The sequence below is a fragment of the Scyliorhinus torazame genome, chromosome 5 (genome assembly GCF_047496885.1).
Source record: "Scyliorhinus torazame isolate Kashiwa2021f chromosome 5, sScyTor2.1, whole genome shotgun sequence".
NCBI classification, from domain to species: Eukaryota; Metazoa; Chordata; class Chondrichthyes; order Carcharhiniformes; family Scyliorhinidae; genus Scyliorhinus; species Scyliorhinus torazame.
The window spans coordinates 93,517,119-94,670,551 of NC_092711.1; the positions used below are offsets into that span (position 1 = coordinate 93,517,119).

Consider the following 1,153,433-nt stretch of genomic DNA (forward strand, 5'->3'; position numbering starts at 1 on the left):
CAACCCAAAGATGTGCAGAGTAGGTGGATTGGCCACGCTAAATTGTTCCTTAATTGGAAAAACTGAATTGGGTACTCTAAATTTTTTATTTTTTTAACAATGAAAATGACAATTTATAAACTAAATGTGATTACACATACATACTTACAGCTTCCGACATTACAACAGTGAATATGTTTCAAAAGTACTCCCATTGGCTTTAAAACACCTTAGGAGGTCCAGTGGTAGTGAGAGGTTTTATAGAAATGTACATTTGTTCTAATTGTCCTCAAATGAGGATATATTACACTTGGTGTCCTTGCCAATTTATTGATAAAGGTTGAGTCTTAATTTTGTGTAACAACCACGTCATTGACACCATTTTGAATACTCTGTGAAATTCCAGACACACCATAGGGGCTGGTTTAACACACTGGGCTAAATCGCTGGCTTTATAAGCAGACCAAGGCAGGCCAGCAGCACGGTTCAATTCCCGTACCAGTCTCCCCAAACAGGCGCCGGAATGTGGCGACTAGGGGCTTTTCACAGTAACTTCATTTGAAGCCTACTTATGACAATAAGCGGTTTTCATGTACAATTATTTGTTTTAAAACACAGCGAGTTGTTGTGATTTGGAATGCACTGTCCATAAATGGTGCCAGAATCTCATTGGACTGTAACTTCCAAAAGGGAATTTGGTACATTCTGAAAAAGAAAACAAAATAGTCGAACTATGGGATTAAATTGGTCGCTGTACAAAGAGCTGGCACGGGAAAAATGGGCCAAATAGACTCCTCTGTGCTCTAGCAGCCTTGTGTACGTGTAAAGGGAGTGGTAACAACCTGGAACCTACTGCTTATGAGGGTAGGAGATGCAGAGATAACGGAGGGATTTCAATAGGAAATTGGACAGACACTGAGAGAAATAAACCCAGAAGGATTCGGGGAAAGAACGGGGCAATGGACAGACTGGCTTCCTCCACAGGGAGCCGACACGGTCTCAAAGGGCTGAATGGCCCCATTCCCCACCCTCCAGATGCTGTGATCTCAGGAGAGAAATTCAGCTGCTCCAGTCACTCCAACTAACTGGAGTCCCTCATCTCTGATCCCATTCTTGTAAATGTCCTCTACACCCTCTCTAAGAACTTCACATCTTTCCTAAAGTGTGGGACCCATATATAGGGTTCCATTCTAGAGGGATAGAATTGAAAAGTACGGAAGAAATGTTCAACTTGTTTAAAACGATGGTTCGACTACACTAGGAACTCTGTCAACATTGATGATCTCCATTTAGAAAAAGGAAATAGAGGCACTAGATAATGTGCAACAAAATTTCATAATATACTAAGTTGCTAGAAGGTATTCTGAGAGACAGGATCTACAAGCATTTAGAGAGGCAAGGACTGATTCGGGGCAGTCAGCATGGCTTTGTGCGTGGAAAATCATGTCTCACAAATTTGATTGAGTTTTTTGAGGGAGTGACCAAGAAGGTAGATGAGGGTAGTGCAGTAGACGTTGTCTACATGGACTTTAGCAAAGCCTTTGACAAGGTACCGCATGGTAGGTTGTTGCAGAAGGTTAAAGCTCACGGGATCCAGGGTGAGGTTGCCAATTGGATTCAAAATTGGCTGGACGACAGAAGGCAGAGGGTGGTGGTAGAGGGTTGTTTTTCAAACTGGAGGCCTGTGACCAGTGGTGTGCCTCAGGGATCGGTGCTGGGTCCACTGTTATTTGTGATTTATATTAATGATTTGGATGAGAATTTAGGAGGCATGGTTAGTAAGTTTGCAGATGACACCAAGATTGGTGGCATAGTGGATAGTGAAGAAGGTTATCTAGGATTGCAACGGGATCTTGATCAATTAGGCCAGTGGGCCGACGAATGGCAGATGGAGTTTAATTTAGATAAATGTGAGGTGATGCATTTTGGCAGATCGAATCAGGCCAGGACCTACTCAGTTAATGGTATGGCGTTGGGGAGAGTTATAGAACAAAGAGATCTAGGAGTACAGGTTCATAGCTCCTTGAAGGTGGAGTCGCAGGTGGACAGGGTGGTGAAGAAGGCATTCGGCATGCTTGGTTTCATTGGTCAGAACATTGAATATAGGAGTTGGGACGTCTTGTTGAAGTTGTACAAGACATTGGTACGGCCACACTTGGAATACTGTGTGCAGTTCTGGTCACCCTATTATAGAAAGGATATTATTAAACTAGAAAGAGTGCAGAAAAGATTTACTAGGATGTTGCCGGGACTTGATGGTTTGAGTTATAAGGAGAGGCTGGATAGACTGGGACTTTTTTCCCTGGAGCGTAGGAGGCTTAGGGGTGATCTTATAGAGGTCTATAAAATAATGAGGGGCATAGATAAGGTAGATAGTCAACATCTTTTCCCAAAGGTAGGGGAGTCTAAAACTAGAGGGCATAGGTTTAAGGTGAGAGGGGAGAGATTCAGAAGGGCCCAGAGGGGCAATTTCTTCACTCAGAGGGTAGTGAGTGTCTGGAATGGGCTGCCAGAGGTAGTAGTAGAAGCGGGTACAATTGTGTCTTTTAAAAAGCATTTAGATGGTTACATGGGTAAGATGGGTATAGAGGGTTATGGGCCAAGTGCGGGCAATTGGGACTAGCTTAATGGTAAAAAACTGGGCGGCATGGACTGGTTGGGCCGAAGGGCCTGTTTCCATGCTGTAAACTTCTATGATTCTATGATTCTATACAGAACTGAGAGCATTTAACACTCAGGAAAGGCTGGGGCTGCTTTTTTCTGGAAAAGAGCAGACTGATGGGTGACCTGATGGAAGTCTTTCAGATTCTGAAGGAATTCAATAATCCAATTGGAATTTCAATAGAAACCTCTTTACCCAGCGAGTGGCGAGAATGTGGAACTCGTTACTACAGCGAGTGGTTGGGATGAACAGCATGAATCCATTGAACGTAAAGCTAGATACATACATGAATGAAATGAGGGAAAAAGGAATAGGAGATGCTGATGGGCGGTGGGGGGGGAAGAGATATAGAGGGGTGGGTGGAGGCTCATGTAGAGCAGAAATACTGACACGGACCATGGCTAACCTCAGCCGGTATGGGAATTTAACCTGTACTGTTGGTGTCACTCAGCACGAACCAGCCATCCAGTCAACTGAGCTAACCGATTCTCATGTAAATCTGTAATAATTCCATAAATATTGGTGATTGCCTGTCTCCCACCATACTATTCAATGTAGTTTCCCAGTGCGCCTCAGACAACTTGCCACTCATACCCTAATAAATTTCTTCTGTGAGAAGCACCAAGATAAATTAAACAAAAGAACCATGGAACCACCATAGCCCATCTTCATGGCAATGTGGCATGATTTTGGGGGTTTCCAAACAGAAATGGTAATAAAACATCATCTAACCTTCTAACACCCTTTCACTCTTTGATCCTTGTGAAATGTGAAACCAGATACTGGCAAGAAGGCTCAGAGAGAATCAGACCATTGGAGACGAAGCCATGAGACCGGCCAGTCCAGCAGAAAGAAACCCTCTGACCATCCCCATTGACCAACAGAATGAACAAAATGCAGTCCTGGATGTAATTGAGAACAGAAACAATAACAGCAAAATCCAATCCCTGTAATCAGTTGTGAACTTGTTGGTGTCTCAGGAAGTGCGATGAATTACAAAATCCCTTCGCACATTGAGAGCAGGTGAACGGCCTCTCCCCAGTATGAACTCCCTGGTGTGACTGCAGACGGCATAACCGAGTTAATCGCACAAATAGAGATAAACATCTTTTGAGTTATGGAGGTGACACCCATGCAGACACTTGGAGAACATGTCTCCACACGGACAGTGACCTGGGGCAGGATTGAACACTGATCTTCAGCTCCATGAGACTGCAGTGCTAACCACTGCATCACCTAACTATTTAGATGAGGGAACTAAATGCAATATCTCCAAATTTGCAGATGACACAAGTTGCTTGGGAGGGTGAGCTGTGAGGAGGTTGCAGAGATCCTTCAGTGTGATTTGGACAAGTTGAGTGAGTGGGCAAATGAATGGCAGATACATTATAATTTGGACAAATGCAAGGTTATCCAGTTTGGTACCAAACAAGAAGGCAGACTATTATCTGAATTGTCATAAATTAGGAGAGGGCAATGTGCAACGAGACCTGGGTATCCTTGTACACCAGTCACTGAAGGTAAGCATGCAGATACAGCAGGCGGTAAAGAAGGCAAATGATATGCTAGCCTTCATTGCGAGCGGATTCGACGACAGGAGCAGGAATATCTTGCTGTCATTATACAGGGCCTTGGAAATGCCATACCTGGAATATTGTGTGCAGTTTTGGTCTCCTTACCTGAGGAAGGATGTTCTTGCTCTCGAGGGAGTGCAGCGAAGGTTTACCAGACTGTTTCCTGGGATGGTGGGACTGACGTATGAGAGATTGAATCAGTTAGGATTGTATTCGCTGGAGTTCAGAAAGGGTTTCTGCTGAAATTTCTGTTGTATTATTGAATCCTTTCTCATAGGGGGAATCTCATAGAAACCTATAATATTCTAACAGGACTTGACAGGGGAGATGCAGGAAAGATTTTCCCGATGGTGGGAGTGTACAGAACCAGAGGTTGCAGTCTAAGTTAATGGGGTAGACCATTTAGGACAGAGATGAGGAGTAATTTCTTCAACCAGAGAGTGGTGAGCCTGTGGAATTTGTAATCCCTTCCCACACTAAGAGCAGGTGAATGGCCTATCCCCAGTGTGAACCCGCTGGTGTGTCTGCAGACTGGATAACTGTGTGAATCCATTGCCACAGAGGGAGCAGGTGAATGGCTTCTCTCCAGTGTGAACTCGCTGATGTTTCCGCAGGACAGATGAATCAATAAATCCCTTCCCACATTGAGAGCAGGTGAATGGCTTCTCCCCAATGTGAACTCGCTGGTGTGACTGCAGGCTGAATAAATCACTGAATTTCTCCCCACACTGAGAGCAGGGGAATAACGTCTCCTCAATGTGAACTCGCTGATGGCTCCTCAGGCTGCATAATTTTGTGAATCCACTCCCACAGACGGAGCAAGTGAATGGCCTCTCCCCAGTGTGAACTCGCTGATGACTCCGCAGGTTGGATAAAGCACGGAATCTCTGCCCACACTGAGAGCAGGTGAACGGCCTCTCTCCAGTGTGAACTCGCTGGTGTGTCTGCAGACTGGATAACTGAGTGAATCCCTTCCCACAGAGGGAGCAGGTGAATGGTCTCTCCCCAGTGTGAACTCGCTGGTGTGTCTTCAGGATGGATAACCAAGGGAATCCTTTCCCACACTGAGAGCAAGTGAATGGCATCTCCCCAGTGTGAACTCGCTGGTGTGTCAGCAGGGCGGATGATTCAATGAATCCCTTCCCACACTGAGAGCAGATGAATGGCTTCTCTCCAGTGTGAATTTGCTGATGTTTTAGCAGGGCGGATGATTCAATGAATCCCGCCCCACACTGAGAGCAGGTGAATGGCCTCTCCCCAGTGTGAACTCGCTGATGTTTCCGCAGGGCGGATGATTCAATAAATCCCTTCCCACATTTAGAGCAGGTGAACGGTCTCTCCCCAGTGTGACTGCGTCGATGAATCTCCAGCTTAGATGGGAATCTGAATCCCTTCCCACAGTCCCCACATTCCCACGGTTTCTCCATGTTTTGGGTCTCCTCATGTGTCTCCAGATTGGATAATCAGTGGAAGCCTTGTCTACACACCGAACAAGTGCACTGTCTCTCCTCACTGTGAATGGTGTGATGTTTTTTCAGGCTGTGTATCTGGTTGAAGCTCTTTCCACAGTCAGTTCACTGGAACTCTCTCACTCGGGTGTGTGTTGTGTGGGCCACACTCACGTTTAAAATCTTTTGAAGCCAACAGATCAGACAAACATTTCTCCTTTTCGCTGATGATATTCAGGTCAGAAGGAATCGAGTGAGTTTGTCACATTGAGATGTGACGTTTGAGATTTCTGTCTATAATTCCTCCTCTTCCAATATCCTTTAAAAACAATTTACAAAATCCATCAGTTAGTACAGGATAGAAATTCAGAACAGACAATTCTTGTTCCTTTGAACATTATTTCCTCTATTGTTCTCCAAAAGATGTAAATCTCCATCCCACAAATCTCCCTCCATTCTCACTCTGCTGTATCTAATATTCACCTTCCCAATTCTCGTGAAGATGCTGATTCATCTTGATTGACAGATCAAACCTCAGCTCACTGCTTCCTGACCAGGACACAGAGATTAGAATAGGAGCAAGAATAGGCCATTCGGCCCACCGAGTTTGCTCAACTATTCAACCTTGGCTGGTCTACCTCAGCACCATTTCCCACACAATCCCCATATCCCTCGATATCTTCAATATCGAGAAACCTGTCAATATTTGTCTTGAACATACCTGATGACATAGGCTCCACATTCCTCTGGGGTAGAGAATTCCAAAGCTTCACCACATCCTCGAGTGAAGAGATCCCTCCTCATCCCAGCTTTCACTCTATTTTCCTACCTGTTCCCCATAACCCTCAATTCCATTGTCAGTAAAATATCTGTCAAACTTGTGCTTCAATATATTCAATGACCCACCAGATACAACTGGTCCCTGTGGAAGAGAAATCCAAAGACTAACAACCCTCTGAGGGAAGAGATGACTGGAAATCTATAATGTAGCTACAGTCTTATATTACAAGACGGGAAATAATAATAATAAATTTACTCTATTACAAACTGTAAATAATATATCTGATCTGTACCATGTAACAACACTGGACATATCTCTGTTCATTATTAATTTAATTGCCCTGAAATGTCAGCCATCTCCTGGGGAACCCACCCCTTTAATTGTGAACATTAGGAAAGAGACCATCCTTTTTCAAAATAAATTTAGAATAACAAAGAACAAAGAAAAGTACAGCACAGGAACAGGCCCTTCGTCCCTCCAAGCCGGAGCCGACCATGCTGCCCGTCGAAACTAAAATCTTCCACACTTCTGGGGTCCGTATCCCTCTATTCCCATCCTATTCATGTATTTGTCAAGATGCCCGTCAACGTCAATTTTTTTTTTCCAATTCAGGGGCAATTTGGCGTGGCCAATCCACCTAGACATGGAGAGAATGTGCAGAGATGTGCAAACTCCCCACGGATAGTGACCCGGGGCTGGGATCGAACCCGGTCCTCGGCGCCATGAGATAGCAGTGGTAACTGCTGCTCCACCGTGCCACCAGTGACCATCCTTTCAGTCAAGACAAATAAATGCATCAACCTGTTAAGGAGATAAAACATACAGTGCAAAAGGAGGCCATTCGGCCCATCAAGTCTGCACCGACCCACTTAAGCACTGAGATGGGTGGGAGGAGTTGGAAACACTTTGTGGAGCCTCAAATCTGCATGAATGTTATCCCCCCCAATTATAATATAATAATCTTTATTGTCACAAGTACTCTTACATTAACACTGCAATCAAGTTACTGTGAAAATCCCCTAGTCGCCACATTCCTGCCCCTGTTCAGGTACACTGAGAGAGATTTCAAAATGTCCAATTCACAACAGAAAGTCATCCCAAGGAGGAGGAAACATGCTAAAGGGGAGACAAGGCATCCATGATTGACGAGGGAAGTCAAGGACAGCAAAAGAAACAGCATACAATTTGGCGAAAATTAGTGGGAAGCCAGAGGATTGGGAAGCCTTTAAAAGTGATCAGAGGACAACTATAAAAGCAATAAAGGAAGATGAAATAGGAGTGCAAGCTAGCTAGTAATAAGTGAAGATATGAAGAGTTTTTTTCAATATATAAAAGGTAAGAGAGAGGCAAAAATAGACATTGGACCCCTGGAAAATGTGGCTGGAGAAGTAATAATAGGAAACAAAGAAATGGCAGAGCAACTGAACAGTTACTTTTCATCAGTCTTCATGGTGAAAGACACCAGTGGGATGCCAGAGATCCATGAGAATCAGGGGGCCGAGGTGAGTGCAGTGGCCATCACTAAGGAGAAGGTTCTGGGGAAAGGTCTGTAGGTGGATAAACCACCTGGACCGGATGGAATACACCCAAGGGTCCTAAAAGAGATGGCTGAGGAAATTGTGGAGGCATTGGTGGTGAGCTTTCAGAAATCACTGGAAGCAGGAAGGGTCCCAGAGGACTGGAAAGTGGCTAATGTAACACTGCTGTTTAAGAAGGGAGGGAGGCAGAAGATGGGAACTTCGAGGCCAGTTAGCCTGACTTTGGTCATTGCTAAGATTTTGGAGTCCGTTATTAAAGATGAGATCGCGGAGTATTGGGAAGTATATGGTAAAATAGGACTGAGTCAGCACAACTTTGTCAAAGGGAGGTCATGTCTGACAAATCTGTTAAGAGTTCTCTGAGGAGGTAACAAGGAAGTTAGTCAAAAGGAGAACCAGTGGACGTGATTTATTTTGATTTCCAGAAGGTCTTTGACAAGGTGCCGCACAGTAGACTTAAATATGTTAAGAGCCCATGGTGTTAAGGGTAAGATCCTGGCATAGATGGAGGATTGGCTGACCGGCAGAAGGCAGAGAGTGGGGATAAAAGGGTATTTTTCAGGATGGCAGCCGGTGACCAGTGGTGTGCCTCAGGGGTCTGTGCTGGGATCACAACTTTGTACAATATACATTAATGATTTGGAAGAAGGAAGTGAAGGCACTGTTGCTAAGTTTGCACATGATACAAAGATCTGTAGAGGGACAGGTAGTACTGAGGAAGCATGAGGGCCGCAGAAGGACTTGGACAAGCTAGGCGAGTGGGCAATGAAATGGCAAATGAAATACAATGTGGAAAAGTGTAGGTTATGCACTTTGGAAGGAGGAATTTAGGCATAGACTATTTTCTAAATGGGGAAATGTTTCGGAAATCAGAAGCACAAAGGGACTTGGGAGTCCTTGTTCATGAATCTCTTAAGGTTCAGTCGGCAGTTAAGAAGGCAAATGCAATGTTAGCATTCATGTCAAGAATACAAGACCAGGGATGTGCTTCTGAGGCTGTATAAAGCTCTGGTCAGACATCATTTGGAGTATTGTGAGCAGTTTTGGGCCCCGTATCTAAGGAAGGATGTGTTGGTCTTGGAAAGAGTCCAGTGGAGGTTCACAAGAATGATCCCGAGTGGCCTCATTCTGCTCCTATGTCTTATGGTATAATCCCCAGTAAAAGGAGTTTCCAAAATCCATCGCAGTCAGTCATCCTCCCGCTCCCTGGTCCAGGATGACCCCCGCTGCACACTGACCCTCGTTGTCATCAGCAGCCCCTTGATTTGAGGGCAATGTCTACTCAAGTGTTGTGAGCTTCTGCCTAGGGTCTTCATGTGACTCATAGAATCATAGAATCATCGAATTTACAGTGCAGAAAGAGGCCATTTGGCCCATCAAGTCTGCACCGGCTCTTGGAAAGAGCATCCTACCCAAGCCCACACCACCCACTATCCCCATAACCCAGTAACCCCACTCAACCAACGGCAATTTTGGACACTAAGGGCAATTTAGCATGGCCAATTCACCTAACCTGCACATCTTTGGACTGTGGGAGGAAACTGGAGCACCCGGAGGAAACCCACGCACACACGGGAGAATGTGCAGACTCCGCACAGACAGTGACCCAGTCAGGAATCGAACCTGGGACCCTGGAGCTGTGAAGCAATTGTGCTAACCACTATGCTACTGTGCTGCTCAACAGAGCCACAGTGCTTTGGACACATGGAACAGGATATCTAATAAGACAGTGAAATCTGGAAGACAGGATTGGCTTCCTTTCCTTTCCATCTCGGCCACCGCTTTGCATTATCAATAAGACATTGGGACTCAAAGACTAATCCAGGTTGATGGACAAGTTGTCTCCATTCTGAACAATGGGGAACAAGCTCCTCCCACTCATTGAAACATCGCCCCTGACAAAGATGACAAACGCGCATGCGCCCTGATCCACAATAAAGATGGCGGCCGTTAAACCGAACCGAACATGAGGAGCTGCATCTCCGGTCGGTACAAATTGGGTCCCGTAAACTTTTGCGAGGTTTGCGATTGCAACAGCTTTACACAAAGTTTCCGCCCACCCCTGCGATCTCTCGCTCCCTCCATATTGTTAAAACGCTTCTTACCAATTTCCAATCTGAAGAAAATGCGCTTCTACATCGCCATTACCCACATTGCGCATGCTTCAATCACGGCGGGCCCCGCCCCTCATTCACTCCGATTGGTTGGAGGAGCAGCCGCTTTCGGTCGGTCCTCCCGACCCGCCCCTTCGCTTCCTATTGGTCAGGAGCTGCCGTCAATCACCCGGGCATTCAGATGGTGAGAGCGGCCACAGGCTCAGGCTGACTCGCTGATTGTCCAATAATACCAGTGAGAGTCTCAGTGGGACAATCAGACAATAGTGGGGATGGGGCCCAGAGGAGAAACAGCAAAGGATTCACTCACTTTGAGAGTAACAAGCAGTGTCTGTTCCAACAATAAATCAGGCTGCAGTGTGTGTGAGTGAACACATCTGTGTCTGTATAGATTTCCTGCGCTGCTCTTGTTTTCTCCCACAGTCCAAAGATGTGCAGGTGAGGTGGACTGGTTATGCTAAATTGGCCCTGGGAGGGGTTAGGAGGATTGGGTGGGAGATTGGCCCAGGTCGGGTGATCTATCAGAGGGGCGGTGCAGACTCGATGGGCCGAATGGCCTCCTTCTGCACTGTCGCAATTCTATGATCATTGAATCCAATGTCCCGCTCTATCCTCATAACACCTCCCAGGGACAATTTAGCATAGCCAATCCACCTAACCTGCACATCTTTGTACTGTGTGGGAAGAAACAAGAGCACTAACAGGAAATCTGTGCAGACACAGCAAGAATGTACAAACTCCACACAGTGACCCAAGGTCAGAATTGAACCCAGGCGCTGTAAGGTAACAGTGCTAACCACTGTGCCACCCCTGTTACTTTGTCACAGTTATTAGACAATAACCTGCCTGTTATCCCAATTCTGGTGTGTGTTACTCTGTCACTGTTATTACTGGACAATAACCTCTCTGTTATTCCAATTCTGGTGTATTACTCTGTCACAATTATGATGAGACAATAACCTGTCTGTTATTCCAGTTCTGGTGTGTGTTACTCTATCCCCTGTGGTTGTCCCCCTCTCGAACAGATATACCCCTTTGGATACTGTCGGGGGGGATAGCCTATCAGGGGAAAACAGCAGTAGCCAGAGCACTGGCACCACGGCTGGCTCTGATGTTCAGAAGGGAGGGTCAAAGTGCAGAAGAGTAATAGTAATATGGGACTCTATAGTCAGGGGCACAGATAGGCGCTTCTGGTGAAAGAGACTCCAGGATGGTATGTTGCCTCCCTGGTGCCAGGGTCCAGGATGTCTCCGAACGGGTAGAGGGCATCCTGAAGGGGGAGGGCAAACAGGCAGAGGTCGTTGTACATATTGGTACTAACGACATAGGCAGGAAGGGGCATGAGGTCCTGCAGCAGGGGTTCAGGGAGCTAGGCAGAAAGTTAAAAGACAGGACCTCGAGGGTTGTAATCTCGGGATTACTCCCTGTGCCACGTGCCAGTAAGGCTAGAAATAGGAAGATAGAGCAGCTAAACACGTGGCTAAACAGCTGGTGTATGAGGGAGGGTTTCCATTATCTGGACCACTGGGAGCTCTTCCGGGGCAGGTGTGACCTGTATAAGGATGGGTTGCATCTAAACCGGAGAGGCATAAATATCCTGGCCGCGAGGTTTGCTAGTGTCACACGGGAGGGTTTAAACTAGTATGGCAGGGGGGTGGGCAAGGGAGCAATAGGTCAGAAGGTGAGAGCATTGAGGGAGAACTAGGGAATAGGGACAGTGTGGCTCTGAGGCAGAGCAGACAGGGAGAAGTTGCTGAACACAGCGGGTCTGGTGGCCTGAAGTGCATATGTTTTAATGCAAGAAGTATTACGGGTAAGGCAGATGAACTTAGAGCTTGGATTAGTACTTGGAACTATGATGTTGTTGCCATTACAGAGACCTGGTTGAGGGAAGGGCAGGATTGGCAGCTAAACGTTCCAGGATTTAGATGTTTCAGGCGGGATAGAGGGGGATGTAAAAGGGGAGGCGGAGTTGCGCTACTGGTTCGGGAGAATATCACAGCTGTACTGCGAGAGGACACCTCAGAGGGCAGTGAGGCTATATGGGTAGAGATCAGGAATAAGAAAGATGCAGTCACAATGTTGGGGTTATACTACAGGCCTCCCAACAGCCAGCGGGAGATAGAGGAGCAGATAGGTAGACAGATTTTGGAAAAGAGTAAAAACAACAGGGTTGTGGTGATGGGAGACTTCAACTTCCCCAATATTGACTGGGACTCACTTAGTGCCAGGGGCTTAGACGGGGCGGAGTTTGTAAGGAGCATCCAGGAGGGCTTCTTAAAACAATATGTAAACAGTCCAGCTAGGGAAGGGGCGGTACTGGACCTGGTATTGGGGAATGAGCCCGGCCAGGTGGTAGATGTTTCAGTAGGGGAGCATTTCAGTAACAGTGACCACAATTCAGTAAGTTTTAAAGTACTGGTGGACAAGGATAGGAGTGGTCCTAGGATGAATGTGCTAAATTGGGGGAAGGCTAATTATAACAATATTAGGCGGGAACTGAAGAACATAGATTGGGGCGGATGTTTGAGGGCAAATCAACATCTGACATGTGGGAGGCTTTCAAGTGGCAGTTGAAAGGAATACAGGACCAGCATGTTCCTGTGAGGAAGAAGGATAAATACGGCAATTTTCGAGAACCTTGGATGACGAGGGATATTGTAGGCCTCGTCAAAAAGAAAAAGGAGGCATTTGTCAGGGCTAAAAGGCTGGGAACAGACGAAGCCTGCGTGGAATATAAGGAAAGTAGGAAGGAACTTAAACAAGGAGTCAGGAGGGCTAGAAGGGGTCATGAAAAGTCATTGGCAAATTGGGTTAAGGAAAATCCCAAGGCTTTTTACACGTACATAAAAAGCAAGAGGGTAGCCAGGGAAAGGGTTGGCCCACTGAAGGATAGGCAAGGGAATCTATGTGTGGAGCCAGAGGAAATGGGCGAGGTACTAAATGAATACTTTGCATCGATATTCACCAAAGAGAAGGAATTGGTAGATGTTGAGTCTGGAGAAGGGGTGTAGATAGCCTGGGTCACATTGTGATCCAAAAAGACGAGGTGTTGGGTGTCTTAAAAAATATTAAGGTAGATAAGTCCCCAGGGCCTGATGGGATCTACCCCAGAATACTGACGGAGGCTGGAGAGGAAATTGCTGAGGCCTTGACAGAAATCTTTGGATCCTCGCTGTCTTCAGGGGATGTCCCGGAGGACTGGAGAATAGCCAATGTTGTTCCTCTGTTTAAGAAGGGTAGCAAGGATAATCCCGGGAACTACAGGCCGGTGAGCCTTACTTCAGTGGTAGGGAAATTACTGGAGAGAATTCTTCGAGACAGGATCTACTCCCATTTGGAAGCAAATGGACGTATTAGTGAGAAGCAGCACGGTTTTGTGAAGGGGAGGTCGTGTCTCACTAACTTGATAGAGTTTTTTGAGGAGGTCACTAAGATGATTGATGCAGGCAGGGCAGTGGATGTTGTCTATATGGACTTCAGTAAGGCCTTTGACAAGGTCCCTCATGGTAGACTAGTACAAAAGGTGAAGTCACGCGGGATCAGGGGTGAGCTGGCAAGGTGGATACAGAACTGGCTAGGCCATAGAAGGCAGAGAGTAGCAATGGAAGGATGCTTTTCTCATTGGAGGGCTGTGACCAGTGGTGTTCCACAGGGATCAGTGCTGGGACCTTTGCTCTTTGTAGTATATATAAATGATTTGGAGGAAAATGTAACTGGTCTGATTAGTAAGTTTGCAGACGACACAAAGGTTGGTGGAATTGCGGATAGCGATGAGGACTGTCGGAGGATACAGCAGGATTTAGATTGTCTGGAGACTTGGGCGGAGAGATGGCAGATGGAGTTTAATCCGGACAAATGTGAGGTAATGCATTTTGGAAGGACTAACGCAGGTAGGGAATATACAGTGAATGGTAGAACCCTCAAGAGTATTGAAAGTCAAAGAGATCTAGGAGTACAGGTGCAACACAGGTGGAGAAGGTAGTCAAGAAGGCATACGGCATGTTTGCCTTCATTGGCCGGGGCATTGAGTATAAGAATTGGCAAGTCATGTTGCAGCTATATAGAACCTTAGTTAGGCCACACTTGGAGTATAGTGTTCAATTCTGGTCGCCACACTACCAGAAGGATGTGGAGGCTTTAGAGAGGGTGCAGAAGAGATTTACCAGAATGTTGCCTGGTATGGAGGGCATTAGCTATGAGGAGCGGTTGAATAAACTCGGTTTGTTCTCACTGGAACGATGGAGGTTGAGGGGAGACCTGATAGAGGTATACAAAATTATGAGGGGCATAGACAGAGTGGATAGTCAGAGGCTTTTCTCCAGGGTAGAGGGGTCAATTACTAGGGGGCATAGGTTTAAGGTGAGAGGGGCAAGGTTTAGAGTAGATGTACGAGGCAAGTTTTTTACGCAGAGGGTAGTGGGTGCCTGGAACTCGCTACCGGAGGAGGTGGTGGAAGCAGGGACGATAGTGACATTTAAGGGGCATCTTGACAAATACATGAATAGGATGGGAATAGAAGGATACGGACCCAGGAAGTGTAGAAGATTGTAGTTTAGTTGGGCAGCATGGTCGGCGCGGGCTTGGAGGGCCGAAGGGCCTGTTCCTGTGCTGTACATTTCTTTGTTCTTTGTTTTATTAGACAATAAAAGGTGGAAAGGAGTAAAGATGTTGGGTTGTGCAGTCACTGGGAGGTGTGTGATAAAATAGGAATGGAAACATCATGACAGAGACACGTGTGACTGACTCTACCTGACTGGGAGCTGTTATACTCAAGAGGAGAGTAATGAGGACTTGTGGAATTCCAGAGATTTATGATATCTGAGGTCACAGAATCCCGACAGTGCAGAAAGAGGCTATTCGGCCCATCGAGACTTCAGTGACCCTCTGAAAGTGCGTGCCACCCAAACCCACTTCCCTGGCCTATCCCTGTAGCCCCTTAACCTGACCTACACACCACTGTGTAGGGACAATTTTGCATGGCCAATCCGCTTAACCTTCACACCTTTGAACTGTGGGAAGAAACCGGAGCCACCAGAGGAAACCCAAACAGAGGCAGGGAGAAAGTGAAAACTCCACACAGTCACGCGAGTCTGGAATTGAACCCGGGTCCCTTGTGCTATGAGGCAGCAGTGCTAACCACTGTGCACCGCCCACTGCCTGATAAGATTATCACTCTCAAAAGCCCATTCATAAACATTATTTCTGGGGCCTTACATCAATCACTTATTCAACTGTCCATTAGTCAGGAACAGATATTCAAGTGAAACCTCCTATTTCCATTGGACGTCCATGAAGTCAGGTTGTGGCTCATCACTTGTTTGGACGTCCTGTTTAATCTTTACACAGACAGCTGGTTTACATGTCAGACTTGAGACCACAAAAACACCAAGATTGTCTTGTTTCAGGTTCTGTGGAAGACACATGTCCTTGACAGAGACAACAGGTAACCACTGTGCTGTATTTGTCAATCCTGGAAACGTTCCCGATAAGAGAGGAAAAGAGACTGAAATAGTCGTATAATAGTCAACACATTGCTGAAGATTTTATTGTGTTATTAGACAGTAATTTTTTGCAGATCTCCCCAACCCGAGAGAGAATATCCTTATTAACTTCTCACAACTAATTTCTGGCTAGCCTCGCAATTTTAAGCTATTTCATAGAATTTACAGTGCAGAAGGAGGCCATTCAGCCCATCAAGTCTGCACCGGCTCTTGGAAAGAGCACCCTACCCAAGGTCAACACCGCCACCCTATCCCCATAACCCAGTAACCCCACCCAACACTAAGGGCAATTTTGGACACTAAGGGCAATTTATCATGGCCAATCCACCTAACCTGCACATCTTTGGACTGTGGGAGGAAACCGGAGCACCCGGAGTAAACCCATGCACACACGGGGAGGATGTGCAGACTCCGCACAGACAGTGACCCAAGCGGGAATCGAACCTGGGACCCTGGAGCTGTGAAGCAAATGTGCTATCCACAAAGCTACCGTGCTGCCCAAAGCATATTTCTAAGCATGTTTTCTTGATTTCATACCATAGATAACTTCGTAATGCTACTAGAATGATCAGAATCAGCAATACAATTGCTTCAGCTGCGACCAATAATAAATGTAAAACCTTTTGATAGGAAATTGTGATAAGTATCAACTTAGATTCATCCTCCCCACCTGCAGATCATCTCGCACAATTCCAAATTACTGGCATGTTGTAAATATGTCTGGTTCAAACAAACTTCATGCACAGACTTTAAAGATTCTCCAGCTCTCTGATCGGGCAGCATGGCGGCACAGTGGTTAGCACTGCTGCCTCATAGCGCCAGGGGTCCAGATTTGATTCCGACCTCGGGAAACTGTCTGTCTGGATTTTGGATAATTGGGGCATATTCTGGGGTAGGTGGGACCTCTACAAACCGGATGGTCTACACCTGGACCAGAGGGGTACCAATATCCTGGGGGGGAAATTTGCTAATGCTCTTCGGGAGGGTTTAAACGAGTTCAGCAGGGGATTGGGAACCTGAATTGTAGCTCCAGTATACAGGAGGTTGAGAGTAGTGAGGTCATGAGTAAGGTTTCAAAGTTGCAGGAGTGTACCGGCAGGCAGGAATGTGGTTTAAAGTGTGTCGACTTCAATGCCAGGAGCATCCAGAATAAGGTGGGTGAACTTGCGGCATGGGTTGGTACCTGGGACTTCGATGTTGCGGCCATTTCGGAGACATGGATAAAGCAGGGACAGGAATGGTTGTTGCAGGTGCCGGGGTTTAGATATTTCAGTAAGCTCAGGGAAGGTGGTAAAAGAGGGGGAGGGGTGGCATTGTTAGTCAAGGACAGTATTACGGTGGCAGAAAGGAAGTTTGATGAGGACTCGTCTACTGAGGTAGTACGGGCTGAGGTTAGAAACAGGAAAGGAGAGGTCACCCTGTTAGGGGTTTTCTATAGGTCTCCGAAAAGTTCCAGAGATGTAGCGGAAAGGATTGCAAAGATGATTCTGGATATGAGCGAAAGTAACAGGGTAGTTGTTATGGGGGACTTTAACTTTCCAAATATTGACTGGAAACGCTATAGTTCGAGTACTTCAGATGGGTCCGTTTTTGTCCAATGTTTGCAGGATGGTTTCCTGACACAGTATGTAGATAGGCCAACGAGAGGCAAAGCCATATTGGATTTGGTACTGGGTAATGAACCAGGACAGGTGTTAGATTTGGAGGTAGGTGCGCACTTTGGTGATAGTGACCACAATTCGATTACGTTTACTTTAGTGATGGAAAGGGATAGGTATATACCGCAGGGCAAGAGTTATATCTGGGGAAAGGTAATTATGATTCGATGAGGCAAGACTTGGGATGCATCGGATGGAGAAGAAAACTGCAGGGGATGGGCACAATGGAAATGTGGAGCTTGTTCAAGGAACAGCTACTGCGTGTCCTTGATAAGTATGTGCCTGTCAGGCAGGGAGGAAGTGGTCGAGCAAGAGAGCCGTGGTTTACTATAGCAGTTGAAACACTTGTCAAGAGGAAGAAGGAGACTTATGTAAAGATGAGACATGAAGGTTCAGTTAGGGCGCTCGAGAGTTACAAGTTAGCTAGGAAGGACCTAAAGAGAGAGCTAAGAAGAGCCAGGAGGGGACATGAGAAGTCTTTGGCAGGTAGGATCAAGGATAACCCTAAAGCTTTGTATAGATATGTCAGGAATAAAAGAATGACTAGGGTAAGAGTAGGGCCAGTCAAGGACAGTATTGGGAAGTTGTGCGTGGAATCCGAGGAGATAGGAGAGGTGCTAACTGAATATTTTTTGTCAGTTTTCACACAGGAAAAAGTCAATGTTGTCGAGGAGAATACTGAGATACAGGCTACTAGACTAGAAGGGCTTGAGGTTCATAAGGAGGAGGTGTTAGAAATTCTGGAAAGTGAAAATAGATAAGTCCCCTGGGCTGGATGGGATTTATGCTAGGATTCTCTGTGAAGCTAGGGAGGAGATTGCTGAGCCTTTGGCTTTGATCTTTAAGTCATCTTTGTCGACAGGAATAGTACCAGAAGACTGGAGGATAGCAAATGTTGTCCACTTGTTCAAGAAGGGGAGTAGAGACAACCCCGGTAACTATAGACCAGTGAACCTTACTTCTGTTGTGGGCAAAGTCTTGGAAAGGTTTATAAGAGATAGGATGTATAATCATCTGGAAAGGAATAATTTGATTAGAGATAGTCAACACGGTTTTGTGAAGGGTGTCGTGCCTCACAAACCTTATAGCATTCTTTGAGAAGGTGACCTAGCAGGTGGATGAGGGTAAAGCAGTTGATGTGGTGTATATGGATTTCAGTAAAGCGTTTGATAAGGTTCCCCACGGTAGGCTATTGCAGAAATTACGGAGGCATGGGATTCAGGGTGATTTAGCAGTTTGGATCAGGAATTGGCTAGCTGGAAGAAAACAAAGGGTGGTGGTTGATGGGAAATGTTCAGCCTGGAGTCCAGTTACTAGTGATATACCACAAGGATCTGTTTTGGGGCCATGCTGTTTGTCATTTTTATAAATGACCTGGAGGAGGGCGTAGAAGGATGTGTGAGTAAATTTGCAGATGACACTAAAGTCGGTGGAGTTGTGGACAGTGCGGAAGGATGTTACAAGTTACAGAGCTGGGCTGAGAGGTGGCAAATGGAGTTTGATACAGAAAAGTGTGAGGTGATTCATTTTGGAAGGAATAACAGGAAGACAGAGTACTGGGCTAATGGTAAGATTCTTGGAAGTGTGGATGAGCAGAGAGATCTCGGTGTCCATGTACATAGATCCCTGAAAGTTGCCACCCGGTTGAGAGGGTTCTTAAGAAGGCATACGGTGTGTTAACTTTTATTGGTAGAGGGATTGAGTTTTGGAGCCATGAGGTCATGTTGCAGCTGTAAAAAACTCTGGTGCGGCCGCATTTGGAGTATTGCGTGCAATTCTGGTCGCTGCATTATAGGAAGGATGTGGAAGCATTGGAAAGGGTGCAGAGGAGATTTCCTGGTATGGAGGGAAGATCTTATGAGGGAAGGCCGAGGGACTTGAGGCTGTTTTCGTTAGAGAGAAGAAGGTTAAAAGGTGAATTAATTGAGGCATACAAGATGATCAGAGCATTAGATAGGGTGGACAGTGAGAGCCTTTTTCCTCGGATGGTGATATCTAGCACGAGGGGACATAGCTTTAAAATGAGGGGAGATAGATATAGGACAGATGTCAGAGGTAGGTTCTTTACTCAGAGTGGTAAGGGCGTGGAATGCCCTGCCTGCAACAGTTGTGGACTCGCCAACACTAAGGGCATTCAAATGGTCATTGGATAGACATATGGACGATAAGGGAATAGTGTAGATGGGCTTTAGACTAGTCGGCACAACATCGAGGGCCGAAAAGCCTGTACTGCGCTGTAATTGGATTGGATTGGATTTGTTTATTGTCACGTGTACCGAGGTACAGTGAAAAGTATTTTTCTGTGAGCAGCTCAACAGATCATTAAGTACACAAGAAGAAAAGGGAATAAAAGAAAATACATAATAGGGCAACACAACATATACAATGTAACTACACAAGCACTGGCATCGGATGAAGCATACAGGGTGTAGTGTTAATGAAGTCAGTCCATAAGAGGGTCATTTAGGAGTCTGGTGACAGTGGGGAAGAAGATGTTTTTGAGTCTGTTCGTCCGTGTTCTCAGACTTCTGTATCTCCTGCCCGATGGAAGAAGTTGGAAGAGTGAGTAAGCCGGGTGGGAGGGATCTTTGATTATACTGCCCGCTTTCCCCAGGCAGCGGGGGGTGCAGATGGAGTCAATGGATGGCAGGCAGGTTTGTGTGATGGACTGGGCCGTGCTCACGCCTCTCTGTAGTTTCTTACTGTCCTGGGCCGAGCAGTTGCCATACCAGGCTGTGATGCAGCCCGATAGGATGCTTTCTTTTTTTTAAAATATATTTTATTCAACTTTTTCGGTCATACAAAACAAATCAAAGGTTTTCCCCCTTTTTACAACAGCAAAACAATATAAATAACCGTGACCGTATTTTAACAAATAAATAAATAATATATAAACTAAATGGCAACTGCCATAACAAAAATAATAGCCCTCCCAAATAATAAAATCAGCACTTCAATTCAATATACATAACCAAGTACCAATATCTTTACAAAAACACCCCTGAGGACCCACCTGGGCCCTCCCCCCGCCCTTCTCCCCTGGGTTGCTGCTGCTACCTTCTCGTTTCCTTTATCGTTCTGCGAGGTAGTTAATGAACGGTTGCCACCGCCTGGTGAACCCCTGAGCTGAACCCCTTAGTGCAAACTTTATCCGTTCTAGTTTTATAAACCCTGCCATGTCGTTTATCCAGGTCTCCACGCCCGGAGGCTTGGCTTCCTTCCACATAAGCAGTATCCTTCGCCGGGATACTAGGGACGCAAAGGCCAAAACGTCAGCCTCTCTCGCCTCCTGCACTCCCGGCTCTTCTGCAACCCCGAATATAGCCAGCCCCCAGCCTGGCTCGACCCGGACCCCCACCACCTTTGAAAGCACCTTCACCACCCCCACCCAGAACCCCTGCAGTGCCGGGCATGACCAAAACATGTGGGTGTGGTTTGCTGGGCTTCTCGAGCATCTCCCACACCTATCCTCTACCCCGAAAAATTTACTGAGCCTTGCTCTGGTCATATGTGCCCTGTGCAAGACCTTAAATTGTATCAGGCTAAGCCTGGCGCACGAGGACGAAGAGTTTACCCTACGAAGGGCATCTGCCCACAGCCCCTCTTCGATCTCTTCCCCCAGCTCTTCCTCCCATTTTCCTTTCAGCTCATCCACCATGTTCTCCCCCTCGTCTCTCATTTCCCTGTATATATCTGACACCCTACCATTCCCCACCCATGTCCCTGAGATCACTCTATCCTGAATCTCCTGCGTCGGGAGCTGCGGAAACTCCCTCACCTGTTGCCTCGCAAAAGCCCTCAGTTGCATGTATCGAAATTCATTCCCTTGGGGCAACCCATATTTTTCCGTCAGCGCTCCCAGACTCGCAAACGTCCCATCCAAGAACAGATCCCTCAGTTGCACAATCCCTGCTCTCTGCCATGCTCCAAATCCCCCATCTATTCTCCCCGGGACAAACCTTTGATTATTTCTTATCGGGGACCGCACCGAGGTTCCCGTCGTTCCCCTATGCCGTCTCCACTGCCCCCAAATTTTCAGTGTTGCGACCACCATGGACTTGTGGTGTATTTCTTCGGGGAGAACGGCAGCGGTGCCGTCACCAGTGCTTGTAGGCTGGTTCCTTTGCAGGACGCCATCTCCAATCTCTTCCACGCCGCTCCCTCCCCTTCTCCCATCCACTTACACAACATTGAAATTTTGGCGGCCCAATAGTATTCACTTAAGCTCGGTAGTGCCAGTCCCCCCCGATCCCTGCTATGCTGCAAAAAAAACCTCCTCACTCTCGGGACCTTCCCAGCCCACACAAAACTCATAACGCTTTTCTCGATCTTCTTGAAAAAAGCCTTTGTGACCATCACCGGGAGGCACTGAAACACAAAAAGGAATCTCGGGAGGAATACCATTTTGACCGCCTGCACCCTCCCCACCAGTGACAGGGGCACCATGTCCCATCTCTTAAAATCCTCCTCCATCTGTTCCACCAATCGTGTTAAATTAAGCCTATGTAAAGTTCCCCAACTCCTGGCTATCTGGATCCCCAAGTACCAGAAATCCCTTGTTACCCTCCTCAGCGGTAAATCCTCTATTCCCCTGCTCTGCTCCCCCGAATGTACTACAAACAACTCACTCTTCCCCATGTTCAGTTTGTACCCCGAGAATTCCCCAAACTCCCCCAGCGTCTGCATTATCTCAGGCATCCCCTCCATCGGGTCCGCAACATAGAGCAGTAAATCATCTGCATACAATGATACCCGGTGTTCTTCTCCTCCCCTGAGTACTCCCCTCCACTTCCTGGAGCCCCTCAGTGCTATGGCCAGGGGCTCAATTACCAATGCAAACAGTAACGGAGACAGGGGACACCGCTGCCTCGTCCCTCTATAAAGACGGAAGTAGTCAGACCTCTGCCTGTTCGTGATCACACTTGCCACTGGGGCCCTATATAGCAGCTGTACCCATCCAATGAACCCTTCACCGAAACCAAATCTCCTCAACACTTCCCACAGGTAGTCCCACTCGACCCTGTCAAATGCTTTCTCGGCATCCATCGCCACCACTATCTCCGCCTCCCCTTCTGGTGGGGGCATCATCATCACCCCTAACAGCCTCCGTATGTTCGTGTTCAGCTGTCTCCCCTTAACGAACCCAGTTTGATCCTCATGGACCACCCCCGGGACACAATCCTCTATCCTCGTCGCCATCACCTTGGCCAGGAGCTTAGCATCCACGTTCGAAAGGGAAATGGGTCTGTAGGACCCACACTGCAGCGGGTCTTTTTCCTTCTTCAAAAGTAACGATACGTCGCCTCCGACATAGTCGGGGGCAACTTCCCCCTTTCCCTGGCCTCATTAAAGGTTCTCGTCAAAAGCGGGGCCAGTAGGTCCATATATTTCCTATAAAATTCCACCGGGAACCCATCCGGTCCCGGGGCCTTCCCCGCCTGCATGCTCCCAATCCCCTTTACCACCTCCTCCACCTCAATCTGTGCTCCCAGTCCCGCCCTCTCCTGCTCCTCCACCTTCGGGAATTCCAGCTGATCCAGGAAATGCATCATTCCCTCTTTCCCTTCCGGGGCTGAGCCTTATACAACCTCTCATAGAATGCCTTGAGCACCCCGTTCACTCTCTCCGCTCCCCGTTCCATCTCTCCCTCCTCATCTCTCACCCCACCTATCTCCCTCGCCGCTCCCCTCTTCCTCAATTGTTGGGCCAGTAGCCGACTCGCCTTCTCTCCATACTCATACTGTACACCCTGTGCCCTCCTCCACTGTGCCTCTGCCTTACCCGTGGTCAGCAGGTCAAATTCCACATGTAACCTTTGTCTTTCCCTGTACAGTCCCTCCTCCGGTGCCTCTGCATATTGCCTGTCCACCCTCAGACGTTCTCTCAACAATCGCTCCCTTTCTTTACCCTCTTGCTTCCCTTTATGTGCCCTTATGGATATCAGTTCCCCTCTGACCACCGCCTTCAACGCCTCCCAGACCACTCCCACCTGAACCTCTCCATTGTCATTAAGCTCCACGTACCTTTCGATACACCCCCTCACCCTTAGACATACCCCCTCATCCGCCAATAAGCCCATATCCATTCTCCAGAGTGGGTGCTGTTCTTTTTCCTCTCCTACCTCCAGATCTACCCAATGTGGAGCGTGGTCCGAGATGGCTATGGCCGTATACTCCATCCCTGTCACCTTCGGAATCAGTGCCCTTCCCAGGATAAAAAAAGTCTATCCGTGAATATACCTTGTGAACATGGGAGAAAAATGAGAACTCCTTACTCCTAGGACTAATAAATCTCCAGGGGTCTACTCCTCCCATCTGCTCCATGAAGTCCTTAAGCACCTTGGCCGCTGCCGGCCTCCTCCCGGTCCTGGACCTCGACCGGTCCAGCCCTGGATCAAGCACCGTATTGAAGTCTCCCCCCATTACCAACTTTCCCGCCTCCAGGTCCGGGATACGCCCCAACATACGCCTCATGAAGTTTGCATCATCCCAGTTCGGGGCGTATACGTTCACCAGAACCACCGCCTCCCCTTGCAATCTGCCACTCACCATCACGTATCTACCCCCACTGTCCGCCACTATGGTCTTTGCCTCAAACAGTACCCGTTTCCCCACTAAAATAGCCACCCCCCTATGCTTCGCATCTAAACCCGAATGAAACACCTGCCCCACCCATCCTTTACGTAGTCTGACCTGGTCAGTCAGTTTCAGGTGCATCTCCTGCAACATAGACACATCTGCTTTTAATTTCTTTAGGTGTGCGAATACCCGTGCCCTTTTAATCGGCCCATTCAGCCCTCTCACGTTCCACGTGATCAGCCGGGTTGGGGGGCTCTTTACCCCCCCCCCCATTGTTGACTAGCCATCCCCTTTTTTAACCCAGCTCCTCACCCGGTTCCCACGTACCCGTATATCCCACCGACGGTGCCCTCCCGTCTCGACCACCCCGCTCCAGAACAGCTCCCCCTTCCCCTTAGCAGCAGCAACCCAGTTGACCCCCCCCACCCCGCTAGATCCCCCTCTAGCGTAGTTACACCCCCCATGTTGCTCCCAGAAGTCAGCGAACTCTGGCTGACCTTGGCTTCCCCGTTTGCCCTCGGCCCCTCAGTGTGCGAGGTCCCCTCCTTCCTGCGCCCCTGTTCCCGCCATAATTACCATAGCGCGGGAGCAAAGCCCGCGTTGCCCACTCGGCCCCGCCCCTAATGGCGCAGTTCCCTTCTCCTTCCCCTTTCCTTCCCACCGGCGCCCACAGTTCCTCATCCTCCCCCCCCTCCCCCAACGAGGGGAAGAGAGAAAAGTTACAGAATTGAAAAACTAACAAATTGAAAAATCATTCCCCCCTTCCCCTTCCTCGCCCTTCCCCTTCCTCGCCCCACATAATCACCCCACCACTTTATCCCAGAAGCTCTTTCTCTCGCCAGACTATTCCAGCTTCTCGTCCACAATGAATGCCCACGCCTCTTCTGCCATCTCAAAGTATTGGTGCTTCCCTTAGTGTGTGACCCACAGTCTCGCCAGTTACAACATTCCAAATTTAACCTTCTTTTTGTGAAGCACCGCCTTAGCCCGATTGAAACTTGCCCTCCTTCTCGCCAGCTCCGCACTCCAATCCTGGTATACGCGGATCACCGTGTTCTCCCACCTACAGTTCCGAGTTTTCTTCGCCCATCCTAGGACCATCTCTGTCATTGTAGCGGTGAAACCTCACCACGATGGCTCGAGGTATTTCTCCAGCCTTTGGTCTTCGCGCCAGAACTCGATAAGCTCCCTCCACCTCCAAAGGCCTCCGATCCCATTAGCGAGTGAAGTATCGTGCTCACATATGCCCCGACGTCCGCCCCCTCTGCGCCTTCGGGAAGACCCGGGACTCTTAAATTCTTCCTCCTCGAATTATTCTCCAGGGCTTCCAACCTCTCCACACACCTTTTGTGCTGTGCCTCGTGCGTCTCTGTCTTCACCACCAGGCCCTGTATTTCATCTTCATTTTCAGCAGCCTTTGCCTTCACGACCCGAAGCTCCAGCTCCTGGGTCCTCTGTGCCTCCTTTAGCCCTTCAATCGCCTGTAGCATCGGGGCCAACACCTCCTTCTTCAGCTCTTCCACACAGCGCCGCAGGAACTCTTGTTGCTCCGGGCCCCATACCAAACGGCCACCTTCCGACGCCATCTTGCTTCGAGCTTCCCTTCCTTGCCCCTGCTCCAAAGGATCCACTGCAATCCGGCCGCTATCCTCTCCTTTTTCCATATATATCCGGGGGGGATTCCCTTCTATTTCACCGCACAGTGATTTTGGCTGTTAAAAATTGCCGTTGGGCTCCTATCAAGAGCCCAAAAGTCCGTTCCAACGGGAGCTGCCGAAACGTGCGACTTAGCTGGTCATCGCCGCACCCGGAAGCGTATCATTTGTACTGACCACCTTGATGTTGTTTGCCCTGAGACAATCCCCATTGAAGGTCTGCTTGGGGATTTTATAGTCATCCATGTGAGAGATATGGCCTGGCCGCTCAGTTGAATGTTCTGGAGGATGGTCTCCATGCTGTTGAGCCCAGCACGATGGGGAACCAGGTTGTTTTGAGATTTTTGTCCTGCTATTGAATTTTCATGATGGTCCTCAGAAGTCTTTGCTGGAAGAGTTCCAGAGCTGTAGCTCCTATAGCATCCCCAGGATTCTGCTCCACACAGCAGGGTGGGAAGGACAATGGCCTAGGAGATTTTGATTATAGTCCTCAGTTTAACGTCATGCTGCTTCCTGACACAAACAGAAATAACACAGTGAATTCAGAGCTCGATTACACAGGATATACAGCACAGCAACAGACCATTCAGCCCAACCAGTCCCTGCTGGAGTTTCTGTTCCACGCAAGCTCCTCCCATCTTTCCACATCTAAATCTTTCATTGTAATCCTCTAGTCCCTTCTCCCTCGTATGTTTGTCTAGTTTCCCCTTCAACACATCTGTACTATTCACTTCACCCACTCCATAAGACCAGAAGACCATAAGACATAGGAGTGGAAGTAAGGCCATTCGGCCCATCGAGTCCACTCCGCCATTCAATCATGGCTGATTTCAACTCCATTTACCCTGTGGTCGTGAGCTGATTCTCACCATTAGTAGAATGAATCCTGAGAGATAGGATTAACTGTCACATAGAAAGGCATCGACTAGTCAAGGATAGTCAGCATGGATTTGTTAACGGAATTTCTTGCCTCGCAAATTTGGTTGAATTCTTTGAGGAAGTGACAAGAAGTGTTGATAAAGGTAGTGCAGTAGATGTTGAGCACATAGATTTTAGAGAGGCGTTTGACAAAGTCCCACGTGGCAAAGGTGAAAGCCCGTAGGATACAGTGCAATGTGGCAAACTGGATAAAACATTGGCTCAGTAACAGGAAACAAAGGGTCATTGGCTGCCCTTGCAATTGGAAAAGTTGTTTCAAGTGCTGTGTCACAGGGCTCGGTGTTGGGACCATTACTGTGTGGGCTATATAATAATTTGGACGTGAACGTAGGGAGCAGGATTATGAAATTTGCAGATGACACAAAGATTGGCCGAATTCTGGACATTGTAGAGGATAGCTATCATTTCCAAAACAATGTAGGTGGATTGGTGGAGTGGGCAATAAAGTGGCAATAGGGAATTTAACACAGAAACGTGGGAGGTTATGCATTGAGAGATGTCAACCAGTTCTGGGGGGGTGCACAATAAATTAGATCCAGATCAAAACTGGGCATTCATGAGGTGCTGTGAGCCACCAGCAGCACAATACTTAAACACAATCTGTAAGCTCATAGGCCAGCATATCCCTCACTCTACCATTACCATCAAGCCAAGGGACCAACCCTGGTTCAACATGGAGTGGGGGAGAACATGTCAAGAGCAGCACCAGGTTTCCCTGAAACAGATTCCAATCTGGTGACCCTATAACAGGAGACTATAAACGTGTTAAACAGCAGAAGCAGCATGCTCTCGGCAGGGTTAAGCGATCTCACACACAGCGGTTCAGATCAAAGCTGCAGTCCTGCTACATCTCCATGGTGGTGAATAATTAAACAAATCACAGGAGGAGGCGGCTCCACAAACATCACTGTCCTCAGTGATTGGGGAGACAAGCACATCAGTACAAATTGAAACAAACTGAACTAATTTCAGTGCTGCCTCCACACGGCTGGTCGATTGCCGTCTTTTCCCAGAGATTTGATATGATTTAGGTGGTCCGCAGTGCAGAAGTTTGTAAGGATCCTTTCTTTGGATGTCCTTGTATCATTTGTACTGACCACCTTCATGTGACTCATCCCAGTGTGAGTGCGTTCATGTTCAATGAGATTCTGTGATCGTTTAAACAGCTTCCCACAGTGAGAACAACTTAACTGCCCCTCAGTGCGAACAACCTGGTGCTTGACCAGATCCCCAGTACAAATGACTGGGTTTTGTGTTTAGTGATCCTGGGTTTGTTACCAATACCTCCCCTGGATGCCAAAGCTCACTCAGACACACTGGAAGTGATGGGGAGCTGGGCCTTGGCTGTGAGAGTAACTGAAGGTGTGAGAACTGAAATAATCCCGAGTTAGAAAGGAGGAAAGGTCACAAAAATGCAGCAGCCAGTAACAGGACACCAATTAATCTCTTCTTATCCTGGCGAAATGAAGGTTTCAATAGTGTGTCTGAAACAATATTAGTTCACTTGACATATATTCAGAAGATTAAACTCCAGTCCAGTTATAGGGATTATTAACATCAGCAAAAACAAACTCCAACAGTCAGAATGAACATGGTTCAGTGCTGGATGTGATTAACAGCAGCAAGAACAGCAGAATCCAAGCCCTGCAGACATTTATCAACCTGTTGCTGCGTCAGATGAGCTGTCCGAGTAAATCCCTTCTCATACTCAGAGAAGGTGAACGGTCTCTCCCCGGTGTGCGTGTGCTGATGTGTCAGCAGGTGGGATGAGCGCGTGAATCCCTTCCCACAGTCAGAGCAGGTGAACGGCCTCTCCCCAGTGTGAACTCACTGATGTCTCAGCAGAACACTTGTGGTTTTAAAGCTCTTCTCACATTCAGAACATTTGAAAGGTTTCTTATCCGAGTGAACAAGTTGGTGTGATCGGAGGCTGGTTAAATAAATGAATCCCTTTCCACATAAGGAGCAGGTGAATGACCTCTCCCCAGTGTGAACTCGCTGGTGTTTCTCGAGGCCAGATAACTGAGTAAATCCCTTCCCACACACTGTACATCTGAACGGCCTCACCTCGTTGTGAACCCGCTGGTGTATCAGCAGATCACTTGTGGTTTTATAACTCTTCTCGCATTCAGTACATTTGAAAGGTCTGTTATCACTGTGAACCAGTCTGTGAGTAGCGAGGTGGGATGATCGTGTGAATCCTTTCCCACACACAGAGCAGGTGAATGGTCTCTCCCCAGTGTGAGTGCGTTCGTGTTCAATGAGATTCTGTGATCGTTTGAATAGCTTCCCACAGTGAGAGCAGCTGAACTGTCTCTCAGTGCGAACAACCTGGTGCTTGACCATGTCCTCGGAGCTTTTAGAGTTATCACAGTCTGACTGGTTAAACAGCCTCTCATCAATGTGAACTTGCTGATGTGTCAGCAGGTGGGATGACTGAATGACTCCCTTACCACACACCGAGCAGGTGAATGGCCTCTCTCCAGTGTGACTGCGTCGATGCATTTCCAGCAGGGATGGGTAATTGAATCCCTTCCCACAATCCCCACATTTCCACAGTTTCTCCATTGTGTACGAGTCCTGGTGTCTCTCCAGACTGGATGATCAATTGAAGCCTCGTCCACACACAGAACACGTGTACAGTTTCTCCCCGTTATGAATGATGTGCTGTTTTTTCAGGCTGTGTAACTGGTTAAAGTCTTTCCACATTCAGTTCACTGGAACACTCTCACTCGGGTGTGTGTTGTGTGGGTCTCGGTGCTTTTCCAGTCACACTGATGTTTGAAATTTTTTCCCACTGACAGAACCAAAAAAAATTTCTCCTTCCACATTCAAGGACCGATGATATTCAGGTCCTGATGAATTAAGTGACTCTGTCAGATCTTGATGTGATGTTTGGTCTGAGTTCCCCATCTGCAAATCAACGTCCTCTTGTACCTTGTAAAAGACATTGACAGTGTCAGTGTTACCATTAGTACAGGATAGAAAATCAGAACAGCCAATTCCAGTTTCTATGGGGTTTTTCTCTTGTTTCCCCAAACTTGTGGTCCAATCAAACCTCCTTCTCAACTACACCAGAATGTCGTTCCCAGTGTCTATGGGACATTCTGCACCCTGAGGTGGCCACCAGTGTGGAAGGTCTCAAGTGTTCCGGTAGACACCGCACCCTCCCTCTCCAGGACTACCGGGGATTGACAAGACCACAGAAGAGGGGCCAACAGCTGGAGTTACCCCTTGCCGATCTACAGGCTGCTGCTTTAACCAGGCCCAAGAGCAGGTCCAGGAGCCGATCCTCTGACTTACCCAGCCCCCTCCACACTGGGCAGTGATTGGGAGCGTGGAGTTGTAGTGCAAACCAAATGGCGAAGCAATTCCTTCAGGTAACGAGACGGAGACTGCGACCTCTCACTGAATATAAATATATGGTCCAAAGACTCCTCTGGGCGGCGAGTAACAGGCGCAGCCCGAGAGCGGGGCATTGATTTTGTGTTGTCCCGGTCTGGGGGAAATAAAGACCCGGAGCTGGAATCGCAGGACTTGCAGAGTCTGATTCTGGATTTGAGGCCCTCACCAGGTGTTTAGAAACCCTCCCTCTCCAGATCCGGCTCCATCGTTCCGTCAGAGTTTCCGCATCCTTCCCGCTGCAGAGGCGACAAATGAGCGACTCTCCTCGTCGCCATTACTCGCACTGCGCATGCTCCCATACTGGTCACTACTGCGCCTGCGCAGCATATTCCTCTGATGTGGATGGGGGACATTCACTACCGCGGGAATGCTGGGTAAATACAGCCCCATCGAAAATCCTAATTAGTGACTCGTGATCTTTTTTGCTGTGATGTGGATATTGGGGGGGAATGTGCACAGACCATTCATTATCCATCAGAAAGATGGAGTAGGAATTGGTGGAGAATTTCAAATGCCCTAAAGTTTTCCAACACGACAGCAGAATCCAATAGCTCCAGTCAAATGTAAACTCAAAATGTGGGATGGCTGAGTGAAGTACTTCGGTGGCACAGCACCAGAGGCTCAAGTTCAATTCCGGCCTTGGGAGACTGTTTACACTTTCTCCCCATGTCTGCGTGCGTTTCCTCTAGGTGCTCTGGTTTGCTCCCACAATCCAAAGATGTGCAGGTTAAGTGGATCGGCTATACTAAATTGCCACTTCGTGTCCACAGATGTGGGGTGGCACAGTGGGCTAGAGACACGAGTTCAACTCCACCTTATCATCATATCATAGAAGTTACAGTGCAGGAGGCCATTCGGCCCATTGAGTCTGCACCGGCCCTTGGAAAGAACACCCTACTTAAGCTCATGCCTCCACCCTATTCCTGTAACCCCACCGAACTGTTTTTGATTCTGCAGTTATTGCTGCTGTTAATCACATCCATGCCGGACCCATGTTTATTCCAATATTTATTTCTGATGTAAATCAGCCCTAGTTGGATGCAGTTTGTGCCCTATAGCATTATAGCATCTCATTTATGTATGAATAGACCATCATGTCTGAAAAGCTTGTTTTAAATCACTCCTAAACTGTATTAACTGAAGATGAGCAATAAACAAATCACAGTCCAATCCTGCAGCTCTATATTGACAGGAGAAAGTATGTTCTGTAACTCGAGGATGAGGCTACATCCAGGATTTTGACCCAGCGACAGTGAAGGAACATTAATATATTTCCAAGTCAGGAGTAACTTGGAAGGGAACCTCCAGGTGGTGGTGTGTCGATGTATCTGCTGCTCTTGTCCTTCTGGATGGTAGAGGTTGAGTTTGGAAGGTGCTGCCTAAATGAACCTGGGTGAGTTATCGTGCATCTTGTAGCTGGTACACACTGCTGCTACTGTTCGCCGGTGTAGTGAGATTGAATGTTTGTGGATGGGGTGCCAATCAAATGGGCTTGTTTTTTCTGGATGTTGTCAAGCTTCTTGAATGTTGTTGGAGCTGCACTCATCCAGGCAAGTGGGGAATATTCCATCATGCTCCTGACCTGTGCCTTGCAAATGGTGGACTGGCTTTGGTGAGTTACGTGCCGCAGGATTCCTGGCCTCCGACCTGCTCTGGTAGCCACAATATTTATATGGCTAGTCCAGTTCATTTTCTGGTCAGTGCTAACCCCCAGGATGTTGATTGTGGGAGGTTCAGCGATGGTAATGCCATTGAATGTTAAGGGTCAATCATTAGATCCTCTCTCGTTAGAGACGGTCATTGCCTGGCACTTGTGTGGCGTGAAGGTAACTTGCCACGTTCAGCTCAAGCCTGGATATTGCCCAGGTCTTGCTGCATTTGGACATGGATTGTGTTATAACCCCAATGGAGGGCCCGGGACAGGACCATACAATTTCCCATGACCTCCCCAGAATAGGAACTGCCCCTTTAAGGGAGGGGGGCTTCCCCTTAGCAGGGAGAGCCCCATCTCACATAAAATCCTCGTCTGGGGACAATCAAGGAAGGAGATTCTTTGGGGAGTGAAGGAGTTTGGATTTGTATCGTAATAAACCTTATTCATTACTTTCTACCTATCATCTCTGTGTCCTGCTGTCTGCAAATTCGACAGATTGCGTCAGTGTCTGAGGAGCCGTGAATGGTGCTGAACATTATTTAGTCACATGCAAACATCCCCAATTCTTTAAAAAAATTTTTTTAGAGTACCCAATTAATTTTTTCCAATTAATGGGCCATTTTGTGTGGCCAATCCACCTAGCCTGCACATCTTTTGGGTTGTGGGGGCGAAACCCACGGAAAATTTGGGGAGAATGTGCAAACTCCACACGAACAGTGACCCAGGGCCAGGATCGAACCTGGGACCTTGGCACCGTGAGAAGCAGTGTTAACATCCCCAATTCTGAAGTTATGAGGGAAGGCAGGTCATTGATAAAGATTTTGGGCCTAGGACTCTGCCATGAGAAACTCCTGCAGTGATGTCCTGGAACTGAGATAATTGACATTCAACAAACACGACCATCTTTTTTTGTGCAAGTTATGACCAGCGGAGTTTCCCCCGATTCCCATTGACACCAGTTTTGCTCGGATTCCCTGATGCAATACTTGGTTAAATGCTGGCTTGGTTTAAATAACAGTCACTCTCAGATTACCTTTGGAGTTCAGCTCTTTTGACCATGTTTGAACCAAGGCTGTAATGAGATCAGGAGCTAAGTGACCCTGCCAGAACCCAAACTGGCATCAATGATAATAATCTAATAATAATCTTTATTAGTGTCACAATTAGGCTTACAGTAACACTGCAGTGAAATTATTTTGAAAAGTCCCGAGTCTCCATACTCCGGCGCCTGTTCGGGTACACTGCGGGAGAATTCAGAATGTCCAATTCACCTACCAAGCACGTCTTTCGGGACTTCTGGGAGGAAACCGGAGACTCAATGTGCAGACTCCGCACAGACATGACCCAAGAGCAGGTTATTGCTGGGCAAGTGCCACTTGATAGCACTGTTGATGGCCTCTCCATCACCTTACTGATGATTGAGAGAAGACTGATGAGGCAGTGTTGGGCTGGGTTTGATTTGTCCTGCTCTTTGTGTACAGGACATACCTGGGTAATTTTCCACACTGCTGGGTAGTCAGTAATTTACAAAGATTCCCGATAGCTTCCTTGCATTTGCACTCCATGTCTACATTAATAAACTGAGGACCCCATTAGCTTTTTTTTTAAAACAGCTTGATCAACAGTTTAATCACCCAATTGTCGACATTTACCACCCTTCACCCCCACCACCGCTGGGATATTTGATTCTACACTGTTTAAAATTGCACCGTTGACGGAGAGGTTTAGAGAGGGAATTTCACAGTTTCCGGCCTTGGCCCTACACTGATGGTGGAATAATTAAAATGGGGAATGCTAAATAGGCCAGAGTGAGCAGAGTGCAGATATCTCAGAGGGTTGTAAAACTGGAGATTACAGAGATAGGGAGGGATGAGGCCATGAAGGGATTTGCAAACAAGGATGAGGATGTGAATTTTAAAATCAAGACTGTCCTACATAAGGAGCCAGTGTAGGTCAGTGAGCACAGGGGTGATGGGTGAACAGGACTACTTGGTGTGAGAAAGCCCACAGTCAGCAGAGTTTGGGATGATCTCACGTTTCCATGGGGGTGAATGTGAGAGGCTGGTCAGTACTGTATTGGAATCATCAAGTCTAAAGATAACAGGGGCATGGATGAGGGTTTCAGCATCAGATGAGCTGGGGTGGGGATGGACACAGGTGACATTATGGAGATTGAAATATCTGGTATTAGTGATGGTGTGGAGATGGGGTCAGAAACTCATCTTGGGGTCAAATCTGACACAGAGATTGTGCAGAGTGTGGTTCAGCCTCAGACAGTTCCCAGGGAGAGGGATGGACTCGGTGGTTAGGGAATGGAATTTCTAATGGTGACTGAAGACAATGGCTTTGATATTCCCAAATTTTTAATTGGAGGAAATTTCTGCCCATCCAGCACTGGATGTGGGATAAGCAGTTTGATAATTTAGTAACAGTGGAGGAATGGAGAGGGATGGTGGTGAGGTCGAGCTGGGTGATGTCAGTGTACATGTGAAATATAACATGGTGCTTTGGGATGATGTCACCGAGTGGCAGCGTGTAGATGAGAAATAGGAGGGGCTGAGGATAGATCCTTGGGGGACACCGAGTACAGGGACTTGGAGAGAAAAGGGAGAATGGAGATGGAACGGTAGGTTGCCAGGATGATGGGGGTCAAAGGTTTTTTTCCCCGGTTGAATGAGAGTGAATTTAATGGTGGGAGGGACAGAACCAGAAGAGACAGAGCCATTAACAATATCAGATAATGTGGGGAGTTGAGTGATCAGTAATTTAGTGGGAAAATGGTAAAGGGAGAATCCGGAAGGTCTCATGGACAGGATGATCAATGAGAAGGTTTGACAGGAGAGAAACTGGAGAAAGATGTGAGTTCAGATCATGGACAAGGGGGACTTTAGAGACAGTTTGGTCCAGTGGGCTAGTGGGAGGGAGGGAAGCAGCAGATTGGATTGTCTCAATCTTAATGATAAATAAGCTCCATGAGTTCCTCACTTGTTGTCAGAGGTGAAAATGGAGACGACATGGGGAGGGGAGAACCCTTCAAAAGGAGAACACTTCAGATATTAAAAATACACGATACAGCATGTTTAACACATAGATGGCATATTTGATTTTTGTCCAGGATATTTGTCTCTATGACTGGTCTGAAATGTATTAACATCAGCAGAAACAGATTACAATGAAAGGGCTCAGTTCTCAATGTGAGTAACAACAAAATCCAATCACTGTAGTTACCAGTGAACTCGCTGGTGTCTCAGCAGGGCGGATGACGAGAAAATCACTTCCAACACGAGGAACAGGTAAACTGTCTCTCCCCGGTGTGAACTTGTTGGTGTGTCAGCAGGTTGGATGACTGAATGAATCTCTTCCCACAATCAGAGCAGATGAACAGCCTCTCCCCAGTGTGAACTCGCTGGTGTCTTAGCAGAGCGGATGACTGAGTGAATCTCTTTCCACACTTGTAGCAGATGAATGGCCTCTCCCCAGTGTGAGTGCGCTGGTGTACAGTGAGATGAGACGATCGTCTGAACCCAGTCCCGCAGTGAGAGCACCTGAACGGTTTCTCATCAGTGTGAACCTGTTGATGGGAGACCAGTTCCTGCGAGGTTTTAAAACACTTCCTGCAGTCCAGACATTTAAAAGGTCTCTCGTCAGTATGAACTCTTTGGTGTACCATCAGGTGTGATGAATTAATGAATCCCTTCCCACACTCGAAGCAGATGAACGGTCTCTGTCTAGTGTGAACCTGCTGGTGTGTCAGCAGGGTGGATTGGTGAGAGAATCTCTTCCCACACTCAGAGCAGGTAAATGGCTTCTCCCTGGTGTGTATTCGCTGGTGTGTCAGCAGGGTGGATGACTGACTGAATCCCATCCCACACACAGAACAGGTGAATGGTTTCTCCCCAGTGTGTATTCGCTGATGTTTCTGCAGGGTGGATGACTGAGTAAATCTCTTCCCACAGTCAGAGCAGGTGAATGGCTTCTCCCCACTGTGTGTGCGCTGGTGTGTCAGCAGGATGGATGACTTAGTAAATCCCCTCCCACAGTCCGAGCAGGTGAATGGCCTCTCCCCGGTGTGACCACGCTGATGAATTTCCAGCTCTGATGGGTAATTGAATCCTTTCCCACAGTCCTCACATTTCCACGGCTTCTCCCCATCATGCCTACATTTATGTTTTGAAAGGCCAGATGATCGATTGAACCCTCGTCCACACACAGAACACGTGTACGGTTTCTCCTCACTGTGAATGGTGCTTTTTTCTTCCATCTTCAAAACACGATGATATTCAGGTTGCAATAGATTGGGCGCGTCCATGAGATCCTGCTATGATCTTTAGTTTCAGTTTCCTGACTGCAAATCCTCCCCTTTCTAATATCCTGTGATACAGATTTCAAAAAGAAAAAAGGAAGTGAGAGAGAGCCCACAGAAACACAAAGGCAAGTTGTAAAATTCTGCTGAATGAATCTGGTAATTTGTGAGGTCGGCACGAGGAAAGTGACTGTGAAAATTGCCTCATTGTCATAAAAATCAGGCTGGTTTACTAATGTTGTTCACGGAATGGATCCCACCACTCAATCTTGGATCACACATAATCTAGCATTGACAGAAGGGGGTGAGAGGAAGAGACAGGGAGTGGGAGGGGTGCAAGAAACAGAGGGTGAAAGAGAGGGATTTTCTACATCTACAGCTTCACCAAAACTCTGACAGAATCTTCTAATCCATCAACCTCCACTGCCTGGATGCACCCGGGTAGGAGGTGCAAGTGAAGATCATCAGCTCCTAGTTCATCTCCAACTCACACACACTGTGCTGGCTTGTCTGACATCAAGTGCTGCAGGAGCAGAAATTTCCAGCCTTTAAACATTGGAAAAGCTGAAGCCATGCTCTCCAGTCACCATCACAAATTTCCCTCTCTAACCCCTAACTCCATCCCTCTACTTGTTAACTGTCTGAGGCTGAAGGACATATTTTGACCACATATCCACATCATCACCAAGACCACCTATTTCCACCTCAGTTACATTGCCCGGCTCCACTTTAGTGTCAGTTTATCTGCTGGAGAAACCATCATCTTTTCCTTTTGGTTTTATAGACAGATTTATTCTGTTAAAGACACAATATGAATACAAATGATTGTCATTGACCTCATATCATTGTTCGGCGTTATCGATAACAAATTGGAGGCGAAAGAGTGAAGCAGTTTAATGAACAATTTGTTCACGCTCTGTTACTGGGTAAATTTGAAAAATATTGCCCCTAACAAAGATGGCGGGTGCGCTTGCGCCCTCGCTGTCAGTATCTTCAATAAAGATGGGAATCGCGCCGCCCTGCTACCAGTGCCCCCGACAAAGATGGCGTTTGGAACTGAGGCCTTGCTCTGTGCAAAGGGCGGGGGGGGGCCATCCCGGATATCAGTAGGTTATTTTTCATGAGTTTGCGGTTCATATAACATGTTTACAAAGCTTCTCCACACACACCCCGCCCGCTTGATCCATAGCTCCCCCCGGTTCCGCCGTACCCACCTCTGCGGATTATCGTACCGAGAAAGAACGGTCTGTGCGCCGCCATTAATCACGCTGCGCATGCCTCTAATCACTGCGCATGCCTCACACGCCCGAGCCCAGCCCGGCCCTCGCTCACTCGGATTGGTTGGAGGACCAGTCACTCCCGCTCAGTCCTCCAGTCCCGCCTCCTCTTTCCCTATTGGCCCGGATATGCCGTCAATCATTCCCTGGATATTGTGAGGTTCCAGGTTCGTGACTATCCGCCGCTTCCTCTTCTCTCCACAAACAACCTCACAGAGACCAGGGGGGAGATACTGACCCAGTGACAATGTCACTGCATTAGTCACCCAGAGAGACAGGAGAATGTTCTGGGGACATGGGCTCCAATCCATTCAATTAATAACATCTGGAATTTAAAGTTAGACTCAGTGATGTTGACTGAGACTCCACTGAGAAAATCTTAACACAGTCAGTTCTGGACACAAAGTTAACGTCTGTTATTGTGTCTGCTCAATTAGGGTGATTCATAGGTTTCATAGAATTTACAGTGCAGAAGGAGGCCATTCGGCCCATCGAGTCTGCACCGGTTCTTGGAAAGAGCACCCTACCCAACCTCCACACTTTCCCCATAACCCAGTAACCCCACCCAACACTAAGGGCAATTTTGGCCACTAAGGGCAATTTATCATGGCCAATCCACCTAACCTGCACATCTTTGCACATTCAGATTCATATTTTGTCACAAATCATGAGTGAATTTATCTCCAGATCGTTAAAAGGATCCGGAAATAATTTGCCAAAACATTTTTGGATTTCAGCCCAATGAAGAGGGAGTGTGTGTGGGACGGGGATTTACAGTTCTGGGGGAACGAGAGGAAAGAAATGTTCCACAGAAACTGGAATTAATGTTCAAAATTTCTATCCTGGACTGACACTGGGTACTCTTGTAAACTCCTTTAGCAGGATATTTATGGGGAAGGATTTGCAGATGAGAAACTCAAACCAAACATCAGATCAAGATCTGACACAGGCACTCGATTAATCAGGATCTGAATATCATGGACCTTTGAATCTAGAAAAATACATTTATTGCCTTGCTGTCTGTGGGAAAAGCTTTAATGTTAGGCTGGCTAATTGAGTAAACCCCTTCCCACACACTGAGCAAGTGAACGGCTTCTCCTCAGTGTGAATGCGTCAATAGTTTCTCAGTGCACCAGTGACAGTGTGGAGAAATATTAAATGTGTTTGGTATATGGTCATTGCTTTAACTGTCCCCGGCTCTATGGAGAAACTGTGGAAATGTGAGGACTGTGGTAAAGGATTCAATTATCCATCCCATCTGGAAATCCATTGACGCAGCCACACTGAGCCCAGCACCATAGAGAAACCTTGGAAATGTGAGGATTGTGGGAAAGGATTCTATAACCTATCCCTGCTGAGAAACCATCAACGCATTCACACTGGTGAGAAGCCATTCACATGCTCAGTGTTTGGGAAGGGGTGTACTCAATTAGCAGGCCTTGCAATACACCAGCGAGATCACACCAGGAAGAGGCCATTCATCTGCTTAGAGTTTGGGAAGAGATTCACCTGCTAACACACCGGCTTATTCACACTGAGGAGAAGCCATTCAACTGTACTCCCTGTGGAAAGAAGTTCAGGTCTTCAGCCAACCTCACCGCACACCAGCGAGTTCACACTGGGGAGAAGCCGTACACCTGCTCCCTGTGTGGGGAGGCATTTTCTTGGATATCCAGCCTCTAGTACCACCAGGGAGTTCACATCCCAGAGAGGCCGTTCAGCTGCACATCCTCTGGAAAGAATTTCAGGTCTTCATCCAACCTCATTGAACACCAGCGAGGTCACACCAGAGAGAGGCCGTTTATCTGCTCCGTGTGTGGGAAGGGATTCACAAAGTCCAACTTGGTGATACACCAGCGAATTCACACTGGGGAGAGGCCGTTCACCTGCTCTGTGTGGGGAAAGGAAGAGATTCACTGAGGCACCTAAAGAGCGGTGACATCAGTGAGTTCACAAGTGACATCAGGGATTGGATTCTGTTACTTTTACTACTGTTAATCACACCCAGGATTGATTGACAATATCCGGTTTGATTCTGCTGATATTAACAATCCCTGGGATTTAATATTCTGAAGACGTTGCTGATTTTCGGGGCTGCTGTGTCTCCTTTTAAAAGAACCACCTGTGATCTTTCTCCCTAATTCAAGAACTCTCAACAGGAATTTTTTACAATAAAATTATTAACTTTGACTTAAATCCTGAACTGAATTTAGGTGCAAATCTACAATTGAGTGTTTAAAAGGTTCCACTGATTAATATCTCCAATCAGAAAGTGTTGATTAATCCTTGTTCACAATTCTCACTGACTTGTACATTCTTGACAGTGACATCTCCATTATGAACTTACATTGTGAAGGAACGTGAAATGAAACATAACTATTTTGCAGGAACATCAGGAAAAGCTTAAAGCAAAATCTACCCCATGCACAAGATAAACCCAACAGCTGGAACACTGCATCACACCAAGAGAGCTGTGTAAAATACAGGGAGATGGTGTGTAAATAAACACTGGAGCAGCCTACATCGGGAAATCCAAACTGCCTGTGACAATGAATATGTGCCTGCTGTGTATGTGGGATCAAGAGGCTGCTTGATTCTCCCATCAACAAAGATATTGACAAATGGTGAGCTTCTCACCGACAGAAGTAACCAGATGTCCCGCTGGGTTGAACACGTCTGTGAGCTGTACTCCTATGAGATGGACATCTCCCAGTCTCTGACTCTCCTGCAGCTTCCTGTCATGGTTGAGTTAGACAAGGAATCTTCACCACGCATTCGAAAAAGCCATTGATCGCTGAGCAAGCAGAGGCAACCGGCAAGGATGGAATTCCAGCTGAACTGTGCAAACGTGGAAAGTCCCATCGACTGTCACACCTTCATGATGTCTTGCTGTTTAGGGATGTAAGACTGGTTCACAGAACATGTGTGATGCAATAACCATAACAATCTGCAAACACAAAGGTGACAGAGAAAATGACAACTACAGGGAACATCTCACTCCTTAAAGTCACTGGGAAGCACTACACTCGGGTCATGTTTAAAAATCTTCACTGTCCTGCAGACTGAGTGTATCCAGAAGCACAGTGCGGTTTCTGTGCTGACAGATCTACAGTGAACATGATCTTCTCCACACACCAGCGACAAGAGAAGTGAAGAATTGGAATTTAATCTAAAATGCTACCAGTTCCTGTGCTGGGAAAAGTGAAATGTTTTAATTACTGAGTGAAAGTAAACCTTTCAGTGTGAATCACAATTTACTGGTACAATTGGAAAAGGCACCAAAATGTTTGATTCCCTGAAAATAAAAGTCAGCCTTGAAGTTATGTTTCACAGCTCACAAGCTGTGGGAAGCTCCACTCACTTTTGCATTTTTTGGTCTAAGAAGGTTGAAGTTTCCCTTGAAAGCTAATTTTCATTTCCCTTCAGTTTATTTGGAAAGGTGCCTGAAGCAGAATGAAAAGAAAAACAATTGGGCAAAACTGAAAAAACAAAAACCCGAAAGAACTGGCGATAAAAGTTGAAAATGGTTCACCTTTGATCTGAAAAGTCATTCAAAGTTGACAATGTTTGCTTGTCCCGTTTGGAAACAGAAGTTAACCCTTTCCACTGACGGCATGGGGATAATTTGAACTAAGACTTTTGTCTTCTAAAGATTTGACTTCATCCTATTTGTTATCTTTCAAGACAAAGTGTTTGAGAACGGGCGATATGGGAGTTATCTCCAAACTGATCGCAAATACTTCTGTTTCTGATGTAAAAACAACAGATTATGTGAATATTGATGGATAATCTGCAGGTGGGGAGGATGAATCTGAGTCGATGGTTATCACATTTTACTGGAAATGTTTTACTTTTATTTGTGATGACAGCTCAAGGGTTTGTGTCACTGATTGTGATCATTCTGCTGGCTTTAGTTTGTTATCTACAGTTTGTAATCAAGAAATTAGGAAAACAAGCTCACAGCTTTGAAATAGCTGGGTTGTCAGAAATCAGTTGTGTGAAGTCAATAAGGATATTCCCTTTCTCCAGGTTGGGAGATCTGTCAGACGTCCTTGTCCAAGAACCTTATAAAATCTTAAATGTATTGCCTCTGTTTGGAATAGCTCCCTCTCTCTCTTGTGAAGAAAGCTTCCTGGGTTGACAAAAACAGGACAGTGTTGGCCTGTTTTCTCTGACAAGGACTTGTCTCGAGCACAGAAACTGAAACAAGATAAACGTGAGAGGGTGGGGAGGATCTGAGGACCCATATGTAAACCTGCAGCTGAGTAAAGGTTGAACACAGATCCTAGCAAGCAATGGGCCACAAAATGACCATAAGATATAGGAGCAGAATTAGTCCATTCCAGTCTGCTCTGCCATTCAGTCATGGCTTATATTTTTCTCATCCCCGTTCTCCTGCCTTCTCTCCATAATCCCTGATCCCCTTATTAACAGGAACCTATCTACCTCTGTCTTAAAGACACTACGTGATTTGGCCTCCACAGCCTTCTGCGTCAGAGTACCACATAACCATAATCTTCATTAGTGTCACAAGTAGGCTTACATTAACACTGCAGTAAAGTTACTGTGAAAATCCCCGAGTCGCCACATTCCGGCGCCTGTTCGGGTACACGGAGGGAGAATTCAGAATGTCCAATTCACCTAACAAGCACGTCTTTCGGGACTTGGGGAAGGAAATCGGAGCACCCGGAGGAAACCCACGCAGACACGGGGAGAACATGCAGACTCCACAGACAGTGACCCAAGCCGGGAATCGATCCCGGGTCCCTGTGAAACAACAGTGCTAACTATTGTGCTACTGTGAGAGAGTGAGAAAGAGAGAGTGAGAATATTCACCACACTCTGGCTGAAGAAATTCCTCCTCGTCTCAGTTTGAAAGGTTCGTCCCTTCAGTCGGAGGCTGTGCCCTCGGGTTCTAGTTTCTCCTACTGGTGGAAACATCCTCTCCACATCCACTCTATCTGGGCCTCTCAGTATTCTGTAAGTTTCAGTGAGAATGGCAGAGTGGTTAGCACTGCTGCCTCAAAGCGCCACAGGTTCAATTCTGGTTTTGGGTGGCTGACTGTGACGTTTGCACTTTGTCCCAGTGTCTGCGTGGGTTTCCTCCGGGTGCCCCAATGTCCTCCCATAGTCCAAAGATGTGCAGGTTAGGTGGATTGGCAATGCTAAACTGCCCTTTATTTAGGTTAAGTGGGGTTTCAGGGATAGCGTGGGGGCATGGGCCTAGATAGGGTGCTCTTTGAGGGTCCATGAAGACTCAATGGGCTAAATGGCCTCCTTCTTACTGTTAAGATTCTATCCCCCTCTCATCCTTCTAAACTCCATCGAGCACAGATCCAGAGTCCTCACCTGCTCCTCATACAAGTTCTTCATTCCATAACTTCATGGTTTATGATGGAAATAGGAAGCATTACCTTGAATATCTGTTCATTTCTAATAAATCGTTAAATAAATCCCGGTTCTGGGGCACTGTTCATATGAAGTTTGCACATTCTCCCAGTCTCTGCGTGGGTTTCACCCCCACAACTTAAAAGATGTGCAGGTTAGGTGGATTGGTCAGGCTAAATAGCCCCTTTATTTGAAATAAAAATAATTGGGTACTCTAAATTTATATTAAAAAAATAAAAAATTAATAGATAAATAAATGATAAGAACCTCCAACCATAGAGATCTGCAGCCTCCTGATCCGGGATCAGTAAATTATTCTGAGGAGATATCACCTCCAGCCCCGGAGATCACCACCCTCCTGATCTAGGATCAGTAATCCATTCCGAAGAAACTGTCACCTCCAGCCCTGGTTATCACCATCCTCCTGATCTGGGATCAGTAATCCATTCCGAGGAGACTGTCACCTCCAGCACCGGAGATCACCATCCTCCTGATTTAGGATCAGTAATCCATTCCGAAGAAACTGTCACCTCCAGCCCCGGATATCACCATCCTCCTGATCTGGGATCAGTAATCCATTCCGAGGAGACTGTCACCTCCAGCCATGGACATCAGTATTCAAACCAGCAGGAACTAGTGTTCTCTCCAGTAAGTTCGGAATTCTGCTGCTCAACTTAAAGGCACCTGTCCATTAATCCTACTTGATTTAAAGATACCTGTCCATTAATCCTGCTTGATTTAAATATACATGTCCATTAATCCTGCTTGATTTAAATATACATGTCCATTAATCCTGCTTGATTTAAATATACATGTCCATTAATCCTGCTTGATTTAAATATACATGTCCATTAATCCTGCTTGATGTAAAGATACCTGTCCGTTAATCCTACTTGATTTAAAGATCCCTGTCCATTAATCCTGCTTGTCGTAAAGATACCTGTCCATTAACCCTGCTTGACATAAAGATACCTGTCCATTAATCCTGCTTGATTTAAAGATACATGTCCATTAATCCTGCTTGTCGTAAAGATACCTGTCCATTAATCCTACTTGATTTAAAGATACCTGTCCATTAATCCTGCTTGATTTAAAGATACCTGTCCATTAATCCTGCTTGTCGTAAAGATACCTGTCCATTAACCCTGCTTGACGTAAAGATACCTGTCCATTAATCCTGCTTGATTTAAAGATACATGTCCATTAATCCTGCTTGATTTAAAGATACATGTCCATTAGTCCTACTTGATTTAAAGATACCTGTCCATTAACCCTGCTTGACGTAAAGATACCTGTCCATTAATCCTGCTTGATTTAAAGATACATGTCCATTAATCCTGCTTGATTTAAAGATACATGTCCATTAATCCTGCTTGATTTAAAGATACATGTCCATTAATCCTGCTTGATTTAAAGATACCTGTCCATTAGTCCTACTTGATTTAAAGATACATGTCCATTAATCCTGCTTGATGTAAAGATACAAGTCCATTAATCCTACTTGATTTAAAGATACCTGTCCATTAATCCTGCTTGATGTAAAGATACATGTCCATTAATCCTGCTTGATGTAAAGATACCTGTCCATTAATCCTGCTTGATTTAAAGATACATGTCCATTAATCCTGCTTGATTTAAAGATACATGTCCATTAGTCCTGCTTGACATAAAGATACCTGTCCATTAATCCTGCTTGATGTAAAGATACCTGTCCATTAATCCTGCTTGATGTAAAGATACATGTCCATTAATCCTGCTTGATTTAAAGATACCTGTCCATTAATCCTGCTTGATGTAAAGATACAAGTCCATTAATCCTACTTGATTTAAAGATACCTGTCCATTAATCCTGCTTGATGTAAAGATACATGTCCATTAATCCTGCTTGATGTAAAGATACCTGTCCATTAATCCTACTTGATTTAAAGATACCTGTCCATTAGTCCTACTTGATGTAAAGATACATGTCCATTAATCCTGCTTGATGTAAAGATACCTGTCCATTAATCCTACTTGATTTAAAGATACATGTCCATTAGTCCTACTTGATTTAAAGATACATGTCCATTAATCCTGCTTGATGTAAAGATACAAGTCCATTAATCCTACTTGATTTAAAGATACCTGTCCATTAATCCTGCTTGATGTAAAGATACATGTCCATTAATCCTGCTTGATGTAAAGATACATGTCCATTAATCCTGCTTGATTTAAAGATACCTGTCCATTAATCCTGCTTGATGTAAAGATACAAGTCCATTAATCCTACTTGATTTAAAGATACCTGTCCATTAATCCTGCTTGATGTAAAGATACATGTCCATTAATCCTGCTTGATGTAAAGATACCTGTCCATTAATCCTGCTTGATGTAAAGATACCAGTCCATTAATCCTGCTTGACGTAAAGATACCTGTCCATTAATCCTGCTTGACGTCAAGATACATGTCCATTAATCCTGCTTGATGTAAAGATACCTGTCCATTAATCCTGCTTGATGTAAAGATACATGTCCATTAACCCTGCTTGATTTAAAGATACCTGTCCATTAATCCTGCTTGTCGTAAAGATACTTGTCCATTAATCCTGCTTGATGTAAAGATACATGTCCATTAATCCTGCTTGATTTAAAGATACCTGTCCATTAATCCAAATTGATTTAAAGATACCTGTCCATTAATCCTGCTTGACGTAAAGATACCTGTCCATTAATCCTGCTTGATGTAAAGATACATGTCCATTAATCCTGCTTGACGTAAAGACACCTGTCCATTAATCCTGCTTGATTTAAATATACATGTCCATTAACCCTGCCTGATTTAAAGATACATGTCCATTAATCCTGCTTGATTTAAAGATACCTGTCCATTAATCCTGCTTGATGTAAAGATGCATGTCCATTAATCCTGCTTGATTTAAAGATACATGTCCATTAATCCTGCTTGATGTAAAGATGCATGTCCATTAATCCTGCTTGATGTAAAGATACGTGTCCATTAGTCCTGCTTGATGTAAAGATGCATGTCCATTAATCCTGCTTGATTTAAAGATACATGTCCATTAATCCTGCTTGATGTAAAGATACATGTCCATTAATCCTGCTTGATGTAAAGATACCTGTCCATTAATCCTGCTTGATGTAAAGATACCTGTCCATTAATCCTGCTTGATGTAAAGATGCATGTCCATTAATCCTGCTTGATTTAAAGATACATGTCCATTAATCCTGCTTGACGTAAAGATACCTGTCCATTAATCCTGCTTGATTTAAAGATACCTGTCCATTAATCCTGCTTGATTTAAAGATACATGTCCATTAATCCTGCTTGATGTAAAGATAGATGTCCATTAATCCTGCTTGATTTAAAGATACCTGTCCATTACAAAGAACAAAGAACAAAGAAATGTACAGCACAGGAACAGGCCCTTCGGCCCTCCAAGCCCGCGCCGACCATACTGCCCGACTAAACTACAATCTTCTACACTTCCTGGGTCCGTATCCTTCTATTCCCATCCTATTCATATATTTGTCAAGATGCCCCTTAAATGTCCCTATCGTCCATGCTTCCACTACCTCCTCCGGTAGCGAGTTCCAGGTACCCACTACCCTCTGCGTAAAAAACTTGCCTCGTACATCTACTCTAAACCTTGCCCCTCTCACCTTAAACCTATGCCCCCTAGTAATTGACCCCTCTACCCTGGGGAAAAGCCTCTGACTATCCACTCTGTCTATGCCCCTCATAATTTTGTAGACCTCTATCAGGTCTCCCCTCAACCTCCTTCGTTCCAGTGAGAACAAACCGAGTTTATTCAATCGCTCCTCATAGCTTATGCCCTCCATACCAGGCAACATTCTGGTAAATCTCTTCTGCACCCTCTCTAAAGCCTCCACATCCTTCTGGTAGTGTGGCGACCAGAATTGAACACTATACTCCAAGTGTGGCCTAACTAAGGTTCTATACAGCTGCAACATGACTTGCCAATTCTTATACTCAATGCCCCGGCCAATGAAGGCAAGCATGCCGTATGCCTTCTTGACTACCTTCTCCACCTGTGTTGCCCCTTTCAGTGACCTGTGGACCTGTACTCCTAGATCTCTTTGACTTTCAATACTCTTGAGGGTTCTACCATTCACTGTATATTCCCTACCTGCATTAGACCTTCCAAAATGCATTACCTCACATTTGTCCGGATTAAACTCCATCTGCCATCTCTCCGCCCAAGTCTCCAGACAATCTAAATCCTTCTGTATCCTCAGACAGTCCTCATCGCTATCCGCAATTCCACCAACCTTTGTGTCGTCTGCAAACTTACTAATCAGACCAGTTACATTTTCCTCCAAATCATTTATATATACTACAAAGAGCCAAGGTCCCAGCACTGATCCCTGTGGAACACCACTGGTCACAGCCCTCCAATTAGAAAAGCATCCCTCCATTGCTACCCTCTGCCTTCTATGGCCTAGCCAGTTCTGTATCCACCTTGCCAGTTCACCCCTGATCCCGTGTGACTTCACCTTTTGTACTAGTCTACCATGAGGGACCTTGTCAAAGGCCTTACTGAAGTCCATATAGACAACATCTACTGCCCTACCTGCATCAATCATCTTAGTGACCTCCTCGAAAAACTCTATCAAGTTAGTGAGACACGACCTCCCCTTCACAAAACCGTGCTGCCTCTCACTAATACGTCCATTTGTTTCCAAATGGGAGTAGATCCTGTCTCTAAGAATTCTCTCCAGTAATTTTAATACCACTGAAGTAAGGCTCACCGGCCTGTAGTTCCCGGGATTATCCTTGCTACCCTTCTTAAACAGAGGAACAACATTGGCTATTCTCCAGTCCTCCGGGACATCCCCTGAAGACAGCGAGGATCCAAAGATTTCTGTCAAGGCCTCAGCAATTTCCTCTCCAGCCTCCTTAAGTATTCTGGGGTAGATCCCATCAGGCCCTGGGGACTTATCTACCTTAATATTTTTTAAGACACCCAACACCTCATCTTTTTGGATCACAATGTGACCCAGGCTATCTACACCCCCTTCTCCAGACTCAACATCTACCAATTCCTTCTCTTTGGTGAATACTGATGCAAAGTATTCATTTAGTACCTCACCCATTTCCTCTGGCTCCACACATAGATTCCCTTGCCTATCCTTCAGTGGGCCAACCCTTTCCCTGGCTACCCTCTTGCTTTTTATGTACGTGTAAAAAGCCTTGGGATTTTCCTTAACCCTATTTGCCAATGACAAATTAATCCTGCTTGATTTAAAGATACCTGTCCATTAATCCTGCTTGACGTAAAGATACATGTCCATTAATCCTGCTTGACGTAAAGATACATGTCCATTAATCCTGCTTGATTTAAAGATACATGTCATCTCTGGATCTGTAAAGATTTAATCACCTGCTAATGGTCGCATTGCAAGCATTGTTTGGCATCTTTAAATTTGTCTATATATATGTTTCTGGAACATACCTCTTCTTTCACCGGAGGAAGGAGCAGCGCTCCGAAAGCTAGTGACATCGAAACAAACCTGTTGGACTTTAACCTGGTGTTGTAAGACTTCGTACTGTGCTCATTTTAGGAAGGATGTGGAAGCTTTGGAAAAGGTGCAAAGGAGATTTACCAGGATGTTGCCTGGAATGGAGAGTAGGTCTTACGAGGAAAGGTTGAGGGTGCTAGGCCTTTTCTCATTAGAACGGAGAAGGATGAGGGGTGACTTGATAGAGGTTTATAAGATGATCAGGGGAATAGATAGAGTAGACAGTCAGAGACTTTTTCCCCGGGTGGAACAAACCATTACAAGGGGACATCAATTTAAGGTGAAAGGTGGAAGATATAGGAGGGATATCAGAGGTAGGCTCTTTACCCAGAGAGTAGTGGGGGCATGGAATGCACTGACTGTGGAAGTAGTTGAGTCGGAAACATTAGGGACCTTCAAGCAGCTGTTGGATAGGTACGTGGATTACGGTAAAATGATATAGTGTAGGTTTATTTGTTCTTAAGGGCAGCACAGTAGCATTGTGGATCGCACAATTGCTTCACAGCTCCAGGGTCCCAGGTTCGATTCCGGCTTGGATCACTGTCTGTGCGGAGTCTACACATCCTCCCCGTGTCTGCGTGGGTTTCCTCCGGGTGCTCCGGTTTCCTCCCACAGTCCAAAGATGTGCAGGTTAGGTGGATTGGCCATGATAAATTGCCCTTAGTGTCCAAAATTGCCCTTGATGTTGGGTGGAGGTGTTGAGTTTGGGTAGGGTGCTCTTTCCAAGAGACGGTGCAGACTCAAAGGGCCGAATGGCCTCCTTCTGCACTGTAAATTCAGTGCTAATCTATGATTAATCTAGGACAAAGGTTCGGCACAACATCGTGGGCCGAACGGCCTGTTCTGTGCTTTATTTTCTATGTTCTATGTCCATTAATCCTGCTTGACGTAAAGATACCTGTCCATTAATCCTGCTTGACGTAAAGATACCTGTCCATTAATCCTGCTTGACGTAAAGATACATGTCCATTAATCCTGCTTGACATAAAGATACATGTCCATTAATCCTGCTTGACGTAAAGATACCTGTCCATTAATCCTACTTGACGTGAAGATACATGTCCATTAGTCCTGCTTGACGTGAAGATACCTGTCCATTAATCCTACTTGACGTAAAGATACCTGTCCATTAATCCTGCTTGATTTAAAGATACCTGTCCATTAATCCTGCTTGACGTAAAGATACCTGTCCATTAGTCCTACTTGACGTAAAGATACATGTCCATTCACCCTGCTTGACGTAAAGATACATGTCCAATAATCCTGCATGATTTAAAGAGACCTGTCCATTAACCATGTTTCACATAAAGATACATGTCCATTAACCCTGCTTCACATAAAGATACTTGTCCATTAATCCTGCTTGATTTAAAGATACATGTCCATTAATCCTGCTTGACATAAGGATACCTGTCCATTTATCCTACTTGATTTAAAGATACATGTCCATTAATCCTGCTTGACGTAAAGATACCTGTACATTAAACCAACTTGATTTAAAGATACCTGTCCATTAACCCTGCTTGATGTAAAGATACATGTCCATTAATCCTGCTTGATTTAAAGATACCTGTCCATTAATCCTGCTTGAATTAAAGATACATGTCCATTAATCCTGCTTGATTTAAAGATACATGTCCATTAATCCTACTTGACTTAAAGATACCTGTCCATTAATCCTACTTGATTTGAAGATACCTGTCCATTAATCCTGCTTGACGTAAAGATACCTGTCCATTAATCCTGCTTGACGTAAAGATACCTGTCCATTAATCCTGCTTGACGTAAAGATACCTGTCCATTAATCCTGCTTGACGTCAAGATACCTGTCCATTAATCCTGCTTGACGTAAAGATACCTGTCCATTAATCCTGCTTGACGTAAAGATACATGTCCATTAGACCTACTTGACGTAAAGATACATGTCCATTAATCCTGCTTGATTTAAAGATGCCTGTCCATTAACCCTGCTTGATTTAAAGATACCTGTCCATTAACCCTGCTTGACGTAAACATACCTGTCCATTAATCCTGCTTGACGTAAAAATACCTGTACATTAATCCAACTTGATTTAAAGATACCTGTCCATTAATCCTGCTTGATTTAAAGATACATGTCCATTAATCCTACTTGATTTAAAGATACCTGTCCATTAATCCTGCTTGATTTAAAGATACATGTCCATTAATCCTGCTTGATTTAAAGATACCTGTCCATTAATCCTACTTGATTTAAAGATACATGTCCATTAATCCTACTTGACGTAAAGATACCTGTCCATTAATCCTGCTTGATTTAAAGATACAAGTCCATTAATCCTACTTGATTTAAAGATACATGTCCATTAATCCTGCTTGATTTAAAGATACCTGTCCATTAATCCTACTCGATTTAAATATACCTGTCCTTTCTCGTGCATGACGTAAAGATACATGTCCATTAACCCTGCGTCACATAAAGATACACGTCCATTAATCCTGCTTGACGTAAAGATACATGTCCATTAATCCTGCTTGACGTAAAGATACCTGTCCATTAATCCTGTTTGACGTAAAGATGCATGTCCATTAATCCTGCTTGACGTAAAGATACCTGTCCATTAATCCAACTTGACATAAAGACACCTGTCCATTAATCCTGCTTGATTTAAAGATACCTGTCCATTAATCCTGCTTGATTTAAAGATACATGTCCATTAATCCTGCTTGATTTAAAGATACCTGTCCATTAATCCTGTTTGACGTAAAGATGCATGTCCATTAATCCTGCTTGACGTAAAGATACCTGTCCATTAATCCTACTTGACATAAAGACACCTGTCCATTAATCCTGCTTGATTTAAAGATACCTGTCCATTAATCCTGCTTGATTTAAAGATACATGTCCATTAATCCTGCTTGATGTAAAGATACCTGTCCATTAATCCTGCTTGACGTAAAGATGCATGTCCATTAATCCTGCTTGATTTAAAGATACATGTCCATTAATCCTGCTTGATTTAAAGATACCTGTCCATTAATCCTGCTTGATTTAAAGATACATGTCCATTAATCCTACTTGACGTAAAGATACCTGTCCATTAATCCTACTTGACGTAAAGATACCTGTCCATTAATCCTACTTGACATAAAGATACCTGTCCATTAATCCTGCTTGATTTAAATATACATGTCCATTAATCCTGCTTGATGTAAAGATACCTGTCCATTAATCCTGCTTGACGTAAAGATGCATGTCCATTAATCCTGCTTGATTTAAAGATACATGTCCATTAATCCTACTTGACGTAAAGATACCTGTCCATTAATCCTACTTGACGTAAAGATACCTGTCCATTAATCCTGCTTGACGTAAAGATACCTGTCCATTAATCCTGCTTGATTTAAAGATACATGTCCATTAATCCTGCTTGACGTAAAGATACCTGTCCATTAATCCTGCTTGATTTAAATATACATGACCATTAATCCTACTTGACATAAAGATACATGTCCATTAATCCTGCTTGATTTAAAGATACATGTTCATTAATCCTGCTTGATGTAAAGACACCTGTCCATTAATCCTGCTTGACGTAAAGATACCTGTCCATTAATTCTACTTGACATAAAGATACCTGTCCATTAATCCTGCTTGATTTAAAGATACATGTTCATTAATCCTGCTTGATGTAAAGACACCTGTCCATTAATCCTGCTTGACGTAAAGATACCTGTCCATTAACCCTGCTTGACGTAAAGATACATGTCCATCAATCCTGCTTGATTTAAAGATACATGTCCATTAATCCTGCTTGATTTAAAGATACATGTCCATTAATCCTGATTGATTTAAAGATACAAGTCCATTAATCCTACTTGATTTAAAGATACATGTCCATTAATCCTACTTGATTTAAAGATACCTGTCCATTAATCCTACTCGAGTTAAATATACCTGTCCTTTCTCGTGCTTGACGTAAAGATGCCTGTCCATTAATCCTGCTTGACGTAAAGATACATGTCCATTAACCCTGCTTCACATAAAGATACATGTCCATTAATCCTGCTTGATTTAAAGATACATGTCCATTAACCCTGCGTCACATAAAGATACATGTCCATTAATCCTGCTTGACGTAAAGATACATGTCCATTAATCCTGCTTGACGTAAAGATACATGTCCATTAATCCTGCTTGACGTAAAGATACCTGTCCATTAATCCTGCTTGACGTAAAGATGCATGTCCATTAATCCTGCTTGACGTAAATATACCTGTCCATTAGTCCTGCTTGACGTAAAGATACCTGTCCATTAATCCTACTTGACATAAAGATACCTGTCCATTAATCCTGCTTGATTTAAAGATACATGTCCATTAGTCCTGCTTGACGTAAACATACCTGTCCATTAATCCTACTTGACATAAAGATACCTGTCCATTAATCCTGCTTGATTTAAAGATACCTGTCCATTAATCCTGCTTGATGTAAAGATGCATGTCCATTAATCCTGCTTGATTTAAAGATACATGTCCATTAATCCTGCTTGATTTAAAGATACATGTCCATTAATCCTGCTTGACATAAAGATACCTGTCCATTAATCCTACTTGATTTAAAGATACATGTCCATTAATCCTGCTTGATTTAAAGATACATGTTCATTAATCCTGCTTGATTTAAATATACATGACCATTAATCCTACTTGACATAAAGATACATGTCCATTAATCCTGCTTGACGTAAAGATACCTGTCCATTAATCCTACTTGACGTAAAGATACCTGTCCATTAATCCTGCTTGACGTAAAGATACATGTCCATTAATCCTGCTTGATGTAAAGATACATGTCCATTAATCCTGCTTGATTTAAAGATACCTGTCCATTAATCCAGCTTGACATAAAGATACCTGTCCATTAACCCTGCTTGACGTAAAGATACCTGTCCATTAATCCTGCTTGACGTAAAGATACATGTCCATTAATCCTGCTTGATTTAAAGATACATGTCCATTAATCCTGCTTGACATAAAGATACCTGTCCATTAATCCTACTTGATTTAAAGATACATGTCCATTAATCCTGCTTGACGTAAAGATACCTGTCCATTAGTCCTGCTTGACGTAAAGATGCATGTCCATTAATCCTGCTTGACGTAAACATACCTGTCCATTAGTCCTGCTTGACGTAAAGATGCATGTCCATTAATCCTGCTTGACGTAAAGATACCTGTCCATTAATCCTGCTTGATTTAAATATACATGACCATTAACCCTGCTTGATTTAAAGATACATGTCCATTAATCCTGCTTGATGTAAAGATACCTGTCCATTAACCCTGCTTGACGTAAAGATACCTGTCCATTAATCCTGCTTGACGTAAAGATACATGTCCATTAATCCTGCTTGATTTAAAGATACATGTCCATTAATCCTACTTGACGTAAAGATGCCTGTCCATTAATCCTGCTTGATTTAAATATACATGTCCATTAATCCTGCTTGACGTAAAGATACGTGTCCATTAGTCCTGCTTGACGTAAAGATACCTGTCCATTAATTCTGCTTGATTTAAATATACATGACCATTAATCCTACTTGACATAAAGATACATGTCCATTAATCCTGCTTGATTTAAAGATACATGTTCATTAATCCTGCTTGACGTAAAAATACCTGTCCATTAATCCTACTTGACGTAAAGATACCTGTCCATTAATCCTGCTTGACGTAAAGATACATGTCCATTAATCCTGCTTGATGTAAAGATACATGTCCATTAATCCTGCTTGATTTAAAGATACCTGTCCATTAATCCAGCTTGACATAAAGATACCTGTCCATTAACCCTGCTTGACGTAAAGATACCTGTCCATTAATCCTGCTTGACGTAAAGATACATGTCCATTAATCCTGCTTGATTTAAAGATACATGTCCATTAATCCTGCTTGACATAGATACCTGTCCATTAATCCTACTTGATTTAAAGATACCTGTCCATTAATCCAGCTTGACATAAAGATACCTGTCCATTAACCCTGCTTGACGTAAAGATACCTGTCCATTAATCCTGCTTGACGTAAACATACATGTCCATTAATCCTGCTTGATTTAAAGATACATGTTCATTAATCCTGCTTGACGTAAAGATACCTGTCCATTAATCCTACTTGACGTAAAGATACCTGTCCATTAATCCTGCTTGACGTAAAGATACATGTCCATTAATCCTGCTTGATGTAAAGATACATGTCCATTAATCCTGCTTGACGTAAAGATACATGTCCATTAATCCTGCTTGATTTAAAGATACCTGTCCATTAATCCAGCTTGACATAAAGATACCTGTCCATTAACCCTGCTTGACGTAAAGATACCTGTCCATTAATCCTGCTTGACGTAAAGATACATGTCCATTAATCCTGCTTGATTTAAAGATACATGTCCATTAATCCTGCTTGACATAAAGATACCTGTCCATTAATCCTACTTGATTTAAAGATACATGTCCATTAATCCTGCTTGATTTAAATATACATGTCCATTAATCCTACATGATTTAAAGATACCTGTCCATTAATCCTACTTGACATAAAGATACCTGTCCATTAATCCAGCTTGACATAAAGATACCTGTCCATTAACCCTGCTTGACGTAAAGATACCTGTCCATTAATCCTGCTTGACGTAAAGATACATGTCCATTAATCCTGCTTGATTTAAAGATACATGTCCATTAATCCTGCTTGACATAAAGATACCTGTCCATTAATCCTACTTGATTTAAAGATACATGTCCATTAATCCTACTTGATTTAAAGATACCTGTCCATTAATCCTGCTTGATTTAAATATACATGTCCATTAATCCTACATGATTTAAAGATACATGTATCTTTAAATAATGGACATGTATCTTTAAATCAAGTAGGATTAATGGACATGTCCATTAATCCTGCTTGATTTAAAGATACCTGTCCATTAATCCTACTTGATTTAAAGACAAATCCATTAATCACCCATGGATCAAAAATAATAACGACAAGATAAAAGATAGTGAAAATAAGGGAATAAACAGAAAGGAGCCCTACAACTGTTGTGGGTCACATGTATTTTCTGCCGATTTAGCTGCGGTACTGCATCTAAACTGTTGTTTTTCATAAACTCTTAAAAATTACCAATGACATGGACCCCCCTTTTTGGGTAAATTGTGTCTCCCGGAGAAAAAATGTTACAGTTTCCAGCATTCATCATGTTGACTCTAAACACAGTTGTAAAGGAGCCTTCTGTCTGTATCTGGGAGCTCTGAACCATGGAAGAGAGCGACTGGGGCGCGTTTCTTACACACCTCTGGATTAACCCACACATTCACTCCTGGATCTGATTGACAGCAGCAAAAACAGCTGAACCCAATCCCCGCAGACACTCATGAAGTCGCTGGTGTTTCAGCATAAGTTGTAAGTCAGTGAATCCATTCCCACACTCGGGGCAGGTGAACGATTTCTCTCCAGAGTTAACTTGCTGGTGCATCATCAGCCCATTGCTGCTTCTAAAGCTCTGCTCACAGGCAAAACATTTAAAAGGTTTTATATCAGAGTGAATTTGTTGGTGTTTCAGTAGGTGATAAGACTGAAGGAATCCCTTCCCACACACAGAGCAGGTAAACGGTCTCCCCCCAGTGTGAAGAATTTGTTGATGTACAGTAAGTTCAGATGATCGCCTGAAGCCAGTCCCGCAGTGAGAGCATCTGAATGGTCTCTCGTCAGTGTGTGTGAACACGTTGATGATAGGTCCCTTCCCCGGAAGTTTTAAAGCACTTCCCACAGTCTGGACATTTAAAAGGTCTTTTATCAGTGTGAACTCGCTGGTGTTTCTGCAGGTTAGATGGAGCAGTGAATCCCTTTCCACACAAGGAGCAGATGAATGGCTTCTCCTCACTGTGAATGCGTTGGTGTCTCAACAGATACTTTTTGCTTTTAAATTTCTTCTCACAGTCAGAACATTTGAAAGATGTCTGATCAGTGTGAACATACTGGTGTGTCAGCAGGCTGGTGACTGAGTGAATCCCTTCCCACAGGTGGAGCAGGTGAATGGCCTCTCCGCAGTGTGACTGCGTCGATGCATTTCCAGTTCAGAAGGGTAACTGAATCCCTTCCAACAGTCCCCACATTTCCACGGTTTCTTTGCTGGTGTCCTTGTGTCTCTCCAGGTTCAATGGCAAGTTGAACTCTCGTCCACACACAGAACACATGTACGGTTTCTCCCCACTGTGAATGGTGTGGTGGTTTTTCTGTCTATGTAACTGGTTAAATCTCTTTCCACAGTCAGTTCACTGGAACACTCACTGTGTATGTGCGTCTCGGTGCTTTTCCAGTCACACTGATGTTTAAAATTTTTTCCCCAAACTGAACAGACAAACTTTACTCCTTCCACATTCAAAGACCGATGATATTCAGGTTCTAAAGAATTGAGTTACTCTGTCTGATCTTGATGTTTGGTTTGAGTTTTCTGTCGGCCAATCTTCCGCTTCTAACCCCCTGTAAAAGGAGTTTACAAAAGCCATCACTGTCAGTCTAGGATAGAAATTCTGAACAAACAATTCCAGTTTCTCTGGAACATTCTTTCCTCTCTTGTTCCCCCAAAGCTGTAAATCCCCGTCCCACACACTCTCCTTGGGCTGAAATCCAAACCCATCTCACCAACTGCACCATTTCTTTCCTCCACTCCCAGTTTTCTCCCTCCCTCTCCTCTGCCTGGGTTCAGTTCTGCAGACTGACAATCAAATCAATGGGTCTTTTAGGGGGGGGGGGGGCGCCTGAGTCCAGCTTCATACCTGCACTGCGCATGCTCCAGTTCACAATGGCTGGGGAGTGATTGACGGCGTGTCACGGCCAATAGGAAGAAGGTAATCCGGGTCTGGATTTCCCCTGCAACCGGCCGCCATCTTGGGAAAGGAAATAGGGTCTTTTGTTCTTGGAATGGAGCGCTGGGGCGGCCATCTTAGAATGGGGAGAGGCCTGTACACCCTACCCAGTTACAGGAACGGGGAAACCGGCAACCGCCGCCATATTGGGAATGGAAGTCGAGTATTTTGTTCTTGGAGCGGAACGCTGGGGCGGCCATCTTAGTATGGGAAGAGGGAGAAGGCGAGGTTTCCGCCTCTGTCACAGGCCCCTGTCATCCTTGCCATCCGGGCAACTGGCGGCCGCCGCCATCTTGTGGCGGGATTTTATATCCGGGTCTTTAGTGAAGGACCATGAGCTGGAGTTGTGGTTGAAAAGGTGTTCAGAGGAAAGTCTGAAATCAGATTTACAGCCAGATATTTGTAAGAACCACAATGTTCACATTCAGTATGTTTGTCAAATAAAATCACAATGCTGCAAAAACTCAGTTCTGAAGAAGAATCAGATTGCATTGGAAATATTAACTCTCTCTCTCCACAGAAGCTGCCAAACCTGCTGAGGATTTCCACAACTTTCTGTTTTCACTTCACATTTTCAGCTTCTGCAGTGTTTTACTCAAATTATTATTATGTTTTTGAAATTGTGTTACATTATCAGTTCAGAGTAAAATAATTGTCACCATTTAAATGTCCAAATTAATAATTATTTGTTTAACTGAGACTGGGCTGTTCAGGAGCAATGTCAGAAATCACTTCACAAAACATAGTGAAATCTGGAATTCTGTTCAGATTCAGTCAACAGAAACTATAAAAACTGAGATTGATAGAAGTTTGTGAGATGAGAGTATTAATGGTTATAGAATCAAGGGAGATGGATGGATTGAACAAACAGATCAGGCATCTGCAAACTGGAGCTTAATGTCTGAGGTTGAACTGATTCTGGTTTTGTTTTGAAGGTGGTGTTCGTTTCCTGTCCTGTCGATTATCTCCACACCCATGGGTAATTTGCTGGAGGTGAGATAATAATCTTTATTAGTGTCATAAGTAGGCATACATTAAGTAGCCTTGCAGGTTTTAAGGGCCAAAATGCCTCCTCCTGCTCCTATCTTCTATGTAACACTGCAAAGAAGTTACTGTGAAAATCCCTGAGTTGCCACACTCCGGCACCTGTTTGGGTAAATTGAGGGAAATTTCAGAATGTCCAATTCACCTAACAATTCGCCTCATGTCGTTCGGAACTTGTGGGAGACACGGGGAGAATGTGCAGACTCCGCACAGTGACCCAAGTGGGAATCGAACCCAGGTGCATGGTGCTGTGAAGCAACAGTGCTAACCACTGTGCTACTGTGAAGGGGAAGAGGGTTGGTACAGTGACACAACCTTGGCTGGTCCCAGTCTTCACTGAGATAGCGCCTGGGTATTTCCATTGATGAGGATCATGGCTTGTGTGTCATCGTGGTGTAGACGGAGGATGGTGGCCAAGTTCTGAGGACAGCCAAATTTGAAGAACATACTGAATAAAACATCATTTTGACGGTGTAAAGTGTTTTTGTGAGGTCAGAAAAGACCTGTGATTGGTGCTGTTCCTTGTATTTTCCTTGGGTTTGTCAAGTAGTGTCGATCATGTCTTTGGTGCCTCGTGATGGGAGAAAACCTAACTGACTCTGGAAGGAGCTCTTTGGCCACAAAAAGGAGGTCATTGAGGAGGGTCCTGTCAGTGATCTTCTCTGTGGCAGACAGCAGGGAGTCGCCTCTGCAGTTACCACAATCAGACTTCTCTCTCTTCTTGAATATAGTCACAGTGTCTCTGAGATCCCCGGCATGCATCCTTCTTCCCAGGTGAGGAAAATGAGATTATAGAATCAAGGGAGATGGATGGATTTAACAAACAGATCAGACATCTGCAAACTGGAGTTTAATGTCTTGAGGTTGAACTGATTCTAATTTTGTTTTGAAGGTCGTGTTGATTTCTTGCCTTGTTGATTATCTCCACACCCGTGGGTAATTTGCCGGAGGTGAGACAATAATAATGTTTGTTAGTGTCACAAGTAGACTTACATTAAGTAGCCTTGCAGGCTCGAAGGGCCAAAAGGCCTCCCCCTGCTGCTATCTTCTATGTATCTTCTATGTAGCAATGCAATAAAGTTACTATGAAAATCGCTGAGTTGCCACACTCCGGCGCCTCTAAATTGAGTGTTTTTGTGAGGTCAGAAAAGACATGTGAGGGGCGGCATGTGACCCAGTGGTTTGCACTGGCACTGAGGACCCGGGTTCGAATCCCGGCCCTGGGTCACTGTCCGTGTGGAGTTTCCACATTCTCCCCATGTCTGCGTGGGTTTCGCCCCACAACCCAAAGATGTGCAGGTTAGGGGGATTGGCCACGCTAAATTGCCCCTTAATTGGAAAAAAAATAATTGGGTACTCTAAATTTATTTAAAAAAAAGAAAAGACCTGTGATTGGTGCAGCTCCTTGCATTTTGCTTGGGTTTGTCATGTAGTGTAGAATGTCTTCGGTGCCTCGCAAAGGGAGAAAACCTAACTGTGACTCTTTGCCACTAAGAGGAGATCATTGAGGAGGATCCTGGCAATGATCTTCTCTGTGGCAGACAGCAGCGAGTACCCTGTGTAACTACCACAATCAGACTCGTCTCTCTTGAATATAGTCATAGTGTCTCTGGGATCCCCGGCAGGCATCCTTCTTCCCAGGTGAGCAATATGAGATTGTGTAGCTATGCCAGGAGTGTAACCTCGCCATGCTTCAGAATTTCAGCAGGGATTCATTCTCCTCCAGAGGCCGTGTTGTTTTCCAGCTGTTGAATGGCTTTTTCTCAGTGGGATGGGCCATTGAGTGCTTAGGTCATCAATTGTATTGGCAGCGCTGGTGAAACTGTGCATTCCATTGCTTTCCATGAGCTGTGGGCTATCCCTCACTCGTTCTCTCTAAAGACTTCAGAAACTTGAAAAACCAAGAGGAGGCACCTCAAAAGCACTGGAGCAGTACTTCTAGCAGTGCCTTCACAAGATGCTCCAAATCCAGAGGCAAGGAGGGCGATCTAACAGAGGAGAGGGAAAGAGAAAACTGGGAGTGGAGGAAAGAAAGTCGGGGCAGAGGTGAGTGTAGTGGCATCACTAAGGAGAAGGTACTGGGGAAGCTGAAGGGTCTGAAGGTGGATAAATCACCCAGACTGGATGGACTACATGGCAGGGTACCGAAGGAGATAACTGCGGAGGCTGTGGAGCCATTGGTGGTGATCTTTCAGGATTCACTGGAGTCAAGGGGCTCACAGAGGACAGGGAAATGACTAATGTAACCCCCCAGTTTAAGAAGGGAAGGAGGTAGAAGAGGGGCAATTATTGACCGGTGAGTCTGACTTTGGTTTTTGATAAGATTTTAGAGTCCATTATTAAAGATGAGATTACGGAGTTCTTGGAAGTGCATGGTAAAATAGGACTGAGTCAGCACGGCTTCATCAAGGGGAGGTCATGCCTGACAAATCTGTTAGAATTCTTTGAGGAGGTAAAAAGGAAGTTAGACAAAGGAGAGCCAGTGGATGTGAACCATTTGGGTTTCCAGAAGGCCTTTGACAAGGTGCCGCACAGGAGACTGTTAAATAAATTAAGAGCCCATGCTGTTAAGTGTAAGATCCTGGCATGGATAGAGGATTGGCTGACTGGCAGAAGGCAGAGAGTAACGATAAAGGGGTCTTCTTCAGGATGGCAGCTGGTGACTAGTGGTGTGCATCAGGGGTTCGGTGCTGGGACCTGTATTCTTGTGCTCAACTTTCGTTACGAATAAAGATATTAATCCTTTCTGAATTACTATATCCTAGAACTTCTTAACTAGTTGGCCACTCTAAGGTCTTCTATCCCTTAGACTCCCTTGCTGATACCAGATGGGAACTAATCTATTTCAAACTATTTTTCAAGTTATAGGATGCCAAATCCACAAGGAAGAATTTTAACTCACTTACCACTCAATGTCCCTTAAGTGTGTGGAGTTGTTGAGAATGTGTAGGTGAGTCTTTTGGGTAAACCGCTATTTCAGGTTCCGATTTAAAACAAACCACTGTTTCAGGTTTAGATTTGAAATAAACCACTATTTCCGGTTTAGAGTTAAAATAGAACTTGTTTTTATTTGCCTTTACAAAATCCTAACAATTCCTTCGTATTTAAAGATCTCTTTTAGTTGATCAGACCTCAAGAGCTCTCTTTAACGATTCTTCTTCTGCCCTGATAGCTGGTGGCTGTTCTTATTCTTCGGTCTTCCAGCTCCTTCCCATGGACCGATGAGCTGACTCGAATCGGATCTAAGAATAAACTCGAACCGAATGCTCTAAGGTTGTCAGTTCTCGGAGTTCTGATTTTGCCACTGGCGATTCGAGGCTTTAAATTTGCCTCTCCAGCACATTTCAGCCACAAAGCATTGTCTCATAATTTCCCTTATGGATATGTCACATTTCAAAAAACCTCGCTGTCCTGCACCTGGCGCAAGGCTGCGATACATTTTAAAACCACTCGTCTCCTTTTTCCCAAAATATACACATCCTGTTCAAGATTGCCACATTGGCAAAACACCATGGGCGTCATTCTCCGACCCCCCGCCGGGTCGGAGAATGGCCGTTGGCCGCCGTGAATCCCGCCCCCGCCGAAGTCTCCGCTCCCGGAGATTGGGCAGGGGCGGGAATCCAGCCGCGCCGGTTGGCGGGACCCCCCGCTGGATTCTCCGGCCCGGATGGGCCGAAGTCCCGCCCAGGAATTGCCTGTCCCGCCGACGTAAATCAAACCTGGTATTTACCGGCGGGACCAGGCGGCGTGGGCGGGCTCCGGGGTCCTGGGGGGGGCGCGGGGCGATCTGACCCCGGGGGGTGCCCCACGGTGGCCTGGCCCGCGATCGGGGCCCACCGATCCGCGGGCGGGCCTGTGCCGTGGGGGCACTCTTTCCCTTCCGCCTCCGCTACGGCCTCCACCATGGCGGAGGCGGAAGAGACTCCCCCCACTGCGCATGCGCGGGAAGCTTTCAGCGGCCGCTGACGCTCCCGCGCATGCGCGGGGAAACTGACAGCGGCTGCTGACTCTCCCGCGCATGCGCCGCATTTCCGCGCCAGCTGGCGGGGCAACAAACGCCATTTCCGCCAGCTGGCGGGGCGGAAATCCCTCCGGCGTCGGCCTAGCCCCTCAATGTTGGGGCTAGGCCGCCAAAGATGCGGAGACTTCCGCACCTTTGGGCCGGCGCGATGCCAGTCTGATTGGCGCCGGCTTTGGCGCCAGTCGGCGGGCATCCCGCCGTTGGGGGAGAATTTCGCCCCATTTGTTCCCTTTTTCTCAGAAACTAATTTACAGCTAATCCTGTCCACTTAGAATACCAGCAGTTTTCTTTTTAATAACTGTTTTAGTGAGGTAATTTAACAGCAACAAAATCAACAATATGCATAACAAGGAAAATATAAACATAGTGCAAATTCCACCTCCCTCTCCCACCGGTCTTGCTATTACTTATCCCCCTCACCTATGCTAACCTAACCCCCCCCCCCCCGCCTTTTCTGCTGGCTATTAGTTCTCTGCGAGGATGTCGACGAATGGTTGCCACCTCCAGGCGAATCACAACAGAGACCCTCTGAAGGCAAACTTAATTTTCTCCAACAGAGGAAGCTCGCCATGTCCGATAGCCAGGTCTCCGATTTCGGGGGATTTGAGTCCCTTCATGCCAGCAATATACGCCTCCGGACTACCCGGGAAGCAAAGGCCAGAACGTCTGCCTCTTTCTCCTCCTGGTTTCCCGGGTCCTACGATACCCCCAAAATCGCCACCTCTGGACTCATTGCCACCCTCCCATTTAATACTGTGGACATGGCGTCAGCAAACACCTGCCAAAATCCCCTCAGCGTTGGACATGCCCAGAACATATGGACATGATTCGCTGGCCCCCCACACACTTCGCACGCCAATCCTCCACCCCAAAGAATCTGCTCATCCGGGCCACTGTCATGTGAGCCCGGTGAACAACCTTAAATTGGATCAGGCTGAGCCTGGCACGTGTTGCAGTAGCATTGACCCTTCCTAATGCGTCCGCCCAGAGGCCCTCCTCCCACTTTTGCTTCAGCTCCTTGGTCTGCATCTCCTCCGAACCCATAAGCTCTTTATATATGTCCGAGACGCTCCTCCTATCCATTTTGCTATTATTCCGACCAAAATGGATAACCTCACATTTGTCAACATTGCATTCCATCTGCCATCAAGGGACTTATGGTTAGGTTTTAGGGTGTGGATAGGTGATGTAAAGGTTGTTGTTGTAATTTAGGGTTAGTGTCTGAATAAGTGTACCCCTCAAGGGACTTAGGGCTAGGTTTTAGGGTGTGGATAGGTGATGTCAAGGTGGTTGTTGTAATTTAGGGTGTTGGATAGGTGATGTATAAGTTGTTGTTGTATTGGGGTTAGGGTTTGCGTATGTCATATAACATACATATGAACATATATTCTGGTGTTATGAAAAGATCATAATTTATCTTGTTTTTGTTCCCCGTCTCCTACCTGGGGCTACACTTTCAAGCGACCAGGTTTTTTTTTTGGGGGGTGTGGTTTAGGGATAGATTTGTGTTTACTATACCCTAGTTAGGGTTAAGATTAGGGACAGAGTTCGGGTTAAGATAAGGGTGAGGCCCAAAAGTCCAAGGTGTTAGGGTGGGGATCAAGGACAGGGTCCCGGGTCAGGGTTTAAGGTTAAGGTCTAGACTCGAGGTCATGGTATGATGAAAGACTGAATAAGTGTTGTTATCAAGGGAATATGTATTCATGTTTGAAAATTCTGTTCATTTTTCATTTAGACCTTTTGGGGACTTTGTTCTAAGATTTAGAATCCAATGTCTTTCATGTCTTTTTCTTTGTGGAGTTGACCATTTGCCATTTGCTTCGAAGCCTATAATTTGTAATGCATCAAGGCCATGCTCTATAAAATGTATGTTAATTAATTTATGTCTTTTCTGAGTACAGATCTCACTGCAATGTCCCGTCAGTCTGGTTTGTAAGGTGTTACCTGTTTCGCCGATGTGCAAAATGTCACACCTTTTAAATCGTATAGCATAGACCAAATTTTTATGTTGGCATGTTATTTTTTGTTTTATTGAGGTACTTTTCCTACTCTGGGATTGTGAATTATAGATGTGATTTTTAAATATTTACAGCTTGTGCAGTTGGTACGTCCACAATTGTAGGTCTTTTCCAAGGGTAGTTTGCTCTTGACCTAAAGGTCTTTTAGGTTCTTGCTTCTCTTGTCGGCAGAGACTATATCCCAATGGGCTAATGGAACAATGTCCTGTTTAAATTTCTCAAAATGTTTTTTGATGAGTTTATTTATTTGTGTTGTTTATTACAAAAGGTATTTTTGAGGACAAAGTTTTATTGCTGGAGGGGTTATGTAATTCTGCTAGAAAGTTTGACTTAATATATCTAAGAAATCTTTTTGTGTATCCTCTATGTTGTAAAGCTGTAAATAAAGTATGTACTGCAGTCTCAAAATCTGAGTTTTCTGAGCAAATGCAGTGGAACCTTGTCAATTGCGATTTAATGGGGACCCTAAAAACTTGTTTCAAGTGATGGTGGTTAGTGTGCAGAAGTGCATGACTGTCCGTTTAAAGAAAACTTTAATTTGTATTCACCATTTGCCTTTCTGACTTTATATACAATGGTGTCCAAAAAATCTATTGGGCGCAATTCTCTTCCCTCCCCCCCCCCCCCCCCCCCCCCCCAATGCCGGGTGGGAGAATCGTCGGGGCGCCGTGCGAATCGCGCTGCGCCTCCCCGACCCCCGCGTGCAATTCTCCCCCCCCCCCCCCCAAAACCAGCTCCGCGCGAATCGCGCCGGGCCGCTCGGAGAATCCCCGCAAACGGCGAGCGGCGATTCTCTGGCCCGGATGAGCGACATGACAGGTTCCCGCCGGCGCCATCCACCCCTGGTCGCTGCCGGCGGGGGCTCTGCGTGAACGCTGGGGGGGCGGCCTGTGTGGGGGGGGGGGGGGAGGGGGCTACCTCACCGGGGGGGGGGGGGGGGCCTCCAATGGGGTCTGGCCTGCGATCGCGGCTCACCGATCGGTGGGTCGGCCTCCCCCCCCCCCCCCCGGGGCGTACCTCCTTCCGCGCACGGCCCCAGAATGCCGGCACCATGTTGGCGAGGGGCCGGCGCACGTAACAAGTTGCCCGCGCATGCGCAGGATGGCGCGGTAAGGAGGCTGGAGCGGCGTGAACCGCACCAGTGACGTGCTGGCCCCCACATAGGTTGTGCCCGGGCCCTGTTCGTGCCGTCGTGAAATACTTAGTCCCGGGAGCGGAGAATCCCGCCCATTGTGTGTTCATGTGTAATGACTTTAATTTTAATAGATGGTTGATGTTTGTTAATGATATGTACAATTTGGTCAAACTCAATTGTGTGTGTGTCCAAACACCCCATATATCATCTAGATATCCGTAGTGGCATAATGGTGTCTTGGGGCACTTTTTGAAGACAGTTTCTTCCCATTCGGCCATGTAGATATTGGCATCGGCCGGTGCAAATTTTTTGCCCATTGCTGTACCCTTAATCTGTAGATAATGTTCATTATTAAATTGAAAGTCATTTCTCGTCAGTCCTAAGTGTAATAGTTGAACAAGGATTGCATCCGGTCCATCAGGTTGCCAATATTTCTTGAAAATATTTCTCACCGCCTCAATTCCTCTATCCGTCTCAATGTTGGTGTAGAGGTTATCGACATCCATGGTGAATAGCATATTGTTAGAAGTGATTGTTAGGGATCGTAGGGATCTAGCAATTTCAATTAAATGATATGTGTCTTTAATGTAACTCGGATGTTTTGGGGCTAAGGGGTTTAAAAATGAGTCAAATGAATTCTGCGGTCCTATAGGACTCGCTCCCACAGTCTGAAACTATGGGTCTACCTGGGGGAATTTTATGTGGTGTAGTCCATGTTTCCGGATTTTTATGTATTTTTGGGAGGAGGTCAAATATTTGTGGTAAAGGTTGAAATTGTTTAAAATAGTCCATTTGTTTCTCAGTAATACAGTGTAAATTGTATAATTGTACTAACAGGTCTGTGATCTGCTCGTATGTTTGGTGGTTTATTGGTGCTGGTAATTTAGTATAATGTTCAGTGTTGTTGAGTTGCCGATAAGCTTCAAAAAGGTATTGTTGCCGATCCATAATAACAATATTATTCCCTTTGTCTGCTAGTTTTATAATGATATCTGAATTAGATTTAAGCTGCATGATTGCTTGCCTCTCTATTCTTGTTAAGTTTTGTTTATCTTTTACTTGTTTGATCTTTGTAATGTCTGAGTTAATTTTTTTGATAAAACTTTGCATTTTGGGGTCTATTTTCTGTTCTGGTGGGTTCCAATCCGATTGGGGTAGGAAGGGTTGTTCATCTTCTGATGTTGAGTATTCAAAGAAACTCAGAATTTTAATTCTTCTGTAAAATCTTTCAAGGTCTATTTGAATTTGTGTATTGTCTGGCTTTTGTACTGGGACGAAGATTAACTCTTCATTTAAAATCTTTTCTTGTATGGTGGTGAGTTTGAATGTGTTTGATATGTTAACTATTGTATTGTCGAGATTAAGTGGTTTTTTTTGCAGGCTTGTTTTGGAATTGTGTAAATAGAACAAAGAATAAAGAAAAGTACAGCACAGGAACAGGCCCTTCGGCCCTCCAAGCCCGTGCCGACCATGCTACCTGACTAAACTACAATCTTCTACCCTTCCTGGGTCTGTATCCCTCTATTCCCATCATATTCATGTATTTGTCAAGATGCCCCTTAAATGTCACTATCGTCCCTGCTTCCACCACCTCCTCCGGCAGCGAGTTCCAGGCACCCACTACCCTCTGTGTAAAAATACTTGCCTCGTACATCTCCTCTAAACCTTGCCCCTCACACCTTAAACCTATGTCCCCCTAGTAATTGACCCCTCTATCCTGGGGAAAAGCCTCTGACTATCCACTCTGTCTCTGCCGCTCATAATTTTGTATACCTCTATCAGGTCTCCCCTCAACCTCTGTCGTTCCTGTGAGAACAAACCGAGTTTATTCAACCGCTCCTCATAGCTAATGCCCTCCATACCAGGCAACATCCTGGTAAATCTCTTCTGCACCCTCGCTAAAGCCTCCACATCCTTCCGATAGTGTGGCGACCAGAATTGAACGCTATACTCCAAGTGTGGCCTAACTCAGGTTCTATACAGCTGCAACATGACTTGCCAATTCTTATACTCAATGCCCCGGCCAATGAAGGCAAGTATGCTGTACGCCTTCTTGACTACCTTCTCCACCTGTGTTGCCCCTTTCAGTGACCTGTGGACCTGTATACCTAGATCTCTCTGACTTTCAATACTCTTGAGGGTTCTGCCATTCACTGTATATTCCCTACCTGCATTAGACCTTCCAAAATGCAATACCTCATCCAAATGAGTCATCCAGTTATTTAGCACAGCAGTGGCTGTTTCATCCGTCCAATAGATGTTGTCTGATTGTACTTGGAAGGATTTGTTTGAAATTGCTGGGATGAACAATGTTGGTTAATGTATTGATTTAAGGCCATGATTGTTTTTATCTGTTTTTGTGGGAGACTCTTACTGTAATTGAGTTCAATAATAAAGATTTCAGCTTTGGGGAATTTTTGTTTTGTTGTATTTAATAAAATTTCGAGTTTAATCGCGATGGAATGTTTTTGTGTGCGATTATTAATGCCAATTGATAATATTACTTTTTGTATTTCCGAATGGGGTTGTAATTTATTTAAAATGGTCGTAATATGAGAAAATTTTGCTCCAGGAAAACAAGTCGAATTGAATACTTGGATCTGGGCAATGTTTAATTTTCGTAATGTTAGAATCTCCTATAATTAATACAGATTTTTGTGGCAAAAATGACCAATCTTTATTCTTGTCATTTGTGTGAGGATGTTATGTCATTGCAATTGTAGTTATATTTTGTATCATGGTGAGTGTTGTGTCAGGCGAAGACGAGTGCACCTGTAATGACTGGGACGACCTCTATCTACTTCTGGGCTCCCAGCTATGTAGGACCAGGTAAGTGCTTGGATTGGGGCTTTTAAAAGACCCAAATGGCTAGAACAAGTCGGTGTAGGTGATGGGGGTGAAATTATGTGATCGGTAGTTAAATTCTTAGGAGTGCTTGGCACCGGCACTGTGTGTATTGGTATTTTCTGCTTTATCTGTAATGTTGTCAGTGTATCATTACATGTCGTGTATTTTGAGATGTCTGTATGTTTGGAAAGTGGTCCATCAATTTGTCGATTGTCATGTTGCTGTGTTGCGGAAGAAGTTTTTGTTTTTAATTCTTCCAATGTTAAGTCTTTTTGTAAATTAAAGATGTACTCTTTTGTTTTTTGGATTGTTTTAGTTCTGAATTTATTCTGCAACTTCCTTTTGTGCCATTGCACAGCTTTTGAAAAGCTTCCTCGTATCTATTTGTATTAATAATTTTTTGTAATTTATTAAATGTTTTTTGGTTTGTTTTATAGTGTTCAATTATTAAAACATTTACCCAATTGTTTGCATTGATTGTTAATCTGTTCGCTGTTGCGATAGTTAAACCTGCTGGTTTGATTGAGTCTATTCGTGACTTTGATAATTCTTCAATGTGTGTAGGGGTGTCCGACTCGAGAATAGATAACTGGTGCACCATTTGTAACATCTTTAAAATTAACTTCACTGTTGGGGTAAATGTATCTGTCTGGATAGAGAGGGGATTCGTTTTGCTGTTGTTCATTTTTAGTTTGTGATGTCAGCAACGTCAAGGTACCTTTAAAAATTGTCAATTGAAATATTTAAATCAGAAATACATATAATCAGGAATATTGAAATAAATGGCAGTTAAGGATTTTAGACAATTTTTAATATATTTCAGAAAAAGTAATTTGTTTTGTTAACATTTTCACTAAATTGTCAGTAAGAACTCATATTCATTTACAGGAACAAAATGTAATATAAATACATCTACATATTCTTGTTCCCCATTTTTTACCTCGGGCTACTATGTCAAGTAGCTAGGTTTTCTTCCATTGGGGGATGATTTCTATTTACTGTTACTTAATTAAGATTGCCATATAAAACGGTTGTTTTTACCAATGGTTACTGCAGTATATTCCTATACTTGTGTATAATATTGTTACTTTAAAGAACACTATGTCCCATGGAAAGTAGAAGGGGATTGGGGGTTAGTTTAAGGGTCAGATTAGGGTTAAAAAATAAATTATTTGTTTTTGAGTTGGTTTTTGGGTTGTATGTTAATTAATTTAAATATATTTTAACCAATTATTAAGGATAGCTGTGGCAGTGTCATCTGTCCAGGTTACCTTGTTATGTGACACATTAAAAACTTTGTTTGATGAGGTACCATCAATTCACTACAAGACGATGAGAACGAGTGAACATAGGCTTTATTATCCAAGAACTTGCCTGCCTGCGACTGCTGTAACAATGACTGCCGCCCACAGGTGGCAGGCCTATATACTGCCCTGTGGGGGGCGGAGCCCACCAGGGTTCCAGTACAATACATGGAAGGAGATCATATTACCATTCCCTGGCCATAGGCCACAATGCTATACAGACAACTTATATTATTGTGAATACATTCACCACATTGACCCCTTGTTAAAAATGAAGTCCAGCAGGGGTGAAGTGGGGTCATCGTACGTTCAGTCTGTCTGGAGGCGGGATTGTTCTTTTGGACCTCCTCAGCTCTGGCGGTGCGGCGGGTACGGGCGTTGTAGTTGTTGACTCCGAGAGCATGTTGTCTGGAGCTTTGGTCCGGCATGTCGGCGACGGTTGAGGGGTGGGGGTAGGCAGGGTGGTGGTGGATGGCGGCAATGTAGGCGCGGGACAGTACAGGAGCCCCAGAGGGGCGTTAGGGATTCGCGGTGGGGAGGGGGGGGGGTGTTGACATGGGAACCATCGAGCGCCAGGTCCCGGAGGGAGACCGTATCTTGCCGTCCGTCTTCGTGTGCGGCATAGACATATTGGGGGTTGGCGTGCAACAGCTGGACCCTCTCGATCAGGGGGTCGGTCTTATGGCTCGTCGTATGCTTCCGGAGAAGGACAGGTCCCAGAGTTGTCGGCCAGGATGGAAGTGAGACCCCGGAGATGGACTTCCTAGGGAAGACAAACAAACGGTCGTGAGGGGTCTCGTTCGTGGCTGTGCAGAGGAGCGATCTAATGGAGTGGAGCGCATCGGGGAGGACCTCCTGCCAGTGGGGAATCTGGAGACTTCTAGACCGAAGGGCAAGAAGAACAGCCTTCCATACTGTTGCGTTCTCCCTTTCCACCTGCCCGTTTCCCTGCGGGTTGTAGCTCGTAGTCCTGCTCGAGGGGATGCCCTTACTGAGCAGGTACTGACGCAGCTCATCACTCATGAAAGAGGTGCCCGGGTCACTGTGGACGTATGCAGGTAAACCGAACAAGGTGAAAATGCTGTGCAGTGCCTTTATAACAGCGGCCGAGGTCATGTTGGGACATGGGATAGCGAAGGGGAAGCGGGAGTACTCGTCAATGATGGTCAAGAAGTATATATTGCGGTTGGTGGAAGGGAGGGGCCCTTTGAAGTCGATACTGAGGCGCTCAAAGGGTTGGGAGGCCTTTACCAGGTGGGCCTGTCTGGCCGGTAGAAGTGCGTTTGCACTCTGCGCAGACTTGGCAATCCCTGGTCATGGCCCTGACCTCCTCGGAGGAGTAGGGCAGATTGCGGGACTTAATAAAGTGAATAAGCCGAGTGACCCCCGGGTGACAGAGGTCATTGTGGATAGCCTGAAGTCGGTCATCTTGCGCACTGGCGCATGTGCGGCGGGACAGGGCATCTGAGGGCTCGTTGAGCTCCCCAGGACGATACTTGATATCGTAAGTATAGGTGGAGAGTTCGATCCTCCACCTCAAGATTTTGTCGTTTTTAATTTTGCTCCGTTGTGCATTGTCGAACATAAAGGCTACCCACCGTTGGTCGGTGACGAGGGTGAACCTCCTACCGGCTAGGTACTGCCTCCAATGCCGCACAGCGTCCACAATGGCTTGCGCTTCCTTCTCGACAGAGGAGTGTCGAATCTCGGACGCATGGAGGGTTCTAGAAAAGAAGACTACTGGCCTGCCCGCCTGGTTGAGGGTGGCGGCCAGGGCGACGCCTGACGCACCGCTCCCTACCTGGAAGGGGACGGACTCGTGCATCGCGGCCTTAGTGATATCGGCCTTGATGCGGCTGAAGGCCGAGCGGGCTTCAGCCGTCAGGGGGAATATAGTGTCTTTGATAAGTGGGCGGGCTTTGTCCGCATAGTTGGGGACCCACTGTGCTTAATAGGAGAATAGCCCCAGGCAGCGTTTGAGGGCCTTGTGGCTGTGGGGAAGGGGAAGTTCCATGAGGGGGCACATGTGGTCAGGGTCGGGCCCTAGGACCCCGTTTTCCACGACATAGTCGAGGATGGCTAGCCTTGTTATATGTGAGGTTGAGGGATTGGGTGGTCTGGAGGAACCTCTGAAGGTTGGCGTCATTGGTCCTGCTGATCATGGCTGCAGATGGTAACATTGTCCAAGTACGGGTGTGCAGCCCACAGGCGTACTGGTCCACCATTCAGTCCATCGTTCTCTGGAAGACCGAGACCCCATTAGTGACGCCGAAAGAGACCCTGAGGAAGTGGAAGAGTCAGCCGGCTGCTTCAAAAGCAGTGTAGTGGCGATCTTCCGGGTGGATCGGGAGCGGGTGGTAGGCAGACTTCAGATCTACCATGGAGAACACCTGGTACTGTGCGATCTGGTTGACCATCTCCGCTATGTGGGGGAGGGGGGACGCATCAAGTTGCGTGAACCGGTTTATGGTCTGGCTGTAGTCCACAACCATCCGATTCTTTTCCCGGGTCCTGACAACTACCACTTGTGCTCTCCAGGGGCTGTTGCTGGCCTCGATGACCCCCTCCCTCGAGTCGCTGGACCTCCGACTTGATAAAAACCATGTCTTGTGCACTGTACCGCCTGCTCCTGGTGGCGACGGGCTTACAGTCGGGGCTGAGGTTCGCAAAGAGTGAAGCGGGGGTGACCTTAAGGGTCGCAAAGCTACATACAGTGAGAGGGGGTAGGAGTCCGCCGAACTTTAGGGTCAAGCTTCGGTGACTGCATTGGAAGCCGTGTCCAAGCAGTGGGGGGGGGGGGCTCAGAGGTGAGGGAGGACACACAGTTTAAAATGGGAGTACTCAGCGCCCGGTATCGTGAGGTTCACGACACAGTACCCCCGGATCTGTCCCGAACAGGATCCGGAGGCAAGGGAGATTGTCTGGGACGCGGGGTAGATGTGGAGGGAGCAGCGCCTTACTGTGTCGGGATGGACGAAGCTCTCTGTATTCTCGGAGTCGATAAGACAGGGGGGCTCGCGCCCATTGACCCAGATGGCCATCATCGAATTCTTCAGATGTTTTGGCCGTGACTTGGTTGAGGGTCACTGCGCCGAGCTGCAGGTAGTCTGCGTAGTCGGAGGTATCGGGGTCACAAGATGGCGGCCCCCACGAGTCGCACGTGTCGGGCTGAGTTAAAGATGGCGATCAAGATGGTCACCCCATCGGTCGCACGTGTCTGTTGGTGTTGAATATGGCCGCCCCCATGGGTCGCACGTGTCGGGCTGAGTTAAAGATGGCGCCCCCCACGAGCTGCACGAGGCGGATGACGCATCTGAAGGGGATGGTATCCGTAGTCACGCAGCCACTTTGTGGAGTCTGTGAGTCCGTGGATCGGGCCTGGTAAGCTTTTGACTTCGGGGCTTTGGATCGGGCCAGACAGACTCTAGCAAAATGTCCCTTTTTGCTGCATGTCGCGCTGCGGGCTGGGCAATGCTGCCGGGGGTGTTGGCCCTGAATGCAGAAGTAGCAAGACGGTCCCCCGGGCTGAACGGGCAGCCGCGCGGCAGAAACCTGGGATGTAGTCTGGTCTTGTGAAGGCCCTGTCTGTGGTGCCCACGAGGGGTTTTACCGTGTCCTGTAGATCAGTGGCCCCGTTTTCCAGCAGTTGCTGCCGAACGTAGTTAGACCGGACCCCAGCCGCGGAGGCGTCCCGGATCATCAGCTTCATGTGCCCATCGGCCTTCACATCCCTGTAGTTGCAGTTGCAGGCGAGTAGTGTCAGGTTCTCTAGATACTCATCCTGCGATTCCCCGGAGCGTTGATGGCGGGAAGTGAGGAGGAGCCGCGCGAACACTTCGCTCACGGGCTTCACAAACTGTCTCTTTAGAATCGCGACCGTTGCTTTGTAGGTTACTGCGTCCTCAATCATACCCGAGATTCGGTGGCTCACCCGGGCGTGGAGCAGGCGCAGCTTGAGGGCGTCGGAGGGAAGCGTTTCAGAGGAGTCGAGGTAGGCCTCAAAACAGCGGAGCCAGTGGGTGAAGATTTCCTTAGCTTCTGCTGCTCGTGCGCGAGTTCTAGTTTATCAGGCTTCAGAGCGGCTTCCATCATGATGTCTTTGGATAATAAATTGATGTACCATCAATTCACTACAAGATGATGAGAACGAGTGAACATAGGCTTTATTATCCAAGAACTTGCCTGCCTGTGACTGCTGTAACAATGAGTGCCGCCCACAGGCGGCAGGTCTATATACTGCCCCGGGGGGGGGGGGGGCGGAGCCCACCAGGGTTCCGGTACAATACATGGAAGGGGATCATATTACCATTCCCTAGCCATAGGCCACAGTACTATACAGAAAACTTATTATGGTGAATATTTTCACCACATTTGATATACGTGGGATAAAACATTTTTTTCTAATAAATTCACTTAGGGTGATAATTGTCTGTATTTGTTTTTTTGGAAGACTCTGGCTATAATTAATTTCCGTGATAAAGATTTTAGTTTCGGGGAATTTTTGTGTGGCTACTTTTGAAAGAATTTGTAATTGTTTGATTGCAGTGGTAGCTCTCTGCGTACGGTTAAAAATGCCAATTGAAAATATAATTGTGTTTACTATGGGATGGAATTTTAATTTATTTAGAATGGAAGTAATGTGGATGAATTTAGCTCGGGGAAAGCTGTCAAATTAAATGTTAGGGATTGGACAACTCTTATTTGTGGACAGATTGGAGTCTCCTATGATTAGAATGGATTTTTTGGGACTAAGCCATTTTTTATTTTTGTAATATGTATGGGGGTGTTGCGATGTGATATGTGTGGTTGTGTTATTTGTGGTAGTGGGCGTTTTGTTGTGCTCTTGACATAGCATAAGCAGCTTCCTTGATGTGCACTCTGACAAAGGAAGGTTCAGACTTGGAGATAGCTTTAACATGTTTATTAAACTATTGACAATTCTCCTACTTGGATTCGACTCTACTGTTAATCCTTCTATAGCTACTCAGACTGATGAACCAGTCTGCTACAATCCACATGGTGGGTGTGGTGTTCAATCAACCCTGTGTCTGTACTCACTGAGTGTCTCCACTGGAAAGAGGAAGATCATGTGTGCTGTGTCCTTTTATATGGATGGTGTAATGCCCCCCTGTGATAGTGTCACCTCTGTGTGTATCTTGAATGCCCATTGGTTGTGTCCTGTCTTACTGACCTATTGGTTGAATGTCTGTGTGTCACGTCTCTTGTGCTCCCTCTAGTGTCTATCTAGTCTACGTGTATTTACATTAACCCCGTGTGCATTTACAGTGATTCATATCACCACAGTGGGTAAGTTCTTTTTTGGTGTTTGTATAGCATTGGTTTTCTTTTCAATTGAGCTATCAATTGTGTCGATCCATGATTGTGCCTGGACCGGAGCTGTTAATGGGTTGAGATAATCGGGGTTGAGATATGCGGTACAAGTTGGAACTACTGGTGAGGGTGAAATCCTGTTGTTGTGACCAGGCATTGTATGTTGCAAATCTGAATCCATGTCCTGTGTCTTCGGTGTATCAATGATGTCAGTATCCTTGGGTGATAGGTTTATGTTTGAGTTGAAAATGAAGTTTTGGGTTTTTTTGAATTATATCGAAATTAGCATTTTCCTTGAAGTTTTTTTTTACCATCTTTTTGCTGTGCAGAATGCTTCTTGTGATCTATCCTTATTATCAATTTTTTCTAATTTATTAAGTAGTATTTTTAAATTTGTTATATCATGGTCCATTAGAATTATTTGAGTATTTTGGGCCCAATTGTTTGCATTAGTAATCAATTTTGTACTTATTTCAGGGGTGACTCCTATGGGTCGGATTGAATTAATTAATGTTTTTGACAATTTTTTGATACTTTTGGGGATATCGCCTTCTATTAGAATCATAGAATCATAGAAGTTTACAGCATGGAAACAGGCCCTTCGGCCCAACCAGTCCATGCCGCCCAGTTTTTACCATTAAGCTAGTCCCAGTTGCCCGCACTTGGCCCATAACCCTCTATACCCATCTTACACATGTAACTATCTAAATGTTTTTTAAAAGACACAATTGTACCCCCTTCTACTACTACCTCTGGCAGCCCATTCCAGACACTCACTACCCTCTGAGTGAAGAAATTGCCCCTCTGGGCCCTTCTGAATCTCTCCCCTCTCACGTTAAACCTATGCCCTCTAGTTTTAGACTCCCCTACCTTTGGGAAAAGATGTTGACTATCTACTTTATCTATGCCCCTCATTATTTTATAGACCTCTATAAGATCACCCCTAAGCCTCCTACGCTCCAAGGAAAAAAGTCCCAGTCTATCCAGCCTCTCCTTATAACTCAAACCATCAAGTCCCGGCAACATCCTAGTAAATCTTTTCTGCACTCTTTGCAGTTTAATAATATCCTTCCTATAATAGGGTGACCAGAACTGCACACAGTATTCCAAGTGTGGCCGTACCAATGTCTTGTACAACTTCAACAAGACGTCCCAACTCCTGTATTCAATGTTCTGACCAATGAAACCAAGCATGCCGAATGCCTTCTTCACCACCCTGTCCATCTGCGACTCCACCTTCAAGGAGCTATGAACCTGTACTCCTAGATCTCTTTGTTCTATAACTCTCCCCAACGCCCTACCATTAACTGAGTAGGTCCTGGCCTGATTCGATCTGCCAAAATGCATCACCTCACATTTATCTAAATTAAACTCCATCTGCCATTCGTCGGCCCACTGGCCTAATTGATCAAGATAATTGTAAGATGATGCATAGATTGTAGCATTTTATATATAATTTTGGTTGTTGAACCAATATTTTCTTGAGTAGGAAGAATGGTGGTTTTCATCCTTAGAAGGAAACAGAAAAAATTAATTTCTCATAAAATGTTAAATGTTTTCTGTGAGTAATATTAATTTCCTATTAAAAAATTATGAAAAAAACGAGAATGAATGCAATCCAAACTCAACCATTATTAAAAAATATATATATCAATATTAATTCAATTATTATTACACTTTAAGCTATTTTAATGTGATAAAGATAGAGAGCCTGAGATCAATCAGATGTGAGACTAAAGGAACTTTAAGAAACAAATTAATAAATATAAGATAATCAAATAGGAGTTTTTCTCTAACAAATTGCGATGTACCTGGAAAGTGGTCCTGTTGAAATTTTGGATCAGATGGTAGTCTAATACTCGACTGTCTCGCGGAAGGAATCGGTTTTTGATTTTGACTTTATTTTTATTTTTAGTAAAAATATTTGAATTGAAAAATGCTACCTGAAGAGTTGTCCTGTTGAAATTTTGAATCGGAAGGTAGACTAACCCTCGATTGTTTAGCGATGGGAATCGTCCTTTGTAAATGTTCCAAGTTTTTTTTAACATTAAAAAACGACAGAATTTTAAAATGTGCTACCTGCATCAAAGTAGAGAGTACAGTTCTTTATGTGGGCTACTAAAACCTGTTTTTAGGCAAACTTTGGTCCCTACATGTTTCGCAGACAATACTGCTCCTCGGGACTGTTTTTCGTCCACCAAGAGCCTTCCTCTCACTAAGTGTGTAGCACCAATTTCCAAATTAAAAAAATCCTTAAAAAATCAAATTAGGTGGATAAATCTTACAACTATGAAAAAATATTCAATTATTGAAATGGATTTACCTCAAAAAAGTCAAAAATAGCTCAGCTGTTCTGAGAAATGCCTCAAATTGTGGAGAACTTGACAAAGCCAGTGGCCCTGGATTGTGTCTGGAACCTGCTGGCAAACTGCCAAACACCAGCTGCAGAAAACCGCTTGTTACAACTGTCTTTGCCAATGGTTACCGGAAAAACCTCCTATACTTGTGTGCCGTACTGCCACCCTGGAAAACTATGTATATCCCATGGAAAGTAAAAGGTTAAAAATTCAAAACAAAAAATTAAAATTTGAAAAAAAATTAGCATTAAGACATCTAAGCTGTAGACGTAGATTAAGTAAGGGGTTAAAATAAATTAGGATAAAGGTAGGAGTCATTGAGGTTTGGGATAAGGTCGGAACTACTAAAACCATCAGGGGACTGAGGGCTAGTCCCAGGGTTAAAAATAATTTAATTGTTGTTTGTTTTCGGGTTGTATGTTATTTTATCCAGTTGTTTAGGATTGCAATGGCAGTGTCACTTGTCCAATGTATGTTGTTAAGTGACACTTGAAAAGCTCATTCGGTATACTTGGGATGAACATTTTCCTCCTGATGAATTGATTTGGGCGACAATTGTCTCCATTTGTTTTTTGGGGCGACTCTGGCTGTAATTTAGTTCAGTGATGAAGAGTTTTGTTTTTGGGAATTTCTGTTTTGCTACTTTTAATAGTATTTGGAGTTGTTTAATCGCAGTAGTAGCTCTGTGTCCGGTTAAAAATACCATTTGAAAATATCCTGTGTATTTTGGGATAATGTTTTAGTTTATTTAAAATGGATATACTATGGATAAATGTGGCTCTAGGGAAACAGTCAAATTGGATGTTGGTGACTGGACAACTATTAATTTTGGAGAGATTGGAGTCACCTATGGCCAGTGTGGATTTTTTTTGAACTAATAACCATTTTTTATTTTCAATTGGGTGTCAGCTGTGTAGACCATGTTTGTGCCTGGGCCGGGGCTGCCAATCGGTTCATATCTGCGGTACAGATTGGTGCACCTGATGGTGGTGAAACTATGTGACTGTGACGAGTAATTGAATTCGAAGAATTAAATGAAGCCATCACATCCGGAATTAAATGTTTTGTTCGCCATTTTCAATGACGTTGATGAATTCTTAGGAATTATGTTTTTTGAGGTCTTATATTGAGGAATTGTGATGAAATCCTCAAAATCTGAACTACTCTGTTGGGTCACAGGAGAAGTCATGGAGTTGTGTTTGTCTCCTGAGGTGGTAGGTCCATTTTTGAATTGAAAATGTATGTTTTGTTTTTTTAAATTATTTTGGATTTGGAATTCTCTTCAAAGTTTATTTTATACCTTTTTTTGCTCTGGAGAATGCTTCTTGTAATTTGTCCCTATTGTCAATTTTTTCTAATTTATCGAGCAATATTTTTAAATTTGTTGTGTCGTGATCAATTAGAATCATTTTAGTGTTTTGGGCCCAATTGTTTGCATTAATAATTTTGTAATTATTTCAGTGGTCACCCCTATGGGTCGAATTGAATCAATTAATATCTTTGATAATTCTTTAATACTTTTAGGGGTTATCCACTTTGAGTGGTATTAGGTGATGCATGGCTTGTATCATTTTATAGATAATTTTGACTGTTGAGGAGAAAATGTTTTTTCGAGGAGAAAGTGGATTAATGCTGATATTCATCCTGAGGAGAAAACAGAAAAAATTTAATTCTTATATACGTTTAAAAGCTTTATATACGAGTTGTTTTATTTTTTAAAAAATATGAAGAAACAAGGAATGAATACCACATAAAAATCGAAGAATTATTAAATTTAAGAGAAAATAAAGTTTTTTCATAAAAAATTAACCCACTTACTGTTAAAATTTGAACTATTTCAATCAGACAAAGATAGAGAGGCCGAGATCAATCAGATATGAGACTGTAAAGGAACTGTTGAGTTACCTGCATGGTCGATAACACGTGTTACTCAATCCTTGGTTGATGGTGAGGTCCTCTGAATCTTGTTGAACAAGACTCAAACTCGTCCAGTAACAACAAAGATTTATTGAGTAACTATAACAATAAGTGCATGAGTTCTTTACCTTAACTTGGAAACTAGGGATAAGGTGAATAAGATTTAACAACAATAACGTAACTCCACTATCTAAACTATTCTGATATTACTCTGTTCACAGTACACTCAAGACAGAGAGAGCGAGAGACCCGGTGTTGCTGCGTTTTATACCCCTGTTGGTCCGGCCCTCTAGTGATCATGTGATGCTGCTATTTACCCATTAACCCCTTGTGTACATGCACCTACAGAGATCACTACATCCCCCTCTTTTTCGTGTGTTACAGATTTTCAGTATGGTGTATAGAAAATTGAACAGTCAACTGGGGACAGACAATACAAATAACACTGTGTACAGTATGTGATGGTCAATCAATCTTTAAAAAGTCCAATCTTAACGAAAAAAATGTGAGAGTCCAGACTGTATGAATTTGATCAGGTGGGTTGATTTCTTCTGTCGTTGAGGTGGCAGTGTTGATGTTGTCAATTCGTTGTGAACACCGTCAGTGTTTATGTGTGTATGTGAGCACATCACGAGATATCGGAATGGTCGAAGTAGTTTGTTGTCAGTACCAGACTTTCTTTTGTGCTTGCGGTATTGACTCCGTATGTCATCTTTTTTGCAAACTGGGTTGGTTGATTGCTGCGGCGCAGATACAAAATCACAAGATCTGTTGTCATGGAATGTAAAGTTTGTAGTCTTACTCCTGTTTTGAACAGTACTGGAACATTGTCACTTATGTGTGGAGTTGTGATATGATGTACAGGTCATTGTTTCATTGGTGTGGTTTGTGTGATTTCTGTCTCTGTTGATACCGCTGTTGGTATTGTTGTTGCGGTTTTGCTCACTGACTGTACCATTGAGAATTCGCGATCTTTTTGCCCTCGGTCTGGTTCAGTAAATATACTGAGTCGGAATTGCAGGTAAAATCAGTTACTTTATTTGCGCGGCTCGCCGGCGGACATCTGTCGAATCCACCAAAGTAAGTAAAAAAACGAACATGCTTCCACATATACATTGTTATCTTCTCAGTAAATTGAATGAGGTTTCATACATGCCCAAATAAGGTAACTTGGCAACTATAGGGTTCCCATAGGTTCTTCTTAACTTCCTTTTGTCTAACGGTCTTTTGCCAGTATCTGTCTTCAACAGAGCAACTCAGTGTCTACCCACCCTGCGTCATACATTCTCAGAATTCCACAGCTGCAGAACTGCACTTCTTTGCAAGCACTAGGCAGGAATCTTTGCAAAGTCCGACAACCTAGCTCCTCACTCCCCTCCAGCAAGAATCACTCCTGACTTGGCCTAATTACCCATCAAGCATTCGTGCCATGCCTGTCTGTTCATTTCCTCACCATGTTTATTATTTGAGTCATACTTAAAGGTGTTCGTGTCAGTAGCCAATTTTTCGATGAGCGTATCTGTACATGCGAGCTGAGCTCTGTCAGTCTCGCTGTAATCTTGCATACCTTGTCTGCCTAGTGTGATCACTTTGTCACTGTTTTTATCGACAGTGGGTAGACATTTAATGTCTTCTCGGTGGTGACATGAACTGGGTAGACTTTCATAGTCCGCTGCTGGCTGCTCATATAAGGCAGATAGACCGTCATAGTCTTCCTCGTTCACGGCTGTCGCTCCGCAGTCTTTGATTGCGTCCATTCTGGAGTCTGTCAATGAGCTCGCTATGGAGGCTGGTATCACTCCCTCAGTGGAGTCGACCTGTGCTCTCTGCGTGACGTCGCCTTCTTCTAGGATATTTGGCATGTGGCTGTCACCCACTGTATCGACGAGCTGCCATGTCGTCATGGTACTGGATTCCTCCACCATGAGATTCGTATTGAACTTGGCACCCATGTTGCTGTTGCAATGACCATTAGATCCAGAGAACTGATCCATGGCTGAGTGGCATTCGTCAGCGAGCAAATCATCGCTTCTTGTCGACGATGTGTCATGGTGCTCTATTCGTCCAATGAGGAACTCATCTCCTGAGTAATCATCGTCAATGAACAAATCTTTTGCTATGGATTTGTCATTGTGCTCTCTTTGGGTCTTGCAAACTGCATGTTCCAGGGTGTTGCGACAGTGAGCTTTAACTGTGAGTGGAGGCTCGGGCTTCATTCTGTCGTTGGGGAAAATATAAAATATATATATATTTTTTTTAAACTTTAAAACCCTTGTCGTTTACTCTCGGGCATTTCGGATGAGGTGTGGTGACGTAAGGTTCTTCAGTTGCTGCAACCATGTCAACAGCGTATGAGTCATCATAGGCTAGGTCATCATGTTCTGACAGGTAATCACTATATATTGGTTTGCGTTCCATAGATGCCACGTTCCTAACATCGCCGGGCCTTAGTTTTTGTACCGTGGAAGTCATCTATAGCACAGCTCGACATTTGAATGCATTGTGATTGTATCTTCCACACCTGAATTGAATTGAATTTGATTTATTGTCACGTGTACCGAGGTACAGTGAAAAGTATTTTTCTGCATACAGTCCAGACAGATAGGTCCATACACGGAGAAACATAGGACATACATACGACTGTTTGCCGAAAGCTGGACATTGCCCTTTTAAGTGGGCGCTTCCGCAGTTAGGACACGTCATGACGGTGTCCCGCCACGTTCGCGCAGCGTTGATATTGTGCTTCAGTGTTTTCGTGAGCAGAGCATTTTTGTATGGCCATTTCCAGAGTAAGGTTTTTGTGCTTCAGGAGAGATTTTCTGAGTCCATCATCAGAGATGCCACTGACAAGTTGGTCCCTGATGAGGGAGTCATGGAGGTTCTCATAATTACAGGATCGGGCCAACAGCTTTAAGCCAGTGACAAAACTGTTGAACGATTTTCCTGGTCTTTGTATACGCCTGGTGAATTTAAAGCGTTCAAATATCTCATTAACCTCCGATTTGCAGTGGATGTCGAATTTTCTTATAATTATGTCCCACTTATCCTTGTCCTTCCGCGTAGGTAAATGAATTATATATCTCCATGGCTGGTTTCCCTGCCGCAGCTAAGAGGTATGCTATTTTTTTGGAATCTGGCGCAGCGATCATGTCCTTAATTTCCAGAAACAGATTAAATTGTTGTAGGAAAATTTTCCAATTATACTAGAGATTACCAGAGGTTCTGAGGTGTTCTGGAGCTGGAAGTGACTCGATTTTTCCAGTTTGTGCCCGAGAGATCCGAGTGTAGCAATGCTTTCCTCGGCCGAATATCTTATCCAAATTTTTTTTTTCTCATCTCTTTTTTAATTGTCGAACCTAATCTAGCTAGTTTCTGTTTTTGTCGTTAAGGCCAACACTCCTTGGTACCATGTGGTGTTACCTGAGTGGTCGATAACATGTGTTACTCAATCCTTGGTTGATGGTGAGGTCCTCTGAATCTAGTTGAAGAAGACTCAAACTTGTCCAGTAACAACAAAGATTTATTGAGTAACTCTAACAATAAGTGCATGAGTTCTTTATCTTAACTTGGAAACTAGGGATAAGGTGAACAAGATTTAACAACAATAACTAAACTTAACTCCACTAACTATCTAAACTTTTCTGATATTACCCTGTCCACAGTACACCTGAGAGAGAGAGCAAGACACCCAGTGTGGCTGCTTTTTATACCCCTGTTGGTCCGATCCTCCAGTGATCATGTGGTGCTGCTAGTTACACATAAACCCCTTGTGTACATACACCTACAGAGATCACTGCATAGACTACTCCTATCAGTGACTTTTTCGCCTTACTATTCCTGATTTCCAGCCAAATGGATTCAACCTGATCCTCCATAACACCGATGTCATCCCTTACTGTTGCCTGGATGTCATCCTTAAATAACAGAGCTACACCACCTCCCTTACCATCCACTCTGTCCTTCCGAATAGTTTGATACCCTCGGATATTTAACTCCCAGTCGTGACCATCCTTTAACCATGTTTCAGTAATGGCCACTAAACCATAGTCATTCACGATGATTTGCGCCATCAACTCATTTACCTTATTCCGAACAGTATGAGCATTCAGGTTAAGTACACTACTGTTGGCTTTTTTACCTCTGTTTTGAATCTTAACACCTTGATCAGTAACCTCTCCTAAGTTATTTTTCCTCTTAACTTTTCTCCTAATTTTCCTTGTCGTTGAACCCATATCTTCATGTAACAATCTGCCGCATTGCTTTCCATTTATGTTTTTACTTCCTGTTTTATTGCTTTTAGTATTAAGGGCCTATTCACTGAGCTCCCCATAGTCACTGTACCTTGTACTGTCGCCCTTTTTGATTTTTGACGATGGCTTCTCTGCCTTACACTTTCCCCCTTACTGCCTTTTGTTTCTGTCCCTGTTTTACTACTTTCCGACGTCCTGCACCGGTTCCCATCCCCGCCCACGTTAGTTTAAGCACTCCCCAACCGCTCTAGCAAATAGCCCCCCCAAGGACATCAGTTCCAGTCCTGCCCAGGTGTAACCCTCCAGTTTGTACCACCTCCCCCAGAACCGGTCCCAATACCCAGGAATCTGAAACCCTCCCCCTGACACCATCCCTTCAGCCATGTATTCATCCTATATATCCTGTCATTTCTACTCTAACCAGCACATAGCACCGGTAGTAATCCTGAGATCACTACCTTCGAGGTCTGATTTCTTAACTTCCTTCCTACCTCCCTGTATTCTGCTTTTAGGACCTCATCCCTTTTTTAACCTTTTTTAACCTATGTCATTTGTACCAATGTGTACCACGACCACTGGCTGTTCACCCTTCCCCTCCAGAATGTCCTGGATCCACTCTGAGACATCCTTGACCCCAGCACCAGGGAGGCAACATACCATCCTGGAGTCTCATTTGCGGCCACAGAAACGCCCGTCTGTTCCCCATACAATCAAATCCCCTATAACTATTGCACTGTCACACTTATCACCCCTCCCCTCTGCAGCAGAACCAACTGTGGTGCCACGTGTTTGGCTGTTGTTTTCCCGAGAGGCCATTCCCCTCAACAGTATCCAAAGCAGTTCTGCAGGGAATGGCCACAGGAGATTTCTGCACTACCTGCCTCGATCTCTTGCTCTGTCTGGTGGTCACCCATTCCCTTCCTGCCTGGAGAGTCTGAGCCTGCGGTGTGACCACCTCTCTATACGTGCTATCCACGATGCTCTCCGACTCGCGGATGCTCCACAGTATCTCCAGCTGCCGCTCCAGCTCTGAAACTCGAGCTTCCAGGAGCTGTACCTGGAGACACTTCCTGCACACATGTTGACCCTGGGGACTGGAACTGTCCCCAGTCTGCCACATGGAGCAAGAGGAGCAGACCGTGCCTTGGAGCTGTCCTGCCATGATTTAGTCCTTTCAATTAAACTTTTGAAATTAAATTTTAGAAAGATGTTTTTGTGTCGGATGATATCCAATCTCCTTTTACTATTTGGATGTGGTCCAAATTCTAACAGCATTGGTTCAGTCTTTCGGAGGGTAAAAGAATCTCCCCCTGCTGCAAAAGCGTTAATCTTTCCTGTATTTAGGGGAAATAAATCAGCATAGTCTTGAGTAACACAGGTAAGTTCAGCGCCAGTATCAAAAAGAAAATCAATATTATATCCTCCCACTCTTAGTGAAAGATATAATCCATCCTTTTTCTGTTCAAGCAGTGCATGCAATGAAATACGAAAAGAATCACCAAGAGTGGGGTCCATTAGTTTTTTGAAGCTTCAAGCAGAGCACGTCTTTGTATTGCGGCTAAGCTGTTGAACATGTCAGTCATTTCATTGTCGTCATTGCGTGCATCCCTACGTGGGAACGGCTGGAGGGGCCTAGGTTCCCTGTACGTCTTGTTGGTACGCAACCCTGGGCGTGTCCTGTCTGTACGCATGACATGGCCGGCCACGGGGCAGAAACATATTGTATGAGTTATTGGACATTTCATAGGCGGATTGATACCAGAACTATTATTTCTTTAGTCGTCTTGTTTGTAACACGGTAGCATAATGGTTAGCACAATTGCTTCACAGTTCCAGGGTCCGAGGTTCGATTCCCGGCTTGGGTCACTGCCTGTGCGGAGTCTGCACGTTCTTCCCCTGTGTGCGTGGGTTTTCTCCGGGTGCTCCGGTTTCCTCCCACAGTCCAAAGATGTGCAGGTTAGGTGGATTGGACATGGTAAATTGCCCTTAGTGTCCAAAATTGGGGTTGCTGGGTTATGGGGATAGGGTGGAGGTGTGGGCTTGGGTAGGGTGCTCTTTCCAAGGGCCGGTGCAGACTCGATGGGCCAAATGGCCTCCTTCTGCACTGTAAATTCTGTGAAATCTAAAAAAATTCTATGTAACAACATGATTTCATCCAATATCCTGTTTTACCACAATAAAGACATTGTGAAGGTTTTCTGTATTCTTTTAATGGGGCAAGGGAACATGTGGAAGCCGATTCTTCTGGAGAGGTTGTATTTACGGCTGATAACCCTGCAGCAGCCACCACTGGAGCGGCAGCTGCCACAGGCTGAATTTGGCCAGCTGGAGGGGTATTGTTTGTCTGACTATGCATGCCGCAATCGATCGGAATATATCGGTCAACTGCTTCTCGACTGAAGCTCAATTACGTAGGATCAGATTTAAAGCGTTAGATATTTCGGCTTTTAAACCAGCTTTTAAAACATATGACCCAATTGGTGGGAAGACAGTGAATTAAAAGCCATTAGCAGAATTGGTGGACAGATGAGAAAGTTAAAATGTCATGTTTGGAACTTTCCTTCATAAAAATCCGGTCGTAATCAAAATAAAGTAATTAAAGTAAATGCAGTAGCAACATCAGGAATGTATCAGGGTAAGGTTTCGACCAGATTGGATCACTGAGTGAGCAAATGAGGAGGAGTTTGAGATTCTTTGAATCTCACTCAGGGGTGCAATGATAGAAGGAGGAGGCTTAACAGGCTTTAATTGTATGATGTACATCAATGGTAAGGAAAATAAACCAGTTCAAAAAGAAAAAGGAAAGAAATGGTGGCAAAAGAAATCCGGAAGTCCTGGAGAGGGCACTTCTGGAGTATCCAAACGAAGATAGAAAGTACAAATTAAAGAATAGGGCCCTCTCCACCCTTGACCTGTTCATTTGATTTTTCAGATGGAAAAAATAAATAACAGACAAACCAGTTCACAAGAAGGAAGAGAACTACAATCCAGAAAAGAATGTTTCAACAGTATTGGGGGGAAACTAATCATACAATTGGCTACATATTTGGGAGAATTAAATGACAGAGCCTGGAGGAAAACTTTATGGGTTAGAAACAAATCAAAATATCAAATTATTACTGAGCATTGAAACCTCCGGTCAGACATCTCTAACTGGACATCAGCTGATGGATGATCTGCGGTCTCCACGGGGTATGTACCATGCGGTGGATTTACTAAGGGTCTTGGCAGACAGCAGCGACTGACGAGGAACCCTAACATGAGAATTTTTGTAGCTTGATGCCACGGTGTGAAAATTATTACCAATGCAGCAAACAATATTGCATTGGAGAGCTGTAATAGTTATTAAGGAAGAAATGTCATGTAAACTGTTAGGGACTGTTATGTATGTATGATAATGGGGTATGTGTGCCGTTCAAGAACTTGATCAGCATTTCTAAACTGTGAATGTTTTAATAGAGGGGGAATAGTGGTAGTTTAGTGTGTTTTCTTGATTTACCTGCATAGAACATCACGAATAATATTGATGTTGTTAACACACCATATTTTATATGTAATGACTATTGGTCCCAAAGTGACAAAGTGATGTATTGATATTGTACTTTATTTTTAGTGCTGAAATTGTGATAACATTTGCAAATATGTAAAGTTGTGACACACTGTCTATTTGTGTGGTTAGGTAATGAGTAATGTATTAAGATAAGACTTAATTTTTATTTTTACTGTGTATTTAACAATAGGGAGAATTTATTTGGAAAAAGGAAAGTGATAGTTCGATGTGGTTTTGCGAATACTGTTGGCATATTGTGTTGCAAATGTTGTAATGGAAAAGATACACTTTCATGTTGTAAGGGAAATGATAACAGACAAAAGGGATTTGAAGGAAATTTGTCAGAAAGATATTCTCTCATGTACACCAGGGGCTGGCAGACATACATGGTTCAGGACAATGTTAGACATTAATGTGGAGAAGTCAGGGATAGAAGCAGGATCGATTGAACCTTTTAAATTAATGAAGCAAGGGAATCAGTGGGTGGTACATGATACCATAATTTACCATTCCAATAAGAAACGGAGAGCAATTTGGATGACAGAAAAATGGGACACTAGACAGCCAGTGATGGATAAAAGACCTTTTTGGTTACTGATGGACTGGGTTGTGTGCTGTTTCTAAGGGACATGAGGAAGCCTCTACGGTGCTGCTACCCCAAGGAAGTAAAATGCTTTGGAGGTAGTGGAACACACGGATATAGCCATTGGGTTACCTTCCTGAGCAGCTACAGCTATGGTTCACGGTAATTGGACTTGAGGAACGGAAAAAAAAGACTGTTTATCGACTCTGGTCTGTGATATGGATACATTTACGAATTGATTTCGGTGCACAATTTAAAATCACAACACATACACACAAATGACAAAGATCGGGGATAAATGTTAGTCAGCATAATTGGATGGGGGGTGTAATTGACCAAATGATATAGTTATGTTTCAAATGTCAAGACGGGATGTAATTGAAAATATGGAAAGATGTGTCATTTGAAACATGGAAGTCTGGCAATATCTGGTCTGAGAGAAACATGAGAGAACATAAGAACTAGAAGCAGGAGTAGGCCATCTGGCCCCTCGAGCCTGTTCCACCATTCAATGAGATTATGGCTGATCTTTTGTGGACTCAGCTCCACTTTCCGGCCCGAACACCATAACCCTTAATCCCTTTATTCTTCAAAAAACTATCTATCTTTATCTGAAAAACATTTAATGAAGGAGCCTCTACTGCTTCACTGGGCAAGGAATTCCATTGATTCACAACCCTTTGGGTGAAGAAGTTCCTCCTAAACTCAGTCCTAAATCTACTTCCCCTTATTTTGAGGCTATGCCCCCTAGTTCTGCTTTCACCCGCCAGTGGAAACAACCTGCCCGCATCTATCCTATCTATTCCTTTCATAATTTTATATGTTTCTATTAGATCCCCCCCTCATCCTTCTAAATTCCAACGAGTACAGTCCCAGTCTACTCAACCTCTCCTCGTAATCCAACCCCTTCAGCTCTGGGGGGGGAAAGATCCCATGAAGGGTTAACAGCAGCTGCAAAGAGCAGGATTATAAAATGCAGATTCCTTCTCCCAAACAGGCGGAGCAAACAAACAGGATTTTTGTATGAAGCTAAAAACAATGTCTCACACTTTCATTGAAATTAACCATCTTAGTAAGCATCTGGAAAAGCATGGATGAGGGTTTCAGTCGAGTTAGGTGATAAATGTAAACCTTTCAAGTTATATCCAAGTGGATTTTTAGCATTACGCTAAAAGCAATGATTCACACCTTCATTGAAGTAAAATCAGCAGATAGAAAAGAATGACTCTGGGGGGGGTGGGGGGCAAATGTATAGATGTGAAGCTCTGCTGACATCAGGTAAATTAAAAGAAAATTGGAGACTATCAGTCTACGAGAAACATAATTTAAAGCCAAAATCAAAGTCAAAATTATGAGCTGGGGACACAATTGGAAAATAAAACTATAGAAATGACAGGGATCAAAATTCACACCCCTGTGAAATCAAAGCATTTTGAACATCACAAAGGAAACAATATAATCAGAGATCTATAAGCTGAGGTCATGTCAAAATGAATACTTCGTCGTGTTAGAAAAATTTAGGTTAAAGGTACCTTTTACAATCCAAGTGAAATAAAAGTTACTTTACAATAAAGTCATAAAAACTTAATAACTATTAGAAAAATATATAAACCCTGAGAAAGGGGCAGAGAAGGAACAAGAGAAGCAAGCAGAGTCAGCTTACAGTCAGCTCGGTCATGGGACAGAGAAAAGCAGCCGAGCTAAAACAGCTAATACACCTAAGGAAAACCAGAATTTAAAGAGGAGGCATTATCAGCTCAGTGACAGCCAGCAGAGCTGGCTCTCACAGCTCAGTACATGGGAAAGATTGAGCATAGCAACCGAGCAGAACAGTGAATATATCTAAAGAAGACCAGATTTTAAAAAGAGGATTGATTGTCAAGTTGGGCCTGAAGGTCTCTTCAACCAACCAGGAGGGTCCAGAAGCAAGATCTTTTTACCTTTCTGTAAAGACAGTGATTGCAGCTTTTAAAAGAAAAAATATAATAATAAAATAGCTTAAAAGTTTTAACCTGAAACAGTGGTTATTAGCCTACTTTACTTACTTAGCAACGCGGGTCCCAGGATCGATGCTACTAAGTGGTAAGTAGATGAAATCTTCTGTGAAGGTATGGGTTATACCGGGGGATAACTTGAAAATATAGTTTGACCTGAATAGCACCCACCGAAGCCTGCACAGGAGTCAGGGAGTGAGAATCCCTGTTCACCATTGAGAATGTCGGCACTTTTTGGTATAGGGGGACTTCTAAGAATAGTGGTGAGTTTTCAACTTCACAGTTCAAAGCGAAAGTGCAGAAAGTAGCTTCAGAAATTAAGTAAGGTGATTCCGGAATGAATTGTTCAAAATCGGCAGTACTTTTTAATGTTATGGCTATCACCAATGTCTGTCCCCTTTCTGGCTGTGATTGGGTTAAAGTAATTATAGTATTATTTAATTCGATTGAGAGTCCTGTCCATCAAATTTAGGTATGGGGTGATTGAAATATGTCTTTCTTATGAACTTTATCAGTTGTCATGAAAACAGTTTCTGGGAATATAGCCCAGAAACTTTAAATTAACAAAATGTGTCCTTGGTCTGTCTGGCTTCTTTATCTTGATGTTTCTCATGCGATTCAGCAATTTTACTGTCCTGTTTGCAATTTGGGTTTTTTAGCAAACCATTTTAAGAAGCCATTTTAAATCTTGGGCCATTTATTCCTTTACACTTGTCATAGACTAAAAAGGTAGATGTAGACTAAAAAGGTAGATTCTATCACTCACTCATCGAGGTGAACACTGTACTTAATGCAATTCATGCCCATTCTATTAATCCCTTTAACTGGGCAGGGGTCTAATGGAAATAAATCAGAACTATCAGAATGAACATGATTCAGTCCTGGGTCTAATATCCAATCCCTGTAATCACATGTGAACTCTCTGGTGTGCCAGACGATTGGATGGATCAGTGAATCCTCCGCCACACACGGGGCAGATGAACGGCTTCTCCCCGGAATGGATTCGCTGGTGTTTCGTCAAATCCCTTCTGCTTTTAAAGCTCTTCTCACAGTCAGAACATTGAAATGGTCTCTCATTAGTGTGAACAAGTTTATGTGACCGAAGCTGGAATTTCAAAGCAAATCCCTTCCCACACTCAGCGCAGGTAAAGGGTTTCTCCCCAGTGTGAACTCGTTGGTGATTCTGAAGACTACATGCATGAGTGAAACTCTTCCCACACTCAGTGCAGGTGAATGTTTTCTCTTCAGTGTGAACTTGCTGGTGATCCCGAAGATTAGATGGACGAGTGAAACTCTTCCCACAGTCTCATCAGTCTGCAGACTCCTGTTAAATACAGAGCAGTACAGGAGCACACTGACAGTGTAACAGTGTCTCATCAGTCTGCAGACTCCTGTTAAATACAGAGCAGTACAGGAGCACACTGACAGTGTAACACAGTCTCATCAGCCTGCAGACTCCTGTTAAATACAGAGCAGTACAGGAGCACACTGACAGTGTAACAGTGTCTCATCAGCCTGCAGACTCCTGTTAAATACAGAGCAGTACAGGAGCACACTGACAGTGTAACAGTGTCTCATCAGTCTGCAGACTCCTGTTAAATACAGAGCAGTACAGGAGCACACTGACAGTGTAACACAGTCTCATCAATCTGCAGACTCCTGTTAAATACAGAGCAGTACAGGAGCACATTGACAGTGTAACAAAGAACAAAGAAATGTACAGCACAGGAACAGGCCCTTCGGCCCTCCAAGCCCGTGCCGACCATGCTGCCCGACTAAACTACAATCTTCTACACTTCCTGGGTCCGTATGCCTCTATTCCCATCCTATTCATATATTTGTCAAGATGCCCCTTAAATGTCACTATCGTCCCTGCTTCCACCACCTCCTCTGGTAGCGAGTTACAGGCACCCACTACCCTCTGCGTAAAAAACTTGCCTCGTACATCTATTCTAAACCTTGCCCCTCTCACCTTAAACCTATGCCTCCTAGTAATTGACCCAGTCTCATCAGTCTGCAGACTCCTGTTAAATACAGAGCAGTACAGGAGCACACTGACAGTGTAACAGTGTCTCATCAGTCTGCAGACTCCTGTTAAATACAGAGCGGGACAGGAGCACACTGACCGTGTAACACAGTCTCATCAGTCTGCAGGCTCCTGTTAAATACAGAGCAGTACAGGAGCACACTGACAGTGTAACAGTGTCTCATCAGTCTGCAGACTCCTGTTAAATACAGAGCAGTACAGGAGCACACTGACAGTGTAACACGGTCTCATTAGTCTGCAGACTCCTGTTAAATCAGAGCAGTCCAGGAGCACACTGACAGTGTAACACAGTCTCATCAGTCTGCAGACTCCTGTTAAATGCAGAGCAGTACAGGAGTACGCTGACAGTGTGATACAGTCTCATCAGTCTGCAGACTCCTGTTAAATACAGAGCAGTACAGGAGCTCACTGACAGTGTAACACAGTCTCATCAGTCTGCAGACTCCTGTTAAATACAGAGCAGTACAGGAGCACATTGACAGTGTAACACAGTCTCATTAGTCTGCAGACTCCTGTTGAATATAGAGCAGTACAGGAGCACACTGACAGTGTAACACAGTCTCATTAGTCTGCAGACTCGTTTGGAGACTTGGGCGGAGAGATGGCAGATGGAGTTCAATCCGGACAAATGTGAGGTGATGCATTTTGGAAGGTCTAATACAGGTAGGGAAAATACAGTGAATGGCAGCACCCACAAGAGTATTGACAGTCAGAGAGATCTAGGTGTACAGGACCACAGGTCACTGAAAGGGGCAACACATGTGGAGAAGGAAGTCAAGGCATTCGGCATGCTTGCGTTCACTGGCCAGGGCATTGAGTATAAAAATTGGCAAGTCATGTTGCAGCTGTATAGAACCTTAGTTAGGCCACACTTTGAGTATAGTGTTCAAGTTTTTAACACAGAGGGTAGTGGGTGCCTGGAACTCGCTGCCGGAGGAGTTGGTGGAAGCAGAGACGATAGTGACATTTAAGGGGCATTTGACAAATATATGAATAGGATGGGAATAGAGGGATATGGACCCCGGAAGTGTTGAAGATTTTCGTTTAGACGGGCAGCATGGTCGACGCAGGCTTGGAGGGCCGAAGGGCCTGTTCCTGTGCTGTACTTTTCTTTGTTCTTTGTTCTCTTTGACTCCTGTTAAATACAGAGCAGTACAGGGGCACACTGACAGTGGATTTCTTTATTGTCACGTGTACCGAGGTACAGTGAAAAGTATTTTTTGCAAGCAACTCAACAGATCATTAAGTACATGAAAAGAAAAGGAAATAAAAGAAAATACATCATAGGGCAACACAAGGTACACAATGTAGCTACATAAACACCGGCATCGGGTGAAGCATTCAGGGGTGTAGTGTTAATCAGGTCAGTACATAAGAGGGTCATTTAGGAGTCTGGTAACAGCGGGGAAGAAGCTGTTTTTGAGTCTGTTTATGCGTATCCTCAGACTTTTTTATCTCCTGCCCGATGGAAGACTAACACAATCTCATCAGTCTGCAGACTCCTGTTAAATACAGAGCAGTACAGGAGCACACTGACAGTGCAACACAGTCTCATCAGTCTGAAGGCTCCTGTTAAATACAGAGCAGTACAGGAGCACACTGACAGTGCAACACAGTCTCATCAGCTTGCAGACTCCTGTTAAATACAGAGCAGTACAGGAGCACACTGACAGTGTAACACAGTCTCATTAGTCTGCAGACTCCTGTTAAATACAGAGGAGTACAGGAGTACGCTGACAGTGTAACACAGTCTCATGGGCGGCATGGTAGCACAGTGGTTAGCACTACTACTTCATAGTGCCAGTGTCCCAGGTTTGATTCCTGGCTTTTGATCCCTGTCTGTGCAGAGTCTGTACATTCTCCCTGTGTCTGCGTGGGTTTCCTCCGGGTGCTCCGGTTTCCTCCCATATATCCCGGAAGACATGCTGTTAGGTGAATTGGACATGCTGAATTTGCTCTGTGTTCCCGAACAGGCGCCAGAATGTGGCGACTAGGGGCTTTTCACGGAAACTTCATTGCAGTGTTAATGTAAGCCTACTTGTGACAATAATAAAGATTATGATTTTCATCAGTCTGCAAGATATGGAGAGCTGGGAATTGTCCACGAGAGTGACCGAAACTGTGAGATTTGAAATAATCTAGGATTAGAAAAGAGAAAAGGCCCCAAAAATGAAGCAGTCGGCAACAGGACATCAATTAATCTCCTCGTACATTGGAGAAAAATGGAACATAACACAGTGGATTTGCTCAACAACTAACCAAGCTCACATTCATGTAGAATGGGAAAAAAAATAGATTTAAAGTACCCAATTCTTTTTTTTCCAATTAAGGGGCAATTTAGCGCTCCCAATCCACCTACCCTGCACATCTTTGGTTGTGGGGGTGAGCCCCTCGCAGACACGGGGAGAACGTCTTCATTTAAAATTTCAATAACCTCCAAGATGGGGCTGGAGTTTACTATCAGCAGAAACAAACAGTGAAAGTGATGAACAGCAGAGTCCCACCCCTGCAATCACATGTAAACTCACTGCTCTCACAATAGGTGCTGTGACTGAGTGAACCCTTTTCACACACACAGGTGACCAGCCTCTCCCCAATGTGAGTGCGTTGGTGTGTCTGCACCTCACTTGTACTTCTCATATTCATAACAAGAGGTCATTTATCAATGTGAACAAGTTGATGTGCAGCGAGGGTGCTTAACCGAGTCAATCCCTTCCCACACACAGAGCAGGTGAATGGCCTCTCCCCAGTGTGAACCCGCTGGTGCCTCAGCAGGGTGGATGACTGAATGAATCTCCTGTCTCACACAGAGCAGGTGAATGGCCTTTTTCCAGTGTGAGTCTGCTGGTGCCTGATCAGGGTGGATGACTGAGTGAATCCTTTCCCACACATGGAGCAGGTGAGCGGCCTCTCTCCAGTGTGAGTGTGTTGGTGTTGCATCAGGTTCTTTCTGCTTTTAAAGCTCTTCCCAGTCAGAACATTCTCAAGGTCTCTTATTGGAGTGAGCACGCTGGTGTGACTGCAGGTGTTGTGACTGAATGAAATGTTTTCCACACAAAGAGCAGGTGAACGGCCCCTCCCCTGTGTGACTGGGTCGATGAGTTTCGAGATGGGATGGGTAATTGAATCCCTTCCCACAGTCCCCACATTTCCACGGTTTCTCCATGGTGCCGGTGTCCTTTTGTCTCTCCAGGTTCGATGATCAGTTGAAGCCTTGTCCACACACAGACCACGTGTATGGTTTCTCCTCACTGTGAATGGTGTGATTTTTGTTCCAGCTGTGTAACTGGTTAAAGCTCTTTCCACAGTCAGTTCACTGGATCACTCTCACCCGGGTGTGTGTGTCTCAGTGCTCTTCCAGTCACATTGATGTTTGAAATCTTTTCCCAGACAGAAGTCAAACATTTCTCCTTCCACATGCAAAGACCAATGAGATTCAGGTCCTGATAATCAAGTGACTTTGTTGAATCTTGATGTGATGCTTAGTTTGAATTTCCTGTCTGTAAATCACCCCTTCGAATATCCTGTAAATGGTGATTACCAAAGTCAAAGCTGTAAATCCCTGTCCCGCACACTCTCCCTCCTCCCTGGGCAGAAATCCAAACCCATCTCACCATCTGCACCATTTCTTTCCTCCACTCCCAGTTTTCTCCCTCCCTCTCCTCTGCCTGGGTTCAGTTCTCCAGCTCCTGTCTGCAGACTGACAATAAAATCAATTGGTCTTATGGTGGGGGGCACGGTTTGGGGTCTCCTCTTACCCACGTGAGTCCACATCAAGAACCCGCACTGCGCGTGTTCCAGCTCACAATGCCCGAGTTGCGATTGACGGCATCTCTCGACCTATAGGAGGCAGCAGTGACGCTGGAGGACCGAGCAGGAGCAGCTGGTCTTCCAACCAATCAGAGTGAATGAGGGGCGGGGCTAAGCCCAGATCTCCCTCTTTGGCTGAAACTCTGCATCATTTTTTTTTTTTTAATAAATATTTTATTGAAAATTTTTGGTCAACCAACACAGTACATTGTGCATCCTTTACACAACATTATAACAATACAGATAACAATGACCTATTTTATATGAACAAAAAACCAAAAAATAAATAAATATTAAATAACAAAAATGAAAACTAGCCCTAATTGGCAACTGCCTTGTCACAGGCTACACCCCCCCCACCCCCCCCCCCCCCATCCCTCCCCCTCCCCCCAAATCCTGGGCTGCTGCTGCTGCCTTCTTTTTTCCCCCATCTATCTTTCCGCAAGATATTCGACGAACGGTTGCCACCGCCTGGTGAACCCTTGAGCCGACCCCCTTAGGACGAACTTAATCCGCTCTAGCTTTATGAACCCCGCCATGTCATTTATCCAGATCTCCACCCCCGGGGGCTTGGCTTCTTTCCACATTAACAATATCCTGCGCCGGGCTACTAGGGACGCAAAGGCCAAAACATCGGCCTCTCTCGCCTCCTGCACTCCCGGCTCTTGTGCAACCCCAAATATAGCCAACCCCCAGCTTGGTTCGACCCGGACTCCTACTACTTTTGAAAGCGCCTTTGTCACCCCCACCCAAAACCCCTGTAGTGCCGGGCATGACCAAAACATATGGGTATGGTTCGCTGGGCTTCTCGAGCACCTCGCACACCTATCCTCCACCCCAAAAAATTTACTGAGCCGTGTTCCAGTCATATGTGCCCTGTGTAATACCTTAAACTGAATCAGGCTTAGCCTGGCACACGAGGACGACGAGTTTACCCTGCTTAGGGCATCTGCCCACAGCCCCTCCTCGATCTCCTCCCCTAGCTCTTCTTCCCATTTCCCTTTTAGTTCATCCACCATAGTCTCCCCTTCGTCCCTCATTTCCCTATATATATCCGACACCTTACCATCCCCCACCCATTTCTTTGAGATCACTCTGTCCTGCACCTCTTGTGTCGGGAGCTGCGGGAATTCCCTCACCTGTTGCCTCGCAAAAGCCCTCAATTGCATGTACCTGAATGCATTCCCTTGGGGCAACCCTTATTTCTCGGTCAGCGCTCCCAGACTTGCGAACTTCCCATCCACAAATAGATCTTTCAGTTGCGTTATTCCTGCTCTTTGCCACATTCCATATCCCCCATCCATTCCCCCCGGGGCAAACCTATGGTTGTTTCTTATCGGGGACCCCCCCAATGCTCCGATCTTTCCCCTATGTCGTCTCCACTGTCCCCAAATCTTCAGTGCAGCTACCACCACCGGGCTCGTGGTGTAGTTCCTCGGTGAGAACGGCAATGGGGCTGTCACCATAGCCTGCAGGCTGGTCCCCCTACAGGACGCCCTCTCTAATCTCTTCCACGCCGCTCCCTCCTCCTCTCCCATCCACTTACTCACCATTGAAATATTAGCGGCCCAATAGTACTCACTTAGGCTCGGTAGTGCCAGCCCCCCCCCTATCCCTACTACGCTGTAAGAATCCCTTCCTCACTCTCGGAGTCTTCCCGGCCCAAACAAAACCCATGATGCTCTTTTCTATCTTTTTAAAAAGAGCCTTCGTGATCACCACCGGGAGGCACTGAAACACAAAGAGGAATCTCGGGAGGACCACCATCTTAACCGCCTGCACCCTCCCTGCCATTGACAGTGCTACCATATCCCATCTCTTGAAATCTTCCTCCATCTGTTCCACCAACCGCGTTAAATTTAGCCTGTGCAATGTGCCCCAATTCTTAGCTATCTGGATCCCCAGGTAACGAAAGTCTCTTGTTACCTTCCTCAACGGTAGGTCCTCTATTTCTCTACTCTGCTCCCCTGGATGCACCACAAACAGCTCACTCTTCCCCATGTTCAATTTATACCCTGAAAAATCCACAAACTCCCCAAGTATCCGCATTATTTCTGGCATCCCCTCCGCCGGATCCGCCACATATAGTAGCAAATCATCCGCATATAAAGACACCTGGTGTTCTTCTCCTCCCCTAAGTACTCCCCTCCATCTCTTGGAACCCCTCAGCGCTATCGCCAGGGGCTCAATCGCCAGTGCAAACAGTAATGGGGACAGAGGACATCCCTGCCTTGTCCCCCTATGGAGCCGAAAATATGCCGATCCCCGTCCATTCGTGACCACACTCGCCACTGGGGCCCTATACAATAGCTGCACCCATCTAACATACCCCTCTCCAAAACCAAATCTCCTCAACACCTCCCACAAATAATCCCATTCCACTCTATCAAATGCTTTCTCGGCATCCATCGCCACTACTATCTCCGTTTCACCCTCTGGTGGGGCCATCGTCATTATCCCTAACAGCCTCCATATATTCGTGTTCAGCTGTCTCCCCTTCACAAACCCAGTTTGGTCCTCGTGAACCACCCCCGGGACACATTCCTCTATTCTCATTGCCATTACCTTGGCCAGGACCTTGGCATCCACATTTAAGAGGGAAATTGGTCTGTAGGACCCGCATTGTAGCGGGTCCTTTTCCTTCTTTAAGAGAAGCGATATCGTTGCTTCAGACATAGTCGGGGGCAGTTGTCCCCTTTCCTTTGCCTCGTTAAAGGTCCTCGTCAGTACCGGGGCGAGCAAGTCCAAATATTTTCTGTAAAATTCAACTGGGAATCCGTCCGGTCCCGGGGCCTTTCCCGTCTGCATGTTCCTAATTCCTTTAACCACTTCTTCTACCTTGATCTGTGCTCCCAGTCCCACCCTTTCCTGCTCTTTCACCTTGGGAATTTCCAGCTGATCCAAAAAGTCCATCATTCTCTCCCTCCCATCCGGGGGTTGAGCTTCATACAATTTTTTATAAAATGTCTTGAACACTTCATTCACTCTCTCCGCTCCCCGCTCCATCTCTCCTTCCTCGTCCCTCACTCCCCCTATTTCCCTCGCTGCTCCCCTTTTCCTCAATTGGTGTGCCAGCAATCTGCTCGCCTTCTCCCCATATTCATACTGTACACCCTGCGCCTTCCTCCATTGTGCCTCTGCAGTGCCTGTAGTCAGCAAGTCAAATTCCACATGCAGTCTTTGCCTTTCCCTGTACAATCCCTCCTCCGGTGCTTCCGCATATTGTCTGTCCACCCTCAAAAGTTCTTGCAGCAACCGCTCCCGTTCCTTACTCTCCTGCTTCCCTTTATGTGCCCTTATTGATATCAGCTCCCCCCTAACCACCGCCTTCAACGCCTCCCGGACCACTCCCACCTGAACCTCCCCATTATCATTGAGTTCCAAGTACTTTTCAATACATCCCCTCACCCTTAGGCACACCCCCTCATCCGCCATTAGTCCCATGTCCATTCTCCAGGGTGGACGCCCTCCTGTTTCCTCCCCTATCTCCAAGTCCACCCAGTGTGGGGCATGATCCGAAATGGCTATAGCCGTATATTCCGTTCCCCTCACCTTCGGGATCAATGCCCTACCCAACACAAAGAAGTCTATGCGCGAATAGACTTTATGGACATAGGAGAAAAACGAGAACTCCTTACTCCTAGGTCTACTGAATCTCCACGGGTCCACACCTCCCATCTGCTCCATAAAATCTTTAAGCACCTTGGCTGCTGCCAGCCTCCTACCAGTCCTGGACTTCGACCTATCCAGCCCTGGTTCCAACACCGTGTTAAAGTCTCCCCCCATTATCAGCTTTCCCGTCTCTAGGTCCGGGATGCGTCGTAGCATTCGCCTCATAAAGTTGGCATCATCCCAGTTCGGGGCATACACGTTTACCAAAACCACCATCTCTCCCTGTAGTTTGCCACTCACCATCACGTATCTGCCCCCGTTATCCGCCACTATAGTCTTTGCCTCGAACATTACCCGCTTCCCCACTAATATGGCCACCCCCCTGTTTTTCGCATCCAGCCCCGAATGGAACACCTGCCCCACCCATCCTTTGCGCAGCCTAACCTGGTCTATCAGTTTCAGGTGCGTTTCCTGTAACATAACCACATCTGCTTTAAGTTTCTTAAGGTGTGCGAGTACTCGTGCCCTCTATCGGCCCGTTGAGCCCTCTCACGTTCCACGTGATCAGCCGAGTTGGGGGGCTTCCCACCACCCCCCCCTTGCCGGTTAGCCATCATCTTTTTCCAGCTTCTCACCCAGTTCCCACGCAGCTGTATCTCCCCCCGGCGGTGCCCCCCCGTCCATCCTCTCCCGTACCCACTCACCCCTTTCCCCAGCAGCAGCAACCCAGTAATTCCCCCCTCCCACCCCCCCCCGCTAGACCCCCCGCTAGCGTAATTACTCCCCCCATGTTGCTCCCAGAAGTCAGCAAACTCTGGCTGACCTCGGCTTCCCCCCGTGACCACGGCTCGCACCGTGCGACGCCCCCTCCTTCCTGCTTCTCTATTCCCGCCATAATTATCATAGCGCGGGAACCAAGCCCGCGCTTCTCCCTCGGCCCCGCCTCCCATGGCCAACGCCCCATCTCCTCTCCCTCCCCACCTCCCCCCATCACCACCTGTGGGAGAAAGAAAAGTTACCATACCGCAGGATTAGAACATAAAACCCCTCTTCGCCCCCCACATTCGCCCCCCCACTTTGTCCAAACGTTCTTTTTAATAATCCACTCATTCCAGTTTTTCTTCTACAATAAAAGTCCACGCTTCATCCGCCGTCTCAAAGTAGTGGTGCCTCCCTTGATATGTGACCCACAGTCTTGCCGGTTGCAGCATTCCAAATTTTATCTTCTTTTTATGAAGCACCGCCTTGGCCCGATTAAAGCTCGCCCTCCTTCTCGCCACCTCCGCACTCCAGTCTTGATAAACGCGGATCACCGCGTTCTCCCATTTACTGCACCGAGTTTTCTTCGCCCATCTAAGGACCATTTCTCTATCCTTAAAACGGAGGAATCTCACCACTATGGCTCTGGGAGTTTCTCCTGCTCTCGATCCTCGCACCATAACTCGGTACGCTCCCTCCACCTCCAACGGACCCGTCGGGGCCTCCGCTCCCATTAACGAGTGCAGCATCGTGCTCACATATGCCCCGACGTCCGCCCCCTCCACACCTTCAGGAAGGCCAAGAATCCTCAGGTTGTTCCTCCTTGCGTTGTTTTCCAGTGCCTCCAGCCTCTCCACACATCGTTTCTGATGTGCCTCCTGTATCTCCGTCTTCACCACCAGGCCCTGTATATCGTTCTCATTCTCGGCTGCTTTCGCCTTCACGACCCGAAGCTCCTGCTCCTGGGTCTTTTGTTCCTCCTTTAGCCCTTCGATCGCCTGTAGTATCGGGGCCAACAACTCTTTCTTCATTTCCTTTTTTATCTCCTCCACGCAGCATTTCAAGAACTCTTGTTGTTCAGGGCCCCATATGAAACTGCCACCTTCCGACGCCATCTTGGTTTTTGCTTGCCTTCCTTGCCGCTGTTCCAAAGGATCCGCTGCAATCCGGCCACCTTCCTCTCCTTGTTCCATCCGTGTCCAGGGGGAATACCCTTCTGGTTTACCGCACGGTGTTTTTCGCCGTTAAAATTGCCATTGGGGCTCCTATCAAGAGCCCAAAAGTCCGTTCCACCGGGAGCTGCCGAAACGTGCGACTTAGCTGGTCATCGCCGCACCCGGAAGTCAACTCTGCATCATTTTGAAAACTGATTTGTCTCAAACTCCAGGAGAAAAATGAACCTTTCTGTCTGTGTTGGGAGACATCACTCACTCCCTCCAGCCTGCTCCACCATCGAATAAGAACCTGGATGATCTGACTGTAACACCCACTACACATGCAGTGAGCGGGACTGCCCTGGAGCTCAATTATACTCAAATTCTGATCATGTTCAGGTTCTGATGAACAGAGTGACAATGTTAGAACTTGATGTGATCTCTGATTTGAGTTTTCTGTGTAAATCCAGCCTCCCAACCCCCTGTAAAAGGAGTTTGCAGAATCCATCCCTGTCAGTCCAGGAGAGAAATTCACAACATTCTCTCCTCCTGCTGACAGGGAGCACCGCGCATGCGCCCTTAACCCGGGCCTCTCACTCCAGACGCGGTCCCGCCGCGTCCGCCGCACAGATACAAACCCGGCACCGGCAGCTTCTTATTCCGGTGTCAGAGCCACATCGGGGATCAAGGAGCCTCCCCGTCCACCGCTGGGCTCCGCCTCTCCCTCCATTCCGCCATTTCCCTCACCGCCTGTGGATCTAACAAACCAGCATCTGTCCCTGGACACCGCCTGCACTGCGCATGCTCAACGTCACAATGCCCGGGGAGTGATTGACGGCAGGGCCAGACCAATAGGAAGAAGGGGCGGGGCCGGAGGACCGAGCAGCAGTGGCTGGTCCTCCCACCAATCGGAGTGAAAGAAGGGGGGCTGGGGGCTCAGCACTGACTGAAGCATGCGCCGTACGAGCCCCAGAGCTGGAAAAGGCGGTCCAGTTGAGGTCATGATGTGGAGATGCCGGCGTTGGACTGGGTGGGCACAGTAAGAAGCCTTACACCAGGTTAAAGTCCAACATGTTTGTATTGAGGTCACAAAGAGTGAGAAGTGAATCCGGGCGGGGCGGGGATTGTGACCAAAGCGGGAGGTTGGGAGCCAGGGATGAGATGGTGGTGGAGTGGGAATGTGCCTGGGCGGATATTACTGAGTCCCGAGGGTAATGGTCTGAGGAGCTATTGGAATATTTCAGGTTACCAAACAACTACATTCAATTCATAAAACAGTGAAAACTAGTATCAGTAATGGTGACCATGCAGCTATCACTGGTTGTGTTTAAACTGATCTGGTTCACTAATGGCCTTTAAGAAATCTGCCAACCCTACCTGGTCTGGCCTACATGTGACTCCAGAGCCACAGCAGTAAATCTGCCCTCTGAAATAGACCAGCAAGCCATTCAGTTCAAGAGCAATTCGGGATCGGCAACAAATAAGGGGGCAGCACGGCAGCATTGTGGATAGCACAATTACTGCACAGCTCCAGGGTCCCAGTTTTGATTCCGGCTTGGGTCACTGTCTGTGTGGAGTCTGCACATCCTCCCCATGTCTGTGTGGGTTTCCTCCGGGTGCTCCGGTTTCCTCCCACAGTCCAAAGATGTGCAGGTTAGGTGGATTGGCCATGCTAAAATTGTCCTTAGTGCCAAAAATTGCCCTTAGTGTTGGGTGGGTTTACTGGGTTATGGGGATAGGGTGGACCTTGGGTAGGGTGCTCTTTCCAAGAGCTGGTGCAGACTCGATGGGCCGAATGGCCTCCATCTGCACTGTAAATTCTATGAAAGATAGTGGATTCACCAGGGATTGCCACAGGAATTGTCATTTATGGGAGAGAATTCCAAATGTGTCCCAGATATTGTGTCAACAAGTATTTCCTCATTTCACACTGAGTTCTGTGACCTGGCTACAATTTTTAGGCAATGTCCCAAGTCCTTACTCCCCAGTCAGCAGAAATCACTCCTCTCTGTCTTTGATTAAATCATGCTGTAATTTACTAAACACCAGGTCGTGGAGGTGCCGGCGTTGCACTGGGGTGGGCACAGTGAGAAGTCTTACAACACCAGGTTAAAGTCCAACAGATTTGTTTCGAATCACGAGCATTCAGAGCAGAGCTCCTTCCTCAGCTGTGGTCCAAAAGCTAGTGATTCTAAATAAACCTGTTGGACTTTAATCTGGTGTTGTAAGACTGCTTACTGTGCCCACCCCAGTGCAACGCCGGCATCTCCACATTTCATAGAATTTACAGTGCAGAAAGAGGCCATTCGGCCCATCGAGTCTGCACCGGCTCTTGGAAAGAGCACCCTACCCAAGGTCCACACCTCCACCCTATCCTCATAATCCAGTAACCCCACCCAACATCATGGCCTGAAGATGAGACAAACAAGCGTCAGTCCCTGGGCATGAGCCGCACTGCGCATGCTCCACATCACAATGCCCGGCGAGTGATTGACGGTAGCTTTGCACCAATAGGAAGAGGAGGCGGGACTGCAGGACCGAACGACAGCAGCTGGTCCTCCACCCAATTGGAGTGAATGAGGGGCGTGGCTGCTCTCAGATCTCCCTCATTGGCTGAGACTGCATCATTTTGAGTTCTTCCCATTAGCCACGTGCGCACGGGTTCCACGACCTCATTTCCTGTCTGAGAGGGGATGACCAACGGGAAGATTGGGAGGACGGGATGGATTCTGGTCCTTCAGCCAATCAGACTGTGGGCTTTGTGTGAATGAAACTGGAGCTTCACACAGAGTGAAACTTGTTCCTGTGTCAAACCACTTCAATGGACAAAAACGTCTTATTTCGACTTCAATGGACTTCTTTAGAATCCATTGATCCTTCTACAGAACTGTTACAAGGAACAACAAACATTAACTCTGTTTCTCTCATCACAGATGTGGCACAGTGGTTAGCACTGCTGCCTCACAGCGCCAGTGACCAGGGTTCAATTCCGGCCTTGGATGACTGTGTGGAGTTTGCACATTCTTCCCGTGTCTGTGTGGTTCCCTCTGGGTGCTCCAGATTTCTCCCACGAGAATGTGTAGGCTTGGTGGATTGGCTATGCTAAATTGCTCCTTCGTGTCCAAAGATGAAGTGGGGTTATGGGGAGAGGGTGGGGGAAGTGCACCTGGGTGGGACGCTCTTTTGTAGGGTTGGTGCATACACGATGGATCGAATGGCCTCCTTCCGCACTTTAAGGATTCAATGATACTACCAGACCTGTTGAGTTAATCTCGCATTTTCTGTTTTACTATATATTACACACCTTTTTAATCCATTGATTATATTTATTGAACCACTGTACCATCAACCACCAGGAGCAGTGTGTTGATGTTTCAGCAATTTCAGCCTTGAGTGACTGGGTAAAGTTTGCACATTTTCCCCGTGTCTGTGTGCGTTCCCTCCGGGTGCTCCAGTTTTCTCCCACCGTCCAAAGAGTTAAGGTCGATTGGCTCCTTCGTGTCCAAATAAAGGTTAGGTGAGTTACTGGGATGGGCTTAAGTAGGGTATTCTTTCTGAGGGCCGGTGCAGGCTAAATGGGCCAAATGGCCTCTTTCTGCACTGTAAATTCTATGATTCTGTTGGATTTTCTCTCCCACAGTCTTGACCCGGTGGGTCTGTCTGGTGGTATTTCCCTGGTACTGTCCATGTGTTTGGATGTTTGGGTATTTTAGGGAGCAGGTAGAACCTGTTGTCCCCTGTTGTTTTTGGTTAATGTGTCTGGAGTCTTTTGCGTTCTTCCAGTCCGTCTCCAATTCTCCTTCCTGTCTCGGGTATATTTGTCTAGGTAGCTGTGTGTTGTGATTCGTGTTGTTTAGTTGTCTGTCTGTCTCCAGAAGGTATTGTTGTCTCTCGATAATGACAGTGCTGCTACCCTTGTCTTCTGGTCTTATGAACATATCCGTGTTGGATCCAAGCTCCCGGGTTGTCTGTTTTTCTCTCCGGGTAAGATTCTGTTTGTCTCTTGTATTTCACTGTGACAGGGCAGAGACCTGATTGAAGGAATCAAACATGGAAGTTCTGGGAAAGATGGGCAAGGATTTGGGAGGGACAACATGTTCAAAGAGTTTGGGAGGAGAGGGAGGTTGAAGATGGGGCAGTAATTTGTAAGGATGGCAGGGTCAAGGGTTTGTTTTATTGAGGGGGTGATGATGGCAGATTTGAGGGACAGTACCTGAAGAGAGAGAAATGTTGACAATATCCATGGATACAGGGTAGTTGGCTGATCAGTAGCTCAGTGGGAATAGGGTTGATGGCGCAGGAGCTGGGTCTCATGGACAAGATACAGCACAGAACAGGCCCTTCGGCCCACGATGTTGTGCCGAACCTTTGTCCTAGCAAACAAAGTCTGCACTGTAGGGGATCACTTTTATACTGTGAATCTAGCCTCGGAAAACTGGTCTAATCCAATTAACTAATTAACAAGCTCCAGCTGCAAGTGCCTACAAGTAGAAGCTTGTTTAAAGCTGATTGAAAATTCACCTTCTTGACTTCCGGTTGCGGCAGGGATGAGCTAGCCGCACGTTTCGGCGGCTCCAGTTCCGACGGAACATCGGGCTCTTTTAAGAGCCCCAACGGGGACTTGGACGGCCGTAAAACCCGGTGCGAGGCGCGAGGGAAGGGAGTTCCCCCCGAAAGACGGAGGGAAAAACCGGCGGTGGCGGCTGCAGCCCGAAGAATCTGCAGCCAGAAGGTCAGAGGGAGTGGAACAAAATGGCGGCAGAGAAACCACAGGTGACATGGGGGCCTGAGCAGGACGAGGTGGTGAGACGGTGCGTGGACCTGCTGAAGAAGGAGGTAATGACCCCGTTGTTAGAGGCAATTGAGGGGCTTAAGGAGACTTTAAAGACCCAGGAGACTGAACTTCGCGTGGTGGAGCAGAAGGTATCAGGTATTGAGGACGAGGTCCTGGGCCTGGCGGTCAAGACTCAGACGCACGAGGCACTTCATAAAAAGTGTGCTGATAGGATTGAGACCCTTGAAAATGGAGCGTGAAGGAAGAACCTTAGGATACTAGGTCTCCCGGAGGGTGTGGAAGGAGTGGACTGTGGAGCGTATGCAAGTAAGGTGCTGAGCTCACTGATGGGCCCCATGGAGGTGGAGTGGGCAAATCGGATCCCGGCGAGAAGACCAAAAGCGGGAGAATCACCGAGGGCGATAATCGTGCGATTCTACCGCCTTAAGGACAGAGAAGAGGTCCTGAGATGGGCTAAAAAGGTGCGGAGTAGCAGATGGGAGAATGCGGTGGTAAGGATCTACCAGGATTGGAGTGCGGAGGTGGCGAGAAGGAGGGCGAGCTTCAACCGAGCCAAAGAGGTTTTGCACAAAAGGAAGGTGAAGTTTGGGATGCTGCAGCCGGCAAGACTATGGGTCACGTATCAGGAGAGACACTATTATTTTGAGACGGCGGAGGAAGCATGGTCCTTCATCAATGAAGAGAAACTGGACCGGAACTGAGGGACTGATGCTGCAGGGAACTGTTATTGTTGTTATTATTGTTTTTGTTAATGGGATGGTGAAAGTTAATCGAGAAGTAAACAGGGAAGGGGGGGGGACACTGGGGAAATGTGGGCGCCGGTGAGGGGGGAGACGCGGGACCTAGTCAGAGAATGGGGAGGGGGAGGGGAAAGGGAGCTGCGCCATAAGAGGCGGGTCAGGTAAAGGGATGTTCCCGCGCCAGAAAGAATAAGGCGGGAAAACAGGCGCAAGGCGGATGGGAGTTCCCTCACACCGGGGGGGCCGAGGAGCGAGCAGGAGTAGCCGGGGTCAGTTGAAGTCAGCTGACTTACGGAAGTGATATGGGGGGAGCAATCAAGCTAGATAGGGATCTAGCGGGGGGGGGGGGGGGGGGGAGGGGACAACTGGGTTGCTGCTGCGGAAATCCAAAAGAAAATGGCGAAAGAGAGGGTGGTCGGGGGCGGAATGAGACGCTGGGGGAGCGAGCGGGAGCACGGAGGCGGGATATGGGACTGGCCTAGAGAAGGTAATGGCTAGTCGACACGGGAGGGGGGCAGGTAGCCCCCCCAGTGAGGCTGATCACGTGGAACGTGAGAGGCCTGAATGGACCGATAAAAAGGGCCCGAGCGCTCGCGCATTTGAAAGGACTAAGGGCCGACGTGGTTATGCTCCAAGAGACGCACCTAAAGGTGGCGGACCAAGTTAGGCTAAGGAAAGGATGGGTGGGACAGGTGTTCCACTCAGGACTGGACGCAAAGAACAGAGGGGTGGCCATTTTGGTGGGGAAACGGGTAGCATTTGAAGCAAAGAACATCGTAGCAGATAGTGGAGGTAGATATGTAATGGTGAGTGGTAGGCTGGAGGGAATGGAGGTCGTGTTGGTTAATGTGTATGCCCCAAATTGGGACGATGCGGGGTTCATGAGACGGATGCTGGGGCGTATTCCGGACCTGGAGGCAGGAAATCTGATTTTAGGAGGGGACTTCAATAAGGTGCTGGACCTGGGGCTAGATAGATCCAGCTCAAGGACTGGAAGAAGGCCGGCAGCGGCCAAGGTACTTAAGGGGTTTATGGACCAAATGGGGGGAGTGGATCCATGGCGATTTCTTAGACCCAGGGCTAGGGAGTATTCCTTCTTCTCCCACGTCCATAAAGTGTACTCCCGGATAGATTTTTTTGTTTTAGGAAGGTCGTTGATCTCTAGGGTGGAAGAAGCTGAATACTCAGCCATAGCGGTTTCGGATCATGCCCCACATTGGGTGGACCTGGAAGTAGGAGAGGGCAGGGAGCAGAGAACACTCTGGCGATTAGATGTGGGACTGATGGCGGATGAGGGAGTGTGTGCAAGAGTGAGGGGGTGTATCGAGAGATACCTGGAGGTCATTGACGACGGCGAGGTCCCTGTGGGAGTGGTCTGGGAAGCACTAAAAGCGGTGGTCAGAGGAGAGCTGATTTCTATTGGGGCCCACAAAAGGAAAACAGAGGCCAAGGAAAGGGATAGATTACTGGGGGAGATTTTAAGGGTGGACAGGGAATTTGCAGAGACCCCGGAGGAGGAGCTGTACAGGGAGAGGAGACGACTCCAGACCGAGTTTGACCTTCTGACCACCAGAAAGGCGGAGGTACTGTGGAGGAAGGCACAGGGGAGGAGGTATGAATATGGGGAAAAGGCTAGTCGCCTGTTGGCGCACCAACTGCGAAAGAGGGCAGCAGCGAGCGAGATAGGAGGAATTAGGGATGAAAGGGGAGACACTGTGCGAAGGGCAGGAAAGATAAATGAGGTGTTTAAGACCTTTTATGAAGAACTGTATAGGTCTCAGCCCCCAGAGGGAGAGGAGGGGATGTGGCAGTTCCTGGACCAGTTGAGGTTCCCGAAAGTGGAGGAGCAGGCGGTGGCAGGCCTGGGGGCGCCGATTGAGGTCGACGAGATTATTAAGGGACTGGGAAGCATGCAAGCAGGGAAGGCCCCGGGGCCAGACGGGTTCCTGGTGGAATTCTACAGAAAATATGTGGACTTGTTGGCCCCGTTGTTGGCGAGGACGTTCAATGAGGCCAGGGAAGGGGGGACACTACCCCCGACAATGTCGGAGGCGACGATATCGCTAATTTTGAAGAGGGACAAAGATCCGATGAAGTGTGGGTCTTATAGACCTATTTCACTATTGAACGTGGACGCCAAACTGCTAGCAAAGGTGCTGGCATCGAGGATAGAGGACTGTGTCCCAGGGGTGGTGCACGAAGACCAGACAGGGTTCGTAAAAGGGAGACAATTGAATGTTCACGTGCGACGGCTATTAGGGGTGATAATGATGCCCTCAGTGGAGGGGGAGGCAGAGATAGTGGCGGCAATGGACGCAGAGAAGGCATTTGATAGGGTGGAGTGGGAGTATTTATGGGAAGTGTTAAGGAGGTTTGGGTTTGGGAACGGATTTATTCGCTGGGTTAGACTACTTTATGGGGCACCGACGGCAAGCGTAGTTACAGGTCGACATAGATCGGAGTATTTCCGATTATATAGGGGAACAAGACAGGGATGCCCGCTGTCTCCATTGTTGTTTGCGCTGGCAATTGAACCTCTGGCCATGGCGCTGAGAGACTCCAGGAAATGGAGAGGGGTGACTAGAGGGGGAGAAGAACACCGAGTCTCATTATACGCGGATGACCTATTGCTATACGTGTCGGACCCAGCGAGGGGGATGATAGAGGTTATGCGAATCTTGAGGAGGTTCGGGGAATTTTCGGGGTATAGGTTAAACATGGGGAAGAGTGAATTATATGTGATACATCCAGGGGACCAGAGTAGAGAGATAGAAGGCTTACCGCTAAGGAAAGTGGAAAGAAACTTCTGATACTTGGGGATTCAGATCGCTAGGAGCTGTGGAACCTTGCACAGACTTAATCTGACACGGCTGGTAGAACAAATGGAGGAGGACTTTAAGAGGTGGAACATGCAGCCTTTATCGCTGGCGGGCAGGGTGCAAGCAATTAAGATGATGGTCCTCCCGAGGTTCTTATTTGTATTTCAATGTCTCCCTATTTTAATCACCAGGACCTTTTTTAATAAAATAGATAGGAGCATTACGAGCTTTGTGTGGGCAGGGAAAGTTCCGAGAGTAAGGAGGGGGTTCCTTCAGCGCAGTAGGGACAGAGGAGGACTGGCACTACCGAACATGGGAGATTATTATTGGGCCGCCAATGTGGCAATGATACGTAGATGGATGATGGAGGGTGAGGGAGTGGCGTGGAAAAGGCTGGAGAGAAGGTCCGGTAAAGGGACGAGTCTAGAGGCGCTGGTGACGGCGCCGCTACCGTTCTCACCGAAAAAGTACACCACGAACCCGGTGGTGGCGGCAACACTGAACATATGGGGACAGTGGAGGCGACAGAGAGGGGTGCGGGGAGCCCTGGTGGGGTCCCCTATCAGGAACAACCATAGGTTCGCCCCAGGAAGAATGGATGGAGGATTTCAAAGCTGGGAATTCACCAGTTGGGAATTAGGAAGGTGGGAGATTTATTCATCGATGGGACTTTTGCGAGCTTGGGAGCACTGGAGGAAAAGTATAAGTTACCCCGGGGGAATTTCTTGAGATATATGCAGGTGAGGGCGTTTACTAGACAACAGGTGAGGGAATTTCCGCGGCTCCCGACACAGGGGATACAGGACAGGGTGCTTTCAGGGGTGTGGGTCGGAGAGGGCAAAGTGTCAGAGATTTATAGTGAGATGAGGGAAGAGGGGGAGGAGTCGGTCGGCGAACTAAAAAGAAAGTGGGAAGAAGAATTAGGGGAGGAGATAGAGGAGGGTATGTGGGCTGATGCCCTAAGCAGGGTAAATTCCTCTTCCTCATGCGCCAGGCTTAGCCTGATTCAATTTAAGGTGCTACATAGAGCACACATAACGGGGGCAAGATTGAGCAGGTTCTTTGGAGTGGAGGACAAATGTGGGAGGTGTGGCGGGAGCCCGGCAAACCACGCACATAGGTTTTGGGCATGCCCGGCACTGGAAGGGTATTGGAAGTGAGTGACTGGAGTGATTTCGCAGGTGGTGAAGGCCCGGGTCAAACCAGGCTGGGGGTTAGCTCTATTTGGAGTTGCGGAAGAGCCGGGAGTGCAGGAGGCGAAAGAGGCCGATGTCGTGGCCTTTGCGTCCCTCGTAGCCCGGCGCAGGATCCTACTCATGTGGAAGGAGGTGAAACCCCCCGGACTGGAGGCCTGGGTAAACGATATGGCGGGGTTTATTAAACTGGAGCAGATGAAGTTTGCGCTGAGAGAATCGACTCAAGGGTTCACCAGGCGGTGGCAGCCATTTCTCGACTACCTAGGGGAACGTTAGAGGGAAGGCGGATGACCAGCAGCAGCAACCCAGGGGGGAGAAGGCTCAGTTGAGTATAGGTCAATAGAGTACGAGGTTTTGTTACTTGTATATTATTATTATTATTGTTAAAAAGTTTAAAAATTACTGTTTTGTTACTGTTATCGTTTCGCTTGTTTTGTAAGCGGGAAAAATGTTGCTCAGGGAAAAAAAAATTCAATTAAATATATTTTAAAAAAAAAAGAAAATTCACCTTCTTCTAAACCAAACAGCAACTTTTAAGTTAATTAGCTAAATAAAAGAAAGACTAAACTTTAGATAAAAATGAAGCCTTATACTCCCTCGGTCACCAAACTCTTACTATAGCACTCAAAATGCACCAAATTCAGCACTCAGTGCAAACCCTATGTTCTATGTTTAAGATGAGCCCTGAGAGGGCATGAGGGGAGATGGGAGAGAAACGAGAGAAAGATGTGGGTTCAGGGCTCGGGAAAGGATGACATTTAGAGACAGTTTGGTCCGGTGGGCTCGTGGAAGGGAGGGAAGCAGCAGAGGCAGCTGATCGGATTTTCTCAATCTCAGTCACAAAGAAGCTCCTCACACTTCTTGTTGGAGGTGAGGATGGAAGAGACGGGAGAGCGAGATTACTTCAAAAGGAACTAACTTGTGTCAGAGTAATTAAAAAGTTTCAGCACACTGCATATTTCACACAAATCTAATTTATTTGACTTTTAGCCAGAATATTACCCCTGTAAATGGGCTGGAGTTTATCAGCAGAAAGAGACCCAAATGAACATGGTTCAGTCCTGAATGTGAGGAACAGCAAAATCCAATCACTGTCGTTATTTGTGGCCTCGTTGGTGTTTCAGCAGGAGGGATGAAGTGGCGAATCCCTTCCTACACTTGGAACAGGTGAACGGTCTCTCCCCAGTGTGAACTCGCTGGTGCTTCTGCAAGGCAGATGACTGAGTGAATCCCTTCCCACACCAGGAGCAGGCGAATGGCCTCTCCCCAGTGTGAATTCGCTGATGTGCAGTGAGGTGAGACGATTGTCTGAACCCAGTCCCACAATGAGAGCACCTAAACGGTCTCTTGTCAGTGTGAACACGTTGATGGCGCATCAGTTCCCCAGAACGTTTATAACAATTCCCGCAGTCTGGACAATGAAATGGTCTCTCCCCAGTGTGAATTCGCTGGTGATTCAGAAGTTCGGATGACTGAGTGAATCCCTTCCCACACTTGGTGCAGACGAATGGCCTCTCCACTGTGTGAGTTCGCTGATGTACAGTGAGGTTAGATGATCGTCTGAACCCAGTCCCACACTGAGAGCACCTGAATGGTCTCTCGTCAGTGTGAACACGTTGATGGCACATCAGATCCCCAGTTCTTTTATAGCACCTCCCGCAGTCTGGACATTGAAACGGTTTCTCATCAGTGTGAACTAGCTGGTGACTCAGCAAGTGGGCTGAAATAGTAAAGCCTTTCCCACATGTGGAGCAGGTGAATGGTCTCTCCCTGGAGTGAAGTCGCTGGTGTGTGGACAGAGCGGATGGCTGAGTGAATCCCTTCCCACACGTGGAGCAGATGAACGGTCTCTCCCCAGTGTGACTGCGTCGATGAGTTTCCAGCTTGGATGGATGAGTGAATCCTTTCCCACAGTCCGCACATTTCCACGGTTTCTCCTCAGTGTGACTGCATTTGTGTCTCGTGAGGCCTGATGATTGACTGAATCCTCGTCCACACACACAACACGAGTACGGTTTCTCCCAACTGTGAACAATGCTTTTTCCTTCCATGTTCAAAATCTCATGATATTCAGCAATGATAAATTGAGGACTCTGTCAGACCCTGATGTGATGCTTGGTTTGTGTTTCCGGATCTTGAAGTCTCACCTTCGAACACCCTGTGAAACTGATTGAAAACAGAAAATAGGGAGTGAGAGAGAACCCACAAAAACACAAAGGCAGGTTGTGAAATTGAGCTGAATGAATCTGGTCATTTGTGGGGCCGGCACTGGGAAAAGGGACCATGAAAACTGCTGGATTGTTGTAAAAAACAAACTGGCCTCTTTGGGAGGAGAGAGGAAGAGGTGAAGAGGGATTTTGTATATCTACAAGACATATTAAGAGAGTAGTTGGCAAAGCAAATTCGACCTTGAGCTTCATAACTGACACAGAAACTATGCTTCTGGTGGCAGTGATTGGCACTGCTGCCTCACAGTGCCAAGGACTCGGGTTCAATTCTGGCCTTGATGATTGTCTGTGTGGAGTTTGCACTTTCTCCCAGTGTTTGCGTGCGTTTCCACCCGGTGCTCAGGATTCCTCCAACAGACAAAAAAATAATGATAATAATAATCACTTATTGTCACAAGTAGGTTTCAATGAAGTTACTGTGAAAAGCCCCTAGTCGCCACATTCCGGCGCCTGTTCGAGGAGGCCGGTACGGGACTTGAACCCGCGCTGCTGGTCTTGTTCTGCATTACAAGCCAGCTGTCTTAGCCCACTGTGTTATACCAGCCCCAAAGCCCCTAATCGCCACATTCCGGCGCCTGTTTGGGGAGGCTGATAGGGGAGCAAGTTAGATGGATTGGCCTTGATAAATTGCCCCTTAGTGTCCAGGGATGTGCAGGTTTGGTGGGGCTATGGGGTTACAGGGACAGGGTAGGGGTGTGGGCCTAGGCAGGGTGCCCTTTCAGTGAATCAGTGCACACTTGATGGGCCGAATGGCCTCCTTCTGCACTGCAGGAATTCTATGGTTCTAATTCTATTCTATGAATCTTTATAAAGCTCTGGTCACCACTCTTCAGGAAGGATGTGAAGGTTCTTGGAGAAGGTGCAGACGGGATTTACCAGAATGGTTCCAGCAAAGGAGGTTGAGGGGAGATTTGATTCAGGGACACAAGATTATGCCAGATTTCCATCGGGTGGACAAAGAAACACTGTTTCCATTCACTGATCGTACAAGCAGTCGGGACACAGATTCAAAGTTTTGGGTAAAACCTGGATTGAACGATATAAGATGCTGAGGGGTCTTGACAGGGTGGATGTGGAGAGGATGTTTCCTCTTGTGGGAGAATCTGGAACAAGGTGGTCACTGTTGGAAAGTGAGGGGTCACCCATTTCAGATGGGGATGAGGATTTTTTTTCGCTCGAGGGTTGTAAAAGAGGGGGTGGCACAGTGGTTAGCGCTGCTGCATTACAGCACCAGGGACCCAGGTTCACGCCTGACCCTGGATGACTGTGCAGTTTGCACGTTCTCCCTGTGTCTGTGTGGGTTTCTTCCGGGTGCTCCGGTTTCCTCCCACAGTCCAAAGATGTGCAGGTTAGGTGCTAAATTGCCTCTTCATCTCCAAGGATGTACACGTTGGGTGGGATGGGAGGATGGGGCAGGCTGGGGGTTTCGGAGGGTTGGTGCTGACTTGGGCTCCTTCTGCACTGTGGGGATTCTATGACTTAGATCTTGCGTCCTTAAAACGCAGTGGAAGTCGAGTCCTTGAATATTTTTAAGGCAGAGATGGATAGATTCTCGATAAGCAAGGGGGTGAAAGGTTATCGGGGTCGGCAGGAACATGGAGTTGAGGTTAAAATTATTGTATGATGGAGCAGGCTCGAGGAGCCGACTCCCAGTTTGTGTGTAAGGAGCAGGCTCGAGGGGCCGACTCCTAGTTTGTGTGTAAGGAGCAGGCTCGAGGGGCCGAGTGGCCTGCTCCTAGTTTGTGTGGAAGCATGCAGGTACAGCATGCGGTAAAGAAGGCAAGTGGTTTTTTGGCCTTCATAGCAAGAGGATTCGAGTCGAGGAGCAGGGATGTCTTGCTGCAATTATACAGGGCCTTGGTGAGGCCACACCTGGAATATTGTGTGCAGTATTAGTCTCCGTATCTGAGGAAAGATGATCTCACTAAAGAGAAAGAGCAGCAAAGTTTTGCCAGGCTGATTCCTGGGATGGTGGGACTGATGTATGAGAGATTGAATCAGTTAGGATTGTATTCGCTGGAGTTCAGAAGAATGAGGAGGAATCACATAGAAACCTATAGAATGTGGGCTGCACGATGGCGCAGTGGTTAGCACTGTTGCCTCACGTCACCAAGGACCTAGGTTCGATCCCGGCCCTGGGTCACTGTCCGTGTAGAGTTTGCGCATTCTCCCTGTGTCTGTGTGGGTCCCACCCCCACAACACAAAGATGTGCAGGGTAGGTAGATTGGCCATGCTAAAATTACCCCTTAATTGGGAAAAAAAAGAATTGGGCACTCTAAATTTATATTAAAAAAAAACCTATAACATTCTAACAGGGCGAGACAGATTAGATTCGGGAAGGATGTTCCCGATGGTGGGTGTGTCCAGAACCCGGGGTCACAATCTGAGGATACGGGATAGCATGGGCAGCACAAGTGGCTAGCACTGTGGCTTCACAGCGCCAGGGTCCCAGGTTCGATTCCCTGCTGAGTTACTGTCTGTGCGGAGTCTGCACGTTCTCCCCGTGTCTGCGTGGGTTTCCTCCGGATGCTCCGCCTTCCTCCCACAGTCCAAAGATGTGCAGGTTAGGTGGATTGGCCACGCTAAATTGTCCTTAGTGTCCAAAAAGGTTAGGAGGGGTTATTGGGTTACGGGGATTGGGTGGAAGTGAGGATTTAAGTGGGTCGGTGCAGACTCGATGGGTGAATGGCCTCCTTCTGCACTCTATGTTCTATGTTCTATGACAGACCATTTAGGACAGAGGTGAGGAGAAATGTCTTCAACCAGAGAGTGGTGAGCCTGTGGAATTCATCACCACAGGAAGAATTGAGACCAAAACATTTCATGTTTTCAAGAAGCAGTTAGATACAGCACTGAGGGTGAAAGGGATCAAAAGATATGGGGGGAAAGCGGGATTAGGCTATTGAGCTTAATCAGCTCTGATCGTAATGGATGGTGGAGCAGGTTCAAAGGGCCAAATGGTCTCCTCCTGCTCCTATTTTCTACGTTGCTCCGTATCTATGCATGTAAATGGTCCAGGAGGTATGAGGAAGAATGTTTTTACACAGCCAGTGGCAATTACCTGAACCTTGCTGCCTATGACGGAGTTTAGAAATAGACACCAATGAATGATTTTTTTAAAAATTGGATAGAAACCTGAGAGAAATAAAGCTGTTAGGATACAGGGATAAAGCAGGAGAATGAGACTGACTGGATTGTTCCAGATAATAACAGTAATCTTTATTAGTCTCACAGGTATGAATGTTTGAGGTGAGGGACGCCGTCAGTGTCCCTGCTGATTTCACCTGTGGGAAGCGCACCCATCTCCAGCTCCTCAGAAACCGCGTTAAGGAACTGGAGCTGGATGAACTTCGGATCATTCGGGAGGCAGAGGTGGTCATAGAAAGTAGCTTCAGGAATGTAGTTACTCCGAAGAATCAAGACGGTGACGGTGAGAGGGGCTGGGAGGAAGCAGTCAGTGCAGGGATCCTCTGTGGTCGTTCCCCTCAGTAACAAGTATACCCTTTTGGATACTGTTGAGGGGGACGACCTACCAGGGGTAAGCCACGGTGAACAGATCTCCAGCACTGAGTCCGTCCCTGTAGCTCAGAAGGGAAGGAGGGAGAGCAGGAGAGCAATAGTTATTGGGGACTCGATAGTTAGAGGGACAGATAGACGGTTCTGTGGCAGCGAAAGAGACTCACGGATGGTATGTTGTCTCCCGGGTGCCAGGGTCCATGACGCCTCGGGCCGTGTTTTCAGAATCCTTAAAGGGGAGGGGGAGCAGTCACAAGTCGTGGTACACATCAGTACCAACGACATAGGTAAGAGAAGGGACGGGGATTTAAACCAGGAACTAAGGGGGCTAGGGAGGAAGCTGAGAGCCAGGACAAACCATGTTGTCATCTCTGGTTTGTTGCCGGTGCCACGTGCTCGTGAGGTGAGGAACAGGGAGAGAGTGCAGATAAACACGTGGCTGCAGGGATGGTGTAAGAGGGAGGGTTTTAGGTACGTGGATAATTGGAAAACATTCTGGGGAAGGTGGGACCTGTACAGACAGGGCGGTTTGCACCTGAACCAGAGGGGCACCAATATCCTGGGAGGGAAATTTGCTACGGCTCTTCGGGGGGGGTTTAAACTAATTTGTCAGGGGGCTGGGAAAACGAGCTGTAGTCCAGAAGCCAGTGTTGAGAGTAGTGAGGTACTGAGGAGGGTATCAAGGTCGCAGGAGTGTACCAGCAGACAGAAAGATGGGTTGAGGTGTGTCTGCTTCAATGCAAGGAGCATCTGGAATAAGGTAGGTGAACTTGGAGCATAGGTTGGTACTTGGGACTACGATGTTGTGGCCATTTCGGAGACATGGTTAGAACACGGACAGGAATGGTTGTTGGAAGTTCCGGGGTATAGATGTTTCAGTAAGAGTAGGGAAGGTGATAAAAGAGGTGGAGGAGTAGCATTGTTAATCAAGGATAGTTTAACGGCTGCAGAAAGGCAGTTTGAAGGGGATCTGCCTACTGAGGTAATATGGGTTGAAGTTAGAAATAGGAAAGGAGCGGTCACATTGTTGGGAGTTTTCTATAGGCCCCCAAATAGTAATAGAGATGTGGAGGAAGAAATTGCAAAACAGATTATGGATAGGTGTGGAGGTCTCAGGGTAGTTGTCATGGGTGACTTTAACTTTCAAAATATTGATTGGAACCTCTATAAGTCGAACAGTTCGGATGGGGCAGTTTTTGTACAGTGTGGATAGGCCGACAAGAGGGGGGGTCACATTGGATTTGATACTGGGTAATGAACAGGGCCAAGTGTTAGATTTGTTTGTGGGAGAGCACTTTGGAGATAGTGACCACAATTCGGTGTCTTTCATTATTGCAATGGAGAGGGACGATAGGGCAAGGTTTATAATTGGGGGAGAGGTAATTATGATGCGATTAGGCAAGAATTAGGGAGCATAAGATGGGAACAGAAACTGTCAGGGAAAGGCACAAATGAAAAGTGGAGCTTGTTCAAGGAACAAATACTGCGTGTCCTTGATAGGCATGTCCCTGTCAGGCAGGGTGAAAATGGCCGTGTGAGGGAACCATGGTTCACAAAAGAGGTTGAATGTCTTGTCAAGAGGAAAAAGGAAGTATGTCAGGATGAGAAAACAAGGTTTAGTAGGGTCGCTTGAGAGTTATAAGATAGCAAGGAATGAGCTGAAAAAAGGGCTTAAGAGAGCTAGGAGGGGGCATGAGAAGTCCTTGGCGGGTTGGATCAAGGAAAACCCCAAGGCATTTTACTCTTATGTGAGAAATAAAAGAATGACCAGGGTGACGGTAGGGCCTGTCAAGGACAGTAGTGGGAACTTGTGCATGGAGCCAGAAGAGATAGGAGGGGCGTTGAATTAATACTTTTCTTCAGTGTTCACAAAGGAGAGGGACCATGTTTTTGGGGATGAGTGTGTGATACAGGCAGGTAGGCTGGAGGAGGTAGATGTTCTGAGGAAGAATGTATTTGCAATTTTGAAAAACCTGACGGTCGACAAGTCCCCTGGTCCAGATGGGATATATCCAAGGATTCTTTGGGAGGCAAGGGATGAGATTGCAGAGCCTTTGGCTTTGACCTTTGGGTCCTCACTGTCCACGGGGATGGTGCCAGAGAGTGTTGAATGTTGGTCCTCTGTTCAAGAAAGGGAATAGGAATGACCCTGGTAATTGTAGGCCAGTTAGTCTTACTTCGGTGGTCGGTAAGATAATGGAAAAGGTCCTGAAGGATAGGATTTTTAACCATTTGGAAAGATGCAGCTTAATCCGGGATAGTCAACACGGATTCATGAAGGGTAGGTCTTGCCTCACAAATTTGATTGAATTCTTTGAGGAGGTAACGAAGTGTGTAGATGAAGGTAGAGCAGTTGATGTTGTATACATGGATTTTAGTAAGGCGTTGATAAGGTTCCCCATGGTCGGCTCATGAAGAAAGTAAGGAGGTGTCGGATAGAGGGAAATTTGGCCAATTGGATAAGTAACTCGCTATCACATAGAAGACAGAGGGTGGTGGTGGATGGAAAATTTTCAGACTGGAGACCAGTTACCAGCGGTGTACCACAGGGATCAGTGCTGGGTCCTCTGCTATTTGTGATTTTTATCAATGACTTGGAGGAGGGGGCTGAAGGGTGGGTCAGTAAATTTGCTGATGACACCAAGATTGGTGGAGTAGTGGATGAGGTGGAGGGCTGTTGTCGGCTGCAAAGAGACATTAATAGGATGCAGAGCTGGGCCGAAAAATGGCAGATGGAGTTTAACCCTGATAAGTGCGAGGTGATTCATTTTGGTAGAAAAAATTTGAATGCGGATTACAGGGTCAATGGCAGGGTTCTGAGGAATGTGGAGGAACAGAGAGATCTTGGGGTTCATGTCCACAGATCTCTGAACGTTGCCACTCAAATGGATAGAGCAGTAAAGAAGGCTTATAGTGTGTTAACGTTTATTAAAGGGGGCTTGAGTTTAAGAGCCGCGGGGTTATGCTACAACTATACATGATTGTGTGAGACCACATTTGGAGTATTGTGTGCAGTTCTGGTCACCTCATTATAGGAAGGATGTGGAAGCATTGGAAGGGGTGCAAAGGAGATTTACCAGAATGCTGCCTGGTTTGCAGAATAGGTCTTATGAGGAAAGGTTGAGGGAGCTAGGGCTTTTCTCTTTGGAGTGGAGGAGGCTGAGAGGTGACTTAATGGAGGTTTATAAGATGATCAGGGGGACAGGTAGAGTGGACGTTCAGAGACTATTTCCTCGGGTGGAGGTAGCTGTTACAACGGGTATAACTATAAGATTCAGGGTTGGAGATATAGGAGGATTTCCGAGGTAGGTTCTTTACTCAGAGTGGTTCGGGGGTGGAATGGACTGCCTGCTGTGATAGTGGAGTCGGACACTTTAGGAACTTTCAAGCGGTTATTGGATAGGCACATGGAGCACACCAGAATGACAGGGAGTGGGATAGCTTGATCTTGGTTTTGGACAATGCTCGGCACAACATCGAGGGCTGAAAGGCCTGTTCTGTGCTGTACTGTTCTATGTTCTATTGTTACATTAACACTGCAATGAAGTTCCTGTGAAAAGCCCCATGTCGCCACATTCCGGCACCTTTTGGGTAGACAGAGGGAGAATTCAGAATGTCCAATTCACCTAGCAAGCACATCTTCCGGGACTTGTGGGAGGAAACCGGAGCACCCGGAGGAAACCCACGCAGACACGGGGAGAACGTGCAGACTCCACCCATTCAGTGACCCAAGCCGGGAAAGAAACCGGGTTCCCTGGCGCTGTGAAGCAATGGTGCTACCATGTCGATTAGAGAGCTGGCATGGACCGAATGCTTTTCTCTGTCCCACAATTACAGATTTTTTTGTGCAATCTAGTTTTGTAATTTAACCCAGGGGGGTTCAGATAAATCTGTGCTGCACTCCGAGGCCATTCTACCTTCCTCAGGTTTGTTGTCCAGAACTGAACACAGTTCTCCAGGTTTGTGAATCTCGGGGCTTTTCTAATCACAGTGAGACCTGAAATCTTCCCTCACAGACAGAACAGACAAACCTTTTACCTTCCACACCCAGATGCTGCTGATATGCAGGTTCTGATGAACCGAGTGACTCTGTCAGATTGCAATGTGACGTTTGGTTTGCGTTTCCCGTCTGTTAAACCTCCAATTCCAGTATCCTGTAAATTTACAGAAACCTCACTGTCAGTTTAGGATAGAAATTCACAACATTCTCTCCTCGCCAACTTTGATTAAATGTATTTCTGGAGGTTTGATCACATGACCTGCCCCCATCCTCCAGCCATTAATCGGTCAACGCATCCATCCTTGTGACACACTGCCTTCCTCGGCCAATTGGGAAGCAAAAGGACTAATTACCTCACAGGACAGTGTTTGGCTGTCAGCCAATCAACCTTTATCCCATTTTCAATCATTTATATCCGCTTAAGAGAAATGTTCAAAAAAATATTTTTTACTATCCTAATCATTTTCCAAAGATCCAAAAATATTTTCCACTGTCCTAATGATTTCCTAAGTATGAATCTCACCGAGACAGAAGGTAAAATTTGAATTCATTGCAAGTCTACTGATGACCATGAAACCATTGTCAATTGTTGTAAAGACACATCTGTTCACTCATGTCCTTCAGTGAAGGAAATAATCTATCCTTACCTGGTCTGGCCAACACGATTCCAAACCACAGCAATGTGGTTGACTGTTTAAATGCCCTCCGAGATGGCCGAGCAAGCCACTCGGTTTGAGGGAAATTAGGGATGGGCAATAAATGTTGACCCAGCCAGTGACTTCCACAAATGATCAAAATAAAATTTGGGGGCAGCACAGTGGGCTATCCCTGATGGCTCACGGCGCTGAGGACCCTCGGTTCGATCCCTGCTCTAGGTCACTGTCCTTGTGGAGTTTGCACATTCTCCCCGTGTTTATGTGGGTTTTGCCCCCACAACCCAAAGATGTGCAGGGTAGGTGGATTGGCCAGACAAAATTGCCCCTTAATTGGAAAAAATGAATTGGATACTCTAAATTTATGAAAAAAAAATCAAAAAAATAAAATTTTGGAGACTCCAGTCAGTGAATCCGGGAGAGTTGGCATCTGGCTCGCAGCGCATGCGCCCTGCGGCACCTTGTCCATTGTAAAGATGGCGGCCGGTAACCCAGGCCTGTTACCGCTCAGCCCTCAGTCTATAGAGAAAGTGCCAAAGCCCCAACATTCACCAGCTCTAAGGACACACCTTAGCTCCCTTTCCAATCTGAAAGCAGCCTGAGCTGGATTTACATTCCCCTTAATTGATCATTGCTGGGTGATAATCCTGTACTTCCTGACCTCACACCACTGTGACAGCACCTTCACCACACAGACTGCAGCAACTGACCAAACATCACCTTCCCAGTTATTCCTGAAGGCACCGCCTTCCCAACCTGGCCCCTTGCCTGAGGTGTGGTGAACCTCAGGTCACATCACCGCCGGTCAGCTCTCTCTCCCGGGACCAGGCCCTGGTTCACAGCCGCCATCTTGGGGAAACAGAGCGCATGCGCTGGCGTCTTGTTGACGCAACAGGACCCCGAAGGCCCTGGGCGGGCCCTGAAGGTTTCTGTTCCCAGCCGGGTCCTAGTGCCCATTGAAGCTGGGCAACTTGAACCAATCATCATATTGAGATCTGAAGGTGTCACTCAATTCATTACGACCTAAAAAGCACAAACTTTCAATGTGTTTGTTCTGTCTGTGGGCAAAGATTTCAAATATCAGTGTGACTGGAAAAGCACCGACACACACACAGCACATGCCCGAGCGAGAAAGTTCCAGTGAACTAACTGTGGAAGGAGATTTAACCAGTTTCACAGCCTGAAAGAACATCACACCATTGACAGCAATGAAAGACTGTACACGTGTTCTGTGTGTGGACGAGGATTCAACTGATCATTGGATTGGATTGGATTGGATTTGTTTATTGTCATGTGTACCGAGATACAATGAAAAGTATTTCTCTGCGAGCAGCTCAACAGATCATTAAGTACATGAAAAGAAATGGGAATAAAAGAAAATACATAATAGGGCAACACAAGGTACACAATGTAACTATGTAAGCAGCGGCATCGGGTGAAGCATACGGAGGTGTAGTGTCAATGAGGTCAGTCCATAAGAGGGTTGTTTAGGAGTCTGGTAACAGCGGGAAGAAGAGGACTTCTGGTGGCGGCTATCAAGGAATAAGTCACACATTTGCTGGCTCCCACTCGAGTCAGCATTTTGGACCTTTACCCCCAATTTTCTACCGGACTTGAATTGTAAAACTGATGACAGAAGCAATTGTGTACTGAATTCCCACATTGGTGCATGGAGAGAAGGACTAGACGTGCTCGTCAAGGCAGAAACAGAAAGACAGAGAAGGCTTGGGGTCTGAAGGAGCGGACGCTGGGGCATACATCGCGGACATGTTTGAGAAGCTGCTGGGGGATGGGACATTCCCCCGACTCTTGGAGGATTAGCACACTGGGCTAAATCGCTGGCTTTTACAGCAGACCAAGGCAGGCCAGCAGCATGGTTCAATTCCCATACCAGCCTCCCCGAACAGGCGCCGGAATGTGGCGACGAGGGGATTTTCACAGTAACTTCATTTGAAGCCTACTTGTGACAATAAGCAATTTTCATTTTCATTTTCAGGTGGACAGGGCTCACAGAGCGCTCGCGAGGAAGTCATGAATGGGAGACCCCCAGAGGGCAATGGTGGTGAGATACCACAGGTGCTTGGATAAGGAGCGCATTCTACAGTGAGCCAAGCAGACACAGAGCTGTAAGCGGGACAACAGTATCCTGCGGATCTATCAGGACCTGAGTGTGGAAGTGGCCAGGAGAGGAGCAGGCTTCAACCAGATCAGGTCGATCCTTTTTAAGAAAAAGGTGAAATTCAAACTGTTGTATCCGGCCCGACTTCGGGTCACGAGGAGCAGCACTTTTATTTTGAGTTGCCTGAGGACGCGCTGGACTTCGCGAAAAGGAAAGGACTGGTGGTGGACCGAGAACTTTTGAACTTTGCTGCAATGTTCATGTTTTTTTCAGTTTTTCTGTTCTTCTTTTAAAAAAAAGTTTCTTGTTTCTCGTTTTCTGGAAGCTGTTTGTAATGCATTTTGCATTGATTTGGGACCAGCGGTAGAGCTGAGTGAGTTAAGATTTTAATTTGCACTGTTGGGGATGGAGGTATGCTTGTTTAGATTTTGGTGTTTTCTGTCGGGCAATTGTGTGGGGATTGTATGACGTTGGAGTTTGTTTGTATGAGCAAGGGGAGGGTGGGGAGGGAACTCTAGGTGGGAGACTATCCAGCGCCAGGGATGGGGCCAGCAAGCGAGCTGGGCAGGCTTGCTCACGAAAGCGCAGTGGTGGGTGTGCATATGTTCGGTTTATTAAAGGGATTGGGTTACAGAGTGTGGTTACTAGGGGGAGGGAGGGGGTGAATGTTCTGCTGACGAAGGAGGGATTTGGGCTAAGGGACAGAGAGGAGGTTGGGGGTGGAGGCTGTCTGGGGGCGGGCTGGTGGAGGTGCAGAGCATGGGCTGCAGGTGGGCCCAAAAAAGGGGATGGCTGATCGGTGAAAGGGGGAGGCAATGAGCCCCCCAACTAGGTTGATCACCTGGAATGTTCGAGGGTTAAATGGGCCGGTCAAGAGGGCATGTGTGTCGCGCATCTTAGGGGACTGAAGGTGGATGTGGTAATGTTGCAGGAGATGCACCTTAGAGTAACTGATCAGATTAGATTGAGGAAAGGCTGGGTCAGTCAGGTCTTTCACTCGGGACTAGACTCAGAGACTGGAGGGGTCGTGATCCTGATCAATAAGCGGTTGGTGTTTGAGGCGGGTAGAATAGTCTCAGATGTGGGAGGTCGGTACATTATGGTCCGTGGGAAACTGGAGGGGGTGCAGGTGGTATTAGTAAATATGTACGTGCCAAATTGGGATGATGTGAAGTTTATAAAGAGGCCGCTGAGGAAGATACCGGACCTGGACTCGCAAAGTTGGTCATGGGAGGAGACTTCAACACAGTTATTGACCCTGGCTTGGACCGGTCAAGCTTGAAAACGGGCAGGGTGCCAGCAATGGCAAAGGAACTAAAAGGGTTCATGGAGCAGATGGGGGGGGGGGGGGGATCCATGGAGATTTGGGCAGCCGAGGGTGAAGGAGTTCTCCTTCTACTCACACGTGCACAGAGTGTACTCCCGGATTGATTTCTTTGTTTTTGAGTAGGTGAGTAGGGCCTTATTGACAGGGGTGGTGGACACAGGGTACTCGGTGATCACAATCTCAGGCCATGCTCCACACTGGGTTGACCTGCAGGTTAGTAAAGACAGTAACCAGCGCCCGCACTGGAGGTTGGATGTGGGACTTTTGGCCGACGAAGGGGTATGCGAGCGGCTGAGGAAATGTATTCAGAATTACCTGCAGGTCAATGACATGGGGGAAATTTAAGCAGCAATGGTCTAGGAAGCAATGAAGGCAGTGGTCAGAGGGGAGCTGATCTCCTTACGGGCCCAGAGGGAGAAGGTGGACAGGGCAGAGATGGGCCGACTGGTAAAGGAGATACTACAAATTGATAGGAGGTATGTGGAGACCCCAGAGGCAGGGCTTTTAAGGGAATGGCGGAGGCTACATCGGAGTTCGGCTTGTTAACCACAGGGAGGGCGATGGAGCAGCTGAGAAAGGGGAGGGGGGCGATCTGTGGGTATGGAGAGAAGGCCAGCAGAATGCGTGCACAGCAGCTTAGAAAGAGGGAGGCAGCCAGGGAGATAGGGAAAGTAAATGACGGAGATGGGAACCTGGTTGGAGATTCAGCAGGGGTGAATAAGGCGATCAGGGATTTCTACAGTAGGCTGTATAGATCGGAACCCCCCAGCTGGGACGGAGGGGATGAGGCACTTCTTGGAGGGACTGAATTTCCCAAAGGTGGACGGGGAGCTGGTAGAAAGGCTGGGGGCCCCAATTGGGTTGGAAGAGATAGCGGAGGGCCTGAAGGCCCTGCGGTCGGGTAAAGCCCTGGGGCCGGACGGGTACCCAGTGGAGGTTTATAAAAGATTCTCTGGGATATTGGGGCCGGTGCTGTTGAGCATGTTCAATGAGACAAAGGAAAGAGGGGTGCTGCCCCCGACGTTGTCACAGGCCACGATTTCGCTGATCCTTAAGCGGGTCAAGAACCCGGAGCTGTGTGGATCCTCTTGGCCGATCTCCTTGTTGAATGTAGATGCCAAATTGCTGGCCAAAATTTTGTCATCCAGGATTGAGGATTGAGTTCCTGACGTTATTGGGGAGGACCAGACGAGGTTTGTTAAGGGTAGGCAGTTGGTGGCCAATGTAAGAAGGTTGTTAAACGTGATCATGATTCCCCCGGAAGGTAGGGAGTTGGAGGTAGTGATCGCAATGGATGCAGAAAAGGCCTTTGATTGGGTAGAATGGGATTATCTGTGGGGGGTACTGGGACGGTTCGGATTTGGGCGGGGTTTGATTGACTGGGTCAGGTTGCTGTATCAGGCTCTTGTGGCAAGTGGGCCGATGAATAGGACAACATCGGACTATTTTAGACTGCACAGAGGGGCGAGACAGAGATGTCCCCTTTCCCCACTGTTGTTTGCGCTGGCTATAAAGCCACTGGCGATTGCTCTGAGAGCCTCAAGGGGCTGGAAGGGGCTGGTCCGGGGAGTGGGGGGGGGGGGGGGGGGGAGCACAGAGTCGCGCTCTATGCAGACGCTCTGCTTCTGTATGTATCGGACCCAATGGAGGGGATGGAAGAAATTATGAGGATTCATGGGGAATTTGGCCAGTTTTCGGGGTATAAGCTAAATATGGGTAAAAGTGAGGTGTTTGTGGTCCAGACGAGGGGACAGGAAAGGCGATTGGGGGAGCTGCAGTTTAGATTAGTAGGGGGAAGCTTTAGGTCCATAACCATTGAAGTGGCGCGGGAATGGGACCGGCTGCATAAATTAAATTTGGCCCGGCGAGTAGACCAAATGAAGGATGATTTCCGAAGGTGGGATGCACTTCCGTTGTCACTGGCTGGGAGGGTGCAGATGGTGAAGATGACGGTCCTCCCAAGATTCGTGTTCATGTTTCCATGTCTCCCCATCTTTATTCCGTGGTCCTTTTTTAAACGGGTCAACAAAGTGATGTTTGGGCGAGTAAGGAAGGTAATGCTTGAGTGGAGCCGGGGAGAGGGCGGGCTGGCGCTGCCAAATTTTAGTAACTATTACTGGGCGGTGAATATAGCCATGCTCAGGAAGTGGGTGGTGGGGAGGGATCAGCATGGGAGCGAATGGAGATGGCTTCATGCAAGGGCACCAGTCTGGGGGCATTGGTAACTGCGCCTCTGTCATTCCCGTCGGCACGATACTCCACTAGCCCCATGGTGGTGGCGGCCCTGAGAGTCCGAGGGCAATGGAGGAGACATGTGGGAGCAGAGGGAGCATCGGTCTGGTCCCCAATCAGTAATAATCACCGGTTTGCCCCGGGATGTATGGATGGGGGGTTCCGGATATGGCGGAGAGCAGGGATTGAGAGGATGGGGGATATGTTTATAGAGGAGAGCTTTCCGAGTATGAGGGCACTGGAGGAGAAGTTTGGGTTGGCAAGGGGATACGAATTCAGGTATCTGCAGGTGCGGGACTTCCTACGTAAAGAGGTGTCAACCTTCCTGCTCCTACCGCTAAGGGCAATTCAGGACAGGGTAGTTTCCAGAGGATGGGTAGGTGAAGGGAGCTTTTCTGACATTTACAAGGAACTTATGGGGTCAGAGGAGATGCAGACCGAGGAGCTGAAGCGCAAGTGGGAGAAGGAGCTGGGAGGAAAGATACAGGATGGTCTATGGGCAGACACGTTGAGTAGAGTCAACGCGTCCACAACATGTGTCAGGCTCAGCCTGATACAATTCAAGTTCGTTCAGTCGGGCTTACATGACTGGCCCGGATGAGCAGATTCTTTGGGGTGGGAGACAGGTGCGCAAAATGTGCGGGAGGACCAGCGAACCATGTCCACATGTTCTGGACATGTCTGAAGCTGAGGGTATTTTGGCAGGGGTTTGCAGATGTCATGTCCACGGTGTTAAAAACAAGGGTGGCATTGAGTCCAGAGGTGGCGATTTTCGGAATGTCAGAAGACCCAGGAATCCAGGAGGAGAAAGAGGCAGACGTTCTGGCCTTTGCTTCCCTGGTTGCCCGGAGACGGATATTATTAGCTTGGAGGGACTCAAAGCCCCCGAAGTCAGAGACCTGGCTATCGGACATGGCTAGCTTCCTCTGTTTGGAGAAAATCAAGTTCGCCTTGAGAGGGTCAATGTTAGGGTTCACCCGGAGGTGGCAACCGTTCTTCGACTTCTTCATGGAAAATTGATCATCAGCAGAAGGTGGGGGGGGGGGCGGTTAGTTTAGCTTAAAGTAGGGGGTTATTAAAGGTGGGACCTGTAAGGGCGGGTGACGGCTTTTGCACTATGTATATAGTTTCATGTACATTGTTTATTTTGTTGTTACAACACCAGAAAATACCTCAATAAAATGTTTATTTTTTAAAAACAGCGGGAAGGAGCTGTTTTTGAGTCTCTCCGTGCGTGTTCTCAGCCTTCTGTATCTCCTGCCCGATGGAAGATGTTGGAAGAGTGAGTAAGCCGGGTGGGAGGGGTCTTTGATTATGCTGCCCACTTTCCCCAGGCCATGAGAGGTGTAGATGGAATCAATGGATGGGAGGCAGGTTTGTGTGATGGACTGAGCTATGTTCACGACTCTCTGAAGTTTCTTGCGATCTTGGGCCGAGCAGTCGCCATACCAGGCTGTGATGCAGCCTGATAGGATGCTTTCTATGGTGCATCTGCAAAGGTTGGCAAGACTAAATGTGGACATGCTGAATTTCCTTAGTTTCCTGAGGAATTTTAGGCACTGTTGTGCTTTCTTGGTGGCAGCGTCAACATGGGTGGACCAGGACAGATTTTTTGAGATGTGCACCCATAGGAATTTGAAACTGCTAACCATCTTAACCTCGGCCCCGTTGATGCTGACAGGGGTGTGTGTACAGTACTTTGCTTCCTACAGTCAATGACCAGCTCGCTAGTTTTGCTGGCATTGAGGGATAGACTGTTGGTTTTGGAGCTTTGATATGAGCTTGGCTGGGATTATGGCGTTGAAGGCGGATATGTAGTAAATAAATAGGAGTCTGATGTCGGAGTCCTTGCTGTCGAGATGCTCTAGGGATGAGTGTAGGGCCAGAGAAATGGCATCTGCTGTGGACCGGTTGTGGCGGTATGCGAATTGCAGTGGATCAAGGCGTTCTGGGAGTATGGAGGTGATGTGCTTCATGACCAACCTATCGAAGTACTTCATTATCACTGAAGTCAGGGCCACCGGTTCTTCTTTGGCACCGGTGTATGATGGTGGTCTTCTTGAAGCCAATCTGGACAGACACAAGGACACTGGCACCATGGAGAAACCATGGAAATGTGGGGATTGTGGAAAGAGATTCAGATCCCTGTCTGTGCTGGAAATTCATCAGTGGAGTCACACCGGGGGAGGCCATTCATCTGCTCAGAATGTGGTCAAGGATTCACTCAGCTGTCCAACTTACAGAAACAGCACAGAACTCACACCAGCGAGAAACTGTTCATCTCTCTTTGTGGGAAGGGATTGCCAACTAACTGACCTCAGTTCAAACCGACTTCTTCACTCTGACTTGAGGCGGTTTAAATGCTCCAGCTGGGAAAGAGCTTTAAAAGTAACAAGCTTTTGCTGACTCACCAGCGAATTCACAGTGGGGAGAGGCTATTCACCTGCTCCGTGTGCGGGAAGTGATTCACTCATCCAGCCTACTGAAACACCACCGAATTCACACCGGGGAGAGACCATTCACCTGCTCCGTGTGAGGGAAGTGATTCACTCATTCAGCCTACTGAAACACCACCGAATTCACACCGGGGAGAGACCATTCACCTGCTCCGTGTCTGGGAAGGGATTCACTCAATCATTCAGCCTGCTGAAACACCAGATTACACCGGGAAGAGACCATTCACTGCTCTGTGTGTGGGGAGAGATTCACTCAGTCATCCACCCTGCTGAATCACCAGTGGGTTCACACTGGGGAGAGACCATTCATTTGCTTCATGTGTGAGAAGCGATTCACTCAGTTATCCCAGTTTCAGAGGCGGTGTATGGGGGAGATGATGGCGTAGTGGTCTTGTCGCTGGACTAATGATCCAGATACCCAGGATAATGACCTGTGGACCTGGGTTCAAAGATGATTGGGCCTAGGACACTACCCTGAGGAACTCCTGCAGTGATGTCCTGGAGCTGAGATGATTGACCTCCAAACACCACGACCATTTTCCTTTGTGCCAGATATGACTCCAGTAAGTGGAGCGTTTTTCCCCTGATTCCCATTGACTCCAGTTTACCTAGGGCTCCTTGATGCCATACTCTATCAAATACTGCCTTGATGTCAAGGGCAGTTATTATCACCTCTCGCATTCAGCTCTTGTGTCCATGTTTGAACCAAGATTGTAATGAGTTTAGGAGCAGATTGACCCTGGCGGAACCCAAACCGAGCATCCAAGAGAAGGGTATTGCTGAGTAAGTGCCACTTGATCGCACTACTGATGACTCCTTCCATCACTTTGCTGATCATGGAGAGTAGATTGACAGTGTGATAATTGGCTGGATTGCATTTGTCATGTTGTATACAGGACACACCTGGGCAATTTTCGACAGTGTAGATGCTAGTGTTCTAGCTGTGCTGGGACAGCTTGGCTAGGGGTGCGGCAAGTTCAGGAGCACAAGTCATCAGTGCTATTGTCCCTATATTGTCAGAGCCCATAGCCTTTTCAGTATCCAGGGCCTTCAGCCGTTTCTTCATATCACGTGGAGTGAATTTATCGGCTGAAGACTGACATCTGTGATGCTGGGGACCTCCGAAGGAGACCGAGATGGATCATCCACTCGGTACTTCTGGCTGATGATTGTTGCAAATGCCTCAGCCTTGCCTTTTGCACATATGTGCTTGGCTCCTCCATCATTGAGGATGGGGATATTTGTGGAGCCTCCTCCTCCAGTGAATTGTTTAATTGTCCACAACCATACGTGACTGGATATGGCAGAACTGCAGAGTTTGGATCTGATGTGTTCGTTATGGAACCGTTTAGCTCTGTCTATTACTTGCTGCTTATGCTGTTTGGCACACAAGAAGTCCTGTGTTGTAGCTTCACCAGGTTGACACCTCATTTTTTGGTATGTCTAATGTTGTTCCTGGCATGTTCTCCTGCACTCTTCATAGAATCAGTGTTGATCCCCTGGCTTGGTGGTAATGGTAGAGTGGTGGCCATGAGGGTGGCAGGTTGTGGTTGAATACAATTCTGCTGCTGCTGATGGCCCACATAGCCTCATAGATGCCCAGTTTTGAGTTTCAAGATCTGTTCGAAGTCTATCCCATTTAGCACAGTGGGGTAATGCCACACAACACGATGGAGATAATATCCTCAATGTGAAGACGGGACTTTGTCACCACAAGGACTGTGCGGTGGTCACTTCTACTGATACTGTCATGGACAGATGCATCTGCAGCAGGCAGATTGGTGAGGATGAGGTCAAGTATGCTCTTCCCTCTTGTTGGTCCCCTCACCACCTGCTGCAGTCCCAGTCTAGCGGCTAAATCCTTTAGGGCCCGGCCAGCTCGGTCTGTGGTGGTACTACCAAGACACTCTTAGTGATGGACATTGAAGTACCCCTCCCAGAGCATAATCTGCTCCCTTGCCACCCTCAGTGCTTCCTCAAAGTGGTGTTCAACATGGAGGCGTACATCATTCATCAGCGGATGGTGGCCGGTACATTGTAATCAGCGGATGGTGGCCGGTACATTGTAATCAGCGGATGGTGGCCCGTACATTGCCCATATTTAACCTGAAGCCGTGGGACTTCATGTTGACTTCATGTTCTCAACAGAGTCCATGTTGAAGACCCCCAGGGCATCTCCTTCCTGAATGTATACCACTGTGCCGCTGCCTCTGCTGGATCTCTCCTACCGGTGAGACAGGACATACCCAGGAATGGTAACAGTGCTGTCTGGGACATTGTCTGTGAGGTATGATTCTGTGAGTATGACTATGTCAGGTTGTTGCTTAACTAGTCTGTGAGGCAGCTCTGCCAAGTTAAATATAGTCTTAAACTCAAAGTCAAAACGTATCTTGGCAAATATATTCCCAGAGGTTTGGGAAAGTTTTCAGAAAAAAACAATAGATGAGCAAAAACAGGGAGGACATATACCATGAGGATAAACTAGGAAGTAATATAGAAATGGACTGCAAGAGTTTCCTTAAATTCTTAAAAATGAAGAGAGGCACTGAAGTGGACGTCGGTTCCTGAGAGAATGAGACTGCGGAAATAATGATAGGGAGTCAGGAAATGGCAGAGGAGTTAAATAAATACTGTGAGTCAGTCTTCACGGTAGGAGACAGTAATAGCATTCCACAAATACTAAATAATCAAAGGCAAAAGGGAAGGGAATAATCACAATAACTACACCAGAGAAAAAGTATTCGGAAACGAATGGAGCAAAAGTCTGCTATGTTCCTGGCCTGATGGGTTGCATCCCAGGATAGTAAAGGAAGTAGCTGCAGAGATAGTGGATGCCCTGGTCAAATTATTGAAAAGTCCCGAAGGATTGGAAAACTGCTAATGCAACATCTTTATTTAATAAAGGAGGGAGAAAAGAAACAAGTAACGATAGGCCAATAAACTTAACATCTGTCATTGGGAAAATGTTAAGAGTCCATTTTAAAGGATGTAATAGCAGAACATTTTGAAAAGCATAATATAATCAAACAGAGTCAGCATGGCTTCATGAAGGGGAAATCATGTTTGAAACATTTGGTAGAAATTTTTGAGGTGGTAACAAGCAGGATAGATGATGGGGAGCCAGTAGATCTAAAATACTTGGATTTCCAAAAAGTGTTTGATAAGGTACCACACAACCAGCTACATAATAAGATAAGAGCTCATAGTGTTGGGGAACTGACCATGATAATGCATGTTCTCCCCGTGTCTCCGTTGGTTTCGTCCAGGTGCTCCGGTTTCCTCCCACAAGTCCCGAAGACATGGTTGTTAGGTGAATTGGACATTCTGAATTCTCCCTCAGTGTACCCGAACAGGCATCGGTGTGTGGCGACTAGGGGGTTTTCACAGCAACTTCATTGCAATGTCAATGGAAGCCTACTTGTGACAATAATAATAATTATTATAAAAGACAGAAAATTGGGATAAGGGGGCATTTTCAGAATGGCAACGTAACTAGCGGAGTGCCGCTGGGATCCATACTGGGGCCACAGTTATTTACCATATATATTAATGACTTGGACAAGGGAAGCGAATGCACTTTTGCAAACTTTGTGGATGACACAAAAATAGGTGGGAAGTCTACACACGGCTATAAACAGGTTAGTTGAGTGGGCAAAAACTTGAGAAATGGAATATAATGTAGGAAACCGAAAATGTATGCACTTTGATGGGAAGAATAAAGGAGCTGAATATTATTTAAAGTGAGAAAGACTACAGAAAACTGCAGCACAGAGGGACCTGGGGGTCCTCGGGCATAAATCACAAAAGCTAGCGTGCAGGTTCAGCAGGGCATTTGGGAAGGTAAATGGAAGGTTGGCCTTTATTTCAAAGGGAATGCAGCATAAAAATAGAGAAGTCCAGCTGAAATTATACAAGGCAATAGTTAGACCACACTTGGAATACTGTGAACAACATTAGTCCCCTTTCCTGAGGAAAGATATGCGGGCATTGGAGACAGTCCAGAGAAGGTTCACTAGGTTAGAACATAGAACATAGAAAAATACAGCACAGAACAGGCCCTTCGGCCCGCGATATTGTGCCGAACCTTTGTCCTAGATTAATCATAGATTATCATAGAATTTACAGTGCAGACGGAGGCCACTCGGCCCATCGTGTCTGCACCGGCTCTTGGAAAGAGCACCCTACCCAAGTTCAACACCTCCACCCTATCGCCATAACCCAGTAACCCACCCAACACTAAGGGCAATTTTGGACACTAAGGGCAATTTATCATGGCCAATCTACCTAACCGGCACATCTTTGGACTGTGGGAGGAAACCGGAGCACCCGGAGGAAACCCACGCACACACTGGGAGGAGGTGCAGACTCCGCACAGACAGTGACCCAAGCCGTAATCGAACCTGGGACCCTGGAGCTGTGAAGCTATTGTGCTATCCACAATGCTTCCGTGCTGCCCTTAAGAACAAATTAACCTACACTATATCATTCCACCATGATCCATGTACCTGTCCAATAGCCGCTTGAAGGTTCCTAATGTTTCCGACTCAACTACTTCCACAGGCAGTGCATTCCATGCCCCCACTACTCTCTGGGTAAAGAACCTACTTCTGACATCCCCCCTATGTCTTCCACCATTCGCCTTAAATTTATGTCCCCTTGTAATGGTTTGTTCCACCCGGGGAAAAAGTCTCTGACTGACTACTCTATCTATTCCCCTGATCATCTTATAAACCTCTATCAAGTCGCCCCTCATCCTTCTCCATTCTAATGAGTAAAGGCCTAGCACCCTCAACCTTTCCTCGTAAGACATACTCTCCATTCCAGGCAACATCCTGGTAAATCTCCTTTGCACCTTTTCCAAAGCTTCCACGTCCTTCCTAAAATGAGGTGACCAGAACTGTACACAGTACTCCAAATTTGGCCTTACCAAAGTTTTGTACAGCTGCATCATCACCGCACGGCTCTTAAATTCAATCCCTCTGTTAATGAATGCTAGCACACCATAGGCCTTCTTGACAGCTCTATCCACTTGAGTGGCAACTTTCAAAGATGTATGAACATAGACCCCAAGATCTCTGCTCCCCTACATTGCCAAGAACCCTACCATTAACCCTGTATTCCGCATTCATATTTGTCCTTCCAAAATGGGCAACCTCACACTTTTCAGGGTTAAACTACATCTGCCATTTCTCAGCCCAGCTCTGCATCCTATCTATGTCAATTTGCAGCCGACAACAGCCCTCCTCACGATGGACAACTCCACCAATCTTCATATCGTCTGCAAATTTACTGACCCACCCTTCAACTCCCTCATCCAAGTCATTAATGAAAATCACAAACAGCAGAGGACCCAGAACTGATCCCTGCGGTACGCCACTGGCAACTGGGATCCAGGCTGAATATTTGCCATCCACCACCACTCTCTGACTTCCAGCGGTTAGCCAGTTCGTTATGCAACTGGCCAAATTTCCCGCTATCCCATGCCTCCTTACTTTCTGCATAAGCCTACCATGGGGAACCTTATCAAATGCCTTACTAAAATCCATGTACACTACATCCACTGCTTTACCTTCATCCACATGCTTGGTCACCTCCTCAAAGAATTCAATAAGACTTGTAAGGCAAGACCTACCCCTCACAACTCCGTGCTGACTATCCCTAATCAAGCAGTGTCTTTCCAGATGCTCAGAAATCCTATCCCTCAATACACCTTCCATTACTTTGCCTACCACCGAAGTAAGACTAACTGGCCTGTAATTGCCAGGGTTATCCCTATTCCCGTTTTTGAACAGGGGCACGGCATTCACCACTCTCCAATCCCCTGGTACCACCCCTGTTGACAGTGAGGACGAAAAGATCATTGCCAATGGCTCTGCAATTTAATCTCTTGCTTCCCATAGAATCCTTGGATATATCCCGTCAGGCCCGGGGGACTTGTTTATCCTCAAGTTTTTCAAAATGCCCAACACATCTTCCTTCCTAACAAGTATTTCCTCGAGCTTACCAGTCTGTTTCACACTGTCCTATCCAACAATATGGCCCCTCTCATTTGTAAATACTGAAAAAAAGTACTCGTTCAAGATCTCTCCTATCTCTTCAGACTCAATACACAATCTCCCGCTACTATCCTTGATCGGACCTACCCTCGCTCTAGTCATTCTCATATTTCTCACATATGTGTAAAAGATCTTGTGGTTTTCCTTGATCCTACCCGCCAAAGATTGTTCGTGCCCTCTCTTAGTTCTCCTAATCCCTTTCTTCAGTTCCCTCTTGGCTATCTTGTATCCCTCCAGCGCCCTGTCTGAACCTTGTTTCCTCAGCCTTACATAAATCTCCTTCTTCCTCTTCACAAGACATTCAACCTCTCTTGTCAACCATGGTTTCCTCACTCGACCATCTCTTCCCTGCCTGACAGGGACACGTAGTACCTTTTCCTTGAACAAGTTCCACATTTCACTTCTGTCCTTCCCTGACAGCCTATGTTCCCAACTTATGCACTTCAGTTCTTGTCTGACAACATCGTATTTACCCTTCCCCCAATTGTAAACCTTGCCCTGTTGCACGCACCTATCCCTCTCCATTACTACAGTGAAAGTCACAGAATTGTGGTCGCTATCTCCAAAATGCTCCCCCACTAATAAATCTGTCACTTGCCCTGGTTCATTACCAAGTACCAAATCCAATATGGCCTCCCCTCTGGTCGGACAATCTACGTACTGTGTTAGAAAAGCTTCCTGGACACACTGCACAAACACCACCCCATCCAAACTATTTGATCTAAAGAGTTTCCACTCAATGTTTGGGAAGTTGAAGTCACCCATGACTATTACCCTGTGACTTCTGCACCTTTCCAAAATCCGTTTTCCAATCTGTTCCTCCACATCTCTGCTACTATTGGGGGGCCTATAGAAAACTCCCAACAAGGTGACTGCTCCTTTCCTATTTCTGACTTCAACCCATACTGCCTCAGTAGGTAGATACCCCTCGAACTGCCTTTCTGCAGCTGTTATACTATCTCTAATTAACAATGCCACCCCCCACCTCTTTTACCACCCTCCCGCATCTTATTGAAACATCTATAACCAGGGACCTCCAACAACCATTTCTGCCCCTCTTCTATCCAAGTTTCCGTGATGGCCACCACATCGTAGTCCCAAGGACCGATCCATGCCTTAAGTTCACCCACCTTATTCCTGATGCTTCTTGCGTTGAAGTATACACACTTCAACACATCTCCGTGCCTGCAAGTACTCTCCTTTGTCAGTGTTCCCTTCCCCACTGCCTCACTACACGCTTTGGCGTCCTGAATATCGGCTAACTTAGTTGCTGGACTACAAATCCGGTTCCCATTCCCCTGCCAAATTAGTTTAAACCCTCCCGAAGAGTACTAGAAAACCTCCCTCCCAGGATATTGGTGCCCCTCTGGTTCAGATGCAACCCGTCCTGCTTGTACAGGTCCCACCTTCCCCAGAATGCGCTCCAATTATCCAAATACCTGAAGCCCTCCCTCTTAGGCCATTCCTGCAGCCACGTGTTCAACTGCACTCTCTCCCTATTCCGAGCCTCGCTATCACGTGGTGCCAGCAACAAACCAGAGATGACAACTCTCTCTGGCCTGGCTTTTAACTTCCAGCCTAACACCCTAAACTTGTTTATTACCTCCACACCCCTTTTCCTACCTACGTCGTTGGTACCAATGTGCACCACGACTTCTGGCTGCTCCCCCTCCCCCTTAAGGATCCTGAAGACACGATCCGAGACATCCCTGGCCCTGGCAACCAGGAGGCAACCAGGAGGCAACATACCTTCCGGGAGTCTCGCTCGCGACCACAGAATCTCCTATCTATTCCCCTCACCATTGAATCTCCTATTACTATTACTTTTACATTTTCCCCCCTTCCCTTCTGTGCCCCAGAGTCAGACTCAGTGCCAGAGACCTGGCCGCTAGGGCCTTCCCCCGGTAGGTCATCCCCCCCCCCCCCAACAGCATCCAAAATGGTATACTTGTTTTGAAGGGGAACGGCCACGAGGGATCCCTGCACTGTCTGCCTGTTTGTTTTCTTTCCCCTGACTGTAACCCAGCTACTCTTGTCCTATACCTTGGGCGTGGTTACCTCCCTGTAACTCTTCTCTATAACCCCCTCTGCCTCCCGGATGATCCGAAAGTTCATCCAGCTCCAGTTCCCTAACACGGTCTCTAAGGAGCTGGAGTTGGGTGCACTTCCCGCAGGTATAGTCAGCGGGGATACTGGTGGTATCCCTCACCACCCACATCCTACAGGAGGAGCATGCAACTGGCCTAGCCTCCATCCCCTCTTACCTTACAGAATATAGCTGCCTTGTGGACCAACTGGACCTCCGCCCTCCGACTCTGCTCCCAGTCAGTTGCACTCTCTGTAAACACCTGGCTCTTTTCTCGCTCTTTGAGGAAATGTAGGAAACAAAATGAAAGGAGCACCTTACTCCCTCCTCACCCAACTCCCTCAGTCACCAAACTCTCACTATAGCACTCAAATGCACCAAATTCAGCACTCAGTGCAAACAAAGTCTGCACTGTCGGTGGATCACTTTTATACTGTGAATCTAGCCTCTGAAAACTGGCCTAATCCAATGAACTAAAGGTTAGTCCCGGATATGGAGAGATTTTCTGATTAGAAGAGGTTGAGTTGTTTGGGCCTGTACTCATTGGAGTTGAGACGAATGAGAGGTGACCTTTTTGAGACATAAGCATTCTCAGGGGGGTTGACACGGTAGATGCTGAGAGGATGTTTCCTCTTGTGGGAGAGTCCAGGACCAGAGGGCATAATCTCAAAGTAACGGGTCTCAAATTTAAGACAGACATGAGGCAACATTTCTTCTCTCAGAGCGCAGTGAATCTGTGGAATTCTTTAGCTGTGCAATCATCCTGTCGCTGGAGTTTAACCATAAAAAGGCAAAGGTGAAGGTGTGTTTACCCGGATGGGCCGCTTGGTGGCGCAGTGGCTCTTTCACTGAGGGGCCTTGAGTTCAGACACATCCCAGACAGGACTGGGAAAGGGGAGAAAACTGGATAATCGGGGAAATGGAGCGGTGCCGATGGGCCTGAGAGAAAGGATTCAGGCAAGACTTATTTTCTTCATTTTTCATTCAATATTTATTAAAATTTCAGAGAAAATATTACACAAAAGTTTATTTTGAAGTTGACGAAAGGAAACATAACGATTGAGGGTCACAGTGAGAACAGAACACATGCCCTCTGAGCTGCCAAATGTATGTACAACTGTAACAGACACCAGAAAGAGAGAACAGGAGCTCAATGTAAAGGGAAGGCCAAAGTTATGAGTAAGGAACGAGATAAGTTACTTTATTTAGACATGATATTGAGGGAAATTATTAGCTACAGTTACATTACAGCCAAAATTATCTCGTACATTTCAAACTGGGAAACAGAAATACTGTCCATGATTGTCTCAGTTACAGATGCAGAATAATAAACTGAGAAGATTTTGCTGTTAGAGTCACCAAGAGGAGATATTGTATTTGTGTCACACAGAGATCATAATAAACAGCTGAGGAAAATCTACAGCGTCCAAAAGTCAACCGATCACTTGATCTGTAAAAGAGAGAGAAAACGATGAAGCAGATGTTTATAATCTGGGACATTGATGTTAGAGTTTTGAATCAATCAAACATTTAGAGATTTTTGAAACGGCTTCTGTCAGTTTGAAGTGTGAGTGGATTGAATCTTCTCACCTTCACCAGAGTGACTGCAGCGCTGTAGGAAATGCTCAGGAAGAACAGGGTGATGAATGTGGAAGCGGTTGTCCAGATGTTCCCGTTATCATCCTCATCGTCTTCAGTCCAGGTGTGGTCTGTGGTATCTACGAGGATAGAGCCGAATAAATATAATCAGATTGTTTATTAATCCACGATTTATTTTTAATATTCTCGGTTCATTTTCTCCCGCTGCTAATTCATTCTTTAATATATTTGTCATTGCATATCTACTGTTGCGTTCATGACTCTCAGAAATTGATGTCTTTCACTTTTTTTTTCTAATTAAGGGGCAATTTAGCATGACCAATCCGCCAACCCTGCACATCTTTGGGTTGTCGGGGTGAGACCCACGGGTCATGGGGAGAATGTGAAAACTCCACTGGGGCAGGGACCCAGGAGCGGGATCAACCCCAGGTCCATGGTGGCGTGAGGCAGCAGCGCTAACCTCTATGCCACCGTGCCGCCATTGCCTGCCGTTTGTGTTTGTTCCTTAGATTTTGTGTCTGTGTCGATGCGAAATTCCGTGTTTTGATTTACTCCTCTGTTGTGTGTCCAGATGTCTGTGTAGGTTCACTGTGTGTTCATTGTGTCAATGAGTATTGGTCTGTGTATTTGTGTGTCAGTGCCTGTGTGTGAACTTTGTTTGTCTTCTGTCAATGTGTATATATGAGTGTTATATTGTATGTGTATGTGTTGAAATCTATGTTTATATATTATTGCCTGTGTTAATAAGTGTTTATATTTTCCTGTCTAGTAATATATGTGTTAATGTGTCTTTTTGCGTTCATCATGCATGCCAGTGTCTTAATGTTTGTGCCTGGATAAATGCGTGTGTGTGTGTGTGTGTGTCAATGCGTGTATTTCATCATAGAATCATCATCATATAATCCCTACAGTGGAGAACGAGGCCATTCGGCCTATTGAGTCTGCACCGACCCTCCGAAAGAACACCCTACCGACGTGCACGGTGCACGCCCTGCCCTATCCCCAGAACCTCGTAACACCACCTAACGTTTTGGGCGCGAAGGGGTGATATAGCGTGGCTAATCCACCTAACCTGCACATCTTTGGACTGTGGGAGGAAACTGGAGCACGCGGAGGAAACACGGACACGGGAGAATGTGGAAACTCAACACGGACAATCATCCGAGGCTGGAATTGAACCCGGGTTTATGGCGCTGTGAGGCAGCAGTGCTATTTATGCGTTGATGTTTGTTTATAACTATCTATTGCTGTGTATTGACGCCTCCATGTGTATTCATGTGTGTTTGTATGAGCGTGTGTACGAATCTGTTAATATGTGACTACGTGTGCCCATTAGTGTGTTAATGTGGATTATTGTCTCTGTTTTAATGGAAATATTTCTGTCATTGTGAAATTGTGCGATTGTGGGCGGCACGGTAGCACAGTGGTTAGCACTGTTGCTTCACAGCGCCAGAGTCACAGGTTCGATTCCTGACTTGTGCTGAGTTTGCATGTTCTCCCTGTGTCCGTGTGGGTTTCGTCCGGGTGCTCCGGTTTCTTCCCACAAGTCCCGAAAGATGTGCTTGTGAGGTAATTTGGACATTCTGAATTCTCCGTCTGTGTACCCGAACAGGCGCCAAGAGTGTGGCGACTAGGGTTTTTTCACAGTAACTTCTTGCAGTGTTAATATAAGCCAACTTGTGACAATAAACATTATTTTTACTATTATGTATATGTTATTGCTTACAGTTGTGTTTCATATTCTTGGGTCAGTCTGCGTGTATGGTTTTATATGTTTGTGTTTGCATATTTGTGTATCTATGTGGACATGTGGATGTATGTGCATGTTTGTGCATGCCGGCCTGTGTGTGTGGATTTGTGTGTGTGTGTACACGAGTGTCTCTGTGTACATAAACGTGTGCTTGTTTGTGTTTATGTGCATGTTTGTAAATTTTTGTTCGTTTATGTGTATATGTATGCATGTGTTTCTATGTGTACATATATGTGTGTGTTTGTGTCTATGTGTGCTCATGTATATGGTTGTGGGTGTGTGTACGTGTGCCTGTATGTTTAGTGTTTGTGTCTTTATCTGTCTGTGTATTTGTATCAGCTGCCTGTAGCTTTGCCAGTTGTGGGTATTATTGATACCGATGTAGAATATGTTGAACTTTCTGCTTATAAATGTGTTTTCTGTGAGTTGCAAGCTGACATCATTGACCGAATGCAAAAATGCAAGGAGGTGCCTCAGGAGAGAACACTGAAAACCCAGGGAGAATTCAATCACCATCCGGATTTGGATTTTGGGAAATCAGTTGTTGCATATGGATAAGAGGAACAAGGGTGCTAAAAAAAAAATGTTGCGTGAATAGATAGTTTAAGAACATCTTTAGCATGATGGGCTTTTAAAATCTTCAACCAGTAAGCTACAAGCCGTCTTGTAATGTCAGTAACTGAGTCCTTAGTGTAGAGACACATCCACTCCCAAATTCCCTGCTTGGGGAGTAGGTGGATAGTGATTTAATAGTCTCTCCCTCTCTGGCCAGCTGAACAAATTCTCTTTGGGTTCCCCCTGCTGAGGAGGTGGAGATACAGTGAGTTCACTCATCACCTTCCTCCTCTTTTCGTCGGGAAAGTGGAGGTAAAATGGATTTATATTGCCCATCCTTCTCTGTTGGGGAAGTGGGCGGACAGTGCATTTATTTAGGCCCTCCCCCTTTCTTTGTTGGAAGAGGCTGTACAGTGAATCAACTAATGCCCCAGCTCCTTGGTGGGAAAGTGGGGGTACAGGGTTAATTAATGCTCCTCCCCCACTATTTGTTGGGGCGTGGTGATACACTGGATTAACTACTGCCCCCCATGCTTTGGTGTGGGAGTGAGGGGTATAGTGGGTTCACTAAGTCCCTTCCTCTTTGTTAGGGAGTTGGGGTGCAGGGCATTAGCTAACGTCCATTCCCCACTCTCTGTTGGAGAAGTGGGGATGCAGTGGATTAACTATAACCCCTCCCCCTCTTTGTTTTGGGAAGTGTGGTTGCAGTGGATTAATTTATGCCCCTTCTTCTCTCTTTTGAGGAAGTGGCAGTAGAGTGCATTAACTAATGCCCCTCCTCCTGTCTCTGTGGGGGAGGTGGGGGGACAGTGGATTACCTAGGGGCTCCTACTGATTTTGTAGGAGAGGTGGAGATATAATGGATTAAACATTTCCCTTTCCCCTCTCCGTGATGGGCGATTGTTGGTCCTTGTTTCTGTTTGATTCTCAATTCAGTTCCCAGTGGGTGTGATGCAGCAATTTTAAGCTGGCATCAATTTTAAAGGGATGGGCAATGGGAGAAGCAGGAACACCGAGATCTAAATGTGATGTGTTTGTCTGTCTGAAATGGGAAAGTGTCCGATTTCTCCTCAGCGGGAAGAAAGTCAATGAATATATTTTGTGAATCCTGCAATTAACGAATTTTACTCTGTCTCCAACCCAGGGTGTATCTGAGCTGGGAGCTCTGGTTGGACCAGACCTGGGGCTGAGACCTGTAGAAATCCGGGTCTCATTGAACAGATCTAATATCAGCAAAGTGGAAGCTCCATTAATTAAGCGGCTGTACATTTAAATCACAATTGGAGGAAAAAAACCTTTTTAATTTTTTTATTTAGTTCGAAATGCAACTGATAGATTCTCATTGACATGAATTAACGGTGTCCATCAGAGCGAGGGAAATGTTCACAAAACTGGGTTTACCGCTGGATTTATCAACCGTTCTGTTGATGATCTTCAAGGGGATGGCTTCATGTCCCACCACACAGGAGTAAGAAGCGCCGCTGGCCCACTCCTCCGCTGCAATGGATAACAGGCTGTACATGAAGAAGGAGCTATTGCCGTTCTCCGCCATCACCTCGGTGTTCTTGTAGTTCCCGGGATTCACCGGCTTGTCATTGACGGTCCACTTGACGAAGATCTCTCGGGGGGAGAAACCTCTCACTAAGCAGCTGAGGGAGACGAATCTCTGAGCGGAGACGTCTTCAGCCGAGGGCAGGAGGACAGAGACGGACGGTTCCCGCGGGTTGGGATCTGCAGAAAATGTACAATAAATGTAAATAAAATGGGGAATTCTGGAGACAATGGAACCGCGGGTTAGATGTGAGAGAAATGTGTTTTGTGTTGGATTTTAAAGGTTTCCATTTTCCACTTTGGGATCTGTCCGGTTTCCGAGCTCGGAGCAGAGGTGGACACAAGCCTTTTCCCTGAGAATTTACATATTGGATTCGAAAGTTTCAGAATGTGGATAGCAGGGGAACGGACCATTCGGCCCAGCTGTTCTGTGCTGGTGTATAAACTCCACACCAGGCTCCTCCCACCTTACCCCAAGAGGATTGGGAAACTGCCAATGTAACACCCTTATTGAAAAGGGAGGGAGTCAAAAACAGGTAACTATAGGCCAGTGACCTTAACATCTGTCAGTGGGAAACGGTTCGAGTCCATTATAACGGATCCAATCGCTCAGCATTTAGAAATACTCAATATAATCAACAGAGTCAGCGCGGCCTCGTGAAGGGTAAATCATGCCTGACAAATTTATTGCCCTTATTTGAGGTGATAACGAGAAGGCGAGAGAGAGGGGGGCCAGTAGATGTAATATACATGAATTTCAAAACTGTGTTTAATAAATGAATGTTCTATTCCCACGTTTGCAGATGACAAAAAATAGGTAGAAAGGCAAGTGGTGAGGATTACAGAAAATACACAGAGGGACCGAGAATGTGAGGTTAGACACTTTGGTAGGAGGAAGTACATAACTGAATATTATTCAGATGGAGAAAGACTGGAGAAAGCTGAAGTAACGGGGGAATTGGGGGTCCTCGTGCAAAAATCACACAAAGCAAGTTCTGCAGGTAATATGGAGACAAATTGAATGTTGACATTCATTTCAAAGGGAATAGAATATAAACATGGGGAAGTCTGGCTAAAACTATACAAGGCATTGGTTAGACTGCACCTGGTATACTTTGAACAGTCTCGGCGCCCTTATCTAAGGAAGACAGATTGGTTTTGAAGGCAGTCCAGAGAAGGTTCACGAGGTTGATCCCGAGTATGGAGGGATTTCCTTATGAGCTGAGGTTAAGTAGGCTGGGCTGTACTTATTGGAGTTTAGAGGAATGAAGGCCACCTAATTGAGACATGAAAGATTCTCAGGGAGCTCCTTAGGATAGATGCTGAGGGGTTGTTTTCCCGTGTGGGAGCGTCTAGGACCAGCGTGCATGATCACAAAGTGAGGGTTCGCCCATTTCAGACAGAGATGAGGTGGAATTTCCTCTCTCAGAGAGTAGGGAAGCTGTGGAATTATTTAACCCGAGGGGCTGTAGATTCTGGGTTGTTCAGTATGTTCAAGGTTGAGGGAGACATACTTTAAATCTGTGAATGCGTCAAGAGATATAGGGATAAGTCGGGAAAGACGAGTTTAAGATTATCACATCAGATCAGTCATCACCTCACTGCAGGCTGGACCGGTGTTGATGGGCCCAATGGCCAACGTCTGTTCCTCAGTCTTGTGGTCTATGGTCTCGCTCCATCTAAACCCAATATCACTGTTGGGTTTCATTGTTCATTCATCTGCATATCAATTTCCCCCTTAAACTCTAAACGCCCAGAGTATTTAGTTAGTGGAATTACCAATCAGAATGGACCATAAATACACTGAATGCTAAATACTGACCGCTGCACTGACACTAGAAATAGACACGATGGCTCACTTATTGCTTCAGTCTCACCGCTCACCAATTTTTTTGTGGATTGAAATTCTTAAAGGAGTTGGCAGGTCCTGATGGCTCGCCACACAGTCAAACACAGCCCCACTCAGCCAGGCTTGTGTCGAGATGTTTAATTTGCTGACCACGCTCTCAGTATCTGCTCCAGGCTGGTCGGCAATCTCTGATTTCAGCGGCTTCTTCGCTTCACTCCAGGACACGTTGACTCCATAAGGAGCATTCGAAATGACGCAGGTTAAGGTTACAGTCGCCTCCAGTAAGACCTGTTCTATTGGTGGTGGCAGTATTGTTACTGAGGCATCAGTGCAAAGGGAAGGATCTGCGAATGAAAAAAGTGGAAATCAACCCAAGTTTGATCTTCAGAATCAGGACAACAGGATTCAGCCTGAACTCTAAATGGGAATGAATCAACTTCGAAACATCAACCTCTAAAGACCGCCTTTAATCCTCTATACGCAATGGAAAATCAGTTTGGTTTGTGAAAACTATTCTCATTGTGAAATACAGTCAGCCCCGATATCGTTCGAACGAATCAGTATTTCAGCATTCCCAATACAAATATTCCATTCCTGATCTCAGGAACGAAGTACTGGAGGCTGATCCATAAATAGGTTGGATGAACTTTCCAACGCTTTCCCCCGGAGCTGTTATCAGTTAAGTGTTTGAGACACCCACTGACTCTCAAATATAATCAGCCGTCTCAGGATAAAGCTGGTATCAAGTCCACCAGGGGCTGGTTTAGCACGGGGCTAAATCGCTGGCTTTTAAAGCAGACCAAGGCAGGCCACCAGCGCGGGTCCAATTCCCATACCAGCCTCCCCGAACAGGCGCCGGAATGTGGCGACCAAGGGCCTTTCACAGTAACTTCATTTGAAGCCTACTTGTGACAATAAGCGATTTTCAATTCATTCATCCACCTCACTCACTAAATTACTTCAAATTATAGGGATAAATTTATTTCTATATTCATAAAATCGTGAATGATAAGCAACCCTCATGCAGCTCTTACATCAGAATGAAACACAAACTACATGGCAGTAAATTAGAAGTTGTTCTGTGCTTTGTACTAACTCCAGTAAATTCCTGATTTGGATTAACATCAGAGTGCAGGATGATTTATTGTTTCCTCTGTTTGTGTCTCTTACCAGACGCAGTGATATTTTGACTTTGTGTGACCTCTTGATGAGTGACCTGGCAGGTATAGACCGCTTTGCTGAACCATTCCCCAGCGGAGACTGTCAGCCGACTGCTCGCCGAGAAGTTCCCGTTCACTTCACAGGGGGGCGAGGTGACAAATCCTGAACCCATGGGTTGTCCATTCTTCAGCCACTTCACCGTCATTGACTTTGGATGGAAATCGTTGATTGAACAGACCATGGTTGCAAATTTCTGTCTTGAGATTTCTTCATTGGAACTCACGGTGAGGAGAACATTTGGAGTGTTGACAGGTGGAGGGCCTTCAAGAAACACAAGTTAGACATTTCTTGAGGAAGATGTTGTAACGAATAAAATGACGAATTATATTTTAACAGTTTCTCTGTGGTCACTATTTCGCGCAGGAATCAGAACTATGCAGAGAACCATAAATGTGTAATCACCAAAGATGTAAATAAAGTAATCAAAGCGTCTGTTTCTCACAGTTTCCACAACACTTACATTTCATTCCAATGCGCTTGTCTGAGCCGCTGTGTCGAACCTCACAGCTGATTTCGCTGCATCCCCCCTCTGACTCGGTGATGGTTAACTGACTGCTCAGGGTGTAGGTTCCCTTCTTGTTTCTCACTGACGGGTATTTCTTAACTCCAGTGGTGATCAGCTGCCCATCTTTCTTCCAGGTAAGGCTGGTGATTTCTGGGGAGTAGTCCATCGCCAAACAGCCGAAGGTCACGGAGCCGTCGCTGTTGTGTTGCTGACAGGAGGAGACCAGGCTGTAGAGAGTGGGCGGAGACGGTGTCGCTGGGGGAGAATGGTCCATTCAACAAGTTAGACTCTGTTATTTGTGATTTATAAGTTAACAAGCACTTCAAAATGTGACCATGCGTTTATCCGAATATTTTCTCATTAAACGTTACATCCACATTTCAGCGTCTATCATTTGGGGATCACCATCTCTATGGCCCCTCAATAGAAACTCACATCTCTCTCTCCATCTCTATCACATGACAAAAAATAGCATTTTGATGCCACCTGAATGATGTAACTTTCATTGAATTGAATGAGAGGAGCAGAGGGTTTTCCCCATTATTTCAGCCATCATGTAAAATAAAATGTAAATGGCGCCATAATCACAGAGACTGCTCTCCTTTTCAGAGCTGACTTGTGGTGATTTGACCTGAGGGTCAGCACATCTCAGATGAGGGGCAAGTTTGAGAATGGTGGTCTTCATGAGAACCTCAGCCGATACAGCAATTGAACTCGCGCTGTTGGGGTCGCTTTCCATCACGAACCAGCCGCCCAGCTAACTGAGCTGTGTACGTCACAATCCAGCTAACTGAGCTGTGTCCGTCACAATCCAGCTAACTGAGCTGTGTACGTCACAATCCAGCTAACTGAGCTGTGTACGTCACAATCCACCTAACTGAGCTGTGTACCTCACAATTCAGCTAACTGAGCTGTGTACGTCACAATCCAGCTCACTGAGCTGTGTATGTCACAATCCAGCTAACTGAGCTGTGTACCTCACAATTCAGCTAACTGAGCTGTGTGCGTCACAATCCAGCTAACTGAGCTGTGTACGTCACAATCCACCTAACTGAGCTGTGTACCTCACAATTCAGCTAACTGAGCTGTGTACGTCACAATCCAGCTCACTGAGCTGTGTATGTCACAATCCAGCTAACTGAGCTGTGTACCTCACAATTCAGCTAACTGAGCTGTGTGCGTCACAATCCAGCTCACTGAGCTGTGTACATCACAATCCAGCTAACTGAGCTGTGTACGTCACAATCCAGCTAACTGAGCTGAGTACCTCACAATTCAGCGAACTGAGCTGTGTACATCACAATCCAGCTAACTGAGCTGTGTACATCACAATCCAGCTAACTGAGCTGTGTACGTCACAATCCAGCTAACTGAGCTGTGTACACCACAATCCAGCTAGCTGAGCCGTGTACGTCACAATTCAGCGAACTGAGCTGTGTACGTCACAATCCAGCTAACTGATCTGCGTACCTCACAATCCAGCTAACTGAGCTGCGTACGTCACAATCCAGCTAACTGAGCTGTGTACGTCACAATCCAGCTAACTGAGCTGTGTACGTCACAATCCAGCTAACTGAGCTGTGTACGCCACAATCCAGCTAACTGAGCTGTGTACGTCACAATCCAGCTAACTGAGCTGTGTACGTCACAATCCAGCTAACTGAGCTGTGTACGTCACAATTCAGCGAACTGAGCTGTGTACGTCACAATCCAGCTAACTGATCTGTGTACCTCACAATTCAGCGAACTGAGCTGTGTACGTCACAATCTAGCTCACTGAGCGGTGTACATCACAATCTAGCTCACTGAGCGGTGTACGTCACAATCCAGCTAACTGGGCTGTGGACATCACAATCCAGCTAACTGAGCTGTGTACGTCACAATCCAGCTAACTGGGCTGTGGACATCACAATCCAGCTAACTGAGCTGTGTACGTCACAATCCAGCTAACTGAGCTGTGTACGTCACAATCCAGCTATCTGAGCTGTGTACGTCACAATCCAGCTAGCTGAGCTGTGTACGTCACAATCCAGCTAACTGAGCTGTGTACGTCACAATCCAGCTAACTGAGCTGTGTACGTCACAATCCAGCTAACTGAGCTGTGTACGTCACAATCCAGCTAGCTGAGCTGTGTCCGTCACAATCTAGCTCACTGAGCGGTGTACGTCACAATCCAGCTAACTGAGCTGTGTACGTCACAATCCAGCTAACTCAGCTGTGTACGTCACAATCCAGCTAACTGAGCTGTGTACGTCACAATCCAGCTAACTGAGCTGTGTACGCCACAGTCCAGCTAACTGAGCTGTGTACGTCACACTCCAGCTAACTGAGCTGTGTACGTCACAATCCAGCTAACTGAGCTGTGTACGGCACAATCCAGCTAACTGAGCTGTGTACATGACAATCCAGCTAACTGAGCTGTGTGTGTCACAATCCAGCGAACTGAGCTGTGTACATGACAATCCAGCTAACTGAGCTGTGTACGTCACAATCCAGCTAACTGAGCTGTGTACGTCACAATCCAGCTAACTGAGCTGTATACGTCACAATCCAGCTAACTGAGCTGTGTACGTCACAATCCAGCTATCTGAGCTGTGTACCTCACAATCCAGCTAACTGAGCTGTGTACGTCACAATCCAGCTAACTGAGCTGTGTACGTCACAATCCAGCTAACTGAGCTGTCGATGTCACAATCCAGCTCACTGAGCTGTGTACGTCACAATCCAGCTATCTGAGCTGTGTACGTCACAATCCAGCTCACTGAGCTGTGTACGTCACAGTCCAGCTAACTGAGCTGTGTACGTCACAATCCAGCTAACTGAGCTGTATACGTCACAATCCAACTAACTGAGCCGTGTACCTCACAATACAGCGAACTGAGCTGTGTAGGTCACAATCCAGCTAACTGAGCTGTGTACGTCACAATCCAGCGAACTGAGCTGTGTACGTCACAATCCAGCTCACTGAGCTGTGTATGTCACAATCCAGCTAACTGAGCTGTGTACGTCACAATCCAGCTAACTGAGCTGTGTACGTCACAATCCAGCTAACTGAGCTGTGTACGTTACAGTCCAGTGAGGGTGTGTGAGTGAGGGTGTCTGAGTGAGGGTGTGTGAGTGAGGGTGTGTGAGTGAGGGTGTGTGTGTGTGTGAGGGTGAGTGAGTGAGGGTGTGTGAGTGACTGTGTGTTGTGAGGATGTGTGAGTGAGCTGTGTGAGTGAGAGTGTGTGAGTGAGGGTATGTGAGTGAGGGTGTGTGAGTGAGTCTGTGTGAGTGAGTGTGTGTGAGTGAGGGTGAGTGAGTGACGGTGTGTGAGTGAGGGTGTGTGAGTGAGGGTGTGTGAGTGAGGTTGTGTGAGTGAGGGTGTGTGAGTGAGGGTGTGTGAGTGACGGTGTGTGAGTGAGGGTGTGTGAGTGAGGGTGTGTGAGTGAGGGTGTGTGAGTGAGGGTGTGTGAGTGAGGTTGTGTGAGTGAGGGTGTGTGAGTGAGGGTGTGTGTGAGGGTGTGTGAGTGAGGGTGTGTGTGTGAGGGTGTGTGAGTGAGGGTGTGTGAGTGAGGGTGTGTGAGTGAGGGTGTGTGAGTGAGGGTATGTGAGTGAGGGTGTGTGAGTGAGGGTGTGTGTGTGAGGGTGTGTGAATGAGGGTGTGTGAGTGAGTGTGTGAGTGAAGGTGTGTGAGTGAGGGAGGGTGTGTGAGTGAGGGTGTGTGAGGGAGGGTGTGTGTGTGAGGGTGTGTGAGTGAGGGTGTGCGAGTGAGGGTGTGTGAGTGAGAGTGTGTGAGAGTGTGTGTGTGAGAGTGTGTGAGTGAGGGTGTGTGAGTGAGGGTGTGTGAGTGAGGGTGTGTGAGTGATGGTGTGTGAGTGAGGGTGTGTGAGTGAGGGTGAGTGAGTGAGGGTGTGTGAGTGAGGGTGTGTGAGTGAGGGTGTGTCAGTGAGAGTGTGTGAGTGAGGGTGAGTGAGTGAGGGTGTGTGAGTGAGGGTGTGTGAGTGAGGGTGTGTGAGTGAGGGTGTGTGAGTGAGGGCGTGTGAGTGAGGGCGTGTGAGTGAGGGTGTGTGAGTGTGGGTGTGTGAGTGAGGGTGTGTGAGGGAGGGTGTGTGAGTGAGGGTGTGTGAGGGAGGGTGTGTGAGTGAGGGTGTGTGTGTGAGGGTGTGTGAGTGAGGGTGTGTGAGTGAGGCTGTGTGAATGAGGGTGTGTGAGTGATGGTGTGTGAGTGAGGGTGTGTGAGTGATGGTGTGTGAGTGATGGTGTGTGAGTGAGGGTGTGTGAGTGAGGGTGTGTGAGTGAGGGTGTGTGAGTGAGGGTGAGTGAGTGAGGGTGTGTGAGTGAGGGCGTGTGAGTGAGGGTGTGTGAATGAGGGTGTGTGAGGGAGGGTGTGTGAGTGATGGTGTGTGAGTGAGGGTGTGTGAGTGAGGGTGTGTAAGTGAGGGTGTGTGAGTGATGGTGTGTGAGTGAGGGTGTGTGAGTGAGGGTGTGTGAGTGAGGGTGTGTGAGTGAGGGTGTGCGAGTGAGGTTGTGTGAGTGAGGGCGTGTGAGTGAGGGTGTGAAACGGTGTGTGTGTGTGAATGTGTGTGTGAGAGGGTGGGTTAGTGAGGGTGTATGAGGGTGTGTGTCACTGAGGGGGTATGAGAGAGGGTGTGTGTGAGGGTGTGTGAGTGAGGGCGAATGAATGTGGGTGGGTGAGTGAGAGCTGTGAGTGTGTGTGTGTGAGAGGGTGTGTGAGAGGGTGTGTGAGTGAGGGTGTGTGAGTGATGGTGTGTGAGTGAGGGTGTGTGAGTGAGGGTGTGAAACGGTGTGTGTGTGAATGTGTGTGTGAGAGGGTGGGTTAGTGAGGGTGTATGAGGGTGTGTGTGACTGAGGGGGTATGAGTGAGGGTGTGTGAGTTTGTGTGTGTGAGTGACGGTGTGTGTGAGTGAGCTGTGTGAGTGAGGGTGTGTGAGTGAGGGTGTGTGAGTGAGGGTGAGTGAGTGAGGGTGTGTGAGTCAGGGTGTGTGAGTCAGGGTGTGTGAGGGTGTGTGAGTGAGGGTGTGTGTTTGAGGGTGTGTGAGTGAGGGTGGGTGAGTGAGGGTATGTGAGTGAGGGTGTGTGAATAAGGTTGTGTGTGAGTGAGGGTGTGTGAGTGAGTGAGGGTGTGTGAGTGAGTGAGGGTGTGTGAGTGAGTGAGGGTGTGTGAGTGAGTGAGGGTGTGTGAGTGAGGGTGTGTGAATGAGGGTGTGTGTGTGAGGGTGTGTGAGTGAGGTTGTGTGAGTGAGGGTGAGTGAGTGAAGGTGTGTGAGTGAGGGTGTGTGAGTGAGGGTGTGTGAGTGAGGGTGTGTGAATGAGGGTGTGTGAATGAGGGTGTGTGAGTGAGGTTGTGTGAGTGAGGGTGAGTGAGTGAAGGTGTGTGAGTGAGGGTGTGTGAGTGAGGGTGTATGAGTGAGGGCGAATGAATGTGGGTGGGTGAGTGAGGGCGAATGAATGTGGGTGCGTGAGTGAGAGCTGTGAGTGTGTGTGTGTGAGAGGGTGTGTGAGTGAGGGTGTGTGAGTGAGGGTGTGTGAGTGAGGGTGTGTGAGTGAGGGTGTGTGAGTGAGGGTGTGTGAGTGAGTTTGTGTGTGTGAGTGAGGGTGTGTGAGTGAGGGTGTGTGAGTGAGGGCGTGTGTGTGAGGGTATGTGTGTGAGTCAGGTTGTGTGAGTGAGGTTGTGTGAGTGAGGGTGTGTGAGTGAGGGTGTGTGAGTGAGGGTGTGTGAATGAGGGTGTGTGTGTGAGGGTGTGTGAGTGAGGGTGTGTGAGTGAGGGTGTGTGAGTGAGGGTGTGTGAGTGAGGGTGTGTGAGTGAGGGTGTGAGAGTGAGGGTGTGTGAGTGAGGGTGTGTGTGTGAGGGTGTGTGAGTGAGGGTGTGTGAGTGATGGTGTGTGAGTGAGGGTGTGTGAGTGAGGGTGTGTGAGTGTGAGGTTGTGTGAGAGGGTGTGTGAGTGTAGTGTGAGACGGTGTGTGTGTGAATGTGTGTGTGAGAGGGTGGGTTAGTGAGGGTGTATGAGGGTGTGTGACTGAGGGTGTGTGTGATTGAGGGTGTATGAGTGAGGGTGTGTGTGTGAGGGTGTGTGAGTGAGGGTGTGTGAGTGAGGGTGTGAGAGTGAGGGTGTGTGAGTGAGGGTGTGTGAGTGAGGGCGTGTGAGTGAGGGCGTGTGAGTGAGGGCGTGTGAGTGAGGGCGTGTGAGTGAGGGTGTGAGTGAGGGTGTATGAGGGTGTGTGTGAGAGGGTGTATGAGTGAGGGTGTGAGTGAGGGCGTGTGAGAGAGGGTGTGTTAGTGAGGGTGTGTGAGTGAGGGTGTGTGAGAGTGAGGTTGTGTGAGAGGGTGTGTGAGTGTAGTGTGAGACGGTGTGTGTGTGAATGTGTGTGTGAGAGGGTGGGTTAGTGAGGGTGTATGAGGGTGTGTGACTGAGGGTGTGTGTGACTGAGGGTGTATGAGTGAGGGTGTGTGTGTGAGGGTGTGTGAGTGAGGGTGTGTGAGTGAGGGTGTGAGAGTGAGGGTGTGTGAGTGAGGGCGTGTGAGTGAGGGCGTGTGAGTGAGGGCGTGTGAGTGAGGGCGTGTGAGTGAGGGTGTGAGTGAGGGTGTATGAGGGTGTGTGTGAGAGGGTGTATGAGTGAGGGTCTGAGTGAGGGCGTGTGAGAGAGGTTGTGTGAGTCTGTGTGTGAGAGCGTGTGTGACAGGGTGTGTGAGTGAGGTTGTGTGAGAGGGTATGTGAGCGAGGGTGTGTGAGTGGGGGAGTGAGACGGTGTGTGTGAATGTGTGTGTGAAAGTGCGGGTTAGTGAGGGTGTATGAGGACGTGTGTGACTGCAGGTGTATGAGTGAGGGTGTGTGTGAGGCTGTGTGTGTGAGGGTGTGTGTGTGAGGGTGTGTGAATGAGGGTGTGTGAGTGAGTGAGATCTATGAGAGTCAGTGTGTGAGGGTGTGTGAGTGAGGGTGTGTGAGTGAGGGTGTGTGAGTGAGGGTATGAGAGTGAGGGTGTGTGAGTGACGGTGTGTGTGAGAGGGTGTGCGAGTGAGGGTGTGTGAGTGAGGGTGTGTGAGTGAGTGTATGTCAGTGTGGGTGTATGAGGGTGTGTGAGTGAGGGTGTGTGTGTGAGGGTGTGTGAGTGAATGTGTGTGAATGAGGGTGTGTGAGTGAGGTTGTGTGAGTGAGGGCATGTGTTTGAGGGGCGTGTGTTTGAGGGGCGTGTGTTTGAGGGTGTGTGAGTGAGGGTGGGTGAGTGAGGGTATGTGAGTGAGGGTGTGTGAATGAGGGTGTGTGTGTGAGGGTGTGTGAGTGAGGTTGTTTGAGTGAGGGTGTGTGAGTGAAGGTGTGTGAGTGAAGGTGTGTGAGTGAGGGTGTGTGCGCGAGGGTGTGTGAGTGAGGGCGTGTGAATGAGGGTGTAAGTTTGGCGTGTGAGTGAGGATGAGAGAGTGAGGGTTGTGTGAGTGAGGGTATGAGAGTGAGGGTATGAGAGTGACGGTGTGTGAGTGACGGTGTGTGTGAGAGGGTGTGTGAGTGAGTGTGTGTGATTGAGGGTGTGTGAGTGAGGGTGTGTGAGTGAGGGTGTGTGAGTGAGGGTATGTGAGTGTGGGTGTATGAGGGTGTGTGAGTGAGGGTGTGTGAGTGAGGGTGTGTGAGTGAGGGCGAATGAATGTGGGTGGGTGAGTGAGGGTGTGTGTGGGTGGGAGAGTGGGAGCTGTGAGTGTGTGTGCGTGTGAGAGGGTGTGTAAGAGGGTGTGTGAGAGGGTGTGTGAGAGGGTGTGTAAGAGGGTGTGTGAGTTTGTGTGTGTGAGTGAGGGTGTGTGAGTGAGGGTGTGTGAGTGAGGGTGTGTGAGAGGATGTGTAAGTGAGGGTGTGTGAGAGGGTGTGTGAGTGAGGGTATGAGAGTGAGGGTGTGTGAGTGACGGGGTGTGTGAGTGAGGGTGTGTGAGTGAGGGTGTGTGAGTGAGGGTGTGTGAGAGAGGGTGTGCGAGAGAGGGTGTGTGAGTGAGGGTATGTGAGTGTGGGTGTATGAGGGTGTGTGAGTGAGGGTGTGTGAGCGAGGGTTTGTGAGTGAGGGTGTGTGTGTGAGGTTGTGTGAGGGTGTGTGTGTGAGTGAGGTTGTGTGAGTGAGGTTGTGTGAGTGAGGTTGTGTGAGTGAGGTTGTGTGAGTGAGGGTGTGTGAGTGAGGGCGTGTGAATGAGGGTGTAAGTGAGGGCGTGCGAGTGAGGTTGTGTGAGTCTGTGTGTGAGAGGGTGTGTGAGTGAGGTTGTGTGAGAGGGTGTGTGAGTGAGGGTGTGAGACGGTGTGTGTGTGAATGTGTGTGTGAGAGGGTGGGTTAGTGAGGGTGTGTGTGACTGCGGGTGTATGAGTGAGGGTGTGTGAGTGAGGGTGTGTGAGTGAGGGTGTGTGAGAGTGAGGGTATGAGAGTGAGTGATGGTGTGTGTGAGAGAGGATGTGTGAGAGGGTGTGCGAGTGAGTGTGTGTGAATGAGGGTGTGTGAATGAGGGTGTGTGAGTGAGGGTGTGTGAGTGAGGGTGTGTGAGTGTGAGGGTGTGTGTGTGTGAGGGTGTGTGTGTGTGAGGGTGTGTGTGTGAGGGTGTATGATTGAGGGTGTGTGAGTGAGGGTGTGTGTGTGAGGGTGTGTGAGTGAGGTTGTGTGAGTGAGGGTGTGAGAGTGAGGGTGTGTGAGTGAGGGTGTGTGAGTGAGGGTGTGTGAGTGAGGGTGTGAGAGTGAGGGTGTGAGTGAGGGTGTGTTTGTGAGGGTGTGTGAGTGAGGGTGTGTGAGTGAGGGTGTGTGAGTGAGGGTGTATATGCAAGGGTGTGTGAGTGAGGGCGTGTGAGTGAGGGTGTGTGAATGAGGGTGTAAGTGAGGGCGTGTGAGTAAGGTTGTGTGTGAGAGGGTGTGTGAGTGAGGGTGTGAGTGAGTGAGGGTGTGTGAGTGAGGGTGTGTGAATGAGGGTGTGTGTGTGAAAGGGTGAGTGAGCGTGTGTGAGTGAGGGTGTGTGTGAGAGGGTGTGTGAGTGAGGGTGTGAGTGAGTGAGGGTGTGTGAGTGAGGGTGTGTGTGTGAAAGGGTGAGTGAGCGTGTGTGAGTGAGGGTTGATGTGTTAGAGTGGGTGAGTGCGTGGTGCTGAAAAAAGTTGAGTGAGAAAAGAATTTAGAACTGGGACAATGAACATTCCTGCGACTTAACGGATTTTCATTTTGCAAATGGGATTTTTGTGCCCGTAAAAGTCTTGTCACATTGTGTCAGAGAGAGTGTGTTGTGTTTATTCATTCTTGTGATGTAGGCTCGGCCTGCATTTATCTTCCATCCCTCATTGACTTTGAGAAGATGCTGAGCTTCCTTCTTTAACCATTGCAGTCCATGTGGTGTTTCCCCGAGTCCGATACATGATGTTGAACCAGCGGCAGTGCAGGAACGGAGATATATTACATAGTCATGATGGTGAATGGTGAGGAGGGGACCTTCCAGTTGGTGATGTTCCCATGTGTCTATTGTCCTTGTCCAAATGGCCGCTGTCATCGGTTTGGAAAATGCTGCCTACGGAGACACGATGAGCTTCAGCAGCGGATGTTTAGATAGTAGACAGGCTTTGGGGAGTCAGAAGATGGGTTTTCACCTTTGATCTGTTCTTCTGGCCTCAAAATTTCTATGACTCGCCCAGATCACTTTCTGGTCCATGTTGATCACCAGGAGGTTGTTAGTGGTTTTCAATGATGGTAATGCCAGTCAATGTCAAGGGGCGGTGGTTAGATCTGTTCTTACTGGAGGTGAGCATTGCCTTCAATTGGGTGACTTGACTGTTACTTACCACTTGTCAGCCAGAACCGGATGGAGCCTCCATGTTGCTTTATTTACAGGTTTATTTAGTGACTGCACAGTTGCAAATTGTGCTGAGCATGGTGCAATCATCTGCCAACAACCCCTGTTCAGACCTGATGATGGAAAGAAGGCCATTGATGAACAAGCTGAAGATGGTTGGACCTGGGACACTGCCCTGAAGAAGTCTCGCAGTGATGTCCTAGAACTGAGCTGATTGGCCTCCAGCAATGGAATCCATCCACCTTGGTGCTGGTGGTGACTCCAACCAGCGGAGATTCTTCCCCTCATTCCCATCCATTCATTCTTTGTTTGGGCTGCTTGAGGTCTCACGTTTCAATGCTGCCTTGATTTGGCGGCACGGCAGCACAGTGGTTAACCCTGTTGCTTCACAGCACCAGGGACCCGGGTTCGATTCCCACTTGGGTCATTGCCTGTGCGGAGTCTGCACGTTCTCCCCGGAGTCTGGGTGGGTTTTCTCCGAGTGATCCGGTTTCCTCCCACAAGTCCCGAAAATCGACCTGTTAGGTGGTTTGGATATTCCGAATTCTCCCTCTGTGTATCCGAACAGGCGCCAGAGTATGGTGACTGGGGGCTCTTCATAGTAACTTCATTGCAGTGTTAATGTAAGCCTACTTGTGACAATAATAATGATTATTATTATTGATGTTAGTTCAGTCGCTCTCACCTGTGTATCTGAAAGTGTGTGCGTGTCTGAGTGTGTGTGTGAGGGAGAATTTGGGTATGTGAGAGCCCGTGACTGTGTGTATGCATGTGTCTGCATGCATGCGTGTGATTGTTTCTGAGAGAGATGGATCAAGAGAGTGGGAGAGAGAGAGTACACGTGTGAGTGTGTGTGTGCAAGAGAGTATCTGTGTGTGAGAGAATATCTGTGTGTGAGAGCGCGATTGTGTGTATTTCTGCGAGCGACAGGATATCTGTGTGTGTGAGGGAGCAAAATAGTGTGCACAGGAGAGAGACTGCATGTGCAAAATTGTGTGTGTGAGACAGCATGTGAGTGAAAGAGTGCTTTCACAAGAGAGCATGTGTGTGAGAGAGCATGTATGCACCAAAGCATGTGAGTGAGACAGCATGTATGTGAGAGCATGTGTGCGAGAGATCATGTGTGTGAGAACACGTGTGTGTGAGTGTGTAACAGACCATATGTGTGAGAGAGCATGTGTGCAAGAGAGCATATGTGTGAGAGAGCATGTGTGTGAGAGAACGTGTGCATGAGACAGCATGTGTGCAAAAGAACATGTGTGTGAGAGAGCATGACTGCGAGACAGCATGTGTGAGAGAGCATGTGTGCGAGAAATCATGAGTACGAGAGAGACCATGAGGTGTGTCAGAGTGCGTGTGTGCAAGAGAGAATGAGAGAGAGTGTGTGGGTGTGAGCGTGTGTGTCAGAGTGTGTGTGTGTGAGAGCATGAGTGTCGAGAGTGAGTGTATGAGAGAGTGTGTATGTGAGAGCATGTGAGTGAGAGGGCATGTGTGTCAGGGAGCGTGTGTGCAAGAGAGCGTGAGTGTGAGAGATATGTGATTGAGAGAGTGTGTGTGAGAAAGCATGTGTGGGAGAGTACATGGGTGTGAGAGCATGTGTGCAACAGAGCAAGTGTGTGAGAAAGCATATGTGTGAGAGAGCATGTGTGTAAACGAGCATGAGTGTGAGTGAGCAAGTGAGTGAATGTGCGAGAGAGTGTGAGTATCAGAGCGCATGTGTATGAGAGAGCATGTATGCAAGAGAGGATATATGTGTGAGAGAGCAGGAGTACAAGAGAGCATGTGTGAGCGAGAGGCTGTGTGTGTGAGAGAGCGTGTGTGTGAGAGCATGTGCGTGAGAGAGCATGCCTGCAAGAGACCATGCATGTCAGAGAGAGTGTATGTGTGAGAGAGTGTATGTGTGAGAGAGTGTATGTGTGAGAGAGTGTATGTGTGAGAGAGTGTATGTGTGAGAGAGTGTATGTGTGAGAGAGCCTGTATGTGAGAGAGCGTTTTTGTGTTGGAGAGATGTGTGTGACAGGGCATGTGTGTGAACGAGCGTGTGTGTAAGAGATAATGTGTGCGAGAGTGCATGTGTGCGAGAGTGTGTGTCTGTGAATGATTGTGTATGTGAGTGAGATTGGTAAAACGTGTAAGAGAGAGTGTGTGTGAGAGAGGGAGATTGTCTGAAAGAGAGAGAGGGATAATGTGCCTGTGTCTGTGAGAGAGCGAGTGACAGTCTGTTGGTGTGTGAGGGAGAGTTGGAGAGAGAGAAAGTTGGAGACAGAGAGTATGTAAGAGAATGAGTGTGTGAGGCAATGCGTGTGTGACCGAGTATGTGTGTGAGAGAGACTGTGTGTTTTTGAAGAGCTATCGTGTATGTGAGAGTGTCTGTGAGAGAGAGTGTCTGTGTGTTTGAGGAATAGTCCGGGTTTCTGGGAGAGAGGGAGTGTGTGAGGGAGAAACAGTGTGCGGATGAGAGTGTACCTAGTGTGTCAAATTTCACTCTGAAACACAGGGGATCGAATCATTCAAACTGCTTGATTCTAATTGATAAATGGTCAACTTACGACAAATGAAATTAATAACCACTGTGAAAATAAACTGATAAAAATTTCAAACTCCCTTCGCCTTTCAGCTATTTCTCCTGTCTGAACTGGGCAGAATGTATTTTCACTGAGAATGAACACATTAAATAGAACAGATTGAGGGGAGTTTAATGTCTGTGACAGAGTTCCAGTGTTTGATAAGAAATAAACAAACCAGGAAACATTCACATTGGAAACTGATTACCCGATTTGATCCAATGTCTTAATTAAATACAATCAACAAAACAATGGAGGCGGGCCACCTCATCAACCGGAGCAAATAAATGTATTGTTTTCTAAATTATTTTCAGGGCAATTAAACATTCTCCAATATTTTGATATAACACGCCAGTATGCTACCCAATTGTAGCAGTTAATTTATGTTGAATTAGTTAGTACTAAAGTCGCATTGCAAGTTATTGCCAATTGTCAATTAGTTGACCTGTCAGCTGATTTGTACTCATAATATAAATAATAAAACATGGTTCTCTGTAATTCAAAACCTGCTCCTGCCTGAAATTTGATAAATATTTGGATTTAATTAAATATTAAACTTCAAATTATCGGATGGAATAATTCAGACATGTGTAATATCTAGAAAATGATGGAGAAATGTTTTTGTTCAATTTACGAGTTAAGAAGAAATAAGCTTGAGGCTCAGATATAATCTATTCTTCGATTGTATAATTTGTTTTATTTCAATAATGTTATATTGTGTACAGCACAGCTCTGCGAGACAGGATGTTATTATTTTTTGCAAAGCTAATATTCTCTTTTTGTAATTAAATTAATCTCTTTGAATTTCAAGCTTTTACTTGTCAAGCTCCAGCACTGTGCAGTCTGGACATTCCTACAATTCAGATAAAATCATAAGAACAATTCCTGCACTGTCAGCGACTTCCACCTCCGAGAAAACTCTTTATGATTAGGTCAGAGACAACTACAAATGACGTTGAAGAGATAATTAATATTCTTGCTGCTGCACATAAATAATACTATAACCGGATACATAAATTGCCAAACTGCAATATAACACTCCTATTTAAGTAACTGCAAACGTAATCAGAGAAATAAAAATTAATTCAAATATATCTTGTGTAATTGAACAGTGCTGTAGAATCAGTATGTTATTATTAAAACAGTTTCATAAATAATCACAAAATATTCCCAGCCTACAAACTTTTCCGGTCATGCTGATGGTGTGCAAAGCACAGCAGAATTGTGGAAGGAGATTGATGATTAATGATATTAATATGGAAACATATTTGGATAATATGGTGATAATACCGCATTATAATTGTTTAAGTTATATTAATTTTACTCACGAATTTGAAAACGTTTTAATTAAATAGTTTCAGACTGCAGTAACGAATTGCGTTCTTAATGACGCCATGGTTTAGTTTAATCAGTAATCAGTAGGTAAAATTTAAAAATGTCAATCAAATCTTTAATTCCTTTCTTTATTTTCGAAACCGGCCACGTTTACTCCCCACAATTGTGTTTCAAGGAGATTCAAACGCGCAAACCTTTTTACATTTAACCAGAAAACGTGTAACTGCTCAATGTCACCCAGTTTGAACAATGCAGAAACAACGTAGAAACAGAAAACCGCTTCACAAATTGTACTTATTCAAAGTCACCCAGACACACCATCTCCTCAGCAGCAAAACACCAAAACTCATCGTGAGGACTGAACCCGTTTCATTGAGAAGCAGCTCAATTCTACATTCAACAGAATCAAACGTAACATTTCAAAAACATCTGAATATCGAATCCAGCAAATCAGTTCGGCACCAAATGTATGAATTATCAAACTAAATAGAAATACAGAACAACAGTAATATCACTGTGAGCAGGTGGGGTATGTCCAAAATATTTTTGAAACTTTACCATATTTTATTCATGTTGGACCATATTTCAAACGCATTTCAACAGTTGACAGGAGAGATAAAAGCTGCATCCATCAATCCCACCAAGATGGAACATTGAAGAAAAGCCAGGCTGTGATTGCAGGAACAAATTATGTTCGGAAAGAGCATTTAAAACTGTGGCTTAGTTTAATCTGCAATCATCACTTTTAAAAAACTCTAAAATCCTGACCGTTGTCCACCCACAATCGTGTGCCAAGCAGTTTCAAACACGTGTCTTATTTTCATTCAATTACAAAACATGGAAACGCTCAATATCACCGAGTTTAAAGAATATAGAAACGCCAGAATTGTTTCACAAATTTTACTCATTCAAAATCACCCAAACACAATCTCCTCAGCAGAAAAACACTAAATTACATCACCGAGGGGCTGAAATTCGTCTCATGGAGAACCAGCTCAATTCTACAAACAGCATTTCAAGAAAATTTATATCTAGAACCCACCAAATCCGCCTTTCAGCAAGTGAATTAACAATTAAAACAAACAGAAATATGGAAGAATATCATCAGCATTGTCAATAAGCGGGAAGTGTTCAATAAATTGACACAGATACTGCAGCATATTTTGTGAATATTGGGTAGATTTCTAACACTTGTGCAGGAGGTGGTAAAATCTGCAGCCACCAGATTTCACCGAGATTAAACATTGCAGAAATACCAAACTGTTTAACAGGCGTTAGGTATTTAAAGTAACCCAGCCACACAGTGTCCTCAGCAAATAAACATCAAATCATAACAACCAGGGACTGAATCCCTCAGCAGAACCTTTTATCAACAGGCAGAATAATTCCTTTTTCAGCAGAATCACATAAAACATGACAACAAAATCTCAATACAGAATCCAGCAAACCCGCAATTCAGTGAACGAATGCATTGTTAAAATAAATAAATAAATAAAACAAAGACTCAAGTAAAACAGTTCATAAATAATTGAATGATTCTTACCTGCAGTCACCGTCACCATGGTGCCTTGTCCCCAGTAGTCGAAGTAGTCACAGTGTCACATTCCCTGGGCAGCTCCGTACAATAACCGGACCTGCACAAAATAGACAGAAATCCACCATTATTTTAAATATTCACAAACCAGAGACAAGGTAAAATCACGGTAAATTTTCATTAAACTAGAATTGTACTTGTGGAGATCGCTTGCTGTTCAGAAACGACCCTAATGTTTTATATTTCAGAGTAACATCTGATCATGTTCTTGAAATCACCAACTAACGAGTGAATAATTGTCACAGATTTCCATATTAATTATTGCCATTTTGTCAGTGCTGGATATGAATAATACTTCACTGTAAATAAAGTTGGATTGTAAAAGCGAGCACTGAGCCAGCCTCAGTTAATTGGTGCTGAGGGGTTTTTTGTATTGACAGTAACTGCTGTGCCCCAGTTATCACAGTGAGACACAGCGTGTCAAATACTGCGGCAGACTGTTAACTGTAAAATACAGAGATTTAATTTCACCGTTCACTCAAAAAACTAACTGTCTCTTCCAAGAGCGAATCTGTGAGTTATTTCAGCTTGTCCTGGTCATTACATTTATAAAGAGGATCGGAACACTTTTAAACCCTCTGGGCACATTTAGCGTGTCGTTCCACGGAGATAAAGTGGAAGATTGTTCTACCTTTTCACAAACTAATATTTTGTTTTATTTAAGCCTCATTTAAGTTGACAATCCTGCTGTGGCCCTGATCACCAATTTGGACAAACTCTTTCTCTGAGGTTTTTGTATGAGGATGTCGCTGTGCACAGCACTGTGACCCACTGCTGTAGTCACAGTGACAGACACCCGCACAAAAACTGCACTCACTCTCTGTTCAGTCCTGCCGCTCAATATTCACTTCAAATAGACGATTACGTCTGATCTAATTTACAATTTAGGCAGAAGTTTATCAAACCCAATGCACATACACTTTCTCCAAGTATCAGAAATAATAAAACGAGGATTATATCCAAGTCTGTATTTGCTGAAACTGTTAACAGTAAACATCAACAGACGAAAGCTCCTCCTTTTAGATCGATTGATTTGTTCGGTTTTACTGTTTAATTTTCTCTGTGTCAGTTATGTAAGAAGGAGCTTGTGTTTTGACTCTGATCACTGACATAAATAATTACATTTGAATCAAGTACTGACCTTCAGGTTAAGGTGCAAGTTGCTGAATTCGCTCTCGAGCTGTTCTTGTGCGGGTCCAGCCCTGGTTCCTCTCGCTGTGGTCTCTTGCACAGTAATAGATGGCGGTGTCTTCGGTCTTCAGGTTCGTCATGGCCAAAGAGAAGATGTTGTTTGAAGTGTCTTTGGAAGCAGTGAATCGATCTTTAATGGCTGGGGCGTAGCCGTTGCTGGATGAATCATAGTAGCTAACGAGCCACTCCAGCCCCTGTCCGGGAACCTGGCGGATCCAACCCATCCAGTAGCTGCCAAGATCGAAGCCGCTGGTTTTACAGGTCAGCCTCAGGGAGCCACCGGGACGCCCGCTCTCTGCCTCCGGCTGAGTCAACACAACCTCCGACTGGACACCTGTAAAAATATATCAAAAAGCCCGAGGATTAATGCTGGTGAAATGATGGGTGACTCTGGAACATTCCAGAGAGAGACTAACACTGAGACAGTAACAGTGAGAGACTTGGACAATAAAAACTACTCACGGGATAAGAAAGTCAGCAACAAACTGAGAGAAATGGCCCACCTCATCCTTCTGGTCATTTGGGGGAAATGGTTGTGTCTGGAACTCAGTGAACAAACCAGCTCCCGGACTGTTGGATTCGGGTCCCAGTGAGCGGCATTTAAATACCCGGCAGAAGGGGGCGGGTTTCCCTGGTGGAGGCGGCGACTGGATCCACGTCCCACCTTCCACACCCCCAACAGAATGGACCCAGAGATTTACTATAGGTTATTATTAAAATGGACATTTATCTGTATCGGGATAGTGGTTTGTCTGAATGGATTCATTGTAATGTCTCTCCTCATCCTAATCTAAATTATATTTTCGCACCTGTTAATAAAAGTGAATTCGATTGTAAACTCAGTCCTTTTCTTTCTACTCTTCAACATAATGGGATGAACACAAACAGGTTAAATTATATTAACAGGGAATAACATGTCTCTCTGTCTGATTTGTAACAACTCCGGTTCTTTATCCCATTAAAACAATAACTTATAACTTAAGTCGGCAGCACGGTAGCACAGTGGCTAGCACTGTGGCTTCACAGCGCCAGTGTCCCAGGTTCGATTGCCGGCTGGGTCACTGTCTGTGCGGAGTCTGCACATTCTTCCCGTGTCTGCGTGGGGTTCCTCCGGGTGCTCCGGTTTCCTTCCACAGTCCAAAGATGTACGGGTTAGGTGGATTGGCCATGCTAAATTGCCCTTAGTGTCCAAAACGGTTCGGAAGGGTTGTTGGGTTCCGGGGATAGGGTGGAAGTGAGGGCTTAAGTGGGTCGGTGCAGACTCGATGAGCCGAATGGCCTCCTTCTGCACTGTATGTTCTATCAGGAGAATTGTTCTCGATTTCTGTAACTAAATACGGGCAATGAATAAAGTGATTTACTTAAAGTGTGGAAGACTCTCATTAAACAATGTCGGTCTGGGGACAAGAAGAAACTCTCACATTAGACAATGTTTCTCCTGGTATTTCTGGAACTGTCCCTGAGCCTCAGACAGTCCTGTGAACATTAGCGGTAAAAGAAGCCCACTTGTCTGATAAGTAAGCAGCGAGTTGACAGAGAAACAGAAAATTCACATCAGCTTTTGACAGAGAAGTTAATGAATCGGAATAGACACGGCGATCAGTAAAGTTATCCTTCAGCATCCAAATCATTGCCGCTAATTTTACTGACCACCGGCTGTCGAACATTCCCGGGTGTTGGGAACACAGGATATCAGGACTTTGTGGCCTATTAAGCACTATCACAAGAATAAATGTTTTCTCTTCCACTGAAGCAGGTCATGAACTGGTCATTCCTCCACTCATTGGCAGCAATGAGTGTGACTGTTAAACAATGGAAATCAGCACAAATTAAACTGTACAGAACACGGTGCTAATCGGGTTCAAGAGACGCCCCCGTTTAAATGAAGTCAACAACTCCGAAAATATTCCAGGAATCCCGGCGGGTTCAAGGCAGAATTATGATTTTCTTTTAATTTAACTTATTTTTTTTGCAATTCCACTCATCTTATTGGGCTTGTGGACTTGGTCCGTCAACACCACTCACTCTCACTCCATTAGGTTCTTAACAAACGGACTTTAATAACTACAGTGACCTTTACTCGGAATCAATGTAAATTAAATAGCAGTTAGTCCGTTTACTATTTTCCGATGGCGTTTAATCTCAAAGTGAACAGAACATTCACTGAATATGTTGGTTTGATGGATCACCATTTAAAAAGTTTAGTTCATGTGAGACTGAAACATTTATTGTTTAAATGGATAAATCCCATTTTATCCATTCATATTCAGGCTAATCTGCCCCACACAGTATTTGGCAGCAATCCAGCCCCCTGCAGTCAGGCAGGCTCGAAAGTTCAATGTTGTTTACAGGAAACATCTGGATTTTTTTTTTCAAAGATCTGTTTCTTCAGTACTGACCGCTTGGCTGCAAGCCAACTTCAAACTCTTAACATTGTCAATGAGGACTATTTATAAATACATCTACCCAGCAACAGTACTGGAGATCATTTTATGTTTTAAAATTGTGAACCTATTTGAACTGCTCCCCTCTCTAAGGAAAGGATAATTATCCAGCTTCTCTGACCCCTCTGAGCAGCAATATCCCGCTGGAGGATCTCTCCCACATATCATAGCATTGTGATAACTGATAGAAATACAAGCAGACTATCAGACAGAGGGTACATTTTGTAATAGATAAACATGTATATTTATGTATTTTTCCCTGTATTCGTCCATGGAACGTGGGACTCACTGTCAAGATCACCGTGTGATCCCTGTCCTTAATTGCTGGTGAACTGAGTGGTTTGCTGGGCCAGCTCAGAAGGAGCTGAAGGGTCAGACATGTTGCTGTCCGATTGGAGCCACATGTAGGTGAGACCAGGGAGGGATGTCAGATTTCCTTCATTGGTGAAGCAGAGGGGATTTCATGGTCACAGTTAGTATGCATTTCCGATTTATTAATTGAACTCAAATCCCCCCACCGGCTATGGTAGGATTTGTACCCAAGTCCCCGCAGAATTAGCCTGGGCCTTTGGATTACTGGTTCAATGTCATTAATACTCCCCCACCATCCACCCAAAAGATAAAGGGATTACTGATTTGATGTACGGGCCGGGTGTTGGTTGGATGCCTGAATATGTTGATTGACGAATCAGTGAATGAGGTTGATGGATGGATGGATAGTTGGCCCTGAAAGATACTGTTCTACATTCTCAGTTTTGCGTTGATGACTTCACAAATTAAAGCTGGTCCATTATAATTTGTGTCAGTGTAATGCATTCGGTAGCTGAAGCTGTTCGGGGTGAATTCCACCCCCAGACTATCGGGAACTGACGAGATGGACGTCACGAAGAGGAAACTGGAGACATTCCTGCAGTGCTGGTGATTCTTCTCCGCTGATGGTGAATCTTCATCTCAAACACAGAAAGCGGGAACATGATTACATTGAGGAGGGACGGCTGTAATTTTTGGCACATGTCATTTCATGTACAATAAGTCACTCAAGATGTTCTCCCCCAAATCAGTGAAGACACCAGACTTGGGACAGAAATAATGTGGAACTCAGTGGACAGCTGCAGACGTTGAATTACTTTCCAAAACAGTGTAATAACATACTGGGATTCAAAGATTTATTAACGTCACATTAGGTACAGGAGGTTTCATTTCTACCGACACTTTAAAAATCATCTCACACTCCAGTCTGGAGATTCTGTGACGACGAGGTGATTACTGACCAATACAGCGCAGAGGCTGCTGGGTAGCTGCACATTATCCTTGGTGTGGTTTAATTCCAGTTCACATTGAATTCCGGTGAAGATGTGACTTCTTGGTGGCAGAATGGTCAGTGCTATCTCAATTAAATTTAATCTCAATAGATTATGTTAAACATACGAATCTAGGAATGAGGAGCGGAAGTCGGCAATTCAGGCCCTCGAGCCTCCTCCGCCATTCAGTCATCATGGCTGATCTCTTCCTGGTCTCAAATCCACCTCCCTTAAAGGAATTGCATTTACATTTTGTAAAACTAAGTGCGGATCATAATTGGCGAATATAACTTTTTATGTTGTGAGTTGATGATAATTGATTAATATCATTATTTAACTTTGTGAATTGTGACAAGTGGTAATATGCGCCACGGAATTGCTGAACAATGAGCATTTACAGGAAAATAGAATCCAACCATCGCCCACTTGATATTGACTGATATTGCCATCGCTGAATCCCCCACGATCAATACACTGGGGTTACCATTGACCAGAAGCTGTACTGGACTGACCATATAAATGCTGAAGCTACAAGATCCGGTCAGCGTCGAGGAAACCTGCGGCGAGCAACTCACCTCCTGACTCCCAAAGCCTGTTCACCATCTGCAAGGCACAAGTCAGGACTGTAATTGAATATTCTGACACCATGCAGGCCAAAGCAGCCCGCTTGATTGCCACCCTATGCGCAAACACTCATTCCACCCACCACCGAAGAACAATGACGATAATGTACCATCCACAAGATACGCTGCAGCAACGCAGCAAGTCCCCTTTGAAACACCTTCTAACCCAGGACTTCTTCCAGAAGGAAAAGGCAGCTGACACATGGGAAGATGACCACCTGGAAATTCCCCTCCAAATCTTATAGTCTCTGCTCTGCTGACGATGTCGAATGTTTATTGAGATTGATGAAAGTAAGGTGACGAGGTCTACCTCCAAATCACTCACTATCCTGATTTGGAAATATATCACCAAATCTTCGCTGTCGCTGGTTCAAAAACCGACAACTGCCTCCCTAACAGCATCGTCTGTGTACCTACACCAGAGTGACTGCAGAGGTTCAAACGGGCAGTTCACCGCCTCTTTGTGAAAGGCAATTAGCGATGGACAATAAGTCATGGCCTAACCCTCTACGGCCACACCGTACAACTTAATTTAAAACTGCACTTTGTGGAACGAGGGCAATTTGTGAATCTAACTATTTATATTCATAAATGAATGAAAATTGGTAAATAGAATTGCTATGTTTTGGAACATTTATGACCTGCGCCTTCTCTGCTGGAAGATATAAGACATCCCACAGGAGATGCATGATGCAAAGTCATAACCAATATCGGAAAACAAAGTGGACGGAGGAAACTGCAGCAACTATTGGCATATCCTGGAGTATTGTGTTCAGTTTTGGTCTCCTTACTTGAGAAAGGGCGTACTGGCACTGGAGGGTGTGCAGAGGACATTCACTAGGTTAATCCCAGAGCTGAAGGGGTTGGATTACGAGGAGAGGTTGAGTAGACTGGGACTGTACTCATTGGAATTTAGAAGGATGAGGCGGGATCTTATAGAAACATACAAAATTATGAAGGATATAGATAGGATAGATAGGTTGTTTCCACTGGCGGGTGAAAGCAGGACTAGGGGGCATCGCCTCAAAATAAGGGGAAGTAGATTTAGGACTGAGTTTAGGAGGAACTTCTTCACCCAAAGGGTTGTGAATCTATGGAATTCCTTGCCCAGTGAAGCAGTAGAGGCTCCTTCATTAAATGTTTTTAAGATAAAGATAGATAGTTTTTTGAAGAATAGAGGGATTAAGGGTTATGGTGTTCGGGCCGGAAAGTGGAGTTGAGTCCACAAAAGATCAGCCATGATCTCACTGAATGGTGGAGCAGGCTAGAGGGGCCAGATGGCCTACTCCTGCTCCTAGTTCTTATCTTCTTATCTCACTCATAGCAGCACTGGGAAGGCCTTTGCTAGCTTCACACTTTAAACACTTCATCTGCTTGTAGGCCGAATGTTGCTGGAAGAAAGGCGCTGTGTTTGCGTCGCAAGATTTACTCTGGACATGATCTGCTCCCTCTGCCACATGTCTACCTCTTCACCTTACTTTCGTCAATCTCAATAAACATTCAACACTGTCAGCGGAGTAGGGACTATATGATTTGGGGAAAATTGGCTGTCTGCTAAAGCTCCCCTGTCTCATTCACTCCTTCCGTGGCAAAATGCACTGCACTGTACAGATTGATGATTCCACATCCGAATGATTCTAAGTGAATAATTGAGTGAAAGATGACCATGTCCCACACCCAACTCTATTCGGCAGCTTCCTCTCCATGCTGCTCATCTTCGCCGTGCCTGAAGATATGGATGAAATCCAGGAGCACACTCGGTCAGGCTGCAACCTCTGCAACCTCAGTCATCAAACGGAGACATAATCAGAATACATCCTCATCAGAGAATTCCTCTACTCTGAAAATCCGATCATCCAGACAAAACATCATCTGTAGAGACTTGTGGACTGTGACCCTGGTGCCCGTATCTTGTTCTTCGTTACCATACGCATGAGGAAAACCGTGGTCGTGGGTCAAGGTGTTGCACTTTCGCCATGGTCACACTAAATGAGAGCAGGCGAGCAAATTCTGCTGCCGAGTTTTCATGGCGAGAGACTGCCTTGAAGTAGAATGTAATGCTGTCATGGGGAAAGCAGACACGACCGTTGTTTTACTCATTAAATGCCCATGGAATAACAGCAAGCTGACCCTTTGGAACAAGCTGATGGTTTATATGGCGTCAACGCCCAGAAACTTGTTGTATGGCTGTGCAACAAGGAACACTTACAGCTGTCAAGAAAAAAAGCTCCGCCAATTCCATCTTTGTTGTCTGCAATGCATTATGGATATTTACTGCCCGGACAAAATCAGAAATGCGGCACTTCTCTCAAAGACAGAGTTTGCAAGTCTCTTTGAGACAATTAAAAAGAGGTGGCTTGCACATTTCCAGTATGGTCGCTAAATGGGACATGGTCACACGACCAAGGAATTTCCACGTTGCGAAGTAGCCGGAGCCACGCACCCAGTGGGAAGCCCGATATTCCGCTTCAATGATTCTTCCAAGTGTGACATAATGTCCCTGAACCTAAACATTGATCATCACACTTGGGTGTCACCAGCTGCAAACTGAAAATATTGGCGACACCTCCGGCGGGCTGGTGTGAACCACCAGGACCAGTGGATTTAGCAGCTTTGAAATAGACACAAACCGAGAAAATGACAACCCAGAAGACAATTGGGAGCTTCAGGTGCAACATTTGTGGAAATATTTGCTGTGTATTTATTGGAAATAGAAGGATGCCGTGGCCTTTGTGAAATTTAGTTGTGCGCAACATGTGTTTCACACAAACACACACACACACACAGTCTCTCACACACGCATTCTCTCTGTCTTACACGCACACCCACATTTCACCTTTAAAATTAAAATCCCATGTTAACTTCCTGGGAAGGTTCGGAGACAATGGCCCCAACCATTTTCCAGGTGGTATAATGAATCAATAAACTCTCCCCAACACTATGTTTGTTAGATGAATGTTACATTTCCCATAGACTCCATCCAGCGCCCAGGTAAACATTTCTCCATTTCACAAAGATGAACATAAATGCATGACCAGGAATTGAGCCGCTTTGCTCTGGTGCTGATCTCAATGTGGGAGAATCAGCCAGCGACACCTGCAATTAGTTACACTTTAAATGTTGGCACCTCCCGCAGAAGGCGATGTGATATTACATTTGTGGAAATGGATTATGGATACATCAACATCATAGATTATATCTGACAGCGACATTTTCACAGTAACTGCAATTGCAAATTTTGGCCAGCAGATGGAATTTAAATCGAGATGCCTTGCATTACATGAAGCAGACATTGCCTCAATAATTACTGCTGTCTCTGCTAATTTTAAATTGGACTTCATCTGTATTTTTGTCAGACTAGACTCTGTCTTTGTTTATAATACACAACAGTCTGTCTAAATTAATACTGCACCAGTACTTGTCAATGTTTATATCACACAATCAATGTGATCCTATTTTCAATATACAGGATCTATCTCTGCAGTTTTGCCACATCCAGTCCTGAATATTAATGAATAAATAAACAAAAAGCCAGCATAGGAGCCTCAATAAAATCCCCCTCTTCAATGATGGGGGACCCCAGCACGTCAGAGCAAAAAACAAGACTGAAAGTTTCTGCCAGAGGTGCCGAGAGGATGATCCATCTCGGCCTCCTCCGGTGGTCTGCATCATCATGGGTGTCAGTCTTCAGGAAATTTGATTCACTCCACACGATATCAAGAAAAGGCCGATGGTGCTGCAAATGCATTATCCCTGGCAGCAATATTGAAGGTTTGTGCTCCAGAACTGGCTGCGCCCCAGACAAGTTCCTCCAGTACAGGTACAGCACTGGCATGTACCCAACAATGTGTAACATTGCCAAACATGACCCGTCCACAAAAGGCAGGATAAATCCAACCCGGCTAATTATTTCCCTGTCAGTCCGCATTCGATCATCAGCAACTTCATGAGAAGTGTCAAGGATCACCCTGTCACATATCATCTCCATAGCATAATGTCCCCGGCCCTAGCTTCTCAATTCATCATAAGGTCAGAAGTGGGATGTTCGCTGATGATTACTAAATGTTCTGCACCATATTCGACTCCTCTAATACTGAAGCAGTCTGTCTTCTATACAGCAAGACTTGGACAACATTCAGGCTTGGGCTGACAAGTGTCAGGCAATCACCATCCCAAAAAGGGAGATTCTAACCATCTCCCCTGGATTTTAAAAGACACTACCGTGATTGAATCCCCCACTGTCAACATCCTCTGGATTATCATTGATTAATAACTGAATTGGAAGAATCTTTTAAATAATATGGCTACAAGAGCAGCTCAGTGGCTGGAAATTCTGCGGTGAATATTTAACCTCCTGACTTCCGAACCCACATCCATCATCGTAAGGCAGAAGTCGGGAGTTTAACTGAATGTTCTCCATTTGTCTCACATGTGCCCCTCAAGCAACACGAGAGAATCGCGACGCCATCCAGGACAAAGCAGCCGTCTCGACAACTCCCCATCGACCAGCTTAAACATTCACTCCCTGAATCACGGGTGTACAATTCTAGCAGCGTGAACGATATTCAAGAATCTATTGCAGCAACTGCCTCCTTCTATAGCACCTTCCAAACCCACAAACTCAGCCATTTAAAAGAACCAGGCCCGACCGATGCATTGCAACAGTAGGCCTTGCAAGTTCCCCGCCAAGCCACACACCATCTTGATGGGAACTATGTTTCTGTTCCTTCACTATCACTGGTCAAAATCCTGGAATCCCTTCCTATCAGCACTGTGGCTGCACTTGCTCAGGGTGGGATGCAATGGTTCAATAAGAGGGCTCAACACCACATTCTCAAGGGCAATTAGGAATTGGCATCAAATGTTGACGCTACTGGTGACGCCAAGATCCTATTAAATCATTTTAAACATATCTCTCAGCTTACATTCACCTAGCCCCCGCCTCGGTTTAAAGTACACTCGGCGGTGTCTCTATCACATTGCAACAGGCTCTCTCTCAGTTTTCCTGCACTCGGCTGAATATCAGTTGTTAATATACCAGCCCACACCCTGTTTATATTACAAATCATTAATTATGACGGCACTGACCCATGTCTCGGTTAATCTGGCAAGAAATGCGTCACAATCGTTACTGCATCAGAACGTTCATCTGTGCATCGTAAACTGGAACAACATTCTGTTTGCATCACATGTGGTTCTGTCTCAATTATTACTCTACTAGATAGTTAGATTCTAATAAAGTAAATCCTGCCTTAGTTAATGCTACACCTGCCCATGTCCCTGTTTATATAACACTAGGCCCTGCCTGTTATTCTTGTATTGTACAATATCCTTCTTGTTGCTGCATTGTTTATGTCTCAATTTGTATCAGTCGACACTCCGCTAGACCAGAACTCAGTTTAGATTGCACTAGACCCAGTCTCTGCTTATGTTACCGGCGGGACGGTGGCACAGTGGTTAGCACTGCTGCCTCAAGCTCCAGGGTTCAATTCTTGACTATCGTGCCAAGTTTGCACTTTCTCCCTGTGTCTGAGTGGCTTTCCTCCGGGTGCTCCGGTTTCCTCCCATAGTCCAAAGATGCGTCGGTTAAGTTTATTGGCCATTCTAAATTGCGCAGGTCATGGTGCAAGGGCGGGGGATGGGGGAGGGTGATCTTTCATAGGTAGGTGCAGATGCTATGGGCCGAGTGACCTTCTGCCCTATAGGGATTCTATATTTGATCCTAAATCTGCCTATTTTTTCGAGACCTGCTCACTTTTATTAATGCACCAGATGATACCTCTGTTTTTAACTGTGGGCGCATTATTCCACATGTCTTTGAGATGGAAATATAATATATTAAATACATATTTTGGACAAGAAATCAGTATATGGCAACAGCCTGAAACGGGATGTATAGTGTCTCCAGTGTGTGCGATGCAACATTTGATATTAATTTTCAGTGCAGTTAGCGGAATTAGATTTCAGTTGGCATTTCTTCTTTGCCAATGCCCAAGGCCAATTTCTGCCCCAGAGAGCTGTATGTGTAGGAGGATGCAGAGTATTGTGTTCCCATGTGCTTGCTGCCCTTGTGATTCTCGGAGGTCTCGGGTATGGAAGGTGCTGTTGAAGAATTCTTGGTGAGTTGTTGCAGTGCATCCCGTCGATGTTACACACTGCAGCTACTGTGTGGCCGTTGTGAAGAGAATGAATGTTGCTGTAACATTAAGTACTCAGTTATTTATCTAATGGTCCTTTGCTTATGTTGCACAATTACAACTGGTCCATTCCCTTAGTTTATTGCACTAGGCCCAGGCAATAGAAGTTAAGTTGCACAATTTGAAATGGCTGCAAGAAGATCAGGGAGATTTGCGGTTGTATGTCCACAAAGCTAGGGTGCTGACAAGACAGATGGCGACGTTTATCTGGGCATAGATCAGCATTGCTCGCTGAAGAATTTTACATTATTACTGTTACCTCAGTTTTTCTTTATCTTCACAATTTCCACCCCAGCCACTTTCGACATTATTGTGCATGGTTTACCGCAGCAAATACTGAGGCCGGGTCCAATGTAATATGAACAGAGATATGGCCCAATGCAGAACTGAGGCTGTGTCTAATTTAATACAGAGACAGGTTTAAATTAATAGAAACAGAGTCAGGTTCTAGGTTAATGTAAACAGAGACAAACAGGTTCCATGTGTCCATAAGATATAGGAGCAGAATTAGGCCATTCGACCCATCGAGACTGCTCCGCCATTAAATCCTGGCCGATATGTTCCGAATCCCCATTCTCCTGCCTTCTTCCAATAACCCCTGAACTCCTTATTGATCAAGGCATGTCCTCTAATTGGTGGCCTAGTTTAATATGAACAATCAGAAACAGATCCTTATTGAGGAAACCCTTTGGATTTCGGCGGCAGCGGTGCGCAGGGGCCTTCTGGGAGGTGAGTAGTGAGTTTAAAAACCCTTACCTTTACAGGAGCAGCCCTTTGGATTTCGGCGGCAGCGGTGCGCAGGGGCCTTCTGGGAGGTGAGTAGTGAGTTTAAAAGCTCTTACCTTTACAGGAGCAGCCCTTTGGATTTCGGCGGCAGCGGTGCGCAGGGGCCTTCTGGGAGGTGAGTAGTGAGTTTAAAAGCTCTTACCTTTACAGGAGCAGGATATACCCCTTTGGATACTGTCGGGGGGGATAGCCTATCAGGGGAAAACAGCAGCAGACAGAGCAGTGGCACCACGGCTGGCTCTGATGTTCAGAAGGGAGGGTCAAAGCGCAGAAGAGTAATAGTAATAGGGGACTCTATAGTCAGGGGCACAGATAGGCGCTTCTGTGGACGTGAAAGAGACTCCAGGATGGTATGTTGCCTCCCTGGTGCCAGGGTCCAGGATGTCTCCGAACGGGTAGAGGGAATCCTGAAGGGGGAGGGCAAACAGGCAGAGGTCGTTGTACATATTGGTACCAACGACATAGGCAGGAAGGGGCATGAGGTCCTGCAGCAGGAGTTCAGGGAGCTAGGCAGAAAGTTAAAAGACAGGACCTCGAGGGTTGTAATCTCGGGATTACTCCCTGTGCCACGTGCCAGTGAGGCTAGAAATAGGAAGATAGAGCAGACAAACACGTGGCTAAACAGCTGGTGTAGGAGGGAGGGTTTCCGTTATCTGGACCACTGGGAGCTCTTCCGGGCAGGTGTGACCTGTATAAGATGGACGGGTTGCATCTAAACCGGAGAGGCATAAATATCCTGGACGCGAGGTTTGCTAGTGTCACACGGGAGGGTTTAAACTAGTATGGCAGGGAGGTGGGCACGGGAGCAATAGGTCAGAAGGTGAGAGCATTGAGGGAGAACTAGGGAATAGGGACAGTGTGGCTCTGAGGCAGAGCAGACGGGGAGAAGTTGCTGAACACAGCGGGTCTGGTGGCCTGAAGTGCATATGTTTTAATGCAAGGAGCATTACGGGTAAGGCAGATGAACTTAGAGCTTGGATTACTACTTGGAACTATGATGCTGTTGCCATTACAGAGACCTGGTTGAGGGAAGGGCAGGATTGGCAGCTAAACGTTCCAGGATTTAGATGTTTCAGGCGGGATAGAGGGGGATGTAAAAGGGGAGGCGGAGTTGCGCTACTTGTTCGGGAGAATATCACAGCTATACTGCGAGAGGACACCTCAGAGGGCAGTGAGGCTATATGGGTAGAGATCAGGAATAAGAAGGGTGCAGTCACAATGTTGGGGGTATACTACAGGCCTCCCAACAGCCAGCGGGAGATAGAGGAGCAGATAGGTAGACAGATTTTGGAAAAGAGTAAAAACAACAGGGTTGTGGTGATGGGAGACTGCAACTTCCCCAATATTGACTGGGACTCACTTAGTGCCAGGGGCTTAGACGGGGCGGAGTTTGTAAGGAGCATCCAGGAGGGCTTCTTCAAACAATATGTAAACAGTCCAACTAGGGAAGGGGCGGTACTGGACCTGGTATTGGGGAATGAGCCCGGCCAGGTGGTAGATGTTTCAGTAGGGGAGCATTTCGGTAACAGTGACCACAATTCAGTAAGTTTTAAAGTACTGGTGGACAAGGATAAGAGTGGTCCGAGGATGAATGTGCTAAATTGGGGGAAGGCTAATTATAACAATATTAGGCGGGAACTGAAGAACATAGATTGGGGGCGGATGTTTGAGGGCAAATCAACATCTGACATGTGGGAGGCTTTCAACTGTCAGTTGAAAGGAATACAGGACAGGCATGTTCCTGTGAGGAAGAAAGATAAATACGGCAATTTTCGGGAACCTTGGATGACGAGTGATATTGTAGGCCTCGTCAAAAAGAAAAAGGAGGCATTTGTCAGGGCTAAAAGGCTGGGAACAGACGAAGCCTGTGTGGCATATAAGGAAAGTAGGAAGGAACTTAAGCAAGGAGTCAGGAGGGCTAGAAGGGGTCATGAAAAGTCATTGGCAAATAGGGTTAAGGAAAATCCCAAGGCTTTTTACACGTACATAAAAAGCAAGAGGGTAGCCAGGGAAAGGGTTGGCCCACTGAAGGATAGGCAAGGGAATCTATGTGTGGAGCCAGAGGAAATGGGCGAGGTACTAAATGAATACTTTGCATCAGTATTCACCAAAGAGAAGGAATTGGTAGATGTTGAGTCTGGAGAAGGGGGTGTAGATAGCCTGGGTCACATTGTGATCCAAAAAGACGAGGTGTTGGGTGTCTTAAAAAATATTAAGGTAGGTAAGTCCCCAGGGCCTGATGGGACCTACCCCAGAATACTGAAGGAGGCTGGAGAGGAAATTGCAGAGGCCTTGACAGAAATCTTTGGATCCTCGCTGTCTTCAGGGGATGTCCCGGAGGACTGGAGAACAGCCAATGTTGTTCCTTTGTTTAAGAAGGGTAGCAAGGATAATCCCGGGAACTACAGGCCGGTGAGCCTTACTTCAGTGGTAGGGAAATTACTGGAGAGAATTCTTCGAGACAGGATCTACTCCCATTTGGAAGCAAATGGACGTATTAGTGAGAGGCAGCACGGTTTTGTGAAGGGGAGGTCGTGTCTCACTAACTTGATAGAGTTTTTCGAGGAGGTCACTAAGATGATTGATGCAGGTAGGGCAGTAGATGTTGTCTATATGGACTTCAGTAAGGCCTTTGACAAGGTCCCTCATGGTAGACTAGTACAAAAGGTGAAGTCACACGGGATCAGGGGTGAACTGGCAAGGTGGATACAGAACTGGCTAGGCCATAGAAGGCAGAGGGTAGCAATGGAGGGATGCTTTTCTAATTGGAGGGCTGTGACCAGTGGTGTTCCACAGGGATCAGTGCTGGGACCTTTGCTCTTTGTAGTATATATAAATGATTTGGAGGAAAATGTAACTGGTCTGATTAGTAAGTTTGCAGACGACACAAAGGTTGGTGGAATTGCGGATAGCGATGAGGACTGTCTGAGGATACAGCAGGATTTAGATTGTCTGGAGACTTGGGCGGAGAGATGGCAGATGGAGTTTAATCCGGACAAATGTGAGGTAATGCATTTTGGAAGGGCTAATGCAGGTAGGGAATATACAGTGAATGGCAGAACCCTCAAGAGTATTGAATGTCAAAGAGATCTAGGAGTACAGGTCCACAGGTCATTGAAAGGGGCAACACAGGTGGAGAAGGTAGTCAAGAAGGCATACGGCATGCTTGCCTTCATTGGCCGGGGCATTGAGTATAAGAATTGGCAAGTCATGTTGCAGCTGTATAGAACCTTATTTAGGCCACACTTGGAGTATAGTGTTCAATTCTGGTCGCCACACTACCAGAAGGATGTGGAGGCTTTAGAGAGGGTGCAGAAGAGATTTACCAGAATGTTGCCTGGTATGGAGGGCATAAGCTATGAGGAGCGATTGAATAAACTCGGTTTGTTCTCACTGGAACGAAGTAGGTTGAGGGGCGACCTGATAGAGGTATACAAAATTATGAGGGGCATAGACAGAGTGGATAGTCAGAGGCTTTTCCCCAGGGTAGAGGGGTCAATTACTAGGGGGCATAGGTTTAAGGTGAGAGGAGCAAAGTTTAGAGTAGATGTACGAGGCAAGTTTTTTACGCAGAGGGTAGTGGGTGCCTGGAACTCACTACCGGAGGAGGTAGTGGAAGCAGGGACGATAGGGACATTTAAGGGGCATCTTGACAAATACATGAATAGGATGGGAATAGAAGGATACGGACCCAGGAAGTGTAGAAGATTGTAGTTTAGTCGGGCAGTATGGTCGGCACGGGCTTGGAGGGCCGAAGGGCCTGTTCCTGTGCTGTACATTTCTTTGTTCTTTGTTCTTTGAATATAAACTGACACGGGTACGAGGTAGTATAACATAAACAGAGGTGGGTTCACGGCCTGGTACAATACAAAGGCAGGGCCTACTGTCCCTTCAAACACTCGCAGGACAGTTGCATCATTGCTTGGAGGCAAGGTGTCGCCCGGACTTCTTCAATCAACTGTCCCCATCAAACATTCCCAGAGCAGCTGCAGATTGCATGAGGGGCTGGTTTCGCACAGCGGGCTAAATAGCTGGGTTGCAATGCAGACCAAAGCCAGCAGCGCGGGTTCGATTACCCTACCGGCCTCTCTGAACAGGCGGTGGAATGTGGCGAGTTGAGGCTTTTCACAGTAACTTAATTGAAGCCTACTTGTGACAATAAGCGATTATTATTATATGGAATGAAATTATTACATGGAATAACTCGCTTAGACACATTAAAGGCCTGGAAATCAAGGGTTCTATACCAGGTAAAAGCTCTTCTGCCCTCTTCCTTCCGAGATCCCGAAGCCAGGTTGACAGTGAGGTTAGTTACTGCGTAAAGAAACCTCTGCATCTTTCCATCAAACTCACCCAGGTCAGGTCCAGCAGAGTTCAGATACGGAGTAGATCTCCCTGTGCACATTCATAACAAACACTCACAGGGCAGGTTTAGTGCAGGTTACATGCAAGTAAAGCTTGCTCCACCCTGGGCAAACAAATGCTCCAAGGTCACGGCAGCTTGGTGAAGTACAAGGAAAGATTCTCCGGCCCTGCCACATCAAATCCTCGCCACCAGGTGCAGCCCAGATCAGATATAGAGTAAAATTGTCCTACAGTTCTCATTAAACACTCCAAGATCATTGAATGCTCCAACCACATTTTAGAGTTAAACTCCCTCTACGTATTCCAATTCATTGGATTCAATCCATTTAGTTGGAAACCAATGGGGTGCGATTGGGCTGAGAGAATGTATTGGCCACATGTTGACTTCATGTTCTCGATTAAGCACAATGACCCATCGTGGAGAGTTATGAGAAAGGCAGAGAAAGAGATAGGATGCAGAAAAACTCTACGAACACATTTTGCAGGTCCTTATATTTAGAGATTAGAGGGAATCTTTCCTAATTCTGAACATGGATATCATCATGAAATTTTTCTCATATAACTGATGAATAAAAAATGTTTAAAAACAAGCATTACTGGAATCCGTTGATCTATTTGCATCCTTGCCTCTATTTCAGTGTTGTGTTGGTGGGGAAATATTTGTTTTGTTTTTCTCAGTCCACAATCTAAACTGGGACTTCTATTTCTGTGTACATAAACACCTCACGTATTGATTAGTTTCAACTCCAAATAGTGGTTTATTTTAAGAATATTGACAGTTGGTTAAAATGAATTGAAACTTCCATTGGAACAGATGTTACTTAATTGAAAGAAAAATAGATTTAAATTAAGTATTCATTCTGAAAGTTATGAAGCCTCAATTAATGAAGCATCTTTAACCAGCTACTTTTCCACTGAATGTTACTTTGATTGAAATATTAACCAGTTTAAAGTATTTAAATTAAAACGTAAGGCAGAGGAGTGATCTATTGTCACATTAATCTCAGATCATTCGACATGTTACAACTTGCATTTTAAAATGTAAACATTTGGAAAGAGCTTGCTTTTGTAAAATGCTTTACTCGACCTCAGGTCATCCCAACGCCCTTAAAACTCACTGATATATTTTTGCTGAATTTAGTCACTGCTGTAATGTTGGAAACAGAGCAGGGAATTTGTGCACAGCAAGCTCCCACAAACTGAGATGTGATAAGTGACCAGCTAATCTGTGATTTTAGTTGAAGAACGGACATTGGTCTAGCATACTGGGAAAAGCAACTCTGCTCTTTAGAATTATATCAATGAGGTAATCCACCTGAAATCTGAATCTGTTTCTCTCTCTGCTGATGATCACTGACCTGCTGAGCAGCCTTTCTTGTTGTTTTAGTTTTAGATTTCCAGAATCTGCAGCACTTTGAACAGTTTTGGATTCATTTCCGCCATATGGCCATCAGTGGCACAGTCAGCATTAACTGTCCATCCCGAGGAGCCGGATGGGAACCACCTTTTTGATAAGGTGCACTTCGGGCGGTTTAATTCACATTTGACTTTCTGTAGCATCGTCCCATCAACTGACTTGCTTGCTCGGCAATATCAGAGATAGTTAATAGTCAACCCATCACTGTTGAACTAGAGTTACATACAGGGCAGACAGATTAAGGAGGGAAGCTTTCTTCTCCTGAAGGACATTAGTGAATCTGCTGGACTTGGCGAAATTTCGATAGCTTCATGAGTATTATGAATGACACGATGATTTTTATTTCTGATTTATTAATTCATTCAATTGCTATTTCCCCCAGCTACCATAAAACTATAAGAGGGAGGAGCAGATGTTGGCCATTCAGCTGATGGAATATGATCTGCCATTCAATGAGATCGTGGCTGATCTGATAAAATCCACAACTGCTTCCGGTTGCGGCTATGCGGAGCTAAGCCGCACGATTCGGCAGCTCCCGCTACCACGGACATTCGGGCTCGCTAGAGGAGCCCCAACGGAACTTTTTTTGACGTCAACCCGTGGGGAAGGGAAGAGCGAGGTCCCCCTCCAACTTCTATGAAAGGGACCAGAAGTGTAACGGCCAAAAAAATCGGCACTGGAGCAGCGGGAGAAGCGAGGGAAAGAAAACAAAATGGCGGCGGCCAGAGACAAAGGGGAGCTGCAGGAGTTCATCAAGCGCTGCTTCGAGGAGCAGCGCGAGGAGATGCGCAAGGAGATGCTGGCGCCTATGCTTTTGGCAATTGAAGGACTCGGGATCAGCCAGAAGGCCCACGAGGTTAAGATCCAGGAGTTAGAGAAAAGAGTCAGTCAGAACGAGGACGAACTCTTGGGCCTGGCGGTGAGAGTGGAGCAGCATGAGGCGCGACACAAGAGGTGGGCGGGAAGACTCGAAGACCTGGAGAACAGGTCGAGGAGAAATAATCTTCGGATCCTCCGTCTCCCTGAAGGATTGGAGGGAGCCGATCCCGGGGCATACGCGAGCACGATGCTCGGGGCGATGATGGGCAAGGAGGCCCCTTCGAGGCTGCTGGAGTTGGATGGGGCACACCGGGTGCTGGCGAGGAAGCCCCAGGCAAATGAGCCACCAGGGCGATGGTGGTGAGGTTTCACCTGTTCACGGACAGAGAGTGGGTCCTGAAATGGGCCAAGAAGGAGCGAAGCAGTAAGTGGGACAATGCAGAGATCCGAATATACCCGGACTGGAGCACGGAGGTTGCAAAGCGGAGAGCGGGTTTCAACTGGGCCAAAGCGGTGCTGCACCGAAAAGGAGTGAAATTCGGAATGCTGCAGGCAGCGCGACTGTGGGTCACATACAAGGGCCAACACTATTACTTCGAAACGCCTGAAGAGGCGTGGACCTTTATTCAAACCGAAAAGTTGGACTGTTACTGAGGGTTTGTGAGGGTGGGGGGGATGTTTGAGGTTTGATGTGTGATGGTTGGTGTACATAAGGGGTCAACCACGTGCAGGAATGTTACATGGTCTGGGGGAGAGAGACAAGGCCGCGACAGGAGCTGCGCCAGAGGGGGCGGAGTGGGCTGTGGAAAGCGCGAGGTTTTTCCCGCGCGCGGGAAGAAAGGCGGGAAGGGGAACGAAGGAACGCAGATAGATTGGGGGACTCCCACACGGGGAGGTCAATGGGACAGCGGGGAAAGCCGGGGTCAGCAGGTGTCAGCTGACTTACGGGAGTGACATGGGAGAGCAAAAAAGCTAGACAGGGGTCTAACGGGGGGGAGGGGAGGTGGGAAGGGGGGGAAGGGTTGCTGCTGCACTGACCGAAAGGGAATGGGACACAGAAGAGGTGGTCGGGGCGGGGGTCCCCCGTCTGGGGGACTGGAAGGTGAGGGAGGCGTGGACACGGGACTGGACCGGAAAAGGAGATGGCTAGTCGGCGGGGTGGGGGGGGGGGGGGGGGAAGGTGCTGAGAGCCCCTCCAATCCGGCTGATAACGTGGAATGTGAGGGGCCTGAATGGGCCGGTGAAGAGGGCTCGAGTGTTCGTGCACTTAAAGGGACTGAAGGCGGACGTGGTCGTGCTCCAAGAGACACATCTGAAGGTGGCGTACCAGTTCAGGCTAAGAAAGGGATGGGTAGGACAGGTATTCCACTCGGGACTGGACGCGAAGAATAGAGGGGTGGCAATATTGGTGGGAAAGCGGGTGTCATTTGAGGCCAAGGCTATTGTAGTGGACAATGGAGGGCGATATGTAATGGTGAGCAGTAGGCTGCAAGGGATGTGGGTGGTGTTGGTCAGCGTATACGCCCCGAACTGGGATGATGCAGGATTCATGAAGCGCATGTTGGGGCGCATTCCGGACCTGGAGATAGGAGGCCTGATAATGGGAGGGGACTTCAATACAGTGTTGGATCCAGCACTGGACCACTCCAAATCAAGGACTGGAAAGAGGCCGGCGGCGGCCAAGGTACTTATGGATCAGATGGGGGGAGTGGACCCATGGTGGTTTGCAAGGCCGCAGGCCAGGGAATTTTCTTTCTTCTCCCATGTACACAAAGCCTACTCCTGGATAGATTTTTTTGTTCTGGGCAGGGCGCTCATCACGAGGGTGGAGGGGACGGAGTATTCGGCCATAGCCGTTTCGGACCATGCCCCGCACTGGGTGGAACTGGAGCTGGGAGAGGAGAGGGACCAACGCCCGTTGTGGCGGCTGGATGTGGGACTGCTGGCGGACAAGGTGGTGTGTGGGAAGGTGAGGGGGTGTATCGAAAGGTACTTGGAGGCCAACGACAATGGGGAGGTGCGGGTGGGGGTGGTATGGGAGGCGTTGAAGGCTGTGATCAGGGGAGAGCTCATTTCCATTAGGGCCCATAGGGAGAAGACAGAGGGCATGGAAAGGGAGAGGTTAGTGGGGGAGATTTTGAGAGTGGACAGGAGATACGCAGAGGCCCCAGAGGAAAGATTACTTGGGGAAAGACGACGGCTCCAGACGGAGTTTGACCTGTTGACCACAGCGAAGGCTGAGGCACAGTGGAGGAAAGCGCAGGGGGCGACCTACGAGTATGGGGAAAAGGCTAGTCGGATGCTGGCACACCAGCTCCGTAAGAGGATGGCAGCGAGGGAAATAGGGGGAGTCAGAGATGGAAGGGGAGCCACGGTTCGGAGTGCGACGAAAATAAACGAGGTATTTAAGGCCTTCTATGAAGAGCTGTACAGATCCCAGCCCCCAGCGGGGGAAGAGGGGACGAGACGATTCCTAGACCGGCTGAGATTCCCGAGTGTGGAGGAGCAAGAGGTGGCTGGTTTGGGGGCACCTATTGGGTTGGAGGAGCTGAGCAAAGGTTTGGGGAGGCCGATTTGGGTTGGAGGAGCTGAGCAGGCGGGGAAGGCCCCGGGACCGGACGGGTTCCCGGTGGAGTTCTACAGGAAGTACGTAGACCTGTTGGCCCCGCTATTAGTGAGGACCTTTAATGAGGCAAGAGAGGAGGGGACACTGCCTCCGACAATGTCGGAAGCGACAATTTCTTTGATCCTAAAGTGGGACAAGGACCCACAGCAATGTGGGTCATACAGGCCGATCTCGCTCCTTAATGTGGAGGCAAAGTTGCTGGCAAAAGTGCTGGCCACGAGGGTCGAAGACTGTGTCCCGGGGGTGATCCATGAAGACCAGGAGGGATTCGTAAAGGGCAGGCAATTAAACAGTAACGTGCGGCGGCTCTTAAACGTGATGATGATGCCATCGGTGGAGGGAGAGGCGGAGATAGTGGTAGTTATGGACGCAGAGAAGGCCTTTGACCGAGTAGAGTGGGAGTACCTCTGGGAGGTGCTGCATAGGTTTGGGTTTGGGGGAGGGTTTATCAGTTGGGTTAAGCTCCTTTACAGAGCTCCGGTGGCGAGTGTAGTGACGAACCGGCGGAGGTCGGAGTACTTACGACTGTACGAGGGACGAGGCAGGGGTGCCCCCTGTCCCCCCTGTTGTTCGCATTGGCGATCAAACCATTGGCCATGTTATTGAGGGAGTCTAATAAATGGAGGGGGGTGGTCCGAGGAGGAGAAGAGCATCGGGTGTCGCTGTATGCGGATGACCTGTTGCTGTAGGTGGCGGATCCAATGGAGGGGATGGTGGCGGTCATGCAGACTCTAAGGGAGTTTGAGGACTTTTTGGGCTGTAAGCTCAATGTAGGGAAGAGTGAGCTCTTTGTATTACAGGCGGGGGACCAAGAAAGAGGGATAGGGGACCTACCGCTGAGGAGAGCGGAGGGGAGTTTTCGGTATCTGGGGATCCAGATAGCCAGGAGTTGGGGGGCCCTACCTAAACTGAATCTGACGAGGCTGGTGGAGCAAATGGAGGAAGATTTCAAAAGATGGGACATTTTACCGCTTTCGCTGGCGGGTAGGGTGCAGTCGGTCAAAATGGTGGTCCTTCCGAAGTTTCTGTTTGTGTTTCAGTTCCTTCCCATCGTGATCACTGAGGCCTTTTTAAAGAGAGTAGGTAGGAGTATTATGGGGTTTGTGTGGTCGAACAAGACCCCAAGGGTAAGGAGAGGGTTCCTGGAATGCAGTAGGGACCGAGGAGGGTTGGCGCTGCCAAACCTGGGTAGCAACTACTGGGCAGCAAATGTGGCGATGATCCGCAAGTGGGTTATGGACGGAGAGGGGGCGGCATGGAAGAGGTGGAGATGGCGTCCTGTAAAGGAACGAGCCTGGGGGCATTGGTGACGGCACCGCTGCTGCTCTCACCGTCAAAATATACCACGAGCCCGGTGGTGGCGGCAACACTAAGGATCTGGGGCCAGTGGAGACGGCTCAGGGGTGCAATGGGAGCATCGATGTGGTCCCCGATCAGGTGTAACCACCGGTTTGTCCCGGGGAAGATGGACGGGGGGGGGGTGTTCCAGAGCTGGCATCAGGTGGCGATTAGAAGAATGGGGGACCTGTTCATTGACGGGACGTTTGCGAGTCTAGGGGCACTGGAGGAGAAGTTCGAGTTACCCCCGGGAAACGCCTTTAGATATATGCAGGTGAGGGCTTTTGTGAGGCGACAGTTGAGGGAGTTCCCGTTGCTCCCGGCACAAGAAATTCAAGATAGGGTGATCTCGGGTGTATGGGTCGGGGAGGGCAAGGTGTCGGCAAGACACCAGGAGATGAAAGAAAAGGGGGAAGCGCTGGTAGAAGAGTTGAAGGGTAAATGGGAGGAGGAGTTGGGGGAAGAGATCTAGGAAGGTTTGTGGGCTGATGCCCTAGGTAGGGTTAATTCCTCCTCCTTGTGTGCCAGGCTCAGCCTGATACAATTTAAGGTGGTTCACAGAGCTCACATGACGGGGGCGAGGTTGAGCAGGTTCTTTGGGGTAGAGGACAGATGTGGAAGGTGCTCGGGGAGCCTGGCGAACCATGTCCATATGTTTTGGTCATGTCCGGCACTAGATTGGTTCTGGAGAGGAGTGGTGGGAGCAATATCTCAGGTGGCGAAAGTCCGGGTCAAGCCAAGCTGGGGGCTAGCACTATTTGGAGTAGTGGATGAGACGGGAGTGCAGGAGGCGAAAGAGGCCGGCATTCTGGCCTTTGCATCCCTAGTAGCCCGGTGAAGGACCTTGCTAATGTGGAAGGAGGCGAAGCCCCCCAGCGTGGAGGCCTGGATAAATGATATGGGTGGGTTCATAAAGTTGGAGAGAATTAAGTTCGCCTTGAGAGGGTCTGCGCAGGGGTTCTACAGGCCACCGGTGGCAACCATTCCTAGACTATCTCGTGGAGCGTTAGAGGAAGGTCGGTCAGCAGCAGCAACCTGGGGGGGGGGGGGGGGGATGCCCTGGGAGGGGGGGGGGGGGGAAGGGGGGGCTGCCTGGGAGGGTGGACGAGCAAGAGTTAACATGAAGGGTTGGGGAAACTGGCACGTACGGGAGAGAGCCAGTGTACAAAGCTATGTAAATATATCATCTTGTCATGTATATCTTGCTCCGCGCGATTTCTTGCTCTTTTGTTACCGGGGTACGGTGCCGGTCATTTCAGACGAGGATGAGGAGGAATTTCTTCTCTCAGAGGGTAGTGATTCTATGGAATGCATATTGTTATTGTTTGTAAGGGAGAAAAAGTGTGATAAAAAACTTTAATAAATATATATTTTAAAAAATATCCACAACTCCACTTTGCCGCCTCATCCCCATAACCCTTGATTGCCTTACTGATGAAAAATCTGCCTGTCTCAGCCTTGAACATATTTATTGATCAGGCCAACTCTCTACGGCAAAGCATTCCACAGAATCGCTACCCTCTGAGAGAAGAAATTCCTCCTCATCCTCGTCTGAAATGAGCGACACCTTACTCTGAGATTGTGGCCTATGGCCCTAGACTCACCCACAAGCCGAAACAACCCCTATAGTCTCCACTGTCAAACCCCTTAAGAACACTATATATCTCAGAAAGTTCACCACTCATTCTTCTAAACTCCAATGCGTGTCGGCCTAACCGGCTTAAACTCTGCCCATGTCAGTCTCTGAAGTGCAATTGGTCAGCGTGTTTGGCTGTTTAACGAAAGGCCTGTGATTGAAGGCCAGATTCTTCTTTTTCTGCTGACAGGTAGAGTAACGATGGGCCGAAAGGTCTCTTTCTGTGCTGTGAAATGCTACCTAGCTTTGAAAATCCCTCCATACTCGGGCTTAACCTGAAGAACCTTCTCTGGACTGCCTCCAAAATATCTATCCTTATATAAGGAGACCAAAACTGTTCACAACATTACAATATGCCCTGGTGGAATTTGTACTCCTGTGTCTGGAGTATTAGTTCAGACCTCCAGATTACCAGTTTTGTAATAATATTGCGAGACTATCACAAAGACTGTAATATCATCACATCTAAAAGGTGGAACAATTGAACATTAAACACTCCTGCATTGGATCACAGGTCTGGATCATGTGCTCAGCTATCTGTTGTGTGAGGTGATATTGATTCTACTGAGACAAGACTGTTAACCTATCATGGTTTGCTTTTTGACATTCTGAAATATTGCTCGGGGAATCTAAAGTTCAAACTCAGGGTCCAGTCTTACATGGGTCAATTTAATTTTCAGAGGCTGGTCTTTTATTAGTCTTGGGTCTTATGCTGACACGATGCTAGTGGTGAATCGGATTCCATTGGCTCCATACAAAATATCAGTTATTCCAAAAATAGAGCAAGGCAGAAACATAAGTACAATTTGATCTTCCCACTGCATGAGCTGCACGATCAGAGCGGTTGGAAGCTGGGATTGTTTTCCTTTAACCGAGCAGGTTATGGCAAGGCCTGGTAAAAATGTTCAAAATTAAGAATTGTTTTGTTTGATTAATTAGGAAGAAACTTGATTCACTGGCAGGAGGGTCAGAAAAAGAGGACACTGATTAATTAGATATTAATTAATTCCCCCCCCCCCCTCTAATTCTAAACCGATCAAATTGCAACATGACTAGACAGGGCGGATACAGAAAGGATGGTCCCGATGGTGGGGGAAGCTAGAACGAGGGGTCACCATCTAATAATACGAGGTAAACCATTTAGGATTGTGATGAGGAACAATATCTTCACCCTGGGAGCCGTGAATCTGTGGAATTCTCTACCACAGAACGAAGTTGAGTCGAAAGTATTGCATGTTTTAAAGAAACAGTTAGACATAGCTCTTGGGGATCAAAGCTCTAAAGGGACCAAATGAAACGGGGAAAAGCGGAGCAGGCTCGAAGGGCAGAATGGTTTACTCCTGCTCTATTTTTTATGTCACTGTATTACATCAAATCCGTTCTCAAGCCGAATGAGACCCTGTCTTTATTTAAATTAAAGTAAACCCTGTCCCTGTCTATACTACACTGTTCTGTTTCTGTTACACGCATTTAATACTACATTAGACCATGCATAGGATTATATTACATTAAGTTCCGCCTCTTTTATGTTCCACAGGAATTTGTCTCTTTACATCACACTAGGGCCTAACTCTATTGATATTTTACCGGACCATGTTCCTGTTGCCTGTCTCGATATAACGAATGATTGTATATTTTTGCTTGTTTGTACGAGTACAATCATTGTTGATTTGGAGATTATATTCATTTTTGTTAATACCTATAAGTAGTTCAATGAAATTTGTATTTGCTCTGCTATCATGTGGGTAATATTGAGTTCAATATTTTACCAACGTCCCAGTAATGAACTGGGCTTGAGGGACAGGTCTACATATGATCACCGGTGCACAGCACTTTCCAAAAGTTAATGGAAATCTCTGTTTTGTTCAAAATGATGAATTTACTCTTGTGTTACACTCTATCCATTGGAAAGTTGTTTTATGGCGAGGATTATTTTCCTGCCTCGTTTTATATTCACCAATCATCTGATACACTGGCAATGTTAGACAGATCAGTGCTCGCACAGAATCCCCAGATTGGCACCCACAGGTCCACCCAAGCATAGAACTCTCATCTGGCTAAGAAGAGCAAGTGAATTCTCTGCAAAAAGGTATTGACCGTTCGTGTAGGTGTTTATATAAAATATTGTTCTTAAGTTTTGCAACTGTAATTGATCAAGACGTAATGTTATCTTCAGAATTAATTGTTTCACTTTGCGATGTCTTCATGCATCTCGGCCCTAATCTCTGGTATGCAATCCGTACTCCTCTTTCCCTCAATTCCCTGAATAAAATCATCCCATATACCCTGCCTCGTCGACCAAGTTTTTAATCATCTGACCTAATACGTCTTTACACATATATTAACCCAGATCCTGCAGCAGGAATGACTGCAATAGACCCTACCTCAGTTGAAAATATTCCAGACACTGAATCAATAATCACTGCTCTACATCCTATATCATTTAAGGGTAATCAACCTTTGTATCAGTGATTTCTGCACCAGAACCTGTCTCGGTTTATGTTAGTCTAGACCTTGCATCAGTAATCACTGCACGAGATCCAATCGCAGTCGCACTGTTGCTTCACAGCGCCAGAGTCCGAACTGTGCACGTTCTCCCCGTGTCTGCGTGGGATTCCATCGGGTGCCCCGGTTTCCCCCCACAAGTCCCGAAAGATGTGCTGTTCGGTAATTTGGACATTCTGAATTCTCCGTCTGTGTACCCAAACAGGTGCCGGAATGTGGCGACTAGGATTTCTTCACAGTAACTTCATTGCAGTGCTAATGTCACCTTACTTGTGACAAAATATTATTGGATTAGTTTAGGTTAATCTCCATCCTATATGAGTGATAATCCTTTTAGACCTTGTCATAGAGTCATGGAGAATTGGTGGTTTACAATACAGAAGGATGCCCTTCACCCACCATATCTGCGATGGCAATCAAGCACCTTTCTATTCTAAGATCATCCATAGATGGTCTTCCTACCATAAAACCATAAGACACAGGAGAAGAATTCGACGATTAGACCACTTGAGTGTGCTCCGCATTTAATCACGACTGTTATGTTTCTCATAGCCTATCTACTGCCTTCTCGCCATAACCCCTGATCCCCTTATTACTCAAAAAACTATCTATCTCTGTCAGACTGGTTAGATAAAGGGAAAGATCCTTCGGCACTGCCACATCAAATGCTCACCACTCTGTGCAGCTCAGGTTAGATGCAGGGTAATTTTTTCTCTACAGTTCTCATTAAACACTACAAGGTAATTGAATACTCCAACCACATTTTAGAGTAAAACTCCCTCTATATATTCCAATTAATTGGATTCGATCCATTTAGTTGGAAGCCAATGGGGTGAGATTGGGCTGAGAGAATATATTGGGCACATGTTGACTTCAAGTTGTCGATTAAAGGCAATGGCCCATCATGGGGAGACATGAGACAGAAGCAGTTCGGAGAAAGACACAGATATCAGATACAGGAAAACTCTACGAACACATTTCGCATGTCATTATATTTCGAGATTAGAGGGACACTTTCCTAATTGTGAACATGGATATCATCATGATTTTTTTCTCAAAAACCGATAAAGAAACAAATGTCCAAAAACAATCACTACTGGAATCCGTTGATCCATTTACATCTTTGCCTCTATTTCTGTGCTGTGTCGGTGGGGAAATAGTTGTTATGTTGTTGTCAGTCTATAATCTAATCTGGGACTTCTATTTCTGTGTTTATTTACATAAACACCTCACTGGTCACAATGAAATGTTCATGTCAGCAAAACGAGATAAACACAGTCACATTGATTAGTTTCAACTCAAAATAGCGGTGTATTTTAAGAATATTGACAGTTGGTTAAAATGTATAGAAACATCCATTAGAACAGATGTTACTTAATTGAAATAAAAAATACGTTTAAATTAAGTATTCATTCTGAAAGTTCTGATGCCTCAATTAATGAAGCATCTTTAACCAGGCTGTTATTCCACTGAATATTAATTTGATTGAAATAGTAACCGATTTAAACTAGATAAATTAAAACATCAGGCAGAGGAGTGACCGATAGTCACAGTAATCTCAGATCTTTCAACATATTACAACTTGCATTTTAAAATGTTAACATTTGGAAAGAGCTTGCTTTTGGAAAACCCTTTACCCGACCTCAGGACATCCCAACGCCCTTAAAACCCACTGATATATTTTGCTGAATTTAGTCACTGCTGTAATGTTGTAAACGGAGCAGGGAATGTGTGCACAGCAAGCTCCCACATACTGAGATGTGATAAGTGACCAGCTAATCTGTGATTTATGTTCAAGAACGGACATTGGTCGAGGATACTGGGAAAATCAGCTCTGCTCTTTAGAATTATGTCAATGAGGTGGTCCACCTGAAATGTGAATCTGTTTCTCTCTCTGCTGATGCTCACTGACCTGCTGAGCAGCCTTTTTTGTTGTTTTTGTTTGAGATTTCCGGAATCTGCAGCACTTTGCACAGTTTTTAACATTCATTCTCGGCCTATGACCCTCACTGGCAAAGTCAGCATTAACTGTCCATCCTGAGAAGCCGGATGTGAACCACCTTTTAGATAAGGGGCACATTGGACGGTTGAATTCACATTTGACTTTATGTAGCAGCTTCTCTTCGGCTGACTTGCTTGTTCGGCAATACCAGAGGTAGATAAGCGTCAACCACATCACTGCTGAACTAGTCAGATATAGGCCAGACAGGGTAAGGAGGGAAGATTTCTTCTCCTGAAGGATGTTGGTGAACCAGCTGAGCTTTGGGAAATTTCGATAACTTCATGAGCATTATGAATGACACGACGATTTTTATTTCTGATTTATTAATTCATTTAATTGAAAGTTCCCCCAGGTGCCATAAAATCATAAGAGGGAGGAGCAGCAGTAAGGACATCACGGTAGCACACGTGGATAGCATTGTAGCTTCACAGCGCAAGGGTCCCAGGTCTGATTCCCCTCCGGGTCACTGTCTGTGCGGAGTTTGCACGTTCTCCCCGTGTCTGCGTGGGTTTACTCCGGGTGCTCCGGTTTCCTCCTACAGTCCAAAGACGTGCAGGTTAGGTGGATTGGCCATGCTAAATTGTCCGTAGTGTCCAAAAAATGGTTAGGAGGGGTTATTGGGTTACGGGGATAGGGTGGAAGTGAGGGCTTAATATGGGTCGGTACAGACTCGATGGGCCGAATGGTCTCCTTCTGCACTGTATGTTATATGTTCAGTTCGCCTTTCGGCCCATGGAATCTGATCTGGCATTCAATGAGATCGTGGCTGATCTGATAAAATCCTCAACTCCACGTTTCCACCTTATCCGCATAACCCTTGATTACCTTACTGATGAAAAATCTGACTGTCTCAGCCTTGAACATATTTATTGACCCGGCCTCTCCAATTCTCTGTGGAAAGAATTCCATAGAATCACTCCCCTCTGAGAGAATAAATTCCTCTTCATCCTCGTCTGAAATGAGTGACACCTTACTCTGAGACTGTGCCCAATGGCCCTAGACTCTCCCACAAGCAGAAACAACCTCTAGCATCCACGCTGTCAAGTGCCCTGAGAATACCAAATATCTCAGTAAGTTCGCCTCTCATTCTTCTAAACTCCAATGCGTGTCGGCCTTACCTACTGAACCTCTCCTCATGCAAATCTCTTTGGTGCAATTGGTCAACGTGTTTGGCTGTAAACCGAAAGGTCTGCTTCAAAACCATCTCGGGCCGGATTCTTCTCTGTTTGATGACAGGCGCAGTAACGATGGGCCGAAGGACCACTTTCTGTGCTGTGAAATTCCAGCTGCCTATGAAAATCCATCCGTATTCGAAATTAACCAAACGAACCTTCTCTGCACTGCCTCCAAAATATCTATCCTTAGGTAAGGAGTCCAAAACTGCTCAAATCATTGCAGTATACCCTGGTGGAGTTTGTACTCCTGCCTCTGGAGCAATAGCTCAGGTCTCCAGATTACCAGTCTAGTAATAATATTGCGAAGCACCCCTAAGATTGTAATATCATCACATCCAAAAGATGGAGCAACTGAACATAAAACGCTCCTTCTGCTTTGGATCACAGGTCTGGATCATGGGCTCAAGAAACTGTTGCGAGAGGTGATATCGATTCTACTAAAAGAACACTGTTAACCTATCATGGTTTGCATTTTGACATTACATTCTGAAATATTGCTTAGTGTATCTAAAGTTCAAACTCTTTAATTTAATTTTCAGAGGCTGGTCTTTTATTAGTCTTGTTCTGACACGATGGTAATGGTGAATGGGAATTCCACTGGCTCCATATAAAATGCCAATAATTCCAAAAATAGCATCTAAAAACAAGCAAGGCAGAAAAATATATACAACTTGATCTTCCCACTGCATCAGCTGCACGGTCAGAGCGGTTGGAAGCTGGGATTGTTTTCTTAAGAACCTAGCAGTTTATGGGCAGGCGTGGTAAAGGCGTACTAAATTCTGAAGGATTTTGTTTGATTAATTAGGAAGAAGCGTCGTTCACTGGCAGGAGGGTCAGAAATCAGCAGGTACTATTTCCTGAAATATTAATTTCCCCCTCTGATTATAAAGTTATCAAATTGTAACAGGATTAGACAGGGCGGATGCAGAAAGGATGTTCCCGATGGGGAGGGGGGGGGGGGCGGGGAAGCTAGAGCCAGGGGTCATAGCCTCAGGATACGGGGTAAACCATTTAGGACTGAGATGAGGAGCAATATCTTCACCCTGGGAGTCGTGAATCTATGGTATCCTCTACCAGAGAACGAAGTTATGTCCAAAGTATTGTATGTTTTCAAGAGGGAGTTCGATAAAGCTCTTGGGGATCAAAATTCTGGAGGGACCAAATGATATGGGGGAAAGTGGGAACAGGTTACTGAGGTGGATGATCAGCCCTGATCAGAATGAATAGCAGAGCAGGCTCGAAGGGCAGAATGGTCCACTCCTGCTCTATTTTCTATGCACTGTATTACATCAAATCTGTTTATTCTCGTGTTGAATGAGACCCTGTCTTTATTTATATTTAAGTAAACCCTGCCCTTGTCTATGCTACACTGTTCTGTTTGTGCTACACTCAATTAATACAACGCTAAAACCATACATTGGATGATATTACATTAAGTTCGGCCTCTTTTATATTCCACAGGAATTTGTCTCTTTCCATCACAGCAGCACCTGTCTCTGTTCATATTACACCAGACCATGTTCCTGTTGCCTGTCTCGATATTAAAATTATTGTATATATTTGCTTGTTTGTACAATAGAATCATTGTTGATTTGGAGATTATGTTAATTCTTGTTAATTAGTTGTATGACATTGGTGTTTGCTCTGCTATCATGTGGGCAATATTGAGTTGAATATTTTACCAACGTCCCAGTAATGAACTGGGCTTGAGGGGCATGTCTACATGGGAACACCGGTGCACGGAAATTTCCAAACATTAACCGTGTGCAGCACGGTAGCATTGTGGATAGTACAATTACTTCACAGTTCCAGGGTCCCAGGTTCGATTCCGGCCTGGGTCACTGTCTGCGTGGAGTCTGCACATCCTCCCCGTGTCTGCGTGGGTTTCCTCCGGGTGCTCAGGTTTCCTCCCACAGTCCAAAGATGTGCAGGTTAGGTGGATTTGCCATGATAAATTGCCCTTGGTGTCCAAAATTGCCCTTAGTGTTGGGTGGGGATACTGGGTTATGGGGATAGGGTGGAGGTGTTGACCTTGGGTCGGGTGCTCTTTCCAAGAGCTGGTGCAGACTCGATGGGCCGGATGGCCTACTTCTGCACTGTAAATTCTATGATATTAATGGAAATCTCTGTTTTGTTCAGAATTACGTATTTCCTCTTGTGTTCAGGTGAGGAAGGAGCAGCACTCCGAAAGCTAGTGACATCGAAACAAACCTGTTGGACTTTAACCTGGTGTTGTAAAACTTCTTACTATCCTTCCTTAGATACGGGGACCAAAACTGCTCACAATATTCCAAATGGGATGTGTCCCGAGCCTTATACATCAGAAGTGCATCCCTGCCCTTGTTTTCTAGCCCACTCAACATGAACGCCAACATGCATTTTCCTTTAAAACTGCCAATTGAACCTCCATGTTAACCGTAAGAATTTAAAAGTAAATTACTGCGGAGGCTGGAATCTGAAACAAAAGAGGAAATGCTGGAAAATCTCAGCAGGTCTGGCAGCATCTGTAGGGAGAGAAAACAGCTAAGGTTTCGAGTCCAATTACTCTTTGGCAAACCAGAGAGAATCCTGACCTAGAACTCCTAAGTCCCTTTGTGCTTCTGATTTGCTGAGCCTTTTCCCAATTGAAAAATAGTCTATGCCCCTATTTTTCCAACCAAAGTGCACAATCTCAATCCCACACTTTTCTACATTGCATTCCATCTGCCAGTTCTTTGCCCACTTTCTTAGCGCGTCCAGGTCCTTCTGCAGCCTCCCTGCTTCCTCAACACAACCTGTCCCTCTACATACCTTTGTATCATCTGAAAACGTAGCAACAGTGCCCTCAGTTTAATAAAAATAAAAATCTTTATTAATGTCACAAGTAGGCTCACATTAACACATGAAGTTATGGTGAAAATCTTCGAATCGCCATAGTACAGCACCTGTTCAGGGACACTGAGGGATAATTCAGAATATCCAATTCAACTAACAGGACATCTTTCGGAACGTGCGAGAGGAAACCGGAGCACCCGGAGGAAACCCAGCAGACATGCGGGGAACATACAGACTCCGCACAGACAGTGACCCAAGGCGGGAATTGAAACCGGTTCCCTGGCGCTGTGAAGCAACAGTGCTAACCACTGTGCTACCATGTCGCCCTGTTCATTTATCCAGATCATTAATGCATACTATGAATAGCTGTGGTTCTAACACTGACCCTCCTTGAAAAAGACCCCTGTATCCACACTCTCTACCTTCTGTCGTCATCCAATCCCCTCTCCATGCCAGTATCTTTCCCATAACACCATGGGTTCTTATCTTATTTAACAGCCTCCTGTATCATATTGTCAAAGACCCTTTGGAAATCCCAATTGATCACGTCCACTGGTTCTCCTTTGTCGAACTTCCTTTTTACCTCCTCAAAGAATTCTAATTGATTTGTGAGGCACGAGCTCCCATTGAAGAATCCATGCTGACTCAATCCTATTTTATCATGGATTTCTCAATATTCCGAAATCTCATCCCTAATTTTTAAAAATAATTAATTTAGAGTATCAATTCTTTCTTTCCAATTGAGCGGCAATTTAGCTTGGCCAATTTACCTACCCTGCACATCTCTTTGGTTTATTGGGGTGAGACCCATACAGAAATGGGGAGAATGTGCAAACTCCACATGGACTGTAACCCGGGGCCAGGATCGAACACTGGTCCTTGGTGCCGTGAGACAGCAGTGCTAACCACTGCGCCACAGTGGTTCCCTCACTCTCATCCTTAATAATAGACTCTAAAATCTTACCAACAACCGAACTCAAGCTAACCAGCCTATAATATCATGTCTCCTGCCTCCCTCCCTTCTTAAACAGGGGTGTTACATTAACCATTTTCCAATCCTCTGGGAACGTCCCTGCCGCCAGTTAATCCTGAAAGTTTACCACCAATGCCTCCACGATGTCCTCAGCGATCTATTTTAGAACCCTGGGCAGTAGTCCATCCGGTGGGTGTGAATTATCCACTTTCAGACCTTTCAGTTTCCCCAGCACCTTCTCCTTACCCCAGCACCTTCTCCTTAGTGATGGCCCCTTCATTCACCCCTGTCCCCTGACTGCTGAAGATCTGGTATCCCACTGGTGTTTTCCACTGTAAAGAAAAATGCAAAGTACCTATTCAGTTCCCCTGCCATTTCTTTGTTCCCTATTACTACACCTGCAGCCTCAGTGGTCCATTCTGGCCTCGCTTCTACCTTTTATGTATCGGAAACAATCTCTCAGCAATATTATTATATATTATTAGCCAGCTTACACTCATATTTAATCTCCCCCCCCCCTTATTGATTTTTAGTTGTCCTCTGCTTGCTTTGAAAAGCTTCCCAATCCTCTGGCTTCCCAATAATCTTCGCCACATTGCATGCATTTTCCTTTGCTTTCATGCTGTCATTGACGTCCCTCGTCAGCCATGTTTCCTCCGCTTTAGGATTAATTTATGTTGTCCTTGCTAATAATCCCCCCAAACTCCTCTCATTGCTGTTCAACTGTCTTCCCTGCTTGGCTCATTTTCCAATCAACTCTGGTCAGCTTCTCCCTCATAACTTCGTAGTTACCTTTAATCATCTGATTCCAACTTTTCCCTCTCAAACCGGAGGGTAGATTCTTTCATATTGTGGGCACTGTCCCGAAAGGTTCCTTCACCTTAAGTTCCCTAATAAAATCCGCCTCATTACATAATACCAAATCCAGAATTCCTTGTTCCCTAGTAGGCTCTGTCTCAAGCTACTCCAAAAAAACCATCTATTTCGCATTCCAAAAATTCCTTTCCTTGGGATCTGCTGCCAACCCGATTTTCCCCAATCTAACTGCATATTGAAGTCCCCCATGATTATTGTAATATTGCCTTTCTTACGTGCATTTTCTGTCTCCTGATTTATTTTCTGCCCCACATTCTGATTACTGCTCGGGGACCTGTACATAACACCCAACAGGGTATTTTTTCCTTTGCGATTCCTCAACGCCACCCACAGAGATTCTATACTTTCTGACCCTATATTGTTTCTTGCTATTGAGTTAATTTCATTCCATACTAACAATGTAACCTGCTCCTTCTGTCCCTCTCCCTATCCTTTCGTTTGGACACCTATCCTTGTATATTTAGATCCCAGCTCTGATCCCCTTGGAGCCACGTCTCTGTGATGTCCACAACACCGTACCAGCTCATTTTAATGTGCGCAATGAGTTAATTTACCTTGTTTCATATGATGCACACATTTAGGTACAACACCCTCTGTCCTGCGTTGATCACCCCCTTCTCACCTTGTCCTCTTTTCTGCTGTGCCCAAAGTTGGATACCTGCCACTTTTGTACATATTCTTCCACTGCCCATTTAATCGCATGAACATCAATTTTGCGCACTTTTCAAATATGACACGGGCATTAAGGCAATGGTCCCAGACTTCTCCATTTCCTGCGCCCATCAAAATTCCAAGGGCAGATTTAGTAACGCTCTTCTTGTCTAAAATATCGCGTCAAATTCTCGCAAGACAGGTACAGCACGCGGTTGTATACAGAGCAAAGCCTCCTGCACACCGAACCAGCAAACACTCTCAGGCCAAACACATCACAGGATTCGATAAAAAATAACGCTTCCTGAAACCTGTCCCATTATACACTCCCAGGGCACCAACAGTAAAGATTTAGTTACCGAGCAAACTGCCCTTGTCAATCTCCCCTCAAACACGCGGACAGGTACAGTACAGAGGAAAGCACTCTTCGCAACATGCGCTATCTAACATGTGAAGGACAGGTAAAGCACATGTAAGGAACAGAGTAAAGCTTCCTCTTTGCCGCACCATCAGATACTTGCAGGGCAGGAAAAACGCGGGGTTATGTAGAGAGTAAATTTCCCCATACTCCGTCCCATTAATTGGTGTATAAACAAAGGAATTATTTGTGTGTTTGTACAGGAGTTTGGTGTGAAAATGTCCACACACACACAAACACACATAAAAAGACGGACATGTGTCTTCATGTATATAATCTCAACCCTGTAAGGGTGAACACAACACTCAGCCCTATATTGATTAACATTAATCTTGGGCCGACCCTTCAATCGACCATGTCTCGTTTTGTGCGCATCTATACCGGGAATCAGTAATCACTGCATTAGACCTCATCTCGGTTTTCGTTAATCTTGATCCTGTAGCAGTAATTACCACATAGAATATGACTCACTTTGTATTAATCTCGACCCTGCATTAGCAATTAGTGCATTAGACCCCTGTCTAAATTTACATTAATCTAGACCCCCCGCGCCCCGCCCCCCCCCCCCACCCCCGCCATCAGCAATCACTGAAACCGGTCCAGACTCAGTTTGTATTAATCTAGACCCTGTATCAGCAATTAGTGCATTATACCCCTGTCTGAATCTACCTTAATGTAGACCCCTTCCCCCACCAGTAATCAATGACCTCGGCCCTGTCTCAGTTTAAATTAGTGGAGACCCTGTATGAGGATTTACTGCACTAGTCCCTGTTTCAGTTTAGATATATTTTAGGATTTGTGGCATAACATAGAAACATAGAAGCATAATCTATAGGTGCGGGAGTAGGCCATTCGGCCCCCTCTTCTATTCATTATGATCACATGGCTGATCACCCAATTAAACCTACTGTTCTCGCTTTCCCTCCATATCCCATGATCCATATAGCTACAAGAGCTATACATAATTCCTTCTTGTCACCATACAATGTTTTGGCCTCAACTGCTTTCTGTGGTCGAGAATTTCTCCCCACCTCAGTCCTAAATGGTCTGCCCGATATCCTTAGACTGTGCCCCTTATTCTGGACTTCCGTCCATTAATCATTGCTGCACACCCTGTCTCAGTTATTATGAATATACACCCTGCAATCGTAACCACTGCATTAGAACACTTTCCCAACAAAGAACAAAGAAATGTACAGCAGAGGAACAGGCCCTTCGGCCCTCCAAGCCCGTGCTGATCATGCTGCCCGACTAAACTACATTCTTCTACACTTCCTGGGTCCGTATCCCTCTATTCCCATCCTATTCATGTATTTGTCAAGATGCCCCTTAAATGTCACTATCGTCCCTGCTTCCACCACCTCCTCCGGTAGTGAGTTCCAGGCACCCACTACCCTCTGCGTAATAAACCTGCCTCGTACATCTACTCTAAACCTTGCCCCTCTCATCTTAAACATATGCCCCCTAGTAATTGACCCCTCTACCCCGGGGAAAAGCCTCTGACTATCGACTCTGTCTATGCCCCTCATAATTTTGTAGACCTCTATCAGGTCGCCCCTCAACCTCCTTCGTTCCAGTGAGAACAAACCGAGTTTATTCAACCGCTCCTCATAGCTAATGCCCTCCATACCAGGCAACATTCTGGTAAATCTCTTCTGCTCACTCTCTAATGTCTCCACATCCTTCTGGTAATGTGGCGACCAGAATTGAACACTATACTCCAAGTGTGGCCTAACTAAGGTTCTATACAGCTGCAACATGACTTGCCAATTCTTATACTCAATGCCCCGGCCAATGAAGGCAAGCATGCCGTATGCCTTCTTGATAACCTTCGCCACCTGTGTTGCCCCTTTCAGTGACCTGTGGACCTGTACTCCTAGATCTCTTTCACTTTCAATACTCTTGAGGGTTCTACCATTCACTGTATATTCCCTACCTGCATTAGACCTTCCAAAATGCATTACCTCACATTTGTCTGGATTAAACTCCATCTGCCATCTCTCCGCCCAAGTCTCCAAACAATCTAAATCCTGCTGTGTCCTCTGACAGTCCTCATCGCTATCCGCAATTCCACCAACCTTTGTGTCGTGTGCAAACTTACTAATTAGACCAGTTACATTTTCCTACAAATCATTTATATATACTACAAACAGCAAAGGTCCCAGCACTGATCCCTGTGGAACACCACCGGTCACAGCCCTCCAATTAGAAAAGCATCCTTCCATTGCTACTCTTCTATGACCTAGCCAGTTCTGTATCCACCTTGCCAGCTCACCCCTGATCCCGTGTGACTTCACCTTTTGTACTAGTCTACCATGAGGGACCTTGTCAAAGGCCTTACTAAAGTCCATATAGACAACATCCACTGCCCTACCTGCATCAATCATCTTAGTGACCACCTCGAAAAACTCTATCAAGTTAGTGAGACACGACCTCCCCTTCACAAAACCATGCTGCCTCTCACTAATACGTCCATTTGCTTCCAAATGGGAGTAGATCCTGTCTCGAAGAATTCTCTCCAGAAATTTCCCTACCACTGAATTAAGGCTCACCAGCCTGTAGTTCCCTGGATTATCCTTGCTACCCTTCTTAAACAGAGAAACAACATTGGCTATTCTCCAGTCCTCCGGGACATCACCTGAAGACAGTGAGGATCCAAAGATTTCTGTCAAGGCCTCAGCAATTTCCTCTCCAGCCTCCTTCAGTATTCTGGGGTAGATCCCATCAGGCCCTGGGGACTTATCTACCTTAATATTTTTTAAGACACCCAACACCTCGTCTTTTTGGACCTCAACGTGACCCAAGCTATCTACACACCCTTCTCCAGACTCAACATCTACCAATTACTTCTCTTTGGTGAATACTGATGCAAAGTATTCATTTAGTACCTCGCCCATCTCCTCTGGCTCCACCATAGATTCCCTTGCCTATCCTTCAGTGGGCCAACCCTTTCCCTGGCTACCCTCTTGCTTTTTATGTACGTGTAAAACGCCTTGGGATTTTCCATAACCCTATTTGCCAATGACTTTTCGTGACCCCTTCGAGCCCTCCTGACTCCTTGCTTAAGTTCCTTCCTACTTTCCTTATATTCCACACAGGCTTCGTCTGTTCCCAGCCTTTTAGCCCTGACCAATGCCTCCTTTTTCTTTTTGACGAGGCCTACAATATCTCTCGTTATCCAAGGTTCCCGAAAATTGCCGTATTTATCCTTCTTCCTCACAGGAACATGCCGGTCCTGAATTCCTTTCAACTGACACTTGAAAGTCTCCCACATGTCAGATGTTGATTTGCCCTCAAACATCCGCCCCCAATCTATGTTCTTCAGTTCCCGCCTAATATTGTTATAATTAGCCGTCCCCCAATTTAGCATATTCATCCTAGGACCACTCTTAATCTTGTCCACCAGCACTTTAAAACTTACTGAATTGTGGTCACTGTTCCCGAAATGCTCCCCTACTGAAACATCTACCACCTGGCCGGTCTCATTCCCCAATACCAGGTCCAGTACCGCCCCTTCCCTAGTTGGACTGTCTACATATTGTTTTAAGAAGCCCTCCTGGATGCTCCTTACAAACTCCGCCCCGCCTAAGCCCGGTCTCTGTAATGGCAACAACATCATAGTTCCAAGTACTAATCCAAGCTCTAAGTTCATCTCCCTTACCCATAATACTTCTTGCATTAAAACATATGCACTTCAGGCCACCAGACCCGCTGTGTTCATCAACTTCACCCTGTCTGCTCTGCCTCAGAGTCCCACTGTCCCTATTCCCTAGTTCTCCCTCAATGCTCTCACCTTCTGATCTATTGCTCCTGTGCCCACCCCCCTGCCATACTAGTTTAAACCCTCGTGTGTGACACTAGCAAACCTCGTGGCCAGGATATTTATGCCTCTCCAGTTTAGATGCAACCCGTCCTTCTTATATAGGTCACACCTGCCCCGGAAGAACTCCCAGTGGTCCAGATAACGGAAACCCTCCCTCCTACACCAGCTGTTTAGCCACGTGTTTAGCTGCTCTATCTTCCTATTTCTAGCCTCACTGGCACGTGGCAGTTATAATGCATCCCGGTTTGTCGGTATACACTGCACTACACTGTCTCCACTTGTATTAATCAACCCCCAATTTTAGTAATTCCTGTACACCTCCGGCTCTGTTTATTTAATGCCAGTTCTGTGCCTGTAAATGTTGCGCTACAGATTGTTTTAGTTATTACTGTGCGAGACAAGGCCATTATTAAGAGTACGAAGTCTTACAACACCAGGTTAAAGTCCAACAGGTTTGTTTTGATGTCACTAGCTTTCGGAGCGCTGCTCCTTCCTCAGGTGAATGAAGAGGTATGTTCCAGAAACAAATAGAGAGACAAATTCAAAGCTGCCAGACAATGCTTGGAATGCGAGCATTAGCAGGTGATTAAATCTTTACAGATCCAGAGATGGGGTAACCTCAGGTTAAAGAGGTGTGAATTGTATCAAGCCAGGACAGTTGGTAGGATTTCACAGGCCAGGTGGTGGGGGATGAATGTAATGTGACATGAATCCCAGGTCCCGGTTGAGGCCGCACTCATGTGTGCGGAACTTGGCTATAAGTTTCTGCTCGGCGATTCTGTGTTGTCGTGCGTCCTTTGGACGCGCGACAACGCAGTCCAACGCGCCGCCTTGGAGAACGCTTTCCCGGAGATCAGAGGCTGAATGCCCTTGATTGCTGAAGTGTTCCCCGACTGGAAGGGAACATTCCTGCCTGGTGATTGTCGCGCGATGTCCGTTCATTCGTTGTCGCAGCGTCTGCATGGTCTCGCCAATGTACCACGCTTCGGGACATCCTTTCCTGCAGCGTATGAGGTAGACAACATTGGCTGAGTCGCACGAGTATGTACCGCGTACCTGGTGGGTGGTGTTCTCACGTGTAATGGTGGTATCCATGTCGATGATCTGGCACGTCTTGCAGAGATTGCCATGGCAGGGTTGTGTGGTGTCGTGGTCACTGTTCTGAAGACTGGGTAGTTTGCTGCAAACAATGGTTTGTTTGAGGTTACGCGGTTGTTTGAAGGCAAGTAGTGGGGGTGTGGGGATGACCTTGGCAAGATGTTCATCTTCATCAATGACGTGTTGAAGGCTGTTAAGAAGATGTCGTAGTTTCTCCGCTCCGGGGAAGTACTGGACGACGAAGGGTATTCTGTCGGTTGTGTCCCATGTTGGTCTTCTGAGGAGGTCGGTGCGGTTTTTCGCTGTGGCGCATTGGAACTGTCGATCGATGAGTCGAGTGCCATATCCAGTTCGTATGAGGGCATCTTTCAACGTCTGTAGATGCCTGTTACGCTCCTCCTCGTCTGAGCAGATCCTGTGTATACGGAGAGCTTGCCCATGGGGGGTGGCTTCTTTGATGTGTTTAGGGTGGAAGCTGGAGAAGTGGAGCATCGTGAGGTTATCCGTGGGTTTGCAGTAAACCGAAGTGCTGAGGTGACCGTCCTTGATGGAGACAAGTGTGTCCAAGAATGCAACTGATTTTGGAGAGTAGTCCATGGTGAGTCTGATGGTTGGATGGAACTTATTAATGTCATCGTGTAGTCGTTTCAGTGATTCATCGCCGTGGGTCCAAAGAAAAAAAATGTCATCGATGTATCTGGTGTATAACATCGGTTGAAGGTCCTGTGCAGTGAGTAGGTCCTGTTCAAACTTGTGCATGAAGATGTTGGAGTATTGGGGTGCGAATTTGGTCCCCATGGCTGTTCCGTGCATCTGGATGAAGAACGTGTTGTCGAAGGTGAAGACGTTGTGATCCAGAATGAAGCGGATGAGTTGCAGAATTGCGTCTGGAGATTGGCAGTTGTTGGTGTTGAGTACTGAATGCTCACATTCCAAGCATTGTCTGGCAGCTTTGAATTTGTCTATATATGTGTTTCTGGAACAGACCTCTTCATTCACCTGAGGAAGAAGCAGCGCTCCGAGAGCTAGTGACATCGAAACAAACCTGTTGGACTTTAACCTGGTGTTGTAAGACTTCGTACTGTGCTCACCCCAGTCCAACGCCGGCATCTCCACATCATTATTAAGAGTGCAATGGGTTGCATTTCATTTATTACCGCACTCCCCCATATCTCGGTTTGAAATAAAATAGGTCCTTTCTCACTTCTCTCTAAATTATACCCTCTCAGAGTTTATATCTTTTGATATTATAACAGTTATTAATACACTAGATCATTCATCTGTGCCCCCTTTAATTTACTCTATTTGAATTTTTACTGTAATTAGACTACATCTTTATTTATATTTTATGATACATTGTGTTCCGCAGTATTACACTGAGCCCTGCTTCAATTATCATTGTACTTAACCGTGTCACATATTTTATTACCCTAGGTCTTGTCTTTGTAATGATTGTACTGGCCATGTTTCGTTTTACCTTTGTATCTGTGTGTGTAATGCTATCTGCAGTTGAACCTTTGAATAAGGAGGACCATGTTTCTATACAAACTACAATTCATCCTGTCTCAGTTATGACTGCAAGAGATTGTGTTTACTACTTTTTAAAATAAATTTAGTGTATCCAATTATTATTATTTTTTTCAATTATGGGGCAAGTTAGTGTGGCCAATCCACATACCCTGCACATCTTTGGATTGTGGGGATGAAACCCACTCAGACATGGGGAGAATGTGCAAATTCCACATGGACAGTGACCCAGCGCCGGGATTCGAACCCGAGTCCACTGTGCCGTAGGCAGCAGTGCGAACCACTGTGCCACATGCCGCCTGTGTTTTCTACTTTAACCAATAGGTGCAGTCACGTTCGGAAATGCACTGAGCGACTTCCAGTTGTGGCTATGCCGAGGTAGGTCGCACGTTCAGCAGCTCCCGCCAGGAACGGACTTTCGGGCTCTTTAGAGGGGCCCCAACGGCAATTGTTCGACGTCTCCCAGTGTGGGAAGGTGACAGCAAGGTTCCCCCGGCACTGTATGGATTGGACCAGGAGTGGAGCGGTTAAGAAAGTGATTTTGGTGCAGCAGAAAGTGCGAGGGAGGAGAAACAAGATGGCGGCGGGTGGAGACCAAGCAGCGTGGGCACAGTGGTCGCAGGAGCAGCAGGAGTTCCTCAAACGCTGCTTTACGGAGCTGAAGGCAGAAATGCTGGCGCCAATGAAGGCATCGATTGAGAAGCTGGTGGAGACCCACAACGCCCAAGGGGCGGCGATACGGGAGGTGCGGCAAAAAGCCTCGGAGAACGAGGACGAGATCTTGGGCCTGGCAGTGAAGGTGGAGGCGCACGAGGCGCTGCACAAGAGGTGGCAGGAAAAATTTGAGGATCTGGACAATAGGTCGAGGAGGAAGAATCTTCGGATTCTGGGTTTCCCTGAAGGAGTGGAGGGGTCGGATGCTGGGGCATATGTGGTCATGATGCTCAATTTGCTTATGGGCGTGGGAGCTTTGCCGAGGCCCCTGGAACTGGATGGGGCTCATCGGGTCCTGGCAAGGAGACCCAAAGCCAACGAGTCGCCAAGGGCTGTAGTGGTGAGGTTCCAACGCTTTATGGACAGAGAGTGCATCCTGAGATGGGCCAAAAAAGCATGGAGCAGCAGGTGGGAGAACATGGAGATCCGAATCTACCAGGACTGGAGTGCGGAGGTGGCTACGAAGAGGGCTGGTTTCAACCGGGCTAAGGCAGTTCTCCATTGGAAAGGGGTGAAGTTCGGGATGCTGCAGCCAGCGCGATTGTGGCTCACGTTCCAAGATCGGCACCACTATTTTGAGACACCTGATTAGGCATGGAACAATTTCCAGTCTGAAAAGTTGGACTCGAACTGAGGGTTTGTCGGGCAGGGGGGTGGGGGAGGGGGGTGTTTACGGTGTTTACTGCGTTCTGGGAATTTTGGTGCTTTTTGTTTTGGTGCTGGGTGGGGATGGGTGAATGGATTTTATGTGGGGGCGGTGTGAGAGTGTGGGCATCAATGTTGGAGGGGCACGACCCCACGGAGGAAGAGGGGTAGTGGAGGCCCGGGGATGGGGAGTTGGGGTAAGGCCGCAAAAAGGAGCCGCGCCAGAGGGGGTGGGGTCAGCTCAGATGGAAAGCGCGGGCTTTTTCCGTGCTAGGGAAGGAAGGGGGCGGGGCCTGGGGCGAAGGGCGGTGCTGGAGAGGAGCACACACTGATTGCCAAGGGGAGGTGGGGGGATTCTCACACTGGGGGTTTGATGGATTGGCGGGAGAGGCCGGGGTCAGCAGGAGTCAGCTGACTTACGGGAGTGTCATGGGGGGAGCAAAATGGCTATATGAGGATCTAGCGGGGGGGGGGGGGTTGTAGGCAAGGGAGTGGGGTGGGGGGTAACTGGGTTGCTGCTGCATTGGCCAAAGGGGAGCTGGAGGGAGGAGAGGCAGTCGGGGTGGGGGTCCGCCGGCTGGGGGACTGGAGGGTGCGGGAGGCGTGGGCAACTGGCTGTCATAAAAAAGGAGATGGCTAGTCGGCAGGGGGGGGGGCGAGTAGACCCCTGATCCGGCTGATAACTTGGAATGTGAGGGGCCTGAAAGGGCCGGTCAAGAGGGTCCGGGTGTTCGCGCACTTAAAGGGACTGAAGGCAGATGTGTTTATGGTCCAGGAGACACATCTGAAGGTGGCCAATCAGGTTAGTCTGAGAAAGGGATGGGGAGGGCAGGTCTTTCATTCAGGGCTGGATGCGAAGAACAGAGGGGTTGCAATACTGGTGGGGAAGCGGGTGTTGTTCGAGGCACTGAATTTTGTGGCGGATAATGGAGGTCAATATGTGATGGTGAGTGGAAGGTTGCAGGGGGTGCGAGTGGTACTGGTGAACATATATGCCCCGAATTGGGATGATGCCAGATTTATGAAACGCATGCTGGGTCGGATTCCGGATCTGGAGGTAGGAAGCTTTATAATGGGGGGACGGGGGGGGGAGGGACGGGACTTCAGCCCGGTGCTGGACACAGCACTGGACCGTTATAGGTCCAGGACGGGTAAGAGGCTGGCTGCTGCCAAGGTGCTCAGGGGGTTAATGGACCAGATGGGGGGAGTGGATCCATGGACGTTTGCCAGGTCGATGGCCAGGGAAATTTCCTTTTTTTCCCACGTCCATAAAGCCTACTCCCGGATAGAATTCTTCATCTTGAGTAGGGCGCTAATCCCGAAAGTGGACGGAACGGAATATTCGGCCATAGCCATCCTGGATCACACCCCACATTGGGTGGAACTGGAGTTGTGAGAGGAGAGGGACCAGTGCACGTTGTGGCGCCTCGATGTGGGAATGTTGGCGGATGAGAAGGTGTGTGGGCGGGTTCGGGGGTGTATTGCAAGATACTTGGAGGCCAACGACAACGGGGAGGTGCAGGTGGGGGTAGTCTGGGAGGCGTTGAAGGTGGTGGTCAGGGGAGAGCTAATCTCCATTAGGGCCCACAGGGAGAAGAGAGAGAGGAGTGAGAGGGAGAGGTTGGTGGGGGAGATTTTAAGGGGGGACAGGAGCTATGCAGAGGCCCCCGAGGAGGGGCTACTTAGGGAATGACGAAACCTCCAGACGGAATTCGACCTGATGACTATGGGGAAAGCAGAGGCACAGTGGAGGATAGTGCAAGGGGCGGCGTATGAGTATGGGGAGAAGGCGAGTCGGATGCTGGCACATCAGCTTCGTAAGAGGGAGGCAGCGAGGGAGATTGGTGGAGTTAGGGATAGAGGGGGGAATACGGTGCGGAGTGCGGTGAGATTAAACAAGGTATTTAGGGACTTCTATGTGGATCTGTACAGATCTGAGCCCCCGGCGGGTGAGGAGGGGATTCGATGGTTCCTTGATCAGCTGAGGTTCCCGAGGGTGGAGAAGGAGCAGGTGGTCAGGCTGGGGGCGCCGATTGGGCTGGAGGAGCTGGTTAAAGGATTGGGAAGCCTGCAGGCGGGGAAGGCCCCGGGGCCGGATGGGTTCCCGGTTGCATTCTACAGGAAATACGTGGACCTGCTGGGCCCGTTGCTAGTGAGAACTTTTAATGAGGTGAGGGAGGAGGGGATCTTGCCCCCGACAATGTCCAGGGCGCTAATTTCTTTGATTTTGTTGCGGGACAAGGATCCATTGTAATGTGGGTCGTATAGACCGATCTCGCTCATCAATGTTGACGCTAAGTTGCTGGCGAAGGTTCTGGCTACGAGAATTGAGGACTGTGTCCCGGGGGTAATTCATGAGGACCAGACGGGATTTGTGAAGGGTAGGTAGCTGAATACTAATATGCGGAGGCTCCTCAATGTGATTATGATGCCCTCGGTGGAGGGAGAAGTGGAGGTAGTGGCAGCTATGGACGCGGAGAAGGCCTTTGATTGGATGGAGTGGGAGTATCTTTGGGAAGTGTTGCGGAGGTTTGAGTTCGGGGAGGAGTTCATAAGTTGGGTCAGGCTACTATATAGAGCCCCTGTGGCGAGTGTGGCTAAGAACCGGCGGAGGTCGGATGACTTTCGGCTGTGCCGGGGGACGCGGCAGGGGTGTCCCATATCCCCCTTGTTGTTTGCACTGGCAATTGAGCCACTGGACATGGCACTGAGAGAGTCCAGGAAATGGAGGGGATTGGTTCGGGGGGAGAGGAACACTGAGTGTTGTTGTATGCTGATGACCTGTTGTTGTATGTTGCGGATCCAGTGGAGGGGATGGCGGAGGTCACGTGGATCCTTAGGGAGTTTGGGGCTTTTCGGGGTATGAACTCAACGTAGGGAAGAAAGAGCTCTTTGTGGTGCATCCAGGGGACCAGGGAAGGGGGATAGGTGAGCTACTGCTGAAGAGGGCGGAAAGGAGCTTTTGCTACCTGGGGATCCAGGTAGCTAAGAGTTGGGGGGCCCTGCACAATCTCAATTGGTTGGTGGAGCAGATGGAGGAGGATTTTAAAAGATGGGATATGCTGCCACTCTCACTAGCGGGTAGGGTGCAGTCGATCAAAATGACGGTCCTTCTGAGGTTTCTCTTTGTGTTCCAGTGCCTTCCCATTTTGCTCCCCAAGGCCTTTTTCAAACGGGTAAGCAGGAGCTTCATGGGATTTGTGCGGGCGAATAAGACCCCGAGGGTGAAGAGAGTGTTTCTGGAGCGTAGCAGGGACAGCGGGGTGGGGGGGGGGGGGGCTGCTGGCGCTGCCGAATCTATGTGGCTATTAATGGGCAGCCAATGTGGTGATTATCCGTAAGTGGGTAATGGAGGGAGAGGGAGCAGCGTGGAAGAGGTTAGCGACGGCGTCCTGTGTGGGCACGAGCCTGAGGGCGCTGATGATGGCACCGCTGCCACTCCCGCCGACAAGGTACACCACGAGTCTGGTGGTGGCGGCGACGCTGAACATCTGGGGGCAGTGGAGGCGACACGGGGGCGAGGTGGGAGCATCGTTTTGGTCCCCGATTTGGGAGAATCATTGATTCATCCCGGGAAGGATGGATGGGGGTTTCGGAGCTGGCATCGGGCAGGGATTCAAAGAATGGGGGGCCTGTTCATCGATGGCACGTTTGCGAGCCTAAGGGCGCTGGAGGAGAAATTTGGGCTACCCCAGGGAATGCTTTCAGGTAAATGCAAGTGAGGGCATTCGTGAGGCGGCAGGTGAGGGAATTCCCGCTGCTTCCAGCACGTAGGATTCAGGACAGGGTGATTTCGGGTGTATGGGCAGGAGAAGGCAAGGTGTTGGCGATTTACCAGGAGCTGCAGGAGGAGTTAAAGGGTAAGTGGGAGGAGGAGCTTCGGGAGGAGATAGATGAGGGTCTGTGGGCTGATGCTCTGAGTGGGTTAATTCTTCCTCCACTTAAGCCAGGCTCAGCCTAATACAGCTTAAAGTTGTTCACAGAGCGCAAATGGCAGGGGCGAGGTTGAGTAGGTTCTTTGGGGTGGAGGACAGATGTGTGAGGTGCTCTGGGAGCCCAGCAAATCACGCCCATATGTTCTGGTCGTGCCCGGCGCTGTATGGGTTTTGGAGGGGTTTTGCGAGGACTATGTCCAAGCTGGTGAACGGCCGGGTCAAGCCGAGCTGGGGGTTAGCAGTATTTGGGGTACTGAACAAGCCGGGAGTGCAGGAGGCGAAAGAGGCCAGTATTCTGGCCTTTGCATCCCTGATAGCCCGGTGGAGGATTTTGTTACTGTGGAAAGATGCAAAGTGTCCTAGTGTGGAAGCTTGGATCAATGACATGGCAGTTTTCATCAAGCAGGAGAGGATAAAATTTGCCTTGCGAGGATCTGTGCAAGGGTTTTTCAGACGATGGCAACCGTTCCTAAACTATCTCGCGGAGCGTTAGGAGGAGGTCAGCAGCAGCAGCAACCGGAAGGGGGGGTGCGGGATGGAGGGGGGGGGGGTTCTTTTGGGGTGGCGTTTGGCTTAAAGTGGGGTGTTTCCCTATTTGTGGTTTCTACTGTTATATGGGGGTAATTGTATTTGGGGGAAATCCTATGTCTAATTTCTGCTTGTTGTGTTTTCGTTTCTTTTTCTTGATGGGGGTGGGGTTGTTGAAAATTTGTTGAAAAACTTGAATAAATATATTTTTTTTCAAAGAAATGCACTGAGCCAGACTTCTCCATATACTGCAATTGACTCTTCTTTCATGGTTATTGCATTAGACCTCGTAACTGTTAACATTACATTATATGCAGATTCAGTTATTAATGCATGAATCCTTGCTGCTTACATGCTCGAAGTTCCATGGATAGGGTGGGGATAGAGGGATATGGGCCAAATGCGGCCAAGTGGGACTAGCTTAGTGACAGAAACTGGGCGGCATTAACAAGCTGGGCCAAAGGACCTGATTACATGCTGTTAACATCTATGCCTCTGTGACTCTAAGTGTACATTTCGGATCTGTTGTTCGACTGCAGCAAATCTCCATTTGCATCACGTTAAGTCCACTCTCTGAAATTATTGTCAGAAGTCTTACATAGAACATAGAACATAGAACAATACAGCGCAGTACAGGCCCTTCGGCCCACGATGTTGCACCGAAACAAAAGCCATCTAACCCACACTATGCCATTATCATCCATATGTTTATCCAATAAACTTTTAAATGCCCTCAATGTTGGCGAGTTCACTACTGTAGCAGGTAGGGCATTCCACGGCCTCACTACTCTTTGCGTAAAGAACCTACCTCTGACCTCTGTCCTATATCTATTACCCCTCAGTTTAAAGTTATGTCCCCTCGTGCCAGCCATTTCCATCCGCGGGAGAAGGCTCTCACTGTCCACCCTATCCAACCCCCTGATCATTTTGTATGCCTCTATTAAGTCTCCTCTTAACCTTCTTCTCTCCAACGAAAACAACCTCAAGTCCACCAGCCTTTCCTCATAAGATTTTCCCTCCATACCAGGCAACATCCTGGTAAATCTCCTCTGCACCCGCTCCAAAGCCTCCACGTCCTTCCTATAATGCGGTGACCAGAACTGTACGCAATTCTCCAAATGCGGCCGTACCAGAGTTCTGTACAGCTGCAACATGACCTCCCGACTCCGGAACTCAATCCCTCTACCAATAAAGGCCAACACTCCATAGGCCTTCTTCACAACCCTATCAACCTGGGTGGTAACTTTCAGGGATCTATGTACATGGACACCTAGATCCCTCTGCTCATCCACACTTTCAAGAACTTTACCATCAGCCAGATATTCCGCATTCCTGTTATTCCTTCCAAAGTGAATCACCTCACACTTCTCTACATTAAACTCCATTTGCCACCTCTCAGCCCAGCTCTGCAGCTTATCTATATCCCTCTGTAACCTGCTACATCCTTCCACACTATCGACAACACCACCGACTTTAGTATCGTCTGCAAATTTACTCACCCACCCTTCTGCGCCTTCATCTAGGTCATTGATAAAAATGACAAACAGCAACGGCCCCAGAAAAGATCCTTGTGGTACTCCACTTGTGACTGTACTCCATTCTGAACATTTCCCATCAACCACCACCCTCTGTCTTCTTTCAGCTAGCCAATTTCTGATCCACATCTTTATTCCTGACATACCTATAGAAAGCTTTTGGGTTTTCCTTGATCCTTCCTGCCAAATACTTCTCATGTCCCCTCCTTGCTCGTCTTAGCTCTCTCTTTAGATCCTTCCTCGCTACCTTGTAACTATCCATCGCCCCAACCGAAACTTCACACTTCATCTTCACATAGGCCTCCTTCTTCCTCTTAACAAGAGATTCCACTTCCTTGGTAAACCACGGTTCCCTCGCTCGACGCCTTCCTCCCTGTCTGACCGGTACATACTTGTCAAGAACACGCAGTAGCTGATCCTTGAACAAGCCCCACTTATCCAGTGTGCCCAACACTTGCAGCCTACATCTCCACCTTATCCCCCCCAAGTCACGTCTAATGGCATCATAATTGCCCTTCCCCCAGCTATAACTCTTGCCCTGAGGTGTATTCTTATCCCTTTCCATCATTAACGTAAACGTCACCGAATTGTGGTCACTGTCCCCAAAGTGCTCTCCTACCTCCAAATCCAACACCTGGCCTGGTTCATTACCCAAAACCAAATCCAACGTGGCCTCGCCTCTTGTTGGCCTGTCAACATATTGTTTCAGGAAACCCTCCTGCACACACTGTACAAAAAACGACCCATCTATTTACTCGAACTATATCTTTTCCAGTCAATATTTGGAAAGTTAAAGTCTCCCATAATAACTACCCTGTTACTTTCGCTCATATCCAGAATCATCTTCGCCATCCTTTCCTCTACATCCCTAGAACTATTAGGAGGCCTATAAAAAACTCCCAACAGGGTGACCTCTCCTTTCCTGTTTCTAACTTCAGCCCATACTACCTCGGAAGAAGAGTCCCCATCTAGCATCCTCTCCGCCACCGTAATACTGCTCTTGACTAGCAGCGCCACACCTCCCCCTCTTTTGCCTCCTTCTCTGAGCTTACTAAAACACCTAAACCCCGGAACCTGCAACATCCATTCCTGTCCCTGCTCTATCCATGTCTCCGGAATGGCCACAACATCGAAGTCCCAGGTACCAACCCATGCTGCCAGTTCCCCTACCTTGTTTTGTATACTCCTGGCATTGAAGTAGACACACTTCAAACCACCTACCTGAACACTGGCCCACTCCTGCGATGTCAAATCTGTGCTCCTGACCTCTATACTCTCATTCTCCCTTACCCGAAAACTACAATCCAGGTTCCCATGCCCCTGCTGCATTAGTTTAAACACCCCCAAAGAGCACTAACAAATCTCCCCCCCCCAGGATATTTGTGCCTCTCAGGTTCAGATGTAGACCATCCTGTCTGTAGAGGTCCCACCTTCCCCAGAAAGAGCCCCAGTTATCCAGAAATCTGAATCCCTCCCGCCGGCACCATCCCTGTAGCCACGTGTTTAATTGCTCTCTCTCCCTATTCCTCATCTCACTATCACGTGGCACGGGCAACAACCCAGAGATAACAACTCTGTTTGTTCTAGTTCTGAGCTTCCATCCTTGCTCCCTGAAAGCCTGCCTGACATCCTTGTCCCCTTTCCTACCTATGTCGTTCGTGCCAATGTGGACCACGACTTGGGGCTGCTCCCCCTCCCCCCGAAGGACCCGGAAAACACGATCCGAGACATCACGTACCCTTGCACCTGGGAGGCAACATACCAAACGTGAGTCTCTCACGCTCCCACAAAATCTCCTATCTGTGCCCCTGACTATAGAGTCCCCAATTACTAATGCTCTGCTCCTCTCCCCCCTTCCCTTCTGAGCAACAGGGACAGACTCCGTGCCAGAGGCCCGTACCCCATGTCTTACCCCTGGTAAGTCCCCCCCCCCCACAAGTATCCAAAGCGGTATACTTGTTTCTCAGGGGAACGACCGCTGCTTTTTCCCAGTCCCTCTTACAGTTACCCACCTATCTCCAATCTTTGGTGTAACTAATTCCCTGAAGCTGCTATCTATGACCCCTTCTGCCTCCCGAATGATCCAAAGTTCTTCCAACTCCAGCTCCAGTTCCCTAACTCGGTCATGGAGGAGCTGGAGATGGCAGCACTTCCTGCAGGTAAAATCAGCAGGGACACGAACTGCATCCCTCACCTCAAACATCCTGCAGGAGGAATATTGCACTACCTTCCCTGCCATTCCTCTAACTTTCTACCAAGATCTGGCTAACAACTAAATTAAATTTTTTATAAAAAATAATAATAATATAATAAAATATGGTACTGACCTCAGACCAATGGGTTTTATTATTAGGTTAGAGGAGGAGGGCGGGTGGGAGACACTACACGTGTAGTGTCTCGGGTTTCCTCTCCACCAGAATTTATTGGTGAGGGTCTTCCCAGACGTCCGCGGGTCGACTTCCTGTTCCCGCCTAAAACACTAATTAAAAAAAAAAATTCTCAGCTCCTGCAAAGACAAGTGCTTTTAAAGGTTGACTTACCTCCCAGCAGCCACTTCCGCAATGCTCCCGCTGAAACTGACTCACCAGCTGTTCTCACGCCGAAATCGACTGGCCTGCCCCTGCAAAGACAAGTGCTTTTAAAGGACAGACTTACCTCCCAGCAACCACTTCCTCAATGCTCCCGCTGAAACTGACTCACCAGCTCCACTCCCGCCGAAATCGACTGGCCTGCCCCTGCAAAGATAAGTGCTTTTAAAGGTTGACTTACCTCCCAGCAGCCACTTCCGCAATGCTCCCGCTGAAACTGACTCACCAGCTGTTCTCACGCCGAAATCGACTGGCCTGCCCCTGCAAAGACAAGTGCTTTTAAAGGTTGGCTTACCTCCCAGCATCCACTTCCGCAATGCTCCCGCTGAAACTGACTCACCAGCTGTTCTCACGCCGAAATCGACTGGCCTGCCCCTGCAAAGACAAGTGCTTTTAAAGGACAGACTTACCTCCCAGCAACCACTTCCTCAATGCTCCCGCTGAAACTGACTCACCAGCTCCACTCCCGCCGAAATCGACTGGCCTGCCCCTGCAAAGATAAGTGCTTTTAAAGGTTGACTTACCTCCCAGCAGCCACTTCCGCAATGCTCCCGCTGAAACTGACTCACCAGCTGTTCTCACGCCGAAATCGACTGGCCTGCCCCTGCAAAGACAAGTGCTTTTAAAGGTTGGCTTACCTCCCAGCAGCCACTTCCGCAATGCTCCCGCTGAAACTGACTCACCAGCTGTTCTCACGCCGAAATCGACTAGCCTGCCCCTGCAAAGACAAGTGCTTTTAAAGGTTGACTTACCTCCCAGCAGCCACTTCCGCAATGCTCCTGCTGAAAATGACTCACCAGCTGTTCTCACGCCGAAATCGACTGGCCTGCCCCTGCAAAGACAAGTGCTTTAAAAGGTTGACTTACCTCCCAGCAGCCACTTCCGCAATGCTCCCACTGAAACTGACTCACCAGCTGTTTTCACGCCGAAACCGACTGGCCTGCCCCTGCAAAGACAAGTGCTTTTAAAGGTTGACTTACCTCCCAGCAGCCACTTCCGCAATGCTCCCGCTGAAACTGACTCACCAGCTGATTCTCCCGCCGAAATCGACTGGCCTGCCCCTGCAAAGACAAGTGCTTCTAAAGGACAGACTTACCTCCCAGCAACCATTTCCTCAATGCTCCCGCTGAAACTGACTCACCAGCTCCACTCCCGCCGAAATCGACTGGCCTGCCCCTGCAAAGACAAGTGCTTTTAAAGGTTGACTTACCTCCCAGCAGCCACTTCCGCAATGCTCCCGCTGAAAGTGACTCACTAGCTGTTCTCACGCCGAAATCGACTGGCCTGCCCCTGCAAAGACAAGTGCTTTTAAAGGTTGACTTACCTCCCAGCAGCCACTTCCGTAATGCTCCCGCTGAAACTGACTCACCAGCTGTTCTCACGCCGAAGTCGACTAGCCTGCCCCTGCAAAGACAAGTGCTTTTAAAGGTTGACTTACCTCCCAGCAGCCACTTCCGCAATGCTCCCGCTGAAACTGACTCACCAGCTGTTCTCACGCCGAAATCGACTGGCCTGCCCCAGCAAAGACAAGTGCTTTTAAAGGTTGACTTACCTCCCAGCAGCCACTTCCGCAATGCTCCCGCTGAAACTGACTCACCAGCTGATTCTCCCACCGAAATCGACTGGCCTGCCCCTGCAAAGACAAGTGCTTCTAAAGGACAGACTTACCTCCCAGCAACCATTTCCTCAATGCTCCCGCTGAAACTGACTCACCAGCTCCACTCCCGCCGAAATCGACTGGCCTGCCCCTCCAAAGACAAGTGCTTTTAAAGGTTGACTTACCTCCCAGCAGCCACTTCCGCAATGCTCCCGCTGAAACTGACTCACCAGCTGATTCTCACGCCGAAACGACTGGCCTGCCCCTGCAAAGACAAGTGCTTTTAAAGGAAAGACTTACCTCCCAGCAACCACTTCCTCAATGCTCCCGCTGAAACTGACTCACCAGCTCCACTCCCGCCGAAGTCGACTGGCCTGCCCCTGCAACGACAAGTGCTTTTAAAGGTTGACTTACCTCCCAGCAGCCACTTCCGCAATGCTCCCGCTGAAACTGACTCACCAGCTGTTCTCACGCCGAAATCGACTGGCCTGCCCCTGCAAAGACACGTGCTTTTAAAGGACAGACTTACCTCCCAGCAACCCCTTCCGCAATGCTCCCGCTGAAACTGACGCACCAGCTGTTCTCACGCCGAAATCGACTGGCCTGCCCCTGCAAAGACAAGTGCTTTTAAAGGTTGACTTACCTCCCAGCAGCCACTTGCGCAATGCTCCCGCTGAAACTGACTCACCAGCTGTTCTCACGCCGAAATCGATTGGCCTGCCCCTGCAAAGACAAGTGCTTTTAAAGGTTGACTTACCTCCCAGCAGCCACTTCCGCAATGCTCCCGCTGAAACTGACTCACCAGCTGATTCTCCCGCCGAAATCGACTGGCCTGCCCCTGCAAAGACAAGTGCTTCGAAAGGACAGACTTACCTCCCAGCAACCATTTCCTCAATGCTCCCGCTGAAACTGACTCACCAGCTCCACTCCCGCCGAAATCGACTGGCCTGCCCCTGCAACGACAAGTGCTTTTAAAGGTTGACTTACCTCCCAGCAGCCACTTCCGCAATGCTCCCGCTGAAAGTGACTCACCAGCTGTTCGCACGCCGAAATCGACTGGCCTGCCCCTGCAAAGACAAGTGCTTTTAAAGGTTGACTTACCTCCCAGCAGCCACTTCCGCAATGCTCCTGCTGAAACTGACTCACCAGCTGTTCTCACGCCGAAATCGACTGGCCTGCCCCTGCAAAGACACGTGCTTTTAAAGGACAGATTTACCTCCCAGCAACCCCTTCCGCAATGCTCCCGCTGAAACTGACTCACCAGCTGTTCTCCCGCCGAAATCGACTGGCCTGCCCCTGCAAAGACAAGTGCTTTTAAAGGTTGACTTACCTCCCAGCAGCCACTTCCGCAATGCTCCCGCTGAAACTGACTCACCAGCTGTTCTCACGCCGAAATCGACTGGCCTGCCCCTGCAAAGACAAGTGCTTTTAAAGGTTGACTTACCTCCCAGCAGCCACTTGCGCAATGCTCCCGCTGAAACTGACTCACCAGCTGTTCTCACGCCGAAATCGACTGGCCTGCCCCTGCAAAGACAAGTGCTTTTAAAGGTCGACTTACCTCCCAGCAGCCACTTCCGCAATGCTCCCGCTGAAACTGACTCACCAGCTGTTCTCACGCCGAAATCGACTGGCCTGCCCCTGCAAAGACAAGTGCTTTTAAAGGTCGACTTACCTCCCAGCAGCCACTTCCGCAATGCTCCCGCTGAAATTGACTCACCAGCTGATTCTCCCGCCGAAATCGACTGGCCTGCCCCTGCAAAGACAAGTGCTTTTAAAGGTTGACTTACCTCCCAGCCGCCACTTCCGCAATGCTCCCGCTGAAACTGACTCACCAGCTGTTCTCACGCCGAAATCGACTAGCCTGCCCCTGCAAAGACAAGTGCTTTTAAAGGTTGACTTACCTCCCAGCAGCCACTTCCGCAATGCTCCCGCTGAAACTGACTCACCAGCTGTTCTCACACCGAAATCGACTGTCCTGCCCCTGCAAGGACAAGTGCTTTTAAAGGTTGACTTACCTCCCAGCAGCCACTTCAGCAATGCTACCGCTGAAACTGACTCACCAGCTGTTCTCACGCCGAAATCGACTGGCCTGCCCCTGCAAAGACAAGTGCTTTTAAAGGTTGACTTACCTCCCAGCAGCCACTTCCGCAATGGTCCCGCTGAAACTGACTCACCAGCTGATTCTCCCGCCGAAATCGACTGGCCTGCCCCTGCAAAGACAAGTGCTTCTAAAGGACAGACTTACCTCCCAGCAACCACTTCCTCAATGCTCCCGCTGAAACTGACTCACCAGCTCCACTCCCGCCGAAATCGACTGGCCTGCCCCTGCAAAGACAAGTGCTTTTAAAGGTTGACTTACCTCCCAGCAGCCACTTCCGCAATGCTCCCACTGAAACTGACTCACCAGCTGTTCTCACGCCGAAATCGACTGGCCTGCCCCTGCAAAGACAAGTGCTTTTAAAGGTTGACTTACCTCCCAGCAGCCATTTCCGCAATGCTCCCGCTGAAACTGACTCACCAGCTGATTCTCCCGCCGCAATCGACTGGCCTGCCCCTGCAAAGACAAGTGCTTTTAAAGGTTGACTGACCTCCCAGCAGCCACTTCCGCAATGCTCCCGCTGAAACTGACTCACCAGCTGTTCTCACGCCGAAATCGATTGGCCTGCCCCTGCAAAGACAAGTGCTTTAAAAGGTTGACTTACCTCCCAGCAGCCACTTCCGCAATGCTCCCGCTGAAACTGACTCACCAGTTGTTCTCACGCCGAAATCGACTGGCCTGCCCCTGCAAAGACAAGTGCTATTAAAGGTTGACTTACCTCCCAGCAGCCACTTCCGCAATGCTCCCGCTGAAACTGACTCACCAGCTGTTTTCACGCCGAAATCGACTGGCCTGCCCCTGCAAAGACAAGTGCTTTTAAAGGTTGACTTACCTCCCAGCAGCCACTTCCGCAATGCTCCCACTGAAACTGACTCACCAGCTGATTCTCCCGCCGAAATCCACTGGCCTGCCCCTGCAAACACAAGTGCTTTTAAAGGTTGACTTACCTCCCAGCAACCACTTCCGCACTGCCCCGCTGAAACTTACTCACCAGCTGTTCTTACGCTGAAATCGACTGGCCTGCCCCTGCAAAGACAAGTGCTTTTAAAGGTTGACTTACCTCCCAGCAGCCACTTCCGCAATGCTCCCGCTGAAACTGACTCACCAGCTGTTCTCACGCCGAAATCGACTGGCCTGCCCCTGCAAAGACAAGTGCTTTTAAAGGCTGACTTACCTCCCAGCAGCCACTTCCGCAATGCTCCCGCTGATACTGACTCGCCAGCTGTTCTCACGCCGAAATCGACTGGCCTGCCCCTGCAAAGACAAGTGCTTTTAAAGGTTGACTTACCTCCCAGCAGCCACTTCCGCAATGCTCCCGCTGAAACTGACTCACCAGCTGATTCTCCCGCCGAAATCGACTGGCCTGCCCCTGCAAAGACAAGTGCTTTTAAAGGACAGACTTACCTCCCAGCAACCACTTCCTCAATGGGGGATGAATGTAATGTGACATGAATCCCAGGTCCCGGTTATAGATAGATAATCATCCCCCACCATCTGGCCTGCTAAATCCTACCAACTGTCCTGGCTTGACACAATTCACACCTCTTTAACCTGGGGTTACCCAATGTCTGGATCTGTAAAGATTTAATCACCTGCTAATGCTCGTATTCCAAGCATTGTCTGGCATCTTTGAATCTGTCTATATATATGTTTCTGGAACATACCTCTTCATTCACCTGAGGAAGGAGCAGCGCTCCGAAAGCTAGTGACATCGAAATAAACCTGTTGGACTTTAACCTGGTGTTGAAAGACTGTGCTCACCTCAGTCCAACGCTGGCATCTCCACATCATGATATTATTGTGTCAGATTCTGTTTCATTCACGGCTGAAGTCTTCTGTGTCTTATTTTATATTACAAACGGTCCTACCCCACAGCATAATGTACCTGATGTTTTTTCACTGGTTACCGCACAATCAAAATCCTGGGAGTTATCATTTGTTTTTTTAAATTTAGAGTACCCAATTCATTTTTTCCAATTAAGGGGCAATTTATTGAGGCCAATCCACCTAGCCTGGACATCTTTGGGTTGTGGGGGTGAAACCCACGCAGACACGAGGAGAATGTGCAAACTCCACACCGACAGTGACCCAGAGCCGGGATCGAACCTGAGAGCTCGGCGCCGTGAGGCAGCAGGGCTAACCCACTGCGCCACCGTGCTGCCCTCTGGTAGTTATCATTGACCGGAAACTGGACGAGCCAGATGAATAACGTGGTTGCCAGAGCAGTCCAACGTTTAGGAATCCTGGAGCGAGCAACTGACTTCCTGATTGCCCAAAGCCTGTCCATCGTCTGCAAAGCAAAATTCAGGAGTGTAATGGAATATTCTCCACTTGTCTAGAGTGCAGCTTCAACAAACCTCAAGAAGCTTTACACCATCCAGGACAAAGCAGTTCGCTTGACTGGTGCCATCCACAGAATTTACTGTAGGAACAAATCAAGGTTCCATAGTCAGCACCTACCATACCCCACGGTAACAAGCATCAACAAGGACAAGAGCAGCAGATACCTTGGAACACCTGGAGGTTCCTCTCCAAGTCATTCACCATCTTGACTTGGAAATATATCGTCATTCCTTCACTGTGGTTAGGTAAAAATACTGAAATTCTCTCGCTAATAGCTGTACGGGTGTAACTGCATGTCAGGGACTGCAGTGATTCAAGAAGGCAGCTCACCACCACCTTCTGAATGGCAACTAGGAATGGGCCATAATTCCTGACCCAACCAGCGATGCCATATCGCGCAAATGAATGAAAGAAATAACGGGTGTCTAATAGATAGATCGATAGAAAGATAGATAGATAGATAGATAGATAGATAGATAGATAGATAGATAGAAAGAAAGATAGATAGATAGATTTTTTTTTATAAAAAATTTTATTAAACGTTTTCATAAAATATCAATAACAAAATGAGAAAAAAAAGAACCCAACGGGGTTAAGTACAAAACACAGTCCAGAGAAGCAACCCTCCATACCCCCCTCCCCCCTGTACATAAATAATAAATTAACATTAAACCCCGACTTACAAAACTGGCATATACAACCCCTCAGACCCTTCGGTGTAAATAACAAAAACAGTAATCAAGTAAACCGCCCCCCCCCTCCCCCCTCCGAGCTGCTGCTGCTATTGACCAATGTCTATCGTTCTGCCAGAAAGTCTACGAATGGTTGCCACCGCCTAAAGAACCCTTGTAGCGACCCTCTGAAGGCGAATTTCTCCTTCTCCAATTTAATAAACCCCGCCATATCGCTGATCCAGGATTCCACGCGTGGGGGCCTCACATCCTTCCACTGAAGAAGAATCCTTCGCCGGGCTACCAGGGATGCAAAGGACAAAATACCGGCCTCTTTCACCTCCTGCACTCCTGGCTCCTCTGTCACCCCAAATATTGCGAGCCCCCAGCCCGGTTTGACCCTGGATCCTACTACCTCGACACCATCCTCGCTACGCCCTTCCAAAATTCCTCCAGTGCTGGGCAGGCCCAGAACATATGGGTGTGATTTGCTGGGCTCCCTGAGCACCTAACATACCTGTCCTCGCCCCCAAAAAACCGGCTCATCCTTGTCCCGGTCATGTGTGCCCTGTGCAGCACCTTAAACTGTATGAGGCTGAGCCTCGTGCACGATGAGGAAGAGTTTACCCTCCCCAGGGCATCTGCCCACGTCCTTTCCTCAATCTCCTCTCCCAACTCCTCCTCCCACTGACCTTTTACCTCCACCACCGACGCCTCCTCCTCCTCCTGCATCACCTGATAAGTTTCCGAGATCTTCCCCACTCCCCCCTCCCCCCCCCCCCCCCCCGAGAGCACCCTGTCCTGCACTGTGTGTGGCAGTAGCCGCGGGACTTCCACCATCTGCTGCTTGGCAAACGCCCTTGCCTGTAAGTACCTGAAGCTGTTCTCAGGGGCGAGCCCGTACTTCTCCTCCAGCTCACCCAGATTCGCGAACTTCCCGTCCACAAACAGGTCCCCCAACTTACGTGTCACTGTCCTGTGCCACGCCAAAAACTCTCCACGTGTTCTTCCTGGGGCGAACCGGTGGTTCCCCCGTATTGGGGTCATTGCCGATGCCCCAACATCCCCCCTGTGCCGTCTCCACTGACCCAAATTTTGAGGGCAGCCGCCACCACCGGGCTCGTGGTATACCTCCTTGGAGGGAGCGGTAGCGGCGCCGTTGCCAGCGCCCCCAGACTCGTACCCACACAAGACGCCGTCTCCAGCCCCTTCAATGCAGCCCCCTCCCCTTCCATCACCCACTTGCGCACCATCACCGCATTGGCGGCCCAGTAGTACCCGCAGAGATTGGGCAGCGCCAGTCCTGCCCTATCTCTCCTCCGCTCCAGGAACACCCTTCTCACCCTCAGAGTCCCTCGCGCGCACACAAACCCCATTATACTCCTATTAACCCGTCTGAAAAAAGCCTTCGGGATAAACACGGGGAGGCACTGGAACAGGAACAAAAACCTTGGGAGCACCGTCATTTTGATTGACTGAACCCTACCCGCCAAGGACAGCGGCAACGCGTCCCGCCTCTTGAACTCCTCCTCCATTTGCTCCACCGGCCTTGTAAAATTAAGCCTATGCAGGGCCCCCCAGCTCCTGGCCACCTGTACCCCCAAATACCTGAAGCTCCTCTCCGCCCTTTTCAGTGGGAGCTCGCCAATCCCCCTCTCCTGTCCCCTGGATGAACTACGAACAGCTCGCTCTTCCCCATGTGGAGCTTGTACCCTGACAAGTCCCCGAACTCCCTAATAATCCTCATTACCTCCGGCATTCCTCCCACCGGGTCCGCCACATACAGCAGCAGGTCGTCCGCATAAAGCGACACCCGATGCTCCTCCCCACCCCGCACCAACCCCCTCCAGTTCCTTGACTCCCTCAGTGTCATACCCAGGGGTTCAATCGCCAGTGCAAAGTGCAGGGGGGACAGGGGACACCCCTGTCTCGTCCTCGGTGCAACCAAAAGTACTCGGACCTCCTGCTGTTTGTGGCCACACTCGCCATCGGGACCTCATACAACAGCCTAACCCACCTGACAAACCCCTCCCCAAACCCGAACCTCTTCAGCACCTCCCACAGCTACCCCCACTCTACCCTATCGAAGGCTTTCTCAGCGTCCATCGCCACCACTATCTCCGCCTCCCCCTACCTCGCCAGCATCATAATAACGTTCAAAAGCCTCCGCACATTCGCGTTCAACTGCCTCCCCTTCACAAACCCCGTCTGGTCTTCATGGATCATCTGTGGCACACAATCCTCAATCCTCGTGGCTAAGACCTTCGCCAGCACCTTGGCTTCTACATTTAGCAAGGAAATCGGTCTGTAAGACCCACATTGCAGGGTATCCTTGTCCCGCTTCAAGATCAAGGAGATCAGTGCCTGGGACATCGTCGGGGGCAAAGCCCCCCCCCCCCTCTTGCCTCATTGAAGGTCCTGACTAACAGCGGGTCCAACAGACCCATATATTTTTTTAGAACTCGACCGGGAAACTGTCCGTCCCCGGTGCCTTCCCCGCCTGCATGCTTCCTATCCCTTTGATCAGCTCCTCCAGCCCAATCGGGGCCCCCAATCCCACCACCAGTCCCTTTTCCACCTTTGGAAACTCAATTGTCCAGGAAGTGGCCCATCCCTCCCTCCTCCTGTGGGGGCTCAGATCGGTACAATTCCTCGTAAAAGTCCCTGAAGAACCCATTGATGCCAAACCCTACTCCGCACCACACTCCCTCCCTTGTCCTCAACTCCCCTGAGCTCCCTAGCTGCATCCCGCTTCCGAAGCTGATGCGTCAGCATCCGGCTTGCCTTTTCCCCATACTCGTAAATCGCCCCCTGTGCCTTCATCCACTGCACCTCCGCCTTCCTGGTGGTCACCAGGTCTAATTCGGCCTGGAGGCTACGCCTCTTCCTCTACAATCCTTCCTCGGGCTCCTCCGCATACCTCCTATCTACCCTCACCATCTCCCCCACCAGCCTCTCCCTCTCCCCCCTCTCCCTCCGCTCCTTGTGGGCCCTACTGGAGATCAGCTCTCCCCCCACCACCGCCTTCAGCCCCTTCCATATCATCCCCACTCAGACATCCCCGTTGTCGTTGGTCTCCAAGTACCTCTCTATACTTTCTCGAACCCGGTCGCTCACCTCCTCGTCCGCCAACAGCCCCACCTCCAAGCGCCACAGCGGGCGCTGGTCCCTCTCCTCCCCCATCTCCAAGTCCACTCAATGCGGTGCGTGGTCCGAAATGGCTATTGCCGAATACTCAGTATCCTCTACTCTCGCTATCAGCGCCCTACTCAAAATGAAAAAGTCGATTCGGGAATAAGCCTTATGGACATGTGAGAAGAATGAAAATTCCCTAGCCCCCGGCCTTGCAAATCTCCAAGGGTCCACCCCTCCATCTGGTCCATAAACCCCCGCAGCACTCTGGCCACCGCCAGCTTCCTACCCATCCTAGACCTGGAGCGATCCAGTGCCGGATCCAGCACCCGGGTGGGAGCCCGGGTCCCCAGAGCTTGACTCTGTGTCTCTGGGTTATTAGTCCGGCGACACTACCACTGCGCCACTGCCTTGGGGGCGTGAAAAGGGGCACTCACTTCTGTTTTTAAGAATACATTTCGTCGTGTCAATAACTATTAGGGGTTGTGGACGTTCCTTTCAAAAGCAAATACAACTTTCAAATTACTGCCGATCTGTTCTCATCTCTTCGTTTCAGACTGCACGTAGATTAATTAAGCTCCCTTTTCTCTCTCAGATTTAATTCACTTACAAAAGCATAATGAATAACTATTTACATAAAACATACAGCGCAGAAAGAGGCTATTCGGCCCATCGAATCTGCCCCGACCCATATAAGCCCTCACTTTCACTCTATCCCCATAACCCAATAACCTCTCCTAACCTTTTTTTCGGACACTAAGGGCAATTTAGCATGGCCAATCCACCTAACCTGCACGTCTTTGGACTGTGGGAGGAAACCGGAGCATCCGGAGGGAACCCACACAGATACGGCATAGACAGTGACCCAGCGGGGAATCGAACCTTGGGCCCTGGCGGTGTGAAGCCACAGTGCTAGTCACGTGTGCTACCGTGCTGCCCTACGGTGTTGGTGTGATTGCTCCGGTGATATGTGTGTAATATTTTGCTGAAAGTTTGGAGTGAGTCATGTGACATTCACTTCATCAACAGAGAGAAGAACAGGAATAAAGGAGCCATATTGAATTTCACATCACACAGCACAGTCACAAGCTCCATTGTGGTAGATATCACTAATTCATACTTGTGTTTATCTGTGACAATTACTCACTGTTTTTTTTAATGGTGCCAATTGTCTTTCACCCTTTTTGCTGAAGGGATTCTTTTTGCTTTTGCTGTGGCCAATGATTGAGAGAGACAGAGTCTGAAAGTGTGTGTGTAAGTGTGTGTGTGTCTGTATGTCTATGGCGGTCCGTTGGTCTGGAACACATCATTTTTCATTTTTTACAAAATGGTGGTCCAAATAATTGAAATTATTTTCAGCACATGACGACATTGTGTTGAGATTACCTTCCAGATCCTATGCTGCAGTCAATATTTACTGTTTTTGAGTTATCGTGACAGTAATATCAAGCTGTTCATTCCCTTTCAAAGGCAAATATATGTTTCAAATTACTTACATATCAGCACACCTCGCTTTCTCTGTTGATCCCTCTTCTCTCTCTCAGACTTAACTCCCATACACAGGCACACAGCAGCCGGGTCTGGCACCTAACGTTTAAATCTTTTTTTGTTGAAGGCACTTTATGTCTTTAAAGATTAATCTCTCTCTCCCTCTCTATCGCTCTCTATCTCTCTCTTTGTCTGTCTCTCTCACTCTCAGTCTCTCACTCACAGCGACATCAACGTACTTCAAACGTTTTACTTTAGCATAACCTCTGTTAGCGAAATTGTTGTTTTAATTCCCCTTCTTCTCCCCCAGTGACAACCCTCTATCCATCTCCCCTTCGGTTAATGTGTTTTTACACAAGTACTCTCACCTTTTAAAGGGAATGGGAATGGAGGCGAATGTAATGCTGAGAGCGGCAGCAATCTGTGTGGTTGTTCTTGATGCTGTCAGAGTGAGTTCACCCCCACAGGCAGGAAGACTGTTCACGGTGATAACATGAAACTGACGCCTGCTGTTTCATTCTCAGGTAACACAACTTCCTGTTACTCTGCTGCCGGTTCCAAACCGCACATCTCACTTCTCAGCAGAATATAAATCCAGGGACCACAATCTGGCGAGAACATCTGTCAGTGCGGCCTCTATCTGCCCACAGAGTCAGGGCAGAGTCACACAGATCACATTGTGGTGACAATTACAAATGAGCCTGGTGTGATCTGTTTAGACCTTCCACTCCAGGGCATAATTGGATAGTCAGTGGATCAGTCACTCGGTTCTCTGAATCCAGGAAATGATATCTTGCTACCTTTCAATATTTTATCATTCTCCCTCTCTCTGTGTAATTCGGTTTTACTGTTTCTCAGCTTTTTTCTTTCAACCCACCGTCTCTCTTTCTCCTCTTCATATTTGTTTGCTCACTTTTACTCTGCCTCTCTCTCCCTGTATCTCTCTCCATCTCTCTGTGTTGTCTATTTAACCAAACTGCTAAAACCATGAAGATTTGAACAGAGTAATTAAAGAGAGACTATTACAACTGGCAGGAGGCTCTGTGACCAGAGGACACAGTTTATTGTATTGAACAGGAGGATTGTTTTTACACAGCGAGTTGTTATGAACTGGAAAACACAGCTGGAAAGAATGATAGAATCAGATTTAATAGTATCGTTGTAAAATGTACGATAAATATTTTAAGGCGTTAAGATATGCAGAATTATAGGCAATGGGGCCAGTCGGATGGCTCATTTCGAATCATTGTCCCAGTATCTCTTCTGTTTCGACCTCTGTCCTTCATTGACATCGAATTAAATGCAATCATTATATAGCTTTGCTCTTGTGCTAATCCCGTCATTTTGCAGAACCTGGGCGTGTGTAGATAATTGTCAGGAAACTTTCAGCGGCACGGTGTTTGGCACTGCTGCCTCACAGCGCCAGGGAACAGACGATTCTGACCTCGCGTGACTGTGTGTGTCGAGGTTGCACTTTCTCTCCGAGTCTGCGTGGGTTTCCTCCGGGTGCTCCGGTTTCCACCCACAGTCCAAAGATATGCAGGTTAGGTGGATTGGCCATGCTAAATTGCCCTTAGTGTCCAAAGGTTGGGCAGGGATACAGGACAAGATCGGCGATTGGACCCAGGTAGAGTGCTCTTTCGAAGGGTCTGCGCAGACTCGATGGCCATCTTCTGCACTATAGCGATTCTATGAGAAATTAGTTACTTTGAACAAAGAAACACTGGATAGAACTTGCTCGGAAAAAGTACAATTATCTTTAACATTTGTGGCACGAATTCTTCATGCGATAGGGTTTTGATGATTTAGTTTCCATAACCTGGCGGATGCGGCTTCTCTGTGTCTGTATAAATGGAGAAGTGTTGGTAAGAATGAGAAGAAACAGATGTTTTCGGTTCCCCTGAACGATACATCATTATCACCTCAGATATCAGAAGTCTCTCGAGTCCGCCATGATTGTCCTCCCATTGGGTATAAAAGATCCCAGGTGGAGTCAGTCACACGCTCCTCACTCAGAGATGGTTGCAATCACTTTTTAATGCAAGGAAGACTGGGCCAAGGCCCGAGGCATCATACCTGTCTCACAGTTTCACTTGCGAATAAAACTAAGCTCCCTGCCTCCCGTCATATATGGTATCAGCAGACGGCTCTGTGATTATTATTATACCAGACCCCAGTCTGACCCCGGGCCCGGCAGTCTCTGTTATTGATACACTGGAGCCGGTCTCTGTGATTATTATTATACCTGACCCCAGTCTGAGCCCGGGCCCGGCAGTCTCTGTTATTGATACACTGGAGCCGGTGTCTGTGATTATTATTATACCAGACCCCAGTCTGACCCCGGGCCCGGCAGTCTCTGTTACTGATGCACTGGAGCCGGTCTCTGTGATTATTATTATACCAGACCCCAGTCTGACCCCGGGCCCGGCAGTCTCTGTTATTGATACACTGGAGCCGGTCTCTGTGATTATTATTATACCTGACCCCAGTCTGACCCCGGGCCCGGCAGCTTCTGTTATTGATACACTGGAGCCGGTCTCTGGGATTATTATTGTACCTGACCCCAGTCTGACCCCGGGCGCGGCAGCCTCTATTATTGATGGTAGAGAACCTTGGTTTTCCGGATGTTTAGTCTGAGATCCATTCTCTCATTTGCCTCGGTCAACGATGATTTGCAGCTCAGCCTCTGAATGTGTGAATTTTGTTGCTGCAAAGATGATGGAGAAATGAGTTGGTGCGATGACGCAGCTCTGTTTGGCTCCAGTTTACACACGTATTGGATCTGAGTTGGTTCCTTTGATGAGGACCACGGCCTGCATGTCATCATGGATCTATGCTTCCTGTAATATCAGTAATCACGGTGTCACTGCCATCCACTGGCCAAACATTGCTATTGCAGTTGCTGATTTAAAATATATATTTTGTGGCCTGTGGGGCCCACTGGCAAGGTCAGCATTTGTTGACCACGTTTGACCCCATGAACTGATATGTTACTGCGCCATTTTGTCGGCTGTATTAGGATTTAAACACATGACCTTAGAGAATTAGCCTGCGCATCTCAATTTCAAGCCAGTGACGTTACAGCTAACCCACTGCCCTATCTTTAAACATAGTCAGAGCACATTATCAGTGCAGAAGAAGGCCATTTGGACCAACATGTATGTGCTGTCCGATTGAAGGAGAATGCACACTATCACTCTTTTCTCCGATGCATAGCACTGTGTTTTTTTCCCTTTGAGATAGTAATCCATCAATTGACCCTGCCACCACCATACTCTTCAACAGTCCAGTCCACATCCTAACCATTCACCTATGTCTCCATTAATATTTTTCGAATTAACTTCCATCTGTGCCCTCTGGTACTCGATCCTCTTATCAATGGGATTAGACTCCCAAATCTGCTCTGTCTAGAACCCTCATGATTTTCAATACCTCTGCCAGATCACTTCTCAGCATGTGTGTCAAGGAAAATAGTCGTAACTTCTCTAATCTATCTTCGTCACTGAAATTGCTCATCTCCGGAACCATTCTTGTGAATATCTTCTTCATTCACTCTCATCATTTCACACTGGTGATGCCAGTGCTTATGCAGTCACATTGTGTATCTTGTGTTGCCCTATTATGTACTTTCTTTTATTTCCTTTTATTTTCATGTACTAAATGATTTGTTGAGCTGCTGGCAGAAAAATACTTTTCACTGTACATCCGTACACGTGACAATAAACAAATCCAATACAATCCCTCGGCTAAGTGTGGTGCCCACAATGCTTCAGTTCATTCCGAACCAGAATTTACTACACGTTTAACATTACGTCTTTTCCTCTGTATTCTATATTCCCATCGATAATGCTCTTTATTAATTGCTTTATTGACCGTTTTCTCAACCTGTCCCACCACCATCAATAATTTATGCACATATGCACACACTGCTCCCTCTGCTCCTGTACAGCCTTTTGAATGATTCCCTTTATTTTCTTTTGCCTACAATCTTCTACACTTCCTGGGTCCGTATCCGTCTATTCCCATCCTATTCATGTATTTGTCAAGATGCCCCTTAAATGTCACTATCGTTCCTGCTTCCACCATCTCCTCCGGCAGCGAGTTCCAGGCACCCACTACCCGCTGTGTAAAAAACTTGCCTCGTACATCTACTCTAAACCTTGCCCCTCGCATCTTAAACCTCTGACCCTAGTAATTGACCCCTCTACCCTGGGAATAAGTCTCTGACTATCCAGTCTGTCTATGCCCCTCATAATTTTGTAGACCTCTATCAGGTCGCCCCTCAACCTCCGTCGTTCCAGTGAGATCAAACCGAGTTTATTCAACCTCTCCTCATAGCTAATGCCCTCCATACCAGGCAACATCCTGGTAAATCTCTTCTGCGCCCTCTCTAAAGCCTCCACATCCTTCTCGTAGTGTGGTGACTTGAATTGAATACTATACTCCAAGTGTGGTCTAACTAAGGTTCTATATAGCTGCAACATGACTTGCCAATTTTCATACTCAATGCCCCGGCCAATGAAGGCAAGCATGCCGTATGCCTTCTTGACTACCTTCTCCATCTTTCCGTGACCTGTGGACCTCTACACCAAGATCTCTCTGACTGTCAATCCTCTTGAGGGTTCTACCATTCACTGTATATTCCCTACCTGTATTAGGCCTTCCAAAATCCATGACCTCACATTTATCCAGATTAAACTCTGCCATCACGCCGCCCAAGTAGCCAGACGATCTAAATCCTGCTGTATCCTCTGACAGTCCTCTTCGCTCCCGCAATTCCACCAATCGTTGTGTCGTCTGCAAACTTGCTAATCAGACCAGCTACATTTTCCTCCAAATCATTTATATATCCTACGAACAGCAAAGGTCCCAGCACTGATCCCTGCGGAACACCACTAGTCACAGCCCTCCAATCCGAAAAGCACCGTCCCATTGCTACTCTCTGCCTTCTATGACCTAGCCAGTTCTCTATCCATCTTTCCAGCTCACCTCTGATCTCGTGTGACTTCACCTTTTGTACCAGTCTACCATGAGTGACCTTGTCCAACGCCTTACTGAAGTCCATATAGACAACATCCACTGCCCTACCTGCATCTATCATTTTAGTGACTTCCTCGAAAAACTCTATCAAGTTAGTGAGACACGACCTCCCCTTCACAAAACCGTGCTGCCTCTCCTAATGCGTCCACTTGCTTCCAAATGGGAGTAGATCCTGTCTCGAAGAATTCTCTCCAGTAATTTCCCTACCACTGACGTAAGGCTCACCAGCCTGTAGTTCCCTGGATTATCCTTGCTACCCTTCTTAAAGAAAGGAACAACATTGGCTCCTCTCCAGTCCTCCGGGACATCTCCTGAAGACAGTGAGGATCCAAAGATTTCTGTCAAGGCCTCAGCAATTTCCTCTCTTGCCTCCTTCAGTATTTTGGGGTAGATCCCATCAGGCCCTGTGGACTTATCTACCGTAATATTTTTCAAGACACCCAACGCCTCGTCTTTTTGGATCTCAATATGACCCAGGCTATCTACAAACCCTTCTCCAGACTCAACATCCACCAATTCCTTTTCTTTGCTGAATACTGATGCGAAATATTCATTTAGTACCTCGCCCATTTCCTCTGGCTCCACACATATATTCCCTCCTCTGTCTTTCAGTGGGCCAACCCTTTCCCTGGTTACCCTTTTGCTTTTTATGTACGTGTAAAAAGCCTTGGGATTTTCGTTAACCATATTTGCCAATGACTTTTCGTGGCCCCTTTTAGCCCTCCTGACTCCTTTCTTACGTTCCTTCTTACTTTCCTTATATTCCAAACAGGCTTCGTCATTCCTGCATCCAGCCTCTCCGGCCCAGTCAGAATTGCATACGCTTCAATGAGACCCCCTCTCTTTCTGCTAAACTCCAGTGAATGTAGGCCTGGTCGACCGAATCTCTCATCATACAAGAATCCTGCCATCCCAGGCATCAGTCTGATGGACAATCGTTGAACTCCCTCGAGGAAAAGCATTTCCATTCTGGGGTAAGGAGACGAAAACTGCTCACAATATTCCTTCTGTTTCCCCACCAATGCCTGTAGTAAGACAGACTTGCTCCTGTACTCAAGTCAACTTGCTATGAAGGACAACACACCACTTGCCATCCCAACTGTTGATGCACCTGCATGCTTGTTTTCAGTAATAGGAGTGTAAGGACTTCCAAGTCCCTTTGTAGATCAACATTCCCAATCTATTGCTATTCATATAATATTCGGCCACTCATTGGGTCAACTGGACAGTATTTAATCAACTATCAAGTGTGAGAAGGGGCAAGAGGCACAGAAAATCACCGAAAGGCAAAATGGAGGATAAAGTAACTGAAATACAATTGAGAAATTGTATTTATTGCTAAAAGAGAGACATGTTGCCGAAACTAGTCGTCTTGCACTCATCAGGACAAACTTCAGAATGACAATTTTCAGGCCATCTCAGCAATACACACAACAGGAGGAAAAGCTGCTAATTGTTTGGCAAGTCGACATTGATCGGCTGAAGATGTGCCTCAGAGAAATCAGTGGGGAACTATAGACCTCCCAAAGTCCAGGACAATTAAAAACGGTCTGCAAATTTTGTTTGCCGAACTGTTCATAAATAATGAGCGAACTTTCTGAACTAAGAAACTGTAAGGGAACGTTCATTGTTAAGTCTGAATTTTATCAGTTGTTACATTGAGACCCCGTCAGTCAGTATTGGTTCCTGCAACGTGACAGGCGGTGGGATGCGCCACATGGTGGTCGGTTTGAATGAATCTCCCTTCAAATGACGTCACAGACAGGGTAATGGTCCTAGTTGTCCTGGGCCTTTCTCTCTGTGTTGACCTGAGCACACAGCGCTGTCAGTGAGCTGCAGCCCATTCAATATGAAAATTGTGATATTCTTTGGCGTATTCAGAAGGAAAACGAATGTTAACCTAATTCGTTCCATCGAAACGTGTATGAAGTACGAAAGTGGGAGCCATGTTCTGGGTCTGACAATAAAAGTTGAACAGAAAAGTTCACATTTGGAGACTGAACAGATACAATATATGCTCAGCGACATTGAGCTTCTGTTAGTCGCTGCCCCACCCGATCTCCACAAATCACTCCTATTTATGGTTAACCGACAGAGCAGACTGAAAAATTAATAGAAAGTTAGCTCATAAGGTTGATGGTTGCGTCGATAGATTAGATGGTTATATCAATCGATAGCTCGATAGATAGATACGTAGATAGACAGATGGAATGAATACTAAAGCTGATAATATTTTCTCTTTTTTAAGAACCCGACAGACGGGTGGACTAATGGAGAGACTGGGTGAACCAACCCGAATGTAATACAACTTATAAAGTAATACAAAGGGTAGTCGCTTTTATAAATCGACCCTCACGGTTAATGGGAAATACATTCTCGGATGTTCATGCTGCTAAAATGTACAGTTTAATCGCAATGAGTATCCAACATGACATTACCACATTGACACAACCTCAGGGATTTCCACCTCAGAAAGCTCACCCTGAAAGTCCAAGGTATTTGAAAGTGTCTCTGACTGAATTTCTCCTTTGTGTTTCTATGGCTGTGTTAATCTGGTTGCTTATTTACTTTAATGGTTGTCTGTATGTCTTGTTGAGAGATCCGTTTGTGGGTCGATCACTGTGTTTACCTGTCGCTGTGTCTATGTTTGTGCTGATTCTGTGCTGCAAACGAGGCTGCTGGGAGGTGGACATATTCACTTACTTTCATCATTAGCAATTCAGACTAATATGTAATCAAAAATCATGTCAACGAATGTTAGAATTTATTGCAGTGCCTGTGCATGTCTGAATGGATGTTTACGTACATGTCGTTGCACGTGGCCGTGTGTTTCCAATAGGCGGTTGTGCTGTCCACAGGAGGGCGCTCTCTGATCACTTATCAAACATTACCGATCCGTTCCAGAGGAAGCAACTGCTTTAAGACGTGAAGGTGGGCGGAGCGAAGAAATCGGATTCGACCTCATAGCATCTCGCTAACTGTTTCATCTCCGCCAATTGCAGGGCTGGTCCAGTCATTGATAACTGTCTCTGTTTCTGGAGTTCAGATTCGAACCATGGGGCTGACTCTCTGTCTGTCTCTGGTTATTGTCCTGATGACAGGTTGGTTACATTGAACCTCTGCACTGAATCCTCCCATTACCAAATGTGTTCTTATTTCCATCTCCGGAACCCATCCTCCTCACGTTTCGCCTTCTGACCGGCTTTTTCTTTTCAGGGATGAGCAAGGGAGACTCAGTGTCTCAGGAAGAACAACGAGTCGACGCAGAAGAGGGTGAAGATTCAGCAATACCCTGCAGTTATTCGGTATCGATTTCAGCTACAGTATATTATCTGTTCTGGTATCGTCAGTATCCACACCGATCTCCTCAGTATCTGCTCAGAGCCGATAGTTCTGGGTTTAACCAGACAGTTCCCGGCTTTGAACACTTCAGCGGGAAACTCAACCCGACACAGAGCACTTTTCACTTGTCCATGAAAGATTTGAAGATGACAGACAGCGCCGGGTAGTACTGCGCGCTGAGACCCACAGTGAATGAGGGCCCGGCGGGGCTCACACACAAACTGGCGCAATTTGCTTATCAAGAAAGCACAAAGAGTTATATTGCGTTGCAAATGTACAGATAATAAACGGGACAACCCAGCTCCATCTGAATGGTTTTCCCTCAATGAGGTCAATGGTTGTCACTGTTGGGCTATTTGACTTTTGGTGGTCATATTACCCCAGGATCAAATTCCAACATTTCCCGATCCCATTTACAGAAACCTGCATATATCCCGGGTGAGTCATTTCATCAATCTGTATTTGTGAAACTTCTTGATCAGGCGGTAATCTACCATGCAGCACTTTCTAAAAGTGAACTAATATCAGAGTTATCACTGTTTAAATTTCCTGGGGTACAAATGATGACTGACTGAAATGAGTACTTTACCGGTACAAGAGTTCCCCCGGTGGAAGCGCTTCTTGGTGTAGAATTGGATGACTATTTATCCCGGGTACCCTTAAAACAGTAATTATTAATTATGTTCGTGCACTGAGTGGCCTCATTAACATCTGTGCGTGCGACTGATTTTAAAATGTTTATTTCATCTTTCACATTTATTAGGGAGAAATATCTACCTCAGGAAAGATGTGAACGTTGAAATGAAATGAAAATTGCTTATTGTCACAAGTCGGCTTCAAATGAAGTTACTGTGAAAAGACCCTAGTCGCCACATTCTGGCAGCTGTTCGAGGAAGCTGGTACGGGAATTGAACCCGCGCTGCTGGCATTGTTCTGCATTGCAAGCCAGTTATTTAGCCCACTGTGCTAAACCAGCCTCAATGAAATCGAAGGAAAGCGATTTCAACCGAGAAAGAGACAGAATGACGGCAATGTGAGAAAGAGAGTGAGAAAAACAAATACACAGCCAGGGATGGAATGTGACTGGAGAGGACCCGCCGTAATAAACCCTCCGCGAACAGTGATTGGTCCTCAGCTGACATCAGAGCTGAGAGACCAATCATTCGCAACACTGAGAAACGCCCCTCAGTTTCCCAAGAATTGATCTGCGTTTCACCTTTGCCTCTGATCAGAGTTTACTCTGTGATATCAGGGCAGCACGGTAGCATGGTGGTTAGCACAATCGCTTCACAGCTCCAGGGTCCCAGGTTCGATTCCCAGCTTGGGTCACTGTCTGTGCGGAGTCTGCACATCCTCCCCGTGTGTGCGTGGGTTTCCTCCGGGTGCTCCGGTTTCCTCCCACAGTCCAAAGATGTGCTGGTTAGGTGGATTGGCCATGCTAAATTGCCCTTAGTGTCCAAAATTGTCCTTAGTGTTACTGGGTTATGGGGATAGGATGGAGGTGTGGGCTTGGGTAGGGTGCTCTTTCAAAGAGCCGGTGCAGACTCGATGGGCCGAATGGCCTCCTTCTGCACTGTAAATTCTATGAAAACATTCTATATGAGACTAGAAGCAGCAACATATTTGAAACAGTGTCTCTGTTTACTGTCCAATCAGGAACTGTGTGCTTTACTGATAATAATGGTCCTGCTGCCCGGTGAGTCTGAGCTCAAATCCTAAGTCTGTTTCATGGGTTATATTTACTCCCAGATTTCTGACACATTCTATATCTTGTTACAGGAACCAGTGGCCAAGATTCAATTCCCCAGTAGCCACTTCAATTAACGGTTCAGGTAGGACAGACAGCAATATTGAACTGCAGTTACAAAACAAAATATACTGACCAGAATCTCTTCTGGTACATCCATTATCCAGGGGATGCTCCGAAATATCTACTGAAGAAATATAGTACGGGGAAGGGAGAAAGATCTTCAGATTTCCCTGACCGATTTTCTGCTGATTTAGACCAGGAAAATAAAACAGTTCCTTTAAATATCACCGGGGTCTGTGTCTCTGACTCTGCCGTGTATCTCTGTGCGCTGAGCCCCACACTGCTACAGAGGGATTCTCAACTCGTGCAAAAACCGGTAAAGCACTCTCACCACGGCTCACTGAATCAGAACTATTAATTGTGAACTATTAATGTAAACAAAGCAATATTATAAAGAGCAGCTAGCCCTAATTATTTCTTTTGCAGTGCTGAACGTGTAGCATTGTCTGCTAAATCCATTTTTATAGTTTCTGTGTTTTGCGAGCAGCTCTCCAAATGCCACCGTCATCACAACACTAAATAGCATCCATCTGTGCCCTGCCTCAAAGATACGCTCAGTAACAGGACCAACATTCGCTTTCATGCCCTCTCTGTGTTACAGAGAGCGACGGTTGTTCGTCGTTTAGTTGTTTCGAGACATATGTTGGATTTGGGCATATTCGGGGAAATAAGGGATATGAGGGTGGTGCAGGAAAGTAGATTTCAGGTCGAACAACTATGTTCTTGGACAATTGCAGAGCACCCCCAAGTGAAGGGGCAAATTGTCCACTGCAGCTCCTGCTCCTTATCCTCTGATGTTCTTGTGTCCAGTTCATTGTTCTGAAAACAGGTGCAAGTGGTTCCGTGCTCCTAGCTCTGACGTAACAAAGCAAGCGATCTAATTGGATGAACTGTAGGACAAAGGATCTTTGAGCTGATTGGGTGTCGCCTGCTGGCTCTGTCAGAAATGAACCAATCGGTAGTGAGGCCGGATATTACTCGACAACTTCTGAACTCTGGACTGCAACAATTCAGCTGTAACTCACTGAGTTCAAATCCACTACTATCTCTGTGAACATGTTGTGTATTACCTTTTACATTTTCATCACAGGTGCAACTCACTTAACTGGTAAGTTCCCAAGGCGCACAATTTCCAGACAGCTCGCGATACTGACATTGTCATCCACCCTTAAATGTAATATGTGCAATTCCGTGATTGCATGATTCCTAACAAAGTAATACAAAGTTTAAGCTCGGATTTCTATTTTTTGCAGGTGTTATCGGTGCAGATTCGGTTTCACAGGAACCGGTTACAGCGACAAAGTTTGAAGGAGAATCGATTACTATTGATTTCAGCTATTCCACCACAGCTGATACATATTCTTTGCAATTGTACCGCCAGGACCGGGACAAAGCTCCCATATTCTTGATCTACATTCCTAAATATGGAGATGTTTCCAGAGCAGTGGGTGTGGGGAGTCGATTTTCTGCACATTTGGACAGTTCGAGGAGTGAGGGGAATTTCACCATCCGGGATCTGCGGCTGTCTGACAGCGCGGTGTATTACTGCGGACTGAGAGACACAGTGACAGAAACCAGAGGGAGCCTCGTACAAAAACACTGCCGCAGTGTGACACGGTGAATGGAACTGGGTACATATTGGGAGATAAACCTGCAGATTGTCCTAATTTGAAAAATATTGAAATAAGTATGAAGCCGAAAGCCATAGTGCAGCATTGGGAAAGGTCTGTTCCATTCCATTCACATTGAATACATTCTAAACAGAATGAAAATAAGTGTTTGGAGTATTTATACCGTTTTGTAAATGAACGATGTTGCAAAACAAATGTTGAAATAATACTTAACGATGTGATGTAGCGGTTACAGGAAGTAACACAACCAGTAACTGCAGCCGCAGCAGCAGGTATATAAAGCTGATCAAAAACAGTTTCTTCACCGCTGTTACCAGACTTCTGAATGACCCTCTTATGGACTGAACTGACCTTGTGTGGCGGCAATGGGATTTTCACAGTAACTCCATTGCACTGTTAATGTAAGCCTACTTGTGACACTAATAAAGATTATTATTATACTACACTCCGTATGCTCACCCGATGTCTGTGCCTATATACTTACATTGTGTATCTATCGTATATCCTGTTTTTCATGAATGAAACGATCTGATTGGACTGTACTCAGAACAATGCATTCCATTCTACCTCGGCACATGTGACACCAAATCCAAATCCAAAGCTCAGAACATGTAGTGAAGAGAATGTTCTGGTTATTTTTCAATTTATTCGTTTTTCCGACCATCCGGTGACCATTCCGCTCCCGAAAACATACAACGCCTTACATCACCGTTTACTACACGCTTAATTATTGTTCATCGGCTTCTAATCATGTCCTGAAAATACCCCCTTTATAACTGTTCATATGACTGTTCATTCTTAGTTTTAATATTCCTAAGTGTCTTTAACATTGAGAAGAATTTTATCGGCCTATTATATTTAGTAGTCGTTTCCTCACCATGTTGGATTCGGTTTATACTATAGACTGATATCACAAAGCAAAAGGTCTTTGCTCCTACTCCATGAGTTGTTTCCTCATCAGAGGTACACGGGTGTAACTAGTTCCAGACCACCCACTCGCAGTTGTCGTGGCGAGTTCTCGGAGACTGCAAATAAACAGGAGCAAGTTCCTCCCTCTCACAGTTACTGCAATAATCAGACTGAATCAGTATTCAATGCGAACGATTTTAGGCGGTGCTACTATAGATTGTGGTGTCGTTTGTGCGCATGAGAATCTAGTCACTTGCCAGTATCTGACCTGTTGTTTAAAAAACCTTCAGCATACAGCAGCTGTGACCCAGAAACCTGCGGCAGTTTTTGTTCGAGACTTTCACTCGCTCCCATCACTGTGATTCTGAATGCACAGTAAGAGACCGCGGAGTCAGATAGCTCCGAGATGGTCAATCCGTACGACCTGTCTGATTGTTGGACTGTATCAAAAAATCGTTTCTGCCTTCATTGGATTACCGCCGTTCTTGTGCCTCCTGGCAGCAACTCCAGGCTGTCTGTCAGAGTACGGACGGTACCGGAATAAGTAAAATGCATCGTCGGTATAGGTGTAGGTTCAAGTGACATTTTCTTTCTCTGAATGTGTGAGTGAGGATTCCTGCTGAGTCACAGAATCCCCATCGCTCACACCTGGAACACATGGTTAAAGAAAGTATAAATCATCGATTAAATCTTCAACTGAACTGACAGTAAAAACTCGCAGACTGTGTTCTCTAAAATTAAATAAAATGTATACCCTTGAAAAGAGCATCTGGCTCACTACCTAGATGCTCACACGTCCTCCGAGTATCCAGTAACCAGCTTCAACACACTCGAGCATATCCTTCCAACCCCTCCTGCCTCCTTGTCCCCTTAAATGCATCAATTCCTTTGTCACTAATTGTGATGGACATTTCCATATTCTAACCTCTACTGGGTGAAGACATTTCTCTTACATTCCCCGTTCTTTTTGTGACTCCTATAATTATATTCCACAGTTTTGGAATGTTCGCCAAGTGGAAACATCTTCTCCATGTCTAGCCCATCGAACTCCTTCCTCACTATCGCGTTAACCCTCTGACTGATCTTGACTGGAGGACAGGCTCCCTCTTTGTATGTTGTTAACCGCCAAACCTGGAATCATCATTGCAATAACTCTCTGCATTGTGTCTTGCGCCTGCATATTACTCTTGTAGTGAAAATCACAGAACTGAACACAACGGCTCACGGGTGCTCTAGCCAAAGTCAGAAACATTTTTAACACGAATTCTCTATTTTTTGTTTCGGATTTGTTCCTCACGATAATAATCATGTTTTAAATGTTCAACTTCTTACCCGACAATGACTGTCACCCAGATCACAGCGAGAAAAGGGACTCGTATTGTTGCTATTTTGGGGTTGCAATTAGGTTTTGTATCTCATATACCCGTAGAATATCGAACAAAAAAATCTGATCACATTGGCTGGGACGAACCTGATCACATTTCCTGCGCAATATGTGATAGGAAGAGATGAGAGTGTTGGGTTTGCTGGTTTCGATGTCTTATTCCGTTTGATTTCTGATTGATATGAGATACAGTTTGATCTCTAATTAAATACATCATTTCGTCTTTGTCACGTGAAGGACATTTCCAGATTCTGAATATTCAACCTGAAGGACAGTTTGATCTCTAATTAATAAGAGAGACAGTCTGATCTCTATCAAAGATGCTGTTTAATCCACAATTGATCTGAGAGACAGTTTGAGCATGAACGAATGATATGATGGCCAGTTTCGTCGCTAATACTGAGACAATTTGACCTGTATAATAATCGTTATTATTGTCACACTTTAGCTTACATTAACACTACAATGAAGTTACTGTGAAAAGCCCCTTGTCGCCACATTCCGGCGTCTGTTCAGGTACACAGAGGGAGAATTCAGAATGTCCAGTTCACCTAACCTGCACATCTTTCGGGACTTGTGGGAGGAATCTGGAGCACCCGGCGGAAACCCACGCAGACACGGGGAGAACGTGCAGGCTCCGCACAGACAATGACCCAAGCGGGAATCGAACCTGGGACCGTGGCGCTGTGAAGCAACAGCGGTAACCACTATGCTACCGTGCTGACCGCTATGAAGGACAATTTTATCTCTAATTGACCTGAGGCACGTCTTCTCAAATAAAGAAAGAAAGTTGTTTCATGTAGATAATCATGATCCGTTTAGTTCACTACCTGATATAAATTAGAATAAATTGATAGGCTGAGATCGGTATTAAACCGAATTCTGCCGCATTAACACAGTGGGTAGATTGTTCCTTGTCACTCTGTTAGTGGTGTAACAAAGAGTGAAGGTAGATGGCGATAAATACAAGAAACTCCCTCTTCAATATGCAATAAAAGTGCAGATTGAATAACAAAGCCGCACGAGATATCCCCCCTCATTTACTCATTAAATAGCGAATAAACTCAGGAATATTATTCATCTGTTCAGATCTGATTGGAGCTGTGTTGTTCACATATTGCCAGACCTTTATTTTGGCATCAGCTGGCACTCTACATATCTTCCCACACATTTCGCTATTCTATGCAGCATGTCACAGTGCGGCAGTGTTTTTGTCCGAGGCTCCCTCTGGTTGCTGTCACTGTGTCACTTTTGAATTTGATTTCAATGTTCCTGCCTAATGTAAATGGCTAAAGGTCAACATTACTGCAACATGAAGAGAAACCACTAGGAGAATAACAGTCTTCAGTCCATCATATTCATTTGTTCCCTGTAGAAAGGATGGTCTCTGTGGACCTGCAGCTCGGAAAGGAGGGTACATATTGAGGGGAGCAGAGGCCGGTGTGGAGATTGTTCCCTCGCAATGTGAGAAATATCTGAATGGGACCGTCAGGTTTTGCATCTCAGAGTCTCACCGCCGTGTCTGATACGGCAGGGAGGCAAAGGGCAGCGGGCCGAATACTGTGGTTGCACGTTGTCAGAGTTCAATTGGAACTCAGTGTGGGGAGAAAAGATGGAAATCTATTGTGTTGTTGGGGCCTGATCACATCATTAACTTAGTGCTTATATTTCTCCTGGGCTTTACTAAAAAAAAAACAGAAAATAGATAAAAACCGCATTTTCTTCTTGAAAAGGATGCTTCGGTATTAATGGGTGGTCGGGATGTTGGTGGGGGGAGGGGGTGGCTTTGAGGTCTGCTATTGCAGGTATGGCATTGTTTAAATTGGATGTACATTATTGACCATTCTCCTCTACTCCAACAATTACCGACGAGGGCGGCACGGTGGCACAGTGGATAGCACTGCGGCCTCACAGCACCAAGGATCCGCGTTCAACTCCCACCTTAAGTGTCATTCTCCCAGTGTCTGCGTGGATTTTTGCCAGGTGCTCCCACAGTAAAATATGTGCAGGTTAGGTGGATTTGCCATGCTAAATTGCCCCTGAGTGCGCAAAGATGAGCAGGTTAGGAGGAATTACAGGGATAGGGTTAGGGAGTGGGCATAGGCAGTGTGTTCTTTCAGAGGGCGGTGCAGAGTCGAAGGGCGGACTGGCTACCTTCTTTACTGTAGGAACTCTATGGTTCTATCTAATCCTAAATAATCTCATGGAATGGAGTGCAGAAGCAACACTGGGAATGCATCGAAAAATTGAGATGTGTAACTGCACCACCTGGTGGCCAATTCGGCGAAAAGCTTGTTTTTTAATGTGTGAGAGTCAGAAGAGAAGCCGAGAATTCGGGAGGAAAATCGACTCGGCAACAATCGGGAAAACATAGTTGGAGCTGGAGGGAGATAAAGTGACGAAAGGCAGCGATGGAAAACCTGGGAGATGTAGGAGATAAACAGTGGGACAGGCGGTGAAGTACATCACAGTGGTAGAGGGATTACTATTAAAATACATTCACCTGAGGAAGGAGCAGCGCACCGAAAGCTACTGATATCGAAACAAACCTGTTGGACTTTAACCTGGTGTTGTAAGGCTTCTTACTGTATTAAAATAGAGTGAGAGAAACGTACAGGACTATGGAGACAGAGAGCCGGGGAAACTAAAATAAATAAATGAAAAGACATTGAGAGAAACAGCGGGGTATAGTGGGCGACACGTGGCACAGTGGTTAGCACTGCTGTGTCACAACGCCAGGGAGCCGGCTTAGATTCCGACGTCCTCGGGTGATTGTCTGGAGTTTGCGCATTCTCCCCGTGCCTGCATGTTAGGTGAATTGGCCGTGCTCAATTGCCGCTTAATGTCCAAATGTTAGGTGGGGTTACGTGGATCGTGTGGGGGATTGGGCCTAGCTACAGTGGCGTTTCGGAGGGTCGGTGCAGACTCGATGGATTTGGATTCAGGTCAGGAAACTATCCACGGGCGGCAGATTTGTAATAAAAACCAATCGAAGAGACGCAGGACAAAATCACACAATATGATTACAAATAACTCGAATAAACAGAAGAGTCAGTTTTCTGAAATAATCAATTAAGATTATCTCCTGCCGTCTGTGTGGCTCATTGTTCTTAGTAACTGTTTACTTGCAACGATTAATTCCGGAGGAAGTTAAAGGAGAATCACACTGCGGTAGTTCAAGAGAGAGGACGGGTAAGGACGCCAGATATTCTTCACTCCAGGACATTATTGAACAAGTTTGGAATTTATGCACATCTTCAGTGTCAGTGTCACCAGTTGCTTACTCCGACTTTAAGTTAAGATGTCTATTTCCTTAACTGAATTAAAATTCCTGTCTCGCCGTGACCAGAATCCAATTTAAGTTGTCTATTAACTCAACTGAATTAAAATTCCTGTCACGGCGTGACGAGAACCCAAATCATGCAGGCGGATTATTAATCCCGTTCACCTGGTTCACTGATCTGCAACATATCACTTTGTTATCGAATCCCACACTTCCTGCAGTGAAATATGTTTGGCTAACAGGGTTAAGGAAAATCCCAAAGCCTTTTATTCGTATATAAGGAGCAAGAGGGTAACTCGAGAAAGGATTGGCCCACTCTAAGACAAAAGAGGGAATTTATGCGTGGAGTCAGAGGAAATGGGTGAGATTCTTAATGAGTACTTTGCATCGGTATTCACCAAGGAGAGGGACATGACGGATGTTGAGGCTAAGGATGGATGTTTAAATACTCTAGGTCAAGTCGGCATAAGGAAGGGGGAGGTTTTGGGTATTCTAAAAGGCATTAAGGTGGACAAGTCCCCAGGTCCGGATGGGATCACCAGAGTTCAGGTCCATTGTACCCTGAAGGTGGCAACGCAGGTCGATAGAGTGGTCAAGAGGGCATACAGCATGCTTGCCTTCATCGGACGGGGTATTGAGTACAGGAGTCGGCAGGTCATGTTCCAGTTGTATAGGACTTTGGTTAAGCCACATTTGGAATACTGCGTGCAGTTCTGGTCGCCACATTGTCAAACGGATTAGGATGCTTTAGAGAGGGTGCAGAGGAGGTTCACCAGGATGTTGCCTGGTATGGAGGGTGCTAGCTATGAAGAAAGGTTGAGTAGATTAGAATTGTTTTCGTTGCAAAGACGGAGGTTGAGGGGGGACTTGATTGAGGTCTACAAAATTGTGAGAGGTATGGACAGGGTGGATAGCAACAAACTTTTTCCAAGAACGAGGGTGTCAATTACAAGGGGCCACGATTTCAAGGTGAGAGGGGGAAAGTTTAAGGGAGATGTGCGTGGAATTTATTTTACGCAGAGGGTGGTGGGTGCCTGGAACACTTTGCCAGCGGAGGTGGTAGAGGCGGTCATGATAGCATCATTCAAGATGCATCTCGACAGGTATATGAACGGGCGGGGAACAGAGGGAAGTAGATCCTTGGAAAATAGGTGACAGGTTTAGATAAAGGACCTGGATCGGCGCAGGCTGGGAGGGCCGAAGGGCCTGTTCCTGTGCTGTAATTCTCTTTGTTGTTTGTTCCTTGTTCACACACAACACGCTAAAGATGCTCCCTCTAATGGCGGTGTGAGCTAACTGCTATTTGCCTGGGAGATCACTGAATTCCCAAGTTAATGAAGGATCTTGTTGCAGGATTATGCTGATGTCCCTGACTTAACTGTTAAATTATGCTCATTTTACCCAATTCAAAACCACAGAAATACTGTTCAGATTCGGATTCTTAAATATCCACACAAAGAAAGGATATAAGCATGACTCCTGGCTTACACTTAACTGATATCCTGTGAGATTTCAATGCACCTGCGTCAATTTAAACCTTTCTCAGAGTTCCGTTTTGTATATTTTGTCTGATGCTACTGCTCCCTCCTTTATGGAGCACATTGTTTGGAGAAGTTGTCGACATGGCAGACTGGGAGAAAATGCATGTTCCACATTCTGCACTTTCCTTTGTTTAAATAAATTTACAGTCCTCAATTCATTTTGATTTCAATTCAGGGGCAATTTACCGTGGCCAATCCAACTACCTTCGGGATGTGGGGGTGAGGTCCACGCAGACAGGGGGAGACGTGCAATCTCCACATCGACAGTAACCCAGGGCCCGGAACAAACCAGGCTCCTCGGCACCGTGAGGTAGCAGTGCTAACTACTGCGCCGCCCCCATTCTGCGCTTTCCGGACACAGCATCGGGCAGAGAGGTTGGAAAAGTGTCCAGAGAGGGAATTCCGTGCGGCTAGACTGAAGCTATGAGGTAGAGAGCTTTTACGCCATGCATTGGTACAAACAGAAACCGGGCCAGGGACTGGAATGGATTATAAGGAAAACATCGACCAGCGACGGCCGAAGCGGTCGTTTTAAACTGAATCTTTACAGTGATGACAAACGCGGCGAATTGATCATTAAAAACACGGAGAATGCTGATGCCGCTGTTTATTATTGTGCGACTGAGCAGCACAATGAGACAAATCCCGGCATTCACTGCGCAAAAACCTCGCTGCGAGTCGCAGTTCCGGAACAGCTGCAGCAATCTCTCAAATAACAAAGGACAGGCCGGGAGGTTCAATAGAGAACAGCTAACGGAACCTGCGGGCAGGGTTACCGCGGAGAATGCTACTGCAGTGGTTCTCTTTGTAACTGCCATTAGATAGGCGCTTTGATCAGAGATACTGACGATCATAAAATACAGTATCAGAGTGAGGAACTAGGGAGTGCAGTGACTGCTTGCAAAAAGCTTAACTGTGATAATTATCCAAGTAACCGAGACGGTCCCTTTACTGAGAGTTGATTTTATGCCAATGTGTGATGATGCATATAATATTCCGCAGAAGTATACATAGATAAGAGAAGCAGCAAGAGACCATTCGGCCCTACGAGCCTGTTCCGCCATTCATAATGATCATGGCTGATCATCAGGTTCAATACCCTGATCCCGCCTTCCCCCAATAGCCTTGATCCCATTAGCCACAAGAGCTATATCTAATTCCTTCTTGGAATTACACAATATTTTGTCCTCAACTACTTTCTGTGGTACCGAATTCCACAGATTCACCAAGATTAGCCCTAAAGTGTTTGCCTCATATTCCAAAACTATGACAACTAGTTCTGGATTCCACCACTATCGGGAACGTTCTTTCTGAACCTACCCTGTCTAATCCTGTCAGAAATGTGTAACTTTCTATGAGATCTACTCACTCTTCTAAACTCAATGAATATAATCTTGACCGATTTCGTCTCTCTACAGATGACAGACCCGCCATCTCAGGAATCAGTCTGGTAAACCGTCGCGCCACTCCATACAAAGCAAGAGCATCCTTCCTCAGATAAGGAGACCAAAACTGTTCACAATACTCCAGATGTGGCCTTACAAATAGTTTCTTTTTAGAAGGTCATGCTGAACTGTCTTCTTGAACGGCTGCAGTCCCTGGGGTGTGTTTACCCCACACCTGGAATATTGTGTGTAAATGTGGTTTATTTTTCTGAAAAAGGATGTTCTTGCTCAAGGGAGTGCAGAGAAAGTGTACTAGACTGATTCATCGGATGATGTAGGAGGAAGGATTGAGTTTGCTGGGACTGTATTCTCAGGAAGTCAGAAGAATGAGGGGGAATCACAGAAACCTAGAAAACCCTAACAAGACTGGACAGGGTAGATGCAAGAAGGATGTTCCCGATGGTGTCCAGAACCAGGGGCCACAGTCTGCAGATACGGGATAGAACATTTAGGACAGAAATGATGAGATTTTTTTCACACAGGGCGCGGTCAGCCTGTGGAATTATTTACCATATAAAGGCGCTGAGGCCAAAACATATTTTCAAGAAGCAGTTAGATATGGTACTGGGGCGAAGGGGATCAAACGATATTGGGGGAGGCAGGAACAGGTTACTGATTTGGGCGGTGAGCCATGATCATAATGATTGGAGGAGCAGGGTGGAAGGTCAGAATGACCTCCTCCTGCCACTATTTTCGATGTTTCCATATCTTTATAATTCTTTGTCAGGAATTCCCATCCAGTTATAAATATCTATTGTCTTCTTAACTCCTGTAAATCAGATATTATTTTTTGTGAATTAAAATGGCTTATTTTTTATTCTTCATTTGGGAATTGATGGCAAGGACAGTTCTTTTCCAAGTTGCTTACGAAGACATTCTATCACAGGATGACCAAAGGTGATATTTGGCACAAAATGTCCGTCCATCACGTCCAAATGCAGGTAGTCTGCCCCGCAGTCCAGCATCCTATCCATCTCTAATTAGCCCTTTACCTGAATGCCTTGCTCGATTATTGCAGAGGAAAGCAGGGAGGCAACGAGATTTCTGCGGCTCTGGAGTCATATGTGCAACAATAATCAGGTGTGCCAGTTACTCGTTATAGGCTGTTCAGATTGAACCTCCCTGACTTGATATTCTGAGAAGAGAGAAACATCTTACATCACTACTTTACAGATTATCACGGAATGTTAAAAGATTATGAGTTTACAAATTGGAGAAAAGCGATGAGATGGAACAGACATGGAAAGTATACGGAAAGGCAGAATTTCATCTATGTTCCTAGAGGTGCGTTTGTAAAGTTTATGTTTTTCTAAGTGAGAGATATTAACTAAAGTTAATTTATGGAGTGTATCTCTTCTGATCTTGTTGAATATTGTGTTTCATCAGTTAAACAATAATCACTGTGAATCTCACAGCGGTGGGCGAATTACTGATTTTCTTTTATTAGTGTGGGAGTATCTATTTGTGCCACTTACTGGAACTCCTTCTGTCGTCTTTTGCCAAGGCCCTGCTATATCCCTGCCGCATCGATGGGCTCCATCGCACAGAGATAGGCACTGGCCTCTGAAATCGATATTTTGTTCATCATTTACTCGGTAGTTTAGAACATAGAACATAGAACATCACAGCGCAGTACAAGTAGTTTACTCGCATTACCGAACATGGGAAATAATCGCAATGTAAAGTCGGGGTTCCCGACTTTGATATATCTCAATAGAGATGAAACACATGCTGTGCACAATGTCCATAACCTGACTGTAGATGAACACGTAAGGACTGGAATCTGTTGTTTTCTTGGTGCAGCTGATGGTCACATTACTTTCCTCCTGAACCATCAATTGCGCTACAGGCTGCTTCACTGAATCTTAATGTATCCATCTGACATGCACACCCCTAATATTTACCGATACATCAACATGACAAGAATTTTGCTATCAATAATGTATGTTATACTAAGGAGTCTTACAACACCAGGTTAAAGTCCAACAGGTTATATCTGGAATCACTAGCTTTCAGAACCTGATGACGGAGCTACGCTCTTCAGAGGGTGCAAAGGATGTTTACCAAGATGGTGCCTGGTCTGGAGTGTGTTAGCTATGCGGAGAGGCTGAATAGACTCGGACTGTTTACATTAGAAAGACGGAGGTCGAGTGGTGACCTGATAGAGGTCTACAGGATGATGGGGGGCATGGATAGAGTGGTTGGGCAGGCACTCTTTCCCAGGGTGGAGGGGTCAGTCACCAGGGGGCATAGGTTTAAGGTCCGTGGGGCAAAGTTTAGAGGAGATGTGCGAGGCAGGATTTTTATGCAGCGGGTGGCGAGTGCCTGGAACGCGTTGCCAGGTGAGGTTGTGGAATCAGATAGATTAACGCCGTTCAAAAGTCATCTTGATAAATATATGGATAGGATGGGTATAGAGGGATACGGCACAAGGAAGTCCTGAGGGTTTTGGCCAATGTTGGTATCATGAGCGGCACAGGCTTGGAGGGACGAGGTGCCTGATCCTGTGCTGTATTTTTCTGTACTTTGTTGTGATTGAACTGGGGCGGGTGCAGAGGCGTTTCACCAGGATCTTTCCTGGGATGGAACATTTAAGTTAGGAAGAGAGGGTGAATAGGCTTGGGTTGTTTTCGCTGGAGCAGAGAAGGCTGATGGGTGGTCTTATCGAGGTGTACTAGATTATGGTGTGCACGGGGTAGGTGGAGAGGGAAAAGCTGTTCCCCTTAGTTGAAGGGTCGGTTCGAGGGGACACATGTTCAAGGTGAGGGGTGAGATGTTCAGGGGGCATTGAGGAAAACCCTTTTTACCAGAGGGTGGTGACGGTCTGGAACTCACTACCTGGGTTTGGGGGGTGGGGGGGGGGGGGGGGGTAGATGCGGGTTGACTCACATTCTTTAAAAGCTATCTGGATGAGCACTTGGCACGTTTTAGCATTCAGGGCTATAGGCCAAGTGCTGGCAAATGGGATTAGGATTGGCAGATCGGATGCCTTTCATGCGGCGGTGCAGACTCGATGGGCCGAAGCGTCTTTTCTGCACTCTATTTTTCTGCGATTCTCTGAACTCTGCCATCCAGGGAAATGCTCTCTCAGGTGAGAAATATAGATCGTCTCCCATTGAACTGCTGATCCAACCAATGCCATGCAGCGAAAACGGCAACAATCTCTCCAATAAAACAGGACAGGTGAGGCGGGTCAGAGCGAGAACAGCCTCGTTTAGGGAATCTGTTGTTTGAACTTGTCCAACTCTCCAGTCATTCGCTGAATAATTTGTTTTTATTTCCATGCATTTTTCAAGGGGAAGGATGTTTACTAGAAAGACAGATCAACTTACCGAAGGTGCAGAAATCTGGACCGATACAAAGAGATCCAGTCAAAGGTCCCGGAGAGTGGAATCTGCACACTGAAAGTCCCAGTCAGCCTATCCCGCGCTCAACGAAGAAAAAACTCTGCCTGTCAATAAAAGTCACAGCGATGTTTTCAACAAAATGCATCACTCAACAAGAAAAGGCCACGAACACTCCTGTAGCCTTTGGCCGCGGCCTGTTCACAGCTTTGATTGAAACGGAGAGTTATGCTGGGTCAGAGACAAGGTGCACAAACTAAGCAGAAGTAACAAGATAGTGACTGTGATCTTTGAAACAAACTCAAAGTAGTGTGTACCCAGTGACCATTGTGCTTCAGAATGCTTCCTTAGCGCTGGGGTGATTTCTGCTGTCATTAACAATCCAGTTTCCTGGTGATCATTTACAGACCAGGATTATCAGGAGACTGACTGTAGCGGCGCTCCGGCAGTTTTCTTTTCAATCATGGCCCAGATCGCTACCAACTGGCCTCACTGAGCCAGAGAGACACGGAGAGGAGAGGCGGGAGAATCCGGATGCGCGGCAGCATATGATTAAGGACAGGGTGAATTCCAATGTGATTGATGATCTGTCTGTCATCTTGAATTCTGCAGTTTCAGTTTTCAACCGCTGCTGGGAACAGTTTCATTGGCGGTTAGTTTGATTTCCTCTCGCTTAACCTTGTGGTTGCATCAGCCTAACAACCGCGTCAGAAAGGGGCTGCTATCTGCAGTTACAGATAGTTTTTGTACAGGGCAGAGCCTGTTTCCTATCACTGTGAGTCTGAGAGCGCAGTAATAAACGGCAGCGTCAGCCAGCTGCAGAGCCGAGATGGTTAAACTGGTGGATTTAGTCGCGATCTGGAGCTCGGCAGAGAAACGGCTTTTAGCAAAATCTGCTTTTTCTTCAGTACCCCCCGAATATTTCCACAATATAAACTCAGGTTCGGAGTCTGCATGCTGCCGGTACCAGTATAAAGAGTAATAGCTCGCTGTGGTATCATATCTGCAGGTAAGAGTCAACTCTTGTCCTTCTGTCTTAACATCTGAGGACAGCGACTGCGTGACAGAATCTCCATAACTCAGATCTGAAAAATAAAACAGGTTCAAATAGAAGAAAAGATCGGCCCAAGGACTGTTAAAAATCCATTTTAAGCCACATGTGAAAAATGAGATAAAATGTGAAATGTGTTTGGTCCACAATTACCTGTTAGAAGCGCTCCGCACACAACCCAGATGCTGAGTAGCCGCATTGTCGCTGTCAGCTGTGTAAAAAAGGAATTTGGATGTTTAAAGTCTTCTATCCAAAACCCCGCCCCCAACTATCTGCTGTCCTATCTCGGGCTGCCCTCACCTCACTTCCTGCTGTCCCCAATGGCAGAGTGAATCGGCGGGGTGGTGCTCTGCCTGCCAGTGATGACAGAAATCCAGTGCATTTCAGTGGGTATAAGTCCGCTTTACAGAATGGATGGTGAAAATTACACCAGTGTTTATTTTGATTCGTTCGTGGGATGTGGGCGTCGCGGGCTGCACCAGCATTTATTCCCCATCCCTGAGGGCATTTAAGAGTTAACCACATTGCAGTGGGTCTGGAGTCACATTTAGGCCAGTTCAGGTAAGGACGGCAGATTTCTTCCCTAAAGGACATTTGAAAATCAGGTGGGTCTGACAATTGACAATGGTTTCATGGTCACCCTAATCTGTCATGCCGGGATTCGAACTCGAGTCATCAAAGCATGACCCTGGATCCCTGGATTACTAGCCAGGCGACACGGGCCGTCATGGTGGCACAGCGGTTAGCACTGCTGCCTCATAGCGTCGGGGTTCCAGATTCGATCACCGGCTCGGGTCATTGTCTGTGTGCAGTTTGCACATTCTCCCCGTGTCTGCGTGGGTTTCCTCCGGGTGCTCCGGTTTCCTCCCAAAGTGCAAAGATGTGCAGGTTAGGTGGATTCGTTATGCTAAATTGCCCCTTAAGTGTCCAAAAGGTTAGGTGGAGTTATTGGGTTACAGGAGGGTGGGAGGTGTGGGCTTCAATAGCATGATCTATACAGTGAATGGTAGAACCGTCAAGAGTATTGAAAGTCAGAGAGATCTAGATGTACAGGTCCACAGGTCACTGAAAGGGGCAACACAGGTGGAGAAGGTAGTCAAGAAGGCATACGGCATGCTTGCCTTCATTGGCCGGGGCATTGAGTATAAGAATTGGCAAGTCATGTTGCAGCTGTATAGAACCTCAGTGAGGCCACACTTGGAGCATAGTGTTCAATTCTGGTCGCCACACTACCAGAAGGATGTGGAGGCTTTAGAGAGGGTGCAGAAGAGATTTACCAGAATGTTGCCTGGTATGGAGGACATTAGCTATGAGGAGAGGTTGAATAAACTCGGGTTGTTCTCACTGGAATGATGGAGGTTGAGGGGCGACCTGATAGAGGTCTACAAATTTATGAGGGGCATAGACAGAGTGGATAGTCAGAGGCTTTTCCCCAGGGTAGAGGGGTCAATTACTAGGGGGCATAGGTTTAAGGTGCGAGGGGCAAGGTTTAGAGTAGATGTACGAGGCAAGTTTTTTTACACAGCGCGTAGTGGGTGCCTGGAACTCGCTGCCGGAGGAGGTGGTGGAAGCAGGGACGATAGTGACATTTAAGGGGCATCTTGAAAAATACATGAATAGGATGGGAATAGAGGGATACGGACCCAGGAAGTGTAGGAGATTGTAGTTTAGTCGGGCAGCATGGTCGACACGGGCTTGGAGGGCCGAAGGGCCTGTTCCTGTGCTGTACTTTTCTTTGTTGTTTGTTCTTTCCGAGGGCCGGTGGAGACTCGAAGGGCCAAATGGCCTCTTTCTGCACTGTAAATTCTATGACTCTATGATAATACCACTGCGCCATTTCCATCCCTTTTCTGTTTACTGCACAGTCAAACACGGGGTTGTTCCTGAATTTGGTTAATTCGGAAACTCAGTTTCTGTCAGTTAGTTTAGTGTTGCCATCGGGGATTGGCAGCCGTGACGCCTGTGAGCTTTCTCTCATGAATCACTGAGCCAATTGTCTCACCATGATCACATATTTTGTCGGCTTTGCTGACGACCCGCTCGTCGGCCTTGTGACACAACAGCAGCGTCCCCAGAAACTACTTATTTATGTCCACCGCGAGGACCTGTTTGCTCCGGAAGGAAAGCTTACGATGCGGTTCAACGGCTTCATATTTGCTCTGGAATCCTTTGCTAATAATCCCGAAAGAAAAAATTGTTTGTGAGCATATGGCTAAAAAGAATAGATCTTTCACTTTAGAGCAACGGCGCGAACTATCACTGCACAAGCAACTGAACATTCTTAAAGAATAAACGTTTCCAACTAATGTAAGCAGGATTTCGTTCTGTTTAAAATGGTGTGGAGATGGCAGCGTTGGACTGGGGTGAGCTCAGTAAGAAGTCTTACACCAGGTTAAAGTCCAGCAGGTTTGTTTGCAACCATGAGCTTCCGGGGCGCTGCTCCTTCATCAGGCGAGGGAGCGACGTTCCTGATGAAGGAGCTGCGCCCCGAAAACTCGTGATTTCAAATAAACCTGTTGGATTTTAGCCTAGTGTTGTAAGGCTTCTTATTGTTTACATAGATACATAGAAGTTAGGAGCAGGAGGAGGCCTTTTGGCCCTTCGAGCCTGCTCCGCCATTGATCACTATCATGGCTGATCATCGAACTCAATAGCCTAATCCTGTTTTCTCCCCAAAGCCTTCAATCCCATTCTCCCCAAGTGCTATATCCAGCCGCCTCTTGAATATATTCAAAGCTTTAGCATCAACTTCTTCTGTGGTAATGAATTCCGCAGGTTCGCTACTCTTTGTGTAAAGAAATGTCTCCTTACCTCTGTCCGAAATGGTTTACCCTGAATCCTCAGACTGTGACCCCTGGTTCTGGACACACCCATCAAACGATGAACTTCAATCTGGTTCGTTGTCGTTTATTCACTGGGCCACGGCTCTCGGATTTTGGATATCTTTATGAGAGAAGGTCGTTAGCGCTTTTCAGAAATTCTGCATTATTCTGTTCAAAGCCCAGGAGCAAAGGTCAAAGAGCAGCGTCTGGGGGACGTGTAAAGAGAGTTCTCATTCATTAGAGTTTATATCAGCCGCCCAATAAAACTTTTCATGCCACGTCCACTCGGAGTAGAAATACACACGGTACCCAAATGGTTAGAGTGAAGTAATTCAGAAAACAGGTCAAAGGGAGTCTTTCAGTCTCATTCTCACATCCTTTCCCACATCAGACACGCCTTCCCTCCCTCTCTCTGTGCTCTGACCAATGTCAGGCGCAAAGCCTGCGATATGAGAATGTCTTCGTGATGATTATTGCCTGCATTAGCTTCTCCAAACCATTGAGGTAAGTTGAGTTCAACCATTAAACCTATGTTTATTTCAAAATGGACGAGGTCTTGCTCAACTCGCTACAGGTGCTGCGAACCCCACCAGCGATATTGTGAGCTGCCGGCCTCTCGCCCGCTCGTGGATATCGGATAGATGTTCTGATGCCGGCGGCCTGAAGAGGAGAGATTCTGTGGTTATTCATTGGCCTGGGCTGACTATTTTGATATTTGGAAAGCTGGACTTTTGCCGGACTGAAATAATATGCCGAGCAGAAAATTGAGTTTTAAATCATTAACCTAAATGTCAAAAGAAAGAAAGTAAAACGATTATGGGTGAAACGTGGGAACTGGCGACTCGATGGAGCAGTGTGGGGAAATAAATGTTAAGTCTCAGTTTTTTTTTGTTGCACTGAGTGCTGAATTTGGTGCATTTGAGTGCGATAGTGAGAGTTTGGTGACCGAGGGAGTATTAGGCTTCATTTTTATCTAAAGTTTAGTCTTTCTTTTATTTAGTTAATTAACTTAAAAGTTGCTGTTTGGTTTAGAAGAAGGTGAATTTTCAATCAGCTTTAAACAGGCTTCTACTTGTAGGCACTTGCAGCTGGAGCTTGTTAATTAGTTAATTGGATTAGGCCAGTTGTCAGAGGCTAGATTCATAGTACAAAAGTGATCCCCTACAGTGCAGACTTTGTTTGCACTGAGTGCTGAATTTGGTGCATTTGAGTGCGATAGTGAGAGTTTGGTGACCGAGGGAGTGCTGAATTTGGTGCATTTGAGTGCGATAGTGAGAGTTTGGTGACCGAGGGAGTTAGGTGAGGAGGGAGTAAGGTGCTCCTTTCATTTTGTTTCCGACATTTCCGCAAAGAGTGCGAAGAGAGCCAGGAGTTTACAGAAAGTGTAGCTGACTGGGAGCAGGGTCGGAGGGCGGAGATCTAGTTAGTCCACAGGGCAGCTATATTCTGTCAGGTAAGAGGGGATGGAGGCTAGGCCAGTTACATGCTCCTCCTGTAGGATGTGGGTGGTGAGGGATACCACCGGTGACCCACTGACTATACCTGCGGGAAGTGCACCTAACTTCAGCTCCTCAAAGACCGTGTTAGGGAACTGGAGCTGAAGCTGGATGAACTTCGGATCATCCGGGAGGCAGAGGGGGTGATTGAGAAGAGTTACAAGGAGGTAACCACACCCAAGGTACAGGACAAGAATAGCTGGGTTACAGTCAGGGGGAAAAAAACAAACAGGCAGATAGTGCAGGGATCCCTCGTCGCCGTTCCCCTTCAAAACAAGTATACCGTTTTGGATGCTGTTGTGGGGGGGATGACCTACCGGGGGAAGGCCCTAGCGGCCAGGTCTCTGGCACTGAGTCTAGCTCTGGGGCTCAGAAGGGAAGGGGGGAGAATAGAAAAGCAATAGTTGCAGGAGATTCAATGGTTAGGGGAAGAGATAGGAGATTCTGTGGACGCGAGCGAGACTCCCGGAAGGTATGTTGCCTCCCGGGTGCCAGGGCCAGGGATGTCTCGTGTCTTCAGGATCCTTAAGGGGGAGGGGGAGCAGCCAGAAGTCGTGGTGCACATTGGTACCAACGACATAGGTAGGAAAAGGGGTGTGGAGGTAATAAACAAGTTTAGGGAGTTAGGCTGGAAGTTAAAAGCCAGGACAGACAGAGTTGTCATCTCTGGTTTGTTGCCGGTGCCACGTGATAGCGAGGCTAGGAATAGGGAGAGAGTGCAGCTGAACACGTGGCTGCAGGAATGGTGTAGGAGGGAGGGCTTCAGGTATTTGGATAATTGGAGCGCCTTCTGGGGAAGGTGGGACCTGTACAAGCAGGACGGGTTGCATCTGAACCAGAGGGGCACCAATATCCTGGGAGGGAGGTTTTCTAGTACACTTCGGGAGGGTTTAAACTAATTTGGCAGGGGAATGGGAACCGGATTTGTAGTCCAGCAACTAAGGTAGCCGATATTCAGAACGCCAAAGCGTGTAGTGAGGCAGTGGGGAAGGGAACACTGACAAAGGAGAGTACTTGCAGGCACGGAGATGGGTTGAAGTGTGTATACTTCAACGCAAGAAGCATCAGGAATAAGGTGGGTGAACTTAAGGCATGGATCGGTACTTGGGACTACGATGTGGTGGCCATCACGGAAACTTGGATAGAAGAGGGGCAGAAATGGTTGTTGGAGGTCCCTGGTTATAGATGTTTCAATAAGATTAGGGAGGGTGGTAAAAGAGGTGGGGGTGTGGCATTATTAATTCAAGATAGTATAACAGCTGCAGAAAGGCAGTTCGAGGAGTATCACCCTATTGAGGTAGTATGGGTTGAAGTCAGAAATAGGAAAGGAGCAGTCACCTTGTTAGGAGTTTTCTATAGGCCCCCCAATAGTAGCAGAGATGTGGAGGAACAGATTGGGAAACAGATTTTGGAAAGGTGCAGAAGTCATAGGGTAGTAGTCATGGGCGACTTTAACTTCCCAAATATTGAGTGGAAACTCTTTAGATCAACTAATTTGGATGGGGTGGTGTTTGTGCAGTGTGTCCAGGAAGCTTTTCTAACACAGTATGTAGATTGTCCGACCAGAGGAGGGGCAATATTGGATTTAGTACTGGGTAATGAGCCAGGGCAAGTGATAGATTTGTTAGTGGGGGAGCATTTTGGAGATTGTGACCACAATTCTGTGACTTTCACTTTAGTAATGGAGAGGGAAAGGAACGTGCAACAGGGCAAGGTTTACAATTGGGGGAAGGGTAAATACGATGTTGTCAGACAATAATTGAAGTGCATAAGTTGGGAACATAGGCTGGCAGGGAAGGACACAAGTGAAATGTGGAACTTGTTCAAGGAACAGGTGCTACGTGTCCTTGATATGTATGCCCCTGTCAGGCAGGGAAGAGATGGTCGAGTGAGGGAACCATGGTTGACAAGAGAGGTTGAATGTCTTGTTAAGAGGAAAAAGGTGACTTATGTAAGGCTGAGGAAAGAAGGTTCAGACAGGGCATTGGAGGGATACAAGATAGCCAGGAGGGAACTGAAGAAAGGGATTAGGAGAGCTAAGAGAGGGCATGAACAATCTTTTGCGGGTAGGATCAAGGAAAACCCCAAGGCCTTTTACACATATGTGAGAAATATGAGAATGACTAGAGCGAGGGTAGGCCCGATCAAGGACAGTAGCGGGAGATTGTGTATTGAGTCTGAAGAGATAGGAGAGGTCTTGAACGAGTACTTTTCTTCTGTATTTACAAATGAGAGGGGCGATATTGTTGGAGAGGACAGTGTGAAACAGATTGGTAAGCTCGAGGAAATACTTGTTAGGAAGGAAGATGTGTTGGGCATTTTGAAAAACTTGAGGATAGACAAGTCCCCCGGGCCTGACGGGATATATCCAAGGATTTTATGGGAAGCAAGAGATGAAATTGCAGAGCCGTTGGCAATGATCTTTTCGTCCTCACTGTCAACAGGGGTGGTACCAGGGGATTGGAGAGTGGCGAATGTCGTGCCCCTGTTCAAAAAAGGGACTAGGGATAACCCTGGGAATTACAGGCCAGTTAGTCTTACTTCGGTGGTAGGCAAAGTAATGGAAAGGGTACTGAAGGATAGGATTTCTGAGCATCTGGAAAGACACTGCTTGATTAGGGATAGTCAGCACGGATTTGTGAGGGGTAGGTCTTGCCTTATAAATCTTATTGAATTCTTTGAGGAGGTGACCAAGCATGTGGATGAAGGTAAAGCAGTGGATGTAGTGTACATGGATTTTAGTAAGGCATTTGATAAAGTTCCCCATGGTAGGCTTATGCAGAAAGTAAGGAGGCATGGGATAGTGGGAAATTTGGCCAGTTGGATAACGAACTGGCTAACCGATAGAAGTCAGAGAGTGGTGGTGGATGGCAAATATTCAGCCTGGAGCCCAGTTACCAGTGGCGTATCGGAGGCAGCAGTTCTGGGTCCTCTGCTGTTTGTGATTTTCATTAATGACTTGTATGAGGGAGTTGAAGGGTGGGTCAGTAAATTTGCAGACGTTACGAAGATTGGTGGAGTTGTGGATAGTAAGGAGGGCTGTTGTCGGCTGCAAAGAGACATAGATAGGATGCAGAGCTGGGCTGAGAAGTGGCAGATGGAGTTTAACCCTGAAAAGTGTGAGATTGTCCATTTTGGAAGGACAAATATGAATGCGGAATACAGGGTTAACGGTAGAGTTCTTGGCAATGTGGAGGAGCAGAGAGATCTTGGGGTATATGTTCATACATCTTTGAAAGTTGCCACTCAAGTGGATAGAGCTGTGAAGAAGGCCTATGGTGTGCTCGCGTTCATTAACAGAGGGATTGAATTTAAGAGCCGTGAGGTGATGATGCAGCTGTACAAAACTTTGGTAAGGCCACATTTGGAGTACTGTGTACAGTTCTGGTCGCCTCATTTTAGGAAGGATGTGGAAGCTTTGGAAAAGGTGCAAAGAAGATTTACCAGGATGTTGCCTGGAATGGAGAGTAGGTCTTACGAGGAAAGGTTGAGGGTGCTAGGCCTTTTCTCATTAGAACGGAGAAGGATGAGGGGCGACTTGATAGAGGTTTATAAGATGATCAGGGGAATAGATAGAGTAGACAGTCAGAGACTTTTTCCCCGGGTGGAACAAACCATTACAAGGGGACATAAATTTAAGGTGAAAGGTGGAAGATATAGGAGGGATATCAGAGGTAGGTTCTTTACCCAGAGAGTAGTGGGGGCATGGAATGCACTGCCTGTGGAAGTAGTTGAGTCGGAAACATTAGGGACCTTCAAGCAGCTATTGGATAGGTACATGGATTACAGTAAAATGATAGTGTAGATTTATTTGTTCTCAAGGGCAGCACGGTAGCATTGTGGATAGCACAATTGCTTCACAGCTCCAGGGTCCCAGGTTCGATTCCGGCTTGGGTCACTGTCTGTGCGGAGTCTGCACGTCCTCCCCGTGTCTGCGTGGGTTTCCTCCGGGTGCTCCGGTTTCCTCCCACAGTCCAAAGATGTGCGGGTTAGGTGAATTGGCCATGATAAATTGCCCTTAATGTCCAAATTGCCCTTGGTGTTGGGTGGAAGTGTTGAGTTTGGGTAGGGTGCTCTTTCCAAGAGCCGGTGCAGACTCAAAGGGCCGAATGGCCTCCTTCTGCACTGTAAATTCAATGATAATCTATGATTAATCTAGGACAAAGGTTCGGCACAACATCGTGGGCCGAAGGGCCTGTTCTGTGCTGTATTTTTCTATGTTCTATGTTCTCAAGGACAACTAAGGCTGCACAGTTGCATTTGTGAAGATCATTTTTAATATATTGCGAATTGAAATCATCAAGTATTATAATTTTGCGAGTGGACCTCACCAGTGATTGCTGCGTTTTGTGTTTATTGCATTTTGAGATAGATTCCTCTGGCTTTCACCCCACAGGTTAAATTATTGCTCCTGTTTGCAAGCGCCCTCTGCTGCGTAGTAACTGGAATTGTCACTGTGTTTGACCTGCTTTCTCTCGATAGCAGCGTGGGGACTCATGGCACGGAAATACACGGCGGTGTCGGAGATCAGGGCTTTGATGACCGTCAGCTCGGTGATTTTGATAGTTTTGCTAAACGTGAAATAGAATCGATCAGTAATATCGATGTTCCAGGTTTTTCTCCCTCTGCAGAGATTATGCATGTACTCTGGAGGATGATAGCGCTGTTAATACGAACAGAACACTGAACATTCAGAAAAACTTGATTTAAGGTGTAGTTTGGGGTGATATTACTTTCCTTTCCAAGCCTCATTTCAGCAACCCACCGTCCCAATGTGTCTTATTGGCTCGGTCCTGATGTAGAAACAGAGAAAATAGGAACAGAAGGAGGCCATTCGGAACATCGAGCCTGCTCAGCCATTCATTATGAGTCATCTAACTCAAGAGCCTAATCCCACATTCCCCCAAATACTGTCATCCCCTTCGCCCGAAGTGCTGGATCTAACTGTTCTTGAAAACAGACAATATTTTGGCCTCAACTACTCCCTGTGGTAACGAATTCCACAGGCTGATCACTCACTGGGTGAAGAAATCTCTCCTCATGCCTGTCCAAAATAGTCGGCCACGCATCCTCAGACTGACCCCTGGTTCTGGACACGTCCACCATCGGGAACATCCCTCCTGCAAATACCCCGTTCAGTCCTGTTGTAAGTTTATAAGTTTATCTGAGGTCTCCCCTTATTTTTCTGAACTCCAGCGAATACAATTATTTTCTGAATCCTCCTATACTAACATAAATGGTAGTAATGATCATTATTTCATCAGCATCATCATCATCAGTATATCCATGATAACAACTAGATGGCAGGAGAAATGGACTGAATGGATTTTATCTGGGAAGAAAATATTGATTTAAAAATGAAATAATAACCAGTGAGATCGTCCCACGTGACGGTTCCATGGGTAGCTCTGCGGTCAAATCAATCACGATAGCCTCTGACAGAGCAAAACTATCGAGCCTCATTCCAGTGAACTGCTGATACAACAATGCCAAGCATAGGACAGCCGGAGCACCCTGTCCAGTAAGGGCAGGCAAGTCAGCAACATCTGCTGTAGTAAGGGCAACAGCAGATAAAATCTCACACAGAGACTCAACGTGTAACGATCTTAAATCAATAATAATCTTCCCACCGAACATTATATACCCCCCCCCCCCCCACTCTCTGTAACAGAGGCAATACTTGCACACCCGTTCCATTTGGAGGAAAGCAAAGTCAACAGATGCGTGTCAGGATTAGTGAATTGTTCAATATTGAATAAAATCCGTATTACCGACCTCCGAGAAAACTGAGGATGAATCTATGGGCAGCTGGGTTGGAATAGTTCTGAATTAATGTTCAAAGAACTATTAATGATCTGAAAAGTTTAATTGAAAGGTGGAAGAAGAAAATGTATTGACTTCTGGGGAACGGCTCGAAAAATCACAGAGGAAGGCATTAAGGGTGGGCGGGGGGAATGAAAGCAACATAGAGCGATTGGTAATGTTCACCTTTGCTAGTGTAAATGGCACAGTAATATTACTGCATTTACAGAGGAAAAAAATGCTGTAAAAACTCGGTAGGTCTGACAGCATCTGTGGAGAGAGAATGGAGCTAACGTTTCTGGATGACTGTCAACGCTGGAGCGAACTGCAAATTACGTCAGTTTATACTGTTGTGGGGGAGGGGCGTGGAGCGGATGGGGGGCTAGATAGTGGATCAGTGATAGGTGGAGATTAACAAAGATATGGACAGGTGCACAAATGGAATGTATATGCTGGTGATAATGGCTAAGAAGGATACTGTTATTGGCACATTAAGAGGTCAGAATGTGTCAATGGCAGTACAGGGGTAAGCAGTGTGTCAAAGGACTACCAAGGTACAGATGACCCCAGTGGCGGGGAGTGGGGGAGGGGAGACAATGGTCAAGAAAAAACGGATCGATGGAAGATATGAAAATAACTTGTTCGAAAAAAATGGAGTGAAGGTGGAGGAGAGAGTTCACAGTCCGAAATTGCTGAACTCAATGGTAAATCCGGACAGCTGTGAATGATATGACCTGGGATTCATGTCGCATTACATTCATCCCCCACCATCTGGCCTGCGAAATCCTACCAACTGTCCTGGCTTGAGACAATTCACACCTCTTTAACCTGGGGTTACCCCATCTCTGGATCTGTAAAGATTTAATCACCTGCTAATGGTCGCATTCCTAGCATTGTCTGGCAGCTTTGAATTTGTCTATATATGTGTTTCTGGAACATACCTCTTCATTCACCTGAGGAAGGAGCAGCGCCCCGAAAGCTAGTGACATCGAAACAAACCTGTTGGACTTTAACCTGGTGTTGTAAGACTTCGTACAATGATATGACTGGAAGTGGTTATTCTCTGTTCTTGTAGGGAGTTGCGTTTGTTGCTGTTTTACGATGGTCCCTGACTATGACACTCACTGTGCAGGCTGGATTATGAAATGAAAATCGCTTATTGTCACAAGTAGGCTTCAATGAAGTTACTGTGAAAAGCCCCTAGTCGCCACATTCCGGCGCCTGTTCGGGGAGGCTGTTACGTCTGATAATCGGTGTGTGTCACCCTCTGCTGAGCACTAACTGGAATTCTCACTGTGGGGTTTTTGTAAGGGGTCCATGAGATCGGTATCACTGTGGGCTGCAGGGCGCATAAATATACCGCACTGTCAGAGATCAGGGTGTTGGCAATCATTAGCTTGGTAACCTTCGCAGTTTTATCTAAAGTAGCTGAAAAGCGGTCACTGATGTCGCTGTGTCTGAATAGTTTCCCTCCCAGAATATGAAGCAGATAATATGGAGGGTGCCCGGCGCTTTGACTGTACCAGTACACATACGGATCAGAATCGCTTGTTTTCAAAGTGCAGGTTAGTGTGATATTACTTCCTTCTTCAATCGTCATTTTTGCAGCCGGTTGCTCCACTGTGTCTTGGTGGCTCCATTCTGATATCAAAATAGAGGGAAAACAACAACAGTATCAGTCCCATATTCATCTATTGACGCATCATAATCAGCATCGCTATTATTTTATTAATAATAACATCAGGGTTAGAACAATGAGGAGGAGACTGAGTGTTACTGGGACTTACTGAAAAATGATATAACGATGAAGATCGGAGTGAGACGGTTCCTCATGGTCCTTCCTGAGTCTGTAACTGTGCAGAGAGAGAAAACCTCTGTGAGAGACATAAATACAGTTCACCGTCCCCCTGCACGGCTGGTTCAACCAATGAACGGAGCAGCCAATAACCCAATCAGGGCAGAGCAGCAAACGGAAGCGGTGGGCGGGATGACGCAGACTGAATGTTGAGTGCAGTGTGCGCAGCTGCACTCAGAACTGACGGAGCGGAATTAGCAACGCTTGAGTCTCCAAACGTCTGAGACCATCTTGCAACTGCTCACTGTTCAAATGGCTGCAAATAAATAGACGGTAGAAGAATGAAGGAAGGCAAATATCAGGAAGTCCGAAAATGGCATGAGCCCTTTCGGCCTATCTAACCTGTGTCTTATGAGATAATTAACCAATTCGTCTTCCAGCCTAACCCCACCCGCATTTTTTCACATAGCCCGCCAATTCCCCTTTCCTAGATCATTCCCTTTTGAAAGTTACATTTAAATTTTTTTCCTGCCAGCCTTTTTAGGCAGTCAATTCTAGATTTGAACACATCTCATTTTAATGAAGGAATCTACCACCTCTCGGTCTTTTTCCTCTTAATTAGGGATGCTTGGGCTATCATTTTAGTGGAAACAGTTACGCCCACAGCGATTCCTAAGCAAGTCTTTCCTTTTACTGGTTTGATATAACAAGAACAATCTCAGTTTCTATGCACCGTTCTCCTTTGTGAAGTCTCCAGATCCTGGTACAATTCTAGCCTATATCCCCCACACCTTCGCCCACGTCTTCAGATTTTCTTTTCCGAAAAACTAGTTTTACCCATGTGAACACTTATTGAATAACATTTTTTGAAGCATAAACATCGCGAGAAATATCTCATCAGCTCCAATTTACATTTCCAGGAGGCAATATTTGACACTTCTAAAAAAATCTAAATCAGTTAACATTAAATCCACCCAATGGATCCAGCCATTCAAGTCCCGATGGAACAGAATCCGTCAGTAGGGGCAGTCAAACTGAAGCATGCTAATCCTAAAGTCCCGTGTGGCCACGTCAACGCCAATAGGGATGGTAACTTCATAGAATTTACAGTGCAGAAGGAGGCCATTCGGTCCATCGAGTCTGCACCGGCTCTTGGAAAGAGCACCCCACTTAAGCCCCACACCTCCACCCTCTGTCCCCGTAACCTCACCTAACCTTGTTGAACACGAAGGGCAATTTAGAATGTTCAATCTGCCTAACCCGCACATCTTTGGACTGTGGGAGGAAACCGGAGCACCCGGAGGAAACCAACGCACACACGGGGAGAACGTGCAGACTCTGCACAGACAGTGACCCAAGTCGGGAATCGAACCTGGGATCCTGGAGCTATGAAGCAACTGTGCTAAGCACTGTGCTACCCTGAGTTTGGTCACAATGGGTCTGGCCTCCTGCAGTGTGTGGGTGGAACAATGAGCTATAAAGAGGCCGGGTTCCCTTCCTCCTTCTCAATCCCTGACTTATTACATTCCCGTTCACTGAGAGAGATTGAGTCAGACATGTTTCTGATAATACTGACAGCGCTGTTGCATCGTAAGTCCCGGGTTAAGATCACCAGGATAATTTAGCAGATTGACGCAAGAGTTTTTGCTTGTATTTTATAGTTGACCAGAAGATCGATCTTGGCGGCCGGTTTAGTTCAGTTGGCTGGAAAGCTCATTAGTGATGCAAGCGCCGGTTCAATTTCCATACCGGCTGAGGGTATTAATGAAGAACCTGCCTTCTCAACTGTCCCTTGACGGAGGGGTGGGGATGCTCAGGTTAAATCGCCACCATTCAGCTCTCCCCCTCAAAGGGGAAAGTAACCTACGAAAATCTGGGACTGTGGCGACTTTATCTAAATATCTTACCATAGAATCATAGAATTTACAGTGCAGAAGGAGGGCATTCGGCCCATCGAGTCTGCACCGGCTCTTGGAAAGAGCACCCTACCCAAGGTCAACACCTCCACTCTATACCTATAACCCAGTAACCCCACTCAACACTAAGGGCAATTTTGGACACTAAGGGCAATTTATCATGGCCAATCCACCTAACCTGCACATCTTTGGACTGTGGGAGGAAACCGGAGCACCCGGAGGAAACCCACGTACACACGGGGAGGATGTGCAGACTCCGCACAGGCAGTGACCCAAGCCGGAATCGAACCTGGGGCCCTGGAGCTGTGAAGCAATTGTGCTAACCACTGTGTTACCGTGCAGCCTGGTAAATGGGAATTTACACACCCATACAGATAGACACAACTCTCGATCGATCCTCTTTAACACGATGCTCTTATGCTCATTCATCATTCACAGACGGATTGCGTGTAGTTCCCGTAACTCAATCTCCGGTGTCCTTAACTGTGTTAGAAGAAGGATCGGCGCAGTTAGACTGTGAATATGCAGACCAGCTGATATTCACCATGCAATGGTATCTACAAAAACAGACACAAGTTCCAAAATGGATAATTAGCAATGCGGTAACACTGAAAAAAGATGAAATCTCTGGACGATATCCGGCATAGGCCACGAGTCGACAAAGTCTGGTTACCTCAATATAAGCAGCCTCAGTGTGGAGGACGGAGCGGTCTATTACTGTGCAGTGAGGCAGCGCGTCAAATAAAAGACAAGAGCTGGTACAAAAACCTCAGCGAGTACTTACCTCTCGGATAATTAATTGCGATGCCTCGTTGCCCTTGTCCAATTCAAGAGAAATCCGGTCGCCGAATTCCTGGGACCTAGCTCTATGTCCGCAGTTACACATTTCAGTAAATATCACGGCGCTTACCCCGAATATCTATGTTCCAATGGAGGTCGAAATCAACCAACAGATATGGAATGAGTATAACTGTGCAGTGCGGGCTGTTCTTCCAAACAGGGAGATAAACAGTAGGAAAGACAATGGCAGATAATGAAAGAGAGACATGAAGGCAAACAGAGCGAGACAGAGAGAGAGAGAACGGAGAATTTAGATGAATAGACTGTGAGAGGGAAAATGCAGCAATACTGAGAAATGGGAACTAATAAATGAAGAAAAACAAATGACAGATTTACAGGGAGAGACTGTGATAGAAAGAGTGAGCTAAATAGAACGAAAACGTTCGAGATGTTGGGATGAGAACACGATGAAAGGGAATGGTAGAAATGAGGGAGATAACGAGTGATAAGTAGTGGGAGAGAATCAAAAAAATGAGGGAGAGATGAAGGCAGAAAGGGAAAGAGGTGAAGATATGGTGAAGATTTGTTGTTTCACATCAGAGCTGAAAAAGTCACAAGTGCAGCCGGTCGAGAACAAATACCGAGGCAGGAAGAAACGAACAGTGATTGGCTACAAAGTGAGAGAGATTATGTTGCAAGCGAAAATTTGGGAGGTATTGGGCGAGACTTTGGGGCAGCACGGTAGCATTGTGGCTAGCACAATTGCTTCACAGCTCCAGGGTCCCAGGTTCGATTCCGGCTTGGGCCACTGTCTGTGCGGAGTCTGCACGTCCTCCCCGTGTCTGCGTGGGTTTCCTCCGGGTGCTCCGGTTTTCTCCCACAGTCCAAAGATGTGTAGGTTAGGTGGATTGGCCATGATAAATTGCCCTTAGTGTCCAAAATTGCCCTTAGTGTTGGGTGGGGTTACTGGGTTATGGGGATAGGGTCTTTCCAAGAGCCGGTGCAGATTCGATGGGCCGAATGGCCTCTTTCTGCACTGTAAATTCTATGAAACAGTGAAGGGAACAGATGCAGGTGGGCTATGCGCAAATCCAGTAACTTAGTTGCCGGTGACAATAACAGTGTCAGAATAGGATTTGGTGAAGTTAGATTGCCAATATAAAGATCCCAACATGTACCAAATGCAATGGTTTCAGGAGAATCCGGTACAGCCATCGAGATGGATCATCACCAACACCTTAGTAACGATGAAAGATGAAGTTTCAGGACGATATCTGGCGGCTGCTGACGAATCGAAACTGAACGGTTAGCTCAGTATAAGCGCTCTCGGTGTGGAGGACAGGGAGGTCAATTACTGCGCAGTGTGGCACAGAGTTAGAGAAAATCTAAAGTGCCAAAGAGAAGCGTCGGTGAGTATTTACAGCTTCACTGAGGTTCCTTTTCGCGAATGAGGTGTTCCTGTGCTCACGGAAGCAGTAGAGTCTATTTACCGAACATTTTTCTGTCATGTAGATCAACCGAGGAAGAGTTTGAGCAATGTTGAGAGCTATCATGCCGCGAATTTTATTGTAACTTTAAAAACCGGAATATCTACCTAGCAGCAGAGGGAAGCAGTCAAATGATAGGCGAAAATCATGGCCTGCTCTTCAAGCTTAGTCCAAGGGCAAAGACTCCTCATTACCTGTTCCTGTAACGAAATGCAGAATGGATCAATATCTGCTGCGGTACTTTATATACACAGTGGTTAGCACTGCTGCCTCACAGCTCCTGAACCTGTGTTCGATTCCCGGCTTGAGTCACTGTCTGTGCGGAGTCTGCACGTTCTCCCCGTGTCTGCGTGGGTTTCCTCCGGGTGCACCGGTTTCCTCCCACAATTCCCGAAAAGACGTGCGGTTAGGTAATTTGGACATTCTGAATTCTCCCTCAGTGTACCCGAACAGGCGCTGGAAAGTAGCGACGTGGGGCTTTTCACAGTAATTTCATTGCAGTGTTAATGTAAGCCTACTTGTGACACTGATAAAGATTGTTATTACAATGTACGCTTAATATACAATAACCGCCGAGCAACACGAGAATTACTATCAGTTGGGACATGGGAAACACAAGATGCCCGGTTTGACTTTAATAGAAATCAATTTGTCGATCGAAAATACTTGAAGTTTCCATTGACACGACATGTCTGATGTTGGATTCCCACGCTGATCAGAGACATACTTCGCTCGATTGAGACAAAGGGGCACTAAGGGCCAATTAACATGGCCAATCCAGATTTCCTAGACATCTTTGAACTGTGGGAGGAAATCGCTTCTCGGCCTTTTGCTAAGGTGAGCGTGAGGTCAGGTGTAATGCCTGCATCTGGTATGTTTCTTTTGTGGGGACCGTGAATTGGATTGAATTTGAATTGGCTTTTGGAGCAGGCAAGGAGCTGCATTAGGGGTTTGCCCCTGTTCACACTCTGAGCTCTGGCTTTGTAACTCTTGTAAAGTAATGACAATGAAAAAGAAACTTAAACAGCCAAAGGAAACCCTCGCAGACACGGGGAGAAAGTGCAAACTGCGCACAGTCACTCACGGCCGGAAGTGAACTCGGGTCCCTGGCGCTACGAGGCAGCAGTGCTAACTACTGTGCCGCCCTTGTGTCACCGCGCAACCCCTGCTTGGAGGGACAATAGAGGCATAGATGATAAAAGCAGGGAGATCATGTTGGAATTGTACAGAACTGTCGTGAGACCACAGGTGAAGTGCTGTGTGCAGTTCTGGTCGCCACATTATAGGAAGGATGTGATAGCACTGGAGGGGGTGAAGAGGAGATTCACCAGGATGTTGCCTGGGATGGAACATTTAAATTATGAAGAGAGGTTGGATAAGCTTGGGTTCTTTTCGCTGGAGCAGAGAAGACTGAGGGGCGACCTGATCGAGGTGGACAAGATCATGAGGGGCAGTGTGGATAGGGAGCAGCTGTTCCCCTGAATTGAAGGGTCAGTTACGAGGGGACACAAGTTCAAGGTGAGGAGCAGGAGGTAATGGGGGATTTGAGGAACATCTTATTTACCTAGAGGGTGGTTACGGTCTGGAATAAACTACCTGGAAGGGTGGTAGAGGCAGTCTGCTTCACATCCTTTAAATAGTACCAGGATGAGCACATGGCACGTCATAACATTCAAGGCTATGGGCCAAGTGCTGGCAAATAGGGTTAGGTCGGTCGGTCCGGTGTTTTTCGCGTGTTGGTGCAGACACGAGGGGCCGAAGGGCCTCGTCTGAACTGTGTGGTTCTGTGTGTCTGCGATTCCGAGTGCTATAACATTCCTGTCATTAGGTTAATTCCACGAGTTACACACTTCCGGGTTTGCCACGTACACATTTATATCCAGATATTGGCTGCCCAATACTACTGGCCTTGCCTTTCACTGGAGTGTCGCTGGCAATCGGAGGAATGCATTTCTCTGCTGCAATGAAGCAAGATGTGATAATTTTCTGATAACAAGTACAGCGAACCGGCTGCGGCATAGGGTTCGCCACACCATTGAAGGATAATGGTGTGATAATACTGTATTCATAATAAGTTTTGTTTTAGAACTTTTTAAAGGGTTTTAAGGGCGGCACGGTAGCATTGTGGATAGCGCGGTTGCTTCGCAGCTCCAGGGTCCCAGGTTCGGTTCCGGCTTGGGTCGCTGTCTGTGCGGAGTCTGCACGTCCTCCCCCTGTGTGCGTGGGTTTCTTCCGGGTGCTCCGGTTTCCTCCCACAGTCCGGAAGATGTGCAGGTTTGCTGGATTGGCCATGATAAATTGCCCTTAGTGTCCAAAATTGCCCTTAGTGTTGGGTGGGGTTACTGGGTTATGGGGATAGGGTGGAGGTGTTGACCTTGGGTGGGGTGCTCTTTCCAAGAGCCGGTGCAGACTCGATGGGCCGAATGGCCTCCTTCTGCACTGTAAATTCTATGATTCTATGATAACAAACAGTCACTCAGGAAAATGCAGGGCCTTTTCATTGCCATATGAACATCCGACATAGTAGCAGGGAGTCGGTCAATCGGCCGCTCGAGTTTACTCCACAATTCAATGAGATCATGGCTAAGGTGACCATGGCCTCAGCTCCACATTCCGTGTAACCCAAGAACGCTGGCAAGAGGTATAATCAGTAAGTTTGCAGATTCCGAGAAAATTGTTGATGTGGTTAATAGTGAGGAGGAAAACCTTAGAATAGTGGCAAATGGACTCTGAAAAGTGCGAGGTGATACATTTTGGCAGGACTAAAAAGGCAAGGGAATATACAATGAATGGTAGACGCTAGGAATTACAGTAACCAGAGGCACCCCGGGTGCGTATCCATAGACCCCTAAAGGTAGAGGACAAGTGGTTAAGAAGGCTTATGAAATATTTAAGTTTATTTTCCATTGAATATAAGAGCAGGGAGGCTATGGTGGAGCTGTTAGGCCACAGCTGGAGTATTATGTGCAGTTCTGGTCACTACACTGTAGCAAGGATTTGATTGCAGTAAAGAGGGTGCAGTGGAGAGTCACCAGGATGATGCCGGGGATGGAGTGTTTCAGCTATGAAGAGAGGCTGGTTAAGTTGGGGTTGTTTTCCTTGGAGCAGAGAAGGCTGAAGGGGGACCTGATTGAGGTTTATTAAATCCACCTAATCCACCTGTTCTGCATATTTTTATCCACAGCATATTTTTGGATTGAGGGAGGAAACCAAATCAGACACGGGCACCTCATGCAAATGCCACAAACTCGCCCAAGGCCAGGTTTGAATCTGGGTCCCTGGCGCTGTGAAGTAGCAGTACTAGCTACTGTGCCACCCCAAATAACCAAACTCTTTGACCACGTTTTTGACCATACGACCTAAATATTCCTCTGAAACTCCTTGGGACATGTAATGATTTGAAAAGTTCGACATGTATATAAATTGCTGCATTTGTTGTCGTTTAGTGAGACCTGATAGTTTACTGAGTGAGCGAGTCTGTACACCAGGATATGAACATTAAGCAGGAGTTAAGGAATCACAGATCGATTCGTCAATATTATATCTGTTATGAATGCAAGTGGCAATCGTCAACTGGAATAACTGCAGGTGGACCTCACCTCTTGCTGTTTTTGAGTGTTCTTTTCTTACAGATTTTGTCACTCTGAGTATGGAAACTAAACTACCGATGAGGACGCGCCCCTGCTGAGCAGCAGCTGGAACTGCAAGTGTGGAGTTTTTGTACGGGATCCAGCATATCTCTGTAGCAGTGTGGGCTCCAGGGCACAGAAATACAGGGCGCTGTCGGAGATCATTGTGTTACTGATTGTTAGCTCCGTAGTCTTGTTCTGTTTATCAAACGTAGAAGAAAACCGATCATTGAGGTCGGTGTTCCTTTGCACATTCTGTCCAATAATACGAAACATGTATATTGGAGCTTTCCCGGGCTGCTGACTGTACCAGTACACATAAAGGCTAGGAGCACTTGTTTTCAATGTGCAGGTTAATGTAACTTCACTTTTCTCTTTAACCGTTGTTTCAGGTTCCGTTTGTTCCACGTTATCTTGCTCGCTCCATTCTAACAGAAATAACAGCAATAATGACAATCAGAGTCAGCCTCATATTTAGCAATAAAAGAATCTGCAAAATAATCACTGTAATTTTACCAACAATAACATCTGGCTTACAGCAGTCAGGAAGCGACTGGAGTGTTACTGGGAAGGAAATACTTACTGAGAAGTGAGAAAACAATGAGGAGCGAAGCGAGACGGTGCCTCATGATCCTTCTTGAGTTTGTAATTCTACAATGAGAGAAATCCTCTGTCAGAGACAGAAATACAGATCCCCGCCCCACTGCACTGCCGATCGGGCCAATGAGAGGAATGAACCACCAGCAGCAACCTCTCCAGTAACACAATTGGGCCAGAGCGAGAGCAGCAACCGGAAGCTGTGAGCGGGGATACCGCAGTCCCAATATTTAGTGAAGTGTGCGGTGACTCTCAGCTGCACTCGGAACTGATGGAGCGGAAATAGCGACGGTTGAATCTTCCCTACACCGTGACAACCCTGCACCTGCTCATCGTGCAAGTCACTGGGAAGAAATAGACTTTGAAGGACAAGACTGGACTAGAATCTAGAATCGTCTAGTCAGCGATGAGGTCACACGATATATATTGCCCGAGACACTTTGAAAGAGTTATATTCTTCTTCTTTGAAAAACTGCATTATTTACATATCCCGGTCATCCCCCTTACATTTGTGTACACGTTGCTTCTTAAAGTTATTGTTGAATCTTCTTCTGCCTTTATTTAGACCGCCCTCTATAGTTTAACAAATCGCAGTGTAGATAATAGATGGAATTTTCCTGGTCTTTATTTCTCATCAATCGTTGTATTATCCAAGGATCTGCTGGAGGAAACAGCCCCGTGTGATCTTCATTAACAACCCACTTACATTTCAGCAACTCAGTTCAGTCTCTCCCTCACTTTCTTTGACCTAAGGAGAGGCCGTGTGGCGCCATCGTCAGTTTCCGTGCCTCAGGCCCCTTAGTCGTCGCGTTTTACAGCAAAGTCGGGCCCTTTGGCCCATCGTGCTTGCCCCGGCCATCAAGTATCCATCTAGTCTAAAACAATTTCCTAGCACTTGGTCCGTAGCTTTGTATGAAATGGCGTTTCAAGTCCTCATCTAAACGTTTCATCAGTGTTGCGAGTGTTTCCACAGTGTGTTCCACGTTCTCACTCCGCTCAAATTCCCTCCAAATTCCTACTCCTTATCTTAAATCTATGCCCCCCGGTTGTTGACGCCTCTACTAAGGGGCAAAGTTTCTTCCTATCTATGTTCCTCAGAATTTAGAACACCTCGATTAGACCCTCCGCAGCATTCTCTGCTTTAAGGGCAATAATCCCAACCTATCCAGCCTCTCTTCACAATTGAAACATTCCTGCCCAGAAAACTTCCTGATTAATCTCCTCTGCACCCGCTCTGGTGCAATTACATTCTTCCCATAATGTGGTGACCAGATGTGCAGAACATACTCCAGCTGCGGTCTAACCAGCATTCTATACAGCTTCATAATAACCTCCCTACTCTTCAACTCAATGCCTGGGGACTGGGAGGGGAGTTCGATAGCAGATGGTATGTGTGGACACCTCACCTGGACATCAAGGGGTTGTGGTGCTAGGTGCCAGTAAGCTCTGAGGAGCAAGCACAAAGACCAGCACGTGCAAGGCGGCAGCCAGCCATGTGTTGGGGGGGGGGGGGGAGGGCGATGGATTTGAGGGGGGCAGGCGGACCTGATGCCAAGAGAGAGGTGGTAACTTACCCTTGCAGGTCACTGGGGGTCATTGGTCTTTTTCCTACATTGGACGGCGATCCCCCTTGCCATGCTCCCACACTGACAGTCGTTGTCACTGCCTCCCAGGTGGTATTGGTGCCTCTGCTGCCGGCCCTCTGACCCGCCTCCCCCCCCCCCCCCCCCCCGGGAGAACAGTATGTCCCTTCTCATGCATCCACAGCATCAAGGAACTTGGCCAGGTCGGCATCGCCAAAGCGAGGGGCAGCTCTAGATATTGCCATGCTTGTGTGTTGACTGCAGTGAATGGTGAGGGAGCATTTAAGAGCAGCACCCACCCCCCCTCCTCCTTAGATGAGGTGCGGATCCAGCGAATCTGACGGCGTGGCAGCCAGTAATGGTGAGAAGCTCATGGGGGCTACTTTCCAACACTAAGTGTCCTTAATTACGGGCTGCGATTTCGCCAATGCGGCCTTTGAGAAACATCCTGCCAATTGCGCCCAAAACGACACTTTTTTCCCATTAAATCACGCTATAGGTTGATATATTTTATCATGACACTGCTAAAATAACACTAATAGAAAGGAAAAAAACTATATTCATATATCATGACCTTTTCGCATCTCTCAGAATCACCTCCAAGCACTTAGTACATATCCAATGATTTTCTTAAATATACGTAGTCTCATTAATCTCCTCTGCACCCTCTCTGGTGCAATCGCATCCTTCGCATAATGTGGCGACTAGATGTGCACAAAATACTCCAACTGCGGGCTAACCAGCGTCCTATACAGCTCCATAATAACCTCCCTACTCTTATATTCCATGCCTGGGCTAAGAAAGGCAAGTACACCCTATGTCTCCTGAACCACCTATCTACCTTTCCTGTTGACTTCGGGGATCTACGGACATGAACCCCAAGGTTCCTCTTGCCTCTATACTTCTTGGCGTCCTGCCGTTCATTGTGTATTTTCTTGCATTGTTAGTCCTCCCAAAATGCATCATCTCACCCTTTTCAGGGTTAAATTCCATTTGCCGCTGTTCTGCCCATCTGGCCCGTCCGTCTATATCATGCTGCAATCTCAACCTTTCCTTCTCGCTATTTAGCACACCGCCCATTTTCATGTTGTCTGCGAACGACGGTTGGGGATGGTTCAGGGGACTGGAAAGCCAGAAAGCACTGGATTCCTGTTCCAGCTCTGGGATAGTTGGGACCGGACCTCCAGTGCAATATATTGGACCTGGACCAGAGAAAGAAATAATGAGCAGAATCCAGATTTAAATAGTCAATTCTCATTCCTGACATTGATGTTTTGACATACAAATCAATAATTACAGTGTTAATATAAGCCTACTTGTGACAATAAAGATTACTATATTATAAACCTTAAGTCCATTCAGTAACCCTCATTCTGAACCGGATTGAACATAATTCACCATCAGAGGGAGAAAAGCCCAAACATGATAATTAGAAAGTCACATGAAATAAACAACAGAAGTATCCTCAGTGATGTCACAATAGGCCTGCCCCCCTGCTGTGTCTCGGTGGAACAATGAGTTGGACAGAGCCCGGGTCGCTCTCTCCTTCTAAAACTCTGACTCATTTCATTCCCATAGATAAGTCCCCTGGGTTGGATGGCATTTATCCTAGGATTCTCTGGGAAGCTAGGGAGGAGTTTGCTGAGCTTTTGGCTTTGAACTTTATGTCATCATTGTCTACAGGAATAGTGCCAGAAGACGAGAAGATAGCAAATGTTGTCCCCTTGTTCAAGAAGGGGAGTAGAGACAACCCCGGTAACTATAGACCAGTGAGCCTTACTTCTGTTATGGGAAAAGTCTTGGAAATGTTTACAAGAGATAGGATGTATAATCATCTGGAAAGGAATAATTTGATTAGAGATAGTCAACATAGAAAACATAGAAAATACAGCACAGAACAGGCCCTTCGGCCCACGATGTTGTGCCGAACCTTTGTCCTAGATTAATCATAGATTATCATTGAATTTACAGTGCAGAACGTGGCCATTCGGCCCCTTGAGTCTGCACCAGCTCTTGGAAAGAGCACCCTACCCAAACTCAACACCTCCACCCAACACCAAGGGCAATTTGGACATTAAGGGCAATTTATCATTGGCCAATTCACCTAACCCGCACATCTTTAGATCAACACGGTTTTGTGAAGGGTAGGTCGTGCCTCACAAATCTTATTGAGTTTTTTGAGAAGGTGACCAAACAGGTGGACGTGGGTAAAGCAGTTGATGTGGTGTATATGGATTTTAGTTAAGCGTTTGATAAGGTTCCCCACGGTAGGCTATTGCAGAAAATACGGAGGCATGGGATTCAGGGTGATTTAGCATTTTGGATCAGAAATTGGCTAGCTGGAAGAAGACAAAGGGTGGTGGTTGATGGGAAATGTTCAGCCTGGAGTCCAGTTACTAGTGGTGTACCACAAGGATCTGTTTTGGGGCCACTGCTGATGGTCAGTTTTATAAATGACCTGGAGGAGGGAGTAGAAGGATGGGCGAGTACATTTGCAGATGACACTGAGGTTGGTGGAGTTGTGGACAGTGCGGAAGGATGTTACAAGTTACAGAGGGACATAGATAAGCTGCAGAGCTGGGCTGAGAGGTGGCAAATGGAGTTTAATGCAGAAAAGTGTGAGGTGATCCATTTTGGAAGGAATAACAGGAAGACACAGTACGGGCTAATGGTAAGATTCTTGGTAGTGTGGATGAGCAGAGAGATCTCTGTGTCCATGTACATAGATCCCTGAAAGTTGCCACCCAGGTTGAGCGGGTTGTTAAAAAGGCATACAGTGTGTTAGCTTTTATTGATAGAGGGATTGAGTTTCGGAGCCATGAAGTCATGTTGCAGCTGTACAGAACTCTGGTGCGGCCGCATTTGGAGTATTGCATGCAATTCTGGTCGCCGCATTATAGGAAGGACGTGGAAACATTGGAAAGCGTGCAGAGGAGATTTACCAGGATGTTGTCTGGTATGGAGGGAAGCCCGTATGAGGGAAGGCTGAGGGACTTGAGACTGTTTTCGGTAGAGAGAAGAAGGTTAAGAGGTGACTTAACTGAGGCATACAAGATAATCAGAGGATTAGATAGGGTGAACAGTGAGAGCCTTTTTCCTCGGATGGTGACGTCTAGCACGAAGGGACATAGCTTTAAATTGAGGGGAGATACATATAGGACAGATGTCAGAGGTAGATTCTTTACTTAGAGAGTAGTAGGGGCGTGGAATGCCCTGCCTGCAACAGTCGTAGACTCGCCAACACTAAGGGCATTCAAATGGTCATTGGATAGGCATATAGATGATAAGGGAATAGTGTAGATGGGCTTTAGAGAGGTTTCACAGGTCGGCGCAACATCGAGGGCCGAAGGGCCTGTACTGCGCTGTTATGTTCTATGTTCATTCACTGAGCGATTCAATCAGACACGTTTCTCGGCGGTGCTCTTGCACATTAAGTACTAGATTATACTCATCAGTACAGTTTAACAGATTGATGGGAATTTACACAGACTCATACAATTAATAGAGGTTTACCTCCATCAGCCGGGATAATTTCATCCAGGCCAATGGAGAACAAACATTGGCAGGTTTGTTTATCCTTCTGCTCTTTTGATGCTCGACATTGACAGGCAGACTATTTGCAGATCCAGTGACGCAGTGTCTCGTGTCAGAAGCCGTGTTTAAAGGGGCCTCGGTTGCTTTATGTCCCTCCCGCTCGATTTTTTTTCTCAGTGGCTGGAGCAGTGAGCAGGTGCAGGATGGTCACAGTCTTCTGCAGATTCACCCCTTCGTTTTTTCCGCTCCGAGCGCAGCTGAGAGTTACCACACACTCAATATTGAGACTGCGGTATCCCCGCCCACAGCTTTCGGTTGCTGCCCTCGCTCTGGCCCAATTGTGTCATTGGAGAAACTGCTGCCTCTGCCATTGGACGATCAGCAGTGCTGTGGGCCGGGGATCTGTATTTCTGTCTCTCACAGAGGATTCCTCTCACTGCAGAGTTCCAGACTCAGGAAGGATCATGGGGAACCAGCTCGCTCAGATGCTCATCATTATCTCACTTCTCAGTCAGTATTTCCTTCCCAGTAAAACTCCATTCTCCTCCTGGCTGCTGTAACCCCGATGTTATTGTTGGTAAAAATAATAGTGATGGTGAAGATTAAGTTGATCAATTTGGGTTTGATACTGATTGTTGTTCTTAATCTATTTTTTATGTCAGATTGGAGCCACCAGGATACAGTGGAGCAGCCGGATGCAGAAATAAAGATTGAAGAGGAAAGTAATGTCACACTAACCTGCAACTTGAAGACAAGCACTGCTAACCCGTATGTGTACTGGTACAGTCAGAGTCCTGGGAAGTCTCCACATTACATGCTTCGTGTTCTGGGAAAGAACCTTTACAGACACCCTGACATCGCCGATCGCGTTTCAGCAACCTTAAACAAAACTGCGAAACTTAGCGAGCTAATGATAGTCAACACGCTGATGTCTGATAGCGCACTGTATCTCTGTGCCTTGCAGCCCACACTGCTACAGATATAGCGGGTCCCGTACAAAAACCCAACAGTCAGAGTCCCAGTTAGTGCTCAGCAAAGAAACAATAATCCAGCCTCCACAGTGAGAGTTACAGTCGGGGACCATTAGAAACTGGCAACAAATCGCACCCTACTTCACAATATTCCAGATGTGATCCCACGCATACCCTCAATAATTGAAGCATAACCTCCATGTTTTTGTGATGAATTCATTCACCTCACAATAAATAACAATATCCTCATTATTTGCTGCACCTGGAAACTGACGTTTGTGATTCACGCACTCGGACACCCAGATCCCTCCGAATCTCAGTCCACTGCAATTCGTCAGATAATTAGCTTCTCTGTGTGTCTGCTTCGCAAAATTTACAATTTAATATTTTCCACATTATATTCTGTTTGCCAGACATGTGTCCATTCAATTACCCTGTCCATGCCCTTTTATAGGCCCCTAAGGTCCTCTTCAACATTTACTTTCCTACACCTCTCTCTGGTGAGCAGATTTAGCAACTATACCGTCCAAGTCATTTATCTAAATTGTAAACGTTCGAAGCCCAGCACTAACCACATCCTGACAAACTAAAAAAAAACAGTTTGATGTTCATTGTGGATTGCAGGAAAAGGTTACAGAATTACAGATCCCGGGATTCCTGCTGAGGCAATAACAAACTGGGAAAGACCTCCACGATCACAGGGCAGAAAATGTGTATCAGACTTTGAACAAGCTGTTATCGGGACGGCAGCTCGCAGCGTTACCGCCAGTTCTTTGTCGATATTTTATGTTAATAACAGGAAATAATTTGGGACCACCTCGCCCTCTGGCGCGTTTCCCAGTGGGAGGAATTTACATGGTCAGAACTGTGGAAAGGGTGTAGATTTACGTATGGAGCAATATCCAATAGCAGTTCTTCAAAAGCCGTTTTTCAAGCCATGACATGTCGAATTATCAAGGAAGATTGAATGATGTTAAAACAAAGGCCGTTTTACATTATGTCTGAGTCGCTTCATTTATGATTTTACCTGATCCTTCACTCGATGCATCACACCCGTTATTTCTCACTTGTTTTCATTTCTCTTTTCATTGTTTCAGAACGTGCGTATCTTTACGTATCTTTACGTATTCTTCTTTCACTCATTCCGGTTTGCATGTTAACGCTTCCCCTTCGACTGTATTTCCAATTCTCTTCATGTTTCACCCTCTTTAAATCTTCCCCTTCTCGCTACGTTTTGCTCTCATTCCCCCTTTCCATGGAATTCCACATCCCGCCTCATGAAACGCCGATATAGCAGACACAGCAAAGCGGCTTGGTAAGACGGTGCAGGTTTTTGTATGGGGTCTCCCTCTGTTAGTTACACTGTGGCTCACAGCGCAGAGATAGGTGGCAGAGTCTGTAACTCGCGCGGCTCTCACAGTCAGGATACTGAGCTTATTGTTTCCAGCGATTGAAGCTGTAATCCTCCCGTGTTGGTCGGTTCCTCTTGTGGCCATCACCAGATGCTGGGGTGACTGGTTCGGGTACTGTCTGTACCAGCTTACGAGGTTAAAAGCTATACTGCTGGTGCAGTTCATGGACACGTTACCCGCTTCACTAACAACCATCCACCCAGGGAGCTGCAGCATCGCAGCTTCTCCGCTCACCTCCGTGCAGATCAGAGTGAAACACAGCAAAATGCCAGTGTGAACCCGAAGCATTATCAGTTCACACGCAATACCGAGCTCGGCTCAGAACCAGGAGATGAATACTATATTCTGAAAAATTAACGGGGTGCCAAACACTTACTTCGGGTTCACTCAGTGACGTGTTTCTGTTAAACTAACTAAATGAGCTGAGCATTCCTTCAGGTTTAACCACCCATTCTGCACGTTTCACACTGACACCAGCTCGCACTGAGAGCACACACCTGACCTCCCAGGTTAAATACTTTCCATACATCACACTGCTCTCTGGCGGTGTATATCGGTATGTGCACGGTGCAATTATTCACTTGAACTGCCGACAAGTTGCATAGTAACGAATGAGAACATATATTCCCTCCTTCCTGTTATAGCTACTTTCTTGCGGGAGAGACTAAATCTCACCTTCATGTCTGCTGTCCAAGGATTGCGGTGCCTTTTGCTCACTCACTCTTCCTGCAGCGTTGTTGCACACTCCTCACTCACTCTTCCTGCAAATCTGACCACTCGGTTTGACAAGAAGAAGGTCCTGATGAAGGTCCTTATATCATGTTCTAATTTGAACCCGTCAAATGCGAACTCGTCTATCTATCGGACATTTGTAACAGTAATAGCAACAGTGAGAACACATGATAATAAATAACTTTTTTTAAATTTCAAGTTTCATATCAGTGTTAAAATAATGTTTCTGTTTACGCACTGGCTCCCTCCATCACATTTTCTTCACTATATATATTCACCCAGTCTCTCACTGCCCTCTGGTGGCAGCGACAATCATTACAATGTGCGCTTCAAAATACCTGTCCCATTTCTGGAACATAAGGCCATAAGACATTGGAGCAGAATGAGGCCATTTGGCCCATCAGGATTGCTCCGCCGGTCAATCACAGCTGATGTGTTTCTCATCCCCATTCTCCTGCCTTCTCCGTATAACCCTGATACCCTTATTAATCAAGAACCGATCTATCGCTCTCTGGTGTGGGGCAGCTGAGGCGCAGCGAGGTAAGAAGCACCTATTTCTTGAGGCACTAGCTGCCGGAAGGGAAGTGTTTAAAGGGACAATTAAAAAGGTAAGAGAGACAGACAAGGTGTTGGTATCGGACGGGGACGGGGACGGGGGGGGGGTACAATGGGGTTGGGGGCCGCGGTGATCGGGGGGGGGGGGTACAATGGGGTGGGGGGCCGCGGTGATCGAACAGCAAGCGAGGGGGTCTGCTCAGACCGGGCGTGTGTCGGATCACAAGGTGGGGTCGGGTCAAACCAGAGGGCCTCCGAAGGAACAAAGAAGAGGGTATGGGAGGCGCAGAAGGAGTGTCGGAGCGGAGGGAGGAGGGTCAGATTGGACTGGAGTTGGGGGGGGGGGGGGTGGGGGTGGGGGGGTGTCAGGCATTTGGCCCATCCAGTCTGCACCGACCCTCTGAAAGAGCACTCTACCTCGGCCCACTCCCCAGCCCTAAACCCTGCAACCCCACTTAACCTGCACATCCTTGGACATTAAGGGACAATTTTCGCATGGCTACTCCACTTATCCTGCACATCTATGTTGCTGACGGTGTAGCCTCTGGGATGGCCACGTCCCGATTACAAAATGGACACTTGCAAAGACTGCAGGGAAAATTGGACAATGTTAAGAAACAAGCAGGTGCAAGATCTGTCTGTTGATTAGAACCTTAAACTGTCAGACAGGACAGAAACTACCAAGCAATCTACATACTAATGAGCCATCTCCGGGGGCAAAATGGAAACATTTAGACACACTATGTTAAGGCAGGCTCCCCGGCGTCAGAAGAGGCTAAGACAAAGCAGACTAACAGTCACCAGGACACGCCCAGCGATCAGGGAACCACCCACCTATTGGAGGAAAATTGATACGACTGATTGAGAAAGACCCAATTAGTTGAGGTCAAGTTCAAGGCCCGCCCAGCGGACTTCCGGGTGCGGGCGGACTTCCGGGTGCGGCTATGCAGAGCTAGGTCGCATATTCGGTAGCTCCCGCTTGGAACGGACTTTTGGGCTCTTTTACAGGGCCCCCACGGCATTGGTTTGACATTTCCCGGTGTGGCAGGAAGACTGCAACATTCCCCTGACAGTGTCGCCCAGGAACTTTATGTCTTTTGGTTACCAGACCCGGCAGAAACAGTAAACGATTTGGCTGCAACAGGATAAACAGGGCCTCTTCCAGCATGCAGGCGGGGGAAGGGCAAGCTTAAAGCTGCAAACTGACCTGAGGGCCTTTATCAAAGTTGAATTCTAACAGCAGAGGGAACAACTGTGAAAAGATCTCACCAAGGCCGCTGAACATAGAACATAGAACATACAGCACAGAACAGGCCCTTCGGCCCACGATGTTGTGCTGAACCTTTGTCCTAGATTAATCATAGATTATCATTGAATTTACAGTGCAGAAGGAGGCCATTCGGCCCTTTGAGTCTGCACCGGCTCTTGGAAAGAGCACCCTACCCAAACTCAACACCTTCACCCAACACCAAGGGCAATTTGGACATTAAGGGCAATTTATCATTGGCCAATTCACCTAACCCGCACATCTTTGGATTGTGGGAGGAAACCGGAGCACCCGGAGGAAACCCACGCAGACACGGGGAGGGCGTGCAGACTCCGCACAGTCAGTGACCCAAGCCGGAATCGAACCTGGGACCCTGGAGCTGTGAAGCAATTGTGCTATCCACAATGCTACCGTGCTGCCCTTGAGAACAAATAAATCTACACTATATCATTTAACCGTAATCCATGTACCTATCCAATAGCTGCTTGAAGGTCCCTAATGTTTCCGACTCAACTACTTCCACACGCAGTGCATTCCATGCCCCCACTACTCTCTGGGTAAAGAACCTACCTCTGATATCCCTCCTATATCTTCCACCTTTCACCTTAAATTTATGTCCCCTTGTAATGGTTTGTTCCACCCGGGGAAAAAGTCTCTGACTGTCTACTCTATCTATTCCCCTGATCATCTTATAAACCTCTATCAAGTCGCCCCTCATCCTTCTCCGTTCTGATGAGAAAAGGCCTAGCACCCTCAACCTTTCCTCGTAAGACCTACTCTCCATTCCAGGCAACATCCTGGTAAATCTTCTTTGCACCTTTTCCAAAGCTTCCACATCCTTCCTAAAATGAGGCGACCAGAACTGTACACAGTACTCCAAATGTGGCCTTACCAAAGTTTTGTGCAGCTGCATCATCACCTCACAGCTCTTAAATTCAATCCCTCTGTTAATGAACGCGAGCACACCATAGGCCTTCTTCACAGCTCTATCCACTTGAGTGGCAACTTTCAAAGATGTATGAACATAGACCCCAAGATCTCTCTGCTTCTCCACATTGCCAAGAACTCTACCGTTAACCCTGTATTCCGCATTCATATTTGTCCTTCCAAAATGGACAACCTTTTGAAGAAGAAGGTTGGCCGAGGAGCTGAAGAAGCGGGGACGAGTCTTCCGGGGGCGGCCATGGAGGAGTAGGTCGCGCATTCGGCAGCTCCCGTCTGGAATGGGCACTTAGACCTTTTTCAGGAGTTTCCACAGACATTTTGGGGTAGATTGGTGAAGCGAATACTGCCAAAAGGATTCCCTCTCGAGACTTCCGGTTGCGGCTATGCGGAGCTAAGTCGCACATTCGGCGGCTCCCGCAAAAACGGACTTTTGGGCTCTTTTCTGGCCCCCAAGGGCACTTTTTCGACGTTTCCCGGTGTGGGAAGGAGTTAATAATAGCTCCCCGTCAGTATATGGCTTTAACTAGGAGCGGGATGACAGAAAAGGTGGTGGTGGACCCGAAGAAGGGAGGGAAGAAGGACAAAATGGCGGCGGGCGGAGGAGCAACAGGAGGGTATCCAGCGCTGCCTCAGAGAGATTAAAACGGACCTGCTAGTGCAGATGAAGGCTTCTATTGATAAGCTGCTGGAGCCACAGACGGCCCGGGGGGTGGCGATTCGAGAGGCACAACAAAAGGTCTCTGACAATGAGGACGAGATCTTAGTCCTGGCGGTAAAGGTGGAGGCGCACGAGGCGCTCCACAAGAAATGGCAGGAGCGGTTCGAGGAGATGGAGAATCGGTCGAGGCGGAAGAATCTGCGGATTCTGGGCCTCCCGGAGGGGCTGGAGGGGCCGGACATGGGGGCCTATGTGGTCACGATGTTAAACTCGCTGATGGGAGCGGGGTCCTTCCAGGGTCCCCTGGAGCCCATAGAGTGTTGGCAAGGAGGCCCAAGGCTAACGAGCCTCCGCGGGCAGTGCTGGTGCGGTTCGATCGGTTTGTCGATCGGTAGTGTGTGCTCAGGTGGGCCAAGAAGGAGAGGAGCAGCAGGTGGGAGAATGCAGAGGTTCGGATATATCAGGACTGGAGTGCGGAGGTGGCGAAGAGGAGGGCCGGGTACAATCGAGCGAAGGCGGTGCTGCACAGGATGGGGGTGAGGTTTGGCATGTTGCACCCGGCGCGACTGTGGGTTACCTACAAGGACAGGCACCATTATTTTGAGTCTCCGGAGGAGGCGTGGGCCTTTATTCAGGCCGAGAAGCTGGACACAGACTGAGGGTCGGGATGGGCGATTGGGGACTGTGGTGGATATGTTATGCCTATTTTTGGTTCGGGGGGGGGGTGGGGGCTCTGCATTGTTTTGGGTCTCTTTTTCTCTGTGTTTTTCTCTTTCGGGTTGGGGAGGGTGGATGGGGTGGGTTGGGCACTGTTTTGGTTGGTGGCGGGGCCTGGTAGGTGGAGAGCGTGGGATTTTTTTCCCGTGCTGAAGACTGGGGGGGGGGGGGGGAAGCGAGGATTGTCTCCCGCGCTTAGAACAGAGGGGGAGAGCCTGTGAATGAGGAGCGGGAGAGGAGGGTGTGCCACACAATGGGAGGAGTCGAAGGGGAGGTGGGAATGGCTGGGGTCAGCAGGAGTCAGCTGACTTGCGGAAGTACAATGGGGGGAGTAAACCAGCTAGCATGGGTCCTAGCCGGGGGGGGGGGGGGGGGGATCGAGTTGCTCCTGCTAAGATCAAGGAGGAGCTGGAGCGAGTGGGGTGGGTCGAGACGGGGGTATGCTGCTGTGGGGAACGGGCCGGGTGTGGGGTGCGGGTGCGGGTGCGTGGCTGGCCGAGGAGGGGTCACGGCTAGTCGGCGGGGGAGCGGGGCTGGTAGCCCCCTGATCCGGCTGCTAACCTGGAATGTAAGGGGACTGAATGGGCTGGTTAAGCGGGCCCGCGTGTTCACGCACCTGAAGGGGCTCAAGGCGGATGTGGTTATGCTCCAGGAGACACACCTGAAGGTGGCAGACCAGGTAAGACTGAGGAAAGGGTGGGTAGGTCAGGTGTTTCACTCGGGGCTTGATACCAAAAATCGAGGGGTGGCGATCTTGATGGGAAAGAAGGTGTTATTCGAGGCATCGAGCATTGTGACAGATAATGGCGGTAGGTACATAATGGTAAGTGGTAAGTTGCAGGGAGAGAGGGTGGTACTGGTCAATGTGTATGCTCCGAACTGGGACGATGCGGGTTTTATGCGGCGTATGTTGGGTCAGATCCCAGACTTGGAAGTGGGGGGCCTGATAATGGGGGGAGACTTTAACACGGTGTTGGATCCTGCACTGGATCGCTCCAGGTCTAGGACGGGTAGGAAGCCGGCGGCGGCTAGAGTGTTGAGAGGATTCATGGACCAAATGGGAGGGGTGGACCCTTGGAGATTTGCAAGGCCGGGGGCTAGGGAATTTTCATTCTTCTCACATGTCCATAAGGCTTATTCTCGAATCGACTTTTTCATTTTGAGTAGGGCGCTGATAGCGAGAGTAGAGGATACCGAGTATTCGGCAATAGCCATTTCGGACCACGCCCCGCATTGGGTGGACTTGGAGATGGGGGAGGAGAGGGACCAGCGCCCGCTGTGGCACTTGGAGGTGGGGCTGTTGGCGGACGAGGAGGTGAGCGAGCGGGTCCGAGGAAGTATAGAGAGGTACTTGGAGACCAACGACAATGGGGAGGTCCGAGTGGGGATGGTATGGGAGGCACTGAAGGCGGTGGTGAGGGGAGAGCTGATCTCCATCAGGGTCCACAAGGAGCGGAGGGAGCGGGGGGAGAGGGAGAGGCTGGTGGGGGAGATGGTGAGGGTAGACAGGAGGTATGTGGAAGAACCTGAGGAAGGATTGTTGAAGAAGAGGCGCAGCCTCCAGGCCGAATTCGACCTGGTGACCACCAGGAAGGCGGAGGTGCAGTGGAGGAAGGCCCAGGGGGTGGTCTACGAGTATGGGGAAAAGGCAAGCCGGATGCTAGCTTCAGAAGCGGGACGCAGCTAGGGAGATCGGGGGAGTTAAGGACAGGGGAGTGAGCATGGTGCGGAGTGGGGCTGGCATCAATGGGGTCTTCATGGACTTCTACGAGGAATTGTACGATCCGAGCCCCCACGGGAGGAGGGAGTGATGGGCCGTTTCCTGGACCAATTGAGGTTTCCAAAGGTGGAAGAGGGACTGGTGGCGGGACTGGGGGCCCCGATTGGGCTGGAGGAGCTGATCAAAGGGATAGGAAGCATGCAGGCGGGGAAGGCACCGGGGCCAGACGGTTCCCCGGTCGAGTTCTATAAATAATATATGGACCTGTTGGGCCCGCTGTTAGTTAGGACCTTCAATGAGGCAAGGGGGGGGGGGGGCTTTACCCCCGACGATGTCCCGGGCACTGATCTCCTTGATCCTGAAGCGGGACAAGGATCCCCTGCAATGTGGGTCTTACAGACCGATTTCCTTGCTAAATGTAGATGCCAAGGTGCTGGCGAAGGTCTTAGCCATGAGGATTGAGGATTGTGTGCCGCAGGTCATCCATGAAGACCAGGCGGGGTTTCTGAAGGGGAGACAGTTGAACGCGAATGTGCGGAGGCTTTTGAACGTTATCATGATGCCGGCGAGGGAGGGGGAGGCGGAGATAGTGGTGGCGATGGACGCTGAGAAAGCCTTCGATAGGGTAGAGTGGGGGTACCTGTGGGAGGTGCTGAAGAGTTTCGGGTTTGGGGAGGGGTTTGTCAGGTGGGTTAGGCTGTTGTATGAGGTCCCGATGGCGAGTGTGGCCACAAATAGGAGGAGGTCCGAGTACTTTCAGTTGCACCGAGGGATGAGACAGGGGTGTCCCCTGTCCCCCCTGTTCTTCGCACTGGCGATTGAACCCCTGGCTATGGCACTGAGAGAGTCGAGGAACTGGAGGGGGTTGGTGCGGGGTGGGGAGGAGCATAGGGTGTCGCTTTATGCGGACGACCTGCTGCTGTATGTGGCGGACCCGGTGGGAGGAATGCCAGAGGTAATGAGGATCCTTAGGGAATTCGGGGACTTTTTGGGGTACAAGCTCAATATGGGGAAGAGCGAGCAATTCGTAGTTCAGCTAGGGGACCAGGAGAGGGGGATTGGCGAGCTCCCACTAAAAAGGGCGGAGAGGAGCTTCAGGTATTTGGGGGTCCAGGTGGCCAGGGGCTGGGGGGCCCTACATATGCTTAACTTTACAAGGCTGGTGGAGCAAATGGAGGTGGAGTTCAAGAGGTGGGGCGCATTGCCGCTGTCCCTGGCGGGTAGGGTGCAGTCAATCAAAATGACGGTGCTCCCAAGTATTTTGTTCCTGGTTCAGTGCCTCCCCGTGTTTATCCCGAAGGCTTTTGTCAGGCGCGTTAACAGGAGTATAATGGGGTTTCTGTGGGCGCGAGGGACTCTGAGGGTGAGAAGGGTGTTCCTGGAGCAGAGTAGAGATAGGGGGGGCTGGCGCTGCCAAACCTCTGTGGGTACTACTGGGCCGCCAATGCGACAATGGTGCGCAAGTGGGTGATGGAGGGGGAGGGGGCTGCATGGAAGAGGCTGGAGACGGCGTCCCGTGTGGGTACGAGTCTGGGGGCGCTGGCAACGGCGCCGCTGCCGTTCCCTCCAAGGAGGTATACCACGAGCCCGATGCTGGTGGCGGCCCTCAAAATTTGGGGGCAGTGGAGGCAGCATAGGGGGGAAGTTAGGGCCTCGGCGTGGACCCCATTACGGGGGAACCACCGGTTCGCCCCAGGAAGAACAGGTGGAGGGTTTTCGGGGTGGCACAGAGCAGGGATACGAAGGTTGGGGGACCTGTTTGTGGACGGGAAGTTCGCAAGCTTGGGTGAGCTGGAGGAGAAGTACAGGCTCCTCCTTCCCCCCCCCCCCCCCCCGGGAACACCTTCAGGTACTTACAGGTAAGGGCGTTTGCCAGACGGCAGGTGGTGGAATTGCCATGGCTACTGCCACACACAGTACAGGACAGGGTGCTCTCGCGGGGGGGGGGGGGGGGGGGGAGTGGGGAAGATCTCGGAAACTTACCAGGTGATGCAGGAGGAGGAGGAGGCCTCGGTGGTGGAGTTGAAAGGTAAGTGGGAGGAGGAGTTGGGAGAGGAGACCGAAGAGGGGACGTGGGCAGATGCCCTAGGGAGGGTGAACTCTTCCTCTTTGTGTGCGAGGCTCAGCCTCATACAGTTTAAGGTGCTGCACAGGGCACACATGACCGGGACAAGGATGAGCAAGTTATTTGGGGGTGAGGACAGGTGTGTTAGGTGCTCAGGGAGCCCAGCAAATCACACCCATATGTTCTGGGCATGCCCAGCGCCGGAGGAATTTTGGAAGGACGTAGCGAGGACGGTGTCGAGGGTGGTCGGATCCAGGGTCAAACCGGGCTGGGGGCTCGCAATATTTGGGGTGGCAGAGGAGCCGGGAGTGCAGGAGGCAAAAGAGGCCGGAATTCTGTCCTTTGCATCCCTGGTAGCCGGGCGAAGAATTCTCCTTCAGTGGAAAGATACGAGGCCCCCAAGCGTGGAATCCTGGATCAGCGATATGGCAGAGTTCATTAAATTGGAGAGGGTGAATTTCGCCTTGAGAGGGTCGGTACAAGGGTTCTTTAGGCGGTGGCAACCGTTCTTAGACTTTCTGGCAGAACGATAGACATTGGCCAATGGCAGCAGCAGCTCGGGGGGTGGGTTTACTTTATTTTTGTTTATGTTATTTACACTGGAGGGTCTGAGGGGGTGTATACACCTGTTGTCTTAAGTCGGGGTGTTAATGTTAATTTATTATTTAGGTACGGGGGGTGGGGGGAGGAGTTTGGGGGGGTTGCTTTTTTAGATTGTGTTTTGTACTTAACCCTGTTGGGTTCTTTTTTCTTTCTCATTTTGTTGTTGATATTTTATGAAAACCTTTAATAAAAATTATTTTAAAAATAAAAGTTCAAGGCCCGCCCAAAAGCGCACGGAGCCCTTTTCAGTATAAAAGATATTCCCCAAGGGAGAATCTTCCTTCTTTGGCTTTGGCTCTCAGCGAAGAGAGAGACGAGCCTAGCAGCTGCACCAGACCAAGTAAGTCCCATGTCAATGCACGCTACGAGATAGACGCTCCTAGTGGCTACACTGTAAACAACTCAACCCATCAGCCTCAGAACCAAGCAACGGCCATTGTTCCTCTCACTGACTGGGCACCCGAAGCTAAGTATAGGCTTTAGTAATAGTGGTAGTTTAGTTTGTAGAGTTTATGCATGAGTAGATTTGACTGTGTGTAAATAAATGAGCATTGCTTTTGAACATACTAACTGGTGTATCGTGTCATTGATCAGTATTCGGTTCTGAACCTTGTGGCGGTGTCGAAAGATACCTGGCGACTCTTGAGCAAACATAATTAAACAAAGCCAAATTAAGAGCCAAACAAAGAGAGCAACAACGGCTCAGTATATCATCATATTCGCAAGGCCTAATGTTCATGCAAAATACAGAGTTCTCATCCAAACACCCATTGTTTACAACAATGCCCACCAAATTCATTAGAATTTCATTTGTTCCAGCTCTGGACGAAATAACTGCCCACCTCACATTATAAATAAGCCTATTCCTGTCAACCATGGAGATGAACAAATTCACTTTGTGGCTTTCGATCTGAGCTTTCAGGATGATTTGGAGTCCAATGAGCTGTGAGAAGATTTGTTGAATTGAAGAGAAAAGGAGCTTACAGGCAATTGGATGTGACTCGATGACGTTGTGAGCAATGTACCAATCAGCAGGCACTCGGATGTGACTCAACCTCTTCTCAACTCTTGACGAAAACAATTTCAGCCTTAACCAGTTCTGCTGAAAGCTGCCACGATCTCTCTGCAAACATGTCACCTGTTACTTTGTATTTATTCCTCACAGCGGTCTCGCTTTTAACCGGTAAGTTCACCGTTTACTCAACTCTTTATGTCACAGCTTTTCCGCACATGACATTCTGTCAGGCAGTGCGCTCAATACAAGGGGGTGGTGTGGGTGGTCGGACAAATAGATTGACCCCAACTTCGAAAGGTCATCCGAATTTCTCTGGTCCCAGCACGGAACACTGCTGGAAGTCGGCACATTTCCCGAGGGAATGAGAGCGGAAGAGTTAGGCTGAGATTGAAGGTCCACTGGTGCCAGTGAATGACATTGACAAACAGCAGACTGTCAAACACACAGACCGTTAGGACTTTGCGCTTCCAGTTGCAGTGACTGAAGGTGAGGACCGGATCTAGTTCGAAAGAACGGAATCTTTGTGTTAGAAGATTTATTTAATCCGTCCAAACATTTTCCCGTTGCAACCACTAAGCTGTGGAAAATATATTTCTATTGTCTTGTCTGATCATTCTCTGAGGTTATTATTCAGGATGATGGGACGAATCTGCGGTATAGACTCAGTGAATTCGCATTGTTTAATTTAAAATCACTCTTGGTTCTTACAGGACATTGTCGAGGAGATTCCGTTTCACAGATACCGGCTTCAGTCACAGTTAATGAAGGAGATGATGTTCAATTGTTCTGTAATTATACAGCTACAAGCACGAGCAATCCTGACCTATTCTGGTACCGTCAGTACCCTAGCGCATCCATGGAGTACCTGCTGCAGATTAGTAAATACACCGGGAACACCGAGAGATCCCCAGGGGACCGTATTTCAGCGGAGCTCAATGATACAATCCGCACCGTCCGGCTGAGAGTGACTAATACAGAGCTGACAGACTCCGCGGTGTATTACTGCGCGCTGAGACCCACAGAGACACAGAGCTGGGCTGAACGTGTACAAAAACTGTCACTACTCAGCATAACAGAGCGTTAGTCAAACACTGTGATCAGCGGCGAGTCTGAAATGGAGCCTGAAATCGAGGTGATATCTCAACTTTTCAATTCTAACATACACTTTTAGCACTAATAAATTTTTTGCCAAAATAAAGCAATGGAAGGGGGCAGTTTGGAGAATGAAATTAGAATATTTATAGAGCTTCAGGTTCCAAAGTGTTTCACCGTCACTGTTATAATAAAATGTAGAAAACCCAGCAGCCAATGGAACTCAGCATATCATCCCATACAGTAATATTTAACCGTCTCGCTGTTACAGTAATTGTGATTGGTGGATGGATATTGGACAGGGCGTCTCTCCTGCTCTTTTTTTGGAAATGGTGGCCATGCGATGTAAATACCTCCATTGGTATGTGTTTCTCTGTGTCTGCTTCGCACAGAGATACATTCCGGAGGAAGGCAGTGTCCTCAATTTAACATATCATCCAGAGGCCAGGAACTCTGAGAGTGCAGCATTCCCTGAGGAATGCACCGTCTCCTCGGTAAATTCCAGGATTGTTGTTCCTGACGGACTGCCCGTGTCCTGTTGAGGGGAAAGAACCTCTGAACAGGCTGGAGACAGAATCCTGGAAAATCCCAGGAGGTGGTGACCACTTATTTATCCAATCCGGGAAAAGGAGACTGGAATAAAGAATAGGAAATTAATAACAAATTAATGATCCCCATGGGAAAAGGAGGGGAATTAATTTAACCCCTGGAGTAAAACATGACTTGGCAAGCGAAAGTAAAACTTTTACTGATGTCGCCCCTGTTACCCACTCCGGATGGCCGAAAGCATTTTCAAACCTCAGGAAGTTCATTTCCACTGCAGTCGGTGTCGTGATGTCGGAGATATTATTAACACAGAGGGCTTTGGGAATGTTTAATTCTCCGACAGAAAGTGTTGTCATCCTAATGCTTGAGCAAAGGGATTTGAGAGTCTAGGCATTTCCCTGGTTACCTTGTCGCAAATAGTAACCAGAACATTCTGTAACGAATTGGTGGACATCCCTTTCTCTTTCTCTCTGATATATTGAGGAATCACATTGATTAGAACCTGCTAAATCTTAGTCAGACCACCCAGTGATATTGGAATACAACAATTTATTATGTTCACTGTCTAAGTCTCCACTGCCACCCTTCACACCCTCCAGGTACCACCATCGCTGGTTGACCACGGGCTTCCATTAGATTGACCCATGATTATGTTTGACTGCAGTGGTTTCAATTGCCTCCTGCAGTTTGGTTGACGAGAAAACTCTCCAGATCTTACGACCTGTCATTGGGCATAATGGAAGAGTTTACAAGCTGATCATCAGTCGGTTTAACCAGGCTACGAACCAGAATGTCCTGAAGTGGGACTGGATTTCAGAGCCTCAGGACCAGAAACGTGCTCTGTGCGAGAGCTTCTGTAAGTCATACATAGGTTCTTGCCCTAAATACATGAAATGGCACGAAGCACAGATATTTCCTGTGCTCCTCAGCTGTCAGTTGTAACGGCGGTGAACTGACGCCTCTGTAAGTTTTGAACACAGATAAAGTACTAGCGCGCCATCCAGTGGAGTGTTGTCTGTGAATCATCGATTCTAAATTTATCCTCGAATATGGCGGGATTTTTATTGCGACAGATTATCACGGGTTTTATCACTTTGATTATTTTATCACCGCATCTGATAGATTTTTCATTGCATTACCGGATCCGCTCTGTGTCTCACTGTCTCTGCTTCACACAGAGATACATTCCGGAGTCCTGGATCGCGCTGCCATCCATAGATATGGTATTGGACTTCTTTGTTCTGTTAAAGGACAGGGTGTAGCGTCCTTTGGTCTGATTCCCCTGGTAAATGGAGGCGATAAACGTGGGAGCTCCCTGTCAGTGTCTGTCTGTACCAGACTATGGAATAGCCATAACCAATGGAGAGCCGACAGTTCATTTCAGCCCGATCCCCTGCCCGAGACACCTCCTGCTCAGGGTGGGAGCTCTGATCCTCACACTGAACGGCTACGATAAAAAAAGAATCACGCATAAACCACACGGCATGAAGAGGTTGTTAAAACAATGCATCAGATAAGAAAATGAACTCACCCAACATCGGCAGCATCAGAGTTCCAGCTGGAAACAGCTCTTTCCTGGGGTTTCTGGTCATGATGATGATGGTGGACAAAAGGCGGATGAATCCGGGTCTGATTTCCAGACTGGGACTTGCTGCCGAGTCCGGGACTCAATGCTGTGCGGGTGAGGAGAGGAGAGCTTTACATTCTCCCCCTGAATGTGAGACTGATGGGCCATATTGTCACCGATTGGACTATTATGGGATGTCGTTATCTGCCGTTACTCACGGTGCCACTGTGCGATTTGTTGTTTCTCAATTCATGGACCACGCGAATCGTCACTGATTCCAACCCTCTCTGCTTCCTGTGTGTAAGAGCAGGTTAACATGATTCATATAGTCAGTGCTCTGTTGTCTTTATAACAGAACAGAACCGTTCGTTATCTTCGAATCATAGAGTTTGACAGTCCAAAAAGAGGACATTCGCTCAGTACATATGTATTGTCTCGCATAAAGAGTTATCCACTGATTAATCATGATTGTTTCCATACATTTCATCATTTTAAAATTTCTATTTACTGGTCAGATATTTCTTCCTTAAGCTGATTGATAGATTATGTTCCCGGCCCTGTTTCTCGTGCACTTGCTCCAGTTGCTGAAGTCTCTGCTCAGGATTATTGTCTCTTCACCTTTCCCAATCCCTCCCACACTGTCTGTGAAGTTAATACCAAACGAAAGAAGAGTCACAGAACCGATCCACGTGTTTGAACAGCATTTCCATCAGTGATCTGTACATATTTATGTGTGTCTGTATCTGTTCGAATATCTGCAACGCTGTTGATAAAACCGGGATCCTTTACCTCTTTAACGTCATCAGCAACGTGTCAAATTTCTGCATCGAACCCTGAATGCTTTCTCCTCTTTGACTCATTCAAATTATATTTACTTCTTAGTTCCTTCCTCGTTCTATCTACTTTATGTGTGTATATGATATAAACAGACACAACATTTATGGTTGTACTTTAGATCATCAGCTCTGTTGTTTGGTGGTTATTTAATGCAGGAAAAGATATGCTGGAGCAGACATATAGATTCCTGCACCATTGCACTGTTTACAGAACCAATGATAGGAAGAGGCCAGACGCAGCGATGTCTCCACCAGCACAATCGGTTCAGATCGAGAGCAGCAAACGGAAGTTGTGCGGTGGACACCGCAGTCTCTAAACTGAGCAAACTGTGCGGCGGTTACCAGCTGCCGTCACAAGTGCTGGAGCGGAAATAGCGACCACCCCGGAAGTCTGTGACCACCCTGCACCTGCTCGCTGCTCAAGTGACTGAGAACAAAGTGTGGGAGTGATATGAACGGCCCTGAACCATAGAGATTTAGGGAACGGAATGAGGGTTCAGTTTTCCTGTGTCTATTTGAAAACGCTGTCCCAATCGACTTTCACACCCCCACATTACCCATGCTGCTTTCCCTTCACAATTCTCTTTTGAAAGTTGCCGTTGAATCTTCTTCCTTCGTCATTTCATGCGTGGAATTACGGACGGTACCATATCGTAACGTAATAAATAAAATATCTGCTGCTTTTGGAAACAATTAGTTGTGTTCTATACTACCCAAAATACATAATTTTAGAACATCGTTTGAGTGTCGCTTCTACTTTCTTTGTTAAAAACAATGAAGGCAAGCATCTCTAGCCTTGTGCAAAGATGTGCCTCATGCCTCCTATTCTGATATACAACCCGCACTTTCTCCGACGCCTTAACAATAAAGAACAAAGAACAATACAGCACAAAAACGGGCCCTTCGGCCCTCCAAGCCTGTGCCGGTCATGATTCCACCTTTGTTCCTACTTTGTCCTGCACAGGTTTTGGACAGAGCCGGTCAGCAAATAATTCAACAGGTTTCGCGTCACATTTGGAATCATCTGACATAAACATCAACAGCACTATAAGCTGAGTGTAAGAAGCTCCAATTTGCGTTTCTGGGAAACATTCGTATCTTGTGTGTTTCCGTGCACGCGGAATTCATTCAATGGCCGCATTCTAACAGCAATGAGATAAATCCGGCAGCAGAGGGCGCCATGTTCAAGCAGGGGCGTGATGACGTCATGCGACGGAACTGTCAAAGCCGATAGGTTTGGGAGACGAGGCGATGTCATAATGGGTTTGGTAGCCTGGGTGATGTCGCAATGGGCCTGGTCCCCTGCAGTGTGTGGGTGGAACAATGAGCTGAACAGAGCCCGGGTTCCCTCTCTCCTCTCAATCTCTGCCTCATCCCATTCCCATTCACTCACAGAGATTCAGCCAGACATGTTTCGGCTAATACTGGCGGCGCTGTTGGGCGGTAAGTACTGGATAATGTTCACCATGCCTGGTTAGCTGATAATAGATTGTAATAATTAATGATCAGAAATGTCTATCTGGTGGGTAGAGTAGAGCTTCCACAAACTCACACATTTGCAAACAAATTTAGGTATCTTATGTTTAAACTCTTGATATTTAATTCCGCCACTATCGCAGGCTAACAATGCGCAGATCCAGTAACTCAGTCACCGATGACAAAACCCGGGGCAGAAGGGGATTCGGTGCAGTTGCATTGTCAATATTCAGAGCCGGACACTCGCTACGCCCAATGGTATCAGCAGCAAACGGCACAGCCATCAATCTGGATTATTCGCAATGTAATAACTCTGAAGAAAGATGCAGTTTCAGACGATATCTGGCACTGCTGACAAGTCTGAACAGAACGGTTACCTCAATATAAGCGCCCTCAGTATGGAGGACGGGGCGGTCTATTACTGTGCAATGAGGCACAGCGTTGTATATAATATAACACGCCGTAGAAAAACATTAGCGAGTATTTACTGGACAGCCAAGCTTTATTTAGTGTCATTGCTTGCGGGAATAATTTCACGAAAGCAGTCAGGTCTATCTATTGCAGTTATATTGCTGTCTCTGTTCTTGTACAAGTCAACACAGAGACAGTTTGGTAAATCATAAGGCTCATCTCCATGCGGCGATTTCTACAGTAAATTTAAACTTGGAAGACCCACGTACTAGCAGAGGTAGTGAAAACTATCTGATGTGGAGCTAATAATACCGACAATTATGGATAATATTTCCAAAACTTAAGGCAGCACGGTAGCCTTTTGGATAGCACAATTGCTTCACAGCTCCAGGGTCCCAGGTTCGATTCCAGCTTGGGTCACTGTCTGTGCGGAGTTTGCACATCCTCCCCGTGTGTGCGTGGGTTTCCTCCGGGTGCTCCGGTTTCCTCCCACAGTCCAAAGATGTGCGGGTTAGGTGGATTGGCCATGATAAATTGCCCTTAGTGTCCAAAATTGCCCTTAGTGTTGGGTGGGGTTACTGGGTTATGGGGATAGGGTGGCGGTGTTGACCTTGGGTAGGGTGCTCTTTCCAAGAGCCGGTGCAGACTCGATGGGCCGAATGGCCTCCTTCTGCACTGTAAATTCTATGAAATTCTATGAAATTAACTCAGGTGGACCAAACGCCACTGAGTCTCGGCCATCCCATCCTGTAATGAATCTAAAAATGTGATAAAGTCTGAAATGCGCAATAACCATTTCAATAGAGCATCACAAAGCAACACGATTATTATTATCGTGCAGGACCATGTGACGTTTTGGTGTATAGTTTAGCCTTCAACAAAAATATAAATTTTTTGGTCGATGTTGATCGATGTTGACCATTTCTGCCCAATGAAAAGGCGCCATCCAGGTTAGGGGCAGACTTCACCTGCTGAGAGACGGAGGGGCAGGTCCCAAGGTGAGTGCAACAACATCCCAGGGGCTATGTCGACTCCACCAGTTAAAAAAACCCTGAAGCGCCGCTGATGTGAATTTGTGCTGTCCCTACAGATCCTCACACTTGCTGCATTCACGCAGCTGTTGATCAATCTGCCCCGACAGCTCCTCCAAACACATCTTTTCATTCTTTGTTTCTTCCATTCCTCCAACAGAGAGCTGGCACAGACACGGCAGCCGGAATGGCCTCATTCTGTGGTGTAATCATTCTCTGATTCGATTCTAACCTCACCCTGTGGCCAGGAACACAAGGCCTTTTCTCATTTAATCTCTCCTGACTTGCGCATTATCAGAGCCCTTTCCTGTTGTTCTGTTTCCTCCCTCCGGGATTTCACTTGGTTAATACATCCTACATTTCTAACCTGTCCCAGTTTAAATGAAAGGTGATAGTGAAAGACGAGCTTTGTTGTCCTGTCGGCTAAGGCCGCCTGGCTCCCTGAGTTGTTCAAGTATTTTCCGCTTTCTCCGCAGATGTTAGATCGAATTTCGATGCCAATGACAGTCTGCTTAGGTTATTTTTGAGGGTCTCGTTGGTCTAGGACTGTGATTCTCGCTTCGGGTGTCTCGGTGTCGAAATTTGCGAGAAATCCCGCCTTCAAATCTCGGATGAGCCCTTTGATGCTGTTTTCTGTTGGTCACGCGACATGTTTTCTTCATTTCTTTGCGGCGCAGACGGCGGGATTCATTCACATGGGGTTAGCTTTGAGAAGCTGAGCTCACTCTGCAGGGAGCCAGTACGTTCCCGAGGAAATCGAGACATTTTCGAAAAGCTTGTCTATGTGTGGACATTCACTTACCTCTATTGACTAATTCCAGTGGATTCAGGCAGCTCTCTGTCAGTTTCATTTTATTCAGTTCAACAACATCAGACTGTGTAATCTCTCTTCCCCCTCCACCATCTGTTTCCATCAACATATTTTCATTCCTTCCATTGCTCCCCTCCCCCCGCCCATAAAATCCTGCTTGAGCAATCTGATCCCTGTTGCCAATTGTTCTCTGACACAGTGCTTACTTTGTTCTCCCATTAACACATTGTGACCTCTTAATGCGCCATCAGCACCTTTCTTAGCCTTGATTAGCCTCATTTACATTGCCTTTTTCTTTCTGTCCGAGACATTTTCGTCATTTTCCACCTATTGCTGACCACTCTATTGAGGCCCAATAGGGCACCCCCCCCCACCCAGCCCATCCACAATAGGCTGAATCTGACCCCATTTCCAGTTCTCCAGCTTTGACAAAGAGTCACCCAGACGCGGAACGACAGCTGCCATCTCGCTCCACAGAGGCTGTCAGACCTGCTGAGATTGTCCAGTATTTTCTGTTTTTGTTTCAGAATGAAGCATCCGCAGTAAGTTGCATTTGTCGTTCATTTAGACATGTTTGAGATGGTGAATAAGTATGTTCATCTGCATTTGTAAATGCATGAAATTATGTTGTGGGTGTACTAGCTCCGAATATCCAAAATAGGAAGATCCTTTTCTTCTCATTGCCTGTCGAAAATTCAGTACTTGTGACTTAATGTGGAATTTATTTGAGTGGCTCATGAGAGACTAAACCTCATAATCCTCGAACATACGAGATCGGGGAACAAAAGTACTTTGTGCAAACATTCCTCACACAACATGAGAAGCACTTGATGTTTCTACCCGGTATGGACCCGGGGACCTTTCGCATGTTAGGGGAATGTGCTAACCACTACACTACCGAAACCGCTGGCGGTGCAGTAATCAATGGACTTGTGAAATGTTCAACCTCACTGTGTTGCCGCCTCTTCTCATGGTTCGGCTGAGATGCCATGTCACTTATTACAAGAAGACAGCCGTTTCTTTAAAACCGATGTCTCAACTTATAAAACAATCAGGAATGGAACTTTACAGACCTGAAGATAAGTTATGTTTTGCTTGAAGTGGAAGTTAAATTGAGAAGGCAGGGCTTTCGTAAATAACCACAACCGATACGAGAATGGAAGATGTCCTGCTCACTTTGCTCTGCATCAAGAATCAGCTGTCCCACCCACTGAGTTAAAGCGCAGGCCAAAATTCAGAAGTCCGAGCCAGCCAGGAGTCGAACCTGGGATCTCCTGATTCGCAGTCAAGCGCGTTATCCATTGCGCCACTGGCCCATTCGAGTGCACGCATTTGGCTGTTTCTCGTTGATGAAGACCAGTTACGAGATAGTCTGCAGCAGACTAAACTGGGAGTACGAGATGTTTCTGCGCGGTTTCGAACCGGTGACTTTTCGCGTGCAAAGCGAATTTGATAACCACTACACTACAGAAACAGTTGGCAACTAACGGACGTGTACAATGTTCAACCTCACTGTGTTGCTGCAGATTCGCATGGCGAGGCTGAGAGGCCAGGCCAGGCCACTTGTTACAAGACGACAGCTGTTTATTTAAAAAAAACAGATGTTTCAACATATAAAACCATGAGATGCAGAAATGATATCGAACTGAACATAAGTTCTATTTTGCTTAGCTCGGTCTTAGATTTGTGCCCTGTGGTCTCGAGGTATGGTTCTCGTTTACGGATTTTTAATCAATGCGAGCGGTCGTGGGTTTGAATCCAGGACAAGCCCTTTACTCCAGGTCAGACATTATGAATTGTTTGCGACGCTGACGGCGGCGTTGGTTTGCATTGGCTCACTCTGAAAAAGGTTTCTCAGGACTCGGGATGTTTCCGTCGTTTCTCTCCCCACAGATGATGCTCGAGGGAGACAGTGTCTGAGCTGGAGTGCGTTTGGATAGAATTGATGCTCCAGATCTGCGTTAACTTCACAGGGACGTGACCCATCTAATCCACAGAGCCAAAGTGGAGAATTGACCTGACGTGGAGAGCTGCATCTTAACGCTGACCTCCCGGACCTCGGCCTCTTGAAATGTTCCAAAGAAGCTCAACAAACACTCGAAGAACAGCAGCGCATCTTTCCACTGGGCACTTTACAGCTTTCACACTCAGAGTGTGTGCAACAGTCTCACACTGTAAATGCTGCCCCCATTCTGTGTGTCCTTCCATCGCAGATTTGGGTTTGAATCTTGTTTCCACTTGTTCTTTGCATCCGGGCGGTAGTTGTTGTGAGCTGGCACAGACACAGCGGCTGGAATGGCCTCATACTGTGGTGTAATTATTCTCTCATTCGACGCTAACCTCACTCTGTGGCCAGGGAACCCTAGGCCTTTTCTCATTTAATGTCTCCTGACTTGCACCCTGTCACAGCCCTTTCCTGTTGTTCTGTTTGCTCCCTCCGGGATTTCACTTGGTTAAAACGTCCGACATTTCTAACCGGTCCCATTTTAATGAAAGGTGATGGTGAAAGACGAGCTTTGTTGTCCTGTCGACAAATCCCGCCTGACTCGCTGAGTTGTTCCAGTATTTTCCGCAGATGTTAGATCGACTTTCGATGGCAATAACAGCGTGCTTCTGTTACTTTCCCAGGGCTCGTTGGTCGAGGGGTATGATTCTCGCTTTGGGTGTCTCGGTTTCGAAAGTTGCGCGAGATCCCGGGTTTAAATCCCGGACGAGCCCTTTGATGAGATTTTCTGTTGGTCAAGCGATATGTTTTCTTCATTTCTTTGCGGCGCATTCGGCGGGATTCATTCACACTGGGTTTCGTTTGAGAAGCTCAGCTCACACAGCAGGGAACCAACACGTTCCCGAGACAATCGAGACGTTTTCTAAAAGCTTGTCTGTGATTAGACATTCACTTACCTCTATTGACTCATTCCAGTGGATTCAGGCAGCTCTCTGTCTGTTTCATTTTATTCAGTTCAACAACATCAGACTGTGTAATCTCTCTTCCCCCTTCACATCTGTTTCCATCACCTTATTTTCATTCCTTCAATTGATATGTTTTACCCTCAGCATTGCCCCCCTCCCCCAGCCCATACCATCCTATATGAGCAATCTGATCCCTGTCGCGAATTGTTCTCTGACATCCTGCTTACTTTGTTCTGCTATTAACACATTCTGATCTCTTGAGGCGCCACTATCAGCACCTTTGTTAGCCTTGATTAGCAACATTAACATTCCCTTTTTCTTTCTGCCCGAGACATTGTCGTCATTTTCCACCTATTGTTGACCACTCTATCGAGGCCCAATAGGGCACCCCAACCCCCGCCCATCCACAATAGGCTGAATCTGACCCAATTTCCAGTTCTCCAGCTTTGACAAAGAGTCACCCAGACCCGGAACGACAGCTGCCATCACGCTCCACAGAGCCTGTCAGACCTGCTGAGATTGTCCAGTATTTTCTGTTTTTGTTTCAGAATGAAGCATCCGCAGTAAGTTGCATTTGTCGTTCATTTAGACATGTTTGAGATGGTGAATAAGTATGTTCATCTGCATTTGTAAATGCATGAAATTCTGTTGTACTAGCTCCGAATATCCAAAATAGGAAGACCATTTTCTTCTCATTGCCTGTCGAAAATTCAGTACTTGTGACTTAATGTGGAATTTATATTAATGGCTCATGACAGACTAAATCTCATAATCCTCGAACATACGAGAACGGGGAACAAAAGTACTTTGTGCAAACATTCCTCCCACAACATGAGAAGCACTTAATGTTTCTGCCCGGTATGGACCCGGGACCTTTCGCATGTTAGGGGAATGTGCTAACCACTACACTACAGAAACCGCTGGCGGTGCAGTAATCAATGGACTTGTGCAATGTTCAACCTCACTGTGTTGCCGCCTCTTGTCATGGTTCGGCTGAGAGGTCATGTCACTTATTACATGAAGACAGCCGTTTCTTTAAAACCGATGTCTCAACTTATAAAACAATCAGGAATGGAACTTTACTGACCTGAAGATAAGTTATGTTTTGCTTGAAGTGGAAGTTAAATTGAGAAGGCAGGGTTTTCGCAAATAACCACAATCGATACGAGAATTGAAGATGTTCTGCTCACTTTGCTCTGCATCAATAATCAGCTGTCCCACACAGAGTTAAAGCGCAGGCCAAAATTCTTAAGACCGAGACATCCAGGAGTCGAACCTGGAATCGGCTGATTCGTTGTCAGACGCGTAAACGATTGCGCCACTGGCCCATACGGATGAATACATTTGGTTGTTTCTCGTTGATGAAGACCAGTTACGAGATTGAGGTAATATTCAGCAACAGACGAAACTAGAAGTACGAGATGTTGCTGCCTGGTTTCGAACCGGGGACTTTTCGCGTGTTAGGCGAATGTGATAACCACTACACCACAGAAACAGCTGGCGGCCAACGGACGTGTACACTGTCCAACCTCACTGTGTTGCTGCAGATTCGCATGGTGAGGCTGAGAGGCCACGTCACTTATTACAGGACGGCAGCTTTTTTTTTTTAAAACAGATGTTTCAACATATAAAACCATGAGATGTAGAAATTATATCGATCTTGACATAAGTTATATTTTGCTTAAGCTCCGTCTTCAATTTGTGCTCTTTGGTCTCAAGGTATGGGTCTCGTTTAGGATTTTCAATCAATGCCCCTGCGAGCGGTCGTGGGTTTAAATCCAGGACAAGCCCTTTACTCCAGGTCTGACATTATGAATTGTTTGCGATGCTGACGGCGGGGTTGATTTACATTGGCCCACTCTGAAAAAGATTCCTCAGGACTCGGGATGTTTACATCGTTTCTCTCCCCACAGATGATGCTCGAGGGAGAGAGTGTCTGAGGTGGAGTGCGTTTGGATAGAATCGATGCTCGAAAAGATGCACACGCATCTTTTGTTTCTTTGTTTGTTCCATTGCGCTAACAGAGAGCTGGCACGGACACAGCAACCCGAATGGCCTCATTCTGTGGTGTAATTATTCTCTGATTCGATGCTAACCTCACTCTGTGGCCTCGGGCCCAAAGCCTTTTCTCATTTAATCTCTCCTGACTTGCACCCGGTCAGAGCCCTTTCCTGTTGTTCTGTTTGCTCCCTCCGGGATTTCACTTGGTTCAAACGTCCTACATTTCTAACCGGTCCCGGTTTTAATGAAAGGTGATGGTGAAAGACGAGCTTTGTTGTCCTGTCGACAAATGCCGCCTGACTCCCTGAGTTGTTCCAGTATTTTCCGTTCTCCTCAGATGTTAGATGGACTTTCGATGGCAATGACAGTATGCTTCCATTGTTTGCGAGGGCTTAGTTGGTCTAGGAGTATGATTCTCGCTTTAGGCGTCTTGGTGTCAAAACCTGCGAGAGGTCGCGGGTTCAAATTCCGGACAAGCCCATTGGTGAGGTTTTTTTGTTGGTCAAGCGACATATTTTCTTCATTTGTTAGCGGCTCAGACGGCGGGATTCATTCACATTGGGTTTGCTTTGAGAAGCTGAGCTCACGCTGCAGGGAATCAATACGGTCCCGAGAAAATCGGGACATTTTCGAAAAGCTTGTCGTTGTGTGGACCGAATCCCTCAACAGGCCCAAAACCACCTTCGCGTACGGAAGGCCAAGCCTCGTGCAACTGACAGTATTGCACAGAGTGCATCTGACAAGAAGCACAATAAGGTGGTGGAGGACAAATGGTAACGGTGTCAGGGAGGCGCAGCCAACCACACCTGCATGTTCTGGATATGCCCCTTACTTGACGGATTTTGGGCAGCCTTCATTGAGGCAATGTCCAAGGTTGTGAGGGTGGACCCGTGCCCGCGGAATGGCAGTATTCGGGGTATCGAACCAGCCAAAGCTATTCATGGGGAAAGGGGTCGACCCCCTTGCCTTTGCTTCCCTAATCGCCCACCGAGGAATCCTGCTCAGCTGACGATCAGCAGCATGACTCACAACAGCAGACTGGCTGGCAGACGTGTCGCAATTTCTCCACCTGGAGTAAATAAAATTTGCCATTTGAGGGTCGGAGGAGGGCTTCCAAAACGCGAGGAGAGAATTCACCACGTGTTCCAACACCGTTCCGAAGCCAACAGCCAAAAGAGCGAGGGGAGGGTAAGTTTGTGTATGATCAAAGAACACAGAAAATTACAGCACAGGAACAGGCCCTTCGGCTTCTCACTCTGCGGTCTGTTTAGCACAGTGCTAAACCACTGGCTTTGAAAGCAGACACAAGGCAGCCAGCAGTATGGTTCTATTCCCGTACCAGCCTCCCCGAACAGGCGCCGGAATGTGGCGACTCGGGGCTTTTCACAGTAACTTCATTTGATGTCGTCTTATGACAATAAGCGATTTTCATTTCATTCATTATCTAAACCTTTCGCCTATTTTCCAAGGATCGACTTCCCTCTGTTCCCCGCCCATTCATATATCTGTCCAGATGCATCGTAAATGATGCTATCGTGCCCGCCTCTACCACCTCCAGGCACCCACCACCCTCTGCATTAAAACTTTTCCAGGCACATCTCCCTTAAACATTTCCCCTCTCACCTAGAAATCGTGACCGCTTGTAATTGACACCCCCACTCCTGGAAAAAGCTTGTTGCTATCCATCCTGTCCATACCCCTCATAATTTTGTAGACCTCAATCAGGTCCCCCCTCAACCTCCGTCTTTCCAACGAAAACAATCCTAATCTACCCAACGTTTCTTCATAGCTAGCACCCTCCATACCAGGCAACATCCTGGAGAACCTCCTCTGTACCCTCTCTAAAGCATCTACATCCTTCTGGTAATGTGGCGACCAGAACTGCACGCAGTATTCCAAATGTGGTCTAACCAAAGTCCTAAACAACTGTAACATGACCTGCTGACTCTTGTATTCAATACCCCGTCCGATGAAGGCAAGCATGCTGTCTGCCTCCTTGACCACTCTATCGATCTGCGTTGCCACCTTCAGGGTACAATGGACCTGAACTCCAAGATCAATTTTCCCCAGGACTCTTCTGTTGACCGCTCTTGAATTGAATCTTCCAAAATGCATCACTTCGCATTTGTCTGGATTGAACTCCATCTTCCATTTCTCTGCCCAACTCTCCAATCGATCTATATTTTGCTGTATTCTCTGACAGTCCCCCTCGCTATTTGCAACTCCACCAATCTTAGTATCATCTGCAAACTTGCTAATCAGACCACCTATACCTTCGTCCAGATCATTTATGTATATCACAAACAACAGTGGTCCGAGCACGGAATCCTGTGGAGCACCACTAGTCACCTTTCTCCATTTTGAGACACTCCCTTCCACCACTACTCTCTGTCTCCTGTTGCCCAGCCAGTTCTTTATCCATCTAGCTAGTACACCCTGAACCCCATTCGACTTCGCTTTTTCCATTAACCTGCCATGGGAAACTTTATCAAACGCCTTACTGAAGTCCATGTATATGACATCTACAACCCTTCCCTCATCAATTAACTTGGTCACTTCCTCAAATAATTTTATTAAGTTTGTAAGACATGGCCTTCCCTGCACAAAACCATGCTGCCGATCACTGATAAGTCTATTTTCTTCCAAATGTGAATAGATCCTATCCCTCAGTATCTTCTCCAACAGTTTGCCTACCACTGACGTCAAGCTCACAGGTCTATAATTCTCTGGATTATCCCTGCTACCCTTCTTAAACAAAGGGACAACATTAGCAATTCTCCAGTCCTCCGGGGCCTCACTCGTGCTCAAGGATTCTGCAAAGATAACTGTTAAGGCCCCAGCTATTTCGTCCCTCGCTTCCCTCAGTAACCTGGGATAGATCCCATCCAGACCTGGGGACTTGACCACCTTAATGCCTTTTAGAATACCCAAAACTTCCCCCTTCCATATGCCGACTTGACCTAGAGCATTTTAACATCCATCCCTAACCTCAACATCCGTCATGTCCCTCTCCTTGGTGAACACCGATGCAAAGTACTCATTAAGACTCTCACCCATTTCCTCTGACTACGCATAAATTCCCCCTTTTGTCTTTGAGTGGACCAATCCTTTCTCTAGTTACCCGCTTGTTCCTTATATACGAATAAAAGGCTTTGGGATTGGTCTGTGTGTGAGGGTGGGTGGAGGGGGGGGGGGCGGGGGTGACGGGACGGAACGAACGAGACAGCAGAGAACAGATAGGGAGGGGATGAGATTTGGAGGGAGGCTCGGGAGAGAGGAGGGGAGGCTGGAGCAACGCCAGAACGGATAATGGGGGCCGAGAGCAAGGCCACAAAGACCAGAACTCCTAAAGAAACACCGAAAACGAGACGAGGGGTGGGGGGCGGAGGGGGCGGGGGGGGGGGGGGGGGGTGATTGTAGGGGATCACGGCCAATCTACAAAGTGGGAGAAGAGAAGGCGAAGGGGAAAGAGCTGCATATATGTAAATAGATGACAATCGCCTATTGTATGATATCTGATCGAATAAAGTATCTTTAAACAACAAAAACGGGGGGCAGAGATGGTCAATGAGTGGGGGGGGCGGGGGTGGGTGTAAAGTTCTTGAATATTGTAATCGCTTCGCATACCCTTGTCTATTGTACAATGTATGAAATAAAAAACTGCAATAAAAACATTTTTAAAAAATTGTTACATCTGCCATTGAGCGTGCAGTAAATAAAAGTGGTTTGTTCGACCACTCTGCCTGCTATTTCGTATGTACCTCATGTTACTTCCGAATGCTGGAGTATACACTTTGTCTTGTAAATGGTTTATTTTGTTCAGGACCATGAACTATTGTGGCTGTAACATCTTTGTAAACAAGCATGATTGCAGATTCTGCCTAATTCTGGATATATTAATAGTCCTTAACTTGATCATGAAGCACTGTTCAACCTAAAGCAACTCGTGATAATGGCGAAGGGAAAAGTGAGCAACTTCTTCAGCTCATTTCGGAACTTGGTCTGGGCTACTGCATAGATGAAGGTGTTGTTGCAGGAACTGAGTAACTGAAGCATGTTGGTCGTTTCTAGAAAGATGAAGTGTGGGTCGTTGAAATCCAGACCGGTGAAGTAGGCCTCAGCTGTAACACGAACGTATAGGAAATGTCCAACATATGTGACCCAGAGGAGGAGGAAGCTGAGCGAGATGGCGAAGAGCAGGACAATCGACTACTTGCGATTGGCAATCGCTGGATCTCCGTCACTCGCGGAGCCCTTCAGCCTCCTGCGGGCTCTGCTGGCTTCTACAATGTGTCTTACAGTCAGGGCGTTGAGCAGCAGAATGAAGAAGAACGGGAGAAAGGGGGTTAATATGTGGTCGAGCCAGTCATAGGCTTGCCACGATGGTATAGTGTAATAGCTGGATTTAATATCACAGAACCAGGGCACCCCGTCCAATATGTACAGGGGCTGGTAGGTGAAGTAAAAGGGGACGTTCTTGACGTAGCTCAGGGTAATGGCCATTCCGATGACCAGCAGTGCGGTTTTCTCGGTGCAGTATCTGGTCTTCAGTTTCTGATAGCAGATGGAGACAAAACGGTCGAAGGTGAAGGCCATGGTCAGCCAGACTGAACCATTGCGGGTCGCATACAGGAGCACGGTGCTGACAGCGCATCCGGGGGTGATCGATAGGACACTGTATCTGAAGTAAATGCCACCAATCCGGCTCAAGATAACAGAGGTGACCATGACAAGGAGGTTAGTCACTGCTATCGCTACCAGGTAGTAGGTGATACACCGAGACAGTCCGCACCGTCCTCGGGATAGGATGATGATCGCCACCAAGTTGGCTGTAATAGAGAAAAGACAAGCGTCACTGAGCAGATTCCAAAAAACAGCTACTCCCTGGTCCATTCCGCTGCTGAATCCCTCCTGACCTGCCCATTTCGCACCTCCAGATTTCAATTAATCCAAAGGCATTACTACTTGATGCTAATCCAATGCTGGATTAAACGTTTGTCAATTCACAGAATATCGCAATCAGCCCCTGCAACAAACTCCGCTCTCCACTGGGTCCATTCCCGTGGCTGGCCCTCTTCTGAAGTTACAGACCATTTACAATATTCAATTCCTGCTTGACCGTGGGCTGAACTTCCAAACGCCCACATTCCCAAACCGACCAGAGGCCCGGACACTGCAAACTTCTACATTTCTCCACAGCCCATTGTATCGCCCGTCTGAAAGTCTGCCTTAGCTGAAGAGCTACTCAAACCCTTATTGACCACTTTCATATATCTACACTCCCGATCATTGTAATAGTTTTTGTGTGTCTCCTCGTGTCTGCGTGGGTCTCCTCCGGGTGCTCCGGTTTCTTCCTACAATCCAAAGATATGCAGGTTAGGTGGATTGGCCATGTTAAATTGCCCTTTAGTCTCCAGAAAGGTTGGGTGGGGCTACTTGGTTACGGGGATACGGTGGAGGTGTGGTCTTGGGTGGGGTGCTTTTTCAAATGCCGATGCGGACTCGATGGGCCGAATTCTGGCCTTGGGTCTCTGTCTGTGTGGAGTTTGTACTTTCTCCCTGTGTCTGTGTGGTTTCCTCTGGGTGCCTCCCACAGCCCAAAGATATGCAGGTTAGGTGGATTGGCTATTCTAAATTGCCCCTTCGTGTCTAAAACAGGTGTGTAGGTTAGGTCAGGCTCAGGGGTTATTGGGAAAGCGCAGGGGATGGAGCCTGGGCGCAGTACACATTTCAGAGGTTGGTGCAAGTTCGAATGGCCTCTATTTGCACTGATTCTATGATTGCCTAATAACGCCTCTATTTCAGCATTCTCCCGATTGTTTCAATTGCCTCATTGCCCTATTAGACTAGTCCCTCCCCATTCCTGTGCCACCCTGCAGCCCAATAACAATTTGTAGCAAATGGTTGCAATGCTTAACAATATAACGTCCGTGCAATGCTAACCATTATAATTCATATTTCTGCAGTCTAATAAACAGTTGTTCTATAAGTGTGACGGGTAATTTATTGACCATTTATTGTCCTGCTCTGTAATAAAAAATTAGTTGATGCACTCTAATATACCACAATGCAATAACGTTTCCAGCACGATCCTTAAAAGGAAGAGACAAGATTTCTGGAGATTCAGAAGAAAAACAAATATTATAGTTGAGATTCCTCTCTTACCTGGGACACCAATAATAGCGAGTGCTGGGTATTAAATGACATAAAATGGTCCATTCGCTGGTCCATGCATCGTCTTTCAGGAACCAATTGAATTATGCCAGGTGTACATACTCGCTCTGCAAGGCGTGCAAAGGGTCCCTCACTTATAACAATGAGAGTCTCCAGAGGGGCAATTAACTTCCAACATGCACTTTAGTTACAGATCGGTGAACAAACAAATTAAGAAACGAGTCCATGCCTTTCATTTGTTCCCTTAGGAAGGGGAGTGAATTCATTGCCAACGTGGCAGCACGGTAGCATTGTGGATAGCACAATTGCTTCACAGCTCCAGGGTCCCAGGTTCGATTCTGGCTTGGGTCACTGTCTGTGTGGAGTCTGCACATCCTTTCTGTGTGTGCGTGGGTTTCCTCCAGGTGCTCCGGTTTCCTCCCACAGTCCAAAGACGAGCAGGTTAGATGGATTGGCCATGATAAATTGCCCTTAGGGTCCAAAATTGCCCTTAGTGTTGGGTGGGGTTACTGGGTTATGGGGATAGGGTGGAGGTGTGGACCTTGGGTAGGGTGCTCTTTCCAAGAGCCGGTACAGACTCGATCGGTGGAATGGCTTCCTTCTGCACTGTATATTCTATGAAACTGCTGACTGCAGCTTCTGTGGTCCCTCCTAGCCCCAAGATAGTTCTCTGCATCTCCATCAATCAGAATTCCTCTTGTTAACTCTGAGCTGAAGTTTGGTCTCTGATAAAAATCTGCCTCTTTCAATCTCTGACATATTGTGCTTTTAGTTGATGGATACGTGGTTTGCGTATTTGTAAGTGTTCTGGTGTTTAGTGTTGCATTGATACACTAATATTGAAAGATATTTGCAACGAAGGAACTTGAAATAACTCATCGCTAACATGGGAGGGCGGATGAGGTCGAGCCGATCGCAGGCAAATGCTTTGTCCTAATAAACCGTACATACTGAAAGTGCCTTAAAATGGTTCAGTATGAATTTAAAGTTTTAGTGAAGGAACAATTGATACCTGGCTGGTGGAATATCAATTCCGATATCATTGGGGCAAGTAATTATCGAGACATGACTCAGAAGCAATAGCACCAAGTGCAGTGAAAATGGAGGCACGATCTATAAAATCTAGAAATGAACATTTTTCGGTCAGTGAGCTGTGGTGGCAAAATTACTGAATATATTTAAGAAGGAAATAGATTTCTGAACACTAAATGTGTCAAAGTGTATGGGGAATGTGCTGGGGTATAGTTTTAATAGAGAACTATTGAAATGAAATGAAAATCGCTTAGTGTCACAAGGAGGCTTCAATGAAGTTACTGTGAAAAGCACCTAGTCGCCACATTCCGGCGCCTGTTCGGGGAGGCTATTACAGGAATTGAACCGTGCTGCTGGCCTGCTTTGTCTGCTTTCAAAGCCAGCGATTTAGTCCTGTGCTAAACAGCCACATTGTGATCATGTTGGATGGAGGAACAGGCTCCAAGCGCCAAATGGCCTACTCCTACTACTATCTAAAATGTTTTGATATTTCGATGATGCACGGTTCTGTGTGGTATTACCTGAGATTGTACCTCGTAAACTACAGAGGCATTGTCTAGCTTAGTGCATCATTTCATTATAGTATAAAAGCAAATTACTGCGGATGCTGGAATCTGAAACAAAAGAGAAAATACTGGAAAATCTCACCAGGTTTGGCAGCACCTGTAGGGAGAGAAAAGAGCTAACGTTTCGAGTCCGATGACTCTTTGTCAAAGCTTTGACAGTCATTGGACTCGAAACGTTAGCTCTTTTCTCTCCATTCTGATGCTGTCAGACCTGCTGAGATTTTCCAGCATTTACTCTTTTATTTCATTATAGTAGGTGCAGTATCAGTTACTGCTGCACACACCATGCCATTGCTCATATCGCACTTGATTTGGCCACTGTTTATACTACACTGTGTTATGTTGTTATTAATACTCCACGTCGGAGGCATGTTGGTGACAAGATCTAATGCAATATAAATGTACATATGGTCTCGTGGACTTTATTTTTAATTTTTCCAATTAAGTGGTAATTTAGCATGGCCAATTCACCTTTCCTGCACATGTTTGGATTGTGGGGGTCAGATCCACCGTCCCTCTGAAAGAGCATCCTACTTGGCCCACTCCCCAGCCCTAAACCCTGCAACCCCACTTAACCTGCACATCCTTGGACATTAAGGGACAATTTTCGCATGGCTAATCCACTTATCCTGCACATCTATGTTGCTGATGGTGTAGCCACTGGGATGGCCACGTCCCGATTACAAAATGGACACTTGCAAAGAATGCAGGAAAAATTGGTCAATGCTAAGAAACAAGCAGGTGCAAGCTCTGTCTGTTGATTAGAAACTTAAACTCTCAGACAGGACAGAAACAACCAATGAATCTACATACTAATGAGCCATCTCCGGGGACAAAAGGGAAACATTTAGATACACAATGTTAAGGCAGGCTCCCCGGCGCCAGAAGAGGCTAAGACAAAGCAGACTGACAGTCACCAGGACACGCCCAGCGATCAGGGAACCACCCCTCTATTGGAGGAAAATCGATGCAACTGATTGAGAAAGACCCAATTAGTTGAGGTCAAGTTCAAGGTCCGCCCAAAAGCGCGCGGAGCCCTTTTCAGTATAAAAGATATTCCCCAAGGGAGAATCTTCCTCCTTTGGCTTTGGCTCTCACCGAGAGAGAGACGAGCCTAGCAGCTGCACCAGACCAACTAAGTTCCAAGTTAACGCACGCTACGAGATAGACGCTCCTAGTGGCTACACTGTAAACAGCTCAACCTATCAGCCTCAGAACCGAGCAACGGCCATTGTTCCTCTGACTGAGTGGGCACCCGAAAGTAAGTATAGGCTTTAGTAATAGTGGTAGTCTAGTTTGTAGAGTTTATGCATGAGTAGATTTGACTGTGTGTAAATAAATGAGCATTGCTTTTGAACATGCTAACTGGTGTATCGAGTCATTGATCAGTATTCGGTTCTGAACCTTGTGGCGGTGTCAAAAGATACCTGGCGACTCTTGAGTAAACATAATTAAACAAAGCCAAATTAAGAGCCAAACAAAGAGAGCAACAATGGCTCAGTATATCATCATATTCGCAAGGCCTAATGTTCATGCAAAATACAGAGTTCTCATCCAAACACCCATTGTTTACAACAATGCCCACCAAATTCATTAGCATTTCATTTGTTCCAGCTCTGGGCGAAAGAACTGCCCACCTCACATTATAAATAACCTGTTCCTGTCAACCAATTTAAAGATTGCTCCTGAGGAAGGAGCAGTGCTCCGAAAGCTAGTGATATCGAAACAAACCTGTTGGACTTTAACCTGGGGTTGTAAGACTTCTTACTATTTAAAGATTAGCATGGGGATGAACAAATTCACGTTGTCGCTTTCGATCTGCGCCAACAGGATGAACTGGAGATCCAATGCCCTGTGAGAACATTGATTCAATTGAAGAGAAAAGGAGCTTACAGGCAATTGGATGTGACTCGATGACGTTGTGAGCAATGTACCAATCAGCAGGCACTCGGATGTGACTCAACCTCTTCTCAACTCTTGGCGAAAACAATTTCAGCCTCAACCAGTTCTGCTGAAAGCTGCCACGATCTCTCTGCAAACATGTCACCTGTTACTTTGTATTTATTCCTCACAGCGGTCTCGCTTTTAACCGGTAAGTTCACCGTTTACTCAACTCTTTGTCACAACTTTTCTACACATGACATTCCGTCAGGCAGTTCGCTCAATACAAGGGGGTGGTGTGGGTGGTCGGACAAATAGATTGACCCCAACTTCGAAAGGTCATCCGAATTTCGCTGGTCCCAGCACGGAACACTGCTGGAAGTCGGCACATTTCCCGAGGGGATGAGAGCGGAAGAGTTGGGCTGAGATTGAAGCTCCTCTGGTGCCAGTGAATGACCTTGACAAACAGCAGACTGTCAAACACACAGACCGTTAGGACTTTGCGCTTCCAGTTACAGTGACTGAAGGTGAGGACCGGATCTCGTTAGAAAGAACGGAATCTTTGTGTTAGAAGATTTATTTAATCCGTCCAAACATTTTCCCGTTGCAACCACTGAGCTGTGGAAAATATATTTCTATTGTCTTGTCTGATCACTCTCTGAGGTTATTAGTCAGGATGACGGGACGAATCTGCGGTATAGACTTAGTGAATTCGCATTGTTTAATTTATAATCATTCTGGGTTCTTACAGGACATTGTCGAGGAGATTCCGTTTCACAGACACCGGCTGCAGTCACAGTGAGTGAAGGAGATGATGTTCAGTTGTTCTGTAATTATACAGCTACAAGCACGAACACTTATTACCTATTTTGGTACCGTAAGTATCCCAGCGGATCCATGGAGTACCTGCTGCAGATTAGTAAATACACCGGGAACACAGAGAGATCCCCAGGGGACCGTTTTTCAGCGGAGCTCAATGATACAATCCGCACCGTCCGGCTGAGCGTGACTAATACGGAGCTGACAGACTCCGCGGTGTATTACTGCGCGCGGAGACGCACAGAGACACAGAACTGGGCTGAACGTGTACAAAAACTGTCAGCACTCAGCATAACAGAGCGTTAGGCACACACTGTGATGAGCGGCGTGTCTGAAATGGAGCCTGAAATCGAGGTGAGATCTCAACTTTTCAATTCTAACATATACTTTTAGCACTAATAAATTTATTGCCAAAATAAAGCAATGGAATGGGGCAGTTTCGAGAATGAAAATTAGAATATTTATAGAGCTTCAGGTTCCAAAGTGTTTCACCATCCCTGTTACAACAAAATGTAGAAAACCCAGCAGATAATTGAACTCAGCATATCATCCCATACAGTAATGTTTAACCGTCTCGCTGTTACAGGAATTGTGATTGGTGGATGGATATTGGACAGGGCGTCTCTCCTGCTCTTTTTTTGGAAATGGTGGCCATGCGATGTAAATACCTCCATTGGTATGTGTTCCACTGTGTCTGCTTCGCACAGAGATACATTCTGGAGGAAGGCAGTGTCCTCAATTTAACATATCATCCAGAGGCCAGGAACTCTGAGAGTGCAGCATTCCCTGAGGAATGCACCGTCTCCTCGATAAATTCCAGGATTGTTGTTCCTGACGGACTGCCCGTGTCCTGTTGAGGGGGAAAAAAACTCTGAACAGGCTGGAGACAGAATCCTGGAAAATCCCAGGAGATGGTGACCACTTATTTATCCAATCCGGGAAAAGGAGACTGGAATAAAGAATAGGAAATTAATAACAAATTAATGATCCCCATGGGAAAAGGAGGAGAATTAATTTAACCCCTGGAGTAAAATATGACTTGGCAAGCGAAAGTAAGACTTTTACTGATGTCGCCCCTGTTACCCACTCCGGATGGCCGAAAACATTTTCAAACCTCAGGAAGTTCATTTCCACTGCAGTCGGTGTCGTGATGTTGGAGATATTATTAACACAGAGGGCTTTGGGAATGTTTAATTCTCCGACAGAAAGTGTTGTTATCCTAATGCTTGAGCAAAGGGATTTGAGAGTCTAGGCATTTCCCTGGTTACCTTGTCGCAAATAGTAACCAGAACATTCTGTAACGACTTGGTGGACATCCCTTTCTCTTTCTCTCTGATATATTGCGGAATCACATTGATTAGAAACCTGCTAAATCTTAGTCAGACCACCCAGTGATATTGGAATACAACTATTTATTATGTTCACTGTCTCAGTCTCCACTGCCACCCTTCACACCCTCCAGGTACCACCATCGCTGGTTGACCACGGGCTTCCATTAGATTGACCTATGATTATGTTTGAGTGCAGTGGTTTCAATTGCCTCCTGCAGTTTGGTTGACGAGAAAACTCTCCAGCTCTTACGACCTGTCATTGGGCATAATGGAAGAGTTTACAAGCTGATCATCAGTCGGTTTAACCAGGCTACGAACCAGAAAGTCCTGAAGTGGGACTGGATTTCAGAGCCTCAGGACCAGAAACGTGCTCTGTGCGAGAGCTTCTGTAAGTCATACATAGGTTTTTGCCCTAAATACATGAAATGGCACGAAGCACAGATATTTCCTGTGCTCCTCAGCTGTCAGTTGTAACGGCGGTGAACTGACGCCTCTGTAAGTTTTGAACACAGATAAAGTACTAGCGCGCCATCCAGTGGAGTGTTGTCTGTGAAACATCGATTCTAAATTTATCCTCGAATATGGCGGGATTTTTATTGTGACAGCTTATTACGGGTTTTATTACTTTGATTATTTTATCACCGCATCTGATAGATTTTTCATTGCATTACCGGATCCGCTCTGTGTCTCACTGTGTCTGCTTCACACAGAGATACATTCCGGAGTCCTGGATCGCGCTGCCATCCATAGATATGGTATTGGACTTCTTTGTTCTGTTAAAGGACAGGGTGTAGCGTCCTTTGGTCTGATTCCCCTGGTAAATGGAGGCGATAAATGTGGGAGCTCCCTGTCAGTGTCTGTCTGTACCAGACTATGGAATAGCCATAACCAATGGAGAGCCGACAGTTCATTTCAGCCCGATCCCCTGCCCGAGACAACTCCTACTCAGGGTGGGAGCTCTGATCCTCACACTGAACGGCTACGATAAAAAAGAATCACGCATAAACCACACGGCATGAAGAGATTGTTAAAACAATGCATCAGATAAGAAAATGAACTCACCCAACATCAGTAGCATCAGAGCTCCAGCTGGAAACAGCTCTTTCCTGGGGTTTCTGGTCACGATGATGATGGTGGACAAAAGGCGGATGAATCCGGGTCTGATTTCCAGACTTGGACTTGCTGCCGAGTCCGGGACTGAATGCTCTGCGGGTGAGGAGAGGGAGAGCTTTACATTCTCCCCCTGAATGTGAGACTGATGGGCCATATTGTCACCGATTGGACTATTATGGGATGTCGTTATCTGCCGTTACTCACGGTGCCACTGTGCGATTTGTTGTTTCTCAATTCATGGACCACGCGAATCGTCACTGATTCCAACCCTCTCTGCTTCCTGTGTGTAAGAGCAGGTTAACATGATTCATATAGTCAGTGCTCTGTTGTCTTTATAACAGAACAGAACCGTTCGTTATCTTCGAATCATAGAGTTTGACAGTCCAAAAAGAGGACATTCGCTCAGTACATATGTACTGTCTCGCATAAAGAGTTATCCACTGATTAATCATGATTGTTTCCATACATTTCATCATTTTAAAATTTCTATTTACTGGTCAGATATTTCTTCCTTAAGCTGATTGATAGATTCTGTTCCCGGCCCTGTTTCTCGTGCACTTGCTCCAGTTGCTGAAGTCTCTGCTCAGGATTATTGTCTCTTCACCTTTCCCAATCCCTCCCACACTGTCTGTGAAGTTAATACCAAACGAAAGAAGAGTCACAGAACCGATCCACGTGTTTGAACAGCATTTCCATCAGTGATCTGTACATATTTATGTGTGTCTGTATCTGTTCGAATATCTGCAACGCTGTTGATAAAACCGGGATCCTTTACCTCTTTAACGTCATCAGCAACGTGTCAAATTTCTGCATCGAACCCTGAATGCTTTCTCCTCTTTGACTCATTCAAATTATATTTACTTCTTAGTTCCTTCCTCGTTCTATCTACTTTATGTGTGTATATGATATAAACAGACACAACATTTATGGTTGTACTTTAGATCATCAGCTCTGTTGTTTGGTGGTTATTTAATGCAGGAAAAGATATGCTGGAGCAGACATACAGATTCCTGCACCATTGCATTGTTTACAGAACCAATGATAGGAAGAGGCCAGACGCAGTGATGTCTCCACCAGCACAATCGGTTCAGATCGAGAGCAGCAAACGGAAGTTGTGCGGTGGACACCGCAGTCTCTAAACTGAGCAAACTGTGCGGCGGTTACCAGCTGCCGTCACAAGTGCTGGAGCGGAAATAGCGACCACCCCGGAAGTCTGTGACCACCCTGCACCTGCTCGCTGCTCAAGTGACTGAGAACAAAGTGTGGGAGTGATATGAACGGCCCTGAACCATAGAGATTTAGGGAACGGAATGAGGGTTCAGTTTTCCTGTGTCTATTTGAAAACGCTGTCCCAATCGACTTTCACACCCCACATTACCCATGCTGCTTTCCCTTCACAATTCTCTTTTGAAAGTTGCCGTTGAATCTTCTTCCTTCGCCATTTCATGCGTGGAATTACGGACGGTACCATATCGTAACGTAATAAATAAAATATCTGCTGCTTTTGGAAACAATTAGTTGTGTTCTATACTACCCAAAATACATAATTTTAGAACATCGTTTGAGTGTCGCTTCTACTTTCTTTGTTAAAAACAATGAAGGCAAGCATCTCTAGCCTTGTGCAAAGATGTGCCTCATGCCTCCTATTCTGATATACAACCCGCACTTTCTCCGACGCCTTAACAATAAAGAACAAAGAACAATACAGCACAAAAACGGGCCCTTCGGCCCTCCAAGCCTGTGCCGGTCATGATACCAACCTTTGTTCCTACTTTGTCCTGCACAGGTTTTGGACAGAGCCGGTCAGCAAATAATTCAACAGGTTTCGCGTCACATTTAGAATCATCTGACATAAACATCAACAGCACTATAAGCTGAGTGTAAGAAGCTCCAATTTGCGTTTCTGGGAAACATTCGTATCTTGTGTGTTTCCGTGCACGCGGAATTCATTCAATGGCCGCATTCTAACAGCAATGAGATAAATCCGGCAGCAGAGGGCGCCATGTTCAAGCAGGGGCGTGATGACGTCATGCGACGGAACTGTCAAAGCCGATAGGTTTGGGAGACGAGGCGATGTCATAATGGGTTTGGTAGCCTGGGTGATGTCGCAATGGGCCTGGTCCCCTGCAGTGTGTGGGTGGAACAATGAGCTGAACAGAGCCCGGGTTCCCTCTCTCCTCTCAATCTCTGCCTCATCCCATTCCCATTCACTCACAGAGATTCAGCCAGACATGTTTCGGCTAATACTGGCGGCGCTGTTGGGCGGTAAGTACTGGATAATGTTCACCATGCCTGATTAGCCGATAATAGATTGTAATAATTAATGATCAGAAATGTCTATCTGATGGGTAGAGTAGAGCTTCCACAAACTCACACATTTGCAAACAAATTTAGGTATCTTATGTTTAAACTCTTGATATTTAATTCCGCCACTATCGCAGGCTAACAATACGCAGATCCAGTAACTCAGTCACCGATGACAAAACCCGGGGCAGAAGGGGATTCGGTGCAGTTGCATTGTCAATATTCAGAGCCGGACACTCGCTACGCCCAATGGTATCAGCAGCAAACGGCACAGCCATCAATCTGGATTATTCGCAATGTAATAACTCTGAAGAAAGATGCAGTTTCAGACGATATCTGGCACTGCTGACAAGTCTGAACAGAACGGTTACCTCAATATAAGCGCCCTCAGTATGGAGGACGGGGCGGTCTATTACTGTGCAATGAGGCACAGCGTTGTATATAACATAACACGCCGTAGAAAAACATTAGCGAGTATTTACTGGACAGCCAAGCTTTATTTAGTGTCATTGCTTGCGGGAATAATTTCACGAAAGCAGTCAGGTCTATCTATTGCAGTTATATTGCTGTCTCTGTTCTTGTACAAGTCAACACAGAGACAGTTTGGTAAATCATAAGGCTCATCTCCATGCGGCGATTTCTACAGTAAATTTAAACATGGAAGACCCACGTACTAGCAGAGGTAGTGAAAACTATCTGATGTGGAGCTAATAATACCGACAATTATGGATAATATTTCCAAAACTTAAGGCAGCACGGTAGCCTTGTGGATAGCACAATTGCTTCACAGCTCCAGGGTCCCAGGTTCGATTCCAGCTTGGGTCACTGTCTGTGCGGAGTCTGCACATCCTCCCCGTGTGTGCGTGGGTTTCCTCCGGGTGCTCCGGTTTCCTCCCACAGTCCAAAGATGTGCGGGTTAGGTGGATTGGCCATGATAAATTGCCCTTAGTGTCCAAAATTGCCCTTAGTGTTGGGTGGGATTACTGGGTTATGGGGATAGGGTGGCGGTGTTGACCTTGGGTAGGGTGCTCTTTCCAAGAGCCGGTGCAGACTCGATGGGCCGAATGGCCTCCTTCTGCACTGTAAATTCTATGAAATTCTATGAAATTAACTCAGGTGGACCAAACGCCACAAACGCCACTGAGTCTCGGCCATCCCATCCTGTAATGAATCTAAAAATGTGAGAAAGTCTGAAATGCGCAATAACCATTTCAATAGAGCATCACAAAGCAACACGATTATTATTATCGTGCAGGACCATGTGACGTTTTGGTGTATAGTTTAGCCTTCAACAAAAATATAAATTTTTTGGTCGATGTTGATCGATGTTGACCATTTCTGCCCAATGATAAGGCGCCATCCAGGTTAGGGGCAGACTTCACCTGCTGAGAGACGGAGGGGCAGGTCCCAAGGTGAGTGCAACAACATCCCAGGGGCTATGTCGACTCCACCAGTTAAAAAAACCCTGAAGCGCCGCTGATGTGAATTTGTGCTGTCCCTACAGATCCTCACACTTGCTGCATTCACGCAGCTGTTGATCAATCTGCCCCGACAGCTCCTCCAAACACATCTTTTCATTCTTTGTTTCTTCCATTGCTCCAACAGAGAGCTGGCACAGACACGGCAGCCGGAATGGCCTCATTCTGTGGTGTAATCATTCTCTGATTCGATTCTAACCTCACCCTGTGGCCAGGAACACAAGGCCTTTTCTCATTTAATCTCTCCTGACTTGCGCATTATCAGAGCCCTTTCCTGTTGTTCTGTTTCCTCCCTCCGGGATTTCACTTGGTTAATACATCCTACATTTCTAACCTGTCCCAGTTTAAATGAAAGGTGATGGTGAAAGACGAGCTTTGTTGTCCTGTCGACAAATGCCGCCTGGCTCCCTGAGTTGTTCAAGTATTTTCCGCTTTCTCCGCAGATGTTAGATCGAATTTCGATGCCAATGACAGTCTGCTTAGGTTATTTTTGAGGGTCTCGTTGGTCTAGGAGTGTGATTCTCGCTTCGGGTGTCTCGGTGTCGAAATTTGCGAGAAATCCCGCCTTCAAATCTCGGATGAGCCCTTTGATGCTGTTTTCTGTTGGTCACGCGACATGTTTTCTTCATTTCTTTGCGGCGCAGACGGCGGGATTCATTCACATGGGGTTCGCATTGAGAAGCTGAGCTCACACTGCAGGGAGCCAGTACGTTCCCGAGGAAATCGAGACATTTTCGAAAAGCTTGTCTATGTGTGGACATTCACTTATCTCTATTGACTAATTCCAGTGGATTCAGGCAGCTCTCTGTCAGTTTCATTTTATTCAGTTCAACAACATCAGACTGTGTAATCTCTCTTCCCACTCCACCATCTGTTTCCATCAACATATTTTCATTCCTTCCATTGCTCCCCTCCCCCCGCCCATAAAATCCTGCTTGAGCAATCTGATCCCTGTTGCCAATTGTTCTCTGACACAGTGCTTACTTTGTTCTCCCATTAACACATTGTGACTTCTTAATGCGCCATCAGCACCTTTCTTAGCCTTGATTAGCCTCATTTACATTGCCTTTTTCTTTCTGTCCGAGACATTTTCGTCATTTTCCACCGATTGCTGACCACTCTATTGAGTCCCAATAGGGCACCCCCCCCCCCCCCCCCCCGCCCATCCACAATAGGCTGAATCTGACCCCATTTCCAGTTCTCCAGCTTTGACAAAGAGTCACCCAGACGCGGAACGACAGCTGCCATCTCGCTCCACAGAGGCTGTCAGACTTGCTGAGATTGTCCAGTATTTTCTGTTTTTGTTTCAGAATGAAGCATCCGCAGTAAGTTGCATTTGTCGTTCATTTAGACATGTTTGAGATGGTGAATAAGTATGTTCATCTGCATTTGTAAATGCATGAAATTATGTTGTGGGTGTACTAGCTCCGAATATCCAAAATAGGAAGATCCTTTTCTTCTCATTGCCTGTCGAAAATTCAGTACTTGTGACTTAATGTGGAATTTATTTGAGTGGCTCATGAGAGACTAAACCTCATAATCCTCGAACATACGAGATCGGGGAACAAAAGTACTTTGTGCAAACATTCCTCACACAACATGAGAAGCACTTGATGTTTCTACCCGGTATGGACCCGGGGACCTTTCGCATGTTAGGGGAATGTGCTAACCACTGCACTACCGAAACCGCTGGCGGTGCAGTAATCAATGGACTTGTGCAATGTTCAACCTCACTGTGTTGCCGCCTCTTCTCATGGTTCGGCTGAGATGCCATGTCACTTATTACAAGAAGACAGCCGTTTCTCTAAAACCGATGTCTCAACTTATAAACAATCAGGAATGGAACTTTACAGACCTGAAGATAAGTTATGTTTTGCTTGAAGTGGAAGTTAAATTGAGAAGGCAGGGCTTTCGTAAATAACCACAACCGATACGAGAATGGAAGATGTCCTGCTCACTTTGCTCTGCATCAAGAATCAGCTGTCCCACCCACTGAGTTAAAGCGCAGGCCAAAATTCAGAAGTCCGAGCCAGCCAGGAGTCGAACCAGGAATCTCCTGATTCGTAGTCAGGCGCGTTATCCATTGCGCCACTGGCCCATTCGAGTGCATGCATTTGGCTGTTCCTCGTTGACGAAGACCAGTTACGAGATAGTCTGCAGACTAAACCGGAAGTATGAGATGTTTCTGCCCGGTTTCGAACCGGGGACTTTTCGCGTGTAAGGCGAATGTGATAACCGCTACACCACAGAAACAGCTGGCAATTAACGGACGTGTACAATGTTCAACCTCACTGTGTTGCTGCCGATTCGCATGGCGAGGCTGAGAGTCCAGGCCAGGCCACTTGTTACAAGACGACAGCTGTTTATTAAAAAAAACAGATGTTTCAACATATAAAACCATTGGATGTAGAAATTATATCGAACTGAACATAAGTTCTATTTTGCTTAGCTCGGTCTTAAATTTGTGCCCTGTGGTCTCGAGCTATGGTTCTCGTTTACGGATTTTTAATCAATGCGAGCGGTCGTGGGTTTAAATCCAGGACAAGCCCTTTACTCCAGGTCAGGCATTATGAATTGTTTGCGACGCTGACGGCGGCGTTGGTTTGCATTGGCCCACTCTGAAAAAGGTTTCTCGGGACTCGGGATGTTTACGTCGTTTCTCTCCCCACAGATGATGCTCGAGGGAGACAGTGTCTGAGCTGGAGTGCGTTTGGATAGAATTGATGCTCCAGATCTGCGTTAACTTCACAAGGACGTGACCCATCTAATCCACAGAGCCAAAGTGGAGAATTGAACTGACTGGAGAGCTGCATCTTAACGCTGACCTCCCGGACCTCGGCCTCCTGAAATGTTCCAAAGAAGCTCAACAAACACTCGAGGAACAGCTGCGCATCTTTCCACTGGGCTCAATACAGCTTTCACACTCAGAGTGTGTGCAACAGTCTCACACTGTAAATGCTGCCCCCATTCTGTGTGTACTTCCATCGCAGATTTGGGTTTGAATCTTGTTTCCACTTGTTCTTTGTATCCGGGCGGTAGTTGTTGAGAGCTGGCACAGACACAGCGGCTGGAATGGCCTCATACTGTGGTGTAATTATTCTCTCATTCGATGCTAACCTCACTCTGTGGCCAGGGAACCCTCGGGCTTTTCTCATTTAATCTCTCCTGACTTGCACCCTATCAGAGCCCTTTCCTGTTGTTCTGTTTGCTCCCTCCGGGATTCACTTGGTTAAAACGTCCGACATTTCTAACCGGTCCCGGCTTTAATGAAAGGTGACGGTGAAAGACGAGCTTTGTTCTCCTGTCGACAAATCCCGCCTGACTCGCTGAGTTGTTCCAGTATTTTCCGCAGATGTTAGATCGACTTTCGATGGCAATAACAGCGTGCTTCTGTTACTTTTCCAGGGCTCGTTGATCTAGGGGTATGATTCTCGCTTTGGGTGTCTCGGTTTCGAAAGTTGCGCGAGGTCACGGGTTTAAATCCCGGACGAGCCCTTTGATAAGGTTTTCTGTTGGTCAAGCGACATGTTTTCTTCATTTCTTTGCGGCGCATTCGGCGGGATTCATTAACATTGGGTTTCCTTTGAGAAGCTCAGCTCACACAGCAGGGAACCAACACGTTCCCGAGACAATCGAGACATTTTCTAAAAGCTTGTCTGTGATTAGACATTCACTTACCTCTATTGACTAATTCCAGTGGATTCAGGCAGCTCTCTGTCTGTTTCATTTTATTCAGTTCAACAACATCAGACTGTGTAATCTCTCTTCCCCCTCCACCATCTGTTTCCATCAACTTATTTTCATTCCTTCCATTGATATGTTTTACCCTCAGCATTGCCCCCCTCCCCCAGCCCATACCATCCTATATGAGCAATCTGATCCCTGTCGCGAATTGATCTCTGACACACTGCTTACTTTGTTCTGCTATTAACACATTCTGATCTCTTGAGGCGCCACTGTCAGCACCTTTGTTAGCCTTGATTAGCGTCATTGACATTCCATTTTTCATTCTGTCCGAGACATTGACGTCATTTTCCACCTATTGCTGACCACTCTATCGAGGCCCAATACGGGACCCCACCCCCGCCCATCCACAATAGTCTGAATCTGACCCCATTTCCAGTTCTCCAGCTTTGACAAAGAGTCACCCAGACCCGGAACGACAACTGCCACCTCGCTCCACGGAGGCTGTCAGACCTGCTGAGATTGTCCAGTATTTTCTGTTTTTGTTTCAGAATGAAGCATCCGCAGTAAGTTGCATTTGTCGTTCATTTAGACATGTTTGAGATGGTGAATAAGTATGTTCATCTGCATTTGTAAATGCATGAAATTCTGTTGTGGGTGTACTAGCTCCGAATATCCAAAATAGGAAGATCCTTTTCTTCTCATTGCCTGTCGAAAATTCAGTACTTGTGACTTAATGTGGAATTTATTTTAGTGGCTCATGACAGACTAAATCTCATAATCCTCGAACATACGAGAACGGGGAACAAAAGTACTTTGTGCAAACATTCCTCCCACAACATGAGAAGCACTTAATGTTTCTACCCGGTATGGACCCGGGACCTTTCGCATGTTAGGGGAATGTGCTAACCACGACATTACAGAAACCGTTGGCGGTGCAGTAATCAATGGACTTGTGCAATGTTCAACCTCACTGTGTTGCCGCCTCTTGTCATGGTTCGGCAGGGAGGTCATGTCACTTATTACATGAAGACAGCCGTTTCTTTAAAACCGATGTCTCAACTTATAAAACAATCAGGAATCAAACTTTACAGACCTAAAGATAAGTTATGTTTTGCTTGAAGTGGAAGTTAAATTGAGAAGGCAGGGCTTTCCTAAATAACCACAACCGATACGAGAATTGAAGATGTTCTGCTCACTTTGCTCTGCATCAAGAATCAGCTGTCCCACACACTGAGTTTCAGCGCACACCAAAATTCAGAAGTCCGAGACATCCAGGAGTCGAACCTGGAATCGGCTAACACGTAGTCAGACGCGTAAACCATTGTGCCACTGGCTCGTACGGATAAATGCATTTGGTTGTTCCTCGTTGATGAAGACCAGTTACGAGATTGAGGTAATATTCAGCAACAGACGAAACTAGAAGTACGAGATGTTTCTGCCTGGTTTCGAACCGGGGACTTTTCGCGTGTTAGGCGAATGTGATAACCACTACACTACAGAAACAGCTGGCGATCAACTGACGTGTACAATGTGCAACCTCACTGTGTTGCTGCAGATTCGCATGGTGAGGCTGAGGGGTCAGGTCACTTATTACAACACGACAGCTGTTTTTTTTAAAAAACAGATGTTTCAACATATAAAACCATGAGATGTAGAAATTATATCGACCTTGACATAAGTTATATTTTGCTTAAGCTCGGTTTTAAATTTGTGCTCTTTGGTCTCGAGGTATGGTTCTCGTTTAGGATTTTCAATCAATGCCCATGCGAGCGGTCGTGGGTTTAAATCTAGGACAAGCCCTTTACTCCAGGTCTGACATTATGAATTGTTTGCGATGCTGACGGCGGGGTTGGTTTGCATTGGCCCACTCTGAAAAAGATTCCTCAGGTCTCGGGATGTTTATGTCGTTTCTCTCCCCACAGATGATGCTCGAGGGAGAGAGTGTCTGAGCTGGAGTGCGTTTGGATAGAATTGATGCTCGAAAAGATGCACACACATCTTTTGTTTCTTTGTTTGTTCCATTGCGCTAACAGAGAGCTGGCACGGACACAGCAACCCGAATGGCCTCATTCTGCGGTGTAATTATTCTCTGATTCGATGCTAACCTCAGCCTGTGGCCTCGGGCCCAAAGCCTTTTCTCATTTAATCTCTCCTGACTTGCACCCGGTCAGAGCCCTTTCCTGTTGTTCTGTTTGCTCCCTCCGGGATTTCACTTGGTTACAACGTCCGACATTTCTAACCTGTCCCGGTTTTAATGAAAGTTGATGGTGAAAGAAGAGCTTTGTTGTCCTGTCGACAAATGCCGCCTGACTCCCTGAGTTGTTCCAGTATTTTCCGCTTTCTCCTCAGATGTTAGATGGACTTTCGATGGCAATGACAGTCTGATTCCGTTGCTTGCGAGGGCTTAGTTGGTCTAGGAGCATGATTCCCGCTTTGGGTGTCTTGGTGTCAAAACTTGCGAGAGGTCCCGGGTTCAAATTCCGGACAAACCCATTGGTGAGGTTTTTTGTTGGTCAAGCGACATGTTTTCTTCATTTGTTTGCGGCGCAGACGGCGGGATTCATTCACATTGGGTTTGCTTTGAGAAGCTGAGCTCACGCTGCAGGGAATCAATACGTTCCCGAGAAAACGGGACATTTTCGAAAAGCTTGTCGTTGTGTGGACCGAATCCCTCAACAGGCCCAAAACCACCTTCGAGTACGGAAGGCCAAGTGCAACTGACAGTATTGCACAGAGTGCATCTGACAAGAAGCACAATAAGGAGGTGGAGGACAAATGGTAACGGTGTCAGGGAGGCGCAGCCAACCACACCTGCATGTTCTGGATATGCCCCATACTTGACGGATTTTGGGCAGCCTTCATTGAGGCAATGTCCAAGGTTGTGAGGGTGGACCCGTGCCCGCGGAATGGCAGTATTCGGGGTATCGAACCAGCCAAAGCTATTCATGGGGAAAGGGGTCGACCCCCTTGCCTTTGCTTCCCTAATCGCCCACCGAGGAATCCTGTTCAGCTGACGATCAGCAGCATGACTCACGACAGCAGACTGGCTGGCAGACGTGTCGCAATTTCTCCACCTGGAGTAAATAAAATTTGCCATTTGAGGGTCGGAGGAGGGCTTGCAAAACGCGAGGAGAGAATTCACCACGCGTTCCAACACCGTTACGAAGCCAACAGCCAAAAGAGCGAGGGGAGGGTAAGTTTGTGTATGAACAAAGAACACAGAAAATTACAGCACAGGAACAGGCCCTTCGGCTTCTCACTCTGCAGTATGTTTAGCACAGTGCTAAACCACTGGCTTTGAAAGCAGACGCAAGACAGCCAGCAGCATGGTTCTATTCCCGTACCAGCCTCCCCGAACAGGCGCCGGAATGTGGCGACTTGGGGCTTTTCACAGTAACTTCATTTGATGCCGTCTTATGACAATAAGCGATTTTCATTTCATTCATTATCTAAACCTTTCGCCTATTTTCCAAGGATCGACTTCCCTCTGTTCTCCGCCCATTCATATATCTGTCCAGGTGCATCGTAAATGATGCTATCGTGCCCGCATCTACCACCTCCAGGCACCCACCACCCTCTGCATTAAAACTTTTCCAGGCACATCTCCCTTAAACATTTCCCCTCTCACCTAGAAATCGTGACCCCTTGTAATTGACACCCCCACTCTTGGAAAAAGCTTGTTGCTATCCATCCTGTCCATACCCCTCATAATTATGTAGACCTCAATCAGGTCCCCCCTCAACCTCCGTCTTTCCAACGAAAACAATCCTAATCTACCCAACGTTTCTTCATAGCTAGCACCCTCCATACCAGGCAACATCCTGGAGAACCTCCTCTATACCCTCTCTAAAGCATCTACATCCTTCTGGTAATGTGTCGACCAGAACTGCACGCAGTATTCCAAATGTGGTCTAACCAAAGTCCTAAACAACTGTAACATGACCTGCCGACTCTTGTACTCAATACCCCGTCCGATGAAGGCAAGCATGCTGTCTGCCTCCTTGACCACTCTATCGACCTGCGTTGCCACCTTCAGGGTACAATGGACCTGAACTCCAAGATCAATTTTCCCCAGGACTCTTCCGTTGACCGGTCTTGAATTGAATCTTCCAAAATGCATCACTTCGCATTTGTCTGGATTGAACTCCATCTTCCATTTCTCTGCCCAACTCTCCAATCGATCTATATTTTGCTGTATTCTCTGACAGTCCCCCTCGCTATCTGCAACTCCACCAATCTTAGTATCATCTGCAAACTTGCTAATCAGACCACCTATACCTTCGTCCAGATCATTTATGTATATCACAAACAACAGTGGTCCGAGCACGGATTCCTGTGGAGCACCACTAGTCACCTTTCTCCATTTTGAGACACTCCCTTCCACCACTACTCTCTGTCTCCTGTTGCCCAGCCAGTTCTTTATCCATCTAGCTAGTACACCCTGAACCCCATTCGACTTCGCTTTTTCCATTAACCTGCCATGGGAAACTTTATCAAACGCCTTACTGAAGTCCATGTATATGACATCTACAACCCTTCCCTCATCAATTAACTTGGTCACTTCCTCAAATAATTTTATTAAGGTTGTAAGACATGGCCTTCCCTGCACAAAACCATGCTGCCTATCACTGATAAGTCTATTTTCTTCCAAATGTGAATAGATCCTATCCCTCAGTATCTTCTCCAACAGTTTGCCTACCACTGACGTCAAGCTCACAGGTCTATAATTCCCTGGATTATCCCTGCTACCCTTCTTAAACAAAGGGACAACATTAGCAATTCTCCAGTCCTCCGGGACCTCACTCGTGCTCAAGGATTCTGCAAAGATAACTGTTAAGGCCCCAGTTATTTCGTCCCTCGCTTCCCTCAGTAACCTGGGATAGATCCCATCCGGACCTGGGGACTTGACCACCTTAATGCCTTTTAGAATACCCAAATCTTCCCCCTTCCATATGCCGACTTGACCTAGAGCATTTTAACATCCATCCCTAACCTCAACATCCGTCATGTCCCTCTCCTTGGTGAACACCGATGCAAAGTACTCATTAAGACTCTCACCCATTTCTCCTGACTACGCATAAATTCCCCCTTTTGTCTTTGAGTGGACCAATCCTTTCTCTAGTTACTCCCTTGCTCCTTATATACGAATAAAAGGCTTTGGGATTGGTCTGTGTGTGAGGGTGGGTGGAGGGGGGGGGGGGGGGGGTGACGGGACGGAACGAACGAGACAGCAGAGAACAGATAGGGAGGGGATGAGATTTGGAGGGAGGCTCGGGAGAGAGGAGGGGAGGCTGGAGCAACGCCAGAACGGATAATGGGGGCCGAGAGCAAGGCCACAAAGACCAGAACTCCTAAAGAAACACCGAAAACGAGACGAGGGGTGGGGGGCGGAGGGGGCGGGGGGGGGGGGGGGTGATTGTAGGGGATCACGGCCAATCTACAAAGTGGGAGAAGAGAAGGCGAAGGGGAAAGAGCTGCATATATGTAAATAGATGACAATCGCCTATTGTATGATATCTGATCGAATAAAGTATCTTTAAACAACAAAAACGGGGGGCAGAGATGGTCAATGAGTGGGTGGGGTGGGTGTAAAGTTCTTGAATATTGTAATCGCTTCGCATACCCTTGTCTATTGTACAATGTATGAAATAAAAAACTGCAATAAAAACATTTTTAAAAAATTGTTACATCTGCCATTGAGCGTGCAGTAAATAAAAGTGGTTTGTTCGACCACTCTGCCTGCTATTTCGTATGTACCTCATGTTACATCCGAATGCTGGAGTATACACTTTGTCTTGTAAATGGTTTATTTTGTTCAGGACCATGAACTATTGTGGCTGTAACATCTTTGTAAACAAGCATGATTGCAGATTCTGCCTAATTCTGGATATATTAATAGTCCTTAACTTGATCATGAAGCACTGTTCAACCTAAAGCAACTCGTGATAATGGCGAAGGGAAAAGTGAGCAACTTCTTCAGCTCATTTCGGAACTTGGTCTGGGCTACTGCATAGATGAAGGTGTTGTTGCAGGAACTGAGTAACTGAAGCATGTTGGTCGTTTCTAGAAAGATGAAGTGTGGGTCGTTGAAATCCAGACCGGTGAAGTAGGCCTCAGCTGTAACACGAACGTATAGGAAATGTCCAACATATGTGACCCAGAGGAGGAGGAAGCTGAGCGAGATGGCGAAGAGCAGGACAATCGACTACTTGCGATTGGCAATCGCTGGATCTCCGTCACTCGCGGAGCCCTTCAGCCTCCTGCGAGCTCTGCTGGCTTCTACAATGTGTCTTACAGTCAGGGCGTTGAGCAGCAGAATGAAGAAGAACGGGAGAAAGGGGGTTAATATGTGGTCGAGCCAGTCATAGGCTTGCCACGATGGTATAGTGTAATAGCTGGATTTAATATCACAGAACCAGGGCACCCCGTCCAATATGTACAGGGGCTGGTAGGTGAAGTAAAAGGGGACGTTCTTGACGTAGCTCAGGGTAATGGCCATTCCGATGACCAGCAGTGCGGTTTTCTCGGTGCAGTATCTGGTCTTCAGTTTCTGATAGCAGATGGAGACAAAACGGTCGAAGGTGAAGGCCATGGTCAGCCAGACTGAACCATTGCGGGTCGCATACAGGAGCACGGTGCTGACAGCGCATCCGGGGGTGATCGATAGGACACTGTATCTGAAGTAAATGCCACCAATCCGGCTCAAGATAACAGAGGTGACCATGACAAGGAGGTTAGTCACTGCTATCGCTACCAGGTAGTAGGTGATACACCGAGACAGTCCGCACCGTCCTCGGGATAGGATGATGATCGCCACCAAGTTGGCTGTAATAGAGAAAAGACAAGCGTCACTGAGCAGATTCCAAAAAACAGCTACTCCCTGGTCCATTCCGCTGCTGAATCCCTCCTGACCTGCCCATTTCGCACCTCCAGATTTCAATTAATCCAAAGGCATTACTACTTGATGCTAATCCAATGCTGGATTAAACGTTTGTCAATTCACAGAATATCGCAATCAGCCCCTGCAACAAACTCCGCTCTCCACTGGGTCTATTCCCGTGGCTGGCCCTCTTCTGAAGTTACAGACCATTTACAATATTCAATTCCTGCTTGACCGTGGGCTGAACTTCCAAACGCCCACATTCCCAAACCGACCAGAGGCCCGGACACTGCAAACTTCTACATTTCTCCACAGCCCATTGTATCGCCCGTCTGAAAGTCTGCCTTAGCTGAAGAGCTACTCAAACCCTTATTGACCACTTTCATATATCTACACTCCCGATCATTGTAATAGTTTTTGTGTGTCTCCTCGTGTCTGCGTGGGTCTCCTCCGGGTGCTCCGGTTTCTTCCTACAATCCAAAGATATGCAGGTTAGGTGGATTGGCCATGTTAAATTGCCCTTTAGTCTCCAGAAAGGTTGGGTGGGGCTACTTGGTTACGGGGATACGGTGGAGGTGTGGTCTTGGGTGGGGTGCTTTTTCAAATGCCGATGCGGACTCGATGGGCCGAATTCTGGCCTTGGGTCTCTGTCTGTGTGGAGTTTGTACTTTCTCCCTGTGTCTGTGTGGTTTCCTCTGGGTGCCTCCCACAGCCCAAAGATATGCAGGTTAGGTGGATTGGCTATTCTAAATTGCCCCTTCGTGTCTAAAACAGGTGTGTAGGTTAGGTCAGGCTCAGGGGTTATTGGGAAAGCGCAGGGGATGGAGCCTGGGCGCAGTACACATTTCAGAGGTTGGTGCAAGTTCGAATGGCCTCCATTTGCACTGATTCTATGATTGCCTAATAACGCCTCTATTTCAGCATTCTCCCGATTGTTTCAATTGCCTCATTGCCCTATTAGACTAGTCCCTCCCCATTCCTGTGCCACCCTGCAGCCCAATAACAATTTGTAGCAAATGGTTGCAATGCTTAACAATATAACGTCCGTGCAATGCTAACCATTATAATTCATATTTCTGCAGTCTAATAAACAGTTGTTCTATAAGTGTGACGGGTAATTTATTGACCATTTATTGTCCTGCTCTGTAATAAAAAATTAGTTGATGCACTCTAATATACCACAATGCAATAACGTTTCCAGCACGATCCTTAAAAGGAAGAGACAAGATTTCTGGAGATTCAGAAGAAAAACAAATATTATAGTTGAGATTCCTCTCTTACCTGGGACACCAATAATAGCGAGTGCTGGGTATTAAATGACATAAAATGGTCCATTCGCTGGTCCATGCATCGTCTTTCAGGAACCAATTGAATTATGCCAGGTGTACATACTCGCTCTGCAAGGCGTGCAAAGGGTCCCTCACTTATAACAATGAGAGTCTCCAGAGGGGCAATTAACTTCCAACATGCACTTTAGTTACAGATCGGTGAACAAACAAATTAAGAAACGAGTCCATGCCTTTCATTTGTTCCCTTAGGAAGGGGAGTGAATTCATTGCCAACGTGGCAGCACGGTAGCATTGTGGATAGCACAATTGCTTCACAGCTCCAGGGTCCCAGGTTCGATTCTGGCTTGGGTCACTGTCTGTGTGGAGTCTGCACATCCTTTCTGTGTGTGCGTGGGTTTCCTCCAGGTGCTCCGGTTTCCTCCCACAGTCCAAAGACGAGCAGGTTAGATGGATTGGCCATGATAAATTGCCCTTAGGGTCCAAAATTGCCCTTAGTGTTGGGTGGGGTTACTGGGTTATGGGGATAGGGTGGAGGTGTGGACCTTGGGTAGGGTGCTCTTTCCAAGAGCCGGTACAGACTCGATCGGTGGAATGGCTTCCTTCTGCACTGTATATTCTATGAAACTGCTGACTGCAGCTTCTGTGGTCCCTCCTAGCCCCAAGATAGTTCTCTGCATCTCCATCAATCAGAATTCCTCTTGTTAACTCTGAGCTGAAGTTTGGTCTCTGATAAAAATCTGCCTCTTTCAATCTCTGACATATTGTGCTTTTAGTTGATGGATACGTGGTTTGCGTATTTGTAAGTGTTCTGGTGTTTAGTGTTGCATTGATACACTAATATTGAAAGATATTTGCAACGAAGGAACTTGAAATAACTCATCGCTAACATGGGAGGGCGGATGAGGTCGAGCCGATCGCAGGCAAATGCTTTGTCCTAATAAACCGTACATACTGAAAGTGCCTTAAAATGGTTCAGTATGAATTTAAAGTTTTAGTGAAGGAACAATTGATACCTGGCTGGTGGAATATCAATTCCGATATCATTGGGGCAAGTAATTATCGAGACATGACTCAGAAGCAATAGCACCAAGTGCAGTGAAAATGGAGGCACGATCTATAAAATCTAGAAATGAACATTTTTCGGTCAGTGAGCTGTGGTGGCAAAATTACTGAATATATTTAAGAAGGAAATAGATTTCTGAACACTAAATGTGTCAAAGTGTATGGGGAATGTGCTGGGGTATAGTTTTAATAGAGAACTATTGAAATGAAATGAAAATCGCTTAGTGTCACAAGGAGGCTTCAATGAAGTTACTGTGAAAAGCACCTAGTCGCCACATTCCGGCGCCTGTTCGGGGAGGCTGTTACAGGAATTGAACCGTGCTGCTGGCCTGCTTTGAAAGCCAGCGATTTAGTCCTGTGCTAAACAGCCACATTGTGATCATGTTGGATGGAGGAACAGGCTCCAAGCGCCAAATGGCCTACTCCTACTACTATCTAAAATGTTTTGATATTTCGATGATGCACGGTTCTGTGTGGTATTACCTGAGATTGTACCTCGTAAACTACAGAGGCATTGTCTAGCTTAGTGCATCATTTCATTATAGTATAAAAGCAAATTACTGCGGATGCTGGAATCTGAAACAAAAGAGAAAATACTGGAAAATCTCACCAGGTTTGGCAGCACCTGTAGGGAGAGAAAAGAGCTAACGTTTCGAGTCCGATGACTCTTTGTCAAAGCTTTGACAGTCATTGGACTCGAAACGTTAGCTCTTTTCTCTCCATTCTGATGCTGTCAGACCTGCTGAGATTTTCCAGCATTTACTCTTTTATTTCATTATAGTAGGTGCAGTATCAGTTACTGCTGCACACACCATGCCATTGCTCATATCGCACTTGATTTGGCCACTGTTTATACTACACTGTGTTATGTTGTTATTAATACTCCACGTCGGAGGCATGTTGGTGACAAGATCTAATGCAATATAAATGTACATATGGTCTCGTGGACTTTATTTTTAATTTTTCCAATTAAGTGGTAATTTAGCATGGCCAATTCACCTTTCCTGCACATGTTTGGATTGTGGGGGTCAGATCCACGCAGACATGGGGAGAATGTGCAAACTCTATACGGGCAGTGGCCCCGGCGGTTCGAACCCAGGTCCTCGGCGCCGTGAGGTAGCAGTGCTAACCACTGCGCCAGCGTGCCACCCTCGTGGAGTATCAATAACAACTGTCCCACCACGACACCCAGGTCTCGTTGCACTTCCCATTTTCCTAAACTTACTCCATTCAGCGAATAATCTGCCTTCTTGTTTTTGCCACCAAGGAGGGTAACCTCACATGTACAGTCCTTGAAGGTTGGCATGCAGGTACAACAGGCGACGAGGAAAGCCAATGGTATGCTGGCCATCAGATAGAGAAGGTTTGAGCATAGGAGATTGCATGGCTTTCTACAGTTATACGGAGCCTTGGTGAGGCCACACCTTGAGTATTGTGTGTAGTTTTAGTCTTCTAGTTTGAGGAAGGACATTCTTGCTTTTGAGGGTGTCCAGCGAAAGTTCACCAGACTAATTCCCGGGATGGCAAGACTGACAAATGAAGAAAGACTGGATCGGCTGGGCTTGTGCTCACTGGAGTTTAGAAGGATGAGAGGCGATCTCATAGAAACATGTACAATCCTGATGGGACTGCACGGGCTAGATGCGGGACGAATGTTCCCGATGTTGGGACTAGGGGGTCACAGCCTAAGAATAAAGAATGAGTCATTCAGGACTGAGACGAGGACGAACTTCTTCTCTCAGAGAGTTGTCAACTTGTGGAATTGCCGTTGGGGCCAGTTCGTTGGATATATTCAAGAGGGAACTGCTCGTGGCCCTTGCGGCTGAAGGGAGCAAGGGAATGGAGAGAAAGTGGGAGTGTGAGACGGAATTTGCATTATCAGCCATGACCATTTGAATGGTGATGCAGGCTCGAAGAACCGAATGGCCTACTCCTGCACCGGTTTTCTACGTTTCTATGTTGATAAATATCAGGAACCGAACAAATGCAGATATGAAGTAGAAGAAATTTAAACACAGGGTTGTGAGAATATGGACCCTGTTGCCACACGGAGCTTGGAGGAGAGAGTATTGATACATTTATGGGAAGACTTGGAAATACTGGAAAGAGAACACAATAGACCGACACACGGACTGGATGGGAATGGTCAATTAGATGTCGCGCGGGAGGGGACAGTCTGGTCTGGAGCATATAGAACATAGAACAATACAGCGCAGTACAGGCCCTTCGGCCCACGATGTTGCACCGAAACAAAAGCAATCTAACCTACACTATACCATTATCATCCATATGTTTATCCAATAAACTTTTAAATGCCCTCAATGTTGGCGAGTTCACTACTGTAGCAGGTAGGGCACTCCACGGCCTCACTACTCTTTGCGTAAAGAACCTACCTCTGACCTCTGTCTTATATCTATTACCCCTCAGTTTAAGGCTATGTCCCCTCGTGCTAGCCATTTCCATCCGCGGGAGAAGGCTCTCACTGTCCACCCTATCTAACCCTCTGATCGCAAATATATGCGCAAATACAATTTAGTTGGGCCGAATGGTCTATTCCTCTTCCGCAATTTCTATACTGTGCAAACCGCAGATAATACTGCGCACAGAGAACCATGGAGAGAATCAGTCAATGGGCGGAATGAATTGTAATTGTCAGAGAGCCGGAAGGGGCAGTTCCCAGTGAGTAGCAGTGAAACCCACTGCGGAAACTGAGCAGACTGAACCCAACCGACAACTGTGAGATTGGACAAGTTCCCACGATGACGAGAAACACAAACAGCACAAAGTAAATTTAGAAACAAATCGAAACTAACAGTAAATACATAAATCTAAAGAGAAACGGAGAAAAAGAATTATTGATAGAAGAAAATTGTCAAATCGATGAAAAGTCAATCAGAAACTCCGGGAAATGTTAAACCGCAGTCAGGGATTGACCGCTGACCACCGGTGTTCAATATCAGTTGCGCCCCACAGTTCCTGTTGATTCGCAATAAATTATGTTGGATCTTGCTGTGCCTGGTGATAAAAACCGCTTGGGTTACTGTCCGCCCAGTTATTTTAGGAACAGATTGGCTCACGGATGAAAAAATGATCCCTTGGGTTTGTCTCTCAGCAAGGAAAAAAGGAACTGAGTAGTGATATCCATGGTAGAATCAAACAGAAATAAGGATGACATTCGCTACCTCGGGTGAATGTCTTTCCTTCATGAATGAAATACTATTCGACCATGATTTTCCCATAGCCCTGTTATTATCCTTTTCCCGTATTTGAACTTTACCCGTTTGTAAATCACTGTTCAATCAGCTCCCACCTCCCATTCTGACAGTGCATTCCAGATCGTTAGAGCTTGCTGGCTGGAATAAAATATCACCTCAGTCCCCAGTGGTTTGCATTGTAAGAATTGTATTGTAACAGTGAATACAATTCAAATGCAATTAAAGTGATAACATTGCCACACAAACTGAGCAATTCACACGATTGGCAAATACCCCAGGTTAATCAGTGGTTAAACCATTTTTCTTGATCCATGCTCACGTTTTTGTACAGCTCTCCCCGTGTTCTGTGTCACCGTGTGGGTAATCCTCACTATGTTCAGGTTTCTGTACAGCTCTCTCTGTGCTCTGTATCACTGTGTGTGTAATGCTCACCATGTTCAGGTTTCTGTACAGCTCTCCCCGTGTTCTGTATCACTGTGTGTGTAATCCTCACCATGATCAGGTTTCTGTACAGCTCTCTCCGTGCTCTGTATCACTGTGTGTGTAATCCTCACCATGTACAGGTTTCTGTCCAGCTCTCCCCGTGTTCTGTGTCACCGTGTGGGTAATCCTCACCATGTTCAGGTTTCTGTACAGCTCTCTCCGTGCTCTGTGTCACTGCGTGTGTAATCCTCACCATGTTCAGGTTTCTGTACAGCTCTCTCCGTGCTCTGTATCACTGTGTCTGTAATCCTCACCATGTTCAGGTTTCTGTGCAGCTCTCTCCGTGCTCTGTATCACTGTATGTGTAATCCTCAGCATGTTCAGGTTTCTGTACAGCTCTCTCCGTGCTCTGTATCACTGTGTGTGTAATCCTCACCATGTTCAGGTTTATGTACAGCTCTCCCCGTGTTCTGTGTCACCGTGTGGGTAATCATCACCATGTTCAGGTTTCTGTACAGCTCTCTCCGTGCTCTGTATCACTGTGTGTGTAATCCTCACCATGTTCAGGTTTCTGTGCAGCTCACTCCGTGCTCTGTGTCACTGTGTGTGTAATCCTCACCATGTTCAGGTTTCTGTACAGCTGTCTCCGTGCTCTGTGTCACTGTGTGTGTAATCCTCACTATGTTCAGGTTTCTGTACAGCTGTCTCCGTGCTCTGTGTCACTGTGTGTGTAATCCTCACCATTTTCAGGTTTCTGTACAGCTCTCTCCGTGCTCTGTATCACTGTGTGTGTAATCCTCACCATGTTCAGGTTTCTGTACAGCTCGCTCCGTGCTCTGTGTCACTGTGTGTGTAATCCTCACCATGTTCAGGTTTCTGTACAGCTCTCTCCGTGCTCTGTATCACTGTGTGTGTAATCCTCACCATGTTCAGGTTTCTGTGCAGCTCTCTCCGTGCTCTGTGTCACTGTGTGTGTAATCCTCACCATGTTCAGGTTTCTGTACAGCTGTTTCCGTGCTCTGTGTCACTGTGTGTGTAATCCTCACCATGTTCAGGTTTCTGTACAGCTCTCTCCGTGCTCTGTATCACTGTGTGTGTAATCCTCACCATGTTCAGGTTTCTGTACAGCTCGCTCCGTGCTCTGTGTCACTGTGTGTGTAATCCTCACCATGTTCAGGTTTCTGTACAGCTCACTCCGTGCTCTGTATCACTCTGTGTGTAATCCTCACCATGTTCAGGTTTCTGTACAGCTCTCTCCATGCTCCGTGTCACTGTGTGTGTAATCCTCACCATGTTCAGGTTTCTGTACAGCTCTCTCCGTGCTCTGTGTCACTGTGTGTGTAATCCTCACCATGTTCAGGTTTTTGTACAGCTCTTTCCGTGCCCTGAATCACTGTGTGTGTAATCCTCACCATGTTCAGGTTTTTGTACAACTCTTTCCGTGCTCTGAATCACTGTGCTGCGCGGCGGCTCAGCTCACAGCAATACACAGCAGAGTCGCTCTGTTGAAGTTTGGAGATCTTTAACCGGCTGATTCTCTTGGCAGTATCAATAGAAGCAGAAATTCTCCCACCGGCAGCGTTTTCTTTATTCTCCTGTCCTGAAGTGTGTCTCTGAAGCAGGTATTCCGGAGCCTGTCCTGAGGAGTGACGGTACCAGTGTACTGTGTACTGACAGAATCCTGAATATTCCCAGTTTAAAGTAACTGTGTCACCGGGAGCAGAAGTTTGGAGAGGCGGGTTCTTGGACACCAAGGGACAGGAATCTGGCGGATGAAAAAAACGACGTTTGTTTTATTCGGAGAGCCATTATTTGTCAATCACGCGAATAGCTCAGTTGTTTATAGCATTGTTTTTATTTTAATTCTGCTTGAACTGTATGAACTTTTATGTCAACACGAACCAGTGAGGGATGAGTGGTTATTATCTTTAACGCCACAAGCTCGAAAGTTCCGCCATGCACTGTCGGAATGAGTGGTGGGAGCTGATTCCACAAAGGTTTATAATCTGGCAATGGTCAATGACCGGGATAGGAAAATGCAGATTTATGGGAAAATTAAATGGTTCATGGGAAGAATTGTATTTCATTGTCAAAAGGGCAGCATCTGCCCGTGGTGCCTAATGCAATCCTTACTTCTGTATGGTTTTACCGTGGATGTGACATTTCTGCTCCTATTTTCCTTGCTGAGGGACAGACGCGAGGGAACATTGTCATATCAGTGAGACAATCTGTTTCCTGATATAATTGGCCGAGTGTAACCGAACTGCATTTATCACTTAGCGCAGCAAGATCCAACAGAAACTGATTGCGATTCATTGGCTTTGGATACAAACCGACGTTGGGCATCCGTAATTATATGTCAATCACTGACTGCAATTTATAATTTCCCGGAGTTTCTGATTGTCTTTTACTCTATTTGTCTATTTTCTTCAATCAATAATATTTTTCTCCGTTTCTCTTTAAATTGAATCATTTACTGTTAGTTTCATTTTATTTCTACATTTACTTTGCGCTGTCTTTGCTTTTCGTGATCATGGGAACTTGTCCCAAAGTCTCTCAGTTGTCGGCTGGGTTCAGTCTGTTCAGTTTCCGCAGTGGGTTTACTGTTACTCACTGGCAACTGCCTCTTCCGGCTCTCTGACAATTACAATTCTTTCTCTTTATTAACTGATTCTTTCCCGGGTTCTCTGAGCGGACTTTTCTGTAAGTTTTACATTGTGTATAATTTACTGGAGAGGAATGAACGATTTGGCCCAACTGATTTATGTCTGTGCATACTCCAGGTCAGCCTAACCCGCCCGAAATCGAGTTGGCCATTTCCATCCAGCACCTTGTTTCGCTCCATTCTGTTTCCCTTCCTTTATTTTCAATCCTACCCATTTCTGAATCAATAGTCTCTGCGCCAACCACTCAATGTGGCAGCGAATTGTATATCCTGATGTCTCTGAGTTGAAATATCTGTTTTCAATTTGTGTCTGTTTTCTGTTAATGACTATTACATGTTCACCGTCCCTTCCTCTGGAAGAACGCACAAATCGCCATTGAGATTTATGTTCATAATTTAATTTATGTATCAATCCTCCTCGTGATTCTTCATCCTTCGGTGAAAATGGACCCAACATGTTGAATCTTTCCAGAGAGATTTGCATTGTTGCTGATTTCCGTCCGCTGAACTGCAAGATTCAAAAGATAATTTCTAACGGGTAGAAGCAAAACCGACGAGACCTCCTTTCAAAGTTGACCCGCAATTCATTTATATCATCGCTGATCCCCTACCTCAACAACTAGTCCCCCATTGTCGCCATTACCTTTGATACTTTTGTATCTAATCATCTATTGAACACTTCTATGAATAAACTCACATCTGAGAATCCAGAACTCCCTGAGGAACAGAAATCAAAGATTCACAAGAATTGATTAACTGAAGAAATGTATCCTTTTCTTTACTCTACTGCCGAAACACATATTCTGAAACTGGGATCCCAAGTTATAACCTAAACAGCGTGGATACACTTACCCAGTATCTGCTCTGCCAAGCCCCTTGAACACATTGTATGTTCTGGCGAAGTTACATCTCCGAGCTCTACATTACATGGAATCTCGGTCTAAAGAACTTAATTTCAACTCACAGTAATGTATCTCAGGAATATTTGTTAAATTTCCTCCCAAGCATGGAGATCGTTTCTGAACTGAGGAGACTGGATCCTATGCAGCATTCCAGACCGTAGTCCATTTCAGTCCTTTCATCTCCAAACCCGATAATGCACCCGTGTATCTGGCTGTATTCAGAGATCATCCAATCTTTCTTTCCCCTCCATTAATTATATATTGCTGGTTCTAAATTAACATTCCCGCAGCTTATAATTGTCCTCTATGTTACCGTTCTCCTTTATTATTTTAAGACATGATCCTCATTCTCGCACTGCACTGTCACTGTTTCATTTAACAATAATCAGGGATATTGATAATTATCGCATTCCCACCTTTCAAACATCTGCATTCAAAATAGGAAGTGTCTGCATTCCCAAACTATCACATTTACATCTGATGGTGGAAAACAAGGAGCAAAGTGAATCTTATATGAAGGCAAATGAAATAAATGGCTGGTACAACGTAACTAATTTCAGTGACGTATTGCACATTAATAAAATTCCATCTGGAGCTGCAATAATCTTTTTCTGGAGTATGCTGTGTCACGCTCCTGCTGTCTAGGGGCAGGTATTGGACGAGCCGCTGCAGGTCTCTAACCTGGCTGTAGTCCTATTACACCATAAGACCATAAATATGAGAATGACTAGAGCGAGGGTAGGTCCGATCAAGGACAGTAGCGGGAGATTGTGTATTGAGTTTGAAGAGATAGGAGAGGTCTTGAACGAGTACTTTTCTTCTGTATTTACAAATGAGAGGGGCGATATTGTTGGAGAGGTCAGTGTGAAACAGACTGGTAAGCTCGAGGAAATACTTGTTAGGAAGGAAGATGTGTTGGGCATTTTGAAAAACTTGAGGATAGACAAGTCCCCCGGGCCTGACGGGATATACCCAAGGATTCTATGGGAAGCAAGAGATGAAATTGCAGAGCCGTTGGCAATGATCTTTTCGTCCTCACTGTCAACAGGGGTGGTACCAGGGGATTGGAGAGAGGCGAATGTCGTGCCCCTGTTCAAAAAAGGGACTAGGGATAACCCTGGGAATTACAGGCCAGTTAGTCTTACCTCGGTGGTAGGCAAAGTAATGGAAAGGGTACTGAAGGATAGGATTTCTGAGCATCTGGAAAGACACTGCTTGATTAGGGATAGTCAGCACGGATTTGTGAGCGGTAGGTCTTGCCTTACAAATCTTACTGAATTCTTTGAGGAGGTGACCAAGCATGTGGATGAAGGTAAAGCAGTGGATGTAGTGTACATGGATTTTAGTAAGGCATTTGATAAGGTTCCCCATGGTAGGCTTCTGCAGAAAGTAAGGAGGCATGGGATAGTGGGAAATTTGGCCAGTTGGATAACGAACTGGCTAATCGCTGGAAGTCAGAGAGTGGTGGTGGATGGCAAATATTCAGCCTGGATCCCAGTTACCAGTGGCGTACCGCAGGGATCAGTTCTGGGTCCTCTGCTGTTTGTGATTTTCATTAATGACTTGGATGAGGGAGTTGAAGGGTGGGTCAATAAATTTGCAGATGATACGAAGATTGGTGGAGTTGTGGCTAGTAAGGAGGGCTGTTGTCGGCTGCAAAGAGACATAGCTAGGATGCAGAGCTGGGCTGAGAAGTGGCAGATGGAGTTTAACCCTGAAAAGTGTGAGGTTGTCCATTTTGGAAGGACAAATATGAATGCGGAATACAGGGTTAACGGTAGAGTTCTTGGCAATGTGGAGGAGCAGAGAGATCGTGGGGTCTATGTTCATACATCTTTGAAAGTTGCCACTCAAGTGGATAGAGCTGTGAAGAAGGCCTACTGTGTGCTCGCGTTCATTAACAGAGGGATTGAATTTAAGAGCCGTGAGGTGATGATGCAGCTGTACAAAACTTTGGTAAGGCCACATTTGGAGTACTGTGTACAGTTCTGGTCACCTCATTTTAGGAAGGATGTGGAAGCTTTGGAAAAGGTGCAAAGAAGATTTACCAGGATGTTACCTGGAATGGAGAGTAGGTCTTACGAGGAAAGGTTGAGGGTGCTAGGCCTTTTCTCATTAGAACGGAGAAGGACGAGGGGCGACTTGACAGAGGTTTATTAGATGATCAGGGGAATAGATAGAGTAGACAGTCAGAGACTTTTTCCCCGGGTGGAACAAACCATTACAAGCGGACATAAATTTAAGGTGAAAGGTGGAAGATATAGGAGGGATATCAGAGGTAGGTTCTTTACCCAGAGAGTAGTGGGGGCATGGAATGCACTGCCTGTGGAAGCAGTTGAGTCGGAAACATTAGGGTCCCAGGTTCGATTCCGGCTTGGGTCACTGTCTGTGCGGAGTCTGCACGTCCTCCCCGTGTCTGCGTGGGTTTCCTCCGGGTGCTCCGGTTTCCTCCCACAGTCCAAAGATGTGCAGGGTAGGTGGATTGGCCATGATAAATTGCCCTTAGTGTCCAAAATTGCCCTTGGTGTTGGGTGGAGGTGTTGAGTTTGGGTAGGGTGTTCTTTCCAAGAGCCAGTGCAGACTCAGGGGGCCGAATGGCCTCCTTCTGCACTGTAAATTCAATGATAATCTATGATTAATCTAGGACAAAGGTTCGGCACAACATCGTGGGCCGAAGGGCCTGTTCTGTGCTGTATTTTCTATGTTCTATGTTCTATGTTAAGACAATAAGAAGTAGGAGCTGACGTTGGCCACTCGGTCCATCGAGCCTGTTCCTGCATTCAATGAGGTCATGGCTAATCTAATATAATCAAAAGAACAAAGAAAAGTAGAGCACAGGAACAGCCCCTTCGGCCCTCCAAGCCGACCATGCTGCCCGTCTAAACTAAAATCGTCTACACTTCTGGGGTCCGTATCTCTCTATTCCCGTTCTATTCATATATTTGTCAAGATGCCCCTTAAAGGTCACTATCCTTCCTGCTTTCACCACCTCCTCGGGCAACGAGTTCCAGGCACCCACTAACCTCTGTGTAAAAAACGTGCCTCGTAAATCTCCTCTAAACCGTCCCCCCCGTCACCCCCGTTGCCCGCCCCCCCCCCCCCCCCCCCGCGCACCTTAAACCTATGCCCGCTAGTAATTGACCCCTCTACCTGGAAAAAAAGTCTCTGGCTATCCACTCTGTCTCTGTCCCTCATAATTCTGTAGACCTCTATTACGTCCCCTCAAACTCCATCGTTCCAGTGAGAACAAACATAGTTTATTCAACCTATCTGAATAGCTAATGCCCTCCATACCAGGAAACATCCTAGTAAATCTCTTCTGCACCCTCTCGAAAGCCTCCACATCCTTCTGGTAGTGTGGCGACCAAAATTGAACACTATACTCCAAGTGTGGCCTAACAAAGGTTCTATATAGCTGCAACATGACGTGGCTATTTTTATACTCAATGCCCCGGCCAATGAAGGCAAGCATGCCGTATGCCTCTTGACTACCTTCTCTGCCTATGTTGCCACTTTTAGTGACCTGTGGACCTGTACCCAAGATCTCTCTGCCTGTCAATACTCTTTAGGGTTCTACCATTCACTGTATATTTTCTACCTGTATTAGACCTTCCAAAATGCAATACGTCACATTTGTCCGGATTAAACTCCATCTGCCATCTCTCAGCCCAAGTCTCCAAAGGAAATAAATCCTGCTGTATCCCCTGACAGTCTTAATCTCTATCCGCAATTCCACCAACCTTTGTGTCGTCCGCAAACTGACTAATCAGACGCGCTACATTTTCCTCCAAATCATTTGTATATACTACGAACAGCAAAGGTCCCAGCAATGATCCCTGCGAAACACCACTAGTCACAGCCCTCCAATCAGAAAAGCACCCTTCCATTGCTACTCTCTGCCTTCTATGACCTAGCAAGTTCTGTATCGATATAGACAACATACACTGCCCTACCTGCAGCAACCATCTTTGTGACCTCCTCGAAAAAGTCAAGTTAGCGAGACACAACATCCCCTTCACAAAACCGTGCTGTCTTTCGCTCATATGTCAACATGCTTCCAAATAGGAGTAGATCCTGTCTCGAAGAATTCTGTCCGGTAATTTCCCTACCAGTGACGTAAGGGTCACCGGCCTGTAGTCCCCCGGATTATCCTTGCTACCCTTCTTAAACAATGGAACAACATTGGCTATTATCCAGTCCTCCGGGACATCACCGGAAGACAGTGAGGGTCCAACGATTTCTGTCAAGACCTCAGCAGTTTTCTCTCTTGCCTCCTTCAGTATTCTGGGGCAGATCCCATCATGCCCTGGGGACTTATCCATCTTAATATTTTTCATGACGATAATCCTCAACTCTACTGTCCCACCTTATGCCCCTAGCGCTCGATCCCCTCATTGATTAAATATCTGCCTCTCTCAGCCTTGAACATGCTTAGCGCCAGTATTCCACAGATTCACGGCTCTCTGAGAGAACAGATTCCTCCTGATCTCTGTTTTACCTGGCGTGCTTTGACTCAGATATCATGCTCTCTGGTTCGAGACACAAGAGGAAATCCTCTCAGCATCCAGCCTGTCAAGCCCCCAGAGTATCCTATATGTCTCAATAAGGTTACGTCTCTTTCTTTGAAACTCCTTCATAGAAATTACCTCCAAAGACGGGATCAACCTCGTGATTTTTCTCCGGACTGTTTCAAATGTCGGTATATACATTTCCTGAAATGTTGAGTTTATTCACACGGTGCATCAATCACATTGCGCAGTTTGGAGAACGAACGGCTGCCGTGAAGAGAGCTCTAAGACCCGACGTGGTCAGCACGGGGGGCAGCATGGTAGCACAAGTGGGTAGAACTGTGGCTGCACAGCGCCAGGGTCCCAGGTTCGATTCCCTGCTGGGTCACTGCCTGTGCGGAGTCTGCACGTTCTCCCTGTGTCTCCGTGGGATTCCTCCGGGTGCTCCGGTTTCTTCCCACAGACCAAAGATGTGCTGGTTAGGTGGATTAGCCATGATAAATTGCCTTTAGTGACCAAAAAGGTTAGGAGGGGTTATTGGGTTACGGAATAGGGTGGAAATGTGGGCTTAAGTGGGTCGGTGCAGACTCGATGGGCCGAATGGCCTCCTTCTGCACTGTATGTTCTATGTTCTTGGTGCCCAAATGGACAGACAGAGACCCCCCTGACAGTCCAACTCCGACAGCGGAGTCCGCACGATCGACAATCTGCTTTCATTAAAAACAGTTAGGAATGAGAGAGCCTGTGATGTTGAGCATGTGCCATTAAACCGAGTAATGGTCCACAAACTGTCAACCGCCGCCAACACCACCCATCCACAATTACCACTACCCCTATCCCTCTAACCTCCTGCTCCATATACAGTTTCCACAGGAAAGACCTGGACCCAACTCCAGAATCATATTCTGCTCTGAAATCAGCATGGAAACAGGCCCTTCGGCCCAACCAGTCCATGCCGCCCAGTTTTTACCAATAAGCTAGTCCCAGTTGCCCGCACTTGGCCCATAACCCTCTATACCCATCTTACCCATGTAACTATCTAAATGCTTTTTAAAAGACACAATTGTACCCGCCTCTACTACTACCTCTGGCAGCCCATTCCAGACACTCACTACCCTCTGAGTGAATAAATTGCCCGTCTGGGCCCTTCTGAAACTCTCCCCTCTCACCTTAAACCTATGCCCTCTAGTTTTAGACTCCCCTAACTTTGGGAAAAGATGTTGACTATCTACCTTATCTATGCCCCTCATTATTTTATAGACCTCTATAAGATCACCCCTAAGCCTCCTACGCTCCAGGGAAAAAAGTCCCAGTCTATCCAGCCTCTCCTTATAACTCAAACCATCAAGTCACGGCAACATCCTAGTAAATCTTTTCTGCACTCTTTCTAGTTTAATAATATCCTTTCTATAATAGGGCGACCAGAACTGCACACAGTATTCCAAGTGTGGCCGTACCAATGTCTTGTACAACTTCAACAAGACGTCCCAACTCCTGTATTCAATGTTCTGACCAATGAAACCAAGCATGCCGAATGCCTACTTCACCACCCTGTCCACCTGCGACTCCACCTTCAAGGAGCTATGAACCTGTACTCCTAGATCTTTTTGTTCTATAGCTCTCCCCAACGCCATACCATTAACTGAGTAAGTAGGTCCTGGCCTGATTCGATCTGCCAAAATGCATCACCTCACATTTATCTAAATTAAACTCCATCTGCCATTCGTCGGCCCACTGGCCTAATTGATCAAGATCCCGTTGCAATCCTAGATAACCTTCTTCACTATCCACTGTGCCACCAATCTTGGTGTCCTCTGCAAACTTACTAACCATGCCTCCTAAATTCTCATCCAAATCATTAATATAAATCACAAATAACAGTGGACCCAGCACCGATCCACTGGTCACAGGCCTCCAGTTTGAAAAACAACCCTCTACAACCACGCTCTGTCTTCTGTCGTCCAGCCAATTTTGAATCCAATTGGCAACCTCACCCTGGATCCCGTGAGCTTTAACCTTCTGCAACAACCTACCATGCGGTACCTTGTCAAAAGCTTTGCTAAAGTCCATGTAGACAACGTCTACTGCAATGCCCTCATCTACCTTCTTGGTCACCCCCTCAAAAAACTCAATCAAATTTGTGAGACATGATTTTCCATGCACAAAGCTATGCTGACTGCCCCGAATCAGTCCTTGTCTCTCTAAATGCTTGTAGATCCTGTCTCTCAGAATATCTTCTAGCAACTTACCTACTACAGACGTTAGGCTCACCGGTCTGTAGTTCCCAGGCTTTTCCCTGCTGCCCTTCTTAAACAAGGGCACAACATTCGCCACTCTCCAATCTTCAGGCACCTCACCTGTGGCTGCCGATGATTCAAATATCTCTGTTAGGGGACCCGCAATTTCCTCCCTAGCCTCCCACAACATCCTGGGATACATTTCATCAGGTCCCGGGGATTTATCTACCTTGATGCGCTTTAAGACTTCTAGCACGTCCTCCTCTGTAATATGCACACTTCTCAAGACATCACTATTTATTTCCCTTAGTTTCCTAACATCCATGCCTTTCTCCACCGTGAATACCGATGAGAAATATTCATTCAGGATCTCACCCAACTCTTGTGGCTCTGCACATAGATGTCCTTGTTGATCCTTAAGAGGCCCTACTCTGTCCCTAGTTACTCTTTTCCCCTTTATGTATCTGTAGAATCTCTTTGGATTCTCCTTTGCATTATTTGCCAAAGCAATTTCATGTCCCTTTTTTGCCCTCCTGATTTCCCTCTTAACTCTATTTCGACAATCTTTATACTCTTCAAGGGATCCACTTGATCCCAGTTGTTTATGTACGTCATATGCCTTCTTCTTGTTTTTGACCAGAGTCTCAATATCTCGAGTCATCCAGGGTTCCCTACTTCTACCAGCCTTGCCCTTCACTCTAAAAGGAATGTGCTTACCCTGCACCCTGGTTAACACATTTTTAAAAGCCTCCCATTTACCAGCCGTCCCTTTGTCTGCCAACAGTCTCCCCAATCTACCTCTGAAAGTTCCTGTCTGATACCATCAAAATTTGCCTTGCCCCAATTAACAGAAGAACATAAGAACTAGGAGCAGGAGTAAGCCATCTGGCCCCTCGAGCCTGCTCCGCCATTCAATGAGATCATGGCTGATCTTTTGTGGACTCAGCTCCACTTTCCGGCCCGAACACCATAACCCTTAATCCCTTTATTCTTCAAAAAACTATCTATCTTTATCTTAAAAACATTTAATGAAGGAGCCTCTACTGCTTCACTGGGCAAAGAATTCCATAGATTCACAACCCTTTGGGTGAAGAAGTTCCTCCTAAACTCAGTCCTAAATCTACTTCCCCTTATTTTGAGGCTATGCCCCCTAGTTCTGCTTTCACCCGCCAGTGGAAACAACCTGCCCGCATCTATCCTATCGATTCCCTTCATAATCTTATATGTTTCTATAAGAACCCCCTCATCCTTCTAAATTCCAACGAGTACAGTCCCAGTCTACTCAACCTCTCCTCGTAATCCAGCCACTTCAGCTCTGGGATTAACCTAGTGAATCTCCTCTGCACACCCTCCAGTGCCAGTACGTCCTTTCTCAAGTAAGGAGACCAAAACTGAACACAATACTCCAGGTGTGGCCTCACTAACACCTTATACAATTGCAGCATAACCTCGCTAGTCTTAAACTCCATCCCTCTAGCAATGAAGGACAAAATTCCATTTGCCTTCTTAATCACCTGTTGCACCTGAAAACCAACTTTCTGCGACTCATGCACGAGCACACCCAGGTCTCTCTGCACAGCAGCATGTTTTAATATTTTATCATTTAAATAATAATCCCTTTTGCCGTTATTCTTACCAAAATGGATAACCTCACATTTGTCAACATTATATTCCATCTGCCAGACCCTAGCCCATTCACTTAGCCTGTCCAAATCCCTCTGCAGACTTCCAGTATCCTCTGCACTTTTTGCTTTACCACTTATCTTAGTGTCGTCTGCAAACTTGGACACATTGCCCTTGGTCCCCAACTCCAAATCATCTATGTAAATTGTGAACAGTTGTGGGCCCAACACTGATCCCTGAGGGACACCACTAGCTACTGATTGCCAACCAGAGAAACACCCATTAATCCCCACTCTTTGCTTTCTATTAATTAACCAATCCTCTATCCATGCTCCTACTTTCCCCTTAATGCCATGCATCTTTATCTTATGCAACAAACTTTTGTGTGGCACCTTGTCAAAGGCTTTCTGGAAATCCAGATATACCACATCCATTGGCTCCCCGTTATCTACCGCACTGTTAATGTCCTCAAAAAATTCCACTAAATTAGTTAGGCACGACCTGCCCTTTATGAACCCATGCTGCGTCTGTCCAATGGGACAATTTCCATCCAGATGCCTCGCTATTTCTTCCTTGATGATAGATTCCAGCATCTTCCCTACTACCGAAGTTAAGCTCACTGGCCTATAATTACCCACTTTCTGCCTACCTCCTTTTTTAAACAGTGGTGTCACGTTTGCTAATTTCCAATCCGCCGGGACCACCCCAGAGTCTAGTGAATTTTGGTAAATTATCACTAGTGCATTTGCAATTTCCCTAGCCATCTCTTTTAGCACTCTGGGATGCATTCCATCAGGGCCAGGAGACTTGTCTACCTTTAGCCCCACTAGCTTGCCCATCACTACCTCCTTGGTGATATCAATCCTCTCAAGGTCCTCACCTGTCATAGCCTCATTTCCATCAGTCACTGGCATGTTATTTGTGTCTTCTACTGTGAAGACCGACCCAAAAAACCTGTTCAGTTCCTCAGCCATTTCCTCATCTCCCATTATTAAATCTCCCTTCTCATCCTCTAAAGGAGCAATATTTACCTTAGCCACTCTTTTTTGTTTTATGTATTTGTAGGAACATTTACTATCTGTTTTTATATTCTGAGCAAGTTTACTCTCATAATCTATCTTACTCTTCTTTATAGCTTTTTTAGTAGCTTTCTGTTGCCCCCTCAAGATTTCCCAGTCCTCTAGTCTCCCACTGATCTTTGCTACTTTGTGTTTTTTCCTTCAATTTGATACTCTCCCTTATTTCCTTAGATATCCACGGTCGATTTTCCCTCTTTTTACCGTCCTTCCTTTTTGTTGGTATAAACCTTTGCTGGGCACTGTGAAAAATCACTTGGAAGGTTCTCCACTGTTCCTCAACTGTTTCACCATAAAGTCTTTGCTCCCAGTCTACCTTAGCTAGTTCTTCTCTCATCCCATTGTAATCGCCTTTTTTTAAGCACACAACACTAGTGCTTGATTTTACCTTCTCACCCTCCATCTGTATTTTAAATTCCACCATATTGTGATCGCTCCTTCCGAGAGGATCTCTAACTATGAGATCCTGAATCAATCCTGTCTCATTACACAGGACCAGATCTAGGACCGCTTGTTCCCTCATAGGTTCCATTACATACTGTTCGAGGAACCTATCGCGGATACATTCTATAAACTCCTCCTCAAGGCTGCCTTGACCGACCTGGTTAAACCAATCAACATGTAGATTAAAATCCCCCATGATAACTGCTGTACCATTTCTACATGCATCTGTTATTTCTTTGTTTATTGCCTGCCCCACCATAATGTTACTATTTGGTGGCCTATAGATTACTCCTATCAGTGACTTTTTCGCCTTACTATTCCTGATTTCCACCCAAATGGATTCAACCTTATCCTCCATAGCACCGATGTCATCCCTTACTGTTGCCCGGATGTCATCCTTAAACAACAGAGCTACACCACCTCCCTTACCATCCACTCTGTCTTTCCGAAAAATTTGATACCCTCGGATATTTAACTCCCAGCCGTGATCATCCTTTAACCATGTTTCAGTAATGGCCACTAAATCATAGTCATTCACGATGATTTGCGCCATCAACTCATTTACCTTATTCCGAATACTACGAGCATTCAGGTAAAGTACACTTATGTTGGCTTTTTTACCTCTGTTCTGAATCTTAACACCTCGATCAGTAACCTCTCCTAAGTTATAATTCCTCTTAACCTTTCTCCTAATTTTCCTTGTCGTCGAACCCACATCTTCCTGTAACAACCTGCCGCATCGCTTACCATTAATGTTTTCACTTCCCGTTTTATTTCTTTTGGTATTCCTGGTCCTATTCACTGAGCTCCCCTCAGTCACTGTACCTTGTACTGTCGCCCTTTTTGATTTTTGACTATGGCTTCTCTGCCTTACACTTTCCCCCTTACTGCCTTTTATTTCTGTCCCTGTTTTACTACCTTCCAACTTCCTGCACCGGTTCCCATCCCCCTGCCACATTAGTTTAAACTCTCCCCAACAGCTCTAGCAAACAACCCCCCTAGGACATCGGTTCCAGTTCTGCCCAGGTGCAGACCGTCCGGTTTGTACTGGTCCCACCTCCCCCAGAATCGGTTCCAATGTCCCAGGAGTTTGAATCCCTCCCTCTTGCACCATCTCTCGAGCCACGTATTCATCCTCTCTATCCTGACATTCCTACTCTGACTAGCTCGTGGCACTGGTAGCAATCCTGAGATTACTACCTTTGAGGTCCTACTTTTTAGTTTAACTCCTAGCTCCCTAAATTCAGCTTGTAGGACCTCGTCCCGTTTTTTACCTATATCGTTGGTGCCTACGTGCACCACGACAGCTGGCTGTTCACCCTCCCCCCCCCGCAGAATGTCCTGCAGCCGCTCCGAGACATCCTTGACCCTTGCACCAGGGAGGCAACATACCATCCTGGAGTCTCGATTTCGTCCGCAGAACCGCCTGTCTATTCCCCTTACAATTGAGTCCCCTATCACTATAGCCCTGCCATTCTTCTTCCTGCCCAGCTGCGCAGCAGAGCCAGCCACGGTGCCATGAACCTGGCTGCTGCCGCCTTCCCCTGGTGAGCCATCTCCCTCAACAGTATCCAAAGCGGTATATCTGTTTTGCAGGGAGATGACCGCAGAGGACACCTGCACTGCCTTCCTACTCTTGCTGACTTTTGGTCACCCATTTACTACCTCCCTCAGTACCTTTCACCTGCGGTGTGACCAACTCGCTAAACGTGCTATCCACGACGTCCTCAGCATCGCGGACGCTCCAAAGTGAGTCCATCCGCAGCTCCAGAGCCGTCAAGCGGTCTAACAGGAGCTGCAACTGGACACACTTCCTGCACTTGAAGGAGCCAGGGACAGTGGACGTGGAATTTTAACTCTTGGGCCAGACCTATCATTCTCCATAGCTATCTTAAAACTAATGGAGTTATGGTCACTTGTCCCAAAGTGATCCCTCACTAACACTTCTGTCACTTGCCCTTCCTTATTTCCCAAGACGAGGTCAAGTTTTGCCCCCTCTCTAGTCGGCCCATCCACATACTGAATGAGAAATTCCTCCTGAATACACTCAACAAATTTCCCTCGATCCAAGCCCCTAATGCTATGGCTGTCCCAGTCAATGTTGGGAAAGTTAAAGTCCCCTACTATTACCACCCTGTTTTTCTTGCAGCTATCTGTAATCTCCTTACATATTTGCTCCTCAATTTCCCGCTGACTATTTGGGGGCCTGTAGTACAGTCCTATCAAGGTGATCTCTCCCTTCTTATTTTTCAGTTCCACCCATATAGACTCAGTGGGCGAACCCTCGGATATATCCCCTCTCAGTACTGCCGTGATGTTCTCCCTAATCAAAAACGCCACTCCCCCTCCTCTCTTACCTCCTGTTCTATCCTTTCTATAGCATCTGTACCCCGGAACATTGAGCTGCCAGTCCTGTCCCTCCCTTAGCCATGTTTCAGTCATAGCTATAATATCCCAGTCCCATGTGCCCATCCATGCCCTGAGTTCATCCGCTTTGCCCGTCAGGCCCCTTGCATTGAAATAAATGCAGTTTAATGTAGACTTTCCTTGCTCTCTGCCCTGCTTTCTCTGGTCATGCTTTACACACTCTCCCTTCCTGCCTTTTATTTCCGTCCCCACTGACTTCCTACATCGGTTCCCATCCCCCTGCCACATTAGTCTAAACCCTCCCCAACTGCACTAGCAAACACACCCCCGAGAACATTGGTTCCGGTCCCACGCAGATGCAGACCGTCCGATTTGTACAGGTCCCACCTCCCCCAGAACCGGTCCCAATGTCCCAGGAATTTGAAACCCTCCCTCTTGCACCATCTCTCAAGCCACGTATTCATCCTAGCTATCCTGTCATTCCTACTCTGACTATCACGTGGCACTGGTAACAATTCTGAGATTACTACCTTTGAGGTCCTACTTTTTAGTTTAACTCCTAACTCCCTAAATTCAGCTTGTAGGACCTCATCCCATTTTTTTACCTATATCGTTGGTGCCTATATGCACCACGACAGCTGGCTGTTCACCCTCCCCCTCCAGAATGCCCTGCAGCCGCTCCGAGACATCCTTGACCCTTGCACCAGGGAGGCAACATACCAACCTGGATTCTCGTTTGCGTCAGCAGAAACGCTTGTCTATTCCCCTTACAATTGAATCCCCTATCACTATAGCTCTGCCACTCTTTTTCCCGCCCTTCTGTGCAGCAGAGCCAGCCATGGTGCCATGAACCTGGCTGCTGCCACCTTCCCCTGGTGAGCCATCTCCCCCAACAGTTTCCAAAACGGTAAATCTGCACGGCCTTCCTACTCTTCCTCTGTCTGTTGGTCACCCATTCCCTATTTGCCTCAGTAATTTTAATCTGCGGTGTGACCAACTCACTGGATGTGCTATCCACAACTTCCTCGGCATCGCGGATGCTCCAGGATTCCTCAGCATCGCGGATGATCTGCAGCCAATAATATTACTTATAACACAGATGAGCTCCAGTTTCAATCGGTTTTAAGAAATACAGATCATAATTATAAATTGAACATTCACCGACACACTCTGTAACACAGCGGGGTTTGGAGACACTTACCGGCTGTGACAGTCACCACCGTCCCAGATCCCTCTGCAGAAGCATCGTACCAGTTATCACACAGTGATACGGTTCTCAGACTCCCCGGTACAATAACCACTGACACCTCAACCCGCAGGAAAATGATCACCAGTCATTCGAAGCTGCCCAATTATTCGGAGGTTTGAAATACATAAACAACACCCAACGTTTCAAAGACTTTGTTGATTTAAACCGTTCTCTGTGAGGCCCTGAGCTATGACTAAATTGTACGAGGCAGGAAATATTCGCTTCATGTAAACCAAGAAAAATGGAAAAGAAAGATGAAAATGGTGGAAATTACAATGAAACGTAACCAGGTTACAGCCACAATAACATCAGCCCGAAAATTCGCTGCCAGGCCGGGCGAATTGTTATTTGCTTTGTACGGAGGAAATTGTCCAGATCTCCGTCACTGTGAATATCCCAAAGTAGCACCGTATGGCAAGTCAATATAAAAACCCCGGCTATATGGTGAACGTGGGGACATAACTTCAGCAGTGGGGACTGCGGTTCCCGGTTCCAGCTGTTGGAACAGGATCCGACTGGTCTGAGGGTCTGTCACTGGGATCAGTCATTCCCAATCTCCATTCACTGACACTAATTCCGGGAAAAGCATCAACATCCACACACACTCAGCGTTTATAAAACTCAAGATGTTAACGGGAATGATCCAGTCTCATTATAAACCAGAGCATGGAATAGACAGTGTGAGGCGGAACTGTGGAGGTTTCAGGGCAGATTAACTCCGCTTTTACATTTGTTTATGTGATAATCCGCAGTGAGGGATTTTGTATCGCGGGAAGCCGAGAACCATCACTGTGTGTTCCAGTATTCGTACTGAGCTTTACAGTAATATGTGACGCTGTCTTCAACTTTCACATCCCGAATTTCCAGCCAAAATGTCCTTGCTGCTTTATTCACCGACACAACAAACCTCCCTCCGCTGGAGACCCGCTCCCGCTGTGTGCCGGGCTGGGTTTGTCTGAAGAAATCCCCGCTCTTCAATTTAACAGTATAGCCTCCACTATCTAAAACACAGGTGATGGTGAGGGACTGACACTCCTCCCTGGTCACCGCTGCCGGGCTCTGTGTCACTGACTGACTCAAACATCCTGGAAATTAAACAGAGACAGTTTAATGGACCATCATAGCCAGAAACACACATCAGGGCTAAAACCCCAGACAGGGTCTGTAATTGGAATGGATTCGGGCAGCTTTATATTAAATCCACACAATGTGGGTTAGTTTGATTGGTACTCACCGGGTAAACAGACACACAGGGTGAAAACAAGGAGGCTTCCCATCGTTCTGCTGCCTGGAGCTGATAGTTTAGATGACGGGGATCTGGAGACTGCAGACCTGGACTGCTCTGGAGCACTGTTCCACCGAGCTGAATTGAAATTAAATTACGCCCTCATATCGGCAAATTAGGCCACGCCCACAGTCCACCTCACAACAGAACTTGAGTATTTAAGGGGGACAGTCGGTTGTGAACACTCAGTCGAAGATCCACAGCTCCTGCTACCAGGGAGCCTCCAGTTTCCTGTCGCTTCATTGGATTTGTGAGCTGCGGTTGAAACGGAGCTCAAACTGGGCGCCAAGGTAGCACAGTGGTTAGCACTGTTGCTTCACAGCGCCAGGGTCCAGGGGTCGATTTGTGACTTGGGTCACTGTCTGTGCGGAGTCTGCACGTTCTCCCCGTGTCTGTGTGGGTTTCCTCCGGGTGCTCCGGTTTCCTCCCACAAGTCCCGAAAGACATGCTGTTAGATGAATTGGACATTCTGAATTCTCCCTCTGTGTACCCGAACAGGCGACGGAATGTGGCGACTAGGGGATTTTCACAGTAACTTCATTGCAGTGTTAATGTAAGCCCACTTGCGACAATAATAAAGATTATTATGATTATTATAAAAATCCCCTCCCACCTCAGTCTATTGAACAGGGGGGTTGAGGACGTGTTGTTTTGTCACTGGAGGCTCCCGCCCCCTATCCCTTAGTGCAGTGAGTTGGGAGATTGGTCCATGTGATTTTGTTGGGTGGTCGTATTTCCACTATTATTGCAATGGTGCCGGTAATACCTTTAACAAACCCTGAACGGGTTCACGGTTAAGTGACTGATCAGAATGCCGGAGCCTCAGAACCAGCAGCTTCCTTCAATCCAGAAACTGATGATCAGGTTACAATATGATACAGACCACTGATAATATCCAGGTAGATATTTATAATATACATGATGATTACTGCACCATCGCCGTCTATGTTTTATAATACCAACAATGCTTCAATTTAGTAATGATTACTTTCCAGTTCTGTCATATTCAGAATGCTCATTTGTAGTGACAGAGAATGGACAAATATTCAGAAGGGCAGTGCACACTGTGGGATCGGTTTAGGGGCTTGGAAGAATGAGGACAGACAATATAAAGTGAATGCTGCAAGTTGTAAGGCACTGTGGAAAGAGCGAGAGAGATGATGTGACGGGAGGAAAGGTTGCGACTTCTGTTAAATGCATTTTAGGTTATTGGCTTGATCAACAGGAAGCTTGTATCGAAGGTGAAACTGTTGAAGGCAACTATGCATTTGTATACCGTTGATAATATCTCGGCTAGATTAATGTTCAAATCTGGTCTACACATCTGAGAATGATTTGAGGGTCTCAGAAAGGGTGCGGGTCAGAATCATTAAAATGGAACTAATGAAGAAATGCTTCCGCTTTGTGCAAAGATTGGGGAATGTGATCCTGTTCTCTGTAAAACAGGGAAGTCTGAGCGAATATTTGGTTGATATTAGACCACAAGACCATAAGACATAGGAGCAGAATTAGGCCACTCGGCCCATCGAGTCTGCTCTGCTGTCAACAATTCCGGTTGAATAAATAAGGAAATATTGCCTCTAGTGGCAGAAGGTTCAGTCACCAGAGGATTTTCATTTGAAGGATTGGCATCTGCCAAAGAACCAAAGACAAGTTGCGCATGTATTTCTTTTGCAATGTGAGTGTTTCTGACGTGTTCACTGACTAAAAGGCTGGTGGAAGCGGATTTAAAAGTAAAAAAAGGAATAGGATAACGTCCTGAAATTGAACCTTTAGCAAGGCAGCGGAACGGAGCAGTGGAGTGAGAGTAATTTAGTAGTTCTGCTCAGAGATCAGATAGGCACCTTGTGCTGAATGATCTGATTGTGGGAATGAATGATGCGGGAATGGAACAGGAAGTTCTTGATGATTCCAGTATCCAAATATTTACCTATTTCCTGTGCAGTTACTTTTCGAACGTTTGTGTTAATCTCATGCGATTGAGCAACATATGGCGTGAGTAACATATTTGGAGAAAGAAGGCATGACTTTACCGAGTTCATAGTCCAGAGACAACCACCAAGATCTGGCACTGTCCAAGGACGGAGGAGGCTGTGTTTTAATCAGATGAGTTCTGAAGGAGAAGCAGAGAAAGCAATTTTTTTTAACACACCGAGTACCTGATCGTTTGAGTGAAACATACAGATAAAGCAGAGAGTTGGGCGCACATTGCTTAAAGACCATAAGACCATTGGGGCTGGTTTACCACACGGGGGCTAAACAGCTGACTTGTAATACAGAACAAGGCCGGCAGCACGGGTTCAATTCCCGTACCGGGCTCCCAAACAGCCGCCGGAATGTGGCGACTAGGGGCTTTTCACAGTAACTTCATTGAAACCTATTTGTGACAATAAGCGGTTATTATCATCATCATCATAAGACATAGAAGCAGAATTAGGCCACTAGACCCATTAATCATGGCTGATATTTTTCTCATCACCATTTTCCTGCCTAGTCCCCATAACCCCTGATACCCTTTTTAATTAAGAACCTATCTATCTCTGTCTTAACGACACGCAGTGATTTGGCCTCTACAATTGTCTGCGACAAAGTATCCCATAGATTCACCACTCTCTGGCTGAAGAAATTCCTCCTCATCTCTGTTTTAAAGGATCGTCCCTTTAGTCGGAGATTGTGTCCACTGATTCTAGTTTTTCCTACAAGTGGAAACATCCTCTCCATGTCCACTCTATCCAGGCTTCGTAGTATCCTGTAAGTTTCAATAAGATCCTCCCCCCCCCCCCCCCCCCCCCCACTCATCCTTCTAAACTCCAACGAGTACAGACCAGGATTCTCAACCGTTTCTCATACGACAAGCTTTTCACTTCAGGAATCCTTCTTGTGAACCTCCTCTGGACCCTTTCCAAGGCCATCACACCTGTCTTTAGATACGGGGCCCAACACTGCCTAAAATACTCCAATTTGAGTCTGACCAGAGCCTTATACAGCCTCAGAAGTACATCCCTGGTCTTCGATTCTAACCCTCTTGGCACGAATGCAGTATTGTATTTGGCTTCCTAACTGCCGACTGAACCTGCACGTTGACCTTGATAGATTCGTGAACAAGGACATCCAAGTCCCTTTGTGTTTCTGGTTTCAGAAGCATTTCCCCATTTAGAAAATATTCTATGTCTAAATTCCTCCTTCCAAACTGCATAACCTCACACGTTTCCACATTGCATTTCATCTGCCACTTCATTGCCCATTCACCTAGCCGTTCCAAATCCATCTGCAGCCCACTTGCTTCCTCAATACTATCGTTGTATCATCTGCACACCTAGCAACAGTGCCTTCAGTTCCTTCTTCCAGATCATTAATGTATATTCTGAAAAGTTGTGATTCCAGCACGGACCCCTGATGCACACCACTAGTCACCGGCTCCCATTCTGAAAAAGACCCCTTTATCCCCACTCTCTGCCTTCTGCCAGTCAGCCAATCCTCTATCCATGCCAATGTCTTTATCTTAACACCATGGGCTCTTAACACTTTGAACAATCTCCCAGGCGGCACCTTGTTAAAGGCCTTCTGAAATCTAAATAAATCACGTCCACTGATTCTCCTTTGCCGCAGTTCCTTGTTACCTCCTCAAAGAGCTCCCACAGATTTGTCAGACATGACCACCCTTTGACAAAGCCGTGCTCATTCCTATTTTACCATGCACTTACAAGTACTCGGTGATCTCATCTTCAACAACAGACTCTAAAATCTTACCAACGACCAAAGTCAGGCTAACCGGCATATAATTTCCCGTCTTCTGCCTCCCATCCTTTTTAAAAACTTTTTAAAATTTAGAGTGCCAAATCCATTTTTTCCAATTGAGGGGCAATTTTAGCGTGTTCAGTCCACCTACCCTGAACATCTTTGTGTTTTGGGGATAACCCCACGTAAACACGGGGAGAATGTGCAAACACCACACGGACAGTGACCCAGAGCCTGCAGAAGAGAAGGTGGAATTGATCCTGTGCAGCACTTCGATCCGCATCTTCCCCCTATCTCCAAGCCTATTTCCTCCCCCCATTTATGCTGCGTTTTATCCAGTGGCATCCTGACCTCTTGTAAAGGTCGCCCATATATTTCACCACATGTGCGTCCTCCTAGTTTGACACGTTTTAGCATCCTGTCCAGTAGGGTGTGTCCGGGTAGCTGGGGTCTCTTTGTGGAGAAACACCCGCTGCTGCAGCTATCGAAGTTCCTTCCCTTTCGGGAGTTAGAACTTCTGGAAATTTCGCCAATCTATCTAATGTAAGTTATGAATTAGTAAGTTAAGAAAATAGAATTTTATTATCGTCAAGTCAAGTATGGGGTCTACTGCAATTTTCCATCACTTCCATAAGTCATCACATACTCGAGATATATATCAGAAACTTCCCGTGATGGTGAGATGAAGCCTTGCTAACAAAGCAGCGTATGGTTGATTGCTGCTCCTTATATTCGATCTGATTTATTTGCATTTTCACCTGGAAACCCAGGGATTGCAGGTTCAACTTTGTAATAGAATGACCACTGCGACGTTACGTTGTAACTAAGAAAATTAGGAGAATTGTTTATCAATGCATGATACCGCTCGTAAAAAGTCTATACCCTAATCATGTGCTTGAGTTCACCTTAAAATCTTAATTGAGAAACATTCAATTATTAGTACTCTTTCAGAATATTTGTAAAGATTTGAGGTGTATTGATGTTAGACTGTGCTGTAATCTGAATATTATTTGCACGTTTTCCCGTTTTCTGCGTGGATCTCCTACGAGTGCTCCTGTTTTTCGCACAGCCCAGAAATGTGCAGATTAACTGGATTAGCCATGATCAATACGCGAGGTTATGATTATAAGGTGGGCGAGTGGGCCGAGGACTCCAGTTCTTTCGCAGGGTGGGTACGAACTCGATGGACTGAATGGTCTCCTTCTGCATTGTCGGGATTCATTGGATATTGACAGCATCTTTGTGCTTGACCTGACATTGCTGACGATGACTTTAATGATCAGCATCATCGGCCTCTCTAGCAATACTACCGGCCATAGGGACATTTGTTTACCTTAACAGTGCTATACAGGACACGTTTTTCGCGTGGTAGCTAGGAGGATAAACAGTTTCATGCTATTTGTTGTTCGGCCTGCCAGGTTTGGGAAAATACATTCAAGAATACCATTCAAAATCTGAAAAAAATTGGATAAACATTTAATGTGCAAAGCTTATGTATGAAGTAAAACATTGTGTGTGTGTATTCGTTATTCCCGTGCACCAGATGAGGTTTCTGTCTTTGACTGGACATTCGTGCTCAGGGGCAACCCATACCGAACTGCTCTGAGGTCGATTAAACCGTCGACCCACTTTTTGTGGTGTTGGCCAGTTCATGTCTGCGTGACTTACAGTTAACAAACTGGTGTGAAGTCCCGAAATCCTCAAGTTTGTTTTTAAAATTATCTTCTCTCCTTTCCATGCCACTTTAGATTGTTGATCAGGCCTATTTCTATCTTTCCCGGATATTGGCAATGCAAGGCGCGTGTCTACTGCTAGAACACGATCCTCAGGCGATGGACTCAGGGAAGTTGTCAGGTCTAAGGCCTTTGGATCAAAGGTTGAACTGAAACCTCAACAGTCCATTTAGAGAGATGTTTGATCATTTTCGGCAGTCAGCTATGAAAGGAGCCAGACAGACACGAAACGTTGACTCTATTTATTTATTCGCAGATTCTATCTGGCCTGCTGAGATTAATTATACAGCATTTTTTGTTGTAAATACAATTGCAAGGTGAGATTCTGCCATATCCCACCCTCAAAACATGCCGCTTGCTAAACAGACAAAGGCGGACCGACAGATTATTACTGTGGGGCAATGAGGGAGGCAGGCATTATCAACAGAAACAACTGAAAATCCCTCACCAACCCGGTAGGCCACTGAACAACACACAAATAAGCTGACTTCACGTCAGACTTCCAGACTCGGCGGAACAACACGAGACCGCAGGTCCCTTTATAAGCCTGTCACTTATTCAAAGAACGCACACTCAGAGAGAAACAGGGCACCCTGTGACCCATCGGGGATACGCGTCACACCGTCATTTGCAAACCAGCACTACCCCCTAAAGTATTTCAGTCCAGCTCTGAGGCCCACTCTCCCAGAGCAGTCTCCATCTCCTCGTCATATATACCATCAGCTCCAAGCAGCAGAGCGATGGAAATCCTCCTTGTTTTCATCCTGTGTGTCGTCTTACCCCGTGAATACGATAAGACTGTCCCATGTTTTGTGAATTTAATCTAAAGCTGCCCGAGTCCATCCCAATTACAGACACTGTCTCGGATTTCATCCCCGTTGTGGTTGGGCTTTGATGGGCCATTAAACTGTCTCTGTTTAATTTCCAGGATGCCTGAGTCAGTCAGTGACACAGAGCCCGGTAGTGGTGACCAGGGAGGAGTGCCAGTCTCTCACCATAAACTGTGTTTTCAATGCTGGTTATCGGGCTTTTTTCAAATTGGGAATTTCTTTCGACAATCTCGGACCGGGACATGTTGGACGCCGATCTGGAGTGGAGGGAGATTTGTTGTCAGGACTCAAAAAGCAAAACAGTCATTTTCGCTGGAAGTTCTGGATGTGAGAGTTGAAGACAGCGCCACCTACTACTGCAACGCTCATCACTGGTACTGCACACATGTTGGATGGAACTGTCACCGTGGAAGGGCCCTGAGCAATTACCGCCACAATTGAAATATATTTTCAAGAGCACGGAGAGTGAATTATCCGGTTGGTCTTATTATTATTGTATTCCAGTGTGATTTTATTTATTTTCGCCATTCAGTTATCTTTCTGGAGGACAACACTCTTTTTTTATGTCAGTTCGGATTGTCCTCAGTTAATATGAAGATCACATCTCCGGGCAATGTTCTTGGGGCGATGTTATAAGGGCCCAAGGCCTCACACAGAATCCTTTGAACCGACAGGTAGCTTGAAACATTGATTATTGTTTATTTATCTAAAACTCCTGAATAATTTTGCAATTCAAACTGTCCAGTGATGATTTTCCGACAGGTTGACGCAAAGGCGGTTCTTGTACTGGTGAGACTGAGAGCCGTGTCACTGTGATACGTTTTGAAAGATGGTGATGCAGATGGATCCGGAACGGTTGTGACGGTCACTCCCGGTAAGTGACTCCAAACCAAACCGTATTACAGACGAGAAAGGTTGGATGTGGAGAACTAGTGATAATGTAATTGGACCAGTAATCCAGAAACCATGCCAATACTCCGGTAACATGGGTTCAGATTTCAGCACATCAACGTGTGGAATTTAAATTCAATAAATAAAACAAATAGAAGTAAAAGCTAGTCTTGGTATGGTGAGCGTGCAACCATTGTCGATTATTGCAAGCCATCTGGTTCAGTAACGCTCTTTATGGAAGGAAATATGTCGTTCTTGTCTGATCTACTCGGTATTGGACGGCAGACACAAAGCAATGTAGTTTACTCTTTAATGACCAATACAATAATGACCTCGCAAGCCATTTAGTTTTATCAAACCGTTGCAAAGTCTAAAGAGTGACATTTGAACAGACCACTCGGTACACCATCTTGCACCCGCTTTGGCATCGGAAATACTATGGCACTAGCAGCTGCATGGGCTTGTCATTGTGTTAACTCTGCTATAAATGCAAGTTGTCTCTTTGGTAACTATGAGGAAGATTTATGCATGAGCTGCTCGCCTTTGCAATATATACACCTCACTCGCCACCTCAGCTGATGAACCTATTGAACACAATTGAAAGAAGCATTGATTGTGGCAGTGACCGAAATGAATCCCAGTCTAGAATTCTATGTAAAGGATTTGGGCTCCTACTTGAGAAAGGATCGACATGCTTTGAAGGAAGTGAGGAAATAATCATCCATCTATTTCCAGAGATAAAAGGATTATCCTCCGAAAGAGAGTATGAAGCGAAAACAGACGTTTAGAGGAATGAGAGTTGATCTCTTTAGAAAATATAACATTTTTATGCGGCTTGTTGGGACAGATTCTGGGTTGCTTCTTCCTCAGGCTGCGAAGTATAACTCGGGGTCAGTTTGAGAATACAGGTTCAAATATTAAAACTGAAAAGAGGAGAATTTTCTTCAGTCAAATTCATTGTTGTGAATTTCTGAATTCCATATCTCAGAAGCGGTGAGTACTCCGTGGTTGACTATATTCAAGGCAGTGTTGGATAGAGTTATAGAACCTAAAGGAATCAAGGGACGTAGAGAAACTACGGGAAAACGTAGTTCAGGCTTGAGATCAGCGGGTTATTTCTGAAAGGCCGAGATGGGTTCAAAGTTAAATGGAAGCCCCTGCCGATTTGTTCGATTCTATGTTGCAATTTATTAAATTTCTGAGGAAAGAGATCAGCAGCAATATACATCTCACAGGAAAAGGTGAAGAAGTTGTGCCACCATTCTCTGCGGACAGAGATCCTTGAGGAGAATTGAGATAAATCTCCAATAATTTGAAGAGTATAATGAGATGGTGGTGGTGCAAATAATTTTCCTGACTGATCCAGGTAAATAGGGCATTATGCAGGGGGGTGGTTTAGCTAAACAGCCAACTGGCTCGTGATACAGAGCAAGGCCAACAGCGTAGTTTCAATTCTCGTACCGACTGATGTTTTGATGTTATTAATAAAGAAGCATTGATTGTGGCAGTGACCGAAATGACGTTTCCCTCGCCTGAGGTGCGGTGATCACGTTAAATCACCACCAGTCAGCTCTCCCCCTCAAAGGGGAAAACGGTCTTTGGTCATCTGGGATTATGGTCTGAGGTGAGGTGGCAAGATGGATACAGAACTGGTTCGGTCACAGAAGGCAAAGGGTAGCAAAGGGGGTTTCTGAATGGAAGGTTGTGACTAGTGGCGTTCCACAGTGCTGGGGCCTCTGTTGTTTGTGGTGTACATAAACAATTTGGAGGACTATGTAGCCAGTCTGATTCGTAAGTTCGCGGATGACACCAAGGTTGGTGGAGTGGCAGATAGTGTTGAGGATTGTCAGAAGATGCAGCAGGACACAGATAGTTTGGCGACTTGGGCAGAGAAATGGCAGGTGGAGTTTAATCCGGACAACTGTGAGGTAATGCATTTTGCTAGGTTGAACATAGAGGGGAAATATACAGTAAGTGGCAAAACTCTTCGGAATATAGAAAGTCAGAGAGATCTGGTCGTGCATGTCCACAGATCTTTGAAGGTGGCAACAGAAGTGGACAAGGTGGTCAAGAAAGCATACAGAATGCTTGCCTTCATTTGTCGGGGCATCGAGTATAACACCTGGCAAGTCATTCTACAGTTGTATAGAAACTTTGTAAGGCCGCACTTGGAATATTGCGCACAACTTTGGTCACCACACTACCAGCAGGATGTGGAGGCTTTGGAGAGGGTGCAGAGGACGTTTACCAGGATGTTGCCTTGTCTGGAAGGTGTTAGCTATGTGGAGAGGCTGAATAGACTTGGACTGTTTTCATTAGAAAGACGTAGGCCGTGGGGTGTCCTGATAGACGTCCACAAGATTATGAGGGGCATGTATAGAGTGGACGGGCAGGCACGCTTTCCCAGCGTGGAGGGGTCAGTCAGCAAGGGGCATAGGCTTATGGTCCGTGTGGTAACATTTAGAGGAGATGTGCGAGGCAGGTTTTTACACAGTGGGTGGTGAGTGCCTGGAACGCGTTGCCAGGGGAGGTTGTGGAAGCAGATACATTAATGACGTTCATAAGGCATCTTTGCAAACACATAGATAGGATGGATATAGAGGGATACGGCACAAGGAAGTGCTGAGGGTTTTAGCAAAGGTTGGTATCATGACTTGTACAGGCTTGGAGGGCCGAAGGGTCTGTTCCTGTTCTGTATTGTTCCTTGTTCTTTATTCTTTTTTCTTTGCCTGCAGAATACTCACAATATAAATCAGTTGGAGTGAATGGCCTCTTTATGCTCTGCCGATTTTGCATAATGTAAAAGTTAGGGAAAAAAAGACCCAGGAGAGAATCAGTTCATGACGGAAAGAATTGTTATTGTCAGAGAGCCCGAAGAGGCAGTTCCCAGTGAGTAACAGGAAAACCCACCGCGGAAACTGAACACACTGAATCCAACCGACACCTGAGAGATTTTGGGACACGTTTGCACCATTGCAAAAAAGGCAACAAGTACAAAGTAAATGTAGAAATAAAATGAAACTTATCGGAAATATTTCACATTGAAGTGATATACGGAAAAATGATGCTAATAGAAGAAAGCTGACAGACCGACAAATAGATGGAAAAGCAGATCGAAACGTCGGAGAGATGTTGAACTGCAATAAATTTGTGGTCATCAAAGTTTAACTTAGGTTAGACCCAATTGGTGCTGATGAATCGCAATAATTTCGCTGTACGGATTGACGCAATACAGTTGGCTTCGTATCAGACAACCGTTTTGGAAACAGATTGCCTGTGAAAGTAACATTTTCCCTCGGTTTGTCTCTCTCCAAGGAAACTGAAAACTAAAATGTAATATACATCATGGAATCGAGTGCGGCAGGATTAAAAGACAGGACCTCGAGGGTTGTAATCTCGGGATTACTCCCTGTGACACGTGCCAGTGAGGCTAGAAATAGGAAGATAGAGCAGATAAACACGTGGCTAAACAACTGGTGTAGGAGGGAGGGTTTCCGTTATCTGGACCACTGGGAGCTCTTCCGGGGCAGGTGTGACCTGTATAAGATGGACGGTTTGCATCTAAACCGGAGAGGCATAAATATCCTGGCCGCGAGGTTTGCTAGTGTCACACGGGAGGGTTTAAACTAGTATGGCAGGGGGGTGGGCACGGGAGCAATAGGTCAGAAGGTGAGAGCATTGAGGGAGAGCTAGGGAATAGGGACAGTGTGGCTCTGAGGCAGAGCAGACGGGGAGAAGTTGCTGAACACAGCGGGTCTGGTGGCCTGAAGTGCATATGTTTTAATGCAAGGAGCATTACAAAGAACAAAGAACAAAGAACAAAGAAATGTACAGCACAGGAACAGGCCCTTCGGCCCTCCAAGCCCGTGCCGACCATACTGCCCGACTAAACTACAATCTTCTACACTTCCTGGGTCCGTATCCTTCTATTCCCATCCTATTCATATATTTGTCAAGGTGCCCCTTAAATGTCCCTATCGTCCCTGCTTCCACTACCTCCTCCGGTAGCGAGTTCCAGGTACCCACTACCCTCTGCGTAAAAAACTTGCCTCGTACATCTACTCTAAACCTTGCCCCTCTCACCTTAAACCTATGCCCCCTAGTAATTGACCCCTCTACCCTGGGGAAAAGCCTCTGACTATCCACTCTGTCTATGCCCCTCATAATTTTGTATACCTCTATCAGGTCGCCCCTCAACCTCCTTCGTTCCAGTGAAAACAAACCGAGTTTATTCAATCGCTCCTCATAGCTTATGCCCTCCATACCAGGCAACATTCTGGTAAATCTCTTCTGCACCCTCTCTAAAGCCTCCACATCCTTCTGGTAGTGTGGCGACCAGAATTGAACACTATACTCCAAGTGTGGCCTAACTAAGGTTCTGTACAGCTGCAACATGACTTGCCAATTCTTATACTCAATGCCCCGGCCAATGAAGGCAAGCATGCCGTATGCCTTCTTGACTACCTTCTCCACCTGTGTAGCCCCTTTCAATGACCTGTGGACCTGTACTCCTAGATCTCTTTGACTTTCAATACTCTTGAGGGTTCTACCATTCACTGTATATTCCCTACCTGCATTAGCCCTTCCAAAATGCATTACCTCACATTTGTCCGGATTAAACTCCATCTGCCATCTCTCCGCCCAAGTCTCCAGACAATCTAAATCCTGCTGTATCCTCAGACAGCCCTCATCGCTATCCGCAATTCCACCAACCTTTGTGTCGTCTGCAAACTTACTAATCAGACCAGTTACATTTTCCTCCAAATCATTTATATATACTACAAACAGCAATGGTCCCAACACTGATCCCTGTGGAACACCACTGGTCACAGCCCTCCAATTAGAAAAGCATCCTTCCATTGCTACCCTCTGCCTTCTATGGCCTAGCCAGTTCTGTATCCACCTTGCCAGTTCACCCCTGATCCCGTGTGACTTCACCTTTTGTACTAGTCTACCATGAGGGACCTTGTCAAAGGCCTTACTGAAGTCCATATAGACAACATCTACTGCCCTACCTGCATCAATCATCTTAGTGACCTCCTCGAAAAACTCTATCAAGTTAGTGAGACACGACCTCCCCTTCACAAAACCGTGCTGCCTCTCACTAATACGTCCATTTGCTTCCAAATGGGAGTAGATCCTGTCTCGAAGAATTCTCTCCAGTAATTTCCCTACCACTGAAGTAAGGCTCACCGGCCTGTAGTTCCCGGGATTATCCTTGCTACCCTTCTTAAACAGAGGAACAACATTGGCTATTCTCCAGTCCTCCGGAACATCCCCTGAAGACAGCGAGGATCCAAAGATTTCTGTCAAGGCCTCAGCAATTTCCTCTCCAGCCTCCTTCAGTATTCTGGGGTAGATCCCATCAGGCCCTGGGGACTTATCTACCTTAATATTTTTTACGGGTAAGGCAGATGAACTTAGAGCTTGGATTACTACTTGGAACTATGATGTTGTTGCCATTACAGAGACCTGGTTGAGGGAAGGGCAGGATTGGCAGCTAAACGTTCCAGGATTTAGATGTTTCAGGCGGGATAGAGGGGGATGTAAAAGGGGAGGCAGAGTTGCGCTACTTGTTCGGGAGAATATCACAGCTATACTGCGAGAGGACACCTCAGAGGGCAGTGAGGCTATATGGGTAGAGATCAGGAATAAGAAGGGTGCAGTCACAATGTTGGGGGTATACTACAGGCCTCCCAACAGCCAGCGGGAGATAGAGGAGCAGATCGGTAGACAGATTTTGGAGAAGAGTAAAAACAACAGGGTTGTGGTGATGGGAGACTTCAACTTCCCCAATATTGACTGGGACTCACTTAGTGCCAGGGGCTTAGATGGGGCGGCGTTTGTAAGGAGCATCCAGGAGGGCTTCTTAAAACAATATGTAAACAGTCCAACTAGGGAAGGGGCGGTACTGGACCTGGTATTGGGGAATGAGCCCGGCCAGGTGGTAGATGTTTCAGTAGGGGAGCATTTCGGTAACAGTGACCACAATTCAGTAAGTTTTAAAGTACTGGTGGACAAGGATAAGAGTGGTCCGAGGATGAATGTGCTAAATTGGGGGAAGGCTAATTATAACAATATTAGGCGGGAACTGAAGAACATAGATTGGGGGCGGATGTTTGAGGGCAAATCAACATCTGACATGTGGGAGGCTTTCAAGTGTCAGTTGAAAGGAATACAGGACCGGCATGTTCCTGTGAGGAAGAAAGATAAATACGGCAATTTTCGGGAACCTTGGATGACGAGTGATATTGTAGGCCTCGTCAAAAAGAAAAAGGAGGCATTTGTCAGGGCTAAAAGGATGGGAACAGACGAAGCCTGTGTGGCATATAAGGAAAGTAGGAAGGAACTTAAGCAAGGAGTCAGGAGGGCTAGAAGGGGTCACGAAAAGTCATTGGCAAATAGGGTTAAGGAAAATCCCAAGGCTTTTTACACTTACATAAAAAGCAAGAGGGTAGCCAGGGAAAGGGTTGGCCCACTGAAGGATAGGCAAGGGAATCTATGTGTGGAGCCAGAGGAAATGGGCGAGATACTAAATGAATACTTTGCATCAGTATTCACCAAAGAGAAGGAATTGGTCGATGTTGAGTCTGGAGGAGGGGGTGTAGATAGCCTGGGTCTCATTGTGATCCAAAAAGACGAGGTGTTGGGTGTCTTAAAAAATATTAAGGTAGATAAGTCCCCAGGGCCTGATGGGATCTACCCCAGAATACTGAAGGAGGCTGGAGAGGAAATTGCTGAGGCCTTGACAGAAATCTTTGGATCCTCGCTGTCTTCAGGGGATGTCCCGGAGGACTGGAGAATAGCCAATGTTGTTCCTCTGTTTAAGAAGGGTAGCAAGGATAATCCCGGGAACTACAGGCCGGTGAGCCTTACTTCAGTGGTAGGGAAATTACTGGAGAGAATTCTTCGAGACAGGATCTACTCCCATTTGGAAGCAAATGGACGTATTAGTGAGAGGCAGCACGGTTTTGTGAAGGGGAGGTCGTGTCTCACTAACTTGATAGAGTTTTTCGAGGAGGTCACTAAGATGATTGATGCAGGTAGGGCAGTAGATGTTCTCTATATGGACTTCAGTAAGGCCTTTGACAAGGTCCCTCATGGTAGACTAGTACAAAAGGTGAAGTCACACGGGATCAGGGGTGAACTGGCAAGGTGGATACAGAACTGGCTAGGCCATAGAAGGCAGAGGGTAGCAATGGAGGGATGCTTTTCTAATTGGAGGGCTGTGACCAGTGGTGTTCCACAGGGATCAGTGCTGGGACCTTTGCTCTTTGTAGTATATATAAATGATTTGGAGGAAAATGTAACTGGTCTGATTAGTAAGTTTGCAGACGACACAAAGGTTGATGGAATTGCGGATAGCGATGAGGACTGTCTGAGGATACAGCAGGATTTAGATTGTCTGGAGACTTGGGCGGAGAGATGGCAGATGGAGTTTAATCCGGACAAATGTGAGGTAATACATTTTGGAAGGGCTAATGCAGGTAGGGAATATACAGTGAATGGTAGAACCCTCAAGAGTATTGAAAGTCAAAGAGATCTAGGAGTACAGGTCCACAGGTCATTGAAAGGGGCTACACAGGTGGAGAAGGTAGTCAAGAAGGCATACGGCATGCTTGCCTTCATTGGCCGGGGCATTGAGTATAAGAATTGGCAAGTCATGTTGCAGCTGTATAGAACCTTAGTTAGGCCACACTTGGAGTATAGTGTTCAATTCTGGTCGCCACACTACCAGAAGGATGTGTAGGCTTTAGAGAGGGTGCAGAAGAGATTTACCAGAATGTTGCCTGGTATGGAGGGCATAAGCTATGAGGAGCGATTGAATAAACTCGGTTTGTTCTCACTGGAACGAAGGAGGTTGAGGGGCGACCTGATAGAGGTATACAAAATTATGAGGGGCATAGACAGAGTGGATAGTCAGAGGCTTTTCCCCAGGGTAGAGGGGTCAATTACTCGGGGGCATAGGTTTAAGGTGAGAGGGGCAAGGTTTAGAGTAGATGTACGAGGCAAGTTTTTTACGCAGAGGTTAGTGGGTGCCTGGAACTCGCTACCGGAGGAGGTAGTGGAAGCAGGGACGATAGGGACATTTAAGGGGCATCTTGACAAATATATGAATAGGATGGGAATAGAAGGATACGGACCCAGGAAGTTTAGAAGATTGTAGTTTAGTCGGGCAGTATGGTCGGCACGGGCTTGGAGGGCCGAAGGGCCTGTTCCTGTGCTGTACATTTCTTTGTTCTTTGTTCTTTGATTACATTCGGCCCTTTGCGTAGATGCTTATCCTCTTTCAATGCAATCAAATTGCTCCAACTAATCCAAAATTTCAAGGTTGCTCTGCATTTTTTACAGGTCCAGCACAGGTTGATTTTCAGTTTGAAAGTTACTCCTAAATGTGATCCCGACACGCTGTCTGCCATTGCATTCCAGATCGGAAGAAATCGTGTGTAAAATAAAATATCACTTATTAACCATTTGAACATATTTTATATTTCGAAAAAGCATAAACTGTTCGAACCGGCTGCAAATTCAGACAAAGACACCAGTGGGATGCACTTCACAAACACCCGGGAACCAGCGGATATACGAACAAATAATGTTTATTTTTATCCTGCAGATTCCAATTCCCTGGGGTCCAAGACCACGCCTTTCCAAACCTCTGCTGCCGGTGACACAGTTACTTTAAACTGGGAATATTCAGGGTTCTGTCAGTACACAGCACACTGGTACCGCCAGTCCCCAGGACAGGCTCTGGAATACCTGCTTCAGAGACACACTTCAGGGGAGGAGAATAAAGAAACCGCTGCCGGGGGAAGAATTTCTGCTTCTGTCGATACTGCCAAGAAAATCAGCCGGTGAAACATCTCTGAGCTTCAACTGAGCGACTCCGCTGTGTATTACGCTGCATTGAGCCGGCACACAGCACAGTGATACAGAGCACGGAGAGAGCTAGCAAAAACCTGAACATGGTGAGGATTACACACAGTGACACAGAGCACGGAGAGAGCTGGACAGAAACCTGAACATGGTGTGGATTACACACACACAGTGATACAGAGCACGGAGAGAGCTGTACAGAAACCTAAACATGGTGAGGATTACACACACAGTGATACAGAGCACGGAGAGAGCTGTACAGAAACCCGAACATGGTGTGGATTACACACACAGTGATGCAGAGCACGGAGAGAACTTTAGAAAACCCTGAACATGGTGAGGATTACAGACACAGTGATACAGAGCACGGAGAGAACTTTAGAAAACCCGGAACATGGTGAGGATTACAGACACAGTGATACAGAGCACGGACAGAACTTTAGAAAACACTGAACATGGTGAGGATTACAGACACAGTGATACAGAGCACAGTGATAAGGGGCTGCTTTAGCACAAGGGGCTGCTTTAGCACAGGGCAAAATCGTTGGCTTTGAAAGCAGACCAAGGCAGGCCAACAGCACGATTCAATTCCCGTACCAGCCTCCCCGAACAGGCGCCGGAATGTGGCGTCTAGGGACTTTTCACAGTAACTTCATTTAAAGCCTACTTGTGACAATAAGATATTTTCATTTTCATTTTTCAAAGCATGGAGGGAGCCGCAGAAAGCCCGAATGTGAAAGGTTTACAGTAACATCTTGACAAATGTGAGGTTATCCATTTTGGTAGGAATAACAGCAATAGGGATAATTATTTAAATTATAAAATATTAAAACATGCTGCTGTGCAGAGGGACCTTGCTGTCCTGGTGCCTGTGTCGCAAAATGTTGGTTTACAGGTGATTAAGAAGACGAATGCAGTCTTGTCCTTCGTTGCTGGAGGGATGGAGTTTAAGACTGGGGATGTTATGCTGAACTGTATAAGGTGATAGTGAGGCCAGACCTGGAGTTTTGTGTTCAGTTCTGGTCTCCTTACCTGAGAAAGGACGTCCTGGCGCTAGAGGGTGTGCAGAGGAGATTCATTTGGTTAATCCTAGAGTTGAGGGGGTTGGATTACGAGGAGAGGGTGTGTAGACTGGGACTGTACTCGTTTGAATTTGGAAGGATGCGGGGGGGGCGGGGGGGGGTGGGGAATCGTATGGAAACATATAAAATTAAGAAGGAATAGGTGGGATAGATTCGGTGGGGGGGGGGGGGGGGGTGCTGTTCCCACTGGCGGGTGAAAGCAGAACGAGAGAGCATAGGCTCAAAATAAGAAGAAGTAGAACATAAAAGAACATAGAACATAAAAAAAGTACAGCACAGTACAGGCCCTTCAGCCCACGATGTTGTCCCGACCATTTACCCCAATCTAAGATCAACGTAACCTACTACCCCTTCAATTTACGGCTGTCCATGTGCCTGTCTAAGGGTCGCTTAAATGTCCCTCATGACTCTGACTCCACCAGCTCTGCTGGCAGTACATTCCACACACACCACTCTCTGTGTAAAGAACCTACCTCTGACATCTTCCCTATACTATCCTCCAATCACCTTAAAATTATGTCCCCTCATGACAGCCATTTCCACCCTGGGGAAAAGTCTCTGGCTATCCACTCTATCCATGCCTCTCATTACCTTGTACACCTCTATCAAGCCACCTCTCTTCCTTCTTCCCTCCAGTGAGTAAAGCCCTAGCTCCCTCAACTTTTCTTCATAAGACATGCCCTCCAGTCCAGGCAGCATCCTGGTAAATCTCCTCTGTATCCTCTCCAAAGCAGCCACATCATTCCTATAATGAGGCGACCAGAACTGGACACAATATTCCAAGTGTGATTTAACTCGAGTTTTATTAAGCTGCAGCAGAACTTCGCTGCTCTTAAACTCAATCCCCTTGTTAATGAAAACCAACACACCATACGCCTTCTTAACAACCCTATCAACCTGGGTGGCAACTTTGAGGGATCTGTGTACGAGGACCCAAAGATCCCTCTGTTCCTCCACACGTCCAAGAATCCTGCCTTTACCCTGTATTCAGCATTCAAATTCGACCTTCCAAAATGAATCACTTCACGTTTATCAAGGTTGAACTCCATCTGCCACTTCTCAGCCCAGCTCTGCATCCTGTCAATGTCCTATTGTAACCTGAAACAACCCTCAACATTATCTACAACTCCACTAACCTTGGTATCACCGGTAAACTTCTCACCCACCCGTCCACTTCCTCATCCAAGTTATTAATAAGAACTACAAAGAGCTGAGGCCCCAGAACAGATCCTTGCGTGACATTGGTCACCGATCTCCAGGCAGAATAATTTCCATCCACTAACACTCACTGGCTTCTTTCGGCCAGCCAATAATGTATCCAGACAGCCAAATTTCCCTGTATCCCATGCCCCCTAACTTTCTGAATGAGCTTACCATGGGGAACCTTATCAAATGCCTTTGTGAAATCCATATACACCACATCCAGTGCCCGACCTTCATCAATGTGTCTCGTCACATCCTCAAAGAATTCAATGAGGTTTGTGAGGCATGAGCTGCCCCTCACAAAGCCTTACTGACTATCTTTAATCAAACTGTTTTTTCTAAATAATCATAAATCCTATCTCTCAGAATCCTTTCCAATAATTTGCTCACCACAGACGTAAGACTGATGGGTCTGTAATTCCCAGGGATTTCCCTATTCCCTTTCTTGAATAGTGGAACAACATTTGCCTCTCTCCAGTCATCCGGTACTACTCCAGTGAAAAGTCAGGGCGCAAAGATTATCGCCAACGGCGCAGCAATCTCCTCCCTCGCTTCCCGTAGTAACCTTGGGTATATCCCGTCAGGCCCAGGGGACCTATCTATCCTGATGCTTTTCAAAATTTCCAACACATCCTTCTTCTTAATATCAACCTGTTAGAGTCTATTAACCTGCTTCACTTTGTTCACATGGGCAACAAGGTCCCTCTCTCTTGAATACTGAGGCAAAGTATTCATTTAGGCCGCCCCCATCTCTTCCGACTCTAGGCACAAGTTCCCTCCACTATCCGTGAACGGCCCTATTCTCACTCTGATCATCCTCTTATTTCTCACATAAGTGTCGAACGCCTTGGGGTTTTCCCTAATCGTTCCCACCAGGGCTTTTTCATGCCCCCTTCTATCTCTCCTCAGTCCATTTTTGCTTTCATGCCTGGCTACCTTCTAACCCTCTAGAGCCGAGTGAGATACTTGTTTCCTCAAACTTACATAAGCTTGCTCCTGACTAGAAACTCCACTTATCTTGTCATCCAAGGCCCCTTCACCTTACCATTCCTTCCTCGTCTCAGTGGGACAACACTACCCAGCACTCGCAGCTAGTGCTCCTTAAACAATCCCCACATTACTGTTGTGCATTTCCCCAAGAACAATTGTTCCCACTCTATGCTCCTCAGCTCTTGTCTAATAGAAGTATAATCTCCCCTCACCCAATTAAATACCTTCCCATACTGTGTGTTCCTATCCCTCTCCATGACTATGTTAAAGGTCAAGGAGTTGTGGTAACAGTCACCGAAATGCTCTCCCACCGAGACATCTGACACCTGGCCTGGTTCGTTGCCGAGCACAAAGTCCAATATGCCCTCCCCCTCGTCGGCCTATCTACATACTGAGTCAGGAATCCTTCCTGTACACACTTGATAAAATCTGCTCCATCCAAACCATTTGCACTAAGGAGGTTCCAGTCAATATTAGGGAAGTTGAAGTCACCCATGACAACAACTCTGTTACTTCTGCATTTTTCCAAGATCTGCCACCCAATCTGTCCCTCTATCTCTCTGCTGCTATTGGGTGAAAGTGGATTTAGGACGGAGGTTAGGAGGAACCTCTTCACTCAAAGGGCCATGAATCGATGGAATTCCCTGCCCAATTAAGCAGTTGAGGATCCATCATCAAATGTTTTTAAGATAAAGATAGTTTTTTGAAGAATAAAGGAGTAAAGGGTTATGGTGTTCGGGCGGGAAAGTGGAGCTGAGTTCACAAAAGGTCAGCCATGCTCTCATTGAATGGCGGAGCAGGCTCGAAAGGTCAGATGTCCTCCTCCTGCTCATACTTCTAATGTTCTTATGTTCTAATGTTTAACAGTGATACAGAGCACGGGGACAGTCTAAGGTCTTCGCCATTTCGGGGATTGGAGACAGGTGACAGGAACAGACAAGCACTCCCACACATAGACACAACGAAAATGCATTGAATCTTGACGAATGTATTTATAATTAACTTTGCATATTTAGAGCAGAAAACAAATTTGTTACACTCGTCAAGTTTTCACATTTCTTTTTGTTCATTGGAACTGTCAATATGCTTCTCTCTGTCCTCACAAAATAATTAAATCACTTAAAGTTTAAACTGCATGAAAGAACAAAGGGACCTGAACTATTTGGGCAAAATTCGTTGACTGTAGCTGTTCAAGTGATTATTAAAACATACGGTTTGGTGGGCTTCAGAACACATGTGCATGATATAAAAGAGAGGAATTGCTGGTGACCGTTGATAAACAACTGGTCTCCCTGAAATGGAAAATTGGGCGCGGTTCCGGAAATCGCACTTCAGGTTCTGTATTAACTCTTTAGAACGTGTACCCAGACGTTGGCGAGGAGTCTTCGAAACATATGTAGCGTAGACAAAATAGGAGCAGGGAGAGGTCATTCGACTCTTCAATCGCGCTCTGCCATTCATTATAATCATGGCTGATCATCCAACTCAATAGCCTAATCCCAGTTCCCCCCATATCTTTTGATCCCCTTCACCCTAAGTGCTATATCTAACTGCTTCTTGAAAACATACAATGTTTTGGACTCAACTACTGCCTATGGTAACGAATTCCACAGGCTCACCACTCTCTGTGTGAAGGCATTTCTCCTCGTCTCTGTCCTAAATTATCTACACCGTATCCTCAGACTGTGACCCCTGGTTCTGGACACACCCACCATCGAGAACATCCATATGCCCTGTCCTGTTAGAATTTTACAAGTTTCTATGAGATGCCAACGCATTCATCTGAACTCCAGCGAATACAAGTCTAACCAATTCAATCTATCCTCGTATGTCAGTCCTGCCATCCCAGGAATCAGTCTGGTAAACCTTCGCTGCACTCCCTCCATAGATAGAACACCCTTCCTCAGATAAGGAGACCAAAACTGCACACAATATTCCAGGTATGGCCTTGCCATAGCCCTGTATAATTGCAGCAAGTTATCCCTGCTCCTGTACTCGAATCCTTCGTCATGAAGGCCAGCAGAACATTTGGCTTCTTTACCACCTTCTGTACCTGCATGGTTACCTTCAGTGACCAGGTATTTTTGCATGTTCCCCTCTCCTAATTTATGTCCAACCAGACAATAGTCTGTCTTTTCTTTTCTCCCAAAGTGCATAATGTCGCATTTATTCATATTATACTGTCATTTCATTTGCCCACTCACTCAACTTGTCGAAATTACACTGAAAGATATCTGCATCTTCTTCACCCTCCCACCCAACTTGATGCCATCTGCAAATTTGGAGATTTAACATTTTGTTCCCTCATCTAAATCGTCAACATATATTGTGAATAGCTGGGGTCGTAGCACCGATCACAGGTACCCCACTGGTCACTGCCTGTCAATTTGAAACCACCCGTTAATTCCTTCTGTTTGTTTCCTATCTGCCAACCAGTTTTCTATCCATCTCGCTGCCCGCAATTTTTTGCTGTTTAGCTTTACACGCATTCAATTAATAGTCTTCTTGCCCATTTGGACGGGAGATGTCGGAGCTTACAAAATCACAGAAACATGGCCCACTATACGTCATAGAAATACGTCTGCCATTTTCCTTCAATGTTAGATAGCAATGTCCTGCCAGCTTGTGAGGTTCATGGTAACTGCCTGTGTCTCCCATTTATTCGGGGTCAGGAGATCACGGCGTATCTACAGACTGCGCTCAGCATTAGAACACCCAGTTTTCAAACCCTGTTAATCTTGATCCAGACCTTAAAGGAAGGGGTTAGGTCAGGACATTAGAAGAGGCCTGCATAACTCGAGCTGTTTATATTTAGAATTTGAGGGGAGCTAAGGTTGTTTGGAATACGATTGAGAAGAAAACGATATTGTAAATATATTTATTCGGGGTGATGACTGAATATCAAATGTTTATTTTCGCTAAATATAAATGATTTCATACAAATTATTTCATGTAAAGCGGAATCAGTGTTTTTCAAGGATTACATGTCATTACATGTTAATAAGACCATAAGACATAGGAGCGGAAGTAAGGCCATTCGGCCCATCGAGTCCACTCCACCATTCAATCATGGCTGATTTCAACTCCATTTACCCGCTCTCTCTCCATAGCCCTTAATTCCTCGAGAAACAACAATACAGATAATCTCGATTTTGATTATCCATGTATCGGTATAGACCAAAGCGTAAGGTTTAGGATGCAATTATAATCAGTAAATGGAGGAGCAATAATATAGACAGAGCCCGTTGTATTAATATCGGACCCAGGGTCCAAAAATCAATACTTAGCGCATTCAAACCTACAGAGATACAGTGTAATGCAATAATGTTGATCCAGAATGATAGAGTGCAATGCAATAATGTTGATCCGGCTATGCATTAACAGTGAAACAGCCAATTATAATAATGAAGCGGTCTAGGATACATACAAAAATATCCTTAGATTTTCTGAAGTGATTCAGTCTCAATTTAGTCTCCCACGTGAGACACATTGTGCTGTTTCATGGCGTCAAACTCATGGCGTTTCATGGTGTAAATTCAAGTTCTGATAAGAGTTTGTATGGTCAGTATAGTCGTTGGGGCGTGCCGGATAATTTATATTCTGTGTGTTTAATTTGGGTTACTTGGAAGCCGATATCTTGCATGTAAGTCTAACTTCCATTATGCGAGCACATTCGACAGCACGTGACTGTGACTGTCATTCTGATTGTTTCCTGCTCTAATGTCACTGAGCTAAGCTGGCTTCGGTCTCGTGGTTATAATATTTCTTTGTTGTCTGACAAAAATGACCATTCGACGTGAGTAAGCGGTCATATATTTGCCCAATTATTATCATTCAGGAATATACTGGGCTGCCCAACACACAAAGACTGGTTGTCATCTTCCTGGGGTCTCCCAAAATTCTAACTCCTCCAAATATGAAAATGAAAATAACTGCTGAAACTGTTTGTTCACGCAACTGTAAATAATTTTAGATACTAATTGCCTCCCTGTAGATTTCAGACTGTATAAAGGCGGACTTTTTGACTTTCTCATAAAGAATCTGTGTGACTGACTGCAGAATGCACGGCCAAATAACTGGTGTAGTTTATGCCATTTATTACCCAATTCTTGCTGCCATTGGAGTTCCGGGTAAGTCGCTGCACTAACTCATTGACTTGACGAATCACTGTTTTATGAAGTTACTTCAACCCATTGTAACTAACAGCATGATATAATCGTCCCCACGTGTTTTTAAACCTTATTTGAGAAAAGGAAGCTTAGATCATCCTTATTAAATTATGTCTTCATTGTTAAAAGCTCGACCTTAATCATTAATTTCTGACACATCAGTGGATCTGGGACTATTCCTTGCCATATCGAGGCTCGGCTGCCAATGTCAGTTGCCTGGATAAAATTAATAATATTTGGTCACCTTTTCGAAATCAATAGTACCTGATCTACAGGTATGTAACTTAAGAATGTAACCTTTAGGTAGATTTTGAATTCGTATTAAGTCTCAATCAAGCAGTAGCAAATTATTACCATGTAATACAATTGATGAATTGCGATAGCATTGCTTTGAGGTGAACTACATTTCTGGGGGGATGCGGAACGAGCTGCAGATTCACTGTCAGCTATTTCATCCTTTCGCTTAAAATGAAGATTCACCTGGTTAAAAAAGATGGGGGATTGAAATTGTTATTGCGTTGTAATGTTCACTGGCGTCCAGTTTTGCACTTGATCTGCTTTTCTGTCGCATTGATATCACAGGAGAAGAAAACCGGACCGAGCGTAAAACAAGCTAATTTATTCGCCATTTCCCTGAAACATTCGTCCAGCTACTGCATTACTAGACTAGTGACACAGCCACTTCATTCATCTTCCCTGTGCGGTTGCGAGTACTCTTACTGTGCTCTTCAATAACTGCTTTACAAACCCATTGTTGAGGTTGAGCAAAGGATATTACAGACGAATCATAGATATTTGGTGGGAATCATGTAATGTTCGGTGAAGGGGAGATTGCGGTCATGTTCCTGGATTAATTATCCAGAGATACGAGATCAAAACGCAGAATTTAATTTAAATTCAGATAATAAATAAATCTGGAATGAACTGATATTATCATTAATGATGGTTTTGAAACTATCAGTGACTGCAGAAAGTTCACCAGGTTCCATAACGTCCTTTATTGAAGAACATCAACACTGGCAGATACATAATTCCAGATTCACAGTGATATAATTGAACATTAACAATTCTCTGAAATGACTCATGAAACCACTCAGTCGGTATGTCGTGGCTCACGAATAGCCTTTCAATGGTTAGAATCGATGGACAATAAATACAATAAATGATGGTTCTTCTAAGACGTCAAATCAATTGAATGAACAACTTAAAATGATCTGCCGTTTTATAAAAAGGTCATTTTTAAAGGATGTGGCCGTCGCTAGCTAGGCCAGCAATTTTTTCCCATCCTTAATTGCTCTTGAGAATGTGGTGGTAGTGATCTGCCTTCTTGAGCACTGCAGTCCCTGTAGTGTAGACACACCTAATGTGCTGTTAGGGAGGATGTTCCACGATTTTTATCCAGCGACAGTGAAGGGACGGGAATATATTTCCAAGTCAGGATGGTGAGTGAATTGTAGGAGAACCTCACAGTGGTAGGTATCTGCTGTTTTTCTCCTTCTCGATGGTAGCAGTCGTGGGTTTCGAAGGTGTGTTGCTGAAGGAAAGTTACTGAGTTCCTGCAATGAATCTTCTAAATTGTACACACTGATGCTACGATGCATCCGTTGTGAATGGAATTAATGTCGGTGGAATGGGTGTCAATCAAGTGGACTGATTTGTCCTGGATGATATTGAGCTTACTGAGCATTATTGGAGCTGCACTATTCTAAGCAAGTATTCCATTCCGTTCCTGGCTTGTGCCTTGTAGATGGTGGGCAGGTTTGGCGCAGGGCGAATGGCGGGGGGTGGGGGGGGGGGGGGTGGCAAAGAGATTGCTGTCAAAGGGTGAGGTAATCACCGTAGGATTCCGAGCCTTTAACCTGCGCACGTCAACATAAGGCAGAGTGCAGCATGCAGCAGGTTGCGCCTGTTGTTCCATTCAATAAACTCGTGACTGATATTCATAGAACATAGAATATTACAGCGCAGTACAGGCCCTTCGGCCCTCGAAGTTGCGCCGACCTGTGAAACCACTCTAAAGCCCATCTACACTATTCCCTTATCGTCCATGTGTCTATCCAATTACCATTTGAATGCCCTTAGTGTTGGCGAGTCCACTACGGTTGCAGGCAGGGCATTCCACGCCCTTACTACTCTCTGAGTAAAGAACCTACCTCTGACATCTGTCCTATATCTATCTCCCCTCAATTTAAAGCTATGTCCCCTCGTGCTAGACATCACCATCTGAGGAAAAAGGCTCTCACTGTCCACCCTGTCCAATCCTCTGATCATCTTGGATGCCTCAATTAAGTCACCTCTTAACCTTCTTCTCTCTAACAAAAACATCCTCAAGTCCCTCAGCCTTCCCTCATAAGACCTTCCCTCCATATCAGGCAACATTCTGGTACATCTTCTTTGCACCCTTTCCAATGCTTCCACATTCTTCCTATAATGCGGCGACCAGAATTGCACGCAATTCTCCAAATGCGGCCGCACCAGAGTTTTGTACAGCTGCAACATGACCTCATGGCTCCGAATCTCAATCCCTCTACCAAGAAAAGCTAACAAACCTTACGCCTTCTTAACAACCCTCTCAACCTGGGTGGCAACTTTCAGGGATCTATGTACATGGACACCGAGATCTCTCTGCTCATCCACACTGCCAAGAATCTTATCATTAGCACAGTACTCTGTCGTCCTGTTATTCCTTCCAAAATGAATCACCTCACACCTTTCTGCATTAAACTCCATTTGCCACCTCTCAGCCCAGCGCTGCAGCTTATTTATGTGCCTCTGTAACTTGTAACATCCTTCCGCACTGCCCACAACTCCACCTTCAGTGTCATCTGCAAGTTTACTCACCCATCCTTCTACGCCCTCCTCCAGGTCAATTATAAAAATGACAAACAGCAGTAGCCCCAAAATAGATCCTTGTGGTACACCACTAGTAACGGGACTCCAGTCTGAACATTTCCCATCAACCACCACCCTTTGTCTTCTTCCAGCTAGCCAATTTCTGATCCAAACTGCTAAATAACCCTGAATCCCATGCCTCCGTATTTTCTGCAGTAGCCTACCGTGGGGAACCTTATCAAACGCTTTACTGAAATCCATATACACCACACCAACTGCTTTACCCTCATCCACCTGTTTGGTCACCTTCTCAAAGAACTCAATAAGGTTTGTGAGGCACGACCTACCCTTCACAAAACAGTGTTGACTATCTCTAATCAAATCATTACTTTCCAGATGATTATCCATCCTATCTCTTAAAAACCTTTCGAAGATATTGCACACAACAGAAGTAAGGCTCACTGGTCTATAGTTACCGGGATTGTATCTACTCCCCTTCTTGAACAAGGGGACAATATTTGCCATCCTCCAGTCTTCTGGCACTTTTCCTGCAGACAAAGATGACTTAAAGATCAAAGCCAAAGGCTCAGCAATCTCTTCCCTAGCTTCCCAGAGAATCCTAGGATAAAACCCATCCGCCCAGGGGACTTATCTATTTTCACACTTTCCAGAAATGCTAACACCTCCTCCTTATGAGCCACAAGCCTTTCTATTCTAGTAGCCCGAATCTCAGTATTCTCCTCGACAACATTGCCTTTTTCCTGTATGAATACTGACGAAAAACATTCCTTTAGTACCTCTCCTATGTCCTCGGACTCCAAGCACAACTTCCCACGACTGCCCTTGACTGGCCCTACTCTTACTCTAGTCGCTCGTTTATTCCTGACATGACTTTAGGGTTATCCTTGATCCTACCTGCCAAAGACTTCTCATGTCCCCTCCTGGCTCTTCTTAGCTCTCTCTTTAGGTCCTTTCTATCTAACTTGTAACTCTCGAGCGCCCTAACTGAACCTTCATGTCTCATCTTTACATAAGCCTCCTTCTTCCTCTTGACAAGTGTTTCGACTGCTTTAGTAAACCACGGCTCCCTTGCTCGACCACTTCCTCCCTGCCTGACAGGTACATACTTATCAAGGACACGCAGTAGCTGTTCCTTGAAGAAGCTCCACATTTCCATTGTGCCCATCCCCTGCAGTTTTCCTCTCCATCCGATGCATCCTAAGTCTTGCCTCATCGCATCATAATTGCCTTTGCCCCAGATATAACTCTTGCCCTGCGGTATATACCTATCCCTTTCCATCACTAAAGTAAGCGTAATCGAACTGTGGTCACTATCACCAAAGTGCTGACCTACCTCCAAATCTAACACCTGTCCTGGTTCATTATCCAGTACCAAATCGAATATGGCCTCGCCTCTCGTTGGCCTATCTACATACTGTATCAGGAAACCCTCCTGCACACATTGGACAAAAACGGACCCATCTAAAGTACTCGAACTATAGCTTTTCCAGTCAATATTTGGAAAGTTAAAGTCCCCCATAACAACTACCCTGTTGCTTTCGCTCCTACCCAGAATCATCTGTGCAATCCTTTCCTCTACATCTCTGGAACTTTTCGGAGGCCTATAGAAAATCCTAACAGGGTGACCTCTCCTTTCCTGTTTCTAACCTCAGCCCATACTACCTCAAAAGGCGAGTCCTCATCAAACGTCCTTTCTGCCACCGTAATACTGTCCTTGACTAACAATGCCACCCCCTCCCCCTCTTTTACCTCCTTTCCTCAGCTTACTGAAATATCTAAACCCCGGCACCTGCAACAACCATTCCTGTCCCTGCTCTATCCATGTCTCCAAAATGGCCATATCATCGAAGCCCCAGGTACCAACCCATGCCGCAAGTTCACCCACGTTCTTCTGGATGCTCCTGGCAGTGAAGAAGACACACTTTAAACCACCTTCCTGCCTGCCGGTACACTCCTGCAACATTGAAACCTTACTCCTGACCTCACTACTCTCAACCTCCTGTATACTGGAGCTACAATTCAGGTTCCCAAGCCCAATGGATTAAATTCCATTTTGCCCGCACCATATATGACTTGGTTCTCTCAGCCAGCAATACGTATATTTAACAATAAAGAGGTCCAGAGCCATCTTGGCAGAGAATTCTAAAACAACACATCCATTTTTGTGAATAGATTCGTGCTCGTCTCAGTCCGAAATAATCTTTCCTTTTTCTTAAAATAGTTCCCTATGAATCCAGAATTTGCGGCCATGACCTCTCTCTATAGATCCTGTGACGACCTTTGAGAATGTTATTTGTTTCAACGAGATTGCCTCTTCGACATTTGAGACAATAAACCGAATATCTTTCGCCTCCGTCGTAGAACAAAGAACATCATTTCTCATCAGAATGGAAACTAGCTTCCAAGCCAGCGGTTTTGGAGACGCGGACCATTCGATGTTTCTTCAGTTGTATTAAACTGACACATCCGATTTGTTTAGAATATTTCCTTATATACTTTTTTAAAACAGAATTTGCAGTGCATTTACTGCCATTTGGCTCATCAAGTCTGCATCTTCTCTTGGCAAGAGCAGCCTACTTAAGCCCAAGCCTTTACCCGATCCCCGTAACACAGTAACCCCACCTAACCTTTTTGGACAGTAAGGGGCAAATTAGGCAACAAGACCAATCCACCTAACCTGCACATGTTTGAACTGTGGGAGGAAACCGGAGCACCCAGAGGAAACCCACGCAGACACGGGGAGAACGTGTAAACTTCACAAGGGAGTCACCCGAGGCCGAAATTGAACCTGGGACACTGGAGCTGTGATGCAGCAGTGCTAAACATTGTGCTACCGTGCCTCCCTTGTGTTATCGTGCCGCCCTCATCTTATTTTACATTTTAAAAATACAAATGTAACTAATATGTCAGCTGTGTTAACAGGCTTTTCCCGTTTACCTGATACATGATCCAAAACTGGAATGCCAACGTGACCTTCAGATCTTTAATCGTTTGGTCCTTCGCTATGAAATGGCCGCCTTGAATCGCATTTACTCTCTTCCTCAATCAGCCTCTGCAATGCTTTTCTTAAACTTACCTGCTTGTCCAATTATCCGACATCTGACACAATACCCTCTCATGTAGTGAGGTGTCACATTTTGCTGTCTCAATCTTCTCTGAAACGGCTTGAGACACCATTAGCTTTAAAGATGTTGCATAAATTTAGGATGCCCTTGCAGCTGTTTTTGAAACAGAATTGACATTGAAAATCCAAGAATAACTGAATTAGGTGTCCTCCATAACGAAGATGAACTGGAAAAAGTCAGAATTATGCCGTGTGCATGGTTAGAATATGTTTAATAACTTTACAATTTTAATTTTCTTGTATCTCTCAGTTAACTTGGTGGCGATTGTGGTCCTCTCCAGGGGAAGGTGTGGTCTCTCCAAATGCATCACTCGGTATCTGGTGTCTATGGCAGTGACCGATCTCCTAGTCGTTGTCACCGCTGTCATATTCAATCGGATTATTGGCATTTATTTTCCAGTTAGCTTTATGTCATTGACTCCGTCATGCACTCTGAGTACCGTGATAATCTATGCGGCCACAGAGAGTTCTGTCTGGTTAACCGTAGCTTTCACCTTTGATCGTTATATAGCCATTTGTTCCCAGAAACTGAAGACAAACTATTGCACCGAGAAAACAGCAGCTGTGGTGATAGGAACCGTTTGTTTGTTGAGCTGTTTCAAAAGCGTTCCCTGGTACTTTATGTATGAACCACTCTATCTAATGAACAATGTGCCGTGGTTTTGTAACATAAAAGCAAGCTTCTACACCTCACTTGCATGGACAGCCTATGATTGGTTTGCACGTGTGTTAAATCCAGGTCTGCCCTTCCTCCTGATTTTGCTAATCAATGCTTTGACCGTCAGGCACATTCTGGGGGCCAATAGATCCCGCCGGAGACTCCGGGCTAACAGCAGTGGAGAGAATCAGAGTGATCCAGAGATGCTGAACAGGAGGAAGTCTATTGTCTTACTCTTCGCCATCTCCGGAAGCTTCGTTCTGTTATGGATGACGTATGTTGTCGATTTCCTGTACGTGAAAATTACAAATGAACCTTATTTCGGAGGATCCAATTTCAATGACCCCAGATTTATTCGCCAAGAAAGTGGAAACATGCTTCAGCTGCTGAGCTGTTGCACCAACACGTGCATTTATGCAGTGACGCAGAGAAAATTCAGAGAAGAGTTGAAGAATGCGGCAAAATATCTTGCGAATCTCATAGTAAACGTAGTCAAGTAGCAAAGCCAAAGGTGTTGGTTTAAATTATAAATCAAAATATATCTTGTAGTCCCAGAATTTGTGCTCTTGAATTATGGGGTGAAATTGGTCTTCGGCAGCCATTAGGAACCTGCCTCCAGTTTTCCCTTCTCTCCACTAACTTGCCAAGTTACGAAAATTGAACCAGATGTAGAGTAGACGGCTGGGTCCTAATTACCAGGTTTGTGTGGCCAGGCCTTTCAATTCTGTCTCAACCCTTCTTCAGAGATTTTCCCTTCGGAACATAAGAAATGTGAGATTCTGCTTTGCCATTTAGTGCGATCGGGACTGAACTTCCAGATGGAATCCACGATTCTGCTCTGTCCCTTTTTTCTTCAAGTCACACAGTGCCTCAAAATCCATCAATATCAACCTTGAATATGACGGATAACGGTACAACCAAAGCCAAATGACATTGGGAAATCCAAATTTTGTAACTGTGTGAATGCAGCGATTTTTCATAATTCTAGCCTCAATCCCTTCTCCAGAAAATCCAATCTTTACTTTAACACCATTTAGACGGAGAAACAGCTTCTCAATAAGAATGCTGTTAGGTTCCAAGAGATTTAATAACATTTCAATTAGAACGTTTCCCATGCTCTGAATCTAGAGCTATCGACCCATTCCAGGGAATCTTCAGCCGGTCTCTCGCCAGGCTTTCTCCTCCGGATACAAAAAGATAGTATTAGTGTCCTGGTAGATTTTCATACATTAGAGGTTGTAAGTGAAATATTAAAATAAAGAAGTAGAATATATTATTTGACGATTTACCCTTAATGAACCATTGAACAATTTAAGCAAAGATGCTGATACCTGTGAGAAATCATTTCGCACATCAATTAAATCCACAGGCCTGTATGCTTCAATGGATGCCTTTGTCTGTGTATTTGCATTGTGTACCTTGTGTTGCCTTGTTACGTATTTTCTTTTCATGTACTCAATGATTTGTTTGAGTTGCACGCAGAAAAATATTTTTCACAGTTCCTCTGTACACGTAGCAATAAACAAATCCAATCCAATGCCTACACGAAGAAACGGACCATGTCAAACCCCTCAGGATCTTCAACATTTAAGTCAACTCGCTTCTTACTCTTCTAAACACTCACACATTCTGTCCATAACGCACATCTGATTTGAGTTCACATTTCAATCACAAAATACTGGACAACCTCAGCAGGTCTGACAGCGTCTCTGTAGAGAGAAGGGAGCTAACGTTTCGAGTCTGGATGACTCTGTGTCAAAGCTTTGAGCAGCAACTTTAGCAGCATCGGAAAATTTGGAAATTTCAATCAATGCATAACATGGAATTTGTATAATACAAAACAGTAGTCCCAGTACTGAACTTTAGGAAACATTGTTTACCACCAATAACAAGGTTACCTTGACTTTTGTCCCTAAGACAAACGGGGGAGAAAGTGAAATTGTCCAAATTACTGGTGTGAACGGAAAATCAGAATAACTTGGAGAGAGACTGCAGACTACACGACCAAGGAAGAAGGTTATCTCGGATTGCAACGGAACCTTGATCAATTGGCTGGTGGGCCGATGAATGACAGATGGTGTTTAATTTAGTTGAATATGAGGTAGATCGAATCGAGGCAGGAGTTACTCACGCAGAGGTAGGGAGTTGGGGAGAGCTATAGAACGAATAAATCTAGGAGTACAGGTTCATAGCTCATTGAAAGTGGAGTCACGGAGGTCAGGGTGGTGAAGAAGGCATGATTAGCTTCATTGGTCAGAACACTGAATTCAGGAGTTGGGACATCTTGTTGAAATTTGCAGGATAATAGTAAGGCCACATTTGGATCATCGTGTACAGTATGGTCACTCTATTATAGACAGGATATTATTAACTGGTTTAGCACAGTGGGCTAAATAGCTGACTTGTAATGCAGAACAAGGCAGCAGCGCGGGTTCAAATCCCGTACCAGCCTCCCCGAACAGGCGCCGGAATGTGGCGACTAGGGGCTTTTCACAGTAACTTCATTGAAGCCTACTTGTGACAATAAGTGATTATTATTATTACCTAGAAAGTGCAGAAAAGATTTACTCGGATGCTACCGGGACTTTGATGGTTTGAGTTATAAGTAGAGGTTGGATAGAGTGGGTCTTTTTCTCCCTGGAGCGTAGGTGGCTTTTGGATGATCTTAAAGGGGTCTGTAAAATAATGAGGGGCATAGACAAGGTAGATAGGCAATATCTTTCCCCAAAAGTAGGGGAGTCTAAAACTAGAGGTCATAGGTTTAATGTGTGAGGGAAGAAATGCAAAAGCGTCCAGAGGGGCACTTTTTTCACACACAGCGTGGTGAATGTCTGGAACGAGATTCCACAGGCGGGTACACGTTGGTTTGGCAGAATGGTAGCACAGTGGTTAGCACTGTTGCTTCACAGCGCCAGGGACCCCGTTTCGATTCTCTCTTGGATGACTGTCTGTGCGGAATCTCCACATTATCCCTGTGACAGGGTTGATTTCCTCCGAATGCTCCGGTTACCTCCACATGTCCCGAAAGACGTGCTTGTTAGGTGAATTGGACATTCTGAAATCTCCCTCAGTGCAACTGAACGGGCGCTGGAGTTTGGCGACTGGGGTATTTTCAAAGTAACTTGATTCTGGTGTATCATGTGAGAGTACCTTTAAGGAATGGGTGTTTAGGAAATGTACCTTTAAGAAATGGGTGTTTATCAGTGATGTCAGAATGTGGGTGGAGCTGGGCTGTCTGTCAGCTTTTTACTTTCGTTTTAGGCTGTTTGCTGCAGGGTGTGTTTTAGTTTCGTTTTCAGAGCTGGATAGCTGCAGTCACAGCCAGAAGGTGTATGAGTCTCTCGCTCTGTAATGTAAAGACTGTAAATCGACCCTTTGGTGATTTAAAACTAATAACTGCTCTCAGTATTGACTTTAACCTGATGTGCTTCTGTTTAACGGTTTTTAAAAAAGTCTTATGGATGTTAAAAGGACAGCTGAAGGATTAACAAAGAACAAAGAACAAAGAAATGTACAGCACAGGAACAGGCCCTTCGGCCCTCCAAGCCCGTGCCGACCATACTGCCCGACTAAACTACAATCTTCTACACTTCCTGGGTCCGTATCCTTCTATTCCCATCCTATTCATATATTTGTCAAGATGCCCCTTAAATGTCCCTATCGTCCCTGCTTCCACTACCTCCTCCGGTAGTGAGTTCCAGGCACCCACTACCCTCTGCGTAAAAAACTTGCCTCGTACATCTACTCTAAACCTTGCCCCTCTCACCTTAAACCTATGCCCCCTAGTAATTGACCCCTCTACCCTGGGGAAAAGCCTCTGACTATCCACTCTGTCTATGCCCCTCATAATTTTGTATACCTCTATCAGGTCGCCCCTCAACCTCCTTCGTTCCAGTGAGAACAAACCGAGTTTATTCAATCGCTCCTCATAGCTTATGCCCTCCATACAAGGCAACATTCTGGTAAATCTCTTCTGCACCCTCTCTAAAGCCTCCACATCCTTCTGGTAGTGTGGCGACCAGAATTGAACACTATACTCCAAGTGTGGCCTAACTAAGGTTCTATACAGCTGCAACATGACTTGCCAATTCTTATACTCAATGCCCGGCCAATGAAGGCAAGCATGCCGTATGCCTTCTTGACTACCTTCTCCACCTGTGTTGCCCCTTTCAATGACCTGTGGACCTGTACTCCTAGATCTCTTTGACTTTCAATACTCTTGAGGGTTCTACCATTCACTGTATATTCCCTACCTGCATTAGCCCTTCCAAAATGCATTACCTCACATTTACTTAGTGTTGTATTATTTGGGGGTTATATTTGAATTGATGGTTGCAAAGATGTTCATTGTATGTTTTTAAAAGGTTAACTTGAGTTCATAAACATTGTTTATAGAATAAACATTGTTTTGCTTTTAAAAATGCTTTTCCATTTCTGCTGTACCACACCTGCAGAGTGGGCCGTGTGCTCCCCATACCACAATCAATTAAAAGTTGTGGGTCAGGTGAACTCCATGATACAGTTTGGGGTTCTCTAAATCCTGGCCCATAAGAAGTGTTAATATAAGCCTGCTTGTGACAACAATAAAAGATATTATTGGTAAGGTGGATATAACGGGACATGGGATGGGCCAAATGCAGGTAATTGGGAGCAGCTTAGTTGTAAAAACTGGGTAGCATGGACATGTTGGGCCGAATGGCCTGGTTCCATGCTGTAAACATCTATGACTCTGTCTACGTCCTGGACATGAATTATATGCTAGCATTACGTTATGTTGGCAAATAATCACCCCAGGGATCCTCTCGCCCTGCACTATCCCCTCTGATACCACCCCCCTGAACTCACTGCAAATCACTCCAGGGATCCTCTCTTGCTGCTCCATTCCCTCTGATACAATTCCCCTGAACTCACTGAGCATCACCCGAGAGACTCTCTCTCCTTGCTCCATGCCTCTGAAACCTCGAACCCACACAGTCAGCATCACCCCGGGGATTCCTTCTGTGACAATATGTATATGAAGATGTGAAATCGAGGTCGTCAGTGTTCGAAGCATATTTACAATATTATCAATAACGAAAAGAAAGAAAGACAATAGTTGAGTGTAATGACACGACTTTATTCACTCAGTATCCGAAACGTGGATTTCTGCTGTCCCGGTTGGTCAATCGTCCAATAAACAGTTATTAAAGCACGCAGGGTGAGGGAATGTCCCTGTTTAAACTATAAAACATATTGTCATTGTTAGCATTCTTCGAGAGTGTCCCATCATCCTCTCTTCACCCTCTCCTCTTATTTCAATGTCATTTCAAAGACCCAAGATGTGACTTGTCCTCATCTTTTGCCTGATCATTGCAATTGTGATCTCAATCATAAGGGAAAGGAAAAGGAATGGGAAAATGTCAGCAGAGCAATGACATGAGCTCAGCAAACCATAGACAGATCCCGCAAATGGACTATATCCTGCCAATCACCATTAATAATAATATGAGACAATAGTGTGAAACTAGAGCAACTTGAAATTGAGCACTGTACTATGTTATATGTTGCTTTCACTCGCCTTCGCCTTGGTTCCATTTGTCCACCATCAGACAACAGCATAAAAGATCAGAGCCATACGTTAACTTCATAGAATTCATAGAATTCATAGAATTTACAGTGCAGAAGGAGGCCATTCGGCCCATCGAGTCTGCACCGGCTCTTGGAACGAGCACCCTACCCAAGCCCACACCACTCTATCCCCATAACCCAGTAACCCCACCCAACACTAAGGGCAATTTTGAACACTAAGGGCAATTTATCATGGCCAATCCACCTAACCTGCACATCTTTGGACTGTGTAGTAAGTTACTTGTGTAGTAACTTGTGTAGTAAGTTACAATAATTTCCAGGTATACTTCCTCCACCACCACGCCAGGCGGCGTTGTCGGGGGCCAGATTAGTTCAGTTGGTTGGACGGCTGGTTCGTGATGCACAACTTTACGGGTCAGTTCCTGGACCCGCTCAGATTATTCATTATAATCGTCTTCACGGCCTTTCCCATCTGCCCCCCCCCCCCGCTGGGTTCTGCCCCCCCCCCCACCCCCGCCAATTTTATTCCCCTCCGCCAATTTTATTCCCCCCCCCCCGCCAATTTTATTCCCCCTCCTCAGTCCCCCCCCCGCCAATTTTATTTCCCCCCCCTCAAATTCGCCCCCCCTTCAAATTCGCCCCCCCGTCAAATTCGCCCCCCTTCAAATTCGCCCCCCTCACATTGCCCCCCTCACATTGCCCCCCTCACATTGCCCTCCTCACATTGCCCCCCTCACATTGCCCCCCTCACATTGCCCCCCTCACATTGCCCCCTTCACATTGCCCCCCTCACATTGCCCCCCCTCACATTGCCCCCCCTCACATTGCCCCCCCTCACATTGCCCCCCCTCACATTGTGGCGGTAATTGCTCAGGGCCCTTCCACGGTGACAGTTCCATCCAACATGTGTGCAGTACCAGTGATGAGCGTTGCAGTAGTCGGTGGCGCTGTCTTCAACTCTCACATCCAGAACTTCCAGCGAAAATGACTGTTTTGCTTTTTGAGTCCTGACAACAAATCTCCCTCCACTCCAGATCGGCGTCCAACATGTCCCGGTCCGAGATTGTCGAAAGAAATTCCTAGATTTGAAAAAAGCCCGATAACCAGCACTGAAAACACAGTTTATGGTGAGAGACTGGCACTCCTCCCTGGTCACCACTACCGGGCTCTGTGTCACTGACTGACTCAGGCATCCTGGAAATTAAACAGAGACAGTTTAATGGCCCATCAAAGCCCAACCACAACGGGGATGAAACCCGAGACAGTGTCTGTAATTGGGATGGACTCGGGCAGCTTTAGATTAAATCCACAAAACATGGGACAGTCTTATCGTATTCACGGGGTAAGACGACACACAGGATGAAAACAAGGAGGATTTCCATCGCTCTGCTGCTTGGAGCTGATGGTCTATATGACGAGGAGATGGAGACTGCTCTGGGAGAGTGGGCCTCAGAGCTGGACTGAAATACTTTAGGGGGTAGTGCTGGTTTGCAAATGACGGTGTGACGCGTATCCCCGATGGGTCACAGGGTGCCCTGTTTCTCTCTGAGTGTGCGTTCTTTGAATAAGTGACAGGCTTATAAAGGGACCTGCGGTCTCGTGTTGTTCCGCCGAGCCTGGAAGTCTGGCGTGAAGTCAGCTTATTTGTGTGTTGTTCAGTGGCCTACCAGGTTGGTGAGGGTTTTTCAGTTGTTTCTGTTGATAATGCCTGCCTCCCTCATTGCCCCACAGTAATAATCTGTCGGTCCGCCTTTGTCTGTTTAGCAAGCGGCATGTTTTGAGGGTGGGATATGGCAGAATCTCACCTTGCAATTGTATTTACAACAAAAAATGCTGGATAATTAATCTCAGCAGGCCAGATAGAATCTGCGAATAAATAAATAGAGTCAACGTTTCGTGTCTGTCTGGCTCCTTTCAGAGCTGACTTTGCCGGAAATGATTAAACATCTCTCTAAATGGGCTGTTGAGGATTCAGTTCAACCTTTGATCGAAAGGCCTTAGACCTGACAACTTCCCTGAGTCCAACGCCTGAGGATCGTGTTCTAGCAGTAGACACGCGCCTTGCATTGCCAATATCCGGGAAAGATAGAAATAGGCCTGATCAACAATCTAAAGTGGCATGGAAAGGAGAGAAGATAATTTTAAAAACAAACTTGAGGATTTCGGGACTTCACACCAGTTTGTTAACTGTAAGTCACGCAGACATGAACTGGCCAACACCACAAAAAGTGGGTCGACGGTTTAATCGACCTCAGAGCAGTTCGGTATGGGTTGCCCCTGAGCACGAATGTCCAGTCAAAGACAGAAACCTCATCTGGTGCACGGGAATAACGAATACACACACACAATGTTTTACTTCATACATAAGCTTTGCACATTAAATGTTTATCCAATTTTTTTCAGATTTTGAATGGTATTCTTGAATGTATTTTCGCAAACCTGGCAGGCCGAACAACAAATAGCATGAAACTGTTTATCCTCTTAGCTACCACGCGAAAAACGAGTCCTGTATAGCACTGTTAAGGTAAACAAATGTCCCTTTAGCCGGTAGTATTGCTAGAGAGGCCGATGATGTTGATCATTACAGTCATCGTCAGCAATGTCAGGTCAAGCACAAAGATGCTGTCAATATCCATAGAATCCCGACAATGCAGAAGGAGACCATTCAGTCCATCGAGTTCGTACCCACCCTGCGAAAGAACTGGAGTCCTCGGCCCACTCGCCCACCTTATAATCATAACCTCGCGTATTGATCATGGCTAATCCAGCTAATATGCACATTTCTGGGCTGTGCGAAAAACAGGAGCACCCGAGGAGACCCACGCAGAAACCGGGAAAACGTGAAAATAATATTCAGATTACAGCAGAGTCTAACATCAATACACCTCAAATCTTTACAAATATTCTGAAAGAGTAATAATAATTGAATGTTTCTCAATTAAGATTTTAAGGTGAACTCAAGCACATGATTAGGGTATAGACTTTTTACGAGCGGTATCATGCATTGATAAACAATTCTCCTAATTTTCTTAGTTACAACGTAACGTCGCAGTGGTCATTCTATTACAAAGTTGAACTTGCAATTCCTGGGTTTCCAGGTGAAAATGCAAATAAATCAGATCGAAAAAAGGGAGCAGCAATCAACCAGACGCTGCTTTGTTAGCAAGGCTTCATCTCACCATCACAGGAAGTTTCTAATATATATCTCGAGTATGTGATGACTTATGGAAGTGATGGAAAATTGCAGTAGACCCCATACTTGACTTGACGATAATAAAATTCTATTTTCTTAACTTACTATTTCATAACTTACATTAGATAGATTGCCGAAATTTCGGAGAAGTTCTAACTCCCGAAACGGAACGAACTTCGATAGCTGCAGCAGCGGGTGTTTCTCCATAAAGAGACCCCAGCTACCCGGACACACCCTACTGGACAGGATGCTAAAACTTGTCAAGCTAGGAGGAGGCACATGTGGTGAAAGATATGGACGACCTTTGCAAGAGGTCAGGATGCCACTGGATAAAACGCAGCATAAATGGGGGGAGGAAATAGTCATGGAGATAGGGGGAGGATGCGGATCGAAGTGCTGCACAGGATCAATTCCACCTTCTCTGCAGGCTCTGGGTCACTGTCCGTGTGGATTTTGCACATTCTCCCCGTGTTTGCGTGGGGTTATCCCCACAACACAAAGATGTTCAGGGTAAGTGGACTGAACACGCTAAAATTGCCCCTTAATTGGAAAAAATGAATTTGGCACTCTAAATTTATTTTAAAAACTTTTTAAAAAGGGAGGGAGGCAGAAGACGGGAAATTATATGCCGGTTAGCCTGACTTTAGTCGTTGGTAAGATTTTAGAGTTTGTTATTGAAGATGAGATCACCGAGTACTTGTAAGTGCATGGTAAAATAGGAATGAGTCAAAGGGTGGTCATGTCTGACAAATCTGTGGGAGATCTTTGAGGAGGTAACAAGGAACTGCAGCAAAGGAGAACCAGTGGACGTGATTTCTTTAGATTTCAGAAGGCCTTTAACAAGGTGCCGCATAGGAGATTGTTCAAAATGTTAAGAGTCCATGGTGTTAAGGTAAAGACATTGGCATGGATAGAGGATTGGCTGACTGGCAGAAGGCAGAGAGTGGGGATAAAGGGGTCTTTTTCAGAATGGCAGCTGGTGACTAGTGGTGTGCATCAGGGGTCTGTGCTGGAATCACAACTTTTCAGAATATACATTAATGATCTGGAAGAAGGAACTGAAGGCACTGTTGGTCGGTGTGCAGATGATACAACGATAGTATTGAGAAAGCAAGTGGGCTGCAGATGAATTTGGAACGGCTAGGAGAGAGGGCAATGAAGTGGCAGATGAAATGCAATGTGGAAACGTGTGAGGTTATGCAGTTTGGAAGGAGGAATTTAGACATAGAATATTTTCTAAATGGGGAAATGCTTCTGAAACCAGAAGCACAAAGGGACTTGGATGTCCTTGTTCATGATTCTCTCAAGGTCAACGTGCATGTTCAGTCGGCAGTTAGGAAGCCAAATACAATGCTGCATTCGTGCCAAGAGGGTTAGAATCGAAGACCAGGGATGTACTTCTGAGGCTGTATAAGGCTCTGGTCAGACTCAAATTGGAGTATTTTAGGCAGTGTTGGGCCCCGTACCTAAGGACAGGTGTGATGGCCTTGGAAAGGGTCCAGAGGAGGTTCACAAGAAGGATTCCTGAAGTGAAAAGCTTGTCGTATGAGAAACGGTTGAGAATCCTGGTCTGTACTCGTTGGAGTTTAGAAGGATGAGGGGGGAATCTTATTGAAACTTACAGGATACTATGAAGCCTGGATAGAGTGGACATGGAGAGGATGTTTCCACTTGTAGGAAAAACTAGAATCAGTGGACACAATCTCCGACTAAAGGGACGATCCTTTAAAACAGAGATGAGGAAGAATTTCGTCAGCCAGAGAGTGGTGAATCTATGGGATACTTTGTCGCAGACAGCTGTAGAGGCCAAATCACTGTGTGTCTTTAAGACAGAGATAGATAGGTTCTTGATTAAAAAGGGTATCAGGGGTTATGGGGACTAGGCAGGAGAATGATGATGAGAAAAATATCAGCCATGATTGAATGGGTCGAGTGGCCTAATTCTGCTTCTATGTCTTATGATGATAATAATAATCGCTTATTGTCACAAGTAGGTTTCAATGAAGTTCCTGTGAAAAGACCTTTGTCGCCACATTCCGGCGACTGTTTGGGAGCCCGGTACGGGAATTGAACCCGTGCTGCCGGCCTTGTTCTGTATTACAAGTCAGCTTTTTAGCCCCCGTGTGGTAAACCAGCCCCTATGGTCTTATGGTCTTTAAGCAATGTGCGCCCAACTCTCTGCTTTATCTGAATGTTTCACTCAAACGATCAGGTACTCGGTGTGTTAAAAAAAATTGCTTTCTCTGCTTCTCCTTCAGAACTCATCTGATTAAAACACAGCCTCCTCCGTCCTTGGACAGTGCCAGATCTTGGTGGTTGTCTCTGGAGTATGAACTCGGTAAAGTCATGCCTTCTTTCTCCAAATATGTTACTCACGCCATATGTTGCTCAATTGCATGAGATTAACACAAACCTTCGAAAAGTAACTGCACAGGAAATAGGTAAATATTTGGATACTGGAATCATCAAGAACTTCCTGTTCCATTCCCGCATCATTCATTCCTACAATCAGATCATTCAGCACAAGGTGCCTATCTGACCTCTGAGCAGAACTACTAAATTACTCTCACTCCACTGCTCCGTTCAGCTGCCTTGCTAAAGGTTCAATTTCAGGACGTTATCCTATTCCTTTTTTTACTTTTAAATCCGCTTCCACCAGCCTTTTAGTCAGTGAACACGTCAGAAACGCTCACATTCCAAAAGAAATACATGCGCAACTTGTCTTTGGTTCTTTGGCAGATGCCAATCCTTCAAATGAAAATCCTCTGGTGACTGAACCTTCTGCCACTAGAGGCAATATTTCCTTATTTATTCAACCGGAATTGTTGACAGCAGAGCAGACTCGATGGGCCGAGTGGCCTAATTCTGCTCCTATGTCTTATGGTCTAATATCAACCAGATATTCGCTCAGACTTCCCTGTTTTACAGAGAACAGGATCACATTCCCCAATCTTTGCACAAAGCGGAAGCATTTCTTCATTAGTTCCATTTGAATGATTCTGACCCGCACCCTTCCTGAACCCTCAAATCATTCTCAGATGTGTAGCCAGATTTGGACATTAATCTAGCCGAGATATTATCAACGGTATACAAATGCATAGTTACCTTCAACAGTTTCACCTTCGATACACGCTTCCTGTTGATCAAGCCAATAACCTAAAATGCATTTAACAGAAGTCTCAACCTTTCCTCCCGTCACATCACCTCTCTCGCTCTTTCCACAGTGCCTTACAACTTGCAGCATTCACTTTATATTGTCTGTCCTCATTCTTCCAAGCCCCTAAACCGATCCCACAGTGTGCACTGCCCTTCTGAATATTTGTCCATTCTCTGTCACTACAAATGAGCATTCTGAATATGACAGAACTGGAAAGTAATCGTTACTAAATTGAAGCATTGTTGGTATTATAAAACATAGACGGCGATGGTGCAGTAATCATCATGTATATTATAAATATCTACCTGGATATTGTCAGTGGTCTGTGTCATATTGTAACCTGATCATCAGTTTCTGGATTGAAGGAAGCTGCTGGTTCTGAGGCTCCGGCATTCTGATCAGTCACTTAACCGAGGCTCCGTGAACCCGTTCAGGGTTTGTTAAAGGTATTACCGGCACCATTGCAATAATAGTGGAAATACGACCACCCAACAAAATCACATGGACCGATCTCCCAACTCACTGCACTAAGGGATAGGGGCGGGAGCCTCCAGTGACAAAACAACACGTCCTCAACCCCCCTGTTCAATAGAAATAGACTGAGGTGGGGGGGGGGGGGTTTATAATAATCATAATAATCTTTATTATTGTCGCATGTAGGCTTACATTAACACTGCAATGAAGTTACTGTGAAAATCCCCTAGTCGCCACATTCCGTCGCCTGTTCGGGTACACAGAGGGAGAATTCAGAATGTCCAATTCATCTAACAGCACGTCTTTCGGGACTTGTGGGAGGAAACCGGAGCACCCGGAGGAAACCCACACAGACACGGGGAGAACGTGCAGACTCCGCACAGACAGTGACCCAAGTCACAAATCGACCCCTGGACCCTGGCGCTGTGAAGCAACCACTGTGCTACCTTGGCGCCCAGTTTGAGCTCCGTTTCAACCGCAGCTCACAAATCCAATGAAGCGACAGGAAACTGGAGGCTCCCTGGTAGCAGGAGCTGTGGATCTTCGGCTGAGTGTTCACAACAGGCTGTCCCCCTTAAATACTCAAGTTCTGTTGTGAGGTGGACTGTGGGCGTGGCCTAATTTGCCGATATGAGGGCGTAATTTAATTTTAATTCAGCTCTGAGGAACAGTGCTCCAGAGCAGTCCAGGTCTGCAGTCTCCAGATTCCCGTCATCTAAACTATCAGCTCCAGGCAGCAGAACGATGGGAAGCCTCCTTGTTTTCACCCTGTGTGTCTGTTTACCCGGTGAGTACCGATCAAACTAACCCACATTGTGTGGATTTAATATAAAGCTGCCCGAGTCCATTCTAATTACATACCCTGTCTGGGGTTTTAGCCCTGATGTGTGTTTCTGGCTATGATGGTCCATTAAACTGTCTCTGTTTAATTTCCAGGATGTTTGAGTCAGTCAGTGACACAGAGCCCGGCAGCGGTGACCAGGGAGGAGTGTCAGTCCCTCACCATCACCTGTGTTTTATATGGTGGATTATATACTGTTAAATTGAAGAGCGGGGATTTCTTCAGACAAACCCAGCCCGGCACACAGCGGGAGCGGGTCTCCAGCGGAGGGAGGTTTGTTGTGTCGGTGAATGAAGCAGCAAGGACATTTTGGCTGGAAATTCGGGATGTGAGAGTTGAAGACAGCGCCACCTATTACTGTAAAGCTCAGTATCAATACAGGAGCACACAGTGATGGTTCTCGGCTTCCCGCGATACAAAATCCCTCACTGCGGATTATCACATAAATAAACGTAAAAGCGGAGTTAATCTGCCCTGAAACCCCCACAGTTCCGCCTCACACTGTCTATCCCATGCTCTGGTTTATAATGAGACTGGATCATTACCGGTGACATCTTGAGTTTTATAAACGCTGAGTGTGTGCGGATGTTGATGCTTTTCCCGGAATTAGGGTCAGTGAATGGAGATTGGGAATAACTGATCTCAGTGACAGACCCTCAGACCAGACGGATCCTGTTCCAACAGCTGGAACTGGGACCGCAGTCCCCACTGCTGAAGTTATGTCCCCACGTTCACCATATAGCCGGGGTTTTTATATTGACTTGCCATACGGTGCTACTTTGGGATATTCACAGTGACAGAGATCTGGACAATTTCCTCCGTACAAAGCAAATAACAATTCGCCCGGCCTGGCAGCGAATTTTCGGGCTGATGTTATTGTGGCTGTAACCTGGTTACGTTTCATAGTAATTTCCACCATTTTCATCTTTCTTTTCCATTTTTCTTGGTTTATATGAAGCGAATATTTCCTGCCTCGTACAATTTAGTCATAGCTCAGGGCCTCACAGAGAACGGTTTAAATCAACAAAGTCTTTGAAACGTTGGGTGTTGTTTATGTATTTCAAACCTCCGAATAATTGGGCAGCTTCGAATGACTGGTGATCAGTTTCCTACGGGTTGAGGTGTCAGTGGTTATTGTACCGGGGAGTCTGAGAACCGCGTCACTGTGTAATATATGGTACGATGCTTCTGCAGAGGGATCTGGGACGGTGGTGACTGTCACAGCCGGTAAGTGTCTCCAAACCCCGCTGTGTTACAGAGTGTGTCGGTGAATGTTCAATTTATAATTATGATCTGTATTTCTTAAAACCGATTGAAACTGGAGCTCATCTGCGTTATAAGTAATATTATTGGCTGCAGATCATCCGCGATGCTGAGGAATCCTGGAGCATCCGCGATGCTGAGGAAGTTGTGGACAGCACATCCAGTGAGTTGGTCACACCGCAGATTAAAATTACTGAGGCAGATATGGAATGGGTGACCAACAGACAGAGGAAGAGTAGGAAGGCCGTGCAGATTTACCGTTTTGGAAACTGTTGGGGGAGATGGCTCACCAGGGGAAGGTGGCAGCAGCCAGGTTCATGGCACCGTGGCTGGCTCTGCTGCACAGAAGGGCGGGAAAAAGAGTGGCAGAGCTATAGTGATAGGGGATTCAATTGTAAGGGGAATAGACAGGCGTTTCTGTGGTCGCAAACGAGAATCCAGGTTGGTATGTTGCCTCCCTGGTGCAAGGGTCAAGGATGTCTCGGAGTGGCTGCAGGGCATTCTGGAGGGGGAGGGTGAACAGCCAGCTGTCGTGGTGCATATAGGCACCAACGATATAGGTAAAAAACGGGATGAGGTCCTACAAGCTGAATTTAGGGAGTTAGGAGTTAAACTAAAAAGTAGGACCTCAAAGGTAGTAATCTCAGGATTGCTACCAGTGCCACGTGATAGTCAGAGTAGGAATGACAGGATAACTAAGATGAATACGTGGCTTGAGAGATGGTGCAAGAGGGAGGGTTTCAAATTCCTGGGACATTGGGACCGGTTCTGGGGGAGGTGGGACCTGTACAAATCGGACGGTCTGCATCTGGTTGGGACCGGAACCAATGTTCTCGGGGGTGTGTTTGCTAGTGCAGTTGGGGAGGGTTTAAACTAATGTGGCAGGGGGATGGGAACCGATGTAGGAAGTCAGTGGGGACGGAAACAAAAGGCAGGAAGGGAGAATGTGTAAAGCATGACCAGAGAAAGCAGGGCAGAGAGCAAGGAAGGTCTACATTAAACTGCATTTATTTCAATGCAAGGGGCCTGACGGGCAAAGCGGATGAACTCAGGGCATGGATGGGCACATGGGACTGGGATATTATAGCTATGACTGAAACATGGCTAAGGGTGGGGCAGGACTGGCAGCTCAATGTTCCGGGGTACAGATGCTATAGAAAGGATAGAACAGGAGGTAAGAGAGGAGGGGGAGTGGCGTTTTTGATTAGGGAGAACATCACGGCAGTACTTAGAGGGGATATATCCGAGGGTTCGCCCACTGAGTCTATATGGGTGGAACTGAAAAATAAGAAGGGAGAGATCACCTTGATAGGACTGTTCTACAGGCCCCCAAATAGTCAGCGGGAAATTGAGGAGCAAATATGTAAGGAGATTACAGATAGCTGCAAGAAAAATAGGGTGGTAATAGTAGGGGACTTTAACTTTCCCAACATTGACTGGGACAGCCATAGCATTAGGGGCTTGGATCGAAGGAAATTTGTTGAGTGTATTCAGGAGGAATTTCTCATTCAGTATGTGGATGGACCGACTAGAGAGGGGGCAAAACTTGACCTCGTCATGGGAAATAAGGAAGGGCAAGTGACAGAAGTGTTAGTGAGGGATCACTTTGGGACAAGTGACCATAACTCCATTAGTTTTAAGATAGCTATGGAGAATGATAGGTCTGGCCCAAGAGTTAAAATTCCACGTCCACTGTCCCTGGCTCCTTCACGTGCAGGAAGTGTGTCCAGTTGCAGCTAGTGTTAGACCGCTTGATGGCTCTGGAGCTGCGGATGGACTCACTTTGGAGCGTCCGCGATGCTGAGGACGTCGTGAATAGCACATTTAGCGAGTTGGTCACACCGCAGGTGAAAGGTACTGAGGGAGGTAGTAAATGGGTGACCAAAAGACAGCAAGTGTAGGAAGGCAGTGCAGGTGTCCTCTGCGGTCATCTCCCTGCAAAACAGATATACCGCTTTGGATACTGTTGAGGGAGATGGCTCACCAGGGGAAGGCGGCAGCAGCCGGGTTCATGGCACCGTGGCTGGCTCTGCTGCGCAGCTGGGCAGGAAGAAGAATGGCACGGCTATACTGATAGGGGACTTAATTGTAAGGGGAATAGACAGGCGGTTCTGCGGACAAAATCGAGACTCCAGGATGGTATGTTGCCTCCCTGGTGCAAGGGTCAAGGATGTCTCGGAGCGGCTGCAGGACATTCTGGGGGGGAGCGTGAACAGCCAGCTGTCGTGGTGCACGTAGGCACCAACGATATAGGTAAAAAACGGGACGAGGTCCTACATGCTGAATTTAGGGAGCTAGGAGTTAAACTAAAAAGTAGGACCTCAAAGGTAGTAATCTCAGGATTACTACCAGTGCCACGAGCTAGTCAGAGTAGGAATGTCAGGATAGAGAGGATGAATACGTGGCTCGAGAGATGGTGCAAGAGGGGGGGATTCAAACTCCTGGGACATTGGAACCGATTCTGGGGGAGGTGGGACCAGTACAAACCGGACGGTCTGCACCTGGGCAGGACTGGAACCGATGTCCTAGGGGTGTGTTTGCTAGAGCTGTTGGGGAGAGTTTAAACTAATGTGGCAGGGGGATGGGAACCGATGCAGGAGGTTGGAAGGTAGGAAAACAGGGACAGAAATAAAAGGCAGTAAGGGGGAAAGTGTAAGGCAGAGAAGCCATAGTCAAAAATCAAAAAGGGCGACAGTCCAAGGTACAGTGACTGAGGGGAGCTCACTGAATAGGACCAGGAATACTAAAAGAAATAAAACGGGAAGTGAAAACATTAATGGTAAGCGATGCGGCAGGTTGTTACAGGAAGATGTGGGTTCGACGACAAGGAAAATTAGGAGAAAAGTTAAGAGGAAATATAACTTAGGAGAGGTTACTGATCGAGGTGTTAAGATTCAGAACAGAGGTAAAAAAGCCAACATAAGTGTACTTTACCTGAATGCTCGTAGTATTCGGAATAAGGTAAATGAGTTGATGGCGCAAATCATCGTGAATGACTATGATTTAGTGGCCATTACTGAAACATGGTTAAAGGATGGTCACGACTGGGAGTTAAATATCCGAGGGTATCAAACTTTTCGGAAAGACAGAGTGGATGGTAAGGGAGGTGGTGTAGCTCTGTTATTTAAGGATGACATCCGGGCAACAGTAAGGGATGACATCGGTGCTATGGAGGATAAGGTTGAATCCATTTGGGTGGAAATCAGGAATAGTAAGGCGAAAAAGTCACTGATAGGAGTAATCTATAGACCAAATAGTAACATTATGGTGGGGCAGGCAATAAACAAAGAAATAACAGATGCATGTAGAAATGGTACAGCAGTTATCATGGGGGATTTTAATCTACATGTTGATTGGTTTAACCAGGTCGGTCAAGGCAGCCTTGAGGAGGAGTTTATAGAATGTGTCCGCGATAGTTTCCTCGAACAGTATGTAATGGAACCTATGAGGGAACAAGCGGTTCTAGATCTGGTCCTGTGTAATGAGACAGGATTGATTCAGGATCTCATAGTTAGGGATCCTCTCGGAAGGAGCGATCACAATATGGTGGAATTTAAAATACAGATGGAGGGTGAGAAGGTAAAATCAAGCACTAGTGTTTTGTGCTTAAAAAAAGGAGATTCCAATGGGATGAGAGAAGAACTAGCTAAGGTAGACTGGGAGCAAAGACTTTATGGTGAAACAGTTGAGGAACAGTGGAGAACCTTCCAAGTGATTTTTCACAGTGCCCAGCAAAGGTTTATATCAACAAAAAGGAAGGACGGTAAAAAGAGGGACAATCGACCGTGGATATCTAAGGAAATAAGGGAGAGTATCAAATTGAAGGAAAAAACATACAAAGTAGCAAAGATCAGTGGGAGACTAGAGGACTGGGAAATCTTTAGGGGGCAACAGAAAGCTACTAAAAAAGCTATAAAGAAGAGTAAGATAGATTATGAGAGTAAACTTGCTCAGAATATAAAAACAGATAGTAAAAGTTTCTACAAATACATAAAACAAAAAAGAGTGGCTAAGGTAAAGATTGGTCCTTTAGAGGATGAGAAGGGAGATTTAATAATGGGAGATGAGGAAATGGCTGAGGAACTGAACAGGTTTTTTGGGTCGGTCTTCACAGTGGAAGACACAAATAACATGCCAGTGACTGATGGAAATGAGGCTATGACAGGTGAGGACCTTGAGAGGATTGATATCACCAAGGAGGTAGTGATGGGCAAGCTAATGGGGCTAAAGGTAGACAAGTCTCCTGGCCCTGATGGAATGCATCCCAGAGTGCTAAAAGAGATGGCTAGGGAAATTGCAAATGCACTAGTGATAATTTACCAAAATTCACTAGACTCTGGGGTGGTCCCGGCGGATTGGAAATTAGCAAACGTGACACCACTGTTTAAAAAAGGAGGTAGGCAGAAAGTGGGTAATTATAGGCCAGTGAGCTTAACTTCGGTAGTAGGGAAGATGCTGGAATCTATCATCAAGGAAGAAATAGCGAGGCATCTGGATGGAAATTGTCCCATTGGACAGACGCAGCATGGGTTCATAAAGGGCAGGTCGTGCCTATCTAATTTAGTGGAATTTTTTGAGGACATTAACAGTGCGGTAGATAACGGGGAGCCAATGGATGTGGTATATCTGGATTTCCAGAAAGCCTTTGACAAGGTGCCACACAAAAGGTTGTTGCATAAGATAAAGATGCATGGCATTAAGGCTAAAGTAGGAGCATGGATAGAGGATTGGTTAATTAATAGAAAGCAAAGAGTGGGGATTAATGGGTGTTTCTCTGGTTGGCAATCAGTAGCTAGTGGTGTCCCTCAGGGATCAGTGTTGGGCCCACAACTGTTCACAATTTACATAGATGATTTGGAGTTGGGGACCAAGGGCAATGTGTCCAAGTTTGCAGACGACACTAAGATAAGTGGTAAAGCAAAAAGTGCAGAGGATACTGGAAGTCTGCAGAGGGATTTGGACAGGCTAAGTGAATGGGCTAGGGTCTGGCAGATGGAATACAATGTTGACAAATGTGAGGTTATCCATTTTGGTAAGAATAACGGCAAAAGGGATTATTATTTAAATGATAAAATATTAAAACATGCTGCTGTGCAGAGAGACCTGGGTGTGCTCGTGCATGAGTCGCAGAAAGTTGGTTTTCAGGTGCAACAGGTGATTAAGAAGGCAAATGGAATTTTGTCCTTCATTGCTAGAGGGATGGAGTTTAAGACTAGGGAGGTTATGCTGCAATTGTATAAGGTGTTAGTGATGCCACACCTGGAGTATTGTGTTCAGTTTTGGTCTCCTTACTTGAGAAAGGACGTACTGGCACTGGAGGGTGTGCAGAGGAGATTCACTAGGTTAATCCCAGAGCTGAAGGGGCTGGATTACGAGGAGAGGTTGAGTAGACTGGGACTGTACTCGTTGGAATTTAGAAGGATGAGGGGGGATCTTATAGAAACATATAAGATTATGAAGGGAATAGATAGGATAGATGCGGGCAGGTTGTTTCCACTGGCGGGTGAAAGCAGAACTAGGGGACATGGCCTCAAAATAAGGGGAAGTAGATTTAGGACTGAGTTTAGGAGGAACTTCTTCACCCAAAGGGTTGTGAATCTATGGAATTCCTTGCCCAGTGAAGCAGTAGAGGCTCCTTCATTAAATGTTTTTAAGATAAAGATAGATAGTTTTTTGAAGAATAAAGGGATTAAGGGTTATGGTGTTTGGGCCGGAAAGTGGAGCTGAGTCCACAAAAGATCAGCCATGATCTCATTGAATGGCGGAGCAGGCTCGAGGGGCCAGATGGCCTACTCCTGCTCCTAGTTCTTATGTTAATTGGGGCAAGGCAAATTTTGATGGTATCAGACAGGAACTTTCAGAGGTAGATTGGGGGAGACTGTTGGCAGACAAAGGGACGGCTGGTTGGCAGACAAAGGGACGGCTGGTAAATGGGAGGCTTTTAAAAATGTGTTAACCAGGGTGCACATTCCTTTTAGAGTGCTGGGCAAGGCTGGTAGAAATAGGGAACCCTGGATGACTCGAGATATTGAGACTCTGGTCAAAAAAAGAAGGAGGCATATGACGTACATAAACAACTGGGATCAAGTGGATCCCTTGAAGAGTATAGAGATTGTCGAAATAGAGTTAAGAGGGAAATCAGGAGGGCAAAAAAGGGACATGAAATTGCTTTGGTAAATAATGCAAAGGAGAATCCAAAGAGATTCTACAGATACATAAAGGGGAAAAGAGTAACTAGGGACAGAGTAGGGCCTCTTAAGGATCAACAAGGACATCTATGTGCAGAGCCACAAGAGTTGGTTGATATCCTGAATGAATATTTCTCATCGGTATTCACGGTGGAGAAAGGCATGGATGTTAGGAAACTAAGGGAAATAAATAGTGATGTCTTGAGAAGTGTGCATATTACAGAGGATGACGTGCTAGAAGTCTTAAAGCGCATCAAGGTAGATAAATCCCCGGGACCTGATGAAATGTATCCCAGGATGTTGTGGGAGGCTAGGGAGGAAATTGCGGTCCCCTAACAGAGATATTTGCATCATCGGCAGCCACAGGTGAGGTGCCTGAAGATTGGAGAGTGGCGAATGTTGTGCCCTTGTTTAAGAAGGGCAGCAGGGAAAAGCCTGGGAACTACAGACCGGTGAGCCTAACGTCTGTAGTAGGTAAGTTGCTGGAAGATATTCTGAGAGACAGGATCTACAAGCATTTAGAGAGACAAGGACTGATTCGGGGCAGTCAGCATAGCTTTGTGCATGGAAAATCATGTCTCACAAATTTGATTGAGTTTTTTGAGGGGGTGACCAAGAAGGTAGATGAGGGCAGTGCAGTAGACGTTGTCTACATGGACTTTAGCAAAGCTTTTGACAAGGTACCGCATGGTAGGTTGTTGCAGAAGGTTAAAGCTCACGGGATCCAGGGTGAGGTTGCCAATTGGATTCAAAATTGGCTGGACGACAGAAGACAGAGCGTGGTTGTAGAGGGTTGTTTTTCAAACTGGAGGCCGGTGACCAGTGGATCGGTGCTGGGTCCACTGTTATTTGTGATTTATATTAATGATTTGGATGAGAATTTAGGAGGCATGGTTAGTAAGTTTGCAGATGACACCAAGATTGGTGGCACAGTGGATAGTGAAGAAGGTTATCTAGGATTGCAACGGGATCTTGATCAATTAGGCCAGTGGGCCGACGAATGGCAGATGGAGTTTAATTTAGATAAATGTGAGGTGATGCATTTTGGCAGATCGAATCAGGCCAGGACCTACTCAGTTAATGGTATGGCGTTGGGGAGAGCTGTAGAACAAAAAGATCTAGGAGTACAGGTTCATAGCTCCTTGAAGGTGGAGTCGCAGGTGGACAGGGTGGTGAAGAAGGCATTCGGCATGCTTGGTTTCATTGGTCAGAACATTGAATACAGGAGTTGGGACGTCTTGTTGAAGTTGTACAAGACATTGGTACGGCCACACTTGGAATACTGTGTGCAGTTCTGGTCGCCCTATTATAGAAAGGATATTATTAAACTAGAAAGAGTGCAGAAAAAATTTACTAGGATGTTGCCGGGACTTGATGGTTTGAGTTATAAGGAGAGGCTGGATAGACTGGGACTTTTTCCCCTGGAGCGTAGGAGGCTTAGGGGTGACCTTATAGAGGTCTATAAAATAATGAGGGGCATAGATAAGGTAGATAGTCAACATCTTTTCCCAAAGGTAGGGGAGTCTAAAACTAGAGGGCATAGGTTTAAGGTGAGAGGGGAGAGTTTCAGAAGGGCCCAGAGGGGCAATTTATTCACTCAGAGGGTAGTGAGTGTCTGGAATGGGCTGCCAGAGGTAGTAGTAGAGGCGGGTACAATTGTGTCTTTTAAAAAGCATTTCGATAATTACATGGGTAAGATGGGTATAGAGGGTTATGGGCCAAGTGCGGGCAACTGGGACTAGCTTATTGGTAAAAACTGGGCGGCATGGACTGGTTGGGCCGAAGGGCCTGTTTCCATGCTGAAAAAAAAAAGAAAAAAAAAAAGATTTTGATTTCAGAGCAGAATATGATTCTGGAGTTGGGTCCAGGTCTTTCCTGTGGAAACTGTATATGGAGCAGGAGGTTAGAGGGATAGGGGTAGTGGTAATTGTGGTTGGGTGGTGTTGGCGGCGGTTGACAGTATGTGGACTATTACTCGGTTTAATGGCACATCAGGTGCATGCTCAACATCACAGGCTCTCTCATTCCTAACTGTTTTTAATGAAAGCAGATTGTCGATCGTCGATAGTGCGGACTCCGCTGTCGGAGTTGGACTGTAAGGGGGGGTCTCTGTCTGTCCATTTGGGCACCAAGAACATAGAACATACAGTGCAGAAGGAGGCCATTCGGCCCATCGAGTCTGCACCGACCCACTTAAGCCCACATTTCCACCAAATTCCGTAACCCAATAACCCCTCCTAACCTTTTTGGTCACTAAAGGCAATTTAGCATGGCTAATCCACCTAACCAGCACGTCTTTGGTCTGTGGGAAGAAACCGGAGCACCCGGAGGAATCCCACGCAGACACGGGGAGAACGTGCAGACTCCGCACAGACAGTGACCCAGCAGGCAATCGAACCTGGGACCCTGGCGCTGTGCAGCCACAGTTCTACCCACTTGTGCTACCATGCTGCTCCCCGTGCTGACCACGTCGGGTCTTAGAGCTCTCTTCACGGCAGCCGTTCGTTCTCCAAACTGCGCAATGTGATTGATGCACCGTGTGAATAAACTCAACATTTCAGGAAATGTATATACCGACATTTGAAACAGTCCGGAGAAAAATCACGAGGTTGATCCCGTCTTTGGAGGTAATTTCTATGAAGGAGTTTCAAAGAAAGAGACGTAACCTTATTGAGACATATAGGATACTCTGGGGGCTTGACAGGCTGGATGCTGAGAGGATTTCCTCTTGTGTCTCGAGTGTCTCGAAACAGAGAGCATGATATCTGAGTCAAAGCACGCCAGGTAAAACAGAGATCAGGAGGAATCTGTTCTCTCAGAGAGCCGTGAATCTGTGGAATACTGGCGCTAAGCATGTTCAAGGCTGAGAGAGGCAGATATTTAATCAATGAGGGGATCGAGCGCTCGGGGTAGAAGGTGGGACAGTAGAGTTGAGGATTATCGTCATGAAAAATATTAAGGTGGATAAGTCCCCAGGGCATGATGGGATCTGCCCCAGAATACTGAAGGAGGCAAGAGAGAAAACTGCTGAGGTCTTGACAGAAATCGTTGGACCCTCACTGTCTTCCGGTGATGTCCCGGAGGACTGGATAATAGCCAATGTTGTTCCATTGTTTAAGAAGGGTAGCAAGGATAATCCGGGGGACTACAGGCCGGTGACCCTTACGTCACTGGTAGGGAAATTACCGGACAGAATTCTTCGAGACAGGATCTACTCCTATTTGAAAGCAAGTAGACATATGAGCGAAAGACAGCACGGTTTTGTGAAGGGGATGTCGTGTCTCGCTAACTTGACTTTTTTGAGGAGGTCACAAAGATGGTTGCTGCAGGTAGGGCAGTGTATGTTGTCGAAATGGATACAGAACTTGCTAGGTCATAGAAGGCAGAGAGTAGCAATGGAAGGGTGCTTTTCTGATTGGAGGGCTGTGACTAGTGGTGTTTCGCAGGGATCAGTGCTGGGACCTTTGCTGTTCGTAGTATATACAAATGATTTGGAGGAAAATGTAGCGCGTCTGATTAGTCAGTTTGCGGACGACACAAAAGTTGGTGGAATTGCGGATAGAGATTAGGACTGTCAGGGGATACAGCAGGATTTATTTCCTTTGGAGACTTGGGCTGAGAGATGGCAGATGGAGTTTAATCCGGACAAATGTGACGTAATGCATTTTGGAAGGTCTAATACAGGTAGAAAATATACAGTGAATGGTAGAACCCTAAAGAATAGTGACAGTCAGAGAGATCTTGGGTACAGGTCCACAGGTCACTAAAAGTGGCAACATAGGCAGAGAAGGTAGTCAAGAGGCATACGGCATTCTTGCCTTCATTGGCCGGGGCATTGAGTATAAAAATAGCCACGTCATGTTGCAGCTATATAGAACCTTTGTTAGGCCACACTTGGAGTATAGTGTTCAATTTTGGTCGCCACACTACCAGAAGGATGTGGAGGCTTTCGAGAGGGTGCAGAAGAGATTTCCCAGGATGTTTCCTGGTATGGAGGGCATTAGCTATTCAGATAGGTTGAATAAACTCCGTTTGTTCTCACTGGAACGATGGAGTTTGAGGGGACGTAATAGAGGTCTACAGAATTATGAGGGACAGAGGCAGAGTGGATAGCCAGAGACTTTTTTTCCAGGTAGAGGGGTCAATTACTAGCGGGCATAGGTTTAAGGTGCGCGGGGGGCGGGGGGGGGGCGGTGACGGGGGGGGGGGGGGGGACGGTTTAGAGGAGATGTACGAGGCACGTTTTTTACACAGAGGTTAGTGGGTGCCTGGAACTCGTTGCCCGAGGAGGTGGTGAAAACAGGAAGGATAGTGACCTTTAAGGGGCATCTTGACAAATATATGAATAGGATGGGAATAGAGAGATACGGACCCCAGAAGTGTAGACGATTTTAGTTTAGACGGGCAGCATGGTCGGCTTGGAGGGCCGAAGGGGCTGTTCCTGTGCTCTACTTTTCTTTGTTCTTTTGATTATATTAGATTAGCCATGACCTCATTGAATGCAGGAACAGGCTCGATGGACCGAGTGGCCAACTTCAGCTCCTAATTCTTATTGTCTTAACATAGAACATAGAAAATACAGCACAGAACAGGCCCTTCGGCCCACGATGTTGTGCCGAACCTTTGTCCTAGATTAATCATAGATTATCATTGAATTTACAGTGCAGAAGGAGGCCATTCGGCCCCCTGACTCTGCACTGGCTCTTGGAAAGAACACCCTACCCAAACTCAACACCTCCACCCAACACCAAGGGCAATTCTGGACACTAAGGGCAATTTATCATGGCCAATCCACCTACCCTGCACATCTTTGGACTGTGGGAGGAAACCGGAGCACCCGGAGGAAACCCACGCAGACACGGGGAGGACGTGCAGACTCCGCACAGACAGTGACCCAAGCCGGAATCGAACCTGGGACCCTGGAGCTGTGAAGCAATTGTGCTATCCACAATGCTACCGTGCTGCCCTTAAGAACAAATAAATCTACACTATATCATTTTACGGTAATCCATGTACCTATCCAATAGCTGCTTGAAGGTCCCTAATGTTTCCGACTCAACTGCTTCCACAGGCAGTGCATTCCATGCCCCCACTACTCTCTGGGTAAAGAACCTACCTCTGATATCCCTCCTATATCTTCCACCTTTCACCTTAAATTTATGTCCCCTTGTAATGGTTTGTTCCACCCGGGGAAAAAGTCTCTGACTGTCTACTCTATCTATTCCCCTGATCATTTAATAAACCTCTATCAAGTCGCCCCTCGTCCTTCTCCGTTCTAATGAGAAAAGGCCTAGCACCCTCAACCTTTCCTCGTAAGACCTACTCTCCATTCCAGGTAACATCCTGGTAAATCTTCTTTGCATCTTTTCCAAAGCTTCGACATCCTTCCTAAAATGAGGTGACCAGAACTGTACACAGTACTCCAAATGTGGCCTTACCAAAGTTTTGTACAGCTGCATCATCACCTCACAGCTCTTAAATTCAATCCCTCTGTTAATGAACGCGAGCACACAGTAGACCTTCTTCACAGCTCTATCCACTTGAGTGCAACTTTCAAAGATGTATGAACATAGACCCCAAGATCTCTCTGCTCCTCCACATTGCCAAGAACTCTACCGTTAACCCTGTATTCCGCATTCATATTTGTCCTACCAAAATGGACAACCTCACACTTTTCAGGGTTAAACTCCATCTGCCACTTCTCAGCCCAGCTCTGCATCCTAGCTATGTCTCTTTGCAGCCGACAACAGCCCTCCTTACTAGCCACAACTCCACCAATCTTCGTATCGTCTGCAAATTTACTGACACACCCTTCAACTCCCTCATCCAAGTCATTAATGAAAATCACAAACAGCAGAGGACCCAGAACTGATCCCTGCGGTACGCCACTGGTAACTGGGATCCAGGCTGAATATTTTCCATCCACCACCACTCTCTGACTTCCAGCGATTAGCCAGTTCGTTATCCAACTGGCCAAATTTCCCACTATCCCATGCCTCCTTACTTTCTGCAGAAGCCTACCATGGGGAACCTTATCAAATGCCTTACTAAAATCCATGTACACTACATCCACTGCTTTACCTTCATCCACATGCTTGGTCACCTCCTCAAAGAATTCAGTAAGATTTGTAAGGCAAGACCTACCGCTCACAAATCCGTGCTGACTATCCTTAATCAAGCAGTGTCTTTCCAGATGCTCAGAAATCCTATCCTTCAGTACCCTTTCCATTACTTTGCCTACCACCGAGGTAAGACTAACTGGCCTGTAATTCCCAGGGTTATCCCTAGTCCCTTTTTTGAACAGGGGCACGACATTCGCCTCTCTCCAATCCCCTGATACCACCCGTGTTGACAGTGAGGACGAAAAGATCATTGCCAACGGCTCTGCAATTTCATCTCTTGCTTCCCATAGAATCCTTGGGTATATCCCGTCAGGCCCGGGGGACTTGTCTATCCTCAAGTTTTTCAAAATGCCCAACACATCTTCCTTCCTAACAAGTATTTCCTCGAGCTTACCAGTCTGTTTCACACTGTCCTCTCCAACAATATCGCCCCTCTCATTTGTAAATACAGAAGAAAAGTACTCGTTCAAGACCTCTCCTATCTCTTCAGACTCAATACACAATCTCCCGCTACTGTCCTTGATCGGACCTACCCTCGCTCTAGTCATTCTCATATTTATGGTCTTATGGGGTAATAGGACTACAGCCAGGTTAGAGACCTGCAGCGGCTCGTCCAATACCTGCCCCTAGACAGCAGGAGCGTGACACAGCACACTTCAGAATAAGATTATTGCAGCTCCAGATGGAATTTTATTAATGTGCAATACGTCTCTGAAATTAGTTACGTTGTACCAGCCATTTATTTCATTTGCTTTCATATAAGATTCACTTTGCTCCTTGTTTTCCGCCATCAGATGTAAATGTGATAGTTTGGGAATGCAGACACTTCCTATTTTGAATGCAGATGCTTGAAAGGTGGGAATGCTGTAATTATCAATATTCCTGATTATTGTTAAATGAAACAGTGACAGTGCAGTGAGAGAATGAGGATCATGTCTTAAAATAATAAAGGAGAACGGTAACATAGAGGACAATTATAAGCTGGGGGAATGTTAATTTAGAACCAGCAATATATAATTAATGGAGGGGAAAGGAAGATTGGCTGATCTCTGAATACAGCCAGATACACGGGTGCATTATCGGGGTTGGAGATGAAAGGACTGAAATGGACTACGGTCTGGAATGCTGCATAGGATTCAGTCTCCTCAGTTCAGAAACGATCTCCATGCTTGGGAGGAAATTTAACAAATATTCCTGAGATACATTACTGTGAGTTGAAATTAAGTTCTTTAGACCGAGATTCCATGTAATGTAGAGCTCGGAGATGTAACTTCGCCAGAACATACAATGTGTTCAAGGGGCTTGGCAGAGCAGATACTGGGTAAGTGTATCCACGCTGTTTAGGTTATAACTTGGGATTCCAGTTTCAGAATATGTGTTTCGGCAGTAGAGTAAAGAAGAGGATACATTTCTTTAGTTAATCAATTCTTGTGAATCTTTGATTTCTGTTCCTCAGAGAGTTCTGGATTCTCAGATGTGAGTTTATTCATAGAAGTGTTCAATAGATGATTAGATACAAAAGTATCAAAGGTAATGGCGACAATGGGGGACTAGTTGTTGAGGTAGGGGATCAGCGATGATATAAATGAATTGCGGGTCAACTTTGAAAGGAGGTCTCGTCGGTTTTGCTTCTACCCGTTAGAAATTATCTTTTGAATCTTGCAGTTCAGCGGACGGAAATCAGCAACAATGCAAATCTCTCTGGAAAGATTCAACATGTTGGGTCCATTTTCACCGAAGGATGGAGAATCACGAGGAGGATTGATACATAAATTAAATTATGAACATAAATCTCAATGGCGGTTTGTGCGTTCTTCCAGAGGAAGGGACGGTGAATATGTAATAGTCATTAACAGAAAACAGACACAAATTGAAAACAGATATTTCAACTCAGAGACAGCAGGATATACAATTCGCTGCCACATTGAGTGGTTGGCGCAGAGACTATTGGTTCAGAAATGGGTAGGATTGAAAATAAAGGAAGGGAAACAGAATGGAGCGAAACAAGGCGCTGGATGGAAATGGCCAACTCGATTTCGGGCGGGTTAGGCTGACCTGGAGTATGCATAGACATAAATCAGTTGGGCCAAATCGTTCATTCCTCTCCAGTAAATTATACACAATGTAAAACTTACAGAAAAGTCCGCTCAGAGAACCCGGGAAAGAATCAGTTAATAAACAGAAAGAATTGTAATTGTCAGAGAGCCGGAAGAGGCAGTTGCCAGTGAGTAACAGTAAACCCACTGCGGAAACTGAACAGACTGAACCCAGCCGACAACTGAGAGACTTTGGGACAAGTTCCCACGATCACGAAAAGCAAAGACAGCGCAAAGTAAATGTAGAAATAAAATGAAACTAACAGTAAATGATTCAATTTAAAGAGAAACGGAGAAAAATATTATTGATTGAAGAAAATAGACAAATAGAGTAAAAGGCAATCAGAAACTCCGGGAAATTATAAATTGCAGTCAGTGATTGACATATAACTACGGATGTCCAACGTCGGTTTGTATCCATAGCCAATGAATCGCAATCAGTTTCTGTTGGACCTTGCTGCGCCTAGTGATAAATGAAGTTCGGTTACACTCGGCCAATTATATCAGGAAGCAGATTGTCTCACTGATATGAAAATGTTCCCTCGCGTCTGTCCCTCAGCAAGGAAAATAGGAGCAGAAATCTCACACCCACGGTAAAACCATTCAGAAGTAAGGAATGCAGTAGGCACCACGGGCAGATGCTGCCCTTTTGACAATGAAATACAATTCTTCCCATGAACCATTTAATTTTCCGATGAATCTGCATTTTCCTGTCCCGGTCATTGACCATTGCCAGATTATAAACCTTTGTGGAATCAGCTCCCACCACTCATTCCGACAGTGCATGGCGGAACTTTCGAGCTTGTGGCGGGAAAGATAATAACCACTCATCCCTCACTGGTTCGTGTTGACATAAAAGTTAATACAGTTCAAGCAGAATTAAAATAAAAACAATGCCATAAACAACTGAGCTATTCACGTGATTGACAAATAATGGCTCTCCGAATAAAACAAACGTCGTTTTTTTCATCCGCCAGATTCCTGTCCCTTGGTGTCCAAGAACCCGCCTCTCCAAACCTCTGCTCCCGGTGACACAGTTACTTTAAACTGGGAATATTCAGGATTCTGTCAGTACACAGTACACTGGTACCGTCAGTCCTCAGGACAGGCTCCGGAATACTTGCTTCAGAGACACACTTCAGGACAGGAGAGTAAAGAAAACGCTGCCGGTGGGAGAATTTCTGCTTCTATTGATACTGCCAAGAGAATCAGCCGGTTAAAGATCTCCAAACTTCAACAGAGCGACTCTGCTGTGTATTACTGTGAGCTGAGCCGCCGCGCAGCACAGTGATTCAGAGCACGGAAAGAGCTGTACAAAAACCTGAACATGGTGAGGATTGCACACACAGTGATGCAGAGCACGGAGAGAGCTGTACAGAAACCTGAACATGGTGAGGATTACACACACAGTGATGCAGAGCACGGAGAGAGCTGTACAGAAACCTAAACATGGTGAGGATTACACACACAGTGATACAGAGCACGGAGAGAGCCGTACAGAAACCTGAACATGGTGAGGATTACACACACAGTGATACAGAGCACGGAGAGAGCCGTACAGAAACCTGAACATGGTGAGGATTACACACACAGTGACACAGAGCACGGAGAGAGCTGTACAGAAACCTGAACATGGTGAGGATTACACACAGTGACACAGAGCACGGAGGGAGCTGTACAACAACCTGAACATGGTGAGGGTTACACCCTCAGTGACACAGAGCACGGAGAGAGCTGTACAGAAACCTGAACATGGTGAGGATTACACACACAGTGACACAGAGCACGGAGAGAGCTGCACAGAAACTTTTCTGTCCTTCCTTTTGCAAGGAATAACAGGAATGCGGAATATTTGGCTAATGGTAAAGTTCTTGAAAGTGTGGATGAGCAGAGGGATCTAGGTGTCCATGTACATAGATCCCTGAAAGTTGCCATCCAGGTTGATAGGGTTGTGAAGAAGGCCTATGGAGTGTTGGCCTTTATTGGTAGAGGGATTGAGTTCCGGAGTCGGGAGGTCATGTTGCAGCTGTACAGAACTCTGGTACGGCCGCATTTGGAGTATTGCGTACAGTTCTGGTCACCGCATTATAGGAAGGACGTGGAGGCTTTGGAGCGGGTGCAGAGGAGATTTACCAGGATGTTGCCTGGTACGGAGGGAAAATCTTATGAGGAAAGGCTGATGGACTTAAGGTTGTTTTCGTTGGAGAGAAGAAGGTTAAGAGGAGACTTAATAGAGGCATACAAAATGATCAGGGGGTTGGATAGGGTGGACAGTGAGAGCCTTCTCCCGCAGATGGATATGGCTGGCACGAGGGGACATAACTTTAAACTGAGGGGTAATAGATATAGGACAGAGGTCAGAGGTAGGTTCTTTACGCAAAGAGTAGTGAGGCCGTGGAATGCCCTACCTGCTACAGTAGTGAACTCGCCAACATTGAGGGCATTTAAAAGTTTATTGGATAAACATATGGATGATAATGGCATAGTGTAGGTGAGATGGCTTTTGTTTCGGTGCAACATCGTGGGCCGAAGGGCCTGTACTGCGCTGTATTGTTCTATGTTCTATGTAAACCTGAACATGGTGAGGATTACACACATAGTGATACAGAGCACGGAGGGAGCTGTACAGAAACCTGAACATGCTGAGGATTACACACACAGTGACACAGAGCACGGAAAGAGCTGTACAAAAACCAGAACAAGGTGAGGATTACACACACAGTGATACAGAGCACGGAGAGAGCTGTACAGAAACCTGAACATGGTAAGGATTACACACACAGTGACACAGAGCACGGAGAGGGCTGTACAGAAACCTGAACATGGTGAGGATTACACACACAGTGATACAGAGCACGGAGAGAGCTGTACAGAAACCTGAACATGGTGAGGATTACACACACAGTGATACAGAGCACGGAGAGAGCTGTACAGAAACCTGAACATGGTGAGGATTACACACACAGTGACAGAGAGCACGGAGAGAGCTGTACAGAAACCTGAACATGGTGTGGATTACACACAGTGATACAGAGCACGGAGAGAGCTGTACAGAAACCTGAACATGGTGAGGATTACACACAGTGATACAGAGCATGGAGAGAGCTGTACAAAAACCTGAACATGGTGACGATTACACACACAGTGATACAGAGCACGGAGAGAGCTGTACAAAAATCTGAACATGGTGAGGATTACACACAGTGATACAGAGCACAGAGAGAGCTGTACAGAAACCTGAACATGGTGAGGATTACACACACAGTGATACAGAGCACGGGGAGAGCTGTACAGACACGTGAACATGGTGAGGATTACACCCACAGTGACACAGAGCACGGAGGGAGCTGTACAAAAACCTGAACAAAGAACAAGAACAAAGAACAAAGAAACGTACAGCACAGGAACAGGCCCTTCGGCCCTCCAAGCCCGTGCCGACCATACTGCCCGACTAAACTACAATCTTCTACACTTCCTGGGTCCGTATCCTTCTATTCCCATCCTATTCATATATTTGTCAAGATGCCCCTTAAATGTCCCTATCGTCCCTGCTTCCACTACCTCCTCCGGTAGCGAGTTCCAGGTACCCACTACCCTCTGCGTAAAAAACTTGCCTCGTACATCTACTCTAAACCTTGCCCCTCTCACCTTAAACCTATGCCCCCTAGTAATTGACCCCTCTACCCTGGGGAAAAGCCTCTGACTATCCACTCTGTCTATGCCCCTCATAATTTTGTATACCTCTATCAGGTCGCCCCTCAACCTCCTTCGTTCCAGTGAAAACAAACCGAGTTTATTCAATCGCTCCTCATAGCTTATGCCCTCCATACCAGGCAACATTCTGGTAAATCTCTTCTGCACCCTCTCTAAAGCCTCCATATCCTTCTGGTAGTGTGGCGACCAGAATTGAACACTATACTCCAAGTGTGGCCTAACTAAGGTTCTGTACAGCTGCAACATGACTTGCCAATTCTTATACTCAATGCCCCGGCCAATGAAGGCAAGCATGCCGTATGCCTTCTTGACTACCTTCTCCACCTGTGTTGCCCCTTTCAATGACCTGTGGACCTGTACTCCTAGATCTCTTTGACTTTCAATACTCTTGAGGGTTCTACCATTCACTGTATATTCCCTACCTGCATTAGACCTTCCAAAATGCATTACCTCACATTTGTCCGGATTAAACTCCATCTGCCATCTCTCCGCCCAAGTCTCCAGACAATCTAAATCCTGCTGTATCCTCAGACAGTCCTCATCGCTATCCGCAATTCCACCAACCTTTGTGTCATCTGCAAACTTACTAATCAGACCAGTTACATTTTCCTCCAAATCATTTATATATACTACAAAGAGCAAAGGTCCCAGCACTGATCCCTGTGGAACACCACTGGTCACAGCCCTCCAATTAGAAAAGCATCCCTCCATTGCTACCCTCTGCCGTCTATGGCCTAGCCAGTTCTGTATCCACCTTGCCAGTTCACCCCTGATCCCGTGTGACTTCACCTTTTGTACTAGTCTACCATGAGGGACCTTGTCAAAGGCCTTACTGAAATCCATATAGACAACATCTACTGCCCTACCTGCATCAATCATCTTAGTGACCTCCTCGAAAAACTCTATCAAGTTAGTGAGACACGACCTCCCCTTCACAAAACCGTGCTGCCTCTCACTAATACGTCCATTTGCTTCCAGATGGGAGTAGATCCTGTCTCTAAGAATTCTCTCCAGTAATTTCCCTGCCACTGAAGTAAGGCTCACCGGCCTGTAGTTCCCGGGATTATCCTTGCTACCCTTCTTAAACAGAGGAACAACATTGGCTATTCTCCAGTCCTCCGGGACATCCCCTGAAGACAGCGAGGATCCAAAGATTTCTGTCAAGGCCTCAGCAATTTCCTCTCCAGCCTCCTTCAGTATTCTGGGGTAGATCCCATCAGGCCCTGCGGACTTATCTACCTTAATATTTTTTAAGACACCCAACACCTCGTCTTTTTGGATCACAATGTGACCCAGGCTATCTACACCCCCTTCTCCAGACTCAATATCTACCAATTCCTTCTCTTTGGTGAATACTGATGCAAAGTATTCATTTAGTACCTCGCCCATTTCCTCTTGCTCCACACATAGATTCCCTTGCCTATCCCTCAGTGGGCCAACCCTTTCCCTGGCTACCCTCTTGCTTTTTATGTACGTGTAAAAAGCCTTGGGATTTTCCTTAACCCTATTTGCTAATGACTTTTCGTGACCCTTTCTAGCCCTCCTGACTCCTTGCTTAAGATCCTTCCTACTTTCCTTATATGCCACACAGGCTTCGTCTGTTCCCAGCCTCTTAGCCCTGAGGTGAGGGTGCCACATGGTGAGGGTTACACCCACAGTGACACAGAGCACGGAGCGAGCTGTACAGAAACCTGAACATGGTGAGGATTACACCCACAGTGACACAGAGCACGGAGGGAGCTGTACAGAAACCTGAACATGGTGAGGATTACACACACAGTGACACAGAGCACGGCGAGAGCTGTACAGAAACCTGAACATGGTGAGGATTACACACACAGTGATACAGAGCACGGAGGGAGCTGTACAGAAACCTGAACATGGTGAGGATTACACACACAGTGATACAGAGCACGGAGAGAGCTGCACAGAAACCTGAACATGGTGAGGATTACACACACAGTGACACAGAGCACGGAGAGAGCTGTACAGAAACCTGAACATGGTGAGGATTACACACACAGTGATACAGAGCACGGCGAGAGCTGTACAGAAACCTGAACATGGTGAGGATTACACACACAGTGATACAGAGCACGGAGGGAGCTGTACAGAAACCTGAACATGGTGAGGATTACACACACAGTGATACAGAGCACGGAGAGAGCTGCACAGAAACCTGAACATGGTGAGGATTACACACACAGTGACACAGAGCACGGAGAGAGCTGTACAGAAACCTGAACATGGTGAGGATTACACACACAGTGATACAGAGCACGGAGGGAGCTGTACAGAAACCTGAACATGGTGAGGATTACACACACAGTGATACAGAGCACGGAGAGAGCTGCACAGAAACTTTTCTGTCCTTCCTTTTGGAAGGAATAACAGGAATGCGGAATATTTGGCTAATGGTAAAGTTCTTGAAAGTGTGGATGAGCAGAGGGATCTCGGTGTCCATGTACATAGATCCCTGAAAGTTGCCACCCAGGTTGATAGGGTTGTGAAGAAGGCCTATGGAGTGTTGGCCTTTATTGGTAGAGGGATTGAGTTCCGGAGTCGGGAGGTCATGTTGCAGCTGTACAGAACTCTGGTACAGCCGCATTTGGAGTATTGCGTACAGTTCTGGTCACCGCATTATAGGAAGGACGTGGAGGCTTTGGAGCGGGTGCAGAGGAGATTTACCAGGATGTTGCCTGGTATGGAGGGAAAATCTTATGAGGAAAGGCTGATGGACTTAAGGTTGTTTTCGTTGGAGAGAAGAAGGTTAAGAGGAGACTTAATAGAGGCATACAAAATGACCAGGGGGTTGGATAGGGTGGACAGTGAGAGCCTTCTCCCGCGGATGGATATGGCTGGCACGAGGGGACATAACTTTAAACTGAGGGGTAATAGATATAGGACAGAGGTCAGAGGTAGGTTCTTTACGCAAAGAGTAGTGAGGCCGTGGAATGCCCTACCTGCTACAGTAGTGAACTCGCCAACATTGAGGGCATTTAAAAGTTTATTGGATAAACATATGGATGATAATGGCATAGTGTAGGTGAGATGGCTTTTGTTTCGGTGCAACATCGTGGGCCGAAGGGCCTGTACTGCGCTGTATTGTTCTATGTTCTATGTAAACCTGAACATGGTGAGGATTACACACACAGTGATACAGAGCACGAAGGGAGCTGTACAGAAACCTGAACATGCTGAGGATTACACACACAGTGACACAGAGCACGGAGAGAGCTGTACAGAAACCAGAACATGGTAAGGATTACACACACAGTGACACAGAGCACGGAGAGAGCTGTACAGAAACCTGAACATGGTGAGGATTACACACACAGTGATACAGAGCACGGAGAGAGCTGTACAGAAACCTGAACATGGTGAGGATTACACACACAGTGATACAGAGCACGGAGAGAGCTGTACAGAAACCTGAACATGGTGAGGATTACACACACAGTGACACACAGCACGGAGAGAGCTGTACAGAAACCTGAACATGGTGTGGATTACACCCAGTGATACAGAGCACGGAGGGAGCTGTACAGAAACCTGAACATGGTGAGGATTACACACAGTGATACAGAGCATGGAGAGAGCTGTACAGAAACCTGAACATGGTGAGGATTACACACACAGTGATACAGAGCACGGAGAGAGCTGTACAAAAACCTGAACATGGTGAGGATTACACACAGTGATACAGAGCACAGAGAGAGCTGTACAGAAACCTGAACATGGTGAGGATTACACACACAGTGATACAGAGCACGGGGAGAGCTTTACAGACACGTGAGCATGGTGAGGATTACACACACAGTGATACAGAGCATGGAGAGAGCTGTACAAAAACCTGAACATAGTGAGGGTTACACCCACAGTGACACAGAGCACGGAGGGAGCTGTACAAAAACCTGAACATGGTGAGGGTTACACCCACAGTGACACAGAGCACGGAGGGAGCTGTACAGAAACCTGAACATGGTGAGGATTACACACACAGTGATACAGAGCACGGAGAGAGCTGTACAGATACCTAACCATGGTGAGGATTACACACACAGTGATACAGAGCACGGTGAGAGCTGTACAGAAACCTGAACATGGTGAGGATTACACACACAGTGATACAGAGCACGGAGAGAGCTGTACAGAAACCTGAACATGGTGAGGATTACACACATAGTGATACTGAGCACGGTGAGAGCTGTACAGAAACCTGAACATGGTGAGGATTACACACACAGTGACACAGAGCACGGAGAGAGCTGTACAGAAACCTGAACATGGTGTGGATTACACACAGTGATACAGAGCACGGAGAGAGCTGTACAGAAACCGGAACATGGTGAGGATTACACACAGTGATACAGAACATGGAGAGAGCTGTACAGAAACCTGAACATGGTGACGATTACACACACAGTGACACAGAGCACGGAGAGAGCTGTACAAAAATCTGAACATGGTGAGGATTACACACAGTGATACAGAGCACAGAGAGAGCTGTACAGAAACCTGAACATGGTGAGGATTACACACACAGTGATACAGAGCACGGGGAGAGCTGTACAGACACGTGAACATGGTGAGGATTACACCCACAGTGACACAGAGCACGGAGGGAGCTGCACAAAAACCTGAACAAAGAACAAGAACAAAGAACAAAGAAATGTACAGCACAGGAACAGGCCCTTCAGCCCTCCAAGCACGTGCCGACCATACTGCCCGACTAAACTACAATCTTCTACACTTCCTGGGTCCGTATCCTTCTATTCCCATCCTATTCATATATTTGTCAAGATGCCCCTTAAATGTCCCTATCGTCCCTGCTTCCACTACCTCCTCCGGTAGCGAGTTCCAGGTACCCACTACCCTCTGCGTAAAAAACTTGCCTCGTACATCTACTCTAAACCTTGCCCCTCTCACCTTAAACCTATGCCCCCTAGTAATTGACCCCTCTACCCTGGGGAAAAGCCTCTGACTATCCACTCTGTCTATGCCCCTCATAATTTTGTATACCTCTATCAGGTCGCCCCTCAACCTCCTTCGTTCCAGTGAAAACAAACCGAGTTTATTCAATCGCTCCTCATAGCTTATGCCCTCCATACCAGGCAACATTCTGGTAAATCTCTTCTGCACCCTCTCTAAAGCCTCCATATCCTTCTGGTAGTGTGGCGACCAGAATTGAACACTATACTCCAAGTGTGGCCTAACTAAGGTTCTGTACAGCTGCAACATGACTTGCCAATTCTTATACTCAATGCCCCGGCCAATGAACGCAAGCATGCCGTATGCCTTCTTGACTACCTTCTCCACCTGTGTTGCCCCTTTCAATGACCTGTGGACCTGTACTCCTAGATCTCTTTGACTTTCAATACTCTTGAGGGTTCTACCATTCACTGTATATTCCCTACCTGCATTAGACCTTCCAAAATGCATTACCTCACATTTGTCCGGATTAAACTCCATCTGCCATCTCTCCGCCCAAGTCTCCAGACAATCTAAATCCTGCTGTATCCTCAGACAGTCCTCATCGCTATCCGCAATTCCACCAACCTTTGTGTCATCTGCAAACTTACTAATCAGACCAGTTACATTTTCCTCCAAATCATTTATATATACTACAAAGAGCAAAGGTCCCAGCACTGATCCCTGTGGAACACCACTGGTCACAGCCCTCCAATTAGAAAAGCATCCCTCCATTGCTACCCTCTGCCTTCTATGGCCTAGCCAGTTCTGTATCCACCTTGCCAGTTCACCCCTGATCCCGTGTGACTTCACCTTTTGTACTAGTCTACCATGAGGGCCCTTGTCAAAGGCCTTACTGAAATCCATATAGACAACATCTACTGCCCTACCTGCATCAATCATCTTAGTGACCTCCTCGAAAAACTCTATCAAGTTAGTGAGACACGACCTCCCCTTCACAAAACCGTGCTGCCTCTCACTAATACGTCCATTTGCTTCCAAATGGGAGTAGATCCTGTCTCTAAGAATTTTCTCCAGTAATTTCCCTACCACTGAAGTAAGGCTCACCGGCCTGTAGTTCCCGGGATTATCCTTGCTACCCTTCTTAAACAGAGGAACAACATTGGCTATTCTCCAGTCCTCCGGGACATCCCCTGAAGACAGCGAGGATCCAAAGATTTCTGTCAAGGCCTCAGCAATTTCCTCTCCAGCCTCCTTCAGTATTCTGGGGTAGATCCCATCAGGCCCTGCGGACTTATCTACCTTAATATTTTTTAAGACACCCAACACCTCGTCTTTTTGGATCACAATGTGACCCAGGCTATCTACACCCCCTTCTCCAGACTCAATATCTACCAATTCCTTCTCTTTGGTGAATACTGATGCAAAGTATTCATTTAGTACCTCGCCCATTTCCTCTGGCTCCACACATAGATTCCCTTGCCTATCCTTCAGTGGGCCAACCCTTTCCCTGGCTACCCTCTTGCTTTTTATGTACGTGTAAAAAGCCTTGGGATTTTCCTTAACCCTATTTGCTAATGACATTTCGTGACCACTTCTAGCCCTCCTGACTCCTTGCTTAAGATCCTTCCTACTTTCCTGATATGCCACACAGGCTTCGTCTGTTCCCAGCCTCTTAGCCCTGAGCTGAGGGTGCCACATGGTGAGGGTGACACCCACAGTGACACAGAGCACGGAGCGAGCTGTACAGAAACCTGAACATGGTGAGGATTACACCCACAGTGACACAGAGCACGGAGGGAGCTGTACAGAAACCTGAACATGGTGAGGATTACACACACAGTGACACAGAGCACGGCGAGAGCTGTACAGAAACCTGAACATGGTGAGGATTACACACACAGTGATACAGAGCACGGAGGGAGGTGTACAGAAACCTGAACATGGTGAGGATTACACACACAGTGATACAGAGCACGGAGAGAGCTGCACAGAAACCTGAACATGGTGAGGATTACACACACAGTGACACAGAGCACGGAGAGAGCTGTACAGAAACCTGGACATGGTGAGGATTACACACACAGTGATACAGAGCACGGAGGGAGCTGTACAGAAACCTGAACATGGTGAGGATTACACACACAGTGATACAGAGCACGGCGAGAGCTGCACAGAAACTTTTCTGTCCTTCCTTTTGGAAGGAATAACAGGAATGCGGAATATTTGGCTAATGGTAAAGTTCTTGAAAGTGTGGATGAGCAGAGGGATCTAGGTGTCCATGTACATAGATCCCTGAAAGTTGCCACCCAGGTTGATAGGGTTGTGAAGAAGGCCTATGGAGTGTTGGCCTTTATTGGTAGAGGGATTGAGTTCCGGAGTCGGGAGGTCATGTTGCAGCTGTACAGAACTCTGGTACGGCCGCATTTGGAGTATTGCGTACAGTTCTGGTCACCGCATTATAGGAAGGACGTGGAGGCTTTGGAGCGGGTGCAGAGGAGATTTACCAGGATGTTGCCTGGTATGGAGGGAAAATCTTATGAGGAAAGGCTGATGGACTTAAGGTTGTTTTCGTTGGAGAGAAGAAGGTTAAGAGGAGACTTAATAGAGGCATACAAAATGATCAGGGGGTTGGATAGGGTGGACAGTGAGAGCCTTCTCCCGCGGATGGATATGGCTGGCACGAGGGGACATAACTTTAAACTGAGGGGTAATAGATATAGGACAGAGGTCAGAGGTAGGTTCTTTACGCAAAGAGTAGTGAGGCCGTGGAATGCCCTACCTGCTACAGTAGTGAACTCGCCAACATTGAGGGTATTTAAAAGTTTATTGGATAAACATATGGATGATAATGGCATAGTGTAGGTTAGATGGCTTTTGTTTCGGTGCAACATCGTGGGCCGAAGGGCCTGTACTGCGCTGTATTGTTCTATGTTCTATGTAAACCTGAACATGGTGAGGATTACACACACAGTGATACAGAGCACGGAGGGAGCTGTACAGAAACCTGAACATGCTGAGGATTACACACACAGTGACACAGAGCACGGAAAGAGCTGTACAAAAACCAGAACAAGGTGAGGATTACACACACAGTGATACAGAGCACGGAGAGAGCTGTACAGAAACCTGAACATGGTGAGGATTACACACACAGTGATACAGAGCACGGAGAGAGCTGTACAGAAACCTGAACATGGTGAGGATTACACACACAGTGACACAGCACGGAGAGAGCTGTACAGAAACCTGAACATGGTGTGGATTACACACAGTGATACAGAGCACGGAGGGAGCTGTACAGAAACCTGAACATGGTGAGGATTACACACAGTGATACAGAGCATGGAGAGAGCTGTACAGAAACCTGAACATGGTGAGGATTACACACACAGTGATACAGAGCACGGAGAGAGCTGTACAAAAACCTGAACATGGTGAGGATTACACACAGTGATACAGAGCACAGAGAGAGCTGTAGAGAAACCTGAACATGGTGAGGATTACACACACAGTGATACAGAGCACGGGGAGAGCTGTACAGACACGTGAGCATGGTGAGGATTACACACAGTGATACAGAGCACGGAGAGAGCTGTACAAAAACCTGAACATGGTGAGGGTTACACCCACAGTGACACAGAGCACGGAGGGAGCTGTACAAAAACCTGAACATGGTGAGGGTTACACCCACAGTGACACAGAGCACGGAGCGACCTGTACAGAAACCTGAACATGGTGAGGATTACACACACAGTGACACAGAGCACGGAGAGAGCTGTACAGAAACCTGAACATGGTGAGGATTACAGATGGTGAGGATTACACATACAGTGACACAGAGCACGGAGGGAGCTGTACAGAAATCTGAACATGGTGAGGATTACACATACAGTGACACAGAGCACGGAGAGAGCTGTACAGAAACCTGAACATGGTGAGGATTACACACACAGTGACACAGAGCACGGAGAGAGCTGTACAGAAACCTGAACATGGTGAGGATTACACACACAGTGATACAGAGCACGTGGAAAGCTGTACAGAAACCTAAACATGGTGAGGATTACACACACAGTGATACAGAGCACGGAGAGAGCTGTACAGAAACCTGAACATGGTGAGGATTACACACACAGTGACACAGAGCACGGAGGGAGCAGTACAGAAACCTGAATATGGTGAGGATTACACACACCGTGATACAGAGCACGGAGAGAGCCGTACAGAAACCTGAACATGGTGAGGATTACACACACAGTGATACAGAGCACGGAGAGAGCTGTACAGAAACCTGAACATGGTGAGGATTACACACACAGTGATACAGAGCACGGAGTGAGCTGTACAGAAACCTGAACATGGTGAGGGTTACACACACAGTGACACAGAGCACGGAGAGAGCTGTACAGAAACCTGGACATGGTGAGGGTTACACACACAGTGATACATAGCACGGAGGGTGCTGTACAGAAACCTGAACATGGTGAGGATTACACACACAGTGACACAGAGCACGGAGAGAGCTGTACAGAAACCTGAACATGGTGAGGATTACACACACAGTGATACTGAGCACGGAGAGAGCTGTACAGAAACCTGAACATGGTGAGGATTACACACACAGTGACACAGAGCACGGAGAGAGCTGTACAGAAACCTGAACATGTTGAGGATTACACACACAGTGATACTGAGCACGGAGAGAGCTGTACAGAAACCTGAACATGGTGAGGATTACACACACAGTGATACTGAGCACGGAGAGAGCTGTACAGAAACCTGACCATGGTGAAGATTACACCCACAGTGACACAGAGCACGGAGAGAGCTGTACAGAAACCTGAACATGGTGAGGATTACACACACAGTGATACAGAGCACGGAGAGAGCTGTACAGAAACCTGAACATGGGGAGGATTACACACAGTGATACAGAGCACGGAGAGAGCTGTACAGAAACCTGAACATTGTGAGGATTACACACACAGTGATACAGAGCACGGAGAGAGCTGTACAGAAACCTGAACATGGTGAGGATTACACACACAGTGATACAGAGCACGGAGAGAGTGGTACAGAAACCTGAACATGGTGAGGATTACACACACAGTGATACAGAGCACGGAGAGAGCTGGACAGAAACCTGAACATGGTGAGGATTACACACACAGTGACACAGAGCACGGAGAGAGCTGTACAGAAACCTGAACATGGTGAGGATTACAGACACAGTGACACAGAGCACGGAGGGAGCTGTACAGAAACGTGAACATGGTGAGGATTACACACACAGTGACACAGAGCACGGAGAGAGCTGTACAGAAACCTGAACATGGTGAGGATTACAGACACAGTGACACAGAGCACGGAGGGAGCTGTACAGAAACGTGAACATGGTGAGGATTACACACACAGTGATACAGAGCACGGAGAGAGCTGTACAGAAACCTGAACATGGTGAGGATTACACACACAGTGAAACAGAGCACAGATAGAGCTGGACAGAAACCTGAACATGGTGAGGATTACACACACAGTGACACAGAGCACGGAGAGAGCTGTACAGAAACCTGAACATGGTGAGGATTACAGACACAGTGACACAGAGCACGGAGGGAGCTGTACAGAAACGTGAACATGGTGAGGATTACACACACAGTGACACAGAGCACGGAGAGAGCTGTACAGAAACCTGAACATGGTGAGGATTACAGACACAGTGACACAGAGCACGGAGGGAGCTGTACAGAAACGTGAACATGGTGAGGATTACACACACAGTGATACAGAGCACGGAGAGAGCTGTACAGAAACCTGAACATGGTGAGGATTACACACACAGTGAAACAGAGCACAGATAGAGCTGGACAGAAACCTGAACATGGTGAGGATTACACACACAGTGATACAGAGCACGGAGAGAGCTGTACAGAAACCTGAACATGGTGAGGATTACACACACAGTGATACTGAGCACGGAGAGAGCTGTACAGAAACCTGAACATGGTGAGGATTACACACACAGTGATACAGAGCACGGAGAGAGCTGTACAGAAACCTGAACATGGTGAGGATTACACACACAGTGACACAGAGCACGGAGTGAGCTGTACAGAAACCTGAACATGGTGAGGGTTACACACACAGTGATACAGAGCACGGAGAGAGCTGTACAGAAACCTGAACATGGTGAGGATTACCCACACGGTGATACAGAGCACGTGGAAAGCTGTACAGAAACCTAAACATGGTGAGGATTACACACACAGTGATACAGAGCACGGAGAGAGCTGTACAGAAACCTGAACATGGTGAGGATTACACACACAGTGACACAGAGCACGGAGAGAGCTGTACAGAAACCTGGACATGGCGAGGGTTACACACACAGTGATACAGAGCACGGAGGGAGCTGTACAGAAACCTGAACATGGTGAGGATTACACACACAGTGATACAGAGCACGGAGAGAGCTGTACAGAAACCTGAACATGGTGAAGACTACACCCACAGTGACACAGAGCACGGAGAGAGCTGTACAGAAACCTGAACATGGTGAGGATTACACACACAGTGACACAGAGCACGGAGAGAGCTGTACAGAAACCTGAACATGGGGAGGATTACACACAGTGATACAGAGCACGGAGAGAGCTGTACAGAAACCTGAACATGGTGAGGATTACACACACAGTGATACAGAGCACGGAGAGAGCTGTACATAAACCTGAACATGGTGAGGATTACACTCACAGTGACACAGAGCACGGAGTGAGCTGTACAGAAACGTGAACATGGTGAGGATTACACACACAGTGGCACAGAGCACGGAGAGAGCTGTACAGAAACCTGAACATGGTGAGGATTACACACACAGTGATACTGAGCACGGAGAGAGCTGTACAGAAACCTGAACATGGTGAGGATTACACACACAGTGACACAGAGCACGGAGAGAGCTGTACAGAAACCTGAACATGGTGAGGATTACACACACAGTGACACAGAGCACGGAGGGAGCTGTACAGAAACCTGAACATGGTGAGGATTACACACACAGTGATACAGAGCACGGAGAGAGCTGTACAGAAACCTGAACATGGTGAGGATTACACACACAGTGATACAGAGCACGGAGAGAGCTGTACAGAAACCTGAACATGGTGAGGATTACACACACAGTGATACAGAGCACGGAGTGAGCTGTACAGAAATCTGAACATGGTGTGGGTTACACACACAGTGACACAGAGCACGGAGAGAGCTGTACAGAAACCTGAACATGGTGAGGATTACACACACAGTGACACAGAGCACGGAGAGAGCTGTACAGAAACCTGAACATGGTGAGGATTACACACACAGTGATACTGAGCACGGAGAGAGCTGTACAGAAACCTGAACATGGTGAGGATTACACACACAGTGACACAGAGCACGGAGAGTGCTGTACAGAAACCTGAACATGGTGAGGATTACACACACAGTGATACTGAGCACGGAGAGAGCTGTACAGAAACCTGAACATGGTGAGGATTACACACACAGTGATACTGAGCACGGAGAGAGCTGTACAGAAACCTGAACATGGTGAGGGTTACACACCCAGTGATACAGAGCACGTGGCAAGCTGTACAGAAACCTGAACATAGTGAGGATTACACACACAGTGATACAGAGCACGGAAACAGCTTTAGAAACATCTAAAAATGTTGAGGATGACAGACCCAATTTCGCACACTGCTCTCTCTGTGATGCATCTCTGTCTGTCTTTAATCCTTGCCATTTTCAGATTTTTTTTCCAGCTCTGCATATTTTTTATATCGCCCATCGCATGTGGACCTCGTAGGGTCGGCCAGCGTTTATTGCCCATCCCTGATAGCATTTAAGAGTCATTCACTGTGGGGGAAAAAGGAGTCAACCACTGTGGATCTGGCGTCATAAGTGGACCAGACCAGGTTGGAAGACATATTTCCTCCCTGAAAGGACATTCGTTTACCAGATGGGGCTTTACAATAATCCACAATGGTTTCATGGTCATCTTGAGACTTTTGATTCCAGATTTATTTATTTCACTGAATTCGAAGTTCGTCATTTGCTATTGCGAGATTCGAAACCCAGTTCCCAGCAAATGACTCTAGGTCCAGAGATGACTCGTCTAGGGACAATACCATTAGGCCACTGCCTTCCCTATCACTGCCTCGGTAATCACTGTGTCTGGGCCCGTTTAGCTTTGTTGGCTGGCAAGCTGGGTGGTGATGGCCAACATCACGTGGTCAATTTCCATATTGGCTAAGGTTATTTGTGAAGGCCCCGCCTTCGCAACCTTGTCTCTCGCCTGAGGTGTGGTGATCCTCAGGTTAAATCACCAGCAGACAGCTCACAGCGTCTGTAATCCACACCACGTTCAACCTGGATCATCAAGAAAAATGGTTTAGCCACTGATTAACCTGGGGTATTTGCCAATTGCGTGAATTGCTCAGTTTGAGTGGCAATTTTATCACGTTAATTGCATTTGAACTGTATTCACTGTCACAATACAATTCTTACAATATAAACCAGTGGGGAATGGATATTCTATTGCACCCAGTAAGCTCTACGATCTGGAATGCTCTATCAGAATGGGTGGTGGGAGCTGATTCAACAGTGATTTATAAACGGGTAAAGGTCAAATCCGCTAAAAGGATAATAACAGGGCGTGAGAAAATCATGGAGGAATAGTAGTTCATTTATTAAGGCACAGCATTTACACTAGGGACCGAATGTCGTCCTTATTTCTCTTTGTTTCTACCATGGATGTGACTTTCAGTTCCTATTTTCCTTGCTGAGAGACAAACCCGATGGAATTTTGTTTTATCCATGAGCCAATCAGTTCGAAAAATAATTGGCCAAGAGAAACCCAAACGGATTTTATCACTTCGCACAGCAAGATCCAACAGAATTTGATTGCGATTCATCAGCAGCAATGGGGCCCAACTTATGTTGAACACCGGTGGTCAGCGGTCGCTCACTGACTGCAGTTTAACATTTCCCGGAGTTTCTGATTGCCTTTTCATCGATTTGACTAAGTTCTTCCATCAATAACATTTTTTTCTCAGTTTCTCTTTAACTTTATGTATTTACAGTTAGTTTCGATTTTTGTCGAAATTTACTTTGTGCTGTTTGTGTTTCTCGTCATCGTGGGAACTTGTCCAATCTCACAGTTGTCGTTTGGGTTCAGTCTGCTCAGTTACTGCAGTGGGTTTCACTGCTACTCACTGGGAACTGCCTCTTCCGGCTCTCTGCCAATTACAATTCTTTCCGCCCATTGACTGATTCTCTCCATGGTTCTCTGTGCGCAGTATTATCTGCGGTTTGCATAGTATAGATATTGCGGAAGAGGAATAGACCATTCGGCCCAACTAAATTGTATTTGCGCATATGCTCCAGACCAGACTGTCCCCTCCCGCGCGACATCTAATTGACCATTCCCATCCAGTCCGTGTGTCGGTCTATTCTGTTCTCTTTCCAGTATTTCCAAGTCTTCCCATAAATGTATCAGTACTCTGCTCCAAGCTCCATGTGGAAACAGGTTCCATATTCTCACAACCCTGTGTTTAAATTTCTTCTACTTCATATCTGCATTTGTTCGGTTACTGATATATATCAACATAGAAACATAGAAAACCGGTGCAGGAGTAGGCCATTCGGTTCTTCGAGCCTGCACCACCATTCAAATCTTCATGGCTGATAATGCAAATTCAGACTCCCACTCCCACTTTCTCTCCATACCCCTTGATCCCTATAATAATAATAATCATAATAATAATAATGGCTTAAAGTCACAAGTCGGCTTCAATGAAGTTACTGTGAAAAGCCCCTTGTCGCCACATTCCGGCGCCTGTTCTGGGAGGATGGTGTGGGAATTGAACCCGAGCTTCTGGTATTAATCTGCATTACAAGCCAGATGTTGACCCCACTGTGCAAGAGCCACGTCCAGCTCGCTCTTGAATATATCCAACGAATTGGCCCCAACGGCTTTCTGTGGTAGAGAATTCCACAGGTTCACACCTCTCTGAGAGAAGAAGTTCTTCCTCATCTCAGTCCTGAATGGCCAACTCCTTATTCTTAGGCTGTGACCCCGAGTTCTGGACGTCCCCAACATTGGGAACATTTTTCCTGCATCTAGCCCATGCAGCCCTATCAGCCTTGTATATGTTTCTATGCAATCCCTCTCATCTTTCTCAACTCCAGTGAGTACAAGCCCAGCCGATCCAGTCTTTCTTCATATGTCACTCCTGCCTTCCCGGAAATTAGTCTGGTGAACCTTCGCTGGACACGCTCAATAGCAAGAATGTCCTTCCTCAAACTAGGAGACCAAAACTACACACAGCACTCAAGGTGTGGCCTCACCAAGACTCCGTATAACTGTAGAAAGCCATGCCATCTCCTATGCTCAACCCTCTCGATATGAAGGCCAGCATACCATTGGCTTTCCTCGTCGCCTGCCGTACCTGCATGCCAACCTTCAAGGACTGCACATGTGAGGTACCCTCCTTGGTGGCAAAAACAGGAAGGCAGATTATTCTCAGAATAGTGGCAGTTTAGGAAAACGGGAAGTGCAACGAGACTTGGGTGTCGTGGTGGGACAATTGTTGTTGATACTCCACGAGGGTGGCACGCTGGAGCAGTGGTTAGCACTGCTACTTCACGGCGCCGAGGACCTGGGTTCAAACCGCCGGGGTCACTGCCCGTGTAGAGTTTGCACATTCTCCCCGTGTCTGCGTGGGTCTCACCCCACAACCCAAAGATGTGCAGGTAGGTGAATTGGCCACGCTAGATTACCATTTAATTGGGAAAAAAATGTTTAAGTCCACGAGACCATATGCATTAGTCCTCTCACCACCACGCCTCCCTCGTGGAGTATTAATAACAACATAACACAGTGTTGTATAAACAGTGGCCAAATCAAGTGCGGTATGAACAGTGACATAGTGTGTTGCAGCAGGAACTGATACTGCACCTACTATAATGAAATGATTTAATAAGCTGGACAATGCCTCTGTATTTTACGAGGTGCAATCTCAGGTATTACCACACAGAACCGTGTATCATCGAAATATAAAAACGTTTTAGATATTAGTAGGAGTAGGCCATTCGGCCCTTCGAGTCTGTTCCTCCATCCAACATGATCACAATGGGTTCTCTATCAAAACAATATCCCAGCACATTCCCCATACACCTTGACACATTTAGTGTTCAGAAATCTATTTCCTTCTTAAATAGATTCAGCAATTTTGCCTCCACAGCCCACTGTCCGAAAAATGTTCATTTCTCGATTTTATGGATCGTGCCTCCATTTTCACTGCACTTGGTGCTATTGCTTCTGAGTCATGTCTCGGTAATTACTTGCCCAATGATATCGGAATTGATATTCCACCAGCCAGGTATCAATTGTTCCTTCACTAAAAACTTTAAATTCATACCGGACCATTTTAAGGCACTTTCGGTATGTATGGTTTATTAGGGCAAAGCATTTGCCTGCGACCGGCTGGACCTCATCCGCCCTCCCATGTTTTTAAAAATAAAATAATTTTTCTTCAAGTTTTCACAAAATATCAACAACAAAATGTAAAAGGAACCCAATAGAATTAAATACAAAACAAAACATTACAATCCAGTGCCCCCTCACCTATACATAAATAATAAATTAACACCCGCCGAAACAGATAGCAAACATAGCAAATATACACACACCCTCAGATCACCAGTATAGACAAACAAAAATAAAATAGAACCGCCCCCCCTCCCCCCCCCCCCCCCCCCCCAGGTTGCTGCTGCTGGTGACCATTCTCTACCGTTCTGCCAGGAAGTCTAAGAACGGTTGCTACCGCCTGAAAAACCCTTGCACCGATCCCCTTCAGGCAAATTTCACCCTCTCCAATTTAATAAGCCCCGCCATATCATTGATCCAGGATTCCACGCGTGGGGGCCTCGAATCTTTCCACTGAAGAAGAATCCTTCGCCAGGCTACCAGGGACACAAAGGCCAGAATGCCGGCCTCTTTCGCCTCCTGCACTCCCGGCTCCTCTGCAACCCCAAATGTTGCGAGCCCCCAGCCCGGTTTGGCCCTGGATCCTACCACCCTCGACACCGTCCTCGCTACGCCCTTCCAAAATTCCTCCAGCACTGGGCATGCCCAGAACATATGGGTGTGGTTTGATAGGCTCCCTGAGCACCTAACACACCTGTCCTGACCCCCCCAAAACCGGCTCATCATTGTTCCGGTCATGTGTGCCCTGTGCAGCACCTTAAACTGTATGAGGCTGAGCCTCTTGCACGAAGAGGAAGAGTTCACCCTCCCTAGGGCATCTGCCCACGTCCCCTCCTCGATATCCTCCCCAACTCCTCCTTCCACTTACCTTTCAGCTCCTCCACAGAGGCCTCCTCCTCCTCCTGCATCACCTGGTATGTTGCCAAAATCTTCCCTTCTCCAACGCACCCCCCCGAGAGCACCCTGTCCTGTACCGTGCATGGCAGCAGCCGCGGGAATTCCACCACTTGCCGCCTGGCATACGCCCTTACCTGTAGATACCTAAAGGTGTTCCCCGGGGGGGAGCCCATACTTCTCCAGCTCACCCAGGCTCGCAAACTTCCCATCCACAAACACGTCCCCCAACCTTCTTATACCTGCCCTGTGCCACCCCAAAAACCCTCCATCTATTCTCCCTGGGCCAAACCGGTGATTCTCCCGTATTGGGGTCCACACCGAGGCCCCCACTTCACCCCTGTGCCGCCTCCACTGCCCCCAAATTTTGAGGGTAGCCGCCACCACAGGGCTCGTGGTATACCTCATTGGAGGGAGCAGCTGCGGCGCCGTTGCCAGCGCCTCCAGACTCGTACCCACACAAGACGCCGCCTGCAGCCTCTTAAATGCCGCCCCTCCCCCTCCATCACCCACTTTCGCACCATCACCGCATTGGCGGCCCAGTAGTGCCTACAGAGGTTGGACAGTGCCAGGCCCCGCCATCCCTACTCCACTCCGGGCACACCCTTCTCACCCTCGGAGGCACTCGCGCCCACACAAACCTCGTCATGCTCCTGTTGACCCGCCGAAAGAAGGCCTTCGGGATAAGAATGGGGAGGCACTGGAAGAGGAACAAAAACCTTGGGAGCACCATCATCTTGACTGACTGCACCCTCCCTGCCAAGGACAGCGGCAACGCGTCCCACCTCTTAAACTCCTCCTCCTTTGCTCCACCAGCCTCGTGAAATTAAGTCTATGCAGGGCCCCCCAGCTGCTGGCCACCTGGACCCCCAAATACCTGAAGCTCCTTTCCGCCCTTTTTAGTGGGAGCTCGCCAATCCCCCTCTCCTGGTCCCCTGGGTGAACCACGAACATCTCGCTCTTCCCCATGTGAGCTTGTACCCTGAGAAATCGCCGAACTCCCTGAGGATCCTCATTACCTCCGGCATTCCCCCCCACCGGATCCGCCACATATAGCAGCAAGTCGTCCGCATAGAGCGACACCCTATGCTCCTCCCCACCCCGCACCAACCACCTCCAGTTTCTCAACTCCCTTAGTGCCATAGCCAGGGGTTCAATCGCCAGTGCGAAGAGCAGGGGGGACAGGGGGGACCCCTGCCTTGTCCCTCGATGCAACCGAAAGTATTCAGACCTCCTCTTGTTCGTGGCCACACTCGCCATCGGGACCTCGTACAACAGCCTAACCCACCGGACGAACCCCTCCCCAAACCCGAACCTCTTCAGCACCTCCCACAAGTACCCCCACTCTACCCTATTGAAGGCCTTCTCAACGTCCATCACCGCCACTATCTCCGCCTCCCCCTCCCTCGCCAGCATCATAATAACATTCAGAAGCCTCCGCACATTTGCGTTCAACTGCCTCCCCTTCACAAACCCTGTCTGGTCTTCATGGATGACCTGCGGGACCCAATCCTAAATTCTTGTGGCTAAGCCCTTCGCCAGCACCTTGGCATCTACATTTAACAACAAAACCGGTCTGTTTGACCCACACTGCAGGGGACCCCATTGATGCCAACCCGACTCCGCACCACACTCTCTCCCCTATCCTTAACTCCCCCGATCTCCCTAACTGCGTCCCGCTTCTGAAGCTGATGCACCAGCATCCGACTTGCCTTTTCCCCATATTCATAAATTGTCCCCTGGGCCTCCCTCCACTGCGCCTCCGCCTTCCTGTTGGTCAACAGGTCGAATTCGGCCAAGAGGCTACGCCTCTCCCTCAACAGTCCCTGCTCCGGCACCTCTGCGTACCTCCTGTCTACCCTCACCATCTCCACCACCAGCCTCTCCCTCTCCCTCTGCTCTCTCCTCTCCTTGTGGGCCCAAATGGAGATCAGCTCTCCCCTAACCACCGCCTTCAGCGCCTCCCAGACCACCCCCACTCGGACCTCCCCGTTATCGTTGGCCTCCAGGTGTCTCTCTATGCTTCCTCGGATCCGTTCGCTCACCTCCTCGTCTGCCAACAACCCCACCTCCAAGCGCCACAACGGGCGCTGGTCCCTCTCCTTCCCCAGCTCTAGGTCTACCCAATGCGGGGCTGGATCCAAAATGTCTATGGCCGAGTACTCAGTGTCCACTACTCTTGCAATCAGCGCCCTGCTCATAACAAAAAAGTCTATCTGGGAATAGGCCTTATGAACGTGCGAGAAGAATGAAAGTTCCCTAGCCCAAAGCCTTGCAAATCTCCAAGGATCCACACCTCCCATCTGGTCCATAAACCCCCTCAGCACTTTAGCCACCGCCGGCCTAGACCTGGAGTGATCCAGTGCCGGATCCAACACCATTTTAAAGCACCCCCTCCCCCCCCCCCCCCCCCCCATTTTCAGGTCCCCCACTTCTAAGTCCGGGATCCGACCCACCATGCGTCGCATAAAACCCACATCGTCCCAGTTTGAGGCGTACACGTTGATCAGCACCACTCTCTCCCCTTGTAGCTTACCATTCACCATTACGTACCTGCCGACATTGTCTGTCACAATGCTCAACGCCTCGAACGACACCCTCTTTCCCACCAAGATTGCCACCCCCCGATTTTTGGCATTCAGCCCCGAATGGAACACATGACCTACCCACCCCTTCCCCAATCATACCTGGTCTGCCACCTTCAGCTGTGTCTCCTGGAGCATGACCACATCCGCCTTCAGCCCCTTCACGTGCACGAACAGCCGGGCCCGCTTAACCGGCCCATTCAGTACCATTACATTCCAGGTTATCAGTTACCCGCCCCCCTCTCCCGCCGACTAGCCATAACCCCTCCTCGGCCAGCCGCGCGCCCGCGCCCCACGCCCGTCCCGTTCCCCACGGCAGCAGACCCCCGTCCCAACCCGCTCTACTCGCTCCAGCTCCCCCTTGAAAATACCAGCAGCAACCCGGTTCCCCCCCCCAACACCGCTCCCCCCACCCCCGCTTCCCCGCCCCCCAGCTAGGACCCCTCCAAGCTGCATTGCTCCCCCCATTGCCTCCCGCAAGTCAGCTGACTCCTGCTGACCCCGGCCGCCCCCGCCTCTCTTTCGACTCCTCCCAGTGTGGGACTTCCCCTCTCCCTCCATTACCCATCAACGGGCTCTCCGCCTCTCCCTTCCATCCCAAGCGTGGGAAAAAAAACGTGCTTTCCCGCCCCGGCCCCCTCCATCCTTCAGCGCAGGAAAACGCTCGTGCTTTCCACCTGCCCGGCCCCGGCTCCTCTGGCGCAGCTCCTTTGACAGGCCCAGTCCCCTCACTCCCGACTTGGGCCTCCCCCTCCCCCGTGGGGCCCCATCCCCCCCCTAGCGGACAACCATCCCCCACTCCGCTCACTTGCCCCCCCTCCAAGAGCCCACACGACAGACCCAACCAAAACAGTGCCCAACCCACCCTAACCACCCACACCAAACCAAAAATGAACAAGGACAAGGAACCTCCCCCTCAAAATGCAACACAACAACAACAATCCCCGACCATCCCCACGTCCTATCCCCCATCCTGACCCTCAGTTTGTGTCCAGCTTCTCGGCCTGAACAAACGCTCACGCCTCCTCCGGGGACTCAAAATAATGGTGCCGGTCCTTGTAGGTGACCTACAGTCGCGCTGGCTGCAGCATGCCAAACCTCACCCCCTTCCTGTGCAGCATCGCCTTCACCCGGTTGTACCCAGCCCTCTTCTTCGCCACCTCCACATTCTAGTCTTGATATATTCGAACCTCCGCGTTCTCCCACCTGCTGCTCCTCGCTTTCTTGGCCCACCTGAGTATGTACTCCCGATCAGGGAACCGATGAAACCGCACCAGCACCGCCCACGGCAGCCCGTTAGCCTTGGGCCTCACGCCAGCACTCTATGGGCCCCTTCCAGCTCCAGGGGCCCCTGGAAGGATCCCGCTCCCATCAGCTAGTTTAACATGGTGACCACATAGGCCCCCACATCCGACCTCTCCAGCCCCTCCGGGAGGCCCAGGATCCGCAGATTCTTCCGCCTCGACCGATTCTCCATCTCCTCGAACCGTTCCTACCATTTCTTGTGGAGCGCCTCGTGCGCCTCCACCTTTACCACTAGGCCCAAGATCGTCACCCCCTGGGTCGGGTGCTTATCCATAGCTTATCAATAGAAGCCTTCATCGGCTCCAGCAGGTCCGCTTTGAGCTCCCTGAATCAGCGCTGGATAACCTCCTGCTGCTCCTGCGCCCACTGCATCCACGCTGCCTGGTCCCCGCCCGCCGCCATCTTGCTCTTCTTCCCTCGCACTTTCTTTGGCATCACCACCACTTTTTTAGTCGCCCCGCTCCTGGTCCAAGCCGCACACTGTCGGGGGAATGTTGCAATCTTCTTCACACACCGGGAATGCCGAATAAATGCCGTTGGGGTCTCTGAAAAGAGCCCAAAAGTCCGTTCCAAGCGGGAGCTGCCGAACGCGCGACTCAGCTCTGCATAGCCGCAACCGGAAGCCCGCCCTCTCATGTTAGCGATGAGTTATTTCAAGTTCTTTCGTTGCAAATATCTTTCAATATTAGTGTATCAATGCAGCACTAAACACCAGAACACTTACAAATACGCAAAACATGTATCCGTTAACTAAAAGCACAATATGTCAGAGATTGAAAGGGACGGATTTTTATCAGAGATCAAACTTCAGCTCAGAGTTAACAAGAGGAATTCTGATTGATGGAGGCGCAGAGAATTATCTTGGAGCCAGGAGGGATCGTAGAAGTTGCAATCAGCAGTTCACCCAAGTTGGCAATGAATTCACTCCCCTCACTAAGGGAACAAATGAAAGGCATGGACTCGTCCCTTAATTTTGTGTCCTTAAAGGGCCCATTCACCTGAGGAAGGAGCAGCGCTCCGAAAGCTAGTGACATCGAAACAAACCTGTTGGACTTTAACCTGGTGTTGTAAGACTTCGTACTTAATTTGTTTGTTCACCGATCTGTAACTAAAGTGCATGTTGGAATTGAATTGCCCCTCTGGAGACTCTCACTGTTATAAATGAGGGACCCTTTGGACGTCTTGCAGAGCTAGTATGTACACCTTGCAGAATTCAATTGGTTCCTGAAAGACGATGCATGGACCAGCGAATGGAGCACTTTATGCCATATATTACCCCGCACTCGCTATTATTGGTGTCCCAGGTAAGAGCGGAATCTCAACTACAATGTTTATTTTTCTTCTGAATCTCCAGAATTCTTGTCTCTTCCCTTTAAGGATCGTGCTAAAAGGTTTATTGCATCATGATATATTAGTGTGCATCAACTAATTTTGTATTACAGAGCAGGGCATTATATGGTCAATAAATTACCCGTCACACTTATAGAACAACTGTTTATTAGACTGCAGACATATGAGTTATAATGGTTAGCATTGTACGGACGTTACATTGTTAAACGGTGCAATACATTGCTACAGTTGGTTATTGGGCTGCAGGATGGCACAAGAATTGGGCGGAACTAGTCTAATAAGGCTAACGAGGGAATTCAAACAATCGGATGCTGAAATAGAGGCGTTATTAGGCTATCAGAGAATCATGCAGATGGAGGCCATTCGAATCTGCACCAACCCTCTGAAAAGAGTACTCCGCCCAAGCTCAATCCCCTGCCCTATTCCAATAACCCTTTAACCTGGCCTAATTTACACATCTGTTTTGGACTCTAAGGGGCAATTTAGAATAGCCAATCCACCTAACCTGCTCATCTTTGGACTGTGGGAGGAAACCGGAGCACCCGGAGGAAACCCACGCAGACACGGGGAGAACGTGCAGGCTCCGCACAGACAGTGACCCAAGGCCAGAATTGAACCCGGGGCCCTGGCGCTGTAACCGAAGGCAGCACATTTATAATGGCTGAACGGGATCGGGTATGAGTTAATCATTGGGAACAACAGTTTCGGATCATTGAATCATAGCATTTACAGTGCAGAAGGAGGTCATTCGGCACATCGAGTCTGCATCGGCCCTTGGAAATACAATGGGAGATACAATGGGCTGTGGAGAAATGTAGAAGTTTGCAGTGTCGGTGTTTATGGTCGGATTGGGACTGTGGGCGTTGAACGTTCAGCCCACGGTCAAACAAGACTTCAATATTGTAAATGGTCGCTAACTTCAGAGGATGGCCAGCCACGGGAATGGACCCAGTGGCCAGAGAGCGGAGTTTGTTGCAGGGACTCGAGGCAATATTTTATGAATTGACAAATGTTTAATCCAGCATTGGATTAGTATCAAGAGGTAATGGCTTTGGAATAATTGAAACCTGGAGGTGAGAAATGGACAGGTCAGGAGGGTTTCGGTAGCGGAATGGATTAGGGAATCGCTGGTCTTTGGAGTCTGCTCGTTGATACGTCTCTCTTTTCTCTATTACAGCCAATGTGATAGCGATCATCATCCTATCCCGAGGACGTTGCGGACTCTCTCGGTGCATCACCTACTACCTGGTAGCGATAGCAGTGACTGACTTCCTTGTCATGGTCACCGCTGTTATCCTCAACCGGATTGGTGGCATTTACTTTAGGTACAGGGTCATATCGATCACCCCCGGATGCGCTGTCAGCACCGTGCTCGTGTATGCGGCCCGCGATGATTCAGTCTGGCTGACCGTGGCCTTCACCTTCGACCGTTTTGTATCCATCTGCTGTCAGAGGCTGAAGACCAAATACTGCACCGGGAAAACCTCACTGCTGGTCATAGGAATAGTCATTACCCTGAGCTACATCAAGAACGTCCCTTTTTATTTCACCTACCAGCCCCTGTACATATTGGACGGGGTGCCCTGATTCTGTGATATTAAATCCAGCTATCACACTATCCCATCGTGGCAAGCCTATGACTGGCTCGACCGCATATTAACCCCCTTTCTCCTGTTCTTCTTCATTCTGCTGCTCAACGCCCTGACTGTAAGACACATTGTAGAAGCCAGCAGAGCACGCAGGAGGCTCAAGGGCTCCGAGAGTGACGGAGATCCAGAAATTGCCAATCGCAAGAAGTCGATTGTCCTGCTCTTCGCCATCTCGCTCAGCTTCCTCCCCCTATGGGTCACATATGTTGGACATTTCCTATACGTTCGGGTTACAGGTGACGCCTACTTCACCGGTCTGGATTTCAATGACCCACACTTCATCTTTCAAGAAACGACCACCATGCTTCAGTTACTCAGTTCAAGCATCAACACCTTCATCTATGCAGTAGCCCAGACCAAGTTCCGAAATGAGCTGAAGAAGTTGCTCGTTTTTCCTTTCGCCATTTTCACCAGTTACTTTAGGTTAATCTCAAGTTAACTGCACAGTTAGTACTCACAGTTACTGTGCAGTACTGAGATGAACCGGTTAAACCGATGCTTCATGATCAAGTTAAGGACCATTACTATGTTTCAAAGTAGATAAAGTATAAAATCACACTTACTAAGATTATAAAGCCACAATAATTCACGGTCCTGAACAAAATAAACTTTATAATATAGAGACAGAAACATTAAACTGTTTACAACACAAATGTTGTATTCCAGCATTCAGAACTAACATGAAATAGCAGGGAAACAGTGGTCGACCAAACTACATTGCACGTTCAATGACAGATGTAAACGATTTTAAATATATATTTTTATTGCAGTTGTTACTTTTGATTTCATACACTATACAATAGACAAGGATATGTGAATCGGGTGCAGTATACACGAACTTTCCACCGTCCCCCATCCACTCCTTGACCACCCCCACGTTTTCGTTGTTTTTATATAATTTATTCGATCGCATATCTTACAGGTAGGTGAATGTCACCTATTTAAATATATGCAGCTCTTTCCCCTTCGCCCTCCCCTCCCTCACTTTGTCAATTACCCCGTTTCCATCGCCACCACACCCCTCTCCGTCCCGTTTTCGGTGTTTCTTTGGGGGTTCTGTCCTTTGTGGTCTTACTCTAGGCCCCCTATTATCCATGCTCCAGCCTCTCTCCCCGGCCTCCCCCAACACTCCTCCCTATCTGATCCCTGCTGTCTCGTTTGCTCTCCCCTCTTCCCCTCGCTCTTTTGGGTGTTGACCTCGTAACGGTCCTGGAATAGTTCTGGCTGGTCCCTTGGCCCGAAGACTTCCATTCCCCAGGCACTTGTCCACGCTCACCCCCATAACGTTGGACATTGCCTCGATGAAGGCTGTCCAAAACCCGTCAAGTCTGGGTCAGGCCCAGAACATGTGGGTGTGGTTGCCCGGGCCTCCCTGGCACCATTCACATTTGTCCTCCACCTCCAGGAAGAAACTATACTTTCTATTCCTTGTCAGGTGCACCCTGTGCACCACGTTCATTTGCACGAGTCTTAGCCTTGCGCAAGCGGAGGTGGAGTTGGCCCTGTTCAGGGGTTCGCTCCAGATTCCCCACCCTATTTCCATCCATAGTTCTTTGTCACATTTGTCCCGTGTTTCGTTCAGTGGGGAGTGTATCCTTTCTAATAGTTGTCGATACAGGTCCCCGGAGTTCCCCCTCTCAGGTTACACGCCTACAGTATTTCCTCTAACATTGTGCATCTCGAGGTCCGTGGTTATGTTGTAGCCTCCTTGCAGAGAAGGTTCTTAACCTCGAGGTGACAAATTTCGTCCCCGCTGGGCAGCTGCAGCCTCTGACTCTGGTCCTCTAAGGTCGCTAGCCTGTCCTCTGAGTAAATGTCCCCAACGGTCAGTGAGCAGATGTAAACAAGACAGATCCCATGGATTTTCTGTTAATTTCTGGAGATGGAATCGGAGGGAATTGAGCAGGCAGAGAGCATCCCTGGAATGGCGCCCAGTAAGTTCACAGATATAGTATTAGAGTGAGGGAGTCAACAGTTCAGTTGGCTGGCTGGCTGGTCGTGAAGCAGACGGCGTGAGTTTAATTCCTGCACCGGCTGATGTGTTAAATCAAAGCAACGCCTTCTCAACCTTGCCCCTCGGCTGAGGTGCAGTGACTCTCAGGTAAAATCACCACCGGTCAGCTCTCTCTCACAAAAGGGCAAAGCAGCCTATGATCCTCGGGGACTTTTATTTATTTCGATCTGAGGAAGTAGGGCAGCAAGATAGATTCCCTGGAATGAGTGCAGGGGGTTGGAATAAGATGGAATAGAGCAGGACGACAGGATCCCTGCGGTAATGCTCAGTGAGTTCATTGAGTTCACGGGTGGTATAAGAGGGAATGGTGCGGGGAGGGAGGATCCCTGGGGTGATGTTCAGTGAGTTCAGGCGGATGGTATCAGAGGGAATGGAGCAGGGAGAGAGGATCCCTGGGGTGATGTTCAGTGAGTTCAGGGGGATGGTGTCAGAGGGAATGGAGCAGGGAGAGAGGGTCCCTGGGGTGATGGTCAATGAGTTCAAGGGGGTGGTAGCAGAGTGAATGGAGCAGGGAGGGAGGTGGGAGAATGGGGATGAGAAAACATCAGCCATGATTGAATGGCGGAGGAAACTCGATGGGCCGAGTGGCCGAATTCTGTTCCTATGTCTTGTGGTCTTATGGTCTTATCCCTGGGTGATGGTCACTGTGTTCAGCGGGAGAGTATCAGGCAGACTGGCGCAGGGAGATGCCTGGCTGATACTCAATGAGTTCAGGGCGATGGTATCAGAGGGAATGGAGGTTATTATCGATCAATGCATCCTCTAAAATGGACACAGTGTCAGTTTTAAATGGGACAAAATGTAAAGCTTGAAGCAGTCAGTCATTTTGTTTTAACCAGAAAGTGCTGTTTGCGTATGTACGAGAACAGGGCGATAAAGTGTCTATTTGTATGCTTCAAAGGAAATTTCGAGCTTGAATATGGATCGGCTATATTCTCCGGTATCTATTCCCATGCCTTCTGCTTATCTGTTGTGTCTGACGAACTCTAGTATCTAGGAACTTCCACCGTTTCTGTTCTCTGGTGTATCTTGTAGGCGCCAAACTCAGGTAATATTTGGAAATTCGTGCTCGATTATATGTTGTGTACAATATACTTCCCAGCCTTTAGTGCTCTCCCAATGATTTACACCCTCTGTTCTGTCTGCGTTATATATAGCCTGTGGAATATCTGCCTTGGGATTATTTATTCGGCCAACATGGAGAGTGTTACCCTGTGCTGCAGCGACCCTGGAAGTGTTTTATGAGACAGTGTGAAGGAAACGTTTCTTCTCCCATTCACCACCTTGTGTCGCTCTCTTATGAAGCAGAGCCCCCGCTGTTCCGAATTACCTGACATGTGACTGTGACTGACCAGAGTATGACTGAAATCAACTCGATTCTCCTCGCTCTGCAATCATTCTGTCTCGGGGGTTCACCATAAAGAGGTAGGGTCGCTCGGTGACGCAGTGACTCTTTCACAACAGGGGAAATATTTGTCTGGGAAAGAGCGAAACACTGAAATAAGGGAAATGGTCAGTCGTCAGGGAACTTTGGAGAAAGGAGTTCAGAAAAGTCACATCTGGTTCATTTTTCATTCAGGATTTATTGAAAAATTCAAAGAAAAATTAACAGAAATGTTAATTTTCAAGTTAACAAGGGGCAATTTAACGATTGAGCGTGACATTGAGAAGAGAACACATCAGCTCTGAGCTGCCAAATGTATGTACAACAGACATCAGAAAGAGGGAACAGGAGCTCAAAATATAGGGAAGGCAATAATTGAGAATAAGAAATTAAAAACGTTACTTATTTACAAATGGAAATCAAGCTACAGGACAATTATAATCGAAAATTACAATACGTCCATATTATTTCGTATTTTTCAAACAGAAAAATCTTGTAACGTCACCAGGGGGCATTTCATGATTTTGTAACAGAGATGTTGATAAACAGCTGGCGAAAATCTACGACATCCAAATCAATAAATACGACATGCAAAATTCAGCCGATCACTTGATCTGTAAAAACAGAAAAAAAACAATGAAGCAGATGTTTGTGATCTGGGACATTAATATTTTATCAAAGAAAAGTTCAGTGACTTTTCAAACTGCTTCTGTCAGCTAAAGTGTGAGTGGATCGAATGCTCTCACCTTCACCAGAGTGACTGCAGCGCTGTAGGACATGCTCAGGAAGAACAGGGCGATGAATGTGGAAGCGGTTGTCCAGATGTTGCCATTATCATCCTGATCGTCTTCAATCCGGATGCTGTCTATAGAATCTAAGGGGATATAGCCGAGGAAAAATTATTAAATTGCATTTTCATTCAGGATATCTTTCAAAATATATATAAATATTATCCTTTATCTTTCTGAAGTAATTATAGTAATCTACTTTTCATTGCATATCTACTGTTAAATTCGTGATACTCAGAAACCGATCTCTGTATCAATCTCCACAGCTGTTCGTCCTTTACGTTGCTCAAACAGTCCGTGTCGCAAAACACGGCCGCTTTTGTTTAATTTCAGTTTGTTTTGGAACAATTTGGTATAATTGGAGATTATTATGACTGATACTGAGGGACGTTCATTCAGCTTCTTATTTCGAAACTGTGAATGTTGCCGCAACAACTCGGACGTGAGTCCCACCTTATTTGTTTATTTGTGATGGAAACATTTGTCACGTCGTTTACTGAAGCCAGTTTCTCAGTCAGAATTGATTCAGTGCGCTTGTGGGATCGTTATGTAATGGGGATATGTTTTGATTGGTATGCCCATTCAAACAGTTACATTAGAAATAAACTGTCATCTTGTCGTTTCTTTTTGTGCTTAAGTAACTCGTGATTTGCCTTTATCTGTTTGTCTCTCCCAATGTGTGTTTGAATATTAATGTGAGTGTTGATGTGCCAATGTGTTTTCATCTGTGATTGTCTGTATATTTTGTGATTCTGTCAATGTGTATATACGAATGAGTTATTTTTGGCTTACAGCCTTTGTTTATTTACTAATAGTTGTGTTAATGTGTGCTTATGTGTTCATGCCTGATAATATATGTAGTAATACGTTTCTTTGTGCGCCATCTATCTATCAATGTGTGAATGCACGTGTGTGTATGTGTATCTCTGTGAGTGCATTCATGGGTATATTAATGTGTTGATAGAGTTATATGCTTATGTTTTTAAATGTGTTTATGCCCCCTTGTATGCTACTATGCGTTTTAGAGTTCTTGAACATAGAACATAGAGTCCCTCCAATGCAGAAAGAGGCCATTCGGTCCTTTGAGTCTTCACCGACCCTCAGAAAGGGCACTCGACACTATGTGTTTGTGCGTCCACGTCGGCCGTTAATGTGCGTGTTTGTGTGTCTATATATTTGTGTTAATGTGTATGACAGTGGATGTCATTGTTTCTGCAAGAATGTATTCGACAACGTGTGCTAATGTATATTTTGATGGTTACATCTGTGTTTCAGGTCCTTTTGTGATTCTGCTTCTCTTGCAAATAATATATTTGCTTGTGAGTCTGTTTGTACGCGTGTGTGAATCTGCACGATGGTTATTACTGTGTGCGTGAGTGTGTGTTTGTCTGTGTACCTGTGCCTATTTTATGCGGGTCTGCGTATGCTAGCATACGACAAACGCAGTATGTTGGCATATGAGGGCATCACGGTAGCGCAGTGGTTCTTAGCACCAGGGTCGCAGGTTCGATTCCCGGCTTGGATCACTCTCTGTGCAGAGTCTGCACGTTCTCCCCGTGTCTGCATGAGTTTCCTCCGGGTGCTCGGGGTTCCTCCCACAAGTCCCAAAAGACGGGCTGTTAGGTGAATTGGACATTCTGAATTTTCTCTGTGTACCCGAACAGGGGCCGGAATGTGGCGACTAGGGGATTTTCACAGCAACTTCATTGCAGTGTTAATGTAAGCCTACTTGTGAGAATAAAGATTATTTTTTTTAAAACAGGAAAAGGAGCGTTACACGTTTGAAAAATTGTGTTGTTTAAAGGTATATTTTCACCATGGTTGTTCTGATGCAAGTTTAAAACGTATGACCAGTAAGTGAGTAACGACTTGCATTGTTGAAAGCTGAGTCCTTACATTAAAGACTCGTTCCCTTCCGAATTCTCCTCTCGGGGAGTGGGAGGAGAGAAATATCGAAACATAGAAAACAGGTGCATGAGGCGGCCATTCGACCCTTCGAGCCTGCACCACCATTCAATATGATCATGGCTGATGATGTAAATTCAGTATCCCACTCCCGCTTTCTCTCCATATCCCTTGTTAAGATAAAAATTGTACACGGAGAAGTTAAAAATAAGGGTTGTACATGGAGAAGTTAAAATTAAAGGTCTCTCTGTTTTAATTATGCTTGCAATCATGTAATTGGGATTCTGCAAAGATCTGGTGCAGCTTGTAATAATGTGTTTGGAAGATTCAGCAAAGTTCTGATACAAAAGTGCAGCAAACTAACCGTTTACTGTTGAGACACCTGCTATTCGTGTAACTGAAAACAATGAATTGTGGACCTCAGTTCTCGAATGTATTCAGAGGAATGTGATTGGAAGCTAATTGTTGCCAGGGGGACCTAATTGGTCATGTATGTAACCCCTTCAAGCGAATGAGGAACATGTATAAAAAAGGCTAACTGCCGCTGTGAAATTGAGAAGGTGACTGCGAGCACTGCAGAGTGCCGGCTCTCCTCCCCAAAGCTTTTGCCACTAAATGGACTTGACTCAACTCTTTGGTGTGGACAGGCTATTACCCACTTCACTCCTTAAATGGTAGCACAGTGGTTAGCACTGTTGCTTGACAGCGCCAGGGTCCCAGGTTCGATTCCCGCCTTGGGCCACTGTCTGTGCGAAGTCTGCACGTTCACCCCGTGTCTGCATGGGTTTCCTCCGGGGGCTCCAGTTTCCTCCCGCAAGTCCCGAAAGACGTGCTTGTTAGTTAATTTGGACATTCTGAATTCTCCCTCTGTGTATTCAAACAGGTGCCGGAATGTGGCGACTGGGGGCTTTTCACAGTAACTTCATTGTTAATGTAAGCCTACTTGTGACAATAAATGTTCACGGTGTGATCACACCAAGTCCTGTATAACTGCAGCAAGACATTCCAACTCCCATACACAAATCCTCTCGCTATGAAGGCTAGCTTGCCATTAACTTTCCTCACCACCTGCTGAACCCGCACACGAATCTTAGGCGACTGTTCCACCATGACACTCAATTCGTTGCAATTCCACTTTTCCTAAACTGCCACAATTCAGATAATAATCTGTCTTTGTGTTTTTGCCATCAAAGCGGACAGCCTCACATTCAGCCACATCATATTGCATTTGCCAAGTGTTTTCTCACTCAGTCAGCCTGTCCAAGTCACCCTGTAGCCTCTTTGCATCCTACTCACAGCATACTCTACCACCAAACTTAGTGTCATCTGCAATTCTGGAGATATTGCCTGCAATTCCTTCGTCAAAATCAGTAATGAATATTGGGCAGCACAGTAGCACAAGTGGATAGCACTGTGGCTTCACTGTGTTAGGGTCCCAGGTTCGATACCTCGTTGGGTCACTGTCTGTGTGGAGTCTGCATATTCTCCCCGTGTCTGTGTGGTTTTCCTCCGGGTGCTCCGGTTTACTCCCACAGTCCAAAGACGTGCAGGTTAGGTGGATTGGCCGTGATAAATTGCCCTCAGTGACTAAAAAGGTCAGGAGCGGTTATTGGGTTACGGGGATAGGGTGGAAGTGAGACCTTAAGTGGGTCGCTGCAGACTCATTGGGCCAAATGGCCTCCTTCTGCAATGTGTGTTCTATGTATTGTGTGAACAGCTGGGGTCTCAGCACAGAACCCTGCGGTCAGTAACCGGTGAGTTTTTTTTTGTCTCTCCCTGCTGGGCTAAGCAATTTCCCTTTCGGTTCGCGGCTTTGAGGAGATGGCCAATTCACTTTCGCCTCTCTTTCTTGGTGACGTGCAGCAAAATAGTTTCAGGATTTGCTCTTCAGTTTTCTCTGTTGGGGAAGTGATGAACAATGGATTAACTAATGCCCCTCCCCTCTCTCTGTTGGGGAAGTGAGGGTACAGTGGATTAATTTATGCCCTTCAACGCTCTTTGTTGGTGAAGTGGTCGTGTAGTAGATTAACAAATGACCTTCCCCATCTCGTTGGGGAGTGGATGTGTAGTAGGTTAATACATTTCCTCTCATTCGCTTGGTTGGGGAAGTATAGTGGATTAACTGCTGCCGCTCCCCCTCTCTTTGTCGGGGATGTGCGGGTACTATAGAGGAATTAATGGCCCTCCCCCTCTCTTTGTAGCGGATATGGCGGTACACTGGCTTCTCTAATGGCCCTCCCCCTCTCCATATTTGGGGAGTGCGGGTACAGTAGATTAACAAATGCCCTCCCCTTCGCTTTGTTGGGGAATAGGATTACAGTGAATTAACTAGTGCCCCTCCCTGAGCTTTGTTGGGGAAGTTGGGGTACAGTGATTTAAGTATTTACCCTCCAAGCTCTTTGTTGCGGAAGTGGAGATACAGTGCAAAGCTAATGGCCTTCACAGATATGGTTTTTGGAAATGGAATTATAGTGGGTTAACTAAAGCCCCTCATCCTCACTTTGTTGGGGTACAGTGGGGGTACAGTGGATTCACTAATACCCATCGCTTCTCTGTGATGGGAAAGTCGGGGCAGAGTTGCTTAACTAATGCCCCTCGTCCTCTCTTTGTTCGGCAAGTGGATCTACAGTGGATTAACTAATGCCGCTCCCCAACTCATTGCTGGTGAAGTGGGGAAGCAGTACATGAAATCATGCCCCTCCCACGCTCTTTGTTTGAGAAGTGGGGGTAAATAACATTTAAAAATGCCCCTCCCGCGCTGTTCTGGGGAAGTGGGCTACATTTTATTAAATAATCCCCTTCCCCTGTCTTTGTTGGGGAAGGGGGCACAGTGGATTATCTAGTTATCCTCCCCGTCTCTTTGTTGTGTTAATGGGGGATCAGTGGATTAACAAATGGCCCTCCCCAGCACTTTGTTGGGCAAGTGGGGGCACTGTCGATTAACTAATGCCCCACCGCTATCTTTCTTGGGGAAATGGGGTTATAGTGCATAAAGTACTACCCCTCCCCATCTCTTTGTTGGGGAAGCGCCGGTACAGTGGATTAGCTAAAGCCCCTCCCCCCTGTATCTATTGTGGATGTGGGGTTAGTGCATTAAATAATGCCCCTCCCCTTCTATTTGTTGGGCAAGCGGGGTTACTACGGATTAAGTAATGTCACTCCCCCTCTCTTTGTTGGGGAAGTGGGGTACAGTCGATTGACTAATGGCCCACCACTATCTTTCTTGGGAAGAGGGGGTGCAGTGGATAAACTACTGCCCTTCCCCCGCTCTTTGCTTGGGAAGTGGGGTGCAGTAGGTTGACTAATGGACCTTGCTCTCTCTTTGTTGGAAAAGTGGGATACAATGCATCAACAATTCCCCTCTCCCCTTTCTTTGACGGTGGATTGCTGGTCCATGTTTCTGTTTGATCCTCAATTCAGTGGGTGTGATGCAACAATTTAAAACTGCCATCAATTATAAGGAGATAGACAACGAGAGCAGTAGGTGCACGGAAATCTAAGTGTGATGTGTTTGACAGAAATGGGATTTTTAAAAAATAAATTTAGAACACCCAATTTTTTTCCCAATTAAGGGACAATTTGGCGTGGCAAATCCATCTACCTTGCATACCTTGGGGTTGGGGGGCGAAACCCTTGCAGACACGGAAAAAATGTGAAAACTCCACATGGACAGTGACGGGACTTGAACTCCGGTCTTTATCACTGCAGACAGCAGTGCTAACCACTGCACCACAACGCCACCGTGCCACTCGCGCCTAAAATGGGAACGTGTCCGATTTCTCATCAATAAAGATAATTTGCGGAATCCTGTTATTAATTAGTTTAACTCTGCCTGTACACCTGGCTGCTTCTGTTTTTTTTATGTACCCACTTGTTTTTGTTCCAATTCACCGACCTGCAGATCTTTGGGATGTGGGGATGAGAACCACACAGAGACGGGGAGAATGTGCAACTCGACACGGACAGTAACCCGAGGGTGGGATGGAACCAGGCTCCTCGGGATCGTGAGGCAGCAGTTCTAAACATTACGCCACTGTGCCACTCCCTGCACTGGACATGGATCCGAGATCTGCAGAAATCCGAGACTAATTAAAGATGTCTGACATCAGGAACGCGGATGCGCTATTAATAAAACGGTTGTGTCGTTCAAGCACATTTGGAGGGGATAAAAAACTTTATTATTTCTATTGTAGTTCGAAATGTCACCAATAGATTCTCATTGACATGAATTAACGGTGTCCAGCAGTGCCAAGGGAAACGCTTACAAAACTCGGTTTACCGCTTGATTTATTAACCGTTCTGTTGATGATCTTCAAGGGGATGGCTTCATGTCCCACTACACAGGAGTAAGAAGCGCCGCTGGCCCACTCCTCCGCTGCAATGGATAACAGGCTGTACATGAAGAAGGAGCTATTGCCGTTCTCCGCCATCACCTCGGTGTTCTTGTAGTTCCCGGCATTCACCGGCTTGTCATTGACGGTCCACTTGACGAAGATCTCTCGGGGGGAGAAATCTCTCACTAAGCAGCTGAGGGAGACGAATCTCTGAGCGGAGACGTCTTCAGCCGAGGGCAGGAGGACAGAGACGGACGGTTCCCGCGGATTGGGAGCTGCAGAAAATGTACAATAAATGTTAATAAAATGGGGGATTCCGGAGACATTGGAATCGCGGGTTCGATGTGAGAGAAATGTGTTTTGTGTTGGATTTTAAAGGTTTCCATTTTCCACATTGGGATCTGTCCGGTTTCCCAGCTCGGAGCTGAGGTGGACACAATCCTTTACCCTGAGAATTTATAGATATTGGATTCGAAAGTTTCAGAAAGTGTACAGCAGGGAAACAGGCCATTCGGCCCGCCTGTTCTGTGCTGGTGTATAAGCTACACACACCGGAACCCCCCGGCCACCACCACCACCACCTTACTCCCAGAGGATTGTAAAACTGCCAATGGAACACCCTGATTCGAAAAGGGAGTCAAGTGCATGTAACTGTAGGCAACTGACATTAACATCTGTCAGTGGGAATCCCTTAGTGTCTATTAGGACGGATGTAATAGCACAGCATTTAGAAATACATAATATAATGAAACAGAACGGCTTCGTGACACGAAATTGGCGGAGTTGCTGATAGTGCCAAGGGGCTGGTTTAGCACAGAGTGCTAAACTAGCTGGCTTGTAATGCCGATCAATGCCAGCAGCGCGGGTTCAATTCCCGTACCGGCCTCTCCGAACAGTCGCTGGAATGTGGCGACTAGGGGCTTTTCACAGTAACTTCATTGAAGCCTACTTGCCGTTATTACTATGAAGGGGAAATCATTCTCAACAAATTAATTACAATTAATTGAGGAACAGCTTAGCGAAAGCGGAACCAATAGATAGAATATGCATTAATTTCGAAACTGCGTTTGATAAGTTAATGTACTATTGCCACGTTTGCAGGGGATAGGTTTTGAGGACTGGAGATTATAGAGGAAGTATACGGATTGCCTAAGGGAAATGGGTTCACCTGCAGCTGCGGCGGTGGCGGGGAGTTCCGGAGTGAGGTGTCGTCCTTCCCAGAGCTGCCACCTCCGGGGTTGCAAGATAAGCTGCTGACGGAGGGAAATATTGGAGAGGGGAGTGTCTAACATGTATGAAGAGCGGATAGACATGTAGGGCGTTCTGGAGGAGAAGATCAAGTGCAAATGGTAGGAGGGGTTGGGTGTGGGGGTGCGGTCCGGGGCGTGGAAGGAACATTTGGGAGGGTGAACGCATCCTCGTCGTGTGCAGGTTAAACCTCATCCAATTTAAGGTGTCCCCCCCCCCCCCCCCCAATATGAGGGTCACGAGGATTATCCGTTTTTTTGCTGCGGTAGACGACGAATGAGAGGCCGATCTCTTGGCCTTTGCCTCCCTGATAGCCCGGAGACGGATTTTGCTCAGCTGGCGATTCTGAGGGCTGCCATAGATGGGGGTGTGGTTGAGCAAGCTGGCAGATTTCCTGTATTTGGAGAAGATAAAGTTCGCCTTACGTGAAGCGGAACAGGGGTGCGCCCGGTGTGGCAGGCATTTATTATATCTTCATGTTGAATTAAAGTTTCAGCCGGAGGAGGGTAAGGGGTTGTTCTCGTTGTGCAGGAGGGAGGGGGTAATAATTGAGGGGGTGGGTACAGTGGTGGAATGGGTGTTAGGGAATATCATAGGCCTAGAGTGTTTATTGTCCCTGGGGGAGGAGTTTTCCCGTCTTTTAATTTCTTACAATTTTTACAATTAAGTGTCAGTACAGCGCGGTAAATCCACCCACCCTGCAACCTTGGGGTTGTTCGGGTGAGACCCACGCAGACGCAGGGAGAATGCGCAAACTCCACACGGCCAGTGACCCTGGTCCAGGATCGAATCCGGATCCTCGACACCATGAGGCTGCAGTGCTAACCACTGCGCCACCGTGTCACCCTTGGAGTTGTTTTTCTGATAATGTTATTGCGATGTATTCTGTGATTTTTATGTTTGTGTGCAAAACGCCCTTTAATGGAAATATTTTTTTAAATAAGGAAAGCAAGTGGTGAGAATGAAACAGGTAATCTACACAGGGATATAGTCAGGTCAAGTGACTGGGATGAAACTTGCCAAAAAGAACATGATGTAGGAAAATGTGAGATTATGCCTCCTTTGGTAGGAGGAATAAAGGAGCTGAATATTATTTAGATGGAGAAAGGCAACAGAAAACTACTGTGACGAAGGATTTGCCATCATCCTGCAGACATCACAAAAAGCTAGCATGCAAGTTGTGCAGGTAACAGGGAAGGCACATTGAATGTTGACCTTTATTTTGAAGGGAATGCAATATAAAAATAGGGAAGTGTTGATAAAACTACACAGTGCAGCAGCTAGGTCACACCTGATGTTCTTTGAACAGTTTTGTGAAGGAAGACATATTGGTTTTGGAAGCAGTCCAGAGAATGTTCACGATGTTGAGCCCGGGTATGGATTTTCTTATGAAGAGTGGCTGAGTAGATTGGATCTATACTCACTGGAGTTTAGAAAAATGAAGGCGACCTAATTGCGACATAAATCATTCTCGGACGGTTTGACAGGGTAAATGCCGAAAGGTTCCTATCCCTTGTGGAAGAGTCTGGGACCTGAGGATTTAATCTCAAACTAAATGGTCGCCATTTAAGGCAGACATGAGGAGGAATTTCTTATCTCGAATCTGTGGAATTCAGTAGCGCGGAAAGATGTAGGAATTGCTTCATTCAGTGTGTTCAAGGCTGAGATAGATGGATTTTTAATCAGTACGGGAATCAAGGGATATGGGGTTAAGGCAGTAAAGTGGAACTGAGGATTGCCGGAGATCAGTCACGGTCTCGCAGAATGCCGGCCCGTCTCAATGGACCCAACGGCCTAGATCTGCTCTTACATCTTATAGTCGATGGTCTTGCTCCATCCAAACCCAACATCACCGCCTTCAATTCATTGTTCAGTCATCAGCATATCATTTTCCTCCTTAACGTCTACCACTCCAGATTATTCTGTTAGTGGAATTACCAATCAAAGTAGATCCAAAATACACTGAATACGAAATATTGACCGTTGAACTGACACTAGAAATAGACACAGTGGCTCACATATTGCTTTAATCTCAACGCTCACCTGTTATCTGATGGATCGAATTTCTCAAAGGAATTGGCAGTTCCGGATGGCTCGCAACGCAGAAAAACACAGCCCCACTCAGCCAGGCTTGTGTCGAGATGTTTAATTTGCTGACCACACTCTCAGCATCTGCTCCAGGCTGCTCGGCAATCTCTGATTTCAGCGGATTCTTCGCTTCACTCCAGGACACGTTGACTCCATAAGGAGCATTCGAAATGACGCAGGTTAAGGTTACAGTCGCCTCCAGTAAAATCTGTTCGATTGGTGGTGGCAGTATTGTGACTGAGGCAACAGTGCAAAGGGAAGGATCTGTGAATGGAAACATGAAAATCAACCCAAGCTTCATCTTCAGAATCAGGACAGCGGTGTCCAACCTTCACTCTCTAAATGGGAATGAATCAACTTCGAATTAGCAATCTCTAAAGATCTTCGATGAACAGAACTGGCTTTGTTATAGAAGACAGAGAGTAACGGTGGAAGGATTTTTTTCTGAGTGGAGAACTGTAACAAGTGGTGTTCAGCAGAGATCAGTACTGGGACCTTTGTTGTGTGTAGTATATATAAATGATCTGGAGACAAATGTGGGTGGTCTGATTAGTACGTTTGCGGATGACACGAAATTGGCGGAGTTTCTGATAGTGCCGAGGGTTGTCAGAGGGTATAAGTGGGTATAGATAGATTGGAGACTTGCGCACAGAAATAGCAGATGGAGTTTAATCCGGACAAATGCGGGGTTGTGCATTTTGGAGGGTCATATCTAGTTATGAATTATACCGTAAATGGCAGAACCCTTGGACCATTAACATACAGAGGGACGTTGGCATGCAGGTCCACAGTTCTCTAATAGTGGCAGCACAGGTGGCCAAGGTGATTAAGAAGGCAAATGGCATGCTTCCCTTCATCAGTCAGGGCATTGAGTACAGGAGTTGGGAAATCATGTTGCAGCTATATAAAAGCTTGGTTCTGCCGCAATTTGAGTATTGCATGCAGTTCTGGTCACGACATTATCAGAAGAACGTGGAAGCTTTAGAGAGAGTGCAAAGAAGGTTCACCAGGATGTTGCCTGCTCTTGAGGGTGTTGGCTATGAAGAGCATTTGAAAAAAACTAGGAATGCTTTTACTACCAAGACGGAGGCTGAGGGGAGATCGGATAGAGATCTATAGAATTATGAGAGGATTAGGCAGGGTTTACTGTCAGAGGCTTTTTCCAAGGATGGAGTGTCAATTACAAGGGAGCACAGGTTCAAGATGAGAGAGGGAAAGTTTAAGGGAAATGTGCGGGATAAGATTTTCGCGCAGAGAGTGGTGGATGCCTGGTACGCACTGCCAGAGGACGTGGTGGATCCCGGCACATTAGCAACATTTAAGAGGCATCTGGATGGATACATGAACAGGGAGTAAATAGATGGATACGGACCGAGTAAGGGCAGAAGGTTCTTTTTAGATAGGGCATATTGACCGGCGCAGGCGTGGAGGACCAAAGGGGCTATTCCTGTGCTGTACATTTCTTTGTTCTTTGTACATGGTAAACAGCGTGTTCTGTGAAACCTATTATGGAATCACTACCGTGCAGAAGGGCACCAATCGGCCCATCAAGTCTGCACCGACCCTCGAAAGAGCACCCTACCAAGGACCACTCCCCCGCCCTTCCTCCATAACCCAATGACCCCACATAACCGTTAGATTCTAAGGGGCAATTGTGCATGGCCAATCCACCTAACTTGCCCATCTTTGGACTGTGGGAGGAAACCGGAGTACCCGGAGGAAACCCAAGCAGACATGGGGAGAATGTAGAAACTCCTTACAGACAGTCAGCCAAGGCCAGAATCGAAGCCGGGATCATGGCGCTAAGATGTAGCAGTGCTAATCGCTATTCTCATTGTCAAAGTCGTTCAGCCCCGGAATCATTCTAATAACTGCATTGCAGTATTCCCAATACGAATACACTGTTCCTGATCTCTGGAATGAAGTAATGAAGGCTGATTTATAAATAGGTTGGATGAACTTTCCAACACTTTCCCCCGGAATTGTTATCAGTAAAGGGTTCCAGACACTCACTGCCTCTCAAATATAATCAGCTGTCTCAGAATAAAGCTGACATCAATTCCACCTCACTCACTTAATGTCTTCGAAGTAGAGGAAGCTTTCTTTGCTGTTCTGATAAAATCCTGAATGGTGAGCAATCCTAATGCAGTTCTTACATCAGAGTGAAACACAAACTACGTGGCAGTAAATTAGCCGTTGTTCTGAGCTTTGTATTAACTTCAATACATTCCTGCTATTGATTAACATCAGAGTGCAGGATGATCTATAGTTTCCTCTGTTTGTGTCTCTTACCAGACGAGGCGATGTTTTGACTTTGGGTGACCTCTCGATGAGTGACCTGGCAGGTATAGACCGCTTTGCTGAACCATTCCCCAGCGGAGACTGTGAGCCGACTGCTCGCCGAGAAGTTCCCGTTCACTTCACAGGCGGGAGAAGTGACAATTCCTGAACCCATGGGTTGTCCATTCTTCAACCACTTCACCGTCATTGACTTTGGACGGAAATCGATGATTGAACAGATGATGGTTGCAAATTTCTGCCTTATGATTTCTTCATTTGGACTCACGGTGAGGAGAACATGTGGAGGGATGTCATTTCTAGGAACTTCAAGTACCATAAGTTAGACATTATTGCAGAAGATATTGTAACAAATAAACTGACTTATTATTTTTTCCCAGTTACTCTGCGCTCAATATTTCTTTCTGGAATCCGAACTGCGCAGTGTTCCATAAATGTGTTATAACCAAAGTTGAAAATAAAGTAATCACAGCGCTTCTGTTTTCACATGTTCGACAACACTTACGTATTTCAATGCTCTTGTCTGAGCCGCTGTGTCGAACCTCACAGCTGATTTTGCTGCATCCCTCCTCTGACTCGGTGATGGTTAACTGGCTGCTCAGGGTGTAGGTTCCCTTCTTGATTCTCACTGACGGGTATTTCTTAACTCCAGTGATGATCGGCTGCCCATCTTTCTTCCAGGTAAGGCTGGTGATCTCTGGGGAGTAGTCCATCGCCAAACAGCCATAAGTCACGGAGCCGTCGGCGTTGTGTTGACAGGAGGAGACCAGGCTGTAGACAGTGGGCGGAGACGGTGTCGCTGGGAAAGAATGGCCCATTCAACAAATTAGACTTATATTTGAGTTTATTAAGTAACCAAACATTTCAAAATGTGCCTCAAGCTATGTGTTTATGCTAACATTTCCCCATTAAAAGTTACATCGACAATTTAAGCTTCCAATAATCTCTCATTTGAGATTCATAACCTCTTTGCCTAGTCACTCGAAACTCACATCTCTTCCTCCAGCTCTCTCACCTGATACTAAATGACACATTGGTGCCATATGAATGGTGTAACTTTGATTCAATTGAAAGAGAGAAGCAGGGGGTTTCCCCCTTATTTCAACAATGCAAATGGCGCCGTAGTCCCTGAGACTGCTCTCTTCTTTTGAGAGCTGATTGGTGGTGCTTTAACCTGAGGGTCACCATACCTGAGGTGAGTGGCAAGGTTGAGAATGGGGGCCTTTATGAATAACCTCAGCTGGTACATTGATTGAACTCATGTTGTTGGGATCGCTCCTCATCACGAACCAGCCGTCCTGTTAACTGAGCTGTGTACGTCACAATCCAGCTAACTAGGTTTTGTGTACGTCACAATCAGCTAACTTAGCGGTGTACGTCACAATCCAGCTAACTGAATTGTGTGTACGTCACAATCCAGCGAACTGAGCTGTGCCGTCACAATCCAGCTAACTGAGCTGTGGACGTCACAATCCAGCTAACTGAGCTGTGTACGTCACAATCCAGCTAACTGAGCTGTGTACGTCACAATCCAGCTAATAAGCTGTGTACGTCATAATCCAGCTAACTGAGCTGTGTATTTCACAATCAACCGCATTTTGTGATAAAGGATGGTGTGAGGGAGTGAGATAGCGTCCGTCTGTGAGTATGTGTCTCGGGGAGAGAGAGTAGGAGTGGATTTGAGTCTGTGTGTGTGTGTTTGCGTGGTCGGGAGGGTGTGCATGTGAGAGAGTGTTTAAGGGAATGTGTGTGTGGTAGGGAGTGTGTGAACGAGATACTGTTTATGTGATCGAGGGTGCGTGAGAGAGACGCTTTGTGTGAGAGTGTGTACGAGTAAGTGTGTGAGAGAGATAGAATGTGTGTGTGATAGAGTGTGGGGGAGAGCGCGCGGTTGAAAGACAGATAAGTTGTGTGCGTTTGTCCCTGAGAGTGTGCATGTGGGAGAGAGAGCATGTGAGAGGATGTATGTGATGTGCAGAGGGCGTGTGCCTAGCAGAGAGTCTGTGAAAGACGGGTAGTGTGTGAGAGAGTGAGAGAGAAAATGTGTCTGTGAATAGGTGAATTTCTGAGAGTGTGTCTGTTTGTAAGAGTGTGCGTGAGAGTGCTTTCTATGTCAGCGTGTGAGTGTATGGGAGAACGTGATTACGTGTTTGTGTTTTGAGCGAGAGAAGCACAGGTGCGTTTCATAGTCTATTTGTACGTGCGTGCGTGAGGGAGGCAATGTCTGAGAGTGAGAATGAAAATGAAAATCGCTTATTGTCACAAGTTGGCTTTAAATGAAGTTACTGTGAAAAGCCCCAAGTCGCCACATTCCGGCGCCTGTTCGGCGAGGCTGTTATGAGAATTGAACCGTGCTGCTGGCCTGCCTTGATCTGCTTTCAACGCCAGCGATTTAACCCTGTGCTAAACAGCCCCTATTGTTGTGACTGTGTGTGAGAGGATGAGTGAGTGTGTGTAAGAGAGAATATGTCAGTGTATGAGTGTGTGCTTGTGTGTTTGCGGGTGAGAGAGTATAATGTGTGTATGTGTCAGGATGGCTCACTCCCAGTTTCCATATTCTCATTCACCCGCACACACCACACACACTCGCATCCAGTCTCTCAGTGAGCATAATTCGGTTGCGGAACATGAGTTGGAGAATCATTTCGGTCTTTGGCAGAGGCGGCACGGTCGCGCTGTTGCTTCACAGCTCCAGGGTGCCAGGTTCGATTCCTGGATTGGCTCACTGTCTGTGCGGAGTCTGCACGTTCTTTCTGTGTCTGTCTGGGTTTCCTCCGGGTGTTCCGGTTTCCTCCCACAGTCCAAAGACGTGCTATTAGGCATTCTGAATTCTCCCTCAGTGTACCCGAACAGGCGCCGTATTTGGGCGACCAGTGGGTTTTCACTATAACTTTATTGCAGTTTTAATGTAAGCCTAGTTTGTGACAATAATAAAGATTATTATTATCAAAATGTCGTCCACTGACGTTCTGCTTTGTTTCGTGACCGTATCGAGAAATTTGATGTCGTCGCAGTTTATCTCTGACGGATTTTAGAACAAATAGATTTGAACAATGTAATATTTTCAGACATTAGTGTATTCTAATGAGTATTTGGAACGGGGGTCTCGTCAGTGTCCATTCAAGTTGTAAAAATAACTTGCTGTCTCCTGTCAGATCGAATAGGCACTGCTCTGTGGGGCGTTACTCTCACTTCCTGATCCTGTTTATTCACAAATTATGCTCAAATTCAGGGCACTCACATTTAATGATTCTCTGATACACAAAATGCTTCAACATAATTAATTCATTAAAATTGGTGTATTTTTCAGAAATATTGTTAAAATGCGCGTCATTTCACCGAGCAATGGAACAATTTATTTCCCGATGTATGATTGGATAACTCCAGCTCGTTAGTTCGATGTTCATTCCGCCTACTTGACCTCTGCGGGGAAAGGCTCTCACGTCAGGTACAGACCAAGTTAAGATATAGAGTAAAAATTCCACTCCTCCCCACAAAAGTTCCTGTCTCTAACTGCAAGAATGGAGACTCAACACGGGTTTGATACAAAATGCAACATGGTCTCCCCACAGAGCAGAAGGAGGCATTCGACCCATTGAGTCTGCACAGAACCTCTGACAGAACACCCGACCTAGACACAATTCCTCACCCTATCCCCGTAACTCCACCTAGGAACAATTTAGCATGACCAATCCATATAGCATGCACATCTTTAGATTGTAAGAGGAAACCGCAGCACCCGGAAGAAGCCCACACAAACACGGGAAGAATGTGCAATTTCCACACAGACACTCACCGAGGTCTGAATCGAACCGGTTCTCCAAAGTTGTGAGGCGGCAGCACTAACCACTGCCACTGCGCCTCCGATCTTCAACATATTCACCTAAAGGAACTTCACCACCTACAAGTCAGGTCTCTAATTGAAGAATTGCAACTTGCTGCACCGAGTGAAATTCTAAAAAAACTCAAGAAATTCAACACTGTCAAGGACAAAGCGTCGCGCCAAATTAGCCCCCATTCATCGTCTTAAACATTCACTCCCCCATCACGGACACACAGTGGCAGCTGTGTGTATGATGTACAAGATGAACTCTCCAAGGCTCCATCCAAAGCACCTTCCAAATTGAAACCTCTACCACCTGCCACCGAGGCAGCACGATAGCACAAGTGGATAGCAGTATGGCTTCACAGCGCCAGGTTCCCAGGTTCGAGTTCCCGCTGGGCCACTGTCTGTGCGGTGTCTGCACGTTCTTCCCGTGTCTGCGTGGGTTTCCTCCGGGTGCTCTGGTTTCCCTCCACAGTCCAAAGACGTGCAGGTTAGGTGGATTGGCCATGATAAATTGCCCTTAGTGACCAAAAAGGTTAGGAGGGGTCATTGGGTTACGGGGGTAGGGTGGAAGTGAGGACTTAAGTGGGTCGGTGCAGACTCGATGGGACGAATGGCTTCCTTCTGCACTGTATGTTCTATGTTGTAGAACGACAGGAGCACCAGATGCATGGGAACACCAGCAGTTGGTTGTTTCCTTCCAAGCCACACGCCATCCACCCTAACTGGAAACTAAACAGCCGTTCCTTCACTCTCGTTTGGTCAAAATCCTGGAACACTCTTCATCACAACACTGCGGGTGTACCTGCACCACATGGACTGCAGTTATTCAAGGATGCTTCACATCATCACTTTCTCAAGGAGCAATTAAGCAGAGACAACAAATGTTGGTCCAACCACAGGCTCTACAGTTCCTGAATAAGATGACAGTTAATATACAGACTAATTGCCCCTTTTCACTGCCCCAGTAAATAGGTCAAGGACTGCTACGGCACGGAATAAAAGGGAATAAAGCTCCATCTGCATTGCCTAGTCCAACATTCCAAAGCCAGATACATCAGTGGTTAAAGCGTACCCACATCTCCTCCAGGCTGTATTGCATTTCTGCTTCTATCAATTTAGAGTACCCAATTCTTGTTGTTTTCAGTAAGGGGCAATTTAGCGTGGCCAAACCAACTACTCTGAAAATCTTTGGGGTGTGGGGGTGAGACACACGCAGACATGGGGAGAATATGCAGAGTCCACACAGACAGTGACCCATGGCCGGGATTGAATGCGGGCCTGTGAGGCGGCAGTGTTAAACACTGCACTACCATGCCACCCTTGTCTGGTGTTGCTGAGTTGTTCATTATGACTGTCACAATCTGGGGAAAGGATCTCAGTTCTGAGGCGCCTTAACTAACATAAAGTCAATTTTTTCACATTCCTCACAGATACACGTTTTTGAAGAAATAAATCAAAGCACAGTCCCTGAAATACGAGACGATGGATTATTCACACTGCTTTATTCTTGATAAATGGTCAACTTTAGACAACAACAATAACCTCTTTGAAATTAAACTGATATTCATTAAAACTCTCTTCGCCTTGTAACTAATTCTGTCTGCCCAAACTGTGCAACATTTATAATGACTGAAAACAATCACATCAAATATTCTTTTCCAATTAAGGGGCACTTTAACGTGTCCAATTCCCCTATCCTGCACATGTTTGGGGCCATGGATCTCCACGTAGACACAGGGAGAATGTGCAAACTCTAAAGTGGAGGAACTCAGGGCGGAGATCGAATCCAGATTCGCGGTGCTGTGAGGCAGCAGTGCTGACCATTGCGCCACCTTACCACCCTGTTCGCATTGACGATAACAGATTGCATTCAGTTTAACGTCAGTGAAAAAGATTCGGAGATATGATACGAAACAAACAAAAGAGAAATTCGATTACCTGATTGATCTAATTTCTTAAGTAAATGTAATCAGGAAAATAATCCAGGCAAAACACATCATCGACTTGAGCAAAGACATGTATTGCTTTCTAAATTCATTTTAGATACAATAAAACTTTTTCTAAAAGATCAACTGTCGCATTTATGTTTGATTTGTTCGAACTGACATTGCATTGCACATTGTTGTTAATTGTTAGTGAGTCTTGTTAGATGATTTGCACTCTAGAATAAAAACATGAAAATGTTCTATAATTCAAAACGAAATCTTGCCTGGAACTTTGCTTATAAATTGCGTATAATTAAATGTCAGGCAATGCTAAACAATAAACCTCAAATAACCGGATGGAAACATTCAGACCAGGATAATATTTTTACTTTAATCTAATAACATTTTTATATTTTACTTTTTTGTAATAATCGTCCTGTTTTAACCCACAAAAATGTGAACTATGTATATTTCTGAACGCATTGATAAATCCTGAATTCCATCTATTCACAGAGTATAATTCACACGATAAATCTATAAGCGTCTCTCTCTATATATATACATAAATATATCTCACTTTCAGCTCGGATATATAAAATATGTATATATATTCTGACAATAATTTTGACAATTGAATTATTAAAACTACTGCTCAATGAAAGGAGATCCAAATCAATCAGTGTAAAACCCAGTTAAAGCTGTTCATTCAGATCCTCTCCAAAACTGAAACATAAGCAAATGGAGCAGAGATTTTGTTGTTCAAGTTAATATTCAATATAAATAACCTTGAGAATCAGATATAATCTGTTCTTTATTCTTTCATTTGTTTTGACTATAATTCTATAATGTGTACAGCATAGTTATGCCAGACTGGCTGTTATTAATTATTGTAAAGCGCATTTTCGCATTTTGTAATTAAATTAATCTTTTGAATTTCAAGCTGTTCCTTGTCAATCTCCAGCCCTGTGCAGCCTGAACATTCCTACAATTTAAATAAAATCATAAGAAAAATATCTTCACTGTCAGCGACTTCCAGATCGCAGAAAACGGGTTATGATTAGATTAGTGACATATCTCACTATCCAACTACAAATTACACTGAAGGAATCATGAATCACAGTGAACAATGCAGAATCTTATTGTTGCGGCTGCACAGAAAGAATATAATAACCGGGTACATAAATTGCCAAACTGCAAGATAAAATTCCTATTTAAGTAACTGCAAACGTAATCAGGGATCTAAAACATAATCCAAAATCTCTTGTGTAACTGAACACCTGTGTAGAATCAGTATGTTATTATTCAAACAGTTCCAGGCACAATCAGATTATATTTTCAGGCTCGAAAATTTTCCGGCCATGCAAATGGTGTGCAGAGTACAGCAGAATTGTGAAAGGCGATTGATGATTAGTTATATTAATAGGAAAACATCTTTGGATAATATGCGGTTAGATTACTGCATTAAATTGTTTACATTCTATTAATTTTACTCTCCAATTTGAACAATTGTTAATTAAGAAGTATGAGTTTGCAGTAATATGTTATGTTCTGAATGACGCCATCTTTTGGTTTAATCCGTAGTCATCAGTTAAAATAAAAAAACACAAACATATCTTTATTCCGTTCTGAATTTACAACAACTGCTTGTTTTCTACCTATAATCGTGTTTCAAGCAGATTTAAACACGTTGACTTTTTGCATTTAACAACACACCTGTAACCGCTCTAAGTCACCGAGCATAAACAATGCAGAAACAGGAAACCGCTTCACAAATTGTACTTATTCAGACACACAATCTTCTCAGCAAGAAAACACAAAACTCATCACTGAGCAGCTGAACCCCGTGTCATGGAGAAGCAGCTCAATTCTACATTCAACAGAATCAAACTTAACATTTCAAAAACATCTCAATATCGAATTCATCAAACCAGCTCGCCACCAAATGTATCAATTATCAAACTAAATAGAAATCTGTAATAACAGCAATGTAATTGTGAGGAGCTGGGATGTGTTCAAAATAAATATTGAAAATTTACCGCGGTTAATTCATAGTGGACGATATTTCAAACACACTTAATATTTGCAGCAGCTGTAACCATCAATCTCACCGAGACGAAACATTGCAGAAAGCACAGGCTGTGATTGCAGTAATAATTGATGTTCGGAAAGAAAACCTTGAACCCAGCCTTAGTTTAATGTCCAATAATCACTTTTTAAAAACTGCTCTAAAATCCTGCTTGTTTTCTGCCGACAATCATGCGGCAAGCAACTTCAAACATTCCATTGAAAACATGGAACCACTCAATGTCACCGAGTTTGAACAATGCAGAAACAATGCAGAAACGGCAAACCGTTTCAAACATCTTATTTATTCAAAGTCACCCAGATACAATCTATTCATCAGAAAACCACCAAATCACATCACCGAGGGGCCGGGACTCGTTTCATGGAGAAGCAGCTCAATTCAAAATCACTTCCAACAGAATCAAACATAACGTTTTAAGAAATTACCAATCTAGAAGCCACCAAATCCGCCTGCCATCAAATGAATGAATAATTAAACAGAAATTTAGAAGAATATCATAAGCGTTGTGAATACGCAGAACACGGCAGCACGGTAGCCTTGTGGATAGCACAATTGCTTCACAGCGCCAGGGTCCCAGGTTCGATTCTGGCTTGGGTCACTGTCTGTGCGGAGTCTGCACATCCTCCGCGTGGGTTTCCTCCGGGTCCTCTGGTTTCCTCCCACAGTCCAAAGATGTGCGGGTTAGGTGGATTGGCCATGATAAATTGCCCTTAGTGTCCAAAATTGCCCTTGGGGTTGCTGGGTTATGGGGATAGGGTGGCGGTGTTGACCTTGGGTAGGGTGCTCTTTCCAAGAGCCGGTGGAGACTCGATGGGCTGAATGGCCTCCTTCTGCACTGTAAATTCTATGATAATCTATGTTCAATAAAGTAACACATAAACCTCAACATATTTTGGTAATATCGGGTTCGATTTCTAACACTTGTGCAGGAGGTGGTAAAACTTGTAGCCACCAGATGTTATCGAGATTAAACATTGCAGAAACGCCAAACTGGGTAACATGCATTGGGTATTTAAGGTAATCCGGCCACACAGTACCCTCAGCAAATAAACACCAAATCACAGCAACCGGGGGAGGCACGGTGGTGCAGTGGGTTAAACCTGTTGCCTCACAGCGCCGAGGTCCCAAGTTCGATCTCGGCTGTGGGTCAGCGTCCGTGTGGAGCTTGTACATTCTCCCCGTGTTTGCGTGGGTTTCACCCCCGCAACCCAATGATAGGTGGATTGGTCATGCTAAATTGCCCCTTAATTGGAAAAAAATGAATTGGGTACTCTAAATGTATTTTTTTTAAATCACAACAACCATGGACTGAATCCCTCAGCAGCGCCTTTTGTCAAGGCGCAGAGTAATTCTATAACCCTTTTCAGCAGAATCACATGAAATATTACAACAAAATCCCAATACAGTATTGTAGTGTAATACAGTATACCCACGATTCAGTGAACGAATTAATTGTTTTTTAAAATTTAGAGTACCCAATTGTTTTTCCAATCAAGGAGCACTTTACTGTGGCCAATCCATCTAGCCTGCACATCTTTTGGCTGTGGTGGTGAGACCCACGCAGACACGGCGAGAATGTGTAAACTGTTGCGTGGGTATCGCCTCCACAACCCAACGATGTGCACACTAGGTGGATTGACCATGCTAAATTGCCCCTTAATTGGAAAAAATGTATTGGGTACTCTAAATTTATTTTTAAAAAGAGAATGTGTAAACTCCACATAGACAGTGACCCGGGGCCGGGATTCAATCCGTGTCCTCAGCGCCCTGACATATCAGCTAACCACTGCGCCAGCGTGCTGCCCTGAATAAATTGTGAATATACACAAAAGTATAAAAATACCACTGGAATAAAACAGTTGGAAATAATTGACTGGTTCTTACCTGCAGGCACCCTTACCATGGTCCCCTGTCCCCAGTAGTCCATCCCACCCACTATGTCCACTGTACAATAATAGATGGCGGTGTCTTCGGCCTTCAGGTTCGTCATGGCCAAAGAGAAGATATTGTTCGAAGTGTCTGTGAACGCAGTAAATCGATCTTGAATTCCTGCGGCGTAGCCATTGCTGGAAGAAGTGTCGTACCAAAGCAGCCACTCCAGCCCCTGTCCGGGAACCTGTCGGATCCAATGCATGGTGTCGCTGCCAAGACTGAAGCCGCTGGTTTTACAGGTCAGTCTCAGGGAGCCTCCGGGATGCCCGCTCTCTGCCTTTGGCTGAGTCAACACAACATCCGACTGGACACCTGTAAAAATATATCAAAAAGCCCGAGGATTAATCCTGGGGAAATGATTGGTGACTCTGGAACATTCCAGAGAGAGACTAACACTGAGACAGTAACAGTGAGAGATTTGGACAATAAAAACTACTCACGGGATAAGAAAGTCAGCAACAAACTGAGAGAAACGGCCCACCTCATCCTTCTGGCCATTTGGTGGAAATTATTGTGTCAGGAACTCAGTGAACAAACCAATTCCCGGACTGTTGGATTCGGATCCCAGTGAGCGGTATTTAAATAGCCGGCAGAAGGGGCGGGTTTCCAGGCGCCGCCTGTTGATTCCCTGGTGGAGGCGGCGACGTCCCACCTTCCACACCCCTAACAGAATGGACCCAGAGATTTACTACAGGTTATTGTTAAAAGATAGCATTTATCTGTATTGGGGCATTTGTTTGCCTGAATGGATTATTTGGAATGTCTCCATTGGTTCTAATTGTGAAATTACATTTGAGCATCTGTTAACATACTCAGGTTAATCTTTATTGTCACAAATAGGCTTACATTAACATTGCAATGAAGTTACTGTGAAAAAAATAATTCCATTTTAAGTTAAGTCCCTTTATTTCTACTCTTCTGGGGCTGTTTAGCACAGGGCTAAATCGCTGGCTTTGAAAGCAGACCAAGGCAGGCCAGCAGCACGGTTCGATTCCCGTACCAGCCTCCCCGAACAGGCGCCGGAATGTGGCGACTATGGGCTTTTCACAGTAACTTCATTTGAAGCCTACTTGTGACAATAAGCGATTTTCATTTCATTCATTTCAATATAAGGGGATGAATATAAATAAATATAGCTATATTAACAGTGAATAAGTCGCCTGTTCGTCTGATTTGAAACGGCGAGTTTTTAATCCCGTGACAGCAATAAAGTATAATTTATCAGTGGGATTTCTTTATCGATTTATGTAACCAAATGCGGGAGTTGAACAAAGTGATTCTCTTTACAGTGTAGGTGGCTATCCCTGTACAATGTGGGTCTGTAGAAACGTAAAAATGTCATATTATACAATACCACTCCTGGAATTTCTCAAACTCCCCCTGAGTCGAGGACACTGTCAACATTCGCGATAAAATAAGCCACCTTGCCTGATAATTAAGCAGTAAATTGACAGAGAAACATAAAATTCACATGAACTTTTGACAGAGAAAGGGCGGCGGTGGTTTGCCCAGCTGTCTCACGGCGCCGAGGGCCCGCGATTGACTCCGGTCCCGGGAAACCGTCCGTGTGTAGTTTGCACATTCTCCCCGTGTGTCTCGCCCTCACGACCTTAAGATGTGCAGCCCAGATGGAATGGCCACACTAAAGTGCCCCTTAATTTGAAAAATAAATTTAAAAAGCTTTTGACAGAGAAGTTAATGAATGAATCAGGACGGACAGGGCGATCAGCAAAGTTATCCTTCAGCATCCAAATCATTGCCGCTAATTTTACTGACCACCGGCTGCCTAACATTCACTGGTGTTGGGAACACAGGATAGCAGGACTTTGCGGCATATTACACAATATCATAAGAATAAATGTTTTATCTTCCACTGAAGCAGGTCATGAGCTGGTCATTTCCCCACTCATTAGCAGCAATGAGAGGGACTGTTAAACAATGGAAATCAGCACAAATTAACCTGTACAGAACACGGTGCTAATCAGGTATAAGAGTCGCCTGCGTTTAAATGGGGTCAACAACTCGGCTAATATTCCAGGAATTCCGGCGGATTCAAGGCAGATTTATGATTTTCTTTACATTTAATTAATTTTCTTTGTAATTCCAATCAAATGATTGGGCTTGTGGACTGGGTCCATCAACACCACTCACTCTCACTTCATTAGGTTCTTACCAAACGAACTTTAATAACTAGAGGGATCATTACTCTGAACTAATATAAATGAAATAGCATTTGGTTAGTTTACTATTTTCCGATCATGTTTAATCTCAGAGTGATCAGAACATTAACGGAAATATGCATTTCTATGCAACACCATTTAAAACATTTACTTCATCTGCGACTGAAGTATTTAATGTTTGAATTGCTTAATGCCATTTTATCCATTCATATTCAGGCTAATCTGCCCCACACAGTATTTGGCAGCAATCCAGCCGCCTGCAGTCAGGGAGGCTCGAATGTCCCATGTTGTTTACAGGAAGCATCTGGATTTGTTTTCAAAGATCTGTTTCCTTAGTGCTTACCGCTTGGCTGCAAACCACCTTCAAACTCTTAACATTGTCAATGAGGACAATTTATAAACAAATCTACCCAGCAACACTACTGGAGATAATTTTAGGTTTTAGATTGTGAGCCTATTTGAACTGTTCCCATCTCAAAGGAAAGGAGAGTTATCTAGCTTCTCTGACCCTTTTAGCACCAATCGCCGGCTGGAGGATCTCTCTAACGTCTCATAATATGGACATAGAACATACAGTGCAGAAGGAGGCGATTCGGACCATCGAGTCTGTACCGACCCACTCACTTCCACCCTATCCCCTAAACCCTCACTTCCACCCTATCCCCGTAACCCCTCCTAACTTTCTTTTGGGTCACTATGGACAATTGGCCATGGCCATTCCACGTAACCTGCACGTCTTTGGACTGTGGGAGGAAACCGGAGCACCCAGAGGAAACCCACGCATACACGGGGAGAACGTGCAGACTCCGCACAGACAGTGACCCAGCAGGGAATCGAACCAGGGACCATGGCGCTGTAAAGCCACAGTGCGATCCACTTGTGCTTTCATGATGTCCAACAACATTGTGATGACATCATAGAACATCTATATGTTCTATGGATGATAATGGCATAGTGTAGGTTAGATGGCTTTTGTTTCGGTGCAACATCGTGGGCCGAAGGGCCTGTACTGCGCTGTATTGTTCTATGTTCTATGACTATAGAAATACAGGCAGACTATCAGACAGAGGGTATGTTTTGTATTAGATAAATATATTAAAATACATGTTTCCCCTTAATTCTTCCATTAAATGTGGGACTCGCTGGCAAGATCACCATGTGATCCCTGTCCCTAATTGCTCTTGAACTGAGCGGTTTACTGGACCAGCTCAGAAGGAACTGAAGAGTCAGACATGTTGCTGTCCCTCTGGAGCCACATGTAGCTGAGACTAGGGAGGATGCCAGATTTCCTTCGTTGGTAAAGCAGAGAGGATTTCATGCTCACCAATAGTACGTATTCCAGATTTATTAATTAAATTCAAATTCCTCCACCAGTCCATGGTGGGATTTGCACCCGAGTCCCCGCAGAATTGACCTGGGCCTTTGGATCACTGGTTCAATTACATTATTCCTACATCACAATCTGCCCAAAAGATAAAGTAATTACTGCGTTGATGCTGCAACGAATGATAGTTAAATATTTTGACTAAAGAATTAGTGAATGAGATTGATGGACGGATCGATATATATGCCTGAAATATGCTGCTGAACATTCTCATTTTGTGCTCGACTGTATCCGAAATTGAAGCAGGTCCTTTATAATTTATGTCAGACTTATACCTTCGGTCCTTCAGCTTTTCCGTGTGACATCCATCCTCTTAATCTCTCGAGAAAAAAGCGAGACGTCACGATATTCCTCCGGTGCTGGTGATTCTTCTCTGCTGATGGCGAATCTTCATCTCGAAGACAGAGAGCTGGAACATGATTGCATTGAGGAGGGATAGTTGTAATATTTGGAACATGTAGTCATTTCATGTACAACAAGTCACTCAACATGACCTCACCCAAATAAGCGAAGACAACATGGTAAAAACATATTAACATGAAAAGCGAAATATTGTGAAACTCAGAGGGCATCTGCAAATGTTGAATTACTTTGCAAACAGTGTAACTTATAGCCCACGTAAAGATTATTAAATTTACATTAGGGTATAGGTAACTTTAAAAATCAGCGCAAAATCCAGTTACAGATCTGATGTTTCTGTGTGATGATGATGCGATTACTTGCCAATATAGTGCAGAGACTGCTGGGTAGCTGCTCATTGTCCTTGGTCTGGTTTAATTCCAATTCACATTGAATTATGGGACATATGTGATCCCTTGCTGGCAGAATGGTCAATGCTATCTCAATAAATTATATTAAATTAATTGCGATTACATTTTGCATGAAATAAAATGCAGTCTCCCTGTTCACGAATCGCAAGTCAGGTGTGTAACTGAATACTCTCTATTTGCCCGGCTGGGTGCAGCTTCAACAACTTCCGAGAAGCTTGGCATCATCCAGGCCAAAGCAGGCCGCTTGATTGTCACCCCACGTGCAAATATTCGATCCACCCATCACCAACGAACAATGGCTACACTGTATTAACCGCAAGATGCACTCCAGGAACGTAACAAGGCTGCTTTTGAAACACCTTCTACACAGAGGACAATTATATTGTAGAAGAAAAAGCTAGCTGACAGGTGGGAATCGGCACCTGGAAGATCCCCCCCCCCCCCCCCCCAAAAAAAAAAAAATCACTCAATAGCCCGACTTGGAAGCGTATCGCCATTTCTTTAATTTCGCTAGTTCAAAAGCCTAGAATCCCTTCCCTAACAGTACTGTCAGCATCTCTAAACCAGAGGGTCTGGAGAGGTTCATACAGGCAGCACACCACCACGTTCCCAGGGGCAATGGTGATGGACAATAAATGACGACCTCACCTGAGACGCCCACATCGTTTAACACAATTAACACATATAATTATTTATATTCGTGAATGGATGGGAATTAGTGTAGGCAATTAAAATATTTCTGAACATTTGTGGCCTGCTCCTTCTCTGCCAGAATAGATCCATTCCACAGGAGATACATGATGCAACAACATCACCACTATCTGTAAACACTTGCAGACATATCTCACTCATAGCATCAATGGGAAGGCTATTGCTAGGTTCACACTTTGAATACTTCATCTGCTTGCAGACCGAATGTAACCAAAAGCAAGATGTGGTGGTTCTGTCGGAAGAATTACTCTGGACATGATCTGCCTCCTCTGCCACAGGTGCACCTCTTCACCTTATTTTGATAAATCTCACTAATACATTCGATACTGTAAACAGAGCCGTGACTACAAGAATTTGGGGGAAATTACCTGTCCACCAAAGCTCCTCAGTCTCATTCAAGCCTTCCGTGACAACATGTGCTGCACTGTACAGATTGATGATTTTACTTCCGACATATTCTAAGTGAAGAATTGAGTGAAACAGGACCGTGTTCTAGACTAAACTCTATTTAACATCTTCTTCTCCATGCTACTGATCTTCACCGTCCCTGGCGATATAAATGGACTGCACAGGACCGCTAGGTCAGACCACAAGATGTACAATCTTTCAACAATGAATGTTGAGACATAAACACATCCTGATCAGATTAGGATTGAAAATCTGACTGGATTCATCCCCTCCGCGCTCCAGAGACGTAGGGCGAAGATGAGAAAATATCTCCTTGCAGCCGGCGAGGCCGCAGTGAAAGGCGTGATGGCCGCGATGAAGGAGGCAATGGACAATATGGAGCGGAGACTGGAGGCTCAGGAGACGACGACACGGGACTTCGAAAAGGCTGCCACGGACCAAGGGGACCGGATTGCGGCTTTCGAGGCCGAGGTCAGACCTAGAAGGAGTTGAAGGATAAAGTCGCCGACCAGGAGAACCGATCACATTGGCAAAACCTGAGAATCGTGGGGCTGCCGGAGGGAACGGAGGGGAGAAACCGGACAGAATATGCAGCAGGGATGCTCGGGAAGCTGGTCGGCGAGGAGGGCACACACATGTCGCATTGGCAACGTCCCAGGGCTGGAGAACCACTGTGGCCGATAATCGCGATGCTCCACAGGTACCAGGGTAAAGCGCCGATCCTGAAGTGGGTGAAGAGTGCGTGAGGGTGCAAGTGGGAACGACATTCTAGCCGCCTGCACCAGGACATTGGTGCTCACCTGGCCAAGTGCTGGGCAGAATTGAACTGTGTAAAGTCCACGCTGTACGAAATTGGGGAGCAGCTTGGTGTGCTCTACCCTGCCAAAATATGGGTGACATTCCAGGGTAAAGAACACCCGGGATGAAGCCAACATATTTACATTACAATGGCAACGTGCCTCAATGACTACCGTCCAGTGGCCCTGACTTCAGACGTAATGAAGTGCTTCGAGAGGTTGATCAAAGCGCATCACCTCCATACTCCCAGAACGCCTTGATCCACTGCAATTCGCATACCGCTGCAACCGGTCCACATCAGACGCTATTTCCCTGGCCCTACACTCATCCCTAGAGCAACTCGAAAACAAGGACTCCTGCATCAGACTCCTGTTTATTGACTACAGCTCCGCCTTCAACACCATAATCCCAGCCAAGCTCATATCAAAGCTCCAAAACCTAGGACGTGGCTCCCCACTCTGCAACTGGATCCTCGATTTTCTGACCAACAGACCACAATCAGTAAGATTGAACAACAACACCTCCTCCACAATAGTCCTCAACACCGGGGCCCCGCAAGGCTGCGTACCATAATGCGCCGGATCTCGAATAACGACGAGTCAGAATACATGCGGGAGATAGAGAACCTAGGGTAGTGGTGTAGCAACAACCATCTCTCCCTCAATACCAGAAAAACTAAAGAGCTGGTTACTGACTTCAGGAAGCAAAGTACTGCACACACCCCTGTCAGCATCAACGGGGCCGAGGTGGAGATGAGAGTTTGGCTGATGATCGATAAATGAGAGTTTGGCTGATGATCGATAAATGAGAGTTTGGCTCAAGATGGATTGGAACTTTATGGGAAAATCAAAATGTTAGGTAAAGCTTTGTGTGAAGAAATGTCAAGACAGACCCTTACAGGCTTCTGATGGCAAGCTGAGGAATGTCAAGATAGGCTGTCAAAGGCTTCTGATAACAAGGTTGTTTTGAACCAGACAAAAGTGCAATAACGGCCTTGGGAATGGGTGCACTAGGCTTGAAGATAATTATGATTGAGGGGGGCTGAATTATAATTAAGCTGAGAGCACAGATAGGAATGCGAGGGAGCTGTCCTCAGAAATGAACCAAAAATGTATAAATCCTGCTGTTAGATGTATTGACTTGGGCTTGCTATTGTGACTCTGGAGAGACACAGTGGTCCTAGCTCCGGCGCCGAGAAATAAACATGTTAAAGTAACAAGGTGTTCGACTGATCATTTCATCCGGACTGGCTGCAAGAGAATCCTCATTTGGTGTCAGAAGTGGGATTTCACAGGAGCCTTCCTGGAACCTGACGGCGCAACAGACTGATCGCATTCGGACGCTGAGGAGGGAATTGCGCACCAAACGTGAGTACCCTTGTTACCACTTTGGTTTCCCCCTCTGCTGTCCCGAGTGTGGCCACGCCCTGCTGTTTGGTTTCGGTGAAGACTCTGACGAAATCAAAGCAGTCCGGCGAACCTGTTACGAAGAAGGGTTGGTGTTAAAGTTCCCTGGAAAGGAATCAGGGAAGAGAAAAAGAGAATAAGAGAAGAGAATAAGAGAATAGAGTTCCCTGGAAAGGAAACAGGGAAAAGAAAAAGAGAATAAGAGAAGAGAATAAGAGAAGAGAATAAGAGAATAGAGTTCTCTGGAAAGGAATCAGGGAAGAGAAGAAGAGAATAAGAGAAGAGATAAGAGAATAAAGTTCCCTGGAAAGGAATCAGGGAAGAGAATAAGAGAATAAAGTTCCCTGGAAAGGAATCAGGGAAGAGAATAAGAGAATTAGAGAATTAGAGAATTAGAGAACATAGAACATAGACCATAGAACATAGAAAATACAGCACAGAACAGGCCCTTCGGCCCACGATGGTGTGCTGTACCTTTGTCCTAGATTAATCATAGATTATCATTGAATTTACAGTGCAGAAGGAGGCCATTCGGCCCCCTGAGTCTGCACCGGCTCTTGGAAAGAGCACCCCACCCAAACTCAACACCTCCACCCAACACCAAGGGCAATTTTGGACACTAACGGCAATTTATCATGGCCAATCCACCTACCCTGCACATCTTTGGACTGTGGGAGGAAACCGGAGCACCCGGAGGAAACCCACGCAGACATGGGGAGGACGTGCAGACTCCGCACAGACAGTGACCCAAGCCGGAATCAAACCTGGGGCCCTGGAGCTGTGAAGCAATTGTGCTATCCACAATGCTACCGTGCTGCCCTTAAGAACAAATAAATCTACACTATATCATTTTACCGAAATCCATGTACCTATCCAATAGCTGCTTGAAGGCCCCTAATGTTTCCGACTCAACTACTTCCACAGGCAGTGCATTCCATGCCCCCACTACTCTCTGGGTAAAGAACCTACCTCTGATATCCCTCCTATATCTTCCAATTAGAGAATTAGAGAATAAGAGAATCTTCCTAAACAGTCCGGGTTGGAGTCCCTGGAAGGTTAAAATCCTTCCTAAAGAACCGGGTTGGAAATCTTGGGGGGGGGTTAGAGTCCTTCCCCTAAATAGTCCGAATTGGAGTACCAGAGCTCCTTAAATCTCTGGGTAGGTAAATGAGTGATGATGATCCTTAGGGTTGCCTAATACCTTCGCGATAAAAGGTGATTTTCGATAAATAAGTTTATCAACCGGTGTCTAGACTTGTTCGACACTTCGGGTTGATCAGATTGAATATTACGGAGAACGGATAACTCTGTCCAAATTATATATTATAAAATTTAAATGAGGGTGCGGATAACACCTAAGGGAAACATAATTAAACAGGGCTTGACCGTTGCGTGTCCTGTCGGAACACTCGAACAATTTCTTAAATCTGTTAGTTCTGCCTTTAATTCTCTGAGTCTGTCTGTCTGTTAGTTCTGTCTTTGGTTCCCTGTCAGACTGTTTAAATCAGTCCCCTCTCTCTCTCTCTCTCTCTTTTCATGTTTCATTTCCAGACTTTGACCTTCTAAAAATCACTTTCGAACAGTTTGATTTAGCCTTTTGATTGGGCAATGGGGCAGGATAATCCCGTTTAAATTCTTGATTGAATAGGCAATTTAGGATCGCTACCAAAATTAAATAGGAAACCACAAGGATCATCCGAGGATAGGAGACAATGGGTAATACTTTAGATAGCACAGCTGATAGTGGAAGCGCGCTTCAAACTCTTTGTGAACAGTATCCGGAATATTCTGAACAATTGCGACAGCTGTCGGGAGAATTGCATAAAAACCTAGGGAAAGAACAGTGGCCTCTAGGAGGACCGAAAGATCTGCCTACTGTTCTAGGGGCACAGCAACTTATTTGGCAACATAATCGAAGTTCGATGGCAAAAAAGCTGATTGTCCTATGGCGTGAATATTGCCAAAAACTAAAAGATGCATCTCTATTAGCCAGCTGGCAGGCAAATGCTTTAAAATTGGGGATAGAATTAACCGAGGGCGGAATTGTTAAAACTGCGGAAGTCCTAAAAAAGGAGTGCGCCCATAAAAAACGGGCACGATCTCCTGGGTCCAAGCCGCCGCAATTGCAACCTAGTCCGTACGGACAAATGGCCGGCCTTGCCTTGACCGAGGGAGACGATGAGGATGACCCTGAAAATTGCCACTACGACCGCCTCCACCTTACATTCCCAGGGTTCTGATTGTAGTTTAAACTGTTCTAAAACAAATAATGTTTCAGAAAAAAAAAACTCTTTATTCCTCTGGTGTGACCATGTTAGAAATTACATTAAAGATGTGTACATTCAAGCCCTTTATCACCCGCTCCCCCGCCACTATCACCGCCTCCACCGTTGCAAGGAGGTCCGGCGACTCGCACTCATTCTAAAACCCATGCTAATCAATTCCCACAGATGAATCAAGAGTTAGTCCTGGGAAAAGAGGGGGTGGATTTCCCTGATTACCCAGACGATTATCAGCCGCAGTGTCAGTTTCCCGTCCGGCAAGTTTCCAATATAGCATACAACCCTGCCAACCCCTGGGGCCCAACAACCAGGCATTTCAAAATAATTATTATAATTAATAAATTAATCACATTTGATACTACTGATTCAGTATTAATAAATTATATAATATAAAACAGTCAAACAGTTGATTGATCAGTAACATTTCAATAATAGTATTTCAGCTCAAATTCATCGATTGGGGTACAGTTGGAAGATAAATTGGGGTGGATCAAGTTTTTGATTTCTTTTTGGATATGTAATGCCAAATCTTTAACTTCTTTAGAGTTATTGGGAAAGAAAGTACAACATTCTGCACTTTGACATCTTCTGGATTATACACAAAAGCTTGTTGAAAGGGTTAATTTTCTTGCAGAGACAAAAAGAGGCGTATAGCTTGGAATGATGCCATTCGCATCTCCAAACTTTTTAAAAAAATAATTAAATAAAAAAAATATTGGTCACTCAAATGGACTGGGAGTAAAAGTTGGATTGCTGCCAAATCCCGTTATCAGGTGTCCTTGAACGATCTGTTCCTTTTAATCTGAGTTGTTTTGTTTTTTGTAAAACCAGCTTCCATTGTTTGAAGTTTTAATTTCCAGGCTAATTCTAAACATTTATTTTAAAATATCAAACACAATAACTTATTAAACATATAGGTTTTCTGTAGATGAATTCGTCGATTCTATTAAAGAAGGCACTACTAGCAAGATATGTTGTTTTCTTAAAATTGATAAAGCAATATTCAGAATAATGACAGTTCTCTTAAGTTGACAGTTCTTGACTATCCCTGTAGAATTCACTAGAGGCACTTATACAGAATCTTATTCGGCAACAAGCTGACTCACCAATATCAAATGCTGATCTGAATCTATTCACCGATGGTAGTTCATCCATTGGTGAAAGGGGGGATAGATTATCAGGGTATGCAATTGTTAAATAGATTATCAGGGTATGCAATTGTTAACCAACAAGGAGAAACGCTTGAAGCAGCAGCATTCGAAATTCCCTTTTCCGCCCAACAGGCTGAACTTTTTGCACTTATTCGAGCCTGTGTATTAGGGAAAGATATCTACACTGATTCCCGATATGCCTTTGGGGGGTCACACACGATTTTGGCCAATTATGGAAAAACGGGGGATTTCTGACGTCAGCAGGTACTCAGATATCTCATAAACAATTAGTTACATAATTATTACAAGCTCTAATGCTTCCAAAACAGATTGCGGTTATAAAATGTGCAGCACATACAAATGGAAAAACTTTAGTGGATGTGGGCAATAGGCAGGCGGACCATCAGGCCAAAGAGGCTTCTCGCTTAAAAGGCATGGTGGTCCCCAAAATGATGAGCCAGACTAAAAGCTCTAAGGGTCAGTCTCCCTCTGAAAAGCCAATGCCGACCATCACTGATGTCATTCAATTACAGGAGGACGCTCCTGGCTGTGTAAAAAGACTATGGGAAGAATTGGGATGTTGTTATGATTCTGCCAACAAATTGTGGGTCACCCCGGCAGGGCAGACTTGTATACCCGATGCATTGGCAGCCTGGGTTACCGAATGTGTTCACTTTGCAACTCATTGTGGTGCGCGAGCTACGGGTGATGTATTGCTTAAAACATGGTGGCATCCAAGACTGCAAGATATAGCACAAAACATTAGCAGTCGTTGCCTAGTATGTCAGCAGTATAATCCTGGTAAAGCAATACCCTGTGAAATGGGTAAAACCCCGCTACCGGAAGGTCCCTTTGAGACACTCCAGATGGATTACATTGAGTTGGAAAGATGCCAATGTTAGAAACATGTATTAGTTATTGTTGATGTATTTAGTAAGTGGATAGAAGCTTACCCCACTGTAGATAACAAAGCTTCCACGGTAGTAAAAGTTTTGATGCGAGAAATTGTTCCTAGGTTTGGGATTCCATATCGATTAAGCTCTGATAATGGACCTCATTTTGTGGGACAGATTAACGAAGAATTCTGTGCTCAGCTGGGCATAAAACAACAGTTGCACTGTGCATATAGGCCACAAGCAGCAGGAATGGTAGAGCGCGCCAACCAGACATTGAAAACCAAACTAGCCAAATTACAGGCTGAGACAGGCGCTACCTGGCTCAAGCTATTACCCATTGCCCTTTTTCAAATTCGCGCTACACCCGCAGGAAAAACTCGATTAAGCCCTGCCGAGATATTGTACGGAAGGCCTTTTCATACTCCATGGGATCAGGACAAACCAAAAGATGTCAACTTTCACCACATGACCACGGAAATGGCCAATTACGTTATAGCTCTAACAAAGGCTATAAAGGGTCTCCACTCGCGGGTCCGAGCAGCCCGTGGGGAGATACCCCCCTTATCCAGTACTGTCACCATTCACCCAGGCGAGTACGTTATGATCCGGAACTGTGTTCGGAAAGGATTAGAACCCCGATGGGAAGGATCACACCAGGTCCTACTCACTACTCCCACTGCTGTAAAAGTAAAAGGCAGAAATGCCTGGATCCACATCCACCATTGTAAGGTTGTGAAAATGCAATAGAGAATAACCCTCTGTTTCGAGCCCTAGGTAATAACTTCAGCATCATTCACGGGATGAAGGACAGCCTTATTATCGTAACCCTGCTGGGACTTTTGGAAACGGGAGGAGAGGCCAAGCGAAGAACCTGTGGCCCCCAGGGAAGACGGACTCATCACCTCTGTCGAGGAGACACCTTACTGTGTACCAGTCAAGGCCCAGGAGAAGGACCTTGGAACGCGACCCCTGCGGACGGATGTTCGGCCTACGTACAACGATGCAATCGGACCATACTCATCAGTGGAGTGACGAAGGGCAACCTACCCTGTCATCAGGTCAACTGTAAATGGGGCTATAGCTGCAGAAACAAAAAAAAAAGACTTTACCCTTGGGATGCGTTGACCAAGGGAGGGTAAGGCAGCGGGGGAAAAGGGAATTACATGTTAACACTTATTTGTATATGTCATATGTGTACGCAAAGGATATGAATGTTTCTGGTTGCTGGGTATGTACACATATCCCGACCCATGCTAAGGGAGGGATCCCACTCAGGCCTGTTCCCCTTAACCTGTCAGAAACAGTAGAATGGTACATTTACCAGGATGGTACTCGTCAATCACCCAGGACTATAAGAATTGCCTCTATGGTAAGACACCCAGACGCGGGGCAGCTTCTAGTTTATCGTTTCTCCCCATATCCCCAAGACCTTGGAAAGAGGGGGGCTATCCAATGAACACGTTTGAGATGTGGTACCAACCAGGTTATAACAAATCCCACCAGCCTCCGTTTCTTACCCTCACTAATACCACCAACATGGGAAGACCACTGGGAATAATATGTTTGGTAAAGAATGTGGTTAAAGGGATATTTGTAGGTGCTAGTCAATGCGAGCACAGATTTGTGGTGGCCAACATATCCGAGGTCAATCCCGTATATACGTCTCCTCAGTTTTATGGGTGTACACTGGACATCCCATACGCAAATGGGACAGGTACCTTCAAGTACTCCATGATGGCCCAAGGGTTTGATGTGGACACACTCACTTCATACAATGGGACGTATTTTATTTGTGGCCACAAGGCTTACCCCTGGTTACCAGAGAATTGGACGGGATCCTGTTATTTGGGATACGTTGTTCCCTACGTGCACCATCTCACTAGTTTAAGGAATCACCCTCACCTGAAGCGGCAAATGAGGGAAATAACGGAAACGCAGCGATTCTTTGGGATCCTGCTTCCCCCTATCGGGGTAGCTCTTGCAATAAAGGAAATAAGGAAGATAGCAAAAATCCTGGAAGAGGTAGCAAACGACACCACTGAAGCATTGACTGAGATAAATAATGAAATGGTGGCAATAAGAACCGTAGCCCTACAAAACCGAATGGCCCTCGATTACCTCCTTGCAAACAAAGGTGGGACTTGTGCCATGATCGGTTCGGAATGTTGCACCTATATCTCCGATAGTTTGGAGAACATCACCCACCTCGTGGATCATATCCGCACAGAGGTTAAGAAGTTGCATGAAATATCAAGGGATGGGTGGTTAGATTGGTTGTTTGCCGGATCATGGGGGTCTTACCTAGTGCATGGATTGATAATCCTGGTAGTTGTAATACTTGTAATAATTATGCTTAGCTTCCTGATGAAATGCTTGTGTAAAAGTGTCAGTGCAGCAGTAATTTCTCAACAGTTAATGCAGCAACATGAAGTGCGCCTTGAAGAGTTAATGGATGTGAAAGAAAGTGCAGAGGAATATGAGGAAATGATCGAAATGCAAATAGAATGGGAGAGATTGAGACGATTGACTATGGATTAGAAGTTATCATGAAATGATAAAAGGGGGGAATGAGAGTTTGGCTGATGATCGATAAATGAGAGTTTGGCTGATGATCGATAAATGAGAGTTTGGCTCAAGATGGATTGGAACTTTATGGGAAAAACAAAATGTTAGGTAAAGCTTTGTGTGAAGAAATGTCAAGACAGACCCTTACAGGCTTCTGATGGCAAGCTGAGGAATGTCAAGATAGGCTGTCAAAGGCTTCTGATAACAAGGTTGTTTTGAACCAGACAAAAGTGCAATAACGGCCTTGGGAATGGGTGCACTAGGCTTGAAGATAATTATGATTGCGGGGATGTTAGATGTATTGACTTGGGCTTGCTATTGTGACTCTGGAGAGACACAGTGGTCCTAGCTCCAGCGCCGAGAAATAAACATGTTAAAGTAACAAGGTGTTCGACTGAACATTTCATCCGGACTGGCTGCAAGAGAATCCTCAGAGATGGTTAGCAGTTTCAAATTCCTTGGGGTGCATATCTCCAAATATCTGTCCTGGTCCACCCACGTCGACGCTACCACCAAGAAAACACAACAGCGCCTATACTTCCTCAGGAAACTAAGGAAACTCGGCATGTCCACATTAACCCTTACCAACTTGTACAGATGCACCATAGAAAGCATCCTATCAGGCTGCATCACAGCCTGGTATGGCAACTGCTCGGCCCAGGACCGCAAGAAACTTCAGATAGTCGTGAACACAGCCTAGTCCATCACACGAGCCTGCCTCCCATCCATTGACTCCATCTACACCTCCCGCTGCCTGGGGAAAGCAGGCAGCATAATCAAAGATCCCTCCCACCCGGCTTACTCACTCTTCCAACGTCTTCCATCGGGCAGGAGATACAGAAGTCTGAGAACACGCACGAACAGACTCAAAAACAGCTTCTTCCCCACTGTCACCAGACTCCTAAATGAGCCTTATGTGGACTGACCTCATTAACACTACACCCTTTATGCTTCATCCGATGCCAGTGCTTATGTAGTTACATTGTATATGTTGTGTTGCCCTATTATGTATTTTCTTTTATTCCCTTTTCTTCACATGTACTTAATGATCTGTTCAGCTGCTCGCAGAAAAATTCTTTTCTCTGTACCTCGGTACACGTGACAATAAACAAATCCAATCCAATCCAATCCAAATGGCCTGGACAACCAACGATAGAGGGCAATGGCCAGAACGCGGGTGGCAAGACGTCGAGAGAGGCAGGGGCGAACACAGGCAGAGGTGCGGAGAGAGGGCGGGGGGCGGGGGGGGGAGGGGCTGAAGGGGGATTGAATAGAGGAACCCAAGTCTTCGGGGAGCCGCTACACTGGCGAGCAAGCTGGAGTACTGACGTACAGGGAAGTAGGATGCCGTGGGGTGCCTCTGGCGACGGAGGGAGCTCCTGGCAGAGGGGGATAGAAAAACAGAACTTCGGGGAAACAAAGGGCAAAAGGGGAGTGGGTCGAGGAGGGGGTAAAGCCAAACAGGAGGGGACTTGGAGCGGATAACAAAAGGGTAGGCCGTACAGGGGTTAAAACAGCGGGGGTAGGGAGTGAGAGGGGGAAGAGGAGGTCGCTGGTTGCAGCTGACAACATGTGGAGGTGACGCAAATGAGGAAGTCATGGGCGGTCTTCTTGAATGGCCTGTGAGCAAGGGCAGGCCCGGACAAACAGGGCCAGGCCCACAGGATGAGTATGGCTGACCCGAGACTTCCGGTTGCGGCGATGCGGAGCTAAGCCGCACGATTCGGCAGCTCCCGCGATCACGGACTTTCGGGCTCTCTAGAGGAGCCCCAACGGGAATTTTGTGAAGACGCTCCGTGTGGGAAGGGAAGAGTGAGGTCCCCCTTCACCGTTTATGGACCGGACTAGAAGCGAAACGGCCAAAAAAGCGGCATTGGGACAGCGGGAGAAGCGAGGGAAGAAAAACAAATGGCGGCGGCCGGGGATAAAGTGGAATGCGGGCCGGAGCTGCAGGAGTTCATCAAGCGCTGTTTCGAGGAGCTGCGGAAAGAGATGCTGGCGCCTATGCTGTCGGCGATTGAAGGACTAGGGATGACCCAGAAGGCCCACGAGGTAAAGATCCAGGAGGTGCAGAAAAAAGTCAATGAGAACGAGGATGAGATCTTGGACCTGGCGGTGAGAGTGGAGGAGCACGAGGTGCTGCACAAGAGGTGGGTGGGAAGATTCAAAGACCTGGAGAACAGGTTGAGGAGAAAGAATCTTTGGAGCCTGGGTCTCCCTGCAGGAGTGGAGGGGGCCGATGCCGGGGCATATGCGAGCACGATGCTCGAGTCAATGATGGGCGCGGAGGGCCCTTTAAGGCCGTTGGAGCTGGATGGGGCACACCGGGTGCTGGCGAGGAGGCCCAAGGCTAACGAGCCGCCAAGGGCGATTGTGGTGAGGTTTCAACGTTTCACGGACAGAGAGAGGGTCTTGAAATGGGCCAAGAAAGAGCTGAGCAGCAGCTGAGAGAATGCGGAGATCCGAATATACCCTGACTGGAGCACGGAGGTTGCAAAGAGGAGAGCGGGTTTCAACCGGGCCAAGGCGGTGCTGCACCGGAAAGGAGTGAGATTCGGAATGCTGCAGCCAGCGCGGTTGTGGGTCACATATAAGGTGCAACACCACAATTTTGAAACGACTGAAGAGGCTTGGACCTTTATTCAAACTGAAAAGTTGGACTCAAACTGAGGGTTTGTGAGGGAGGGGGGGGATGTTTGATGTTTGGTGTACATAGGGTGTTAGTCACGTGCAGGAAATGTTCCACGGGCTGGGGGAGGGATGGGGATGGGGAAAGGGACCGGGTGAGAAGACCGTACGAGATGGTGGGCGCTGGTGCTGGAGGGAGAGGAGACTTGGGGATGGGGGAAATGAGACAAGGCCGCGACAGGAGCTGCGCCAGAGGGGGCGGGGCAGGCTTAGGAATGCGAAGGTTTTTTTCCCGCGCTAGGGAAGAAAGGAGGGGGGGGGGAATGGAGGAAGGCGCACTGATTGGGAGATTCCCACACGGGGGGGGGGGGGGGGCGGGGGGGGTCAATGGGGCGGCGGGGGAAGCCAGGGTCAACAGTTGTCAGCTGACTTACGGGAGTGTTATGGAGGGAGCAAAAAAGCTAGACACGGGTCTAGCGAGGGGGGGGGGGAGGTGGGGGGAAACGGGTTGCTGCTGCACTGGCCGAAGGGGAATGGGACACAGAAGAGATGGTCGGGGCGGGGGTCTCCCGTGTGGGGGACTGGAAGGAGAGGGCGGCACGGGCACAAGACTGGCCTAGAAAAGGCGATGGCTAGTCGGCGGGGGTGGGAGGCCCCCCAATCCGGCTGATAACGTGGAATGTGAGGGGCCTGAATGGGCCGGTAAAGAGGGCCCGAGTGTTCGTGCACTTAAAGGGACTGAAGGCAGACGTGGTCATGCTCCAGGAGACACATCTGAAGGTGGCGGATAAGGTAAGGTTAAGAAAGGGATGGATAGGACAGGTATTCCATTCGGGGCTGGACGCGAAGAACAGAGGGGTGGCAATATTGGTGGGCAAGCGGGTGTCGTTTGAGGCCAAGAATATCGTAGCGGACAATGGAGGTCGATATGTGATGGTGAGTGGTAAGTTGCAGGGGATGTGGGTGGTATTGGTAAATGTACACGCCCCAAAATGGGATGATGCCGGATTCATGAAGTGGATGCTGGGGCGCATTCCGGACCTGGAGGTAGGAAGCTTGATAATGGGTGGGGATTTCAATACAGTGTTGGACCCAGCACTGGATCACTCCAGATCTAGGACCGGTAAGAGGCCAGCGGCGGCCAAGGTGCTTAGGGGGTTTATGGATCAGATGGGGGGAGTGGACCCGTGGAGGTTTGCCAGGACGCAGGCCAGGGAATTTTCTTTTTTCTCCCACGTGCACAAAGCCTACTCCTAGATTTTTTTGTTCTGGGCAGGGCGCTGATCCTGAAAGTGGAGGGACCGGAGTATTCGGCCATAGCCATTTCAGACCACGCCCTGCACTGGGTGGAACTGGAGTTGGGAGAGGAGAGGGACCAACGCCCGTTGTGGCGGTTGGATGTGGGACTGCTGGCAGATGAGGCGGTGTGTGGGAGGGTGAGGGGGTGTATCGAAAGGTACTTGGAGGCCAACGACAATGGGGAGGTGCGGGTGGGGGTGGTATGGGAGTCGCTGAAGGCGGTGATCAGGGGTGAGCTAATCTCCATCAGGGCTCACAGGGAGAAGATAGAGGGCATGGAAAGGGAGAGGTTAGAGGGGGAGATTTTAAGAGAGGACAGGAGATACACAGAGGCCCCTGAAGAGGGATTACTTTGGGAAAGGCGACGTCTCCAGACGGAGTTTGACCTGTTGACCACAGGGAAGACAGAGGCACAGTGGAGGAAAGCGCAGGGGGCGACGTACGAGTATGGGGAGAAGGTGAGTCGGATGCTGGCACACCAGCTCCGTAAGAGGATGGCAGCAAGGGAAATAGGTGGAGTCAAGGATGGAAGGGGAGCTATGGTGCGGAGTGCGACGAAAGTAAATGAGGCATTTAAGGCCTTCTATGAGGAGCTGTACAGATCCCAGCCCCCAGCGGGGGAAGAGGGGATGAGACGATTCCTAGACCAACTGAGGGTCCCGAGGGTGTAGGAGCAGGAGGTGGCTGGTTTGGGGGCACCAATGGGTTGGAGGAGCTGAATAAAGTGTTGGGGAGTATGCAGGCAGGGAAGGCCCCGGGACCAGATGGGTTCCCGGTTCAGTTCTACAGGAAGTATGTAGACCTGTTGGCCCCGCTGCTGGTGAGGACTTTTAATGAGGCAAGGGAGGGAGGGACCCTGCCCCCGACAATGTCGGAGGCGACGATTTCTTTGACCCTGAAGCGGGACAAGGACCCACTGCAATGTGGGTCGTACAGGCCGATCTCACTCCTCAACGTGGATGCTAAGTTGCTGGCAAAAGTGCTGGCTACGAGGATCGAGGACTGTGTCCCGGGGGTGATTCATGAGGACCAGACGGGATCTGTAAAGGGCAAGCAGCTAAACACTAATGTACGGCGGCTCCTAAACGTGATGATGATGCCATCGGTGGAGGGAGAGGTGGAGATAGTGGCAGTTATGGACGCAGAGAAGGCCTTTGACCGAGTAGAGTGCTCTGGGAAGTGGTGCGTAGGTTTGGGTTCAGGGGAGGGTTTATTAGTTGGGTTAAGCTCCTTTACAGAGCCCCGGTGGCGAGTGTGGTTACGAATCGGCGGAGGTAGGAGTATTTCCGTCTGTACCATGGGACGAGGCAGGGGTGCCCCCTGTCCCCACTGTTGTTTGCATTGGCAATTGAACCCTTGGCCATGTCATTAAGGGAGTCTAGGAAATGGAGGGAGGTGGTCTGAGGGGGAGAGGAGCATCGAGTGTCGCTTTATGCAGATGACCTGTTGCTGTATGTGGCGGATCCAGTGGAGGGGATGGTGGAGGTCATGCAGACTCTAAGGGAGTTTGGGGATTTTTCGGGCTATAAGCTTAATGTAGGGAAGAGTGAGCTCTTTGTAGTACAGGCAGGAAACCATGAAAGGGGGATAGATGATCTACCACTGAGGAGGGCGGAAAGGAGCTTTCGGTACCTGAGGATCCAAATAGCTAGGAGTTGGGGGGGGGGGGGGCCTACATTAACTGAATCTGACGAGGCTGGTGGAGCAGATGGAGGAGGACTTCAAAAAGATGGGACATGTTGCCGCTCTCGCTAACGGGTAGAGTGCAGTCGGTTAAAATGGTGGTCCTCCCGAGGTTTCTCTTTGTGTTTCAGTGCCTTCCCATCGTGATCATCAAGGCCTTTTTTAAGAAGGTAGGCAGAAGCATTATGGGGTTTGTGTGGGCGAATAAGACCCCGAGGGTAAGGAGAGGGTTTTTGTAGCGCAGTAGGGACCGAGGAGGGTTGGCGCTGCCGAATCTGGGGAGCTACTACTGGGCAGCAAATGTGGCGATGATCCGTAAGTGGGTGATGGAGGGAGAGGGGGCGGCATGGAAGAGGCTGGAGATGGCGTCCTGCAAAGGAACGAGCCTGGGGTCGCTGGCGACGGCACCGCTGCCGCTCTCGCCGACAAGGTACACCACGAGCCCGGAGGTGGCAGCAACGCTAAAGATTTGGGGCCAGTGGAGACGGCACAGGGGGGCAATGGGAGCCTCGGTGTGGCCCCCGATCAGGGGCAACCATCGGTTTGTCCCGGGGAGGATGGACGGGGGGTTTCAGAGCTGGCATCGGGCGGGGATTAGAAGAATGGGGGACCTGCTCATTGATGGGACGTTTGCAAGCCTAGGGGCACTAGAGGAGAGGTTTGGGCTACCCCTGGGAAATGCTTTCAGATACATACAGGTGAGGGCGTTTGTGAGGCTGCAGGTGAGGGAATTCCCGTTGCTCCCGGCACAGGAAATTCAAGACAGGATGATCTCGGGCGTATGGGTTGGAGAGGGCAAGGTGTCAGCAATATACCAGGAGATGAAAGAAGAGGGGGAGGCGTTGGTAGAGGAGCTGAAGGGTAAATTGGAGGAGGAGCTGGGGGAGGATATTGAGGAGGGGCTATGGGCTGATGCCCTAGGTAGTGTTAATTCCTCTTCCTCGTGTGCCAGGCTTAGCCTGATACAATTTAAGGTGGTTCACAGAGCGCACATGACGGGGGCGATGCTGAGTAGGTTCTTCGGGGTAGAGGACAGATGTGGGAGGTGCTCAGGAAGTCTGGGGAACCATGTCCATATGTTTTGGTCATGCCCGGCACTGGAGGGGTTCTGGAGAGGAGTGGCGGGAGCAATATCTCAGGTGGTGAAAGTCCGGGTCAAGCCAAGCTGCGGGCTAGCAATATTTGGAGCAGTGGAAGAGCCGGGAGTGCAGGAGGCGAAAGAGGCCGGCATTCTGGCCTTTGCATCCCTAGTAGCCCGGCAAAGGACCTTGCTAATGTGGAAGGAGGCGAAGCCCCCCCCCCCCCCCCAGCGTGGAGGCCTGGACAAATGATATGGCTGGGTTTATCAAGCTAGAGAGGATAAAGTTTGCCTTGAGAGGGTCTGCGCAGGGGTTCTACAGGCAGTGGCAACCGTTCCTAGACTATCTCGCGGAGCATTAGATGAAGGTCGGTCAGCAGCAACAACCGGGGGGGGGGGGGGGAGTGATGTCTTGTGAAGGGCGGGGAGGGGGGGAGGGAGGGAGGGGGAAGGTGGGTCTGTCTGGTGGGTATTTGAGCAAGAAAATACATGAAGGATCTGGAAAACTGGCATGTACGGGAGGAATCCAATGTACAAAGTTCTGTACCATATCGTTTTACCATGTTTATGTCTTGCTGTGTGCGTTTTCTTTCTATCTGGTACGGGGGGGGCGGGGGGGGGTGTTTGTAAGGGTGAAAAATTGTGTTTAAAACTTTCATAAATATTTTTTTTTTTAAGAGTATGGTTGACCCCCACAGGAAGAGGAGGCCGCCCCAGACCATCCCCCAACCTGGATAGTAACATGGAATGTGAGGGCCCTCGACGGGCCGGTGGAGAGATACAGGGTCCTCGCCCATTGCAAGAGTTTAAGGGTGGACGTAGCCTTCCTATAGGAGACACACTTAAGACCGTGGGTAAGGAAGGGCTGGGTGGGACAGACGTTTCATTCATATATCGACACTCGGACAAGGGGGGGGGGGGGCATACTAATCAACAGGCCAGTTTCAGTTATGTCGTTGAGCACAGTGACGGAACCAGGGGGCCGAGAGGGTATGGGCAGCGGGACCATGGGCTCTGGTAGTCTTGGTAAACATATATGCCCCGAACTGGGACCATGTAGATTTCGGCAAGAAAGCTATGACCGAAATCCCGGACCTAGACACCCAGTGACTTATCACATAGGAAGACTTTAACTGTGTACAGGACCCGACAATGCACAGATCCAACCCTAGGACAGGAACCGTGTCCGGTATGGCACCAGAATTGAACACATTTATGGAGCTGATGGAGGAGAGGGGCGACCCCCGGAGGTACAATCACCCGAGAGGAAAATAATTAATCTTCTACTCCCATGAGCACAAGCTCTACTCACGTATGGACTTTTTTGTCGCAGGGGTAGAAAAGTGGAAATACTCCACGATTGTAATCTCCGACAACACGCCACATTACGTGGTCATGAGGCTCGAGAAGGGCCATGAATGTGGAGAAGGGCCGGGTCAACGCAGCCCGCTTTGCCGATCAGGAATTCTGTACAGCGATACCCAAGCTATCGACGGTTATCTAACCTGCAACCGGAACGGGGAGGTCTCACCTTCCACGTTCTGGGAGGAATCGAAGGCGATGGTTACAGGCGAAATCATAGCTCATAGGGCCCTCAGGGTCAGGAAATACACGGCAGCCAAGCAGCGGCTGATTGACCCCATGCTGGGTGTGGAGCGCCGCTGGATAACCGTGGAACTGCTGGTGGAGAGTAAAAGCTGCAGATGGAATTTGATCTGCTCTCCACCAGGAAGTCTCTCCACCAGCTCCGCCACACACATAGAGACAAGGCCAGCCGCCTGCTGGAGCACCAGCTGAGAAACAAGCAGCCGTAAAAGAGAAAGCGCAAGTTAGGAACAGAAATTGTAGGATGGTAGCAGACCCAATCGAGATTAAAGTGGTGTTTGGAAACTTTTACTGAGGGCTATACACATCCGATCCCTCGGAGAGGGACTTGGGGATTCTCGACAGCCTGGACATACCGATGGTGGGAGAGGCCAGGAAATAAGGGATGGAACCACAGTTGGAGCTGGGAGAAATCGTGGATTAATTAATTCCAGGCAGTCAGGGAAAAGTGCCAGGGCCAGATGGGTTCGCGGTAAACGTTTACAAAACATTTGAAACAGCACTGGCCCCGCACTTGCGGTAGACATTCAACGCCCCACCGTCAAAGTGGGCCTGCCGCCCACGCTGGCACAGGACTCGATCTCATTGATCCACAAAAATGACAAAGACCCGGCAGAGTGGATTATACAGATCATCTCTCTCTTAAACAGTGATGCAAGAGTCCTAATGAAATCACTGGCGAGGCGCCTGCAGAGCTGCCTGCCTGATCGTGATCGTGGAAAATCAGACAAAGTTTGTCAAGGCAGGCAACTAACAGCGAACATTTAACTTCTGCTGAATGTAACAATGATCCTATCCGGGAGACGTCCTCAGGGTTATTGCCTCCCTGCACGCTGATAACGCCTTCGATCGAGTAGAATGGAGGTAACACATGGAGGGACTTAAATGGTTTGTGTTTGGAACAGGGTTCACCGCATTGGTGAAGTTCCTGTGCAGCGCTCCTGTGGCGGTGGTATGAATGAACGTCACCAACACCGAATACTTTAGGCTGCGCACGGGAACTAGGCAGGGCTGCCCGTTACAACCCCTCCTGTTCGCGCTGGCAATCGTGCTGCTGGCTATTGCCCTCAGATCAGCGGACTGGTGGACAGGCATTCGGAGAATGGCCAAGGAGCACAGAGTCTCACTCTATGCTGATGACATGCTCATCTACGTATCGAACCTCGTAGCAAGCATGCGGAAGATAACAGGACTCCTTGGGGAATTCGGTGCCTTCCCAGGTTCCAAACTCAACCGGAGCACGAGCAAAATCTTCCCGGTGAACCCCCCAGAGGGAGGTGCGGAACTCGAAGTACTGCCGTTTAAAGTAACCCAATTTCAAGTACCTGGGGAACCAAGTTTCCAACACCTGGGCGAGGCTCCACAAATGGAACCTCTCCATCCTGGTGGAGGAGGTTAAGAAGGTCCTGCAAAGATGGGACTCACTGCCTCTTTCGCGAACGGGAAGGATACATACGGTCAAAATGAACATGCTGCCTAGGTTACTCTTCGTATTCAGATCACTCCCGATCTTTATTCCCTAATCCTTCTTCACCAGGGCCGACAAGCTAATCATGGCCTGTTTCTGGGGGGTGGGGTGGGGGGGGAGGATATTCCCTAGGTTACGTAAGACAATCTTGCCGCAAGGGCGACACATGGGAAGCAGGCCCTACCGAACCTATCGTTCTACGGAACGCTAGAGAACACGAGAGAGGGTGAGGGAGTGGCTGAGGGAACCGGAGACGGACTGTGTCCAAGTGAAGCCTCCTGCACGTGGGCGTCTCCCCGAGCGGGTGCTACCGCACCACTCCCTGCAATCCCTGCAATCAGGTGGAGACTCCTGCTCAGTTGGAAGCCGGTAGCGCCACACAGTCGGAGTGGCTCTCAGACCTGACCGAGTTCCTGAGGCTGGAGAAAATAAAATTGTCCATCAGAGGGTCCGGGGAGATTCCACGACACATAGAAGACGCTCACAAACCTCTTTGAGGATCCGTTCCAGCAAATAACTGGTGGGGGTGAGCTGATAGGAAGGGGATAGGAAAGGGAAGAAGGGCATGGAGTGGGTGGTGGCAGCGAGTACCGCTGGGATGAATGGGAGCTCGCGTACAGTAGATGAGAGATGGAGAGGAAGGCGGAGGGGACATAGACCGGTCTCACCCCCCAACACACACACGGAAAACCGAGGAGATGGACCACCCGAGCCTCCCTCGAAAACTCAGTGTGGGAACAGGACATCAACCCCCCCCCCCCCCCCCCGCCGCCGCCTCGCCGTTCAAAACGAGTGTAAATATAAATAAAGTTAAAAATTCTGGCCTTGATTGTAAATATAAATGTACAAAAGGGAATGTGAGCACAGAACCGGTTTACAGTGAAAGTGACGACCTGTTGTATAGATATTTATGAAGTTTCTTCTTTTGTGTTCTTGCTAATGGCTCCGTCTCATGTTGTGTGCAAACCTTGTTCCTATATGTCAAAAATCCCAATGAAAACATGTGTGAAAAAATAGTCAATCACATTGCTGTAGATCTGCAGTCTCCTGTCGAACTGTTTTTTTATATAATAACCAACCGGAGTGAATTTAAATTCCACCACCCGCTGTTGTGAGATTCAAACCGGGATTTCTGATTTACTTACCTAGTGATAATGCCACGAGGCGCCACCACCTCCCCACTGAGAGCCTCTAGTTCCAAAATAACAATTTTCACTTAAACATACGTTCCTTTTGCAGAGTCCACTGTCAACATCCCCGAAAATATTCTGCCCGATTGGCAGAACTAACTCAGAGGTGGCGGTAAAGTAGTTTCCTGTCGGGAATTTGTCGAGTGCTGCTGGGAAAGGATAAAATGGTTTGGCAGGAGGGTGGAAACTGATTGGTAAATTCAGACGTGGAATAATCAAAAATGGGTCTGGAAGGCGGAAAATCATTGGGTGAGTCTGGACAACAACGGAATCCATTGATAGAAAATAAATGGAGGATTTGGCGGTGGCAATTGGGATATAATTCAATATCGTGAGTAGAGCAAACAAAACAGGCACCGATAGGAGTATGAAAGAATAGTTACTACAGAAACAGATAAAGAATGATCGAATGGCAGCTCAAAAATCCTTCTGTCAGTGTTTTCAGGCAGAGATACACAGGGAGATAAAAAAGGGTGGGGTGGCTATACTCGTTAGATAATCAATTACAGACATGAGAAGGGATGATATGTTGGAAGAGGACCAATTGACGACATACCGATTGAGTGTAAGGCCAATAAAGGCCCTACATTCATACTACTGGGAGTGTATTACAGACCATCAAACAGTCAGAGGGAGATGAAGGGTAAATATTCAGGTAAATCTTTGAAAAGTGCGTAAGCAATGAGCAAAGAATCATTTCCGAGAGCCATTTGGCGACTTGGATTACGAGACTCGGAGCATAAACACCATGTTGTCTCTCCTATACCCAGTGCAGTGAACAGAAAAACATGGTGAGCGAGCTCCATCTGGTGGCGATCTGAGGTGTATGGCGCTTTCATGGAACATAGAACATACAGTGCAGAAGGAGGCCATTCGGCTCCTTATTTCGGCAATTATTTCATACTCCTATCCCATCGAGAATCCACCGACCCACTTAAGCCCTCACTTCCACCCTATCCCCGTAACCCAATGACCCCTCCGAACCTTATTGGTCACTAAGGGCAATTTATCATGGTCATTCCACCTAACCTGTACGTCTTTGGACTGTGGGAGGAAACCGGAGAACCCGGAGGAAACCCACTCAGACACGGGAAGAACGCACAGACTGTGACACAGCGGGGAATCGAAACTGGGACCGTGGCGTTGAGAAGCAACAGTGCTATTCACTTGTGCTACTGTGCTGCCCCAAACTTGCCCGGATAATTATCGAATTCTCAAATTACCGAAGGATGTTGTTGCATGATGATGTAACATTCTTTTTGGTTCATATTGTTAATACTGCTATTTATTTATTTCAATGATGATAAAGTTATACATAGAGCTAATTCCAACTTTATTTTAATTTCTGCCGTTGTTTAGAGGAATATCTCAGTCACATTGCTTAAGGAAGCTGGTTTTAAACAATATGAAATCACGGAGATCACGATGAGATTCTGACTCTAAAATACCAATACGTGGAAGAATGTTAATATGACCCCTAATTCACACAAATATCCTCTTTTATTTTGGGATCTAAATGTAAATGTTGCCATGTTTATCCTACTCCTGAGCTGTGGATATTATATTTTACCATTTATAGAGGGTCCTGTTAACTGAACACTTTGATGAACTCCTTGAAATGAGAAGGTTGGAGGAATTGGATTTTCTACAGACTGAACTTAAAGGAAAAGGGAAGAAAGAGGCAGAGGAAGTCTGAGAGAGAGGGTCAGAAACAGAGAAAGGGGAGACAGAGGCATAGAGACCGAGCGACAGAGCCGGACAGACCTTGAGACAAAGACAGAGCTGGAGGGACAGAGAAAGACAGGGAGAAAGAGGAAGTCAGAAGATATCATTAGTCCAGAACGAACACTGATTGGTGCCCAACTGTCACCAGTTTCGACAGACCAGCCAATCATGTCGCTGGAAAATTCCCCTCAGTCTCCCAGTCAGTGAAGCTTCCACTGATCTGAATTTCCGCTTTAATACCAGAACATATTTCAAATAGCATTTATTTCTGTCGAACTCTAATCCAGATACCATGTGTTCCCCATGTTGGTTACTGATAATAATGACCATACTTCCCGGTGAGTTGATGTTTAAATGTTCACCGTGTGTTCCGTGGGTTAGCTTCACTCCCAGATATTGATTACGTTTTGTGTTTTGTGACAGGAACAAATGGTGAAGACTCAGTGTCCCAGGATCGATCTGAGATAACGGTTCTGGAAGGACAGAGCATTAACCTGGACTGTAGATACTCGACAGCTGTTTTTAACACTCTGTTCTGGTACATTCAGTATCCCGGGGATTCTCCGAGGAATTTAATAAAAGTATATAGCATGGGCACTTCAGATAAGTCTCCAGATTTCCCAGCCAGGTTCTCGGCTGTTTTACACAAAGAAAACCAAACGGTTCCTTTTAATATCGCCGGAGCTGATCTCTCCGACAGTGCCGTGTATTTCTGCGCCGTGGAGCCCAAACTGCTGCAGAGTTATAGCGGGTCCCGTACAAAAACTCACATTGGGAGTTCCAGTTATTTCTCAGCAGAGGGCGCTCTCACACTGATAGACAGACACAACTACTCAGCCTGTGAGGATCACTGGCTCATTAATAAAACATCAAAAACAAACACAACACTCAATAAGAACAAGTGAGCAGGAACTGAATAATTATGTTTATAACTTGCATTTGTACCGAAATGAATTTCACAAATTAATTTATGGTTCGTTAACTCACATTTAGTCTATTTATGATCTTTCCATTTCTGTCTGAATTATTGTGCGAACCTTTCTCAATCTCCGTTCTCCCCTTCTAGGTCCCTTTGATCAAAGTCGGTACACAGAGTCTGTATGACTGGTGTATTTTATTCACAGGCAGTTTGTAGAAAATGAGCACATTTCACAAGGCAGTGATTGCACAGTTTATAACAAACCCCAAGGACAGAGTTCCCCCAAATGGTCATTCGCCTTTCGAGTGTCTGTTTAATGTTTTCTGGCACAATTCACAAACCTGTGTTTCCGTCCTACAATAACCAGACCAGCAAACCCTTTCCTACCCCCGCCCAGAACTATGCAGCGACTGTCCTTATAACAACAGTGACTGTATCCCAGCTCGGACTGTTTCCAATCTCTGACGGGCAGTTCTCCACCTACAGGTGTTAAAGCACCATTGGAGACGCAAGAAGGTGAAGTGAAAAAATCCTGAGAAAGACAACCAATTCTTGATGGTGCGGAATAGAAGGTGTTGCTGTGGTGGAAGGGAGGGAGTTCCAGGATTTCACCCGTGCTGTGTTACTCACATCTGCAGACAAGCCGTAAGGCAAAAAAAAACAAACAGCAAGAGCATCGCTCAGACAGCCAAACCTCTCTCTATCTCTTTTTAAAAAAATATATATTTTATTGAAATTTTTTTCCAAACAACAATTTTTCCCTCTTACAAAGCAAACGAAACAATAACTAAACAGGAATTTTTAGCAATACACAAGTAACAGAACCCCATTGTCTATTGACCTAAACTAAACTAAACCCCCCCCCCCTCCCCCCTCCCCTCCCCCCACCCTCCCCCTGGGCTGCTGCTGCTGGTCATCTATCTCCCCTCTAACGTTCCCCTAGGTAGTCGAGAAATGGCTGCCACCGCCTGGTGAACCCTTGAGCCGATCCTCTCAGGGCAAACTTTATCTGCTCCAGTTTAATGAACCCCGCCATATCATTCACCCAGGCCTCCAGTCCGGGGGGTTTCGCCACCTTCCACATGAGTAGGATCCTGCGCCGGGCTACTAGGGATGCAAAGGCCACGACATCGGCCTCTTTCGCCTCCTGCACTCCCGGCTCTTCCGCAACTCCAAATAGAGCTAACCCCCAGCCTGGTTTGACCCGGGCCTTCACCACCTGCGAAATCACTCCCGTCACTCCCTTCCAATACCCTTCCAGTGCCGGGCACGCCCAAAACATATGTGCGTGGTTTGCCGGGCTCCCGCCACACCTCCCACATTTGTCCTCCACTCCAAAGAACCTGCTCAATCTTGCCCCCGTTATGTGTGCTCTATGTAGCACCTTAAATTGAATCAGGCTAAGCCTGGCGCATGAGGAAGAGGAATTTACCCTGCTTAGGGCATCAGCCCTCATACCCTCCTCTATCTCCTCCCCTAATTCTTCTTCCCACTTTCCTTTTAGTTCGCCCACCGACTCCTCCCCCTCTTCCCTCATCTTTCTGTAAATCTCTGACACCTTGCCCTCTCCGACCCACACCCCTGAAATCACCCTGTCCTGTATCCCCTGTGTCGGGAGCAACGGAAATTCCCTCACCTGTTGTCTAGTAAACGCCCTCACCTGCCTATATCTCAAGAAATTTCCCCGGGGCAACTTATACTTTTCCTCCAATGCTCCCAAGCTCGCAAAAGTCCCATCTATAAATAAATCTCCCACCTTCCTAATTCCCAACTGGTACCAGCTTTGAAATCCTCCATCCATTCTTCCTGGGGCGAACCTATGGTTGTTCCTGATAGGGTACCCCACCAGGGCTCCCCGCACCCCTCTCTGTCGCCTCCACTGTCCCCAGATATTCAGTGTTGCTGCCACCACCGGGTTCGTGGTAAAATATTTAGGTGAGAACGGTAGCGGCGCCGTCACCAGCGCCTCTAAACTCGTCCCTTTACAGGACTTTCTCTCCAGTCTTTTCCACGCCGCTCCCTCACCCTCCATCATCCATCTACGTATCATTGCCACATTGGCGGCCCAATAGTAATCACCCAAGTTCGGTAGTGCCAGTCCTCCTCTGTCCCTACTACGCTGAAGGAACCCCCTCCTTACTCTCGGAACTTTCCCTGCCCACACGAAGCTCGTGATGCTCCTATCTATTTTATTAAACAAGGTCTTGGTGATTAGTATAGGGAGACATTGAAATACAAATAAGAACCTCGGGAGGACCATCATCTTAATTTCTTGCACCCTGCCCGCCAGCGATAGAGGCTGCATGTCCCACCTTTTGAAGTCCTCCTCCATTTGTTCTACCAGCCGTGTCAGATTAAGTCTGTGCAAGGTTCCCCAGCTCCTAGCGATCTGAATCCCCAGGTATCGGAAGTTTCTTTCCACTTTCCTTAGCGGTAAGCCTTCTATCTCTCTACTCTGGTCCCCTGGATGTATCACAAATAATTCACTCTTCCCCATGTTTAGCCTATACCCCGAGAATTCCCCGAACCCCCTCAAAATTCGCATAACCTCTATCACCCCCCCCCCCCCCCCCCCCGCTGGGTCCAACACGTATAACAATAGGTCATCTGCGTATAACGAGACTCGGTGTTCTTCTCCCCCTCTAATCACCCCTCTCCATATCCTGGAGTCTCTCAACGCCATGGCCAGAGGTTCAATTGCCGACGCGAACAACAATGGAGACAGCGGGCATCCCTGTCTTGTTCCCCTATATAATCGGAAATACTCCGATCTATGTCGACCTGTAACTACGCTTGCCGTTGGAGCCCCATAAAGAAGTCTAACCCAGCTAATAAACCCGTTCCCAAACCCAAACCTCCTTAACACTTCCCATAAATACTCCCACTCCACCCAATCAAATGCCTTCTCTGCGTCCATTGCCGCCACTATCTCTGCCTCCCCCTCCACTGGGGGCATCATTATCACCCCTAATAGTCATCGCACGTTAACATTCAGTTGTCTCCCTTTTACGAACCCTGTCTGGTCTTCGTGCACCACCCCTGGGACACAGTCCTCTATCCTCGATGCCAGTACCTTTGCCAGCAATTTGGCGTCCATGTTCAATAGTGAAATAGGTCTATAGGACCCGCACTGCAACGGATCTTTGTCCCTCTTCAAAATTAGCGATATCGTCACCTCCGACGTCGTCGGGGGTAGAGTCCCCCCTTCCCTGGCCTCATTCAACATCCTCGCCATCAACGGGGCCAACAAGTCCACATATTTTCTGTAACATTCCACCGGGAACCCGTCTGGCCCCGGGGCCTTCCCTGCTTGCATGCTTCCCAGTCCCTTAATAACCTCACCCACCTCAATCGGCGCCCCCAGGCCTGCCACCTCCTGCTCCTCCACTTTCGGGAACCTCAATTGGTCCAGGAACTGCCGCATCCTCTCCTCTCCCTCTGGGGGTTGAGACCTATACAGTTCCTCATAGAAGGTCTTGAACACCTCATTTATCTTTCCTGCCCTTCGCACCGTGTCTCCCCTTTCGTCTCTAATTCCTCCTATCTCCCTCGCTGCTGCCCTCTTTCGCAATTGATGCGCCAACAGGCGACTAGCCTTTTCCCTATATTCATACCTCCTCCCCTGTGCCTTCCTCCACAGTACCTCTGCCTTTCTGGTGGTCAGAAGGTCAAACTCCGTCTGGAGTCGTCTCCTCTCCCTGTACAATTCCTCCTCCGGGGTCTCTGCAAATTCCATGTCCACCCTTAAAATCTCCCCCAGTAATCTTTCCCTTTCCTTGGCCTCTGTTTTCCTTTTGTGGGCCCCATTAGAGATCAGCTCTCCTCTGACCACCGCTTTTAATGCTTCCCAGACCACTCCCACAGGGACCTCGCCATCGTCATTGACCTCCAGGTATCTCTCAATACACCCCCGCACTCTTGCACACACTCCCTCATCCGCCATCAGTCCCACATCTAATCGCCAGAGTGTTCTCTGCTCCCTGTCCTCTCCTACTTCCAGGTCCACCCAATGTGGGGCATGATCCGAAACCGCTATGGCTGAGTACTCAGCTTATTCCACCCTAGAGATCAACGATCTTCCCAAAACAAAAAAATCTATCCGGGAGTACACTTTATGGATATGGGAGAAGAAGGAATACTCCCTAGCCCTAGGTCTAAGAAATCGCCATGGATCCACTCCCCCCATTTGGTCCACATACCCCTTAAGTACCTTGGCCGCTGCCGGCCTTCTTCCGGTCCTTGAGCTGGATCTATCTAGCCCCGGGTCCAGCACCGTATTAAAGTCCCCTCCTAAAATCAAGTTTCCTGCCTCCAGGTCCGGTATACACCCCAGCATCCATCTCATGAATCCCGCATCATCCCAATTTGGGGCATACACATTAACCAACATGACCTCCATTCCCTCCAACCTACCACTCACCATTACATATCTACCTCCGCTATCTTCTACGATGTTCTTTGCTTCAAATGCTACCCGTTTCCCCACCAAAATGGCCACCCCTCTGTTCTTTGCGTCCAGTCCTGAGTGGAACACCTGTCCCACCCATCCTTTCGTTAGCCTAACTTGGTCCGCCACCTTTAGGTGCGACTCTTGGAGCATAACCACGTCTGCCCTTAGTCCCTTCAAATGCGCGAGCACTCGGGCCCTTTTTATCGGTCCGTTCAGGCCTCTGACGTTCCACGTGATCAGCCTCACTAGGGGGCTACCTGCCTCCCTCCCGTATCGACTAGCCATTACCTTCTCTAGGCCAGTCCCATAACCCGCCTCCGCGCTCCCGCTCGCTCCCCCAACGTCGCACACCATCCCCGCCCACCCACTCTTGAGCCATTTCCTTTTGGATTTCCGCAGCAGCAACCCAGTTGTCCCCCTCGCCCCTCCCCTCCCCCCCCTCTAGATCCCTATCTAGCACGATTGCTCCCCCCATATCACTTCCGTAAGTCAGCTGACTTCAAGTGACCCCGGCTACTCCTGCTCACTCCTCGACCCCCCCCCCCCATGTGGGGGAACTCCCATCCACCGTGCGCCTGTCTTCCCGCCTTATTCTTTCTGGCACGGGAACATCCCTTTCCCTGACCCGCCTCTTATGGCGCAGCTCCCTTTCCCCTCCCCCGCCCCATTCTCCGACTATGTCCCGACTTTCCCCCCTCACCGGCGCCCACATTTCCCCAATGTCTCTCCCCTTTCCTGTTTACTTCTCAATTAACTTCCACCATAACATTAACAAAAACAATAACAATAACATTTCCTGCAGCATCAGTCCCTCAGTTCCGGTCCAATTTCTCTTCTTTGATGAAGGACCATTCTTCCTCCGCTGTCTCGAAATAATAGTGTCTCTCCTGATACGTGACCCATAGTCTTGCCGGGTGCAGCATCCCAAACTTCACCTTCCTTTTATGCAACACCTCTTTGGCTCGGTTGAAACTCGCCCTCCTTCTCGCCACCTCCGCACTCCAATCCTGGTATATCCGTACCACAGCATTCTCCCATCTGCTACTCCGCACCTTTTTAGCCCATCTCAGGACCTCTTCTCTGACCTTAAGGCGTTAAAATCGCACGATTATCGCCCTCGGTGGTTCTCCCGCTTTTGGTCTTCTCGCCGGAATCCGATTTGCCCACTCCACCTCCATGGGGCCCGCAGGGGCCTCAGTACCCATCAGTGAGCTCAGCATCTTACTTGCGTACTCTCCACAGTCCACTCCTTCCACACCCTCAGGGAGACCTAGTATCCGAAGGTTCTTCCTTCGCGCTCCGTTTTCTAGGGCCTCGATCCTTTCAGTACACTTTTTATGAAGTGCCTCGTGCTTCTGAGTCTTAACTGCCAGGCCCAGGATCTCGTCCTCAATATCTGTCACCTTCTGCTCCACCACGCGGAGCTCAGTCTCCTGGGTCTTTAATGTCTCCTTGAGCCCCTCAATTGCCTGTAGCAACGGGGTCAGCACCTCCCTCTTCAGCAGCTCCACGCACCGTCTCACGATTTCATCTTGCTCAGGCCCCCATGTCGCCTGCGCTTTCTCCGCCGCCATCTTGTATTTCTCTCCCTCTGACCTTTTGGTCGATGATTCCTCGGGCTGCAGCCACCGCCGCCGGTTTTTTCCTCCTTCGTTCGGGGGGGGGGGGGGACTCCCTTCCCACACACCCCACACCGGGTCGCGTCGTCGAAAGATCCCCCGTTGGGGCTCTTAAAAGAGCCCGAAGGTCCATCGGAGCTGGAGCCGCCGAAACGTGCGGCTAGCTCGGCATCACCGCAACCGGAAGTCACCCAAACCTCTCTCTATCTCTAGGTGGATAAAGTGGCTCTGAAGAGTTGATCAGAAGCAGGACTCTTAGACTGAGTTTATGGTGGACAAGAGTCCCACTCCCGTACTTTCCATTGTTTCTTAGAGCTCCAGTCTGTATGAGTTTCGACAGAATCTCGGGCAGATGCAGCCACATTGAGCAGTGGCGATGTCAGCCACTCAAACCCACACCGGGTGAAAACCACGTTAACCTCGAATCAAACTGTCACCCACCTATATCCAGCAGCGGCAGTAAAAATAAACTGCAGAATCCGATCCGACCGCCAGATCCGTCATCAAACCAGTCTCCAGGGTAACCCGTCCTTGCTGTTTCTGATCAGCTGTTAATTCTCTGAATCTGAGGGCTGGATGTTCAGATCAGCTCCGGGAAAGATGTTTCTGACCCTTCAACCAGCCCCCTTGACGTCACTTAGTTTATAGACTTACGTCACTAAATCTGCAGGGAAACGTCACACGTGTTCTCAGTCTGACACCACAGAGGCGGTGCTCTGCCGCATGCGCATTCTCCTACCCACACCCCACCAATGCTGAAGCTCCCTCACAGCTTCACTTTGTGATCCCAAGTCCCAAAACACGGCTCGGGCGGGCACGGTGCAATTGGTGTTGGATTCAGTTTGATGTACAACAGCGCTACCATCGCAGCATTGTCTCTCGTCCTGAAAACTACCGAGCTACTTAACACAGATCGATAGGATCCAACATGAAGCTGAGCTTCACTTTAGTGATTATCTCCCTGAATTCCTTACTCTTCTCTCCGTGTGAGTGTGATCACTATATCTGGCAAGAATATTTCACACATCAGATATGTCATGTTGTAGTAACATACAGTTTACTTTATTGTATATCTTGTTATGTCATGTTGTATTTGATTGTGCTACAATATATTCTACTGTTGTATCTGATAATGAATTTATCATATTATTGTACATCTGCGTTCTTCTCAGATGCTGCTGGCAGTGACGAGGTATCACAGTCTCCTGAGTCAATGGTGGTTACCGAGGGAGACATTGCATCCTTGGCCTGTTCCACCACAGTAGCAGGACAGATCCTACAATGGTACAGACAGTACCCGGATGGAACCGTGCAGCACCTGGCAAGCGGTAGCAGCGATCAGGACAGGATCACAGCTCGGTTCATTTCAGCAGAGAAACACAGCTCTCTGAATGTTAGTGACGCTCGAGTGACAGACACCGCCACCTATCTCTGTGCAGTGGAGGCACAGTGAACTGAAAAGCATTGAGCTCCGTACAAAAACCTGACGGGGTGATTCCGAAAGTGTAGTTATCAGAGCTGGTCGTTTAACAACTTTCTTCCTTGGATATGACCCTCTGTCACCCAATCAGAGAGATCTGTTACTGATTTGGGTTTACGATTTAATATCAGAAGAGAAGGGCCAAAGTCCATTTAAATTCAATTATTTCCTGTAGAAGTCTCAAAGAGGCAGCATGTTGTGAGACAATAATCATCATGTTCTTCGGTGAGTCAAAATTCAAAAATCCTACAGTGCAGAAGGGTACCATTCGGTGCATCGAGTCTGCACTGACTCATGAAAGAGCACTTTACCTAGGCCCGCTCCCCCGCCCTATTACCTTAACCCCACCTAACCTTTGGACACTAAAGGGCAATTTATCATGGCAATCCACCTGACCTGCACATCTTTAGACTATGGAAGGAAACAGGAGCACCTAGATGAAACCCACACGGACACGAGGAGAACGTGCAAACTCCAAACAGTCTCCCAAAGCCGGTCCCTGGCGCTGTGAGGCAGCAGTGTTGACCACTGTGCCACCGTACCGCCCTAGATTCAGCAGGATGTTACCTGGATTGGAGTCTTTTAGCGATGAAAAGAGTTTGGTTAGGACTGGGGTTGTTGTCCTTACAGCAGAAAAGGCTGGTGGGGGGGGGGGGGCGGTTGGGGGTTCAATATTATGAGGGATATAGGTAGACTAGATAGGAATGAACGCTTTCCTTTTTAGAGTGGTCAATAACCAGGGGGCAGACATTTAAGGTAAGTGGCAGGTGATTTGGAGGAGATGATTGTGGTGGGAATCTGGAACTAATTACCTGTAAGTGTGGTAGAGGCGGGAAATCTCACAACATTTAGATGAGCAGTTGAAACATCAGGGCCGACAAACGTCATAGCCTACACGGCTACGGACCAGGTTCTGAAAAATAGGATTAGAAGAGAAAGGTGCTTCATGCCCGGGAAAGACAAGATGGGCGGAAGGGCCTCTTCTTGTGCTGTTCAATACTAAATCTAAGGAATCAGAGGCAGGGACAGCGCCTCTCCTTTTGGCAAAGAAGGCAAAGGAGAGACTTTACAAGGATCGAGGAGAAATAACACTCAGGAAAAGTCCATTTATTCCCACACTGCGATTTGTTAAACTATAGAAAGCGGAGACTAAATAATGCCGGAAGAAGATTCATCACCAATTCTAAGAAGGATACTGTACACAATTCTAAAGGGAAATGCCCGGCTGTGTCGAAAATGCCGTTTTTGAAAGACGAATAAGATAACTGTTTCAAAGTGCCTCGGAAATTACATCGTGTGGCCTCATTTTGGCTCTAAGATTATAGCCCGTCATGTCCGTTCCGATCAATTTCTTCTCAGTGCCTTGCACAGCGAGCAGGTGCAGGATGGTATCGCCAAAATTCAACCGTCACTATTTCCGCTCCATCAGTTCCGAGTGCAGCTGAAAGTCACCGCACACTTCATTCAATATTGAGACTGCGGTATCCCAGCTCACAGCTTCCGGTTGCTGCGCTCATTCTGACCCAATTGTGTTACTGGAGAGATTGCTGCTGGTGGTTCATTCCTCTCATTGGCCGGATCAGCAGTGCAGTGTGACGGGGATCTGTATTTCTGTCAATGACAGAAGGTTTCTCTCATTGTAGAGTTACAAACTCAAGAAGGATCATGAGGAACCATCTCGCTTCGCTCCTCATTGTTTTCTCATTTCTCGGTAAGTATTTCCTTCCCAGTAACACTCCATTCTCCTGCTGTGACTGCTGTAAGCCAGATGTTATTGGTGCTAAAATGACAGTGATTATTTTGCTGATTATTTTATTGCTTAATATGAGGCTGACTCTGATTGTCATTATTGCTGTTACTTCTGTTAGAATGGAGCCGTCAAGATACTGTGGAACAAAAGGAACCTGAAATAACGGTTACAGAGGAAAATAATGTTACATTAACCTGCATCTTGAAAACAAGCGATTCTAGCCTTTATGTGTACTGGTACAGTCAGCAGCCCGGGAAAGCTCCAATATTCATGATTTTTCTTATTGGACAGACTGTGCAAAGGAACACCGACCTCAATGATCGGGTTTCTTCTACGTTTGATAAAAGGAACAAGACTACCGAGCTGACGATCAGTAACACAATGATCTCCGACAGCGCCGTGTATTTCTGTGCCATGGAACCCACACTGCTGCAGAGATAGGGTGGATCCAGTACAAAAACCCCACACTGGCAGTTCCAGCTACTGCTCAGCAGAGGGCGCGCCCTCATCGATAGTTCAGTTTCCATAGTGAGAGTGACAAAAATTGTAGAAAAACAGGCAACACTCAAAAGCATCAATAGTGAGGCCCACTTGCACAGTTATACCAGTTTACGATTGCAACTCGCATTGATAACGATCTGCGATACTTTAACTCCTGCTTCTTGTTCATATCTTGATGTACAGATTCGCTTACTCAGCAAACTATACAGACTCGCTCACTCAGTAAACTATCAGGTCTCACTGAACGACAACAAATGCAGCAATTTATATTGAGGTCAAGCTTTTCACACAATAAAATGTCCCATGGTGTTTCACAGGAACTAGGGTCATATTAGGTCATATGATCAAAAGCTTGGTCAAATAGTTTGATTAAAATGAGTCTTAAAGGAACAATGACTGTTCTTCCAGAGTGTTCAAAATTATGAGGGGCACAGATAGAGTGGATAGGAAGAAACCTTTCCCCTGAGTAGACATGTCTATAACCGATGGGTATAGATTAAAGATAAGGAGTTGGTGATTTCGAGGCATTTGAGGAAAAACATTTTCACCCAGATGGTGGTGGGAATCTGGAACTAACTGCCTTCACCCCCGAGTTTAATCACTTTACCATCGCTGGCCGTGCCTTCATCTGCATGGACACAACGCTCTGGAATTTCCTCCCTACCCCTCTTCACTCTTTCACTTAGAGTTAGAGAGCCATATATAATTCCAGCTCAAAATGAGGCCATTCGCCCAACGTGCATGCGCTGGCCATCAATCACCTTTCTATTCTAATCAAATATTCCAGCAGTTGGCCCATAGCCGTATATTCTCTGTCGTTTGAAGTGTTCATCTGAATATTTCTTAAATGTTGTGAGGGTTCCTGCCTCTACCGCCCTTTCACGCAGTGAGTTCCAGATTCCCATCATCCTCCGAGTAAACATTGTTTCTTCAAATCGCCTCTAAATCCTGCCCCTTAACTTAAATCTATGGCCCCTGGCTGTTGACCCATCTAATAAGTGAAGAGGTTCCTTCCAATCTACCCTATCCATGGCCCTCATCGATTTCTGACATAAACATCAACAATAAGGAAGTCACTGTCTAAACAGCTGCAATTTAGCTTTCTGCTACGCATTTGTGGCTTGGAATGTATTTCAGTAAACCATTAATCAACTCAACATCCGAATTATCAGCTTTGACAAAGAGTCACCCAGATTCGAAACGTTAGCTCCCTTCTCTCTCCACAGATGCTGTCAGACCTGCTGAGGTTGTCCAGTGTTCAAATTCCAGCAATAATTTGTTTTTATTTACATTCTCAATGGACGCTCCGATTTTTATTTAAGCCTAAACCCGGCATCATGTGTTCCCCATGTTACGGACTGATAATGCTAGTCATGTTGTTAGGTAAGTCTCTGCTATTGTTCATTTCATGCGTTAAGTATCCAGGAATTGTTTTTTAAGTTCATCGCCAATCGCTCCTGAGGGGCAGTTTAGAGTCAACCCCAGAGCATTATTCTGGCTAACTGGATTGCTACTCCAGTGACAATGCCACTTTGCCACCGCCTCCCCCGATCCATTCTGCATTTCATTACTCACCGGGTGCCGCGGAGTCGGTGTCCCTGGGCTCATCTGAGTTAAGGCTTCTGGAAGAACAGTCCGTACTTTCGGCTACACTAACTCCACATCTGAGTTCTTCCCTCTGTTGGTAGGTGGATATTCCGGGGTTAAGGTTACTGTAAATATCTCAGCATGATAAGTCTCAACATTCTCCAAACTGCTCAGTTGTTGATCGGGACAAGGGTGGAAGCACCAAAAATACATGGCTGGTAAATATACCTGAGAGCGTTTGAAAATCGGGGATCAAATCCTTCGCGCAGAAGGAACCTTAGTGGAGCTGTAAATACTCGCTGAGGTTTTTGTACGGTGCTCTAGCTGCTATCTAACGCTGTGCGTCATTGCACAATAAGACCGCCCCGTCCTCCACACTGAGGGCGCTTAGATTGAGGTAACCGTTCTGTTTAGATTTGTCAGCAACCGCCAGATATCGTCCTGAAACTGCATCTTTCTTCAATGCTAGAGTGTTAGCGATGATCCATCTCGGTGGTTGTGCCGGTTTCTGCTGATACCATTGCATGAGATACATATTCTTGTCTGTATATTCACAATTCAACAGCACCGAATCCCCTGCTGATGCGGTTATTGTCACCGGTGACTGAGTTACTGGATCTACGCACAATCCGCCTGTGAAGGTAGAGGATTAAATATCAAGAGCTGATGTAAATTTGCCTATATCTGAGAGAGCTTGTGAAACCTCCCAACTGCACTTCATGTAGATATTTTGGATCGTAATTATATTACAATCGATGTGTATTAATATGCTAATCTGCCTCGATGTCTATTTTCTAGTGCTTACCGTGCCACAGCGCCGCCAGTATTATCAGAAACATGCCTCATTGAATCTCTCTCAGAGATTGTGAAGAAGGGAGGGAGACCGGGCTCTGCTCAACTCATTGAGGGGCGGAGGGGTTGGAGGGGAGGGGGAACATATTGTGACCTCACTGATCTCCCAGCCATACAGGAGAGAGGGAGACCGGAGTCTGCTCCGCTCATCGCGAGAGCGGAGGGGTTAAAGTGGAGGGGGAGTCTTTTGTGACCTCACTGGTCTCCCAGCCATACAGGAGAGAGGGAGCCCGGGCTCTGCTCCGCTCATTGCGAGGGCAGAGGGGTTAGAGTGGAGGGGGAGACTATTGTGACCTCACTGGTCTCCCAGCCAAACAGGCTTGAGAGAAAAAATCCCGTGCTTGAATTCCGCGCCCTCTGCTGACAAATTCTGTTAAATCGAATTTTACCGTTGAGTGGGTTCAGGGTTTGCTGCAAAATACACCAAGACTCGAATGCTAACCAGCAATCTAAATTGGAGCTGTTTAGACACTGTCTTTGTTACATTGATGATTATGCCAGAAACGTATGCTGAATCTGCGGAAATCACCGCTGGAATTTTTTGTCTAAATCCTGGGTGTGTCAAATATTAAAAAGACAAGATTATCCAGCTGACGATCATAACGGGCGTTCATGGCTTGTGGAGTTATCCGAGCGCCGGCAGTTTTATCGGCCTCACCGTGAGCCGCACCCCTCCGAAATAAGTCCCTTATCTGAGTGACTCCCTCGCAGCAGGTAAATGATGAGTTTTCGTTCGAAAAATCGATTTTCTACTGAAGCCAAAAGCAGACACCATGATCCTGCTTCCGTGATCCGTGAGTCCTTGTTGAAATTCTTACTGTGAATTCCGTGTGTTCAATACAACAGCAGAGTTTGACACATTCTCTGTTTTGTTACAGGAACGTACGGGGCAGACACAGCGGCCTTGGGCTCATCTGAGCTAACGGGTCTAGGAGAACAAACTGTAATTTCCGGCTACATTATCTCCACATCTGAGAACTGTTATTGCCTCTGCGGATACTCTGGCATTCCAAGTTTTACTTTAACATGTACATCGCGGCATGGAAATGAGTCGCGTGATTTCATAAAATTGCTTCTCTGTTCACCCGCAGAAGAACAGAGACGCCAAATGATAAATAGATAAATGATAAATAGACCTGACTGTGTTCGTGAATCCAGGGTCAAACAATTCCCGCAGACAGGGGCAGGAAAGCAGATTTAGTGGAGCTGTAAATACTCGCTGAGGTTTTTGTACGGTGCTCTATCTGCTATCGAACGCTGTGCCTCACTGCACAGTAATAGACCGCCCCGTCATCCACACTGAGGGCGCTTATATTGAGGTAACCGTTCTGTTCAGACTTGTCAGCAGCCGCCAGATATCGTCCTGAAACTTCATCTTTCTTCACAGCTACATATTTGCTAATAATCCAGATTGGTGGTTGTGCCGCTTTCTTGTGATACCATTGCATGGAATCCATACTGGGGTCTGTGTATTCACAATGCAGCCGCACTGAACCTCCTTCTAACACGGTTTTTGTCACCGGTGATTGAGTTACTGGATCTGCGCTTAGTCCGCCTGCGAAGGGAAGAGAAATGAAGCATCAATGGTTTAAAGCTAATTCATCTAAATGTATTTGTATATGTGTGAGTTTGTGGAAACTCAGCTCTACTCATCATGTGGATATTTCAGATCGTTAATTATTAAATGTTATTACAATCCATCACCTGCTAATCTGGTTTAATGAACAGTATCCATTGCTTACCGTCCAACAGTACCGCCAGTATTAACAGAAACATGTCTAACTGAATCTTTGTGAGTGAATAGGAATGTGATGAGGCAGAGATTGAGAGGAGAGAGTCAACCCGAGATCTGTTCAGCTCATTGTTGCAGCCACACGCTGCAGGGGCCAGGCCCATTGTGACATCACTCAGACCACGACGCCGATTGGTTTTGACGATGCCGTCACGGAACTTCATCATCCCCATGTTTGAAGCTGGCGCCCTCTGGTGCCGGAGTAGTTTCATTCCTGTTTGAATGCAGCCACTGAATCGATTCGCTGTGTATTGAAATACGCAAGGAGTCAGGAATGTTTCGCAGAAATCTAAACTGGATTTGCTAGGAAACAGTTGGTATTAATTTAATGTTTATGTCATACAGGGATACTAAATCGATTAAATATTTGCAGGCCATTTCTTTTCAAATCCTATGCACGTCAAATGAGAAGTAGTGTTAGGACTTTGGAGAAAGAACAAAAGAACAAAGAACAAAGAAAAGTACAGCACAGGAACAGGCCCTTCGGCCCTCCACGCCCGTGCTGCCCGACGAAACTAAAATCTTCTACACTTCCTGGGTCCGTATCCCTGTATTCCCATCATATTCATGTATTTGTCAAGATGCCCCTTAAATGTAACTATTGTCCCTGCTTCCACTACCCCCTCCGGCAGCGAGTTTCAGGCACCCTCTGTGTAAACAAACTTGCCTAGTACATCTCCTCCAAACCTTGCCCCTCGCATCTTGAACTTATGCCCCCTAGTAATTGACCCCTCTACCCTGGGGAAAAGCCTCTGACTATCCACTCTGTCTATGCCCCTCATAATTTTGTAGACCTCTATCAGGTCGCCCCACAACCTCCATCGTTCCACTGAGAACAAACCGAGTTCATTCAAACGCTCCTCATAGCTAATGCCCTCCACACCAGGCATCATCCTGGTAAATCTTTTCTGCACCCTCTCTAAAGCCTCCACATCCTTCTGGTAGTGTGGCGACCAGAATTGAACACTATACTCCAAGTGTGGCCAAACTAAGGTTCTATACAGTTGCAACGTGACTTGCCAATTCTTATACACAATGCCCCGGCCAATGAAGGCAAGCATGTCGTATGCCTTCTTGACTACCTTCTCCACCTGTGGTGACCCTTTCAGTGACCTGTGGACATGTACACCTAGATCTCTCTGACTTTCAATACTCTTGAGGGTTATGCCATTCACTGTATATTCCCTACCTGCATTAGACCTTCCAGAATGCATTACCTCACATTTGTCCGGAGTAAACTCCATCTGCCATCTCTCTGCTCAAGTCTCCAAACAATCTAAATCCTGCTGTATCCTCTGATAGTCCTCATCGCGATCTGCAATTCCACCAACCTTTGTGTCGTCTGCAAACTCATTAATCAGACCAGTTACATTTTCCTCCAAATCATTTATATATACTACGAACAGAAAAGGTCCCAGCACTGATCCCCGCGGAACAGTGCAGATGTGGTGTATTTAAATATTACCAGGGACGGGGGCCATTTATGCAAAAGGCCAGAGAACTTTGGCTTCATTTGCCTGTAACAAAGGAGGTTGAAGGAAGGCTCAGTCGTTTTGCTGAATAATATGCCTTTTAGAAAGTGTGGATCGTCTGCTATTGTTCCCATTAGGAGTAGCTTCAACAACAAAACATCCCGATTTTATGGGAAAATACGACAGAGAATGATGCATTTATTCATAACATTCCGATGTGTTAACATCTCGAACATGACGCGAAAATTATGACAGAAAAAGATTCAATGGCAAATTTCAAAAGGGGATTGCCATAATCTGAAACGGGAAAGTAATATGGAAAATGCGGGGTGCGAAAGTCGATTGGGACAGCATTTTCAAATAGGCACGTAAACCGAATGCTCATTGCGTTCCATAATTTTCTATAATTCTGGGCGATTCATGTCCGTCCCCTATTAATTGTTCTCTCTCACTTGAGCAGTGAGCAGGTGCAAAATGGCAACAGGCCTCTAGAGATTGAACCGTCGCTATTTCCGCTCCATCAATTGTACCTGCACCTGATTGCAGCCGCACAGTCTGACTAGTTTAAAGTCTGCGGTGTCCTGTGGAGCAGCTTCCGTTTGCTGCTCTATTTCTGAAGCGATTGTGCTGAAGGAGATATTGCTGCACATGGTCCATTCGTGCCATCGGATAGGTCACTAATGCAGTGGTCTGGGCATCTGTATTTCTGCTCCTGCTGATCACTTCCTTCACTGAAGAGGGACTAATTCAGGATCCTCCTGGTTCCATTCCTCAACATGATCTTACATCTCAGAAAATCTTTCCCTCACCTTAAAACTCCATTATGCCCTGACTGATCTTTTCTTCCAAATATCACCGAATTTACTTGTTTGTCCAACTATCCCATTTTTCTCAAAACCGTGGGGCACGCTCTATTTCATTTCTACTTTTGTAGTTTAACACGATTTCCTGTTCAGTTACCTCACGGGGCCACTGTCTGCCTATTACCCTTCATATTTAGGCTGTCGGCAGTTAGTTTGGCCAATGAGAAGCTCTTCTCCTCAGAAACTCCGGTATTAGCACCACAACAGCATAGGCTCTTTCACAACACTCCTTCCACTTGATAGACTGACCTCTAAAAGAGAATTGCCTTTAAAAAAACAATGAAGTCGATATTCCGCCTAAGAAACCTGAGACCATGATATTTTCCAAGGATCTCTCGGTTCTCTGTGCATCATATGAAATTAACTATTTGAGAAGTAGCATCGACCGTAGATCAGTTGACCCTTCGAACTTTCAGTAAGATCACAGTTGATCAGATTGAGGTCCAATTTCGGATCTGCCCTTCAGAAACGGCAACTCGCTTGAAAATCAGAAGTTTACTTGGAAATCAAAGGCAACCTCGGTGTTTTTTTTCCAACGGGGAAAAGTTGAAAATGTTCACCTTGAGAAAGTGTCCATGACGGGAAGTGAGAAAGGGCATTCCCTGAATTCAGTTTCTCGCGTAATCCTCAAGGATTATCCGACTGGTTTGGAACCATTTGCCAATCTTTCTGACAATCTGCTGGATCCAATTAAAGAATTATCTTCATTCAGTCACGCTTTATTAAAAACTGTGTCATTTACAATGAAATGTACATGGAAAGCTATCACTCGATTACAATAATGGTCAGTCTACCAATGTTTGTTTTGTTAGTGGATGTCTGTGTGTGTGGGTGAGTGCATGTGTTTCTGTTTGTGTGAGAGAGTGTATATGCCTGTTTGAGTATGTGTATGTATGCGTGCTGTATGTGCGTGCGTGCATGTGTGCTTTATTACCTTCCGTTAGGCGAATGATATCAATATCTGCGTGTGCGTTTGGAAGCCTTTATATGAGTGTCTCTACTTCTGTTTCCCGGCGTCTGCAGTTATGCTTATTTTGCCAAACTGCGACGCAAGAGGGCGCTGCTAGATAATTTGTGAAAGACTTTTTACCGCAAACAATTTTCAATGTCTGTAAATTACTTGCAATTTATCAAGGCGTTTTGTGTACTTTTGTTAATTCTGATAGTGTGTGTCATGTTTCTCACGTTAAGGTTGAAATTATTAATGGGCCACATCAAAACCAGGAATTGCCTCAGTTTCACCTCGTCAAAGTTCGCATGAGAGAGAGGAAAAGCGTGAGCAAGATGGAAAGTGACACTGGCAAAAATGGATCGTGCAGGGAAAGAGAGACAAGCACGTGGAAGCAGGGAACAGGGAGAGAATGAGAGATTGATCGCAAAACTCTAAGCAGAAGGTCAAAAAGGAGAAAGATACCAGAACAGGTTTAGCCACACGAGGTAGTGCACACATATATTGAAATGTAGGTCTGAGCCTCTGCTTGAGTGCCTGCATGAGTGTGTCTGGTGTGTGTCTTGTTGTGTAAGTGCGTAGATAGAGGGACAACCTCGAGCGGATTAGCACGGAAAGAACTTTGAGTGTTCATGCAGTAATCGGTCCCAAACATCATTGATTGGTTCGTGGTCCCTCCCATTCCTGATTGAGCAGCCAAACCTCTGACTAAGCAGCAGGAGCTCAGATTCATAATAAGCGAAGCATTCCTCGTTTTCTAGTCACTGTTTGATGTCAGTCTATAACATTCGGAATGTTTAAAACCTTCTGTTTTGTCACCTGAAATCTAAACCATCTACCAGGTTTCTCCTATGTCCTTTCCCGATAATCATGGTCGTACTGCCCAGTGAATGGATTGTCAAGTCATTTCTATGTTCCGTTGTTTACATTTGCTCTAACGTCTGACACATGTTGGTCTTTGTTTCAGCAATTACGGGAACGGATTCTTTAGATAGAGAATCTGGATCGGCGCAGGCTTGGCGGGCCGAAGGGCCCGCTTCTGTGCTGTAATTTTTATTTGTTCTTTGTTCTTGTCCCAGGGTCCACCCGAATTAATTATTAAAGAAGGTCAGACCGTAACACCGAACTGCGATTACTGTCCATCGGATAGCTATCCTTACCGCTTCTACTCCTTTCGCTGTGCTGTGGAAACTCCGAGTTACTTACTGATGATGCTCCAGAATTCCAAGACCAGTTTTCTGCTGGTTTCGAAAAGGACAAGAAAACAGTTCATTTATATATCGGTGGGCTAAAGCACAGTCAGTCCGTACAAAAACCGACAAGGCACTCTCATTGAATCGGATCACGAAGTGAAGCTCAGATTCATATCTCGGATCATATCAACTTGTAAAGTAGCTGTCAGCAGAACCCAAACTGCGTGGCGTTGCCAGAGAGGCAGCGCCCTTGAGCATCAAACTGAGCCCTACACCAATTCCACTGTAGAAGCCAGAAAGGTGTCTCTGGCATTGATGTTCCACCACAATCAGTAGAGTGCGCATGCGTCAGAGCATCCATCTTCGGAACGTCAGACAGCAGTCTCTGTGACATCAGTCTGAAGTCACTGTGACGTCAGTCTGTCGGTGCTTTGTAACGTCAGAGCGTCAGTTTCCTGCTCCGCGAAGCTGGTCTGAACATCAAACCAAGTTTTTAGAAGGAATAATCAAATGATAAGGAGCAGGAAAGAATAATTAACCGGTAGATTTATTGTGTGCTGCATCTGCCTGTCATGTTGAAGTCTCTAGTTTTTTTTCAGCCGCTTCTGGAACCCGTATCAAGACGATTTATTCAAAATTCGATTGCTTTCTTGGCAGTGTTTGGTTTGAGAGGTTGCCAGCGCTGCTCATGTTACGGCTGAATTTGCCCGAGATTCTATACAAACCTCAAACACACAAGAGCACTGGGCTGCTGACCAAAGGTAGACGCGCGGGGGTGAGAATGCTTTCCATTACATTTCCCCCAAGCAGAACGCAGTAATAGACGGCACAGTCAGTAAGCTGTCGTCCCTTGAAGTTCATATTGGTGAATTTAGTCGTGGTCTCGAATTCTACCAAGAAATGTGGTTTGCCAAAACTTGCATTTACCCACCCAGAATTACCGCAGTACAAACTCGCGCTGTGTATCTGGAAGCTCCTGGTGCCAGAATAAATAATGAAGCAGATATTGTAGATACAGATTAAAGTTTTCTCTTCTACAACTGTCTTAAGATCTAAGGGCAGCGACTGAGACACATAACCTCTATAACGTGTATCTCAAAACCATGTTGAAAAAAGGAATTATCAGACCGGCGGGAGGTAAATTTTCTGGTTCATTCCCTATTTTAAAAATTAGAGAAAATGCGGAAGGTGTTTATTCCACCATTACCTCTCAATAATGTCCCTGCAATATCCTGATGCTAAGTAACATTTTGCTCGCTACCGCTCTTTAAAAGAAGGGTTGAATATTTGAACACTGGTTCTGATCCCACCATCACTAATCTGCTGAAAAGTCTCAGCATTCTATCACCTCACTGCCATTTGCTCGCAGTGCGGTTGTGAAACGGATGAATGGCGAAGTGACTGCAAGTGAATAGAAACATACCGGGCTCGGGCCCGGCTCTTGTGCCGTGTACATTTTGGGGTCTGGGTCTGCTGGAGGAGATGGGTCAGAAGAAAAACTTCCTTTAGACACCAGACAGAAACTCCGGGCTATGAAAACTGGTGGAAAATATTATAGGTTTAAAAAGATACTCCAAAAGGCCATGAACATGAGTGAAAGTGATGCATGTGGCGTACTTTAACACTCGATGTTCCTAACTTGTAAAATTCAATCTTTTCACGAAATAAAATCCAGACAACTAAAACATGCTGTTCATGTGGACTCTGCGCAGAGTCGTGATCGAAAACATCGGTACATTAATGGGGAGATGGGGGAAAAGGTCCACAATAAATCAGGCAGACACAGAAATAACACCAAAAGAAAAAAATGAGTTGACACCAGAAATGAGTTTGTGACTCTCATTTTTATTATAGCTGTGAGCTGAAAACAACTACCTTAATTCCTTAGGTGGCCCTTGCCTGGTTTTGTTGGGTGCCCTATCTTGCTTTGAAATTATGAAAAGTCTCGTTGACTTACACTGTGGCCGTCGAATGTTTATTGGCGAGAGGACGTCCTCTGGTGGGCACTAACTGAAACTCTCAGTGTGGGGTTTTTGTACGGGATCTGCTATATCTCTGCAGCGGAGTCCATGGCACAGAAATACTCGGCGCAGTCGGAGAGAAGAGCCCCGGCGATAGTTAAAGGAACCGTTGTGTTTTCTTTCTGCAAAACCGCCAAGAATCTGGCTGGTAAATTTGGAGAATTACTTACATCCCCAGAGCTATATATTGCCATTAAATATTTTGGAGCTTCCCCGGGATACTGGATGTACCCGAACAGAGTTCGAAGAGCAGCTTTCGAGTATCTACAATCCAGTGTTACGTTCTGTCCTTCCAGAACCTTTAATTCAGATCGATCCTGGAAAACTGCATCGTCACAATTTGTTCCTGTAACAAGATACAGAATGTTTCAAACGTCTGGGACTGAACATAACATATGGAACATGTGCGTGTGTGATATTGAATATTATCGTAAATATTGACTCACTGGGTAGGATGATGAGAATCACCATAAAGCAATATGAGGAGAACATGGTGCCTGGTTTAAAGTTGGAAAGAAATAAGATCATGTTTGAAATACGTTGCAGTTCTAGGCTGATATTAAAGAGTAATCTCCAATCAGCTGCAGACTTCATTCAATGTGATTGTGAGGGGCGTTTCCCAAGGGTAGGATTGGCTGGTCCCTCAGAACACCTGAGAGTCGGGCTCGAATCGTTCTTGCTCCTGGGCTAATGAACTCCTTCAGCATTTACGCTGCCTTGGTGTCTCCAGCTTTCCCTCCGTGTCTCTCTCTCTCTGCCGATCGGTTCTCTATGTCGGTATCTCGTCTCTTTCTCTCTCAATTTCACTGTCTTGTTTTCGTTCCTTCGCGTGCCATTCAAATTCAGAGAGTGGAAAATCAAATTCGTCTCAAACTCCTGTTTTAACGAATTCACCAACCAAGGTACAGTGAGGGGACCCGGTGAAGTGATGTGGAGACAATAAAGTCGAGGAAACGAAGAGAGACAAAGGAACAGGTAATAACATAAACAGAGAGAGAAATAAAGGGATATGGTAAGAAAAAAACATATAGTAGACGCAGCAATTCAAAATGAGAAGAAAAACAATACATAAATAATATATTAAAATATAAATAAATGTGAAATAAGGTATAATCCATTGAATAAAACACAACACTTGCCAAAATAAGTCACTCCACTGCGATTTAAACAAAATTTGAAATTAATTTCTGTCTACCTGTTCAACTGTAGCAATAAAAAGGAACCCGTAACCGCACCCGTTGCAGTAAACAGGCAAATACGATGGGGGAGCTCTTTGATGGGAGGAACTATAGAATATACAAGATGATAACTACAGATCAGACGCCAGACTAAAATAGAAGCAGCTAACTTTGAATCCGGTGTAGGATATGTGCGGATCGGAAGTCCTATCTATCTACCTATCTGCAACCTATCTACGAATGTGTGTTTAAGATTCAGCGAATCGTTGGCAGGTCTGTGTTTACATCTTGATTAAAACAAACCTCATTTAACCGTATGAACAAAACAAACAAAGAAAGGTACAGCACAGGAGCCGGCCCTTCGGCCCTCCAGGTCTGTGCCAATCATGATGCCTGAACGCAAAAAAAACGTTCTACCCTTACTAGGTCCGTTTCCCTCTATTTCCTCCCTATTCATGTACCCATCCAGATACCTCTTAAATGTTGCGAATATGCCTGCTTCCACCACATCCTGTGGCAGCACGTACCAAGCACTCATCACTTTCTGCGTGAAAATTAAGTATTTCCTTCCCAGTGAAATCGATTCTCCTCCTGACTGCCATAACTGCTATTGTTGGTAAAACAATAGTGAAGGCGGAGTTGATTATTATAGAACATAGAACATAGAAAAATACAGCACAGAACAGGCCCTTCGGCCCACGATGTTGTGCCGAACCTTTGTCCTAGATTAATCATAGATTAACATTGAATTTACAGTGCAGAAGGAGGCCATTCGGCCCTTTGAGTCTGCACCGGCTCTTGGAAAGAGCACCCTACCCAAACTCAACACTTCCACCCAACACCAAGGGCAATTTGGACATTAAGGGCAATTTATCATTGGCCAATTCACCTAACCCGCACATCTTTGGACTGTGGGAGGATATTGCTTATATTGTTTATCATGAGGCTGACTCTGATTCTTATTATTACTTTTATGTTTGTTAGAATGGAGCTACCAAGACTAAATACATTAGCTAGATGCTGCAAAAATACGGTTAAGGAGAAAAATAATATCATATTCACCTGCATCTTGATAACAGTCGATTCTGCCACTTATGTACACGGGTACATTCAGCAGCCAGGGAAACCGCGCGCTACATGTTCCGTCTTATTGGGGTGACTGTGCAGAGGAAGAGTGATCTCAATGATCGATTTCCTTCTACGTTTGATCAGAAGAACACGATTACCGAAATAACATCTGGATTTCGGTGCCATGAAGCCCAAACTGCCGCAGAGATATAACGGATTCCATACAAAAACTCTCACTCACAATTAAATCTGTTCAGCAGATTCAGCACTCACACAAGCGGGTAATTTAGTTTCCACAATGAGAGTGACAGGGAGATTCTTAAAACGTCACCAAGCTGGTGTGGTCCAGTTGCCCCGTTGCACTAGTTTATAATGCAGCTTCGTTGATAATGGATTGGCCGGTCGATCAGCGATACCATTACTAGCCTTTTTAGTTTTCAACATCTTTCCCTGTCCTTTTCTTGGTGACTGCACGTGTCTTTATTCATTCCCCTCTCTAATATAAACATTTAAAGCGTTTCCTACTACCTTGTAAATTAATTCAGAACCAGTCGAACACAACTGTTCAGTTTTTTGTGGCTGGAAGCCTGCATCCAGTGATGAACAGCAGTGATCAGTGCTGAGTCACTTGCTGTCTGTAGTGCACATTAATGATCTAGATGTGAATGTGGTGGGTGTGCACAGCAAGTTCACAGGTGACAGGAAATCTGTTGGCGAGGTAAATAGCGAGAAGGCAAGTTTGAGATTACCGGACGATATAGACGGGCAGGTCAGATGGGTGAAATTGTGGAAATAGAATTCAACCCGTAAAGGTGTGAAATGATGCATTTTGAGATGACCAACAAGACAAGGGAATACACAATGAAAGGTAGTGTATCCTCACAATAGAGGACCAGATGGACCTTGTGATACATGTCCATAGACCCCCGAAGGCAGCAAAACAGGGAGATAACGTGGTTAAGAGGACATAAGGGTAACTTCTCTTCCTTAGCTGAGGCATAGAACATACGAGCAGGGAAGCTATGATGCAGCTGTATGAAACTGTCGTTAGGCCACAGCTAGAGTACTGTGTGCAGTTTTGGTCACCGCACCATAGGAAGGATGTGGTGGCTCGAGATAGGTTTCAGAGAGATTCACCAGGCTGTTGCCTGGAATGGAGCGTTTCCGCCATCAAGAGGCTGACCCGGCTGCGGTTGTGTTCCTTAGGGCACGGAAGGCTGGGAGGGGCGGGAGGGGGGCGTACCTGATTGAAGTTTACAACATTTTGAGGAATATAGATAGGGTAGATAGAAAGACACTGTTCCACTTATTAGAGGAGTGAATAACTAGGGGGAACGTTTAGGTTAATAGGCAGGGGAATCAGAAGGGATTTGAGGGAACCCATTTTCAGCCAGAGCTGGCGAGAATCTGGATGTCACTGTCTGAACGGCTATAGGTGGAAACTCTCACAACATTTAAGAATCTTTTAGGTGAGCACGTGAAACAACATGACATACAAGGCTATGGAGCAAGCGCTGGAAAATGGGATGAGAATAGATAGGTGCTTAATGCTCAGACACCATGGGCCGTAGGGTCACTTTCTGCGCTGTAAAACTCTGACTTTATTCGAACCTGGTTTCTATTCACTAAACAGATGAAGATTTCGTTAAGCATTGCATAATTTACTAACAGTGACACTCCTGATACGAGCCTGGTGGCCCGCAGTATGGGATGAAGATTAAGTTACCCGCCTCACAGTGAGACAATTAGATAATTTTTCTATTAAGTTACTTGCAGATAAATCCTACATATAACAATTCTGCCCTCAGCTTTCCTGTGATGTTCTTGTTCTGACGCGCCTTACCTGCCCTGTTTTATTGGAGAGATTGTTGTCGCCTTTCTCTGTTGGGCATTGACTCTATCAGCGGTCCAGTGGGGAGACTCATTTTGGTAATAGTTCTTATTGCTATATATGTTCCCAAGGAAATATATATTCTCTGCACCACCAACCCTGGCTGCGACCCAAATCATTGTTAATATCGAAATTATTGTGATGTTTACGTAATGTTAAATATTGTTATTATCTAAATCAGAATGGAGCCATTAAGATTCACTGGAGCAGCCGGTAGCTGAACAGACGGTTGAAGAGAAAATTAATATTGCCATTAACAACATTTTTCAAACAAGCTATCACAGACCTTATGTGTTCTGGTACAGTAAGAATACGGGAATTATCTACAGTGTTTTTTTTTTACCTTATGGAGCAATAACAAAGCAGAGCCCCGACTTTTACGAGAGATTAATTCCCATGCTTAGTAGATCTACTAAAATTGCCTCGCCTTGATAGCCACACGGCTGCATACTTCTCCACGACGGAGTCCCGCAATGCTGCAGAGGTACAGCGCATCCCTTAAATCCCACACTGACAGTTCCATTCGATGTCATTCCAGCTAGCTCCCGCACGAGTGAACAAAAGCAATAATTCACAACTACCGTGAGATTCACAGAGATTTAAGATAATTGCAAAGGAACACAGGACTCATTAAGAACGGACCAAGTCCTCTTGGAAAATTATATCAACATCTCGTGTGTATGATAAAAATATACTTTACAAATGCATCTATGGAATCTTAATTAACCTGCTGCTTTTCAATATATTTCCCCTGCCCGTACCCTCTCATCGTCAGTCTCTACCTTTTACTCATAATGCTTTCACTTTTCTTAACGCAGTTGGATGATATAAAATCGTTGTTTTTGCTCTTAGTATTGAGTCAGGAGCGCTAAACCTGGATATCGTGGTATTGTCAATTTCCACATTAGGTCAAAGATTGAAGACAGAATCGCAACCTGTCCAGCAGCGGCCGAACATCTCTCCCACTAGAGGGCGCGCGTGAGACCACAATACTCCGAAATGCAACGATGTGGAAATGGATGGTAAAGCAGTGCAAGCCGAAATAAAAATTCCGGTGTCTTATTTCCTTATTTTTCCCCCACGGTTTTTAAATCCTAGAAAAAAGTCTAAAAAATGTTATCCATGTCCTGTCGGTGTTGAATTATTGTTAATGAAAACCGTCCCTGCATCTTATCTTACATACTTTGAAGCCACTCCCTGCGCTCTGTTCCGACCACTTTCAACCCACGAGAGGCACATTCCAAGAAGAAAGTAGTGATGAGAATTCTCTCTCACCTTAAATCCAAAATCTGTACATTACAGATGTTTGGATTAATCATCGTGAACGTAAAGAAAGTCAGAGTTCTACAGAATAAATTAAAACCGATTTTAAAATTCATCCGCAGAAAAATACACTTTTAAAGTATAGCGACGATCTAGTCTTTATGTCTGCTCAGTTTTATGTGCAGCCCCAGCGGGTTAATATAATATGAACAACATCACATTTTAATATGACGGCCCGAAAAACCACTCTGACAAAATTTGAAATAATTGGTGTTCACAACTTAATTTTTGGCATCTCATGCAGTTAGTGTTACCATTGCCCTGATGGTAAGGCCACTGGAATTTGAAATGAAGAATTGAAGCCAGAATGAAGAAATCCCATTCAGAACCCCATGTTTCCGGCTACAAAATCTAGTTCCACGTGTCTAATTAGGAAACCATTTAGTCCTATCAGATCGCTAACTGAAGCCAGCTCGGAGCGTCTCTATTCACTCTCTGGTAGCTCACCAGCGACCAATCTCACAGCACCACTGGCGACACAATGAAATGAGGTGAGCACATCCTGAGACAGGGCAGCAGATTATTCAGGGCGGGATTGGGAACAGTTGTCTTCAAGTATCCAACTTGCCTTTTACAGAACGGAGATAAACAATGCGGCTACTCAGCTTGTGGGTTGTGTTGTGGGGAACATTCCTGACAAGTAATTGTGGATCCAACGTCTCTCATCTTTTGTTTTATGATACAAATATGTATTAAAACTGAATTTTAAGTAATCGTCGGTCTGATCTGTTTCCGCTTGAAATGTTTTTTTTTTCAGATCCGAGTCATGGAGATTCTGTCTCTCAGCCGCTGTCCTCAGATGTTAAGACGGAAGGAGAAGCAGTGACTTTAAACTGTACCTATGATGCTACAGCGAGCAACTACTACTTATACTGGTACCGGCAACATCCAGGTACACAGCCTGGGTTTGTATTGTGGAAAAACTCGATATTTGCTGAAGATGTAGCAGATTTTGCTAAAAGCCGTTTCACCGGAGAGCTTCAGACTGCCAGTAAATTGACCAGTTTGACTGTCTCGGGTCTGCAGCTGACTGACGCTGCTGTATATTAATGCGCTCTCGTTGGAACTCACAGTGATGGAAAGCAGTCTCGCCCCTGTACAAAAACTGTCTTTAACTGCAGATTGCAACTCTCCCGTGTTACGGGTTGCACAGCATCGCGGACAGACGCAGTCACAATGTTACTGTAGCCGCTCAAACTAAAACACCGAGAGAAAAAGCACATTACGCACGGATCAAGCTGTCACCCAAATGTTTACCGTATCTTGATATTTCAGTTATTTGTGTCTCTGTGAGTCTGTGAGTTCCGTCGATGGAGAAATGCCTGACATTGAATGGATCACTTCGAACTCGGTTGCTTTCAAAACAACAACAAAGAACAAAGAAATGTACAGCACAGGAACAGGCCCTTCGGCCCTCCAAGCCCGTGCCGACCATACTGCCCGACTAAACTACAATCTTCTACACTTCCTGGGTCCGTATCCTTCTATTCCCATCCTATTCATATATTTGTCAAGATGCCCCTTAAATGTCCCTATCGTCCCTGCCTCCACTACCTCCTCCGGTAGTGAGTTCCAGGCACCCACTACCCTCTGCGTAAAAAACTTGCCTCGTACATCTACTCTAAACTTTGCCCCTCTCACCTTAAACCTATGCCCCCTAGTAATTGACCCCTCTACCCTGGGGAAAAGCCTCTGACTATCCACTCTGTCTATGCCCCTCATAATTTTGTATACCAATACCTTTCAATACCTCTATCGGGAAATGGGTCACTTTCAAACACGCGAGGAATTTACATCCTGGTCTGTTAATTAACAGCAGCAAAACCAGGATTATCCATGGTGAAATGTAACATCCAGCATCAAGGAAACATTGTAAAATCCCACGGTCATCGGGGGAATTCTGTATTGAGGTTTATTTTATCTTCCTTATGAAATCTGTTTATTGTGTATAAACTGCCTATGCAGCAAAAACACTCTCGGGTCAAATACACTCAGTGAACAGACTGCGATAAAACAGCCAGGAAACTGTCAGGACAGATGGAGAAGACTTGCTCAACATTAGACAGACACGGCAACTGCATCAAACTAAAGGAAAGCGAATAACTAGATTTAAGAGGTCAGTTATAGTATAAATATGAGTTGAAATTAATTAATATTTTTCTGCAATTGTTCCTCTCCAATTGTTGAGTGCAGTGGATTTATGTTCTTGTAGAAAGGTCCCTGTGGCCCACACGGTATCGAATGAGTTATGTCGATTTCTGTGGAAGAGCACTCTTTGGGGGGAAACCAGCTGATACTGTTGGAATCAGAACGGAGTGTTTAAAAAAATCATTCATGGGATGTGGGCATCGCTGATTAGGCCAGCATTTCTTGTCCATCCCTAGTTCCCCTTCAGAAGGTGGTGGTGAGTTACCTTATTGAACCGCTGCAGTCCCTGATGTGTAGGTACTTCCACTGTGCTGTTAGGGAGGGAGTTCCAGGATGTTGCCCCAATGACAGTGAAGGCGCGGCGATATATTTACAAGTCAGCATGGTGAGTGACTTGGAGAGAACCTCCAGGTGGCGCGGTTCCCAGGTATTTACTGCACTTCTAGATGGCAGTGGTCGTGGGTTTGGAAGGTGCTATCGAAGGAACCTTGGCGAGTTGGGGCCCCGTAAGTTGTTGAGTGACGACATTACAGTATAACGCTCTGTTCTTCCTGAATTGTTAATTCTGACAGATTATGGGACACTGGTTCGTCGCTTCTGGTTGTTGTACATCAAGTGCAGAATGTTCCAAAAGTCAGAAGGTAAACGGGAGGTCTGGATAACACCCTGACTAAACATAGTCTCGTCAGGCAGCAAGATCATTATTATCTCCAAGGAATAGAGAGAACACATGGTAGCTTCTTAAAGTTCGACAGAAAATACAGAATATTCTAGATGTATTGATTCTTCTAGTCTGATATTGTCATTTCATTTCAGAATGTCGCTTTAAGAAATGTTTGGCTGCTCATATTACTGCAGAGATGTCAGAGTGTGGGTGGAGGTGGGCTGGCTGTCAGATTTTTACTTTCGTTTTAGGCTTTTTGCTGCAGGGAGTGTTTTAGTTTCGTATTCAGTGTGGGAGCTGAAGCCAGACAGAGCAGCTGTACTGTTGATCTCTCTGCCATGAAAAGACTATCTATTGATCATTTGGTGAATTCAGAATTATAAATGTTTTCAGTATTGACTTTAACCTGATGTGCTTCTGTTAAACGGTGTTTCGTTTGTAAGTGTTCTGGATGTTAAAAGGACAGCTTAAAAGGATTACTTAGTATTGTATTCTTTGGGGTTGTAATTGAATTAATGGTTGCTAAGATGTTCACTGTTTGTTTTAAAAAGGTTAACTTGAATTCATAGAATAAACATTGTTTTGCTTTGAAAAATACTTTTCCATTTTTGCTGTGCCACATCTGTAGAGTGGGTCACGTGCTCTCCATACCGCAATCTATTAAAAGTTGGGGGTCAGGTGAATCCATGACACATTGTGGTTCTCTAAACCCTCTAAACCATAACAATAGAGAACATAGAACATTACAGGGCAGTACAGGCCCTTCGGCCCTCGATGTTGCGCCGACCTGTGAAACCACTCTAAAGCCCATCTACACTATTCCCTTATCGTCCATATGTCTATCCAATGACCATTTGAATGTCCTTAGTGTTGGCGAGTCCACTACTGTTGCAGGCAGGGCATTCCACGCCCTTACTACTCTCTGAGTAAAGAACCTACGTCTGACATCTGTCTTCTTTCTATCTCAATATGAAGTGTAATCTAAAAAACCCATAAGGTGGGCGCAATCTCCAGTAGGTTGAACGCTTTGTCAAGGCTCCGCGGTCGGTTTTCCACAGCAATTAGAGCTGGCAGTTCGCTGCAAGAAATGCTATTGGATGCTAATGCAACTTCGAGATAATTCCTGGTGAAATGTCTCAGGTTCCCGATGAAACAGTTTGTCACCAAAGCTTGGGGCTTAGTTAATAGGTTAAAGGACAACCAAAATAATAGCAGTCCTCTCTAGCTTTGAGAAACTGTCACCCAGACCAGAAACGCCAGCTCCATTCGCTCTCACCAGATTGCCATAGACCTGCTGCGATTATCCAGCACTTTAAGTTTCTGTCTCAGGTTCCAACATCTGCAGAAATTTGCTTGGAGCGAGAAAAAGTTCCAATTCAAAGGAAGGCGAATCAGGCTGTATCAGGACTAATCGCTAGCTGTGCAGAGGGTAACACACCAATATGCGGATATGAAGAAACAGCTTAGGGAGAAGAATATAAGATTCGAAAACCTTACCTGCCGATGCTGCGAATCCATCTCGAGGATGGAAGCAGTCACGGTATTACTTTGATAAAAGCAAATTACTCCAGTGGCGATGTGAGATAAATTGCACTTAGGTTCTACAATTTAAAAAGACATCCAGCTATTTCTTGTGTGTATATACTGGTGTTATCAGTCTATGTAGATATATGCGTATGCCTGTGCATTTGTCTGTATGTGTCTGTGCAATCCTAATATTGCCGCCAATGCTTGTGCCGCCCAGCAGAGGGCCCTCGTGCTCGTTTATTATCGCTCAGAGTGTTTCTGAGAGAGATACAAATGGAGAAGAGATTCTCTTTGACATCCCGGCGCAGTTTTACAGATTTCCCCCCGGTGATCAAAGTTTCTGATTGCACAGTTCACACTGGAACCATGAAGGCGAAACTCTGTTAGGCGGTGGTAATTGTTCTGATCACCTCTCCAGAATGCTGGAACTTTCCGACACTATTTCCCTCTCCTCACATGATTTCTGAACACCATCTCTGGCTGCTCATTCTCTTTCTATTTCTTCGTCTAATGCGCTGTTTATTTCCGGAGGTAAGTAACGACGATTCACTGTCTCAGCCAGAGCAGGATATCGGAGCAGATGATTCTCCCGGAGTTTGCACAGAATATGAATGAAAACATAGAACCTGATCCAATCAGGTTCCTCCAGCTGAAATCGCTTTTGCCAATCTTAGGAAAATTGAAATTTCTCTCCCATTTTATGTGGGGGTGAAAATCAGGTACTCGCCTCCCAACTCCGCAGTTTTAAGTTTTAGACTGGCTTGTAAATCTCCAAATGAATAAAGAGCCCACTTCTACCATATGTGTCCTGGGTGTTTTGGAAATGCTTCAGGTCCTATTGCTAAAAGCCACCTCACCATTGCAGAGTCGTGCCCAATAGGCCAGCAGCATCCGCAGAGTGGCAATCTCCGTTGGATTGCCACTCTCGCCGGATTTACTTTCGTTGGGATTTCGAGGCCTTTGCCTCGCTCAACCTTCCTCATTCAGCCTGGGAATACAGGAGCAGCGAATCACGCCCCCGGCAACATCGCCGTTGAGTGACTGGAACATAGAGAGAACAGTCACTCCCCCTTTAAACGGCAGCAGTTGCCGTAAAGGGGAGGTTGGAAGGGACAATTTAAAGGGTGCAGGTCATTCGGAGGATATGGAGAGTCGACACGGAGAAGATGGAGGAGGGTGAAGAAATGGGGCGGGGACGGACTGGACAGGAGGGGTGAATCGCATCTGAGAAGGGGGTCAGACCAGAGAAGGGGGTCGGACTATTGGGCAACGTCGGAAGTGGGATGGCAGGCGGACCGCAGAATGGCGGTCAGATCAGAGAAGGGGTAAGGTCAGAGAAGGGGGTCAGATCAGAGAAGGGGGTCAGATCAGAGAAGGGGGTCAGATCAGAGAAGCATGCGGGAGGCGGGGGGGGGAGAGGGAGGCGAGGGGGTTGCGGTCCAGATGACGCGAGTTTGGTCCGCAAACGTGGGGTTGGACTGGAGGAGGAGGTGGGGTCGAACTGTCAGAACCGGAAAGGTGTGGGGCTGTGACCGAAGATTCATGGGGCTAGACAGTAGGACCGGCTAAAGATGGGCGAGGGGGGCGTTGAGAGCGGTGGGTTCGGGGCCGGGTCGGAGATGGAGGGGGCAGGGTCGGACCGGGTCGAAGATGGAGGGGGCAGGGTCGGACAGGGTCGGAGATGGAGGGGGCATGGTCTGACCTGGTCTAAAATGGAGGGGGCAGTGTCGGACAGGGTCGAAGATGGAGGGGGCAGGGTCGGACAGGGTCGGAGATGGAGGGGGCAGGGTCGGACTCGGTCGGAGATGGAGGGGGCAGGGTCTGACCAGCAAAGGTGGGGTGGGTGTGGAGGGTCTCCTGGGAAGGAAAGGGAGTGGGACTGTGTGTCCGGGCTGCTCTGTGTGAGGTTAGGTCTGGGTGTTTAAATTGTCAATCTGGAATTAGAGGTTTTTTCCCCTTCTACCTTTCAGAGTAACTATGTGGCTTAAAGTGGCAAAATACATCCGAAGTTAACGATATACATCTCTTTTTTGGATAGTTCCCAGCCCAGTGCAATTGTCAATTGTAATCCCGTATGTGGGAAGGTCCCAGAGGAATTCACCAGAGCATCTTCATGTGAATAAAGTTAAATTAAGTGATGAAAGTGGGGGGGGGGGGGGGGAACAGAGAGAGAGGGGGTATGGGACTGAGAGGGAGAGCGGGGCAGGAGAAACAGAACCTCATTCACAAGGTTAATGTTGGACGGGAGGCATCCATAACTGATTCACAACCATCTCTGGTTGGCGTACATCTGTTGTCAATCTGAGAAGTTAGTCAAGCCTGTCAAAGAGACACGCCCCTATTTTAGTAACAAGCAACATCTTCCCCTTCTCCGAATTCTGTCTTCAAAATCAGACCAAAAGAATCAACATATTTCCACATTTTTTGAATTTATCTCATCATCTAAATCAGCCACCATGTGCTCCCATATATCTTACTGGTGATGACAGCAGTGCTGTCCAGTGAGTCCGTATTTCAATAGTCCGTTTGCATTCCATTGGTTATAGGTATTCGCAGAATTCTGGCTCATTCCATGTTTTTGTTGCAGGAACAAGTGGCCAACAATCAGTGTCTCAGGATCCATATGGATTAATGATTCAATAGGACAAAGGTTGCAACGAAACTGCAATTACTCCACATCCAGCAACATACCGCTTCCCGGGAAACCTCCGAGATATCTACTGAAGAGATTCTGCAAGGATGGAGATAAGTCTCGAGATTTCCCAGACCGCCTCTCTGCTTATTCGGACAGAGACAAGTAAACGGTCACCGGTGCTCTTATCTCTGACCCTGCCACATATTAATGTTTGCTAAGCCCCACACTCCCAAAGGCGCCTCAGTCCGTCCAAAATATAGCAAAGGAAAGGCAGCACGGTAGCACAGTGGTTAGCACTGTGGCTTCACGGCGCCAGGGTCCCAGGTTCAATTCCCGTCTGGGTCACTGTCTGCGCGGAGTCTGCACATTCTCCCCGTTTCTGCGTGGGTTTCCTCCGAGTGCTCCGGTTTCCTCCCACAAGTCCCGAAAGACGTGCAGGTTAGGTGAATTGGACATTCTTATTCTCCCTGTGTACCCGAACAGGCGCCGGCATGTGGCGACTAGGGACTTTTCACAGTACCTTCATTGCAATGTAAGCCTATTTGTGACAATACAGATTATTATGGTCAGTAGGCATCTCTTTCAATAGGAACATCCGACATTGTTACTCGGACAACATTAACGATTTCCCCTTACTGCCACCAGCTCACACGCTGACTCCGCTCAAGGGATAACAATGTGGTGAATCCTCGTCTCGGTTCCCGCTGTGGGGGAAACAACTTCACTGATTCGCTGCTCCCTGTTCTGCTGTCATCAAATGGAGAACAAAGGGGCTGTAATCTGATTGGTAAATTGGAGAGCGGAAAACCGGGAGCTTATTGGGCGTCACCTCTTGACCTGTTCATGGACGAACCAATCGCTGGAGGGACCGGATGTATATGCATCTCTCCACAGCTTATCACTGAAACAATTACAGAGTCAAATCATTCTGTTTAAAACCGCGACAAGTTCGCGAGAAACATGCTGGCTCTCATTTTCAACTCATTTTTCACTATTTCAGCTATCATACCTGGTAAGTTTACAAGTTACGTCATCTCCTTTTTGCGGGCAACGTCGACATTAATTTTATTCCGCTCTTTTGCTCATTATAATGCGATCCGTCCCCTGAACGTCTGCGTTATAGGAAAATTATAATATATCTTACCGCTCGCTCTTTCTAAATGTGTTCAGGTGTCACTGCTGCAGACTCGATCTCACAGGAGCCGGCTGCAGCGATGAACTTTGAAGGAGACTCGGCGACAATTAGGTTCAGCTATTCAGCTGCTGGTGCATCTTACATTCAATTGTATCGTCAGGACCGGGAGAAAGCCCCTGCCTTCTTAATCTACATCTCTAATTACGGAATCGTTTTCAAAGGACATGGCGCGGGCATTCGATTTTCTGCATCTATCGACAAATCGACAAGTGAGGGGAATTTCAGCATCCGGGAGCTGCGGCTGTCTGACAGCGCGGTGTATTACTGCGGACTGAGAGACACAGTGACAGGAACCAGAGGGAGCCTCGTACAAAAACACTGCCGCAGTGTGACACTGTAAACGGAGCGTCGGACTGTGGGGTTGGGGTGGGTGGGGGGGGGGGGGCGTTATGTGGAATACCATTATTTACTTAAGGAGGCCCAATCGATAATTTCTCCACAAGCTCCGAATAGAAGAGTTTTTAGATTTTATTCACCCTATAATGAAGGACTGGCAGGACAAACTCCGTGCAGTTTATTGGAGAACCCGACCATATAAAATATATGGAATTGGAGGTTTCTTCTGTTCACTGCCCCTGTCTCTTCCTGTACTGCGTGGTATGTCACGAAGACAGAGTGACGAGCTCAAATCTTCCCCTTGTCTGTGTCCAGTAGTAGGTTACATGTAGCCAGTTCCTCTTAACAAGCTCAGCCTGATGAGTGACAGCAAGTAAAATAAACTGAGCATGTTCGCTTACATTCAACACCTGGGTTTCTAATATTGAGACGATTTATTCCAGGTCAATTAAAGAACAAGTTGTCTCTCAGGACAATTAAAGATCAAGCTGCATCTCAGGCCCATTAGAGATAAAGTTGTCTATTTTTAACTGGTCTTTCTCTCTGAGCAGCAAAATGCGATGTGAAAATGCAGTCCGGAAGCACACGGGTGGCGCAGCTGAATTGAAGGCGGATTTCGCTCAGGACCGGTTTTCTGATACAGTCCAGCAGTCAGACAAGTTGTACCGATTGACCATATCGGAGCTGCTGCTGTCTGACACCGCGGTCTGTTACTGTGCACAGAGTCTCACAGCGATGGGAACGAGGGAAAGTCTCGAACAAAAACTACCGCAGGTTTCTGGGTCACAGCTGCTGTCTGTTGAGGGATGTTTATAACTGCGGTTCAGGATCTGACACCTGAATACATTCCTGTGAGCACAGACCCGAGCCCTATACACACAAACACCTCTAAAATAGTTCAGATGTAGTCTGATTATTACATCCACTGTGTGAGGGAAGAATTTTCTGCTGTGTATTTGGAGATTACTGGGAACTCGGTACTAACATTCAGAATACAAAACACGGAGGGGGGCTGGAACTAGTTATGTTCCTGGTCTGATGTTTCAGAAAGAACACATGCAGAGGGAACAAATCAAATTTGGTTTGAAATATCAGTCAATGGTGTAAACTGAAGCCGGGTGGTTAATGAAACTCCTAATAATTACAGTACCCTGATTATAAAGCTCTCAATGTTAAATTCGCATACACATAATAAATTAAGAATCCTTAACATAAGCAAGTGCAAAGTGGTAACTTTCAGGACATGGTTTGAATCTGATGAACAATAATTAACAAATAAATCATCACTAAAGACAGGCTTGATGTGTTCCAGGCACCGGGACACTTGGTAAGAAGATGGAAGGGGTTGGGTGGGGTTGCTGGGTTCCGCAGAGTTCTGGGCTTAAATGCGGTGCTCTTTCCAAGGGCCGCTGCAGGCTCGATGGGCCGAATGGCCTCCTTCTGCACTGTAAATTCTATGTTCTATAAAGGGAGGGTGAGGAGACGGGGTAATGGGCCCAATTCAATGCTGGCCCAGCCAGCGACGTCCACATCCACATCCCATAAACTAATACACAAAATAAATAATACCACTGAAGACTGAAAAGATAATTGAAAAAAGAATCAGATAATTTGCCATAAGGACCAGAAACCCTTTTGGAAATCCAAACACGTCGGAAACGCCGTTATACACATACAGACTCTGTTCCTGTGTTCCGCCACTTTCCTCAGTGTTATCTACCAGCTGCTGCATTTACCTGTTGTGTTACCTCCTGTGACGGCTGGAGTACAATATCGCATAATCACAGAATCACAGAGTACTACAGTGCAGAAGAGGCCCTTCGGCCCACCAAGCCCACTTGCCAGCACTTAGCCCATAGCCTTGAATGCCATGGCATGCCAAGTACTCATTCAGGTACTTTTTAAAGAATGTGTGGTAACTCGCCTCAACAACCCCGCCCCCTTCCAGGCAATGTAATAGGTTTTTCCTCAAATCCCCCAAAACATCCTACACCTCACCTTGAACTCGTCTCCCCTCGTGACTGACCCCTCTTCAACCGAGGGGAACAGCTGCGCCCAATCCACCCTGTCTATGCCCCTCATAATCGTGTCCAACTCCATCAAGTCACCCCTCAGTCTTCTCTGCTCCAAACAAAACAACCAGAGCCTATCCGACCTCTCTTTATAACCTAAATATTCCATCACAGCCAACATCCTGTGAATCTCCCCTCTACCCCCTAAAGTGCAATCACATCATTCCTGTTTTAAAAATAAATTTAGAGTAGCCAAATCATCTTTCCAATTAAGGGGCAATTTAGCGTGGCCAATCCACCTAACCTGCACATCTTTGGGTTGTGGGGGCGAAACCCACGCAAACACGGGGAGAATGTGCAAACTCCACACGGACAGTGACCCAGAGCCGGGATCGAACCTGGGACCTCAGCGCCATGCGGCAGCTGTGCTAACCACTGTGCCACCGTGCTGCCTCAATCATATCATTCCTGTAATATAGAGACCACAATTGCACGCAGTTCTCTAGCTGTGGCCTCGCCAAGGTTCTGTACAGCTCGATCATGACCTCCCTGCTTTTGTAATCTATGCCCCGATTGATGAATGCGAGTGTCCTATATGTCTTTTTCAGCACCCTATTGTCTCTTTGTTCTTCGAAACTAGTCGGTATCAGACCTTTCATAGTATACTTCGTTGTCAAATTATTCCTTCCAAAGTGTATCGCCTCACTCTTTTCAGGGTTAAGTTCCATCCGACCATTTCACCATCCTGTCTATATCTTCCTGCAACTCAAGTCACTCAAGCTCACTGTTAACCACGCGGCCAACCTTTGTGTATTCCGCAAACTTACTGACCCTACCCTCCACATAGTCATCGATGTCACTTATATTAATAACAAACAATAGGGGTCCCAGCACAGATCCCTATGATATGCCACTGGTTACTGGCTTCCAGACGCTAAAACAACCATCTGTAATCACCCTCTGTCTCCTACCGCTAAGCCAATTATGAATCCACTTCATAAAATCACCCTGTATCCCATCTGCATTTGTTTTCTTAATACGTCTCTCATATGGAAACTTGTCAAAGGCTTTGCTGAAATCCATGTAAACTACATATCAATATCAAATCTTCAGCTCAGAACTTATATCGCAATACCTTTAATTTACAAACAGGTATAAATTCTCCAAACCCACCTTTACATGTTGTTCAGAATGTATTTGACGGTAAATGAACAGAGGAAACCTTTTCCCAAGCTGCACTTTTTGTTCTCATAGATTATCATAGAATTTACAGAGCAGAAGGAGGCCATTCGGCCCATCGAGTCTGCACCGGCTCTTGGAAAGAGCACCCTACCCAAGGTCAACACCGCCACCCTATCCCCATAACCCCACCCAACACTAAGGGCAATTTTGGACACTAAGGGCAATTTATCATGGCCAATCCACCTAACCTGCACATCTTTGTACTGTGGGAGGAAACCGGGGCACCCGGAGGAAACCCACGCACACACGGGGAGGATGTGCAGACTTTGCACAGACAGTGACCCAAGCCGGAATCGAACCTGTCACCCTGGAGCTGTGAAGCAATTGTGCTATCCACAAGGCTACCGTGCTGCCCCAAAGGTTTGTTAGTGATATAAATTTATTTTAATTTATTTGAAGTCAGACAATTTTCTGACATGTTTAGAAAATCCACGTCGCCCATACTTGCTCTCCCCTTTTTCACATTGCGGCAGTGTTTGTGTACGAGGCTCCTTCTGGTTCCTGTCACCGTGTCTCTCAGTCCACAGCAATACACCGCACTGTCAGACAGCCGCAGCTCCCTGATGGTGAAATTCCCCTCACTTTTTCAAGTGTCAAGAAATGAAAAAAATCGAGTACCCACGCCCTCTGCTCTGGAAACATCTCTGTAATTAGGAATATAGATCAAGAATGTGGGGACTTCGTCCCAGTCCTGGCAGTCTAGCTGCACATAATATGAATTAGCTGTGATCGAATAGCTGTAGTTAATCGTCACAGAGTCTCCTTCAAACTGTGTCACTGTAAACGGCTCCTGTGAGACTGAATCTGTACCTCTAACACCTTCAGAAATTTAGAAACAAAGAGCCTTAAAAAAAATATATCAGCCTGTTAAATCAATGTTATCAAGGTACCGGCATATATTGCAAATATGGAGAAATAACTGTAAAATGGAACATCAGTCTGTCAGTAGAAATGCAGGGGCAAGTTTTGTAACTTGGGCTCTTACCTGTTAAGAGAGCCGCAGCTGTGAGGAATGAGTAAAAAGTAACTGCCAACAAGCTCAGTTCCCGGTGGATTTGAATTTAATGAGTTTCCCTGAATTATTTTAAGTCAGAGTTCAGAAGCTCCGATCTTTCTGTCGATTGGCTGATTCCTGAAACTCAAGGTGACATCCAATCATATCACACTTCTTTTGTCCCGCAATTCATCCAATCAGCGTAAGGTTCCTTTGTTCTCCAACACATGACGTCATTGGAATGCGCATGGAGCCGATTGGAACTGTTCTCACAGCAGCGAATTGGACAGAAGAACAAAAGAGAATAAAATGTGGATTTCGAGGGGGCCATTCGGCCCTTCGAACCTAATCCGCCATTCAATAAAATCGGCATTAATTTACCTGATATCCACGTCACTGCGCTGTCCCCAAATTCCTCACTTACCTTCATATCTGCAAATCTATCGACATCCGTCTTGAAGCAACTCAGGGACTGATGAATAACTATTGTCTGATGTATCCAATTCGGAGAGCGGCTCGGCCACAATTAAACCGACGAAATAATGGCAGTTTACATAGAGCTGTATATATTCAGCAGCATTAAAAGGGATTGTTCGGGCAAGCTGATGTTTAGAATGCGATTTTGGTTATATTAACAGTTACAATTCAGGTTACAGATCTGATTCAGCGAGAGGAGGTGAGAATGCCTTGTTGGTTTTTGTACTGACTGGTTGCGCCTCTGTAACAGTATGGGTCTCAGAGCACAATGATACACGGCAGAGTCAGAGACACGGACCCCGGTGATATTTAACGGAACGGTTTCCTTGTGTTTGTCCAAATCAGCAGAAAACCGGCCTGGGACCTCTGGAGATTTATCCCACTGTCCCTTTCCGTAGATCCTCAGCAAATATCTCGGAGGTTCTGCGGGATATTGGACGTACCAGAAGAGGGTTGGCATAACACTTTTGGTTGTGTAACTATAGTTCAATTTAACCGTCTGTCCTTGCAGAACCATTAATTCAGGCGAATCCTGGGAAACGGAATCTTGGCCACTGGTCCCTGTAACAATATATAGAAGGTGTCAAAAATCTGTGAGTAAATATAACGCATGAAACACAGACTTAGGATTTGAGCTCAGACTCACCGGGCAGCAAGGCGATTATTATCAGTAAAGCACACAGGGAGCACATGGTTCCTGATTGGTCAGTAAACAGTGACACTGTTTCAAATACCTTGCTGTTTCGAGCTTTATGTTGAAAAGTAAACTCAGATCAGAAGCAAGTTTGAATTATTGGGAAAATAAGGGATGTTTCTCAGTCCCGCGATTGGTTTTTCTCTCATATATGACGTCAGCTGTGGACCAATCGCTGTCCGTTGTGTATTAAATATTGTTTGTTCCCACCAATCACATTCCACCCCCTGATGTGTTTTTCTGTCTTTCTCATTGCTTTATTCTGTCTCAAATTATCAATCAGTCTGCCTCTTTCTCGTTTTAACTCACTTTCCTTCGAATTCAATGTCTTTATTTTCCTTAAGGTAGATTTTTCACTCTAACTAAAGTGAAAAGTAATAAAATTCAAAATCAGTCCAGTGAACATGAATTAGTGAATTCCACCCAACGCGTGAACATAATGAATAATTAGTGTTTTAATTAATGATAACAATCTTTATTACTATCACGAGTGGGCTTACATTAACACCGCAATGAAGTTACTGTGAAAATCCCCAAGTCGCCACATTCCGGCGCCTGTTCGGGTACACTGAGGGAGAATTCAGAATGTCCAATTTACCTAACAGCACGTCTTTCGGGACTTGTGGGAGGAATCCAGAGCACCCGGAGGAAACCCACGCAGACACGGGGAGACACCGCACAGATAGTGACCCAAGCCGGGAATCGAACCTGGGATCCTGGCGCTCTGCTAACCATCGTGCGCCGTGTCGCCCAGTTGCACCGGGAATTATTATTCACCCAACTCCAAACACCGATGCTGTTCCACTGGGCTCACTGCTGTTCTTGCTACAAAAACAAACAGAGGATAACAAAGAGAGAAATAAGGAAAGAGAGGATCAATTATGAAGGTAGGCTAGCCAGTAACATTAGGAATGATAGTAAAAGTTTCTTTAAATATATTAAAAACAAAGGGCAGGCAAAAGTAGACATTGGGCCGCTCCAAAATGACGCTGGTAATCTAGTGATGGGAGACAAGGAAATAGCTGAGGAACTAAATAAGTACTTTGCGTCAGTCTTCACAGTAGAAGACATGAGTAATATCTCAACAATTCAGGAGAGTCAGGGGGCAGAGTTGAATATGGTAGCCATCACAAAGCAGAAAGTGCTAGAGAAACTAAGAGGTCTAAAAATTGATAAACCACCAGGCCCAGATGGGCTACATCCTAGAGTTCTAAAGGAGATAGCTGAAGAAATAGTGGAGGCGTTAGTTTTGATCTTTCAAAAGTCACTGGAGTCAGGGAAAGTCCCAGAGGATTGGAAAATCGCTGTTGGAACCCGCCTGTTCAAGAAGGGATCAAGGAAAAAGATAGAAAATTATAGGCCAATTAGCCTAACCTCGGTTGTTGGCAAGATTCTAGAATCCATTGTTAAGGATGAGATTTCTAAAGTCTTGGAAGTGCAGGGTCCGATCAGGACAAGTCAGCATGGATTTAGTAAGGGGAGGTCGTGCCTGACAAACCTGTTAGAGTTCTTTGAAGAGATAACAAGTAGGTTAGACCAAGGAGAGCCAATGGATGTTATCTATCTTGACTTCCAAAAGGCCTTTGATAAGGTGCCTCACGGGAGACTGCTGAGCAAAATAAGGGCCCATGGTATTCGAGGCAAGGTACCAACATGGAGTGACGATTGGCTGTCAGGCAGAAGGCAGAGAGTTGGAATAAAATGTTCTTTTTCGGAATGGCAACCGGTGACGAGTGGTGTCCCGCAGGGTTCAGTGTTGGGGCCACAGCTGTTCTCTTTATATATTAACGATCTAGATGACGGGACTGGGGGCATTTTGGCTAAGTTTGCGGATGATACAAAGATAGGTGGAGGGGCAGGTAGTATGGAGGAGGTGGGGAGGCTGCAGAAAGATTTAGACAGTTTAGGAGAGTGGTCCAAGAAATGGCTGTTGAAATTCAACGTGGGCAAATGCGAGGTCTTGCACTTTGGAAAAAAGAATAGAGGCATGGACTGATTTCTAAACGGTGACAACATTCATAATGCTGAAGTGCAAAGGGACTTGGGAGTCCTAGTCCAGGATTCTCTAAAGGTAAACTTGCAGGTTGAGTCCGTAATTAAGAAAGCAATTGCAATGTTGTCATTTATCTCAAGAGGCTTGGAATATAAAAGCAGTGATGTACTTCTGAAGCTTTATAAAGCATTAGTTAGGCCCCATTTAGAATACTGTGAGTAATTTTGGGCCCCACACCTCAGGAAGGACATACTGGCACTGGAGCGGGTCCAGCGGAGATTGACACGGATGATCCCAGGAATGGTAGGCCTAACATACGATGAATGTCTGAGGATCTTGGGATTATATTCATTGGAGTTTAGGAGGTTGAGGGGAGATCTAATAGAAACTTACAAGATAATGAATGGCTTAGATAGGGTGGACGTCGGGAAGTTGTTTCCATTAACAGGGGAGACTAGGACCCGGGGGCACAGCCTTAGAATAAAAGGGAGTCACTTTAGAACAGAGATGAGGAGAAATTTCTTCAGCCAGAGAGTGGTGGGTCTGTGGAATTCATTGCCACAGAGGGCGGTGGAGGCCAGGATGTTGAGTGTCTTTAAGACAGAAGTTGATAAATTCTTGATTTCTCGAGGAATTAAGGGCTATGGAGAGAGAGCGGGTAAATGGAGTTGAAATCAGCCATGATTGAATGGTGGAGTGGACTCGATGGGCCGAATGGCCTTACTTCCGCTCCTATGTCTTATGGTCTTATGGTCCTGCTGAAGTGCTGATTTCACTCAGTCACTAATTTACGCCATTAATAATTTAGGACAGAGATGAGGAGATGTTTTGCTATCAGGGGGTTGTGCGATTTTGGAACTCAGTCTCAGAAAGCGGTGGTGGCGCTGGGATCATTGAACATTTTCAAGGTGGAGTGAGACAGCTTTTTGTGGGGTAAGAGAATGAAACGTTATTGGGAGTAGATGCGAATGTGGAACTCGGAACAAAAACAGATCAGGCATGAACTTATTGATTGGCGGAAAGGGCACGACTGTCAGAATAGCCAACTTCTGCTTCTATTTCGTATGTACGTTATTCACCTGGGAGGTCTGTCGGTGTGTGCCTGATTGCGCCAGGAAACGATTCAATTTGATCCTGAATGAAAATGATCGCCAAATGTCCCATTTCTCAGCGCTGGCAATCATTGACCTCAAGGAGACAGAAACGTTCAGAACAGGCTGTATTGACTCGTTTATTCTTTCTACATTTTCTCTGGGATACAACCCCACGTGTTATCCTGATACTGAAACCTTGATTGTCGACCTGCGCCAGTTTGTGCATAAGCCCCGCGGGACCCTCATTCACTCTAGGTCTCAGCGCGCAGTAATACCCGGCGCTGTCTGTCATCTTCAAATCTGTCATGGACAAGTGAAAAGTGCTTTGTGTCGGGTTGAGTTTCCCGCTGAAGTGTTCAAAGCCGGGAGCCGTCTGGTTAAACCCAGAACTATCGGCTCTGAGCAGATACTGAGGAGCTCGGTGTGGATACTGGCGACACCAGATCAGGCCATAGTCTGTAGCTGAACTCGATACCGAGTAACTGCAAGGTATTGCTCAATCTTTCACACACTTCTTCTTCAATTCCTGGTTCTGACTGGGACACAGTCTCTGTTACTCATTCCTGAAAATAAACAACAGACATACCGCGGGTTAGAAGGAGTAACAGGCAGAGGATATGTATCCGGAGATGAAACTGGAAAAATATGGCAATTGGGGAATTTCGATAAAGGTTTAATATAATGTAGCTGTGATCAGGACAATAACCAGAGACAGACAGAGTTTCACCCTCATGGTTCCAGTCCGAATTTCAGAAAGAGACAGTGATCACTGAGTGCATCAGAGCTGCAATTGTACAGGTTCAAACAGTCAGAGGGAGGCTGTGAGGTCGAATGCGATCCCCTCTCCGCCCATGTTCACGACTTAAAACAGTCCCTTCCTCTCGAAGGGGATCGTGATCGTTCCTAAGTGATCAGAGAGCGCCCTCCCGTGGACAGCCCATCGCATATTGGAAACTGACACACGGTCACAAGGAAAGAACAACACGGATAGAGATATACAGTCGTACAGATATATGCCCAGAAACTAAAATAGCTTGCAACGTGCGTCCATATAAAGTTACAAGTGTTCTGGAGATTTTTGATGCATATTCGTCTGAGCTGCGAACGACGAAAATAAGTGACTATGTCCGCCTCTCGTGTTCAGTGGAAGCCTCGTATACCGCACAGAATCAACACAAACACAGACACAGTGACAAGTAAACACAGCGATAGATCCCGAAACTCATCTACTCACACAGACAAACACTGAAGTAGATAAACAAACGGATTATCACAGCCATGAGACACAGAAAAGAGCAATGCAGTCAGAGACGCTGCCAAAAACCTTCGACAGAGTGAGCTTTCCGAAATAGAATTCCCTGAGGTTGTGTCAGTGTGATCATGTCGTGTTAGATATTCATTGCTATTGAACTGTCCATTTCAGCAGTATTAACACCCGGAATGTATTTCGCATTAATCGTAATCATTGTTTTGTAAAAGCGACCAGACAGCAGACCCTTTTGCCGGCACAGTGGCACAGTGGTTAGCACTACTGCCTCACAGCGTCAGGGACTGGTCAATTCCGGCCTTGTGCGACTGTGGGGAGTTGCATATTCTCCTTTTGTCTGCGGGGATTTCTTCTGGATGTCCCCGTTTCCACTCACAGTCCAAAGATGCGCTGGTTGGGTGGGGTAATGGGGATAGGGCGGAGGGTAGACCTCGGTAGGGTGCTCTTTCAAAGAGTCGGTGCAGGCTCGAAGGGTCGAATTGCCTCCTTCTGCGCTGTAGTGAGTCTATGGGTCTACTAAGCTTTAATGGATGACTGTATGTTTTTCAGAAACGTACATTCTGAATGTTTCCGTGACATGAGTGGGGCCGGAGAGGATGAGACAGAATCTGCACCCATTTGAGGGCCTTGGATCAGAAGTCAGGGACAAATGCTTCAGTGGGGGGCGGGTGGGGGTGGTTCACCCAGATAGCGCCACAGGCAACTCATTGAAAGCTCACCGTTATTTTGATGCTGAAAGTTACGGAGATTCCTTGCTCCAAAGGAAATCCATCAAACTCTGCTCCCTCCATCCGAATGTTTCAACGGAGAGGAGGCACAGTATGAACCGCTTGTGTCCCAGTGTAGAGCAATGGGCCAAACTGGGTTTTGTTGCTTTTGCATTTCGGAATCTTATGACATGGTTATTTGGTTGTTTTATTTATTTCTGTACCTTTGTCTGTTTGTCCATTCCACTGTCGACACAAGTCTTATCCATTTACCAATCTACTGTTGTTGGCGCTTGATCGATTCTCTTCAACGATCCCACTCTATCTATATCACTATCTGTCTCAATCCTCCTGTCGAACTTTCAAAAATAGCTCCTATTCTGTCTCCTTCTGTATGTGTGGATATCCTCCGGGTGCAAGATGTGCAGGTTAGGTGGACAGGTCATGCTACATTGCCGCTTAGAGCCCAGGGAGGTACAGGTTAGGTTACTGGATTATGGGGAGTGGACCTAGGTAGCGTGCTCTTTCGGAGGGTCAGTGCAGATTCGACGCGCCGAATGGTTTCCTACTGCACTGTAAGGATTCCATGAAAAACGAGCATAATATTAGCAGCATTAATGTTCATTCTATCTGTCCATCAATACGTCTGTCCCTTGTGTTCTCAAAAATTAGCAAAATGTTATCAGCTTTAATATCCATTCCCTCTAATCAACCATCTCTTTCTACACAAACATCAAACAGATTAGCTGCTTTCGAATTAATTTTTCACTCTGCTCTTTGGGTTAATATAAACTGCGGGTGTGATTTCAGGAGATCCAGTCGGGCAGTAGCTAACAAAAGCTCAATCTCGCTGAGCATAAATTGTATCTATTCAATCTCCAATTTGAGTTTTCTGCCCAGCTTCTATCACCAGAAGCAGGAAATGGCTCCAGCTTTGGTATTTCATGCACATTGCGCCGCAAATAATGAAATTAACAGAAAGCAAATTATTGCGAATGCTGGAATCTGAAACAAAAACAGAAAATGCAGAATATTCTCTTCAGGCCTGACAGCCTCTGTGAAGATAAAACAGAGCTAACGTTTGGAGTCTGGATGACTCTTCATCATGAAGTTAACAATTGTTTTCCATTCATTATGGATACGCCAAATAATGTAAATATTTTCACTTTGAACGGGCTGCTGCTCACTGTCAGCGCTGTTTATTGTTGTGTGCTGAGGGCAACACACTGAGAAAGTCCCCGGAACAAGTCGATCCAATACCGTGTTCTGTGATCATGATGTTGAGTTGCCGGCGTTGGACTGGGGTGAGCACAGTAAGAAGTCTTACACCAGGTTAAAGTCCAACAGGTTTCTGTCCACTCACTAGCTTTGGTGAACCTGAGGAAGGAGCTGCGCTCCGAAAGCTAGTTCGAAACAAATTGTTGGAATTTAACCTGGGTTTCTGTGAGGTCATTTAATGGGAAATGCATGAAAGCCGACCAACAGGTGGCGCATCCCACCGCATATCACATTGCAGGAACCAGCACTGACTGATGCTTTCTCAATACAGCTTCTGGTAAAATTCAGTCTCACCAATGAACGTTCTCTTCCAGTTTCTGAATTCAAAAAGTTAGCGCACTGTTTATGGGCAGTTCTGCATACAAAAGATTGCAGAACTTTTCTAATTTACCTGGAATTTGGGGGCCTATATTATCCCATTGGTTTCTCTGAGGCAAACCCTCAGCCAATCAGCGTCGACTTGGTAACCAATCAAGCTTTTCCTCCTGCATTATATAGTTATGTGATGTTTTAAAATGTGTCATTCTGGGGTTTGTCCTGATGAGTGCAAGACGAAAAATGTCGGCAACATGTCTCTCTTTTTAGCAGCAAATACAACATCCCAATTGTATCTCAGTTATTTTGACTGCTATATTGTCTTTTGGTGGTTTTCTGTGCCTCTTGCCGCTTCTCACACATGACAATAGATTAAATACTGTCCAGTTGTCTCACTTCGTGGCCGGGTGTTATATAAACAGTGATAGATTGGGAAACAGTGACGTACAAAGGGACCTGGATGTCATTGCACTCCAATCATTGAAAACAAGCATGCAGATGCATTAGGCAAGTGGTCTGTTAGCCTTCTTTGCAAGAGGACTTGAGAACAACAGTAAGGCGCTTCTACTGCAGCTGCACAGGGCATAGGTAATACCACAACTGGAGTATTGTGTGAAGTTTTTATCTCCTTACCTAAGGATGGAAATGTTTGTCATCGGGCAGTGCAACAAAGGTTAATAAGATTAATTTCTGGGATGGCAGGGTTATTCGGAAAGATTGACTCGACCAGGCCTGCACTCAATGAAATTTAGAAGAATGAGGAGGTTCTCCTTGAAACGTGGAAAGCTCTTATAGGGTTGGACAGACTGGTAGGAGGGATGATGTTTCCTTTGGATAAGGAGTCTAGAACAAGGGATCACAGTCTCAGGGTAGACGATTTGGGACTGAGATAAAGAGAAACGTCTTCACGCAGAGGCTGCTGAACCATAAAATTCTCCAACACGGGTAGCTGTGGAGGCCAAATCACTGAATACATTTAAGATCACATCGATTATTTTCTCTACTCTGAATGGGACAAGGAGTGTGGGGAGAGAGTAATAGCAGGGTGCGGAGATAGAGGATCAGCCAAGATATTACTGAATGCGGAGCAGGCTCGAAGGGTCGAATGTCCCACTGCTGCTCCTATTGTCTATATTTCTACGTTTCTGTGTTTCTCATATTCCGATGGAGCACCGCACCTTTTATGTTATGTTAAGCCATTTTTCTATTATTTCTGCATCAGATCTTACCCAAGGACATTGGAAGATGTTGGGGAGTAAACGGTGAAGGTAACACATTGAGCAGGGGCAATATGGAATCAAGATTTGTGTGAAACACGCTGAAGTGGAGCAAGTGTTGAAATGCTTTTCAAGCGAGAGAAATCGGGATTTTAAGGTTGATCATCTTCACATCAGGTTTAGGTTGTTAGGTCCATTCATTTGCACAAATCATCACATTTCAAAGTACATCAGTGGAAATGGCTTCTTGATAAATTAAGCCAGCAAGGATTTGTTTACGGGAAGTCTTGTTTAATTAAGTTATTTGAGCTTTCTGATGCGCAGTACAGTGGTTGACGTCGGTATTACAGAATCCCAACTTTCGTAGAAACCCTACAGTGCAGAAGGAGGCAGGTTGGCCCATCCAGTCTGCACCGACCCTGCGAAGAGCACCGTACCCAGATCCACTATACCACCCTATGCCAGTAACCTGCATATACCTGGACAGTAAGGGACAATGTAGAACGGCCACCTAACCTGCACAGCTTTGGATTGTGGGAGGAAAGCGGAAGAAAACAGGGACACAATACAAACTCCGCACAGACAGACGCCCAAGGCCAGAATCGAAACTGGGTCATTGGCGCTGTAAGGTTGCAGTGTTAAACACTGTTCCACCATGCCGTTATGGTGCGGCTGAACTTCCAAAAGTCATGTCATACCATACTGCACCACTGCCTTGTGAGCAGCAATGGAGATCCGGGGGTAAAATGCACAGTTGCAATATGGATACAAAATTACTATGAAACAACTCGCAGCCTTGATCATTGTTTTTCGGAGTGAAAGTAGGTTAGAAGTGAAGTTTCCAGGGATCGGTATTGCGGACCTATGTATTACAAATGAATGACCTAGACCTTGGTTGTGAAGGAAGATTTTCGAAATCTGCGGATTTTACGAAAATTGGAGGTGTTGTGAACCAGTATTCGGATAATGTGCAACGTTGGTGGAATGGGCAAAAACATGGCAGATTGATTTAATGCGGAGAAGTATGAATTCATATGTGAGGCAGTATACAGAAAGGCTAAATGGAATAAATAAACGGAATGATTGTCAAGATGGTGCAGGAGCAGAGGGACCTATGCGTAGATAAATTATTGATGGTTAAAAGGACAGGTTGAGTGAACGGTTGATATAGCACCGAATGAAGGTAATTATCAATAGGGATATAGCATACAGAGGAAAGGACGTTACGTTAAACCTGTCTGAAACACTGGTTCGGACGGAACTGAGGAATTGAGGGTGTCACACTTAGGGGGAAATTCGGGTGGCTGCGGAAAATATCTACAGGAATGGGTCCAGAGATTAGGAACTTTATTTACAAAGATAGATTTGAGAAGTTGCGACTGTTTCCCTTGACGAGCAGGTTAAAAGATGACCTGAGAGAGGTATTGAAAATCACGAGGGTTCTAGACAGAGTAGATAGGAGGAATTGATCCCATTGGTGGGAGGGTCGAGTACCAGAGAGCACAGGTTGAAGGTAATTGGGAAAATAGTCATGGAGACATGAGGAGAAACATTTTCACCCAGTGAGTGGTTAGGATGTGGACTGAACTGTTTGAGGGTGTGTTAGAGGCCGGGTCAATTAATGCTTTCATAAGGGAATTGAATTGTTATCTTAAAAGGAAAACCAATGCTAGGTTACAGAGAAATGAGTAGTATTGCATAAACCGCCCCTTTCGTTGGTCAGCACATGCATGCTGGGTGGAAGAGCCTGCATTTGCATTGAAAACCCTCTCAGACTGTTTATAAAGGGACGGCGGTGGGTTTGCTGTGATGTCACTGGGCTAGTAATTAAAATGCCCAACCTAATTCTTTGAGGCCCTGTGTTCAAATCCTGCAACAGCTGAAAGTTGAATTTTAAAATGTAAACAAATGACCCAGTAAGCAATTCAGCTCATGGGTTTAGAGATGGTCAATAAATGTTGGCCTCGCCACTGAGGCGCACATCCCATGACTTCCTTTAGTTTAAATCTGAAACTGCAATAGTAGAGTTTGGCCAGTTGGTTGCCGTGTTGCAGCGAAAGATGGGTGGGCCTGGACCCAATCAGTGACACCGTGATTGCTGACATTACATGAAGCAGAGACTGTCTCAATTATTACGACAATGGACCCTGTCGGTGTTCAAATTAAACGAGACAACGTCTTTGATATTAGGTTAGCTCAGTTGGCTAGACAGCTGGTTTGTAGTCCAGAACCAGGCCAACAGCAGGGTTGAGTTCCCGGACCTGCTAAGATTATTCATGAACGACTTGCCTTCTCAACCTTATCCCTAGCTTCAGGTTAAATCACCACCAGCTAGCTCTCCCCCTTAAAAAGGAAAGCAAACTATGGTTATCTGGGACTATGGCGACTTTACCGATAAAGCTAGGTGATGTTTCTGATTTTTTGACTGCAGGTCTCAGTTGTTACCGTACTCGGCTCAATCCCAGCTGTTAACATGTTGAACCAACGCCCTCTTTATATTACGCTCAGCACTCAGTGAGTTACAACTGCACTGAATCATCTCTCGGATAATATGCGAACGGTTCGTGTCCCAATTGTTACTTCACTGATAGGAAACCAGAAAGTATTCATGTTTGTATTACATGAGGCTCTGTCTCAATTATTACTGTAATATAACCTGCCCCGTTCCGCAGGGTAGGGATCGAGGCCCAATCATCTTTAGCTGCATCATCAATGATCTTCTTTAACTCATAAAGTCAGAAATGAGGATGTTCTCTGATGATTGCACAATTTAAACCACTATTCGCGACCCCTCACATACTACGCAGCCTATTACTAAATGCAACAAGACCTGGACTATATTTAGATTTGACTGGCAATTCACAAGTACAGGCAATGACCATCTCCGTCAAGAGAGGATCGAACCATCGCCCCCTGACATTCAATGGATTCATCATCGCGGTATCCCCCAACATCAATACACTGGGGATGACCATTGACCGGAAACTGAAATGGAATAGCCCAAGAAATACGGTGTCTACCAGAGCAAGTCAAGTCGAGGATCACAGGACAAAGCGGTTTCTTTGAGTGTTATCGCTTCCACAAACATCCAATCCCTCAACCACCGACAAACAGTGGCAGATTATATAATATATACAAGATGCACTCTCGAAATTTACCACGGCGACTGAGGTAGCGTCTTCCAAACCCAGACCACTGCCATCTAGAAGGACAACGCTAGGATACGCGTGTATTTGTGTGATCATAATTGTAGAAATACTTTCCACAATGATAACCAGAATAGGTCAAAGATAACAATGCAGGAAACAGCCTCAAATTCCGAACTGACAGGAATACAGATTCCAGAAATCCTAATAGAGAATTAGAGCATTAAAACTTGAATGACAGATGAGCTATTGTACATACAACACCGAGGCAGCGTTTTTGCCACTCGTATTTTATAAGACGTAACCAAAATAGCGAAGACATTGCTGACTATGAACGTACAAAATACAGGGTTTGATGCAATTTTCGCAGTTGCAACCTGCAGTGTATTACTGAACACATCTCAGGATCGAGTCTGATGATGGCACAGTCAGTATGTACTGCAGCCAATCAAAGTTGTGTCTCAAATAACCGTGTCTGTGTGAGAGACAGTGCCTATTGAAACAATAGCAAATGGTTTTCCTCATGTTGAATTAGAACCATTGCAATGTGAATTGGATGAAGTTAGTGTCAGGCAGATAAAACCGAAATTGATGTAATTGTTCTGTCTGCCTGACAGAATCTGAGGAGAGAAACAGAGTTCACGTTTCATTGCCACAGAGAGCGGTGGAGGCCGGGACGTTGAGTGTCTTTAAGACAGAAGTTGATAAATTCTTGATTTCTCGAGGAATTAAGGGCTATGGAGAGAGAGCGGGTAAATGGAGTTGAAATCAGCCACGATTGAATGGTGGAGTGGACTCGATGAGCCGAATGGCCTTACTTCCGCTCCTATGTCTTATGGTCTTATGTCACTGACAGAACATAATAATAACCGTTTATTGTCACAAGTAGGCTTCATTGAAGTTACTGTGAAAAACCCCTAGTCGTCACATACTGGCGCCTGTTCGGGGAGGCCAGTACGGGAACTGAACCCGCGCCGTTAGTTAGCCCACTGTGCTAACCCAGCCCTTACATCAGTACCAGGTTAATCCACCTGAAACTAACTTATCTGAAAATGCGACCCACCAGAGCAGCACATTTGGTTGCGTTTCTGTTTCTGAGCTGTTTGACCTGGGTTCAAATACCAGGTTGACCATGGTGGGAGTGTTCGTGCAACAGAAACAGGTAATTAACCAGCCTCCAAAATCCTTTAACCTCTGCGCACCGTCCTGTGAGAGTGGAAATAATGTTAATGTACGGTAAACAAAGGGATTTCCCATCCGCTTTCTGACCCGTTGAGTCTTTCCAGCAGTTTATGTGTTATTTTTGATTTCTAGTGTATCTAGTCAGAGATCATAGAATTTACAGTGCAGAAGGAAGCCATTCGGCCCATTGAGTCTGCACCGGCTCCTGGAAAGATCACCCAGTTAAGTCCAATCCTCCACCCTATCCCTGTAATGCAGTAACCCCACCTAAACGTTTTGGACACTAAGGGCAATTTAGCATGGCCAATCCACCTAATCTGCACATCTTTGGACTGTGGGAGGAAACCGGAGCACTCGGAGGAAACCCACGCACACTCGGGGAGAACGTGCAGACTCCACACAGACAGAGACACAAGCCGGGAATCGAATCTGTGCGAACCACTGTGCTACCGTGCTGCCCTGTGTGATAATTTTGTAATGCTGCAAGCATCGTCGACAACCTCGACTGCATAATACCGGGCAATTCTCCCGCTGATTCTTTACATTGAAATCTTTATGTTTCCTTTATCGATTATTTTCAAAACCTCAGATGGAGGAGGTGACGACACAGCACCCTGGCCCATCTCTTCATTTAGTAAAGGACCGTTTCCTGGGAAATCATTCCTGCTTTGACGTTTGCGCCTCCTTCTGAAAAAAAAAAGACCACTTTCCCTCGATTTGCGAAGTGATTTACAATTGCCGGTTCACGGGGCAGAGTTGAGTCAGGGATAATAATAATCACAGACACGGGCTCTAGTGTATCACTAACAGAGACTGCCGGGCCCGGGGTCAGACTGGGGTCTGGTATAATAATAATCACAGAGACCGGCTCCAGTGTATCAACAACAGGGACTGCCGGGCCCGGTATCAGACTGGGGTCTGGTATAATAATAATCACAGAGACCGGCTCCAGTGTATCAATAACAGAGACTGCCGGGCCCGGGGTCAGACTGGAGTCTGGTATAATAATAATCAAAGAGACCGGCTCCAGTGTATCAATAACAGAGACTGCCGGGCCCGGGGCCAGACTGGGGTCTGGTATAATAATAATCACAGAGACCGGCTCCAGTGTATCAATAACAGAGACTGCCGGGCCCGGGGTCAGACTGGAGTCTGGTATAATAATAATCACAGAGACCGGCTCCAGTGTATCAATAACAGAGACTGCCGGGCCCGGGGCCAGACTGGGGTCTGGTATAATAATAATCACAGAGACCGGCTCCAGTGTATCAATAACAGAGACTGCCGGGCTCGGGGTCAGACTGGGGTCTGGTATAATAATAATCACAGAGACCAGCTCCAGTGTATCAATAACAGAGACTGCCGGGCCCGGGGTCAGACTGGGGTCAGGTATAATAATAATCACAGAGACCGGCTCCAGTGTATCAATAACAGAGACTGCCGGGCCCGGGGTCAGACTGGGGTCAGGTATAATAATAATCACAGAGACCGGCTCCAGTGTATCAATAACAGAGACTGCCGGGCCCGGGGTCAGACTGGGGTCAGGTATAATAATAATCACAGAGACCGGCTCCAGTGTATCAATAACAGAGACTGCCGGGCCTGGGCTCAGACTGGGGTCAGGTATAATAATAATCACAGTGACCGGCTCCAGTGTATCAATAACAGAGACTGCCGGGCCCGGGGTCAGACTGGGGTCAGGTATAATAATAATCACAGAGACCGGCTCCAGTGTATCAATAACAGAGACTGACGGGCCCGGGGTCAGACTGGGGTCAGGTATAATAATAATCACAGAGACCGGCTCCAGTGTATCAACAACAGGTACTGCCGGGCCCGGTATCAGACTGCGGTCTGGTATAATAATAATCACAGAGACCGGCTCCAGTGTATCAATAACAGAGACTGCCGGGCCCGGGGTCAGACTGGGGTCAGGTATAATAATAATCACAGTGACCGGCTCCAGTGTATCAATATCAGAGACTGCCGGGCTCGGGGTCAGACTGGGGTCTGGTATAATAATAATCACAGTGACCGGCTCCAGTGTATCAATAACAGAGACTGCCGGGCCCGGGGTCAGACTGGGGTCTGGTATAATAATAATCACAGAGACCGGCTCCAGTGTATCAATAATGAGACTGCCGGGCTCGGGGTCAGACAGGGGTCTGGTATAATAATAATCACAGAGACCGGCTCCAGTGTATCAATAACAGAAACTGCCGGGCCCGGGGTCAGACTGGGGTCAGGTATAATAATAATCACAGAGACCGGCTCCAGTGTATCAATAACAGAGACTGCCGGGCCCGGGGTCAGACTGGGGTCTGGTATAATAATAATCACATTGACCGGCTCCAGTGTATCAATAACAGAGACTGCCGGGCCCGGGGTCAGACTGGGGTCTGGTATAATAATAATCACAGAGACCGGCTCCAGTGTATCAATAACAGAGACTGTCGGGCTCGGGGTCAGACAGGGGTCTGGTATAATAATAATCACAGAGACCGGCTCCAGTGTATCAATAATGAGACTGCCGGGCCCGGGGCCAGACTGGGGTCTGGTATAATAATAATCACAGAGACCGGCTCCAGTGTATCAATAACAAAGGCTGCCGGGCCCGGGGTCAGACTGGGGTCTGGTATAATAATCATCACAGAGACCGGCTCCAGTGTATCAATAACAAAGGCTGCCGGGACCGGGGTCAGACTGGGGTCAGGTATAATAATAATAATCACAGAGACCGGCTCCAGTGTATCAATAACAGAGACTGCCGGGCCCGGGGTCAGACTGGGGTCTGGTATAATAATAATCACAGAGACCGGCACCAGTGCATCAATAACAGAGACTGCCGGGCCCGGGGTCAGACTGAGGTCTGGTATAATAATAATCACAGAGACCGGCTCCAGTGCATCAATAACAGAGACTACCGGGCCCGGGGTCAGACTGGGGTCTGGTATAATAATAATCACAGAGACCGGCTCCAGTGCATCAATAACAGAGACTACCGGGCCCGGGGTAAGACTGGGGTCTGGTATAATAATAATCACAGAGACCGGCTCCAGTGTATCAATAACAGAGACTGCCGGGCCCGGGGTCAGACTGGGGTCTGGTGTAATAATAATCACAGAGACCGGCTCCAGTGTATCAATAACAGAGACTGCCGGGCCCGGGGTCAGACTGGGGTCTGGTATAATAATCATCACAGAGACCGGCTCCAGTGTATCAATAACAAAGGCTGCCGGGCCCCGGGTCAGACTGGGGTCAGGTATAATAATAATAATCACAGAGACCGGCTCCAGTGTATCAATAACAGAGACTGCCGGGCCCGGTATCAAACTGGAGTCTGGTGTAATAATCATCACAGAGACCGGCTCCAGTGTATCAATAACAGAGACTGCCGGGCCCCGGGTCAGACTGGGGTCAGGTATAATAATAATCACAGAGACCGGCTCCAGTGTATCAATAACAGAGACTGCCGGGCCCGGGGTCAGACTGGGGTCTCGTATAATAATAATCACAGAGACCAGCAACAGTGTATCAATAACAGAGACTGCCGGGCCCGGGGTCAGACTGGGGTCAGGTATAATAATAATCACAGAGACCGGCTCCAGTGTATCAATAACAGAGACTGCCGGGCCCGGGATCAGACTGGGGTCAGGTATAATAATAATCACAGTGACCGGCTCCAGTGTATCAATAACAGAGACTGCCGGGCCCGGGGTCAGACTGGGGTCAGGTATAATAATAATCACAGAGACCGGCTCCACTGTATCAATAACAGAGACTGCCGGGCCCCGGGTCAGACTGGGGTCTGGTATAATAATCATCACAGAGACCGGCTCCAGTGTATCAATAACAAAGGCTGCCGGGCCCCGGGTCAGACTGGGGTCAGGTATAATAATAATAATCACAGAGACCGGCTCCAGTGTATCAATAACAGAGACTGCCGGGCCCGGGGTCAGACTGGGGTCAGGTATAATAATAATCATAGAGACCGGCTCCAGTGTATCAATAACAGAGACTGCCGGGCCCGGGGTCAGACTGGGGTCTGGTATAATAATAATCACAGAGACCGGCTCCAGTGTATCAATAACAGAGACTGCCGGGCCCGGGGTCAGACTGGGGTCTGGTATAATAATAATCACAGAGACCGGCTCCAGTGTATCAATAACAGAGACTGCCGGGCCCGGGGTCAGACTGGGGTCTGGTATAATAATAATCACAGAGACCGGCTCCAGTGTATCAATAACAGAGACTGCCGGGCCCGGGGTCAGACTGGGGTCTGGTATAATAATAATCACAGAGACCGGCTCCAGTGTATCAATAACAGAGAATGCCGGGCCCGGGGTCAGACTGGGGTCAGGTATAATAATAAACAAAGAGACCGGCTCCAGTGTATCAATAACAGAGACTGCCGGGCTCGGGGTCAGACTGGGGTCTGGTATAATAATAATCACAGAGACCGGCTCCAGTGTATCAATAACAGAGACTGCCGGGCCCGAGGTCAGACTGGGGTCAGGTATAATAATAATCACAGAGACCGGCTCCAGTGTATCAATAACAGAGACTGCCGGGCCTGGGGTCAGACTGGGGTCAGGTATAATAATAATCACAGTGACCGGCTCCAGTGTATCAATAACAGAGACTGCCGGGCCCGGGGTCAGACTGGGGTCAGGTATAATAATAATCACAGTGACCGGCTCCAGTGTATCAATAACAGATACTGCCGGGCCCGGGGTCAGACTGGGGTCTGGTATACTAATAATCACAGAGACCGGCTCCAGTGTATCAATAACAGAGACTGCCGGGCCCGGGGTCAGACTGGGGTCTGGTATAATAATAATCACAGAGACCCCGCTCCAGTGTATCAATAACAGAGACTGCCGGGCCCGGGGTCAGACTGGGGTCAGGTATAATAATAATCACAGAGACCGGCTCCAGTGTATCAATAACAGAGACTACCGGGCCCGGGGTCAGACTGGGGTCTGGTATAATAATAACCACAGAGACCGGCTCCAGTGTATCAATAACAGAGACTGCTGGGCCCGGGGTCAGACTGGGGTCAGGTATAATAATAATCACAGAGACCGGCTCCAGTGTATCAATAACAGAGACTACCGGGCCCGGGGTCAGACTGGGGTCTGGTATAATAATAATCACAGAGACCGGCTCCAGTGCATCAATAACAGAGACTGCGGGGCCCGGGGTCAGACTGGGGTCTGGTATAATAATAAACACAGAGGCCGGCTCCAGTGTATCAATAATAGAGAATGCCGGGCCCGGGGTCAGACTGGGGTCTGGTATACTAATAATCACAGAGACCGGATCCAGTGTATCAATAACAGAGACTGCCGCGCTCGGGGTCAGACTGGGGTCTGGTATAATAATAATCACAGAGACCGGCTCCAGTGTATCAATAACAGAGACTGCCGGGCCCGGGGTCAGACTGGGGTCTGGAATAATAATAATCACAGAGACCGGCTCCAGTGTATCAATAACAGAGACTGCCGGGCCCGGGGTCAGGCTGGGGTCAGGTATAATAATAATCACAGAGACCGGCTCCAGTGTATCAATAACAGAGACTGCCGGGCCCGGGGTCAGGCTGGGGTCAGGTATAATAATAATCACAGAGACTGGCTCCAGTGTATCAATAACAGAGACTGCCGGGCGCGGGGTCAGGCTGGGGTCAGGTATAATAATAATCACAGAGACTCGCTCCAGTGTATCAATAACAGAGACTGCCGGGCCCGGGGTCAGACTGGGGTCAGGAATAATAATAATCACAGAGACCGGCTCTAGTGTATCAATAACAGAGACTGCCGGGCCCGGGGTCAGACTGGGGTCAGGTATAATAATAATCACAGAGACCGGCTCCAGTGAGTCAATATCAGATATTGCCGGGCCCGGGGTCAGACTGGGGTCAGGTATAATAATAATCACAGAGACTGGCTCCAGTGTATCAGTAACAGAAACTGCCGGGCCCGGGGTCAGACTGGGGTCTGGTATAATAATAATCACAGAGACCGGCTCCAGTGTATCAATAACAGAGACTGCCGGGCCCGGGGTCAGACTGGGGTCTGGCATAATAATAATCACAGAGACCGGCCCCAGTGTATCAATAACAGAGACTGCCGGGCCCGGGGTCAGACTGGGGTCAGGTATAATAATAATCACAGAGACCGGCTCCAGTGTATCAATAACAGAGACTGCCGCGCCCGGGGTCAGACTGGGGTCTGGTATAATAATAATCACAGAGACCGGCTCCAGTGTATCAATAACAGAGACTGCCGGGCTCGGGGTCAGACTGGGGTCTGGTATAATAATGATCACAGAGACCGGCTCCAGTGTATCAATAACAGAGACTGCCGGGCCCGGGGTCAGACTGGGGTCAGGTATAATAATAATCACAGAGACCGGCTCCAGTGTATCAATAACAGAGACTGCCGGGCCCGGGGTCAGACTGGGGTCAGGTATAATAATAATCACAGAGACCGGCTCCAGTGTATCAATAACAGAGACTGCCGGGCCCGGGGTCAGACTGGGGTCAGGTATAATAATAATCACAGAGACCGGCTCCTGTGAGTCAATAACAGATATTGCCGGGCCCGGGGTCAGACTGGGGTCTGGTATAATAATAATCACAGTGACCGGCTCCAGTGTATCAATAACAGAGACTGCAGGGACCGGGGCCAGACTGGGGTCTGGTATAATAATAATCACAGAGACCTTCTCCAGTGTATCAATAACAGAGACTGCCGGGCCCGGGGTCAGACTGGGGTCAGGTATAATAATAATCACAGAGACCGGCTCCAGTGTATCAATAACAGAGACTGTCGGACACGGGGTCAGACTGGGGTCTGGTATAATAATAATCACAGAGGCCGGCTCCAGTGTATCAATAACAGAGACTGCCGGGCCCGGGGTCAGACTGTGGTCAGGTATAATAATAATCACAGAGACCGGCTCCAGTGTATCAATAACAGAGACTGCCGGGCCCGGGGTCAGACTGGGGTCTGGTATAATAATAATCACAGAGACCGGCTACAGTGTATCAATAACAGAGACTGGCGGGCCCGGGGTCAGATTGGGGTCTGGTATAATAAGAATCACAGAGACCGGCTCCAGTGTATCAATAACAGAGATTGCCGGGCCCGGGGTCAGACTGGGGTCAGGTATAATAATAATCACAGAGACCGGCTCCAGTGTATCAATAACAGAGACTGCCGGGCCCGGGGTCAGACTGGGGTCTGGTATAATAATAATCACAGAGACCGGCTCCAGTGTATCAATAACAGAGACTGCCGGGCCTGGGGTCAGACTGGGGTCTGGTATAATAATAATCACAGAGACCGGCTCCAGTGTATCAATAACAGAGACTGCCGGGCCCGGGCTCAGGCTGGGGTCTGGTATAATAATAATCTCAGAGACCGGCTCCAGTGTATCAATAACAGAAACTGCCGGGCCCGGGGTCAGACTGGGGTCTGGTATAATAATAATCACAGTGACCGGCTCCAGTGTATCAATAACAGAGACTGCCGGGCCCGGGGTCAGACTGGGGTCAGGTATAATAATAATCACATAGACCGGCTCCAGTGTATCAATAACAGAGACTGACGGGCTCGGGGTCAGACTGGGGTCTGGTATAATAATAATCACAGAGGCCGGCTCCAGTGTATCAATAACAGAGTCTGCCGGGCCCGGGGTCAGACTGGGGTCAGGTATAATAATAATCACAGAGACCGGCTCCAGTGTATCAATAACAGAGACTGCCGGGCCCGGGGTCAGACTGGGGTCAGGTATAATAATAATCACAGAGACCGGCTCCAGTGCATCAATAACAGAGACTGCCGGGCCCGGGGTCAGACTGGGGTCTGGTATAATAATAATCACAGAGACTGGTTCCAGTGTATCAATAACAGAGACTGCCGGGCCCGGGGTCAGACTGGGGTCTGGTATAATAATAATCACAGAGACCAGCTCCAGTGTATCAATAACAGAGACTGCCGGGCCCGGGGTCAGACTGGGGTCAGGTATAATAATAATCACAGAGACCGGCTCCAGTGTATCAATAACAGAGACTGCCGGGCCCGGGGTCAGACTGGGGTCTGGTATAATAATAATCACAGAGACTGGTTCCAGTGTATCAATAACAGAGACTGCCGGGCCCGGGCTCAGACTGGGGTCAGGTATAATAATAATCACAGAGACCGGCTCCAGTGCATCAATAACAGAGACTGCCGGGCCCGGGGTCAGACTGGGGTCAGGTATAATAATAATCACAGAGACCGGCTAGAGTGTATCAATAACAGAGACTGCCGGGCCCGGGGCCAGACTGGGGTCTGGTATGATAATAACCACAGAGACCGGCCCCAGTGTATCAATAACAGAGACTGCCGGGCCCGGGGTCAGACTGGGGTCAGGTATAATAATAATCACAGAGACCGGCTCCAGTGTATCAATAACAGAGACTGCCGGGCCCGGGGTCAGACTGGGGTCTGGTATAATAATAATCACGGAGACCGGCTCCAGTGTATCAATAACAGAGACTGCCGGGCCCGGGGTCAGACTGGGGTCAGGTATAATAATAATCACAGTGACAGTCTCCAGTGTATCAATAACAGAGACTGCCGGGCCCGGGGCCAGACTGGGGTCTGGTATAATAATAACCACAGAGACCGGCCCCAGTGTATCAAAAACAGATACTGCCGGGCCCGGGGTCAGACTGGGGTCTGGTATAATAATAATCACAGAGACCGGCTCCAGTGTATCAATAACAGAGACTGCCGGGCCCGGGTTCAGACTGGGGTCTGGTATAATAATAATCACATAGACCGGCTCCAGTGTATCAATAACAGAGACTGCCAGTCCCGGGGTCAGACTAGGGTCTGGTATAATAATAATGACAGAGACCGGCTCCAGTGTATCAATAACAGAGACTGCCAGTCCCGGGGTCAGACTAGGGTCTGGTATAATAATAATGACAGAGAGCGGCTCCAGTGTATCAATAACAGAGACTGCCGGGCCCGGGGTCAGACTGGGGTCTGGTATAATAATCATCACAGAGACCGGCTCCAGTGTATCAATAACAGAGACTGCCGGGCCCGGGGTCAGACTGGGGTCTGGTATAATAATAATCACAGAGACCGGCTCCAGTGCGTCAATAACAGAGACTGCCGGTCCCGGGGTCAGACTGGGGTCTGGTATAATAATAATCACAGAGACCGGCTCCAGTGTATCAATAACAGAGACTGCCGGACCCGGGGTCAGACTGGGGTCAGGTATAATAATAATCACAGAGACCGGCTCCAGTGCGTCAGTAACAGAGACTGCCGGTCCCGGGGTCAGACTGGGGTCTGGTATAATAATAATCACAGAGACCGGCTCCAGTGCGTCAATAACAGAGACTGCCGGTCCCGGGGTCAGACTGGGGTCTGGTATAATAATAATCACAGAGACCGGCTCCAGTGTATCAATAACAGAGACTGCCGGGCCCGGGGTCAGACTGGGGTCTGGTATAATAATAATCACAGAGACCGGCTCCAGTGCGTCAATAACAGAGACTGCCGGTCCCGGGGTCAGACTGGGGTCTGGTATAATAATAATCACAGAGACCGGCTCCAGTGTATCAATAACAGAGACTGCCGGGCCCGGGGTCAGACTGGGGTCTGGTATAATAATAATCACTGAGACCGGCTCCAGTGTATCAATAACAAAGGCTGCCGGGCCCGGGGTCAGACTGGGGTCTGGTATAATAATAATCACAGAGACCGGATCCAGTGTATCAATAACAGAGACTGCCGGGCTCGGGGTCAGACTGGGGTCTGGTATAATAATAATCACAGAGACTGGCTCCAGTGTATCAATAACAGAGACTGCCGGGCCCGGTATCAGACTGGGGTCTGGTATAATAATAATCACAGAGACCGGCTCCAGTGTATCAATAACAGAGATGCCGGGCCCGGGGTCAGACTGGGGTCTGGTATAATAATAATCACAGAGACTGGCTCCAGTGTATCAATAACAGAGAATGCCGGGCTCGGGGTCAGACAGGGGTCTGGTATAATAATAATCACAGAGACCGGCTCCAGTGTATCAATAACAGAGACTGCCGGGCCCGGTATCAAACTGGAGTCTGGTGTAATAATAATAACAGAGCCCGGCTCCAGTGTATCAATAACAGAGACTGCCGGGCCCGGGGTCAGACTGGGGTCAGGTATAATAATAATCATAGAGACCGGCTCCAGTGCATCAATAACAGAGACTGCCGGGCCCGGGGTCAGACTGGGGTCAGGTATAATAATAATCACAGAGACCGGCTCCAGTGTATCAATAACAGAGACTGCCGGGCCTGGGGTCAGACTGGGGTCAGGTATAATAATAATCACAGTGACCGGCTCCAGTGTATCAATAACAGAGACTGCCGGGCCCGGGGTCAGACTGGGGTCTGGTATACTAATAATCACAGAGACCGGCTCCAGTGTATCAATAACAGAGACTGCCGCGCCCGGGGTCAGACTGGGGTCTGGTATAATAATAATCACAGTGACCGGCTCCAGTGTATCAATAACAGAGACTGCCGGGCCCGGGGTCAGACTGGGGTCAGGTATAATAATAATCACAGAGACCGGCTCCACTGTATCAATAACAGAGACTGCCGGGCCCCGGGTCAGACTGGGGTCTGGTATAATAATAATCACAGAGACTGGCTCCAGTGTATCAATAACAGAGACTGGGGGCCCGGGGTCAGACTGGGGTCAGGTATAATAATAATCACAGAGACCGGCTCCAGTGTATCACTAACAGAGACTGCCGGGCCCGGTATCAGACTGGGGTCTGGTATAATAATAATCACAGAGACCGGCTCCAGTGTATCAATAACAGAGATGCCGGGCCCGGGGTCAGACTGGGGTCTGGTATAATAATAATCACAGAGACTGGCTCCAGTGTATCAATAACAGAGAATGCCGGGCTCGGGGTCAGACAGGGGTCTGGTATAATAATAATCACAGAGACCGGCTCCAGTGTATCAATAACAGAGACTGCCGGGCCCGGTATCAAACTGGAGTCTGGTGTAATAATAATAACAGAGCCCGGCTCCAGTGTATCAATAACAGAGACTGCCGGGCCCGGGGTCAGACTGGGGTCAGGTATAATAATAATCATAGAGACCGGCTCCAGTGCATCAATAACAGAGACTGCCGGGCCCGGGGTCAGACTGGGGTCAGGTATAATAATAATCACAGAGACCGGCTCCAGTGTATCAATAACAGAGACTGCCGGGCCTGGGGTCAGACTGGGGTCAGGTATAATAATAATCACAGTGACCGGCTCCAGTGTATCAATAACAGAGACTGCCGGGCCCGGGGTCAGACTGGGGTCTGGTATACTAATAATCACAGAGACCGGCTCCAGTGTATCAATAACAGAGACTGCCGCGCCCGGGGTCAGACTGGGGTCTGGTATAATAATAATCACAGATACCGGCTCCAGTGTATCAATAACAGAGACTGCCGGGCCCGGGGTCAGACTGGGGTCTGGTATAATAATAATCACAGAGACCGGCTCCAGTGTATCAATAACAGAGACTGCCGGGCCCGGGGTCAGACTGGGGTCTGGTATAATAATAATCACAGAGACCGGCTCCAGTGTATCAATAACAGAGACTACCGGGCCCGGGGTCAGACTGGGGTCTGGTATAATAATAATCACAGAGACCGGCTCCAGTGTATCAATAACAGAGAATGCCGGGCCCGGGGTCAGACTGGGGTCTGGTATACTAATAATCACAGAGACCGGATCCAGTGTATCAATAACAGAGACTGCCGCGCTCGGGGTCAGACTGGGGTCTGGTATAATAATAATCACAGAGACCGGCTCCAGTGTATCAATAACAGAGACTGCCGAGCCCGGGGTCAGACTGGGGTCTGGAATAATAATAATCACAGAGACCGGCTCCAGTGTATCAATAACAGAGACTGCCGGGCCCGGGGCCAGACTGGGGTCTGGTATAATAATAACCACAGAGACCGGCCCCAGTGTATCAAAAACAGATACTGCCGGGCCCGGGGTCAGACTGGGGTCTGGTATAATAATAATCACAGAGACCGGCTCCAGTGTATCAATAACAGAGACTGCCGGGCCCGGGTTCAGACTGGGGTCTGGTATAATAATAATCACATAGACCGGCTCCAGTGTATCAATAACAGAGACTGCCAGTCCCGGGGTCAGACTAGGGTCTGGTATAATAATAATGACAGAGACCGGCTCCAGTGTATCAATAACAGAGACTGCCAGTCCCGGGGTCAGACTAGGGTCTGGTATAATAATAATGACAGAGACCGGCTCCAGTGTATCAATAACAGAGACTGCCGGGCCCGGGGTCAGACTGGGGTCTGGTATAATAATCATCACAGAGACCGGCTCCAGTGTATCAATAACAGAGACTGCCGGGCCCGGGGTCAGACTGGGGTCTGGTATAATAATAATCACAGAGACCGGCTCCAGTGCGTCAATAACAGAGACTGCCGGTCCCGGGGTCAGACTGGGGTCTGGTATAATAATAATCACAGAGACCGGCTCCAGTGTATCAATAACAGAGACTGCCGGACCCGGGGTCAGACTGGGGTCAGGTATAATAATAATCACAGAGACCGGCTCCAGTGCGTCAGTAACAGAGACTGCCGGTCCCGGGGTCAGACTGGGGTCTGGTATAATAATAATCACAGAGACCGGCTCCAGTGCGTCAATAACAGAGACTGCCGGTCCCGGGGTCAGACTAGGGTCTGGTATAATAATAATCACAGAGACCGGCTCCAGTGTATCAATAACAGAGACTGCCGGGCCCGGGGTCAGACTGGGGTCTGGTATAATAATAATCACAGAGACCGGCTCCAGTGTATCAATAACAGAGACTGCCGGGCCCGGGGTCAGACTGGGGTCTGGTATAATAATAATCACAGAGACCGGCTCCAGTGTATCAGTAACAGAGACTGCCGGGCCCGGGGTCAGACTGGGGTCAGGTATAATAATAATCACAGAGACCGGCTCCAGTGTATCAATAACAGAGACTGCCGGGCCCGGGGTCAGACTGGGGTCTGGTATAATAATAATCACAGAGACCGGCTCCAGTGTATCAATAACAGAGACTGCCGGGCCCGGGGTCAGACTGGGGTCAGGTATAATAATAATCACAGTGACCGGCTCCAGTGTATCAATAACAGAGACTGCCGGGCCCGGGGTCAGACTGGGGTCTGGTATAATAATAATCACAGAGACCGGCTCCAGTGTATCAATAACAGAGTCTGCCGGGCCCGGGGTCAGACTGGGGTCAGGTATAATAATAATCACAGAGACCGGCTCCAGTGTATCAATAACAGAGACTGCCGGGCCCGGGGTCAGACTGGGGTCTGGTATAATAATAATCACAGAGACCGGCTCCAGTGTATCAATAACAGAGACTGGGGGCCCGGGGTCAGACTGGGGTCAGGTATAATAATAATCACAGTGACCGGCTCCAGTGTATCAATAACAGAGTCTGCCGGGCCCGGGGTCAGACTGGGGTCTGGTATAATAATAATCACAGAGACCGGCTCCAGTGTATCAATAACAGAGACTGCCGGGCCCGGGGTCAGACTGGGGTCTGGTATAATAATAATCACAGAGACCGGCTCCAGATTATCAATAACAGAGACTGCCGGGCCCGGGGTCAGACTGGGGTCAGGTATAATAATAATCACAGAGACCGGCTCCAGTGTATCAATAACAGAGACTGCCGGGCCCGGGGTCAGACTGGGGTCAGGTATAATAATAATCACAGTGACCGGCTCCAGTGTATCAATAACAGAGACTGCCGGGCCCGGGGTCAGACTGGGGTCTGGTATAATAATAATGACAGAGACCGGCTCCAGTGTATCAATAACAGAGACTGCCGGGCCCGGGGTCAGACTGGGGTCAGGTATAATAATAATCACAGAGACCGGCTCCAGTGTATCAATAACAGAGACTGTCGGGCCCGGGGTCAGACTGGGGTCAGGTATAATAATAATCACAGAGACCGGCTCCAGTGTATCAATAACAGAGACTGCCGGGCCCGGGGTCAGACTGGGGTCAGGTATAATAATAATCACAGAGACCGGCTCCAGTGTATCAATAACAGAGACTGCCGGGCCCGGAGTCAGACTGGGGTCAGGTATAATAATAATCACAGAGACCGGCTCCAGTGTATCAATAACAGAGACTGCCGGGCCCGGGGTCAGACTGGGGTCTGGTATAATAATAATCACAGAGACCGGCTCCAGTGTATCAATAACAGAGACTGCCGGGCCCGGAGTCAGACTGGGGTCAGGTATAATAATAATCACAGAGACCGGCTCCAGTGTATCAATAACAGAGACTGCCGGGCCCGGGGTCAGACTGGGGTCTGGTATACTAATAATCACAGAGACCGGCTCCAGTGTATCAATAACAGAGACTGCCGGGCCCGGGGTCAGACTGGGGTCTGGTATAATAATAATCACAGAGACCGGCTCCAGTGTATCAATAACAGAGACTGCCGGGCCCGGGGTCAGACTGGGGTCAGGTATAATAATAATCACAGAGACCGGCTCCAGTGTATCAATAACAGAGACTGCCGGGCCCGGGGTTAGACTGGGGTCTGGTATAATAATAATCACAGAGCCTGGCTCCAGTGTATCAATAACAGAGACTGCCGGGCCCGGGGTCAGACTGGGGTCTGGTATAATAATAATCACAGAGACCGGTTCCAGTGGATCAACTGCCGTCAGCTGGCAATATACATCATGGGAGGCAGGGAACTTAGTTGTATTCGCAAGTGAAACTGTGACACAGGTATGATGCCTCGGGCCTTGGCCCAATCTTCTTTTCATTAAAAAGGGATTGCAACCATCTCTGAGTGAGGAGCGTGTGACTGACTCCACCTGGGATCTTTTATACCCAATGGGAGGACGATCATTGCCGACTGGAGAGACTTCTGATATCTGAGGTGACAATGATGTATCTTTCAGGGGAACTGAAAACATCTGTTTCTTCTCATTCTTACCAACACTTCTCCATTTACACAGACACAGAGAAGCCGCATCCGCCAGGTTATGGAAACTAAATCATCAAAACCCAATCGCATGAAGAATTCGTGCCACAAATGCTAAAGATAATTGTACTTTTTCTGAGCAAGTTCGATCCAGTGTTTCTTTGTTCAAAGTAACGAATTTCTCAAAGAATCGCTATAGTGCAGAAGATGGCCTGGGTCCATTCGCCGATCTTGTCCTGTATCCCTGCCCAACCTTTGGACACTAAGGGCAATTTATCATGGCCAATCCACCTAACCTGCATATCTTTGGACTGTGGGTGGAAACCGGAGCACCCGGAGGAAACCCACGCAGACACGGGGAGAAAGTGCAACCTCGACACACACAGCCCCGCGAGGTCAGAATCGTCTGTCCCCTGGCGCTGTGAGGCAGCAGTGCCAAACACCGTGCCGCTGAAAGTTTCCTGACAATTATCTACACACGCCCAGGTTCTGCCAAATGACCGGATTGGCACAAGAGCAAAGCTATATAATGATTGCATTTAATTCGATGTCAATGAAGGACAGAGGTCGAAACAGAAGAGGTACTGGGACAATGATTAGAAATGAGCCATCCGACTGGCTCCATTGCCTATAATTCTGCATATCTTAACGCCTTAAAATATTTATCGTTCATTTTACAACGATACTATTAAATCTGATTCTATCATTCTTTCCAGCTGTGTTTTCCAGTTCATAACAACTCGCTGTGTAAAAACAATCCTCCTGTTCAATACAATAAACTGCGTCCTCTGGTTACAGAGCCTCCTGCCAGTTGTAATAGTCTCTCTTTAATTACTCTGTTCAAATCTTCATGGTTTTAGCAGTTTGGTTAAATAGACAACACAGAGAGATGGAGAGAGATACAGGGAGAGAGAGGCAGAGTAAAAGTGAGCAAACAAACATGAAGAGGAGAAAGAGAGACGGTGGGTTGAAAGAAAAAAGCTGAGAAACAGTAAAACCGAATTACACAGAGAGAGGGAGGATGACAAAATATTGAAAGGTAGCAAGATATCATTTCCTGGATTCAGAGAACCGAGTGACCATCCAATTATGCCCTGGAGTGGAAGGTCTAAACAGATCACACCAGGCTCATTTGTAAATGTCACCACAATGTGATCTGTGTGGCTCTGCCCTGACTCTGTGGGCAGATATAGAACCGCATTAGCAGATGTTCTCACCAGATTGTGGTCCCTGGATTTATTTCCTACTCAGAAGCGAGATGTGCGGGTTGGAACCGGCAGCAGAGAAACAGGAAGTTGTGTTACCTGAGAATGAAACAGCAGGCGTCAGTTTCATGTTATCACCGTGAACAGTCTTCCTGCCTGTGGGGGTGAACTCACTCTGACAGCATCAAGAACAACCACACAGATTGCTGCCGGTCTCAGCATTACATTCACCTCCATACCCATTCCCTTTAAAAGGTTAGAGTACTTGTGCAAAAGCACACTTACCGAAGGGGAGATGGATAGAGGGTTGTCACTTGGGGAGAAGAAGGGGAATTAAAACAACAATTTCGCTACCAGAGGTTATACTAAAGTAGAAAGTTTGAAGTACGTTGATGTCTCTGTGAGTGAGAGACTGAGAGAGAGAGACAGACAAAGAGAGAGATAGAGAGCGGTAGAAAGGGAGAGAGAGATTAATCTTTAAAGACATAAAGTGCCTTCAACAAAAAAAGATTTAAACGTTAGGTGCCAGAACCGGCTGCTGTGTGCCTGTGTATGGGAGTTAAGTCTGAGAGAGAGAAGCGGGATCAACAGAGAAAGCGAGGTGTGCTGATATGTAAGTAATTTGAAACATATATTTGCCTTTGCAAGGGAATGAACAGCTTGGTATTACTGTCACAATAACTCAAGAACAGTAAATATTGACTGTAGCATAGGATCTGGAAGGTAATCGCAACACAATGTCGTCATGTGCTGAAAAATAATTGCAATTATTTGTACCACCATTTTGCAAAAAATGAAAAATGATGTGTTCCAGACCAACGGACCACCATAGACATACAGACCCACACACAGTTACACACACACTTTCAGACTCTGTCTCTCTCAATCATTGGCCACAGGAAAAGCAAACGGAATCCCTTCAGCAAAAAGGGTGAAAGACAATTGGCACCATTAAAAAAAACAGTGAGTAATTGTCACAGATAAACACAAGTATGAATTAGTTAAATCTACCACAATGGAGTTTGTGACTGTGCTGTGTGATGTGAAATTCAATATGGCTCCTTTATTCCTCTTCTTCTCTCTGTTGATGAAGTGAATGTCACATGACTCACTCCAAACTTTCAGCAAAATATTACACACATATCACCGGAGCAATCGCACCAACACCATAGGGCAGCACGGTAGCACACGTGGCTAGAACTGTGGCTTCACACTGCCAGGGCTCAAGGTTCGATTCCCCACTGGGTCACTGTCTATGCCGTGTCTGCGTGGGTTCCCTCCGGATGCTCCGGTTTCCTCCCACAGTCCAAAGACGTGCGGGTTAGGTGGATTGGCCATGCTAAATTGCCCTTCGTGTCCGAAAAAAAGGTTAGGAGACGTTATTGGGTTATGGGGGTAGAGTGAAAGTGAGGGCTTAAGTGGGTCAGTGCAGATTCGATGGGCTGAATAGCCTCCTTCTGCACTGTATGTTTTATGTAAATAGTTATTCATTATGCTTTTGTAAGTGAATTAAATCTGAAAGAGAAAAGGGAGCTTAATTAATCTACGTGTAGTCTGAAGCAAAGAGATGAGAACAGATCGGCAGTAATTTGAAAGTTGTATTTGCTTTTGCAAGGAACGTCCACAACCCCTAATAGTTATTGACACGATGAAATGTATTCTTAAAAACAGAAGTGAGTGCCCCTTTTCACGCCCCCAAGGCAGTGGCGCAGTGGTAGTGTCGCCGGACTAATAACCCAGAGACACAGAGTCAAGCTCTGGGGACCTGGGCTCCCACCACGGCAGGTGGTGACAGTTAAATCAAGAAAAATCTGGAATTAAAAGCTGACCACGAAACCATTATCGATGGGAGTAAAAACGCATCTAGTTTATTGATATCCTTTAAGGAAGGACATCTGTCGCGTTTAACGATTCTGGCTATAGCTATATGGCTTCAACTATGTTGTCGCTGGACGAGTAATTCAGAGACCCAGAGTCAAATTGGCAGGTGGTGAAACTTGAATCCAGAAAATTCAGTAATTTAATATCTAATGCTGACAATCAAACCATTGTCGATTGTAGTAAAAACCCATCTGGTTCACTGATGTCCTTTAGGGAAGGAAACCTGTTGCCCTTAACTAGGCTGTCCTTCATATGACTCCACATCCACAGCAATGTGGTTGACTCTTAAATGCCCCCCGGGATGGGCAGTTGCTGCCGGCCCAACCACCGACTCACACATCGCATGAACGAATAAAACATATTTAGAGTTTGGAAAATGAAAATCCACCCATCTTTTTCTTTCTTTCTTTCTTTCATTCTTTCTTTCTTTCTTTCTTTCTTTCTTGCTTTCGTTTCATCCTTCCTTCTTTCTGTCCATCTACCTTTCTGTCTTGCTTGCTTTCTTTTTATCCATCTATCTATCTATCTATCTAGAGGACGTCCGGTTGCGGCTATGCGGAGCTAAGTCGCACATTCGGCAGCTCCCGCAAAAACGGACTTTTGGGCTCTTTTCAGGGCCCCCAACGGTACTTTTTTTACTTTTCCCGGCGTGGGAAGGAGTTAATAATAGTTCCCCGTCAGTATATGGCTCCTACTAGGAGCGGGGCAACAATAAAGGTGGTGGTGGACCCGAAGAAGGGAGGGAAGAAGGACAAAATGGCAGCGGGCGGAGACCAGGCAGCGTGGATGCAGTGGGTGCAGGAGCAGCAGGAGGGTATCCAGCGCTGCTCAGAGAGATTAAAGCGGACCTGCTAGAGCCGATAAAGGCTTCTATTGATAAGCTGCTGGAGAGACAGACGGCCAGGGGGTGGCGATCCGCGAGGCTCGACAAAAGATCTCTGACAATGAGGACGAGATCTTAGGCCTGGCGGTAAAGGTGGAGGCGCACGAGGTGCTCCACAAGAAATGGCAGGAGCGGTTCGAGGAGATGGAGAATCGGTCGAGGCGGAAGAATCTGCGGATTCTGGGCCTCCCGGAGGGGCTGGAGGGGCCGGACGTGGGGGCCTATGTGGTCACCATGTTAAACTCGCTGATGGGAGCGGGGTCCTTTCAGGGGCCCCTGGAGCTCGAAGGGGCCCATGGAGTGCTGGCGAGCGGTGCAAGGCTAACGAGCCTCCGCGGGCGGTGCTGGTGAGGTTCCATCGGTTTGTCGATCGGGAGTGTGTGCTCAGGTGGGCCAAGAAGGAGAGGAGCAGCAGGTGGGAGAATGTGGAGGTTTGAATATACCAGGACTGGAGTGCGGAGGTGGCGAAGAGGAGGGCCGGGTACAATCGAGCGAAGGCGGTGCTGCACAGGAAGGGGGTGAAGTTTGGCATGCTGCAGCCAGCGCGACTGTGGGTTACTTACAAGGACCGGCACCATTATTTTGAGTCTCCGGAGGAGGTGTGGGCCTTTATTCAGGCCGAGAAGTTGGACACAGATTGAGGGTCGGGATGGGCGATTGGGGACTGCGGTTGATATGTTATGTTGATTCTTTTTTCGAGGGGGGGGGGGGGCCTTTGCATTGCTCCGGGTTTCTTCTTTTTCTCAGTTTTTCTCTTTCGGGTCGGTGAGGGTGGTTGGGGCGGGTTGGGTACTGTTTTGCTCGGGTTGGTCGGGGGGCTCTTGGAGGGGGGTAGGTAAATGGAACAGGGGTGTTGGGCGGCGGTGAGATGGGGTGTGTCACACAATGGGAGGAGTAAAAGGAGAGGTGGGAGTGGCCGGGGTCAGCAGGAGTCAGCTGACTTGTGGAAGTGCAATGGGGGGAGTAAATCAGCTAAGATGGGTCCTAGCCGGGAGTGTGGAGCGGGGTGGGGGTGGGGGGATGGGGGGGGGGGGTGGGGGGTTGGGTGGGGGGGAATCGAGTTGCTGCTGCTATGGTCAAGGAGGAGCTGGAGCGAGTGGGTGGGGGCTCGAGACGGGGGTATGCCGCTGTGGGGAACGGGCCGGGTGTGGGGTGCGTGCGCGTGTTTGGCCGAGGAGGGGTCATGGCTATTCGGCGGGGGAGGGGGGGCGGGTAGCCCCCCGATCCGGCTGATAACTTGCAATGTAAGGGGACTGAATGGGCCGATTAAGCGGGCCCGCATGTTCGTGCACCTGAAGGGGCTCAAGGAGACTCAGCTGAAGGTGGGAGACCAGGTAAGATTGAGGAAAGGGTGGGTAGGTCAGGTGTTTCACTCGGGGCTGGATGCCAAAAATCGAGGGGTGGCGGTCTTGCTGGGAAAGAAGGTGTCATTCGAGGCGTCGAGCCTTGTGGAAGATAATGGCGGTAGCTACGTAATGGTAAGTGGTAAGTTGCAGGGAGAGAGGGTGGTACTGGTCAATGTGAGGAAGAGGCATAGCCTCCAGGCCGAATTCGACCTGGTGACCACCAGGAAGGCGGAGATGCAGTGGAGGAAGGCCCAGGGGGCGATTTACGAGTATGGGGAAAAGGCAGGCCGGATGCTGGTGCATCAGCTTCGGAAGCGGGACGCAGCTAGGGAGATAGGGGGAGTTAAGGACAGGGGAGGGAGCGTGGTGCGGAGTGGGGTCGGCATCAATGGGGTCTTCAGCGACTTTTACGAGGAATTGTACCAATCCGTGCCCCCACGAGAGGAGGGAGGGATGGGCCGCTTCCTGGACCAATTGAGGTTTCCAAAGGTGGAAGAGGGACTGGTGGTGGGATTGGGGGCCCCGATTGGCCTGGAGGAGCTGATCAAAGGGATAGGAAGCATGCAGGCGGGGAAGGCACCGGGGCCGGACGGTTTCCCGGTCGAATTCTATAAAAAATATATGGACCTGTTGGGCCCACTGTTAGCCAGGACCTTCAATGAGGCAAGGGAGCGGGGGGGGGGGGGGGGGGGCTTTGCCCCCGACGATGTCCAGGCACTGATCTCCTTGATCCTGAAGCGGGACAAGGATCCCCTGCAATGTGTGTCTTACAGACCGATTTCCTTGCTAAATGTAGATGCCAAGGTGCTGGCGAACTTCTTAGCCACGAGGATTGAGGATTCTGTGCCGCAGATCATCCATGAAGACCAGACGGGGTTTGTGAAGGGGAGGCAGTTGAACGCGAATGTGCGGAGGCTTTTGAGCGTTATCACGATGCCGGCAAGGGAGGGGGAAGCGAAGATAGTGGTGGCGATGGACGCTGAGAAAGCCTTCGATAGGGTAGAGTGGGGGTAGCTGTGGGAGGTGCTGAAGAGGTTCGGGTTTGGGGAGGGGTTTGTCAGCTGGGTTAGGCTGTTGTATGAGGTCCCGCTGGCGAGTGTGGCCATGAACACGAGGAGGTCTGAGTACTTTCGGTTGCACCGAGGGACGAGACAGGGGTCCCCCCTGTCCCCCCTGCTCTTTGCACTGGCGATTGAACCCCTGGCTATGGCACTGAGAGAGTTGAGGAACTGGAGGGGGTTGGTGCGGGGTGGGGAGGAGCATAGGGTGTCGCTTTATGCGGACGACCTGCTGCTGTATGTGGCGGACCCGGTGGGAGGAATGCCGGAGCTGATGAGGATTCTTAGGGAATTCGGGGACTTTTCGGGGTACAAGCTCAACATGGGGAAGAGCGAGCTGTTCGTAGTTCATCCAGGGGACAGGAGAGGGGGATTGGCGAACTCCCACTAAAAAGGGCGGAGAGGAGCTTCAGGTATTTGGGGGTCCAGGTGGCCAGGAGCTGGGGGGGGGCCTGCATAGGCTTAATTTTACAAGGCCGGTGGAGCAAATGGAGGAGGAGTTCAAGAGGTGGGATGCGCTGCCGCTGTCCCTGGCGGGTAGGGTTCAGTCAATCAAAATGACGGTGCTCCCAAGGATTTTGTTCCTGTTCCAGTGCCTCCCCGTGTTTATCCCGAAGGCTTTTTTCAGGCGGGTTAATAGGAGTATAATGGGGTTTGTGTGGGCGCGAGGGACTCCAAGGGTGAGAAGGGTGTTCCTGGAGCGGAGTAGAGATAGGGGGGGACTGGCGCTGCCCAACCTCTGTGGGTACTCCTGGGCCGCCAATGCGACGATGGTGCGCAAGTGGTTGATGGAAGGGGAGGGGGCTGCATGGAAGAGGCTGGAGACGGCGTCTTGTGGGGGTACGAGTCTGGGGGCGCTGGCAACAGCGCCGCTGCCGCTCCCTCCAAGGAGGTATACCACGAGCCCGGTGGTGGCGGCTGCCCTCAAAATCTGGGGCAGTGGAGACAGCACAGGGGGGAATTTGGGGCCTCGGCATGGACCCCAATATGGGGGAACCACCGGTTTGCCCCAGGAAGAACAGCTGGAGGGTTTTCAGGGTGGCACAGGGCAGGCATACGAAAGTTTAGGGACCTGTTTGTGGACGGGAAGTTCGCCAGCTTGGGTGAGCTGGAGGAGAAGTACGGGCTCCCCTCTGGGAACACCTTCAGGTACTTACAGGTAAGGCCGTTTGCCAGACGGCAGGTGGTGGAATTCCCATGGCTACTGCCACACACAGTCCAGCACAGGGTGCTCTCGGGGGGGGGGGGTGGGTTAGGAGTGGGGAAGATCTCGGAAGCTTGCCAGGTGATTCAGGAGGAGGAGGAGGCCTCGGTGGTGGAGTTGAAAGGTAAATGGGAGGAGGAGTTGGGAGAGGAGATCGAAGAGGGGACGTGGGCAGATGCCCTAGGGAGGGTGAACTCTTCCTCTTCATGCGTGAGGCTCAGCCTCATACAGTTCAAGGTGCTGCACAGGGCACACATGACCGGGACAAGGATGAGCAGGTTCTTTGGGGGTGAGGACAGGTGTGTTAGGTGCTCAGGGAGCCCAGCAAATCACACCCATATGTTCTGGCATGCCCAGCGCTGGAGGAATTTTGGAAGGGCGTAGCGAGGACGGTGTCGAGGGTGATAAGATCCAGGGTCAAACTGGGCTGGGGGCACGCAATATTTGGAGTGGCAGAGGAGCCGGGAGTGCAGGAGGCGAAACAGGCCGGAATTCTGGCCTTTACGTCCCTGGTAGCCCGGCGAAGGATTCTCCTTCAGTGGAAAGATACGAGGCCCCCAAGCGTGGAATCCTGGATCAGCGATATGGCAGGGTTCATTAAATTGGAGAGGGTGAAATTCGCCTTGAGAGGGTCGGTACAAGGGTTCTTTAGGCGGTGGCAACCGTTCTTAGACTTTCTGGCAGAACGATAGACATTGGTCAATGGCAGCAGCAGCTCGGGGGGTGGGGGGGGGGGTTACTTTATATTTGTTTATGTTATTTACACTGGAGGGTCTGAGGGGGTGTATACACCTGTTGTCTTAAGTCGGGGTGTTAATGTTAATTTATTATTTCGGTACAGGGGGGGAGGGATTTGGGGGGGTTGCTTTTTTAGATTGTGTTTTGTACTTAACCCTGTTGCGTTCTTTTTTCTTTCTCATTTTGTTCTTGATATTTTATGAAAACCTTAAATAAAAATTATTTTTATTAAAAAAAAGAGTATTTGAGGGGAGATTGTCAAGGGAAGTTTACTCAGTAACTAAATGTTTACTGTTGGGGCCCTGGGAGTATATAATGGGACAGGTTTTAGGATGGTTTATTCTTTATCGAAACCTGTGATGCATTTGTCCTGAGAGTGTTTGCTGGTTCAGAGAGCAGGAAGCTTTGCTCTGTATACAACCCCATGCTGTACCTGGCCTGCGAGAATTTGACGGAATAGTTTAGGCAAGCAGAGCGTTAGTAAACCTGCCCTTGGAATTCTGATGGGACACGGGGAATGGAAAGGTCTGGGGCAAATATCTTAATGTTTGTGTCAGATTTGAAAAGTGAGGAAAATTGATGCTCAGGTGATTAAAGGGGCAGTAGCAGAATGTGTACAATAGTGACTAAGGGACAGAATACAGTGTAGCTGTTAACAATTGTTTCAGATTAGGTGGCGTTCAGAGTGTTATTCTCACGTGGGTAATATTAGCAGCACTGCTTTTTCTGTTATATATTAATAGACAGGACTCGGAACTCGGGTTCACAGGATATCAATTGAAAAGTTGCATTTGTCTCCCAAATTGGCAATGTAGTAAACAGGGAAGAGGATTACAGACATAGATACATAGACGTTAGGAGCAGGAGGAGGCCTTTTGGCCCTTCGAGCCTGCTCCGCCATTACCACGATCATGGCTGATCATCCAACTCATTAGCTTAATCCTACTTTCTCCCCATAGCCTTTGATCACATTCTGCCCAAGTACTATATCCAGCCGCCTCTTGAATATATACAGTGTTTTAGGATCAACTATTTCCTGTGCTCATGAATTCCACAGGCTCACCACTTTTTGGGTGAAGAAACGGTAGCCTTTGGGGCAGCACGGTAGCCTTGTGGATAGCACAATTGCTCACAGCTCCAGGGTCCCAGGTTCGATTCCGGCTTGGGTCACTGTCTGTGCGGAGTCTGCACATCCTCCCCGTGTGTGCATGGGTTTCCTCCGGGTGCTCCGGCTTCCTCCCACAGTCCAAAGATGTGCAGGTTAGGTGGATTGGCCATGATAAATTGACCTTAGTGTCCAAAATTGTCCTTTGTGTTGGGTGGGGTTACTGGGTTATGGGGATAGGGTGGCGGTGTTGACCTTGGGTAAAGTGCTCTTTCCAAGAGCCGGTGCAGGCTTGATGGGCCGAATGGCCTCCTTCTGCACTGTAAATTCTATGATAATCTATGGTAAAATGTTTCCTCATCTCTGTCCGAAATGAATCCGGAATCCTCAGACTATGGCCCCTGGTTCTGGACATACCCATCATAGGTAACATCTTCTGTGCATCTACACTGTCTTGTCCTGTTAGAATTTTATAAGTCTCTATGAGATCCCCACTCATTCATCTGAACTCCAACGAGAACAATCCTAACGTAGTCAATCTCTCCTCATATGACAATCCCGCCGTCCCTGGTGTTGTAACAAGCATGCGTCCAGCCTCGCTGCAACATGTATACAGGCAGAGAGGTGGCAGATAAAATTCAATGCTGAGAAGTGATGCATTAAAACTAAATATGAGGGGGTGGGGGGGTGGGGGGGGGGGGGGTCGGTTGTATGAAAACTAAGAAAACCAAAGTTAAAACAGAAGGTGAGAGTGCAGGTTACTGATCAGGACATTAACCGAGTAAAACGGGCCGAGGGCTCAGGGAAGGTTAGTAAAGTTTCCCGAACACGTACTAGAGTAGGGAGTGTGGAAAGTAGCAGGTGTACAACTTCAGGCACAGCAGAAAAAGGGACAGCGTTGAGAAGGGGTGGTCAACGCAGAACTGAGGGTGTTGTTCTTAAGTGTGCGCAGTATACGCAACAAGATAAATGAACTCATTGCACACATTGAAATTGGCCGGTCCGATGTTGTGGACATCACAGAGACGTGGCTGCGAGGGGATCAGGGCTGGGATCTAAATATCCAAGGATATGTGTCCTATCGAAAGGGCAGGCAGATGGGAAAAGGGGGCGGGGTTGCGTTGTGAGTAAGGAATGAAATTAACTCGATAGCAAGAAGCAATTGAGGGTCAGAAGGCATAGAATCCCTGTGGGCAGAGTTGACGAATCGCAAAGGAAAAAAGACACTGATGAGAGTTAAGTACAGCTCCCTAGCCGTAGTCAAAATGTGGGGCAGAATATAAATCATCAGATAGAACAGGCGTATAAGAGAGGCAATATTACAATAATCATGGGGGACAATTTGCAGGAGGAAAGTCAGGTTGGTAGCAGATCCCAAGAAAAGGAATTTGTGAAATATCGACGAGAAGTTATTTTTGGAGCAGCTTGTGATAGAGCCCAGTCGGGAACAGGCAATTCTGCAGTTGGTGATGTGTAATGAGGTAGACTTGAACAGGGAACCTAAGGCGAAGGAACACTCACGGGGCAGTGACCACAATATGATATAATTAGGTTAACATACAGGATCAATTGGGAGCTAGGAAGGCCAATTCATGTTGCGAGGGCTAGATTACAAGAGCAGGGATGTAACTGTTGAGGCTCTATAAGGCTCTGGTCAGACCCCATTTGGAATATTGTGACAGGTTTTGGTCCCCTCTTCGAAGGAAGGATGTGCTGGCTTTGGAGAAGCTCCAGAGGAGATTCTCAAGACTGATCCTCGGAATGACGGACTTGTCATATAAGGAGCGTTGACGACTCTGGATGTGTACTGGAGAGAGTTTAGAAGGATGAGGTGCTGTGGGGGAGGGTTCGTGGGGGCGGTCTCCTTGAAACTTACAGAATAGCGAGAGGCCTAGGAGGTGAAACTGGAATTCGAGGGCACAACCTCAGATTTGTGAGACGATCCTTCATAACTGAGAAGAGGAGCAATTTACTCTATGCATGTTCTGGCGTATTAATAATTGAGTACAACAGTACAGCGTAGCATAGACAGGGACAGGGGTTACTTTAATAGAAATAAAGACAGGGTCTCATTCAATATGAGAAGAAACAGATTTGATGTAATTCAGTGACATAGAAAATAGAGCAGGAGTGGACCATTCTGCCCTTCGAGCCTGCTCTGCTATTCATTCTGATCATGGCTGATCATCCACCTCAGTAACCTGTTCCCATTTTCTCCTATATAATTTGGTCCCTTTAGACTTTTGATCCCCAAGTGCTTTATCTAACTCCTTCTTGAAAACATACAATACTTTGGACTTAACTTCATTCTGTGGTAGAGAATTCCACAGGCTCAGGATTCCCAGGGTGAAGATATTGCTCCTCATCTCAGTCCAAAATGGTTTACCCCGTATCCTTAGACTGTGACACCTGGTTCTAGCTTCCCCCGCCATCGGGAATATCCTTTCTGCATCCGCCCTGTCTAATCCTGTTACAATATTATAGGTTTATAATCAGAAGGCGAAATTAATATTTCATAAATTAGTGTCTTCTGATTTCTGATCCTCCTTCCAGTGAATGAAGTTTCTTCCTAATTAATCCAGCAAAACCTTCATAATTTTGAACATTGTTACCACGCCTCCCATAACCTGCTCAGTTCTTAGGAAAATAATCCCAGCTTTCAACCGCTCTGACCATGCAGCTCATGCAGTGGGAAGGCCCAATTGCATATATATTTCTGCCTTGCTTGTGTTCAGATGCTATTTTTGGAATTACTGACATTTTATATGGAGCCAGTGGAATTCCCATTCACCATTACCATCGTGTCAGAATAATACACAAGACTAATAAAGGACCAGCCTCTGAAAATTAAATTGACCCATGCCAGGCTGGACCCAGAGTTAGAACTTTAGATACACTAAAGAGCAATATTTCAGAATGTAATGTCAAAATGAAAACCACGATAGGTTCACAGTCTTGTTCCAGTAGAAACAATACCACCTCTCACAACAGATACCTGAGTCCATGATCCAGACCTGTGATCCAATGTAGGAGTATTTTATGTTCTGTTGCGCCATCTTTTAGATGTGATGATATACAGTCTTGGGGCTGCTTCGCAATATTATTACTGGACTGGTAATCCGGAGGCCTGAACTATTATTCCAGAGACTGGAGTACAAATTCCACCAGGGCATATTGCAATGATGTGAGCAGATTTGGTCTCCTTACTTAACCTTACCTAAGGATAGATATTTTGGAGGCAGTCCAGAGAAGGTTCATTAGGTTAATCTCGAATACGGATGGATTTTCATAGGTAGCTGGAATTTCACAGCACAGAAAGAGGTCATTCGGCCCATCGTTACTGCGCCTGTTATCAAACAGAGAAGAATCCGGCCCTAGATGGTCTTGAACCACAGACCTTTCGGTTTACAGCCAAACATGTTGACCAAGTGCACCACAGAGACTGACATGAAGAGAGGTTAAGTAGGTAAGGCCTACAACATTGGAGTTTAGAAGAATGAGAGACGAACTTACTGAGATAGAGAGTATTTTCAAGGAGCTTGACAGTGTGGATGCTAGAGGTTGTTTCTGCTTGTGGGAGAGTTTCGGACCGTAGGGCACAATCTCAGGGTAAGGTGTCACTCGTTTCAGACGAGGATGAAGAGGAATTTCTTCTCTCAGAGGGGAGTGATTCTATGGAATTCTTTCCACAGAGAATTGGAGAGGCCGGGTCAATAAATATGTTCAAGGCTGAGACAGACTGATTTTTCATCAGTAAGGGAATCAAGCGTAATGGGGATAAGGCGGAAAAGTGGAGTTGAGGATTTAATCAGATCATCCTGATCTCATTGAATGCCAGGTCAGATTCCATGGGCCGAATGGCAAACATCTGCTCCTGCATCTTATGGTTTTATGGCAGCTGGGGGACCTTCAATTGAATTAATTAATAAATCAGAAATAAAAATCGTCATTTCATTCATAATACTCATGAAGTTATCGAAATTTCGCAAAGCCCAACAGGTTCACCGATGTCCTTCAGGAAAATAAATCTTCCCTCCTTACTCTGTCTGGCCTATATGTGACTAGTTCAGCAGTGATGTGATTGACGCTTAACTACCTCTGGTATTGCCGAGCAAGCAAGTCAGCCGAAGAGAAGCTGCTACATAAAGTCAAATGTGAATTCAACCGTCCAATGTGCCCCTTATCTAAAAGGTGGTTCACATCCGGCTTCTCAGGATGGACAGTTAATGCTGACTTTGCCAGTGACAGTCATAGGCCGAGAATGAATGTTAAAAACTGGGCAAAGTGCAGCAGATGCCGGAAATCTAAAACTAAAACAACAAAAAAGGCTGCTCAGCAGGTCAGTGAGCATCAGCAGAGAGAGAAACAGATTCACATTTCAGGTGGATTCCCTCATTGACATAATTCTAAAGAGTAGAGCTGATTTTCCCGGTATCCTCGACCAATGTCCGTTCTTGACCATAAATCACAGATTAGCTGGTCACTTATCACATCTCAGTATGTGGGAGCTTGCTGTGCACTAATTCCCTGCTCTGCTTCCAACATTACAGCAGTGACTAAATTCAGCAAAAATATATCAGTGAGTTTTAAGGGCGTTGGGATGTCCTGAGGTCGGATAAAGGGTTTTACAAAAGCAAGCTCTTTCCAAATGTTAACATTTTAAAATGCAAGTTGTAATATGTTGAAAGATCTGTGATTAATGTGACTGTCGGTCACTCCTCTGCCTGATGTTTTAATTTATCTAGTTTAAATCGGTTACTATTTCAATCAAATTAACATTCAGTGGAATAACAGCCTGGTTAAAGATGCTTCATTAATTGAGGCGTCAGAACTTTCAGAATGAATACTTAATTTCAATGTATTTTTTATTTCAATTAAGTAACATCTGTTCTAATGGAAGTTTCTATATATTTTAACCAACGGTCAATATTCTTAAAATAAACCGCTATTTTGAGTTGAAACTAATCAATGTGACTGCGTTTATCTCGATTTGCTGACATGAACATTTCATTGTGACCGGTGAGGTGTTTATGTAAATAAACACAGAAATAGAAGTCCCAGATTAGATGATAGACTGACAAAAACACAACAACTATTTCCCCACCGAAACAGCACAGAAATAGAGGCAAAGATGTAAATGGATCAACGGATTCCAGTATTGATTATTTTTGGACATTAGTTTCTTTATCAGTTATATGTGAAAAAATTCATGATGACATCCATGTTTACAATTAGGAAAGTGTCCTTCTAATCTCGAAATATATTGACATGCGAAATGTGTTCGTAGAGTTTACCTGTCTCTGATATCTGTGTCTTTCTCCGAACTGGTTCTGTCTCATGTCTCTCCACGATGGGCCATTTCCTTTAATCGACAACTTGAAGTCAACATGCGCCCAATATAGTCTCTCAGCCCAATCTCACCCCATTGGCTTCCAACTAAATGGATCGAATCCAATTAATTGGAATATATGGAGGGAGTTTTACTCTAAAATGTGGTTGGAGTATCCAATTACCTTGTAGGGTTTAATGAGAACTGTAGAGAAAAAATTACCCTGTATCTAACCTGAGCTGCAGAGAGTGGTGAGCATTTGATGTGGCAGTGCCGAAGGATCTTTCCCTTTATCCTACCAGTCTGACAGAGATAGATAGTTTTTTTGATTAATAACAGGATCAGGGGTTATGGCGAGAAGGCAGTAGATAGGCTATGAGAAACATAACTGTCGTGATTAAATGCGGAGCACACACGAGTGGTCTAATCGTCGAATTCTGCTCTTGTGTCTTATGGTTTTATTGTAGGAAGACTATCTCTGGACGATCTTAGAATAGAAAGGTGCTTGATTGCCATCGAAGATATGGTGGGTGAAGGGCATCCTTCTGTATTGTAACCCGCTAGACATAACTTTAAACTGAGGGGTAATAGATATAGGACAGAGGTCAGAGGTAGGTTCTTTACGCAAAGAGTAGTGAGGCCGTGGAATGCCCTACCTGCTACAGTAGTGAACTCGCCAACATTGAGGGCATTTAAAAGTTTATTGGATAAACATATGGATGATAATGGCATAGTGTAGGTTAGATGGCTTTTGTTTCGGTGCAACATCGTGGGCCGAAGGGCCTGTACTGCGCTGTATTGTTCTATGTTCTATGTTCTATAACCTGCTCGGTTAAAGGAAAACAATCCCAGCTTCCAACCGCTCTGATCGTGCAGCTCATGCAGTGGGAAGATCAAATTGTACTTATGTTTCTGCCTTGCTCTATTTTTGGAATAACTGATATTTTGTATGGAGCCAATGGAATCCGATTCACCATTCGCATCATGTCAGCATAAGACCCAAGACTAATAAAAGACCAGCCTCTGAAAATTAAATTGACTCATGTAAGACTGGACCCTGAGTTTGAACTTTAGATTCCCCGAGCAATATTTCAGAATGTCAAAAAGCAAACCATGGTAGGTTAACAGTCTTGTCTCAGTAGAATCAATATCACCTCCCACAACAGATAGCTGAGCACATGATCCAGACCTGTGATCCAATGCAGGAGTGTTTCATGTTCAATTGTTCCACCTTTTAGATGTGATGATATTACAGTCTTTGGGATAGTCTCGCAATATTATTACAAAACTGGTAATCTGGAGGTCTGAACTAATACTCCAGACACAGGAGTACAAATTCCACCAGGGCATATTGTAATGTTGTGAACAGTTTTGGTCTCCTTATATAAGGGTAGATATTTTGGAGGCAGTCCAGAGAAGGTTCTTTAGGTTAAGCCCGAGTATGGAGGGATTTTCAAAGCTAGGTAGCATTTCACAGCACAGAAAGAGACCTTTCGGCCCATCGTTACTCTACCTGTCAGCAGAAAAAGAAGAATCTGGCTTTGAATCACAGGCCTTTCGGTAAACAGCCAAACACGCTGACCAATTGCACCTCAGAGACTGACATGGGCAGAGTTTAAGTCGGTTAGGCCGACACGCATTGGAGTTTAGAAGAATGAGTGGTGAAATTTCTGAGATATATAGTGTTCTTAAGGGGTTTGACAGTGGAGATGCTCGGGGTTGTTTCGGCTTGTGGGTGAGTCTAGGGCCATAGGCCACAATCTCAGAGTAAGGTGTCGCTCATTTCAGACGAGGATGAGGAGGAATTTCTTCTCTCAGAGGGTAGTGATTCTATGGAATGCTTTGCCGTAGAGAGTTGGCCTGATCAATAAATATGTTCAAGGCTGAGACAGGCAGATTTTTCATCAGTCAGGCAATCAAGGGTTATGGGGATGAGGCGGCAAAGTGGAGTTGTGGATTTAAAAAAATATATATATTTATTAAAGTTTTTTAACACACTTTTTCTCCCTTACAAACAATAACAATAAGCATTCCATAGAATCACTACCCTCTGAGAGAAGAAATTCCTCCTCATCCTCATCTGAAATGACCGGCACCTTACCCCGGTAACAAAAGAGCAAGAAATCGCGCGGAGCAAGATATACATGACAAGATGATATATTTACATAGCTTTGTACACTGGCTCTCTCCCGTATGTGCCAGTTTCCCCAACCCTTCATGTAAACTCTTGCTCATCCACCCTCCCAGGCAGTCCCCCCTCCCCCCCTCCCCCCCCCCCCTCCCAGGGCATCCCCCCCCCAGGTTGCTGCTGCTGACCGACCTTCCTCTAACGCTCCGCGAGATAGTCTAGGAACGGTTGCCACCGCCTGTAGAACCCCTGCCCCGACCCCCTCAAGGCGAACTTAATTCTATCCAACTTTATGAACCCAGCCATATCATTTATCCAGGCCCCTACGCTGGGGGGCTTCGCCTCCTTCCACATTAGCAAGATCCTTTGCCGGGCTAATGGGGATGCAAAGGCCAGAATGCCGGCCTCTTTCACCTCCTGCACTCCCGGCTCGTCCACTACTCCAAATAGTGCTAGCCCCAGCTTGGCTTGACCCGGACTTTCGCCACCTGAGATATTGCTCCCACCACTCCTCTCCAGAACCAATCCAGTGCCGGACATGACCAAAACATATGGACATGGTTCGCCAGGCTCCCCGAGCACCTTCCACATCTGTCCTCTACCCCAAAGAACCTGCTCAACCTCGCCCCCGTCATGTGAGCTCTGGGAACCACCTTAAATTGTATCAGGCTGAGCCTGGCACACAAGGAGGAGGAATTAACCCTACCTAGGGCATCAGCCCACAAACCTTCCTAGATCTCTTCCCCCAACTCCTCCTCCCATTTACCCTTCAAGTCTTCTACCAGCACTTCCCCCTCTTCTTTCATCTCCTGGTGTATTGCCGACACCTTGCCCTCCCCGACCCATACACCCGAGATCACGCTGTCTTGAATTTCTTGTGCCGGGAGCAACGGGAACTCCCTCACCTGTCGCCTCACAAAAGCCCTCATCTGCATATATCTAAAGGCGTTTTCCGGGGGTAACTCGAACTTCTCCTCCAGTGCCCCTAGACTCGCAAAGGTCCCGTCAATGAACAGGTCCCCCATTCTTCTAATCCCCACCTGATGCCAGCTCTGGAACCCCCCATCCATCTTCCCCGGGACAAACCGGAGGTTACCACTGATCGGGGACCACACCGATGCTCCCATTGCACCCCTGTGCCTTCTCCACTGGCCCCAGATCCTTAGCGTTGCCGCGACCACCGGGCTCGTGGTATACTTTGACGGTGAGAGCGGCAGCGGTGCCGTCACCAACGCCCCCAGGCTCATTCCTTTACAGGACGCCATCTCCATCCTCTTCCATGCCGCCCCCTCTCCCTCCAGAACCCACTTGCGGATCATCGCCACATTTGCTTCCCAGTAGTAGCTCCCCAGGTTTGGCAGCGTCAACCCTCCTTGGTCCCTACTGCGTTCCAGGAACCCTCTCCTTACCCTCGGGGTCTTGTTCGCCCACACAAACCCCATAATACTCCTACCTACTCTCTTAAAAAAGGCCTCAGTGATCATGATGGGAAGGCACTGAAACACAAACAGAAACCTCGGAAGGACCAACATTTTGACCAACTGCACTCTACCTGCCAGCGAAAGCGGTAAAATGTCCCATCTTTTGAAATCCTCCTCCATTTGCTCCACCAGCCTCGTCAGATTCAGTTTAGGTAGGGCCCCCCAACTCCTGGCTATCTGGATCCCCAGATACCGAAAACTCCCCTCCGCCCTCCTCAGCGGTAGGTCCCCTATGCCTCTTTCTTGGTCCCCCGCCTGTAATACAAAGAGCTCACTCTTCCCTACATTGAGCTTATAGCCCGAAAACTCCCCAAACTCCCTTAGAGTCTGCATGACCTCCACCATCCCCTCCATTGGATCCGCCACGTACAGCAACAGGTCATCCGCATATAGCGACACCCGATGCTCTTCTCCCCCTCGGACCACCCCCCTCCATTTATTAGACTCCCTCAATAACTTGGCCAATGGTTTGATCGCCAATGCAAACAACAGGGTGGACAGGGGGCACCCCTGCCTCGCCCCTCGGTACAGTCGAAAGTACTCCGACCTCCGCCGGTTCATCACTACACTCGCCACCGGGGCTCTGTAAAGGAGCTTAACCCAACTGATAAAACCTCCCCCAAACCCAAACCTACGCAGCCCAGAGGTACTCCCACTCTACTCGGTCAAAGGCCTTCTCCGCGTCCATAACTACCACTATCACCGCCTCTCCCTCCACCGATGGCGTCATCATCACGTTTAAGAGCCGCCGCATGTTACTGTTTAATTGCCTGCCCTTTACGAATCCCGGCTGGTCTTCATGGATCACCTCCGGTACACAGTCTTCGATCCTCGTGGCCAGCACTTTTGCCAGCAACTTTGCATCCACATTAAGGAGCGAGATCGGCCTGTTTGATCCACATTGCTGTGGGTCCTTGTCCCGCTTTAGGATCAAAGAAATTGTCGCTTCTGACATTGTCGGAGGCAGTGTTCCCTCCTCTCTTGCCTCATTAAAGGTCCTCACTAATAGCGGGGCCAACAGGTCTACGTACTTCCTGTAGAACTCCACCGGGAACCCGTCCGGTCCCGGGGCCTTCCCCGCCTGCTCAGCTCCTCCAACCCAAATCGGCCTCCCCAAACCCTTGCTCAGCTCCTCCAACCCAACTGGTGCCCCCAAACCAGCCACCTCTTGCTCCTCCACACTCGGGAATCTCAGCCGGTCTAGGAATCGTCTCGTCCCCTCTTCCCCCGCTGGGGGCTGGGATCTGTACAGCTCTTCATAGAAGGCCTTAAATACCTCGTTTATTTACGTCGCACTCCAAACCGTGGCACCCCTTCCATCTCTGACGCCCCCTATTTCCCTCGCTGCCATCCTCTTACGGAGCTGGTGTGCCAGCATCTGACTAGCCTTTTCCCCATACTCGTAGGTCGCCCCCTGCGCTTTCCTCCACTGTGCCTCCACCTTCCCTGTGGTCAACAGGTCAAAGTCCGTCTGGAGCCGTCGTCTTTCCCCAAGTAATCTTTCCTCCGGGGCCTCTGCGTACCTCCTGTCCACTCTCAAAATCTCCCCCGCTAACCTCTCCCTTTCCATGCCCTCTGTCTTCTCCCTATGGGCCCTAATGGAGATTAGCTCTCCCCTGATCACCACCTTCAACGCCTCCCATACCACCCCCACCCGCACCTCCCCATTGTCGTTGGCCTCCAAGTACCTTTCGATACACCCCCTCACCTTCCCACACACCACCTCGTCCGCCAGCAGTCCCACATCCAGCCGCCACAGTGGGCGTTGGTCCCTCTCCTCTCCCAGCTCCAGTTCCACCCAGTGCGGGGCATGGTCCGAAATGGCTATGGCCGAATACTCCGTCCCCTCCACCCTCGGGATGAGCACCCTACCCAGAACAAAGAAATCTATCCGGGAGTAGACTTTGTGTACATGGGAGAAGAAAGAAAATTCCCTGGCCTGCGGCCTTGCAAACCGCCATGGGTCCACTCCCCCCATCTGATCCATAAACCCCTTAAGTACCTTGGCCACCGCCAGCCTCTTTCCAGTCCTTGATTTGGAGCGGTCCAGTGCTGGATCCAACACTGTATTGAAGTCCTCTCCCATTATCAGGCCTCCTATCTCCAGGTCCGGAATGCGCCCGAACATGCGCTTCATGAATCCTGCATCATCCCAGTTCGGGGCGTATACGTTTACCAACACCACCCACGTCCCTTGCAGCCTACTGCTCACCATTACATATCGCCCTCCATTGTCCACTACAATAGTCTTGGCCTCAAATGACAACCGCTTTCCCACCAATATTGCCACCCCTCTATTCTTCGAGCCCAGTCCTGAGTGGAATACCTGTCCTACCCATCCCTTTCTTAGCCTGAACTGGTCCGCCACCTTCAGGTGTGTCTCTTGGAGCATGACCACGTCCTGGAGCATGACCACGTCCGCCTTCAGTCCCTTTAAGTGCGCGAACACTCGAGCGCTCTTCACCGGCCCATTCAGGCCCCTCACATTCCACGTTATCAGTTGGATTGGAAGGGCTCTCACCCACCCCCCCCCCCCTGCCGACTAGCCATCTCCTTTTCTGGGCCAGTCCCGTGTCCACACCTCCCTCACCCTCCAGTCCCCCAGATGGGGACCCCCGCCCCGACCACCTCTTCTGTGTCCCATTCCCTTTCGGCCAGTGCAGCAGCAACCCTTTCCCCCCACCCCCTTCCCCCTCTCCCCTCCCCCCCGCTAGACCCCTGTCTAGCTTTTTTGCTCCCCCCATGTCACTCCCGTAAGTCAGCTGACACCTGCTGACCCCGGCTTCCCACGGTGTCCCATTGACCTCCCCGTGTGGGAGTCCCCCAATCTATCTGCATTCCTTCGTTCCCCTTCCCGCCTTTCTTCCCAACACCGCACTTTCCACAGCCCACTCCGCCCCCTCTGGCGCAGCTCCTGTCGCGGCCTTGTCTCTCTCCCCCAGACCATGTAACATTCCTGCGCGTGGTTGACCCCCTATATACACCAACCATCACACATCAAACCTCAAACGTCCCCCCCCACCCTCACAAACCCTCAGTTAGAGTCCAACTTTTCGGTTTGAATAAAGGTCCACGCCTCTTCAGGCGTTTCGAAGTAATAGTGTTGGCCCTTGTATGTGACCCACAGTCGCGCTGGCTGCAGCATTCCGAATTTCACTCCTTTTCGGTACAACGCCGCTTTGGCCCGGTTGAAACCTGCTCTCCGCTTTGCAACCTCCGTGCTCCAGTCCGGGTATATTCGGATCTCTGCATTGTCCCACTTACTGCTTCGCTCCTTCATGGCCCATTTCAGGACCCACTCTCTGTCCGTGAACCGGTGGAACCTCACCACCATCGCCCTTGGCGGCTCATTTGCCTGGAGCTTCCTCGCCAGCACCCGGTGTGCCCCATCCAACTCCAGAGGCCTCGAAGGGGCCTCCTTGCCCATCATCGCCCCGAGCATCGTGCTCGCATATGCCCCAGCATCGGCCCCCTCCAATCCTTCAGGGAGACCCAGGATCCGCAGATTCTTTCTCCTCGACCTGTTCTCCAGGTCTTCGAGTCTTCCCGCCCACCTCTTGTGTAGCGCCTCATGCTGCTCCACTCTCACCGCCAGGCCCAAGAGCTCGTCCTCGTTCTGACTGACTCTTTTCTCTACCTCCTGGATCTTAACATCGTGGGCCTTCTGGGTGATCCCGAGTCCTTCAATTGCCGAAAGCATAGGCGCCAGCATCTCCTTGTGCATCTCCTTGCGCTGCTCCTCGAAGCAGCGCTTGATGAACTCCTGCAGCTACCCTTTGTCTCTGGCCGCCGCCATTTTGTTTTCTTTCCCTCGCTTCTCCCGCTGCTCCAGTGCCGCTTTTTTGGCCGTTACACTTCTGGTCCTTCATAGAAGTTGGAGGGGGACCTCTCTCTTCCCTTCCCCACGGGTTGACGTCAATAAAAGTTACGTTGGGGCTCCTCTAGCGAGCCCGAAAGTCCGTGGTAGCGGGAGCTGCCGAATCGTGCGGCTTAGCTCCGCATAGCCGCAACCGGAAGCAGTTGTGAATTTTATCAGATCAGCCACGATCTCATTGAATGGCAGATCATATTCCATCAGCTGAATGGCCAACATCTGCTCCTCCCTCTTATAGTTTTATGGTAGCTGGGGGAAATAGCAATTGAATTAATTAATAAATCAGAAATAAAAATCATTGTGTCATTCATAATACTCATGAAGCTATCGAAATTTCGCCAAGTCCAGCAGATTCACCAATGTCCTTCAGGAGGAGAAAGCTTCCCTCCTTAATCTCTCTGCCCTATATGTAACTCTAGTTCAACAATGATGGGTTGACTATTAACTATCTCCGATATTGCCGAGCAAGCAGGTCAGTTGATGGGACGATGCTACAGAAAGTCAAATGTGAATTAAACCGCCCGAAGTGCACCTTATCAAAAAGGTGGTTCACATCCGGCTCCTCAGGATGGACAGTTAATGCTGACTGTCACTGATGGCCATATGGCGGAAATGAATCCAAAACTGTTCAAAGTGCTGCAGATTCTGGAAATCTAAAACTAAAACAACAAAAAAGGCTGCTCAGCGGGTCAGTCGGCATCAGCAGAGAGAGGAACAGATTCACATTTCAGGTGGATTACCTCATTGACATAATTCTAAAGAGCAGAGCTGCTTTTCCCAGTATGCTAGACCAATGTCCGTTCTTCAACTAAAATCACAGATTAGCTGGTCACTTATCACATCTCAGTTTGTGGGAGCTTGCTGTGCACAAATTCCCTGCTCTGTTTCCAACATTACAGCAGTGACTAAATTCAGCAAAAATATATCAGTGAGTTGTAAGGGCGTTGGGATGACCTGAGATCGGGTAAAGCGTTTTACAAAAGCAAGCGCTTTCCAAATGTTCACATTTTAAACTGCAAGTTGTAACATGTCGAATGATCTGAGATTAATGTGACTATAGATCACTCCTCTGCCTTATGTTTTAATTTATCTACTTTAAATTGGTTAATATTTCAATCAAAGTAACATTCAGTGGAAAAGTAGCTGGTTAAGGGTGCTTTATTAATTGAGGCTTCATAACTTTCAGAATGAATATTTAATTTAAATCTATTTTTCTTTCAATTAAGTAACATCTGTTCTAATGGAAGTTTCTATTCACTTTAACCAACTGTCAATATTCTTAAAATAAACCACTATTTGGAGTTGAAACCAATCAATACGTGAATATGTTTATCTCGTTTTGCTGAAATGCACACTTAATTGTGACCAGTGAGGTGTTTAGGTAAATAAACACAGAAATAGAAGTCCCAGTTTAGATTGTGGACTGAGAAAAACAAAACAAATATTTCCCCACCAACACAACACTGAAATAGAGGCAAGGATGCAAATAGATCAACGGATTCCAGTAATGCTTGTTTTTCGACATTTTCTATTCATCAGTTATATGAGAAAAATTTCATGATGATATCCATGTTCAGAATTAGGAAAGATTCCCTCTAATCTCTAAATATAAGGACCTGCGAAATGTGTTCGTAGAGTTTTTCTGTATCCTATCTCTCTCTCTGCCTTTCTCATAACTCTCCACGATGGATCATTGTGCTTAATCGACAACATGAAGTCAACATGTGGCCAATACATTCTCTCAGCCCAATCGCACCCCATTGGTTTACAACTAAATGGATTGAATCCAATGAATTGGAATACGTAGAGGGAGTTTAACTCTAATATGTGGTTGGGGCATTCAATGATCTTGGAGTGTTTAATGAGAACTGTAGGAAAATTTTACCCTATCTGGGCTGGGCCTGGTGGCGAGGATTTGATGTGGCAGGGCCGGAGAATCTTTCCTTGTACTTCACCAAGCTGCCGTGACCTTGGAGCATTTGTTTGCCCAGGGTGGAGCAAGCTTTATTTGCATGTAACCTGCACTAAACCTGCCCTGTGAGTGTTTGTTATGGATGTGCACAGGGAGATTTACTCCGTATCTGAACTCTGCTGGACCTGACCTGGGTGAGTTTGATGGAAAAATGCAGAGGTTTCTTTACCCAGTAACTAAACCCACTGTCAACCTGGCTTGGGGATCTCGGAATGAAGAGTGCAGAAGAGCTTTCGCCTGGTATAGAACCCTTGATTTCCAGGCCTTTAATGTGTCTAAGCGAGTTATGTAGAGGGAATTTCGTTCCACATAATAATAATCGCTTATTGTCACAAGTAGGGTTCAATTAAGTTACTGTGAAAAGCCTCAAGTCGCCACATTCCACCGCCTGTTGAGAGAGGCCGGTATGGTAATCGAACCCGCACTGCTGGCATTGGTCTGCATTGCAAGCCAGCTTTTTAGCCCGCTGTGCTAAACCAGCCCCTCATGCAATCTGCAGCTGCTCTGGGAATGTTTGATGGGGACAGTATGATTGAAGAAGTCCTGGCAACATCTTGCCTGCAACCAATGATGCAACTGTCCTGCGAGTGTTTGAAGGGACAGTAGGCCCTGCCTCTGTATTGTACCAGGCCGTGAACCCACCTCTGTTTATGTTATACTACCTTGTACCCGTGTCAGTTTATATTCAATAAGGATCTGTTTCTGATTATAGAACATAGAACAATACAGCGCAGTACACGCCCTTCGGCCCACGATGTTGCACCGAAACAAAAGCCATCTAACCTACACTATACCATTATCATCCATATGTTTATCCAATAAACTTTTAAATGCCCTCAATGTTGGCGATTTCACTACTGTAGCAGGTAGGGCATTCCACGGCCTCATTACTCTTTGCGTAAAGAACCTACCTCTGACCTCTGTCCTATATCTATTACCCCTCAGTTTAAAGTTATGTCCCCTCGTGCCAGCCATTTCCATCCGTGGGAGAAGGCTCTCACTGTCCACCCTATCCAACCCCCTAATCATTTTGTATGCCTCTATTAAGTCTCCTCTTAACCTTCTTCTCTCCAACGAAAACAACCTCAAGTCCATCAGCCTTTCCTCATAAGATTTTCCCTCCATACCAGGCAACAGCCTGGTAAATCTCCTCTGCACCCGCTCCAAAGCCTCCACGTCCTTCCTATAATGCGGTGACCAGAACTGTACGCAATACTCCAAATGCGGCCGTACCAGAGTTCTGTACAGCTGTAACATGACCTCCTGACTCCGGAACTCAATCCCTCTACCAATAAAGGCCAACACTCCATAGGCCTTCTTCACCACCCTATCAACCTGGGTGGCAACTTTCAGGGATCTATGTACATGGACACCTAGATCCCTCTGCTCATCCACACTTTCAAGAACTTTTCCATTAGCCAAATATTCCACATTCCTGTTATTCCTTCCACTGATTGTTCATATTAAACTAGGCCACCAATTAGCGGACATGCCTTGATCAATAAGGAGTTCAGGGGTTATTGGAAGAAGGCAGGAGAATGGGGATTCGGAACATATCGGCCAGGATTTAATGGCGGAGCAGTCTCGATGGGTCGAATGGCCTAATTCTGCTCCTATATCTTATGGACACATGGAACCTGTTTGTCTCTGTTTACATTAACCTAGAACCTGACTCTGTTTCTATTAATGTAAACCTGTCTCTGTATTAAATTAGACACAGCCTCAGTTCTGCATTGGGCCATATCTCTGTTCATATTACATTGGGCCCGGCCTCAGTATTTGCTGCGGTACACCATGCACAATAATGTCGAAAGTGGCTGGGGTGGAAATTGTGAAGATAAAGAAAAACTGAGGTAACAGTAATAATGTAAAATTCTTCAGCGAACAATGCTGATCTATGCCCAGATAAACGTCGCCATCTGTCTTGTCAGCACCCTAGTTGTGTGTACATACAACCACAGATCTCCCTGACCTTCTTGCAGCCATTTCAAATTGTGCAACTTAACTTCTATTGCCTGGGCCTAGTGCAATAAACTAAGGGAATGGACCAGTTGTAATTGTGCAACATAAGCAAAGGACCATTAGATAAATAACTGAGTACTTAATGTTACAGCAACATTCATTCTCTTCACAACGGCCACACAGTAGCTGCAGTGTGTAACATCGACGGGATGCACTGCAACAACTCACCAAGAATTCTTCAACAGCACCTTCCATACCCGAGACCTCCGAGAATCACAAGGGCAGCAAGCACATGGGAACACAATACTCTGCATCCTCCTACACATACAACTCTCTGGGGCAGAAATTGGTCTTGGGCATTGGAAAAGAAGAAATGCCAACTGAAATCTAATTCCGCTAACTGCACTGAAAATGAATATCAAATGTTGCATCGCACACACTGTAGACACTATACATCCCGTTTCAGGCTGTTGCCATATACTGATTTCTTGTCCAAAATATGTATTTAATATATTATATTTCCATCTCAAAGACATGTGGTATAATGCTCCCACAGTTAAAAACAGAGGTATCATATGGTGCATTAATAAAAGTGAGCAGGTCTCGGAAAAAATAGGCAGATTCAGGATCAAATATAGAATCCCTATAGGACAGAAGGTCACTCGGCCCATAGCATCTGCACCTACCTATGAAAGATCACCCTCCCCCATCCCCCGCCCTTGCACCATGACCTGCGCAATTTAGAATGGCCAATAAACTTAACCGACGCATCTTTGGACTATGGGAGGAAACCGGAGCACCCGGAGGAAAGCCACTCAGACACAGGGAGAAAGTGCAATCTCGGCACGATAGTCAAGAATTGAACCCTGGAGCTATGAGGCAGCAGTGCTAACCACTGTGCCACCGTGCCGCCGGCACCATAAGCAGAGACTGGGTCTAGTGCAATCTAAACTGAGTTCTGGTCTAGCGGAGTGTCGACTGATACAAATTCAGACACAAACAATGCAGCAATAAGAAGGATATTGTACAATACAAGAATAACAGGCAGGGCCTAGTGTTGTATAAACAGGGACATGGGCAGGTGTAGCATTAACTAAGGCAGGATTGACTTTATTAGAATCTAAATATCTAGTAGAGTAATAATTGAGACAGAACCACATGTGATGCAAACAGAATGTTCCAGTTTGCGATGCACAGATAAAAGTTCTGATGCAGTAACGATTGTGACGCATTTCTTACCAGATTAACCCAGACATGGGTCAGTGCGTCATAATTAATGATTTGTAACATAAACAGGGTGTGGGCTGGTATATTAACAACTGATATTCAGCCGAGTGCAGGAAAACTGAGAGAGAGCCTGTTGCAATGTGATAGAGACACGGCCGAGTGTAATGTAATCCGAGGCGGGGGCTGGGTGAATGTAAGTTGAGCGATATGTTTAAAATGAATTAGTGGGATCTTGGCGTCACCAGTAACGTCAACATTCGATGCCAATTCCTAATTGCCCTTGAGAATGAGGTGCTGAGCCCTCTTATTGAACCATTGCATTCCATACTGACTAAGTACACCCACAGTGCTGATAGGAAGGGATTCCAGGATTTTGACCAGTGACAGTGAAGGAACAGAAACATAGTTCCCATCAAGATGGTGTGTGGCTTGGCGGAGAACTTGCAAGGCCTGCTGTTGTAATGCATCGGTCGGGCCTGGTCCTTTTAGATGGCTGAGTTTGTGGGTTTGGGAGGAGGCAGTTGCTGCAATAGATCCTTGAATATCGTTCACGCTGCTAGAATTGTACACCCGTGATTCAGGCAGTGAATGTTTAAGCTGGTGGATGGGGTGTTCGTCGAGTCGGCTGCTTTGTCGTGGATGGCGTTGCGATTCTCGAGTGTTGCTTGATGGGCACACTTCAGACAAATGGAGAACATTCAGTTAAACTCCTGACTTCTGCCTTATCGGTGATGGATCTGGGTTAGGAGGTCAGGAGGTGAGATGCTCACCGCAGAATTTCCAGCCACTGAGCTGCTGTTGTAGCCATAGTATTCAAAATATTCTTCCAATTCAGTTATTAATCAATGATAATACAGAGGATGTTGATAGTGAGTGATTCAATCACGGTGGTGTCATTTAAAATCCTGGCGAGATGGTTAGAATCTCCCTTTTTGGGATAGTCATTGCCTGACACTTGTCAGCCCAAGTCTGAATGTTGTCCAAGTCTTGCTGTATATGAAGACAGACTGCTTCAGTATTATAGGAGTCGAATATGGTGCAGAACACTGGGTAATCATCAGCGAACATCCCACTTCTGACGTTATGATGAATTGTGAAGCTGTGGCCGGGGACATTATGCTGTGGAGACTATATGTGACAGGGTGATCCTTGACACTTCTCATGAAGTTGCTGATAATCGAATGCGGACTGATAGGGAAATAATTAGCTGGGTTGGATTTATCCTGCCTTTTGTGGACGGGTCATGTTTGGCAATGATACACATTGTTGGGTACATGCCAGTTCTGTACCTGTACTGGAGGAACTTGTCTGGGGCGCAGCCAGTTCTGGAGCACAAACCTTCAACATTGTTGCTGGAATGTTGCCGAGGATAATGCATTTGCAGCGCCGTCTGCCATTTCTTGATATCGTGTGGAGTGAATCAAATTTCCTGAAGACTGACACCCATGATGATGCGGACCACCGGAGGAGGCCGAGATGGATCATCCTCTCGGCACCTCTGGCAGAAACTTTCAGTCTTGTTTTTTGCTCTGACCTGCTGGGCTCCCCCATCATTGAAGAGGGAAATTTTATTGATGCTCCTATTCCGGCTACTTGTTTATTTATTCATTAATATTCAGGACTGGATGTGGCAAAACTGCAGAGATAGATCCTGTATATTGAAAATAGGATCACATTGATTGTGTGATATAAACATTGACAAGTACTGGTGCAGTACTAATTGAAACAGAGAGTCGCGTATTATAAACAAAGACAAAGTCTAGTCTGACAAAAATGCAGATGGAGTCCAATTTAAAATGAGCAGAGACAGCAGTAATTATTGAGGCAATGTCTGCTTCATGTAATGCAAGGCATTTCGATTTAAATTCCATCTGCTGGCCAAACTTTGCAATTGCAGTTACTGTGAAAATGTCGCTGTCAGGTATAATCTATGATGTTGATGTATCCATAATCCATTCCCACAAATGTAAAATCACATCGCCTTCTGCGGGAGGTGCCAACATTTAAAGTGTAACTAATTGCAGGTGTCGCTGGCTGATTCTCCCACATTGAGATCAGCACCAGAGCAAAGCAGCTCAATTCCTGGTCAGGCATTTTTGTTCATCTTTGTTAAATGGAGGAATCTTTACCTGGGCGCTTAATGGAGTCCGTGGGAAATGTAACATTCATCTAACAAACATAGTGTTGGGGAGAGTTTATTGATTCATTATACCACCTGGGAAATGGTTGGGGCCATTGTCTCCGACGCTTCCCAGGAAGTTAACATGGGATTTTAATTTTAAAGGGGAAATGTGGGTGTGCGTGTAAGGCAGAGAGAATGCGTGTGTGAGAGACTGTGTGTGTGTTTGTGTGAAACACATGTTGCGTACAACTAAATTTCACAAAGGCCACGGCATCCTTCTTTTTCCAATAGATACACAGCAAATATTTCCACAAATGTTGCACCTGAAGCTCCCAATTGTCGTTCTGGGTTGTCATTTTCTCGGTTTGTGTCTATTTCAAAGCTGCTAAATCCACTGGTCCTGGTGGTTCACACCAGCCCGCCGGAGGTGTCGCCATTATTTTCAGTTTGCAGCTGGTGACACCCAAGTGTGATGATCAATGTTTAGGTTTAGGGACATTATGTCACACTTGGAAGAATCATTGAAGCGGAATATCGGGCTTCCCACTGGATGCGTGGCTCCGGCTACTTCGCAAAGTGGAAATTCCTTGGTCGTGTGACCATGTCACATTTAGGGACCATACTGGAAATGTGCAAACCACCTATTTTTAATTGTCTTGGAGAGACTTGGAAGCTCTGTCTTTGAGAGAACTGCCGCATTTCTGATTTTGTCCCGCCAGTAAATATCCATAATGCATTGCGGACAACAAAGATGAAATTGGCTGAGCTATTTTTCTTGACAGCTGTAAGTCGTTGTTTCACAGTCATACAACAAGGTTCTGAGAGCTCGGGCCTTATAAACCACCAGCTTGTTCCAAAGGGTCAGCTTGATATTATTCCATGGACATTCAATGAGTAAAACAAAGGTCGGATCTGCTTTCTCCATGACAGCATCACATTCTACTTCAAAGCAGCCTCTCAGCGCGGAAACTCGGCAGCAGAAATTGCTCGCCTGCTCTTATTTTGCGTGACCATTGGCGAAATTGCAACACCTTGTCCCACGACCACGGTTTTCCTCATACTACTCATTGGTAAGGAAGAACAAGTTACAGGCACCGGAGACATAGTTTCTGTAGATGATGTTTTGTTTGGATGATTCCGCGTAGAGGAATTCTCTGTGGAGGATGTATTGTGATTATGTCTCCGTTTTGATGACTGGAAGGTTGTAGAGGTTGCAGCCTGGCCTAGTGTGCAAGTGGACGTCATCCATATCTTCAGGGAAGGCGAAGATCAGCAGGATGCTGTCCAATAAAGTTGGGTGTGGGACACGGTCCTCTTTCATTCAATTATTCACTTAGAATCTGTCGGAAGTGGAATCATCAATCTGTACAGTGTTTTGCCATGGAAAGAGTGAATGAAACAGTGGAGCTTTAGCAGACAGCCAAATGTCTCCAAATCGTATAGTCCCTGCTCCGCTGACGGTGTCGAAAGTTTATTGAGATTGATGAAAGTAAGGTGAAGAGGTAGACGTGTGGCAGAGGGAGCAGATCATGTCCAGAGTAAATCTTGCGACATGAATACCGTGCCTTGCTTCCAGCTACATTCGGCCTGTAAGCAGATGAAGTGTTTAAAGTGTGAAACTAGCAAAAGGCCTTCCCAGTGCTGCTATGAGTGAGATATGTCAATAGTTGCTGCAGTTTCCTCTGTCCACTTTGCTTTCACATATTGGTTATGATTTTACATCATGAATCTCCTGTGGGATGGTTTATATTTTCCAGCAGAGAAGGAGAAGGCCACAAATGTTCAGAAACATAGTAATTATATTCACAGTTTTTCATTTATTTATGAACATAAATAATTAGATTCACCAACTACCATCGTTTCACAAAGATTACAACAGTTTTAAATTAAGTTATACGGTGTGGGCGTCGCAGGCTAGGCCATGATTTATTGTCCATCGCTAATTACCCTTCACAAAGTGGCGGTGAACTGCGTGTTTGAACCTCTGCCGTCACTCTGGTGCAGGCACACCGACGATGCTGTTAGGGAGGGAGTTCCAGTCATTTGAACCAGCGACAGCGAAGATTCGGCGATATATTTCCAAGTCAGGGTCGTCAGTGATTTGGAGCGGAATTTCCAGGTGGTGATGGTAGAAATGAAAATGCCTGTACCTAATGTAACGTTATTGCACCTTTAAATCCCGATTTGTTATTACACTGTTTTGGAAAGTAATTCAAAGTCTGCAGCTGTCCACTGAGTTTCACGGTATTTCTGTATTCACATTAATATGTTTTTAGTCTGGTGTCTTCATTAATTTGGGTGAGGACATCTTGAGTGACTTATTGTACATGAAATGACGACATGTTCCAAATATTACCGTCCCTCCTCAACCTAATCATGTTCCCGCTTTCTGTCATTGAGATGAAGATTCACCATCAGCAGAGAAGAACACCAGCACCACAGGAGTATCTCCAGTTTCCTCCTAGTAACGCCCAGCTGGTCTGTTCCCAATAGTCTGGGGATGGAATTCACACAGGAAATCTTCAGCCACCGATTGTATCATTCTGACGCAATTTATAAAGGACCAGCTTTAATTTGTGAAGTCATCAAGCACAAAACTGAGAATGTAGAACAGCATCTTTCAGACCATCTATCCATCCGTCCAACAACCCCATTCACTGATTCCTCAATCAACATATTTAGGCATCCAACCAACATCCATCCCTACATCAAAGCCGTAATCCTTTTATCTTTTGGTTGGGTGGTGGGGGAGTATTAATGCCATTGAACCAATAATGCAAAGGCTCAGGCTAATTCTGTGGGAACTCGCGAACAAATCCTACCATGGCCGATGGGGGAATTTGAGTTCAATTAATAAATCTGCAATATAGACTAACTGTGTCCATGGAATCCCCTCTACTTCATCAATGAAGGAAATGTGACATCCCTCCCTGGTCTCACCTACATGTGGCTCCAGTCAGACAGCAACATGTCTGACTCTTCAGTTCCTTCTGAGCTGCCCCAGCAAACCACTCAGTTCAACAGCAATTAGGGAAAGGGAACACATGGTGGTCTTGCCAGTGAGTCCCACATTCCATGGAAGCATGTAGGAAAAAAGACAGAATATACATGTTGATCTGTTACAAATGTCTGATAGTCTAATTGTATTTCTATCCATCATCACAATGTTATGAGATGTGGGAGAGATTTCCAGCCGGCTGTTGTTGCTAAGAGGGCCAAGAAAAGCTGGATAACTCTCCTTTCCTGAGATGGGAACAGTTCAGATAGGTTCGCAATTTAAAACGTAAAATGATCTCCAGTACTGTTGCTGGGTAGATTTGTTTATAAATAGTCCTCATTGAAAATGTTAAGAGTTTGAAGTTGGCTTGCAGCCAAACGGTCAGTACTGAGGAAACAGATCTCTGAAGAAAAATCCAGATGCTTCCTGTAAACAACTTTGAACATTCGAGCCTGCCTGCTGCAAGCGGTTGAATTGCTGCCAAATACTGTGTGGGGCAGATTAGCCTGAATATGAATGGACAAATTGGGATTTATCCATTCAAACAATAAATGTTTCAGTCGCACATGAAGTAAACGTTTTAAATGGTGTTCCATCTAAATAAATATATTCAGTGAATGCTGTGATCACGCTGAGGTTAGACGCGATCGGAACATTGTAAACTGACCAGATGCTATTTAATTTATATTAGTTCTGACTAAAGGTCACTGTAGTCATTGAAGTCCGTTTGTTAAGAACCTAATGAAGTGAGAGTGAGTGGTGTTGATGGACCCAATCCACAAGCCCAATAAGACGAGGTACTTAAATAAAATCATAAAACTGCCTTGAACCCGCCTGAATTCCTGGAATATTCTCCGATTTGTTGACTTCATTTAAACGGAGGCGTCTCTTATACCTGATTCGCACCGTGTTCTGTGCAGTTTAATTTGTGCTGATTTCCATTATTATTTAACAGTCCCTCTCATTTCTGCCAATGAGTGGAGAAATGACCAGTTCATGACCTGCTTCAGTGGAAGATAAAACATTTATTCTTGTGATATTGTGTAATATTCCGCAAAATCCTGATATCCTGTGTTCCCAACATAGCGAATGTTAGACAGCCGGTGGCCAGTGAAATTAGCGGCATTGATTTGAATGCTGAAGGATAACTTTGCTGATCGCCCTGTCCGTTCTGATTCATTCTGTCAAATGTTAATGTCAATTTTATGTTTGCAAGCGGGTTTCTTTTACCGCTAATGTTCACAGGACTGTCTGAGGCTCAGGGGCAGTTCCAGAAATGTAAGGAGAGTCATTGTGTAATGTTAGGAGCCTTGTCTGCAGACCCGCAATGCTCAGTGATAGCCATCCGCACTGCAAATGGAATCACCTTATTCATTCCCGCATTCCGACATAAATCGTCAACAATTCCTCTGATAAATGATACATGTTTACAAATGGAATAGGGACCCGGAGTGTTGCAAATCAGACTGACACACAACCTATTCCCTGACAAAATAATTAGTCTTTTTAAGATCATCTCAATATATTGGAGTAGAAATAAAGGGACTGAATTTGCAATGGAATCGTTATTTTCTTAACAGATGAGCAAACGTAATTTCGCAATGGGGACATTATAAAGAATCGATTCAGAGAAACAAATATCCCGCTACAGATAAATGTCTATTTAATAATAACCTATAGTAAATCTCTGGGTCCATTCTGTTGGGGGGGGGGGGGGGGCGCGTGGATCCAGTCGCCGCCTCCACCAGGGAATCAACAGGCGGCGCCTGGAAACCCGCCCCTTCTGCCGGGTATTTAAATGCCGCTCACTGGGACCTGAATCCAACAGTCCGGGAGCTGGTTTGTTCACTGAGTTCCTGACACAACCATTTCCCCCAAATGACCAGAAGGATGAGGTGGGCCATTTCTCTCAGTGTGTTGCTGACTTTCTTATCCCGTGAGTAGTTTTTATTGTCCAAGTCTCTCACTGTCACTGTCTCAGTGTTAGTCTGTCTCTGGAATGTTCCAGAGTCACCAATCATTTCACCAGCATTAATCCTCGGGCTTTTTGATATATTTTTACAGGTGTCCAGTCGGAGGTTGTGTTGACTCAGCCAGAGGCAGAGAGCGGGCGGCCCGGAGGCTCCCTGAGGCTGACCTGTAAAACCAGCGGCTTCGATCTTGGCAGCTACTACATGCACTGGGTCCGCCAGGTTCCCGGTCAGGAGCTGGAGTGGCTGGTTCGGTACTATAGTTCATCCAACAGCAACTACGCTCCAGCAATTAAAGATCGATTTACTGCGTCCAAAGACACTTCGAACAACATCTTCTCTTTGGCCATGACGAACCTGAAGACCGAAGACACCGCCATCTATTACTGTGCAAGAGACCACAGCGAGAGGAACCAGGGCTGGACCCGCACAAGAACAGCTCGAGAGGGAATTCAGCAACTTGCACCTTAACCTGAAGGTCAGTACTTGATTCAAATGTAATTATTTATGGCAGTGATCAGAGTCAAAACACAAGCTGCTTCTTACATAACTGACACAGGGAAAATTAAACAGTAAAACCGAACAAACCAATCGATCTGCAAGTATTAGCTTTTGTCTGTTGATGTTTACTGTTAACAGTTTCAGTAATTACAGACCTGGATAGACTCATCGTTGTATTATTTCTGATGCTTGGAGAAAGTATCTGTACATTGCGTTTTATGAACTGCTGTCTAAATTGTAAATTAGATCAGAAGTAATCGTCTATTTGAAGCGATATTTGAAGAATATTGAGCGGCAGGGCTGAACAGGGAGTGAGTGCAGTTTTTGTGCGGGTGTCTGTCACTGTGACTACAGCAGTGGGGTCACGGTGCTGTGCACAGCGACATCCTCATACAAAAACCTCAGTGAAAGAGTTTGTCCAAATTGGTGATCAGGGTCACAGCAGGATTGTCAACGTAAATGAGGCTTAAATAAAACACAATATTAGTTTGTGAAAAGGTAGAACAATCTTCCACTTTATCTCCGTGGAACGACACGCTAAATGTGCCCAGAGGGTTTAAAAGTGTTCCGATCCTCTTTATAAATGTATTGACCAGGACAAGCTGAAATAACTCAGATTCGCTCTTGGAAGAGACAGAGTTAGTTTTTTGAACGCGCAGTGCAATTAAATCTCTGTATTTTACAGTTAACAGTCTGCCGCAGTATTTGACACGCTGTGTCTCACTGTGATAACTGGGGCACAGCAGTTACTGTCAATACAAAAAGCCCCTCAGCACCAATTAACTGAGGCTGGCTCAGTGATCGCTTTTACAATCCAACTTTATTTACAGTGAAGTATTATTCATGTCCAGCACTGACAAAATGACAATAATTAATATGGAAATCTGTGACAATTATTCACTCGTTAGTTGGTGATTTCAAGAACATGATCATGTGTTACTCTGAAATATAAAACATTAGGGTCGTTTCTGAACAGCAAGCGATCTCCACAAGTACAATTCTAGTTTAATGAAAATGTACCGCGATTTTACCTTGTCTCTGGTTTGTGAATATTTAAAATAATGGTGGATTTCTGTCTATTTTGTGCAGGTCCGGTTATTGTACGGAGCTGCTCAGGGAATGTGACACTGTGACGCTATGGACTACTGGGGACAGGGCACCATGGTGACGGTGACTGCAGGTAAGAATCATTCAATTATTTATGAACTGTTTTACTTGAGTCTATGTTTTATTTATTTTTCTATTTTAACTATGCATTCGTTCACTGAATTGCGGGTTTGCTGGATTCTGTATTGAGATTTTGTTGTCATGTTTTATGTGATTCTGCTGGAAAAGGAATTATTCTGCCTCTTGACAAAAGGTTCTGCTGAGGGATTCAGTCCCTGGTTGTTGTGATTTGATGTTTATTTGCTGAGGACACTGTGTGGCTGGGTTACTTTAAATACCTAACGCCTGTTAAACAGTTTGGTATTTCTGCAATGTTTAATCTCGGTGACATCTGGTGGCTGCAGGTTTTACCGCCTCCTGCACAAGTGTTAGAAATCCACCCAATATTCACAAAATATGCTGAAGTATCTGTGTCAATTTATTGAACACTTCCCGCTTATTGGCAATGCTGATGATATTCTTCCATATTTCTGTTTGTTTTAATTGTTCATTCACTTGCTGAAAGGCGGATTTGGTGGGTTCTAGATATAAATTTTCTTGAAATGCTGTTTGATTCTATTGAAAGTGTTTGAAGAATTGAGCTGGTTCTCCATGAGACGAGTTTCAGCCCCTCGGTGATGTGATTTGGTGTTTTTCTGCTGAGGAGATTGTGTCTGGGTGATTTTGAATGAGTAAAGTTTGTGAAACGGTTCTGGCGTTTCTATACTCTTTAAACTCGGTGATGTTGAGCGTTTCCATGTTTTGTAATTGAATGAAAATAAGACACGTGTTTGAAACTGCTTGGCACACGATTGTGGGTGGACAACGGTCAGGATTTTAGAGTTTTTTAAAAGTGATGATTGCAGATTAAACTAAGCCACAGTTTTAAATGCTCTTTCCGAACATAATTTGTTCCTGCAATCACAGCCTGGCTTTTCTTCAATGTTCCATCTTGGTGGGATTGATGGATGCAGCTTTTATCTCTCCTGTCAACTGTTGAAATGCGTTTGAAATATGGTCCAACATGAATAAAATATGGTAAAGTTTCAAAAATATTTTGGACATACCCCACCTGCTCACAGTGATATTACTGTTGTTCTGTATTTCTATTTAGTTTGATAATTCATACATTTGGTGCCGAACTGATTTGCTGGATTCGATATTCAGATGTTTTTGAAATGTTACGTTTGATTCTGTTGAATGTAGAATTGAGCTGCTTCTCAATGAAACGGGTTCAGTCCTCACGATGAGTTTTGGTGTTTTGCTGCTGAGGAGATGGTGTGTCTGGGTGACTTTGAATAAGTGCAATTTGTGAAGCGGTTTTCTGTTTCTACGTTGTTTCTGCATTGTTCAAACTGGGTGACATTGAGCAGTTACACGTTTTCTGGTTAAATGTAAAAAGGTTTGCGCGTTTGAATCTCCTTGAAACACAATTGTGGGGAGTAAACGTGGCCGGTTTCGAAAATAAAGAAAGGAATTAAAGACTTGATTGACATTTTTAAATTTTACCTAATGATTACTGATTAAACTAAACCATGGCGTCATTAAGAACGCAATTCGTTACTGCAGTCTGAAACTATTTAATTAAAACGTTTTCAAATTCGTGAGTAAAATTAATATAACTTAAACAATTATAATGCGGTATTATCACCATATTATCCAAATATGTTTCCATATTAATATCATTAATCATCAATCTCCTTCCACAATTCTGCTGTGCTTTGCACACCATCAGCATGACCGGAAAAGTTTGTAGGCTGGGAATATTTTGTGATTATTTATGAAAGTGTTTTAATAATAACATACTGATTCTACAGCACTGTTCAATTACACAAGATATATTTGAATTAATTTTTATTTCTCTGATTACGTTTGCAGTTACTTAAATAGGAGTTTTATATTGCAGTTTGGCAATTTATGTATCCGGTTATAGTATTATTTATGTGCAGCAGCAAGAATATTAATTATCTCTTCAACGTCATTTGTAGTTGTCTCTAACCTAATCATAAAGAGTTTTCTCAGAGGTGGAAGTCGCTGACAGTGCAGGAATTGTTCTTATGATTTTGTCTGAATTGTAGGAATGTCCAGACTGCACAGTGCTGGAGCTTGACAAGTAAAAGCTTGAAATTCAAAGAGATTAATTTAATTACAAAAAGAGAATATTAGCTTTGCAAAAAATAATAACATCCTGTCTCGCAGAGCTGTGCTGTACACAATATAACATTATTGAAATAAAACAAATTATACAATCGAAGAATAGATTATATCTGAGCCTCAAGCTTATTTCTTCTTAACTCGTAAATTGAACAAAAACATTTCTCCATCATTTTCTAGATATTACACATGTCTGAATTAATCCATCCGATAATTTGAAGTTTAATATTTAATTAAATCCAAATATTTATCAAATTTCAGGCAGGAGCAGGTTTTGAATTACCGAGAACCATGTTTTATTATTTATATTATGAGTACAAATCAGCTGACAGGTCAACTAATTGACAATTGGCAATAACTTGCAATGCGACTTTAGTACTAACTAATTCAACATAAATTAACTGCTACAATTGAGTAGCATACTGGCGTGTGATATCAAAGCTATTGGAGAATGTTTAATTGCCCTGAAAATAATTTAGAAAACAATACATTTATTTGCTCCGGTTGATGAGGTGGCCCGCCTCCATTGTTTTGTTGATTGTATTTAATTAAGACATTGGAAACTGATTACCTGATTTTATCCAATGTGAATGTTTCCTGGTTTGTTTATTTCTTATCAAACACTGGATCTCTGTCACAGACATTAAACTCCCCTCAATCTGTTCTATTTAATGTGTTCATTCTCAGTGAAAATACATTCTGCCCAGTTCAGACAGGAGAAATAGCTGAAAGGCGAAGGGAGTTTGAAATTTATATCAGTTTAATTTCACAGTGGTTATTAATTTCATTTGTCGTAAGTTGACCATTTATCAATTAGAATCAAGCAGTTTGAATGATTCGATCCCCTGTGTTTCAGAGTGAAATTTGACACACTAGGTACACTCTCATCCGCACACTGTTTCTCCCTCACACACTCCCTCTCTCCCAGAAACCCGGACTATTCCTCAAACACACAGACACTCTCTCTCACAGACACTCTCACATACACGATAGCTCTTCAAAAACACACAGTCTCTCTCACACACATACTCGGTCACACACGCATCGCCTCACACACTCATTCTCTTACATACTCTCTGTCTCCAACTTTCTCTCTCTCCAACTCTCCCTCACACACCAACAGACTGTCACTCGCTCTCTCACAGACACAGGCACATTATCCCTCTCTCTCTTTCAGACAATCTCCTTCTCTCTCACTCTCACACACACTCTCTCTTACACGTTTTACCAATCTCACTCACATACACAATCATTCACAGACACACACTCTCGCACACATGCACTCTCGCACACATTATCTCTTGCACACACGCTCGTTCACACACATGCCCTGTCACACACATCTCTCCAACACAAAAACGCTCTCTCACATACAGGCTCTCTCACACATCCGTTCTCTCACGCATACACTCTCTCACACATACACTCTCTCTGACATGCATGGTCTCTTGCAGGCATGCTCTCTCACACACATGCTCTCACACACACGCTCTCTCACACACACACAGCCTCTCGCTCACACATGCTCTCTTGTACTCCTGCTCTCTCACACATATATCCTCTCTTGCATACATGCTCTCTCATACACATGCGCTCTGATACTCACACTCTCTCACACATTCACTCACTTGCTCACTCACACTCGTGCTCGTTTACACACATGCTCTCTCACACACATGCTTTCTCACACACTTGCTCTGTTGCACACATGCTCTCACACCCATGTACTCTCCCACACATGCTTTCTCACACACACTCTCTCAATCACATATCTCTCTCACTCACGCTCTCTTGCACACACGCTCCCTGACACACATGCCCTCTCACTCACATGCTCTCTCATACACTTGCTCTCTCACATACACACTCTCTCATACACTCACTCTCGACACTCATGCTCTCACACACACACACTCTGACACACACGCTCACACCCACACACTCTCTCTCATTCTCTCTTGCACACACGCACTCTGACACACCTCATGGTCTCTCTCGTACTCATGATTTCTCGCACACATGCTCTCTCACACATGCTGTCTCACAGTCATGCTCTCTCACACACATGTTCTTTTGCACACATGCTGTCTCATGCACACGTTCTCTCACACACATGCTCTCTCACACATATGCTCTCTTGCACACATGCTCTCTCACACATATGGTCTGTTACACACTCACACACATGTGTTCTCACACACATGATCTCTCGCACACATGCTCTCACATACATGCTGTCTCACTCACATGCTTTGGTGCATACATGCTCTCTCACACACATGCTCTCTTGTGAAAGCACTCTTTCACTCACATGCTGTCTCACACACACAATTTTGCACATGCAGTCTCTCTCCTGTGCACACTATTTTGCTCCCTCACACACACAGATATCCTGTCGCTCGCAGAAATACACACAATCGCGCTCTCACACACAGATATTCTCTCACACACAGATACTCTCTTGCAGACACACACTCACACGTGTACTCTCTCTCTCCCACTCTCTTGATCCATCTCTCGCAGAAACAATCACACGCATGCATGCAGACACATGCATACACACAGTCACGGGCTCTCACATACCCAAATTCTCCCTCACACACACACACACACACACACACACACACTCAGACACGCACACACTTTCAGATACACAGGTGAGAGCGACTGAACTAACATCAATAATAATAATCATTATTATTGTCACAAGTAGGCTTACATTAACACTGCAATGAAGTTACTGTGAAAAGCCCCCAGTCACCACACTCTGGCGCCTGTTCGGATACACAGAGGGAGAATTCGGAATATCCAAACCACCTAACAGGTCGATTTTCGGGACTTGTGGGAGGAAACCGGATCACTCGGAGAAAACCCACCCAGACTCCGGGGAGAACGTGCAGACTCCGCACAGGCAATGACCCAAGTGGGAATCGAACCCGGGTCCCTGGTGCTGTGAAGCAACAGGGTTAACCACTGTGCTGCCGTGCCGCCAAATCAAGGCAGCATTGAAACGTGTGACCTCAAGCAGCCCAAACAAAGAATGAATGGATGGGAATCAGGGGAAGAATCTCCGCTGGTTGGAGTCACAACCAGCACCAAGGTGGATGGATTCCATTGCTGGAGGCCAATCAGCTCAGTTCTAGGACATCACTGCGAGACTTCTTCAGGGCAGTGTCCGAGGTCCAACCATCTTCAGCTTGTTCATCAATGACCTTCTTTCCATCATCAGGTCTGAACAGGGGTTGATGGCAGATGATTGCATCATGCTCAGCACAATTTGCAACTGTGCAGTCACTAAATAAACCTGTAAATAAAGCAACATGGAGGCTCTATGCGGTTCTGGCTGACAAGTGGTAAGTAACAGTCAAGTCACCCAATTGAAGGCAATGCCCACCTCCAGTAAGAACAGATCTAACCACCGCCACTTGACATTGACTGGCATTACCATCATTGAAAACCACTAACAACCTCCTGGTGATCAACATGGACCAGAAAGTGATCTGGGCGAGTCATAGAAATTTTGAGGCCAGAAGAACAGATCAAAGGTGAAAACCCATCTTCTGACTCCCCAAAGCCTGTCTACTATCTAAACATCCGCTGCTGAAGCTCATCGTGTCTCCGTAGGCAGCATTTTCCAAACCGATGACAGCGGCCATTTGGACAAGGACAATAGACACATGGGAACATCACCAACTGGAAGGTCCCCTCCTCACCATTCACCATCATGACTATGTAATATATCTCCGTTCCTGCACTGCCGCTGGTTCAACATCATGTATCGGACTCGGGAAAACACCACATGGACTGCAATGGTTAAAGAAGGAAGCTCAGCATCTTCTCAAAGTCAATGAGGGATGGAAGATAAATGCAGGCCGAGCCTACATCACAACAATGAATAAACACAACACACTCTCTCTGACACAATATGACAAGACTTTTACGGGCACAAAAATCCCATTTGCAAAATGAAAATCCGTTAAGTCGCAGGAATGTTCATTGTCCCAGTTCTAAATTGTTTTCTCACTCAACTTTTTTCAGCACCACGCACTCACCCACTCTAACTCATCAACCCTAAATCACACATCCTCACTCACTCATCCTCTTTCAGCAAAGTGCATTCACCCACTCTAACACATCAACCTCACTCACACACGCTCACTCACCCTTTCACACACACACCCTCATTCACACACCCTCACTCACACACCCTCACTCACTCACACCCTCACACACACACCCTCTCACACACAACCTTACTCACACTCTCACTCTCACACCCTCACTCTCACACCCTTGCATATACACCCTCACTCACACACCCTCACTCACACACCCTCACTCACACACCCTCACAAACACACCCTCACTCACACCCTCACTCTCACACCCTCACTCTCACACCCTCACTCACACACCCTCACTCTCACACCCTCACTCACACACCCTCACTCACACACCCTCACTCACACACCCTCACTCACACACCCTCACTCACACACCCTCACTCACACACCCTCACACACACACCCTCACTCACACACCCTCATTCACACATCCTCATTCACACGCACTCACTCGCACACCCTCTCACACACCCTCTCTCACACACACCGTCACTCACTCTCATACCCTCACTCTCACACACCCTCACTCACACACCCTCACTCACACACCCTCACTCACACACCCTCACTCATACACCCGCAGTCACACACCCTCTCACACACAGACTCACACAACCTCACTCGCACGCCCTCACTTACACCCTCATTCACACGCCCTCACTCACACACCCTCACTCACACACCCTCACTCACACACCCTCACTCACACACCCTCACACACAACCTCACTCACACAACCTCACTCACACAACCTCACTCACACAACCTCACTCACACACACACCCTCACACAACCTCACACACACACCCTCACTCACAAACCCTCGCTCACACACCCTCACTCACACACACTCACACACCCTCACTCGCACACCCTCTCTCACACACCCTCTCTCACACACCCTCACTCACACACCCTCACTCACACACCCTCACTCACACACACCGTCACTCACACACCCTCACTCTCATACCCTCACTCACACACCCTCTCACACACCTTCACTTACACATCCACTCACACACCCTCACTCACACACCCTCACTCACACACCCTCACTCACACACCCTCTCACACACACAAACTCACACACCCTCTTACACACCCTCTTACACACCCTCTCACACACCCTCTCACACACCCTCTTACACACCCTCTCACACACACACACACTCACAGCTCCCACTCTCCCACCCACACACACCCTCACTCACCCACCCACATTCATTCGCCCTCACTCATACACCCTCACTCACACACCCTCACTCACACACCCTCATACACCCACACTCACATACCCTCACTCACACACCCTCACTCACACACCCTCACTCACACACACTCACTCACACACCCTCTCACACACACCGTCACTCACACACCGTCACTCTCATACCCTCACTCACACAACCCTCACTCTCTCATCCTCACTCACACGCCAAACTTACACCCTCATTCACACGCCCTCACTCACACACCCTCGCGCACACACCCTCACTCACACACCTTCACTCACACACCTTCACTCACACACCCTCACTCAAACAACCTCACTCACACACCCTCACACACACACCCTCATTCACACACCCTCACTCACACACAACCTCATTCACACACCCTCACTCACATACCCTCACTCACCCTCCCTCACTCACACACCCTCAAACACACGCCCTCAAACACACGCCCTCACTCACACACCCTCACTCACACAACCTCACTCACTCACCCTCATTCACACACCCTCATTCACACACATTCACTCACACACCCTCACACACACACCCTCACTCACACACCCTCATACACCCACACTGACATACACTCACTCACACACCCTCACTCACACACCCTCACTCGCACACCCTCTCACACACACCGTCACTCACACACCCTCACTCTCATACCCTCACTCACACACCCTCACTCACACCCTCTCATAGATCTCACTCACTCAACCACCCACATTCATTCACCCTCACTCAAAGTCTCACTCACACACCCTCACTCACAAACCCTCACTCACACACCCTCTCACACACACAGTCACTCACACACCATCACTCTCATACCCTCACTCACACAACCTCACTCACACGCCCTCACTTACACCCTCATTCACACGCCCTCACTCACACACCCTTACATATACACCCTCACTCAAACCCTCACTCACACACACTCACACACCCTCACAAACACACCCTCACTCACACCCTCACTCTCACACTCTCAATCACACACCCTCACTCCCACACCCTCACTCACACACCCTCACTCACACAACCTGACTCACACACCCTCACACACACACCCTCACTCACACACCCTCAATCATACACCCTCACTGACACACCCTCACACACACACCCTCACTGACACACCCTCACACACACACCCTCACTCACACACCCTCACTCACACACCCTCACTCACACACCCTCACTCACACACCCTCACTCACACACCCTCACTCACACACCCTCACTCACACACCCTCACACACACACCCTCACACACACACCCTCACACACACACCCTCACACACACCCTCACTCATACACCTGCAGTCACACACGTCCTCATACACCCTCACTAACCCGCACTTTCACACACACATTCACACACACCGTCTCACTCCCCCACTCACACACCCTCGCTCACATACCCTCTCACACAACCTCACTCACACACTCTCTCACACACGCTCTCACACACAGACTCACACAACCTCTCTCACACGCCCTCACTCACACCCTCACTCATACACCCTCTCACACACACCCTCATACACCCTCACTCACACCCTCACTCACACGCCCTCACTCACACGCCCTCACTCACACGCCCTCACTCACACGCCCTCACTCACACGCCCTCACTCACACGCCCTCACTCACACGCCCTCACTCACACACCCTCACTCACACACCCTCACTCTCTCACCCTCACTCACACACCCTCACTCACACACCCTCACACACACACCCTCACTCACACACCCTCACTCACACACCCTCACTCACACACCCTCACTCACACACCCTCACTCATACACCCTCAGTCACACACACCCTCAGTCACACACCCTCATACACCCTCACTAACCCACCCTCTCACACACACATTCACACACACACCGTCTCACACTACACTCACACACCCTCTCACACAACCTCACTCTCACACACCCTCACTCACACACCCTCACTCACACACCCTCACTCACACACCCTCACTCACACACCCTCGCACACACACCCTCACTCACACACGCTCACTCACACACCCTCACTCACACACCCTCACTCACACACCCTCACTCACACACCCTCACTCACACACCTTCACTCACTCACCCTCACTCACACAACCTCACTCACACACCCTCACACACACACCCTCATTCACACACCCTCACTCACACACCCTCACTCACACACCCTCACTCACACACAACCTTATTCACACACCCTCACTCACATACCCTCACTCACCCACCCTCACTCACACCCCCTCAAACACACACCCTCACTCACACACCCTCACTCACACACCCTCACTCACACACCCTCACTCACACACCCTCACTCACACACCCTCACTCAGACACCCTCACTCACACACCCTCACTCACACACCCTCACTCACACACCCTCACTCACACACCCTCACTCACACACCCTCACTCACACACCCTCACTCACACACCCTCACACACCCTGACTCACACACCCTCACTCACACACCCTCACTCACACACCCTCAAACACACACCCTGACTCACACACCCTCACACACCCTCACTCACACACCCTCACTCACACACCCTCACTCACACACCCTCACTCACACACCCTCACTCACACACCCTCACTCACACACCCTCACTCACACACCCTCACTCACACACACCGTCACTCACACACACAACTCACACACCCTCACTCACACCCCCTCAGTCACACACACCCTCATACACCCTCACTAACCCACCCGCTCACACACACATTCACACACACACCGTTTCACACCCTCACTCACACACCATCACTCACACACCCTCACTCACACACCCTCACTCACACACCCTCACTCACACACCCTCACTCACACACCCTCACTCACACACACCGTCACTCACACACACAACTCACACACCCTCACTCACACCCCCTCAGTCACACACACCCTCCTACACCCTCACTAACCCACCCGCTCACACACACATTCACACACACACCGTTTCACACCCTCACTCACACACCATCACTCACACACCCTCACTCACACACCCTCACTCACACACCATCACTCACACACCCTCACTCACACACCCTCTCACACACACACACTCACAGCTCTCACTCACCCACCCACATTCATTCGCCCTCACTCACACACCCACACTCACACACCCTCACTCACATGCCCTCACTCACACACCCTCACTCACACACCCTCACTCACACGCCCTCCCTCACACGCCCTCACTCACACGCCCTCACTCACACGCCCTCACTCACACGCCCTCACTCACACGCCCTCACTCACACGCCCTCACTCACACCCCTCACTCGCACGCCCTCACTCACACGCCCTCACTCACACGCCCTCACTCACACGCCCTCACTCACACGCCCTCACTCACACGCCCTCACTCACACGCCCTCACTCACACGCCCTCACTCACACGCCCTCACTCACACAACCTGACTCACACACCCTCACTGACACACCCTCAATCATACACCCTCACTGACACACCCTCACACACACACCCTCACTGACACACCCTCACACACACACCCTCACTCACACACCCTCACTCACACACCCTCACTCACACACCCTCACTCACACACCCTCACTCACACACCCTCACTCACACACCCTCACTCACACACCCTCACACACACACCCTCACACACACACCCTCACACACACCCTCACACACACCCTCACTCATACACCTGCAGTCACACACGTCCTCATACACCCTCACTAACCCGCACTTTCACACACACATTCACACACACCGTCTCACTCCCCCACTCACACACCCTCGCTCACATACCTTCTCATACACCCTCACTAACCCACCCGCTCACACACACATTCACACACACACCGTTTCACACCCTCACTCACACACCATCACTCACACACCCTCACTCACACACCCTCACTCACACACCATCACTCACACACCCTCACTCACACACCCTCTCACACACACACACTCACAGCTCTCACTCACCCACCCACATTCATTCGCCCTCACTCACACACCCTCACTCACACACCCTCACTCACACGCCCTCACTCACACACCCTCACTCACTCACACGCCCTCCCTCACACGCCCTCCCTCACACGCCCTCACTCACACGCCCTCACTCACACGCCCTCACTCACACGCCCTCACTCACACGCCCTCACTCACACGCCCTCACTCACACGCCCTCACTCACACGCCCTCACTCACACGCCCTCACTCACACGCCCTCACTCACACGCCCTCACTCACACGCCCTCACTCACACACCCTCACTCACACACCCTCACTCACACACCCTCACACACACACCCTCACACACACATCCTCACACACACCCTCACACACACCCTCACTCATACACCTGCAGTCACACACGTCCTCATACACCCTCACTAACCCGCACTTTCACACACACATTCACACACACCGTCTCACTCCCCCACTCACCAACCCTCGCTGACATACCCTCTCACACAACCTCACTCACACACTCTCTCACACACGCTCTCACACAACCTCTCTTACACGCCCTCACTCACACCCTCACTCATACACCCTCTCACACACACCCTCATACACCCTCACTCACACGCCCTCACTCACACGCCCTCACTCACACACCCTCACTCACACGCCCTCACTCACACGCCCTCACTCACAAACCCTCACTCACACACCCTCACTCTCTCACCCTCACTCACACACCCTCACTCACACACCCTCACACACACACCCTCACTCACACACCCTCACTCACACACCCTCACTCACACACCCTCACTCACACACCCTCACTCATACACCCTCAGTCACACACACCCTCAGTCACACACCCTCATACACACTCACTAACCCACCGTCTCACACACACATTCACACACACACCGTCTCACACTACACTCACACACCCTCTCACACAACCTCACTCTCACACACCCTCACTCACACACCCTCACTCACACACCCTCACTCACACACCCTCACTCACACACCCTCACTCACACACCCTCGCACACACACCCTCACTCACACACCCTCACTCACACACCCTCATTCACACACCCTCACTCACACACCCTCACTCACACACCCTCACTCACACACCTTCACTCACTCACCCTCACTCACACAACCTCACTCACACACCCTCACACACACACCCTCATTCACACACCCTCACTCACACACCCTCACTCACACACCCTCACTCACACACAACCTTATTCACACACCCTCACTCACATACCCTCACTCACCCACCCTCACTCACACCCCCTCAAACACACACCCTCACTCACACACCCTCACTCACACACCCTCACACACCCTGACTCACACACCCTGACTCACACACCCTCACTCACACACCCTCACTCACACACCCTCACTCACACACCCTCACTCACACACCCTCACTCACACACCCTCACTCACACACCCTCACTCACACACCCTCACTCACACACCCTCACTCACACACCCTCACTCACACACCCTCACTGACACACCCTCACTCACACACCCTCATTCACCCACCCTTACTCACCCACCCTCACTCACCCACCCTCACTCACACACCCTCACTCACACACCCTCACTCACACACCCTCACACACCCTGACTCACACACCCTGACTCACACACCCTCACTCACACACCCTCAAACACACACCCTGACTCACACACCCTCACACACCCTCACTCACACACCCTCACTCACACACCCTCACTCACACACCCTCACTCACACACCCTCACTCACACACCCTCACTCACACACCCTCACTCACATACCCTCACTCACACACCCTCACTCACACACCCTCACTCACACACACCGTCACTCACACACACAACTCACACACCCTCACTCACACCCCCTCAGTCACACACACCCTCATACACCCTCACTAACCCACCCGCTCACACACACATTCACACACACACCGTTTCACACCCTCACTCACACACCATCACTCACACACCCTCACTCACAAACCCTCACTCACACACCATCACTCACACACCCTCACTCACACACCCTCTCACACACACACACTCACAGCTCTCACTCACCCACCCACATTCGTTCGCCCTCACTCACACACCCTCACTCACACACCCTCACTCACACGCCCTCACTCACACACCCTCACTCACACGCCCTCACTCACACGCCCTCCCTCACACACCCTCACTCACACGCCCTCACTCACACACCCTCACTCACACGCCCTCACTCACACGCCCTCCCTCACACACCCTCCCTCACACACCCTCCCTCACACACCCTCACTCACACACCCTCACTCACACACCCTCACTCACACGCCCTCACTCACACGCCCTCACTCACACGCCCTCACTCACACGCCCTCACTCACACGCCCTCACTCACACGCCCTCACTCACACGCCCTCACTCACACGCCCACACTCACACGCCCTCACTCACACGCCCTCACTCACACGCCCTCACTCACACGCCCTCACTCACACGCCCTCACTCACACACCCTCACTCACACATCCTCTCACACACACAAACTCACACACCCTCTTACACACCCTCTTACACACCCTCTCACACACCCTCTCACACACCCTCTTACACACCCTCTCACACACACACACACTCACAGCTCCCACTCTCCCACCCACACACACCCTCACTCACCCACCCACATTCATTCGCCCTCACTCATACACCCTCACTCACACACCCTCACTCACACACCCTCATACACCCACACTCACATACCCTCACTCACACACCCTCACTCACACACCCTCACTCACACACACTCACTCACACACCCTCTCACACACACCGTCACTCACACACCGTCACTCTCATACCCTCACTCACACAACCCTCACTCTCTCATCCTCACTCACACGCCAAACTTACACCCTCATTCACACGCCCTCACTCACACACCCTCGCGCACACACCCTCACTCACACACCTTCACTCACACACCTTCACTCACACACCCTCACTCAAACAACCTCACTCACACACCCTCACACACACACCCTCATTCACACACCCTCACTCACACACAACCTCATTCACACACCCTCACTCACATACCCTCACTCACCCTCCCTCACTCACACACCCTCAAACACACGCCCTCAAACACACGCCCTCACTCACACACCCTCACTCACACAACCTCACTCACACACCCTCATTCACACACCCTCATTCACACACATTCACTCACACACCCTCACACACACACCCTCACTCACACACCCTCATACACCCACACTGACATACACTCACTCACACACCCTCACTCACACACCCTCACTCGCACACCCTCTCACACACACCGTCACTCACACACCCTCACTCTCATACCCTCACTCACACACCCTCACTCACACCCTCTCATAGATCTCACTCACTCAACCACCCACATTCATTCACCCTCACTCAAAGTCTCACTCACACACCCTCACTCACAAACCCTCACTCACACACCCTCTCACACACACAGTCACTCACACACCATCACTCTCATACCCTCACTCACACAACCTCACTCACACGCCCTCACTTACACCCTCATTCACACGCCCTCACTCACACACCCTTACATATACACCCTCACTCAAACCCTCACTCACACACACTCACACACCCTCACAAACACACCCTCACTCACACCCTCACTCTCACACTCTCAATCACACACCCTCACTCCCACACCCTCACTCACACACCCTCACTCACACAACCTGACTCACACACCCTCACACACACACCCTCACTCACACACCCTCAATCATACACCCTCACTGACACACCCTCACACACACACCCTCACTGACACACCCTCACACACACACCCTCACTCACACACCCTCACTCACACACCCTCACTCACACACCCTCACTCACACACCCTCACTCACACACCCTCACTCACACACCCTCACTCACACACCCTCACACACACACCCTCACACACACACCCTCACACACACACCCTCACACACACCCTCACTCATACACCTGCAGTCACACACGTCCTCATACACCCTCACTAACCCGCACTTTCACACACACATTCACACACACCGTCTCACTCCCCCACTCACACACCCTCGCTCACATACCCTCTCACACAACCTCACTCACACACTCTCTCACACACGCTCTCACACACAGACTCACACAACCTCTCTCACACGCCCTCACTCACACCCTCACTCATACACCCTCTCACACACACCCTCATACACCCTCACTCACACCCTCACTCACACGCCCTCACTCACACGCCCTCACTCACACGCCCTCACTCACACGCCCTCACTCACACGCCCTCACTCACACGCCCTCACTCACACGCCCTCACTCACACGCCCTCACTCACACACCCTCACTCACACACCCTCACTCTCTCAGCCTCACTCACACACCCTCACTCACACACCCTCACACACACACCCTCACTCACACACCCTCACTCACACACCCTCACTCACACACCCTCACTCACACACCCTCACTCATACACCCTCAGTCACACACACCCTCAGTCACACACCCTCATACACCCTCACTAACCCACCCTCTCACACACACATTCACACACACACCGTCTCACACTACACTCACACACCCTCTCACACAACCTCACTCTCACACACCCTCACTCACACACCCTCACTCACGCACCCTCACTCACACACCCTCACTCACACACCCTCGCACACACACCCTCACACACACACCCTCACTCACACACCCTCACTCACACACCCTCACTCACACACCCTCACTCACACACCTTCACTCACTCACCCTCACTCACACAACCTCACTCACACACCCTCACACACACACCCTCATTCACACACCCTCACTCACACACCCTCACTCACACACCCTCACTCACACACAACCTTATTCACACACCCTCACTCACATACCCTCACTCACCCACCCTCACTCACACCCCCTCAAACACACACCCTCACTCACACACCCTCACACACCCTGACTCACACACCCTCACTCACACACCCTCACTCACACACCCTCACTCACACACCCTCACTCAGACACCCTCACTCACACACCCTCACTCACACACCCTCACTCACACACCCTCACTCACACACCCTCACTCACACACCCTCACTCACACACCCTCACTCACACACCCTCACTCACACACCCTCACTCACACACCCTCACTCACACACCCTCACACACCCTGACTCACACACCCTCACTCACACACCCTCACTCACACACCCTCAAACACACACCCTGACTCACACACCCTCACACACCCTCACTCACACACCCTCACTCACACACCCTCACTCACACACCCTCACTCACACACCCTCACTCACACACCCTCACTCACACACCCTCACTCACACACCCTCACTCACACACACCGTCACTCACACACACAACTCACACACCCTCACTCACACCCCCTCAGTCACACACACCCTCATACACCCTCACTAACCCACCCGCTCACACACACATTCACACACACACCGTTTCACACCCTCACTCACACACCATCACTCACACACCCTCACTCACACACCCTCACTCACACACCCTCACTCACACACCCTCACTCACACACCCTCACTCACACACACCGTCACTCACACACACAACTCACACACCCTCACTCACACCCCCTCAGTCACACACACCCTCCTACACCCTCACTAACCCACCCGCTCACACACACATTCACACACACACCGTTTCACACCCTCACTCACACACCATCACTCACACACCCTCACTCACACACCCTCACTCACACACCATCACTCACACACCCTCACTCACACACCCTCTCACACACACACACTCACAGCTCTCACTCACCCACCCACATTCATTCGCCCTCACTCACACACCCACACTCACACACCCTCACTCACATGCCCTCACTCACACACCCTCACTCACACACCCTCACTCACACGCCCTCCCTCACACGCCCTCACTCACACGCCCTCACTCACACGCCCTCACTCACACGCCCTCACTCACACGCCCTCACTCACACGCCCTCACTCACACCCCTCACTCGCACGCCCTCACTCACACGCCCTCACTCACACGCCCTCACTCACACGCCCTCACTCACACGCCCTCACTCACACGCCCTCACTCACACGCCCTCACTCACACGCCCTCACTCACACGCCCTCACTCACACAACCTGACTCACACACCCTCACTGACACACCCTCAATCATACACCCTCACTGACACACCCTCACACACACACCCTCACTGACACACCCTCACACACACACCCTCACTCACACACCCTCACTCACACACCCTCACTCACACACCCTCACTCACACACCCTCACCCACACACCCTCACTCACACACCCTCACACACACACCCTCACACACACACCCTCACACACACCCTCACACACACCCTCACTCATACACCTGCAGTCACACACGTCCTCATACACCCTCACTAACCCGCACTTTCACACACACATTCACACACACCGTCTCACTCCCCCACTCACACACCCTCGCTCACATACCTTCTCATACACCCTCACTAACCCACCCGCTCACACACACATTCACACACACACCGTTTCACACCCTCACTCACACACCATCACTCACACACCCTCACTCACACACCCTCACTCACACACCATCACTCACACACCCTCACTCACACACCCTCTCACACACACACACTCACAGCTCTCACTCACCCACCCACATTCATTCGCCCTCACTCACACACCCTCACTCACACACCCTCACTCACACGCCCTCACTCACACACCCTCACTCACTCACACGCCCTCCCTCACACGCCCTCCCTCACACGCCCTCACTCACACGCCCTCACTCACACGCCCTCACTCACACGCCCTCACTCACACGCCCTCACTCACACGCCCTCACTCACACGCCCTCACTCACACGCCCTCACTCACACGCCCTCACTCACACGCCCTCACTCACACGCCCTCACTCACACGCCCTCACTCACACGCCCTCACTCACACGCCCTCACTCACACACCCTCACTCACACACCCTCACTCACACACCCTCACACACACACCCTCACACACACATCCTCACACACACCCTCACACACACCCTCACTCATACACCTGCAGTCACACACGTCCTCATACACCCTCACTAACCCGCACTTTCACACACACATTCACACACACCGTCTCACTCCCCCACTCACCAACCCTCGCTGACATACCCTCTCACACAACCTCACTCACACACTCTCTCACACACGCTCTCACACAACCTCTCTTACACGCCCTCACTCACACCCTCACTCATACACCCTCTCACACGCACCCTCATACACCCTCACTCACACGCCCTCACTCACACGCCCTCACTCACACACCCTCACTCACACGCCCTCACTCACACGCCCTCACTCACAAACCCTCACTCACACACCCTCACTCTCTCACCCTCACTCACACACCCTCACTCACACACCCTCACACACACACCCTCACTCACACACCCTCACTCACACACCCTCACTCACACACCCTCACTCACACACCCTCACTCATACACCCTCAGTCACACACACCCTCAGTCACACACCCTCATACACACTCACTAACCCACCGTCTCACACACACATTCACACACACACCGTCTCACACTACACTCACACACCCTCTCACACAACCTCACTCTCACACACCCTCACTCACACACCCTCACTCACACACCCTCACTCACACACCCTCACTCACACACCCTCACTCACACACCCTCGCACACACACCCTCACTCACACACCCTCACTCACACACCCTCATTCACACACCCTCACTCACACACCCTCACTCACACACCCTCACTCACACACCTTCACTCACTCACCCTCACTCACACAACCTCACTCACACACCCTCACACACACACCCTCATTCACACACCCTCACTCACACACCCTCACTCACACACCCTCACTTACACACAACCTTATTCACACACCCTCACTCACATACCCTCACTCACCCACCCTCACTCACACCCCCTCAAACACACACCCTCACTCACACACCCTCACTCACACACCCTCACACACCCTGACTCACACACCCTGACTCACACACCCTCACTCACACACCCTCACTCACACACCCTCACTCACACACCCTCACTCACACACCCTCACTCACACACCCTCACTCACACACCCTCACTCACACACCCTCACTCACACACCCTCACTCACACACCCTCACTCACACACCCTCACTGACACACCCTCACTCACACACCCTCATTCACCCACCCTTACTCACCCACCCTCACTCACCCACCCTCACTCACACACCCTCACTCACACACCCTCACTCACACACCCTCACACACCCTGACTCACACACCCTGACTCACACACCCTCACTCACACACCCTCAAACACACACCCTGACTCACACACCCTCACACACCCTCACTCACACACCCTCACTCACACACCCTCACTCACACACCCTCACTCACACACCCTCACTCACACACCCTCACTCACACACCCTCACTCACATACCCTCACTCACACACCCTCACTCACACACCCTCACTCACACACACCGTCACTCACACACACAACTCACACACCCTCACTCACACCCCCTCAGTCACACACACCCTCATACACCCTCACTAACCCACCCGCTCACACACACATTCACACACACACCGTTTCACACCCTCACTCACACACCATCACTCACACACCCTCACTCACAAACCCTCACTCACACACCATCACTCACACACCCTCACTCACACACCCTCTCACACACACACACTCACAGCTCTCACTCACCCACCCACATTCGTTCGCCCTCACTCACACACCCTCACTCACACACCCTCACTCACACGCCCTCACTCACACACCCTCACTCACACGCCCTCACTCACACGCCCTCCCTCACACACCCTCACTCACACGCCCTCACTCACACACCCTCACTCACACGCCCTCACTCACACGCCCTCCCTCACACACCCTCCCTCACACACCCTCCCTCACACACCCTCACTCACACACCCTCACTCACACACCCTCACTCACACGCCCTCACTCACACGCCCTCACTCACACGCCCTCACTCACACGCCCTCACTCACACGCCCTCACTCACACGCCCTCACTCACACGCCCTCACTCACACGCCCACACTCACACGCCCTCACTCACACGCCCTCACTCACACGCCCTCACTCACACGCCCTCACTCACACGCCCTCACTCACACACCCTCACTCACACATCCTCTCACACACACAAACTCACACACCCTCTTACACACCCTCTTACACACCCTCTCACACACCCTCTCACACACCCTCTTACACACCCTCTCACACACACACACACTCACAGCTCCCACTCTCCCACCCACACACACCCTCACTCACCCACCCACATTCATTCGCCCTCACTCATACACCCTCACTCACACACCCTCACTCACACACCCTCATACACCCACACTCACATACCCTCACTCACACACCCTCACTCACACACCCTCACTCACACACACTCACTCACACACCCTCTCACACACACCGTCACTCACACACCGTCACTCTCATACCCTCACTCACACAACCCTCACTCTCTCATCCTCACTCACACGCCAAACTTACACCCTCATTCACACGCCCTCACTCACACACCCTCGCGCACACACCCTCACTCACACACCTTCACTCACACACCTTCACTCACACACCCTCACTCAAACAACCTCACTCACACACCCTCACACACACACCCTCATTCACACACCCTCACTCACACACAACCTCATTCACACACCCTCACTCACATACCCTCACTCACCCTCCCTCACTCACACACCCTCAAACACACGCCCTCAAACACACGCCCTCACTCACACACCCTCACTCACACAACCTCACTCACACACCCTCATTCACACACCCTCATTCACACACATTCACTCACACACCCTCACACACACACCCTCACTCACACACCCTCATACACCCACACTGACATACACTCACTCACACACCCTCACTCACACACCCTCACTCGCACACCCTCTCACACACACCGTCACTCACACACCCTCACTCTCATACCCTCACTCACACACCCTCACTCACACCCTCTCATAGATCTCACTCACTCAACCACCCACATTCATTCACCCTCACTCAAAGTCTCACTCACACACCCTCACTCACAAACCCTCACTCACACACCCTCTCACACACACAGTCACTCACACACCATCACTCTCATACCCTCACTCACACAACCTCACTCACACGCCCTCACTTACACCCTCATTCACACGCCCTCACTCACACACCCTTACATATACACCCTCACTCAAACCCTCACTCACACACACTCACACACCCTCACAAACACACCCTCACTCACACCCTCACTCTCACACTCTCAATCACACACCCTCACTCCCACACCCTCACTCACACACCCTCACTCACACAACCTGACTCACACACCCTCACACACACACCCTCACTCACACACCCTCAATCATACACCCTCACTGACACACCCTCACACACACACCCTCACTGACACACCCTCACACACACACCCTCACTCACACACCCTCACTCACACACCCTCACTCACACACCCTCACTCACACACCCTCACTCACACACCCTCACTCACACACCCTCACTCACACACCCTCACACACACACCCTCACACACACACCCTCACACACACACCCTCACACACACCCTCACTCATACACCTGCAGTCACACACGTCCTCATACACCCTCACTAACCCGCACTTTCACACACACATTCACACACACCGTCTCACTCCCCCACTCACACACCCTCGCTCACATACCCTCTCACACAACCTCACTCACACACTCTCTCACACACGCTCTCACACACAGACTCACACAACCTCTCTCACACGCCCTCACTCACACCCTCACTCATACACCCTCTCACACACACCCTCATACACCCTCACTCACACCCTCACTCACACGCCCTCACTCACACGCCCTCACTCACACGCCCTCACTCACACGCCCTCACTCACACGCCCTCACTCACACGCCCTCACTCACACGCCCTCACTCACACGCCCTCACTCACACGCCCTCACTCACACACCCTCACTCTCTCAGCCTCACTCACACACCCTCACTCACACACCCTCACACACACACCCTCACTCACACACCCTCACTCACACACCCTCACTCACACACCCTCACTCACACACCCTCACTCATACACCCTCAGTCACACACACCCTCAGTCACACACCCTCATACACCCTCACTAACCCACCCTCTCACACACACATTCACACACACACCGTCTCACACTACACTCACACACCCTCTCACACAACCTCACTCTCACACACCCTCACTCACACACCCTCACTCACGCACCCTCACTCACACACCCTCACTCACACACCCTCGCACACACACCCTCACACACACACCCTCACTCACACACCCTCACTCACACACCCTCACTCACACACCCTCACTCACACACCTTCACTCACTCACCCTCACTCACACAACCTCACTCACACACCCTCACACACACACCCTCATTCACACACCCTCACTCACACACCCTCACTCACACACCCTCACTCACACACAACCTTATTCACACACCCTCACTCACATACCCTCACTCACCCACCCTCACTCACACCCCCTCAAACACACACCCTCACTCACACACCCTCACACACCCTGACTCACACACCCTCACTCACACACCCTCACTCACACACCCTCACTCACACACCCTCACTCAGACACCCTCACTCACACACCCTCACACACACACCCTCACTCACACACCCTCACTCACACACCCTCACTCACACACCCTCACTCACACACCCTCACTCACACACCCTCACTCACACACCCTCACTCACACACCCTCACACACCCTGACTCACACACCCTCACTCACACACCCTCACTCACAAACCCTCAAACACACACCCTGACTCACACACCCTCACACACCCTCACTCACACACCCTCACTCACACACCCTCACTCACACACCCTCACTCACACACCCTCACTCACACACCCTCACTCACACACCCTCACTCACACACCCTCACTCACACACACCGTCACTCACACACACAACTCACACACCCTCACTCACACCCCCTCAGTCACACACACCCTCATACACCCTCACTAACCCACCCGCTCACACACACATTCACACACACACCGTTTCACACCCTCACTCACACACCATCACTCACACACCCTCACTCACACACCCTCACTCACACACCCTCACTCACACACCCTCACTCACACACCCTCACTCACACACACCGTCACTCACACACACAACTCACACACCCTCACTCACACCCCCTCAGTCACACACACCCTCCTACACCCTCACTAACCCACCCGCTCACACACACATTCACACACACACTGTTTCACACCCTCACTCACACACCATCACTCACACACCCTCACTCACACACCCTCACTCACACACCATCACTCACACACCCTCACTCACACACCCTCTCACACACACACACTCACAGCTCTCACTCACCCACCCACATTCATTCGCCCTCACTCACACACCCACACTCACACACCCTCACTCACATGCCCTCACTCACACACCCTCACTCACACACCCTCACTCACACGCCCTCCCTCACACGCCCTCACTCACACGCCCTCACTCACACGCCCTCACTCACACGCCCTCACTCACACGCCCTCACTCACACGCCCTCACTCACACCCCTCACTCACACGCCCTCACTCACACGCCCTCACTCACACGCCCTCACTCACACGCCCTCACTCACACGCCCTCACTCACACGCCCTCACTCACACGCCCTCACTCACACGCCCTCACTCACACGCCCTCACTCACACAACCTGACTCACACACCCTCACTCACACACCCTCAATCATACACCCTCACTGACACACCCTCACACACACACCCTCACTGACACACCCTCACACACACACCCTCACTCACACACCCTCACTCACACACCCTCACTCACACACCCTCACTCACACACCCTCACTCACACACCCTCACACACACACCCTCACACACACACCCTCACACACACCCTCACACACACCCTCACTCATACACCTGCAGTCACACACGTCCTCATACACCCTCACTAACCCGCACTTTCACACACACATTCACACACACCGTCTCACTCCCCCACTCACACACCCTCGCTCACATACCTTCTCATACACCCTCACTAACCCACCCGCTCACACACACATTCACACACACACCGTTTCACACCCTCACTCACACACCATCACTCACACACCCTCACTCACACACCCTCACTCACACACCATCACTCACACACCCTCACTCACACACCCTCTCACACACACACACTCACAGCTCTCACTCACCCACCCACATTCATTCGCCCTCACTCACACACCCTCACTCACACACCCTCACTCACACGCCCTCACTCACACACCCTCACTCACTCACACGCCCTCCCTCACACGCCCTCACTCACACGCCCTCACTCACACGCCCTCACTCACACGCCCTCACTCACACGCCCTCACTCACACGCCCTCACTCACACGCCCTCACTCACACGCCCTCACTCACACGCCCTCACTCACACGCCCTCACTCACACGCCCTCACTCACACGCCCTCACTCACACGCCCTCACTCACACGCCCTCACTCACACGCCCTCACTCACACACCCTCACTCACACACCCTCACACACACACCCTCACACACACATCCTCACACACACCCTCACACACACCCTCACTCATACACCTGCAGTCACACACGTCCTCATACACCCTCACTAACCCGCACTTTCACACACACATTCACACACACCGTCTCACTCCCCCACTCACCAACCCTCGCTGACATACCCTCTCACACAACCTCACTCACACACTCTCTCACACACGCTCTCACACACAGACTCACACAACCTCTCTTACACGCCCTCACTCACACCCTCACTCATACACCCTCTCACACACACCCTCATACACCCTCACTCACACGCCCTCACTCACACGCCCTCACTCACACACCCTCACTCACACGCCCTCACTCACACGCCCTCACTCACACACCCTCACTCACACACCCTCACTCTCTCACCCTCACTCACACACCCTCACACACACACCCTCACACACACACCCTCACTCACACACCCTCACTCACACACCCTCACTCACACACCCTCACTCACACACCCTCACTCATACACCCTCAGTCACACACACCCTCAGTCACACACCCTCATACACACTCACTAACCCACCCTCTCACACACACATTCACACACACACCGTCTCATACTACACTCACACACCCTCTCACACAACCTCACTCTCACACACCCTCACTCACACACCCTCACTCACACACCCTCACTCACACACCCTCACTCACACACCCTCACTCACACACCCTCGCACACACACCCTCACTCACACACCCTCACTCACACACCCTCATTCACACACCCTCACTCACACACCCTCACTCACACACCCTCACTCACACACCTTCACTCACTCACCCTCACTCACACAACCTCACTCACACACCCTCACACACACACCCTCATTCACACACCCTCACTCACACACCCTCACTCACACACCCTCACTCACACACAACCTTATTCACACACCCTCACTCACATACCCTCACTCACCCACCCTCACTCACACCCCCTCAAACACACACCCTCACTCACACACCCTCACTCACACACCCTCACACACCCTGACTCACACACCCTGACTCACACACCCTGACTCACACACCCTCACTCACACACCCTCACTCACACACCCTCACTCACACACCCTCACTCACACACCCTCACTCACACACCCTCACTCACACACCCTCACTCACACACCCTCACTCACACACCCTCACTCACACACCCTCACTGACACACCCTCACTCACACACCCTCATTCACCCACCCTTACTCACCCACCCTCACTCACCCACCCTCACTCACACACCCTCACTCACACACCCTCCCTCACACACCCTGACTCACACACCCTGACTCACACACCCTCACTCACACACCCTCAAACACACACCCTGACTCACACACCCTCACACACCCTCACTCACACACCCTCACTCACACACCCTCACTCACACACCCTCACTCACACACCCTCACTCACACACCCTCACTCACACACCCTCACTCACACACCCTCACTCACACACCCTCACTCACATACCCTCACTCACACACCCTCACTCACACACCCTCACTCACACACACCGTCACTCACACACACAACTCACACACCCTCACTCACACCCCCTCAGTCACACACACCCTCATACACCCTCACTAACCCACCCGCTCACACACACATTCACACACACACCGTTTCACACCCTCACTCACACACCATCACTCACACACCCTCACTCACGCACCCTCTCACACACACACACTCACAGCTCTCACTCACCCACCCACATTCGTTCGCCCTCACTCACACACCCTCACTCACACACCCTCACTCACACGCCCTCACTCACACACCCTCACTCACACGCCCTCACTCACACGCCCTCACTCACACACTCTCACTCACACGCCCTCACTCACACGCCCTCCCTCACACACCCTCCCTCACACACCCTCCCTCACACACCCTCACTCACACACCCTCACTCACACACCCTCACTCACACGCCCTCACTCACACGCCCTCACTCACACGCCCTCACTCACACGCCCTCACTCACACGCCCTCACTCACACGCCCTCACTCACACACCCTCACTCACACGCCCTCACTCACACGCCCTCACTCACACGCCCTCACTCACACGCCCTCACTCACACGCCCTCACTCACACGCCCTCACTCACACGCCCTCACTCACACGCCCTCACTCACACGCCCTCACTCACACGCCCTCACTCACACGCCCTCACTCACACGCCCTCACTCACACGCCCTCACTCACACACCCTCACTCGCACGCCCTCACTCACACGCCCTCACTCGCACGCCCTCACTCGCACGCCCTCACTCACACGCCCTCACTCACACGCCCTCACTCACACGCCCTCACTCACACACCCTCACTCACACACCCTCACTCACACACCCTCACTCACACTGCTCACTCACATACCCTCACTCACACACCCTCACTCACACACCCTCACTCACACACCCTCACTCACACACTCACACTCACACACTCACACTCACACACTCACACTCACACACCCTCACTCACACACCCTCACTCACACACCCTCACTCACACACCCTCACTCACACACCCTCACTCACACACCCTCACTCTCACACCCTCACTCACACACTCACACTCACACACCCTCACTCACACACTCTCACTCACACACCCTCACTCACACACCCTCACTCACACACCCTCACTCACACACCCTCACTCACACACCCTCACTCACACACCCTCACTCACACACCCTCACTCACACACTCACACTCACACACCCTCACTCACACACTCTCACTCACACTCCCTCACTCACATATCCTCACTCACACACCCTCACTCACACAACCTCACTCACACACCCTCACTCACACACCCTCAATCATCCACCCTCACACACACACCCTCACACACACACCCTCACTCACACACCCTCACTCACACACCCTCACTCACACACACTCACTCACACACCCTCACTCACTCACACACCCTCACTCACTCACACACCCTCACTCACTCACACACCCTCACTCACACACCCTCACTCACACACCCTCACTCACTCAGCCTCACTCATACTCCCTCACTCACACCCCCTCACTCACACACCCTCACTCACACACCCTCACTCACACACCCTCACTCACACACTCTCACTCACACACTCTCACTCACACACCCTCACTCACACACCCTCACTCACACACTCTCACTCACACACTCTCACTCACACACCCTCACTCACACACCCTCACTCACACACCCTCACTCACACACCCTCACTCACACACCCTCACTCACACACACTCACTCACACACCCTCACTCACTCACACACCCTCACTCACTCACACACCCTCACTCACTCACACACCCTCACTCACACACCCTCACTCACACACCCTCACTCACTCAGCCTCACTCATACTCCCTCACTCACACCCCCTCACTCACACACCCTCACTCACACACCCTCACTCACACACCCTCACTCACACACCCTCACACACTCACCCTCACTCACCCACCTTCACTCACACACCCTCACTCACACACCCTCACTCACACACCATCACTCACACACCCTCACTCTCACACCCTCACTCACACACCCTCACTCACACACCCTCACTGGACTGTGACCTACACAGCTCAGTGAGCTGCATTGTGACGTACACAGCTCAGTGAGCTGGATTGTGACGTACACAGCTCAGTTAGCTGGATTGTGACGTACACAGCTCAGTGAGCTGGATTGTGACGTACACAGCTCAGTGAGCTGGATTGTGACGCACACTGCTCAGTTAGCTGGATTGTGACGTACACAGCTCAGTGAGCTGGATTGTGATGTACACAGCTCAGCTAGCTGGATTGTGACGTACACAGCTCAGTTAGCTGGATTGTGACGTACACAGCTCAGATAGCTGGATTGTGACGTACACAGCTCAGTGAGCTGGATTGTGACGTACACAGCTCAGCTAGCTGGATTGTGACGTACACAGCTCAGTTAGCTGGATTGTGACGTACACAGCTCAGATAGCTGGATTGTGACGTACACAGCTCAGTGAGCTGGATTGTGACGTACACAGCTCAGCTAGCTGGATTGTGACGTACACAGCTCAGTTAGCTGGATTGTGACGTACACAGCTCAGTGAGCTGGATTGTGACGTACACAGCTCAGTTAGCTGGATTGTGACGTACACAGCTCAGTGAGCTGGATTGTGACGTACACAGCTCAGATAGCTGGATTGTGACGCACACAGCTCAGTTAGCTGGATTGTGACGCACACTGCTCAGTTAGCTGGATTGTGACGTACACAGCTCAGATAGCTGGATTGTGACGTACGCAGCTCAGTTAGCTGGATTGTGACGTACACAGCTCAGTGAGCTGGATTGTGACGTACACAGCTCAGATAGCTGGATTGTGACGCACACTGCTCAGTTAGCTGGATTGTGACGTACACAGCTCAGTGAGCTGGATTGTGACGTACACAGCTCAGATAGCTGGATTGTGACGTACGCAGCTCAGTTAGCTGGATTGTGACGTACACAGCTCAGTTAGCTGGATTGTGACGTACACAGCTCAGATAGCTGGATTGTGACGCACACTGCTCAGTTAGCTGGATTGTGACGTACACAGCTCAGTTCGCTGAATTGTGAGGTACACAGCTCAGTTAGCTACATTGTGACGTACACAGCTCAGCTAGCTGGATTGTGACGTACACAGCTCAGTTAGCTGGATTGTGACGTACACAGCTCAGTTAGCTGGATTGCGACGTACACAGCTCAGTGAGCTGGATTGTGACGTACACAGCTCAGTTAGCTGGATTGTGACGTACACAGCTCAGTGAGCTGGATTGTGACGTACACAGCTCAGTGAGCTGGATTGTGACGTACACAGCTCAGTGAGCTGGATTGTGACGTACACAGCTCAGTTAGCTGGATTGTGACGTACACAGCTTAATTAGCTGGATTGTGACGTACACAGCTCAGTTAGCTGGATTGTGACGTACACAGCTTAATTAGCTGGATTGTGATGTACACAGCTCAGCTAGCTGGATTGTGACGTACACAGCTCAGTTAGCTGGATTGTGACGTACTCAGCTCAGTTAGCTGGATTGTGACGTACACAGCTCAGTAAGCTGGGCGGCTGGTTCGTGATGGAAAGCGACCCCAACAGCGCGAGTTCAATTGCTGTATCGGCTGAGGTTCTCATGAAGACCACCATTCTCAAACTTGCCCCTCATCTGAGATGTGCTGACCCTCAGGTCAAATCACCACAAGTCAGCTCTGAAAAGGAGAGCAGTCTCTGTGATTATGGCGCCATTTACATTTTATTTTACATGATGGCTGAAATAATGGGGAAAACCCTCTGCTCCTCTCATTCAATTCAATGAAAGTTACATCATTCAGGTGGCATCAAAATGCTATTTTTTGTCATGTGATAGAGATGGAGAGAGAGATGTGAGTTTCTATTGAGGGGCCATAGAGATGGTGATCCCCAAATGATAGACGCTGAAATGTGGATGTAACGTTTAATGAGAAAATATTCGGATAAACGCATGGTCACATTTTGAAGTGCTTGTTAACTTATAAATCACAAATAACAGAGTCTAACTTGTTGAATGGACCATTCTCCCCCAGCGACACCGTCTCCGCCCACTCTCTACAGCCTGGTCTCCTGTCAGCAACACAACAGCGACGGCTCCGTGACCTTCGGCTGTTTGGCGATGGACTACTCCCCAGAAATCACCAGCCTCACCTGGAAGAAAGATGGGCAGCTGATCACCACTGGAGTTAAGAAATACCCGTCAGTGAGAAACAAGAAGGGAACCTACACCCTGAGCAGTCAGTTAACCATCACCGAGTCAGAGGGGGGATGCAGCGAAATCAGCTGTGAGGTTCGACACAGCGGCTCAGACAAGAGCATTGGAATGGAATGTAAGTGTTGTGGAATCTGTGAGAAACAGACGCTTTGATTACTTTATTTACATCTTTGGTCATAACACATTTATGGTTCTCTGCATAGTTCTGATTCCTGCGAGAAATAGTGACCACAGAGAAACTGTTAAAATACAATTAGTAATTTTATTGATTACATCTTCAAGAAATGTCTAACTTGTGTTTCTTGAAGGTGGAGTCAACACTCCAAATGTTCTCCTCACCGTGAGTTCTAATGAAGAAATCTCAAGACAGAAATTTGCAACCATGGTCTGTTCAATCAACGATTTCCATCCAAAGTCAATGACGGTGAAGTGGCTGAAGAATGGACAAGCCATGGGTTCAGGATTTGTCACCTCGCCCCCCTGTGAAGTGAACGGGAACTTCTCGGCGAGCAGTCGGCTGACAGTCTCCGCTGGAGAATGGTTCAGCAAAGCGGTCTATACCTGCCAGGTCACTCATCAAGAGGTCACACAAAGTCAAAATATCACTGCGTCTGGTAAGAGACACAAACCGAGGAAACAATAAATCATCCTGCACTCTGATGTTAATCCAAATCAGGAATTTACTGAAGTTAGTGTAAAGCACAGAACAACTTCTAATTTACTGCCATGTAGTTTGTGTTTCATTCTGATGTAAGAGCTGCATGAGGGTTGCTTATCATTCACGATTTTATGAATATAGAAATAAATGTATCCCTATAATTTGAAGTAATTTAGTGAGTGAGGTGGATGAATGAAATGAAAATCGCTTATTGTCACAAGTAGGCTTCAAATGAAGTTACTGTGAAAAGCCCTTGGTCGCCACATTCCGGCGCCTGTTCGGGGAGGCTGGTATGGGAATTGGACCCGCGCTGGTGGCCTGCCTTGGTCTGCTTTAAAAGCCAGCGATTTAGCCCCGTGCTAAACCAGCCCCTGGTGGACTTGATACCAGCTTTATCCTGAGACGGCTGATTATATTTGAGAGTCAGTGGGTGTCTCAAACACTTAACTGATAACAGCTCCGGGGGAAAGTGTTGGAAAGTTCATCCAACCTATTTATGGATCAGCCTCCAGTACTTCGTTCCTGAGATCAGGAATGGAATATTTGTATTGGGAATGCTGAAATACTGATTCGTTCGAACGATATCGGGGCTGACTGTATTTCACAATGAGAATAGTTTTCACAAACCAAACTGATTTTCCATTGCGTATAGAAGATTAAAGGCGGTCTTTAGAGGTTGATGTTTCGAAGTTGATTCATTCCCATTTAGAGTTCAGGCTGAATCCTGTTGTCCTGATTCTGAAGATCAAACTTGGGTTGATTTCCACTTTTTTCATTCGCAGATCCTTCCCTTTGCACTGATGCCTCAGTAACAATACTGCCGCCACCAATAGAACAGGTCTTATTGGAGGCGACAGTAACCTTAACCTGCGTCATTTCGAATGCTCCTTATGGAGTCAACGTGTCCTGGAGTGAAGCGAAGAAGCCGCTGAAATCAGAGATTGCCGACCAGCCTGGGGCAGATACTGAGAGCGTGGTCAGCAAATTAAACATCTCGACACAAGCCTGGCTGAGTGGGGCTGTGTTTGACTGTGTGGCGAGCCATCAGGACCTGCCAACTCCTTTAAGAATTTCAATCCACAAAAAAATTGGTGAGCGGTGAGACTGAAGCAATAAGGGAGTCATTGTGTCTATTTCTAGTGTCAGTGCAGCATCAGTATTTAGCATTCAGTGTATTTATGGTCCATTCTGATTGGTAATTCCACTAACTAAATACTCTGGGCGTTTAGAGTTTAAGGGGGAAATTGATATGCAGATGAATGAACAATGAAACCCAACAGTGATATTGGGTTTAGATGGAGCGAGACCATAGACCACAAGACTGAGGAACAGACGTTGGCCATTGGGTCCATCAACACCGGTCCAGCCTGCAGTGAGGTCATGACTGATCTGATGTGATAATCTTAAACTCCTCTTTTCCGACTTATCCCCATATCTCTTGACGCATTCACAGGTTTAAAGTATGTCTCCCTCAACCTTGAACATACTGAACAACCCAGAATCTACAGCCCCCCGGGTTAAATAATTCCACAGCTTCCCTACTCTCTGAGAGAGGAAATTCCACCTCATCTTTGTCTGAAATGGGCGAACCCTCACTTTGTGATCATGCACGCTGGTCCTAGACGCTCCCACACGGGAAAACAACCCCTCAGCATCTATCCTAAGGAGCTCCCTGAGAATCTTTCATGTCTCAATTAGGTGGCCTTCATTCCTCTAAACTCCAATAAGTACAGCCCAGCCTACTTAACCTCAGCTCATAAGAAAATCCCTCCATACTCGGGATCAACCTCGGGATCCTTCTCTGGATTGCCTTCAAAACCAATCTGTCTTCCTTAGATAAGGGCGCCAAGACTGTTCAAAGTATACCAGGTGCAGTCTAACTAATGCCTTGTATAGTTTTAGCCAGACTTCCCCATGTTTATATTCTATTCCCTTTGAAATGAATGTCAACATTCAATTTGTCTCCATATTACCTGCAGAACTTGCTTTGTGTGGTTTTTGCACGAGGACCCCCAATTCCCCCGTTACTTCAGCTTTCTCCAGTCTTTCTCCATCTGAATAATATTCCGTTATGTACTTCCTCCTACCAAAGTGTCTAACCTCACATTCTCTGTCCCTCTGTGTATTTTCTGTGATCCTCACCACTTGCCTTTCTACCTATTTTTTGTCATCTGCAAACGTGGGAATAGAACATTCATTTATTAAACACTGTTTTGAAATTCATGTATATTACTCCTACTGGCTCCCCTCTCTCTCGCCTTCTCGTTATCACCTCAAATAAGGGCAATAAATTTGTCAGGCATGATTTATCCTTCACGAGGCCGCGCTGACTCTGTTGATTATATTGAGTATTTCTAAATGCTCAGCGATTGGATCCGTTATAATGGACTCGAATCGTTTCCCACTGACAGATGTTAAGGTCACTGGCCTATCGTTACCTGTTTTTGACACCCTCCCCTTTTGAATAAGGGTGTTTCAGTGGCAGTTTCCCCAATCCTCTTGGGGTAAGGTGGGAGGAGCCTGGTGTGGAGTTTATACACCAGCACAGAACAGGCGGGCCGAATGGCCTGTTTCCCTGCTGTTCACTTTCTGAAACTTTCGAATCCAACATCCATAAATTATCAGGGAAAAGGATTGTGTCCACCTCAGCTCCGAGCTCGGAAACCGGACAGATCCCAAAGAGGAAAATGGAAACCTTTAAAATCCAACACAAAACACATTTCTCTCACATCTAACCCGCGGTTCCATTGTCTCCAGAATTCCCCATTTTACTGACATTTATTGTACATTTTCTGCAGATCCCAATCCGCGGGAACCGTCCGTCTCTGTCCTCCTGCCCTCGGCTGAAGACGTCTCCGCTCAGAGATTCGTCTCCCTCAGCTGCTTAGTGAGAGGTTTCTCCCCCCGAGAGATCTTCGTCAAGTGGACCGTCAATGACAAGCCGGTGAATCCCGGGAACTACAAGAACACCGAGGTGATGGCGGAGAACGGCAATAGCTCCTTCTTCATGTACAGCCTGTTATCCATTGCAGCGGAGGAGTGGGCCAGCGGCGCTTCTTACTCCTGTGTGGTGGGACATGAAGCCATCCCCTTGAAGATCATCAACAGAACGGTTGATAAATCCAGCGGTAAACCCAGTTTTGTGAACATTTCCCTCGCTCTGATGGACACCGTTAATTCATGTCAATGAGAATCTATCAATTGCATTTCGAACTAAATAAAAAAATTAAAAAAAATTTTCCTCCAATTGTGATTTAAATGTACAGCCGCTTAATTAATGGAGCTTCCACTTTGCTGATATTAGATCTGTTCAATGAGACCCGGATTTCTACAGGTCTCAGCCCCAAGTCTCATACAACCAGAGCTCCCAGCTCAGATACACCCTGGGTTGGAGACAGAGTAAAATTCGTTAATTGCAGGATTCACAAAATATATTCATTGACTTTCTTCCCGCTGAGGAGAAATCGGACACTTTCCCATTTCAGACAGACAAACACATCACATTTAGATCTCGGTGTTCCTGCTTCTCCCATTGCCCATCCCTTTAAAATTGATGTCAGCTTAAAATTGCTGCATCACACCCACTGGGAACTGAATTGAGAATCAAACAGAAACAAGGACCAACAATCGCCCATCACGGAGAGGGGAAAGGGAAATGTTTAATCCATTATATCTCCACCTCTCCTACAAAATCTGTAGGAGCCCCTAGGTAATCCACTGTCCCCCCACCTCCCCCACAGAGACAAGAGGAGGGGCATTAGTTAATGCACTCTACTGCCACTTCCTCAAAAGAGAGAGGAAGGGGCATAAATTAATCCACTGCAACCACACTTCCCAAAACAAAGAGGGGGAGGGGTTATAGTTAATCCACTGCATCCCCAGTTCTCCAACAGAGAGTGGGGAATGGACGTTAGCTAATGCCCTGCACCCCAACTCCCTAACAAAGAGGAAGGGACTTAGTGAACCCACTATACCCCTCACTCCCACACCAAAGCATGGGGGGCAGTAGTTAATCCAGTGTATCACCACGCCCCAACAAATAGTGGGGGAGGAGCATTAATTAACCCTGTACCCCCACTTTCCCACCAAGGAGCTGGGGCATTAGTTGATTCACTGTACAGCCTCTTCCAACAAAGAAAGGGGGAGGGCCTAAATAAATGCACTGTCTGCCCACTTCCCCAACAGAGAGGGATGGGCAATATAAACCCATTTTACCTCCACTTTCCCGACGAAAAGAGGAGGAAGGTGATGAGTGAACTCACTGTATCTCCACCTCCTCAGCAGGGGGAACCCAAAGAGAATTTGTTCAGCTGGCCAGAGAGGGAGAGACTATTAAATCACTATCCACCTACTCCCCAAGCAGGGAATTTGGGAGTGGATGTGTCTCTACACTAAGGACTCAGTTACTGACATTACAAGACGGCTTGTAGCTTACTGGCTGAAGATTTTAAAAGCCCATCATGCTAAAGATGTTCTTAAACTATCTACTCACGCAACATTTTTTTTTTAGCACCCTTGTTCCTCTTATCCATATGCAACAACTGATTTCCCAAAATCCAAATCCGGATGGTGATTGAATTCTCCCTGGGTTTTCAGTGTTCTCTCCTGAGGCACCTCCTTGCATTTTTGCATTCGGTCAATGATGTCAGCTTGCAACTCACAGAAAACACATTTATAAGCAGAAAGTTCAACATATTCTACATCGGTATCAATAATACCCACAACTGGCAAAGCTACAGGCAGCTGATACAAATACACAGACAGATAAAGACACAAACACTAAACATACAGGCACACGTACACACACCCACAACCATATACATGAGCACACATAGACACAAACACACACATATATGTACACATAGAAACACATGCATACATATACACATAAACGAACAAAAATTTACAAACATGCACATAAACACAAACAAGCACACGTTTATGTACACAGAGACACTCGTGTACACACACACACAAATCCACACACACAGGCCGGCATGCACAAACATCCACATGTCCACATAGATACACAAATATGCAAACACAAACATATAAAACCATACACGCAGACTGACCCAAGAATATGAAACACAACTGTAAGCAATAACATATACATAATAGTAAAAATAATGTTTATTGTCACAAGTTGGCTTATATTAACACTGCAAGAAGTTACTGTGAAAAAACCCTAGTCGCCACACTCTTGGCGCCTGTTCGGGTACACAGAGGGAGAATTCAGAATGTCCAAATTACCTCACAAGCACATCTTTCGGGACTTGTGGGAAGAAACCGGAGCACACGGACGAAACCCACACGGACACAGGGAGAACATGCAAACTCAGCACAAGTCAGGAATCGAACCTGTGACTCTGGCGCTGTGAAGCAACAGTGCTAACCACTGTGCTACCGTGCCGCCCACAATCGCACAATTTCACAATGACAGAAATATTTCCATTAAAACAGAGACAATAATCCACATTAACACACTAATGGGCACACGTAGTCACATATTAACAGATTCGTACACACGCTCATACAAACACACATGAATACACATGGAGGCGTCAATACACAGCAATAGATAGTTATAAACAAACATCAACGCATAAATAGCACTGCTGCCTCACAGCGCCATAAACCCGGGTTCAATTCCAGCCTCGGATGATTGTCCGTGTTGAGTTTCCACATTCTCCCGTGTCCGTGTTTCCTCCGCGTGCTCCAGTTTCCTCCCACAGTCCAAAGATGTGCAGGTTAGGTGGATTAGCCATGCTATATCACCCCTTCGCGCCCAAAACGTTAGGTGGTGTTACGAGGTTCTGGGGATAGGGCAGGGCGTGCACCGTGCACGTCGGTAGGGTGTTCTTTCGGAGGGTCGGTGCAGACTCAATAGGCCGAATGGCCTCGTTCTCCACTGTAGGGATTATATGATGATGATTCTATGATGAAATACACGCATTGACACACACACACACACACGCATTTATCCAGGCACAAACATTAAGACACTGGCATGCATGATGAACGCAAAAAGACACATTAACACATATATTACTAGACAGGAAAATATAAACACTTATTAACACAGGCAATAATATATAAACATAGATTTCAACACATACACATACAATATAACACTCATATATACACATTGACAGAAGACAAACAAAGTTCACACACAGGCGCTGACACACAAATACACAGACCAATACTCATTGACACGATGAACACACAGTGAACCTACACAGACATCTGGACACACAACAGAGGAGTAAATCAAAACACGGAATTTCGCATCGACACAGACACAAAAGCGAAGGAACAAACACAAACGGCAGGCAATGGCGGCACGGTGGCATAGTGGTTAGCGCTGCTGCCTCACGCCATCATGGACCTGGGGTTGATCCCGCTCCTGGGTCCCTGCCCCAGTGGAGTTTTCACATTCTCCCCATGACCCGTGGGTCTCACCCCGACAACCCAAAGATGTGCAGGGTAGGTGGATTGGCCATGCTAAATTGCCCCTTAATTAGAAAAAAAAAGTTAAAGACATCAATTTCTGAGAGTCATGAACGCAACAGTAGATATGCAATGGAAATATATTAAAGAATGAATTAGCAGCGGGAGAAAATGAAACGAGAATATTAAAAATAAATCGTGGATTAATAAACAATCTGATTATATTTATTCGGCTCTATCCTCGTAGATACCACAGACCACACCTGGACTGAAGACGATGAGGATGATAACGGGAACATCTGGACAACCGCTTCCACATTCATCACCCTGTTCTTCCTGAGCATTTCCTACAGCGCTGCAGTCACTCTGGTGAAGGTGAGAAGATTCAATCCACTCACACTTCAAACTGACAGAAGCCGTTTCAAAAATCTCTAAATGTTTGATTGATTCAAAACTCTCACATCAATGTCCCCGATCATAAACATCTGCTTCATCATCATTTTCTCTCTCCTTTACAGATCAAGTGATCGGTTGACTTTTGGACGCTGTAGATTTTCCTCAGCTGTTTATTATGATCTGTGTGTGACACAAATACAATATCTCCTCTTGGTGACTCTAACAGCAAAATCTTCTCAGTTTATTATTCTGCATCTGTAACTGAGACAATCATGGACAGTATTTCTGTTTCCCAGTTTGAAATGTACGAGATAATTTTGGCTGTAATGTAACTGTAGCTAATAATTTCCCTCAATATCATGTCTAAATAAAGTAACTTATCTCGTTCCTTACTCATAACTTTGGCCTTCCCTTTACATTGAGCTCCTGTTCTCTCTTTCTGGTGTCTGTTACAGTTGTACATACATTTGGCAGCTCAGAGGGCATGTGTTCTGTTCTCACTGTGACCCTCAATCGTTATGTTTCCTTTCGTCAACTTCAAAATAAACTTTTGTGTAATATTTTCTCTGAAATTTTAATAAATATTGAATGAAAAATGAAGAAAATAAGTCTTGCCTGAATCCTTTCTCTCAGGCCCATCGGCACCGCTCCATTTCCCCGATTATCCAGTTTTCTCCCCTTTCCCAGACAGATATTTCTCACCAGTCCTGTCTGGGATGTGTCTGAACTCAAGGCCCCTCAGTGAAAGAGCCACTGCGCCACCAAGCGGCCCATCCGGGTAAACACACCTTCACCTTTGCCTTTTTATGGTTAAACTCCAGCGACAGGATGATTGCACAGCTAAAGAATTCCACAGATTCACTGCGCTCTGAGAGAAGAAATGTCGCCTCATGTCTGTCTTAAATTTGAGACCCCTTACTTTGAGATTATGCCCTCTGGTCCTGGACTCTCCCACAAGAGGAAACATCCTCTCAGCATCTACCCTGTCAACCCCCCTGAGAATGCTTATGTCTCAAAAAGGTCACCTCTCATTCGTCTCAACTCCAATGAGTACAGGCCCAAACAACTCAACCTCTTCTAATCAGAAAATCTCTCCATATCCGGGACTAACCTTTAGTTAATTGGATTAGGCCAGTTTTCAGAAGCTAGATTCACAGTATAAAAGTGATCCACCGACAGTGCAGACTTTGTTTGCACTGAGTGCTGAATTTGGTGCATTTGAGTGTTATAGTGAGAGTTTGGTGACTGAGGGAGCTGGGTGAGGAGGGAGTAAGGTGTTCCTTTCATTTTGTTTCCTACATTTCCGCAAAGAGCGAGAAGGGAGCCAGGAGTTTACAGAGAGTGCAACTGACTGGGAGCAGAGTCAGAGGGCGGAGATCCAGTTGGTCCACAGGGCAGCTATATTCTGTAAGGTAAGAGGGGATGGAGGCTAGGCCAGTTGCATGCTCCTCCTGTAGGATGTGGGTGGTGAGGGATACCACCAGTGTCCCCGCTGACTATACCTGCGGGAAGTGCACCCAACTCCAGCTCCTTAGAGACCGTGTTAGGGAACTGGAGCTGGATGAACTTCGGATCATCCGGGAGGCAGAGGGGGTTATAGAGATGAGTTAAAGAGAGGTAACCACGCCCAAGGTATAGGACAAGAGTAGCTGGGTTACAGTCAGGGGAAAGAAAACAAACAGGCAGACAGTGCAGGGATCCCTCGTGGCCGTTCCCCTTCAAAACAAGTATACCGTTTTGGATGCTGTTGGGGGGAGATGACCTACCGGGGGAAGGCCCTAGCGGCCAGGTCTCTGGCACTGAGTCTGACTCTGAGGCACAGAAGGGAAGGGGGGAGAATGGAAAAGCAATAGTAATAGGAGATTCAATGGTGAGGGGAATAGATAGGAGATTCTGTGGTCGCGAGCGAGACTCCCGGAAGGTATGTTGCCTCCTGGTTGCCAGGGCCAGGGATGTCTCGGATCATGTCTTCAGGATCCTTAAGGGGGAGGGGGAGCAGCCAAAAGTCGTGGTGCACATAGGTACCAACGACATAGGTAGGAAAAGGGGTGTGGAGGTAATAAACAAGTTTAGGGAGTTAGGCTGGAAGTTAAAAGCCAGGACAGACAGAGTTGTCATCTCTGGTTTGTTGCCGGTGCCACGTGATAGCGAGGCTAGGAATAGGGAGAGAGTGCAGCTGAACATGTGGCTGCAGGAATGGTATAAGAGGGAGGGCTCCAGGTATTTGGATAATTGGAGTGCATTCTGGGGAAGGTGGGACCTGTACAAGCAGGACGGCTTTCATCTGAACCAGAGGGGCACCAATATCCTGGGAGGGAGGTTTTCTAGTACTCTTCGGGAGGGTTGAAACAAAATTTGGCAGGGGAATGGGAACTGGATTTGTAGTCCAGCAACTAAGTTAGCCGATATTCAGGATGCCAAAGCGTGTAGTGAGGCAGTGGGGAAGGGAACACTGACAAAGGAGAGTACTTGCAGGCACAGAGATGGGTTGAAGTGTGTATACTTCAACGCAAGAAGCATCAGGAATAAGGTGGGTGAACGTCAGGCATGGATCGGTACTTGGGACTACGATGTGGTGGCCATCACGGAAACTTGGATAGAAGAGGGGCAGAAATGGTTGTTGGAGGTCCCTGGTTATAGATGTTTCAATAAGATTCGGGAGGGTGGTAAAAGAGGGGGGGTGTGGCATTGTTAATTAGAGATAGTATAACAGCTGCAGAAAGGCAGTTCGAGGAGTATCTACCTACTGAGGCAGTATGGGTTGAAGTCAGAAATAGGAAAGGAGCAGTCACCTTGTTGGGAGTTTTCTATAGGCCCCCCAATAGTAGCAGAGATGTGGAGGAACAGATTGGGAAACAGATTTTGGAAAGTTGCAGAAGTCACAGGGTAGTGGTCATGGGTGACTTCAACTTCCCAAACATTGAGTGGAAACTCTTTAGATCAAATAGTTTGGATGGGGTGGTGTTTGTGCAGTGTGTCCAGGAAGCTTTTCTAACACAGTATGTAGATTGTCCGACCAGAGGGGAGGCCATATTGGATTTGGTACTTGGTAATGAACCAGGGTAAGTGATAGATTTGTTAGTGGGGGAGCATTTTGGAGATAGTGACCACAATTCTGTGACTTTCACTGCAGTAATGGAGAGGGATAGGTGCGTGCAACAGGGCAAGTTTTACAATTGGGGGAACGGTAAATACGATGTTGTCAGACAAGAACTGAAGTGCATAAGTTGGGAACATAGGCTGTCAGGGAAGGACACAAGTGAAATGTAGAACTTGTTCAAGGAACAGGTACTACATGTCCTTGATAGGTATGTCCCTGTCAGGCAGGGAAGAGATGGTCGAGTGAGGGAACCATGGTTGACAAGAGAGGTTGAATGTCTTGTTAAGAGGATGAAGGAGACTTATGTAAGGCTGAGGAAACAAGATTCAGACAGGGCGCTGGAGGGATACAAGATAGCCAGGAGGGAACTGAAGAAAGGGATTAGGAGACCGAAGAGAGGGCATGAACAATCTTTGGCGGGTAGGATCAAGGAAAACCCCAAGGCCTTTTACACATATGTGAGAAATATGAGAATGACTAGAGCGAGGGTAGGTCCGATCAAGGATAGTAGCGGGAGATTGTGTATTGAGTCTGAAGAGATAGGAGAGGTCTTGAACGAGTACTTTTCTTCAGTATTTACAAATGAGAGGGGCCATATTGTTGGAGAGGACAGTGTGAAACATACTGGTAAGCTCGAGGAAATACTTGTTAGGAAGGAAGATGTGTTGGGCATTTTGAAAAACTTGAGGATAGACAAGTCCCTCGGGCCTGACGGGATATATCCAAGGATTCTATGGGAAGCAAGAGGTGAAATTGCAGAGCCATTGGCAATGATCTTTTCGTCCTCACTGTCAACAGGGGTGGTACCAGGGGATTGGGGAGTGGCGAATGTCGTGCCCCTGTTCAAGAAAGGGAATAGGGATAACCCTGGGAATTACAGGCCAGTTAGTCTTACTTCGGTGGTAGGCAAAGTAATGGAAAGGGTACTGAGGGATAGGATTTCTGAGCATCTGGAAAGACACTGCTTGATTAGGGATAGTCAGCACAGATTTGTGAGGGGTATGTCTTGCCTTACAAATCTTATTGAATTCGTTGAGGAGGTGACCAAGCATGTGGATGAAGGTAAAGCAGTGGATGTAGTGTACATGGATTTTAGTAAGGCATTTGATAAAGTTCCCCATGGTAGGCTTATGCAGAAAGTAAGGAGGCATGGGATAGCGGGAAATTTGGCCAGTTGGATAACGAACTGGCTAACCGATAGAAGTCAGAGAGTGGTGGTGGATGGTAAATATTCAGCCTGGATCCCAGTTACCAGTGGCGTACCGCAGGGATCAGTTCTGGGTCCTCTGCTGTTTGTGATTTTCATTAATGACTTGGATGAGGGAGTTGAAGGGTGGGTCAGTAAATTTGCAGACGATACGGAGATTGGTGGAGTTGTGGATAGTAAGGAGGGCTGTTGTCGGCTGCAAAGAGACATAGATAGGATGCAGAGCTGGGCTGAGAAATGGCAAATGTAGTTTAACCCTGAAAAGTGTGAGGTTGTCCATTATGGAAGGACAATTATGAATGCGGAATACAGGGTTAACAGTAGGGTTCTTGGCAATGTAGAGGTGCAGAGATCTTGGGGTCTATGTTCATACATCTTTGAAAGTTGCCACTCAAGTGGATAGAGCTGTGAAGAAGGCCTATGGTGTGCTAGCGTTCATTAACAGAGGGATTGAATTTAAGAGCCGTGAGGTGATGATGCAGCTGTACAAAACCTTGGTAAGGCCACATTTGGAGTACTGTGTACAGTTCTGGTCACTTCATTTTAGGAAGGATGTGGAAGCTTTGGAAAAGGTGCAAAGGAGATTTACCAGGATGTTGCCTGGAATGGAGAGTATGTCTTACGTGGAAAGGTTGAGGGTGCTAGGCTTTTACTCATTAGAACGGAGAAGGATGAGGGGCGACTTGATAGAGGTTTATAAGATGATCAGGGGAATAGATAGAGTAGTCAGTCAGAGACTTTTTCCCCGGGTGGAACAAACCATTACAAGGGGACATAAATTTAAGGTGAATGGTGGAAGATATAGGGGGGGTGTCAGAGGTAGGTTCTTTACCCAGAGAGTAGTGGGGGCATGGAATGCACTGCCTGTGGAAGTAGTTGAGTCGGAAACATTAGGAACCTTCAAGCGGCTATTGGATAGGTACATGGATCACAGTAGAATGATATAGTGTAGATTAATTTGTTCTTAAGGGCAGCACGGTAGCATTGTGGATAGCACAATTGCTTCACAGCTCCAGGGTCCCAGGTTCGATTACGGCTTGGGTCACTGTCTGTGCGGAGTCTGCACATCCTCCCCTTGTGTGCGTGGGTTTCCTCCGGGTGCTCCGGTTTCCTTCCACAGTCCAAAGATGTGCAGGTTAGGTGGATTGGCGATGATAAATTGCCCTTCGTGTCCAAAATTGCCCTTAGAGTTGTGTGGGGTTACTGGGTTATGGCGATAGGGTGGAGGTGTTGACCTTGGGTAGGGTGCTCTTTCCAAGAGCTGGTGCAGACTCAATGGACCGAATGGCCTCCGTCTGCACTGTAAATTCTATGATAATCTATGATTAATCCAGGACAAAGTTTCGGCACAATATCGTGGGCCTAAGGGCCTGTACTGTGCTGTATTTTTCTATGTTCTATGTTCTAACCTAGTGAACCTTCTCTGGACTGTCCCCAATGCCCGCATATCTTTCCTCAGGAAAGGGGACTAATGTTGTTCACAGTATTCCAAGTGTGGTCTAACTATTGCCTTGTATAATTTCAGCTGGACTTCTCTATTTTTATGCTGCATTCCCTTTGAAATAAAGGCCAACCTTCCATTTACCTTCCCAATGACCTGCTGAACCTGCACGCCAGCTTTTGTGATTTATGCCCGAGGACCCCCAGGCCCCTCTGTGCTGCAGTTTTCTGTAGTCTTTCTCACTTTGAATAATATTCAGCTCCTTTATTCTTCCCATCAAAGTGCATACATTTTCATTTTCCTACATTATATTCCATTTCTCAAGTTTTTGCCCACTCAACTAACCTGTTTATAGCCGTGTGTCGACTTCCCACCTATTTTTGTGTCATCCACAAAGTTTGCAAAAGTGCATTCGCTTCCCTTGTCCAAGTCATTAATATATATGGTAAATAACTGTGGCCCCAGTATGGATCCCAGTGGCACTCCGCTAGTTATGTTGCCATTCTGAAAATGCCCCCTTATCCCAATTTTCTGTCTTTTATAATAATAATAATTATTGTCACAAGTAGGCTTCCATTAACATTGCAATGAAGTTACTGTGAAAACCCCCTAGTCGCCACACACCAACGTGTGTTTGGGTACACTGAGGGAGAATTCAGAATGGCCAATTCACCTAACAACCACGTCTTCGGGACTTGTGGGAGGAAACCGGAGCACCTGGACGAAACCCACGGAGACACGGGGAGAAAGTGCATTATCATGGTCAGTTCCCCAACACTATGAGCTCTTATCTTATTATGTAGCCGGTTGTGTGGTACCTTATCAAACACTTTTTGGAAATCCAAGTATATTAGATCTACGGGCTCCCCGTCATCAGCTCACTTGGCTAAATCGCTGGCTTTTAAAACAGACCAAGGCAGGCCAGCAGCACGGTTCAATTCCCGTACCAGCCTCCCCGAACAGGCGCCGGAATGTGGCGACTAGGGGCTTTTCACAGTAACTTCATTGAAGCCTACTCGTGACAATAAGCGATTTTCATTTCATTTCATTTCATCTATCCTGCTTGTTACCACCTCAAAGATTTCTAACAAATGTTTCAAACATGATTTCCCCTTCATGAAACCATGCTGACTCTGTTTCATTATATTATGCTTTTCAAAATGTTCTGCTATTACATCCTTTAACATTTTCCCAAAGACAGATGTTAAGTTTATTGGCCTATCGTTACTTGTTTCTTTTCTCCCTCCTTTATTAAATAAAGATGTTGCATTAGCAGTTTTCCAATCCTTCGGGACTTTTCTGGAATTTGACCAGGGCATCCACTATCTCTGCAGCTACTTCCTTTACTATCCTGGGATGCAACCCATCAGGCCAGGAACATAGCAGACTTTTGCCCCATTTGTTTCCAGAATACTTTTTCTCCGGTGTAGTTATTGTGTTTATTCCCTTCCCCTTTTGCCTTTGATTATTTAGTATTTGTGGAATGCTATTACTGTCTCCTACCGTGAAGACTGACTCACAGTATTTATTTAACTCCTCTGCCATTTCCTGACTCCCCATCATTATTTCCGCAGTCTCATTCTCTCAGGAACCGACGTCCACTTCAGTGCCTCTCTTCATTTTTAAGAATTGAAGGAAACTCTTGCTGTCTATTTCTATATTACTTCCTAGTTTATCCTCATGGTATATGTCCTCCCTGTTTTTGCTCATCTATTGTTTTTTTTCTGAAAACTTTCCCAAACCTCTGGGAATATATTTGCCAAGATACGTTTTAACTTTGAGTTTAACACTATATTTAACTTGGCAGAGCTGCCTCACAGACTAGTTAAGCAACAACCTGACATAGTCATACTCACAGAATCATACCTCACAGACAATGTCCCAGACAGCACTGTTACCATTCCTGGGTATGTCCTGTCTCACCGGTAGGACAGATCCAGCAGAGACAGCGGCACAGTGGTATACATTCAGGAAGGAGATGCCCCGGGGGTCTTCAACATGGACTCTGTTGAGAACATGAAGACAACATGAAGTCCCATGGCTTCAGGTTAAATATGGGCAATGTACCGGCCACCATCCGCTGATTACAATGTACCGGCCACCATCCGCTGATGAATGATGTACGCCTCCATGTTGAACACCACTTGGAGGAAGCACTGAGGGTGGCAAGGGAGCAGATTATGCTCTGGGAGGGGTACTTCAATGTCCATCACTAAGAGTGTCTTGGTAGTACCACCACAGACCGAGCTGGCTGGGCCCTAAAGGACATAGCCGCTAGACTGGGACTGCAGCAGGTGGTGAGGGGACCAACAAGGGGGAAGAGCATACTTGACCTCATCCTCACCAATCTGCCTGCTGCAGCTGCATCTGTCCATGACAGTATCAGTAGAAGTGACCACCGGACAGTCCTTGTGGTGACAAAGTCCCGTCTTCACATTGAGGATATTATCTCCATCATGTTGTGTGGCACTACCACTGTGCTAAATGGTATAGACTTCGAACAGATCTTGAAACTCAAAACTGGGCGTCTATGAGGCCTATGTGGGCCATCAGCAGCAGCAGAATTGTATTCAACCACAACTTGCCACCCTCATGGCCACCACTCTACCATTACCACCAAGCCAGGGGATCAACACTGATTCTATGAAGAGTGCAGGAGAGCACACCAGGAACAACATTAGACATACCAAAAAATGAGGTGTCAACCTGGTGAAGCTACAACACAGGACTTCTTGTGTGCCAAACAGCATAAGCAGCAAGTAATAGACAGAGCTAAACGGTTCCAGAACGAACACATCAGATCCAAACTCTGCAGTTCTGCCACATCCAGTCACGTATGGTTGTGGACAATTAAACAATTCACTGGAGGAGGAGGCTCCACAAATATCCCCATCCTCAATGATGGAGGAGCCAAGCACATATGTGCAAAAGGCAAGGCTGAGGTATTTGCAACAATCATCAGCCAGAAGTACCGAGTGCATGATCCATCTCGGTCTCTTTCGGAGGTCCCCAGCATTACAGATATCAGTCTTCAGTCGAGAAATTCACTCCACGTGATATGAAGAAACGGCTGAAGGCACTGGATACTGCAAAGGCTTTGGGCTCTGACAATGTAGGGACAATAGTACTGATAACTTGTGCTCCTGAACTTGCCGCACCCCTAGCCAAGCTGTCACAGCACAGCTAGAACACTGGCATCTACACTGTCGAAAATTGCCCAGGTGTGTCCTGTACACAACATGACAAATGCAACCCAGCCAATTACCACACTGTCAATCTACTCTCCATGATCAGCAAAGTGATGGAAGGAGTCATCAGTAGTGCGATCAAGTGGCACTTACTCAGCAATACCCTTCTCTCGGATGCTCGGTTTGGGTTCCGCCAGGGTCAATCTGCTCCTAATCTCATTACAACCTTGGTTCAAACATGGACACAAGAGCTGAATGTGAGAGGTGAGAATGACTGCCCTTGACATCAAGGCAGCATTTGATAGAGTATGGCATCAAGGAGCCCTAGGTAAACTGGAGTCAATGGGAATCAGGGGAAAAACTCTCCACTTACTGGAGTCATATCTGGCACAAAGGAAAATGGTCGTGGTGTTTGGAGGTCAATCATCTCAGCTCCAGGACATCACTGCAGGAGTCCCTCAGGGTAGTGTCCTAGGCCCAATCATCTTCCCAGGTCCACAGGTCATTATCCTGGGTATCTGGATCATTAGTCCAGCGACAAGCCCACTACGCCACCATCTCCCCTATACACCACCTCTGAAACTGGGATAACTGAGTGAATCACTTCTCACACATGAAGCAAATGAATGGTCTCTCCCCAGTGTGAACCCACTGGTGATTCAGCAGGGTGAATGATTGAGTGAATCCCTTCCCAGACACGGAGCAGGTGAATGGTCTCTCCCCGGTGTGAATTCGGTGGTGTTTCAGTAGGCTGGATGAGTGAATCACTTCCCGCACACGGAGCAGGTGAATGGCCTCTCCCCACTTTGAATTCGCCGGTGAGTCAGCAAAAGCTTGTTACTTTTAAAGCTCTTTTCCCAGCTGCAGCATTTAAACGGCCTCAAGTCAGAGTGAAGAAGTCGGTTTGAAGTGAGGTCAGTTAGTTGACAATCCCTTCTCACAAATAGAGCAGATGAACAGTTTCTCGCCGGTGTGAGTTCTCTGGTGTTTATGTAAGTTGGATAGCTGAGTGAATCCTTGACCACATTCTGAGCAGATGAATGGCCTTCCCCGGTGTGACTCCATTGATGAGTTTCCAGCACAGACAGGGATCTGAATCTCTTCCCACAATCCCCACATTTCCATGGTTTCTCCATGGTGCCAGTGTCCTTGTGTCTGTCCAGATTGGCTTCAAGAAGACCATCATACCGGTGCCAAAGAAGAACCAGGCAGCGTGCCTCAATGACTACCAACCGGTGGCCCTGACTTCAGTCATAATGAAGTACTTCGATAGGTTGGTCATGAAGCGCATCACCTCCATACTCCCAGAACGCCTTGATCCACTGCAATTCGCATACCGCCACAACCGGTCCACAGCAGATGCCATTTCTCTGGCCCTACACTCATGCCTCGAGCATCTCGACAGCAAGGACTCCGACATCAGTCTCCTATTTATTGACTACATATCCGCCTTCAACACCATAATCCCAGCCAAGCTCATATCAAAGCTCCAAAACCAACAGTCTATCCCTCAATGCCAGCAAAACTAAAGAGCTGGTCATTGGCTGCAGGAAGCAAAGTACTGTACACACACCCCTGTCAGCATCAACGGGGCCGAGGTGGAGATGGTTAGCAGTTTCAAATTCCTATGGGTGCACATCTCAAAAAATCTGTCCTGGTCCACCCATGTTGACGCTACCACCAAGAAAGCACAACAGCGCCTAAACTTCCTCAGGAAACTAAGGAAATTCAGCATGTCCACATTTAGTCTTGCAAACCTTTGCAGATGCACCATAGAAAGCATCCTATCTGGCTGCATCACAGCCTGGTATGGCAACTGCTCGGCCCAAGATCGCAAGAAACTTCAGAGAGTCGTGAACATAGCTCAGTCCATCACACAAACCTGCCTCCCATCCATTGATTCCATCTGCACCTCTCATGGCCTTGGGAAAGCGGGCAGTATAATCAAAGACCCCTCCCACCCGGCTTACTCACTCTTCCAACTTCTTCCATCGGGCAGGAGATACAGAAGGCTGAGAACACGCACGGAGAGACTCAAAAACAGCTCCTTCCCGCTGTTTTTTAAAATTAAACATTTTATTGAGGTATTTTTTGGTGTTGTAACAACAAAATAAACAATGTACATGAAACTATATACATAGTGCAAAAGCCGTCACCCGCCCTTACAGGTCCCACCTTTAATAACCCCCTACTTTAAGCTAAACTAACTGTCACCTTCTGCTGATGATCAATTTTCCACGAAGAAGTCGACGAACGGTTGCCACCTCCGGGTGAACCCTAACATTGACCCTCTCAAGGCGAACTTGATTTTCTCCAAACAGAGAAAGCTAGCCATGTCCGCTAGCCAGGTCTCTGACTTCGGGGGCTTTGAGTCCCTCCAAGCTAATAATATCCGTCTCCGGGCAACCAGGGTAGCAAAGGCCAGAACGTCTGCCTCTTTCTCCTCCTGGATTCCTGGGTCTTCTGACATTCCGAAAATCGCCACCTCTGGACTCAATGCCACCCTCGTTTTAAACACCGTGGATATGACATCTGCAAACCCCTGCCAAAATACCCTAAGCTTCAGACATGTCCAGAACATGTGGACATGGTTCGCTGGTCCTCCCGCACATTTTGCACACCTGTCTCCCACCCCAAAAAATCTGCTCATCCGGGCCACTGTCATGTGAGCCCGACTGAACGAACTTGTATCAGGCTGAGCCTGGCACATGTTGTGGACGCGTTGACTCTACTCAACGTGTCTGCCCATAGACCATCCTCTATCTTTCCTCCCAGCTCCTTCTCCCACTTGCACTTCAGCTCCTTGGTCTGCATCTCCTCTGACCCCATAAGTTCCTTGTAAATGTCAGAGACGCTCCCTTCACCTACCCATCCTCTGGAAACTACCCTGTCCTGAATTCCCCTTAGCGGTAGGAGCAGGAAGGTTGACACCTCTTTACGTAGGAAGTCCCGCACCTGCAGATACCTGAATTCGTATCCCCTCGCCAACCCAAACTTCTCCTCCAGTGCCCTCGTACTCGGAAAGCTCCCCTCTATAAACATATCCCCCATCCTCTCAATCCCTGCTCTCCACCATATCCGAAACCCCCCATCCATACATCCCGGGGCAAACAGGTGATTATTACAGATTGGGGACCAGACCGATGCTCCCTCTGCTCCCACATGTCTCCTCTATTGCCACCAGACTCTCAGGGCCGCCACCACCACGGGGCTAGTGGAGTACCGTGCCGACGGGAATGACAGAGGCGCAGTTACCAATGCCCCCAGACTGGTGCCCTTGCATGAAGCCATCTCCATTCGCCCCCATGCCGATCCCTCCCCACCACCCACTTCCTGAGCATGGCTATATTCGCCACCCAGTAATAGTTACTAAAATTTGACAGCGCCAGCCTGCCCTCTCCCCGGCTCCGCTCAAGCATTACCTTCCTTACTCGTGGGCTCTTGCCCGCCCAAACAAAGCCAGTGATCACTTTGTTGAGCCATTTAAAAAAGGACCGCGGAATAAAGATGGGGAGGCATTGAAACACGAACACGAATCTTGGGAGGACTGTCATCTTCACCATCTGCACCCTCCCAGCCAGTGACAACGGAAGTGCATCCCACCTTCGGAAATAATCCTTCATTTGGTCTACTCGCCGGGCCAAATTTAATTTATGCAGCCGGTCCTATTCCCGCGCCACTTCAATGGTTAGGGACCTAAAGCTTCCCCCTATCAATCTAAACTGAGGCTCCCCCAATCGCCTCTCCTGACCTCTCGTCTGGGCCACAAACATCCCACTTTTCCCCATATTTAGCTTATACGCCGAAAACTGGCCAAATTCCCCATGAATCCTCATAATTTCTTCCATCCCCTCTATTGGGTCCGATACATACAGAAGCAGAGCATCTGCAAAGAGCGAGACTCTGTGCTCCCCCCCCCCACCCCCCCACCCCCACACCCCCGGACCAGCCCCTTGAGGCTCTCAGAGCAATCGCCAGCGCAAACAACAGTGGGGAAAGGGGACATCTCTGTCTCGTCCCTCTGTGCAGTCTAAAATAGTCCGATGTTGTCCTATTCATCGGTCCACTTGCCACAGGAGCCTTATACAGCAACCTGATCCAGTCAATAAAACCCTGCCCAAATCCAAACCATCCCAGTACCTCCCACAGATAATCCCATTCTACACGATCAAAGGCCTTTTCTGCATCCATTGCGATCACTACCTCCAACTCCCTACCTTCCGGGGGAATCATGATCACGTTTAACAACCTTCTTACATTGGCCACCAACTGCCTACCCTTAACAAACCTCGTCCGGTCCTCCCCAATAACATCAGGAACTCAATCCTCAATCCTGGAGGACAAAACTTTGGCCAGCAATTTGGCATCCACATTCAACAGGGAGATCGGCCTGTAGGATCCACACAGCTCCGGGTTCTTGTCCCGCTTAAGGATCAGCGAAATCGTGGCCTGTGACAACGTCGGGGGCAGCACCCCTCTTTCCTTTGTCTCATTGAACATCCTCAACAACACCGGCCCCAATATCCCAGAGAATCTTTTATAAACCTCCACTGGGTCCCCGTCTGGCCCCAGGGCTTTACCCGACTGCATGGCCTTCAGACCCTCCGCTATCTCTTCCAACCCAATCGGGGCCCCCAACCTTTCTACCAGCTCCCCGTGCACCTTTGGGAAATGCAGTCCCTCCAAGAAGTGCCTCATCCCCTCCGTCCCAGCTGGGGGTTCCGATCTATACAGCCTACTGTAGAAATCCCTGAACGCCTCATTCACCCCTGCTGAATCTCCAAACAGGTTCCCATCTCTGTCATTTACTTTCCCTATCTCCCTGGCTGCCTCCCTCTTTCTAAGCTGCTGTGCAAGCATTCTGCTGGCCTTCTCTCCATACTCATAGATCGCCCCCCTCGCCTTTCTCAGCTGCTCCACCGCCCTCTCTGTGGTTAACAAGCTGAACTCCGATGTAGCCTCCGCCATTCCCTTAAAGGCCCTGCCTCTGGGGTCTCCGCATACCTCCTATCAATCTGTAGTATCTCCTTTACCAGTCGGCCCATCTCTGCTCTGTCCACCTTCTCCCTCTGGGCCCGTAACGAGATCAGCTCCCCTCTGACCACTGCCTTCATTGCATCCTAGACCATTGCTGCTTAAATTTCCCCCATGTCATTGACCTGCAGGTAATTCTGAATACATTTCCTCAGCCGCTCACACACCCCTTCGTCGGCCAAAATTCCCACATCTAACCTCCAGTGCGGGCGCTGGTTACTGTCTTTACTAACCTGCAGGTCAACCCAGTGTGGAGCATGGTCTGAGATTGTGATCACCGAGTACCCTGTGTCCACCGCCCCTGTCAATAAGGACCTACTCACCTACTCAAAAACAAAGAAGTCAATCCGGGAGTACACTCTGTGCACGTGTGAGTAGAAGGAGAACTCCTTCACCCTCGGCTGCCCAAAATTTCCATGGATCCCCCCCCCCCCCCCCCTCCATCTGCTCCATGAACCCTTTAGTTCCTTTGCCATTGCTGGCACCCTGCCCGTTTTCGAGCTTGACTGGTCCAAGCCAGGGTCAATAACTATGTTGAAATCCCCTCCCATGACCAACTTTGCGAGTCCAGGTCCGGTATCTTCCCCAGCGGTCTCTTTATAAACTTCACATCATCCCAATTTGGCACATACATATTTACTAATACCACCTGCACCCCCTCCAGTTTCCCACAGACCATAATGTACCGACCTCCCACATCTGAGACTATTCTACCCGCCTCAAACACCAACCGCTTATTGATCAGGATCGCAACCCCTCCAGTCTCTGAGTCTAGTCCCGAGTGGAAGGCCTGGTTGACCCAGCCTTTCCTCAATCAAATCTGATCAGTTACTCTAAGGCGCATCTCCCGCAACATTACCACATCCACCTTCAGTCCCCTAAGATGTGCGACACACATGCCGTCTTGACCGGCCCACATAACCCTCAAACAGTCCAGGTGATCAGCCTAGTTGGGGGGCTCATTGCCTCCCCCTTTCACCGATCAGCCATCCCCTTTTTTGGGCCCACCTGCAGCCCATGCTCCACGCCTCCACCAGCCCGCCCCCAGACAGCCTCCATCCCCAACCTCCTCTCTGTCCCTTAGCCCAAATCCCTCCTTCGTCAGCAGAACATTCACCCCCTCCCTCCCCCAAGTAACCACACTCTGTAACCCAAATTCTTTAATAAACCGAACATATGCACACCCACCACTGCGCTTTCGTGAGCAAACCCGCCCAGCTCGCTTGGTGGCCCCATCCCTGGCGCTGGATAGTCTCCCACCTAGTGTTCCCTCCCCACCCTCCCCTTGCTCATACAAACAAACTCCAATGTCATACAATCCCCACACAATTGCCCGACAGAAAACACCAAAATCTAAACAAGCATACCTCCATCCCCAACAGTGCAAATGAAAACCTTAACTCACTCAGCTCTACCGCTGGTCCCAAATTAATGCAAAATGCATTACAAACAGCTTCCATAAAACGAGAAACAAGAAACTTTTTTTTAAAAGAAGAACAGAAAAGCCAAAAAAAAACATGAACATTGTAGCAAAGTTCAAAAGTTCTCAGTCCACCACCAGTCCTTTCCTTTTCGCGAAGTCCAGCGCGTCCTCGGGCCACTCAAAATAAAAGTGCTGCTCCTCATGCGTGACCCGAAGTTGGACCGGATACAACAGTTTGAATTTCACCTTTTTCTTAAAAAGGATCGACCTGATCTGGTTGAAGCCTGCTCTTCTCCTGGCCACCTCCACACTCAGGTCCTGATAGATCCGCAGGATACTGTTGTCCCACTTACAGCTCCGTGTCTGCTTGGCCCACTGTAGAATGCGCTCCTTATCCAAGCACCTGTGGTATCTCACCACCATTGCCCTCTGGGGGTCTCCCATTCATGACTTCCTCGCGAGCGCTCTGTGAGCCCTGTCCACCTGAAAATGAAAATTGCTTATTGCCACAAGTAGGCTTCAAATGAAGTTACTGTGAAAAGCCACTCGTCGCCACATTCCAGTGCCTGTTCGGGGAGGCTGGTATGGGAATTGAACCGTGCTGCTGGCCTGCCTTGGTCTGCTGTAAAAGCCAGCGATTTAGCCCAGTGTGCTAAACCTCCAAGGGTCGGGGAATGTCCCATCCCCCAGCAGCTTCTCAAACATGTCCGCGATGTATGCCCCAGCGTCCGCGATGTATGCCCCAGCAACCACTCCTTCAGACCCCTCCGGGAGCCCAACAATTCTCAATTTCTGCCGGCGAGACCTATTCTCTTGGTCCTCCACCTTCTCCAGGGGCTGCTTCTGCTGGTCTCTCAGCATCCCCACCTCCAACTCCACTGCAGTTTGATGTTCCTCCTGTTCAGCCAGTGCCTTCTCTACCTTCTGGATCGCCCAATCTTGGGCGTCCAATCTAAGCTCCAGCCGCTCAATTGACTCTTTTATCGGGTCCAAGCAGTCCATTTTCCGCTGAGCAAAGCCTTCCTGAATAACTTGCATCAGCTGCTCCAGAGACTGCTGGGTCGACAAACCAGAGGTCCGGTCCTCCGCCATGCTGTCTCCTGCTGCAGCTTCAGCCCAAGCCTTCTCTGTCTTTCTGTTTCTGCCTTGACGAGCACGTCTAGTCCTTCTCTCCATTCACCAATGTGGGAATTCAGTACACAATTGCCTCTGTCATCAGTTTTACAATTCAAGTCCGGTAGAAAATTGGGGGTAAAGGTCCAAAATGCTGACTCGAGTGGGAGCCAGCAAATGTGTGACTTACTCCTTCATAGCCGCCACCAGAAGTCCTCTTCTTCCCGCTGTTACCAGACTCCTAACCAACCCTCTTATGGACTGACCTCATTGACTTTACACCTCCGTATGCTTCACCCAATGCCGCTGCTTACACAGTTACATTGTGTACCTTGTGTTGCCCTATTATGTATTTTCTTTTATTCCCATTTCTTTTCATGTACTTAATGATCTGTTGAGCTGCTCGCAGAAAAATACTTTTCATTGTATCTCGGTACACATGACAATAAACAAATCCAATCCAATCCAATCCAATGATCAGTTGAATCCTCGTCCACACACAGAACACGTGTACAGTCTTTCCTTGCTGTCAATGGTGTGGTGTTCTTTCAGGCTGTGAAACTGGTTAAATCTCCTTCCACAGTTAGTTCACTGGAACTTTCTCGCTCGGGCATGTGCTGTGTGTGTCGGTGCTTTTCCAGTCACACTGATATTTGAAATCTTTGCCCACAGACAGAACAAACACATTGAAAGTTTGTGCTTTTTAGGTCGTAATGAATTGAGTGACACCGTCAGATCTCAATATGATGATTGGTTCGAGTTGCCCAGCTTCAATGGGCACTAGGACCCGGCTGGGAACAGAAACCTTCAGGGCCCACCCAGGGCCTTCAGGGTCCTGTTGCATCAACAAGACGCCAGCGCATGCGCTCTGTTTCCCCAAGATGGCGGCTGTGAACCAGGGCCTGGTCCCGGGAGAGAGAGCTGACCGGCGGTGATGTGACCTGAGGATCACCACACCTCAGGCAAGCGGCCAGGTTGGGAAGGCGGTGCCTTCAGGAATAACTGGGAAGGTGATGTTTGGTCAGTTGCTGCAGTCTGTGTAGTGAAGGTGCTGTCACAGTGGTGTGAGGTGAGGAAGTACAGGATTATCACCCAGCAATGATCAATTAAGGGGAATGTAAATCCAGCTCAGGCTGCTTTCAGATTGGAAAGGGAGCTAAGGTGTGTCCTTAGAGCTGGTGAATGTTGGGGCTTTGGCACTTTCTCTATAGACTGAGGGCTGAGCGGTAACAGGCCTGGGTTACCGGCCGCCATCTTTACAATGGACAAGGAGCCGCAGGGCGCATGCGCTGCGAGCTGGATGCCAACTCTCCCGGATTCACTGACTGGAGTCTCCAGGATTTTATTTTTTTGATTTTTTTTTTCATAAATTTAGAGTATCCAATTCATTTTTTCCAATTAAGGGGCAATTTTGTCTGGCCAATCCACCTACCCTGCAAATCTTTGGGTTGTGGGGGTAAAACCCATGCAAACATGGGGAGAATGTGCAAACTCCACAAGGACAGTGACCCAGAGCAGGGATCGAACCGAGGGTCCTCAGCGCCATGAGCCATCAGGGATAGCCCACTGTGCTGCCCCCAAATTTTATTTTGACAATTTGTGGAAGTCACTGGCTGGGTCAACATTTATTGCCCATCCCTAATTTCCCTTGAACTGAGTGGCTTGCTCGGCCATTTCGGAGGGCATTTAAAGAATCAACCACATTGCTGTGGTTTGGAATCGTGTCGGCCAGACCAGGTAAGGATAGATTATTTCCTTCACTGAAGGACATGAGTGAACAGATGTGTCTTTGCAACAATTGACAATGGTTTCATGGTCATCAGTAGACTTGCAATGAATTCAAATTTTACCTTCTGTCTCGGTGAGATTCATACTTAGGAAATCATTAGGACAGTGGAAAATATTTTTGGATCTTTGGAAAATGATTAGGATAGTAAAAAATATTTTTTTGAACATTTCTCTTCAGCGGATATAAATTATTGAAAATGGGATAAAGGTTGATTGGCTGACAGTCAAACACTGTCCTGTGAGGTAATGAGTCCTTTTGCTTCCCAATTGGCCGAGGAAGGCAGTGTGTCACAAGGATGGATGTGTTGACCGATTAATGGCTGGAGGATGGGGGCTGGGTCATGTGATCAAACCTCCAGGAATACATTTAATCAAAGTTGGCGAGGAGAGAATGTTGTGAATTTCTATCCTAAACTGACAGTGAGGTTTCTGTAAATTTACAGGATACTGGAAGTGGAGGTTTAACAGACGGGAAATGCAAACCAAACGTCACATTGCAATCTGACAGAGTCACTCGGTTCATCAGAAACTGAATATCAGCAGCATCTGGGTGTGGAAGGTAAAAGGTTTGTCTGTTCTGTCTGTGAGTGAAGATTTCAGGTCTCACTGTGATTAGAAAAGCCCCGAGATTCACAAACCTGGAGAACTGTGTTCAGTTCTGGACAACAAACCTGAGGAAGGATAGAATGGCCTCGGAGGGAGTGCAGCACAGATTTATCTGAACCCCCCGGGGTTAAATTACAAAACTAGATTGCACAAAAAAATCTGTAATTGTGGGACAGAGAAAAGCATTCGGTCCATGCCAGCTCTCTAATCGACATGGTAGCACCATTGCTTCACAGCACCAGGGAACCCGGTTTCTTTCCCGGCTTGGGTCACTGAATGGGTGGAGTCTGCACGTTCTCCCCGTGTCTGCGTGGGTTTCCTCCGGGTGCTCCGGTTTCCTCCCACAAGTCCCGGAAGATGTGCTTGCTAGGTGAATTGGACATTCTGAATTCTCCCTGTGTCTACCCAAAAGGTGCCGGAATGTGGCGACAAGGGGCTTTTCACAGGAACTTCATTGCAGTGTTAATGTAACAATAGAACATCGAACAGTACAGCACAGAACAGGCCTTTCAGCCCTCGATGTTGTGCCGAGCATTGTCCAAAACCAAGATCAAGCTATCCCACTCCCTGTCATTCTGGTGTGCTCCATGTGCCTATCCAATAACCGCTTGAAAGTTCCTAAAGTGTCCGACTCCACTATCACAGCAGGCAGTCCATTCCACCCCCGAACCACTCTCTGAGTAAAGAACCTACCTCGGAAATCCTCCTATATCTCCAACCCTGAATCTTATAGTTATACCCGTTGTAACAGCTACCTCCACCGAGGAAATAGTCTCTGAACGTCCACTCTACCTGTCCCCCTGATCATCTTATAAACCTCCATTAAGTCACCTCTCAGCCTCCTCCACTCCAAAGAGAAAAGCCCTAGCTCCCTCAACCTTTCCTCATAAGACCTATTCTGCAAACCAGGCAGCATTCTGGTAAATCTCCTTTGCACCCCTTCCAATGCTTCCACATCCTTCCTATAATGAGGTGACCAGAACTGCACACAATACTCCAAATGTGGTCTCACACAATCATGTATAGTTGCAGCATAACCCCGCGGCTCATAAACTCAAGCCCCCTTTAATAAACGTTAACACACTATAAGCCTTCTTTACTGCTCTATCCATTTGAGTGGCAACCTTCAGAGATCTGTGGACATGAACCCCAAGATCTCTCTGTTCCTCCACATTCCTCAGAACCCTGCCATTGACCCTGTAATCCGCATTCAAATTTTTTCTACCAAAATGAATCACCTCGCACTTATCAGGGTTAAACTCCATCTGCCATTTTTCGGCCCAGCTCTGCATCCTATTAATGTCTCTTTGCAGCCGACAACAGCCCTCCACCTCATCCACTACTCCACCAATCTTGGTGTCATCAGCAAATTTACTGACCCACCCTTCAGCCCCCTCCTCCAAGTCATTGATAAAAGTCACAAATAGCAGAGGACCCAGCACTGATCCCTGTGGTACACCGCTGGTAACTGGTCTCCAGTCTGAAAATTTTCCATCCACCACCACCCTCTGTCTTCTATGTGATAGCGAGTTACTTATCCAATTGGCCAAATTTCCCTCTATCCGACACCTCCTTACTTTCTTCATGAGCCGACCATGGGGAACCTTATCAACGCCTTACTAAAATCCATGTAGACAACATCAACTGCTCTACCTTCATCTACACACTTCGTTACCTCCTCAAAGAATTCAATCAAATTTGTGAGGCAAGACCTACCCTTCATGAATCCGTGTTGACTATCCCGGATTAAGCTGCATCTTTCCAAATGGTTAAAAATCCTATCCTTCAGGACCTTTTCCATTATCTTACCGACCACCGAAGTAAGACTAACTGGCCTACAATTACCAGGGTCATTCCTATTCCCTTTCTTGAACAGAGGACCAACATTCAACACTCTCTGGCACTATCCCCGTGGACAGTGAGGACTCAAAGGTCAAAGCCAAAGGCTCTGCAATCTCATCCCTTGCCTCCCAAAGAATCCTTGGATATATCCCATCTGGACCAGGGGACTTGTCGACCGTCAGGTTTTTCAAAATTGCAAATACATTCTTCCTCAGAACATCTACCTCCTCCAGCCTACCTGCCTGTATCACACACTCATCCCCAAAAACATGGTCCCTCTCCTTTGTGAACACTGAAGAAAAGTATTAATTCAACGCCCCTCCTATCTCTTCTGGCTCCATGCACAAGTTCCCACTACTGTCCTTGACAGGCCCTACCGTCACCCTGGTCATTCTTTTATTTCTCACATAAGAGTAAAATGCCTTGGGGTTTTCCTTGATCCAACCCGCCAAGGACTTCTCATGCCCCCTCCTAGCTCTCTTAAGCCCTTTTTTCAGCTCATTCCTTGCTACCTTATAACTCTCAAGCGACCCTACTAAACCTTGTTTTCTCATCCTGACATACTTCCTTTTTCCTCTTGACAAGACATTCAACCTCTTTTGTGAACCATGGTTCCCTCACACGGCCATTTTCACCCTGCCTGACAGGGACATGCCTATCAAGGCCACGCAGTATTTGTTCCTTGAACAAGCTCCACTTTTCATTTGTGCCTTTCCCTGACAGTTTCTGTTCCCATCTTATGCTCCCTAATTCTTGCCTAATCGCATCATAATGACCTCTCCCCCAATTATAAACCTTGCCCTATCGTCTGGCCCTATCCCTCTCCATTGCAATAATGAAAGACACCGAATTGTGGTCACTATCTCCAAAGTGCTCTCCCACAAACAAATCTAACACTTGGCCCTGTTCATTACCCAGTATCAAATCCAATGTGACCCCCCCTCTTGTCGGCCTATCCACACTGTACAAAAACTGCCCCATCCGAACTGTTCGACTTATAGAGGTTCCAATCAATATTTTGAAAGTTAAAGTCACCCATGACAACTACCCTGAGACCTCCACACCTATCCATAATCTGTTTTGCAATTTCTTCCTCCACATCTCTATTACTATTTGGGGGCCTATAGAAAACTCCCAACAATGTGACCGCTCCTTTCCTATTTCTAACTTCAACCCATATTACCTCAGTAGGCAGATCCCCTTCAAACTGCCTTTCTGCAGCCGTTAAACTATCCTTGATTAACAATGCTACTCCTCCACCTCTTTTATCACCTTCCCTACTCTTACTGAAACATCTATACCCCGGAACTTCCAACAACCATTCCTGTCCGTGTTCTAACCATGTCTCCGAAATGGCCACAACATCGTAGTCCCAAGTACCAACCTATGCTCCAAGTTCACCTACCTTATTCCGGATGCTCCTTGCATTGAAGCAGACACACCTCAACCCATCTTTCTGTCTGCTGGTACACTCCTGCGACCTTGATACCCTCCTCAGTACCTCACTACTCTCAACACTGGCTTCTGGACTACAGCTCGTTTTCCCAGCCCCCTGACAAATTAGTTTAAACCCCCCCGAAGAGCCGTAGCAAATTTCCCTCCCAGGATATTGGTGCCCCTCTGGTTGAGGTGCAAACCGTCCTGTCTGTACAGGCCCCACCTTCCCCAGAATGTTTTCCAATTATCCACGTACCTAAAACCCTCCCTCCTACACCATCCCTGCAGCCACGTGTTTATCTGCACTCTCTCCCTGTTCTTCACCTCACGAGCACGTGGCACCGGCAACAAACCAGAGATGACAACATGGTTTGTCCTGGCTCTCAGCTTCCTCCCTAGCTCCCTTAGTTCCTGGTTTAAATCCCCGTCCTTTCTCTTACCTATGTCGTTGGTACTGATCTGTACCACGACTTGTGACTGCTCCCCCTCCCCTTTAAGGATTCTGAAAACACGGTCCGAGGCGTCATGGACCCTGGCACCCGGGAGGCAACATACCATCCGTGAGTCTCTTTCGCTGCCACAGAACCGTCTATCTGTCCCTCTAACTATCGAGTCCCCAATAACTATTGCTCTCCCGCTCTCCCTCCTTCCCTTCTGAGCCACAGGGACGGACTCAGTGCTGGAGATCCGTTCACCGTGGCTTACCCCTGGTAGCTCGTCCCTCAACAGTATCCAAAACGGTATACTTGTTACTGAGGGGAACGACCACAGAGGGATCCTGCACTGACTGCTTCCTCCCAGCCCCTCTCACCGTCACCGTCTTGATTCTTCGGAGTAACTACATTCCTGAAGCTACTTTCTATGACCACCTCTGCCTCCCAAATGATCCGAAGTTCATCCAGCTCCAGTTCCTTAACGCGGTTTCTGAGGAGCTGGAGATGGGTGCGCTTCCCACAGGTGAAATCAGCAGGGACACTGACGGCGTCCCTCACCTCAAACATTCATACTTGTGAGACTAATAAAGATTACTGTTATTATCTGGAACAATCCAGTCAGTCTCATTCTCCTGCTTTATCCCTGTATCCTAACAGCTTTATTTCTCTCAGGTTTCTATCCAATTTTTTAAAAAATCATTCATTGGTGTCTATTTCTAAACTCGGTCATAAGCAGCAAGGTTCAGGTAATTGCCACTGGCTGTGTAAAAACATTCTTCCTCATACCTCCTGGACCATTTACATGCATAGATACGGAGCAACGGAGAAAATAGGAGCAGGAGGAGACCATTTGGCCCTTCGAACCTGCTCCACCATCCATTACGATCAGAGCTGATTAGGCTCAATTGCCTAATCCCGCTTTCCCCCCATATCCTTTGATCCCTTTCACCCTCAGTGCTGTATCTAACTGCTTCTTGAAAACATGAAATGTTTTGGTCTCAATTCTTCCTGTGGTGATGAATTCCACAGGCTCACCACTCTCTGGTTGAAGACATTTCTCCTCACCTCTGTCCTAAATGGTCTGTCATAGAACATAGAACATAGAGTGCAGAAGGAGGCCATTCACCCATCGAGTCTGCACCGACACACTTAAATCCTCACTTCCACCCAATCCCCGTAACCCAATAACCCCTCCTAACCTTTTTGGACACTAAGGACAATTTAGCGTGGCCAATCCACCTAACCTGCACATCTTTGGACTGTGGGAGGAAGGCGGAGCATCAGGAGGAAACCCACGCAGACACGGGGAGAACGTGCAGACTCCGCACAGACAGTAACTCAGCAGGGAATCGAACCTGGGACCCTGGCGCTGTGAAGCCACAGTGCTAGCCACTTGTGCTGCCCATGCTATCCCGTATCCTCAGATTGTGACCCCGGGTTCTGGACACACCCACCATCGGGAACATCCTTCCCGAATCTAATCTGTCTCGCCCTGTTAGAATGTTATAGGTTTTTTTTAAATATAAATTTAGAGTGCCCAATTCTTTTTTTTCCCAATTAAGGGGTAATTTTAGCATGGCCAATCTACCTACCCTGCACATCTTTGTGTTGTGGGGGTGGGACCCACACAGACACAGGGAGAATGCGCAAACTCTACACGGACAGTGACCCAGGGCCGGGATCGAACCTAGGTCCTTGGTGACGTGAGGCAACAGTGCTAACCACTGCGCCATCGTGCAGCCCACATTCTATAGGTTTCTATGAGATTCCTCCTCATTCTTCTGAACTCCAGCGAATACAATCCTAACTGATTCAATCTCTCATACATCAGTCCCACCATCCCAGGAATCAGCCTGGCAAAACTTTGCTGCTCTTTCTCTTTAGTGAGATCATCTTTCCTCAGATAAGGAGACTAATACTGCACACAATATTCCAGGTGTGGCCTCACCAAGGCCCTGTATAATTGCAGCAAGACATCTCTGCTCCTCGACTCGAATCCTCTTGCTATGAAGGCCAAAAAACCACTTGCCTTCTTTACCGCATGCTGTACCTGCATGCTTCCACACAAACTAGGAGCAGGCCACTCGGCCCCTCGAGCCTGCTCCTTACACACAAACTAGGAGTCGGCCCCTCGAGCCTGCTCCTTACACACAAACTGGGAGTCGGCTCCTCGAGCCTGCTCCATCATACAATAATTTTAACCTCAACTCCATGTTCCTGCCGACCCCGATAACCTTTCACCCCCTTGCTTATCGAGAATCTATCCATCTCTGCCTTAAAAATATTCAAGGACTCGACTTCCACTGCGTTTTAAGGACGCAAGATCTAAGTCATAGAATCCCCACAGTGCAGAAGGAGCCCAAGTCAGCACCAACCCTCCGAACCACCCCCCGCCCCCCCATCCCACCCTGCCCCATCCTCACATCCCACCCAACGTGCACATCCTTGGAGATGAAGAGGCAATTTAGCACCTAACCTGCAAATCTCTGAACTGTGTGAGGAAACCGGAGCACCCGGAAGAAACCCACACACACAAGGGGAGAATGTGCAAACTCCACACAGTCATCCAGGGTCAGGAGTGAACCTGGGTCCCTGGTGCTGTGATGCAGCAGCGCTAACCACTGTGCCACCCCTTCTTTTACAACCCTCGAGCGAAAAAAAAATCCTCATCCCCATCTGAAATGGGTGATCCCTCACTTTCCAACAGTGACCCCCTTGTTCCAGATTCTCCCACAAGAGGAAACATCCTCTCCACATCCACCCTGTCAAGACCCCTCAGCATCTTATATTGTTCAATCCAGGTTTTACCCAAAACTTTAAATCTGTGTCCCGACTGCTTGTACGATCAGTGAATGGAAACAGAGTTTCTCTGTCCACCCGATCGAAACCTGGCATAATCTTGTGTCCCTGAATCAAATCTCCCCTCAACCTCCTTTGCTGGAACCATTCTGGTAAATCCCCTCTGCACCTTCTCCAAGAACCTTCACATCCTCCCTGAAGAGTGGTGACCAGAGCTTTATAAAGATTCATAGAATAGAATTAGAACCATAGAATTCCTGCAGTGCAGAAGGAGGCCATTCGCCCCATCAAGTGTGCACTGATTCACTGAAAGGGCACCCTGCCTAGGCCCACACCGCTACCCTGTCCCTGTAACCCCATAGCCCCACCAAACCTGCACATCCCTGGACACTAAGGGGCAATTTATCAAGGCCAATCCATCTAACTTGCTCCCCTATCAGCCTCCCCAAACAGGCACCGGAATGTGGCGATTAGGGGCTTTGGGGCTGGTATAGCACATTGGGCTAAGACAGCTGGCTGGTAATGCAGAACAAGACCAGCAGCGCGGGTTCAAGTCCCGTACCGGCCTCCCCGAACAGGCGCCGGAATGTAGCGACTAGGGGCTTTTCACAGTAACTTCATTGAAGCCTACTTGTGACAATAAGCGATTATTATTATCATTATTTTTTGGTCTGTTGGAGGAATCCTGAGCACCGGGTGGAAACGCACGCAGACACGGGGAGAAAGTGCAAACTCCACACAGACAGTCATCAAGGCCAGAATTGAACCCGAGTCCTTGGCACTGTGAGGCAGCAGTGCCAATCACTGCCACCGGAAGCATAGTTTCTGTGTCAGTTATGAAGCTCAAGGTCGAATTTGCTTTGCCAACTACTCTCTTAATATGTCTTGTAGATATACAAATTCCCTCTTCACCTCTTCCTCTCGCCTCCCAAAGAGGCCATTTGGGTTTTTACAACAATCCAGCAGTTTTCATGGTCACTTTTTCCCAGTGCCGGCCCCACAAATGACCAGATTCATTCAGCTCAATTTCACAACCTGCCTTTGTGTTTCTGTGGGTTCTCTCTCACTCCCTATTTTCTGTTTTCAATCAGTTTCACAGGGTGTTCGAAGGTGAGACTTCAAGATCCGGAAACACAAACCAAGCATCACATCAGGGTCTGACAGAGTCCTCAATTTATCATATCCTGAATATCATGAGATTTTGAAGATGGAAGGAAAATGCATCGTTCACAGTGGGGAGAAACCATACACATGTTGTGTGTGTGGACGAGGATTCAGTCAATCATCAGGCCTCACAAGACACAAATGCAGTCACACTGAGGAGAAACCGTGGAAATGTGCAGACTGTGGGAAAGGATTCACTTATCCATCCAAGCTGGAAACTCATCGACGCAGTCACACTGGGGAGAGACCATTCATCTGCTCCAAGTGTGGGAAGGGATTCACTCAGCCATCCGCTCTGTCCACACACCAGCGACTTCACTCCAGGGAGAGACCATTCACCTGCTCCACATGTGGGAAAGGATTTACTATTTCAGCCCACTTGCTGAGTCACCAGCTAGTTCACACTGATGAGAAACCGTTTCAATGTCCAGACTGCGGGAGGTGCTATAAAAGATCTGGGGATCTGATGTGCCATCAACGTGTTCACACTGACGAGAGACCATTCAGGTGCTCTCAGTGTGGGACTGGGTTCAGACGATCATCTAACCTCACTGTACATCAGCGAACTCACACAGTGGAGAGGCCATTCGTCTGCACCAAGTGTGGGAAGAGATTCACTCAGTCATCCGACCTGCAGAAGCATCAGCGAATTCACACTGGGGAGAGACCGTTTCAATGTCCAGACTGCGAGAAGTGCTATAAACGTTTTGGGGAACTGTTACAACATCAACGTGTTCACACTGACGAGAGACCGTTTAGGTGCTCTCACTGCGGGACTGGGTTCAGACGATCATCTCATCTCACTGTACATCAGCGAACTCACACTGGGGAGAGGCCATTCGTTTGCTCCGAGTGTGGGAAGAGATTCATTCAGTCATCCGAACTTCTGAATCACCAGCGAATTCACACTGTTGAGAGACCATTTCATTGTCCAGACTGCGGGAATTGTTATAAATGTTCTGGGGAACTGATGCACCATCAACGTGTTCACACTGACAAGAGACCGTTTAGGTGCTCTCGTTGTGGGACTGGGTTCAGACAATCGTCTCACCTCACTGCACATCAGCGAATTCACACTGGGGAGAGGCCATTCGCCTGCTCCTGGTGTGGGAAGGGATTCACTCAGTCATCCGCCTTGCAGAAGCACCAGCGAGTTCACACTGGGGAGAGACCGTTCACCTGTTCCAAGTGTAGGGAGGGATTCGCCACTTCATCCCTCCTGCTGAAACACCAACGAGGCCGCAAATAACCACAGTGATTGGATTTTGCTGTTCCTCACATTCAGGACTGAACCATATTCATTTGGGTCTCTTTCTGCTGATAACAAACTTCAGCCCATTTACAGGGGCTAATATTCTGGCTAAAAGTCAAATAAATTAGATTTGTGTGACATACACAGTGTGCTGAAACTTTTTAATATCTCTGACACAAGTTAGTTCCTTTTGAAGTAATCTCGCTCTCCCGTCTCTTCCATCCTCACCTCCAACAAGAAGTGTGAGGAGCTTCTTTGTGACTGAGATTGAGTAAATCCGATCAGCTGCCTCTGCTGCTTCCCTCCCTTTCACGAGCCCACCGGACCAAACTGTCTCTAAATTTCATCCTTTCCCGAGCCCTGAACCCACATCTTTCTCTAGTTTCTCTCCCATCTCCCCTCATGCCCTCTCAGAGCTCATCTTGTCCATGAGACCCAGCTCCTGCTCCACCCACTGAGCTACTGATCAGCCAACTACCCTGTGTCCATGGATATTGTCAACATTTCTCTCTCTTCAGGTACTGTCCCTCTGTCCTTCAAATCTGCCATCATCACCCCCTCAATAAAACAAACCCTTGACCCTGCCATCCTTACAAATTACTGCCCCATCTTCAACCTCCCTCTCCTCCCAAACTCTTTGAACATGTTGTCCCTCCCTAATCCTTGCCCATCTTTCCCAGAACTTCCATGTTTGATTCCTTCAATCAGGTCTCTGCCCTGTCACAGTGAAATACAAGAGACAAACAGAATCTTCATAAGACTAGGGGAGCAGCACAGTCATTATCGAGAGACAACAATACCTGCTGGAGACAGACAGACAACTAAACAACACGAATCACAACACCAAGCTACCTAGACCCATATACCCGGGACAGGAAGGAGAATTGGAGACGGACTGGAAGAACTCAAAGACTCCAGACACATTAACCAAAGAAAACAGGTAGAACCAAGGAAGTTCTAGCTGCTCCCTAAAATACCCAAGCATCCAAACACATGGACAGTACCAGGGAAATACCACCAAACAGACCCACCGGGCCAAGACTGTGGGAGAGAAAATCCAATAGAATCACAGAATTTACAGTGCAGAAAGAGGCCATTTGGCCCATTTAGCCTGCACCGGCCCTCAGAAAGAATACCCTACTTAAGCCCATCCTAGTAACTCACCTAACCTTTATTTGGACACTAAGGGGCCAATCGACCTTAACTCTTTGGACGGTGGGAGAAACTGGAGCACCCGGAGGGAACGCACACAGACACGGGGAAAATGTGCAAACTTTACCCAGTCACTCAAGGCTGAAATTGCTGAAACATCAACACACTGCTCCTGGTGGTTGATGGTATAGTGGTTCAATAAATATAATCAGTGGATTAAAAAGGTGTGTAATATATAGTAAAACAGAAAATGCGAGATTAACTCAACAGGTCTGGTAGTATCATCGAATCCCTAAAGTGCAGAAGGAGGCCATTCGGTCCATTGCGTTTGCACCAACCCTACAAAAGAGCGTCCCACCCAGGTGCACTTCCCCCACCCTCTCCCCATAACCGCACTTCACCTTTGGACACTAAGGAGCAATTTAGCATAGCCAATCCACCAAGCCTAGACAATCTCATGGGAGAAAACTGGAGCACCCAGAGGGAACCACACAGACACGGGAAGAATGTGCAAACAGTCATCCAAGGCCGGAATTGAACCCTGGTCACTGGAGCTGTGAGGCAGCAGTGCTAACCATTGTGCCACATCTGTGATGAGAGAAACAGAGTTAATGTTTGTTGTTCCTTGTAACAGTTCTGTAGAAGGATCAATGGATTCTAAAAAAGTCCATTGAAGTCGAAATAAGACGTTTTTGTCCATTGAAGCGGTTTGACACAGGAACATGTTTCACTCTGTGTGCAGCTCCAGTTTCATTTACACAGCCTGCAGTCTGATTGGCTGAAGGACCAGAATCCATCCCGTCCTCCCAATCTTCCCGTTGGTCATCCCCTCTCAGACAGGAAATGAGGTGGCGGAACCCGTGCGCACGTGGCTAATGGGAAGAACTCAAAATGATGCAGTCTCAGCCAATGAGGGAGATCTGAGAGCAGCCACGCCCCTCATTCACTCCAATTAGGTGGAGGACCAGCTGCTGTAGTTCGGTCCTGCAGTCCCACCTCCTCTTCCTATTGGTCCAAAGCTACTGTCAATCACTCGCCGGGCATTGTGATGTGGAGCATGCGCAGTGCGGCTCATGCCCACGGACAGACGCTTGTTTGTCTCATCTTCAGGCCATGATGTTGGGTGGGGTTACTGGATTATGGGGATAGGGTGGAGGTGTGGACCTTGGGTAGGGTGCTCTTTCCAAGAGCCGGTGCAGACTCGATGGGCCGAATGGCCTCCTTCTGCACTGTAAATTCGAGGAAATGTGGAGATGTAGGCGTTGCACTGGGGTGGGCACAGTAAGCAGTCTTACAACACCAGATTAAAGTCCAACAGGTTTATTTAGAATCACTAGCTTTTGGAGCACAGCTGAGGAAGGGGCTATGCTCTGAATGCTCGTGATTCGAAACAAATCTGTTGGACTTTAACCTGGTGTTGTAAGACTTCTCACTGTGCCCACCCCAGTGCAATGCCGGCATCTCCACATCCTGGTGTTTAGTAAATTACAGCATGATTTAATCAAAGACAGAGAGGAGTGATTTCTGCTGACTGGGCAGTAAGGACTTGGGACATTGCCTAAAAATTGTAGCCAGGTCACAGAACTCAGTGTGAAATGAGGAAACACTTGACACAAAATCTGGGACACATTTGGAATTCTCTCCCATAAATGACAATTCCTGTGGCAATCCCTGGTGAATCCACTATCTTTCATAGAATTTACAGTGCAGATGGAGGCCATTCGGCCCATCGAGTCTGCACCAGCTCTTGGAAAGAGACCCTACCCAAGGTCCACATCTCCACCCTATCCCCATAACCCAGTAAACCCACCCAACACTAAGGGCAATTTTTGACACTAAAGACAATTTTAGCACGGCCAATCCACCTAACCTGCACATCTTTGGACTGTGGGAGGAAACCGGAGCACCCGGAGGAAACCCACGCTGACACGGGGAGGATGTGCAGACTCCACACAGACAGTGACCCAAGCCGGAATCAAAACTGGGACCCTGGAGCTGTGCAGTAATTGTGCTATCCACAATGCTGCCGTGCTGCCCCCTTATTTGTTGCCGATCCCGAATTGCTCTTGAACTGAATGGTTTGCTGGTCTATTTCAGAGGGCAGATTTACTGCTGTGGCTCTGGAGTCACATGTAGGCCAGACCAGGTAGGGTTGGCAGATTTCTTAAAGGCCATTAGTGAACCAGATCAGTTTCGACACAACCAGTGATAGCTGCATGGTCACCATTACTGATAATAGTTTTCACTGTTTTATGAATTGAATGTAGTTGTTTGGTAACCTGAAATATTCCAATAGCTCCTCAGACCATTACCCTCGGGGACTCAGTAATACCCGCCCAGGCACATTCCCACTCCACCACCATCTCATCCCTGGCTCCCAACCTCCCGCTTTGGTCACAATCCCCGCCCCGCCCGGATTCACTTCTCACTCTTTGTGACCTCAATACAAACATGTTGGACTTTAACCTGGTGTAAGACTTCTTACTGTGCCCACCCCAGTGCAATGCCGGCATCTCCACATCATGACCTCAACTGGACCGTCTTTTCCAGCTCTTGGGGCTCGTACGGCGCATGCTTCAGTCAGTGCTGAGCCCCCAGCCCCCCTTCTTTCACTCCGATTGGTGGGAGGACCAGCCGCTTCTGCTCGGTCCTCCGGCCTGGCCCCTTCCTATTGGTCTGGCCCTGCCGTCAATCACTCTCCGGGCATTGTGACGTTGAGCATGCGCAGTGCGGGCGGTGTCCAGGGACAGAAGCTTGTTTGTCAGATCCACAGGCGGGAGGGAAATGGCGGAAGGAGGGAGAGGCGGAGCCCAGCGGTGGACGGGGACGGGCCTTGAGTCCCCGATGTGGCTCTGACACCGGAATAAGAAGCGCCGGTGCCGGGTTTGTATCTGTGCGGCGGACGCGGCGGAACCGCGTCTGGAGTGAGAGGCCCGTGTTAAGGGCGCATGCGCGGTGCTCCCTGTCAGCAGGAGGAGAGAATGTTGTGAATTTCTCTCCTGGACTGACAGGGATGGATTCTGCAAACTCCTTTTACAGGGGGTTGGGAGGCTGGATTTACACAGAAAACTCAAATCAGAGATCATATCAAGATATAACAGAGTCACTCTGTTCATCAGAACCTGAACATTATCAGAATTTGAGTATAATTGAGCTCCAGGGCAGTCCCGCTCGCTGCATGTGTAGTGGGTGTTACAGTCAGATCAGCCAGGTTCTTATTCGATGGTGGAGCAGGCTGGAGGGAGTGAGTGATGTCTCCCAACACAGACAGAAAGGTCCACTTTTCTCCTGGAGTTTGAGACAAATCAGTTTTCAAAATGATGCAGAGTTTCAGCCAATGAGGGAGATCCGGGCTCAGCCCCGCCCCTCATTCACTCTGATTGGTTGGAGGACCAGCTGCTCCTGCTCGGTCCTCCAGCTCCACTGCTGCTTCTTATAGGTCTAGAGATGCCGTCAATCGCAACTCGGGCATTGTGAGCTGGAACACACGCAGTGCGGGTTCTTGCTCTGGACTCGGGTGGATAAGAGGAGACCCCAACCCCCCCCCCCCCCCCCCCCGCCCCATAAGACCAATTGATTTTATTGTCAGTCTGCAGACAGGAGCTGGAGAACTGAACCCAGGCAGAGGAGAGGGAGGGAGAAAACTGGGAGTGGAGGAAAGAAATGGTGCAGATGGGTTTGGATTTCAGCCCCGGGAGAAGGGACAGTGTGTGGGATGGGGATTTACGTCTTTGACTTTGGTAATCACCATTTACAGGATATTCGAAGGGGATGATTTACAGACGGGCAATTCAAACTAAGCATCGCATCAAGATTCAACAAAGTCACTCGATTATCAGGACCTGAATCTCATTTGGTTTTGCATGTGGAAGGAGAAATGTTTGACTTCTGTCTGGGAAAAGATTTCAAACATCAATGTGACTGAAAAAGCACCGAGACACACACACCCGGGTGAGAGTGATCCAGTGGACTGACTGTGGAAAAAGCTTTAACCAGTTACACAGCTTGAACATAAATCACACCATTCACAGGGAGGAGAAACCATACACGTGGTCTGTGTGTGGACAAGGCTTCAACTGATCATCGAACCTGGAGAGGCAAAAGGACACCGGCACCATGGAGAAACCGTGGAAATGTGGGGACTGTGGGAAGGGATTCAATTACTCATCCCATCTCGAAACTCATCGACCCAGTCACATGGGAGAGGCCGTTCACCTGCTCCGTGTCTGGCAAAGATTTCATTCAGTCACAACACCTGCAGTCACACCAGCGTGCTCACTCCAATAAGAGACCTTTAGAATGTTCTGACTGTGGGAAGAGCTTGAAAAGCAGAAAGAACCTGATGCAACACCAACACACTCACACTGGAGAGAGGCCGCTCACCTGCTCCAAGTGTGGGAAAGGATTCACTCAGTCATCCACCCTAATCAGGCACCAGCAGACTCACACTGGAAAAAGGCCATTCACCTGCTGTGTGTGTGGGAGGAGATTCATTCAGTCATCCACCCTGCTGAGGCACCAGCGGGTTCACACTGGGGAGAGGCCATTCACCTGCTCTGTGTGTGGGAAGGGATTGACTCGGTTAAGCACCCTCGCTGCACATCAACGTGTTCACATTGATAAATGACCTCTTGTTATGAATGTGAGAAGTGCAAGTGAGGTGCAGACACACCAACGCACTCGCGTTGGGGAGAGGCTAGTCACCTCTGTGTGTGAAAAGGGTTCACTCAGTCACAGCACCTATTGTGAGAGCAGTGAGTTTACATGTGGTTGCAGGGGTAGGATTCTGCTGTTCATCACTTTCACTGTTTGTTTCTGCTGATAGTAAACTCCAGCCCCATCTTGGAGGTTATTGAAATTTTAGATGAAGACATTCTCTCTGTGTCTGCGTGGGGCTCACCCCCACAACCAAAGATGTGCAGGGTAGGTGGACTGGCCACGCTAAATTACCCTTAATTGGAAAAAAATGAGTTGGGTACTTTAAATCTGTTTCTTTTTAATTCTAGATGAATGTCAGCTTGGTCAGCTGTTGAGCAAATACACAGTGTCACGTTCCATTTTTCTCCAATGTAAGAGGAGATTAATTGATGTCCTGTTGCGGACTGCTTCATTTTTGGGCACTTTTCTCTTTTCTAATCCTACATTATTTCAGATCTCACAGCTTCAGTCACTCTTGTGGACAATTCCCAGCTCTCCATATCTTGCAGACTGTTGATAATCATAATCTTTATTATTGTCACAAGTAGGCTTACATTAATACTGCAATGACGTTACTGTGAAAAGCCCTGAGTCGCCACATTCCGGCACCTGCTCAGGTACACTGAGCGAGAATTCAGAATGTCCAATTCACCGAACAGCATGTCTTTCGTGACTTGTGGGAGGAAGCAAGTGCACCCGGAGGAAGCCCACACAGACACGGGGAGAACATGCAGATTCCGCACAGACAGTGACCCAAGCCGGGAATCAAACCTGGGACACTGACGTTGTGCAGCAGCAGTGCTAACCACTGTGCTGCCATGCCGCTCATGAGACTGTGTTACACTGTCAGTGTGCTCCTGTACTGCTCTGTATTTAACAGGAGCCTGCAGACTGATGAGACTGTGTTACACTGTCAGTGTGCTCCTGTACTGCTCTGTATTTAACAGGAGTCTGCAGACTGATGAGACTGTGTTACACTGTCAGTGTGCTCCTGTACTGCTCTGTATTTAACAGGAGTCTGCAGACTGTTGAGACTGTGTTACACTGTCAGTGTGCTCCTGTACTGCTCTGTATTTAACAGGAGTCTGCAGACTGTTGAGACTGTGTTACACTGTCAGTGTGCTCCTGTACTGCTCTGTATTTAACAGGAGTCTGCAGACTGATGAGACTGTGTTACACTGTCAGTGTGCTCCTGTACTGCTCTGTATTTAACAGGAGTCTGCAGACTGATGAGACTGTGTTACACTGTCAGTGTGCTCCTGTACTGCTCTGTATTTAACAGGAGTCTGCAGACTGATGAGACTGTGTTACACTGTCAGTGTGCTCCTGTACTGCTCTGTATTTAACAGGAGTCTGCAGACTGATGAGACTGTGTTACACTGTCAGTGTGCTCCTGTACTGCTCTGTATTTAACAGGACTCTGCAGACTATTGAGACTGTGTTACAGTGTCAGTGTGCTCCTGTACTGCTCTGTATTTTGCCTGTAATAGAAAATGACTGAATTTCTGTTCCAGTGGAACCTTTGCTGTTCTGAAATGTGGGTGAATATTTTTGTGCCTCACATCCTTGCTCATATTGCTGCAGTTGGGTGGAAGGGGATGTGTAAAGAGCTGGTCTCTGTGTGGAAATGTGAACCAAGGAAATGGTATCTGTGTGTGTGACAGAAACACAGCCTTGTGCTCACACTCAGAACAAAGATATCCTTATGGTGAGGGTTTGAAAGGGTCAGATCACAAATGTAGTGAAAAAGTTAAATATAAGTATCACCAGTGTAGCTGCAGCTTGTTAGATCAGAGCTGAGAAATGGGAGCTCTGAATCTCTATTATCTCTGTTTCCCAGAACAAATAACTCTACTCTCTCTGTATTATTGCAGAACTGTTAATAAAGTCAGTAACAGACAATCTGTTGTTGGGAGTTTGAATCTCTGGTGTCTGAACCACAAGATTCAATGTTTAAAGTCAACAAGATGAACAAGGAAAGAGATCAGGGCCCAAAACTCCAGCTGGATATTCACAGGAGAAAGTCTGTTATCAAACACCTCGAATGGACAGAACAAAGAAAAATCCCAACTGTCAGAAATTCTCAAATCGTTTGTAAATTTCTTTCAAATGTTGACAGGTTCCTGCAGTCAGTTTCCATTCAATTGAAATTAATGAAAGATGAGAGACTGGGTTGGAAGCAGAGCTGGGCCCACTTGTACTGGGACCCCAAAGCCAGACATCACTTACTCTGACACAGCAAATCCAGGGACCACTCACACAGACACCAAATCCAGGGTCCATTTACACTGAGACACCAAATCCAAGGGCCACTTACACCGAGACACCAAATCCAAGGGCCACTTACACCGACACACCAAATCCAGGGACCACTTACGCTGAGACACCAAATCCAGGGACCACGTACGCCGAGACACCAAATCCAGGGACCACTTACGCCAAGACACCAAATCCAGGGACCACTTACACCGAGACACCAAATCCAGGTGCGGCTTACGCCGAGACACCAAATCCAGGTAACATTTACATTTTGAAGTTGACTTATGGGTACAGATTGTTTGCAATAAATCCCCAACTTTCAATTAAATCAGGTTATACAAGATTTAACTATCTGACAGAATGATCACTTTAAATGGTAAATTCAAAATATTTTTAAACCATTAAAAGGTAGAAAGGTAACACGTTGGGGGCAGCATGATGGCACAGTGGTTAGCACAATCCAAAAATCTGTGCAGGGTAGGTGAATTGGCCACAGTAAATTGCCCCTTAATTGGAAAAAAATAATTCCGTACTCTAAATTTTTTTTTAAAAAGGGTTACAAGTTGAAAGATAAAAAACAAAGTTGAAGGAACAGTAATTGACAGAGAAGTTTATCTTTAACAATTAAACAGACTTCTTACAACTTTCCTCAGTTGAGCAGACGAAAGACATGAAGTAATAATCCCAAAATGTGGTAACATGTTAGCAAAATGGTTCATCAAAACATTAGTTTTATCCCCTCAGCTCAATTTTTCTAATCTCGAATTAGCCAAAGTGTCAAACAATAATTGGTTAACTTAATAGACTGCTGATTTATATTTGGCCTGACATCTACTCGTGTACAAAATGGCATTTTAATCTTTCATGACAATGACTCTGAAGAGAATTAACCTGAAAATGGTTGGGTTACGTTAAAACCATTGATTTGAAAACTACCAACACAGCGGAGTGAAGTGATTCGAGTTCTGTGACCAGGCTGCCGGTACAGATGGCAATGGGCGGCCATGTAGAGTTGACAAGAGACTCTGTGAAATATCAATTTAGTATTGAACTGAAAGTTCATAATTTTGTGAATGAGTTCTTGGTGATTCTTAAGAAAAAATCATTCATGGGATGTGGGTGTCGCTGGCTCGGTCAGCATTTATTGTCCATCCCTAATTGCCCTTGAAAAGATGGAGGTGAGCAGCCTTCCTGAGCCGCTGCAGTCCAACCATGTTAGGAAGGGAATTCCAAGGTTTTGATCCAGCTGCAGTGAAGGAATGTCGATATAATTCCAAGTGGAGATGGTGAGTGACTTGGAGGTGAACTTCCAGGTGGTGGCATTCTTGAACCAAAGGAAAACATCACAGACGGTGCTTTCAAAAAGGGGCATCACAGCCCCAAAGATCAGTGACATGTCTGAAGGTATTTAAATGCCAGCCATTTATACGATTTGTTAACATCAGCAGGAGCAAACCAAATATTATCAGACTAACAATCCTGGATGTGATTAACAGCAGCGAAACTAATGAATCCAACCCCTGCAGTTACTTATGAATTCGCTGGTGTGTCAGCAGGTTAGATGGCTGAGTGAATCCCTTCCCACACACTGAGCAGGTAAACGGCCTTTCCCTACTGTGAGTGCGTTGGTGGATCACTAGGTTAAAGGACTTGGTGAATGCCTTCCCACAGTCGGAACAGGTGAATGGCCTCTCCCCTGTGTGAGTTCGCTGGTGTATCAGCAGGTTCGATGGGTGAGTGTATTCCTTACCACACACAGAGCAGGTGAATGGTTTCTTCCCAGAGTGAACCCGTTGACGTGCAATGAGATTGGGTGAAGACCTGAACCTCTTTCCACAAGTGGTGCAGCTGAACGGCCTCTCCTCGCTGTGTGTTTGCTGGTGTTCCAGCAGATGGGAGGACCGAGTGAATCCCTTCCCACATACAGAGCAGCTGAATGGTCTCTCCCCAGTGTGAACTCACTGGTGTGCAGTGAGGTTGGATGAAGACCTGAACCTCTTTCCACAGGAGGTGCAGTTGAACGGCCTCTCTTCGATGTGGGTTTGTTGGTGTGACTGGAAGCAGGATAACTGAGTAAATCCCTTTCCACACACAGAGCAAGTAAATGGTTTCTCTCCAGTGTGAATGCGTCGGTGGTTTTCCAGCAAGGATGGATAATTGAATCCTTTACAACAATCATCACATTTCCATGGTTTCTCCATGGTACTTGTGTCCGTGTATCTCTCCAGGTTGGAGATCAGTTGAAGCTTCGAAGACACACACAACACGTGTACAGTTTCTCCCCACTGTGAATGGTGATGTTTTTTCAGACTGCGTACCTGGTTAAAGCTCTTTCCACAGTCACTTCACAGGAACACTCACACCCGAGTGTTATGTGCGTCTCGCCGCTTTTCCAGTCACTGATGCTTGAAATCTTTTCCCAGAGACAGAACAGACAAACATTTCACCTTGCACGTTCAAATTTTGATGATGTTGAGGTTGTAATGGATTGAGTGATTCTGTGAGAGCTCGATGTGATGTTTGGTTTGAGTTTTCTGTCGGCCAATCCTCCACTTCCAATATCCTGTAAAAAGAGTTTACAAAGGTCATCACTGTCAGTCCAGGATATAAATTCTGAACAGACAATTCTAGTTTATCTGGAACATCTTTTCCTCTCTTGTTCCCCCAAAGCTGTAAATCCCCGTCCCACAAACACTCCCTGGGCTGAAATCCAAACCCATCTCACCATCTGCACCATTTCGTTCCTCCACTCCCAGTTTTCTCCCTCCCTCTCCTCTGCCTGGGTTCAGTTCTCCAGCTCCTGTCTGCAGACTGATAATAAAATCAATGGGTCTTATTGGGGGTTTGGGGCCTCCAGCGGGTGTTCGTGAATCCTCCCCGCCCACCTGACAGGGTTTCCTTCCTTGCCAGAGATCAGAGTCCTCATTGATTTGAGTGCAAAGTGTGAGCACATATTTCTTGTCCCCCTCCCCTATCCTGTGATGTGAACCATCCTCCAGTGTCTGAAGCAGGATGGTGCCCATTAACCTGGGCCTGTTCCCGGGAGGGAGGGAGAAGCCCCGTAGCTGCAAACCAGGGAGATGACAATGATTGTGAAGGGTTTGCGGATCCACAAAGTGTTTCCAAATCCTCCCACCCACCGCCTGACGCCGACTTCGCTTCTCCAGGACAAACAAGCGCCGAAATCCATGTCCAGCAGCCACACTGCGCATGCTCCGCATCACAATGCCCTGGGTGTGATTGACGGCAGCTGCAGACCAATAGGAAGAGGGGGCGGTGTTGGAGGACCTAGCGGGAGTGGCTGATCCTCCAACCAATCAGAGTGAATGAGGGGCGGGGCTGATCCCGATCTCCCTCATTGACTGAGACTCTGCATCATTTTGAGTTCTTCCCATTGGCCACGTAGGAGCGGGTTCCAAAACCTCATTTCCTGTCTGAGTGGTGTTAACCAATGGGAAGATTTGGTGGACCGGATGGACACTGGTCCTCCAGCCAATCAGACTGCAAACTTTGTGAATGTAGATTGAGCTTCACACAGATTAAAACTTCTTCCTGTGTCAAACCTCTAACACTTTCTTTCTACTTCTTTTCACTTCAATGGACTTTTTAAGATTCCATTGACTGTTCTACAGAACTGTTACAACAAGCAACAACAAACATTAACTTTGTTTCTCTCGCCACAGATGTGGCACAGTGGTTAGCACTGCTGCATCATAGCGCCAGCGACCTATAAGTCCATAAGACATAGGAGAATTAGGCCACTTGGCCCATCGAATCTGCTCCGCCATTCAATCATGGCTCATATTTTCTCATCCCCATTCTCCTGTCTTCTCCCCATAACCCCTGATCCCCTGACCTGGGTTCAATTCCAGCCTTAGGTGACTGTGTGGAGTTTGCACAGTCTGTGTGTTCCCACAGTCTGTGTGTTCCCTCTGGGTGCTCCAGTTTTCTCCACCGTCCAAAGATGTGCAGGTTAAGTGGATTGGCTATGCTAAATTGCCCCTCAGTGTCCAAAAAAAGGTTAGTTGGGTTACGGGGACAGGGTGGAGGCATAGACTGAAGTAGGGTGCTCTTTCCAAGGTGCAGGCTCGATGGCCCAAATGGCCTCCTTCTGCACTGTAAATTCTATGATTCTGTCGGATTTTCTCTCTCAGTTTGATCTGATGGGTTTGTCTGGTGCTATTTCCCTCGTACTGTCCATGTGTTTGGGTATTTTAGGGAGCAGGTAGAACTTCCTTAGTTCTACCTGTTGTTTTTGGTTAATGTGTCTGGAGTCTTTGAGTTCTTCCAGTCCGTCTCCAATTCTTCTTCCTGTCTCGGGTGTATGGGTCTAGGTAGCTGTGTGTTGTGATTTGTGTTGTTTAGTTGTCTGTCTGTCTCCAGAAGGTATTGTTGTCTCTCGATAATGACAGTGCTGCCACCCTTGTCTTCTGGTCGTATGAACATATTTCATTACTGTGACAGGGCAGAGACCTGTTTGAAAGATTCAAACATGGGAGTTCTGGGAAAGATGGGCAAGGGTTTGGGAGGTGACAACATGTTCAAAGAGTTTGGAGAGGCGAGGGAGGCTGAAGATGGGGCAGTAATTTGTAAGGATGGCAGGGTCAAGGGTTTGTTTTATTGAGGCGGGGGTGATGATGGCAGATTTGAAGGACAGAGGGACAGTACCTGAAGAGAGAGAAATGTTGACAATATCCATGGACACAGGGTAGTTGGCTGATCAGTAGCTCAGTGGGAATAGGGTCGATGGAGCAGGAGCTAGTCTCATGGACAAGATGAGCTCTGAGAGGGCATGAGGGGAGATGGGAGAGAAACTAGAGAAAGATGTGGGTTCAGTGCTCGGGAAAGGATGAAATTTAGAGACAGTTTGGTCCGGTGGGCTCGTGGAAGGGAGGGAAGCAGCAGAGGCAGCTGATCGGATTTACTCAATCTCAGTCACAAAGAAGCTCCACAAGCTCCTCACACGTCTTGTTGGAGGTGAGGATGGAAGAGACAGTGGAATAATGGAAGAGATAAGCTGCAGTGCTGGGCTGAGAGGTGGCAAATGGAGTTTAATGTAGAGAAGTGTGAGGTGATTCACTTTGGAAGGAATAACAGGAATGTGGAATATTTGGCTAATGGAAAAGTTCTTGAAAGTGTGGATGAGCAGAGGGATCTAGGTGTCCATGTACATAGATCCCTGAAAGTTGCCACCCAGGTTGATAGGGTTGTGAAGAAGGCCTATGGAGTGTTGGCCTTTATTGGTAGAGGGATTGAGTTCCGGAGTCGGGTGGTCATGTTGCAGCTGTACAGAACTCTGGTACGGCCGCATTTGGAGTATTGCGTACAGTTCTGGTCACCGCATTATAGGAAGGACGTGGAGGCTTTGGAACGGGTGCAGAGGAGATTTACCAGGATGTTGCCTGGTATGAGGGAAAATCTTATGAGGAAAGGCTGATGGACTTGAGGTTGTTTTCGTTAGAGAGAAGGTTAAGAGGAGACTTAATAGAGGCATACAAAATGATCAGAGGGTTAGATAGGGTGGACAGTGAGAGCCTTCTCCCGCGGATGGAAATGGCTAGCACGAGGGGACATAGCCTTAAACTGAGGGGTAATAGATATAGGACAGAGGTCAGAGGTAGGTTCTTTATGCAAAGAGTAGTGAGGCCGTGGAATGCCCTACCTGCTACAGTAGTGAACTCGCCAACATTGAGGGCATTTAAAAGTTTATTGGATAAACATATGGATGATAATGGTATAGTGTAGGTTAGATGGCTTTTGTTTCGGTGCAACATCGTGGGCCGAAGGGCCTGTACTGCGCTGTATTGTTCTATGTTCTAGACAGGGGAGAGCGAGAGTACTTCAAAAGGAACAAACTTGTGTCAGATATTAAAACGTTTCAGCACACTGCATATCTAACACAAATCTAATTTATTTGACTTTTACGCAGAATATTAGCTCCTGTAAATGGGCTGGAGTTTGTCATAAACAGAAAGAGACCCAAATGAACATGGTTCAGTCCTGAATGTGAGGAACAGCAAAATCCAATCACTGTGGTTACTTGTGGCCTCGCTGGTGTCTCAGCAGGTGGTATGAAGTGGTGAATCCCTTCCCACACTAAGAGCAGGTAAACGGTCTTTCCCCATTGTGAATTCGCTGATGGTTCTGAAGGGCAGATAACTGAGTGAATCCCTTCCTACACTTGAAACAGGCGAATGGCCTCTCCCCAGTGTGAATTCGCTGATGTACAGTGAGCTGAGATGAGTGTCTGAACCCCGTCCCGCAGTTAGAGCACCTAAACGGTCTCTCGTCAGTGTGAACACGTTGATGGCACATCAGTTCCCCAGAACGTTTATAGCACTTCTCGCAGTCTGGACACTGAAATGGTCTCTCATCAGTGTGAACTTGTTGGTGTCTCAGCAGGTTGGCTGAAATTGTAAATCCCTTCCCACACACTGAGCAGGTAAATGGTCTCTCCCTGGAGTGAACTCGTTGATGTGTGGACAGAGCAGATGACTGAGTGAATCCCTTCCCACACTCTGAGCAGGTGAATGGTTTCTCCCCAGTGTGAAGGCGCTGGTGTCTCAGCAGGTTCGATGAATGAGCAAATCCCTTCCCACACTTGGAGCAGGTGAATGGTCTTTCCCCAGTGTGACTGCGCCGATGAGTTTCCAGCTTGGATGGGGAAGTGAATCCTTTCCCACAGTCCCCACATTTCCACGGTTTCTCCTCAGTGTGACTACATTTGTGGCTTGTGAGGCCTGATGACCGACTGAATCCTCGTCCACACACACAACACGTGTACGGTTTCTCCCCACTGTGAATGATGCTTTTTCCTTCCATGTTCAAAATCCGCTTATATTCAGGATATGATAAATAGAGGACTCTGTCAGATCCTGATGTGATGCTTGGTTTGAGTTTCCGGACTTGGAAGCCTCACCTTCGAACACCCGGTGAAACTGATTGGAAACAGAAAATAGGGAGTGAGAGAGAACCCACAAAAACACAAAGGCAGGTTGTGAAATTGAGCTGAATGAATCTGGTCATTTGGGGGTCTGGCACTGGGAAAAAGTGACCATGAAAACTGCTGGGTTGTCATCAAAACCCAACTGGCCTCTTTGGGAGGAGAGAGAAAGAGGTGAAGAGGGATTTTGTATATCGACAAGACATAATAAGAGAGTAGTTGGCAAAACAAATTTGATCTTGAGCTTCATAAACAGTAATATTGATAAAGAAACTATGCTTCTGGTGGCACAGTGATTAGCACTGCTGCCTCACAGCGCCAGGGACACGGGTTCAATTCCGGCCTTGGTGACTGTCTGTGTAGAGTATGCACCGTCTCCCCATGTCTGCGTGGGTTTCCACCCGGTGCTCGGTATCCTCCAACAATCCAAAGAAGAACAAGTTACTTGGATTGGCCTTGATAAATTGCCCCTTAATGTCCAGGGATGTGTAGGTTAGGTGGGGCTATGGGGTCACAGGGACAGGGTAAGGGTGTGGGCCTAGGCAGGGTGTCCTTTCAGAGAATCAGTGCAGACTCAATGGGCCGAATGGCCTCCTTCTGCTCTGTAGGATCAGCCCCACATTGGGTGGATCTACGGGTTAGTATGGAGAGAGGGCAGCGTCCGTTATGGAGGTTGGATGTGGGACTATTCGCAGACGAGGAGGTCTGTGGGCGGGTGAGCAAGTCCATCCAGAACAATCTGGAAATAAATGATACAGAGGAAGTCTCGGCAGCAGCGGTGTGGGAAGCTCTGAAGACAGTGGTTAGAGGGGAATTAATTTTGACTTCCGGGTGCGGCTATGCAGAGCTAGGTCGCATATTCGGCAGCTCCTGCTTGGAACGGACTTTTGGGCTCTTTTACAGGGCCCCCACGGCATTTGTTTGACATTTCCCGGTGTGGGAAGAAGGCGGCAATATTCCCCCGACAGTGTCCCCCAGGAAGGGTATGTCTCTTGGTTGCCAGACACACGCAGAAACAGTGAAAGATTTGGCTGCAACTACAGGATAAACAGGGCCTCTTCCAGCATGCAGGCGGGGGAAGGGCAAGCTTAAAGCTGCAAGCTGACCTGAGGGCCTGTATCAAAGGTGAATTCTAGCAGCAGAGGGAACAACTGTGAAAAGACCTCATCAAGGCCACTGAAGGGACTTCCGGTTGCGGTGATGCCTAGCTAGCCGCACGCTTCGGCGGCTCCAGCTCCGACGGACCTTCGGGCTCTTTTAAGAGCCTCAACGGGGAATTTTTTGACGACGCAACCCGGTGTGGGGCGTGTGAGAAGGGAGTCCCCCCCAAACGAAGGAGGAAAAAACCGGCGGCGGCGGCTGCAGCGCGAGGAATCGTCGACCAAAGGGTCAGAAAGAGAGAAGTACAAGATGGCGGCGGAGAAAGCGCAGGCGACATGGGGGCCTGAGCATGAAATTGTGAGACGGTGCGTGGAGCTGCTGAAGAGGGAGGTGCTGACCCCGTTGCTACAGGCAATTGAGGGGCTCAAGGAGACATTAAAGACCCAGGAGACAGAGCTCCGTGTGGTGGAGCAGAAGGTGACAGATATTGAGGACGAGATCCTGGGCCTGGCGGTTAAGACACAGACGCACGAGGCACTTCATAAAAAGTGTACTGAAAGGATCGAAGCCCTAGAAAATGGAGCCCGAAGGAAGAACCTTCGGATACTGGGTCTCCCTGAGGGTGTGGAAGGAGTGGACTGTGGAGCGTACGCAAGTACGATGCTGAGCTCACTGATGGGTGCTGAGGCCCCTACGGGCCCCTTGGAGGTGGAGTGGGCAAATCGGATTCCGACGAGAAGACCAAAAGCGGGAGAACCACCCAGGGCGATAATCGTGCGATTTTACCGCCTTAAGGATAGAGAAGAGGTCCTGAGATGGGCTAAAAAGGTGCGGAGTAGCAGATGGGAGAATGCAGTGGTACGGGTATACCAGGATTGGAGTGCGGAGGTGGCGAGAAGGAGGGCGAGCTTCAACCGAGCCAAAGAGGTGTTGCATAAAAGGAAGGTGAAGTTCGGGATGCTGCAGCCGGCAAGACTATGGGTCACGTATCAGGAGAGACACCATTATTTCGAGACGGCGGAGGAAGCATGGACCTTCATCAAAGAAGAGAAATTGGATCGGAACTGAGGGACTGATGCTGCAGGAAATGTTATTGTTAATGTTACGGTGGAAGTTAATTGAGAAGTAAACAGGGAAGGGGGGAGACATTGGGGAAATGTGGGCGCCGGTGAGGGGGGAAAGACGGGACATAGTTGGAGAATGGGGAAGGGGAGGGGGAGGGGAAAGGGAGCTGCGCCATAAGAGGCGGGTCAGGTAAAGGGATGTTCCCGCACCAGAAAGAATAAGGCGGGAAGACAGGCGCAAGGCGGATGGGAGTTCCCCACATGGGGGGGGTCGAGGAGTGAGCAGGAGTAGCCGGGGTCAGTTGAAGTCAGCTGACTTACAGAAGTAATATGGGGGGAGCAATCAAGCTAGAAAGAGATCTAGCGGGGAGGGGAGGAGGGAGGGAGAAGGGGGGGGGGGGGGACAACTGGGTTGCTGCTGCGGAAATCCAAAAGGAAATGGCTAAAGAGTGGGTGGGCGGGGATGGTGTGCGACGCTGGGGGAGCGAGCGGGAGCGCGGAGGCGGGATATGGGACTGGCCTAGAGAAGGTAATGGCTAGTCGACACGGGAGGGGGGCAGGTAGCCCCCTAGTGAGGCTGATCACGTGGAACGTGAGAGGCCTGAACGGACCGATAAAAAGGGCCCGAGTGCTCGCGCATTTGAAAGGACTAAGGGCAGACGTGGTTATGCTCCAAGAGACGCACCTAAAGGTGGCGGACCAAGTTAGGCTAAGGAAAGGATGGGTGGGACAGGTGTTCCACTCAGGACTGGACGCAAAGAATAGAGGGGTGGCCATTTTGGTGGGGAAACAGGTCGCATTTGAAGCAAAGAACATCGTAGCAGATAGCGGAGGTAGATATGTAATGGTGAGTGGCAGGCTGGAGGGAATGGAGGTCGTGTTGGTTAACGTGTATGCCCCAAACTGGGACGATGCGGGATTTATGAGACGGATGCTGGGGCGTATACCGGACCTGGAGGTAGGAAACTTGATTTTAGGAGGGGACTTTAATACGGTGCTGGACCCGGGGCTAGATAGATCCAGCTCAAGGACCGGAAGAAGGCCGGCAGCGGCCAAGGTACTTAAGGGGTTTATGGACCAAATGGGGGGAGTGGATCCATGGCGATTTCTTAGACCTAGGGCTAGGGAGTATTCCTTCTTCTCCCATGTCCATAAAGTGTACTCCCGGATAGATTTTTTTGTTTTGGGAAGGTCGTTGATCTCTAGGGTGGAAGAAGCTGAGTACTCAGCCATAGCGGTTTCGGATCATGCCCCACATTGGGTGGACCTGGAATTAGGAGAGGAAAGGGAGCAGAGAACACTCTGGCGATTAGATGTGGGACTGATGGCGGATGAGGGAGTGTGTGCAAGAGTGCGGGGGTGTATTGAGAGATACCTGGAGGTCAATGACGACGGCGAGGTCCCTGTGGGAGTGGTATGGGAAGCACTAAAAGCGGTGGTCAGAGGAGAGCTGATCTCCATTGGGGCCCACAAAAGGAAAACAGAGGCCAAGGAAAGGGAAAGATTACTGGGGGAGATTTTAAGGGTGGATAGGGAATTTGCAGAGACCCCGGAAGAGGAATTGTACAGGGAGAGGAGACGACTCCAGACGGAATTTGACCTTCTGACCACCAGAAAGGCGGAGGTGCTGTGGAGGAAGGCACAGGGGAGGAGGTATGAATATGGGGAAAAGGCGAGTCGCCTGTTGGCTCATCAATTGCGAAAGAGGGCAGCAGCGAGGGAAATAGGAGGAATTAGAGACGAAAGGGGAGACACGGTGCGAAGGGCAGGAAAGATAAATGAGGTGTTCAAGACCTTCTATGAGGAACTGTATAGGTCTCAACCCCCAGAGGGAGAGGAGGGGATACGGCAGTTCCTGGACCAATTGAGGTTCCCGAAAGTGGAGGAGCGGGGGGTGGTAGGCCTGGGGGCACCGATTGGGGTGGACGAGGTTATTAAGGGACTGGGAAGCATGCAAGCAGGGAAGGCCCCAGGACCAGACGGGTTCCCGGTGGAGTATTACAGAAAATATGTGGACTTGTTGGCCCCGTTGATGGTGAGGACGTTCAATGAGGCCAGGAAAGGGGGGACTCTACCCCCGACGATGTCGGAGGCGACGATATCGTTAATTTTGAAGAGGGATAAAGATCCGTTGCAGTGCGGGTCCTATAGACCCATTTCATTATTGAACGTGGACGCCAAATTGTTGGCAAAGGTACTGGCATCGAGGATAGAGGACTGTGTCCCGGGGGTGGTGCACGAAGACCAGACATGGTTCGTAAAAGGGAGACAACTGAATGTTAACGTGCGACGACTATTAGGGGTGATAATGATGCCCCCAGTGGAGGGGGAGGCAGAGATAGTGGCGGCAATGGACGCAGAGAAGGCATTTGATAGGGTGGAGTGGGAGTATTTATGGGAAGTGTTAAGGAGGTTTGGGTTTGGGAACGGGTTTATTAGCTGGGTTAGACTTCTTTATGGGGCTCCAACGGCAAGCGTAGTTACAGGTCGACATAGATCGGAGTATTTCCGACTATATAGGGGAACAAGACAGGGATGCCCGCTGTCTCCATTGTTGTTCGCGTTGGCAATTGAACCTCTGGCCATGGCGTTGAGAGACTCCAGGAAATGGAGAGGGGTGATTAGAGGGGGAGAAGAACACCGAGTCTCGTTATATGCGGATGACCTATTGTTATACGTGTCGGACCCAGCGGGGGGAATGATAGAGGTTATGCGAATTTTGAGGGGGTTCGGGGATTTCTCGGGGTATAGGCTTAACATGGGGAAGAGTGAATTATTTGTGATACATCCAGGGGACCAGAGTAGAGAGATAGAAGGCTTGCCTCTAAGGAAAGTGGAAAGAAACTTCCGATACCTGGGGATTCAGATCGCTAGGAGCTGGGGAACCTTGCACAGACTTAATCTGACACGGTTGGTAGAACAAATGGAGGAGGACTTCAAGAGGTGGGACATGCAGCCTCTATCGCTGGCGGGCAGGGTGCAAGCAATTAAGATGATGGTCCTCCCGAGGTTCTTATTTGTATTTCAATGTCTCCCTATACTAATCACTAAGACCTTTTTTAATAAAATAGACAGGAGCATCACGAGCTTCGTGTGGGCAGGGAAAGTTCCGAGAGTAAGGAGGGGGTTCCTTCAGCGTAGTAGGGACAGAGGAGGATTGGCACTACCGAACTTGGGCGATTACTATTGGGCCGCCAATGTGGCAATGATACGTAAATGGATGATGGAGGGTGAGGGAGCGGCGTGGGAAAGACTGGAGAGAAAGTCCTGTAAAGGGACGAGTTTAGAGGCGCTGGTGACGGCGCCGCTACCGATCTCACCTAAAAAGTTTACCACGAACCCGGTGGTGGCGGCAACATTGAATATCTGGGGACAGTGGAGGCGACAGAGAGGGGTGCGGGGAGCCCTGGTGGGGTCCCCAATCAGGAACAACCATAGGTTCGCCCCAGGAAGAATGGATGGAGGATTTCAGAGCTGGTTCCAGTTGGGAATTAGGAGGGTGGGAGATTTATTTATAGATGGGACTTTTGCGAGCTTGGGAGCATTGGAGGAAAAGTATAAGTTGCCCCGGGGAAATTTCTTGAGATATATGCAGGTGAGGGCATTTACTAGACAACAGGTGAGGGAATTTCCATTGCTCCCGACACAGGGGATACAGGACAGGGTGCTTTCAGGGGTGTGGGTCGGAGAGGGCAAGGTGTCAGAGATTTACCGAGAGATGAGGGAAGAGGGGGAGGAGTCGGTGGGCGAACTAAAAGGAAAGTGGGAAGAAGAACTAGGGGAGGAGATAGAGGAGGGTATGTGGGCTGATGCCCTAAGCAGGGTAAATTCCTCTTCCTCATGCGCCAGGCTTAGCCTGATTCAATTTAAGGTGCTACATAGAGCACACATAACGGGAGCAAGATTGAGCAGGTTCTTTGGAGTGGAGGACAAATGTGGGAGGTGTGGCGGGAGCCCGGCAAACCACGCACATATGTTTTGGGCATGCCCGGCACTGGAAGGGTATTGGAAGGGAGTGACGGGAGTGATTTCGCGGGTGGTGAAGGCCCGGGTCAAACCAGGCTGGGGGTTAGCTCTATTTGGAGTTGCGGAAGAGTCGGGAGTGCAGGAGGCGAAAGAGGCCGACGTTGTGGCCTTTGCGTCCCTAGTAGCCCGGCGCAGGATCCTACTCATGTGGAAGGAGGCGAAACCCCCCAGACTGGAGGCCTGGGTAAATGATATGGCGGGGTTCATTAAACTGGAGCAGATAAAGTTTGCCCTGAGAGGATCGGCTCAAGGGTTCACCAGGCGGTGGCAGCCATTTCTCGACTACCTAGGGGAACGTTAGAGGGAAGACAGATGACCAGCAGCAGCAACCCAGGGGGAGGGGGTTTAGTTTAGGTCAAAGATAAAGGGGTTTTGTTACTTGTGTATTGTTTAAAATTTCTGTATTGTTATTGTTGCGTTTGCTTTGTAAGAGGGGAAAAATTGTTGTTTGGGAAAAAAATTTCAATAAAACATTTATAAAAAAAAAAAAAAGAGGGGAATTAATTTTGATACGGGCCCGTAGAGAAAAGGTGGAACGAGCAGGGAGGGATAGGTTGGTTAGGGAGATACTCCAAGTGGATCGGAGATATGCGGAAGCCCCGGACGGGGGGTTATTGAAGGAGCGGCGGAGGTTACAGATGGAGTTTGGGCTGTTATCTACAGGGAAAGCGGTGGAACAACTGAGGAAGGCAAGGGGAGCGGTGTATGAGTTTGGGAAAAAGGAGAACGTTAGCGCACCAGCTAAGGAAAAGGGAGGCGGCCAGGGAGATAGGGAGAGTAAAGAACAGAGGTGGGAATGCGGCCCTGGACCCAGTGGGGGTGAATGAGGTGTTTAAAGACTTTTATAGCAAGTTATACGAGTCGGAACCCCCGGCTGGGGTGGAGGGGATGAGGCAGTTCTTGGGCCAGTTGAGGTTCCCGAGGGTGGAGGAAGAACTGGTGGAAGGGCTGGGAGCCCCAATTGAAATTGAGGAAATAATGCAGTGGCTGGAGGTCATGCAGTTGGGCAAGGCCCCGGGGCCGGACGGCTACCCGGTGGAATTTTACAAGAAGTTCTCGGAGATATTGGGCCCACTGCTGGTGAGGGCATTTAATGAGGCAAGGGAGAGGGGAGTCCTTCCCCCAACAATGTCGCAGGCCTCGATCTCATTGATTCTGAAACGGGAGAGGGACCCTGAGCGATGCGGGTCATACAGACCAATCTCTCTATTGAATGTGGACGCCAAACTGCTGGCTAAGATATTGGCCACAAGGATAGAGGACTGTGTCCCGGGGGTGATAGGGGAAGACCAGACGGGATTCGGAAAGGGCTAGGAACTCAATGCTAATGTTAGAAGGCTCTTAAACGTTATCATGATGCCCTCAGAGGGAGTAGGCCTTTTGTCGGGTGGAGTGGAATTATTTGTGGGAGGAGTTCGGAAGGCTCGGGTTTGGTCAGGGCTTCATTGATTGGGTACGGTTGCTGTATCAGGCACCAGTAGGAAGTGGGCTTACGAATCGGCTGATGTCGGGCTATTGTGACGGTTACAGAAAGTGGTGAAATGATGAAAGCGGCCACAGGCTCAGGCTGACTCGCTGACTGTCCAATAATAACAGTGAGAGTCTCAGTGGGACAATCAGACAATAATAGTGGAGATGGGGCCCAGAGGAGAAACAGCAAAGGATTCACTCACTTTGAGAGTGACAAACATAGTGTCTGTTCCAATAAGTCAGGCTGCAGTGTGTGAGTGAACACATCATTGGATCCAATGTAGAATCATAGATTCCCTACAGTGCTGAAGGAGGCCATTTGGCCCATCGAGTCTGCACCGACCCTCTGAAAGAGCATCCTACCGTGACCAATCCCCCACCCTAACCCTGTAACCCCACCCAGGGACAATTTAGCACAGCCAATCCACCTAACCTGCACAACTTTGGACTGTGGGAGGAAATCTACGCAGCCACGGGAAGAATGTGCAAACTCCACACAGACAGTGACCCAAGGTCAGAATCAAACCTGGTGCTTGAGGCAACAGTGCTAACTACCGAGCCACACCCATAACTCTGTCATGATTAGACAATACCCTGCCTGTTATTCCAAATCTGATGTGTGTTACTCTGTTACTATTATTATTAGACAACAACCTATCTGATATTCCAATTGTGGTGTACGTTACTCTGTCACTATTATTATTAGACAACAACCTATCTGATATTCCAATTTTGGTGTGTGTTACTCTGTTACTGTTATCATCAGACAATAATAGGAGGGCAAGATGCAAGGTAGCAATGATATTTTGAAGTTTCTGTGTTACAATGAGTGTCACTGGGAGGTGTGTGATAAAATAGGAATGGAAACATCATGACAAAGGGTGGCACGGTGGCAGTGCTTAGCACTGCTGCCTCACGGTGCTGAGGACCCAGGTTCAATCCTGGCCCTGGGTCACTGCCGTGTGGAGTTTGCACATTCTCCCGTGTCTCCATGGGTCTCACCCCCACAACCCAAAGATGTGCAGACTAGGTGGATTGGCCACTCTTTTGAGGTCCACCAACAAAATAGAACAAAGGAAACAAACTTAGGGACAAAGCAAAAAGGGCCGCTCCAGTTAGGGGCACTGCCCAAACGTAACAAAGATCAGCAGAAACTAAAAAACATCTGATAGGAGTGCATTTAAAGGGGTCGATAAAGCGCCCAACCTCTGCGGTACCCAGCAGGCATGGAAGGCTTTGATGGTGCCCATGGACACTGCGTGCTCCCTTTCTAGGGCACCCAGCTGCGAATGTAGCTGCGGAAAAGGAGTAAATAGTCTGACCGGATGACCCCCTCGGTCGCCCGCTGCCTGGACCTACTTTACCAGGCCCAGAGCAGGTTCACAAGGAGGTAAGTGGCGCTGGTTCACGAGGTCTTCGGCCCAAGTAGGACTCAGTAAAAACACAGTCCGTGCTGCAACCCTGGAACGACCACCCAATAGAATCCACCTCCTCCCTGCTGGTGTGTGGGAGTCCAGGAGGGGGCTCAGCAAACACACTGCCCACTCGATCCCTCTGCTCTGGAACAAGCACACTGGTTAGAATAAGGAGGATTTTGTCCTTGCTGAAGGCAGATGTTATCAGTTGGGAAGACTGGGCCAGGCACTCAACCCGGGAGAGGCCCAGCAAACAAGCAGTCCAAAGGGTTTTACTCCCATCTTGTTTTTGAAGTTACCTCCTTGTTGTTGTCCTTCTCTCCTCTCTCCGTCCTTCTCTCCCCTCTCCTTCCTCCAGGCAGCAACCAGCACTGGACACAGGCAGAAAACTGAGCAGCAGCAGCAGCAATAGAGAGAGAGTGAGAGAGACAGCAGCAACAGCCACTCTCCACCACGGCAACAAGCTCGTAACACCAAAGTCTGCACTGGGAGTGCCAGCTTCGGATTGGCCACACTAAATTGCCCCTTAATTGGAAACAAATAATTGGGTACCCTAAACTGATCATAAAAAATAATAATAATAATACTCACCTCTGTCACAATTTCAGTGTTTTCAAGTTTACAATCTCCTGCTGCAACCTTCGGCTGGAAAGATATCAGAAGCTTTGGAAGCAGCTGTAAAAGGAAATTACAATGGTCAGAAATGTTAGTCGAGGTTAGAAATTAAGATCAGACAAACATTTATCTTGGTTTGAATTTGCTGGGTGTAAATCCTCTCCTAACCCCCGGTAAAAGGACTTTCCAAAATCCATCACTCTTCGAGTCCAGGATAGAAGTTCCAAACATTCTCTCCCCTTGTTGCCAGTCCCAGGATTTTTTTTTTTAAATTCAGAGTACTCATTTCATTTTTTCCAATTAAGAGGCAGTTTAGCATGGCCAATCCACCTACCCTGCACATCTTTGGGTTGTGGAGGTGAAACCCGTGCAAACACGGGGAGAATGTGCAAACTCCACACGGACAGTGACTCAGAGCCAGGATTGAACCTGGGACCTCGGTGCCGTGAGACAGCAGTGCTCATGTCCCAGGATTATTTAATGAGGGTTTTACTTGCTTTGGAGGCAGTTCAGTGAAGTTTCCCTAGTCTGATTCCTGGGATGGGAGAGTTTGTTTTATGGAGCAAGATTGAGCCTGATTGGTCTGTACCCGATGGAGTTTAGAAGAATGAGAGGTGATCTTATTGAAACATCTAAGATTCTGAGGGGTTTTGATGAAAGAATATTTTCCCACCTGGGGATTCAAGAACTAAGGGGGACAGTTTAAAGATAAGAATTCTCCAATTTGACACTGAGATAAGGAGAAATGTCTTCCCTCAGAGGGTCATCAGTCTGTGGAGAAAAGCAAATTACTGCGGATGCTGGAATCTGAAACAAAAACAGAAAATACTGGACAATCTCAGCCTGTCTGACAGTATCTGTGGAGAGAAAAGGGAGCTAACGTTTTGAGCCTAGATGACTCTTTGTCAAAGCTGAGTTTGTGGAATTCTCTTTCCCAGAGAGCAGTGGCGCTGGGTCACTGAATATACTCAAAGCTGAGTTCGTCTTTGCGTTTATTGAATGGCAGAGCAGTGTCAATAGGCCGAATAGCCTACTCCTGCTGCTAATTCTGATATTATTCTTCTGTTCTTCCGATTGCCACACATGCCAGTAGCACCTCCCCGCGCTCGGGGGGGGAGGGGGGGGGGGCTGTCAATCATCGAGACAATGATTTTCTCTTCTGGTCACCGGAATCCTGAAGCACCGCCTCTGTTACGTCATCAAGATGGCCCCTCAGCCGCGCCGCTAAACAAAGATGGCGTCCGTGGAACTGTGCCTGATACCGGATAAAAGCTCTGCAGCTGCAAACGTGAGATTTGCAGGGTCTTCTTCCGGGCTTGTGACCAGCAGAGGGTGTTTATGAAGCCTTAACTCCCTCCCCACCCCGCCTCCCGGCTCCATTCCTCCCTCCGCCTCACCGCCCGAAACAGCCGCTCACGCAGTCGCAGACCTCCTAGCAAAGTGACACTGCGCATGCTCCAGATACAACCCAACATTGCATCTGCGCACTGGGCTCCGTGGAATGAATAGGGCACATTCACAGACGCAGGGAATGTTGGGTAATAGCCGCACCATTGAAACAGTTAATACACAATAACGTGGTCACCAATTGCGAAAATAATCAAACAATTTATTGTCAATGGGTATTCTCCGTAACTCAACTTGATCAAATGCTGCTCTCCTGTGGAACAATGCAGAACTTAAAGGTTTTTATCCCCAATGGGTCCTTCCTCTCTCCTCCCCAGAAGATGCAAACTCTTGCTGGGTTCAATTCCAGAATCAGTAATTCCTGCATCTTCTTCCCTCTTGCTCGTCATACTGAATGTTCATTGTTTTCTAGAATGATCCAGCACAGATGGAAGTCACTCGGAACAAAGTGTGAGTTTGTCCATTTTGGAAGGACAAATATAAATGCAGAATACAGGGTTGATGGTAGGATTCTTGGCAATGTGGAGGAGCAGAGAGATCTTGGGGTCCATGTTCATACATCTTTGAAAGTTTCCACTCAAGTGGATAGAGCTGTGAAGAAGGCCTATGGTGTGCTAGCGCTCATTATCAGAGGGATTGAATTTAAGAGCAGTGAGGTGATGATGCAGCTGTACAAAACCTTGGTAAGGCCGCATTTGGTGTACTGTGTACAGTTCTGGTCGCCTCATTTGAGGAAGGACGTGGAAGCTTTGGAAAAGGTGCAAAGGAGATTTTCCAGGATGTTGCCTGGGATGGAGAGTAGGTCTTACAAGGAAAGGTTGAGGGTGCTAGGCCTTTTCTCATTAGAACGGAGAAGGATGAGGGGTGACTTGATAAGGGTTTATAAGATGATCAGGCGAATAGATAGAGTAGACAGTCAGAGACTTTTCCCCCGGGTGGAACAAACCATTACAAGGGGACATAAATTTAAGGTGAATGGTGGAAGATATAGGGGGGATGTCAGAGGTAGGTTCTTTACCCAGAGAGTAGTGGGGGCATGGAATGCACTGCCTGTGGAAGTAGTTGAGTCGGCAAAATTAGGGACCTTCAAGCAGCTATTGGATAGGTACATGGATTACGGTAGAATGAAATTGTGTAGATTAATTTATTCTTAAGGGCAGCACGGTAGCATTGTGGATAGCACAATTGCTTCACAGCTCCAGGATCCCAGGTTCGATTCCGGCTTGGGTCACTGTCTGTGCGGAGTCTGCACATTCTCCCCGTGTGTGCATGGGTTTCCTCTTGGTGCTCCGGTTTCCTCCCAGTCCAAGGATGTGCAGGTTGGATGGATTGGCCATGATAAATTGCCCTTAGTGTCCAAAATTGACCTCAGTGTTGGGTGGAGTTACTGGGTTATGGGGATAGGGTGGAGGTGTTGACCTTGGGTAGGGTGCTCTTTCCAAGAGCCGGTGCAGACTCGATGGGCCGAATGGCCTCCTTCTGCACTGTAAATTCTATGATAATCTATGATTAATCTAGGACAAAGGTTTGGCACAACATCGTGGGCCGAAGGGCCTGTTCTGTGCTGTATTTTTCTATGTTCTATCATATCTGTACTGACTTTGTGCAAGAGCTACCACATTTCCTGGTTAAATTCCATTTGCGACAATTCTGCCCCCATATGACCAGCCCATCAGTATCATCCCGTGATTTAAGGCTTTTGTCCTCGCTAGTTACTACACCAACAATTTTCCATCTGCAAACTTATTTCAAATCCTCGATTTTATATATAATTACTATTGGTGAGGATGCACCAGGATATCCATCAGCACCTAAACCTGTGATTCCTTCCTGCGAGACATTCGAGAGCTTCAATAACTCTGGAGAAACAATGCTGAAAAAGCTGATCTGGTCAAGGCTAATAACTGGGTGCTGCCTTGCCTGTCTCTGAATTTACTCCTCTACTGTTCATTCTCCACTTATGTAATAAACATTGATTGTAATGACTGGGAAGAGGTTGCTGTCAATCGGTCACTATTGTGACAATGTGCGCATCAAACAGCATCATTAGGGCGGAATGGTAGCACAGGGGTCCCGGGTTCGATTCCCGCTTGGGTCACTGCCTGTGCAGTCTGTACGTTCTCCCCGAAAGACGTGCTTGTTAGGTGAATTGAACATTCACCTGAACAGGCGCCGGAGTGTGGCGACTCGGGGTTTTTCACAGTAACTTCATTGCAGTGTTAATGCATGCCTAATTATGACAATAAAGATTCTTATTATTATTTTATTGATGTTCTTGTAAAATATTGACCTGTTATATTTTCTTTGATAATTTACTTTCGTAATGGAGGTGTCACTGTGAAGAATGTGTCAGTCAAAGGATTGTCAGTGAGGATTGATCAGCATTTTCTAATTGGAGATGTTAATCAGAGGAATTGCAGAGTTTTTTTACAAAAACAATTTAGGATTGAAGTAAAATTCATAATTTTATTGTTCACCAGTTTCTTTGGGAGTTCTTAAATCGAAGGATAATATCACAGATGATGGCTTTTAAAAAGGGACCCTACCATCACAAAAACCAACATATATCTTGAAGATTAAACTCCAGCCAGTTAATGTTAGGAGGAAAGTAAATAATAATAATCTTTATTGTCACATAGAGGCTTACATTAACACTGCAATGAAGTTACTGTGAAATGCCCCTCATCACCACATTTTGGCGCCTATTCGGGTACACTGAGCGAGAATTCATAATGTCCAAATTGCCTAACAGCACGTCTTTCGGGACTTGTGGGAGGAAACCGGAGCACCCGGAGGTACCCACAGAGACACAGGGAGAACGTGCAGACTCCGCACAGACAGTGAACCAAGCCGGGAATCGAACCTGGGACCCTGCTGCTGTGAAGCATTAGGGAGCATTAAGGTTCAGACAGAATAATACCTCTAGGAACGATATAGAAATTTCAGAAATATTAAATCATTACTTTGCATCATTGTTTCCCAGGAAGATAGAACAGGTCAACAGGACATTGAATGATGAGGTGATTATTGATTACACTAATCAAACTCAAAGGGGATAAAACCCCTGATCCAAATGGATTACATCCACGCATTTTAAAAGATTTGCAGGGAGAGACATTACTGCTCATATTTAATAATTCATTAAAAAGGATCAGTTCTAAAAGACTGGCAGCTCAGTAATGTAATTCCTATATTTAAAATGGTGGACAGAACATGCCCAGGAAATTATGAAACAATTAGCTTCACATTGGTAAATAATCGAATCCTGAGTAAAGGAGGGAATTTTTAAAATCTGGAAAAGATAAACATAACAATGAATAGTCAAATGGATTTCAAATGGGAAAATCTTGTCTGACCAAAGTTATGTGTTTTGCTGCTTGTGCGAGTGCTGCTTATCATTAGGTGTAAGCAACCTTCCTCTCCAATGTGGTTCCTGAGAATTCTATTGAGTGATTTGAATGGTACGATTAGAGTCAGAGAGTGAAAGAGGCGCTTTAACCCATCGTGACTCCACCAGCTATCAAGCACCTATTTACTCTAATCCCATTTTCCAGCACTCAGTCCGTAGCCTTCCATGCAATGGCATTTCAAATGCTCACCTAAATACTTCTTAAATGTTGTGAAGGTTCCCGTCTCTACCAGACTTTCAGGCTGTGAGTTCCAGGTTCCCACCACCCTTTAGGTGAAAACGTTTTTCTTCGCGTCTCTTATAAACCTCCTGCCATTACCTGAAATCTATGCCCGTGAGGCTGCAGTGCTACCACTGAGCCACCGTGCTGCCCTCCATATTACTTTTTAATCACCCTATCTATCTGGCCTCCGGTCTTCAGGGACCAATAATATGCCCACCAAGGTCTGGAACAGGGTCTGCCTCTTGTGCTTGCCGAAATTATTATTTGAATGTGTTATATTTCAGGCTTTGCAGGTTCGCCCTGAAACTATTGCTATTTGAAACTACAGGCCGGTGAGCCTTACTTCAGTGGTAGGGAAATTACTGGAGAGAATTCTTCGAGACAGGATCTACTCCCATTTCGAAGCAAATGGACGTATTAGTGAGAGGCAGCACGGTTTTGTGAAGGGGAGGTCGTGTCTCACTAACTTGATAGAGTTTTTCGAGGAGGTCACTAAGATGATTGATGCAGGTAGGGCAGTAGATGTTGTCTATATGGACTTCAGTAAGGCCTTTGACAAGGTCCCTCATGGTAGACTAGTACAAAAGGTGAAGTCACACGGGATCAGGGGTGAACTGGCAAGGTGGATACAGAACTGGCTAGGCCATAGAAGGCAGAGGGTAGCAATGGAGGGATGCTTTTCTAATTGGAGGGCTGTGACCAGTGGTGTTCCACAGGGATCAGTGTTGGGACCTTTGCTGTTTGTAGTATATATAAATGATTTGGAGGAAAATGTAACTGGTCTGATTAGTAAGTTTGCAGACGACACAAAGGTTGGTGGAATTGCGGATAGCGATGAGGACTGTCTGAGGATACAGCAGGATTTAGATTGTCTGGAGACTTGGGCGGAGAGATGGCAGATGGAGTTTAATCCGGACAAATGTGAGGTAATGCATTTTGGAAGGGCTAATGCAGGTAGGGAATATACAGTGAATGGTAGAACCCTCAAGAGTATTGAAAGTCAAAGAGATCTAGGAGTACAGGTCCACAGGTCATTGAAAGGGGCAACACAGGTGGAGAAGGTAGTCAAGAAGGCATACGGCATGCTTGCCTTCATTGGCCGGGGCATTGAGTATAAGAATTGGCAAGTCATGTTGCAGCTGTATAGAACCTTAGTTAGGCCACACTTGGAGTATAGTGTTCAATTCTGGTCGCCACACTACCAGAAGGATGTGGAGGCTTTAGAGAGGGTGCAGAAGAGATTTACCAGAATGTTGCCTGGTATGGAGGGCATAAGCTATGAGGAGCGATTGAATAAACTCGGTTTGTTCTCACTGGAACGAAGGAGGTTGAGGGGCGACCTGATAGAGGTATACAAAATTATGAGGGGCATAGACAGAGTGGATAGTCAGAGGCTTTTCCCCAGGGTAGAGGGGTCAATTACTAGGGGGCATAGGTTTAAGGTGAGAGGGGCAAGGTTTAGAGTAGATGTACGAGGCAAGTTTTTTACGCAGAGGGTAGTGGGTGCCTGGAACTCACTACCGGAGGAGGTAGTGGAAGCAGGGACGATAGGGACATTTAAGGGGCATCTTGACAAATATATGAATAGGATGGGAATAGAAGGATATGGACCCAGGAAGTGTAGAAGATTGTAGTTTAGTCGGGCAGTATGGTCGGCACGGGCTTGGAGGGCCGAAGGGCCTGTTCCGTGCTGTACATTTCTTTGTTGTTGTTCTTTGTCCCTCTGATCCTCTAGGACCCTACCATTAATTGTTTATTCTCTTGCCTTGTTTGCAAATTCTTTACCCAGCGTGAAACCGCAGGCTGACCGTGTGCTGTGTCAAACCTGATATTCCACAGGCCCCACTTTCCTGGAACAACATGAATAATCTGTTTAAAGCCACAAACAGTGGAGTTGAGACAAATCAGCTTCCAAAATGATGCAGAGTTTCAGCCAATGAGGGAGATCCGAGCTCAGCCCTGCCCCTCATTCACTCCGATTAGTTGGAAGACCAGCTGCTCCCGCTCGGTCCTCCAGTACCGCCCCTTATTCCAATTGGCCCAGAGCTGCCGTCAATCACTCCCCGGGCATGGCGAGCTGGAGCATGCGCAGTGCCTGGAGTAGCTCCGGTTGAGGCGGTTGTTTGGAAATTCCCAGTCGATCTGATCCGGCCGGGTAAGTCGTGAGGGAGGGATGGAGCCGGCGGATGTGTCGGGCGGCTTCATAAAAACCCCGTGCAGGTCCCCAAACCCTGAAATCAAAGCTCTGATACAGCAGCTGAACCGGCGGAAGCTGCTCGGGCTTTTCCCCACAGGCTCGGGTGGACAAAGTGTGACGCAGGGCGCATGCGTACGGAGCGAGAGCCCCACCTCCCATTCACTCTGGTTGGGTGGAGGGCCAGCCGCTCTCCTTCGGTCCTTCAGCCCCGCCCCATTTCCCTATTGGTCCAAACCTGCTGTCAATCAGTCCCCGGGCATTGGGAGGTGGAGCAAACCCTTCACAATCATTGTCATCTCCCTGGTTTGCAGCTACGGGGCTTCTCCCTCCCTCCCGGGAACAGGCCCAGGTTAATGGACACCATCCTGCTTCAGACACTGGAGGATGGTTCACATCACAGGATAGGGGAGGGGGACAAGAAATATGTGCTCACACTTTGCACTCAAATCAATGAGGACTCTGATCTCTGGCAAGGAAGGAAACCCTGGCAGGTGGGCGGGGAACATTCACAAACACCCCCTGGAGACCCCAAACCCCAATAAGACCCATTGATTTTATTGTCAGACTGCAGACAGGAGCTGGAGAACTGAACTCAGGCACAGGAGATGGTGGGAAAAAACTGGGAGTGGAGGAAAGAAATGGTGTAGATGCTGAGATGGGTTTGGATTTCAGCCCAGGGAGGAGGGAGAGTGTGTGGAACAGGGATTTACAGCTTTGGGGGAACAAGTGAGGAAAAAATGTTCCAGAGAAACTAGAATTGTCTCTTTCAGAATTTCTATCCTGGATTGACATTGATGACTTTTGTAAACTACTTTTACTAGGGGATAGAAGTGGAGAATTTGCCCACAACAAACTGAATCCAAGCTGAAGAGACAAAAGGACATTTGCACAAGAGAAATCATGAAGCAGCAATTGGACATTCAGCCCTGTGAGACTGTTGCACCATTTGATAACATCATGGCTGATCTGATAGTGACCTCAAATCTGCATCTCACCTGCACCTGATAACCATGGAGAAACCGTGGAAATGTGGGGACTGTGGGATGGGATTCAATAACCCGTCTGAATTGAAAACTCATCAATGTATTCACACGGGGGAAACGCCATTCACCTGCTCCATGTGTGGGAAGGGATTCACTCAGTTATCACACCTCATCACACACCAGCATGTTCACAGTGGTGAGATGCCTTTCACCTGTCTGGAATGTGGGAAGGGATTTGAAAAATGAAAATGAAAATCGCTTGTCACAAGTAGGCTTCAAATGAAGTTACTGTGAAAAGCCCTGAGTCGCCACATTCCGGCGCCTGTTCGGGGAGGCTGGTACGGGATTTAATACTTTATCAAAGCTCCGAACTCACCATCAGGTCCACTCTGACCAGAGACCATTTAAATGTGCTGACTGTGAAAAGAACTTTAAAAGCAGAAATAATTTACTGTTACATCAACGCACTCACACTGGGGAAAGGCCATTCACCTGCGCCATTTGTGGGAAAGGATTCACTCAGTGATCGAGCCTCCGGACACATCAATGTGTTCACACTGATCAGAGACTATTTAATTGTTCTGAGTGTGAGAAGACCTTTAAAAGAAAAATTTATTTATTGATACATCAACACACTCACACTGAGGAGAGGCCGTTCACCTGCTCCGTGTGTGGGAAGAGATAGACTTGTGCATCGAACCTCCAGTCAGAGTAATTTGTTCACACTGATAAGAGACCTTTTCATTGTTCTGAATGTGAGAAAACATTTAAATGTAAAAGGGATCTTCTGAAACACCAACACTCACACTGGGGAGAGGCTGTTCACTGCTCCGTGTGGGAAGGGATTCACTCGGTTAGCCCACCTTCTGAGACACCATCGAGTTCACACTGGGGAGAGACCGTTCTCCTGCCGTGTGTGGGGGCAGGAATTCATTGATTTATCCGACCTTCTGATACACCAGTGGGTTCACACTGGACAGAGACCATACACTTGCCCCGTGTGTGACAAGAAATTCACTCAGTCATCCCACCTGACTACACACCAACTTACTCACACTGATCAGAGACCTTTTAAATGCTCTGATTGCGAGAAGGGATTTAAAAGTAAATGGAATCTGCTGACACATGGTTCACAGTGAGGAGAGGCCGTACACCTGCTGTGTGTGTGGGAGGGGATTCGCTCAGTCAAACAACCTGCTGAGACATCAGCAAGTTCACAGGCGACAGCAGGGGATGGATTCTGCTGTTATTGCTGCTGTGAATCACATCCAGGACTGAATGATGTCAGGACGCCTGTTTCCAGTGGGGCTCCACAGTTTTCTGGTATATATGAATGATTATGAAATTTGCAGATGAGACAACAATTCTACGTATGGTTGACATTGCGGGAGAAAGCCATGGACTGCAGGAAGATATCAGTGGACTGGTCAGATGGGCAAAACAATTGCAAATGGAATTCAATCTTTTTTAAACTGCAGCGCTTTTTCAGGTACACAGAGGGAGAATTCAGGATGTCCGATTCACCTAACAAGCACTTCTTTCAGGTCTTGAGGGAGGAAACCGGAGTACCCGGAGGAAATCCAGGCAGACACGGAGAGAACGTGTAGACTCCGCACAGGCATAATAATAATCTTTTATTGTCACAAGTATGAAGTTACTGTGAAAAGCCCCAAGTCGCCACATTCCGTTGCCTGTTGGGATAAGCTGGTACGGAAATTGAACCTGCGCTGCTGGCCTTGTTTTGCATTACATCCAAGCTGGGAATCGATCCTGGGACCCTGGCGCTTTGAAGTATGAGTGTTAACCACTGTGCCACAAACGGTGAGAGATAATGAATTTCAGAGTGAAAACAAGACAAGGGAATGAACTATAAATACGATGAGACTAAGAACTGGAGAGCAACAGGGAGGCATTGGAGTCCCTATCCACAGGTAGCTGGATAGATCGATCAGGCAGCCAAGAATCCTTTCTTGGACGAGACCTGGAATATAACTGTTTTATTTATTTTAACCTGAAGTTTATTGTTGCTTCAGTCAGTTAATAACTGAATAAATAAAGGCTTGACAGGGCATCCCAGTCCTGTGGAGAGCACATCCTGGTCACTGCATTCATCAATTATAAAGTGAGACGATTCATTGGTTATCACAAAACTGAAATCAATCTGATCATCGTTCATAGAATTACAGTTCGTGGTCCATTAATCAAATCTAGAGGTTAAAGATGAAGTTTGCATTGTAAGAGTGAAGACGTCTGAATTTTTCAGTCATTAATCATTTGAGAGGTTTAGATATTAACAGTCAACAAAAACATTGATTAGCACTGCTGCCTGAAGGTGCTGAGGACCTGGTTTCGATGCAAGCCCTGGGTCACTGTCCGTGTGGAGTTTGTACATTCTCCCTGTGTCTGCGTATGTTTTACCCCCACAACCCAAAGATGTGCTGGTAGGTGAATTGGCCACGCTAAATTACCCCTTAATTGGAAAAAAAGAATTGGGTACTTTAAATTTATTTGAAAAAACAATGAACAAAAACATTTCAGTGAATTCCTGATAAAAGGTGACTTCAGCTCAATGGAAGAAGCTGATTGGGGAGAAGCTGGTGAATCTTTATTTATTTTAATCTTAAGTTTATTTTGCTTAAGTCAACAAATCAAATAACTAAAGACCTGGCTGGGATTCCTGCCTGTTCCACATGGGAAAACCAGGATACTTCTCATGTCCAGAACAATCACAAGTGCAGGAAGTGAATCAGCTGGAGCAGCAAGAAGGGCAGTGGTCGAGAGGTATGTTTATGATTGGTGGAGTATTTTCAGTGGGATTCTAGATTTCCCAGGACATGATTCCCTGCTTCTTGAGTTCTCTATCAATGCTTTAGACTTTAACATGGGGACAGCATTAAGTCATTTCCGGTCCTTCTTTTGGCAGTGAGAAAGAAAGCTGTAGATTTTTTGAATTTATTTATGGGATGTGGGTTTCACTGGTTAGGCCAGCATTTATTGCCCATCCCTCGATACCCTTCAGAACGTGGTGGGAGTTTACTTCTTGAACCGCTGCAGTCCTTCAGGTGTAGGTACACCCACTGTGCTGTTAGGGAGGGAGTTCCAGGATTTTGTCCCAGAGACAGCAAAGGAACGGTGATATATTTCCCAGTCAGGGTGGTGAGTGACTTGGAGGGAGCCTCCAGGTGGTGGGGTTCCCAGTGATCTGCTGTTCTTGGCCTTCTAGATGATAGTGGTCATGGATTTGGAAGGTTCTGACTAAGGAACATTGGTGAGTTACTGCTGTGCATCTTGTAGATGGTACACACAGCTGCCACTGTTTGTCGGTGATGGATGGTTGATGTTTGTGGACGGAGGAGCAATCAAGCGAGCCGATTTGTCTGGATGTCGTTGAGCCTCTTGAGTGCTGTTGGAGCTGCACTCATCCAGGCAAATGGAGAGTATTACATTCCACGCCTGACTTGTGCCTTGCAGATGATGGACAGGCTTTTGGGGGGGGGGGGGCGGGGGGGTCAGGAGGTGAGTTACTCGCCTTAGGATTCCTAGCCTTTGACCTGCCCTGGTAGCCTGGTAGTATTAATGTGGTTTGTCCAGTTCAGTTTCTGATCAATAGCACCCCCAGGATGTTGATTGTGGGGTATTCTGCAATTGTAATGCCAGTGAATGTCAAGGGGCGATGATTAGATGTGCAGGTTAGGTGGATTGGCCATGCTAAATTGCCCTTGTGTCCAAAAAGGTTAGGTGGGAACAGGTGGAGGTGTGGGCTGAAGTGGGGTTAAGGGCTGGTGCCGACTCGATGGGCCGAATGGCCTCCTTCCGCATTGTAAATTCAATAATGTATGATTCTAATTCTATGACTACAGAGATCAATGACCAAGGGGTTTAGATTGAAATAATAACCTCTGTAAGGGACTGGAGTTAACATTCTCGATATTGGTGAAATAAATCAGCTGTTTTAAACACGTTGTAGATTTTTGCCTTTCCCGCCTGAGTGTTTAACATCACCTGGCTGGAGCTCAGAAAGGATAATCTCACCTCAAAGAATCAGAGAATTTACAGTGCAGAAGGAGGCCATTCGGCCCATCAGGTCTGCACCAGCCCTTGGAAAGAGCATCCTACTTCAGCCTACACCTCCACCTTATCCCCGTAACCCAGTAACCCCACCGAACATTTCTGGACACAAAGGGATCAAATAGTTTGGAGAGGAGAGGGATGGGACAGCATAGTCAATCCACCTAACCTGCACATCTTTGGAGTATGGGAGGAAACCGGAGCACCCGGAGGAAACCCACGCAGACACGGGGAGAACGTGCAGACTCCGCACAGACAGTGACCCAAGCCGGGAATCAAACCCAGGACCCTGGCGCTGTGAAGCAACAGTGCTACCCACTGTGCTACCGTGCCACCCTTGCATCCAAGCTCCCGGATTGTCTGTCTTCTCTCTGAGAAAGATTTGGTTTGTCTCCTGTATTTCACTGTGACAGGCAGAGACCTGATTGAAGGGATTCAAACATGGGAGTTCTGGGGAAGATGGGCAAGGATTTGGGAGGTGACAACATGATCAAATAGTTTGGAGAGGAGAGGGATGGGGCAGTAATTTGTAAGGATGGCAGAGTCAAGGATTTGTTTTATTGAGGAGGGGGTGATGATGGCAGATTTGAAGGGCAGAGGGACAATACCTGAAGAGAGAGAAATGTTGACAATATCCATGGACAGTTGGCTGATCAGTAGCTCAGTGGGAATAGGGTCGATGGAGCAGGAGCTGGTCTCATGGACAAGATGAGCTCTGAGAGGGCATGAGGGGAGATGGGAGAGAAACTAGAGACAGATGTGGGTTCAGGGCTCGGGAAAGGATGAAATTTAGAGACAGTTTGGTCCGGTGGGCTCGGGGAAGGGAGGGAAGCAGCAGAGGCAGCTGATCGGATTTACTCAATCTCAGTCACAAAGAAGCTCCAAAAGCTCCTTGCACTTCTTGTTGGAGGTGAGGATGGAAGAGACAGGGGAGAGCTAGAGTACTTCAAAAGGAATAACTTGTGTCAGAGATATTAAAATGTTGCAACACCGCACGTTTAACACAAATTAATTTATTTGACTTCTAACCAGAATATTAGCCCCTGTAAATGAGCAAAGACCCAAATGAACATGGTTCAGTCCTGAATGTGAGGAACAGCAAAATTCAATCACTGCAGTTACTTGTGGCCTTGTTGGTGTCTCAGGAGGTGGGATGAAGTGGTGAATCCCTTCCCACACTTGGAGCAGGTGAATGGCTGCTCTCCTGTGTGAATTCGCTGGTGCCTCTGCAGGTCAGATGATCGCATGAATCCCTTCCCACACTTCGAGCAGGTGAATGGCCTCTCTCCAGTGTGAATTCGCTGGTGCCTCTGCGGGTTAGATGATCGCGTGAATCCCTTCCCACACTGGGAGCAGGCAAATGGTGTCTCCCCAGTGTGACTTCGCTGATGTACAGTGAGGTCAGATGATTGCCTGAACCCAGTCCCGCAGTGGGAGCACCTGAACGGTCTCTCATCAGTGTGAACACGTTGATGGCGAATCAGTTCCCCAGAACGTTTATAGCACTTCCCGCAGTCTCGACAATGAAACGGTCTCTCATCAGTGTGAATTCGCTGGTGACTCAGCAGGTGGACTGAAAAAGTAAATCTCTTCCCACTCTCTGAGCAGGTGAATGGCCTCTCCCCAGTGTGCTCTCGCTGGTGTGTGGAAAAAGTGGATGACTGAGTGAATCCCTCCCCATACTCTGAGCAGGTGAATGGTCTCTCTCCAGTGTGACTGCGTTGATGTGTTTCCAGCTTGGATGGGACAGTGAATCCTTTCCCACAGTCCGGACATTTCCACGGTTTCTCCTTGGTGTGACTGCATTTGTGGCTTGTGAGGCCTGATGACAGAGCGAATCCTCGTCCACACACACAAATCAAGAATGGTTTCTCCCCACTGTGAATGACGCTTTTTCCTTCCATGTTCGAAATCCGCTGATATTCATGATTTGATAAATAGAGGACTCTGTCAGATCCTGATATGATGATTGGTTTGAGTTTCCGGACTTTGAAGCGTCCCCTTCTAACACCTGTGAAACTGATTTAAAAACAGAAAATAGGGAGTGTGAGAGAACCCACAAAAACACAAAGGCAGATTTGAAATTGAGCTGAATGAATCTGGTCACTTGTGGGGCCGGCACAGGGAAAAAGTGACCATGAAAATGGCAGGATTGTTATAAAACAAAATTGACCTCTTTGGGAGGCGAGAGAAAGAGGTGAAGAGGGATTTTGTATATCTACAAGACATATTAAGAGAGTAGTTGGCAAAGTATATTCGACCTTGAGCTTCATAAATAGAAATATTGATCCTGAAACTATGCTTCTGGTGACACAGTGATTAGCACTGCTGCCTCACAGTGCCAGGGACCCGGGTTCAATTCCGGCCTTGGTCACGGTCTGTGTGGAGTTTGCACTTTCTCCCCATGTCTGTGTGGGTTTCCACCCGATGCCAAGGTTTCCTCCAACAGTCCAAAGAAGGGCAAGTTAGGTGGGATGGTCTTGATAAATTGCCCGTTAGTGTCCAGGGATGTGCAGATTAGGTGGACCTATGGGGTTACAGGGGCAGGGTGGGGGCCTAGGCAGGGTGCTCTTTCAGAGAATGAGAGCAGACTCGATGGGCCGAATGGCCCACTTTTGCACTGAAGGAATTCTATGGTACTAATTCTATTCTATGAATCTTTATAAAGCTCTGGTCACCACTCTTCAGGAAGGATGTGAAGGTTCTTGGAGAAGGTGCAGAGGAAATTTACCAGAATGGTTCCAGCAAAGGAAGTTGAGGGGAGATTTGATTCAGGGACACAAGATTATGCCAGGTTTCGATCAGGTGGACAAAGAAACTGTTTCCATTTACTGATCGTAGAAGCACTTGGGACACAGATTTAAAGTTTTGGGTAAAACCTGGATTGAACTATATCAGATCCTGAGGGTTGACAAGTTGGATGTGGAGAGGATGTTTCCTCTTGTGGGACAATCGAGAACGAGGGCATCACTGTTTCAAAATAAGGGGTCACCCATTTCAGATGGAGATGAGGACTTTATATTCTCGAGGGTTGCAATACTTTGGAAATCACGTCCTTAAAAGGCAGTGGAAGCAGAGTCCTTGAATATTTTTAAGGCAGAGCTGGATAGATTCTTGATGGGCAAGGAGGTGAAAGGTCATCAGGGGTAGGCAGGAATGTGGAGTTGAGGTTAAAATGAGATCAGCCGCAATCTTATTGAATGGTGAGCAGGCTCGAGGGGCCGAGTGGCCTGTTCCGAGTTTGTATGTAAAAGGTACAGGAGATATGAGGTGATATGAGATATGTTTTTACACAGCAAGCAGCAATGACCTGATACTTGCTGAGGGAGTTTGAAAATACTTTTCCTATTGGACGAAAGCTGTCGTCAATCATTCCCAGGGCATTGTGCGCTGGAGCATGCGCAGTGCCGATGCTGGACTCAGCCCGGAGGATTCATTGAGACCCAGAGGAGGCTCCAAACCCCAATGAGAAGTTTCCGGGCCCGTGTTTGCATCGAGCTGCGGCCTGCTCCCGGTGACAGGCCGGAGTTAACGGCCGCCGTCTTTATCGAGGCGGCAAACCCGCAGGGGGCAAAACATCAGAGACAGAGTTTGTTGTGAAACCAATGGGATGTAAAACAGGAGGTCAGGGTTACAGTCAACAACAACAACTTCTATTTATATAACACCTTTAACACCATAAATCATCCCAGTCAACTTCACAGGAACATTATAAAACAAAGTGAGACACCCAGACACAAAGGAGATATTAGGGCAGGTGACCAAAAACTTGGTCAAAGAGGCGAGTTTTAAAGAGTCTGAAAGGAGGTGAGTGAGGTGGAGACGGGGAGGTTTAGGGAGGGAATTCAGTGCTTGGGGCCGAGGGAACTTAAAACCATGGCGGAGTAATTAGAATCGGGGGTGTGCAAGAGTCCAGGATCAGAGCTGTGCAGATATCTCAGGGGGTTGTGGGGCTGGAGGAGAGACAGACACAGGGAGAGATGAGGCCATGGAGGGATTTGAAAACAAGGGTGAGAATTGACTGGGAGCGAATGCAAGTCTCGGAGCACAGGGATCATAGGGGAAAGGAACTGGCTGTGTATTAAGACATGGGTAGCAGACTTTTGGATTGCTTTAAGTTAACAGAGGTAGAATGTGGGAGAGCAGCCAGGTGTGTGATGGAATTGTCAAATCGTGAGGTGACGATGGTAAATTGCCTTAGTATCTAAAAAGGTTAGGGGGGGGTTACGGGGATAGGTGGAGGTGTGGGCTGAGCTAGGGAGCTCTTTCCAAGGGCCGGTGCAGACTCGATGGGCCGAATGGCCATTCCGAACTAAATTCTCTGAGGTCAGAAGCTCATATTGGATCAAGTATGAAATCAAGTTTACAAAGAGACTGGCTAAGTGTCAGACTGTTGTGAGGGAGAGGGATAGAGTTGGTATGTCAGGAATGGAGATTGGACGGAGTTTGACCTTCTGACCACCAGAAAGGCGGAGGGGCTGTGGAGGAAGGCACAGGGGAGGAGGTATGAATATGGGGAAAAGGCTAGTCGCCTGTTGGCTCATCAATTGCGAAAGAGGGCAGCAGCGAGGGAGATAGGAGGAATTAGAGACGAAAGGAGAGACACGGTGCGAAGGGCAGGAAAGATAAATGAGGTGTTCAAGACCTTCTATGAGGGACTGTATAGGTCTCAACCCCCAGAGGGAGAGGAGGGGATGCGGCAGTTCCTGGACCAATTGAGGTTCCCGAAAGTGGAGGAGCAGGAGATGGTAGGCCTGGGGGCACCGATTGGGGTGGACGAGGTTATTAAGGGACTGGGAAGCATGCAAGCAGGGAAGGCCCCGGGACCAGACGGGTTCCCGGTGGAATATTACAGAAAATATGTGGACTTGTTGGCCCCGTTGATGGTGAGGACGTTCAGTGAGGCCAGGGAAGGGGGGACTCTAACCCCGACGATGTCGGAGGCGACGATATCGTTAATTTTGAAGAGGGATAAAGATCCGTTGCAGTGCGGGTCTTATAGTCCCATTTCATTATTGAACGTGGACGCCAAATTGTTGGCAAAGGTGCTGGCATCGAGGATAGAGGACTGTGTCCCGGGGGTGGTGCACGAAGACCAGACAGGGTTCGTAAAAGGGAGACAACTGAATGTTAACGTGTGACGACTATTAGGGGTGATAATGATGCCCCCAGTGGAGGGGGAGGCAGAGATAGTGGCGGCAATGGACGCAGAGAAGGCATTTGATAGGGTGGAGTGGGAGTATTTATGGGAAGTGTTAAGGAGGTTTGGGTTTGGGAACGGGTTTATTAGCTGGGTTAGACTTCTTTATGGGGCTCCAACGGCAAGCATAGTTACAGGTCGACATAGATCGGAGTATTTCCGACTATATAGGGGAACAAGACAGGGATGCCCGCTGTCTCCATTGTTGTTCGCGTTGGCAATTGAACCTCCGGCCATGGCGTTGAGAGACTCCAGGAAATGGAGAGGGGTGATTAGAGGGGGAGAAGAACACCGAGTCTCGTTATACGCGGATGACCTATTGTTATACGTGTCGGACTCAGCGGGGGGGATGATAGAGGTTATGCAAATTTTGAGGGGGTTCGGGGATTTCTCGGGGTATAGGCTAAACATGGGGAAGAGTGAATTATTTGTGATACATCCAGGGGACCAGAGTAGAGAGATAGAAGGCTTGCCTCGAAGGAAAGTGGAAAGAAACTTCTGATACCTGGGGATTCAGATCGCTAGGATCTGGGGAACCTTGCACAGACTTAATCTGACACGGCTGGTAGAACAAATGGAGGAGGACTTCAAGAGGTGGGACATGCAGCCTCTATCGCTGGCGGGCAGGGTGCAAGCAATTAAGATGATGGTCCTCCCGAGGTTCTTATTTGTATTTCAATGTCTCCCTATACTAATCACCAAGACCTTTTTTAATAAAATAGACAGGAGCATCACGAGCTTCGTGTGGGCAGGGAAAGTTCCGAGAGTAAGGAGGGGGTTCCTTCAGCGTAGTAGGGACAGAGGAGGATTGGCACTACCGAACTTGGGCGATTACTATTGGGCCGCCAATGTGGCAATGATACGTAAATGGATGATGGAGGGTGAGGGAGCGGCGTGGAAAAGACTGGAGAGAAAGTCCTGTAAAGGGACGAATTTAGAGGCGCTGGTGACGGCGCCGCTACCGTTCTCACCGAAAAAGTTTACCACAAACCCGGTGGTGGCGGCAACATTGAATATCTGGGGACAGTGGAGGCGACAGAGAGGGGTGCGGGGAGCCCTGGTGGGGTCCCCAATCAGGAACAACCATAGGTTCGCCCCAGGAATAATGGATGGAGGATTTCAGAGCTGTTACCAGTTAGGAATTAGGAGGGTGGGAGATTTATTTATAGATGGGACTTTTGCGAGCTTGGGAGCATTGGAGGAAAAGTATAAGTTGCCCCGGGGAAATATCTTGAGATATATGCAGGTGAGGGCATTTACTAGACAACAGGTGAGGGAATTTCCGTTGCTCCCGACACAGGGGATACAGGACAGGATGCTTTCAGGGGTGTGGGTCGAAGAGGGCAAGGTGTCAGAGATTTACCGAGAGATGAGGGAAGAGGGGGAGGAGTCGGTGGGCGAACTAAAAGGAAAGTGGGAAGAAGAACTAGGGGAGGAGATAGAGGAGGGTATGTGGGCTGATGCCCTAAGCAGGGTAAATTCCTCTTCCTCATGCGCCAAGCTTAGCCTGATTCAATTTAAGGTGCTACATAGAGCACACATAACGGGAGCAAGATTGAGCAGGTTCTTTGGAGTGGAGGACAAATGTGGGAGGTGTGGCGGGAGCCCGGCAAACCACGCACATATGTTTTGGGCGTGCCCGGCACTGGAAGGGTATTGGAAGGGAGTGACGGGAGTGATTTCGCGGGTGGTGAAGGCCCGGGTCAAACCAGGCTGGGGGTTAGCTCTATTTGGAGTTGCGGAAGAGCCGGGAGTGCAGGAGGCGAAAGAGGCCGACGTTGTGGCCTTTGCGTCCCTAGTAGCCCGGCGCAGGATCCTACTCATGTGGAAGGAGGCGAAACCCCCCGGACTGGAGGCCTGGGTAAATGATATGGCGGGGTTCATTAAACTGGAGCAGATAAAGTTTGCCCTGAGAGGATCGGCTCAAGGGTTCACCAAGCAGTGGCAGCCATTTCTCGACTACCTAGGGGAACGTTAGAGGGAAGACAGATGACCAGCAGCAGCAACCCAGGGGGAGGGGGGGGGGTTTAGTTTAGTTTAGGTCAAAAGATAATGGGGTTTTGTTACTTGTGTATTGTTAAAAATTTCTGTATTGTTATTGTTACGTTTGCTTTGTAAGAGGGGAAAAATTGTTGTTTGGGGAAAAAAATTCAATAAAATGTTTTTTTTTTTAAACGAATGGAGATTGGAACAGGGACCAAACAGTGGATTCAGTCTTCTCCATATTTGATTGAAGTTATTTAGTCAGCAGGAAGAGAACCAGAATGGGCCCTGAGTCTGATATCCGGTTTAACTTAGTTCGAGAGGGAGAGGAAAAACAAAGGAAACCCTGGAAGATTTGGAGAAACGACCTTCGCGATTGCTCATCAAATCTCCACACAGTCAGTTCTGGACACAAGGTTCACCTCTGTTATTCTAATTGCTCAGTCAGGGTGATTCAAATTAATGTCTGTCACAAGTCATGAATGAAGTGACTCATAAAGCATATTCTTTTCTCTAATTATATAACTTTGGTAAAAGGATACAGAAATAATGATCGAATACTTTATTTGGATTTCAGCCCAGGGAGGAGAGTGTGTGGGACGGGGATTTACAGCTTTGGGGACAGAAGAGAGAAACAAAATGTTCCCCAGAAACTGGAATTGTCTGTTCTGAATTTCTATCCTGTACTGATAGTGTGGCCTTTGTAAACTCCTTTTCCAGGGCATTCGGAGAGGATTTTCAGACAGGAAACACGAACGAAATATCACATTAAGATCCGACAGTGTCACTCAATTGATCAGGGCCTGAATATCCTGACTATAAATGTGGAAAGAAAAATGTTTGTTCTGTTTGTGGGAAAATATTTAAAACATCAGTGTGACTGGAAAAGCACCGAGACACACACGCACCCGAGTGAGTGTGTTCCAGTGAACTGACTGTGGAAAGAGCTTTAACCAGTTACAGCCTGAAAAAACACACCATTCACTAAGGAGAGAAACCATACACATGTTCTGTGTGAGGACCAAGCTTCACTTGATTGTCAAAGAGGAAACAAAGACACTGACTCCATGGAGATACCGTCGAAACCGTGGGGTATGATTTTCGCTGAGGGGGTTTCCAAAATGCGAGAGGTCCCGGCTTCATATACCGGACGAGCTCTGCAAAGTGCTTGACTGGGGAGGTGATGGTGTAGTGGTATTGTCACTGGATGAGTAATCCTGAGACCCAGCACAATTCTCTGAATGCAGGTTCAAACCCCACCACGGCAGATGCTTCATCGTGGCTTGTATTTGAACTTGAATCCAATAAATCAGGAGCAGAACAGTGGTTAGCACAGTTGTTTCACAGCTCCACTGTCCCAGGTTCGATTCCCGCTTGGGTCACTGTCTGTGCAGAGTCTGCACATTCTCCTCGTGTCTGCGTGGGTTTACTCCGGGTGCTCGGTTTTCCCCCAGTCCAAAGATGTGCAGGTTTGGTGGAGTGGCCATGCTAAATTGCTCTTTGTGTCCAAAAAGGGTTAAGTGGGGATACTGGGTTATGGGCATAGGGTGGAGGTGTCAGCTTGAGAAGGGTGCTCTTTCCAAGGGCCAATGCAGCCTTGATGTGCCAAATGACCTGTTCTGCACTATAAATTATATGATTGTGGAAGGTCGATGTTAAACAGTTTAGTGAGAATTGGGTCAAAGGAGCAAAGGGTAAGTTTCACAGACGATGAGCGCTGAGAGAGCATGATGGGAGACAGCAGGAAACGAGGAGAAAGATGTGAGTTCAGAATATGGAAGAAAGGCCTTCGAGGCAGTTTTACTGAGTGGTTTAGTGGAAGAGGAGCTGTAGAATCAGCTGATCGGATTGTTTTAATGGGTGAGGTTTTCCAGTCCTTCCTGCTGGCTGGATCTTCCAGTCCCACAGATCGCACGGTCTGCTGTTCCGATTCATTGGTTGTCTCATTGGGTTCGCTGTAGGCCTCTTGGGGTCTGTGGAAAAACTCCCGGTGCCTCATTCACCTGATGAATTCCCTGGAGCGGAGAAACTACGACATCTTCTTCGCAGCCTTCAACACGTCATCGATGAAAACGAACATCTTGCCAAGGTCAACTACCCAGCATTCAGAATAGCTATCATGACACCACACAACCCTGCCATGGTAACCTCTGCAAGACGTGCCAGATCATCAACATGGGTATCACCATTACACGTGAGAACACGTGTAATGGTGCGAGCTGGCCAACATTATGTACTTCATACGCTGCAGCAAAGGATGTCCTGAGGCGTGGTACATTGGCGAGGCCATGCAGATGCTGCGACAACGAATGAATGGACATTGTGCAACAATCGCCAGGCAGGAATGTTCCCTTCCAGTCGGGGAACACTTCAGCAGTCAAGGGCATTCAGCATCTGATCTTCGGGTAAGCGTTCGGCCTTCAGGACGCGCGACAACACAGAATGGCCGAACAGAAACTGATAGCCAAACTCCACATAGAATCATAGAATCATAGAATTTACAGTGCAGAAGAAGGCCAATCGGCCCATCGAGTCTGCACCGGCTCTTGGAAAGAGCACCCTACCCAAGGTCAACACCGCCACCCCATCCCCATAACCCAGTAATCCCACCCAACACTAAGGGCAATTTTGGACACTAAGGAAAATTTATCATGGCCAATCCACCTAACCTGCACGTCTTTGGACTGTGGGAGGAAACCGGAGAACCCGGAGGAAACCCACGCACACACGGGGAGGATGTGCAGACTCCGCACAGACAGTGACCCAAGCCGGAATCGAACCTGGGACCCTGGAGCTGTGAAGCAATTGTGCTATCCACAAGGCTACCGTGCTGCCATACATGAGTCCGGCCTCAACTGGGACCCTGGATTCATGTTACATTACATGTGCTTGCAAAATCCTACCAACTGTCCTGGCTTGAGACAATTCACACCTCTTTAACCTGTGATTATCCCTCTCTCTTATCGCACCGTCTGGACCTGTAAAGACTTAATTACCTGCAAAGACTCGTATTCAAAGTACCATTTGGCATCATTGAATTTTTCTACATATGTGTTTGTGGAACCTACATCTTCATTCACCTGAGGAAGGAGCTGCACTCTGAAAGCTAGTGATTCTCAACAAACCTGTTGGACTTTAACCTGGTGTTGTAAGACTTCTTACTGTGCCCACCCCAGTCCAACGCCGGCATCTCCACATCCTAAATGAGAAGCATTAAATGCTTCTGCCAGTTTCGGACCAGGCACCTTTTGCGCATTAGGTGAATGTGATAACCTCCATGCTACAGAAACAGCTGGAAGCACAGTACCCAATGGTCTCAACTTGTAAGACCATAAGATATTGAACTTACATTGAACTTTAGCATTTGTTCAGCAAATATCTAATGGGACAATGCTCTCTGTTCAATCATTAATGCATCATTCTTATCATCCTGTAGAAAATGTCCATATATTTTACTCAATATTTGTTTAATTGTTCTATGTTGAACATCAGTATATTTATTTGTTATATATGACTTCATTTTGAATTGAATAGATCTCGAATCTTCACCCTGAATAAACTCTGAAATATACACCATTGAATTGCAAACATGACTGACCAAGAAAAGAAAGCATGTCACTGTGTAATACAAATCCCATGGTGCTTTGTTCAGTTTGACCACAGTCAGCTTTTAAACAAAGTCAAATATAGTTAAATGGAAGTGAATTGAGAATTATGTGTTGCTTAGATTTGACCCCTCTGTGTTTTGGTGTGAAACATTCTGCAGCCTAAATCCCGTTCATGTATAAGAAAGGAGGGGTGTCAGCAAATCCGCACTGAGCCTGGATTTCCTCATCTCCCCGAGTGGCTTTTCCTGTTTCTCTGTCATTAAGGCCGAATCTTTCAAAAATGTGGTTCAGTTAAATCTCTGCCATTTCCTCTAATTCAGTTACAGTATCGTTTGTGTCTGTCTATATGAGCTGTCTGGATATGTTTCGGAGGCTGATTAAAATCTTAATCTACGTCTACAAAGCCATTAAATTCTTTTGTGAACTGAGCAAACTGCCAAGATCCCCACTTTGTTTTTTCATGTGTGGAACGATCTGTCTGGACTGTACGCAGAACAATACTTTTCACTGTACCTCGGTACACGTGACAATAAATCAATTCCAATCAAAGAGACAGTTTCTTATTCGTCTTAAGATTGAACAATGAGCCTTCTTAAAAATTATTCATCATGGGAGGTGCGGGTCATTGGCTGGGCCAGCATTTTCTGCTCATTCCAATTGCCCTTGAACTGCGTGTCTTGTGAGGCTATTTCAGAGGGCACTTACAAATCAACCACAACATTGCTGTGGATCTGGAGTCACGTGTAGGCCAGGCCACATAAGGAGAGCGGATTTCTTGAAGGATATTAGTGAACCAGATGAGTTTTCACAACAATCAAGAGTGTTATCATTAGACTTTTAATTCGAGACTTTTATTCAATTTCAGCATCTGTCATAGGCAGGTTCGATCCCAGATCCCCAGAGCATTAACCTGGGTCTCCGGTTTACTCACCCAGTAACAATACCATTACTCCAATGCCTAGCGCACATATTCTTGGCAGAATATTGTGTCTCGTGTTGTGTTCTGTGATCTTGTCTTGCAATGATTCTACAGAACTGCTGGTGAATTAGCCAGAAAGATGATTTATTAATGTACACGTGGTAAGGTAATGATCGGAATGCTAGACAGACTAAGTTATCACAGAGTTACATTAGACTCTCTTGGAACTACCCTTATGTGCGACTGGCCTTGTGTACGCCTTACAACCTTCTCCTGGTAGCCAGTGTCACCTGACTGATGCCTGATGCCAACTACTGGTGGGAGGTCACACTGCTGAGTACATGTAATATTATATACAGGCTTATCAGTGGCTGGCTTAGCACAGTGGGCTAAACAGCTGGCTTGTGATGCAGAACAAGGCCAGCAGCGCGAGTTCAATTCCCGTACCAGCCTCCCCGAACAGGCGCCGGAATGTGGCGTCTAGGGGCTTTTCACAGTAACTTCATTGAAGCCTACTTGTGATAATAAGTGATTATTATTATTATCACCACATCTCGTAACTTCTCGAAATTATCGAGTAATTTATTTTTTCAAACAAATTCTGATAGCTCTGCAGTTTCTCGAAACATTTTGGTTGGTCGTGTTATTTTTTAAAATAAAGATCTAGTCTTTGCAGTTTAATGACCCAATACAATAATTCACTAATCATAATCAATATTCACTACTGAATAAACTTGAATTTAATTATTGTTTTTTTGCGATGAAATCAATACATAGTTAATATAGAAAAGGTACAGAAGGCGAAATGGCTGCAGAAAGGCACATGTTAGAGGTATAAAAGGGCTTCCTTGACCTTATTACTAAGGCCTGTGAATACACTTTGAAAATAATAATTTACGGGCAACAAGGTGGCACAATGGTTAGCACTGCTGCCTCACGGCACCGAGGTCCTAGGTTCGATCCCCACCCTGGGTCACTGCCGTGTGGAGTTTGCACATTCTTCCCGTGGTTTTGTTGGTCTCACCCCCACAACACAATGATGTGCAGGGTAGGTGGATTGGGCACGCGAAATTGTTCCTAAATTGGAAAAACTGAATTGGGTACTCTAAATTTATTTTTTATAGTGAAAATAACAATTTTAAAACTAAATATGATTACCCATGCGTACTTACAGCTTCCTACATTACAACAGTGAATATGTTTCAAAAGTACTCCATTGGCTTTAAAACACTTTAGGAGGTCCAGTGGTAGTGAGAGGTTTCATAGAAATGTACATTTGTTCTAATTGTCCGCAAACGAGGATATATTACACTTGGTGTCCTCACCAATTTATTGATAAATGTTGAGTCTTAATTTTGTGTAATAACCACTTCATTGACACCATTTTGAATACTCTGTGAAACTCCAGACACACCATAGGCACAATTATTTATTGTAAAACACAGCGAGTTGTTGTGAGTTGGAATGCACTGTCCATAAATGGTGCTAGAATCTCATTGGACTGCAACTTCCAAAAGGGAATTTGGTACATTCTGAAAAAGAAAACAAAATAGTCGAACTACGGGGTTAAATGGGTCACTGTACAAAGAGCTGGCACGGGATAAATGGGCCAAATAGACTCCTCTGTGCTCCAGCAGCCTTGTGTACATGTAAAGGGAGTGGTAACAACCTGGAACCTACTGCCTATGAGGGTAGGAGATGCAGAGATGGTGGAAGGAGTTCAATACGAAATTGGACAGGCACCGAGAGAAATAACCGACAGGAATTTGGGGATAGAACGGGGCAATGGACAGACTGGCTTGCTCCACAGAGAGCCAACATGGTCTCAAAGGGCTGGTTTAGCACACTGGGCTAAATCGCTGGCTTTTAAAGCAGGCCAGCAGCACGGTTCAATTCCCATACCAGCCTCCCCGAACAGGTGCCGGTATTTGGCGACTAGGGGCTTTTCACAGTAACTTCGTTGAAGCCTACTTGTGACAATAAGCGATTTTCATTTCATTTCATTTCATGGCCCCATTCCCCACCCTCCAGATGCTGTGATCTCAGTTGAGAAATTCAGCTGCTCCAGTCTTTCCAACTAACTGGAGTCCCTCATCTCTGGTGCCATTCTTGTAAATGTACTCTACACCCTCTCTAAGAACTTCACATCTTTCCTAAGGGGTGGAGCCCATATATAGGGTTCCATTCTGGAGGGATAGAATTGAAAAGTACGGAGGAAATGTTCAACTTGTTTAAAACGATGGTAAAATGATGGGAGCTCTGTCAATATTGATGATCTCCATTTAGAAAAAGGAAATAGAGGCAATGGATAAGGTGCAACAAAGATTCATAATGTACAGAACTGAGAGCATTTAACACTCAGGAAAGGCTGGGGCTGCTTTTTTCTGGAAAAGAGCAGACTGATGGATGACCTGATGGAAGTCTTTCAGATTATGAAGTGATTCAATAATCCAATAGGAATTTCAATAGACACCTCTTTACCCAGCGAGTGGTGAGAATGTGGAACTCGTTACCACAGCGAGTGGTTGAGGTGAACAGCATGAATCCATTGAACGTAAAGCGAGACACATACATGAGGGAAAAAGGAATAGAAGGAGATGCTGATGGGGGGAGATGTAGAGGGGTGGGTGGAGGCTCATGTGGAGCATAAATACTGACACGGACCATGGCTAACCTCAGCTGGTATGGGAATTTAACCTGTACTGTTGGTGTCACTCAGCACGAACCAGCCATCCAGCCAACTGAGCTAACCGAACCCCGTATAAATCTGTAATAATTCCATAAATATTAGTGATTGCCTGTCTCCCACCACACTATTCAATGTAGTTTCCCAGTGCACCTCAGATAACTTGCCCCTCATACCCTAATAATTTTCTTCTGTGAGAAGCACCAAGGTAAATTAAACAAATGAACCACGTAACCACCACAGCCCATCTTCATGGCAATGTGGCATGATTTTGGGGGTTACCAAACAGAAATGGTAATGAAACATCTTCTAACCTCCAAACACCCTTTCACTCTTTTATCCTTGTGAAATGTGAAACCAGATATTCGCAAGAAGGCTCAAGAGAGAATCAGACCACTGGAGACGAAGACATGAGACCGGCCAGTCCAGCAGAAAGAAACTCTCTGACCATCCCCATTGACCAACAGAATGATTAATATGCAGTCCTGGATGTAATTGAGAACAGAAACAATAACAGCAGAATCCAATCCCTGTTGTAAACTTGTTGGTGTCTCAGAAAGTGCGATGAATTACAAAATCCCTTCGCACATTGAGAGCAGGTGAACGGCCTCTCCCAAGTATGATCTCCCTCGTGTGACTGCAGATGGCATAACCGAGTGAATCGCGCAAATAGAGGTAAACATCTTTGAGTTATGAGGGTGACACCCACGCAGACACTTGGAAAACGTGTCTCCACACGGACAGTGACCTGGGGCCAGGATTGAACACTGGTCCTCAGCTCCGTGAGACCGCAGTGCTAACCACTGTGTCGCCTATTTAGATGAGGGAACAAAATGCAATATTTCCAAATTTGCAGATGACACAAGTTGCGTGGGAGGGTGAGCTGTGAGGAGCTTGCAGAGATCCTTCAGTGTGATTTGGACAAGTTGGGCGAGTGGGCAAATGAATGGCAGATACAGTATAATTTGGAGAAATGCGAGGTTATCCACCTTGGTAGCAAAACGAGAAGGCAGACTATTATCTGAATTGTCATAAATTAGGAGAGGGGAATGTTCAACGAGACCTGGGTATCCTCTTACACGTCACTGAAGGAAAGAATGCAGCGACAGCAGGTGGTAAATATGGCAAATGATATGCTAGCCTTCATTGCGAGCGGATTCAGTACAGGAGCAGGGATATCTTGCTGTCATTATACAGGGCCTTGACGAGGCCATACCTGGAATATTGTGTGCAGTTTTGGTCTCCTTATCTGAGGAAGGATGTTCTTGCTCTAGAGGGAGCGCAGCGAAGGTTTACCAGCCTGATTCCTGGGATGGTGGGACTGACGTATGAGAGATTGAATCAGTTAGGTTTGTATTCGCTGGAGTTCAGAAGAATGCGGAATCTCATAGAAACCTATAATATTCCAACAGGACTTGACAGGGTAGATGCAGGAAAGATTTTCCCAATGGTGGGAGTGTACAGAACCAGAGGTCGCAGTCTCAGGATATGGGGTAGACCATTTAGGACCGAGATGAATAATTTCTTCATCAGAGAGTGGTGAGCTTGTGGAATTTGTTACCACAGGAAATAGTTGAGGCCAATACATTGTATGTATAAACAGTTAGATACAGCACTGAGGGCGAAGGGAATCAAAGGATGTAGAGGGGAAATCGGGATTAAGCTATTGAGTTGGATGATAAGCCATGATCATAATGAATGGCAGAGCAGGCGTAAAGTGTAAAATGGCCTCTTCCTGCTCCTATTTTCTATGTTTCTATGTAATCCCTTCCCACACTGAGAGCAGGTGAATGGCTTCTCCTCAGTGTGAACTCGCTGGTGTGTCTGCAGGATAAGCTGGCACCCCTGATGATGGAGATATTTGAGGAGACGATAGGGAAGAGGGTGTTACCACAAACTTTGGGGCAGGCATTGGTTTCCCTGTTGCTTAAAAAGATAAGGATCCGACGGAGTGTGGGTTGTTTCGGCCCATATCACTTTTAAATGTTAACGCAACGGTATTAGCGAAGGTACTGGCAGGTGATAGGTGAAGATCAGACGGGGTTTGTGTGAGGGAGGCAGCTCTTTTCAAAAGTTAAGAGGGTATTGAACGTGGTTATGGCACCAGCGGAAGGGAAGGAAACAGAGGTGGTTGTGGCACTGGACTCCGAGAAAGTGATTGACCGAGTAGAATGGGGACACTTGATAGTGACGAATGTGATATAGAATAGTTACTTTAGAGATATTAGTTAATGTAATGTAGAGATAGGCCAGTCTAATCCTGGTGAGTTCACAGACAAAGGATTTCAGACCGCATGGCAAAGCAAAGGAAGAGGTGTGTCCACCAAAGGAGGAGAAAAGGATGCTGGGTAATAGGGGCCAGAGGAAGGGATTGGAAGTGAGCCAATTAGAGTGTATGGATAGGTCACGAGGGGTATAGGATGACCTATGGGAATCGTGTCTGTGAAACTTGATGCCATTTGAATGTATCAGTAAAGACTTCTTTGTTCTACAGACTCACTTGATTCCAGAGGTGTACGAAGCAAGATGTGCTTTGTACCGCTGTGAACTGAGTCAAGCTTGCAAGCCAAATAAAATAACTAATGCTGTACCTGCAAATCCATCTCGACTTTTATTGAGGCCAGACTGACGGGTAAAGAAATTTGGGATTTGTTATTTGGTGCCGAAAACCCGGGATTTCTCAAGACGGTTCTGACCAACTGCGAAATCAGAATTAGACTGATTATGAACAGGGAGAGTGGGAAGAAGGGGCCCACAATGTATAGCTGGAAAATCACCGCGCATTGCTTTTTCCCCTCTTCTTATCGTCTGATTAGTCTGGTCACTCGCGGTTGGTACGGAAAGATCGTCTCGACGAAATCAAACGTCAGTCTGGGGATTAGCAAATTAAACTGATGGGATATCATAATTGATAGTTCAGTTTTGGGTTAATTGTGTTGTTGACGACTGATGTGATTTCAGCAGATGAGGGTTCAGTTAAATAAGTGTTTTTAAATTTGAAGATGGTTCAACTCCATATGTGAGTTCTGATTCGGCTTGGGTTAGGTTATGGGTTGATGTGACATCTAAAACAGATGATTCAATTCCATGTGTGAGTGTTTTAAATCTATAGTTGATTAAGCTAAAATTGTACCCTTGGACTGTGGTGGTGAAGGGCGCAGTTCTGAGGACTAGTTGAGATTGTGGGGAATTGCTTGGATAAATTTCAAGACAAGAACATCCATAGAGCTGGATGCTGCATATTGGTTGAAGCGGAAGTCTCTCAAAGGGTTAACAGCAGCAGCCAAAGTTAAAGACGACAGACAGTGCTTCTCACTCAGGCTTTGAGATAACAGCAGCAGCCTGTAGTGTAATCGGATACCTTTCCTTTGAGTCAGTGAACTCCAGCAAAGTTACGTTTTGAATTAATTAAAGGAAACCAGTGGGTTTCTCCACCTCTTTGATAAAAGTTATTATTTTCGAAAGCAATTGATTGAAATTGCCAGAATCTTAAGTTTTACTTACTTGAAATAATGTTTATCTCATTTTATTTGTGAATTAATAGAAACTTAAAGAAGATCACTGACACCATTTTAAAAGTGTAAATCTGGAGATGACAGTTGACTTTGCTCCGGTATACATCACCTCCCTCATTGATAGCAGCCAACATTTTTGAGAATGTAAGAAAAACTTGTTAAAAGAAAAATTGTTAAGATAAAGAATTAATTAAGTTGTAAATGTTATACAAGTTTGTGTTAAGCAAATCGTAAATTTAGTTCTGAGTTGAGATCAGAGCTAAGCTTGCAAGTTGCAGTAATTCAATTTGAATTTAACATTTTTAAGTTTTAAAAGAACACTGTTAGAACCTTTTCAATCGTTTTGCCAAGGGGGAAAAAAAATTGCCATTGGTTATAAATAAGCAAATAAAAAAATATATATATATAATTTAAAAAAAGAAAGAGCCAAAGTATGAAAGCTAAAGAGTTAATTAGATTATGGAGACAATATTGTCAAGAGGAAAGAGATAAGATCATGTTATCAAGTTGGCAGGACAATGCCCTTAAAATGGGAATTCCAATTAGTGAACAGGGTAACCAAAAAAACATTACAGGTCTTGAAAAAGGAATGTGCATTCAAAAAACGTGCAAGTAGAGACAGGAAAGGCTCGGGTCAAACAAAAGATGGGCTACGTAGTTCAATGGCTGGCCTTGAATTGACAGAAAATGATCAATTCGATAATTTAAAAATGTCAGTAAAAGTTCCGACTGCACCTGTAGCATTGTCTGCACTAATTCCAGAACCACCAGAGTATAATAATTTATATCCAGTCACTGCTCCCCAGATTCCAATCATGCCAGTAACTCCAGCCCTTTTGGTTGATAGTGTGGGTCCGGATTTACCAACTTCACGATCAGTAGGGGAAGAGGAGCTTTGTTCCGCAAGCCCAGTTAGCTCTAGGACCAGATCTCGGACAGCGAGAGAAGGGCTTGATCCTAACCAGAAACAATTAAGCATACCACCTAAAGCCCTCCAGACCAAGGGGAAACCGCAAATTTCGAGAACAAAGGGAGATGCAACAGATGATTTTGAAGAGAAAGAACTCCCTCTAGTGACAGGGAGGGATGTCGAAGTCTTGGAAGAACCAGAGGAAATAGTTGAGTGCCCCCTGGTGAGACTCGGAGACAGTTGCCGATTAGGAAGATACCAATCACCTGAATTATGCTAGCCACGCCGCACTTCAGCGAGCCCATGCGTTAGACTACGATAGAGGGACACAAATCCTGAATGCGTTGAATAGCACATTTCAAAAGCCCATAAATATTTCTGCTATCTTAGACCTAAAACCTAAGAAGATTGAAGAGCCAGAGGAATTTCTGGAACGTTTTAATGAAATCTACCGTGGGCAGTCAGGCGACTTGCCATATCAAAATGGTCAGAATTCCCCTCAATATTGTGCTATGTTAATGCATTGCCTACCACCTTCCGTGGCTACTGCTGTGAAATGTAATAACATGAATTGGACAGAGAACGACCCTTCCCAGATGGCAAGGGCAGTCAGATTTTATTGGAAGGAGGGTGTAGGCCAGGAAGGAGGCTCAGTTACAAAGATTAAGACTAAGTATGTAATGAAAAAGGATGATCTGCGACCCCAACAAGCGGCAGAAACGGTAGCTTACCAGCTGGAGCCCCAATATTGTGACTTTGGGTGAGTGGATCGCGAGGGGGAGGATATCAAACACACCCAAAGGGACCCTCAGCTCATTTTTATGGCCCACCGTATGCATCAACAGCTTTACAACCGCCGCCCTCTCCGAGGGGCCATTGGTCTACTGGGAGACGAGGACGGGGCAGATATAGCGGGAGCAATGCATGTTATAATTGCGGCCGTGCAGATCACTGGCAACAGAAATGCCCCTTTAAAAGACAGGCAGCAGAAGGAGATTATCCGACCCAAAGGAGGGGGTACCCACCAAGGGGAGGACAGAAAAGATACCCTGACTTCTCCCAGGCAAACCCTTTCCCAACACAGGATTGACTAGCTAATTTAGTCATAAGGACTCTCCAATCGGACAGGGAACCTATTATCTCTCTGCAGATAGGAGATCAACATCACTTATTTGTAATCGACACTGGAGCAGCCATGTCTTCTGTGCAATCAGAACTTCGACTACCATTATCCGACCACACGCAGCAATTGTCGGGGTTCCAAGGACAGGTGTGTGAGTATCCTATTTCTGAACCTGTGACAGTCACTTACGAGAATAAGTCTGCAGATCATCAGTTTGTAGTGACTACTGGATTGGACTGTAATTTGTTGGCCCAAGATTTACTGTGTATCTTCCAGCTACAGCTAGAGTACGGAGACGAAGGGGTAACGGTCCAAACATGGAGGATGAGACAACAGTGCTATATTTCTATCACCCCCAGTGGTGGACGTTAGACATTGAACATTCACTGCATCACGTTACCCTGGCCTATGACAGAACCGGACAAAACAGGGAGTTGGAGGACAAATACCGGCCATTAATTGGGACCAAATGGCCAGTCAAAGTTACAGCCACAGTCACGGGAAAAGAAGGTACAGCCGATTTTGTTACAATACCACCACATTTATGGCCACAGTCAGCTTCGGTAAGCCCTCATATTACACGTCAGGTCCACGACCAGTACCATGCCAGGGATCTGGGGCAAATGGTAAGGAGGGCAGTGGATCATTCGGATCCAACAGAGTACGTACTTCAAGTCATGCCGGACGGCACTGCCATAAAATATTTTGAGGTCCCTGAAACAATTAACATTCGACTGCAGCATCACTGGGGACATGATGTTTTGGAACATGTCAATCCACAGGTCTGGGCGGAATACCCATCACAAGTGGGAAAGACAAATGTTACACCTTTTAAGGTAACGATTAAGGATCATGTAAAGCTACCTTTCATTCGGCAATACCCCCTGAAATCCCAAGCTGCTTCGTCTATAGACAAATTAATTCAAGAGCTGTTGCAACAGGGTATTTTGGTCCCTTGCCAATCAGAATGTAACACCCCTATACTTGCTGTGCCTAAACCAGCCAAACCAGACCAGTACTGATTAGTACAGGATTTACGTTCAATCAATGCCATCGCATAGCCGTTACATGCTCTCACTCTCCAACAGGATATTACGGTGTATAGCTTCCACTCGGTCATCGCACTACTGAGGCAACTGCAGACTCAGCATCTTACTGCAACTCGTCAGAATAGGTATGAGATATACCTTTTGAACAATCCACGTCTGACATTTAAACACTGTACCACTATCAATCCAGCCTGTTTTCTTAGTGGTCCCCCTGTCCATGAAGACGCACCTGGCCACGACTGTTTAGCCTTGATTCAGGAAACTACCACAATAAGGGACGATTTGAGTGATATTTCATCAGAACAACCTGACATGATTATGTGTGGTCAAATATCCCACCGGGGTTTAGTTAATGACTTACTGCAGGCCCTCCTTATGCCCGCGCAGATTTTTGTCATTAAATGCGCTGCCCACACAAATGGTAAGACCCCAGTTGACGTTGGTAATGAACAAGCAGATTGTGCAGCGCGGACAGCTGCGCAAATTCAGCAAGAGATGGTGCCTAAAATGTTAAGTCAGATTAAACGATCTACTATAAATATGTCTGCTTCTGACAAGTCAATGCCAACCATCCAAGACGTCATAAGGTTACAGGAGGACGCTCCTGAGTGATAAACAAATGTGGAAACGGTTAGGTTGTACATATGATTCTGTTTCCTCTTTATGGACCACGCCAGCACATCAGACTTGTATGTCTGATGTACTGGCTTTATGGGTCATCGAATGTGTACACTTTGCAACTCATTGTGGGGCTTGGGGGACTAGTGATTTGTTGCTGGACACTTGGTGGCACCCTAAAATGCAGGGGTTGGCCCAGAGTATCAGTAATCGGTGTTTGATTTGTCAGCAATATAACACCGGAAAAGGTATCCCTTGTGGGATGGGGCAAACCCCGTTGCCCAGTGGTCCCTTTGAGACGCTACAAATGGATTACATTGAGTTGGAAAAGTGTCAATGTTATAAATATGTTTTCGTCATTGTGGATGGGTTCAGCAGATGGGTTGAGGCGTATCCGACTACCGATAATAAAGCTGCTACTGTGGTTAAAGTTCTGATGCGGGGAATCATGCCCCGGTACAGTAGACCAGCTCAGTTGAGTTCTGATAACGGGCCTCATTTTCTTGGACAGATTAACCTGCCTCCCTTCTCCAGTGCTATTTTACAGGTGTGGAGCATGATGGGGTGGCTACGCACCGTCTGTGTGATATTCGGCCTCACCTCGCTTGGAGTGTTATTGGCGACGGACATGGACAAGGGGAATATTATCTACATTTGTAACCCCAACCAATCTACAAGGATATTTCACTTATGCAAAGGTGATGTTCTTCGCTGCTCCCATATACGAGGACATGGTATCGACTCATGGAAGGTCGTCAAAGTTAAGGAGAATGCAGGACTCATGAAGCAATTGCACCGGTCCTGGCGATGGGAAGGGAACATTATATGGACATTGCCTTGTTTTTGGAATACATGTAAATTTGATTTTGGATGTGTTAAGATTGGTGCAATAAAGGTAACATCAGGCCGTCAGGAGAGCGTAGGAAGAGGCTGTGAGAGAGAGAGAGGGACTAGAGAGAAGACGGGGTGTGTGAGAAGGGAAGTACAGCTAGAACGTAGGTTATCGGGAGATACACTTAATTTAGTTAAAGGCCAAACTGAGGAAAACCTGGGTAGTATGAATCACTTCTACCAGATTTACCACCGCTTCTATGGCCAGGGACAGGTTGTCTGCTACCCGAACCCCGCAGCGGTGTCTAGGTTATTTTCTGTTTCACCGCTTTGGGGCACTCCCCAAACGTTGGTTCATTGTCAGCGTTCCGAGCCACCGCCCGAGCAAGTCACTCTTCCTTACGATCCGGGTTCAGCACCACCGGTTATTTGCTTTCCCCTTCCTCGGGATAATCCCCACTCACAAAATGATAGGCTGCAACGGTGGAGGGCGTACATACCTAGCCACTTCGCTCCCAATAGGGATTCCCGGTCGTACGAGAATTGTTTCAGCAGTGAGGATACGGCTGTTTGCTGGTAGAGGTGGAAACGAATATAACATGTCTGTTCCCCACCTGTACGGACAGGAGGTGTCATATCACCCAGGCGTCTGGCCAATGCGTTTGTTACAACACCACTTGCGTTCCATTGAACACCGGCCTCCAGCTCCTTTGTGGCTGGGCGAATGTCTCTCATATCACTGTTGGGACTAGGGCTTTCCGTATTGCTCGGCGGCCCGAATGGGCGTTTCGAAGCTGGATAAACTGGGCTACTGGGGGATCCTTACGCAACCGATATACTGATTGTGATGCTAGCCTGCACACGGAGCAAGGATACTACTTTTTATTTAATGGCACAGCGACCAATGTTTTGTCACCCCCATTTCCCGGCCAAATTGCTTTTGGGACTCTAGTCCCTACCACAGTCCCCTGCCCTTCGGCGTGGATGCTGCATAATTAGTCAGCACGCCGGGCAGTCTCGGCTGAATTTTGCGAGAACGGAAAAAACCTCAGGTTCTCGCACCCAACCGGGGCCACTCAGCCGGATGGGGGATTCTGTGTGTCTTGACACTGGGAGGTGTGGGGGGTTCCTTGGCTGTCAGCAATAGGAATTATTTTATTTGCCTTACCATCTTGGGAAATGAAACCTTGGGAGCCCTCGGGGCAATAACCAAGGAATTGTCTCAGCTGCGGTTGTTTGCAATGCAGAACCGGTATGCTCTTGACTATCTTCTGGCCCGTGAGGGTGGTGTATGCGCCATAGTGCAGGGCAAGTGTATCATGGGAGTTCAGGACTTGACCGCTAACATCACTAAATTTATGGATCACATACGGGATCACCTGGACGGAATGCAGGATCCTGGCTCTTGGGGTAACTGGGGATTTGGAGGTTGGAAGGACTGGTTGATAAATATGGCCATGTATTTAGTGGTGGCTATCAGCTGCATCTTTGTGGGCCTAGCCATCCTTAAATGTGTGATGGGTAGAATGCGGGGTGCACTGGAACAGATCAACGCCCCTAAAATCTCAGCTGTCAAAATCCATGAGGGTGCAGCAGATGAAGGGGGGCTACGCGATGAATTGGAAATGCAGCGACGGATCTTTTTAGATGAGGGACCGTAGCTATGGATTGGATAGTTCGGTTATCATGGAATGATATTAGGAGGGAATGACGAATGTGATATAAAATAGTTACTTTAGAGATATTAGTTAATGTAATGTAGAGATAGGCCAGTCTAATCCTGGTGAGTTCACAGACAAAGGATTTCAGACCGCATGGCAAAGCAAAGGAAGAGGTGTGTCCACCAAAGGAGGAGAAAAGGATGCTGGGTAATAGGGGCCAGAGGAAGGGATTGGAAGTGAGCCAATTAGAGTGTATGGATAGGTCACGAGGGGTATAGGATGACCTATGGGAATCGTGTCTGTGAAACTTGATGCCATTTGAATGTATCAGTAGAGACTTCTTTGTTCTACAGACTCACTTGATTCCAGAGGTGTACGAAGCAAGATGTGCTTTGTACCGCTGTGAACTGAGTCAAGCTTGCAAGCCAAATAGAATAACTAATGCTGTACCTGCAAATCCATCTCGACTTTTATTGAGGCCAGACTGACGGGTAAAGAAATTTGGAATTTGTCAATAGCAGTTCTGGAGCGGTTTGGGATTGGTCCATGATTTGTGGACTGGGTTAAAGCTACTGTATAAGTAGCCGGGGCCAGTGTCCGCACAAAAAACATCAGCTCGAGATACTTTTCTCTCCACCGTGGGACTAGGCAGGGATGTCCTATGTCCCCCCTGCTGTTTGCACTTGCGATTGAGCCGTTGGCCATCGCAAAACCGCTGTTGGCCATCGCATTAAGAGGTTTGGGGGTAGGGAAAGGGATAGTACGGGGGGAGGGGGGGTGAATAGACCATAGGGTGCCCTTGTATGCTGATGACATGTTATTATATGTGTTGGAACCGAGTATGTCAAGAGGGGGAATATTGGAGCTGCTTCGGGTGTTTGGGTCTTTCTCGGGGTACAAATTAAATCGAGACAAGAGTGAGCATTTGGTGGTGTTTCGGCCGGGGTTGTGGGCAGGGGTGGGGGCGCCTGCCATTCCGTAAGGCAGGGGTTCACTTTAGATATCCTAGTGTGCAGGTTGCTCGGGATTGGAGGGGGGGGTGGGTCACTGGAGGGTCGGTTAAAATGAACATGTTGCCACGATTTCTGTTTATTTTCTGATGCCTGCCGATTTTCCTGCCAAAAGTATTTTTTGGAGAGTTTTAAGGAATAATTTCCAACAAGTGGAAACATCTTCTCCATGTCCACTCTACCCAGGCCTCGCAGTATCCTGTAAGTTTTAATAAGATACCCCCATACTTCAAAACTCCAATGAGTACAGACCCAGAGTCCTCAACCGTTCCTCATACGAAAAGCTCTTCATTCCAGGGATCATTCTTGTAAACCTCCTCTGGAGCTTTTCCAAGGCCAACACATCCTTCTTAGATACGGGGCCCAAAGCTGCTCATAATACTCCAAATGGGGTCTGATCAGAGCCTTATACAACCTCAGAATTACATCCCTGGTCTTGTATTCAAGCCCTCTCGACCTGAATACATTGCATTTGCCTTCCTAACTGCCGACTGAACCTGCATATTAAGCCTTTTAAAAAAAATTTAGAGTACCCAATTTATTTTTTCCAATTAAGGGGAACTTTAGCGTGGCCAATCCACCGACACTGCACATCTTTGGGTTGTGGGGGCGAAACCCACACAAACACGGGGAGAATGTGCAAACTCCACACAGACAGTAACCCAGAGCCGGGATCGAACCTGGGACCTCGGCGCCGTGAGGCTACAGTGCACTTGCACATTAACCTGAAGAGAATCTTGAACAAGGTCTCCCAAGTCCCTTGGTGCTTGTGATTTCCTCAGCATTTTCCCATTTAGAAAATAGTCTATGCCTCCATTTCTCCTTCCAAAGTGCATAACCTCACACTTTTCTATATTGTATTCCATCTGCTACTTCTTTGCCCACTCTCCCAGCCTTGCTCAGCATTGCTTTTTTTTCTTATCACTTTAAATGAATGCCCTCTGTTTATAATCTTGCCCTAAATATGACTTGCTAGATCAAACATCTATTGCAGATCCTTAGTTTTAATGTGGTCAAGTGCCTTTCCATTTGAGAACTGTTCAATAAAGTTATTAGAATTATTTGTAGCTAGGGCAGCACGTGGAGCAGTGGTAAGCAGTGGGACTACAGTGCTGAGGACCCGGGTTTGAATCCCGGCCCTGGGTCACTGTCCGTGTTGAGTTTGCACATTCTCCGCATGTCTGCATGGGTTTCACCCCCACAACCCAAAGATGTGCAGGTTAGGTGGATTGGCCAGGCTAAATTGCCCCTTAATTGGAAAAAGAAATAATAATAATTGGGTACTCTGAATTTTTTTTTTTTTTTAAAGTATTATTTGTAGCTTCCCCACCAATCAGTTTTTTCCATTTTCCTGAAGTGACCTTATTTTTATCGGGAGTTAACTGAAGTGTGTTCCTAACGCCTCATTATCTAAATTTCCATTCACCACTTTTCTGTCCACCTGACTCAGCTCATGGCTTTCTCCCTCATTGTCTAAAACACATGAGCAACTTTTGTGTAATCCTGGTGCATACATTTCAGTCTAAATCATTGATATATACCGGAAACTGTGGAGCCCCACTGGAAACAGACGTCCTGGTATCATTCAGTCCTGGATGTGACTAACAGCAGCAACAACAGCTGAATCCAAACCCTGCTGTTGCCTGTGAACATGCTGATGTCTGTGCAGGTTGTTTGACTGAGTGAATCTCCTCCCACACACGGAGCAGCTGAACAACTTCTCCCAAGTACCACTCCAAAGTCTGGGTGACACAGTAGCACAGTGGTTAGCACTGTTGCTTCACAACTCCAGGGTCCCAGGTTTGATTCACGGCTTGGGTCACTGTGCAGAGTCTGCGAAGAGTCTGCGCGTTGTCCCAGTGTCTGTGTGGGCTTCCTCTGGGTGCTCCGGTTTCCCCCCACAGTCGAAAGATGTGCAGGTTAGATGGATTGGCCATGTTAAATTGCCCTTTCTGTCCAAAAAGGTGAGGTGAGGTTATGGGTTAGCTTGGAGGTATGGGCTTAAGTAAAGGTGCTCTTTGCAAGGGCCAGTGCACTCGATGGGCCAAATGTCCTCCTTCTGCACTGTAAATGCTATGATTCTGTTTCAGTGTGAACTCGCTGGTGTTTCTGCAGATTTGGATTTCTTTTAAATCTCTTTTCACAGTCAGAACATTTAAAAGATTTCTGATCAGTGTGAACAAGTTGGGTGTCTAGTCAGGTGGGATGACTGAGTGAATTTGTTGTCACACACGGGTCAAGTGTATGGTCTCTCCCCAGTGTGAACTCGCTGGTGTCTCAGAAGCTGGGATGAACATGGGAATCTCTTCTCACACACGGAGCAGGTGAACGGCCTCCCCCAGTGTGAGTGCGTTGATGTACCAGTAAATTCTTTTTACTTTTAAAGCTCTTCTCACAGTCAGCACATTTGAAAGGTCTCTGATCAGTATGAACACGTTGGTGTCTCAGGAGGAGTGATGACTGAGTGAATCCCTTCCCACACACGGAGCAGGTGAATGGCCTCTCCCCAGTGTGAGTGCGTTGGTGACTCAGTAAATACTGTTTACTTTTAAAGCTCGTCTCACAGTCAGCACATTTAAAAGGTCTCTGATCGTTATGAACAAGTTGGTGTCTCAGGAGGATTGATGACTGGGGGAATCCCTTCCCACACACGGAGCAGGTGAATGGCCTCTCCCCAGTGTGAATGCGTTGATGCATCAGTAAATCATTTCTGCTTTTAAAGCTCTTCTCACAGTCAGCACATTTAAACGGTCTCTGGTCAGTATGAACAAGTTGGTGTGTCAGGAGGTGAGATGATCGAGTGAATCCCTTCCCACATACGGAGCAGGTGAATGGCCTTTCCCCAGTGTGAATACATCGATGAGTTTCCAATTCAGACGGGTAATTGAATCCCATCCCACAGTCCCCACATTTCCACGGTTTCATCATAGTTCTTGACAAGTTATCAGGTGGGATGCAGATTTGAGGTCACTATCACATCCGCCATGATGTTATTAAATGGTGGAACAGGCTCACAGGGTGAATGTCCTATTGCTGCTTCTTGATTCCTTCGGTGCGAATGTCCTTATGTCTCTCCAACTTGGATCATCAGTTGAAGCCTGAGTACGGTGTCTCCCTGATGTAAATGCTGCAATTTAATTTCATGCTGTGTGATTGATTAAAACTCAGTTCCAGCTAACTGTGGAAAATTACTTAGATGTCTGTGTCTCGGTGCTTTTCCAATCACAGTGATTTTTGAAATTTTTTCCGAAAGATAAAACAGACAAACATTTATCCTTCCACGTTGAAAGGCCGGTCCTGATGAATCAAGTGACTCTGTCAGATCTCAACATGATGTTTGCATCTGCAAATATACTGTAAAAGGAGATTACATTGAAATATTGTGAATATATAAGATACAATCAGGCCATTCTGTCACAGATTCTGCTGCTGTCAATACTCGGCACACATCTCCGACTGTCCCACCTATCAAATCTCAGCCTTTCAGCTGATTTTCGATTCCATTTTCTCTCATGTGCTTGTCCCCTTTCCGTTTGAAAACATCTCAGCACTTTCCTCAACTCCTTTTCATGGTAATGAGTTGCACATTCTGAACCTGTGATAAATAATTTTGTCCGTATTGTCCCCTTGGATTTATTCGTAACGATCTTGTATTTATGACTCGTGTATTGATGGTCACTCTCTCACATCGCCTCTCTCCAAACTACTGATAATTTAAAAGATTCAGAGCAGTACATTGCTTAATTTGTTGTTGTCGATAAAAAAAGGCCCCACTCCATTTAATCTTTACTGAGAGCTGTAATCTCTCATGTTGCAAATGTCTCACTGTCAAAACAGGATAGAATTCACAAACAGACAAACCTTTCTGTTGGGTTCAGTTTGCTGTGTGCAAATTCTACAATTCTAACCCCCTGTAAAAGGAGTTTACAAAAGACATCACTGTCAGTCCAGGATAGAAATTCTGAACAGACAATTCTAGTTTCTCTGGAACATTTTTTCCTCTCTTGTTCCCCCAAAGCTGTAAATCCCCATCCCACACAGTCTCCCTCCTCCCTGGGCTGAAATCCAAACCCATCTCACCATCTGCACCATTTCTTTCCTCCACTCCCAGTTTTCTCCCTCCCTCTCCTCTGCCTGTGTTCAGTTCTCCAGCTCCTGTCTGCAGACTGACAATAAAATCAATGGGTCTTATTGGGGGTTTGGGGCCTCCAGCAGGTGTTTGTGAATCCTCCCCGCCCACCTGCCAGGGTTTCCTTCCTTGCCAGAGATCAGAGTCCTCATTGATTTGAGTGCAAAGTGTAAGCGCTTATTTCTTGTCCCCCTCCCCCATCCTCTGATGTGAACCATCCTCCAGTGTCTGAAGCAGGATGGTGCCCGTTAACCTGGGCCTGTTCCCGGGAGGGAGAAGCTCCGCAGCTGCAAACCAGAGAGCTGACAATGATTGTGAAGGAGTTGCTCCAGCTCACAATGCCAGGGGACTGATTGACGGCGGGTTCGGACCAATAGGAAGAGGGGCAATGCTGGAGGACCGAACAAGAGCTTCTGGTCCTCCAGCCAATCAGAGTGAATGGGAGGCGGGCAAAGCCGGGGCTCTCTTGGTCCACCCGAGCCTGTCTCGAGGAAAAGCCCGAGCAGCTTTCGCCGATTCAACTGCCGTAAACAAGCTTCGTATTCGGGGTTTGGGGTCGACACGGAGTGTTTTAAGCCTCCCGACCCACCCGCCGCCCCTATCCCTCTAACAGGACTTATAGTGCGGGATCTGACCGGCTGAGGATTTCCACCGGACAGCCTGAACCCTGAACTGTCATCGGCACTGCGCATGCTCCAGTCTACCTGTGAGACCGGGGTTCAGCCCCGCCCCTTATTCAGTCTGATTGGTTGGAGGATCAGCTGCTCCGCTCGGTCCTCCAGATCCGCCCGTCTCTTGCAATTGGTCCAGAGCGACAGTCAATCACTCCCCGGGAATTGTGAACTGGAGCATGCGCAGTGCAGATGATGTACCAGGCTTGGAGGTTTCACTGAAACCCGGTGCAGACTCCATACCCCAACAAGAAGTTTCCGGGCTCGTGTTTACATCGAGCTCCATGGAGACAGCTGCGGCCTGCTCCCGGTGACAGGCCCGAGTTAACGGCCACAGTTTTTATAGAGGCTGCAAACCCGCAGGCGGAAATAAATCAAAGATAGAGTTTGTTGTGAAACCAATGGGTTGTAAAACAGGAGGTCAGGGTTACAGTCAACAACAACAACTTCTATTTTTATAACACCTTTAACATCATAAATCACCCCAGTCAACCTCACAGGAACATTATAAAACAAAGTGAAGATAAAACAAAAGGAGATATTAGGACAGGTGACCAAAACTAGGTCAAAGAGGTGAGTTTTAAAGAGAGGCTTAAATTGGGTCACTGTCTGTGCGGAGTCTGCACGTCCTCCCCGTGTGTGCGTGGGTTTCCTCCGGGTGCTCCGGTTTCCTCCCACAGTCCAAAGATGTGCAGGTTAGGTGGATTGGCCATGATAAATTGCCCTTAGTGTCCAAAATTGCCCTTAGTGTTGGGTGGGGTTACTGGGTTATGGGGATAGGGTGGAGGTGTTGACTTTGGGTAGGGTGCCCTTTCCAAGAGCCGGTGCAGACTCGATGGGCCGAATGGCCTCCTTCTGCACTGTAAATTCTATGATTTCAGGTCTGTGAGGTGGAGATGGAGAGGTTTAGGGAGGAAATTCAGTGCTTGGGGCCGAAGAACTTCAAACCATGGCGGAGTAATTAGAATCGGGAGTGTACAGGAGTTCAGAATCAGAGCTGTACAGATATCTCAGGAGGTTGTGGGGCTGCAGGAGATGACAGACACAGGGGGAGATGAGGCCATGGAGGGGTTTGAAAACAAAGGTTGGAATAGACTGGGAGCGAATGTGAGTCTCGGAGCACAGGGGTGATAGGGGAAAGGAACTGGCTGTGAATTAAGACATGGGTAGCAGACTTTTGGATGGCTTACTTTTACAGAGGTAGAATGTGGGAGAGCAGCCAGGTGTGAAATGGAGTAGTCGAATCGGAAGGTTACGATGGTATGACCGAGGTTTCAGCCCCAGACGCACGGACACAGTAGAGCGGCCGGATAATGTAACGTAGGTGGAAACAGGAAATCATAGTGATAGCACAGACATGAGTCCAAAGATGTGGTGAGGTGGATTGGCCATGCTAAATTGCCTTAGTGTCCAAAAAGGGTAGTTGGGGTTACAGGCATAGGGTGGAGATGTCGGCTCAGGTAGGATTCTCTTTCCAAGGGCCGGTGCAGACTCGATGAGCTGAATGGCCTCCTTCTGCACTGTAAAGTCTATGATTCTATGAGGTCAGAAGCTCATATTGGGATCAAATGCGAAACAAAGTTTACGAAGAGACTGGCTAAGTCTCAGACTGTTGCGAGGGAGAGGGATAGAGTTAATCATAGTATGTTAATCACAGACTTTACAGTGCAGAAGGAGGACATTCGGCCCATCGAGTCTGCACCGGCTCTTGGAAAGAGCACCCTACCCAAAGTCAACACCTTCACCCTAGCCCCATAACCCAGTAACCCCACCCAACACTAAGGGCAATTTTGGACACTCAGGGCAATTTATCATGGCCAATCCACCTAACCTGCACATCTTTGGACTGTGGGAGGAAACCGGAGCACCCGGAGGAAACACACGCGCACACGGTGAGGATGTGCAGACTCCGCACAGACAGTGACCCAAGCCGGAATCGAACCTGGGACCCTGGAGCTGTGAAGCAATTGTGCTATCCAGTTAGTATGTCAGGAGTGGAGATTGGAGCAGGGACCGAACAGTGGACTCAGTCTTCTCCATATTTGATTGAAGTTATTTAGTCAGCAGGCAGAGAACCAGAACGGACCCAGAGTCTGATATCCAGTATAACTTAGTTTGAGAAGTAAACCCTGGAAGATTTGGTGAAACGACCTTTGCGATTGCTCATCAAATCTCCTCCCAGCCAGTTTTGGACACAAGGTTAACATCTGTTATTCTGTCTGTTCAGTCAGGGTGTTCAGATTAATGTCTGTCACAAGTCATGAATGAAGTGAGTTGTAAAGCATATTCTTACCTCTAATTATATAACTTTGGTAAAAGGACACAGAAATAATGATCTGATACTTTATTTGAATTTCAGCCCCAGGGGAGGAGGGAGAGTGTGTGGGACGGGGATTTACAGCTTTGGGGACAGAAGAGAGAAAAAAAATGTTCCCCAGAAACTGGATTGTCTGTTCTGAATTTCTATCCTGTACTGATAGTGTGGCCTTTGTAAACTCCTTTTACAGGGCATTAGGAGAGGATTTTCAGACAGGAAACACAAAGCAAATAGCACATTAAGATCTGACAGTGTCACTCAATTGATCAGGGCCTGAATATCCTCAGACTATAAATGTGGAATGAAAAATGTTTGTTCTGTTTGTGGGAAAATATTTCAAACATCAGTGTGACTGGAAAAGCAGCGAGACACACACACACCTGAGTGAGTGTGTTCCAGTGAACTGACTGTGGAAAGAGCTTTAACCAGTTACACAGCCTGAAAAAACACCACACCATTCACTGAGGGGAGAAACCATACACGTGTTCTGTGTGAGGACCAAGCTTCACTTGATTGTCTAAAGAGGAAACACACAAAGACACTGCCTCCATGGAGATACCGTGGAAACCTTGGGGTATGATTTTCGCTTAGGGGGTTTACAAAATGCGAGAGGTCCCGGGTTCATATCCCGGACGAGCTCTGCAAAGTGCTTGACTGGGGAGGTGATGGTGTAGTGGTATTGTCACTGGATGAGTAATCCTGAGACCCAGCACAATTCTCTGAGAATGCAGGTTCAAACCCCACCACGGCAGATGCTTCATCGTGGCTTGTATTTGAACTTGGATCCAATAAATCAGGGGCAGCACGATAGCACAGTTGCTTCTCAGCTCCAGGGTCCTAGGTTCAATTCCCGGCTTGGGTCACTGTTTGTGCGGAGTCTGCACGTTCTCCCCGTGTCTGCATAAGTTTACACCGGGTGCTCCGGTTTTCTCCCACAGTCCAAAGATGTGCAGGTTAGGTGGACAGGCCATGCTCAATTGCCCTTTGTGTCCAAAAGGGCTAAGCGGGGTTACTGGGTTACAGGGATAGGGTTGAGGTGTGGGCTTGAGTCGGGTACTCTTTCCTTGGGCCAGTGCAGACTCGATGTGCTGAATGGCCTCCTTCTGCACTGTAGATTCTATGATTGTGGAAGTTGGATGTTCAACAGTTTAGTGAGAATCAGGTCAAAGGAGCAAAGGGTAAGTCTCAGAGACAAGATGAGCTCTGAGAGAGCATGATGGGAGAGAGCAGGAAAAGAGGGGAAAGATGTGTCAGAATTTGGAAAAGAAAGGACTTTCGAGGCAGTTTCACTGAGTGGTTTTGTGGAAGACGAGCAGCAGAATCAGCTGATCGGATTGTTTCAATGAGTGGGGTTTTCCAGCTCTGCCTGCTGGCTGGATCTTCCAGTCCCACAGATCTCTCGGTCTGCTGTTCTACGCTGTTCCAGTTCATTGGTTGTATCATTGAGGCCTCTTGGGGTCTGTGGAAGAACTCCTGGAGCCTCATTCGCCTGATGAATTCCCTGGAGCAGAAAAACTACATCTTCTTCGCAGCCTTCAACATGTCATCGATGAAGACGAACATCTTGCCAAGGCCATCCCCACACCCCTACTACTTTCCTTCAAACAACTGCGCAAACTCAAACTGACCATTGATTGCAGCAAACTACCCAGCCTTCAGAAGAATAGCGACCACAACATCACACAACCCTGCCAAGGCAACCTCTGCAAGACGTGCCAGATCACAACATAGGTACCACTATTACACGTGAGAACACCACCCACCAGGTACACGGTACATACTCGTGCGACTCACCCAACATTGTCTACCTCATGCCCTGCAGGAAAGGATGTCCTGAGGTGTGGTACATTGGCGAGACCATGCAGACGCTGCGATAACAGATGAACGGACATTGCGCAACAATCGCCAGGCAGGAATGTACCCCTCTTGTCGGGGAACACTTCAGCAGTCAAGGGCATTCAGCCTCTGATTTTCGGATAAGCGTTCTCCAAGGCGGCCTTCAGGATGCGCGGCAGCGCAGAATCGCCGAGCAGAAACTGATAGCCAAGTTCCTCACACGAGTACGGCCTCAACCGGGACCTTGGATTCATGTTGCATTACATTCACCCCCCACCATCTAGCCTGGGTTTGCAAAATCCTACCAACTGACCTGGCTTGAGACAATTCGCACCTCTTTAATCTGTGATTATCCCTCCCTCCGGTTCACCATCTGGACCTGTAAAGACTTAATTACCTGCAAAGACTCCCATTCAAAGTGCCATTTTCCATCATTAAATTTTTCTATATGTGTTCGTGGAACCCACCTCTTCATTCACCCGAGGAAGGAACTACGCTCCGAAAGCTAGTGATTCTAATCAAACCGGTTGGCTTTTAACCTGGTGTTGTAAGACTTCTTACTGTGCCCACCCCAGTCCAACGTTGGCATCGCCACATCATAAATGAGAAGCAGTTTCTAACCAGGCTCCTTTCGCTTGTTAGCTGACTGTGATAACCTCTACGCAACAGAAACAGCTGGCGGCACATTACCCAATGCCTCTGTGCAACATTCAACTGCACAGTCTTGCTGCAGCTTTCAGCTGGGAGGCTAGGCCACTGATTACATGAAGACAGCTGTTTCTTTAAAACAGATGTCTTACCTCGTAAGACCATAAGATATAGAACTTATATTGAACTTTAGCATTTGTTCAGCAAATATCTAATAGAACAATGTTCAATCATTAATGCATCATTCTTATCTTCCGAAAGAAAATTTCCACCAGCTTACTCAATATCTGTTTCATTATTCAATGTTGAACATATTTATTTGTTATATATGACTTCATTTTGAATTGGTCTCGAGTCTTCACCCTGAATATCTGAAATATACACCATTGAATTGCAAACATCACTGACCAACAAAAGAAAGCATGTCACTGGGTAATACAAATCCCATGGTGCTTTGTTGAGATTGACCACAGTCAGATTTTAAACAAAGTCAAATATCGTTAAATGGAAGAGAATTGAGAAATATGTGTTGCTTAGATTTGACCCCTCTGTGTTTTGGTGTGAAACATTCTGCAGGCTAAATACCGTTCATGTATAAGAAAGGAGGGGTGACAGCAAATCCGTACTGAGCCTGGATTTCCTCATCACCCAGAGTGATGAATTTCCTATTTCTCTAACATGAAGGCCGAATTATTCAAGGTGTTTTAATTACATCTCTGACATTTCCTCCAATTCAGTTACAGTATTGTTTGTGTCTGTCTATATGAGCACACATTACCATTAGGTATGTTTTGGATGGGGATTAAAATATTAACCTGCATCTACAAAGTCATTAAATTCTTTTGTGAACTGAGCAAACTGCCAAGATCCGCACTTTGTTTTTTCATGTATGGAACGATCGGTCTGGACTGTACACAGAACAATACTTTTCACTGTACTCGGTACACGTGACAATAAATCAAATCCAATCAAAGAGACAGTTTGTTACTAAGCTTCAGATTGAACAATGAGCCGCCTTAAAAATTATTCATTCATGGGAGGTGGGTGTCACTGGCTGGGCCAGCATTTACTACCCATTCCAATTGCCTTTGAACTGCGTGTCTTGTGAGGCTATTTCAGAGGGCACTTACCAAGTTAACCACAACATTACTGTGGATCTGGAGTCACATATAGGCTAGGCCACGTAAGGAGAGCATATTTCCAAAAGGACATTCGTGACCCAGACCAGTTATTACAACAATCATCAGACTTTTAATTTGAGTCTTTTGTTCAATTTCAATCTCTTTCATAGGCAGATTCAATCCCAGATCCCCAGAGCATTAACCTGGGTCTCAGGATTACTAGCCCAGTAACAATACCATTACCCCACTGCCGAGCCCACTAGAATTTGATGTCTTGTAACATCTCAAAATTATAAAAGGAATTTTTTTTTTTTTTTCAAACAAATTCTGATGGCTCTGCAGTTTCTGGAAACATTTTTGTTGATAGTGTTATTTTTTGAAATAAAGATCTAGTCTTTGCAATATAATTACCACATACACCAATTCACTAATGATAATCAGTGTTCACTACTGAATAATCTTTCATTTATTTGTTGTTTTTTGCTATGAAATCAATACATAGTTAATATAGAAAAGGTACAGAAGGTGAAATGGCTGCAGGAAGCCACATGTTTAAGGTACAAAAGGGCTTCCTTGACCTTGTTATTAATGAGTGAATACACTTTGAAAATAACAATTTTAAGATTAAATGTGATTTAAACATGCGCACTTACAGCTTCCTACATTACAACAGTGAATATGTTTCAAAAGTACTCCATTGGCTTTAAAACACTTTAGGAGGTCGAGTGGTCATGAGCGGTTTTATAGAAATGTACATTTGTACTAATTGTCTTCAAACTAGGATACATTACACTCAGTGTCCTCACCAAAATCATTGATAAAGATTGAGTCATAATTTTGTGTAATAACCACGTCATTGACACTCTGTAAACCTCCAGATACACCATATCCACAATTATTTGTTGTAAAACACAGCGGGTTGTTGTGATTTGGAATGCACGGTCTATAAATGGTGCTGGAATTTCATTGGACTGTAACTTCCAAAAGGGAATTTGATATATTTTGAAAAAGAAAACAAAATAGTCGAACTCTGGGATTAAATGGGTCGCTGTACAAAGAGCTGGCACGGGGAAAATGGGCCAAATAAACTCCTCGAGCAGCCTTGTGTACATGTAAAGCGAGTGGTAACAACCTGCAACTTGCTGCCTCAGAGTAGGAGATGCAGAGTTGAGGGAAGGAGTTCAATCGGAAATTGGACGGTTACTGAGAGAAATAAACCTACAGGGATTTGGGGATAGAACAGGGCAATGGACAGACTGGCTTCCTCCACAGGGAGCCGACACCATCCCAAAGGAATGAATGGCCCCATTCCCAACCCTCCAGATGCAGTGATCTCAGGAGAGAAATTCAGCTGCTCCAGTCTCTCAAACTAACTGGAGTCCCTTATCTCTGGTGCCATTCTTGTAAATGTTCTCTACACTCTCTCCAAGAACTTCACATCTTTCCTAAAGTGTGAGGCCCATATATAGGGTTCCATTCCAGAGGGATAGAATTGAAAAGCACGGGGGAAATGTCCAGGGCTAGACTACACTGGGAGCACTGTCAACATTGGTGATCTCCATTTAGAAAAAGGAAATAGAGGCACTGGATAAGGTGCAAGAAAGATTCATAATATACAGAACGGAGAGCATTTAAACACTCAGGAAAGGCTGGGGCTGCTTTTTTCTGGAAAAGAGAAGACTGATGGGTGACCTGATGGAAGTCTTTCAGATTATGAAGGGATTCAATAATCCAATAGGAATTTCAGTAGAAACCTCTTTACCCAGCGAGTGGTGATAATGTGGAACTCACGACCACAGCGAGTGGTTGAGGTGAACAGCAAGAATCCATTGAACAGGAAGCTAGATACATACATGAGAAACAATAGAAGGAGATGCTGATGGGGGGGGGGGGGGGGGGGGGAAGATGTAGAGGGGTGGGTGGAGGATCATGTGGAGCATAAATACCGACACAGACCATGGCTAACCTCAGCCGATATGGGATTTTTTTGTTTTTAAATTTTAGAGTACCCAATTCATTTTTCCAATTTAGGGGCAATTTAGCATGGCCAATTCACCTACCCTGCACATCTTCGGGTTGTGGGGGTGAACCCACGCAAACACGGGAAGAATGTGCAAACTGCACACGGACAATGACCCAGAGCCGGGATCGAACCTGGGACCTCAGCACCATGAGGCTACCGTGCTACCACTGCGCCACCGTGCTGCCCCCGATATGGGAATTTAATCTGTGCTGTTGGTGTCACTCAGCACAAACCAGCCATCCAGCCAACTGAGCTAACCGATCCCCATGTCAATCTGTAATAATTCCTTCAATATTGCCGATTGCCTGTCTCTCACCACACTATTTAATGTAGTTTCCCAGTGCACCTCAGACAACTTCCCCCTCATACCCGGATAGTTTTTTTCTGTGTGAAGCACCAAGATAAATTAAACAAAAGAACCATATAACCACCATTGCCCATCTTCATGACAATGTGGCATGATTTTGAGGTTTCCAAACAGAAATGGTAATGAAACATTTTCTAACCTCACTCTTTGATCCTTGTGAAATGTGAAACCAGATATTCACAAGAAGGCTCAGAGAGAATCAGGCCACTGGAGACGAAGTTGTGAGACCGGCCAGTCCAGCAGAAAGAAATCATCTGACCATCCCCATTGACCAACAGAATGAACAAAATGCAGTCCTGGATGTAATTGAGAACAGAAACAATAACAGCAGAATCCAATCCCTGTAATCAATTGTGAACTTTTTGGTGTCTCAGGAAGTGCGATGAATTACTAAATCCCTTCGCACATTGAGAGCAGGTGAACGGCCTCCTCCCCAGTATGAACTCCCTGGTGTGACTGCAGATGGCATAACCAAGTGAATTGTGCAAACAGACGTAAATGGGTGTGAGATAAATCGGGATTATGGAGACATGGCTGCATGATGACCAGAGATGGGAATTGAATATATTCAGTATTTAGGAAGGACAGACAAAAAAGGAAAAGGCGGTGGAGTGGCAGTGCTGGTTAAAGAGGAAATTAATGCAATAGTGAGGAAGGATATTAGCTCCGACAATGTGGAATCTGTATGGGTAGAGCTGAGAAACACCAAGGGGCAAAATAGTTAGTGGGCGTCGTATATAGATCCCAAACTGCAGTGGTGATGTTGGGAATGGCATAAAACAGGAAATTAGGCTGATTGTAAAAGTTTCTATAGGTATGTGAAGAGAAAAAGATTGGTGAACTCAAATGTAGGTTCCTTACAGTCAGAAACAGGCGAATGTATAATAGGGGACAAAGAAATGGCCGAGCAAATAAATAATACTTTGGTTCGGTCTTCACAAATGAGGACACAAATCAGACACCAGAAATTTGGGGAACACAGGATTTAGAGAGAGGGAGGAACTGAAGGAGATCAATATTAGGAGAGAAATTGTGTTGGGGAAATTGATGGGATTGAAGGCTGATAAATCCCCAGGGACTGATAATTTGCATCCCAAAGTGGCTCTAGAAATAGTGGATGCATTGGTGGTCATCTTCCAGGATGCTATAGACTCTAGAACAGTTCCTGCAGATTGGAGGGTGCCTTATGTAATTCCACTGTTTAAAAAGAGAGATAGAGAGAAAACAGGGAATTATAGACCAGTAAACCCGACATCGGCAATGAGGAAAAATCTAGAATCCATTCCCAAAGATTTTATAGCAAAGCACTTATAATAATAATCTTTACTGCCATAAGTAGGCGAACATTAACACTGCAATGAAGTTCCTGTGAAAAGCCCTGAGTCGTCACACTCCGGCGCCTGTTCAGGTACACAGAGGGAGAATTCAGAATGTCCAGATTATCTAACACCACGTCTTTTGAGACTTGTGGGAGGAAACCGGAGGGGCCGGAGGAACCCACGCAGACACGGGGAACATGTAGACTCTGCACAGACAGTGACCCAAGCCAGGAATTGAACCCGGGTCTCTGCCGCTGTAAAGCAACAGTGCTACCGTGCAGCCCTAGAAAACTTAGAAAACAGTGGCAGGATTGGACAGACTCAGGATTGGACAGAAATCATGCTTGACAAATCTACTGGAATTCTTTGAGGGTATAACTGGTAGAGTTGACGAGGGAGAGCCAGTGCATGTGGTATATTTGGACTTTCAGATGGCTTTTGACCAAAGTCCCGCATAAGAGATTAGTGTGTAAAATAAAAGCACGTGGGATTAGGGGTAGTGTATTGAGATGGATAAAAAACTGGTTGGCAGGCAGGAAACAAAGAGTAGGAATTAATGATCTTATTCAAATTGGCAGGCAGTGACTAGTGGGGTACCGCAGGGATTGGTGCTCGGACCCCAGATAATCACAAGATATATTAATGATTTTTTAAAAAAATGAAAGTACCCAATTCTTTTTTACTAATTAAGGGGCAATTTAGTGTGGCCAATTCACCTACCCTGCACATCTTTGGGTTATGGGGGTGAGACCCACGGAGACACAGGAAGAACTTGTCTCCACACAGACAGTGATCCGGGGTAGGATTGAACACTGATCCTCAGTGCCATGAGGCAGCAGTGCTAACCACTGTGCTACCCTATATATTAACTATTTAGATAAGGTAACAAAATGAGAAGGCAGATTATTATCTGAACGACCATAGATTGGGAGAGGGGTATGTGCAACGAGACCTGGGTATCCTCGTACACCAGCCACTGAAGGTAAGCATGCAGCTACAGCAGGCGGTAAAGAAGGCAAATGGTATGCTAGCCTTCACTGCGAGCGGATCGAGTACAGGAGCAGGAATATCTTGCTATAATTATACAGGGCCTTGGCGAGGCCGTGCCTCGAATATTGTGTGCAGTTTTGGTCTCCTTATCTGAGGAAGGATGTTCTTGCTCTAGAGGGAGCGCAGCAAAGATTTACCAGACTGATTCCTGGGATGGTGGGACTGACGTATGAGAGAGTGAATCAGTTAGGATTGTATTCGCTGGAGTTCAGAAGAATGGGGGATCTCATAGAAACCTATAATATTCCAACAGGACTTGACAGGGTAGATGCAGGAAAGATTTTCCCGATGGTGGGAGTGTACAGAACGAGAGGTCGCAGTCTAAGGATACGGGATATACCATTTAGGACAGAGATGAAGAGAGATTTCTTCAACCAGAGAGTGGTGAGCCTGTGGAATTTGTTACCACAGAAATAGTTGAGGCCAATACATTGAATGTTTTCAAGAAGCAGTTAGATATAGCACTTAGGGCGAAGGGGATCAAAGGATATGGAGGGGAAAGCGGGATTAGGCTATTGAGTTGGATGATAAGCCATGATCATAACGAATGGCAGAGCAGGCGCAAAGGGCCAAATGGCCTCTTCCTGTTCCTATTTTCTATGTTTCTATGTAATCCCTTCCCACACTAAGAGCAGGTGAATGACCTCTCCCCAGTGTGAACTCGCTGGTGTGTCTGCAGACTGGATAACTGAGTGAATCCCTTCCCACACGGAGAGCAGGTGAATGGCTTCTCCCCAGTGTGAACTCGCTGGTGTCTCCGCAGGTTGGATGAATGAATGAATCCCTTCCCACACTGAGAGCAAGTGAATGGCCTCTCCCCAGTGTGAACTCGCTGATGTCTCTGCAGACTGGATAACCAAGTGAATCCCTTCCCACACTGAGAGCAGGCGAATGGTCGCTCCCCAGTGTGAATTCGCTGATGTCTCAGCAGGTTGGATGAATGAATGAATCCCTTCCCACACCGAGAGCAGGTGAATGGCCTCTCCCCAGTGTGAACTCGCTGGTGTGTCTGCAGACTGGATAACTGAGTGAATCCCTTGCCGCACTGAGAGCAGGTGAACGGTCTCTCCCCAGTGTGAACTCGCTGATGTCTCAGCAGGGTGGATGAATCAATGAATCCCTTCCCACACTGAGAGCAGGTGAATGGCCTCTCCCCTGTGTGAACTCGCTGGTGTCTCAGCAGGGTGGATGAATCAATGAATCCCTTCCCACACTGAGAGCAAGTGAATGGCCTCACCACAGTGTGAACTCGCTGGTGTCTCTGCAGGGTGGATAACTGCGCGAATCCCTTCCCACACTTAGAGCAGGTGAACGGTCTTTCCCCAATGTGAATTTGCTGATGTTTACACAGGTTGAATGAATCAATGAATCCCTTCCCACACTGAGCGCAGGTGAACGGTCTCTCCCCAGTGTGAACTCGCTGATGTCTCCGCAGGGTGGATGAATCAATGAATCCCTTCCCGCACCGAGAGCAGGTGAATGGCCTCTCCCCAGTGTGAACCCGCTGGTGTGTCTGCAGGCTGGATAACTGAGTGAATCCCTTGCCACACTGAGAGCAGGTGAACGGTCTTTCCCCAGTGTGAACTCGCTGATGTCTCAGCAAGGTGGATGAATCAATGAATCCCTTCCCACACTGAGAGCAGGTGAATGGCTTCTCCCCAGTGTGAACTCGCTGGTGTCGCAGCAGGGTGGATGAATCAATGAATCCTTTCCCACACTGAGAGCAGGTGAACAACCTCTCCCCAGTGGGACTGCGTCGATGAGTCTCCAGCTCTGATGGGACTCTGTATCCCTTCCCAGAGTCCCCGCATATCAACGGTTTCTCCATGTTTTGGGTCTCCTTGTCTCTCTCCAGGTTGGACAATCAGTGGAAGCCTTGTCTACACACAGAACGTGTGCACTTTCTCTCCTCACTGTGAATGGTGTGATGTTGTTTTCAGGCTGTGTAACTGGTTTAAGCTCTTTCAACAGTCAGTTCACTGGAACACTCTCACTCGGGTGTCTGTTGTGTGGGTCTCGGTGCTTTTCCAGTCACACTCACGTTTAAAATCTTTTGAAGCCAACAGATCGGACAAACATTTCTCCTTCTCGCTGATGATATTCAGAGCCCAATGATATTCAGATCAGAAGGAATCGAGTGAGTTTGCAACATCGAGATGTGATGTTTGAGATTTCTGTCTGCAATTCCTCCTCTTCCAATATCCTTTAAAAACAATTTACAGACGTCATCAGTTAGTACAGGATAGAAATTCAGAACAGACATTTCTAGTTCCTCTCTCATTCTCCAAAAGCTGTAAATCTCCATCCCACACAATCTCCCTCCATTCTCACTCTGCTGTATCTAATATTCACCCTCTCAACTCTCCTGGAGGTGCTGATTCATGTTGATTGACAGATCCAAGCTCAGCTCACTGCTTCCTGACCGGGGGCAGAGTATAATAGCAGCAAGAGTAGGCCATTCGGCCACCGAGTCTGCTCAACATTTCAATGCGATCCTTGGCCGTTCTGCACCACTTTTCCACAAGTTCCCCATACCCCTCGACATCTTCAGTATCTAGAAACCTGTCAACATTTGTCTTGAACATACCTGATGACTGAGGCTGCACATTCCTCTGGGGTAGAGAATTTCAAAGCTTCACCAGATCCTCGAGTGAAGAAATCCCCCCTCATCTCAGCTTTCTCTCTATTTTCCTACCTGTTCCCCATAACCCTCAACTCCTTTGGCAATAGAATATCTGTCAACCTGGTGCTTCAATATATTCAATGACCCCCAGATACAACTGGTCCCTGTGGAAGAGAAATCCAAAGACTAACAACGCTCTGAGGGCATGAGGTCCTGCAGCAGGAGTTCAGGGAGCTAGGCAGAAAGTTAAAAGACAGGACCTCTAGGGTTGTAATCTCGGGATTACTCCCTGTGCCACGTGCCAGTGAGGCTAGAAATAGGAAGATAGAGCAGCTAAACACATGGCTAAACAGCTGGTGTAGGAGGGAGGGTTTCCGTTATCTGGACCACTGGGAGCTCTTCCGGGGCAGGTGTGACCTATATAAGAAGGACGAGTTGCATTTAAACCGGAGAGGCATAAATATCCTGGCCGCGAGGTTTGCTAGTGTCACACGGGAGGGTTTAAACTAGTATGGCAGTGGGGTGGGCACGGGAGCAATAGGTCAGAAGGTGAGAGCACTGAGGGAGAACTAGGGAATAGGGACAGTGGGGCTCTGAGGCAGAGCAGACAGGGAGAAGTTGCTGAACACAGCGGGTCTGGTGGCCTGAAGTGCATATGTTTTAATGCAAGTAGTATTACGGGAAAGGCAGATGAACTTAGAGCTTGGATTAGTACTTGGAACTATGATGTTGTTGCCATTACAGAGAACTGGTTGAGGGAAGGGCAGGATTGGCAGCTAAACGTTCCAGGATTTAGATGTTTCAGGCGGGATAGAGGGGATGTAAAAGGGGAGGCGGAGTTGCGCTACTGGTTAGGGAGACTATCACAGCTGTACTGCGGGAGGAGACCTCAGAGGGCAGTGAGGCTATATGGGTAGAGATCAGGAATAAGAAGGGTGCAGTCACAATGTTGGGGGTTTACTACAGGCCTCCGAACAGCCAGCGGGAGATAGAGGAGCAGATAGGTAGACAGATTTTGGAAAAGAGTAAAAACAACAGGGTTGTGGCGATGGGAGACTTCAACTTCCCCAATATTGACTGGGACTCACTTAGTGCCAGGGGCTTAGACGGCGCAGAGTTTGTAAGGAGCATCCAGGAGGGCTTCTTAAGACAATATGCAGACAGTCCAACTAGGGAAGGGGCGGTACTGGACCTGGTATTGGGGAATGAGCCCGGCCAGGTGGTAGATGTTTCAGTAGGGGAGCATTTCGGGAACAGTGACCACAATTCAGTAAGTTTTAAAGTACTGGTGGACAAGGATAAGAGTGGTCCTAGGATGAATGTGCTAAATTGGGGGAAGGCTAATTATAACAATATTAGGCGGCAACTGAAGAACATAGATTGGGGGCAGATGTTTGAGGGCAAATCAACATCTGACATGTGGGAGGCTTTCAAGTGTCAGTTGAAAGGAATTCAGGACCGGCATGTTCCTGTGAGGAAGAAGGATAAATACGGCAATTTTCGGGAACCTTGGATAACGAGAGATATTGTAGGCCTCGTCAAAAAGAAAAAGGAGGCATTTGTCAGGGCTAAAAGGCTGGGAACAGACGAAGCCTGCGTGGAATATAAGGAAAGTAGGAAGGAACTTTCGCAAGGAGTCAGGAGGGCTAGAAGGGGTCACGAAAAGTCATTGGCAAATAGGGTTAAGGAAAATCCCAAGGCTTTTTACACGTACATAAAAAGCAAGAGGGTAGCCAGGGAAAGGGTTGGCCCACTGAAGGATAGGCAAGGGAATCTATGTGTGGAGCCAGAGGAAATGGGCGAGATACTAAATGAATACTTTGCATCAGTATTCACCAAAGAGAAGAAATTGGTAGATGTTGAGTCTGGAGAAGGGTGTGTAGATAGCCTGGGTCACATTGAGATCCAAAAAAACAAGGTGTTGGGTGTCTTAAAAAATATTAAGGTAGATAAGTCCCCAGGGCCTGATGGGATCTACCCCAGAATACTGAAGGAGGCTGGAGAGGAAATTGCTGAGGCCTTGACAGAAATCTTTGGATCCTCACTGTCTTCAGGGGATGTCCCGGAGGACTGGAGAATAGCCAATGTTGTTCCTCTGTTTAAGAAGGGTAGCAAGGATAATCCAGGGAACTACAGGCTGGTGAGCCTTACTTCAGTGGTAGGGAAATTACTGGAGAGAATTCTTCGAGACAGGATCTACTCCCATTTGGAAGCAAATGGACGTATTAGTGAGAGGCAGCATGGTTTTGAGATGGGGAGGTCGTGTCTCACTAACTTGATAGAGTTTTTCGAGGAGGTCACTAAGATGATTGATGCAGGTAGGGCAGTGGATGTTGTCTATATGGACTTCAGTAAGGCCTTTGACAAGGTCCCTCATGGTAGACTAGTACAAAAGGTGAAGTCACACGGGATCAGGGGTGAGCTGGCAAGGTGGATACAGTACTGGCTAGGTCATAGAAGGCAGAGAGTAGCAATGGAAGGATGCTTTTCTAATTGGAGGGCTGTGACCAGTGGTGTTCCACAGGGATCAGTGCTGGGACCTTTGCTGTTTGTAGTATATATAAATGATTTGGAGGAAAATGTAACTGGTCTGATTAGTAAGTTTGCAGACGACACAAAGGTTGGTGGAATTGCGGATAGCGATGAGGACTGTCAGAGGATACAGCAGGATTTAGATTGTTTGGAAACTTGGGCGGAGAGATGGCAGATGGAGTTTAATCTGGACAAATGTGAGGTCATTTTGGAAGGTCTAATGCAGGTAGGGAATATACAGTGAATGGTAGAACCCTCAAGAGTATTGAAAGTCAAAGAGATCTAGGAGTACAGGTCCACAGGTCACTGAAAGGGGCAACACAGGTGGAGAAGGTAGTCAAGAAGGCCTACGGCATGCTTGCCTTCATTGGTCGGGGCATTGAGTATAAGAATTGGCAAGTCATGTTGCAGCTGTATAGAACCTTAGTTAGGCCACACTTGGAGTATAGTGTTCAATACTGGTCGCCACACTACCAGAAGGATGTGGAGGCTTTAGAGAGGGTGCAGAAGAGATTTACCAGAATGTTGCCTGGTATGGACAAAGAACAAAGAAATGTACAGCACAGGAACAGGCCCTTCGGCCCTCCAAGCCCGTGCCGACCATACTGCCCGACTAAACTAAATGGAGGGCATTAGCTATGAGGAGCGGTTGAATAAACTCGGTTTGTTCTCACTGGAACGAAGGAGGTTGAGGGGCGACCTGATAGAGGTTTACAAAATTATGAGGGGCATAGACAGAGTGGATAGTCAGAGGCTTTTCCCCGGGGTAGAGTGGTCAATTACTAGGGGGCATAGGTTTAAGGTGAGAGGGGCAAGGTTTAGAGTAGATGTACGAGGCAAGTTTTTTACGCAGAGGGTAGTGGGTGCCTGGAACTCGCTACCGGAGGAGGCGGTGGAAGCAGGGACGATAGTGACATTTAAGGGGCATCTTGACAAATACATGAATAGGATGGGAATAGAGGGATACGGACCCAGGAAGTGTAGAAGATTGTAGTTTAGTCGGGCAGCATGGTCGGCACGGGCTTGGAGGGCCGAAGGGCCTGTTCCTGTGCTGTACATTTCTTTGTTCTTTGGAGAGATGACTGGAAATCTATAACGTAGCTACAGTCTTATATTACGAGAAATAATAATACATTTACTTTATTACAGAACGGTAAATAATATATCAAATCTGGACCATGCAACAACACTAGACATATCTCTGTCCATTATTAATTTAATTGCCCTTAAATGTCAGCCATTTGTGGAACCCATCCCTTTAATTGTGAACATTAGGAAAGAGACCATCCTTTTTTGAAATAAATTTACAGTAATTAAGGTGCAGTTTAGCGTGGCCAATCCACCTACCCTGCATATCTTTGGGTTGTGGAGCTGAGACCCATGCAGAAATGGGGAGAATGTGCAAACTCCACGCGGACAGTGACCCGGGGCCGGGATCAAACCCGGGTCCTTGGCGCCGTGAGGCAGCTATGCTAAGCACCATGCTTTTAGTCAGCCAACTAAATGCGTCAACTTGTTAAGGCAATGTTTTTCAAACTTTTTTTCCGGGGACCCATTTTTACCAACCGGCCAACATTCAGGATCCAACCCGGCCGAATTTTGCGACCCACGCCGTCCGACCTTCGCCGCCGACGCCGGCTGACCTTCACGACCCACTATTTTCTCTTACTTTGTTTGCTGCTGAGGAATCGCAATCGTGCCCGTGATGTCGATGTTCGGGGGGCGTGACCTGCTCCCTGCCTCCCTTCAGGCAGGAAGATGACAGAGAATTTTTGAAAAAATCTTTTGCATCTTCGATTGCGCAAATTCACGGGCAACAGCCGCCGCAGCCGGCTTTTTTTTCCACAAGTTCAGGGGGGGGGGGTTTATTTGATAAAGTTTAACAGAAAAAAATGTTTACATCCTCTACAAATTGGAGGTTCCCCACATTTCACCGAAACATTACAATTAAAAATGTAAAAAAATAAAAGACACTTAAAAATCAATTAATTGAGAAAGCTTCCAAATACGACCTGCAGGTATTTTGTTTTGGAATGTTTAAAACTCAAGATTAAAAACGTTGACATCTCTTTGTTGAAGTTACAGCTGCGGTGAAACCATCGTTGGATCACTCGCCATTCTTGGAGTAAGAGACTTCAAAGTTCAGAAAGCAACCAATCACATCATTCCCCCCGAACGTTTTGCAGCCGGCAAAATTCTGAGCATGTGCAAAACTCTGAGCATGCGCAAAACTCTGAGCATGCGTACCGATGAGCGGACACGCATGCGGCCGCATTTTTTTAATATGTTCGTGGCCATTTTGAAGGCCGCTTGCAGCCGGCATTATTAGAAGCCGGCTGCTGCGTGCGGATTTGCGCAATCGGGAGCGCCGCGACTGACGGCTCCGCGACACACCCGACACCTGCCCGTGACCCACACACGGATCGCGCCCCCGACTTTGACAATGCCTGTGTTAAGGAGATGGGTGTGAGGAGTTGGAACCACTTTGTGGAGCCGCGAATCTTCATGTAATTTTTTTCTCCCAATTAAGGGGCAATTTAGCGTGGTTCCAGGTTGGGCTCAAATCATCAATGAGGAATCTGATATCTGGCAAGGATGGAAACCCTGGCAGGTGGGCAGTGAGGATTCATAAACAGCCGCTGGAGGTCCCAAACCTCCAATAAGACCCATTGATTTTATTGTCAGTCTGCAGACAGGAGCTGGAGAACTGAACCCAGACAGAGGAGAGGGAGGGAGAAAACTGGGAGTGGAGGAAAGAAATGGTGCAGATGGTGAGATGGGTTTGGATTTCAGCCCAGGGAGGAGGGAGAGTGTGAGCAAAGAGAAAACTGTTCCAGAGAAACTAGAATTGTCTGTTCAGAATTTCTATCCTGTACTGACAGTGATGACTTTTATTTTTATTAAAATAAAAAATAAATAAATTTAGAGTACCCAATTCTTTTTTTCCCCAATTAAAGAGTAATTTTAGCGTGGCCGATTCACCTACCCTGCACATCTTTTTGGATTGTGGGGGCCAGACCCACGCAGACACGGGGTGAATGTGCAAACTCATACGGACAGTGGCCGGGGCCGGGATCACACCCGGGTCCTCGGCTAACCACTGAGCCACCGTGCCTGCCCCTAGTGATGACTTTTGTAAACTCCTTTTACTGGATATTACAAGGGGAGGATTTACTGATGGAAACTCAAATCAAACTTCACATCAAGATTTAACAGTCACTCCATTCATCAGACCTGAATATCATTGGCCTGTGAATATGGAAGAAGAAATGTTTGAGCTTTGACAAAGCGTCATCAGACTCGAAACGTTAGCTCTTTTCTCTCCCTACAGATGCTGCCAGACCTGCTGAGATTTTCCAGCATTTTCTCTTTTGTTTCAGATTCCAGCATACGCTGTAATTTGCTTTTATTTCAGAAGAAATGTTTGTCTGGTCTGTCTGCAGGAAAAAATTTTCATGATCAGTGTGACTGAAAAAAACCCAATACACACTCAACTCGAGTGAGAGTGTTCCAGTGAACTGACTGTGGAAAGAGCTTTTACCAGTTACACAGTCTGAAAAAACATCACACTATTCAGAGCGGGAAGAGACCGTACACATGCTCTCTGTGGGGACAAGACATAAACTGATCGTCAAACGTGGAGAGGGACAAGGACATCAGCAGCATGCTGAAACCATGGAAATGTGGGGACTGTGGGAAGGGATTCAGATCCCCATGTGAGCTGGAGATTCATCACCGTTGTCACACCGGCGACAAACCATTCACTGAGTGTGGGAAGGGACTCACTCAGTTATCCGAGTGAGGATTTACCAATATACGGGAGTCGAGCTGGTGAGGAAGTGAGTGGCCTTTAGTAAGGTTCAGACTGCTCTGTGTAAGAAAGAAGTTTGATCTGGGACGGTACACCATGCAAAGCTGCGGCTCACATACGAGTCCAAAGACATCCATTTTGATAGACCAGAGGAGGTGAACATTGTAAAGCATGGACTGGGGTCCAGTTATCTGTATTGGACAAGATCTACGTTTCCTGTGGGGTGGGATTGGTGTTGTGATATCCTCTATATATCATAGATTATCATAGAATTTACAGTGCAGAAGGAGCCCATTCGGCCCATCAAGTCTGCACCGGCTCTTGGAAAGAGCACCCTACCCAAGGTCAACACCCCACCCTATCCCCATAACCCAGTAACCCCACCCAACACTAAGGGCAATTTTGGACACTAAGGGCAACTTATCATGGCAAATCCACCTAACCTGCACATCTTTGGATTGTGGGAGGAAACCGGAGCACCCGGAGGAAACCCACGCAAACACGGGGAGGATGTGCAGACTCCGCACAGACAGTGACCCAAGCCGGAATCGAACCTGGGACCCTGGAGCTGTGAAGCAATTGTGCTATCCACAATGCTACCGTGCTGCCCCTAACAGAAAACCTTATCAAAGGGCTCGTCCAGGATTTGAACCCGCGACCTCGCGCAAATTTCGAAACCAAGACACCCAAAGCGAGAATCATACCCCTACACCAACTAGCCCCTATAGTTTTGATATTTTGTGATAAAATCTGTTTTTCTGTTCGGGGTGAAGGGAGATTTTCCTTATGAAGCACAATGTAGATATATATAGGGGGGTGGGAGATGGAGACGGGTGAGCTAACTGATGACTAAAGAACTGTTTTTGTTTTACTCTGAGTGTATGGGTGCGTGTATGGCAGCCATCTTGGGTGGACTCTTGGCGTGTACATTTTGAAGATTTACTGGATAGTCCCTCATGGCTGATTCTGTGAAGGGGGCCAGGGTTTGAGGGGGGGGGGGTGGAAGAGAGACCCCTGATTCAGCTGGTCACCTGGAACGTAAGGGGATTGGGTGGACCAGTGAAGAGGTGGAGGGTTTTTGCTCACCTAAAGATTCTACATGCTGGTGTGGTGTTCTTGCAGGAGACTCACTTGCGGGTTAGAGATCAGACCAGACTGCAGAGGGGTGAGCCAAGTGTTTCACTCGGGCTTTGACGAAGGGCTCGAGGTGCTGCAATTCTAATCAATAAACGGGTCCCTCTTTCGGTCACTAGGATCATTGCGGACACTAATGGGAGATACGTGGTGGTCAGTGGGCCATTGGCGGGTATATTGGTGGTGCTGGTGAATGGCTAAGCCCCTAACTGGGACAATGTGTCATTTGTACAATAATTGTTGGGATCCATCCCAGACCTGGCTATAATTGATTCTTGGGGCAAATTGTGTACTGGATCCTAAATGGACTGGTCCAAGCCCATTCAATCGCTACAAAAACAAAAATGGAGTGAAATCTGGACGGACCACCCGGCACGACCCAGGCATCGGAAACGATAACAGCAAACCCGGCAAAAGATAAAGAAATCTGTTCCCATCAGCAGATTGTGAAAGGATTATGGGACACAGATTTAAGATTGTTCCAATGAGTCAGGCTGCAGTGTGTGTGTGAAGGTATCATTGGATCCAGTGTAGAATCATAGAATCCCTACAGTGCTGAAGGAGGCCATTTAGCCCATCGAGTCTGCACCGACCCTCTGAAAGTTCACCCTACCGTGGCCAATCCCCCACCCTAACCCCGTAACCCCACCCAGGGACAATTTAGCACAGCCAATCCACCTAACCTGCTCATCTTTGGACTGTGGGGGGAAATCTTCGCAGCCACGGGAAGAATGTGCAAACTCCACACAGACAGTGACCCAAGGTCGGAATCGAACCCAGGTACCTGGTGCTTGAGGCAACAGTGCTAACTACCGAGTCACCCCCCGTAACTCTGTCATGATGAGACAATAACCTGCCTGTTATTCCAATTCTGGTGTACGTTACTCTGTCACTATTATTATTAGACAACAACCTATCTGATATTCCAATTCTGGTGTGTGTTACTCTGCTACTGTTATCATCAGACAATAATAGGAGGGCAAGATGCAAGGTAGCATTGATATTTTGAAGTTTCTGTGTTACAATGAGTGCCACTGGGAGGTGTGTGATAAAATAGGAATGGAAACATCATAACGGAGGCTGGCATGGTGGCAGTGGTTAGCACTGCTGCCTCACGGTGCGGAGGACCCAGGTTCGATCCCGGCCCCGGGTCACCGCCATGTGGAGTTTGCACATTCTCCCCGTGGGTCTCACCCCCACAACCCAAAGATGTGCAGGCTAGGTGGATTGGCCACTCTTTTGAGGTCCACCAACAAAATAGAACCAAGGAAACAAACTTAGGGACAAAGCAAAAAGGGCCACTCCAGTTAGGGGCACTGCCAAATGTAACAAAGATCAGCAGGAACTTAAAAACATCTGATGAGAGTGCATTTAAAGGGGTCAATAAAGCACCCCAATCCCTGCGGTGCCCACCGGGCATGGAAGGCTTTGATGGTGCCCATGGACACCGCATGCTCCCTTTCTAGGGACACCCAGCTGCGAATGTAGCCATGGAAAAGGGGCAAAAAGTCTGGTCGGATGACCCCCCCCAGGTCACCTGCTGCCTGGACCTATAAATGACGCACTTCGCCAGGCCCAGAAGCAGGTTCACAAGGAGGAAAGTGGCGCTGGTTCACGAGGTATTCGGCCCAAGTAGGACTCAGTAAAAACACAGTCCGTGCTCCCACCCTGGATCGACCACCCAATTGAATCCACCTCCTCCCTGCTGGTGTGTGGAGTCTTCAGGCCGGGAGGAGGCTCAGCAAACACACTGCCCACTCGATCCCCCTGCCCCGGAACAAGCACATTGGATAGAATAAGGAAGGTTTTGTCCTTGCTGAAGGCAGATGTTATCAGTTGGGAAGACTGGGCCAGGCCCTCAACCCGGGAGGGGGCCAGCAAACAAGAAGTCCAAAGGGCTTTACTCCCACCTTGTTTTTGAAGTTGCCTCCTTGTTGTTGTCCTTCTCTCCTTCCTTCTCTCACCTCTCCTTCCGTTACTCCCCTCTCCTTCCTGCTCTCCCCTCTCCTTCCTCCAGGCAGCTCAGCAGCAACCAGCACTGGAAACAGGCAGCAAACTGAGCAACAGCAGCAGAGCAAAAGAGAGAGAACAGCAGCAACAGACAGAGAGAGAGAGCAGCAACAGAGAGAGAGAGAGCAACAGCAGCAGCCACTCTCCACCACAGCAACAATCTCACAACACTAAAGTCTGCACTGGGAGTTCCAGCTTCGGATTGGCCATGCTAAATTGCCCCTTAATTGGAAACAAATAATTGGGGACTGTAAATTTATGATGAATAATAACTCACCTCTGTCACAATTTCAGTGTTTTCAAGTTTACAATCTCCTGCTGCAACCTTCGGCTGGAAAGATATCAGAAGCTTTGTAAGCAGCTGTCAAAGGAAATTACAATGGTCAGAAATGATAGTCGAGGTTAGAAAATAAGATCAAACATTTATCTTGGTTTGAGTATACTGGGTGTAAATCCTCCCCTAACTCCAGTAAAAGGAGTTTCCAAAATCCATCACCCTTCGTGTCCAGGATAGAAGTTCCAAACATTCTCTCCCTTTGTTGCCAGTCCCAGGATTATGTAATGTGGGTAATACTTGCTTTGGAGGCAGTTCAGTGAAGTTTCACTAGTCTGATTCCTGGGAGGGGAGAGTTTGTTTTATGGAGCAAGATTGAGCCTGTTTGGTCTGTACCCGATGGAGTTTAGAAGAATGAGAGGTAATCTTATTGAAACATTCTGAGGGGTTTTGATGAAAGAATATTTTCCCACATGGGGATTCAAGAACTAAGGGGGACAGGTTAAAGATAAGAGTTATCCAGTTTGACACTGAGATAAGGAGAAATGTCTTCCCTCAGAGGGTCATCAGTCTGTGGATAAAAGCAAATTACTGCAGATGCTGGAATCTGAAACAAAAACAGAAAATACTGGACAATCTCAGCCGGTCTGACAGTATCTGTGGAGAGAAAAGGGAGCTAACATTTTGAGTCTGGATAACTCTTTGTCAAAGCTGAGTTTGTGGAATTCTCTTTCCCAGAGAGTAGTGGCGCTGGGTCACTGAATATACTCAATGCTGAGTTTGTCTTTTTTTATCTACTGGGGAGTCAAGTTTTGGGGGCAGACAGGAAAATGTAATTAATGGCACATTCGGATCAGCGTTTATTGAATGGCAGAGCAGTGTCAATAGGCCAAATGGCCTACTCCTGCTGCTAATTCTGATATTATTATTCTTCTGTTCTTCGGATTGCCACACATGGCAGTCCCACCTCACCCTCTGGACAGACCCGTCAATCATCGAGACAATGATTTTCTCTCCGGGTCACCCGGATCCTGAACCACCGCCTCTGTTACGTCATCAAGATGGCCCCTCAGCCGCTCCGCTAAACAAAGATGGCGGCCGTGGAACTGGGCCTGATACCGAATAAAAGCTCCGCAGCTACAAACGCGGGATTTGCAGGGTCTTATTCCGGCCTTCTAACCAGCAGGGGGTGTTTATGAAGCCTTCACTCCCTCCTCACCCCGACTCCCGGCTCCATTCCTCCCTCCGCCTCACCGCCCGAAACAGCCACTCCCACACTCGCAGACCTCCGATCAAAGTGACACTGCGCATGCGCCAGATACACCCAACATTGCGTCTGCGCACTGGGCTCCTGTAGTGTGTATCGGGCACATTCACAGCCGCATGGAATGGTGGGTAATGTCCGCACCATTGAAACTGCAAACAGTAAATACAAAATAACTTGGTTACCAATTAATAAAAACAATCAAGCAAATTATTGTCAATGGGTATTCTGCTATTCTCCATTTCTGAAGATGATTCAATGCTGCTCTGCCGTGGAACAATGCAGAACTTAAGGTTTTTTTCCCCCCAACGGGTCCTTCCTCTCTCCTCCCCAGAAGATGCAAACTCTTGCTGGGTTCAATCCCAGAATCAGTAATTCGTCCACCTTCTCCCCTCTTGCTCGTGATACTGAATGTTCAGTGTTTTCTAGAATGATCCAGCACAGATGGAAGTCACTCGGCACATCATGTCTACACTGACTCTGGACAGGAGCAGGACCTTTCCTGGTTAAATTCCATTTGCCATTTTTCTGCCCACATGACCAGCCCATCTGTATCATCCCGTAATTTAAGGCTTTTGTCCTCGCTAGTTACCACGCCAATAATTTTCCATCTGCAAACTTATCGATCATATCTTCACATATTTCAATTCCTCGATTTTATATATAATTACTATTGGTGGCTGAGGATGCAACAGGATCTCCATCAGTACCTGAACCTGTGTTTCTTTCCTGTGAGATAATCGAGAGCTTTAAGAACTCTGGAGAAACAATGCTGAAAAAGCTGGTGTTCGGGTCAAGGCCAATAACTGGGTGCTGCCTTCTCTGTCTCTGAATTTACTCCACTCCTGTTCACTCCCCACTTATGTAATAAGCATTGACTGTAATGACTGGCAAGAGTTTGCTGCCAATCACCATCAAACTGCATGGTAGCACAGTGGTTAGCACTGTTGCTTCACAGTGCCAGTGCCCCTTGTTCAATTCCTGCTTGGGTCACTGTCTGTGCATAGTCTGCACATTCTCCCCGAAAGACTTGCTGGTTAGGTGAATTGATTATTCTGAATTCACCCGAACAGGCGCCGGAGTATGGCGACTAGGGGATATTCACAGTAACTTCATTGCAGTGATAATGTAAGCCTACTTGTGACAATAATAAAGATTATTATTATTACTTTTGAATTCCAACGCCTCAATGAAGAGGCAGAGAGTGGCAGAGAGGGATCTCTGCCAAAGATCTGCGGGTCGAGAAATACCTTCTCCAATCGCAGAAAGACCACAAGAGAAAACACATGACTCTGAGTAGATGTCATCCTTGAAATGAGGAACAGCTGACCACCTAACAACAGAGGAGAAACAGGTCATGAAGGTGTGACAGTCAATGGAACGTTTTGCGTTTGAGCAGTTCAGCTGGAATTCCATCCTTGCTGGGTGCCTTTATGCTTGCTCAGCAATCAATCGCCTTTCGCAGTTCAAGTGATGAGGATTCCTTGTCCAACTCAACCATGACAGGAAGCTGCAGGAGAGCCAAAGAGACTGGGAGGTGTCTGTCTCACGGAGGTACAGCTCACAGTAGTGTTCAATCCAGCAGGACATATTTACATCTGTTGGTGAGAACTTCACCATAATCCATAATCAGGGCGGCATGGTGGCACAGTGGTTAGCACTGCTGCCTCACGGCACCATGGTCCCTGGTTCGATTCTGGCCCCGGGTCAATCTCCGTGTGGAGTTTGCACATTCTCCCCGTATTTGCGTGGGTTTCACTCCCACAACCCAAAAATGTGCAGGGTAGGTGGATTGGCTCGGCTAAATTGCCCCTTAATTGGAAAAAATTAATTGGGTACTCTAAATAAAAAAAAATAATAATCCATAATCAAAGGCATTTCAGATTCCTTGATAAAAGTAAATTACTGCGAATGCGGGAATCTGAAACCAAAAGAAATCTGAAACCATCTTTTGTTTCAGATTCCTTGACGTCGGCTGCTCCAGTGTTTATTTGCACAGCATCTCCATCTTTTACACAATGGTCTTGGCAACGTTCAAGTCCCAAGTGATGCACTGTTCCAGCTCTTGGGTTTATGTTGGGCATCGGGTAGGCTTTGCTTTCTGTTTTAACAACAGATGTCATCTCTGCTGAGTGGGTCTCAAAACAGTCTTTGTTGTGGGTTCCACCTTGACCAAATGCTGTTGCTGTGTTAGAAATGATTCAACTCAGCAACTTCCAAACTTCATCAATAATAATGTTGATTGATTAAGTTTCTATTCATGAGCCTATGAAATATTTTACGGTTTTATTTCATGTTGAGAATTTAATTTCATAATGGTGGTGTCACAGTGAAGAATGTGTAAGTCAGAAAGAATTGTCAGCAAGGGTTAATCAGCATTTTCCAATTGGAAATCAGTAGAATGTTTCAGAAACTGAATTATAGATTTTGCACCAAAAACTATTTCGGATTAAAGTAAAAGTTCATAACGCTATAAAAGCGTGTTCCTGGGAGAGATCTTGAATAAAGAGGAAAGATGTTTTTAAAAAGAGACACTGCAGCCCCAAAAATCAGTGACAAATCCAGAATATTAAACTGCAGCCAGTTATAGGGGTTGTTGACATCAGCAGAAATAAACCAAATATTGTAAGACTATCGATCTTGTATGTGATTAACAGTAACAATAACAGCAGAATCCAGTCTCTTCAGTCACTCATGAAGCTGTTGATGTGTCAAGAGGTTAAATGACTGAGTGAATCCCTTTCCACACACAGAGCAGATGAACGGCTTCTCCCCTGTGTGAGTATGTGTATGAAACAAACAGCAGGCCGCTGGACTGAGAGTATCTCTTCCCACATACAGAGGAGATGAACGGTCATTTCCCCAGAATATGTTGGTGTGCAATGAGAGTGGATGACTGCCTGAAATTCTTTCCACACTGAGTATAAGTAAGTGGATTCTCCTCGGTGTGTATTTGTTTGTGTATCAGAAAGCTGGATGAATGAATGAATCCCTTCCCACACACGGAGCAAGTGAACGGTCTTTCCCCAGTATGAACATGCTGGTGTACATTGAGGTTAGATGACCGCCTGAACGTCTTTTCACAGAGAGTGCAGCTGAATGGGCTTTCCTCAGTGTGAATTTGCTGGTGTGACATGAGGCTGGCTGACCTACTGAAACCCTTCCCACACACAGAACAGATGATTGGCTTCTCCCCAGTGTGACTGCGTTGATTTTCCAGCTGAGATGAACATTTGAACCGTTTACCGCAGTCCTCACATTTCCATACTTTCTCCATGGTGCCAGTGTCCTTGTGTCTCTCCAGGCATAATAACCAGTGAAGAAGGCCATTTAGGATTGCAACGGAACTTGACAATTGGGCCAGTGGGCCGATGAATGGCAGATGGGAGTTTAATTTAGATAAATGCAAGGTGATACATTTTGGTAGCTCGAATTGGGGCAGGACCTACTCAGTTAATGGTAGGGAGTTGGGGAGAGTTATAGAACAAAGCGATCGAGGAGGACAGGTTCATAGCTCCTTGAAAGTGGAGTCACAGGTGGACAGGGTGGTGAAGAAGGCATTCGGCATACTTGGTTTCATTAATCAGAACATTGAATGGGCAGCACGGTAGCATTGTGGATAGCACAATTGCTTCACAGCTCCTGGGTCCCAGGTTCGATTCCGGCTTGGGTCACTGTCTGTGCGGAGTCTGCACATCCTCCCAGTGTGTGTGTGTGTGCGTTTCCTCCCGGTGCTCCGGTTTCCTCCCACAGTCCAAAGATGTGCAGGTTAGGTGGATTGGCCATGATAAATTGCCTTTAGTGTCCAAAATTGCCCTTAGTGTTGGGTGGGGTTACTGGGTTATGGGGATAGGGTGGAGCTGTTGACCTTGGGTCGGGTGCTCTTTCCAACAGCCGGTGCAGACTCGATGGGCCGAATGGCCTCCTTCTGCACTGTAAATTCTATGAAATACAGGAGTTGGGACGTCTTGCTAAACTTGTACAAGACATTGGTACGGCCGCATTTGGAGCACTGTGTATAGTTCTGGTCCTATTATAGAAAGGATATTATTAAACTCGAAAGAGTGCAGATAAGATTTACTCAGATGCGTCCAGTACTTGATGGTTTGAGTTCTGAGAGGGTGTATAGACTAGGACTTGATGCCCTGGAGCGTAGGAGGCTTAGGGGTGATCTTATAGTGGTCTGTAAAATAATGAGGGGCACAGATAAGGTAGTCAACATATTTTCCCAAATGTAGGGGAGTCTAAAACTAGAGGGCATAGGTTTAAGTAAGAGATACAAAAGGGAACAGAGGGGCATTTGTTTTCACACAGAGGGTTGCGAGTATCAGACAGTTATATGAGAAAGCTGGGTATAGAGGGTTATGGGCCAAATGCGGGTAATTGGGACTAGCTCGGTGGTAAAAACTGGGCAGCATGGACAAGTTGGGCCGAAGGACCTGTTTTCATGCTGTAAACCTCTCTGACTCTATACAACTGCAGCAAAACATCCCTCCATTTATATTAGATTTCCTTTGCAATAAACAATAATAGTCCATTGACCTTCCTAATCACTTGCTGTACCTGCAGACTGACTTGGGATCGGGCACCCCAATCCCTCTGTATCTCAGAGTTCTGCAATCTCTCTCCATTTAAATAAGATTGTTTTATTGAATACTTCCTGACAAAGTGGACATTTTCCCAAGTTATGCTCCGTCTATCAGTTTTTTGCCCACTCATTTAACCTGTTTGTAGTCCTTGGCAGAGTCCTTAAATCCACTTCACAAATTACTTTCCAACCGGACTTTGAGGCATCAGAAAATTTAGCCGCCAGGCATTCAATCCCATCATCCAACACATTCATACAGATTGTAAATGGTTGGGAGCCCAGCACTGATCCTGGTGACATTCCACTTGTCACATCTTACCAACCCAGAAATGACCCATTTATACCTACTTGCTGCTTCCTGTTAGCTAACCAATCCTCTATCCATGCTGATATGTTGCACCCACACCTTGAACTCTTATTTTGTGCAATAACCTTTGATGTGGCACAATGGGAAATACCTTCTGGAAATCCAGATAAAGCACATCTACAGGTTCCCCTTTATTGACATCCCTTGTTACTTCTCAGAGAACCTTGACAAATTAGTCGATCACGATTGATTCCCTGAACCCAATTTTCAAACACTGTGTCAAAAGAAAATTCAAATCTCCTCTACCCCTCTGGCTCCTTTGCCAATTACCTGAGAGGGACTCACTTTCTGTTAAAGAGCCTGTCAATCCCTTTCACCCATTTTCCCGAAAGTGAACAAATTTAATCAGGAAAAGTCCAACAAATTCAAATATTTTCCTGTTAAAAGTTTATTAACGAAACAGAACATGGTTAAAAACAGAAAATTACTTGAGGATCAAAGACAACCAGAGTAACAGGATGTTCACAATGTTCTGGGTCCCAAATGGTTTCCCTTCGGCTCCTCTGTACCCTGTTCCCGTGACTCCCCGCTTTGGAGACGGAGGCACTGAACCCTGGGGGTTGCATCACCGTCAGCCCTGGTCACCCTCACCCCTGAACCCTGATTGGTTGGAGGTGCAGTTCCCAGTCAGTCCTCCAGCACCTTCCTGTCTCTATTAGCGACGCCCATGGCAGTTCCCCAACTGGGGCACAGGTCCCGTTATTCTCAGCTAAACTCCGCCCTCAGCTCCATCACCTGGCTGTCACTGACACGAGCAATAGAGACAGAAAGGTGCCTGAGGCTCAAATAGGAAGACAAAACTTGTGGATTTGGACCCCCATAAAGGTCAGCAACTTTCTTAGAAAAAAATCTAATTCTCAGTCAATAAATTAAAGGATCACACGACGGGACTTCACGTTATATGACTTTTAATGCAACAAACAAACAAACGAGAAGCTACTTCAACTCGGAAAATTACACAGTAAAGTACAAAATAGAACTTTGTCCTGTTACACAATCTAAAATCACATTCCAAGATTATAGTTACTCTGTCCTGGAAGTCGAAACTGAATTGTCTCAGAACCTGTCCAAAATGATGACTCCTTCCAGAGGATTTACTTCCGTTCTTCGACTAAGACACAGAAACAAAGGGAGAATAGAATAGAATGTGAACTGGCAAAATACGTAAAAATGGACTGGAAAAGCTTCTGTGGCTACATAAAAAGGAAACATTTGGCTTGGACAAAAGTTTTGTCTGTTCCAGATAGAGTCAGGAGAATTTAGAATGAGGAATAGAGATCTCTACAGCCACCTCGTTCAACACTCTGGGATGTGGATCAGCTTTTGGAGTTTTATTCACTTTCAGCCCCATTAATTTCTCCAGTACGACTTTTTCACCAATACTAATCTCTGCCAGTCCCTTGGTTCTCTGGTGTTTTGGGGACAATTTCTGTATCTTCCTCTGTGAAGACAGACACACATTGTTCAGTTTCTCTGCATTTCCTTACTCCCCATTATAAACTCTCCTGTCTCTGCCTGGAATGGACCCACATTGGTCTTTGCTAATCCTTTCCTTTTCACATTCCTGGAGAAGCTTTTCCAGTCAGTTTTTATGTTTCTTGCCAGTTTGCTCCCATCAGTTTCTTGGTCCCCCTTTGCTGAATTCTAATGGATCTAATGGAATCTTTAACTTTTCTTGTTAGCCATGGTTACATCATTTTTCCTGTTGGATTTCTGTTCCTTAAAGGAATCTAAATTTGTTGTATACATGTGAAATAAAAGTTGCAAAAATCCCAGAGGTCCATAGGCTGCTCTCCCCTTTGACAGAGAGAGAGCTGACTGGTGGTGATTTAACCCGAGGGTCAGCACACCTCAGGCGAGGGGCCTGGTTGAGAAGGCGGTGCCTTCATTAATAACTCAGCAAGTACGGGAGTTGAATCCGCACTGATGGCTTTGCTCTGCATCACGAACCAGTCGTCCAGCCAACTGAGCTAACTGACCCCTGATAAATATGTAATCATTCCTGAAATATTAGGTATTCCCTGTACCAATCAGTTTCCCAGTCCACCTCAGGCAACTTGCCCCTCATACCTTGATAGTTTTCTTCTGTGAGGAACGCCCAGATAACTTAAACAAAAGAACCCTGTAACCACCCAGGCCCATCTCCATGGCAACATGGCTTTGGGGGGGGGGGTTCCGAACAGAAATGGAAACAAAATATCTTCAACTTCCAAACATCTATTCACTCTATGATCCTTGTGCAATTTGAAGCCAGGTATTAGCAACAAGGCTCAGAGAGCATCAGCCCACTGGAGGCAAAATGGTGAGACCGGCCAGTCCAGCAGAAAGAAACCCTCCAACCATCCCCACTGACCACCTGTCAGAATGAACAAAATGCAGTCCTGGATGTAGAGCAGAAACAATAACAGCAGAATCCAACCCCTGTAATCGATCGTGAAATTGTTGGTGTCACCGCAGGTGTGGTGAGACATGCAATCCCGTCTCACATTGAGAGGTGGGCGGCGTCTCCCCAGTGTGAACTTGCTGATGCGACTGCAGGTTGAATGCTCGAGTAAATCCTTTCCCACACTGAGGGCAGGTGAATGGCCTCTCCCCAGTGTGAACTCGCTGGTGTCTTCGCAGGTGAGATAATTGAGTAAATCCTTTCCCACATTGAGAGCAGGTGAATGGCCTCTCCCCAGTGTGAACTCGCTGATGTATTTGCAGGGTGGATGAATCACTGAATCTTTTTCGACACTGAGGGCAGGTGAATGGCCTCGCCCCAGTGTGAACTCGCTGATGTCTCTGCAGGTTGGATGAATCATTGAATCCCTTCCCACACCGAGAGCAGATGAATGGTCTTTCCCCGGTGTGAACTCGCTGGTGTGTCTGCAGACTGGATAACTGAGTCAATCCCTTACCACATTTTGAGCAGGTGAATGGCGTCTCCCCAGTGTGAACTCGCTGGTGTGTCTGCAGGCTGGAGAACTGTGTGAATCCCTTCCCACACTGAGAGCAGGTGAACGGTCTCTCGCCATTGTGACTGCGTCGATGAGTCTCCAGCTGAGATGGGAATCTGAATCCCTTCCCGCAGTCCCCACATTTCCACGGTTTCTCCATGTTTTGGGTCACCTCGTGTCTCTCCAGATTGGACAATCAGTGGAAGCCTTGTCTCCACATAGAACATGTGCACTGTCGCTCCTCACTGTGAATTGTGCGATGGTTTTTCAGGCTGTGTAACTGGTTAACGCTCTTTCCACAGTCAGTTCACTGGAACTCTCTCACTCAAGTGTGTGTTGTGTGGATCTCAGTGCTTTTCCAGTCATACTGATGTTTCAAATCTTAAGAAGCTGACAGTTTGGGTAAATGTTTCTCCTTCTTGATTCAAAGGCCTAAGGAATCGAGTGACTCAGTCAGATCGACACTTGACTGTTTAGATTTCTGTCTGTAATTCCTCCTCGTTGAATATCCTGTAAAAAAAAATACAAAATTCATCACTGTCAGGACAGGATAGAAACTCAGAAGAATAATTCTAATTAAATGGAACATATTTTCCTCTCTATTATTCCCCGAAAGCTGTAAATCTCCATCCCACACACTCCCTCCATTCTCACTCTGCTGTATCTAATATTCACCCTCCCTATTCTCCTGAAGGTGCTGATTCAGGCTGATTGACAGATCCAAGCTCACAGCTTCCTGTCCAGGAGATCAGAAAAAATATGAGCTGCAGTCGGCCATTCAGCCCATCGAGCCTGAACCAGTCAATGGGATCATTGGCTGATCTACCTCAGCACCGTTTACCCACACTATCCCCATATCCCTCGATATCTTCAATATCTAGAAACATATCAATCTGTGACTTGGAAATACTTAATGACTGAAGCACCAGAATCCTCGGGGGTAGAGAATTCCAAACCTTCATAAAGAAATCCCTTCTCATTTCAACTTTCTCTCCATCTATCTGCCAGTTCCCGATAACACTCAACATCCTCATCAATCAGAAATCTGTCTGTGGCGGGTGTCGGGCATGTGCTGCGGGAGCTGCTTTTCCGCAGGTTCTGGTGCCACTAACCTATAATCTGTCACTTATCCTGATTGCCCGCCACTCATCTACCTAATCCTTGAATTCATATTTGTTATGATGTCTTTGGAAGACTCAGAGTTCGGTTTGGTAGGATTATGCCAGTAAAAGTGAAGAAATGCGTCGATAAAACAGCGCAGGTGGATTCAGCGGGAATGGAGCAGCCTTTTCAACTTGGCGGCCTGACCCTCAGGAGGTCTCACCCTCTCCGGGGCTCTCTCAGAAGCGGCGAAAATTATAACTGCCGACATTATCCGTGTTATTGACCAGAGGCGGAGTGTGCTGACTCAATATCTATGAGCTCATGAGGACCGGAGGAAAGAATCCTGAACGTTCTGCAAGGTGCCTCCTCGACGGAGGCAAGAATTCAATCCTTTGAAAACCAGCCGAGTGGCTGGCGGAGATCCTGGAGGACTTGGAGAACCGAGGGTCGGAGAACGAACATCCGAGTCATTGCCTGTCAGATGGTCATTATCGAATTTACAGTGTAGGAGGCCACTTGGCCCATCGAGTCTGCGCTATGGAAACAGCACCCCAGCCAAGCCCATACCTCCACCCCATCCCCATAACCCAGTAACCCCACCTAACATTTTATTTGGACACTGAGGGCAATTTATCGTGGCCAATCCACCGAACCTGCATATCTTTGGACTGTGGGAGGAAACCGGAGCACCCGAAGGAAACCCACGTTGACACGGGGAGAACGTGCAGACTCTGCAGTCAGTGACCCAAGCCGGGAATCGAACCTGGAACCCTGAAGCTGTGAAGCTACTGTGCTAACCATTGTGCTACTGTGCTGCCTATAAATTATGTTATTTTCTGTCCATTTCGTGTGGAGGGTAAGGCTCCCGTTAGGTTCTTCGAGGACCGACTTCCATGTTTTCTCAGCTGGATGTGAAGCCTGGGCGTTTCAAATTAGAAAGGGTGCAACGTATCCTGTCTCTTGAGGGTGAGGGATAGTTTTCATCCCAGGCCTGTAATCATTCACTTCCACAATTTGAAAGATCGGCAGAAGGTCCTGGAGACGGGTACGGTGAGGTGGCGTCTGGCTCCAGGAGGGAGTGAAGATTTACTTCTTCCAGGACTTTTCGGCAGCAACAAAAACGAAGTGTCGAGACTTCGATGAAGTTCAAAGGCAGCTCAAGGCTGTGGGGAGTGAATTACATCAGGCTTTATCCTGCAACCCGAAAAATGGGATCCAACAACTCCGTCAAGTCTTTCAATAATCCAACTATTGCCTTGGTCTTCATCAAATCCATGAACGGCAAGGATCTGGAGAGATGGTTTGCAGCTCGGACTAACTCAGGTTCTAATCCGGACTCTTTCCCCATCATGGTGTTGTCTGAATTTCAGAACCACAGAAATTCACATAGGGACAGGAGTAGGCCATTCAGCCCCTCGAGTATGTCCTGCCATTTAATGAGATGATGGCTGATCTGTGACCTAACTCCATATCCCTGAATATCTTTGCTGAACAAAAGTCTATCTATTTCAGATGTAAAATTAACAACTGATCCAGCTTCAACTGCTGTTCGTGGGAGAGAGTTCCAAACCTCTCCCACCCTGTGTGTGAAGAAGTTCTTCCTAACATCTCTACTGAACGGTCTAGCCCTGATTTTTAGACACTGATCCCCAGTTTTAGAACCTCCAACCAGTGGAAATAGTTTATCTTCATCGACCCTGTCTTTCCCTGTTAATATCATAAATACTTCAATCAGATCACACCTTAATCTTCTAAATTCTAGCAAAAACAGGCCTAATTTGTGTAATCTCTCCTCATAACCCAACCCCTGTAGTCCAGGTATTGTGGGGTATCGTCTTAGTAAACCTGTGTTTCATTCCCTCCAAGGCTAAAATATCTTCCCTAAGGTGTGGTGCCCAGACCTGCTCTCAATTCTCCAAGTGGGGTCTTGTACATCTGCAGCATAACCTCTGAGTCTTTATACTCCAATCCTCCAGATAGGCGGCATGGTTGTACAGTGGTTAGCACTGGTACCTCACAGCTCCAGGGTCCCAGGTTCAATTCCGACCTCGGGTGACTGTCTGTGTCGAGATTTTACTTTCTCCCCGTGTGTGCGTGGGTTTCCTCCGGGTGCTCCGGTTTCCTCCCACTGTCCAAAGATGGGCAGGTTAGGTGGATTGGCCATGCTAAATTGCCCCTTAGTATCCAAAAGGTTAGGTGGGGTTACGGGGAAAGGGTGGAATTTGGGCTTAGGCAGGGTGCTGTTTCCAAGGGCCGGTGCAGACTCGATGGTCCGAATGGCCTCCTTCTGCTCTGTATATTCTCTGATTCTATGTAAATGCTAGCATTCCATTCGCCTTTTTGATTATTTTCTGCACTTGTTCCTGGCAGTTTAGGGATCTGTGCATCTCAACCCCCACACTCTTCGCCATCCACTGTACTTAACCTCTTTCCATTTAGAAAATATTCTGTTCTATTCTTTTTTGGTTCAAAACGTATAACTTCACACTTCATAGATCATAGAATTTACAGTGCAGGAGGAGGCCATTTGGCCCATCGAGTCAATTGCAGTTGTAATCGAGTTGATTACATGGAATTCCATTTGCCACAATTTTGCCCATTCAGCTAGTCTGTCAATATCTCCTTGCAATTTGATGCCATCATCTAGGCTGTCCATGATGCCATCTAACTTTGTATCATCAGCAACAGTGAAGAGGCCCTTCCGCTCATTGAGTCTGCACCGACACACGCAAAACACCTGACCGACCTGATTCCATTTGCCAGCACTTGGCCCATAGCCTTGAATGTTATGACCTGCCAAGTGTTCACCCAGGTACTTTTTAACCCGTCTCTCCCACCCTCCCAGGCAGTTCATTCCAAACAGTCACCACCCTCTGGGTAAAAAGTTTATTTCTCAAAACCCCCCTAAACCTCCTGCCCCTCACCATGAGCTTGTGTCCCCTCATGACTGACCTTCAACTGAGAGGAACAGCTGCTCCCTATCCACCCTGTCCAAGCCCCTAATAATCTTGTACACCCCAATAATCTTGTACACCTTGATCAGGTCGCCCTCCCCCCTACCCTTCTCGGCTCCAATGAAAACAACCCAAGCCTATAGCATAACCCAGAAAATTAAAAGGAAAATCCAGGATAATCCAGGAAATTACAATCTGGTGAACTTTACGTCAGTGGTAGGGAAATTATTGGAGAGGATTCTTCGAGACAGGATTTGCTGCCATTTTGAAGCACATGGACGTACCAGCGAGAGGCAGCATGGTTTGTGAAGGAGAGACTGTGTCTCACTAGCTTGATCAAGTTTTTCGAGGAAGTGATGGAGATGATTGATGAAGGTAGTAAGACCCTTGGCAGACTGGTACAGAAGGTGAAGTCACACAGGATCAGAGGTGATAAGATCGGTATAGCACTGGCTCGGTCATAGACGACAAAGGATAGCAGTAGAAGGGTGCTTTTCTGAATGGATGGCTATGACTAGTGGTGTTCCGTAGGGATCAGTGCTGCGACCTGTGTTGTTTGTAGTATATATAAATGATTTGGAGGAAAATGTAATTGCTTTGATTAGTAAGTTTGCAGACGACACAAAGTTGGTGGAATTGCGGATAGCGATGTGGACTGTCAGAGGATTCTGCAGAATATGGATCGGTTGGAGACTTTGGTGGCAAAATGGCAGATGGAGTTTATTCCAGACAAATGTGAGGTAATGTATTTTGGAAGGTCTAATACAGGGGGGGAAATATACAGTAAATGGCAGAACCCTTAAGAGTATTGACAGGCAGAGGGATCTAGGTGTACAGGTCCACAGGTCACTGAAAGGGCATCGTAGGTGGAGAAGGTAGTCAAGAACACAAACGGCATGCTTGCCTTCATTGGCCGGGGAATTGAGTTTAAAAATTGGCAAGTCATGTTGCAGACTTACAGAACCTCAGTTAGGCCACACTTGGAATATAGTGTTCAATTCTGGTTGCCATACAACCAGAAAGATGTGGAGACTTTGGAGAGGATACAGAAAAGATTTACCAGGATGTTGCCTGGTATGGAGGGCATTAGCTATAAGGATGGGTTGGAGATACTTGGTTTGTTCTCACTGGAAGACGGAGGTTGAGGGGCGACCTGATAGAAGTCTACAAAATTATGAGGGGTATGGACAGTGAAGATGGTCAGAAACTTTTTTCCAGGGTGGAAGAGTCAATTACTGGGAGACACAGGTTTAAGGTGTGAGGGGCAAAGTTTAGAGGGGCTGGTTTAGCACACTGGGCTAAATCGCTGGCATTTAAAGCAGACCAAGGCAGGCCAGCAGCACGGTTCAATTCCCGTACCAGCCTCCCCGAACAGGCGCCGGAATGTGGCGACTAGGGTCTTTTCACAGTAACTTCATTGAAGCCTACTCGTGACAATAAGCGATTTTCATTTTCATTTCATTTCATGTACGAGGGAAGTTTTTTTTACAGAGAGGGTAGTGGGTGCCTGGAACTCACTGCCAGAGGTGCTGGTGGAAGCAGGTACGATAGTGACATTTAAGGGATGTCTTGACAAATACATGAATAGGTTGGGAATAGAGGAATATAGACCCCGGAGGAGTAGACGGCTTTAGGTCAGACGGGCAGCATGGTCGGTGCAGGCTTGGGAAGGCCGAAGGTTCAGGCTTGGGAAGGCCGAAGGTTCAGGCTTGGGAAGGCCGAAGGTTCAGGCTTGGGAAGGCCGAAGGTTCAGGCTTGGGAAGGCCGAAGGTTCAGGCTTGGGATGGCCGAAGGTTCAGGCTTGGGAAGGCCGAAGGTTCAGGCTTGGGAAGGCCGAAGGTTCAGGCTTGGGAAGGCCGAAGGGCCTGTTCCTGTGCTGAACGTTTCTGTGCTCTTTGTTTGTTCCAGCCAACCTCTCTTCAGAACTAAAATGTTCCATCCCATGCAACCTCCTCTGCATTGTCTCCAATCACATCCTTCCTATAATGTGGCGAGCAGAAATGCTCACAGTAATGTCCCATGTGCCTTTTTCACCACCCTATTAACCTGCCCTTTCCCTTCAGAGATCTCTGGACAAATACACCAAGGTCCCTTTGTTGCTCAGAACTTCCCAGTGTCATGCTGTTCATTGAATACTTCCTTTTCACATTACCCCTTCCAAAGTGTGTCACCTCAATTTTTAGGTTTCAAATCCATTTTGCCACTTCTCTGCCCATTTGACCATCCCGTCTATATCTTCTTGTTACCCAAGACACTCGACCTCACTGTTAACCACCCGGCCAATCTTTGAGTAATTCACAAGTCCCCCATGTGGGATCTTGTCAAATGCTTTATTGAAATCTATGTAAACTACATCAACTGCACTACTCCCATCTATACACCTGGTCACATGCTCAAAAAATGCAATCAAGTTTGATCAGCATGACCTCCCTCTGACAGTATCATGCTGACTATTCCTGATCAAACCTCGCCAAGTGGAGATAAGAGTGCATCAGAATTTTCTCCAACAGTTTCCCTACCACTGACATGGGACTCACTAGTCTGCAGTTACCTGGCTTATCTCCACAAACGTTCGTTTTTTCTTTAATTGAGAGTACCCAATTATTTTTTTTCCAATTAAGGGGCAATTTAGCATGGTCAATCCACCTAACCTGCACATCGTTGGGCTGTGGTGGTGAAACCCACGCAGACAGTGACCCAGGGCCAGGATTCGAACCTGGATCCTCAGCACCGCAGTCCCAGTGCTATCGACTGCACCACATGCCACTCCTTCTACAATCTTTCTTAAATAGTAGGACCACATTAGCTGTTCTCGAGTCCCCGTGGCCAGAGCGGAATTAAAACTTTGGGTCAGAGCCCATGAAATCTCCTCCCTGTCTCCCACAGCATCAAATTGGGATTCTAATACAGGTGGGAATTCCACAATTCATCCAGACCTAGTAATCTAATAATTTTATGGGCGGCACAGTAGCATTACTGCTTCACGCACCAGAGACCTGGATTCGATTACGGCTTGGGTCACTGTCTGTTTGGAGTCTGCATGTTCTCCCCGTGTCTGCATGGGTTTCCTCCCGGTGTCCCGGTTTCCTCCCACAAGTCCCGAAAGACGAGCTTGTTAGGTGAATTGAACATTTTGAACTCTCCCTCTGGGAACCTGAACAGGCGCTGGAGTGTGGCGACTAGGGGATTTTCACAGTCACTTCATTGCAGTATTCATGTAAGCCTACTTGTGAAATGAAATGAAAATCGTTTATTGTCACAAGTAGGCTTCAAATGAAGTTACTGTGAAAAGCCCCGAGTTATCACATTCCGGCGCCTGTTCAGGGAGGCTGGTACGGGAATTGAACCGTGCTGCTGGCCTGCCTTAGTCTACTTTAAAAGCCAGCTCTTTAGCCCTGTGCTAAACTAGCCCCTAATAATAAAGATTATTATAATTTAAGTCTACTTGTGACAATAATAAATATTATTGTGAATGGGCCAAAGAGCCTCTTTCCGTGCTGTAAAGAGAGGGAATGAATGAGAAGGACTTTCTAGAGAAACTGCCAAAGCCACAACATTCGCCAGCTCCAAGGACACACCTTAGCTCCCTTTCCAATCTGAAAGCAGCCTGAGCTGGATTTACATTCCCCTTAATTGATCATTGCTGGGTGATAATCCTGTACTTCCTCACCTCACACCACTGTGACAGCACCTTCACTACACAGACTGCAGCAACTGACCAAACATCACCTTCCCAGTTCTTCCTGAAGGCACCGCCTTCCCAACCTGGCCCCCTGCCTGAGGTGCGGTGATCCTCAGGTCACATCACCGCCGGTCTGCTCTCTCCCGGGGCCAGGCCCTGGTTCACAGCCGCCATCTTGGAGAAGCAGAGCGCATGCGCTGGCGACTTGGTGATGCAACAGCGAGTGGGCGGGACCTGAAGGTTTCTGTTCCCAGCCGGGTCCGAATGCTCATCAGACAAGATCAAGGTGCCAGATTTTTAAAACGTTTCACCCACTCCCAGGCTGAACCTGATATTTGTCGCCTGGAGGTCCCGTGGATCACGGATACATTCAGTGTGAGAGGCTGCAGCCTCTATATAGCTACCTGAAGGGGGTTATGTTACGTTTGATTACATTTCGCGGACTTTCCAGTCCATTATCAGGATGTTTGTGTGATATTTCCTTACTCTCTGATTGATTTTTCTTTATTTAAAATACATTTCAGCAGCAGGCTTACTGGTGATTTTTAACTGATAGATGTTTATTTATTATCACACTATTTCCTGCATCTTTGAACATCTCAGTCTCTCTTCTCTTTCACACTCACTGACACATACACAGAAATTAGGTACAGATCAAGTTGAAGCTGTAATGATGAAAATTGAATGTAGACTGCAATCTTTATATCGCTGCAGGCCAGTCGTCTTCTTGTTGAGCTTATCCTTTAGTTGGAGTGAAGCGTTTTTAGAAACAAATAATTCTTATGAGTCTCTGAAGCTTCTTGTAGATGAATAGCCAGGAGGTTGGTTCTCAGGTGGGCTTGGAAACTGGAATAAGTACAGAACTGTGGCTGCACTGGGAGACATTCAGCTCTGCTGCTTCAGCTGGTTCCTGGTGCTCCAGATGCTTCTCACACACACATTTGCTTTGTTCAGGGTTTATTATACTGCATCCCTGACAATTAACTGCAGAGTTAAAACTCTGGGACCCAGAACACCCCGATACAATAGCAGTTTACGATGGTCAGTCACGCTTATCTCTGTCCCAATTCGAGCTCATTCTCCAGTGTTCAATTTGACACTTGGAGACCAACACTCCAGAGATTTCATATTCCTCAAATACTGGTTCATCCTGACACAACGAGACATTTAAACTTCACAGGTGGCTGCAAACTTTCCTTATTCAGAACCGTGTTTAACTAAATATTGGTCACAGAATCGAATATTGCCCACAGTTTAATGTCCATAATAACATGTTAAGTTGCAGCCTCTTGGCAGAATTTGTGGATCTTACAGTCTATAATATCTAGTATCCTTGTGCTGAGCGTGACATCCTGAATCTACTCTTGGGTCTGATTAAAACAGTGTATTGTGGCTGGGTGGGATGGGCGGCACGGCAGGACAGTGGTTAGCACTGTTGCTTCACAGCTACCGGGTCCCAGGTTCCATTCCCAGCTTGGATCACTGTCTGTGCGGAGTCTGCACGTTCTCCCCGTGGGTTTCCTCCGGGTGTCCTGGTTTACTCCCACAAGTCCCAAAAGACGTGCTGTTAGGTGAATTGGACATTCTGAATTTTCCCTCTATATATCTGAACAGACGCCGGAATGTGGCAACCAGGGGATTTTCACAGTAACTTCATTGTAGTGTTAATGTATGCCTACTTATGACAATAAAGAGTATTATTATTATGGAGGGGGTGGGTGGTTACTCTGGCTGCCGACTTCTGTTCCGTGGTCTTGTCAATTCCCAGTGGCCCTGCAGAGGGAGCATGCAGTACCCACTGGAATGCTTGACACCTTCCACATTGAGTGGACACCTCAGCGGACAGAGTGTTTCACAGACACTGGGAACAATATTCTGGTTCAGTCAGGAAGGTTCCCTACACTTTTGTTGGGATTTCTAGCTGATTTTGGTCTTTTATTTTGACTGGGCCCCATGCTTGGGGAAAGCAAGAGAGGAAAGAAGGTTTGATAGAAACTAGAATGATGTGTTGTGAATTTCTATCCGATTCTTACAGTGATCATTTTTGTAAACTTCTTTTTCAGGCCTTAGAACGGGAGGATTGGCAGCTGGGCAACTCGAACCAAATATAACATCGCGATCTGACAGTCACTCAATTCATTAGGATCTAAACATCACAAACTGTCAATGTGCTTGTCTGTTCCGACTGTGGGAAGAGATTTCAAACATCAGTGTGACTGGAAAAGCCCCGAGACACACACACACCTGAGTGAGAGTGTTCCAGTGAACTGACTGTGGAAAGAGCTTTAACCAGTTACACAGCCTGAAAAATCATCTTGTTTCCTCTTGTGGGAGAGCCTAGGACCAGAGGGCATAATCTCAGAGTAAGGGATCTCAAATTTAGGACAGAGATGAGGAGACATTTCTTCTCTCAGAGGGCAGTGAATCTGTGGAATTCTTCAGCTGGCATTCTGCCTCTGGAGTTTACCAAAATAAGGCAAAGGCGAAGGTGTCATTACCGAGATTGGCCGCTTGGTGGCGCAGTGGCGCTTTCACTGGGGCCTTGAGTTCAGAAACATCCCAGACAGGACTAGTGAGAAATATCTGTCTGGGAAAGGGGAGAAAACTGTGTAATCGGGGAATGGAGCGCTGCCGAAGGACCTTAGAGAAAGGAGTTCAGCAAAGTCTTATTTTCTTCATTTTTCATTCAATATTTATTACAATTTCAGAGAAAATATTACAGAAAAGCTTATTTTGAATTAACAAAAGGGAACATAATGATTGAGGGTCACAGTGAGAACAGAACACATGCCCTCTGAGCTGCCAAATGTATGTACAACTGTAACAGACACAAGAAAGAGAGAACAGGAGCTCAACATAAAGGGAAGGCAACTGTTGTAAATAAGGAACGAGATAAGTTACTTATTTAGACATAACATTGAGAGAAATTATTAGCTACAATTACATTACAGCCAAAATTATCTCGTACATTTCAAACTGAAAAACAGAAATACTGTCCATGATTGTCTCAGTTACAGATGCAGAATAATAAACTGAGAGGATTTTACTGTGAGTCACCAAGAGGAGATATTGTATTTGTGTCACACACAGATCATAATAAACAGCCGAGAAAAATCTACAGCGTTCGAAAGTCAACCGATCACTTGATCTGTAAAAGAGAGAGAAAATGATGAAGCAGATGTTTATGATCGGGGACATTGATGTTAGAGTTTTTAATCAATCAAACATTTAGAGATTTTTTAAGCGACTTTTGTCAGTTTGAAGTGTGAGTGGATTGAATGTGGAAGCGGTTGTCCAGATGTTCCCATTATCATCCTCATAATCTTCAGTCCAGGTGTGTTCTGTGGTATCTACGGGGATAGAGCAAATAACTATAATCAGATTGTTTATTAATCCAGGATATATTTTTAATATTCTCGCTTCATTTTCTCCCGCTGCTAATTCATTCTTTAATATATTTCCATTGCATATCTACTGTTGAGTTCATGCCACTCAGAAATCGAGCTCTGTAACTTTTTTCTTCCAATTAAGGGGCAAGTTAGCGTGGCCAATCCGCCTACCCTGCACATCTTTGGGTTGTCGGGGTGAGACCCACGGGTCACGGGGAACCTCCACAGGGACACAGACCCAGGAGCGGGATCAACCCCAGGTCCATGGTGGCGTGAGGCAGCAGTGCTAACCACTATGCCACCGTGCCGCCATTGCCTGACATTTGTGTTTGTTCTTTATCTTTTGTGGCTGTGTAGATGCGAAATTCTTGTTTTGCTTTACTCTTCTTTTGTGTGTCCCGATGTCTTTATAAGTGTCATTGTGTGTTCATGTGTCAGTTAGTATTGATCTGTGTATTTGTGTGTCAGCGCCTGTATGTGAACTTTGTTTATCTTCTGTTAATGTGTATATATGAGTGTTTATTGTGTGTGTTTGTGTGTTGAAATCTATGTTTATATATTAATGCCTGTGTTAATCTAAGTTTATACTTCACTGCCCAGTAATAAAAGTGTTAATGTGTCTTTATATGTTCAACATGTCTGTCAGTGTCTTAATGTTTGTGTCTGGATAAGTGCGTTTGTGTGTGTTTGTTGATGTGTGTATTTTATCATAGAATCATTATCGTAAAATCCCTACTGTTCCGAACGAGGCCATTCGGCCCATTGAGTCTGCACCGACCCTCCGAAAGAGCACTCTACCTGGACGCATGCCCCTGCCCTGTCGCCAGAACCTCGTAACCCCACCTCACGTTGTGGGCACTAAGGGGTAATATAGCATGGCCAATCCACCTAACCTGCACATCTTTGGACTGTGGGGGGAAACTGGAGCACGCGGTGGAAACAGGAACAGACCCGGGAGAACGTGGAAACTCCACACCGACAATCACCCAATGTTGGAATTGAACCCGGGTTTATGGAGCTGTGAGGCAGCAGTTCGATTTATGCGTTGACGGTTGTTTCTAACTATCTATTGATGTGTATTGATGACCTCATGTGTATTCATGTGTGTTCGTGTTAATGTGTGTACGAATCTGCTAATATGTGTCCACGTGTGCCCATTAGTGTGTTAATGTGGATTATTGTCTCTGTTTGAATGGAATTATTTCTGTCATCGTGAAATTGTGCTAATGTACATGTTATTGGTTACATTTGTGTTTCATATTCTTCTGTCAGCTTGCTTGTCTGGTTTTATATGTTTGTGTATCTGCGTGGTCATGTGGTTGTATATGTCTGTGTACATTTGTGTAGCCGCTTGTGTGTGTGGATTTGTGTGTGTATGTGCACGTGTGTCTGTGTGTGTATACCATGTGCTTTCTTGTGTTTATGTGCATGTTTGTGAATTTTTGCGCATGTTTGCGTGTGTTTTTGTGTCAAAATATGTGTGGTTCATTATGCCTGGGTGTATGTTCATGCATGTGTTTCTATGTGTGTGTCTGTGTGTGTGTTTGTGTCTACGTGTGAGCGTGTGTGGATCTGTGTGCATGTATGTGTAGTGTTTGTGTCTTTATCTGTCTGTGTATTTGTATCAGCTGCCTGTAGCGTTGCCAGTTGTGGGTATTATTGGTACCGATGTAGAATATGTTGAACTTTCTGCTTATAAATGTGTTTTCTGTGAGATGCAAGCTGACATCAGGTGACCGAATGCAAAAATACAAGGATGTGCCTCAGGAGAGAACAGTGAAAACCCAGGGAAAATTCAATCACTCGTCTGGATTTGGATTTTGGGGAATTGGTTTTAGCATACTGATAAGACGAACAAGAGTGCTAAAACAATTATGTTGCACAAATAGATACTTTCAGACATCTTTATCATGATGGTCTTTTAAACCCTTCAGCCAGTAAGCTCAGGGCCGTCTTGTAATGTCAGTAACTGAGTTCTTAGTCTAGAGAACCGTTTACTTCCAAACTCCCTGCTTGGAGACTGGGAAGATATTGAGTTAATAATCTCCCTCTCTCTGGTCAGCTCAGCAAATTGCCTTTGGGTTCTCCCTGCTGGAGGTGGAGAGACAGAGAGTTCACTCATCACCTTCCTCCTCTTTTGGTCGGGAAAGTGGAGGTAAAATGGGTCAGTATTGCCCCTTTGCTCTCTTTGTTGGGGAAGCGTGGGTACAGTGGATTAAATAATGCCTCTCCACTCATTGTTGGAAGCGGGTGTACAGTGGATTACCTAACGCCCCTCCCCCTCACTCTGTTGGGGAAGTGGGGAGACAGTGGAGTAACTAATGCCTCTCCCCCTCTCTGTTGGGGAAGTGGGGGTGCAGTGGATTGAGTAATGCCCCTCCCCCCTCTTTGTTGGCGAAGTGGGGAGACAGCGGATTAATAAAGCCCCTCCCCCTCTCTTTGCTGGTGAAGTGGGGGTTCAGTGGATTAACAATTTCCCTTTCCCCTCTCTTTGATGGGGATTATTGGTCCATGTTTCTGTGTGACCCTCAATTCAGTTCCCAGTGGGTGTGATGCAGCAACTTAAAGCTGACATTAATTTTAAAGGGATGGGCAATGGGAGAAGCAGGAACACCGAGATCTAAATGTGATGTGTTTGTTTGTCTGAAATGGGTAAGTATCCGATTTCTCCCCAGCGGGAGGAAAGTCAATGAAGATATTTTGCTGAATCCTGGAATGAATGAGTTTCATTCTGTCTCTGACCCAGGGTGTATCTGAGCTGGGAGCACTGGTTGTATGAGACTTGGGGCCGAGACCTGTAGAAATCCGGGTCTCATTGAACAGATCTAATATCAGCAAAGTGGATGCTCCATTAATTAAGCGGCTGTGCATTTAAATCACAATTGGAGGAAAAAACCTTTATAAGGTTATTTTAGTTCGAAATACAATAGTTAGATTCTCATTGACATGAATTAACGGTGTCCATCAGAGCGAGGGAAATGTTCACAAAACTGGGTTTACCGCTGGATTTATCAACCGTTCTGTTGATGATCTTCAAGGGGATGGCTTCATGTCCCACCACACAGGAGTAAGAAGCGCCGCTGGCCCACTCCTCCGCTGCAATGGATAACAGGCTGTACATGAAGAAGGAGCTATTGCCGTTCTCCGCCATCACCTCGGTGTTCTTGTAGTTCCCGGGATTCACCGGCTTGTCATTGACGGTCCACTTGACGAAGATCTCTCGGGGGGAGAAACCTCTCACTAAGCAGCTGAGGGAGACGAATCTCTGAGCGGAGACGTCTTCAGCCGAGGGCAGGAGGACAGAGACGGACGGTTCCCGCGGATTGGGATCTGCAGAAAATGTACAATAAATGTCAATAAAATGGGGAATTCCGGAGACAATGGAACTGCGGGTTAGATGTGAAAGAAATGTGTTTTTTGTTGGATTTTAAAGGTTTCCATTTTCCACTTTGGGATCTGTCCGGTTTCCGAGCTCGGAGCTGAGGTGGACACAAGCCTTTTCCCTGAGAATTTATGGATGTTGGATTCGAAAGTTTCAGAAAGTGAACAGCAGGGAAACAGGCCATTCGGCCCGCCTGTTCTGTGCTGGTTTATAAGCTCCACGCCAGGCTCCTCCCACCTTACCCCAAGAGGATTGGAAAACTGCCAATGTATCACCCTTATTGAAAAGGGAGGGAATCAAAAACAGGTAACTATAGGCCAGTGACCTTAATAGCTGAGCATTTAAGCATACAGAGTATAATCAAGCTGGTTCTGCCCGGCTTTGTGAAGGGTAAATCATGCCTGACAAATTTATTGCAATTCTTTGAGGTGATAACGAGAAGGCGAGAGAGAGGGGGACCAGTAGATGTGATATACATGAATTTCAAAACTGTGTTTAATAAGTGAATGTACTATTGCCATGGCTGCAGATACAAAAATAGAAAGGCAAGTGGATGACAGAATATCCACAGAGGGACGGAGACAGCGTAGCTTACTGAGTAAAAACTTGGCAGATGAAACATAATGTAGGAAAATGTGAGGTTAGACACTTTGATAGGCGGAAGAACATAACGGAAAATTATTTAGATGGAGAAAGACTGGAGAAAGCTGAAGTAACGGGGTAATTGGGGGTCCTCGTGCAGAAACCACACAAAGCAAGTTCTGCAGGTAATATGGAGACAAATTGAATGTTGACATTTATTTCAAAGGGAATAGAATATAAACATGGGGAAGTCTGGCTAAAACGATACAAGGCATTAGTTAGACTGCACCTGGTATACTTTGAATAGTTTTGGTGCCCTTATCTACGGAAGACAATTGGTTTTGAAGGCAGTCCAGAGAAGGATAACGAGGTTGATCCCGAGTATGGAGGGATTTTCTTATGGGGAGAGGTTAAGTAGGCTGGGTTGTACTTATTGGAGTTTAGAGGAATGAAGGCAGCTGAATCGAGACATGAAAGATTCTCAAGGAGCTTCTTAGGAGGTTGTTTTCCCTTGTGGGATTTCTGTTTATTTTTCAATGCCTGCCGATTTTCCTGCCAAAAGCTTTTTACAAAGAGATTGAGGCAAGGATTATTTTGTTCATATGGGGAGGGAAGGTGGCCAGAGTTAGAAAGGTGGTGCTACAGAGGGGAAGGCAGGCAGGGAGTTTGGGTCTTCCGAACCTGATGTATTACTACTGGGCGGCGAATGTGGAGAAGGAGCGGAGCTGGGTCAGTGGGGTTGATTCCCAGTGGGTCAGAACGGACGAATGAAGGACAGTTTGTGCAGCGGGTCGGGATTGAAAGCACTAGCATCAGCGCTGCTCCCGATGGCCCCGGGGAAATACTCAGGGAGTCCCGTAATAATAGTTTCATTGAGAATTTGGAGGCAGTTTCGCCAACACTTCGGGTTGGGGGCAGAGTCAAGGGAAATGCCGATTCAGGGAAACGACAGATTTGAGCAAGGGAAGTGGGATGGCAATTTTCGGAAATGGGAGGAGAAGGTGATTAAGACACCAAAAGATTTGTTTCTTAGGGGTCGGTTTGCAAGTTTGAAGGAGCTGGAAGCGAAGTATGGGCTGGAGCAAGGGGAAATGTTTAGATACATGCAGGTTCAGGATTTTGCCAGAAAGGAGATACAGAGCTTCCCGGTGGAGCAGGTCTTCACATTGCTGGAGGAGGTGCCGATGACAGGGGGACTGGAGAAGGGGGTAGTGTCGGCAGTTTACAGAGCTATTTTGGAAGAGGAGAAGGCACCACTGGAAGGGATCAAAGCAAAGTGGGAGGAAGAGTTGGGGGAGGATATGAAGGAGGGGTTCTGATGTGAGGTGTCCCGGAGAGTGAATGCCTCCACCTCATGCGCAAGTTTGGGGCTGGTACAGCTGAAGGTGGTATGCAGAGCAGACCTCACGAGGGCGAGGATGAGCCGATTCTTTGAAGGAGTAGAAGATGTGTGTGAACGTTGCGGGCGGGTGGGGTTGCTAATCATGTTCATATGTTTTGGTGCTGTCCAAAGCTAGAGGATTATTGGAAGGATGTTTTTAGGATAATTTCTAAAGTGGTGCACGTGAAATTGGCCCCTATTCGGGGTGTCGGACCACCCAGGGTTGAAAACGCGTGCAGAGGCAGATGTTGTACCCTTCACCTCGTTGATCGCCCAAAGGTGGATCCTGATAGGTTGGAGAGCAACCGCTCCACCCTGTGCCCTGGCGTGACGGGGGGACCTGTTGGAATTCTTGACTCTTGAGAAGGTTAAGTTTGAAGCGAGGGGAAGGATGGAGGGGTTCTACAATTCATGGGCATTATTCATTATGCACTTTCAAGAAGCAGATAACATAGAACATTAGTTGGGGCGGGTGGGTGGGAGGGTTGGGGGGAGGGTGTGTGTGTGTGTTAATGGCGACTATGGGTGATCCCTAATTCCTTTTTGTCATTTGTTTGTGTGAACATGCGGGCTAATGTTTGGGGTTTGGTGGGAGGATGGGATCGTTGTTATTGATATGGGGATTGACAAATTTGTTACTGATTATTGTTTATTGTTGGTGGGTGTAAGTTTGGGAGAAAATGCGAAAAAGGAGGAGAATAAAAAAAATATTTAAAATTTTTTTTAAAAACAGTGCCAGTTACTGTGAAAACCCCCTAGACGCTACATTCCGGTGCCTGTTTGGGTACACAGAGGGAGAATTCAGAATGTCCATATTACCTAACAGCACATTTCAGGACTGGTGAGAGGAAACCGGAGCACCCAGAGGAAAACCCACGCAGACACGGGGAGAACGTGCAGACTCCACAGACAGTGACCCAAGCTGGGAATCGAACCTGGGACCCTGGAGCTGTGAAGCAACAGTGCTATACACTGTGCTACCATGCCGCCAATCCCACCCAGCGACAATGCACTGTTTTAACCAGACCCAAGAGTAGATTCAAGATGTCACGCTCGGCACAAGGATACTAGATATTATAGACTGTAAGATCCACAAACTCTGCCAAGATGGCTGCAACTTAACAGGTTATTATGGACATTAAACTGTGGCCAACTACAATGGGCACTAGGACCCGGATGGGATCAGAAACCTTCAGGTTCCGCCCACCAACTGTTGCGTCACCAAGACGCCAGCGCATGCGCTCTGCTTCCCCAAGATGGCGGCTGCTAACCAGGGCCTGGTCCCGGGAGAGAGCTGACCGGCGGTTATGTGACCTGAGGATCACCACACCTCAGGCAAGGGGCCAGGTTGGGAAGGCGGTGCCTTCAGGAATAATTGGGAAGGTGATGTTTGGTCAGTTGCTGCAGTCTGTGTAGTGAAGGTGCTGTCACAGTGGTGTGAGGTGAGGAAGTACAGGATTATCACCCAGCAATGATCAATTAAGGGGAATGTAAATCCAGCTCCGGCTGCTTTCAGATTGGAAAGGGAGCTAAGGTGTGTCCTTGGAGCTGGTGAATGTTGAGGCTTTGGCAGTTTCTCTATCAATTCAATCCTTCCCTCCCTCTCCCACCTCTATCTTTAGAATCATAGAGTTTTACAGCACGGAAAGAGGCCCTTTGGCCCATTCAGAATCTTTATTATTGTCACAAGTAGGCTTACATTATAATCTTTATTATTAGTGACACAAGGAGGCTTACATTAACACTGCAATGAGGTTACTCTAAAAAAAAACCCAGTCGCCACATTCCAGCGCCTGCTCTGGTACACGGCTGGAGAATTCAGAATGTCCAATTCACCGAAGAACCTCATCTTTCAGGGCTTGTGGGAGGAAACCGGAGCACCCGGAGGAAACCCACGCAGACATGGGGAAAAATGCAGACTCCGCACAGACAGTGATCCAAGCCTGGAATCGAACCCAGGTCCCTGGTGCTGTGAGCTACTGCTAGTATTAGCAGTGCTAACCACTGTGCTACCGTGCCACCCAGAAGATTATTAGATAACTAGGTCTGGATGAATTGTGTCCCAGGATGCTGTGGGAGGCGAGGGAGAGAAAGCAGCGGTTCTGACCCAAAGTTTTAACCACAAATTAGGCCTGTTTTTGCTAGAGTTTAGACATTTAAGGTGTGATCAGATATTTAAGATACTAACAGGGAAAGACAGGGCAGATGAAGATAAACTATTTCCACTGATTGGAGATTCTAAAACTAGGGATCATTGTCTAAAAATTAGGACTAGACAGCTCAGTACAGATGGTAGGAAGAACTTCTTCACACATAGGGTGGGAGAGGTTTTGAAATCTATCCCACAAACAGCAGGTGAAGTTGGATCAGTTGTTAAGTTTAAATTTGAGGTAGAGTTTTGTTAAGCAAAGATATTAAGGGACATGGAGTTTGGTCACAGATCAGCAATGATCTCATTAAATAGCAGTACAGACTCGAGGGGCTGAATGGCCTACTCCTGTCCCTATGTGTATTTCTGTGATTCTGAAATTCAGACAACACCATGACAGGGAAAGAATCTGGATTAGAACCTGAGTTTGTCCGAGCTACAAACCATCTCTCCAGATCCTTGCCCTTTGTGGTTTTAATGAAGGTCAAGGCAATAGTTGGATTATTGAAAGACTTGACAAAGTTGTTGGATACCATTTTTCGGGTCTCAGGATAAATCATAACGTAATTCACTCCCCACAGCCTTGAGTTGCCGTTGAACTTCGTTGAGGCCTCAACGCTTTCTTTCTGTTGCTGCCGAAAATTCCTGGAAGAAGTAAATCCTCACTCCCTCCTGGAGCCAGGTGCCACCTCACCGTTCCCTCTCCAGGACATTCTCTCAAGTTGTGGAAGCGAATGATTACAGGCCTGGGATGAAAACTATCCCTTGGCCTCAAAGACCGATGCACCCTTTCTAATTTGAAATGCCCAGGCTTCACATCCAGCTTGAGAAAACGTGGCAGTCGGTCCTCGAAGAACCTAACGGGAGCCTTACCCTCCACACTGAATGGACAGAAAATAACATAATTTATGGGCAGCACGGTAGCACAGTGGTTAGCACAGGTGCTTCACAGCTCCAGGGTTCCAGGTGCAATTCCTGGCTTGGGTCATTGTCTATGCGGAGTCTGCACGTTCTCCCCATGTCTGCGTGGGTTTCCTCCGGGTGCTCCTGTTTCCTCCCACAGTCCAACGACGTGCAGGTTCAGTGGATTGACCACAATAAATTTCCCTCAGTGTCCAACTAAAAGGTTAGGTGGGGTTACTGGGTTACGGGGATGGGGTGGATGTATGGGCTTGGCTGGGGTGCTGTTTCCAAGGTGCAGACTCGATGGGCTGAGTGGCCTCCTTCTGCAATGTAAATTCTATGATGACCATCTGACAGGCCAACGACTCGGATGTTCTTTCTCCGACCCTCGGTTCTCCAAGTCCTCCAGGACCTCCGCCACGCCACTCGGCTGGTTTTCAAAGGTTGAATTCTTGCGTCTGTCGAGGAGACATCTTGCTGAACGTTCAGGATTCTCTCCTCCGGATCATTGAGCCTCTTCATGGCGTTTTGCAGCTGGGCCTCATGAGGACACCGATATTGAGTCAGCACACTCCGCCTCTGATGAATAACACGGATAATGTCGGCAGTCATCATTTTCGCCACCACCCGGTGAGCGCGGGGTAGAGGGACCTCCTGAGGGTCAGGCTGCCATGTTGAAAAGGCGGCTCCATTCCTGCTGAATCCACCTGCGCTGTTTTACCAATGGATTTCCTGACTTTTTTCGGCAGAATCATACCTGACCCAACTCTGATTCTTCCAAGGACATGATAACAAACATTAATTCAAGGATTAGATAGATGAGTGCCGGGCAATCAGGATAAGTGTCAGATTACAGGTGAGTGGCACCAGAACCTGCGGAAAGGCAGCTACTCCGTAGCCGTATCACATGCTGCCGCCCCCCCCCCCCCCCCCCCCATGCCTCCCCACAGACAGATTTCTGATTGAGGGTGTGGAGCATTCTGGGGAACTGGCGGTAAATGGAGAGAAAGCTGAGATGAGGAGGGATTTCTTCACTCCAGGACGTGGTGAAACTTTGGAATTCTCTCCCCCAGAGGATTCTGGAGATTCAATAATCAAGTATGTTCAAGGCACAGATTGACAGGTGTCTAAATATTGAAGATGTCAAGGGATATGGGGGATAGTGTGGGAAATCAGTTCTGAGGTAGATTGGCCAAGTATATCATTGAATGGTTGAGCAGACTCGGTGGGCCGAATGGCCTACTCTTGCTCCTATTCTAACCTCTGTGTCTTGGTCAGGAAGCAGTGAGCTGAGCTGGGATCTGTCAATCAACATGAATCAGCACCTTCAGGAGATTTGGGAGTGTGAATATCAGATACAGCAGAGTGAGAATGGAGGGAGATTGTGTGGGATGGAGATTTATAGCTTTTGGAGAACGAGACAGGAAATAATGTTCCAGAGGAACTAGAATTGTCTGTTCTGAGTTTCTATCCTGTACGAACAATGATAACTTTTGTAAATTGTTTTCACAGGATATTAGATGAGGAGAAATTACAAACGTTACATCGCGATCTGACAGAGTCACACGATTCCTTGGAACCTGAATATCATCCGCCTTTGAATCTAGAAGAAGAAATGATTGCTTGAAGTGTCAGCTTCTAATTATATCAAACATCAGTGTGACTGGAAAAGCACCGAGACCCACACAACCGATCGAGAGTGTTCTAGTGAGCTGACTGTGGAAAGAGCTTTAACCAGTTACATAGCCTGAAAAAAAAAGAACAGCATACACAGTGAGGAGAAACCGTACCCGTGTTGTATCTGTGATTGCCCAATTTGGAGAGACACGAAGAGACCCAAAACATGGAGAAACGGTGGAAATGTGGGGACTGTGGGAAGGGATTCAGAGCCCCATCTGTGCTGGAGATTCATCGCCGCAGTCACACTGGGGAGAGACCATTCACCTGCTCTCAGTGTGGGAAAGGATTTACTCAATTATCCAACCTGCAGAATCACCAACGAGTTCATACTGGGGAGAGGCCGTTCACCTGCTCCCAATGTGGGAAAGGATTCTGTGATTCGTTCCACCTATTGAGACACCAGCGAGTTCACACTGGGGAGAGGCCATTCACCTGCTCCCAGTGTGGGAAAGGATTTACTGAAGTACCCGACCTGCAGAAACACCAGCGAGTTCACACTGGGGAGAGGCCGTTCACCTGTTGTCAGTGTGGGAAAGGATTTAGTGAAGTATCTGACCTGCAGATACACCAGCGAGTTCACACTGGGGAGAGGCCATTCACCTGCTCTCAGTGTGGGAAAGGATTCACTCAGTTATCCACCCTGCGGAGACACCAGCGATTTCACACTGGGGAGAGGCCATTCATCTGCTCTCTCTGTGGGAAGGGATTTACTGAGGTATCCAACCTGCAGAAACACCAGCGTGTTCACACTGGAGAGAGGCCAGTCATCTGCTCTCAGTGTGGGAAAGGGTTTACTGAAGTCTCCGACCTGCAGAGACACCAGCGAGTTCATACTGGGGAGAGGCCGTTCACCTGCTCTCAGTGTGGAAAGGAATTCATTGATTCATCCACCCTGCGGAGACACCAGCGAGTTCACACTGGGGAAAGGCCATTCACCTGCTCTCAGTGTGGGAAGGGATTCACTCAGTTATCCCACCTGTGGAGACACCAGCGAGTTCACACTGGGGAGAGGCCATTCATCTGCTCTCAGTGTGGGAGAGGATTTACTCAGTTACCCAACCTGCGGAGACACCAGCGAGTTCACACTGGGGAGAGGCCAGTCACCTCTCAATGTGAGATGGGACTGCACGTTTCATCGCATCTGCTGTGACACCAACAATTTCACAATTGATTACAGGGGTTGGATTCTGCTGTTATTGTTTCCGCTCTACATCCAGGACTGCATTTTGTTCATTCTGACAGGTGGTCAGTGGGGATGGTTGGAGGGTTTCTTTCTGCTGCACTGGCCGGTCTCACCACTTTGCCTCCAGTGGGCTGATGCTCTTTGAGCCTTGTTGCTAATACCTGGCTTCAAATTGCACAAGAATCACAGAGAGAAAAGGTGTTTGGAAGTTTGAAGATATTTAGTTTCCATTTCTGTTTGGTACCCCCAAAGCATGCCACATTGCCATGTAGACGGGCCCTGGTGGTTACATGGTTCTTTTGTTTAACTTATCTGGGTTTGAGGAGCAAGTTGTCTGAGGTGGACTGGGAATCTGATTGGTACAGGGAATACCTAATATTTAAGGAATTATGACATATTTATCAGGGGGTTGATTAGCTCAGTTGACTGGACGACTGGTTCGTGATGCAGAGCAAGGCCAACAGTGAGGATTCAACTCCCGTACAGGCTGAGTTTATTCATGAAGAGCCCCGCCTTGTCAACCAGGTCCCTCGCCTGAGGTGTGCTGACCCTCGGATTAAATTACCTCCAGTCAGCGCTCTCTCTGTGAAAGGGGAGAGCAGTCTCTAGTCCTGTGGGATTTTTGCAACTTTTTATTCACATATATACAACAAATATAGATTGCTTTAAGGAACAAACATTCATCAGGAAAAGTGATGTAACCGTGGCTAACAAGAAAAATTAAAGATTCCATGAGATCCAATAGAATTCAGCAAAGGAAGATGAAGAAACTGATGAGAGCAATCTGCTGAGAAACATAAAAACCGACTGGAAAAGCTTCTACAGGAATGTGAAATGGAAAAGATTCGCAAAGACCAATGTGGGTCCATTCCAGGCAGAGACAGGAGAGTTTAGAATGGGGAATGAGGAAGTGGCAGAGAAACTAAACAATGTGTGTCTGTCTTCACAGAGGAAGATGCAGAAATAGTCCCCAAAACACCAGAGAACCAAGGGACTGGCAGAGATTAGTATTGGTGAAAAAGTAGTTCTGGAGAAATTAATGGGGTTGAAAGTTAATAAATCCCCAAATGCTGATGATCTACATCCCAGAGTGTTGAACGAGGTGGCTGTAGAGATCTCTATTCCTCATTCCAAATTCTCCTGACTATCTGGAATGGACAAACCTTTGTCTGAGCAAAAAGGTTCCTTTTTACATAATCATAGAAACTTTAACAGTCCATTTGTATGTATTTTGCCAGTTCACATTCTATTCTATTCTCCCTTTGTTTCTCAGTGTCTTGGTCGAAGAACGGAAGTAAATCCTCGGGAATGAATCATCACTTTGAACAGGTTCTGAGACAATTAAATTCCAGGACCGAGTAACTATAATCGTGTTATTCTCGGTTGTGTAAAAGGGCAAAATTCTATTTTATAGTTTAATGTGTAGGTTTGCGAGTTATAGTAGCTTCAAAAAGTAAAGAGAAAATGCTGGAAAATCTCAGCAGGTCTGTCAGCATCTGTAGGGAGAAAAAAGAGCTAGTGTTTGAGTCCAGATGACCCTTTGTCTAAGTAGCTTCTAGTTTGTTTGTTTGTTGCATTAAAAGTCATAAAACCTGATGTCCCATCGTGTGATCCTTTAGTTTGGTGATTGGGAATTAGATTTTTTTCCAAGAAGTTGCTGACCTCCACAGAGATCCTAATCCATCAGTTTTGATTGCTTTATGAGCCACAGGCACCTTTCTGTCTCACTAGTGCTCATGCCAATGCTGTGGAGATGCCGGCGTTGGACTGGGGTGGTCACAGTAAGAAGTCTTACACCAGGTAAAGTCCAACAGGTTTGTTTGGAATCATTAGCTTTCGGAGTGCAGCTCCTTCATCAGATGAATGAAGAGGTCGGTTCCACAAACTCATATATAGACAAAGTCAGGTGCAAGATGATACTTTGAATGCGAGTCTTTGCAGGTAATTAAGTCTTTACAGGTTCAGACAGTGCAACTGGAGAGAGGGATAATCACAGGTTAAAGAGGTGTGAATTGTCTCAAGCCAGGTCAGTTGGTAGGATTTTGCCAGCCCAGGCCAGATGGTGGGGGGTAAATGTAATGCAACTTGAATCCAAGGTGCTGGTTGAGGCCGTACTCAAGCGTGCAGAACTTGGCTATAGGTTTCTGTTCAGCGATTCTGCGCTGTCGCCCATCCTGAAGGCCGCCTTGACTGCTGAAGTGTTCCCCGACTGGAAGGGAACATTCCTGTCTGGTGATTGTCGTGCGATGTCTGTTGATCCGTTGTCGCAACGTCTGCATGGTCTTGCCAATGTACGACGCTTCGGGACATCCTTTCCTGCAGCGTATGAGGTGGACAACATTGGCCAAGTTGCACAAGTATGTACCACGTACCTGGTGGGTGGTGTTCTCACGTGTAATGGTGGTCCACATGTCGATGATCTGGCATGTCTTGCAGAGGTTGCCATGGCAGGGTTGTGTGGTGTCGTGGTCGCTGTTCTGAAGGCTGGATAGTTTGCGGGAAACAATCGTTTGTTTGAGGTTGTGCAGTTGTTTGAAGGCAGGTAGTGGGGGTGTGCGGATGACCTTGGCAAGATGTTCGTCTTCATTGATGATGTGTTGAAGGCTGCGAAGAAGGCTGTCCTGGCTTGACACTATTCACACCTCTTTAACCTGTGATTATCCCTCGCCAGTCACAATATTTAAAAATCATGTTCTGTTTAATCAATTAACTTTTAACAGGAAAATATTTGAATTTGTTGGACTTTTCCTGATTACATTTATTCACTTGAGGGGACGCTGTAGATGTGCTTTATCTGGATTTCCAGAAGGTATTTAGCAAGATGCCACATCAAAGGTTATTACACAAAATAAGAGCTCATGGTGTGGGGTCAACATATCAGCATGGATAGAGGATTGGTTAGCGAACAGGAATGAGCCAGTAGGTATAAATGGATTCTTTCTGGGTGGGTAAGATGTGACAAGTGGAATGTCATCAGGATCAGTGCTGGGCTCTCACCCATTTACAATCTGTATGAATGTGTTGGATGACGGGATTGAATGTCTGTCGGCTACATTTTCTGATGCCTGAAAGACCGGGAGGGAAGTAATTTGTGAAGTGGATTTAATAAGTCTGCAAAGGACTACAAATAGGTTAAGTGAGTGGCAAAAACCTGACAGATGGAGCATAACTTTGGAAAATGTGAATTGTCCACTTTGTCAAAAAGTATTAAATAAAACAATATTATTTAAATGGTGGGAGATTGCAGAACTCTGAGGTACAGAGGGATTGGGGTGCCTGATCCCAAGTTAGTCTGCAGGTACAGCCAGTGATTAGGAAGGTTAATGGAATATTATTGTTTATTGCAAAGGAAATGGAATGTAAATGTAGGGATGTTGTGCTGCAGTTGGATAGAGTCATAGAGGTTTACAGCATGAAAACAGATCCTTCGGCCCAACTTGTCCATGCCGCCCAGTTTTTAAACCAGTCCCAATTGCCCGCATTTGGCCCCTATCCCTCTATACCCAGCTTTCCCATATAACTGCCTGAATGCTTTTTAAGAGACAAAATTGTACCTGCCTCTACTGTTGCCTCTAGCAGCTCGTTCTGGACACTCACCACGCTATGTGTGAAAATATTGCCCCTCTCGACCCATTTGTAACTCACTTCTTACCCTAAATCTAAACCCTCAGGTTTTAGACTCCTCTACCTTTGCGAAAAGATGTTGACTATCAACCCTATCTATGCTGCTCATTATTTTACAGCCCTCTATAAGATCACCCCTCAGCCTCCTATGCTCCATGGAAAAAGTCCCAGTCTATTCAACCTCTCCTTGTAACCCAGACCATCAAGTCCTGGTAGTAACCAAGTAAATCTTTTCTGCACTCTTTCTGGTTTAATAATATCCTTTGTATAATAGGTTGACCAGAACTGTACACAGTATTCCAAGTGTGACTGTACTAATGTCTTGTACAACTTCAGCAAGACATCACAACTCCTGTATTCAATGTCCTGACCAATGAAACCAAGTATGCCGAATGTCTCCTTCACCACCCTGTCCACTTGTGACTCCACTTTCAAGAAGCTATGAATCTGTGCTCCTAGATCTCTTTGTTCTATAACTTTCCCCAACTCCCTACCATTAACTGAGTAGGTCTTGCCCCAATTCGATCTACAAAAATGCAGCACATCACATTTATCAAATTGATTTATTTGGCACCTTTAAGGATAGATTGAGTGCATAGCTAGAGAATGGAATTATTCAAAAAGCCATGACTGTGGAAAGATAGTCATTGTTTCAGACATGGAATAATCTATTGCCATATTTGCAGAAATTCAGGCATTGTTACATAAAAATTTGTATCAGTGTTTCATGTAACAATTAAGACCATTGTATTCCATTACATTTAGTATGAAATACTTAGCAACAGCAAGGTTAATGCAAGTACCTTATCTTCGTAAGATTGGCACAGGTGGCTGGTGCACATACACCCTGAATTAATTTGATGGACATTAGGAAATCTTACGTAATGCCCAATGTTTGAATAATAAATCATTTTCTAAGTCGCAGACATTTATTTGAATAAATCAGGAAGTCCCAGCTGATAATTAGAAACCAATGAGAGTAAATGAGGGATTGGATAATCGGTAAAAATGTCTTTTAAGAGTATGACTTTGTGGTTAAGGTTTTGTTCCGAATTTATGCTTTTATGAATTTATGAACCATCTACTGATTTTTGTTTGAAGTAGTTTTCTTCATACTTTTCTTACGCTTTTGTTTACATCTTTTCGCTATGCTCTGACCAGTTTAGCCAGGGGCTGTTTAGCACAGGGCTAAATCGCTGGCTTTGAAAGCAGACCAAGGCAGGCCAGCAGCACGGTTCAATTCCCGTACCAGCCTCCCCGAACAGGCGCCGGAATGTGGTGACTAGGGGCTTTTCACAGTAACTTCATTTGAAGCCTACTTGTGACAATAAGCGGTTTTCATTTCATTTCATTATGTATTATTTTGATCAACATTTTTGATTCCGTTTTCATGCAAGTGTATCAAGGTGAATGATTAGCAAATAAAGTTGTACTTTGGACATCTCCAATCAACCAAACTTCTGATTCTTATTTGAAGATAGAATAAGAGATCGTAAAGAGTGCAACTGGAGCTTTACTCTGTATCTAACCCCGTGGTGTATCTGTCCGGGAGTGTTTGATGGGGTCAGCGTAGAAGGGGTTTTGTTCTGTATCCAACCCCATGCTGTACCTGTTTTGGGAGTATTTGATGGTGACAGTGCCAAGGAGGATTTACGTTGTATCTAACCTTGTGCTATACCTATTGTGGGAATGTTTGATGGGGACAGCATCGATGTAGGTTTACTCTGTATCTGACACCATTTTGTATCAGCCTTGGGAGTGTTTCATGGGGCAATGTAGAGGGAGCTGTGCTGTAACTGATTGGAGAATGGTTAAAGCTGGCACTTGGTACTCAGGTTTTCCAGTACAGACACCCTTCACTTTAAAAATAACATTTCATTCAGAGATCAGAGAAACCATCACCGGTTTCCCCACTGCCCCCACCCCCGCAGGCCCAGAGGGACATTGAGAGTCCTGAACATTGTTATACCGTCTGCTTGATATTTCATATGAGACTATTTCTGTTCCAAAGAATCCCTACATTGCAGAAGGAGGCCATTCAGCCCGTCGAGACTGCACCTACCCTCCAAAATGGCACCCCACTCAGGACCACTCCTCCACCCTATCCCCGTAAATCCACCTAACCTGCGCGTCTTTGGACTGTGGGAGGAAACCGTAACACCTGGAAGGAACCCATGCAGACACTGGGAGAAGGTGCAAACTCTAGACAGTCACCCAAGGCCGGAATCGAACCCTGTCTGATCTCCAGTCAGTCTCTGTTCGAATGAAAAGAGCCCCAGTTTCTCTAATCTCTCCTGGTAACTAAAGCCTCTCTTCCCTGGGATCATCTCAGTGAATCTCTTCTACACCCTCTCCATGGCCTTGACATCCTTCCTGGTGTAAGATCCCCAAAACCTGATCTGATATTCCAACTGCAGCCTAACCAATGATTTGTACAGATTTACATGACCTCTGTCATTTTGTACTTCACACTTAGAATTATAAAACCTTGGATCCCATGTGTTTTTTAAACACTTTATCAACTTGTCCTCCCACATTTAAAAGTTTGTGTATCTGAAACTCCTTTTAGGGTTTTGGAGACATTAACACAACATGGCTGAAATACATTGACATCCAATGTCTGATATAATGTGTGTTATGGGAGAGAGAAGTTTTAGTCTAAATTATAAACTCAAGCAGGCGCTTCACTGCAGACAGGTCACCGTGGAAACGCTGATAAGACATTCCTTCACTGCAGACAGGTCACAGTGGAAACGCTGATAAGACATTCCATTCCACAGAATCGACTCATTGGAAACTCTAATCGGATCGGGGGGAGGACAGAGTTTGTATGTTGTTAACCTCAACATACACGTAAACCAAAGTGAATAATGGAACAGATTGAATTCTAATGTGTGATGTTTATAGCTACAGTAATGGAATTATCAGAAATAATAGAATTAACAGGCAGGGTAGTTTAGAGAGAATGACGAAATGATTGAAGTAACTGCTGTGAACCAAAAATGTAAATCACAGCTTCGAGAAATTCCTGCTGTCTTTTCCTCATTTACTGCATGAACTGTGTTCCGTTCTGGGCAGCAAACCTTAGGAAAGATAAACGTTAAAGTCGCCAGAGTCCCAGATGAGCACAGGCTGCGTTCCCCTTTGAGGGGGAGAGCTGACTGGTGGTGATTTAACCACACCTCAGACAAGGGACAAGGTTGAGAAGACATGTAGATGAGAAGTAGGAGGGGCTGAAGATAGATCCTTGGGGGAGTCCAAGGAATTTGGAGAGGAAAGAGAGATTGGAGATGTCTTGGATATTTGTAAAGATGGTGGGGTCAAGTGTTCTGTTTAGGATGGGTGATGATGTTGCATTAAAGTGAGAAGGACAGAACCAAATGAGAGAGAACTGGAAACAGAATCAACATAAGAACTAGGAGCAGGAGTAGGCCATTTGGCCCCTCGAGCCTGCTCCACCATTCATGGCTGATCTTTTGTGGACATAGAGAGGTTGGATGGTCAACATTTGTGAGAATGGAGTCGAGGGAACAGAAGTTGGGTCTCGTGGACAATATAAACTCGGAGGGAGAGAGAAGATGGGAGAGAAACTGGAGAAAGGTCCAAGAATCCAGATTCTGTTAAAAGAGCTCGCACAAATGTGTTCCAAATGAATACCTGCGCCATGAGTAAATTGGCATAGAGTGAATGAGATGTTCGCTTTGTTCAATGATTGACCTGGATAAATGGGGTTTAATTCATAGGGTACTCACAGTAGCACAGTGGTTAGGACTGTTGCTTCACAGCGCCAAGATCATTGTCTGTGCGGAGTCTGCATGTTCTCCCTGCGTCTGCGTGGGTTTCCTCCGGGTACTCCATTTTGCTCACGCTAGTCCCAAAAGAAGTGCTTTTGGAGAATTTGGACATTCTAAATTCTCCTTGTGTACCCGAACAGGTGCCTGAGTGTGACGACTTGGGGATTTTCACAGTAACTTCATTGCAGTGTTAATGTAAGCCTACTTGTGAGAATAAAGATTATTATACTGGCACCAATAGTGACGAAAGAGAGTGTTTAGACTATTGGAGTGACCTTCACTTGAACCACACTGGAACTAGTGCCCGGTTGAATCACACAACCAGGGCTGGAGAGAGAGCTTTAAACATATTAGTGGGTGAGGAGACAGGGTTGTGGTGAGGGGAAATTTAGAAAGTTGATGAGAAGGGACAAGGCAGTAATGCAGGGCAGCAAGACAGACAATGATCACCAGAATGTGACAGGGACAGAATGTAGAAATAGAAGATTTTATAAAATTCATTTATGGCAATTTAGTGTGGCCAGTCCACCTCCCCTGCACACATTTGTATGTGGGGGTGAGACCCATGCAGATACGGGGAGAATGTGCAAACTCCACACGGACAGTGACCCGGGGCTGGGATCAAACCCGAGTCCTCGGCGCCATGAGGCAGCAGTGCTAACCACTGTGCCACTGTACCACCCCTCTTGAGGTCAAATCTGACACGGAGATTGTGCAGAGTGTGGTACAGCCTCAGACAGTTCCCAGGGAGAGGAATGGACTCGGGAGTTAGGGAACGGAATTTCTAATGGTGACTGAAGACAATGGCTTTGGTCTTCCCAATTTTTAATTGGAAGAAATTTCTGCTCATCCAGTAGCGGATGTGGGATAAGCAGTTTGATAATTTAGTGACAGTGGAGGAATGGAGAGGGATGGTGGTGAGGTAGAGCTGGGTGTTGTCAGTGTACATGTGAAAACTAACACGCTGCTTTTGGATGATGTCACCCAGTGGCAGCTTGTAGATGGGAAATAGGAGGGACCGAGGGAGATCCTTGGGGACACCAAGTACAAAGACTGTGGAGAGGAAAGGGAGTTTGGAGATGGAGCAGTAGTTTGCAAAGATGGGAGGGCCAAGTGTTTTTTTGGGATGCGTGATGACAGTGGATTTAACGCTGAGACAGTACAAGCAGTGATAGAGAGCTGTTCACAATATCGGCTCACATGGAGAAGTTGGGTTGTCAGCAGGTTATTGGAATTATCAGTGGAGCAGAAGGGGTGTCTCATGGACACGGTGAGTTCGACAGGAGGCAGGAGAGAACATGGAGAAAGATGTAAGTTCAGAACTTGGACAAAAATGGACTTGAGACAGTTTGGTCCGGTAGGTTAGTGGAGGAAAGCAGCAGAGGCAGCTGATCAGATTGTCTCAATCTTAGTGACAAAGAAGCTTCTCACAGTTGTTGTTGGAGGTGAGGATGGAGGAAACGGGGAGAAGGAGACCTTCAAAAGGAACTAACTTGTGTTAGCGATATTAAAAAGTCACCACACACTTTGTTTAACACAAACTGATTTGACTTGATTTTTATTCAGAATTTAATTCCTTGTGACTGGATTAGAGTTCATGAACATCAGCAGCAACTGACCCCAATGAACATGTTCCAGTCCAGGATGTGATTAACAGCGAGCTCCAATCACTGAATTTACTTGTGAACTTTCTGGTGCATCAGCAGGTTGGATAACTGAGTGAATCCCCTCCCACACTCAGAGCAGCTGAACGGCTTCTCTCCAGTGTGAACTCGCTGGTGTACAGTGAGGTCAGATGATCGGCTGAATCCACTTCCACAGTGAGAGCACCTGAACGGCCCCTCATCAGTGTGAACACGGTGATGAGATATCAGTTCCCCAGAACTTTTATAACACTTCTCACAGTCTGGACATTTAAATGGTCTCTCTCCAGTGTGAACTCGCTGATGTACAGAGAGGTCAGATGATCGTCTGAACCCAGTCCCACAGTGAAAGCACCTGAACGGCCTCTCCTCGGTGTGGACACGTTGATGGGACATCAGTTCCCCAGAACTCTTATAACACTTCTCGCAGTCTGGACATTTAAATGGTCTCTCCCCAGTGTGAATTTGCTGGTGTCTCAGCAGATTGGAGGAATGAGCAAATCCTTTCCCACACTGCGAACAGGTGAATGGCCTCTCCCCAGCATGAATGTGTTGGTGTGTCTGCAAGTGGTATGAGTGTATGAATCCCTTCCCGCACTCGAAGCAAGTGAACGGTCTCTCCCCAGTGTGAATGCGCTGATGGATTTTCAACTTGGACGGATAATCGAATCCGTTCCCACAATCCCCACATTCCCATGGTTTTTCCCCGGTGTGACTGCATTTATGTTTCGAAAGGCCAGATGATCGACTGAAGCCTTGTCCACACACAGAACATGAGTACGGTTTCTCCCCTCTGTGAACGGTGCATCTTCCTTCCATCTTCAAACTCCCATGATATTTATGTTACAAACGTTTTGGTGAGTAGATCATGACGTGATGTTTAGTTTGAATTTCCTGACTGAAGTTCCTTCACTTCTAATACTCTGCGAAAGTGATTCAAAACAGAAAATAGGGAGTGAGAGAGAACGCACAAAAACACAAAGACAGGTTGCGAAATTGAGCTGAATGACATTTGTGGGGCCGGCACTGGGAAAAGGTGACCATGAAAACTGCTGGGTTGTCATAAAAAACAACTGGTTCACCTCTTTGGGAGGAGAGGGGGAGAGTGTGTGTGAGAGAGAGGGCGCTAGTGAGAGAGAGGGCGTGAGTGAGAGCGAGGGCGTGAGAGAGAGGGTGCGAGAGAGAGAGGGTGCGGGACAGAGTGAGAGACAGTGGGTGTGGGACAGAGAGCATTTGGGAGAGAGAGGTAAAGACAGAGAGAGGGAGTGCATGTGTGTGTGTGAGCGAGAGTGTGTAAAAACAGCGAATGGCAATGACCTGAAATGCAAACACTTGCGTTCAAAGGACAATAATGTTCACTTCCTGATGAATCGAGTGAAGCTGTCACATTGTGATGTAAGAGTTTGCTCAAGGTTCCGGTCTGTAAATCCTCTTCTAATACCCTGAAAATGAAATTTACAAAAGGTATCAATGTCAATCCAAAATTGGAATTCAGAAAATAAATTTGTGGTTTGGGTTTGTCGTGCGTAAATTCTCCCTTTCTAACTTCCTGTAAAAGGAGTTTCCCAAATCCACCGTTGTGTGGGGCGGCACGGTGGCACAGCGGTTAACACTGCTACCTCACAGCACCAGGAACCTGGATTCAATTCCGGCCTTTTGGGTCACTGTCTGTGTGGGTCACTGTCTGCCTGTGTTTGCGTATTTCTTCGGGGTGCTCCAGTTTCCGCCCACAGTCCAAAGGTGGATTGGCCGTGTTAAATTGCCCCTTATGTCCAAAGATATGTTTGTTAGGTGGGGTTACGGGAACAGGGCGGTGGCTTAGGTAGGGTGTTCTTTCAGAGGATCTGTGCAGACTTGATGGGCTGAATGGCCTCCTTATGCACTGTCGGGATTCTATGATTGTCAGTCTAGGATAGAAATTCCCAACATTCCCTTCTCCTGCTCCCTAGTCCAGTTCATGCTCCCTGCTGCACGTAAAAAATTTTTTTTTAAAGAGTACCCAATTATTTATTTATGTATTTATTTATTTCCAATTAAGGAGCAATTACTGATACTGCGCAGCTTTAATCACAGCCCGGCCCCACCCTTCATTCACTCCGATTGGTTAGAGGACCAGCTGCGCTTGGTCGGTCCTCCAGTCCCGCCACTCCTCTTCCTATTGGTCCGGAGCCGTTGCCGCTGTCAATCACCCGGGCATTGTGACAGTTCCAGATGGTGAGAGCCGCCACAGGCTCAGGCTGATTGTCCAATAATTTTTTGAAACTAACTTTAGAGTACCCAATTCACTTTTTCCAATTAAGGGACAATTTAGTGTGGTCAATCCACCTACCTTGCACATGAGGGTGAAACCCACGCAGACACAGAGATAATTTGCAAACTCCACACGGACAGTGACCCAGGGCCAAGATTCAAACCCGGGTCCTCAGCGCCGTAGTCCCAGTGCTAACCACTGTACTGCCCTCTCCACGTTTATACTTTGCCCCTCGTCGTCATCAGCAGTCCCTCATTTGAGGATGACGTCTACTCAGGGTCTTGAGTTTTTGCCATGGGTGGACTGAACCACAGATCTTGAGACCATCAGGTATTGGGATCGGAAGAGCAGGATGTATTTCCCTTTCTTTCCATCAATCCACCGCCCCATCATTCAGACATTGGGACTCAAAGGGTCATATAGTTTGGACAAGTTGTCTCCATTCTGAACAATGGGTAACAAGCTCCTCCCACTCATAGAAACGTTGCCCCCGACAAAGATGGGGACCACGCATGCGCCATGGTACACACTCAATTCAATAAAGATGGCGGCCGATAATCCAGGCTGAAAATGAGGGGATTCAGCTCCGCTCAGTACAATCTGAGTCCGGTAAACTCTTGACAGAGTTTAATGACCCACACAATGTGGTTACGCGGCGTTTCCGACCTTCCCCGCGATCTCACGCACCCTACATATTGTTAACCGCGTCTTACAAATTATGGATGCACAGAAGAAGCCGCTCTCCATCGCCATTACTAATACTGCGCATGCTTCAATATCAGCTGGTCCCGCCCCTCATTCACTCCGATTGGTTGGAGGACTAGCCCCTCTCGGTCGGGCCTCCAGTCCTGCCCCTCCTCTTCCTATTGGTCCGGAGCCGCTGTCAATCACCCGGGCATTGTGACAGTTCCAGATGGTGACAGCCGCCACAGGCTCAGGCTGACTCGCTGATTGTCCAATAATGTTTTTAAAAATAACTTTAGACTACGTGGCCAATCCCCCTACCCTGCACATCTTTGGGTTGTGGGGCAAAACCCACGCAAACACAGGGAGAATGTGCAAACTCCGCATGGATAGTGACCCAGAGCCAGGATGGGACCTGGGACCTCAGCACCGTGAGGCAGCAGTGCTAACCACTGTGCCACCGTGCTCCTTGATTCTCCAATAATAACAGTGAGAGTCTCAGTAACAATAATAGTGGAGATGGGGCCCAGAGGAGAAACAGCAAAGGATTCACTCACTTCGAGAGCAACAAACACTGTCTGTTCCCCTAACAAGTCAGGCTGCAGTTTGTGAGTGAAAACATCATTGGATCAAATGTAATGATGATACAGTAAGTATCTAGAGAACCAAAACTAAATTTGGTTTTCAAATAATAGTGAAGTAGTCATGGTTTGTTGACCACATAATATAATCCGCTTCTAGTGTGTGTTACTCTGTCCCATTAGACAATAACCTTTTTAAAAAATAAATTTAGTATACCCAATTCATTTTTTTCCAAGGGAAATTTAGTGTGGCCAATCCACCTACTCTGCACATCTTCGGGTTGTGGGGGTGAGACACACACAGACTCTGGGAGAATTTACAAACTCCACACGGACAGTGACCCAGGGCCAGGATCGAACCCGGGACCTTGGCACTGTGAGGCAGCAGTGCCATCGTAGCACAGTGGTTAGCACAGTTGCTTCACAGCTCCAAGGTCCCAGGTTCGATTCCCGTGTTGGGTCAATGTCTGTGCGGAGTCTGCACGTGTCCACATGGGTTTCCACCGACAGCTCCAGTTTCCTCCCACATTCCTAAGATGTGCCGGTTTGGTGGATTGGCCAAGCAAAATTGCCTTTAGTGTCCAAAAAGTTTAGATGGTGTTACTGGGATAGGGTGGAGGTGTGGGGTTAGATAGCGTGATCGTTCCATGGGCCTGTGCAGACTCGATGGGCCGAATGGCCTCCTTCTGCACTGTAAATTCTATGATTTATGAATGAGCGCTAAGCACTAGGCGGCCACCATGCCGCACCCTTTATTAGACAATAACCTGCCTGTTATTCCAATTCTGGTGTATGTTACCACTGCAGGTCCTGGGCTGATTGGAGTCTGGTACAATAAACAGCCTGGTTCCAGTGCCTCTGAGGTCATTTGGCCTGCATGTAAGCTAACATTAATGGAGACAAAAGGTCCAGTAAATATCCAATTGTAATAGGAGGACAAGGTGTGAAGAAACAATGATATTTTGAGGTTTCTGTGTTGTGGTGAGTGTCACTGGGAGGTGTGTGATAAAATAGGAATGGAAACATGACAGAGAAACGTGTGACTGACTCCACCTGACTGAGAGCTGTTATACCCAAGGGGAGAGCAATGAGGACATGCGGAACTCCAGAGATTTCTGATATTCGAGGTATATCTGTTAGAGGTACTGAAAATATTCAGTTCCTTCTTGTGGTTTTCGAGTTACAGTCACACAGGAAATGTATCCGACAGCTCATCAAAACCAAAGTTTTAATCTTCTCTTTGAGACACGCTGATTGAAAAGGTCAAATGTTAAATCATCAGTTTGAGCAAAATTCAGAATGTCACAAAGATGAGTGAACTGTTCAAATAATCCCATTCACCATAACTCTGCCAATTTACCGTCCACAAGAATTTATCCAATTCCCTTTGAAATTTACTGTTAAATCTGCTTCCTGCAGCGTGTCAGTGTGAATTCTAGATCACATCACATCACTGTGTAAAAACAATTCTCCTCAACACCTCCTTGGGTTCTGTTGTAAAATATCATAAATCTCTGTGTCCTCTGGTTACAAACCCTCTTGGGAAACAGTTTCTCCCCATCGACACTATCACAAATCTTTCCTCATTTTAAACACCTCTATTAAATCTCCCCTTCACTTTCCTTATCTCAGAGGGACAATCCCGGTTTCTCCTGCTCTGAGTCACAAGGACTCGAAACGTTAACTCTGTTTCCCTCTGTACCGATGCTGCCAGAACTGCTGACTTTCCAACATTTCTGTTTTTCTCGCTCTTTTTCCTTCTTCAATCTATCACAAACACTTCATGATTTTGAACACCTCAATTAAATAGGAATAGGAGTGAAATATAGATGGAAGGAGAAAGAAAGACTGACAGAAGAACTGAGAGATTTAAAAAAACAGAAAGGCGAGGTGGCAAGAGATAAAAGCTGAGAAATAGAGGAAACAATTAACACAGAAAGAATGATATAAAATATAAGGGAGCAGGTTATCCGTTCCCAGCTACAGAGAGCAGAGGGAACTCAGTGACTGATCCACAGACACAGCCGGTTCTGTCCGGGAATGGAGACTCTGAACAGAAATAACCGGCTCATTTGTAAATGTGACCACAATGTGATCTGTGTGACTCCACCCTGGCTCTGTGGACAGATATAGGCCGCCTTGACAGATGTTCTCACCAGATTGTGGTCCCTGGATTTATTTTCTGCTCAGAAGTGAGATGTGTGGTTTGGAACCGGCAGCAGAGAAACAGGAAGTTGTGTTTCCTGAGAATGAAACAGCAGGCGTCAGTTTCATGTTATCACCATGAACAGACTTCCTGCCTGTGATAATCTGAGAGAGAAGAGAATGAGAGACAGGAGAGCAGGTTCACACACCCGAGGATCACTGAGAACGATCAGAATAAGGAGATCACCCAGAAAACGGCCAATAGGAATCTTCAGCTGAACACATCACTCATTCTTAAAGGGACAGTCGGGGCTCTGACACTGCTCAGCTCCCAGTTAAAGGGGCAGGCACAGCTTCGCCCTTTTCTCTGGTATGTTTCTGATTGTTAAAGGCTGGTAGGGGTGAGGTTTATTTAAAAGGACAGAATGTGGGAAGCACACATCAATAAAACTGGGAATTCTTGGACACAAACTGGAGCTCCTTCTTTATCTGGGAATGAAACTATTGTTTAATTCTCTCTGCCGTTACCAGGTTCCTGTGATGTCCTCCAGCTGGTTTTTAATGCAAACTTCCAGCAATCTATTTTAAGTAGGTTTCAATTCAATGAATTCATTGTGACTGTCACACAAACACATTAAAATGTTTTAGACGGATTCCGATGCATTTTCAGCCTGGAAACAAACCAGCTGCTTTACATTCAATCAGGAACATCACAGTTTTACACCAATCGCTGATTTGACAGCACAGTGGGCTAAACAGCAAGCGTGTAATGCAGATCAAGGCTAGCAGCGCGGGTGTAATTCCCGTACCGGCCTCCCCGAATAGGTGCTGGAATGTGGCGACTAGGGTCTTTTCACAGGAACTTCATTGAAGCCTACATGTATAAGCAATTATTATTATTACATTTCCAGCATTCACCATTGTTCTTCCCGACTCTGAACACAGTTGTAAAGAAGACTTCTGTTCCATGTCTAGGGGTTCTGAGATTTGGAGGAGAGCGGATGGAACATATTTCTTACACACCTCAGGATTAACCCACACGGGGACTTTGCTGACAGTGAAGAGTGATGAGAAAGACCAAAGTGTCATTTGTCCCTCTCAGTGTGACCCTGAAGGACTGTGTCCAGGCTGAAGTTCTGTTCCTGCCATATGATCCTTCCCCAGATTGTCCTTTCTCAGCTCCAGACAGGTGATGTTCAACACTCAGGTGGGAAAGACAAAAATCTGCAACAACGTTTCAAACAAAGCTGAATTATTTCACATTTATTCAGAATAATAAACCTCATCAGTCAATTAAGGCAGTCAGAGTGAACATTATTCAGTCCTGGACATGATTAACAGCATCAATGAGGGTATAATCTAAACCTTGTAGTCGCTTGTGAACTCGCTGGTGTGTTAACAGGTGGGATGAGTGAGTAAACCCCTTTCCTCAGACATTGCAGTTGGATGGCCGCTCCCAGTGTGAACCCGATGATGTTCCAGAAGATAAGATAAATGAGAAAATTCCTTCCCACATATGGAGCAAGTGAATGGCCTCTCCCCACTGTGAACTCTCTGGTGTGTGAGCAGGTTGGATGACTGACTGAATCCCTTCCCATGCACAGAGCAGGTGAATGGCCTTTCCCCAGTGTGAACTCGCTGGTGATTCAATAGGTTGGATGAACGAGTGAATCCCTTCCCACATACTGAGTAAGTGAACGGCTTCTCCTCACTGTGAACCTGCTGATGTGTCAGAAGGTTGTATGAACGTGTGAATCCCTTCCCACATTCAGAGCAGGTGAACGGTCTATCCCCTGTATGAAGTTGCTGGTGTATCAGAATGTTGGATGTATTAATGAATCCTTTCTCACAGTCAGAGCAGGTGAATGGCCTCTCCCCAGTGTGAATTCTCTGGTGGTTCAGGAGGGCAGATGGACAGCTGAATCCTTTCCCACACACAGAGCAGGTGAATGGTCTCTCCCCAGTGTGACTGCGACGATGAACTTCCAGTTGTGATGGGTAACTGAATCCCTTCCCACAGTCCACACCTTTCCACAGTTTCTCCATGGTGAGGGGTCTTTATGTCTCTCCCAGTTGAAGCTTTGTCCACACTGGTTTAGGACACTGGGCTAAATCGCTGGCTTTTAAAGCAGACCAAGGCAGGCGAGCAGCACAGTTCAATTCCCGTACCAGCCTCTCGAACAGGCGCCGGAATGTGGCGACTAGGGGCTTTTCACAGTAACTTCATTTGAAGCCTACTTGTGACAATAAGTGACTTTCATTTCATTTTTTCACAAACAAGCATTTAATTTCGCCCTGCAGTGAATGACGTGATACTTTTTTTGAGGCTGTGTAACTGGTTAAAACTCTCTCCACAGTCAGTGGACTGGAAAACTCTCATTGGGGTGAGTCTCGGTGCTTTTGCAGTCACACTGCTGAAACAGAACAAACACTTCTCCTTCCAAATTCAAAGAATGAAGCTATTGAGCTCTTAATGAATTGAGTGACTGTCAAATTTCGATGTGATGTTTGGTTTGAGTTTTCTGTCATCCAATCCTCCACTTCCAATATCCTGTAAAAGGAGTTTACAAAAGTCATCACTGTCAATCCAGGGTAGAAATTCTGAACAGACAATTCTAGTTTCGCTGGAACATTTTTCCCTCTCTTGTTTCCTCAAAGTTGTAAATCCCCACCCCACACACTCTCCCTCCTCCCTGGGCTGAAATCCAAACCCATCTCACCATCTGCATAATTTCTTTCCTCCACTCCCAGTTTTCTCCCTCCCTTTCCTCTGCCTGGACTCAGTTCTCCAGCTCCTGTCTGCAGACTGACAATAAAACCAATGGGTCTTATTGGGGGGGTTTGGTAAGAAGTCTTACAACACCAGGTTAAAGTCCAACAGGTTTTTTCGATATCACTAGCTTTCGGAGCGCTGCTCCTTCCAAGGAGTGATATCGAAACAAACCTGTTGGACTTTAACCTGGTGTTGTCAGACTTCTTACTGTGCTCATCCCAGTCGAACGCCGGCATCTCCACATCATGGATTGGCGGCGGATCTCATTCAGCGTCTGGGAGCTGGACTAACTATCACCGCGGCTGCGCTCAGCCCGGAGCAGCACCGCTCATGCTCCGCACAGAGAGGCGACTTCCGGGGGCGGGACATTCTGATACCTACTCGTTCTGGCTCCTGTGATGGAGATAGGGCGTATTCATCCGCGTATGGCATTCCGGGTAGACTAATCCGCCATTGTTCCGTTACGTTCCTTAGAGTGATAACTTGGTTCCAGCACTTTTGATACAGTTCAGTGTTTGTACCGAATGGGGCGGCCGCATAGGTGTTTTTCTGTCTGATCGGCCCCTGTAAACGGCTGTCATCTGTTTTGTTGTTGATATGCCGCAGGGCGCATGCGCGGCCGTTCTCGACCCGGAAGCCCGAAGAGAGACTCTTGTGAATTTCTCTGCTGGACTGAGAGTGAAATTCCTTTGGAAGCTCCTTTAGAAAGAGGAGGATTTACTAACGGGAATTTCAAACGAAACATCACGTCATTATCCGACAGACTTACTCCATTCACCAGGACCTGAATATCATTGGGAGGTAAAATGGTTTGTTCTGTCCGTGGATAAAGATTTCAGATAGCAGAGTGACTGGGAAAATTTAAATGACCATTCCGGGTTAAATTTGAGACTAATTACACCGATCACATTGGGGAAGTCAAATAATTTGCTGTTGTACTCTTATGTATGCAGGTAAATTTTAAAATTACCACATTAGCATACTTGGCAGCTAAACTGGGCAAACTGCTGACCTTGTTAGTAGTGAGAGTTACTATCCCGGATTTTGTTAAAGTTTGTTGTTCCTGTTGCATTTCATTCAGCTACAAAGTAGGTATTTACCGTGGCTACAAAGTAGGTATTCAGTCTCATCCCAATTTCCAGATCATGGTCTGTAGCTTTTTAAGTTACATCAATTCAAATGTCTATCTAAATACTTTTTAAATGTTATGAGGGTTTCTGCCATCATTTCAGACAGCATGACACAGGTCCTCACCACCCTCTAAACCTCCTCATCCTTCCCTCTCTGCCTCCTTTTATATGTATCCCTCAACCAAAGGGAATAGGACCTTCCTATCCAATCTATTTAGATCCCTCAGAAATTAAAAAAAATGTAAAGTTATATTTTTTTCCAATCAAGGGCAATTTAATTTGGCCAAGCCACCTACCCTGCATATATTTGGGTTGTGTGGTTGAAACCCACACAGACAATGGGAGAATGTGCAAACTCCTTACAGACTGTGACCCGGGTCCAGGATCGAACCCGGGTCCCCAGCACGCAGGCACACAACCACTGTGCCACCATGATCGCCCAGAATTTTATACTTTTAGAATAATCTTTATCGTTGTCACAAGTAGGCTTACATTAACACTGCAATCAAGTTACTGTGAAAATCCCCCAGTAGTAACACTCTGGCACCTATTTGGGCACAGAGAGAGTATTCAGAATGTCCAATTCACCTAACAAGCACGTCTTTCGGGACTTGTGGGAGGAAACCCATACAGACACTGGAGAACGTGCACACTCCGCACAGACTGTGTCCCAAGTGGGAATTGATTCCGGGACACTGGTGCTGTGAAGCAACAGTGCTAACCACTGCGCTACCATGCCGCCCATAAAACAGTTCAGCTCAATGTTCTCAGATTAAAGAAGCTGAAGCGCCCAACGTGGGTCTAACCCACGGCCCTGGGATTAAGACTCCCATGCTCTACCGACTGAGCTAGCCAGGCTGCTTTTCATAATTTCATTTTGGTTTCCCTTCAGTCTTTTCTGTTCCAAAGAAAACAGCCCCAGTTTATCCAAACTTTCCTCAGAGCAAACATTGTCAATTTCTGGCTGATGTTCGTAAATCCCCTCTGTACTCTTTCTGGTGCAATCTTTCTGTGCACAGGAATCTAGCTCTGGCCTACCTAGTCCTGTCCTGCCATTTATCATGTAATCCCTCCAGTTTTCTTCCTCACTATCAAGTGTTTAATCATTTTTGTGTCACAGGTAAACTTCTTATTCATGTTCCTACATTTACTTTCAAATCAATGATGTCACCAGGAGTGAAGGGGCCAGGACTGATTCCTTTGAAACCGGCACTGGAAACAGCCCTTTTATTTTCTCTATTCTTTATGGGATGTGAGCTTGGTTGCCCATTCCTAATTGCCCTTAAACTGAGTGGCTTGCTGGGCAATTCAGAATAAACCACATTTCAGTGAGTTGGCCAGATCAGGTAATGCCGGTGCAGACTCGATGGGCCGAATGGTTTCCTTCTGCACTGTAGATTCTATGATTCATTGGACATCTTGTCCCATGTGTCCAAAGCTCTGCGGCTCTGTTTAGTCCCAGGGCAGAAACTCCCAACCCTGAGTAGACAACACCCTCAAATCGAGGGACTGCTGATGACAAGAGGGTCAGTGTGCAGCGGGGGGGTGAGCGGTCATCCTGGATCAGGGAGCAGGAGGGGAGAATATGGTGAATTTCTATCCTGGACTGACGGTGATTAATTTTGGAAACTCCTTTTACAGGGGATTAGTAGGGGAGGATTTACACACAGCAAATTCAAACCAGGAGAAATGTTTATCTTTCCTGAAGTTCATTTCTGGACCGACAGTAATGCCTTTGTAAACTTCTTTCACAGGGGATTAGAAAGGGATTCGCAGACAGAAAACTCACAACCAATCCTCACATCAAATTCTAGCACCACTGTTCGAGTTGCCAGGACCTGGAGATTATCGACCTTTGTGTGTAAGCATTGAGTTCAGGTCATTACCACTCACTGCGTAAAATCTTCCCTTTAGATCTTGCTCACAATCATAAATCTGTGTCCCATAATCCTTTTACAATCTGCCAATGAACAGCTTTTCCTTATCTTTTGCTGGGTTCGCTGTTGTCGTTTCCGGTGCCTGGGTCACTGCCGGGTGGTCCATCTGGTTTCATTCCCTTTTCCTGTTTTTGTAGCAGTTGAATGGGCTTGGACCAGTCCATTTTAGGATCCAGTACGCAATGCAGACTTGCTCCAAGAATCAATTGATTTGTATCCAGGTCTGGGATGAGTCCCAACAATTATTTTGCAAATGACACATTGTCCCAGTTAGGGGCAATGACCCACTGACCACCATGTATCTCCCATTACTGTCCGCAATGATCTTAGTGACCGAAAGCGGGACCTGTTTATCGAATAGAATTCCAGCACCTCGCGGGCAGCACGGTGGTGCAGTGGTTAGCACTGCTTCATCACGGAGCCGAGGTCCCAGGTTCGATCCTGGCCGTGGGTCACTGCCTGTGGAGTTTGCACATTCTCCCCGTGTTTGTGTGGGTTTCATCCCCACAACCCAAAGATGTACGGGGTAGGTGAATTGGCCACGATAAATTGTCCCTTAATTTGAAAAAATGAATTGGGTACTCTAAATTTATGAAACAAAATAATTGCAGCACCTTGAGCCCTTCGTCAAAGCCCAAGTGAAACACTTAGCTCAGCCCTCCACAGTCTGGTCTGATCTCCAACCCGCAAGTGAGTCTCCTGCAAGAACACCACAGCAGCATTTAGATTCTTAGATTCTTTCGGTGAGTGAAAACCCACCACCTCTTCACAGGTCCACCCAATCCCTTTACGTTCCAGGTGACCAGCTGAATCAGGGTTCTCCCCATCCCCCCCATCACGGAATCCGCCATGAGGGACTATCCAGTAAATCTTCAAAATGTACAGGCCAAGAGTCCACCCAAGATGGCCACCACAGACGTATCCATACACTCAGAGTAAAACAAAAACAGTTCTTTAGTCATCTGTCAGCTCACCCGTCTCCCTCCCCAACCCTATGGGTGCGATTCTCCACTCCCACACCTGTTGGGAGAATCGCCTGGGGCGGCGAAATTTCCGGGGACGCCGGTCCGACGCCCTCCCGCGATTCTCCTAAGCGGCGGGAACGGGCCGGTTGGGTTTCGCAGGCCGGAGAATCGCCGGAGACACCGAAAATGGCGATTCTCCGACAGCCCCCGATTCTGAGGCCCGGATGGGCCGAGCGGCCAGGCCAAAACGGCAGGTTCCCCCCGGCGCCGTCCACACCTGGTCGCTACAGTCGTGGGCGGTGCGTGAACGCTGGGGGGGCGGCCTGTGGGGGGCGAGGGGGGATCCTGCACCAGGCTTCACCTGGAATGTGGGGCGGCCCACGATCGGTGCCCACCGATCGTCTGGCCATCCTCTCTGAAGGAGGACCTCCTTCCTTCCGCCGCCCGCAAGATCCGTCCCCCATCTTCTTGCGGGGTGGATTTGGACAGGACGGCAACCACGCATGCGCGGGTTGGCGCCGGCCAACCCGCGCATGCGCGGATGACGTCCGTTATGCGGCGCCGGTCGTGTCATCTAATCGGCGCCGCTTTTACGCGGACGACAAGGCCTCGCGCGGGTAGATGACGCGGCCCCGATACTGGCCCATTGTCAGGGCCTGAATCCGTCGCGACCGGGGCCGTTCCGCGCCGTCGTGAACCTCGACGGCATTCACGAAGGCGCGGCCACTTCGGCGTGGGGGTGGCGAATCCCGCCCTATATATCTACATTGTGCTTCATAAAGAAAATCTCACTTCATCCTTAAACAGATTTTATCAGAAAATACCAAAAACTATATAGAGGATAGCACAACACCCATCCCACCCCACAGGAAACGTAGATCTTGTCCAATACAGATAACTGGACTCCAGTCCATGCTTTACAATGAAGGCATTCACCTCCTCCAGTGTCTCAAAATGGTAGTCTTTAGACTCCTATGTAGCCGCAGTATGCCGGGTATACCCCCCGAATCAAACTCCTTTCCTACACAGAGCAGCCTGAACCTTATTAAAAGCCACTCGCTTCCTCACCAGCTCGGCTCCCACATCCTGGTAAATCCTCACTGAGGGACTCCTTCCCACACTCAGAAGAGCTGAATGGTATGTTACCGGTGTGACTACGGTGATGAATCTCCAGCTCACATGGGGATCTGAATCCCTTCCCACAGTCTCCACAATTCCATGGTTTCAGCATGCTGCTGGTGTCCTTGTCCCTTTCCACATTTGACGATCAGTTTATGTCTTGTCCCCACAGAGAACATGTGTACAGTCTCTCCCCGCTGTGAATGATGTGATGTATTTTTCAGACTGTGTAACTGGTTAAAGCTCTTTCCACAGTCAGTTCACTGGAACACTCTCATGCGAGTCGTGTGTGTTTCGGGGGTTTTTCAGTCACACTGTTCTTGATACCTTTTCCTACGGACAGAACAGACAAACATTTCTTCTTCCACATTCATAGGCCAATGATATTCAGGTCCTGATGAATGGAGTGACTGTTAAATCTTGATTATCATAGATTATCATAGAATTTACAGTGCAGAAGGAGGCCATTCGGCCCATCGGGTCTGCACCAGCTCTTGGAAAGAGCACTCTACCCAAGGTCAACACTGCCACCCTATCCCCATAACCCAGTAACCCAACCCAACACTAAGGGCAATTTTGGACACTAAGGGCAATTTATCATGGCCAATCCACCTAACCTGCACATCTTTGGACTGTGGGAGGAAACCAGAGCACCCGGAGGAAACCCACGCACACATGGGGAGGATGTGCGGACTCCGCACAGACAGTGACCCAAGCCGGAATCGAACCTGGGACCCTGGAACTGTGAAGCAATTGTGCTATCCACAATGCTACCGTGCTGCCCTTTGTGAAGTTTGATTTGAGTATCCATCTGTAAATTCTCCCCTTGTAATATCCTGTGAAAGGAGTTTACAAAAGCCATCATTAGGGGCAGGCACGGTGGCTCAGTGGTTAACCGAGAACCCGGGTTTGATCCCGGTTCTGGGTCACTGTCCGTATGGAGTTTGCACATTCTCCCCATGTCTACGTGGGTCTGGCCCCCACAATCCAAAAATATGTGCCGGGTAGGTGAATTGGCCACGCTAAAATTACTCTTTAATTGGGGAAAAGAAATAATTGGGTCCTCTAAATGTAATTTTTTTCAAATTTAAAAAAAAATAAAGTCATCACTGTCAGTCCAGATAGAAATTCTGAACAGACAATTCTTGTTTCAATGTACCATTTTTTCCTCTCTTGTTCCCCCAAAGCTGTAAATCCCCGTCCCACACACTCTCCCTCCTCCTTGGGCTGAAATCCAAACCCATCTCACCATCAGCACCATTTCTTTCCTCCACTCCCAGTTTTCTCCCTCCCTCTCCTCTGCCTGGGTTCAGTTCTCCAGCTCCTGTCTGCAGACTGACAATAAAATCAATGGGTCTTATTGGGAGTTTGGGGCCTCCAGCGGGTGTTTGTGAATCCTCCCCGCCCACCTGCCAGGGTTTCCTTCCTTCCCAGAGATCAGAGTCCTCATTGATGATTTGAGCCCAAACTGGAACCACGCTAAATTGCCCCTTAATTGGTAGAAAAAATATTTACGTGAAGGTTCACAGCTCCACAGTGTTTCCAACTCCTCCCACCCATCTCCTTAACACAGGCATTGTCAAAGTCGGGGGCACGACCCGCGGGTGGGTTGTGGGCAGGTATCGGGAGGGTCATGGAGCCATCCGTCGCGGCGCTCCCGAACGCGCTAATCTGTGCGCAACAGCCGCAGCAGCTGACTTTTAATAATGTCGGCTGCAAGCGGCCTTCAAAATGGCCACAAACATATAAAAACCATGTGGCCGCACTGCGCATGCGTGCTCGCTCACCGGTGCGCATGCTCAGCGTCTTGCACATGAGCTTTGCGCATGCGCACCGATGAGCGGGGCACGCAGGCGCAGTGCGGCCGCATTTTTAAAAGTCTAGTCGCAGCCTTTTTGAAGGCCGTTCGCAGCCGGCATTGTTAACAGCCGGCTGCAAAATGTTCGGGGAGAATGATGTGATTGGTTGCTTTCTGAACTTTGATGCTGATGAAGTGGAAGTCTCTTACTCAAGAATGGCGAGTGATCCAACGATGGTTTCACCGCAGCTGTAACTTCAACCAAGAGATGTCAACGTTTTTAATCTTGAGTTTTAAACATTCCAAAACAAAGTGCCTGCAGGTCGTATTTGGAAGTTTTATCAATTAATTGATTGATTTTTAAGGATCTTTTATTTTTTAACATTTTTAATTGTAATGTTTAAGTTAAATAAGAACATAAGAACTAGGAGCAGGAGTAGGCCATCTGGCCCCCCTCGAGCCTGCTCCACATTCAATGAGATCATGGCTGATCTTTTGTGGACTCGGCTCCACTTTCCGGCCCGAACACCCTATCCCTTAATCCCTTTATTCTTCAAAAAACAATGTGGTGAAACTCCAATTTCTAGAGGATGAAAACATTTTCAGTTTCTGCATTTTTTTCCTGTTAAACTTTATCAAATAAACCCCTCCCCCCCAAAAAAAAAAACCAAAGAGCCAGCTGTTGCCAGCAAATTTGCACAATCAGAGACGCAGAAGATTGAAAAAAAAATTTGATGTATTCTAGAACGGAGGCAGAGAGCAGGTCTTGCCCCCGGAACATTGACATCACGGGCTTTGGACACGATTGCGAATCCTTCATTTTGTCAGCAGCAAACAAGGTAAGAGAAAATGGTGGGTCGTGAAGGTCGGCCGGCGTGGGTCGCGATGGTCGGCCGGGGTGGGTCACGAAGGCCGGCCAACGTGGGTCACGAAGGTCGGCCGGCGTGGGTCACGAAGATTGGCCGGTTGACAAAAATGGGTCCCCGGAAAAAAAGTTTGAAAAAGATTGCCTTAACCGGTTGACGCATTTATTTGACTGACTAAAAGCATAGCACTGCTGCTTCACAGCGTCTTACCGGCTTCGATCCCGGCCCTGGGTCACTGTCCGTGTGGAGTTTGCACATTCTCCCTGTGTCTGCATGGGTCTCAGCTCCACAACCCAAAGATGTGCAGAGTAGGTGGATTGGCCTCGCTAAATTGCACCTTAATTGCAAAAAAAATAAATAATTGGTTACTCTAAATCTATTTCAAAAAAGATTGTCTCTTTCCTAATGTTCACAATTAAAGGGGTGGGTTCCCCAGGAGATGGCTGACTTTTCAGGGCAATTAAATTAATAATGGACAGAGATATCGCGAGTGTTGTTGCATGGTCCAGATTAGATATATTATTTAGTTTGTAATAAAGTAAATATTATTATTTCTTGTCTTGTAATATAAGACTGTAGCTACGTTATAGATTTCCAGTCATCTCTTCCCTCAGAGGGTTGTTAGTCTTTGGATTTCTCTTCCACAGGGACCAGTTGTATCTGGGAGTCATTGAATATATTGAAGCACAAGTTTGACAGATATTTTATTAACAATGGAGATAAGGGTTATGGGGAACAGGCGAAAATAGAGTGAAAGCTGAGATGAGGAGGGATTTCTTCACTCGTGGATGTGGTGAAGCTTTGGAATTCTCTACCCCAGAGGAATGTGGAGCCTCAGTCACCAGGTATGTTCAAGACAAATATTAACAGGTTTCTAGATATTGAAGATATCGAGGGATATGGGGACCGTGTGGGGAAAATGGTGCTGAGGTAGATCGGCCAAGGATCTCATTGAATGGTTGAGCAGACTCAGTGGGCCGAATGGTCTACTCTTGCTCCTGTTATAATCTCTGTGTCTTGGACAGGAAGCAATGAGCTGATCTATCACTCAACATGAATCAGCACCTTCAGGAGAATTGGGAGGCTGAATATTAGACACAGCAGAGTGAGAATGGAGGGAGATTGTGTGGGATGGAGATTCATAGCTTTTCGAGAACAATAGAGTAAATAATGTCCATTGAAATAGAATTGTCCGATCTGAATTTCTATCCTGTACTAACTGATGACTTTTGTAAATTGTTTTTAAAGGATATTGGAAGAGAAGGAATTACAGACAGAAATCTCAAACATCACGTCTCGATGTGACAAACTCACTCGATTCCTTCTGATTTGAATATCATCGGGCTCTGGATGTCATCGGCAAGAAGGAGAAATGTTTGTCCGATCTGTCGGCTTCAAAAGATTTTAAACGTGCATGTGATTAGAAAAGCACCGAGACCCAAACAACACACACCCGAGTGAGAGTGTTCCAGTGAACTAACTGAGGAAACATCAGTGTGACTGGAAAAGCACCGAGACCCACACAAAACACACCCGAGTGAGAGATTTCCAGTGAAATTACTGAAAAGAGCATCAACTATTACACAGCCTGAAAAAACATCACACCATTCAGTGAGGAGAGACTGCACGTGTTCTGTGTATGGACAAGGCTTCCAGTGACTGTCCAATCTGGATAGACACGAGGAGACCCAAAACATGGAAAAACCGTGGAAATGTGGGGACTGTGGGAAGGGATACAGATCCCCATATGAGCTGAAGATTCATCAACGCAGTCACACTTGGGAGAGGCCATTAACCTGCCCTCAGTGTGGGAAAGGATTCATTGATTCATCTGCCCTGCAGAAACATCAGCGAATTCACACTGGGGAGAGGCCATTCCTCTGCTCTCAGTGTGGGAAGGGATTAATTTCTTCATCCGCCCTGCGGAAACACCAGCGAATTCACACTGGGGAGAAGCCATTCACCTGCTCTCCGTGTGGGAAGGGATTCCATGATTTATCCAACCTGCGGAAGCATCAGCGAGTTCACACTGGTGAGCGCCCTTTCACCTGCTCTCACTGGGCAGGGATTCACTCAGTCATCCAGTCTGCAGACACACCAGCGAGTTCACACAGGGGAGAAGCCATTCACCTGCTCTCAGTGTGGGCACAGATTCAGAGCTTCATCCGCTCTGCTGAAACATCAGCGAATTCACACTGGGGAGAGGCCATTCATCTGCTCTCAGTGCGGAAAGGGATTCATTGATTCACCCGCCTTGCAGAAACATCAGTGAATTCACACTGGGGAGAGGCCAGTCACCTGCTCTCAGTGTGGGAAGGGATTCATTGATTCATCCGTCCTGCGGAAACATCAGCGAGTTCACACTGGGGAGAAGCCATTCACCTCCTCTTAGTGTGGGAAGGGATTACAAAAAAGCATAGAAAATAGGAGCAGGAAGAGGCCATTTGCCCCTTCCCGCCTACTCTGCCATTCATTATGATCATGGCTTGTCATTCAACTCAATAGCTTAATCCCGCTCCCCCCTCCATATCCTTTGATCCCCTTCGCCCAAAGTGCTATATCTAACTGCTTCTTGAAAACATGCAATGTATTGGCCTCAACTATTTCCTGTGGTAACAAATTCCACTGACTCACCACTCTCTGGTTGAAGAAATCTCTGTCCTAAATGGTCTAGCCCGTATCCTCAGACTGCGACCTCTGGTTCTGTACACTCCCACCATTGAGAAAATCTTTCCTGCATCTACCCTGTCAAGTCCTGTTAGAATATTGTAGGTTTCTCTGAGATCCCCCATTCTTCTGAACTCCAGCGAATACATTCCTAACTGATTCAATCTCTCATACGTCAGTCCCACCATCCCAGGAATCAGTCTGGTAAACCTGCTCTGCACTCCCTCTAGAGCAAGAACATCCTTCCTCAGATAATGAGACCAAAACTTCACACAATATTCCTGGTACAGCCTTGCCAAGGCCATGTATAGAACAAAGAACAAGACAGCACAGGAACAGGTCCTTCGGCCCTCCAAGCCTGTACCAGTCACGTGTCCTATCTAGACCAACCGCCTGTCTCTTTCTATACCCTGTCTGTCCATGTGCCTATCCAGATAAGTCTTAAAGGTCGCTAACGTATCTGCCTCAACCACCTCACTTGGCAGAGCATTCCACTCCACCACCACCCACTGTGTAAAAAAACTTCCCCCGCACATCTCCACTGAACCTTTCCACCTTCACCTTGAACTTGTGCCCCCTTGTAATTTCATTTCTACCCTGGGAAAAAGCCTCCAACTGTTCACCCTATCTGTACCCCTTAATAATTTTATAAACTTCTATCAGGTCGTCCCTCAGCCTCCGTCTCTCTCGGGAGAACAATCCCGTTTATTCAATCTCTCCTCATAGCTAATACCCTCCATACCAGGCAACATCCTGGTAAACCTTTTCTGTACTCTCTCTCCAAAGCTTCCACGTCCTTCTGGTAGTGCAGTGACCAGAATTGGGACACAGTATTCCAAATGTGGCCCAACCAACATTCTATGTAATTGTAACATAATGTTTGAGCTTTTATACTCGCTACCCCGTCCTATGAAGGCAAGCATGCCATATGCTTTCTTCACCACCATTTCCACCTGTGCTGCCACTTTTAAGTATCTGTGGACCTGCACGCCCAGATCTCTCTGTGTCTCTATGCTCCTGATGGTCGGCATCTCCACATCATGAGTATTACATTTTCTCAGTTCTGTCTATTATGAATCTTTGTTGCACCTTATCCAGTGCCCCTATTTCCTTTTTCTAAATGGAGATCACCGATGTTGTCAGTGTTCCCAGTGTAGTCGCACCCTGGTTCTAAACAAGTTGAACATTTCCTCCGTGCTTTTCAATTCTATCCGTCTGGAATGGAACCCTAGATAGGGCCCCACACTTTAACATGTGAAGTTCTTAGAGAGGGTGCAGAGGACATTTACAATAATAATAATCTTTATTATTGTCACAAGTGGGCTTACATTAACACTGCAATTAAGTTACTGTGAAAATCCCCTAGTCGCCGCACTCCGGCGCCTGTTTGGTTACACCGAGGGAGAATTCAGAATCTGCAATTCACCTAACAAGCACAAGGGACTTGTGGTAGGAAACTAGAGCACCCGGAGGAAACCCACGCAGACACAGGGAAAAAGTGCAGTCTCCGCACAGACAGTGACCCAAACCAGGAATCGAATCTGCGGATCTGTGCTGTGAAGCAACAGTGCTAACCATTGTGCTAGAATGGCACCAGGGATAAGGGACTCCAGTCAGTTTGAGAGACTGGAGCAGTTTAACTTCTCTCCTGAGATCACAGCATCTGGAGCGTGGAGAATAGGGCCATTCAGCCCTTTGTGACCATGTCGGCTCTCTGTGGAACAAGCCAGTCTGTCCATTGCCCTGTTCTCGCCCCAAATTTGTGCAGGTTTATTTCTCTCAGTGCCTGTCCAATTTCCGATAGAAATTCTTCCATCGTCTCTGCCTCTCCTATCCTCAGGCAGTAGGTTTGAGGTTGTTACCGCTCGTTTTACATGGACATAAGGCTCCGAGAGCACAGAGGAGTCTATTTGGCCCATTTTCCCCATCCCAGCTCTTTGTAAAGCAAACCATTTAATCCCAGAGTTCAACTATTTTGTTTTATTTTTTGGAATATATCAAATGACAGTCTAAAGAGGCTCGACCACCATTTACAGACTGTATTCCAAATCACAACAACTCGCTGTGTTTTACAACAAATAATTGTGCTTATGGTGTGTCCGGAGATTTCACAGAGTATTCAAAATGAAGTCAACACCGTGGTTATTACACAAAATTAAGACTCAGTCTTCATCAATGATTCCGGTGACACCGAGTGTAATATATCTTAGTTTGCGGACAATTAGAATAAATGTACATTTCTATAAAACCTCTCAGTACCACTGGACCTCCTAAAGTGTTTTAAAGCCAATGGAGTACTTTTGAAACATATTCACTGTTGTAATGTAGGAAGCTGTAAGTACGCATGGGTAATCACATTTAGTTTTAAAATTGTCATTTTCATAGTGTATTCACAAGGTCAAGCAAGCCCTTTCATACCTCTAGCATGTGGCTTCCTGCAGCCATTTCACCTTCTGTACCTTTTCTATATTAACTATGTATTGATTTCATAGCAAAAAAACAATAATTATCTTCATAATTATTCAGTAGTGAACATTGATCATCATTCGTGAATTGGTGTATTAGGTAATTATATTGTAAAGACTAGATCTTTATTTTAAAAAGTAACATGATCAACCAAAATGTTTCCAGAAACTGCAGAGCTATCAGAATTTGTTTGAAAAACTAAATTACTCAATAATTTTGAGAAGTTACAAGATGTGGTGATAAGCCTGTATATAATATTACATGTACTCAACAGTGTGACCTCCCACCAGTAGATGGTGTCAGGCATTAGTCAGGTGACATCCAGCTACCAGCAGAAGGTTGTAAAGCGTGCAAGAAGCCAGTAGCACATAAGGGTAGTTCCAAGAGTGTCAAATCTAACTCTGTGATAACTTGGTCTGTATAGCATTCTGATCATTACCTTACCACGTGTCCATTAATAAATCATTGTTCTGGCTAAGTCACCAGCAATTCTGTAGAGTCATTGAAAGAATAGATCATAGAACACAACACTAAACATCATATTCTGCCAAGACTATGTGGGCTAGGCATTGGAGGAATGGTATTGTTACTGTGCGAGTAATCCAGAGACCCAAGTTAATGCTCTGGGGATCTGGGATCGAATCTGCCTGTGACACATGGTGAAATTGAATAACAGTATTGAATTAAAAGTCTGATGATAACATTCTTGATTGTTGTAAAAACACATCTGGTTCACTAATGTCCTTCATGAAATCTGCTCTCCTTATGTGGCCAGGCCTACACGTGACCCCAGATCCACAGCAATGTTGTGGTTGATTTGGAAGTGCCCCCTGAAATAACCTCATAAGACACACAGTTCAAGGGCAATTGGAATGAGCAGTAAATGCTGGCCCAGCCAGTGACGCCCACCTCCCATGAATGAATAATTTTTGAGAAGACTCATTGTTCAATCTGAAGACGAGTAAGAAACTGTCTCTTTGATTGGATTTGATTTATTGTCACGTGTACCGAGGTACAGTGAAAAGTATTGTTCTGTGTACAGTCCAGACAGATCGTTCCAGACATGAAAAAACAAAGTGCGGATCTTGGCAGTTTGCTCAGTTCACAAAAGAATTTAATGGCTTTGTATTTTAATCACCATCCAAAACATACCTAATGGTAACGTGTGCTCATATAGACAGACACAAACGATACTGGAACTGAATTCGAGGAAATAGCAGAGATTTAACTGAACCGCCTTTTTGAACAATTCGGCTTTAATGGTAGAGAAATAGGAAAAGCCACTCAGGGGGATGTGGAAATCCAGGCTCAGTGCGGATTTCCTGTCAGCCCTCCTTTCTTATACATGAACGGGATTTAGGCTGCAGAATGTTTCACACCAAAACACAGGGGGGTCAAATATAAGCAACACCTAATTCTCAATTCTCTTCCATTTAACTGTATTTGACTTTGTTTAAAAGCTGACTGTGGTCAAACTGAACAAAGATTGATGGGATTTCTGTTACCCAGTGAAACGCTTTCTTTTCTTGGTCAGTCATGTTTGCAATTCAATGGTGTATATTTCAGAGTTATTCAGAGTGAAGACTCGAGATCTATTCAATGCAAAATGAAATCATATATAACAAATAAATGTCCTGAGGTTCAACATTGAATAATGAAACAAATATTGAGTAAAATTGGTGGAAATTTTCTGCAGGAAGTTAAGAATGATGCATTAATGATTGAACAGAGAGCATTGTTCCATTAGATATTTACTGACCAAATGCTAAAGTTCAATATAAGTCCTATATCTTCTGGCCTTACAAGTTGAGACATCTGTTTTAAAGGAACAGCTGTCTTCATATAATAAGTGACCTGGCCTCCCAGCCGAACCATTGAAAGCTGCAGCAAGACTGTGCAGTTGAATGTTGCACACGGCCATTGGGTACTGTGCTGCCAGCTGTTTCTGTAGCGTAGAGGTTATCACATTCACCTAACGTGCGAAAGGTGCTCCGAAAGCCAGTGATTCTAAACAAACCTGTTGGACTTTAACCTGGCATTGTAAGACTTCTTACTGTGCCCACCCAAGTCCAACACCGGCATCTCCACATCATAAATTAGAAGCATTTAATGCTTCTGCCAATTTCGAATCAGACTCGATGGACCGAATGGCCTCTTTCTGCACTGTCTGTTTAGCACAGGGGTAAATCGCTGGCTTTGAAAGCAGACCAAGGCAGAGCAGGAGCACGGTTCAATTCCCGTACCAGCCTCCCCGAACAGGTGCTGGAATGTGGCGACTAGGGGCTTTTCACAGTAACTTCATTTGAAGCCTACTTGTGACAATAAGCGATTTTCATTTAATTTTCATGTTCTATATGTAGAAAAATTCAATGATGCAAAATCGTACTTTGAATGTGAGTCTTTACAAGTAATTAAGTCTTCACAGGTCAGTAGGGTGTGACTGGAGAGAGGGATAATCACAGGTTAAAGAGGACAGTTGGTAGGATTTTGCAAGCGCATGTAATGTGACATGAATCCTGGGTCCTGGTTGAGGCCGTACTCATGTCTGCGGAACCTGGCTAGCAGTTTCTGCTCGGCGATTCTGCGTTGTCGCGAGTCCTGAAGGCCTCCTTGGAGAACGCTTACCCGAAGAGCAGAGGGTCAATGCCCTTGACTGCTGAAGTGTTCCCCGACTGGAAAGCAACATTCCCGCCTGGCGATTATTGCGCAATGTCCGTTCGTCCGTTGTCACAGCGTTTGCAAGGCCTCGCCAATGTACCACGCCTCGGAACATCCTTTGCTGCAGCATATGAGGTAGATAACGTTGGCCGAGTCGCACAAGAATATCCCGCATACTTGGTTGGATGGTGTTCTCACGTGTAATAGTGGTACCCATGTTGATGATCTGGCACGTCTTGCAGACGTTGCCATGGCAGGGTTGTTTGGTATCATGGTCGCTGTTCTGAACGCTGGGTAGTTTGCTGCAATCAATGGTCTGTTTGAGGTTGGGCGGTTGTTTGAAGGAAAGTAGCGGGGATGGCCTTGGCAAGATGTTCGTCTTCATCGGTGACTTGTTGAAGGCTGCGAAGATGTTGTAGTTTCTCCGCTCCAGGGAATTCATCAGGCGAATGAGGCTCCGGGAGTTCTTCCACAGACACCAGGAGCATACAGCGAACCCAATGAGACAACCAATGAACTGGAACAGCAGACCGAGAGATCTGTGGGACTAGAAGATCCAGCCAGCAGGAAGGATTGGAAACCCCACCCATTGAAACAACTCTCAGACTCTCTTTAAAACTCATCTCTTACCCCCCTACTCTACTCCCTGTACACACACGACTGCATGGCAAAACTTGGTTCCAACTCCATCTACATGTTTGCTGACGATACGGCCATAGTGGGCCGGATCTCGAATAACGATGAGTCCGAATACAGGAGGGAGATAGAGAACCCTAGTGGAGTGGTGTTGCGACAACAATCTCTCCCTCAATGCCAGCAAAACTAAAGAGCTGGTAATTGACTTCAGGAAGCAATGTACTGTACACACCCCTGTCAGCATCAACGGGGCCGAGATGGAGATGATTAGCAGTTTCAAATTCCTAGGGGTGCACATCTCCAAAAATCTGTCCTGGTCCACCCACATCGACGCTACCACCAAGAAAGCACAACAGCGCCTATACTTCCTCAGGAAACTAAGGAAATTCGGCATGTCCACATTGACTCTTACCAACTATTACAGATGCACCATAGAAAGCATCCTATCTGGCTGCATCACAGCCTGGTATGACAACTGCTCGGCCCAGGACCGCAAGAAACTTCAGAGAGTCGTGAACACCGCCCAGTCCATCACACGAACCTGCCTCCCATCCATTGACTCCATCTACACCTCCCGCTGCCTGGGGAAAGCGGGCAGTATAATCAAAGATCCCTCCCACCCGGCTTACACACTCTTCCAACTTCTTCCATCGGGCAGGAGATACAGAAGTCTGAGAACACGCACGAACAGACTCAAAAACAGCTTCTTCCCCACTGTCACCAGACTCCTAAATGACCCTCTTATGGACTGACCTCATTAACACTACACCCTATATGCTTCATCAGATGCCAGTGCTTTTGTAGTTACATTGTATATGTTGTGTTACCCTATTGTGTATTTTCTTTTATTCCCTTTTCTTCCCATGTACTTAATGATCTGTTGAGCTGCTCGCAGAAAAATACTTTTCCCTGTACCTCGGTACACGTGACATAAACACATCTAATCCAATCCAAAAAAGTTTTTGGTCACCTGTCCTAACATCTCCTTTTGAGTCTGGGTGTCTCACTTTGTTTTATAATGTTCCTGTGAGGTTGACTGGGATGATTTATGATGTTAACGGTGTTATATAAATAGAAGTTGTTGTTGTTGATTGTAACCCTGACCTCCTGTTTTACAATATCCCATTGGTTTCACAACTAACTCGATCTCTGATGTTTTGCGGGTTTGCAGCCTCTATAAAGACGGCGGCCGTTAACTCAGGCCTGTCACCGGGAGCAGGCCGCAGCTGTCCCCCCGCTCGATGCAAACCCGGGCCCGAAAACTTCTTATTGGTGTTTGGAGCCTCCACCGGGTTTCAGTGAAACCTCCCGGCCGAGTCCAGCATCGACATTGCGCATGCTCCAGCTCACAATGCCCTGGGAGTGATTGACGGCAGATGTGGGCCAATAGGAAGAGAGGGGTAGGCCTGGAGGACCGAGTGGTTGCAGCGGGTCCTCCAATCAACCGGAGTGCATGAGGGGCGGGGCTGAACCCGGTCGCCCACGTGAGCAGGAGCATGCGCAGTGCTGATCACAGCTCAGGTTTCAGGCGGAATTCCTCAACCGGTCAAATCCCGGGCGGTGAGTCCTGAGGGAGGGATGGAGCCGGCGGGTGGGTCGGGAGACCTCATAAACACTCCGTGTAGGCCCCACACTCCAAACATGAAGGTCGGATCCGGCAGTTCAACCGGCGAAAGCTGCTCGGGCTTTTCCCTGAGACAGGCCCGGATGGGCGAAGAGAGCCTCGGCTTTGCTCCGCCTCCCATTCACTCTGATTGGCTGGAGGACCAGAAGCTCCTGATCGGTCACCCAGACCCGCCTCCTCTCCCTATTGGTCCGAACCCGCTGTCAATCAGTCCCCGGGCATTGTGAGCTGGAGCAAACCCTTCACCATCATTGTCAGCTCCCTGGTTTGCAGCTGCGGGGCTTCTCCCTCCCTCCCGGGAACAGGCCCAGGTTAACGGGCACCATCCTGCTTCAGACACTGGAGGATGGTTCACATCAGAGCATGGGGGAGATAATAAATAAGAGCTTACATTTTGCACTCAAATCAATGAGGACCCTGATCTGTGACAAGAAAGGAAACCCTGGCAGGTGGGCGGGGAGGATTCACAAACACCCGCTGGAGGCCCCAAATCCTCAATAAGACCCATTGGTTTTATTGTCAGTCTGCAGACAGGAGCTGGAGAACCCAGGCAGAGGAGAGGGAGGGAGAAAACTGGGAGTGGAGGAAAGAAATGGTGCAGATGGTGAGATGGGTTTGCATTTCAGCCCAGGGAGGAGGGAGGAGGGAGAGTGTGTGGGACGGGGATTTACAGCTTTGGGGGAACAAGAGAGGAAAAAATGTTCCAGAGAAACTAGAAAGGGCAGCACGGTAGCATTGTGGATAGCACAATTGCTTCACAGCTCCAGGGTCCCAGGTTCGATTCCGGTTTGGGTCACTGTCTGTGCGCAGTCTGCACATTCCCCCCGTGTGTGCGTGGGTTTCCTCCTGGTGCTCCGGTTTCCTCCCACAGTCCAAAGATGTGCAGGTTAGGTGGATTGGCCATGATAAATTGCCCTTAGTGTCCAAAATTGCCCTTAGTGTTGGGTGGGGTTACTGCGTTATGGGGATAGGGTGGACGTGTTGACCTTGGGAAGGGTGCTCTTTCCAAGAGCCGGTACAGACTCGATGGGCCGAATGGCCTCCTTCTGCACTGTAAATTCTATGATAATCTATGAATTGCCTGTTCAGAATTTCTATCCTGGACTGACCGTGATGGCTTTTGTAAACTCCTTTTACAGGGGGTTAGAATTGGAGAATTTGCACATCCTGCATTGACAGTGATGACTTTTGTAACATGAGAGATTACAGCTCTCAGGAAAGATTAAATGGAGAGGGGTGATGTGAGAGAGTGACCATCAATAAACAACAAGTCATGAATACAAGATAGTTACGAATAAAGCCAAGGGGACAATACAGCCAAAATTATTTATTACAGGTTCAGAATGTGCAACTCATTACCTTGGAAAGGAGTTGAGGAAAGTGCTGAGATGTTTTCAAAAGGAAACGTGACAAACACATGAGAGAAAATGGAATCGAAAATCAACTGAAAGGCTGAGATTTGATAGGTGGGACAGACGGGGATGTGTGCCGAGTATTGACAGCAGCAGAATCTGAGAGAATGGCCTGTTTGTATCTTATATATTCACAGTATTTCAATATAATCTTTTACAGAATATTTGCAGATGCAAACATCATGTCGAGATCTGACAGAGTCACTTGATTCATCAGGACCGGCCTTTCAACGTGGAAGGAGAAATGTTTGTCTGTTTTGTCTTTTGGAAACAAAATTCAAAAATCACTGTGATTGGGAAAGCAGCGAGACACAGACATCTAACTAATTGTCCACAGTTAGCTGTAACTGAGCTGTAACCAATCACACAGCATGAAATTAAATTGCAGCATTTACATCAGGGAGACACCGTACTCCGGCTTCAACTGATGATCCAAGTTGGAGAGACATAAGGACATTTGCACCAAAGGAATCAAGAAGCAGCAATAGGACATTCAGCCCCGTGAGCCTGTTCCACCATTTAATAACATCACGGCTGATCTGATAGTGAAGTCAAATCTTCATCCCACCTACACCTGATAACCTGTCAATGACCATGGAGAAAGCGTGGAAATGTGGGGACTGTGGGATGGGATTCAATTACCCATCTGAATTGGAAACTCATCGACGTATTCACACTGGGGAAAGGCCGTTCACCTGCTCGGTGTGTGGGAAGGGATTCACTCGGTCATCAAACCTCCTGACACACCAACTTGTTCATACTGATAGGAGACCTTTTAAATGTGCTGACTGTGAGAAGAGCTTTAAAAGCAGAAATGATTTACTGATACATCAACGCACTCACACTGGGGAGAGGCCATTCACCTGCTCGGTGTGTGGGAAGGGATTCACTCGGTCATCCCACCTCTTGACACACCAACTTGTTCATACTGATGAGAGACCTTTTAAATGTGCTGACTGTGGAAAGAGCTTTAAAAGCAGAAAGGATTTACTGTTACATCAACGCACTCACACTGGGGAGAGGCCGTTCACCTGTTTGGAATGTGGGAAGGGATTTAATGATTTGTCAAACCTCCGGATTCACCATCAGATTCACTCTGACCAGAGACCGTTTAAATGTGCTGACTGTGAAAAGAGCTTTAAACACAGAAAGGATTTACTGACACATCAACGCACTCACACTGGAGAGAAGCCATTCACCTGCTCCGTGTGTGGAAAGGGATTCACTCGATCATCACTCCTCCTGAGCCACCAACTTGTTCATACTGATCAGAGACGTTTTAAATGTGCTGACTGTGAGAAGAGGTTTAAAAGGAAAAGCAATTTACTGAAACACCAATGCACTCACACTGGGGAGAGGTCATTCACCTGCTCCGTGTGTGGGAAGGGAGTCACCTGTTCATACCAGCTTCTGCAACACCAGCGAGTTCACACTGGACAGAGACCGTACACTTGACCCGTGTGTGACAAGAAATTCACTCAGTCATCCCACCTGACTTCAAACCAACTTTTTCACACTGATCAGAGACCTTTTAAATGTTCCGAGCAGCCCGGTTCAATTCCCGTACCAGCCTCCCCGAACAGGTGCCGGAATATGGCGACTAGGGGCTTTTCACAGTAACTTCATTTGAAGCCTACTTGTGACAATAAACGATTTTCATTTCATTTCATTTCATTTAAAAGTAAACTGAATCTGCTGAAACACCAGCGAGTTCACACTGAAACCGAATCATAGAAATTACAGTGCAGAAGGAGGGCATTTGGCCCATCGAGTGCACTGGCCCTTGCAAAGAGCACCTTACTTAAGCCCACACCACCAACCTAACCCATAACCCCACCTCACCTTTTTGGACACTAAGGGCAATTTAGCATGGCCAATCCATCTAACCTGCACACCTTTGGACTGTGGGGGGAAACCGGAGCACCCGGAGGAAACCCACGCAGACACTGGGGGCAACGTGCAGACTCCGCACAGCCAGTGACCCAAGCCGGGAATCAAACCTGGGAACATGGAACTGTGAAGCAACAGTGCTAACCACTGTGCTACCGTGTCGCCCACATGTGGGAGCGGTACTGGGGAGAGGCTGTTTAACTGCTCCGTGTGTGGGAGGAGATTCACTCAGTCAAACAACCTGCACAGACATCAGCAAGCTCACAGGCAACAGCAGGGTTTGGAATCAGCTGTTGTTGCTGCTGTTAGTCACATCTAGGACTGAATGATGCCAGGACGTCTATTTCCAGTGGGGCTCCACAGTTTTCTGGTATATATCAATGATTTAGACTTAAATGTATGCACCAGGATTACGCAAAAGTTGCTCATATGTTTTAGACGATGAGGGAGAAAGCCATGGACTGGGTCAGGTGGACAGAAAAGTAGTAAATGGAACTTTGGGGGCTGTTTAGCACAGGGCTAAATCGCTGGCTTTGAAAGCAGACCAAGGCAGGCCAGCAGCACGGTTAATTCCCGTACCAGCCTCCCCGAACAGACGCTGGAATGTGGCGACTCGGGGCTTTTCACAGTAACATCATTTGAAGCCTACTTGTGACAATAAGCGATTTTCATTTCATTTTCATTTAGATAATGAGAGGTTAGGAACACACTTCAGTTAACTCCCGATAAAAATAAGGTCATTTCAGGAGAATGGAAAAAACTGATTGGTGGGGAAGCTACAAATAATCCTTTAAAAAAAAAATTCAGAGTACCCAATTATTATTAATTTTTTTTCCAATTAAGGGGCAATTTAGCGTGGCCAATCCACCTAACCTGCACATCTTTGGGTTGGGGGGGGTGAAGCCCATGCAGACATGGGGAGAATGTGCAAACTCCACACGGACAGTGACCCAGTGCCAGGATTCAAACCTGGGTTCTCAGTGCTGTAGTCCCAGTGCTAACCACTGCTCCATGTGCTGCCCTAGCTACAAATAGTTCTAATAAATTTATTGAACAGTTCTCAAATGGAAAGACACTTGACCACATTAAAACTAAGGATTTGCAATAGACGTTTGATCCAGCAAGTCACATTTAGGGCAAGATTAGAAACAGGGCATTCATTTAAAGTGATTAGAAAAAGAAGCAATGCTGAGCAAGGCTAGGAGAGTGGGCAAAGAAGTGGCAGATGGAATACAATGTGGAAAAGTGTGAGGTTATGCACTTTGGAAGGAGAAATGGAGGCATAGACTATTTTCTAAATGGGAAAATGCTGAGGAAATCACAAGCACAAAGGAACTTGGGAGTCCTTGTTCAAGATTCTCTTCAGGTTAACATGCAGATGCACTGCAGCCTCACGGCGCCGAGGTCCCAGGTTCAATCCTGGCTCTGAGTCACTGCCCGGGTGGAGTTTGCACATTCTGCCCGTGTTTGCGTGGGTTTCGCCCCACATCCCAAAGATGTGCAGGGTGGGTGGATTGGCCACGCTAATCATCCCCTTAATTGGAAAAAATGAATTGGATACTCCAATTTTTTTTTAAAGGTTAACGTGCAGGTTCAGTCAGCAGTTAGGAAGGCAAATGCAATGTATTCAGGTCGAGTGGGCTAGAATACAAGACCAGGGATGTAATTCTGAGGCTGCAGCAGGCTCTGATCAGACCCCATTTGGAGTATTATGAGCAGTTTTGGGCCCCGTATCTAAGAAGGATGTGTTGGCCTTGGAAAGGTCCAGAGGAGGTTTACAAGAATGATCCCTGGAATGAAGAGCTTGTCGTATGAGGAACGGTTGAGGACTTGTAGGAAATTATTCCTTAAAGCTCTCCAAAAAATGCTTTTGGCAGCAAAATCGGCAGGCATTGGAAAATAAACAGAAATCGCAGCATCGTGTTCATTTTAACCGACCCTCCAGTGACCCCCACCCCCCTCCAATCCCGAGCAACCGGCACACCCAGATATCTAAAGTGAACCACTGCCCAACGGAATGGCAGCCCCCCCCCCCCCCCCCACCCCTGCCCACACCCCCGGCCGAAACACCACAAAATACTCACTCTTGTCTCAATTTAATTTGTACCCCGAGAAAGACGCAAACACCCGCAGCAGCTCCAATAATCCCCCTCTTGACATACTCGGTTCCGACACATATAATAACAAGTTGTCGGCATACAAGGGCGTCCTGTGCTCTATCCACCCCCCCCGCACTATTCCTTTCCATACCCCCAAACCTCTTGGCCAATGGCGATTTTGCGATGGTCAACGGCTCAATCGCGAGTGCAAACCCAAGGAAAACCCAAAAGCTTTCTATAGGTATGTCAGGAATAAAAGAATGACTAGGGTAAGAGTAGGGCCAGTCAAGGACAGGGATGGGAAGTTGTGTGTGGAGTCTGAAGAGATAGGCGAGTTAATAAATGAATATTTTTCGTCAGTATTCACTCAGAAAAAAGATAATGTTGTGGAGGAGAATGCTGAGACCCAGGCTATTAGAATAGATGGCAATGAGGTACGTAGGGAAGAGGTGTTGGCAATTCTGGACAGGCTGAAAATAGATGAGTCCCTGGGGCCTGATGGGATTTATCCTAGGATTCTCTGGGAAGCCGGGGAAGAGATTGCTGGGCCTTTGGCTTTGATTTTTATGTCATCATTGGCTACAGGAATAATGCCAGAGGACTGGAGGATAGCAAATGTGGTCCCTTTGTTCAAGAAGGGGGGTAGAGACAACCCTGGCAACTATAGACTGGTGAGCCTCACGTCTGTTGTGGGTAAAGTCTTGGAGGGGATTATAAGAGACAAGATTTATAATCATCTAGATAGGAATAATATGATTAGGGATAGTCAGCATGGCTTTGTGAAGGGTAGGTCATGCCTCACAAACCTTATCGAGTTCTTTGAGAAGGTGACTGAACAGGTAGACGAGGGTAGAGCAGTTGATGTGGTGTATATGGATTTCAGTAAAGCGTTTGATAAGGTTCCCCACGGTAGGCTATTGCAGAAAATACGGATGCTGGGGATTGAGGGTGATTTAGAGATGTGGATCAGAAATTGGCTAGCTGAAAGAAGACAGAGGGTGGTGGTTGATGGGAAATGTACAGAATGGAGTTCAGTTACAAGTGGCGTACCACAAGGATCTGTTCTGGGGCCGTTGCTGTTTGTCATTTTTATCAATGACCTAGAGAAGGGTGGGTGAGTAAATTTGCAGACGACACTAAAGTCGGTGGTGTTGTCGACAGTGCGGAAGGATGTAGCAGGTTACAGAGGGACATAGATAAGCTGCAGAGCTGGGCTGAGAGGTGGCAAATGGAGTTTAATGTAGAGAAGTGTGAGGTGATTCACTTTGGAAGGAATAACAGGAATGCAGAATATTTGGCTAATGGTAAAGTTCTTGGAAGTGTGGATGAGCAGAGGGATCTAGGTGTCCATGTACATAGATCCCTGAATGTTGCCACCCAGGTTGATAGGGTTGTGAAGAAGGCCTATGGAGTGTTGGCCTTTATTGGTAGAGGGATTGAGTTCCGGAGTCATGAGGTCATGTTACAGCTGTACAAGACTCTGGTACGACCGCATTTGGAGTATTGCGTACAGTTCTGGTCACCGCATTATAGGAAGGACGTGGAAGCTTTGGAGCGGGTGCAGAGGAGATTTGCCACGATGTTGCCTGGTATGGAGGGAAAATCTTATGAGGAAAGGCTGATGGACTTGAGGTTGTTTTCGTTAGAGAGAAGAAGGTTAAGAGGAGACAATAGAGGCATACAAAATGATCAGGGGGTTAGATAGGGTGGACAGTGAGAGCCTTCTCCCGCGGATGGAAATGGCTAGCACGAGGGGACATAGCTTTAAACTGAGGGGTAATAGATATAGGACAGAGGTCAGAGGTAGGTTCTTTACGCAAGAGTGGTGAGGCCGTGGAATGCCCTACCTGCAACAGTAGTGAACTCGCCAACATTGAGGGCATTTAAAAGTTTATTGGATAAGCATATGGATGAGAATGGCATAGTGTAGGTTAGATGGCTTTTGTTTCAGTGCAACATCGTGGGCCGAAGGGCCTGTACTGCGCTGTATCGTTCTATGTTCTATGTTCAAACAGCAGGGGGGGGGACATAGGACATCCCTGCCTAGTCCCACAGTGGAGACAAAAGTCTCTCGAGCTGATGTTTTTTGTGCGGACACTGGCCCCGGCTCCTTATACAGTAGCTTTACCCAGTCCACAAATCGTGGACCAATCCCAAACCGCTCCAGAACTGCTATCAAGTGTCCCCATTCTACTTGGTCAAATGCTTTCTCGGCGTCCAGTGCCACATCTAGCTCTGTTTCCTTCCCCTCCGCCGGTGCCATAACCACGTTCAGTATCCTCCTAATGTTCGAAAAGAGCTGCCTCCCTCACACAAACCCCGTCTGATCGTCACCTACCACCTTCAGGAGGCACTCTTCCTGCCTACCTGCCAGTACCTTCGCTAATACCTTTGCGTTCACGTTTAAAAGTGATATGGGCTGAAACAACCCACACTCCATCGGATCCTTATCGTTTTTAAGCAACAGGGAAGCCGATGCCTGCCCCAAAGTTTGTGGTAACACCCCCTTCCCTATCGCCTCCTCAAATATCTCCATCATCAGGGGTGCCAGCTTATCCTGCAGACACACCAGGGAGTTCACACTGAGGAGAAGCCATTCACCTGCTCTCAGTGTGGGAAGGGATTACATAGAAACACAGAAAATAGGAGCAGGATGAGACCATTTGGCCCTTTGCGTCTGCTCTGCCATTCATTATGATCATGGCTTATCATCCAACTCAATAGCTTAATCCCGATTTCCCCTTCATATCCTTTTATTGCCTTCGCTCCAAGTGCTATATGTAACTGTTTCCTGAAAACATACAATGTATTGGCCTCAACTATTTCCCGTGGTAACAAATTCCACAGGCTCACCACTCTCTGATGAAGAAATTACTCATCTCTGTCTAAATGGTCTACCCCGTATCCTCAGACTGTGACCTCTGGTTCTGTAAACTCACACCATCGGGAAAATCTTTCCTGCATCTCCCCTGTCAAGCCCTGTTAGAATATTACAGGTTTCTATGAGATCCCTCCCCCCAATTCTTCTGAACTCCAGCGAATACAATCCTAACTGATTCAATCTCTCATACGTCAGTCCCACCATCCCAGGAATCAGTCTGATAAACCTGCTCTGCACTCCCTCGAGAGCAAGAACATCCTTCCTCAGATAAGGAGAGCAAAACTGCACACAATATTCCAGGTATGGCCAAACCCCTGTATATGACAGCAAGATATCCCTGCTCCTGTACTCGAATCCGCTCGCAATGAAGGCTAGCACACCATTTGCCTTCTTTACCGCCTGCTGTCGCTGCATGCTTACCTTCAGTGACATGTACGAGGATATCCAGGTCTCGTTGCACATTTCCCTCCTAATTTATGACAATTCAGATAATAGCCTGCCTTCTCGTTTTGCTACCAAACTGGATAACCTCGCATTTCTCCAAATTATACTGTATCTGTCATTCATTTGCCCACTCACTCAACTTGACCAAATCACACTGAAGGATCTCTGCAACCTCCTCACAGCTCACCCTCCCACACAACTTGTGTCATCTGCAAATTTGGAGATATTGCATTTTGTTCCCTCATCTAAATCGTTAGGTGACACAGTGGTTAGCACTGCGGTCTCACAGAGCTGAGGACCAGTGTTCAATCCAACAAATAATTGTGCATATGGTATGTCTGGAATTTCAGAGTATTGAAAATGGTGTCATTGACGTGGTTATTACACAAAATTAAGACTCGACCTTTATCAATAAATTGGTGAGGACACCAAGTGTAATATATCTTAGTTTGAAGACAATTAGAACAAATGTACATTTCTATCAAACCTCTCACTACCACTGGACCTTCTAAAGTGTTTTAAAGCCGATGGAGTACTTTTGAAAAATATTCACTGTTGTAATGTAGGACGCTGTAAATACACATGTGTAATCACATTTAGTTTTCAAATTGGTATTTTCATTATTAAAAATAAATTTAGAGTACCCAATTCAGTTTTTCCAATTAAGGAACAATTTAGCATGGTCAATCCACCTACCCTGCACATCATTGTGTTGTGGGGGTGAAACCAACAAAACCACAGGACGAATGCAAACTTCACATGGCAGTGACCCAGGGTCGGGATCGAACCTGGGACCACGGCGCCATGAGGTAGCAGTGCTAACCATTGCGCAACCTTGCTGCCCGTATATTGTTATTTTCATAGTGTACTCACTGGCCTTAGTAATAAGGTCAAGAAGCCCTTTTATACCTCTAACATGTGCCTTTCTGCAGCCATTTCACCTTCTGTACCTTTTCTATATTAACTATGTATTGATTTCATCGCAAAAAACAATAATTACATTAATGATTATTCAGTAGTGAACATTGATTATCATTAATGAATTGGTGTATTCGGTAATTATATTGTAAAGACGAGATCTTTATTTTCAAAAATAACATGATCAACCTGTAGCGCACAATGACTTACGAGAGACGAATAGAGATGAAGTCGATGAGGCTTTATTAAGCGTGACTTGTTCCCCGCAGTTCAGCAACAGACTGGAGCTGCGGGGAGAACTCCTGGTTCTTATACTCCGCCTTCAGGGCGGAGCTAGAGATCAACAGCCAACCAGGACCGGGGATCTGTCAGCCAATAGCATCACGGCTTCACAGTCCCACATGACCCCTAATGCATACTACCACATTCACCCCTTGTTAAAAATGAACCCGGCGGGGTGGTGGTTCGCATGGTGGTAGGGGTTTACAAGGCTGGTCCTGGGAGGAGAAAATTTTTGCCATGTCTTTTCAATGCTCTACGCTTTGCTCGACATTGGGCTATGTACAGGGTTTGTGAACTATTTCCTAAATTCGTAAGAGGAAAAAAAGAACATTCTCGTTAAAGTCCACAACATTCTTGTGTTACACCGATGCCACGAGTCGAGCGGGCGGTCTGGTCTTCCTTGTTGATCGCCTCAGCCCCGGTGGTGGTGCAGGTGCTTGTTCCCGCATTGTCGTCTCCGGGAGCTTTTCGGTGTCTGCTTCATTTTCACTCCTGGTCGGACATGGGAGGAGGAGCGATCCTCCCGAGAAGGGGGCGGTCGCGGGGTGCGCCGGTGGCAGGGAGGGGGTGATCGGTGTCGGGGGGGTGTGCGTGTTGCCGGCGGGCGCCAGGTCTCGCAGGGAGACCGTGTCCTGTCGGCCGTCGGGGTACGCCATGTAGGCGTACTGCGGGTTCGCGTGGAGGAGATGAACCCTCTCGACCAACGGGTCCGACTTGTGCGCCCGCACGTGTTTCCGGAGCAAGATGGGTCCTGGGGCCGCCAGCCAGGTCGGCAGCGACGTTCCGGAGGAAGATTTCCTGGGGAAGACAAGGAGGCGCTCATGAGGTGTTTGGTTAGTGGTGGTACACAGCAGCGACCGGATGGAGTGGAGAGCGTCCGGGAGGACCTCCTGCCACCGTGAAACTGGGAGATCTCTGGACCGTAGGGCCAGTAGGACGGTCTTCCAGACCGTGCCATTCTCCCTCTCTACTTGCCCGTTGCCCCGGGGGTTGTAGCTGGTCGTCCTGCTCGAGGCTATGCCCTTGCTGAGCAGGATCTGGCGCAGCTCGTCACTCATGAAGGAGGACCCCCTGTCGCTATGGATGTATGCGGGGCAACCGAACAGTGTGAATATAGTGCTCAGGGCTTTAATAACTGTGGCCGCTGTCATGTCGGGGCAGGGGATGGCGAAAGGGAAGCGGGAGTACTCGTCCACCACGTTCAGGAAGTATGTGTTTCAGTCGGTGGAGGGGAGGGGCCCTTTGAAATCCAGACTGAGGCGTTCAAAGGGGCGGGAAGCCTTGATCAGGTATGCTCTATCTGGCCTGAAAAAATGCGGTTTGCACTCAGCGCAGATGTGGCAGTTCCTGGTGACAGTACGGACCTCCTCCACGGAGTAGGGGAGGTTGCGGGACTTTATAAAATGGTAGAACCGAGTGACCCACGGGTGGCAGAGGTCCTCGTGGAGGGTTTGGAGATGGTCTATTTGTGCGTTGGCACATGTGCCGCGGGACAGGGCATCGGACGGCTCGTTCAGCTTTCCGGGACGGTACAAGATCTCGTAGTTGAAGGTGGAGAGCTCGATCCTCCACCTTAAGATCTTGTCATTTTTAATTTTGCCCCGCTGTGCATTATCGAACATGAAAGCTACCGACCGTTGGTCAGTGAGGAGAGTGAATCTCCTGCTGGCCAGGTAATGCCTCCAATGTCGCACAGCTTCCACTATGGCTTGGGCTTCCTTTTCCACTGAGGAGTGGCGGATTTCTGAGGCGTGGAGGGTTCGGGAGAAAAAGGCCACGGGTCTGCCTGCTTGGTTAAGGGTGGCCGCCAGAGCTACGTCGGAGGCGTCACTCTCGACTTGGAAGGGGAGGGACTCGTCGATGGCGCGCATCGTGGCCTTTGCGATATCCGCTTTGATGCGGCTGAAGCCCTGTCGACAGGGGGAAGGTAGTGGTCTGTATTAGGGGGCGGGCCTTGTCTGAGTACTGGGGGACCCACTGGGCGTAATATGAAAAGAACCCCAAGCAGTGTTTCAGGGCTTTGGAGCAGTGGGGGAGGGGAAATTCCATAAGGGGGCGCATGCGTTCGGGGTCGGGGCCTATTATCCCATTGCGCACTACATATCCCAAGATGGCTAGCCGGTTTGTGCTAAACACGCACTTGTCCTCGTTGTATGTGAGGTTCAAGGCTTTAGCGGTCTGGAGGAATTTTTGGAGGTTGGCGTCGTGGTCCTGCTGATCGTGGCCGCAGATGGTTACGTTGTCGAGATACGGGAACGTGGCCTGCAACCCGTGTTGATCAACCATTCGGTCCATCTCCCGTTGGAAGACCGAGACCCCGTTTGTGACGCCAAATGGGACCCTTAGGAAGTGGTATAATCGCCCGTCTGCCTCGAAGGCTGTGTACTTGCGGTCACTTGGGCGGATGGGGAGCTGGTGGTAGGCGGACTTGAGGTCCACGGTGGACCTTATATTGGGCAATCCGATTGACCATGTCGGATATGCGGGGGAGAGGGTACGCATCTAGCTGTGTGTACCTGTTGATGGACTGGCTATAGTCTATGACCATCCTTTGCTTCTCCCCTGTCTTTACTACTACCACCTGTGCTCTCCAGGGACAAATGCTGGACTGGATTATGCCTTCCTTCAGCAACCGCTGGACTTCGGACCGAATAAATGTCCGGTCCTGGGCGCTGTACCGTCTGCTCCTAGTGGCGACGGGTTTGCAATCCAGGGTGAGGTTTGCAAACAAGGATGGGGGTTCAACCTTGAGGGTTGCGAGGCCGCAGATAGTGAGTGGGGGTATTGGGCCGCCGAATTGGAATGTTAGGCTCTGCAGGTTGCACTGGAAGACTAATCCCAGTAATGTGGGCGCGCAGAGTTGGGGAAGGACGTAGAGCCTGTAGTTTTTAAACTCCCTCCCTTGCACGGTTAGGGTCACTATGCAGAACCCTTTGATCTGTACAGAGTGGGATCCTGCAGCTAGGGAAATCTTTTGCATACTTGGGCGGATGGTCAAGAAGCAGCGTCTTACCGTGTCGGGGTGGATGAAACTTTCTGTGCTCCCGGAGTCGATTAGGCATGGTGTCTCGTGTCCGTTGATCAGCACCGTTGTTGTCGTCGTCTGGAGCGTCCGGGGCCGTGCTTGGTCCAGCGTCACCGAGGCCAGATGTGGTCGCAGTGTCTCAGCGTCTTCTTCGAACCCCGTGGCGCCGTCGATGCTGGGGTCCATCCAAGATGGCGGCGGGGGTGGACAAAATGGCCGCCCCCATGCATCGCACATGGCTGGGGGGGTCCCAAGATGGCGACGAGGGTGGACAAAGTGGCCACCCCCATGCATCGCAAAAGGCTGGGGGGTCACAAGATGGCGGCGCCCATCCTCCCCTCGTGGTGGCCGGGACCCAAAATGGCGGCGCCTGCGGGTCGCACATGGGGCGCAGGGGGGGGGGGTGGTTGGGGAGCGTTTGGGATACGCTGGACTCTTTCTTCTCCGGGGACAGCGGCGACCCCCCGGGACCGGCACACAGCCGCGAAATGGCCCTTTTTGCCGCAGCTCTTGCAAATCGCTGCGCGGGCTGGGCAGCGCTGCCGGGGGTGTTTCGCCTGCCCGCAGAAATAGCAGCGGGCCCCCCCGGGATGACCTGGCGTCTGAACCGCGCAAGCCTGTGAGGGGAGGGGGTTTGTCGCGACGGGGGTCCACGGAGCCCAAGGGGCTGCCGCGCGGTCGGGGCCGTCCGCGCGGGCGTTTTGCGCGGCCATATCTAGGGAAGCTGCAAGGGCCCGTGCCTCTGAGAGTCCTAGCGACTCTTTTTCTCACAGTCTTTGGCGGATTTGGGGAGAGTTCATACTTGCCACAAACGCATCGCGAATTAACATGTCCGTGTGTTCAGCCGTGTTTACCGGCAGGCCGTGGCGGAATGGTATTGTTACTGGGCTAGTAATCCAGAGACTCCGGTTAATGCTCTCGGGATCTGGGATCGAATTTGCCTATGACAGATATTGAAATTGAAATTCAATAAAAGCCTTGAATTAAAAGTCTAGTGTTGGCACTGTCAATAGGGGGGCCACAGTAGCACAGTGGTTAGCACAGTTACTTCACAGCTCCAGGGTCCCAGGTTCGATTCCCGGCTTGGCTCACTGCCTGTGCGGAGTCTGCACGTTCTCCCCGTTTCTGCATGGGTTTCCTCCGGATGCTCCGGATTCCTCCCACAGTCCAAACATGCAGGTTAGGTGGATTGGCCAAGCTAAAGTTCCCTTTGTGTCCAAAAAGGTTGGGTGGGGTTACAGGGATTAGGGTGGGAGTGTGGGTTTAGGTAGGGTGCTATTTCCAAGGGCCGGCGCAGACTCGATGGGCTGAATGGGCTCCTTCTGCACTGTAAATTCTATGATTCTATAATTTTTGTAAAAACCCATCTGGTTAACTAATGTCCCTTAGGAAATCTGCACTCCTTCTGTGGCCTGGCCTACACGTGACTCCAGATCCACAGCAATGTTGTGGTTGATTTGTAAGTGCCCTCTGAAATAGACTCACAAGACACGCAGTTCAAGGGCAATTGGAATGAGCAGTAAATGCTGGCCCAGCCAGTGACGCCCACCTCTCATGAATGAATAATTTTTAAGAACGCTCATTGTAAGAAACTGTCTCTTTGATTAGATTTGATTTATTGTCACGTGTACCGAGCACAGTGAAAAGTATTGTTCTGCGTACAGTCCAGACAGATCGTTCCATACATGAAAAAACAAAGTGCGGATCTTGGCAGTTTGCTCAGTTCACAAAAGAATTTAACGGCTTTGTAGACGCAGATTAACATTTTAATCACTGTACAAAACATATCTACTTGTAATGGGTGCTCATATAGACAGACACAAACGATACTGTCACTGAATTAGAGGATATGGCAGAGATTTAACTGAACCACCTTTTTAAAAAATTTGGCCTTCATGATAGAGAAACAGGAAAAGCCACTCAGGGAGATGAGGAAATCCAGGCTCAGTGCGGATTTGCTGTCACCCCTCCTTTCTTATACATGAACGGTATTTAGGCAGCAGAATGTTTCACACCAAAACACAGAGGGGTCAAATATAAGCAACACATAATTCTCAATTCTCTTCCATTTAACAATATTTGACTTTATTCAAAAGCTGTCTGCGGTCAATCTCAACAAAGTAAAAATCTTATAACACCAGGTTAAAGTCAAACAGGTTTGTTAAGAATCACTAGCTTTCGGAGCACAGCTCCTTCCTCAGAGGAAGAGGAAGGAGCGACGCTCTGAAAACTAGTGATTCAAAACAAACCTGTTGAACTTTAACCTGGTGTTGTAAGACTTCTTACTAAGCCCACCTCAGTCCAATGCCGGCACCTCCACATCATAGCTGCAATCTCAACAAAGATTCATGGGATTTGTATTACCCAGTGACCCACGCTTTCTTGGTCACTCATGTTTGCATTCAATGGTGCATATTTCAGAGATATTCAGAGTGAAGTCTCGAGAACTATTCGATTCAAAATGAAGTCATATATAACATAAATATTCTGATGTTCAACATTGAATAATGAAACAAATATTGAGTAAAATTGGTGGAAATCTTCTGTAGGAAGATAAGAATGATGCGATAATGATTGAACAGAGAGCATTGTTCCCATTAGATATTTGCTGAACAAATGCTAAAGTTCAATATAAGTTCCATTTGTTATGGTTTTACAAGTTGAGACAGGGTTTAAAGAAACAGTTGTCTTCTTGTAATTAGTGACCTGGCTTCTCAGCCAAACCATTGAAATCTGCAGCAAGACTGTGCAGTTAAACGTTGCACAGGGCCACTGGGTACTGTGCTGCCAGCTGTTTCTGTAGCATAGAGGTTATCAAAGTCAGCTAACGTGTGAAAGGTGTCTGGTTCGAAACTTGCTAGAAGCATTAAATGCTTCTCATTTAATCTGAGGAAAACTTTGCACAACATACGTTTGTCCCTGAATATTACCTGAATCTTGTATGTTGGAGGAATAGGAGATTTAGTCTCACATCAGCCACAAAAATTGATTCAGTAAAGTCTGAAGTACTGAATTTTCAAGAAGCAATGAGCTGATAAAGATTTCCCTGCTTTAAGACAGTTTGGATATTCGCAGTTTGTTCATCCACAACAGTATATAACGGATTGACAGATGCAGATGAACATAATAACTGTGTCAATCATGTCTAATTGTAAGATAAAAGCAACTTACTGCGGATGCTTCAATCAGAAACAAAAACTGGAAATACTGGACAATCTCAGCAGGTCTGACAGCCTCTGTGGAGCGAGATGGCAGCTGTCGTTCCGGGTCTGGGTGACGCTTTGTCAAAGCTGGAGAACTGGAAATGGGGTCAGATTCAGACTATTGTGGATGGGCGGGGGTGGTGGATGGGGTGGCGGGCAGAAGTCTCGGGGAGAATTGGGACTGGATAGAGGGCCAGCAATAGGTGGAGAATGACTAAAATGTCTTGGACAGAAAGAAAAAGGGAATATAAATGGGGGTGATCAAGGCTAAGGAACTCACCTGATGAAGGAGCTGCGCTTCAAAAGCTAGTGACTCCAAACAAACCTGTTGGACTTTAACCTGGTGTTGTAAAACTTCTTACAAGGCTAAGAAAGGTGCTGATAGTGGCACGTTAAGAGATTAGACTGTGTTAATGGCAGAACTAAAGTAAGCAGTGTGTCAGAGGAAGACTAGGAACAGGGAGCAAATTGCCCAAGTGGTGTGAATGTGTGCTTGGGGGGAGCAATTGTGAGGGAAGAGAGGTCAATGGAAGTAATGAAAATGTTGCTGGAAATAAACATGTGAGGAAGGTGGAGGAGAGTAATACGTGACATGGCCTCTCAGCCTAACCATCAGAAGCTGCAGCAAGACACTGCAGTTGAACATAGCACAGGTCCATTGGCTGCTTCGCTGCTGCCTGTTTCTGTAGTCATGATGTGGAGATGCCGGCGTTGGACTGGGGTGAGCACAGTAAGAAGTCTTACAACACCAGGTTAAAGTCCAACAGGTTTGTTCCAAACCCTAGCTTTCAGAGCACTGCTCACCTGAGGAAAGAGCTAGTGTTTGAAACAAACATGTTGAACTTTAACCTGGTGTTGTAAGACTTCTTACTGTTTCTGTAGTGTAGTGGTTCTCATGTTCATCTAACGCCGCAAAATGTCCTCCGTTCAAACCTGGGCAGGAACATTGAATACTTCTCGCTTAGTTTGAGGGAAGTTTGGATAACATGCGTTTGTTTCTGCATGTCACCTGAATCCCATATATTAGATATATATTTGGTCTCATCTCGACCTCAAACATCATTCGGAGAAGTCGGAGGTAGTGAATATTGAAGAAGCAAAGATCAGAATAAGATGATCCAATTTAACAGAATTTAATAGATTTATGGATGTAGATGAACATTTTAAATCACCATCTGAAACATATTTAATGGTAATGTGTGCTCATACAAACAGAGACAAATGATACTCCAACTGAAGTAGAGGAAATAGCAGAGATTTAACTAAAACACCTTTTTGAAAATCGGGCTTTGTGGGAGAGAAATAGGAAAAGCCACTCAGGGAGATGAGGAAATCCAGGCTCAGTGCGGATTTGCTGTCGCCCCTCCTTTCTTATACATGAACGGGATTTAGGCTGCAGAATGTTTCATACCCAGAACAAAGAAGGTATACTATAATGAACAATATAATGAACATATCATTCTTACATCTCTGACCTGTGAAGATATTTGATTGTGTTTAAAAACTGACTGGGGCCAATCTCAAATGAACACAAGGGAACTTGTATTACCCAGTGACTCGATTTACTTTCTTTGTCAGTCGTGTTTGCAATTCAATGTTGTATATTTCAGAGAGTCTCAATTTCAGATGTGGACATAAATATCAAATAAGATCAAGTTTTGAGTAATGCTGAGTAAAATTGTTTGATGATTTTCGAAGGGAGATAAGAATGATGTTATTACTGAATGAGAGGAAACCATTTCACCCGGAGATATTTGCTGAGCGGACATTTCTACATTTAAAAATTAATTTGAAATCAAATAAAGTAAACTACTTCAGCAAAGTGATCTCTAGAGGGCTTTGTTAAGCTTCACAAATCCTTTCCCTCGCTAATAGACAGACTCTGTAAACAGGATGGAGAGCAAATTAATTAGATTCTGTTATCAACTCAGAAATAATGACGATGCTTCAGCAGAAAAGACACTTTTGTAAATTCAAAATGAAACCAATTGCATGATTACATAATGTTTATATCGTAAACGACACCATCTTCGTGTCCAAATCTTCTGGTCATTAGACCAGGGGAACGTTCTCGTTTAAATCAAACTGCGCATGGATTCTGCAGAAACACCTTTTTCAAAAGCAAATTGGAAGAATAATTGGTATAGAGAAACTTCAAGATCACAGAAAGAGAGAAGGACATTGAGACTAATCGGTTTGCTCTTTTCAATGTCTATATTTTTGTTGGAGTATTATCACGTTTCCAGACAAGACAACACATTTTCAAAACACCAGTCTCATTGGCAGTCAGCTGTTTTTCAGTGTACAGGTTAACACATTCCCCTCACACACCAAATGTCCCTTATTCGAAACTTTATTGACGTTACTCGTCTAAATTTGCAGATGAGTTGTATCCTTGCTATTTGTTGTTCAATAGTTAAGCGAATACATTATCTTACACCCGCAAAGTTCCGATTGATATCCTGCAAAATACTGTGATGGAGACCGGCAGGAATCGCAGTCAGAGAGTTCACACGTGTTAACTCTGAATGGTTTTCTAATGTCGTTGCTGATTATAGCATTTTATGATTCTTTTTTTTTTTTTTTTTTTTTTATAAATGTTTTATTGAAATTTTTTTCCCAAACAACAATTTTTCCCCTCTTACAAAGCAAACGCAACAATAACAATACAGAAATTTTAAACAATACACAAGTAACAAAACCCCTTTATCTTTGACCTAAACTAAACCCCCCCTCCCCCCCCCCCCCCCCCCCCTCCCCCTGGGTTGCTGCTGCTGGTCATCTGTCTTCCCTCTAACGTTCCCCTAGGTAGTCGAGAAATGGCTGCCACCGTCTGGTGAACCCTTGAGCCGATCCTCTCAGGGCAAACTTTATCTGCTCCAGTTTAATGAACCCCGCCATATCATTTACCCAGGCCTCCAGTCCGGGGGGTTTCGCCTCCTTCCACATGAGTAGGATCCTGCGCCGGGCTACTAGGGACGCAAAGGCCACAACGTCGGCCTCTTTCGCCTCCTGCACTCCCGGCTCTTCCGCAACTCCAAATAGAGCTAACCCCCAGCCTGGTTTGACCCGGGCCTTCACCACCCGCGAAATCACTCCCGTCACTCCCTTCCAATACCCTTCCAGTGCCGGGCATGCCCAAAACATATGTGCGTGGTTTGCCGGGCTCCCGCCACACCTCCCACATTTGTCCTCCACTCCAAAGAACCTGCTCAATCTTGCTCCCGTTATGTGTGCTCTATGTAGCACCTTAAATTGAATCAGGCTAAGCCTGGCGCATGAGGAAGAGGAATTTACCCTGCTTAGGGCATCAGCCCACATACCCTCCTCTATCTCCTCCCCTAGTTCTTCTTCCCACTTTCCTTTTAGTTCGCCCACCGACTCCTCCCCCTCTTCCCTCATCTCTCGGTAAATCTCTGACACCTTGCCCTCTCCGACCCACACCCCTGAAAGCACCCTGTCCTGTATCCCCTGTGTTGGGAGCAATGGAAATTCCCTCACCTGTTGTCTAGTAAATGCCCTCACCTGCATATATCTCAAGAAATTTCCCCGGGGCAACTTATACTTTTCCTCCAATGCTCCCAAGCTCGCAAAAGTCCCATCTATAAATAAATCTCCCACCCTCCTAATTCCCAACTGGAACCAGCTCTGAAATCCTCCATCCATTCTTCCTGGGGCGAACCTATGGTTGTTCCTGATTGGGGACCCCACCAGGGCTCCCCGCACCCCTCTCTGTCGCCTCCACTGTCCCCAGATATTTAATGTTGCCGCCACCACCGGGTTCGTGGTAAACTTTTTAGGTGAGATCGGTAGCGGCGCCGTCACCAGCGCCTCTAAACTCGTCCCTTTACAGGACTTTCTCTCCAGTCTTTCCCACGCCGCTCCCTCACCCTCCATCATCCATTTACGTATCATTGCCACATTGGCGGCCCAATAGTAATCGCCCAAGTTCGGTAGTGCCAATCCTCCTCTGTCCCTACTACGCTGAAGGAACCCCCTCCTTACTCTCGGAACTTTCCCTGCCCACACGAAGCTCGTGATGCTCCTGTCTATTTTATTAAAAAAGGTCTTAGTGATTAGGATAGGGAGACATTGAAATACAAATAAGAACCTCGGGAGGACCATCATCTTAATTGCTTGCACCCTGCCCGCCAGCGATAGAGGCTGCATGTCCCACCTCTTGAAGTCCTCCTCCATTTGTTCTACCAACCGTGTCAGATTAAGTCTGTGCAAGGTTCCCCAGCTCCTAGCGATCTGAATCCCCAGGTATCGGAAGTTTCTTTCCACTTTCCTTAGAGGCAAGCCTTCTATCTCTCTACTCTGGTCCCCTGGATGTATCACAAATAATTCACTCTTCCCCATGTTTAGCCTATACCCCGAGAAATCCCCGAACCCCCTCAAAATTCGCATAACCTCTATCATTCCCCCCGCTGGGTCCGACACGTATAACAATAGGTCATCCGCATATAACGAGACTCGGTGTTCTTCTCCCCCTCTAATCACCCCTCTCCATTTCCTGGAGTCTCTCAACGCCATGGCCAGAGGTTCAATTGCCAACGCGAACAACAATGGAGACAGCGGGCATCCCTGTCTTGTTCCCCTATATAGTCGGAAATACTCCGATCTATGTCGACCTGTAACTACGCTTGCCGTTGGAGCCCCATAAAGAAGTCTAACCCAGCTAATAAACCCGTTCCCAAACCCAAACCTCCTTAACACTTCCCATAAATACTCCCACTCCACCCTATCAAATGCCTTCTCTGCGTCCATTGCCGCCACTATCTCTGCCTCCCCCTCCACTGGGGGCATCATTATCACCCCTAATAGTCGTCGCACGTTAACATTCAGTTGTCTCCCTTTTACGAACCCTGTCTGGTCTTCGTGCACCACCCCCGGGACACAGTCCTCTATCCTCGATGCCAGTACCTTTGCCAACAATTTGGCGTCCACGTTCAACAATGAAATGGGTCTATAGGACCCGCACTGCAACGGATCTTTATCCCTCTTCAAAATTAACGATATCGTCGCCTCCGACATCGTCGGGGGTAGAGTCCCCCCTTTCCTGGCCTCATTGAACGTCCTCACCATCAACGGGGCCAACAAGTCCACATATTTTCTGTAATACTCCACCGGGAACCCGTCTGGTCCTGGGGCCTTCCCTGTTTGCATGCTTCCCAGTCCCTTAATAACCTCGTCCACCCCAATCGGTGCCCCCAGGCCTACCACCCCCCGCTCCTCTACTTTCGGGAACCTCAATTGGTCCAGGAACTGCCGCATCCCCTCCTCTCCCTCTGGGGGTTGAGACCTATACAGTTCCTCATAGAAGGTCTTGAACACCTCATTTATCTTTCCTGCCCTTCGCACCGTGTCTCCCCTTTCGTCTCTAATTCCTCCTATTTCCCTCGCTGCTGCCCTCTTTCGCAATTGATGAGCCAACAGGCGACTCGCCTTTTCCCCATATTCATACCTCCTCCCCTGTGCCTTCCTCCACAGTACCTCCGCCTTTCTGGTGGTCAGAAGGTCAAATTCCGTCTGGAGTCGTCTCCTCTCCCTGTACAATTCCTCCTCCGGGGTCTCTGCAAATTCCCTATCCACCCTTAAAATCTCCCCCAGTAATCTTTCCCTTTCCTTGGCCTCTGTTTTCCTTTTGTGGGCCCCAATGGAGATCAGCTCTCCTCTGACCACCGCTTTTAGTGCTTCCCATACCACTCCCACCGGGACCTCGCCGTCGTCATTGACCTCCAGGTATCTCTCAATACACCCCCGCACTCTTGCACACACTCCCTCATCCGCCATCAGTCCCACATCTAATCGCCAGAGTGTTCTCTGCTCCCTTTCCTCTCCTAATTCCAGGTCCACCCAATGTGGGGCATGATCCGAAACCGCTATGGCTGAGTACTCAGCTTCTTCCACCCTAGAGATCAACGACCTTCCCAAAACAAAAAAATCTATCCGGGAGTACACTTTATGGACATGGGAGAAGAAGGAATACTCCCTAGCCCTAGGTCTAAGAAATCGCCATGGATCCACTCCCCCCATTTGGTCCATAAACCCCTTAAGTACCTTGGCCGCTGCCGGCCTTCTTCCGGTCCTTGAGCTGGATCTATCTAGCCCCGGGTCCAGCACCGTATTAAAGTCCCCTCCTAAAATCAAGTTTCCTACCTCCAGGTCCGGTATACACCCCAGCATCCGTCTCATAAATCCCGCATCGTCCCAGTTTGGGGCATACACGTTAACCAACACGACCTCCATTCCCTCCAGCCTGCCACTCACCATTACATATCTACCTCCGCTATCTGCTACGATGTTCTTTGCTTCAAATGCGACCTGTTTCCCCACCAAAATGGCCACCCCTCTATTCTTTGCGTCCAGTCCTGAGTGGAACACCTGTCCCACCCATCCTTTCCTTAGCCTAACTTGGTCCGCCACCTTTAGGTGCGTCTCTTGGAGCATAACCACGTCTGCCCTTAGTCCTTTCAAATGCGCGAGCACTCGGGCCCTTTTTATCGGTCCGTTCAGGCCTCTCACGTTCCACGTGATCAGCCTCACTAGGGGGCTACCTGCCCCCCTCCCGTGTCGACTAGCCATTACCTTCTCTAGGCCAGTCCCATATCCCGCCTCCGCGCTCCCGCTCGCTCCCCCAGCGTCGCACACCATCCCCGCCCACCCACTCTTTAGCCATTTCCTTTTGGATTTCCGCAGCAGCAACCCAGTTGTCCCCCCCCCCCCTTCTCCCTCCCTCCTCCCCTCCCCGCTAGATCTCTTTCTAGCTTGATTGCTCCCCCCATATTACTTCCGTAAGTCAGCTAACTTCAACTGACCCCGGCTACTCCTGCTCACTCCTCGACCCCCCCCATGTGGGGAACTCCCATCCGCCTTGCGCCTGTCTTCCCGCCTTATTCTTTCTGGTGCGGGAACATCCCTTTACCTGACCCGCCTCTTATGGCGCAGCTCCCTTTCCCCTCCCCCTCCCCTTCCCCATTCTCCAACTATGTCCCGTCTTTCCCCCCTCACCGGCGCCCACATTTCCCCAATGTCTCCCCCCTTCCCTGTTTACTTCTCAATTAACTTCCACCGTAACATTAACAATAACATTTCCTGCAGCATCAGTCCCTCAGTTCCGATCCAATTTCTCTTCTTTGATGAAGGTCCATGCTTCCTCCGCCGTCTCGAAATAATGGTGTCTCTCCTGATACGTGACCCATAGTCTTGCCGGCTGCAGCATCCCGAACTTCACCTTCCTTTTATGCAACACCTCTTTGGCTCGGTTGAAGCTCGCCCTCCTTCTCGCCACCTCCGCACTCCAATCCTGGTATACCCGTACCACTGCATTCTCCCATCTGCTACTCCGCACCTTTTTAGCCCATCTCAGGACCTCTTCTCTATCTTTAAGGAGGTGAAATCGCACGATTATCGCCCTGGGTGGTTCTCCCGCTTTTGGTCTTCTCGCCGGAATCCGATTTGCCCACTCCACCTCCAAGGGGCCCGTAGGGGCCTCAGCACCCATCAGTGAGCTCAGCATCGTACTTGCGTACGCTCCACAGTCCACTCCTTCCACACCCTCAGGGAGACCCAGTATCCGAAGGTTCTTCCTTCGCGCTCCATTTTCTAGGGCTTCGATCCTTTCAGTACACTTTTTATGAAGTGCCTCGTGCGTCTGTGTCTTAACCGCCAGGCCCAGGATCTCGTCCTCAATATCTGTCACCTTCTGCTCCACCACACGGAGCTCTGTCTCCTGGGTCTTTAATGTCTCCTTGAGCCCCTCAATTGCCTGTAGCAACGGGGTCAGCACCTCCCTCTTCAGCAGCTCCACGCACCGTCTCACAATTTCATGCTCAGGCCCCCATGTCGCCTGCGCTTTCTCCGCCGCCATCTTGTACTTCTCTCTTTCTGACCCTTTGGTCGACGATTCCTCGCGCTGCAGCCGCCGCCGCCGGTTTTTTCCTCCTTCGTTTGGGGGGGACTCCCTTCTCACACGCCCCACACCGGGTTGCGTCGTCGAAAAATTCCCCGTTGGGGCTCTTAAAAGAGCCCGAAGGTCCGTCGGAGCTGGAGCCGCCGAAGCGTGCGGCTAGCTAGGCATCACCGCAACCGGAAGTCCCTTCAGTGGCCTTGATGAGGTCTTTTCACAGTTGTTCCCTCTGCTGCTAGAATTCACCTTTGATACAGGCCCTCAGGTCAGCTTGCAGCTTTAAGCTTGCCCTTCCCCCGCCTGCATGCTGGAAGAGGCCCTGTTTATCCTGTAGTTGCAGCCAAATCTTTCACTGTTTCTGCGTGTGTCTGGCAACCAAGAGACATACCCTTCCTGGGGGACACTGTCGGGGGAATATTGCCGCCTTCTTCCCACACCGGGAAATGTCAAACAAATGCCGTGGGGGCCCTGTAAAAGAGCCCAAAAGTCCGTTCCAAGCAGGAGCTGCCGAATGTGCGACCTAGCTCTGCATAGCCGCACCCGGAAGTCCGCATTTTATGATTCTAATGTCGGATCGATTTCTCCGCCACTTGCCTAAGTTTTCAGTCGAATAGTACTCTGACAATAAAAGGTTCTTCAGTGCAATAAGGACGCACAGTTTACTATTCCCGGTCAGTGCACGAAGCGCTGTTCCCTGTTTCTGTAGTGTAGTGATGATCATGTTTGCTTAAAGGCCCTCGGTTTAAACCCGCACAGAAACATTGTCAAAACCCATTGGTTTCCGTGTGTGGAAATGTTACATGATTGACATTTCCTTTATCCATTTACACTCATCCCGAATTGCCCTTGAATTGAGTCGCTGCGTTAATCTGCCGCGTGGAACCCCGGTCCCCAGAGTTCCAGCCTGGTTCTTTGCTTTACTGGTCCAGAGACAATTACACTATTCAACCACCAGCCAGTTCCCCAGTGAATCCAATATTACCTGAATATAATAACTTTCAAGCACGTGTCATTTGCTCTGACATGTACCTCAAAATGCATTCAGGGTCAGCTGAAAATTGCCGGCACACTGAGCAGGGACACAGATGCTCCTATTTTGACTCGGCACAAATATTAACAGTTCGTTCAATGGCGACAAATGCAGGTCAGCGGCTGGGAATCCTGCAGCGAGTAACTCACCTCCTAACTCCACAAAACCTGTCCACCATCTACAAGGCACAAGTCAGGAGTGTGATGGGATACTCTCCACTTGCCTGGATGGGTGCAGGAACTCACTAAAGACATCTTAGACAGCACCTTCCAAACCCAAGACCCCGAGACCCTGAAAGTTCCTTTCCAGGCCACTCCCCATCCTGACTTGGAACTGTCTCGGCTGTTCCTTCACTGTCATTGGGACATAATCCTGGAACTCCCTCCCTAAAAGCACTGTAGGTGTACCTACACCAATGGACTGCAGCGGTTCAAGAAGCAGCTCACCACCACCTTCTCAATAGCGAATAGTTGTGGGCAGTAAATGCTGGAGCGGCCAGCGAGGTTCACATCCCCGAATGGATAAAATGAAACAGACAGAGAGCTGCCTGAATCCACCATCATGGAGTCACCTGGATTAGTGAATGGAGATAAGGGAATGTCCACTCACATAGTCAAGCTTTTCGAAAATGTCTCGGTTTTCTTGGGAACGTATTGGTTCCCTGCAGCGTGAGCTCAGCTTCTCAAAGGAAACCCAATGTGAATGAATCCCGCCGTCTGCACCGCAAAGAAATGAAGAAAACATGTTGGTTGACCAACAGAAAATAACATCAAAGGGCTCGTCCGGGATTTGAACCCGGGATCTCTCACATTTTCCTCCAGCCTAAACCCCGAAGCGAGAATCTTACCTCTAGACCAACGAGCCAGTAAGAAAGCGATCATTGAACCAAAAGATACGTTCATTGCCATCCACAGCCAATCAGATATCTGCGGAAATGCTGGGAAATTTCAGGAAGTCAGGCAGCATTTGTGGTCGGGGAAACAAAATTCATCTTTCACCTCCGTGACCTTCCACTAAAACCGGGACAGGTTAGAAATGTAGAAAATTAGAAGCAAGTGAAATCCCGGAGGGAGCAAACAGAACAACAGGAAAGGGCTCTGATAGGGGGAAAGTCAGGAGAGATTAAATGAGAAAAGGCCTAGGGTTCCCTCGCCACAGAGTGAGGTTAGCATCGAATCAGAGAATGATTACACCACAGAATGAGGCCATTCGGGCTGCCGTGTCTGTGCCAGCTCTCTGTCAGAACAATGGAAGAAACAAAGAAACAAAAGATGTGTCTGGAGGAGCTGTCAATGGCAGATTGATCAACAACTGTCGCCCGGACACAAAGAACAAGTGGAAACAAGATTCAAACCCAAATCTGCGATGTAAGGGCACACAGAATGGGGGCAGCATTTACAGTGTTGCACACACTCTGAGTGTGAAAGCTGTATTGAGCCCAGTGGAAAAATGCGCGGCTGTTCCTCGAGTGTTTGTTGAGCTTCTTTCGAACTCTGCACATGTGCTGTATCATTCTAGAAAACAGAATATTCAGTATCACAGAAGAGTATCACAATAGCAGAACAGGCTGAAGGGACGAATGGCCGACTTCTGCTTCTATCTTATCCGTTAGTATGTGCTCCCGTGTGTGCATCATTCTATAAAACAGACCATTTACTATCAGAGAATCAAATTTCGTATCTTTGCATGATGGGAATGTGCAATTCGAAACACAAACAGGTCAGCCACCTTGTTGAATAGTAAGAAGTCTTACAACACCAGGTTAAATTCCAACAGGTTTGTTTTGAATCACTAGCTTTCGGAGCACTGCTGCTTCCTCATGTGAATGAAGAGGTGGGTTCCATAACCACATATAACCACCTGAGGAAGGAGCAGCGCTCCGAATGCTAGTGACATCGAAACAAACCTGTTGGACTTTAACCTGGTGTTGTAAGACTTCTTACTGTGCCCACCCCAGTCCAACGCCGGCATCTCCACATCTTATTGAATGGCTTAGCAGCCTGAAGGGGCCGAATCGCCAACTGCTGCTTCTATTTCATCTGTTCGTATGTTTGAAAACAGAGAGGAACCATTGACTGAGTCAGAACCTTAAGGTGAATATTATGGTGGGTACTTGATAAGGAGGAAACATGTGACCATGTCGCCCTCTGGTGGACATCATCACAACTTTACACCGTTCGGACATTTGATGGACACAGAAAATGAGAGTATCAGTTCCAGGGGAATAAATGCAGCGGGGGAAACATACACAGAAGCTGCAGTTTGTCCACAAACATCGCCGGCACCGACACCAGTTGAACCGACAGGAAATAAAAGTTAGTTTAATCGCTGTGGTTTGTGGTTCATTGTGTAGCTCAGAGCGGGAAATACCTGCAGACAGAAAGGAGATGGGAATTTCCAAACTTAAATTAATTCACTTACTGTTTTATGTCCTGGTAAGTGTTATCCAAGCCTGGCCATTCACCAACCGCATTTCCTCACCAACAGACGCTGGACACGATCCCAGAAATTCCAGTTCATTCTTTCTGTTTTTCGGGAATGACCTCCCACACTGGGAACAGCATTGGTGTATTTTACACTGCCGCCAAATTCAACCCTGAGTCTGATCCAATCCGCCGGGGCGACCCTGAGAGAATTTCCCCGAGAGTTGTAAAACACTTTGGGATAAACAGTCTGTGTAACCTGTTGGACGAGATGTAAGGACGTGCTTACCTTGTGAACCAGTGGCGCAATGGATAACGCGCCAAACTCCCCATCGGGACATTCCAAGTTCGACTCCTGGTTGGCTCGTGGTAAACGTTTAGACATCAGTTTCAGTCCATGAACAAATGCATTTTCAATAACTTTAACCCAATTCAGTTGATCGTTTAGATTTACTTTTGGTAGTCTTTTTGACAAATCCCAGTGTATTCTAAAGGGACAGAAACTGACACAAATCAGATGCCAGAAATGTTGGGGATGCAGGGCTTTGTGAGAGGGAGGAACTGAAGGAGAATCATTGAATCCCTGCAGTGCAGGAGGACACCATTCGGCCCTTCGAGTCTCCACCGACACTTGGAAAGAGCACCCTAACTAGGCCCACCCCCCGTAACCCAGCCATTTCGCATGGCCAATCCACCGAGCCAGCTTTGCCGTTTGAGCCATTTAATTCCTGACTTGTGACTGTTGATGGTGAAGAGGCTGGGAGGGGATGGCGGGGGGGGGGGGGGGTGAATTACTCTCCGCAGGATTCCCAGCCGGTCTTTTAGTGTTAATCAATTTAATAGAATAACAGCGAGATTCCCAGCCTCTGACCTGCATTTGTCGCCATTGAAGGAACTGTTAATATTTGTGCCAAGTCAAAACAGGAGCATCTCTGTTCCTGCTCAGTGTGCCGGCAATTTTCAGCACTTCTGCTTCTCCTGAATACCTTTCCGGCATAGATGAGAGCAAATGACATTTGCTTTGTAAGATATTATATTCAGGTAATAATCGATAGCGGATTCACTGGGGGAGTGGTTGGTGTTGAGTTGTGTTATTGCGGATTCACTGGGGGAGTGGTTGGTGTTGAGCTGTGTTATTGCGGATTCACTGGGGGAGTGGTTGGTGTTGAGTTGTGTTATTGCGGATTCACTGGGGGAGTGGTTGGTGTTGAGTTGTGTTATTGCGGATTCACTGGGGGAGTGGTTGGTGTTGAGTTGTGTTATTGTCACTAAACTGGCAATGCAGAGAATCAGGCTGAAGCTCTGGGGACCGGGGTTCCACGCGGCAGATTTACTCAGTTCAAGGGTTATTCGGGATGAGTAACAATGAAAATGTCAATTATGCAACTTTTCCTACACACTTAAACGAATGGGCCTCGACAATGTTTTTACGCGGTTTCCAATCCAGGATTTTTTGAGTGTAAAGTAAACAAGACAATCACCACACCACAGAAACAGGCACCGAGTTTGACCCTCTGACCGAGAACAGGAAACCTGCATTCTTGTTGCACTGAAGAACCTTCTTTTGAGGGAGTCCAATTCGGCTGTAAACTTAGACAAGCGGCAGAGAAATTGATTTAAGATTATTAATAGAATCAGAAAATGTCGCAGCACATTAGAAAACCATTCACACTTAACACGCGTGAACTCTCTGACCAATTCCTCCCAGTCCCCATAATGGTGGATTTTGCAGGATATCATTTGAAACGGGTGTAATGTAACGGATTCACTTAATGAGTAAACAGAAAACAGCAAGAATACAACTCATCGCCAAATGAGGAACGTCCATAATGTTTCTGCCCGGTTTCGAACCAGAGACCTTTCGCGTGTGAGGCGAACGTGATAACCACTACACTACAGAAACAGCTGGCTGATATACGCTCCAATGGGCCTGTGTAGAAAGTTGCCACTGTTCTGTCACTCAGTTACACTTTGGAGCCTTTGTTTTTTAGAATTCGGCTGTTCTCATTAGGAATGCTGCAGAGAGACTAATAAATCAACGTAACCATAAAATAACAAAACGAAATAAGTGGCACCTCGATCACCTCGACCAGCTTTTCAAAAGAACAATCTTTTGATTAGTCTCAATGTTTTTCAACGGCCTTGAGTTTTCTCCATTACAGCTGATCGTCCAATTCGCTTTTGAAAAAGGAATTTCTGTCGAATCCATGCCCAGTTTGACTTAATGATCAAGTTTCACTGGACCAGACGATGTGGACACGGAAATTATGCAGTTTACGATATAAACAACATGTAATCATGCAATTGATTTCATACCAAATTTATGAAGGTGTTTTTTCCTGATCAAGCATCTCTTCATTATTTCTGAGTTGATATACAGAATTTAATTTTATTTGATCTACAGCCTGTTCACACAGTCTGTCTATTAGAGAGGGAAATGATTTTTAGAACTTCACAAAGCCCTGTTGAGACACTTTGCTTAAGTAGTCCACTTTATTTGGTTTCAAATGAATTTTCAAATGGAGAAGCGTTCTCAGGGTGGAGTGATTTCTGCTCATTCAGTAATAACATCATTCTCATGTTGCTTCCAGAAATGTCAATCAATTTACTCAGCATCTGTTCCGTTACTCAAAACTTAATCTTATCTGACATTTATGTTCTCATTTGAAAGTGAGACTCTGAAATATACAACATTGATTTGCAAACATGACTGACAAAGAAAATAGTTCGAGTCACTGGGTAATACAAACCCCATTGTGCTCATGTGAAATTGAGCACAGTCAGCATTGCAATGAAATGGGAGAGTTTTACAGGTAGAGATTTGAGAATGATATTTTCATTATATTTGATTCCTTTTTGTTCTGTGTGTGAAACGTTCTGACGCCTTCATCCCGTTCGTGTTGAAGAAAGAGGGACGTCACGGGATCTGTACCGAGCCTCGTTTTTCTCATCTCCCCGAGTGGGTTTTCCTATTTCGCTATCATGAAGACAGATTTTTAAAAATTTGATTCTATTAAAATCTCTGCCATTTACTCCAATTCAGTCACAGAATCGCTTGTGTCTGTCTTTATGTGCATGTTTCAGACGGTGATTAAACCTGCATCTGTCAACCTATTAAATTCTGTTGTGGACTGAATGAACGGCTAATATGTGGAATTTGTCAAAATGCAAAGTTTTATTGGAGCAATTCTATAGTGATAGGTTATACCCATCATGATAGATTGAGCAGGCTAGGGACGTTTCCATTGGAAAAGTGAATGATTGAGGAATATAAACATATAGAAGTGTTTTACAGGGTAGACAATTGGAAGATGCTGTCACTTGTATAAGGATGAAAATAAATATAACTTAGTAATACATCTAATGAGCAATTCTCTTTAACTAGACATTAAAATAGAAAATACTGGAAATACCCAGCATATCTGGCAACATCTGGGGATTGAGAAACAGTTGACCTTTCAGATCTGTGCTGATGCAGTGTAGTTCTGATGAAAGATCTTGGACATGAAATGTAAACCATGTCTCCCTCTCCACAGACACTACCAGATCTGCTGAGTATTTCGATTCTGGCTTGGGTCACTGTCTGTGCAGAGTCTGCACATTCTCCCCGTGTCTGCGTGGGTGTCCTCCGAGTGCTCCGGTTTCCTCCCACAAGTCCCGAAAGATGTGCTTGTTAGGTGTATCCAAACAGGCACCGTAGTGTGGCGACTAGGGGATTTTCACATTAACTTCATTGCAGTGTTAATGTAAGCCTACTTGTGACACTAATAAAGATTATTATTAGATTATTATTTTTGTTGTTAATTCAGATTTCCATCATCTGTAGTTTTTTTGCTTTTCTTTAACTGAACAGTGCTAAGAATGTGGAACTCATTAGCAGAAGGTTTTAAAATCACTGACTGAGCTTCAATCTCAGGTGTAAAATCCCACCACAAAATTCCTTGGATTTGGATTTGTTTATTGTCACGTGTACTGAGGTACAGTGAAAAGTATTTTTCTAAGAGCAGCTCAAACAGATCATTTAGTACATTAAAGAAAATAAAATAAAAAGAAAATACATGAAAGGGCAACCACAAGGTCCACAATGTAAATACATAGACACCGGCATCGGGTGAAGCATACAGGAGTAAAGGTTAGTGATAATGTTCGTGTTCAATTAGTTTTAAAATATTAGTATGATTATAAAGTTGTAAAAAGATCTGTTTGGCAGAGCTCACAGAGAGTCGCCACGCTCCGGCGCCATCTTGGGTCCAAAATGAATGTGCCTTCAGGCGAATGTGGAAATGAATTCACTCGGTCATCATATTTGCTGACATAACAGCTCAGTCACACTGGAGGAAGAATCATAGAACCTACAGTGCAGCAGGAGGCCATTCGAGTCTGCACCAGCCCTTGGAAAGAGCACCCCAGTTAATCCCACGCTTTCACCCTATCCCGGTGACCCACCTAATCTTTTGTACAGCAATTTATCACAGCCAATCCACCTAACCTCTACATCTTTGGACTGTGGGAGGAAACCGGAGCACCCAAAGGAAACCCACACAGACACAGGGAGAAACTGCAATCTTCCCACAGTTATCCGAGGCCGGAATTGAACCCGGGTTTCTGGCGCTGTGAAGCAGCAGTGCTAGCCACTATGCCACCATGCCGCAACTCGCCAACATTGAGGGCATTTAAAAGTTTATTGGATAAGCATATGTATGATAATGGCATAGTGTAGGTTAGATGGCTTTTGTTTCGGTGCAACATCGTGGGCCGAAGGCCCTGTACTGCGCTGTATAGTTCTATGTACTTCACATGCACTTTGGTTGCTGTACCAATTAATTTAATCATATGGCATCTTGACATATGGCCCCAATCGAAATCGGACCACAAAGCCACAATTTCAATTGAGCAATATTATGTCTTCATGGTTGGATATATACCCGGCATCCTCCACGTGAACGACTGTGTCCGATTCAGCCCACAGGAGCTTCTTGCGCAGGCGCACCACCAAGCTGTAAGTGGAGAATGCGCAGCGCGGTCTCTGAATAGAGCATGCGCAGTGCGGTCTCTGACTGGGGCATGCGCAGTGTGGTACGTGTCTGGACTTGGGCGGTGAGGGGACCAATGATCGGGTGAACTGAGTCACGGGGCCGCGAGGTGTGGGGGAAGAGACAGCGGAGTGCCTGGGAGGGGGGGCCTCATAAACACCGTAAACACAGCATGAATGCCTCAAAGCCCGAATAAGAAGCTCCTGATCCTGTGTTTGCAAAGGACGTTGTTGGGCTGCTCTGCATCACAGACCCAGAATAACGGCAGCCATATTGCAGCAGGGCGCATGCGCAGTGCTCCCTGGCCTGTCAGCAGGAGGAGAGAATGTTGTGGCTGACAGTGATGTATTCTGGAAACTCCTTTTACGGGGTTAGAAGGGGAGGATTTACACACAGCAAACTCAAACCAAGACAATTTTTATGTCTCCTCAATTTATATCTCACACTAGCAGTTGAAGGTCTTTGTAATTTTCTTTTTCAGGAAGTTCGAAGTGGAGGACTGATTGATGGGAAATTTAAACCAAGCATCACATTGTGATCTGACAGAGTCAGCGATACATCCGAATCTGAATATCAGCAGCATCTGGGTGTGCAAGGTAAAATGTTTGTCTGTTCTGTCTGTGCGAGAAGATTCCAGGTCTCAGTGTGACTGGAAAAGCCCCAAGATTCACATACCCTGGTTCGACCACACCTTGAAAGCTCAGCTCCGGGCAACAAACCTTAGGAGAATAGAATGGCCTCAGAGGGAGTGTAGAGCACAGATTTCCCTGAGTGATCATAAGATCATCAAATCCCTCCAGTTCAGAGGGGGGGCCATCCAGCCCATTAAGTCTACACCAACCCTTCAAATGAGCACTCTACCCATTTATGCTTCCTCCATCCACCCCACCTTATACCCATAACCTAGAACTTAACCTGCACATCCTTGGACATTAAGGAGCAATTTAGCATAGCCAATCCACTAACCTGCACATCTTTGGACGGTGGGAGGAAACCGGAGCATCCGGAGGAAACCCACGCAGACACGGGAGAATGTACAAACCCCACACAGAGACCGGAATTGAACCCGGGTCCCTGACGCTGTGAGGCAGCAGTGCTAACCACTGTGCCACTGCTGAATCCCAAAGTTAAATTATACGGTGTGATTATAAAAAAATAGTCAGAGAGTCATTGTGGCACAGCGGAGGCTATTCGGCCCAGTGAGTCTATGCTAGCTCGAGAGCAATCCAGTCAGTCCAATTCCCCTGTTCCATCCCTCTATCCTTGCAGGTTTCCATTTAATATTTATCCAATTTCCTTTTGAAAATATTCATCGTGTCCATTTCTGCCCTCCCCTCAGCCGTAACTTTAGGGACATTACCACTGACTGTAAAATCGGTCCCCTTCACATCTCCCATATCTTTTACCCCAAACCTGTATGTGTCCCCGAGTCCTCGTACGATCAGTGAATGGGAACAGATTTTCTTTGTATATTTTACCTAAACCCATCAGAATTTTCTACACCTGAATTAAATCTCCTCAATCCCCTCTGCCGGAACCATTCTGCAAAATCTCTTCTGCACCTTCTCAAGGACCTTCGCATTCTTCCTGAAGAGTGGTGACCAGAAATAGACAATTCTCGAATTGTGGCCTAATCAGAGCTTTATAAAGCAGTAAAACTTCTATTTTGTGCTCATTAACACCATTTATCAGCTCAAGAGGCAATTTAATAAAAGCAAAATACTGCGGGTTCTTGAAATCTGAGGTAAAAACAGAAAATTCTGGATAAACTCAGCAGATCTGGCAGCATCTGTGAAGAGAGAATTAGAGTTAATTTTCGAATCTAAATGATCTTTCTACAGAACTGCTTTGCTAACTACTCGCTGAATATATCATGTCACTTCAGAGAGAAAAGCACTTAGAAACCCCAGTCCCCTGTGTCCCTGCACAATCTTTAGCACTATTCCATTAATTATATCTTTCCCCTCCCTAACCCCTTTGCCACCTGATTATGAGGGTTGTAATCTTTGGAATTTAGAAGATTAAAAGGGAATTGATCAAAGTTTTCAGGATGTTAATTGGAACTGACGAGGTAGATAGAAAGGAACTAATTCCACTGGTTGGGGAATCTCGGACGAGCAGACACATTCTAAACATAGAATCCGGTTCTGGCACCTTTTCAGGGACAGAGTTCCAGATCCTGAAACCTCTGTTGCTGCAGAAACTGCTGAACTCACTGCTGAGTTCTGAAGGTTGTAAAGTGTTGAATGGAAAGATGAGCTGCTGTTCCCCGAGCTCCCTTTGAGCTTCATTGGAACAGTTCAGGAGGCCAAGGGCAGGGAGGTCAGAGTGGGAGTGGGACAGATAATTAAAATATGAAGCAATCGTCCAGCGTGCAGCCAAATCCTTGATAAAAGTCGCACAGTATATCATCCTTCTTCTTGTGAAGTGATGAATCATTTCCACTTCCACCACCCTCCAGGGCTGTGAGATCCAGGTTATCACTCTGTGTAAAAAAAGGTCTTCATATTCCCCGCTGCATCTCAGGTTCTCTCATGTGAACAGCTTTTCTTTATCGACCTGATCTATGTCTGTATTAATTTTGTACACCTCCATCAATCTCCCCTCAATCTCATTTGCTCTGTGTAGAACAAGCCCAGTTTCTCCAACCTAAATTTGCCGCTAACTTCCCTCCTGGAACCATCCTGAATCTCCTCAGCACTTTGTAAGGATCCTCATATCCTTCATAAGGACTGGTGACCAGAGCTGGATATAATGTTGTGATCTAACCAGGACTTTATAATTTCTTGTTTTAGTGCTCAACACCTCTATTTATGCAGCTCAGACCCCTGATTTATTAACTAACTCCTGTTATAAGAAATAGATCCCACGAATGCTTTGGTCATGACCCGTACTCATAAAGCATCAATGATGACACAAGTTTTAAAATAGTTCCTGTAATATTTGTCCTGAATACCAGACACCTTCCCCCAAGTTCTGGAAAGGGAGGGTTAATAAAGCCAGGTACTCACAGTCTGCACAAACTTCGAATGTGACTCCAGACCCATTTGTAAAACTGAACAAATAAATCGCTGAATTTATTCCGACTCTTTTCTGTATCCCAGCTCCAGTAATCACTGATTGGGAAGGGACCAGAATCTCAGGAGGCTTCACACTGCTGTCTTCTCGTGTGGAAGTGATCTCCTATCAGATTAATGTGCTCATGCTGGAAGTATTTAATACAATGTCTGAACCTCTGATTCTGCTTCCTGTCCACTATCCCCCCTCATCCATGGATCTTCCGTTTTACCAACTGGGGAAAAGGTTTGCCTGATTGATCTCGATGGTGGTGAGATTACCCAGAATGCCCAATCGGTCAGAAAGTCCCGTATCGGTGACTAAAGGAACCCAGGGTGAGGACGCAGGGCTGTGCTGTGTTCTGAGCATGCTCAGTGTGGCTGGTGGAGACAGACTGAAGGGGATCAGGCAGTTCAGGGAGGAGATTGTGAGCACAGGGGAGGAACTGGAGCCGGGGGAGGACCACAATTAGATGAGCCCAGACGATTATCGGACTGGCGATTACCACGATGTAGGTGAGGGAGCACAGAGGTGATGGTGAACAAGACCTGGTGTGAGTGAGGACAGGAGCAGATGAGCTTTGGATGACCTCCAGTTCCTGTGAAGTTGAATCTGGGAGATCGACAAGACCCACATTAGAATAGTCCAGTTTAGAGGGAACAAAGGAATGGATGAGTTTCAGCAGCACATGAACTTAGACAGGGACATAACTGGACAATGTTACTGAGTGGAAATAGGCGGTGACAGTGATATGTGGACAGAAACACAGCTTGGGGTGAAATATTCCCGTACCAGCCTCCCCGAACAGGCGCCGGAGTGTGGCGACTAGGGGCTTTTCACAGGAACTTCATTGAAGCCTACTCGTGACAATAAGCGATTTTCATTTCATTTCATTTTTCATATGCCAGAGATTGTGAAGAGTGTGATTCAGTCTCAGACAGTTCCCAGGGAGAGAAATGGAGTCGGCGGTGAGGGAGTGGAGTTTGTAATGGGGAATGAAGACAATGGCTTTGTCCATCCAGTAGTGTATGTCAGATAAGTCAGGATGGTGTGCGAGTTGGAGGGGAACTTGGAAATGATGTTCACATATTCCTGCTACCCTGCTCCTTCGAGGTGGTAGAGGTCGATGGTTTGGGAGATTCTGTCAATGTTCTGCTTGTTCTGAAGATATTTAAATACTTCTTTCAATTATTCAGCCTTTACTACTCCCTTTCTCTCTCCTTCTCGCAGTGTGTCAGAGTCTCGTGTAGTCTGGTTGCCACACTACCAGAAGGATGTGGAGGCTTCATAGAGGGTGCAGAAGAGACTTACCAGAATGTTGCCTGGTATGGAGGGCATTAGCTATGAGGAGCGGTTGAATAAACTCGGTTTGTTCTCACTGGAACGACGGAGGTTGATAGAGGTCTACAAAATTATGAGAGGCATACACAGAGTGGATAGTCAGAGGCTTTTCCCCAGGGGAGAGGGGTCAATTACTAGGGGGCATAGGTTTAAGGTGCGAGGGGCAAGGTTTAGAGGAGATGTACGAGGCAAGTTTTTTACACAGCGGGTAGTGGGTGCCTGGAACTCGCTACCTGAGGAGGTGGTGGAAGCAAGGACCATAGTAACATTTAAGGGGCATCTTGACAAATACATGAATAGGATGGGAATAGAGGGATACGGACCCAGGAAGTGTAGAAGATTGTAGTTTAGTCGGGCAGCATGGTCGGCACGGGCTTGGAGGGCCAAAGGGCCTGTTCCTGTGCTGTACTTTTCTTTGTTCTTTGTTCTAGATCCAGACCAGTTGGCAGGTTCCCTTCCCTGAAGGACATTAGGGCAGCACGGTAGCATTGTGGATAGCACAATTGCTTCACAGCTCCAGGGTCCCAGGTTCGATTCCGGCTTGGGTCACTGTCTGTGCGGAGTCTGCACATCCTCCCAGTGTGTGCGTGGGTTACCTCCGGGTGCTCCGGTTTCCTCCCACAGTCCAACGATGTGCAGGTGAAGTGGATTGGCCATGATAAATTGCCCTTAGTGTCCAAAATTGCCCTTAGTGTAGGGTGGGGTTACTGGGTTATGGGGATAGGGTGGAGGTGTTGACCTTGGGTAGGGTGCTCTTTCCAAGAGCCGGTGCAGACTCGATGGGCCAAATGGCCTCCTTCTGTACTGTAAATTCTATGATAAAATTCTATGAACCTGTTGTGTATTTACAACAATCCAGCAGGTTTCATGGTCACTTTTTCCCAGTGCCGGCCCCACAAATGACCAGATTCATTCAGCTCAATTTCACAACCTGCCTTTGTGTTTTTGTGGGTTCTCTCGCACTCCCTATTTTCTGTTTTAAATCAGTTTCACAGGGCGTTCGAAGGAGAGGATTTGCAGTCGGGAAACTTCATCAGATCAGGATCAGCTCCATTGCTCATTTACCGTAACCTGAATATCAGCGGATTTTGAACATGGAAGGAAACAGCACCATTCACAGTGGGGAGAAACCGTACACGTGTTGTGTGTGTGGACGAGGCTTCCGTCGATCATCAGGCCTGTCGAGATACAAGCAAAGTCACTCTGGGGAGAAGCCGCGGAAATGTGGGGACTGTGGGAGGGGTTTCATTTCCCCATCAGAGCTGGAAACACATCGACGCAGTCACACTGGAGAGAAACCGTTCTCCTGCTCCAAGTGTGGGAAGAGTTTTACTATTTCGGCCAACCTGCTGAGACACCAGCGAGTTCACACTGTGGAGAGACCATTTCAATGCTCAGACTGTGGGAAATGTTATAAAAGTTTCCAGGAACTGATGCTGCATCAACGTGTTCACACTGACGAGAGACCGTTCAGGTGCTCTCACTGCGGGACTGGGTTCAGGCGATCGTCCCAACTCACTGTACACCAGAGGATTCACACCGCGGAGAGGCCGCTTATCTGCTCCAAGTGTGGAAGGAGATTCACTCAGTCATCTGACCTGCTGACGCACAAGAGAATTCACACCGGGGAGAAGCCCTTCACCTGCTCCGTGTGTGGGAAGGGATTCACTACCTCATCCACCCTGCTGAGACACCACCGAGTTCACACAGACAAGAGACCTTTTAAATGTTCAGACTGTGGAAAGGGCTTTAAAAGTTCCTGGGAACTGATGTACCATCAACGTGTTCACACTGACGAGAAGCCATTCAGATGCTCTCGCTGCGGGACTGGGTTCAGACGATCATCACAACTCACGACCACCACCGAATTCACACTGGCACAAGGCCTTTCACCTGCTCCCAGTGTGGAACGCTTTCACAACCTCATCCAGCCTGCTGAGACATCAGCGAGTTCATAAATAACTACAGTGATTGGAATTTTCCGTTAATCACAACCAGGACTGACCCAGGTTCATTGGGGTCTGGTTCTGCTGATGTTAATAAACCCCAGCCCACTTACAGGGACTCATATTCTGGCTAAAAGCCAAATAAATCAGCTTTGTGTTAAATACAGTGTGTTGAATCTTTTAAATATCTCTGATGCAAATTGGTTCCTTTTTGATGAGCTCTCCCTCTCCTGTCTCCTCCATCCTCACCTCCAACAAGCGAGGAGCTGATGGAGCTTCTTTGTCACTGAGATTGAGACAATCTGATCAGCTGCCTCTGCTGCTTCTCTCCCTCCCACTAGCCCACCGGCCAAACTGTCCCTAAAGCTTCCTACTGCCCAAGCCCTGAATTCACATCTTTCTCCAGTCATTCTGAAAGATCTTGTCAAGATTGTGACGTTGAATTTTCTGTCTTCAAATCCCCTCTCTCTAACTCCCAGAAAGAGGAGTTTAGAGGTTTTCAGTGGAAATGCAGGATAGAAATTCAGAACAGACCATTCCAGTTTCTCTGGTACATTCCCCCAAATCTATGAATCTCGGTCCCACACACTCCCATCCCTCTCTGCTCATTGTTCCAGATTCAGTCTCCAGTTTCCTCCTGATTCTTTTCTCCTCTCCAGATTCTCTCTCCTCCTGTCCTTAAACTGGTGACTCAGACTGTGGCTCAATCCCACTCCTTCACTCTCATTCTAAGAAATATCCCAGCTCACAATTAATCATCTTTAACAACTTTATATCAATAATAATAATTGCTTATTGTCACAAGTAGGCTTTAATGAAGTTACTGTGAAAAGCCCCTAGTTATTACTGGTAATTTTCATGTTTGGGAAGAATCACCTTTTCCCAATTGTGGAGAACAGAAATCCAGCGGGCAGCTCAGAAATTCCTCCTCCCAGGACTGTTTTAACAAGCTGCGTGTATCTGAGTTACATTTATACAGACTCACTCACTCAGTGATCAGATCGCACTGAACTATGACACAAGCTGTGTGTATCTGAGTTACATTTATACAGACTCACTCACTCAGTAAGTGATCAGATCTCAATGAGCTACAACAACGGCTCTATTTATAATGAGTTTTAAACATGATAAAATGTGCCAAGCAGTTTCACTGGAATATGAGGACACATTGGGTCAGATGACCAAAGAGTTGGTCAAAGAATTTGGTTATAAGGAGAGTTTTAAAGATGGAAAATGAAGTGGAGGAGTTTACGGACAAAATTCCAGAGATTGGGGTCCAGGCAGTTGACTGCACGGCCCCCAATTGGGATGTGATTAAAATCAGGGATGAAGGACATCCAGGAATGGTGCTCCATGTCATAGATTATCATAGAATTTACAGTGCAGAAGGAGGCCATTCGGCCCATCGAGTCTGCACCGGCTCTTGGAAAGAGCACCCTACCCAAGCCCACACCTCCACCCTATCCCCATAACCCAGTAACCCAACTCAACCAACACAAAGGGCAATTTTGGACACTTAACGGCAATTTAGCACGGCCAATCCACCTAACCTGCATATCTTTGGACTGTGGGAGGAAACCGGAGCACCCGGAGGAAACCCACACACACGGGAAGAACGTGCAGACTCCGCACAGACAGTGACCCAGCCGGGAATCGAACCTGGGACCCTGGAGCTGTGAAGCAATTGTGCTAACCACTGTGCTACCATGCTGCCCCAAATATATGTGGGCCTCAAAGCCCAGACCTTTGGACAGTTTGACCATCCCTGGTCTCAGATAAAAATAATTCCCTGATAAACATCTTGTAAGATCTTGGTTTATTTATAACATAAAAAGTTCGGACCAGTTGAGTCCTCCTGTGCACTCGATGGGGATTGGCTTTAACAGATTTAAAATCCTCTGGATCTCAGGGTCACATCAAGAATATGTTTCAGTCGAGATTTAAATATATAAATATTGAAAAACTGAACAAAAATGGGGAAAGACAGCAACTCAATCATTTCAAAGTGAGAAATGAATGGTCTCTGTTTCAGGTGGGACTCCTTCAGAATGAACACTTCCCACCAGCAGCACCAACCCCCCTCCCCCTCCCTGTTCACTGAACATTCCTTCACCCACTCATCCTCCCATTGCACATCCACCAATGGCTCCCAGCCTGGATTCACATTCAGCATGAACTCAGTGAAAGGCTGAGCTGGCCCCGGGATGTAAGAACGGACAAGAGCTGGAAATGGTTCCAGTCAATACAGTTTGTGCATCATTATTAAATAAAGAAACTTCATATCTTGTCAGACCCCCATTTCAGACACTTGGTGAATTACAATTTGGAGCCCAGACCCTTCCTGTTGCTTTGACTTGGTGCATCCTGTGTGGTTTCAGCAGAGGTAGAGACAGGCTGCTCACATCCCTGCTCTCACTGCCCAGAGGCTTGTGGTCTCCACCCTCTGGGTTTCAGAGCCCCTGAGGGTCCTGGGACAGACTGACCCATCTGTACCTGTGCGGGGCAGATTCAGCTGGAGACGGGGCGGCATGTTGGATACTGCCTGTGGGTTTGGGGGGAACGGGTCTAAGGTGGGAGCCATTCGAGTGGAGTTCCCAGATCCATGTCTCCTTCCTCCACCATCCCTCGCCTGGACCAGCGTCACATCATTCCTCCCACTCTGCTGCTGACCAGCTTGGGGGAGATCAGTGACGTGTTGACAGTATCTGTCATCCTGTCCAAGGCAGCAGACATCTCCTGCATGGCCGAGGTCATGACCTACACCGACCCATTTCAGAGCCGTGCTTGAAGCTCCATGGAGGCAGCCACTCTCTCCATGACAGACAGTCTCTGGAACCTCCTACAACCCTCCAAGCTCCCTCACTCCTCTAATTAGGGGAGAAGGTGGCATCGTGGTAATGTCACTGGATTAGTGATCCAGAGGCCCAGGCTAATGCTCTGGAGACACGGATTCAAATCCCAAATCCAATTAATAAACCTGGAATTCTAAAGTTAGTCTCAGCGGCCGTGACAATTATCATCGATTGTTGGGAAAACCCATCTGGTTCACTCATGGCCTTTAGGGAGGGAAATCTGCCGCCTTACCTGGTCTGGCCTACATGTGACTCCAGACCCACAGCAATGTGGTTGACTCTAGTGCCGAGCTGGCCACTCAATTGAAGGGCAATTAGGGATGGGTAACAAATCCCGGCCTTTGCAGTGGTGTCCACATCCCATAAAACAATCAAAAAAAAGACTCTCACCCCCTTCAGCTCCCCCAACTTGCTTCACTCCACCATTGGCAGAGGCACCTTCACCTACCGAGGTCCGAAGGGCTGGAAACCCCTCACGAAACCTGTCTCCTTACCTTTTCCACCCAGCTTCTGTCCCTCTGTGAAGGGTCTCTGACATTTTAACCTGTTGATGGGTAAATGCCAGTTGTTGTTGTCGCTGCCTCACATTGGAAAACTCAGGAATGTCACAAAAACACTCGGAAACTTCAGACCGAAGATTCTCAGCTGGAAACTTCACCTTCAGTCAGGAACAGATCACAGCTTTGCATCATCTCTGATTGGACAGCACATTTTGTAAAAAAAATCACCATCTAATATCACCATCTAATAATGTTCTTCAATGTCAGAAATTCATTGCATGTGAATAGAATGAGCTCTCTCTGGCTCTCAGTAACAAAGCTTCCACAGCAGCTTGCTGGGTGACACACACAGCACAGGCCTGTTCTCTCTGTCACAAACCCTGAAACCAGATTTCTAAACTGCAGAAGGTTGGATCTGACGACCCAAATATAAACCAACTGTCTGAGTAAAGGTTAAAACGGTTCGACAGGAAAATCACTTTGGACAGGAAAGATTTTCAAAGTGATCGGTGCTGGATTCAGACTAACACCAAACACACTGACTGGATCCAGAGGAAGGAGAACACAAGAGACTCCAGCCCCAGAGATCAGCTTCATCTGTCCGAGTGTCTGATCCGGGATCAGTAAAGCATTCCGAGGAGACTGTCACCTCCAGCCCCGGAGATCAGCTTCATCTGTCCGAGTGTCTGATCCGGGATCAGTAAACTATTCCGAGGAGACTGTCACCTCCAGCCCCGGAGATCAGCTCCATCTGTCCCAGTGTCTGATCTGGGATCAGTAAACCATTCCGAGGAGACGGTCACCTCCAGACCCGGAGATCAGCTCCATCTGTCCGAGTGTCTGATCCGGGATCAGTAAACCATTCCGAGGAGACTGTCACCTCCAGCCCCGGAGATCAGCTCCACCTGTCCGAGTGTCTGATCCGGGATCAGTAAACTATTCCGAGGAGACTGTCACCTCCAGCCTCGGAGATCAGCTCCATCTGTCCGAGTGTCTGATCCGGGATCAGTAAACCATTCCGAGGAGACTGTCACCTCCGCCCCGGAGATCAGCTCCATCTGTCCGAGTGTCTGATCCGGGATCAGTAAACCATTCCGAAGAAGACTGTCACCTCCAGACCCGGAGATCAGCTTCATCTGTCCGAGTGTCTGATCCGGGATCAGTAAACCATTCCGAGGAGACTGTCACCTCCAGCCCCGGAGATCAGCTCCATCTGTCCGAGTGTCTGATCCGGGATCAGTAAACCATTCCGAGGAGACTGTCACCTCCAGCCCCGGAGATAGGCTCCCTCTGTCCGAGTGTCTGATCCGGGATCAGTAAACCATTCCGAGGAGACCGACACCTCCAGCCCCGGAGATCGGCTCCCTCTGTCCGAGTGTCTGATCCGGGATCAGTAAACCATTCTGAGGAGACTGTCACCTCCAGACCCGGAGATCAGCTCCATCTGTCCGAGTGTCTGATCCGGGATCAGTAAACCATTCCGAGGAGACTGTCACCTCCAGACCCGGAGATCAGCTCCATCTGTCCGAGTGTCTGATCCGGGATCAGTAAACTATTCCGAGGAGACTGTCACCTCCGCCTGGAGATCAGCTCCATCTGTCCGAGTGTCTGATCCGGGACCAGTAAACCATTCCGAGGAGACCGTCACCTCCAGCCTCGGAGATCAGCATCTCCCTGATCCAGGACCAGTGATCCATTCTCACATGTTATTGGTCGCATGTATTTTCTGCCGATTTAGCTGGTGTACCAAATCTAAACTGTTGCTTTTTCATAAACTGGTTTAAAATCACCAATGACTTGGATCCCCTTTTTGGGTAAACTGTCTCCTGGACTAAAATCTTCCAGTTTCCAGCATTCATCATTAATCTTGTTGCCTCTAAACACAGTTGTAAAGGAGCCTTGTCTGTATCTCGGATCTCTGAACCATGGAAGGGAGCGACTGAGGCACATTTCTTACACACCTCAGGGTTAACCCACACATTCAGTTCTGGATCTGATTGACAGCAGCGAAAACAGCTGAATCCAATCCCTGGAGACACTCATGAGGTCGCTGGTGTTTCAGCATAAGTTGTAAGTCAGTGAATCCATTCCCACACTCGGGGCAGGTGAACGGTCTCTCCCCAGTGTGAATTCGCTGATGCATCACTAGGCCATTGCTGCTTCGAAAGCTCTGCTCACAGGCAAAACATTTAAAAGGTTTTATATCAGAGTGAATTTGTTGGTGTTTCAGTAGGTGATAAGACTGAATGAATCCCTTCCCACACACAGAGCAGGTGAACGGTCTCTCCCCAGTGTGAATTCGCTGATGTACAGTAAGTTCAGATGATCGCCTGAAGCCAGTCCCGCAGTGAGAGCAACTGAATGGTCTCTCGTCAGTGTGAACACGTTGATGACAGGTCACTTCCCCGGAAGTTTTAAAGCACTTCCCACAGTCTGGACATTTAAAAGGTCTTTTATCAGTGTGAACTCGCTGGTGTTTCTGCAGGTTAGATGTAGCAGTGAATCCCTTTCTACACAAGGAGGTGAATAGCTTCTCCTCACTGTGAATGTGTTGGTGTCTCAACAGATACTTTTTGCTTTTAAATTTCTTCTCACAGTCAGAACATTTGAAAGGTGTCTGATCAGTGTGAACATACTGGTATGTCAGCAGGCTGGATGACTGAGTGAATCCCTTCCCACAGGTGGAGCAGGTGAATGGCCTCTCCCCAGTGTGACTGCGTCGATGCATTTCCAGTTCAGAAGGGTAACTGAATCCCTTCCAACAGTGCCCACATTTCCACGGTTTCTCCATGGGGCCGGTGTCCTTGTGTCTCTCCGGGATGAATGGCAAGTTGAACTCTCGTCCACACACATGACATGTACGGTTTCGCCCCACTGTGAATGGTGTGATGGTTTTTCTGTCTGTGCAACTGGTTAAATCTCTTTCCACAGTCAATTCACTGGAACACTCACTGTCTGTGTGGGTCTCTGTGCTTTTCCAGTCACACTGATGTTTAAAATCTTTTCCCACAAACTGAACAGACAAACATTACTTCTTCCACATTCAAAGATATTCAGGTTCTAAAGAATTGAGTGACTCTTTCAGATCTTGATGTTTGGTTGGAGTTTTCTGTCGGCCAATCCTTTGCTTCCAATATCCTGTAAAAGACGTTAATAAAAGTCATCACTGTCAGTCCAGGATAGAAATTCTGAACAGACAATTCTAGTTTCTCTGGGACATTTTTTCCTCTCTTGTTCCCCCAAAGCTGTAAATCCCCGTCCCACACACACACTCCCTCCTCCCTGGGCTGAAATCCAAACCCATCTCACTGTCTGCACCATTTATTTCCTCCACTCCCAGTTTTCTCCCTCCCTCTCCTCTGCCTGGGTTCAGTTCTCCAGCTCCTGTCTGCAGACTGACAATAAAACCAATGGGTCTTATTGGGGGGTTTAGGGCCTCCACTCACCCGCCTGAATCCAGCTTCATACCTGCACTGCGCATGCTCCAGCTCACAATCGCTGGGGAGTTATTGACGGTGGCTGCTGACCAATAAGAGGAGAGCGATCCGGGTCTGGATTTTCCATGGATTTAACGGCCGCCATCTTGAGAAAGGAAGTCGGGTCTTTTGCTCTTGGAGCAGAGCGCTGGGACGGCCATCTTAGTATGGGAAGAGGGAGTGGGCGGGGCTTCCTCCCCGGTGACAGGCCCCGGGTCACCCGGCGGCCGCCGCCATCTTGTGGCGGGATTTTCTACCCGGGTCTTGAGTGAAGGACAATGAGCTGGAGCTGAGGTTGAAAAGTGTTCAGAGGAAGGTCTGAAATCAGATTTACAGCCAGATATCAGTAAGAACCACAAAGTTCACATTCAGTATGTTTGCCAAATGAAATCACAATGCTGCAAACACTCAGTTGTGAAGAAGAATCAGATTGCATTGGAAATGTTAACTCTCTCTCAGAAGCTGCCAAACCTGCTGAGGATTTCCACAACTTTCTGTTTTCACTTCACATTTCCAGCTTCTGCAGTGTTTTACTCAAATTATTATGTTTTTGAAATACTGTTACATAACCAGTTAAGGGTAAAGCAATTGTCACCATTTAAATGTCCAAATCAGTGATATTTATTTGTTTAACTGAGACTGGGCTGTTCAGGAGCCATGTCAGAAATCACTTCACAGAAAATATAGTGAAATCTGGAATTCTGTTCAGATTCTGTCAATAGAAACTATAAAAACTGATAGATTGAAGTTTGTGAGACAAGAGTATTAATGGTTATAGAATCAAGGGAGTTGGATGGATTGAAAAACAGATCAGGCATCTGCAAACTGGAGCTTCATGTCTGAGGTTGAACTGATTCTGGTTTTGTTTTGAAGGTGGTGTTAGTTTCCTGTCCTGTCGATTATCTCCACACCCGTGGGTAATTTGCTGGAGGTGAGATAATCTTTATTTGTGTCACAAGTAGGCTTACATTAACACTGCAGTGATTAACTATGATTAACACAAACTGATTTGACTTGATTTTTATTCCGAATTTAATTTCTTATAACAGGCTTGGAGTTTATGCATCATAATAATAACGGTCTTTATTATTGTCACAAGTAGGCTTATATTAACACTGCAATGAAGTTACTGTGAAAATCAACTAGTTGCCACACTCCAGCGCCTGTTCGGGTAAATTGAGGGAAAATTCAGAATGTCCAGTTCAACTTACAATTCACCTCACGTCTTTCAGGACTTGTGGGAGACCCATGCAGACACGGGGAGAATGTGCAGACGCCGCACAGTGACCCAAGTGGGAATCAAACCCAGGTCCCTGGTGCTGTGAAGCAACAGTGCTAACCTCTGTACTACCGTGATGGGGAAAAGGGTTCATGCAGTGACACAGCCCTGTCTGATCCCAGTCTTCGCTGAGATAGTGTCTGGGGTGTGTCCATTGATGAGGATCATGGCTTGTGTGTCATCATTGTGCAGGCGGAGGATGGTGGCCAATTTCTGAGGACAGCCAAATTTGAAGAACATACTGAATAAAACATCACTTTGACGGTGTGAAGTGCTTTTGTGAGGTTAGAAAAGACCAAGAACTGTGATTGATGCTGTTCCTTGTATTTACCTTGGGTTTGTCAAGTAGTGTAGATCATGTCTTTGGTGCCTCCATGAAGGGAGAAATCCTACCTGTGACTTGGGAAGGAGCTCTTTGGCCACGAAGAGGAGATCATTGAGGAAGATCCTGGCAATGATCTCTGTGGCAGACAGCAGTGAGTTGCCTGTGCAGTTACCACAATCAGACTTGTCTCTCTTGAATATAGTCACAGTGTCTCTGAGATCCCCCGGCATGCATCCATCTTCCCAGGTGAGGAATATGAGATTGTGTAGCTATGCCAGGAGTGTAACCCCGCCATGCTTCAGAATTTCAGCAGCGATTCATTCTGCTCCAGAGGCCGTGTTGTTTTTCAGGTGTTGAATGGCTTTTTCACTCTGCTCCCGATTGGGGTCCAACGTGGACTGAGCTGGACGCGATACTGGGGAATGGACTTGAGGACGTTAAAGCCAAAGACAGAGTCTCGGTCGAAGGGTTCTTCAGAATGTTCCCTCCAGTGAGCACTGACTGACTCTCTGTCCTTGATGAGTTCCCCTCCACACTTTGCTCTCAGCCATTGCCTGCTTAGGTCATCAATTGTATTGGCAGCGCTGGTGAAACCGTGCATGCCATTGCTTTCCATGAGCTGTTGGCTATCCCTCACTCTTTCTACCCTCTAAAGGCTTCAGAAACTTGGAAACTTGGAGCAGGCACCTCAAAGGCACTGGAGCAGTACTTCCAGCAGTGCCTTCAGAAGATGCTCCAAATCCAGGGGCAAGGAGGGCGATCCAACAGAGGGGAGGGAAAGAGAAAACTGGGAGTGGGGGAAAGAAAGTTGGGGGCAGATGTTAGTGTAGTGGCCATCACTAAGGAGAAGGTGCTGGGGAAGCTGAAAGGTCTGAAGGTGAATAAATCACCCAGACCGGATGGACTACACCCCAGGGTACCGAAGGACATAACTGCGGAGTTTGTAGAGCCATTGGTGGTGATCTTTCAGGATTCACTGGAGTCAAGGGGCTCCCAGGGGACAGGGAAGTGACGAATGTAACACCCCAGTTTCAGAAAGAAAAGAGATAGAAGATGGGAAATTATAGGCCGGTTAGTCTGGATGGGATTACGGAGTTCTTGGAAGTGCATCGTGAAATAGGACTGTCAGCACGGTTTCATCAAGGGGAGGTCATGCCTGATGAATCTGTGAGAATTCTTTGAGTAGGTAAAAACAAAGGAGAGCCAGTGGATGTGATCCATTTGGGTTTCCAGAAGGCCTTTGACAAGGTGCCATACAACAGGCTACTAAATAAAGATAATAGCCCATGGAATTAGGGGCAAGGTACTGGAAAGGTTAGAGAATTAGTTGACAGGCGGCGAGTGGGGATAAAGGGGTCTATTTCAGGATGGCAGCCGGGGACTATTGGGGAACCACAGGGGTCAGTGTACATTAACGATCTGGAAGAAGGTATAGAGGGCACTGTTGCTAAGCTTTCAGATGATAGAAAGATGTGTAGAGGAACAGGTAGTGTTGAGGAAGTGGAGAGGCTGCAGAAGGACTTGGACAGGTTAGGAGAGCGAGCAAAGAAGTGACAGATGTTATAGAATATGGAAAAGTGTGAGGTTATGCACTTTGGAAGGAATAATCGGGGCAAACTATTTTCCAAATGGGGAACGACTTCTTGTTAGGTGAATTGGACATTCTGAATTCTCCCTCTGTGTACCCGAACAGGGGCCAGACTGTGGCAACGAGGAGATTTTCACAGTTGCAGGGTTAATGTAAGCCGACTTGTGACACTAATAAAGATCATCATTATTATTATTACCTGGAGTTCTGTGTACAGTTCTGGTCGCCACATTATAGGTAGGATGTGATTGCACTGGAGGGGGTGAAGAGGCGATTCACCAGGATGTTGCCTGGGATGGAAGGTTTCAGTTCCGAAGCGAGGTTGGATAGGCGTGGGTTGTTTTCGCTGGAGCAGAGAAGACTGAGAGCCGACCTGATCGAGGTGCACAAAATTGTGAGGAGTATGGTCAGGGTGGATAGGGAGCCACTGTTCCCCTCAGTTGAAGGGTCAGTCACAAGGGGACACAAGTTCATGGTGAGGGGCAAGATGTTAAGCAGGGGGGTTGAGGAAAAACCTTTTCACCCAAAGGGTGGTGACGGTCTGGAACGCACTGCCTGGGAGGGTGGTAGAGGCGGGTTGCCTCACATCCTTTAAAAAGTACCTGGATGAAGACTGGCATGTCAGAACATTCTAGGCTATGGATCAACTGCTGGCAAATGGGGTTAGGTCGGTAGGTCAGGTGTTTTTCGTGTGTCGGTGCAGACTTGATGGGCGATAGGCCTCTTCACTGCTGCTGTTGATACAATGTTAGGTGGCATTGTCGGCAGCCCAGACGATGGCATAAAATTGCAAGGAGATATTGACAGACCAGGTGAATGGGCAAATTTGTGGCAGATGGAATTCAGTGTAATCAAGTGTGAGGTTATCCGTTTTGAACCAAAAAAAGAATAAAACCGAGGACTTTCTAAATGGAAAGAGGTTAAGTACAGTGGATGTCGAAGGTGCACAGATCCTTAAAATGCCACGAACAAGTGCAGAAATCATCAAAAAGGAATGCCAGCATTTATATCTAGAGGATTGAAGTATAAAGTCACAGAGGTTATGCTGCAGCTATACAAAACCCTGGTAAGACGCCACTTGGAGAACTGTGAGCCATTCTGGGCACCACACCTTCGGGACGATATTGTGGCCTTGGAGGGAGTGCAATATAGATTTACTAAAACGATACGCCACGATACCTGGACTACGGGGGTTAGGTTACGAGATAGATTATTGATTGATTGGTTTTATTTATTGTCACGTGTGCCGAGGTACAGTGAAAAGTATCGTTCTGCGGACAGTCCATAAAGATCGTTCCATACATGAAATAAACCCATAGGACCTACATAAATACAGAGGCAAGGGGTGAGCATACACAGTGCATTCCTACTCAGTAGAGAAGATGTGTGAAGAGATCAGTTCAGTCCATAAGAGGATCATTCAGGAGTCTGGTAACAACGGGGAAGAAACTGTTGTTGAACCTGTTAGTGCGTGTTCTCAGACTTTTCTCTGATGGGAGAAGTTGGAAGAGAGAATAACCCGGATGGGAGGGGTCTTTGATTATGCTGCCCACTTTCCCAAGGCAGAGGGAGGTGTAGACAGAGTCAGTGGATGGGAGGCAGGTTCGTGTGATGGTCTGGGCTGTGTTCGCGATTCTCTGTAGGTTCGTATGATCTTGGACCAAGCAGTTGCCATACCAGGCTGTGATGCAGCCAGATGGGATCCTTTCTATGGTGCATCTGTAAAAGTTGGTAAGAGTTAATGTGGGCATGCTGAATTTCCTTAATTTCCTGAGAAAGTATAGACACTGTTGTGCTTTCTTGGTCGTAGAGTCGGCGTGGGTGGTCCAGGACAGATTGTTGGTGATGTGCACACCTAGGAATTTGAAGCTGTCAACCATCTCCACGTCGAACCATTGATGCAGACAGGGGTGTATACGATGCTTCGCTGAAGTCAATGACCAGCTCTTTAGTTTTGCTGACATTTAGGGAGAGATTGTTGTTGTTACGCCACTCCACTTGATTCTCTATGTCCCTCCTGTAGGTATTGAAGATGTTGAGGGATATGATGGATAGTGTGTGAAAACGGTGCTGAGGTAGATCAGCCAATGATCCCATTGAATGGTTCAGCAGGCTCGATGGGCCGAATGGCCGACTGCAGCTCATATTTGTTGTGGTCTCCTGGACAGGAAGCTGTGAGCTTGGATTTGTCAATCAGCCTGAATCAGCACCTTCAGGAGAATAGGGAGGGTGAATATTAGATACAGCAGAGTGAGAATAGAGGGAGAGTGTGTGGAATGGAGATTTTCAGCTTTCAGGGAATAAGAGAGGAAAAAATGTGACATAGAAACTAGAATTGTCTGTTCTGAGTTTCTATCCTGTACTGACAGTGATGAGTTTTGTAAATTGTTTTTACAGGATATTAGATGAGGAATTACAGACAGAAATCTAAAACATCAAGTCTCGATCTCACAGTCACTCCCTTCCTTGGAACCTCACTATCTCCCGCCTTTGAATCGAGAAGGAGAAATGTTTTCCCGAACTGTCAGCTAAAGATTTCAAACATCAGCGTGACAGGAAAAGCACCGAGACCCACACAACACACACCCGGGTGAGAGTGTTCCAGTGAACTGACCGTGGAAACATCAGTGTGACTGGAAAAGCACCGAGACCCACACAACACACACCCGAGTGAGAGTGTTCCAGTGAACTGACCGTGGAAACATCAGTGTGACTGGAAAAGCACCGAGACCCACACAACACACACCCGAGTGAGAGTGTTCCAGTGAACTGACCGTGGAAACATCAGTGTGACTGGAAAAGGACCGAGACCCACACAACACACACCCGAGTGAGAGTGTTCCAGTGAACTGACCGTGGAAACATCAGTGTGACTGGAAAAGGACCGAGACCCACACAATACATACCCGAGTGAGAGTGTTCCAGTGAACTGACCGTGGAAACATCAGTGTGACTGGAAAAGGACCGAGACCCACACAACACACACCCGGGTGAGAGTGTTCCAGTGAACTGACTGTGGAAACATCAGTGTGACTGGAAAAGGACCGAGACCCACACAACACACACCCGGGTGAGAGTGTTCCAGTGAACTGACTGTGGAAACATCAGTTTGATTGGAAAAGCACCAAGACCCACACAACACACACCCGGGTGAGAGAGTTCATAGAATCTCAGAATTTACAGTGCAGAAGGAGGCCGTTTGGCCCATCGAGTCTGCACCGGCCCTTCAAAAGATCAGCCTGCCTAAGCCCACACTTTCACCCTATCACAGTAACCCAATAACTCCACCCAACCTTTTCCGACACTAAGGGCAATTTATCAAGGCCAATCCACCTAACCTGCACGACTTTGGACTGTCGGAGGAAACCAGAGCACCCGGAGGAAACCCACTCAGTCACGGGGGGAACGTGCAGACTCCAAACAGAGAGTTCCAGTGAACTTACTGTGGAAAGAGCTTTAACCAGTTACACAGCCTGAATAAACATAACATTCACAGTGAGGAGAGACCATACCCGTGTTGTGTCTGTGGAAGAGGCTTCAATAGATCATCCAACCTGGAGAGACACGAGGAGACCCATAACATGGAGAAACCGTGGAAATGTGGGGACTGTGGAAAGGGATTCCGAGCCCCATCTGAGCTGGAGACCCATCGACGCAGTCACACTGGGGAGAGGCCATTCACCTGCTCTATGTGTGGGAAAGGATTCACTCAGTCCTCCAGCCGGCAGAGACACCAGCAAATTCACACTGGGGAGAGGCCATTCACCTGCTCTCAGTGTGGGAACGGATTCACTCTGTTATCCAGCCTGCGGACTCACCAGCGAGTTCACACTGGGGAGAAGCCATTCACCTGCTCAAAGTGTGGGAAAGGATTTACTGAGATATCCACCCTGCGGACCCACCAGCGAGTTCACAATGGGGAGAGACCATTCACCTGCTCTCAGTGTGGAAAGGGATTCATTACTTCATCCACCCTGCGGAAACATCAGCGAGTTCACACTGGGGAGAAGCCATTCACCTGCCCTCAATGTGGGAAAGGGTTCCGTTTATCATGCACTCTGCGGATCCATCAGCGAGTTCACACTGGGGAGAGGCCATTCACCTGCTCTCAGTGTGGGAAGGGATTCATTACTTCATCCACCCTGCGTATCCATCAGCGAGTTCACACTGGGGAGAGGCCACTCACCTGCTCTCAGTGTGGGAAGGGATTCAGTGATTCATGCACCCTGCGGAGACATCAGCAAGTTCACACTGGGGAGAGGCCGTTCACCTGCTCTCAGTGTGGGAAGGGATTCTCTCGGTTATCCACCCTGCGGAGACACCAGCGAGTTCACACTGGGGAAAGGCCGTCCAACTCTCAATGTGAGACGGGATTGCATGCTTGATCGGACCTGCTGTGACACCAACAGTTTCACAATCGATTCCAGAGGTTGGATTCTGCTGTTATTGTTTCTGCTCTACACCCAGGACTGCATTTTGTTCATTCTGACAGGTGGTCAGTTGGGATGGTCGGAGGGTTTCTTTCTGCTGGACTGGCCGGTCTCACCACTTTGCCTCCAGTGGGCTGATGCTCTTTGAGCCTTGTTGCTAATTCCTGGCTTCAAATTGCACAAGGATCGCAGAATGAAAGCGTGTTTGGAAGTTGAAAATATTTATTTTCCATTTCTGTTTCAAACCCCTCAAAGCGGGCCACGTTGGCATGGAGATGGACCCTGGTGGTTACATTTATTTGTGCGTTACAGAAGAAAACTATCAGGATGTCAGGATTAGGGTAGCACAAGTGATTAGCACTGTGGCTTCACAGCGCCAGGGTCCCAGGTTCGATTCCCTGCTGGGTCACTGTCGTGTGGAATCTGCACGTTCTCCCCGTGTCTGCGTGGGTTTCCTCCGGGTGCTCTGGTTTCCTCCCACAATCCAAAGACGTGCAGGTTAGGTGGATTGGCCATGATAGATTGCCCTTAGTGACCAAAAAGGTTAGGAGGGGTTATTGGGTTACGGGGATAGGGTGGAAATGAGGGACTAAGTGGGTTGGTGCAGACTCGATGGGTTGAATGGCCTCCTTCTGCTCTGTTATGTTCTATGTTCAAGATGAGGGTCAGTTTGTCTGAGGTGGACTGGGAAACTGATTGGTGCAGAGAATACCTAATATTTAAGGAATTATGAATTCCCGTGGCGGCTGTGAGGGAGTAAGTCGCACATTTGGTGGCTCCCGCTGTGGCTGGACATTTGGACCTTTCCCCCTGACTTTTTTTCGGTTTTACACGCTAAACTCTAAGGTGGAGGCAATTGGGCACTGTTTCCACATATTGGTGTGTGGAAAAAAGAGCCAGACGTGCACAAAAGGCAGAAACAAGAAGACAAGCAAGGGCTGGGTTGAAGCTGCAGCAGAAGACAACATGGCTGATGACTGGATCCCTGGTGTGACGGCCCAGCCATCAACGGAGCAGTTGATGCAGGTCATCCAGGATGGCTTTGCAAGGCAAACACAGGACTGGCTACATCCGATAAAAGAGTCGATTGATCGGCTGGAACACAGATTGGACGCCCAGGATCGGGCGATCCAGAAGCTGGAGAAAGTGCTAGCGATCAGGAGGAGCACCAAACGGTGGTGGAGCTGGAGGTGGGGATGCTGAAGGATCAGCAGAAAAGGCTTCTGGAGAAGGTAGAGGACCTGGAGAATAAGTTCCGCCGGCAGAACTTAAAAATCGTTGGACTCGCGGAGGGGACTGAGGGAGCTGATGCTGGCACATACGTCGCGGGTATGTCTCAGAAGCTTTTGGGAGATGGGGCATTTCCCCGACCTGTGGAGGTGGACAAGGCATACAGAGCGCTGGCAAGGAAGCCGCAGCGGGGGACCCTCCGAGGGCGATGGTAGTTAGGTTCTACAGGTTCCTTGACAAGGAATGTATTCTTCAGTGGGCCAAGTGTACGCGGAGCTGTAAGTGGGACAATGGTATCCTGTGCGTTTACCAGGACCTGAGCGTGGAGGTGGCCAGGAAGAGGGCCAGCTTCAACCAAATCAAGGCAATCTTTTTTAAGAAGCAGGTGAAGTTTGGGTTGTTGTATCCGGCTCGTCTCTGGGTCACATATGGGGACCAGCACCATTATTTCGAGTCGCCCGAGGACGCGATGGACTTTGTGAAAAGAAAAGGGCTGATGGCGAACTCAGAACTTTTTGAACTACGATGTAACTTTTTGATGCCTGTTTGTCTTTTTTCTCTTCTGTATTTGAGTTCTGTTTAAGAAGGGGGAAGTAAAAGTTATTTGTTTCTTTGTTCTGGTGGGGGTGGGTGGCAGTGCCTTTTACTTTGAATTGCACTACTGTGGGATTTTCTTTTAACTGGGTGATTGTTTGGGGACGGCTAGATGAGAGAAGTTGTTTGGATGAGGGGAGGGAGGGAACAATAGATGGGAGACTATCTGGCGCCAGAGGCGAGGGCCACCAAGCTCGCTGGGTGAGCTAGCTCACGGAAGCAAAGTGGGGGGGTGGTATATGGTTAGTTTATGGCATGGGTTAGGTTACAGAGTGTTGTTGCTGGGAGAGGGGAAGGGGGGTAGTTGTTCTGCTGACGAGGGAGGGACTTGGGTTGAGGGACAGAGTGGAGGTCGGGGCTGCCGGGGGGTGGGCTGGAGGAGGCGCGGCGCCAGACACAAAGACTGGAGGGGTCGCGATTTTGATTAACAAGCGGGTGCTATTTGAGGTGGGCAGCATAGTTTTGGATGGGGAGGTCATTATTTTATGGTTAGTGGTAAGCTGGAAGAGATGAAGGTAGTTTTGGTTAACGTGTATGGGGCAAATTGGGATGACGTGGAATTTATAAAGAGGAGTTGGGGAAGATACCTGACCTGGACTCGCACAAGTTGGTCATGGGAGGGGACTTTAATACAGTTATCGATCCCGGTCTGGATCGGTCGTTTTCAAAAACGGGTAGGGTGCCATCAACGGCAAAGGAACTGAAAGGGTTCATGGAGCAGATGGGGGGGGGTGGGGTTGGGGGGGGGGGGGGGGGGTTGCGGGGGGCGGTGGATCCATGGAGATTTAGGCAGCTGACGGTGAAGGAGTTCTCTTTCTACTCCCACGTACATAAGGTTTATCCCCGGATCGATTTCTTCATCTTGAGCAGGGCTTTATTGGCGGGGGTGGTGGATGCGGGGTATTCGGCGACTACTGTCTCTGATCATGCTCCACATTGGGTTGAACTGTAGGTTAGTGAAGAAGGTTATCAGCGCCCGCAATGGAGGTTAGATGTAGGGCTGTTGGCGGATGAAGCGGTGAGCGAAAGGCTGAGGAAATGCATGCAAAATTACCTGCAGGTAAATGACATGGGGGACGTCTCAGCAGCGGTGGCCTGGGAGGCGCTGAAGGCAGTGGTGAGAGGGGAGCTGATTTTGATCCGGGCCTACAGGGATAGGACAGATAGGGCAGAGACGGACCGACTGGTAAAGGAGATTTTGCAGATAGATAGGAGGTACGCGGAGACCCCGGGGGCAGAGCTTTTAAGGGAACGGCGGAGGCTGCAGGCTGAGCTTGGCGTGCTGACCACAGGGAAGGCAGTGGAGCAGCTTAGAAAGGCAAGGGCAGCGATCTACGAACACTGGGAGAAAGCCAGCAGAATGCTTGCACAGCAACTCAGAAAGAGGGAGGCAGCTAGGGAAATAGGGAAAGTAATTGATGGGGAGGGGAACTTGGTGGGAGATTCGGCAGGGGTGAACAAGGCATTCAGGACTTCTATAGTAGGCTGTACAGGTCGGAGCCCCCCACGGGGCCGGAGAAGATGAAACGTTTCTTGGAGGGGCTGACTTTCCCAAACGTGGGTAGGGAGCTGGTAAAAGGGCTAGGGGCCCTGATCAGGGTGGAAAAGATATTGGAGGGCTTGAAGGCCATGCAGTCGGGTAAAGCAGGGCCAGACGGGTACCCAGCGGCATTCTATAAAAAGTTCTCCGGGATATTGGGGCTGGTCAAGGTTTTCAATGAGGCAAGGGACAGAGGGGTTCTGCCCCCGACGATGTCACAGGCCACAATTTTGTTGATTCTGAAACGGGACAAGAACCCGGAGTTATGTGGGTCTTACAGGCCGATATCCCTGCTGAATGTGGATGCCAAACTGCTGGACAAAATTTTGTCCTCCAGGATTGAGGATTGTGTGCCGGACGTTATCATGGAGGACCAGACGGGGTTTGTTAAGGGCAGGCAGTTGGTGGCCAATGTAAGAAGGCCCCCGGAAAGTAGGGAGGTGGAGGTAGCAGTTGCGATGGATGCGGAAAAAGCTTTTGACCGGGTTGAGTGGGATTATTTATGGGAGGTACTGGGACGATTCGGATTTGGGAGGGGCTTTATCGACTGGGTCAGGCTGCTGTATCAGGCTCCTGTGGCAAGTATACGGATGAACGGGACAACTTCTGACTATAGATTGCACCAGGGGACGAGACAGGGATGCCTCCTCTCCCCACTGTTGTTCACATTAGCTATAGAGCCACTGGCAATTGCTCTGAGAGCTTCAAGTAGTTGGAAGGGGCTGGTCCGGTGTGGGGGGTGGAACACAAGAGTCTCGCATTATGCCGACGACCTGCTCCTATACGTTTCGGATCCAATAGAGGGGATGGACGAAATCATGGGAATATAAGGGGAATGTGGCCAGTTCTCGGGGTACAAACTAAATATGGGGACAAGCGAGATGTTCGTAATTCAGGCGAGGGATCAGGGGAGGCGACTGGGTGAGCTGCCGTTTAGGTAGGGGACAGTTTTAGATATCTAGGTATACAAGTGTCGTAGGACTGGGGCCGGTTGCCTACATTGAACTTGTCCCGTTTAGTAGAGCAAATGCGGGACGACTTTCGGAGATAGGATGCACTCCCGTTGTCGCTAGCTGGGAGAGTGCAGACGGTGAAAATGACGGTCCTCCCGAGATTTCTGTTTGTATGTCTCCCCATCTTCATTCCGCAGTCCTTTTTTAAGCGGGTCAACAAAATTATCATGGGCTTTGTGTGGGCGGTGGAGGTAGTAGTTGCGATGGATGCGGAAAAGGCTTTTGACCGCGAGTGAGGAAGGCGATGCCCGAGCGGAGTCGGGGAGAGGGGGAGCTGGCGCTGTCGAATTTTAGTAACTATTACTGGGCGGCTAACATAGCCATGATTAGGAAGTGGGTGGTGGGGGCGGTGTCAGCCTGGGAGCAGATGGAGGCGGCTTCGTGTAAAAGCACCAGTCTGGGGGCGTTGGTAACGGTGCCTCTGCCGTTCCCGCCAGCGCGGTACTCCACCAGCCCCGTAGTGGAGGCTGCCCTGAGAGTTTGGGGACAATGGAGGAGGTATGTGGGAGCATCGGTCTGGTCCCCAATTTATGATAATCATCGGTTTGACCTGGCGAGCATGGATGGGGGGGTTCCGAATATGGTGGAGGGCGGGGATTGAGAGGATGGGGGATTTGTTCATAGAAGGGAGCTTTCCGAGCATGAGGTCTCTGGAGGAGAAATTTAGGTTGGTGAGGGGGAACAATTTCAGATATCTACAGGTGCGGGACTTTCTGCACAGACAGATACCATCCTTCCCACTCCTGCCACTAAGGGGGATCCAGGTCAGGGTAGTTTCCAGAGGATGGGTGGGGGAGGGGAGCGTCTCTGACATCTACAAAGTACTCATGGAGGCAAAGGAGACGCAGACAGAGGAGCTGAAGCGTAAGTGGGAGGAGGAGTTTGGAGGTAAGATGGAGGATGGCTTATGGGCGGACGCATTGAGTAGAGTCAACGCGACCGCAGCATGCGCCAAGCTTAGCCTGATCCAATTCAAGGTGGTCCACCGGGCCCACATGACAGTGGCCCGGATGAGCAGATTCTTTGGGGTAGAGGACAGGTGCGCAAAATGTGCGGGAGGACCAGCGAACCATGTTCCCATGTTGTGGGCGAGTCCAAAACTTAGGGGATACTGGCAGGGGTTTGCTGACGTCATGTCCAAGGTATTAAAAACAAGGGTGGCGCCGAGTCCAGATGTGGCGATTTTTGCCGTGTCGGAGGACCCGGGAGTCCAGGAGAAAGAGACGGACGTTCTAGCCTTTGCTTCCCTGGTAGCCCGGAGATGAATACTGCTAGCTTGGAGGGACTCAAAGCCCCTGAAGTCGGAGACCTGGCTATCGTACATGGTGAGCTTTCTCTGCCTGGAGAAAATTAAGTTGGCCCTGAGAGGGTCACTCTTGGGGTTCGCCCGGAGGTGGCAACCATTCATTGACTTCTTCGCGGAAAATTAATCGTCAGCAGAAGTGTGGGGGGGGGGGGGGGGTCAATTAGGCAGGTCCTGGGGTGATGGGAGTTGTATTGTTCCATGTAAATTGTTTATATTGTTGTTTACAATGCCAAAAAATACCTCAATAAAATTGCTTATTAAAAAAAAATATTGAAGGAATTATTACATATTTATCAGGGGGTCGGTTTGCTCAGTTGGCAGGATGACTGGTTTGTGATGCAGAGCAAGGCCTACAGTGAGGATTCAACTCCCGTACAGGCTGAGTTTATTCATGAAGGCCCCGCCTTCTCAATCAAGCCCCTCGCCTGAGGTGTGCTGACCCTCGGGTTAAATCACCACCAGTCAGCTCTCTCTCTGTCAAAGGGAGAGCTGCCTATGGTCCTCTGGGATTTTTGGACTTTTATTTCACATATGTACAACAAATATAGATTCCTTTAAGGAACAAAAATCATTCCAACAGGAAAAAAAATGTAACCGCGGCGAACAAGAAAAGTTAAAGATCCCATCAGATCAATGGAAGAGGCTCACAACCTGGTCAAAATAGTAGTAAACCTGAGGATTGGGAATTTCCGTGAGAATTCAGCAAAGGAGAACCAAGAAACAGATAAAGCAAAATATAATATGAGAGCAAACTGGGGAGAAACATAAAAAACGACTGGAAAAGCTTCCATAGGAATGTAAAAAGGAAAAGATTGTCAAAGACAAATGTGTCCATTTCAGGCAGAGACAGGACAGTTCATAATAGGGAATGAGGAAATGGCAGAGAAACGAAACAATGTGTGTCCGTCTTCACAGAGGAAGATGCAAAAATTTCCCCAAAACACTAGAGACCCAAGGGCCTCGTGAACACAAGGGTCTGGAAGAGATAAGAATTAGTGAAAAAGTAGTACTGGAGAAATTAATGGGGTTGGGAGTGAATAAATCCCCAAATGCTGATGATCTACATCCCAGTGTTGCAATGAGGTGGCTGTAGAGATCGCTATTCCTCATTCTAAATTCTCCTGGCTCTATCTGAATGGACAAACCTTTGTCTGAGCCAAACGTTTCCTTTTTACGTACCTACAGAAGCTTTTAGTCCATTTGTATGTATTTTGCTGGTTCACATTCATATTCTATTCTCCCTCGCTTTCTCAGTATCTTGGTCCTTTGCTGTATTATAAAATCCTCCCAATCCTCAGGTTTATTATTATTTCTGATAACTTTATCAGCCTTTTCTTTCAATCTTATCCAATATTTCACTTCCTCTGGTAGTCACGGTTCTCTGGCCTTTTGGGGTTCTTGTGCCTTGAAGGAATGTAAACTGTGTAATAATGATTGAAAGTCTATCCATTGCCTGTGGACTGTCACACCTTTTAATGTATTTACCCCAATCCACCTCAGCTAATTTGTCCCTTCTACCTTCATAATTTCCTTCAAACTTAATACTCTGGCTTCAGATTGGAATACCTCATATTCAATATTCTGGTCACTCATCCCTAAAGGTTATTTTTCAGCGTGATTATCAATTAGCCCTTTATCATTGCATAATATTAAATCTACAAAAGCCTGTTCTCAAGTTGGTTCCTCAACTTACTGCTGTAGATAACTGTCCCTAACACACACACCGGAAACTTGTCCTCCACAGCATCAGTGCTCATTAGGTTTACCCAGTCTATATGCAGATTTAATGTTGCCCATTAATGTTTTACCCATTCTGCATGCTTCTCTAATCTGATTAATACCATGTCCCACACAACCCCTGCTGTTTGGTGGCCTACAACAGCTCTTACCAATGTTTCCTGCCCCATGCTGTTTCTTGGCTCCACCCAAACATATTCCACATTTTGTATTCCTGATCTGAGATCCACCCTTACTAATGTTCTGATGCCGTCCCTTATTATCCGAGCAACACCACCTCCTTTTCCTTTTTTCCTGCATCATCAACAAACTCAGTGACCATACCTTTGGTCCTGTCATCAAAGTCATTGATATGAATTGTGAAACGTTGATGTTCCAGCACTGATCCCTGTGACACACCGCTCATTACATCTTGCCAACCAGAAAATGGCCTATTTGTGCCTACACTCGGTTTTCTGGCAGCTCGCTAATCTTTCCCTGTGAAAGACAGTTCTGGGATTAAAGACTGCCAGACGGCGAAAAGAACGGAAGTAAATCCTCGGGAATGAATCATCACTTTGGACTGATTCTGAGACAATTAAGTTTCGACTTCCAGGGCAGACTAACTAATCGTGGAGTGCGACTTTAGATTGTGTAACTTTGGTACGGTAGCACAGTGGCTAGCCCTGTTGCTTCACAGCGCCAGGGTCCCAGGTTCGATTCCCACTTGGGTCACTGCCGTGCAGAGTCTGCACGTTCTCCTCGTGTCTGAGTGGGTTTCCGCCAGGTGCTCCAGTTTCCTCCCACAAGTCCTGAAAGATAATAATCTTTATTATCACGAGGTGGCTTATATTAACACTGCAATGAAGATACTGTGAAAAGCCTGTAGTCACCACACTCTGTTGACTGTTAGGGTACACAGATGGAGAATTCAGAATGTCCAATTCACCTAACAGCACGTTTTTGGGGGCTTGTGGGAGGAAACCAGAGCACGCGGGAGAACCCCACGCAGACACAGAGAGAACGCGCAGACTCCACACAGTGACCCAAGCCGGGAATCAAAACTGTGACAATGGAGCAGTGAAGCAACAGTGCTGACCACTGTGCTACTGTGTTGCCCACAATGTGCTTGTTAGGTGAATTGGACATCCTGAATTCTCCCTCAGTGTACCCGAACAGGCGCCTGAGTGTGGCGACTAGGGGATTTTCACAGTAACTTCATTGCAGTGTTAATGTCAGCCTACTTGTGACAATTATAAAGATTATCATTAATATTATAAACGGGCTAAGTTAAAGTAGCTTCTAGTTTATTTGTTGCATTAAAAGTCATAAAACGTGAAGTCCGTTGTGTGATTCTTTAATTTGTTGACTAAGAATTCAATTTCTTTTTCTTGCTGACCTGCATGGAGGTTCCAATCCACAAATGTTGACTTCCCATTTGAGTCTCGGGCACCTTTCTGTCTGTATCGCTCGTGTCAATGACAGCCAGGTGATGGAGCTGAGGGCTGAATTTAGCGGAGCATAAAGGGGCCTATCCACTAATACACAGGAAGGCACTGGAGGCCTGACTGGGAAACGGATCTCGTACTAATCGGGGGGGGGGGGGAGGGGGGGGGGGTGACTGGGTCTGATCGTAATGCGACCCCCAGGGTTCAGTGCCCCTGTGTCCAAAGCACGGAGTCGTAGGAATGGAGTACAGAGGAGCTGAAGGAAAACCATTTGGGACCAGAACATTGTGAACATCCTGTTACTCTGGTTGTCTTTAATCCTCAAGTAATTTTCTGTTAGTTTTTTTTAACCATGTTCTGTTTCGTCAATTAACTTTTAACCAGAAAATATTTGAATTTGTTGGACTTTTCCTGATTAAATATGTTCACTTTTGGGAGAGTGGGTGAGAGGGGTTGACAGGCTCTTTAACAGAAAGTGAGTCCCTCTAAGGTAATTGGTAAAGGAGCCAGAGGGGTTGAGGAGATTTGATTTTTCTTTTGACACAGTGTTTGAAAATGGGGTTCAGGGAGTCAATTGTGACTGACTAATTTATCAAGGTTCTCTGAGGAAGTAACAAGGGATGTCAATAAAGGGGAACCTGTAGATGTGCTTTATCTGGATTTCCAGAAGGTATTTCCCATTGTGCCCCATCAAAGGTTATTACACAAAATAAGAGCTCATGGTGTGGGGTCAACACATCAGCATAGATAGAGGATTGGTTAGCGAACAGGAAGCAGCCAGTAGGTATAAATGGGTCATTTCTGGGTGGGTAAGATGTGACAAGTGGAATGTCACCAGGACCAGTGCTGGGCTCTCAACCATTTACAATCTGTATGAATGTGTTGGATGATGAGATTGAACGTATGACTCAAATGCAGGCAGGGAAGTAATTTGTGAAGTGGATTTAAGGAGTCTGCAAAGGACTACAAATAGAGAACGTACAAACTGCACAGAGTCACCCAAGGCCGGAATCGAACCCGGGTCCCTGGCACTGTGAGGCAGCAGTGCTAACCACGGACTGTCCCTTTACGGTCGCTGGGCCAAACTCCTGGAATTCCCTCACAAACAGCACAGTGGGTATACCAACACCACACGGACAGCAGCAGTTCAAGAAGGCAGCTCAAGGACAATTAGGGATGGGCAATAAATGTTGGCCTCGCCACATCCCATGAAAGAATAAATAATAAATTCCTACCATGGCGATTAAACTATGTTCCTGTCATGGGACGGTTCTTGGGCACCGAGTGGGCAGGGCTTCAATCTCCCTCATGGGCTCCCTCCCCAATGACCGCGCACACGCACTACAGCTTATCGCCCCTCAGCAAAATGGCGGCCGTTAACCTGGGCCTTTCGTCGGAGAACTGCCACTGCAGCCCGTTGTTTGCGAGCGTGGATCGGTAGCTTTGAATTCTTGTTTCTGGGCCTACGCCGGGTATTTATGAAGCCTCTCAAACCACCCGCCAATATTATTGCTTCCAGCTCACCTGCAGTTTCTAATTCTAAACTGCTCAGAATTCTGCACGGTGGTGCAGTGGTTAGCACTGCTGTCTCACAGCAACGAGGTCCCATGTTCGATCCTGGCTCTGGGTCACTGTCCGTGTGGACTTTGCACATTCTCCCCGTGTTTGCGAGGGTCTCACCCCTACAACCCAGAAATGTACAGTAGGTGGATTGGCCACGCTAAATTCCCCTTAATTGGACAAAATTAATTGGGTACTCTAAATTTATTTTTAAAATGATAATTTCATCCCAACATCGCTCCAATATTGGCACTGCACATGCTCCAGATCACAATGCCCAGCGACTGATTGACGGCACCTCCGGACCAATGGGAATAGGGGGCAGGGCTTGAGGACCGACCAGAAGCAGCTGCTCCTCCGACCAATCAGTGAATGTGGGGGCGGCGCTGGGCCTGGATCTTCCTCATTGGCTGGAACTCTGCATCATTTTGAAAGCTGATTTCATAGAATTTACAATGCAGAAAGAGGCCATTCGGCCCATCTGCACCGACCCTTGGAAAGAGCACCCCAGGCCATCCCACACCTCCACCCTATCCCCGCAACCTCATTTAACCTTTTTGAACAGTCAGGGCAATTTAGTATGGCCAATCTACCTAACCTGCACATCTTTGGATTGTGGGGGGAAACCGGAGCACCCGGAGGAAACCCACGCAGACATGGGGAGAATGTGCAGACTCCGCACAGACAGTGACCCAAGCCGGGAATCGAACCTGGGACCCTGGAGCTGTGCTAACCACTGTGCTACCGTGCTGTCTCAAACTCCAGGAGAAAACTGGACCTTTCTGTTTGTGGCTGTAAACAGATGAAACCCTGTATGTGTGGAGCAAACATTTCAACTTTTGTTACTGAAATGTGGCAACAAGATGGAACAATCCACAAACAATTCAGGGGCTGATTTAAAGGAATAACTAGGCCGTACTTGCATTACTGTCTGTGCGGAATCTGCACATTCTACCAGTGTCTGCGTGGATTTCCTCCGGGTGCTCCGGTTTCCTCCCACAATCCAAAGATGTGCAGGTTAGGTTGATTGGCCATGATAAATTCCCTTAGTGTCCAAAACAAAAAGGCTGGGTAGGGTTACGGGATAGGGTGGAGATGTGTGCTTAGGTAGGGTGCTCTTTCTAAGGGCAGTGCTGACTCGATGGGTCGAATGGCCACCTTCTGCACTGTAAATTCTATGGAGGGAATGTCACCATGGGAACAAAAAGTCCCTGGTTTCAGTTGGTGATTGGGGAGAAGGGTTAGGACAGGTGAGGGAGAAGGTTAATACTGTCATCATTCAGAACAACACAGACTATAAAGGAACAACTGAGGAACTTCTCTGTCCAATTTAATATTCACATAATATATTCAGAGACAGAATGACAGGAACTTGCAATCAGTTTGCAGATAACTCCGATATTTTCCATTCTTAAATATTTTGTCTTGAAAGATACCAAATGGGATTAAGCCAAATCTTTAAAAGGCAAATTCTTTGGTTCAAATCGCCACTGTGCTGTCAGTGGAAAGGGTTAACTTCTCTGCTCTCAAGGGTGTTGGAACAAACGTGCTCAAATGTGCACAACTGTGTTGACTTTACGTAACACCATTTTAAACTTTGTTTTCTCAATTCTTTTGGCAACTTTTTCTGCTTTGCCCAAATGTGTTTTCTCCTCTTTCTTCAGGCACTTTTCCAAATGACTCAAATAAAACTAAAGAAAAATAAAAGTAAAACGATCAGCTTTCACAGGTAACCAAAGCTTCAACCTTCTTAGACCAAAAAGACTTAAAGAGGTGGAGCTTCCAAAAGATTGTGAAACCCAATGCACAACGATAAGGCTGAAGTTTAACTTAAGAGAATCCAACTTTTCTCTGCCTTTTACAATTGTACAAATAAATTGCAATTCATACTTAAAGATTTACTTTCACTCAGTAATTATGATAAGAAGTCTTACAACATCAGGTTAAAGTCCAACAGGTTTGTTTCAAACACTAGCTTTCGGAGCGCAGCTCCTTCCTCAGGAAGAAGGAAGGGGCAGTGCTCCGAAAACTAGTGTTTGAAACAAACCTGTTGGACTTTAACCTGGTGTTGTCAGACTTCTTACTGAGCTCACCCCAGTCCAACGCCGGCATCTCCACATCACAGTAATTATGATGTGGAGATGCCGGCGTTGGACAGGGGTGAGCACAGTACGAAGTCTTACAAACCTGAGGAAGGAGCAGCGCTCCGAAAGCTAGTGACATCGAAACAAACCTGTTGGACTTTAACCTGGTGTTGTAAGACTTCTTACAGTAATTATGATGTTACTTTTCTCAGCACAGACTCCTTAGATAAAATCTCAATTGTTCACTTCTCTTGTAGCTGGTGTGTGGAGAAGATCATGTTCACTATAGACATGTCAGCACAGAAACCGCACTGTGCTTCTGGACACACTCAGTCTGCAAGTAGATGAATCTTGTAAACTTGACCCTCATGAAGGTCTTCCCAGTGATGCTAAGGAGTGAGACATCCCTGTAGTTGTTGCAATCTCCTCTGTCACTGCTGTTTTTATAGGTTATGATGATTTTAGCATCATACACATGGAATTGTTCCGACTTCCCAACAGAGGAGGTCATGAAGGTGTGACAGTTGATGGAATTTTGTGTTTGAGGAGTTCAGCTGGAATTCCATCCTTGCCGGGCACCTTTCTGCTTGCTCAGCAATCAATGGCCTTTTCCAGCTCAACCATGACAGGAAGCTGCAGGAGAGTCAGACAGCGACTGGGAGATGTCCGTCTGACGGAGCACAGCTGTCAGTCATGTTCAACCCAGCGGGACATCTGTTTACATCTGTCAGGATGTCACTCTCTGAGATTTCAGGGAACAACTTTGGTGATGGTCAGACCCAGAGCCCTCTTCTTCCCAGCACACACAGATTTCTGTTACCTTTTTAATATAAATTTAGAGTAACCACTTATTTTTTTCCAATTAAAGGGGCAATTTAGCATGGCCAATCCACCTAACCAGCACATCTTTGGGTTGTGGGTGTGAGACCCATGCAGACATGGAGAATGTGTAAACTCCACGCAGACAGTGACCTGGGGCCGGGATCGAACCCGGGTCCTCAGCGCCATAGGCGGCATTGCTAACCACTGAGCCACTGTGCAGCCCGAGATGTCCATTATCACAGGCCGTTTGGAGTTATTGACGTTGGCTGATCCAGTGTTTATTTGCACAATCTCTCCATGTTTTACACAACTGTCTTGACTACTTTCAAGTGATGCCTTGTTCTCGGTGTTGGGTTTATGTTGTACATCAGGTCGGCTTTGCTTTTTGCTTCAATGACAGATGTCATCTCTGCTGAGGGGCTCTCAAACCAGTCTGTGTTGTGGGTTCCACCGTTACCTTCGAATCCTGTAGGATCGTTACAGTGCAGAAGGAGGCCATTTGGCCCATCGAGTCTGCAGCGACCCTCTGAAAGAGCACTCAACCTCGGCCCACTCCCCCGATCTATCCCCTAACCCTGGCTGCTGCTGCTGTGTCAGAAATCATTGAACACAGTGACTTCCAAGTTTCATCCATGTCAATGTTGATTGATGAAGTTTTTGTTGATGTGCCTGTGAAATATTTCAGTTTAGTTTAATGCTCCTTGATAATGTAATTTCACAATGGACATGTTACTGTGAGGAATGTGAGAGTCAGTAACAATTGTCAGCAAGGATTAATCAGCACTTTCTAATTGGAGATGTTAATCAGTGGAACCTTTCAAACTCTGAATTGTAGATTTTGTATCAAACGTCATTTAGGACGATCCTGTTAAAGAGTTCTTAAATGAAGGAAAATATCAGACTGTGTGCTTTGAAAATGGGACATCGCAGCCTTGAAAATTAGTGACATCTTAAAATATTAAACTGCAGCCAGTTCTATGGTTTGTTAACATCAGCAGAATCAAACCAGATATGGTCAGACCATCAATGCTGGATGTGATTAACAGCAGCATAAACAGTAAAATCCAATCCCTGCACTCACTTGCCAACTTGCTGATGTCGCAGCTCATATTGTGACTGAGTGAATCCCTTCCCACAGCGTCGATGGTCGGTCTCGGCCCTTTGTGAATTTGTTGGTGTGCACTGAAGGTGGATGATTTCCTGAGTGTCTTTCCAATGAAACTACAGCTGAATAGCTTCTCCATAGTGTAACTTCACTGGTGTCTGAGCAGACTGGATGATTGAGTGAATTCCTTCCTGCACACTGAGCAGGTAAACGGTCTCCCGGTGTGAACACGATTGTGTACACTGAGATTAGATAAAGACGTGAACCACTTTCCACAGGATATGGATATCTGAGGACTGAGTAAATGTGTTGGTGTAACATGAGTCTAGCTGACTGAGTAAATCCCTTCCCACACACAGAACAGGCGAACAGCCTCTTCTCAGCATGATATCGCTGGTGTAACATGAGGCCAGCTGATTGAGTAAATCCTTTCCCACATTCCGAGCAGGTGAATGGTCTCTCTCCTGTGTGAATATGCGGTGGGTTTCCAGCAGGCATCGATAATTGAATCCCTTCCCACAGTCTCCACATTTCCATGTCTTCATCATCCAGGTATCCTTGTATCTCTCCAGTTCGGACACCCAGTTGAAGCCTTGTCCATACAGAATACATGGATGTTTCCTCCTCCACACGAATAGTGCAGGCTGTGTATTTGGTTCAAGCACTTTGCGCAGTCAGTGTTCTGGAACACTGTCACTCAGATGTGTCTGTGTCTCTGTGCTTTCCCAATCACATTGCTGTTCGTACTGTTCTCCCACAGATAGAACAGACAAACATTTCTCAACTAGAACATTTCTCCTTCACATTCAATGGCCGTTGATTAACAGCTACTCATGAAGCCATTAACTCCGCCAAATGCTGTTGTAATATTTGGTTGAGTTTCCAGTCTTTGAATTCTCCCCTTTTAATCCCCTGTAAAAGGAGTTTACAAAATCCATCGCTGTCAGTACAAAATAGACATTTAGAAAAGTCAATTCTAGTTTCGCTGGAATGTTTGTTCAATTCTTGTTCCCCCAAAGCTGTAAATCCCAGTCCCACACACTCTCCCTGTGCTGAAATCCAAATCCATCTCACCATTTCTTTCCTCCACTCCCAGTTTTCTCGCTCCCTCTCCTCTGCCTGGGTTCAGTTCTCCAGCTCCTGTCTGCAGACTGCCAATAAAACCAATGGGTCTTATTGGGGGGTTGGGGCCTCCAGCGGGTGTTTGTAAATCCTCCCCACCCACCTGCCAGGGTTTCCTTCCTTCCCAGAGATCAGAGTCCTCATTGATTTGAGTGCAAAGTGAACACTCTTATTTCTTGTCCTCCTCCCCCATCCTCTGATGTGAACCATCCTCCAGTGTCTGAAGCAGGATGGTGCCCGTTAACCTGGGCCTGTTCCCAGGTTGCGTTTTGTACTTTAACCTGGTGTAAGACTTCTTACTGCGCTCACCCCAGTCCAACGGTGGCGTCTCCACATAATGATTGTGAAGGGTTTGCTCCAGCTCACAATGCCCGGGGAGTGATTGACGGCTGCTCCGGACCAATAATGCGAGGGCTCGGGACTGGCAGACCGAGTGGGAGCGGCTGGTCCTCCAACCAATCGCAGTGAATGAGGGGCGGGGCTGAGTCAGGATCTCCCTCATTGACTGAGAATCTGCATCATTCTGAGTTCTTCCCATTGGCCGCGGGTTCCACAACCTCATTTCTTGCCTGAGAGGTGTTGACCAATGGGAAGATTTGAGGACCGGATGGACTTGGTCCTCCAGCCAATCAGACTGCGGGCTGTGTGTGAATTACGACTGAGTTTACGATTGAAATGTCTTCCTGAGTCAAACCTCGGAGTAAAACACTTTGTTTCCACTTCAGCGGACTTTAAAAAAAAATTCCATTGCCCGTTCTACAGAACTGTTACAAAAAGCAACAACAAACGTTAACCCTGTTTCTCTCGCCACATGTGGTACAGTCGGTACCACTGCTGCCTCACAGCGTCAGTGACCAGTGTTGAATTCCGGCCTCGGATGACTGTGTGGAGTTTGTGCATTCGCCCCGTGTCTGTGGGGGTTCCCTCCGGGTGCTCCAGTTTTCTCCCATGTGCAGGTTTGGTGGATTGACTATGCTAAATTGCCCCTTAGTGTCCAAAGATGAGATGGGTTTACGGGGCTAGGGGAAGGGAAGTGCACCTGGGTGCGGTGCTCTTTTGTGGGGTAGGTGCAAACCCGATGGGCTGAATCGCCTCCTTCTGCACTGTAGGGATTCTCTGATGCTGTCAGACCCGCTGGGTTAATGTCGCATTTACTGTTTTCAATCTACATTATACACATTTTTAATCCACTAATTATATTTATTGAACCACTGTACCATCAACTACTCGGAGCAGTGTGTTGATGTTTCAGCTACTTTGTAGGATTTTCGCTCTCACAGTCTGATGGGTCTGTCTGGGGGTATTTCCCTGGTACTGTCCATGTGTTTGGGTGTTTGTGTATTTTAGGGAACATGTAGAACTTCCTTCGTTCTGCCCGTTGTCCCCTCAGATATTCCCATCTGTTTTTGGTTAATGTGTCTGGGGTCTGAGTTCTTCTAGTCTGTCTCCAATTCTCCTTCCTGTCTCGGGCATATGGGTCAAGGTAGCTTGGTGTTGTGATTCGTGTTGTTTACTTGTCTGTCTGTCTCCAGCAGGTATTGTTGTCTCTCGATAATGATTGTGCTGATACCCTTATCTTCTGGTCTGATGAACATATCCGTGTTGGATCCAAGCTCCCGGATTGTCTGTCTTTCTCTCCGGGTAAGATTCTGTTTGTCTCTTGTATTTCACTGTGACAGGGCAGAGACCCGATTGAAGGGATTCAAACATGGGAGTTCTGGGAAAGATGGGCAAGGATTTGGGAGGTGACAACATGTTCAAAGAGTTTGGAGAGGAGAGGGAGGTTGAAGATGGGGCAGTAATTTGTAAGGATGGCAGGGTCAAGGGTTTGTTTTATTGAGGGGGTGATGATGGCAGATTTGAAGGACAGAGGGACAGTAGCTGAAGAGAGAGAAATGTTGACAATATCCATGGACACAGGGTAGTTGGCTGATCAGTAGCTCAGTGGGAATAGCGTCGATGGAGCAGGAGCTGGGTCTCATGGACAACAGAAGAACATAAGAATTAGGAACAGGAGTTCATCTGGCCCCTCAAGCCAGCTCCGCCATTTAATGAGATCATGGCTGATCTTTGTGGACTCAGCTCCGCTCTCCGGCCCGTACACCATATCCCCGAATCCCTTTATTCTTTAGAAAGGCATCTATCTTTTTCTTAAAAATGTTTAAAGAAGGAGCCTCAACTGCTTCACTGGGCAAGGAATTCCAGAGATTCACAACCCTTTGGGTGAAGAAGTTCCTTCTACACTCCGACCTAAATCTACCTCCCCTTAGTTTGAGGCTATGCCCCCTAGTTCTGCTTTCCCCGACCAGAGGAAACAACCTGCCCGCATCTATCCTATCTATTCCCTTCAGAATTTTATATGTCTCAATAAGATCCCCCTGCATCCTTCTAAACTCCAATGAGTACAGTCCCAGTCTACTCAACCACTCGTCATAATCTAATCCCCTCAACTCTGGGATCAACCTAGTGAATCTCCTCTGCACTCCCTCCAGTGCCAATATGTCCTTTCTCAGGTAAGGAGACCAAAACTGAACACAATACTCCAGATGCGGCCTCACCAACACCCTATACAATTGCAGCATAACCTCACTAGTCTTGAACTCCATCCCTCTAGCAATGAAAGACAAAACTCAATTAGCCTTCTTAATCACCTGTTGCACCTGCACACCAACATTTTGCGACTCGTGCACCAGCACACCCAGGTCCCTCTGCACAGCAGCATGTTTTAACATCTTACCGTTTAAATAATAATCCATTCTGCTGTTATTCCTCCCAAAATGGATAGCCTCACACTTGGCAACATTGAATTCCATCTGCCAGACCCTAGCCCAGTCACCTAACCTATCGAAATCCTTCTGCAGACTTCCGGTATCCTCTGCCCTTTTTGCTTTACCACTCATCTTAGTGTCGTCTGCAAACTTTGACACATTGCCCTTGGTCCCCAACTCCAAATCATCTATGTAAATTGTGAACAACTGCGGGCCCAACACTGATCCTTGAGGGACCCCACTAGTTACAGGTTGCCAACCAGAGAAACACCCATTTATTCCCACTCTCTGCTTTCTGTTAGTTAACCAACAAGATGAGCTCTGAGAGGGCATGAGGGGAGATGGGAGAGAAACTCGAGAAAGATGTGGGTTCAGGGCTCGGGAAAGGATGAAATTTAGAGACAGTTTGGTCCGGTGGACTCTTGGAAGGGAGGGAAGCAGCAGAGGCAGCTGATCGGATTTACTCAATCTCTGTCACAAAGAAGCTCCACAAGCTCCTCACACTTCTTGTTGGAGGTGAGGATGGAAGAGACAGGGGAGAGCGAGAGTACTTCAAAAGGAACTAACTTGTGTCAAAGATATTGAAATGTTTCAAGACTGCGTATTTAACACAAATCTAATTTATTTGACTTTTAGCAAATATATTAGCCCCTGTAAATGGGCTGGAGTTTGTTATCAGCAGAAAGAGACCCAAATGAACATGGTTCAGTCCTGAATGTGAGGAACAGTAAAATCCAATCACTGTGGTTACTTGTGGCCTCGTTGGTGACTCAGCAGGTAGGATGACTGAGTGAATCCCTTCCCACAGAGGGAGCAGGTGAATGGCCTCTCCCCAGTGTGCATTCGCTGGTGCTTCAGCAGGTTGGATGACTGAGTAAATGCCTTCCCACACTTGGAGCAGGTGAATGGTCTCTCCTCACTGTGACTGTGTCGATGAATTTCCAGCTTGGATGGGGAAGTGAATCCTTTCCCACAGTCCCCACATTTCCACGGTTTCTCCTCAGTGTGACTGCATTTGTGTCTCGTGAGGTCTGATGATCGACTGAATCCTCGTCCACACACACAACACGTGTACGGTTTCTCCCCACTGTGACCAATGCTTTTTTCGTCCATGATCAATGATATTCAGCAACGATAAATTGAGGACTCTGTCAGATCCTGATGTGACGCTTGGTTTGCGTTTCCGGACTTTGAAGCCTCCCCTTCGAACACCTTGTAAAACTGATTGAAAACAGAAAATAGGGAGTGAGAGAGAACCCACAAAAACACAAAGGCAGATTGTGAAATTGAGCTGAATGAATCTGGTCATTTGTGGGGAAAAAGTGACCGTGAAAACTGCTGGATTGTCATAAAAACCCAACTGTCCTCTTTGGGAGGAGAGAGAAAGAGGTGAAGAGGGATTTTGTACATCTACAAGACATACTAAGAGAGTAGTTGGCAAAGCAACTTCGATCTTGAGCTTCATAAACAGTAACATTGATACCAAAACTATACTTCTGGTGGCACAGTGGTTAGCACTGCTGCCTCACAGCGCCAGGGACCCGGGTTCAATTCCGGCCTTGCTAAGTGTGGAGTTTGCACTTTATCCCCGTGTCTGCGTGGGTTTCCACCCGGTGCTCAGGTTTCCTCCAACAGTCCAAAGAAGGGCACCTTAGGTGGACTGGCCTTGATAAATTGCCCCTTAGTGTCCAGGAATGTGCAGGTTAGGTGGGGCTATGGGGTTACAGGGACAGGGTAGGAGTGTGGGCCTAGGCAGGGTGCCCTTTCAGAGAATCACTGCAGACTCGATGGGCCGAATGGCCTCCTTCTGCACTGCAGGAATTCTATGGTTCTAATTCTATGCTATGAATCTTTCTAAAGCTCTGGTCACTACTCTTCAGGAAGAATGTGAAGGTTCTTGGAGAAGGTGCAGAGGAGATTTACCAGAATGGTTCCAGCAAAGGAGGTTGAGGGGAGATTTGATTCAGGGACACAAGATTATGCCAGATTTCCATCGGGTGGACAAAGAAACTCTGTTTCCATTCACTGATCGTACAAGCAGTCGGGACACAAATTTAAAGCTTTGGGTAAAACCTGGATTGAACAATACAAGATCCTGAGGGGTTTTGACAGGGTGGATGTGGAGAGGATGTTTCCTCTTGTGGGAGAATCTGGAACAAGGGGGTCACTGTTGCAAAGTGAGGGGTCACCCATTTCAGATGGGGATAAGGATTTTGTTTTCTCTTGAGGGTTGCAAGACTGGGGGTGGCACAGTGCTTAGCACAGCTGCCTCGTGTCGCCAAGGACCCGGGTTCGATCCCGGCCCCGGGTCACTGTCTGTGTGGAGTTTGCACACACCCACAAATCCAAATTAATGGCAGTACGGTAGCATTGTGGATAGCACAATTGCTTCACAGCTCCAGGGTCCCAGGTTCGATTCCGGCTTGGGTCACTGTCTGTGTGGAGTCAGCACATCCTCCCCGTGTCTGCGTGGGTTTCCTCCGGGTGCTCCGGTTTCCTCCCACAGTCCAAAGATGTGCAGGTTAGGTGGATTGGCCATGATAAATTGCCCTTGGTGTCCAAAATTGCCCTTAGTGTTGGGTTGGGTTATGGGGATAGGGTGGAGGTGTTGGTCTTGGGTAGGGTGCTTTTTCCAAGAGCCGGTGCAGACTTGATGGGCCAAATGGCCTCCTTCTGCACTGTAAATTCTATGATCTATCAAAGATGTGCAGGGTAGGTAGATTGGCCACGCTAAAATTGCCCCTTAATTGCAAAAAATGAATTGGGCTCTCTAAATTTATGTTTAAAAAAAACAGGGCAATAGAGTAGATTCAGTAAGGATGTTCCCAATAGTGCGTGTGTCCAGAAATAGGGGTCACAGTCTGAGGATACGGGGTAGACCATTTTGGATAGAGACGAGGAGAAATGTCTTCACCCAGAGAGTGGTGAGCCTGTGGAATTCGTCGCCACAGGAACTAATTAAGGCCAAAACATTGCATGTTTTCAAGAAGTAGTTAGATACAGCACTTAGGGTGAAGGGGACCAAAGGATATGGGGGGAAAGCAGGATTAGGCTATTGAGCCTAATCAGCTCTGATCGTAATGAATGGTGGAGCAGGCTCGAAGGGCCAAATGGTCTCCTCCTGCTCCTATTTTCTACGTTGCTCCGTATCTCTGCATGTAAATGGTCCAGGAGGTATGAGGAAGAATGTTTTTACACAGCCAGTGGCAATGACCTTAAACTTGCTGCCGATGACGGAGTTTGGAAATAGACAAAATAAATGATTTTTTTTTTTTTTTAAATTGGATAGAAACCTGAGAGAAATAAAGCTGTGAGGATACAGAGACAGAGCAGGAGAATGACTCTGACTGGATTGCTCCAGATAATAATAATAATATTTATTGGTGTCACAAGTAGGCTTACATTAACACTACAATGAAATTACTGTGAAAATCCCCATCTCGTCACACTCCGGCTCCTGTTCGGGTGCACTGAGCGAGAATTCAGAATGTCCAATTCACCTAACAAGCACGTCTTTCGGGGCTTGTGGGAGGAAATCGGAGCACCCGGAGGAAACCCACAACAGACACGAGGAGAACGTGCAGACTCCGCACAGACAGTGACCCAAGCCGGGAATCAAACCCGGGTCCCTGGCGCTGTGAAGCAACAGTGCTAACCACCGTGCCGACTAGAGAGCTAGCATGGACTCAATGGACCGAATGCCCTTCTCTGCCCTTTTTTTTATTTTTTAAAGTAAATTTAGAGTACCCAATTCATTTTTTCCAATTAAGGGGCAATTTGGCGTGTCAATCCACCTAGCCTGCACATCTTCAGGTTGTGAGGGCGAAACCGACGCAAACATGGGGAGAATCTGCAAATTCCACACGGACAGTGACCCAGAGCCGGGCTCGGCCCTGTGAGGCAGCAGTGCTAACCACTGACGTGCTGCCAGCTGACTGAATTTTTTGTCTAATCTCGCCTTGTAATTTAACCCCGGGGGTTCAGATATCACTCGGGTAAATCTGTGCTACACTCCCTCTGAGGACATTCTATCCTTCCTCAGGTTTGTTGCCCAGAACTGAACACAGTTCCCCAGGTTTGGTCTAACCAGGGTTTGTGAATCTCGGGGCTTTTCCAGTCACACTGAGACCTGAAATCTTCCCTCACAGACAGAACAGACAAACCTTTTACCTTCCACACCCAGATGCTGCTGATATTCAGGTACTAATGTATCGAGTGATTCCGTCAGACCGCGATGTAACGTTTGGTTTGTGTTTCCCGTCTGTTAAACCTCCACTTCCAGTATCCTGTAAATTTACAGAAACCTCACTGTCAGTTTAGGATCGAAATTCACAACATTCTCTCCTCACCAACTTTGATTAATGTATTCCTGGAGGTTTAATCACATGACCTGTCCCCCATCCTCCAGCCATTAATCGGTCAACACATCCATCCTTGTGACACTCTGCCTTCCTCGGCCAATTGGGAAGCAAAAGGACTCATTACCTTACAGGACAGTGTTTGACTAGGGCAGCATGGTGGTGCAGTGGTTAGCACTGCTGTCTCACGGCACCGAGATCACAGGTTCGATCCCGGCTCTCGGTCACTGTCTGTGTGGAGTTGGCACATTCTCCCCGTGTTTGCATGGGTTTCACCCCCACAACCCAAAGATGTGCAGGGTAGGTGGATTGGCCACGCTAAATTGCCCCTTAATTGGAAAAAATGAATTGGGCACTCTTAATTTATTTTTAAAAAGGACAGTGATTGACTGTCAGTCAATTAACCTTTATCCCATTTTCAATATTTTTATATCCACTGAAGAGAAATGTTCAAAAATCTTTTTTACTGTCCGAATGATTTTCCAGAGACCCAAAATTAATATTTTTACTGTCCTAATCATGTTCCAGAGTCACAAAAATATTTTTGACTGTCCCAATGATTTTCCAGACACCCAGACATGAATCTCACCAAGGCAGAAGGTAAAATTTTAATTCATTGAAAATTTACTGATGACCATGAAACGATTGTCGATTGTTGCAAAGACCCATCTGGTTCACTCCTGTCTTTCAGTGAAGGAAATCTTCTATCCTAAAATGCTCTCTGAGATGCCCTCAGTTCAAGGGCAATTAGTGATGGGCAGTGAATGCTGGCCCAGCCAGCGACACCCACATCCCGTGAATGAATAGAAAAGAAAACTGCCGTCCTTACCTGGTCTGGCCGACACGATTCCAAACCACAGCAATGTGGTTGATTCTTTAAATGCCCTCCGAGATGGCCGAGCAAGCCACTCAGTTCTCGGGAAATTAGGGATGTGCAATAAATGTTGGCCCAGCCAGTGACTCCCACAAATGATTAAAATAAAATCCTGGAGACTCCAGTCAGTCAATCCGGAAGATTTGGCATCTGGTGCAGGCTCGCAGCGCATAATAATAATAATCACTTATTGTCACAAGTAAGCTTCAATGAAGTTCCTGTGAAAAGCCCCTAGTCGCCACATTCCGGCACGTGTTCGGAGAGGCTGGAACGGGCATTGAACCCACGCTGCTGGTCTTGTTCTGCATTACAAGCCCACTGTGCTAAGCCAGCCACTTCCCTGCGGCTCCTTGTCCTCTGTAAAGATGGCGGCCGGTAACCCGGGCCTGTCACCGCTCAGCTCTCTCTGTTCGGTGCTGTCTAAGACCGGGCCATTAACATTTTCCTCGGGAGTTGAAGCCTCCACGGGGTAGTTATGAAGCCTCCCGGCTCACTCCGCAGCTTCTATCGCTCCCCGGCCACCCACCGGCTCCAATCCTGAAAGTCGCTCGATTGTTTCTTTCCCGCTCCTCGCATCGTCAGCGACAATCTGAACTGCGCCTGCACTGGACACAGCCCGAACAGCGCATGTGCGAGGAGCTTCTGTCATGTGGATAGAGCACATTCTCAGCTGCTACTCATGTTGGGTAATAAACCCACCATTGAAATGGATATTTTTGATATAAATTATGCTTCGCAAACTGACTATGCTTACACACAAAGGTCGATAACTCCAGGTCCCGATAACCCGAATGGTGCTGTCAGAATTCAATATGAGGATTGGTTTTGAGTTTCCCGTCTTCGACTCCCTTTCTAAGCCCCTGTGAAAGAAGTTTACAAAGGCATCACTGTCAGTCCAGTCATGAAATTCAGGAAAGGCGAACTTTCTCCTGGTTTGAGTTTGCTGTGTGTAAATCCTCCCCTACAAATCCCCTGTAAAAGGAGTTTCCAAAATTAATCGCGGTCAGTCCAGGATAGAAATTCACAACATTGTCCCCTCCTGCTCCCTGGTCCAGGATGACCGCTCATGCCCCCCGCTGCACACTGACCCTCTTGTCATCAGCAGTGATTTGAGGGTGGTGTCTACTCATGGTTGTGAGTTTCTACCTGGGTCTTCATGTGGCTGAACAGAGCCGCAGAGCTTTGGACACATGGGGCAGGATGACTAATAAGACAGTGAAATCCAGAGACCAGGATTGTCTTCCTTTTCTTTCCATCTCCGCCACCACTTTGCCTCATCAATAAGACATTGGGACTCAAAGACAAATCCAGTTTTTTTTTATTTTTATTAAATATTTTATTGAAAATTTTTGGTCAACCAACACAGTACATTGTGCATCCTTTACACAATATTATAACAACACAAATAACAATGACCTATTTTATAAACAAAAAATGAATAAATAATAAATAACAAAAAATGAAAACTAGCCCTAATTGGCAACTGCCTTGTCACAAGTAACACTCTCCAAAAATATAATTTAACAGTCCAATATATAATTATCTGTAGCAACGACCTATACATACTATACAGTATATATTAACAACCCTGAGAGTCCTTCTGGTTCCTCCTCCCCGCCCCCCCCCCACACCGATCCTGGGCTGCTGCTGCTGCCTTCTTTTTCCCATTCCGTCTATCTTTCTGCGAGGTATTCGACGAACGGTTGCCACCGCCTGGTGAACCCTTGAGCCGACCCCCTTAGGACGAACTTAATCCGCTCTAGCTTTATAAACCCCGCCATGTCATTTATCCAGGTCTCCACCCCCGGGGGCTTGGCTTCTTTCCACATTAGCAATATCCTGCGCCGGGCTACTAGGGACGCAAAGGCCAAAACATCGGCCTCTCTCGCCTCCTGCACTCCCGGCTCTTGTGCAACCCCAAATATAGCCAACCCCCAGCTTGGTTCGACCCGGACTCCTACTACTTTTGAAAGCACCTTTGTCACCCCCATCCAAAACCCCTGTAGTGCCGGGCATGACCAAAACATATGGGTATGATTCGCTGGGCTTCTCGAGCACCTCGCACACCTATCCTCCACCCCAAAAAATTTACTGAGCCGTGCTCCAGTCATATGTGCCCTGTGTAATACCTTAAACTGAATCAGGCTTAGCCTGGCACACGAGGACGACGAGTTTACCCTGCTTAGGGCATCTGCCCACAGCCCCTCCTCGATCTCCTCCCCCAGCTCTTCTTCCCATTTCCCTTTTAGTTCATCTACCATAGTCTCCCCTTCGTCCCTCATTTCCCTATATATATCTGACACCTTACCATCCCCCACCCATGTCTTTGAGATCACTCTGTCCTGCACCTCTTGTGTCGGGAGCTGCGGGAATTCCCTCACCTGTTGCCTCGCAAAAGCCCTCAGTTGCATATACCTGAATGCATTCCCTTGGGGCAACCCATATTTCTCGGTCAGCGCTCCCAGACTCGCGAACTTCCCATCCACAAACAGATCTTTCAGTTGCGTTATTCCTGCTCTTTGCCACATTCCATATCCCCCATCCATTCCCCCCGGGGCAAACCTATGGTTGTTTCTTATCGGGGACCCCCCCAAGGCTCCAGTCTTTCCCCTATGCCGTCTCCACTGTCCCCAAATCTTCAGTGTAGCCACCACCACCGGGCTTGTGGTGTAGTTCCTCGGTGAGAACGGCAATGGGGCTGTCACCATAGCCTGTACGCTAGTCCCCCTACAGGACGCCCTCTCTAATCTCTTCCACGCCGCTCCCTCCTCCTCTCCCATCCACTTACTCAGCATTGAAATATTAGCGGCCCAATAATACTCACTTAGGCTCGGTAGTGCCAGCCCCCCCCTATCCCTGCTACGCTGTAAGAATCCCTTCCTCACTCTCGGGGTCTTCCCGGCCCACACAAAACTCATGATGCTCTTTTCAATCCTTTTAAAAAAACCCTTCGTGATCACCACCGGGAGGCACTGAAACACAAAGAGGAATCTCGGGAGGACCACCATCTTAACCGCCTGCAACCTCCCTGCCATTGACAGGGATACCATATCCCATCTCTTGAAATCCTCCTCCATCTGTTCCACCAACCGCGTTAAATTTAACCTATGCAATGTGCCCCAATTCTTAGCTATCTGGATCCCCAGGTAACGAAAGTCCCTTGTTACCTTCCTCAACGGTAGGTCCTCTATTTCTCTACTCTGCTCCCCTGGATGCACCACAAACAACTCACTTTTCCCCATGTTCAATTTATACCCTGAAAAATCCCCAAACTCCCCAAGTATCCGCATTATTTCTGGCATCCCCTCCGCCGGGTCCGCCACGTATAGTAGCAAATCGTCCACATACAAAGATACCCGGTGCTCTTCTCCTCCCCTAAGTACTCCCCTCCACTTCTTGAAACCCCTCAACGCTATCGCCAGGGGCTCAATCGCCAGTGCAAACAATAATGGGGACAGAGGGCATCCCTGCCTTGTCCCTCTATGGAGCCGAAAATATGCAGATCCCCGTCCATTCGTGACCACGCTCGGCACTGGGCCCTGTACAACAGCTGCACCCATCTAACACACCCCTCTCCAAAACCAAATCTCCTCAACACCTCCCACAAATAATCCCACTCCACTCTATCAAATGCTTTCTCGGCATCCATCGCCACTACTATCTCCGTTTCTCCCTCTGGTGGGGCCATCATCATTACCCCTAACAACCTCCGTATATTCGTGTTCAGCTGTCTCCCCTTCACAAACCCAGTTTGGTCCTCGTGGACCACCCCCGGGACACATTCCTCCATTCTCATTGCCATTACCGTGGCCAGGACCTTGGCATCTACATTTAGGAGGGAAATAGGTCTATAGGACCCGCATTGTAGCGGGTCCTTTTCCTTCTTTAAGAGAAGCGATATCGTTGCTTCAGACATAGTCGGGGGCAGTTGTCCCCTTTCCTTTGCCTCATTAAAGGTCCTCGTCAGTACCGGGGCGAGCAAGTCCACATATTTTCTATAGAATTCGACTGGGAATCCATCCGGTCCCGGGGCCTTTCCCGCCTGCATGCTCCTAATTCCTTTCACCACTTCTTCTACCTCGATCTGTGCTCCCAGTCCCACCCTTTCCTGCACTTCCACCTTGGGAAATTCCAGCCGATCCAAGAAGCCCATCATTCTCTCCCTCCTATCCGGGGGTTGAGCTTCATATAATTTTTTATAAAATGTCTTGAACACTCCATTCACTCTCTCCGCTCCCCGCTCCATCTCTCCTTCCTCATCCCTCACTCCCCCTATTTCCCTCGCTGCTCCCCTTTTCCTCAATTGGTGTGCCAGCAACCTGCTCGCCTTCTCCCCATATTCGTACTGTACACCCTGTGCCTTCCTCCATTGTGCCTCTGCAGTGCCTGTAGTCAGCAAGTCAAATTCTACATGTAGCCTTTGCCTTTCCCTGTACAGTCCCTCCTCCGGTGCTTCCGCATATTGTCTGTCCACCCTCAAAAGTTCTTGCAGCAACCGCTCCCGTTCCTTACTCTCCTGCTTCCCTTTATGTGCCTTTATTGATATCAGCTCCCCTCTAACCACCGCCTTCAACGCCTCCCAGACCACTCCCACCTGGACCTCCCCATTATCATTGAGTTCCAAGTACTTTTCAATGCACCCCCTCACCCTTAGACACACCCCCTCATCTGCCAATAGTCCCATGTCCATTCTCCAGGGTGGGCGCCCTCCTGTTTCCTCCCCTATCTCCAAGTCCACCCAGTGTGGAGCGTGATCCGAAATGGCTATAGCCGTATACTCCGTTCCCCTCACCTTCGGGATCAATGCCCTACCCAGCACAAAAAAGTCTATTCGCGAGTAGACTTTATGGACATAGGAGAAAAACGAGAACTCCTTACTCCTAGGTCTGCTAAATCTCCACGGGTCTACACCTCCCATCTGCTCCATAAAATCTTTAAGTACCTTGGCTGCTGCCGGCCTCCTTCCAGTCCTGGACTTCGACCTATCCAGCCCTGGTTCCAACACCGTATTAAAATCTCCCCCCATTATCAGCTTTCCCATCTCTAGGTCCGGAATGCGTCCTAGCATCCGCCTCATAAAATTGGCATCATCCCAGTTCGGGGCATATACGTTTACCAATACCACCGTCTCCCCCTGTAGTTTGCCACTCACCATCACGTACCTGCCCCCGTTATCCGCCACTATAGTCTTTGCCTCGAACATTACCCGCTTCCCCACTAATATAGCCACCCCCCTGTGTTTCGCATCTAGCCCCGAATGGAACACCTGCCCCACCCATCCTTTGCGTAGCCTAACCTGGTCTATCAGTTTCAGGTGCGTTTCCTGTAACATAACCACATCTGCCTTAAGTTTCTTAAGGTGTGCGAGTACCCGTGCCCTCTTTATCGGCCCGTTCAGCCCTCTCACGTTCCACGTGATCAGCCGAGTTGGGGGGCTTCCTACCCCCCCCTTGTCGATTAGCCATCACCTTTTTCCAGCTCCTCACCCGGTTCCCACGCAGCTGTATCTCCCCCAGGCGGTGCCCCCCCCGCCCATCCTCTCCCATACCAGCTCCCCCCTCTCCCCAGCAGCAGCAACCCAGTAATTCCCCCTCCCACCCCCCCCCCCCGCTAGATCCCCCGCTAGCGTAATTACTCCCCCCATGTTGCTCCCAGAAGTCAGCAAACTCTGGCTGACCTCGGCTTCCCCCCGTGACCTCGGCTCGCACCGTGCGACGCCCCCTCCTTCCTGCTTCTCTATTCCCGCCACGATTATCATAGCGCGGGAACCAAGCCCGCGCTTCTCCCTTGGCCCCGCCCCCAATGGCCAACGCCCCATCTCCTCCACCTCCCCTCCTCCCCCCATCACCACCTGTGGGAGAGAGAAAAGTTACCACATTGCAGGATTAGTACATAAAACCCCTCTTTGCCCCCCACATTCGCCCCACCACTTTGTTCGAACGTTCTTTTTAATAACCCGCTCATTCCAGTTTTTCTTCCACAATAAAAGTCCACGCTTCATCCGCCATCTCAAAGTAGTGGTGCCTCCCTCGATGTGTGACCCACAGTCTTGCCGGTTGCAGCATTCCAAATTTTATCTTCTTTTTATGAAGCACCGCCTTGGCCCGATTAAAGCTCGTCCTCCTTCTCGCCACCTCCGCACTCCAGTCTTGATAAACGCGGATCACCGCGTTCTCCCATTTACTGCTCCGAGTTTTCTTCGCCCATCTAAGGATCATTTCTCTATCCTTAAAACGGAGGAATCTCACCACTATGGCTCTGGGAATTTCTCCTGCTCTCGGTCCTCGCGCCATCACTCGGTATGCCCCCTCCACCTCCAACGGACCCGCCGGGGCCTCCGCTCCCATTAACGAGTGCAGCATCGTGCTCACATATGCCCCGACGTCAGCTCCCTCCACACCTTCAGGAAGACCAAGAATCCTCAGGTTGTTCCTCCTTGTGTTGTTTTCCAGTGCCTCCAACCTTTCCACACATCGTTTCTGATGTGCCTCCTGCGTCTCCGTCTTCACCACCAGGCCCTGTATATCGTCCTCATTCTCGGCTGCCTTTGCCTTCACGACCCGAAGCTCCCGCTCCTGGGTCTTTTGTTCCTCCTTTAGCCCTTCGATCGCCTGTAATATCGGGGCCAACAGCTCTTTCTTCATTTCCTTTTTGATCTCTTCCACACAGCATTTCAAGAACTCTTGTTGTTCAGGGCCCCATGTTAAACTGCCACCTTCTGACGCCATCTTGGTTTTTGCTTGCCTTCCTTGCCGCTGTTCTAAAGGATCCACTGCAATCCGGCCACTTTCTCCTCCTTTTTCCATCCGTATCCAGGGGGGATTCCCTTCTGGTTTACCGCACAGTGTTTTTAGCCGTCAAAATTGCCGTTGGGGCTCCTATCAAGAGCCCAAAAGTCTGTTTCACAGGGAGCTGCCGAAACGTGCGACTCAGCTGGTCATCGCCGCACCCGGAAGTCGACTAATCCAGTTTGATGGACAAGTTGTCTCCATTCTGAACAATGGGGAACAAGCTCCTCCCACTCATTGTAACATCGCCCCGACAAAGAGACAAATGCGCATGCGCCCTGATGCACATTAAACAAAGCTGGCGGCCATTAACCCGAGCCAAACATGAGGAGCTGCAGCCCCGCTTGGTGCAAATGGGGTCCCGGAAACTTTTTCCCGAAGATTGCAGCTTGCAACAGCTTTACACAACGTTTCTGCCCACCCCCGAGATCTCTCGCTCCCTCCATATTGTTAAACGCCTCTTACCAATTTCGGATTTAAGGAGGCGCTCTTCTCCTTCGCCATGACCCACACTGCACATGCTTCAATCACAGCCCCGCCCCTCATTCACTCCGATTGGTTGGAGGACCTGCCGCTCCCAGTCGGTCCTCCAGTCCTGCACCTCCTCCTCCTATTGGTCTGGAGCCGCCCTCAATCACCTGGCATTGTGATGGTTCCAGATGGCGAGAGCGGCCACAGGCTCAGGCTGACTCGCTGATTGTCCAATAATAACAGTGAGAGTCTCAGTGGGACAATCAGACAATAACAGTGGGGATGGGGCCCAGAGGATAACCAGCAAAGGATTCACTCACTTTGAGAGAAACAAACACAGTGTCTGTTCCAATAATAAGAGTCAGGCTGCAGTGTGTGAGTGAACACATCATTGGATCCAATGTAGAATCATTGAATCTCCTCAGTACAGAAGGAGGCCATTCGTCCCATTGAGTCTGCAGCAACCCTCTGAAAGAGCATCCTACCTTGGCGAATTCCCCACCCTATCCCCACAACCCCTCCCAGTGACAATTTAACACAGCCAATCCATGTAACCTGCACATCTGTGGACTGTAGGAGGAAACCAGAGCATCCGGAGGAAATCTGCGCAGACACAGGAAGAATGTACAAACTCCACACAGACAGTGACCCAAGGTCAGAATGAATCATAGAATCTACAGTGCAGGAGACCATTCGGCCCATCGAGTCTGCACCTGCATTACCTGATCTGGCCAACTCACTGGAATGTGGTTAATTCTGAATTGCACTCTGAAATTTCGTAGTAAGCCATTCAGTTTAAGGGCAATTAGGAATGGACAACCAAGCTGGTCTTGCCCGTGACACTCACATCCCATAAAGAATAGAGAAAATCAAAGGGCTGTTTCCAGTGCCGGTTTCCAAGGAATCAGTACTGGGCCCTTCACTCCTGGTTACATCATTGATTTGAGAGTAAATGTGGGAACATGAACAAGAAGTTTACCTGTGACACAAAAATGATTAAACACTTGATAGTGAGGAAGAAAGCTGGAGGGAAAACAAGGCAAAGGATTACATGATAAATGGCAGGACAGGACTAGTTAGGCCAGAGCTAGTTTCCTGTGTACAGGAAGATTGCACTAGAGAAAGTACAGAGGGGATTTAACGACATCAGCCAGAAATTAACAATGTTTGCTCTGAGGAACGTTTGGATAAACTGGGGCTGTTTTCTTTGGAACAGAAAAGACTGAGGAGAGACCAAAATTAAATTATGAAAAGCAGCCTGGCTGGCTCAGTCGGTAGAGCATGGGAGTCTTAATCCCAGGGCCGTGGGTTAGACCCACGTTGGGCGCTTCAGCTTCTTTAATCTGAGAACATTGAGCTGAACTGTTTTATGGGTGGCACAGTGGTTACCACTGTTGCTTCACAGCACCAGGGTCCCGGGGTTCAATTCCCACTTAGGACACTGTCTGTGCGGAGTCTGCACGTTCTCCAGTGTCTGTATGGGTTTCCTCCCACAAGTCTCGAAAGACGTGCTTGTTAGGTGAATTGGACATTCTGAATTCTCACTTTGCATACCTGTAGCGCACAAAGACTCCGAGAGACGAATAGAGTGAAGTCGATGAGGCTTTATTAAGCGTGTCTGTTCCCCCGCAGCTCGGTAGTAGACTGGCCTGCGGGGGAGGACTCCAGCTTCTTATACTCCGCCTTCAGGGCAGAGCTAGAGGTCAACGGCCAACCAGGACCCGGGATCTGTCAGCCAATGACATTAGGGCTTCCAGTCCCACATGACCCCTAATACATACTACCACATTCACCCCTTGTCAAAAATGAACCCGGCGGGGTGATGCTTCGCATGGTGGTAAGGGTTTACAGGGCTGGTCCTGGGAGGAAAACATTCATGTGGCAATACAGTATGTACAATTTTGTCCTGTTTCAACTATTTACCGAAGGTATCGGGAGAAAAAGCAAAATGTTCTTGTGAAAAGTCCATATATTGATTTAGATCGACGCCACGAGTCGGTCGGGCGGTCTGGTCGTCCGTGTCGATCGCCTCGGCCCCGGTGGTGGTGGTGGTGTTTGTTCCGGTGTTGTCGTCTCCGGGAGCCTTACGGTTTCAGCTTGGGCTTTATTCTTGGTCGGGCCTGGGGGGAGGGGGACTGATCCTCCTGGGAAGGGGGCGGTCGCGGGGTGCGGCGGTGGCAGGAAGGGGGGGGGGTTGGGTGAATGGTGTCGGGGGGGGGGGTGTGTTGCCGGCGGGCACCAGATCTCGCAGGGAGACCGTGTCCTGTCGGCCGTCGGCGTACTCCACGTAAGCGTACTGCGGGTTCGCGTGGAGGAGGTGAACCCTTTCGACCAACGGGTCCGCCTTGTGTGCCCGCACATGCTTTCGGAGCAAGATGGGTCCTGGGGCCGCCAGCCAGGTCGGCAGCGACGTTCCAGAGGAGGACTTCCTAGGGAAGACAAGGAGACGCTCATGCGGCGTTTGATTAGTGCTCGTACACAATAGCGACCGGATGGAGTGGAGAGCGTCCGGGACGATACAAGATCTCATAGTTGAAGGTGGAGAGCTCGATCCTCCACCTTAAGATCTTGTCGTTTTTGATTTTGCCCCGCTGTGCATTATCGAACATGAAGGCTACCGACCGTTGGTCGGTGAGGAGAGTGAATCTCCTGCCGGCCAGGTAATGCCTCCAATGTCGCACAGCTTCCACTATGGCTTGGGCTTCCTTTTCCACTGAGGAGTGGCGGATTTCTGAAGCGTGGAGCGTTCGGGAGAAAAAGGCCACGGGTCTGCCCGCTTGGTTAAGGGTGGCCGCTAGAGCTACGTCGGAGGCGTCGCTCTCGACCTGGAAGGGGAGGGACTCGTCCATGGCGCGCATCGTGGCCTTTGCGATATCCGCTTTGATGCGGCTGAAGGCCTGGCAAGCCTCTGTCGACAGGGGGAAGGTCGTGGTCTGTATTAGAGGGCGGGCCTTGTCTGCGTACTGGGGGACCCACTGGGCGTAGTATGAAAAGAACCCCAGGCAGCGTTTCAGGGCTTTTGAGCAGTGCGGGAGGGGAAATTCCATGAGGGCGCGCATACGTTCGGGATCGGGGCCTATTATCGCATTGCGCACTACGTAGCCCAGGATGGCTAGCCGGTTGGTGCTAAAAACGCACTTGTCCTTGTTGTACGTGAGGTTCAAGGCTTTAGCGGTCTGGAGGAATTTTTGGAGGTTGGCGTCGTGGTCCTGCTGGTCGTGGCCGCAGATGGTTACATTGTCGAGATACGGGAACGTGGCCCGCAACCCGTGTTGATCAACCATTCGGTCCATCTCCCGTTGGAAGACCGAGACCCCGTTTGTGACGCCAAATGGGACCCTTAGGAAATGGTATAATCGCCCGTCTGCCTCGAAGGCTGTGTACTTGCGGTCACTTGGGCGGATGGGGAGCTGATGGTAGGCGGACATGAGGTCCACGGTGGAGAAGACTTTCTATTGGGCAATCCGATTGACCATGTCGGATATGCGGGGGAGAGGGTACGCGTCTAGTTGTGTGTACCTGTTGATGGTCTGGCTATAGTCTATGACCATCCTTTGCTTCTCCCCTGTCTTCACTACTACCACCTGTGCTCTCCAGGGACTATTGCTGGCCTGGATTACGCCTTCCTTTAGTAGCCGCTGGACTTTGGACCGAATGAAGGTCCGGTCCTGGGCGCCGTCTGCTCCTAGTGGCGACGGGTTTGCAATCCGGGGTGAGGTTCGCAAACAAGGACGGGGGTTGCACCTTGAGGGTTGCGAGGCCGCAGATAGTGAGTGGGGGTATTGGGCCGCCGCATTTGAAGGTAAGGCTCTGTAGATTGCACTGGAAGTCTAATCCCAGTAATGTGGGGGCGCAGAGTTGGGGAAGGATGTGTAGCTTGTAGTTTTTGAACTCCCTCCCCTGCACCGTTAGGGTAACTATGCAGAAACCTTTGATCTGTACGGAGTGGGATCCTGCAGCTAGGGAAATCTTTTGTGCGCTGGGATAGGTGGTCAAGGAACAGCGTCTTACCGTGTCGGGGTGGATAAAGCTCTCCGTGCTCCCGGAGTCGACTAGGCATGGTGTCTCGTGCCCGTTTATTAGCACCGTTGTCGTCTGGAGTGTCCGGGGCCGAGCTTGGTCGAGCGTTATTGAAGCGAGACGTGGTTGTAGTAGTGGAGCGTCTTCCTCGAACCCCGTGGAGCCGTCGACACTGGGGTCCGTTGTTGCCGCCCAAGATGGCGTCGGGGATGAACAAAATGGCTGCCCCCATACATCGCACGTGGCTGGGGGTCACAAGATGGCGGCGGGGGTGGACAAAATGGCCGCCCCATGCGTCGTACAGGTCTGGGGTGGTCCAAGATGGCGGCGCCCTTCCTCCCCTCGTGGTGGCCGGGACCCAAAATGGCGGCGTCTGCGGGTCGCACATGGGGCGCTGGGGGGGTTGGGGAGCGTTAGGAACGCGCGGGGCTCCCTCATCTCTGGGGACAGCAGTGGTCGGGACCCAAATTGGTAGCGCTGGCGGGTCATACGTGGGGCGTGGGGGGGGGGGGTTGGGGGGCGTTAGAGCCGTGCAGAACTCCCTCTTCTCCGGGGAGAGCGGTGGTCGGGACCCAAAGTGGTAGCGTAAGCGGCGTGCAGGGCTCCCTGTTCTCCCGGGACTGCGGTGGTCGGGACCCAGAGTGGCTGCGCCTGCGGGTCGTACATGGGGCGCTGGGGGGGGGGGTTGGGGAGCGTAAGCGGCGTGCAGGGCTCCCTGTTCTCCCGGGACAGCGGCGACCTCGCGGGACCGGCACACAACCGCGAAATGGCCCTTTTTCCCGCAGCTCTTGCAGATTGCTGCACGGGCCGGGCAGCGCTGCCGGGGGTGTTTCGCCTGGCTGCAGAAATAGCAGCGGGCGCCCCCGGTGCGACTTGGTGTTTGGACCGCGTAAGCCTGTGGGGTGCCCGGGGGGGTGGGGGGGTGGGGGGGGGTGCGTTTGTCGCGACGGGTACGTACGGAGCCCAATGGGCTGCCGCGCGGTCGGGGCCGTAGGCGCGGGTATTACGCGCGGCCACGTCTAGGGAGGCTACTAGGGCCCGTGCCTCTGAGAATCCTAGTGACTCTTTTTCTAGAAGTCTTTGGCGGATTTGGGAGGAGTTCATACCTGCCACAAAAGCATCGCGCATTAACATGTCCGTGTGTTCATTTGCGTTCACCGAAGGGCAGCTGCAGGCTCGTCCCAAAATTAGTAGCGCGGCGTAGAATTCATCTATCGATTCTCCGGGACTTTGCCGTCTCGTTGCGAGTTGATAGCGAGCGTAGATCTGGTTTACTGGGCGGACATAGAGACTTTTCAGTGCTGCAAACGCCGTCTGGAAATCCTCTGCGTCTTCGATGAAAGAGAAAATCTCCGTGCTTAACCTCGAGTGCAGGACCTGTAGGTTTTGGTCTTCTGTGACCCGGCCGGTGGCCGTTCTGAGGTAGGCCTCGAAACAAGTCTGCCAATGCTTGAAAGCTGCTGCCGCGTTCACTGCGTGGGGGCTGATCCTCAGGCATTCCAGGATGATCCTGAGCTCCATAGTCCTTTTTAGGCACGCTTAATAAATTGTAGCGCACAAAGACTCCGAGAGACGAATAGAGTGAAGTCGATGAGGCTTTATTAAGCGTGTCTGTTCCCCCGCAGCTCGGTAGTAGACTGGCCTGCGGGGGAGGACTCTGGCTTCTTATACTCCGCGAGGTCAACGGCCAACCAGGACCCGGGATCTGTCAGCCAATGACATTAGGGCTTCCAGTCCCACATGACCCCTAATACATACTACCACAATACTCGAAGAGATGCCAGAGTGTTACTACCAGGGGATTTTCACAGTAACTTCATTGTAGTGTTAATGTAACCCTACTTGTGACAATAATAAAGATTATTCTAAATGTATAAAATTCTGGGGGATCATGGTGGCACAGTGGTTGTGTGCCTGCGTGCTGGGGACCCGGGTTCGATCCTGGCCCCGGGTCACAGTCTGTAAGGGATTTGCACATTCTCCCATTGTCTGTGTGGGTAGGTGGCTTGGCCAAATTAAATTGCCCCTTGATTGGAAAAAAATAGAAATTTACATTTTTTTAAAATTTTGAGGAATCTAAATAGATTGGATAGGAAGGTCCTATTCCCTTTGGTTGAGGGATACATATAAAAGGGGGCAGAGATTTAGGGGGGGACGAGGAGGTTTAGAGGGTGGTGAAGATCTGTGGCATGCTGCTGAAATGATGGCAGAAACCCTCATAACATTTAAAAAGTATTTAGATAGACATCTCAATTGATGTAACTTAAAAAGCTACAGACCACAATCTGTAAATTGAGATTAGGCTCAATACTTACTTTGTAGCCACGATGAGCTGAATGAAATGCAACACAAACAACAAACTTTAATAAAATCTGTGAGAGTAACTCTCACCACTAAGAAGATCAGCAGTTTGCTAAGTTTAGCGGCCAAGTATGCTAATGCGGTAATTTTAAAATGTACCTGCACACATAAGAGTACAACAGCAAATTATTTAACTTCCCCAATGTGATCGGTGTAATTAGTCTCAAATTTAACCCGGAATGGTCATTTAAATTTTCCCAGTCACTCTGATATCTGAAATCTTTATCCACGGACAGAACAGACAAACCATTTTACCTCCCAATGATATTCAGGTCCTGATGAATCGAGTAAGTCTGCCAGATGATGATGTGATGTTTGGATTGAAGTTCCCGTTAGTAAATCCTCCTCTTTCGAAAGGAATTTCCAAAGGAATTTCACTCTCAGTCCAGGAGAGAAATTCACAAGATTTTCTCTTCCGGGTCCTGGAGGCCGCGCATGCGCCCTGCTGCACCTGAGAAAGATGACGGCCGCGCATGCGCCCTGCGGCATATCGCCCCCGAATCAGATGACAGCCGTTAACAGGGGCCGATCAGAGAGAAAAGCGCCGATGCGGCCGCCCCATTCAGTACAGACACCGAACTGTGTCAAAAGTGCCTGAACCAATTTATCAGCCTGAGTAACGTAATGGAATAATGGCGGATAAGACTACCCGGAATGCCGGGGGCGGATGAATACGCCCTATCTCCATCACAGTAGCCAGAACGCGCAGGCGTCAGAATGTCCCGCCCCCGGAAGTAGCCTCTCTGTGCGGAGCATGCGGGGTGCTGCTCCGGGCAGAGCGCAGCCGCAGTGAGAGTGAGTGCGGCTCCCAGAGGCTGAATGAGAGCCGCCGCGAGCGGGGACAATGGTGAGAATCCAAACCCCCCAATAAGACCCATTGGTTTTATTGTCAGTCTGCAGACAGGAGCTGGAGAACTGAACCCAGGCAGAGGAGAGGGGGGAAGAAAACTGGGAGTGGAGGAAAGAAATGGTGCAGATGGTGAGATGAGTTTGCATTTCAGCCCAGGGAGGAGGGAGAGTGTGTGGGACGGGGATTTACAGCTTTGGGGGAACAAGAGAGGAAAAAATATTCCAGAGAAACTAGAATTGTCTGTTCAGAATTTCTATCCTGGACTGACAGTGATGACTTTTGTAAATTCCTTTTCCAGGATATTGGAAGTGGGAGGATTGGCCGACAGAAAACTCAAACCAAACATCACATCGAAATCTGACAGTCACTCGATTCATCAGGAGCTGAATATCATCAGTCTTTGAATTTGGAAGGAGAAATATTTGTCAGTTCAGTTTCAGCGGTGCGACTGCAAAAGCAGCGAGATATAGGAGAATACTGAGATTCAGGCTACTAGACTAGAAGGGCTTGAGGTTCATAAGGAGGAGGTGTTAGCAATTCTGGAAAGTGTGAAAATAGATAAGTCCCCTGGGCCGGATGGGATTTATCCTAGGATTCTCTGGGAAGCTAGGGAGGAGATTGCTGAGCCTTTGGCTTTGATCTTTAAGTCATCTTTGTCTACAGGAATAGTGCCAGAAGACTGGAGGGTAGCAAATGTTGTCCCCTTGTTCAAGAAGGGGAGTAGAGACAACCCCGGTAACTATAGACCAGTGAGCCTTACTTCTGTTGTGGGCAAAATCTTGGAAAGGTTTATAAGAGATAGGATGTATAATCATCTGGAAAGGAATAATTTGATTAGAGATAGTCAACACGGTTTTGTGAAGGGTAGGTCGTGCCTCACAAACCTTATTGAGTTCTTTGAGAAGTTGACCAAACAAGTGGATGAGGGTAAAGCAGTTGATGTGGTGTATATGGATTTCAGTAAAGTGTTTGATAAGGTTCCCCACGGTAGGCTACTGCAGTAAATACGGAGGCATGGGATTCAGGGTGATTTAGCAGTTTGGATCAGAAATTGGCTAGCTGGAAGAAGACAAAGGGTGGTGGTTGATGGGAAATGTTCAGACTGGAGTCCAGTTACTAGTGGTGTACCACAAGGATCTGTTTTTGGGGCCACTGCTGTTTGTCATTTTTATAAATGACCTGGAGGAGGACGTAGAAGGATGGGTGAGTAAATTTGCAGATGACAATAAAGTCGGTGGAGTTGTGGACAGTGCGGAAGGATGTTACAAGTTACAGAGGGACATAGATAAGCTGCAGCGCTGGGCTGAGAGGTGGAAAATGGAGTTTAATGCAGAAAAGTGTGAGGTGATTCATTTTGGAAGGAATAACAGGAAGACGGAGTACTGGGCTAATGGTAAGATTCTTGGCAGTGTGGATGAGCAGAGACATCTCGGTGTCCATGTACATAGATCCCTGAAAGTTGCCACCCAGGTTGAGAGGGTTGTTAAGAAGGCGTACGGTGTGTTAGCTTTTATTGGTAGAGGGATTGAGTTTCGGAGCCATGGGGTCATGTTGCAGCTGTACAAAACTCTGGTGCGGCCACATTTGGAGTATTGATTGCAATTCTGGTTGCCGCATTATAGGAAGGATGTGGAAGCATTGGAAAGGGTGCTTCCCAGAGGAGATTTACCAGAATGTTGCCTGGTATGGGGGGAAGATCTTACGAGGAAAGGCTGAGGGCCTTGAGGCTGTTTTCGTTAAAGAGAAGAAGGTTAAGAGGTGACTTAATTGAGGCATACAAGATGATCAGAGGATTGGATAGGGTGGACAGTGAGAGCCTTTTTCCTCGGACGGTGATGTCTAGCATGACGGGACATACCTTTAAATTGAGGGGAGATAGACGTAGGACAGATGTCAGAGGTAGGATCTTTACTCAGAGAGTAGTAAGGGCATGGAATGCCCTGCCTGCAACAGTAGTGGTCTCGCCAACACGAAGGACAGTCAAATGGTCATTGGATAGACATATGGACGATAAGGGAATAGTGTAGATGGGCTTTAGAGTGGTTGCACATGGAGGCGCAACATCGAGGGCCGAAGGGCCTGTACTGCGCTGTAATGTTCTATGTTCCCTGAGTGAGAGTGTTCCAGTGAACTGACTGTGGAGAGAGCTTTACCCAGTTACACAGGCTCACGTCATTCACTGCAGGGAGAAATTAAACGGCTGTTTGTGTGTGGACAAAGCTTCAACCGGGAGAAACATGCGGACACCCTCACCATGGAGAAACTGTGGAAATGTACGGACTGTCGAAAAGGATTCAGTTACCCATCACAATTGGAGGTTCATCGTCACAGTCACACTGGGGATAGACCGTTCACCTGCTCCATTTGTGGGAAGGGATTCACCCATTCATACAACCTTCTGACACACCAGCGAGTTCACACTGAGGAGAGGCCATTCACCTGCCCTGTGTGTGGGAAGGGATTCACTCGGTCATCCCACATTGTGACTCACCAACTTGTTCACATTGATAAAAGACCGTTTACATGTCCTGACTGTGAGAAGAGTTTTAAATGTAAAAAGGATCTGCTGACACATCAACGTATTCACACTGGGGAAGAGACTGTTCTCCTGCTCCCTGTGTGGGAAAGGATTCATTCAGTCATTCCACCTGCAGACACATCAACGTGTTCACTCTGATCACAAACTTTTTAACTGTCCTGACTGAGAAGAGCTTTACAAACAAAAAGGATTTACTAACACACCAATATGCTCACACTGGGGACTGACCGTTCACCTGCTCTGTGTGAGGGAAAGGATTCAGCCGTCCAAGTGCCCTACTGAACTACCAGAGAATTCACACTGGGAGAGGCCATTCACCTGCTCTGACTGTGGGAAAGGATTCATTAATTCATCCAACCTTCTGATACACCAGCAACTTCATACAGGGGATAGACTGATCACCTGTTCTGAATGTGGGAAGGGATTCACACGTTCATACAACCTTCTGACACATCAGCATGTTCACAGTGAGAAGAGGCTGTTCACTTGCTCAGTGGGTGGGAAGGGATTCACTCATTCATACAACCTATTGAATCACCAGCAAGTTCATACTGGGGAGAGGTCGTTCACCTGCTCTGTGTGGGGGTAGGGATTCAGTCAGTCATCCACCCTGCTGACATGCCAGAGAGTTCAAACTGGGGAGAGGCCGTTTATGTGCTCCATACGTGGGAAGGAATTTTCTCATTTATCTTATCTTCTGAAACATCATCGAGTTCACACTGTGGAGAGGCCGTTCACCTGTAATGTCTGTGGAAAGGCATTTACTCAGTCATCCCACCTGCTAACACACAAGCGACTACAAGGTTTGGATTCTACTCTGATTGATGCTGCTAATTACGTCCAGGACTGAATCAGGTTCACTCTTGACAGTCTTAATCTGCTGATGAGATTTAATATTCTGAATAAATGTGAAATAAATAAGCTTGGTTTGAAATATTGCAGATTTTTGTCTTTCCCACCTGAGTGTTTAACAGCACCTGGCTGGAGCTCAGAAAGGACAATCTGGAGGAGGATCACATGGCAGGAACAGAACTTCAGCCTGGACACAGTCCTTCAGGGTCACACTGAGAGGGATAAAAGACACCTCTCTTCACTGACAGCAAAGTCCCGGTGTGGGTTAATCCTGAGGTGTGAGAGAAATGTGTCCCAGCCGCTCTCTTCATGGTTCAGAGCTCCTAGGCATGGAACAGAAGCTCCTTTACAACTGTGTTCAGAGTCAAGAAGAACAATGGTGAATGCTGGAAACGTGCTGTCAAATCAGAGATTGGTGTAAAACTGTGATGTTCCTGATTGAATGTAAAGCAGCTGGTTTAAGTTTCCAGAGTGAAAATGTGGTTATGTGACAGTCACAATGAATTAATTGAACAGAAACCTACTTAAAATAGATTGTTGAAGTCTGCGTTAAAATAACAGCTGGAGGAGTTCACAGGAGCCTGGTAACTGCCGGGACAATTAGACAACGGTTTGATTCCCAGATAAAGAAGGATTGCCCAGCTAAATAATTCTACAGATTCTCTACCCTCTGAGAGAAGAAATGTCTCCTAATCTCTGTCCTAAATTTGAAATCCCTTACTCTGAGATTATGCCCTCTTGTCCTAGACTCTCCCACAAGAGGAAACAAGATGATTTTTCAGGCTGTGTAAATGGTTCCACAGACAGTTCACTGGATCACTCTCCCCCCACCCACCCATTAACACTGCCAGTTACTGTGAAAAGGCCCAAGTCGGCACATTCCGGCGCCTGTTTGGGTACACAGAGGGAGAATTCAGAATGTCCAATTCACCTAACAGCACGTCTTTCGGGACTTGTGGGAGGAAACCGGAGCACCCGGAGAAAACCCACAGGGAGAATGTGCAGACTCTGCACAGACAGTGACCCAAGCTGGGAATAGAACCTGGGACCCTGGAGCTGTGAAGCAACAGTGCTATCCACTTTGCTACCATGCTGCCTATCCCACCCAGCTACAATGCACTGTTTTAACCAGACCCAAGAGTAGATTCAAGATGTCACATTCGGCACAAGGATACTAGATATTATAGACTGTAAGATCCACAAACTCTGTCAAGATGGCTGCAACTTAACAGGTTATTATGGACATTAAACTGTGGGCAATATCTCTGTGACCAATATTTAGTTTAACACGGACCTGAATAAGGAAACTTTGCAGCCACCTGTGAAGTTTAAATGTCTCGTTGTGTCAGGATGAACCACCATTTGAGGAAAATGAAATCTCTGGACTGTTGGATGTTGGACTGTTGGACAGGAGAATGAGCTCGAATTGGGACAGAGTGAGTGAGTGAGCATCGTAAATTGCGATTGTATCGGGGTGTTCTGGGTCTCAGACTTGTAACCCTGCAGTTAATTGTCAGGGATGCAGTACAATAAACCCTGAACAAAGCAAATGTGTGTGTGAAGCAACTGAAGCAGCAGGAAACAGCTGAAACAGCAGAGCTGAATGTCTGCCAGTGCAGCCACAAGACTGAACTTATTCCAGCTTCCAGGTCCACCTGAGAACCAACGTCCTGGCTATTCACCTACAAGAAGCTTCAGAGCCTCATGATAATTATTTATTTCTAAAAGCGCTTCACTCCAACTAAAGGACCTGCTCAACAAGAAGACAACAGGCCTGCAGCGATATAAAGATTGCAGCCTACATTCCATTTTCATCATTACAGCTTCAACTTGATTATCATAGAATTTACAGTGCAGAAGGAGGCCATTCGCCCCATCGAGTCTGCACCAGCTCTTGGAAAGAGCACCCTACCCATGTTCAGCCCCTCCACCCTATCCCCATAACCCAGTAACCCCACCCAACACTAAGGGCAATTTTGGACACTAAGGGCAATTTATCATGACCAATCCACCTAACCCGCACATCTTTGGACTGTGGGAGCACCCGGAGGAAACCCACGCACACACAGGGAGGATGTGCAGACTCCGCACAGACAGTGACCCAAGCCGGAATTGAACCTGGGACCCTGGAGCTGTGAAGCAATTGTGCTATCCGCAATGCGACCGTGCTGCCCACTAATTAGTTGATCTGTAACTAATTTCTGTGTATGTGTCAGTGAGTGTGAAAGAGACGAGAGACTGAGATGTTCAAACATCCAGGGAAATAGTGTGATAATAAATAACCTTTCCTTTAAAAATCACCAGTAAGCCTGCTGCGGAAATGTATTTTAAATAAATCACACTGAGGGCAAGGAAATATCACACAAACTTCCTGATAATGGACTGGAAAGGACCACGAAATGTAATCAAACGCTGTATAACCCCCTTCAGGTAGCTATACAGAGGCTGCAGCCTCTCACGCTGAATGTCTACGTAATTCAGAGATACCTCCAGGCTACAAACATCAGCTTCAGCCTGGGAGTGGGTGAAAAACTGTTGATCTGTAATCTTCGCCGGGCACTAGGACCCGGCTGGGAACAGAAACCTTCAGGTTCCGCCCATCAGCTGTTGCATCACCGAGACGCCAGCGCATGCGCTCTGCTTCCCCAAGATGGCGGCTGTGAACCAGGGCCTGGTCCCGGGAGAGAGCTGACCGGCGGTGATGTGACCTGAGGATCACCGCACCTCAGGCAAGGGGCCAGGTTGGGAAGGCGGTGCCTTCAGGAATAACTGGGAAGGTGATGTTTGGTCAGTTGCTGCAGTCTGTGTGGTGAAGGTGCTGTCACAGTGGTGTGAGGTGAGGAAGTACAGGATTATCACCCAGCAATGATCAATTAAGGGGAATGTAAATCCAGCTCAGGCTGCTTTCAGATTGGAAAGGGAGCTAAGGTGTGTCCTCAGAGCTGGTGGTGAAAGCTGCAGCTGGTGAAAGAGTGGCTAAGGTAAATATTGGTCCTTTAGAGGATGAGAAGGGAGATTTAATAATGGGAGATGAGGAAATGGCTGAGGAACTGAACAGGTTTTTTGGGTCGGTCTTCACAGTGGAAGACACAAATAACATGCCAGTGACTGATGGAAATGAGGCTATGACAGGTGTGGACCTTGAGAGGATTGTTTTCACCAAGGAGGTCGTGATGGGCAAGTTAATGGGGCTAAAGGTAGCCAAGTCTCCTGGACCTGATGGAATGCATCCCAGAGTGCTAAAAGAGATGGCTAGGGAAATTGCAAATGCACTAGTGATAATTTACCAAATTCACTAGACTCTGGGGTGGTCCCGGCGGATTGGAAATTAGTAAACGTGACACCACTGCTTAAAAAAGGTTTGGAACTCTCTCCCACAAACAGCACGTGAAGCTCGATCAGTTGTTAAGATTAAATCTGAGGTAGAGTTTTGTTAAGCAAAGATATTCAGAGATATGGAGTTAGGTCACAGATAGGCCGTGATCTCACTAAATGGCAGGACAGACTCGGGCTGAATGGCCTACTCCTGTCCCTATGTGTATTTCTGTGATTCTGAAGTTCAGACAATAATACCATGACAGGGGCAGCACGGTGGCGCAGTGGGTTAGCCCTGCAGCCTCACGGCGCTGAGGTCCCAGGTTCAATCCCGGCTCTGGGTCACTGTCCGTGTGGAGTTTACACATTCTCCCCATGTTTGCGTGGGTTTCGCCCCCACAACCCAAAAATGTGCAGGCTAGGTGGATTGGCCACACTAAATTGCTCCTTGGAATAAAAATGAATTGGGTACACTAAATTTTTAAAAAAGAATACCATGACAGGGAAAGAGTCCGGATTAGAACCTGAGTTAGTCCGAGCTGCAAACCATCCCTCCAGATCCTTGCCCTTCATGGATTTAATGAAGGCCAAGGCAATAGTTGGATTACTGAAAGACTTGACGGAGTTGTTGGATACCATTTTTCGGGTCTCACGATAAAGCCTGACGTAATTCACTCCCCACAGGATTGAGCTGCCTTTGAACTTCATCGAAGCATGAATGCTTTGTTTGTGTTGCTGCCGAAAGTCCTGAATCCACCCTCCCTCCTGGGGCCAGACGCCACCTCACCGTACCAGTCTCCAGGACCTTCTGGCGATCTTTCCAGTTGTGGAAGTGAATGATTACAGGCCTGGGATGAAAACTATCCCTCAGCCTCAGAGATACAATGCACCCTTTCTAATTTGAAAAACCCAGGCTTCACATCCAGCTTGAGAAAACATGGCTTCTGGTCCTCGAAGAATTGACGGGAGCCTTACCCTCCACACCTTCTGACAGGCCGACGACTCGGATGTTCTTTCTCCGACCCTCAGTTCTCCAAGTCCTACAGGACCTCCGCCAGCCACTCGGCTTGTTTTCAAAGGATTGAATTCTTGCCCCCGTTGAGGAGGCATCTTGCTGAACGTTCAGGATTCTCTCCTCCGGATCATCGAGCCTCTTCATGGTGTTTTGCAGCTGGGCCTCATGAGCTCACAGATATTGAGTCAGCACACTCCGCCTCTGGTCAATAACAAGGATAATATCAGCAGTCATCATTTTCGCCGCCTCCCGGAGAGCTCGGGGTCGAGAGACCTCCCGAGTGTCAGGCCGCCATGTTGAAAAGGGGGCTCCATTTCCGCTGAATCCACCTACGCTGTTTTATTGGTGCATTTCTTCACTTTTTCTGGCATAATCCTACCAGACCGAACCCTGAAGTCTTCCAGGACATAACAAATATGAATTCAGGATTAGGTAGATGAGTGCCAGGCGATCAGGATAAGTGACAGATTATAGGTGAGTGGTACCAGAACCTGCAGAAAACCAGCTACTCCCATGCCAGTGTCACATGCCCCCCCCCCCCCCCCCCTCCTCCCGCAGGGTTATGGGGAACTGGCAGGAAAATGGAGAGAAAGCTGAGATGAGGAGGGATTTCTTTATTCGAGGATGTGGTGAAGCTTTGGAATTCTCTACCCCAGAGGATTCTGGAGCTTCAGTCATCAAGTATTTTCAAGATACAGATTGATAGGTTTCTAGATATTGAAGACGTCGGGGGATATGGGGGATAGTGTGGGAAAACGGTGCTGAGGTAGATTGACCAATGATCCCATTGAATGGTTCAGGTTCGATGGGCCGAATGGCTGACTGCAGCTCATATTTGTTATGATCCCCTGGACAGGAAGCTGTAAGCTGGGATGTGTCAGTCAGCCTGAATCAGCACCTTCAGGAGAATTAGGAGGGTGAATATTAGATACAGCAGAGTAAGAATGGAGGGGAGAGTGTGTGGAATGGAGATTTACAGCTTTTGGAGAACAATAGAGGAAATAATATTTCATAGAAACTAGAATTGTCTGTTCTGAGTTTCTATCCTGTACTGACAGTGATGAATTTTGTAAATTGTTTTTACAGGATATTAGATGAGAAGGAATTCCAGACAGAAATCTCAATCATCACGTCTCGATCTGACAGTCACTCCCTTCCTTGGATCCTGAATATCATCGGCCTTTCAATCTAGAAGGAAAAATGTTTCCCCGAACTGTCAGCAAAATATTTCAACCGTCAGTGTGACTGAAAAAGCACCGAGACCCACACAACACACACCCGAGTGAGAGAGTTCCTGTGAACTGACTGTGGAAAGAGCTTTAACCAGTTACACAGCCTGAAAAACATCACAACATTCAGAGTGGGGAGAGACCATACCCGTGTTGTGGACAAGGCTTTGACTGATCATCCAACCTGGAGAGATGTGAGGAGACCCAAAACATGGAGAAACCGTGGAAATGTGAGGACTGTGGGAAGGGATTCAGAGCCCCATCTCAGCTGGAGATTCATCAACGCAGTCACACTGGGGAGAGGCCGTTCACCTGCTCAAAATGTGGGAAGGGATTTACTCAGTTCTCCAGCCTGCAGGCTCACCAGCGAGTTCACACTGCGGAGAGGCCATTCACCTGCTCTCAATGTGGGAAGGGATTTACTCACGTATCCAACCTGCGGAGGCACCAGCGAGTTCACACTGGGCAGAGGCCGTTCACCTGCTCTCAGTGTGGGAAAGGATTTAGTCAAGTATCCAACCTGCAGTCACACCAGCGAGTTCACACTGGAGAGAGGCCGTTCACCTGCTCTCAATGTGGGAAAGGATTTAGTCAAGTATCCAACCTGCAGTCACACCAGCGAGTTCACACTGGAGAGAGGCCGTTCACCTGCTCTCAATGTGGGAAAGGATTTACTGACGTATCCAACCTGCGGAGGCACCAGCGAGTTCACACTGGGCAGAGGCCGTTCACCTGCTCTCAGTGTGGGAAAGGATTCACTCGGTTATCCCACCTGCGGAGACACCAGCGAGTTCACACTGGGCAGAGGCCGTTCACCTGCTCTCAGTGTGGGAAAGGATTCACTCAGTTATCCCACCTGCGGAGACACCAGCGAGTTCACACTGGGCAGAGGCCATTCACCTGCTCTCAGTGTGGGAAAGGATTCACTCAGTTATCCCACCTGCGGAGACACCAGCGAGTTCACACTGGGGAGAGGCCGTCCACTTCACAATGTGAGACGGGATTGCATGTTTCACCACACCTGCTGTGACACCAACAATTTCACAATTGATGACAGGGGTTGGATTCTGTGTTATTGTTTCTGCTCTACATCCAGGACTGCATTTTGTTCATTCTGACATGTGGTCAGTGGGGATGGTCGGAGGGTTTCTTTCTGCTGGACTGGCCGGTCTCACCACTTTGCCTCCAGTGGGCTGATGCTCTTTGAGCCTTGTTGCTAATACCTGGCTTCAAATTGCACAAGGATCACAGAGTGAAAGGGTGTTTGGAAGTTTGAAGATATTTAGTTGCCATTTCTGTTTGGAACCCAGCAAAGCATGCCACGTTGTCATGGAGAGGGGCACGGGTGATTACATGGTTCTTTTGTTTAAGTTATCTGGGCGTTCCTCACAGAAGAAAACTATCAGGGTACGAGGGGCAAGTTGTCTGAGGTGGACTGGGAAACTGATTGGTACAGGGAATACCTCGTGTTTAAGGAATTATTACATATTTATCAGGGTTGGTTATCTCAGTTGAGTGGACGACTGGTTCGTGATGCAGAGCAAGGTCAACAGTGAGGATTCAACTCCCGTACTGGCTGGGTTTATTCATGAAGGCCCCACCTTCTCAACCAGGCACCTCGCCTGAGGTGTGCTGACCCTCGGGTTAAATCACCACCAGTCAGCTCTCTCTCTGTCAAAGGGGAGAGCAGCCTCTGGTCCTCTGTGATTGAACAACTTTAATTTCACATATATACAACAAATATAGGTTTCTTTAAGGAACGAAAATCCAAAGGAAAAGTGCTGTAACCGTGGCTAACAAGAAAAGTTAAAGATTCCATGAGATCCATTAGAATTCAGCAAAGGAGGACCAAGAAACTGATGAGAGCAAACTGGCGAGAAACATAAAAATCGACTGGAAAAGCTTCTACAGGAATGTGAAAAGGAAAAGATTAGCAAAGACCAATGTGGGTCCATTCCAGGCAGAGACAGGAGAGTTTATAATGGGGAGTAAGGTAATGGCAGAGAAACTGAACAATGTGTGTCTGACTTCACAGAGGAAGATACAGAAATTGTCCCCAAAACACCAGAGAACCAAGGGACTGGCAGAGATTAGTATTGGTGAAAAAGTCGTATGGAGAAATTAATGGGCTTAAAAGTTAATAAATCCCCAAAAGCTGATGACCTACATCCCAGTGTTGAACGAGTTGGCTGTCGAGATCTCTATTCCTCATTCTAAATTCTCCTGACTCTATCCGGAACGGACAAAACTGTGCCTGAGCCAAACATTTCCTTTTTACGTAGCCATAGAAGAGTTTACAGTCCATTTTTAAGTATTTTGCCAGTTCACATTCTATTCTATTCTCCCTTTGTTTCTCAGTGTCTTGGTTGAAAACTGAAGTAAATCCTCGGGAATGAATCATCACTTTGGACAGGTTCTGAGACAATTAAGTTTCAACTTCCAGGGCAGATTAACTATAATCGTGGAGTGTGATTTTAGATTGTATAAAGGGCGAAGTTCTAGTTTATAGTTTAATGTGTAGGTTTCCGAGTTAAAGTAGCTTCTAGTTTGTTTTTTTGTTGCATTAAAACTCATAAAACGTTAAGTCCCGTCGTGTGATCCTTTAATTTGTTGACTGGGAATTAGATTTTTTATAAGAAGTTGCTGACCTTTATGGAGATCCTAATCCACAAGTTTTGTCTTCCTATTTGACCCTCGGGCACCTTTCTGTCTCTATTGCTCGTGTCACTGACAGCCAGGTGATGGAGCTGAGGGCTGAATTTAGCTGAGAATAACGGGGCCTGTGTCCCAGTTGGGGAACTGCCATGGGCGTCGCTAATAGAGACAGGAAGGTGTTGGAGGACTGACTGGGAACTGCACCTCCAACCAATCAGCGGTGGGGGGGGGGTGACCGGGGCTGACGGTGATGTGACCCCCAGGGTTCAGTGCCTCCGTGTCCAAAGCAGGGAGTCACGGGAACAGGGTACAGAGGAGCCGAAGGGAAACCATTTGGGTCCAGAACATTGTGAACATCCTGTTACTCTGGTTGTCTTTGATCCTCAAGTAATTTTCTGTTAGTTTTTTTAACCATGTTCTGTTTCGTTAAGAAACTTTTAACAGGAAAATATTTGAATTGGTTGAACTTGTCTTGATTAAATTTATTCACTTTAGGAAAAATGGGTGAAATGGGTTGACAAGCTCTTTAACAGAAAGTGAGTCCCTCTAAGGTAATTGGCAAAGGAGCCAGAGGGGTTGAGGAGATTTGATTTTTCTTTTGACAGTGTTTGAAAATGGGTTTAAGGAATCAATCGTGACTGACTAATTTATCACGGTTCTCTGAGGAAGTAACAAGGGATGTCAATAAAGGGGAACCTGTAGATGTGCTTTATCTGGATTTCCAGGAGGTATTTCCCAAGATGCCACTTCAAAGGTTATTACATAAAATAAGAGCAGCGAATGAGCTGGGGTGAGGTGGACCCTGGTAACATTATGGACATTGAAATATCTGATATTAGTGATGGTGTGGATATGGGGTCAGAAACTCATCTTGGGGTCAGATCTGACACGGAGATTGTGCAGAGTGTGGTTCAGCCTCAGACAATTCCCAGGGAGAGGGATGGTCTCGGGAGTTAGGGAACGGAATTTGTAGTGGTGATTGAAGTCGATGACTGGTCTTCCCAATTTTTAATTGGAGGAAAGCCTTTCATCCAGTACTGGACGTGGGATACGCAGTTTGATAATTTAGTAACAGTGGAGGAATGGAGAGGGATGGGGGTGAGGTAGAGCTGGGTGTTGTCAGTGTACATGTGAAAACTAACACGGTGCTTTTGGATGATGTCACCTCACGAGAAATATGAGGGGCTGAGGATAGATCCTTTGGGAACACCGAGTACAAGGGATTTGGAGAGTAAAGGGAGATTGGAGATCATAGAATTTATAGGGCAGAAGGAGGCCATTCGGCCCATCGAGTCTGCACCGGCTCTTGGAAAGAGCACTCTACCCAAGCCAACAACCCCACCCTATCCCCATAACCCAGTAACCCCACCCAACACTAAGGGAAATTTTGGACACTAAGGGCAATTTAGCATGGCCAATCCACCTAACCTGCACATCTTTGGATTGTGGAAGGAAACCGGGGCACCCGGAGGAAACCCACGCACACACGGGGAGAACGTGCAGACTCCGCACAGACAAGCTGGGAATCGAACCTGGGACCCTAGAGCTGTGAAGCAATTGTGTTAACCACTATGCTACCGTGCTGCCCTAAATGTCTTGGAAATTTGTAGAGATGGTGGGGTCAAGTGTTATGTTTAGGATAGGCGATGATGCTGCATTAAAGTGAGAAGGACAGAACCAAATGAGAGAGAACTGGAAACATATTAACTAGCATAGAGAGGTTGGATGGTCAACTGTTTTGTGAGAATGGAGTCAAGGGAACAGAAGTTGGGTCTGATGGACAATATAAGCTCGGAGGGAGTGAGAAGATTGGAGAGAAACTGGAGAAAGATCCGAGTTCAGGGCTCAGACGAGGAGGAACTTTAGACAGTTTGGTCTGGTGGGTTAGTGGGAGGGAGGGAAGCAGCAGAGGCAGCTGATCAGATTGCCCCAATCTCAGTGACAAAGAAACCCCATGAACTCCACATACTTGTTGTCGGAGGTGAGGATGGATGAAACAGGGGGAGGGGGGAGAACATTTCAAAAGGAAGAACTTTTGTTAGAAATATTTTGAAATACTTGATGCACATTGTTTCACGCAATGCTGATTTATTTGACTTTTACCTGGAATATTAACCCCTATAACTGAGCTGGAGTTTATTTACTGTTAAGGGCATAGCCAAAAAGGAAATTTGAGACATTTGTCCTCCCAGTTTGTCTTTGCAATTTGTATAGCACAAGGAGAGGTTGTGAACCAGAGAAATGATGTCCCTGACTACTTGTGATGGTTTCATTGCAAAGTAAATGTTTATGATGGAATAGGAAAATAAATAAAATGATATAGAAGTACACTTAAAATAAGGCAATGGCTTCACACATCCCAATACTTTAAACAGTTCCAAACAATCTTAATTTAACTACCTCAGAGCGAACCTCCCCAATCTGTCCAGCAACGCCTTATGGATTTAAAGATCTATAAAATGCAGAAACCTTGTCCCAAACTGCCTTTACTCCAATTTGCTCCTGAGGTTAACCAGCAGTTAACGGGCTTTTCAAATCTGGCTTCCTTCACACAGCTTTCTGGGCTGAGATTCAAACAGCATCTTCACAGGTTTCAGGGGCTTTTAACAGTAACTTAATTTGAAGCCTACTTGTGACAATCAGCATCCCCTTAACTACATTCTTTCCCTTTGATCTCTCCATCACTTTACCCAATTTCTTTTGAACTAATTTCTCCCAGAATTGATTAACATAATCTCTTTACTTCAACATTCATAATTTTAAAAAGTGAATTTACTTTATCCATATTTCATTCATGACACCTTTCTTTCACACCTTGTGTTGCTCTGTTTCTCTGGTTCTAAATATGGGGGTTAATATGGTCACCTTCCTTAATCCTAATTGTGTTTGCTTTAGTCGCCAGGTATCTCTCGATACCGCCACAAGGTTCAAATCCGAATACTAATCAAAGAGCCAATACACCAGTTAGTTAGTTCAAAGTCAATACTATTTATTTACACACACAGTAAGATCTACGTGTCTTTGGTAGCCGTTGGCCTTGCTTTGTTTGTGCTTTCGGTTGGGGAACTGGCGCCGGGATGCCTGAAACAGTATCGGTTACCTGAGTGGCTTTCCTTTGTTCCCGGAGATGGGCCATCAATATGCGAATCGACCTATAGTTTCAATTCCGTCTGGGAGCTGTCTCCCCAATCTGCATTCGGGCTCTGTGCCTGCTTGTTTTCCTAACATTGTCCACAGTTCCCTATATTCTTTGCGAGCGTCCATTTTGTATTCTGGAAGTGGCCATCCCAGATGGCTACACTTGCATATTTTATCTTTTGAATCACAACACCCATTTACATCTGTTTCTGTTCGCTACCCAACCTGACTACATTTTTTCGGTAAACATCTGGTTTGAAGTCTAGCCGGGCTCATTAACACATCAAACTCAGTTTAAATTCACACAGCTACTCTATCTCCCATCGTAAGGACCACTTCACCAGTTGCATAAAATGATAATATTACACATAGAAAATAGTTCAATTTCTTAGATTCTTCTGACAAATTTTCTTGATAAAACATCAGTAGAAATCAACATTTATGAACAAGGTTCATTCCTGGATGTGATTAACAGTAAAATACAATCACTAATTATTTACAAACACGCTGGTGACTTGTCAGGATGGACAACCGAGTGAATCTCTTCCCACACACGAAGCAGGGGAACGGTCTCTCCCCAGTGTGAACTCGCTGGTGTCTTTGCAGAGTGGATGACTGAGTGAATCCTTTCCCACACTCGAAGCAGGTGAATGGCCTCTCCCTGGTGTGAATTCGCTGGTGTACAGTCAGTAGAGATGATTGCCTGAACCCTGTCCCACAGTGAGAGCATCTGAATGGTCTCTCATCAGTGTGAACAAGCTGATGGCGCATCAGATCCACAGGACTTTTATAGCACTTCCCACAGTCAGTGCATTGAAATGGTCTCGCTTCAGTGTGAACCTGCTGGTGTTTCAGCAGGGTGGATGAATCGCTGAATCCCTTTCCACACTTGGAGCAGGAGAATGGCCTCTCACCGGTGTGAACTCGCTGGTGTTGTAGCAGCCCTGATGATCGAGTGAATCCCTTCCCACATTCGGGGCAGGTGAACGGCCTCTCTCCAGTGTGAATTCGCTGGTGTACAATGAGTTCAGATGACTGCCTGAACCCAGTTCCACAGTCCAAGCACCTGAACGGTCTCTCATCAGTGTGAGCTCGCTGATGGCGCATTAGGTTGAGGGAACTTTTATAGCACCTCGCACAGTCTACACATTTAAAAGGTCTCTCGTCCGTGTGAACCTGCTGGTGTTTCAACAGAGTGGAAGAATCAGTAAATCCCTTTCCACACTTGGAGCAGATGAATGGCCTCTCCCCAGTGTGAACCCGCTGGTGTTGTTGCAGCCCTGATGATCGAGTGAATCCCTTCCCACACTCTGGGCAGGTGAATGGCGTCTCCCCACTATGAACTCGCTGGTGTCTCAGCAGATTGGATGACCAGGTGAATCCCTTCCCACATTCTGGGCAGGTGAACAGTCTCTCCCCAGTGTGACTGGGCTGATGGGCTTCCAGCTCCGAAAGGGATCTGAATCCCTGCTCACAGTCCCCACATTTCTCCGCACTGCTAGCATTGCTATTTTCTTGCATGTTAAAAATCTGATGATATTCAGATCCTGATGTGATGTCTGTTTTCAGTTTCCCAACTGCAAATCCTCCCCTTCTAACACCCTGTGAAATTGATTTAAAACAGAAAAAAAGGAGTGAGAGAGAACCCACAAAAACACAAAGGCAGCTTGTGAAATTGAGCTGAATTCATCTGGTCATTTGTGGGGCCGGCACTGGGAGAAAGTGACCATGAAAACTGTTGGGTTGTCACAAAAATCCAACTGTTTCAGTGATGTCCTCAGGGAAGGGAACCTACCATCCGGTCTGGACCTACACAGGATTCTGGCCTTTATATGAACAAATGAAATAGGAGCAGGAGTAAACAATAAGCCCCATTGAGCTGCTTCAACGTTAACTATGATAATTGCTGATCTTGGTTTAATCTCCTATTTCCTGGCCTCCTCCTCAAATCCTTTGATTCCCTGAAAAATCTCTCCATCTCTGGGTTAGAAATTTCTGCCATTTTAATCTTGGGAAGACTGAAGCCATTGTCTTCACTCCCTGCTACGAATTCCACTTCCTAACCATTCAATCCGTCCATCTCCTCAGAAACTGCCTGAGGATTGTGCAGAGTTGAGGGGCTGAATGTCCTCCTTGTGCACTGACGGGATTCTATGATTGTCAGTCTAGGATAGAAATTTCCAACGTTCTTTCTCCTGCTCCCTAATCCAGAATGACCGATCATGCTCGCTGCTGTACTTTGCCCCTCGTCGTCATCAGCAGTCCTTCAATTTGAGGATGACGTCAGCTCAGAGTCTTGAGTTTCTGCCATGATGGACAGAACCACAGATCTTGAGACCATGAGGTATTGGGATCAGGAGAGCAGGATGTATTTCCCTTTCTTTCCATCAATCCATCGCCCCAACATTCAGACATTGGGACTCAAAGGGTGATGTAGATTGATGGACATGTTGTCTCCATTCTGAACAATGGGTAACAAGCTCCTCCCACTCATTGAAACATTGCCCCCTAGAAAGATGGCGGCCACGCATGCGCCATGGTGCACACATTCCAATAAAGATGGTGGCCATTAACCCAGGCTGAAAATGAGGAACTGCAGCCCCGCTCGGTACAATCTGGGTCTGGTAAACACTTTTCCGAGGTTACTGACTCACACAAGGTGCTTCCGCAGCGTTTCCGCCATTCCCCGCGATCTCTCCCTCTCTGCATGTTGTTAACCAACGCTTACTTACTGCGGGTGTAAAGAAGCAGCCGCTCTTCGTCGCCATTACCCACACTGCGCATGCTTCAATCACAGCAGGCCCCGCCACTCTTTCACTCCGATTGGTTGGAGGACCAGCCGCTCCCGGTCGGTCCACCAGTCCTGCCCCACCTGATCCTATTGGTCCGGAGCCGCTGTCAATCACCTGGGCATTGTGACAGTTTCAAATGGTGAGAGCGGCCACAGTCAGTATCTGGAGAACCATAACTAAATTTTGTTTTCATAAAATAGTGAATTAGTCATGGTTTGTTGACAGCAAAATATAATCAATTTCTGGTGTGTGTTACTCTGTCGCTGTTATAGATCATAGAATTTACAGTGCAGCAGGAGGCCATTCGGCCCATCGAGTCTGCACCGGCTCTTGGAAAGAGCACCCTACCCAAGGTCAACAGCCCCATCCTGTCCCCATAGCCCAGTAACCCCATCCAACACGAAGGGCAATTTTGGACACTAAGGGCAATTTAGCATGGCCAATCCACCTAACCTGCACATCTTTGGACTGTGGGAGGAAACCGGAGCACCCAAAGGAAACCCACGCAGACACGGGGAGGATGTGCAGACTCCGCACAGGCAGTGACCCAAGCCGGGAATCGAACTTGGGCCCCTGGAGCTGTGAAGCAATTGCGCTAACCACTATCCTACCGTGCTGCTCATCTGAATATAAATTATACTCATTCTTAATAGCAAAATATACCAGTACAATTAGCAGTGTGCGTTTGTGTAGCGTCAATTTATAAAGAAATGCTGTTGGTGAATGTCCAGGCTTGTGCAACACTTACCAGGACATAAAACAATAATCAAATTAATTTAAGAATGAAATGTTCCAGCTGCTGCCTGTCGGTATTTCCCGTTCTGAGCTGCACAATGAACAACAACAAACCACACCAAGCATACTCAAATATTAACTTATATTCCCCTCTGTTCAACTGGTGTGGATGCTCTTTGTCGACAAGCTGCGGGCTTTGTGTATATTTCCCCCTTCTGCGTTCATTTCCCTAGAATTGATATTCTGATTTTCTGTTTTCATCAAGTGTCCGACCGGTGTCAAGTTATGATCATATCCACCAGAGGGCGACATGGTCACACGTTTCCCGCTGCTGCCTCAAGGCTCACAGTTGACCGCATGGAGAGGGACACTGCGATTTGCTAAACTATAGAAGACGTGTCTCAATAAAGGAAGAAGATTCAACAATAGCTCTGATTGGTTAATTAATAGAAAGCAAAGAGTGGGGATTAATGGGTGTTTCTCTGGTTGGCAAGTGGTGTCCCTCAGGGATCAGTGTTGGGCCCACAACTGTTCACAATTTACATAGATGATTTGGAGTTGGGGACCAAGGGCAATGTGTCCAAGTTTGCAGACGACACTAAGATAAGTGGTAAAGCAAAAAGTGCAGAGGATACTGGAAGTCTGCAGAGGGATTTGGACAGGCTAAGTGAATGGGCTAGGGTCTGGCAGATGGAATACAATGTTGACAAATGTGAGGTTATCCATTTTGGTAAGAATAACGGCAAAAGGGATTATTATTTAAATGATAAAATATTAAAACATGCTGCTGTGCAGAGAGACCTGGGTGTGCTCGTGCATGAGTCGCAGAAAGTTGGTTTTCAGGTGCAACAGGTGATTAAGAAGTCAAATGGAATTTTGTCCTTCATTGCGAGAGGGATGGAGTTTAAGACTAGGGAGGTTATGCTGCAATTGTATAAGATGTTAGTGAGGCCACACCTGGAGTATTGTGTTCAGTTTTGGTCTCCTTACTTGAGAAATGACGTACTGGCACTGGACGGTGTGCAGAGGAGATTCACTAGGTTAATCCCAGAGCTGAAGGGGTTGGATTACGAGGAGAGGTTGAGTAGACTGGGACTGTACTCGTTGGAATTTAGAAGGATGAGGGGGGATCTTATAGAAACATATAAGATTATGAAGGGAATTGATAGGATAGATGCGGGCAGGTTGTTTCCACTGGCGGGTGAAAGCAGAACTAGGGGGCATAGCCTCAAAATAAGGGAAGTAGATTTAGGACTGAGTTTAGGAGGAACTTCTTCACCCAACGGGTTGTGAATCTATGGAATTCCTTGCCCAGTGAAGCAGTAGAGTCTCCTTCATTAAATGTTTTTAAGATAAAGATAGATAGTTTTTTGAAGAATAAAGGGATTAAGGGTTATTGTGTTCGGGCCGGAAAGTGGAGCTGAGCCCACAAAAGATCAGCCATGATCTCATTGAATGGCGGAGCAGGCTCGAGGGGCCAGATGGCCTACTCCTGCTCCTAGTTCTTATGTTCTTATATTCTTAAGGAAATGTCAAGGCAATTACCGGGGTATATAGAAAATGCTGTTTTTGAAAGAAGAATAAGGTCACGATTTCAAAGTGTCTCGGGCAATATAGATCGTGTGACCTCATCCCTGACTCGAAGATTCTAGATTCTAGTCCGTCAAGTCCTTCCCGATATATTTCTTCTCAGTGACTTGCACAGTGAGCAGGTGCAGGGTGGTCACGGTGTAGGGAAGATTCAATCGTCGCTATTTCCTCTCCATCAGTTCCGAGTGCAGCTGAGAGTCAGCGCACACTTCACTCAATATTGAGACTGCGGTATCCCCGCCCACAGCTTCCGGTTGCTGCTCTCACTCTGGCCCAATTGTGTTACTGGAGAGATTGCTGCTGCTGGTTCATTCCTCTCATTGGCCGGATCAGCAGTGCAGTGGGGCGGGGATCTGTATTTCTGTCTCTGACAGAGGATTTCTCTCATTGTAGAATTACAAACTCAAGAAGGACCATGAGGCACCGTCTCGCTTCGCTCCTCATCATTATCTCACTTCTCAGTAAGTATTTCTTTCCCAGTAACACTCCTTTCTCCTCCTGACTGCTGTAACCCAGATGTTATTGTTGGTAAAATGACAGTGATTATTTTGCAAATTCTTTTATTGCTTAATATGAGGCTGGTTCTGATTGTCATTCTCGCTGTCACTTCTGTTAGAATGGAGCCATCAAGACACCGTGGAACAAAAGGAACCTGAAATAACGGTTACAGAGGAAAGTAATGTCACATTCACCTGCACCTTGTAAACAAGCGATTCTAGCCCTATTGTGTACTGGTACAGTCAGCAGCCCGAGAAAACTCCAATGTTCATGCTCCGTCTTATTGGACTGAATGTGCAAAGGAACACCGACCTCAATGATCGGTTTTCTTCTACGTTTAATAAAAAGAACAAGACTACCGAGCTAACGATCAGTAACACAATGATCTCCGACAGCGCCGTGTATTTCTGTGCCATGAAGCCCACACTGCTGCAGAGATATGCTGGATCCCGTACAAAAACCCCACACTGGCAGTTCCAGCTGCTCCTCATGGGTAGTTCAGTTTCCATAGTGACAGTTACAAAATTTGTAAGAAAACAACTCAAAAACAGCAAGAGGTGAGGTCCACTTGCACAGTTATTCCAGTTGACAATTGCAGCTCACTTCATAACAGATATAAGATTGACGAATCGATCTGTGATTCCTTAACTCCTGCTTCTTGTTCATATCCTGGTGTACAGACTCACTCACTCAGTAAACTAGCAGGTCTCACTGAACGACAACAAATGCAGCAATTTATGTACATGTCGAGCTTTTCAAATCATTACATGTCCCATTGAGTTTCAGAGGAACATTTAGCTCGTATGGCCAAAAACGTGGTCAAAGAGTTTGGATATTTGGGGTGGCACAGTGGCTAGCACTGCTACTTCACAGCGCCAGGGACCCAGATTCAATCCTGGCCTTGGGCGAGTCTGTGGCGTTTGCACGATCTCCCCGTATCTGATTTGGTTTCCTCCCTCAATCCAAAAATATGCTGTGGATAAAACATGCAGAATAGGTGGATTAGGTGGATTTAATAAACTTCAATCAGGTCCCCATCAGCCTACTCTGCTCCAAGGAATACAACCCCAACCTAACCAGCCTCTCTTCATAGCTGAAACACTCCATCCCCGGCATCATCCTGGTGACTCTCCACTGCACCCTCTCTACTGCAATCAAATCCTTGCTGCAGTGTAGTGACCAGAACTGCACACAATACTCCAGCTGTTGCCTAACATGCGTTCCTACAGCTCCTTCATAACCTCCCTGCTCTTATATTGAACGGAAAATAAACTCAAATATTTCATAAGCCTTCTTAACCACTTGTCCTCTACCTTTAGAGGTCTATGGATCCGCACCCGGGTTCCCTCTGGTTACTGTAATTCCTAGCGTCCTACCGTTCATTGTATATTCCCTTGCCTTTTTAGTCCTGCCAAGATGTATCACCTCGCACTTCAGAGTCCATTTGCCACTATTCTAAGGTTTTCCTCCTCACTATCAACCACATCAACAATTTTCTCGGAGTCTCCGAACTTACTGATCATACCTCTTGCCAGCGTCCTTGGGTTACACGGAATGTGGAGCTGAGGCCATGGTCACTTTAGTCATGATCTCATTGAATTGTGGAGTAACTCGAGTGGCCGATTGACCGACTTCCTGCTCCTACGTCGGATGCTCATATGGCAATGGAAAGGCCCTGCATTTTCCCGAGTGTTTGTTATCCTTCAATGGTGTGGTGAACCCTATGCCGTAGCCGGTTCGCGGTACTTGTCAGAAAATTATCTCATCTTGCTTCATTGCAGCAGAGAAATGCATTCCTCCGATTGCCAGCGACACTCCAGTGAAAGGCAAGGCTAGTAGTATTGGGCAGCCAATATCTGGATATAAATGTGTACGTGGCACACCCGGAAGTTTGTAACTTGGAATTAACCTAATGACAGGAATGTTACAGCACTCGGAATCGCAGACACACAGAACCACACAGCTCCGACGAGGCCCTTCGGCCCCTCGTGTCTGCACCAACACGCGAAAAACACCGGACCGACCGACCGAACCCTATTTGCCAGCACTTGGCCCATAGCCTTGAATCTTATGACGTGCCATGTGCTCATCCTGGTACTATTTAAAGGATGTGAAGCAGACTGCCTCTACCACCCTCCCAGGTAGTTTATTCCAGGCCGTCACCACCCTCTAGGTAAATAAGATTTCCCTCAAATCCCCCATTACCTCCTGCTCCTCATGTGATGTGCTCAGAATTTAGTTTTTTTCAGAGACCAGATTGTGCGGAATTATTTCCATCAGCTGAAGGTTCAATGTTTTGTAAAGAAGACAGGGGCAGATGGATGATATTTCCTGTTGCGGGTGCTTGTGGGGAAAAATGAATCAAAGGACTTTGATTGGCTCAGCACAAGGAGCTCAGGGGAGCCGAGCAGCGACACAAAGGAACAGACGGGATTCGAACCCGCGAATTTTGGTTTACGAGACCAACGCCTTTCCTTTTGGCCACCGCACCGTGTGGAGGTGAACGATATTAGTTGCACTGTGAGTTGTTACCATTTGCCAAAATTGATGAGAGAAGAAGAATCAACAGAACATTTCAAAAGTTATTGTCAGGGCGAAAAGGGCCAATAGAAATATCTCTTACAAATAGGTGCAGGTAGCGTCAGTTGAACCCCCCCCCCCCCCCCCCCTACCATCGCGGGGAACCGCCTCTCGATCTCCTCGTTATGATCTCCCTACTTAGGATTTCCTTCACTGCAAAACCCCCATTCTCCCCTCACTGAGTAACCGGATATTCTTGTTCATTAAATAATATTGAGATGGTGTGGGTGACCGTTATGTTGGTCGATATGAGGCTGATTCTGAATTTTGACATTTGAATTGTTTTCTGTTCGTTTTTATCAGACTGGCACTGGAGCGGGTCCAGCGGAGATTCACACGGATGATCCCAGGAATGGTAGGCCTAACATACGATGAACGTCTGAGGATCCTGGGATTATATTCATTGGAGTTTAGGAAGTTGAGGCGAGATCTAATAGAAACTTACAAGTTAATGAATGGCTTCGATAGGGTGGATGGAGGGAAGTTGTTTCCATTAGCAGGGGAGACTAGGACCCGGGGGCACAGCCTTAGAATAAAAGGGAGTCACTTTAGAACAGAGATGAGGAGAAATTTCTTCAGCCAGAGAGTGGTGGCTCTGTGGAATTCATTGCCACAGAGGGCGGTGGAGGCCGGGACGTTGAGTGTCTTTAAGACAGAAGTTGATAAACTCTTGATTTCTTGAGGAATTAAGGGCTATGGAGAGAGAGCGGGTAAATGGAGTTGAAATCAGCCATGATTGAATGGTGGTGTGGACTCGATGGGCCGAATGGCCTTACTTCCGCTCCTATGTCTTATGGTCTTATGGTCCAGCATGTTCAGAGGTTATTTCCTCTCAACAGGACACCGGCGGTCCGTCAGGAACAACAATCCGGGAATTTACCGAGGAGACGGTGCGTTCCTCAGGGAATGCTGCACTCTCAGAGTTCCTGGCCTCTGGATGATATGTTAAATTGAGGACACTGCCTTCCTCCGGAATGTATCTCTGTGCGAAGCAGACACAGTGAAACACATACCAATGGAGGTATTTACACCGCATGGCCACCATTTCCAAAAAAAGAGCAGGAGAGACGCCCTGTCCAATATCCATCCACCAATCACAGTTACTGTAACAGCGGGACGGTTAAATATTCCTGTATGGGATGATATGCTGAGTTCCATTGGCTGCTGGGTTTTCTACATTTTATTACAACAGTGACGGTGAAACACTTTGGAACCTGAAGCTCTATAAATATTCTAATTTCATTCTCCAAACTGCCCCCTTCCATTGCTTTATTTTGGCAATACATTTATTAGTGCTAAAAGTGTATGTTAGAATTGAAAAGTTGAGATATCACCTCGATTTCAGGCTCCATTTCAGACTCGCCGCTCATCACAGTGTTTGCCTAACACTCTGTTACGCTGAGTGGTGACAGTTTTTGTACACGTTCAGCCCAGCTCTGTGTCTCTGTGGGTCTCAGCGCGCAGTAATACACCGCGGAGTCTGTCAGCTCTGTATTAGTCACGCTCAGCCGGGCGGTGCGGATTGTATCATTGAGCTCCGCTGAAAAACGGTCCCCTGGGGATCTCTCTGTGTTCTCGGTGTATTTACTAATCTGCAGCAGGAACTCCATGGATCCGCTGGGGTACTGACGGTACCAGAATAGGTAAGGATTGCTCGTGCTTGTAGCTGTATAATTACAGAACAACTGAACATCATCTCCTTCATTAACTGTGACTGCAGCCGGTGTCTGTGAAACAGAATCTCCTCGACAATGTCCTGTAAGAACCAAGAGTGATTTTAAATTAAACAATGCGAATTCACTGAGTCTATACCGCAGATTCGTCCCGTCATCCTGAATACTAATCTCAGAGAATGATCAGACAAGACAATAGAAATATATTTTCCACAGCTCAATGGTCGCAACGGGAAAATGTTTGGACGGATTAAATAAATCTTCTAACACAAAGATTCCGTTCTTTCTAACGAGATCCGGTCCTCACCTTCAGTCACTGTAACTGGAAGCGCAAAGTCCTAACGGTCTGTGTGTTTGACAGTCTGCTGTTTGTCAAGGTCATTCACTGGCACCAGAGGAGCTTCAATCTCAGCCCAACTCTTCCGCTCTCATCCCCTCGGGAAATGTGCCGACTTCCAGCAGTGTTCCGTGCTGGGACCAGCGAAATTCGGATGCCCTTTCGAAGTTGGGGTCAATCTATTTGTCCGACCACCCACACCACCCTCTTGTATTGAGCGCACTGCCTGACAGAATGTCATGTGTAGAAAAGCTGTGACATAAAGAGTTGAGCAACTTGTGAACTTACCGGTTAAAAGCGAGACCGCTGTGAGGAATAAATACAAAGTAACAGGTGACATGTTTGCAGAGAGATCGTGGCAGCTTTCAGCAGAACTGGCTGAGGCTGAAATTGTTTTCGTCAAGAGTTGAGAAGAGGATGAGTCACATCCGAGTGCCTGCTGATTGGTACATTGCTCACAACGTCATCGAGTCACATCCAATTGCCTGTAAGCTCCTTTTCTCTTCAATTGAATCAATGTTCTCACAGGGCATTGGATCTCCAGTTCATCCTGTTGGCGCAGATCGAAAGCGACAACGTGAATTTGTTCATCCCCATGCGAATCTTTAAATAGTAAGAAACCTTACAACCCCAGGTTAAAGTCCAACAGGTTTGTTTCGATATCACTAGCTTTCGGAGCGCTGCTCCTTCCTCAGGAGCAATCTTTAAATAGGTTGACAGGAACAGGTTATTTATAATGTGAGGTAGGCAGTTGTTTCACCCAGAGCTGGAACAAATGAAATTCTAATGAATTTGGTGGGCATTGTTGTAAACAATGGGTGTTTGGATGAGAACTCTGTATTTTGCATGAACATTAGGCCTTGCGAATATGATGATATACTGAGCCGTTGTTGCTGTCTTTGTTTGGCTCTTAATTTGGCTCTGTTTAATTATGTTTGCTCAAGAGTCGCCAGGTATCTTTCGACACCGCCACATGGTTCAGAACCGGGGCTATTTAGCACACTGTGCTAAATCGCTGGCTTTGAAAGCTGACCAAGGCAGGCTAGCAGCATGGTTCATTCCCGTAACAGCCTCCCCGAACAGGCGCTGGAACGTGGCGACTAGGGGATTTTCACAGTAACTTCATTTGAAGTCTACTTGTGATAATAAGCGATTTTCAATTTCAACCGAATACTGATCAATGACTCGATACACCAGTTAGTAAGTTCAAAAGCAATGCTCATTCATTTACACACAGTCAAATCTACTCATGCATAAACTCTACAAACTAGACAACCACTATTACTAAAGCCTATACTTAGTTTCGGGTGCCCACTCAGTCAGAGGAACAATGGCCGTTGCTCGGTTCTGAGGCTGATGGGTTGAGTTGTTTACAGTGTAGCCACTCGGAGCGTCTATCTCGTAGTGTGCGTTGACTTGGGACTTACTTGGTCTGATGCAGCTGCTAGGCAGGTTTCTCTCTCGGTGAGAGCCAAAGCCAAAGGAGGAAGATTCTCCCTTGGGGAACATCTTTTATACTGAAAAGAGGTTCGCGCGCTTTTGGGCGGGCCTTGAACTTAACCTCAACTAATTGCGTCTTTCTCAATCAGTCGAATCGATTTTCCTCCAATAGAGGGGTGGTTCCCTGATCGCTGGGTGTGTCCTGGTGACTGTTAGTCTGCTTTGTCTTAGCCTATCCTCGCTCCGGGGAGTCTGCCTTAACATTCTGTATTTAAATGTTTCCCTTTTGTCCCAGGAGATGGCTCATTAGTATGTAGATTGATTGGTAGTTTCTGTCCTGTCTGAGAGTTTAAGGTTCTAGTCAACAGACAGAGCTTGCACCTGCTTGTTTCTTAACATTGTCCAATTTTCCCTGCATTCTTTGCAAGTGTCCATTTTGTAATCGGGACGTGACCACCTCAGAGGCTACACCGTCAGCAACATAGATGTGCAGGATAAGTGGATTAGCCATGCAAAAATTGTCCCTTAATGTCCCAGGATGTGCAGGTTAAGTGGGGTTGCAGGGTTTAGGGCTGGGGAGTGGGCCGAGGTAGAGTGCTCTTTCAGAGGGTCGGTGCAGACTGGATGGGCCAAATGCCTGACGCCACCCCCTCCCCCCCAAGCCCCGACTCCAGTCCAGCCTGACCCTCCCACTCCAGTCCTGCCTGACCCTCCCCCACTCCAGTCCAGCCTGACCCTCCCAGTCCAGTCCAACCTGACCCCCCAACTCCAGTCCAGCCTGACCCTCCCACTCCAGTCCATCCTGACCCTCCCACTCCAGTCCAGCCTGACCCCCCAACTCCAGTCAAACTGACCCTCCCACTCCAGTCCAGCCTGACCCTCCCACTCCAGTCCTGCCTGACCCTCCCACTCCAGTCCAGCCTGACCCTCCCCGCTTCAGTCCAGCCTGACGCTCCCAGTCCAGTCCAACCTGACCCTCCCACTCCGATCCAGCTTGACCCTCCCACTCCAGTCCAGCCTGACCCTCCCACTCGAGTTCAGCCTGACCCTCCCACTCCAGTCCATCCTGACCCTCCCACTCGAGTTCAGCCTGACCCCCCAACTCCAGCCCAGCCTGACCCTCCCACTCCAGTCCAGCCTGACCCCCCAACTCCAGTCCATCCTGACCCTCCCACTCGAGTTCAGCCTGACCCCCCAACTCCAGTCCAGCCTGACCCTCCCACTCCAGTCCAATCTGACCCTCCCACTCCAGTCCAGCCTGACCCTCCCACTCCAGTCCAGCCTGACCCTCCCACTCCAGTCCAGCCTGACCCTCCCCGCTTCAGTCCAGCCTGACGCTCCCAGTCCAGTCCAACCTGACCCTCCCACTCCGATCCAGCTTGACCCTCCCACTCCAGTCCAGCCTGACCCTCCCACTCGAGTTCAGCCTGACCCTCCCACTCCAGTCCATCCTGACCCTCCCACTCGAGTTCAGCCTGACCCCCCAACTCCAGCCCAGCCTGACCCTCCCACTCCAGTCCAGCCTGACCCCCCAACTCCAGTCCATCCTGACCCTCCCACTCGAGTTCAGCCTGACCCCCCAACTCCAGTCCAGCCTGACCCTCCCACTCCAGTCCAATCTGACCCTCCCACTCCAGTCCAGCCTGACCCTCCCGCTCCAGTCCAGCCTGACCCTCCCACTCCAGTCCAACCTGACCCTCCCACTCCAGTCCAGCCTGACCCTCCCACTCCAGTCCAACCTGACCCTCCCACTCCAGTCCAGCCTGACCCTCCCCCACTCCAGTCCAGCCTGACCCTCCCACTCCAGTCCAGCCTGACCCTCCCACTCCAGTCCAGCCTGACCCTCCCACTCCAGTCCAACCTGACCCTCCCACTCCAGTCCAGCCTGACCCCCAACTCCAGTCCAGCCTGACCCTCCCACTCCAGTCCAGCCTGACCCTCCCACTCCAGTCCAGCCTGACCCTCCCACTCCAGTCCAGCCTGACCCTCCCACTCCAGTCCAGCCTGACCCTCCCACTCCAGTCCAGCCTGACCCTCCCACTCCAGTTCAGCCTGACCCTCCCACTCCAGTCCAGCCTGACCCTCCCACTCCAGTCCAGCCTGACCCTCCCACTCCAGTCCAGCCTGACCCTCCCACTCCAGTCCATCCTGACCCTCCCACTCCAGTCCAACCTGACCCTCCCACTCCAGTCCAGCCTGACCCTCCCACTCCAGTCCAGCCTGACCCTCCCACTCCAGTCCAGCCTGACACTCCCACTCCAGTCCATCCTGACCCTCCCACTCCAGTCCAGCCTGACCCTCCCACTCCAGTCCAGCCTGACCCTCCCACTCCAGTCCATCCTGACCCTCCCACTCCAGTCCAACCTGACCCCCCCACTCCAGTCCATCCTGACCCTCCCACTCCAGTCCAGCCTGGCCCTCCCACTCCAGTCCAGTCCTGACCCTCCCACTCCAGTCCAACCTGACCCTCCCACTCCAGTCCAGCCTGACCCTCCCACTCCAGTCCAGCCTGACCCTCCCCCACTCCAGTCCAGCCTGACCCTCCCACTCCAGTCCTGACCCTCCCACTCCAGTCCAGCCAGACCCTCCCACTCCAGTCCATCCTGAACCCCCCCCCCCACTCCAGTCCAGCCTGACCCTCCCACTCCAGTCCAGCCTGACCCTCCCACTCCAGTCCAGCCTGACCCTCCCACTCCAGTCCAGCCTGACCCTCCCACTCCAGTCCAGCCTGACCCTCCCACTCCAGTCCAACCTGACCCTCCCACTCCAGTCCAACCTGACCCTCCCACTCCAGTCCAGCCTGACCCTCCCGCTCCAGTCCAGCCTGACCCTCCCACTCCAGTCCAACCTGACCCGCCTACTCCAGTCCAGCCTGACCCTCCCACTCCAGTCCAACCTGACCCTCCCACTCCAGTCCAGCCAGACCCGCCTACTCCAGTCCAGCCTGACCCTCCCGCTCCAGTCCAACCTGACCCTCCCACTCCAGTCCAGCCTGACCCTCCCACTCCAGTCCAGCCTGACCCTCCCACTCCAGTCCAGCCTGACCCTCCCACTCCAGTCCAGCCTGACCCTCCCACTCCAGTCCAGCCTGACCCTCCCACTCCAGTCCATCCTGACCCTCCCACTCCAGTCCAGCCTGACCCTCCCACTCCAGTCCAGCCTGACCCTCCCACTCCAGTCCAGCCTGACCCTCCCACTCCAGTCCAGCCTGACCCTCCCACTCCAGTCCAGCCTGACCCTCCCACTCCAGTCCAGCCTGACCCTCCCACTCCAGTCCAGCCTGACCCTCCCACTCCAGTCCAACCTGACCCTCCCCCACTCCAGTCCAGCCTGACCCTCCCAGTCCAGTCCAGCCTGACCCTCCCACTCCAGTCCAGCCTGACCCTCCCACTCCAGTCCAGCCTGACCCTCCCACTCCAGTCCAGCCTGACCCTCCCACTTCAGTCCAGCCTGACCCTCCCGCTTCAGTCCAGCCTGACCCTCCCACTCCAGTCCAGCCTGACCCTCCCACTCCAGTCCACCTGACCCCCTCCCACTTCAGTCCAGCCTGACCCTCCCACTCGAGTCCAGCCTGACCCTCCCACTCCAGTCCAGCCTGACCCTCCCACTCCAGTCCAGCCTGACCCTCCCACTCCAGTCCATCCTGACCCCCCCACTCCAGTCCAGCCTGACCCTCCCACTCCAGTCCAGCCTGACCCTCCCACTCCAGTCCAGCCTGACCCTCCCACTCCAGTCCTGACCCTCCCACTCCAGTCCAGCCTGACCCTCCCACTCCAGTCCAGCCTGACCCTCCCACTCCAGTCCAGCCTGACCCTCCCACTCCAGTCCAGCCTGACCCTCCCACTCCAGTTCAGCCTGACCCCCCAACCCAGTCCAGCCTGACCCTCCCACTCCAGTCCAGCCTGACCCTCCCACTCCAGTCCAGCCTGACCCCCCAACCCAGTCCAGCCTGACCCTCCCACTCCAGTCCAGCCTGACCCCCCAACCCAGTCCAGCCTGACCCTCCCGCTTCAGTCCAGCCTGACCCTCCCAGTCCAGTCCAGCCTGACCCTCCCGCTTCAGTCCAGCCTGACCATCCCATTCCAGTCCAGCCTGACCCTCCCACTCCAGTCCCGCCTGACACTCCCACTCCAGTCCAGCCTGACCCTCCCACTCCAGTCCAGCCCGACCCTCCCACTCCAGTCCAGCCTGACCCTCCCGCTTCAGTCCAGCCTGACCCTCCCAGTCCAGTCCAGCCCGACCCTCCCACTCCAGTCCAGCCTGACCCTCCCGCTTCAGTCCAGCCTGACCCTCCCAGTCCAGTCCAGCCTGACCCTCCCGCTTCAGTCCAGCCTGACCATCCCATTCCAGTCCAGCCTGACCCTCCCACTCCAGTCCAACCTGACCCTCCCACTCCAGTCCAGCCTGACCCTCCTCCCTCCGATCCGACTCGACTCCTGCGCCTCCCATTCCCTCTTCTTTGTTCCTTCGGACACACGTCCGGTCTGAGACCCCCTCCCTTGCTGTTCGATCACCGCGCCCCCGCCCCCCCCCCACCCCATTGTACCGCCCCCCCCCCCCCAGTCGATACCCCCGCCTTGTCTGCCCCACTTACCTTTTTAATTGTCCCTTTAAACACTTCTCTTCCGGTAGGTAGTGCCGCAAGAAATAGGTGCTTCTTACCTCGCTGCGCCTCAGTTGCCCTGCGCCGGACAAAGATAGATAGGTTCTTGATTAATAAGGGGATCAGGGTTATACGGAGAAGGCAGGAAAATGGGGATGAGAAACACATCAGCTGTGATTGACCGGCGGAGCAAACCTGATGGGCCAAATGGCCTCATTCTGCTCCTGTGTCTTATGGCCTCATGTTCCAGAAATGGGACAGGTATTTTGAGGCGCACATTGTAGTGATTGTCGCTGCCACCAGAGGGCAGTGAGAGACTGGGTGAGTATATAGAGTGAAGAAAATGTGATGGAAGGAACCAATATGGAAACAGAAACTTTATTTTAACACTGATATGAAACTTAAAATTTAAAAAGTTATTTATTATCATGTGTTTTCACTGTTGCTATTACTGTTGGGGTGTTACAAATGTCCGATAGATAGACGAGTTCGCCTTTGACGTGTTCAAATTAGAAAATGATAGGAGGACCTTCATCAGGATCTTCTTGTCAAACCGAGTGGTCAGATTTGCAGGAAGAGTGAGTGAGGAGTGTGCAACAACGCTGCAGGAAGAGTGAGTGAGCAAAAGGCACCGCAATCGCTGGACAGCAGACGTGAAGGTGAGATTTAGTCTCTCCCGCAAGAAAGTAGCTAGAACAGGAAGGAGGGAATACCTGTTCTCATTCGTTACTATGCAACTTGTCGGCAGTTCAAGTGAATAATTGCACCGTGCACTTACCAGTATACACCGCCAGAGGGCAGTGTGATGTATGGAAAGTATTTAACGTGGGAGGTCAGGTGTGTGCTCTCAGTGCGAGCTGGTGTCAGCGTGAAACGTGGAGAATGGGTGGTTAAACATTAAGGAATGCTCAGCTCATTTAGTTAGTTCAACAGAAACACGTCACTGAGTGTACCCGAAGTAAGTGTTTGGCACCCCGTTAATTTTTCAGAACAGAGTATTCATCTCCTGGCTCTGAGCCGAGCTCGGTATTGCGTGTTAACTGATAATGCTTCGGGTTCACACAGGCATTTTGCTGTTTTTCATTCTGATCTGCACGGAGGTTAGCGGAGAAACTGAGATGCTGCAGCTCCCTGGGTGGATGGTTGTTAGTGAAGCGGGTAATGTATCCATGAACTGCACCAGCAGCATTGCATTTGACCTCGTATTCTGGTACAGACAGTACCCGAACCAGTCACCCCAGCATCTGGTAATGGCCACAAGAGGAACCGACCAACACGGGAGGATTACAGCGGCAATCGGTGGAGACAACAAGCTCAATATCCTGACTGTGAAAGACACGCGAGTTACAGACACCGCCACATATCTCTGCGCTGTGAGCCACAGTGTAACTAACGGAGGGAGACCCAATACAAAAACCTGCACCGTCTTACAAAGCCGCTTTGCTGTGTCTGAAATATCGGCGTTTCATGAGGCGGGATGTGGAATTCCATGGAAAGGGGGAATGAGAACAAAACGTAGCGAGAAGGGGAAGATTTAAAAAGGGTGAAACATGAAGAGAGTTGGATATACGGTCGAAGGGGAAGCGTTAACATGCAAACCGGAGTGAGTGAAAGAAGAATACGTAAAGATACGTAAAAAAACGCACGTTCTGAAACAATGAAAAGAGAAAAGTAAAAAAGTGAAAAATAACGAGTGTGATGCATCGAGTGAAGGATCAGGTAAAATCATAAATGAAGCGACTCAGACATAAAGTAAAACGGCCTTTGTTTTAACATCATTCAATCTTCCTTGATAATTCGACGTTATGGCTTGAAAAACGGCGTTTGAAGAACTGCTATTGGATATTGCTCGTTACGTAAATCTACACCCTTTCCACAGTTCTGTCCATATAAATTACTCCCACTGGGAACCCCGCCAGAGGGCGAGGTGTTCCAAGGTATTTCCTGTTATCAACTTTAAATTATCGACAAAGGACTCGCGGTAACGCTGCGAGCTGCCGTCCCGACAACAGCTTGTTCAAACTCTGATACACATTGTCTGCCCTGTGATAGTGGAGGTCTTTCCCAGTTTGTTATTGCTGCCTCAGCAAGGGTCCTGGGATCTGTATTTCCCGAACCTTTTCCTGAAATCCACAATGAACATCAAACTGTTTTATTTCAGTTAGTCAGGATGTGGTTAGTGCTGAGGCTTCGAATGTTTACAATTTAGATAAATGACTTGGATGGTACAGAGAGATGTAGGAAAGTAAATGTTGAAGAGGACCGTAGGGGCCTATAAAAGGGCATGGACAGGGTAAGTGAATGGACAAATGTCTGGCAAACAGACTATAATGTGGAAAATATGAAATGACTAATTTTGAGAAGTAGACACAGAGAGAAGCTCATTATCTGAGGAATTGCAGTGGACTGAGATTCAGAGGGATCTGGGGTTCCGCGTGCCTGAATCACAAACGTCAGTTTCCAGGTGCAGCCAAGAATGAGAATATTGTTATTTATTGTGAGGTGAATTCATCACAAAAACATGGAGGTTATGCTTCAATCATAGAGGGTATGCGTGGGATCACATCTGGAATATTGTGCAGTAGGGTGCGATTTGTTGCAAGTTTATAATGGTCCCCGACTGTAACTATCACTGTGGAGGCTGGATTATTGTTTCTTTGCTGAGCACTAACTGGGACTCTGACTGCTGGGTTTTTGTACGGGACCCGCTATATCTGTAGCAGTGTGGGCTGCAAGGCACAGAGATACAGTGCGCTGTCAGACATCAGCGTGTTGCCTATCATTAGCTCGCTAAGTTTCGCAGTTTTGTTTAAGGTTGCTGAAACGCGATTGGTGATGTCAGGGTGTCTGTAAAGGTTCTCTCCCAGAACACGAAGCATGTAATGTGGAGCCTTCCCGGGACTCTGACTGTACCAGTACACATACGGGTTAGGAGCGCTCGTCTTCAAGTTGCAGGTTAGTGTGACATTGCTTTCCTCTTCAATCTTTATTTCTGCATCCGGCTGCTCCACTGTATCCTGGTGGCTCCAATCTGACATAAAAAATAGATTAAGAACAACAATCAGTATCAACCCCAAATTGATCAACTTAATCTTCACCACCACTATTGTTTTTACCAACAATAACATCGGAGTTACAGCAGCCAGGAGGAAAATGGAGTTTTACTGGGAAGGAAATACTTACTGAGAAGTGAGATAATGATGAGCATCTGAGTGAGCCGGTTCCCCATGATCCTTCCTGGGTCTGGAACTCTGCAGTGCGAGGAATCCTCTGTGAGAGGCAGAAATACAGATCCTCGGCCCACAGCTGATCGAACAATGGCAGAGACAGCAATTTCTCCATTGACACAATTGGGTCAGAGCGAGAGCAGCAAGCGAAAGCTGTGGGCGGGGATACCGCAGTCTCAATATTGAGTGTGTGGTGACTGTCAGCTGCACTCGGAGCGGAAATAGGAAGGGGTGAATCTGCAGAAGACTGTGACCATCCTGCACCTGCTCACTGCTCCAGCCACTGAGAACAAATCGAGCGGGAGGGACATAAAGCAACGAGAATCAGAGAATCTTGGGAGCACAGAATGAGGCCATTGGAATAATTAACTAAATCATTTTTTATTCCCACATTTTGCATATATACTTGTGTTTTTGTTCAAGGTACATATCATTTCCTTTTGAACGCTGCTATTGAATATTGTGTCACCATTTCAGGCAGTGTGTTTACAGATTTGAACACATGGCAGTGTAATGAGTGAATGTGATATTTCCCTGCCTTTCTCTCTCTTAACCTGGCGTACATGAATTATCGAATGTTCTACTGATTGAAACAATTGCATCTGATCCTTTTCATTGAACGTCTTAAAATCGTCAGCACTACAACTAATAATCTCCCTGAACTGATTGAGAAGCGAAAAACAGTCCCCGTCAGTCATTGAATGGCATCCTGGTCCCATTCCATGTAATATATCCCAAATCTCTGCATTATATCAAAATGGTGATTCCACGATCTCTAAGCCATTATTTATTAACGTTTAACTTTACTTTAAAAATCAGAAACGTCAACGAATATTAACATTGTGGCGGATCAGTTCCCATTTAGACTTCCTGGAAGATGATGTTTGATATTCGTGTTTTCATGTGGGAGTCATTAAACTCGACATTTTCTCAATGACCCTCATTCTAAACCTGTTTCAACAGAATCCGATAGCAGAAAGCGTCAAATCCAACCATGCTAATTAGAAAGTCACGTGGAATCATCACCAAAGCCAATAGGGATGGTTTCCTGACCGAGGTCACAATAAGCCTGACCCCGTACAGTGTGTGGGTGGAACATTGAGATGAACAGGGCCCGGATTCCCCCTCTCCCCTCAATCTCTGGCTCATTCCATTCCCATTCACTCAGAGAGATTCAGTCAAACATGTTTCTGGTCATACCACTGGCGCTGTTGCGCAGTAAGTGATGGGATTATACCCTTTAAAACACTTCAGCAGATTGGTGCAACGAGTTTGTATTATTATTTAATGTATTGAACGATGCCACATAGAATCATAGAATTTACAGTGCAGAAGGATGCCATTCGGCCCATCGAGTCTGCACGGGCCCTTACAAAGAGCACCCTACTGAAGCCCACGTCTCCACCCGATCCCCGTTACCCAGTAACCCCCACTTAATATTTTTTGGACACTAAGGGCACTTTAGCATAGCCAATCCACCTAACCTGCACAACTTTGGACTGTGGGCGGAAACCGGAGCACCCGGAGTAAACCCACGCAGCTGTGAAGAAGGCCTATGGTGTGCTAGCGTTCATTAACAGAGGGATTGAATTTAAGAGCCATGAGGTGATGATGCAGCTGTACAAAACTTTGGTAAGGCCACATTTGTAGTACTGTGTACAGTTCTGGTCGCCTCATTTTAGGAATGTTGTGGAAGCTTTGGAAAAGGTGCAAAGGAGATTTACCAGGATGTTGCCTGGAATGGAGAGTAGGTCTTACGAGGAAAGGTTGAGGGTGCTAGGCCTTTTCTCATTAGAACGGAGAAGGATGAGGGGCGACGTGATAGAGGTTTATAAGATGATCAGGGGAATAGATAGAGAAGACAGTCAGAGACTTTTTCCCCGGGTGGAACAAACCATTACAAGGGGATATAAATTTAAGGTGAATGGTGGAAGATATAGGGGGGATGTCAGAGGTAGGTTCTTTACCCAGAGAGTAGTGGGGCCATGGAACACACTGCCTGTGGAAGCAGTTGAGTCGGAAACATTAGGGACCTTCAAGCAGCTATTGGATAGGTACATCGATTACGGTAGAATGATATAGTGTAGATTAACTTGTTCTTAAGAGCAGCACGGTATCATTGTGGATAGCACAATTGCTTCACAGCTCCAGGGTCCCAGGTTCGATTCCGTCTTGGGTCACTGTCTGTGCGGAGTCTGCACATCCTCCCCGTGTGTGCGTGGGTGTCCTCCAGGTGCTCCGGTTTCCTCCCACAGTCCAAAGATGTGCAGGTTAGGTGGATTGGCCATGATAAATTGCCCTTAGTGTCCAGAATTGCCCTTAGTGTTGGGTGGAGGTGTTGACCTTCGGTAGGGTGCTCTTTCCAAGAGCCGGTGCAGTCTCAATGGGCCGAATGGCCTCCTTCTGCACTGTAAGTTCTATGATAATCTATGATTAATCTAGGATATAGCTTCGGCACAACATCGTGGGCCGAAGGGCCTGTTCTGTGCTGTATTTTTCTATGCTCTATGACACGGGGAGAATGTGCAGACTCCGCACAGACAGTGACCCAGCCGGAAATCGAACCTGGGATCCTGGCGCTGTGAAGCAATTGTGCTGCCCACTATGCTAACCACTATGCCTGTACCGATATTATGGACATCTCAGAAAATGGAAACTTACGCTCAGTCATACAGATCGACACAACTTTAGATCGATTCACTTTCACCTTATCCACTTTTATTCCTCTACTTTTACAGATGGACTATGTCAGTCACTTAATTTCCGGTGTTGTTAAGAAGGACGATCAGTGCAGTTAGATTATGAATATACAGACCAGGTTACAGAAACTGGGCTTTATGCACTGGTCTAGTGTCCCGGATGGAGACAAGCTACGTTATATTAACTTATTTTTCCACCCCTTTCTGGAATTCCTGATTTCATTTCGGACATTGCGTTTCTCACTGAACCCCTTTGTTTCTCTCATTGTCTATCTGTCTGCTTCTCCTGTTCCATCTTCGTTTGCCTCCCTTCGTTTTCCCGTCTGTATGACCTCTATATATTTGTATGTGTTCCCTTCACTGTTTCTTAACCATATTTTCAACTATTCCCTTCCTGCCTCCCTCTCTCCTTCGTTTCTCTCACTGTCTGCCCCAACCTGCCTCTCTCTCATTTCTATCGTTCCCTTTCCTCAGGGTTATCCCTGTATATCCAACGGGGTTGTCCTATCTATGTCTCCATATCTATCATGGTTTCTTCCTCTGATTCATTCACTGTCTTTCTTTCATATGTCGCATTTCTCCGCGTTGCACATCTAATATTAAATATTTTTCTCAGCACTTCTATCGCAATATCTTTAGTTTACAAAATGGTATCAATACTCCAAACACAGCTTCACATTATCTTCCCAGTGCTGTACCTGTTGCTCTCGGCTTATTAATAATTCGGATTTATTTTAAATAAGAACAATCTGCTGATAGGTTTAGAAAGTCCAGGTTTTTCTGCTCTGCATGCCATTCTCTTTGTCACACTGCGGCAGTGTTTTTGTACGAGGCTCCCTCTGGTTGCTGTCACTGTGTCTCTCAGTCCGCAGTAATACACCGCGCTGTCAGACAGCCGCAGCTCCCGGATGCTGAAATTCCCCTCACTTTTAGTCCTGTCTAGGGATGCAGAAATCCGAGTCCGCACGCCCTCTGCTCTGATAACATCTCCGTAATTAGGGATGGAGATCAAGAATGCAGTGGTTCTATCTCGGTCCTGACGGTACAGCTGTAAAGAATATGCAGTATCTGTTGTCGAATATCTGAAATCAATGGTCATCGATTCTCCTGCAAACTTTGTGGCTGTAACAGGCTCTTGTGAGACAGAATCTGCACCACTCACACCTGCAAACAATTAGAAACAAGGTTGAACTTTCTGTATCACTTTGTAAGAAGCAAGGTGATCAAGGTAATTATATATATTACAAATAGAGAGAAAACACAGTTAAAGGGGTCTGTCAGTGTCCTGAACAAGCTTGAGATTGTGCAACTTGGGAACTTACCAGTTAAGAGACTGGCCGTTGTTAGGTATGAGTAAAAGGTAATGCACAACATGTTCACGGAGCTGATGGTGGATTTGAACACAGTGAGTTACAGCTGAATTGTTGCAGAGAAGAATTCAGAAGATGTCGAGTAATATCCGGCCTCACGACCTGCTCATTACTGACAGATCCAACAGGTGACACCCAATCAGTTCACGACTCCTTTGTCCTACGTTTCATCCAGTTAGATCCGTTCGATTGTTCTCCAATCTATGACGTCAGAGCGAGAAGCACGGAACCACTCCGTGGGCAGCACAGTTGCATAGTGATTAGCACAATTGATTCACATCTCCAGGGTCCCAGGTTCAATTCCCGGCTTGGGTACCGTCTCTGCAGAGTCTGCACGTTCTCCCCGTGTGTGCGTGGGTGTCCTCCGGGTGCTCCGGTTTCCTCCCGCAGTCCAAAGATGTGCAGGTTAGGTGGATTGGCCAGGTTAAATTGCCCTTAGTGTCCAAAATTTTTTTTTTGAGAAAGGGCACTGATGGTGTTATGTGATGTTGTGATAACCGCGGAAGAGTCTACTGTTTAGCGAGCTGTTCACGGAACTCGGAAAATTGTATTCAGCGCCACAGAAAGAAATGATTCGGGGTAACCGCTCGTTATAAAGTTGTTTCGTTTATATTAACAGGTCACAATTCAGGTTACAGAACTGATTCAGAGAGAGGAGAATTTTTTCTATTCGCTCATGGGACGTGGGCGTAGCAGGCTGTGAAATTATTGCCCATCCCTAATTGCCCTTGAAGGGACAGTTAAGATTCAACCACATTGCTGTAGGTCTGGAGTCACGTGTAGGCCAGGCAAGTAAGGATGGGAAATTTCCTTCCCTACATTCGTGAACCAGAACATCGACAATGTTTTCATAATCGTCATTAGTCCTTTAATTCCAGATTAACATGCAACCATCTCCTGTGACGTGATTTGAACCTGCACCCAGAGCATTAATCTGAGACTCTGGTTTACTAGTCCAGTGATAGTACCACTACACCACCGCCTCCCCAAGAGTGCTTTGTTGGTTTGTGTGCAGACTGACTGTGCCTCTGCAATAATGTGGGACTCAGCGCACAGTGATATACGACAGAGTCAGAGACTGTAACCACTGTGATATTTAAAGAAACTTTCTTGACTTGGCCCAAATCATCCGAAAACCGGCCTGGGAAATCTGAAGACTTTTTCCAATTCCCCGTATTCGATTTCTTCAGAAAATATCTCGGAGCTACCTCTGGACACTAGATGTGCCAGAAAAGAGTCTGGTGAGTAAATTTTGCTTTGTAACTGCAGATCGATTGCGCCGTCTATCTTTCCTCAACCGGTAATTCAGGCGGCTGCTTGGAAACTGAATCTTGGCCAATGCTTCTGTAACAACATTTAGAATGTGTCAGAAATCTGTGAGAAAATATAACCCATGAAACACACACTGAGGATTTGAGCTCAGACTCACCGGGCACCAAGACCATTATTATCAATAAAGCACACAGGGAGCACATGGTTCCTGATTGGACAGGAAACAGCGACACTGTTTCAAATATGTTGCTGTTTAAAGTGTCATATCAAAGAGTAAACTCAGATCAGAGGCCATGATGTGGAGATGCCGGCGTTGGACTGGGGTGAGCACAGTAAGAAAGTTTTACAACACCAGGTTAAAGTCCAACAGGTTTGTTTCGAATCACTAGCTTTCAGAGCGCAGCTCCTTCATCAGTGCTCCAAAAGCTAGCGATTCGAAACAAACCAGTTGGACTTTAACCAGGTGTTGTAAGACTTCTTACTCAGATCAGAGGCAAAGAGGAAACGCAGATCAATTCTTGGGAAATTGAGGGGCATTATCAGTGCTGTCATTGGTTGGTCTCTCAGCTCTGACGTCAGCTGAGGACCAATCACTGCTTGCTGAAGATTTAATGAGTGTCTCTCTCCAATCATATTCCAGCCCTGGCTGTGTTGTTCAATCTTTTTCACTATGTTGCTCTGTCTCACATCAACAGTCATTCTCTTTCTTTCTCGGTTTAAATTGTGTTCCTCGATCTCATGTTCATATCTTTCCTGAGGTCGATTTTTCTTTCTAATTAAGATGGAAGATGAAATAAATGTCTTAAAACCAGTTTACTGTTCCGATATTAATAAGACCCAGGAATGATCATAATTAATAATTATTGTTTTAAGTGTACCAGGGATTAGTCACCCAACTCCCCACCAAGATGCGTTTCCAGAGCTACTCTTGTACGGGTAAAGTACTGATTTCAGTCAAGCTTTATTTCTAACACAGGAAATTTAAAATGTGGTAGGTCACATTTTAAACGGGCCTGCTGATAGATTGACACCTGGTCCATAACTTTTACATTTACTGATATATGTTGTTCACCCGGGAGACATGCAGGTGTGCGTGAATGGGGTGGGGAAATGATAGAATTTGATCCAGGAGGAATAAAACCGCCAAATGTTACATTTTCCAACAGTGACAACCATTGAACTCCTTGAGGGGAGACCATTCAGTTGGAGCTGCGTTATCCCGTTCATTCTTAATAAGATCAAACTCCTCATACCGAATCCTTGATCATAGAATTCAGAGTGCGAAGGAGGCCATTCAGTCCATCGAGTCTGAACCGACCCTTGGAAAGAGCACCCTATTTGCGCCCACACCTCCACACTGTAACCCAGCAATTCCACCGTACCTTCAGGGCATTCTTTCTGGCTGTATCACAGCTTGGTACGGAGCCTGCTCAACCCAAGACAGCAGGAAACTACAAAAGGTCGTGAATGTGGCCCAGTCCATCACGCAAACCAGCCTCCCATCCATTGACTATCTATAATTTCCGCAGCCTCCGAAAGGCAGCCAGCATAATTAAGGACCCCATGCACCCCGGACATACTCTCTTCCACCTCCTTCCGTCAGGAAAAATATACCAAACTTTGAGGTCACGTACCAACCGACTCAAGAATAGCTTCTTCCCAACTGCCATTAGACTTTTGAATGGACCTACCTCATATTAAGTTGATCTTTTCTCTACACTTTGCTATGACTGTAACATTATATTCTGCAGTCTCTCCTTCCTTCCCTGTGTACGGCATGCATTGTTTGTACAGCATGCAAGAAACAATACTTTTCACTGTATTCTAATACATGTGACACTAATAAATCAAATCAAATCAAATTAAAGGGCACTGAGGGCCAATTTATCGTGGCCAATCCACCTAACCTGCACATCTTCGGACTGTGGGAGGAAACCGGAGCACTCGGAGGAAACCCACGCAGACACGGGGAGAACATGCAGACTCCACACAGACAGTCACCCGCAATGGAAGCCGGGACCCTGGAGCTGTGAGGCAGCAGTACTAAGCACTGAGCCAGCGTGCCGCCCTGTGATTGTCGACCTGCTCCAGTTTTTGTATGAGGAGCATAGGACACTGATTCACTGTGTGTCTCAGCGCGCAGTAATATTAACACGGCGCTGTCTGTCATCTTCAAATCTGTCATGGACAAGTGAAAAGTGCTTTTTGTCGTGTTGAGTTTCCCGCTGAAGTGTTCAAAGCCGGGAGCCGTCTGTTTAAACCCAGAACTATCGGCTCTGAGCAGATACTGAGGAGCTCGGTGTGGATACTGACGATACCAGAACAGGCCATAGCTTGTAGCTGAACTCGGTACAGAGTAACTGCAGGGTATGACTGAATCGTCACCCTCTTCTGCGTCGACTTCTCGTTCTACCTGGGACACTGAGTCTCCCTTACTCATCCCTTAAATTAGCAACACATATACAGCGGGTTAGACGAAGTAACTTGCGGAGGATGTGCACCCGAAGATAAAAATGTAAATAAATATAAGGATTGGGGAATTTAGGACAGGTGTTCAATCTAACTGACCTGTTATCAGGACAATAACCAGAGACAGACAGAGTTTCACCCTCATGGTTCCAGTCTGAACTCCAGAAACAGAGGCAGTGATCACTGTCTGTACCAGTCCTGCAATTGCGGAAGTTTAAAAAGTCAGGGGGATGTCATGAGGTTAAATGCGATTTCTTCTCTCCGCCTATTGTCACGTCTTAAAACAGTCGCTTCCTCTGGAAGGGAAACATGCTCTTTCATAAGTGCTCAGAGAGCGCCCTCCCGTGGACGGCTCAGCCTCATATTGAAAACACACCCACTGCAAAGACATACACAATAAAGATATACAACCATACAGACATAAGTTCGTCGACATAAAACCAGAAGCGCTCTGGAGATTTTTGATATATATTAGCCTGAGTAGCTAACGATGAAATTACGTAAATAAATGCGCCTCCCGTGTTCACCAGAAGCCTCGAATATATCAGAGAATCAGCAGAAATATAGACACAGAGACAAGTAAACAAGTAAACTGACAGATCCCCAAACTGATCTACTCAAACATAGATACAGAGACCAACACTTAAAGCGATAAATAAAGAGAGTAACACCGCCAGAGACAAACAGACCTTCGAATTTTCAGATTGAGCTTTCTGAAATGAAATTCCCTGAGGTTGTGTCAGTGTGGTAATATCGGGGAGACATCTGTTGCCATTAAACTGTGCATTTCAGCAACATGAACATCCATGGAATGTATTTGTCACTAACCGTGATCATGAATTTGTGCATGCGGCCAGATTGTTGACCCGTTCGTAGAATCAATGTTCTGGAATGGATTTATGTTTTTCAGACAAGCATATTGTCGATGCATCCGTAACATGAGGGAGGCTGGTTAGAGTAAGACAACCATTCTCGGAGACGTGCTATCGGATTTCAAGGACAAAGGCTTCCTTGAACGGTAGATTGTGTCCCCGGATAGAATAGTGCGGCTAACATAGAATTTGGAGTTCTGCTTTTCAGAATGGTATGATATTGCTATTTGGTTGTTTCATTTATTTTTACAGCTTTGACTGTGTGTCCATTCCACTATCGATACAACTCTCTTATATTTACCAATCTACTGTTGAATTAGCTTCGGTCTCTCTTTATCGATCCCAATCTATCATATCTCCAGTTATCTCACTCGTCCTGTCAATCTCACAAAAATAAACTCCTGGTTTGTCTCCGAAAGAAGGGAATCATGAAAAGACGCGAAAGGTTATCAGCTTTAATATCCATTCCGTCTCTCCGTCTATATCAATCTACCTCCCTATCTACCTCCCTATCTATCTATCTATCTATCTATCTATCTATCTATCTATCTATCTATCTATCTATCTATCTGTCTGTCTGTCTGTCTGTCTGTCTGTCTGTCTGTCTGTCTGTCTATCTATCTATCTATCTATCTATCTATCTATCTATCCATCCATCCATCCATCCATCCATCCATCCATCCATCCATCCATCCATCCATCCATCTATCTATCTATCTATCTATCTATCTATCTATCTATCTACCTATCTACCTATCTATCTATCTATCTATCTATCTATCTATCTATCTATCTATCTATCTATGTATCTATCTATCTATCTATCTATCTACCTACCTATATTTCTATCCATCTATCTATCTATCTATCTACCTATATATCTATCCATCTCTCTCTCTCTCTATCTATATATTTTGCACTGAGTGCTGAATGGGTTTTGCACTGAGTGCTGAATTTGGTGCATTTGAGTGCTATAGTGAGAGTTTGGTGAATGAGGTAGTATAAGGCTTCATTTTTATCTAAAGTCTAGTCTTTCTTTTATTTAGTTAATTAACTTAAAAGTTGCTGTTTGGTTTAGAAGAAGGTGAATTTTCAATCAGCTTTAAACAAAGCTTCTACTTGTAGGCACCTGCAGCTGGAGCTTGTTAATTAGTTAATTGGATTAGGCCAGTTTTCAGAGGCTAGATTCACAGGATAAAAGTGATCCCCTACAGTGCAGGCTTTGTTTGCACTGAGTGCTGAATTTGGTGCATTTGAGTGCTATAGTGAGAGTTTGGTGACTGGGGGTGTATAAGGCTTCATTTTTATCTAAAGTCTAGTCTTTCTTTTATTTAGTTAATTAACTTAAAAGTTGCTGTTTGGTTTAGAAGAAGGTGAATTTTCAATCAGCTTTAAGCAAAGCTTCTACTTGTAGGCACTTGCAGCTGGAGCTTGTTAATTAGTTAATTGGATTAGGCCAGTTTTCAGAGGCTAGATTCACAGGATAAAAGTGATCCCCTACAGTGCAGCCTTTGTTTGCACTGAGTGCTGAATTCGGTGCATTTGTGTGCTATAGTGAGAGTTTGGTGACTGGGGGAGTATGAGGCTTCATTTTTATCTAAATTCTAGTATTTCTTTTATTTAGTTAATTAACTTAAAAGTTGCTGTTTGGTTTAGAAGAAGGTGAATTTTCAATCAGCTTTAAACAAAGCTTCTACTTGTAGGCACTTGCAGCTGGAGCTTGTTAATTAGTTAATTGGATTAGGCCAGTTTTCAGAGGCTAGATTCACAGTATAAAAGTGATCCCATACAGTGCAGACTTTGTTTGCACTGAGTGCTGAATTTGGTGCATTTGAGTGCTATAGTGAGAGTTTGATGACTGAGGGGGTGCTGGATTTGGTGCATTTGAGTGCTATAGTGAGAGTTTGGTAACTGAGGGAGTTAGGTGAAGAGGGAGTAAGGCGCTCCTTTCATTTTGTTTCCTACATTTCCGCAAAGAGTGAGAAGAGAGCCAGGAGTTTACAGAGAGTGCAACTGACCGGGCAGCTATATTCTGTAAGGCAAGAAGGGATGGAGGCTAAGCCAGTTGCATGCTCCTCCTGTAGGATGTGGGTGGTGAGGGATACCACCGGTGTCCCCGCTGACTATACCTGCGGGAAGTGCACCCAACCCCAGCTCCTCAAAGACCGTGTTAGGGAACTGGAGCTGAAGCTGGATGAACTTCGGATCATCCGGGAGGCAGAGGGGGTGATAGAGAAGAGTTACACGGAGGTAACCACACCCAAGGTACAGGACAAGAGTAGCTGGGTTACAGTCAGGGGGGAAAAACAAACAGGCAGACAGTGCAGGGATCCCTCGTGGCCGTTCCCCTTCAAAACAAGTATACCGTTTTGGATGCTGTTCGGATGGATGACCTACCGTGGTAAGGCCCTAGCGGCCAGGTGTCTGGCACTGAGTCTGGCTCTGGGGCTCAGAATGGAAGGGGGAGAATAGAAAAGCAATAGTTGTAGGAGATTCAATGGTTAGGGGAATAGATAGGAGATTCTGTGGTCGCGTGCGAGTCTCCCGGAAGGTATGTTGCCTCCCGGGTGCCAGGGCCAGGGATGTCTCGGATCGTGTCTTCAGGATCCTTAAGGTAGAGGGGGAGCAGCCAGAAGTCGTGGTGCACATTGGTACCAACGGCGCAGGTAGGAAAAGGGGTGTGGAGGTAATAAATGAGTTTAGGGAGTTAGGCTGGAAGTTAAAAGGCAGGACAGACAGAGCTGTCATCTCTGGTTTGTTGCTGGCACCACGTGATAGCGAGGCTCGGAATGGGGAGAGCGTGCAGCTGAACACGTGGCTGCAGGAATGGTGTAGGAGGGAGGGCTTCAGGTATTTGGATAATTGGAGCGCATTCTGGGGAAGGTGGGACCTGTACAAGCAGGACCGGTTGCATCTGAACCAGAGGGGCACCAATATCCTGGGAGGGAGGTTTTCTAGTACTCTTCGGGAGGGTTTAAACTAATTTGGCAGGGGAATGGGAACCGGATTTGTAGTCCAGCAACTAAGGTAGCCGATATTCAGGACGCCAAAGCATGTAAGGAGGCAGTGGGGGAGGGAACACTGACAAATGAGAGTACTTGCAGGCACGGAGATGGGTTGAAGTGTGTATACTTCAACGCAAGAAGCATCAGGAATAAGGTGGGTGAACTTAAGGCATGGGTCGGTACTTGGGACAACGATGTGGTTGCCATCACGGAAATTTGGATAGAAGAGGGGCAGAAATGGTTGTTGGAGGTCCCTGGTTATAGATTTTTCAATAAGATTAGGGAGGGTGGTAAAAGAGGTGGGGGGGTGGCATTGTTAATTAGAGATAGTATAACAGCTGCAGAAAGGCAGTTCGAGGAGTATCAGCCTACTGAGGTAGGATGGGTTGAAGTCAGAAATAGGAAAGGAGCAGTCACCTTGTTAGGAGTTTTCTATAGGCCCCCCAATAGTAGCAGAGAGGTGGAGGAACAGATTGGGAAACAGATTTTGGAAAGGTGCAGAAGTCACAGGGTAGTAGTCATGGGTGATTTTAACTTCCCAAACATTGAGTGGAAACTCTTTAGAGCAAATAGTTTGGATGGGGTGGTGTTTGTGCAGTGTGTCCAGGAAGCTTTTCTGACACAGTATGTAGATTGTCCGACCAGAGGAGGGGCAATATTGGATTTTGGTAATGAACCAGGGCAAGTGATAGATTTGTTCGTGGGGGAGCATTTTGGAGATAGTGACCACAATTCTGTGACTTTCACTTTAGTAATGGAGAAGGATAGGTGCGTGCAACAGGGCAAGGTTTACAATTGGCGGAAGGGTAAATACGATGTTGTCAGACAAGAATTGAAGTGCATAAGTTGGGAACATAGGCTGGCAGGGAAGGACACAAGTGAAATGTGGAACTTGTTCAAGGAACAGGTACTACGTGTCCTTGATATGTATGTCCCTGTCCGGCAGGGAAGAGATGGTCGAGTGAGGGAACCATGGTTGACAAGAGAGGTTGAATGTCTTGTTAAGAGGAAAAAGGAGACTTATGTAAGGCTGAGGAAACAAGGTTCAGACAGGGCGTTGGAGGGATACAAGATAGCCAGGAGGGAACTGAAGAAAGGGATTAGGAGAGCTAAGAGAGGGCATGAACAATCTTTGGCGGGTAGGATCAAGGAAAACCCCAAGGCCTTTTACACATATGTGAGAAATATGAGAATGACTAGAGCGAGGGTAGGTCCGATCAAGGACAGTAGCGGGAGATTGTGTATTGAGTCTGAAGAGATAGGAGAGGTCTTGAACGAGTACTTTTCTTCTGTATTTACAAATGAGAGCGGCCATATTGTTGGAGAGGACAGTGTCAAACAGATTGGTAAGCTCGAGGAAATACTTGTTAGGAAGGAAGATGTGTTGGGCATTTTGAAAACCCTGAGGATAGACAAGTCTCCCGGGCCTGACGGGATATATCCAAAGATTCTATGGGAAGCAAGAGATGAAATTGCAGAGCCGTTGGCAATGATCTTTGCGTCCTCACTGTCAACAGGGGTGGTACCAGGGGATTGGAGAGTGGCGAATGTCGTGCCCCTGTTCAAAAAAGGGACTAGGGATAACCCTGGGAATTACAGGCCAGTTAGTCTTACTTCGGTGGTAGGCAAAGTAATGGAAAGGGTACTGAAGGATAGGATTTCTGAGCATCTGGAAAGACACTGCTTGATTAGGGATAGTCAGCACGGATTTGTGAGGGGTAGGTCTTGCCTTACAAGTCTCATTGAATTCTTTGAGGAGGTGACCAAGCATGTGGATGAAGGTAAAGCAGTGGATGTAGTGTACATGGATTTTAGTAATGTATGTGATAAGGTTCCCCATGGTAGGCTTCTGCAGAAAGTAAGGAGGCATGGGATAGTGGGAAATTTGGCCAGTTGGATAACAAACTGGCTAACCGATAGAAGTCAGAGAGTGGTGGTGGATGGCAAATATTCAGCCTGGATCCCAGTTACCAGTGGCATACCGCAGGGATGAGTTCTGGGTCCTCTGCTGTTTGTGATTTTCATTAATGACTTGGATGAGGGAGTTGAAGGGTGGGTCAGTAAATTTGCAGACGATACGAAGATTGGTGGAGTTGTGGATAATAAGGAGAGCTGTTGTCGGCTGCAAAGAGACATAGATAGGATGCAGAGCTGGGCTGAGAAGTGGCAGATGGAGTTTAACCCTGAAAAGTGTGAGGTTGTCCATTTTGGAAGGACAAATATGAATGCGGAATACAGGGTTAACGGTAGAGTTCTTGGCAATGTGAAGAAGCAGAGAGATCTTGGGGTCTATGTTCATACATCTTTGAAAGTTGCCACTCAAGTGGATAGAGCTGTGAAGAAGGCCTATGGTGTGCTAGCGTTCATTAACAGAGGGATTGAATTTAAGAGCCGTGAGGTGATGATGCAGCTGTACAAAACTTTGGTAAGGCCACATTTGGAGTACGGAGTACAGATCTGGTCGCCTCGTTTTAGGAAGGATGTGGAAGCTTTGGAAAAGGTGCAAAGGAGATTTACCAGGATGATGCCTGGAATGGAGAGTAGGTCTTACGAGGAAAGGTTGAGGGTGCTAGGCCTTTTCTCATTAGAATGGAGAAGGATGAGGGGCGACTTGATAGAGGTTTATAAAATGAGCAGGGGAATAGATAGAGTAGACAGTCAGAGACCTTTTCCCCGGGTGGAACAAACCATTACAAGGGGACATAAATTTAAGGTGAAAGGTGGAAGATATAGGGGGGGGTGTCAGAGGTAGGTTCTTTACCCAGAGAGTGATGGGGGCGTGGAATGCACTGCCTGTGGAAGTAGTTGAGTTGGAAACATTAGGGACCTTCAAGCAGCTATTGGATAGGTACATGGATTACGCTAAAATGATATAGTGTAGATTTATTTGTTCTTCAGGGCAGCACGGTAGCATTGTGGATAGCACAATTGCTGCACAGCTCCAGGGTCCTAGGTTCGGTTCCGGCTTGGGTCGCTGTCTGTGTGGAGTCTGCGCGTCCTCCCCGTGTCTGTGTGGGTTTCCTCCGGGTGCTCCGGTTTCCTCCCGCATTCCAGGGATGTGCAGGTTGGGTGGATTGGCCATGATAAATTGCCCTTAGTGTCCAAAATTGCCCTTAGTGTTGGGTGGAGGTGTTGACTTTGGGTAGGGTGCTCTTTCCAAGAGCCGGTGCAGACTCAATGGGCCGAATGGCCTCCTTCTGCATTGTAAATTCAATGATAATTTATGATTAATCTCGAACAATGTTCGGCACAACATCGTGGGCCAAAGGGCCTGTTCTGTGCTGTATTTTTCTATGTTCCATGTTCTATATCTATCGATCTATCAGAGTGATTTTTGGAGATCTCGTGAAGAATAAGTTGCATCTATTCAATCTCCACTGTAAACATTTCTGTATGGCTGGATCGTCAGAACTAAAGTATGATTCTCACTTTCGTATTCATTCGTATAATGAAATTAACATTCATTTTCCTATCATTCTGGACACGCCAAAGAATATCACAATTTTCACATTGAATGGGCTGCAGCTCACTGACAGCGTTGTCTCCTTGTGTGTGCCATGGTCAACAGATTGAGAAAGGCTCCGGGACAACTCTGACCTTTATTGCCTTCTGTGATATCATTTAAAAGGAAATTCATTCAAACGGACCACCAGGTGGCGCATCCCACCTCCTGTCACGCTGCAGGAACCAACTCATGACCATAAGACCCAGGAGCAGAATTAGGCTACACGGCCCATCGAGTCTGCTCCGCCATTCAATCATGGCTGATATTTTTCTCATACCCATTCTCCTGCCTTCTCCCATAACCCCTGATCCACTTATTGATCAAAAACCTATCTATCTCTGTCTTAAAGACACTCAGCGATTTGGCCTCCACAGCCTTCTGCGGCAAAGTGTTCCATAGATTCAGCACCCTCTGGGTGAAGAAATTCCTTCACATCTCTGTTCTAAAGGATCGTCCCTTTATACTGAGATTGTGTCCTCTGCTTCTAGTTTTTCCTACAAGTGGAAACATCCTCTCCACGTCCACTCTATCCAGGCCTCGCAGTATCCTGTAAGTTTCAATAAGATCCCCCTCATTCTTCAAAACTCCAACGAGTACAGACCCAGAGTCCTCAACCGTCCCTCATACCATAAGCTCTTCATTCCAGGGATCATTCTTGTGAACCTCCTCTGGACACTTTCCAAGGCCGTAATGTGGCAGGGGATGGGAACCGATGCAGGAATTTGGAAGGTAGTAAAACAGGGACAGAAACAAAAGGCAGTAAGGGGGAAAGCGTAAGGCAGAGAAGCCATAGTCAAAAATCAAAAAGGGCGACAGTACAAGGTACAGTGACTGAGGTGAGCTCAGTGAATAGGACCAGTAAAACGAAAAGGAATAAAACGGGAAGTAAAAACATTAATGGTAAGCGACACGGCAGGTTGTTACATGAAAATATGGGTTCAACGACAAGGAAAATTAGGAGAAAGGTTAAGAGGAAATATAACTTAGGAGACGTTACTGATCGAGGTGTTAACTTTCAAAACAGAGGTAAAAAAAGCCAACATAAGTGTACTTTACCTGAATGCTAGTAGTATTCGGAATAAGGTAAATGAGTTGATGGCGCAAATCATCGTGAATGACTATGATTTAGTGGCCATTACTGAAACATGGTTAAAGGATGGTCACGATAGGGAGTTAAATATCCAAGGGTATCAAACTATTCGGAAGGACAGAGTGGATGGTAAGGGAGGTGGTGTAGCTCTGTTATTTAAGGATGACATCCGGGCAATAGTAAGGGATAACATCGGTGCTATGGAGGATAAGGTTGAATCCATTTGGGTGGAAATCAGGAATAGTAAGGCGAAAAGTCACTGATAGGCGTAGTCTATAGGCCACCAAATAGTAACATTATGGTGGGACAGGCAATAAACAAAGAAATAACGGATGCATGTAGAAATGGTACAGCAGTAATCATGGGGGATTTTAATCTACATGTCGATTGGTTTAACCAGGTCGGTCAAGGCAGCCTGGAGGAGGAGTTTATAGAATGTATCCGTGATAGTTTCCTAGAACAGTATGTAATGAAACCTACGAGGGAACAAGCGGGCCTAGATCTGGTCTGTGCAATGAGACAGGATTGATTCATGATCTCATAGTTAGGGATCCTCTCGGAAGGAGCGATCACAATGTGGTGGAATTTAAAATACAGATGGAGGGTGAGAAGGTATAATCAAACTAGCGTTTTGTGCTTAAACAAAGGAGATTACAATGGGATGAGAGAAGAACAAGCTAAGGTAGACTGGGAGTAAGGACTTTATGGTGAAACAGTTGAGGAACAGTGGAGAATCTTCCAAGCGATTTTTCACAGTGCTCAGCAAAGTTTTAGACCAACAATAAGGAAGGACGGTAGAAGAGGGAAGATTGACCGTGGATATCTAAGGAAATAAGGGAGAGTATCAAATTGAAGGAACAAGCATACAAAGTGGCAAAGATTAGTGGGTGACTACAGGACTGGGAAATCTTTAGCGGGCAACGGAACACTACTAAAAAAGCTATAAAGAAAAGTAAGATAGATTATGAGAATAAACTTGCTCAGAATATAAAAACAGATGGTATACGTTTCTGCAAATATATAAATAAAAAGTGTGGCTACGGTAAATATTGGTCCTTTAGAGGATGAGAAGGGATATTTAATAATGGGAGATGAGGAAATGGCTGAGGAACTGAACAGGATTTTTGGGTCGGTCTTCAAAGTGGAAGACACAAATAACATGCCAGTGACTGATAGAAATGAGGCTTTGACAGGTGAGGACCTTGAGAGGATTGTTATCACCAAGGAGGTAGTGATGGGCAAGCAAATGGGGCTAAAGGTAGACAGATCTCCTGGCCATGATGGGATGCATCCCAGAGTGCAAAAAGAGATGGCTAGGGAAATTGCCACTAGTGATAATTTACCAAAATGCACTAGACTCTGGGGTGGTCCCAGCGGATTGGAAATTAGCAAACATGACACCACTGTTTAAAAAAGGAGGTAGGCAGAAAGCGGGCAATTATTGGCCAGTGAGCATAACTTCGGTAGCAGGGAAGATGCTGGAATCTATCATCAAGGAAGAAATAGCGAGGCGTCTGGATGGAAATTGTCCCATTGGGCAGACACAGCATGGGTTCATAAAGGGCAGGTCATGCCTCACTACTTTAGCGAATTTTTTGAGGACATTACCCGTGCGTTAGATGACGGGGAGCCAATGGATGTGGTATAGCTCGATTTCCAGAAAGTCTTTGACAAGGTGCCACACAAAAGGTTGCTGCATCAGATAAAGATGCATGGCATTAAGGGTAAAGTAGTAGCATGGATAGAGGGTTGGTTAATTAATAGAAAGCAAAGAGTGGGGATTAATGGGTGTTTCTCTGGTTGGCAATCAGTAGCTAGTGGTGTCCTTCAGGGATCAGTGTTGGGCCCACAATTCTTCACAATTTACATAGATGATTTGGAGTTGGGTACCAAGGGCAATGTGTCCAAGTTTGCAGATGACACTAAGATGAGTGGTGAAGCAAAAAGTGCAGAGGATACTGGAAGTCAGCAGAGGGATTTGGATAGGCTAAGTGAATGGGCCATGGTCTGGCAGATGGAATACCATGTTGACAAATGTGCGGTTATCCATTTTGGTATGAATAACTGCAAAAGGGATTATTATTTAAATGATAAAATATTAAAACATGCTTCAGAACTAGGGGGCATAGCCTCAAAATAAGGGGAAGTAGATTTAGGACTGAGTTTAGGAGAAACTTCTTTACCCAAAGGGTTGTGAATCTATGGAATTCCTTGACCAGTGAAGCAGAAGAGGCTCCTTCATTAAATGGTTTTAAGATAAAGATAGATAGTTTTTTGAAGAATAAAGGGATTAAGGGTTATGGTGTTCGGGCCGAAAGGTCGAGCTGAGTCCACAAAAGATCAGCGATCTCATTGAATTGCGGGGCAGGCTTGAGGGGCCAGATGGCCTACTCCTCCTCGTAGTTCTTATGTACTTATGTTCTTATGTAACATCTTTCCTTAAATACAGGGTGCAAAATTGCTCACAATACTCCAAATGGGATCTGACCAGAGCATTATACAACCTCAGAAGTACATCCCTGGCCTTGTATTATACCCCTCTTGACATGAATGCAAACATTGCATTTGCCTTCCTAACTGCCGACTGTATCTGCACTTTAACCTTAAAAGAATCGTGAACAAATACCCGCAAGTCCCTTTGTGCTTCTGATTTCCGAAGCATTTCCCCATTTAGAAAATAGTCCATGCCTAAATCCCTCCTTCCAAAATGCATAACCTCAGACTTTTCCACATTGTATTTCATCTACCACTTCATTGCCCACTTTCCTAGTCTATCCAGATCCTTCTGCCGTCCGCCTGCTTCCTCAATACTACATTTCCCTCTACAGACCTTTGTACAGATCTTTTATTCCCTTTTCTTCTCATTTACTTAATGATCTATTGAGCTGCTCACAGAAAAGTACTTTTCACTGTACCTCGGTATACGTGACAATAAACAAATCCAATCCAATCATCTGAAACTTAGCAACAGTGCCTTCAGTTCCTTCTTCCAGATCATTAATGTATATTGTGAAAAGTTGTGGGCCCAGCACAGACCCCTGAGGCACACCACTAGTCACCAGCTGCCATCCTGAAAAAGACCACTTTATCCCCACTCTCTGCCTTCTGCCAGTCAGCCAATCCTCTATCCATGCCAGGATCTTGTCCTTAACACCATGGTCTCTTAACTTATTTAACAATCATCTATGCGGCTCCTTATTAAAGGCCTTCTGGAAATCTAAATAAATGACCTCCACTGGTTCTCCTTTGTCTAACTTCCTGGTCACATCCTCAAAGAACTCTAACAGATTTGCCAGACATCACCTCCCTTTGACAAGCCATGCTGACTCAGCCCTTTATTTACCATACACTTCCAAGTACTCCGCGATCACATCTTTAATAGCAGATTCTAAAACCTTGCCAATGACCAAAGTCCGACTAACCGGCCTATAATTTTCCGTCTTCTGCCTCCCTCCCTTCTTAAACAGTGGTGTTACATTAGCCACTTTCCAGTCATCTAGCACCCTTCCTGCCTCCAGTGGTTCCTGAAAGATTACCACCAATGCCTCCACAATCTCCTCAGCTATCCCGGGGTGTAGTCCATCCAGTCCAGGTGACTTATCCACCTTCAGACATTTCAGTTTCTCCAGAACCTACTCCTTAGTAATGGCCACTGCACTCACCTCTGCCCCCGGAGTCTCCTGGGGCTTGGGCATCCTGGTTTTCCACCGTGAAGACTGATGCAAAGTAACTATTCAGTTCGTCTGCAATTTCTTTGTTTCCTATTATTACTTCTCCAGCCACGTTTTCTATTGATTCAATGTCTATTTTTGCCTCTCTCTTACCTTTTATATATTGAAAAAAACTCTTCATATCTTCTTTTATATTACTAGCTAGCTTGCACTCACATTTCATCTTCTCTCCACTTATTGCTTTTTTAGTCGTCCGCTGCTCACTTTTAAAAACTTCCCAATCCTCTGGCTTCTCACTAATTCTCGCCACTTTGTATGCCTTTTCTTTTGCTTCTATGCTACCCTTGACTTCCCACGGCAACCATGGATGCCTTGTCCTCCCCTTAGCATGTTTCCTCCTCCTTGGGGTGAATTTCTGCTGTGCCTCCCGAATAACCGCCCCAAACTCCTGCCATTGCTGTTCCACTGTTTTCCCTGATACGCTCTTCTTCCAATCAACTTTGGGCAGCTCCTCCCTCATGTCTTTGTAGTTACCCTAATTGAATTGCAATACCGTTACATCTGTTTCCAGCTTCTCCCTCTAAAACTGCAGGATAAATTCTATCATATGGTGGTCACTGCTCCCGAAGGGTTCATTCACCTCAAGATCCCTAATCAAGTCTGCCTCATTACACATTACCAAATCCAGAATTGTCTGTTCCCTAGTGGGCTCTACCACAAGCTGCTCCAAAAAAACATCTCTTAAACACCCCACAAATTCCTTTTCTTGGGATCCACTACCAACCTGAGTTCTCCAGTCCCCCTGAATATTGGCCCCCCATGATTAATGTGATAGTGTCGTTTTTACTTGCACTGCCGCCTCTTAGCGCCAGGGACCCGGGGTCAATTTCGACCTTGGGTCACTGTCTGCGTGCTGTTTGCACGTTCTCCTCGTGTCTGCAAGGGTTTCCTCCGGGGACTCCGGTTTCTTCCCACAATCCAAACCGAACGACTTCGGGAATGAGTGAGGATTCAGTCTTCCCCTCACGAGCTTCACTCATGTCGTACATCCAGGATGTGCTTGTCTGCAAAACATAAACGCATCTATTGAAACCAATTATCCGGAAGGGTCGACAGTATGGTCGTTTTTGTACATCAACGATCATGGTTAATGAGAAATACATTCCTGGATGTTCGTGTTGCTATAATGTATAGTTCTATAGAAATTATTGTACAACACAATGTTGCCACACTGACACAACCTCAGGGGATTCCATTTCGGAAAGCTCACTTTGAAAAGTCGATGGTTTTTCGCAGCCTCTCTGACTCATTGCTCTTTTGTGTGTCTATGGTTGTCTTAATCAGTTTTATTGTCTACTGCAGTGTTTGTCTCTGTGTCCGTGCTTGTGTTTCTTCTGTCCTATAATCGGGGCTTCTGGTGAACACGGGAGGCGGACATATTCACTTACTTTTATCTCGTGATTCAAGAATCTCCAGAGCACTTCTGGTTTTAAGTCAACGTGTGGTGCAACTTATGTCATAATCTGTGCGCGTCGGATTGGTTGTTTATCTCTATGACCAAGAAAGCACAACAGTGCCTGTACCTCCTCAGGAAACTAAGGAACTTCGGCATATCCGTACTGACTCTTACCAACCTTTACAGATGCACCATGGAAAGCATCGATCTTGCTGGGTCAATGTCTGGTATGGTAACAGCTGGACCCAAGACCAGAAGAAACCACAGAGTGTCGTAAACACAGCCCATTCCATCCCGCGAACCCACCTCCCATCTAATGACCCTTTCTACACCTCCCGCTACCTTGGGAAAGCGGGCAGCATAATCAAATAACCCCCCCCCACCCCCCCCCGCCCCGCAACCACCTGGGTTATTCTCTCTTCCAACCTTTTCCACCGGCCAGAAGATACAGAAGTCTGAGAACAGGCACTAACAGATACAAAAACAGGTCCTTCCCCGCTGTTACCAGACTGCTGAATGACCCTTTCATGGACTGAACTGGTCTCTCCAAGCATCTTCACTGCTGTTGCAGCAACTTACTCAGTATGCTTCACCTGGTGTCTATGTATTTACATTGTGTATTTATCGTAAGTCCTATGTTTTTTCATGTATTGAACGATCTCTCTGGACTGTACGCAGAACAATACTTTTCACTGTACCTCGGTACACGTGATAATAAATCTAAATCTAAATCTAGGTGTGCATCTTCGCATGGGGCCGTGTGCCCGTATTCAATATGGGGTAGTGCTGTCCACTAGAGGGCGCTTCCTGATCACATATGAAAGATCGCGACCCGTTGTGGGGAAAGCGACTGCTTGAAGACGTAAAAATGGGGCGGAGAAAATAAATCGTATTCGACCTCATAACATCCCTCTGACTGTTTCAACTTCTCCAGTTGTAGGTCTGGTGCAGACAGTGATCACTGTCTCTGTTGCTGGAGTTCAGACTGAAACCATGGGGGTGAAACACTGTCTGTCGCTGGTTATTGTCCTGATCACAGGTCGGTTATGTTGAACGTCTGTTCTAAACTCCCCAATTCTCATATTTATTACAATTTCCATCTCTGCAAACTCATCCTCCTCATGTTACTCCTCATTGTATAGAGGTCTACAAAATTATGAGGGGCACAGACAGAGTGGATAGCCAGAGGCTTTTCCCCAGGGTAGAGGGGTCAATTACTAGGGGGCATAGGTTTAAGGTGAGAGGGGCAAGGTTTAGAGTAGATGTAGGAGGCAAGTTTTTTACGCAGAGGGTAGTGGCTGCCTGGAACTCGCTGCCGGAGGAGGTAGTGGAAGCAGGGACGATAGGGACATTTAAGGGGCATCTTGACAAATACATGAATAGGATGGGAATAGAAGGATACGGACCCAGGAAGTGTAGAAGATTGTAGTTTAGTCGGGCAGCATGGTCGGCGCGGGCTTGGAGGGCCGAAGGGCCTGTTCCTGTGCTGTACATTTCTTTGTTCTTTGTTCTTTGTACTCCTTCTAACCCGCTGTCTTTCTGCTGTTTATTTTTAGAGATGAGTAACGGAGAGTCAGTGTCCCAGGCAGAACAAGGAGTCGAAGTAGAAGAGGGTGAAGATTCAGCAATACCCTGCAGCTACTCTGTACCGAGTTCAGCTCGAGAATATGGCCTGTTCTGGTTTCGCCAGTATCCACACCGAGCTCCTCAGCATGTGCTCAGAAGCGATAGTTATGGATATAAAAAGACGGCTCCCGGCTTTGAACGCTTCGGCGGGAATCACAACACGTCACGAAACATTTTCACTTTGTCCCTGATAGATTTGAAGATGACAGACAGCGCCGTGTATTACTGCGCGCTGAGACCCACAGTGAATGAGGGCCCGGCGGGGCTCACACAAAAACTGGCGCGGGTCGTCAATCAAGCATTCGGTATCAGAAAAACACAAGGAGTTGAATCTCAATAAAAATGAAAGGGACATTGCAGCTTCATCTGAATGTTTTTTCCTCGCACAGGTCAATGGTTGTCACAGTTGGGAAATGTGACAAGTGGCGGTCATATTACTCCGGGAACAAATTCCATAATTCCCCGATCCCAATTCGCACAAACCTCCAAATCTCCCGGATGAATAACTTAATATATCTGTAAATTTAAAACTTCTGGATCAGCTGACAGTCTATCAGGCAGTACCTTTCAAAAGTGATGTGATTGCACATTTATCACATTTTAAATGTTCTTGGGGAGAAATAATGACTGACTGAAATCAGTACATTACACGAGTAACCCCACTGGAACAGCAACACGGTGTGGATTGGGTGACTATTTATCTCCGGTACCCTTAAAACAGTCATTATTAATTATGGTCGTGCACTGAAAGGCCTGATTAATACCTGCGCATTAGACTGAGTTTAATATATTGATCTCACCTTTCAGCTTAACGAGAGCAGATAGGTAGACATATTTTGGAAAGGAGTAAAAGCAACAGGGTTGTTGTGATGGGAGACTTTAACTTCCCCAATATTGACTGGGACTCACTTAGTGCTCCGGGCGTGGACGCGGTAGAGTTTGTAAGGAGCATCCAGGAGGGCTTCTTAAAACAATATGTAAATAGTCCAACTAGGGAAGGGGCTGTACTGGACCTGGTATTGGGGAATGAGGCTGGCCAGGTGAAAGAAGTTTCAGTAGGGGAGCATTTCGGGAACAGTGACTATAATTCAGTAAGTTTTAAAGTGCTGGCGCACAAGGATAAGAGTGGTCCAAGGGTGAATGTGCTAAGTTGGGGGAAGGCTAATTATAACAATATCAGGCGGGAACTGAAGAACCTGGATTGGGGGCGGATGTTTGAGGGTAAATCAACATCTGACGTGTGGGAGGCTTTCAAATGTCAGTTGAAAGGAATTCAGGACCGGCTTGTTCCTGTGAAGAAGAAGGATAAATACGGCAAATTTCGGGAACCTTGGATAACGAGAGATATTGTAGGCCTCGTCAAAAAGAAAAAGGAAGCATTTGTCAGGGCTAGAAGGCTGGGAACAGACGAAGCCTGCGTGGAATATAAGGAAAGTAGGAAGGAACTTAAGCAAGGAGTCACGAGGGCTAAAAGCGGTCACGAAAAGTCATTGGAAATAGGGTTAAGGAAAATCCCAAGGCTTATTACACGTACATAAAAAGCAAGAGGGTAGCCAGGGAAAGGGTTGGCCCACTGAAGGACAGGGCTGGGAATCTATGTGTGGAGCCATAAGGAGGATAAGGTTCAATCCATTTGGATGGAAATCAGGAATAGGAAGGCGAAAAAGTCACTGATAGGAATAGTCTATATGCCACTAAATAGTAACATTATGTTGGGGCAGGCAATAAACAAAGAAATAGCTGATGCATGTAGAAATGGTACAGCAGTTATCATGGGGGATTTTAATCTACATGTTGATTGGTTTAACCAGGTCGGTCAAGGCAGCCTTGAGGAGGAGTTTATAGAATGTATCCGCGATAGTTTCCTATGACAGTATGTAATGGAACCTACGAGGGAACAAGCGGTTCTAGATCTGGTCCTGTGTAATGAGACAGGATTGATTCAGGATCTCATAGTTCGGGATCCTCTCGGAAGAAGCGATCACAATATGGTGTAATTTAAAATACAGATGGAGGGTGAGAAGGTAAAATCAAGCACGAGTGTTTTGTGCTTAAACAAAGGAGATTACAATGGGATGAGAGAAGAACTAGCTAAGGTACAACAAAGAACAAAGAACAAAGAACAAAGAAATGTACAGCACAGGAACAGGCCCTTCGGCCCTCCAAGCCCGTGCCGACCATACTGCCCGACTAAACTACAATCTTCTACACTTCCTGGGTCCGTATCCTTCTATTCCCATCCTATTCATATATTTGCCAAGATGCCCCTTAAATGTCCCTATCGTCCCTGCTTCCACTACCTCCTCCGGTAGCGAGTTCCAGGTACCCACTACCCTCTGCGTAAAAAACTTGCCTCGTACATCTACTCTAAACCTTGCCCCTCTCACCTTAAACCTATGCCCCCTAGTAATTGACCCCTCTACCCTGGGGAAAAGCCTCTGACTATCCACTCTGTCTATGCCCCTCATAATTTTGTATACCTCTATCAGGTCGCCCCTCAACCTCCTTCGTTCCAGTGAGAACAAACCGAGTTTATTCAACCGCTCCTCATAGCGTATGCCCTCCATAGATTACATAGATTACATAGAACATACAGTGCAGAAGGAGGCCATTCGGCCCATCGAGTCTGCACCGACCCACATTAATCCCTCACTTCCACCCTATCCCCGCAACCCAATAACCCCTCCCAACCCTTATGGACACTACGGGCAATTTTTAGCATGGCCAATCCACCTAACCTGCACGTCTTTGGACTGTGGGAGGAAACCGGAGCACCCGGAGGAAACCCACGCAGACACGGGGAGAACGTGCAGACTCCGCACAGACAGTGACCCAGCGGGGAATCGAACCTGGGACCCTGGCGCTGTGAAGCCACAGTGCTATCCACTTGTGCTACCGTGCTGTCCATACCAGGCAACATTCTGGTAAATCTCTTCTGCACCCTCTCTAAAGCCTCCACATCCTTCTGGTAGACTGGGAGCAAAGGCTTTATGGTGAAACAGTTGAGGAACAGTGGAGAACCATCCAAGCTTTTTTTCACAGTGCTCAGCAAAGGTTTATACCAACAAAAGGGAAGGACGGTAGAAGGAGGGAAAATCGACCGTGCATATCTAAGGAAATAAGGGAGAGTATCAAATTGAAGGAAAAAGCAGACAAAGTAGCAAAGATTAGTGGGAGACTAGAGGACTGGGAAATCTTTATGGGTCAACAGAAAGCTACTAAAAAAGCTATAAAGAAGAGTAAGATAGATTATGAGAGTAAACTTGCTCAGAATATAAAAGCAGATAGTAAAAGTTTCTACAAATATATAAAACAAAAAAGAGTGGCTAAGATAAATATTGGTCCTTTAGAGGATGAGAAGGGAGATTTAATAATGGGGGATGAGGAAATGGCTGAGGAACTCAACAGGTTTTTAGGTCGGTCTTCACAATGGAAGACACAAATAACATGCCAGTGACTAATGGAAATGAGGCTATGACAGGTGAGGACCTTGAGAGGATTGTTATCACCAAGGAGGTAGTGATGGGCAAGCTAATCGGGCTAAAGGTAGACAAGTCTCCTGGTCCTGATGGAATGCATCCCAAAGTGCTAAAAGAGATGGCTAGGGAAAGTGCAAATGATCTAGTGATAATTTACCAAAATTCACGAGTCTCTGAGGTGGTCCCGGCGGATTGGAAATTAGCAAACGTGACACCACTGTTTAAAAAAGGAGGTAGGCAGAAAGCGGGTAATTATAGGCCAGTGAGCTTAACTTCGGTAGTAGTGAAGATGGTGGAATCTATCATCAAGGAATAAATAGCGAGGTATCTAGATGGAAATTGTCCCATTGGGCAGATGCAGCATGGGTTCATAAAGGGCAGGTCATGCCTCACTAATTTAGTGGAATATTTTGAGGACATTGCCCGTGCGGTAGATAACGTGGAGCCAATGGATGTGGTATATCTGGATTTCCAGAAAGCCTTTGACAAGATGCCACACAAAACGTTGCTGCATAAGATAAAGATGCATGGCATTAAGGGTAAAGTAGTAGCATGGATCGAGGATTGGTTAATTAATAGAAAGCAAAGAGTGGGGATTAATGGGTGTTTCTTTGGTTGGCAATCAGATGCCAGTGGTGTCCCTCAGGGATCAGTGCTCGGCCCACAATTGTTCACAATTTACACAGATGATTTGGAGTTGGGGACCAAGGGCAATGTGTCCACGTTTGCAGACGACACTAAGATGCGTGGTAAAGCAAAACGTGCGGAGGATACTGGACGTCTGCAGAGGGATTTGGATAGGCTAAGTGAATGGGCTAGGGTCTGGCAGGTGGAATACAATGTTGACAAATGTGCGGTTATCCATTTTGGTAGGAATAACAGCAAAAGGGGTTATTATTTAAATGATAGAATATTAAAACATGCTGCTGTGCAGAGAGACCTGGGTGTGCTAGTGCATGAGTCGCAAAAAGTTGGTGAACTGGTGCAACAGGTGATTAAGAAGGCAAATGGAATTTTGTCCTTCATTGCTAGAGGGGTGGAGTTTAAGACTAGGGAGGTTATGCTGCAATTGTATAAGGTGTTAGCGAGGCCACACCTGGAGTATTGTGTTCAGTTTTGGTCTCCTTACTTGAGAAATGACGTACTGGCACTGGAGGGTGTGCACAGGGGATTCACTAGGTTGATCCCAGAGCTGAAGGGGTTGGATTACGAGGAGAGGTTGTGTAGACTGGGACTGTACTCGTTGGAATTTAGATGGATGGCTTCTTATAGAAACATATAAAATTATGAAGGGAATAGATAGGATAGATGCGGACAGGTTGTTTCCACTGGTGGGTGAAAGCAGAACTAGGGGGCATAGCCTCAAAATAAGGGGAAGTAGATTTAGGACTGCGTTTCGGAGGAACTTCTTCACCCAAAGGGTTGCGAATCTATGGAATTCCTTGGCCAGTGAAGCAGTAGAGGCTCCTTCATTAAATGTTTTAAAGGTAAAGATAGATAGTTTTTTGAAGAAGAAAGGGATTAAAGGTTATGGTGTTCGGGCCGGAAAGTGAAATGAAATGAAATGAAAATCGCTTATTGTCACAAGCAGGCTTCAATTAAGTTACTGTGAAAAGCCCCTAGTCGCCACATTACGGCGCCTGTTCGGGGAGGCTGCTACGGGAATTGAACCGTGCTAGCTGGCCTGCCTTGGTCTGCGTTCAAAGCCAGTGATTTAGCCCTGTGCTGAGTGGAACTGAGTCCACAAAAGATCAGCCATGATCGCATGGACTGGTGGAGCAGGCTCGAGGGGCCAGATGGCCTACTCCTGCTCCTAGTTCTTATGTTCTTAAATGGGCGAGGTACTAAATCATTACTTTGCATCAGTATTCACCAAATAGAAGGAATTGGTGGATGTTGAGTCTGGAGAAGGGTGTGTAGATAGAAGATCCCTTCTGGGTCACATTGAGATCCAAAAAGACGAGCTGTTGGGCGTCTTGAAAAATATTAAGGTAGATAAGTCCCCAGGGCCTGATGGGATCTACCCCAGAAGACTGAAGGAGGCAAGAGAGGATATTGTTGAGGTCTTGAACGAAATCTTTGGATCCGCACTGTCTTCAGCTAAGGTCCCGGAGGCCTGGAGAAGAGCCAACGTTGGTCCTTTGTTTAAGAAGGGTAGCAAGAATAATCCAGGGGGCTACAGGCCTGTTGCCATACATCACTGGTCGGGAAATTACTGGAGACACTTCTTCGAGACAGGATCTACTCCTATTTGGAACCAAGTGGACGTATTAGCGAGAGGCATCACGGTTTTGTGAAGGTTTTTTTTTCGAGGAGGTCACAAAAATAATTGATGCAGGTACGGCAGTGGATGCTGTCTATGGACTTCAGTAAAGCCTTTGACAAGCTCCCTAATGTCAGACTGGTACAAAAGATGAAGCCACACGGGATCAGAGGTGATCTGGCAAGATGCATTCATAACTGACTAGGCCATAGAAGGCAGAGAGTAGCAATGGATGGGTGCTTTTCTGATAGGAGGGCTGTGGTTATTGGTGCTCTGCAGGGATCAGTGCTGGGACCTTTGCTGTTCGTAGTATTAAAAAATGATTTGGAGGAAAATGTAACTTGTCTGATTAGTAAGGTTGCGGATGATACAAAGTTTGGTGGAATTGCGGATAGCGATGAGGACTGTCAGAGAATACAGCAGGATTTAGATCGTTTGGAGACTTGGGCGGAGAAATGGCAGATGGAGTTTAAGCCGGAAAACTGTGAGGTAATGCATTTTGGAAGGTCTAATAAACGTAGGGAATATACAGAGAATGGTAGAACCCCCAAGAGTTTCGACAGTCAGAGAGATCTAGGTGTACAGGTCCACAGGTCACTGAAAAGGGCAACACGGGTGGACAAGGTAGTCAAGAAGGCATACGGCATGCTTGCCTTCATTGGCCGGGGCATTGAGTATAAAAATTGGCAAGTCATGTTGCAGCTGTATAGAACCTTAGTTAGGCCACACTTGGAGTATAGTGTTGAATTCTGCTCGCCACACTACCAGAAGGATGCGGAGGCTTTAGATTGGATGCAGGAGAGAGTTCCCAGGATGTTGCTTGGTATGGAGGGCATTACCTATGAGGAGAGGTTGAATAAACTCGGTTTGCTCTCACTGGAACGACGGAGGTTGAGGGGCTACCTGATAGACGTCTCCAAAATAATGAGGGGCATAGACAGAGTGGATAGTCAGAGGCTTTTCCCCAGAGTAGAGGGGTCAATTACTAGGGGGCATAGGTTTAAGGTGCGAGGGGCAAGGTTTAGAGGAGATGTACGAGGCACGTCTTTTACACAGAGGGTAGTGGGTGCCTAGAACTCGAGGCCGAAGGAGGTGGTGGAAGCAGGGACGATAGTGACGCTTAAGGGTATCTTGACAAATACACGAGTAGGATGGGAATAGAGGGACACGAATACCGGAAGTGTAGAAATTTTTTGTTTTAACTGGCAGCATGGTCGCCGCAGGCTTGAAGGATCGAAGGGCCTGTTCCTGTGCTGTACCTTTCTTTCTTCTGTATTCTTTCACCTTGATTAGATTTAAAGATCTATCGAAAAAATGTTATAAACATTAATTTCGAAGGAAAGCGAGTTACACCCAGAAAAAGCCTAAATGCCTGATAATGTGAGACAGCGAAAAGGGAACAAGACTGAAAAACACAACCAGGGGGGAATCTGATTGGAGAGAGCCAGCAGTGTTTAGTCCTCAACTAACAAAGATTGGTCCACAGCTGACGGCAAAACTGAGAGACTAGCCAATCGCAGCACGGAGGGACGCCCCTCAATTTCCCAACAAGTGAAGGCTGCCTCTGATCAGAGTTTACTCTGTGTTATGAGACTAGAAGCAGAACATATTTGAAACAGTGTCGCTGTTTACTGGCCAATCAGGAACCATGTGCTCCCTGTGTGCTTTACTGATAATAATGGTCTTGCTGCTTGAGTCTGAGCTCAAATCCTCAGCCTGTGTTTCATGGGTTATATTCACTCACAGATTTCTGACACATTCTATATTTTGTTACAGGAACCAGTGGCCAAGATTCAGTTTCCCAGGACCCGCATGAATTAACGGTTGAGGAAAAACAGACAGCCATATTTTTTTCCGTTCTCAAGTTTCTCCCCGTTGACATGTTCTATTTATTCTTCTACCCTCGTCAATTTCGGCGCCAGACGCCAAATGGTATCAAATCACAGTACAATTAATGCCATTGACTTGCGCCCGGTGCGGTGGCCAAGAGGAAAAGCGTTGGTCTTATAAAACAAAAATCGCGTGTTCGAGTCCCGCCCGTGCCTCGGTGCGGCTGCTAGCCTCCCCTACGTTAATTCGGAGTTTCATTTGTACTGATCCATTCAAAGTCGTCTTTAATCATCTTCCACAAACAACCACAACATGGAATATCATTCACCTATCCCCATCTTCTTTCTGGGACATTGAACTTTCTGCTAATTAAAGTAATTCTGTATAATCTAGTCTCTGATAAAAACAAAATTCTGAGAGCGTCCGTTTACTCGCTTTTGTAGCTTCGTTATGATCAAAATAAACAAAACTAGTCTGTTCAGCCCTGTTATCGTTCTGATTTATAACCACCGCCTGTCCTCCAAATTCTTAGCATTCTTTCGACTTCGTCGTCCCAGGGCCAAACAGAGAACTCCAGCGGTCATTTGCACAAATTAAGCATCATTTTCTGATTCAAAACACCAACAGTAGCAACAACAGTGTCCAAACAGCTGAAATTTAGATTTCTGGCTCGGTTTGCCGCCATGGTATGCATTGCAGTAAACTCTCAATGCACTCAACAGCCGAATTCTGACGCGAAGTAAACAGAACCCGGCAGCAGAGGGCGCCAAATTCAGGCACGGGCGTCACAAACTCACTTGATGGTATCGGCCAAGCCGGTGGGATGGGAGGTGAGTGAGATCACAGTAGACCTCCCCTCCACCACCAACCGCCCCCCTCCCCCCCCCCCCCCCCCCCCCGCACTTCACTGAGCTGAACAGAGCCCGGGCTCGCTCTCTCCTTCCAATCTCTGACTCAGTCCAGTCCAATTCACTGAGAGAGACTCAGTTAGAGATGTTTCTGGTAATACTGGCGGCGCTGTGACACAGTGAGTAGTTATAATGCTCATCAAACCGGATTAGCATATTAGGACTCATGGGCCAAAATATAATTCACGATCGGTAATATCTATGTGGTGCCTAGATGGGAGATTCCACATAATCTTGCAGAAAATAGCAAATTGGATCAACTCAGTATAAACACAGGGTGGCGCGGTAGCGCAGTGGTTAGCACTGCTGTCGCATGGCATTGAGGACCTGGGTTCAATCCGGCCTCGGGTCGCTGGATGTGTGGAGTTTGCATATTCTCCCTGTGTCTGCGTGGGTCTCACTCCCACAACCCAAAGATGTGCAGGGTAGGTGAATTGGCGAAGACGTCATAAAGCTGTACTTTCAAAGTTCTGGGTCTGGTGGCTATTTGTCAGTTGACATCTTTGAAATGTGAGCTAATGGCACAGAGTTATCACATTGTAAAGATCCTGTCGTAAAAGTAATGACTGAAATCAGTACTTTACAAAGCTAACCCTAGTGGAACCGCATCTCGGTGTGGAGTTGGTTGTCTATTTATACCTGGTCTCCTCAAAACAGTAACTATTAACGACGCTCATGCTCTGGGTGGCACTCGTTAATTCTTGTGCATTAGGCTGAATTAAAACGCTTCCTTTCACCTTTCGCCTTGATTTGAGATAAAGATCTATCGAAACAAATAGATAAACATTACTTCGAAGAAAAGCGAGTTACACCCAGAAAAAGTCAAAATGACGGATAACATGAGACAGAAAAAGGGAACAAAACTGAAAAACACAACCAGGGGTGGAATCTGATTGGACAGACATAGCTGTGTTTCGTCCTCAACTAACAGAGGCTGTTCCACAGCTGACGTAAAAGCTGCGAGACGAGCCAATCGTAGCACGGAAGAACGCCCCTCAATTTCCCAATAAGTGAAGCCTGCCTCTGATCAGAGTTTACTCTGTGATATGAGACTAGAAGCAGCAACGTATTTGAAACAGTGTCGCTGTTTACTGTCCAATCAGGAACAATGTGCTCCCTGTGTGCTTTGCTGATAATAATGGTCTTGCTGCCCGGTGAGTCTGAGCTCGAATCCTCAGTCTGTCTTTCATGCGTTATATTTACTCACAGATTTCTGACACATTCTCTATGTTGTTACAGGAACCAGTGGCAAAGATTCCGTTTCCCAGGAGCCGCCTGAATTAACGGTTCAGGAAGAACAGACGGTAATATTGAACTGCAGTTACAAAGCACAATACTCCACGGCAACTCTCTTCTGGTACATCCAGTATCCCGGGAAAGCTCCGAGATATTTACTGGGAATGTTCGGCAAGGAACAGGGCGATAAGTCACCAGAGTTTTCTGACCGGTTTTCTGCTGATTTGGACAAAGACAAGAAAATCGTTCCATTAACTATCACCGGGGTCCCTGTTTCTGACTCCGCCGTGTATCTCTGTGCTCTGAACCCCACACTGTTACAGAGGCACAGTCAACCCGTACAAAAACCGGTAAGGCCCTCTCACCTCCTCTTCGCTGATTCAGATCTGTCAGTAGGATTGTGAACTGCTAATATTAATAAAACAATATTATAAATGACAGCTTGCCCGAATGATCTCTTTCTGTTATGCTGAATGTTTGTCATTCCGATTTACTGGACTCCGAGCAGCTCTGTAAATGGGAGGCTTTGGTTCTGTTATCAGAACAACATGAGCTGTTTCCAATCCGTGCCCCATCTCAAATATTTGATTTAATGCTCGTTGTATTATTAGTCTGCAGCACAGAGAACGTAGTTGTTCAGTCGCTGAGTTTCTTCAAGAAGGGTTCCAAAGATCTGCGGATATTAAGGCAAAGAAGATAGTTGTGGATAGTGCAGGAGGGTGGATGTGAGGTAGATCAGCCAGGATCTTACTGAATGACAGACCAGGCCCGAGTGAAGGAGCCAATGGTCCACTCCGGCTCCTATTTCTTATTCTCTGAAGCTATTCCGTTCAATTCATTGTTCTGAGAACAGTTTCATCTGATTCCATGCTCTTTGTTCTGATGAAATGTAGGACACAGGAGCTCAGGGCTGATTGGGTGTCGCCTTTAGACTCTGTCAGTAATGAACCAATCAGTAGCGAGGTGGGATATGATTCAACATCTTGTCAAGTCTTATCTGAAACAATTCAGCTTTAACTCACTCTGTTTAAATCCACCACCAGCTCTGTGAACATGTCGACTGTTACCTTTTACACATCCCTCGCCGCTGCAGTCCTCTTAACTGGTAAGTTCCGAAGTTGCACAATTTTCACTTTGCTCGTGATATCGACATAGAAATCGTCATTTAAATGTATCTCCCCTCCGTTTGCAATCTATTTCCTTAACTTGAAACAATCGTGATAATGAAAAAACAATGTCTCTATTTCTAAATGTTTTCAGGGGTTAGAGGCGAAGACTCGGTCTCTCAGGAGCCGCTTGCAGTGACACAATATGAAGGAGACTCAGTGACCATTAATTACAGCTATTCGACAACAGCTGCTTCATATTATTTACAGCTGTACCGTCAGGACCTGAATAAAGCTCCCACATTACTGATCTACGTTCATAACTATGGAGCAATTTCCAGAACAGTGGGCGTGGAGTCTCGATTTTCTGCATCAATAAACACTTCGAAAAGTGAGGGGAATTTCACCATCCAGGAGCTGCGGCTGTCTGACAGCGCAGTGTATTACTGCGGACTGAGAGACACATTGACAGCAACCAGAGGGAGCCTCGTACAAAAACACTGCCGCAATGTGGCAAAGAGAATAGCGGACTGAGGCGGAAAAGCTGGACTTTATGAGCCGATCAGCAGATTTTTCTGATTTGAAATAAATCCAAATGATTGACAAGCAAGAGATAATAATAATCTTTATTGTCACAAGCAGACTTACATTAACACTGCAATGAAGTTACTGTGAAAATCCCCTAGTCGCCACACTCTGGCGCCTGTTCCGGCAGAGGAGGTTTCCTCTGCTCCATTTTACATCGAATACATTCTGAGCATAACGTTATGATATGTTTAGAGCATTTATTCCAGTTTCCAAATTAAATATATTGCGACCAAATTGCTGAGCAAATATTTGACATTGTGTTCCAGTCTTTAAAGGAGTGACACACACCGCGTAAATGCAGTAGCGGGCATATAACACTGAGGGGTGCTCAGGACAAAAGTACAAAAACTTTGTTTGTGCATAAAGCCTGGTCCGGTGCGTTCAGATTCGCCAGGGCACTCCTGGCGCTTTCTCGTGCTCTTTTCCATTTGGCTTTTGTATTCAGTTGGCTTTGTTACCATTAGTCCAGGTGTCCAGAACACCAAGTCTGATCTTAAGGATAATTTACTTATTTACCATGAGTCATCAACTTCTAATCATGTCCGGAAAATAACTCCTGTACTTTTTCTGTATTGAGGATTGGTTGTTTGGTAGCACAGACGTGAGCATTGCTGAAAATAATTGTCGAAGCTTTTCGTCCTGAACTCATCAGGACAATGATAACAACAGCAATGTCAGGGGGAACATCATAATGTATTTTTTCAGCCATATTAAGCATTCTCAGTTTCAATATATGTCAGTGTCATTAACATTCAGACGTGTTTAATCGGGTTATTATGATTATTAAGATTTTCCTCATCCGATGGGCATTGGTTTGCACTACAGACTGATATTACAACCCTAAAATTACTTGTCCTTCAGAGGTTTCCTGAACAGCGGTCTGGGATATAAATAGTGCCGACCACATGCAGAGTTTCTTTTCTCAATGGTTGCGACGAGTTCTCAGATATCCTCATATCAGCATCAACTAATTCTGCTCTCAGTAAATACAATAATTGGACTGAATCTGTCTTCGATGTGAACGATTTTAGATGGTGTTTATGTAGATTGTGTTCAGGGCCTGTGCTCACAGGAAACCATTCACGTTTCAGTGTCTGAGCCGCTGTGAAAACAAGCTCTCACCAGACAGCAGCTGTGACCCAGAAACTTGCGGCAGTTTTTGTTTGAAACTTTCCCTCGTTGCCATCACTGTGAGACTCTGTGCTCAGTAATAGACCGCGGTGTCAGACAGCCGCAGCTCCGAGATGGTCAATCGGTACAGCTTGCCTGGCAGCTGAACTGTATCAGAAAACCGGTCCTGAGCGAAATCCGCCTTCAATTCAGCACCCCCGCCCGTGTCCTTCCGGACCACAAACTTAGGCTGTCTGTCTGGGTACTGACGGTACCAGAATAAGTATAAAGCATCGTCCGTATAGGTACAGGTTAGAGTGACATCTTCTCTTTCTGTCTGTGTGAGTGAGGGTTCCCGCTGAGTAACACAATCTCCACCGCTCAGACCTGCAACACACGGTTATAGAAAGCGGAAAACATTGCTTAAAAATTCAACAGAACTGAACTGAGGGTGAAAATTCCGTCGGAGTAACATAAAAATAGATAGAATTTAGAGCACGAGAAAGCTCATTCGGCCTAATTGCTTCATGTCAGTGTTTACAATCCCAGGAGAATCTTCCATCTCTCCTCATATCATTCTATCAGCAAATCCCTCCGCCCATTTCTCCCTTATTTGTTTATCTAGTTTCCCTTGAAATGTGTCTTTACTCCGCTCCTCAGCTCTTCCTTGTGTTAATTTGAGCCACATTCTACCGATTCTCTTTCTCAACTGGTTATTCCTGATTTCCAAGTTAGAGAATTAGGTGGTGCTTAGATTTCTGGCAGCGAGATTTGGAACCTGTGAAATTATCCTCTCCACAATCCGATCAGATCATTGTAAAGGCATCAAGGTTGACGTCCCGTTAGTACAGAAAAGAACCAGAACTTTTACATTGCTTTCTGATAGGTATCATCCTCCAATTCCGGTACCGCCACTCTAACTCGCGTATGCTTTGTGTTTTGCCAACATAAACTCCTGGAAGGAAGAGGCTAGGGGATAGACTCATCTTTTCTAAGGCAGATTGGATACTTGATTAACACAAGGGTACTGCTTTCCAAATTTATTCCTATGGAAATGAACGTTTTTTTTTAACGTTTTAAACGTCTTACTAACAATGAATGTTACCCAGATCAAAGCGAGAACGGGGATCCGCATCGCCTCTGGTCCTGGATTCCGGGGACTAATTCTGTCTCAGAAACCTGCAGAATATCCAACCAGATAAAGCTGAGAGCATTGGCTGAGGCTGCTCTGATGTCACTTCCTATGGAACGAATAATCGGAAGAGCTGGGTTCGCTGGATCTGATTGGTCTGATGTCACCTATTTAACCACATATGTTTATTTGAGGGAACTGAGGAGGTTGCAGTGCATTCAGAGCGAGACCACAAAACACAGACAGCTTGATCCCTAATTGATCTGAGCGGCATTTTTATCTTCGGTTCACCTGAAAGAAACAGCCTTGAAGAAAGGAAATACAAGTGCTGAATGTGATGAAGGTGTTCCGAGCATTTCAATCACGAAAACGACTGAATTTGAGGCGGGGATGAAAGAAAGTGTGTTCTCAGATTTGTTTTGTATTCGTGTCGTATCAAACAGAGTTGAAAAAATACAATGACAATCAACAGGAGAAATTTTCAATTTAACAAATGTTAAAATGTCAGTTTGTCAAATAGGCCTTAAACATTTCCACTCAATCGCTTATTATTGAGTGAATCCAATCTGACATCTAACACCTCTGTTCAGAGCTGCTGGGATCTGTCTCGTGGCTACATTCTTCAGTCCCTCTGCTCATTGCTGGTATTAATGCATCTCTCCACAGTCCACTATTCCGTTCACTCTGTCACACAGCGGCAGTGATTTTGCACGAGGCTCCCTCTGGTTGCTGTCACCGTGTCTCTCAGTCCGCAGTAATACACCGCGTTGTCAGACAGCCGCAGCTCCCGGATCGTGAAATTCCCCTCCCTTTTCGAAGTGTCGAGAGATGCTGAGAATCCACACGGCCTCTGCTCTGAAAACATCTCCGTATTTCGGGATGTCGATCAAAATATGGGGGTTATCTCCGGGCCCTGGCGGTACAGCTGTAAATTATGCGAATCAGCAGCGGTCGAATAGCTGAAATTATTTATGGCAAAGCCTCCTTCAAAATGTGTTGTGGAAACCGGTTCCTGTGAAACTGAGTCTAAACCAGTAACGGCTGGCAGAAATAAAGAGAAAACAGGGTTAACACAGAACACATTGCCTGCACGAAGGAGATTTTGTAGTTTGTAAACTTCCAAGTTAAGAGAGCAGCAGTTGTGATGAATGAATAAAAAACAACATCCCACATGTTTGCAGAGAGCTGGCAGCGGATTTGAACCTGAAATTGTATCTGTGATGAGTTGGGTACGTGTTGAATAACACCTGATATCTTTGCCGATTCGTTCGTTCCTGACAGCGTCATCAGTTTTCACCCAATTAGTAAATGGGGTCTTTGTTCCACTATTGATCCAATCAACTGAGAGCTCCTTTCTGCTCCAATTCATGACATCAGGGCGGGCAGCAGTGAATCGAACAGGGAACAGGAATTAAACACAATGTTGACCCTTCAACAGTTTCACTCTGCGAGATGGGTGAAGTGAAGGGAAATAGCTCTTAATGTGCTACTAACAATGCGGTGGCTCCCATTAACCGAACTGCTCATTGGCCATTAGAGCTACTACAGCTAGTATAAAGGCCCATCGAGAGGACAAGTGAGCTCTGAAGGCTTTCAGTTCCACCAATTCCAGCTATTATATGGAATAAATGGCGTCGGCTTGGCAGGTTTGAGCAGAATAGGATTAAGGATCAAGCTGTCTGCGTTTTCTCGGCATGCTCTGATCAGCAGAATGCACGGCAACTGCCTCAGTTTTCGTTGACAAACATGTTTAAATAGGTGACATCAGATCAATCAGATCCAGCAAACCCTGCTCTTCCGATCATTCGTTTCAGAGGTTGTGAAGTCAGAGCAGCCTCAGCCAATGCTCTGAGCTTGATATTGTTGGATGTTCTGCAGGTTTCTGAGACAAAATAGTCCCTGGAATCCAGGACCAGCAGGAATGCGGATCCCCGTTCTCGCTGTGATTTGGGTGACATTCAATGTTGGAAAGACGTTTAAAACATTTTTAAAATGTTAATATCTAGCAGGAATAAATTTGGAAAGCAGGACACCCGTGTTAACAAGCATCAGACCTGCCTTAGAGCACACATGAATCTTTGTCCTCGTGTCTTTTTTACAGGGTTTATATTCGCAAAACACAATGCAAACGCTAGTTAGAGTGACGATACCGGAATTAGATGATATCTAGCAGAATGTAAATGCTGTGGTTCTTTATGTACTGACGTGAAGTCAACCTTGATGTCTTTACATTGATGCGATGGACGAGTAGAGAGGCTAATTCCACATGTGGAACGTTCCAAATCTCCGAGCCAGAAATCTGCCTAACATGCATATCTTTGGACTCAAGTAGAAATATAAAATCCAGTCGAACTGAACTGCTGACCTAACCAACGACGGAACTGCGCCCTGGGAAGCAATGTCTGCAATAGCACAATCGGATTAAACCGACAGAAGCAAATGCAATAACGCAATGTCTAGCAATATCACAGACTCAAAGCTAATCAAACTATCAGCTGCCATCGCAATTGATGGAGTGGAAATATCAACGACTGAGTCACCAGACGTTTCTGCTCATTCTGCACCTTTTATTGTTCAAGTGACTGAGGAAACAAAACCATGTGGGCAGGAAAGACCCAGAATCACAAACATTTAGGGAACGGAATGAGGCCTATTTGAAAGTGCGACACGTGGCGGCTTTCACACACGCATTTTTCACGTTGCCTTCCATTTTCAATTAATGGTAATATCCCTTTGACAAGTTCCTGTGTATCTTCGCCCTTTTTCATTTTGATGCGGTATTCCTGATAGTAAAAAATCACAATGGAAGAAATAAAATGTATCTTTCACTATACATTTTTGCCTGAAATTGAAGTGATTTTGTCATTGAATCTTCTACCAATGAAAGTCATGACATGCGATCCCCTCCAGCACAAGAGCAAAATTCTGAAGAGATAAATTGATTCTCCATTCTACCTTTTTTATCACAAGCAAAAGAATCCAAGATTGCCTTGTCAGTTTTCATAAACTGCCATTCATTCCTGGTACTCTTCTGATATATAATATCCACGCTATCTCCAACTTGTTAACATTCTTTATACTTTGTCTTTCACTGGATTTGGACAGAGAGGTCCAGCAATAATTACTCCAGAATTAGGGTCACGTTTCGATATAAACAGCAACAGTGACAAAACCTGTGTCAAAATGTCTCCAATTTATAGAATAAATCCTAGAATTCCTACAGTGCAGAAGGAGGCCATTCGGCCATCGAGTCTGCTCCAGCCCTCTGAAAGAATACTCCACCAAGCCCAATTCCCCTCCCTATTCCTATAAACCTTTAACCTAACCTACAGATCCCTGGACACTGCGGGACAATTTAGCGTGGCCAATCCACCTAACCTGCACACCTGAGGGCAGAACGGTAGCATAAGTGGCTAGCACTGTGGCTTCACAGCGCCAGGGTCCCAAGTTCGATTCCCCGCTGGGTCAGTGTCTGTGCTGAGTCTGTACGTTCTCCCGTGTCTGTGTAGGTTTTCTCCGGGTGCTCCGGTTTCTTCCCACAGTCCAAAGGCGTGCAGGTTAGGTGGATTGGCCATGATAAATTGTCCTTAGTGTCCAAAACGGTTAGGAGGGGTTATTGGGTTACGGGGATAGGGTGGAAGTGAGGGCATATGTGGGTCGGTGCAGACTTGATGGGCCGAATGGGTCGGTGCGGTCGTGATGGGCCGAATGGCCTCCTACTGTATGTTCTATGTTCTATCTTTGGACTATGGGAGGAAACTGGAGCATCTGGAGGAAACCTACGCAAACACGGGGAGAAAGTGAAAACTCCACAAGTCACCCAAGGCCGGCATGGAACTTGAGTCTGGCGCTGTGAGGCAGCAGTGCTAACCACTGTGGTCACTGTGCCGAAATTTAGCTTTCTGGCAAACGCTCATGTTTGCGGATAAAATACTCTCCCAATCCACTCAATGACCTCATCCTAAAATGGATTACTTAGGACCCGCCAGTAGAGGGCCCCAATATCAGGCATGGGCCTGATTATGTCACGTGACAGCACTGACACAGCTATTGGGGATGGTATCCGGAGTGATGTCACAATGGGCCTGGCCCTCTGCAGTGTGTGGGTGGAACAATGAGCTGAAAGAGCCCGGGTTCCCTCTCTGCTTCTCAATCTCTAACTCATTTCATTCCCATTCACTAAGAGAGATTTATTTAGACATGTTTCTGTTAATATTGGCGGCGCTCTTGCATAGAAAGTACTGGGTTCTGGACTGGATTCTCCGGTCCCCAGCCGCGTGTTTCTCGGATGGACAACTGACTCTCAGATTCCCGCAAATTGTGATTAACTCTTGATATTTTATACTTTCGCAGGCGGACTGTGCGCAGATCCAGTAACTCAGTCACCGCTGACAATATCCGCATCAGAAGGGAGTTCAGTTAGATTGCGAATATACAGACCCGACTATGTACTACATGCTCTGGTATCAGCAAAAACCGGCACAGCCGCCGAGATTGATCATCATTACCATAGTGGCGATGAAGAAAGAGGAGATCTCAGGACGATATCTGGCGGCTGCCAACAGGTCTAAAAAGAATGGTCATCTCAGTATAAACGCGCTCAGTGTGGAGGTCGGGGCAGTCTATTACTGTGCATTCAGCACAGTGTCACAAATCAGCTACAACCACGTACAAAACCTCAGAGAGTATTTTCAATTCCACTAATTTTGCGTTCCTGCCCTTGTCCCTGGGGATGGTTTGATCTCGATTCAGAAAAACACTCTCAAGTCCATGTATCCACCAATTACATTGCTGGCCCAGTCCTTTTGTAGGTCAATAGTGGAGCCGTTTGCGATTCGTGAGATTAATCCGCATGTCGCCATGCGCAGTAAATTTAAACTTGGAATATCCACTTCAGACAGAAGTAATGCAAGTTCTCAGATGTGGGGATAATAAAATCTTCCAGGACCATTAACTTAGATCGACCTAAGGCCACTGAATCTGAGCCCCTTGTAGTCTTCAGTAGAACATCGACTTTCCGATCGAAAATACATTAAATCTATGTTGACACTTCCTGTTTTCTGTTATGGAGTCGCCCAGATAACGGACGTGTATCAGCTAGGGGGTGGGCGACCGCGGAGGCCATGTATTTGTCCGGTCCTTCCAGATCTTTTCATCACTGCCTCAGGGGACCAATATTACCAGCGTTCTCTTTCTATCGCTGGCAATCAGAGGATTGGCCGTCACTATTAAAATGCATAGAGTTGTGATCCTGTTCTGAGAACAAGTAAGGTGCGCCCACTGCGGCATGGACTTACCTCTACCATTGGAGCATCCTTCGAGACGCTGTGCTGGGACAAGCTCAACGATGCTGTGTCTCCATCGGTAACAAATACCGACCCAGGAGATTGTGATACCTCTTCACGGACCTGCGAACAGACGAATTTTGAGCAGGAGTTGTTTATCCATCCTCTCGAGCCTCCTCCATCGTTCAATAAGTTCGTGGCTCATGTGATTATGACCTCAGATTCACATTTCACCTACCCCGGATAAACTTAAAATCCCATTTTAATCGAGAATCCAAGCACATCTGCCTTGAAATATTCAACGAACCCCCCTCAGCGGTCTCTGCGGAAGAGTTCCATAGATTAATGAAGCTCGGTCAGAAAAAAAAAACAAAGATCTACATATGGAGTCTTGCTCCATTTCACGTAATCATTATAAATGACTGTGGCCTTTCTGACCGTCCTCTCGCATCCACCTTGAGAGTTGAATACCCCCCCCCACAACCTACCTCCCCCCCTCTCGGTGTTGGTTTGTTTCTGAGATCCACTGTATTTCTGCTATAATGGACTGCCGGCAGAGACATGTATAGGGATATTTATAGTGGTGTACTAGTATTTATCTGTATGTGTGTCATATTGATAACACTTCTACATTTGCTGCTACGCAGATTATCTCCAATCAGACGGACCTTGCAAGCTGCCCGGAAGCTGACTGTATATCAGGATCGTCCGGATAGATTGTATTGATGTGTGGCGTTAATCTAATATCCTCTTCAACCCTCATGTCACGTCCAACTGTTCCACTGGGTCTTGGTGGCTCCAGCCTGATAGAAACGAACAGAAAACAATAACAATTTCAAAATTCAGAATCAGCCTTATATCGACCAACATAACGGTCACCCACAGCATCTTCAGTATTATTTATTGAACAATAATATCTGGTTACACAGTGAGGGGAGAATGGGGGGTTTGCAGTGAAGGAAATACTGAGTAGCGAGATCATAACGAGGAGATGGACGAGGCGGTTCCCCGCGATAGTTCCTGAATCAATTGCTCTTCAGGGCAGGCAATTATCTGTCAGAGCAGCAAACCAGATTCAGGTCCCACTGCACTGCAGATCCAACCAAAGACTAGAATCAACCAGCGGTAGCAATGTCTAGAGTAACACAATGGTGTTAGAGCGAGAACGGTAGAGTTCTTGGTAATGTGGAGGAGCAGAGAGATCTTGGGGTCTATGTTCATACATCTTTGAAAGTTGCCACTCAAGTGGATAGAGCTGTGAAGAAGGCCTTTGGTGTGCTCGCGTTCATTAACAGAGGGATTGAATTTAAGAGCCGTGAGGTGATGATGCAGTTGTACAAAACTTTGGTAAGGCCACATTTGGAGTACTGTGTACAGTTCTGGTCACCTCATTTTAGGAAGGATGTCGAAGCTTTGGAAAAGGTGCAAAGAAGATTTACCAGGATGTTACCTGGAATGGAGAGTAGGTCTTACGAGGAAAGGTTCAGGGTGCTAGACCTTTTCTCATTAGAACGGAGAAGGATGAGGCGCGACTTGATAGAGGTTTATAAGATGATCAGGGGAATAGATAGAGTAGACAGTCAGAGACTTTTTCCCCGGGTGGAACAAACCATTACAGCGGGATATAAATTTAAGGTGAAAGGTGGAAGATATAGGAGGGATATCAGAGGTAGGTTCTTTACCCAGAGAGTAGTGGGAGCATGGGATGCACTGCCTGTGGAAGCAGTTGAATCGGAAACATTAGGGACCTTCAAGCAGCTATTGGATAGGTACATGGATTACGGTAAAATGATATAGTGTAGATTTATTTGTTCTTAAGGGCAGCACGGTAGCATTGTATAGCACAATTGCTTCACAGCTCCAGGGTCCCAGGTTCGATTCCGGCTTGGGTCACTGTCTGTGCGGAGTCTGCACGTCCTCCCCGTGTCTGCGTGGGTTTCCTCCGGGTGCTCCGGTTTCCTCCCACAGTCCAAAAATGTGCAGGGTAGGTGGATTGGCCATGATAAATTGCCCTTAGTGTCCAAAATTGCCCTTGGTGTTGGGTGGAGGTGTTGAGTTTGGGTGGGGTGCTCTTTCCAAGAGCCGGTGCAGACTCAGGGGGCCGAATGGCCTCCTTCTGCACTGTAAATTCAATGATAATCTATGATTAATCTAGGACAAAGGTTCGGCACAACATCGTGGGCCGAAGGGCCTGTTCTGTGCTGTATTTTCTATGTTCTATGTTCTACAACAAACGGAAACTGTGACAGGGGACAGCGCAGACTCAAAGCTGAAAAAAGTGTGCGGCGGTTATCAGCTGCATTCGCAAGTGATGGAGCGGAAATAGCGACATTTGAACATCCAGCAGCCTGTGACCATCCTGCGCCCGCTCACTGCTCAACTCACTGAGAACAATATCGTGTCAGGGGGAGGGGGGATTCAACTGCCGCTACCTGCACCTGTTTGTAAGAGGTATTTATCTTGCCCTTTTCGTCTTGCATTTAAATCCCGCGCTAGTTGGCGTTCTCACGTTCTGACAATACCTTTTGAAATGTTCTATTGATTCGTCTTCTCTCAACAATTTTGGCGCCAGTTTCCAAATGGTAACAACTTACAGAGCAATTAATGCCGTTCACCTGCACACGGTGCGGTGGCCAAGGGGAAAGACGTTGGTCTCGTAAACCAAAAATCGCGGGTTCGAATCCCGTCTGTGCCTCGGCTCCCCTGCGCTCCTTGTGCTGTCTCCTTTGTTTCATGCTTTCCCACAGCAGGCAGTATCATCCACCTGCCCCTATCCTCTTTATAAAACTTTGAACCTTCAGCTGATGGATATAATTTCGGACAATCTCGTCTCTGAAAAAAAAAATTCTGAGTGCACCAGGTTTTGTACCCCTTTATACCTTCTTCGTTATAATCAAAATAAACAAAACCAGTCTGTTCAGCCCTGCTATTATTCTGATTTATAACCACCGCAAGACTTGGAAATCCTTCGACTTCGTCGGCCCAGGGCTTAAACAGAGAACTTCAGTGATGATTTGCACAGATTAAGCATCATTTTCTGATTACCATTAGTAACAAAGACAGTATCTAAACAGCTGCAATTTGGATTTCTGGATAGCTTTCGGGTCCTGGTATGTATTGCAGTAAACTTTGAATTGGAGATGCCGGCGTTGGACTGGGGTGGGCACAGTAAGAAGTCTTACAACACCAGGTTAAAGTCCAACAGGTTTGTTTCGATGTCACTAGCTTTCGGAGCGCTGCTCCTTCCTCAGGTGAATGAAGAGGTATGTTCCAGAAACACATACATAGACAAATTCAAAGATGCCAAACAATGCTAGGAATGCGAGCATTAGCAGGTGATTAAATCTTTACAGATCCAGAGATGGGGCGACCCTAGGTTAAAGAGGTGTGAATTGCATCAAGCCAGGACAGTTGGTAGGATTTCGCAGGCCAGATGGTGGGGGATGAATGTAATGCGACATGAATCCCAGGTCCCGGTTGAGGCCGTACACATGTGCGCGGAACTTGGCTATAAGTTTCTGCTCGGCGATTCTGCGTTGTCGCGCGTCCTGAAGGCCGCCTTGGAGAATGCTTACCCGGAGATCAGAGGCTGAATGCCCTTGACTGCTGAAGTGTTCCCCGACTGGAATGAAACATTCCTGCCTGGTGATTGTTGCGCGATGTCCGTTCATTCGTTGTCGCAGCGTCTGCATGGTCTCGCCAATGTACCACGCTTCGGGACATCCTTTCCTGCAGCGTATGAGGTAGACAACGTTGGCCGAGTCGCACGAGTATGTACCGCGTGCCTGGTGGGTGGTGTTCTCACGTGTAATAGTGGTATCCATGTCGATGATCTGGCACGTCTTGCAGAGATTGCCATGACAGGGTTTTGTGGTGTGGTGGTCACTGTTCTGAAGACTGGGTAGTTTGCTGCAAACAATGGTTCATTTGAGGTTGCGCGGTTGTTTGAAGGCAAGTAGTGGGGGGGGGGGGATGACCTTGGCAAGATGTTCATCATCATCAATGACGTGTTGAAGGCTGTGAAGAAGATGACGTAGTTTCTCCGCTCCGGGGAAGTACTGGACGACGAAGGGTATTCTGTCGGTTGTGTCCCATGTTTGTCTTCTGAGGAGGTCGGTGCGGTTTTTCGCTGTGGCGCGTTGGAACTGTCGATCGATGAGTCGAGTGCCATATCCCGTTCGTACGAGGGCATCTTTCAACGTCTGTAGATGGCTGTTATACGTCTGTAGATGGCTGTTATGCTCCTCCTCGTCTGAGCAGATCCTGTGTATACGGAGCCCTTGTCCATAGGGGATGGCTTCTTTAATGTGTTTAGAGTGGAAGCTGGAGAAGTGGAGCATCATGAGGTTGTCCGTGGGTTTGCGGTAAAGCGAAGTGCTGAGGTGACCGTCCTTGATGGGGACGAGTGTGTCCAAGATTGCAACTGATTTTGGAGAGTAGTCCATGGTGAGTCTGATGGTTGGATGGAACTTATTAATGTCATCGTGTAGTCGTTTCAGTGATTCTTCGCCGTGGGTCCAAAGGAAAAAAATGTCATCGATGTATCTGGTGTCTAACGTCGGTTGAAGGTCCTGTGCGGTGAGTAGGTCCTGTTCAAACTTGTGCATGAAGATGTTGGCGTAATGGGGTGCGAATTTGGTCCCCATGGCTGTTCCGTGCGCCTGGATGAAGAACATGTTGTCGAAGGTGAAGACGTTGTGATCCAGAATGAAGCGGATGAGTTGCAGAATTGCATCTGGATATTGGCAGTTGTCGGTGTTGAGTACTGAGGCTGTTGCAGCACTTTAACCTGGTGTTGTAAACTTTGAATCCACGCAACAGCTGAACTCTAACACAGAGTAAACCGAATCCACCAGCAGATGGCGCCAAATTCAAGCAGGGGCGTCACAAACTCGTCGGACGGTATCGGCTCAGGCGGGAGGATGGGAGGTGAGTGAGGTCACAACAGACCCCCCCCCCCCCCCCCCCCCCCACGCACTGCACGGAGCGGAATAGAGCCCCGGTTCACTCTCTCCATCACAATCCCTGACTCAGGCCAGTCCAGTTCATTGAGACAGATTTTATCAGACATGTCTCTGGTAATACTGGCGGCGCTATGGCACAGTAAGTAGTTACTGTTAATTAAACCAGATTAGCATATTAATACACATGGGCTGGAGTATAATTAACAATCGATAATGTCTATTATGGTGCCTGCATCAGAGGTTCCTAAAAATGTTGTAGATGCAAGCACATTTGTATCAACTCTGCCTGAGGGCAATACTGATAAACTGAGGGCACGGTGGCTCAATGGTTAGCACTGCTGCCTCATTGCGCTGAGGACCCGGGTTCGACCCCGACCCCGGCCCCGGGACACTGTGCGTGCGGAGTTTGCACATTCTCACCCCCAGAATTCAAAGATGTACAGGTTAGGTGGGCTGGCCACTTTAAAAAGTACCCCTTAATTGAGGAAAACAAATAAATTTGGTACTCTAAATTTATAAAGGAAAATACATCTGTTAATTTCCTTCCTTTACTTTCGCAGATGGCTATGCGCAGATTCAGCAACTCAGTTGCCGGTGACAATAACAGTGTCAGAATGGGAATTGGTGAAGTTAGATTGCCAATATAAAGACCCCAACCTGTACCAAATGCAATGGTATCAGGAGAAACCGGCACAGCCACCGAGATGGATAATCACCAACACCTTACCAATGAAGAAAGATGAAGTTTCAGGACGATATCTGGCGGTTGCTGACAAATCTAAACAGAACGGTTAGCTCAGTATAAGCGCTCTCGGTGTGGAGGACAGGGAGGTCAATTACTGCGCAGTGTGGCACAGAGTTAGAGAAAATCTAAAGTGCCATAAACCTCATTCGCGAATGAGGTGATCCTGTGCTCACGCAAGCAGTAGGATCTATTTACCAAACATTTTTCTGTCCTGTAGATCAACCGAGGAAGAGTTTGGGCAATCCTGAGAGCCAATATACCGCGAATTTCATATTAACTTTAAAACCGCAATATCTACCTAGCAGCAGAGGGAAGCACTCAAATGAGGAGTTAAGATAGACGAAACGGGCAGCACGGTGACGCAGTGGTAGCACTGCAGACTCACGGCGCCGAGGTCACTGTCCGTGTGGAGATTGCATGGATTTGCGTGGTTTTCTCCCCCACAACCCAAAGATGTGCAGGGTAGGTGGATTGGCAAAGATGTGCATGGTAGGTGGATTGGCCACGCTAAATTACCCCTTAATTGGAAAAATAATAATTGGGTACTCTAAATTTATAAAAAGAAAATAGAAGAAAATCATGGTTTGCTCTTCCAGATTCGTCCAACGTGACCCGTTCCTGTAACGAAATGCAGAATGGATCATTATCTGCTGTGGTACTTAATGTACAGGGTACTTAATGGGCGGCACGGTGGCACAGTGGTTTGCATTGCTGCCTCACAGCTCCAGGGACCCAGATTCGATTCCCGGCTTGGCTCACTGTCTGTTCGGAGACTGCACGTTCTCCCCGTGTCTGTGTGGGTTTCCTCCGGGCGCTCCGGTTTCCTCCCACAAGTCCCGAAAGACGTGCTTGTTAGGTGATTTGGAGATTTTGAATTCTCGCTCTGCGTACCCGAACAGGCGCCGGAATGTGGCGACTTTGGGCTTTCCACAGTAACTTCATTGCAGTGTTAGTGTAAGCCTACTTGTGACACTAATAAAGATTATTATTTTTAAAATGTACGTTTAATGTACAATAACCGCCACAGAGACTCGCTGAGCAACACGAGAATTAATATCAGTCCGAGACATGGGAAGCACATGGTGCCGGGTTTAGACTTTAATAAATATCAAGTTGTCGATCGAATATACCTGAAGTTTCCGTTCACACGACCTGTCTTATGTTGGATTCTCACGCAGATCAGGAACAGAATTCGCCCAATTGAAGGGCGCTAAGGGGCAATTTAGCATGGTCAATCCAGATTTCCTACACATCTTTGAACTGTGGGAGGAAATCGCTTCTCGGCCTTTTGTGTAAGATGAGTGTGAGGCCAGGTGTAATGCCTGGATCTGGTATGTCTCTCCTCTGGGGGCCATGAATTGGATTCAATTTGAATTGTTTTCGGAGCAGGCAAGGAGCTGCATTAGGGGGTTTCCCCTGTCCACACTCTGAGCTTTGGTTTTGTAACTCTGATAAAGTCATTTTTAAAAATTGAGCATCCGGAGGAAACCCTCGCAGACACGGGGAGAAAGTGCAAACTGCAACAGATCAGGAACAGTGAACCCGGGTCCCTGGCTGTGAGGCAGCAGTGCTAACCACTGTACCGCTCCTGTGCCACCGCGCCGCCCCTGCTTGCAGGGACAATAGAGGTATAGATGATAAAAGCAGGGAGATCATGTTGGAATTGTACAGAACTGTCGTGAGACCACAGCTTTTTAAAAATCATTTCAGCTGGATTACTGTGTGCAGTTCTGGTCACCACATTATAGGAAGGATGTGATGGCACTGGAGGGGGTGCAGAGGAGATTCACCAGGATGTTGCCTGGGATGGAACATTTATGTTATGAATAGAGGTTGGAGAGGCTTGGGTGTACAAGATTATGAGGGACATGGGCAGGGTGGAGAGGGGCCGCTGTTCCCCTTAGTTGAAGCTGTCAGTTACGAGGGGACACAAGTTCAAGGTGAGGAGCAGGAGGTTATGGGGGATTTGAGAAAAATTGTATTTACCCAGAGGATGGTGACGGTCTGGAATACACTACCTGGGAGGGTGGTAGAGGCAGTCTGCTTCACATCCTTTAAATAGTACCTAGATGAGCACATGGCACGTCTTAACATGCAAGGCTATGGGCGAAGTGCTGGCAAATGGGGTTAGGTAGGTCGGTCCAGTGTTTTTCGCGTGTTGGTGCAGACACGATGGGCCGAAGGGCCTCGTCTGAACTGTGTGGTTCTGTGTATCGGCGATTCTGAGTGCTGTAACATTCCTGGCGCTATTATTAATTCCATGAGTTACACACTTCCAGGAATGCCGCGAACATATTTATGTCTAGATATTGGCTGCCCAATACTACTGGCCTTGCCTTTCACTGGAGTATCGCTGGCAATCGGAGTCTCTGTTGCAATAAAGCACGATGTGATAATCTTCTGACAGCAAGTACCGTGAGCCGGCTGCGGCATTGGGATCGCCGCACCATGGAAGGGTCGGGTCTGCTGGTGTAGTAGGTCAGCTCAACAATACTCTGTCTCCCGCAGTAACAAACACTCACTCGGGAAAATGCAGTGCCTTTTCCTTGCCATATGAACATGCGACTCAGGAGCAGGAAGTTGGTCAATCGGCCGCTCGAGTTACTCCACAATTCAATGAGCTAAGGTGACCATGGCCTCAGCTCCACATTCCGTGTAACCCAAGGACGCTGGCAAAAGGTATGATCAGTAAGTTCGCAGATTCCGAGAAAGTCGTTCATGTGTTTAATAGTGAGGAGGAAAACCTTAGAATAGTGGCAAATGGACTCTGAAAAGTGTGAGGTGATGCATTTTGGGAGGACTAGAAAGGCAAGGAAATATACAATGAACGGTACGACGCTCGGAATTACAGTAATCAGAGGGACATGAGCGTAGCAGGAGAGGAAAAAAAGGTGGTTAGGAAAGGCTTATGAAATATTTGCGTTTATTTTCCGTTGAACATAAGAGCAGGGAGGTTATTATGCAGAAATGCTTGTTAGGCAATGGCTGGATCACTGTGTGCAGTTCTGGTCGCCACACTGTAGCAATGATTTGATGCAGTAGAGAGGGTGCAGTGGAGAGTCACCAGGATGTTGCAGGGGCTGGAGTGTTTCAGCTATGAAGACAGGCTGACTAGCTTAGGGTTGTTTTCCTGAGAACAGAGAAGACTGAAGGGTGACCTGATTGAGGTTTATTAAATTTATCTAATCCACCTATTTTGCATATTTGTGGGTTGTGGGAGGAAACCGGAGCACCCGGAGGAAACTATCACAGACACGGGGCAAACGCCACGAGCTCGCTCAAGGCCAGAGTAGAATCTGTGTCACTGGCGCTGTGAGGCAGCAGTACTAGCCAATGTGCCACCCAAAATAACCAAACTCTTTGAGCAGGCTTTTGATCATATGACCTAAATGCGCCTCTGAAACTCCTTTGGACATGTAATGACGTGAAAAGCTCAACATAAATTTAAATTGTTGCATTTGTTATAGTTCAGTGAGACCTGATAGTTTACTGAGTGAGTGAATCTGTACACCAGGATATGAACAAGAAACAGGAGTTAAGGAATCACAGATCGATTCGTCAATCTTATATCTGTTATGAAGCGAGCTGCAATCGTCAACTGGTATAACTGTGCAAGTGGACCTCACCACTTGCTATTTTTGAGATGTTGTGTTACAATGTTTGTCACTCAGTGTGGAAACTGAACTGTCGGTGAGGGCGCCCCCCTGCTGAGCAGCAGCTGGGACTGCCAGTGTGGGGTTTTTGTACGGACCCACCATATCTCTGCAGCAGTGTGGGCTCCATGGCACAGAAATACACGGCGCTGTCGGAGATCATTGTGTTACTGATCGTTAGCTCCGTAGTCTTGTTCCTTTTATCAAACGTAGAAGAAACCCGATCATTGAGGTCGGTGTTCCTTTGCACATTCTGTCCAATAAGAAGAAACATGTACTTTGGAGCTTTCCCTAGCTGCTGACTGTACCAGTACACATAAGGGTTAGACTCGCTTGTTTTCAAGGTGCAGGTTAATGTGACATTACTTTCCTCTTTAGCCATTATTTCAGGTTCCTTTTGTTCCACTGGGTCTTGGTTGCTCCATTCTAACAGAAATAACAGCAGTAATGACAATCAGAGTCAGCATCACATTGAGCAATACGATCATCAGCAAAATAACCTCTGTCATTTTACCAACAATAACATCTGGATTACAGCAGTCAGGAGGAGAATGGGGTGTTATAGGGAAAGAAATACTTACTGAGAAGTGAGATAATGATGAGGAGCGAAGCGAGATGGTTCCTCATGATCCTTCTTGAGTTTGTATCTCTACAATGAGAGAAACTCTCTGTCAGATAAAGAAATACAGATCCCCGTCTCACTGCACTGCTGATCCGGCCAATAAGAGGAATGAACCAGCAGCAGCAATCTCTCCAGTAACACTATCGTGCCAGAGCGAGAGCAGCAACCGGAAGCTGTGGGCGGGGTTTCCACAGTCTCAATATTGAGTGAAGTGTGCGGTGACTCTCAGCTGCACTCGGAACTGATGGAGCGGAAATAGTGACGGTTGAACCTTCCCTACACCGTCACCACCCTGCACCTGCTCACTATGCAAGTCACTGAGAAGAAATATATCGGGAAGGGCATGACGGACTAGAATCCAGAATCTTCGAGTCAGTGATGAGGCCACACTATCTTTATTGCCCGAGACACATTGAAATCGTTATCTTATTCTTCTTTCAAAAATAGCATTTTCTACATACCCTGGTAATTCCCTTTACATTTCCTTCTTAAGTTATTGTTGAAATTTCTGCCTTTATTTAGACACCTCCTCTGTAGTTTAGCAAATCGCAGTATTCATAACGAATGGAATTTTCCTGGGCTTTATTTCTCCTCGATCCTTGTATCATCCAAAGATCTGCTCGTGGAAACAGCTCCGTGTCAGCTTCATTGACAGGCCCACTTACATTTCAGCAACTCAGTACAGTCTCTCCTTTACTTTCTTTGACCTAAGGAGAGGTGGCCTTGTGGCGTCATCGGCAGCTTCCGTGCTTCTGGCTCCTTAGTCGTAGAGCTTTACGGCAAAGAAGACGCCCTTTGACCCATCGTGTTTGCCCCGGCCATCAAGTACCTATCTAGTCTAAACCAATTTCTAGCACTTGGTCCGTACGTAGCCTTGCACGCAATGGCGTGTCAAGTCCTCATCTAAACGCTTCTTTATTGTTGTGAGTGTTCCCGCCTCGACCAGCCTTACAGGCAGTGAGTTCCAGGGTCTCACCGCGCTCAAAGGCCCTCTAAATCTTCTGCCCTTTAAATCTATGCCCCCTCCTTGTTGACCCCTCTACTAATGGAAAGGGTTCTTCCATCGATGCTACGCACAGTTTTGAACACCTCGATCAGGTCTTCCTCAGTATTCTCTGCTTTAAGGACACTATCCCAGCCTATCCAGCCTCTCTTCATAACTGAATCATTCCTGCCCAGAAAACCTCCCGATTAATCTCCTCTGCACCCTCTCTGGTATAATCACATCCTTCCTGTAAGCTGGCGACCAGATGTGCACAAAATACTCCAGCTGAGGACTAAACAGCGTTTAATGCAGCTCCATAATTACCTCCCTGCTCTTATATTCCATGCCTCAGCTAATAAAGGCAAGTATCCCGTATGTCTTCTTCACCACCGTATCTATTGTCCAGTTGCCTGCGGGGATCTGTGGGCATGAACACCGAGGTCCCTCTTGCCTCTGTACTTCTTGGCGTCCAGTCATTCATTGTGTATATTCCTGCAATGTTCGTCCTCCCAAAAAGCATCAGGGTTAAATTCCATTTGCCACTATTCTGTCCATCTGGCCCGTCCGTCTATATCATCCTGCAATCTAAACCATTCCTCCTCGCTATTTAGCACACCGACAATTTTCATGTTGTCTGCGAACGACGGTTGGGGATAGCTGAGGATATTGGAAAGCCAGAACGGTCTGGATTCCTGTTCCAGCTCTGGGGTGGTTGCGACCTGCCTCCCAGTGACGTTGCAATGGATTGGACCTGCCTTCCGACAGAAAGCGCCAGAGAAAGAAATAATGAGAAGAATCCAGATTTGGATAGTCAGTTTTCATTCCTGACATTGATGTTCTGACATACAAATTAATAAACCTTCAATCCATTCCGTAACCCCCATTCTCAACCGATTGAACAGAATCCACCAGCAGAGGGCGCAAAGTCCAAGCATGGTGATTAGAAAGTTACATGAGACCAAAACCAGAGTTATCCTCAGTGATGTCACAGAGGACCTGGCTCCCTTGCTGTGTCTGGGTGGGACACTGAGCTGAACAGCGCCCGGGTTCCCGCTCTCCTCTCAATCTGATTCATTCCATGCCCATTCACGGAGAGATCCAGTCAGACATGTTTCTAATAATACTGGCGGGGCTCTTGCACATTAAGTACTGGATTATGCTCTCAGGACAGTTTAACAGATTGATGAGAATTTACACAGACTCATGCAGTTAGATAGAGGTTGATATCTCGATCCTGTTTCACCTTCTGCTCTTTAGATCCTCTACTTTCACAGGCGGACTATTTGCAGATCCAGACTCCGGTGACAGTAGCTGTGTTTGAAGGGTTGGATTGGGAATATGCAACACAGGTAATAAGAAATATCCACTGATATGGACAGAAAACGGGCACAGAGTCCAAACTGGATTATTAATGAAGTAGTAAGAATGTAAAAACTGTAAAAAGATGGAATCTGAAGACAATGTCGCCTGTTGCTCATAATATAAGCGGCCTAAGGGTGGTGGTCTTTTCCTGTGCAGTGAAACGCAGCATCAGATAAAACCAAGAACCCGCACAGAACTCCTCTGCGAGTATTTGTGTAGTCTTCTTTAGCGCCTCGATCAGCCGGGTTAATTCCACCCCAGGCCCACGGAGAACAATCATTGGCAGGTTTGTTTATCAAACAATTGCGTTGTTGTATTTATCCTTGTTCAAATCAACCGATCTGAGAAATCCTGCGACGCAGCTCAATGTCTCAGCCGATACCTCATCAGTAAATATCTCACAGTTTACCCGTAATATTGACCTGACTACATCGGCAGAGAAAGCCCTTGCACATGGAGTGATTATAACTAAACTGTCTTTCCAGAGCCTTCAACTCGGAATAAGTAAGTCTCCCAGGATCCGTCCGAGTTGAAGGCTCTGGAAAGACAGTTTAATTATAATCACTCACTTATCCCTGTAACAAAACGTAGAATGGGTCTCAGTCTGGAATTTGATTTAAACCAAGAAAGACAACGGCCTCTGAATATTGACTCACCGAACGGCACAATGATTATTATCTTAAAGCACCACGGGACCCGTGCTCTCTGGTTGTGACTTCTAAAGAAATAAAATGAATTTAAATGGATTCTGGTCCTTTTCTGATATGAAAAAGTAAACGCAAATCATGACCAGGCCTCACGCATTGCGGCATATCCACGGACGAGTGTTACTAATATCCCTGCTCTCGGATAACTGCAAGGCTACACACTTTCAGAATCACCCGGCAGGTTTTTGTACGGCGCTGAATGGTCTTCAGTTCACCGTGCCTCACTGCACAGAGATAGGTGGCGGTGTCTGTCACTCGAGCGTCACTAACATTCAGAGAGCTGTGTTTCTCTGCTGAAATGAACCGAGCTGTGATCCTGTCCTGATCGCTGGTACCGCTCGCCACGTGCTGCACGGTTCCATCCGGGTACTGTCTGTACCATTGTAGGATATTTCCTGCTACTGTGGTGGAACAGGCCAAGGATGCAATATCTCCCTCTGTAACAACGATGGACTCAGGAGACTGTGATACCTCGTCACTGCCAGCAGCATCTGAGATGCAAAATAACATGATAAATGTAATATCATACAGACCGCGAGAATATGATATAGCACAAACAAATACAACATGGCGTAACAAGATGTACAATAAAGGAAACTACAACATGACGTATCTGACGTGTGAAATATCCATGCCAGAAATAATGATCACACTCACACGGAGAGAAGAGTAAGAAATTCAGGGAGATAATCACTAAAGTGAAGCTGAGCTTCATGTTGGATCCTATCGATCTGTGATCAGTCTCGCTTGCTAGTTTTCAGGACGAGAGACAATGCTGCGAAGGCAGCGCTATTGTACATCAAATTGAGCCCAACACCAACTGCACCGTGCCCGCCCGAAACAGGTCTCTGGGACTTGTGATCACAAAGTGAAGCTGTGAGGGAGCTGCAGCATTGGTGGGGTGTGGGTAGGAGAATGCGCATGCGGCAGAGCACCGCCTCTGTGGTGTCAGACTGAGGACATATGTGACATTTCCCTGTAGTTTTAGTGACGTTAGTCTATCAACTGAGTGACGTCAGTGGGACTGGTTGAAGGATCAGAAATATCTTTCCCGGAGCTGCTCTGAACATCCAGCCCTGAGTTACAGAGAATTAACAGCTGATTAGAAACAGCAAGGACGGGTTACCCTGGAGACTGGTTTGATGACTGGTCTGTCGGTCGGATTGGATTCTGCAGTTTATTGTTACTGCCGCTGCTGGAAACAGGTGGGTGACAGTTTGATTCGAGGTTAACGTGGTTTCCTCCCGGTGTTGATTTGACCGGCTGACAAGGCCACTGGTCGATGTCGCTGAATCTGCTCGAGTTTCTGTCGAAACCTCAACAGACTGGAGCTCTAAGACACAGTGCAATGTACGGGAGTGGGACTCTTGCCCCTGGTATACTCAGTCTGTGAGTCCTGCTTCTGAGCAACTCTTCAGAGTCTCTCTATCCACCCAGAGACAGAGAGAAGTTTAGCTGCCTGAGCGGTGCTGTTGCTGTTCTGATTTTCTTGCCTCACTGCTTGCCTGCTGACATGAGTAACACAGCACAGGTGAAATCCTGGAATTGTCCCTAACACCACATGGACTGCAGCGGTTCAAGAAGGCGGCATCAAAGTTGAAAGTAAAAACAACAACTTCTTCTTCTGTCTTAACATGCTGGACAGTAGCCTAGAAACAGAATTTCCATCACTCAGATCAGAAATACATGTCCAAACAGGAAATAATCATGTATTTAACATTCCGATTGAAACCATGATTTCAAATGCGATGAAATGTGTTTGTTCCGCAATTACTTTCCGAAAAGCCCGCCCGCACCAACCCCATACAATCCAGATACTGGGAGACCGCATGTTCTCCGTCTTATCTGTAAAAGTTGAAATTCGAAGCAACACCTTCTATTCTGCACCATCAAGAATCGGATGTCTTTTTCTGGATTTTCGCACGTCACTTTCTAGCGTCTCCAATTGTGGTTTGACACCTGTAGTTGGGGAACTATCTGTCAGTGAATGGGAACAACCAGAGCTGGGATATCGTCAGAGCCTTAGAAGAAGAATCGCTGCATAGATCCAGACGGGAGTGGGTTTGCTGGTCTGGTTATTGTAGGATGGTAACACAGGTTTGTGAATTATGTCAGAAAACATTAAACAGACACTCGAAAGGAGAATGACTATTCTTGGGCACTCTTTCATTGGGGTTTGTTATAAAGTGTGCAATCACTACCTTGTGAAATCTGCTCAGTTCCTACAAACTGTATGTGGACCAGTAAAATATACCAGTCATACAGACTCTGTGTCCCGGCTTTGATCAAAGGGACCTAGAAGAGGAGCGCGGAGATGGAAAACGGTTCGCACAATAATACAGACAGAAATGGAAAGATCATCAAAAGACTAAATGTGAGTTAATGGACCGTAAATTAATTTGTGAAATTGATATTAGTACAAATGCAAGTTATAAACTAACGAATATAATTATTCAGTTCCTGCTCGCTTGTTCTTATTGAGTGCTGTGTTTGTTTTTGATGTTTTGTTAAAGACCCTGTGATCCTCACAGGCTGAGTAGTTGTGTCTGTCTATCAGTGTGAGAGCGCCCTCTGCTGAGCAATAACTGGAACTCCCAGTGTGAGTTTTTGTACGGGATCCGCTATAACTCTGCAGCAGTGTGGGCTCCATGGCGCAGAAATATACGGCACTGTCGGAGAGATCAGCTCCGGCGACATTTAAAGGAACCGTTTGGTTTTCTTTATGTAAAACAGCCGAGAACCTTTTTGGCAAATCTGGAGATTTATCTGAAGTGCCCGTGCTATAGATTTTCATCAAATATATCAGAGGTTCCCCGGGATACTGAATGTACCAGAACAGAGCGTTAAAAACAGCTGCCGAGTATCTACAATCCACTTTAATTATCTGTCCTTCCAGAACCGTTAACTCAGATCCATTCTGGGAGACTGAATCTTCACCATTTGTTCCTGTAACAAAACAGAAAATGTATTCAGTATCTGGGAGTGAAGATAACACACGGAACACACGGTGAACATTTAAACATCAACTCACCGGGAAGCATGGCCATTATTATCAGTAACCAACATGGGGAACACATGGTGTCTGGATTAGATTTCGACAGAAATAAATCAGATTTGAAATATGTTCTGGTATTAAAGCGGAAATTCAGATCAGTGGAAGTTTCACTGACTGGGAGACCGAGGGGCATTTCCCAGCGACATGATTGGTTGGTCTATCGAAACTGATGACAGTTGGGCACCAATCAATGTTCGTTCTGGACTAATTATATCTTCTTTCTCCCTGTCTGTCTCCCCTGTCTCTGTTTCTGACCCTCTCACTTCCTCTGCCTCTTTCTTTCCTTTTCCTTTAAGTTCAGACTGTAGAAAATCCAATTCGTCCATTTTCTAATTTCAAGGTGTTCATCAAAGTGTTCAGTTAATAGGAGCATCTATAGCAGGTAAAATCTAATATCCATACCTCAGGAGTAGGATAAACATGGCAAGAGTTACATTTAGATCCTAAAATAATAAAGGATATTTGTGTGAATTAGGGGTCATATTAACATCTTTTCTATGTATTGGTGTTTTAGAATCAGGATATCATCGTGATCTCCGTGATTTCATATTGTTTAAAACACCTTCCTTAAGCAATGTGACTCAGCTATCAATAAACAATGGGAGTCGGCAGGATTTAAAATAAAGTTGGAATTAGCTCCATGTATAACTTTATCGTCATTGAAATAAATTGCAATAATAACAATATGAACCAAAAATAATGTTACATCATCACGAAACAACATCCTTCAGTAATTTGAGAATTTGATAATTTTCCGGGAAAATTTGGGGCAGCACAGGAGCACAAGTGGATAGAACTATGGCTTCACAGCGTCAGGGTCCCAGGCTCGATTCCCCGCTGGGTCACTGCCTGTGCGGAGTCTGCACGTTCTCCTCCTTTGTGCGTGGGTTTCCTCCGGGTGCTCCGTTTTCCTCCCACAATCCAAATGTTAGATGGATTGGCCATGCTAAATTGCCCTTAATGACCAAAAAGGTTAGGAGGGGTTATTGGGTTACGGTGGAAGTGAGGGCTGAAGTGGTACGGTTCAGACTCGATGAGCCGAATGGCCTTCCTCTGCACTGTGTGTTCTGTGTCCTATAAAAACGCCATATACCTCAGGTCGCCACCAGATGGGGCTCGCTCATCATTTTTTCTGTTCACTGCACTCACACAACATGATGTTTCCACCCGGTGTCGACCAGGGGACCTTTCGCATGTCAGGGGAACGTGCTAACCACTATACTACAGGAATCGCTGGCAGCGCAGCAATGTGTAATGGACTTGTGCAATGTTCAACCTCTCTGTGTTGCTGCAGCTTCTCATGGTTCGGCTGAGAGGCCATGTCACTTATTACAAGAAGACAGCCGTTTCTTTAAAACCGATGTCTCAACTTATAAAACAATCAGGAATCGAACTTTACTGACTTGAAGATTAGTTATGTTTTGCTTGAAGCGGAAGTTAAATTGAGAAGGCAGGGCTTTCGTAAATAACCACAGCCGATACGAGAATTGATGATGTCCTGCTCACTTTGCTCAGCATCAAGAACCAGCTGTCCCACCCACTGAGTTAAAGCGCACGCCAAAAGTTTTAAGTCCGAGCCAGCCAGGAGTCGAACTTGGAATCGCCTGATTCGTAGTCAGACGCGTTACCCATTGCACCACTGGCCCAACACGGGTACATGTAGTTTGCTATTCCTCGTTGATGAAGACCAGTTACGAGGTTGAGGTCATAGTCTGCAACAGTGACTGAGGGATATAAAGGCTTCATTTTTATCTAAAGTCTAGTCTTTCTTTTATTTAGTTAATTAACTTAAAAGTTGCTGTTTGGTTTCGAAGAAGGTGAATTTTCAATCAGCTTTGAACAAAGGTTCTACTTGTAGGTACTTGCAGCTGGAGCTTGTTAATTCGTGAATTGGATTAGGCCAGTTTTCAGAGGCTAGGTTCACAGTATAAAAGTGATCCACCTACAGTGCAGACTTTGTTTGCACTGAGTGCTGAATTTGGTGCATTTGAGTGCTATAGTGAGAGTTTGGTGACTGAGTGTGTATAAGGGTTCATTTTTACCTAAAGTCTAGTCTTTCTTTTATTTAGTTAATTAACTTAAAAGTTGCTGTTTGGTTTAGAAGGTGAATTTTCAATCAGATTTAAACAAAGGTTCTACTTGTACGTACTTGCAGCTGGAGCTTGTTAATTAGTTAATTGGATTAGGCCAGTTTTCAGAGGCTAAATTCACAGGATAAAAGTGATCCACCGACAGTGCAGACTTTGTTTGCACTGAGTGCTGAATTTGGTGCATTTGAGTGCTATAGTGAGAGTTTGATGACTGAGGGAGTGCTGAATTTGGTGCATTTGAGGGCTATAGTGAGAGTTTGATGACTGAGGGAGTTAGGTGAGGAGGGAGTAAGGTTATCCTTTCATTTCGTTTCCTACATTTCCGCAAAGAGCGAGAAGGGAGCCAGGAATTTACAGAGAGTGCAGCTGACTGGGAGCAGAGTCAGAGGGCGGAGGTCCAGTTGGTCCACAGGGCAGCTATATTCTGTAAGGTAAGAGGGGATGGAGGCTAGGCCAGTTGCATGATCCTCCTGTAGGATGTGGGTGGTGAGGGATACCACCGGTGTCCCCGCTGACTATACCTGCAGGAAGTGCATCCAACTCCAGCTCCTCAAAGACCGTGATAGGGAACTGGAGCTGGAGCTGGATGAACTTCGGATCATCCGGGAGGCAGAGGGGGTGATAGAGAAGAGTTACAGGGAGGTAACCACACCCAGGATACAGGACAAGAGTAGCTGGGTTACAGTCAGGGGAAAGAAAATAAACAGGCAGACAGTGCAGGGATCCCTCGTGTCCGTTCCCCTTCAAAACACGTATACCGATTTGGATGCTGTTGGGGGGGGGGGGGGGGGGATGACCTACCGGGGGGAGGCCGTAACGGCCAGGTCTCTGGCACTGAGCCTGGCTCTGGGGCTCAGGAGGGAAGGGGGAGAATAGAAAAGCAATAGCCGTAGGAGATTCAATGGTAAGGGGAATAGATAGGAGATTCTGTGGTCGCGTGCGAGACACCTGGAAGGTATGTTGCCTCTCGGGTGCCAGGGTCAGGGATGTCTTGGATCGTGTCTTCAGGATCCTCAAGGGGGAGGGGGAGCAGCCAGAGGTCGTGGTGCACATTGGTACCAACGATGTAGGTAGGAAATGGGATGTGGAGGTAATAAACGAGTTTAGGGAGTTAGGCTGGAAGTTAACAGCCAGGACAGACAGAGTTGTCATCTCTGGTTTGTTGCCGGTGCCACGTGATAGCGAGGCTAGGAATAGGGAGAGAGTGCAGTTGACCACTTGGCTGCAGGAATGGTGTAGGAGGGAGGGCTTCAGGTATTTGGATAATTGGAGCGCATTCTGTGGAAGGTGGGACCTGTACAAGCAGGACGGATTGCATCTGAACCAGAGGGGCACCAAAATCATGGGAGGGAGGTTTTCTAGTACTCTTCGGGAGGGTTTAAACTAATTTGGCAGGGGAATGGGAACCGGATTTGTAGTTCAGCAACTAAGGTAGCCGATATTCAGGACGCCAAAGAGTGTAGTGGGGCAGTGGGTAAGGGAACACTGACAAAGGAAAGTACTTGCAGGCACGGAGATGGGTTGAAGTGTGTATACTTCAATGCAAGAAGCATCAGGAATAAGGTGGGTGAACCTAAGGCATGGATCGGTAATTGGGACTACGATGTTGTGGCCATCACGGAAACTTGGATAGAAGAGGGGCAGAAATTGTTGTTGGAGGTCCCTGGTTAAAGATGTTTCAATAAGATCAGGGAGGGTGGTAAAAGAGGTGTGGGTGGCATTGTTAATTAGAGATAGTATAACAGCTGCAGAAAGGCAGTTTGAGGAGTATCAGCCAACTGAGGTAGTATGGGTTGAAGTCAGAAATAGGAAAAGAGCAGTCACCTTATTAGGGGTTTTCTATAGGCCCCCCAATAGTAGCAAAGATGTAGAGGAACAGATTGGGAAACAGATTTTGGAAAGGTGCAGAAGTCACAGGGTAGTAGTCATGGGTGACTTCAAATTCCCAAACATTGAGTGGAAACTCTTATATCAAATAGTTTGGATGGGGTGGTTTTTGTGCAGTGTGTCCAGGAAGCTTTTCTAACGCAGTATGTAGATTGTCTGACCAGAGGGGAGGCCATGTTGGATTTGGTACTTGGTAATGAACCAGGGCAAGTGATAGATTTGTTAGTGGGGGAGCATTTTGGAGATAGTGACCACAATTCTGTGACTTTCACTTTAGTAATGGAGCGGGATAGGTGCGTGCAACAGGGCAAGGTTTACAATTGGGGGAAGGGTAAATACGATGTTGTCATACAAGAATTGAAGTGCATAAGTTGGGAACATAGGCTGTCAGGGAAGGACATTAGTGAAATGTGGACCTTGTTCAAGGAACAGGTACTACGTGTCCTTGATATGTATGTCCCTGTCAGGCAGGGAAGAGATGGTCGAGTGAGGAAACCATGGTTGACAAGAGAGGTTGAATATCTTGTTTAGAGGAAGAAGGAGACTCATGTAAGGCTGAGGAAACAATGTTCAGACAGGGAGCTGGAGGGATACAAGATAGCCAGGAGGGAACTGAAGAAAGGGATTCGGAGAGCTAAGAGAGGGCATGAACAATCTTTGGCGGGTAGGATCAAAGAAAACCCCAAGGCCTTTTACACATATGTGAGAAATATGAGAATGACTAGAGCGAGGGTAGGTCCGATCAAGGACAGTAGCGGGAGATTGTGTATTGAGTCTGAAGAGATAGGAGAGGTCTTGAACAAGTACTTTTCTTCGTATTTACAAATGAGAGGGGCCATATTGTTGGAGAGGACAGTGTGAAACAGACTGGTAAGCTCGAGGAAATACTTGTTAGGAAGGAAGATGTGTTGGGCATTTTGAAAACCTTGAGGATAGACAAGTCCCCCGGGCCTGACGGGATATATCCAAGGATTCTATGGGAAGCAAGAGATGAAATTGCAGAGCCGTTGACAATGTTCTTTTCGTCCTCACTGTCAACAGGGGTGGTACCAGGGGATTGGAGAGTGGCGAATGTCGTGCCCCTGTTCAAAAAAGGGACTAGGGATAACCCTGGGAATTACAGGCCAGTTAGTCTTACTTCGGTGGTAGGCAAAGTAATGGAAAGGGTACTGAAGGATAGGATTTCTGAGCATCTGGAAAGACACTGCTTGATTAGGGATAGTCAGCACGGATTTGTGAGGGGTAGGTCTTGCCTTACAAGTCTTACTGAATTCTTTGAGGAGGTGACCAAGCATGTGGATTAAGGTAAAGCAGTGGATGTAGTGTACATGGATTTTAGTAAGGCATTTGATAAGGTTCCTCATGGTAGGCTGATGCAGAAAGTAAGGAGGCATGGGATAGTGGGAAATTTGGCCAGTTGGATAACGAACTGGCTAACCGATAGAAGTCAGAGAGTGGTGGTGGATGGCAAATATTCAGCCTGGTATCCAGTTGCCAGTGGCGTACCGCAGGGATCAGTCCTGGGTCCTCTGCTGTTTGTGATTTTCATTAATGACTTGGATGAGGGAGTTGAAGGGTGGGTCAGTAAATTTGCAGATGATACGAAGATTGGTGGAGTTGTGGATAGTGAGGAAGGCTGTTGTCGGCTGCAAAGAGACATAGATAGGATGCAGAGCTGGGCTGAGAAGTGGCAGATGGAGTTTAACCCTGAAAAGTGTGAGATTGTCCATTTTGGAAGGACAAATATGAATGCGGAATACAGGGTTAACGGTAGAGTTCTTGGCAATGTGGAGGAGCAGAGAGATCTTGGGGTCTATGTTCATACGTCTTTGAAAGTTGCCACTCAAGTGGATAGAGCTGTGAAGAAGGCCTATGGTGTGCTCGTGTTCATTAACAGAGGGATTGAATTTAAGAGCCGAGAGGTGATGATGCAACTGGACAAAACTTTGGTAAGGCCACATTTGGAGTACTGTGTACAGTTCTGGTCGCCTCATTTTAGGAAGGATGTGGAAGCTTTGGAAAAGGTGCAAAGAAGATTTACCAGGATGTTGCCTGGAATGGAGAGTAGGTCTTACGAGGAAAGGTTGAGGTGCTAGGCCTTTTCTCTTTTAGAACGGAGAAGGATGAGGGGCGATTTGATAGAGGTTTATAGATGATCAGGGGAATAGATAGAGTAGACAGTCAGAGACTTTTTCCCCGGGTGGAACAAACCATTACAAGGGGACATAAATTTAAGGTGAATGGTGGAAGATATAGTGGGGATGTCAGAGGTAGGGTCTTTACCCAGAGAGTAGTGGGGGCATGGAATGCCCTGCCTGTGGAAGTAGTTGAGTCAGAAACATTAGGGACCTTCAAGCAGCTATTGGATAGGTACATGGATTACGGTAGAATGCTATAGATTAGTTTGTTCTTAAGGGTAGCACGGCAGCATTGTGGATAGCACAATTGCTTCACAGCGCCAGGGTCCCAGGTTCGATTCCGGCTTGGGTCACTGCCTGTGCGGAGTCTGCACATCCTCCCAGTGTGTGCGTGGGTTTCCTCCGGGTGCTCCGGTTTCCTCCCACAGTCCAAAGATGTGCAGGTTAGGTGGATTGGCCATGATAAATTGCCTTTAGTGTCCAAAGTTGCCCTTAGGGTGGGGTTACTGGAGGTGTGGAGGTGTTGACCTTGGGTAGGGCGCTCTTTCCAAGAGCTGGTGCAAACTCGATGGGCCGAATGTACTCCTTCTGCACTGTAAATTCTATGATTAATCTAGAACAAAGGTTTGGCACAACATCGTGGGCCGAAGGGACTGTTCTGTGCTGTATTTCTCTATGTTCTATCTGTTTTACCCTCACCATTGCCCCCCCCCCCACCTCCCCCAGCCCATTCCATCCCACACCATCCCACTTCAGCAATCTGATCCCGTTCCTAATTGTTCTCTGACACACTGCTTACTTTGTTCTACCATTAACACATTCTGATCTCTTAATGCACCACTATCAGCACCTTGAGAGGCTAAACTTTATAATCCTCGAACATAAACGATCGGGGAAGAAAAGCACTCCATCGAGGCCCAATAGAGCACCCCATCCCCGTCCCAGCCACAATAGTCTGAATCTGACCCTATTTCCAGTTCTCCAGCTTTGACAAAGAGTCACCCAGACCCGGAACGACAGCTGCCATCTCGCTCCACAGAGGCTGTCAGACCTGCTGAGATTGTTCAGTATTTTCTGTTTTTGTTTCAGAATGAAGCATCCGCAGTAAGTTGCATTTGTCGTTCATTTAGACATGTTTGAGATGGTGAATAAGTATGTTCATCTGCATTTGTAAATGTATGAAATTCTGTTGTGGATGAACTAGCTCCGAATATCCAAAATAGGAAGATCCTTTTCTTCTCATTGCCTGTCGAAAATTCAGTACTTGTGACTTAATGTGGAATTTATTTTAGTGGCTCATGAGAGACTCAACCTCATAATCCTCGATCATACGAGATCGGGGAACAAAAACACTTAGTGCAAACATTCCTCACACAACATGAGAAGCACTTGATGTTTCTACCCGGTATGGACCCGGGGACCTTTCGCATGTTAATGGAATGTGCAACCACTACACTACAGGAACCGCTGGCGGTGCAGTCATCAATGGACTTGTGCAATGTCCAACCTCTTTGTGTTGCCGCCTCTTGTCAGGGTTCGGCTGAGAGGCCATGTCACTTATTACAAGAAGACAGCCGTTTCTTTAAAACCGGTGTCTCAACTTATAAAACAATCAGGAATCAAACTTTCCTGACTTGAAGATAAGTTATGTTTTGCTTGAAGTGGAAGTAAAATTGAGATTATTTCGTAAATAACCACAGCCGATACGAGAATTGATGCCCTGTTCACTTTGTTCAGCATCAAGAACCAGCTGTCCGACCCACTGAGTTAAAGCGCACGCCAAAAGTTTTAAGTCCGAGGCAGCCAGGAGTCGAACCTGGAATCTCTTGATCCGTAGTCAGACGTTATCCATTGTGCCACTGGCCCATACGGGTGCATGCGTTGTGCTATTCCTCGTTGGTGAAGACCAGTTATGGGATTGAGGTAATAGTCTGCAGCAATCTGAAGTATGAGATGTTCCTGCCCGGTTTCGAACCAGGGACCTTTCGCGTGTGAGGCGAATGTGATAACCACTACACTACAGAAACAGCTGGCAATTGCCAGAAGTGCACAATGTGTTGCTGCAGATTCGCATGGTGAGGCTGAGAGGCTAGGCCACTTATTACAAGACGACAGCTGTTTTTAAAAAAACAGATGTTTCAACATATAAAACAATGAGATGTAGAAATTATATCGAACTTAACGTAAGTTATATTTTGCTTAAGCTCGGTTTTAAATTTGTGCTCTTTGGTCTCAAGGTATGGTTCTCGTTTACGGATTTTCAATCAATGCCCATGCGAGCGGTCGTGTGTTTAAATCCAGGAAAAGCCCTTTACTCCAGGTCTGACATTATGAATTGTTTGCGATGCTGACGGCGGGGTTGATTTACATTGGCCCACTCTGAAAAAGATTCCTCAGGTCTCGGGATGTTTACGTCGTTTCTCTCCCCACAGATGATGCTCGAGGGAGACAGTGTCTGAGCTGCAGTGCGTTTGGATAGAATCGATGCTCCAGATCTGCGTTAACTTCACAGGGACGTGACTATCAGGCTGTATATGTTGTGTTGCCCTATTATGTATTTTATTTTCTTCCCTTTTCTTCTCATGTACTTAATGATCTGTTGAGCTGCTCGCAGAAAAATACTTTTCACTGTACCTCGGTACACGTGACAATAAACAAATCCAATCCATCCATCCCATCTAATCCACAGAGCCAAAGTGGAGAATTGAACTGACTGGAGAGCTGCATCTTAACGCTGACCTCCCGGACCTCGGCCTCCTGAAATGTTCCAAAGTAGCTCAACAAACACTGGAGGAACAGCAGCGCATCTTTCCACTGGGCTCAATACAGCTTTCACACTCAGAGAGTGTTCAACAGTTTCACGCTGTAAATTCTGCCCCCATTCTGTGTGCCCTTACATCGCGGATTTGGGTTTGAATCTTGTTTCCACTTGTTCTTTGTGTCCGGCCGGCAGTTGTTGACCAATCTGCCATTGACAGCTCCTCCAGGCACATCTTTTGTTTCTTTGTTTCTTCCATTGTTCTGACAGAGAGCTGGCACAGACACGGCAGCCCGAATGGCCTCATTCTGTGGTGTAATTATTCTCTGATTCGATGCTAACCTCAGCCTGTGTCCAGGGACCCAAGGCATTTTTTCATTTAATCTCTCCTGACTTGCACCCTATCAGATCCCTTTCCTGTTTGCTCCCTTCGGGATTTCACTTGGTTAAAACGTCCTACATTTCTAACCGGTCCCGGTTTTAATGAAAGGTGATGGTGAAAGACGAGCTTTGTTGTCCTGTCGACAAATCCCGTCTGACTCGCTGAATTGTACCAGTATTTTCCGCTTTCTCCGCAGATGTCAGATCGACTTTCGATGGCAATGACAGTCTTCTTGGTTTATTTTCGAGGGGCTCGTTGGTCTAGGGGTATGATTCTCGCTTTGGGTGTCGCAATCTCGAAATTTGCGAGAGGTCTCGGGTTCAAATCCCGGACGAGCCCTTTGATGAGGTTTTCTGTTGGTCAAGCGACATGTTTTCTTCATTTCTTTCCGGCGCAGACGGCGGGATTCATTCACATTGTGTTTGCTTTGAGAAGCTGAGCTTACGCTTCAGGGAATCAATACGTTCCCGAGAAAACCGAGACATTTTCGAAAAGCTTGTCTGTGTGTGGACATTCACTTATCTCTGTTGACTAATTCCAGTGGATTCAGGCAGCTCTCTGTCTGTTTCATTTTATTCAGTTCAACTTCAGACTGTGTAATCTCTCTTCCCCCTCCACCATCTGTTTCCATCAACTTATTTTCATTCCTTCCATTGACATGTGTTACCCTCACCATTGCCCCGCTCCCCCAGGCATCCAGAGATGCTTCTGCCCGGTTTCGAACCGGGGGCTTTTCGCGTGTTAAGCGAATGTGATAACCACTACACTACAGAAACAGCTGGCTACCAACGGACGTGTACAATGTACAACCTCACTGTGTTGCTGCAGATTCGCATGGTGAGGCTGAGAGGCCAGGACACTTATTACAAGACGACAGCTGGGTTTTTTTATTTAAAAAAACAGATGTTTCAACATATAAAACCATGAGATGTAGAAATTATATCGAACTTAACGTAAATTATATTTTGCTTCCGCTCGGTCTTAAATTTGTGCTCTTAGGTCTCGAGGTATGGTTCTCGTTTACGGATTTTCAATCAATGCCCCTGCGAGCGGTCGTGGGTTTAAATCCAGGACAAGCCCTTTACTCCAGGTCAGACATTATGAATTGTTTGCGATGCTGACGGCGGGGTTGATTTACATTGGCCCACTCTGAAAAAGATTCCTCAGGTCTCGGGATGTTTACGTCGTTTCTGTCCCCACAGATGATGCTCGAGGGAGACAGTGTCTGAGCTGGAGTGCGTTTGGATAGAATCGATGCTCCAGATCTGCGTTAACTTCACAGGGACGTGGCTATCAGGCTGTATATGGTGTGTTGCCCTATTATGTATTTTCTTTTCATCCCTTTTCTTCTCATGTACTTAATGATCTGTTGAGCTGCTCGCAGAAAAATACTTTTCACTGTACCTCGGTACACGTGACAATAAACAGATCCATCCATCCATCCCACCTAATCCACAGAGCCAAAGTGGAGAATTGAACTGACTGGAGAGCTGCATCTTAACGCTGACCCCCCGGACCTCGGCCTCCTGAAAGGTTCCAAAGAGGCTCAACAAACACTCGAGGAACAGCAGAGCATCTTTCCACTGGGCTCAATACAGCTTTCACACTCAGAGTGTGTTCAGCAGTTTCACGCTGTAAATGCTGCCCCCATTCTGTGTGCCCTGACATCGCAGATTTGGGTTTGAATCTTGTTTCCACTTGTTCTTTGTGTCCGGGCGACAGTTGTTGATCAATCTGCCATTGACAGCTCCTCCAGACACATCTTTCGTTTCTTTGTTTCTTCCATTGTTCTGACAGAGAGCTGGCACAGCCCGAATGGCCTCATTCTGTGGTGTAATTATTCTCTGATTCGATGCTAACCTCAGCCTGTGTCCAGGCACCCAAGGCATTTTTTCATTTAATCTCTCCTGACTTGCCCCCTATCAGATCCCTTTCCTGTTTGCTCCCTTCGGGATTTCACTTGGTTAAAACGTCCTACATTTCTAACCGGTCCCGGTTTTAATGAAAGGTGATGGTGAAAGACGAGCTTTTTGTCCAGTCGACAAATCCCGCCTGACTCCCTGAGTTGTTCCAGTATTTTCCGCTATCTCCGCAGGTGTCAGATCGACTTTCGATGGCAATGAGAGTCTGCGTGGGTTATTTTCGAGGGGCTCGTTGGTCTAGGGGTATGATTCTCGCTTTGGGTGTCGCAATCTCGAAATTTTGCGAGAGGTCCCGGGTTCAAATCGCGGATGAGCCCTTAAATGAGGTTTTCTGTTGGTCAAGCGACATGTTTTCCTCATTTCTTTCCGGCGCAGACGGCGGGATTCATTCACATTGGGTTTGCTTTGAGAAGCTGAGCTCACGCTTCAGGCAATCAATACAAAGAACAAAGAACAAAGAAATGTACAGCACAGGAACAGGCCCTTCAGCCCTCCAAGCCCGTGCCGACCATGCTGCCCGACTAAACTACAATCTTCTACACTTCCTGCGTCCGTATCCTTCTATTCCCATCCTATTCATATATTTGTCAAGATGCCCCTTAAATGTCCCTATCGTTCCTGCTTCCACTACCTCCTCCGATAGCGAGTTCCAGGCACCCACTACCCTCTGCGTAAAAAACTTGCCTCGTACATCTACTCTAAACCTTGCCCCTCTCACCTTAAACCTATGCCCCCTAGTAATTGACCCCTCTACCCTGGGGAAAAGCCTCTGACTATCCACTCTGTCTATGCCCCTCATAACCTCTATCAGGTCTCCCCTCAACCTCCTTTGTTCCAGTGAGAACAAACCGAGTTTATTCAACCGCTCCTCATAGCTAATGTCCTCCATACCAGGCAACATTCTGGTAAATCTCTTCTGCACCCTCTCTAAAGCCTCCACATCCTTCTGGTAGTGTGGCGACCAGAATTGAACACTATACTCCAAGTGTGGCCTAACTAAGGTTCTATACAGCTGCAACATGACTTGCCAATTCTTATACTCAATGCCCCGGCCAATGAAGGCAAGCATGCCGTATGCCTTCTTGACTACCTTCTCCACCTGTGTTGCCCCTTTCAATGACCTGTGGACCTGTACTCCTAGATCTCTTTGACTTTCAATACTCTTGAGGGTTCTACCATTCACTGTATATTCCCTACCTGCATTAGACCTTCCAAAATGCATTACCTCACATTTGTCCGGATTAAACTCCATCTGCCATCTCTCCGCCCAAGCCTCCAGACAATCTAAATCCTGCTGTATCCTCCGACAGTCCTCATCGCTATCCGCAATTCCACCAACCTTTGTGTCATCTGCAAACTTACTAATCAGACCAGTTACATTTTCCTCCAAATCATTTATATATACTACAAAGAGCAACGGTCCCAGCACTGATCCCTGTGGAACACCACTGGTCACAGCCCTCCAATTAGAAAAGCATCCCTCCATTGCTACTCTCTGCCTTCTATGGCCTAGCCAGTTCTGTATCCACCTTGCCAGCTCACCCCTGATCCCGTGTGACTTCACCTTTTGTAATAGTCTACCATGAGGGACCTTGTCAAAGGCCTTACTGAAGTCCATATAGACAACATCTACTGCCCTACCTGCATCAATCATCTTAGTGACCTCCTCGAAAAACTCTATCAAGTTAGTGAGACACGACCTCCCCTTCACAAAACCGTGCTGCCTCTCACTAATACGTCCATCTGCTTCCAAATGGGAGTAGATCCTGTCTCGAAGAATTCTCTCCAGTAATTTCCCTACCACTGAAGTAAGGCTCACCGGCCTGTAGTTCCCGGGATTATCCTTGCTACCCTTCTTAAACAGAGGAACAACATTGGCTATTCTCCAGTCCTCCGGGACATCCCCTGAAGACAGCGAGGATCCAAAGATTTCTGTCAAGGCCTCAGCAATTTCCTCTCCAGCCTCCTTCAGTATTCTGGGGTAGATCCCATCAGGCCCTGGGGACTTATCTACCTTAATATTTTTTAAGACACCCAACACCTCGTCTTTTTGGATCACAATGTGACCCAGGCTATCTACACCCCCTTCTCCAGACTCAACATCTACCAATTCCTTCTCTTTGGTGAATACTGATGCAAAGTATTCATTTAGTACCTCGCCCATTTCCTCTGGCTCCACGCATAGATTCCCTTGCCTATCCTTCAGTGGGCCAACCCTTTCCCTGGCTACCCTCTTGCTTTTTATGTACGTTTAAAAAGCCTTGGGATTTTCCTTAACCCTATTTGCCAATGACTTTTCGTGACCCCTTCTAGCCCTCCTGACTCCTTGCTTAAGTTCCTTCCTACTTTCCTTATATTCCACGCAGGCTTCGTCCGTTCCCAGCCTTTTAGCCCTGACAAATGCCTCCTTTTTCTTTTTGATGAGGCCTACAATATCACTCGTCATCCAAGGTTCCCGAAAATTGCCGTATTTATCTTTCTTCCTCACAGGAACATGCCGGTCCTGTATTCCTTTCAACTGCCACTTGAAAGCCTCCCACATGTCAGATGTTGATTTGCCCTCAAACATCCGCCCCCAATCTATGTTATTCAGTTCCCGCCTAATATTGTTATAATTAGCCTTCCCCCAATTTAGCACATTCATCCTCAGACCACTCTTATCCTTGTCCACCAGTACTTTAAAACTTACTGAATTGTGGTCACTGTTACCGAAATGCTCCCCTACTGAAACATCTACCACCTGGCCGGGCTCATTCCCCAATACCAGGTCCAGTACCGCCCCTTCCCTAGTTGGACTGTCTACATATTGTTTTAAGAAGCCCCCCTGGATGCTCCTTACAAACTCTGCCCCGTCTAAGCCCCTGGCACTAAGTGAGTCCCAGTCAATATTGGGGAAGTTGAAGTCTCTCATCACCACAACCCTGTTGTTTTTACTCTTTTCCAAAATCTGTCTACCTATCTGCTCCTCTATCTCCCGCTGGCTGTTGGGAGGCCTGTAGTATACCCCCAACATTGTGACTGCACCCTTCTTATTCCTGATCTCTACCCATATAGCCTCACTGCCCTCTGAGGTGTCCTCTCGCAGTACAGCTGTGATATTCTCCCGAACAAGTAGCGCAACTCCGCCTCCCATTTTACATCCCCCTCTATCCCGCCTGAAACATCTAAATCCTGGAACATTTAGCTGCCAATCCTGCCCTTCCCTCAACCAGGTCTCTGTAATGGCAACAACATCATAGTTCCAAGTACTAATCCAAGCTCTAAGTTCATCTGCCTTACCCGTAATGCTCCTTGCATTAAAACATATGCACTTCAGGCCACCAGACACGCTGTGTTCAGCAACTTCTCCCTGTCTGCTTTGCCTCAGAGCCACACTGTCCCTATTCCCTAGTTCTCCCTCAATGTGCTCACCTTCTGACCTATTGCTCCCGTGCCCCCCCCCCCCCCCCCTGCCATACTAGTTTAAACCCTCCCGTGTGACACTAGCAAACCTCGCGGCCAGGATATTTATGCCTCTCCGGTTTAGATGCAACCCGTCCTTCTTATACAGGTCACACCTGCCCCGGAAGAGCTCCCAGTGGTCCAGATAATGGAAACCCTCCCTCCTACACCAGCTGTTTAGCCACGTGTTTAGCTGCTCTATCTTCCTATTTCTAGCCTCACTGGCACGTGGCACAGGGAGTAATCCCGAGATTACAACCCTCGAGGTCCTGTCTTTTAACTTTCTGCCTAGCTCCCTGAACTCCTGCTGCAGGACCTCATGCCCCTTCCTGCCTATGTCGTTAGTACCAATATGTACAACGACCTCTGCCTGTTTGCCCTCCCCCTTCAGGATGCCCTCTACCCGTTCGGAGACATCCTGGACCCTGGCACCAGGGAGGCAACATACCATCCTGGAGTCTCTTTCACGTCCACAGAAGCGCCTATCTGTGCCCCTGACTATAGAGTCCCCTATTACTATTACTCTTCTGCGCTTTGACCCTCCCTTCTGAACATCAGAGCCAGCCGTGGTGCCACTGCTCTGGCTGCTGCTGTTTTCCCCTGATAGGCTATCCCCCCCGACAGTATCCAAAGGGGTATATCTGTTCGAGAGGGGGACAACCACAGGGGATTCCTGCACTGACTGCCTGCCCTTTCTGGTGGTCACCCATTTCTCTGCCTGCACCTTGGGTGTGACCACATTTACATAACTGCGATCTATGATGCTTTCCGCCACCTGCATGCTCCTAAGTGCATCCAATTGCTGCTCAAACCGAACCATGCGGTCTGTGAGGAGCTCCAGTTGGGTGCACTTTCTTCAGATGAAGCCATCCGGGACGCTGGAAGCCTCCCGGACCTGCCACATCTCACAGTCATACGTTCTCGAGAAAATCGAGACATTTTCGAAAAGCTTGTCTATGAGTGGACATTCACTTACCTCTGTTGACTAATTCCAGTGGATTCAGGCAGCTCTCTGTCTGTTTCATTTTATTCAGTTCAACAACATCAGACTGTGTAATCTCTCTTCCCCCTTCACATCTGTTTATTTCCATCAACTTATTTTCATTCCCTCCATTGATATGTTTTACCCTCACCATTGCCCCATGCCCCAGTCCATACGATCCCACTTCAGCAATCTGATCCCCGTTCCGAATTGTTCTCTGACACACTGCTTACTTTGTTCTGCCATTAACACATTCTGATCTCTTGAGGCGCCACTATCAGCACCTTTGTTAGCCTTGATTAGCCTCATTTATATTCTCCTTTTTTTCTGTCCGGACATTTTCCACCTATTGCTGACCACTCTATCGAGGCCCAATAGGGCACGCCACCCCCGCCCCAGCCACAATAGTCTGAATCTGACCCTATTTCCAGTTCTCCAGCTTTGACAAAGCGTCACCCAGACCCGGAACGACAGCTGTCATCTCGCTCCACAGAGGCTGTCAGACCTGCTGAGATTGTCCAGTATTTTCTGTTTTTGTTTCAGAATGAAGCATCCGCGGTAAGTTGCATTTGTCGTTCATTTAGACATGTTTGAGATGGTGAATAAGTATGTTCATCTGCATTTGTAAATGCATGAAATGCTGTTGTGGGTGAACTAGCTCCGAATATCCAAAATAGGAAGAATCTTTTCTTCTCATTGCCTGTCGAAAATTCAGTACTTGTGGAATATATTTTAGTTCCTCATGAGAGACTCAACCTCATAATCCTCGAACATACGAGATCGGGGAACAAAAGCACTTAGTGCAAACATTCCTCACGCAACATTCCTCACGCCCAAAGCTAACGAGCCGTCGCAGGCGGTGCTGGTGCGGTTTCATCGGTTCGCTGATCGGGAGTGTGTGCTCAGGTGGGCCAAGAAAGAGAGGAGCAGCAGGTGAGAGAACGCGGAGGTACGGATATATCAGGACTGGAGCACGGAGGTGGCGAAGAAGAGGGCCGGGTACAACCGGGCGAAGGCAGTGCTGCACAGGAAGGGGGTGAAGTTTGGCATGCTGCAGCCGACGCATCTGTGGGTCACCTACAAGGACCGGAACCATTATTTTGAGTCCCCGGAGGAGGTGTGGGCCTTTGTTCAGGCCGCGAAGCTGGACACAAACTGAAGGTCAGAATGGGGATGGTCAGGGATTGTTGTTGTTGTGTTACATTTTGAGAGTGGGGTTCTTTGCTCTTGTTTAGCTTTGGTTCGGTGTGGGTGGTTAGGCACTGTTTTGGTTGGGTCTGTCAGGTGGGCTCTTGGAGGGGGGCAAGTAAATGGAGTACGGGTGGATGGCCGGTAAGGGGGGATGGGGCCCCACAGGGGAGGGGGAGGGTGAGGCCCGAGTCGGGGGTGAGGGGACTCGGCCTGTAAAAGGAGCTGCGACAGCTTAGGCAGGGCCGGGCATGTGGAAAGCACGGGCTTCTTCCTGCGCTGGAGGGGGCGGGGTGGGGAAGCGCTTGGGATGGAAGGGGGAGGCGGAGAGCCTGCTGGTGGGTAATGGAGGGGGAGGGGAAGTCCCAGAATGGGAGGAGCCGAAGGAGAGGCGGGAGCGGCCAGGGTCAGCAGGAGTCAGCTGACTTGCAGGAGTGCAATGGGAAGGGGAGCAATGCAGCTAGGAGAGGTCCTGGCTGGGGGGTGGGGGGGTGCTGGCTGGGGGGCGAACCGGGTTGCTGCTGGTATGGTCAAGGGGGAGCTGGAGCGAGTAGAGGGGGTTGGGACGGGCGTCTGCCGCCGTGGGGAACGGGCCGGGCGTGGGACACGGGCACGTGGCTGGCCGAGGAGGGGTTATGGCTAGTCGGCGGGAGAGGGGGACGGGTAGCCCCCTGATCCGGCTGATAACCTGGAACATAATGGGGCGCAACGGGCCGGTGAAGCGGGCCTGGGTGTTCGCGCACCTGAAGGGGCTGAAGGCGGATATGGTCATGCTCCAGGAGACACACCTGAAGGTGGCAGACAAGGTAAGACTGAGGAAGGGGTGGGTAGGCCAGATGTTTCATTCGGGGCTGAATGCCAAAAATCGGGGGGTGGCGATCTTGGTGGGAAAGAGGGTGTCGTTCGAGGCGTTGAGCATTGTTACAGACAATGGCAGCAGGTACGTATTAGTAAGTGGTAAGCTGCAAGGGGAAAGGGTGGTGCTGGTCAACGTGTACGCCCTGAACTGGGACGATGCGGGTTTTATGCGGCGCATGTTGGGTCGGGTCCCGGGCTTGGAAGTGGGGGGCCTGATAATGGGGGGGGGGGCTTTAACATGGTGTTGGATCCGGCACTGGATCGCTTCAGGTCTAGGACGGGTAGAATCCGGTGGCGGCTCAAGTGCTGAGGGGGTTTATGGACCAGATGGGAGGGATGGACCCTTGGAGATTTGCAAGGCCGGGGGCTAGGGAACTTTCATTCTTCTCGCACGTTCATAAGGCCTATTCCTGGATTGACTTTTTTGTTATGAGCAGGGCGGTGATTGCGAGAGTAGAGGATACAGAGTACTCGGCGATAGCCATTTCGGATCACGCCCCGCATTGGGTAGACCTAGAGCTGGGGGAGGAGAGGGACCAGTGCCCATTGTGGCGCTTGGTGGTGGGGCTGTTGGCGGACGAGGAGGTGAGCGAGCTGGTCCGAAGAAGCATAGAGTGATACCTGGTGGCCAACGATAACGGGGAGGTCCGAGTGGGGATGGGCTGGGAGGCGCTGAAGGCAGTGGTTAGGGGAGAGCTGATCTCCATTAGGGCCCACAAAGAGAAGAGAGAGCAGAGGGCGAGGCTGGTGGGGGAGATGGTGAGGGTAGACAGGACGTATGCGGAGGTGCCGGAGTAGGTACTGTTGAGGGAGAGGCGTAGCCTCCAGGCCGAATTCGACCTGTTGACCACTAGGAAGGCGGAGGCGAAGTGGACGAAGGCCCAGGGGACGATTTATGAATATGGGGAAAAGGCAAGTTGGATGCTGGCGCATCAGCTTCGGAAGCGGGACACAGCTCGGGAGATTGGGGGAGTTAAGGATGGGGGGAGGGGGGTGCGGGGGAGGAGTGTGGTGAGGAGTGGGTTTGGCATCAATGGGGTCTTCAGGGACTTTTATGAGGAACTGTATCGGTCTGAGCCCCCGCTGGAGGAGGGAGGAATGGGTCGCTTTCTGGACCAACTGAAGTTCCCGAAGGTGGAGGAGGGACTGGTGGCAGCATTAGGGGCCCCGAATGGGTTGGAGGAGCTGGCCAAAGGGACATGGAGCATGCAGGCGGGGAAGGCACTGGGGCCAGATGGTTTCCCGGTCGAATTTTACAAAATGTATGTGGACCTGTTGGTCCCGTTGCTGGTTAGGACCTTTGATGAGGCAAAAGAGGGCGTTTGCCAGGCGGCATGTGGTGGAATTCCCGCTGCTGCCACCACGTACGGTACAGGACAGGGTGCTCCCGAGGGCGTGGGTTGGGGAGGGGAAGATCTCGGCAACATACCAGGTGATGCAGGAGGAGGAGGAGACCTCGGTGCAGGTGCTGAAAAGTAAGTGGGAGGAGGAGTTGGGGGAGGAGATCGAGGAGGGTACGTGGGCAGATGCCCTGGGAGGGTGAACTCTTCCTCTTCATGCGCTTGGCTCAGCCTCATACAGTTTACGGTGCTGCACAGGGCACACATGACCGGGACAAGGATGAGCCGTTTTTTTGGGGGTGAGGACAGGTGTGTTAGGTGCTCAGGGAGCCCAGCAAACCACACTCATATGTTCTGGGCATGCCCAGCGCTGGAAGAATTTTGGAAGGGCATAGCGAGGACGGTGTCAAGGGTGGTAGGATCCAGGGTCAAACCGGGCTGGGGCTCGCAATATTTGGGGTTGCAGAGGAGCTGGGAGTGCAGGAGGTGAAAGAGGCCGGTATTCTGGCCTTTGCCTCCCTGGTAGCCCGGCGAAGGATTCTTCTTCAGTGGAAGGATGCGAGGCCCCCCTAGCGTGGAATCCTGGATCAACGATATGGTGGGGTTTATTAAATTGGAGAGCATGAAATTTGCCTTAAGGGGATCGGTGCAACGGTTCTTCAGGCAGTGGCAACCGTTCTTAGACTTCCTGGCAGAACGGTAGACAATGGTCAGCAGCAGCAGCAACCCAGGGTAGGGGGGTAGGTTCTATTTTATTTTTGTTTGTCGATACTGGAGGATCTGAGGGGTGTATATATTTGCTATGTGTTTCGGCGGGTATTAATATATTATTTATGTGTAGGGGGGAGGGGGGCACTGGGTTGTTTTGTATTCAATGTTATTCGGTTCCTCCTACATTTTGTTGTTGATATTTTGTGAAAACTTGAATAAAATTTAAAAAAAATTTTTTTTTTTTTTTAAAGGTGGAACTTCCTTGATTCTACCCGTTGTCCCCTCAGATATTCCACCTGTTGTTGTGTCTGGAGTTGAGTTCTTCCAGTCTGTCTCCAATTCTCCTTCCTGTCTTGGGTGTATGGGTCCAGGTGTTGTGATTAGTGTTGATTAGTTGTCTGTCTGTCCGTCTCCAACACGTATTGTTGTCTCTCAATAATGACTGTGCTGCTACCCTTGCTTCTGATCTTATGAACATATCCGTGTTGGATCCAAGTTACCGGATTGTCTGTCTCTCTCTCCGGGTAAGATTCTGTTTGTCTCTTGTATTTCACTGTGACAGGCCTGATTGAAGGGATTCAAACATGGAAGTTCTGGGAAAGCTGGGCAAGGATTTGGGAGGTGACATGTTCAAAGAGTTTGGAGAGGAGAGGGAGGTTGAAGATGGGGCAGTAATTTGTAAGGATGGCAGGGTCAAGGGTTTGTTTTATTGAGGAGGGGGTGATGATGGCAGATTTGAAGGACAGAGGGACAGTACCTGAAGAGAGAGAAATGTTGACAATATCCGTGGACACAGGGTAGTTGGCTGATCAGTGGCTAAGTGGGAATAGGGTCGATGGAGCAGGGGCTGGGTCTCATGGACAAGATGAGCTCTGAGAGGGCATGAGGGAAGATGGGAGATAAACCAGTGAAAGTTGTGGGTTGAGTGCTCGGGAAAGGATGAAATTTAGAGACAGTTTGGTCCGGTGGGCTCGTGGAAGGGAGGGAAGCAGCAGAGGCAGCTGATCGGATTTACTCAATCTCAGTCACAAAGAAGCTCCACAAGCTCCTCACACTTCTTGTTGGAGGTGAGGATGGAAGAGACAGGGGAGAGCGAGAGAACTTCAAAAGGAACTAACTTGTGTCAGAGTAATTTAAAAGTTTCAACACACTGCGTATTTGACACAAATCTAATTTATTTGACTTTTAGGCAGAATATTAGCCCCTCTAAATGGGCTGGAGTTTGTCATCAGCAGAAAGATACCCAAATGAACATGGTTCAGTCCTGAATGTGAGGAACAGCAAAATCCAATCACTGTGGTTACTTGTGGCCTCGATGGTGCTTCTGCAGGTGGCCTGACTGAGTGAATCTCTTCCCACACTCTGAGCAGGTGAATGGCTTCTCCCCAGTGTGAACTCGCTGGTGTGTCAGCAAGTTGGTTGACTGAGTGAATCCCTTCCCACATTTGGAGCAGGTGAATGGCCTCTCCCCAGTGTGAATTCGCTGGTGCTTCTGCAGCTGGGATGACTCACTGAATCCCTTCCCACATTTGAAGCAGGCGAATGGTCTCTCCCCAGTGTGAACTCGCTGATGTACAGTGAGCTGAGATGAGTGTCTGAACCCAGTCCCGCAGTGAGAGCACCAGAACGGCTTCTCATTAGTGTGAACACGTTGATGGCGCATCAGTTCCCCAGAACCTTTATAGCACTTCCCGCAGTCTGGACACTGAAACGGTCTCTCATCAGTGTGAACTCGCTGGTGCTGCTGCAGGTTGGCTAAAATAGCAAATCCCTTCCCACACTTAGAGCAGGTGAATGATTTCTCTCCAATGTGACTGCGTCGATGACTTTCCAGCTTGGATGGGGAAGTGAATCCTTTCCACAGTCCCCACATTTCCACGGTTTCTCCTCAGTGTGACTGCATTTGTGTCTCGTGAGGCCTGATGATCGACTGAATCCTCATCCACACACACTACATGTGTACAGTTTCTCACCACTGTGAACAATGCTTTTTCCTTCCATGATCGCTGATATTCAGCAATGATAAATTGAGGGCTCCGTCAGATCCTGATGTGGTGCTTGGTTTGCGTTTCCGGACTTTGAAGCCTCCCCTTCGAACACCCTGTCAAACTGATTGAAAACAGAAAATAGGGAGTGAGGGAGAACCCAGAAAAACACAAAGGCAGGTTGTGAAATTGAGCTGAATTAATCTGGTCATTTGTGGGGCCGGCACTAAGAAAAAGTGACCATAAAAACTGATGGATTGTCATAAAAACCCAACTGGCCTCTTTGGGAGGAGAAGAAAGAGGTGAAGAGGGATTTTGTATATCTACAAGTCATAGTAAGAGTAGTTGGCAAAGCAACTTCGATCTTGAGCTTCATAAACAGTAGTATTGAGACCAAAACTATACTTCTGGTGGCACGGTGGTTAGCACTGCTGCCTCACAGTGCCAGGGTCTCGGGTTCAATTCTGGCCTTGGTAAGTGTGGAGTTTGCACTTTCTCCCCGTGTCTGCGTGGGTTTCCACCCGGTGCTCAGGTTTTCTCCAACAGTCCAAAGAAGAGCAACTTAGGCTTGATAAATTGCCCCTTAGTGTCCAGGGATGTGCAGGTTAGGTGGGGCTATGGGGTTACGAGGACAGGGTAGGAATGTGGGCCTCGGCAGGGTGCACTTTCAGAGAATCACTGCAGACTTGATGGGCCGAATGGCCCTCTTTTGCACTGTGGGAATTCTTTGGTTCTAATTCTATTCTATGAATCTTTCTAAAACTCTGGTCACCACTCTTCAGGAAGGGTCTGAAGGTTCTTGAGAAGGCGCAGAGGAGATTTACCAGAATGGTTCCAGCAAAGGAGATTGAGGGGAGATTTGATTCAGGAATGCAAGATTATGCCAGATTTCCATCAGGTGGACAAAGAAACTCTGTTTCCATTCACTGATCATACAAGCAGTCGGGACACAGATTTAAAGTTTTGGGTTAAACCTGGATTGAACAATATAAGATTCTGAGGGGTCTTGACACGGTGGATGTGGAGAGGTTGTTTCCGCTTGTGGGAGAATCTGGAACAAGGGGGTCACTGTTGCAATGTGAGGTGTCACCCATTTCAGATGGAGATGAGGATTTCTTTTTCTCTTGAGGATTGCAAGACAGGGGGTGGTACAGTGCTCAGCACTGCTGCCTCCAAGCACCAGGGACCCGGGTTCAATTCCCACCCTGACTGTGTGGAGTTTGCACTTTCTCCCTGTGTCTGTGTGGGTTTCCTCCGGTTTCCTTCCACAGCTCAAAGATGTGCAGATTAGGTAGAATCGGTTAGGATTGTATTCGCTGGAGTTCAGAAAAATGAGGGGGGATCTCATAGAAACCTATAAAAAGTGGGTGGCGCAGTGGTTAGCACTGCTGCCTCATGTCGCCAAGGACCCGGGTTCAATCCCGGCCCTGGGTCACTGTCTGTGCGGAGTTTGCACATTCTCTCTGTGTTTGCGTGGGTCTCATCCCCACAAATCCAAAGATGTGCAGGGTAGGTGGATTGGCCACGCTGAAATTGCCCCTTAATTGCAAAAAAAGAATTGGGCACTCTAAATTTATGTTAAAAAAAAACAGGGCGAGACAGAGAAGAATGTTCCCGATAGTGGGTGTGTCCAGAAATAGGGGTCACAGTCTGAGGATACGGGGAGACCATTTAGGACAGAGATGAGGAGAAATTTCTTCACCCAGAGAGTGGTGAGCCTGTGGAATTTGTCGCCACAGGATTTAATTAAGGCCAAAACATTGCATGTTTTCAAGAAGCAGTTAGATACAGCACTTAGGGCGAAGGGGACCAAAGGATATGGGGGAAAGCGGGATTAGGCTATTGAGCCGAATCAGCTCTGATCGTAATGGATGGTGGAGCAGGCTCGAAGGGCCAAATGGTCTCCTCCTGCTCCTATTTTCTACGTTGCTCCGTATTTATGCATGTAAATGGTCCAGGAGGTATGAGGAAGAATGTTTTTACACAGCCAGTGGCAATGACCTTAAACTTGTTGCCTATGACGGAGTTTGGAAATAGAAACAATAAATGATTTTTTTAAAAATTGGACAGAAACCTGAGAGAAATAAAGCTGTGAGGATACAGAGACAGAGCAGGAGAATGACTCTGACTGGATTGCTCCAGATAATAATAATCTTTATTAGTGTCACAAGTAGGCTTACATTAACACTGCAATGAAATTACTGTGAAAATCCCCAGGTCGCCACACTCTGGCGCCTGTTCGGGTACACGGAGCGAGAATTCAGAATGTCCAATTCACCTAACAAGCACGTCTTTCGGGACTTGTGGGAGGAAACTGCAGCACCCGGAGGAAACCCACAACAGACACGGGGAGTACGTGCAGACTCCGCACAGACAGTGACCCAAGCCGGGAATCGAACCGGGGTCCCTGGCGCTGTGAAGCAACAGTGCTAACCACCGTGCCGATTGGAGAGCTCGCATGGACTCAATGGACCGAATGCCCTTCTCTGCCTATAATGACGTTGGCATTTTTTGTTTTAAAATTAAAAAAAAAAATTTAGAGTACCCAATTCATTTTTTCCAATTAAGGAGCAATTTAGCGTGGTCAATCCACCTAACCTGCACATCTTTGGGCTGTGGGGGCGAAACCCACGCAAACAATGTGCAAACTCCACATGGACGGTGACCCAGAGCCGGGATTGAACCTCGCCGCTGTGAGGCAGCAATGCTACTCACTGCGCCACCATGCTGCCAGCTGACTCTGACATTTTTGTCTAATCTCGCCTTGTAATTTAACCCCGGGGGGTTCAGATATCACTCAGGTAAATCTGTGCTACACTCCCTCCGAGGCCATTCTATCCTTCCTCAGGTTTGTTGTCCAGAACTGAACACAGTTCTCCAGGTTTGGCCTAATCAGGGTTTGTGAATCTCCGGGCTTTTCCAGCCACACTGAGACCTCAAATCATCCCTCACAGACAGAACAGACAAACCTTTTACCTTCCACACCCAGATGCTGCTGATATTCAGTTTCTGGTGAATCGAGTGACTCTGTCAGATTGCGATGTGACAGTTGGTTTGAGTTTCCCATCTGTTAAACCTCCACTTCCACTATCCTGTAAATTTACAGAAACCTCACTGTCAGTTTAGGCTAGAAATTCACAACATTCTCTCCTCGCCAACTTTGATTAAATGTATTCCTGGAGGTTTTATCACATGACCTGCCCCCATCCTCCAGCCATTAATCGGTCAACACATCCATCCTTGTGACACACTGCCTTCCTCGGCCAATTGGGAAGCAAAAGGACTCATTACCTTACAGGACAGCGTTTGACTAGGGCAGCACGATAGCGCAGTGATTAGCATTGCTGTCTCACGGCACCGAGGTCACAGGTTCGATCCCGGCTCTGGGTCACTATCCGTGTGGAGTTTGCACATTCTCCCCGTGTTTGCATGGGTTTCACCCCCACAACCCAAAGATGTGCAGGGTAGGTGGATTGGCCACGCGAAATTGCCCCTTAATTGGAAAAAATGAATTGGGAACTCTAAATTTATTTTAAAAAAGGACAGTGATTGACTATCAGCCAAACCTTTATCCCATTTTCAATATTTTTATATCCGCTGAAGAGAAATGTTCAAAAATCCTTTTTACTCTCCTAATCATGTTCCAGTGTCACAAAAATATTTTTGACTGTCCCAATGATTTTCCAGACACCCAGGTATGAATCTCACCAAGGCAGAAGGTAAAATCTGAATTCATTGAAAGTCTATTGATGACCATGAAACCATTGTCGATTGTTGCAAAGACCCATCTGGTTCACTCCTGTCCTTCAGTGAAGGAAATCTTCTATCCTTACCTGGTCTGGCCTACATGTGACTCCAGATCCACAGTCAGTTGGTTGACCCTTAAAATGCTCTCTGAGATACACTCAGTTCAAGGCCAATTAGTGCTGGGCAGTGAATGCTGGCCCAGCCAGCGACACCCACATCCCGTGAATGAATAGAAAAGAAAATCTGCCATCCTTACCTGGTCTGGCCGACATGATTCCAAACCACAGCAATGTGGTTGACTCTTTAAATGTCCTCCGAGATGGCCGAGCAAGCCGCTCGGTTTGAGGGAAATTAGGGATGGGCAATAAATGTTGGCCCAGCCAGTGACTCCCACAAATGATTAAAATAATCCCCGAGTCGCTACATTCCGGCGCCTGTTCGGGGAGGCTGGAACAGGAAGTGAACCCGTGCTGCTGGTCTTGTTCTGCATTACAAGCCAGCTGCCTTAGCCCACTGTGCTAAACCAGCCACTTCCCTGCGGCGCATTGTCCTCTGTAAAGATGGCGGCCGGTAACCCGGGCCTGTCACCGCTCAGCTCTCTCTCTGTTCGGTGCTGTTTAAGATGGGACCATTAACATTTTACTTGGGAGTTGAAGCCTCCACGGGGTATTTATGAAGCCTCCCGGCTCACTCCGCAGCTTCTATCGCTCCCCGGCCACCCACCGGCTCCAATCCTGAAAGTCGCTCGATTGTTTCTTTCCCGCTCCTCGCACCGTCAGCAACAATCAGAACTGTGCATGCGCCGATCACAGCCCGAACGCCGCATGCTCCAGTCAGAGCCGGACTCTGTGCATGTGCGAGGAGCTTCTGTCCTGTGGATAGAGCACATTCTCAGCTGCTACACATGTTGGGTAATAAACCTGCCATTGAAATGGATATTTTTGATATAAATTATGCTTTGCGAACTGATTACGATTAGTAACATTGGGCCAAGGCAACACCCACATCCCAAGAACAAATAAAGGCAAGTTGGCAGTTAGAAAGGCAAAATGCAATGTTCGCATTCATTTCAAGAGAGCGACAATACAAGATGAATGGGGATGAGAAACATATCAGCCATGATCGAATGGCAGAGCAAACCCGAAAACTCGATGGGCTGAATGGCCTAATTCTGCTTCTCTATCTTTTTTTTTTAATGAGGGGATCTCATAGAAACATTTGTAAATAAATTGTTGGAATCCATCCCAGACCTGGACACAGATCAATTGATTCTTGGAGGAGACTTCGATTGTGTTCTGGATCATAAATGGACTGGTCCAAGCTGATTCAACCACAACAAAAACATGAAAAAGGAATGAAACCAGACGGACCACCCGGCATCGACCCAGGCACCAGAAACGACAACGGCAAATCCAGCAAAAGGTTTTTAAAAACTGTTCTTATCAATAGATTGTAAAAGAATTACGGGACACAGATTTAAGATCGTGACCAAGATCTACAGGGGAGATAGGAGGTAGACATTTTATTCAGTGAGTTATAATGATATGGGATTCAATGCTGACACACAAAGGTCAATGATCTCCAGTTCCTGGTAACTCGAACAGTGGTGTTAGAATTTGATGTGAGGATTGGTTGTGAGTTTCCTGTCTGCGAATCCCTTTCTAAGCCCCTGTGAAAGAAGTTTACAAAGGCAGCACTGTCAGTCCAGAAATTAAATTCAGGAAAGATAAACATTTCGCCTGGCTTGAATTTGCTGTGTGTAAATCCTCCCCTACTAATCCCTTGTAAAAGGAGTTTCCAAAATTAATCATGGTCAGTCCAGGATAGAAATTCACAACATTCTTCCCTTCTGCTTATGAATCCAGGATGACCGCTCATGCCCCCCGCTGCACACTGACCCTCTTGTCATCAGCAGTCCCCTGATTTGAGGGCGACGTCTACTCAGGGTTGTGAATTTTTATCCTGGGTCTTCATGTGACTGAACAGAGTCACTGAGCTTTGGACACATGGGACAGGATGTCTCATAAGACAGTGAAATCCGGAGAGCAGGATTGGCTTCCTTTCCTTTCCATCTCTGCCACCGCTCTGCATCATCAATAACACATTGGGACTCTAAGACTAATCCAGTTTGATGGACAAGTTGTCTCCATTCTGAACAATGGGGAACAAGCTCCTCCCACAGATTGAAACATCGCCCCGACAAAGATGACAAAACGCGCATGCGCCCTGATGCACATCCAATAAAAATGGCGGCCGTTAACCCGAGCCAAACATGAGGAGCTCATAGATTTCATAGAATTTACAGTACAGAAGGAGGCCATTTGGCCCATCGAGTCTGCACCGGCTCTTGGAATGAGCACCCTACCAAAACCCCACATCTCCACCCTATCCCCATAACCCAGTAACCCCACCCAACACTAAGGGCAATTTTATATGCTAAGGGGCAATTTCGCATGGCCAATCCACCTAACCTGCACATCTTTGGACTGTGGGAGGAAACCGGAGCACCCGGAGGAAACCCACACAACCCGTAACAGCCTCCCCGAACAGGCGCCGGAATGTGGCGACTAGGGGCTTTTCACAGTAACTTCATTTGAAGCATACTTGTGACAATAAGCGATTTTCATTTCATTTGATTTTTCATTTCACACAGACACAGGGAGAACGTGCAGACTCCACACAGACAGTGATCCAAGCCGGGAATCGAACCTGGGACCCTGGAGCTGTGAAGCAATTGTGCTAATCACTGTGCTACCGTGCTGCAGCCCCGCTCGGTACAAACTGGGTCCTGTCAAGTTTTCCGAGGTTTGCGGCTTACAAGAGCTTTACACAACATTTCCGGCCACCCCTGTGATCTCTCGCTTCCTCCATATTGTTTATTGCCTCTTACCAATTTTGGACCGAAGAATCACCTGAGGAAGGAGCAGTGCTCCGAAAGCTAGTGTTTGAAACAAACCTGTTGGACTTTAACCTGGTGTTGTAAGACTTCTTACCGGTATCTGAAGAAGACGCCCTTATGCTTCGCACTTACCCATACTGCGCATGCTTCAATCACAGCGGACCCCGTCCCTCATTGACTCCAATTGGTTGGAGGACCAGTGGCCCTCACTCGGTCCTCCAGACCCGCCCCGCTTCTTCCTACTGGTCGGGAGCTGCCGACAATCACCCGGGTATTGTGACGGTTACAGATGGTGAGAGCGGCCACAGGCTCAGGCTGTGCGCTGATTGCCCAATAATAACAGTGAGAGTCTCAGTGAGACAATTAGACAATAATAGTGGAGATGGGGCCCAGAGGAGAAACAGCAAAGGATTCACTCACTTTGAGAGTAACAAACACAGTGTCTGTTCCCATAATAAGAGTCAGGCTGCAGTGTGTGAGTGAACACATCATTGGACCCAATGTAGAATCATAGAATCCCCTCAGTGCAGAAGGAGGCCATTCGGCCCATCGAATCTGCAGCAACCCTCTGAAAGAGCATCCTACCTTGATGGATTCCCCACCCAATCCCCGCAACCCCTCCCAGTGACAATTTAACACAGCCAATCCATCAAACCTGCACATCTGTGGACTGTGGGAGGGAACCAGAGCATCCGGAGGAAATCTACGCAGACACAGGAAGAATGTACAAACTCCACACAGACAGTGACCCATGGTCAGAATTAATCATAGAATTTACAGTGCAGAAGGAGACCATTCGGCCCATCGAGTCTGCACCGGCATTACCTGATCTGGCCAACTCACTGAAATGTGGTTAATTCTGAATTGCCCAGCAAGCCACTCAGTTTAAGGGCAATTAGGAATGGGCAACCAAGTTGGTTTGCCCCTGACACTCACATCCCATAAAGAATAGAGAAAATCAAAGGGCTGTTTCCAGTGCCGGTTTCCAAGGAATCAGTACTGGGCCCTTCACTCCTGGTTTACATCATTGATTTCAAAGTAAATGTAGGAACATGTGGAAGAAGTTTACCTGTGACACAAAAATAATTGAACACTTGATAGTGAGGAAAAAGCTGTAGGGAAAACAAGGCAAAGGATTACATGATAAATGGCAGGACAAGACTAGTTAGGCCAGAGCTAGATTCCTGTAGAGGAAGATTGCACCAGAGAGAGTACAGAGGGGATTTAAGAACATCAGCCAGAAATTGACAATGTTTGCTCAGAGGAAAGTTTGGGTAAACTGGGGCTGTTTTCTTTGGAACAGAAAAGACTGAGGGGAGACCAAAATGAAATTTTGAAAAGCAGCCTGGCTGGCTGAGTCGGTAGAGCATGGGAGTCTTAATCCCAGGGCCGTGGGTTAGACCCACGTTGGGCGCTTCAGCTTCTTTAATCTGAGAACATTGAGCTGAACTGTTTTATGGGTGGCACGGTAGCACAGTGGTTAGCACTGTTGCTTCACAGCACCAGGGTCCCAGTGTTCAAATCCCACTTGGGACACTGTACAGAAAATGCATGTTCTCCCAGTGTCTGTATGGGTTTCCTCCCACATGTCCCGAAAGACGTGCTTGTTAGGCGAATTGGACATTCCAAATTCTCCCTCTGTGTACCCGAATAGGTGCCGGAGTGTGGCTACTAGGGTATTTTCACAGTAACTTCATTGCATTGTTAATGTAAGCCTACTTCTGACAATAATAAAGATTATTCTAAATATATAAAATTCTGGGGATCATGGTGGCACAGTGCTTGTGTGCTTGCGTGCTGGGGACCCGGGTTCGATTCTGGCCCCAGGTCACTGTCTGTAAGGAGTTTGCACATTCTCCATTGCCTGCGTGGGTTTCACTCCCACAACCCAAATATGTGCCGGGTAGGTCGATTGGCCAAATTAAATTGCCCCTTAATTAGAAAAATATATAAATTAATATTTTTTTTAAAGTCTGAGGGATCTAAATAGATTGGATAGGAAGGTCCAATTCCCTTTGGTTGAGGGATACTTATAAAAGGGGGCAGAGTTTTAAGGAAGGACTAGGAGGTTCAGAGGGTGGTGAGGATCTGTGACATGCTGCCTGAAATGATGGCAGAAACCCTCATAACATTTAAAAAGTAATTAGATAGACATCTGAATTGATGTAACTTAAAAAGCTACAGGCCACAATCTGGAAATTGGGTTTAGGCTGAATACCTACTTTGTAGCCACGATGAGCTGAATGAAATGCAACAGGAACAACAAACTTTAATAAAATCCGGGATAGTAACTCTCACTACTAACAAGGTCAGCAGTTTGCCCAGTTTAGCTGCCAAGTATGCTAATGTGGTAATTTTAAAATTTACCTGCATACATAAGAGTACAACAGCAAATTATTTAACTTCTCCAATGTGATCGGTGTAATTAGTCTCAAATTTAACCTGGAATGGTCATTTAAATTTTCCCAGTCACTCTGATATCTGAAATCCTTATCCACGGACAGAACAGACAAACCATTTTACCTCCCAATGATATTCAGGTCCTGTTGAATCGAGTAACTCTGTCAGATGATGATGTGATGTTTGGATTGAAGTTCCCGTTAGTAAATCCGCCTCTTTCTAAAGGAATTTCACTCTCAGTCCAGGAGAGAAATTCACAAGATTCTCCCTTCCTGCTTCCGTGTCCTGGACGGCCGCGCATGCGCCCTGCTGCACCTGAGAACGACGCGGCCGCGCAGGCGCCCTTCGGCATATCGCCCCCGAATCAGATGACAGGGACCGATCAGAGAGAAAAACACCGATGCGGCCGCCCCATTCCGTACAGACACCTGATCTGTATCAAAAGTGCCGGAACCAATTTATCAGCCTGAGTAACGTAATGGAATAATGGCGGATAAAGCTACCCGGAATGCCCGGCGCGTATGAATGTTGTCTTCGTCACAGGAGCCAGAACGCGCAGGCGTCAGAATGTCCCGTCCCCGGAAGTCGCTCCCCCATCCCTCCCCCTGTGTGGAGCATGCGCGGTGCTGCTCCGGGCTGAGCGCAGCCGCGGTGAGAGTGAGTGCGGTTCCCAGAGGCTGAATGAGAGCCGCCGCGAGCGGGGACAATGGGGAGAACCCAACCCCCAATAAGACCCATTGGTTTTATTGTCAGTCTGCAGACAGGAGCTGGAGAACTGAACCCAGGCAGAGGAGAGGGAGGGAGAAAACTGGGAGTGGAGGAAAGAAATGGTGCAGATGGTGAGGTGGGTTTGGATTTCAGCCCAGGGAGGAGGGAGAGTGTGTGGGACGGGGATTTACAGCTTTGGGGGAACAAGAGAGGAAAAAATGTTCCAGAGAAACTAGAATTGCCTGTTCAGAATTTCTATCCTGGACTGAGTGATGACTTTTGTAAACTCCTTTTACAGGATATTGGAAGTGGAGGATTGGCCGACAGAAAAATCAAACCAAACATCACATCGAAATCTGACTGTCACTTGATTCATCAGGAGCTGAATATAATCAGTCTTTGAATTTGGAAGGAGAAATATTTGTCTGTTCAGTTTCAGCGGTGCGACTGCAAAAGCACCGAGATATACATCCCATCCCCGAGTGAGAGTGTTCCAGTGAACTGACTGTGGAGAGAGCTTTAACCAGTTACACAGGCTCAAAAAATGTATCACGTCATTCACTGCAGGGAGAAATTAAACGGCTGTTTGTGTGTGGACAAAGCTCCAACCGGGAGAGACATAAAAACCCCTCACCATGGAGAAACTGTGGAAATGTGCGGACTGTGGGAAGGGATTCAGTTACCCATCACAACTGGAAGTTCATCGTCGCAGTCACACTGGGGAGAGACCGTTCACCTGCTCCATTTGTGGGAACGGATTCACCCATTCATACAACCTTCTGACACACCAGCGAGTTCACACCGAGGAGAGGCCATTCACCTGCCCTGTGTGTGGGAAGGGATTCACTCGGTCATCCCACATTGTGACTCACCAACTTGTTCACACTGATGAAAGATCGTTTACATGTCCTGACGGTGAGAAGAGTTTTAAATGTAAAAAGGATCTGCTGACACATCAACATATTCACACTGGGGAGAGACCGTTATCCTGCTCCCTGTGTGGGAAAGGATTCATTCAGTCATCCCACCTGCAGACACATCAACTTGTTCACTCTGATCACAAACTTTTTAACTGTCCTGACAGTGAGAAGAGCTTTAAAAACAAAAAGGATTCACTAACACACCAATATGTTCACACTGGGGACTGACCGTGCACCTGCTCTGTGTGAGGGAAAGGATTCAGCCGTCCAAGTGCCCCACTGAACCAGAGAATTCACACTGGGAGAGGCCATTCACTTGCTCTGACTGTGGGAAAGGATTCATTAATTCATCCAACCTTCTGATACACCAGCAACTTCATACAGGGGATAGACTGATCACCTGTTCTGAATGTGGGAAGGGATTCACACGTTCATACAACATTCTGACATATCAGCAGGTTCACAGTGAGGAGAGGCTGTTCACTTGCTCAGTGTGTGGGAAGGGATTCACTCGTTCATCCAACCTATTGAATCACCAGCGAGTTCATACTGGGGAGAGGCCGTTCACCTGCCCTGTGTGTGGGAAGGGATTCAGTCAGTTATCCAACCTGCTGACACACCAGTGAGTTCACAGTGGAGAGAGGCCGTTTACGTGCTCCATATGTGGGAAGGAATTTTCTCATTTATCTTATCTTCTGAAACATCATCGAGTTCACACTGGGGAGAGGCTGTTCACCTGTAACGTCTGTGGAAAGGGGGTTTACTCACTCATCCCACCTGCTAACACACCAGTGAGTTCACAAGCGACTACAAGGTTTGGATTCTACCCTTATTGATGCTGTTAATTATGTCCAGGACTGAATCAGGTTCACTCTTGACAGTCTTAATCTGCTGATGAGGTTTAATATTCTGAATAAATGTGAAATAAATAAGCTTGGTTTGAAACATTGAAGATTTTTGTCTTTCCCACATGAGTGTTTAACAGCACCTGGCTGGAGCTCAGAAAGGACAATCTGGAGGAGGATCACACGGCAGGAACAGAACTTCAGCCTGGACACAGTCCTTCAGGGTCACACTGAGAGGGACAAAAGACACTTGGGTCTTTCTCATCTCTCTTCACTGTCAGCAAAGTCCCCATGTGGGTTAATCCTGAGGTGTGAGAGAAATGTGTCCCAGCTGTTCTCTTCCATGGTTCAGAGCTCCTAGACACGGAACAGAAGCACCTTTACAACTGTGTTTAGAGTCAGGAAGAACAATGGTGAATGCTGGAAACGTGCTGTCAAATCAGAGATTGGTGTAAAACTGTGATGTTCCTGATTGAATGTAAAGCAGCTGGTTTAAGTTTCCAGACTGAAAATGTGTTTGTGTGACAGTCACAATGAATTAATTGAATAGAAACCTACTTAAAATAGTTTGTTGAAGTCGGCATTAAAATAACAGCTGGAGGAGCTCACAGGAGCCTGGTAACTGCCGGGACAATTAGACAACAGTTTGATTGCCCAGCTAAAGAATTCCACAGATTCTCTACCCTCTGAGAGAAGATATGTCTCCTCATCTCTGTCCTAAATTTGAGATCCCTTACTTTGAGATTATGCCCTCTGGTCCTAGACTCTCCCACAAGAGGAAACAAGATAATTTTTCAGGTTGTGTAACTGGTTAAAGCTCTTTCCACAGTCAGTTCACTGGAACACTCTCACTCAGGTGTGTGTGTGTCTCGGGGCGTTTCCAGTCACAGTGATGTTTGAAATCACTTCCCACAGCCAGAACAGACAAGCACATTGACAGTTTGTGATATTTAGATCCTAATGAATTGAGTGACTGTCAAGAAAGATCTTGAGTAGTATTTGGTTCGAGTTGCCCAGCTGCCAATCCTCCCGTCCTAATGTCCAAAAAAGAAGTTTACAAAAATGATCACTGTAAGAATGGGATAGAAATTCACAACAGATCATTCTAGTTTCTATAGAACCTTCTTTCCTCTTTTGCTTTTCCCAAGCATGTGGTCCAGTCAAAATAAAAGACCAACATCAGCTAGAAATCCCAACAAAAGTGCCGGGAACCTTCCTAACTGAACCAGAATATTGTTCACAGTGTCTCTGAAACATTCTGTCCACTGAGGTATACACTGGTTGTGGAAGGTGTCAAGCATTCTGGCGGGTACCGCATGCTCCCTCTGCAGGGCCACTGGGAACAGACAAGACCACGGAATAGAAGTCGGCAGCCAGAGTGACCACCCACCCACCCACCCATTAACACTGCCAGTTACTGTGAAAAGCCCCAAGTCGGCACATTCCGACGCCTGTTTGAGTACACAGAGGGAGAATTCGGAATGTCCAATTCACCTAACAGCACGTCTTTCTGGACTTGTGTGAGGAAACCGGAGCGCCTGGAGAAAACCCACAGGGAGAATGTGCAGACTCCGCACAGACAGTGACCCAAGCTGGGAATAGAACCTGGGACCCTGGAGCTGTGAAGCAACAGTGCTATCCATTTTGGAAAAGAGTAAAAACAACAGGGTTGTGGTGATGGGAGACTTCAACTTCCCCAATATTGACTGGGACTCACTTAGTGCCAGGGGCTTAGACGGGGCAGAGTTTGTAAGGAGCGTCCAGGAGGGCTTCTTAAAACAATATGTAAACAGTCCAACTAGGGAAGGGGCGGTACTGGACCTGGTATTGGGGAATGAGCCCGGCCAGGTGGTAGATGTTTCAGTAGGGGAGCATTTCGGTAACAGTGACCACAATTCAGTAAGTTTTAAAGTACTGGTGGACAAGGATAAGAGTGGTCCGAGGATGAATGTGCTAAATTGGGGGAAGGCTAATTATAACAATATTAGGCGGGAACTGAAGAACATAGATTGGGGGCGGATGTTTGAGGGCAAATCAACATCTGACATGTGGGAGGCTTTCAAGTGTCAGTTGAAAGGAATACAGGACAGGCATGTTCCTGTGAGGAAGAAAGATAAATACGGCAATTTTCGGGAACCTTGGATGACGAGTGATATTGTAGGCCTCGTCAAAAAGAAAAAGGAGGCATTTGTCAGGGCTAAAAGGCTGGGAACAGACGAAGCCTGTGTGGCATATAAGGAAAGTAGGAAGGAACTTAAGCAAGGAGTCAGGAGGGCTAGAAGGGGTCATGAAAAGTCATTGGCAAATAGGGTTAAGGAAAATCCCAAGGCTTTTTACACTTACATAAAAAGCAAGAGGGTAGCCAGGGAAAGGGTTGGCCCACTGAAGGATAGGCAAGGGAATCTATGTGTGGAGCCAGAGGAAATGGGCGAGGTACTAAATGAATACTTTGCATCAGTATTCACCAAAGAGAAGGAATTGGTAGATGTTGAGTCTGGAGAAGGGGGTGTAGATAGCCTGGGTCACATTGTGATCCAAAAAGACGAGGTGTTGGGTGTCTTAAAAAATATTAAGGTAGATAAGTCCCCAGGGCCGGATGGGATCTACCCCAGAATACTGAAGGAGGCTGGAGAGGAAATTGCTGAGGCCTTGACAGAAATCTTTGGATCCTCGCTGTCTTCAGGGGATGTCCCGGAGGACTGGAGAATAGCCAATGTTGTTCCTCTGTTTAAGAAGGGTGGCAGGGATAATCCCGGGAACTACAGGCCGGTGAGCCTTACTTCAGTGGTAGGGAAATTACTGGAGAGAATTCTTCGAGACAGGATCTACTCCCATTTGGAAGCAAAAGGACGTATTAGTGAGAGGCAGCACGGTTTTGTGAAGGGGAGGTCGTGTCTCACTAACTTGATAGAGTTTTTCGAGGAGGTCACTAAGATGATTGATGCAGGTAGGGCAGTAGATGTTGTCTATATGGACTTCAGTAAGGCCTTTGACAAGGTCCCTCATGGTAGACTAGTACAAAAGGTGAAGTCACACGGGATCAGGGGTGAACTGGCAAGGTGGATACAGAACTGGCTAGGCCATAGAAGGCAGAGGGTAGCAATGGAGGGATGCTTTTCTAATTGGAGGGCTGTGACCAGTGGTGTTCCACAGGGATCAGTGCTGGGACCTTTGCTCTTTGTAGTATATATAAATGATTTGGAGGAAAATGTAACTGGTCTGATTAGTAAGTTTGCAGACGACACAAAGGTTGGTGGAATTGCGGATAGCGATGAGGACTGTCTGAGGATACAGCAGGATTTAGATTGTCTGGAGACTTGGACGGAGAGATGGCAGATGGAGTTTAACCTGGACAAATGTGAGGTAATGCATTTTGGAAGGGCTAATGCAGGTAGGGAATATACAGTGAATGGTAGAACCCTCAAGAGTATTGAAAGTCAAAGAGATCTAGGAGTACAGGTCCACAGATCACTGAAAGGGGCTACACAGGTGGAGAAGGTAGTCAAGAAGGCATACGGCATGCTTGCCTTCATTGGCCGGGGCATTGAGTATAAGAATTGGCAAGTCATGTTGCAGCTGTATAGAACCTTAGTTAGGCCACACTTGGAGTATAGTGTTCAATTCTGGTCGCCACACTACCAGAAGGATGTGGAGGCTTTAGAGAGGGTGCAGAAGAGATTTACCAGAATGTTGCCTGGTATGGAGGGCATAAGCTATGAGGAGCGATTGAATAAACTCGGTTTGTTCTCACTGGAACGAAGGAGGTTGAGGGGCGACCTGATAGAGGTATACAAAATTATGAGGGGCATAGACAGAGTGGATAGTCAGAGGCTTTTCCCCAGGGTAGAGGGGTCAATTACTAGGGGGCATAGGTTTAAGGTGAGAGGGGCAAAGTTTAGAGTAGATGTACGAGGCAAGTTTTTTACGCAGAGGGTAGTGGGTGCCTGGAACTCACTACCGGAGGAGGTAGTGGAGGCAGGGACGATAGGGACATTTAAGGGGCATCTTGACAAATATATGAATAGGATGGGAATAGAAGGATATGGACCCAGGAAGTGTAGAAGATTGTAGTTTAGTCGGGCAGTATGGTCGGCACGGGCTTGGAGGGCCGAAGGGCCTGTTCCTGTGCTGTACATTTCTTTGTTCTTTGTTCTTTGTTCTTTGCTACAATACCGCCCATCCCACCCAGCTACAATGAACTGTTTTAACCAGACCCAAGAGTAGATTCAAGATGTCACGTTCGGCAGAAGGATACTATAGACTGTAAGATCCACAAACTCTGTCATGATGGCTGCAACTTAACAGGTTATTATGAACATTAAACTGTGGGCAATATCCGATTCTGTGACCAATATTTAGTTAAACACGGACCTGAATAAGGAAACTTTGCAGCCACCTGTGAAGTTTAAATGTCTCGTTGTGTCAGGATGAACCAGCATTTGAGGAATATAAAATCTCTCGACTGTTGGTCTCCAAGTGCCGTATTGAACACCGGAGAATGAGCTTGAATTGGAACAGAGTGAGTGAGTGATCATCGTTATCTGCTATTGTATCGCGGTGTTCTGGGTCTCAGACTTGTAACCCTCTAGTTAATTGTCAGGGATGCAGTATAATAAACCCTGAACAAATCAAATGTGTGTGTGAGAAGCATCTGAAGCACCAGGAACCAGCTGGACCAGCAGAGCTGAATGTTTTCCAGTGCAGCCACAGAACTGTACTTATTCCAGCTTCCAAGTCCACCTGAGAACCAACCTCCTGGCTATTCATCTACAATAAGCTTCAGAGCCTCATGAGAATTATTTGTTTCTAAAAACGCTTCACTCCAACTAAAGGAACAGCTCAACAAGAAGACAACAGGCCTGCAGCGATATAAAGATTGCAGTCTACATTCCATTTTCATCATTACAACTTCACCTTGATCTGTACTTAATTTCTGTGTATGTGTCAGTGAGTGTGAAAGAGACGAGAGACTGAGATGTTCAAACATCCAGGGAAATAGTGTGATAATAAATAACCTTTATTCCTTTAAAAATTACCAGTAAGCCTGCTGCTGAAATGTATTTTAAATAAAGAAAAATCACACTGAGGGTAAGGAAATATCACACAAACATCCTGATAATGGAATGGAAAGGACCACGAAATGTAATCAAACGCTATATAACCCCTTTCAGGTAGCTATACAGAGGCTGCAGCCTCTCACACTGAATGTCTACGTAATCCAGAGACACCTCCAGGCCACAAACATCAGCTGCAGCCTGAGATTGAGTGAAACATTTTAAAAACCTGTTGCACGGTAACTTACGGGCGGGCACTAGGACCCGGCTGGGAACAGAAACTTTCAGGTCCCGTCCACAGCTTCTGCATCACCGAGGCCAGCGCATGCGCTCTGCTGCCTCGGTGAACCAAGATGGCGGCTGTGAACCAGGGCCTTCTCCTGGGACAGAGCTGACCGGCGGTGATGTGACCTGAGGATCACCGCACCTCAGGCAAGGGGCCAGGTTGGGAAGGCGGTGCCTTCAGGAATAACTGGGAAGGTGATGTTTGGGCAGTTGCTGCAGTCTGTGTAGTGAAGGTGCTGTCACAGTGGTGTGAGGTGAGGAAGTACAGGATTATCACCCAGCAATGATCAATTAAGGGGAATGTAAATCCAGCTCAGGCTGCTTTCAGATTGGAAAGGGAGCTAAGGTGTGTCCTCAGAGCTGGTGAATGTTGTGGCTTTGGCAGTTTCTCTATAAAGTCATTCCCTCCCTCTCCCACCTCTATCTTTAGAGTCAGAGAGTTTTACAGCACAGAAAGAGGACCTTTGGCCCATTCATAATCTTTATTATTGTCACAAGTAGGCTTACATTAACACTGCAATGAACTTATTGTGAAAATAAACTAGCCGCCACATTCCGGTGCCTGCTCGGGTACAATTCAGAATGTCCAATTCCTCCCACAAACACGTCTTTTGGGACTTGTGGGAGGAAACCCACATCGTCAGAGGGAGAATGTGCAGACTGCACAGACAGTGACCCAAACCAGGAATTGAACCGGAACTGAACCAGCCCTGATGCTGTGAAGCAACTGTGCTACCGTGGCACCCAGCATGGCAGCCAGTCCTCGAATAAGCTAACGGGAGCCTTACCCTCCACACTTTCTGACAGGCCGACGACTCAGATGTTCTTTATCCGACCCTCGGTTCTCCAAGTCATCCATGACCTCCGAAGGCCACTCGGTTGGTTTTCAAAGGATTGAATTTCGACGGAGGCATCTTGCTGAACGTTCAGGATTCTCGCCTCCGGTTCATTGAGTCTTTTTTAAAAATAAATTTAGAGTACCCAATTCATTTTTTCCAATTAAGGGGCAATTTAACGTTGCCAATCCATCGCCCCTCCACATCTTTGGATAGTGGGTGCGAAACCCACGCAAACACGGGGAGAATGTGCAAACTCCTCACGGACAGTGACCCAGAGCTGGGATAGAACCTGGGACCTCGACGCCGTGAGGCAGCAGTGATATCCACTGTGCCACCGTGCTGCCCAGATCATCGAGCCTCTTCATGGTGTTTTGCAGCTGGTCCCCATGAGCTCACAGATATTGAGTCAGCACACACCAGCTCTGGTCAGTAACACGGATAATGCCGGCAGTCATCATTTTCGCCGCCTCCATGAGAGCCTCGGAGAGCGCGGGGTCGAGAGACCTACTGAGGGTCAGGCCGCCATGTTGAAAAGGTGGCTCCATTCCCGCTGAATCCACCTGCGCTGTTTTGTCAACAGATTTCTTCACTTTATTTGGCATAATCCTACTAAACTGAACCCTGACGTCTTCCAGGGACATGATAACAATATTAATTTAAAGATCAGATTATAGGTGAGTGGCACCAGAATCTGCGGAAAAGCAGCTACTCCCGCACCACAAGCCCGACACCCCGGCACAGACAGATTTCTGATCGATGAACGTGCCGAGGGTTATGGGGAACTGGCAGCTAAATTAAGAGAAAGCTGAGATGAGGAGGGATTTATTTTCTCGAGGATGTGGTGAAGCATTGAAATTCTGTACCCCAGAGGATTTACAGTGCAGAAGGAGTCCATTTGGCCCGTCGAGTCTGCACCGCCCTTGGAAAGAGCACCCTACTTACGCTCAAGCCTCCACCCGATCCCCGTAACCCAGTAACCCCACCTAATCTTTTTGGACACTAAGGGCAATTTAGCATGGCCAATCCACCTAACCTGCACATCTTTGGACTGTGGGAGGAAAGCGGAGCATCCGGAGGAAACCCACGCACACACGGGGAGAACGTGCAGACTCCGCACATACAGTGACCCAAGCTGGGTATCGAACCTGGGAACCTGGTTCTGTGAAGCAATAGTGCTAACCACTGTGAAATGAGGGATAATGTGGGAAAACGGTGTTGTGGTAGATCAGCCAATGATCCCATTGAATGGTTCAGGCTCGATGGGCCGAATGGCATACTGCAGCTCATATTTGTTGTGATCTCCTGGACAGGAAGCTGTGAGCTTGGATCTATCAATCAGCATCTTCAGGAGAATAGGGAGGGTGAATATTAGATACAGCAGAGTGAGAATGGAGGGAGAGTGTGTGGGATGGTGATTTACAGCTTTGGGGGAATAAGAGAGGAAAAAATGTGACATAGAAAATAGAATTGTCTGTTATGAGTTTCTATCCTGTACTGACACTGAAGAATTTTGTAAATTGTTTTTTACAGGATATTAGACGAGGAGGAATTACAGACAGAAATCTCAGACGTTACGTCTCGACCTGACAGAGTCACTCGATTCCTTGGAACCTGAATAGCATCAGCCTTTGAATCTAGAAGGTGAAATGTTTGCCCGAACTGTCAGCTAAAGATTTCAAACATCAGTGTGACTGGAAAAGCACCGAGACCCACACAACACACACCCGAGTGAGAGTGTTCCAGTGAACTGACTGTGGAAAAAGCTTCAACCAGTTACACAGCCTGAAAAACATCACACCATTCACAGTGCGGAGAGACCGTACACGTGTTGTGTCTCTGGACGAGGCTTCAACTGATTGTCCCGCCTAGAGAGACACGAAGAGACCCAAAACATGGAGAAACCGTGGAAATGTGGGTACTGTGGGAAGGGATTCAAAGCCCCGTCAAAGATGGAAACTCATCAACGTAGTCACACTGGAGAGAGGCCGTTCACCTGCTCTCAGTGTGGGAAAGGATTCACTCAGTTATCTGACCTGCGGAGACACCAGCGAGTTCACACTGGGGAGAGGCCATTCACCTGCCCTCAGTGTGGGAAGGGATTTACTCAATTATCCAACCTGCAGACACACCAGCGAGTTCACACTGGGGAGAGGCCATTCACCTGCTCCCAATGTGGGAAGGGATTCAGTGATTCATCCAGCCTGCGGACACACCAGCGAGTTCACACTGGGGAGAGGCCATTCACCTGCTCTCAGTGTGGGAAGGAATTCAGTGATTCATCAAACCTGCGGACACACCAGCGAGTTCACACTGGGGAGAGGCCATTCACCTGCTCTCAGTGTGGGAAAGGATTTACTCGAGTATCCAAACTACAGACACACCTGCGAGTTCACACTGGGGAGAGGCCATTCACCTGCTCTCAGTGTGGGAAGGGATTCAGTGATTCATCCAACCTGTGGACACACCAGCGAGTTCACACTGGGGAGAAGCCATTCACCTGCTCTCGGTGTGGGAAGGGATTTACTCAATTATCCAACCTGCGGACACACCAGCGAGTTCACACTGGGGAGAGGCCGTCCACCTCTCACTGTGAGACGGGATTGCATGTTTCACCACACCTGCTGTGACACCAACAATTTCACAATCGATTACAGGGGTTGGATTCTGCTGTTATTGTTTCTGCTCTACATCCAGGACTGCATTTTGTTCATTCTGACAGGTGGTCAGTGGGGCTGGTCGGAGGGTTTCTTTCTGCTGGACTGGCCGATCTCACAACTTTGCCTCCAATGGGCTGATGCTCTTTGAGCTTTGTTGCTAATACCTGGCTTCGAATTGTACAAGGATCATAGAGTGAAAGGGTATTTGGAAGTGTGAAGATATTTAGTTTCCATTTCCATTTCAAACCCCCTAAAGCATGCCACGTTACCATGGAGATGGGCCCTGGTGGTTACATGGTTCTTTTGTTTAATTTATCTGGGTGTTCCTCACAGAGGAAAACAACACGGTATGAGGGGCAAGTTGTCAGAGGTGGTCTGGGAAACTGATTGGTACAGGGAATGCCTAATATTTAAGGAATTATTACATATTTATCAGGGGGTCGGTTAGCTCAGTTGGCTGCACAGCTGGTTTGTGATGCAGAGCAAGGTCAACAGTGAGGATTCAACTCCCGTACTGGCTGAGTTTATTCATGAAGGCCCCGCCTTCGCAACCAGGCCCCTCGCCTGAGGTGTGCTGACCCTCAGGTTAAATCACCACCAGTCAGCTCTCTCACTGAGAAAGGGGAGAGCAGCCTATGGTCCTCTGGGATTTTTGCAACTTTTATTTTGCATATATACAACAAATATAGATTCCTTTAAGGAACAAAAATCCAACAGGAAAAGTGATGTAACCTTGGCTAACAAGAAACGTTAAAGATTCCATGAGATCCATTAGAATTCAGCAAAGGAGGATCAAGAAACTGATGAAAGCAAACCGATGAGAAACATAAAAACCGATTGGAAAAGCTTCTCCAGGAGTGTGAAAAGGAAAAGATTAGCAAAGACCAATGTGTGTCCATTCCAGCCAGAGACAGGAGAGTTTAGAATGGGGAGTAAGGAAATGACAGATAAACTAAACAATGTGTGTCTGACTTCACAGAGGAAGATACAGAAATTGTCCAAAAAACACCAGAGAACCAAGAGACTGGCAGAGATTAGTATTGGTGAAAAGGTTGTACTGGAGAAATTAATGGGCTTTAAAGTGAATAAATCCCCAAAAGCTGCTGATCTACATCCCAGAGTGTTGAACGAGGTGGCTGTAGAGATCTCTATTTCACATTCTACATTCTCTTGACACTATCTATAACGGACAAGCCTTTTGTCTGAGCCAAACATTTCCTTTTTACGTAGTCACAGAAGCTTTAACAGTCCATTTTTAAGTATTTTGCCAGTTCACATTCTATTCTATTCTCCCTTTGTTTCTCAGTGTCTTGGTCGAAGAACTGAAGTAAATCCTCGGGAATGAATCATCACTTCGGACAGGTTCTGAGACAATTAAGTTTTGACTTCCAGGACAGAGTAACGATAATCGTGGAGTGTGATTTTAGATTGTGTAAATGGGCAAAGTTCTGTTTTATAGTTTACTGTGTAGGTTTCCGAGGTAAAGTAGCTTCTAGTTTGTTTGTTGTATTAAAAGTCATAAAACTTGAAGTCCCGTCGTGTGATCCTTTAATTTGTGGACTGGGAACTTGATTTTTTTATAAGAAGTTGCTGACCTTTATGGAGATCCTTATCGACGAGTTTTGATTTCCTATTTGAGCCTCGGGCACCTTTCTTTCTGTCTCTATTGCTCGTGTCACTGACAGCCAGGCGACGGAGCTGAGGGCTGAATTTAGCTGAGAATAACAGGGCCTGTGTCCCAGTTGGGAACTGCCATGGGCATCGCTAATAGAGACAGGAAGATGCTGGCGGACTGGCTGGGAATTGCACATCCAACCAATCAGGGTTCAGGGGCGAGGGTCACTGAGGCTGACGGTGATGTGACCCCCCAGGGTTCAATGCCCCAGTGTCCAAAGCGGGGAGTCATGGGGACACAGTACAGAGGAGCTAAAGGGAACCATTTGGGACCAGAACATTGTGAACATCCTGTTACTCTGGTTTTCTTTGATCCTCAAGTAATTTTCTGTTAGTTTTTTTTAACCACGCTCTGTTTCATCAATAAACTTTTAACAGGAAATTATTTGAATTGGTTGGACCTTTCCTGATTAAATTTGTTCACTTTCGGGTAAGTGGGTGAGATGGATTGACAGGCTCTTTAACAGAAAGTGAGTCCCTCTAAGGTAGTTGGCAAAGGAGCCAAAGGGGTAGAGGAAATTTGATTTTTCTTTTGACACAGTGTTTGAAAATGGAGTTCAGGGAATCAATTGTGACTGACTAATTTATCAAGGTTCTCTGAGGAAGTAACAAGGGATGTCAATAAAGGGGAACCTGTAGATGTGCTTTATCTGGATTTCCAGGAAGTATTTCTCATTGTGCCACATCAAAGGTTATTACACACAAAATAAGAGCTTGTGGCTTGGGGGCAACACATCAGCATGGATAGAGGATTGGTTAGCTAACAGGAAGCAGCCAGTAGGTATAAATGGGTCATTTCTGGGTGGGTAAGATGTGACAAGTGGAATGTCACCAGGATCAGTGCTGGGCTCTCAACCATTTACAATCTGTATGAATGTGTTGGATGATGGGATTGAATGATGGCGGCTAAATTTTCTGATGCCTCAAAGACAGGTAGGAAAGTAATTTGTGAAGTGGATTTAAGGACTCTGCAAAGGACTACGAACAGGTTAAGTGAGTGGGTAAAAAACTGACGGAGCACAACTTTGGAAAATATGAATTGTCCACTTTGTCAGAAAGTATTAAATAAAACAATATTATTTAAATGGAGAGAGATTGCAGAACTCTGAGTTACAGAGAGATCGGGGGTGCCTGATCCCAAGTTAGTCTGCAGGTACAGCCAGTGATTAGGAAGGTCAATGGAATATTATTGTTTATTGCAAAGGAAATGGAATATAAAAGTAGGGATGTTTTGCTGCAGTTGTACAAGGTCTTTAGTGAGACCATATTTCGAGCACTGTGTACAGTTTGGGTCTCCTTATTTCAGAAATGAGATAAGTGCATTAGAAGCAGTAGAGAGAAGGTTGACACCCCGGATTCCTGGGTTGAGGGGATTATCCTCTGAGGAAAGGTTTGACAGGTTGGGCCTGTATCCATTGCAGTTTAGAAGAATGAGAGATGATGTTAGAGACGCTGAGTGGAATTGATAGAGAGAATGCTGAGAGGATGTTTCCCCTTGTGGCAGAGGCTAGAACGAGGGGACACCATTTACAAATAAGGGGTCTCCCATTTAAAATGGCGATCAGGATGATTGTTTTTCCCCTGATGGCTGTGAGTCTGTTAATCTTTCTTCCCCAGTGAGTGGTGGAGGCAGGGCCATTGAATCTGCTTTAAGGCTGCATTTGATCGATTCTTGATTGACAAGGGAGTGAAAGGGTGGAGGAAGGAAATGAGTTGAGACCACAATCAGATTAACCCTGATTTCATTGAATGGTGGAGCAGGATCAAGGGGCCGAATGGTCAACTCCTAATTTGTATTGACCCTTAACACCCCCACTTTTCCAAACTCTGAAATGATTCACAGTGATAGCCCTTATTGGTGGCAGTGGTTAGATTTTATTCAGTATAAATAAGAGCTGACACAGTCTAATGTCTGAGCAATAGTATCAAAGTGCAGCAGCATTACCATTGCATTCTGGGTACACACATTACAGAGACCGGGATGATCACAAGATGAAGGAAATCATGGCTGCGAATGTTGGAATTTACTTGTTTATTGACTGGAAGCCTTTGTGGGCCAGCAAGCACGGGTGATGAGTAAACAGCACTTGGTGTGAGTAAACACATGAGCAGTGGAGTTATGGATAATCTCAAGATTACGGGGAGGTTAAATTTGGGAGGATAGCAGGGATTGTGTTCGGAGAGTTAAATCCAGATGTGAGAAGGAATGAATGAGGTGTCAGCAGCAGATTAGCGGAGACTGGAGTGGAGTTAAGCGATGTGACTGTGGTGGAATTAAGCGCTCTTGGTTATGTGGATATGTAGTTGGAATCTCGTCTTGGGGTGAAATGTTCACACTGGGGAGGGGCTGTTCACCTGCTGCATGTGTGGAAAGGATTCACTCAGTCAGACAACCTGCTGACACACCGGCGATTTCACAACTGGGAGAGGCCGTTCACCTGCTCTGATTGTGGGAAGGGATTTGTTACCTCATCCACTCTGCTGAAACACCAGCGAATTCACAAATAACTATTGTGCTTGGATTTTGTTGTTAATCATATCCAGGACTGAACCATGCTCCAGTTTTGTTATACGTGTTAACATAGTTGGTCTCAGAAGGGGACGATTTGTGGTCAAGATTTCACATAAAATTTCAGATCAGGATTGGATGGAGCTGCACAATTTTTCTTAACCTGAAGAGCAGAGAATTTATTTTTATCGAAGGCATTTTTCACGTATACAAAAATACAAAAGCCAATCCTCGGCAACAGGTAACCTTTTTTTCCCAACACCTCCGAACAAATCACCCCTAACTACCCCCCCCCCCCCCCACCCACCCCCCTCCCCCCCCTCCCCACCGACAATTAATTCACTTTAAAGAAGATGATGCATGGCTTCCTCCTCAGGGTGAATCCGCCTTCCACTCTATGTAGGACAAACTTAACTTTTTCCACGTGCAGAAATCCTGCCATGTCACTCACCCATTCCCTCGTCTTTGGCTGTTCCTAGTCCCGCCAACTCCACAAAATTTGTCTCTGGGCTATCAGGGAGACAAAGGCCAAAGCATCTCTCCCCACCTGAACTCCCAGATCTTCCGATACTCCGAATATCGCCACCTCCGGACTTCGAGCCACCCTTGCTCCCAAAATTTCAGACATTTCATCCAAAAAACCCTCAATTTCAGGCACACCGAAAACATATGCACATGGTTCATCGCCCCCACATCCTGCACACTAGGTACTCTAGATTTATAATCAAAAACTGTTTCCCTTAGGCAAGTGATACAACTCCTCAAGCTCCTCCAGGCCTGCAAACATTTCTCCCAGCAACAAGTCCCTGAAGTACTCTATCCCCAACCTGCCACCACATGTGAACCTCTGGTCCAGCGCTGCAAACCTATGGTTTTCACATATTGGCATCCACAGTGACATGCCTTTCAGTCCGAAGTGTTGCCTGCACTGGTTCCAAACCCTCAACGCTGATAACCCCACCGGTCTTGTGGAGTACGGATCAGCGAGAACAGCATGGATGCCAACAACAGTGCCCTCAAACAGCATCTTATCCAGTCCCCAGACTGACCACTCATCCCACACCCATTTCCTAGTAATTGCCCAGTAGTCATTCAACAGGCTTGACAAAGCCAACCCCCGCCCCCCCACGCCCACATCAATCCCTTTCCAGAAACACCTTCCTCACCCGCAGAGCATTCCCCACCCACACATCATCCCATTCACCTTTCTCAGAAAGGACTTGGGAACAAAGATGTTGAGGTTCTGAAATTCGAATAGAAAGAAGCTTGGGCAGCAACATCATTTTCACTGTCTGGACACATCCTGTCAAAGATAGGGCAACACATACCACCTCTTGAAGTCCGCCTTGAACTTATCCAGCTGGACCCAACTCCACACCACCTATATCCCAAGATAGTGCAAACTCACCCCCACCACTTGGAACGGCAACACCCCGCCTCCTCTCCTGCCCCTGGCAATTATCGGGAACACATTGCTTTTCCCCCATATTCAATTTTAATAATAATAATGATTATTAGTGTCACATGTAGGCTTACATTAACACTGCAATGAAGTTACTGTAAAAATCCCCTAGGCGCCTGTTTGAATACTCTATTTTTTTTAAAGGTAAAGACTCGATGGGCTGAATGGCTTCCTTCTGATCTGTAGAGATTCTATTATTCAATGAAGATAGAAATTTAGAACTGACAATTCTACTTGTCACTGAACATCCATCTCGCTCTGAAACTATAAATCTCTGTCCCGCACACACTCATCTTCTCTATTGATAATAGCGCCAGTTAATCCTCTTATACACCTGTTTCTTTTGCCAAATTCTCATCCTCTCAAGGTGCTAATTTCGGGTTCAGTTGCAGTCACCTATTGTCATCCTCAATATGTCCGCCGGCTGTCTAAACCTTTACATCTGAAGTCAACAAACGTTTCCGAAGGGAATCAAATCAAATCCAGTGACCACCCACGTGTACTTTGTGTCAGGCTGGGTCAGTGCGCCCCAGAGCCAGGATTTCGAAGCTGAGATTCCACCTGAATAATGGCTGCCGCATATCCCAGAATCCTCCGCACCGGGGAAACCGCTCTATCCAACGGCCTGAAAAGCGCCTGTCCAAAGGAGAAGAGTTGCCACCCACCTTGACCTTTGTGCTGAGGCGCTGACCAATGGGATGACTTGGAGGACCGGAATTTTCTCTGGTCCTCCAGCCAATCAGAATGCGGAATTTGTATTCATCGCGTTTGAGCCTCTCACAGACTGACCACCCCCCCTTGTGCCACATCTGTGAGTAAAATTTCCTTAGTCTTCTGAGAAAGTAGAGTCGTTGATGGGCTTTCTTAACTATAGCGTCAGCATGGGGGGACCAGGACAGGTTGTTGGTGATCTGGACACCTAAAAACTTGAAGCTCTCGACCCTTTCTGCTTCGTTCCCATTGTTGTAGACAGGGGCATGTTCTCCACTATGCTTCCTCAAGTCGATGACAATCTCCTTTGTTTTGTTGACATTGAGGGAGAGATTATTGTCGTCGCACCAGTTCACCAGCTTCTCTATCGCATTCCTGTACTCTGTCTCGTCATTGTTTGAAATCCGACCCACTACGGTGCTGTCATCAGCAAATTTGAAAATCCTGTTAAAGAAACCCTTCTCAGAAATGTTATTTACAGTTCAATAATAAAATACAACCATTATTATTTCTAGTCTTGTAGCACAGTATTGTAGCCATGTTATATATTTCCAGTCATAGAGTAGGAGTGCAACTTGAGTCCATGTCAACTCTCCACTGTCGAGCAATCCAATCACTCCTACTCCTCTTCTATGTCCCCGTTCCTCTGCAAGATTATTTCCTTCAAGTGCCCACTCAATTTCAATTTCAAATCTTCGATTGCCCCTACTACCACCACACCCGTGGACAGCCAGTTCCAGATCATGCCGGCTCACTGCACATCTCACCACTTCTCTCACAAAGTAATGAGTGGTGTATATTACACACATTTGAATAGGATGCGATGAACATGGATTTGTCAATCAACGTGAATTGGCACCTTTAGGAGAATTGGGAGGGTGTATGTTTGGCATAACAGAGTAAGAATGGAGGGAGCAAGTGACTAATTTTCTACAGAGACTAGAATTGTCAGTTCTGAATTTCTGAGCCGTACTGACAGTGCTAACTTTTGTAAACTCCTTTTACAGAATATCAGGAGAGGAGGAGGATTTCAAGTCACAAATCTCAAAACAAATAACATGTGGAGCTCTGAGATTTGATTCATCAGAATAATGTTGACTTTTAAATCTACAAAGTTAAATATTTGTCTGTTCTGTATGCTTCAAAGATTTGAAACATCAGTGTGACTGGAAAGGCAGCAAGATATACACACCCGAGTGAGTGTTCCAGTGCACTGACTGGAAACATCAGTGTGACTGGAAAGGCAGCAAGATATACACATCCGAGTGAGTGTTCCAGTGCACTGACTGTGGAAAAAGCTTCAACCAGTTACACAGCCTGAAAAAAACATCGCCAGTCTCAGTGAGGTGAGAACATTCAGGTGCTTTGTGTGGACAAGGCTTAAACTGACTGTCAAATGAGTCACGTGGACACACGCATCATGGAGAAACTGTGGAAATGTGAGGACTGTGGTAAAGGATTCAATTTTCCATATCAACTGGAAAATCATCGACACAGTCACAATGGGGAGAGGTCTTTCACTTGTTTGGAGTGTAGGAAGGAAGACGCTCCTTTATCCTCCCTGCAGACACACAAGCGAGTTCACACTGGAGAGAGGCCATTCACCTGCCCTGAATGTGGGAAAGGATTCAGAAAATCATCCAACTTACTGATGCACCAGCGGGATCACACGAGGGAGAGGCGGTTCCTCTGCTCTGAGTGTGGGAAGGGATTCACTCAGTTATCCCACCTGCAGTCACATCAGCGAATTCACACCGGGGAGAGGCCATTCACCTGTTCAGAGTGTGGGCGAGGATTCAGTGATTCATCCAACCTGCTGATGCACCAACGGGGTCACCTGGGGAGAGACCATTCATCTGCTCAACATGTGGGAAGGGATTTAATCAGTCATCCCATCTGCTGATGCACCAGCGAGTTCACACCGGGGAGCGGCCATTCTCCAGCCCTGAGTGTGGGAAGGGAGTCACTAATTCATCCCATCTTCTGACTCACCGAGTTCACACTGGAGAGAGACCATTCACCTGCTCCAAGTGTGAGAAAGGATTCACACAGCTATCCAACCTGCAGCTACACCAGCGAGTTCACTCTGGGGAAAGACCATTCACCTGTTCTCAGTGTGGGAAGGGATTCAGTAATTCATCCACCCTGCAGATACACCAGTGGGTTCACTCTGGGGAGAGGCCATTCATCTGCTCTGAGTGTGTGAAAGGATTTACTCAATTATCTGCCCTGCAGAGACACCAGCGAGTTCACACTAGGGAGAGGCCAATCACCTGCTCTGAATGTGGGAAGGGATTCACTCAGTCATCCCACCTGCTGAGACACCAGCGTGTTCACAAGTGATCACAGGGATTGAATTCTGCTGTTTTTGCTGCTGTTAATCACATCCAGAACTGAACCATGTTCATTCTGACAGTGAACAAAGAACAAAGAACAAAGAAATGTACAGCACAGGAACAGGCCCTTCGGCCCTCCAAGCCCGCGCCGACCATACTGCCCGACTAAACTACAATCTTCTACACTTCCTGGGTGAAGTGGGAGGTCGGAGGGTTTCTTTTTTTTTTATTAAATATTTTATTGAAAATTTTTGGTCAACCAACACAGTACATTGTGCATCCTTTACACAATATTATAACAACACAAATAACAATGACCTATTTTATAAACAAAAAATGAATAAATAATAAATAACAAAAATGAAAACTAGCCCTAATTGGCAACTGCCTTGTCACAAGTAACACTCTCCAAAAATATAATTTAACAGTCCAATATATAATTATCTGTAGCAACGACCTATACATACTATACAGTATATATTAACAACCCTGAGAGTCCTTCTGGTTCCTCTCCCCCCCCTTCCCCCCCCCCCCCCCCCCCCCCCCCCCACCCCCGATCCTGGGCTGCTGCTGCTGCCTTCTTTCTCCCATTCCGTCTATCTTTCTGCGAGGTATTCGACGAACGGTTGCCACCGCCTGGTGAACCCTTGAGCCGACCCCCTTAGGACGAACTTAATCCGCTCTAGCTTTATAAACCCCGCCATGTCATTTATCCAGGTCTCCACCCCCAGGGGCTTGGCTTCTTTCCACATTAGCAATATCCTGCGCCGGGCTACTAGGGACGCAAAGGCCAAAACATCGGCCTCTCTCGCCTCCTGCACTCCCGGCTCTTGTGCAACCCCAAATATAGCCAACCCCCAGCTTGGTTCGACCCGGACTCCTACTACTTTTGAAAGCACCTTTGCCACCCCCATCCAAAACCCCTGTAGTGCCGGGCATGACCAAAACATATGGGTATGATTCGCTGGGCTTCTCGAGCACCTCGCACACCTATCCTCCACCCCCAAAAATTTACTGAGCCGTGCTCCAGTCATATGTGCCCTGTGTAATACCTTAAACTGAATCAGGCTTAGCCTGGCACACGAGGACGACGAGTTTACCCTGCTTAGGGCATCTGCCCACAGCCCCTCCTCGATCTCCTCCCCCAGCTCTTCTTCCCATTTCCCTTTTAGTTCATCTACCATAGTCTCCCCTTCGTCCCTCATTTCCCTATATATATCTGACACCTTACCATCCCCCACCCATGTCTTTGAGATCACTCTGTCCTGCACCTCTTGTGTCGGGAGCTGCGGGAATTCCCTCACCTGTTGCCTCGCAAAAGCCCTCAGTTGCATATACCTGAATGCATTCCCTTGGGGCAACCCATATTTCTCGGTCAGCGCTCCCAGACTCGCGAACTTCCCATCCACAAACAGATCTTTCAGTTGCGTTATTCCTGCTCTTTGCCACATTCCATATCCCCCATCCATTCCCCCCGGGGCAAACCTATGGTTGTTTCTTATCGGGGACCCCCCCAAGGCTCCAGTCTTTCCCCTATGCCGTCTCCACTGTCCCCAAATCTTCAGTGTAGCCACCACCACCGGGCTTGTGGTGTAGTTCCTCGGTGAGAACGGCAATGGGGCTGTCACCACAGCCTGTAGGCTAGTCCCCCTACAGGACGCCCTCTCTAATCTCTTCCACGCCGCTCCCTCCTCCTCTCCCATCCACTTACTCACCATTGAAATATTAGCGGCCCAATAATACTCACTTAGGCTCGGTAGTGCCAGCCCCCCCCTATCCCTGCTACGCTGTAAGAATCCCTTCCTCACTCTCGGGGTCTTCCCGGCCCACACAAAACCCATGATGCTCTTTTCAATCCTTTTAAAAAATGCCTTTGTGATCACCACCGGGAGGCACTGAAACACAAAGAGGAATCTCGGGAGGACCACCATCTTAACCGCCTGCACCCTCCCTGCCATTGACAGGGATACCATATCCCATCTCTTGAAATCCTCCTCCATCTGTTCCACCAACCGCGTTAAATTTAACCTATGCAATGTGCCCCAATTCTTAGCTATCTGGATCCCCAGGTAACGAAAGTCCCTTGTTACCTTCCTCAATGGTAGGTCCTCTATTTCTCTACTCTGCTCCCCTGGATGCACCACAAACAACTCACTTTTCCCCATGTTCAATTTATACCCTGAAAAATCCCCAAACTCCCCAAGTATCCGCATTATTTCTGGCATCCCCTCCGCCGGGTCCGCCACGTATAGTAGCAAATCGTCCGCATACAAAGATACCCGGTGCTCTTCTCCTCCCTTAAGTACTCCCCTCCACTTCTTGGAACCCCTCAACGCTATCGCCAGGGGCTCAATCGCCAGTGCAAACAATAATGGGGACAGAGGGCATCCCTGCCTTGTCCCTCTATGGAGCCGAAAATATGCAGATCCCCGTCCATTCGTGACCACGCTCGCCACTGGGGCCCTATACAACAGCTGCACCCATCTAACATACCCCTCTCCAAAACCAAATCTCCTCAACACCTCCCACAAATAATCCCACTTCACTCTTTCAAATGCTTTCTCGGCATCCATCGCCACTACTATCTCCGTTTCTCCCTCTGGTGGGGCCATCATCATTACCCCTAACAACCTCCGTATATTCGTGTTCAGCTGTCTCCCCTTCACAAACCCAGTTTGGTCCTCGTGGACCACCCCCGGGACACATTCCTCTATTCTCATTGCCATTACCTTGGCCAGGACCTTGGCATCTACATTTAGGAGGGAAATAGGTCTATAGGACCCGCATTATAGCGGGTCCTTTTCCTTCTTTAAGAGAAGCGATATCGTTGCTTCAGACATAGTCGGGGGCAGTTGTCCCCTTTCCTTTGCCTCATTAAAGGTCCTCGTCAATACCGGGGCGAGCAAGTCCACATATTTTCTGTAGAATTCGACTGGGAATCCATTCGGTCCCGGGGCCTTTCCCGCCTGCATGCTCCTAATTCCTTTCACCACTTCTTCTACCTCGATCTGTGCTCCCAGTCCCACCCTTTCCTGCTCTTCCACCTTGGGAAATTCTAGCCGATCCAAGAAGCCCATCATTCTCTCCCTCCCATCCGGGGGTTGAGCTTCATTTAATTTTTTATAAAATGTCTTGAACACTCCATTCACTCTCTCCGCTCCCCGCTCCATCTCGCCTTCCTCATCCCTCACTCCCCCTATTTCCCTCGCTGCTATCCTTTTCCTCAATTGGTGTGCCAGCAACCTGCTCGCCTTCTCCCCATATTCGTACTGTACACCCTGTGCCTTCCTCCATTGTGCCTCTGCAGTGCCTGTAGTCAGCAAGTCAAATTCTACATGTAGCCTTTGCCTTTCCCTGTACAGTCCCTCCTCCGGTGCTTCCGCATATTGTCTGTCCACCCTCAAAAGTTCTTGCAGCAACCGCTCCCGTTCCTTACTCTCCTGCTTCCCTTTATGTGCCCTTATTGATATCAGCTCCCCTCTAACCACCGCCTTCAACGCCTCCCAGACCACTCCCACCTGGACCTCCCCATTATCATTGAGTTCCAAGTACTTTTCAATGCACCCCCTCACCCTTAGACACACCCCCTCATCTGCCATTAGTCCCATGTCCATTCTCCAGGGTGGGCGCCCTCCTGTTTCCTCCCCTATCTCCAAGTCCACCCAGTGTGGAGCGTGATCCGAAATGGCTATAGCCGTATACTCCGTTCCCCTCACCTTCGGGATCAATGCCCTACCCAGCACAAAAAAGTCTATTCGCGAGTAGACTTTATGGACATAGGAGAAAAACGAGAACTCCTTACTCCTAGGTCTGCTAAATCTCCACGGGTCTACACCTCCCATCTGCTCCATAAAATCTTTAAGTACCTTGGCTGCTGCCGGCCTCCTTCCAGTCCTGGACTTCGACCTATCCAGCCCTGGTTCCAACACCGTATTAAAATCTCCCCCCATTATCAGCTTTCCCATCTCTAGGTCCGGAATGCGTCCTAGCATCCGCCTCATAAAATTGGCATCATCCCAGTTCGGGGCATATACGTTTACCAAAACCACCGTCTCCCCCTGTAGTTTGCCACTCACCATCACGTATCTGCCCCCGTTATCCGCCACTATAGTCTTTGCCTCGAACATTACCCGCTTCCCCACTAATATAGCCACCCCCCTGTTTTTCGCATCTAGCCCCGAATGGAACACCTGCCCCACCCATCCTTTGCGTAGCCGAACCTGGTCTATCAGTTTCAGGTGCGTTTCCTGTAACATAACCACATCTGCCTTAAGTTTCTTAAGGTGTGCGAGTACCCGTGCCCTCTTTATCGGCCCGTTCAGCCCTCTCACGTTCCACGTGATCAGCTGAGTTGGGGGGCTTCTTACCCCCCCCTTGTCGATTAGCCATCACCTTTTTCCAGCTCCTCACCCGGTTCCCACGCAGCTGTATCTCCCCCAGGCGGTGCCCCCCCCGCCCATCCTCTCCCATACCAGCTCCCCCCTCACCCCAGCAGCAGCAACCCAGTAATTCCCCCCTCCCACCCCCCCCCCCCGCTAGTGTAATTCCTCCCCCCATGTTGCTCCCAGAAGTCAGCAAACTCTGGCTGACCTCGGCTTCCCCCCGTGACCTCGGCTCGCACCGTGCGACGCCCCCTCCTTCCTGCTTCTCTATTCCCGCCATGATTATCATAGCGCGGGAACCAAGCCCGCGCTTCTCCCTTGGCCCCGCCCCCAATGGCCAATGCCCCATCTCCTCCACCTCCCCTCCTCCCCCCATCACCACCTGTGGGAGAGAGAAAAGTTACCACATCGCAGGATTAGTACATAAAACCCCTCTTTGCCCCCCCACATTCGCCCCACCACTTTGTTCGAACGTTCTTTTTAATAACCCGCTCATTCCAGTTTATCTTCCACAATAAAAGTCCACGCTTCATCCGCCGTCTCAAAGTAGTGGTGCCTCCCTCGATATGTGACCCACAGTCTTGCCGGTTGCAGCATTCCAAATTTTATCTTCTTTTTATGAAGCACCGCCTTGGCCCGATTAAAGCTCGCCCTCCTTCTCGCCACCTCCGCACTCCAGTCTTGATAAACGCGGATCACCGCGTTCTCCCATTTACTGCTCCGAGTTTTCTTCACCCATCTAAGGACCATTTCTCTATCCTTAAAACGGAGGAATCTCACCACTATGGCTCTGGGAATTTCTCCTGCTCTCGGTCCTCGCGCCATCACTCGGTATGCTCCCTCCACCTCCAACGGACCCGCCGGGGCCTCCGCTCCCATTCACGAGTGCAGCATCGTGCTCACATATGCCCCGACGTCCGCTCCCTCCACACCTTCAGGAAGACCAAGAATCCTCAGGTTGTTCCTCCTTGCGTTGTTCTCCAGTGCCTCCAACCTTTCCACACATCGTTTCTGATGTGCCTCCTGCATCTCCGTCTTCACCACCAGGCCCTGTATGTCGTCCTCATTCTCGGCTGCCTTTGCCTTCACGACCCGAAGCTCCCGCTCCTGGGTCTTTTGTTCCTCCTTTAGCCCTTCGATCGCCTGTAGTATCGGGGCCAACAGCTCTTTCTTCATTTCCTTTTTGACCTCTTCCACACAGCATTTCAAGAGCTCTTGTTGTTCAGGGCCCCATGTTAAACTGCCACCTTCCGACGCCATCTTGGTTTTTGCTTGCCTTCCTTGCCGCTGTTCTAAAGGATCCACTGCAATCTGGCCACTTTCTCCTCCTTTTTCCATCCATATCCAGGGGGGATTCCCTTCTGGTTTACCGCACAGTGTTTTTAGCCGTCAAAATTGCCGTTGGGGCTCCTATCAAGAGCCCGAAAGTCCGTTTCACAGGGAGCTGCCGAAGCGTGCGACTCAGCTGGTCATCGCCGCACCCGGAAACGGAGGGTTTCTTTTTGCTGGACTGGCCGGTCTCACAACTCTGCTTTCAGTGGGCTGATGCTCTTTGAGCCTGGGAGAATACATTTCCATGGAAACGATTTACAGAAGCTGATGAAGTAGATGTATTTTATCCTGGATAGTAAATAGTGTTTCTCCTGCCAATACAGGTAGATCTAAAGTAAATACATTTCCTACATAAAGAGGTTTCTACTGAAATCCCTATTAGTATGTTGAACCCTTTCATAACCTTAAAGACTTCCATCAGGTCACCCTTCAGTCTTCTCCCTTCTAGAGAAAAGCAATCCGAGCCATAGGGCAGCATGGTAGCACAGTGGTTAGCACTGCTGCCTCACAGCGTCAGGGATCTGGATTCGAATTCCCAGCTTGGGTCACTGTCTGTGTGGAGTGTGCACGTTCTCCCCATGTCTGCTTGGGATTCCTCCGGGTGCTCCGGTTTCTTCCTACAGTCCAAAGATGGGAAGGTTAGGTGGATTGCTATGCTAAATTGCCCCTTAATGTCCAGGGTTGTGTAGGTTAGGTTATGGCATTACGGGGATAGGTAGGGATAGTCACTTGTAAATGGGCAGAATGCTCATTCGAAGGGTCGGTGCAGACTCAATGGGCCGAATGGCCTCTTTCTGCACTGTAAGGATTCTGTGAGGGTTAAATGCTGTCAGTTCTGGTATTGTTCTTGTGAATCTTTGTTGCTCTCTCACGGCTGGCTCTGATGTTCAGAAGGGAGGGTCAAAGCGCAGAAGAGTAATAGTAATAGGGGACTCGATAGTCAGGGGCACAGATAGGCGCTTCTGTGGACGTGAAAGAGACTCCAGGATGGTATGTTGCCTCCCTGGTGCCAGGGTCCAGGATGTCTCCGAACGGGTAGAGGGCATCCTGAAGGGGGAGGGCAAACAGGCAGAGGTCGTTGTACATATTGGTACTAACGACATAGGCAGGAAGGGGCATGAGGTCCTGCAGCAGGAGTTCAGGGAGCTAGGCAGAAAGTCAAAAGACAGGACCTCGAGGGTTGTAATCTCAGGATTACTCCCTGTGCCACGTGCCAGTGAGGCTAGAAATAGGAAAATAGAGCAGCTAAACATGTGGCTAAACAGCTGGTGTAGGAGGGAGGGTTTCCATTATCTGGACCACTGGGAGCTCTTCCGGGGCAGGTGTGACCTGTATAAGAAGGACGGGTTGCATCTAAACCGGAGAGGCATAAATATCCTGGCCGCGAGGTTTGCTAGTGTCACATGGGCGGGTTTAAACTAGTATGGCAGGGGGGTGGGCACGGGAGCAATAGGTCAGAAGGTGAGAGCATTGAGGGAGAACTAGGGAATAGGGACAGTGTGGCTCTGAGGCAGAGCAGACAGGGAGAAGTTGCTGAACACAGCGGGTCTGGTGGCCTGAAGTGCATATGTTTTAATGCAAGGAGCATTACGGGTAAGGCAGATGAACTTAGAGCTTGGATTAGTACTTGGAACTATGATGTTGTTGCCATTACAGAGACCTGGTTGAGGGAAGGGCAGGATTGGCAGCTAAACATTCCAGGATTTAGATGTTTCAGGCGGGATAGAGGGGGATGTAAAAGGGGAGGCGGAGTTGCGCTACTTGTTCGGGAGAATATCACAGCTGTACTGCGAGAGGACACCTCAGAGGGAAGTGAGGCTATATGGGTAGAGATCAGGAATAAGAAGGGTACAGTCACAATGTTGGGGGTATACTACAGGCCTCCCAACAGCCAGCGGGAGATAGAGGAGCAGATAGGTAGACAGATTTTGGAAAATAGTAAAAACAACAGGGTTGTGGTGATGGGAGACTTCAACTTCCCCAATATTGACTGGGACTCACTTAGTGCCAGGGGCTTAGACGGGGCGGAGTTTGTAAGGAGCATCCAGGAGGGCTTCTTAAAACAATATGTAGACAGTCCAACTAGGGAAGGGGCGGTACTGGACCTGGTATTGGGGAATGAGCCCGGCCAGGTGGTAGATGTTTCAGTAGGGGAGCATTTCGGTAACAGTGACCACAATTCAGTAAGTTTTAAAGTACTGGTGGACAAGGATAAGAGTGGTCCGAGGGTGAATGTGCTAAATTGGGGGAAGGCTAATTATAACAATATTAGGCGGGAACTGAAGAACATAGATTGGGGGCGGATGTTTGAGGGCAAATCAACATCTGACATGTGGGAGGCTTTCAAGTGGCAGTTGAAAGCAATACAGGACCGACATGTTCCTGTGAGGAAGAAAGATAAATGCGGCAATTTTCGGGAACCTTGGATGACGAGTGATATTGTAGGCCTCGTCAAAAAGAAAAAGGAGGCATTTGTCAGGGCTAAAAGGCTGGGAACAGACAAAGCCTGCGTGGAATATAAGGAAAGTAGGAAGGAACTTAAGCAAGGAGTCAGGAGGGCTAGAAGGGGTCACGAAAAGTCATTGGCAAATAGGGTTAAGGAAAATCCCAAGGCTTTTTACACGTACATAAAAAGCAAGAGGGTAGCCAGGGAAAGGGTTGGCCCACTGAAGGATAGGCAAGGGAATCTATGTGTGGAGCCAGAGGAAATGGGCGAGGTACTAAATGAATACTTTGCATCAGTATTCACCAAAGAGAAGGAATTGGTAGATGTTGAGTCTGGAGAAGAGGGTGTAGATTGCCTGGGTCACATTGTGATCCAAAAAGACGAGGTGTTGGGTGTCTTAAAAAATATTAAGGTAGATAAGTCCCCAGGGTCTGATGGGATCTACCCCAGAATACTGAAGGAGGCTGGAGAGGAAATTGCTGAGGCCTTGACAGAAATCTTTGGATCCTCGCTGTCTTCAGGGGATGTCCCGGAGGACTGGAGAATAGCCAATGTTGTTCCTCTGTTTAAGGAGGGTAGCAAGGATAATCCCGGGATCTACAGGCCGGTGAGCCTTACTTCAGTGGTAGGGAAATTACTGGAGAGAATTCTTCGAGACAGGATCTACTCCCATTTGGAAGCAAATGGACGTATTAATGAGAGGCAGCACGGTTTTGTGAAGGGGAGGTCGTGTCTCACTAACTTGATAGAGTTTTTCGAGGAGGTCACTAAGATGATTGATGCAGGTAGGGCAGTAGATGTTGTCTATATGGACTTCAGTAAGGCCTTTGACAAGGTCCCTCATGGTAGACTAGTACAAAAGGTGAAGTCACACGGGATCAGGGGTGAGCTGGCAAGGTGGATACAGAACTGGCTAGGCCATAGAAGGCAGAGAGTAGCAATGAAGGGATGCTTTTCTAATTGGAGGACTGTGACCAGTGGTGTTCCACAGGGATCAGTGCTGGGACCTTTGCTCTTTGTAGTATATATAAATGATTTGGAGGAAAATGTAACTGGTCTGATTAGTAAGTTTGCAGACGACACAAAGGTTGGTGGAATTGCGGATAGCGATGAGGACTGTCGGAGGATACAGCAGGATTTAGATTGTCTGGAGACTTGGGCGGAGAGATGGCAGATGGAGGTTAATCCGGACAAATGTGAGGTAATGCATTTTGGAAGGTCTAATGCAGGTAGGGAATATACAGTGAATGGTAGAACCCTCAAGAGTATTGAAAGTCAAAGAGATCTAGGAGTACAGGTCCACAGGTCATTGAAAGGGGCAACACAGGTGGAGAAGGTAGTCAAGAAGGCATACGGCATGCTTGCCTTCATTGGCCGGGGCATTGAGTATAAGAATTGGCAAGTCATGTTGCAGCTGTATAGAACCTTAGTTAGGCCACACTTGGAGTATAGTGTTCAATTCTGGTCGCCACACTACCAGAAGGATGTGGAGGCTTTAGAGAGGGTGCAGAAGAGATTTACCAGAATGTTGTCTGGTATGGAGGGCATTAGCTATGAGGAGCGGTTGAATAAACTCGGTTTGTTCTCACTGGAACGAAGGAGGTTGAGGGGAGACCTAATAGAGGTATACAAAATTATGAGGGGCATAGACAGAGTGGATAGTCAGAGGCTTTTCCCCAGGGTAGAGGGGTCAATTACTAGGGGGCATAGGTTTAAGGTGAGAGGGGCAAGGTTTAGAGTAGATGTACGAGGCAAGCTTTTTACGCAGAGGGTAGTGGGTGCCTGGAACTCGCTACCGGAGGAGGTACTGGAAGCAGGGACGATAGGGACATTTAAGGGGCATCTTGACAAATATATGAATAGGATGGGAATAGAAGGATACGGACCCAGGAAGTGTAGAAGATTGTAGTTTAGTCGGGCAGCATGGTCGGCACGGGCTTGGAGGGCCGAAGGGCCTGTTCCTGTGCTGTACATTTCTTTGTTCTTTGTTCTTTGTTTCTCCAGTGCCTCTGTTTCCTTTTTCTAAATAGAGGTCATTAATGTTGACAGTGCTCCCAGTGTAGTCTAAGGCTGGTTCTAAAAAGGTGACCATTTCCTCACTGCCTTTCAATTCTATCCCACATATGGTCTCCGCACTTTGTGAATGAGATGAAAATCTTAGAGAGGGTGCAGAGGAGATTTACGGAAAGGTCTTCAGGTCAGAGGCTGTTCAGTTAGGTGGAGAGACTGGAGCAGCTCAAGATCCATTTAGATCATGGAGTCATTCGGGCAGCGAGGAGGCCATTCATCCCATCGACTCTGTGACAGGTCTCTGCAGACATAACCAGTCAGTCCCCTTACCCTCTTCTATCCCTGTAGACCAGCAATTATTTCAGGTCCTCATCCAACTCCATTTGTAAATTGTTTTTGAAAAAAATATATATTTTATTGAAATTTTTCAAACAGAAATTTTCCGTTTTTACAACTTAATAAAGGAATATACATTAAACGTTATTTAAATAATATATTAAACTAACAACAAATGAAAAAAGAAAAAACAAAAACACGGGATAATACTCCCCCCTGCTGCTGCTGTCCTTTCTGTTTTTCCATTATCGTTCCGCGAGATTGTCAAGGAACGGTTGCCACCGCCTGGTGAACCCCATAGCCGATCCTCTTAACGCATATTTTATTCGTTCCAGTCTTATGAACCCTGCCATGTCGTTTATCCAGGCCTCCACGCCCGGGGGCTTCGCTTCCTTCCACATAAGTAGAATCCTTCGCCGGGCTACGAGGGACGCAAAGGCCAAGATGTCGGCCTCTTTCGCCTCCTGCACTCCCGGTTCTTCTGCAACCCCAAATATAGCTAACCCCCAGCCTGGTTTGACCTGGACCCCCACCACCTTTGAAATCACTCTTGCCACACCCTCCCAGAAGTCATGCAGTGTTGGACACGACCAGAACATGTGAGTGTGGTTCGCCGGGCTTCCTGAGCACCTTCCACATCGATCCTCCACCCCGAAACACCTGCTCAGTCTTGCTCCCGTCATATGCGCTCTGTGTAGAACCTTAAATTGAATCAGGCTAAGCCTGGCACACGAGGACGAAGAATTTACCCTGCTTAGGGCATCTGCCCACAGCCCCTCCTCGATCTCTTCCCCCAGCTCCTCTTCCCATTTTCCCTTCAGCTCCTCTACCATCGCCTCCCCCTCGTCTCTCATCTCTCTGTATATTTCGGACACTTTACCTTCTCCAACCCATGCCCCCGAAATCACTCTATCCTGGATCCCTTGCGTCGGGAGCTGCGGAAATTCCCTCACCTGTTGCCTTGTAAATGCCTTCACTTGCATGTATCGGAAAGCATTCCCTGGTGGCAACTTATATTTTTCTTCCAATGCTCCCAGACTTGCAAACGTCCCGTCTACAAACAGGTCCTTCAGCTTCCTAATTCCTGCTCGCTGCCAACATTGAAATCCCCCATCTATCCTCCCCGGGACGAACCTGTGGTTATTCCTTATCGGGGACCACACCGAGGCACCCATCACTCCCCTGTGTCGTCTCCACTGCCCCCAGATCTTCAAGGTCGCCACCACACTGGGTTTGTGGTGTACCTTTTAGGGGAGAACAGTAGCGGCGCCGTCGCCAGCGCTTTTAGACTCGTTCCCTTACAGGACGCCATCTCCAGCTTTTTCCATGCCTCACCTTCTTCTTCCCTCATCCACTTACAGACCATCGACACATTGGCGGCCCAGTAGTAGTCACTCAGACTCAGCAGTGCCAATCCCCCTCTGTTCCTACTGCGCTGCAGGAACCCCCTCTTTACCCTCGGGGTCTTTCCCGCCCACACAAAGCCCATAATACTGCTGTCTACTTTTTTGAAAAAGGCCTTTGTAATCAGGATGGGGAGGCACTGAAACACAAAAAGAAACCTCGGGAGGACCACCATTTTAACCGCCTGTGCTCTGCCTGCCAATGACAGGGGCACCATATCCCACCTCTTAAAGTCCTCCTCCATCTGCTCTACCAGTCGCGTCAGGTTAAGTTTATGTAGGGTTCCCCAGTTCCTGGCCACCTGAATCCCCAGGTATCGAAAGTTCCTTGCCACTCTCCTCAGTGGCAGAGCATCTATCCCCCTGCGCTGTTCCCCGGGGTGCACCACAAGAAGCTCACTCTTTCCCATATTTAATTTATATCCCGAGAACTCTCCAAACTCCCTGAGTATCTGCATTACCTCTGGCATCCCCTCTACCGGGTCCGCCACATATAGCAGTAAATCATCTGCATATAGTGACACTCGATGTTCCTCTCCCCCTCTAAGCACCCCACTCCACCTCTTAGAGACCCTCAGCGCTACGGCCAATGGTTCAATTGCCAACGTGAACAGTAACGGGGACAGGGGGCACCCTTGTCTTGTACCCCTATGTAATCGAAAGTATCCCAATCTTTGCCTGTTTGTATCGACGCTTGCCACCGGGGCCCCGTACAAGAGTCTAACCCATCTCATGAACCCCTCCCTGAATCCAAATCTCTTCAGCACCTCCCACAGATAGTCCCACTCCACCCTATCGAATGCCTTCTCTGCATCCATCGCCACCACTATCTCTGCCTCCCCCTCCGGAGGGGGCATCATCATCACCCCCAGCAGCCTTCGTACATTGGCATTCAATTGTCTCCCCTTTACAAACCCTGTCTGGTCGTCATGTACCACCCCTGGGACACACTCCTCTATCCTTGTCGCCATCACTTTGGCCAGCAGCTTGGCGTCTACATTTAGGAGGGAGATGGGCCTGTATGACCCGCACTGCAACGGGTCTTTGTCTCGTTTCAGAATTAGCGATAACGTCGCCTCCGACATTGTCGGGGGTAATATCCCCCTTTCCTTAGCCTCATTAAAGGTTCTCGCCAAGAGTGGGGCCAGCAGGTCCATATACTTCCTATAAAATTCCACCGGGAACCCGTCTGGTCCCGGGGTCTTCCCTGCTTGCATGGTCCCTATTCCTTTGATCACCTCATCCACCTCAATCTGCGCCCCCAGACCTGCCACCTCCTGCCCCTCCACCCGCGGGAACTCTAGCTGATCCAAAAAGTGTATCATTCCTTCTTTCCCCTCCGGGGGTTGGGACTTGTACAGCCTCTCATAAAATGTCTTGAACACCTCGTTCACATTCCCTACTCTCTGCTCTATCTTTCCCATTTCGTCCCGAACTCCTCCGATCTCTCTCGCCGCCCCCCTCTTCTGAAGTTGTTGGGCCAGCAGCCGGCTCGCCTTTTCCCCATATTCATACTGTATCCCGTGCCTTCCTCCACTGTGTCTCTGCCTCTCCCGTGGTCAGCAGGTCAAACTCCGTCTGTAATCTTCGTCTTTCCCTGTATAGCCCTTCGTCTGGGGCCTCCGCATACTTCTTATCCACCCTCAAAATTTCCCCCACTAATCTCTCTCTTTCTTTACCCTCTTGTTTTCCCTTGTGGTCTCTGATGGAAATCAGCTCTCCTCTAACCACCGCCTTCAGCGCTTCCCATACTACCCCCACCTGGACCTCCCCATCGTCATTGACCTCCAGGTATCTTTCGATACATCCCCTCACCCTTCCGCATACCCCCTCATCCGCCAGTAGTCCCATGTCTAATCGCCAGAGTGGGCGCTGCTCCCTTTCCTCTCCTAGTTCCAGATCCACCCAATGCGGGGCATGATCTGACACGGCTATAGCCGAGTACTCCGTTCCTGCCACCTTCGGGATCAGTGCCCTTCCCAAAACAAAAAAGTCTATCCGGGAGTATACCTTATGGATGTGGGAGAAAGAGGAAAACTCTATACCCATCGGTCTGGCGAATCTCCACGGATCTACTCCCCCCATTTGTTCCATAAATCCCTTAAGCACCTTGGCCGCTGCCGGCCTCCTCCCGGTCCTAGACCTGGACCGGTCCAGCCATGGATCCAGCACCGTGTTGAAGTCTCCCCCCATTACCAACTTTCCCGCCTCCAGGTCCGGGATACGCCCCAGCATACGCTTCATGAAGTTGGCATCATCCCAGCTCGCGGCATATACGTTCACCAGAACCACCGCCTCACCTTGCAATCTGCTACTCACCATCACGTATCTACCCCCACTGTCTGCCACTATAGTCCACGCCTCAAACAATACCTGTTTCCCCACTAATATTGCCACCCCTCTATTTTTCGCATCCAAGCCCAAGTGAAATACCTGTCCCACCCATTCTTTTCGTAATCTGACCTGATCCGCCAGTTTCAGATGCGTCTCCTGCAGCATGACCACATCTGCCTTTAATTTCTTTAGGTGCGCAAGTACCCTTGCCCTCTTAATCGGCCCGTTCAGCCCTCTCACGTTCCACGTGATCAACCGGGTTGGGGGGCTCTTTACCCCCCCCCCCCCCTCATCGACTAGCCATCCCCTTTTTTAAACCAGCTCCTCACCCGGTTCCCACGCACCCACTTGTCCCCCCAACGGTGTCCTCCCGTCCCGACCATCCCATCCTGTAGCAGCTCCCCCTTCCCCTTAACATCAGCAACCCAGTTACCACCCCCCCCCCCCGCTAGATCCCCCTCCAGCATGTTTGCTCCCCCCATGTTGCTTCCAGAAGTCAGCAAAATCTGGCTGACCTCGGCTTCCCCCATTTATCCTCAGCCTCCCATTGTGTAAGGCTCCCTCCTTCCTGCGCCCCCTTTTCCCGCCACAATTACCATAGCGCGGGAGCAAAGCCCGCGCTTCCCACTCGGCCCCACCGCTAATGGCACAGCTCCATCTCTCCTTCCCCACCGGCGCCCACAGTTCACCATATCCTACCCCCCCCCCCCCCCCCATCGAGGGGAAAGAGAAAATTTCCCCCCCCTTCCGATTCCCAGTCCCATGCAATCACACCACTGCTTTATTACAAAAGTTCTTTCTCTCTCCAGTCTAGTCCAGCTTCTCCTCTTCAATGAATGTCCACGCCTCTTCTGCCGTCTCGAAGTAGTGGTGTTTCCCTTGATGTGTAACCCACAGTCTCGCCGGCTGCAGCATACCAAATTTAACTTTCTTTCTATGGAGCACCGCCTTGGCCCGATTGAAACTCGCCCTGCTTCTCGCCACCTCCGCACTCCAATCCTGGTACACGCGGATCACCGCATTCTCCCACCTGCAGCTCCATGTCTTTTTCGCCCATCTCAGGACCATCTCCCTGTCTTTATAGCGGTGAAACCTCACCACTATAGCTTGAGGTATTTCTCCCGCCTTCGGTCTTCTCGCAAGGACTCAATATGCTCCCTCCACTTCCAAGGCGCCCGTCGGGGCCTCCGGTCCCATTAAGGAATGAAGCATCGTGCTCACATATGACCCGACGTCCGCTCCCTCTGCACCTTCGGGAAGACCCAAAACTCTTAGGTTCTTCCTCCTCGAGCTATTTTCCAGGGCTTCCAGCCTCTCCATACACCTCTTATGCAGTGCCTCGTGTGTCTCTGTCTTCACCACCAGGCCCTGTATTTCGTCCTCATTTTCGGCAGCCTTTGCCTTCACGCCACGAAGCTCCAATTCTTGGGTCTTCTGCGCCTCCTTTAGCCCCTCAATCGCCTGCAGCATCGGGGCCAGCACCTCCTTCTTTAGCTCCTCAACACATCTCCGAAGGAACTCTTGCTGTTCCGGGCCCCATACCAAACGGCCTCCCTCCGCTGCCATCTTGCTTCATGCTTCCCTTCCTTGCCGCTGCTCCAGAGGATCCTCTGCAATCCGGCCACTATTATCTCCTTTCTCCATGTATATCCGGGGGGATTCCCTTCTGTTTCACCGCCCAATGGGTTTAGCCGTCAAAAATTGCCGTTGGGGCTCCCAATAAGAGCCCAAAAGTCCGTTCAAACGGGAGGTGCCAAAACGTGCGACCTAGCTGGTCATCGCCGCACCCGGAAGTCCTGTTGAAACTTTTTAACATCCCTAACTCAAGTCAGTTCCTTTTGCTCTATCTGGCCTTCTCCTCCATCCTCATCATTCATGGAGCTTCTTTGTCACTGGGATTGAGACACTCTGCTCAGCTGCCTCTGCCTCTTCCCTCTCTTTCACCCTCCCACTGGGTAAACTGTCTCTGTTGCCTCTCCCAATGAACACTGAACTCACATCACAGTTTCTCTCCTGTCTTGTCCCTGATTCTATTTCTACAGAACTGCTGCCCATTCAGTTTCCTCATGTTAGCTGACATTGTTTATGATTCTCTCTCTCTCCTCATACTATCCCTCTCACCTTTAAATACATCAGTCACCCTTCCTGAAATAAAACATCCCTTGACCTCACCTTCCTTGCAAATTACGGACGGCCCCCATTTCCAACCTCCCTTTCCACTCCACTCTCCTTGTACCCACAGTTACCCAAGCATCTATCCTCGGCTCCTCCTATTTCTCATCTACATGCTGCCACTAGATGACATCATCCAAAAGTACCGTGTTAGTTTTCACATGTACACTGACAACACCCAGCTCCACATGCACATTCCGGCGCTTGTTTGGGTGCACAGATGGAGAATTCCGAATGTCCAAATTACCTAACAGCACGTCTTTCGGGTCTTGTGGGAGGAAACCGGAGCACCCGGAGGAAACCCACGCAGACACAGGGAGAACGTGCAGACTCCGCACATACAGTGACCCAAGGAGGAATCGAACCTGGGACCCTGCGCTGTGAAGCTACAGTGCTAATCACTGTGCTACCATGCCGCCCTTATCTGCTATCCTTACCTGGTCTGGCCTACAACTCCAGACCCACAGCAATGTGGTTGACTCTTAATTACCATGGAAATGAGTTGAAGAAAGTGCTGAGATGTTTTCAAATGGAAACGGGACAAGCACATGAGAGAAAATGGAATTGAAAATCAGCTGAAAGGCTGAGATTGGATAGGTGTGGGAGTCAGAGATGTGTGCCGAATATGGACAGCAGCAGAATCTGTGACAGAATGGCCTGTTTGTGTCTTATATATTCACATAAATTCAATGTAATCTCCTTTTACAGAATATTTGCAGATGCAAACATCATGTCGAGATCTGACAGAATCACTTGATTCATCAGGACCGGCCTTTCAATGTGGAAGGAGAAATGTTTGTCTGTTTTGTCTATCGGAAAAAAATTCAAAAATCACTGTGATTGGAAAAGCACCGAGACACAGACATCAAAGTAATTTTCCACAGTTAGCTGGAAGTGAGTTTTAACCAATCACACTGCATGAAATTAAATTGCAGCATTTACATCAGGGAGACACCGTACTCAGGCTTCAACTGATGATCCAAGTTGGAGAGACATAAGGACATTCGCACCAAAGGAATCAAGAAGCAGCAATTGGACATTCAGCCCCGTGAGCCTGTTCCACCATTTAATAACTTCACGGCTGATCTGACAGTGACCTCAAATCTGCATCCCACCGTCACCTGATAACTTGTCAATAACCATGGAGAAACCGTGGAAATGTGGGGACTGTGCGATGGGATTCAATTACCCATCTGAATTGGAAACTCATCGACGTATTCACACTGGGGAAAGGCCGTTCACCTGCTCGGTGTGTGGGAAGGGATTCACTCGGGCATCAAACCTCCTGACACACCAACTTGTTCATACTGATCAGAGACCGTTTAAATGTGCTGACTGTGAGAAGAGATTTAAAAGCAGAAATGATTTACTGAGACACCAACGCACTCACACTGGGGAGAGGCCATTCACCTGCTCCGTGTGTGGGAAGGGATTCACCTTTTCATCCCAGCTTCTGCAACACCAGCGAGTTCACACTGGGGAGAGACCGTACACTTGACCCGTGTGTGACAAGAAATTTACTCAGTCATCCCACCTGACATCAAACCAACTTGTTCACACTGATCAGAAATCTTTTAAATGTTGCGACTGTGAAAAGAGATTTAAAAGTAAACCGAATCTGCGGAAACACCAGCGAGTTCACACGGAAACCGAATCATAGCATTTACAGTGCAGAAGGAGGGCATTTGGCCCATCGAGTGCACCGGCCCTCGCAAAGAGCACCTTACTTACACCCATACCTCCAACCTAACCCATAACCCCACCTCACCTTTTTGGACACTGAGGGCAATTTAGCATGGCCAATCCATCTAATCTGCACACCTTTGGACTGTGGGGGGAAACCGGAGCACCCGGAGGAAACCGACGCAGACACGGGGACAACCCGCAGCCTCCGCACAGACAGTGACCCAAGCCGGGAATCAAACCTGGGACCCTGGAGCTGTGAAGCAACAGTGCTAACCACTGTGCTACTGTGTCTCCCACATGTGGGAGCGGTACTGGGGAGAGGCTGTTTAACTGATCGGTGTGTGTGAGGAGATTCACTCGGTCAAACAACCTGCACAGACATCAGCAAGTTCGCAGGCAACAGCAGGGTTTGGATTCAGCTGTTGTTGCTGCTGTTAGTCACATCTGGGACTGAATGATGCCTGGACGTCTGTTTCCAGTGGGGCTCCACAGTTTCCGGTATATATCAATGATTTAGACTGAAATGTATGCACCAGGATTATACAAAAGTTGCTCATGTGTTTTAGACAATGAGGGAGAAAGCCATGGACTGGGTCAGATGGACAGAAAAATGGTAAATGGAAATTTAGATAATGAGAGGTGAGGAACATACTTCAGTTAACTCCCGATAAAAATAAGGTCACTTCAGGATCATGGAAAAAACTGATTGGTGGGGAAGCTACAAATAATCCTTTTTTAAAAAAAAAAATTCAGACCCAATTATTATTTTGTTTTTCCAATTAAGTGGCAATTTAGCCTGGCCAATCCACCTAACCTACACATCTTTGGGTTGTGGGGGTGAAACCCATGCAGACACGTGGAGAATGAGCAAACTCCACACGGACAGTGACCCAGTGCCGGGATTCAAACCCGGGTCCTCAGCGCTGTAGTCCCAGTGCTAACCACTGCTCCACGTGCTGCCCTAGCTACAAATAATTCTAAGAACTTTATTGAACAGTTCTCAAATGGAAAGGCACTTGACCACATTACAACTAAGGATCTACAATAGACATTTGATCTAGCAAGTCATATTTAGGGCAAGATTATAAACAGAGGACATTAATTTAAAGTGATTAGAAAAAGAAGCAATGCTGAGCAAGGCTAGGAGAGTGGGCAAAGAAGTGGCAAATGGAATACAATGTGGAAAAATGTGAGGTTATGGACTTTGGAAGGAGAAATGGAGGCACAGACTATTTTCTAAATGGGAAAATGCTGAGGAAATCACAAGCACTTGGGAGTCCTTGTTCAAGATTCTCTTCAGGTTAGCGTGCAGGTGCACTGCAGCCCCACGGCGCCGAGGTCCCAGGTTCGATCCCAGCTCTGGGTCACTGTCCGTGTGGAGTTTGCACATTCTCCCCGTGTTTGCATGGGTTTCGCCCCCACAACCCAAAGATGTGCAGGGTAGTTGGATTGGCCATGCTAAATTGCCCCTTAATTTGAAAAAATGAATTGGGTACTCTGAATTTAAAAAAAAAATGTTTTTAAAAAGGTTAACGTGCATGTTCAGTCGGCAGTTAAGAAGGCAAATGCAACGTATTCATGTCGAGAGGGCTAAAATTCAAGACCAAGGATGTACTTCTGAGGCTATATAATGCTCTGATCAGACCCCTTTTGGAGTATTATGAGCCATTTTGGGCCCCATATCTAAGGAAGGATGTGTTGTCCTTGGAAAGGGTCCAGATAAGGTTTACAAGAATGATCCCTGGAATGAAAAGCTTGTCGTATGAGGAACGGTTGAGGACACTGGGTCTGTCCTCGTTGGGAGTTTAGAAGGATATGGGGGTATCTTATTAAAACTTATGGGATACTGCGAGGCCTGGGTAGAGTGAACATGGAGAAGATGTTTCCACTTGTCGGAAAAACTAGAAGCAGAGGACACAATCTCCGACTAAAGGCAATGCTTTAAAACAGAGTAAGAAGTCTGACAACACCAGGTTAAAGTCCAACAGGTTTGTTTCGACTCACTAGCTTTAGGGGCACAGTTCCTTCCTCAGGTGATGAGGAGGAATTAAAACAGATGAGGAGGAATTTCTTCAGCCAGAGGGTGGTGAATCTGTGGAACTCTTTGCCCAGAAGGTCGTGGAGGCCAAATCACTGAGTGTCTTTCAGATAGAGATAGATAGGCTCTTGATTAATAAGGGGATCAGGGGTTATGGGGAGAATGGAGATGAGAAAAATATAGATTAATAGAATTTACAGTGCAGAAGGAGGCCATTCGGCCCATCGAGTCTGCACCGGCACTTGGAAAGAGCACCCTACCCAAGGTCCACATCTCCACCCTATCCCCATAACCTAGTAACCCCACCCAACCCAGTAACCCTACCCAACACTAAGGGCAATTTTGGACACGAAGGGCAACTTATCATGGCAAATCCACCTAACCTGCACATCTTTGGACTGTGGGAGGAAACCGGAGCACCCGGAGGAAACCCACGCACACACGGGGAGGATGTGCAGACTCCGCACAGACAGTGGCTCAAGCTGGAATCAAACCTGGGACCCTGGAGCTGTGAAGCAATTGTACTATCCACAATGCTACCGTGCTGCCCTGATTGAATGGTGGAGCAGATTGGATGGGCCGAGTGGCCTAATTCTGCTCCTATGTCTTATGATGTGAAGAAAAACATTCTGTGCTGCATGTGGGATCATGAATGCACTGCTCGAAAATGTGGTGGAGGCAGATTCAATTGATGCCTTGAAAAGAAAATTGGACAACTATCTGTTACTGTCAGATCAGCCATGATCTTATTAAATGGTGGAGCAGACTGGGCTGAATAGCCAACTCCAGCTCCTTGGTCATCTGTTCGCATCTTTTGAGGAGAAAAATATCTACAGAGTTCAGGGCCAATGACAGCGGATTGTGACAGTTGCAGAAAGTTGGCACAGATACAATTTGTTGAGTGCCTTTGTTTTGTGCTGTCACCTTTCTATGACACTGTGTTATGAGGGAAATGCAGTGCACCAATGCAAGAGAGGCAGATTGCTCCCTCGATTTGGATTGGATTTGTTTATTGTCACGTGTACCGAGGTACAGTGAAAAGTATTATTCTGCGAGCAGCTCAAACAGATCATTTTGTACATGAAAAGAAAGTAAACTAAAAGAAAATACATAATAGGGCAACATAAGGTACACAATGTAAATATATAGACAAAGGCATTGAGTGAAGCATACAGGAGTGTAGTATTAATCAGGTCAGTCCATAAGAGGGTCGTTTAGGAGTGGTAATAGCAGGGTCGAAGCTGTTTTCAATCGGTTTGTGCGTGTTCTCAGACTTTTGTATCTCCTGTCCGATGGAAGAAGTTGGAAGAGTGAGTAAGCTTGGTGGGAGGGGTCTTTAATTATGCTACCCGCTTTCCCCAGGCAGCGGGAGGTGTGGATAGAGTCAATGGATGGGAGACAGGTGTGTGTGATGGACTGGGCTGTGTTCACTACTCTCTGAAGGTTTCTTGCGGTCTTGGGCCGAGCAGTTGTCATACCAGGCTGTGATGCAGCCAGATAGGATGCTTTCAATGGTGCATCTGTAAACATTGGTAAGAGTCAGTGTGGACATGCCAAATTTCCTTAGTTTCCTGAAGAAGTATAGGCGCTGTTGTGCTTTGTTCGTGGTAGCGTTGATGTGCATGGAACAGGACAGATTTTTGGTGATGGAAACCCTGTGCCCCAGTGCAGGAGAGGCTGGTTGTTGGGCAGTGTGAGCTGATCATGGCTGGATAAAGACTAAGGCAGATGTCAAGACCCTTGGAGTGAAAACAGGTCTGGAGGGAATGGGTCAAAAAACCTGGGGAGTTGCATCTTGCATGAATCGTGAGTGTGACCCAGTCACAATTATGATCAGTAAACAAACCTATCACTGATTTGATGAGATGATATACCGTGTCCCAGGTGTTGTAAATACTGTACATACTGTAGATCAGCCTGCTTGCTGCCCATGTCTAAGTGATATCTTATCAGAATAATGTGCTTATGTAGTAAATAAAGTATCCAAACCTCTCATTGTGCTTCATGCCCAGCATCTTGCCTAACCGTGGATCTTCTGTTTTGCTAATTGCTCTATGGCGGCTGTTACCCAGAATCCCCTGCGTTGCAGAAAGTTCCCGATCAGTGAGTGTACGAGGCCAGTGCGCAGGTGCAGTGTGGGTGTGTGCTCTGAGCATGCTCAGTGTCAGTCATACTGAGAGAGTGAGGAGAAACTGGGTTGAAAACAACAGTGAGCTGTACCCCTGTGAGAAGGCCATCTCCCAGTCTCTGTTAGACTCTCCTGCAGCTTCCTGTCATGGTTGAGTTGGACAAGGAACTCTCATCATATGAGCTGGAAAAGGCCATTGATTGTTGAGCAAGCAGAAAGGTGCCCGGCAAGGATGGAATTCCAGCTGAACTGCTCACACACAAAGTCCCATCGACTGTTACACCTTCCTGCCTGCCCCTTTTGGGCTGTGAGACTGGTCCGCAGAACATGTGTGATGCAATAAAAACAGCAGTGACAGAGGAGACAACATCAACTACAGGGACATCTCACTCCTTAGAGTCAGGGGAAGACTTTCACTTGGGTGATGTTTAACAGATTCATCTACTTGCAGACTGAGTGTATCCAGAAGCACAGTGCGGTTTCTGTGCTGACAGATCTACAGTGAACATGATCTTCTCCACACACCAGTTACAAAAGAGAACAATTGGGATTTGATCTAAAGCGTCAGTGCTGAGAAAGTGAAATGTTCTAATTACTGAGTGAAAGTAAACCTTTCAGTGTGAATCACAATTTACTGGTCCAATTGGAAATGGTACCAAAAAGTTTCAATCTCTGAAGATAAACTTCAGCCTTGAAGTTATGTTTCGGAGTTCACAAGCTGTGGGAAGCTTTGTGAATGGTTCCTCTTCCCTTTTGTAAACAAGCAGAGAAGTTAACCCTTTCCCTGACAGCACGGCAACAATTTGAAATAAAGACTTTGACTTTTAAAGATTTGGCTTCATCCCATTTGTCGGGGTCATATTCCCGTGCAAATCATCACGGGCAGGATGGAAATTTGCTGGAACATTTTTCTGTATAATCCTAATCTTTTTTGTCACAAGTAGTCTGACATTAACACTGCAATGAAGTTACAGTGAAAAAACCCCAGTCAGCACATTCACCGCGGTGCCTGTTCAGGTACACAGAGGGAGAATTCAGAATTGTCATGTGATAGTACCTTTAAGAACTGTGTGTTTATCCAATAGCTGTAGTGGATGTACCTTTAAGAAATAGGTGCTTATCAAATAGCTGCAGTGAAGACAGACAGCCCAGTTCCACCCACTCTGATATCACTGCAGCTATTTGATAAACACCCATTTCTTAAAGGTACTTCTACTACAGCTATTTGATAAACACTCCCCGAACAGGCGCCGGAATGTGGCGACTAGGGGCTTTTCACAGTAACTTCATTGAAGCCTACTTGTGACAATAAGCGATTTTCATTTCATTCATTTTTCATTTCATAAAGGTACAGCTGGTCTTCCAACCAATCAGAGTGAATGAGGGGCGGGGCTGATCCCGGATCTCCCTCATTGGCTGAGACTCTGTATCATTTTGAGTTCTTCCCATTGGCCTCATGGGCACGGGTTCCAAAACTTCATTTCCTGCCTGAGCGATGTTGACCAATGGGGGGATTTGGAAGACCAGATGGACTCTGGTCCTCCAGCCAATCAGACTGCGGGTTCGGTGTAAATAAAGATTGAGCTTCACACAGACTAAAACTTCTTCCTGTGTCAAATCTCCGAGTAAAATACTTTCCACTTCAATGGACTTGAAATTAGAGTCCATTAACCCTTCTACAGAACGGTTACAACAAGGAACAACAAACGTTAACTCTGTTTCTCTCGCAACAGACATGTTGAGTTAATCTAGCATTTTCTGTTTTTACTCGATATTGCACACCTTTTCAACCCACTAATTATATTTATTGAACCACTGTACCATCAACTACCAGGAGCAGTGTGTTGATGTTTCAGCTATTCTGGCCTTGGGTGACTGTGTGGAGTTTGTACATTCTCCCCGTGTCTGTGATGGTTCTCTCCGGGTGCTCCAGTTTTCTCCCACTGTCCAAAGATGTGGTTAGGTGGATTGGCCCCGCTAAATTGACCCTTAGTGTCCAAACAAAGATTAGGTGGCATTACTGGGTTACGGGGATAAACAAAGAATAGAGAAAAGTACAGCATAGGAAAAGGCCCTTTGGCCCTCCAAGCCTGCGTCGACCATGCTGCCCATCTAAACTGAAATAGTCTGTGCTTCTGGGGTACGAATCCCTCTATTTCCATCCTATTCATGTATTTTGTCAAGATGCCCCTTAATAGGTGGAGGCATGCGCTAAGTAGGGTTATCTTTCCAAGGGCCGGTGGAGGCTGGATGAGCCGAATGGCCTCCTTCTGCACTGTAAATTGAATGATTCTGCAGGATTTTTTCTCTCACAGTCTGATCCGAAGGGGCTGTCTGGTGCTATTTCCCTGATGGTGGCACAGTGGTTAGCACTGTTGCTTCACAGCACCAGTGTTCCGAGTTCAATTCTCGCTTGGGTCACTGTCTGTGCAGAGTCTGCACTTTCTCCCAGTGTCTGTGTGGGTTTCCTCCGGGTGCTCTGGTTTCCTCCCACAAGTCCCGAAAGATGCGCTTGTTAGGTGAATTGGACATTGTGAATTCTCCCTCGGTGTACCCAAACAGGCGTCAGAGTATGTTGACTCGGGGCTTTTCACAGTAACTTCACGCAGTGTTAATGTAAGCCTACTTGTGACAATAATAAAAATTCTGTCTTTGGGTATTTTAAGGAGCAGGTAGAACCTCCTTGGTTCTACCTGTTGTCCCCTCAGATATTCCCATCTGTTTTTGGTTAATGTGTCTGGAGTCTGGGTTCTTCCAGTCCGTCTCCAATTCTCCTTCCTGTCTCGGGTATATGGGTCTAGGTAGCTTGGTGTTGTGATTCGTGTTGTTTAGTTGTCTGTCTGTCTCCAGCAGGTATTGTTGTCTCTCGATAATGACTGTGCTGCTACCCTTGTCTTCTGGTCTTATGAACATATCCGTGTTGGATCCAAGCTCCCGGATTGTCTGTCTTCTCTCCGGGTAAGATTCTGTTTGTCTCTTGTATTTCACGACTGTGACAGGGCAGAGGCCTGATTGAAGGGATTCAGACATGGGAGTCCTGGGAAAGATAAGCAAGGATTTGGGAGGTGACAACATGGACAAAGAGTTTGGAGAGAGAGGTTGAAGATGGGGCAGTAATTTGTAAGGATGGCAGGGTCAAGGGTTTGTTTTATTGAGGGGGTGATGATGGCAGATTTGAAGGACAGAGGGACAGTACCTGAAGAGAGAGAAATGTTGACAACATCCATGGACACAGGGTAGTTAGCTGATCAGTGGCTCAGTGGGAGCTGATCAGTGGCTCAGTGGGAATAGGGTCGATGGAGCAGGGGCTGGGTCTCATGGACAAGATGAGCTCTGAGAGGGCATGAGGGGAGCTGGGAGAGAAACTAGAGAAAGATGTGGGTTCAGGGCTTGGGAAAGGATGACATTTAGAGACAATTTGGTCCGTGGGCTCGTGGAAGGGAGGGAAGCAGCAGAGGCCGCTGATCGGATTTACTCAATCTCAGTCACAAAGAAGCTCCACAAGCTCCTCACACTTCTTATCATAGAATTTACAGTGCAGGAGGCCATTCGGCCCATCGAGTCTGCACCGGCTCTTGGAAAGAGCACCCTACCCAAGGTCAACACCTTCACCCTATCCCCATAACCCAGTAACCCCACCCAACACTAAGGGCAATTTTGGACACTAAGGGCAATTTAGCATGGCCAATCCACCTAACCTGCACATCTTTGGACTGTGGGAGGAAACCGGAGCACCCGGAGGAAACCCACGCACACATGGGGAGGATGTGCAGACTCCGCACAGACAGTGACCCAAGCTGGAATCGAACCTGGGACCCTGGAGCTGTGAAGCAATTGTGCTATCCACAATGCGACCGTGCTGCCTTCTTGTTGGAGGTGAGTATGGAAGAGACAGGGGAGAGCGAGAGTACTTCAAAAGGAACTAACTTGTGTAAGAGATATTAAAAAGTTTCAGCACACTGCGTATTTAACACAAGTTTAATTTATTTGACTGTTACACAGAATATTAGCCCCTGTAAATGGGCTGGAGTTTGTTATCAGCAGAAAGAGACCCAAATGAACACGGTTCAGCCCTGATTGTGAGGAACAGCAAAATCCAATCACTATGGTTACTTGTGGCCTCGTTGGTGTCTCAGCAGGTGGTATGAAGTGGTGAATCCCTTCCCACACTTGGAGCAGGTGAATGGTCTCTCCCCAGTGTGAACTCGCTGGTGCCTCTGCAGGGTGGATAGCTGAGTGAATCCCTTCCCACACCAGGAACAGGCGAATGGCCTCTCCCCAGTGTGAATTCGCTGATGTACAGTGAGGTTAGCTGATCGACGGAACCCAGTCCCGCAGCGAGAGCACCTGAAGGGTCTCTCGTCAGTGTGAACACGTTGATGGCTCATCAGTTCCCCAGAGCTTTTATAGCCTTTCCCGCAGTCTGGACATTGAAACGGCCTCTCCCCAGTGTGAACTCGCTGGTGACGCAAGAGGTGGGTTGAAATAGTAAATCCCTTCCCACATTCGGAGCAGGTGAATGGCCTCTCCCCAGTGTGAATTCGCTGGTGCTTCTGCAGAGTGGATGAATCACTGAATCCCTTCCCACAGTCTGAGCAGGTGAACGGTCTCTCCCCAGTGTGAACTCGCTGGTGCTGCTGCAGGGCGGATAGCTGAGTGAATCCCTTCCCACACCAGGAACAGGCGAATGGCCTCTCCCCGGTGTGAATTCGCTGATGTACAGTGAGGTTAGATGATCGACTGAACCCAGTCCCGCAGCGAGAGCACCTGAAGGGTCTCTCGTCAGTGTGAACACGTTGATGGCTTATCAGTTCCCCAGAGCTTTTATAGCCTTTCCCGCAGTCTGGACATTGAAACGGCCTCTCCCCAGTGTGAACTCGCTGGTGACTCAAGAGGTGGGTTGAAATAGTAAATCCCTTCCCACATTCTGAGCAGGTAAATGGCCTCTCCCCAGTGTGAATTCGCTGGTGCTTCTGCAGAGTGGATGAATCACTGAATCCCTTCCCACATTCTGAGCAGGTGAATGGCCTCACCCCAGTGTGAACTCGCTGGTGTCTCAGCAGGTTGGCTGAAATAGTAAATGCCACCCCACATTCTGAGCAGGTGAATGGTCTCTCCCCAGTGTGAACTTGCTGGTGTGTGGACAGATTAGATGACTCAGTGAATCCCTTCCCACACTTGGAGCAGGTGAATGGTCTCTCCCCAGTGTGACTGCGTCGATGAGTTTCCAGATTGGATGGGTAAGTGAATCCTTTCCCACAGTCCCCACATTTCCACGGTTTCTCCACAGAGTGACTGCATTTGTGGCTTGTGAGGCCTGATGATTGACTGAAACCTCGTCCACACACACAACACGTGTACGGTTTCTCCCCGCTGTGAACGATGCTTTTTCCTTCCATGTTCAAAGTACGATGATATTCAGGATATGATAAATTGAGGACTCTGTCAGATCCTGACGTGATGCTTGGTTTGAGTATCCGGACTTTGAAGCCTCCTCTTCGAACACCCTGTGAAACTGATTTAAAACAGAAAATAGAGAGTGAGAGAAAACACCAAAAACACAAAGGCAGGTTGTGGAAATTGAGCTGAATGAATCTGGTAATTTGTGGGGCCGGCACTAGGATAATGTGACCATGAAAACTGCTGGATTGTCGTAAAAATCCAACTGACCTCTTTGGGAGGAAAGAGGAAGCGGTGAAGAGGGATTTTGTATATCTCCAAGACATATTTAGAGAGTAGTTGGTGAAGCAAATTCGATCTTGAGCTTCATAAATAGTAATATTGATAATGAAACAATGCTTCTGGTGGCACATAGAACATACATTGCAGAAGGAGGCCATTCGGCCCATCGAGTCTGCACTGACCCACTTAAGCCCTCACCTCCACCCTCTCCCCGTAACCCAATAACCCCTCCTAACCTTATTTGGTCACTAAGGGCAATTTATCATGGTCAATCCATCTTAAAATGCTCTCTGAGATGCACTCAGTTCAAGGGCAATTAGTGATGGGCAGTGAATGCTGGCCCAGCCAGCGACACACACATCCCGTGAATGAACAGAAAAGAAAATCTGCCATCCTTACCTGGTCTGGCCGACACGATTCCTAACCACAGCAATGTGGTTGACTCTTTAAATGCCCTCCGAGATGGCCGAGCAAGCCACTCGGTTTGAGGGAAATTAGGGATGGGCAATAAATGTTGGCCCAGCCAGTGACTCCCACAAATGAATAAAATGAAATGCTGGAGACTCCAGTCAGTCAGTCAATCCGGGAGAGTTGGCATCCGGTCCAGACTCGCAGCACATGCGCCCTGCGGCTCCTTGTCCTCTGTAAAGATGGCGGCCGGTAACCCGAGCCTGTCACCGCTCAGCTCACTCTGTTTGATGCTGTCTAAGACGGGACCGTTAACATTTTCCTCGGGAGTTGAAGCCTCCACGGGGTATTTATGAAGCCTCCCGGCTCACTCCGCAGCTTCTATCGCTCCCCGGCCACCCACCGGCTCCATTCCTGAAAGTCGCTTGATTGCTTCTTCCCCGCTCCTGCACCGTCAGCAACAACCTGAACTGCGCATGCACGAGTCACAGCCCGATTGGCGCATGCTCCAGTCATAGCTGGACTCTGCGCATGTGCGAGGAGCTTCTGTAATGTGGATTGAACACATTCCCAGCTGCAATGCATGATGGGTAATAACTCCGCCATTGAAATCGACATTGCTGATAGAAATTCTTTGCGAACCGATTCTGATTGGTACCATTGTGCCAAGGCATCAAATGTATTAGATAAATTAATAGGGCACCTACATAGACAGGCCCTCCACCACAGGTCTGTCCTGGGTGTGATTGACAACAGACCAAACACGAACAGTGAGATGTTAACGTGTTGGAGTCTGAGCAGGTTCAGGTGAACAGTGATTTGTGTCCCCCTGGACCGAATAGTTAAACTGCCCCTCGCCAATAACAATGTGCTGACATTGGATCAAATGGTTTGGGGCTTTTAAAGTTGGAGTGTTAACAAGTGGGAAAACTGAGGAAATCCCTTTGCACATGTGAAGTGTGTGAGTGATCTCCATCTGAACTGCTCCTGAACTGCACATTAGATTAATTAATGACTAACTCATATTTATTCTCATCCAGTGGAAACATTTTCCACTTGTCTATCATATCAAACCTTTTCATAATCTTACAGGATCAGGTCATCCTTCATTCCCTTTTCCTGAGAAAAGGTTTACACCCTGTCCAATCCCTCTTGCCAGGTATAACCTGCCAGTTCAGGCATAATTCAAATATCTTTTCCTGCATCTTCTCCAGTCCTTCGAGATCCATTTTACAATATGGAGACTTTAACTAATCTGAGCCGCAAACTCGCCGTTGTCCCCAATGCCTGTATGTTGCAGTGTTTTAGTCATTTTACTGTTAGCTGAACGAAAGATGGGACAGAATAAGATCCAACGAGCCAGTCTGTAATACTGTAGAACATCTACAAACTTGCCTCTTCCCCGTACTGCTAAACAGTTGACTTTTTCACTCTCCTCCACAATAGTCCTCAACACCGGCGCCCTGCAAGGGTGCGTACTTAGCCCCCTACTCTACTCCCTGTACACACACAACTGCGTGGCAAAACCTGGTTCCAACTCCATCTACAAGTTTGCTGACGATACGACCATAGTGGGCCGGATCTCGAATAACGATGAGTCCGAATCCAGGAGGCAGATAGAGAACCTAGTGGAGTGGTGTAGCGACAACAATCTCTCTCAATGCCAGCAAAACTAAAGAGCTGGTAATTGACTTCAGGAAGCAAAGTACTGTACACACCCCTGTCAGCATCAACGGGGCTGAGGTGGAGATGGTTAGCAATTTCAAATTCCTAGGGGTGCACATCTCCAAAAATCTGTCCTGGTCCACCCACGTCAACGCTACCACCAAGAAAGCACAACAGCGCCTATACATCCTCAGGAAACTAAGGAAATTCGGCATGTCCACATTGACTCTTACCAACTTTTACAGATGCACCATAGAAAGCATCCTATCGGGCTGCATCACAGCCTGGTATGGCAACTGCTCGGCCCAGGACCGCAAGAAACTTCAGAGAGTCGTGAACACCGCCCAGTCCATCACACGAACCTGCCTCCCATCCATTGACTCCATCTACACCTCCCGCTGCCTGCGGAAAGCAGGCAGTATAATCAAAGATCCCTCCCACCCGGCTTACTCACTCTTCCAACTTCTTCCATCGGGCAGGAGATACAGAAGTCTGAGAACACGCACGAACAGACTCAAAAACAGTTTCTTCTCCACTGTCACCAGACTCCTAAATGACCCTCTTATGGACTGACTTCATTAACACTACACCCTGTATGCTTCATCCGATGCCAGTGCTTATGTAGTTACATTGTATATGTTGTGCTGCGCTATTACGTATTTTCTTTTATTCCCTTTTCTTCTCATGTACTTAATGATCTGTTGAGCTGCTCGCAGAAAAATGCTTTTCACTGTACCTCGGTACATGTTACAATAAACAAATCCAATCCATTCCCGTGCCACCTCGATGCCTAGATATTAATAAGAACACAAGAACTAGAAGCAGGAGTAGGCCATCTGGCCCCTCGAGCCTGCTCCACCATTCAATGAGATCATGGCTGATCTTTTGTGGACTCAGCTCCACTTTCCTGCCCGAACACCACAACCCTTAATCCCTCTATTCTTCAAAAAACTATCTATCTTTATCTTAAAAACATTTAGTGAAGGAGCCTCTACTGCTTCACTGGGCAAGGAATTCCATAGATTCACAACCCTTTGGGTGAAGAAGTTCCTCCTAAACTCAGTCCTAAATCTACTTCCACTTATTTTGAGGCTATGCCCCCTGGTTCTGCTTTCACCCGCCAGTGGAAACAACCTGCCCGCATCTATCCTATCTAGTCCTTTCATAATTTTATATGTTTCTATAAGATCCCCCCTCATCCTTCTAAATTCCAACGAGTACAGTCCCAGTCTACTCAACCTCTCCTCGTAATCCAACCCCTTCAGCTCTGGGATTAACCTAGTGAATCTCCTCTGCACACCCTCCAGTGCCAGTACATCCTTTCTCAAGTAAGGAGACCAAAACTGAACACAATACTCCAGGTGTGGCCTCACTAACACCTTATACAATTGCAGCAAAACCTCCCTAGTCTTAAACTCCAACCCTCTAGCAATGAAGGACAAAATTCCATTTGACTTCTTAATCACCTGTTGCACCTGTAAACCAACTTGTTGCGACTCATGCACTAGCACACCCAGGTCTCTCTGCACAGCAGCATGTTTTAATATTTTATTTAAATAATAATCCCTTTTGCTGTTATTCCTACCAAAATGGATAACCTCACATTTGTCAACATTGTATTCCATCTGCCAGACCCTAGCCCATTCACTTAGCCTATCCAAATCACTCTGCAGACTTCCAGTATCCTCTGCACTTTTTGCTTCACCACTTATCTTATGTGCCGTCTGCAAACTTGGACACATTGCCCTTGGTCCCCAACTCCAAATCATCTATGTAAATTGTGAACAGTTGTGGCCCCACACTGATCCCTGAAGGACACCACTAGCTACTGATTGCCAACCAGAGAAACACCCATTAATCCCCACTCTTTATTTCTATTAATTAACCAATCCTCTATCCATGCTACTACTTTCCCCTTAATGCCATGCATCTTTATCTTATGCAGCAACCTTTTGTGTGGCACCTTGTCAAAGGCTTTCTGGAAATCCAGATATACCACATCCATTGGCTCCCCGTTATCTACCGCACTGTTAATGTCCTCAAAAAATTCCACTAAATTAGTTAGGCACGACCTGCCCTTTATGAACCCATGCTGCATCTGCCCAATGGGACAATTTCCAACCAGATGTCTTGCTATTTCTTCCTTGATGATAGATTCCAGCATCTTCCCTACTACCGAAGTTAAGCTCACTGGCCTATAATTACCCGCTTTCTGCTTACCTCTTTTTTTAAACAGTGGTGTCACGTTTGCTAATTTCCATCTGCCGGAACCACCCCAGAGTCTAGTGAATTATGGTAAATTATCACTAGTGCATTTGCAATTTCCCAAGCCATCTATTTTAGCACTCTGGGGTGCATTCCATCAGGGCCAGGAGACTTGTCTACCTTTAGCCCCATTAGCTTGCCCATCACTACCTCCTTGGTGATAACAATCCTCTCAAGGTCCTCACCTGTCATAGCCTCATTTCCACCAGTCACTGGCATGTTATTTGTGTCTTCCACTGTGAAGACCAACCCAAAAAACCTGTTCAGTTCCTCAGCCATTTCCACATCTCCCATTATTAAATCTCCCTTCTCATCCTCTAAAGGACCAATATTTACCTTTGCCACTCTTTTTTGTTTTATATATTTGTAGAAACCTTTACTATCTGTTTTTATGTTGAGCAAGTTTACTCTCATAATCTATCTTACTCTTCTTCATAGCTTTTTTTAAGTAGCTTTCTGTTGCCCCCTAAAGATTTCCCAGTCCTCTAGTCTCCCACTGATCTTTGCTACTTTGTATGCTTTTTCCTTCAATTTGATACTCTCCCTTATTTCCTTAGATATCCACGGTCGATTTTCCCTCTTTCTACCGTCCTTCCTTTTTGTTGGTAAAACCTTTGCTGAGCACTGTGAAAAATAGCTTGGGAGGTTCTCCATTGTTCCTCAACTGTTTCACCATAAAGTCTTTGCTCCCAGTCAACCTTAGCTAGTTCTTCTGTCATCCCATTGTAATCTCCTTTGTTTAAGCACAAAACACTCGTGCTTGATTTTACCTTCTCACCCTCCATCTGTATTTTAAATTCCACCATATTGTGATTGCTCCTTCCGAGAGGATCCCTAACTATGAGATCATTAATCAATCCTGTCTCATTACACGGGACCAGATCTAGGACCGCTTGTTCCCTCGTAGGTTCCATTACATACTGTTCTGGGAAACTATCGCAGATACATTCTATAAACTCCCCCTCAAGGCTGCCTTGACCGACCTGGTTAAACCAATCGACATGTAGATTAAAATCCCCCATGATAACTGCTATACCATTTCTACATGCATTGGTTATTTCTTTGTTTAGTGCCTGCCCCACCATAATGTTACTATTTGGTGGCCTATAGACTACTCCTATCAGTTACTTTTTCGCCTTACTATTCCTGATTTCCACCCAAATGGATTCAACCTTATCCTCCATAGCACCTATGTCATCCTTAAATAACAGAGCTACACCACCTCCCTTACCATCCACTCTGTCTTTCCAAATAGTTTGATACCCTTGGATATTTAACTCCCAGTCGTGACCATCCTTTAACCATGTTTCATTAATGGTCACTAAATCATAGTCATTCACGATGATTTGTGCCATCAACTCATTTACCTTATTCCAAAAACTACGAGCATTCAGGTAAAGTACACTTATGTTGGCTTTTTTACCTCTGTTCTGAATCTTAACACCTCGATCAGTAATCTCTCCTCAGTTATATTTCCTCTTAACCTTTCTCCTAATTTTCCTTGTCGTTGAACCCATATCTTCATGTAACAACCTGCCGCGTCGCTTGCCATTAATGTTTTCACTTCCCGTTTTATTCCTTTTAGTATTCCTGGTCCTACTCACTGTGTTCCCCTCAGTCACTGTACCTTGTACTGTCGCACTTTTTGATTTTTGACTGTGGCTTCTCTGCCTTACACTTTCCCCCTTACTGTCCCCTTACTGCCTTTTGTTTCTGTCCCTGTTTGAAAATGAAATGAATGAAATGAAAATCGCTTATTGTCACAAGTAGGCTTCAATGAAGTTACTGTGAAAAGCCCCTAGTCACCACATTCCGGTGCCTGTTCGGGGAGGCTGTTACGGGAATTGAACAGTGCTGCTGGCCTGCCTTGGTCTGCTTTCAAAGCCAGCGATTTAGCCCTGAGCTAAACAGCCCCTGCCTTTACTACCTTCCAACTTCCTGCATCGGTTCCCATTCCCGACACATTAGTTTAATCTCTCCTCAACAGCTCTGGCAAACACCGCCCCCCCCCCCCCCCCCCAGGATATCGGTTCCAGTCCTGCCCAGGTGCAGACCATCCGGTTTGTACTGGTCCCACCTCCCCCAGAACCGGTTCCAATGCCCCAGGAATTTGAATCCCTCCCTCTTGCACCATCTCTCGAGCCACGCATTCATCCTATCTATCCTGACATTCCTACTCTGACTAGCTTGTGGCACTGGTAGCAATCCTAAGATTATTACCTTTGAGGTCCTACTTTTTAGTTTAACTCCGAACTCCCTGAATTCAGCTTGTAGGACTTCGTCCCGTTGTTTTACCTATACTGTTGGAGCCTATGTGCACCACGACAGCTGGCTGTTCACCGCCCCCCCCCCCCCCCCCCCAGAATGTCCCGCAGCCGCTCCGAGACATCCTTGACCCTTGAACCAGGGAGGCAACACACCATCCTGGAGTCTCGATTGTGTCCGCAGAACCGCCTGTCTATTCCCCTTACAATTGAGTCCCCTATCACTATAGCCCTGCCATTCTTCTTCCTGCCCAGCTGCGCAGCAGAGCCAGCCACGGTGCCATGAACCTGGCTGCTGCTGCCTTCCCCTGGTGAGTCATCTCCCTCAACAGTATCCAAAGCGGTATATCTGTTTTGCAGGGAGATGACCGCAGAGGACACCTGCACTGCCTTCCTACTCTTGCTCTGTCTTTTGGTCACCCATTTTCTATCTCCCTCAGTACCTTTCACCTGTGGTGTGACCAACTCGCTAAACGTGCTATCCACGACGTCCTCAGCATCGCGGATGCTCCAAAGTGAGTCCATCCGCAGCTCCAGAGCCGTCAAGCGGTCTAACAGGAGCTGCAACTGGACACACTTCTTGCACATGAAGGAGCCTGGGACAGTGGACGTGTCCCTGAGCTCCCACATAGCACACCAGGAGCATGACACGGGTCTGAGATCTCCTGCCATGTCTTCAACCTTCTGTTAACTTCAACAATTACAAATTCCAAAAAAATAAATAAATAATTAAACAACAAAGAAAAAAAAAATATATATGGCAATGAAAAGAAAAAGAAAACAGAAACACTACTTACCAGCTACTTACCAGGGATGAAAAGCACCTCCTCCCCACCCCGCTTCGAATTCCCACCGAGATTCAAATTCCCAAACTCACTCTTGGTTCTGTCTCACTCTGGCTGTGTCTTCTATGGCTCACTGGGAGAACTCACTGACAGTAAGTTTACAAGTTGCTCTTTAAATTAATATTGAAAGCATCCCCTTACCATCCTGAACGACAGCTCCCCCAATCGCCTCTCCTTCCCCTTGCCTGGACTGCAAACATCTCACTTTTCCCCATATTTAGTTTATATGCCGAAAACCGGACAAATTCCCCCAGAATCCTCATAATTTCTTCCATTCCTTCTAGGGGGCCGGAACATACAGGAGCAGGTTGTCTGCGTAAAGCGAGATTCTGTGTTCCACTCCAACCCGGCCAGCCTCTGGAGGCTCTCAGCCCAATTGCCAGCGGCTCTATGGCTAACCCGAACAGCAGCGGGGAGAGGGGGCATCCCTGTCTCGTCCCCCGATGCAGCCGGAAATAGTTCGATGTTGATCTATTCATTCGTACGCTCGCAACAGGAGCCTGATACAACAGCCTGACCCGGTCAATAAAGTCCCGCCCAAATCCAAACCGCCCCAGTACCTCCCACAGATATTCCCATTCCACCCGATCAAGAGCCTTCTCTGCGTCCATTGCGACCACTACCTCCACGTCCCAACTTCTGGGGGCATCATAATCACATTTCTTTTTTAAAAATAAATTTAGAGTACTCAATTCATTTTTCCCAATTAAGGGGCAATTTAGCGTGGCCAATCCACCTACCCCTCACATCTTTTGGTTGTGGGGGCGAAACCCACGCAAACACGGGCAGCATGGTAGCATTGTGGATAGCACAATTGCTTCACAGCTCCAGGGTCCCAGGTTCGATTCCGGCTTGGGTCACTGTCTGTGCGGAGTCTGCACATCCTCCCCGTGTGTGCGTGGGTTTCCTCCGGGTGCTCCAGTTTCCTCCCACAGTCCAAAGATGTGCAGGTTAGGTGGATTGGCCATGATAAGTTGCCCTTAGTGTCCAAAATTGCCCGTAGTGTTGGGTGGGGTTACTGGGTTATGGGGATAGGGTGGAGATGTTGACCTTAGGTAGGGTGCTCTTTCCAAGAGCCGGTGCAGACTCGATGGGCCAAATGGCCTACTTCTGCACTGTAAATTCTATGATCTAATGTGCAAACTCCACATAGACAGTGACCCAGGGCTGGTATTCGAATCCGGGTCCTCAGTGACGTAGTTTTGTAAACTCTTTTTCCGGGACAATAGAAGATTTGTATTCGGGAAATTCAGACTAAATATTGCATTAAGATCAGACAGAAATCAGTTGATTCACCAGGATCTGAATATCATCCTTCGAATGTGGAAGGAGAAATGTTTCTCTGTTCTGAGTGAGAAAAGATTTCAAACATCAGTGTGACTGGAAAAGCACCAAGACCCACACAACACACAGCCGAGTGAGCGAGTTGAGTGAACTGACTGTGTAAACTGGGTTCGAATCCTACTACCGCAGGTGATGGAATTTAAACTCAATATAATATCTGGAATTAAAAGTCTATGAAACCAGCTGGTTCACTGATGTCCTTTAGGGAGGGAAATCTGCCGTCCTTACCCAGTCTGGCCGACATGTGACTCCAGACCCATAAGCAATGTGGTTGACTCTAACCAGCCCTCAAGGGCAATGAGGGATGGGTAATAAATGCTGGCACAGCCTGCGACGCCCACGTCCATTGAATTTAAAAAAAAATTGTTTCATTAATTATAACTCAATTAATGATCACTACTTATTTAATCATCTGGACAGACATACAGCTAATTAATACAGTAAATTTTAATGAATACATTTGGTTAATACCAGATACACTGGTAACACTGAGTAGTACTAAACTCGGTATGCTTCATCCGGTGTCTGTCTCTATGTATTTTCATTGTTTATTTATCCTATGTCCTAGATTTTTTCATGTATGGAACAATCTGTCTGGACTGCTCGCAGAACAATACTTTTCAGAATGGCATGTGGTGCAGTGGTTAGCACTGAGACGACGGCGCTGAGGACCCGTGTTGGAATCCCGTCCCTGGGTCACTGTCTCCAAACTCCATGTGGAGTTTGCACATTCTCCCCGTGTCTGCGTGAGTTTCACCCCCACAACCCAAAGTTGTGCAGGTTTAGCGGATTGGCCATGTTAAATTGCCCCATCATAATCGGGTACTCGAAATTTATATTAAAAAAAACAATACTTTTCACTGTACCTCACTGAGCCTTCTTAAAAATTATTCATTCACGGGAGGTGGGGGTCACTGGCTGGGCCAGCATTTACTTCTCATTCCAATTGCCCTTGAACTGTGTGTCTTGTGAGGTGTTTCAGAGGGCACTTACAAATCAATCACAACATTGCTGTGGATCTGGAGTCACATGTAGGCCAGGCCACATAAGGAGAGCAGATTCCCAAAGGACATGAGTGAACCAGACGGGTTTTTACAACAATCCACAATCTCATCATTAGACTTTTAATTTGAGACTTTTATTCAATGTGAATATCTGTCATGGCCAGATTCGATCCCAGATCCCCAGAGCATTAATCTGGGTCTCTGGATTACTAGCCCAATAAATAATACCATTACACCACTGCCCAGCCCACAATGTCTAGTAACTTCTCAAAATTACAAAGTAATTTATTTTTTCAAACAAATTCTGAAAGCTCTGCAGTTTCTGGAAACATTTTGATTGAAAGTGTTATTTTTTAAAATAAAGATCTAGTTTTTACAACATAATTACCTAATACACCAATTCACTAATGATAATCAATGTTCACTACAGAATAATCATTAATGTAATTATTGTTTTTTGCTCTGAAATCAATACATAGTTAATATAGAAAAGGTACAGAAGGTGAAATGGCTACAGGAGGCACATGTTCAAGGTATAAAAGGGCTTCCTTGTCCTTGTTACTAATCACAGTGAATACACTTTGAAAATAACAGTTTTAAAACTAAATGCGATTACACATGCGTACTTACAGCTTCTTACATCACAACAGTGAATATGTTTCAAAAGTACTCCACTGGCTTTCAAAGACTTCAGAAGGACCAGTGGCAGTACAAGGTTTTATAGAAATGTACATTTGTTCTAATAGTCTGCAAACTAGGATATGCCCCTGTCTCTGGATCTCTAAAGGCTTAATTACCTGCAAATGCTCGCACCCCTGTCTCTGGAAAGACTTAATTAGTTGCAAATGCTCGCACCCCTGTCTCTGGAAAGACTTAATTAGTTGCAAATGCTCGCATTCAAAGCCTGGTCTTGGATCTTTGTCCATATATATATTTCTAGAACCTACATCTTCATTCACCTGAGGAAGGAGCAGTGCTCCGAAAGCTAGTGATTTGAAACAAACCTGTTGCACTTTAACCTGGTGTTGCAAGACTTCTATCTGCAGGATGATTCTGAAGGGTTTGCTCCAGTTCAGAGGACGGGTCCGGAGGACTGACCGAGAGCGGCTGGTCCTCCAACCAATCAGGGTGAATGGGAGGCGGAACAAAGGCGTCGCTCTCGCTCACTACGCATGCGCTCCGCCGCGTACTTCGTCCACCCGGGCCTGTCTCGGGGAGAAGCCCGAGCAGCGTTCGCCGGTTCAACTGCCGTATTCGAGCTTCGTATTCGGGGCTGAGGGCCTACACGGAGTGTTTATGAAGCCTCCCGACCCCTCAACCGGCTCTATCCATCCCACATAACTCACCGAGCGGGATCTGACCAGAGAACAATTTCGACCCGACCGCTTGAATCCTACGCTACCATCGGCACTGCGCATGCTCCAATTCACGGGGGAGGCCGGGGCTCAGCCCCGCCCCTCATTCACTCCGATTGGTTGAAGGACCAGCCGCTCCGCTCGGTTTCCCAGTTACGCCCCTCTCTTCCTATTGGACCATAGCTGCCGTCAATCATTCCCAGGGCCTGGTGAGCTGGAGCATGCGCAGTGCCGATGCTGGACTCGGCCGGGAGGTTTCACTGAAACCCGGTGAAGGCTCCAAACACCAATAAGACGTTTCCGGGCCCGGGTTTGCATCGAGCCGGGGGACAGCTGCGGCCTGCTCCCGGTGACAGGCCTGAGTTAACGGCCGCCGGCTTTATAGAGGCTGCAAACCCGCAGGGGGCAAAACATCAGAGATAGAGTTTGTTGTGAAACCAATGGGATATTGTAAAGCAGGAGGTCAGGGTTACAGTCAACAACAACAACTTCTATTTATATAACACCTTTAACATCATAAATCATCCCAGTCAACTTCACAGCAACATTATAAAACAAAGTGAGACACCCAGACACAAAAGGAGATATCAGGACAATTGACCAAAAACGTGGACAAAGAGATGAGTTTTAAAGAGTCTGAAAGGAGGTGAGTGAGGTGGAGACGGGGAGGTTTAGGGAGGGAATTCAGTGCTTGGGGCAGAAGGAACTTAAAACCGCGGCGAAGTAATTAGAATCGAGAGTGTACAAGAGTCCAGGATCAGAGCTGTGCAGATATCTCAGGGGGTTGTGGAGATGACAGACAAAGGGAGAGACGAGGCCATGGAGGGATTTGAAAACAAGGGTGAGAATTGACTGGGAGCGAATGCAAGTTCGGAGCACAGGGATCATAGGGGAAAGGAACTTGCTGTGAATTAAGACATGGGTAGCAGACTTTTGGATGGCTTTAGGTTTACAGAGGTAGAATGTGGGAGAGCAGCCAGGTGTGTGATGAAATTGTCGAATCGGGGGGTAACGATGGTAAATTGCCTTAGTATCTAAAAAGGTTGGGGGGGGGTGGTTACGGGTGAAGGTGGAGGTGTGGGCTTAGCTCGGGAGCTCTTTCCAAGGGCCAGTGCAGACTCGATGGGCGGAATGGCCTCCTTCTGCACTGTAAATTCTATGAGGTCAGAAGCTCATATTGGATCAAGTATGAAACCAAGTTTACAAAGAGACTGGCGAAGTCTCAGACTGTTGCCAGGGAGAGGGATAGAGTCGGTATGTCAGGAATGGAGATTGGACTTCCGGGTGCGGCGATGACCAGCTAAGTCGCACGTTTCGGCAGCTCCCGGTGGAACGGACTTTTGGGCTCTTAATAGGAGCCCCAACGGCAATTTTAACGGCTAAAAACAGTGCGGTAAACCAGAAGGGAATCCCCCCTGGACACGGATGGAAAAAGGAGAGGAAAGTGGCCGGATTGCGGTGGATCCTCTAGAGCAGCGGCCAGGAAGGCAAGCACAAAGCAAGATGGCGTCGGAAGGTGGCAGTTTAATATGGGACCCTGACCAACAAGAGTTCCTGCGGCGCTGCGTGGAAGAACTTAAAAAGGAGATGAAGAAGGAGCTGTTGGCCCCGATATTACAGGCGATTGAAGGGCTAAAGGAGGAGCAAAAGACCCAGGAGCAGGAGCTTCGGGTCGTGAAGGCAAAGGCTGCTGAGAATGAGGACGAAATACAGGGCCTGGTGGTGAAGACAGAGATGCACGAGGCACAACACAAAAGGTGTGTGGAAAGGCTGGAGGTGCTCGAGAATAATGCGAGGAGGAAGAATTTAAGGATTCTTGGTCTTCCCGAAGGTGCAGAAGGGGCGGACGTCGGGGCATATGTGAGCACGAGGCTTCACTCGTTAATGGGATCGGAGGCCCCGACGGGCCCGTTGGAGGTGGAGGGAGCTTATCGAGTTATGGCGCGAAGACCGAGGGCTGGAGAAATTCCTCGAGCCATAGTGGTGAGATTTCTCCGATATAAGGACAGAGAGATGGTCCTCAGATGGGCAAAGAAAACCCGGAGCAGTAGGTGGGAGAACGCGGTGATCCGCGTATATCAAGATTGGAGTGCGGAGGTGGCGGGAAGGAGGGCAAGCTTTAATCGGGCCAAGGCGGTGCTGCACAAAAGGAAGGTTAAATTTGGAATGCTGCAGCCGGCAAGACTGTGGGTCACATATCAAGGGAAACACCACTACTTTGAAACGGCAGAAGAGGCGTGGACATTTATTGTCGAGGAGAAACTGGAATAAGCGGGCTATAAAAAGAACATTTGGGACAAAGTGGTGGGGTGAAGGGGGGGGGGAAATGGGGGAAGAGATGATTTTCCTGTAACTTTTCTCTCTTCCCCATGTCGTGGGGGAGGGGGGGAGGGAGGATGGGGAGCTGGGGGCGCCGGCCATTGGGGGTGGGGCCAAATGGGAAGCGCTGGCTTTGTTCCCGCGCTATGGTAATCATGGCGGGAACAGGGAAGCAGGAAGGAGGGGGCCTCGCACAGTGGGGGCCGAGGTCACGGGGGGAAGCCGAGGTCGGCCAGAGTTTGCTGAATTCTGGGAGCAACATGGGGGGGTGCAATTACGCTAGAAAGGGATCTAGCGGGGGGGGGGGTTAACTGGGTTGCTGCTGCTGGGGAGAAGGGGGAGCTGGTATGGGGTGGGGTGGTCGGGGCGGGAGGGTGCCGTTGGTGGGAGATACGGCTACGTGGGAACCGGGAGAGGAGCTGGATGGAAAAAGGAGATGGCTAGTCGACAAGGGGGGGGTGGTAAAGAGCCCCCCAACCCGGCTGATCACGTGGAATGTGAGAGGGCTGAACGGGCCGATTAAGAGGGCACGGGTACTCGCACACCTAAAAAAACTTAAGGCAGATGTGGTTATGCTGCAGGAGACGCATCTGAAACTGATAGACCAGGTCAGACTTCGCAAAGGATGGGTGGGGCAGGTGTTTCATTCGGGGCTAGACGCAAAAAACAGGGGGGTGGCTATATTCGTGGGGAAGCGGGTAATGTTTGAGGCAAAGACCATAGTGGCGGATAGGGTTCTGGGTGAGGGTGGCAAAGGTGCTTTCGAAGGTGGTGGGGGTCCGGGTCGAACCAAGCTGGGGGTTGGCTATATTCGGGGTTGCAGAATAGCCGGGAGTGAAGGAGGCGAGAGAGGCTGATGTTTTGGCCTTTGCGTCCCTAGTAGCCCGGCGCAGGATATTGTTAATGTGGAAGGAAGCCAAACCCCCGGGTGTGGAGACCTGGATAAACGACATGGCAGGGTTTATAAAGTTAGAACGGATCAAGTTCGTATTAAGGGGTTCGGCTCAAGGGTTCACCAGGCGGTGGCAACCGTTCGTCGACTACCTCACAGAAAGATAGAGGGAATGGAAAAGAAGAAGACAACAGCAGCAACCCAGGGGGGAGGGGGTGGAAGGAACCGGACGGACTCTCAGGGATGTCATTCTATATGTATAGACACTTGTTATAGGTAATGTATATAGGATTGTTGGATTATATCTTTGGAGAGTAACTATTTTTGACAAGGCAGTTGCCACTCAGTTTTGTTTTTGTTTATATATTATTTATTTATTTGTTTAAAATTGGCCACGGTTATTTATATTGCTTTGTTGTTGTTCAAAAGAAAAACTATGTACTGTTATATTTGGCCACAAAATTTTGAATAAAATATATTTTTTTTTAAAAAAGGAATGGAGATTGGAGCAGGGACTGAACAGTGGATTGAGTCTTCTCCATATTTGATTGAAGTTATTTAGTCAGCAGGAAGAGAACCAGAATGGGCCCTAAGTCTGATATCCGGTATAACTTAGTTCGAGAGGGAGAGGAAGAACAAAGGAAACCCTGGAAGATTTGGAGAAACAACCTTTGCGATTGCTCATCAAATCTCCACACAAGTCAGTTCTGGACACAAGGTTAACATCTGTTATTCTGTCTGCTCAGTCAGGGTGATTCAGATTAATGTCCGTCACAAGTCATGGATGAAGTGACTTATAAAGCATATTCTTACCTCTAATTATATAAATTTGGTAACAGGATACAGAAATAATGATCTCATACTTTATTTGGATTTCAGTCCCAGGGAGGAGGAAGAGTGTGTGGGACGGGGATTTACAGCTTTGGGGACAGAAGAGAGAAAAATATGTTTCCCCAAAACTGGAAATAACTGTTCTGAATTTCTATCCTGTGCTGATAATGTGACCTTTGTAAACTCCGTTTACATGGCATTAGGAAAGCGTTTTCAGACATGAAACAGAAACCAAATATCACATTAAGATCTGACAGTGTCACTCAATTGATCAAGACCAGAATATCCTCAGACTATGAATGTGGAATCAAAATGTTTGTGGGAAAATATTTCAAACATCAGTGTGACTGGAAAAGCACCGAGACACACACACACCCTAGTGAGAGTGTTCCAGTGAACTGACTGTGGAAAGAGCTTTAACCAGTTACAGCGTGAAAAACACACTATTCACTAAGGGGAGAAACCATACACGTGTTCTGTGTGAGGACGAAGCTTCACATGATTGTCTAAAGAGGAAACTCACAAAGACACTGACTCCATGAAGATACCATGGAAACCGTGGGGTATGATTTGCGCTTAGGGGTTTCCAAAATGCAAGAGGTCCCGTGTTCATATCCCGGACGAGCTCTGCAAAGCGCTTGACTGGGGAGGTGATGGTGTAGTGGTATTGTTACTGTGAGTAATCCTGAGACCCAGCACAATTCTCTGAGCTTCATTGTGACAAAGTTTCGAGCACTGGGAAATGCAAACCCTATTGGGGCTGGTTAGCACACTGGGCTAAATCGCTGGCTTTTAAAGCAGACCAAGGCAGGCCAGCAGCATGGTTCGATTCCCATATCAGCCTCCCCGAACAGGCGCTGAAATGTGGTGACTAGGGACTTTTCACAGTAACTTCATTGAAGCCTGCTTGTGATAATAAGCAATCTTCTTCATTGTGCTCATTTGGGATTGAGCACAGTCAGCATTGAAATGAAATGGGATAGTTTTACAGGTAGAGATTTGAGAATGATATTTTCATTATATTTGATTCCTTTTTGTTGTGTGTGTGAAACATTCTGGCGCCTTCATCCCGTTCGTGTTGAAGAAAGAGGGATGCCACAGGATCTGTACCGAGTCCCCGAGTGTTTTTTCCTATTTCGTTATCGTGAAGATAGATATTTTAAAAGATGGCTCTATTAAATCTCTGCCATTTCCTCTAAATCAGTCACAGAATCGCTTGCAACTGTCTTTATGCGCATGTTTCAGATGATAATTAAAGCTGTAAACCAATTCAATTTTGTTGTGGACTGACGAACCGCTAATATGTGAACTTTGTCAAAATGCGGACATATTTGCCATCTCATTGCTTCAGGACAATTCAGCATTTCTGATGTTGCTGAATGCATTTTGAGGCCGGGGTAAAAGTAAATAGAATTGGCTGCAGCACCCGAGATCCCGATAACATCCAGCAACAAACTTAAATTATTCTAACTTGTCTCACGGTTAATGTGAAAGATTTGATAATGTTTCTGTCCGGTTTTCAATCGGCGAATGTGAGGACCAGGACACCACAGAAAGTGCGGCACAAAGCCCATTGTGCTCGGTTGCAGCTTCACAACAGTCAGCTTTCAAATCAAATGAGAGAATGTTACTTCACAACAGATTTGAAATGGAAGTGCCAATTTTATTTGATCCTTCCTTGAACAAGATGTGAACAATTCCGTTGGTCAAATCCCGTCAGTGAAAAAGAAAGGCGGTTGTCAGCAGATCCGCACAGAACCTCCTTTCCTCATCTCTCTTTCTGCTTTGCCTCCACAGGAAGACCGAGAACAAGTGATTTGTAACCATCTCTGCCATTTCCTCTGCTTCAATTACCGTATTGCTGGCATCTGTCTTTATGAGCAGTTAGTTTAGGGAGGTGAGTAGTTAGTTTAAAAGCTCTTACCTTTACAGGAGCAGCCCTTTGGATTTCGGCGGCAGCGGTGCGCAGGGGCCTTCTTGGAGGTGAGTAGTTAGTTTAAAAGCTCTTACCTTTACAGGAGCAGCCCTTTGGATTTCGGCGGCAGCGGTGCGCAGGGGCCTTCTGGGAGGTGAGTAGTTAGTTTAAAAGCTCTTACCTTTACAGGAGCAGCCCTTTGGATTTCGGCGGCAGCGGTGCGCAGGGGCCTTCTTGGAGGTGAGTAGTTAGTTTAAAAGCTCTTACCTTTACAGGAGCAGCCCTTTGGATTTCGGCGGGAACCGGAAGTTCGACCTCTGGCAAGTCCCCCCCCCCCCCCCCCAATAAATTCTGGTGGAGAGGAAACCCGAGACACTACACGTGTAGTGTCTCCCACCCACCCTCCTCCTCTAACCTAATAATAAGACCCATTGGTGTAAGGTAAGTGCCATATTATATTATTATATTATTAGCATTGTGCAGGCCAAGGATTGGAGGTGGAGGAGCAGTCTCTGTCAGCGAGAGAACCTGAGAACATCTCAGAAGGTAAGCAAGTGATTTTTACTTTTATACCTTTTTTTCAAATTGTGTGTGTCGGGGGGAAACTGAAGTGACATCACAGAAAAGCTGTGACCTGAGTGGCTGGTTGGGATTCTAACCTAAATTTTTTTGAGTATTTGGGAACTAATTAAACATAATAACTTAATTATAATTTAGAGGATATCTAAGCCAGAGATCGGAGGATATTATAGTTAGCTATCGCATTTCTATTAGAAATCTAGTGCTAGGAAACGGATAGTTGACAGTAACTTTGTAATTAAAAAAAAAGTATTTATATAAAAAAAAAAGACAAATTTTAATTTTAATTAATTGACGCAATGTCAGTTAGAGGGGTGCTGTGCTCTGACTGTGAGATGTGGCAGGTCCGGGAGGCTTCCAGCGTCCCGGATGGCTTCATCTGCAGAAAGTGCACCCAACTGCAGCTCCTCACAGACCGCATGGTTCGGTTGGAGCAGCAATTGGATGCACTTAGGAGCATGCAGGTGGCGGAAAGCGTCATAGATCGCAGTTATGTAAGTGTGGTCACACCCAAGGTGCAGGCAGAGAAATGGGTGACCACCAGAAAGGGCAGGCAGTCAGTGCAGGAATCCCCTGTGGTTGTCCCCCTCTCGAACAGATATACCCCTTTGGATACTGTCGGGGGGGATAGCCTATCAGGGGAAAACAGCAGCAGCCAGAGCAGTGGCACCACGGCTGGCTCTGATGTTCAGAAGGGAGGGTCAAAGCGCAGAAGAGTAATAGTTATAGGGGACTCTATAGTCAGGGGAACAGATAGGCGCTTCTGTGGACGTGAAAGAGACTCCAGGATGGTATGTTGCCTCCCTGGTGCCAGGGTCCAGGATGTCTCCGAACGGGTAGAGGGAATCCTGAAGGGGGAGGGCAAACAGGTAGAGGTCGTTGTACATATTGGTACTAACGACATAGGCAGGAAGGGGCATGAGGTCCTGCAGCAGGAGTTCAGGGAGCTAGGCAGAAAGTTAAAAGACAGGACCTCGAGGGTTGTAATCTCGGGATTACTCCCTGTGCCACGTGCCAGTGAGGCTAGAAATAGGAAGATAGAGCAGACAAACACGTGGCTGAACAGTTGGTGTAGGAGGGAGGGTTTCTGTTATATGGACCACTGGGAGCTCTTCCGGGGCAGGTGTGACCTGTATAAGATGGACGGGTTGCATCTAAACCGGAGAGGCATAAATATCCTGGCCGCGAGATTTGCTAGTGTCACACGGGAGGGTTTAAACTAGTATGGCAGGGGGGTGGGCACGGGAGCAATAGGTCAGAAGGTGAGAGCGTTGAGGGAGAACTAGGGAATAGGGACAGTGTGGCTCTGAGGCAGAGCAGACGGGGAGAAGTTGCTGAACACAGCGGGTCTGGTGGCCTGAAGTGCATATGTTTTAATGCAAGGAGCATTACGGGTAAGGCAGATGAACTTAGAGCTTGGATTACTACTTGGAACTATGATGTTGTTGCCATTACAGAGACCTGGTTGAGGGAAGGGCAGGATTGGCAGCTAAACGTTCCAGGATTTAGATGTTTCAGGCGGGATAGAGGGGGAGGTAAAAGGGGAGGCGGAGTTGCGCTACTGGTTCGGGAGAATATCACAGCTGTACTGCGGGAGGACACCTCAGAGGACAGTGAGGCTATATGGGTAGAGATCAGGAATAAGAAGGGTGCAGTCACAATGTTGGGGGTTTACTACAGGCCTCCCAACAGCCAGCGGGAGATAGAGGAGCAGATAGGTAGACAGATTTTGGAAAAGAGTAAAAACAACAGGGTTGTGGTGATGGGAGACTTCAACTTCCCCAATATTGACTGGGACTCACTTAGTGCCAGGGGCTTAGACGGGGCAGAGTTTGTAAGGAGCATCCAGGAGGGCTTCTTAAAACAATATGTAAACAGTCCAACTAGGGAAGAGGCGGTACTGGACCTGGTATTGGGGAATGAGCCCGGCCAGGTGGTAGATGTTTCAGTAGGGGAGCATTTCGGTAACAGTGACCACAATTCAGTAAGTTTTAAAGTACTGGTGGACAAGGATAAGAGTGGTCCGAGGATGAATGTGCTAAATTGGGGGAAGGCTAATTATAACAATATTAGGCGGGAACTGAAGAACATAGATTGGGGGCGGATGTTTGAGGGCAAATCAACATCTGACATGTGGGAGGCTTTCAAGTGTCAGTTGATAGGAATACAGGACAGGCATGTTCCTGTGAGGAAGAAAGATAAATACGGCAATTTTCGGGAACCTTGGATGACGAATGATATTGTAGGCCTCGTCAAAAAGAAAAAGGAGGCATTTGTCAGGGCTAAAAGGCTGGGAACAGACGAAGCCTGTGTGGCATATAAGGAAAGTAGGAAGGAACTTAAGCAGGGAGTCAGGAGGGCTAGAAGGGGTCATGAAAAGTCATTGGCAAATAGGGTTAAGGAAAATCCCAAGGCTTTTTACACTTACATAAAAAGCAAGAGGGTAGCCAGGGAAAGGGTTGGCCCACTGAAGGATAGGCAAGGGAATCTATGTGTGGAGCCAGAGGAAATGGGCGAGGTACTAAATGAATACTTTGCATCAGTATTCACCAAAGAGAAGGAATTGGTAGATGTTGAGTCTGGAGAAGGGGGTGTAGATAGCCTGGGTCACATTGTGATCCAAAAAGACGAGGTGTTGGGTGTCTTAAAAAATATTAAGGTAGATAAGTCCCCAGGGCCGGATGGGATCTACCCCAGAATACTGAAGGAGGCTGGAGAGGAAATTGCTGAGGCCTTGACAGAAATCTTTGGATCCTCGCTGTCTTCAGGGGATGTCCCGGAGGACTGGAGAATAGCCAATGTTGTTCCTCTGTTTAAGAAGGGTGGCAGGGATAATCCCGGGAACTACAGGCCGGTGAGCCTTACTTCAGTGGTAGGGAAATTACTGGAGAGAATTCTTCGAGACAGGATCTACTCCCATTTGGAAGCAAATGGACGTATTAGTGAGAGGCAGCACGGTTTTGTGAAGGGGAGGTCGTGTCTCACTAACTTGATAGAGTTTTTCGAGGAGGTCACTAAGATGATTGATGCAGGTAGGGCAGTAGATGTTGTCTATATGGACTTCAGTAAGGCCTTTGACAAGGTCCCTCATGGTAGACTAGTACAAAAGGTGAAGTCACACGGGATCAGGGGTGAACTGGCAAGGTGGATACAGAACTGGCTAGGCCATAGAAGGCAGAGGGTAGCAATGGAGGGATGCTTTTCTAATTGGAGGGCTGTGACCAGTGGTGTTCCACAGGGATCAGTGCTGGGACCTTTGCTCTTTGTAGTATATATAAATGATTTGGAGGAAAATGTAACTGGTCTGATTAGTAAGTTTGCAGACGACACAAAGGTTGGTGGAATTGCGGATAGCGATGAGGACTGTCTGAGGATACAGCAGGATTTAGATTGTCTGGAGACTTGGGCGGAGAGATGGCAGATGGAGTTTAACCTGGACAAATGTGAGGTAATGCATTTTGGAAGGGCTAATGCAGGTAGGGAATATACAGTGAATGGTAGAACCCTCAAGAGTATTGAAAGTCAAAGAGATCTAGGAGTACAGGTCCACAGATCACTGAAAGGGGCTACACAGGTGGAGAAGGTAGTCAAGAAGGCACACGGCATGCTTGCCTTCATTGGCCGGGGCATTGAGTATAAGAATTGGCAAGTCATGTTGCAGCTGTATAGAACCTTAGTTAGGCCACACTTGGAGTATAGTGTTCAATTCTGGTCGCCACACTACCAGAAGGATGTGGAGGCTTTAGAGAGGGTGCAGAAGAGATTTACCAGAATGTTGCCTGGTATGGAGGGCATAAGCTATGAGGAGCGATTGAATAAACTCGGTTTGTTCTCACTGGAACGAAGGAGGTTGAGGGGCGACCTGATAGAGGTATACAAAATTATGAGGGGCATAGACAGAGTGGATAGTCAGAGGCTTTTCCCCAGGGTAGAGGGGTCAATTACTAGGGGGCATAGGTTTAAGGTGAGAGGGGCAAGGTTTAGAGTAGATGTACGAGGCAAGTTTTTTACGCAGAGGGTAGTGGGTGCCTGGAACTCGCTACCGGAGGAGGTAGTGGAAGCAGGGACGATAGGGACATTTAAGGGGCATCTTGACAAATATATGAATAGGATGGGAATAGAAGGATACGGACCCAGGAAGTGTAGAAGATTGTAGTTTAGTCGGGCAGTATGGTCGGCACGGGCTTGGAGGGCCGAAGGGCCTGTTCCTGTGCTGTACATTTCTTTGTTCTTTGTTCTTTATTACTGTTAGCATGAAATCAGATATTGCTGGATAGATTTAGCTGGTCTGCCAACATCTGTGGAGAGAAACAGAGTTGAGCAGTACACTCATTTAAATGATCATTCACAGCAGTATAGGAGGGTAGGGTAGGAATGGACAGATAGATGGATTATATAGTTGGAAAGTGGCACAGGAGGTGGGCAGAATAGAAGACCAGGTAGAATAGACAAGAATAGAATAGAATACCTACAATGCATAATGAGGCCATTCAGCCCATTGAGTCTGCACTGATCCTTTGAAAGAGCACCCTAACCAGGCTCCCGCCCTATCCCTGAAACCCCGTAACTAAACCTAACCTGCACATCTTTGGACACCCTGGGGCAATTTAGCATGGCCAATCCACCAACAGATATGGAATCCCTACAGTGCAGATGGAGGCCATTCGGCTCATCAAGGCTGCACCGATCCTCTGAAAGAGCTCCCACTCCCTACCTAGGCCCACTATCACACCCAATCCCCGTAACGCCACCTAACCTGCACACCTTTGGACACTAAGAGGCAATTTAGCACAGCCAATCCACCAAACCTGTACATCCTTAGACTGTGAGAAGAAACCGGAGAAAAACCATGCAGGCACAGGGAGAATGTGCAAACTCCCAAGGCCAAATTGAACCTGGGTCCCAGGTGCTGTGAGGCAACAGTGCTAACCTCTGTGTCACCGTGCCGCATGGACAAATTTGTCATGGACATAAGACAAAGGGGTCATTAAGGAATGAAGAGTATTAACGGTGGAAAAATGGTGAGACAGCCGAATATGAAATGGAAGCAACTGAACAGCGAAGGGCAGATGGGGGAGGCTGTAAAGTGTCTAACAGGAAGAAGAGTTGCTGTCCTTCCAGTTTACATTGGGCATCACTGGAGCATTGCAGCTGGCCTCGGATGGACATGTGTGTTTATTTCAGATTTCAGCAGCCGCAGTATTTTGCTCTATTAGTATTCAACATTTTTGACAGAGTTACTATGTTAATTGTCATCTGTAAACCCATTATATTAAGTTGTTGACTGAACAAACTTACTTTGTGTGCCGAGTCCAACTACAAACATCTTTTGCTGCTCTGTGTGTTCTGATTTCTGGAACCACCCAAAGGGAGGTACTAGACTTGGTATTGTGCAATGAGATGGGATTAATTAGTAACTTCATGGTGAAGGCAGCCCTAGGTGGACACGATCATACGTGTTCGAATTTTACATTCAGTTTGAGGGAGAGAAGAGTGCGTCCAAGGCTCGTATTATGAACTTGGGAATTTATGAACGTGAAGGACAATTATGAGAGCATGAAATCTGAGCAAGCTGGACTGAACTGTAAGTAAAAGTACACATAAATTACAAGTACAGCCTATCACTGCTCAGAAAATATGTTTAAAACATAATCTGACCTCGAGCCACTTCATTGAAAACCTGTTGTTCTCAGACACGCTATTCTTCATGTCATAATTGACAGATTATGAGTAAAACATCCCACTGTTTCACTGTAGGGAAAGGACACACCATTGTAGATGCCCCATAATGTTAGAGATCGGCTTGTTGAACCTGCTCATTCCATCTTATATTCAGCTAATGGGGGGAAAAACTTAAGCACTACAACTTGCAGGCGTTTGGGGACAATGGCGAGTTTGCTGCTCTAATTAGCTCAGATCTCCTTATTATAAAGTGTATTTAGAAGCACTGGAAAGTATGCAAGAAAGTTTTACTGGAGCAATTCTATACTGACAGGTTATACCCATCATGATAGATTGAGCAGGCTAGGGACGTTTCCTTTGGAAAAGTGAATGATTGAGCAATATAACCGTATAGAAGTGTTTTACAGGGTAGACAACTGGAAGATGTTGTCACTTGTATAAGGATAAAAATAAATATAACTTAGTAATGCATCTAAGGAGCAATTCTCTTTAACTAATAATAATAATTGCTTATTGTCACAAGTAGGCTTCAAAGAAGTTACTGTGAAAAGCCCCTAGTCGCCACATTCCGGCGTCTGTTCGGGGAGGCCGGTACGGGAATTGAACACGCACTGCTGGCCTCGCTCTGCATCACAAGCCAGCTGTTTAGCCCACTAGACATTAAAATAGAAAATACTAGAAATACCCAGCATATCTGGCAACATCTGGGGATTGAGAAACAGTTGACCGTTCAGATCTGTGCTGATGCAGTGTAGTTCTGATGAAAGATCTTAGACATGAAATGTAAACCATGTCACTCTCTCCACAGACACTACCAGATCTGTGAGTATTTCGATTCTGGCTTGGGTCACTGTCTGTGCGGAGTCTGCTCGTTCTCCCCGTATCTGCGTGAGTTTCCTCCGAGTGCTCCAGTTTCCTCCCACATGTCCTGAAGGACATGCTTGTTAGGTAAATTGGACATTCTAAATTCTCCCCCAGTGTTTCCAAACAGGTGCCGGAATGTGGCGACTCGGGGCTTTTCACAGTAACTTCATTGCAGTGTTAATGTAAGCCTACTTGTGACTCTAATAAAGATTATTATTAGATTATTATTTTTGTTGTTAATTCAGATTTCCATCATCTGTAGTATTTTTTGGCTTTTCTTAGACTGAACAGTGCTAAGAATGTGGAACTCATTAGTAGAAGGGTTTAAATTCACTGACTGAGCTTCAATCACAGGTGTAAAATCCCACCACAAAATTCTTTGGATTTGGATTTGTTTATTTTCACGTGTACTGAGGAACAGTGAAAAGTATTTTTCTAAGAGCAGCTCAAACCGATCATTTAGTACATTAAAGAAAAGAAAATAGAAAGAAAATACATAAAAGGGCAACACAAGGTCCACAATGTAAATACATAGACACCGGCATTGGGTGAAGCATACAGGAGTAAAGGTTAGTGTTAATGTTCGTGTTCAATTAGTTTTAAAAGATTAGTACGATTATAAGAGATGTAAAAAGGGGATCTATTTGGTAGAGCTCACAGAGAGTCGCCACGCTCTGGCGCCATCTTGGGTCCAAGGTGAATGTGCCTCCAGGCGAATGTGGAAATGAATTCACTCGGTCATCATATTTGCTGACATAACAGCTCAGTCACACTGGAGGAAGAATCGTAGAATCTACAGTGCAGCAGGAGGCCATTCGAGCCTGCACCAGCCCTTGGAAAGAGCACCCCAGTTAATCCCATGCCTTCACCCTATCCCGATGACCCACCTAATCTTTTGTACACCAATATATCGCGGCCAATCCACCTAACCTGCACATCTTCGGACTGTGGGAGGAAATCCACACAGACATGGGGAGAAACTGCAATCTTCCCACAGTTATCCGAGGCCGGAATTGAACCCGGGTCTCTGGCGCTGTGAAGCAGCAGTGCTAGCCACTATGTCACCGTGCCGCCCATTTAGTATCATTCAGATACTTCATATGCACTTTGGTTGCTGTATCAATTAATTTAATAATGTGACATCTTGGCACGTGGCTCCAATTGAAATCGGATCACAAAGCAACAAATTCGATTGATCAATATTGCATTTTAATGGTTGGATAAAGACCCAGCATTCTCCGCGTGGAAGACTGTGTCCTCTTCAGCCCGCAGGAGCTTCCTGCGCAGGCGCACCACCAAGCTGTAAGTGGAGAATGCGCAGTGCAGTCTCTGACGAGAGCATGCGCAGTGCGGCCTCTGAATGGGGCATGCGCAATGCGGCACGTGCCTGGACTTGGGCGGCGAGGGGAAAAATGATCCGATGAACTGAGTCACGGGGTCGCGAGGTGTGGGGGCAGAGACAGCGGAGTGGCTGGGAAGGGGGCTTTATAAACACAGCTTGAATGCCTCAAAGCCCGAATAAGAAGCTCCTGATCCTGTGTTTGCAAAGGACGTTGTTGGGCTGCTGTGCGCCACAGGCCCAGAATAGCGGCAGCCATATTGCAGCAGGGCGCATGCGCAGTGCTCCCTGGCCTGTCAGCAGGAGGAGAGGATGTTGTGACTGACAGTGATGGATTCTGGAAACTCCTTTTACAGGGGGTTAGAAGGGGAGGATTTACACACAGCAAACTCAAACCAAGACAAATTTTATGTCACCTCAATTTATATCTTAGACAAAAAGTTGAAGGTCTTTGTAACTTTCTTTTTCAGGAAGTTAAAAGTGGAGCATTGATCGATGGGAAACTCAAACCAAATATCACATTGTGATCTGACAGAGTCAGCGATACATCAGAACCTGAATATCAGCAGCATCTGAGTGTGCAAGGTAAAATGTTTGTCTGTTCTGTCTGTGAGGGAAGATTTCAGGTCCCAGTGTGACTGGAAAAACCCCGAGATTCAGAAACCCTGGTTCGACCACACCTTGAAAACTCAACTCTGGGCAACAAACCTTGGGAGAATAGAATGGCCTCAGAGTGCAGAGCACAGATTTCCTTGAGTGATCAAAGAATCCCTAAAGTGCAGGGGGGGTGGGGGGCATCCAGCACACCAACCCTTCAAAATGAACACTCTACCCATTTATGCTTCCTCCATCCACCCCACCCAATACGCATAACCCAGAAGTTGAACTGCACATCCTTGGACATTACGAGGCAATTTAGCATTGCCAATCCACTAACCTGCACATCTTTGGACGGTGAGGAAACCGGAGCACCATGCAGACAAGGGGAGAATGTATAAACTCCAACAAAGGCTGGAATTGAACCCGGGTCCCTGATGCTGTGAGGCAGCAGTGCTAACCACTGTGCCGCTGCTGAATCCCAAAGTTAAATTATACGATGTGATTACAGAAAATAGTCATAGTCATTGTGGCACAGCGGAAGCTATTCGGCCCACTGAGTCTATGCTAGTTCGCAAGACCAGTCCAGTCAGTCTCATTCCCCTGTTCCATCCCTCGATCCTCGCAGGTTTATTTCCATTAAATATTTATCCAATTGCCTTTTGAAAATATTCATCGTGTCCATTTCTGCCCTCCCCTCAGCCTCAACTTTAGGGTCATTACCATTGACTGCAAAATCGATCCCCTTCACATCTCCCATATCTTTTACAAAACCTGAATATGTCCCTGAGTTCTTGTGCAACCAGTGAATGGGAACGGATTTTCTTTGTCTATTTTACCTAAACCCATCAGAATCTTCTACATCTGAATTAAATCTCCTCAACCACCTCTGCCGGAACCATTCTGCAAAATCTCTTCTGCACCTTCTCAAGGACCTTCACATTCTTCCTGAAGAGTGGTGACCAAAAATGGATGCAATACTCAAATTGTGGCTTTATCAGAGCTTTATAAAGCAGTAAAACTTCTATTTTGTGCTCATTAACACCATTTATCAGCTCAAGAGGCAATTTAATAAAAGCAAAATACTGCGGGTTCTTGAAATCTGAGATAAAACAGAAAATTCTGGATAAACTCAGCAGATCTGGCAGCATCTGTGAAGAGAGAATCATTTTCTCCCAAATTTACACCCACCAACAATAAACAATAATCAGTAACAAATATGTCAATCCCCATATCAATAACAACAATCCCATCCTCCCACCAAACCCAAAACATTCACCCACATGTTCACATAAACAACTGACAAAAAGGAATCAGGAATCCCCCATTATCGCCCCCCCCCCCAAACTAATGTTCGATGTTATCCAGTTCATGAAAGTGCATAATGAATAATGTCCATGAATTGTCGAACCTCTATGTCCTTCCCCTCAGTTCAAACTTAACCTTCTCAAGAGTCAAAAATTCCAACAGATCCCCCCGCCGCGCCAGGGTGGAGAGGTTGCTCTCCCACCCATCAGGTTCCGTCTTCGGGCGATCAACGAGGCGAAGGCTACAACATGTGCCTCCGCACCCGTTTCCAACCCTGGCCGGTCCAACACCCCAAATATGGTCTCCTACCCCAAATATGGCGACCTGGACCCCCCCTCCCCCCCGCAGCGTTCACACACATCTTCGACTCCTTCAAAGAATCGGCTCATCCTTGCCCTCGCGAGGTGTGCTCTGTATACCACCATACCAGCCTCCCGAACAGGCGCCAGAATGTGGCGACTAGGGGCTTTTCACAGTAACTTCATTTGAAGCCTACTTGTGACAATAAGCGATTTTCATTTCATTTTTCTTTTTTTTTTCATTTTCATTTCAGCTGTATCAGCTCCAACCTTGCACACAAGGTAGAGGCATTCACTCTCCGCTGCACCTCACACCAGAACCCCTCCTCGCACCTCACACCAGAACCCCTCCTCCATATCCTCTCCGAACTCTTCCTCTCATTTTCCTTTGATCCCTTCCAGTGGTGCCTTCTCCTCTTCCAAAAGAGCTCCGTAGACCGCTGACACTACCCCCTTCTCCAGTCCCCCTGTCATCAGCATATCCTCCAGCAATGTGGAGGAGAATCAGAGTTAATCTTCGGATCTAAATGATCTTTCCACAGAACTGCATCTTTCTCTAGCTTCTCTACCATCTTCCCTCATGCCCTCTCAGAGCTCATCTTGTCCATGAGATCCAGCTCCTGCTCCATCGAGCCTATTCCCACAAAACAGATCACCCAACTTCCCCATGTTCACTGACTTAGTTGAATCTTTTCTCTATCAGGTACTGTCCCTCCCCTTCTGCTGTCATTCGACCCTTGTCAAAAAGCAAACCCTTGACTCCACCATCCTTACAAATTACTGCCCCATCTCCAGCACCCATCTCCTCTCCCAGCTCTACCACCACCTCTCTCCACTTCTCCACCTTTGTTAAATTCTCAGCCTGTTTCTCTGATATCCAGTGGTGGATCAGCAGACATTTCCTCCAATTAAATATTGGGAAAATCAAATTCATTGTTTTCATTCCCGAGCTACCAGCTCCATTCCTCTCCATAGTAACGTCTGACACTAAACCAGACCCGTTTGCACACCTCATGTTTGAATCCGAGATGCACTGCTGGCCCTTGTGTCAGTGTGTCCCAGGCTTTCTCAGTCAAAATTATTTTAAAACTTTCCCCACAGAGAGATCAATCATTCTCCTTTCATAATCAGACACATGGAATAAGTCATTCTGAAAGATCTTGTCAAGATTGTGACGTTGAATTTTCTGTCTGCAAATACTCTCCCTCTAACTCCCAGTAAAAGGAGGTTTTCAGTGTAAATGCAGTATAGAAATTCAGAACAGACCATTCCAGTTTCTGTGGTGCATTCTCCCAAATCTATGAATCTCAGTCCCACACACTCCCCTCCCCCTCTCTGCTCATTGTTCCAGATTCAGTCTCCAGTCTCCTCCTGATTCTTTTCTCCTCTCCAGATTCTCTCTCCTCCTGTCCTTAAACTGGTGACTCAGGCTGTGAATCAATCCCACTCCTTCACTCTCATTCTAACAAATAACTCACGCACTCAGTGATCAGATTAGGTCTGACTGAACGATGACACCTTATACTTACATCACGATTTTAAACATTATTAAATGTGCCAAGCAGTTTCACAGGAATATGAGGACACATTGGGTCAGATGACCAAAGTCTTGTTCAGAGAGTTTTGTTATAAGGAGAGTTTTAAAGGTGGAAAATGAAGTGGAAAAGTAGAGGTTTAGGGATGAAATTCCAGAGCTTAGAGTACAGTCAGCTGACGGCATGGCCCCCAATTGGGATGTGATTAAATTCAGGGATAAAGGACATCCAGGAATAATGCTCCATGTACGTGGGCCCCATAGCCCAGGCTCAAGGCCCATATCTGAACTTTGGGACAGAGTTTGACCATCCCTGGTCTCAGAGAAAAACAACTCCCCGATAAACACCTTGTAAGATCTTGGTTTATTTATGACATAAAAAGTTCGAACCAGTTGAGTCCTGTGTACTCGATGGGGATTGACTTTAACAGATTTAAAATCCTCTGGATCTCAGCGTCACAACAAGACTATGTTTCAATCGAGATTTAAATATATAAATATTGAAAAACTGAACAAGAATGGGGAAAGACAGCAGCTCAATCAGGACCTCGGTAGGTGAAAGTGCCTCTGCCAATGGTGGAGTGAAGCATGTCGGGGGAGCTGAAGGGGGTGAGGATTTATTTTGGATTGTTTTATGGGATGTGGACGTCACTGGAAAGGTCGGGATTTGTTACCCATCCCTAATTTCCCTTCAACTGAGTGGCCTGCTCGGCACTAGAGTCAAACATATTACTGTGGGTCTGGAGTCACATGGAGGCCAGACCAGGTAAAGGCGGCAGATTTCCCTCCCTAAAGGGCATGAGTGAACCAGATGGGTTTTTCCAACAATCGATGATAGTTGTCACGGCCGCTGAGACTAACTTTAGAATTTAGGTTTTCTGCTTATTTCTAATATGATAAGGGGGCAGCACGGTAGCATTGTGGATAGCACAATTGCTTCACAGCTCCAGGGTCCCAGGTTCGATTCCCAGCTTGGGTCACTGTCTGTACGGAGTCTACACATTCTCCCCGTGTCAGCGTGGGTTTCCTCCGGGTGCTCCGGTTTCCTCCACAGTCCAAAGATGTGCAGGTTAGGTGGATTGGCCATGATAAATTGCCCTTAGTGTCCAAAATTGCCCTTGGTGTTGGGTGGGGTTACTGGGTTATGGGGATAGGGTGGAGGTGTTGAACTTGGGTAGGGTGCTCTTTCCAAGAGCCGGTGCAGACCCGATGGGCCAAATGGCCTCCTTCTGCACTGTAAATTCTATGATAAAATGTCAGAAATTCATTGACTGTGAATAGAATGAGCTCTCTCTGGCTCTCAGTAACAAAGCTTCCACAGCAGCTTGCTGGGTGACACACACAGGGCAGGCCTGTTCTCTCTGTTACAAACCCTGAAACCAGGGGCGAAATTCTCCGTTGTCAGTGGAAAGTCCGCCGATCGGCGCAAAACACGGCGTAAATCCGACTTGCGTCACGTCGGAAAAATGGGTCGATAGTCTCTGGCTCGAAATGGGCTAGCAGTGACGTAACGGGATCCGCGCTTGCGCAGTGGTTCACGCCGTGCAGCATCATACGCGCCGCACGGCGTGACGGCTCATAAGGCCGCGCTGCTCCCCCCCGAGGTTCGAGTCACGCGATGTGGAGGCGCTCCTGGACGCGGTGGAGCAGAGGAGGGACGCCCTGTATCCCGGGCACGGCCGCAGAGTTGCCCCACGCCACAGCCAGCGTCTGTGGAGGGAAGTGGCAGAGGCCGTCACCGCTGTGGCCCTGACACCACGGACAGGCACCCAGTGCCACAAGAAGGTGAACGACCTCGTCAGAGCAGGCAGGGTGAGCCTCCCCCATATCCCCCTCCCCATATCTCCCCTCCCCCATATCCCCCCTCCCCATATCCCCCCTCCCCCATATCCCCCCCTCCCCCATACCCCCCTCCCCCATATCCCCCTCCCCATATCCCCCTCCCCATATCCCCCCTCCCCCATATCCCCCCTCCCCCATATCCCCCCTCCCCCATATCCCCCCTCCCCCATATCTCCCCTCCCCCATATCTCCCCTCCCCCATATCCCCCCTCCCCCATATCCCCAAGTGAATCCAGCCCTAACCTTAACCTCTGCAATGCACGCGCAACCGATGGCGTGCATTCATATACCTGCCTAACAGTGTTGCCTTTTACCCCTGCCACCCCCCCCCCCCCCCCCCCCACAGGAGAAGCGCGCACACAACAATAGGGAGCATGTGAGGACTAGAGGAGGCCCCGCTGATGAGAGGCCACTGACCGAACACCAGGAAAGGGCCCTGGAACTGGCTGGCGGACCTGAGGACCGGGAGGTTCCTGATGCAGAGGTCGGGGGCGTACTAGCAAGTGAGCCATCGACAGCCCGTCCCCATATCCCCCCTCCCCTATATCCCCCTCCCCGTATCACCTGATCACTGCCTGATGTCTAACCATGCATGCTTCATTGTGTATCGCAGGACCAAACGTCCAGGCACCCATCCCCACAGATGCAGACCGCCCGCAGGATGCCCCTCGGAGACCACGGGAGACGGAGAGACCCGGACCCTCCAGCATGCGACACCCGCAGGATGCCCCTCGGAGACCACTGGAGACGGAGAGACCCGAACCCTCCAGCATGCGACGCCCGCAGGATGCCCCTCGCACACCACGGGAGACGGAAAGACCTGGAGCAACAGGGAGACGACACCCCCGTCACGTGCGGGAGCGACCACCCAGCGACGAGGGGGGCAGCCACAGGCCCCCGTCACATCCGAGCCAGGACACCACTACCCGGGACACCACTGCCCGGGACACCACTGCCCGGGACACCACTGCCCGGGACACCACTACCCGGGACACCACTGCCCGGGACACCACTACCCGGGACAGCAGTACCTGGGACAGCACTACCCAGGAAGACGAAATACCGGACAGTGACTCAGAGTGGATGGGTGGAGACGAACCCCCACCCCAAAGTGCCATGGACTCAGAGTGGGACGAAGAGCACGACACAACGCCGCTGCTGTCACCAACATCCTCCACCATTGCAGAAACACTCACCACGGTTGGGCACTTTAGTGATGAGGTGTCTGGTACACTCGCTGGTGCGCACAACACAGCCGTCCCGGTACAGCAGGTGGAGGTAGGAGCAGCAGAGGGGCCGGGCGGTCGGAGGGCAGCCCAGCCCAAGCGAACATCTGCCGCCCAGATGGATCCCGGGTTCCTGGAGTTACCACACCCACACATAGATCTGATGCAACCACCGACCCGGAGACGAGCGAAGAGGGTGACGGGCGGCTTGCGGCGGCTGCGGTCGCAGGTGGAGGAGTCCACCCGCGTCCAGGAGCTGGGAGTGGTGCCGGTCATGCGTGCCACCCAGGCCGATACCGCACGGGTGGCGTCCGCGGTGGAGGCAATGGGTGCGACGGTGTCAGACATGGGGAACGGTTTGCGAGGCCTGAGGCTTTCCGTGCAGGCGGCGTCTGTGGCCCAGGAAATGGCTGCCCTCTCACAGGAGGCCATGAGCCAGCGCCAGATGGCAGAGGCGCTCAACGCCATAGCCCAGTCTCAACAGGCCATGGCCCAGTCTCTGCAGGCCATGGCCCAGTCTCTGCAGGCCATGGCCCAGTCTCTGCAGGCCATGGCCCAGTCTCTGCAGGCCATTGCCCAGTCTCAGCAGGCCATCGCTGAGGGCATCGGCGCCAGTGGCCATGTGCGAGCCGGCGTCGCACTGTCACAGACAGGGTTTGCCAACCCCCTGGGCTCCATGGCTGCAAACCTGCAGACCCCTGTCGATACCAGCACGGGCCTCCAGGACTGGCAGCGCCAGATGTCGGGGGGCGTCGGATGGCCAGTCCGTTCGCATCCCCCACCCATGTAGAGGTCTGGGGGCCATCGGGCACCCCGAGGGAGGAGGAGGTGGTGTGGTCCGTCCCGGCTCCCTCTGTAGGGGAGGTCCCGGTACACCGCGGCACCTCGGACTCCCCCCCCCCCTTTCCGTCCCAGGTGCATCGGGTGGGCAACGGGCAAGACAGGCTGGCAGCTCGCCATCCCAGTCGCCCGGGCCGCAGCCTGGCCCATCTAGGCCAGGACGCCCCAGGAAACGGCCGCCAAAGGGATCCAGTGTCATAGGACAGGAATTACAGGAGTCCACCTCCAGTTCTGCTGTACCATCTGGGGAACCACGTAGACGTAGTCAAAGGGCCCGTAAGGCCAAACAATTAGACACTGAGTAAGTTGGCATGGTTGCAGGGCACAGATGAGTTTTAGGGGCTAGGGCACGTGCATGAACTCCTTTGGTTATTAAAGTCAATGTTACACCTACAGAAGCTGCCTTTGTGCTCTGTCCAAAGTGTGCGGGGGTGTCATTTACGTTGAGCGCAAGTGTGTGTGTGAGGGGTGGTCTTACCTCAGCCCCAGGTGAGTCTGCCCCCTTCCCCCTGGGCCGCCATCAACATCCCCCGGGCAGAGGACGGGACCGTGCGCTGCAGTGTCACAGCCGCATGCAGGGATGGTCCGGGTGGATGGTGGTACTGTGGCCATGGGTCAGACATAGTCCAACGATGTAGAGCCAGGAGCTCACCGCAGGGCGGGTTGTCATCATCCTCCATGGCCTGCGATAGACACGCGTCCACCCGCAACTGTGTGAGCCCGGCCCGTTGTGCCGCAGGTGGATCGGCAATGGGGGGGGGGTGGTGTGCATGTGGGTGGGGTTGGGGAGGGGGGTGAGGGTGCGGGTGGGTGGATGGGTGGGGGGTGTGGGTGGTCGGCTGTTGCCATGGTGTGCGGTCTGTGGCCATACTATCCGATTCCCACGCCCATCTAGTCAGTGAAGCGGGCGTCTATCAGTCTGTCCCGTGCCCGCTGGGCCAGCCGGTAACGGTGGACAGCCACCCGCCTGTGTCTACCCCGTCTGCCCTGACCATTACCCCCATCCCCCTCATCTGGGGAGGACTGCGCCTCTTCCTGCTGCTCCTCCACTCCGCCCTCCTCTGCCTGCGGCACATCGCCCCTCCGCTGGGCTATGTGGTGCAGGACGCAGCACACCACAATAATGCGGCCGACCCTATCTGACCGATACTGGAGGGCGCCCCCAGAGAGGTCCAGGCACCTGAAACGCATCTTCAGCACGCCAAAGCACCTCTCTATCACTCCCCTTGTCGCTACATGGGCATCATTGTAGCGGTTTTCCGCCTCATTGCGTAGCCTCCGTATAGGCGTCATCAGCCACGATCGCAATGGGTAGCCCCTGTCGCCCAGCAACCAGCCCCTCAGCCGGGGATGGCGTCCCTCGTACATGCCGGGGATGGATGACCGCGACAACATGAATGAGTCGTGTACACTGCCTGGGTGACGGGCGCGGACGTGCAGGATCATCATGCGGTGGTCGCAGACCACCTGTACGTTCATCGAATAGGTCCCCTTCCTATTAGTGAACACGGCCCTGTTATCTGCAGGTGGCCACACGGCGACGTGCATCCCATCGATCGCGCCCTGGACCATGGGGAACCCGGCCATGGCAGAGAAGCCCACAGCCCGGGCATCTTGGCTGGCCCGGTCCACGGGGAAGCGGATGTAGCGGTGCACCATGGCATATAGGGCATCTGTCACTGCCCGGATGCACCGGTGCACCGATGTGTGCGATATGCCGGACAGGTCCCCACTCGGTGCCTGGAATGACCCCTTTGCATAAAAGTTCAGGGCCACCGTAACCTTGACGGACACGGGGAGAGGGTGTCCCCCGCCAGTGCCACGCGGTGACAGGTGTGCCAGCAGGTGGCAGATGTGTGCCACGGTTTCCCGGCTCATCCGGAGTCTCCTCCTGCATTCCCGGTCCGTGAGGTCCTGGTATGACTGCCTAGGCCGGTACACACGGGGCGCCCTCGGGTGCCTCCGTTGCCGTGGGGCCGCGAGGTCCTCCTCCCCCTCCTCGTCCTGTCGGTCAGGTGTCCCTCCAGCCTGGGCGGCTGCCGCCTGCCCCTCTGCAGCAGCCTGGCACGCTCCTCCTCCTCCTCCTCCTCCTCATCCAGGGCAACATAGACATGAGCGGCTACCGCCACGGCGGCCAACATCGCTGGATGATCTGAAAACATGATGGCCTGGTGGGGGGAGGGGAACGACGACATGTCATCATTGCCCGTATCCCCTCCTGCCCCCAGCAAGGTGGCATGGACCGCAAGGGTCCAACTGTTGGAGGCTGGCACCTGGCCAGGTGGACCAACTCACTTGCCCTCCCATCCCCCTCCCCGGCACGGACCCCCCCCCCCCATCCCCCTCCCCGGCGCGGACTCCCCCCCCCCCCCCCCAAACCTCCACCCCGGCACGGACCCCCCCCCAACCTCCACCCCGGCACGGACCCCCCCATCCCCCACCCCAGCACGGACCCCCCCCCCCCAACCTCCACCCCGGCACGGACCACCCCCCAACCTCCACCCCGGCACGGACCCCCCCATCCCCCTCCCAAGCACGACCCACCTCCCCGGCACGGACCACCCCCCCAACCTCCACCCCGGCACGGACCCCCCCATCCCCCTCCCCAGCACGGACCCCCCCCCCATCCCCCTCCCCGGCACGGACCCCCCCCAACCTCCAACCCGGCACGGACCCCCCATCCCCCTCCCCAGCACGGACCCCCATCCCCCTCCCCGACACGGACACCCCCCAACCTCAACTGCACGGACCACCCCCCCCTCCAACCTCCTCCCCGGCATGGACCCCACGCCATCCCCCTCCCCGGCACGGACCCCCCCCCCAACCTCCACCCCGGCACGGACCCCCCCATCCCCCTCCCCAGCACGGACCCCCCCTCCCCAGCACGGATCCCCCCCCCATCCCCCTCCCCAGCACGGACCCCACCCCCATCCCCCTCCCCGGCACGGACACCCCCCCAACCTCCACCCCGGCACGGACCCCCCCATCCCCCTCCCCAGCACGGACCCCCCCCCCCAACCTCCACCCCGGCACGGACTCCCCCCCCCCCCCCAACCTCCACCCCGGCACGGACTCCCCCCCAATCTCCACCCCGGCACGGACCCCCCCCCCCCCAACCTCCACCCCGGCACGGACCCCCCCCTCCAACCTCCACCCCGGCACGGACCCCCCATCCCCCTCCCCGGCACGGACCCCCTCCCGGCACTCCCCCGGAGCCCAGCCTACTCTAACCCCCCCCCGCCGCGCACACACACACACAACCCGGCACACACCTCTCCTCACGCATTCAGACTGCGGCCACGCCATCGCCTGCCCAGAGCCAACCCCCCAGGCTGTCACTCGCCTCCACGCTGGTCGGCGTGACCCTGGAGCACAGGGTCACGCCGATGAAAAGGAGGTTTAATTTACGTCGACGTGAACGGTCATCACGTCGATGGGACTTCGGCCCATCCGGAAGGGAGAATATCGGCAGGCCGAAAATCGGCTGCCGTGCGCAGACCCGTGACATTCTCCGCGGCAGCGGCTACATTAACGCCCCGCCGACTTTTCTCCCTTCGGAGACTTCGGCAACCGGCGGGGGCGGGATTCACGGCGGCCAACGGCCATTCTCCGAATGGGGGGTCGGAGATTGACGCCCCAGATTTCTAAACTGGAGAAGGTTGGATCTGACGACCCAAATATAAACCAACTGTCTGAGTAAAGGTTAAAACGGTTTGACAGGAAAATCACTTTGGACAGGAAAGATTTTCAAAGTGATCGGTGCTGGATTCAGACTAACACCAAACACACTGACTGGATCCAGAGGAAGGAGAACACAAGAGACTCCAGCCCCGGAGATCAGCTTCATCTGTCCGAGTGTCTGATCCGGGATCAGTAAACCATTCCGAGGAGACTGTCACCTCCAGCCCCGGAGATCAGCTCCACCTGTCCCAGTGTCTGATCCGGGATCAGTAAACCATTCTGAGGAGACTGTCACCTCCAGCTCCATCTGTCCGAGTGTCTGATCTGGGATCAGTAAACCATTCCGAGGAGACTGTCACCTCCAGCTCCATCTGTCCGAGTGTCTGATCTGGGATCAGTAAACCATTCCGAGGAAACTGTCACCTCCAGCCCCGAGGATCAGCTCCATCTGTCCGAGTGTCTGATCCGGGATCAGTAAATCATTCCGAGGAGACTGTCACCTCCAGCCCCAGAGATCAGCTCCATCTGTCCGAGTGATTGATCCGGGATCGGTAAACCATTCCGAGGAGACTGTCACCTCCAGCCCCAGAGATCAGCTCCTTCTGTCCGAGTGATTGATCCGGGATCGGTAAACTATTCCGAAGAGACTGTCACCTCCGCCCCGGGGATCGGCTTCACCTGTCCGAGTGTCTGATCCGGGACCAGTAAACCATTCCGAGGAGACTGTCACCTCCAGCCCCAGAGATCAGCATCTCCCTGATCCGGGACCAGTGAACCATTCTCACATGTTGTGGGTCACATGTATTTCCTGCCGATTTAGCTGGTGTACCAAATCTAAACGGTTGCTTTTTCATAAATTGCTTTAAAATTACCAATGACTTGGATCCCGTTTTTGGGTAAACTCTTGACTCCTGGACTAAAATCTTGCAGTTTCCAGCATTCATCACGAAATGAAAATCGCTTATTGTCACAAGTAGGGTTCAATGAAGTAACTGTGAAAAGCCCCTAGTCACCACATTCTGGCGCCTCTTCGGGGAGGCTGGTACGGGAATTAATCTTGTTGACTCTAAACACAGTTGTAAAGGAGCCTTCTGTCTGTATCTCGGAGCTCTGAACCATGGAAGAGAGTGACTGGGGCATGTTTCTTACACACCTCAGGGTTAACCCACACATTCAGTCCTGGATCTGATTGACAGCAGCGAAAACAGCTGAATCCAATCCCTGGAGACACTCATGAAGTCGCTGGTGTTTCAGCATAAGTTGTAAGTCAGTGAATCCATTCCCGCACTCGGGGCAGGTGAACGATTTCTCTCCAGTGTGAACTCGCTGGTGTATCATCAGCTCATTGCTGCTTCGAAAGCTCTGCTCACAGTCAAAACATTTAAAAGGTTTTATATCAGAGTGAATTTGTTGGTGTTTCAGTTGGTGATAAGACTGAATAAATCCCTTCCCACACACAGAGCAGGTAAACGGTCTCTCCCCAGTGTGAATTCGCTGATGTACAGTAAGTTCAGATGATCGCCTGAAGCCAGTCCCGCAGTGAGAGCATCTGAATGGTCTCTCGTCAGTGTGAACACGTTGATGACAGGTCACTTCCCCGGACGTTTTAAAGCACTTCCCACAGTCTGGACATTTAAAAGGTCTTTTGTCGGTGTGAACTCGCTGGTGTTTCTGCAGGTTTGATGTAGCAGTGAATCCCTTTCCACACAAGGAGCAGGTGAATAGCTTCTCCTCACTGTGAATGAGTTGGAGTCTCAACAGATTTTTTTGCGTTTAAATTTCTTCTCACAGTCAGAACATTTGAAAGGTGTCTGATCAGTGTGAACATACTGGTGTGTCAGCAGGCTGGATGACTGAGTGAATCCCTTCCCACAGGTGGAGCAGGTGAATGGCCTCTCCCCAGTGTGACTGCGTCGGTGCATTTCCAGTTCAGAAGGGTAGCTGAATCCCTTCCAACAGTCCCCACATTTCCACAGTTTCTCCATGGTGCCAGTGTCCTTGTGTCTCTCCAGGTTGAATGACAAGTTGAACTCTCGTCCACATACAGAACACATGGATGGTTTCTCCCCACTGTGAATGGTGTGATGGTTTTTCTGTCTATGTAATTGGTTAAAACTCTTTCCAGTCTGTTCACTGGAACACTCACTGTCTGTGTGCGTCTCTGTGCTTTTCCAATCACATTGATGTTTGAAATCTTTTCCCACAAACTGAACAAACAAACATTACTCCTTCCACATTCAAAGACTGTGATATTCAGGTTCTAAAGAATTGAGTGACTCTGTCTGATCTTGATGTTTGGTTGAGTTTTCTGTGGCCAATCTTCTGCTTCTAATATCCTGTAAAAGGAGTTTACAAAAGCCATCACTGTCAGTCCAGGATAGAAATTCTGAACAGACAATTCTAGTTTCTCTGGAACATTTTTTCCTCTCTTGTTCCCCCAAAGCTGTAAATCCCCATCCCACACAGTCTCCCTCCTCCCTGGGCTGAAATCCAAACCCATCTCACCATTTCTTTCCTCCACTCCCAGTTTTGTCCCTCCCTCCCTCTCCTCTGCCTGGGTTCAGTTCTCCAGCTCCTGTCTGCAGACTGATTGTGGTAACTGCACAGGCGACTCCCTGCTGTCTGTCACACAGAAGATCATTGCCAGGATCCTCCTCAATGATCCCCTCTTTGTGGCCAAAGAGCTCCTTCCAGAGTCACAGTTAGGTTTTCTCCCTTCATGAGGCACCAAAGACATGATCTACACTACTTGACAAACCCAAGCAAAATACAAGGAACAGCACCAATCGCAGTTCTTGGTGTTTTCTGACCTCACAAAAACGCTCTATACCGTCAAAGTGATGTTTTATTCAGTATGTTCTTCAAATTTGGCTGTCCTCAGAATTTGGCCACCATCCTCCGCCTGCACAATGATGACACACATGCCATGATCCTCATCAATGGAAACACCAGAGACACTATTTAAGTTACCACAATCAGACTTGTCTCTCTTCTTGAATATAGTCACAGTATCTTTGAGATCCCCCGGCATGCATCCATCTGCCCAAGTGAGGAATATGAGATTGTGTAGCTATGCCAGGAGTGTAACCCCGCCATGCTTCAGAATTTCAGCAGCGATTCATTCTGCTCCAGAGGCCGTGTTGTTTTTCAGCTGTTGAATGGCTTTTTCACTCCGCTCCAGATCGGGGTACCACAGGGACTGAGCCGGAGAGGATACTGTGGAATGGATTTGAGGACGTTAAAGCCAAAGACAGAGTCTCGGTCGAGGGGTTCTTCAGAATGTTCCCTCCAGTGGGCACTGACTGACTCTGTCCTTGATGAGTTCCCCTCCACATTTTGCTCTCAGTGGGAAGGGCCATGACTGCTTAGGTCATCAATTGTATTGGCAGCGCTGGTGAAACCATGCATGCCATTGCTTTCCATGAGCTCTTGGCTATCCCTCATTCTTTCTACCCTCTAAAGGCTTCAGAAACTTGGAAAACCTGGAGCAAGCACCTCAAAAGCACTGGAGCGGTACTACCAGCAGTGCCTTCACAAGATGCTCCAAATCCAGGGGCAAGGAGGGCGGTCCAACAGAGGAGAGGGAAAGAGAAAACTGGGAGTGGAGGAAAGAAAGTCGGGGGCAGAGGTGAGTGTAGTGGCCATCATTAAGGAGAAAGTGCTGGGTAAGCTGAAAGGTCTGAAGGTGGATAAAACACCCAGTCCGGGTGGACTACACCCCAGGGTTCCGAAGGACATAACTGCGGAGGTTGTGGGGCCATTGGTGGTAATCCTTCAGGGATCACTGGAGTCAAGGGACTCCCGGGGTACAGGGAAGTGACGAATGTCACACCCCAGTTTAAGAAAGGCAAGAGGTAGCAGATGAGAAATTTTTGGCCGGTTAGTCTGACTTTGGTTGTTGATAAGATTTAGAGTCCATTGTTGAGGATGATATTCCGGAGTTCTTGGAAGTGCATGGTAAAATAGGACGGAGTCAGCACGGCTTCATCAAGGGGAGGTCATGCCTGACAAATCTGTTAGAATTCTTTGAGGAGGTAAAAAGTAAGTTAGACAATGGAGAGCCAGTGGATATGATCCATTTTGGTTTCCAGAAGGCGTTTGACAAGGTGCCGTACAACAGGCTGCAAAATAAAGATAAGAGCCCATGGTGTTAGGGGCAAGGTACTGAAATGGTTAAGAGAATTAGTTGACAGGAGAGTGGGGATAAAGGGGTCTATTTCAGGATGGCAGCCTGGTGAATATTGGTGTTCCACAGGGGTCAGTGCTGGACCACAACTATTCAATACATTAACGATCTGGAAGAAGGAACAGAGAGCACTGTTGCTAAGCTTGTAGATGATAGAAAGATGTGTAGAGGGACAGATAGTGTTGAGAAAGCGGAGAGGCTGCAGAAGGACTTGGACAGGTTAGGAGAGTGGGAAAAGAAGTGGCAGATGTAATAGAATATGGAAAGTGTGAGGTTGTGCACTTTGGAAGGAAGAATCGAGGCAGACTATTTTCTAAATGGAGAACGACTTCTTGTTAGGTGAATTGGACATTCTGAATTCTCCCTCTGTGTACCCGAACAGGCGCCGGACTGTGGCGACGAGGAGATTTTCACAGTAACTTCATTGCAGTGTTAATGTAAGCCTACTTGTGACACTGCTATAGATTATCATTATTATTATTAGCTGGAGTACTGTGTGCAGTTCTGGTCGCCACATTACAGGAAGGATGTGATTGCACTGGAGGGGGTCAAGAGGCGATTCACCAGGATGTTGCCTGGGATGGAACATTTAAGTTATGAAGCGAGGTTGGATAGCTGTGGGTTATTTTCATTGGAGCAGAGAAGACTGAAAGGCGACCTGATCGAGGTGTACAAGATTATGAGGGCCATGAACAGGGTGGGTAGGGAGCAGCTGTTCCCCTCAGTTGAAGGGTCAGTCACAAGGGGCAGGGGGTTTAGGGGGGGTTTGAGGAAAAGCCTTTTCACCCAGAGGGTGGTGACAATCTGGAACGCACTGCCTGGGAGGGTGGTCGAGGCGGGTTGCCTCACATCCTTTAAAAAGTACCTGGATGAAGACTGGCACGTCATAACATTCAAGGCTATGGATCAACTGCTGGCAAATGGGGTTAGTTAGGTCGGTCAGGTGTTTTTTGTGCGTCAGTGTTGGATTGAATTTGGATTTTGTTTATTGTCACGTGTATCGAGGTACAGTGAAAAGTATTTTTCTGCGAGCAGCTCAACAGATCATTAAATACATGAAAAGAAAAGGAAATAAATGAAAATACATAATAGGGCAACACAAGGTACACAATGTAACTACGTAAACACCGGCATCGGGTGAAGCATACAGGGGTGTAGTGTTAATCAGGTCAGTCCATAAGAGGGTCATTTAGGAGTCTGGTAACAGCGGAGAAGAAGCTGTTTTTGAGTCTGTTCATGCGTGTTCTCAGACTTTTGTATCTCCTGCCCGATGGAAGAAGTTGGAAGAGTGAGTAAGCCGGGTGGGAGGGGTCTTTGATTATGCTGCCCACTTTCCCCAGGCAGCGGGAGGTGTAGATGGAGTCAATGGATGGGAGGCAGGTTTGTGTGATGGACTGGGCTGTGTTCACGATTCTCTGAAGTTTCTTACGGTCTTGGGCCGAAAAGTTGCCATACCAGGCTGTGATGCAGCCAGATGGGATGCTTTCTGTGGTGCATCTGTAAAAGTTGGTAAGAGTCAATGTGAACATGCTGAATTTCCTTAGTTTCCTGAGAAAGTATAGCCACTGTTGTGCTTTCTTGGTCGTAGAGTCGGCGTGGGTGGTCCAGGACAGATTGTTGGTGCTGTGCACACCTCGGAATTTGAAGCTGTCAACCATCTCCACCTCGACACAATTGATGCAGACAGAGATGTGTACGATACTTCGCTTCCTGAAGTCAATGACCAGCTCTTTAGTTTTGCTGACATTGAGGGAGAGATTGTTGTTGTTATGCCACTCCACTTGGTTCTGTGTCCTCCTGTAGATATTGAAGACATCGAGGGATATGGGGATAGTGTGGGAAAACGGTGCTGTGGTAGATCAGCCAATGATCCCATTGAATGGTTCAACAGGCTCGATGGGCCGAATGGCCGACTGCAGCTCATATTTGTTGTGATCTCCTGGACAGGAATCTGTGAGCTTGGGTCTGTCAATAAGCCTGAATCAGCACCTTCAGAGAATAGGGAGGGTGAATGTTAGATACAGCAGAGTGAGAATGGAGGGAGTGTGTGGGATGGAGATTTACAGCTTTCGGGGAATAAGAGAGAGGAAAAAATGTGACATAGAAATTAGAATTGTGTGTTCTGAATTTCTGTCCTGTACTGACAGTGATGAATTTTGTAAATTGTTTTTACAGGATATTAGACGAGGAGGAATTACAGACAGAAATCTCAAATGTTACGTCTCGATCTGACAGTCACTCGATTCCCTTTAACCTGAATATCATCGGCCTTTGAATCTAGAAGGAGAAATGTTTGCCCGAACTGCCAGCTATAGATATCAAATATCAGTGTGACTGGAAAAGCACCAAGATCCACACAACACACACCCGAGTGAGAGTGTTCCACTGAACTGACTGTGGAAAGAGCTTTAACCAGTTACACAGCCTGAATAAACATAACATTCACAGTGGGCAGAGACCATACCCTGTTCTGAACTGATTGTCCAACCTGGAGAGTCACGAGGAGACCCAAAACATGGAGAAACGGAGGAAATGTGGGGACTGTGGGAAGGGATTCGGAGTCCCATCGCAGCTGGAGACTCATCGACGCATTCACACTGAGGTGAGGCCGTTCACCTGCTCTCAATGTGGGAAAGGATTTGCTCAAGGATCCCAGCTGCAGTCACACCAGCGAGTTCACACTGGGGAGAGGCCATTCACCTGCTCTCAGTGTGGGAAAGGATTTGCTCAAGGATCCCATCTGTAGACACACCAGCGAGTTCACACCGGAGAGAGGCCGTTCACCTGCTCTCAGTGTGGGAAAGGATTTACTGAAGCATCTATACTACGGAAACACCAGCGAGTTCACACTGGGGCGACGTCGTTCATCTGCTCTCTTTGTGGGGAGAGATTCAGTCAGTTATCCCGCCTGCGGAAACATCAGCGAGTTCACACTGGGGAGAAGCCATTCACCTGCTCTCAGTGTGGGAAGGGATTCATTGATTCATCCACCCTGCGGAGACATCAGCGAGTTCACACTGGGGAGAAGCCATTCACCTGCTCTCAGTGTGGGAAGGGATTCACTCAAGTAACCGGCCTGCGGAGACACCAGCGAGTTCACACTGGGGAGAGACCATTCATCTGCTCTCGGTGTGGGAAAGGATTTAGTCAAGTATCAAACCTGCGGAAACACCAGCGAGTTCGCACTGGGGAGACGCCGTCCACCTCTCAATGTGAGACGGGATTGCATGTTTCATCGCATCTGCTGTGACACCAACAATTTCACAATTGATGACAGGGGTTGGATTCTGTTGTTATTGTTTCTGCTCTGCATCCAGGACTGCATTTTGTTCATTCTGACAGGTGGTCAGTGGGGATGGTCGGAGGGTTTCTTTCTGCTGGACTGGCCGGTCTCACCACTTTGCCTCCAGTGGGCTGATGCTCTTTGAGCCTTGTTACTAATACCTGGCTTCACATTGCACAAGGATCACAGAGTGAAAGTGTGTTTGGAAGTTTGAAGATATTTAGTTCCTATTTCTGTTTGGAACCTCCCAAATCATGCCATGGTACCATGGAGATGGGCCCTGGTGGTTACCATTTTTTTGGTTTAATTTACCTGGATCATGGTGCCAAGGACCCGGGTTCGATCCTGGCTCTGGGTCACTGCCTGTTGGAGTTTGTATATTCTCCCCATGTCTGAGTGGGTCTCGCCCCCAAACTCCAGGGTAGATAAATTGGCCACGGTAAGTTGCCTCTCAATTGGAAAAAAAGAATTGGGTATTTTAAATTTAAAAAACAAAATATCCGGGTGTTACTCACTTATCTGGGTGTTACTATCCGTGTTTGAGGGGCAAATTGTCTGAGGTGGACTGGGAAACTGGTGGGAGACAGGGAACAGCTAATATTTTAGGAATTATTACATATTTACCAGGGGGTCGGTTAGCTCAGTTGGCTGGACGGCTGGTTCGTGATACGGCGTGAGGCTAACCGCGCGGTTCGGCTCCCACACCGGTTGAGGTTAGCCATGAAGGCCTTATCAACATTACTCCTCGCCTGAGGTGTGGTGACCCTCAGATTAAATCACCACCAGTCAGCTCGCTCGCTCTCTCTCTCTCTCTTGCTTTCTCTCTCAAAGGGGAAAGCAGCCTGTAGTCCTCTGGGTATTTTGTGACTTTTATTTCACATTTATACAACAAATATATGTTCTATTAAGGAACAAAATTCCAAAAGGAAAAGTGATACAACCGTGGCGAACAAGAAAAGTTATATGTTCCATTAGATGGAATACAATGTGGAAAAGTGTGAGGTTATGCACTTTGGAAGGAGGTACAGAGGCATAGACTATTTTCTAAATGGGGAAATGCTTAGAAAATTAGAAGCACAAGGGGACTTGGGAGTCCTTATCCACCATTCTCTTAAGGTTAACGTGCAGGTTCAGTCGGCAGTTAGGAAGGCAAATGCAATGTTAGCATTCATGTCGAGAGGGCTAGAATACAAGACCAGGGATGTACTTCTGAGGCTGTATATGGCTCTGGTCAAACCCCATTTGGAGTATTGTGAGCAGTTTTGGGCCCCGTATCTAAGGACTGCTGTCCTTGGAAAGGGTCCAGAGGAGGTTCACAAGAATAATCTCTGGAATTAAGAGCTTGTCATATGAGGAACGGTTGAGGACTCTGTGTCTGTACTCGGAGTTTAGAAGGATGAGAGGGGATCTTCTTGAAACTTATAGGATACTGCAAGGCCTGGATAGAGTGGATGTGTAGAGGATGTTTCCACTTGTAGGAAAAACTAGAGGCAGAGGACACAATCTCAGACTAAAGGGACAATCCTTTAAAACAGAGGTGAGGAGGAATTTCCTGAACCAGAGGGTGGTGAATCTGTGAAACTCTTTGCTGCAGAAGGCTGTGGAGGCCAATTAACTGAGTTTTTAAGACCGAGATAGATAGATTCTTGATTAACAAGGGGATCAGGGGTTATGGGAAAAAGGCAGGAGAATGGGGATGAGAAAAATATCAGCCATGATTGAATGGCGGAGCAGATTTGATGGGCCGAGTGGCCTAATTCTGCTCCTATGTCTTATGGGTACACCCCGGCGTCTGTTCGGGTGCACTGAGGGAGAATTCAGAATGTCCAATTCGCCTAACAGCATGTCTTTCAGGAAACCAGAGCACCCAGAGGAAACCCACGCAGACACGGGGAGAACGTGCAGACTCCACGTGTCCCAAGCCGGGAATAGAACCCGGGCCCCTGGCGCTGTGAATCAACAGTGCTAACCACTGTGCTACTTTAAATTTAAAGTGCCCAATTTCTTCCCAATTAATGGGCAATTTTGCGTGGCCAATCCACCTACCCTGCACATCTTTGGGTTGTGGAGGTGAGACCCACGCAGAGAATGTGCAAACTCCACATGGACAGTGACCCGAGACCGGGATCGAACCCGGGTCCTCGGCGACCTGAGGAAAAGTGCTAACCGCTGTGTCACCATGCCGCCCATGAGGATTCTTTTGTAGCCAGTCCGGATGAAATGATCAGTCAAACACCTCGTTACTTTAACATATGTTTTATTTCTCAGCCGGGGCTAAGACCACTGTATCTCTTGAGAGTTACAATAGCAGGCCAAAGTCAATACATCTATCAGCAGTTCTTATACGTTTTTGGTTCATCTGAGGGCAGCTCCCTCGCATTCCATTTTGCTGAAGGCAGCCCCCCTTGCCTTTCATCTGTGCTTTTAGTTTAATTATAATTATCTTCCATTAGATTGTGTTTTGTACTTAACCCTGTTGGGTTCTTTTTTCTTTCTCATTTTGTTATTGATATTTTATGAAAACCTTTAATAAAAATTTTTTTAAAAATAAAAAAATTATTATTATCTTCCAGCCTAGCGCAACCATTCTCAAGGCCGTTACTGCAATTTGTCTGGTACAAAAACAAGTGACCTCAGCCTGTCTTGGCATTCCTTCACACAAAGCTTTACCTAACATTTTGTTTTTCCCGTAAAGTTTGATTCTAGCGCCAGACTACGTCATTCTATAGCTTGAGCCATATTCTCATTCCCCCCCTTTTATCATTTCATGATAACTTCTAATCCATAGCCAATCGTCTCAGTCTCTCCCATTCTATCTGTACTTCTATCATTTTCTTACGTTCCTCTGCACTTTCTTTCACATCCATTAACTCTTCAAGGCGCACTTCATGTTGCTGCATTAACTGTTGAGAAATTACTGCTGCACTGACACTTTTACACAAGCATTTCATCAGGAAGCTAAGCATCATTATGACAAGTATTACAACTACCAGGATTATCAATCCATGCACTAGGTAAGACCCCCATGATCCGGCAAACAACCAATCTAACCACACATCTCTTGATATTTCATGCAGTTTCTTAACCTCTGTGCGGATATGATCCACGAGGTGGGTGTTCTCCAAACTATCGGAGATATAGGTGCAACATTCCGAACCGATCACGGCACAAGTCCCACCTTTGTTTGCAAGGAGGTAATCGAGGGCCATTCGGTTTTGTAGGGCTACGGTTCTTATTGCCACCATTTCATTATTTATCTCAATGCTTCAGTGGTGTCGTTTGCTACCTCTTCCAGGATTTTTGCTATCTTCCTTATTTCCTTTATTGCAAGAGCTACCCCGACATGAGGAAGCAGGATTCCAAAGTATCGTTGCGTTTTGGTTATTTCTCTCTTTTGTCGCTTCATCATTTGGTAATGGTCGCCTAAATTGGTGAGGTGGTGTATAAAGGGGACTACATACCCCAGATAACAGGATCCCGTCCAATTCTCTGGCAGCCAGGGATATGCCTTGTGGCCACAAATAAAATACGTCCCATTGTATGAAGTGAGTTTGTCCACATCAAATCCTTGGGCCATCAGGGAGTACTTGAAGGTACCTGTCCCATTCACGTATGGGACGTCCAGTGTACACCCATAAAACTGAGGAGACGTATATACGGGATAGACCTCGGATATGTTGGCCACCACAAATCTGCTCGCATTGACTAGCACCTACAAATATCCCTTTTACCACATTCCTTACCAAACATATTATCCCCAGTGGTCTTCCCATGTTGGTGGTATTAATGAGGGTAAGAAACGGAGGCTGGTGGGATTTGTTATAACTTGGTTGGTACCACATCTCAAAGGTGTTCATTAGATAGCCCTCCTCTTTCCAAGGTCTTGGGGATATGGGGAGAAACGATAAACTAGAAGCTGCCCCGCCGTCTGGGTGTTTTACCATAGATGCAATTCTTATAGTCCTGGGGGATTGACGAGTACCATCCTGGTAAATATACCATTCTACAGTTTCTGACAGGTTAAGGGGAACAGGTCTGAGGGGGAACCCTCCCTTAGCATAGGTCGGGATATGTGTACATACTCAGCAACCAGAAACATTCATATCCTTTGCGTACACATATGACATATACAGATACGTGTTTACCTGTAATTCCCTTTTTTCCCGCAGCCTTGCCCTCCCTTGGTCAACGCATCCCAAGGGTACAGTCTTTTTTTGTTTTTGTTTCTGCATCTATAGTCCCATTTACAGTTGACCTGATGACAGGGTAGGTTGCCCTTAGTCACTCCACTGATGAGTATGGTCCGATTGTATCGTTGTACGTAGGCTGAACATCCGTCCGCAGGGGTCGCATTCCAAGGTCCTTCTCCTGGGCCTTGACTGGTACACTGTAAGGTGTCTCCTCGACAGGTGATGAGTCCGTCTTCCCTTGGGGCCACAGGTTCTTCGCTTGGCCTCTCCTCCAGTTTCCAAAAGTTACGATAATAAGGCTGTCCTTCATCCCGTGAATGATGCTGAAGTTATTACCTAGGGCTCGGAACAGAGGGTTATTCTCTATTGCATTTTCACAACCTTACAATGGTGGATGTGGATCCAGGCATTTCTGCCTTTTACTTTTACAGCAGTGGGAGTAGTGAGTAGGACCTGGTGTGGTCCTTCCCATCGGGGTTCTAATCATTTCCGAACCCAGTTCCGGATCATAACGTACTCGCCTGGGTTAATGGTGACAGTACTGGATAAGGGGGGTATCTCCCCATGGGCTGCTCGGACCCGCGAGTGGAGGCCTTTTAAAATCTTTGTTAGAGCTATAACGTAATTGGCCATTTCCGTGGTCATGTGGTGAAAGTTGACATCTTTTGGTTTGTCCTGATCCCATGGAGTGTGAAAAGGCCTTCTGTACAATATCTCGGCAGGGCTTAATCGGGTTTTTCCTGCGGGTGTAGCGTGAATTTGAAAAAGGGCAAAGGGTAATAGTTTGAGCCAGGTAGCGCCTGTCTCAGCCTGTAATTTGGCTAGTTTGGTTTTCAATGTCTGGTTGGCGCGCTCCACCATTCCTGCTGCTTGTGGCCTATATGCACAGTGCAACTGTTGTTTTATGCCCAGCTGAGCACAGAATTCTTTGTTAATCTGTCCCACAAAATGAGGTCCATTATCAGAGCTTAATCGATATGGAATCCCAAATCTAGGAACAATTTCTCACATCAAAACTTTTGCTACCGTGGAAGCTTTGTTATCTACAGTGGGGTAAGCTTCTATCCATTTGCTAAATACAGCAACAATAACTAATACATGTTTATAACATTGGCATCTTTCCAACTCAATGTAATCCATCTGGAGTGTCTCAAAGGGACCTTCCGGTACCCTTTCACAGGGTATTGCTTTACCAGGATTATACTGTTGACATACTCGGCAACGACTGCTAATGTTTTGTGCTATATCTTGCAGTCGTGGATGCCACCATGTTTTAAGCAATACATCACCCGTAGCTCGCGCACCACAACGAGTTGCAAAGTGAACACATTCGGTAACCCAGGCTGCCAATGCATCGGGCATACAAGTCTGCCCTGCCGGGGTGACCCACAATTTGTTTACAGAATCATAACAACATCCCAATTCTTCCCATAGTCTTTTTACACAGCCAGGAGCGTCCTCCTGTAATTAAATGACGTCAGTGATGGTCGGCATTGGCTTTTCAGAGGGAGATTGACTATCTAGGTTTTTAGTCTGGCTCATCATTTTGGGGACCACCATGTCTTTTAAGCGAGAAGCCTCTTTGGCCTGATGGTCCGCCTGCCTATTGCCCACATCCACTAAAGTTTTTCCATTTGTATGTGCTGCACATTTTATAACCGCAATCTGTTTTGGAAGCATTAGAGATTGTAATAATTGTGTAATTAATTGTTTATGAGATATCTGAGTACCTGCTGACGTCAGAAATCCCCTGTTTTTCCATAATTGGCCAAAATCGTGTGTGACCCCAAAGGCATATCGGGAATCAGTGTAGATATTTACAATTTTATCTTTCCCTAATACACAAGCTCGAATAAGTGCAAAAAGTTCAGCCTGTTGGGCGGAAAAGGGAATTTCGAATGCTGCCGCTTCAAGCCTTTCTCCTTGTTGGTTAACAATTGCATACCCTGATAATCAATCCCCCCTTTCACCGATGGATGAACTACCATCGTCATCGTCAGGGTCAGAGTCTCCACCGAAACCGAACAGCAGGGCGTGGCCACACTCGGGACAGCAGAGGGGGAAACCAAAGTACTCACGTTTGGTGCGCAAGTCCCTCCTCAGCGTCCGAATGCGATCAGTCTGTTACGCCGTCAGGTTCCAGGAAGGCTCCTGTGAAATCCCACTTCTGACACCAGATGAGGATTCTTTTGCAGCCAGTCCGGATAAAATGATCAGTCGAACACCTCGTAACTTTAACATGTTTATTTCTCGGCCGGGGCTAAAACCACTGTGTCTCGAGAGTCACAATAGCAAGCCAAAGTCAATACATCTAACAGCAGGATTTATACATTTTTGGTTCATTTCTGAGGGCAGCTCCCTCGCATTCCTATCTGTGCTCTCAGCTCAATTATAATTCAGCCCCCTCAATTATAATTATCTTTAAGCCTAGTGCACCCATTCCCAAGGCCGTTATTGCAGTTTGTCTGGTTCAAAAACAAGTGATACATTTTTGCTACCAGAAGCCTGTCTTGACATTTCTTCACACAAAGCTTTACCTAACATTTTGTTTTTCCCATAAAGTTCCAATCCATCTTGAGCCAAACTCTCATTTATCGATCATCAGCCAAACTCTCATTTATCGATCATCAGCCAAACTCTCAGCAGCAGAGGCAGTTGATCGGATTTACACAATCTCAGTCACAAAGAAGCTCCACAAGCTCCTCACACTTCTTGTTGGAGGCGAGGATGGAAGAGACAGGGGAGAGCGAGAGTACTTCAAAAGGAACTAACTTGTGTCAGAGATATTGGAAAGTTTCAACACACTGTGTATTTAACACCAATCTAATTTATTTGACTTTTAGCTAGAATATTAGCCCCTGTAAATGGGCTGGAGTTTGTTATCAGCAGAAATGAACATAGTTCAGTCCTGAATGTGGAATTAACAACAAAATCATTCACTGTGGTTACTTGTGGCCTCGTTGATGCTGCTGCAGGTTGGATGACTGAGTGAATCCCTTCCCACACTCTGAGCAGGCGAATGGCTTCTCCCCAGTGTGAACTCGCTCGTGTCTCAGCAAGTGGGATGACCGAGTGAAAGACTTCCCACACTTGGAGCAGGTGAATGGTCTCTCCCCAGTGTGAACTTGCTGGTGTCCGGACAGAGTGGACAACTGAATGAATCCCTTCCCACACTGAGAGCAGGTGAACGGCCTCTCCCCAGTGTGAATTCGCTGGTGAATCAGCAGGTGGGATGACCGAGTGAATCCCTTCCCACACTCGGAGCAGGTGAATGGTCTCTCCCCAGTGTGAACTCGCTGGTGGCTCTGCAGGTCATATGATCGAGTGAATCTCTTCCCACACTGAGCGCAGGCAAATGGCCTCTCCCCAGTGTGAATTCGCTGGTGATTCTGCAGGTTGGATGACTGAGTGAATCCCTTCCCACACTCTGAACAGGTGAACGGTCTCTCCCCAGTGTGAACTCGCTCGTGTTTCAGCAGGTTGGATGTATCACTGAATGCCTTCCCACACTTGGAGCAGGTGAATGGTCTCTCCCCAGTGTGAACTTGCTGGTGTCCGGACAGAGTGGACAACTGAGTGAATCCCTTCCCACACTGAGAGCAGGTGAACGGCCTCTCCCCAGTGTGAACTGGCTGGTGTCTCAGCAGGTTGGATGCATCACTGAATGCCTTCCCACACATGGAGCAGGTGAACAGTCTCTGCCCAGTGTGTATTTGCTGGTGTGTGGACAGGCTGGATGACTGAGTGAATCTCTTCCCACACTTGGAGCAGGTGAATGGTCTCTCCCCAGTGTGACTGCGTCGATGAATTTCCAGCTGGGATGGGTAAGTGAATCCTTTCCCACAGTCCGCACATTTCCACGGTTTCTTCTCCGTGTGACTGCATTTGTGGCATGTGAGGCCTGATGACGTGTCCGGTTTCTCCCCACTGTGAACGATGCTTTTTCCTTCCATATTCAGGATATGATAAATTGAGGCTCTGTCAGATCCTGATGTGATGCTTGGTTTGTGTTTCCGGACGTTGAAGCCTTTCCTTCGAACACCCGGTGAAACTGATTCAAAACAGAAAATAGAGTGAGAAAGAACCCACAAAAACACAAAGGCAGGTTGTGAAATTGAGCTGAATGAATCTGGCCATTTGTGGGGCCGGCACTGGGAACAAAAGTGACTATAAACACCCAACTGGCCCCTTTGGGAGGAGAGAGAAAGAGGTGAAGAGGGATTTTGTATATCTACACGACATATTAAAGAGAATAGATGGCAAAGCAAATTCGATCTTGAGCTTCATAAACAGTAATATTGATTCCGAAACAGGGAAGCCAGGCTTCCGGTGACACAGTGATTAGCACTGCTGCCTCACAGTGCCAGGGACCCGGGTTCAATTCCGGCCTTGGCAACTGTGTGTGTGGAGCTTGCACTTTCTCCCAGTGACTGCATGGGTTTCCACCCGGTGCTCAGGTTTCCTCCCACAGTCTGAAGAAGGGCAAGTTAGGTGGATTGGCCTTGATAAATTTCCCCTTAGTGTCCAGGAATGTGCAGGTTCGGTGGGGCTATGGGGTTACAAGGTCAGGGTAGGGGTGTGGGCCTAGGCAGGGTGCCCTTTCAGAGAATTGGTGCAGACTTGATGGGCCGAATGGCCTCCTGCTCTGTGGGAATTCTATGGTTCTACTTCTATTCTCTGAATCTTTATAAAGCTCTGGTCACCACTCGTCAGGAAGAATGTGAAAATTCTTGGAGAAGGTGCAGAGGAGATTTATCAGATGGTTCCAGCAAAGGAGGTTGAGGGCGACTTGATTCAGGGACAAAATCTTAGGCCAGATTTCCATCGGGTGGGCAAAGAAACTGTTTCTATTCACTGATCGTACAAGCAGTCGGGACACAGATGTAAAGTTTTGGGTAAAACCTGGATTGAACTATATAAGATGCTGAGGGGTCTTGACAGGGTAGATGTGGTGAGAATGTTTCCTCTTGTGGGAGAATCTAGAACAGGGGGGTTACTGTTGCAAAATAAAGGGCCACCCATTTCAGATGGGGATAAGGATATTTTTTCTCTTGAGGGTTGTAGGACAGGGTGTGGCACAGTGGTTAGCATTGTTGCCTCACAGCACCAGGGACCCAGTCTATGACTCATCTTTCATTCCCTCACCTACAGTATAAATATCTCCCACTTTCTCTGTCTTTTAGCTTTGACAAAGAGTCATCTGGAATCGAAATGTGAGCTCCTTTCTCTCCCCACTGATGCTGCCAGACCTGCTGAGATTTTCCTGCATTTTCTCTTCTGGTCCCGGGTTCAATTCCGACCCTGGGTGACTGTGTGGCGTTTACACGTTCTCCCTGTATCTGTGTGGGTTTCCTCCGGGTGATCCGATTTCCTCCCACAGTTCAAAGGTCTGCAGGTTTGCTGGATTGGCCATGCTTAAATGGCCCTGAGTCTCCAACAATGTGCACGTTGGGTGGGATTATGAGGGTGGGGTGGGTAGCTCTTTCGGAGGGTTGATGCGGACTCGATGGGCTGAATGGGGTCAATCTGCACTGTAGAGATTCTATGACTTTGGAACACATCTTTAAAAGGCAGTGGAAGCAGTGTCCTTGGATATTTTTAAGGCAGAGCTGGATAGATTCTTGATAAGCAAGGAGGTGAAAGGTTATCGGTGTTGGCCAGAATGTGGAATTGAGGTTAAAATTAGATCTGCCAATGGGGCAGCACGGTGGCGCAGTGGTTAGCACTGCTGCCTCATGGGTCTGATCACAGCCCCGAGTCACTGTCCAGGTAGAGTTTGCACATTCTCCCCATGTCTGCGTGGGTCTCACCCTCACAACCCAAAGATGTGCCGGGTAGGTAAATTAGCCACAATAAATTGCCTTTTAATTACATAGAACATACAGTGCAGAAGGAGGCCATTCGGCCCATCGAGTCTGCACCGACCCACATTAATCCCTCACTTCCACCTTATCCCCGCAACCCAATAACCCCTCCCAACCCTTATGGACACTACGGGTAATTTATCATGGCCAATCCACCTAACCTGCACGTCTTTGGACTGTGGGAGGAAACCGGAGCACCCGGAGGAAACCCACGCGGACACGGGGAGAACGTGCAAACTCCGCACAGACAGTGACCCATCGGGGAATCGAACCTGGGACCCTGGCGCTGTGAAGCCACAATGCTAATCACTTGTGCTACCGTGCTGCCCACACGGGCTTCCCAATTGGGAAGAAGAAAAGAATTGGGTACTTTAAATTTAAGGGAACAATATTAGAAAATAAAAGAAATAGGTATTCAAAATTCTTTTTTTAAAATTAGATCAGCCGCAAACTTATTGAATACTGGAGCAGACCTGAGGGGACGACTCCCAGTTTGTGTAAGGAGCAGGCTCGAGGGGCCGACTCCCAGTTTGTGTGTAAGGTGCAGGCTCGAGGGGCCGACTCCTAGTTTGTGTGTAAGGAGCAGGCTCGAGGGGCCGACTCCCAGTTTGTGTGTAAGGAGCAGGCTCGAGGGGCCGACTCCCAGTTTGTGTGTAAGGTGCAGGCTCGAGGGGCCGACTCCTAGTTTGTGTGTAAGGAGCAGGCTCGAGGGGCCGACTCCCAGTTTGTGTGTAAGGAGCAGGCTCGAGGGGCCGACTCCCAGTTTGTGTGTAAGGAGCAGGCTCACCAAGACAGACGGTAACATTTGAATTGATTGAAAGTTTACTGATGACCATGAAACCATTGTCGCTTGTTGGTTCACTCATGTCCTTCAGTGAAGGAAATCTCTGTCTGGCCTACATGTGACTCCAGATCCACAGTCAGCTGACTCTTAAAATGCTCTCTGCGATGCACTCAGTTCAAGGGCAATTAGTGATGCTGGCCCAGCCAGCGACACCCACATCCCGTGAATGAACAGAAAAGAAAATCTGCCATCCTTACCTGGTCTGGCCGACACGATTCCAAACCACAGCAATGTGGTTGACTCTTTAAATGCCCTCCGAGATCCAGCAGAGGGCAGTAGGATCCAGCAGAGGGTAGTAGAGCGGACCTGCTGATTGGCCGTTGCTGGGGAAATTTGCATACGTCCGTGTGCTCACCCTAACTTGGAGGCGTACATGAACAAGAGACCCTAGCTGTTCAAGTGAAGACAAGCATCCAGCAGAGGGCAGGAGAGCGGAGCTGCTGATTGGCCGTTGCAGGGGGAATTTGCATACGTCCGTGTGCTCACCCTAACTTGGAGCCGTACCTGAACAAGAGACCCGAGCTGTTCCAGTGAAGACAAGCATCCAGCAGAGGGCAGTAGAGCGGAGCTGCTGATTGGCCGTTGCTGGGGAAATTTGCATACGTCCATGTGCTCACCCTAACCTGGAGGCGTACCTGAACAAGAGAGCCTAGCTGTTCAAGTGAAGACGGGCATCCAGCAGAGGGCAGTAGAGCGGAGCTGCTGATTGGCCGTTGCAGTGGAAATTTGCATACGTCCGTGCGCTCACCCTAACTTGGAGACGTACCTGAACAAGAGACCCTAGCTGTTCAAGTGAAGACAAGCATCCAGCAGAGGATAGTAGAGCGGAGCTGCTGATTGGCCGTTGCAGGGGAGATTTGCATATGTCCGTGTGCTCACCCTAACTTGGAGGCGTACCTGAACAAGAGACCGTAGCTGTTCAAGTGAAGACAAGCATCCAGCAGAGGGCAGTACAGCGGAGCTGCTGATTGACCGTTGCAGGGGAAATTAGCATACGTCTGTGTGCTCACCCTAACTTTGAGGTGGTTTGTGGAGGAGCTCTTGTCAAGTGACACTTAAACCTGAAACATTTCTTCAGTGTTTCCCTCCCTACCCCCTCCTCTAACAAAAAAAACGAACCGCTGTAAGGATCAAGAGGAAGGCTCGAGGGCAGGTAGAAGTGGAAAGTTGAACCGTGATGTCACAGCCTGCAGGTAAGGAATTGGCTGGTGACTGGTAAGTAGTTTTTATTTATTTTCCCTCATGTGTTATCGTGCGGGGCGCAGAGGTTGCTGAGTGAGTGCTTGCTGAGAAGGGGAGTGAATAACAGGTAAGCTCTTTCTTTCCTTTTTTTATCTAGAGGGATGACAGGGAAGGTAGTGCAATGTTCCTCCTGCAGAATGTTTGAGGTGAGGGACGCCGTCAGTGTCCCTGCTGACTTCATCTGTGGGAAGTGCACCCATCTCCAGCTCCTCAGAAACCACGTTAGGGAACTGGAGCTGGAGTTGGATGAACTTCGGATCATTCGGGAGGCAGAGTTGGTCAAAGATAGAAGCTTCAGGGATGTAGTTACTCCGAAGAATAAAGATAGATGGGTGACGGTGAGAGGGGCTGGGAGGAAGCAGTCAGTACAGGGATCCCCTGTGGCCCGTTCCCCTTAGTAACAAGTATACCGCTTTGGATACTGTTGGGGGGGGGGGGGGAACTTACCAGGGTTAAGCCATGGGGTACAGGTCTCTGGCACAGAGTCTGTCCCTGTTGCTCAGAAGGGAAGGGAGGAGAGGAGTAGAGCATTAGTCATTGGAGACTCCATAGTTAGGGGGATAGATAGGAGATTCTGTGGGAACGAGAGAGACTCACGGTTGGTGTGTTGCCTCCCAGGTGCCAGGGTGCGTGATGTCTCGGATCGTGTTTTCGGGATCCTTAAGTGGGAGGGGGAGCAGCCCCAAGTCGTGGTCCACATAGGTACCAACAACATAGGTAGTAAAAGGGATGGGGATGTAAGGCAGGAATTCAGGGAGCTAGGGTGGAAACTTAGATCTAGGACAAACAGAGTTATTATCTCTGGGTTGGTACCCGTGCCATGTGATAGCGAGACGAGGAATAGGGAGAGAGAGGAGTTGAACACGTGGCTACAGGGATGGTTCAGGAGGGAGGGTTTCAGATTTCTGGATAATTAGGGCTCATTCTGGGGTCAGTGGGACCACTACAAACGCGATGGTCTGCACCTGGACCAGAGGGGTACCAATATTCTGGGGGGGAAATTTGCTAATGCTCTTCGGGAGGGTTTAAACTAGTTCAGCAGGAGCTTGGGAACCTGAATTATAGCTCCAGTATACAGGAGGTTGAGAGTAGTGAGGTCATGAGTAGGGTTTCAAAGTTGCAGGAGTGTACCGGCAAGCAGGAAGGTGGTTTAAAGTGTGTTTTTTGTTCAAAAGTGTGTTTTTTGTTCAAAAAGGGGAGCAGAGACAACCCCGGCAACTATAGACCGGTGAGCCTCACGTCTGTAGTGGGTAAAGTCTTGGAGGGGATTATAAGAGACAAGATTTATAATCATCTAGATAGGAATAATATGATCAGGGATAGTCAGCATGGCTTTGTGAAGGGTAGGTCATGCCTCACAAACCTTATCGAGTTCTTTGAGAAGGTGACTGAACAGGTAGACGAGGGTAGAGCAGTTGATGTGGTGTATATGGATTTCAGCAAAGCGTTTGATAAGGTTCCCCACGGTAGGCTATTGCAGAAAATACGGAGGCTGGGGATTGAGGGTGATTTAGAGATGTGGATCAGAAATTGGCTAGCTGAAAGAAGACTGAGGGTGGTGGTTGATGGGAAATGTTCAGAATGGAGTTCAGTCACAAGTGGAGTACCACAAGGATCTGTTCTGGGGCCGTTGCTGTTTGTCATTTTTATCAATGACCTAGAGGAAGGCGCAGAAGGGTGGGTGAGTAAATTTGCAGACGATACTAAAGTCGGTGGTGTTGTCGATAGTGTGGAAGGATGTAGCAGGTTACAGAGGGATATAGATAAGCTGCAGAGCTGGGCTGAGAGGTGGCAAATGGAGTTTAATGTAGAGAAGTGTGAGGTGATTCACTTTGGAAGGAATAACAGGAATGCGGAATATTTGGCTCATGATAAAGTTCTTGAAAGTGTGGATGAGCAAAGGGATCTAGGTGTCCATGTACATAGATCCCTGAAAGTTGCCACCCAGGTTGATAGGGTTGTGAAGAAGGCCTATGGAGTGTTGGCCTTTATTGGTAGAGGGATTGAGTTCCGGAGTCAGGAGGTCATGTTGCAGCTGTACAGAACTCTGGTACGGCCGCATTTGGAGTATTGCGTACAGTTCTGGTCACCGCATTATAGGAAGGACGTGGAGGCTTTGGAGCGGGTGCAGAGGAGATTTACCAGGATGTTGCCTGGTATGGAGGGAAAATCTTATGAGGAAAGGCTGATGGACTTGAGGTTGTTTTCGTTGGAGAGAAGAAGGTTAAGAGAAGACTTAATAGAGGCATACAAAATGATCAGGGGGTTGGATAGGGTGGACAGTGAGAGCCTTCTCCCGCGGATGGAAATGGCTGGCACGAGGGGACATAGCTTTAAACTGAGGGGTAATAGATATAGGACAGAGGTCAGAGGTAGGTTCTTTACGCAAATAGTGAGGCCGTGGAATGCCCTACCTGCTACAGTAGTGAACTCGCCAACATTGAGGGCATTTAAAAGTTTATTGGATAAACATATCGATGATAATGGCATAGTGTAGGTTAGATGGCTTTTGTTTCGGTGCAACATCGTGGGCCGAAGGGCCTGTACTGCGTTGTATTGTTCTATGTTCTATGTGTCTTCTTCAATGCCAGGAGCATCCGGAATAAGGTGGGTGAACTTGCGGCATGGGTTGGTACCTGGGACTTCGATGTTGTGGCCATTTCGGAGACATGGATAGAGCAGGGACAGGAATGGTTGTTGCAGGTGCCGGGATTTAGATATTTCAGTAAGCTCAGGGAAGGTGGTAAAAGAGGGGGAGGGGTGGCATTGTTAGTCAAGGACAGTATTACGGTGGCAGAAAGGACGTTTGATAAGGACTCATCTACTGAGGTAGTAGGGGCTGAGGTTAGAAACAGGAAAGGAGAGGTCACCCTGCTAGGGGTTTTCTATAGGCCCCCGAAAAGTTCCAGAGATGTAGAGGAGAGGATTGCAAAGATGATTCTGGATAGGAGCGAAAGCAACAGGGTAGTTGTTATGGGGGACTTTAACTTTCCAAATATTGACTGGAAACGCTATAGTTCGAGTAAATTAGATGGGTCCGTTTTTGTCCAATGTGTGCAGGAGGGTTTCCTGATACAGTATGTAGATAGGCCAACGAGAGGCGAGGCCATATTGGATTTGGTACTGGGTAATGAACCACGACAGGTGTTAGATTTGAAGGTAGGTGAGCACAATTCGATTACGTTTACTTTTGTGATGGAAAGGGATAGGTATATACCGCAGGGCAAGAGTTATATCTGGGGAAAGGCAATTATGATGCGATGAGGCAAGACTTAGGATACATCGGATGGAGGGAAAAACTGCAGGGGATGGGCACAATGGAAATGTGGAGCTTGTTGAAGGAACAGCTACTGCGTGTCCTTGATAAGTATGTACCAGTCAGGGAGGAAGTGGTCGAGTGAGAGAACCGTGGTTTACTAAAGCAGTCGAAACAATTGTCAAGAGGAAGAAGGAGGCTTGTGTAAAGATGAGACATGAAGGTTCAGTTAGGGCGCTCGAGAGTTACAGGTTAGCTAGGAAGGACCTAAAGAGAGAGCTAAGAAGAGCCAGGAGGGGACATGAGAAGTCTTTGGCAGGTAAGATCAAGGATAACCCTAAAGCTTTCTATAGATATGTCAGGAATAAAAGAATGACTAGGGTAAGTGTAGGGCCAGTCAAGGACAGTAGTGGGAAGTTGTGCTTGGAGTCCGAGGAGATAGGAGAGGTGCTAAATGAATATTTTTCGTCAGTATTCACACAGGAAAAAGACAATGTTGTCGAGGAGAATACTGAGATTCAGGCTACGAGACTAGAAGGGCTTGAGGTTCATAAGGAAGAGGTGTTAGCAATTCTGGAAAGTGTGAAAATAGATAAGTCACCTGGGCCGGATGGGATTTGTCCTAGAATTCTCTGGGAAGCTAGGGAGGAGATTGCTGAGCCTTTGGCCTTGATCTTTAAGTCATCTTTGTCTGCAGGAATAGTGTCAGAAGACTGGAGGATAGCAAATGTTGTCCCCTTGTTCAAGAAGGGGAGTAGAGATAACCCCGGTAACTATAGACCAGTGAGCCTTACTTCTGTTGTGGGAAAAATCTTGGAAAGGTTTCGAAGAGATAGGATGTATAATCATCTGGAAAGGAATAATTTGATTAGAGATAGTCAACATGGTTTTGTGAAGGGTAGGTCGTGCCTCACACACCTTGTAGAGTTCTTTGAGAAGGTGACCAAACAGGTGGATGAGGGTAAAGCAGTTGATGCGGTGCATATGGATTTCAGTAAAGCGTTTGATAAGGTTCCCCAAGGTAGGCTACTGCAGAAAATACGGAGGCATGGGATTCAGGGTGATTTAGCAGTTTGGATCAGAAATTGGCTAGCTGGAAGAAGACAAAGGGTGGTGATTGATGGGAAATGTTCAGACTGGAGTCCAGTTACTAGTGGTGTACCACAAGGATCTGTTTTGGGGCCACTACTGTTTGTCATTTTTATAAATGACCTGGAGGAGGGCGTAGAAGGATGGGTGAGTAAATTTGCAGATGACACTAAAGTCGGTGGAGTTGTGGACAGTGCGGAAGGATGTTACAAGTTACAGAGGGACATAGATAAGCTGTAGCGCTGGGCTGAGAGATGGCAAATGCAGTTTAATGCAGAAAAGTGTGAGGTGATACATTTTGGAAGGAATAACAGGAAGACTGAGTACTGTGCTAATGGTAAGATTCTTGGCAGTGTGGATGAGCAGAGAGATCTCGGTGTCCATGTACATAGATCCCTGAAAGTTGCCACCCAGGTTGAGAGGGTTGTTAAGAAGGCGTACGGTGTGTTCGCTTTTATTGGTAGAGGGATTGAGTTTAGGAGCCATGAGGTCATGTTGCAGCTATACAACACTCTGGTGCGGCCGCATTTGGAGTATTGCGTGCAATTCTGGTTGCCGCATTATAGGAAGGATGTGGAAGCATTGGAAAGGGTGCAGAGGAGATTTACCAGAATGTTGCCGGTATGGAGGGAAGATCTTATGAGGAAAGGCTGAGGGACTTATGGCTGTTTTCGTTAGAGAGAAGAAGGTTGAGAGGTGAATTAATTGAGGCATACAAGATGATCAGAGGATTGGATAGGGTGGACAGTGAGAGCCTTTTTCCTCGGATGGTGATGTCTAGCACGAGGGGGCATACCTTTAAATTGAGGGGAGATAGATATAAGACAGATGTCAGAGGTAGGTTCTTTACTCAGAGAGTAGTAAGGGCGTGGAATGCCCTGCCTGCTACAGTAGTGGACTCGCCAACACTAAGGACATTCAAATGGTCATTGGATAGACATATGGACAATAAGGGAATAGTGTAGATGGGCTTTAGAGTGGTTTCACAGGTCGGCGCAACATCGAGGGCCAAAGGGCCTGTATTGCGCTGTAATGTTCTATGAGATGGCTGAGCAAGCCACTCAGTTTAAGGGAAATTAGGGATGGGCAATAAATGTTGGCCCAGCCAGTGACTCCCACAAATGATTGAAATAAAATCCTGGAGACTCCAGTCAGTCAATCCGGGAGAGTTGCCATCCGGTCCAGGCACCTTGTCCTCTGTAAAGATGGCGACCGGTAACCCGGGCCTGTCACCGCTCAGCTCTCACTCTATTCGGTGCTGTTTAAGACTGGACCGTTAACATTTTCCTCGGGAGTTGAAGCCTCCACGGGGTATTTATGAAGCCTCCCGGCTCACTCCGCAGCTTCTATTGCTCCCGGCTACAATCCTGAAAGTTGCTTGATTATTTCTTTCCCGCTCCTCGCATCGTCAGCGACAACCTGAACTGCAGATGCGCCGGGCACAGCCCGAACGGTGACAGTGCCCAGTGAGTGATTGGCGGCGGTACCGGACCAATAGGAATTGTGAGGGTTGGCCTGGCGGACCAGATGGGAGCAGCTGGTCCTCCAACCGATGGTAGTGAGTGAGGGGCGGGGCTGGACTGTGAGTGAAGCATGCGCAGTGCGGGTGATGGGCAGACGGGTCCACAATGGGTAAAGGGGGGGATGGTGGGGCGGAGGATCCGGTGGGTGGACGGAGAGGCTCCGGAAACCACGGGAATAAACTGAGCGGACCCCCCCTCCCCCCGTTTACACCGACCAGGGCCGCAGCTCCCAGATCAATGAAGAGCCGCTTTGTATCAGGTTGGTCATTGGTTCCAGAGGTTGTTCCCTGGTCTCCAGCGTCGCTTCTTTATCAGTGAATCATTGAATGGTTACAATGCAGATTGAGGCCATTCAGCCCGTCCTGTTTGTGCTGGCTCTCTTTGCCAGAGCAAATCAGCTCCTCCCACTCCCCTGTCCTTTCACCAACAAGACCAGCAGCAAATATTCCCCATCCCCAGTTACCTGTGGAGAAGATGATGTTTGACCTTCTTGACCCGCTGCAGTCTGTGTGGTGAAGGTGCTCCCACAATGCTGGAGTTACAGGTTATTCACCTCATTGGTTAGGAATCGAACAGAGTGATCAGGGATCACCCAATTAGTAGGGTCCAAACTGAAGGACCGCCCAAAAGAGCACGAAAACCCCCCAAGTATAAGAAGAGTTTGCCACATGTTCGTCCTCTCTTGGACCTGGTACCCCGGTCCGGCCATCTCCAATTGCAACAACACCAGAAGCAAGTCCAAGTTTAACGCTCGCTACCAGACGGATGAGTCCCGCTGAGCAGCAGTTACTCCTTCGGACTCGATAGATCCAGAATCGACCAGTGGCTACTGTTTCTCTGACCTAAACCGGGTGTCCGAAGTCAAGTACAGGTTGTCATAGTCGATAGGTTTAGTTAACTAGTAGTGTTTATGTTGCATGACTAATTGTGTGTAAATAAAATAGCCTTGACCTTGAACTAACTAACTGGTGTTTGGCTCTTTGGTCGATAGCCGGTTGAACCTTGTGGTGGTATCATTTGATTCCTGGCGACGCGAAGCATTAGAATATAGATAACATAGAAAGAAGGGCAAACTCACTGATTGCCATCATTGGAACTGAGCCACAGAAAGGACAGAGTAAAAGAAGAAAAGGCAACAATTTGATTGGTCGATTGGCCTCCTTCTGCACTGAAGGAATTCTATGGTTCTGAGACTCCATTTGTCAACAGAATATTCATCAATAATTTGGTTTTCTGCAATTTTGATTTGTGGGCTCAGATTGAACCAAGGCATCAGAAACAGGAACAGGAGTCGGTTATTCAGTCCATGTTCTAAACATGCAGGATATTTTGAAGCAAAGAGATTTTCTGAAGCATCAACACCAGGATGTGTAAAGAAATGGGACAGGAGCCTGGGTCTTTGCTGCATCATCAACAGATCAAGAGTCAAGGATTGCTTCCTGAGATTGGAAGGTAACTCACGGAGTTCCCACATTCCAAATCAGAGACAGGGAACGACAGGCCCCACAATCACAGGGAAGATGCTTGAGGATCCTAACAGATTCAGTTTCTGATCACTGTGGTGGAGAAGGAGCCATTAGAGATTCTCAAATGGCTTCTGAAAAACAAGGTCACGTCTTAATAATAACAATAATCTGTATTGTCACAAGTAAGCTTACATTAACACTGCAATGAAGTTACTATGAAAAGCTCCCAGTTGCCACATTCCGGCGCCTGTTCGGGTACACAGAGCGATAATTCAGAATGTCCAAATTACCCAACAGCACGTCTTTCGGGACTTGTGGGAGGAAACCAACTCAGACACGGGGAGAACGTGTAGCCTCCAATAGACAGTGACCCAAGCCAGGAATCAAACCTGGGACCCTGACCCTGGACATTGAATTCTCCCGAACAGGCGTCGGGATGTGGCGACTAGGGGCTTTCACAGTAACTTCATTGCTGTGTTAATGTAAGCCTACTTGTGACAGAGGATTATTATTATAAATAAATCAAATCAAAACTGGCTCGTTGGTCCAGGGGTAAGATTCTCGCTTCAGGGGTTGTGCTCTATGAAAATGTGAGAGGTCCCGGGTTCAAATCCCAGATGAGCCCTTTGATGTTGTTTCTTATTGGGGGCAGCACGGTAGCATAGTGGTTAGCACAATTGCTTCACAGCTCAAGGGTCCCATGTTCGATTCCCGGCTTGGGTCACTGTCTGTGCGGAGTCTGCACGTTCTCCCCGTGTGTGCGTGGGTTTTCTCCGGGTGCTCCGGTTTCCTCCCACAGTCCAAAGATGTGCAGGTCTGGTGGACTGGCCATGCTAAATTGCCCTTCGTGTCCAAAATTGCCCTTAGTGTTGGGTGGGGTTACTGGGTTATAGGGACAGGGTGGAGGTGTGGGCTTGGGTAGGGTGCTCTTGCCAAGAGCCGGTGCAGATTCGATGGACCGAATGGCCTCCTTCTGCACTGTAAATTCTATGATAACCTATGAAACCTGGGTGAGGGTCACATTCAGGAGAATTTATTAAAATGGAACCACATACAGATAAACTATATCAGGATTTACTGATATTTCCATTTGAATCACTGCTCCTGGCACCTGACACCTCTTGATCCATCACATCAACATTTGGCGGAACTGACTGCGCTGAGGTCTGTCTTGGATTAAAAACTGGAGGATCACTTGTCATCACAGAATCCTAGACATTTACAGCACAGAGGCCATTCAGCCCATTGTGTCTAGTGTTGGCTGAAAATTCCTTGTCCAGTCTAATCCCATTTTCCACCTCTTGGTCTGTAGCCTGCAGATCACACAAACTCCACATACGATGAGGGTTTCTGTCTCTACCTCCCTTTCAGACAGAGTTCCAGATCCCCACCACCCCGGGTGAAGAAAATCCTCAATTCCCCTCTAATCCTTCCAACAGATACTTAAATCTCTGGCCCCAGGTTACTGATCTGTTTGTTCATGAAATAGGTCCTTCTGCCATCTGATCCACTATATCTGGGACCCTCAATGTTGCACACCTCAATTAAATGTCCACTCAGCCTCCTCTGTTCCACAGAAAACAATCGATCCAATCGTTCCTCTTGTTAAAATTCCCTAATCCTGGAAACATCCAGAAAAACCTCTTCCGTACTCTCTCCAGGAAGAATGTGATTGTACTGGAATGTGGTGACCAGAACTGTGCTCAGTGCTCTAGCTGTGATCTAACTCATGTTTTTTAGTTCTAGAATACCCATTCTCTAACCTTCAATGTGATGGAAACTGACAGCTGCAACCTGTCAGCATTTGAAAGATATTTACAAATGATTCGAGAGTTTCTTACAGTTGGGATCTTTCTCTGTTCTGTCCATTCGAGGTGTTTGATAAAAGACTTTCTCCTGTGAATATCCAGCTGGAGTTTTGGGCCTTGACGTGTTTCCTTGTTCATCTTGTTGCCTCTAATCATTGAATCTTGTGGTATCAGACACCAGAGAATCAAACTCCCAGCAACAGATTGTCTTTTACTGACTTTCTTAACAGCTCTGCAATAATACAGGCATAGTCATTCCTTACATAGTTCTGGTCCTCAGTGAAATACTTAAATGATGAGCTTTAGATGTTCTTCATATATTCCACAGGAAACTAAGGCGCCCACCAGAGAGTAAGGGAGTGAATCTGAACCGTGTCCCCGGGAAAGGAGCACCCTTGGGACCAGCCATCTGCCTTTCCCTCGGGGAACAGAACCGATGGGGACCTCGCCGCAAACCACACATCAAGGAAGCCCCCAAAGCCGGCCTGCCTTTCAAATCGGCCCGTGGGGAGGTATATTAAGCTCGTCTCCACTCAATAACGCCAATCTCAGCCGGAAATCGGAGTGGGAAATCATTAACCAGTGGCTCTGTGCGGGAAATCATTAACCAGTGGCTCTGTGTGCGGCAAATCATTAACCAGTGGTTCTGTGTGCGGCAAATCATTAACCAGTGGCTCTGTGTGCGGCAAATCATTAACCAGTGGCTCTGTGTGCGGCAAATCATTAACCTGTGGCTGTGTGTGCGGCAAATCATTAACCAGTGGTTCTGTGTGCGGCAAATCATTAATCAGTGGCTCTGTGTGCAGCAAATCATTAACCAGTGGCTCTGTGTGCGGCAAATCATTAACCAGTGGCTCTGTGTGCGGCAAATCATTAACCAGTGGCTCTATGTGCAGCTATTCATTAACCAGTGGCTCTGTGTGCGGCAAATCATTAACCAGTGGATCGGTGTGCGGCAAATCATTAACCAGTGGCTGTGTGTGCGGCAAATCATTAACCAGTGGCTCTGTGTGTGGGAAATCATTAACCAGTGGCTGCGTGTGCGGCAAATCATTAACCAGTGGCTCTGTGTGCGGCAAATCAATAACCAGTGGCTCTGTGTGCGACAAATCATTAACCAGTGGCTGTGTGTGCGGCAAATCATTAACCAGTGGCTCTGTGTGCGGCAAATCATTAACCAGTGGCTCTGTGTGCGACAAATCATTAACCAGTGGCTCTGTGTGCGGCATATCATTAACCAGTGGCTGTGTGCGGCAAATCATTAACCAGTGGCTCTGTGTGCGGCAAATCATTAACCAGTGGCTGTGTGCGGCAAATCATTAACCAGTGGCTCTGTGTGCGGCAAATCATTAACCAGTGGCTCTGTGTGCGGCAAATCATTAACCAGTGAACAGAGTTAATTTTCAGAGAACCACTTTCACTTGGAATTATTTTTCCATGGAAGTGGCTGATCAGCCATGATATTGTAGAGAAGAGCATGCTCAATGGGCTGAATGGCCTGCTCCTTTCCTATGTACCAGTCCTGGGAGTGTTTGTTGGGGACAGTGTAGAGGGGGCTTTACTCTGTATCTAACCCCGTGCTGTACCTGTCCTGGGAGTGTTTGATGGCGACAGTGCAGAGGGAGCTTTACTCTGTATCTAACCCTGTGCTGTACCTGTACTGGGAGTGTTTGATGGGGACAGTTTAGAGGGAGCTTTACTCTGTATCTAACCCCGTGCTGTACCTGTCCTGGGAGTGTTTGATGGGGAGAGTGTAGAGGGAGGTTTACTCTGTATCTAACCCCATGTTGTACCTGTCCTGGGAGTGTTTGATGGAGACAGTGTAGAGGGAGCTTTACTCTGTATCTAACCCCGTGCTGTACCTGTCCTGGGAGTGTTTGATGGGGACAGCGTAGAAGGATGGAGCTTTACTCCCTGTCTAACACGTTGCTCTGTGTAGATCAATGTTGGTCACACTCCAGCTTTTCACACTTTGAACCAGTGTTTTCTCTTTCTGCACCTGTGTTATCCATGTCAAATGTTTAAATATTCAGGAGGAACAATGTTTATGTTGAAACCCGATCGAGCCCCTCGTCCAGAACCTGAGCCACAGGCTACAGCTGGTGTGTAACCTGTAACCAGATCCCAGCAGCATTAAAACAAGCTGACAACCGACAGTAGCTCCTTGTATAGCGAAAGCTGCTCCCGGACTGTCAGCAGAAACAGGACCGAAGAAGACCCTCAAGCTCTTCGCCATAAATATGAAGCTAATGAGGTAATCACAATTTGCAGTCAAATATATTCAACCCCTCCCATCTCTCTCTGTACCCCGAAGCCCGACCTTGCATAGAAATTTGGGAAGGACACAAAGGCGTTTGTGGGAGCGAGGTGAAGCAACAAGAGGGGATGATGATGGGGGGGGGGGGGGGGGTTGTGGAGGGTAGTGGAGAGGATCTGAGAGGGAAGGTGGACAAGGCTGTGTCATGGGGGCGGCTGCGGGGGGAGGGGGGGGCGGTTTCCGGAGGGGTCCATTCCAGAGGAGGGGGGTCCTAGAGGCCTCGGGGAACATGGAACATTACAGCACAGTACAGGCCCTTCGGCCCTCGATGTTGGTGCTGGTGGTGTTCGGGACACCGGGGATCCTGTGTGTGAGAGGGCTCCTGTGAGCGTTTGGGAAAGGTGTTCCTGTGTCCGCAGGCGTGTGTCTGGGGGAGGTGGGGCATCCTGTATCTGGGTGTGGGGAGGTCCTGTGTGTGGAGGCAGGGAGGGGGAGAAAGAGATGTCCTGTGGGCGTGTGTCTGGGGGGAGTTTTCCTGTGTGTGGGGAGGGGGGGGGGGGGGTCTTGTGTGTGGATGTGTGTCTGGGGGAGGTGTCCTGTGTGAGGGGGAGGTGTCCTGTGTGTGGGTGTGTGTCTGCGGGCAATGTCCTGTGTGTGGGCGTGTGCCTGGAGGAGGTGGTCTGTGTGTGGGTGCATGTCTTGGGGAGGTGTCCTGTGTGTGTGGGGGGGGTCCTGTGTGTGGGTGCGTGTCTGGGGAGGTGTCCTGTGTGTGGGAGAGGTGTCCTGTGTGTGGGTGTGTGTCTGGGGAGGTGTCCTGTGTGTGGGTGCGTGTCTGGGGAGGTGTCCTGTGTGTGGGGGAGGTGTCCAGTGTGTGGGTGGGTGTCTCGGGGAGGTGTCCTGTGTGTGGGTGTGTGTCTGGGGGCAATGGCCTGTGTGGGGTGTGTGTCTGGGGAGGTGTCCTGTGTGTGGGGGAGGTGTCCTGTGTGTGGGAGAGGTGTCCTGTGTGTGGGGAGGTGTCCTGTGTGTGGGTATGTGTCTAGGGGAGGTGTCCTGTGTGTGGGGGACGTGTCCTGTGTGGGGTGTGTGTCTGGGGAGGTGTCCTGTGTCTGGGGAGGTGTCCTGTGTGTGGGGGAGGTGTCCTGTGTGTGGGTGTGTGTCTGGGGGCAATGTCCTGTGTGGGGTTTGTGTCTGGGGGAGGTGTCCTGTGTGTGGGGGAGGTGTACTGTGTGTGGGTGTGTGTCTGGGGGAGGAGGTGTCTGGGGAGGTGTCTTGTGTTTGTGGGTGTGTGTGGGGGACGTGTCCTGTGTGGGGTGTGTGTCTGGGGAGGTGTCCTGTGTGTGGGTGTGTGTCTGGGGGCAATGTCCTGTGTGGGGTTTGTGTCTGGGGGAGGTGTCCTGTGTGTGAGGGGGAGATGTCCTGTGCGTGGGTGTGTGTCTGGGGGGTCCAGCTCCCCTCACTGACCCCCTGTTTTGTTTGCTTTACAGGCCGTGGGGCAGGACGTTGTTGCTGGCAGTGAGGCCTCCTCTCCTCCCCCTGCTCCTCCTCCTGGGTACGGGGCTCGGCTGCCCCTCAGACTGCCTCTGCTGGAGCCCCAACCGGACGGTGAGCTGCTCGTCCCGGGGGCTGGAGTCGCTGCCGCGGGGGATCCCGGCTGGCACGCGGGCGCTGGACCTAAGTGACAACCGGCTGGAGTGGCTGGACTGGGGCCCGGGACGGGGCCTGAGCCGCCGACTGGAGGAGCTGGAATTGGGCCACAACCGGCTGCGGGAGCTGGAGGCCGGCGCCCTGGGCGCCCTGGAGCGGCTGCAGCGCCTGGGCCTCGGCCACAACCTCCTGCGCTACCTGCAGCCCGGAACCCTCCTCGGCCTGGCCGCCCTGCGCAGCCTGGAGCTGGCTGGCAACCCGCTGCTGCTGCTCGGCGACCACACCTTCAGCGGCTTGGCCGCCCTGCGCACCCTCAGCCTGGGCTCCCCCGAGCTGGCCTGGGCCGGCCCGCGAGCCTGGGCCGGCCTCAGCGGCCTCAACCAACTCACCGTCCGCGGTGCCGCGCTGACCTGGCCACCCGGTGCTGCCCTCTCCCCCCTCCTCAACCTGACCGCCCTCCGCCTGCTGGCCTTCCCCAAGGCCGCCGCCCTGCCTGGCCGCCCCTTCCAGGACCTCTCCCGCCTCCGCCTGCTGGAAATCGACTCCTGGGCCTCACTGGCCCAACTAGGCGCCGATTGCCTCCAGGGCCTCAATTTGGTTTGGCTCTCAATCACCCGCTGCAACCTCAGCACTGTCCCCTATGCCAGCCTGAGGACTCAGGCCTACCTGCGCTTCCTCAACCTCTCCTATAATCCCATCAGTGCCATCCGCGGAGCGCTGCTGCAGCACGTAACCCGCCTGGAGGAGCTGCGATTGGTGGGCGGCCGTCTGCGCATCATCCATGACGCCGCCTTCCGCGGCCTCGTCTACTTCCGGCTGCTGGACGTCACGGCCAATCAGTTGGCCAGCTTGCCGGCTGCTGCCTTCCGCTCGCTGGCCTCCCTCCAGAGCCTGGGCCTCGGCCTCAACCCGCTGGCCTGCGACTGCCGCCTGCTCTGGATCGTCCGCCGGCGCCACCGCCTCCGCTTCCTGGGCCCCCAGCCGCCCACCTGCGCCTCCCCGCCGTCCCTCCGCGGCCGCCGCCTGCCCGAGGCCGCCGGCTCCCTCCCTGCCAGCACCTTCAGTTGCCGCCGGCCCCGCATCCGCGACAAGAGGCCGCAGCCCCGAGAGGGCCAGACAGTCACCCTCCGCTGCTCGGCCGACGGCCAGCTGCCGCCCCTCATCCTGTGGCTCAACCCACGGCGCCAGCGGCTGGGCCACCCCGAGGCGGGGATGAGCCTCCCCGGGGGCCTGGGCCTAGTATCTGAAAATCTGGGCCTGAACCCCGAGGACCGCGGCCTCCTCCCTGGACGTCCGGACCCCAGCCTGCCCCCCGCGCCCCCGCTCCTCTCCGGACCCGCCGTGGGCCGCAGCCGCCTCTTGCCAGACGGCAGCCTGCAGATCACCTTGGTCCGCCGCATGGACTCCGGCACCTATCGCTGTGTGGCCCGCAACGCCGGCGGCAACAACACGGCCTCGGCCTCGCTACAGGTGCGGCCTCTCTCGCTACAGGAGCTGGGACTGGC

General features: G+C 47.3%; 12 protein-coding genes, 7 long non-coding RNA genes, 11 other non-coding genes, 2 pseudogenes and 4 gene segments (V, D, J or C); 12 read left to right on the plus strand and 24 right to left on the minus strand.

The window, feature by feature from the left end:
* Window positions 1-24,635: 24,635 nt before the first annotated feature.
* On the minus strand, window positions 24,636-37,081 carry LOC140418958 (uncharacterized). Of its 3 annotated transcripts, XR_011945441.1 has the most exons (4): window positions 37,007-37,081; window positions 34,718-35,860; window positions 28,884-29,367; window positions 24,636-26,004 (listed from the first exon to the last, which is right to left on the minus strand). XR_011945441.1 is itself a non-coding variant. In XM_072502650.1 (3 exons), exon 2 carries the CDS (start codon window positions 35,796-35,798, stop codon window positions 34,761-34,763), a length of 1,038 nt encoding a protein of 345 aa, XP_072358751.1. In that variant the 5' UTR covers window positions 35,799-35,860; window positions 37,007-37,081; the 3' UTR covers window positions 24,636-26,004; window positions 34,718-34,760. The 3 variants fall into 3 exon arrangements, 2 of the variants coding, with proteins under 2 accessions (XP_072358751.1, XP_072358749.1); XM_072502650.1 differs by lacking the exon at window positions 28,884-29,367; XM_072502648.1 differs by lacking the exons at window positions 24,636-26,004; window positions 28,884-29,367 and having other exon boundaries at window positions 33,087-35,860.
* A 74,070-nt stretch (window positions 37,082-111,151) lies between these two features.
* Window positions 111,152-689,316, minus strand: LOC140418994 (uncharacterized). Of its 8 annotated transcripts, none has more exons than XM_072502708.1 (3): window positions 689,267-689,316; window positions 687,846-687,929; window positions 111,152-112,359 (listed from the first exon to the last, which is right to left on the minus strand). In XM_072502708.1, exon 3 carries the CDS (start codon window positions 112,242-112,244, stop codon window positions 111,291-111,293), a length of 954 nt encoding a protein of 317 aa, XP_072358809.1. In that variant the 5' UTR covers window positions 112,245-112,359; window positions 687,846-687,929; window positions 689,267-689,316; the 3' UTR covers window positions 111,152-111,290. The 8 variants fall into 8 exon arrangements, with proteins under 8 accessions (XP_072358809.1, XP_072358808.1, XP_072358807.1 ...); XM_072502707.1 differs by lacking the exon at window positions 689,267-689,316 and adding an exon at window positions 689,037-689,231; XM_072502706.1 differs by lacking the exon at window positions 689,267-689,316 and adding an exon at window positions 688,751-689,007.
* On the minus strand, window positions 142,066-161,205 carry LOC140418973 (Ig heavy chain C region-like). The segment is given in 5 exon segments: window positions 142,066-142,502; window positions 144,207-144,515; window positions 145,342-145,653; window positions 145,853-146,152; window positions 161,135-161,205. Coding segments are annotated over 5 exon segments (1,332 nt in total).
* On the minus strand, window positions 269,599-271,765 carry LOC140417798 (T cell receptor alpha variable 38-2/delta variable 8-like). The segment is given in 3 exon segments: window positions 269,599-269,999; window positions 270,155-270,222; window positions 271,743-271,765. Coding segments are annotated over 3 exon segments (492 nt in total).
* On the minus strand, window positions 296,959-297,031 carry trnar-gcg (transfer RNA arginine (anticodon GCG)). Its single transcript has one exon. It is a non-coding gene; the product is annotated as a tRNA-Arg (tRNA).
* On the minus strand, window positions 300,048-300,120 carry trnav-aac (transfer RNA valine (anticodon AAC)). Its single transcript has one exon. It is a non-coding gene; the product is annotated as a tRNA-Val (tRNA).
* On the minus strand, window positions 319,350-319,422 carry trnar-acg (transfer RNA arginine (anticodon ACG)). The gene has a single exon. It is a non-coding gene; the product is annotated as a tRNA-Arg (tRNA).
* trnav-uac (transfer RNA valine (anticodon UAC)) lies at window positions 319,505-319,577 on the minus strand. The gene has a single exon. It is a non-coding gene; the product is annotated as a tRNA-Val (tRNA).
* trnav-aac (transfer RNA valine (anticodon AAC)) lies at window positions 322,442-322,514 on the minus strand. The gene has a single exon. It is a non-coding gene; the product is annotated as a tRNA-Val (tRNA).
* On the minus strand, window positions 335,332-353,240 carry LOC140417799 (uncharacterized). The gene is made up of 4 exons (XM_072501257.1): window positions 353,225-353,240; window positions 351,757-352,036; window positions 350,904-350,974; window positions 335,332-335,645 (listed from the first exon to the last, which is right to left on the minus strand). Exons 1-4 carry the CDS (start codon window positions 353,238-353,240, stop codon window positions 335,332-335,334), a joined length of 681 nt encoding a protein of 226 aa, XP_072357358.1.
* On the plus strand, window positions 354,108-368,359 carry LOC140417800 (uncharacterized; annotated as a pseudogene).
* On the minus strand, window positions 449,498-465,600 carry LOC140422663 (Ig heavy chain C region-like). The segment is given in 6 exon segments: window positions 449,498-449,951; window positions 452,968-453,276; window positions 455,305-455,616; window positions 455,816-456,109; window positions 465,035-465,394; window positions 465,523-465,600. Coding segments are annotated over 6 exon segments (1,713 nt in total).
* Window positions 596,475-629,551, plus strand: LOC140417801 (Ig heavy chain C region-like). The segment is given in 4 exon segments: window positions 596,475-596,547; window positions 627,610-627,906; window positions 628,100-628,405; window positions 629,232-629,551. Coding segments are annotated over 4 exon segments (966 nt in total).
* On the plus strand, window positions 652,692-663,266 carry LOC140418974 (uncharacterized). Of its 5 annotated transcripts, none has more exons than XM_072502664.1 (3): window positions 652,692-652,766; window positions 654,036-654,151; window positions 661,802-663,266. In XM_072502664.1, the coding sequence occupies exon 3, from the start codon at window positions 661,918-661,920 to the stop codon at window positions 663,121-663,123; it is 1,206 nt and encodes a 401-aa protein (XP_072358765.1). In that variant the 5' UTR covers window positions 652,692-652,766; window positions 654,036-654,151; window positions 661,802-661,917; the 3' UTR covers window positions 663,124-663,266. The 5 variants fall into 5 exon arrangements, with proteins under 5 accessions (XP_072358765.1, XP_072358767.1, XP_072358766.1 ...); XM_072502666.1 differs by lacking the exon at window positions 652,692-652,766 and adding an exon at window positions 652,853-652,873 and having other exon boundaries at window positions 661,810-663,266; XM_072502665.1 differs by lacking the exon at window positions 652,692-652,766 and adding an exon at window positions 652,854-652,873 and having other exon boundaries at window positions 654,036-654,158.
* Window positions 689,317-737,889: 48,573 nt separating the features above from the next.
* On the minus strand, window positions 737,890-754,434 carry LOC140418976 (uncharacterized). 2 transcript variants are annotated; one of them, XM_072502669.1, is made up of 3 exons: window positions 754,354-754,434; window positions 753,138-753,221; window positions 737,890-742,953 (listed from the first exon to the last, which is right to left on the minus strand). In XM_072502669.1, exon 3 carries the CDS (start codon window positions 742,576-742,578, stop codon window positions 741,376-741,378), a length of 1,203 nt encoding a protein of 400 aa, XP_072358770.1. In that variant the 5' UTR covers window positions 742,579-742,953; window positions 753,138-753,221; window positions 754,354-754,434; the 3' UTR covers window positions 737,890-741,375. The 2 variants fall into 2 exon arrangements, with proteins under 2 accessions (XP_072358770.1, XP_072358771.1); XM_072502670.1 differs by having other exon boundaries at window positions 754,315-754,368.
* Window positions 754,435-760,244: 5,810 nt separating this feature from the next.
* LOC140418977 (uncharacterized) lies at window positions 760,245-770,193 on the minus strand. Its single transcript, XR_011945452.1, has 2 exons — window positions 770,021-770,193; window positions 760,245-762,802 (listed from the first exon to the last, which is right to left on the minus strand). It is a non-coding gene; the product is annotated as an uncharacterized lncRNA (long non-coding RNA).
* Window positions 770,194-780,089: 9,896 nt separating this feature from the next.
* On the plus strand, window positions 780,090-789,753 carry LOC140418978 (uncharacterized). Of its 2 annotated transcripts, none has more exons than XM_072502672.1 (2): window positions 780,090-780,149; window positions 783,331-789,753. In XM_072502672.1, exon 2 carries the CDS (start codon window positions 783,662-783,664, stop codon window positions 784,646-784,648), a length of 987 nt encoding a protein of 328 aa, XP_072358773.1. In that variant the 5' UTR covers window positions 780,090-780,149; window positions 783,331-783,661; the 3' UTR covers window positions 784,649-789,753. The 2 variants fall into 2 exon arrangements, with proteins under 2 accessions (XP_072358773.1, XP_072358772.1); XM_072502671.1 differs by having other exon boundaries at window positions 780,135-780,208.
* Window positions 789,754-793,641: 3,888 nt separating this feature from the next.
* LOC140418979 (uncharacterized) lies at window positions 793,642-796,764 on the minus strand. Of its 4 annotated transcripts, none has more exons than XR_011945453.1 (3): window positions 796,707-796,764; window positions 795,060-795,184; window positions 793,642-794,665 (listed from the first exon to the last, which is right to left on the minus strand). It is a non-coding gene; the product is annotated as an uncharacterized lncRNA (long non-coding RNA). The 4 variants fall into 4 exon arrangements; XR_011945454.1 differs by having other exon boundaries at window positions 796,633-796,755; XR_011945456.1 differs by having other exon boundaries at window positions 796,681-796,723.
* Window positions 796,765-802,830: 6,066 nt separating this feature from the next.
* Window positions 802,831-829,792, plus strand: LOC140418980 (uncharacterized). Of its 3 annotated transcripts, XR_011945459.1 has the most exons (5): window positions 802,831-802,977; window positions 805,061-805,167; window positions 809,871-809,964; window positions 811,240-815,085; window positions 829,701-829,792. It is a non-coding gene; the product is annotated as an uncharacterized lncRNA (long non-coding RNA). The 3 variants fall into 3 exon arrangements; XR_011945457.1 differs by lacking the exon at window positions 829,701-829,792 and having other exon boundaries at window positions 811,240-815,606; XR_011945458.1 differs by lacking the exons at window positions 811,240-815,085; window positions 829,701-829,792 and adding an exon at window positions 810,639-811,203.
* trnak-cuu (transfer RNA lysine (anticodon CUU)) lies at window positions 804,094-804,164 on the minus strand. The gene has a single exon. It is a non-coding gene; the product is annotated as a tRNA-Lys (tRNA).
* Window positions 829,793-849,391: 19,599 nt separating the features above from the next.
* On the minus strand, window positions 849,392-849,464 carry trnav-cac (transfer RNA valine (anticodon CAC)). The gene has a single exon. It is a non-coding gene; the product is annotated as a tRNA-Val (tRNA).
* A 3,257-nt stretch (window positions 849,465-852,721) lies between these two features.
* On the plus strand, window positions 852,722-859,100 carry LOC140418981 (uncharacterized). The gene is made up of 2 exons (XR_011945460.1): window positions 852,722-853,190; window positions 857,980-859,100. It is a non-coding gene; the product is annotated as an uncharacterized lncRNA (long non-coding RNA).
* A 6,969-nt stretch (window positions 859,101-866,069) lies between these two features.
* On the plus strand, window positions 866,070-922,952 carry LOC140418996 (uncharacterized). Of its 7 annotated transcripts, XM_072502716.1 has the most exons (4): window positions 866,070-866,112; window positions 866,640-866,697; window positions 890,461-890,569; window positions 920,226-922,952. In XM_072502716.1, the coding sequence occupies exon 4, from the start codon at window positions 920,580-920,582 to the stop codon at window positions 921,396-921,398; it is 819 nt and encodes a 272-aa protein (XP_072358817.1). In that variant the 5' UTR covers window positions 866,070-866,112; window positions 866,640-866,697; window positions 890,461-890,569; window positions 920,226-920,579; the 3' UTR covers window positions 921,399-922,952. The 7 variants fall into 7 exon arrangements, with proteins under 7 accessions (XP_072358817.1, XP_072358819.1, XP_072358818.1 ...); XM_072502718.1 differs by lacking the exon at window positions 866,070-866,112 and having other exon boundaries at window positions 866,658-866,697; window positions 890,464-890,569; XM_072502717.1 differs by lacking the exons at window positions 866,070-866,112; window positions 866,640-866,697 and having other exon boundaries at window positions 890,437-890,569.
* On the minus strand, window positions 870,169-881,184 carry LOC140419012 (uncharacterized). Its single transcript, XR_011945477.1, has 2 exons — window positions 880,251-881,184; window positions 870,169-871,168 (listed from the first exon to the last, which is right to left on the minus strand). It is a non-coding gene; the product is annotated as an uncharacterized lncRNA (long non-coding RNA).
* Window positions 872,368-875,379, plus strand: LOC140418999 (uncharacterized). Its single transcript, XM_072502722.1, has one exon. The coding sequence runs from the start codon at window positions 872,540-872,542 to the stop codon at window positions 873,341-873,343; it is 804 nt and encodes a 267-aa protein (XP_072358823.1). The 5' UTR covers window positions 872,368-872,539; the 3' UTR covers window positions 873,344-875,379.
* On the minus strand, window positions 885,093-911,162 carry LOC140419004 (uncharacterized). Of its 4 annotated transcripts, none has more exons than XR_011945464.1 (4): window positions 910,824-911,162; window positions 897,683-897,788; window positions 895,867-895,982; window positions 885,093-885,486 (listed from the first exon to the last, which is right to left on the minus strand). It is a non-coding gene; the product is annotated as an uncharacterized lncRNA (long non-coding RNA). The 4 variants fall into 4 exon arrangements; XR_011945465.1 differs by lacking the exon at window positions 885,093-885,486 and adding an exon at window positions 892,301-892,917; XR_011945466.1 differs by lacking the exon at window positions 897,683-897,788 and having other exon boundaries at window positions 910,824-911,159.
* Window positions 905,444-905,514, plus strand: trnak-cuu (transfer RNA lysine (anticodon CUU)). The gene has a single exon. It is a non-coding gene; the product is annotated as a tRNA-Lys (tRNA).
* A 3,039-nt stretch (window positions 922,953-925,991) lies between the features above and the next one.
* LOC140418990 (uncharacterized) lies at window positions 925,992-928,951 on the minus strand. Its single transcript, XM_072502690.1, has 2 exons — window positions 928,894-928,951; window positions 925,992-927,763 (listed from the first exon to the last, which is right to left on the minus strand). The coding sequence occupies exons 1-2, from the start codon at window positions 928,927-928,929 to the stop codon at window positions 926,654-926,656; spliced, it is 1,146 nt and encodes a 381-aa protein (XP_072358791.1). The 5' UTR covers window positions 928,930-928,951; the 3' UTR covers window positions 925,992-926,653.
* An 82,819-nt stretch (window positions 928,952-1,011,770) lies between these two features.
* On the minus strand, window positions 1,011,771-1,011,843 carry trnav-cac (transfer RNA valine (anticodon CAC)). The gene has a single exon. It is a non-coding gene; the product is annotated as a tRNA-Val (tRNA).
* Window positions 1,011,844-1,013,205: 1,362 nt separating this feature from the next.
* Window positions 1,013,206-1,013,295, plus strand: trnap-ugg (transfer RNA proline (anticodon UGG)). Its single transcript is given in 2 exon segments — window positions 1,013,206-1,013,241; window positions 1,013,260-1,013,295. It is a non-coding gene; the product is annotated as a tRNA-Pro (tRNA).
* A 364-nt stretch (window positions 1,013,296-1,013,659) lies between these two features.
* On the minus strand, window positions 1,013,660-1,013,732 carry trnav-aac (transfer RNA valine (anticodon AAC)). Its single transcript has one exon. It is a non-coding gene; the product is annotated as a tRNA-Val (tRNA).
* An 11,538-nt stretch (window positions 1,013,733-1,025,270) lies between these two features.
* On the minus strand, window positions 1,025,271-1,034,912 carry LOC140419006 (uncharacterized). Its single transcript, XR_011945468.1, has 4 exons — window positions 1,034,553-1,034,912; window positions 1,030,693-1,030,799; window positions 1,028,360-1,028,475; window positions 1,025,271-1,025,507 (listed from the first exon to the last, which is right to left on the minus strand). It is a non-coding gene; the product is annotated as an uncharacterized lncRNA (long non-coding RNA).
* Window positions 1,034,913-1,042,324: 7,412 nt separating this feature from the next.
* The window catches only part of LOC140419002 (uncharacterized), a 283,990-nt gene continuing 172,881 nt past the window's right edge, over window positions 1,042,325-1,153,433 (plus strand). Inside the window, exons 1-2 of one of the 2 annotated variants that reach the window (XR_011945463.1) lie at window positions 1,042,325-1,042,436; window positions 1,044,611-1,047,796. The gene's annotated coding sequence lies outside the window, so the exon portion shown is untranslated. Of the gene's footprint in view, window positions 1,042,437-1,044,610; window positions 1,047,797-1,153,433 lie in introns of those variants that run through there. The other variant, XM_072502725.1, reaches the window with a different exon arrangement.
* The window catches only part of LOC140418987 (uncharacterized), a 384,502-nt gene continuing 311,731 nt past the window's right edge, over window positions 1,080,663-1,153,433 (minus strand). The window contains exons 1-2 of one of the 2 annotated variants that reach the window (XM_072502681.1): window positions 1,093,520-1,093,585; window positions 1,080,663-1,082,211 (exon numbers count right to left, since the gene is read on the minus strand). In XM_072502681.1, the coding sequence (XP_072358782.1) occupies window positions 1,080,806-1,082,095 (1,290 nt within the window). In that variant the 5' untranslated portion in view covers window positions 1,082,096-1,082,211; window positions 1,093,520-1,093,585 and the 3' untranslated portion in view covers window positions 1,080,663-1,080,805. Of the gene's footprint in view, window positions 1,082,212-1,093,519; window positions 1,093,586-1,153,433 lie in introns of those variants that run through there. The other variant, XM_072502682.1, reaches the window with a different exon arrangement.
* On the plus strand, window positions 1,108,005-1,127,446 carry LOC140419001 (uncharacterized; annotated as a pseudogene).
* Window positions 1,133,165-1,153,433, minus strand: part of LOC140418989 (uncharacterized) — a 23,254-nt gene continuing 2,985 nt past the window's right edge. The window contains exons 1-2 of one of the 3 annotated variants that reach the window (XM_072502687.1): window positions 1,148,061-1,148,226; window positions 1,133,165-1,134,986 (exon numbers count right to left, since the gene is read on the minus strand). In XM_072502687.1, the coding sequence (XP_072358788.1) occupies window positions 1,133,881-1,134,986; window positions 1,148,061-1,148,088 (1,134 nt within the window). In that variant the 5' untranslated portion in view covers window positions 1,148,089-1,148,226 and the 3' untranslated portion in view covers window positions 1,133,165-1,133,880. Of the gene's footprint in view, window positions 1,134,987-1,137,840; window positions 1,138,249-1,148,060; window positions 1,148,227-1,153,433 lie in introns of those variants that run through there. The other 2 variants (XM_072502686.1, XM_072502688.1) reach the window with 2 other exon arrangements.

Excerpts from the sequence above, each read along its gene's own strand:
- LOC140418958 (XM_072502650.1), bottom strand. The coding sequence starts at position 35,798 with ATGGACGCGCCCAATCTATTGCAACCTGAATATCATCGTGTTTTGAAG.
- LOC140418994 (XM_072502708.1), bottom strand. The coding sequence starts at position 112,244 with ATGGAAGGAAAAAGCATTGTTCACAGTTGGGAGAAACCGTACTCGTGT.
- LOC140417799 (XM_072501257.1), bottom strand. Across the intron at positions 350,975-351,756 it reads TACTGTAAAGCTCAGTACGA|CGTATCACTGTGTGATAACT; the intron begins ATACTGGAACAC and ends GAGTCTGAGAAC. Across the intron at positions 335,646-350,903 it reads GGTGGTGACTGTCACAGCCG|ATTCCTGTCCCTTGGTGTCC; the intron begins GTAAGTGTCTCC and ends TTCATCCGCCAG.
- LOC140418974 (XM_072502664.1), top strand. The coding sequence starts at position 661,918 with ATGGAAGGAAAATGCATCGTTCACAGTGGGGAGAAACCATACACATGT.
- LOC140418976 (XM_072502669.1), bottom strand. The coding sequence starts at position 742,578 with ATGGAGAAACCGTTGATATGCGGGGACTCTGGGAAGGGATACAGAGTC.
- LOC140418978 (XM_072502672.1), top strand. The coding sequence starts at position 783,662 with ATGGAGAAACGGTGGAAATGTGGGGACTGTGGGAAGGGATTCAGAGCC.
- LOC140418999 (XM_072502722.1), top strand. The coding sequence starts at position 872,540 with ATGGAGAAACCGTGGAAATGTGGGGACTGTGGAAAGGGATTCCGAGCC.
- LOC140418996 (XM_072502716.1), top strand. The coding sequence starts at position 920,580 with ATGGAGAAACCGTGGAAATGTGAGGACTGTGGGAAGGGATTCAGAGCC.
- LOC140418990 (XM_072502690.1), bottom strand. The coding sequence starts at position 928,929 with ATGGCGACGAAGAGCGGCTGCTTCTTTACACCCGCA. Across the intron at positions 927,764-928,893 it reads GCTGCTTCTTTACACCCGCA|GGTGTTAGAAGGGGAGGATT; the intron begins GTAAGTAAGCGT and ends TCAATTTCACAG.